General features: G+C 48.0%; 2 protein-coding genes and 2 long non-coding RNA genes across 4 annotated transcripts; 1 reads left to right on the forward strand and 3 right to left on the reverse strand.

Annotated features, from left to right (window-relative positions):
- Nucleotides 1-3,857: 3,857 nt before the first annotated feature.
- On the forward strand, nt 3,858-6,070 carry LOC140425526 (forkhead box protein C1-B-like). The gene has a single exon (XM_072509921.1). It carries the CDS (start codon nt 4,127-4,129, stop codon nt 5,519-5,521), a length of 1,395 nt encoding a protein of 464 aa, XP_072366022.1. The 5' UTR covers nt 3,858-4,126; the 3' UTR covers nt 5,522-6,070.
- Nucleotides 6,071-18,637: 12,567 nt separating this feature from the next.
- On the reverse strand, nt 18,638-696,382 carry gmds (GDP-mannose 4,6-dehydratase). The gene is made up of 11 exons (XM_072509922.1): nt 696,081-696,382; nt 592,430-592,474; nt 578,559-578,646; nt 576,894-577,003; nt 453,792-453,984; nt 451,612-451,716; nt 426,265-426,392; nt 147,271-147,389; nt 109,104-109,200; nt 19,508-19,576; nt 18,638-19,132 (listed from the first exon to the last, which is right to left on the reverse strand). The coding sequence occupies exons 1-11, from the start codon at nt 696,189-696,191 to the stop codon at nt 19,070-19,072; spliced, it is 1,128 nt and encodes a 375-aa protein (XP_072366023.1). The 5' UTR covers nt 696,192-696,382; the 3' UTR covers nt 18,638-19,069.
- Nucleotides 696,383-723,105: 26,723 nt separating this feature from the next.
- Nucleotides 723,106-723,673, reverse strand: LOC140425821 (uncharacterized). The gene is made up of 2 exons (XR_011948033.1): nt 723,478-723,673; nt 723,106-723,313 (listed from the first exon to the last, which is right to left on the reverse strand). It is a non-coding gene; the product is annotated as an uncharacterized lncRNA (long non-coding RNA).
- A 130,859-nt stretch (nt 723,674-854,532) lies between these two features.
- Nucleotides 854,533-886,757, reverse strand: LOC140425822 (uncharacterized). Its single transcript, XR_011948034.1, has 5 exons — nt 886,541-886,757; nt 881,660-881,726; nt 857,672-857,773; nt 856,940-857,094; nt 854,533-855,793 (listed from the first exon to the last, which is right to left on the reverse strand). It is a non-coding gene; the product is annotated as an uncharacterized lncRNA (long non-coding RNA).
- Between the last annotated feature and the right edge of the window lie 172,720 nt (nt 886,758-1,059,477).

The following is a 1,059,477-nucleotide window of genomic DNA, read 5'->3' on the forward strand; positions in this document are numbered from 1 at the left end:
GCGCACTTCTCATTAACTTGATCCTCCACAGGGTCAGCCTTTCCATTCCTGGAGTTGAGACTCAGGTTTATTTTCACAGTATTGGATCGACTCTGATTTGCATTCCCAGCGCACATCGAAGTGTAGTTCACACAGCCGACGCGAGCAGACTGAGATTTTTTTCAAATCAGGTTCTGGGTTATGGGAACTCAGGGATTTAAATGGGGGCAAGTAAATAAACCCTGGCCATCCACCGCCCGAAAACCGCAGCAATGCTTGCAATTATCAGAGGAATATAATATCCTCAACTATCATTATATTCGTAGTTCCGTGTGATCCTGTTATCTAAAACCTGGTCGATGTGACGTCCCTTCATTATACGCGAGGCACATAAAACGATGCAAATCTCAGTGAGTCTTAGATAATAATGTATCCGAATTTTACGCCTATTAATAAATCGAAGTACAGCTGAATTTGACTTGCTGAATTTGGTTGTATCTTGTTGCCCAGGCAGATGCATACACCGACAATAAACGTCTTCTTATTCCATATGATTCGTTGGATAACATGTTTTTTTTTAAAGTACATTTCTGTGACATGAACAATGACCAGTGGGAGCGGCGGTATGGATCAGCAATCCCCAGTCGGTGACCCTCCGAATAAACAATCATTAAAAATATGAAGAGGGTGGAATTTCTCCCATCCTGCTGCTGTTCAGAGTAGCGGCAAATCGTTGCCCCCCCCCCCCCCCCCCCCCCCGCCCCAGTCAAACAGTAGGTGAGTTTCAATATTGTGTGTTTGTGCAGAACTTTGAACAGTCATTGTTCTGAACTAGAATTGTAGGCGACAGAGGAGAGCGACCTCTGCAGTGATACAGAGAGGATGGGTATTTCATCGGTTCCGTCACAATCCATTTATATTAGCATAACAATAATATTATTATTTATATTAGCGTTCACCGTCCCCGCTCACAACTCTGACCTTACAGAAGGGAGAGGGGGGTGGGGGGGGGGGGGGCACCTCGTGTTTATTTCCCCCACATTTTGAACTGTTCAAATGAAACATTTCGGGGGGGGGAATTAACAAAAAAGAGCCTGCCCCCCTTGTTTACCTTCCACGCACTGCAGAAGCTATGTGCCTAGTTCAACTGAAATTGTCGATGAGTGTCCAACTCCTGCACTGTTTAGACGTCCCCGTTCGACCGTGTCAAACACAAATAAAGCGTCAGGAATACCAAAACACAACAGGAATTTGACATCTTTCCTTTCACTTGTGATGTGGGTACAATTAAAATTTGCCTGGTCACTGACGGTTGCCTCTACGTGTACAGTAAACTGATATTAAAGCAACCAATCCTTCTAATAATGCGTCAGAACAATTATATATAATCCTAACAGTAAAATCAATTGTAACAAATTAAAGTACAATATTTCAGAATAATCTGGGATCTCTGCAATTATCCTCCTTGGACACACTTGAGTGAATATTTTAAATCTCGACTGTATTCAATTATTTCAAATGGCGCTTTTTTGATTTCAATGACTTAAATATTAAGCTGTCCCATTTTTAAAAAAATTTAATAAAGGGATGGAGCAGTGGACCGGTTCCGTTCAAAATCTGACTTTTTGACTGTGGGGAGAGTGTGGTAAGGACGGAATCTGTTGCTGCACAAATAGCCGGAGGTGGGACAAAGTTCACGTTGAGGTCTTCATGTGTGGAGGAATGGCCCCAAGAACAAGCCAGATCCACCTGCAGTGTCCCCGGACGGAATACAATCAATCGCATTGTACCCAACCAAGCAGGATCACTTCGAAAGCAAAAAACAAAACCGCAACTCAACCGGCGGCGAATCTGAAACCATTCCAGGCACACAATAAAACTAGTACAAAATATATCCATATGCAGTCACCAGAATCCGAGTGCTGAACTAGACCAATACTCCCTGAGACACATTTTTCGTTTTATGTTCTTTTTTTAAAAATTGGCCCCGCTTAAAGCGATCGGATGCTTCAAGTCCTCGTTTAACACGTGAATGACTCGTTATTTCCACGCAGTCATGTTTCCAATCAATTCCTTCTTTTTATACTTGGAGAGAGGAATTTTGCATACCCTGGTCGGATTATTTTGTAGTTTGCAATGGATTGCTTACAAAGCCTCATTGCCATTGATAACCAATCGATTTCAAGAATAAGGGGGCCACCTCTACCCTCAGTGACAAATCGATCATGACTGCGGACTACCCTAGCACTCCACGATCATTCAGATAGCCAGCCATAGAATATTAGGACAATTGGAGACATTTTCCATTGTAGCAATGGAAATTGCCTTCATATTTGAACCTGTCAGAAACATCATCCCCATCTAGGATTTTGGCGAATTCCCGAAGAAGCGATATATTACAGTTTTATCATTAATAATGGTTTAAAATGTGCATTCCCACAGGCGCCAAGTGCCCACTGGAAAGATGTTTTGAACACAATTCCCAGTTATATTCATTCGTACGAACCCTGTGAGAGAAAAATACGACCTAAGATTGTCGGAGGAGGTGCTTTGGAGTATTGCAATTGTCTAAAGTTAAAATCTGACATCAAATTCCCAAGTAAACATTGAACATTCGGGATTTGTTGATTGCTTTCTAACGAAATTGACCATCCGCGCATTCCAGTGTTCCCAGTCCGGGGCCATGGGTACCGAAGAATGTGGGAATCCGTCCCGTCCCCCCCCCCCCCCCCCCCCCACTGTCACAATCCCGTTTGGCTCAACGAGAGAATTGAACAAATCCATTTGACACACAGCTCCAAATGGAGTCACACCTCGAGCAGTTTAGGAATGGATTTAATTAAGGGGACCACCGAGTCCATTTAACACCTCACCCAACAGCTGGGACGGGGGTCTTAAACTTTTCACATCTGTGAGGGGGGTCTGTTTTTTGGGAGGGGAGGAGGGTACCCAGAATGTTTTCATTCACGTTGTGGGACGGTGCCGACTTTTCGCTCCTTTTGATCATTATTCGCCTCATTGTGCAGTCAGTTGTTGAGACGGGTGGGCGAGGCGGACCCCTGCGGGGGGGGGGGGGGGGGGGGGGAGAGACCAGTCACTAGTTCAGCCTTGACACTCCCGGTGAGCGGGCAGGGTCCCACACTCCCAGCTCCCCCCACACTGAGGGTCACACAAACCATTTTCAACTGTCCCTCAGCTTTTCAAAGTGAAAGATTATCAACTGGAAATGGGAGCAGGGCGCACCTTCCAGATACTTTTTAATCATATAAAAAAAACAATATTTGAAAACAGAAGAATACTTTTTTTTAAAAATCAATTGTCTTCCTATTGAGGTGAAATCTCCATCCAGAGTATTATTTACGTCTAGAGCGATGCTTTGTTTTGTTGTTGCGGGTATGGGCATTTATTTTGTTTAGTCGTTTGGTTCATAACAGCCGCGCGCCAATCTTTAAAATCCGAGTTCAGCAGGAGGGTTAAAAACAGAAAAGGTTAAGAACAACAACATAAATGTAACAAAGTGGAGGAGGAGGAGGGGGTGGAGGGTGGGGGGGGGGGGGGGGCACAGATGTCCAGAAAGGAGGGCATTGCCTTTTTAAGTGGCCTGCTTTTGGGAGCAGACTGGGGGGCTGGTGTGAGAAGTGGGATGGAGCATTGAGACGGCACCTCTGCTCTGGGGTGTGTGTGTGTGTGTGTGTGGCCAGGAACAGCAGCAACTGGTCTTCCGTGTAGGGCGGCAAAGTCTTCAATTGGACGCTGTTGCCTCGGGGGAGGGGCTGGGGCCGAGCCCAGGGGGGAGGGGAGGGAAGGGGGGGGGGGGTGGAAACAGCGTAAAAGTCTTGTCAAGTGACGGATGGTCAAAATTCAGAAGGTTCCCCCCACCCCCCCTCTCCCTTCCCCTCCTCCTCCTCCCCCCCCCCGTACCCCCAATGCAGCCTGCGGGGAAGAAGAAGAAGAACAATTTGAAGAAGGGAGGGGGGGAGAGACGAGAAGGAAAAAAAAATCAGAAAGTTTGGAGCGAAGAGTTAAAGTTTTGTGTGCCGTTTGGACTAAGCCTGGATCTCTCTCTCTCTCTCTCGCTCTGCACTGTGTTGCTATTTGAGTTGGGAGGGAATTAAGAGCAGTGAGATTGGCAAGGCGGAAGGCAGCAATGCAAGCTCGTTACTCAGTCTCCAGCCCCAATTCTCTGGGTGTTGTGCCCTACATCAGTGACCAGAACTACTACCGGCCGGGCCCGGGCTACACCGGGATGCCAGCCCCGATGAGTATGTACGCTCACCCCGCACACGAGCAGTACGCCGCCGGTATGGCCAGGTCCTATGGGCACTACTCTCCACAGCCTCAGCCCAAAGACATGGTGAAGCCTCCGTACAGTTACATCGCCCTCATCACCATGGCCATCCAGAACGCCCCCGACAAGAAGATCACGTTGAACGGGATCTATCAGTTTATTATGGAGCGATTCCCCTTCTACCGGGAGAATAAGCAGGGCTGGCAGAACAGCATCCGCCACAACCTCTCCCTCAATGAGTGCTTCGTCAAGGTGCCCCGCGATGATAAGAAACCGGGAAAGGGCAGCTACTGGACCCTGGACCCCGATTCGTACAACATGTTCGAGAACGGCAGCTTCCTGAGGCGCAGGAGGCGCTTTAAGAAGAAGGACGCAGTGCGGGAGAAGGAAGAGAAGGAGAGACAGGGCAAGGAGCCGCAGCCCCGGCAGCCGGCCCAGGATTCGGACAAGACCTCCAGCTCGCACACCATGAGGCTTCAGGAGATCAAGACGGAGAACGGGGCGCCCTCCCCTCCGCTGGCAGCTTCCCCCAGCCTGGGGATGGTGCCCAAGATGGAGAGCCCGGACAGGAGCAGCGTGTCCAGCAGTAGCCCGTCCAACAGGTCCATGAGCCTGGACAGCCATGAGCAGCATTCCCAGGCCTTCAGCGTGGAGAACATGGTCAGCTCTCTGCGAGGGTCACCCCAAGGCTCCACTGAACTCAACCCCAGCCTGGTGGCTTCCTCCAGGACAGGTATAACGCCGGCTTTATCCCTGAGCTACACCCCCAGCCAGCCTTCCGTCTACAGCTCCTCCTGCAGCCACCCGGGCAGCGGCGGCGGCGGGGGCAGCGCGGGGACTTACCACTGCAACATGAGCCTGTACTCCGGGGAGAGAGGCGCTCACATGCCGGGCGCCGCGGAGGAGCCTCTCCCAGACTATAGCATCCCCGCCAGCAGCACCACCTCCAGCGCCTCTTCCCTGAGCCACGGCCTCAGCAACGGCCAGGATGGACCCGGGGCAGGACGCCTGGCGTCTTGGTACCTCAACCAGGCCGGCGATCTGAGCCACCTGGCTTGTAGCGCCTACCCCGGGCAGCAGCAGAACTTCCACGCGGTCCGGGAAATGTTTGAGTCGCAGAGAATGGGCCTCAGTAACTCCGGGGTCAGCTCGGCACATGTCAATGGGAATAGCAGCTGCCAACTCTCCTTTCCGCCGCCTCAGTCACTTTACCGCACCTCAGGTTCGTTTGTATATGACTGTAGCAAATACTGAGCCAGAAATCCCTTCTCCAAACCCACACACACACACACGTTTACAAACAAATGATTTGCTTTACAACAGACCGTGTTTATATATCTATTCCACATATGTATATAAGCAGAAAACAAACCCACTTTGAAATTTGGTTAAAAGGACAGTGTTACTCCAAATGAAACGTAAGTTGCTTTTATTTTGCAAAAAAAAAGTTGTTTAAAATATTACAAAGTTTGTCTCAAATCTATTAAAATACTGACTTGGGACTTGTCCTAAACTGTAAATGGCGGATAGTAATTTATTTTTAAGTTGTTGCCGGGTATTATATTTTAACATGGACCAAATCCCCCCGCCCCCCGGCCCCCGCGCGCCGAAAGTTGTCCCCGTGCTCGAATCCAAAGGCGCCCTCGAATCTTCTTGTTAAATATTCCTCTTGATGTTCCTTACACCTTCCGGTATTAAAAAAAAGGTAAACTGTATATCGCGATTTTCTTTACTCCTTCTTGTTGAACTTATTCTGAAGGCATTTGCATTGTTTGTTTATAAATAAATGACAATTCGATTCGAGTGCCGACCCCGTGTGTTGCGAACTGGACTCTTCACTTTGTTTTCACTTGTCTCGGGTTTGCAACTTCTGGCTCGATCGTTGCCAAAGAGAGGGATGCCCCTCAAGATTGCTGATGTACAAACGCATACCTAAATTACTACCTTAATTTTTTTTAAAGGATTTGATTTAGGTTCCTGTGGCGTCTCCAATCTCAAAATATGTTGCGCCTTTCCCTCTTTTTTTTCTCTCTCGCGCTTCTATCTGTTCCAGAAGCTAAAGAGTTGCCGAATGATTGCAGGGAACCTTCAGCCGCAGTTGACATTTCGGATCAAACTGCTCCTTATCGCCTCTGCTATCTAAAGACAACAAATAGTCAGTAATTGCAATCATTTTCTTATTAGATTACTGCCAAATTGGAGCAATCAGGCTGTGATTTGAGGACACGGGGAATCACCTGTGGATTGTCATAGAAAAGCTAACGCCAGCAAGCTCACAGGGTAATGTGTCTCCATCAATCCAGCCCCTCTTTAAATGCGATGGTCAAAGGCGATTCCTTCAGCCACCCTATTGTGCGGATGGAGGAGCTGACTGCTAGTTACTTCTTTACATTTCAAGTAGTAATTATGTGACCAATCTGCTAGTTATATTGAAGGAATGCACGTGCTGTGGAGGGACATGCATTCTCACAGTGTTTCTCTTAATTCGCTACTTGCCTCCAGTTTTATATAGGTACACTATTTAAAAGTAGTGTTTGAAAACTGGTATTAATTAGTAGACTCAGTGTGAGGTCTACCGCATGTTCCTTTACACGTTGGCTAAAATGAGGTGAACTCTGGGATTTATGAAAGTGTTTTGGACCGTAGGTCTTTTCAAATTTCTCTCTCTCTCAACTTTGTCAATTCTCTCTCGCTGTCTCTGTCAATTCTCGTTCTTTATGTCGATTCTCTCTCTCTTGTCAATTCTCTCTCTTTCCGGTAGCTGAGTTTTTATTGACGATGAGTTTTTCCAACACCAAAAAAAAAACGCCATCAAATTAATCATCTCGCTTTTGCTAACCTAAACGGGCGGGTTGAACGTTGAACTGTCTCCTCCGGCCCGTTATGCTCCCTCCTGAGATTTTAAAAAAAAACAGACATTTAGAAGGTTAGGAGAAATTAGATTGAACTAATGAAGCTCGGGGCAGTTTTGAAGGAGTTTAAAGTCAAAGGATTCTTCATTTCCATTTCGATCGCAGTGAAGTATGAAAGAAGGCCGCTGTCTACTTGCATTGATTGATAATGTTATTAAGATTGGCCTTTAAAATAGAAGTCCTTGAAGTGTAGCCAGGTAGGGCCTAGACAAAGGCGTCACTCTCTAAACCCTAGTTACGTGCACCTCAAAATTAGGCGGAAACCCAATCTGGATCTAATAAAGTTACTCTCCGGACCTGTAAAGACACACGAGTGCGGAATTGCGAACCCGCAGCCCAGTCTGTAGTTAAAATAAAAAATTAAAAGGTCAACTATTAAACAGAACGAGGCGCTGCCGTTTGGTATTAAAATATCTATCATTTTAAATTGGAACTTGGAAGCACTTATTACATTAGTGTCAGCTTTAAATCCTATTGCTGTATTATATTTGAGATTATTTATTTAACTCCTTGCAGCAAATAAAAGGAGACCATTACATTAACCAACAGGCCTCCCAAACAATACACAAGAGCATTGGCAGCGTTTAAGATTTATTGAGCGCATATTATGCCTTATTAGGGCTGGTTGAGTGTTGACTAGACATTTAAAGAGATCCTGGGAGACAATCCCCTGCTCCCGAAGAAGTTGCGCTATTACCCAAGTGTATTAAACAATATTGAAAGACCACAGCTACAGTTCACACTCGCACACAAAAGAACACCGCGATGCATGAAGCTTGAGCGACATTGGAGTTAATTTGGACTTTAAATTTTTTTTTTAAATGGGTTAACAAAAAAATTGGCTGCCTTTTACGTGGCAATTAATTTGGTTGAGGTCACCGGAACAGGGACTGTTGTAATGTGTCCACTTTGGCCGAATGGAGTTATATTGGACACGGGGCGTTCTGTGATTAACTATTTACACACCATTGCCGCAGTTTGTTTTGAATACGTCGAACGAACCGAGGAATTGGGCGCAAAGTTCAAACTCCTGCCATTTCGTAGACACGACCCCACTCTAGAACCCGTGTTATTTTAACCGCGAGCACTCCGCATCTAATTCGATTAGGACTCCGCTCGTTTAAATGTTGGCACACTTTAAAAATGGAATGCCCGAGGCACAACTGTGCAGACCAGAGCAGAGGTTTGCTGGGTGTGCAGAGAAATGCCTGTGCACCTATTGCCCACAATGAACCCCCGAGGGACTGGACTAAACTGATAGCACCGGTCCTGACTCTTATATATAAACAAAGCAATTATTCAGATTTTAGCAGCTCAATCCATGCTTTTCCAATTGGACATCTGTCTGTACTTAGGTAAATATCGCTGTAAATATCGTTCAGTTTAACTCAATGAGTTATGGTAAGAATATTTGTGTAGATTGGAGTGTAATTGACAGGCTACTGGATTAATAATTGATTTCACACGACACATTCTATACCAATTAGAACATGCCGTTTACAATCGTTTTTCAAAATGTGTCCGGACAAAGAAAGGGGTTGGTTGATAATATCTGGATAAAATCACAAGGGAGCTCAATCCAATTGTTTGTGCATTTGATCGCATAAGATGCATGGAAAACGTGGGCAATTAACTTTTAATCAGGGACAAGTATCGATATTCGGAATATCGAAACACCCAATTGTTTTTGTACATCAGAAATCACCAGTGTGCTTATGAGCGTGTAGCCGATGACAATATCGAGTGTGTTCGAATGGAAGGGGAGTGTGCAGACAGTGCCTGTAAATGATAGTATCATTGTCCCATTGTCCGTCTCAGTGTATTCATGACGTTGGCGATTTCTGCCTCAGGGTACGAATTCATACCAAGCAAATAGCAACAAAATATATTTTATTACCAATAACAGGTGAGCGTCGAATAGTTGGGAAATGTAACAATCAAGCTTCATAGTTACTGAACTAATGGCACATCTTGGACTTCCATGAAGATGATGGGTTGGAACTGGGAACATTGGGGTATATGTGAAACAAGGATGCGTTGTAAAGTGTCCAGGGTTGTGGCGATATAAACCATATGATTAATCCTATTATTCGTTACATGACAGGACTGGAGCTGCTGAATGTTGTTTAGCAGGATATCACATTTAATTTGCCGAGTTGTAAAGACTTGTATAATACTGTGATAATTACCTGTTCAAACTATACGATAATTGATATGAGGTTAAGATTAGTTACAGGAAATTGGGCCTAAATGAATACAAATTGGAAGAATTAAAACAGATACGAATGTTTCCAAAATGGACACGCAGGAAAAAATAGGAATTGTGGAAATGTAATTCTAATACAATGTGGGAAAATCGCCACCTATTTCTGCATATTTCCAAATAGCTCCCAATGTGGTTCTTTTTCGCTCTTATCACATATTATGCTCAGTCTAGTTATATTGCAATCCGCATGTAATGACCCAACTTGTTCCAAATAACTAGATCTCATTATGTATGTGTCTGTACAATGATTGCACACGCATTTATACGAATTCACTTGTGTATATCCACTTACAAGTTATTTAACCATATAATGGAGGTGTGTATAGATAACCCGGCAGGTAGTTAAAATCAGGAGGTGGTGGACCTCAATGCCAGCTGTGATACATGATAAATATTTCACCAAGTAAAACTGACAAGATAACTCTTCAGTATTAAAGTAGAGCCAATATGCCAAGTCTCAGAAATTGAAGTATTGTGCTCCATCCCTGCGCATTAATGACCTCATTCAATATCGCGGGGTCAAATATAGAATTACATGAACTATCTGTGCTTTTAATATAAATATGGAAATAGATACAATTCCCTATAGGTTGCACAAATGGCACAAGTACTTCAAATGCAACACCTATCCTTGTTTTAATCTTTGCGATTTGACTTTTCCGAATGCTAGAGACTCTCCATCCGCCCAAACGTTAAGCGAATGTTGGGCTGGGGGGGGGGGGGGAATTTCCCCGGTGAAACGGCATTGCGGAATCTGCTTCTCTTCTGGCTGGGCTATTTCGTCTTCTTTAATCTTTCAGACACCCAGATGAGAAATCTTCCTCTCTTGAGCTACCGAGATGCAAGAGTTCCCCGCTCCCTTAATCCTGGCGGGATTTTAAAAAAAATATTTACAAACAAATACTACGTGTTTTGGCAGCCCTGAAAGCTGGTTAGAAAAGTTTCGAAGCAGCGGAGGCAGTTCTCCTCTTTAAAGAAAAGGGGACGAGGTGCTGACTGGGATTTCGATTCTTCCTCTGTATTCACACTTCCTGAACTTAATAGGATGTTTGATGCAGGCAGCACATATAATGAGTAGGTGTGTACCTCTCTAGGACGGAAACTGACCACACTTACAGAACGAAATAATAGTAAACGGGTAACATCAAATATGAAAAACATAAGAAAAAGATAAATAAATGATACATTACAAAGCAAAGTACCAGCACCAGTACAAATGTTAGATTTGTTTCTACATTGTGACAGCATCAGGCTGAATTTTTAAAAAGCTAATGTGACACTTAGTACAGCAGACAAATGCACGGATACAGGCATATTTAATGTTGCCATGCTGAAATGAAATTTCAGTTTAAAGAAGGTAGAAACATATAAGATTTCAGTTTAAAGAAGATACAGACATTCTTGCCCGGCGGAGATGCGGGTTTTAATGTAGATTTTGTCCTTTCCCATTCACTCCATACCTTTACCGCATGGAACCATTCTATTTGTACCTAAGGGACATTTCCATGTGTGCACACTTGCACTGATGCATTCTTGCGTGTTCACGTTTAAGAATTTCGGTTTCCAACTTTGAATTATAAAACTATTAATTCTCTCTCTCTTCCCCCCCCCCACCCCCCCCCCCTCCTCCCCCTCCGGCCCAATAAACAAACGTCGCGCGTTAGGAAGAAAAAAAGATTGATTGCACAACATGCAACTAAGTCAGACGAGTGCAGGAAGAAATACAATTCAATCAGCGCGCCGAATCATTTTTCATTAGGGCGGGAAAGCACGAGAGCAAAATGCAGGCAGAGGTCAGTGGAAGGGATGTCAGTTTAACAATGCCAAAAATTGAGATTAACAAGGGGTTTTGGCGAGCCACTTCAAATCTAAAGAAACCCTCTCAATTTTACATGAGCAACTTTCTGTTCCTTGGTTTAAAAGTTTTGAAATGTTTTTTGCAATCCTTTTGCTGGCTGGTTATTTAAAATGCGGTGGAATTAAAACGATAAGTGCCGAGAATAAATCATTTGCAAGCTAATTTTGCACACTCAAACTCATTGAAATACTGCCCCCCCCCCCCCCGACAATGTTATATCAGTTTGCCAGATCTTTAAACATATATTCCTAATATTTCGAATATATTTTTAAAAAATAATTTCTTTGGAGAAATGGAATTTCCAGGCGCCTCTATCTTAGTTCTGGTGTCCGTTCCTTCAGTAAATAAGGAGCAGACTGATCTTTGTCACCCTCAAGGGCTCAGCGCTGTAAACCTGCACAGTTTTTTTGGGGAGGGGTCTCTGCTGCTTTTGGAGCCCGCCCTGTACCCCACACTGCCCTGCACTGGACTCGTTTGCAGCCGTCTGATTTCAGACCATTGGGGTGAAATTGGAGGGTGGGTGGGGGTGAAATTGGAGGGTGGGTGGGGGTGAAATTGGAGGGTGGGTGGGGGCAACCCCCCCCCCCCTTCGATTTTTACTGGGATCCCAAAGCCCCCGTTTGGCCCCCGATTGCTTTGACTTTCAGTCCCGTCGTTAAGCCAAAAAGCGTCAGGATAAACCCGGCGCTCAAAAGCTTTCAGGTCAGTGCTGATTATAGGGTTGGGTGGCCGACTATTTTTTTTCCCCTAACCAAACACAGCTTGATTCGACATGGGTGGGCGGACGGAGCAATTTTCGCAAACACTTTCAGAGAAGTGGTGGGGGAGGCACACAGTGAGAGAAAACAAAACAAGGGTGTTGAGGGGGGTAAGAGGAGTGAGTGGGGGGAGGAGTGTTACCTGTAGCCTCAAACAGAGCGTCTGCCCCTGAAGACTTTAGACAGGGCCACCGAAATAGGGACTGGAGTCTCGAAAGCGGCAGGGAAAGGACAAGCAAATTGCAACACAAAAGTTCAGGACATTTGAGGCAAGGGGAAAGTTTAATCCAGCCCCCCCCCCCCACCCCCCACCCCCACCCCGAGACCCAGCAGCGAAAATCTGGACAGAGTGACTCATGCCAACATGTTTTCCTCACTGTTTGAGTGTGTGTCTTTGGGGGGAACAATAGAACCTTAAAATCTTGATTCCATTTAACACCGTGAAGTGGGAACGTCCATAAAGTACACGCGCCGTTTAACATCGGTTTTATGTAACCACAGAACTTTCGTGGCGTTATTACGGGACCAAGTTACAGGTTATAAAAAAAAGTATGTGTTAAAAAACAAGAGTTTCTCAAGCTTGTAGGCTCACACTGTCAAAAACGGAAGCTGTATGACACTCCACAATGCGAGTTCCCCCTGCTCTAAAGTTATTTCAATAAAGACTGAGAGTAGACTTGCAAAGGGAAGTTGTCACTTTATTAACCCCCATGTATCTCCCGGTCAATATAATTTCAGTATTTTCACAGTTAATCCAGCATTCGGCTCATTGAGCAATCTGGGCACAATACTGCACTTGAGGTTTTTACTTCATTGTCCAGTGACTGGGGGGGGGGGGGGGGGGGAATGCTTACGAAGTGAAAACAATGCGAATTCATAATTCGCCAGAGATACCAATCACCAAGGTGTCGGCGAACTTCTCTCCCGCTCGCTGCCTTTCTGGTGACATTAGCAAAGCCAAACAGGATTCCCGGAGCCCTCAAAACAATGTTCTTGACTTAAACCAAGATTTTGAAGGGATGCGTTTTTTCCCCTCTTAATATGACAAAGTGAATAATTCTTCTGAGTGCGGGTTTCCCCAAAGGCTGGAACACAGAGGCTATAGCTGTACTCCTGTCCAGATTACATTTATGAGGTTTCATTCCCCACCCCCACCCACCCAGTCTTTGGACTGGCATACCCCAGGCTTTGTCATCTTACTCACTTCCCCACCGAGTCACAGATACAAGTGAAACATTTGATTCACCCCGTCCGCGGTAGAAAGTCTAATTTTAAGTCTAGTTGAGCTCCCAAGGTTGCTTTGAAAGGTTACCGAGTATTTTAGTGAGAATACTCTTCTGCCCAACTCTCGTGCGTGTAGTCGAACACTGCGAAATGTCACCATTAAAGTTAGAAAGAGTAATTCGGGATCGTTGCAGAGAAAAAAACCAGCCAAATCTAGTGATTCCATTTTGCTATTTCCCATTGTGACACTCGATGACATGAAGGTGAATGTGAAGGTAGAGGGGGACAACATATCCAGCTACCGACTGGGCAAACTGCAGCCTAACCGCAAGGCAAAGTGAGTGGAATAGTCAAAGTTGAAATGTTGCAGCCACTCCGGGGTACTTTCTGTTTAACCCGGTGAGAATTGCAGTAGCAGTCCTGCACTCTGTCAATGGTTAAATCATCCATTTCCCTGGCTATGTAACGCGCAAATGGGAAAAAAAACAATTGATCCGAAATCCCCCTAATATCAAACACTGCTCACTTTAAAACATCACTTCATTCTCTAAAGAGAAGTGTTGATCGAAGGAAACCATGAAGGTCTCAATGCTCCCAGGTGTCTCCCCAACTCTGTCAAAACATGTTGTATCATGGGAACTCTCGGTATAATGTATATAGATATAGATCATTGACATCAGTGTGGGGAGAATCCATGGGCTCCGATTTTAGTTTTCGCCCAAGTGTCCCGGGGTTGACATAGGCAGGGGTCAATGGTGTTGATGGACCAACGCAGTGACTGCCACACTCTTCAGATGCAGGCTTCGCAACTCCCTTCCTCTGAGTGCATGGTTGGGAGTCAGGAAGAGCTGCCAATGTCGGCAGGCATTCCAGAAGGCAGCAGCCGCATGTTACGGGCAGGATAACAGAGCTGCAAGTACAAGTTAGAGCGCTTGCAGCACCTGGGCAGATTGAGCACATTAAAGAGACACTCGGGCCTTTTGAAATGGCAGGATCACCAGCGCACAGTGTGATCTTACCATTGTACAAACCTCAGAAACATTTGTTGTATTGGCAATAACAGTTCTTCAAAAGACTGCACCTATTTTTTCTTTCATGCGAAGGCTCCATTCACATAGACGAACTGAAGGCTGGTTTCTATTTCTGTTATTACTCCCAGAACTGTGCCCGGATTTATGGTGGTTTTTACTGCAAAGCTTCTCGGGGACCTTTAGCTCCAATCAACGACAGGATGGTTGGTTCAATAAAACTGCACTAAAATTAGCTGCAGGTCGCGTTTGGAGCCAGATGGATATTCAAACAATATAATACATTTCAAAAAGTCCCAAATGTGGCAGTTTCATTAGCTACTTCAACCGAAATTACAATATTCTGGAGAGGAGCAATAATTTAAGATTGGGGTTGTGTTTCAGTTTAGTAAAATGACTGCCAGTCTGCCCAGTAAAGAGCAAACATAATTCTAACAACCTTACAAACGATCAGTAAAACAATACTTGTGATTGGTTAAAGAATGCAATTAGCGTCAATTGTTTCGAGAAAGGGTTCCACAATATACAAGTGCATTGGTACAAAATTAACGATAGTTTAAGGCACTATTTTGTGCCTCTTATGTACATTGCAGTCCGGCTTCCTCTTACAAGTCCCGAAAGATGTGCTTGTTAGGTGATTTGGACATTCTGAATTCTCCCTCTGTGTACCCGGAAGGTGGCGACTAGGGGATTTTCACAGCAACTTCATTGTAGAGTTAATGTCAGCCTACTTGTGACAATAAAGATTATTATTATTACACCCTGTTGCCAAAATTTTAACCCATATTTGATTTTTTTTCCCTCAAGCTCTGCATTGTACAAATTTATTGTAATTCGAATACCTTGTCTTCCCATTGAAATTTCGGATAAACTACAAGACACCACGTTGTATTCTGTAAACTGGGAAAGAATATTTTTAAAACAAAGTTGTTGCGTGGATTTTATTTCCTAGTCATTGTAATCCTAATCTAACACAATTAAATATTCGACGTCGGAATGGACAAATGGTTAAAATTAAGCTCCATTTGGGACGCGCATAATTTTCAAAAAAACAATCCAAGGGTTGCCAATTGTCTTGGTTCATTGACACCGTTGCGGAAACGCAAGGAACTGAAATGACCGATATTGATTTAAACAAAGCAGGACCATTTGAGGAGGGACAGGGGGAGTTTTAATGCCAGGATTTTCAGGAATACGTGATCCAAGTTGTTCATCGTTATGAATATGGTCAGAAAAGTATTGACTGGGTAAGAAACAGCGGGACGGGGCAGCTTCGCCGACCATTGCTGGAAAGCTCACCAGAGACTGAGTGACTGGCAGACACTGACTACCTGAAGTCATCTGAACCTCGGAAGAGTTCAAGTACTGAGGCACTTGGTCAAGGGGTGCCTGTTCAGGCATCTGCCCTGCCCCATCACAGACCCACGTGGGCTAATTCGTTTCCAATTCACCAGGCAGGATACCTTATTGGTATAAATGTATTTTCAAAAGTTTGTAGATTTAAAAAAAAGTATTTTAAAAAGTATCTGCCAGTGCTGTACGTGTTTGCAGCCATTTTGACCCATAAGCAAAAGGGGCTTGTGCATTTTCAACAGAAACTTCATTGCATTGTTAATCTAAACCCACTTGTGGCAATAATAAAGAGATTATTATTAAGTGAAAATCCAGGTTTCTACTGACTGGGTCCCGTGTCCCTTCTATTTGAAGAGTATTCGATGGTGCAGCAATTGGCAGGAGATGGATTGATGACACCAAATACACCATCGAACAGGATTCAAGGGGAAGGTCTTTCTAATGTAAGAGAGATCTTTGAAAAGTCATGTCGCTCTATTACGATTGTAATACAATTTCCGGAATATTGATCCGTCAGCCTGGAAATTTCGAAGCTCCAATGATAGTGAGAACAATCACAGAACAGCCAGCGCGAAACACACAAGCCAGGACCAGAACCTGAAATAGCTCGTTCAAAAATAGGGTTCACAATTCGAAATTCTTGGCTCTGTGCGCGAAGTGAGTTCACGTAATTCACCGTAGTTTTTTTAAATTTCCTAACACACATCATTTCAACGAATTTCTGCATTAAAATATTTTGCGGGTGGTGTGTGTGTGTGTGGGGGGGGGGGGGGGGGCGGGGGGTGCTCCCTTGTTTAATTACAGAAACGCATCTGTAATTTCCGAAGCAGTGATCCGTTTCGCCTTGTGTAACCCCGAAATGTTTAGTGTTCTGATATGACCATTCGGATGTGCTTCCTCGCTCAACGAAATGTGATTCGCCCAAGACCAATGTTGCGCCTTCTGGACATTGTGAAGCTCTTGGGAGTGTTTCATCCCAATAAAAAACATCCCGAAATTGTGGAATCTGACACAGTCTGGGCTTCCCCACAAAGCAAGAAATCCGGGCTAGCTATCGGGAATTAAATGATCATTATTTAGCTGACTGTTCTGCATCTTCTGGCAAAGTGTTACAAACTCCCAAACGGAAATTGAAAGAATCGTGAAGTTCAATCTCTAGGAGGGGAAGGAAAATCAGGGGTAAACACCCACTGTTTAAAAAAAAGGATTAATAAATATGGACAAGGCTTCCTTTCACAGCTTAAGGACAACAGTGGTCAGTCAGGATTTGAAGCACCGTTTGTTTCCCCAGACAGTCCAAGAATCGAACCGCTCAAGATTAAAAAATAATCCTTGTGTTCGATGTTTTTTAAAAAAATGACAATTAGATCAATAAATAGTTGCATTTTTGTTTTGCGAAGTTACCTGGGAAGCCTACAAACCACAAGAGTTTTGTTCGACTTTAAAAAAATGTTCTAAAGGCGGGAGAAAAAGTTGCCTGCACCTGTATCAATCCTGTTGCAAGCTGGTATCTTTTCACCCCCTCCCCCTCCCCGACTCTGGCGATGCTTACTGACATATGTTCCCAATTAAAGTCAATAAGACCCACTGTCTGGCTGCTGGGAACTGCAGCCTGTGATAAGGTGTTCTCTTAATACATTAAACCAACCCAATCCCTGCGCAAAGACAAAGAAATGTGCCGTGCATTTTGACTGCATCAAATACATCTCCCCAGTCCACCCGCAATGATTTGTAGATATTTCACTTTGCACCGATTTGATGTCAGGGAGATGGGCTCCACATTCGTTTGAACAAACTTAAAAAAAAACGGGGTTGCAATTGGACGGGGGAAGGTCAATGGGAATATGGAGTTTTTATTTGGAGACACACTTTGCCTCATTCTACTCTGAGAGCACGAATAAGATTCAAGCCACCCCACGTCCACGCTGTGTCCCCTCTGCATTATCCTATTGGGCGGGTTCTTCACTCCCAACTACTGTAACACGGCAATAAACTGGCAAATGGTCGGAGTGGATTTTCATTTGCTGCCTTTGCAAACATTCAGACAGCGAAATAACTGAAACCTTTCATTGTACAGAAATTAGATTTGATGCATTTCACAGTCCACGTCTATATACAAACACCGCCTCAAATGTATTCCCAATGTCACATTTTCGTTCTGGATCGACCTCATTGTAATGCATTTACTCCCCCCGGTGCGATTTAAACCCGGTCGTGTTGGAATAATGCTTTGGAAAAAAAAAGGTGGTTTAATTGACTTAATCAATTGGAAAATCACTTTGCCTTACGAGTTAGGAGACGAATTGGAGAGCTGAACATGTAGTGGCTTCTCTGGAAGGTGATTTTTTTTTTTTGGGGGGGGGGGGGGTGGATTTCCGGACCCAGGATAAACGGCAAGATTCAAGGAATAACATGCAGCGTTCTAGCTCAGAGGAAAATGCAACCAAACCGCGTTCTGTACCTTACCCAGAGAAGAATTAAAAGATTTCAAAGCAAATACTTCCAATGATCTTACCTTTTAAAGGTTTAATTATGTACTGGAGGGGTGTATTATTTTTTAAATCGCTAGCACCCCCTCCCCCCGCCCAGTGAGACTGGGTCTAATTATAGAAAGGATTGTGCAAGAACACAGATCTACAGGGTGAATGGTGTAAAATACAGAGGGACCCTTTATAAATCAGATTGCACTCTCTAAACACCCTGAAATTGTTCCCACTTACGGCCAAATGCCTTCATTAGGGGCTCCTAAGGGAAACTAAAGACGTTTTGTTCATTGGAAGCTAGGAGTCTCATCCACCCCCCCCCCCCCAAGTGTTTCACTCCTCAAGTTCAGGCCACCATTAAGGTTCAGTGTAGGGAAAGTATTTTGAATAAAATCAACCCTAATACGTGTGAAGAAAAAGAAGCCATGAAACTGGCCAATACTGAAATCAAACACACACACAGACAAAGAAAAAAAGCAAGCCTGGAATTGTTTAAAACCTGCATTTTCATATTTCAATCCAAAAGGAGATTCAGCAACACATCAGGGTTTAAAGACAGAACCTTATTCGGGACAGACACAAATAGAAGCGTCCCTTCGCTCCCACCCCCGTTTACAAAGCGACCATTCCTATGTTAAAGACAGTTGTAAAGAGAAAGACATTTTCATTGTTAAAGATTGTTCCCACCAACCGATAAATAGCCCAGTCATTCAGAGTGAATAATTTAACACTCAATTTTAAAAAACCAAAAAGAATCCTATTAGAATGGTAGATTCCCTACAGCCGTTCGGCCCATCTCCACCCCAACCCCCTGCATATTAATAATCCATTCGCTTGTTGCTTTGATATGTAGAGCGGTCCTCGTTATTGCATTGCTCCCAGTATTTCAGCCACAGGTCTTGAGGCTCTGGTGTCCGGCTTTAGGCATTCGGATTGGTCTTCATGAGCTCAATGTCAGCAGCCACCATCTCCTTCACCAGGTCCTACAGACAAGCACAGCACCATCAGCTCAGCAAGAAAGCAGTCAAAAAAACATAATGGGGGGGGGGGGGTGGATGTGCAGATCCAGCCCAAACCACCGCAGCCCTCACCCCAAGATGACCGAGCGACAGGGTTCATTCTCCCTGACGCATCTTGCATTTGGGGGCAAAATAAACCGAGATTATTAAACAGAAATCAATTGTTAATCGGTTGCATCCCGAGAGATAGCGTTGACGAGAGAGGAATGGGGACCACTGCACACACACAGAACCGCAACAGAGTTTTTTGGGGGCAAGGGGGGGGGGGGGGGAGAATGAGAGCTTTCAGATGCATTGATTTGAAATATATATATTTGCAACTCCAAAACAAGCACTTACGTCAAATGCAACTTTTGGCTTCCATCCCAGTTTCTGTAGCGCTTTGGTGCTGTCTCCTTGTAGAAATTCCTTTTGGGATAGAAAAAAAATTATGAAGCACAGGGTCAACGTCACTATCTGGGCTGTGTTTTACACAGTGTGTTGTTGGGTTTCAATGGATTATTGCCGCTTCTCTCGTTAAAACCTGCACCAGGCGCTGGAGCCCCGCGGCAGCTCTCAGTCTTTCTGGGATGTTGCAGGTTTGAAGGTCAGGGGTAAACTGGGGGTCGGTGGACTGGCAGGTAACAGACCCTGAACTCCCTCCCGCTGGCGGTTCCCTGCTGGGGGGGGGGGGGAGGATGTTGGGGTCCAGTTCTCTCGCACTGAGCCCTCGCCTCGTCTGCAGGTTTAAAGCGTTCAGAGAAAAAAAATCACTTACCAGCCGAAAGAGTGTTTATTAAGTTAGTTACATCAGCTTCCTAACGCGCTAAGCTGAGTGTAATGACACAATTTGGTATTTCACTGGTGAGTGATCAGTATCGGAGCACCCGGCTCTGATACTTACCCCCGAATATTTGGGGTTGAACGGAAGTTCCTGAGCACTCCACAGTCCCCTCTGCCGCCAGTTATATATAGAAATATATCAAACACTCTGAAACAGGCTCTGTAAGCGACCCATTCCCACACTTTCCAAAACCCCACATTGAACTTGCCTGGAAAATATCCCCAGCGGATTTTGCTGCATTTATACCAATAAACAAGCCGGCTACAGAATACTGGAAGCGTTTAATTAAAACGATGGGCTTTATTTTCCTTTGTGGCTGCTGTTTGATGTTTTGACTGTTCAGTAATGCATTCCAACTCTGGGCCATCATAATAAGAGGTTAGAGGGGGCTGATCAAAATTGTCAACTCACTCCCACCCACTTGGTTCCTCGCCTTGGATTTGCAAAAAGCTCCACTATTTGGAGGTCTCCCCCCCACCAAACAAAAATTACTCAGACACAAAAAAAACCTGACCTCATTGAGGGGTAAACAATCAAATACAGATAATTTCCTGACCCATGATCTGAATTCTTAACCATTTCCTCCTTTTTTTGGTCCAATATTAATTCACTTTTCCATCAGCCTTTTTGTCAACAAATTCTCCACGGGGGGTAGGAGAGATGCCCAATGGAACATTAAAAACACACCAGCTTGTTCCATCCACTCCTCATCTGCCATTTAGAAGTCCAAGGAGCATGTTGCAGGATTGGGTGCTCTTGAGCCCTCACCTCAGTCATTACTTTATGAAAGGGGTAATCTTCAGAGTAACAGTGAATTAGGATAGTACACAGATACATACATATGTATAAATAATGGAATGTTGACCCCTATCTTATGGAGGTTGAGATACAAGGAAGACGCGTTGACGCTTCAGTCTTGGTTGAGCCCTTCTGGAGTTGCACATTCAGGTCTGGGTATCAGGAATATAAGGAGGCCATTCAGCCATCGAGTCTGCTAAACCATTCAACACGATCATGGCTGATCACACACTTCAACACCTTTTACATCCACTATCCCCATAACCCTTTATTTACATTATTGTTAATCAGAAACCTATCAATCTCTGCCTTAAATATACTCAGTGATTGGGCTTCCACAGCCTTCTATGGTAGAGAAATCCAAGATTTGCAACTCTCTGTGTAAAGAAATTTCTCCTCATCTCGGTCCCAAGTTGCATCTCCCTTATTTTGGAAATTGTGTCCCCTAGTTCCAGACCCCTCAAGCAAGGGAAACATCTTACCTGCATCTAGCCTGTCTATTCCTTTCAGTGTTTTGTAGGTGTCAAGGAGATCGTCTCTCATTCTTCGAAACTCAGGAGAACACAGACCCAGTTTTCCGAACATCTCTTCAAAAGGCATTCCCGCCATTCCCGGAACAATTCTGGTGAACCTTCGTTACACTCTTCTGAACCTCAGAAAGGATATAGGGGCCTTGGACCGGGTACATTGCTGGATCGTTAGATTGGTATCAGGAATTAAAGGGTTAAATTATGGTGCTACATTGCATAAACATGGTTTTATTCCTTTTTTGTAAGGTGTCTTCATAGCCATACTGTGGAGAATAATGGAGTGGGGGGAGGGGGGAGTGGCGGAAGGATTCCCAAGCTGATTATCATGCCTAGAAGACTGAGGGGTGTTGGATCAAAGATTTTAAAATGGTAGGGGGGGGGGGGGGGGGGGGGAAAGAGTCACAATTCCGGCTTAGTTGATAGCTCTCTTGCCCAGGCATCACAAGTTATTGGTTTGGGTCCCGTTCCAGAAATCTAGGCTGACACTCCAGTAACACACTGAGATAATGCTGCACAATGAAGGTAAACCAGGGCCCAGTCCACCCTCTCCAGTGGGTGTAAAAGATCCCATGGCACTATTTTGAAAAAGACCAGGGGGATTTATCCCTGGCGTTCCTGGTCAATATTTATCCCGCAGTCAACAAGAACACAAAAAAATTCCACTGGTCGTTATCTCATTACTGTTTGCGGGATCTTCCTGTGCCAAATTGGCTGTCCCCATTTCCTATATTATAACAGTGACTGTCCTTCACTGGTTAGAAGATCTCTGGGATGTATTGAGGCCATGAAAGGTGCTGTAAAAATATACGTTTTTCCTATCTTTTGAATAGTGTAGATACAGAGACACGTTCTTCCCGTGGAGCAATGCAGAGCAAGAAAGAGCATAATCTTAAAATTAGAGCTCAGCCATCTCGCAAAGAAATGAAAAAGTAAAGATACCATCTTCACAAAAAGGAAATCTGGAACGCGTGCCCTCAAAATACTGTGAATGCTGGGTCTATTGATTTGTTAAGAATAGAAATTGATACATTTCTGTTAAAAAAGGCTATCAAGGGATATAGACCAAAGGCTGTTTAATGGTTCAGGCACAGGTTAGCCATATATACGTTGTAACATATATAACATATAAATTCCGACATGCTGGAGGGCATGGTGGGTCAGTTAGCTCAGTTGGTTGAGTTGGTTTGTGATGCAGAGCGAAGCCAACAGCGCAGGTTCAATTCCCGTACCAGTTGAGGTTATTTATGAAGGCCCTGCCTTCTCAACCTTGTCCCTCACCTGAGGTGTGGTGATCCTCAGGTTTAAATCACCACCAGTCAGCTACCCCGCCCCCCCCCCCCCCCCCCCCCCCCCAACCAAAGGGGAGAGCAGCCTATGGTGCTCTGGGACTGTGGCGGCATTTACATTAAGGGGGCCAGTTTAGCTCAGTTGGCTGGACAGTTGGTTCGTGATGCAGAGCGACGCCAACAGCACCAGTTAAATTTTCGTACTGGCTGAGATTATTCGTGAAGGTCCCACCTTCTCAACCTTGCCCCTCGCCTGAAGTGATCCTTAGGTTAAATCAGCACAAGTCAGCTTCCCTTCCTCAAAGGGGAAAGCAGGCTATGGTCACCTAAGACTATGGCGACTTTACTGAATGACCTGCAATGATTTCTATCTTCCTAATTCGGAGTTTGCTCAGCAGTAAACATTGTGATTATAATGAAGACATGAGGAGAATGCTTCAAAACATTCTAAAAATTACAATTTAAAAGGCAGTATTACTACTTGTGACAATCAAAATGCCTCTTAGCTGATTCAACACTGTAGAGAATATTGTCTAATTATTATAATAATAATCTTTATTGTCTCAAGTAGGCTTACATTTACACTGCAATGAAGTTACTGTGAAAAGCCCCTAGTCGCCACATTCCGGCACCTGTTCAGGTGCACTGAGGGAGAATTCAGAATGTCCAATTCCCCTAACAGCATGTCTTTCAGGACTTGTGGGAGGAAACAGGAGCATCCGGAGGAAGCCCATGCAGACACAGGAAGAACGTGCAGGCTCCACACAGACAGTGACCCAAACCGGGAATCGAACCTGGGACCTTGGAGCTGTGAAGCAACAGTGATAACCACTGTGCTACCATGCCACCCACTGCTACAGTGCCGCCCACCTATTCATGTGATGTTTCCTCCTGCTGCGGGACAATGGCCTGAAATATTACATTACAGCTACTTTCAATCAATGTATTATTCTACAATGTTAAAATAATTAGCAATTTAAGTATATTATGCTGCTTTTCTACTGGGAAAGTTAATTGATATTTTGTATTGAACAAATTAGTTTATTTGGATTCCATTGTTATGCTTTTTTAAATGTGGAGATGCGTATCTCCCTTCTGCACTGTAAATTCTATGATATCTTATTTTAATTGGTGTGATTTAAAGCTAAAGGTGTGACAACACAATCATATCGGTGATGATCCTGTCAGCTGATCATTTTTAAGACGTTTCTTTAGATGCAGACTGCAATACAATATTTTATACCTTCACTAGTGTAGGATATCATATTCACGGGCTGTGAAAATAAATGCCTACAAAATAAATCCACTTTCCCAAGAAACAGGTACACAGATTTGAACAAATGGGATTGTTTCAGTGAACGATCACGGAGAGCAAATTTCATTCCAAGGCAATGTTAACTTTTCTGGTTAAATCGACTATACAAGAATGTGTATGCGTTTTAAATGATTCAGGGACTTCACAAAAACCTTCAAACTTGTACTTCAAACTTCGTAACAATTTCAGCAAAAGCACGAGGAGGACCAATAATTATACATAGGTAAATTTTGGAGATACATTTTAAATATTGATTCTGAGCGAGAAAGTGGTTATGCATGAATCTCAAGGAAGCAGGAATTTGATACAAGGTCCTTCCACCTGTTGCAAAGCGCATGGGATTACTTACTGTCAGAAACGGGCACTGTTGGTAGACACACTTAATCCAACTACTTAAGGTTGGAGAACACAGGACAGGAACAGCAAAGGCAATGGGGTGAAATGGAGATTTGCTTGCTTAAGATCTTGTCAAAGCACCAAACAAAAGTGCACAAAAGTGTGACAACTTGATAAATATCTCCAAGTTATTTGGACTGTGATTTTATTTTTGGTTAAGTACAACCTCTCTCTAGTGGATGTATTAGTTCCAAACACACAGATTGACTATATTTTCACAGGGTCCCTTAAAGGAGCAGCACTTTGTTGGAGACTTTGCTTATAATGCACAGTAACTCGTTTTATTAAAAAAAGAGATATGAATTTTTTAATTTAAAGGACATGGTACTTTAAATCTGCAAACCACACTTTGACCTCAAATCACCGTCTCACCTCCATCATCCCCACACTCACCCCAGTATTTTCAAACTGTTTTTCAGTTTCTTTTTAGTTACAGAATGTTGTCCACACATTACCTTCAGCACATACATCCTACATACTAGTAGCTTGTGAATTGTCTGTAGTGTTATCTGTATTTGGGTGGTACTAATGCAGCTGACTGCCATCTGAGTGGCTGGTGAAATCTTGGCCAGGCCTTCAGGGTTTGCAGATATCACTCTGAAAAGTTATATTGTGTAATAATTATTATTCTTTTAAATTTGGAGTACCAAATTTTTTTTCTTCCAATTTAGGGGCAATTTAATGTGGCCAATCCACCTACCCTGCACATCTTTGGGTTGTGGGGGTCACACCCACGCAGACACAGGGAGAATGCGTAAACTCCACAGGGACAGTGACCCGGAGCCAGGATCAAACCTGAGTCCTCGGCGCCGTGAGGCAGCAGTGTATATTGTGTAATTGTGAAACTGTACAAACACACTTTACTATTTTAATTTTTTTAAGGGGCAATTTAGCTTGACCAATCCACCTAATCTGCACATCTTTGTACTGTGGGAGGAAACCGGAGCACCCGAGGAAACCCACGCAGACACGGGGAGAACGTGCAGACTATACACTTTACTATTAATTCTTTAAAACAGAATTGCCAATAGGTAGCACGGTGGCTAGCACTGCTGCTTACGGCACTGAGGACCCGAGTTCGAATCCCGGCCTTGAGTCACTGTCCGTATGGAGTTTGCACATTCTCCCACAACCCAAAAATGTGCAGGTTAGGTGGATTGGCCACAGTAAATTGACAATTAATTGGAAAAAAATAATTGGGTACTCTAAATTTATTTTTAAAACGAAAAAGAAACAGAATTGCCAAAAATATCATTCAACAAATCTTCCTTTATTTTTGCTCATGTATTAGACATGTCTAATGACAATCGAATGACAAGTGCCATATTTCCTCTTGAATTTTGCAATAATTAAAATTAAGCAATGCAGCGAACACAATAAAATAAAATTTAGTCCCAAAATTGAAATCTCAGATAACTGAAATTAAACACATTTTAATAGAGAGGTGGACGGTTTCCTTTTATTTAAGCGGTGATTGACACCATAGTTAGGGGAATTGGTATAAAGGAGTAACTAATTGATCCTGAGAGTAGAAGAGTGCTAAATGAACACAAGGAGAGATGAAGAAGAGATGGAGGATATGATTCCATATTGGAGGAGGCAATGGGGCTCATTACTGGCATCATTATTGTTCTCTACTGATATTACACTGCAATGGTGATAATCATTGAAAAATGCTTAATTAGGTGTAAACTGCTTTGGGATGTCCTGAGGCTGTGCTAGGTAAATGGAAGTCGTCTGGTGGCCAGAGTAACAAAAATTCAGCAAACTACTTGCTGTCAGGGCTGTTATGATTTCACACTGTTGGAGCTGGGGTAGAACCCCCGCCATGCTCTGGGAAAAAATGTTCCAAATTGTTACTTTCAGCTGATGGAATGATAAGAAAATTGTGCTTTTTAATAAGCTAGCCATGTTTATTGTACTTGCTTCGAATAGCAAAATATTGGGATTGGGTGAATCTTCTAGTGCCTTGTCCCATAGTAACAATTGTTTTTCTATCTAAAGCCAGGATCACCCATTTAAAAAGGAGAGAAAAGTAAGTTCACAGGCTGGAGGCCAGGAATGGATATTGGAAAAATGGGCAGCATTAACACTGCTTACTAGAAACATTCAACCCACATGAGAGTCCACCAGTGTTTAATTTTAGTTACCTCAGATCATCATGCTTAGTAATTCCTCCACGGCAGCTGATGGCGAACTCTGCGTTAACTGGCAATCTATTTCGAGGCTTACATTGTCAAGATCATATTTTGTGTAACGCATATCAAAAAAGTATGTGTTTTTCACCAAGCTTATAATGGTGAACTTGTGACACCGCTATCGATGCATTGGTGAAGTGGTATGCTTCAATGCTGGTGAACCACATCTTGGTTTTAGCTTTGGACAAATTTTTACCAATTCCCAATCTTGCTCCTAATGTACGACTCAATACTGATTTAATGCCACTATCATTTTTAGCGCGCTGTGTGTGTGCAAAGCGATACTGGCTGCTCACAGTATTCACGAATTGTGGAATGCAGAGTTTCATGCATACATGTAGCATTTACTTCACATTAAATTGCCAATGAGTTTATGAATTTAAATGAGAGCAGATGGAGTAAATTAAGTCATTTTTATCAGTAAGTTAAAGTGAGATCCCCATGTTGGCTCAGTAGATTTACATAGAGCACATGAGTCATGCAGATCAGTGACCTCTCAGATTCACGCCACTAGCTGTGTTGATCTCAGCTGGAGTCGTGGCAAGGATGCTTCTAATTAAATTCAGCATTCCCATATTAACTAGGGAGAAACTAACTAAAATTCCTGCTTCTGACTGCCAATCATTGACACTGCAGGCAGTGAGCATTGTATGAATATAAAGTAAGTGCAGGTTTGGCTTTGCTGCGAAGTTCCATGTGGTTGAACAGCTAGCTGACATTCACACATGCAAATGGGCCACTTGGGAAATGTACCAAAAGGTGCCCAATGATTTCATAGAGTGCCCAAAAGGTGCCCAATGATTGTGGAAGTTTAACCCCATTAAAGAGTAAATATCTTCAGGGGATGAGGAGAGGGGGAAGACAATTGGTGAACATGCACAAAATTGAAAGTTAATGTTAAACTGCACTCGTCGCATTATGCGACCAGTTGATCTGTGACTGAAGTGGTGAAGGACCACGGGGTATTATAAATTTGGCTTCAGCAGCCGCACAAAATGGGCGATAGCCAATTGGTAGCCTGTTTTTCACTCACCTTGGCTTTCTTTTCTTTGGACTCTCCAATGACAATGTTGCCTCATGCTATCAATGTACCGCTCCTATTCAGCAAAAGTACTGAAGAGGCACAGTTTTGCTCTTTGCATATGCTAGAGTACACCACAGCAAATTAATTTGTGCCAGGAAAACCCACTTAATTTCTAAGAGTGTGTAACACTGACTAGTCTGCATTTCAACTCGCATAAACCTTTGAAAAGTACATGGGCCATGGCTACTTAATTGATTTAAGATGCAATTACCACCACTGTACAGGGAACCACGATACATCACAAGAGAAAGCGATTGTGCCAAGATTACACAAAATGTCTTGCAGATATCCAGTGAAATAGTTGAAATAATGGGCACTGTTTTAACATGTAAAGGCAGCAGTAACATTTCTGCATAAGACTAGTACAGAAAAGTTTAAGATTAAACAGCTGTTAGCATATATCACAAAATTGAACTACGTAAATTATTGCCACATTGTCACAGGAGGGACTACGATGGGTCAACCTTCCCATTCCCAGAATAAAGTGCCAAACTCTTTTTTTAAAATAAATTTAGAGTACCCAATTCATTTTTCCAATCAAGGGGCAATTTAGTGTGGTCAATCCACCTGCCCTGCACATCTTTGGGTTGTGGGGGCGAGCGAAACACATGTAAGTACGGGGAGAATGTGCAAACTCCACACGGACAGTGACTCAGAGCCGGGATCGAACCTGGGACCTCAGCGCCGTGAGGCAGCAGTGTTACTCACTGCACCACCGTACTGCCCTTGAAGTGCCAAACTCAGGCAGCTGGTTGAAGAGTTACTTGTCAACCATCTTGTAAAAGCTCACCTGCCTACCGTCCCAGTTTGGACCACTGTGGTACAGGGAAGTGTGTGTGTGTGTGTGTGGGGGGGGGGGGGGGGGGGGGGGGGAGTATAGGGAAGGAACCCAAAAGGATAGGGGAAAATAAAGATAAAAAGGATTTAAAAAAATGTTTATTCATTGAACATCATCAAGAACTGTTCATATCTTGTATTTCACATGGATGCAATCATTTTCAGAAATTTATGGAAAACATTCGGGGAGGCAGCCTACATATTTTGATAAAATTATTGAAAGGGCAAAATGCCTTTTTAAGTGTTACAATACAGCTCGATTGTAAGATCAAAAAAGGATTGTCAGATATATGACATTTGCTCTGATCTGTTTGCTCACTAGTTACAGCTTGTGCCAGTAATTTCAATATTAAAAGAACAGCTGTATGCAAAAAGATTTTTTCACTTTTTGTGCTGAAAATTCTAAACTTTCAGAATGAATTTAAATTCTCAGGAATGTTTGCATTAAGTTCCGAATTCAAAGATCACAAAACGCCGCAAACACTTGTCACCGGGTTATGTAGATTATAGTCAGCTGTAATCTGGTCAAGTCTCTCTAACATGCTGGCTGTTCATGAACTTCAAGACTTTGGAAAAGTCTCCTCGAGTCTTTTCACCTAATTTTTTTATAATAGCTGCACCAAGTCTTTGATTGTATTTCATGGGATGGTAACCTCCACAAGAGATAAAGCTGGATAAGCGTCAAAATTCTCTTCTGCAGAGAGTTATGGAGGCAAGGTGTTTGAATCTGTTATGAAGCCGAGTTAAGTTGATTCTTGACTGAGTGGAGAGTTAAAGGGTTTAGGGGGTTGGCAGAATTCGTAAGCAGATCAGCCACAATCTTGTCAAAGCATGCAGCAGGCTAGAGGGGCCGAATGGCTTATTCCTGCTTCTAATTGGAATGCTTGTATGTAAAATAATTGGTACTATCATTCATTAGCGAAAGCAAATCAAAATTTCTGTGCAGATGGAAAGTCTTGAAAATAAATTGTGATAAAAACTGCATACTTCATTCTTTGATTAGGGCAGCACGGTAGCATAGTGGTTAGCACAATTGCTTCACAGCTCCAGGGTCCCAGGTTCGATTCCCGGCTTGGGTCACTGTCTGAGCGGAGTTTGCACGTGGGTTTCCTCCGGGTGCTCCGGTTTCCTCCCACAGTCCAAAGATGTGCAGGTTAGGTGGATTGGCCATGCTAAATTGCCCTTAGTGTCCAAAATTGCCCTTCGTGTTGGGTGGGGTTACCGGGTTATGGGGATAGGGTGGGGGCTTGGGTAGGGTGCTCTTTCCAAGAGCCGGTGCAGACTCTATGGGCCGAATGGCCTCCTTCTGCACTATAAATTCTATGATTCTATCTTTGATTTCTGAAAAAAGGATTAATAACCATAAGGCTCATACCAACTGACTGAAGATCAGGCTGTGAACTCCGCATGCCACCAACAGGCATTTGCAAAAATTATAAGACCAAGTTACAAATTGAAAAAAAGTACATTTGACTCGAAGTGGTTCAGGAATTCTATGATAACAAGTGGCATTTACTTATGAGAGCAGAGCACTGGAACAGCGCAGGCACCAAGGGAATAAAGGAATGCCGGCGTGGAGGTTTATTTTTTGGTTTGTGAATAAACTCTACATCAGCATGGCATGAGCGGGCACGCTTGTACCAGTGCTTAAATTTCACTTTTGAGTCTTGAAGTTTTTTTTCGCACTGACCCTCACATATCTTCAAAAAAAAAAGGTCTGTATTTACTTCCAAGCCTGTCCCAAACCAGTGTGACTCGATTCGTGTCGGGCAGTAATTTCCTTCCCTGTAGTTTCATGGGGGACCTATGCTGCAGCATTCTTATCTGATCAGAGTAATCTCACATTTCATCAAGTCTAAACAGGGATACCACCTCATAATAAAAGCGATTTCACTCTAGAAAATGGAGCCTTTTTAATGACCGAGAATGATAAGAGATTGGTGTTGGGGGGCCGGGGGGGTTGGTGGTAGGGTGACGGGAAATACGCAGCTAACTGTCTGGTCTACTCAGGAAGTTGCAAATCAGTGGTATTGTCCATCGGAGGGGGGCTGACAGAATACAGTCAGTGCCCAAACAATGCTTGCGCTCCACTTTGGGGAAATGAAGTCAGTCAGCACTGGCTTCGACAAGCGCACTGACAAAGGAGATAAACCGCAAACAGGACAAAACAAGGGATACCGGGATATGGGCTGCTAAAGAATGCCAATTACACAGCAGTCTGTTATGCTAGACAACATGGACCGGGCTGCTGGAGAAATCCCCTTAAACGCAGGTTTGAAGGTCTCATGTTTTACTCCTAACGGCAGATTGTTAGAAGCCAGATAATGGGTACATAAAGGTGGGGGGGGGGGGGGGGGGGGGGGAATAAAACTTGCGGAGTCTGCTAGCCCTGCTCAGAGTGTTCTCTTTGCTAAGCTCCACGAAGGAGGAAGTTAAGGCACCAACCTTTCGCATTACATCATATAAAAGCCTCATTTATCACCGGCCAACATACATCGAGAAAATCATAACATCCTTTCAGGAAAATCATGTGGAAAATAATCTGATTTACTTCAGCGAAAGCTTTCCGCATCAAGGTCCAGCCTCTGACACTGTAAACTTGTGCAAGTGGATTTCAACAATTATTCATGGGAAATGGAAAAAGTCCCTCACGGCTTGCTGTTAAACTCTATCACTGGTGACAGCCCTCAATGGTGAAGTCATCCACCTCATCAAGTAGCTGAAGGCAATCTTACCTGCACCGGAAGTCAGACAATAATTAAAAGGTCACCTGTCTATAATGTAGGTACATTCAGGATAGACACTGCATGCTTTAAGGTCCCTTTAGCACTCAGCCTCACAGAGCAGAGAGTTTCCAGGTTTACTGATGGTCTACACCAGTGTTGGGCAACCTGCGCCCCAGGGGCCACATGTGGTCCACCTGGGTTCGGCTCACGAGACATTTTGGGCGCTCTTTTGTGGTCGCGTTGTGCTCGAGCGAGAGCACAACACGGCCAGTGAATCCCGGGAAAGGCCTCTCGCTGGTTTCCCGGCAGCTTTCGACGCCTCGCGGGATCTACCCAAATCCCGCGAGGTGTCGAAATCTGAAGCGTGCCCAAAAGGGACGTGACCAAACGACGCACGCCTATGTAGGGTTTAAACCCACTCAGGCGTGCTGAGCCGGGAACTGCGGGCGTCCCCGGATCTTCCAGCCTCCCCAGGGAGGCTGAAGCTGGGCACCGTTCAGCACTGGACCAGGCAGAACGGCACTCAGCGGGGTCTCCCAGGCCATTAGAGACCCCTGGGTGGTCATGGATAGTGCAGGGCGGCTCTCTGGCAATCCCCGGTAATGCGGGCACCTTGGCACTGCCCAGCTAGCACCTTACCATTGCCACCGTGGCACTGCCATGGCGCCTGGGTGGCACTGCCAAGCTGGCAGGAGCAATGCTGGGAGATAGTGCAAGCGTGCCTGGGTGGCACTGGTTAGTGCAAGCGTGCCTGGGTGGCACTGCCAAGGGCCATGCCCATGAAAGGAGTGTGGAGGTGGGGTTTGAAGGGTTGCATGGCAGGTAAGTAGGGACTTCTGGGAGGTTGAGGAGCTGACGGGTGGGGGTCCTGGACAGGGGGCCTGGAAGGGGACGTCTCTGGGGGCCTGCAGAGGGGGCCCCCAGGGACCCAATAGCTGGGTATCTTCACTTGGGGTGGGTATGGATTAGTGCCCATGTGTGTGGAGGGTGACACTGCCCATGGGTGGGGGTCCCACACGCTCACTTAGAGATCGGGGCATCCTTTCAAAATGGCGGCCCGATCTCTGAGCTCAGCTCCTCAGTGCTGAAAAAAATTCTAAGTGTGGGCTAAACCGGTGAGAACCTCCCCAGGGCCCCAAAACAATGACTAAGTGTTGTTTGATAGCGGTGCGGAACCCCCCCCCCCCCACTGCCTGAAAAATCCACCATAAATGAACTTAGAAATATTTGCATTAAATTCTGTCCTTTGTTAGGCAGCACGGTGGTGCAGTGCGTAGCAGTGCTGCCTCACGGCACTGAGGTCCCAGGTATGATCCCGGCTCTGGGTCACTGTCCGTATGGAGTTTGCACATTCTCCACGTGTTTGCGTGGGTTTTGCCCCCACAACCCAAAGATGTGCAGGGTGGGTGGATTGGCCATGCTAAATTGCCCCTTAATTGGAAAAAAAATTGGGTACTCTAAATTTTAATAAGAGAAAAATAAATAAATTCTGTCCTTTGTTGACTGTTGGCCATGCACAGGGTTGCCAAATTCCGCTGATTTCCATCAGCATAGCTTTTTTCCTGCCGGTATGACTGAAGTGATTTGCACGTAAAGCAAGGGCAAGTGAAGTGAAGTGGGTTTGCTCACAACATTGACTGTGAGAACCATGCACTCCCTCCGCATCCAATCAAACACAAATAATTATTTTGTTTTTACCACTTGATGTTGATGACAGTTCTATTAATCTGTGCTCTACTGTTCTATGTTCTATGTAAACATTTGAGATAACTTGTTATGAAATGTTCAGCGTGTATTAAATGCATTCAATTTTATTGAAGCGTCATGGTTAGCGAACAAGCCTGATTTAAATCTTGCGGCTCACTGAGATGAAGGAGGGCCACACCACTAGCCTAGGTTGTCCATCACTAGTCTATTCAGTTACCTGATCTCAACTGATGCCAAGGTAAGGATCAAATTTCTGAATCCGACTGATACACAGTAACCCCCACTGGAAGTGCACAGATATCAATACCATGCACTCACAGGAGAGGTTGCCTGTGATCACAGTGCTGAAGGAGGCCATTTGGCCCATCGAGTCTGCCCCAACCATCTGAATGAGCACCCTAGCTAGGCCCATTCCCCTTTCCTAAGCCTGTAACCCCAGGTAACCTTCGGACACACTAAGGTGCAATTTAGCATGGCCAATCCACCTACCCTGAGCATCTTTGGACTGTGGGAAGAAACCGGAGCACCCGAAGGAAACCCAGGCAGACACGGGGAGAACATACAAACTCCACGCATGACCGTTACCCAAGGTTGGAAATTGGAGGGCAATATCGTCTTTAACACACTAGTAATAAAATTAACCTGATTTTATGACAAAATCTGTCTGTAAATGCTGTGAAACAAAAAAAAAATGCCCGTCTTGCACACAACAGTAATAGATAGTCAGAGCTACATTGTTTTGTGTGTCACAAAGGAAAGCAGATGCTGCTGATGAACTAGATACAAGTATTAACAGGCCTGCACTAATACAGGTACATGATACAGGTCAGGGGTCGGGGTTTGTCAGTTCCAGTGCCAGAGCCACAAATCATTTCCACCTGTGGCTCCCCCTCCTCTCCAGCAGTAAAACAGGAGATTGTACCCAAATATGTTCCAGAAAACACCATTCCTTCCTTCCTTCAAGGCTGACATTCTAAAAGGAAACTACTACAGATAGATCAATAACCACTCATTAAAAAAAATAACACATAAAAATCTAAAAAACCCAAATGAGGGATTTTTTAGGTGCACCTACTTCACAAGATTTGGACTTGTGAATGATGCAAAGCATCACAGGAAATTTAAAAAATGCATTATTCCATTGTCTGATGGGAGCTTCTATTTTATTACCTTATTAAATCTACATGAAAACATCAGTGTACACATTTTATTTATATGGATGATGATAAATTGGGGGTTCTGCTTCTTCTGGTCTTCGGTCCTGCCAAGTTTATTCAAGAGACAGTGTAGAAGTAAATTAGCTCCAAACAACACTGGGCTTCTACCCTTTTAAGTATGTTCCTTCAATCATCATAAAACACCCTTCCAATTTTTTTCTGTTCTCTCTTTCTCCATATCACATGTCGTTAATGATAAAGATGTCAGACAAATGGTCAAATGCTAGGTGCCAATTTTGCCCGATAACCAGTTGCTCAAGTTGGCTGAGACAGCAACTAGAGCTGCCTCGCCCTCCCTCATTAAGCCTTTCCTCACCGGTGGGAAGCGAGTTGCCTCCATTCAGCAACTCCCCCTGACGTCAGTGCATAGAGAACGAAAGGGACAAGTTCGACTCCCACCAACTTCACTTACTGGGCCACCCACATATGTGATGACAATTATGTGCCTTCTGGGCACATTCACTCATTCTAGGAAAAGTTTGGTTTAGTTTCAGCATTTTACAGTAGGAAATTGGTCTGATTCAATCGTTGATACATCCAGCAATCCGCTTGATTCTCTGTCATCGGGACCCCTCTTAAAATTCAAACCATTAAAACAATGAGAATTAACATTGGATTTTTTTTTAAAAAATCACTCTTTCTGCTGATTTTAGAACATAGAACATACAGTGCAGAAGGAGGCCACCCAGCCCATCGTGTCTGCACCGACCCACCCAAGCCCTCACCTCCACCTCATCCCCGCAACCCAATAACCGCTCCCAACCTTTTATTTGGACACCAAGGGCAATTTAGCATGGCCAATCCACCTAACCTGCACGTCTTTGGACTGTGGGAGGAAACCGGAGCACCCAGAGGAAACCCACGCAGACACGGGGAGAACGTGCAGACTCCACACAGACAGTGACCCAGCGGGGAATCGAACCTGGGACCCTGGCGCTGTGAACCCACAGTGCTATCCGCTTGTGCTACCGTGCTGCCCATGTTCAAAGAGTGAGTGATAATGAAATTATGTCGTGTAATGGTTTGGAAGAACTACCATGTCCAACAAGGGAGAAATTGTTCTCAGTGATATTTTGAACTAACATATCACTTTTTATGACATTTCTCTGAATGCCATTGATTCAGAGTGGCGGTGCAGACTCGATGGACTGAATGGCCTCTTTCTGCACTGTTGGGATCCTGTGGATTCTATGGATAATAAATAAATGGTGAAATTGCAGGTGCAATTTTCCAAAGCTCACTGGATTTGGGAATTGCCCTTGTGAATTGGAATATTTGTAAATTTTACTCAATGTGTTCTGAAGGGAAAGGGAGAGAAGTCAGGCAACAGTAGATCTGTTGGCTGAGCATCAATTCATCATAGAATTTACAGTGCAGAAGGAGGCCATTCGGCCCATCGAGTCTGCACCGGCTCTTGGAAAGAGCACCCTACCCAAGGTCAATACCTCCACCTATCCCCATAACCCAGTAGCCCCACCCAACACTAAGGGCAATTTTGGACACTAAGGGCAATTTATCATGGCCAATCCACCTAACCTGCACATCTTTGGACTGTGGGAGGAAACCGGAGCACCCGGAGGAAACCCACGCACACACGGGGAGGATGTGCAGACTCTGCACAGACAGTGACCCAAGCCGGAATCGAACCTGGGACCCTGGAGCTGTGAAGCAATTGTGCTATCCACAATGCTACCGTGCTGCCCTTTTGCAGGAGAAGATATTGTAATCTACCATCAGAAACAGAGCAGTTGAGCATTTGGACAACTAACTGTAAATCAAGTAAAGACATCCCGTATTTGTGAATAATAGGTCTATTTGTACTATCGCTGAATTTCTAAGGGGAGGTCTCTAGCATGGTGGATGGGGGAAGGCATGGATGTTGACGACAGAGGGATTATGATAAGGAACCAGACAAGAGAATTTCAGTAAAATTAAAAGGACACAGAATTGGAGGTAACCTTGTGGCATAGGCTGGTAAATTGTCTGGAAGGTAGAATACAGGGATAATGGGATTGTTCTCTGACTGCAGGGTGTGTTCCCCAGTCATCCTCTAAATTTAATGGCAAAACAGGGTGGTGGGACCAAATGGCCTACCCATTTCCTAATTTCCTACGTGATGGTGTGTTTCATTACTACCGATGGCAGGCAGGATAAGAATTGCCGCTTTGGGATAAAGTGTTGTATGTTACTTCAACTTCATGGTAATAATGGATCTTGTTCTCCTGTGAAATCCCTTTTACTTCATTGGAAATAAAGTGAGAGTGTAAAATTGAAGGATATTAAAGAAAATTCCCTGAAAATTGGTTTATGAATATGCTACAGGCAAGACTCTCTTTCCGGACAGTCCTGAAATCTATTAAAGAAGCAAAGATGGCCAAGGGAATTAAACAAAGTTAGTTGATCATCCGTGATGTTGATCCCAGGCAAAAAACATCAGACGGACTATTAGATTTAATCTATTATGTTATTCCCTAATTATTTGTATTTTGCATGCTCTCAGAGCCAAATTACATTTTGTAAATTTATTTTTTCTTCTCGGATACTTGACTTGCAATGTTCAGTTTACTTTTGCACTTAATTATTATTCTTTGCTGATTCCTTCTTTTGCCTATAATGTTACCACTTGCACAAAATTACATTTAATCTTCCTTGCATTTTTCAAAATGGTGTAATACTTTAAAAGCATCAACTGTGATTAAATTCTTGAATAAGTCAATTAATATATCCATTGCATTTAGAAAATAGAAGGTCGGCGAGGGAATGAATGTGATTGGAATAGGGCCAAAGAAACATAAACAGCACAGCTGAAGGAGGGATAGAAAAAGGGTTAAGCTTATCAGGAGGGACAGCTGTGGTAGGGAGGTTCACTACAGGAGAAACAATCTGCAAATTATAATAGATTCAGTGACTGATTCAGCACAGAGGGGGCCACCCAGCCCATCGTACATGTGCCAGTTCATTGAATGAGCTATCTGATTTGACCCTTATCTTGGCCCTATCCCCATTGAGAATGGGAACACAGAATGAGATGAAGACTGCATGCACTGAGGAACAAGTGCTAACCTGGTTATTTGGTGCAGGTGGGATCTCTTTGGTAGGTTTCTTTCGAGGTATAATTTAGATTAACACTTAAGACTTAGAACGTTGAAACTAAACACTTGTTAAAAAGCCTAGTCTGACAGAGACCACCTGGCAGAGGCAGTTTTCTCTTAATCAACTGAATGAGGTTATAGAATTTACAATGCAGAAGGAGGCCATTCGGCCCATCAAGTCTGCACCGGCTCTTGGAAAGAGCACCCTACCCAAGGTCAACGCCTCCACCCCATCCCCATAACCCAGTAACCCCACCCAACACTAAGGGCAATTTTGGACACTAAGGGCAATTTATCATGGCCAATCCACCTAACCTGTACATCTTTGGACTGTGGGAGGAAACCGGAGCACCCGGAGGAAACCCACGCACACACGGGGAGGATTTGCAGACTCCGCACAGTTACATGCACAGGTTGGCTGAATAGATGTTGATTAATGTAGCAGGAAATTGACTTAGCAGTTGAAACTTGGGTGTTAGTGTCAATTTGGTGCAGATGAGAATTTGGTGCAGAGAGGAAAAGAGGTTGAAAAAGATGAGTGCTCAAACACATTAGTTAGATGAACAGGTAAGTGATTGGTTGGTAAGTTTTAACAATTTATCCCTCTAAATGGGGGCAGTAGTTTAAAGGGTACTGGGCAGATGCAAATATTAACAAGTTCAACTATTTAATGTAACTACAGATAACAGTTGAGTAATATTTCTAAAATTGAAACTTAATTAGTCAAATTAAGCACAATAATGTGTCGATGAACTGGATTCTGAGCTTCAGACACTGTGATGAATCAGAGAATGGGCAGTCACACCCCTTAGACTAGGTACTTCTGCATTCATCATTGCTCAGGGACAGGAGAGTATGATTGCAACTGCTGCAGAATGGGGACCCAGGAGGTCGCAATGGAGTAGCCTCAGTCCCTGGTATTGTCCATTATGTGTGAGGTTCTTGCAGCGTGTGGACGAGCAAGGACTGCAGGGTGGAAGAGAAAATGGACCACGGCACTGTGGTGTAGGGAACAATCCAAGTGGAGGGAGTAGAAAAAGAATGTAGTTTCAGTACAGGGATAGTTAATATTCTCTGTAGCCAAGAGAAATGAGCCCTGAAGGCCGTGTTGCCAGCCTGGTGCCAGGGCTAAGGACATCTCTTCCAGGCTGGAGAGGAACTTGGGAGGGGGAGGCGAAGAATCCGCTTGCCATGGGTGCCAGTGATATTGGTAGGACTAAGAAAGAGATCTGTGAAAAGAGATCTAAGAAAGAGAGCACAAGCTGTGGGAGACTTTAATTTTCATATGGACTGGAAGATTAGTTTATTGAATGCTTTCATGACAGTTTCCTCGAGTAATATGTTGTGGAACCAACATTTTAGATCTAGTCTTGTGAAAAGGCAGGGTGACTTAGTAACGTCATAGTAAAATATGCATTAGGAAATAGTTATCACAGTACAACAGAATTCCACATTAAGTACTCCAATCATAAATAAGATTCTTAAACCTAAACCTAAACAAACCAAGTACATAAGTATGAGGGAACAGTTGGTTAAGATTGATATGGTAAATTGATTAAAAGGCATAGCTTTAATTAAACAGTGGAAAACATTTGAAAACGCAATTTGAAATGTTCATCAAAAATACATTTAATTGTAAAACAAAAACTCAGTGAGAAAGAGCCCCTTGAGGTTTGCTAAGGAAGTGGTGGCATTATCATTGGACTGGTGATCCAGAAACCCAGGGTGTGTAAATTCTCTGGGGACCTGGGTTCGAATCCCACCACAGCAGATGGTGGAAATTGAATCCACTAAATATCTGGAATTAAAAGTCTAATAATGACCATGAAACCACAGTTGGCTGTCATTATTACATTTAGAGAAAAAAATCTGCAGTCCTCCCTTGGTCTGGCTTACATGTGACTCCAGCTCCCCAGCAATGCCATTCAGTTGTATCAAAAACTGCTACAGAGCCTAAAAGGAATGAAACCGAAAGGATCACCCTACATTGACCTAGGCACTGGAAACAACAACGGCAAATCCAGCCCTGTCGCACAGTGGGTGCACGTACACCATATGGATTGCAGCGGTTCAAGGCGGCTTCTTAAGGGCAACAAATTGCTCGCCTAGCCAGCGAAACCCGCATCCCAGAAAAATGTATTAAAAAATTAGATTGAAAGAAGATATTGTGGGAATTATAGGGCTACTGTAGTTTAGACTATCTTTGGTAACCAACTTATGGTAGAACAGCAGAATGGTTATTTCATAAATTTCTGGTTATTGTGCTCATTTAATATGTATCTCATGCAAACAGTGAATAATAAAAAATTAAAGCTATTGCTTACTGGTTTTGTGTTATGTTCATACCCCTGGTGCTCCTTTCTATATGTGTTCACAGTTGATAGCGTTTTACCAACTGAGTGAATCTGATGATTTAACTTAGGAATTTGCTGTTATCTCTCATCCTTACCTCTAGTGTCATGAGCTGGTGACACTAGCACAGCATAAAATTAACATAGAAGCAATATGAGTGAGTTAGATGGCCCAGATGTGTGTACTAAATCTGTTTTTTTTTTTGAAAACTACTCCTAATTATTACCCATTCTATGCTAATCATACAATGACTTTCCTGCCATTTATCATTTTTCCCTGGGCATGAGATTGGTTAAATGCCACCTTTAGCGAACACCTTAATGTGTAGTGTGAAAGCAGCCCAAAGTGATTGGCTCTCAAAGTCTCTGCTTGGGGTGACCTGATGGTACCACAGTTAAGAAGAAGATTTCGCTGTGGGAAATAGTGAGTACTGAATTCCATACTGCCATTCTGAGCTACCATGTTGGAGCTGTTGGAATATTGCATCATGCTGTATAGAGATCGGGTGAGATTAGAAGCATTCTCAGCTGTGATGCCCTGGAGTCAAATAGCCTGCCGACACTCAATGTCTAGACTCTTACATACTTGGCTAAGGTACTGGAGGACAGCGGATGTCTATGGAGCCATACACCAGTAAGAATCAGTGCCTTCAACAGAGGAGGAAAGAAATGTAGAAGAGGAAAAATATACACATATGGACAGTATTGCAAAAACATTTAGAAAACTGAGGTTTACTTATATCTGTTGGCATTATGCCACTGACCATATCTGTTGGCATTATGCATTGATGCCACAAATATTGTAACATTCAGACTAAATTGGAACAGATATGTGAACGGAAATATACATCCATCAACTTAATTACCCAAGTCTGAAAAAATGTTAAGATTACAAACTGTATTCAAACTCTTGCTTCAAGGGTTTTGTGCTATTGTTTTTGGTGTATACTTCTGGCACGCTTGGCTAATGTGCTGTCCAAGGCTGTAATCCTATCACGCTCCCAAGTCGATTTAATCTTACTCCTTAATATTTAAACACTTCACTACTTTAAGCTCTACTTCAAGGCAATAATTCAGAGGGTTCTTCATTCTACTAAAACAAAGTAATGAGGTTATCAGCTACTTTTCACCAGCTCCAATCATTGGCACTATTAAATAATTGACGTTTAAAATGATATTGGCTATTTGGTGCAATGTAATGAGGCTTTCAGTAAAAAAGAGTTACATTTATTTGGTCAATTTATGCTCCCCATCAAGGTGTTAATGTTGGCATCCAGTATCAGCAACTAGCACTCTCAGGTCAGATGTAGCATACTTAGAATTCTGGAATGGCAGAACAGTGCAGAACAGAATTCACACTGCATTATCCATTACTTTCCATTTTCCTGTCCTTTTATATACATACCTCACATTTTAATCTTTCTAATGTATATATATTTAATCACTCCCTTTTTGAAAGCTGTTATCCATTCTCCTTAAGCCCCACCACTTTTAGTAACTCTTCCTAATATGTCCTTCTTTGTCTCAGCACCCATTTCTGTCTCATGCCTCTGTGAAGTAGCTTGGGATGTTTGTCAATGTTACAAGTGCTTTATAAATGCATGCCATTGCTGCTTCCACCACTATTGCTGGTATGTCCCATCATATTTCTGTTGAAAAAAAAATCTTCCAAGCTCCCTGTTCTTTTGGTGGTTGTCTTATGTTAATACCTTCTAGCTGCAGATTCATTGGCTAGTGGAGATCGTTCTTCCCCTCATTAGTTTGAACATTTCTGTTACATCATCTCGTAACTGTGTCCATTCCAGTAGTGCAAAGGGCCCTCGTTTCTTAAATATCTTTTAATAACTACAACCTTTTATCCTACTGAATTGGTTCTGAACTCGCTCTCTGGTCTTGACATCCTTTCTAAAGTACAGTGCCCAACACTTGCCTCAAATTTTTTGCTGTGGCCTAAAGATATGGTAGATTTAGGAGAAAGCATTTTGCTTTTGTACTATGAGCCATTATCTGCAAAATATATGGGGTGAAATTCTCCCCCAACGGCGCGATGTCCGCCGACTGGCGCCCAAAACGGCGCCAATCAGACGGGCATCGCGCCGCCCCAAAGGTGCGGAATGCTCCACATCTTTGGGGGCCGAGCCCCGACATTGAGGGGCTAGGCCGGCGCCGGAGGGATTTCCGGCGCCGGAGGGATTTCCGCCCCGCCAGCTGGCGGAAACGGCGTTTGTTGCCCCGCCAGCTGGCGCGGAAATTACATCCCCGGGCGGTGCATGCGCGGGAGCGTCAGCGGCCGCTGACAGTTTCCCACGCATGCGCAGTGGAGGGAGTCTCTTCCGCCTCCGCCATGGTGGAGACCGTGGCGGAGGCGGAAGGGAAAGAGTGCCCCCACGGCACAGGCCCGCCCGCGGATCGGTGGGCCCCGATCGCGGGCCAGGCCACCGTGGGGGCACCCCCCGGGGCCAAATCGCCCCGCGCCCCCCCCCCAGGACCCCGGAGCCCGCCCGCGCCGCCTTGTCCCGCCGGTAAATACCTACTTTAATTTACGCCGGCGGGACAGGCAATTTCTCGGCGGGACTTCGGCCCATCCGGGCCGGAGAATTGAGCGGGGGGGGGGGGGGGGGGGGGGCCCGCCAACTGGCGCGGCCCGATTCCCGCCCCGCCGAATATCCGGTACCGGAGACTTCGGCAACCGGCAGGGGCGGGATTCACGGCGGCCAATGACCATTCTCCCACCCGCTGGGGGGGGGTCGGAGAATGACGCCCATGATTCCACATACAGTTTTAAAATCTTTATCAAGGTCTCTCTCTCTTTTCAAGATTTGTGTATCGGTCTCTCTCGCTCCACTTTCTTTGAAAATGATTACTTGGTGTACATTTCCTCCAATTCTTCCCCCCAAAATGTATCATCTCACATTTCAAAACTACAATACGGCAAGGCTCCTGCGAGGTGACATTTCAATTTGGTGAAGTCAGCCGCCTAGAAGATCAAGCATGGGAAGTTCCCCTCACATACAAGTTCCCCCTCACACACCATCCGGACGTGGAAATATATCACCACCGTTCCTTCACTGTTGCTCGGTATAAATCCAGGAACTCCCTCCCAAACAATACCGCGGGCATACCTGCACTGTGTGGACGGCAGCAGTTTATGGCGACAGCTCAGTGCCATCTTCTCAAGGGCAACTAAAGACAGACAGTAAATGCCAGCCTCGCCAGTGGTGCTCATATCCCAGGAATGAAATTTTAAAAAAACACGTCTTCTAGAAATCTATCCAACACCAATGTAAGACTGACAAGTCTACAATTAACAAATGTATTTCCTTTTCTTTTCCATAACAGAGAATGTGCATTGATAACTGTCCAGTTCCCTGACACAACTTCCATCTGCTTGAAAGCTCTTCTATTTGCTTTCTAACTTTCCTCAGAATTGTAGGACGAATGTCATCAGGGCCAAGTACTTCTTCCATTTAGAGTTTCACCAAATTTTTTTTATGGACAACTTCCTTAAGGATAGTTATATACAGATGAAAACAAAGCCTCCATCTACTTTGTCCGACCAACGTTCTTTCATTTCAGACGACGCATGTACCCAGTATTGCATCAGTGTGAATTTTTCCATTTCCCATTAAATGCCAAACTATGGGCATTCTTACGCTGTGGGTTTTGTGATAAATAATGACTCATTTCCCATGCAGCTCTTACAATCAGTAGAGGAAGGAAACTTTCACCCCATTTCTGCTTGAACTGAATTTTAATGCAGGTCAAGGAGGTGAAAGGATTGAGGTTAACTGCAGTCAAATCCGAGTCATTTGCTCTGATGGTTTCCAATATAATTTACTGAATTAAATGATTTCACGGATCAATAACAAACTCTGTTAGAAATCATGCTGCTTATTTTATCAAGCAAGCAATGATTTTTGTGAATAGATGCAGTACTCTTCAGTGAGGTCCCAATCTCCTGACAGAGTGTTCATGTTAAGCTATTCATTATCGGTAGAAAGTTATAACATTGCTACATCAATAACAGTGCCTCAATAATAGGGGGCGATTCTCCGGCCCCGCTCGCGCAGGCGCAACCTGTTATAGACAGAGACTCTTGCGAGAGGGTCATAACGCGATTTGCGCCACAGTGAAGACTATCAAGATTCTCCCCGCACCCGGTTGGCAACGTAATCTGGTTCATGCCCAGCGAAGATGTGAACCAGGTTGGCACATTTAAGTCATTAACATATTCAGATTTGGCTTTAAGCTAAATTTACTGCGCCCCTTCAATTCTCTACCCACCAGCGCAACCTGAAGCCAGCGGGAATCTCTACCGGTCTCCAAAAATAGAGACCAGATGTGATGACCATGCCGGGGGGGGGGGGGTCTCGCCCGGAGGCCATTGAAGCCCCTGGATGGTCAGGAAGGTGGCTGGAAATTGCCCTGCACCTGCCAAGGGGCAGGGCCTGAAGGGGGAAACTGTGCGGAGGGAGTGAGCTCTTTTTGCCAAGTGTTGTTGCACCTTAGGGACATAAACTAGTTCTGTATCACTCGAACCATTCTAATAAATGTCCTCTACACCCTCTCCATGACCTTAACATCCTTTCTCAAGTGTGGTCCCAATATTGGCCACAACACCTCAAACCTAAGTTTGACCAACGTTTAATAAACACCCGGCACGCCCAGCCTGGCTAGTTCCATTGCAGTGATCGGCATGCCCTACTCCTTCGCAATTTTCATGTGAGTTGGGCCAAGAGGTTCATATCAGAGGGATCATGAACCATAGTCTGCATAGTCATGCCCCTCCCATGCTAACCTCTGCTCCCCAGACACCCCCATGGCCCCATATGCACCCATGCCGAGGATTACCCTGGAACAATCCCTCCATGACTACTTATGTCCCTAAGGGATGAGTGGCCTTGACGGATAAGCGCCTGTTTTTATTACAACTGGGACAAAGTCCCACTACACCGAGCCAGGCCTTTTACACAGCCCCATGCGGCTGCCTCTGAAATTTTTCCCAGGTCGCCACAGAAGCCACTGTGTCACAAGACCTCCATACAGTATAGATCAGCGATAGGCTGTGGTGTTGGGTGCTCTGAGGTACAGACGAACCAACACGGTTGCGATTGGTACAACGCAGTTTTATTCCAACTAGTTATTTACACATCTGACTTGGTACTCAGCACGTGGTGACTGTGTGAGTGTCTTGTTAATGAGGTCCTGGCCGTGTCCTGTCTCCAGATGGACTGACCAGGAGGTGTTGTGTTTCTTGTCTTATACTGTGTCTGCTCTTGTCTGTGATTGGCTGTCGTGTTATGTGTGCTAATTGGTCTGTTGGTCTGTCTATCATGATGTGTGTGTTGTGATGTGTGTTTGAATATCATGACATAGGCAACCTAGGCTAGTGAGTGGGCCGCATCAGAGGCCCTCCTTCATCTCAGTGGACAGCAAGATTGAAATCAGGCTTGTCCACTAACCATGACCCCACCAATAAGATTAAATATATTTAATACATGCCAAAAATGTCATAGTGAGCTGTTGGGTGCCATTTAATGAAATGGGAACAAAGTCCCACAGCGAACGTGTTTAGCCACGTGTTACCTGCTAAGGAATACATTGCCTGAAAGGGTTGTGGAAGCAGATTCAATAATAAATTTCAAAAGGGATTTCGATAAATATTTCAAAAGGAAAGATTTGCTGGGCTATGGATTAATGGCAGTCTATGTCAGCCTATGTCATACTACTCCCGAGAGGAACCTTAACCTCCCTCCAATAAAATATTCAGGAAGATTGGCTCTACTTCTTACAGAGAAAAACTGCATCCAATTCTTCTGTTAACATATGCTTGCAAGGGACTTCCGGTTGCGGCTATGCGGAGCTAAGCCGCACGATTCGGCAGCTCCCGCGAAAACGGACTTTCGGGCTCGATAGAAGAGCCTCAACGAAACGTTTTTCACAGCCAACCCGTGGGGAAGAGAGGAGAGAGGTCCCCTACTAACTTGTATGGACCGGACCCGCAGCGAAACGGCCAAAAAAGTGGCATTGGAGCAGCGGGAGAAGAGAGGGAAAACAAGCAAAATGGCGGCGTCCGGGGACAAAGAGGAGAAGCAGGAATTCATCAAGCGCTGCTTCGAGGAGCTGCGTAAGGAGATGGTGGCGCCTATGTTGGCAATAATTGAAGGACTGGGGGTGAAGATCCAGGAGATCCAGGACAAAGTGAGTGAGAATGAGGACGGGCTCTTGGGCCTGGCGGTGAAAGTGGAGCGGCACGAGGCGCTACACAAGATGTGGGCGGAAAGACTCGAAGACCTGGAGAACAGGTCGAGGAGGAATAATCTGAGGATCCTGGGTCTCCCAGAAGGAGTGGAGGCGGCATATGCGGGCACAATGATCAGGGCGCTGATGGGCGGGGAGGCCCCCCGGGATTGCTGGAGCTGGAAGGGGCGCACCGAGTGCTGGCGAGGAAGCCCAAGGCAAATGAGCCGCCAAGGGCGATGGTGGTGGGATTTCACCGGTTTACGGACAGAGAGAGGGTCCTGAAATGGGCCAAGAAGGAGCGGAGCAGCAAGTGGGACAACGCAGAGATCAGAATATACCCGGACTAGAGCACGGAGGTCGCTAAGCGGAGAGCGGGTTTCAACCGGGCCAAAGCGGTGCTGCATCGGAAAGGTGTGAAATTTGGAATGTTGCAGCCAGCGCGACTGTGGGTTACACATAATGGCCAACACCACTACTTCGAAACGCCCGAAGAGGCGTGGACCTTTATACTAACTGAAAAGTTGGACTCTAATTGAGGGTTTGTGAGGGTGGGAGGTGTTTGAGGGTTAAAGTACGATGGTTGTTGTATATAGGGGGTCAATCACGCGCAGGGAATGTTATATGGGCTGGGGGAGAGAGACAGGGCTGCGACAGGAGCTGCACCAGAGGGGGAGGGCCAGGCTTTGGAAAGCGCGGGGTTCAACACAGTGCTGGATCCAGCACTGGACCGCTCCAGATCAAGGACAGGAAAGAGGCCGGCGGCGGCCAAGGTGCTCAGGGGGTTTATGGATCAGATGGGGGAGTGGACCCATGGAGGTTTGTAAGACCGCAGGCCAGGGAATTTTCTTTCTTTTCCACGTGCACAAGGCCTACTCCCGGATAGATTTCTTTGTTCTGGGCAGGGCGCTCATTCCGAGGGTGGAGGGGACGGAGTATTCGGCCATAGCCATTTCGGACCATGCCCCGCACTGGGTGGAAATGGGGCTGGGAGAGGAGAGGGACCAACGCCCACTGTGGCGGCTGGACGTGGGACTGTTGGCAGATGAGGTGGTGTGTGGGAAGGTGAGGGGGTGTATCGAAAGGTACTTGGAGGCCAACGACAACGGGGAGGTGCGAGTGGGGGTGGTATGGGAGGCGTTAAAGGCGGTGATCAGGTATGAAAAAAAACCAAAACATATGCTTGCAAAATGGTAGGCAAAGCAGAGGATTAAAGCTCAACAAGAAATCCAATAGCACAGTATAAAGCACAATTGTCTGATTTCCTAGCAGGACAACATCATGTGTGGCTGAGGGGGCACTGTAGCCAAGCAGGTTAAATTATCAACACACTTGTCTTGCCAAAATTAGGCCAGCATTAAAAGCAATTCGAAACGTAGATTGCACACTTTTTATGGGTTGTTCCAACTTCTAAAACCCAAGGATTACAAGAAAACGGCAGAAGCTGCTGACTCCGAAACCACTAAATGAATCACTCAATCCCTCTGCACTGTGAGTAAAGCTTTGCAACTGCCGTGAAAACCCAGATCAATAGGATTTCACAACCGCAGAGTTCACGGACTGCAACCAGCTTCTGGGAGGCCGACAGCAACAATTACCTCCCATGAATCTTCGATTTTGCACAGCAAAAAATGAAAAAACAATGTTGTTTCAGAGAGAGATGGACGGGATTCTCCGACCTCTCCGCTGGGTCGGAGAATCGCCGGGGGGGGGGGTGGCGTGAATCCCGCCCTACCCTTCCGACGTGGCTGCCGAATTCTGCGGCGCCGGTTGTTTGGCGGGGGCGGGAATCGCGCCGCGCCGGTCGGGGGCCATTGGCAGTGGCCCCCCCCCCCCCCCCGGCGATTTGCCGGTCCCCGTTTTCAGCCAGTCCCAATTACATAAGGTCCATACTGGCGGGACCTGGCTCTGGGGGCAGCCTGCGGAGTCCTCGGGGAGGCGCGGGGGAATCCGGCCCCACAGTGGCCTGGCATGCAATCGGGGCCCACCGATCTGCAGGCAGGCCTGTGCCGTGGGGGCACTCTTTCCCTCCGCGCCGGCCTCTGTAAACTCCGCCATGGCCAGCGCGGAGAAGAAACCCTCTGCGCATGCACAGGAGTCACGCCAGTGGTTCTGGGAACACGCTGGCGCTCCTGCGCATGTGCCAACTCGCGCCGGCCGGCGGAGGCCCTTTGGCGCCGGTTGGCGCGGCACCAACCACTCCAGCGCCAGCCTAGCCCCCGAAGATGCAGAGGATTCCGCACCTTCCAGGCGGCCCGCGCCGGAGTGGTTCACGCCACTCTTTGGCGTTGGTACGGCCCGCCCATCGGAGAATCCCGCCCATGATTTCAGAACCTTTGAGGCCGATGTTTACACGTGCAGAACTGCATACAATGCCGTGGGAATATTTGACACAAAACATTGTGCAGAAGTTCATGAATATGGGTCCGGAGTATAATTAGGTTCCTGCACGTTTCCTGTGCCATTATGGATTTCTCTACCCATGTGGCTTTCATTTTACAGACATGCTGGTATGCGTCGAGGAAGCAGTGTGATGTATTATGTACTCTGGGATAACACGGGCTGCAACTCTATGCTGCTTTGACCAAAAGATATTCCAGACTTTGAAGTAAGTTCAATGTGATTTATTGAACCATTAGCACAGTTCTCTATGAGGTCGACTCTCCTGCTAATCTTGCTACAGTAACTCAGTCTAACTAACCAGTCTGCTCTGAGCCACGTGGTGGTTGTGATGCTTCAGATCTGCCCCTGTCCTACTCTCTAAGTGTCGCCTGCGGAAAGAGACAGAGCATGTGTGCCCTGTCCTTATATGTGGGTTGTGTAATGCACCCTTGTGGTAGTGTCACCTCTGGGTGTCTTGACTGCCTATTGGTCGTGTCCTATTCTGTGTGTTCATTAGCTGTATGTCTGCATGTCATAACATCCCTGGTGCTCCCTCTAGTGTTTACTTCGTCGTAGTGTATGTACAATGATGCATATCACCACACAGTGATCTGCAATTCAGCTTTTCATTTTGTTTCTTTCACCAAACAAAAGTGGATAAAATAAATAGTTGCAATCCGAGGTGTTGTTAAAACAGAAATAGCTCTCAGAGAGCCAAATATCGCAACAAGCCATCACCTTTCTCAAGATTTTCTGTGCTGGTGTGTCCGAAGAAGATTATTCATTTGGTGTCAGGCTTGAGTGCATTCGTGTACACAGAATTCCGTTCCAATAGGAATATCATTTTATTCTTTGCCATGCGGTGAAATGTGGCCATGGGTGTGAGTGCAGGCGGACTTTTCCGGACCTTTTATGGATTCCACGTATTTGATCCTGGGGGACGCGCACTCCAAATGGTTGGAGATCCACCGCACCAGCTCCACTGCCTCCCACGCTCCAATTGAGTAATTATGACAGTGTTTCTGCACTCATGGCATACCAGAAGTCCTGGTTTTCGTTAACAGCACTGCCTTCACCAGTAGTGAGTTCCAAAACTCTATGCTATCCAATGGCATCAGACACATCAGAACAGCGCAGTGTCCCCCGTCGTCAAATGGGATGATGGAACAGGCGGTGCAGACTTTAAAAACTGGCAAGAAGAAACAACCTGTGCCATCCATAGAGACCAAACTGGCACGATTTCTATTCGACTATAGGACCACTCCTCACAAACAACAGGAACTGCCCCAGGGGGACTGGTAATGGGATGGTGGCTTCATACAAGACTAAGCCTACCATTCCCAAACCCCTGGCGGTGGGGGACGGGGGACGGACGGGACCAACAAGAGAACCAGAAATTACATTATGACTCTGCAAGAACAGAAAGAACATTTGAAACAGGTGATCAGCTTTAGGTGAGAAACTTCGGACATGGTCCCAGCTGGGTACCTGGGATCATAATGGGGAAAACGGATCGAGAGTGAAACAAAGTGAAGGCCCAGGGTAAGGTCATAAAGAAACATCTGGATCACCTCAGCAGAAGGGAGTCCACCCCCGAGCAAGCCTCGTTACCGTCAGTACCGGGCAACAGCTCGAAGCCCACCCAGCGCCCGTCCCTCCGGATAACGGCGACATGGAGTCTCAGATGGAAGCAGAGGAAGCCGGTGCCCTGACTGAGGCGGACCCCAAAGAGGAACCCGCGTCAGTAACTCTTCGGTGTTCCCTCTGGAAATGAAAGTCCCCGATTCAGTTCCAGATCCAGTCCCGGCCTCGACTGACCTCAGGCCCATCGCCAAGTGGTGGAAGGGACTTTCTCACAGCGGGGGTACTGAGGAAGAAATGGACAGAAATGGGGAGGGATATTAAGGTGGCCACGAACGACATGGGGGGTTCATCAACAGATCTCCCCGTCGGCTTCGTGGAATATGAATTTACCTAATGAGCGGACGGGAGCTCTCCCAATGGAAAATGAGAAGCAGGAGTTTAAAACCCATTGCTTCAGCTTGGGCCAGTATTGTGTAGGTCTCTGGGCTTGGACGCGTGTGGTGTAAGCTGTGGCTGCAGCCTTTTTCCGTTATGTAAATAAACGGGTATGGTGTTGGCAGACTGGTCCCGGTGAGATTATTACAACACCCCAGTCTAGGTGATACAATGGGATGATGATAGGAGCCATTCATTTCAGTCTGCAACCCACTGAAAGAGATTCCGGAACTGCTCTGATTGAGATTCCGGAACTGCTCTGATAGAGATTCCGAAGTGGCTCTGAAAGAGATTCCGGAGCTTCTCTGAAAGAGATTCCGGAACTGCTCTGATAGAGATTCCGAAGTGGCTCTGAAAGAGATTCCGGAACTGCTCTGAAAGAGATTCCGGAATTGCTCTGAAAGAGATTTCAGAACTTCTCTGAAAGAGATTCCGGAATTGCTCGGAAAGAGATTTCAGAACTTCTCTGAAAGAGATTCCGGAACTGCTCTGAAAGGGATTCCAGAGCTTCTCTGAAAGGGATTCCGGAACTGCTCTGAAAGGGATTCCGGAACTGCTCTGAAAGAGATTCTGTAACGGATCTGAAAGAGATTCCGTAACGGATCTGAAAGCGATTCCGGAACTGCTCTGAGAGAGATTCTGTAACGGATCTGAAAGCGATTCCGGAAGTGTCACATGCCCTTAGGGCAGGGTTGTACCCTGGGACTGTTGGTGCCACCTGGGTACCTTGGAAGTGCCAGCCAGGCACCTTGGCAGTGCCACGTGGGTACCAGTCTGGCACTGCCAAGTTGCCCAGATGGCACTGCCAGCTGGCATGGGCACTGCCAGTGTGCTAGGTTGGTACTGCCAAGGTGCCAAGCTGGCATACTTTGCGCTGGTGTGTGATCGGGGCGTTGCCCTGCGTGGTTGTTGGGGGTCGGGAACCCTCCTATTGTGCATTTGGGCAGGAGTGGGGTGTCGGGGGTTGCTTTGGGGGCCTGGGAGATCTGGACGCCTCTCGCTACACTAGGGAGTTCCGGCGAGTGAAGTTCCCCAGTGTACAAAATGGGATGATGTGTAGCCTCGGCCGCGCATTCCCCACCGAGGCTGTGTATACAATGCGAATCGTGTTGTATAGCCACGTGTTTCTCGCTGATGCGAGTGCCGGGAAACTGCGGCTAAACGCACTCCCCATGGGACTTTGTTCCCAATTAGTTGAATCGCACCCATGAACATTTCACCACAGTTTACTGGGGAGAACAAGCAGGAGTACAAACACTGGCTGGCTGCCTTCTGGGGTGTAAAGCTGATTTGCAGTGGTCCTATTTTCTCTCCAGATGAGATTTTTGATTTGATTTGATTTGATTTATTATTGTCACGTGTATTAGTATACAGTGAAAAGTATTGTTTCTTGCATGCTGTATAAACAATGCATACTGTACATAAGGAAGGAAGGAGAGACTGCAGAATATAATGTTACAGTTATAGCAAGGTGTAGATAGAGGATCAACTTAATACGAGGTAGGTCCATTCAAAAGTCTGATGGCAGTAGGGAAGAAACTGTTCTTGAGTCGGTTGGTATGTGACCTCAAACTTTAGTATCTTTTTCCTGACGGAAGGAGGTGGAAGAGAGTATGTCCGGGGTGGGTGGGGTCCTTAATTATGCTGGCTGCCTTTCTGAGGCAGCGGGAATTATAGATAGAGTCAATGGATAGGAGGCTGGTTTGCGTGATGGACTGGGCAACATTCACGACCTTTTGTAGTTTCCTGCGGTCTTGGGTAGAGCAGGCTCCATACCAAGCTGTGATACAACCATTCTATGGTGCATCTGTAGAAGTTGGTGAGGGTCGTAGCTGACATGCCAAATTTCCTCAGTCTTCTGAGAAAGTAGTCGTTGGTGGGCTTTGTTAACTATAGTGTCGGCATGGGGGGACCAGGACAGGCTGTTGGTGATCTGTACACCTAAAAACTTGAAGATCTCAACACTTTCTACTTTGTTCCCATTGATGTAGACAGGGGCATGTTCTCCACTACGCTTCCTAAAGTCAATGATAATCTCCTTTGTTTTGTTGACATTGAGGGAGAGATTATTGTCGTCGCACCAGTTCACCAGATTCTCTATCTCATTCCTATACTCTGTCTCGTCATTGTTCGAAATCCGACCCACTACGGTGGTGTCATCAGCAAATTTGAAGATCGGGTTGGAGGGGAATTTGGCCACACAGTCATAGGTGTATAAGGAGTATAGTAGGGGGCTGAGGACACAGCCTTGTGGGGCACTGGTGCTAAGGATGATCGTGGAGGAGGTGTTGTTGCCTATCTTTACTGATTGTGGTCTGTGGGTTAGAAAGTTCAGGGCCATTGAGATGGCGTCTGCTGTGGACCTGTTGCAGCGGTATGCAAACTGTAGTGGATCAAGGCAATCTGGGAGGCTGGAGTTGATTCGTGCCATGACTAACCTTTCGAAGCACTTCATGATGATGGATGTCAGAGCCACTGGATGATAGTCATTAAGCCACGCTGCTTGACTTTTGTTTGGTACAGGGATGATAGTCGTCTTCTTGAAGCAGATAGGGACCTCGGATTGTTGTAGAGAGAGGTTGAAGATGTCTGTGAATACCCCCGCCAGCTAATCCGCGCAAGACCTGAGTGCTCGTCCGGGTACCCCATCCGGGCCACTGGCTTTCCATGGGTTGACTTTCGAGAAGGCTGCTCTGACGTCTGCAGTGGTGATCTCAGATACAAGTTCATCCGCGGCTTCTGGGGTGGAGGGCTCGCTCTCGCTGACCTCTTGCTCAAAGCAGGCATAGAATGCATTGAGCTCATCAGGGAGGGGTGCGTTGGAGCTGACGAGATTGTCTAACTCTGCACACTCCAGGCATATTGCTTCATTCCAGAGGGCTGATTTTAACTTTGCCACCCAGCGGAGACAGGTTGATAGTTGGGTGGGCAAAGCTGTTGCCATATTTACTGGGTCTGAGTTAAGAGATGTAATAAAGGTGTCCAAAATTATGAATGGCTGAATAGAGAAGCTGTTTGCAGTGGCAGATGGGTCAGTAACCAGTGGACCTAGATTCAAAGTGGTTCGCAAACTAACCAGGGACATGAGGAAACTTTCTTTGGGTGCATAACAAGTTGTTGTGATATGTAAATGTTGCCACAGTACCCGAGGACCATCGGCTGCTCTCCCCTTTGAGTGCTGATTGGTGGTGATTTAACCTGAGGGTCACTCCACTTCAGGCACGGGGTAAGGTTGAGAAGACCTTGAATAACCTCAGCCGGTGGGGAAATTGAACCCGCGTTGTTGGCGTCGCTCCGCATCACGAACCAGCCACCCAACCAACTGAGCTAACCGTCAGCACCAGAATACTATCAGCATTCACTCATTGCTATACTGATGACATCGGTACAGGCTCATCGGATGGATGGCAGTCGTCTACTCAAAGACCTTCTGTACGGTTGGCCCTGATGTCCCGGGCATCTGTATCTCTGTTACAAACAGAGTTATGAAGATGGTGAACATTGATATTGACAGTTGCTGACAGCCATGACCTCTGGAGGCTGATTGGAGAGGGATTTGAGGAGAACAGAAACAGAAAGCTCAGCTGGTGAGGAAAATGACCCAGAGAAAACAGCAGCCAGCGAATCTTGCACCTTCTCAGCCCGACAACTTCCTCTTCAGCAAACACGGCAGAGACGGCCATGTCAGAGTGGGGCTCCTGACCATCACTGCGTTGTCGACCATGCGCAAATCATTGTCTGAAAGTCAGAAGGCTGCCAATTTACCAGGTGTAAAGTTCATGTATGGCTTTCCTGTGTGCTGAATGGTTCTATATTGAATCATTCTGTACAGAAGCCCAGGCTCCTGTCTGAATCAGACAGGAGTCCCATTGCTGTACGTGCTTTGGGATGTTATGATGTTCATGGGACCCCATGAACAGGGCCAGCTGGGAGAACTGCCACACCGTGCACTCTCCATTCCCCAAGCTTCACCACCAGTGGTGAAGAGCAATTGGCCAAAAACAATAAGTGAAAAATGTTTTGGGGCCCACAAGAATAATCTCTGCTACTGCTGCTCAGGGGACCCCGCATTGACGATCAGTCCCCAACTGCCCGCCAATCCACATTCCGCTTTGCTGGGTCAGCTCCAGGTTCCTTGATAGGTCGTTGACCTCGTGTGTGCGTGCTGCAGCGGGTCATTTGTTCAAACGCAAAGCTCCCCAGCAGTGTGGGAACTCAGGGTCAACCCCCAAAATTTACCAGGCCTCCTGCCAGCATGATCACAGGCAGCTGGTCACCAATCTGCTCATGTGTCATTAGCACAGCAGACAGTGTAATTTACCAATTGAGCCACCACAGAAAGTACTTAAAGATCTTCTTGATACTGCAATATTCATTTACACAAGAATTCAATAACTAAGACCCTGCCATAATTTTTCTTAAAAAAACCCCAAAAGTGGAGATTTAAAGTAGGTTCGCCACTCGAAATGCCTTTGCATGGAATTCTCCCCATTAAAGCAAAAAAGGCTTCTGCTGAATGGTGGCCATTTGCATGCTGAATGTATCACTAGAGCTTGTGCAGCCTCACGCATGCAAAGTTCAGGTTGTGCACAGCAACATAGTTTAAAGTGCAATACGTTTAATCTTGGCTCTCTGCTTGACTTGTTCACGGTGTTGCCCACACACAAAGCACTGGCTGATTGACTGCTGCTTAACACCCAGGAAGAGCTTCATGCATGCAAGACCTCAGGCCAGCACAGGAAACACTCTTGTCAGGTCCTAAAGCTACCCTACTACCTTATGGATGGCCTGATAATGGGGCCGCAATTGATCAAAGTCTGGCATTCCGCCTTATCAGTACTCAATCATAATTCAGGAATGAAACAGCTCCAGATTGCTCCTCCCCACCATTAACTTTCATTCAATCATAGCACAAAAAGTTCATGCGCTCACAGCCAGATGTTATCATCACGGGCTTTTTACATTTCTTTCTGTTTTTTAATACATTGCTGGTGAAATTTGAGTTGCTGATGAGTTTAGCTAAGCAGTTTTACCTTTGACCTGATTACATTAAACTTGCCCAATCAATTTAAGTTCAGTATAAACATCATTTCTCAGGGTCCCTCTTGGCCGAGGGTGAAAAGGGACAAACTGAAGCCTTAATCCCAAGTACTTATAAGTAGCATTGAGGCCCTCACAATAAATGGAGATGTTTTTAAACACGTAAAATACAAATAAGTTAAATGCTTGTTTCATGAACAGCATGGTAGTTAGCACAATTGCTTCACAGCTCCAGGGTCCCAGGTTTGATTCCCGGCTTGGGTCACTGTCTGTGCCGAGTCTGCATGTTCTCCCCGTGTGTGCGTGGGTTTCCTCCAGGTGCTCTGGTTTCCTCCCACAGTCCAAAGATGTGCAGGTTAGGTGGATTGGCCATGCTAAATTGCCCTTAGTGTTAAAATTGCCCTTAGTGTTGGGTGGGGTTACTGGGTTATGGGGATAGAGTGGAGGTGTGGGCTTGGGTAGGGTGCTCTTTCCAAGAGCCGGTGCAGACTCGATGGGCCGAATGGCCTCCTTCTGCACTGTAAATTCTATGAAAGAATTGTTGGTATCATGGCACTGAAGTCATTGCTAATGTGGTCCTTCATTTTGTGAAGACATCCACTTTCCAAAATATATTTTCCCACCAAATGTTTACTGTTTACATTTGGCAAATAAATTCAGAATGAAGGCACTGCCGGGGCTGATGCCAAAAACAAATGGAAATGGGAAACATCCATTTGGTAGTCAGGGAAAAGGTAGGATAGAGGCTCGCTGTTGTACCGCTCAAGAACTTGGGAAAGTACTACTGATAGTTTACTCATCATTCTTCAATGCTACAGACACCTATGTACCAGTCAATGCATCAACTGAAACTTTTTGTCAAATAGTAAAGCACAGACATATTTGTTATTCAACTTAGCATATGTTTATAGACAGGAGTGGGTTATCTATCACTGAAGAAAAACTCAATACAAATGAAATAGATTTTTTTGCTCTGCATACCCTTCATACACAACGTTTCAGAGGTAGTCTCTAGTTTTTGCAAAAACGTTTGGCTTTAAAAACATATATATGTTGTGTCCAGTCGCAGTCTGAAATATTCCATAATCACCGACTGCAAAGGGGCGAACAAAACCGCTACAGTATTTGGCTTGTCAAAAACGCACCAGGCAAATTCTGTGTCACATGTAACATATGCGTATTATTATACTTTTAAATCAAATGGAACAATTTTTTTTTTAGTAGTTAATGGGAAGACTGCTGGTATGTACACTGAAGCAGACCAGCTTGGCAGCCGGGAGAGCATTTTATTACAAACCGCAGCTAAGGAGGCAGTTTCTCCAAAGGGCAGCGCCAATGAATGCACTCTTTGTACAGCGTATTAGTGAAAATATTCAGCATTACCTGGTACACTGTCCCAGCTCCCTCTATTGAAAATAAACTACACTGCCTCAAACCCTTCGCTTTCAAAAGTGACTTTCAAAAACACTTTCCGAAACGGGCACTTTGAGTTATTTCACTAAAATAAATCCACAAACATTAATATATATATATATATAAATAACTGATTGATCGGGAGGGAAAGGGGAAAAAAAACATGGGTGTCAACATACACAGATTGAGACATAGTAAGGAGAAGTGTTTTATTTCACAAACTACCAGTTATGTTTTTAGTTCCTCGCAAGAGGATTTATGAAACTTTCGCTCATGTAATTTATGGGTGTACCTCCCCCCCCCCCCTCCCCTCCCCTCCCCCTCAAAAACTAATGTACATCTTTCTGTTCTGTCTTTACAGGATCGCCTTGAAAAACGTCTTGCTGAGAGGCTGGGTTTTCACTGACATGGACTCCCAATAAATAGCCTTCAGTGGATGGGATGGGGGGTGTGGAGGTTGACAGTCGAAGCACAGCTGCGGGGCTTATGGAAATTGCACACTAGAAATGCTGTTTCCATATAACGCTCTTCACAACAAACACTGCGGCTTTTAGCTTCTTTCCCTTCACTCCAATACTTTGCATATTGATGACACTTCCCTCTAATACACAGCCAACTGCCAGCAGCCTCAAGGTACAGCGAGATCAGTGTTGTGTCAACTGGATGTCTGGATATCCCCTGGAGGTAAAGGTGACCCGGCAAATGCGCCAACCTTCATTTATTTGTTGACAGCTTTTATCATATTTCGATTATTTATTTATTTTTAAACACTTTGGTCCGTTAGTAACAGCCCTCAAAGTGGAAAGTTCACGAGAGCAAAAGTTCAAATTAATTGCCGAATGAGCAAAAGTGCTTCTTGAAATAACGATCGAAGACAAAGGAATACAACTAAATATCTGAGTCCACTTGGGCCGGTTGTATCACCGATTCTTATCAGAGAGTAAGTTGTGGATGATTACCTGGTACGTCTTACATTGAGGTGACATTTTCAAAATTGTTTTCACTCCAAAGGCTGGTTTTAATTAATTTCAGTTAACCTGTCAGTTGAACCATAATACCAGATTCAATCTATAAGCTCAGAATCAATGCAACATTCTTTGAGCAACTTTTCATTTTTGACCCCTTGATTTGGCTTTCTGTACAATGCATGCAGAATATTCAACATAATATTAAGTGACAGAGCCTTTAAACACAGAAAGCTGCACTAGCAATTCAGCTGGTGATTTTAATTTGATTGCCATAAGGAGTTACTTTACTCCTTTGATGTTTTTAAAAGAATCTCCCTTTACATATAATACTTCCTTCATCACTTGCAATGTTACTAAAATGTTTCATTTTTAAATCAATTTGTGCCTGCACTTCCAGCGTCAGAACCTACCAGAGCTCAGAAGCAAAGAGGCAATGCGGGTTATCAGCCACTTAATAAAACAATCATTGTTGAATAAAAGTGTGCTGGAGGTTAAATAAATTCCACACACGCGGTACCGAGCAATTTACAGCACAGGCCAATGCGCTTGTCCCCCACTACATAGAAAGCATTTGCCCTTGCATGGCTAATATGAGACTTGGCTTCAATACGAAGGGTGGAATCTTGTGGAGGCAACGGGAGTCTCGGCTGCAAGGTGGAGAGCCAGAGCGGGCAGGCCCGCCACGTCTGGCTTCACTTGACAGGTCATTGGTGGGCCCCTCACGGGGAAGTGGAATACTGCTCATTGGCTGGCAGGTGGGAAGGTGGTGGCTGGCAGGTGGGAAGGTGGTGGCGGGCTCCCCCCACCCCCTTCACCAAACTCACCGTGGGGGAAGGCACAAGATTCCGCCCTAAGTTTCAGCAGTGCCATGACATCACTTGACCAGGAGGCGCAACGCATAGAACATTACAGCGCAGTACAGGCCCTTCGGCCCTCGATGTTGCGCCGACCTTTGAAACCACTCTGAAGTCCATCTACACAGGTAAAATGTGATTTTATTTAAAATACCCGAGGTCCTTGGCTGAGCCCAATAAACTAGTGACCTGGTTTGCAACTTTAACATAAGTAACTGTTTATTATGTACAGTATAATAATTAAACTGAGAGAACATGTAACTGACTAGCTAACACCTTTCCTACCCCCCCCCCCTTTCTAACTACCCACACATACACACAAACAACACAGGTGGAAAAGGATGGTTGAGAGGGAAAACAAATATTACTAAAATAAAAGAATAAGAATTTTTGATTTACTGGGATGGCTTCCAGTTTCAGTCCTTCTGAATAAAAGCAAATTACTGCGGACGCTGGAATCTGAAACAAAAGAGAAAATGCTGGAAAATCTCAGCAGATCTGGCAGCATCTGTAGGGAGAGAAAAGGGCTAACGTTTCGAGTCCCATGACTCGTTGTCAAAGCTAACAGACAGAGAAAGTGGGAAATATTTATACTGTGGAGTGAGAACGAAAGATGAGTCATAGCCACAGAAACCCAGGGAAACTGGGTGTTAATGGCCACAGAAACCAAGGGGAAAGAGTGCAGTCCCCAGAGAGAACAAAAGATGAGAAAGGTCAAACAGCAGTGAAACTAACATCAGAGGATGAACTGTAAATGTGGGGGGAGGGGGAGGGGAAGGGGGAAGCAAAGAGGAGAAAGGTGAAGGAAAGGTGGATAAGATTGGGGGGGGGGGGAGAAATTAAATATATATTAAGAAAGAAAGAAATGGTAAAAGACAATTGAAATGAAATGGGATGAAAACAAATGGGTCGAGGTGGGGTAGAGCTGATCATCTGAAGTTGTTGAATTCGATGTTCAGGCCGGAAGGCTGTAGCGTGCTTAGCCGGAAGATATGTTGTTCCTCCAATTTGCGTTGCGCTTCAATGGAACATTGCAGCAGGCCAAGAACAGGCATGGGAGCAGGGTCTTTTGTTAAAATGGCAAGCAACAGGAAGGTCAGGGTCCTGCATGCGCACAGACCGAAGATGCTCAGCAAAGCGATGACCCAGACTGCGTTTAGTCTCTCCGATATAGAGGAGACCACATTGGGAGCAGCAAATGCAGTAGACCAAATTGGAAGAGATGCAAGTGAAACGCTGCTTAAACACTATCTGCGATTGCATGGGGAGGTGCCATGGGTGATGGGAGAGGTACTGGGTATGTTGGAGGAGTGGACTAGATTGTCTCGGAGGGAACGGTCTCTGCGGAATGCTGACAGAGGGAGCGAAGGGAAGATGTGTTTGGTGGTGGCATCACGCTGGAGTTGGCGAAAATGGCAGAGGATTATGCTGTGCATACGGAGGCTGGTGGGATGAAATTTGAGAACGAGGGGGACTCTATTCTTGTTCTGGGAGGGAGTGGAGGGCCCTGTCCACAATTGTAGGTGGGAAATCACGGTTGAGGAAGAAGCAACACATTTTCAAAGCACCATTTTGGACAGTGGCATCATCGGAACAAATGCGACGGAGGCGAAGGAGTTGAGAGAAAGGGATGGAGTCCTTACAGGGTGTAGGGTGCGAAGAGCTGTAGTCCAGATATCTGTGGGAGTCAGTGGGCTTCTAGTGGATAGTCTATTGCCGGAAATGGAGACAGAAAGATCAAGGAAGGGAAGGGACGTGTCTGAGATGGACCAGGTGAAAGTGATGGAGGGGTGATGGAGGGGTGGAAACTGGAAGCGAAGTTGATGAATTTTTCCAGGTCCGGGCAAGAGCATGACGCGGCACCAAAATAGTCATCAATGTATCGGTAAAGGAGTTGTGGGAGGGGGCCCGGATAGGCCTGCAACAAGGAATGTTCCACATACCCCATAAAAAGGCAAGTATCCATGCGGGTACCCATTGCTACACCTTTGATTTGGAGAAAGTGAGATGAGTTAAAGGAGAAGTTGTTGAGAGATAGAACAACTTCAGCCAGGCGGAGGAGAGTGGTGGTGGATGGGAGTTGTCCGGGCCTCTTTTCGAGAAAGTAACAAAGAGCTCTCAGGCCATCCTGGTGTGGGATGGAGGTGTAGAGGGATTGCACAGCCATGGTGAATAGAATGCGGTTAGGGCCCGCGGACTGGAAGCTGTCAATATGACGCAGGGCATCAGAGAAATCCCGGATGTAGGTGGGGAGGGAATGGACCAGAGGAGTGAGGATGGAGTCAAGATAAGAGGAAATAAGTTTGGTGGGGCAAGAGCATGCTGACACAATGGGCCTGCCGGGACAGTCCTTTTTGTGGATTTTGGGACTAGGTAAAAGCGGGCTGTCCGGGGTTGGGAGACTGAGGTTGGAAGCTGTAGGGGGAAGGCATCCGGAGGAAATGAGTGCGCTAACGATATTGGAGATAATGGCTTGATGTTCAGTGGTCTGGTCATGGTCCAGGGACTGGTAAGAGAAAGTATCTGAGAGTTGGCGCTCAGCCTCTGTGAGGTAGAGGTCAGTGCACCAAACGACAGCAGCACCCCCTTTGTCAGCAGGTTTGATGACATAGTCGGGGTTAGACCTGACAGAGTGAAGAGCAGAAAGTTTGGAATGGGTGAGGGGGGGGGGGGGGGGGCAGAAAAATTAAGACGGCCAATGTCCCGTCGACAGTTCTCAATGAAAAGATCAAGGACAGGTAACTGTCCCGGCCGGGGGGGGGGGGGGGGGGGGGGTCCACTTGGAGGCAGAATGTTGGAAGCACATGAAAGGATCAGTGGAACGGGAGGAGGATTCTTGCCCAAAGAAGTGGGCACGGAGACGAAGACGGCGAACGAAGAGTTCAACATTATGTCGAGCCCGGAATTCATTGAGGTGGGGACGTCAGGGTACAAAGCTGAGTCCTTTGCTGAGAACAGCACGCACAGCCTCAGAGAGGGGAAGGTCGGAAGGTATGGTGAACACGCTGGGAGAAATGGGGTACGAGGGATTGGGACTGGCGGAGGGCCTGGGATGGGCAATGATGTTGAAATTGGGAGAAATGGGGTACGAGGGATTGGGACTGGTGGAGGGCCTGGGATGGGCAGTGGTGTTGATACTGGGAGAAATGGGATACGAGGGATTGGGACTGGTGGAGGGGCTGGGATGGGCAGTGGTGTTGATACTGGGAGAAATGGGATACGAGGGATTGGGACTGGTGGAGGGGCTGGGATGGGCAGTGGTGTTGATACTGGGAGAAATGGGGTATGAGGGATTGGGACTGGTGCAGGACCTGAGATGGGCAGTGGTGTTGATACTGGGAGAAATGGGGTACGAGGGATTGGGACTGGTGGAGGACCTGGGATGGGCAGTGGTGTTGATACTGGGAGAAATGGGATACGAGGGATTGGGACTGGTGCAGGGACTGGGATGGGCAGTGGTGTTGATACTGGGAGAAATGGGGTACGAGGGATTGGGACTGGTGGAGGACCTGGGATGGGCAGTGGTGTTGATACTGGGAGAAATGGGATACGAGGGATTGGGACTGGTGGAGGGCCTGGGATGCGCAGTGGTGTTGATACTGGGAGAAATGGGATACGAGGGATTGGGACTGGTGGAGGGCCTGGGATGGGCAGTGGTGTTGATACTGGGAGAAATGGGATACGAGGGATTGGGACTGGTGGAGGGCCTGGGATGCGCAGTGGTGTTGATACTGGGAGAAATGGGATACGAGGGATTGGGACTGGTGGAGGGCCTGGGATGGGCAGTGGTGTTGATACTGGGAGAAATGGGATACGAGGGATTGGGACTGGTGGAGGGCCTGGGATGCGCAGTGGTGTTGATACTGGGAGAAATGGGATACGAGGGTTTGGGACTGGTGGAGGGCCTGGGATGGGCAGTGGTGTTGATACTGGGAGAAATGGGGTATGAGGGATTGGGACTGGTGGAGGGCCTGGGATGCGCAGTGGTGTTGATACTGGGAGAAATGGGATACGAGGGATTGGGACTGGTGGAGGGCCTGGGATGGGCAGTGGTGTTGATACTGGGAGAAATGGGGTACGAGGGATTTGGACTGGTGGAGGGCCTGGGGTGGGCAGTGGTGTTGATACTGGGAGAAATGGGATACGAGGGATTGGGACTGGTGGAGGGCCTGGGATGGGCAGTGGTGTTGATACTGGGAGAAATGGGATACGAGGGATTGGGACTGGTGGAGGGCCTGGGATGGGCAGTGGTGTTGATATTGGGAGAAATGGGGTACGAGGGATTGGGACTGGTGCAGGGCCTAGGTTGGGTGGTGTTGATGAGTTGTTGAAGCTTGCGTTCCTTAACATCTGTGAGAACCAGGAAAAGATTCTTGTTAAAGCGTTGAATGATGCGAGGGATGAAATGAAACTGGGACAGGGACAGCTTTGAGAGAGAGTAAGACGGCGCTGCTGGAGAGAGATGTCGAGTGTCTTCATGTGGCGGTGCATGGCACAGAGTGTGGCTTTCAGGATGCGGTGAGAGCAGCAGTTGGAAGAATGTTGTATATCCTGGAGGTACCTGTAAGTCCTTCTGAAGTTCAGGCTTTAATTTAGTTGCTTCTTCCTTCTAGGCTTGAGTTGATTTTCTCTGGCAAAGTTGTCTACTTTCTCTGCAGGCTCAGGATCATTTCAAGTTTACAGAGAAGATGTGCCAGGCACTCACTGATGTTAGAACAATAGAGCAGTTCTTTCACTTCACAAGCAAGGGAAACAGACTGTTCCCTTTCATTTCCCAGCTCGAAACATTGCTGCTTCAGCTCTCTCAGGAAGCATCACACAGGAACCAATCACTGGATAAAAGCAAATTACTGTGGATGCTGGAATCTGAAACCAAAAGAGAAAATGCTGGAAAATCTCAGCAGGTCGAGCAACATCCATAAGGAGAGAAAAGAGCTAGATTTTCCAGCAATTTTTCTTTTGGTTTCAGGAACCAATCACTAATTGTAGTCAAGCAGAACACTGTCCCTGGCCAACCCACCGGTTGGGAGTATCCAATCAAACTGACTTCTCCAAAACCGGTTCCTAGGAATCACCCGGTGCCGAATAGTCTGGCCTCTCCTCTCCAAGCATTAAACCTGGGAACACAATGTCCTGACAAGCAGGCTGCTTCAGCTTGCGTCTTCTGCTTAAGGGGCACATTCCCATGATGGGTCCACGGACCAAAAATAATAAAATAAAAGAAATGGAACAAAGGAAATAAACAGGCAAGACTCTTGTAGACAGTTCCCCAACATCGAGAATATTGCTGAACCTCTCTGAAACAGTGTGGCCTCAAGTGGCACACAGAAAAGCAGTGGATCTGTAAGGGTATTTTTTGCAATCAAAACAAAGAATTGCTGCAGAGGCAGTTAAACGTCGCTGTGTATTACCCTTCAAGAAGAGAAACATTTTATGCAAAATATTATCCAATAATGTAAAAAGTTACAATGCAATTGCAAACATTATGCAATTCAGACAGTAATGGATGCAAATGTCACATGATATTTGCATTACACTTATTTGGTTACTTTCATCATAACAAAATGTCCAATTACTGTCTTCAGATTTATGAGCCACCCCCCCCCCCCCCCCCCCCCCCCCCCCCCCCCCCCCCCCCCCCCCCCCCCCCCCCCCCCCCCCCCCACCCCCCCCCCCCCCCCCCCCCCAATAAAAGCTCTTACTACTTATGTGTTTATTACTCAAATTCCAACTTCACTGGAACATGTCCATACCTTTTTTGCTTTTCGCATTTTCCAATTTTCCAAACAAATGTTCCCACATGCTGCTCCTTAACAAAGGTAAGACAGCAGACTGTTTCCAAGTATCTACTACTGTGACGAAATGTCTATGTGAGGGGCCCAGAGGAGCTAATTCCTCTTAATTTCCCGCCCTCAACGTGACGAAACTTGCACTGGGAACCTCCTCTCGATTGAACGGTTTGAGATACGGACCGTATCACACGGAAACCTCGCACTGTCATTTGGGAACACGGGCTTTAAATTGCAATGTTGTGCCATTTTTAATCTATTACTTGAAGATACTGAAAATATAAACTATTAGCATCTATTCCACGTGGGCATGCAAATCCATCCTTGTTCAAAAAAGCGGTTGTAAAGATATATCCAGCCAGTAAAAACAGGTCAGTCAATTTAACTTTTTGTGTTGTGGAAGCTTCCAGAAACAATAATTTGGGACAAAATTAATAGTCACTTGGGTGAATTGGCTTAATTAGGAAAGGCGTTGTGGATTTGTTAAAGGGCCATTGTGCTGAACTATCTTGCTGTTGGGCAGCACGGTGGCGCAGTGATTAGCACTGCTGCCTCACGGCGCCGAGGTCCCAGGTTCGATCCCGGCTCTGGGTCACTGTCTGTGTGGAGTTTGCACATTCTCCCGTGTTTGCATGGATTTCGCCCCCAAACTCAAAGATGTGCAGGGTAGGTGAACTGGCCAGGCTAAATTGTCCCCTTATTGGAAAAATGAATTGGGTACTCTAAATATGAAAAAAATTATCTTGCTGTTAGCATGGTATACCTGAATTTCCCAAACCTATCTGATAAATTGCTGCAGAACAGACTTGTGAGCAAGGTGTAACTCATGGAATAAAAGGGGCAGTAGCTCATGGATACAGAATTGGCCGAGGAAACAGAGTAGTGGTTAATAGATGTTCAGACTGGAGGAAGGTTTGCATTGGAGTTCCCTAGGGGCTTGTGTTCGGACCCTTGCTCTTCCTGATGTTCTAAGACCTTGGGCGCGATTCTCCACTCCCGCGCCGGTTGGGAGAATCGCCTGGGTCGCCAAAATTTCCCGCGACGCCGGTCCGACGCCCTCCAGCGATTCTCCCAAGCGGCGAGAATGGCCCCGTCGAGTTCAGCGCTGCGCAGGCCGGAGAATCGCCCGAGACACCCAAAATGGCGATTCTCCGCCACCCCTGCTATTCTCAGGGCCAGATGGGCCGAAGTCCCGACAGCGTGACCCCAGTTCACGTCGTCGCCGTTCACACCTGCTATTAAAGTCGTCAGCCAGTCGTGCTGGCTGACGCTGAGCAGGGAGGTGAGCGGACTGTTCCGCAGCTCCTGGAGACCGGGTCGGCTTACCGAGAAGGGCTGCGGCCAAGGGGGGCGGGGGGGAGAGAGTGTGCAGGTTGAGGGAGTGTGTGCAGGTGGGAGGGGGGTGAGGGAGCGTGTGCAGGTGGGAGGGGGGTGAGGAGAGTGTGCAGGTGGGAAGGGGGGGGTGAGGGGGAGTGTGCAGGTGGGGGTGCGGGGAGAGTGTGCAGGTGGGAGGGGGATGAGGGAGCGTGTGCAGGTGGGAGGGGGGTGAGGGAGAGTGTGCAGGTGGGAAGGGGGGGGGTGAGGGGGAGTGTGCAGGTGGGAGAGGGGGTGAGGGAGAGTGTGCAGGTGGGAGGGGGTGAGGGAGAGTGTGCAGGTGGGAGGGGGGGGGTGATGGAGAGTGTGCAGGTTGGAGGGGGGGTGAGGGAGAGTGTGCAGGTGGGGGGGTGAGGAGAGTGTGCAGGGGGGGTGCGGGAGAGTGTGCAGGTGGGAGGGGGGTGAGGGAGAGTGTGCAGGTGGGAAGGGGGGGTGAGGGGGGAGTGTGCAGGTGGGAGGGGGGTGAGGGAGAGTGTGCAGGTGGGAGGGGGGTGAGGGAGTGTGTGCAGGTGGGAGGGGGAGTGTGCAGGTGGGAGAGGGGTGAGGGAGAGTGTGCAGGTGGGAGGGGGTGAGGAGAGTGTGCAGGTGGGAGGGGGGGTGAGGGAGAGTGTGCAGGTGGGGGGGGTGAGGGAGTGTGTGCAGGTGGGAGTGAGAGAGTGTGTGCAGGGGGGGTGCGGGAGAGTGTGCAGGTGGGAGGGGGGTGAGGGAGTGTGTGCAGGTGGGAGGGGGGGTGAGGGAGTGTGTGCAGGTGGGAGGGGGAGGGAGAGTGTACAGGTGGGAGGGGGGTGAGGGAGTGTGTGCAGGTGGGAGGGGGGGAGAGTGTGCAGGTGGGAGGGGGGGTGAGGGAGAGTGTGCAGGTGGGAGGGGCGGGTGAGGGAGAGTGTGCAGGTGGGAGGGGGGGGTGAGGGAGAGTGTGCACGTAGGAGGGGGGGTGAGGGAGAGTGTGCAGGTGGGAGGGGGGGGGATGAGGGAGAGTGTGCAGGTGGGAGGGGGGATGAGGGAGCGTGTGCAGGTGGGAGGGGGATGAGGGAGAGTGTGCAGGTGGGAGGGGGGGTGAGGGAGTCTGTGCAGGTGGGAGGGGGGGTGAGGGAGAGTGTGCAGGTGGGAGGGGGGTGAGGGAGAGTGTGCAGGTGGGAGGGGGGGATGAGGGAGTGTGTGCAGGTGGGAGTGAGAGTGTGCAGGGGGGGGTGTGGGAGAGTGTGCAGGTGGGAGGGGGGTGAGGGAGTGTGTGCAGGTGGGAGGGGGGGGGGTGAGGAGAGTGTGCAGGTGGGAGGGGGGGGTGAGGGAGAGTGTGCAGGTGGGAGGGGGGTGAGGGAGAGTGTGCAGGTGGGAGGGGGGGTGAGGGAGAGTGTGCAGGTGGGAGGGGGGGGATGAGGGAGTGTGTGCAGGTGGGAGGGGGATGAGGGAGCGTGTGCAGGTGGGAGGGGGATGAGGGAGAGTGTGCAGGTGGGAGGGGGGTGAGGGAGTGTGTGCAGGTGGGAGGGGGGGGTGAGGGAGAGTGTGCAGGTGGGAGGGGGGTGAGGGAGAGTGTGCAGGTGGGAGGGGGGGTGAGGGAGAGTGTGCAGGTGGGAGGGGGTGAGGGAGAGTGTGCAGGTGGGAGGGGGGTGAGGGAGTGTGTGCAGGTGGGAGGGGGGATGAGGGAGAGTGTGCAGCTGGGAGGGGGGTATGAGGGAGAGTGTGCAGGTGGGAGGGGGGATGAGGGAGTGTGTGCAGGTGGGAGGGGGATGAGGGAGCGTGTGCAGGTGGGAGGGAGATGAGGGAGAGTGTGCAGGTGGGAGGGGGGTGAGGGAGTGTGTGCAGGTGGGAGGGGGGGTGAGGGAGTGTGTGCAGGTGGGAGGGGGGGTGAGGGAGAGTGTGCAGGTGGGAGGGGGGGTGAGGGAGAGTGTGCATGTGGGAGGGGGGATGAGGGAGAGTGTGCAGGTGGGAGGGGGGATGAGGGAGCGTGTGCAGGGTGGGAGGGGGATGAGGGAGAGTGTGCAGGTGGGAGGGGGGATAAGGGAGAGTGTGCAGGTGGGAGGGGGGATGAGGGAGAGTGTGCAGGTGGGAGGGGGGATGAGGGAGCATGTGCAGGTGGGAGGGGGATGAGCGAGAGAGTGTGCAGGTGGGGGGGGGTGAGGGAGAGTGCCAGGTGGGAGGGGGGGTGAGGGAGAGTGTGCAGGTGGGAGGGGGGTGAGGGAGTGTGTGCAGGTGGGAGGGGGGGGGGGTGAGGGGGAGTGTGCAGCTGGGAGGGGGGTATGAGGGAGAGTGTGCAGGTGGGAGGGGGGGATGAGGGAGAGTGTGCAGGTGGGTGGGGAATGAGGGAGAGTGTGCAGGTGGGAGGGGGATGAGGGAGAGTGTGCAGGTGGGAGGGGGTGAGGGAGTGTGTGCAGGTGGGAGGGGGGATGAGGGAGTGTGTGCAGGTGGGAGGGGGGATGAGGGAGTGGAGTGTGCAGGTGGGAGGGGGGATGAGGGAGCGTGTGCAGGTGGGAGGGGGATGAGGGAGAGTGTGCAGGTGGGAGGGGGGTGAGGGAGTGTGTGCAGGTGGGAGGGGGGGGGTGAGGGAAAGTGCAGGTGGGAGGTGGGTGAGGGAGAGTGTGCAGGTGGGAGGGGGGATGAGGGAGAGTGTGCAGGTGGGAGGGGGGGATGAGGGAGCGTGTGCAGGTGGGAGGGGGATGAAGGAGAGTGTGCAGGTGGGAGGGGGGTGAGGGAGTGTGTGCAGGTGGGAGGGGGGGGGGTGAGGGGGGAGTGTGCAGCTGGGAGGGGGGTATGAGGGAGAGTGTGCAGGTGGGAGGGGGGATGAGGGAGAGTGTGCAGGTGGGTGGGGGATGAGGGAGAGTGTGCAGGTGGGAGGGGGATGAGGGAGAGTGCGCAGGTGGGAGGGGGGTGAGGGAGTGTGTGCAGGTGGGAGGGGGGGATGAGGGAGTGTGTGCAGGTGGGAGGGGGGATGAGGGAGCGTGTGCAGGTGGGAGGGGGATGAGGGAGAGTGTGCAGGTGGGAGTGGGGTGAGGGAGAGTGTGCATGTGGGAGGGGGGATGAGGGAGAGTGTGCAGGTGGGAGGGGGGATGAGGGAGCGTGTGCAGGTGGGAGGGGGATGAGGGAGAGTGTGCAGGTGGGAGGGGGGATAAGGGAGAGTGTGCAGGTGGGAGGGGGGATGAGGGAGAGTGTGCAGGTGGGAGGGGGATGAGCGAGAGTGTGCAGGTGGGAGGGGGGGGTGAGGGAGTGTGTGCAGGTGGGAGGGGGGGTGAGGGAGAGTGTGCAGGTGGGAGGGGGTGAGGGAGTGTGTGCAGGTGGGAGGGGGGGATGAGGGAGAGTGTGCAGCTGGGAGGGGGGTATGAGGGAGAGTGTGCAGGTGGGAGGGGGGGATGAGGGAGAGTGTGCAGGTGGGAGGGGGGTGAGGGAAAGTGTGCAGGTGGGGGGGGGTGAGGGAGTGTGCGCAGGTGGGAGGGGGGGTGAGGGAGAGTGTGCAGGTGGGAGGGGGATGAGGGAGAGTGTGCAGGTGGGAGGGGGGTTGAGGGAGAGTGTGCAGGTGGGAGGGGGGTGAGGGAGAGTGTGCAGGTGGGAGGGGGGGTGAGGGAGAGTGTGCAGGTGGGAGGGGGGGCGAGGGAGTGTGCAGGTGGGAGGGGGGTGAGGGAGAGTGTGCAGGTGGGAGGGGGGGTGAGGGAGAGTGTGCAGGTGGGAGGGGGGGCGGGAGAGTGTGCAGGTGGGAGGGGGGTGAGGGAGAGTGTGCAGGTGGGAGGGGGGGTGAGGGAGAGTGTGGAGGGTGTCGTCCATCCGCGGATGCCACATGTCAGCCGCCTTGAAATGGCAGGACGGTGACGAGGACCCGGCCGCAGGTTGTCGTGTGGTTGATGGGCACAGGCGAGTGGCACACTGGTGAGGAGGACGGTGTGAATTGACCGTTGGACGCAGACAGTGACCAGGTGTTAGGCTGGCTGCGTGTCTGCAGCACGACCAGGCCACCGGGACACACAGGGATCCCATGCAACTCGGTTCCTTCCAGGCGCCGAGCGGGGACCTATCCGGGATATCACAGGCATCGGTCCACAGGTGCATCAGGGCCGTCACCGGCGCCCTGTACGCCATCGCGGACAGGTACATTCAATTCCCTGAGGACCGAGCACAGCAGGAAGCACGGGCACGTGGATTCGCCAAGGTGGCCGGGATACCGATGGTCCAGGGTGTCATCGATGGTGTGCACGTCCCCATGCGCCCGCCTGCAGACAACAGGGAAGTGTTCATGAACAGAAAGGGCACATACTCCATGAACATTCAGGTGGTGTGCGACCCCCACATGAAGATCATGCACGTGTGTGCAAAGTACCCCGACAGTGTGCATGACGCCTACATTCTGGCACAGTCGTTCATCCCCGCAATGTTCGATGGATGCCCCCACCCCCCCCGGCTGAGGGGCTGGTTGCTGGGCGACAAGGGCTATCCTTTGAGGTCATGGCTGATGACGCCAATACGGAGGCCTCACACCAACGCGGAGAGCCTATACGAGGCCCATGCAGCAACCAGGGGTGTGGTGGAGCGGTGCTTCGGGCTGCTGAAGATGCGCTTCAGGTGCCTGGACCAATCCGGAGGGGCCCTGCAGTAGAGGGTCGGTCGCATAGTTGTGGTCTGCTGTGCGCTGCACAACATTGCCATGCAGAGGGGAGATGCCCTGGTGGAGGAGCCGGAGGGAGGACCCGACGGCACCGGAGCCAACGCAAACGAGGGGGATGGGGAAGAGGAGGATGCGGAGGATGAGGATGATGGGGCGCATCAGGGTGGGGGAGGGGTGCAGGACATAGACACTGCCCGGCTGCTCGTTACGCCCAGGAGGCTGCGCGACAACACCGCCGCGGACAGCGGGCACGTGACACGTTGGTGGCCGCACGGTTCACGCACTGTGGGGGTGGGATTCGCTGAACACTGCCACTTGCACCGTCACTCCTGTACACGGGCACCACACAGCAGCCCCCCCACCCCCACCCACGTTCACGGCAACAATTCCACATCACCTTACCACTGCGGCACTACGGAATTGCACAACAGTGATGATTGGGTAAGCGGGTGATCAGTGCCATGTTGAATGATGACAGCCCGCTCTGCGATGAGCTGTGTGCTCAGATTCGCCAGCCGAGGTCTGACTCATGACTAGAGCTGAACCATGCACTCTGGTGGTCACAGCCTTTGTGACGGATATTTCACCACATGTCCGTGTACCGAGGACAACAGTGTCCGATTATGGGGGGGCGGGGGGGGGGGGGGAAAAGGGTCAGCACATCCGGAACAGACCTTGAGCGGCTCGAATACCACTACGCCAATCGGGGACCCTCACGAGCCCCCTGGCACCGGACATAGCACACAGTCTTACAAGTCAAATTCAACAGTGAGTTTATTCGTGTGGTTAACATAGGTGCCCTACCCACTACAACTAGACTGTGCCCTGCACCTGTGCCAACTTCTTACGTGCCTAATGTCTTTGCCTTACGAGCCCTACCACTACGTCTAGGTGTTCCCAGATAGTACAGCAGGAGTGGAGGCGGACTGCTGTGAATCACGCCCTTCGACTTGGCTCCCCGTCGGCACACGTTTCCTGGGGCGGCCCGGCTTCGATGGGCCAGGCTGCTCTGCGGGCGTGCTGGATGGCGTGGTGCCACCCTGACCTGCCCGCTCCCCACCAGATGCACCAGGGACGGAACGGGGGGAGGCCGAGTGTACCGGGACGTCACTTGATGGAGCTACCGGGACGGACCCCAGAACCTCCTCCTCCCTCGGGGAGCCCGGTGGCCCCCGGGCCTCACTGTTGGACGGAGATGCGCTCGGAGACATGCCCCGTCGCACCACCGACACCTGGCGCTGCCAGTCCTGGAGGCCTGCAGCGGTATCGACCACGGTCCGAATGTTCGCTGAGACGGAGCACAGGGAGTGCCACATTCCTGCCAAGGACTGTGCGATTTCGACCTGTGAGTGCGCGACACCATCCATCACGTGCGCCAGGCGGTCAATGCTCTCTGCGACCGACTGCTGGGACTGTGCCATCGCTTGCTGGGACCGGGTGGCCATGGCATGGTGAGACTCAGCCAGGGCCCCGAGAGCGGCGGCAATGTCCTGTTGGCTCTGTGAGAGGGCAGCCCTCTCCTGGGCCGTGGATGACGCGTGCACGGTAAGCCCAACGCCTTGCCTTGCAGAACCTGACCCATGGCCGAAACCCGTTCACCCATTGCCTCCACCGCAGACGCCACCGTGCGGTGTCGGCCTGGGTGGCTGCGATGAGCGGCACCACTCCCTGCTCCTGGACGCGGAAAGACTTCTCCAACTGTGTGTGCATGTCCTGGAAGATGGCCCTCATCCCGTTATTAAGTCCCTGGGTGTCCACATGCATCGGTTGTCCGGGTGGGTCAATTACATCCAGGAACCCGGGAACCGTCTGGGTGGCAGCTGGTTGCTGGGCCTGGGCTGCCCTCTGACCGTCCAGCCCCACGGCTGCTCCAAACTCCACCTGCTGTACCGGCTCGGCTGTGGGGTGCGCACCAGACAGTGACCCGGGAGCCTCATCACTTATATGCCCAACCGAGGTGAGTGTCTCTGTGATGGTGACTGGTGTGGGAGATAGCAGTGCCGCAAGCTCGAGGTCATCGTCCGTCAGGAAGTCTGGTGTGTACTGGTCCCCCTCATGGCCCGGCGCAAGCTCCATGCGGGCCATGTCGTCTTGACCACCAGGTGAATCCAGCGGGTGTGTGGCCATGATGTGCGCTTCGACATGAATGTCCACCCTGTGCCCCTCACTATTGTCTGTCTCGGTGGTCTGAGCATCCCGGTCCTGCGTCCCAGACTGAGAGGTCTGCCCTCCTGTCCAACCGACTGCCAACCTCTGGCGTGCGTCCCTGAGTGCAGTTGCGGTTGCCGATGTTCCGCTGTTTCCTGGGCGAGACGTCCCTGGACGTTCGGCGGGTGGTCCTGGGGAACATAAAGATTCGGGGTTCGTTAGACACGGTGGCCCGGGTGTATGGTGGTGGTGGGTGCACAGTGTGAGGGGGGAGGGGATCGAGGGTGCAATGGCCAGAGTGTGAGGGGGGATGGGATCGGGGGTGCAGTGGCCAGAGTGTGAGGGGGGCGATGATGGGTTGGGGGTGGGGAGGACATGCAGGGTTCTCTCTTCTGCGCCTCCAACCTGGCATGGCGCGACCTCCCTGGTGGCGGATCCCGCAGCGAGGTCCAGGGCCCTCTGCTCGTGAACGGTTAGGGGGTGCAGGGCAGGAGAACCCTCTCCGGTTCTCATGTGCTCCCCCGCTGGTTGTGAGCTGTCTTGTCCTGGGGGGGGGGTTGGATAAAGCATCACTATTAGGCGGGTATCATCAGGGCATGCAGATATAGACTACATTGTTGCTGGTTCAGGAGACAGCACGCCATGGCATCGCTCCAGGGGGGGTCCCGGGGCTCATGTGGGTCGAGTAGATAGTTGGGCACCGTGACCCCCCACCACCGCTCCTGATGCTCCCATCCCCCCAACACTCCCAACCCCCCCTGACCCCCCCCCCCACCCCACTTCCCTCCCCCCCCCACCCCCCCCGGGCCGGGGGGGGGTTGCCTGGGGGCACCCTCATGGCACTTACCCTGGCAGCTTCTTGCGACACTGCTCCCCGTCCAGGGGGGGTCTGCCCCACAGCACTGACTGCGGTGCCAACCTCACGCCAACCGCGCCTCACCACGCTGGATGGCTGGCGATGCCCACGTCTTGGGCAGAGGGTGTCCCTTCTCTGCTCGACCTCATCCGCCAGGGTGTCCAGGCCCGTGTCCCGGAACCTCGGTGCAGCTCTTCGGGGCTCAGCCATCTCCTCTCTTCTCCTCCGGGTCCTCTGTGCGCGGATCGCGCCATATTTATGACGCAGCGCCGCGTCATTCGGGCGTCGCGCGGTGACGACGCGGCCGTCGCGACACGCCTCCCCCCCCCCCCCCCCCCCCCCCCCCCGAGTTTCTCACGGCCCCGATCCTAGCCCATTTTCGGACCCTGAATCGGTCGGGATAGGGGCCGTTTCGCGCCGTCGTGAACCTCGACGGCGTTCACGACGGCGTGGACACTTCGGCGTGGGAGTGGAGAATCGCGCCCCTTGGCTTACGGGGCACAATTTCGAAATTTGAAGTTGATGCGAAACTTAGAAGTATTGTGAACAGCAAGGAAGACAGTGGAACACTTCGAAAGGTCAGCCATGTTGGTGGAATTGACAGAGAAGTGGCAAATTAAATTTAAGTGTGAAGTGATTAATTTTGGTAGGAAGAACAGGGTGAGACAATATAAAGGGGACAATTCTAAAGCAGGTTACATGTGCATAAGTCATTGAAGGTGGCAGGACTAGTTGACAGAGGGTTAATAATGAATACAGCCTATATTAAGCGTGGGGTACAAGAGCAAGGAGATATGCTTTATAAACGTGAAATACTGAAGATGTTGGATCTGAAATAAAAACAGAAAATGCTGGAAATAAACTCAGATGGTCTGGCAGCTTCTATGGAGAGAGAAATAAAATTAGCATTTCAAGTCTGTAAGTAAGGCTCTTCTTCAGAGTTGAAGATGTCATACGGACTCGATGTCATACCGGCGGCATAGTGGTTAGCACTGCTGCCTCAGCTCCAGGATCCCGGGTTCAATTCCAGCGTCAGGTGACTGTCTGTCTGGAGTTTGCTCTTTCTCCCCGTGTCTGCCTGGGTTTCCTCCGGTTTCCTCCCGCAGTCCTAGGAAGTGCAGCTTAGGTGGATTGGCTGTGCTAAAAATTGCCCCTTAGTGTCCAAAAAGTTAGGTGGGGTTACTGGTTTACGGGGATAGGGTGGAGGTGTGGGTTTGAGTAGGGTGCTTTTTCCAAGGGCCGGTGCAGATTTGATGGACCGAATAGTCTACTTCTGCACTGTAAATTCTTTGAAAATGTTAACTCTGTGAAGAAGAGTCATACAGACTCGGTTTCTCTCTCTACAGATGCTGCCAGACCTGCTGAGTTTTCCCAGCATCTTCTGTCTCTATTTGAGGTTATGTTAGACTGCATCAATCACTGATTCAGCCTCAACTGAAGTAATGTGTCCAGTTCTGGGCACGGCATTCAGGTATCGCACACAGTAACATGACTGAGATGGAAACCACAAGACCAAACATACCCAGATTACTGTAGGCACTTCGATTCCATGGTGAAACATTGCCACTTGGCTTGTATTTAATGTATAAATCTACACATCCATGTCAAAATTATTGATACGCGCCATCTATGCATAGCTGAAGGGTTAAAGGCGTTTGTAGTGGAGATCCATTGCATATCGTAATCAATACTCATGTTGATTTTAAGAAATAGGTAAATAAATGATTACACTGCAATTACAAGATTAAGGTAAGAACGACTCCTCATAGAATTTGGGTTTAGCATACACCAACTGCTCATCTGACCAGTTTGTTTTACATGCAGCTATCTATGCAAGTTTGCTGACTGCAGCCACACAGCCACTTCCCCCACCCACCCCCTCCCAATGTGTCAGTTCACTTCATCAACTGGATAAAATGCATACTTCAACTGAAAACATTACTTCATGCCAGAGTTATCTCTCAGGAAATTTGAGACAGAGGAAAAGCACAAGAGTCATTCATGTGTGTCACATCTCCTGTCATTGTCTCCTAATGCTGACTGAAGCACTAAAAGGAGGAATCTGGGATAATTTCAATCCATTTACTGGCTAACCTTATCTGAAGATAATTAATCAACTCAATAGCAACAATTTCATCAGTGCAGTGCTAAAATTTCATCCATTGTCCAGGAACACATACTACCTTCAAATCTAAAGAAATGTTTAGTTCTAACAGTACACCAATAGTGCTTCTTGTTGATGTAAAGAAAACCCCGATTCTAACAGCTCCACCAAAATGGTGTGTATTTGCTAAAGCAATGATGTGGGACAAGGTACATCTATTGTTATAAAACCAACAAGAGGACAAGTTGGACTGGACTCTGAATATGACCCTCTCGATATGAATTGATCTCAAGGTGTTGCTGCATTGCATATATTGTCTTGGGAGTATATAAATTCTGGGCACATTATAAAAATTGTTTTTCAGCATTAATGCCTAAAAAACTCAGTGCTCCATCAAATGTAAACTGCATTTTTATTTAGGTGATGGTTCCAACAATGCTACCTTAGTCAAAACATATCTTTGCTTTTTTGTAAGTTTGTATATTTGTGGCCGCAACTTGTATCGTCCACCATCTAGAGGGGTACTGAGCAGAAATAAGGGGGGGGGGGGAATTCTCCGATATGGAGGCCAAATGTTCGCGCCGTCGTGAACGCTGTCGCGTTTCACGATGGTGCGAACAGGGCCCGGACACGACCTATTCGGGCCCCCACAGGGGGCCAGCACGGTGCTGGAGCGGTTCATGCCGCTCCAGCGTCCTTACACGGCGCCAAATGGACGCCGCGCCAACCCGCGCATGCGCAGTCGGGGCAGCCCAATCCTGCGCATGCGTTGGGGGGTGGGGAGAATAGCGCCCGGGGAATTTACAGAGTTTTGGAATGCAGACAAATATTCAGCATAATCATTAATGATACACCCCATCCTATTGTTGCCTCTTATGCAAGTAGAGTCGTGGTTTACATTTTGATTAATTATAAAATAGAATTCATCGTCCAATTTTTAAAGAGTCCGATACTGAATTTAAGGATTCAAAATGAAAGAAAATGTTCCTATAGTAATGATATTATGCATAATATCTACTTGTATGTACATCTAGAGGCAGATAATCTGCACTATAACCACTTCTACATCTCCATGCCAGAGACAAAAGCACCAAGCCTACGGCTTGGCTAATGAAGTTCACCAGAAACCTGCTCAGTGATGTCCTGTGGATACATTGGAGGGTGAACAGTTATTCTTTGGCTAGGTTATGTCCATGCAAGGGAGGCGGTGGCTAGTAATCCAGAGATCACTGGACTAGTAATCCAGAGATCCAAGCCAGTAATCTAGTAACCCAGAGATCCAGGATAATGCCCTGGAAATCGGGTTCGAATCCCACCACGGCAGATGGTGAAAGTTGAATTCGATAAAAATCTGGAATTAAAAGTCTAATGATGACAATGAAACCATTATTGATTGTTGTAAAAACCCATCTGGTTCACTAATGCCCTTTAGGGAAGGAAATCTGCTGTCCTTACCCGGTCTGGCCTACAAGTGACTCCAGACCCGCAGCAATGTGGTTGACTCTTAAATGCCCTCTGAAATGGCCTACCAAGCCACTCAGTGCAAGGGCCATTAGGGATGGGCAATAAATGCTGGCCCAGCTGGCAATACCTAAATCCCCTGAACGAATAAAAAAATGACACAAAGACTCTCATGGGGATTCCTTGAAGTGTGTGGGGCAGACCTGGATTTGGAGGGGTATCCAGAAGAACACCAACTTGGGCTTTGGGCCCTAGCTCAGTTCGATCAAACGATTGGAATATAACTGGGTGCCATAGGGAGGCTAGCCAGAAGTTGTCTTTTCCTTTCATAAGACGAACAAGAAGACTTTAGAAGATGGACGGTTTCAGGGTCATGCTTTGTGCTCCACAACCTGATCTTGTTCCTGTTGCTGTGGTTCCCTATAGTTAATTCTGTATCAAGGACCCCTCAAGGTCCGGGCCTTCACCTGGACAACATTATACCTTGGCTAGTGACTTCAACTTGGAAGTATAGTTTCAGGTCACTTTGGTACATTCTGCCTGACATGCACCTAGGAGGATGGGGAGGAAGAAAGTTAAGGCTATTAAATCTTTCCTTAGACAACTTCATTCTCCAGTCATAATTGTCATATCAATTTTGTATCCTGAATCAAACAAGTATTTCATACAACAATGGATTAATTGTGGCTTTGCTCAGAGGTGATTAAAAGGGAGATTTTGTGCTGGATAATAATATTTACTTCATCTCCCATATTGTATTACGGGTGCTCAGGTACGAACAATGATACTGCTTCTGGAATGCTTAAGGACTGACATGATGATCAATAATTTTCCATCACCAGCCTGATTCAGGAACTTCAGTCCACAATGTGACATTGAAGCACAATTTTCACTTTAAAATCACAGCCAACTCAAACAGCCATAATAAAATAAATGGAAAAAAAATAAAGTATTTGGTGGATGTGAAACTCAGCAATGGAATTTCAGGATTTTTATGTGGAAAAATGCTCAAGCTACTCAGCTGCGATTGAAATGGTCTTCAGAACCCATTGATTGAACTACAAACCTGTATGTCACATTAACCTCCTGTTTAACTGCATGTATTTCCCATTTATAACTGAAAATAAACTCATGATCATTAAGCAGTCAACATTTCTCAAGGGGAATATTGGAGTTGCATGTGTGAAACAAGCCATTTAGTTCATGTGGACTGTGGCATGAATGAAGCTGTACTTAATCCTCAGGAAGTACTACAGACTTTGCAAACATGTGGGAGATGTCGAGTAGTATAATTGCAGCAAGTATACTGGTGTCTACACTGCAGGCAACAGTGTCCAATTTATTTCAGATGCCATGCCAACATTTTCCAATTTTAGTCATCCTCTTTGGTCATCCTCTGCTCACTACAACCAAATGAAAGGTATATTTATTATGGCAGCAATTTAAAAGTAGTGTCAGCACTGATGGGAATATGGTTTTGGGATCGAGTCTATGAATGATATAGAAAGAAAATGGGAAGAAAGCATTTCGTAGGACGCTAGTGAGAACATGGGTTTAGTTAGGAAGTCTTAGTTAGGAAGTGGGTGGCACAGTGGTTAGCACTATTGCCAGGGACCAGGGTTTGATTCCAGCCTTGGGTGACTGTCTGAGTTTGTATGTTCTCCCAGTGTCTGCGTGGGTTTCCTCTGGCTGCTCCGATTTCCCACAGTCCAAAGATGTGTAGATTAGGTGGGGTAATGGGGATAAGGTGGGGGTGGGGGGGGTGGGGGGGGGGGGGGGGGGGAGTCTAGGTTGGGTGCTCTCTCACAGGGCCAGGGCAGTCTCAATCGGCAAATGGCCTCCTTCTTCATTGTATGCGTTCTGTGGATTCTAATAGGGCTTTCTTCACAAAAACTCAGAAGGTTCTGTGACACTATGTAGCAGGTGTTAACTATGAACCAGCTGCCTAGTCACCCAATACCTGGACTTTGTTAACTTACATGTGGTGGGCTGTGGGGGTGCAAATGGACATCTGATATGTCGGGTAGTCGTGATGAAAAATGTAGGTCTGAAGGCAGAGGGATGAGTACATAGGAGCCAGGAGTACCTGAGATGGCGATGGACCACATTACTCACAGAGCCAGGAGGAGCACTCTGCTTCTTCAGGTACAACAAAAATAATTGCTGCACTTACCAATTTTAACTCTTTTCTGCTGCACTGCCAAGTTCAAATGAGTGGTGTATCTAGAGTGGACACTTTGCCAAGAAGGCAGTTAAAATTGTATCAGCTTCCTATTTATGTCAGAGGACCCCAATTTGCATACAGCAATGCATATAATACCTTTGTGGCTCAGTCAAGTATCTTGGCCGAAAACAGAAGATCTCTGAAAATATAGCAATGGAGTGGGAACTGTGCTGTATGTCTCCCACCTCAAATTTAGCTCCACAACACAAGAACACACAAGAAATAGGAGTAGGCCACCGGGCCCTCCAAGCCTGCCCCGCCATTCAATAGGATCATAGCTGATCTATGCCGGCATCAACTGCTTTTCTGTGCCATTTCCTCATAGCCCTCTATTCCTCGCTCTATCAAATATTTATCCTCCTTCACTTTAAATACTTCTAATGACCCAGCCTCCATGACTGGGGCAGAGAAATCCAGAGATTTACCACCCTCTGCGAGAAGAAATTTCTACGCACCTCAGTATTAAATGACCGTCCCTTTCTCTTGTACCTATGCCCTCCTGTTGGAGACTCTCCCCCTAGAGAAAACATCTCACCATCTACCCTGTCAAGCGCCCCTCAGGATCTTACATATTTGAATACGGTCACCCTTCACTCTTCTAATCTCCAAGGAATACACACACAGACTATTTTGTCTCTCTTGACAGGGCAACCCTTTCATCCAGTAATTAGGCTGGTGAATCTCCTTTGGATTGCCTCCAACGATACTATATCCTTTTTTAGGTAAGGGGACCAAAACTGTAAGCAGTATTCCAGGGGAGGCCTTATGAAAAAATTAAATTAAAAATGAAATGAAAATCGCTTATTGTCACAAGTAGGCTTCAGATGAAGTTACTGTGAAAAGCCCCTAGTCGCCACATTCCGGCACCTGTTCGGGGAGGCTGATACGGGAATTGAACCGTGCTGCCTTGGTCTGCTTTCAAAGCCAGCGATTTAGCCCTGTGCTAAACCAGCCCGTAACCAGCTTACCCACACCCTGTACAATTACAACAAAACCTCCGTATTTTTAAACTCCAATCCCTTTGCAATGAAGCAAAATGCCGTTTGCCTTCTTAACTATTTGTTGGATCTGTCTGTTGGCAGAGTCCCTATGGCTCTTGCGTATCCCGTTCCAATTAGCTTTATCAGCTTCCTTACTTTGCCTTTTCTAATATGAACTTAAGAGATCAGAATCAACATGGACAGTAGAATCCGTAGTACACAAAGTGAATTACTGCATCTCAACTGATAATAATTCAGCCCTCTCAGAATAGCAAGTTCAATAATTCCAAGAAAGAAAGAAAATACTGAGGATGCACAGAAAGGCTATCAAAACTGGTCAAGAGAAAAGTTAGATTACGGTCAGGTTGAGATATTCTGAAGCACAAAAGCTTAATCTATCTTTTCTATTCGCTATTGCCGAGTGCCTGTTGTAATTTCCAACAATTTTCAGGTTTATGGCAAGATTTCCGGCATTTGCAATTAAAAAAAAAATCAATTCTCTGATTGGGTCGGTGACAAATATGAAGCCGTTCTACTTTGTTTCGATAGGATAGCTGCCCCCCTGAAGTATTAAAGCATCACTTGCAGCCTTAAACTAATTTCATTACATCTGTTGCAAATTTTGTTGCTCATTCACCTTCATAATAGGCTTGAGAGGGCCTCTAACACACCATGTTCCAATATATACAGTCTTTGTGACTGGTTCAGTTATGAATATTTCAGCTTGCTACATTTTGCACAAGATTGGGTACGATCCATTTATAATGAACCTCAGCAACAGGTTAAGAGCTATAAAAGGAGCTAATGGGACATCAGCCCTTGGAGTATAGTTGAATTAAACAACTGAGATCTTTATGGAAAGATGTTAGCTTGCTCCCCCAGCTCCAAAGGAGATAAGGAGGACTGCATATAACAGTTGTTTATCGAGGGACAGATTAGCATTTAGACCTATAGCACTTGTAATGAATTAGCTTGGTGCAGGCAGCTGTAGTTTTGTAGGACTCGGAGGAGCAATCTTGCCCTCCTCCCAACGATTTTCCCAATGCTGTTTTTGGATGTTACTGGAATTATTCCTGTGCATTTAAAGATCTGCATTTTAGACCACTTAATGTTTGGAACAATTTGGTCAAGTGCACATAAAAATACCAATCATGATTGTACAACTATAGTGAAGGCCCTAATTTGAATTGCGAACTATTCTCTCTACTTTGGGCAAGATGCGAACTGTTAAAAAGCCGATGGGATCCTTGGCTTTATAAATAAAGACACAAAACAGAAAAGCAAAGAATCTGTGCTGAACCTTTGCTAAACACTGGTTAGGCTCCAGCTGGAGTATTTTGGACAATTCTGGGATGCACCCTTTAAGAAAAAATGTCAAGGCCCGAGAGGCTGATAACAAGAACAGTCCAAAGGATGAAATATTTTCCTTATGTGAGGAGTCTGGAGAAACTAGGGTTAGTCTCCTCAGAGCAAAAAAGGTTAAGGGGCAATTTGAGGGAAGAGGGATTCAAAGTCATAGAGGTTTTAGATAAACTAAACAAGGAGAAACTTTTTCCCAGTGGCAAAAGGTTCAGTAACCAGTGGACGCAGATTTAAGGTGAAAGAATGAGAAATTTATTTTTAACTAAGTAAGTTGTCATCGTCTGGAATAAACTGCTTGAAGGGGTGGTGGATTCAGTTAGAGCTTTCCAAAGAAAACTGGATAAATACTTGAAGTGGACAAATCTGCAGGGATGTTGGGAAAGAGCAGGAGCAGAGAGCTTTTTCACACAGTCGGCAGAGGCACAATGGGTCATATAGCCTCCTCTGTGCTGCATCATTCCATGCCTCTGCTGCGAGTGCTGGTTTCCACTTAAAAGCCCCCCTAATGACTGGATCTTGGTGTCAAAGGTACGTTTCCACCTGTTTTTCCTCATGCTGGTCACCGTTTTTTGAAATGAGCAAGTCGCTGTTGAAAATCACCCAGTATGGCAAAGGAGGTTAGAAAGGACAAACGTCCAGAGAATAAAAATAATCACGCTTAAAAAAGTAAAATAAAGTAAACAATCCTGATGGTGACGTTCACTCTTCTATTTATTTCCTTAAACTGGTGACTCAGCTTATACATGTAGTATGTATTTAGCTGAGTAAATTAGCATGTTTCATTTCTCTAATGCTTTTCATGACCTCAGAATTCCCCAAAGTTCTTCATAGGCATTCATATAGAATCTCAGAACCCGTACAGTGCAATAGGAGGCCATTCGGCCTATTATGTTTGTACTGACCCTCCAAAAGAGCACCACATCTAGGCCCTGTCCCCCACCCTATCCCTGTAACCCCATCTAACCTTTGGACACTAAGGAGTAATTGATATTGGCCATTCCACTTAACCTGCACATCTTTGGACTGTGGGAGGAAACCGGAGCATCCGGAGGAAACTCACGCAGACATAGGGACAATGTGTAAACTCCACACATTCACCCAAGGCCATAATTGAAACCGGAACTCTGATGCAGTGAGGCAGCTGTGCTAACCACTGTGCCACCGTGTCGTCTCCAAAAGTACAAAATGTACTTTTGAAGTGCAATCACTTTGCATATGCAGCATCCAAATTGTGCACAGCCAGGTTCCAGAAACAGCAGCAACAACAAAAAAAAAGACCAGATAATCAATATTTGTGCTGTTGTTTCAGGAATTAATGTTGGCCACAACATCTGGAGAACTCCTGTATAATTCTCTGAATTGCGGGTCTTGATTCAATGTCTCATCCTGGCTGAGCAGTATCCCGCAGTGCTGCACTGAAGTGTCGCCACTCGTTTGTGCTTTCCAGCCTCTGGGGCGGAGCCTGAACCCAAAATCACCTGAGTCACCGGTAAGAATAATCCAACTGAACAGTGGTGTTACTGTGCTTTCTGAAAAGAATCTTGCCTTTTAATTCAAAACACACCACCGTGTCGCCGGATACTTTGCTCTGCATCGATGCCACATGCTTCTCTCTGGGACGGGGAAAATAATGGGAATTATTCGAAAAAATATTTCTGGTGAGCAACAAGTTAAATACGGTGGTTGAGGATAGTTGTAACCATTTAAAACAAAAATCTTGGGTGAAATGATCCTAATATTTGTATTGAAGATTTGGAGTGTAATCTTAAGTGGAAGTATAAGTATATTGGGGCAGCACGGTAGCATAGTGGTTATCACAGTTGCTTCACAGCTCCAGAGTCCCAGGTTCGATTCCCAGCTTGGGTCACTGTCTGTGTGGAGACTGCACATTCTCCCCGTGTGTGCGTGGGTTTCCTCCGGTGCTCCAGTTTCCTCCCACAGTCCAAAGATGTGCAGGTTAGGTGGATTGGCCATTCTAAATTGCCCTTAGTGTCCAAAAAGATTAGGTGGGGTTACTGGGTTAGGGGCATAGGGTGGAGGCATGGATCTTAAGTAGGGTGTTCTTTCCAAGGGCCGGTGCAGACTCGATGGGCTGAATGGCCTCCTTCTGCACTGTAAATTCTATGGTCATAATAAACATTTATGATTTCGGTACAAATAGCAAAGAGAAGAAGTCCTGTGAAGGGACATGGAGGGTGAGTGATAGGTGAGCACATAATCTAGGTTGACACTTTGATTCAGTATTCAGGGATTAGTGAACTATCGAATGTGCCAGAGCCCACAGTCTGAACTTTCTAATCACTCACCTGAGCTTCTGCTATTACTTGGCACATCCCCACTATTTACAGCTAAAACTGCTTTAACTCTGCTTAATCCCCGAACAAAGCAAAGCTAAACATAGGAATAAAGGTAACCCTGGGAGAGATTACAGTACAGCTTTTGTTTTGTTGCAAAGCTTGTTAGACAAAATCGACCTGTAGATTTTTATAGTCAGTGAACACTTGTCAAGAAGCCAAATAGATTCAGGCAGCATTCTAAATTGTGCTTTCATCCCTTCTAATTGTGCCAAATTATATCTGTTTTGGCACTTTCAAAAATCTTGTTTTCTGCAGGAAGGAAAGTTATTGGCAGAAGAACCCAGCACAACACAATGAAGCCATTTTTTATTCCTATCTGCAAAAATTTCCGAAGTCTCAATTGGTACCTGACATCCTTAGTGTAGACATGTCCACTCAGTTCTTTAAAGTGAATATTTGGAAGGCGTGCAGGTTCTTCCCTCGTAAATTTTACATTTTTTTCCTGTTAGCTTAAGGAGTGTATAAAGGGAACGGTTGTCTTTTCCCGGCACGCTAAAAAAACCCGATGATACGGAGTGACATTCTACGATATACAAAACTATAATGTTACATTCTTGACTTCTTGCCTATTTCGTTGCAGTAAATTCTGATGTATTTTCAATTTACTAAATAAGAATAAAGTTTTCCAAATTATGTTAATCTATATCTTTAAATATAATGAATGAAGGGGCTATTATTTCTCAAAGGGTAGATTATTTATTTTCTGAAGCCACATCTGCTTCAATTTCCTGCCACTCTGGTAGAGAGTTCTAGCCCCAAAGACGTTTGGTAGTTTTATCGGAAATAACTGTCTTCTTAAACAGGACAATCTTCATTTCACATGCAGACATGAGGAAACACTAATGTTACAGTAATGAAGGTAGCCAAATGTCAGGAGTAGTTTTTGTCTGCTGCAATAGCACAGTTAAATGAAGAAAATAATTTTGAATTATAAAATAATTTTTGAATTTAGCATGTTGTCCTTTTGCCATTTCTTCACTATTTCTTTAACTGTGACTTTTTAAAAATAAATTTAGAGTACCCAATTCATTTTTTCCAATTAAGGGGCAATTTAGTGTGGCCAATTCACCTATCCTGCACATCTTTTTGGGTTGTGGGGGTGAAACCCACGCAAACACGGGGAGACTGTGCAAACTCCACACGGACAGTGACCCAGAGCCGGGATCGAACCTGGGACCTCGGCGCCGTGAGGCATCAGGGCTAACCCACTGCGCCACCGTGCTGCCCTAACTGTGACTTTGTAATGTTAATTTTTCTCCTACTATTCCACCTTCCTTACCTTTAAATGTTGCTTGTCCCAATCTGTAATCCAGACTTGTTTTTTTAAAAACGTGGGACAAACTTTAAAAGAGCAAATTCGTATTATGTGATAAAATAAACTTCCAATATCCATCATAAGAATGTCAAAAACTAGAGCATTGATAAATGCACCAGATGTGTGATCCATCAGTCGCTGACGAGCTTTTACACATCAAAATAGAAAGTAGTTGGCAAGAGTAATGGACTTGTGTGTGAGATTTCCTTTACCACACTAATGGTGGCAATGCCTTCATTATCTAGGTCCATAGCTTTGGAATTATTTCCCCAAATATCTTGGCCTCTTTCTCCTCCTTATTATGATGTTCCTTAAAATCTATCCCAATGACCAAGTTTTTGGGCACCTGTCCTAACATTTTATTATGTGGCTCAGTGTCAAATGTTTTCTGAAAATGTGTCTGTGGGATGTATTTTTTTTAAATTTAGAGTACCCAATTCATTTTTTCCAATTAAGGGGCAATTTTAGCGTGTTCAATCCACCTACCTTGCACATCTTTGGGTTGTGGGGGCGAAACCCACGCAAACACGGGGAGAATGTGCAAACTCCACACGGACAGTGACCCAGAGCCGGGATTGAACCTGGGACCTCGGCGCCGTGAGACTGCAGTGCTACCACTGCGCCACCGTGCTGCCCTGTCTGTGGGATGTTTAACCACGTCAAACGCAAGTTGTTGTCCTAAGTGTGATAGTGTGCGCCATAACGTGCTAATTCAACACTTATTCTTATGATCCCTGTCGGGACCGGTAACGTTTAAAAATAAATTTGAACTTCTAGTTAATGGCTGAAAAGGCTGATGCAACAAGATTTCACATTTTAAGATTTTACACTGCAACAAATGACTAAAAATACCATTAACTAAACACGATTTTTGCAGGCAATTTATACTTTAAACTACGGAAAAGTATGTTCCTCTTTTACACTTATCACATATTGCACGCTTCACAGAATTACAGTCCTTAGCAAGAAAAATGTAATGTATATAAGTAACAACGGTTTATAAATATGAGAAAAGCCAGTAAAACGATTTTCAACAAAAAAAAAAAGAATTACAGTCCTTTTAGAAAACAGTGCACAGTTGCTTCCAGCTTCCAAGTGGTTCACATTTCCCTCTTTTGTCATGTAGCTTTGAGTGACCACATCCTGGCATTTTCCCTGGGAGAGCTTCCTGAATACACCACCAGCAGTACAGCGTAGCCCAATGATTTATCCCCTCTGGCCATGCCAGGACAAATCTCCTGTATTCTTTAACTGGCTGTGCAATGTCCTTCCAACTGGAGACCATCTCCATCCTGCATCCGGGCAAGTTAAGCAATCCCTTCTCTCTACTGACCACAGAGAAATGTCAAAAGTTTATTGATTTGTATGGAAGCCTGTGACCTGATTCAGAAATAACTTCCTCTGTAATCTTCACCATCGCAATGTGAAAACTTGCATGCAGGTAGAAATGTTGATTATCTATTCTGGGTCCCAGTTTTCTCTTATCATAAAAGTAAAGGTTTACAGCACAACCGTTTATAACCCAATACTTTCAGCACCTATCTGGGATTTTGGGAGACTGAGGCCTCGATTATCATCTGTGTTGGGTGCGCAGAGTTGGGAGAATTCTGACCTCTATGAAACTGACTTCTATAAAGGTCTGACTAAACATCAGATTTTTGGTCTGGTGGGCTAGGCTATATGAGGAATTAGGGCGAGCAACCCCAGGGTAGCGAGGGGTCAGAGGCGGACCTGGCGTGGGTTGGGTAACTCAGATGTAGTTAGAAAGTGGGCCCTCCGAAAGGTCCATTTATGAGGTTGGTCATCGATGGCGGAGCCTCTGTGTCTCGCAGGAGATGTCATTGACTAGCCAGGTGAGTGGGAACTTTATAAATGTTTCCCAACTGTTAGCCGACCCTGGGACAGGTGGCCCACCATTTGCTTTCCCGAGGAAAACAATGTCCTTGCTACTGCCTATTTATACAATCCCAGTTGGTGTTGTTACTGGACAGGGAGATCCCAGAATGGAACCCTGCCTCAGAAGACTGTAATGTTTTACTTTGCTAAGAAATCGTGGAGGAACAGAATCACCGGACTGCTAATTAGTTTTCAATAACAAGAAAAAAAACATTTATTAAGCATGAAAAGTTTGATTACAGTACCATATTCCTTTACTTTTCCCCTTAGGTCCACAAATGTGTACAGTTTTCAAAGAAAACACCCCACTATGAAACAAAATGGCCGATGTCACTTAGCTGATCTTCCATGGGTTTCTTCTCACAATCCCCCAAGATGATGGTTACATGAGTGTTTCCAACTCCACTCCCAAAAAGACGTTCTTTAAAATCTTCTTTCAACCAATGCTTTCCATTAGCTGCATGCGTGGTTGCCGTCCTCTCTAAGTCCGCCCCGCAAGAAGATGGGGGACGGATCTTGCGGGGCCGCGGAAGGAAGGAGGTCCTCCTTCAGAGAGGACGGCCCGACGATCGGTGGGCACCGATCGCGGGCCACCCCACGTTTCAGGTAAAGCCACCCGGTGCAGGATCCCCCCTCGCCCCCCCCACAGGCCGCCCCCCCAGCGTTCACGCACCGCTCACGACTGCAGCGACCAGGTGTGGACAGCGCCTGGGGGAACCCACCGTTTTGGCCTGGCCGCTCGGCCCATCCGGGCCTCAGAATAGCGGGGGTGCCGGAGAATCGCCATTTTCGGTGTCTCCGCCGATTCTCCGGCCTGCGAAACTCGACCGGGCCGTTCCCGCCGCTTGGGAGAATCGCGGGAGGGCGTCGGACCGGTGTCCCCGGACATTTTGGCGGCCCAGGCGATTCTCCCAACCGGTGTGGGAGTGGGGAATCGCGCCCAAAGTTTTCAAACTATCCTGTCAAACAACACTTCCGTTCCACTGCTTAAATAAGGAAACCAGCTCTAGGTTTCCCAGCTCTCCTTCCACAAACACTGAGATCCAACAGATTTCCACAATTGTTTCGAATAATGTCTCACAAACTGTAGTCAAATCTCACAAACCTTAGAACTACGTCAGGTATCTTTCAGGCCACTTAATGAGCCAATTTCTTTTCAGCTTTTTCAGTGGCCTTACTGGAGAGTATCCTGCTCATTTTCTAGTTTTATCTGTTCCTTTACTTCTGACTACTTGGAAACTTCTCTTCATTTCCCTAATTTCCTCAACTAGTTGTTCAACCATTCCTCCATTATATAGCTTTTCTTCTAATAGAGCTGAGAGAGACATTCCCTCCCTAACTGCCGATACCAAACTGCTCTGAAATCAGTGTAAAACACTCAAAAAAAAAACCGCCCTGCCCTAAAGGGGTCCCAGGTTGCCAAGCAACGACTTTTTACTTCTCTCAGCTTGTTTACTTTTCACGCTGTGACCCTCTCCGAGCACCATAGAAGCACAGTTTGAACTGACCAAAACATCAAACATACAAAACTTTTGTCTAGCATGAATCTAACTAGAATTTTACTCCTCTTACACAGAGCCACTAAATTAAACCAATTTAAATCTATACATTATTTCTAATATTTAACAATACAAGTATAGCTCACCTAAAACGATCTCTGCTTTCAGATTCATAGTGTACTATACTGACACACTGAAAACATGGCATTATCCTGTCACCACTACTGGGTACAGATATTCTGCCATCATGCAATTAGCTGCCAAGATTCAGTGAAAGAATGATGAACACTGCCATGCTCATAATCCCATCTACTTGCCCTTTGGCCATCCATCTATCAAGATATGCCCACACTTTTTATTCTTGACCCCCTCCCTCAGATTTCCACAGCGTAACAGCGTGACTGAACTGAGTAAACTAGTAAGGCTGTCAGTGGTCCTGGAGCAGAGCACATCAACTTAGACTCACAACCACAACATACGCGGCCGGGCTGGAGAATCCCCGCCACCCTGACGCCGGCACGCGATTCTCCGCGGAGAATCGACGCCATTGGCGCCGGCGTGTTTGGTGCGGCGCCGGTCGCGGGCCGCCGTACGCGGCCGGCCCGCCGATTCTCCGGCCCGGATGGGCCAAGCGGCCGCTTTAAAGAGGCTGGCGCCATCTACACCTGATCGCAGCCGGCGGGAACTCTGCGCGCAGGATCGGGGGGGGCGGGGCCTGCGAGGGGGGTGGCTCCGACCCCCGGGGGGGGGCCTCCGATGGGGTCTGGCCCATGATCGGGGCCCACCGATCGGCGGGCCGGCCTCTCGCTCCCAGGGCCTATTTTCTTCCGCGCCGGACCTAAACTCCCGCGCCATGTTGCGTTGGGGCCGGCGCGTTGAAGGAGGCCACCGCGCATGCGCGGGTTGGCGCCGGCGTCACTGCGCATGCGTGGATCCCGCGGCGCACAGTTCGCAGCGGGATGGGAGGCTGGAGTGGCGTGAACTGCTCCAGCGCCGTGCTGTCCCCCTGTAGGGGCCAGAATCGGTCCTCCCAGTGACCCGTTCATGCCGTCATGACACTCTGCCGCAGAATGGGACAATCCTGCCCCGGGCATTTGTGCAGAACCATTTTGTCCACCACACCATTAACAGTAATTATGGATTAATCCACTTGCAACAACGAAGGAGATCTGGATTCAAATTGCAAATGTGGAGAGTGCAAGAGGAGAAGATCAACGGCGGAAAAAGTTCAGTGAACTACTGCGGTCCGGATAGGTGAGTAGCTTGACTCATCCACACAGAGCTCCAGAGAAGAGTTGCATCTGCATGTTGCAGTTACCAGAGACATGGCTCATAGCTCTGCTTCAGCACTGAGGCTTGTGTGTGTAAGCGCCTTATGTAAGTGCATACAGAACAGGGGCGGCACGTTGGCACAACGGTTAGCACCAATACCTCACAGCACCGGGGAACCGGGTTCTATTCTGGCCTTGGGTGATTGTCTGTGTGGAGTTTGCGCTTTCTCCAAGTGTCTGGGGGGGGTTTCCACCGGGTGCTCCGGTTTCCTCCCGCAGTCCAAAGATGTGCATATTCGGTGGATTGGCCGTTCTAAATTATCACTTAGTGTCCACGGATGTGCTGGTTAGGTGGGGTTATGGGGATAGGTCGGGCCTAGGTACGGTGCTCTTTCAGAGGGTCGGCGCAGTCCCAATGGGCCGAATGGCCTCCTTCTGCACTGTGGGGTTTCTAGGGTAACAAGTGCGATTGAGCACTAATGCACAGGGACAATGAAGGGAAATATCGCTGCACGCACAGTATACAAAGGTAACATGAAATCATGTCACTGCAGTCAAAGAGGATGAAGAATGCACAGGAACTGGCCCAGACTGGGGTGGGCCTGACTGAGAACAATTCACATGGTTAAACAGATGGTCATGCAGATTGCCAGGGTGCCTGAGCAGTTGTCTGTTGGTGCTGGTGAATTGCAAGTCACTGACGATAAAGGCGGTGTTTAGGTCACTTCACTGAGCATAAGGGGAGGTTGGCATGAGTGAGTGAAAGGCATGATACTGGCAGTGTGAGCACGGTTAAATGTAATGGCATGCATTAGAGCGTGCTCTCCCAATGGGAAGGGCTTAAATAACTCCTTTTGTGCTTCACACAGGTCCCAGCTCTGCTCCCTCAACCCCGGGAGCCAAATCATCCCTTGGGCATCAAGAGGAGGAAGAGATGTGTTGGATGCAGCATCACATCTGATATCGAGCTTACACTTCACCAGCTCGAATACCAGCACAGCGGAGGGAGGCAGCAAGCATGTAGAGTCGGGGGCATGTGGTGAGGGAACACACCAGAAAGCGGGGGATGGTGTCAGAGACGTTTGTGCACAGTCCTCCTTCGAGGGAGGAATGTTCCAGTGGGCAGGAATGCGGAACCTCACGTGGAACTTTTGGGTGCAGTGTTTGGACAATCAGCAGTCGGCCTGTGGACACCTGGAGGAAATTCCCTGAGGCGGTGGAAGCTCGAGTACTGAGAATGGAGGAGTCCATTGCTGCTATGAGCTCCACATTGTCCCAGGGGTTAAAATGCTGGAGCTCTGGCCATGAGAGACTGGACCTTCTCATGGTGAGTCACATACAGCAGCACTCACAGAGTGGATGCAAGAGCGGCACCATCACCAGGAAATGGTGCTAGCCTCCTCCAGTAACCTGCATCAGTCTGGTAGGCCAATTTACCCTCACCACGAGAGCGTGGGAATGAAATGTAGCAAACGAAAATCTCCTAATTTAATTTTTCATCTATCCTACATTCCTTGCATTGGTTTTCTGGTTGGCGATCGGTGGCTAGTGGTGTGCCTCAGGGATCAGTGTTGGGTCCGCAATTGTTTACAATTTACATAGATGATCTGGAGTTGGGGATCAAGTGTAATGTATCAAAGTTCGCAGATGACACTATGAGGAGTGCTAGAGTCAAGTGTGCAGAGGACACTGAAAGTCTGCAGAGGGATATATTAGTCTAAGTGAGTGGGCAAGGGTCTGGCAGATGGAGTACAATTTTGGTAAATGTGAGGTCATCCATTATGGTAGGAATAACAGCAAAATGGACTATTATTTAAATGGTAAAAAATTGCAGCATGCTGCTGTGCAGAGGGACCTGGGTGTCCTTGTGCATGAATCGCAAAAAGTTGGTTTGTAGGTGCAGCAAGTAATTAAGAAGGCAAATGGAATTTTGTCCGTCATTGCTAGGGATGAAGTTTAAAAGCAGGGAGGTTAAGTTACAGCTGTATAGGGTGCTGGTAAGCCCACACCTGGAGTACTGTGTACAGTTTTGGTCTCCTTACTTGAAAAAGGATGTACTGGCACTAGAGGGTGTGCAGAGGAGATTCACTAGGTTAATTCTGTAGTTGGGAAGATTATTAGGAGAGACTAAGTAGACTGGGACTATACTCATTGGAATTTAGAAGAATGAGGGGGGATCTTACAGAAACATATACAATTATAAAGGGAGCAGATAGGGTAGAAGCAGGGAGGTTGTTTCCACTGACGGGTGAAACTAGAATTAGGGGGCAGAGCCTCAAAATAAGGGGGAGGAGATTTAGGACGAGTTGAGGAGAAACTTCTTCACCCAAAGGGTTGTGAATCGGTGGAATTCCCTGCCCAGTGAAGCAGTTGAGGCTACCTCATTAAACGTTTTTAAGGCAAAGGTAAATAGATTTTTGAACAGTAAAAGAATAAAAGATTATGTTTCATAGAATTTACAGTGCAGAAGGAGGCCATTCGGCCCATCGAGTCTGCACCGGCTCTTTGAAAGAGCACCCGACCCAAGCCCACACCTCCACCCTATCCCCATAACCCAGTAACCCCACCCAACACTAAGGGCAATTTTGGACACTGAGGGCAATTTAGCATGGCCAATCCACCTAACCTGCACATCTTTTCGACTGTGGGAGGAAACCGGAGCACCCGGAGGAAACCCACGCACACACGGGGAGAACGTGCAGACTCCGCACAGACAGTGACCCAAGCCGGGAATCGAACCTGGGACCATGGAGCTGTGAAGCAATTGTGCTAACCACTATGCGACTGTGCTGTTCTTATGTACACGATCAAAATCTGTTGCATCCTGAAATTATCCCCCAACAACCACTCTGATAAACCCCACTCTTCCTATGGGTGAATCATTGGGACACAAACATTAGTGTTTGAATTGTTTGGCAATTCTGGTGCTAAATAATTGCAGCAAGTATTAAAATTCCATACCTAGCCTTTTCCTCACCGTGCTCACATGGTTGGGGCAAATTGGCTCTACCAGACATCCCAACTATTAATCTCCATGCATGACCAACAATATGCAGAAATGGTAAACACAATCGTCTAATAAAAATAATGAATTAAGGATTGTCTTTAACACTGTCCAAAAAAACCTCTTATTAAACAGTAGCTGCTCTGTCTGCCTGCGGGGTCACCAAAGTTCTGCCATATGTGCCAGATTTATTATTGCAGTCACACACTGCATTCTGAAAATGCAACACTGGCCAGGCATATTTAGACCTGTAAAATAGTATTATTACACTCCCAAGTATGAAAAGCCCTTAAACTGATTGCCCCACTTAAGTGAGCCCTATTTTGGATTATAAACAAGTAATGCAGGCTCAAAACTGAGAAGCGGAATCCTTTTAAACAATTTATAGACTTGGAAACAAAAACGATAACACTGCTGTATAACCACAAGTATGTCTGCTCAACTCTGGATCATTTTTAACATATGAAATGTAATTGAAATACTGGTATATTTATAACAGCTCGGGCACCTTTCGTTACTGCCAAAGGTACTGATGCTATCCTGTTGAACCTCAACATCAGTTTTTCCTCTAAATAGGTTAAAAACATGACCACTGCAAAAAGTGGCAAAGAAATACACAGAACACACAAATCAATGGAAAACATATTTGAACAACCATCTGGTGGCCTGGGTCATTTGTTGAGACTTCTAGATATTGGAAAGATTGGGAATGGGCATAGGCCAATTCCGTGACACAGCTTATCAACATAAAGTGGTTATAGCTTCACACCAAAGTAAATTGTGCCACTTATTTGAGTTGTTTACACAGATTTGAGACCTCCCTCTGGTTGTTACGTTCATACTCCAGCTCTGTGTTGGTGGCAGTATAACCACTGGAACTACTTCACTTTTCAAATTACCACTCCTTTGTTCTTGAGCAGTGTGACTTGGCGGTCAACAGAATGCATCACATCTAACATCCTTGCCTGACCGTATCTGTAACGACACTCTCCGTTAGTTTTCGGTTTGTTCACCTTCAGGACTAAAAGTCCCAGATTATAATCTGACCTGTTAGTACTTTGGCTGACCATCGCTGAAGACTTCCACCGACGCTTAAGGGTTGAAACGTGGGCTTAATGTTTACTTCTCATTCATTTCCACCTATCTTATACTGCCTAAAGTTTCTGATTGTTGTTTAAAATGCAATTTGGTTGCTGTTCTCAGAATTTCATTCGGCGGGATTCTCCCATGCCCCCGCCGGTGGGTTCAATGGCAGACTTGGGGGAGGATTTGGCAAGAGACTCAAAAATTGGCTTTACACTGGCGTGAATTTCCTGCGGGATCTTCCCCCAGTGCCCGCCATGGTGGATCGGGAAACACACTGGTGGCTGGCATCCCTCAAATGGGATGCAGATGAGGGCCTGACCGGAATCTTCCCCTCATGCCCGATTCTCCGTGACGTCAGCACTGATCCAGAACTGGAGCTACCTGAAAAATACCTGGGGCTGCCTCCGGATTTCGGGATGGAGGCTGCCAGCGATCCTGGACCTGGTCAGGGGAGCAGGTGGGTCTTCCAGCTTCAGCGTCATCAAGGAGGTCCATCTCCCAGCCTCAGAGTGTTCCTGGAAATCCATCAATTTCTCTTCAATGGTAGGTCGGTGCTATTCGCAGATATGACAGCAGGATGCATGCTACCTGCCTCACCATGGTATATGGTGCTAAATCCCCAGATACATAATTAATGAGGTAGGGGCTTGAAGATATGTGAGGCTGTGTCCTCATGCCGGCGTAGGAACAGTGGCATTTCTCGCCCACAAATTTGGCGCAAAACGGCCACCGATCCTCCGTGTAGCTGGGGGCTAGCATGCTGGCAGCGTAGAGCGCCCAGAGAATTGCCAGGTCCGTGGCCCCGCATGCGCACGGCAGCAGCCGTCCCGTGCAACATTGGCGCGGACCGGAGAATCCCGCCCATGGTGTGGTTTCCCGTCAGCCTCCGCAGGATCCCTTCCACGGAATTTGGCCCCAAATTGGAGAATTCCACCCACTGCGTTTGAAAAACTTCTACTGAAGAGGAGTCTGTCCTCATACTTTATTCTCCTTTTCAAATTTCACTTGCCCCGCAAACCCCATGTAGTACCCTCAATAACGCCACGAGAGTGTGGAATGGTAAATGAAGGCTGTAATAAGCAGAGAACTAGCCAGTTATCGAGACGTGTGCTTACTGAGTGCCACCTACAGGGCGCCACCCTATATACGGCTCCCTGGTGGGCGGAGCCGGAGGCGGAGACCCCAGGGTTCCAAACCCGGTCTTAAAGGGGCATCACCTACATGGTGTTAAGGGTACATTCATCACATTCACCTCCTGCTTAAAAAAAAAACGCAAAGTCAGTCGGGGGTGAAGTGGAATCACATGTCTATTCTTTTGGCGGCCTGATCGTCCTCGTCGACCTTCTCAGATCGGGCGGTGGTGCGGCAGACACGTACGTCTTTGGTGAGGGTACATCCGGGAGCACGGTGGTCGGAGCTTTCATCTGGGTCGGGGTAGGGCGTCAGGGGGAATAGCTGGGGCTGGGGGTAGTGGTGCCAGCACCGAGTGTGGAGGGGGGCATTAGTGAGGGAACCAGCGGGTGCCAGATCCCGGAGGGAAACCGTGTCTTGCCTGCCGACGGGGTGCTCGACGTAGGCGTATCGGGGGGGTGGCATGTAGCAGTCGGACCCTCTCGACCAGGGGGTCCGTTTTATGGCTCCTCGCGTGCTTCTGGAGAAGAACGGGTCCCAGAGTCGTCAGCCAAGGAGGAAGCGAGACCCCGGAGGTGGACTTCCTGGGGAAGACAAACAAGCGGTTGTGAGGGGTCTCATTCGTGGCTGTGCAGAGGAGCGACTTAATGGAGTGGAGGGCATCGGGTAGGACCTCCTGCCAGCGGGTGGTTCGGTGACTTCTTGACCGTAGGGCCAGAAGGACAGCCTTCCAAACTGTCGCGTTCTCACTCTCCACCTGCCCGTTTCCCCGCGGGTTATAATTGGTTGTTCTACTCGAGGTGATGCCCTTGCTGAGCAGATACTGATGCAGTTCATCGCTCATGAACGATGTACCCCGGTCGCTGTGGATCTAAGCGGGGAAACCAAACAGGGTTAAGATGCTGTGCAGTGCCTTTATCACGGTGGCAGAGGTCATGTCGGGGCAGGGAATGGCGAACGGGAAGCGGGAGAACTCATCGATCACGGTGAGGAAATAGGCATTGCGGTTGGTGGACGGGAGGGGCCCTTTGAAGTCCATGCTAAGTCGCTCAAAGGGCCGCAAGGCCTTCACGAGCTGAGCCTAGTCTGGCCGGTAGAAGTGCGGTTTGCACTCCGCACAGATCTGGCAGGCCCTGGTCATGGCTTTGACCTCCTTGGTGGAGTAAGGTAGATTGCGGGACTTGATAAAGTGGACGAGCCGGGTAACCCCCGGGTGGCAGAGATCATTGTGGATAGCCCGCAGGCGATCCACCTGCGCGTTGGCGCACGTGCCGTGGGACAGGGCATCTGGGGCTCGTTGAGCTTCCCAGGATGATACTTAATATCGTACATGTAGGTGGAGAGTTTGATCCTCCACCTCAAGATTTTATCATTTTTAATTTTGCCCCGTTGTGCGTTATCAAACATGAAGGCGACCGACCGCTGGTCGGTAACGAGGGTGAACCTCCTACCAGCTAGGTAGTGCCTCCAGTGTCGCACAGCCCCCACAATGGATTGTGCCTCCTTCTCGACTGCGGAGTGCTGAATCGCTGAGGCGGTGAGGGTCCGGGAGAAGAATGCTACCGGCCTGCCTGCCTGGTTGAGGTTAGCAGCCAGGGCGATGTCAGACGCATCACTCTCTACCTGAAAAGGGATGGTTTCGTCCACCGCGTGCATAGCGGCCATGATGATGTCGGCCTTGATGCGGCTGAAGGCCGACGGGGCCTCAGGCAGACCCTCGCGAAATGCCCCTTCTTTCCGCAGTCGCTACAGATGGCAGAGCGGGCTGGGCAGCGTTGACGTGGATGCTGAAGATGGCGGAGAGGGCTGGGCAGCGTTGATGTGGATGCTGCAGATGGCGGAGCGGGCTGGGCAGCATTGACGTGGATGCTGCAGATGGCTGGGCAGCGGTGACGTGGATGTTGCAGATGGCGGAGCGGGCTGGGCAGCGCTGACGTGGATGTTGCAGATGGTGGAGCGGGCTGGGCAGCGTTGATGTGGATGCTGCAGATGGCAGAGCGGGCTGGGCAGCGTTGACGTGGATGCTGCAGATGGCGGAGCGGGCTGGGCAGCGTTGACGTGATTGCTGCAGATGGCAGAGCGGGCTGGGCAGCGTTGACGTGGATGCTGCAGATGGTGGAGCGGGCTGGGCAGCGTTGACGTGGATGCTGCAGATGGCGGAGCGGGCTGGGCAGCGTTGATGTGGTTGCTGCAGATGGCGGAGAGGGGTGGGCAGCGTTGACGTGGATGATGCAGATGGCGGAGAGGGGTGGGCAGCGTTGACGTGGACGATGCTGATGGCGGAGCGGGCTGGGCATCGTTGACGTGGTTGCTGCAGATGGCGGAGCGGGCTGGGCATCGTTGACGTGGTTGCTGCAGATGGCGGAGATGGGTGGGCAGCGTTTACGTGGATGATGCAGATGGCGGAGCGGGCTGGGCAGCGTTGACGTGGATGCTGCAGATGGCTGGGCAGCGTTGACGTGGATGCTGCAGATGGCGGAGCGGGCTGGGCAGCGTTGACGTGGATGCTGCAGATGGCGGAGCGGGCTGGGCAGCGTTGACGTGGATGCTGCAGATGGCGGAGCGGGCTGGGCAGCGTTGACGTGGATGATGCAGGTGGTGGAGTGGGCTGGGCAGCGTTGACGTGGATGCTGCAGATGGCTGGGCAGCGTTGATGTGGGTGCTGCAGATGGCGGAGCGGGCTGGGCAGCGTTGACGTGGATGCTGCAGATGGCTGGGCAGCGTTGACGTGGATGCTGCAGATGGCTGGGCAGCGTTGACGTGGATGCTGCAGATGGCGGAGCGGGCTGGGCAGCGTTGACGTGGATGCTGCAGATGGCAGAGCGGGCTGGGCAGCGTTGACGTGGATGCTGCAGATGGCGGAGCGGGCTGGGCAGCGTTGACGTGGATGCTGCAGATGGCGGAGTTGGCTGGGCAGCGTTGACGTGGATGCTGCAGACGGCGGAGCGGGCTGGGCAGTGTTGACGTGGATGCTGCAGATGGTGGAGCAGGCTGGGCAGTGTTGACGTGGATGCTGCAGATGGTGGAGCGGGCTGGGCAGCGTTGACGTGGATGATGCAGATGGCGGAGCGGGCTGGGCAGCGTTGACGTGGATGCTGCAGATGGCGGAGCGGGCTGGGCAGCGTTGACGTGGATGCTGCAGATGGCGGAGCGGGCTGGGCAGTGTTGACGTGGATGCTGCAGATGGTGGAGCGGGCTGGGCAGCGTTGACGTGGATGCTGCAGATGGCTGGGCAGCGTTGATGTGGGTGCTGCAGATGGCGGAGCGGGCTGGGCAGCGTTGACGTGGATGCTGCAGATGGCTGGGCAGCGTTGACGTGGATGCTGCAGATGGCTGGGCAGCGTTGACGTGGATGCTGCAGATGGCGGAGCGGGCTGGGCAGCGTTGACGTGGATGCTGCAGATGGCGGAGCGGGCTGGGCAGCGTTGACGTGGATGCTGCAGACGGCGGAGCGGACTGGGCAGTGTTGACGTGGATGCTGCAGATGGTGGAGCAGGCTGGGCAGTGTTGACGTGGATGCTGCAGATGGTGGAGCGGGCTGGGCAGCGTTGACGTGGATGCTGCAGATGGCGGGGCGGGCTGGGCAGTGTTGACGTGGATGCTGCAGATGGTGGAGCAGGCTGGGCAGTGTTGACATGGATGCTGCAGATGGTGGAGCGGGCTGGGCAGCGTTGATGTGGATGCTGCAGATGGCGGAGCGGGCTGGGCAGTGTTGACGTTGATGCTGCAGATGGTGGAGCAGGCTGGGCAGCGTTGACGTGGATGCTGCAGATGGCTGGGCAGCGTTGACTTGGATGCTGCAGATGGCGGAGCGGGCTGGGCAGCGTTGACGTGGATGCTGCAGATGGCGGAGCGGGCTGGGCAGCGTTGACGTGGATGCTGCAGATGGCGGAGCGGGCTGGGCAGTGTTGACGTGGATGCTGCAGATGGTGGAGCGGGCTGGGCAGCGTTGACGTGGATGCTGCAGATGGCGGAGCGGGCTGGGCAGCGTTGACGTGGATGCTGCAGATGGCGGAGCGGGCTGGGCAGCGTTGACGTGGATGCTGCAGATGGCGGAGCGGGCTGGGCAGTGTTGACGTGGATGCTGCAGATGGTGGAGCAGGCTGGGCAGCGTTGACGTGGATGCTGCAGATGGCTGGGCAGCGTTGACGTGGATGCTGCAGATGGCGGAGCGGGCTGGGCAGCGTTGACGTGGATGCTGCAGATGGCGGAGCGGGCTGGGCAGTGTTGACGTGGATGCTGCAGATGGTGGAGCAGGCTGGGCAGCGTTGACGTGGATGCTGCAGATGGCTGGGCAGTGTTGACTTGGATGCTGCAGATGGTGGAGCGGGCTGGGCAGCGTTGACGTGGATGCTGCAGATGGTGGAGCGGGCTGGGCAGCGTTGACGTGGATGCTGCAGATGGCGGAGCGGGCTGGGCAGTGTTGACGTGGATGCTGCAGATGGTGGAGCAGGCTGGGCAGCGTTGACGTGGATGCTGCAGATGGCTGGGCAGTGTTGACTTGGATGCTGCAGATGGTGGAGCGGGCTGGGCAGCGTTGACGTGGATGCTGCAGATGGTGGAGCGGGCTGGGCAGCGTTGATGTGGATGCTGCAGATGGCGGAGCGGGCTGGGCAGCGTTGACGTGGATGCTGCAGATGGCGGAGCGGGCTGGGCAGCGTTGACGTGGATGCTGCAGATGGTGGAGTGGGCTGGGCAGTGTTGACGTGGATGCTGCAGATGTTGGAGCGGGCTGGGCAGTGTTGACGTGGATGCTGCAGATGGCGGAGCGGGCTGGGCAGCATTGACGTGGATGCTGCAGATGGCAGAGCGGGCTGGGCAGCGTTGACGTGGATGCTGCAGATGGCGGAGTGGGCTGGGCAGCGTTGACGTGGATGCTGCAGATGGTGGAGCAGGCTGGGCAGTGTTGACGTGGATGCTGCAGATGGTGGAGTGGGCTGGGCAGTGTTGACGTGGATGCTGCAGATGGCGGAGCGGGCTGGGCAGCGTTGACGTGGATGCTGCAGATGGCGGAGCGGGCTGGGCAGCGTTGACGTGGATGCTGCAGATGGCGGAGCGGGCTGGGCAGCGTTGACGTGGATGCTGCAGATGGTGGAGCGGGCTGGGCAGCGTTGACGTGGATGCTGCAGATGGCGGAGCGGGCTGGGCAGCGTTGACGTGGTTGCTGCAGATGGCGGAGCGGGCTGGGCAGCGCTGACGTGGATGCTGCAGATGGCTGGGCAGCGCTGACGTGGATGCTGCAGATGGCTGGGCAGCGTTGACGTGGATGCTGCAGATGGCGGAGCGGGCTGGGCAGCGTTGACGTGGATGCTGCAGATGGCTGGGCAGCGTTGACGTGGATGCTGCAGATGGCGGAGCGGGCTGGGCAGCGTTGACATGGATACTGCAGATGGCTGGGCAGCGTTGACGTGGATGCTGCAGATGGCGGAGCGGGCTGGGCAGCGTTGACATGGATACTGCAGATGGCTGGGCAGCGTTGACGTGGATGCTGCAGATGGCTGGGCAGCGTTGACGTGGATGCTGCAGATGGCGGAGCGGGCTGGGCAGCATTGACGTGGATGCTGCAGATGGCGGAGCGGGCTGGGCAGCGTTGACATGGATACTGCAGATGGCTGGGCAGCGTTGACGTGGATGCTGCAGATGGCGGAGCGGGCTGGGCAGCGTTGACGTGGATGCTGCAGATGGCTGGGCAGCGCTGACGTGGATGCTGCAGATGGCTGGGCAGCGTTGACGTGGATGCTGCAGATGGCGGAGCGGGCTGGGCAGTGTTGACGTGGATGCTGCAGATGGCGGAGCGGGCTGGGCAGTGTTGACGTGGATGCTGCAGATGGCTGGGCAGCGTTGACGTGGATGCTGCAGATGGCGGAGCGGGCTGGGCAGCGTTGACGTGGATGCTGCAGATGGCGGAGCGGGCTGGGCAGTGTTGACGTGGATGCTGCAGATGGCTGGGCAGCGCTGACGTGGATGCTGCAGATGGCTGGGCAGCGTTGACGTGGATGCTGCAGATGGCTGGGCAGCGCTGACGTGGATGCTGCAGATGGCTGGGCAGCGTTGACGTGGATGCTGCAGATGGCAGAGCGGGCTGGGCAGCGTTGACATGGATACTGCAGATGGCTGGGCAGCGCTGACGTGGATGCTGCAGATGGCAGAGCGGGCTGGGCAGCTTTGACGTCGATGCTGCAGATGGCGGAGAGGGCTGGGCAGCGTTGACGTGGATGCTGCAGATGGCTGGGCAGCGTTGACGTGGATGCTGCAGATGGCTGGGCAGCGCTGACGTGGATGCTGCAGATGGCGGAGCGGGCTGGGCAGCGTTGACATGGATACTGCAGATGGCTGGGCAGCGTTGACGTGGATGCTGCAGATGGCGGAGCGGGCTGGGCAGCGCTGACGTGGATGCTGCAGATGGCTGGGCAGCGTTGACGTGGATGCTGCAGATGGCGGAGCGGGCTGGGCAGCGTTGACGTGGATACTGCAGATGGCGGAGCGGGCTGGGCAGCGTTGACGTGGATGATGCAGGTGGTGGAGCGGGCTGGGCAGCGTTGACGTGGATGCTGCAGATGGCTGGGCAGCGTTGACGTGGATGCTGCAGATGGCGGAGCGGGCTGGGCAGCGCTGACGTGGATGCTGCAGATGGCTGGGCAGCGTTGACGTGGATGCTGCAGATGGTGGAGCGGGCTGGGCAGCGTTGACGTGGATGCTGCAGATGGCGGAGCGGGCTGGGCAGCGTTGATGTGGATGCTGCAGATGGCGGAGCGGGCTGGGCAGCGTTGACGTGGATGCTGCAGATGGCGGAGCGGGCTGGGCAGCGTTGACGTGGATACTGCAGATGGCGGAGCGGGCTGGGCAGCGTTGACGTGGATGATGCAGGTGGTGGAGCGGGCTGGGCAGCGTTGACGTGGATGCTGCAGATGGCTGGGCAGCGTTGACGTGGATGCTGCAGATGGTGGAGCGGGCTGGGCAGCGTTGACGTGGATGCTGCAGATGGCGGAGCGGGCTGGGCAGCGTTGATGTGGATGCTGCAGATGGCGGAGCGGGCTGGGCAGCGTTGACGTGGATGCTGCAGATGGCTGGGCAGCGCTGACGTGGATGCTGCAGATGGCTGGGCAGCGTTGACGTGGATGCTGCAGATGGTGGAGCGGGCTGGGCAGCGTTGACGTGGATGCTGCAGATGGCGGAGCGGGCTGGGCAGCGCTGACGTGGATGCTGCAGGTGGCGGAGCGGGCTGGGCAGCGTTGACGTGGATGCTGCTGATGGCGGAGCGGGCTGGGCAGTGTTGACGTGGATGCTGCAGATGGCGGAGCGGGCTGGGCAGCGTTGACGTGGATGCTGCTGATGGCGGAGCGGGCTGGGCAGTGTTGACGTGGATGCTGCAGATGGCGGAGCGGGCTGGGCAGTGTTGACGTGGATGCTGCAGATGGTGGAGCGGGCTGGGCAGCGTTGACATGGATGCTGCAGATGGCGGAGCGGGCTGGGCAGCGTTGACGTGGATGCTGCAGATGGCGGAGCGGGCTGGGCAGCGTTGACGTGGATGCTGGCCCTGCCCACAGAAATAGAACGGTGTGCACCCGGTCTGGGCGGGTCGCCGCGCGGTGCAGGCCCGTAGCGTGGCCAAGTCTGGGGAAGTCCGAGGGGGGCTCGCAGTGTCCGCGGGGTACGTGCCTAGGTTGTGGCGGGCCATTTCCAGTGAGGTGGCGAGCGTTATAGTGTCCTGAAGGTCTTTAGCTCCATTTTCAAGGAGTCGCTGCCTGATGTAGGTCGAACGGATGCCGGACACGAATGCGCCTGGGATGTGCAGGTTCATGTGGACTTCCCCCGTCACATCCTGGTGGTTGCAATTCCTGGCGAGCGGTGAGCTTTCCACGTACTCGTCTAGCGTTTCCCCTGAGCCCTGTAAGTGGTCGCCTTCTCGATCATGGCAGAGATTCTATGGCTCACCCGGGCGTGGAGTAGGCGCAGCTCGCGAGGCATTAGGATGGGAGTTTCCAAGGATTCAAGGTAGGTCTCGAAGCAGCGGAGCCAGTACTTTAACATTTATTTGGCCTCTGGTGTCGTGCTTCCAGGTTGAGCTTTTCTGGCTTGAGACCGGCGTCCACCCTAACGTAGTTCGGCTTATTAAATTGTCGTACCCTCAATAACCACATGAGTGTGTGGAATGGTAAATGAAAGCTTTAATAAGCAGAGAACTAGCCAGTTACCGAGACCTGTGCTTACTGAGTGCTGCCTACGGGGCGGCACCTTATATACAGCTCCCTGGTGGGCGGAGCCCCCCAGAGTCCCAAACCTGGTCTTAAAGGGGCATCACCTGCATGGTGTTAAGGGTACAGTAACCATTCATCACACCCCACAAACGTACCTGACCTACAAGTTGCAGATGGTATCAGCATCCAATACTTACTTTCTCCTCTCCACTCTACTCATCACAGCCCAAAACTTGTCCCTTTACTCTTTCAGAGAGCCAAGGAGTACAACCTGACCAAACAGGGTAGTAAGACCAAGAAAACAATGATGAAGAAACATCATCATGCGATTGCTGCCTCACAGCGCCAGGGACCCGGGTTCAATTCCGGCCTTGGCTGCCAGTGTGGAGTTTGCACGTTCTCCCCGTGTCTGCGTGGGTTTCCTCCCACAGTCCAAAGTTGTGCAGGTTAGGTGGATTGGCCATGCTAAATTGCCCCTTAAGTGTCCAACGGTTAGATTGGGTTCCGGGAATGAGATGGGGGAGTGGGCCTCGGTAGGGCGCTCTTTCAGAGGGTCGGTGCAGACACAATGGGCTGTATTATAAGGTGCGGAAAGGAGTCCACATCGAGCCAAACAGGTAAGTTAAAGGAAAAAGGTTTAATGCAACAGAACAAGAGTACACAGAAGTTAATCTACTACAGGAACCAGCTCACAGTTCATGGCCCTTCGGTGTTATACAGGATGTAGAATGGGCCCTGCCCCTCAGTGGGGGCGTGTGTATTTCCCTTGGTTTTGGGAATATCAATCTCCCAGTCCTGGGTGCAGGGAGGGGGAAGCAGATGTTCGTTCACCCCCCCCACCCCCCCCCCCCCCCACCACCTGAAGAAAAGCTGGCTTGGAGCATGACCCGGCCTGTCGCCATAAAGCACTATGGGGCAGTTAAATAAAGGCCAAGTGGAAATGCCACACTGTCGGCAGTACCAAGAGCACGTCAGTGGAAGCTGCTGGGACTGCAGGAGAAGGAGGCCCATGGAGTCCCACAGCAGGCAAATCCAGAGTCTTGGGCAGGCTTTCTTTGGATAGGACAGGTTTAGGGGTGGGGGAGGGGATGTGCCTTTCATGATGCAAACAGGTAGGAAGGAAGGGAGGGGTTCACTCTTAGTTGGCCCCCTCATGATTAACAAAGAGCAGCCCCTCCCCCAGGAGAGAACCCCCCCCCTCCTTCCTTCCTGCCCTTTGATGGAATTATTTTTTTTTAAATGGGGCTGCCCACTCGTCCAGCTGCCCAAGCCAAATGTTTTATGGCATGGGCAGTGTATTATCGGGTTCAATCTGTCATGATATTCAGGTAAACATCATGGTACAAACATACATACATACTGATGGACAGATCAACGGACCAATCAACACACACACAACACCACAGCCAATCACAGGCAAGAGCATACACACTACAAAACAGGGAACACGACACTTCCCAGGCATCCCAGCAGGAGACAGCTCAGGACACAGAGCTCACAGCAAGCCACTCAGATATCCACCATGTGCTGAGTGCCACTCCAATATAGTATTAGTACGAAGTACTGTGTATTAGTACGAAGTACGAAGTGTTTTGAAGTACTTCGTACTGTGCTCACCCCAGTCCAACGCCGGCATCTCCACAATATAGTATTAGGAATAGGTCCACAGATTCTAGGGTTGTGATCGAACCACAGTAACCAGTTTACCACTGTAAATAAATGTTAGTAATAAAACTGAGTTGTACCATTCGCAACCGTGTTGGTTCGTCTGTGTAGCAGAGTACCCAACACATCAATCGACCTTGATCGCTCATTTGAATATAGTGGGCAGGCTGCCCATATAAATGTCGCCTGATAAGTCAGCAGAAAATGCTCCAGCACCTGCCACATGGCTCCCTGTGTGCTTCTGAAACTTGAAAGAACTATGCACCAAAACAACCCTCGCAACAAGCAACTAACCTATAAATAATTGATGATCCCTTTAAATAGCACTGGCTGGGAGAGGGGGGGGGGGGGGGGGGGGGCGTCCTTCATACTGCTCGTCATCTTCAGCTGTGTGAGGTTAAGAGAGGGTGTTGGCTGCCACATGAGAGCACCAGAGTGGCAGTGCTTGCATAACTTGAGTGTTCCACTCTGATCGACATCGCGATCTGCCGGTACTGCATACTTTTAAAAAAAATAATTATTTTTATTCTCCTCCTTTTTCACATTTTCATCCAAATTTACACCCACCAACAAACAATCAACGGTAACAAATACAAGGCTCATCCTCGCCTTTGTGAGGTGCACCTTACACACCACTTTCAGCTGTATCAGCCCCAACCTCGCGCAATGAGTTGAGGCATTTGCCCTCCGGAGCACCTCACACCACAACCCATCCTCCATGCACTTTCCCCAACTCTTCGTCCCTTCGCCTTAATCCCCTCCAGCGGTGCCTTCTCTTCTCCCAGCATTGCCCCATAAATCACCGACACCACCCCCTTCTCCATTCCCCCTGTCGTCAGCACCTCCCCCAACAGTGTGGAGGCCGACGCCACCAGAAAGCTCTGTATCTCCTTCACAGCGAAATCCCGGACCTGCAGATACCAAAACATTTCTTCCTGCCCCAACCCATATTTTGCCTCCAGCTCCTTCAGTCATGCAAACTGGCCCCCCCCAGAAACAAATCCTTTCGTGGTCTGTCTCCCTTCTCCTCCCATCTCCGAAAACTCCCATCCCACTTCCCTGGCTCAAACCTGTGATTTCCCCCGAATCGGCATTTCCCTTGGCACCGCCCCAGCCTGAAGTGCTGGCGCAACTGCCTCCAGATTTTCAACGTCGCTACTACCACCGGACTCCCTGAGTATTTCCCCGGGGCCATCGGGAGTGGCGCTGTTGCCAGCGCCCTCAGCCCCAACCCCCTACACAGACTCTCCTCCACTGGGAGCCCCCCCCCCCCCTAACCCAGCTCCTCACCTTCTCCGCTTTCACCGCCCAGTAACAAAATAGTAAATTCGGAAGACCCAACTCCCTTAACTGCCGGTTTTGCATACTTCTGACAGATGTTAAGTGCAAGTGCGTTAGCGTCTTTCCTAATCTCACATCTGGTCGCTTCGCTGAAAAGTGCTGTGCATGCTGCAAGTGCCATCTTGGAATCTTAAGGGGCCTCATTGAACCCAGCGAATGAGTGCCACCGAGCCCAATTTTGTTTCTTACCGTTTCCTCTGGGAGAAGTTGTGGCAGGGGGGAAACGAAGCAGAAAGTGCAGGCGAGTTGCTTTGATCACATCCCCAGCCTCCCAGCAGCTAGTTACATAGGTCTATCTTGTATTATTATTTTCCCAAATGTTTAGGCCCTGCGGCATAAGTTTGGTATGAAAATCAAAGTGAAGAGTAGCTGTCTGTACAACATGCCGAGTTGACAAAATTCTTCAAGATCTAATCAAGTCAAAAGACCAGAATTCAAGTTGAAGAGCCCTTTGCCTATTTACTGGCACACCTTCAATCCTTCAGGCCAGTAGGCTGACTATTGTAAATAGCTATATATGCAGTCAAGTGAAACCGAGTGTGCACATACTGAGTGTGTCAGATTCTCCAGAGTACAGAGATCCTGATTAATATGCATACAAACATACACATTGGCAGGAGTCGGCTCTCGACCCCTCAATGTCTGATCTGATGGTAACCTCCCGCCTACCCCCAATAATCTTTCACCTCCTTGTTTATCAGGAATGTATCTACCTCGGTCTTAAAAATATTCAAAGACTCTGCTTCCACTGCCTTTTGAGGAAGAGAGTTCCAAGGTCTCATTACCCTAAGGGAAAAAACTTCTCCTCATCGCTGTCTTAAATGGGCAACCCCTTTTAAACAGTGACCCCCTAGTTCTAGATTATTCCACAAGAGGAAATATCCTCACCACATCCACCCTGTCAAGACCCCTCAGGATCTTATATGTGAGGCACAGGGGTCACAGATCCGGGGGATGGAGACGGTGATGTCCGACAGCAGTAATCGGGTGGTGGCATTGGAGGCAGAGGTGAGGCTCCTGGGGGACCTTTGCAAGTCGCTAAGGGCAAAGGTAGAGGAGCCGGAGAACAGATCCAGAAGGCAGAACCTGTGTATTGTTGGCCAGCCTGAGGGTGTGGAAGGCACGAGTGTCACGAGATACGTCTCAAGGATGCTGGCGGGGCTGGTGGCGGAGGGGGTGCTGGACAAGGCCTCGGAGGTGGACGGAGAGCACAGGTCCGTGAGGCAGAAGCCGAGAGCTGGGGAGCTGCCACTGGCGGTGATTGTGAGGTTCCTTACGTTTGTGGAGCAGAAGCTCCTGTGGTGGGCCAGGGAGAACCGGAACTGCGAATGGGAGGGGAAAGGGTCCGAATCTATCAGGATATTGGAGTGGAGCTGGTGAAAAGGCGTTCAACAAGGTCAAAGCAGTTCTATACCAAAGGCAGATCTGGTTTGGGGTTCTGCACCTGGCGAAACTGTGGGTGACTTTTGAAGGCCGAGAGTACTATTTCGAAACCCCAAAGGAGGCCAACGACTAAATCAGAAACCACAAATTGGGGGAGAATTGAAAGTTGATGGGAAACGAAAAAGCTGGAACAATAGAGATCGGAAGATATGGGTAGTGTGGGGGTTGGAGGGTGGGGGGCTTTTTATCGGGTGGGGTGATTTTGTCATTGTTCGCTGAGGGGCAAAACGTTTGTAAGGGGGCAACTACCCCCAGTCCCCCTGCCGTTTGTGGTGGGTTTTGGAGGGGGTGTGGCTTTGGATGTGCCTTTGTTTGTGTGGGGGAGTTTATATGGGCTGGGAAGGTACCAAGGGTGAAGAGGGCCCTACTGCAAAGTGCAGAAAGGGAGGTTGGCGTTACTAAATCTGTAGCACTAATATTGGGCGGTGAATACGGAGAAGACGAGGTGGCGGTGGGAAGGAGAGGGGTTAGAATGCATTAGGTTGGAGGAGGAGTTCTGTCGGGGGTCCAACCTGAGGGCCATGGTGATGGCGGCACTTCCGCTGGCACCGAGGAGGTACATGGAGAGCCCGGGAGTACAGTCCATGAACAGGGTGTGGAACCAGTTGAAACGACACTTTAGATGGGGGGGGGGGGGATATTGGTGCTAACACCGCTGTGTGGGAACCATGGGTTTAAGCTGGGGGAGATGGATGGTATGTATAGGAGTTTGAGACAGGTGGGCCTGGTGAGGGATTTATATCTGGAGGAGAGGTTTGCAAGAGTCTGGAAGAGCTGCGGGAGAGGGTGGAACTTCCGAAGGGAAGTGAGTTGGCACAGAAGGAATGGAGAGGGTTTTCCAAGCTGCTGGAGAGGTTGCTGCTCCCGGATGTGGAAGGAAGGGTAGGATTGCTCGATATATATGGGCGAGCAGGGGGGAGTGCAGTTAGTGAGGATTAAGGAGAAATGGGAGGGGGAGGGGGGGGGGGGGGGGGGGAGGGTGGGGGGGGGGGGGGAGAGAAGAGAGAGGATGGGAAGTGCGGAAGGAGGCGATGCCTAGGGTGAATTCAACCTCTTTGTGTGTGAGGATGAGTTTGATTCGGTTTAAGGTGGTAAATAGGGTGCAGATGACTCGGGTGAGATGAGCAGGTTCTTCCATGGTGGACGAGTGAGCAGTGTGGGTGAGCAGCAAATCACGCACATATGTTTTGGGGCTGTGAGAAGTTGGAGAGATACTGGGACGGGTGTTTGGGACACTATCAAAGATTGTGGGGGTAGAACTTTCACAAACTGTGAAGTGTGGAGAATGTTCTTTGATTTATTTATGTTTTTGTACCTTTGAATATGTTTGGAATAAAATACATCTTTAAAAAATCATCACAGAAATATATTTTAATAGTGGGGAGAAAATGAAGTTATACTATTAATTGTTAGTGATGCTTCTAACACCACCCATTGTACCATAGTATATCTTCAACAAAAGTGCAATTTTAGATGATATAGCAATTCATTTTAGGAACGAACAGTTAAACGAAGCAAATTACATGAACAGAATCGGGCTAGTTTTCGATGAAAGCTGAAATGTTCTTACCACTTCGGTAGGTCTGTAGTACTTGGGATTGACCTTCACGTGGATTTGGCCTGTTTCCTTGCACCGTCCCACTTCATTTTCATCCTGACCTTCCCACCTAGAAAAATACAATGACATTGTTCTGACTATTTTGTTAAAAGTAAACATATTCGGCGGGATTCTCCCATCCCGCGGCAGAGTGTCCATGCCGTTGTAAACGCCGTCGTAACAGGCCGCTGCCAGGAGTAATTCTGGCCCCTACAGGGGGCTAGCACGGCGCTGACGCGGTTCACGCCGCTCCAGCTGCTGCCGGGGCGTGAACTGGGCGCCGCGGGATCCACGCATGCGCTGTGGCGCCAGGGACAATGCGCGCATGTGCGATGGCCTTCAACACGCCGGCCCCGACGCAACATGGCACAGGAGTACAGGGGCCGGCGCGTAGGAAAAGAGGCCGGGGGACAGAGAGGCCGCATCGGAGCCCCCCCCCCCCCACAGGCCGCCACCCGACCCTTGCACGCAGAGTTCCCACCGGCTGCGAGGTGCGGACGGCGCCGGTGGGACTCAGCGTTTTAACCATCCTGGGTCGAGAATCAGCGGACCGGCCGTGTAGAGCGGCCCGTGACTGGATGCGCGCCAAACACGCAGGCGCCAATGGCGTTGATCCTCCGCTCTGCGGAGAATCGCGTGCCGGCGTGGCCCGGTCAGGGGGATTCTCTGGCCCGGCCCAGGTCTGGGAGAATCCCGCCCGTTAATGTGACAGACAACACTTTCAATTTTATTACATTCACGCACATGCATTACAAGAACACAAGAAATTTGGTCCCTCAAGCCTCCTTCACCATTCAATACAATGATATGATTGTGGCAGTCACTCTGCCCCAGAACCTTTGACTCCCTTGTTAATCAAAACTCCGTATAACTCAGCCTTGAATATATTCACTGACCCACCTCCAGGGAAGAGAACTCCAAACACTAATGATTCTCTGAGAGGAGAAATTCCATCCCACCTTTATCCTAAATGCGAGCCCCCTTACTTTGAAAGTGTGCCCCCTAGTTTTTGACTCCATTCCGCCAGCCCCCTCCCCTCGAGGGGAGACATCCACTCAGCACCTGTTAAGCCCTCTCAAAATCTTAAATGCTTCAATAAGATTGTCTCTCATTCTCTGAAACATTAATGAGCAGAGCCCCGACCTGCTCAATCTTTCCTCGTAGGGAAAACCCCTCAGCCCAGGAATCAGCCCGGCGAACCTTCTCTGAACTGTTCCAGTTATCACATTAAAGTGAGATGACCAAACCTGTTCACAGTGCTCTGGGTATTAATCTCACCAATACCCTGTACAATTGTAGGAAGACTTCCTTTACTTTCATACTCCATCAGGTCCACGGGAGTTGTCAACCTTAATTTCCATTAGTTTCCCCATTACTTTTTCTCTCATGACAGTGATTATTTTAAGTTCGCCCCCCCCCCCCCCCCTCCTCCCACTTTAGTCTCTTGATTTCCTACTATTCTTGAGATACATTTTGTGTCTACTTCGACTCAAACCTCCTGAAATATTGGACAGCCAAAGGACTAGTGAGATTGAGGATCTGAAATAAATTTTTCTTTGTAAAACAAAGTCCGGCTGAAGAATTCATGGGACTGATAGTTGATAAATCCCCAGGCCTGGTGATCTACAACCCAGAGTGTTGAAGGGGGTGGCTGTAGAAATAGTGGACACATTGGTGGTCATCTTTCAAAATTCCATAGATTCTGGAATGCTGCCTGCAGATTGGAAGCTAAGAAATGTTATTCCACTGTGAGAGAAAATGAAATTACAGACCTATCAGCTGGACATCAGTTGCAGGGAAAATGCTTGAGTCTATTATAAAGGATATAATAACTGGGCACTTGGAAAATAATGGTGAGATGGGGCAGAGTCAAAATGGTTTTATGAAAGGGAAATCATATTTGACAAACCAGTTCGAGCATTTTTGAAAATATTACTAGTAGGATAGATAAGGGAGAACCAGTGGCTGTGATGTACTTGGATTTTCAGAAGGCTTTCAATTAATGTCCCACACAAGAGGTTAGTAAGCAAAATGAGAGCATATAGGATTGGGGGCAATATACTGGCAAGGAATGAGGACAGAAAGTCATGATACATGGATCATTATTAAGTTAGCAGGCTGACTAATAGGGTACACAAGGGTTCGTGCTTGGGCCCCAACTATTCACAATATATATCAATAATTTGGATGTGGGAACCAAACAAAATATTCCAAGTTTGCTGTTGACACAAAATTTGGTGTAAATGTGAGTTTTGAGGAGGGTGTAAAAAAGTTACAAGGGTATTTAGATAGGTTAAGTGAGTGGGCAAGAGCATGGCAGATGGTACATATTGTGGAAAAATGTTACGTTCTCCACTTTGGTATGAAAAACTGAAAGGCGGAGGGAGTATTTCTTAAATGGGGAGAGACTGGGAAGTGTTGGTGTCTAAAGGGGCCTGGGTGTTCTTGTTCATAAATCACTGAAAACCAACATGCAGTGCACCAAACAATTAGGAAAGCAAACGATATAAGACCATAAGATACAGGAGCACAATTAGGCTTCTAGGCCCATCGAACCTGCTCCACCGTCGATCATGGTTGATATGTTTCTCATCATATTTGTCACAAAGAGCGCGGGAGGAGCTGGGAGTTCACAAAAAGAGCGAGAGGAGCCAGGAGTCTAAAAAAAGCGTGAGAGGAACCAAGAGTTAACAAAGAACGCAAGAGGAGCCGGGAGGAGTCCAGAGTTTAAAAAGAGCACGAGAGGAGCCGAGAGATGACAAAGCGCGCAAGAGGAGCCAGGAGTTCACAAAGAGTGTGAGAGGAATCCGGAGTTTAAAAAAGAGCGCGTGAGGAAAGTGATTCTAAGAGCAGAACCAGGTGGTTAAAAACGGTACGAAGGGTGACATGGGTGATGCAGTGGTTAGCACTGTTGCCTCATGGCGCCGAGGACCTGGGTTGGATCCCGGCCCCAGGTCACTGTCCGTGTGGAGTTTGCACATTTCCCTTGTGTCTGCATGGGTTTCATCTCCCCCCCCCCCCCCCCCCCCCCCCCCACCACCCACCCAAGATGTGCAGGGTAGGTGGATTGGCCACAATAAAATTGCCTCTTAATTGGAAAAATTTTAAAAGCAAGACAGTAAGAAAGAGTGGAGTGCAATTTGGAGGGTGAGCTGTGAGGAGGATGCAGAGATGCTTCAGCCTGATTTGGAGAGGCTGAGTGGGCAGTGGACAAATGTGAGGTTATCCACTCTGGTAGCAAAAAGAGCGAGAGGAGCCCGGAGTTTAAAAAGAGTGAGAGGAGCCAGGAGTCTAAAAAAAGCGCGAGAGGAACCAAGAGTTCACAAAGCGCGCGAGAGGAGCCAGGAGTTCACAAAGCACGTGAGAGGAGCTGGGAGTTCACAAAGCGCGCAAGAGGAGCCGGGAGTTCACAAAGCACGTGAGAGGAGTCGGGAGTTTAAAAAGAGCACAAGAGGAGCCAGGAGTCTAAAAAGAGCATGAGAGGAATGGGTGTAAATTGATGGCATCCTCGTGCATCAGTCACTGAAAGTAACCACGCAGGTACAGCAGGCAGTAAAGAAGGCAAATAGTATGCTGGCCTTCATAGCAAAAAGATTTGAGTATTTGAGTGCAAGAACAGGGATGTTTTACTGCAATTGTATAGGGTGTTGGTGAGGCCACACTTGGGAGTATTGTGAGCAGTTTTGGTGTCTTTATCTGAGGAATGATGTTCTTGCTATGGAGGGAGCGCAGTGAAGATTAAGTGGGTTAGGATTATATTCATTGGAGTTTAGAAGAGTGAGAGGGGATTTCATAGAAACTTATAAAATTCTAACAGGATTAGACAGGGTAGATTCAGAAAGAATGTCCCCGATTGTGGGAGAGTCCAGAACTAGGGGTCATAGTTTGAGGATAAGGGGTAAACCTTTTAGGACTGAGATGAGGGAAAAAGGCCACATGCGTGGCATAAACCATTCCTGTGCAGGGGTTTCCCATCCACGCTGACAGCCCTAACAACCCTTGACCGCCTTTAAATTTAAATTAATCAGGCTTGTGAGAGTGCCTCAAATCTGAAGCACACTCATGCTTGACGTTCTGCCATAGCAGTGCCCACTTTTCCCAGTTGGCCAGCCAGTGCTGTGGGTGCTCACAGTGGGCTTCCTGCCTCCAAACCTTGCTCACCATCCATAAAAGTGGAGGCGGTCAATTAGGAGCCTGCTTCACATAAAGTTACTTCAGCGGGTGCCTTGACGATAAATGTCAGCTCAGGAACGACAAATTATCCCATTGCTGGTTTCCTGGCACCTGTGGGAAGATTCAGCCTTAAGGATGCAGACGTTTCATTTGAAGCACGGCACCTCTGACAATCTAGCACCTCCTTTGGACTGTGCTAGGGTGTCAGTCAGAACTATGTGCTCTAGTCTATGGAGCGTGGCATAAATCAATGAACTTGTAACTCAGAGGCTAGAGTCTGACCACTTAGTCATGACTGGCACACAAACTTAACACAATATGTTTCTTTCCAGGACCTTATTTTCTGTAATCACCATTTTCTGTCACTTTGTTACGTCATTTTCGCTGAAAAGACATTGCTTAGCACAACGTTAACTATTTTAAACCAGAAAATCGTTATGTCAATATTGTGTGGTACGATTATTGCACTTTAAGGCTACTGGGTATTTTGGTTCAGGAGACCAAAACAGGCAATGAGAGATGGGCAATAAAGTCCACTCTTCCTAGGAAAGCCTACGTCCAACCCACCAGTAATGCTGCTGTGGTGTGAATCGCCCAAATCTGCATAGCATTTTGTTTCCTAACTTGATTTCAGGTACTTTTTTCCCTATTTGAAACCTGATTTTCAGTTTTTTAAAAATCCAGTAAGTGGGGCAATCCAAGATTCTCCTGCCCATTTGAAGCACCCTTGTGGTCATTAATGTTTGGAATTTTCTCCCCCGGCGAGCAGTGGAGGCTGAATCATTGAATACAGTCAAGCTTGAGTTAGATGGGTTTATGATCGCCAAGGGAGTCAAGGGTTATGGGGTATGGCAGGAAAGTGGAGTTAAAGCCACATCAGATCAGCCGTGACGTTATTGACTGGAGGAGCAGGCCCGAGGGGCCAAAAAGCCTACTCCTGCTCTTATTTCTTATGTTCTTACTAACCTATTGGATTGGATTTGTTTATTGTCACGTGTACCAAGGTACAGTGAAAAGTATTTTTCTGCGAGCAGCTCAACAGATCATTAAGTACATGAAAAGAAAAGGAAATAAAAGAAAATACATAATAGGGCAATACAAGGTGCACAATGTAACTATGTAAGCACCGGCATCGGGTGAAACATACAGGGGGGTAGTGTTAATCAGGTCAGTTCATAAGAGGGTCATTTAGGAGTCTGGTAACAGCGGGGAAGAAGCTGTTTTTGAGTCTGTTTGTGCGTGTTCTCAGACTTCTGTATCTCCTGCCCGATGGGAGAAGATTTGGAAGAGTGAGTAAGCCGGGTGGGAGGGATCTTTGATTGTGCTGCCTGCTTTCCCCAAGCAGCGGGAGGTGTAGATGGAGTCAATGGATGGGAGGCAGGTTTGTGTGATGGACTGGGCGGTGTTCACGACTCTCTGAAGTTTCTTGCAGTCCTGGGCCGAGCAGTTGCCATACCAGGCTGTGATGCAGCCCGATAGGATGCTTTCTATAGTGCATCTGTAAAAGTTGGTCAGAGTTGGTATTTAACTCTGGGCTTGGGACACATCCTATCTGCTCAGCCCCGTTGGCTTTCCACGGTGGTATAGTGGTTGACCTCAAGATAACAATGATGGCTCTTTTTTGATGATCCCATCAAATCATGATTCGTGACCTCACTATGACCGCTGTCTGCCCAGTGCTGGGCTCCATTGCTAAGCTGCCACTGGATAGCATAATCTTTCACAAGCACTCAAATTCATTTTGCAAACAACTTTAAAAAAAACAACGCAGGGAAAGACAGTGGAGTCTCTTTTTGCTACAGTAATCCAAATTCCACTAATCCCATGCTCTCGCCCTTCCTTAAATCTCCTCTTAGCCTTCCTTCTCTGCTTCAGTGGAAATAGTCCAAATGCCTGAAGTCTCTTCACATAATTATAGTTTCCTTTTCCTGGCATCATCTATGAAGCTATGTTGAATGATCTCTGTTGCTTCAACCTTTTTGCTATTTGGGGTGCCTAAAATGCCACACATTACTCTAACTGTGACCCTCCCATTTCCATGCAAAAATCTAACGTTACTTCCTGTTTATGCCCCTGTTAATATATTCCAAATTGGCCGCCTTCCCTGGCATCTACTTGCTTTTTCAGGGAACTATGCAGAAATCTCTGGGTCTCCCTGTTCACCCACACCATTCAGCATATTTCCATTGAGTATACACACATATTCCTCACTCCTCCACTCACAATTTATTATCCAAAGCTTATATCCACGTGAAACTATGTCTGCAATATGTCTGTCATTCTGATAACCTATCTGTGTCCTTCTGAAGTCTCTTACATTTCCCGTTGGTTTATACCAAATCCGCTACTTTCAAAATGACTTTCCTTTTATATCACTACAGATGGTGCTACGAAATCTACCACAGGGGAACCACACCATTATACACTACAAACATCCAAGTATTATCTCTTTGCCTGTCTTTGAAAAGTAAGAGCCTCTTTTTTAACATCGGTCGTCTTAAAGAGTTTTTACAAAATAAATATTTATCTTCCATTTTGCTATGGGTTATCACTGAAATTTGCCAGTGGATTCTCTTTATGCTCCCACAGGAATGGCCAAACAATGTCACCCCTTAACTTGCGTGAGCAATGTTATAGGAACTCTATCAGATGAAAAGCGGGTGAAATATCCTTGGGACATTTGGACATCAAGAAGATTCTGAACGTTATATGCATATAATTAGTGTTCAGTGAGGAAACTGCATCTTCCGATGTCAAGATCTTAACAATAAACTGAGACGCCACATATTATTGAAAGTGGCACTGTAAAATTTTTAATTAAAAATCTAATAATCGATCATGAAACCACTGCCGATTGTCGTAAAGACACATTTGGCTCACTAATGTCCTGGGAGGGAATCTGCCATCCAGGCCTGGTCTGGCCTACCGGTGACTCCGGATCCAGAAATGGATGTAATTTTGCCACTTGTTAAGCAAAGTGTCAGCTCGGGCAGAAAAGTGGAGTCGAGCCCGCCGGCTTTTCCCGTCATACTTCTTGACAGTTTGTACAAAAAAAGTAAGGGACGGGTCCCATGACATCAAGCTGGCAGAAGAGCCCAACCCGCCAGCAATTTCAATTCCTGAAAACGGCGCCCTGATATAAAAAATGAAAATAGAAGAAAAGAACACTCTCTTAGACATGGAAACCGCCCCCGTCCCCCAACAGACATAGAACCCCCAAAGGCACGGACCCACCTCCACCCCCTGCGGACACGAAACCCACCCTCCCCCACGAACACGGAACTCCCTCCGCCCCCCCCCGCCCCCCCACCCCCCCACCCCACACACACTCCCCCCACCACGGAACCCCCAGCACCGGTTTGGGTCAGTTGGCTAGACAGTCAGTTTGTGATGCAGAGTGAGGCCATCAGCGTAGGTTCATTTTCCGTACTGGCTGAGGTTATTTGTGAAGGCCCCGTCTTCTCAATCTTGCCCCTCGCCTGAGGTGTGGTGATCCTCAGGTTAAATCACCACCAGTCAGCTCTCCCCCTCAAAGGGGAAAGCAGCCTATGGTCACCTGGGACTTATATCTGCTGCAGCTAAATTATTTAACTTTGCAGGCTAGAAAAAGCATGAGTCACTTTTAGACTTCATTGCACAAGACCCTAGCAATTTAAATTGTCATTTTAATGAATGTGAAGTCTATGTACGTCAGATGTAATTTTAAAAATATCTAACATATCTTGGTGGGATTCTCCCCTACCCGGCGGGGGAACCTGGTGGGATGGAGTGGCGTGAACCACTCCGGCGTCGGGCCGCCCCAAAGGAGTGGATTTCTCCGCACCTTTAGCGGCCAAGCCCTCACCTTGAGGGGCTAGGCCCACGCCAGAGTGGTTGGCGCGCCGCCGGCCAGCGGGAAAGGCCTTTGGCGCCACGCCAGCCGGGGCCGAAGGGACTTTGCCAGCCGCGAAAGTCCGCGCCTGCGCGGGAGAGTCAGCGGCTGCTGACGTCATCCCCGCGCACGCGTGGGGGGGGGGGGGTGGGGGGGTCACCTACGCGTTGGCCATCGCGTCGGCTATGGCTGAGGCAGGAGGAAAAGAGTGCCCCCACGGCGCAGGCCCGCCCGCGGATCGGTGGGCCTCGATCGCGGGCCAGGCCACCGTGGGGGCACAATGGGGGCCTGATTGCCGCCCCCCCCCCACCACCCCCCCCCCCCCCCAAGACCCCGGAGCCCACCCGCGCCGCCAGTCCTGCCGGAAGGGTAGGTGGTTTGATTCACACCGGCGGGACCAGCATTACAGCAGCGGGACTTCGGCCCATTGCGGGCCGGAGAATCGCTGGTGTGGGGGGGGGGGGGGGGGGGGGGGCGCCGACTGGCATGGCGCGATCCCCGCCCCAGCCGAATTTTCGGTGCCGGAAAATTCGGCGGCCGGCAGGGGCGGGGCTCCTGGCGATTCTCCGACCCCCCCGCCCCTGAAGTTTAATATGCAGGGTGTGTGGTTTCAGTGGTATCTGCCCCTCCTATATGTTGGTTCTGGGAAGTTCATGGTGTGCCACTGATGTCTAGGGACGACGTGAATTTTTGTAGTTAGGGCACATCAACCTGCCGAGTGTTTCCATAGATCACTCAAATGCTTTCCAAAATACAAAATCTCCCATTTTCGTGCTTCAGTAACTGAAATTTCGAACGCCCAAAATAAGGATCTAAACAAAATGGGAAAACACTTAAAATAGTCGAATTCGCAAACATGATTAAATATATTCAATCGATTTTCCTTTGCGTCTTCTAATCCCTTTAGTTTAATCTTTATATGAAAAGCATCAATTTTCATTTCACGTTTTTGTTTAGATAAAAGGCTTCACCTTCCGGTAGGTATGAAGGCCTTCCTGCCGGTTAGTGTTACGTTTTGCTGTACGAGGTCAGAACATGATAAAGGAAATGCTGAAGCATTCTAACACCGAAAACAGATTATTTGAATAAATTATTCTGCCCTTTAACTGCGCTTGTTGTGTGCACCTGTTGCCGGTGCATCCATCTTACTCGATATGGAGGATGGCGCATTTTCGACCTCCTTGGCTTAGTGGTAGCTTGGGCCATTCAACTCTTATGCCGCTACAGCTGCTACACGGTAGTTCGAATAGCGGCACGGTAGCACAATGATTGGCACTGTTGCTTCACAGCGCCAGCGTACCAGGTTCGATTCCTGGCTTGGGTCACTGTTTGCACCTTCTCCCCGTGTCTGCGTGGGTTTCCTCCCCCAAGGCCCGAAAAGCGTGCTTGTTGGGTGAAGCGGACATTCTGAATTCTCCCTCGGTGTACCTGAACAGGCGCCGCAGTGTGGCAACTAGGGGAATTTTCACAGTAACTTCATTGCAGTGTTAATGTAAGCCTACTTGCGACAACAATAAAGATTATTATTAGAATATATTATCCTGGAATGTGCAATCTGGCCAGCAGATTACTATACTTCTCTCCAAATGCTTTCTGAATTTTAATTTCAGTTGACTCTTCTCTCCTCAATAATTTAGGGCACAATCTACCGGACGCGTTGCACCCGGTCCAAATGTGGCTCGATCGCGGTTGGAAACTCACCGACAGAGCTGGGGTGCTACTCCCAGCAAAACCCGCCACAAATGACACTTAGAAACCTTTACATTAGATCATGTCCTTAATTTGTTTTGTGTTCATAATAACAATCCAAGCAAAATAGTTCTTTTGTTTCAGTTTTTACTTGAGAAATACTATTAAATTCTAAAAATTCTTCCTGGTTTTGCTTTCCAGCCTGTTAGAAAAGCCTGGGCTTGGGCTTGATATTTTTGCGCAAATCCTCTGACTTAGGCCAGACTTCTCCAGTTGTCAGGATTCACTTTTCCCGCTGGCGGGGGTTCATTGCATAGTTTATGAATAAGAGGCCTCTCATTTAAGACACAGATAAGGAGAAATCTTCTGCGGAATGACCCCCAAATTGCACAGACTGCTGGATCAGGCGAGCAATGCAGTGTGAAACTCACTGGTTACACAGCTGCCTTTTCTAGCCAGATCAAACGACACTCTGTGCATTTTCAAAGTACTGGGGAAGATTACACAGCCAGCCGGGGAGGGGGGGCGGCAGTCAAGGGGAACACCCTCAGCCACCACGCAGGCAACAGTGGGAGCTTTGGTTGTTGCCCAAGGATATGGCGTCAAGCCGATCAATGACATTTAAATTGATTCTATATTATGGAAATCAGGTTCATGTCCTTTCTGGGCATGTACCTGATCATGTCATCAAGGAGGGCTCGGAAATCTCCCTGCCTCAAATCCCATTATGACCCTCTCGCAGGATTTTGCAGTCATAATGGGATTTGTATGCATGGAAAATGGACTGGTAGAATCTCGCCCCTTTGAAGTTATTAAAGTGTGGAATTCTTTTCCCTAAAAGTTAGTGGAGGCTGGATCTTAAAATTTGCTCAAAGTTGAGAGAGAGAGATTTTTGTTAGACTGGGGAGTCAAGGGGTTATGGGGTGCAGACAAGAAAGTGCAGCTGCGACCAACACGAGGTCAGCCATGATCTTATTGAATGGTGGAGCAGGCTCGAAGGGCTGAATGTCCAACTCCTGCTCTTAAGTCCTATGTTCTTATGTTCCTGTAAATACCCCTCTATTTAAAAATCTCATAATTTCAGTTAGCGGATGTCACTATTAAAATACACAATGTAGATTAACTTTACAGAATCACCTCCCCTTGCCTTATATGTTTTGAGAGAAATCCCACAATGACGATCCTAACTGAATTTGGTGGATTGGCCATGTTAAATTGCTACTTAAGTGTCTAAAGGTTGGGCAGGATTCCTGGGATGGGGTGGGGGATTGGGCCTGGGTTGGATGCTCTTTCAGAGGGTCTGTGCAGACTTGATGGTCCAAGTGGCCTCCTTCTGCACTGTGGGGATTCTATGGTATGATTCTCCGAGCCTTCGTGCCAAATCCCGATCGACGTGGGGGCGGAGAATGGGCATTGACGCTGAAATCCGGCGCTACACCGCTCCCGCGATTCTCCAGTCCCTGGAGAATCTCTGCGAATCACGCGGGGTCTACACGGCACGGGTAGGGGGCCATTGACAGACGCCCCCGGGGACAACTGGCCGAGTTCCCGAGGGCATGGTTCTAACCACATTTTGACTGTCGTGAACGGCCGGTGGCGACTGCAGACTCAGTCCGCTTCCGCCCTGGAGGGGGGCAGGGGGATCCTTCACCGGGGGGGCCCTCATGGACGGCCAGGGGGTCGATCGGGTAGCACCGCTCCGTGGGCATGCACGATCTTGGGAGGGCCTATATTTTTGGTGCCGCTCCACAGTCAGAGTCCGCCATCGCGCACGGCGTGGCCACCGCAGGCCGTTGCCGTGCGCATGCACGGACTCCCGACTGGAAGTGCAGGGCCCCATATCCACAGCCAGAGCTGCGAGAAGCACTCTGGGGCCCAGCTAGCCCCCTGCAGGTTGGAGAATCACTCTGTCCAGAGTGAAATGCCCGTGTTTTGACGCTGGTGTGGGGACATACCCCCATTATTGGACAATCCTGCACTATGGTTCTCTGCTTAGAAACAAAATCCCCCTTCTTTGAAACTAACCTCCTTCTTTGAAACTAAGAATCATGTCTTGCCTTGCCTCTCCTTGGGTGTTTTGTACATCTTTATGCTGTGCCTACAGATTGGTGTTCTGCACGAGTATCAAAGAGATATGGCAAAGGTGGGTAATGCGAGTTGAGGTACAGAGCAGCCGTGGCTTAATTGAACTGAACAGGCTCTGGGTGAATGGCCTTTTCCTGTCCCTGTGCATATTGCAGTATAATGTGAGAACCTTTTCTCTGGCAAAGTAAAAGATCCATACTGTTGCTTCACGAGGGTCCAGAGTAGAGTTGCTAACTCTGATCTGGTATATTGCTGTAGATTTAATCCCATGATCTCCTGCCACAACAGTCCTGCGGGTTTGACAGGCCTGGGGTGGAGAGAATAAAAGGGGGAAGGATGACCATGGTGGGGGGGTGGGGGCACGCGGAGGCTCCTCCGGTGGGCACACAGGACCCGCAAGAGAGGTTTCCACACCCTTGCCCGTCACCAGCCCGTGCATCTGAAGCTGGACCTACCAGCAGACAGGGACCTCCCCCTGCTGCGGGTAAAATAGCAGCGAGGGTGGGATCAGGCCCTTGGTCATTTAACTGGCTATGAAAGGGACTCAATAATCCCAAGACAAGTGGGCTGGCCCTTGACTCCACAGCCCCCCATAAAATTTGAGACAGGTCAAGGGCGAGTAGGTAGGCCACGGGCAGGCCACACACTGGATTTTACCAGCCTGCAGCTTGGAGGGAGGGGGGGGGGGGGAATGAAGTCCAGCCCTATAAAACAAAAGTGCTCAAACAGTGTGAAAATAGTAAGGAGTCTTACAACACCAGGTTAAAGTCCAACAGGTTTGTTTCAAATCACTCGCTTTCGGAGCACTGCTCCTTCCTCACCTTACTGTGCTAACCCCAGTCCAACGCCGGCATCTCCACATCAGTGTGAAAATAAACCTCACAACGTTCTTAACGATGCTCTGAAGTTCCTCCTGGGCTGACACAACAGTGTCCAGGAGATTAATCTTTAATTCCAGGGCAAATCTGGTGAGCCATTCCCAGCTCCACCAGAAGACATGCCTCTGATTGTGCAGTGCAGGCGGCAGGCATTGGAAAGTTAAAGTGGCTCTGTGTCGACATCTTTGTCAGCCACTAACCAAAGTTACGGTGGTCAGAATAAAATCATTCTGCGTGTGCAGTATTTTCTCTGTTGTTCCAGCTGCTGTGGAAAGTGCCCTGCAGTATAAACAGAGCAGCCTCACAGCACCAGAGTCTAAGATTACAACGGTTTGGATGATGAATAGTGGTTCTTTGGAAATTTCACTTTAACTAATAGTCTTTAATCCAGAGGAATGGAGGGAAGCAGACCCAAGTCAGAAATCAAACGTCCGAGGGCATCAGAGGAGGAATTGCACGTGATGAAAATAATAAAGAATATATATGGCTGTATGTTTCTTAAGCAAAGTACCAGGTCAAGACAACTTGTATTCATGACTCAAGTAGACACGGCTTTAAAATTACATGAAGCTTTAATTGGCAATTTTATTAGTTTGGTTGCGTCAGAAAAGGTTCGTAAAACCGCTAACATGGCCCCATTGATTTAGAGGGATAAAGAAGGGTAAAGTTAAAAGAAGATAAAGATAGTGATGTCAATGACACAGGTTAAAGGCTTGGCTAGGTTGCAATTGCCGGAAACTTTTTCCTCAGTTTGACAGATGTGTATGGCGTGCTTCAAGTACACTATGTGTAAGGTGATAACTGGAGTAGCTCACATTAAGAAATAGTTGGTGGTAGAGGTAGAAAGAGGGCAAATGGTGGCTGTTAGTGGAGGGGGCAAGTGACATAGGGAGAAATTAAATCTTCACCTCCAAATAAATTCAGAGTGTAAGTAAGTGGCTGGCAATTTGACGTTAAAAGTCATTTTTATAAAGTATGGAAGGCTTGCAGGACAAAAGAGATGAGCACAAGACCGCTTACGCACTAAAAAGCAAGGCTAAAGGTCCAGAAATTGCTGGACTAATAACGTGGGTTCACAAAACTACACATTATTAATGCTTAAACATCCAGCAATTGATGGTGAGGAAGAGTTATGTCCGTGAATTGCAAAATCATAACAAATTGCAGGATGATCTGCATCTCTCCACTGTTAGCCTCACAAAAACAGGATCTCGGCATCATTAGTGTCTAGAAATTGCTGCATTTTGGACGCAAATTTGAATGAATCTCACAGCTGGATATTCCATGTCATAAAGACTTTGTTATTGATGTAAATTCTGGTCCTATCATGAAACTCAACCTTGTAGGCCCAGAAAGGGAACAGTTGAAACCAAGAAGTTTCACTTCTCTTGGTAATAAATTGCCCCAGAGGTTTTCAAAACATTCTTCTTAATTCTCCTTTTGGCTGACTGTTGCCCAAGTCTTATTGCATGGGGCACATAATGCTTCATGAGGGCACACAATGCTTCATGAGGGCATCCAATGCTTCATGAGGGCATCCAATGCTTCATGAGGGCATCCAATGCTTCATGAGGGCACACAATGCTTCATGAGGGCACACAATGCTTCATGAGGGCACACAATGCTTCATGAGGGCACACAATGCTTCATGAGGGCACACAATGCTTCATGAGGGCATCCAATGCTTCATGAGGGCACACAATGCTTCATGAGGGCACACAATGCTTCATGAGGGCACACAATGCTTCATGAGGGCACACAATGCTTCATGAGGGCATCCAATGCTTCATGAGGGCACACAATGCTTCATGAAGGCACACAATGCTTCAAGACGGCATACAATGCTTCATTATCTGAGGAATTACAAATGGAACTCAACACTGTGCAATCTTCAGTGAGCTTTCTATCCCCTGACCTTATGGTGGAAGGAAGGTAATTGATGGAAATAGCTGCAGATGGATGGGCCTCGGACAATGCCCTGAGGAACTCCTGCATTGATGTTCTGGGGCTGAAATTATTGACCTCCAGCAACCACAAAAGTCTTCCTTCACACTAGCTAGGACTCCAGCCAGTGGAGGGTCCCCCTCCCACCCCACAATCACCCGCCCACTCCACTGACTTAAAGTTTACCAGGATTCCTTGATGCCACACTCGGTCAAATGATGTCTTGATGTCACGGGGCAGTCACTCACCTGACCTCTAGAATTTCTCTCATGTCTCGTTTTTCCACATTAAAGGCACATATAAATTCTAGTTGTTGAGTCTACTAAAAGTCCTTTACATCTTTCAACTCCATCCTTTGTTATTTCAACACCATTAACAGAGTTCGCCCATTTTCCTTCCTTTGTACACTATTTTGCACTTGGCTGTGTTAAATTTCATCTGTCATTGATCAGCCGACTTTCATATTTTGTCTAACTCATTTTGTAGTTCCTAATCTGGCTCCTCCCATTCTGCTAGCACTTATCACTGCTAGTTTGGTGTCTCACACGTTTTCTCTTCCGTACCTAATATAAGTGACAAACCCATTTCTGCTGCTGCTTTACGCCCAATAGATCATGCTCTGGGCTGTTTCCATGTCAAAGAGTTTTTTTTAAATGTGGAATTCCTCATCTGTATTTATTTCGTGTTCTTATGAGATACAATGCGATTGAGGGTAAATCTATTGTCAGTATCGTTAAAGTAGAGACAAATAAGGTACATTGTCTTCACATACAATATTTTACAGCGCTATTTTGGATGGCTCCCAGATTTAGAATGTATTGTCCACTGTTTCTTTCAGCTTTCAAATGGTAAGCAAAAGTATTTTCTTTGTGTTGTTGAGCCGTTATTTTTTACATTTATTTTCTTTAAATTTAGAGTACCCAATTCATTTTCCAATTAAGGGGCAATTTAGCGTGGCCAATCCACCTAGCTTGCACATTTTTGGGTTGTGGGGGCGAAACCCATGCAAACACGGGGAGAATGTGCAAACTCCACACGGACAGTGACCCAGAGCCGGGATCGAACCTGGGACCTCGGCGCTGTGAGGCTGCAGTGCTAACCCACTGCTGTTGAGCCGTTATGAGATTAAATAGAACAACGTTACATCTCATTAAGTCTGCTATTTATACAGGGTCTGCTATTTACCAATTGCCATGAATAAATGTATTACAACAGAGACTGATTTAGCTGCACGAGGCTAAACCAGAGGTTGTCAAATTTTGTAGCTGTATGTCTCATGCACTGACAAAATGCATGGCCAGTCGTTCCTTCATGGAGCAAATGGAAAATCCTGCACTTTCTAAACACAGCAGACACCACAACATGAAAAGATATTCACCACATGTTCGCAGCAAAGCAAAGACAATAAACATGAAGTTACGGTCTGACTTAAATGCTTATTAAAGTGTTACATGTTTGTGTTTTAATGTTCAGAATGGGAGAAGCAGAGCAGCTCAAGTAGTGAAGACTTAAAATTTCTAAAATGCACTCAGGACAGAATTCTAGAACAAGGATGCTTTGGAATGAACAAGGCAAAAGGCCACAGAAAATTTAATAGCAAGTATTTAAACCGGCATTAGAGAAGAACCCAATAATCTCAGGGCGAGTAATTCACCTTCTGACCCCCCCAAAGCCTGTCCACCCTCTACAAGGCACAAGTCAGGAGTGTAACTGAATACTCTCCACTTGTCTGGATGAGTGCAGCTCCAACAACACTCAAGAATCTCAACACCATCCAGGCCAAAGCACTCTGCCTGATTGCTCCCCCTTTCACAAACATTCAAACCCTCCACCACCGATGATCAGTGGCAGCCGTGTGTACTACAAGATGCACTGCAGTAACTCGCCAAGGTAACTTAGACAGCACCTTCCAAACCCACGACCACTACCATCTAGAAGGACAAGAGCAGCAGATACCAGGGAACCCCACCACGTGGAGGTTCCCCTCCAAGTCACTCACCACCCTGACTTGGAAATATATCGGCCGTTCCTTCACTGTTGCTGGGCAAAATCCTGGAACTCCCTCCCTAACAGCACAGTGGGTGTACCTGCACCGTAGGGACTGCAGCGGTTCACGAAGACAAGTCACCACCACCTTCTGAAGAGCAACTAGGGATGGGCAATAAACGTTGGTCTAACCTGCGACGCCCACATCCCGTAAATGATTTTTAAAAATTCTTACGAATTGTATGACTGCGTTTGATTTAAAGTTTGACGGTGAGAAAGGAAAGTCACAGATGAGATTTTAAATTTAAGACGAATTTCAAAGGGATGAGAAACGAATCGACTAAAGAAAACTGGGCTGAGCTGCTAATGAAAAAACCTGCAAACAGAAGCAAAGAAATTCAAAACCAGCACACAGCCCGAAAAGGCTAAAGCTCCACTTGTGTGGTAAAGCAACAAATGAGATTAGGGACTGTTGTATTCTTTGTTGTAGCCGCAAAGAGATGAATCAGAGGTGGCCCACGCTGTGTTTGTATAACATAGTGCAAGGGGTTTATTTACAAGATGCTGCTCAACAAGATACAATGGTGAACTCCACAAAAGTCTGCGAAGCGCTCCGATGACATCACTGCGTAACGCGTGTGTTACTATGACACATAAAAAGTACATTATCACGCACAGAGAAAAGGCTCATATACATGCAGGAGAAGTAAAAATCCAGCAGACTGGAATAGCTAAAAAACCGCAACAAAACCACACAAAGAGAATAAGAGGTGCAAAAAGGAATTAGGGAAAAAAATCTTGGTAAGAATATCAAAGAAACAGCAAAAGCTTTTAGAAATATATTAAGAGTGTGTGTTGAAGGGGAATCAGAGAATTCATAGAATTTAAAGTGCAGAAGGAGGCCATTTGGCCCATCGAGTCTGCACCGGCCCATGGAAAGAGAACCCCAGCCAAGCTCACATCTCCACCCTATCCCCACCTGACCTTTTTGGACACTAAGGGCAATTTAGCATGGCCAATCCACCTAACCTGCACATCTTTGGACTTTGGGAGGAAACCGGAGCACCCGGAGGAAACCTACACAAACAAAAGGAGAACGTGCAGACTCCGCACAGACCGGAGCCAAGTGATCCAAGCCGGAAATCGAACCTGGGACCCTGGAGCTGTGAAGCAACTGTGCTAACCAATGTGCCACTGTGCCGCGAATGCAAGATAGTTGAAGTGTGACAGGCAAGACTACAAGGGACAATAAATGAATGGCAAATTTATTAAATTAGTACTTTATGCCCATTTTCACAGAGGAGGAAGAGGACAGTGTTACAGGGAATATAAAAAATAGTCAAGAGGAAGAACCTGGTGAATTTAATAAAAGTTATATCAGTGACAATGGTCAAAATAATGGGACTTCAGATAGGTAAATTGCCAGGACACCAAAGTGTCATAATTTTCCAAAGCTCTATCGGTTCAGGAATTGTGTCATTGGATTGAAAAATATCGTTCAATTATTTAAAAAGGGAAGGAGAGAGGGAGAAACCAGATGACAATAGACCAAGCAGTTTAGCATCAGTTGTGGGGAAGCTCTTGAAACCTACCATCAGAGGCAAAATGACTGAACACTTGGACACGAATGAATCAAACAAAGAAGGGTAGATCATGTCTGGCCAAAAGCAACAATTAAAATGATGGAAGGGTCAAATTCAACTTGAAATGTGTATTCTAGTTCTCTCTCCACACACTGCCAGACATGTTCCAGCACTTTCTGCTTCCATTATTAATGAAATGATGGAACAGACTTGAGGGGCTGAATGGTTACTTTTGTTCCTCACACTACAAATCCAAAGTAATGCATTTTCTTCTACACGTCGAGTATTCGGCCTCACACACGTTCACAAGCATTGACTCACACACCACAGCCTCATTCAGCCTCTCTCATACGTACACAGAAATGCTCTTTCATCCATACACAATCTCTCAGGCAGTTCCTTGTTTACTCCCAGTTTGGGCACAGTTTTCCCGGCCAGGAGGAGGCGGTTGCTGGTGTGTGTGGTGTGGGAAAGTCCCACAAAATGACATCAGGTCAGGATCACAATGTCCCCATTATCTTCCTCCAGCTTTCTCCGGTTGCGGGGGGGGGGGGGGGGGGGGATGAGGAGGTGAGGCGGGGAGCGCAGTGGGGTGAGGTGTTCCATTGTCTGGTGGGGTCTGGTGGAAAAGCAATTGACCTGATTGAAAGGGCAATTAAGAGTCCAACAACAAATTCCTCTTTCCCAACAGCGCATAGTTTCCACAATATGTGTGCACATTGCAACAGTCACGGAGTTGAGTGTACAGCAGGCATCAAACATGGTTATGATGGTTGCACCAGGTTAGGGCAGCACGATAGCACAGTTGCTTCACAGCTCCAGGGTCCCGGGTTCGATTCCCGGCTTGGGTCACTGTCTGTGTGGAGTCTGCACGCTCTCCCCATGTCTGCGTGGGTTTCCTCCGGGTGCTTAGGTTTCCTCCCACAAGTCCCGAAAGATGTGTTGTTAGGTGAATTGGACATTCTGAATTCTCCCTCTGTGTACCCGAACAGGCGCCGGAATGTGGCGACTAGGGGCTTTTCACAGTAACTTCATTGCAGTGTCAATGTAAGCCTACTTGAGACAATAAAGATTATTATCTTTCCTTGCCCTCCCTCAACATCTCCTAGGTGTTCAAAACATTTGACATTCATAGCTGCTCTCCTCTGCAGTCTATGATCCAGGGAACACCATTTCTTGGCTATACTTAACCAATGTGAAAAAAGCCAGCATGTTTAGTGTCTAGTTCTCCTCTTGCCCCTGCATGGCCTTTTCAATGTATTCCATGCTTCCATCATTAGCCCATCCCCCTTCTTCATTTACAAGTCGTTCCTCAGAGGTATTTTCCTCAGGCTCTGTACATCTGCTTCCAATTTGCAGCTTCACCTTTCCACCATTTGCTCGGATTTTAAAATCATTTCTGCCCTATCAGTCTCCCATCTAATCTAATATTGTCTGATGTATCACCTTTCTGATGAACCAGAACCTTCTCCGACCAAACTCTGCTATCCCTGATCAAATGTCCATCCTTCTCCCCAAAATGCTCACTCAGGCTGAGCCAGGCAGTGTTCGGCCTGATCCGAAGCTGAGCTTCAAATCCCACATCCTATCTGTCCCCAAGAGCGTTCACTCCTCCTCGGTAGCCTTGCCTGCATCTGCTTCTACCGTAACCACCACTGTGGCTGAAACCATTACCAACAATATAATTACCTCCAGACTCGATTTGTCCTTCACGAGTTTCAACCCGTCAAAAACTATTCCTCTGCCATTCTGTCCAGCCTTAAGTGACTTCAAATGGGAAAGAAAGTCAGGCGTGGTTTTAAACAGGCTGCCGATTCACTAGCATCCTTTTCTCACCCAGCATTATCAGTACAAACTGCCCCCAACCAGCTCAACGCCAGTCTCTGAAATCCCAGATTATTTTAAAGCTTGGAAATTACTCCTAATAATTTGTAGCTTTGTAATATTTTCATTTTGTGAGATAATTTTACGTATTCTTTTGTCACTAAAACAGACCATTTAAATCGCAGAGGTTTATAACTACACACCTCGGGTACTGCTCAAGCAGGGAACTCGGAGATGTACCTGATCAGCATTGTCTTAAGTGATTTTAACCATAGTCAAGAAACTCTGGACATTGGCCAATCCTGAAAATCCTTCAAAATGATTAAAGTCTTTGAAGCTGCTAAACTCTCCCTTCTTTCATAGCCTCCAAACATAATGGGTGGGATTTATCTAAATGGGAACAAAGTCCCATAGCGAGTACATTTAGCCGCATGTTTCCCGACGCTCACAGTGCTGAGAAGCACAACGCTACAAAACGGCATTCACGTTAGATAGGGGATCTCAGCGGGGTACACGCGACCGAGGCCACACATAGCCCCGTCTTGTGCAACGAGGAGCTCCGCTTGCCGGAACTCAGTTCGCTGAGAGATCAGGGCGCCATTTTTAAATGGTGTCCTTGCCTCTGGAGCCCCCAAAGCTGTCCCTGACCCTCCCCTCAAATCCCATCACACTTTGGGAGGGTCCACCGCCCCCTCCCCCCTCCAAACACCCACGGAAGGCACCTCCGGCCAGATCGCTACCACGTAAAAACTGCCAGCTTGGCAGTGCCAACCTGGCAGTGCCCCTGCCAGCTGGCAGTGCCAGCATGCCCAGATGGCACCAGCAGTGCCAGGGTATCACCCTACCCAAAGGGCATACACCTAGGGGCCTCCAAGCCCCTGGGAAACCCCACGAGTGCCGTTCAGTGTGGTCCTCGTTTGTGGAGACCAGTTACTGAACGGGGCTCACCCGAGGACTCGGAGGCAAAGGAGATAGATCCATGCCTCGGGTATCTCAGGAATCTACACATTAAAGTGAGACTAGCTGTGTTCCGTTGTGGAGGTGCAGAGTTTTGGGGGTGGGGAAGTCTGTGTCCATGGGGGAAGAGGGTGGGGAAGTCTGTGTCCATGGGGGAAGGGGGGGGGGAGGGGGTTCCCATGTCTGTGGGATGACGTGTTTAAAAAAAAAAAATCTTTTTTTACAGGACACCCCAATCTCCAAGGACTCTCAGTGGCAGGTGGGGCGGGATCTGTTGTGGGACCCGCCTCCTCTTTTCCCCCTGAAGTGTTTAAAACTCTGGCTGGAAAAGCCGGCAGCACAGCCAGTGGGCCACGCACCACCTTCCCTGCCCCAAGTAGACACTTTGAATAGAAAGCAGAAAATTCCGCCCCTGGAACGTGTTGGAAAATTATGACCCCACCTCTTGCCAATCAGAGTACATTCCCTGGAATAATTTTAAATCAGAGATCACTCGGATTTTTTCTGGTCGAATGTATTGAGGGATATGGTGCCAAGGTGGTTGGATGGAGGTTGGATGCAAATTGGATACAAAAGGCTCAAGGCCTGTGTACTTATACGCTTCTGCCTCCAATTACCTTCAACTGCATAGATATTTTTGTTTGAGATTTTAGAGTTATTTTTCTCTTGCTTGGGTTAAAAGGGAACAAACGGGTGTTGAGTGCAGGGCAGGATTCAGCACATACTGTGGGGAGTGTGAAGATACCACAGTTTGATTTGATGTGGACCAGCATTTTTGTTGTCATTCTAATTCATTTCTTAATGGAAAATTAGAATGTAGGAAAACAGTAGCGATAATATTTTGCTGTAATTAATACAATAATTCGGAGGGAACAATCTTATGAAATTTAATTTCAGTTGGACCTAAATGCTTTTGCACTGCAGTTATTTTGAGCAATATAGCTAAGGAGGTACACCCAGGGCGGAGCAACACCTTTGGAATTTGTCATAATTTCAGAGGGAAGAAAATGCAACTTCGGGAGGTAGTTGACAATCCAAGTCACTGACATCTGCAGTTACAATTTGTGACGAGTTCACCGAAATGGAATCTTTAATGTCTGGATCCATGGTCCAGATTGGCTGTGATTCATATAAACGTTACATAGTTTCACTATTACATATGTGCATACGTCCAGTGGAGTAGATGATGGTTTTATAGATGTTTTCATTACGCACGGTGACAGGCTAACAAAGGAGCAGTCATGACAAGAATTAAATTGGACAATTAGGAGTATTATCATTTTTTAACTGGGAGACAACAAGATCTGAATTTCCAGGTACTCGTCATCTCAAAAATATCATAAATAATTCAAACTCCCAGCACCAGATTTTCCTGCTCCGACATTGACCTGACCACTTAAACGGGTTTGTGCGATAGAAAGTAAGTTTGCTTTGATTCAGAACCTGTGTCATTTATGCCCTAGACATTTGTGCTGTAGGCATTTCCGATCAACTGGGCACAGCATGGTGGGGGTACTTAGATGAGGAGAAGCACAAGTCTGATTGTTCTGACAGAAAATCAAGTGGTTTCTTTACCGAACCTATACCCGAGTTACCTCTCTGTCCTGCTCAGAGAATGCAATGCACCCACATGACAGCTTTGTTATCTTTCAAAGATTCATGGGCACTCCTTCCAGAAACGATGGGGACAAAATATTTCTAATCCCCACCCAAATGAGTCGAAACATCGAACATGTTAAACTGATAGTTCTTCTGGTGACACCTAGATTGTGTATGCTTTTGTTTTGTTAACATTTACTGTTCAAATCGCTTTCCAAATTCCCAATCGCAATGGCCCTGGAATGTCGAGAGGAAGTTGAAAACTAATATAGCAAAATCAGAGGCCAGCACAAGATATTGACCGATAGGATTCTTTTTGTGTTTCAATCATCAGGGGCAGAATTCTCCGGTTCCCCAGCCGGGTGGCTCAGTGGTTAGCACTGTTGCTTCACAGCGCCAGGGACCTGGGTTCGATTCCTGGCTTGGGTCACTGTCTGTGCGGAGTCTGCAAGTTCTCCCCGTGTGTGCGTGGGTTTCCTCCGGGTGCGCCGGTTTCCTCCCACAGCCCAAACATATGCAGGTTAGGTGGATTGGCCATACTAAATTGCCCTTAGTGTTCAAAAGATTAGGTGGAGTTACTGGGATGGGGTGGAGGTGTGAGCTCAAGTTCATTCCAAGGGCCGGTGCAGACTCGATGGCTTCCTTCTGCATTGTAAATTCTATGATAATTTTATGGCGGTGGGATTCTATCTTCCCACTGCTTGTCAATGGGAATTCCGATTGAAGTACCCCACGCCACACCCCCAGGAATCCTGCGGGCGGGGGTGTGCCGCTAGCGGGAAAAGTGAATCGCAACGGCCCGAGTACTCTGGTCCAGATCTCCTTTGGTGGTGTGTGTGGCGCATCCAAAGTTACACTAGATGAGGTGGGTGCTGGACTGAGGGAGTCATCCACATCTCCAGTGAAAGGATTTCAAATCCTTTCATGCGAACTGCGCTCAGTGACATCAAAGAAAATGTTTTTCGATTATTTTCCGGAAAATCAAGTTCACGCAAATACACTTGCTGATCAATGGACAAACTACAACTGGTGCCAGACGTGGTTCACAGTGGGTGGCGCACGTGCCTCTGAATCACAAGGTTGTGGGCTCAAGGCCCACTCTGGGGCTTGAGCCCAAAAATCAATGAGTTCAATGCTAAGGGAGCTCTGCGTTGTCAGACATGCCGTATTCTGGGTGAGACTTTAAACCAAGACCCCCATCTGCCTGGTAAGGTGGATGTAAACAATCTTGTGGCCCTATTTATCCCTCAATCAACATCACAAACAGATTATCGGGTTATTATCACATTGCTGTTTGTGGGAATTTGCTGAGCACAAATTAGCAGTGTTTGCCACACTCCAGAACTGACTACACCCCAAAGAGTACTTCATTGACAGTAATGTCAAAAATACTATATTATTGCCAGTCCTGCTTTTATAGATAAATAAGACATTTTCCCTACCTGCGATACCAAACTTAAATAATCAATAAATCTCTGCATCTCCCACATTGGATTTGGCCAATGAGGACCCCTGCCGTATCTTTCAGCTATGATTTAATAGAGTGAGATCCACTGTGGCAGGGTCATGCTGGGAAATACCTGCACCAATTCCCGTCCATGTGAATCCTGCCCAGTGAATCACACTGGCTTGGAGATTCCGATGCCCAGCATGTTAATAGGATCCAAATGGGTCGATTTGACTGTCTCCTCTTGCTGCCGCAGGGCACAAACCTCAATGCCGTTGCTCGTGGCGGACCAGGGAATGGGATCAGTTCTGGCCGACGCTAGATTCTCCACTGCACCGGAAACTCCACTACCGACGTCAGGCAGCGGAGAATCCAACCCATAGTTACATTCTTTGTTATTCCACCACAATTATCTCATAAAAGACTAGGAGCTTACATTTTATTACAATTGGTACAAAATAAAGACATTTCGCCCCTCAGTCATTGTTCTTTAAATTAATTTCCCTCATAGAGAAGGGTACAAGGCTTACAAACAACATACTCCGTTAGTAATTAGTATAGCTATCAATCATAAGAACAATTGTGGGAGCTCTAGGCACATAATTATGCTGAAAGTAGTATTGCACAACCTCCCTTAGTTGAATGTGATTGTGCTGGCCACGAACAACAACTTGATTCTTGTCAATAAAAAGCCGGACAAATCCAGCCTGGCCATTTACTGCCAGTCTAATCTCAATCTCAGCCAAGTGATGGAAGGTGTCATCAACAGTGCTATCAAGCGGCACTTACTCAAAAATAACCTTAACCTGCTCACTGACGCTCAGTTTGGGTTCCGCCAGGGTCACTCAGTTCCTGACCTCATTACAGCCTTGGTCTAAACATGGACAAAACCCGTTAACGCTCCTTTTGTCTTGTGTCCATATGACATCTTTGTCAAATCGTTCCAGAGCTCCCACCTCTCCCTGTCCTTCTGTTTTGCTCAACCTACCCCACCCAGTCTTCAACAGTGTAAAATCCATCGCATTTCTACCTTTCTTCAGCTCTGAGGAGGAGTTATACGGTCTCAAAACGTTAACTCTGGTTCTCTTTCCGCAGAAGCTGCCAGACCTGTTGAGTTTTCCCAGCATTTTCTGTTTTTCTTTTACTGTTTTCAGTGTTAGAGCCAATTCATTTAAAAAGTATTCAATAAATCCTGAAAGGCTACGTCATCATGGAGATGGATCCAGCTTAAGAAGGTTCTCTGGTTTCAGTTTAGCAGTGTTTGCTGGGAGAGGGGTTGGCTGCAGTTTGGACCTCGTTTAGTTTGCAGCTCACTGAAAATCCCTGGAAGGTGTTAGCAGGCTCCAGGCAGTTAGGGCTCAAGAGAAGTCCTCGGGAGCCGAGGTGGTGGCAGGAGGTCACTGATTCATGCTGGAGGCAGTGAGGGCTCAAAGAAGTGCTAGGAAATATTTATTGCTCAGTGCAGCTGGAAGACTGGCGTTCAGAGAAATTGGGTCGGTAATTAGAGGGAGAAATGCAGCTTTGTGACTCCTTTGGAACGTAGTCTCAGGAGAAACTAAACCATCGGGAGATGAGCAGTCAGTGAGGCAGTCTGCCTTCGAGGGGATTCTGAGGGAATTCAGAAGCTAGATCTTCCAAAGTGAGGAGTTGAAATCCCTCATGAGGGAGGCAGAATTGTAACGAGATTTTATGACTAACCGTAGTCACTGATGTCTGGGTGGGTTGGTGAGAAATCTATGGGATCTGTCTTGGTTGGAAGTGCCATTTAATATTCAGTGTGGTGTATCCAACCACAGTTTGCCTGTTGACTCATATTTACACTATTTCTGAACACTAAAGTATAAGATAAATAATGTAAATGGTTTTACTTTGTATAATGAAGTTTAAATCCATGGAAACTTGCGGCTTTATTCTCCCGGTGGGTTACTGGGATTTCAAAGTTTGTCCACTTTAGACAACAAGTCACTGGTCCCTAACTGGGATCAATACAAGGTATGTGTGCGGATTTCATACATTCAGTATTCCCATTGAAATTGTAACCCCAGTCTAAAATACCACATTTGCAATTTTGTTTGAAATACCAGAGTTCATTGTCTCAGATTCACTTATGATTTTGCTATGCAAGGGCAGCATGGTGGTGCAGTGGGTTAGCCCTGCTGCCTCACGGCGCCGAGGTCCCAGGTTCGGTCCTGGCTCTGGGTCACTGTCCGGGTCGTGTGGAGTTTGCACATCCTCCCCATGTCTGCGTGGGTTTCGCCCCCACAACCCAAAGATGTGCTGGTTAGGTGGATTGGCCACACTAAATTGCCCCTTAATTGGAAAAAATGAATTGGGTACTCGAAATTTTTTTTTTTTTTTTTTTTTTAATGATTTTGCTGTGCAGAACAACCCAAGAGATTCTAACACCAGTGTCACTAATAAAACTTTAATCTTTGTCATCAGCATCAACATATTTCAGAAGGTCAAATCACCCTCCAGACCATTTCTGTATTTTAGCAGGAAAAGTAAAAACAATCATTACATGGTTCCACTGAATACTGATCTCAAATCGAGAAACGCCTCCCAGACATTTTAGCTAAATAAAATGAATATAAACCACTCAGTCAAAACCTGCAAAAACTTATGTATTTGCAGTATCTTTAACTTGCCAAGAATGGATTAGTTTCAACATGTACCTTGCATGACTCAAAATAAATTTTCTCTCCCTTTACAAACTTAATGTAAATATAAAGATATTTACCCAGTCATGTTCAAGCTTAAATCACACATTTGGCGAATTGATCTGAATCAGAGCATGACAGCATTATTTAATTAGGACATGGAAGTGATCGGCGAACCAAGAGAAAAAAATACTTAAGGAAGGGGAGGGGGTAGGAAGCAGGATTCTATCTCCACTGAAGGGAAATTATGAAACTGTTTCAAGTTTTAAACGGTTTTCTAAATATCTATTCATATTACTGATCAACACTCAAACTTATTTCTTTCCAAGGAAGTTTCACAATAAAATTCCCCAATTTCATCTAGTTTTTATCAGATATTGATGTTATGGGCCAGGGTTTAGAGAACCCCAAAGTGTATCATGCAGTTCACCTGACCCACAATTTTTAATAGATTGTGGTTATGGGGAGCACACGGGCCTACTTTATAAATGTGATGCAACAGAAATCTACAGTACTTTTAAATTAAAACAATGTTTACTTATGAAACCAGTTAACACTTTATAAACCTACAGTAAACATCTTAACAACTATCAACACCAATAAATCCCCCCCAAAATAACCCTTTTTACAGAAAGACATCAGGATTAACTTCACTACTGAGAACAGTTACCATTTTGAAATCACCAAATGAACATTCATAAGCTTGCAGAGATTCATACACATCTTGCTGTGACTGCAGCTGTAGCCACGTAAAATGGCTGCGTCCCGATTAATTTGGCCAAAACCCGATTTGAAATGGCTAACCGGAAAGGCTGCTGGGAAAAGCAGATAACAAGACAGAAACGGACAGCTGCAGACAGAATAGCATATTCGGCTCTGGGGAAGTTGGCCCAGATCGATACTCAGGGCTATTAACAGCCCATCCACCCAGACATCTGCAGTGTAATCAGCTATCCCCGGGAACAATTGCAACATATTAGCAATTGAATACCGGGCCAGACCTGTCGGCGCCTGCAGTGGCCGAAACAAAAGCAGGTGAATGACCACCCCCTGATCGGGGAATCGCCTCGCAATTGGACGTATCGACCCAAGTGATTGGGAACAGGTCCAATCACTTGGGACTCAGGGTCAAGGGCCGCCCCGGGAGGCGGGAAGCCCCTGGGCCCTATAAAGTAAGGGGCCAAGTTCAGCTCTCTCTCCTCTTCGCCTGCTCGAGACCTTCGCAAGAACAGCAACCGGCAACTGTAAGTTTTGAATCCAGCGATCGCTATCCGGTAAAGACTCCTAGCCATAGACCTGTAGCAGCCTTTTGAATCCCGCGGGCCAGATCCGATTGGATAAGCCATTCGTTTCCCTGACCTGGTGGGCTCTTCCTAAAGTTAAGTATTGGCCAGTAGTGATAGGTTTATTATATAGATAGTAGGATTATTGTGTAAACATTACTTGTTGTATATAATAAATGACCGTTGATTTCAATCTTACTAAGCGGTGTGCCGACTTATTGATCATGACTTGAACTTGAACCACGTGGCGGTATCAGAAAGATACCTGGCGACTCGTGAGCAAAGGTGACATAATCAGAGCTAATAAACTAAGGCTAAAAAGAGCAACACAGCTTCTCCAAATCTAAAATGAAACTAAACACACACTGTAGCTGCAAGCCCAAAGTGAAAGTAAAAGCAGACAGCCCTTTCTTAAAGGTACATCCACTACAGCTATTTTATAAACCCCCATTTTTTAAAGGAACTCTCACATGACAGTCTGTATAAGCGATTGTACAGTTATTGCAAGTCGCTGAAGTCGACAGGGAGCATTTTGGCAGGTGCTCAAGTACTCGGGCCCGGTTTCAAGGATTCAGCACAAAACACTTGCTTCCAGACACGGGAGCAGTAGTTTAAACCCCCCCCCCCCCCCATGACAGGGAGAATGAGCAGAGATGACACACAGCTGAGTACGTTGTTCGAAGAGGGAGGAGGGGGAGACAGGGCTCTTAGCAGGAGAACACATTAACCCAGAGATCAGTTCTCATTTCTCAGTCTCGGCAAGGAACAATGTGCCAGATATCTTCACTGAGGATGGCCTCATGGAAATCTGCCACCTGAAGCAGAACAGCAGCCTCAGAGTTGGACAAGAATGGAACTGCACTGCATCATTTAAAAAAAAAAAAATTTAGAGTACCCAATTCATTTTTTCCAATTAAGGGCCAATTTAGCGTGGCCAATCCACCTACCCTGCAAATCTTTGGGTTGTAGGGGTGAAACACACGCAAACACGGGGAGAATGTGCAAACTCCACACGGACGGTGACCCAGAGCCGGGATCGAACCTGGGACCTTGGCGCTGTGAGGCGGCAGTGCTAGCCACTGCACCACCATGCTGCCCCCCTGTACTGCATCTGCATTTGGCTTCTTCCAGGCTGAAGGTATTTTCCGCATCTCTCAGCTTGCCATACACTGTTGGATAAGGGAGGTCACTGATGTTCTCTACGTACCGAGAGCTGAATGTATTTTACTCTCCCTTAACAGAGACTAGAGACGGAGCAAGCACATGAATACCCTGGAGCTGCAGACACGGCCACAGTGCAAGGTGTCACTGGTGCACTGCCTGCTCCTGCAGTACTTCGCAGAGCGTGTGAGCATGTTCCAAGATTCGGCGCAGTCGGCACATCTCTGACATCAGGAGGTCACCATCAATTTTTCCACCAACAACACGGTGACCATCACAGGAGGAGAAGCAAGGAAGGGGGCAATCAACACAGCCGGGCTGCCCGTGATTGACTCATTTGACTGCGGCACCAGTGAACATAAGCTTAGTTCTTCATTCATCGAGAGTCCCATTACCTGACCTCCCCTCCATCACTGACCATCAGAGGGTCCTTTTTGTCACAATGCGGCAATGGAATGCACCGAGGAACAAATATTCCAAAGCAAAATTATAAATTAGTTGTCAACTAATCATCCTTCTGCATTCCCTTTGTGGCTGTATTTTAGTCCTCATGCTCCTATGGAGTCCTACTGGCTGAAGCAAGGCCACATGCGTTCAGAGGGGCAGATTGCCTTCTAGGACAACCTTGAGCAGCTCAGACTCCGGAAGGCATGGATTGAGAATGCATCATCTTGGCATGGCAGCACAAATCTTGCCCGTCTGGCCTGGTGACAGGCAATGGCAAAAGCACTGCTGGAGTAGCAGCGGTGAAAGTCATCTTGAGAGAAGATGTCATGTTGTCTCTGCCCCAGAGCAGCACCCAAGCGTTCTTTGCATGAATTCACTTTGAACCTCCAGTGCAGCAGTCAGATGCTGGATGGATTTTGCTGCAATGGAAGCTCAGAAATCAGCCATCAGATGCTGCAACATGGATGGGCTTGCAATTATTCCAATTGAGTCCGCCAATTATATGCTGAAAAGGTTGGGCTCCAAGATCTTTTTTTTTCAAATTTATTTATGGGATGTGGGCATCATTGGCTAGGCCAGCATTTATTGCCCATGTTGCCCTTCAGGTGGCGAGTTGCCTTCTTGAACCGCTGCAGTCTTTGAGGTGTAGGTACACCCACCGTGCTGTTAGGGAGGGAGTTCCAGGATTTTGACTCAGCGACAGTGTAAAGTCCTGTGCCAAATTAGTGCTGCACTCCTTGGTCCTTGACATTGATAACAGGTTTTCTGGCAGTCTGCCAGTACACCAAGCAACACGGTGTACATACCCATTTGTCATCTTTAAGCGACGCCAACAAAGATCTCATCTGAGCTCTTGTGTGCCCACAACCTCTGACAAGTTGGCATCTGTGCTACCCTTGAACCCTGCCCTGACTGCAGGCTGTTTGTGCCCAATATTTCACCAGATACAGATTCTGCCCCAAAGCTATCCCTTAAAGTGTGCACAGTCAGAATTTGAACTCGTGGTTGCAAGTATGATAGGGAGTGATGGTTTTTCTTCTTTGTCAGTATCTTCCTGTTCTTCCAGCTTTTTCTCTTTCACCACGACCTGTTTAGGTTGAAGTTCTTGGGTATTTGAATGGAGAAAGGCGCAAGTGTGGTGATATGATGAGAGGCAGGATTGAAAGCAGGAGATGCATGCCTCAAATAATGGAGAGAACCGTCTCCTCAGTGGGGGTGAGGACATGAATCCATAATTGCCTCTTGCTGGTAAAGTGTTGCTGCTTCCAATAATAGACCAACTTGTCCTGCAAGAGAGTGAGAACTATGTTAGTGAGTGTAGTGCAATGTGTTTGGGTGATATTGCTGTCATGAATAGCCTATGCAAGCTCTGAGGGCGGGTACGAGGCTTGCTGTTAAGTGTGTGAGGGCGAGGTGAAACTATGAATATTAGGTGTGAGTCATGATTGACAGAGACTATTGTTTGGTGAGTGATGGAGGTGTGGTGAATTGATCAGTATCTGAGGTTAATAGTTCAGTTAAAAGAATATGACATTTGAAGGTGCATTCATTGACCTCACAAGAGTGGTCATGATCTTGAACGTTCTTGCAGCATCCATGTCCTTGGCATTTGGTTCCTGGCATTGATCTGACTATCCGTCCTCCCTGCCTTTGCAATGTCTGTTTAGAGGATCTCCTGGCCAGCGTGAAATGTCTCTCCTCTTCTCTGCCACCTGCACCAAGGCCTCCAGTGAAGTGTCCGAGAACCTTGGAGCATACTTTTGTCCTCTGTTGCACCACCAGTCACTCTTCTTGCAGGTCAGAAACACTTCCCTCGCAACCTCCAGCAACCGTTCCATCCTGAATGCACCTCACCTTTAAGAGGTGCAGACTAGCTTTAAGTAGCGCAGGCTAGCGTTAAATGATACATGAACCCCTGATGAGGCATGTAGTCGCTCAACAGCATTGAGTTGCGTGCTACAATCATTTGAGTTGGCGTGATGCTCACATCCCAACTCCTGCAATTGCTTTCCGGTTTTTCGAATTTTGTACTTGTTTTGTTCAGAGGCTTTTACGATTGCTGCTTTTGAAGTCGCCTCTGAGGGATGGATAATGGCTTTGTGAGGTCATGTGCTCCATTCTGTTGCACTTGATCTGAGCAAAACGCTCCCCCTACCACGCAGCCCCCCACCCCCCCGCCCCCAAAATCAAGCAACCTCTCTTCCCCAAGTCAGCTCCAAAAAAAAAAATTCTTGGAGTCACCAAGTTGGGAAATGCAGGTGTGAACTCATCCCCTACTGCTCTGTGGCATAGTGCCAACTGAGGAACGATTTTAAAAAGTATCAAAACTTTAAGGGGCTTTAGATAAAGTACCAAGCTGCATCATCCATTATTGCTGGTAAAACATAACTGGCTGCTGTCATGAACCACAAAGGGTCTCAGGTTAAGAGAAAAGCAAATATGAAACGAGTAGAAAGAATACTATTCTGTCCTTAGGCTAATCTACTAAATTTAACATCAACAGTGATTTGGGGGCATTAGGAGTTCAACTGTGTGCTTACATGTACTACGAGGACATCAAAGAAACAAGTTGTACAGACCTGTCTACCACTGTTGCAGGCGGGATTAAAACACACAGTTTTATAGAAATAATGGTAAATACCCTGTGCACCAAGGAATTTTTAGTATTTAAGTAGTATTGGTGACTTCTTGTGGTACAAGTAACCAGAACAAAAAGATTATATCTCTTCAATAACATACTTAATATCCCGAATACGTGTAGCATATTTAATATGAATTAGCTATAATGCACAAACTTGACATCTTCCATGCACAAAGTAAACACAACTATTCTGGCCATTAATCAAAGTGATGGCAGAAGTACTTACTGTTCTACTGAAATAAAAGACTGTGTGAGTGTACATGCAAGTCATTTTACCTTGAGCAAGAAGCAGTTCTGCTGTCCTCACACACCCATTGTGTGTCAATGGGAACCTATATAGCAATATGTTGTATCAAAGGATCATGCCGCCTTGCACTGATTTTATATAATAAGTAATTTTAAATAAGTTAATTAAATTCAAGATCATGTCAAAGATTTCTAATCCATGCACAGAAGTGTTGCTTAACATTTGCAGCATCAGACCAAAGGGAGCTGAGCTTCATCATAATTAGTCTGCAAATCAACCCAAAAAATCAATTTCATAATCGTGCTGGTTTAGTTCGTCACAAAGGAAGACTGTCCAAAGATGTGCAGGTTAGAAGACTGGCCATGCTAAAATTGCCCCTTTAGTGTCCAAACATGTGCAGGTTAGGTGGGGTTACGAGAATAGGGTGGAGGACTGGGCCTAGGTAGGGTGCTCTTTCAGAGCGCCGTTGCAGATTCAATGGGCCAAATGGCCTCCTTCTGCACTGTAGGGGTTCATCATAGAACATACAGTGCAGAAGGAAGCCATTCGGCCCATCGAGTCTGCACCGACCCATTTAAGCCCTCACTTCCACCCTATCCCCGTAACCCAATAACCCCTTCTAACCCTTTTGGACACTAAGGGCTATTTAGCATGGCCAATCCACCTAACCTGCACGTCTTCGGACTGTGGAAGGAAACCGGAGCACCCGGAGGAAACCCACGCAGACATGGGGAGAACGTGCAGACTCCACACAGACAGTGGCCCAGTGGGGAATCGAACCTGGGACCCTGGTGCTATGAAGCCACAGTGCTAGCCACTGTGCTACCCCGTTCTATGGTTCACGCATTAACTACCAACTATTACATTGCTAAAATAGTTTTTTTTGTCTCAAGGGCAGAATCATACATCTGTAAAAAATGTAGGGTGACGATTTCGTCATGAGGATCACGAAGCCAATTGTTCCAAAATGGTGTTAGCGGTTGGGAAACACTCACTCGTGACGGAAACTAAACAAGTACCAGTGTGAAAACAGGTAAATGATAATGAACTGCTGTATACCTATCAAGCAAAGATTTATGAGTACAGACATAGAACATAGAACAATACAGCGCAGTACAGGCCCTTCGGCCCACGATGTTGCACCGAAAGAAAAAGCCATCTAACCTACACTATACCATTATCATCCATATGTTTATCCAATAAACTTTTAAATGCCCTCAATGTTGGCGAGTTCACTACTGTAGCAGGTAGGGCATTCCACGGCCTCACTACTCTTTGCGTAAAGAACCCACCTCTGACCTCTGTCCTATATCTATTACCCCTCAGTTTAAAGTTTATGTCCCCTCGTGCCAGCCATTTCCATCCGCGGGAGAAGGCTCTCACTGTCCACCCTATCCAACCCCCTGATCATTTTGTATGCCTCTAATAAGTCTCCTCTTAACCTTCTTCTCTCCAACGAAAATAACCTCAAGTCCATCAGCCTTTCCTCATAAAACATGACAGCTGGGATTTTGTGTGTCCAATAAAGATGGGCGTGTTCGGTGGCGAGATTGGAAAATCTCATGAGAAGGACCTTGGTGCATTTCCTGGTGATGTAAACCTAGGAAGCGATTGTCCTCTCCCCCGTCAATGGCCGGACGCATTTCCTGCCATCGACGTCACAGGTCTAATTTTAATACATTTGCACCTCATTATCTTTATTTTAAAAAAATTTAGAGTACCCAATTCATTTTTCCAATTAAGGGGCAATTTAGCGTGGCCAATCCACCTATCCTGCACATCTTTGGGTTGTGGGGGTGAAACCCATGCAGACACGGGGAGAATGTGCAAACTCCACACGGACAGTGACCCAGAGCCGGGATCGAACCTGGGACCTCGGCGCCGTGAGGCAGCAGGGCTAACCCACTGCGCCACTGTGCTGCCCGTGCACCCCACTATCATAACCACATGCTGGAATCAAGCCACCCACCCTGAGCGAAATTTAAACCCCACGTCAGCGTGACTTCAGAACAATGTGATTTACAATTACCTTTGAAAGGCACGCACCTGGCGACCTCAAATCCGAGAACTCGGTGGCGAGCACACACAACTTAGCACAGCACTCATGAGGAACGCAATGCAAGGAAGCGGCCCCCACGGATTCAGGGGGAGTTGCGGGAAGTCTCCACAGTGCCTTCTTCATGGCTGATGTGTGGTTCTGGGGCAAGTGTAAGAGTGATGGAGAGAAAGGATGGAAGGGAACCTTGGGGCAAGTGCAAAAGTGCAAGTTAGGGAGGGGGTGGGGTCATGTCAGCACAGACTGAAGGTTGCATGCAAACACATGCTTGGCAGGGGAGGGGGATGTTGTGTGTGTGTGTGTGTGTGTGGGGGGGGGGGTGGGGAAGAAAGCAGCCAGGCCGATGGAAGAACATGTCAAAGATGAGCACTTTTCCACGGTTGAGATGTTTAGCTTGAGCTCAATTGACATGCTTGGAATCGGGTTAGACCAGCAATTTTGCTCACTCAAGCAGCACTAATTCCTGCGAGAGTCAATGATTGCTGCTCTGCATTTAACCACACATGTGCAGACTTTGAAATCGGATGAGGGCTTTTGCGTGGCCTCTCCATTTTTGTGCTGGCTTGTCCTTATGACTACAGATGGAGAGAGCCTAAGCAGGGCGCCTGCCAGGCCAGATGATAAGGATGCCTGCATGTGTGGATGGTGAGTGGTGCCATGAACAGGAAGAGGACATGATCCACAGGGGAGATGAAGGTTTGTGTGGGAGAGTGGGTGGTGGTGTCCCTTGAGCTGGCAGTGAGGAGATCCCTGTGGATGTGTGATGGGTTTGTGAGTGTCCGAGTTCAGACTGATGAGGAGAGTGGATTAACATTGCGGAGGAGATCATTCATCCTCTTTTGGCACTGGGTGGCTATTATCTTTTGAATTGCGTTGGCGCTGACCACCGCTGCCACCTGCTTCCATGAAGTTTGGGTGACCATGCTTGCTGGTCTTAGCCCAGATCAGGCAGCACGGTAGCATTGTGGATAGCACAATTGCTTCACAGCTCCAGGGTCCCAGGTTCGATTCCCGGCTTGGGTCACTGTCTGTGCGGAGTCTGCACATCCTCCCCGTGTGTGCGTGGGTTTCCTCCGGGTGCTCCGGTTTCCTCCCACAGTCCAAAGATGTGCAGGTTAGGTGGATTGGCCATGATAAATTGCCCTTAGTGTCCAAAATTGCCCTTAGTGTTGGGTGGGGTTACGGGGTTAGGATGGAGGTGTGGACTTGGGTAGGGTGCTCTTTCCAAGAGCCGGTGCAGACTCGATGGGCCAAATGGCCTCCTTCTGCACTGTACATTCTATGATGAAGTAGGCGCTCGAGGGAGGCACCACTAAACCTGGGGGAAGCATGTTTCCTATGTTTGGCAGACATCATTTCCTAGCAGCTTCCCATCTCTTGAAGAGTACTTGCTCTGTGCAGAGATGATCTTTAAATATGGCGCCTGGATTGCTGAAGCCCTGGTTCACGGCAGGTGGGGGGCGCGCGCGAACCAGAGTCTGCCCCACACCACCACTAAACAGGCGTTAAACCTCTGCTGTTAAATTTATTAAGCAAAGTGCCGCACAATATGGCGGAATAAGCTGCCATTGGCGTCGGCACGTCAAACGCCCTTACCCCAACCGAAATTGGACATTGCCAATTTCTGAGTCAATTCCACCCTGAAGCTATCAATAAAAGCAAAATACTGCAGGTGCTGGAGATCCGAACTAAAAATAGAAAATGTTGCAAAAGCTCAGCAGCTCCAGCAGCATCGGAGGAGAGGGACAGGGTTAACATTTCAACTTCAATATGATTCTTCTAATTCTAACTGACTTTGAGGGTTACTAGGTTAAACTATTTTAAGTTTATAGGCAGAGGAGCCCAGGGAACCCCAAGGTTGATCAGTGAGTCAATATACACAGATGGAATGAATTGAAAGGAAACTAGATTCCCCTCTCTAAAATTCTGGGTGAGATATACAATAAAATACAGCCTTGTGTTACTGTAGACAATGGGACACTAATTTTTTAACCGCACCCCACCCCCATCCCCCAGTATATCTCAACGATGACAATAAACCTTCCCCTGATGCTGATCAAACTGCTCTTGGAAATTCAAAGAAATCTTCTGCCACTCTTGTACTCAAAGTATTCTCCCCAAAGTAAAAACAAACTTAAACTTAACTTATTTTAAACCTGTGAATGGTTGCAATAAAGAGCCCCACTGTACTGGGGAGCTGAGTGCAAGGAGTTCAACTGAAGGACTCGACCTAATAGTGTCGTCTTTCAATTCAACTAACTGTACCCAATTGCCTAGTACAGTCCATGGTAGAATTTTTTATTGCATGAATATATGGGTGTCTTGCAATTATAAAAATAACACTCGAGACTGCAGAGGAATGATAGAAAAATTATTGGTTGGTTTGGAGTACAATACTGCTAAAATTAATAAATCATAGGAAGTGCGCGCATGTGGAACATTTTGCCTTTAGTTCTGAGTAATCTATTCCTAACCTAAATGTAACTGAAAGGATTTGCTTCATGTTAACTGTATATAAATGAAATAAAGATCAAAAATAAATACTAGCACCAGGCAACAGATATCAACAAATCAACGTTTTTTAAAAAGTCATAACAACCAATATTAAGACTACTGTGCCAGTGCAGAAGTCTGAAGACTGGGTTACATGAACTGCATCACACTCAAGCTATATTCTTTCCCTGTTAACAGACATTTAAATGGATCCAACACCAAATTATAATCCAAACAATTATAAATGTATCAAGAACAGTCAATGCCTTGTCCTGTAACGTGGTGGAATCATAATATGGTGAGAATGATATATGATGAAAATGTGATATGACGTCCAGAGCATAAGAACGCTGGGCCTGCTAAATGGATGCAAATGGATCATTAAGACCTATCTGCATTCATTTACATGCTCCCGTTGACGCATGGCATAGATCTCAATTGGAGGTTCCTCTCCAATCCCCACACTATTCCGACTTGGAAACATATCGCCATCCTTCACTGTCACTGGGTCAAAATCCGGGAACTCCCTCCCTAACACTGTGGGTGCACCGACACTGCATGGACTGCAGGGCAACAAATGCTGGCTGAGCTGGCGACGCCAAAGTCCAATGAATGAATTATTTTAAATCACCTTGTAAACTCCACGTAATAATGCTGAATGTTCAAAATCTTCATTAATTCCATTTCTGTGTAAATTTCTCCAACGTACAAGGGCACAACTCTTTTCTTAATCCATCAGCCTGAAATTCTGGAGTTATTTGGCACCACATGATAGATTACAAACTATATACCTGTAAAAAGCCTTTATGTGTTACTTTAGAACCTCTTATAATGCAAATATAAAAACAAGGTGAGAAGAGAGAAAGACTAAGGGCGTGATTCTCTGGCCTCCCCTTGGCGTGTTTTGCGGTGGCGGGGGGCACCATTGGCCAATGGCGGGATCTTCTGGCCTCGCCACGTCAATGGGATTTCCCACTGAATCTACCCCACGCTGTGGAGGGGGTGCCCAGTGGCGGGACTGGAAGATCTCGGCGATTTGAAACACCGGAAGATATTAACCTATACTATAATGCAGTATCCATGATTCAACTGTTTGTGGCACATTTTGATACTCACACAATGGTTTTCTCAATGTATTTGAAGGACTTTTCGACAAACTCTCGAACACTGTGCACTTCTCCTGTAGCGATGATGAAATCCTCTGGCTCATCCTGTTGCACCATTAGCCACATTGCCTAGTAACAGGAGAGGAGAAATTGGAGTCAATCATGTGTTATCAAAGTCTTACTTCATTATTTCAGACTAAGATCACAGCACTACCTATGAAAAGGTCAGCAGGCATATGGGTTGAAGTCACCAAAAACTGGACGCCATTTTAAGAAATGTCAGTGATGGATGGCCATGGAGATGCACAATTTGTCAGGGATCACCAGTTTGATTGATTTTTGGCTGCCGACACATGCGTTGCATCTAACTTGCCAACACTGACAGGTTTATAATAATCTCATTTTTAATTTTACTGCCATACTGTACATATTTTCTGCACTGTGGCTTGACTGAACTCTTATGTGGAGGAAAGAGAAAATGAGGAAACCCATTAAAGCTGATACAAACTCGGATTCCAGAAGCATGTAATAACCTTCGGGCCTTTCACCGTACACCACAGCAGCTAGAGTAGACAAAAGAGGCCACTAGGGCGAGCATTCTCCGCCACAAGTGAAAGTGCAGTCTTGCTCGAAAAAATATAACGTATAACTATACTTCTTAATGCTTCGCGTATGGGCCTTACCCCAAAAATGAAGTGAGTGACCAACATTCATGTGCCAAAAATGCCATAAAATACTGCTTTGTATATTCTGTATTTCTTGTTTATTTCTGTATAAAAGGTACCATTCAGTTTTCTAATACGCAGTGCCCAAAACTACTTTTGCTTTTTTATAAAATTTCTCTGCCTTCTTTCCATTTCCTGTATAGGTAATCTGGGGTAAATAATTGCATAACAAGTAATAACTCATGTAAAATTTCAGAATTGCAAGATGAAACTTGGGGCTGGCTTCTCCGTTTGGGAGACTGTTCTCCCGCCGGAGGTGAACTGCAACCGGCTTACCATCCCCCTGGGAGCGCATAACAGCAAGCAGTTCAGTGTTCCCGACCATGCAGATTAACACAAGGTGTGGAATACGAGAGATTGCCGAAGGAATCCCACCACCTGGCTGCCATTTTGAGCGGGCGGTCGACTGCCCACCCCTACCTGCATCGCAAAGCAGCCCTGAACACCCCCCCCCTCCCCGCCACCACCATGCACCAACAGCAGCCCCCCCCCCACCCCGGAATACCTTGATGCCCTTCCCATATGTACCTGTGTACAGGGATGACCCAACCTTCTCTACTAAAACTCCCTCTCCCCATTCCCATCCCCCGGGACCCTTGTAATAGGGAGACCCCCCCCCAGGGATCCCTGTAATAGGGAGACCCTCCCGGGGAATCTTGTCATAGGGAGACCTCCATAGGGGCCCTGTAATAAAGAGACACCCCACAGGGATCCCTGTAATAGGGAGACCCCCCACCCACATGGACCCCTATAATAGGGAGACCGCCCCCCCAGGAACCCTTTGACCAAAGAGAGGTAAGTACATCCCAAGCAGTATGTGCATTCCAATCATTCCAGCGTGTGATTGCACAGCACTTACCTCTCTTTGATGTGGTCAATGTTTGTAAACATTGGGGATTCACCACTCTGGCCACTGAACAGTGAAGGGAGATGAATGAATCAAAGCTGCTGATGGTTTGTAGAAGCTGTCAATCACAGACCAGCTATGAATGGATTGCAACAAATGAATCTGTGGAAACTGGATGCAGGTCACAGCTGTTCTCCTTCAAGGAACAGACAAGTGGAGCTTCAAGCTAAGTGTTCCAGCTATAATTCTTCTCACTGGCCCTGTTTGGACTGCTCTCGCTTCCAGACAGGGGTCTTTTTTCTGGGGGAATGGGTCTGTGGGGGACCCTTGAAGCAGGGGTCCCTGTGAAGGGTTCCCCTATTTCAGGGGTCCCTGGGCAGGGAGTTCTGGTGGCGGGGGGAGGCAGTGGCCCTCGGTTAGGTCGGACAGTCTCCACCAACGTGGCCCTGGTGTAGTGGACCTCGCGGTGGGCCAAAGGGATAACTGTTTGGGGGAGAGATTACCGCGGGATACAGAGAATCAAAGAGAGACGGTGCACAAGAATGCTCCCGTTGGCACATGGCATGGACCTCAATTCCGAGGGTCAGAGATTCATGCTCGGGTCGGCGCCCAGTGGCGATCCCGATTTTGCCCCGATGCCAGATTCTCCGTCCCATCGGGAAACGCAATCCTGGCTTCCTGGGACGGATAATCCTGCCTGTTATCTATATTTCACCAAACACAAAATAGACCCACACAGGCAATGTTTGTAGTTGCATTTCTCCAATTTCCAGCAAAGGCATGAGGCAAATCTCCAATATGGAAAATGGTCACTTGCCAAAATTGGGCTTTAATTTCATGCGTTGTTAGTTATATATAATCTCTGAAAAGTGTTCTATACTGCTGCAGAGGGTAGGGACACTGTAAGTGCTCTCTTTTCTTCAAACACTTTAAAAGGGCTGGGTTAGGGTGGAATGGTGGCACAGTGGTTAGCAGCGCTGCCTCATGCTGCTGAGGACCCGGGTTCAATCCCAGCCCCATGTCACTGACCGTGCGGAGTTTGCACATTCTTCCCGTGTCTGCGTGGGCCTCACCCCCTCAACCCAAAAAGATGTGCAGGGTGGTTAATTGGCCATGCTAAATTGCCCCTTCATTGGAAAAACTTTAAAATAAATAAAAAATAAAAGGACTGTGCTTAACATCTTAAATGAAATTCTAGTCCTATAAAACATCGGTGAAGGGTATCAATAATGGAGATCACTCTCCTCCATCTGTGTCACAGAAGAGAAAAGCCATCTCTGTTACCATCGAAATAAGTGAAGTAAATTACTGATCTATTACCATCATATAATGCTTAAGACTAAGCCAAAGATCCTTAATTTCTCTCTGTCAAGCATGTTGCAACCTATCAGCAGCCAAAGGTAAGATTAATGAGAACAATTTAATTGATGTAGGACAGGATTTAACACAACACATTGGTGTGGGAAATATGGTGGCCAGGGCCACTTAAGGGCAGTACGGTAGCATAGTGGTTAGCACAATTGCTTCACAGCTCCAGGGTCCCAGGTTCGATTCCCGGCTTGGGTCACTGTCTGTGCGGAGTCTGCACGTTCTCCCAGTGTGTGCGTGGGTTTCCTCCGGGTGCTCCGGTTTCCTCCCACAGTCCAAAGATGTGCAGGTTAGGTGGATTGGCCATGCTAAATTGCCCTTAGTGTTCAAAATTGCCCTTAGTGTCCAAAATTGCCCTTAGTGTTGGGTGGGGTTACTGGGTTATGGGGATAGGGTGGGGGTGTGGGCTTAGGTAGGATGCTCTTTCCAAGAGCCGGTGCAGACTCGATGGGCCAAATGGCCTCCTTCTGCACTGTAAATTCTATGATCTATAATCATGAGAGAGGCCCTATGTCAGTCTCCCAGTGATGACAAAAGTTTCCTGATTAAGTAGGAAGGTGGAAGAGGCTGATGTGAGATTCCTGGTGGCCAAGATGCCAATTAGGTTCATCGATGAGGCAAATTGCACCTATTATTCCTCACCCCACTGCAATTTAATGGTGGGTCAGGGATTACATGGAAGCCATTGGCTTCAGCAAACCCTGTCAAATTTGCCGGTGGTCTCCTGGGGGTGGGGGAGACATACTGTGCCTGATCGAGGGACCCATCATTGGGAAAGAGGTTAGAGTCAAATGGAGATCAGCCCCCTATGCCCGACTAGAAAACCCCTTGGTCTTCCTCTCTCACAATCCCTTTGCTACCTTTACTCACTGCTGGCAGCATGAAGAGCCTGATAGGCAGGGGCTCTCGGTCGGCAGGGCTCTTGCTGCCAGGGCCTTAAGCAGGGGGAAGGCCTGCCAGTAGGCACTTAAAATGTCTGACGGTGATTGGTTCCATTGGGCTTGCTCAACGGAACAGATGGGGTTACCCTGCCGGTTCTCCAAGCAACGGGAGAGACCCACGTCGGCCTGACAAAATCACAGCCGTAGTCTCAAATGAAATGCGATTTTCAAACGCATTTATCTTTACACACAAATTCCAAAGAATGACTTAGAAGTGTCAGAAGATTCTGAGATCCAGGAGTAAAGCTGGTTTATATAAGAACTATGCCAAGGTTAGCACTGCTGCCTCACAACACCAGGGACCCAGGTTCAGTTCTGGTCTTGGGTGACCGTCTGTGTGGGGTTTGTACTTTCTCTCCGTGTCTGCGTGGATTCCTCCGGTTTCCTCCCACAATCCAAATAAGTGCAAGTTCGGTGGATTGGCCATGCTAAAATTGCCCCTTAGTGTCCAAAGATGTGCAAGTTAGGAGGAGTTACGAGGATAGGGTGGGGAAGTGAGCCTCGGTAGGGTGCTCTTTTAGAGACTCGGTGCAGACTCGATGGGCCGAATGGCCTCCTTCTGCACTGTAGGAATTCTAAATTCTATTCTAAAATCTACTCACTACTCCCTCATGAGTTGACCAGTCAGTCTTACTTGGAGACATGGATCACATTGCACTGTTGCGGTGATAAATGCTTATGGCTATAACCGAACTCACATGATTTTGTTAACTTGTGAACTAGGAGGTCAATTCCTTAATTGTAATTATCCTCCAATTGTCATGTACAGGGTTGTCAAAAGTATTAAAATATCATCCATATTTATACACTTCTGATGCAACAATCCACAGTGGCATTTCTTTCACAGAGCATAGAAAAGACATTTACAAGGAAAAAGAACTATGAATTTTTAAAAATGTGATGAATTGCTCTTTAATATACATTTAAAAAAATTTAATTTTTCAAATCTATCCATTGCTAAAACATTTTTTATATTTCATACACTCCCAAACAGTGACTTTTATCACTCCCAAACCTCTTGTACAACACACTGGTAAAGCCACTGGCGGGATTATTTTTTAACCGGAACACCCATTTGGATGTTTTTCACTGGTTTGCGATTGAGGAAAGAATAGTTACAAACTCCTTTGTCACTCTCTGATATCTCCAAACCCAAACCACTTGTTAATTTCAGTTGTGGTTCCTCCACCAGTGTTTTGTGACAACTCCTGGGAGCACAATTGGTCTGTCATATGCCTGCAATCAGCCCCAGTCCCTCTCCCACAGCTCAAACCATACATGATACTAGGTACGGGAAGACCAGAGAGTGGAGGCGGCCGGTTGTGGCCCCTATCAGAGAGGGGAACGTGAAGACGTGGCCTTGCTTCGTCTATGGCCAACCTCACAATGACAACCAACCTCAATTTGATTTACCCACTGGGGGGAAAAAAAACATTTAAAATGCTAAATTCCTTAAAAACCTTCTCTGTTCTCTGATATCCATCTACAATATGCAACATGGAGCCGCTTCGCAGAGTTTTGTTTGAACTAATGGTTGAAACAAAATCAACGCTTAAAACTAAGAATCCTAACTGAAAGTAAACTTGAAAAACAGCTAATCCAGGGTTTTAAACTTCTGAAATAATGTAACTCATTTTATAAAGGTAAAATTAATGAATTAGGTAAATATTTTCATCATCTATCAACCTGCATTACCATTTGAATAATGAAAAATATAATTTATTATATCCAATGAATTTATTTATATATAAAAATGCACAGTCCCTTGCTTCATATATAATAATTCAGGTTTTTTCACACAATGACAACATAGGTATTTGAAATATGAGTGGACAACTCTGGATATAAATATCAATATATCAATCACTCAGTACCGCACTGACAGCCTGGATTTTGTGCTTAAGCATCTGGCATGGGATTTAAACCCACAGCCTTCCAACTCAAAGACAAGTACGCTGTAACTAAGACACAGCTGACACTAGGATGAGGTAGAACTGCACTTGGCTGTGATGCCCGGCATAGCCGAGTTGCCCGTCGATAGTTTACTGTCAAGGTTCACATGAAGAAAGGCCAAGTGGGTGAGGTCGTGGCCATATCCCAATGTGAGTTAATACCTTCAGTAGTCAAAAAAGATAAAACTGTAAAAGCAAATAATAACCCCAGTAATATGACAAGACTGATAAAATCTTGCAATCATTCAATTCTTTCAAAGAAATGTATTTTTAAAAAATTAATTACAAATGTTGTTAATTAATGTTAGTGTTTACAACACTAGTCTAGCATTTCAGACCAACAAATTCACAAATGCACACTTCCTGCCTGCAGATGAAAAATCTACAAGTCACTCCACGACTGCAGTAAGAATTCGGATTTTGCTCCTTCTGCAGCCTAGACTTTGACCTCATCAGGTCCTTGACCTTCCAATTTCTAGGTATTTCCTTTAGTAGTTCCCATCATCGAGGACTTCAGGCATTAAACGGTGCTATTGGAAGGGGGGGTCGCTGCAAGTTTTCAGTTTATTTATCATTACTGAATGGTTTACTGGTTTTAACAGGAGGGATGCTTTGTTTAAACTTCTACGAGGGATAATTAATGGTTATTGACTGGTAAATGAAGAACAGGTGACAGCCCAAATCAGAAGAAAAACGATCTTGTGTTGTAGCGTGATAATGGCTTAGTAATTGCTGCAAAGTTGAGGCCTATTGCATCCCATCATAATGCCAGATCATGCCCAGAACACAAAGGCCTCTGTGTGAAAGGTATTCAACCTTCCACATCCTTCCACATCTGCTCAGTTGATTTGGTCCATTTATTCTCTGATGGGCTGCACAACGGAGGCAAAAGTTCACTTGTTCCCACCTTCCTGCTCCTATTCTGTGTCATGTGACATTCAACACCACGATTTCAAGTGCATCTTTGTCTTTTCACAATGCTTGCACTTGTATTGGTGATAAATTCTGGACTCATTCTGGGGCTTAGTGCTGTTGGTCAGTTTTAAATTCTTTATATTTAAATACTAATGTTGCAGATTTAAAAGTTTTTTTTTAGAAAAACACCATCAACTATGAATTTCGGACCCATCCCCTCTGAGAGTAGAAGACATAATCATAATTATTATGTCTTAATCATAACTGGCCCCCCTATTATAACAGGGGGGCCAGTTTTACTCAGTCGGCTGGACAGCTGGTTTGTGATGCAGAGGGGGGCAACATGGTAGGTTGATTTTCCGTACCGGCTGAGGTTATTTATGCCTTCTCAACCTTGCCCCTCGCCTGAGGTGTGGTGATCCTCAGGTTAAATCACCACCAGTCAGCTCTCCCCCTCAAAGGGGAAAGCAGCCCAAGGGACTATGGAAATTTTACTTTACAAAGTATTTGGAGTTGTGGATAGTAAGGAGGGCTGTTGTCAGCTGCAAAGAGACATAGATAGGATGCAGAGCTGGGCTGAGAAGTGGCAGATGGAGTTTAACCCTGAAAAGTGTGAGGTTGTCCATTTTGGAAGGACAAATATGAATGCAGAATACAGGGTTAACGGTAGAGTTCTTGGCAATGTGGAGGAGCAGAGAGATCTTGGGGTCTATGTTCATACATCTTTGAAAGTTGCCACTCAAGTGGATAGAGCTGTGAAGAAGGCCTATGGTGTGCTCGCGTTCATTAACAGAGGGATTGAACGTGAGGTGATGATGCAGCTGCACAAAACTTTGGTAAGGCCACATTTGGAGTATTGTGTACAGTTCTGGTCGCCTCATTTTAGGAAGGATGTGGAAGCTTTGGAAAAGGTGCAAAGAAGATTTACCAGGATGTTGCCTGGAATGGAGAGTAGGTCTTACGAGGAAAGGTTGAGGGTGCTAGGCCTTTTCTCATTAGAACGGAGAAGGATGAGGGGCGACTTGATAGAGGTTTATAAGATGATCAGGGGAATAGATAGAGTAGACAGTCAGAGACTTTTTCCCCGGGTGGAACAAACCATTACAAGGGGACATGAATTTAAGGTGAAAGGTGGAAGATATAGGAGGGATATCAGAGGTAGGTTCTTTACCCAGAGAGTAGTGGGGGCATGGAATGCACTGCCTGTGGAAGTAGTTGAGTCGGAAACATTAGGGACCTTCAAGCAGCTATTGGATAGGTACATGGATTACGGTTAAATGATATAGTGTAGATTTATTTGTTCTCAAGGGCAGCACGGTAGCATTGTGGATAGCACAATTGCTTCACAGCTCCAGGGTCCAAGGTTCGATTCCGGCTTGGGTCACTGTCTGTGCGGAGTCTGCACATCATCCCAGTGTGTGCGTGGGCTTCCTCCGGGTGCTCCGGTTTCCTCCCACAGTCCAAAGATGTGCAGGTTAGGTGGATTGGCCGTGATAAATTGCCCTTCGTGTCCAAAATTGCCCTTAGTGTTGGGTGGAGGTGTTGACTATGGGTAGGGTGCTCTTTCCAGGAGCCGGTGCGGACCCGGTGGGCCGAGTGGCCTCCTTCCGCACTGTAAATTCAATGATAATCTATGATTAATCTAGGACAAAGGTTCGGCACAACATCGTGGGCCGAAGGGCCTGTTCTGTGCTGTATTTTCTATGTTCTATGTACTCTCTCTTCCTGAAGCTCCATGGTGCCCTGGCAGCTTTATCAATACCAATTACCATGGTACTAATGTAATATTCGTGAATGCACAAAATGCACTTTTTATAACTTCAATTACGAATTAGACTTTAGGAGATTTACTCTTGAGCTGAATCCAGAGCACCATTAAACAGTGGTGTCCAAAAGTGCCAAGACCTCTCTTGGAGGCTTAGTAAGAAAGGAATGAATAGAGCAAAGGTGTAAGAAGCTACTGAGAAACATTCACAATAGTTCAGTATAACCGATAAAATAAATAATTTTAATTTTACCATTCGAGTTGGCTCCCTTTCAATATGGCTGGGAGGAATGAACCATTTTCCAAGATGGTTTAATATATTTGTATCACTAAATTACCATTTTCTTTTCTAACAAAGTAGTTTGAAGGATAAATATCACTGGTCCCTTTGCAGTTGGTCACTTTATCCTACATATTTTGAACATAATTAACTTGCTTTTTACCGTGAGTGCATAGATCAGACCAGACATTATTTCTGAACAGCTTTACTTTTAATATGATTTTTTAAACACTTAATTTTTTTTACTGTAAATTATGCTAATGACGATGAGCTATCAGAATTGTTTCTCCCCGTTTGTAGCAGCCTCAGAGACCGGTCAACGCGCTGTTAGAAATCATTTTAATATATTAAGAAGTCAAGCAGCGGACTGCCAGAAATAATGCCTGTCTTACCATATGACTTTTACTGTCTTCTACATGGGGCATAATTGTAAAATGAGGCCAACAGCAATCATCCTGATATCCCTTTGGAAGAATTTCCACAAGTGAAACAAAGATACCATCTAACCATAAGTGTCGCATGTACCAGAGCAAGTCTGTTCAACTTCCAGTGAAAGAGATCTCACTTCCAGAGAAAAGTGCAAAAGCAGCCAATACAATCTCTCTTTATGATGGATTTGCTAAAGAGTTACCCACATCTAGAAAAAAAAGGCTAAGTTGTGGGCACTTAAAAAAATATCTTGTTTGTTTTTTAAAAAAAACAGAATTATAGATTTCAGAAGATTTGTAAATAAGCTTCAACGGAAGAATGTTGTCGAACGTTTTTGCATGGCAGACAGTACAAACTTAAAAATCAGGCAACTTGAATTGATCCTTTTCCGAAACATGTATTCGAAATGGAAACATCGATGGCGAAGACAAAGTACACTATTTGGAGAGCCATACTCTAACATTAGGCCGAGCTGCTCTTTAAGGGAGGCACGGTAGCACAGTGGATAGCACTGTGGCTTCATAGCGCCAGGGTCCCAGGTTCGATTCCCCGCTGGGCCACTGCCTGTGTGGAGTCTGCACGTTCTCCAGCATGTCTGCGTGGGTTTCCTCCGGCAGCCCCCGGTTTCCTCCCACAGTCCAAAGACGTGCAGGTTAGGTGGATTGGCCATGCTAAATTGCCCTTAGTGTCCAAAAAGGTTAGGTGGGGTTACTGGGATAGGGTGGAGGTGTGGGCTTGAGTGGGGTGCTCTTTTCATGGGCTAGTACAGACTCAATGAGCCGAATGGCCTCCTTCTGCATTGTAAATTCTATGTTTCTATGTAGCTGTTTTTATAGACATTTGCTGTGATCCTACAGAGTCCAGTGCAGCTCCGCTCAATACCGCCTCCTGCTACAGTTGCTCACACTGTGCTCTGAATTGGGTGATTGCCTGGTTTTTAACCAGTCACACCGTTAACCAGTCTACTTTAAAGCAGCAGTGTGAAAAGCATTCAAGTTAACCTGCAGAATTAGTAGCTAGAGGCAGGTGTGGAGCTGCTGTGTAATCCTCTCTTGCTTAGAGAATGAAGTGACACAGCTGAAGGGTTCTGTGATTAGAGCGATGAGGTGAGTATCCAGTTAATTATAAAAATTGAGTTCTGCTTGGAATTGTAACCTCCAACCAAAAGTCAGTGAGTCGTCCTGCCTTAGACAGGCAGAAGAAAATGGTCAAGGTAGAGGCAAAATGCGGGGAACTGCCCCGAGAAACTCTTCTGGGATCCCTCAGTAGGTGTGTTTACAGTTGTATTATTCAGGAAAGTTTGGTACTTCCCACAGTAAACGAGTAGGGTGAACTAGGCAGCAAGGAGGATGCAGTAACAATGAGTAACAGCAGAGTCCCTTCCAGGGTGGATTGCTCACTTACCCTCCCTTGATTACAGCTTGAAGCGGAATAGAAGGAAAGAGGAATGAAAACATGCACATAGTCGCCTGAGCATCATTAGGTCACTCAAAACAAAATATTCCTCAATTAACTCTCGGAATGATTTTAGTCAGTTCTTTACCACAAAATGAATAAAATCCAAATCTATATAAATAAATCCCCAAACTGAACAACACCCACATAACATTGTTTAAAATTGCAGTAAACAAAAGTTTAGGCGCAATAAGTCAAGCACATTTGCAACAGCTGTATGTACAAGAGTAAAACTGTTATTGTTCATTCCAAAGCATCCTGCTCACAGAGGTCTGGCTCAGATTGAGAATTTACCGTATTGGGTATAACAGCTGTTAACTGCCCGACTGGAACATCTAATCGACATTAAATACTAAATGACTTATTGAAAAAGAAAGCTCAGGAAATTTTGTGTAATACAGTAGCTGCATCTAGAAGTAAATTTAAGTTGAAATAGGAGCAAATATCATCTATATCATTGCGGGAAAATGACTTTTGTGATGCCATTAACATCTATTTATTTGTAACTGTTCCATAAATGTATTTCATTTGAAAAAATACACACAAAATCGGAGTTGAATTTTTAAATGTCGTATTTACTGGGATTTTCAATTTTGTTTCCAAAAATTTGCATCAAAGATAGCTCGAGGTATAGATGTACAATAAGTACAGCACAAAACAATAATCATGACATAATTGGAAACAGATAAGACTGAATGATTCAGGGACAAAATCCCCAACACGTTCCTACCATGGGGAAATGACCTGTCTGCACCCAAAAAAGATCCAGGCAACATTTCGGACCTACATCTCACCCATAGCTGCAAAACAAAATGACAGAAGAAAACAATGTCCAGAGAATCCCAGTGCGAAAGGGAATGGACCAACTTTGACAGCGCAGTTTAAACTCGTCTCCAGATCCACACCGGGGCAGCCAGCCATCCTCTAGCTTCGAGATGGCCAAATTGCCAAAAACAAAGACAAAGAGAGGACCGGGCACAACCAAACTTTGATCCTCAGCCTAAGGTCTTCCACAGAGGAAGTAAAAAACGAGCAAGAACACCAGCCAAGAGTGAGAATCCAAACTTCCATAATCCCATCACCCAGCCCCTGATCAAGGGACAAAACAGACCGCTGGCCCACCAACACCTCCCTCAGAGGACAACAGGGTAACGTGGGGCCAAGGACCAAAGGGAACAGAAACTGGTCCCAATCGCAAAGCAGGTGGGGAAACCTGCTCCAGGATGGGAGGGCCGTCAGAGCGACCCCCAAACTGGGAAGCGCCCTTCCTCCATCTCCAGCCCCGCCCTTCCCCCCCCCTCCACAATATATTGACAACATTAACAGACAACAACGATTATCAGGGAGTAAAGTCCAGGATAACAACTGAAAAATGAGGCAATCATCAGCATAAGGACCACTCCACTGACACACATAGAAAGTAGATATCCTGGATAAAGCAGGATCTGAATGGAGAGCTCTGCTCAGCATCTTCCAAGGATTCTGATGAACAGAACACAAACCTCATGAACTTCCAACATGCCGATTTCACCAAGCTCAGGTGAACACCCAGGCTCCAACAGGGAGGGAACCGCCCGACTGGCTCAGGCGACCCTAAACCCCCTCGACCGACAACAGGAACAAGACCGCACAGACCCAGCGGCTGGAAGGCCAACCCAACCTCAGACCTCGGAGACAGGATTAGATGTGCTCCATTGAATTTGAGCTGCCCGGCCTCCAGGTCGAGGTTCCCAAGACATGACAGCCAGTGTCAAACTCAGCTGGGGAATTCTCCACCATCTCACCGGACCGGGCTCATCAACCGTTCCTCTTTTTCCTTATTCGAACACCTCTTAGGATGGACAACAGGCCATACAACAGGTACTCAACCGTGCAGAGGCCAGCTTCCACCAAAGACAGTGCTCTCCCTGCTACACAAACCTTCTCGTGCACTGCCACCACCTGCATAAGGACACCTGTAAACTCTTGAAATTGGACTTCAAAGTCCTGCACCGCAGAGCTAAGACTATCAGACGGATCACCTTCATTGCCAGCAGCCATCATCTGCCAGTGTGCACCGTATCATCAAGGCAGGAAACTTCTCAAAGGCAGCCGCGCTACCTGTCATAACCTGCCTGCTTGCCACTGGCTGGGGACTAATGGCAATCCCACAATCCTTTTGGAGTATGAGCTTCCCCAATGAGGAGGGCGGAGAAATCATTAGCAAATTCCCTGCATAAATAAAGCTGGCCAGTTTGGAACCAGCTAGAGAGGAGTGAGCAGCAAGGGAGTTGCTGCTGCTGTTGTATATATCTGTTATTGTAAATAAATGTTATTTCTTTCTATCTTTCAACTCGTGCTGGATTCTTCATGGCCCTCACAAAACTACCAAAGTCAAGGCCCCGCCCTAACTCCCTCCAGCCCCCATGAATCAATGAGGATTAAGGCATATTGGCACGACTCAAAACTGCTGAATCATTGACCAACAAATCTTGGTACATAGTAAAAGCCATGTAAACCCAAAAAAGACATAAAAGAGATATGAACAAGGATAGAAACAAAGATTGGAAGATGAGCAGAACTGGAGCCCGCAAAAAGGAAGCCGCTCTCGTGCTCTCATCACGCGATCAGTCGGGTTGGATTTTGAATGTGGGGTGCGGGTAAATTCCAGGTCCCGACACGGTGTCTGAGCATGTAAATTGTAATTGTAAATGTAAATTGCCATATTGGCCAGGAGGTGAACTTGGTGCCCAATTAGAGGCACACAGCACCTCAAGTAGGCAGGAGCTGCCTGCCTGACACCAGCAGCAAAGGCAGAATGTCGCCATGTTGCGGACCGCAGTTACCTTGTCAATTAAAGCTGGTAGCTCCTGGGAAGACCCTGGAGATGAAACGAGGGAAACAGACGTCTTGCATGGCAAGGTTCAAAGTTGGTGCCATGCTCACTGGCCAGACTGATTTTTGCTCGCTGCAGGAGCATCTCTGCTGGGTCTCACTCTCTTGCCTTTCCCCGTAGGCCAGCAATTTTTTCCCATATTCTTCTAGTTTCTGGGGAATATTTTGCTGCCTTTTAAATTTCAGATAATGTACTGGAAATAAATATTTGAAGTGGAACATTCCAGGACTGTGGGAAGAGGGCAGGAGAATGGGATTAATTGACTAGATTTGACCACTTTCTCAACCTGACCGCCCCTTCAACAACTTGTGCGGATTTACCCCCAGGTCACTCTGCTCCTTCCTCTCTTTAAAATTGTACCCGTTAGCTTATATCGTCTCTACCCATTCTTCCGCCATCACCCCTCACTGCGCTAAATTAAATATACAAGTGCTTGCACATATAGTTCTGAGTCAGAGAAATTATGCTCCATTTGGTATGCTGAGTGAGAGATGATCTATTCTTTTTCTGCCTCTTTAAAGTAAGACGTTAAAACTTTTAACGAAAGTCTTATTTTTACAGTTAAATGGATTGTGACTTTTAGCCGTTACTCATTATAATTTTCTTATTATTTTGTGCTACTTTCAGAACTTTGATCTCACAGTGCTATAATTATCACTATCAAATTAATTTATTACATTTTGCCATAATTTGCAACAGAAATGTCTCCCATGCCCCATAACTCTTGACAAGGGCTTGGCCTTTACAACATATAAACTTGGCTGAATTATTGAAAAACCTGCAGACCTCCCAGAATTCCACCCCATTCCACTGCCCCCCCCCCCACCCCCCTCCTGTTGCTACCTTCCCTGTTGACCAACGAGATCCCGCTTTGATTGGTGGCTATGTCAGAGAAGTGCTGAAAAGGTGACGAAGGTCTCAGGCAACTAGTCTGGAGCCAGTTTATGTCTAAATTCTCTGGGGGCTGTGGCTTTGCAATTTCTCAGGAATGTTTAATTCACTACATCCCTGCAAGTTTCCCTCAAGGAGGGCTCGGGCCTATCTAACCTCCCTAGAGGGCACTGCATAACAAAATTAGCATGAGATAAGTTTAGATTCTCATCCAAACATGAAAATACAGGAGAGAATTTTATTAAACTCAAGAGAAGTGGGTGATCCAAGTTAATCCCATCAGTAAACTGCGGTAGAGAGACTTTTTTGTGTGTGAAACCCTCCAAGCACTGTTGTCCGGTTCAATAAATGTGCTTAAACAAAAAATATATAAAAACATTTAACTTGACCCGAGTCAACTGCAGATAATAATTTCTGGCTGAACAAATCAGTTGCTTGAACACATTAGTCACGGACAGGAACAACTGAAGGCTTTTAGTTTATTTTTTGTTTTTGCCGTTTCTGCTTTTTGTTAAATTTAACTTTGTCCTGTTCCACACATAGCAGGAGGTGGGGGGGGGGGGGGGGGGGGGGGGGGGGGGGGGTGAGGGTGCTGGATGAAGCCGGCTATTATTCTGCTCTCTCCCAGATCTATGCTTTTGAGTATTGACATTGAGTATTGCACATTCTGGGCCGAGAAATCAGATTGCACCCGAAGGTGGGCACAGGGAAGGTAGACAACCTGCCCCCAGTAACAATCAATGCAGGGAGCACAGACCGATTACAATGAATCATATGTGCAGCCATCTTCTTGGCGATCGCGGAGAGCAAATGGAAAAGCAAGGACACTACTTAAAGGTAGCCAGAAGATTTTAATAGGGAAGCATTATAAAACATGGTAAATTATATATAAGTGGGTCCACATGTTGTTCAGAGTTAAGGAAATAATACACCCTATGGTATGGGTGGAAATGTATTCTTTCTGTGTTTTTAAAGAAAGATATTAAAAAGTTTTAATGGAAGGCTTGAAAGTTTTTCTAGCTATACAGCTTGTAACTTTTACTGTATAAGGGAAATATTCCGGCTGCAGGAACTGTACAACGTTATTGATAAATGGCTAAAGGAAGGAGAACGGATATTAATGTTGTCTGAAGCTGCATTGGAGGCCTTGGTACAGGCGGTGAAAAGGAGGGATGTCCTTTCTCCCCGTGGAGACAGAAAACCTTCTGTACATTTAATCAAGAAATCGTGGAAGGAGATTGCGTGAGGACATCAACACTGAGTATTTAATCAAGAATATGGCTTCAAGTGCAGGAAAAGAATTGATGACTTCTCTGGAGTTCTGAAGAAGAATGTTCTTTGTGGGATAGTGGGAACAGACCCACATGAAAAACTGCCCGTCATTGCAAACCAGCTGTTGAGGCAATGGAAACTCTTTTAATTGGTAAAGATGTCAAGCTGGTGACAGAGAGCATGCTTGAGCCATTGCGTGTGCAGCCAATGGCAACGCTTGCACCCAGGGGAAGCGTGTACTAAGTATGGAAAAACAGTTTCCTCGTCCTTGCTTTGAAAGCAGACTAAGGCAGGCCAGCAGCACGCTTCAATTCCCGTACCAGCCTCCCCGAACAGGTGCCGGAATGTGGCAACTAGGGGCTTTTCACAGTAACTTCATTTGAAGCCTACTTGTGACAATAAGCGATTTCCATTTCATTTCATTTCATTTCATTCTTCGTCCTGTCAATTGGGAGAGATGTAGGTGCTTCTCCATTCTTCTTCTTAGGTCATCCCTTATGCTGGGGAAACTTGCAAGGGAACACTGGGCTAAACTCGGAGTTCTGTTGCAATTCGGTTAGATCGCGTTCCGAATGTGCAATCTTCAGGTTCTGCTGTTTGGCACAGGACTAAATCGCTGGCTTTGAAAGCAGACCAAGGCAGGCCAGCAGCACGGTTCAATTCCCGTAACAGCCTCCCCGAACAGACGCCGGAATGTGGCGACTAGGGGCTTTTCACAGTAACATCATTTGAAGCCTACTTGTGACAATAAGCGATTTTCATTTCATTTCATAAAGGGGCACGTAGTGCTTAAAGGGTTTTATGGATGGATTGTTTGGAATGACACTAAAACCAATTTAAAATCATCAGTCCAGATCGCAGTCTGGCTCACTTACGTATGCTAGAAGCCACATATATTTATACACAGAGACCTGTGCTTTGCAGACAGAAGGAGCAAGTCCACCCATAATGCCTTTCCAAGTAAGAAAAAGCTTGGGGGAACCATTGTTCCCTAATTCATTCCCCATGGCAATATCCTGACCAATCAGAGTCAACCTGCCTGGTTTGAATTTGAAACACAAAAGCTTGGCAGTTAACTGTCCTCTGCTGCATACACCATCGCAAAACCTCCACCAACTATCACTCTCTTCTCATACAGCATAAATTGTTGTTTCCTTTACTGTTAGTTTATCTTCTGTAGCTGCCCTGGTGAGTGCAAGACAACAAGCTCTGATGGTATGTCTCCTTTCTCAGCAATTCTCAAATTCTGCACCACCAAGTGACAAAGTTAGTTGTACTTTTTGGCTTGTGTTTGCTTTCTTCAATTGAGTTATATTATTTTGTATAAAAAGGATCAGAATGCAGTTTAAGAGCAGCAAGGTTTAACTGGAATAAACTAATGTTGCATGAAATTAAGGGGGCGATTCTCCGGCTATGTTGCTCCCGGTACATATCCCGCTATGCTGGGAGAATAGTGGGAGAGGTCGGAAACGGATTTGTGCTGGGTGCCTAACAGAGCACAATGCTCTCGGCCTACTGCAGCTGACACAATCTGGTTTACGCCCAATATTTAAAAAAGCATTTAAATATGCTTGGTCAGTTTTAAGCTGGAATCTCCCGGCTCCTGATATTCACCTCACAGGCGCAGCGCGAGGCCGGCAGGAATCACGACTGCTCTCCACCACCTGATTTTGGCTTCAGCGAGAACTCCCTGTCAAGGCCACACTTTAGTCATTTCTTGCATTGACGAGCCCAATGCGACAGCGTAGGAAGACTACCCACAGACCGGGGACCATTTTTGAAGGCAACCCCAATCTTTTGACCCCCCCTCAGCGACCTCACCACAGCCTCCTGTCAGCAACCCCCCCGCCCCCCCACCCCACCGTCACTTCACCCAACTTACCTCTTCCAGGCTATTTGAGCAAGTCGGGTTCAAGAACAACAAACAAACAAAGAACAATTAGCACAGTAACAGGCCCTTCGGCCCTCCAAGCCTGCGCCAATCACATGTCCTATCTAGATCAACCGCCTGTATCCTTCTATACCCCGTCTATTCATGTGCCTATCTAGAAACGTCTTAAAGGTCGCCAACGTATCTGCCTCAACTACCTCACTTGACAGTGCATTCCAGGCTACAACCACGCTCTGTGTAAAAAAAACTTCCCCGCACATCTCCACTGAACCTATCCCCCTCACCTTGAACTTATGCCCCCTTGTAATTGTCATTTCCGCCCTGGGAAAAAGCCTCCAACTGTTCATCCTATCTATACCCCTAATAATTTTATAAACTTCTATCAGGTCGCCCCTCAGCCTCCATCTCTCTAGGGAGAACAATCCCAGTTTATTCAATCTCCCCCCATAGCTAATACCCTCCATACCCGGCAACATCCTGGCAAACCTTTTCTGCACTCTCTCCGAAGCCCTTCTGGTAGTGTGGTGACCAGAATTGGACACAGCATTCCAAATGTGGCCTAACCAACGTTTTACATAACAAGGCCATTGGCCCGCTCAGTCATTTTATGGTGAATTCCATCCTATGTTCATATTGTTCTCTGTACAATAGGGAGTATTTCCACCAGTGAATTTACTTTCCATATCACGCTGTGATCAGTTCTTTATACTCCTTGTACAAAACAGCGTTTTGTTCAGATTAACCTGTCGCGAATACTTTGCTGTAAACCTCCAATGGCCACTTTACATGAAATCTGGTTTAATGATTGCACTGGTGCGAAGGTCACATCTGTCATTTTTGGATCAACTGGCAAAATCCCAAGATCACATTGTTTTAGAAATTGTCAAGATCACCCGTGGGATTATAAGTCACACAAAAATGTCAAAGTACAATACCCAATTGACTATTCGTCCATTGATACGGATTGTGCCTCTTGGAAATCTGCACGTGCCTCAGATCAGGTGGACGGGATATTAAGATGAAACAAGAGCCAGTGGGTGGGATCATATCATTATAATTTGCGGCAATAATGACATTGCAATATGGGGTGCAAAGACATTATCGCATGCAGTGCCACAAAAGGTAATTAAAAAGGCTAACGGAATGTTGGCCTTTTATCTCAAGGGGGATGGAATACAAAGGGGAGGAAGTTATGCTTCAGTTGTATAGAGCCTTCGTCAAACCCCATCTGGAGTTCTGCGTTCAGTTTTGGCATGCACCACAGGAAAGACCTATTGGCCAAGGATGGGATGCGGCATAAATTCACCAGAACGATACCCGAGCTGAAGGGTTAAATTATGAGGTTAGGTTACCAACTGCGACTTTGTTCCTTTGAATTTAGAATGTTGAGGGGCTGTCTAATTGAGGTGTTCAAAACTATTAAAGGATTTGACAGAGTAACTATGGAGGACTTACTTCCTCTGCTGGAAGAATCCGGAACGGGGGGGGTACAAACTTAAAAATTAGAACTAGGCTATTCAAGACTGAAATCAGGAAGCACTTTTTCACACAAAAGATTAGTGTAACTGTGGGATTCCCATCCTCCAAAAGGTTGTGGATGCTGGTTTGACGTATTTTTTAAAAAAAGACTGATATTGACAGATTTTTAACTGGGTAAGGGAATTAATAGGCATGGATCAAACGAAAGTAAATGGAGTTGAGATACAGATTAGTCACAATCTTAAGTTTTTAAGTTCCGATGTAACCCTCTATTTTGTAACGCAGCACCTTACAGATATGACCAGCTTTGTACAAGTAAGACCAGAGGAAGATTTTCACAGGCTGCTGGGGTTGGGGAAGGAGGTGGGCGGGAGCATAACTTCCTGCTGCAGGCCACGTGTTGGTTGGCTGTCATTATCCTGCCCCGGGCCATTTTCCTGGAGGCAAGATCAGGGGCTGATCTGCAAGCAGTGGGTAGCTAATTGCGGAAAATTAAAGGCTAATTAAATCCAATTATCCAGTCGGCTTACAGGCCCCCCACAACATCAGAGGCACTGCAGAGCTAGCGCTTCAGGATGTCAAAGCGCTCCTGTCCTGGCCACAGTTTTCGCTGCTTTTTACCATGACAGATTTAAAAGTGCTGAGAGCACGCCTCAACATGGGAGCGCTCGCTCGCTCCCATATGTGCAAAAGGAGATTGCAGCTACCTCTGTGCTATTTGCCCTCCAGCTTCAAGAGCCTCCCTTCCATCCTTAATTAGATGGCAAGTGTACCTTCTGGCTACCAATTAGCCAACTCAGGCAAAATCAGTGTTCGGGTTGGAACCTGCATTTGACCCAGATCCAGAATGAAGCGGATGAGTTGCAGAATTGCGTCCGGAGATACTGCCAATCTCCAGGCGCAATTCTGCTACTCATCCGCTTCATTCTGGATCACAATATCTTCACCTTCGACAACAACTTCTTCATCCAGACGCACGGAATAGCCATGGGGACCAAATAGGCACCTCAATATGCCAACATCTTCACGCACAAGTTTGAACAAGACCTCCTTACCGCACAGGACCTTCAACCGACGTTATACACCAGATACATCGATGACATTATTTTCCTTTGGACCCAAGGCGAAGAATCACTGAAACGACTACACAATGACATCACAAAGTTCCATCCTACCATCAGACTCACCATGGACTACTCTCCAAAATTGGTTGCGTTCTTGGACACACTCATCTCCATCAAGGACAGTCACCTCAGCACTTCCCTCCGTATACACAGGATCTGCTCAGACGAGGAGGAGCGTGACAGATATCTCCAGATGCTGAAAGATGCCCTCGTATGAACGAGATATGGTGCTCGACTCATCGATCGACAGTTCCAACGCGCCACAGCAAAAAAACGCACCAAGCTCCTCAGAAGACAAACACGGGACACAACCAACAGAGTACCCTTCGTCGTTCAGTACTTTCCCGGAGCGGAGAAACTACGGCATCTCCTTTGCAGCCTTCAACACGTCATCGATGAAGATGAACATCTTGCCAAGGTCATCCCCACCCCCCCCACTACTTGCCTTCAAACAACCGCGCAACCTCAAACAAACCATTGTTTGCAGCAAACTACCCAGCCTTCAGAACAGTGACCACGACACCACACAACCCTGCCATGGCAATCTCTGCAAGACGTGCCAGATCATCGACATGGGTACCACCATTACACGTGAGAATACCACCCACCAGGTACGCAGTACATACTCGTGTGACTCGGCCAACATTGTCTACCTCATACGCTGCAGGAAAGGATGTCCCGAAGCGTGGTACATTGGCGAAACCATACAGATGCTGCGACAACGGATGAACGGACATCGCGCGACAATCGCCAGGCAGGAATGTTCCCTTCCAGTCAGGGAACACTTCAGCAGTCAAGGGCATTCAGCCTCTGATCTCCGGATAAGCGTTCTCCAAGGCGGTCTTCAGGATGAGCGACAACGCAAAATCACCGAGCAGAAACTTATAGCCAAGTTCCGCACACATGAGTACGGCCTCAACCGCTTGGATTCATGTCACATTACATTCATCCCCCACAATCTGGCCTGGCGAAATCCTACCAACTGTCCTGGCTTGAGACAATTCACACCTCTTTAACCTAGGGTTACCCCTACCTTTGGATCTGTAAAGCCTTAATCACCTGCAAATGCTCGCATTCAAAGCATTGTCTTGCATCTTTGGCTTTGTCTAGAAATATGTTTCTGGAACCTACCTCTTCATTCACCTGAGGAAGGAGCAGTGCTCCGAAAGCTAGTGATTCGAAACAAACCTGTTGGACTTTAACCTGGTGTTGTAAGACTTCTTACTGTGCTCACCCCAGTCCAACGCCGGCACCTCCACATCAGGGAAAGAAGCAATTCAAGGTTAAAGAGGCTTTTAAATGTCTTTTTACTTGGCTCAATTGCTTTCCCATCTGACCCAAAGGGAATTCTCCACTGGACTTGGAACATACCCCTGGAAAATCCTGACGAAAAGGCGGGATGGGATCAGGACCCTACCCAATGCCCATTCCAGGGCATTTCACACCCTGCATGGGCTGAAACCCGTCTTCGCTTGGCTGGGAAAATTCCTGATGTCTCTATTTCTTGAATTTCCTTCAATGAAACTCCAGCTTACTAATATGATTTCAAGTTATTCAATACGTTATTTCACCTGTTCACAATTCTATACAGATTTGCAAAACCTTTTATCAACAATCAAGTGAATCATTACTCTTGGCTTCTCTGCTTTCACCTGTCTATACAATTTACCAAATACCTCTGTACGTTTACGTGAATGTGTTAAATTCGTCAAATATTGCTAATATTGCTCTTTACATTCCTGCCTATCCACACTAGCCTCTGTTGGCTAGTATTTTGATGGAGCTGAATTAATTCTGATTGTAGCCTTACTAAGAATAAAGGAGACCAAAGAACTCACATATAAATAGTAGGGCATCGCATGGCCAACAAAGTACTAATGAAATGTCATCACTGCAACAATGAAGTGCTAATTTGTGTCAGTATTGCCTCCCTTTTTCTACCAACAGCTAATTATTTTGAACTAATTTCCCACTATCTTCAAGTCTGCGTTAAAAGTTGGCAGTTTGAAAACTCTTGGTGGACTGCTGTGTTGCCCCAAGTGCAATGGGGGGGGGGGGGGGGGGGGGGGGGAGGAGGGGAGGATGCAAAGTTGCCATTATCTGGGCAGAATACCCTGGCCTTATTTTTAAAAGGATAACTGATGCAACATTTTCCGGTTTCCAAGTGGAATCTCGGATTTTATCTTCATCCTTTTGTATTGCTGGCAAGAACGACGTGCTTGAATGACGGAGGCACACTTTCCATTGGGAGCAAAGGAAGTGGAAAATAGTGTTATTTCTGCGTCATGCTGATGTGAGTATGGGGAGAGGGAGGGAGGAGGGTGCAAGAAGCGTTGTTAGTAACTTCACAAAGGATAAGATGGATGGAACTGGAAATCAAAATACCAAGAAACAGAGACTACAGAAAGATCAGCAAGTCAGGTAGAAGATAGTGGCATTGTTAAGAGAGAAGAAACCATCCATAGGAAGGTACATGTGTTTTGGGTGATTTGGAAGTGTGTAGATTGAGGCTACCTGTATTCCCACCAAGATAACAGCAGCAGATCACAAGAAATTTCTAGTCCCGTACTTCTGTGTCAATTACCGTATTGTATATCCCAATTCTAAAATGATGATCATTCGTTCCTAGATGGTCCCCTACTTCTACCTTATTTACCGTACCATGATGATTATCAAAGATTAGATTCAGAATATTCTTCAACTATCTCACCTATTCTAGCCATTGAAGAAAGGATAGAAAAATGGTCCACCACATTGAGAAACGTCAACATTTTTGTCCTGTTCCCCAATCAACGTCAAGGTAACTGAAATTCTTCATAATCAATGTTCTCGCCTTTTTCCAGGTTTAATCTGTAAAAGCATATTTCATCTCCTCTCTCTTCTCCCATCCAAAAGGTTTTACACAGTCCAACATTTACCAATTTTTATTTTTCTAACTCTGGCCTTAAATGACACTCTTCTGAATAATTCAAGGCACATATCATTTATTTCTGTGGATGGAATATTATCTCTTACCAATGTAGCCACCTTCCACCTGATTTACTGATCTTCCTTAGCCTTTATACCAGGTGTTTTGATCTCCCAGTCAATTCTTGGCTTAAAAGGGCTTCTAATGTTCTATTTACCTCACATTTTCTCCTTCAGAATGCAGTACCTTTCATACAATTTGTGGTTCTGTCAAATCTTTCAGGAAGCAGTTTCTCCACCTTCAACAAAATAGTTTTTAAAGATCCTAGTCAGCTTCCAGTTTATTGACCACTTCCTCTTCCCCACATAACTAAATCCTTTTTCCTAGCGCCTAAATATATGGAACAATCACATTTTTCTGTGCCAGCATCAAAGTATCCTAGTGCTTGCAGCTAATTTAAAAATATTCCAGACACAAACGTAGAGTCTGTTCTGAAAAAACCTGCCTCGGATATTTCTTTAGAAGTATTTCTAAAATCTAAAACGGCAACATAAAACTGGCCACAACTCAAAGATAATCGTGGAATGGTCTTAAGAGTTTTAGAAAGTCAATTGCATCCTTGACTTGTGCAAAGAGGCCATTTCCTTAATAACACACAGTGTACTTCCACAGGAACCATCGCTTCTATTACTGTCTTAGGGAGTATCGCACACAACAGTCACTTTCGCCAACTTTAGTTTTTTCAGTTGAATTGATAGGCCAAATGTTTAAGTGTTTCATCAAAATATATCACAGCGATATATTATGTTAGGCAGTATTCAGTTTCTAACCCATGACAATGGCAGGTGCCAGCAGCAACAGAAGGGCTGCTATTTACCCGTAAAATAGCAATAGTTTATTTTTTTCCCTTCCATCACTGCTGACCACAGTGTGGAGGTTCTTAGATTCTTCAAAAGTCCCAGAAAATATTTAAGTTTGGATATTTCTCCATAGTTAACTAATATTTCACTATTTAATCTTCTTGGCAGTTCTCTCACAGTTCTCTCACTGTTAGAGGACCACCCGGACTTCCAGCTTTCAGTCACCAATGGGTAATTCTTCAATTTAGTCATTGATTCCCAACACTACGAGAAAGAAACATTAGCAGTAATTTACCAGGAGCCGGTAGCCATTGCTGCGTCCACCCCATGACCCTTTCAGTGTGTCACTCATTCAGCTTGTGTCACTAAATGAATTCATAGAATACCATGGAATTTACAGCGCAAAAGGAGGTCATTTGGCCCATCGAGTCTGCAAGAAAGAGCATCCTACTCAAGCATACACCTCCACTCTATTCCCTATCCCCGCAACCCAAACTGAACTGGACCAACCCTATAAATACTGTGGTTACAAGCGCAGGTCAGAGGACGGGAATTCTGTGGGAAAAAGCTCACTTTCAGACTCCTCGGAACCTGTCCACTATTTACAAGGCACACAAGTCAGGAGACTTGCTCTCCACCTGCCTAGATGAGTGAAGCTCCAAAATCACTCAAGAAGCTCACCGTTATCCAGTACAAGGCAGCCTTCTCGACTGACAGCCCGTCCACCACCTTAAACATTCCCTCCCTCCACCACCAATGCCAATGGCAGCAGTGTGTACCATCTTTCTACAGGATGCACTGCAGCAATTCAGCGAGGCTCCTTCGACAGCACCTGCCAAACCTGTGACCTCTACCATCTCGAAGGACAAGGGCAGCAGATGCATGGGAACAACACCACCGTCCAAGTCACACACCATCCTCATTTGGAAATATATCGCTGTTCTTTGTTGTTGGGTCAAAATCCTGGGACTCCCTTCTTGGCAGCATTGTGGGTGTACCTACACTACATGGCCTGCATGGGTTCAGGAAAGCAGCTCTCCACCACTCAAGGGAAATTAGGGATGGGCAATAAATGCAGGCCTAGCCAGTGACACCCACATCCCCTGAACAAATATATAACAAAATAACGTGGAGAAGGTACTTGATATGTTAAGCGGACTGACGTCGAATAAAGTCCCCCTGGTTCAACTAGAAAATGTCCTAAGATGCAGGAAGAAACTAAGAAATAAATCTGTAAAGCACAAACTTTAGCCATGAAAGATTCGCCATGGACAAGAGAGATTACATAAGACTCACGCCAAGCAAACGTAATTCTATTGAAAAAGGAAGAAACCTTTTCCAATGTCATTAACTCGGAAACAGAAGGTAAATGAATTGAAACTTCCTTAAGAATAAACTAGAGAAGTACCAATGTTGCACTATCTTAATAAGAAACATCCAGAATATATCTAGAGGGAGAAGCTTTATAAATTTCCTTGGTTTCTTCGAAGATATTATAAGTAAAGTAGAAATCCCAAATGATGTTGGTTTATTTGGATCTTCATAAAACCTTCAAAAAGGACCCCGATGAAAAACGTCTAATCAAACTAAAAAGTCCAAAGATGTGCAGTTTAGGTGGATTGGTCATGATAAAATTTCCCCTTAGTGTCCAGGGATGTACAGATTAGGTGGGGTTACGGAGATAGGGCAGGGGAACGGGCCTCGGATGCTGTTTCAGGGGGTCGGCGCAGATTCGATGGGCCGAACGGCCTCATCCTGCACTGTAGAGATTCTTTGACTGGGAATCTGGGATAGAAGATGGGACTGAATAAAAAGTTCAATAAGAGTAAGAAACAAAGATCATTCCTTAGATGCGTAGAACTGAATGGCAGGGAAGTTTTAAGGGAGTAGCACAGGGGCCCATTCCATGCTTTTTAATCAACTCAAATTATCTGGATATGAAGGCTGATGTGTTGGGTACTCTACTACACAGACGAACCAACATGGTTGCGAATGGTACAACTCAGTTTTATTACTAACATTTATTTACAGTGGTAAACTGGTTACTGAGGTTCGATCATAACACTAGAATCTGTGGACCTATTCCTAATACTATCTTGGAGTGGCACTCAGCACATGGTGGATGTCTGAGTGGCTTGCTATGAGCTCTGTGCCCTGAGCTGTCTCCTGCTGGAATGCCCAGGAAGTATTGTGTTCCCCGTTTTGTACTGTGTATGCTCTTGCCTGTGGTGTTGTGTGTGTGTTGATTGGTCCGTTGATCTGTCCATCAGTATGTATGCATGTTTGTACCATGATGTTTACCTGAATATCATGACATCCCCCCTTTTTTACAAGAACATGTGCCTATGTGGTTATAAATAGAGATGTGTACTGAGTGCAGCTGAATGCGTGTGTGCAATATCTACAGCATGTACATGGGGCTAAACTATATACAAGGGGCGATGTCGGGTGCGTCATAACAACGAGGTTGTACCATAAACAAAGAACGGGGAAATGTTGAACGACAAAACGAACTCCTGTAACGACAAGGAAGAACAGAAATATATTAACACAGTGGTATTATGAGTTCAATGTACAAACAGGCTCATAAGTCCAGTCTAGTAGGTGGACGACGAATTCGGGTTGACCGCCTCAAGGGTGGGTCTGGATCCACCGGCTGAGGAATGGGCCTGGCCACGGGCGACGATGGAAGGGGCATGGTGGCAGGAAGCTTCACAAAGTCGATATCAGGAACAACAGGAGGGCGCGGTGTCGGTGTAAGTTCCCGTAGCGAGCATGGAAGTAGGCGAGGAGCCCGGCGATTGCGCCTACGAATGGAGCCATCAGGCATGCGAACCAGGAACGAGCGGGGAGGCATGCGCCGGAGAACTTCGGCAGGTGCTGACCAGCCACCTTCTGGTAGGTGGATGCGGACGTCGTCTCCAGGCGCCAGGGCGGGAAGATCAGTTGCCCGTGTGTCATATGCCCTCTTCTGGCGAACGCGCTGCTGTTGCATTCTGTGTAGTACCGGAGCATGGTTGGTTGTGGGTACCAAAATGGATGGCACAGTGGTCCTGAGGGCGCGACCCATCAACAGCTGGGCTGGTGAGAGGCCAGTGGCTAGTGGGGCCGAGCGATAGGCCAGCAGGGCTCGGCAGAAATCCGATCCGGCAGCAGCAGCCTTGCAGAAGAGCCGCTTGACGATGTGAACGCCCTTCTCCGCCTTTCCATTGGACTGGGGATGCAGAGGGCTGGACGTCACGTGTGTGAAGCCATACGAAGCAGCAAAGGACGACCATTCCTGGCTGGCAAAACAGGGCCCATTGTCCGACATGACAGTAATCGGAATGCCGTGGCGAGCGAAGGTGTCTTTGCAGGCCCTTATGACAGTGGACGATGTCAAATCGTGCAGGCGTATGACCTCTGGATAGTTTGAAAAGTAATCGATGACGATTACATAGTCCCTGCCAAGCGCGTGAAAAAGGTCCACACCCACCTTCGCCCAGGGGGACGTCACCAACTCATGGGGCTGAAGCGTCACAGGAGGTTGCGCCGGTTGAAACCTTTGGCAGGTGGGGCAGTTGAGCACCATATTGGCAAAGTCATCACTGATGCCCGGCCAGTATACCACATCTCGGGCCCTCCGTCTGCACTTCTCGACCCCCAGATGGCCTTCGTGTAGTTGGTCGAGGACCAGCTTGTGCATGCTGTGCGGAATCACAATCCGGTCCAGCTTTAGGAGGACACCCTCAATGATGGCCAAGTCGTCTCGGACACTGTAGAACTGCGGGCACTGTCCTTTGAGCCACACTCCCGTCATGTGGCGCATCACCCGTTGTAGAAGGGGGTCAGCCGCAGTCTCCCGGCGAATACGGGCCAGACTGGAGTCGTCAGCTGGCAGATTTGCCGATGTGAAGGCCACCTGCATTTCGACCTGACAGACAAACCCCTCTGAATCGGGCGGTGTGCTCACTGCTCTAGATAGGGCATCCGCAATGATAAGGTCCTTTCCCGGGGTGTAGACCAGTTGGAAGTCATACCTCCTGAGTTTAAGTAGGATGCGCTGGAGGCGAGAGGTCATCTCGTTCAGGTCCTTATTTATGATGTTGACTAGGGGGCGATGGTCAGTCCCAACGGTAAACTGGGGGTAGACCATACACATAATCATGGAACTTGTCTATTCCGGTCAGCAAACCCAGGCACTCCTTTTCGATCTGCGCGTAGCGCTGTTCTGTGGGGGTCATGGCCCGCGAGGCATAGGCGACCGGGGCCCATGATGCAGCATCATCCCGCTGTAGGAGTACCGCCCCAATGCCAGACTGGCTGGCATCAGTCGAAATTTTAGTGTCACGAGATGTGTCGAAAAATGCCAATACCGGGGCTGTGGTGAGCTTAATTTTGAGCTCCTCCCATTCCTTCTGGTGTGTGGGCAGCCACTGGAACTCCGTGGACTTCTTGACGAGGTGGCGCAGAGCCGTCGTGTGGGAGGCAAGGTTGGGAATGAACTTCCCCAGGAAGTTGACCATGCCTAGGAAGCGTAGAACTGCTTTCTTGTCTGCCGGCTGCGGCATGGCTGCAATGGCGCTCACCTTGTCTGCATCCGGACGGACCCCTGACCGGGATATGTGGTCCCCCAGAAACTTCAGCTCGGTTTGGCTGAAAGAACACTTGGCTCGGTTGAGGCGCAGGCCGTTTTCCCGTATGCGCGCAAAGACGCGCTGGAGACGATTGATGTGCTCCTGTGTTGTGGTGGACCAGATGATGACGTCGTCCACGTAGATGCGCACCCCTTTGATGCCCTCCATCATCTGCTCCATGATCCTGTGAAAGATCTCGGATGCCGAGATGATGCCAAATGGCATCCGGTTGTAGCAGAACCTGCCGAAAGGGGTGTTGAAGGTGCACAGCTTTCGGCTGGACGGATCCAGTTGGATCTGCCAAACACCCTTCGAGGCATCCAGTTTTGTGAAGATTTTAGCCCGGGCCATTTCGCTTGTGATCTCTTCCCATTTGGGTATGGGGTAGTGTTCCCTCATTATGTTGTTGTTGAGGTCTTTTGGATCAATGCAGATCCGGAGCTCGCCGGAGGGCTTCTTAACACACACCATGGAGCTGACCCATGCGTGGGCTCCGTGACCCGGGATAGCACGCCTTGGTCCTGGAGATCGTGCAGCTGCTGCTTGAGGCGGTCTTTGAGTGGCGCTGGGACCCCGCGAGGTGTGTGAATGACCGGGGTGGCGTCCAGTTTGAGCCGTATTCTGTAGGTGTAGGGCAGTGTTCCCATGCCCTCAAATGCCTCCTGGTTGTGGGCGAGGAGCGATTGGAGCCGTGCCCTGAATTCTGCATCCAGGAAGTCAGATGTGCCTTCTGGAGACATAGCGTGGACTCATTGCACGAGGTGGAGAACCTTGCATGCCTGTGAGCCTAGCAGGGAGTCCTTTGACGATCCGACTATTTCGAATGAGAGTGTGGCCGTGTGTGTGTTGTGTGTCACCTGGAGCTGGCAGGATCCCATAGCCAGGATAACGTTCCCATTGTAGTCGACCATCTTGCAACGGGATGGCCGAATTGGTGGTCTGACCTTCATGGCGTAGAAGGCTGACCATGCTATGAGGTTGGCGGAGGCGCCGGTGTCCAGACAGAATGTTATCGGTGATCGGTTGACCGTTAGGGTGGCACACCATTTATCACCCGGATTGACAGTGTTCACTTGTAACGGCGGGTGGGTCCTGTCTGGAGACATCCGGTTCCCATCAATGACCGCAACACGGAAGGCGTCCCGGTCGTCTGTGTCACTGGTCTGGATATCGTCTGGGCACGACTCGTAATAAGGAGGCTGAACGGTCCGCACGTCCCTGCGAGGTTGTCGGAGTTGGGGAACATTGGCAGGGTGAGCTGCTCGACAGCAGACAGCGTAGTGGCCCATCTTGCCACAGCGGAGGCATTGTCGGTTTCTTGCCGTACATTGCCGCTTTAAGTGTGCGGCTCCGCAGTTGCCGCACGTCGTGACGTCATGCCGTTCGTTGCGCCACCGCGCATGCGCAGTTAGGTCTTGCGTCGAGCGCGCCTGCGCATCACGTCCCACTGTGTCAACGTCTTTTTTGGCGCGCACAAACGCGGGAGGCCCCGGAAAGCGCGCGAAATGGCCGCCCTCGTCCGGGCCGCGGACCGGGAGGAACTTGATCGCCTGGACCCGTTCGGCCTCGTAGGACGCCTGCCTCATCGATCCGGCCGTGTAGGACCCCTGCCACGCCGATTCGGCCGCTTGAAATTGGGAGTAGCGGCTGGTCGCGTTTTCATGCAGGACACAGGCTTCGATTGCGGAGGCTAGGGTGAGGCCTTTAATTTTTAAGAGCTGCTGGCGTAGGGTGCCCGAGGTGACCCCAAAAACAATCTGGTCCCGAATCAGAGGTGGTGTCGTAACCGCAGGACTGCGCGAGGATACGGAAGTGCGGAAGGAGGATGGCGATCTTTCTGGTGCCCGAAGCGCTCTCCTTTTCGTTGGCTTCCAGGAAGAGCTGGGAGCGCTGTTTGAACAGCTTCCATTTGACGCCGAGGTTTCCAGCGACTTGTAGCGGCTGCGGCGTGCTGACGGTGTCCATGGCGCAGAATGGCAGATTCCGGAGGATTCGTAGGTAGGTCCCACAGTTACTCCTGGTACTATGATATGTTGGGTACTCTGCTACACAGATGAACCAACACGGTTGCGAATGGTATAACTCAGTTTTATTACTAACATTTATTTACAGTGGTAAACTGGTTACTGAGGTTCGATCATAACCCTAGAATCTGTGGACCTATTCCTAATACTATCTTGGAGTGGCACTCAGCACATGGTGGATGTCTGAGTGGCTTGCTGTGAGCTCTGTGCCCTGAGCTGTCTCCTGCTGGAATGCCCAGGAAGTGTTGTGTTCCCTGTTTTGTACTGTGTATGCTCTTGCCTGTGATTGGCTGTGGTGTTGTGTGTGTGTTGATTGGTCCGTTGATCTGTCCATCAGTATGTATGTATGTTTGCACCATGATGTTTATCTGAATATCATGACAAAGGCCAACTGCATGTTCCTTAAATTTGTGAAGAAAACTACGTAAGGAGAGAACTATTGTAATTAGAAATTTCCCTGCTTCGTTGCATGGCCCACGACAAACTGATGTACATTTAGGATCGCTCTATAATAAAGGAAAGAACTGCGGGTGATTAAAATCCAAAGTACAAACAGAAATTTCTGGAAAAACGCGGCAGGTTGGCAGTATCGGTGGAGAGAGAATCATTTTGAGTTGAATATAACTCTTATTGTTTACGCCTGATTTTTGGATGGGAAACAGATACAAGCGTACCAATTAAGCAGCAGCAATTCCACACACCCAGGCATCTCACTGCCGAATTACCGTGGCCCATTTCTTAGGTAGCAACCTAAAACAGGTATTAAGGCCTTGAATACGTTAATTAGGGGCCTAATGTTTATTGAAGAAGCCCTGTGCAAAATTAGTTACTGATGTGGGGGGCAGGCACTGGGCTTGCCCTACTTTGGATTCTTCAGCAGCTCCGGCTGTTAAACAAATAAAGCTTTATTTCAATCCTTTCCTCTGAAGAAAGGTTTCTGCGGAGACTCCGGCCCAAATTGATTTGTTCTTGCAAAGCTAACTGCCCGTAGACCAGTGATAGGCAACTTAGGCTAGTGAGTGAGCTGAATGAGTGGCCCTCAAGATTGAAATTGGGCATGTTCAGTAACTATGACCCTTGAATAAAATTAAATACATTTAATACACGCCAAATATTTCATATCAAGTTATGAAAAATGTTTAATCATTCATATATTAATAGAACTGTCAACTTCAAGTGATAAAAGCAAAATAAATAGTTCCGCTTGATTGGACGCGGAGGGAGTGCGCGGTTCTCTCAGTCAATGTTGTGATCAGTCAGCACATACTTGACTTCACTTGCCGTTGCTTTACGTGCGAATCACTTCAGTCATACCGGTCGGAAAAATGGTACTCGGATGAACCAGCAGAATGTGGCAACCCGGTGTGCGGGCAGCAGTCAACATAAATGTCTCGTGGACCACACTCGGAACCCAGATGGGCCACATGTGGCCCGCAGGCCAGGTTGCCCACCTCTGCTGTAGATGCACAACAAGCTCCAGCTACTCGCGTTGAATACGTGCGTGAGTTCATCTTGGCGATGAGGCATGGTGGGAAGTCTACCTGACTGACATCAAAAGTGCCGGCTCCTCTGTCATTTCTGGGGTCAACATGATTTGCAATCTAAATGCCTGTAATTGGGAGCTCATCCATTTAAAGGTGGAAGCGGCCCACTGCTGCGGGATACAAAACACTCAATTGTCTTTTTCAAATAGTCTCACATCTTTAAATGGCCACCTGAGCTAGCAAACCAAGTAGACAAGGCTTCAAATTAATGTTATCCAAAAGACAAACTCTGATGGTATAATTCCCCCTCAATGCAGGATCAGTTTGAACATCATTCAGATCACTTCCAAGTCAAGGAAGTGCTAAGAAACAATTGAAATTAGTACAAAAAAAGAAAACAAATTATCGACTTAAAGGAAAAGCATTCACTGGCTAAAATAAATCGCTTTACTCAAAATGTATTTAAAAGCAGGAGAACAAGCTGAGTGAAAGAAATAACAGAATTGTAACCTTTTGTGAGCCCAGACCGATCCATTGCATTGCTGCAAGTTGCTTGGTATATAACCAGAGTTCTTTTTAAAAAATAAATTTAGAGTACCCAATTCCTTTATTTTCCAATTAAGGGGCAATTTAGTGTGGCCAATCCACCTACCCTGCACATCTTTGTGTTGTGGGGGTGAGACCCACGCAGACACAGGGAGAATGTGCAAACTCCACACGGACGGTGACCCAGAGCCGGGATCGAACCCGGGTCCTCGGTGCCGTGAGGCAGCAGTGCTAACCACAGCGCCACCCCCTGGAACCAGAATTCTAAATGGATATAAATAGGACAGGCAATTCACATGCTTGAAAACTGCATTCTACTCGTAGATCATGGTGCAAAGCGGTTCCAGTCAGCTATCCTTCTGAACTTAATTAAAATGTTAATCTTAAATCTACTGGATGGTCAACCGTAACCATGTTTCACATCCATCAGGAGTAATGGCTGCAAATTTTACCTAAACTCCTCTGATCAGCAAGGCTCTCCTAATGTTTCTGTGGGTCAGGGGCGGTTTGGTGGACCTGAACAGCAGAGTTACTTATTATCCCAGGATACCTCTTTGGACGGCATCATTAGTCCATATTCTGAACCTGCAGGAATCATTGCAGCTGCATCTGATCTACTGAATATATTCTTAAAAGATATTACCATACAAATGTATTACATGTAGGTACATATTTTTAAAATCAATACTAGTTTGGAGGATATTTAATTGTATGCTATTTAGGTATGCCATGTAATTTATACGAACACATTACATAAAGTCAGAAAGCATCTTTATTGACCTCTATTCCCATTAGAATGGCAATAAAACTCCAAATTGTCTCTGTATTTACACAAGTTAGAGAAACTTAATGCAGCATTGGAAAAGTTTGAGTGATTTTGGATCAGGTGATAAATTGGAGTGGAATAAAATGGGGTTCAGAAATCTGGTTGTCATTTGCTGTTTTCAATGGAGCTCGGCACGCGAGTATGATCTCAGATTTGATCCCTGTGCTGTTAGTCGATCTGAGAGGGTTGTGATACGGGTATTAATCTGTCTTCAGTTCACAAGGGCCAGGAAATAGGAGAGAGTTGGATGTGAAAAAGATCAGGTTCAGCTGCAATTTTCTCTGTGTTTGAATACCGTATTGACATTCCCAGTCCAAACTTGCCCATGAACGGTGGCTGCTTGGACAAGGCAGCCGGTGCATTTGGAGCCATATCGAAGCATAAGCGAGCACCTTCAGTTGTGATGGTAGGGGACAGGGAGAGATATTAAAGAATTGAGTAGAATAGTTTAGATCATACTTCTCTTGAGATCAATGTTATCCAGTTTTGACTCCGTTATGGACTTCACCACCAGGTCTTTCACAAAGATTAAAAGCAAGTTCAACCTGGTAGTCATTAGAATCCCTACACAGTGCAGAGGGAGGCCATTTGGCCCATCGAAACTGCACTGACCCTCTGAAAGAGCACCCTACCTTGGTCCACTCCCCACCCTATCCTCATAACCCCACCTAACCGGCACATCTTTGGGTACTAAGGGGCAATTTAGCTTGGCCAATCCACCTAAACTGCATATCTTTGGACTGTGGGAGAAAACCGGACCACACAAACACGGGGGAGAAAGTGCAAACTCCACACAGTCACCCAAAGCCGGAAGTGAACCCAGGTCCCTGGCGCGGTGAGGCAGCAGTGCTAACCACTGTGCCACCCTAACATTAGGACAATCTAGAATCTTGCTCTAATGCCAGTTTTATGCTTACAGACTGTAAACAGGCAATGCTCAACACAGGGATGTAATTTCATAGAAATCATTAGAGGATTTGTGACACAGAAGCCCTTCATGTCTGTGCTGATCGGCAAACAGCCTATCCGATCATCCTGCACTGGGTCTGTAGCCCTTCAGGTCGTGGCATTTTCAAGTAGACATCCAAGTAACTTATCCAAAATGTGGTGAGAGTTTCTGCCTCTACTAGCTTCTACTAATGAGATCCATATCTCTACCACCCTTTGGGTGAAGAAATATTTTATATCTACAGCCCTTAACATTTGACCCCTCTGCTCAGGTAAACTGGTTGCCCCGTATTTATTCTATCTTGGCCCCTCATAATTATATACACCTCAATTAAGTTTCCCTCAGCATCCACTGCTCCAAGGAAAACAATCTTAGCCTATTAAATCTTTCCTCCAGTCCAGGCAACATTTAAAAAAGAAAATTATTCTTATAGATGTGGGCCTTGCTGACAAGGCCAGCATTTGTTGCCCATCCCTAATTGCCCTTGAACACCGTGGCTTTATAGACCATTTCAGAAGGCGGTCAAGGGTCAACCACATTGCCGAGGAGTCACATGAGAGGTCAGACCAGGTAAGGATGGAAGATTTCCTTCCTTCACCGACATTAGGCCAAATGAGTTTTTATAAGAATCTTGCTTTGAATTTCAGGTTTTTTAACAAGCTGAATTCTAAATTCCACCAGCTGCCAAGGTGGGATTTGAACCTGTGTCCCCGGGCCTCTGTTTACTAGCCCAATGACATTACCACGACACCATTGTTTGCTCTCTTCTCATAAATCTCCTCTGCACCCTCTCCAGTGCAATCACGATCCCTGTAATATAACAATCAGGATTCTGTGCAGTTTATAAATTTAATTTGTGTACACAAAACACTCATTTGCATCTGATGACTAAAGCACCACCGTCTTTATTTATATGTGCCATGGCATTTTCTGTTCATTTAATTTACATACAATACACTGACCTTTAATTAAAACTTGGGACTGTGGGTTTGCAAGCTCTATCCACATTTTGTGAGTGATAATGTAGGAATGTGGACTCCAATATAAAATTGATACTCCAGCTTTAATGACTGTGCATTTATTGTATAATATCAAGACTGACGAGTGAGAAGCTGTATGAGTAATAAACAGCTAGGGTCAAATGCTGGGTATCTCTCCAGAAGCCTGTACTGTACTTCTCAACACCCTAGCAACAGCCCCCTCGGGTCTTGTTGTGGTGGAGCAACTATTTATATGACAGCTGAGGGAAAATGTCATGGGATATGCTTATTCTAGACCTTAGTAACCTGGGGGGTCAAAAGATCAACCAAAAAAGTGACAATGTGGCTAACTGACTGTTTCAGATAATTAACTACTTATTGAGGTTAATCACTCCATTATCTGCCAATTTCTACTGGTAGTGTTAAAAGATCTAACACAAAGCATAAACAACCGAATGCCTGCCCTGCAGAGGTGGACTCTGAAGAACGTGCAATACTATGTTTAGGATTCTTGCTGTTAACAAAGGGAGGAAGGAGGAAGCCAAACTGGGTCTTTAGTGCATGTCAGGCAAACATTCAGCACAACACCTCAAGCAAGCATATTCATAGATTCAACCCATCTTCGTTGATCCATAGCCTAAATCACAATAAAAGCCGAAGTTGTAATCCAAATGGATTTTCCCCACTGGTACGACAGTTCCCTTCCTCCAAGTTTTAAAGAGCTTCTCTGGAAAAATATATGAAAATCTTGTCATCTTTGCCATCAACTCAAATTGTTTTGGTGTTAAGTCACCCAATTAAAAGAAACAGATGGCAATGTTTTGGTGCAACTTATTCTTTAACCATGCAGCAACAATGACAAATTGTATTTATCCACCGTCTTAAACATGGAAAACGATTCCGGGCTGTTTCATCGAGGTGGAAACAAAACAAAAATGGACATCAAACAAAAGGGGATATTAGAGATGGGGACTAATAGTTTGGTCAGCGTGACGTGTTTTAAGGTAATAAAAACAGAAAATGTTGGAAAATCTCAGCAGGTTTGACGGGTTTCCAGGCACGATTTAAAAATTTTGTCGAGCCTGACTTGGTGACGGGACGAGGCTATTGAATCTCATGAGAGGCCTCTGGATCGCGCCCTCGCTGTGCGAGATCCAGATCAGCATATTTAAATGAGCCATTAGACTCATTTAAATATGTCTGCGCTGTATTTTCCCAGGGAATGAACGGTCTCTCCTGGGAGACCAAACCTGGACCAGGCGGTATGGCACCAGGGGGGTCTCCCAGGACATCAGAGACCACCGGGCGGTCGGGCTCCAGGCAAGGCGGTACCCCTTGTACGACCGCAGACACCCGGGCACCTTGGCACTGCCAGCCTGGCACCTAGGCACTGCCAGGGTGCCAGGCCAGCAGTGCCCTGCCCTTAAGTGGTGGGGTGAGAAGGGGCTTGAGGACCCTGTAAGAAGGAGATTGGGTGCAGTTGAGGGCATGGTGTGGTAGCTGAGAGGGGTCGAAAGATTGGGGTGACATTTAGAAATTGCCCCCCGATCCACGAATACCCTTCCTGCACTGGCGAGCGGAGGTCGAGGGTGCGTCATGGTTGCAGTTATACATCATGGGTGAAGTTATGGAGGGTATTATGTGTGACATTGGGGGATTTTCTGGAATGAACCAGAGACAGAAATCTGATTGCTGAGATTCAAACATGAAAAGATGGTGATGAATTTGCAAGATAACATGTTCAAGACTTTGCAAAGCGAGATTTGTGATAGGGTTGAGGTTTGGAAGAACAAAGATACGATGCGATCTTTGAGGAAGGGGGTGACTATTACCATTCTGAAAGGGGCGGCACAGTGGCTAGTACTGCTACCTCACAATGCCAGGTTCAATTCCAATCACTGGTGACTGTCTGCATGGAAATTGCACATTCTCCCCGTGCCTGCGTGGGTTTGCTCCGGTTCCCTCCCACAGTCCAAAGATGTGCAGGTTAGGTGGATTGGCCATGCTAAATTGCCCCTTAGGGTTACAGGGCGGGGATCGGGCCTAGGTCAGGTGTTCTTTCAAAGGGTCGGTACAGACTCAATGGGCTGAATTGTCTCTTACTGCAGTGTCGGGATTCTACAGTATCAGAGCACAGAGGGCTAATTGCTGAGCCAAAATAAAAGCGGATGCTGGAAATCGGAAATAAAAGCAGGAAATGCTGGAAAAACTCAACAGGTCTGGCAGCATCTGTGGAGCGAGAAACAGAATTAAGTCCGTATGACTCTTGATCGGAACGTGAGCTGGCATGAGAACCAGAAAGTGATGTTGGGTGATTCCCGTAACAGCCTTCCCGAACAGGCGCTGGAATGTGGCGACTAGGGGCTTTTCACAGGAACTTCGTTTGAAGCCTACTTGTGACAATAAGCGATTTTCATTTAATTTTTTGGGTGTTTAGTGGCAACGGGGTCAAGGGAGCAGCTGGTGGGTCTCTTGTTTATGATAAAGAAGGAGGGGGCATGCAAGATCGAGATCGTAGAGAACCGAACAAAGGAGGTTATGGTTTCAGGCTGGGCAGGTGGGAGCATGTAGGTAGTTGTGGGTTGCTGAGGGAGGAGGAGGGGAGATCAGTGGGAAAGCGGCAGAAAGAGCTGAATGGTGGGCCACATTGCACATGCGGTTCAATTTGCAGTCTAACCCCAAAAGTTCAATGTATCCGCGGCGCTGCAGTTGTAGCTACTTTTTTTAAAAAACGTTGACCAACATGAAATGTCATCCAGTAACAAATCTAGACAGGAAATTAAAAGAGTCATATTTCTTTGTTTGGCAGGTGAATTGCTAAAAGTGAAATTCAACAAATAATTTACAATGTAATTGCATTTATTAAAAAATGTGCGTATATATCTTTTAATCTTGAGCAGCATAGCACTTCTGCTACTCAGTCAAGGCCACTTCTTTCAACGTGGGTGGGCTTGGGAAACTGCGGCTGTGTCATACAGCTTATCTATCATCATACTTGACCTGGAGGTAAAATTAATTCATGTAGGCAGTACTGGCTGAAATAAGGCAATTTATTTAAACCATGGTTTACAAGGAGATCCCAAGGGTTTCCAAGGTCATCAGGTTCCTATTTTGGGCCAGGTATATTCCACACTATAATAAGTGCAATGACTCAAGCATTTGTACTTACATTTTTGCCTTATTAATAAATTATAGCGTTGGCTGTGCACGAATGACAGTTTTGTTCCTAGAATCAAAACACTGTTTTCCTTTGGGTTGAAACATCTTTTGGAAGTTAGGACAGGGAGTCCTTAATGAGTATGTCAATATTTTCAGGAGTGCCTCAAAAACAGAGAAGTTTAAAAAGCGCTGGAAGAGCCAATCGCTCCCCAATTCTTCAGAAGTAAAAATATATTTTTAAAGACAATATTCTTAAGAAAAAGGGAAATAAAACTACATTCAAATAACTAACACAGTTAGATCAGTTTTTCACAATTTTTTCAATTAAGGGGCAATTTAGTGTGGCCAATCCACCTACCCGGCACATCTTTGAGTTGTGGGGCGAGACCCATGCAGAGATGTGGCGAATGTGCAAACTGCACACGGACAGTGACCGGGGGCCGGATCCTCGGCGCCGTGAGGTAGCAGTGCCACATGTAGATCAGTTAACAAATTGATGAACAACTATATACAGTACTGTTTAGGAGTGGTTCGGTCCCACGTATTGTAGCCACCTGGGTTGGTCAACTCCCGACGTAAAATGGAGAACAGCAAAGGCTGCAGGGTAATTCAGCCAACACAGGCAGAAACTAGCAGGCGCAAGTTACTGTGTATTAAACTCTGCAAAAGCCCAGACAGCATCGATACAAGCAGCCATCTGCATAATAATGTAGCAGCCATCTACATACTAATGCACGATCCCCGGAAACAATCAAAACTTTTGGGATAAACAATGCCAAGCCAGACTCCACGCGCCAGCAGGAGCCAAAACCAAAGAGGTTAACGGACACCTCAAGACCACCCATCGATCAGGGAACCGCTCCAGTATTGGAGAAATCGAACCAAGCGATTGGAACAAAGTCCAATCACTTGGAACCAGGTACAGGGTCCGCCCCGAAAGGCGGGAAGCGCCTGGGGACTATAAAGTTAAGCCCCCAAGTTCAAATCGTTCTTCTTGACCGGGTCACTCAGCAACGCGAACCAACCCTTGACAGTGATCGGTTCAGCTGCCGCCAAAAGCCAGTAAGTCATAAGTCAACGCTCGCATGAGATTGGCTCTCCTAGCTGCCAGTCCGTACCATCTTTGAATCCCGCAGGCTCAGAACCCGAACGAAAGGCCATTTGTTCCCCTGACCTTGTGGACCAGTCCGAAGCGAAGTATAGGCCTGTTAGTTGTAGAAGTAGCTTAGAAGTAGAATTTATGCATGAGTAGCGATTACTGTGTATAATAAATGTGCTTTGATTTGAATCTTACTAATTGGTGTATTGAGTTATTGATCATGACTTGAACTTGAACCTCGTGGCGGTATCATAAAGATACCTGGCGACTCGAGAGCAAAGGTTATAAAACAGAGCCAATTGAACAAACCAAAAGTTAGCAACATATTACTGGCGACATCTGACGGGATCCGAACTAGAAGTGGCTTAACCACTCCGGGAGAACCCAAAAATTTGAATTAGAGATCCAATTGGGAACAGAAAACCCCCAGTGTTCAAACAGTTCTGATCAATCCTCATAATTCGGAAGTGTGTGTATGCATGCGTAACTAACAGGGCGATAAGGTAATACTGATAGATCTTTTGTTGCGACAAAACTGTCGGGAGTTTGTATTCTGGAAAATAGCGAAAGCCATACCCGTAATTACAGCACCGCCTTAGTCCCCCTTGTTCCAAATTTAAAGAAGCATTCAGATAGGAAAGATGGCAATGCAGGCAATGCAACGCCTCATGAACCCAGAAGAATTTGCGGTCGCAGCGACCAGCAGCAGTAGAGTAGGACAATGTCCCGTATGGGAAGAAGAAATTAGGAAGTACCTCAAAGGGAAAGGATGGCCCCTTTGGAGCGAATTCTGTAACAATGAGGAAACAGGTCCCGGGAGTATAGGACATACTTGGTGGGAGAGCCTGAGCGAGATTCACAAGAAGAGCTTAGGAAAAGCTCGCAAGCCGATGGCAATCGTGTCCTGCTTGGCACAATTGCGAGGCACAGAGGAGGTCGTTAGAACGCTCCGGAAAGAGATAGAAGACATACATCGAATGAGCAAGGTCGATGTCAGTGAGGTAGACAGAGAGAACGTAGAGCTAAGGAGGAAGTTGGCAGCAAAAGGTGGAGAGGTGGATGATCAGTCTTGTCTGGCACTTAAGCAGCTTCCAGTCCCAGTACGAAAAGGCCCATCAGGACACACAACGTGCAGTCCTGGTACGAGAGGAAACCGAGAAGCAGGTAGAGGCATTGCAGAGGCAGTGTAGTGACCTGAAGGCAGCGTTAAGAGCACTCCATGCTGCCACCACGGAGCAAAGACAAAGCTCACTAGATCACGCAAAGTGCCGGAAGCAGATTGCAGAGCTGCAATCTCTGCTTTCAGTTCAAAAAGGATTCCAGGAAACCTTTGGATCCCAGTTAGACGAGGAAGACGGCCCTGATTGGGAAGAGTTAAATGAGACAGCGCAGAGATATGTTCAGGGAACATGTGCGCAGGGAAAGCCCCAAAAGGGAAAAGCGCCCCAACCCCCCACAGAGCAGATAGTTCAGGCTCCAATGAACCTAGTCACCACCCACCACACAGCCACATCGGACGACACGGAATTTCTGTATACCTCCCCCTTAACAGTGACCCAATTACGGGATGCGTGCGATAAGATCAAACCGTTCCTCCCCACCTCAGACCCCCACCACTTCTTTGCCAGAGTAAAGCAGCAGGCGACCATGTACGGCCTGGATGAGCGAGAGCACGTGAAGCTCACAGTTTTGAGTTTAGACCCTTTGGTCGTAGCAGCCCTTCCCGACCCACAGAATGTAGGAGGAGGCACCCTTGCAGAAATGCATACCGCGGTCCTGGTCGCAATCGGGTATAACCGGGGTGACCCCGTAGATGGCCTCAATAAGTGCAGACAAAAGAAAACCGAGCACCCCACAGCGTTTGCTGGACGCCTGTGGATCCATTTTGCAGCAGTTTTTGGAGACTTAGACCGCGCCTATTTGTCCCCAGACAACATGGCCAAATGGACCCGCAACCTCATCTCCCATGCCACAGAAACAGGACAAAAAGCTTGAGCCAATTATGACCGCTCAGAGGAGGCTAATAATGAGAAATGGATCGTACAAAGATTGTCCCGCACCTGGGAGGAGTCTGTACAAAACAAACCCGCAGTTAAAAATCCCGAAGAACAGCAGGCAGAAGCAGACATACAAGCAGTTAAGGCACACCAGAACCGCGCATGGGTAAATGAAGGCAAGAACAGCCCCCCACGAAAGTCACAGGAGTGCAGCAGGAGGGCACAATTGCTTCACAGCTCCAGGGTCCCAGGTTCGATTCCCGGCTTGGGTCACTGTCTGTGCGGAGTCTGCACATTCTCCCAGTGTCTGCAGGGGTTTCCTCCGGGTGCTCCGGTTTCCTCCCACAGTCCAAAGATATGCGGGTTAAGTGGATTGGCCATGCTAAATTGCCCTTAGTGTCCTAAATTGCCCTTAGTGTTGGGTGGGGTTACTGGGTTATGGGGATAGGGTGGAGGTGTGGACCTTGGTAGGGTGCTCTTTCCAAGAGCCGGTGCAGACTCGATGGGCTGAATGGCCTCCTTCTGCACTGTAAATTATATGATATATATATGTTACAACTGTGGACAGTTGGGACAATTTGCGAGAGAATGCAATGCCCCGCAAAAGCAACAGAGAGCCCAGCAGACAGGCACTCTAAATAAGAACAGGATAAAGCCAATACATAGTGTTAGCACCCATTCAGATCAGACGGACTTGAACGGAATGGACTGACGGTGTTCAGGCTCCCCCAGTTGGGTCCGCGACACCCTTTGGGATAGGTCCGGACGACCGGCAGTTGCAGCACAAATATGGGGACAGCCCATCGAGTTTCTCTGGGACACAGGAGGGTCCCGCACCACAATAAATTCCTCCACCATGTTTCAACAGGACACGTGGCCCACGACAGCCACCATCACCCTCAGCGGCTTTACAGGCCACTCACAGCAGGGACACATCACAGCCCCTGTACCCATTCAAATCGGTAACATCACCACCAAGCACCCCATAGTTTTAGTTGACCTGCCCCACACAGCAGAACACATTTTGGGCATAGACTTTATGAATCCCCACAATCTGTCTTTCGATCCAGTCAACCAATGTGTCTGGAAAATGGCAAAATCTGCAAGAGCCCCCGCAACGCTCACAATAGGGGAATACGCCAACAAAATTAGCGCAGTAGGCGAATTTTGGTTTAACCCGACTACAATTAGCACAGACAAGCAGGTTAGGGCAGTGTTGCAAAAGAACAGGACAGCATTCGCGACCCACAAACACGACTGTGGCCGGATGACTGGTTCAGTGCAAATCACAGGACCTGACCCTAGACCCCAAAAACAATATGGATTTCCCCAAGAGGCAGAGGGAGAAATCGCAAAAGTAATCGACAGCTTATTAGAGCAGGGCGTACTTAGATCAGTAGCCTCCATTAATAATGCCCCGATTTGACCAGTGATAAAGCCTGATGGATCATGGCGACTGACCACTGATTACCGGGAACTCAACAAAATCACCCCCACAGCAGCCCCCACAGTAGGCACAAGTCCCGAGACCATGCTCAAGCAGGGACTCAATTCCCGATACTTTACAGTTTTGGATATCAGTAATGGATTCTGGTCCATTCCTTTGGCAAAGGCATGCCAGTACAAATTTGCCTTCACCTTTAAAAACCAACAGTACACGTGTACTGTACAACAACACAACTCCCCTTCCATTTTCCACTGACAGCTGGCAAATGGTTTAGCCAAATATTCTCGCCCCAAATGTCTGGTCCAGTACGTAGACGACCTACTACTGCAGACAGACACCAAGGAAGAGCACATTGAGCTTCTGTCCGAACTCCTGGAACTCCTACAAGCAACTGGATGTAAAGTTAACCCCAAAAAGATCCAGATTTTGGAACACAAAGTGATATATTTGGGTACAATTATCACGCACGGTAAACGCGAGATCAAGCATAAAAGGATTGACTCGATTGCTAAATTGTCCCTTCCCCAGAACGTTTCAGCCCTCTGGTCGTTTTTAGGACTGGTTGGCTACTGCCGAAACCACATTGACGGTTTTGCTAGCAAGGCAGCGCCCCTCTCAGACCTCCTAAAGAAGGGAGCCCCCTGGGAATGGCTTCCGCAGCATACGGATGCTGTGGACTCGTTGAAAAGAGCACTCATAGCAGCCTCCGCACTACAAGTTCCAGACCCGCTTTCCCCTTACGCTATAGAGGTAACAAGCACAGACCGCACCCTTGCGGCCTTGCTCCTCCAGGAAATGCACGAACAGTTAAGGCCCATGGCATACACCTCCAGAGTTTTAGATGCTGTGGAGCAGGGATTTTCAGCCTGTGAAAGGCACCTGCTCGCAGTTTTTTGGTCAGTACAGTATTTTTCTTACAAAACCGGACTGAACAAAGTCCAATCACTTGGAACCAGGTACAGGGTCCGCCCCGAAAGGCGGGAAGCGCCTGGGGACTAAAACGTTAAGCCCCCAAGTTCAAATCGTTCTTCTTGACCGGGTCACTCAGCAACGCGAACCAACCCTTGACAGTGACCGGTTCAGCTGCCGCCAAGAGCCAGTAAGTCTCAAGTCAACGCTCGCAAGAGATAGGCACTCCTAGCTGCCAGTCCGTACCATCTTTGAATCCCGCAGACTCAGAACCCGAACGAAAGGCCATTTGTTCCCCTGACCTGGTGGACCAGTCCGAGGCTAAGTATAGGCCTGTTAGTTGTAGAAGTAGCTTAGAAGTAGAATTTATGCATGAGTCGCGATTACGGTGTATAATAAATGTGCTTTGATTTGAATCTTACTGATTGGTGTATTGAGTTATTGATCATGACTTGAACTTGAACCTCGTGGCGGTATCATAAAGATACCTGGCGACTCGAGAGCAAAGGTTATAAAACAGAGCCAATTGAACCAACCAAAAGTTAGCAACAGTATAGAGCATCCCATCGACCCCTATCTCACCTCTTTGCTTATCTCTGCATTTACATTCTATTTCAAAACTATCTTCTATGTATTGCATAAACCGTCCAAAAGGTTGAGACCTTTCACAGTTCATTCAATTTCTGGTAAGAATGAATTTTGCCTCGAATGCCCCACGTTTTGCAAGCCATAACAATTCAAGTGTCAGCCTTGCCCAGGGGCTGCACTCATGCCTCTGAATCAGAAGGTAATGGGTTTGAGCCCCACCCCACTAAGCACATAATCTAGACTGACACCCTTGAGCACAGGAACAAGTGTGTGGTCAGAGGTGACGTTAAACTGAGGCCTGTTCGAACTGCGGTAAAAGATTGCCCAGGAACTAATCAATGAAAAACAAGGATCTCTCCGTGTGTTCCATCCAACATTCAAATCTCAGATCATACCTGTGAAAATCATAATGTAGTCAAGTTTCCAAAATAGTGGATAATCATGTCAAACCTATCACAATGGTTCCACCAGATATTTAATTATTGATAATCGGTTACCAATTCGAACATCACTTGGTGCTACAAAGGTGTTTATAAACCCCAGTCACTCAGCAGGTAAAAAAAAAACACCCAAGTGTCGTCGAAACACCAGGAGGGTGCCAGATCCAGCCACTAATCTTCAGCTGAGTAGCTCATTTGAAGAAGAGTCAAGCAGAATTTGCATTTACAGTGTGTGCGCGTGCATGTCTTGTAAGCTCTGTTCACAGTGAATTCTGTACACATCTTCTCACACAAAATAATGACAGAACTCAATATGGGATGTCAAGCCTCACCATGTTGAATAGTCCGACAACACTCCCATCTAGTTTCAGACATTACGAATGAATGACCATTTGGATTACATAGCAGAGGGCAGCCAATGCCCATGCGACAGCATTACAGTAAGTCATTGTATTTAGCAGAGGAGACTAGACGAGCATAGTGTGGGGGGAGATGTTGCCTCTGCTTTCGAGGTTTCCAAAGTGAATGAAAATAATTCAGAGGCAATTTCCCTCTGCATACCCATTCTGAAATTAGTGAGCAACAGTGAAAAGATGAACTCTGTAAAGAGGCATTCCTGAAAAATGTCTTTCCCCCCGTCTATGAGTTTCTTCTTCACAGCGATCAACCCTTCAGCATCTGTGAACTCACAGAGCTGCAGCATATGAGTTTTCATGATGTTTTGCTTTGAATGTCTGCACGACAGAATTCTCACAGGGAATTGCATTTAATCTCCAGCAACTATCTGTGTGGTTCAGTTTGTGAGGACATTCAATTCCCACAATGCATATAAAGATTTAACCTTTTAGTTGATATATATCCAGAATCCAAGCTGCAATTCTGATAAATATCAATTGCTATTAAACGACTACATTTGGTGCAAAACTAAAACATTGCCCCCTCCCCTGCAAAAACAAGAATAAATGATAAACTTACACAGTATGGGGAATAGGTCTAAAAAAAAGTAGCGAGTCGACGCAAGAGGATTATCACGATTCCTTTAGCCTATCCAAAAAAGAACTTTTGTGCAAAAAGTACAAAGTATCAAAAGTGGAAAGAACATATTTTTGCTTCATCCACTGACCACTTCAGGAGTCTGACTATACGTTTAATATGGACATCTGGCCTTTTGTATTCCGAAAATCATTTGTCGGTATTTAACTGGCAGTAATCTTTCCACGGTTTTCAAAGTTCACTTATACATGTTCCCGACTGTTAGAGTGGTCCGGTGTGCTGCAATGGTGATGATCATTAGCTGCATTTAATTGGCTCAAAATGCGTTGAGTGTCGTGCCGAGCACTTTCATGTCGTGTGAAGTACCTAGTTCATTATAGCAGAGGCACTGTTGGCATTAAAAATTTGCTGTGAGTGAGGAGGCTGCATTTGTTTTGCTGGAATGCCTGTTTTTTTTCACATAATTAGGAAGATTTGGAGAAAATGAAAAGACGTTGAAGGGCTATGGTCCTGCTCTTAATGTAATTTTGAAGTTGAGTCAAACTTGAATAACTTTTGAGTTGTTACACTGAGAAAATAAGTGGGGCATAGTATATTTACTAATTATAGATTCCCTAATTTCGACACCATGAGTAGAATTACCTTCTCATTGTTCGACTGGTTTCTCTTCTGGCAAGGAGTCATTTAGAATCTGACAATGGCTGCCGTATAAATTTATGTTGGAATCTAGACCCGAATACTTAGATCTGGACTTAAAATTATTTAGCAGCAAAGTTTTGGATGCCCTTGAACAAATGCAGAAAATGAATAGACGAAGGATGAATCAACTCCTCAAATGGCAAATAATACACTGGAGTCAGCTTACAAATCAGCTGTCCTGATAAATAAAAAAATAAACTCTGCACAGGGCACTCACTGTGTAATGGAATAGAGCAACCTTTGCAGCGAGTAAGGAAATACTTCCCAATGATTCAAATCTGAACACGAAACTTGCACAGCCTAGCTCTTAAATATTAGCGAAATGCACCTCCCACTTTCGTGGAAACCTGTCACAAAGAATTTAATCTCTGCATACTTGTTGCTTTAAGCAACAAGTCCAGTTTATCTATGGGAAATAATCATTCAACATCAATTATTTGATGAAGTTCATGGCCATGATCCTAACTTTAATCGGTACACTGCATCCAACAAAATGGTTTATTGTAATTGAACCGATCTCATTTCTTTTTCCAGTTTGTTAAACTGTAAGTCCTGTAATTGTCAATTAACTAGGTCCTTAGGGAATAAGTGTTACAACAAAACATGTTAGGTTATAATTCGGGGACCTATTCAGGGTGTATTCCCAATTCTCTTCCTGCATCTACTGGTGCACAAGGGCAGACTTCCGTCTGTTTCCATAGCTAGTGATTCCTGAGCAGGTCACTAGAATGTCAACAGGGACTTGGGCTAGAGGAGCACCATTCCACATCAAGCATGGTTGACCAAGAGTCTCTCCTAATCTTTAAAACATTTTTTTTTAGAGTACCCAATTCATTTTTTCCCAATTAAGAGGCAATTTGGCGTGGCCCATCCACCTACCCTGCACATCTTTGGATTGTGGGAGGAAAACCCACGCAAACACGGGGAGAATGTGCAAACTCCACATGACTCCAAGAGTCGGGATCGAATCTGGGATCTCGGCGCCGTGAGGCAGCAGTGTTATCCACTGTGCTGCCCTGTCTCTCCTAATCTTGTGTTTGGGAGGATTTGCAGGTTGACACACTCCTTGGCCATCAAGTCCTGGGGTGGGTTTCGAACTCAGAGTTTCTGGCTCAGAGGAAGGACTCCACCCACTGCGCCACGACACCTCCTATTCGGTGTGTATGGCTGTGACCTTTCGGGCCAACATGGATTTCGTCCACCGCTCGGAGGACCGGTGCAGCAATCCTGCCAGTTCTGTACTGGAGGCCTGAGGCACTTAACTGGCTGTTGTCGGGAATTCGCCATGATTGAGGTCCCCCCATCAAGAGCCGCTGATCAATTATACCCCCAGCATCGGTGGGAGTGATGGTTGCTCATATCACTGTAGCCACCTGAGCCCAGGGTCACGGAGAGACCCCCAGGTCACAGGTAAGTGAAGGCGGGTTTGGGGGGGGCGGGTTGCAGGGGTGGTCAGGGATGGTGAGGTGGTGTTGTGGGGGAGGGCGTGGTTGCTATGGACTCTCCTGTATGAGGCCGCTGGCAAACGCTTCAGATGCATGGGAGACCAGTGCCGCTTTCATTTAATCCTCCAATTAATCCCTGATCACCAGAAACTTGTGGAGGGCTATGGAATGATGAGTGTCAATTGGTTCATTAATGATATCCCTCCATTGGTGGCCCGGAATCCCGCATCAGTCCCTTCCACCTTCTGATTTAATAAGGGGAGGCTTTCCTGCCACTGGGAGACTAACAAGGGGCCTTCCCTATGATTAAGGGGGCTCTGCAGTGAGGCAGCAGTGCTAACCACTGTGCCACCGGACCGCCTTGGTGTTATTCAATGTTATTTCAGAAGTGACAATACAGTTAATTCCTGCAGTTATTCAGCAAACTACCTAAATACTCTGCTTTCCTCTTATAATTATTTATTACCTGGTCCAAAATGCTAACCCTTACAATGGGGTGCTGGATTTGGATGAGAGTGGACCCATACAGACATTATGGCCGCAATTCTCCGGATGTTGGGATTCTCTGTACTTGCCTGCAGTGCATACCCCTGGGGAAATCCCATTGACAAGCATTGGGGGTAGAGAATCGCGCCATCAAACAGCGCACCGTCGATAAACAAGCAGCTGGGGAGCCAGAGAATCCAGCCCTATACTTCGCAATCAAATTTAGAAACATAATTAAAATCGACCTAGAGGCTTTAGAATGATCACCAGATTTCAACGCCACTCTGCAACACATTTTGTTTAGCTGCTCAAAAATAAAACCAAAACTTTAATTACTGGTTAAAAAGATAATTTTATTACCAACCACGAAAATGGGACATAAAATTCAATCGACAGAGTGACTGGAATTAGATGTGCGAACTGCTAAACTTAACGCATCGTGCAAGGAGTTGTAAGGGTGTCCCCGATCAGGGGTAACCACCGGTTTGTCCCGGGGAAGATGGACGGGGGGGTTCCAGGGCTGGCACCGGGCGGGGATTAGAAGAATGGGGGACCTGTTCATCGACGGGACATTTGCGAGCCTAGGGGCACTGGAGGAGAAGTTTGAGCTACCCCCGGGAAATGCATTCAGATATATGCAGGTGAGGGCTTTTGTGAGGCGACAGGTCAGGGAATTCCCGCTGCTCCCGACACAAGAAATTCAAGACAGGGTGATCTTGGGTGTATGGGTCGGGGAGAGCAAGGTTTCGGCAATACACCAAGAGGTGAAAGAAGAGGGGGAAGCGCTAGCAGAAGAGTTGAAGGGTAAATGGGAGGAGGAGCTGGGGGAGGAGATCGAGGAAGGTTTGTGGGCTGACGCCCTGGGTAGGGTTAATTCCTCCTCCTCCTCATGTGCCAGGCTCAATCAGCCTGATACAATTTAAGGTGGTTCACAGAGTGCACTTGACGGGGGCGAGGTTGAGTAGGTTCTTTGGGGTAGAGGACAGATGGGGAAGATGTTCAGGGAGCCCGGCGAACCATGTCCACATGTTCTGGACATGTCCGGCACTGGAGGGGTTCTGGAGAGGAGTGGCGGGAGCAATATCTCAGGTGGTGAAAGTCCGGGTCAAGCCAAGCTGGAGGCTAGCAATATTTGGAGTAGTGGACGAGCCGGGAGTGCAGGAGGCGAAAGAGGCCGGCATTCTGGCCTTTGCGTCCCTGGTAGCCCGGCGAAGGATCTTGCTAATTAATGTGGAAGGTGGCGAAGCCCCCTAGCGTGGAGGCCTGGACAAACGACATGGCTGGGTTCATAAAGTTGGAGAAGATTAAGATTGCCTTAAGGGGGTCTGCGCAGGGGTTCTACAGGCGGTGGCAACCGTTCCTAGACTACTTCGCGGAGCGTTAGAGGAAGGTCGGTCAGCAGCAGCAGCAACCCTGGGGGGGGGAAACGGGACGAGAGATTGTTTGAGGGGACGGATGAGCAGGGGATAACATGGAGGGTGGGAGAAACTGGCACGAACGGGTGAGAGCCAGTGTATAAAGCTATGTAAATATATCATTTTACCATGTATATATCTTGCTCAGGGCGATTTTGTGTAATTTTGTTACGGGGGAGGGGGGGTTTATTGCTTGTAAGGGGAAAAAATTGTTTTGTTAAAAAACTTTAATAAATATTTTTTTTAAAAAAAGGAGTTGTAAGGGTAACTGTAGCTCGGGAGAGAGATATTTACTGGGGCAGTGTCTGCTATTTCATGGCGGTCTCTACAAGGAGAGAACATTCGTTGGTACACAATGGGAAGAAGTGGGTCACAGCACCAATTATGTCCATTCAGCAAAAACCACATGAAATTTAGGAGTGAAGTCTTTAAGAAACCAAATTTGGCTTAAGATTTGCAGCAGCAGGTACCTAAGAAAGCTCTGGAACGGAGTTGATCGTTCATTCAGAGCTGTACTGAGGGGCTGAAGCATAATTTTGTGCCACTTTTAAAAAAATGTCTGGCAGAGGCACCAAAGGATGTTTGGGGGGGAAAGCAGAAAATGCCAACGCCCAATTTCCAATTAACCTTTCTTACAAAAAAATGTATAACAAAGGAGGAAAAAGATACAGGCTCTCCAATGGAACAAGCCGCAAAAGGATTCTCTGTGTGACATGTGTGTGTGTGGGGGAGGGGGGGGGGGGGGGGGGTGACAGTGGCACTAACTGTCATATCAATGAAGGATCCAAATTTATAGTTGCTAACTTTACTTTAGGACACAAAGGTACATAGGAAAGTAAGTTGTGAAGAGCACATTGGAGGTCTGCAAAGGGATACAGGGGTATAATAAGGTTAGGTGAGTGGACACACTTTAGCAGGTGGAGTATAAACATTAACCTGTCGGCTTTGGCAGGGGGAAATAGTAAAACAATACATTATTTAAATTGTGAGAGATTTCAAAATTATGTGGTTCAGAGGGATCTTGTTATTCTGGTACATGAATCACAAAAGATTAGTCTGCAGGTGCAGCCAAGAAGTATAATCTTGTTGCATATTGCAAGGGGAATGGAATATAAAAGTAGCAAAGTTTTGCCAAAGTTATGCAGGGTGTTGGCAAGACCACATCTGGAATACTGTGTGCAGTTTTCGTCTCCTTACTTAAGAAGGGATATAATTGCATTAGAAGCAGTTCAGAGAAGATGCACTTGACGGATTCCTGGGATGAATTGGTTACCTTTTGAAGTAAGTATGGACAGGTTGGCCTGTGTCCATTGGAGATAACAAGGATGAGAGGTGATCTTATTGTACAAGATCCTTTGTTTCCCCTTCCGAGAGAGACTAGAACTAGGGGACAAAACTTCAAAATATGCAGACTTCCATTTAAGACAGAGATTCAGAGAATTATTTTCTCCCAGAGGGTCATTAGTCAGTGGAATTCTCTTTCCCAGGGAACAATGGAGGCTGCGTAGCTGAGCATTTTTAAGACAGAGTTCGATAGATTCTCGACTGAGAGGCGAGTCAAGGGGTACAGGGGGTAGATAGGAAAGTGGAGATGTGCCCACAATCAGATTAGCCATGATCTTATCAAATGGTGGAGCAGGCTTGAGCAGCTGAATGGTCTACTTCTCGCTCCTAATTCGTGTGATTGTTTGTATGTACCTCTCACCCAGAAATTATTCCGGACGATGTTCAATGGCCTGGCAATGATGGGCAAGGTAACTTGACAGGTCTGCTTCCTTCTTTGGGCATCATGGGTTCCAACACATTGCTCACTCTTTACAATTAATAATCGCATAAGTAATCCTTTACAATGAGAGTGTGGGGACCGAAGGAAACATTCTGCACATCAGAGAGCTGACAAAGGAAAAAGAGCCTCTTATGCTCTAGCTGTAGAAGATAGAGGATTGGATTCTCCAGACCCCCAGCTGTGTGTTTCTCAGCAGCGCACCGCCGGCGGTGGGATTCTCTCTTTCCGCCTCTTGTAAATGGGCTTTCCCATTGAGGCCACCCCTTGCCGGCGGGAATCCCGCGGGAAAGAGAATCGCAATGACCGGGGAATTTTGGCCAGTAAGATTGGCGGGATAATCCAGGCTGCATGTAAACGTGCGTTGTCCCTTAAAACTGTCAGGAACGGATGTTTGCCATGAGACCATCCAAGCCGCTAATCAGTTGGAACACCGATTCAGTGAAAAGGACCCGGTTGGAAATGATCTGCTAAAATCTGTGGTCTTTCAACACTGTGATTGCTTCTCATGCCTTTGGCTTTATCCTCAGAGCAGCATGCAAATGGGGGGCTGCACCAAACTGCCCAGGCACAAGCACAAAGGATACTGCCAGTCGTGGCTGTATCAGTGTTATGAGAGGAAGACCACAATCCTAGTAGCCTTTATACAGCAGGCGCATCCAACCAGCTCTTATAGTACAGGTCCACAGGCTGAAGGGGGAATTCACATACCAGCACTCCTGCAGAGGACTCAGATGCTGACTTTGAGTGCCCAGGCAATCAGAAATGGGCATGTATCAGGGAATGTGAGCTCCACTGGGCAGCCTATCAATGAGCTGGTGCACAATGGTTCAGATTACGGAGAAGTTCAAATCCAACTTGTGCCAGGGTTTTGACAGAGCAGGGAAACTAAAACAGAGAGAGAGAGAGTGCTCAGCTCTGTGAGCAATACAGTGACACCTACCATGATGAAGCCATTGCTTATAGCTCGGTATACTCCAGAAAGGGCAGCACGGTAGCATTATGGATAGCACAATTGCTTCACAGTTCCAGGGTCCCAGGTTCGATTCCGGCTTGGGTCACTGTCTGTGCGGAGTCTGCACATCCTCCCCGTGTGTGCGTGGGCTTCCTCCGGGTGCTCCGGTTTCCTCCCACAGTCCAAAGATGTGCAGGTTAGGTGGATTGGCCATGATAAATTGCCCTTAGTGTCCAAAATTGCCCTTAGTGTTGGGTGGGGTTACTGGGTTATGGGGATAGGGTGGAGGTGTTGACCTTGGGTAGGGTGCTCTTTCAAAGAGCCAGTGCAGCCTCGATGGGCCGAATGGCCTCCTTCTGCACTGTAAATTCTATGAATCTATGAAACGCTCACACTACTGCCACGGAAACATAGACAGTTGCCATCTTGATCCTGGCAGCCAGTGTTGACAGGGGCACATGTAAGAATTTTTTTTTAATCCTCAGAGGAGACAGCAGATACGTCAGCCCTGGAGCCAAGCTCACTTTCTAGGGACTGGAGTCACATGTATGCCACACCAGGTAATGATGACAGATTTCTTTTCCTAAAGGACATCTGTCTAATTATGTCCTGTCCACAGAAACCTTGATAAATCCAACCCAGCCAATTCCCACCCCATCATTCTACACTGAATAATTAGCAGTGATGGGAATTGTCGCTGGGACAGTGATATCTAGCAGAATTTACACAGCAATAACCTGCTCACTGATGCTCATTTTGGGTTCCAGAAGGGCCACTCAGCTCCTGATTTTATTAGAGCCTCATCTCTACTTTCCTGTCAAATCCAGACCACTGCAATGTGATTGACTCTTCTCTGAAATGGCTGAGCATGGCTTTCAGTTCCAGGGGATTTAGGGATGGGCAACAAATAAATGCTGGCCTCGTCAGCAATGCCCACATCCCAGGAAAGAATACATATTGAAAAATAAATCTCTTCCCACCTTACTTCGTCTCATCCAATTACTGGCTCCTTCTACGCTTATCTATCTTTGCTTTACATGTATCTGTGCAATTCGTCGCAACTGTTCCTTACAGCAGTGAATTCCCTTTTCTTAGTAAAGAGGTTTCTCCTGAATTTTCTATTGGATTTATTTGTGACTATCTTACATTGAATAGTTTTGGATCCCCACAATGGGGGACAATGTCCTCTCTACATACACCTGCACTATCAGAATTATTCACAATGTTAAAAGACTTTGACCAGATCAGCCTTCAGTCTTCTCTTTTCAAGGGAAAAGATCTCCTTTTTAAAAATTAAATTTAGAGTACCCAATTATTTTTTTCCAATTAAGGGGCAATTTAGTGTGGCCAATCCACCTAACCTGCACATCTTTGGGTTGTGGGGGTGAAACAGACATGGGGGATAATGTGCAAACTCCACACAACAAGAAAAGATCACCAAACTGTTCAATCTTTCGTGATGGTGATACCCTCTCATCTCAGTTCTAATAACATCCATGTAAATCTTATTTTGTACCTTCTTCAGTGCTTCAATTACATTTTTTCATGGCGACCAGAACTGTGCACAGTACTTTCCATGTGGTCTAACTAAGGTTCATTATGAATTTAGCATAATCTCCCCGCTTTTGAATTCTATTCCTCCAGCAATGGACTCTAGTGTTAGGTTTTCAATTTCATGGCTTTGCTAACTTGCGTTGCTAATTTTAATGAAGTGTATCTGTACACCTTGATCCTTTTGTGCACCGACCCCATTTAGACTCTTATTTTCCAAATTCCCAGGTTCTTTCGCCCAAGTCACACGTTTGACCATTGCTTAGATTATAGCAGTTCCTCATTTAAGAAACCTAGTCAGCTTATTTAACACAAAAAAAGCACTGCAAAAGATCTGGCACGCAATATGTAAGACATTAAACTGCCTACTTGGAATCAGAAGTAAACTCAAACTACTGCACTCATGCATAACCTCAACAGAAGTGGCCTCTCATGCAGAAAATCTGTGGCTTCTGGCTGAAGGGCATTTTGGAGTACTTTATCTATGTTCATTTATTACCACCAAAATATATCGCTCGTATGGTCTATACCTACTGTGTTTAAGTCGCAAAGAGAAATGAAAAGCATCTGTACTCATAGATTTGAAAATCAATTGCAAAGGAAAAAAAAAAATCATGTGATCCTCAACAAGCACTTTTGACAAAAGCAAGGGAGGTAAAGAGGATTCTCTGGTGGCCAATGTAATTAGTCAGCTCCTTCGATGGAAAGAGGTGGAAGGAGAGGCAAAGGGTGCTACAAGTACGTGATAGGAGTCAGGCTTGGGTCTTCAGCTATTCACAATGTGACCTCCTGGATTAGTCTTTATTGCCAGAAGAACTGTCAGGCTTGGGTCTTCAGCTATTTACAATGTGACCTCCTGGATTAGTCTTTATTGCCAGATGAACTGTCAAACTTAAGCTGAACCATTCCCATGTACTGCAAGGTCACAGCCGGTTGGATGACATCCTTCCTTGCCAAAGGTGGGGAGGAAGTTCAGGAGAGATTCACTCCATGCCGTTTTTCGTCACAACCCAGGGTATGTGTTCCAGAAGGGTTTCATTTACATGGCAGATTTAACATCTCAATGAAAGGACCACCACCACTAGATGTAGGTCCAACAAAACAAAACACATGCCCAATTGTGCTCAATGAGATGGAAGCCGTTTGAAAAAAATACTTTTTTGAGCTTGGCTTGGCAGATCCTAGAAAGATATGGGTTCAAGCCACTCTTTGAATTTGGGCATATAATTTGTGCAAACACTTGAGTACAGTACTGAAGGAAGAGGAGAGGCCATCCTTCCAATAAAAGTTGAATTGACAGTTAATCAGCTTAATTCCACAGCGCTATTCAAAGTGCAGGATTTTTTTGGTGTCTTGACCAACATTCCTTTCTCACCCAACACCAAAATGTAGACAATCTGGCCATTTAGTCATTTGCTAAGTCTGGGACCTTTCTATGCACAAACTGGCTGCCATTTTTATTGACACAACTTCACAGGTAGCGCTTCAACATTAATGAATTGGCTGTAATGTGCTTTTAGATGTCCTTAGGATGTAATAAAGCACTATTTTCCTTTCTAGCTTACATGAAGTTGATGCTTATTTTTATTAAGGAATGCATATAACCGTTGAAGTGTGGTTAGAGTGGCATCAATTCTTGATGGATGGCAGAGAGAAGTGCTGCAGGGAACATTTAGGACAGATTATCAACGACATTTTAAATCTAAATGCCAGTCGTATTCCTAGAAGATTAGTTAGGAGGGAAAACTGCCAGGAAAAACATCCCATGAACACACGTCATAATGGCTAGTTATAGAGTGGGAAAGGGCGCGGCTTGGGAGCAAGTTCCTCACCCACCTTCTTGGCCAGGGATGTGCAGCATGGCAAAACCTAAAAGAATTTGTAACAAAAATTCAAGAAAGCAAAATACAAGCTTGGACAAAATGAGTGAAGCAAACTTTCTTTAAAATGAAAATGTGAATTCACAGATGCCAGAAGCTATCACACACACAAAATAAAGCCTTGGAGATAGGGTAGCCGAGCGTCAATGGTGCCATTGCCCTGTTGCCAACGGGAGTCCCTTGTGGACCATGGAATGCCCATAAAAGACACCCACACGCACAAAACAAGGCGGCAAAATGCTCTCAGAAAAGGGTCTCCCAACTTTTCCTCTTTTTATAAAATGGCATGCCAGTGGGAAGAAGTTGGGCACTTCCCCTCATGCCATTTTGCCAGCTTTGCAACCTTCCAGCCCCTTCGCCAAAGGGCCCAGAAATATTTGGTCCAGATTTCAGAAGTGTATCATTGGCTGTGAAGTCCTTTACTGATGCCACAAGTGGCACTATGCAAATGCAAGCCTTTCATTGTATTTAAATGCCTTTAAATGTTTTAAATTAACTACATGAGCTGGTTCTGTTGCACAATATACTTAGAACACGAAAAGCATGGTGGGTGGTTAATGTCATAGCTTAAAGTATTGACTCTCTCTAACGTGGCTTGTCACACATCCTGATACTTTTTTTGTGTGTGTGTGTTTTGTACTGTGATGTATATTTATATCCAATACAAGAAATGTTTCATGATGACATGACTTCAAACTTTCAGCATTTATGGTTATGCAATTGAGAATAATGGAATACCTAATGTGTTGCTTGATTAACCACAATGTATTCTTAATTAATCTGGCTGCCAAAATAAATATAAATAATTTTCAAAGATTGCAATTCATCAGGTTGTCAGTTGTGCGTGGGAGGCGGGGGGGATGGTGGGGGGAAAGAATAATAGGCCCCTGTGCAAATTATACTTAAAAACATGCACACATCCACATGTCATCAACAAAAACATAAACTGTCCCTTGTACTTCTACCTCAGAAAATGAGGAAATAATTGTGGTCAGTAATTTTTCAGTAAAAACAAGCCAAGTCTGTGACTTTGCTACAAATTAATTCAGACAATGTGTACAGCATCACAATACCACAAAACCAGAATGGTCTTTGACTCAACTATGCCACTGGAATTTTGGTTTGTCAAATACATGCAAGGCCTCAATAGTAAGCCTTTTCTATAAACTCCGCAATAAACATCTCCATTCTCTCGCATAATATCTGCAAACTTGCTCATTGAAAGATTCTCAATACCGACATTAGACAAAGATGAATGAGAGAAATCTGGAAAACACAATTAAGTGATCAATTTACAATCTTGGCACAGTTGGTTTTGGAGAGAGAAAAATTGCTGCAAAACTACCAAATTAAGAAGTTGGAACATGTGAAACCAGAAGGGTTTTATTAGTATTTATCACGAGGTTTGGCTTGGATTCACCTCTCCTTGTAGCATTCAGCTTTTCCAAATTTAAGTGCCTCAATGTGAGTGCATGAAGGCGAGAGAGGAGAGGGAAAAGTCACGGGGGGGGGGGGGGGAGTGGTGGGAGAAAGAGATTGAGAAAGGATATCACCATAGATGCAACTCAACATTTTTTTTTAAAAGTGGTGAAAACATGTCTGCTGGACATGTAGCAAAAACCACATTTGCAACAGCTTCACATTTCGAGGCAGGGAAACACTTGTCCTTTAAAATGCCCTGTGCTGAATTAACATACACAAGAGGCCACTCATGTAATTTCATGTCCGAAAAACAGGGAGAAAAAAAAACCCAAATGTACTGGTTTGTTTGCCTGTAAGACAGATTCTGGGAGTCATTTTTAAGCAAACGGTGAGAGTTCAACAGAACATATGTCAGTGGGGGTTCAATGGAATGAACTTACTGTTACCTTTTATAACATAAGTCTTCTTTTCCTGATACTGTCTGAATCTGAAACATCTAATTTAATCCATAGAAGAGCCAGTCTTCCTTTTATTTCCTGTCTGTAGTTCAGCAGTCGCCTGTTTCAATTATGAGTTTCGCCAGCTCCTACATTTTTGCTGCTCCATCTGGCTCAGTATACACTTCCTTGGAAGGTAAAATGCACCAACTGTTCTGATCAGAGACTGATACAACCCTTGAAAGCTGCAGCAATTAATGGCTGAGCTAAACTGATAAGAAAAAAATGGAGAGAGCTACATTTTTCCCCCAGTCGTGAAGATTTACAGCAGTGCACTTCTGACAGAATATTAATTCTAATTAAAACCTGTTTGGGTTGCACAGTTTGAAGTCAGACAGCAGCATGCGGCAAACTAACACCTTTGTTCCTCATCTGTAATATTCATGGCATTCAATCCTTTCGTAAGTATGCATCGTCTACGTATTAATCAGCCCCAACTGACGAAAATGCTCTGGGGACAAATTTCTCTTTATGCTAAATAGTTTCTCTTAATTAGAAGTTATTCTGGGTCAACTCAAATTGCAGATTTTTTTTTTCCCCAGTGGCATTTCTTGTTTTGGGCGGTGTGTTTATAGGGGTGGAGGCAATGGGAAGCGAGCAGCACAATGTCGCGTTGATAATCACAACTGTTTAAAAGTGTTTCTAAACTTCCTGTTGGCTGAACTTAAACATTTCAAGCTTTCTGTGATTGGTAACAATAGTTGCTGAAAAGTCACTTATCACCAGAAATGCAACCGAATAAAGTGAAATAATTTCCCACACCCAAGTGACATTACGCCATCGAAGTACAGTCCCAGGGCTTCAGGGTATAAAATTAATCAACTTTATCTGGTAGTAACTTGAATATTTCGATGTTTTTATTTCTTTGCACATTCCCATTTAATCGTGACATTTTTGTTATTGCACAACTGGTTAATCAGAAATGTCCTTCTGGACCCTGATGATTTGCTTCCCACTTCCCTCTCTCTCTTCCTGCTTGCACTGAAAAAAAAGGGCACTCAGTTCTGCTATTGTATAATGTTCTATCTCATTGTGTTCCAACAAAGAAGCCTCGAGTCCTGGAGAGTCAGGATGCAACTTCAGGCGGTACACTGCTACGGGGCGCAGTGGGCCCTTTTAAGCAACAGCAAAATGGCATTACCTTTTAAGCTAATTTCTCTTCAGCACCACGTCTTGTTTTTAACTTTGTTAGCCTCCAAGATCCTGCACCTTCCCAGCCAAAGAGAATGGGCTGGAGACCAGTTCCCATGCCTCAATCAATGATTCTCTACAACCAGCCACCAGGGACATGCGAGAATGCCACAGAGTAACTGATTTTTTCCTTCCTCCCACTGGGAGTCTGGCCTCTACTCAACTGGTAACAGTGTGAGAAATCACAGATGAAAATCCGTGGCCTGCCACTTGATGAGAGTTGAAAAAAAAAAATTGCCTCAATGCTACGGCAGCACACACAACTTTTAAACACAAGAAATGGCAATTACATTTACACAAGAGGCCACGATTCCTTCACAAGTGTTTGCACGTCCCCTTTCCCACCTCAACTTTCCAATGCTGGATTTCAGATAAGACATGGGCAGTTGTTAGAAACAAAGGGCACGATTATTTAACCACCGCATTGCGTCTGGCGCGGAACTGGGCACGGCAGTTTAATAGCGGGAAAGGAAAAATATTTTTTTTTAAAAAATAAAATAAATCGAGATTCACACCGGGCGCGAATCAGTTTGCCATCGAACCGACTCGCTCCCAACGGAGAGTTCCGGATCTCGCCCGAATTAGAATAATAATAATACTCTTTATTATTGTCGCAAGTAGGCTTGCATTAACACTGCAATGAAGTTCCTGTGAAAATCCCCCAGTTGCCACATTCCAGCGCCTGTTTGGGTAAACTGAGGGAGAATTCAGAATGTCCAAATTACCTAACAGCATGTCTTTTGGGACTTGTGGGAGGAAACCGGAGCACCCGGAGGAAACCCACGCAGACACGGGGAGAACGTGCAGACTCCGCACAGACGGTGACCCAGTGGGGAATCGAACCTGGGACCCTGGCGCTGCGAAGCAACAGTGCTAACCACTATGCTACCATGTGCGAATATGGCGAGCACATCATTAAACCGAATTTACATTGTGTTCCATGTGTTCATTAGTGAGATAGAAGTCGAATGCAACAGCTGCCCGGGAATTAAGCGGCTCCCCAGCGAGAAATCACGCACAGGTTGTTTAGCTCTCTTTGCTGAGGGGAATTGTGTAGCCATTTATATTTTCAGGTTTGCAGCTCAAGGAGACTGGAGCATCCGCCCCAGCACTGGGGCGGGGTGACACAGGAGTGTTGGGCATGGTCGGCAGGGCTGAAGCATTCCAGTTTGGGCGTTACCCTGGACGGGGGGCTGGAAGGGATTTCCATCTGTGAGGCCTTCAAGCCATCTTTAACTATTATAGATACCCACAACAGGGGCAACTGCAGCCCGTCTGTTCCACCAAACACTTCCAGGACAGAGGCCTGTTCTTGGTAATATGCTGAAGGTCACGTTAACTCCCTCTGTCTGTGAGCAGCCTCTAGCTTCACAGCTAAAAGCTATTGCTAATAAGGAATTAGCCTCGTTAGTTATGTGAGCACTTCAAAAGAGCTCAGGTGCGTTCTCAAGGTACACGTGCCATGTCTCAGATGATAATTATTGAATCGCATTTCATTCAAACTTTGAAGCCTGAACAGTTTGCCTGAACTCCCGAAGCATCAGCACCATAGAGGCAGCAACCAACAATCAAACACAAACAGCTGGGCTTCAGTACTGGGGATTTCCTCACGACCACAGGGTGAGTGTGTGGACCAGGGGAGAGCACGGCCTCCCAAATGTTCCCAGCAGGGGTCTGGGGTCCAGGGGCTCCCGCTGTGGCCAGGGGTGAGTGTGCACGCTTTTCCAGCACAAGTGGCTCAGTGGATGGCACTCAGAGAAGGCAGGGCACGCAAGGGCGGGGGAGGCTTGTGGGAATTGAGGGTCCCAGGGTGGAAGCCTCAGCTGATTGTCAGTCTCTCACCTCCTCCAATTCCTTACAGAGACCAGGATGAATGGTGGTGTCGATCCCGCAGAGGGTGCCTCGCGGTGCTGGTGGCAGCCCAGGCGACTAGATGTCGTAGAAGGCAGTAGCGCCGACGCAGGCTGGTGGCAGTGCCCCATGTGCAGGGGGCCGCCGCACACTCTGAAGACCTGGTCGCCCATCAGGCCAAGGAGGAATCCAGAGGGGACGCCAGCGACGGCCCAAGGTGTACAGGCGTCACAGAATCATAGAATTTACAGTGCAGAAGGAGGTCATTCGGCCCACCGGGTCTGCACCGGCCCTTGGAAAGAGCACCTTACTTAAGCCGACGCGTCTACCCTATTCCCGTAACCCAGTAACCCAACCTAACCTTTTGTCCACTGAGGGGCAATTTAGCATAGCCAATCCAGCTAAGCTGCACATCTTTGGACTGTGGGATGAAACCGGAGCACCCGGAGGAAACCCACGCAGACACGGGGAGAAGGTGCAGACTCCGCCCAGACAGTGACCCGAGCCGGTAATCGAACCTGGGACCCTGCAACTGTGAAGCAACTGTGCTAACCACTGTGCTACCGTTGGTCTTTCGAGAAGTTGACAGACAGCATGCGCTGCAGGGGACTCTGTCTCAACAAAGATGCAGTGTGGCACCTGTGCCACCTCCTCGCGGACTTGGCACCCGATGGCCAGGAGGGTCACCGCAGCTCTGTACTTTTATACCACCAGTTCGTTCCAGACTCGAGCGGAAACTTGTGCGTCGTTTCCCAAGCTACAGCCCACAAATGCATCTGGCAGGTCACCGATGTCTGTATGCTGGGCAGCTGACTATATAAACTTTGAGTTGGACCAGGCCCACCAAGATGCCCGGGCTGCAGGATTCTCCACCATTGCTGGGATCCCCCAGATCTAGGGGGTAATTGATGGCATGCGTCATCTTGCGCGAACTGGAGCATCAGGGAGTGCCCTTCATTTACAGAAAGGGGTTCCATTCCCTGAATGTTCAACTCGTGTCTGACCATCACCTCTGGATCATGCACGTGTGTGCACGCGTCCTAGGGAGCATGCATGACATCTACATCCTGGGATATTTGGAAATCCCCGGCCTCTTCAAGGACCATCACAGGATGACGGGTTGTTCTTTGGGGATAAAGGGTACCCGCTGAGGTCCTGGCTTACGACGTCAGTACGGAGGCTGGCGACCAAAGCGGAGACCTGGTACAACACGGCCCATGTTGCCACCCGCGCTGTCATTGAGCGGAGCATCGGACTACTCAAAATGCGGCTGTGCTGCCTGGACAGCTCTGGTGGTGCACTGCAGTACACCCCCCCCCCCCCCCCCCCCCCCCCCCAACAGAGGGTTTCCCGCTTTGTGGTGGTCTGCTGTGCCCTCCACAACCTGGCGATATGCTGGAGGAGGAGGGGGAGGAGGGACATGTGGCCTCATCTGAAGAGGATGAGGAGGACCAGGAGGGGATGGTGGTCGAGCTGGGGAGGAGCCGGAGGATGGAGGACGGGTGGTGCCGGAAAGGGTCCAGAATGCCCGGAGGACCAGGGAGGCCCTCATCCTCCGCTGCTACTCATAGGACGAGGTTTTGTCCGTCAGCTCTCCTGATCCCCCCATTCCCTCCTTCGCCCCCTACACCCGACTATTGTCTTCCACCCTCCGCGTGATGGGCCTGTGTCAGCACTGTCCGCGGGTCAATTTCCAAGGCAGGAGAGTGATGGCCCTCTCGCTGTAAGGAAGGCACTGATGCTCCTCAGTTTATGCCAAAGTCTAACTCGTGTCTTTCGGCTGACAGCGCGCTCACACCTATCCTCTGAACACCTCGACATCAGGGTTGTTTGATCTCCGCCTGCCCCCCTCTATGCCTGAGGGGGGCAGGCGGAGCAGATGACAACAGAGGGTGGGGGTGCAGGCAGACTCGCTATTAAGATTAATGTGACAGAGGCTTCACATGTATCAGGTGCAACATGACCTAATGGTGCACATTTGACATTTCCATTGCCCCTAGCTGCAGATTGTGATCCACTCCCTCCCCCACCCCAGCGCTCACTCAGTGATCCTCAATCTCCTTGACCTTCCGTGGTTCACTGCTATGTCTAGGTATGTCCCCAGGATGCACATCAGGGGTGAAGGCAGCCTGCTGCTTTCTGCACACTCTGGCCTTGGATGCCCTTGATGGACGTCTTGTGGAAAGCCTGGAGCCAGAGGGCACCAGCCGACTTACCGGTGTCACTGCCGTCGCTGTGCCTCCCTGTTCTGTCCGCTACCGGTGTCAGCTGCAGAGAATCGAAGGAACTGGAGACTAACGTTGTGTTCCTTGTGGCACTCACTGGGTTGGCCTCCAGCGTTTCCTCCTTCCTGGCGGTGCCCGTAGGGCCTTGGAGGTCTCTATGGGACAGAGGGACAGCTGCAGCGCGCTCCAAGGGCTTCCGTGCTATCCGGCTCTGCTGGTCCTGGCACCCCATGGTGTCGACCCCCTTGCCGATGTTTCCCTGTGACTCGGTCACGCTCTGGAGTACCTCAACAATGTCCATCTGTGCCTGGGATACCTCCTTCAGTGACTGGGACATGCTCTGCAGTGCCTCAGCAATGTCCCTCATCAACTGGGACATGACATTGAGGCCCTCAGCCATGGTCATCATAGGCTGAGCCAAGCCTTGGACACCATCACTCAAGACACTTACACCATATGGCAGGCTTTCCACTGCGGTCGCCACCCTTTTTGAGGGGTGGCCGAAGGAACTGATGCCAGGAGAGAGGTGGTAACTTACCCTTGCAGCTCAGCGGAGGTCGTTGGTCTTCTTCCGACATTGTATGACGGTCCTCCAGGTCATGCTGCCTGCACTGATGGCTGCTCTTGCTGCCTCTTAGGCCGTATTGGTGGCCCTGCTGCTGGCCTTCCGAACCCCTCAGGGGGAACAGGATGTCCCGTCCCGCATCCACTGCGTCCAGAAGCCTGGCCAGGTCGGCATCGCCAAAGTCGAGGAGCAGGTCTGCGTGCTGCCACGATTGTGTGTTGACTGGCCGTGTGTGGTGCGGGGGCGTTTAAAAGTAGCTCCCCTTGGGAGTGGCAAGCTGCTGTGAGGTAGATCTGGCCAATCAGAAGGCGAGACAGCCAGTAATGACTAGAAGCTCACTTGCGGCACTAAGCGGCGTTGAATACGGGCCACGATCTCGCCACTGCGGCCGTTGGAAAGAACCCCGCCAATCGCGCCCGGAATGACACTTCGGACTTTCTCCATTAAATTGCGCTCATAATATTCAGGATAGAACATAAAGTGCAGAAGGAGGCCATTCGGCCCATCGAGTCTGCACCTACCCACTTAAGTCCTCACTTCAACCTGATCCTCCTAACCCAATAACTCCTCCCACCCTTTTTTGGACACTAAGGGCAATTTATCATGGCCAATCCACCTAACTTGCACGTCTTTGGACTGTGGGAGGAAACCGGAGCACCCGGAGGAAACCCACGCAGACACGGGAGAACGTGCAGACTCTGCACAGACAGTGACCCAGCAGGGAATCAAACCTGGGACCCTGGCGCTGTGAAGATCTTGATTATAAACTTTTTGGAGACGGTGTCAGCTTTTGCTGGTTTGCTGTGCAGCAATGTATGGATCCACCCACTGCTGTTGAAGGGAACTTGGAAACAGTATCCCAGGATGAAATCACTGGCTTCAAGGTGGGAGAGGAAGAGAGAAAATTGGGTCTCAGGAAAGCGAGATTTTTTGGAAAAAAAAAGATAAAAGTCGTACAGAACAATATGAAACTTGTTCTCTGTGACAGCTTGGAAAGACTCTATATCATTTTTTACTTTTTCAATTAAACAGTACAATATTAAGCAGTAAGACATGCTTCCCAAGTGGATTCAGATTTGGCAGATGCAGGAGCAGCTTAAAGAAATATACGTTACACATGATTCTCATTTGCTTTTACCAGGTTGTTGGGGTAAATTTTACACTCAAATTCTCTTCAAACAACACATGCACAGTAACAGCAGGAAGATCTGATGAGGTGGCATTCCTTTATTCTTCCAGTGAGTTTGCCAGTAATGGCTAGAAGCTCATTTTCGGCACTAAGTGTAGCCCAGAGTTTATAATAAGCAGAGTTTATAATAAGCTGGTTTTCCCATGGCCTCTCAAACCCCAGCCCTCAACCCCCTCGCCGACTGCGAAACACCGTCCAATTTCTGGTCCATCAGGGCTCGCATCCACATTGTCCGAGTGTAGCATTGACAGTGACCACCGTTTTCACTGGCGCTCTCCGTACATTGAAAATTTCCAAATGGCCAGCAGCTGTTTGAGATGGGACCTTCTGTACCTGAGGGGCAGAAATCCTGGGTCGGAGAATCGGCGTCATTGGCGCAGGCCGCTCTATGGGGTCCCCCGGCGATTCTCAGCCTGGGATGGGCCGAATGGCCATGTCCAAAAACCAGAGTCCTGCCGGCACTGTTCCCACCTGATCTCAGCCGGCGGGAGCTTGGTGTGGAAGGGTCGGGGGCCGGCCTGTGGGGGGGGGGGGTTCAGACCCCGGGCAGGGCCTCCGATGTGGCCTGGCCCGCGACCGGGGCCCACCGATCGGCGGGGCGGCCTCTCTGGCTGGGGGCCTCCTTTCTTCCGCGCCGGCCCCTGTAGCCCTGCACCATGTTGCGTCGCAGCCGGCGCCGAGAAGGGAGATTCCGCGCATGCGTGCACTGGTGCCAGCCCCACTACGTATGCGCGGACCCCACGGCGCCCAGTTCACGCCAGGATCAGCAGCTGGAGCGGCGTAGGCCACTCCAGTGCTGTGCTGGGCCCCTATAGGGACCAGAATTGATGATCCTGAGGCCGTGTTGACGCCGCCGAGAAACGCGAGTGTAGCATTGACAGTGACCACCGTTTTCACTGGTGCTCTCCGTACATTGGCGCTGTACACTTAGCCTTAGGATCAGAGAATCCCGCCCCCTGACTCCAGCTTATTGACAGCCAAATGGGCATTTTTTTCCCCGGGTCGACTCCTCCCAACATTTTAGCTGAGGTTTGGGGGTGGGGGGCATCGCCTCCCATATAATTTAGCCCAGTGAGTATCTGTCAAGTGAATAGAAAAACGAGAGATGAAAAGTTGGAAACGCAAACTTACTTTTCACCTACATCCATTAACTCACTGGACAAGAAGTTTGATTGGAGACAGATTGGAAATTTTGCCTTGCTGTCATACTCCTGCCTTTGGGGCCATTTTAAAAATGGATCGGTGGGCACTGGGGTGATGCCAACTTGAATTCCACCCAATGCTTGGAGGTGGCCTCCTGGCAGCAGACCTAGGGGGTAGCACCTCAAAACAACCGTTTTAACCCCCACCCCAACTTTCCCCGTCGCTGTGTCTGTTGGATGTCCAGAAACTGCCCTGTAGAGGGGGTTTCCCCTCCAAAGTCGTAATCTGGCAGCTGTGGCCGGTATAAATCTCCATTCTATTTGAAAGTCAGAGGATGCCTCCATTTTGACGTGCTCTCTCTTTCATCTACATAGGTAGCTCCCACCTCTGGTGTTGGGACTGTCAATCTGAGAGCACTGGAGAGTCTCTGATTTGCTTTCTAGCCCCGCTTGCCTGCCCACCATCCTTATTTAGATTGAGGCTCCGACCCTAAATCAAAAATCCTCCCAAACACATTACGTCCCAGGGAGCATATTTTGCCAGTTTTTTATGGCGGTGGTCGCATGGGCCGGCAGGATTACTGGTAGCCTCGTGGCAGGGTACGTCCGGAGGAAGCATCGTAGGCAGCGGGGCACTTCGGTCGGGTAGCGGGCGTGGAACTCTTTGCAGTGCCCGTCTGTTGCGCAGTAGCAGGGAGCCATCAGCCATGCGGACATTTTTCCTTCTGCATTAACTCTGGTGACATCACCTGGCAACTGCGCTCACTGACTTGACTGAAGGAACGATCTTGGGGCCACTTGTTTGATCACAACAGCTGTGGCTGACCAGCTGCCCTCAGGCAACTGGACACGAACATGATCCATTGGGGCCAGCTGGGGTAGATCCGTGGCATGAGCATCGTATCTGGCCTTCTGTTGGGCCCGTGACTGCTGCATTTTCTGTAAGACCGTGAGGTGGTCAAGGTCTGGAACATGGATGGCTGGAACTGTTGTCCTCAGAGCGCGATTCATGAGCATCTGCGCTGGAGACAACCCAGTGGACAGTGGGGTTGCCCTGTATGCCAGCATGGCCAGGTTGAAGTCGGAGCCTGAGTCTGCAGCTTTGCACAGCAACCGCTTTACAATATGGACCCCTTTCTCGGCCTTCCCGTTTGACTGTGGGTAGTGGGGACTGGAGGTTACGTGACGGAAGTTGCCAAATCAGATCATTATTATCCAAGTGTCCATTAACCACATCCTTTATAATTCCAGCATTTTCCCATGACTGATGCAAGGCTAGCAGGGCTGTAGTTTCTGGTTTTCTCTCTTCCTCCCTTCTTAAACAGTTGACTTCATGGTTTCTGAATTGCAGTCCCTGCCAGACTTTAGCAATAATTATCAGTGCTCACAATGTTAGATTTTTATTACAGCCCTGGAATTAATATCAACAGGTTTACAAACTGTCACATTTTTACTTCTGCATTAACTCTGGTGACATCACCCGGCAACTGCGCTCACTGACTTGTCTGAATGACCATTACAAAGATGGTGATTTAAAATGGGCCCACATGAAGAGGCTGCTTTACAAGTCATGAGTGTATAATGTCACATATGAAAGAAATCTAAAATGTAGGGGCCTGGATAACGTGTCATAATTCAGTGCAATTCGACATTCTTCATAAGAAAATTTACACTCAATATCAAACTTATTCTATAAATATCTGCATAGATTCACAAAGTATACATTGATGCTCAGAAACTGCACACACATGTATTTGGCATATGCAGACACACATGGGTGGGCTGCACACTCTGCATGACAGATATTTATACATTTTGGGCGCGATCGAACGGCCTCGTTGCGCCAGACTCGGTGACGCGATCAGGCCGTTAAATATCGCAAGCTGTCGCGATCTGGATATCGCCCTCACTGGCTGAGATGCAGATTGAGATAGTTAAGTGAGCCATTAGGCGTCCGATTCTCCCGAGGCCTGGGAACGATTGCCCGTGCCTGGGGGGCATCAACATGGGGCCATTTAGCACTGCCCATACAAACGGGGGGGGGGGGGGGGAATTGTGAGTGAGTTTGGGAATTGCCGAGGCTATCATAGACCCCGGGTGGTCGGACTCTGGGCAGGGTGGTACCTCGGCACTCCTGTTGTCACCCTGGCACGAAGGTGCCTGGGCAGCACTGCCAAGCTGTCAGGGCACTGTCAGGATGCCTGGCTGGCAGTGCCAAGGTGCCAGGGATCGGGCCCAGGGGTGCCCTGCCCTTAAGAGATGGGGTAAGGGAGGGCTCCAGAACCCCCTAAAAGACAAGCCATGGAGGGGGGGGGGGGGGGGGGGGGGTCGCGAGATCGGGGCAGCATTTCAAAAATGGCACCCCAATCTCTTCCTGCATCGGCCTCAGTGGGCCGTTCCTTGCCGAGGTCAAAGAAAAAGAGCCCCGTTTGATGGCGGGTCTTTCTCCGCGCTGCAGGTTCCGGGACGCACGCCGCTATATTGCCCAGAACAGGACTCTGGTTTTTGGGCGTTAAATTGTGTCCTTTATATAAGATTAAAAGAATAACGGCAGCTTAATTTGCTCTTGGCACCCTGAGGAGGAGTTTCCTGTTACAAAGTGCTTGCTATAGGTAGAAACATCCTGCTGCAAATATGTCCTGTGTTGGAGACGGCTGATGTGCGTGCAACAGGAAACTATTACTCACACCAAGAGGTCAAAATAGGAAATCCCCACGCAAGATTGAATCGTCATATCAACCGGAGGAGGCACTACAGCTATCCCATAGATCGGAGTAGCCTGTAAAGCTGTGCAATAACTCACCGAATACTCTTGGATTTCTGTCCACAGCGTTTATATGATGAGCTTTGTTTCGAACTCGGCATCAAGGCTTATAAGTAACGAGTAAGAGGATTTCTGGCACGTCAAAAAATCCTGAAAAGCCATAGCATTAGCAACACCGAATAACAGAGACATGCAAGTCTGCACAAAGAGATCACAAGTAAAATGGGTTGAATGAATGGGAAAGGTTGAGGCTTGAGTGGGGTCAAATGAGTGGGCAAGATCACAGCTGGAGCAGAGCAAGAGAAGGTGAAAGGTCACAGATGGGGCCAACGTAAGCATTCAGCAAAGGCTGGTTAGAGTTGGACAGAAGGTAGAGGGAAAGTTTCAGCAGACGCGAGGGCTGATGTGGGTGAATGCAGATGGCTCAAAGCCAGTGAGCACAGTCAGCAGGTGACATCAGCAGAAGAAAAAGTGCGATTGTTTGCAAATACATCGATATTAATTCCAGGGTTGGAATAAAAATCCAACTTTAACTCTTCTCGTGGGGAAAAGACCCAAGTTGTGACATCAAAAATGAAATCTCGGCATCTCAGTACAACCTGTTCAGTCGGCTACTTCAACATTACTAAACAGACGGGATTAGAAAGTTGAAGTTGCAGCATCTACTTTTGCAGACACTAAGTGACCTCCTAATTCTCGCACGCGATGGGAAAGAAGCTCATGCTCAATGGACCAGAGGTTTCCCACCTGCCACTTTGGAATCGGCGAAAAGCAGAGTGACCCTTGTTGAAAACACTAATTCTCTCTCCACAGATGTTGCATGGCCTGCTGAGTATTTACAGTGTTCTATTTTTATGTCAGGTTTCCAGCACACACACTGTTTTGCTTTTGTGTAAAGAGTATTTCAAGAGCCTCAAATATCTGAGCTAGGAAGGAGGAACGAAAATCATCTAGGATTCTCACTCTTGGGGATGGAGTTCTCCCAGTGAGCCAGAGAAGACACAGCCAGAGTGATGCACAGCGAAGAGTGAGTTTGGGAATTTGAAGCTAGGTGGGAATTCGAAGCTGGTGCTGGGTGGGAATTCGAAGCTGGGTGGGGAGGAGGTGCTTTTTATCCCTGGTAAGTGACTGCAAAGTAGTTTTTCTTTTCATTTGTCTATTTATTTATTTGTTTGTTCTTTTATTTTTTGGAATTGTAGTTGTATAAGTTAACCTAAGGTTTAGGACCTGGCAGGAGATCCCAGACACGTGTCATGCCCCTCATGGTGCGATGTGGGAGCTCAGGGACACGTCCACTGACCCTGGCTCCTTCACGTGCGAGACATGTGTCCAGCTGCAGCTCCTGTTAGACCGCTTGGTGACTCTGGAGCTGCGGATGGACTCACTTTGGAGCATCCGCGATGCTGAGGACTTCGTGGATAGCACGTTTAGTGAGTTGGTCACACCTCAGGTGAAAATTACTGAGGGAGATAGAAAATGGGTGACCAAAAGACAGAGCAAGAGTAGGAAGGCAGTGCAGGTGTCCCCTGCGGTCATCTCCCTGCAAGACAGATATACCGCTTTGGATACTGTTGAGGGAGATAACTCACCAGGAGAAAGCAGCAGCAGCCAGGTTCATGGCACCGTGGCTGGCTCTGCTGCACAGGAGGGCAGGAAGAAGAATGACAGGCTATAGTGATAGGGGACTCAATCATAAGGGGAATAGACAGGCGGTTCTACAGATGCAATCGAGACTCCAGGATGGTATGTTGCCTCCCTGGTGCAAGGGTCAAGGATGTCTCGGAGCGACTGCAGGACATTCTGGGGGGGACGGGGGGGACGGGGGGGGGGGGGGGGGTGAAGAGCCAGCTGTCGTGGTGCACATAGGCAGCAACGATATAGGTTAAAAACATGATGAGGTCCAACAAGCTGAATTCAGGGAGTTACGAGTTAAACTAAAAAGTAGGACCTCAAAGTTAGTAATGTCAGGATTGCTACCAGTGCCATGAACTAGTCAGAGTAGGAATGTCAGGATAGATAGGATGAATGCGTGGCTCAAGAGATGATGCAAGAGGGAGGGATTCAAATTCCTGGGGCATTGGAACCGGTTCTGTGGGAGGTGGGACCAGTACAAAACGGACGGTCTGCACCTTTGCAGGACTGGAACTGATGTCCTGGGGGGGGGGGGGGGGGGGGTGTTTGCTAGCGCTGTTGGGGAGGGTTTAAACTAATGAGGCAGGGGGATGGGAACCGATGCAGGAAGTTGGAGGGAAACAAAAAGCAGTAAGGGAGAAAGTGTAAGGCAGAGAAGCCATAGCCAAAAATCAAAAAGGGCCACAGTACAGGGTACAATGACTGAGGAGAGTGTGACAAGGGAGTTGGCCACTGCAGGATTCAGGGTGTTGTACCTAAATGTGCGCAGTATACGGAACAAGGTAAATGAGCTTGTTGCGCACATTGAAATTGGTCGGTACTATGTTGTGGGCATCACAGAGACGTGGCTGCAAGGGGATCAGGGCTGGGATCTAAATATCCAAGGATAAATGTCCTATCGAGAGGACAGGCAGATGGGCAAAGGGGGCGGGGTTGCATTGTTAGTAAGGAATGAAGTTAAATCGATAGCAAGGAGCGATATAGGATCAGAAGGCACAGAATCTCTGTGGGTAGAGTTGAGGAATCGCAAAAGGTAAAAAGACCCTGATGGGAGTTATGTACAGGCCCCCTAGCGGTAGTCAGGAGGTGGGGCAGAAAATAAATCAGGTGATAGAAAAGGCATGTAAAAAAGGCAATATTACAATAATCACGGGGGACTTCAATATGCAGGTGGACTGGGAAAATCAGGTTGGTAGTGGATCCCAAGAAATGGAATTTGTGGCATGTCTAAGAGATGTTTTTTTGGAGCAGCTTGAGGTAGAGCCCACGAGGGAACAGGCAATTCTGGATTTGGTGCTGTGTAATGACGGAGACTTGATTAGGGATTTGAAGGTGAAGGAGCCCTGAAGGAGCAGTGACCACAATATGATAGAATTTACCCTGCAGTTTGAGAGGGAGAAGCTGGAATCAGATGTAACGGTATTACAATTAAATAAGGGTAACTACAAAGACATGAGGGAGGAGCTGGCCAGAGTTGATTGGAAAAGGAGCCTAGCGGGGAAGACAGTGGAACAGCAATGGCAGGGGGTTTTGGGGGTTATTAGAGAGGCAGAACAGAAATTCATCCCAAGGAGGAGGAAACATGCTAAGGGGAGGACAAGGCATCCATGGTTGACGAGGGAAGTCAAGGACAGCATGAAGGCTAAAGAAAAAGCATACAAAGTGGTGAGGATTAGTGGGAAACCAGAGGATTGGGAAGCCTTTAAAAGCGAGCAGAGGACAACTAAAAAAGCAATAAGGGGGGAGAAGATGAAGTAGGAGTGCAAGCTAGCTAGTAATATAAAGGAAGATAGGAAGAGATTTTTTCCAATATATAAAAAGGTAAAAGATAGGCAAAAATAGACATTGGACCACTAGAAGATGTGGCTGGAGAAGTAATAATAGGAAACAAAGAAATGGCAGACTGTTAGAGTTCTTTGAGGTGGTAACAAGCAAGTTAGACAAAGGAGAACCTGTGGACATGATTTATTTAGATTTCCAGAAGGACTTTGACAAGGTGCCACATAGGAGACTGTTAAATAAGTTAAGAGTTCATGGTGTTCAGGGTAAGATCCTGGCATGGATAGAGGGTTGGCTGACTGGCAGAAGGCAGGGAGTGGGGATAAAGGGGTCTTTTTCAGGATGGCTGCTGGTGACTAGTGGGGTGCCTCAGGGGTCTGTGCTGGGACCACAATCTTTTACAATATACATTAATGATCTGGAAGAAGGTACTGAAGGCACTGTTGCTAAGTTTGCACATGATACAAAGATCTGTAGAGGGACAGGTAGTATTGAGGAAGCAAGGGGGCTGCAGAAGGACTTGGACAAGCTAGGAGAGTGGACAATGAAGTGGCAAATGAAATACAATGTGGAAAAGTGTGAGGTTATGCACTTTGGAAGGAGGAATTTAGGCATAGACTATTTTCTAAATGGGGAAATGCTTTGAAAAGCAGAAGCACAAAGGGACTTGGGAGTCCTTGTTCACGATTCTCTTAAGGTTAACGTGCAGGTTCAGTCGGCAGTTAAGAAGGCGAATGCAATGTTAGCATTCATGTCAAGAAGGCTAGAATACAAGACCAGGGATGTACCTATGAGGTTGTATAAGACTCTGGTCAGATCCCATTTGGAGTATTGTGAGCAGTTGTGGGCCCCATATCTAAGGAAAGATGTGCTGGCCTTGGAAAGGGTCCAGAGGAGGTTCACAAGAATGATCCCTGGAATGAAGAACTTGTTGTATGAGGAACATTTAAGGACTCTAGGTCTGTACTCGTTGGAGTTCAGAAGGGTGAGAGGGGATTTTATTGAAACTTACAAGATACTGCGAGTACCTGGATAGAGTGCGAGGCCTGGATAGAGTGGACGTGGAGAGGATGTTTCCCCTTGTAGGAAAAACTAGAACCAGAGGACACCATCTCAGACTAAAGGGACGATCCTTTAAAACAGAGATGAGGAGGAATTTCTTCAGCCAGAGGGTGGTGAATCTGTGGAACTCTTTGCTGCAGAAGGCTGTGGAGGCAAATTCACGGAGTGTCTTTAAGACAGAGATAGATAGGTTCTTGATTAATAAGGGGATCAGGGGTTATGGGGAAAAGGCAGGAGAATGGGGATGAGAAAATATCAGCCATGATTGAATGGCGGAGCAGACCCGGTGGGGCAAGTGGCCTAATTCTGCTCCTATGTCTTATGGTCTTAAGGATTTTCCGCTACCCCCCCCCCCCCCCATAAACGTCTCGACATTAGCCATCGGTGGGACCTTCCGCCGATGCCTATGTCGTTTCGGGAGACTCGCCTGTCCCGCTGCTGGTTGTAATCGGAGGCGGGACCGGACGATCCCGCCCATGGGAAGGTCCGGAAAATCCCGCTATTGACCACCATTGAGCAACTCCTGCTGGAAAATTCATAAATATGGATAGGGAAGCTGGACTATGGTACTCCACCCAAGGTTGAATTCCCTGCCAACAGGCATTGGGCGAGTCATCTGGCTGTTCACGCACCCCCGCTGTGGGTTTTCACCGCTGCGTGGTGAGGATTCAATGGGAAGCCCCAGTGTTAGTGGCTTGCCATGGGGATCCTGCCACCGTCCACCTGCGGGCTGTAACCTACCGCCAAGAAGTAAGCAAAGGGGAGGCCAGAGAATCTCGGCCAGTGTCTAAAAGGGAAAAGTGGGCAAATTACTGGAGGATGGCTAACACCCAGGAAACCGCTCTCCAGAAAGAACAAAATCCTTGGGAAAAGAGGGTAATAATTAAACAGAATCTAAACGTAAAACCGTGTGCTTACCAAGGTGAGGGCGATCAGTGCTGGAATTGGAATGGACTTCCATGTACTGCATCAAGAATCAGAATTAAAAAGTCTATGGTGAGGCAAAGCTTCACGAAATACCTTCTGCTGTGTCCCAATGCACTTTTCTATTCCAAATTCAGGTCTATTCCTCTACTGAGTGATTGTGATCTTTATTCATTTCCTAGACTAGCTATTCATGCGGTGTTTCGAGGTTTCCAATTTAGTTCCGTCAAATCAGTGACACTGGTCAGAAACTGCCCAGCCACTTTTGAGCAGGCTCAATATCGCCATTAGAGGGAGGTAACTTTGATGCCATTAGCTGGTGCTAGATTGGAAAGTCCCAGAGTTCAGAGCTAAGCATGTTGCTCAAATAGTCAAACAAACATAAACCCGTGGAAAAAAAATGGCAAATGTATTTTTTTAAAAATGAAAGCTTTACTGACTCCAGTAAACATTACTTGCGTCAGGAAGTGGAAAAATTGGACAGCATCCAAAGAACATAGGAACTGCTAGACAAAAAAAAATAGACAAAAGCCCATCTCGTTCACCTTCTATCATCTTGGCAGTCACATGGTACAATGATAATGGGAGTTGTTGACTACATCATAGCAATCAATCTCAATTAGTTAGTCTACAGCAGAGCCAGACAGGATGTGAGAAAAAGCCTAGTGTTGGAGAACATGGGGAACCATAGGTCCAAAGTCATCTGTTCCTCCCATGCATGCTACCACATATGTCTCAAATTATTCATGTAATGTACTCCAAAATGTTACCTTCAGAAATAAATCAATCTAATTTGCTTTCGAAACGCACCAATACGAACAGCTCCACTATGTCCTTTGTCGGCAGTTTCACATATTGATCACTCGCCCAATCAGATGTGGGGCAGAACGTTCCATTTTGGATTGGTATCCTGATAATAGGGTCAAGTGTGGGTCACGCTATGCCACGAGCAGTGACCAAAAAATAAATAATTTTTTTTGCTGGATTAGCCAAGTAATGGCCAAAGGGCCCATTTGTTGCCCAATTATGGATGATGGCAGCCTGCAGAGGCTGGAAGACCAGCAAGAGACTCTCCAACAGCGAAGGAGTTGTAGCCTGCCAATACAGGTAAAGGAAAGACTACTTGACGAGCTCTCTCAACATTTAAAAAATATTTGAAATGATAAATGCCTGCAGCAATTGGACCACTACTGTATTGGGAAAACCCCCTCCGCCAGGCAGCCAGCAGTGACCAGGTAGATATGGCAGCTGGGAGGGGGATTGACGGGGGGGCGGTGTCATCAAAGTGATCCTGGAACCTTGGCCTGCTGCCAGGAGGCCACCTCCAGGCTTCTGCTGTACTCTTGATGACATAGAGGATTCACAAGCCAACTAGACAATTCTACTCAGCCTCTGAAAAGCCTTAATTGGCCTTTCAATTATTTGACAAGCTGCACCTTGCCCGACCCAGCCTCCAGGAAAACGGCCAGGAGTCTGAACCGTGGTGGGGGATGGGTATATCGAAGTGCATTGGGAAATTCTGCATCCGCCTGCTTCCATTCCTGTCCAACATCAGGCCCAAAGTCCATCCATAGTTCTGCAGGTTGGTTTTGAATTCAACCCTCGTCAAGTGCAGACCGTCTTCTAGATCCGTTGTCTGGGCAGGTGAAATTGTGGCCTAGATCTTCCGGACTACATGCTGCCGGAGACTGAACTATTTTCAATGTTTCTATGAACATATGAACCAAGCGTTTGTCATGGTCTGTATTATTTAGACCCTTTGTAATCCTAAAGGCAGAAATCTTATCGCCTATCAAAGTTCTCTTTTCCAGTATGAATAAAGACAAATTTGCAATGCTTAAAACAGTTGAGAAAGTTTAAAACTAATACTCCGTCTCATGTCACTAACATACATCCAGTGAGGGCAGCACGGTGGTGCAGTGGGTTAGCCAGGCGGCCTCACGGCGCCGAGGTCCCAGGTTCGATCCTGGCTCTGGGTGGAGTTTGCACATTCCCCCCGTGTTTGCATGGGTTTCGCCCCCACAACCCAAAGATGTGCAGGATCGGTGGATTGGCCACGCTAAATTGTCCCTTAATTGGAAAAAATATGAATTGGGTACTCTAAATTTAAAAAACAAAACACACATCCAATGGTCCCATCAGGAAATCCAACAGCTTCTTTCATTTTTCTAACTACCCCCAGATTTATTACATTAGTGATCCACTGTCTCTCTGGCACCTCCAGGTCACACTGTTATCACCTCTTCCTTGATGACAATTTCCTGTTTCACTTGGCCTACGTGCATGGTTGCTTCATCCACTGAGGTATCGGTTTTCACAATGCCCAAACAGAGCTCAAACATCAATTTTGAAATTCCCACTCTACTTTTATGGTACTGTTGCCAACCTTTTCATTCATGTTGCATCCAGTAAATAATAAACTGCAGTTACACATGTGAGGAGATGGCCCTCACCATGAAACAGATCTGCTTTGCTTAAAGCCAAAAGGAGACTCTACTTTGGCGGTACTAAGACTGATGCATTTGTTCCGTGTGAGTCAGCACATTTGGGAACTCATTGGTCAGATCCAATACCTCAGTTAAGCCTTTTATTCTGTATCTATTCTTTGGAATTCTTAATAAACATGGACTCTCGTCTTTCATGCCAGCAATGCATCTCTGGGAGGAGAGATATTTGTCCCTTAGCAGCAATGTTAATAAATCACTGACAGAAATCATCTGACTCATGAGCGCGTTTTCCTTTCCAAAGGGGCGCGCGCAGCTATTGTTGAAAAGCAATTCTTGCTGAAGATGGTTGTCAATTAATTGGCTTCAAAGCTCTCTTCCCATCGCATGTCTATAACCTGCATTATGATATTTTTTTTTAAAAATCTTGATCATTTCCAAGAACGAGCTCCAGATTAAGAAAAAAATGGTTCTAGCACAGCCAAACTCTGCTGGAATTCTGATAGTCATAAACTCCGCTTTGACATCTGTTTCCAGTGTATGGCTGGTATGCAAACTATTGTCTATTGGATGTATGTTGCAGTTATGTTTGCCAGGGTTAAAGACTGGGTCAATTTGATTGAAAAGCTAAAATTAGCTCCTGTATGTTTTCCTAAGACTACCGTAAACCCCTTTGTTTCTGTATGAACTTTGGCCTCCAATTTCTTTGCTGCTTAGTCAATTAGCATGCAGCATAAAGCTATGAAATACATCTCGGGATCAATTTTACCCTGCATATTATTTCTTACTAAACCTAAATGAAGGGAGGGTTCTGAAAGCTAAAGGGCTAAGAATTGATGTCGAGTAAGAGGCCCAGATTAAATAATTCTTTTTTTTTCATGCTCGAAAACAATGTGTCTTGCTGATATAAACCACTCCAAACAGTTGTAACAAAAAAAATTCACCATTTGTGTCTTTTAATGCAGAGCCGGAGATTTTGCTTTGAAATACAGTCAAGTGCAAAGTTGTTGTCATGGTTTAATGCAACTGATACGGTTTGATTTCAGAAAAGAGGAGCAAATTGTAGAATGGGATTTTCCCCATCCACCGCGGCTTGTTTCTGGCGACCCGCAGTTGGCTGACAGCAAGATCGTCTAGTCCCGCCACTGTCAATGGGGCTTCCCGATGTATGCGCCCCCCCCATTTCCGGGGAAGCCGTGGTGGGGGTTTGCCGTTGGCAGGGGCCGGAGAATCCCACCGGCGGAAACGGGCAGGGAATTCTGGCCTAGTCTGTAAACATTTACCGCTGTGTCTCTACCGCAAACGGTGCCACTTAGGTAGTAATGTAGACAAACCAAAACAAATGGAGCTAAAACAATTTACAGGACAGTCTGCTGCAGAATTTGCATTAATTGAATTTGCATATTGGGATGTCGAGGTAGGTTCTTTACTCAGAGAATGGTTAGAGTGTGGAATGGACTGCCTGCTGTGATAGTGGAGTCGGACACTTTAGGAACTTTCAAGTGGTTATTGGATAGACACATGGAGCACATCAGAATGACCGGGAGTGGGATAGCTTGATCTTAGTTTTGGACAAAGCTCGGCACAACATCGAGGGCCGAGGGGCCTGTTCTGTGCTGTACTGTTCTATGTTCTAAAATAGTCTACGCTGTGGCAGAAGATCAAGTTGTTCAGGGACTACCATGGATGCAATTCTGGGGTGCAAAATTGAGACTTGCTACTAATGCAAGTATAGCATTTCAGAGCTGAATAAGGGGGTGAAATGAAATGCCAAGGATATGCAAAAGCATGATTTGGGCACTGAAAAAATGGGGTCATCATATACATTGGGTTGATTTATATGCCACGAACTACGGTATCTACTTATGACATCAAAGACAGATAAAGTGAACCCCAGCTGGAGAATTAGGGACACAGGATCGGCCCCTCGAGACTGCTTCGCCATTCAATGAGATCATGGCTGATCTGTCGCTTAACTCCCCATGCACCTGTCTTTGCTTCATATCCCCGATTAATTTTTGCTTAATAAAAATGTATCTATCTCAGATTTAAAATTAACACTGACATTGCGTCAATTGCCATTTGTGGGAGAAAGTTCCAAACCTCTACCACCCTTTGTGTGTGGAAGTGCTTCCTAACATCTCTCCTGAATGGTGGGCCCTAATTTGTAGACTATGCCCCCAAGTTCTAAAATCTCCGCCCTGTGGAGACAGTTTATCTTCATCTACCCTGTCTCTTCCGGTTGATATCTTGAAGATTCGATCAGATCACCCCTTAACCGTATAAATTCCAGAGAAAACAGGCCTAATTTGTATAATCTCCCCTCATAACTTAACCCCTGAAGTCCAGGTATCATTTTTGTAAACCTACGATGCATTCCCTCCAAGGCCAAAATATTCTTCCTGAGGTGTGGTGCCCAGATCTTCTGTGACTTCAAGTGGAGTTTAACCAGGGTTTTGTAAAGCTGCAGCATAACTTGTGTCGTTATACTCCAGCCCTCTAGATGTAAAAGGCCAGCATTCCATTAGCCTTCTTAATTACTTTCTGCATTTGTTCATGGCATTTTAAGGATCTATGCACCTGAACCCCTAGGTCTCTTTGGACATCCACTGAATTTAGCTTCATTCCATCTAGAAAGGATCCTGATCTATCCATTTTTGGTCCAAAATGGATAACCTTACATTGAAATCTGCCATAGTTTTGCCCAATCACCAAATCTATCAATATTCCTTGGTAATTTTATGCTGTCATCTACATTGTCTATGAAGTCTCCCAACTTTGTGCCATCAGAACATTTGGATATATGACTTTCTATGCCATTAACCAAGTCGTTGATGAATAATGTGAACAATTGAGGCCCTAACACAGATCCCTGTGGAACACCACTAGTCACTTCCTGCTAATTTGAGTACCTACCCATTACCCCTACTTTCTGTCACCTGCCACTCAACCAATTTCCCAGCTATGTCAGTAATTTGCCCTCAATTCCGTGGGCTTCTACCCAAGTTAACAGTCTCTTATATGGAACTTTATCAAATGCCTTCTGGAAGCCCACATAGGCAACATCCATAGACATTCCCATGTCTATTACCTTAGTCGCCTCTTCAAAAAATTCAATGAGGTTTGCCAGGGATGACCTACCTGCAAGAATCCATGCTGGCTCTCCCTGATTAACTGAGAATTCTTGAGGTGTTCAGTTACCCTATCCTCGACTATAAACTCCAACAATTTCCCCACTACAGATGTTAGGTTAACTGGTCTGTAATTCCCTGGTTTTCCTCTTCCGCCCTTTTTAAAAAGCAAAGTAACATGAGCAATTTTCCAGTCAAGAGACGACTCCTGAATCTAGGGAACTCTGAAAGATTATATTTAGGGCATCTACAATGTGTTTCCTTACTTCCTATAACATCCTTGGATGGAAACCGTCAGGTCCTGGGGATTTGACATCTTTAGTTCCATAAATTTCCTCATTATCGATGTTTTACTTACATTACTTTTATTCAGCCCCTGTCCCTGATCGACTATAAATGTCTTTGAAACTTCTGGCAAGTTATATTCCTTTTCTATTGTCAATACTAAGGCAAAGTAATTATTCAACATGTCTGCCATTTCTCCATAGTTATTGACTATATGCCCACTTTCAGTCTTTAACAGGCCAACATTGCTCCTGACCACCCAATTTTCCTTTATGTAACTATAAATGTCTGCTTATTGATTTTGATGCCCTTTGCAAGTTCACTTTCAGAATCCCTTTTTGTAGTTTTGTCATTACTTGCTGTACCTGAACTAGGATCCTGGCTGTTTCTTTACACTTTGTCCTGTGACTTGTTTTTGAAACTGTTTTGACTTCCCGCAAGCCTCCCCTCCACTTACTGGTACAAGATCCTTGTGATCACCTTATTTAGCCGTTGGGGGGAGTTACTTTGGGACTGTTCCAGTTGTTCTGGTTAGTCAATGCAAAACTTCCCTTTTTTCTTTATTTTTATGCATTAGTTGTCCATTAATTAATATTTGATCAACGTTGATTTTAATTTGTTTGTTACGGTATAAGTCTTAAAAGTAAAATCTTGTCCATTGGTCGTTTGGGAAATTAATCTCTTTTTAAAGTTATCGGTGTCCACAGCAGTTCTTCCCAAACCTGTTCCTACGGGACTCTATTTTGAGGCTTCAAAATTGCCATAACCCCATTGTTTGATCCAGATTGGACAGTAAAGCTGTGGGAGAGGTGGGTTGGGGGAGGGGGTGGCAGCTGGAGAGCTATGCAAAGGGGTGGGGGAGGGTACGTAAAGAGCTATTTAAGTTGCTGGGTTTTAAAATAAGAAGCACCTAATTTTTCATTGGCTTTTTTTGGAGCCGGAGTCAGGCCCCAAAGATCAGTCACTTAAGTCCCTCCCGCCATTAAAAAAAGTGCAAGGATTTAAAGGGGCCTTGCAGCTTTCAACACTCAGTCAGAGCTCTCAGTCCCAGCCATGACTGCTTCGGAGCTCATGACCTCCAAATTTTAGCTCGCTACCTCAGTGGCTGCCATGGTCCACAGTTTGGGAATTTTTGTTCGACGGGCGAATGGACAAGAAAAGTCAAGTATCGGCCTGCCACAAAAACAAAATCACTGAAGATGCATGCAAAACGCCAGATTGAAAATAAAATACTATCTGCTCACTGAATCAGGCTTTCATCTATCCCGACTAAATTCTGGAAAAGAAGGACAGTTTTATTAACTAAGTGTGGGGGGCATTGCACTAGAATCCACTTAACTTCCTGCTCATGCTAATCCTGGCATGAAAATTCCATTGCTGTGACCAACCCTGAACCACAACATTTCATTAAATCCATTCTAGGTTCGCAGGATGCTTATTGTAATGCGTTCAGCATGGAAGAAATGTTTTCTGGGGCAAACGTGATCGCTGCAGAAGTTTCATAAGGCAGTTCGATCCTCACACACTGTTCTAATTTTCTGATGCTATCAGATCTGTCATACGTAATGATTACTAGAAAATATATTTTATTTAAAGCGGGAGTGTTGACTGCTTCATTTTACAAGCCATGCTAAAGTGCAGTGCGCACCAGGGTGTGGAGGAGTAAGTTGTCTCAAATAAAATATGTCTTCCTTGACCTACTTGGTCTTATTCTGTAATTCCTTGCACTTCTTAAACCCTGGAAATATGTGACCTTTGCTATTAATAAAAGATGTTTCATCAAAAAAAAAACCCAACTACAGAATTCACGGGAAACAGGAGTACATACATGGGTTGAAACCTTCTTTATATTATTAAATGATAATTAAAGTATGTGAGCAATGCTTGACTGGGACACAAGTAAAAATGAATTTATTGATTTTGTAGATGACAGGGAGAACCGATTATCACAAGAGCAGGGCCTTGAAGAACGACTGTTGGGGTCGGGAATTATAACTTGCCTGCTTATGTGCTGGGATAAGCCTGCCTGCCTCAGCTGTCAAGCATCCCATCAAAATTCACCAGGTGAGGGGACTGGACCAAGGCCTAGGCCAAAAGAAGGTTTGACGGCTGGAATGCACCAAGGCACAGAAGAGGCTGCCCGGTGGTGTGCGGTATGGTCGTTGGCTTTTCAATACACCAAAACCTTGAATCCTTTTCCTGTGCCCCGACTTGGATTCTCAATTGGGCCCATGGAAGCTCAGCCGGTTTTTGACTGAGAGACAGAGCACAGCTTTCAGCTGCCTTGATTCCACGCCCAGGCTGATATACCTGCCTCTAGCCTACTCGGCCTTCGCAGAATTTCCATCTACGGCTGGGACCCAGGCTAAGGAGCTCAGGCCACATTCCACAAGATTCTTCTTCCATTTGCATTTCGTTAGCTTTCCAGTCTCACATCGATGCTCAGGTGCTCTGAACGTCAATTCACTAGTAAGTGTTATCCTAAATGTCTGCTGCTGACCTTCGTCCAAATCCTTCTTCCCCAATATTTTTGCAGAGGCGGATTAGCAGTATTGTCACTGAACCAATAATCCACAGACGCAGGGTAATGCTCTGGGGACCCAGGTTCGAATCCCACTACGGAAGATGGTGAAATTTGAATTCAACAAAAAAATAAATCTGGAATTAAAAGTCTAATGACGACCATAAAACCATTGTTGATTGTTCTAAAACTGCATCTGATTCATTAATGTCCTTCCTGCCATCCTTACCCAATCTGCCCTCCAGACCGCACAGTGCAATGTGGTTGACCCTTTAAAACAAATGCCAAAGCCCTCTCAATTTTGGGCCCCACACCTCAGGAAGGACATACTGGCACTGGAGCGGGTCCAGCGGAGATTCACACGGATGATCCCAGGAATGGTAGGCCTAACATACGATGAACGACTGAGGATCCTGGGATTATATTCATTGGCGTTTTGGAGGTTGAGGGGAGATCTAATAGAAACTTACAAGATAATGAATGGCTTAGATAGGGTGGACGTAGGGAAGTTGTTTCCAGGAGACTAGGACCCGGGGGCACAGCCTTAGAATAAAAGAGAGTTACTTTAGAACAGAGATGAGGAGAAATTTCTTCGGCCAGAGAGTGGTGGGTCTGTGGAATTCATTGCCACAGAGGGCAGTGGAGGCCGGGTCGTTGAGTGTCTTTAAGACAGAAGTTGATAAATTCTTGATTTCTCGAGGAATTAAGGGCTATGGCGAGAGAGTGGGTAAATGGAGTTGAAATCAGCCATGATTGAATGGTGGAGTGGACTCGATGGGCCGAATGGCCTTACTTCCGCTCCTATGCCTTATGGTCTTATGGTCAAATATCCTACCGAGCCACTCAGTTCAAGGGCAATTAGGGTTGGGCAATAAATGTTGGCCCAGCCAGCAACACCCAGATCCCATGAACAAATATTTTAAAAATTGTCAGATCTCCTCAAGGCCAGGAGAAAAATCTGCCAGTGATAACAAAACAATGTGTGAATGATATTCCTATTCACAGAAAAAATGAAATTAATGTTCAGAAATATTTAACAAGGTTACAACCCTGGACTTGAATCCAAAAGAGTTATTCACTCATTTACAAAATTAACCATGGCAACATTCTGGATATATGGTAAAAATATCTACTATATGAAATCTGCTCCTTGAAGTGGAAAACAAGGACATCAAAGAAAAACGATTTATGATGCTTACTACACAAGAACTTATATCAGCTACATACATCGAGATATTTGATCTGCATTATCCATTAAATGGGGGTGCCACACTATTGTTCCTATCAGAACTCTAATCTAGCAGACTGTGAAGGTGGACTTATGTATTTTTTTGATTTCTGACAGGTTGCCAGCAGATTTATGTAAATAAATCTTACCTTTGGCAACTTCCTTCTATGTAACCATAATCAGCTGTTGAATGCATTTGTTTTAGTTTACTGCGTGATCTTTCATGGGCTAGTTGGTTGAAGAAAAAAATCACTTCCAATAATTTAACTCATCATAATAGACACTTAATGTGCCCGTTTTGCAATAGCCAGCAACTCAGACCTTCTGGCCTGAAGTTTAGAATTTGAAGTATCACATATTTCATCAAACGATTATAAATGCCAATAGATTTAAAAATTAAATGCAACGTTCCCTCCAAATCCAGCTGTCTTTATTTTATTTGTGAACTTATATTCTTGACTCAAGTCTGTCTCCCAACTCCTTACTATATAATGAATGCTGCAGGTGTTGTACAGCATAACTGCAGAAAATTTTAATTACATTAGTCTTGGCGCTCCTGTTAACTGCTTCAACTTTACACTGACTGCAATATAAAAGTTTAATCCGTGCAAGGTCAACTTTTGTGTTAACAAAGAGCCAACTTACCATCGGTTCTTCGGAACAATGAAAAGATTGTCATCGACCAAAACATGGATTTGTACATGCAACTTTAGAGATGAGCAGAACAAAATGCGAAGCCGATTAGATAGCTTCCTGACTTGCACTTCTCAAAGGCGCCAATGGCTTTACTGGGGCCCACTTATCTGCTTGAAAACTGCAATGATATGGAAGTGAGAGAGACTGACCGGGCCAGGAGTTTATGGAGGGGAAGGAAGGGTGGGAAGAGAGGATGTGAAAGAGGGAGTAAGCTGAGAAACTGAACCATCCTGCACATTGAAGATCGTCAGGTCAATCAGATGTTAAAACGTCAGCAGAGAAAGAGTTAAACCCTTTCAAATGATAGGTAATGGATAAAACGTTAACAGAAAATTCAACGCAGGACAAACTGTTTCTATTGTTTTTAGAATTCAATGCAAGCTGAGAAAGAAAGCTCAGGAAAAGGATACTGCAACTTCAGCAGCATCAGCATTTCCGTCTCTTGCTTATCTTTTACTGGTCCAATACAGAGGAGTGTTGATAGCGCAGATATCTACAAAATCACAGAGTTTCTATTACAAGGGAAATAGTCAAACTACCAAGATTTTATTGGATTTGAATTCATGATTACCTACTTTTACAAATATACTAGGTGTGAACCGAGAATTGCAACAAACAAACTTTTGTGTAATAATAAATCTTAAGTGTGACATTGGTTTTGATGTGAAACGGTTGAAAGAAAGTGAATGGATAACAAAATTGGGCAGGTGGAAAGCAAGTTGCCAATATGCTGTCATTCATTTTGCGCTACTGCCCGAGATCAATTTCACTCCTCGTGTTCTCAGGCACCGAAAGGGAAACTATTCCTCTTCTGAGTAACAAATCCTTTACAACTTCTTAAAATGACTAACTTCCTTCGTCTTGATTTACCACCTTTTGCTAAATTACTTTCCAGTATGCTGTGAATTTTCAATTCCGTCCTTTAGGCATATGGATTAAAAATTACTGACGGGATTCTCCAGCCTCCCGGCCGCGTGTTTCTCGGCGGCGCGCCGTTCGCTGATGGCAGGGTTCTCACTTCCTGCCGCTGTCTATGGGATTTCCCATTGAAGCCACCCCACGCCACCGGGAAACCTGGGGATGCGCTGCCAGCGGGAGCAGAGAATCCACCGCCAGTGAATGGCCGGAGAATTCAGGCCATGTAAAACAGAAGGCCATAAATTACCAGGAGTGGAATTCTCCCATGCCACTACCGGCGAGGGTCACACCCGTTTGACGCCGGTATGAGTTTCCCGCGGGATCTTCCACTCGTGCCCGACATGGAGGATCGGGATACCCGCTGGCAGCCAGTGCAAAACTGATTTGCAGCACAACCGGAATCTTTCCTCTACAATCCATTATGCTCATCCAAATATGTCTCACCAGACTCTCGCGAGGCCTGGAACTGACATCCTTGCCTGGGAGACGTCATCAGGGCACCATTTAGCACTGGTCCACACAAATGTGGACCAGGCGTAACAGCATATGGGGGGTGGTCTCCCAGGCCATTAGAGGCTCCTGGTGTATCACCCTGGCAATCCCACTGGCACACAGGCACCACCAACCTGGCACCCAAGCACTGCTAGGCTGGCAGTGCCAAGGTGCCAAGGTGTCAGGTTGCCCGTGCCAATGATCAGGCCCAAGGGTGCCCTGCCCTTAAGAGGAGGTGAGGGGGGGGGATTAAGAATCCCCTAAGAGGTAAGTTGGGGCAGTGGGGGCGGGCATCTGGAATTTGTGGTGGAGGAGCAGAAAGATCGGGGCGGTATTTTAAAATGGTGCCCAGATCCAAGAGTCAGCTTCCTGCACTCACCAGTGCAGGAAATGAGGTAAGTGCTGCCTGGACGGGGCGTTCCCGACCGAAGGCTAAATAAATGACAGTGTCACAAGTTTTCAGAGGGCAGACGCCGAGAAACACCCCGCTATACACTCACAAAAAGGGACTCTTTTTTGCCAGTTAAACCGTGCCCCTTAAACATTTGTAGCTTTTAATTAATAGGAGGGGGGGAATCAGTTCACATGGCGAAAGAAACATACAGATACATAAACACATAGATAACCCTAACCCTAACATATGGTTGCTTGAAATAAATGCGACTCCACATTTAAAGGATTCGATTACATTTTTCTCTACCTCAGTTACAGCTTCCTCAGTATAACTGACAAGTGGGCTATTAAATGGCCTCTTGTATTCACTCTGTTTTTATGGCTGTGAAATTCCTTTGACCTCTCTTCCTATGTGCAACAGTCAGTGTTTCTCCGCACATGTTTTTTTTTGTTTGTTCATGAGACACGGGTGCCGTCGGCTGGGCCAGCATTTATTGCCCATCCCTAATTGCCACTGAGGGGCAGCTAAGAGTCAACCACATTGCTGTGGGTCTGGAGTCACATGTAGGCCAGACCAGGTAAGGACGACAGATTTTGTTGCTAAAGGACATTAGTGGACCAAATGAGTTTTTGCGACAATCGGCAATGGTTTCATGGTCATCATTAGACTTTTAATTGCAGATTTGTATTGAATTCAAGTTTCACCATTACCACAACATACACATGGGTGAAGTCTAGAAACAATGGCTAACTGGCATACAATAATTAAAATACACATACATTCAATATAATGGAAGGTCCTATTCGAACTTGCAGTCAAGAAACTCAACAACACCCAGAACAAATCAGCCCCATTGACACCTCATCCATCACCTCAAGCGATCACTCCTCCGGCACTGGTGCACCATCTACAAGTTGACTATCGCAACTTGACAAAGTTTCTTCTTCCACAGTGTGTCCCAAACCCATAAACCCCACCACTTAGAAGGTCAAAGGCATCAAGTGCATGGAAACATCACCCCATCCAAGTACTCCTCTAACTCGTACACCATTCTGTTATTGACCTCTCTCACTTCCCCATGATATCGCTGGATTGAAATCCTGGAACTCTAATGGGTGCGATTTAACCGAATGGGAACTATGTCCCACAGCCAGCATGTTTAGCCGCCTGTTTCCTGGCACTCGCCGCGCTGAGAAACACATTGCTATCTAACGCGGCTTTGATTCGATAGGAGGCCTCAGTGGGGAACGCGTGGTTGAGGCCGCACTTAGTCCCATTTACTGCACTGAGGAGCCCCACTCACCAAAATCCCTCAGTGCAGGGAGAGATCGGGACGCCATTTAAAAATGGCGCCCCAATGTATTGAGCCCCCCCCCCCCGATGCGACCCCCGAACCCCGTCTCCCCAAAGCCCCAACTCACTGTAAGGAGCTCCCTGGGCTCTCTCTCACCCACCACCCAATCACGGTCAAGAAAAATATGCCAGCTTGGCACCTTGGCAATGCCAGCCTGGAACCCTGGTAGTGACATGGTGAGCAGATAGCACCAGCAGAATCGGGTTACCACACTGCCCAGACGGCATGCACCTGGAGACCTCCAATCTCCTGGAAAACCCCCATGAGTGCCGTTCCATCTGGTCCCCATTTGTGGAAACTAGTACTGAACGCCATTCACCCGAGGTCGCCAAGGTGAAGGGCACTGGTCCCAATGCCTTGGTTATCCCAGGGAACTGCATATTAGAGTGAGACTAGCTGTCTCGCTCTAATGTGCAGATTTGCCAAAAAGTGATCCTGCCCACCATGGGCGGGCTTCACATTGCAACGTCTTTCACGAGGCATGGTGAGCCGGGTAGATCCCAGGAATGCGGTCTCCCATCATTGACCAGCCACGTTGCACAGTGGCGCGCAGCTTTTTGGGCGCAGCATGGCCCGCGCCCTATATCTAACTGCACTGTGGGGGTACCTTCATTTTATAAGGCCACACCAAGCAGTTCAAAGAAACTTAGCTTATTTACAATAACTATTATATACATCACACGGTAGATCCCTACTGGTTCTGCGTTGCCGATGCAAAACTGTCCGGCTTTATATACCATACAACCAATACACTTTTTAGCGGTCCCCCGCCCCTTAATTTTGGGAGCTCGTATTCTGCAAAGTTCACGGGGAAGTTAACTGTTCCCACTCTGTAAGACCCTCGTGGGTTATAACACCACCACAGAAACTGCCGATGGTTCAAGAAGACGGCTCACCATCACTTTCTCAAGGATATCTAATGCTGCCCTTGCTAGTGACATACTTCATGGGAATAGAAAAACAATTACTGACCCCATTCAAGAATATTTCACTGTTGGTAAATCCATAGACCTCCTCCATATAGTATGATTTTAACTAAATATCTTTTGCATTGCCCTTGAAGGCAAAGAATACAATTCTTAAATAAAATATTTTACAGGAGATATAGAGGTACAAAATAAACGCACATTCAAACTCATCACTTCCTCCAGTGGGAGGAAATTCGACCAGCGAGGGTGAGGGGAGGAAGAAAGCTTCAGTCGGCAAAAAGGACATTGTTCTAATCCTGACTCCAGGGGACGCCATTACGTGCTACCGTCTAGGCAGAAAATCAACTGCTCGCCACAATTCTCGGTATGCGGTCTCTTAGCAAATTTCCTATTTACACTGCCGCTGCCACTTTTATTCCATTAAGCTTCAATTTTTCTATTGGGTCTATTATGTGACATGTCATCAAACAGTATACATACACACAATAGTAGATCAGATTGATTGAACTGCTAAACGACGGTGGGTGGCAACTCATATTGCTAAGCTGCAAGGTACGTTCTACTCAAAAGTGAAGGCTTCATCAAACTGGCTGAAATGTCTCTGATGCATTTGCAAGACAGAGATTTGGGGATTCCTCTCCCCGGTGGCTGTAGGAATGATAGACAAACCTGAGTAAAGCTACGAGTTTATCATGATTAATGGCAGATGTATCCATAACAGCTAAATCAATCTCCTTCATTGTGTTCTGACATCATTGCCATTGTTAGGCAGGGTCGTTGGTGTAAATGCAAATTGTTCGGCTTAAAGTGTTGTCATATCAGAGTTAAACTGGAGTGCTGATCCATTCAATAAAATTACTTAAATAATAAACAATGAAATGGAATTTAACAAATATTACGTGAGGTACTTTTCTGTGGCATGTACAGACTTGCCCAGGATTTAATTCCGATTAAATGAGGCCAGACCTTCAAACAGTGAGGCAAGATTATGCTAGTATCCAATTACCAACAATTGGAAAATTGTTATCTAGGTCGTAATTCATTCATTTGATTCTACTATGGGTTAAACGCAGTAGTAAATAAACACTGCAAGTGAAATAAAAGTAAATGTTTTGCCAATCATTAGCTGGTAGCTCAAGGAAAGCTAAGTACAATAAGAACATTACAATCCTCTGAAAATCTTATGACAAAGGGTCGCACAGTGGTTAGCACTGTTGCTTCACAGCACCAGGGTCCCAGGTTCGATTCTCGGCTTGGGTCACTGTCTGTTTGGAGTCTGCACGTTCTCCCAGTGTCTGCGTGGGTTTCCTCCGTGTGCTACGGATTCCTCCCACAAGTCTCGAAAGATGTGCTGTTAGGTGAATTGGGCATTCTGAATTCTCCCTCTGTGTACCCAAACAGGCACCGGAAGGTGGCGACCAGGGGCTTTTCACAGTAACATTATTGCAGTGTTAATGTAAGCCTACTTGTGACAATAAAGATTATTATAAATGTTATTAATCAGTGCTGGACCTGGCTGGAAAACTGCCAAATCGGTCAAAGCAATCACTGAACTGCCATCATCTTTTCAGAGTCCTCTTTACAGAGATTGGGGAGTGTCTTTAACCAGGTAGTTTGTTATGGGCCAGTGTTTAGAGAACCCCAAGGTGTATCATGGCATTCACCTGACCCACAACTTTTAATAGATTGTGGTATGGGGAGCACACGGCCCACTCTACAGGTGTGATACAGCAGAAAAGTATTTTTTAAAGCAAAACAATGTTTATTCTATGAACTCAAGTTAACCTTTTTAAAACATACAGTGAACATCTTAGCAACCATGATTTCAAATACAACCCCCAAAGACTACAACACGAAGTAAACCTTTAAGCTTTCCTTTTTAACATCCATACGACTTAAAAATAAAACCTTTATCAGAAGCACATCAGGTTAAAGTCAATACTGAAAACATTGACAATTCTGAATTCACCAAATGATCAAGAGATAGTCTTTTGATGGCAGAGAGAACAGCAGTACACCTGCTTGGTGTGGCTTCAGCTCCAACACTGAAAACAAAACTAAAACACCCCCTGCAGCCTGCTCAAAAACGAAAGTAAAAAGCTGACAGACAGCCCAGCTCCACCCACTCTCTGACATCACTGCAGTAGTAAACACCCATTTCTTAAAGGTACTCTCACTACAGATATTTATGTACATACCCATTTACAAACACCCATTTCTTAAAGGTACTCTCACATGACACCTCTCGCCAAGAATAAATAAATAAACCATCAACTTCAAGATGGTTTCATTTTTCACCTGTTCACTATCCTTTAAGAAATGCACACAGTAATATACTTTTTTGTTTCAAAAAACAACACATGCAAACAAATATAATAATATAGTAATTTTTTTTTCTTCTTCTTCCTCCAACTGGAATCCTTCTCGATTGACAGTCTCTTTGGACAAGAAGGTCTCTGCACGATCTGTCCATTTCTCCACGCCTCAGCATTTCTCTTTAAAGTCAGATACTTTAGTTCAATCTGATCACAGAGTCTCTTGCAATTCTCCAACACAGGAGCATTGGTTATCACAGCTTTCAGGCAGTCAAATGCCTGTTGAAAGTCTACTGTCCACTGAAATTTGCGAGGTTTCTTCAGCAAGTCCATCAGTGGATCAATCACGCTATAAAACCTTTGCATAAATGTTCGATCAAATTGACTCATGCCAAGAAATCGCATTATTTCCCTTCGTCTTGAGGGTATCGGAAACTCCGCAATGAAAGTGACTTGGGCTTTTCTAAATTCACTTTTGGCTAGGTTTATCACCAAACCCGCCTCCTGAAGTCGATCGAATAACTCCATCAGACATTTTAAATATTCTGTCCATGTCTGGCTGAAAATTACCAGATCGTCGATGTACACCGCACAATTGGGTAATCCTGAAACAACTTTGTTAATTAACCGTTGAAATGTGGCTGGGGATGTTTTCATGCCAAATGGCATAACTTTGAACTGTTATGTACCATCTGGAGTCACAAAACCTGAAATCTCATTCGCCCTTTCGAATAAAAAGGTACCTGCCAATAACTTTAAATAAATCCAGTTTGGAAATAAAAGTTGATTCTCTCACTTTCTCAATGTAATCCTCCAAAAATGGGATAGGATAAGAGTCCGTTCTTGTAACCGCATTAACCTTTCTATAGTCCACACACAACTGTTGGGTACCGTCTGGTTTTGGTACCATCACTATGGGTGAGTTCCAATGGCTGCAACCCACTACAATTATGCCATTTTTAAGCATTCTCTCAATCTCTCTGTTAACTTGTGCCAATTTTAAAGGGTTAAGTCTGTATGGCTGTTGTTTGATTGGAACAGCATTTCCCACATCTACATCATGTATAGCCATTTTAGTACTTCCCAATTTATCTCCACAAATATGCCCATGTGATATCAATAACTCTTTCAGGCCAGTCTGTTTTTCCTCTGGAAGGTAACTCAACAATTTATCCCAATTTTTAAGAACATCCTCGTTTTCCAATTTAATTTGGGGTAGGTCAAATTCACAGTCATCTGGATTTGGTTTGTCACTTTGAGTTAGAATCATTAAAACCTCCTCCTTTTTCTCTCCTTCCCTTTCAAAGTACCTTTTAAGCATATTCACATTACACACTCGGCGAGTCTTCCTTCTATCTGGTGTTTTTACCACATAATTCACCTCACTTAATTTCCTTTCAATTTGATACAGTCCACAAAACGTTGCTTTTAAAAGCTCACCTACCACTGGTAACAATACTAAAACTTTATCTCGACTGGCAAAACTACGAACTTTGGATTTCTTGTCTGCGACCTGTTTCATCACATTTTGTGCAACTTTTAAATGTTGCCTCGCCAATTCACCTGCTCTGTTTAATCGTTCCCTAAAATTTGACACGTAATCCAATACTGTAAGTTCTGATTTCTCACTCACCAATTTTTCCTGAATCAATTTAAGTGGTCCTCTTACCTCATGACCAAAAATTAGTTCAAAAGGATTAATTTGGTTGACTCTTTAGGTGCATCCCTAATTGTAAACAGTACGAATGGAATTCCTTTATCCCAACCCTCTGGATAATCTTGACAATAAGCCCTCAACATTGTCTTTAATGTCTGATGCCACCTTTCTAACGCTCCCTGCGATTCTGGATGGTACGCAGTTGATTGAAATTGTTTTATTCCTAAGCTATCCATAACTTCTTTGAATAACTTTGAAGTAAAATTTGTTCCTTGATCCGATTGTATTTCTGTGGGTAGTCCATACCTAGTAAAGAATTTAAGTAACTCCTCCACAATCTTTTCAGCTGTAATATTACGTACTGGAATGGCCTCTGGAAACCTAGTAGACATAGAACATAGAACATAGAAAATACAGCACAGAACAGGCCCTTCGGCCCACGATGTTGTGCCGAACCTTTGTCCTAGATTAATCATAGATTATCATTGAATTTACAGTGCAGAAGGAGGCCATTCGGCCCTTTGAGTCTGCACCGGCTCTTGGAAAGAGCACCCTACCCAAACTCAACACCTTCACCCAACACCAAGGGCAATTTGGACATTAAGGGCAATTTATCATTGGCCAATTCACCTAACCTGCACATCTTTGGATTGTGGGAGGAAACCGGAGCACCCGGAGGAAACCCACGCAGACACGGGGAGGACGTGCAGACTCCGCACAGTCAGTGACCCAAGCCGGAATCGAACCTGGGACCCTGGAGCTGTGAAGCAATTGTGCTATCCACAATGCTACCATGCTGCCCTTGAGAACAAATAAATCTACACTATATCATTTAACCGTAATCCATGTACCTATCCAATAGCTGCTTGAAGGTCCCTAATGTTTCCGACTCAACTACTTCCACAGGCAGTGCATTCCATGCCCCCACTACTTTCTGGGTAAAGAACCTACCTCTGATATCCCTCCTATATCTTCCACCTTTCACCTTAAATTTATGTCCCCTTGTAATGGTTTGTTCCACCCGGGGAAAAAGTCTCTGACTGTCTACTCTATCTATTCCCCTGATCATCTTATAAACCTCTATCAAGTCGCCCCTCATCCTTCTCCGTTCTAATGAGAAAAGGCCTAGCACCCTCAACCTTTCCTCGTAAGACCTACTCTCCATTCCAGGCAACATCCTGGTAAATCTTCTTTGCACCTTTTCCAAAGCTTCCACATCCTTCCTAAAATGAGGCGACCAGAACTGTACACAGTACTCCAAATGTGGCCTTACCAAAGTTTTGTACAGCTGCATCATCACCTCACGGCTCTTAAATTCAATCCCTCTGTTAATGAACGCGAGCACACCATAGGCCTTCTTCACAGCTCTATCCACTTGAGTGGCAACTTTCAAAGATGTATGAACATAGACCCCAAGATCTCTCTGCTCCTCCACATTGCCAAGAACTCTACCGTTAACCCTGTATTCCGCATTCATATTTGTCCTTCCAAAATGGACAACCTCACACTTTTCAGGGTTAAACTCCATCTGCCACTTCTCAGCCCAGCTCTGCATCCTATCTATGTCTCTTTGCAGCCGACAACAGCCCTCCTTACTATCCACAACTCCACCAATCTTCGTATCATCTGCAAATTTACTGACCCACCCTTCAACTCCCTCATCCAAGTCATTAATGAAAATCACAAACAGCAGAGGACCCAGAACTGATCCCTGCGGTACGCCACTGGTAACTGGGATCCAGGCTGAATATTTGCCATCCACCACCACTCTCTGACTTCTATCGGTTAGCCAGTTCGTTATCCAACTGGCCAAATTTCCCACTATCCCATGCCTCCTTACTTTCTGCATAAGCCTACCATGGGGAACTTTATCAAATGCCTTACTAAAATCCATGTACACTACATCCACTGCTTTACCTTCATCCACATGCTTGGTCACCTCCTCAAAGAATTCAATAAGATTTGTAAGGCAAGACCTACCCCTCACAAATCCGTGCTGACTATCCCTAATCAAGCAGTGTCTTTCCAGATGCTCAGAAATCCTATCCTTCAGTACCCTTTCCATTACTTTGCCTACCACCGAAGTAAGACTAACTGGCCTGTAATTCCCAGGGTTATCCCTAGTCCCTTTTTTGAACAGGGGCACGACATTCGCCACTCTCCAATCCCCTGGTACCACCCCTGTTGACAGTGAGGACGAAAAGATCATTGCCAACGGCTCTGCAATTTCATCTCTTGCTTCCCATAGAATCCTTGGATATATCCCGTCAGGCCCGGGGGACTTGTCTATCCTCAAGTTTTTCAAAATGCCCAACACATCTTCCTTCCTAACAAGTATTTCCTCGAGCTTACCAATCTGTTTCACACTGTCCTCTCCAACAATATCGCCCCTCTCATTTGTAAATACAGAAGAAAAGTACTCGTTCAAGACCTCTCCTATCTCTTCAGACTCAATACACAATCTCCCGCTACTGTCCTTGATCGGACCTACCCTCGCTCTAGTCATTCTCATATTTCTCACATATGTGTAAAAGGCCTTGGGGTTTTCCTTGATCCTACCCGCCAAAGATTGTTCATGCCCTCTCTTAGCTCTCCTAATCCCTTTCTTCAGTTCCCTCCTGGCTATCTTGTATCCCTCCAATGCCCTGTCTGAACCTTGTTTCCTCAGCCTTACATAAGTCACCTTTTTCCTCTTAACAAGACATTCAACCTCTCTTGTCAACCATGGTTCCCTCACTCGACCATCTCTTCCCTGCCTGACAGGGACATACATATCAAGGACACGTAGCACCTGTTCCTTGAACAAGTTCCACATTTCATTTGTGTCCTTCCCTGCCAGCCTATGTTCCCAACTTATGCACTTCAATTCTTGTCTGACAACATCGTATTTACCCTTCCCCCAATTGTAAACCTTGCCCTGTTGCACGTACCTATCCCTCTCCATTACTAAAGTGAAAGTCACAGAATTGTGGTCACTATCTCCAAAATGCTCCCCCACTAACAAATCTATCACTTGCCCTGGCTCATTACCCAGTACTAAATCCAATATTGCCCCTCCTCTGGTCGGACAATCTACATACTGTGTTAGAAAAGCTTCCTGGACACACTGCACAAACACCACCCCATCCAAACTATTTGATCTAAAGAGTTTCCACTCAATATTTGGGAAGTTAAAGTCGCCCATGACTACTACCCTATGACTTCTGCACCTTTCCAAAATCTGTTTCCCAATCTGTTCCTCCACATCTCTGCTACTATTGGGGGGCCTATAGAAAACTCCTAACAAGGTGACTGCTCCTTTCCTATTTCTGACTTCAACCCATACTACCTCAGTAGGCTGATACTCCTCGAACTGCCTTTCTGCAGCTGTTATACTATCTCTAATTAATAATGCCACCCCCCCACCTCTTTTACCACCCTCCCTAATCTTATTGAAACATCTATAACCAGGGACCTCCAACAACCATTTCTGCCCCTCTTCTATCCAAGCTTCCGTGATGGCCACCACATCGTAGTCCCAAGTACCGATCCATGCCTTAAGTTCACCCACCTTATTCCTGATGCTTCTTGCGTTGAAGTATACACACTTCAACCCATCTCCGTGCCTGCAAGTACTCTCCTTTGTCAGTGTTCCCTTCCCCACTGCCTCATTACATGCTTTCGCGTCCTGAATATCGGCTACCTTAGTTGCTGGACTACAAATCCGGTTCCCATTCCCCTGGGACACATCCATTATAGTCAAAATATATTGATTCCCACTTTTTGTTTTAGGAAGTGGTCCTACGCAATCAATTAGGACTCTTGCAAAAGGTTCCTCAAATGCTGGAATGGGTATTAAGGGCGCTTGTTTTATCACTGTTTGAGCTTTCCTTATCACTTGACATGTGTGACACAAAATTTAACCACATCTTTTATGTAGTCCAGGCCAATAAAATTGTTTTTGTATTTTAGCTTGAGTTTTCCTTATTCCCAAATGACCTCCCATTGGTACCTCATGTGCAACTCGCAACAGCTCCTTTCTATACCCTACCGGCAATACTACTTGATGAACGTCTGCCTATTTTTCATCCGCCTGCATATGTAAAGGTCTCCATTTTCTCATCAAGACATCAGTTTTACGGTAATAACACTCTGGTATACACTCAGATTCCTCTTCCGTGTATGCTTTCTGATACATCCGTTTTATTTCTATATCATTTATTGTAACTCCGCCAATTTTCCTGAACTAAAAATAGCCGCCTCATCCTCCACCTGTTATTGTTCTTTTTCCAACCATCTGATCAAAAATCATTTCTGATAATTGCACTTCAACTTCACTCTTTGATTTCTCCTCATCTTAACCTGTGACTTTGCGACCTTGTTACTACACAATCCGGAAAAATCCCAGGATATTCGTCCTTCAACACTACAGTTGTCTGATTTTCCACTGGCTTATCAACCACAGTAGGCATCGCTCCCACCTGCGATCCAGCTATATCATTACCCAAGATAAACTGTATTCCTGGACAAGATAGTTTCTCTATTACTCCTACTACCACTTCACCACTCTTCACTGGACTTTCCAACCTTACCTTATATAATGGAACACTACTCCTCTCACCCTGAATTCCACATATTACCACCTTTTCTGGCAATATTCTTCCCAAACTACATAACTCCTCATCTCTCACCATTAAAGATTGACTAGCCCCCGTGTCTCTTAAAATTGTGACTTCTTTACCTGCTCCTCCTGATACACATGAGCAAACTTTACCCACACAAGTAAATTCTTTAAAGAGATCTGGCACCTTCTTATCAATCAACTCTTGATCATGCTATACAATCGTTTGCACCTCTTTCGCTTCACTTGCGCTTTCCTTTACCATTTTAACAAACACCCTCTGTCTTATCCTGTTTTACCACATTAGCCTTCCCAGTGCTTTTCTTCAACCACCAGCACTGTGACTTTACATGGCCTAGTTTATTACAGTGAAAACATTTGAAACTTTTAATTTCTTTTCCACCCTCCTGGATCCTTTACACTCTCCTTATTATCTCCCATCAGATCACCTTTGCCTCACAGGCTGAAACTGATGTCGGAAACCAAGCTTTGTTTAATGAACTAATTCATAATCATCTGCCATTTCTGCTGCTAATCTTGCAGTTTTAACCCTCTACTCTTCCACATGAGTTCTCACTACATCAGGAATTGAATTTTTAAACCCCTCCAAAAGCATAATTTCTCTGAGAGCTTCATACGTTTGGTCTATTTTCAGAGCCCTTGTCCACCTATCAAAATTACTCTGTTTGATCCTTTCAAACTCCGTGTATGTTTGACCAAATTATTTCCTTTAATTTCTAAACATTTGTCTGTAGGGTTGAGGCACTAGTTCATATGCACCTAAGATGGAATTTTTCACCTCTTCATACATCCCAGACACCTCCTCCGGTATTGATGCATGCACTTCACTAGCCCTACCTACCAGCTTTGTTTGAATCAGTAATACCTACATGTCCTGTGGCCATTTCATTTGTTTAGCTACCTTCTCAAATGAAATGAAAAAGGCTTCCACCTCCTTCTCGTCAAATGTTGGCAATGCTTGGACATATTTCAATAGATCCCCACCAAGCCTTCGACTATGACGCTCTTTCTCACTATTCTCATCACTAACAACCAACCGTACGTTTCCCTTTACGTCTGCCAATTTTAACTGACTGTCATGTTTCATAGTCATTTTCTGAAGTTCAAACTCTCTCTCTTTATCTTTTTCCCTGATCTGTATCTCCCCTTCTCTTTCCTTTTGTTCTGCTAAGGCTATTCTTTCGGTTTTCCTTTCTTCTCTCTCTTTTTCCTCTCTCCCTCTTTCTCTTTCCTCTCTCTCTTTCATATTCAAGCTGCTTTAATTCTTTCTCATGTTCCATTTGTTTAATTTGCAACTGAATTTTTGCTATTTCCAATGAGTCAAACTGTATCTCAGGCAACTTTAAATGCTTAGCCACCGCCATAATTTCCTCATCTTTTCGCATTTTGTCAGGTAATGTTAACTGCAATGTTTTTGCCAAATCTAACAGCCTGCTTTTAGTCTCTGCCCGTAAGGTACTGCGAGTGGCCGTCTCCACCCCCAAAATGTTCAGAGCCTCTGAAAGAGCCATTGTCCACAACACACTCCCCAGTTAAATACCACATCTGAAAAGCACCCACAATATGCTCACCCCACACTGTCTTTAAATTCACTAAACCAATCCAACAGATAGACTTTTATCCCGGACGAGCCCCCAATTTGTTATGGGCCAGGGTTTAGAGAACCCCAAAGTGTATCATGGAGTTCACCTGACCCACAACCTTTAATAGATTGTGGTATGGGGAGCACACTGCCCACTCTACAGGTGTGATACAGCAGAAATGGAAAAGTATTTTTTAAAGCAAAACAATGTTTATTCTATGAACTCAAGTTAACCTTTTTAAAACATACAGTGAACATCTTAGCAACCATGATTTCAAATACAAACCCCAAAGACTACAACACGAAGTAAACCTTTAAGCTTTCCTTTTTAACATCCATACGACTTAAAAATAAAACCTTTATCAGAAGCACATCAGGTTAAAGTCAATACTGAAAACATTGACAATTCTGAATTCACCAAATGATCAAGAGATAGTCTTTTCATGGCAGAGAGAACAACAGTACACCTGCATTATCTGGCTTCAACTCCAACACTGAAAACAAAACTAAAACACCCCTGCAGCCTGCTCAAAAACGAAAGTAAAAAGCTGACAGACAGCCCAGCTCCACCCACTCTCTGACATTACTGCAGTAGTAAACACCCATTTCTTAAAGGTACTCTCACTGCAGATATTTATATACATACCCATTTATAAACACCCATTTCTTAAAGGTACTCTCACATGACAAGTTGACCAAATGCAAAATGTCATTGTCCAAAGTTTCAAATGTCATAGTTAAAGGGTGACAGGGCAGGATTTCCATAATCTCCCAGGCTTGTTGCAACCACAATGCACGCTCCTGGGTCAGGGTTCATTGGACAGTTGGATTTCCCACCTAAGAGAGATGTTGCCAGAGCCAAAGAGGTAATGAGGGTCCTTAAAGGGACAGAACAGCCCCAAAGACACAAGGGTCTCAGCTGTAGGAAGGACCTCCCAGTTTCATTTTCCTAAAATTCTGCCACGATCCTGCATGACTCTAGGTGAGACAGAAGGCGTGGGGGAAAGTCCAGCATTGCGTCTCAGGTTAGTAATGTTTTCCCCAGCTAGATATACTCATTATGGGCAGCTTGGTAGCAAAGTTATTAGCACAATTGCTTCACAGCTCCAGGGTCCCAGGTTCGATTCCTGGGTCACTGTCTGTGCGGAGTCTGCACATCCTCCCCGTGTGTGCGTGGGTTTCCTCCGGGTGCTCCGGTTTCCTCCCACAGTCCAAAGATGTGCAGGTTAGGTGGATTGGCAATGCTAAATTGCCCTGAGTGTCCAAAATGCCCTTAGTTGGGTGGGGTTACTGGGTTATGGGGATAGGGTGGAGGTGTGCGGTTGGGTGGGGTGCTCTTTCCATGAGCTGGCACAGACTCGATGGGCCGAATGGCCTCCTTCGGCACTGTAAATTCTATGAAATCTATTATGTCTCTCAACACCAGTTAAAGAAGACGCACATATATGAAGACACTCACAGCCATTGTTTGGCTCATCAAAAGGTACCAGAAAATCTTATCAATCTCCATTATCCTCCAACCAAAGTGTACTTTCCCATTTCTTTGTAATTGCAGTGATATCGCTGCTATGTTGGAAATGATTATGCGGACATTTTTAATCTACAATTATTATTATTTTTTAAATTTAGAGTATCCAATTATTATTTTATTTCCAATTAAGGGACAATTTAGCCTGGCCAATCCACCTAACCAGCACATCTTTGGGTTGTGGGGGTGAAACCCATGTAGACACGGGGAGAATGTATAAACTCCACTCGGACAGTGACCCAGAGCCGGGATTGAACCCGGGTCCTCAGTGCTGAAGGCAGCAGTGCTAACCACTGTGACATGTGCCCCCCTTGAATCTACAATTATAAAGGAAGTTGCATTTTAAACTATAGCTGATGCCAGAGATTTTCAAAAGAAAATTCCCCATTTACATGCAACGTATACTATCCTCACATTTTTCAACACTTTGAACAAAGTTTAACAAACGTAATTAAGGACTAATCAATTTCAGGATAGATGATGAATGTTTTCTTCCCTTTGCCTATCCCCTCTCAAATACAATAGCATATGCTGAGGTACAATTCATGGGCACTGGCAGCATGGGCACTCGACACTGGCAGCATGGACACTGGCGACATGAGCACTGGCGACTTTGGCACTGGCAGCATGGACATTTGTCATCAGGACACTGGCAGGGACATTGGCAGCCGGGACATTGGTAGGTGCCCACCTTTATAGCCACTTTTGTGAACTTAGACAGTGCTAGAGTGCGTGTTCAGCAATGGGGGGAGAAAGTACAGAATTAATCCCTGACTTCTCGTTCCAAGAGCCACAGAAACACACACACACTTTATTTCAATTGATCACCAGATAACAATCTGCAATGCAAATACTTGTTGATTTTTTGTTTTTACACTCTTCCTCATTACAGTCAACTGTTGCAATCTATGTTACCCTCCCTAAAGTCAATTTGCTCAGGACAGATCAAGCATTGTCCAAAACAGAAAATGCTGGAAATAGTCAGCAGGTCTGCCAGCATTTGTGGAGAGGGAAACAGAGGCCGGGATTCTCCGGCTGTTGGGATTCTCTTTTTCCGTCGGCAGCGTACCCCGCCCAAGGATTTCCCGGCAGCGTGGAATGGCTTCAATGGGAAATCCCATTGGCCAGCAGCAGAGGTAGAGAAATCCGCCGGCAGCAAATGGTGCTGCAGAGAAACGCACGGCAGTGGGAAGGGAGAATCCCGCCCAGAGTTAACGCTTCAAGTCGAACATGGCTCCTCTTCAGAACTGCGGAGGGTTGGAAGAAAAGGCAGAGGGTGGCTTTCTGTGGGATCCTTGCAATCCTGAAGCTGGGTCTCCCGATCAGGCACAGAGTGTCTTTGAATGTGGAAACGTGCGTGCGCCCCCCCCCCCCCCCCCCCCACCTGCACCCCCTCAGCTCCACCCTGCAATTTTGCTTTTTGGGCTCCCCCACAACAACTCCACTGCCTGTCACTGGTTGCATACCAGCAGCGGCAGGATAATTAGTGCCTCGTGAGAAGGCTATCCCGCAAGCTGTCCCACCCTGGATTTAATCGGGCGGGAACAGGAATGTGGCTGGGATCCCACTCTATCTACACCCGCCATCCCAATTAAATGTTCCCGGTTCCCGGTGAGCGGGTGGGAGATGTACAGAAAAAAGACTTTCAAATATTGTTTTGCAAGTACTTGTTGTTTAGATACTTAAGAACAGCTAGTGTAGTCCATTTTTTGGCTAATATGTAAACGAACAGCCACTACAATCCCGCTCATTCATTACTGATAACTTATAAGTAAGGTGCCAGAATTGGAGGATGTACGGATACAATAAGGCTGGAAGTCTGTGCCTAAATTACAGAAGAGCGGGAAATTGCAGCCTGCACACGTGAGGAAGGAGTTGCAACGGTAAGTATCTTACACAAGCCTAAACAATCGATATATCTCACAGTATTCAGTGCAAAACAACAAACGGTTGTGGGTCTTAATAGCACCTTTGAGGTTTGGTACAGGCGGACTGAGTAGATGTTATCAAGATCCTTGAAACATGCTTAAAGACACAATAGGGATTATAGTGGAAATAAATACTTTATTCCCATCTGGTACCTTTTATCATTTGCATTTAAGCTTAAACTCCTTTGGCAGTCGTGTGCCCCGCCAGTTTTGTTGGATGACGTAAAATTGCTTTTAATTTTCTACATAGCTTTCAAAAGAAAGAAAGCAAATTGAGTATAATGGATTGTTTACTTGCCCAGCGAAGCTGTTAAAGATTATTCCAAAGATGATGGTCGGAAAATATGTCAGAACATGTCAACCATTCGCTCATGCTTATTTCCTTGGGTAAATTTAAATATTAAAAATTGCATCATCATTGTTTTTCCTCACATTTCCTCATTCCCAAATTGGCTTCATCTTGCAAGGGATGATGGGGCAACTGTGCTTGGAGACAGGTTTGTGCACGCTCTTCCTTGGGCGACCTACCCGGAGGTAGACCTGAGTGATGTGGAGCAGGAAAATAATGTCTCCCTCGGTTAGCTTGGGAGCTGATCATGACTGGGATAACTTATTTACTGGAGTGAGGTAAAACACAAATTGGTCAAGTTCACACTGGGCTCCTTACTTTTTTGTTTAAATATCAGTTTTCTGAAAATTAAAAATATTTCTGAAGTAAAAACCTCCTCCATTATGAACTCTTGACCGTTTCCTGGTCAACACCCGGCTCCTCTCATTTGTCTTTTCCTGAAGGTACTACTGCTATAATTCGACAGTAGCTGTCCTGCACTGTGTCCAGTCACCATTCCTCAAGAATGAGTTGGGGTATTGAGCTACATGGCTGCAGAGCCCATTATAACTTAGCCACTCGTGTCTTCTTCACTTGTTGTCTGTGCATGTGGACTTGTAGAAGGCACCATTGTGATCGAATGGAAACCCTGACCTCTCCTTTCTCTCCACCCGGAATAGGGGCAACTGGCTTGTCCTGACTACCTCTGCGGCTGAGATTGATAATGGAGCTCTGGCCAGAGATCGGAACTGCCGCTTTTATGTTTGATTGTTCCCGGCTCAATGATGCAACAAGTGGTTAAGAGTGATACTAGTGTGCAGGCGTTTTTTTTAAACTGGGCAGTGAAACTGCAGTGCTTTGGTACTCCCAATTCAAGGTGTACACTGAAAAGTTGTATATTTTAATTCTGATTGATGACAGGTTGTATCAAACGTTTTGGTTAGAAGGGTAGTTCTTATTCCCTATATATTCGAGTTATGTATGAGTTAGCCCTCACTTGTCAAACTAGGTTTGCTGGAATAGGCATTAGGCTGTGGGAGAGGTGTGTTGTGCCTTGTCTGTCAATATCCCAAAATAACTTCAGTCTTTCTTTGCTCCCAACAAATGTGAGCATTAAACTTGAGACATCTGTACTTGTTGCAGCACTCACAGTTGCCTCCAGCTACACCTTGCTATGTCACTCAACGGTGATGAAATAAAGGATCTCAGAATGCTGATGTAAAACACACTGTGTACGTGACTTCCAAAGTGACTTTGGGAGTGTGCAGATCTCACCTTCGCATACCTTAAAACCTTTAAATATATGATTTGAATGCATATTTTCTTCTTTTTCCTGCAGGATTTTGAACAATTACATTCTATTTCTTGCCGATTGGGTTATAAAAAGATTGATGCTTTCATTTTGCTGGATTCTGAGGCAACATTCTGAATCTTGAAAAAAAAGCTGTAGATTTCTTTCCTCCCCTATGCATTCAGAAAATGCATTGGCGGGTGGCACGGTGGCGCAGTGGTTAAGCACTGCTGCCCCACGGCGCCGAGGCCCCGAGTTCGATCCCGGCCCTGGGTCGCTATCCCGTGTGGAGTTTGCACATTCTCCCTGTGTCTGGGTGGGACTCATTCACCCACCCCCAAAAAATGTGCAAGATAGGTGGATTGGCCACACTAAATTGCCCCTTAATTGGAAAAAATATTTAAAAAAAGAAAATGCGTTGATAACTCACAGGTTAGCAGACTGTATGCCACAGACAAAAAAAACCCTCTCTAAGCAAGCTTGTGCAGAACATCCCTTCCATGAAAGGCATTCCAAGCCTGGAAACAGTTCATAAACAGGGCCCTTCTGCTGCACTGCTTTATTCTTCACTTGGCATTTACGCAATTGGCATTTATGCAATTTTGCACTTTGAGAGGTAATCGGCTTTGATGATCGAGTTAGGGTTCTCAGTAGGTGGTGCAGCAACGCAGCTTGCTCCAGTCAAAAATAGCCACGTAATTCAACTTTCTCCCTCAGCAATATTCAGAATCCACAGCTGATTCCAGAATTTTGTTTTTCCTCGTAATATCCACGAACAGGGCAGAATTTACAACTTGACGTTTTTGCTGTTCGTTTTTTTTTTAAAATCGTGAAATTCGGCAACTTCACTTCTTACAAAGTATTGCCAAAGCATTTGAACAACGACATCAGAAGCCAACACCTCCAACAGTGCAACATTGTGAGGGTTACGAGGAGGTCGAAGTTTCGCAATCTCACTGCAATTGTAACTTGGCAGCTTTGCAATATTGTCATCTAAATCTATCCACCTACTGGGAACCTATGGAGCTTCATTCCAGCTCTCCTGAAAACTCAAAAGAACCTTAATTACTGACAGCCCGTCATAAACCTGGCATCTCATTTATCTGAGCTAGTGATCTTTCTCCAAAAGTTTTCAGAATAATATGTCTTTAATCTTGGGATTACCCTGCTTGCACCTTAATGCACACATATTTTCTGGTGGGGATTGGGTGGGAGAGCGGGAAGGGGATTGAAGAGGTTAAAGATTCCACAAATATTTTCCTGGTGTCAGCACTTTGCATCTGTAGTCCAATGGCGTTCAGCAGAGCAAGGGTTAATGGGACTTCCCACAGGATGATGTAGAGAGTCACATGGGTGGTAGACTATGTAGCAGAGTCTGGAAGGATTCAGAATGGAGACAGTACCCATGGCTGTACCTTGGAGATGTACCGCATTGTGGGTTAATAATAAACAGTTCAACCATACAAGCGTCCAGCTGAGTGGGATATCAAACTACCTTACCACACCACCCTCCGCAACAAAGCAGCTATCACTCCTGCCACTAAATCTGCTTTCAGGCTTGTATCAACTTTTTTCTGTACCTGCTTGTTCTCAAGGACAATAAATGTTGGCTTATCCAGTGATGTCCGTATCCCAGGAACAAATAAGACATTTTTTTCCCCCGGTTGTAGCTATCCCTGGAACCATTCTCGGGAATCCTTTCTGCTTTCTTCTAATGTCTTCACATCTTCCTGAAGTCTGGCAGCCAGTCATTGTTTCACACAGGTTTATCATAACATCCTTGCTTTTGTTCTTTATGCCCCTATTGATAAATCCCGGGATGTTGTATGCTTTATTAACCGCTCGCCTAAACCAACCTGTCCAGTCCCCTTCAATGATTTTTGCACATATGTACCCTGGTCCCGTTACTCCAGCACCCCCTTTAGAATTGTACCCTTTATTTTATATTGTCTCTCTGCGATGTGACTCACTTCACGCTTCTCTGCATTAAATCTCATCTGCTACTTGTCGGCCCCGTCCACCAACCTGCCCGTTTCCTTGTGAAATTCAATGCAATCCTCCCAATGGCTCACAATACTATCAAATTTCAAACCGTCCACAAAGTTTGAAATTGTACTCGAGGTCTAAATCATGAACATCCATCAGGAAGAGGAGTCCTAACACTGATCCCTGTGGAACACCAACTATCAAACTTCTTCCAGTCCCAGAAACAACCATTCACCACTACTCTCTGTTTGCTGTCACTCAGCCAATTTCACATTCATGTTGCTACTGCCCCCTTTATTCCATAAGCTCTAACTTTGCTGACAAGTATGTTACGCAGCACTTTATCAAGTGCCTTTTTGAAGTGCATGTACTTCGCATCAACAGCATTCCCCTTATTGATCCTGTCTGAAACCTCATCAAAAAACTAAAACAAGTTAGTTAAATACGATTTTGCCTTAACAAATCCAGGCTGGTTTTCCCTATTCAACCTGCATTTGCCCAAGTGACTATATATTTTTTTCTGAATTAGCATGTCTAAAACCGACCCTACAATCGAGATCAAACTGAATGGCCTGAAGTTGCTGGGCTTATCTTTACACCCTTTTCTGAACATGGCTGTAACATTTGCTATTCTCCAGTCCTCTGGCACCACTCCGGTGTCTAAGAAAGATTAGGAAATTATAGATGTGCTTCTGCGATTTCCACTGTCACTTTCCTCAGTATCCTTGGAGGCATCTCATCTGGTCCTGGTGTCTTATCAACTTTCAGCACAGACAGCCTATCAAATACCATTTCCTTATCAATTTTGTCTGAACTACCTCATTTTTCACCATGACCCGGGAAACAACTTCCTTGGTAAAGACAGAAGGAAGGAGTTAATTTCGCACCCGAGCCTCCTTTTTAATCCCTATTCGGCCCTACTGCTCCTTTTGTCACCTATTTACCTGTCTATAGAAGACTGTTAGATTCCTTTTTCTGTCAGTTGGCAGTCTCTTTTCAAATGTTCTCTTTGCTTCTCCTATTTGCTTTTTCAGTTCCCCTCTGAATCTTCTGTATTCAGCCTTGTTCTCAATTGTATTATGCCGCTGACATCGGTCACAAGCACATTTTTACTGTTGCATCTTAATCTCCATCTCTTTCATCATCCAGGGTGCTCTAGATGTGTTTGCTCTACCTTTTGTCTTCATGGGATTATAGTCTTGACTGTACTCAAACTATCAACAGCTCAGAGTTTGTGATGAGTCAGTTGTGTAGGGGTTCTACAGAAGGATCATTTAGATCCGAAACGTTCACTCTATTCTCTCCACAGATGCTGCCAGACCTGTTGAGTTATCCAGCATTTTCTGTTTTTATTTCAGATTTCCAGCATCCACAGTATTTGCCTTTTATTTATGTAGGAGTCTCAATTTGCCACATCTCTAGCTGTGTATGATCAGCAGCACTGGTTGCCTGACATCTCCTTCCAGCATTGGTGTAGGTCTCCCCACACTGGATGTACCCTCTGAATCCTCGACACACAAGTTCCAGAATTTCCTGTCGCTATCCCATTCCTCTTCACTTCAGCCACCACTGGTGGGTGCTTTAGGTTCAGGGGACTGCTTGTCATCCACCAGACTTTCTGGGAACAATCTCCTGAAGCTACAGCTTTGACATGATGTGTGACCGCCAAGTCTTCCAGCATCTTAGCAGTGTACACGCCCATGTAAACACCTTCATTAGGCAGTATTGATTTGGCGAACATCTAGAGCTAGATTCTCCTCCGGTGGGATTCCCCATTTTTGCCGGCAGCGCACCCTCTTCCGTGGGTTTTCCGGCAGTGTGGGATGGCCACAATGGGAAATCCCATTGGCAGGTGGTGGGAATGGAGAATCCCGCTGCCGGCGAGGGTGCACCGCCCAGGAAAACATGGCTGGTATACCGGAGAATCCTGAACCTACATTTTCAGTAGAAATGAAATCTACTGGTCTTCACTGATCCGTTGAAGCGGTCTATGGTCCTCTTTTGAGATGGATGGAAAAGGTAAAAACATGCATGGCTCTACCTCTCTGGATCAGCTTTGGATCTCCCTCATAAATCCATCGGTGATCCTTTGACAGCCCCCTGCCCAGATCCCACTGAGGTCTAGGGTGTGAACGTTGCCATTTGCTGGAGGCATGGGCACGGCATCAGCCATAATCCTCTCTAAGCTGGCAAAGGTGAGTTCTCTTCCACGGTAAACCTGAGGGTCTCAGCATTTCCATGACCTTTGCAAGGCCGGTATCGTCTACGTTGACGGAGACAAAATAAAGCTCCACTGCACAGGGCCACCATGTCTCATATCTGTGATATCTGTAGTTGTTGACAGCAGTTTCGCTGCAAGTGCCCATCCCCTATTACAACCCCAATATCTGGAGTATTCCTTGGGAGGCTCGGCCGTGTGGGTTACTGTGGCGAAAGCACAGGAAGGATTGGATTTGCCCTTGCTGTGCAATCTGTTTCGTCTGCCACTTCAGCCTGATGTTTACATTCCCATCGATGGACGATAGCCTCTCCTTTCTGATCTTAGTGGTCCGGTCTTTCATCATGACCCCGATGATGTCACCACATGTGTTGAAGAAGGACAAGGTTGTTACTGTTAAGTCCCTTCAACTTCATCCAGATGTCTTCATCCATCACTCCTTCAGCCAGACGATTCTTCAGCTCCATGTCCCTGGTGAGCTTGAAGCAAGGATCCAGGAGGACAATGCAGTCAAACAACTTCACAAGTCCAGCGGTACAGAGACAAGTGCTCTCCTTCCTGTTTGTTTGTACTCGTGTGCAGCAACTGTGACAGGCGACTGCCCAAACAGTCTTGTCAGCACCTCAAAGATCCACCGTGGACTTCTTTGGATATCTGTACCTCTGCCAGTTTTCCTCAGTGGGCAGTCTCACACAGTTGTTCCATCACAAATACTGCTTCCTCTTGTTGAGGCCCCTGGATGCCATGACCAGCTGTGCATCCTTGGTTCAGTGCTCAGCCTCTGGACGTCGGCAGTCTCCCCCCCCCCCCCCTCTTCCTACCATTTGGCAGTAGAATTTCGGTGACAGGATATTCCATCCATCTTCTCCGGTGTTGAAGGATGACTCGCTGCAAGCTTCTTCCTGCTCACTACTTTGACTCTCCACAGCATCCTGTGAAGCCTGTGTCTTAACTGGAGCTACAGCTACTTTGGCCTCCATTGCTGGCATGCCCATTTTCACTTCTAATACTAATAATTATAATAACCTTTTTAGTGTCACAAGTAGGCTTACATTAACACTGCAATGAAGTTACTGTGAAAATCCCCTAGTCGCCACACTCTGGCACCTGTTCAGGTACACGGAGGGAGAATTTAGAATGTCCAATTCACCTAACAGCACGTCTTTCGGGACTAGTGGGAGGAAACCGGAGCACCCAGAGGAAACCCACGCAGACACAGGGAGAACGCGCAGAGTCTGCAGACGGTGACCCAAGCCGGGAACGCTCCATCAAGGTCAGGCATGTCGTCTGCCATGAGCAGGTGTCTTTGCTGTGCAATCACACTTCTGACACTAAGAAGTAACCTGAGATTGAAGCACATGGGCTGCACAAAGGTTATAAAACAGAGATCCTTTATTCCACCGGCGTCAAATCTTGATAAACATTAATGGAAAAGTTCAATTCCAAGAAACAACTATTTACAATGGGCATTTGCAGCTTGCACTCCAGAACAATCAGGATACCATCAAGAGCTTATGTCCTGATCTTTAATCAGCCGTGTAGCAGGGTTCAGTTGGTGAAACTCCTATTGCGAATTCCTTGTGACCATGTGAGCCAGGTCATAATGCCTCCCAGGCTCCTCTCCTCGTGGCTTCTCGGGCTTAAGGATCCGGCCCAGGTGGCCCGCCTAGGTCTCCAACAGCTTCAGCCTGGGCCCAATTCCCCCTCCTGATTCTCTAGCCATCGTCAAAGGCTTTGGGTTGCCCCATTTTATCACCTTGGCTCCTTCTCTTAAGGGCAGCACGGTAGCACAAGTGGATAGTACAGTTGCTTCACAGCTCCAGGGTCCCAGATTCGATTCCCCGCTGGGTCACTGTCTGTGCGGAATCTGCACGTTCTCCCAGTGTCTGCGTGGATTTCCTCCGGGTGCTCCGGTTTCCTCCCACACTCCAAAGACGTGCAGGTTAGGTGGATTAGCCATGATAAATTGCCCTTAACGACCGAAAAGGTTAGGAGGGGTTATTGGATTACGGGGATAGGGTGGAAGTGAGGGCTTAAGTGGGTTGGTGCAGACTCGATGGGCCGAATGGCCTCCTTCTGCACTGTACGTTCTATGTTCTCCTCACTGCAGTTCTTGCTCTCTCCTCATGACATCTGGTTCTGCCCCCCTCAGCCTGTCAAAGACATTGCTCCCTGCATGGAGAGGCCCACAGGGAGAGCTTGGCGCTCTACCTCTGTCATCGCCACCTGCTGGGAAGTCTCACTACAATCCCTTCCTCTGCCTCTCAAACACCGATAAAAACAGCAAAGGGTCTCAACACATGTAATAGTTTCACAACAATGTTTGTCACGGGATAAGCACTGGGTGAGTTATTACAGCTTCAAGCTCCTGCCCTACTAATGCACAGTAGAATTTAATGTAAACATGCCATACAACAATACTAGTACTCATATTTGCCTTATTTAAAGAAATACCTATTTTTAAAAGGAATTGCAATACAACCACCAACTTCCTTTTGCAATAATGGAGGGGCTTGAAAGCTGCTTCTTGCTATGTCGCTTTGCCCATCTGACAATCATTGCTGCAAATGGCAAAGGAATGCAACAAATCCAATAGGATTCAATTATGTCCATCAAAGGACAGGGCCTGATTTATCCTTATTTGGGGATGGGGCTGTTTGAATCAAAGGTGCGCTATCTTAAAAATAATTACTTATTTCAAATACGATACTCATTTTACAAAGCTCGTTCCATGGCATAATACATGAACTTTTCTCACACATTGAATTCATCCAATAAACAGCTTCTGCTACAAGTGGAAAATAGAGATGCGTTTCCATCTATTCTGACACTATCTCCAGCAAAAGGAAGTCGCTGACATTAAAGGTTTTGTTTAATTTGGGCAAGTATATATTTGCTTTGTTATTAGGCTAACAGAAGTACGATTACACTATCTCATTTTAAATTCAAAAACAACTAAAAAAAAAATCTTAATTTCACCTCAAGTGGCCAAAAGGTCAAAGCAGATTGAAGAATATGTTATTAACTGAACTTCTGTTTGGACGTGATATTTAATATATGTCAGTTGGGTTACAAAGGAAATATTTACGGTGAGAATATGACACATCCAGGGAAATCTCTCCCTGTCTCGGTCTATTGTTATCAATTAAATTGCACTGATAGACAGTGTGAAGCTCACTGAAGGAAGGAAGTCTTTAACGAGTGAAGGTGACATAACAGCACTGAGTAAAATCATTGGCAGCTTCTCTGCACCAATCTCTGGATACACATACAAAGGACGGAAAATTGCTGGCGCCACCTGGGCCTCAGTCCGGGTCACCATACAGCTGAAAATACGAAATGCTATGCCACGATAACGGACGCACTGGAGGAAGGCGAGGGATGGTATGAGCCCCAGCCTCCATTAATCACCCAGGGCAAAAGGCCGTTGGCAGGCTTATGCTGACAACTCTGGTTTCATAGTTTAAGCGTCTGGAAGGCTTGTCTTCTTTGTCGAGAGGAGGCACCAGAATAACATTAAAAGGCATCAAATATCCTCCCCGAGAGAGCTTGGAAAGCTCATCTCAAAGGTGACAGGATGAAACGTGAAACCTGCAGAAGCACTTAGAAAGAGACCGGGGAAGAGCCATACACAATTGAATGGGCCGAGAAAGGTAGAGGTAGCAACGGTAATTAAAGCGCTTTCGAAAGATTCTGTTGGGAAACAGGGATAATTTTCACTGAAGTATGAAAACTCCCATTAACCCTTTGCTTCCAGAGGGCTAATCGGGAAAACAATAGAGTACAAGTTTGTTTGCATTTCTCTCAAGTGTGGTGTTCTGCGCTGAAGATGTGTCAGGTAGCAATCGCTCATTAGAAATTCATGGTGACCGCTTGGACACGAACGTTGGGTCCATTCAAATATTTGAACGGCAGTTCTTAGGACCCTTTTAGGAAAGCATTTGATTTGAATATTCTTCAACCTTTGCGGAAAAACATGGCCTAAGCATTCAGGAAGCCGGTTAAGCAGCCAATGTAACGGGTTTCCCTCTTACATTGATGCGAGTCTCTGGGTAGTCATTTTTGGCTGCTGGGAATTTTTGGAGACATCTGTTGGTGGAGCCTGGGGAGCCTTTAACACTAAATCGTTGTTGAGAGAGCTGACACTTCACTTCACCGGCAGCAGTACTGGGAGAGATGGAAATGTTGCTGGGATTGCCACTGAGGCTGTCTCACCAGGAGGAATCACAGCAACAGCAAGTACAGCAGCGCAACCTTGTAGAGGCTTATAGCGAAGAGCAAAAGGAGGCCTTTGCTGTTATGGATGTTGCACGACAGGTTGCCGTACCTCAACGTGACAGAACAGCAGTGTGACACGGCCGTCCAGTCATTGACCTTTGTCACCTGTTACTGTATGAATTGGAGCCAAACACGAGAGCACAGGCAGCTCTGTACCTGTGGCTGTCAGTGTTGTAGCAGTGCTCATTTTACATGCTTACTGGCTCATTCTAGGCTGGAATGGGTGACAGAAGCAACATCAGTCAGATTGCTATTCAACTGCCTCAAGAAGTTGCCAGATACTCTTTTTGCAAGGTGATAGCAATATACAAGCTTTAGATGCAGAATTCTGATTCCGCGGGAGAGAGTTCTCAGATTTACCAGTAGAGCTGGGTTTCCTGAGGGGCAAGGACTCCATGGACTTCACACCCATGTTGTCCTCAAGAATAAGAAAGAAGGGTGAATGTCCGAATGGTCAACTGGCGTGTGACCCACAGGTAGTAATCTCCAGCAATCATGATGCTGGCATACCATGCCAGTCCTCAATATCTCCTGTTTTCCAACCAGATCTATGGCTGGCAAGCTGACTTTTTGGGGTCAAGGGCCTCCCCTCTATACCTGACTCACGGCTCCTATTAGGAAGCTGTGAGCAGACACTGATGCAATGAGAGCCACACAGAAACCAGAGCATTCATTGAGCAAACTATAAAGGCAACGTTTCTGGTTACCTGGCTTGATTCGGTGGAGTCCTGCAGTATAGCCTCGAGCGAGTCTCCTGGTTTGCTGCATATTTATGCAATTCAGGGGGCCAAGCCTTGCATCCTCCACAGGAGAAATAAGTGGAGGAGGAAAATATAGATGCGAATGAGGCACAAGAGATGATTATGAAAGCCAAAGCAGCGGATTGCTTCCATCTGCCACAACTGTTACCTTACAAATTGAGGGGAGATTCTCGTAACCAAGCCCTCTCTCCAGCACACCACAATCATTTGCACTGACTGACCCACGCATACCACCCATTGGCTGAATGCCCTCTTAAATTACTACCTCATGGATGTTCCCGTTACATAACTAAGAAGTAGGTGACCCTTGCCACTTCTCCTTGGCTTGCCATGTTGAGACTTTGGGCGCGATTTACTGGTTGTGTCCCGCCAGAATCAGGCCAGTAGATATTCCCGTGATTCCGGTCAGTTGCTACGCCTCGCAAGATCTACCGAGATCCTGCGAGACGTCGCACTGTGGGCGGGACTCTGACTTGCAGAGTTAACTTTTGTTTATAAGCTCACTTAACTATCCCTTCCCCAAATTGAACCGGCTCCAGGGATCTACTGGCCTCATCGAGAAGACCCCAGCCGGCCGCTGTTCCGCACTGATCCCCACAAACGGGGATGGGGGGTTGGGGGAGGGGGTCTCCCAAGCGATCGGAGGGCCCCTGGTGGCTGGGATCTGGGCAGGGTGGCACACTGGCACTGCTGATGCCACCCACTCACCTTGACTCTGCCAGCCTGGCAGTGCCACCCAGTTGCCAGCCTGGTACTGCCAAGATGCCCAGGTGGCACTGCCAAGCTGGCAGGGCACTGTGAGGGTGCCCGGCCGGCAGTACCAAGTTGCCTGGGTGGCATTTTGTCCACACCGGGGATTGGGCCCAGGGCGTGTCCTGACTGTATGAGGTGGTTTACTCGTGGACCCCCCCCCCAACAGGTGAGTTAGAGCATTGGGAAATTTGGGTTTCACATTGGCAGAGGGGGTGGGGGGCACTCCGATCTCTCCCTGCATGGAGAAGCTCCACTCGTCGGAGCTCCTCAGTGCAGGCAATGCAGCGAAGTGCAGCCTCGGTGGGGTTACAAGCTCCGGGAACGACCCCTCAAATCTCGCCCAGAACGGATTGTTATTTTATTTTGGTTGGACCGCGCCCGCCTGCAGCCAACGTCCACCTCTGGCTGGCTGCCTTCATGTTGCATCAGGAATTCATCCAAATTAAGCTATCTGCCAACAAACAGCATGAGAAACCTGCTTATTTCACGATAATGAGGGTGCCTGACCAATTTTAGTTCCGAATTCTATTCAGATGATTAGGCCTGTGCAGCACCGATTCTGGTTCTGAAAACAGACGATGGTTAAGGTCTGCAATCTGTAAGATTTCCTTTTTTTGTAAAAAAGCTTTCATGACTACCAGGCAGATTCCCTACAACATATTCACCAGCAAACTGTAAAGCATTTAATGCCAATTATATTTTCTTTCACTTATAAGTGAAGTTGCTCAGACCTGCAACGTTCACTCACAAAGTATTTGAATGCTTGGTTTCAGTGCAATGCTGATTGTAGCTGCTGTACATAACTGCCTCATGCACTTTATGAACCCTACACTTCAGTAAAATTTAATTTCTGCTCTGACAGTCAGAGGTATCGTGAGAACTGGGCTGCTCCTGCATGTCGTTACTTTGAACATCTAATTTTCATGAACATTTATTTTGTTTTGAGCATCGGAGTTTTAATCTATCTAGTTCACAGCCAGTTAGATTAATGGCAGTGCAGGCATTAAGACAGCGCTCCAGTCTGTGATTTATTTTTGTTCCTCCTCCCACCTTCCTCCCCCCCAACCCCCAAACTAGCCCCAGCACATCCTCAAACCCACACTGTTGCATTTCTGTGACTTTTGGTAATTTAACTGCCGAGTCCCTTGGGATGGAGGGGTTAACCTAATGTCAGAGGCAGCAGGTTATGACTTCCATGTAAGTCTGTCAGCTTGTTCCAGTTGGGATCCATCGTTTGTGGAGGCTGACAGGGGGGAGGAGGGGGGAGGGGGGAGGAGAGAGGTCCCTCAGACGACAAATTATAGTTTCTTATTGCACAAACACAAAGGAGCCAAATTTCTTCCCATCGCTAACTTTACAAGGGGGGGGGGTAAGGTAGATTGGAGTGAAAGTAGTATTCAACCCCGAGGAGATTGCTGACCCTAACCAACCTCACTTACCAGTGAAGCCTAGGGGGAGTTATGAATTCAATGATTTGAGATAATTAACTTTCATACATTTCTACCCTCATCTACTTTTTAAGCAGAGGGAGGAAATTAATCTCCTAGTCTTTTAGCACTTTCTTATTTTACCAAAGATCTATTACTGCCATAAACATTTCCCATATAAAAAGGAAATCAGCATAGTCTGTTAAAACCAACAGAATTGTACTTTTCATATATTATTTAGTATCTTTAGTCTGTGCAGTTTTTTGTTGTTGTTTTATATTCAGCTACAATACTGAACTCAAGAGCTGCAAATAAGAAACGAGTGCCTCTCAGAGGATTTGCTCTGCCATTTCGAAATAAAGGGCGCCAAGAAAAATGGCACCCTAATTGAAAAACATCACAACCGTGTACATTTGTCGTGACGATGTAACATTTTGGTATGTCTTGCATTGCAGGAAATCAGTCTCCAGTAAACAGCAAGGTTCGTTACATTTTCATATTGTACAAATTCAAGCTGTTGTGTGTGGAAGTGCCACTAACTTTGGGCATTCCTTTGCCAGCAGATCTGTGCTTTATAAGATGTGCACCAAGTCCCATTCATCTATCACCCTGTGCTTGCTGAACTACAATAAGTCTCCCGTCAAACCACTCCTCAAATTTAAAATGTTCATCCTCATTCCCAAATCCATCCATGGCCGGACTCTCTACTTATCTACACGTAAGCTGCCTCACCTGACAATCATTAAAGATCTCTGCACTCATCCACCTCTGACCTCCCCAATTTAATCACTCCGCCAATGGTGGTCATACCCCAAGTTCTGGAATTCCCTCCCTAAGTCTCCCAACTTTTCAAAGTCTCGGTCCTCCTTTAAGATCAAACATACCTCTGACCAGGTTTTATATTAGTTATATTAGCAGCCTGTCCTAACATCTCCTTGTGTGGATCGATGCCAAATTTTGTTTGATAACGCTCCCGTGAAATACCTTGGGATGTTTTATTAAATGTTTAAGGTGCTATATCATTGCCAATTGTTTGATTAATCCTCCATCCCGGTTTCAACCGGATGAAGCAACAAACATTCAATTGAAATATATAATTAATTATTCAACAAATCATTACACCCAGAGGTTACACACATTTGCTACGACAGCAAGTAAAGAGATAAGGGCATGGAAATATGACAGGTCATACATGGCACCGTATCACTACTCATCTTTGCCACATCAAAATGTACACAAAAAAATAAGCACCGAAGCTGAATTGTGAAGTTAGGTACGGCAGTAGATTTAGTATCTGCTGCAACACAGCTTTCCCTTCCAGGGGCCTAAATGGTGGCACAGCGACAGATTTTCCAGAAGGTTCCTGGAGTTAAGCCAACCCAGAAAATGTGCAACGAGGCAGCAACGCCCCTACAAGGGTTGATTTTGCATGGCCCATGAGGACTCAGGGCTGGTGTGAGAATCACACTAGGGATCCTGCAGGGCACAAACCTCAATAATAATCTTTATTATTGTCACAAGCAGGCTTACATTAACACTGCAATTAAATTACTGTGAAAATCCCCTAGTCGCCAAATGACGGCACTGTTCGGGTACACGGAGGGATAATTCAGAATGTCCAATTCACCTAACAAGTACATATTTCAGGACCTGTGGGAGGAAACCGGAGCACCCGGAGGAAACCCACACAGACACGGAGAGAACATGCAGACTCCGCACCGACAGTGACCCAAGCCGGGAATCGTGCCTGGGACCCTGGAGCTGTGAAGCAACAGCGCTGTGCTACCGTGCCTTCCTATCAAACCTGAACAATCTTTTGCGAGATAGCAGGGAAAATCGACTGCTGAAAATAGCTTCAAAGCTTAAACTAAAAGTTAAGAGCTAATTTGGCGTGTTGGGGGGAGGGGGTAACTTTTCGTTTCACGGCTGTGTTGTTAAAAAAAATTAAGATCTTTGTTCATTTAGAGGAGGAATAGTTTTACGGCAATATGTTATTAACAGTAATGCAGTAACCTACGATTGGAAGAGCCAGTTCAATGTATTAGAACTCGAACACATCGCAAATTCAGAGCACAATTACAATAAACGGTACTTCCGCGTGGCTCCGGTGTGATTTACACGGACTATCTGAAGATTTGCCCTCAATCTTGGCTTGGCATGGCACATCATACAGGGTAACCCAAGAGAAAAAAAGCCAATTAAAGAAGCTATAAGGGTCGAGTTTCTGCTTAGGTGCAATTGCCTGATTGTGCCCCAAGTGCACTTGAAACTTTGCTGGTTGTGTTAGACTTCAAGTTCTCACTAAAATACTTTTATAATCACAAACGTAAAATTATTCCATGAACCAAAGCAGTCGGGATGAGTGAAAGATGATTTTTTATTTCTTCTGCTGCATGGTAACCTTGTATTGTTGTCTGGGTTTAATCATCAAAAGATAAGCATAAAGGGTGTTGAACATGTCAATAAGCGGATTTAAAATTCCAAAAGTGGCTTGAGAAAATACGGAACCATTCACCTGGGGTACACAAGTTCTAAGCAAATTGATATCAGGAAATTTTCAAATATGTCGAACTGGTCTGCATGCTGGGGAGAAGGGCTTTCCTGAACCAGAGAAGCCAGCTGAATCTCACAACTTTGACCAATTTGGTGAGTGTACCCTGATCCGTTCAAATTAAATCTTGAACAAGGAGAACAGATTGTGGAAAACATAAAAATAAGGGATTTTGGGAACACCTCATTTACAAGCTATATTTGTATAGCCTCTTTAGCTTAATAAAACGGCCCACGACCACTTCATTATAAAACAAACTACGACGTGAAAAGCCACATACGGTCTAATGAACAAACGTTCGGTCAAAGATATATAACATGTTTGTGTCTAAGGTTCCTCGATTTTCTCCTGGGTTTGGCTGATTCTGCCCAGATTTGCATTGATTTAACCAGCAGAGCAATGCATCCTCACGGTGTTTAGAAAAGACCACAAAGATCACTGATTTTCAGGATTTCATGCATGCATTTAGTGAAAAGCTCTCTCAAAAACTGCAAAAAATCAAACAAATGCTCTTTTAAATCCTTCTGGACTCCTGCTCCCATGTCAAAATCAAAGTCATTCAATACGTGCAAACAACGTCTGGGATCTTTCGGAAAAATGTAGCGAAAAGCTATAGAAATGTTCTTTTTTTAATTCATAGGTTGCCTCAGATGGTAAAAGCATCACACGACGAAGAAAGGAGAGAAAATATAATCAGCCGGGATTTCACCCACACCATAGCTAAACAGTCCCTGGCATCGCGGTCTTAAATCCTTGGCACCATAATCGCAGCAAACATTACGACCTCCGAAAGACAAAAGAAAATTCAAGGGGGGACAGAACAGAACTTTGTATTTATCTTTTGAGTGGAATTCGCAGTTTAACTTCTCGGTTTAATTTGTGGGGGCATAAAGGAAAAGTCTTTTTTGTTAAACAGCAACGCATTTCTTTTAAAAATTGCTAGATAGTCTAGTCTCGTTATGGTGCGTACACACAAAAAGAACAGCAGTGAAAATTGTGGGTGGCAAAAGCTTCTTTTCCCAAGCCTATAATGAAACCTTAGCATGTGGTAATCTCATGCTGGCTGTTCAGAAAAAAGGCCCAGAAGAATGCACATGTGCAGGAAGTGTAAGGATGTTTCTGTTTAGAGCAAAAATACAAAAATTGAAACATACTTTGAGAATCATTTTAACCATAAAGGTCTTAGGCAAATGAGGCATTTTCTTTCATCAAAGTCTCCCATAGAATTCTACGGTAATAACAGGTTTCTTATGTATATATATTATATATATTAATTTTAAAAAAAAAAATTTAGAGTACCCAATTCATTTTTTCCAATTAAGGGGCAATTTAGTGAGGCAAATCCACCTACCCTGCACATCTTTGGGTTACGGGGGCGAAACCCACGCAAACACGGGGAGAATGTGCAAACTCCACACGGACAGTGACCCAGAGCCGGGATCGAACCTGGGACTTCGGCGCCGTGAGGCAGCAATGCTAGAGAATGTGCAAACTCCACATGGACAGTGATCCGGGGCCGGGATTGAACCTGGGATCACGGCGCCATGAGGCAACAGCGCTAACCACTGCACTGCCCAATATTATATATGTTAATAAACTGCCTGAAGTTCTGAATCGTTTGTGTGCTGATTCTAAGCCCAGAAATAAATAGCCAGAGATAATTGATACAAGTCCCTTTTAAATTTTCTAAGATAGATGGAAAAACATCGCCTGTGCACCGAACAATATCAACACCTAAAAAGAGCATGAACAACAATCTCCAGCAGAAATGATCTGCCAATACATCAACTTCATGATTCCTGGCTACCATCAGAACCAATGTATATCATTTTAATTTTGGTTTTGCTGATAAAATAATAAGAGTTGTCAAAATACAGATGTGCTGTACCCAATCTTTTCCCGTCCGCCTTTGCTGGTTAGTCCATGCATCTATTCTCCTCGAACAAGCCTGGAAAAGTCATCTGGAGGACAGAAGGCTCCTAAAGGCTCCTCATTGGTTCTAGGGTTCTGCAGAGCAGGCTCTTGTTGGTGACGTTTAACCTACCTTAGATGTTTTATGTTCAGTGATAATGACCGATAAATGGTCTGTGGGAAATTCATCGATTGAATGAAGCTTGCCAAATCAACAATATTTTCAATGAGTGAAGACTTGCAATTTGGAACAAGTAGAGAAACCTATGTTGCGCTAGCATTTGTTGTATTGCCTAATGATGAACTTGGTTGTATTTCTGAAAACGTGCATTTTCACCACAGACATGAGAATTGAGAGCAGGAGTAGGTCATTTGACCCCTCAAGCCTGCTCTGCCAGTGAATAAGATCATGGCTGATCCGATTGAGGTCTCCTGCCTCTTAACTTCATTACAGGTCAAAACTCTGTATAACTCAGCTTTGAATCTATTCAATGGCCCAGCCTCTACTGCTATCTGGGAAAAGAGCCTCGTATTACACAGTTACATCAAGGGAAAGGCAATGTAAGTGTCACTTCTTTTTTCAAAAACTCATTTGAAAGTCATAATTGGCCCTCAGTTCTGTAGAGTGAAACATGAACACAATGCGACATGTTGGCACCCGCCAAGGCAATCGCAGCCAATTCTTTGTTTTTATATTATGTTATTAGTTATCGTTAACCTTTTAGTCAGCTCGTAGCGAACTAATGGGTCCTTTTATTTTTAAATAACTGGGACATACTATATGGAGGACTCTCTTGCTATTTTATGGATTTGCTGCGGGAGTTGGGTGGAGTCGGGTTGCCAACTCTGGTTGGAAGCATTCTTGGCGATTTGCAGACCATGTGACATCTGGACATGCGACATCTGCAACGTTTTTGGGTTCCGCCATAGCTGTGCTTCTTTGATTGTAGTTTCAGCCAGTGTTGTGCGAGAAGGTCCGTGAGCAAGTGAAGAAAGGAACGGAAGGTGGGGGAGCAGAGAGAAAAAAACGGAGGTGGGGGAGCATAGAGAAAAAAAACGGAGTTGGGAGAAATTTTATTTCTCCCAGTAATTAGAAGTTACTCACTGAAACAGCATCAATATCCAAAGGTAGGAGAGTCTAAAATCTAGAGGGCAAGGTGCGAGGGGAGAGATACAAAAGGGTCCAGAGCAGTTTTTCCACAGAGAGTGGCGAGTGTTTGGAATGAGCTGCCAGAGGTAGTAGAGGCGGGTACAATTTTGTCTTTTAAAAAGTATTTAGACAGTTCTCTGGGAAAGCTGTTTATACAGGGATTATGGGCCAAATGGGAGCAATTGGGACTAACTTAGTGGTAAAAATTGGACAGCATGGACAAGTTAGGCCAAAGGGCCTGTTTCCATGCTGTAAACCTTTATGATTCTATGAATATCTGGGAACAATATTGGTAACACTTAGATTCCTTTTTAACCAGCGCAATATTATAACTCAAGTCGATACAAATAATATCTACCTCTAATTCACAGTAATTTTGTAACTACTGTACGTCACTGTAACCACTGCTACAATCCCCCACATTGCACAAGGGGGCAGTCAGGTTTCCTGTTAACAACTATTGTATCAAAATGGCAAAATCTATTTGGGGAACAAACCTGAATTAATTGGCATCAGAGGCAGTTAATTCCTATTTTATGTATTACAATGTTGATTTTTAAAGCAACAATTAAAACAAAACTATAGTTTTGAAACAAAATATGTCGGGTGGCTGTCTAAATTATTTTTTTCCCCTTTAATTAGAGCCGAAATTCTGAAACTCTGTCCTAACAGCACAATGGGAGCACCTTCCCCAAACAGACTGCAGCTGTTTAAGAAGATGGTTTATCGACCACCTTCTCAATTACAGATGGACAACAAATGCTGGACTTGCTAGCAATGCCCACATCCTACCAACAAGTGAAAAAAGGCTTTTAAAAAAATAGGGTAGATTTTATGATTGTGCAGTCACAGGGAGGAGCATGTGCTCCACATTCACTTAAAGAGTTTGGGCTCAAAGGACTGTCGGCCTGCAGGTTTTCCCGTCCATTTAAATTAATTATGGAAAATCCTGCAGGGCATGTAAGCATCCATGGTGCTTCAGTCATGTGAAGCTTGGATAAGAGACTGAACTCATCACATCAATAGATGTTATTAATGTCATACCCCAGATATTATAAATTTCATTACAGGTGCAAAATAATCTTTAAAAAATCATCCTGGAGCGTGAAATGTACAAGAAAGTTACTGACTTCTAGTTGACCTGAGGAATTTAAAACATCTCCAATTAGTACTTAGATTTCCACCGGGACCACTCTAGTAGTATTCCTAAGGAGACAGAGTTAGGGTATGAAGATCACAGTGTCCAGACCAGTCTTCCCTTTAAAGTTTAGTTGTTCTGGTTTTCCATCGTTTCTTGGTACACAGTCTGTTCATATTTGTTTGCGCTACAGGGAGCATTGTTCCAGACTACTCATGAGCAATGCCAAAGGTGATCTACCAGAATTGCAAATGCTTTTGTCAGCTATGAAGTTCATATCAGTTATGAAGTTCAGACATCCCAAACAACAAACAGCTAGAATGTTTACGTTATCTATATTTATTGATCTAATTGCTACGTCACAGATTTTGGGATATTTGTTGATGTAATGACTTATGCCAAGTTATTCAGTTCATTCGTCACACGTGGGTAATTCTATTTGAAGCTAAACTTAAATTGATCTACTTTCCATTTCTCTATAGGCTCAACTGGTAAATGCTTTTACCAAAATGAAATTGAACCAAATACACAAAAGTGGGCACGAGTTTGATTCTCACTGATGAGTTGGTTAGTCTCAGCTGCTCTTTACTTGGCCTCAGTTGTAACTTGTCTAAAATAAATAACAGGTGCAACCCAATGCCACACTGCACCGGAAAAGCAGCTCGCCACGGCACAGCGTGGCCGATAAAAGCCGGGAGACCCCACTCCCGGGATTCACCTGGCTCGCAACGCCTCGCGAGACCCAACGAGATCCCGTGAGACATTGCGATGTAAATCCCGCCCACAATGGGCTGCGTCACTTTTTGGCAAATCTGCATATTACAGTCTCACTCTAATGCGCAGACTCCGGAGGTACCTGAAGCTTTGTGATTCAACCCCTTCGCCTCGGAGACCTCGAGCGAATGCCGTTCAGCAGTGGTCTCTGCAAACGAGGACCAGACAGAACGGCACTACTCCCAGGGGACCCCACCTGCAAGACCTTTTGGCAGGGTGGTGACCTGGCACTGTTGGTGCCACCTGGTCATATGCTGGCAGTGCCAGATCAGCACCCTGGTTGTGCCATTACTTTGGCTGGAATTTTCCAGCCGTTCCCGCCGACTTGATTTTCCGGTCCCACTGACAGCGAACCCCGGCATGGGTTTCCCAACGGCGAGGGGTGCATACAACCGGAAACCACATTGACAGCGTCATTTACCAGAACATCCCGCCGCTGACCATGGCGAGCCGCCCCCACCGCCACGGATCACACCGCGTGAGGGGTGGGGAGTGAGGGGGTTCGGAAAATCCCACCCTTTGTTTTTCAAGGCATCTGAACTATGAGAATTTATTTAAGTGAATAAATGTCTCAGTTGGATCCAGTTCACACTTTGCCGTGTACAATTACATTAAGGATAAAATAGATGTGGCGTCAGGACAATGAAATAAACATGTTTAGCACACTTTGAGGACTGTAATCCAAAGGAAGTCAAGATCAACAACAGACTGAGCAACAAAAGGGTTAAAACCGAGAGGCCATTATTAGTAGTTGTGCCGAAATCTTCCTGTTGGGAGTTCCTTTGAGAAAGAGTGAGAAAGGAACAGTATTAATAGCTGCTGCCTTGCTGCATTTTCCCACAGGCCTGGACAGGATCTTCAGATCAGCTCTGCATTATGAAAAGGCGACCTGAGCCTAAGAGCAGAGTGGAAATAACGCAGGGCCTCATGCAGAGGAAGCACAATGTTCTCAGAAACAAGGTCCAGTTAGGTGCAATCTTGTGCAGATCCACAGCTTCCTCACAAAGTCTATTAAATATTTACAAGGCCAGTCAATTAAATTACGGGACTTTAGTTTTTGCAAAGACTTTTCGTTTTCATGCTAATTTAAAATAGGTTTGGAAGCATTCCCCCGTTACTTGACATGAATGAAATACATATATTTGAAGGGAAGGACAGGGACAAGATTTTACTGTTAACCCCGACAAAAATCCGAATGGGGAAAGATCTTTTTTGTTCCCACTTTATTAGGTAGTTTTGCTTTCTCGTAAGCTGAGCATTATTTATTGAAAGTTTCACAAAAGGCAGAAAATGTAAGCTTCGGCACTGTAAACAGCTCAACCGAGAGAGTGTTAAATTGTAGAGTCTCATTGGAAAGAATGATTTAACAACCACACAATTAAAGAAGATGCAGCAGTCCCCATTTCGCCAGGTTGTGAATTTGACTTAAGGCAGGCACTGCACACTGAATGAAGACATGATTCTGAGGTTGGCTGCTTTGTCGGGTTGAACTAGAATGACCTCTTACAAAATGTGTAATTAAAAGATTTAGTCAGTACACAGACTGGAGCCAATGGCTTCCATTGATCCGTGAGATGCATTCCACTACTGCCTATGGTCTAAGCAAGAGGAGTTTAATGCTCAGCTTTTCAATATCAGAGGGTAGTAATTTCATTGTAAAATTAGATAAGTGCGTAGAGACATTGGAACATTTTTATGAATTGATTTGTCCCATTGGTAAGCAGGTAGTATGCATTTACCACAGAGAGTGTCACAAATGATACTTACCTTTTGTCCACTGATGCCGTCTCCCTTTGGTATCTTTGCTTCAGATAAAGTATCAGATGGGAAAATGCATTCTGCTAGTCAAGGGTGCTACATAAATGCAAGTTGTTGTTCTTACTGTATCTTGTAATGCTCATAATAGGCCAAAACCACAGTCTAATTGCGAAGTTCATTCAGTGAATTGGGCCATCCAAAACATAGATATAATTAAAGACAACTCAGTTCATGAGAGTTACTTAAAAGGGGTAACACAAGCAAAATTAAATCATAACACACACTTCACTGGTGAACAGCGACAGGGTGCAATGCAACTATAAATATGGACTTAATGCAACTTATGGTTGGGTTTTTGGAGGACTGAATACTTCTGGGTGGAATTATCCCATTTTGAGACTAAGTGCTGTGGTGGGTGCAGGAACATAAAGTGCTTCCCGCTGCGGAGGTTGGCAAGAAAATGTGCCAAGTCATCCGATCCCGACCTCATTAACTATGCACCCGGGCGCTGCATTCAGTTACGGGGTAGGTGTGGATGCCGTATAGTCCATCATTGTGTCTGGGTGCCATGTTGAAAAGGCGGGCAGTATCACTTTTTTTTTCTTCTTTTAAAAAAAATAAATTTAGAGTACCCAATTCATTTTTTCCAATTAAGGGGCAATTTAGAATGGCCAATCCACCTAGCCTGCACATCTTTGGGTTGTGGGGGTGAAACCCACGCAAACACGGGGAGAATGTGCAAACTCCACACGGACAGTGACCCAGAGCCAGGATCGAACCTGGGACCTCGGCGCCGTGAGGCTGCAGGGCTAACCCACTGCGCCACCGTGCTGCCCTCGGGCAGTATCACTGACCCACTATTAGATAATGAAGGTGGATCTGCTGGAACATTGAGGCTGGTGGTTGGAACGCCTCCAGGACGTAGAAACCGGAAGGTCCACCTGATAGATGCTCCGCCGCCCACTGCTGTGGTGTTCCATGGTTGCGGGCGGCCTCCATCCTGAACTCCGGACGAAGGCAGCCCCTGGCATTGTTCAGGTGAATCTGGACATGTGCTTGCCATGTTGTTCCGAATGTGTTTCATGCTGGTGTGTTTTCCTGTCGGCACTGCGGAGAATCTGGCTTGGGGGGGCTCCGGCCTTCATTTGCATCCCATTAACGGTATACAAATCCAGCTCACGCTGGTCTCTGGCAGGTTTTCTGACCCGCCATAGCAGGCACTGGTAGATGATTCCGCTGTAAAATCATGCGCAAAACCAATTTCTGGGCCTCCGCTGACGAGAGCTTGGATGAATCTCCCCCATTATTTTAAATAAAAGCTTTGTGAGGATATACTGGCACAGACATTTTCTGAGGAACAACCTGGAAATACTTAATTTGTATAGAAAAGCCTGTTGGGCGCGATCCAACGGCCACGCCTCTCCCGAAAAGCAGCTCGTCGCGACGCAGCGTGGCCAATAATATCCAGGTGACCCCACCCATGTTCGGGTTGGGGGGGTCGGGATTACTTCAGGGGCCTCAGAGATCGGGACGCCGTTCAAACAAGGCAGCCTGATCACTTGCTACACTGCGGAGTCCCGGCGAGCAGAGCTCCGCAGTGTACAAAATGGGGCTATGTATGCTAGTCACGTTGAATAGCCATGTGTTTCTTGGCGTTGCGGGAGCTGGGAAACACTTAGCTGAACACGTTCGCTATGGGACTGCTCGCTATGGCACCTGTGCACCTTCCAAGCACGGGTCATCAGATAGTAAGTAGGAATGACAACTCTGGCTGACTTCACGGGCGAGATTCTCCCAGCCCGGGGCCGAGTCGGAAAATCCCCGCAACTGGGCCATGCCGCCCCGGTGCCGGCACGCTTGGCGCGGCGCCGGTTGAGGGCCGCCGATTCTCCAGCTCGGATGGGCCGACCGGCCGCTCTAAAAAGACAGAGTCCTGCCAGTGCTGTCCACACCAGGTCACAGCTGGCGAGAACACTGAGCGCAGGGTCGAGGGGCAGCGCGGGAGGCTCCGACCCCGAGGTGGGGGGGGACCTCCGATGGGACCTGGCCTGCGATCGGGGCCCACCAATCGGCGGGCCGGCCTCTCGCTCCCTGGGCCTATTTTCTTCCGCTCCCACGCCATGTTGCGTCGGGGCCGGCGCGTTGAGGGAGGCTACCGCGCATGTGCGGGTTGGCGCCACTGCGTATGCGCGGATCTCGCGGCGCACAATTCGCGCTGGGATGGGAGGCTGGAGTGCGCTGTGCTGGCCCCCTGTAGCGGCCAGAATCGGTACTCCCAGTGGCCCGTTCACGCCGTCGTTTCCAAAGGCGTGGACACTCTTCCGCCGAATGGAAGAATCCCGTCCAACACCTTTCACGCAAAGATCAGGAAGACAATCATAGTGTCCCCATTGGTAACTTCTTAAGCATATTACCAATTCTTAACATGATTAATGTGGGGTGGTGATACTGTTTGAACTGACATACTGAGGTCCGTCAACATCACGCTGTCTTTCATAAAATGAGACCACAATGAAGAGAGAGGGAGCGAGAGAGAGACAAAAAGGAAGAGAGAAAGCAGGAAAGGATAACGTGGAGACATGGAGAAGTATTCTGAGCAGTGCCATATAAGACCCATAAACCACACGAACTTCACATATGGTACAAGTTGGAGGATGACTTACAGAATACATCAACCATCTATTGTCCGTGAAGCTCCTTTGCCTGCTGTTGTGCTGTACACAGCTGTGCTGCGGAGCAGGCCAGTTCCTAACAGCACATTTTTATCACCACATGGGTGGTGACTTTTTGCCTTCTGTCTGCTCGCTCACTGACTTAATTGTGGACAGGCTTCCCAGTAAGAAATGGTCCCAGGTGGGTCACATTATTTGAAGTACTTGATTGCAACAGTGCTTCATACAACACAGCTGCACACAGTTTATAACATTGCAACAAGGATATTGTTTGTGAGTAAACGACTGAGTTGTACAATGTTTAAATAAGATTGAATTTCCATTTAAGAGAATGAATTGATCATTGAACAGCCAGATACAATAAGATGGAAATGTAAGTCAATTAGGCCGCAAGGAAGCCAATAAAATTAAAGAACGAAAGCACATCCACAAAATGACATGTGAAAGCTTTCCCTTTTAATGTGTAAGGAATGGGATGGGCCTAGTGTATGACAGAGGCTGATTTGGAAGAGTAGATTGCAACATCAAAGTTCAAATCAATTTCAAGTGTGTTCCGATCCCTTGTGAAATGGAAATACGTTTTCTCCGAAGCAAAGTTATCTAAGTAATATTTAAAGGAGGAAGAGCTCTTCGTCCATCTTTTATTTGTCTTGGATGCTTAAAAACTATGGGTTTCGCTGCTGTAAGTAACAACTGCAGCTATGGATGCACAACACATAATCTATAAAGGATATATAACAGAAATCTCTGATTAAATAAGTCACCGAGTGTCAGGCAAACATAAACCTGGTAAAAAGTAGGAATATTTGGGAAATTGCTTTCGGAAAACAGTATTCCTGAGTAAATACACCATGTTATTGAGCCATACAAATTGGAAAAGTTCCAGCTTTGATGTACATTCTGTATTGAATTGATATTGGGCAACAACATAGAATTCTCCCGAGCTCCTGCCAGTGGGTTCAATGGAGGGCACCGGGGTGGGGGCTTTGGGGGAGGGGGGAGAGAGAATATGGCGAGAGGCCCAGACATCAGTTTCACATCGGCATGAATTTAGGGCAGCAACTTCTGCTGGTGCCCACCATGGCGTGGATTTGTATCCCGTTAATGGGATGAAAATGAAGGCCCGGGTCCCCCACGCCAGATTCTCCGGCAGGAAACACATTCAGAACAACGTGGCGAGCAGATGTCAGGACTCACTGGGATAATAGCTGGGGCTGCCTCCGGAGTTCAGGATAGAGGCCGTCCACAACCCTGGACCCCGGAACACCACAGCAGTGGGTGGGGGAGCATCTGCAGGTGGATCTTCCAGATTCAGTATCCCGGACGGGGTCCATCTTCCGGCCTCAATGTTCCAGCAGATCCATCTTCTTTCTCAGGAGGTCCATCTTCTGGTCTCAAGAGTGTCTCTGGAGATCCAGCTTCATTTTCAGGAGATCCATCTTCCTTCTCCAATAGTGGGTCAGTGATGTTGGACGCCTTTTCAATATGGCGCCCGGGCACAACTGCAGACTACGCGCCAAGCGGGGTCTGCCCCGCCACTGGACACAGCGTAAAACACCCGGGTGCATAATTAATGAGGTCAGGACCGTAAAAACTTGGCGTGTTTTCCCACTCGACTTCGCAGCGGGAAACACTCCACGTTCCCGCACGCGTCCCTGCACTTAGTCTCAAAATGGGAAAATTCTGCCACCCGCTTTTGGAGATTACTACGTAGGTTTAGATTTAGAACAAAGAACAAAGAACAAAGAAATGTACAGCACAGGAACAGGCCCTTCGGCCCTCCAAGCCCGTGCCGACCATACTGCCTGACTAAACTACAATCTTCTACACTTCCTGGGTCCGTATCCTTCTATTCCCATCCTATTCATATATTTGTCAAGATGCCCCTTAAATGTCCCTATCGTCCCTGCTTCCACTACCTCCTCCGGTAGCGAGTTCCAGGTACCCACTACCCTCTGCGTAAAAAACTTGCCTCGTACATCTACTCTAAACCTTGCCCCTCTCACCTTAAACCTATGCCCCCTAGTAATTGACCCCTCTACCCTGGGGAAAAGCCTCTGACTATCCACTCTGTCTATGCCCCTCATAATTTTGTATACCTCTATCAGGTCGCCCCTCAACCTCCTTCGTTCCAGTGAGAACAAACCGAGTTTATTCAACCGCTCCTCATAGCTTATGCCCTCCATACCAGGCAACATTCTGGTAAATCTCTTCTGCACCCTCTCTAAAGCCTCCAAAAAAAAAGATAGTTTTTTTTGAGGGAAATACCCAAGGGTTCTCATTCCTCATGGAATTATGCCGAGTATGAGTCTCCGGGCGGGATTCTCTAAAACCATCCACACTGCCGGGAAACCCACTGGAGGGGGTGCAGAGCCAGCGGGAAAAGTGAATCACGACAACCAGAACATTCTGGCCTCTGCCTTCTGAAAAGAAAGGAGGACATTTAAAGATGAAGATTATGCGCTGCATGCAACTAATGCATTGGTTGGCACCACACACAAATATATAAGGACAAACAATATAGGAACCATACTCATCTCATGTTTAGTGTAAATAGAACTGATGACTGCAATGATGCCTTCTTGCTCATCTCACTCCCTGCCTTAGCTCATTTGTTGTGAACCATTCTGAAATGTCTTTGTTCGTCTGGACCGGACTATTCTATTACTCTCCTGTCTAATCTCTCACTTTGCACTCTCTGTAAGCCTGAGCCCACACAAAACTCATCTGTGTTCATCCTAATTCACCCCACGTCTAGTTCACTCATCACCCCATGCTCACTGTCCTATGCTGTTTCATGGTCTAGGAACAAGTTGCTTGACACCATCCAGGACAATCCAGCCTCCTCGACAGCTACCCCTTCCACAAAGATTCACTCCCTCCACCACCGATGCCCATACTATCTACAAGATAGTACAAGCAGGAACTCGCCAAGGCTCCTGAGGCAGCGCCTTCCAAACCCACGACCATTACCATCTAGAAGGACAAGAGCAGCAGATACCTGGGAACCCCACCACCTTGAGGTTCCCCACTAAGTCACCCACCAGCCTGACTTGGAAATATATCCCCATTCCTTCACTGTTTTGCTGGCTCAAAAATCCTGGGACTCCCTCACTAACAGCACAGTGTGTGTACCTACACTCATGGACTGCAACAGCTCAAGAATGCAACTCACAAACACCTTAAGGGCAACTAGAGATGGGCACTAAATGCTGGCCCAGCCAGCAACGTCCACACCCCACAAATTAAGAAACCTAGCGCTGGATTCCCCGATTTGAAGACTACGTTGTGACGCCGGCATGGGAATAGTGGTGTTTTACGTCTGGAAAAATGGCGCCCGTCTGGTAGGGAGCTAGCAGGCACGCAGCATAAAGCTCCCGGCTTTACCTGCGAATATCGCCAGAGAATTGCCGGGTCCGTGGGTGTGCATGTGTATGGCAGCGGCCTGCAGCGGCCACACTGTGCAACATGGCGCCGACCTGGCCTGCCAAAAACTGTCCCCCTTTGCCCTAGCTTGCCACACCCGGACCATCCCAACCAGTGCCTCCAGCCCCTGCCAAGGCCCCCCCCCCCCCCCCACTGTCCGCAGAACGGCTCCCATCGACTATGGCGGCGCTGGACTCGGTCCGCAGCCACCACGCCGGGTTCACAAAAATAAAAAGGACCGGTGTCCATGCCGTCGGGAACTCGGCCCATCGGGCGCTGATCATCGGGGGTGGGCCTCAGGTGACGTCTTGGGGCCGCCCCGACAGCGTGTGAGTATGCCGTTTTCGAGGGGGCAAAGCATTGCAAAAGCGGCACGGCCCCCAATTTCGGAGCAGGCGGTGATTCTCCGGCCGATCACCGAACGCGATTTTGGCGTCGGCAACCGGAGAATCCTGCCACTAGATTTTAAAATTGTCGTCCTTATTTTCAAACCCTTTCACTTTCTTACCCCATCTCTGTAATGTCCTCTAACCCGACAGCCCACTGAGATATTCGCATTCCTCCAGTTCTGGCCCCTTGCACATCTCGGGTTTAATTTCTCCTACACTGGTGGTCATGCCCACAGCTGCCTCGGCCCTCATCTATGAAATTTCCTCCACAAATCTCTTGCCTTTCTCTCCACATTAAGACCAGCCTTGTTGACCAAACTTTTGCTTCCAATATCTCTTTCTGGGTCTTGTCAAAGTTTGTTCGATAATGCTCCTGTGAAAGGACTAGGGTCCCTTTAACTGGGTTAAAAGGGGCTATGTAAATGCAAGCTGTTGTTGTCTCGCAGCATGACAACAAACAACAGCTAAAAAAGAGATAGACATTCAGTTGTGGGGAACTGCAGACTGCACAAATCAGGATAAAGATGAAATAATTTGGGATTGTACGTCTATCTGCATTGGGATACTTTTGGTATTGTGCTGACGGAATGAGGGTTGGCAGGATTTGGTAGATTCAGTGTTTCTTTGGCAGAGGAACTGACTTTAGAAGTAAACATTGTCATTTTACAATTAGGAAGAAAAATAAAGCTTAAGCTGCCCGTCAATATGCTGCATTAAGGAAATTCTGCGACATGAAATTGTGGTCACAATTCCCCACATAGGTCTTTCACAAGAGGGATGTGCCAAGTTGAAGAAAAACTGTTTTCTCACAGGGAAGGCAGAAAAAATGGATGTATTGTGTGTCTCCTCGTGGTTAAATCAACATCTGGCCACTTCCCACAATGTAGGCAGAGGAAACAGATGATCTGCCAGCTCTCTCCATAAGGGCATAATGTACCACAGGAAGGAAAACAATGGGAATTTTATTTTTTTAAATCACTGCTTGGCAACGTAGAGAATTTGATGATATAGTCCCTGACATTCCATTTGTTCAAGAGATCATGGGCGAGATTTCCTGGCCCCCCAGCCACGGGTTTCCTGGTGGCGGGAAGCGACTCGTCATTCGCGGGCGACAGTATTCTCCGCTCCCGCCGCTGTCAATGGGAATTCCCACTGAAGCCGACCCATGCCGCCAGGTGGGGGAGGGGAGGATGACGGCGGCAATAGAATCCCGCCACCAGAGAACGGCTGGAGCATTCCAACCCATATGTCCTGCCTGTTAGTATTTAATAAGTTCTGTTGATGGATGTTAAATAGCTGGTAGTTTAAGATAATAAGATGAACAGGCGTTGGGTATTGATTAGTTAATTATGCTCAGATATGTATATAAAGCATTAGCCTGAACTGGGATGGGTGTGTTAAGAGTGGATACGTTAGCTCTGTGGTAAGCAATCAACAGTCTCCACCATCCTTGTGTCATGTGAGTACCTTTAAGAAATGGGTGTTTATAAATGGATGTGTATATAAGTATCTGTAGTAAGAGTACCTTTAAGAAATGGGTGTTTATTACTGCGAGAGTGGGTGGATCTGGGCTGTCTGTCAGCTTTTTACTTTTGTTTTAGGCTGTTTGCTGCAGGGTGTGTTTTAGTTTCGTTTTCAGAGCTGGATAGCTGCAGTCACAGCCAGAAGGTATATTAGAGTCTATGTAATCTAAAGAATGTAAATCGATCCTTTGGTGATTTAAAACTAATAACTGCTCGCAGTATTGACTTTAACCTGATGTGCTTCTGTTTAAAGGTATTTTAAAAGTCTTCTGGATGTTAAAAGGACGGCTTCAGAATTACTTAGTGTTGTATTCTTTGGGGGTTGCATTTGAATTAATGGTTGCTAAGATGTTCACCGTTTGTTTTTAAAAGGTTAACTTGAAATCATAGAATAAACATTGTTTTGCTTAAAAAAATACTTTTCCATTTCTGCTGTACCACACCTGTAGTGTGGGCCGTGTGCTCCCCATACCACAATCTATTAAAAGTTGTGGGTCAGGTGAACTCCATGATACACTGTGGGGTTCTCTAAACCCTGGCCCATAACACTTGTCTCAGTGTCTTCTTCACAACCAGGATTGGGAATTCCAGTGTCTATTTAATCGGGAAATATCATCACAAGCTTGCAGTGTTACACTTTTTTTTAAACTTGAAAAGATCCATTAACTGATGGCTCTAATCCAGGTAAATGAATTTTAAAAGTGAAAGCAAACATTTATATAATATATTTCATAACCTCATTATGTCCGCCAACAACTTTACAAGCAATTCAGTACTTTTGAAATGCTATCACTGTTACAATGGCCTGAATTGTCATGGATTCGGGATGATTCGGGGATCCTTTAAAAATGGCAGCCATGACCCAATTCCGGGACCCAGGGTTTTCCCATTTTTGGGGATTTCTTTGAAGGGTGTGGCATGGGCAATGGGCGGGGTGAGGGGGTGACAAGGGGTAGGAGAGGAGGATTCCCATAGCGTTCTTCAATTAATACCAATAAATTCTTTGTGTCCAGCCGGGAAGGGAGATGGGGCCAAAACCTAACGCCTCACCTTAAAGACAAGTGGGCGGGATCTTCCGGCTGTTCAAACTGGCGGAATCTTCCGGGTTTCCTGGCAGTGTGGGGTGGATTCAATGGGAAAATCTCATTCACAGCAGCAGGACCAGAAGGTCCCGCCACCGGCCAACAGCGGGACACCTCCTGCAGCAGGGGAGGGCAGAGAATCTCGCCCAGTTACTGAGGTGTAACCCTCTCCTCAGTACTGCACAGAAACGTCAGCCTAGATTCTGTGCTCAAGTCTCTGGGGTGGAACGTGAATTCACACCTTCCAACTCGAAAGTGCTGTCCACTGAGCCATGACTGACACCACCACCAAAACTCACCTGATGAAGGGGCTACGTGCCAAAAGCTAGTGATTCCAAAGAAACCTGTTGTAATTTAACCTGGCGTTGTAAAACTTCTTACTGTGCCCACCCCAGTCCAACGCCGACATCTCCACATCGTGACCACCAATCTGGGAAGTGTTCCTATTAAACAGACTGCGCTGAGCCGCCCCACTTACATCATTGTGTTCTCCTGCATGTACATAGCAAGAAAACAGCATTGCCGTTTCACAAAATATTTGCATGCATTCACCATATGAATACCGCAACAACCTTTACCTGACCAAGTTCAGAGAGCACTTACTGAAATGACGATTTCATTTCAGGAATTGCTAGACTGCAGAGGTACAAAGAGCATCCACATCAGATCGTTTCTGCATTTTACCCTGGGTACTATATTACAGCAGTAATGGAGGGAATTCATACAATGCATCACTGCTCGTAACAGTGCATCTTTTATGTGCGCAGGTTTCATATTTGAGTGGACCTTTTCATGACACCGTTAAATATGTGCTACTCGAGGAAAGTCAGACAAGCACAAGATGGTGACTCATTCACTTCAATAGTGAACTACTGTGTGGAAAAACAGTAACATCTTTAAACATACCTACGCATTTGTTCAAAACAGGCAGACATCAGAACCTCTCAACATAACCTATTGCAAAGCTCCAACCTTTTAGGGGGAAAAAAAATCCTCTGTTCAGTTTCAAGAAACCATTCTGTGTTGCAGTCATGTTTCGATGGGCCACATATAAAACTGAGTTATGTAGATGCACACAGAACCCAAATATAGATCGGGATAAAAGGCCATGCCCCATAGTGAGAGAAATAGTCAGAGTTGGGCTTGCAATTGCAATTCTTCATACTTTGTTCCTGATGATTGCTGGGAAGACGGGTACACAGCCATGGAAATTTGATAGCTTCATTCCCATTTTTTCAATTGAGAAAATGGGCATCTAAGCAATAAAAAAGGTGCACACACTGTAATGATATGTAGAATATCATTTGTGTACATAACATAATAACCAAACTGTATAAAAACATGAGTGCCTGCATGAGATTACAATTCTAGCATTCGACCACAGGTGGCGTGGTTACAGGACTATATCCACATGTGGGAGACAGGAAGTATTCTAGCATCTGACCACAGGTGGCGTGGTGACAGGAGAACATCACTGGAAGACACCCACATAACCTGGACAGCACAGAGACACAACCTGGACAGCGAGCACAGCGTGCAGTCACAGATCGAGCGGCTCCTGAGTCAACAATAATTAGCCACTACATAAGTTGAAGGAAATTTCTGCTCATCCAGTGCTGGATGTCAGGTGAGTCGTCTGACATGTTAAAGACAGCGGTGGGTTGAGAGAGTGCTGAGGTACATAGAACATACAGTGCAGAAGGAGGGCATTTGGCCCATCGAGTCTGCACCGACCCACTTAAGCCCTCACTTCCACCCTATCCCCATAATCCAGTAATCCCTCCTAACCTTTTTGGTCACTAAGGGCTATTTATCATGGCCAATGCACCTAACCTGCACGTCTTTGGACTGTGGGAGGAAACCGGCGCACCCGGAGGAAACCCACGCAGACACGGGGAGAACGTGCAGACTCCGCACAGACAGTGACCCAGCGGGGAATCGGACCTGGGACCCTGGCGCTGTGAAGCCACAGTGCTATCCACTTGTGCTACCGTGCTGCCCTTGGTAGAGCTGGGTGCTGTCAGCTCATATGTGGAAACTGACACTGTGTGCTTCGATGATGTGGGACATCATGTAGATGTGAAATAGGGTGGGGTCGAGGACAATCTTTGGGCGTCACCAAAGGCAATGGCATGGGCTTTGGCAGACAAGATGACTCTCTGGATATGACTGGATAGATAAAAAAGCAAAGTACTGCAGATCCTGGAAATCTGAAATGGAAACAAATTGCAGGAAATACTCAGCAGGTCAGGCAGCATCTGTGGAGAGAGAAACAGAGTTAAGGTTTCAGATCAATGATCCCTCAAAAATTAATGCTGTCTCACTCTCTCCACACAGGCTACTTGACCTGCTGAGTACTTTGAGAATTTCCTATAAATAAAAATGAAACCAGGCATGTACAGTCACATCGATGGATAGTGATGTACGAACGCTGGGGGATTGTGCGGCCCACAGTGTCAAAGGCTGTCGTCAGGCTGGAAAGGATGCGTTGGGACAGTTTACCTTTGTCATTGTCACAGAGGATGGCAACTGCAAGCCAGATAAGAGCTATTCGGTACCATCGCAGGGGCAAAAGCCAGACTGAAGGGACTCAAATATGGAACTCAAGAAAAGATGGGCATGGATTTGGGCGGTTTCAGCATCTTCAAAGACTTGAGAGGAAAAGGAGTTTGGAAATATGGTGGAAATCTGCAAGGACGCAGGGGTGGGTGTCAAGGCTTTTTTTTTAAATGAGAGGGGTGATGATGACAGATTTAAAGGAGAGGGGGACTGTGCTTTAGGAGAGGAATGGTTAACAATATCGGCCAACATGGAACTAGGAAAGGAAGCAATCAGTCGTGGAGCGGGAATAGGGTCAAAGGAAGAGGAGATGCAAAGTTACCAAGCTTAAATACATCCCTGTCTGTCGAACCACTATTCAACTCATAGAAGGAAAATAAACCACATCCAGTAAACCCATGAAGGAAACCAACCGCACATATTTCAGAGCAAAAGGAATGCCACAATAGTGAAAAGGCATCAAAATGACAAAGAAAGCTTTCGTATTAACTATGATAGAAAGAAGTGAGTGATATTTTAAAAAAATAACAATTATTGAGAGCAAACGAGAAACAAGCCATGAAATTAAGCCACTGAGAGTGGGATTGAGGAAGGGTGTGTCAAAGCTACAAATAGGTAAGTTTGTTGCTTCACTTTCTAATCGAGGAGCAAACTGGGAGCTTACTTACCTCGAAAGGGAACTGGGTGGTGTTGCAGAGGTAAGTTGTAACAGAATTCATAAGAGTTCCAGTGGATAATGGTTGACAAGCAGCTGTTCTAAAGTAAGGTAAATAAGTCTCAGGGGCCGGATAAGATGCATCGGAGGATCCTTAAGGAACTAAAAGAAGGGAATTGCAGGAACTCTGACACAAATCTTCCAGAAATCATTAAAAGCTGGAGAGGTCCCTGTGGATTGGAGAAAGACAGATGCTGTTCCTATTTTTAAAAAGATAGCAAAAGTGACTCAGGAAACTACAGATGGAGAGTTTGCCATTCATTGGGCAGTATGGTGGCACTGTGGTTAGCACTGCTGTCTCACGACGCCAAGGACCCCGGTCACTGTTCTTGTGGAGTTTGCACATTTTCCCCGTGTCTGCGTGGGTCTCACCCCCACAACCCAAAAAAAAATGATGTGCAGGGTAGGTGGATTGGTCATATTAAATTGCCCCTTAATTGGAAAACAAAGAATTGGGTACTCTAAATTTATTTAAAAAAAATAAGTCTGCCATTCATTGTGGTAAAGTTATGGAAACCCTTAGTGGGGAGAAGCCCACGGATTGCTGGAATACAAACAAAGTCAAAACAACAGAAAATTTGGCTTCACAAAGAGGTTCTGTCTGTCTGATTAGTTGGTTTTCTTTAAGAATGTGAGAGAAGTGTTTAATGAGGGTAAGACAGTGAATGTGATTTACTTGGAATCCTGTAAGGACTTTGATACAATTCTTGTGGTCTAGAATTGTTTTAAAAAGCTAGAATCAGTAGAAATAATTTACACTGCATGCATAATTGAACTGGGAGAGTGGTGCTACAAGGATTGCACTTGACCTGGGAGAATGACAGCACGGTAGCACAGTGGTTAGCACAGTTGCTTCACAGCTCCCAGGTTCGATTCCCGGCTTGGGTCACTGTCTGTGCGGAGTCTGCACGTTCTCCCCGTGCCTGTGTGGATTTCCTCCGGGTGTTCCGGTTTCCTCCCACACTGCAAAGATGTGCAGGTTAGGTGGATTCGCTTTGCTAAATTGCCCTTAAGTGTCCAAAAAAAAAGTTAGGTGGGGTTACTGGGGATAGGTTGGAGGTGTGGGCTTAAATGTGGTGCTCTTTCCAAGGGTCGGTGCAGATTCGATGGGCTGAAAGGTCTCCTACTGTTCTATGATTCTATGATACTGGTCAGGTTCTCCAAGAGCCTGTCTGGTGGTGAGGGGAGTGGGCAAAAAAAAGAAAATCCAAAGGCGACATTTGCTTGAAGGTCAAGAAAATAATACGTGCATAGAAAATGAAAATAAAAGATAAAGGAGTCTCAAAGGACAATAAATTATACCTATTGCAACAATGCTTAAGTGCAGCGAATAAAGCTAATTAGGTGCTGGGTTAAAAGGCCAATGCCAAGCTCAGAGAGTGAGGTAAACCTAACACTTTTAAAATAATTTGCACCTCTGCACTTCAAATACTGTGCCCAGTTCTCTTTGCCAGAGTAGAAAGGGGATTTGAGAGGGTATGTAATAGGGCAACTACAGTGATTGAGGAGATGGAAGGATTGAGGAGCAATTACATGAAGTAAAGATCGGGGATAAGCTTGCTGGAAGGGACTAGATAACGTAGACCATGGTGGGTTATTTTGTTTTGACCAGAACAGTAGAATCAGGGGATTCAGCATATAACCAATGTCCTGGATCGTTCTTGGAGTAACAACCATCGTCAGGTTGCTGCTCCGCTTGAACTTTATCCTGCCTCGATCCTGCCTCGCGTTATTTGCTGCGTCTTCTGAGCCTGGCTTTTCCAGAAATGCTAAACACAGCACCCCTCGAAGAATTCCATCGCGTCGCAGTAAAATCGGGGGAAGGGCAGAACATGCTCCCCCTCCCTTTCTCTTTACGGCACAAGCTACCAGATAGTAATTTTAAAAGTCTAGTATGAATGTTAGTAACTGAGTGAATGAATGGATGGATAAGATGGGTAGGGCGGGTGAGGTGAGTAGATAAGTGGGTTGGATGGATCAGGTAGTTGGCGTGGCAAGTGGGTAAGGTGGTCAGTGGGTAGGGTGGCAAGTGGGAGCGTGGGTAGATGGTTGGGAGCTTATCATGTCAGGTGCGGGGGGTAATCGGACGATGGAGGAGTGGTGAGGTCTGGTCTGCTGGGTTAGTCAGGGGGGAGTAGCATGACAAGGAGGCGGGGGAGCGGGTCAGGTTTGGGCGTAGTCAGGAGTTTAGGCAGGTAGTGTGGTTGTATGGGGTAGGCAGGTAGTGTGGTTGTATGGGGTAGTCAGTTCACATCAGGGGGATATTTGGGTCGGGGGGGGCTAGTCAGTTCAGCCGGGTTGGGTAGTTGGAGGGTTGGGTTGTTTGAGTAATTGGAGTGGCTAGTACTGGAATTATCGAGATGTTAGACTATATTCGAACACTTCTACCAATTCCTGGGAAACTATCCAAGTAAGTACCCCTGAACTGCCCAACAACTCTGATTCTGGCTCAGAGTTGGAGACATTTGCGTAGGATCCTGGGGAGCAGGGGAATTTCCCACTGCAAGCTGAAACTTTCTGAGTAATTTTCACAGGGGTCAGGAGGACCTCTCAGGGGTCCCGATGGGCAACTCGGGCTGTACGTCCAGTCTCCGACTAAATGGACACTGGAAGATCTGAGCCACAGTATTTGTAAGCAAGTGGTAAGTCTTTAGAACAGATTCGCTCGACTGATGGTGTAAGCAAAGAAATTACTGATACTTCAAACAAAGATTTCTTTCAGAAAACAATATTTGGGATTATTTAAGACCTGCCATGTGGTACGTGTGCTTGAGAGGATCAGGTGACTTTGGTTTCCAAAGCTCTCCAAAGTAAGTGAGTTTTCCTTACCCCCTGTCCAAGTCTGTAGTTGACAAACGGATAGAAATAGATTGCCACGATTAATCAACAACATCCATTATTGTTTGTGCTGATTTGGTGCTACACAAGATGTTATCACACAAAATTAGGGCTCATGGGATTGGGGTTAATTTATTTGCATAGATAGAGAATTGGTTAAAAAACAGTAAACTGCGGGAATGAATGGGTCATTTCCGGTTTGGCAGGATATAACCATCAATTATGCTTGGCCCCCAGCATTTACAATCGATACAAATTAAGTCAGATAAGGGGACCAGGTATAATGCACCAAGTTTGCTGCCAATACAAAGTTACCTGGGAAAGCAAGCTGCGAGGAGGATGAAATGAGGCTGCAAATGGATATAGACCAGCTGAGGGAGTAGGCAAGAGGATGGGGGGTGGAATATAATGTGGGAAAGTGAGAAGCTAGACAATGTGGAAGGAAAAATAGAAAAGCAGAATATTTTTTAAATGGTGCGATTAGTATTCAGAAGGACCTGGGTGAACTTCAGCAAAGCAAGCAATTAGGAAAGCAAATAGTATTAGCCTTTATTACAGAGAAATTGGCATTTATAAACATTCTTACATGAGATGTGAGCATTGTTGACAATGCCAGCTGTTGTTGCTTGTCCCTAACTGCATTAATAAGATTGAAGAAATCTTACTGCAATTGTATAGGACCTCGATGTGACCACACTGTGTGTTGGTCTTCCCACTTCAGGAAGAGTATACTAGCTTTGCAATGATGCAATTTAAAGTTCACAAGATGTATTCCTTGTTTTTTTCTGGGATGAGCATAATAGGTTTGGCCAGCATTTGCTGTGCATTCTTAATTGCCCTTAAGAAGATGGTGGTGAGCTGCCTCCTTGAACCGCCGCAGTCAATCTTGAGTAGATATATCCACGGTGCTGTTAGTAAGGGTGTTCCAGGATTTTGACCCAGCAACAGTGAAGGAACAAGTGATATAGTTCCAAGCCAGGATGATGGGGGGCTTGAAGGGGAACTTGCAAGTGGTGGTGTTCTCATGCATCTGCTGCCCTTGTCTTTCGAAGTGTTAGAGGTTGTAGGGCTTTGGAAGTGCTGTTGAAGGGTACTTGGGGATTTTCTGCAGTGTATCTTACATATAGTACACATTCCCTGTCCGTCAGTGCTGGAGGGAGTGAATACTTAAGGTGGTCGGTGGGATGCCAATCAAGCGGGGCTGCTTTCTCCTGGATGGTACCAAGCTTCCGGAGTGTTGTTCGAGCTGCACTCGTCCAGGCAAGGAGAGTGTATTCCATCACACTCCTGACTTGTCACTTGTTGATGGTGGACAGGAGGTGAGTTACTCACTGCAGAACTCCCAACCTCTAATTTTCTCCTGTAGCCACAGTATTGGTTTCCTGCCAGACCTGGCCGGTCTTGGAGCCCTCAATGCGGACAGTTGGAAGAGGGCGGAACCCCAATCTGACATCAATTTCAGGGGCGTCGCCACACTGCATTCATTGAATCCCGCCCCAATTATTTGGGAAAACTTTGCGCAGAGTGTGTTTGATGGTAACAATGTGCATTACATGGGTAATGTAACTGCAAACCTCTTTTGTGATCTGATATATCATCTTAACCCTCTTTTAACACACTGGGAAGTATTTTGTGTCATTCCAGATTTCTCTCAAAACCACATATCATGCCTTGGTTGAGAGAGCAAGGAAACAACTTGATGCAAGGCTTCTGCCAAAAATGTTCTCCATCAAGCAAGCCCAAAGGTCATTTAAAAAATATATAAATTTAGAGTACCCAATTCATTTTTTCCAATTAAGGAGCAATTTAGCGTGGCCGATCCACCTAGCCTGCACATCTATGTGTTGTGGGGGCGAAACCCACGCAGACACGGGGAGAATGTGCAAACTCCACACGGACAGTGACCCAGAGCCGGGATCGAACCTGGGACCTCAGCGTCGCCAAAGGTCATTCTTATTCTTTCTCTCTTTTTTTCTTTCTCCTTCATTTTCCCACTCCTCCACTGGGAAACTGGAAAAAATCTATTTCTTGTTAAACAGGTTAAGCAGCATGCGATCTTACATATTTATGTAACATACCATGCTTGCCCTGGAATACCTTGCAGTGCGGGGGGGGGGTTCCTAAACTGTGGGTCATAACTGCCAGTGAGGACGCAGAGGTTACCTTCTGGGTTTGCGAGAAGTCCCTCCTCAGAGACAACAAAGGCGACTGTGGAGAGGAGGAGAAGCTCTGATGGGACAGTCCTTGATCCCAATGGGCTGGAATGTACTCCCCACACCTTTCAGCTAAAATGAAGGGATGGGGAAGTTGCCCACGCTCCCAATGGCTGCCCTGCAGGAATTTAACAGTAAATGCTTTCAGGGGAGACTTCCGTCCACTTCTTGGAAACAAGTCCTGCTTAAGAGCGCTGCCGGCCAATTGGATAGCCAGCAGCTCTGTAGTCCCAGCGGCTGAGGGCGGTGGCCATTGCTGGGGCTTGCAGGCTGTCCTACCATGCCGCTGCGCCCACGTATGTGTGGGGTCAGGCATCTCAGCAAGGGGGTGAGAGATTGGAGGCTGGGTTCAAGAGCCTGGGGTTGAGGGTTAAAGTGGGCAGGTGGATGGATGGGTGGGTGGGTGGGGGAAGTGATAACCCTGCAGCAGAGGGGGCGAGGGTGCCTCTCATGAGCCCATAGAATCGACAAAGGAGCCTTCTGTCATCAGGGAAAGCTTGGCTGAAACCGAGTCAGTACAAAAAACCAATAACATGTACTTTCAAAACTAATTTTCGTATTTATTTGATGCATGATGATCAATAACATACAAACTTACTGAAACATCATTCTGCCGCTTTAGTTTTTCTGGCATTGGCAGTAACGTTAATTTTCAAGTGTTTAAAATGAGGTCACATTGGAATATAGTTTGGGAAGCACTGCTGCAGTGTTCGAGGAGCAGCTACATGTCAACTTGACGGCTGGGGGTGGGCAAGCACGTTTAGCAGTGTCTTCTGAATGGGAACAAACAGTGAATGAACTTGTTCCAGACCCATGGCCTGACTGGGCGGAGAATAAAGTGGAGTAAAGCTCATTCTCGGATCATTGTGTAAACGTTGCATTTGCCAACCGCACCACACGGTGTCCCAGGAAAAATATAGGTCTCACAATGATAGGTTGCAAAAACAGAACTCGATACTGGAGCTTAATCGACCCTTGTATTTGTTCCACAGAGTCTTATGACACAGGAATACAGGAATTTATATTACTTTGTAAAAATATAAGACGGGCTAGATCTTAAAAGGGCTACTTTAGAGATCATTCAACAAGCAAATCATTTGTGTTTTTCTGACCAGCTACAATTATGAAAGCACTGGATTGTTTTGCCTTTTTATTTATTGATTTTAAATTTAAAAATATTAAACAGAGTTCATTTTTAAAAGCACAAACTGTTTTTACCTTACTAATCCTCAGTGACATGAACTGATATATTGTTAAAAATGCTTTTTTTCTACCACCACACACAGGCAAGCAACAAATCCGGACATAAAAGCAGAGCAGTTAGAGTTGACACGCCGAGCAAGACCTTTGCCCCATAGTCATTGAAAGTTTATCAGCTCAAATTGCCAATATACATTATTACCTCAATCAAACTGACTGCAAATAATGGTTTATTTTCCAGTTATGTTAACAACTGTACGCCTTGAGCAATCATCAGCGTGGCCTCTTAACCTCAAAAAGATGGGAATCCAAATCTGCCTCTCAGCTGCCAACTTGCTTCAATTGAACAAACAACATGTTTGGTTCAATTCCGAACAGTGTTCTTCACGTATCCCCTGGTATACTGTGACCTTTGACCCATGACCCCATGAGGCTCGCCAGCTTGAGAGTTTGGCTGTGTCCACTAAGTATAGCTCAGTGCCATTCCTTTTTGCAAACTGCCTTCTGACTATCGCTGTGTCATGGGGAATTAAACAGCCCCCCCCCCCAGTTAAACTGCTGTATCCCTCCGTTGGCAACACTTCAGATCAACACCTCACGATCAGAAGAAACCAAGCAGTAGGGTGTGTATACACTCTGGCTGACCTAGCAACAGCGTCAGCAATAAATGGTATTGCAGTCAAGCTTCCAGTGAGAAATTGTTTTTTTTTAAGAGACTCCGATCACGTCCATAGGTTTTATAGAATTTACAATGCAGGAGGCCAGTCGGCCCATCGAGTCTGCACGGACCTTGGAAAGAGCACCCTACTTAAGCCCACACCTCCACCCTATCCCGTAACCCAGCAACCCCGCCCAATATTTTTGGACACCAAGGGCAATTTATCATGGCCAATCCACCTAACCTGCACATCGTTGGACTGTGGGAGGAAACCTGAGCACCCAGAGGAAACCCACGCAGACACACGGAGAACGTGCAGACTCCGCACAGACAGTGACCCAGGCGGGAATTGAACCTGGGACCCTGGCGCTGTGAAGCAACAGCGTTAACCACTGTGCTATCTGCCGCCCACAGGCAGAAGATGGATCAAACCATCTTTATTGAATATTGGGGCTGGTTTAGCACAACGGGCTAAAAAGCTGGCTTGTAATGCAGAACAAGGCCAGCAGCGCGGGTTCAATTCCCGTACCAGCCTCCCCGAGCAGGCGCCGGAATGTGGCGACTAGGGGCTTTTCACAGTAACTTCATTGAAGCCTACTTGTGACAATAAGCAATTATTATTATTATTATTGCATAGCTTAATGCAAATCATTGCATTTTGTATTGGGCTAGAAATCAGAGGCTGCACATAGCAATGGAATTAGACCATAAAACAGGTTGAATAGACAAACATGAATGGAGGGAAGAAAATATTTTAAACGGCCCCCCCCCCCCCCCCCCCCCCCCCCCGTGTCTGTGTGGGAATCCTCCGGGTGCTCCGGTTTCCTCTCACTGTCCAAAGATGTGCAGGTTAGGTGAATTGGCCGTGCTAAATTGCCCCTTAGTGTCCAAAGATTTAGGTGGGTTACGGGGATAGGGTGGAAGTGTGGGCTTAAGTCGGGTGCTCTTTCCAAGGGCCGGTGCAGACTTGATGGGTCGAATGGCCTCCTTCTGCACTGTAGATTCTATGAAAACATTTCTGTACGAAAATGTGACAATTAGCAGTTGTAGGTACACTGCAGTAAGCGGCTATTTACAATGTAGTAACTGGCTATTTACAATGTTTTGATCATAAGTGATTGAGGTCAGACTGTTTGAACAACAGCATTCAAGCAGCATCACCTCAACATCATAAATCCAAGGCTAACATTCCATGTCAAAACATTTAGTGCCCTAAATGCTGAACATGACCATGGTCAGAGTTGTGTGCGATCTGCTAAATACATTCAATGCTTACAAGCTTTCTTTTATCACCGGGCAGGTCATAAAACCACACTCTAGATAACAGTACAGGCTCCCAGTCTCTCTGCCATTTCAATTCTGCTGAGTTCTCACATATAACATTGTCAGCCACCAGTGTCCCAATGACAGTGCCATCCCCTTCCATTTAATATAAAACAAAACCCTTTCACTCATGTTGCCTTGCTGGTCAGACCTGACCCGAAGGCTCCTGCTTTATAGGTGACTGTCAGGAGCTCTGCAATAGCAACATGGATGTCTTTCCTCCATCAGAATTTCTCATCACTGTGAATAGTCTGAGACCAGCTTTGTGTGTTTTTATGCAAACGATCGAGACCTCCCATGTGGGGAGGGCATTGTTTATTTTTCCTCCACAGATGCAGAGACCATTAAGAGGTGGTACCAGGAATTGTAACCAAGCTCACTTCTATCCCATAGCCCACCCCCCGACTTTCCCCTTGCCTTTTACCCCAACTGTCCCTTAATGTTTCACCCCAACAATCTCTCCCTCAATGTCAGCAAAACTAAGGAGCTGGTCATTGACTTCAGGAAACAAAATACTGTACACACCCCTGCCTGCCCCAAAGGGGCCGAGGTGGAGGTGGTTGACCGCTTCAAATTTCTAGGTGTGCACATCACCAACAATCTGTCCTGGTCCACCCACGTCGATACGACGAGAAAACACAACAGCACCTATACTTTCTCAGGAAACTAAGGAAATTCAGCGTGTCCACATTGACTCTTACCAATTTTTACAGATGCACCATGAAGAGCATCCTATCTGGCTGCATCATGGTCTGGTATGGCAATTGCTAGGCCCAAGACAGTAAGAAACTACAGAGAGTCATGGACACAGCCCAGTCCATTACGCAAACCTGCCTCCCATCCACTGACTCTGTCTACACCTCCTGCTACCTTGGGAAAGCGGGCAGCATAATCAAAGACCCCTCCCACCCGACTTACTCACTCTTCCAACTTCTTCCATCGGGCAGGAGATACAAAAGTCTGAGAACACGCACAGACAGACTCAAAAACAGCTTCTTCCCCGCTGTTACCAGACTCCTAAATGACCCTCTTATAGACTGAACTAATGTCTTCACACATCTTCTCCACTGAGTAGTACTACACTCCATGCTCACCTGACGCCTGTGTATGTATTTACATTGTGCATTTATGTACATCCTCTGTTTCTTTATGTGTGGAACGATCTGTCTGGACTGTCTGCAGAACAATACTTTTCACTGTACCCCGGTACACATCACAATTAATCAAATCCAAATGCCCCTTAGCCTTTCAGCCCTTCCCATGACCAGAGCTCCCCCCCCCCCCCCCCCCCCTCCATGATCATCTCAGCATCATAACAGGTGTTGGGCCTGGGTTGGCAGCGTCTTGTCTGTGGAACGGAGGATGCCGACGACTCCCTGTGAGATGAGCTCTGGTGCTCATTGTCTGACAAAGCTTGACCCCTCTCTTTTAGATAACGTACCACTGTCCGTCTGGAAGATCCCTGGTTGTACAATGGGGATTCCTTCTTATGGGCCACATTATTTGGGGGGAAGGGGTTGGGGCGCGATGGAGCGAGCTTTGGGCTCAGAGACTGGGGATGCTGTCATACCAGGCAGTCTCACCCTGTTGTCCCCATGGCCTGTCACGTCTCGGCAAGGGTGGGTGCCTGAGGGACGTCCAAGGGTTTGTTGCACCCTGAACCTCCTCCAGTGCAAAAGGTTGTAGAATTTTAATCGCAAATTGCATTTGGTGCAACTTGAATCTCTGGAATCTTTTTCAGCAGCTTTCCAAACATCAGGCTAGAAGCAGGCCCTGCCCTCGATATTGACTACACCCACAGATCAAATTCACCATTGGCAATTTGCGCTTATTACGCTAATCTGCATGATTTCAAGGCAGATCCAAAAATTAAGCTGGATATTTTGGGTGCAAGAACAATAATGGATATGTTTTGAAAGGATTAAAAAAAAATCAACTGAATAACTCACTATGACACTGCAATCCAACTTGAAAATGGTTTTGTGTATTTTCCAGAAGTCTTTTTCACTCATTTGAAATCAGGTTACTCATTCCCTTAAAAAGCATAATTTTTGTGACAAACCTATTATGGGCTGTATTAATCAAACGCTACCCCTGGAAAACATGTCATTTAAAAAAAAACTATTTGAAGATGCTTTGGTTACACTGGTTGATGGTAGACTTTGTGTTAGCCAATTTGTAAATAAGTTTGAGCTGAAACACTGGGATGAACACTTTATTCAAAACTGACACACGTTTTGAGCACAATTTGTGTCAGGAGTGGTGATTGTATTCAAAGCAGAAACTCTACCACGTTTTTTTTCTGACTTTTCTTTTCTGTCTCTTTCGCAATCCAAATCGTACTTTCCATCTTTTCAATTCCTCTTTCAGCACCGGCGTTGACTCAAATTTACCAACCCTGCCATTCCAGTTTCTCACTTATTCTTTTAGTTGGAGGAGATAAATCACTTGTCCCAGGTGCCCTTGCACTCGAATTATCAGCATGTGCTTCCAAGAGGTTAAGGGGCAAATTACACGGATCTGAAGGGTGTTGGAGAAGGTCTAATTATCAGGCTACGTGGCAAGGTGCCTTGTCCCAGCAAGATTTATCCCAACGTTGCTGGAGTGTACAGAAACCCGTTAAGAATATAGATTAAAAAAGTACAATCTGTTTGAGGTAATCTCACTGTGTGTAACTGTAGATTTAGATGTCCCTAAATTGCACTGCATTATAGTTAATTAACTTGTACCACATCGTTATGATAGTGTTCATTTCAAAGCTGTAGTTAAATACAATGCATCAAAGTCAGGGGCACGATTTAACGGCCTTGTCGCGCCCGGCTTGGTGTCGGGCCGAGTCCGTTGAATCTCGCGAGAACCCTCTTGCGATGCTCCAAACCGCCTCACCAGGTTTAACGGAGTCTCGCCAGACGGCACGATCTGAATCTCGCCCTCACTGGGCCATTAGGCTCATTTAAGTGTGCGTTTGCGGGATTCTCCATGCGCCCGGGAACAAATGGACATGCCTGGACGGAGACCTTGCCAAGACGGCGTTTAGTACCAGTTTCCATTAGCGTGAGCCAGTCATAATGGCAACGGGGGGTGTCTTCCAGGCCATTAGATGCCCCTGGGTGGTCTGGGACAGGGCAGGGTGGCACTCTGCAGTGCCACCCAGACCCCCTGGCAGGGCCAGCCTGGCACTGCCAGGATGCCTGGGTAGCACTGCTGGGCTGGCAGGGGCATTGCCAGGGTGCCCGAATGCCAAGGATTGGGCCCGAGAGGCCTTACCAGGTTGGGGGGGGGGGGGGGAGGGATGAGAAGGTGTGCCATGGGGATAGAAGCGGGGGGGGGGGGGGGGGGGTGGACATCGAGCCAGCCTGACAAAATGGCGCCCTGATCTGCAAGCCAGCAGGAAATTTTCTCCAGTGCGACTTTGTCAGAGAGAAATTCCCTGAGGTAAAAAACCTCAGCAAAATGCCATTAAATACTGGTGCTGCAGCCCCGAGAAGCGCCCAAAACCGAACACTTTGGGCGCGATTCTCCCATGCCGCGCCGTATGGGCGAATTGCCGTTCGCGCCATTTTTTCCTGCGCCGCCAGTCCGATGCCGGCAGGCAATTCTCCGAGCAGCGGAGAATCGGCGCCATTTGGCGCTGCGCCGGTCGCGGGCCGCTGTCCGCGGCCTGGGCCAACGTCCGCGGCCCGGGCCACCGATTCTCTGGCCTTGATGGGCTGAGCGGCCACTCGGAAATGGCAGAGTCCCACCGGCGCCGCTCACACCCGCTCGCAGCCGGCGGGAACTCTGCGCGTAGGGTCGGGGCAGCCTGTGGGGTGGGGAAAAGCGCTCCTTCACGGGGACCTCCGATGTGGTCTGGCCCGCGATCGGGGCCCACCAATTGGCGGGCCGTCCTCTCCAGACCCGGCCCTATTTTATTACGCGGCCGGCCCCTGAATCCCCACGCCATGTTGCGTCGGGGCCGGCGCGCTGAAGAAGTCACCCCCGTGCATTCGAGGGTTGGCGCGGCGCCCAGTTGGCGCCGGGAAGGGAGGCTGGGGCGGTGTGTACCGCTTCAGCGCCGTGCTGGCCCCCTGTGGCGGCCAGAATCGCTACTGCCCGCACCTGATTAGCGCCGTCGTGAAATGCGACGCCGTTCACGACGGCGCGAACACTCTGTCTCCATTTCGGAGAATCGCGTCCAATTTCTTTCCAGTTAAATAGCACGCCAGATCTTAGAGATCTGCCTAGCTGTCCACAGGAGGAAAAAGGAAATTAAGGTCCATGCATTTACTTTTAAGCCCTGGATGCGCAACAGCCCATGTGTTCCCATAGCTGCTGACATTGCAGAGATCCTCCATTTTATAGCAGAGATTACTATTCTTGGCATACTTTCCATCAAGAACACTCTTTCAATATAAAAGTACCGAACAGTTGAATAGAACACGGATAAATTCCATTTACATAAAATGACCATGCATATTGTAACACGTCACAGCAGGTCAATTCGAGACACAGACTCGAGCTTTAAACAGTGAGGTTTTTTCACCCGTGCAAATTGTGAATTTGAGTTCAGTGATGAACAAGACAGTAACAGGGATTACTTCCCAGCCTGCACCTTCTCGCTCTCAGGTACGTCCTCACCATACTCCTCACCTCAGCTGAACGTTTTCCCAGATCTTCCATTCTTCAGAGGGTGCTACCCTGGAAGGTGTGTTGGGGCACCCTTTGGAAGGGTAGCACAAGAACTGCACAGGAATTGCCTGGGAAGTTTCAACTTCCATTGGGTAATTACCTGCGTCTGGGAGTTCCAAACGCTGATTTAAAATCGGAGATCTCGGATGGTTCCAACTTAGCAGGTTAGCCAACCAGGAAAGGTTAGAAGCATTAAAAATAATTCTAACTCCGAGGTAACTACACTACTAAAACGAGGGCATGGCTTTGTTTCCCTCATCAAACCTCCAGGATCAGTGATTCTCCGGATCAGAAGTCCGGACGAGGAATGTGGAGCTTCAAACTAATGTAGCAAAATAGAAGTAGTGTTTGCCATTCCACAGCAGATTTGGGCCCTTGTCTTTTCTGCCTACATGCTGGGAGTCATTCCTTATTAAAGGCAGTTAAGATCACCAATTCCTGATAGCTATACTGCCTCGCCTTTGTCATTTTAACATTTTCCATAAATTCTTAAAATTGCACCTCCATCATTATTAGTACAGAGCTCTCAATCCCCTAGTGTTTGTGTCTCACTCTGTTGTAGGGTGGCATGGCAGCACAGTGGTTAGCACTGCTGCTTCACAGCACCGGGGTCCCAGGTTCGATTCCTGGTTTGGGTCACTGTCTGTGCGGAGTCTGCACGTTCTCCCACTGTCTACCCTCCACTGTCTGCGTGGGTTTCCTCTGGGTGCTCTGGTTTCCTCCCACAAGTCCCGAAAGACGTGCTTGTTAGGTGAATTGGACATTCTGAATTCTCCCTCAGTGTAGCCGAACAGGCGCGAGAATGTGGCGACGAGGGGATTTTCACAATAACTTCATTGCAGTGTTAATGTAAGCCTACTTGTGACAATAAATATTATATTATTATTGTATTATACAGATATTGTACTGTAACAAAAAAAAAATCTGTAGCAACTCAAGCTGCTTTTATATTCCACTCAATATGGTGCTGGAGCCACTGGTTCCTGATGTTTGCATGTCAGGCAGCCAGTGGCAATAAAGCTGCTGGATGCAATAAGGTCAGCCTTTTGGGTAGCCCGATTGAAAGAAACTTTTCTCTGCAGTCAGGCGTAGCAACTGCGGGAGGATAACACCAACTGCGGGAGGATAACACGGAGGCGACGATCGGCTTGGATGTATTACTGGAGGTTTGATCACCTGATGTCAGAGGTGATCAATTCTCTTCCAACAAAAACAGAAAATGCTGCGAAGTCTGAGCAACATCTGTAACCCGCCCGGGAGGGTTGGCAATTGGGCCACACACGCAGGCATTGCGAGTTGAAGGATGAGAATCTCAATGTCATCTTACCCTCCACTTCAATGCAAAAAAGAGCAGGGGGAAAAGTACTTTCGTTTTGAGCAGGGGCAAAGTCCAGCACTGGTTTTCAAAGCACTCGCTTTCTAAAAATGACCTGGTAATTTTCTCACCAGCAGCAAAAAGGAAATGTGTGGGAGATAGGAAATGGCCATTGCTGCAGGGAGAACAAAAATAGTGATTATTTGGGAATTTACTGTCTCTTATGCCCAGGAATGGTCCAGCTAAACCTAACTCTGCTCTCTGCGTCACAAATGCTGATCCCCGACGAGAGCACATTCCCATCCAATGTACAGCTCCATGTCAATCAACCACGCTGCAGTGCCTAACGCCAGGCTGCAGTGCTAGCACCATTAACTACCTGCGTGATAGTTTCACGACCGTTGAGGGCAGCACGGTAGCATAGTGGTTAGCACAATTGCTTCACAGCTCCCGGGTCCCAGGTTCGATTCCCGGCTGGGTCACTGTCTGTGTGGAGTCTGCACGTCCTCCCCATGCCCCCCCAGGTTGCTCACAGCAATGTCTCAGAGACCAATCGTCAATTCCAGGACAATCAAGATGGTGGTTGCAGATAGTTCTCGGAAGGTAGTATAACATTTGGTTTAGACTCTCCAAGTATTGCACACATCACATTTTGTTCTATTCATTAAAATAAATGTATTCACAAATCTTGGTTTTACACATTTCACTTTTAAACGTGAAAACTAACCCTTCATCTATTGGAATACTTTGGAACGTTTGTGTGTCAAATGGATCTTCCAATAAATATTTCTGCTTTATCCAATTTTTTACTGCTCGAGTCCATGGTGACAGACAATCTGCCTCTTGGTGCTGAACTCAAAACACGCATAGGAAAAGCAACCAGCACCTTGGGCTGGCTCATGCAACATACAGAAATGTGCAGGTTAGGTGGATTGGCCAAGCTAAATTTACCCCTTAGTGTCCAGAGCTTAGGTGGGGTAACGAAGATAGGGTGGGGGTGGGATAGGGCTGAGGTATGTGCAGGCCCGATGGGCTGAATGGCCTCCTTCTGCACTGTAGGGATTCTATGATTCAATGCATGGAAAAACACCAAGCCAGTTGGTAGGGTCAGGATGCTGGTTTATGACAACTGCGTTCTTAGCACCTTGTTGAATGGCTGTGAAGTATGGATGATGTACAGATATCAAGAAGGGGTGCTCAACAATGTCCGTCTTCGAGCACATTTGTCTCGTCAAAAGACAAAACCATGAATGTGACAGTCCTCATAAAGGCCGATCTCCCAACGATACTGCCATTCACCCAACAGAGGCTTGGACACCTTCACAGGATGGAAGATGGATTCATTCCCAATGGGTTTCCATGTGGCGAGACAACCGGAGACAGAAGGTCAGTTGGACACCCAAATCTCTGCTTCGAGGATGCTTGCAAGTATGACACGAAGGCCCAAAACATCGATTTTCGCACCTGGGAGACATTAGTCCAAGGGAAATGGAGACCGGTGGGCTGGCAAGCGCCACCATGACAACCAGTGGCTTACAGCATCTGAGCAACAGGCATCAACACCAGTAACATTAACAACCCACAATGACACCTGATAACCACCCTATTAATAGGCAGCACTTGCGGCAGAAGCTGCATCTCACGGCATGGTCTCTTTAGCAGATGTGTACCATATAAATCAATCCCATCCCCAATGAAGTTGCTGCACATCCATCATCTTCCCTTGATAGAGGATGTTACCAACTCACCTATCCAAATCACTGAGAGAGGTCTGCACAGGCACGCAGCAGTAAAACCATTTTAAACAAAGGCTAGCAAAGAGTGCTGCCATGTTTTTGATCACTTTCGCAGTGCCAGTTGGCACTAGCATTGAAGGCTAAGGCAGTGGTGCCATCAAAGGTACAGCTGGACACTTCCAATGGCTGTTGGCTAAAAGCTTTCAATATAAAATGGGGCATCAGCCGGACAAAAAGACTGAATGTAATTGGAGAGCATATTACCAGTGACATCCCACGAGAAGATCTTTCTGTATCAAATCGGGAGAAATCTGCCTGAAATTTGTACGTCTATAGGCAACAACTGTAATTCAGAATGTACTGCTGGATTGATTTCATAGACATAGACATAGAACATACAGTGCAGAAGGAGGCCATTTGGCCCATCGAGTCTGCACCGACCCACTTAAGCCCTCACTTCCACCCTATCCCCGTAACCCAATAACCCCTCCTAACCTTTTTTGGTCACTAAGGGCAATTTATCATGGCCAATCCACCTAACCTGCACGTCTTTGGACTGTGGGAGGAAACCGGAGCACCCGGAGGAAACCCACGCAGACAAGGGGAGAACGTGCAGACTCCGCACCGACAGTGACCCAGCGGGGAATTGAACCTGGGACCCTGGCGCTGTGAAGCCACAGTGCTAGCCACTTGTGCTACCGTGCTGCCCTCTGATTGCACTGTGTTTCCTGGTTAAGATGGCTGTGCCCAACAGCTCTAAACAGGCCAAGTGTTCAGTTAAATTGATTCACTTTTGGTAGCAAAATTCTCATGAATTAGGAAGGATGTGCCGACTTAAATTTATTAAGGGTGCAGTGAGCCCGGCCTTGAGGAGCGTACAACTAGCTAATTCTTTGACACAATTTCTTTACTAAGTGGTCAAACGATGTCTGCAGCAGTCAAATGACCCTTAAGCCGCAGCTTGAATTGTTGCAGGTTTCTACCATTTGTGCTTCACCATGCTCCTTGACAGAGACAGAGAAGGACCAAGGTGAGGACAGGATCTCGTGACCTTTTCAGCTAACAATACTGTGAACTGTCAAGCCCCCGCTCCTTCCGCCTCCAGACACGTGAGCACCTATTTGTGATGATCCCTTTGAGTTTCAGCCAGGTCGACCCTCTGCTCACCTGGCTCAGCCTGTACTTTTTTTTTCGCAAGTAGTGAACTTTTTCCCTTCGCTTCCCCCACCAATGCACCTGTCAATCCTGCCCGAGGCAAACGTTTAAAAATTTCAAGCTATTTCCTAACCACGTCACATGAAACGAAGAAACATGTGAGATAGCAGAGTCTCAAGGTTCTGAGGTCGAGATGCATTCGTGCAAGAGGGGAAAAAGGTCAAGTTACAGGGTAGAAGGCTAACAAACAAATGAGCAGAGAGCAAAAGCGCCCAGCAGGGCAAGAGTTCAGTTAATTCACCCAGACGATCTATTCCAGACGTCGCAAATGATACATTATTGGATCCAGATCTGCAACTGCTTTGTATATATTACATTACTGCGACCAACCCCACTTAAGTGTCATTAGCCGACCCTCAGAAACACTGTTATTGCTCAAACCTGTTTGCCGAATTGTGCTTTAACTGAACTGGCGATGCATTTTGTTTCTCAATCTTTCTCTTCCACTCCAAATGCCTGTTAAACCACAAAATAATAAAGCATAACCCCCAATGGCGGAACACCCAGGTTGATCATGCTTTGTGGGATTTTAGTAATGTACGCCGCACAGTGCAATCCCACAGAGTACACCAGTGTAAACAGTTGCTAAACAGTGGGCTAAACATACAATAAGCAGCCGAGGCTGCCAAATTGCGAAGTGGTTATTAGCTCCTCATTAATCAAAGTCTCTATCTTAGAAAGAGGAAGCTATTACAGATAAAGGAAGCCTTTGCAGATAACAGATAAAGAATGCTTCAATAGAGACAATACAGCTTTCACAATTGACACCAGCTACTGTATTCGCAGATTTACGAAAGATTAATCAAATTTGCTCATGCAAATTCCAACCACCACCACCCCACTCTGCCCCCAAGAGACTGGTTGGTAAGAAGTAATAAAAATGATAATGCAACACCGAGAAAAAAATGAACTGATTAAAGATATCTTTTGGGGGCCACTGCATGAGGTTGCTGGTCTCACAACCTAATTCACAAACAGATTGTTATTGTGGCTATTTAGGTGCTGCCTTTGGTATTAGTTTGTTTTCGATCTTTTGCTTCTGCCCGTTTCCTACATTATCCGATTCTCTCGAAAATGACCTTAGCCACCATGTAAAGTTAAAGGGAGATATGCTGGGAGAGTACAGTAAAAGTTATTTTAAGCTCCTATGCACCGTACACATCTCACTTGAAACAGCAGTCACACGTGGCTTGATGCTATGCTTATATTGCACCCTTGATGGCAGTGCCACACTGACTTTTATCAACTGTTGTACTAAACAATCAGATAAGGTTGGATGTGCAAAGTACAGGTAAATGGGAACACCTCCAGCATGTGGCCTCACAGTTTACCGCAGATACCGCTATTCCTGGCTAGAATGGAGATAATTGGATAATTCTTCCATCAATCATGCCTGGGGACCACACTGCTGTAAATGGTTGGGCTTGATTTTACACACAAATTTTGTTAATTGCGGCTTGTGCAGACGTTTTAAATAAACTCAGCAAATAGAGATTGGTTGCTTCGCTATTTGCCGAAAAGTGCAGTTGGCAGTAAGCCCTTCCTCAACTCCCACTCATTGAGCGGAGTGTCTATTGACGGCACTTGTGTCAGACAGTTTTCATTTTGTATCAGCAGTAATATAGTGGCGGCTGCTGCGTAACACCTTCCTCACCCCCCCCCCCCCTCCTTTTTTAAAGAATAACCCACGAAAGACCTCTTAATTTTAAAAACGTTTTTTTTCAATTAAGGAGCAATTTAGCGTGGCCAATCCACCTAACCCTGCACATCTTTGGGTTGTGGGCGTGAGACCCATGCAGACACAAAGAGAAAACCCTTTTAATAAACTAGAATATTTGATTTTTTTTTATAATTGGAGGGAGCTAATATTTGCAGTCCCATCATCTTCTCTCAGCTGATGAAAGCTGACTGTGCCCAGGGGCTGGTGAATAACATTCTATGCATCTTCTGACAAAGAGTCGAAGGACTTGAAACCTTGGCGCGATTTAACGAGACGAGAACAGAGTCGCTATTTCATTGGATTGGATTGGATTGGTTTATTGTCACGTGTACCGAGGTACAGTGAAAAGTATTTTTCTGCGAGCAGCTCAACAGATCATTAAGTACATGGGACGAAAAGGGAATAAAAGAAAATACATAATAGGGCAACACAACATATACAATGTAACTACATAAACACTGGCATCGGATGAAACATACAGGGGTGTAGTGTTAATGAGGTGTTAATAAATGTCCATAAGAGGGTCATTTAGGAGTCTGGTGACAGTGGGGAAGAAGCTGTTTTTGAGTCTGTTCATGCCTGATCTCAGACTTCTGTATCTCCTGCCCGATGGAAGAAGTATGCTCAATGGGACTTCGTCGTGGTTTTTCTTTTGCCTCAGCGAGTTACACTCTGCCGAGGCCGCACTTACCTCATTTTCTTCACTGATGAGCTCAACTCAACTGCGGGTCGGAGCTGTCAACTCATGTCAATGCCGCCCTGATCTTCCGATCCCCCTGAACCATCTCACCGTGGCCCCGAGACCCCCTCCCACTGCACCCAACTTCCCTCTTGGGGAGTCCTTGAGCCCCCTCTTACTCCATCTCTTTGGGGCAAGGCACCTCAGGCCCGATCCTTGGCACCGGCAACCTGGCATGTGGCCACCTTGGCAATGTCAGCCTGGCACCCTGGTAGTGCCTCTGCCAGCCTGGAAGTGTCAGGATGGCGCTGCCAGGATGCCCAGGTGGCGAAGCCAAGGTACCAGGCTAGCATGCCAAGGTGCCAGCAGGGGTTCCAGGGTAGCATCCTGCCCAGGACCCAACCAGCTGGAGTCTGTATTTGCCTGGGAGGCCCTCCCAGATGCCGTTACTCCTGTTCCACCTTTGTGGAAACCAGTGCTAAATGGCGCCCTGGCATAATCTCCCAGGCTAAGCAGTTAGTTCCTGGGCCACGGGGGAATATGGCACAGGCATATTTAAAGGAGCCTCATGGCTCATTTAAATATGTTAATCTGGGACAGCGAGGGCGAGATCTAGATTGCGACCTCTCGTGAGATTGCGTTAAATCTCACAAGGTGTTTTGAGGATCAAGAATCTTGCAAGAGGCCTCTCACAAGATTCAACGGCCCAGTCGAGTCACCATGTCACGCATGACAATGCCATTAAATCTTGCTTCTCTCCTGATAGATTCTGGCAGACCTCCTGAGCTTTTTCAAGCATCTTCTGCTCTTTTCAGATTCCACAGTATTTTGCTTATTCTACACACCATCGGAAGTCAGGCAAGCAAAAATAATGGGCGGGATTCTCCACTCCCACGCCGAAGTGGCCGTGCCGTCGTGAACGCCGCCGAGGTTCACGACGGCACGGAACAGCCCCGGTCCCGACCGATTCAGACCCTGACAATGGGCCAGGATCGGGGCCGCGTCATCTACACGCGCCAGGCCTTGTCGCCCGCGTAAAAGCAGCGGCGCATAGATGACGCGGCCAGCGACGCATAACGGGCGTCATCCGCGCACGCGTGGTTGACGTCCTCTCTAAGTCCGCCCCGCAAGAAGGTGGGGGACGGATCTTGCGGGGCCGCGGAAGGAAGGAGGTCCTCCTTCAAAGAGGACGGCCCGACGATCGGTGGGCACCGATCGCGGGCCACCCCACATTCCAGGTAAAGCCCGGTGCAGGATCCCCCCTCGCCTCCCCACAGGCCGCCCCCCCAGCGTTCACGCATCGCCCACGACTGCAGCGACCAGGTGTGGACGGCGCCGGGGGGAACCCGCCGTTTTGGCCTGGCCGCACGGCCCATCCGGGCCTCAGAATAGCGAAACCCGACCGGGCTGTTCCTGCCGCTTGGGAGAATCGCAGGAGGGCGTCGGTTCGGCGTCCCCGGAAATTTTTGAGGCCCAGGCGATTCTCCCAACCGGTGTGGGAGTGGAGAATCGCGGCCATGACTTTTCCCACTCCACATGCACCAGATCAAGAGGGCAGTGGGATTTCTGCTCGCCCATTTACAGCACTACATGGTCAGGGTCCTGTGAAAAGTCAGAATTAGATATGCTAATGTGTACAATGAAATCTACATCAACGTACTTGTGCACCTTTTTAAATTAGTGACATATGAGTTGACAGATCGGAAGCAGATCAACTTGTTGCATTCTGATTATACCCAAGAGAGTTATGGGGAAAGCCAAATGTTTTGCGATCCAAGCTAGGTCCCAACCCATCAAAATATAGTAGGAATCCAGGTAGCATTTTTTGCTGTACAATGTAAACCAGCTCTCTCTTCAGTGTAATTGCTGAAGAAAGGGAAAACCCAATGCTGCCAAAAGAATACAGCTTTGGAGCAGACTTACGCTGTCAGAGGGATTTAAAACTCGACCCTCGTTAGTGAGAAATGTTATGATTCATCCTTTTCGGTATATTGAAACCTAGGTCCCCACTGCGGCTTGATATTTACAGGGAGCATGTTCAGAACTTGGGAGGGGGCAATCACTTTGAACGGAAAACTGGAGGGATGGACTTCAAAAATGTCCTGTAGCTTAAGGTTTTTGGGCAGGGGTGGGGCTGTCAAGGTGCCAATTAGATGGAAAGGTGATGGACCGGAGAGGTTGGCAGGCATAGGAGTGAAGCCGGTAAGCTGAATGGGTTGTGGTAGTGGGGGGTGTACCCCTGCTCCTGCTCCTTTACAGCAGTCCTGTAAAGGCACTTATATTGTGGATCCAACAGTTTCCACCTCAGTTTCCTGAGGCCAGGAAATGTGGCTGACATCAGTTAAAAGTTAAAACTTTGTAAACGTTGAGGGCGCAGGGCCTCCATAGAAGCTTTTACTGATTAAATCACCTCTTGAGAGTGGATCGATCGATCACCTGTTGTAAATTCTGAGTCCATTGAAACTGTAAGAGGGTGGGTTTGTAACCTTTAAAATATTAACTCCTCCCACAGCCCAAAACACACCTGTTTTGGGGAATTAAAATTACCCCCGTGTCGTGAATGGTGGTTAAATTGGGCAGCATGGTAGCACAGTGGTTAGCACTGTTGATACACAGCTCCAGGGTCCCAGGCTCGATTCCCGGCTTGGGTCACCGTCTGTGCGGAGTCTGCACGTGCTCCCCGTGTCTGCGCGGGTTTCCTCCAGATTCTCCGGTTTCCTCCGACAAGTCACGAAAGACGTGCTGTTAGGTCATTTGGACATTCCAAATTCTCCCTCCGTGTACCCGAACAGGTGCCGGAATGTGGTGACGAGGGGCTTTTCACAGTAACTTCATTGCAGTGTTAATGTAAGCCTACTTGTGACAATAAAGATGATTAATTATAATAAAATAAAAATAATCTTTATTAGTGTCACAAGTAGGCTTACATTAACACTGCAATTAAGTTACTGTGAACATCCCCTAGTCGCCACATCCTAGTATCTGTTGAGGTACACAGAGGAAGAATTCAGAATGTCCAATTCACCTAACAGCACGTCTTTCGGGACTTGTGGGAGGAAACCGGAGCACCCGGAGGAAACCCACGCAGATACTGGGAGGACGTGCAGAGTTTGCACAGACAGAGACCCAAGCCAGAAATCGAACCCTGGGAGCCATGAAGCAACCGTGCTACCATGCCGCGAATAATATTATTATTAGATACATCACATTTTACGGTCCTTGAAAATAATACTAACTTGAATGGTTTCAAAGTGAACCAATGACTTTAACAACACCGTTACGTTACTTTACATGATCAGGGGTGGGGGACAGGGCCAGTGGACAAGATAAACAATCAGAATGACTTGAAGTGTAAATGGACTGCAGTGCTTCAAGAAGGTGGCGCACCATCACCACCTCAAGGGCAATTAAGGATGAGCAATTAATGTTGGACACCCCATGAAAGAATTTTTAGAAATATGATTTTAGATTGTATTAGCATTGCTTTAAATATCCAGATCAGAAAGTCCCTGTTCCGTATTAGGTTTGCCGATCTCAGCATTCTCGACATTCAGAAAAGCTTATTACCACTCATTGCGCAGGTCCATAAGTGAATAGTTGTGACTGAAATTAGCAGCCAGAGAGCTGCCGATGTCCGTCGACAGATATCCCAGCATGAACTACTTGGGAGAGGAGGGGAGGGGCTCGGAGAGCAGGAAAATCATAAAATTATTTACTTAATGTTGTAATAATTCTACGGACACATCCTCTTTTAAAGAGGAAATCTAACTCTGACTAACTGCTTTAAAAAATCTGTTACAAATAATTAAGATTAATTTTAAATGTTTTCTTTCCATTAAGATTTTGGAGGAGGAATGTTGTTTCGACACGGGGTGTTAAGTACATCAACTGGGGGATATAGCCTGAAGGAGTTATGGAGCCCCCAGTGTGAGAATGCAAAACTAACTTTAGTCAGCTACATTTACCCAGCGTGCTTCAATGAAAATGTCCCTCTAGCTATGATTGCTAATCTAGCTTGTTTGTGCTGCCATGCTAGTGATTCCAGTACTTCAACACTTTTTAGCACCTAACCATTAAAGCATTAAATGGAAATAGAAGATACCAAAGAATGAACCAGTTAATTTTTTGTCACCGTTTTATTTCCAAAATGATTGTGTCCCCTAGAAGTCAGAAGATTAAAGGGTGATTTAATATATCAGGAAAAACTATTCCCGTTGGTTGGACAGAGCCTAAAAGATTTGAGCCAGAGGAGCAGTGGTTAGTTAGCACTGCAGCCTCACAGTGCTGAGGTCCCAGATTCGATCCCGGCTCTGGGTCACTGTCCGTGTGGAGTTTGCACATTCTCCCCGTGTTTGCGTGGGTTTCGCCCCCACAACCCAAAGGTGTGCAGGGTAGGTGGATTGGCCACGCTAAATTGCCCCTTAATTGGAAAAATTAATTGGGGATTCTAAATTTATTTAAAAAAAGATTTGAGCCGAGCCTTTTGAGGAGTAAAGTTAGGAACCACGACTACATGTCAGAAGTTCAGAACTCCTTTTTGCAAGAGGCAACTGATGCTAGGTTAATTATTAATTTTAAAGCTGAGATTAATAGATGGTTGTTCACCAGAATCCCTAGTGCAGAAGGAGGCCATTCGGCCCATCGAGTCTGCACCAGCCCTTCAAATGAGCACTCTACCCATGTCCACTCCCCTGTTCACCCTGCCCTATTCCATTAACCCCATAACCTAACCTGCACCTGGACTCCAAGGGGCAATATATAATGGTCAATCCACCTAACCTGCACATCTTTGGACTGAGGGAGGAAACGGGAGCACCCGGAGGAAACCCACGCAGACACAGGGGGAACGTGCAGACTCCGCACAGACAATGACCCAAGTTGGAATCGAACCCGGGACCCTGGTGCTGTGAAGCAACAGAGCTAACCACTGTGCTACCGTGTCGCCATCTGTGGCCAGGAAGGGGTACAGAGCAAGCTGTGCATCACCACAAACGACTGGATGAAAAAAGCCCAACTCCAGGTGCTCATATGAGATGCCCTGCTCCAGCAAACGCTAGGATACAATTTTCTAGCCCTCATCAATTATACGCGTTTGACAGAACCAACCCAGCATCCGTTTGTGCATTTAAATCACAAAAATATAATCTGAAAAGAGGAAATGCAACAAAGAAGAGGAGCATGATGGTTGGTGGCAAGTCGATGATACTTCAAATTGTTTTTCCTCAACCATGGCAAACCTTTCCCTTGAAAAGCAGCAAACAATCAGAGAGTTTGCTCACCAGCCAACAACAGAATTCAAATTCACATGACCAGGGTAGCAAACACTTTGCTGCATGTTCAAGTGCCCTGGGGGGTGTTTGAAACTTATCCAGTATGGTTCGGACTGACAGACATTATACACAGCTGTGCAGCTAAGGACCAGCTACCAATAATTACATAATGAGGGCCAAAAATATCCTCCCCCAAAAATCTAGTTTTTGTTTTCTCAAAAAAGCAAGCACTTGAATTAAATTTTCATTATATACCTCAATGCATCATATGACCTCTCACCTGACTCTTCAAATATACAAGCTGAATAACTGCTACACGATTTGTTTTTCATAAAATAATTTGAAAGGCTGGAAAAAATTAAATTGCGGGGACTCTTTTTTTTTTATTCCGAGACACTTTGTGTTTACATTAAAATCAACAAAAATATGCAAACTCCACCAAATCCTTTTCATGCCATTTCATTTCACATTTTGTTTCAGGTTTCAATGTAGTCATCGACTGTTGAACCTCATTATTGCAAACTGGGAGGCAAGGAACTGCAGAAGCACCTTTATTAAGTGGTGCGCTGACAAAAAAGGCTTTTACACCACTTATTCCTTTGCCCTTCCAAGATCAGATAAATCATCCAGCGACCACATTTGGAAATAAGAAAATTCCATGGTGTTTGGTTACGGTCCTCTTCCAGAATCTATTTGAACATCGGACACATTGTTTGCCCCACTAATGAATTCACGAAACTGACAAGTGGGTGATTTCGCTAAGAAAATATTGCTCGTCATCAATTTAATTTGTATCAAATTAAAAAACCTTGTGCAAGAGGAATCCCTTGTTTCACGGTTGCAAATATGGGCGGCACAGTAGCACAGTGGTTCGATTCCCGGCTTGGGTCACTGTCTGTGCGGAGCCTGCACGTTCTCCCCGTGTCTGCGTGGGTTTCCTCCAGGTGTTCCAGTTTCCTCCCACAGTCTAAGGATGTGCAGGTTAGGTGGGTTGGCCATGATAAATTGCCCTTAGTGTCCAAAACGTTGAAGTAGGGTTACTGGGTTATGGGAATGGGGTGGAAGTGTAAATTAGGGTGCTCTTTACAGGAGCCGGTGCAGACTCGATGGGCCGAATGGCCTCCTTCTGCACTGTAAATTCTATGATTCTATGAAATAGATATATTTAAATAAATTTCTTCGGAAACCTTCATTTTAAGTGGAAAAACCTTTGAGACACAGTACAGCATGTTACTGATGCGAGTAAAAAATTAAGTACAAGAGAAAAGTCTATGAATCTCACTGATGACCAAGCCTCCAAAACATTAGTTTGCACGCTGCAATTAAGGGAACAGACTGCTTAGAAGAAGCATTTCAAGCTCTCATCAAAAACACGGTCCTGGTGAAATTAAATGAGGAACTTTAAACCCAGATTTGTTCTTAAGTCTATTATATACTACAGTAGCTGTCCTTCAAATTCTTTGTCGGTATTCTGTGCAGCAAATCTGTGGAGTTACTTGCATATCCATAATATAATTCTACCCTAACATTAGAAAACAAAACACAGCCTGTGGGAATTTTTAAAACGTTAAAACTAAAGTTTCAGGTTCTAGCCAGTGTCAAACCCAACTGCTGCAAAATTGTCACGTTCAGGTGAAGGAAAACCCCACAGCCATAAAGTCTAGGGTCATTTCTTCAATTATGCAACTGTAGTTCAAATTCCATTTGTATACACAGCAATTATAAAAATGCATCCACGTTAGCCTAACCCCAATCAGCGAACATACAGTCACAGGCGATCTGTTGTTCAAGATTTTCTAATATGACAAATCCAGTTAGCCATCTTCAAAGCGAATGAACGCTCTGGTACCCGAAAGTAATTCAGAACAATCACGCAACAACTGAATATTCATGAATACACACCATGCAGACACGATGGCTGAAGATTTTTTTAAAAATAGGGAGTTTTGACAGGAACACCCACAAACCCACAAAAAAAGCCCCAAAACCCCCAAGTCTGTAAAGCCGCAACGATTTAGCTGGAAAAAAGGCAACAGTGTTCCCAGCGTCAACACATTAGAACTTAAATTGGACTGCAGATAGTTTATTAAAAACATCTGTGAAAATTTCGCTCTAGTTAAGAGTACATTCTTGATATGTGAAGTTTATTGTACTGGAAAGTTTCAATGACATTATACACAGCTAACATTCGCGGCAACTATTAATTCTGATGTAGGCTGAACAATCTGCTGCATAAGTGAATTAGTATCAGGTTGCAATGGTACTTGAGTCTGTCACTGTGCAAGGACAACACGCTTAAAGAAAGTAGTTAAAGTTAGTGAGCATTTAAAAATACATCGGGCTGGATTCCCCGTTCTGGGGACTAAGTGCTGACATCAGGGTACAATGAGTCGACTTTCACGACAGGAAATTCGGCGCCGACCCCTTGCCGATTCCAGTACCGGTGAGGGTCTAGTACCGGCGCCGACTGAAACACCCACCGCCCGCGCAGAAAATGGCTGGAGAATGGCCGGGTACCAGGCCGCGCTTGCGCACGGCTGCTGACCTGCACCGGTTGCGCCGTAAAACATAGTTCCGGCCGTGCGCTAAATTATCCCGTGACCGCGACCCCACAGTCCACCCCCTGGCCACCCCCACCAGTCCCCCGAGCCCTGACAGATGCCCCTCCCCCGGCCAGCGGCACAGCTCCCGGCCGTGTGGGGCGGCGCTGGACACAGTCCTCAGACCACACATGTCCAGCGCTTGAATGTGGCGACTAGGACTTTTCACAGTAACTTCATTGCAGCGTTAATGTAAGCCTACTTGTGACACGAATAAAGATTATTATAATAATAATTATTATTATAGGAAGAAATGCAGCAATTTGGATAAAAGATTGGTTGAGATACAAGACGCAAGGAGTTAATGTAAATGGGTCAACCTTGGATTACAAGTGGTGAACCCCAGCATTGGTTCACTTTTTCATTATGCACAGATGATTTAGACTTGGGCATAGCGTTTTTCTAATTACACATAAATGGGGGGCTTGGGAAAAGAGCATGTACTGTAAAGGTCTTCGGGAAGAGAGACAGGTTCGTACAATGGGCGGAATGGTGGCAAAAGCAGTAAATCCGGAAATGTGGGGTAATCTATTTTGGGAGAAAATAAAGAATCATTGCGAAGATGTTGAAGAATTTGGATGAAGAAAGACAGGATGGATTACATGCATAATTCCCTGTGAATTATGAATACAGTTAGATAAACCAAAGGACAACAGTATTTGGGCTTCTATAAACAGAGCATGAAGCACAAGAGGACATGGGTAATCCTAAATTAAGCCAAAGCAGGAGCATTTTTAAAAAATCGCTTCTCGGCCTTATTGCTAAGATGAGCGTGAGGTCATGTATAATGCCTGGATCTGGTATGTCTCTCTTGTGGGGACCATGAATTGGATTCAATTTGAATTGGTTTTTGGGGCAGGTAAGGAGCTGGATTAGGGGTTTGCCCCTGTCCACACTCTGCACTCTGTAACTATGATAAAGTAATTTAAAAAAAAGCAAGAGCACTTTGTGTAGTTTTGGGTACTCCATTATAGAGAGAACATTGAAAACATAAGAGGGCAAACACATTGATAAGGATGATGCCAAGAACGGGACATTATAATTATGAGGAAGGTCCTGAAATGTTGAGACTATTTCAAACTGTAGCAGAAAAGACAGAGGAGCAAATTACTGAAAAATAAAACCCTAGAGAATCCTGAAAGTATTCAGTATGTCAAACATATCCGTGTCCAATGAAAGGTCATCCACCTGAAGCGTTAACTCGGTTTCCCTCTCCGCAGATGCAGCTTAACCTGCTTAGTATTTGCAGCATTTTCTGTTTTTATTACATGCTCAGAAGTGGATTCTATAGGCCACAGTTGGGTGGAGGAGGGAGGGTGGGGGGTGGAGAGAGAGAAAGCCCTTCCCCATCCAGACGGATGGTCTGCAGTAATTTAACGCTGGGAGCAGCATTAATTGCTTTAAGGTGAGACTTCCACCTCTTTCTCAGAAGGAAGTCCCACCGTAGAGAATTGGTGATCAATCTGAAGGCCAGTAGCTCTGTAGTCCCAACAGTGCCGCTGGGAGCTACTGCTGCAATTATAGGCAGTTGCCAATGTTGAACCGCCTGGATGGATAAGTCAGGCAGGGTTGGGGGCTCACAGTAAGGGTTGAGTGGGGACACGGTGGGTGAATGGGGGGGGAAGGTTAGGGGGCCGAGTTCAAAAAGCCAAGAGAGAGAGGGAGACGAGGGGACAGATGACGCGTTGAAACAGTTTGATGCTATTTTTAAGAAAAAAATTGAAATAAATATTTGAGGCCAAGCAAGATAGAAGGTGATAGTGAAGTTATTTTTTCTAAATGCCCCAATAAAGAGCCAGAATAGACATGATGGATTGAATGACCTTTTTCTGCATCGTTAACTTCAACAGCTTTGAAGTTGCAACGGTGCTTCCCAATTTTTTAGAACGAATGAATGGTTGCTGCAACTTTCTTGCAGATACATTTTGAACCCTTCTTCTTTAATGTATGTGCAAAATATTGAAAAGGATGACATTTGCAGGAAGGCAGTCCTATAAAGGATAGGGAAAAGATTGAAGGTTTGGTAACTCAGCAAATTCTCTGTGCATATAAATCCATTATAGTCAGAAGCAACGTTGCAGCTCTACACATAACAAACCACATCTGAAGCTATTGCATATACCATTCAATTACAGCAGCTTCCTGAGCATAACAGAACAATATGATGAGAACTTGAACAAGCATGGAATAAGTAGAAAAGCTACTCAGTCCATTAAGCCTATTTTTCCATAGACCCTGCAGAAAAATGGCCCATCTACTCTGGACAGTTAATATGGGAAATATGGGTATAGAGGGATAGGGGCCAAATGCGGGCAATTGGGACTAGCTTAGTGTCAAAAACATCGACAAATTGGGCCAAAGGGTCTGTTTTCATGCTGTAAACCTCTATGACTCTACTCCTTTTAGCCATTCGCAGGCTTTTAAATTCCCTACATGGTAAGTTTCTGAATTTGTCCACACCATTGTTAGAAGTGCAGAGTGAAGGCCAAATAGTTCTCTATAAAAGATTGTACATCCACTGCTACCTGATTTAAGAATGGTATCAGAGGTGGGATCGGAATAACTCAAGAGTACAAGGACATTTTAAAAAGGAGAAATTATTGGAGCAACTTCTACATAAATGTATTCTCCCTGGATGAATACTTTATGCCAAACTCCAAGTTGGACAGCCAGATACAATTTGAAGATAGTGTGATAAGGAGGTGTCGTACAGAGAAGTAACCATTTGCTTCTACTGATAGTGTGATTGTGTCAATGGAGAGCTCTGTACGACAGTCTGAGCTCTGCCTTTCACATGTGATTACTGTGAAACAGGAACATAGGCCAAGATCTTCCATCCTTGTTCGTAGCTGGGATTCTCCGGAGCCGCAGAAAGTTAATTGGGTTTCCTGTGTGGGACTATGTTGTGCTTTTGGTTTCGTTTTGAACAGAAGCTGGAGGGTCACAGCTCTTATTTCTCTCTCTCACCTGATGGATTCTTTCTGAAGGTCCAGAGTAAAGACATTTCTCTCTGCACAGCCAGTTTGAGCTGCAAAGAAAATCCAGTCCAGCACCAGCTGCAGGCAGGGTCAGTTGTTTAAACATCCTTTTGTGTGGGGAACTCTGCTCTTGTTTCAGAAAGACTGTCAGACTTTCTGGTGAAGTGGGACACAAATAAGAATTACCGAGGCCTGAGGCTGTCTTTTGAAGTGAATTTCCAGGTTAATAAAATTTAAAGTGACTCCCCAGAGGGAATCCTACAGCCTGGAAGTTCTGACTGAATGTACTGTCAGAAGATCCTCATTAACAATCTAACCGTTGGTCTTCACTATGGGTCCTAGAAGGACAGCCTGCTGATGCAACAACTTCAACATCCGAAGCAAGGACACTCATCTTCCATTTCATTTTTTAATTCCTATTATTTTAACCCCTCCCTCTGTGTGTCTGACTTGTGTGTATTTGGGTAGAGGGTGGGACAATAAAAGGGGGAGTAGTGGATTAGATGGATTTTATTCTATAATAAGTATTGCACGTCTTATTTCTATTTTTTTAAATAAATAAAGTTGTATTTCACTGAAACAAAAAATTGAATGACGTTTTGGCTGGAACGCCAAATTCTCCGTTCTCACTTGCAACGAGTCCCGCCATGGATGAGACTGGAGAATCCCGTCCATAGAGTTACTTACATGGCTATCTGAATCACTACGATAAAATAGTTGTCGCTGCAACTGTCTTGATCATATGGGGGGGGTACTAAAGATAGCAAAAGGATAGAAAGTCTTGACTTTTACCCTGAATTCTTGGATAAAGTACAGGTTGTTTATTGTTAGAATAGAAATTAAGCATCTCATCTGAAATATTAAACACTTTTACACATTCTCTGCAAACAGCATCACAATAATTTGTTCAATTGCAGGAATGCTTACTTAGTGAAATAGTGCTAATTCATCAGGTTGGCTACACAAAATAGTGGATTTGCTCAAGTCTGTTCCTGCTACGCTGACATCGCTTCAGCACATTCTAGCCACCTGGGTTGGCCACTTCCCGACTTAAAATGGAGAACCGCAAAGGCTGAAGGGAAATTCAGCCAACACAGGCGAAGACGAGCAAATAAAGAAATCGTGTGTATTGGAGCCTGTAAGAAACCAGACAGCACTAAAACCAGCAGCCATCTGTATAGTAATGAGCGATTCCAGGGCACAATGGCAACAGTTAAGGCGAATAAAGCCAAGCCAGACTCCTCGGCGCCAGCAGGAGCCAAGACAAAGGAAGGCCAACGGACACTTAGGGACCGCCCAGCGATCAGCGAACTGCTCCAGCATTGGAGAAATCGATCCAACTGATCGGAAAGTAGTCCAATCACTTGGAACCAGGTACGGGGTCCGCCCCGAAGGGCGGGACGCCCTTGGGGACTATAAAGTAAAGCCCCCAAGTTCAAATCATCCTTCTTTGGAGGGTCACTCAGCAGCTCGAACCAACCCTTGACAGTGACCTGCCTCGCTGCCGCCAACCAAGTAAGTCTCAAGTCAACGCTCGCTACGAGATAGGCGCTCCAAGCTACCAGTCCATACCAGCTTTTGAATTCTGCAGACTCAGGACCTGAACGAAAGGCCATTTGTTCCCCTGACCTGGTGGGCCAGTCCGAAGCTAAGTATAGGCCTTTTAGTGATAGGAATAGCCTAGAAAGTAGAGTTTATGCATGAGTAGTGATTTACTGCATAATAAATGTGTTTTGATTTGAATCTTACTAATTGGTGTGTTGAGTTATTGATCATTACTTGAACTTGAACCTCGTGGCGGTATCATAAAGATACCTGGCGACTCTAGAGCGAAGGTTAAACAAACAGAGCAAATTACAAGTTAAGAGCCAACCAAAAGTTAGCAACAACATGGTCCAGTGGCACGCTTAAAAACAGGATTTCTGCTGCAGTTCAGTTAAAGCTACAGGTGTAGTGGGAGAAGCCCTAAAAAACGGCATCCTTAAAACATCTCCTTAATCTTTCTACCTCATCCTTTCCCCTTCTCTTGTCTTGTCTGTTTCTCTTACCCTGTCTGCTCTTCCTTTATTTCTATTTACCTGTTAGTTCTCCTATTTTTCTGTTCACATTTCCTAATGATTGGTTTCACATATGCACTTTTCTTCCTCACAATTGCCTCAGCTATTTTTTAGTTCTCAATTTGTATCCAATTTCTCTGTCCATTGAAGAAATTCAATAACTCAGTCCCACATTCTGACTTTTTCCCAAAACGCACAACTTTCTCATAACGCACTTAAATAAAAAAAAGTCCCTTTCGCGCCACAGGCAGTTAGTTTTATGTTCTTAATATGGTTAGGACTTTGATTCTGTTTCAAAGGCATTTAGAATAGAGAGGGTAAAGATAGATTTTTAGTTTCCTCATCTGGTCCGCTTGGCTGGTTTGGTCAGACATCCCTCTTCTGTATTTCCACCAACACCATTCCCACATTCCTGTGGTAAAACATCAGAATAATTTCAGTCGAACATACGAGACATAAAGTGGGGACTTACTACCGCACTGGAAAATCCCTGTGGTGATGAATTTAACTGGATTAGTGCCCACAGTAACAAGTTTCAATGCTCTCAAAGTTTGATTAATATGTGACAGAGAGATGCAAGTAAACTGAATCGGACTCATCTCCCCTTCTCTGCAACCTATCCCTCCCCCCAATCTACCATCAATGTACAGTGACCTATATGAAACACAAGCATTTTGGCCTGAGCCAGTCAGGCATTTGGGAGGAAAATGGACATTAATCTATTTTCAGATACCAGTGCTTCAAATAGTAGTTTCTTAGTACTATTTATATATATACTTATGTCAAGAATTTGACTTTAGATGGAGGCATTGGCATCAAACGTTACTTATTCTTTTTAACACAAGGCTCAAAAACATGGATTTACATTCCTCTCATGGTCTGATGGCGCTGAAATTACTCACCAACAGCCGACACAGTAAAACTGGACAAATAAACCTCAGGCAGTAAGGTGGGAGATGCTTCTTATCTGAAAGTTGACCTTTCTACCCTGCTGTTTCAACCTCACACCAGGCAAATTGATCTGGGATGCTAATTAGCAATTCTGTATCCTGCAGTGATGAATTATGGGGTTAGTCCTTCTGACAATGATAGAGTGACAATGAGTAAAATTCAAACAGTTTGCCTCCTTATGAACCTCGCTGTTGAAATAGCAAGAGCGCAATTGAAAAGTACAATGGCTGTGACACGTGGCATGTATGAAACAAATGGACTCTTTTGGAATGAACTTTTTCAGCTCACTTATTTGCATAACCTTATTTGAACTCCAAGGGCCATTCTCAAGCTTGTGTATCAGCAAAGTACCTTCTTGTCTTGACATATCCAAGCAAGTCCAACAACGATTGAGTTACATGAATCATTTGACTATTTCAATCTTACACATGATTAGTGGTGAATTAGGCCTTTAAACAAAAGGAAAAAAACATCCATCTATACAGACCCTTTTACAAACTCATGACACCCCAACTTTTGTCAGCCAACAAATTACCTTTGAAGTGGTGAAACGTAAGGAAACGGCACTTCAGAGAAGTCATTATAGTCATTCTCATAGGCAAAGCTTTACAGGAGGTAGACCCTGGCTCCAGATTTTGCTGCAGCATTCAGATCCAGAACACAATACAGGTTCTACTTTCATTCAGATCCAGAACACGGGCAGCACTGTAGCACAGGGCAGGGTAGCACAGATCCAGAACACAATACAGGTTCTACTTTTATTCAGATCCAGAACAGGGCAGCACAGTAGCACAAGTGGATAGCACTGTGGCTTCACAGCGCCAGGGTCCCAGGTTCGATTCCCCGCTGGGTCACTGTCTGTGCGGAGTCTGCATGTTCTCCCCGTGTCTGCGTGGGTTTCCTCCGGGTGCTCCAGTTTCCTCCCACAGTCCAAAGACATGCAGGTTAGGTGGATTGGCCATGGTAAATTGCCCAAAAAGGTTAAGAGGGGTTATTGGGTTACGGGGATAGGGTGCGAGTGAGGGCTTAAGTGGGTCGGTGCAGACTCGATGGGCCGAATGGCCTCCTTCTGCACTGTATGTTCTATGTTCTAACACAATACAGGTTCTACCTACATTCAGATCCAGAACACAATACAGGTTCGACCTTCATTCAGATCCAGAACACAATACAGGTTCTACCTTCATTCAGATCCAGAACACCATACAGGTTCTACTTTCAAGATAGGAATCACTCACCAGACAGTAGCTCATACTCATCACCTTGGTGCAACACCAGGATGTACTTTAGGCAATCCAGTGATGGTGGCAAACTGTACCTGAGCTGCCCTATCCTTTTGGATCTCCATGTAATACTCTTGAGTGGTGCATCTGTGAACTGCCTTATGAAATGATGTGGAGATGCCGGCGTTGGACTGGGGTGAGCACAGTAAGAAGTCTTACAACACCAGGTTAAAGTCCAACAGGTTTGTTTCGATATCACTAGCTTTCGGAGCGCTGTTCCTTCCTCAGGTGAATGAAGAGGTATGTTCCAGAAACATATATATAGACAGATTCAAAGATGCCAGAAAATGCTTGGAATGATGGACAACTGATTGAGAAATGCCATCTTGGTTATCAGCCAATTTTTGAAATGACCCAGCGCAAAAAAGTTTAGAATCACTGTGACTCTTTTGGTTACTAACAGGTGTGCCTACAAGTCTTGCTAGGCCTGAGGTGATGAAGGAACACAGGACAGAAACCAATTGTCCGAATAAATGCAACCTCTATCGGTATTGATCCTCTGACATCTGTAGGATGGGTATTCTTCATTGGTACATTCTATCATGAGAGTATTGTCTCACTTGACTCTCAGCCCCTTGTGTAGCCCATGGCAAAGGGTCTGCATCTCCTACTGCTGAGGCTGCTTTTCACTGCTTCCCATCTCTAATTTGCAGTAGCTGATACCCATTTCCAGGAATGCCCTCGTTTGCCCCTAGCTGTACTGACACAGCTCCCCGGACACCCATGCTGTGCCCCAGTGAGCCTGAAAGGCTCACTCATTCCCCAACTGCACCAGCGTTCACTGATCAAACTCAGGAAGCACTGATCACACAATGGCCATCGTCTGCCAATGCATGAGGTGATCCCCGAGTCCTTCCCATTTCATACAGAGCTCCAAATGGCAATTGCATCCACGAGGGGCTCCCTGCTGCAATGTTGCTTCCTCCTCATGGACTGGTTTGAGACGTCTCCAATCAAAATCTGCAATCTTTCCATGCCCTTTGAACGTGCTCACCAATAGCGTGTTTGCATGCCCAATTACAGACCCACCATTTTCAGGCCTGTTTCCTTTTCAAATATTGCAGAACGCCATTGAAAACTCGCCAAACCATTTGGTGGCACGATTTTCTGGGCTCACCTGCCCATGCTGCGGTGCGCCCTTATGCCGCTTAAATATTTTAAAAAATAATTAAAACTTAAAAGAGCGGGAATATTTAGAGAATTTGAAATGGATAGGTTTTCGTGGAGTATGCTGTAGTACTTGTAGTCCAAAATGGGACCAGCGTCCTTTTCAATGTGAAAATATCCTACTTTATGTTTGACAACAGTGGCTGAATGGAGTTTTCAATTTAAATTCCAAAATACTCAGGAACCCGTTTGATTAACTGAAATTTAGTTATCAAATTACGCATTCGATCAGCTGGATCAACAATGAGCGCTTAGAAGGTAAAAGTAAAAAAAGCAGATGTTTAAGAAAGCAAAGTACACAAAACTTCAAAACTGATATATGCAGACGCCAGGAGCTTTGAACCTAGGCTTCACTAACCATTCCAACCCAACAAGACAGGAACTAGAGGTCTGGGCAACAGGGGCTGCATTGTTTGCTCTGGAAGTCAGAACATGCTGTTTCATATCTTCTCACACCACAAGCCCGGCACATAGAGTTATTAGAAGTGGGCCGAGGGAGTATAATCTGCTCAAAACCTCCTTTGTTGCAATAAATCAGACACTACCACACCTTATGTGCACAAACTGGAGTTCAATAAGGGCTGCTGTGTTAGCGCATAATTTATAAATAACTTTGATTTATTCCGGATTAATCTGTGTATTTTGCTGCAACACATTGCTCCGAGCGTAGTACCAATATGCAATGTATATGGAACAGCTCATTTTTCATCATCATATGTGACAGTTCTCCTGCATCAGTGATCCTCCCTGCTCGCAGGGCTTTGATCACAAAAGATGTGCTGTTAAGTGAATTGGGCATTCTGAATTCTCCCTCAGCGTACCCGAACAGGCGCCGGATTGTGGCGACTGGAGGCTTTTCACAGTAACTTCATTGCAGTGTTAATGTAAGCCTACTTGTGCCAATAATAAAGATGATTAAATTTCATTTTAACATGCTGATCCAAATCGTCACTCCAAATCTTCACAAAGACCTATGGCACCAGCAACTTATCTTTACGTAGCACCTTAAAAACATGCTTCACAGGAGCCTTTGCAAGCTAAATTTGACACCAGGCCACATTCGGGGTTATTAGGGCAGATGGACAAAATCTCGGTCAACAAGGGAGGTTTGAGGAACAGCTTAAAAAGAGGAGAGAGAATTCGAGAGGCAGTGTGGTGAAGAGAGGTTAATGGGGTTGTTCCGGAGTTTAGGGCTTTGGCAGTTGAAGGCACAGCTGCTAATGGTACAGTGAATAAAATCAAGGATTCTGAAGAAATCAGAATTAGAGTACAGCCGAGATAGCTCGGAGGGTATGGGGCTAGAGGGGATTACAGAGATAGGAAGAGGGTCAGGCCATGGAGTGATTTTAAGAAAAAGATGAGGGTTTTAGAATTTTAAATGCTCGATTGGAAAAGTGTCAATAGACAATAAATGGCCTCACAGCCTAAAAAAACTTGGAAGTGTCAGCCATGACTCATTTTTACCTTTGCGTAAAAAGGCTGTGGGTTCAAACCACAATTCAGAGACCATAAGACATAGGAGCAGAATTAGGCCATTCGGTCCATCGAGTCTGCTCCGCCATTCAGTCACGGCTGATATGTTTCTCATCCCCATTCTCCTGCCTTCTCCCCATAATCCCTGATCCCCCTATTAATCATGAACCTATCTATCTCGGTCTTAAAGATACTCAGTGATTTGGCCACCACAGCCTTCTGCGGCAAGAAGTTCCACAGATTCACCACTCTCTGGCTGAAGAAATTCCTTCGCAGCTCAGTTTTAAAGGATCGTCCCTTCAGTCTGAGTTTGTGGTCCTCGGGTTCTAGTGTTTCCTACGAGTGGAAACATCCTCTCCATGCCCACTCTGTCCAGGCCTCTCAGTAGCCTGTAAATTTCAATAATATTCCCCCCTCATCCGTCTAAACTCCACCGAGTACAGTCAGAATCCTCAACTGCTCCTGAGCATAAACTCGAGGTTGACTCTCCAGCGGAGTGCAACACTGTCAGAGGCGCTTCTCTCAGGTGGTCAGAGATTGCACGACACTAAGAAGAGTGGAGGAGCTCACCCCAGTACTTTGTATAATATTTATCCCTCAATCAACACCACTCAAACAAAACAGATTCTTTTGTTGTTGTGTCGGTGCTGGTTGTCATGTGCAAATAAGGTGCTGTGTTTCCTCCGTTACAAGAGTGGTTTACGCTTCAAACGTTCTTAATTGGATGTGATGCACATAAGGACGTTCTGACATCGTGAGAGAAGCAATGCAAACAAAAGTATTTCTCTTTTTGTACATAAATGAACAAATTAACTGCCGTATTTAGATCAGTTTTTTTACTTTCGCTCCATTTTTGTAAATTATTTTTTCCTTTTTTCAGCTACCAGCACCACGTACCAGCCAAGTCGGTTAGAGTCATAAAGATTTACAGCACAAAACAAGGCCCTTTGGTCCACCGTGTCTGCATTTGCCAGCAAATACCCATCTATTCTAATCCCACTTTCCAGCACTTGGTCTGTATGCTATGGCATTTCAGGAGCTCATCTAAATGCTGCTTAAATGTTGTGAAGGTTCCCGCCTCTACTACCCTGTCAGGCAGTGAGCCCCAGATTCCCACCACCCTCTGGGTGAAAAGGTTTTTCCTCACACAGCTGTTAAGAAGGCTTTTGGCACCCTTGGGTTTATAAATAGAGGCATGGGGTGTAAAAGCAAGGAAGTGATGCTGCACCTCTACGAATTAGTAGTCAGACCACATTTGGAGCATTGTGTTCAGTTCTGGGCACCTTATTTAAGGAAGGATGTTAAAGCCCTGGAGAGAGTGCAGAGGAGATTTAACTGGAATGATACCAGGAATGAGGAATTTTAGATACAAGGGTGATTGGAGAAATTGGGCTTATTCTCTTTGGAGCAGAGAAGATTAAGAGGTGAGGTGTTCAAAATTGTGAACAATTTTGATAGGGTAAAGAAGGATATTCTGTTTCCACTAGTTGGTAAGACAGTGAATAGAGGTCACAATTTCAAGACGGTCAGCAAGAGAGCTAGGAGTGAGATGAGGAGAAACTTCTTTTCTCACAGAGTTGCTGGGGTTTGGAATGCGCTGCCTGGGAGAGTGGTGGAGGTGGATTCCATAGGACATCTCAAAAGAGAGCTGGATATATATTTGTAAGTGATGAATTTGTAGGGCTACGGAGATAGGGCTGGGGAATGGGACAAGCTAGGTTGCTCTTTTGGGAGCTGGAGCAGACACAATGGGCTGAATAACAAACTAACAAATCTCCTCTCAAGGTCCCTACAGGTGAACAGGTGATTTACTTATGAACTGCTGCCAATGCCTTGGGTGAGCTAGCCAAGAAGCAACATGAGAAAGGGGCCTTAGTAACATGCTTCCTGATCTCTTCTACTATTCTGATTGGGAATAATATTTGTACCTATTCCTGCCCGCCTCACACAGACAATGTTTAGAATTTACAAGTGGCCATTGTTGCTATTAACTAATGCCTACCTGGTTACTTCAGATGACGTAAGTTATGATGAAGTACCTGCAACGTAAAACTGTCCCAGGAATCTTACAAGAGAGAAAATGGGTGGTGGAAGTGGACATGGAACCAAATTTTCCTGGTGTCTTCCTGAACAGCAAGGCTGAGATTGGGAACTTACTGAACACCATATCCACATGCTGCCAAATATACAGTGTAATGAGTTTAAGTACTGCATTACCACGATGGAACGCAAGACGAACCCCTAGTCTTTTGTGACGTCTCATTCACTCCTCCAAAATAGCTCAATGCTCAGCATCACACAGCAGCTCTACAAATTAGATTTGGCCATCATTCACTGACTGAAACATAACTATTTAAAATTCTTGCTGTTCACTCCCAAGGAAGAATTTCTCTGTGCGCTATATAAATAAAATAAATAACCTTTTATTGTCACAAGTAGGCTTACATTAACACTGCAATGAAGTTACTGTGAAAAGCCCCGAGTCGCCACATTCCGGCACCTGTTTGGGAACACAGAGGGAGAATTCAGAATTCTCAGTTGGTACGGGAATTGAACCTGCGCTGTTGGCCTTGTTCTGCATCACAAACCAGCTGAGCTAAACCAGCCCCAACATCCCTAAACATGCACATATATACATATATAACAAAAATGTGTTCATAAAGAACATGGGCGCAATTCTCCGCTCCCGGGACTATGTGCCCACGCTGTCGTGAACGCTGTCGATGTTTACGACAGCGTGAAATGGCCCCGACCTCGACCGATTCAGGGCCCGAAAATGGGCTAGGATCGGGGCCGCGAGAAACTCGGGAGGCGTGTCGTGAAAGCAGCGTCGTTAGCGCGCGCCGGGCATTGGCGCCGCATGAAAGCGGCGGCGCGTAAATGACGCAGCCGGCGGCGCGTAACTGGCGTAACTGCCATCACCCGCGCATGCGCGGGTTGCCCGGCGGCAGCCGGCCGGCGCCAACCCGCGCATGCGTGGTTGCCATCCACCCCGAGGCCGCCCCGCAAGAAGATGTCGGATGGATCTTGCGGGGCGCGGAGGAAAGGAGGTCCTCCTTCAGAGAAGCCAGCCCGCCGATTGGTGGGCACCGATCGCGGGCCAGACCCCATTTGAGGCCCCCCCCCGGTGCAGGAACCCCCCTCCTCTCCCCACAGGCCATCCCCCCAGTGTTCCCGCGCTGTTCCCACCGGCAGCGACCAGGTGTGGACGCCGCCGGTGGGAACCCGTTGTATTGGGCAGGCTGCTCAGCCCATCCGGGCTGGAGAATAGCGGGGATAGCGGAGAATTGCCATTTTGGGTGTCTCGGGCGATTCTCCGGCCTGCGCCACGCAGAATACGACGGGGCCGTTCTCGCTGCTTGGGTGAATCGCGGGTGGGCGTCGGACCGGCGTCGCGTGGGAAAATGGCACGCCAGGCGATTCTCCCAACTGGAGCGGGAGCGGAGAATCGCGCCCCATGTTTACAACTTTGCTCCAAATACACAGAGGAAATTATCCATTCCCCTTTGCAAAGAAAGACTTGCATTTATGCAATCTTTACACTCTTGAGCCCTCAACCACTGGAAAGTGTTTCTATCTATTACGTCCCATGTTCTCAGAATCAAATAAAAACAGCCCCATTTTTTTCATGGAGGTGGAGGGATTGAATGTGTGTAGAGCGGGTAGCAATCTAGCGGGGCTGCTTTCTCCTGGATGGCACCGAGCGTCTTGAGTGTTGTTGAAGGTGCACTCATCCAGACAAGTGGGAGTATTCCATTACACTCCTGACTTGTGCCTTGTAGATCAGTGTTGTTCAAACTTTTTTTTCCGGGGACCCATTTTTACCAACCGGCCAACCTTCGGTTCCCAACCCGGCCGACTTTCGGGACCCAACTCGCTCGACCTTTGCGACCCACTCCGGCCGACCTGGGCGACCCACCATTTTCTCTCACCTTGTTTGCTGCTGATAAAAATGGCGGAAATGGTTTTGGGTCCCTTTGGCCCTCGTACATGCTCCTCCAATGGAACCTGTTGGATGAAGGTGAAGCCTTCCTGTCTCGGAAAGTATGCAGTCTCCATCTGTCCAAAGTTCTGCATTTTTTTCCGTAAAATTTTATTAAATAAAACTTGTAATAAAAAAATGAATAAAATAAATGAAAAAAAAGCGCGCATGCGCAATGAGGCCGAATTCTTTTTACATGTCCGCGGCCTTTGACCTGCTCTGGTAGTCTCTCAACTAAGCCCATTGATAATCGGATTTATTGTACAGGCGTTCGCCAGCTGATTCACATACCGTTCAAGTGGCTACAAAAATTGATAAAGAAGTGTGCACAGAGTCCTATAATCGCATCCGGGACGATGGCAGCGATGCCAATTGGGTTATTTTAAAATACGACAGACACCTTGGGCGGGATTCTTTGACCCCCCCCTGCCGAATTCTCCGGCGCCGGGGTTTTGGCAGGGGCGGGAATCACGCCTCGCTGGTCGTGCGCCATTGGCAGTGGCCCCCCCCGCCGATTCTCTGCCCCGCGATGGGCCGAGCGGCCTATTACGCAAGGTCCTTACCGGCAGGACCTGGCTCTGCGGGCGGCCTGCGGAGTCCTCGTGGGGGGGGGGGATCTGGCCCGGGGGGGGGGGGGCACGGTGGCCTGGCCCGCGATCGGGGCCCACCGATCCGCGGGCGGGCCTGTGCCGGGGCACTCTTTTCCTCCGTGCCGGCCGCTGTGAGCCTCCGCGATGGCCTGCGCGGAGAAGAAACTCCCTGCACATGCGCTGGGATCACGGCAGCGGTTCGGCGCATGCAGCAACCCGCGCCAGCCAGTGGAGGCCCTTCGGGGACGGTTGCGCGGCGCCAAACACTCTGGCGCCAGCCTAGCCCCCGAGGAGGATTCCGCACCTTCAGGGTGGCCCGACGCCGGAGTGGTTCACGCCACTCCTTCGCGCCGGTAGGGGCCAGCCCGCCGGTTAGCGGAGAATCCCGCTCCTGATTCACAAGGCATAAATAAAGAGGACTTTAAACATCAATGCACAAATGACCATATGTCTAGTCCAGTTCAATGGTAACCCCCAGGATGTTGATAGTGGGGGAATTCGGTGATAGTAATACTCCTGAATGTCAGGGGTGGTGGTTAGTTCCTCTCTGGTTGGAAATGGTCATTTCCTGGTACTTGTGTGGCACTTGTCACTCAAGCCTGGATATTGTCCTGGTCTTGCTACATTTTGGCTCGTCTGTTTCAGTATCTGAGAAGTCGCAAATGGTAGTGAACACTGTGCAGTCATAAGCGAACACCCCCACTTCTGACCTTATGATGGCAGGAAGGTCATTGATGAAGCAGCTGAAGACGGTTGCTATTGCCACTGTAGTTTTCCACTGTGACCTTACTGAGGTTTTGTAGAGATTCATCTTTATATTAATTTAATTAATACTATAATAGTTATGTACCTTGTAGATAGATAGAGTGGACGTTCAGAGACTATTTCCTCGGGTGGATGTAGCTGTTACAAGGGGGCATAACTATAAGATTCAGGGTGGGAGATATAGGAGGGATGTCCGAGGTAGGTTCTTTACTCAGAGAGTGGTTAGGGTGTGGAATGGACTGCCTGCTGTGATAGTGGAGTCGGACACTTTAGGAACTTTCAAGCGGTTATTGGATAGGCACATGGAGCACACCAGAATGACAGGGAGTGGGATAGCTTGATCTTGGTTTCGGACAATGCTCGGCACAACATCGAGGGCCGAAGGGCCTGTTCTGTGCTGTTCTATGTTCTATGTTGTCATAAGTTGCTTGTAATTAATTCCCAGGATGTGGAGGCCCCTGGTAGGTCCTACATTTATTGTACACCCCTTCTACAACTGAATAGCTTGCCTGGTCACATCAGAGGGCAGGTAAAAGTCAACCCAGCTGACCAGTCACATATAGCCCAAGCTGGGCAAGAAACGTAGGATCCCCACAGTGCAGGAGTCCATTCGGCCCATTGAGGCTGCACCGACTCTCCAATAGAACAATCTACCCAGGCCCACTCCCTTGCCCCATCCCTGCAACACCATAACCTAACCAACACATCTTTGGACACCAAGGGGAAATTTAGCAATTTAGGGGCAAGGACAGCAGTTTTTTCAACAGTATGTTGTTGCACCCTGCCTTGTGAACCTGAAGGCTCAAATCTCTCAACTCTTTCATGTCATGCAGTTTTTTCCCCCCAATTGTTTTTCCAATCAGTGTCACGTCGCATTTATCTGCATTTAATTTTTTGCCTGTTCCACCATCTAGCCAATCGTCTCTTGTAGCTTCCTGTAATCCTCAGAATTGTTCATTTTAGCTCCTATTTCGGTATTATTGAGAATATCTACAGCACGCTCTCAAAGTTAAATTACTTCCGGTGCTATTGGCTGAGGAATGACTATTCTTTTGAATAATGTCCTGGGATCTTTAATTTCCATCTTAAATATTGATTGTCGTGCAAGATCCTTAACTATTAAGAACTGAACTAAAACACTTTACGTATTCCATGTTTTTCGAAGAATAAAATAGGAGCATTCTTTTATTCACATGCATTGTAGTAGATGCAAGAAACAGTTTCTGGGATTAGTCACTTTTCAAATATTTTAGTGTTGAAGTAAAGAGTGTAGTTTGCCTTCGTACATACATTTCTGTGTTCAAGTACTGACACGTTACAGAGGAGAAGCAACAAGTCACCTATTATTAACCACTGAGGTACTCTTCCCTAAAATAGCAGTCTATCTATCTACCTCCCCACAGCATTACTCAAAGTCAGCACAATATCTCCAAGAGACACTAATTAAGGAGATGGGACCTGACTTGAGGATTCTGAAGTCCAGTTTTTGTCTCCTTTGCTGCCACACTGGTTTGCGGTTCAGTTCAGGACATGTTGGTCAGTATTTCCCAATATGTAAGTTTGACTGGATCTTGACTGGGGTAATTAGGGCTTCGTCTGAAGACTTGTATATGGAGGCACGGCTACATTGAATCAAGTTGTCTATAATTCTGAAAACAAAATCAAGACAAGGAACAAAGGGCCAGGATGCTCTGCTACCATCACTCAACTCTCCTCTGCTGGTAAATTGCCAATAAATACAATAAATGTCTCAGCAGAAATCAAAGAAAGAAATTAAAATCTGTTCTAACACTCAGGATGAATACAATTATGTCCCATTCTTGTGGATTTTCTTTTTCAATGGGTGCAGTGAAATAGGTGCACACAGGCGATTGGAAATAAACAGGTTGTGTAGCTCTGGTGAAATATCATTTACTAATGAACTTGGAAGATATTTAAGAGGAAATGGAATTGCATAGCTGTAACTTAATAGCCACAGCCAGACCACTTCACCAGCCACAAGATAGGAAAATAGGACAATTGTGCTAAAACAAAAAGCCATTTTCTACTTTCTCCACGCAATGGACACCTTTCCCCACGCAATGGACACCTTTCCCCATGCAATGGCACCTTTCCCCACGCAATGGACACCTTCCCCCACGCAATGGACACCTTCCCCAACGCATTGGACACCTTCCCCCACGCAATGGACACCTTCCCCCACGCAATGGACACCTTCCCCCACGCAATGGACACCTTCCCCCACGCAATGGACACCTTTCCCCACGCAATGGACACCTCCCCCCACGCAATGGACACCTTCCCCCACGCAATGGACACCTTCCCCCACGCAATGGACACCTTCCCCCACGCAATGGGCACCTTTCCCCACGCAATGGACACCTTCCCCCACGCAATGGACGCCTTCCCCCACGCATTGGACACCTTCCCCCACGCAATGGACACCTTTCCCCACGCAATGGACACCTTCCCCCACGCAATTGACACCTTCCCCCACGCAATGGACACCTTTCCCCACGCAATGGACACCTTTCCCCACGCAATGGACACCTCCCCCCACGCAATGGACACCTTCCCCCACGCAATGGACACCTTCCCCCACGCAATGGACACCTTCCCCCACGCAATGGGCACCTTTCCCCACGCAATGGACACCTTCCCCCACGCAATGGACACCTTCCCCCACGCAATGGACACCTTTCCACACGCAATGGACACATTTTCACACGCAATGGACACCTTCCCCCACGCAATGGACACCTTTCCCCACGCAATGGACACCTTCCCCCACGCAATGGACACCTTCCCCCACGCAATGGACACCTTTCCCCACGCAATGGACACCTTTCCCCACGCAATGGACACCTTTCCCCACGCAATGGACACATTTCCACATGCAATGGACACATTTCCACACGCAATGGACACATTTTCACAAGCTTGAACATGGGCTGGAACTCTCCAGCCAAATGGATTCTCTGTTCCCGCTGGCAGCGCACCCCAGCCTGCTGGTTTCCCGGCTGCAAGGGGTGGCTTCAATGAGAAATCCCAATGACAAGCGGCGGGAGTAGAGAAGCCCGTCAAGCAGAAACACGCGGCTTGGGTGGCGGAGAACCCAGCCCCATTGCTTTCACATATTCAAAAAATCTAAAATATGAACAAGTGATGAATTGAGGAGCTTGTTAAAATGCATTAGGGATCCTTGGCTTCACAAACAGAGGAACAGAGTATAAAAACAGGGGAGTTTTACCGAACCTTTCAGACCATTGATTCTGCTCTATAGCTGGAGAACTGGTCCAATTCTGAGCACCAAACCTTTAGGAAGGATGCCAAGGTCTTGGAGAGGGTGATAAGGAGATTTACTGGAATGGCACCGGGCGCAGGACTTCAGTTATGTGGGGAGACTAGAAAAGCTGGAGACTTGATGAAACATCATTGATCTGAAATATGGGCTGAATTCTCCGTCTGGGAGACTAAGTGCCAGCGAAGGATGTGTGGTCTTTCATGACCAAAAATTCAGCGTGGAACCCTCTCCGATTCCAATACCGTTGAGGGGCTAGCACTGGCGCCGACTGAAACTCCCGCCTCACACAGCGAAAATGGCCGGGACAAAGGCCGCGCATGCGCATGGCTGAAGACCTGCAGCAGTCGGGCCATATAACATGGCGCTGTCCTTGCGCGAACCCAACCCGCCATCCGCGACCTCGCAGCCTATCCCCTGGTCACTCCCCGCGAGCCCTAGCAGAAGCCCCGTCCGGCCAGCGGCACGGACCCCGGCTGAGTGTGGCGGCGCTGGACACAGTGCCGGGTTCCCAACTGCTGGGACCACATGTGTTCCGCACATGTCGGGAACTCGACCCATCGGGGGAGGAGTATCACGGGTGGGCCGGCCGATGGCGTGCCAACGGCGTTGAAATGATGCGCGCCACGAGTCATGACGACGGCAGTTCTGAGGGAGCGGAGCATGGCGGACCGGCGTCAAACTGGCGGCCACCTCGATTTCAGCGTGAAAATCCATTCTCCGGCTGATTGCCGAACACGATTTCGCTGTCAGGCTATGGACAATCCTGCCCATTGCCTTTGTTATTCTATCCTTAGGTGAGGCCAGATCGAGCTGCTGAGTATTTCCAGTATTCTCTGTTTTTATTTCTGATTCCCAGAATCTGCAGTATTTTGCTAATAGTTTCAATACAGATGTTCAAAATCTTAAATTAGTTTCTTGGAGTAAATATAGAAAAACTGTTTCCGACAGCAGAAGTGCCAGTGACCAAAGGACACAGAGATTAAGGAGTTGGAAAATGAACCCAGAAGTGAAATGAGGTCTGGGATTTAATGCGGGGCCGGTAGCTCCACCTTGGGTGGAATGTCGGGGATGAGTCTGTCTCTGCCGGCCCTGATTTTGTGGTCGTCAGGCAATTAGTTGCCTTAAGGCATGGTTTCTGCTCCCCAGGTTAGATTTCCCACCTCCACGAGCTGCCAGCCAATCAGAATATAGCTGTGAAGCACGAGCTGCCAGCCAATCAGAATATAGCTGTGAAGTAACAGTCCCAGCTCTATAAACGTACATTTAACAATAAAAATCAGAGGAGCGGATGGTGGCGCAGTGGTTAGCACTGCTGCCTCACGGCGCCGAGGTCCCAGGATCGCTCCCGGCCCCGGGTCACTGTCCGTGTGGAGTTTGCACATTCTCCCCGTGTCTGCGTGGGTCTCACCCCCACAACCCAAAAAGATGCGCAGGACAGGTGGAATAGCCACGCCAAATTTCCCCTTAATCGGAAAAATGTCTTTAAAACATTTTTAAAAACCCCCCAAAAATCTGAAACCCCGCTATAGGTGCTGGAAACGGGATTCTGTTTTTGCGCGTCAAATCACGGCTACTGTCCACCTTGCTAGTAATTCCAGCATTTTCTATTTTTTGCTTCAGATTTCCAACTTCGGCAGGTTTTTCTTTTCCTCGCTGTTTCTGGTGATAATTCCACATTTTGAGAATTTGGGTTAAGAAAAATGAAATCATGGAGGTGGATTCTTCTAAATTCATAACATTTGTTCACTTATGTAAAAGAAGACGGAGTTGGCGAAAAGGCAACAACCACAGAAATTGAAGTAACAAACGCAATTCTATTCTAAAGCTTAGAGGATAGAATTCCTAAGGTTGTAAAGGCCTTCGATAACATATAGGCCACTGGTTACACTATATGTCTAAACAGAACCAAAGGCACATTGATACAACGAATGGGATGGAACAATAGATTTTTCTTTTTATACAAGTGTTTTCCTTTTTTCAACAAACAAAACAACAGACCCATACAATCGGTACAGTATAGAAACAATCATTTCACCATATGAAAATACACAGTTGAATCATCTAATCCAGGGTTTTGACAGAAAAAGAGGAATAAAAAGATGAAGGGAAAAGGAGTAAAATAAAAAGAGAGGGAAAGAGAGTAAGGCACACACTTATGGTATATTAGAGATTGATGTGTTGGGTGTTCTGGATCCGTGGAACACATACAGGTCACCAACACTTGAATCATTAACTGTTTAACACACTCTCACTGTGGGTTTACACGATACTAGCTTTAACTAAAGACCTTTGCCTTGTCCTAACCAGTTGATGCATTCAGCACATGGTGAATGTCTGTGTTACAGGCTGTGAGCTCTGTCCTCCTAGCTAGCTGCAACTCGAATGAGCGGGAACTCTGATGCCACCTGTATTTATAGTGTGTGTGCTCTAACTGGTGATTGGCTGCGGTGTTGTGTGTGTTGATTGGTCCCACTGTGTGTCCATCAGTGTGTGTCTGCACCATGATATACTGGTGTATATTATGACAGGGACAGTACTGCATATTCTACGGAAAGCCGTGTACAAGTAAATCTGACAGCATAGAACCTGTACATTTATGATTGGGGCCCCATACATTTAGGAATAAGTCCGATTTAGATTGAAGTAGGCAAGCTGGAAATTCCATTGGAATACACTCCATGATAAATTTGGTGCCAATTATGTACAGAAGGTGACTTGAAATGAAATGAATGAAATGAAAATCGCTTATTGTCACAAGTAGGCTTCAAATGAAGTTACCGTGAAAAGCCCCTAGTCGCCACATTCCGGCGCCTGTTCGGGGAGGCTGGTACGGGAATTGAACCGTGTTGCTGGCCTGCCTTGGTCTGCTTTAAAAGCCAGCTACTTCCTTGAACCAGTGAAAAGGAAACGTGCTAGATCAACAGAAGGAGGCACTTCAGCTGAAGATTTAGCTTGACGATCTCATATCGCACTGGTCTCAGCCGCCAAACCCTTCGCATCCAAATTCGTAATGAACCATGGAAATGGCTGGAAAATATTCTGGAGCTGGGAGGAAATACGGGGGAGAAATGCGCTGCAAAGCTCAAAAATACGGACTTCACTAGAAAGGCAGCTGATAGCAACAGGGCAGTAGGCTCCTTATCGATCCACTGGGTTAAAGAGGAACTGCATTCATGCAAATGCCGAGTAAAGTTTAAATGGTGCAATTGCATCATTCAAAGTAACATGGGTAAAGTAATGATTTAGTTGTAACTCATGAAATGCTACATTTCAAAGTCAAAATATTTAAATAGTTTCTTGTGTGATTTAAAAGCAATTAACATGATCATTTTCTTCCCTATGGAGAACCTACTGATGATACAGGGATTGCAATTCACTTATTTAGGGTTCCATGAACAACGGACAAGCACCAGGGACTGAATTCTCTGTTCCGCGGCAGGCGAAACGCGTTTCCCGACGGGACGGAGAATCGGGCGTGGGGGAAAATCGGGATTGGCGCCCCCGAATGCGCTGCTCCGGGATTGGGGTTCTCGACCGCATGCCAATGGGAAGATGTGGATGAATGCAAATAATAATAATAATCTTTATTGTCACGAGTAGGCGTACATTAACATTGCAATGAAGTTACTGTGAATTGCACCCATTTAGCAGACCCAGCATCAGAGTCTCCGGCCCTCCGTGATTCCCCCACCCCCTTGGCTGGGAATCATGTGGGTGCGATCACTTCTGGTGTTTAGCAGCGTGGTGGACCTCGTGGTGGGCCAAGGGGGTTTAGGGGACGTGCCCCAAAGTCCATCCGAGGACTAACCTCCTCCCACAATGTGCTATCTGCCCAGCCCTCCTCTACTAGAACACCCCTCTGCCCTGGGACCCCATGAGTAGAGACACCCCCCCCCCCCATGGACCCCATGAATAGAGAGAAACCCCCTCCCCAGGGACTCTATGAACAGGGAGACAGCCCTTTGGACCCCCTAACTGAAGGAACCCCCCCCAAAGGGAACGCCTAAATAGAGGGATTCCTCACAGACCTCCTAACTAAAGGGACCACCATGGGGATACCCTGACTGAAGGACCCCCCCGATTTAAAAATTTAAAAAAAAATGTTTATTAAAGTTTTTTAGCACAATTATTCACCCTTACAAACAATACCCCCCCCCCCCCCCGCCCCATAACAAAATAGAAAGAAAACGCACAAAGCAAGATATATACATGGTAAAATGATATGTTACAGAGCTTTGTACACTGGCTCCCTCCCATACATGCCAGTTTCCCAAATCTTTCATGTGTTCTCTTGCTCAAACACCCCCTAGGCAAACCCCCCTTCCCCACTCCCTCCCGCCCCCCCCCCCTTCACAGGACATCCCCCCCCATCCCCCTGGGTTGCTGCTGCTGCTGACCGACCTTCCTCTAACGCTCTGCGAGATAGTCTAGGAACGGTTGCCACCGCCTGTAGAACCCCTGCGCAGACCCTCTCAAGGCAAACTTTATCCTCTCCAGCTTAATGAATCCTGCCATGTCATTTATCCAGGCCTCCACGCTGGGGGGTTTCGCCTCCTTCCACATTAGCAAGATCCTTCGCCGGGCTACTAGGGACGCAAAGGAAGGACCCCCTGATTAAAGGGACCCCCCACAGGGACTTGCCTCTCCCCGCTCCCCAACCAATGACCACCTCCTCCAGAAAAGAGACTCCTGTCTGAAAGCTAGAGAGCAATACAGGCGGGTACAGTGAAGAAGTTACAGCTGTAACACTAAACTGGAGGCAGCACATATCCATTCCTGGAAAGAGAACAGCTGTGATCTGTGTTCCAACCTGGCATATCCATTAGCTGCGAGCCATTCATAACTGTCTAGTAGTGAGTCATGATTGACAGCTTCCACAAAACACCTGCAGCTTTGATTCATTCATCTCCCTTCATGGGTGAGTGACTCGAAGTGCTGAAACCCCAATATTTACAAACATCAACCACATCAAAGAGTATGTGCATTGCAATCATATGCATTAGTGATTGGATGCACTTATCGCTTAGAAATCTGTTCTGCAGTGGGGAGCCGAACTCACCAGCAAACCCAGCTTCTAGAGATTGGGGTGCCCTTTTGACAGGGTGCCCCAATCCCGAAATGAGCTTGAGAGTCCCCCACACTCCCCAGTAATGCCACGTCCCACAGACATGGGCATTTATTCTCCCTCGCCCCAAGTGAGGACACCCTGCTATGGGGTCGCTGAGGTACCCCCCGCTCCCTTTTCAGGAACCCTCCCTTCAGATCCTCAATCTTGAGGCCCCTTCATATTTCCCCCCTACTCTTCATACCCCCACTCACCCCCGCGTTTAATGGGCATAGCCCCCCTCAAGCCCTGACCCTTGGAAGTGCCAACCTGGCATCTGGACAGTGCCCCCAGAACCCTGGCAATGCCAACCGGACACACTGGCAGTGCCAGGTTGCACTGCCAAGGCACCTGGGTGCCAGGGCAAATGCCAGGGTACTTCCCTGCCCTGTCCCCAACCACCATTAGCCTACAAGTCCCCTGAGAGGCCATCACACCTGGTCTCCGCTGTGGAGATCAGTACTAATTGGCGTTCGGTTGAGGCCTCACCAGTGTGGCAGGTGACTCCTGGGCGCCAGGTGAACATGCATTTAAATATTATCTGGATCACGCCCAGCAAGCGCATGACCCGGATTGCCCCGGGCGTAGCGAGTCAGGTGACTCGCGATCAGCCCGGCCCGAAGCTAGATTTGGTCCTCTCCCGCGATATACCCATCGTGCCCTGCTCCGCGCTGGGCACAGCACAGTGGCTGAACCGACCCGTAGCATTACAAATGGATTTTACGGGGCGGATAATTTAGTAGAGTAAATATTAATTGTTCATTCACAAATTTGAATTTAATGTTCATTCAAATAGAATTTACAATTCAGTAAACGTTCTGAAACCAAATTGAAAGTTTGCGAAACAGCATGAAGAGTTTCCGGATTTCACGGAGGCCACATTGGGCACAGGGACATAAACCTGACCGAGTGTTTTGGATTTTACCAACTACAGATGTCTGAATTTACAACATTTCAGTGGAGTCTATATGTGATTAGAGATGACTGCACCTCAGCTGGGAATAAACAAAAGAGACACAGAAGAGGAATTCTGTCTTCAGCGTCATTTATTCTTCAGCTCATAATCTGTGAAACACTTCCAGCTAAATCAGTGTTAGGATTAAAAAATAAATAGCTCCGAAAAGCCTTTGTACAAAAGACAAAATGAAACACAAATTGAAATCGCAGAAGAAGTCAAGGGGAGGTCAAAGGCTATTTTCTTTTCTCAAACCACCAAGGCTAAATGGAGTTTAAATTAGAAGAAATAAAGAACCTAAGATTAATCTGGATACTCCTTGATTACACTGATGTCTTTTATCAAAACTGGTGACACCAGTCTGCAAAGAATACCACAAAACATGCGCTAATTAAAGAGATATAAAATACGCACGCACTTTCAAAGGGGAGGTAAAAAGAAAGAGAATCTGAAGTACTGGTAATTTAAAATACAACTTCTGCATACAGCAGAATTTGAAAAACAATGGGCAGACCCCCCCCCCCCCCCCCCCCGGGCCGGCAGCAGGTGCTGAGGACACGGGTTCGATCCCGGCCCCAGGTCACTGTCCCGTGTGGAGTTTGCACATTCTCCCAGTGTCTGCGTGGGCCTCACCCCCACAACCCACAGATGTACAGTGTAGGTGGATTGGCCACGCTAAATTGCCCCTTAATTAGAATTTAAAAAAAAAAGACTGGCAGTGGGATCTTATGGTACGGCCGGTGTCTGCGGAGTTTTGCGGGCCCCGGACCACGGGGAGGTCGCCACTGGAGGGACCAGAAGCTCCTGCCAGTGGGGAGGGTAGGAGGATTTCAGCCAATGTGTTTCTTAATTCACTGTGTCAGAGGCCCATGGCATTAAGGGGTGGACAGAGACATGAAGGAGCATCACCAATTCTCTACTAGGTATACTGTTAGCCAGCTCGTAAGGTATTGTGCATTGCAAAATGGTATTTCTGAACAATTGCAACATAAACGTCAAAGCTTTTCTAATGATCTTGCTGTACACAGAAATCTTATAAGCAACCAAGTGAGATCTGTTGCAAATCTATAATCGACAATACTTTCATTGTGACAATAAACTCGCTGAGGAAGCTGGAACTTCTGAAAGGATTAAATCTTTGAGAAATGTATTCGAGCAGCATGAACTACGCCATTACCCTGCAAATTTAAACATATGCTTTCAATTGCTCTTGTAATTCAAAATGCTTACTGTAAATAAAAGACTTGCTTTGTTTTCATTTATGCATAGTCTCAACGAACATGCAAAATCACGTGGTATATAAAACTGTACAATAAGAACCTCTCTATATACATAAACCTACCCTGGAGAATAATGCCATCACTTGACAAAGTTGCTGTTAACTGCAAATGACAGCATCCAAATGGGACCAATACAGTTTCACAATAAAAGGACTCATAAACTGGGCAGTCAGAATATTTATTGTGGACCACAAATTTGACAAATTATTTAGCCCAGTGACTCCTATTAAGTCAAAGATCAGGCAATTAGCTTTCACAGTATGACGGCAATGTAAAGCTTTATGCTGGAATTTATTGAGGCTCTTAAACTGTCATCTGACTTCAAAGCATCGACTAGAAACCATACAATGACTCATTTAGCTTGACACTAGTAATGCGAGGTACAAGCAGCAGTTATGAATTTACCATCTGAGTTGACATATGCATAGCCCCATTTCAGAAAAAAAGTATATTTTAATGAAAAAATGTTTATTAGATGGATGGATAGCAGAGCGTGTAGAAATTAATGGAAGTGTGGTGACAAGCAACGTTAAAGAGTGATATTAAACAGATGCTGTTCTGCCCCTGCAAGCTATGAGTGAAAGGATAAATACGAGCATAGAAATTGGATAAACAGAGGGAGAGAGAGAAAATAGAGAGAAAAATAGAGATAGAGAAAAGAGGACGAATGTATGCATTTGAGAGAGTGAGACAGAGAGAGAGAACGAGAGAAGGAGCGTGAAAAAAAGAGTAAGATAGTGATCTGCAGTAAGTGCTTAGCATGAGAAGCCAAACTGTGGGGAGACATTTAAGCTTGGCCTGCTGAAAGACAAGATTAATCAATATCAATGAGCTGGTGACAGCAAGGAAACACACCACCCCAACATATGCTACGGATCTTGAAACCTACTGAGACGGCAGGTGAAATATTAAGTTGAATAACTTTCTTTTGTGTTCGTCTGGCTATCAAAAGCACAATCAGATGCAACAAAACATTTTCCTCCCGCAAAACAGCTACGATGAGCTGTCAGATTGGAGCTTGCACATTCTCCTGGGTTTCCACTGGGTGCTCCCGTTTCCTCCCACTGTCTAAAGATGTGCAAGATAGGTGGACTGGCCATGATAAATTAGTCTCCAATGGTGTGCAGATTAGATGGATTACAGGGATACGACGGGGGTGAAGGGAGTGGGCCAAAGTAGGATGCTCTTTTGGAGGGTCAATGCAGAATTGATGGGCTGAATGTCTTCCCTGTGCACTATAGGGATTCCATGAAGCTGCAATAAAAATTCAAATACGACAATCTCCTTTTCAATCAGCCCTATTTTTAAGAATCTAGGGCTGGATTCTTCGCGGCCGATGAGAAATCTAGGGCTGGATTCTTCGCCGCCGATGAGGAATCTAGGGCTGGATTCTTCGCGGCCGATGAGGAATCTAGGGCTGGATTCTTTGCGGCCGATGAGGAATCTAGGGCTGGATTCCTCGTGGCCGATGAAGAATCTAGGGCTGGATTCTTCGTGGCCGATGAAGACTCAAGGGCTTTCGCGGCCAATGAAGAATCTAGGGCTGGATTCCTCATGGCCGATGAAGAATCTAGGACTGGATTCTTCGCGGCCGATGAGGAATCTAGGGCTGGATTCTTCGCGGCCGATGAAGAATCTAGGGCTGGATTCTTCGCGGCTGATGCAGGTATCGGGGTCCTATATGCGGCGAAAAATCTCGATATTGGGAACGGTGCCGGACGTCAGCGGGTGCTGATCTGAATGTGACGCCCCACCCCCTGCTGGTGCCGGACACATGGCCCATGACCCTGCGCCAGTGGGAGTATGTAAATGAATGTAAATGGGTCTTAATACCCATTTGCATCCATTTAGCGGGTTCGGTGACCTATTCTCTGGCCCTCTGAAATTCTCCGGTCTACACGGGCGTGGGCGTGGATCACAGATGCTCCCAGCATTCATGAGCTGTCGTGGTGGCCCTCGTGCTGGGCCACGTCCCCATCCACAATGCTCTACCTGCTCACCCCTCTTCTGCAAGATAGCCCCCCCACCAAAAAAGAGACCTGTGTCTGGAGAGAGCAGCTCTTTCAGGAGCAGTGAAAGAAAATACAGCTGTAACACTTAACTTGAAGCTCCATGTGGCCATCCCTGGAAGGAGAACATCTGTGACCTGCGCCTCGACGTCTGCGATCCATTAGCTGCAAGCCATTCATTACTTTCTAGTAGTGAGCTGTGATTGACAGCTTCCACAAACCATCTGCAGCCTTGGTTCATTCCTCTCCCTTCATGGATGAGTAACTCTAAGTGTGATTGCAATGCACTTATCTCCCTTTGATGTAGACGTGGGAGTTCCAGCATTTAGAGTTAGTCATCGGTGAAGGGAGGTGAATGAATCAAGGCTGCAGCTGTGATGTGGAATCTGTCAATCACAGCCCATGACTAGAAATAAATGAATGGCTTGCAGCTAATTAATCTGAGGGGTTTAAATGGACAGGTCGAGCTTCCAGGTAAGTGTCACAGCTGTAATTTAGTGTCACTGTCAGGACTACTCTCTAGTTTCCAGACAGGGGTCTCTTTTCTGGGTGGAGGGGAAATTCCTTTAGTCTGGGGGTCCTTTTAGTTAGGGGGTTTCCGTGGGGCGTCCCTTTTTTCAGGGTTCCTTCAGTTAGGGGGTCTCTTGGGGGGTTCTCCTGTTTGGGGGGCGTCTCTGGGGGGGGTTGCATGGGGGGGTCTGGTAGAGGGAGGATGGGCATTGTGGGTAGTGTGGCCCTCGGATGGACTTTGGGGGAAGCTCCCTTAAGGGCACCAAGAGGGCCACCACATCAGACTCACATTTGTTGAGATCTGCTGTAATCCCTGCTCATGTGATTCCCGGCCTTGAGGACCGAAGAATCATGGCAGGCCAAAGATTAGGGTGCCGGACCCATTCGCATTTGTTTCCATCCTCCTGCTGGTGCGCGGGTGTGAACCTTGATCCCGGGAGTGGGGGGGGGGGGGGGGGGGGGGCATTTGGATCCGCTCTCGCCAACGCCCAGCACCAAACCCGAGTTTTCTATTCTCCGCCCCATCGGAAAACACGCTTCGGGATGGAGTATTCACCTCTAAGGGTTTAGAAACAGATGTAATGTGCGAGCTGGAGTTCCAGCCCACAGTCTGCAGCCACAGCCAACTCAGTAGCAGCAGGACTGGAGCTCTTTAAGGTAGTGCAAAGTTGAGAGAAGAGGGCAATCTGCCCTTTTTCATGGACTCATGCTTTGGACTCCTAAAATGGTGGCCGCCAACTTCAAATGCAGACAAGTTTGCATGTGCCTCTTGTGTTTAAATGTGTTTTTGAAAGTTAGCTCACAGGAAAACATTGCTCACTAACGAGTGATTAGTCCAGGGATGCTCTGCCTATGCCTATGCCATATATTGCCCATGAGCTTTTGAAAGTCAGGGACACTATTCTATCTGCAACTAGCTTTATCATTCACAGGTTTGCTCTGTTTTCATCTTGTGCACCTAGTGACTTGCAAAGGACTGTTTAAGCATTGTTACTTCATAGGTAGATAAATCCTAAATCAGAACATCAGGGCATGTTATTAACAATAATGTAACTTTACATATGTGCAGATGCGGGGAAACATGGAGAAATGAATTAGTATGTGACCGATGAGGCTTCACGATATTTATTAGGGGTACAGAAAAACAAGAAACTTGCAGATGCCTGCTTTCATTCGTTCCTGGTCAAGAGTGATGAGGACAAACTCCTACAGATTTGGGATGAATATACGGATTGATCCCGACTCAAAAGGTCAGATCTGAAAATTAGTTTTATAAAGGAAATGTAAAATGCCAAAGTTGAAGCACAACATTGGCGGATTTAGGGATGGGACCACATCCTGTTAATTAGGCTGATTTCAGCTGCCAGCTCCCACTCAAGCACCAGCTGGCACCAAGCCGTTCTGACCTGACCCAACTCCCACTACTAATCCCAACTCAACCCAGTTCTTCCTAGCACATTCGACTCAACCAGACTCCTGCTGGCAATTAGTGTCATTGAATCAATTGTTTATTTTCTACCATGCAAGTATAATTTATCCTTTGTTCATGAAGAGAAAAATACACCCAAGTGTATGATACACCTAGCGAATCCCAAATCAAACAACTTTGGCTTTACTTGAAATGAAATAAGCTCCCTGTAGACTCTGCACTGGGATAGCTCCTGAACCATACAGATCAACAAGGATAAACTGGATCCCTCGGCTTGATCCGAACCTGCAACAAATTACAAAACAAGAAAATCTGACAGCTTCAGGAGTCGACAGAAATATTGCTACGTGACATGATTTCACATGTCCTTGTGATAGCAACATGCAAAATTCTACCCCGCAATTTGCAACATTCCACTAACAGATGCCTTTTCTGATCAACAAGACAACGAGGAGCTCCCCAGATGGAATATAAGCACAACTGATTCCCCAGGAAGATTTGCAAATTTCATTTTAAAAATTCTTCTGATATTTCCTAGCATTTTTTATCAACTCTATTTGCAATATGTCTTTCACACTTCTGAGTGAGCATCACATTCAGCAATTTGAGGCAACCTATTCGCTATTATGGGTGTTTATGACGAGACTACAGGAAAGTGCATTATAAGTGAAACTTTAACCACACGTTACACACTTCATTATGACACATTTCCTTTCCTGGTAAAAGAACAGATTTGAGAAGTGAAATGCTTAAATGATTTGTACTGAAGTTTTGTTAGCATGTCAGGGTGCTTATTAATTTTTAAATAAATTTAGAGTACCCAATTCTATATTTTTTCCAATTAAGGGGTAATTTAGCGTGGCCAATCCACTTGCCAGGCACATGCTTTTGGGTTGTGGGGGTGAAACCCACACAGACACGAGGAGAATGTGCAAACTCCACTTGAACAGTGACCCGGGGCCAGGATCGAACCTGGGTCCTCAGTGCAATGAGGCAGCAGTGCTAACCACTGGGCCACCGTGCCGACCTGTCAGGGCACTTATTAGAATGCCCTTTATGCATTATGCCCAAGATACATGTCTGTTACAAGACCAACCAATATCTACCAACTCTTGCCTATTCTGGTTCCAGCAGTGGCATGTCTTCAAACATAGTTAGCTTCACCAGGGGCTTTTCAGACCATCTCCCATAATTTTAGCAAAATTAAAACCCACGAAGTTTGGCGCAAATACATACCATCTTTCCACGCCAACTTACGCCATCTTTCGAAGGTTGCCTCTTCCACCAAAGCACGGTGGACAATTGGAACCTCCCCCATCCCAACTCAAGCAGAAAGTCACTCCCATTATCTGAATGATCTCTTCCATTGTGCAAGCTCGCTCCAAGAATTTTGACTTCATCTTTTGTGACAGACATATTTAATTTACTTGCAACAAATCTTAACTATTTTTAAAGTCAAGTTCATGCAAGACACTCCCATTTCTGTCGAGGCCATTTCGACAACAGCAACAGTTTATATTTAGATAGTAAGGTAATAAAACATACCAAAGCATCCGTCTCATACTCCAGGGAGAATCCAAGAAAAATACAAAGAAAGACTGCAACAGGGAGTGATTTGCTAAAAATGAAAGTGAGATAATCCACCCTCGCTGTTGCAGTTTTCTTTATCTCTTTCGATGTTACTATAATCATTGTTTCTCTTTCTTTTTTCTTCATAGGCTCTTGATACAGCAACTTGCATTTTCCTTTTCATGTATTTTACTAAATTGAGATTGAGATTCATTGCTGAGGCTCCTCAGTCCTTTGACAGGATTTTAGGACTTCGAATCACCTTTAATCTCTCTCTTTCCTCCTAAATTCTAACAATTGTAATGCTCAAACCTAATGTCACCAAACCCCTGCATCTTGATGTACCTCTTGGTGTTGTACTGCACTGTAGGACCTGGCCATTTAATTAGGTTTCTCAATCAAAATAGATCCCAATAACCATTTTTAACTTGTCATTTATTGAAGAGTTGCTGAACAGCAAATGATTAAGGAGCATGGAAAGAAGGATGCAGCAAATTGTCTTTGAGAAAACAAATTAATGTCCCATTTGTAGGGCCCGATTCTCTGGCTGCGTTGCACGTGGCACCGAGCCCACTATTCCCGGTGAATAATGGGGGAGCCCCTCAATGGGGTTCACGCTGGACGTTGAACCGATCACGCTGCTCCCGTCTCATGCAGCCCAACACGATCTGGGTGTGAACCAGACTTGCATGTTTAAATGAGCCTTAAAACTCATTTAAATATGCGCAGGCCGGTCGAGGCCGGAGTCTCCCGGCTTTCATCGGCCCCACCAAGGTGAGCCCCTGGGTGGTTGGGGGGCAGGGCAGGCATCCAGGAAGTGCCACCCAGGCAGTGCCACCTTGGCAGCATGTGTGCTAGATTGGCACATGCCAGGGGGCCGGGAAAGTGCCAGGAGACCAAGGGGCACTGCAAAGGGTTGGGGCTTTAGAGGGGCCATGGCCATGAAAGGGGGGTGAAGGGGAGGCCTGGAGTGGTATATGAAGGGTGAGGGCGTTGAAGGGGGCATGAAAGAGGGGGATGAAGGGTGGGGGTATGAAGGATGGGTATAAAGGGGGTAAAGGGTGGGGTCAAGGGGGTTGTACCAAGGGTGGAGGGGGCCTGAAGCAGGCGCATTGGGGGGGGGGTGGAGTGCTGAAGTGGGTGGTAGTCTTAAAGGTGGATGGGCCTTCAATGACCCCATAGAGGGGTGTGCTCAATTGGAGGGGGGGGGGTTCCCTGATACCGACAAGGGTGGTGAGGGGGCGGGGGGGGGGGGGTAGTGAGAAGGGCATGGTGTGGTGGGGTGGGGGGGGGGGGTTCCCCCTCTGGGGTCAAGGCTTGGGGGTGTTGTTCATGTCTGGGGGGGGGGGGGGTTGTGACGTCCACGGGATCTTCTACATCCACTTGAGAGAACTGAAAAGACAAATTCAAAAGACTGCACCGTTGACTTAAAGTGCTCCCTCAGTGCTGCACTTAGTATCAACCTTGAATTTTGTGCACAAGTCCTGGACCAGGGCTCTTCAAAGGATCCCGGGGCCTGATCAGAGCTGGGTGCATGAGCAATTTGGAGCTGCTGGCCTGTGTCAGTTCCCACCATGATCTCGATTCGGAGCAACTTTAAATATGGGAGGCTCGAGTTCCGGGTTAGCTGCCGCCAGAAAGCGATGGGCACCCAATTGAGGTTAATTAATTAGGTGGCCTACTAAAGTAAAATGGAGATAATTAGATTAGAATATATGGAGCACAGACAAAGCAGCAGCATTTCTTGCTTAAAAAATGCTGAATTTAGGCACTTTTGTGGAACTAATGAAGAGCATCAATCCACAGGTATAAATATTTTTCTAATTGGTCTATCCTCAACAGGGGCGTTAGGCCAAAAGAAAAATGGCAGGGGGCATTGTATTGGGTTCGGCATTATGAATGCCACAAACATATTTATTCCCAAAAAACATTTTTGGACACATACAAACTACTGATTTCTATAAATCTGAAGCTCAAGGGTTCAAAATTCAGTACCCAATTATTTTTTTTCCCAATTAAGGGGCAATTTAGCGTGGCCAATCCACCTAACCTGCACATCTTTTTGGGTTGTGGGAGTGAAACCCACACAGACACGGGGAGAAAGTACAAACTCCACACGGATAGGTAAGAAATTCAGCTGCACTCACTAAATATTCAGGTTTCGTAAAATAAATTTACTGGCAAACACCAATGATTTTACCCTGGTCAAGGTGCTTCACCTTATGCTGTGAGCAGCTTGTAATGACATCTTGTGGAATATTATAATAATAAGTTTTTACAACTTGAAGAGTTGTTGACATTTGCTGTTAGTCGCTTGATGGATTATGTCTTGGTCATTCACCCCCATCCTCGTCACCACCCCCCCACCCCCGCCCCCTGCCAAGCTTTCACCTCACTCGTTAAATTGCTCAGATTTTTCTGTGACAGGTCAATCTTTAGTCAACTAGAAGTTGACTGAGTTTAAACTGAAAGTCAATAGCTCACATGTCACAGTGTGAACTCTGTATTTATCATCATCTTCGCAGGTGCAAAGGCATGAGAGAAAAGACAAGGACTTGCATTTCTATAGCGCCTTTAATGTAATAAAATGTCCTCAGGCACTTTACAAGTGTTCTCAAACAAAAATGTGGCATTGGGCCACATAAGGTGAACAAAAGCCGGGTTAAAGAGTATAGGTGTGAAAGGAGCATCTTAGAGGGTGAAAAAGAGTTAAAGAGGCGGAGAGATTGAGGGCGGAAATTCCGGAGCGTAGAGCTTTGGCAGCCGAAGACAGGTTCGATTCCCGGCTTGGGTCATTGTCTGTGTGGAGTCTGCACGTTCTCCCCGTGTCTGTGTGGGTTTCCTCCGGGTACTCCAGTTTCCTCCCACACTCCAAAGATGTGCAGGTACGGTGGATTTGCCATGCTAAATTGCCCTTAGTGTCCAAAAAAGGTTAGGTGTGGTTACTAGGTTACAGGGATAAGGTGGAGATATGGGCTGCCCTTTCCAAGGGCCGGTGCAGACTCGGTGGGCCGAATGGCCTCCTTCTGCACTGTAAATTCTATGATTCAATGCCAATGATGGTGCAATTTATAGAAGGGATGCTCATGAGGCTAGAATTGGATTGGAAGAGTGCAGAGGTGTCGACAGTTAGTAGGGCTGTAGGCGATCATGAAGATAGGGAAGGGTGAGGCCCTGGAGTGATTAAAAAACAAGGGTCAGCTTCTTAATATCAGGGCATTGCTCAAGCGACAGCAACCATCAGTCAGTGAGCAGAGAGGAGGTGGACGAACAGGAATCGTGTGTGTGTGTGTGTGTGCGGTGGGGGGGGGGGGGGGGGGGGGCGGAAGAGGGAGGTGTACCTTAAGCTTGCGGAGGGTGGAACTCAGGAGCTTGTCCAGGGGTGCATTGAAATGGTCAAGTGGCAACATGGACATGGTTGAGGGTCACAGCAGAAGAAAAGCTGAGGCAATAGCAGATAAGAGAGAAGGAGGTTGGTGTTGGGGTGGAGAGAGGCGATAAGGGGAAGCCTGAAAGAATAAACTGAAGCTTTAGTTTGAGCATATAATCAACTGCCATAAAGAGTATCTGTTGGAAATGTTTCATGATTCCTGCAGTAATAAAGTAAAATTGGGAATAGTCCAGATTACTCAGTTGATAAATAACTTTGTGGGCTCCTTGTTTGAATCCTCCTTTGAGGCGGATTCACTGATCTCAGGGCACGCAGCAGTTGAGATACGACACCTTTAAACAAAATCACATCAGGTTAAAGGTTTTACTATTATGAGTTTAAATCACCCAAATGATCCAGAGATGGTCTTTTATGGCAGAGATCCAGCTCACTGCGAAACACAGTTACACACACCCACCTCTTTTCCTCCAAACTGCAAAATGGCTGACCTGGCCTCAGCTCCACCCACTCTCTGACATCACTGTTTTCTTAAAGGTACATTGCTTAAACATCCATGTCTTAAAGGTACTCTCATATGACACCTCCCCCCAAGAAAAGAAAAAAACCATCAACTTCAAGATGGTTTCATTTTTCACTTTTGCACCATCCACTAAGAAATGTACACAGTAAATATACCTTTTTGTTTAAAAAAACCCACATGCAAACAGGTATAATAATATAGTCCATTTTTCTTTGTTCTTCTTCCTCCAACTGAAATCCTTCTCGATTGACAGTCTCTTTGAAAAAAGTCTCTGTGCGATCCATCCATTCCTCTACTCCTTGGCATTTCTCTTCAGAATCAGTTAATTTAGTTCAATCTGACCACAGAGCCCCTTGCAATTCTCCAATACAGGAGCATTGGTTACCACAGCTTTCAGGCAGTCAAATGCCTGTTGAAAGTCCGTAAAAAAAATTTTTTTTTACGTTTCTTCAGCAATTCCATCAGTGGAGTAATCGTGGCACAAAACTTTTGCACAGCTGTTCGATCAAATCCACTCACGCTAAGAAATCGCATTATTTCCCTTCGTCTTGAGGATAACGGAAACTCCGCAAGGCAAGTGATTCGGGCTTCTCCAAATTCGCTTTCGGCTGGGTTCATCACGAAACCCGCCGCCTGAAGTCGATCAAAGAACTCCATACGATGTTTAAAATGTTCTTTCCATGTCTGGAAGTTGAAAATAAAAGCAGATTGTCCCACTTTCTCAATGCAATCCTTCAAAAGTGGGACAGGACAAGAGTCCGCTCTTGTAACTGTATTCACCTTTCTATAGTCCACACACAACCGTTAGATACCGTCTGGTTTAGGTACCATCACTATGGGTGAGCTCCATTGGCTGCAACCCACTTCAATGATGCCATTCTTCAGCATACTCTGAATCTCTCTGTTAACCTGTGCCAATTTTAAAGGATTAAGTCCATATGGATGTTGTTTGATAGGAACAGCATTTCCCACATCTACATCATGTATAGCCATTTTAGTACTTCCCAATTTATCTCTACAAACTTGCCCATGTGATATCAATAACTCTTTCAGGTCAGTTTGTTTTTCCTCTGGAAGGTAACTTAACAATTCATCCCAATTTTTAAGAACATCCTCATTTTCCAATTTAATTTGAGGTATGTCAAATTCACAGTCATCTGGATTTGGTTCGTCACTTTGAGTTAGAATCATTAAAACCTGCTTTTTTTCTCCTTCCCTTTCAAAGTACCTTTTAAGCATATTCACATGACACACTCGGTGAGTCTTCCTTCTATCTGGCATTTTTACCACATAATTCACCTCACTTAATTTCCTTTCAATCTGATACGGTCCACAAAACCTAACTTTTAAACGCCCCCCTACCGCTGGTAACAACACTAAAACTTTATCCCCACTGGCAAAACTACGAACTTTGGATTTCTTGTCCGCTACCCGTTTCATCACATTTTGTGCAACTTTCAAATGTTGTCTAGCCAATTCACCTGCTCTATTTAATCGTTCCCTAAAATTTGACACGTAATCCAATAGTGTAATTTCCGATTTCTCACCCACCAATTTTTCCTTAATCAATTTAAGTGGTCCTCGTACCTCATGACCAAAAATTAGTTCAAAAGGACTGAATTTGGTTGACTCATTAGGTGCATCCCTAATTGCAAACAATACGAATGGGATTCCTTTATTCCAATCCTCTGGATAATCTTGACAATACGCCCTCAACATTGTCTTTAATGTCTGATGCCACCTTTCTAACGCCTCCTGCGATTCTGGATGGTACGCAGTTGATTTTAATTGTTTTATTCCTAAGCTATCCATAACTTCTTTGAATAACTTTGAAGTAAAATTCGTTCCTTGATCCGATTGAATTTCTGTGGGTAGTCCATATCTAGTAAAGAATTTAAGTAACTCCTCCACAATCCTTTTAGCTGTAATATTACATACTGGAATGGCCTCTGGAAACCTAGGAGACACATCCATTACAATCAAAAGATATTGATTCCCACTTTTTGTTTTAGGAAGCGATCCTACACGATTAGGACCCTTGTAAAAGGTTCCTCAAATGCTGGAATGGGTATTAAGGGCGCTGGTTTTATCACTGCTTGAGGTTTCCCTATCACTGGACATGTGTGACATGATTGACAAAATTTAACTACATCTTTATGTAGTCCAGGCCAATAAAAATGTTTCTGGATTTTAGCTTGAGTTTTCCTTATTCCCAAATGACCTCCCACTGGTACCTCATGTGCAACTCGCAACACCTCCTTTCTATACCCTACCGGCAATACTATTTGATGAACTTCTGCCCACTTTTCATCTGCCTGCATATGTACAGGTCTCCATTTTCTTATCAAGACATCATTTTTACGGTAAAAACACTCTGGTGTACTCTCAGATTACTCTTCCGTATATGCTTTTTGACATATCCGTTTTATTTCCACATCTGTCTGTTGTAACTCCGCCAATTTTCCTGAACTAAAAATATCCACCTCATCCTCCACCTGTTCTTGTTCTTTTTCAACCATCTGACCAAAAATCGTTTCTGATAATTGCACTTCAACTTCATCTTCACTCTTTGATTTCTCCTCTTGTCTTAACCTGTGACTTTGCGACCTTGCTACTACACAATCCGGCAAAATCCTTGGATACTCGTCCTTCAACACTTCAGTTGTCTGATTTTGCACTGGCTTATCAACCAGTGGAATCACCTATCAACCAGGCATCACTCCCACCTGCGATCCAGCTATATCATTACCCAAGATAAACTGTATTCCTGGACAAGATAGTTTATCTATTACTCCTACTACCACTTCACCACTCTTCACTGGACTTTCCAACCTTACCTTATATAATGGAACGCAAATCCTCTCACCCTGAATTCCTCATATCACCACCTTTTCTGGCAACATTCTTCCCAAACTACATAACTCCTCATCTCTTACCATTAAAGATTGACTAGCTCCCGTATCTCTTAAAATTGTGACTTCTTTACCTGCTCCTCCTGATACACATGAGCAAACTTTACCCACACAAGTAAATTCTTTAAAGAGATCTGGCACCTTCTTATCAATCACCTTTTGATCAGGCTATACAATCTTTTGCACCTCTTTCGCTTCACTTGCGCTTTCCTTTACCATTTTAACAAACCCCTCTGTCTTATCCTGTTTTGCCACATTAGCCTTCCCAGTGCTTTTCTTCAACCACCAACACTGTGACTTTACATGGCCTAGTTTATTACAGTGAAAACATTTGAAACTTTTTTCTTTTCCACCCTCCTGGATCCTTTTTTAAAAATCTGAGGTACACTCTCCTTATTATCTCCCATCAGATCACCTTTACCACTTGAGTATTTCTCATGTCCCCAGTTTCTATCCCTCACCGGCTGAAACTGATGTCGGAAACCAATCTTTGATTTATGAACTAATTCATAATCATCTGCCATTTCCGTTGCTAATCTCACAGTTTTAACCCTCTGTTCTTCCACATGAGTTCTCACTACATCAGGAATTGAATTTTTAAACTTCTCCAAAAGTATAATTTCTCTGAGAGCTTCATACGTTTGGTCTATTTTCAAAGCCCTTATCCACCTATCAAAATTATTCTGTTTGAGCCTTTCAAACTCCATGTATGTTTGACCAAATTCTTTCCTTAAATTTCTAAACCTTTGTCTGTAAGCTTCAGGCACTAGTTCATATGCACTTACGATGGATTTCTTCACCTCCTCATACGTTCCAGGTACCTCCTCCGATAGTGATGCAAACACTTCACTAGCTCTACCTACCAGCTTTGTTTGAATCAGTAATACCCACATGTCCTGTGGCCATTGCATTTGCTTAGCTACCTTCTCAAATGAAATGAAAAAGGCTTCCACTTCCTTCTCATCGAACCTTGGCAATGCTTGGACATATTTAAATAGATTCCCACCAAGCCTTTGAATGTGACGCTCTTTCTCACTATCCTCATCACTATCATCCAACTGTATGTTTCCCTTTACGTCTGCCAATTTAAAAAAAAAATGATTTTGAAAATTTAGAGTACCCAATTTTTTTTTTTACAATTAAGCGGCAATTTAGTGTGTTCAATCCACCTATCTTGCACATCTTTGGGTTGTGGGGGCGATACCCACGCAAACATGGGGAGAATGTGCAAACTCCACACAGACAGTGACCCAGAGCCGGGATCGAACCTGGGACCTCGGCGCCGTGAGGCAGCAGGGTTAACCCACTGCGCCACCGTGCTGCCCTTACATCTGCCAATTTTAACTGATTGTCATGTTTCATGGCCATTTTCTGAGGTTCAAACTCCCTCACTTTATCTTTTTCCCTGATCTGTATCTCCCTTTCTTTTTCTTTTTGTTCTGCTAGAGCTATTCTTTCTTTTCACCTTTCTTCTCTCTCCTTTTCTTTTTCCATGCTCTCTCTTTCACTTCCTTTTTCCTCTCTCTCTCTTACCTTTCTCTCTCTCTTTCTTTTTCCTCTCTCTCCTTTCCTCTCTCTCCCTCTCATATTCAAGCCGCTTTAATTCTTTCTCATGTTCCATTTGTTTAATTTGCAACTGAATTTTTGCCATTGCCAATGAGTCAAACTCTATCTCAGGCTAAATGCTTAACCACCGCCATAATTACCTCACCTTTTCGCATTTTGTCAGGTAAGTTCTTGCCAAATCTATAGTCTGCTTTCGTTTCTGTCCATAAAGTACTACGTGCGACCTTCTCCACCCCCAAAAACTTCTGAGCCTCTGAAAGAGCCATTGTTCACAAACTCTCCAAACTTAAACTAAAATACGCCACCGGAAATGCAACAATCCTTCACTGTCTTTAAGTTCATAAAAGCCAATCCAATAGATATACTTTTATCCTCCTCGAGCCCCCAATTATTATGGGCAAGGCATTTTCAGAACCGCAAAATGTATCATGGAGTTCAACCAACCTCTCCCTTTAATGAATCTGTTGCTTTTCCTAGCACACGGCTTTTTCCCTAGGTGTGGGATTACAATTATGGACATGTGGGTTTTTAAACACAAAACACTGTTTATTCCATGAACTCAACTTAACATCTTAAATAAACATTGGATCTCTTAATACCCCTTACTTCAAAGATAACTCAGAAAATATTGCAACAGCAAATAATTCCTTAAAATGTTCCTTCAAACTTCCAAGAGACTTAACACCTTTAAACAAAATCACATCAGGTTAAAGGTTTTACTATTATGAGTTTAAATCACCCAAGTGATCCAGAAATGGTCTTTTATGGCAGAGATCCAGCTCATTGCGAAACACAGACACACACCCAGCTCTTTTCCTCCAAAACTAAACTGCAAAATGGCTGACCTGACCTCAGCTCCACCCACTCTCTGACATCACTGTTTTCTTAAAGGTACATTGCTTAAACATCCATGTCTTAAAGGTACTCTCCCATGACAGAGCTGCTTTATCTCTATGGTACAGACTTGATCTTTCACATGCCTGGTGCAAACAGAACATTTATGTCTACTGTGCAGTTCCCCAAGAATATGAGCACCGACTCAGAATATCAACCCAACAAACCTACGTGGCAAACAGGGCATTAGCTGTGATTCAAACAGTAGTACTGCAAGTTTTCTGAAAGTGATTTATTTTAATGTTAGATGCTTAACTCTTGACCCACCCAAAAAAGATTCAAGTCATGATGGTGACTGGAGCAAAAATAGCTGCAAGGTTTTTTTTCCAGCATTTAATCCACTCATATCTTCGGCAAAGTGGCATTTTACCCAGCAAGATTCTTGGCAGCTTGTAGGAGGCTGAAAGTAACTGAAGTGGCCAAATAAGGTTGGGAATTTAAAAGCACACAAGATATTAGCCTTCAATTCTGCGCTTGCCGCAGCGCAGTGCCAAGTCTTGCCATCAAAGTTGTAAGACTATTAAGTGATAACTTGAGCGAAAGAATGCAAGTAATCTGAAAAAGTTCAACATTTTGTGTCATGCCCATCTGTTAAGGTTCCCAAGATTCTATGGCTCGAATTGGTTTACTAAACTACTGTGACGCACAGTCTATGACAAATATGTCCAAATAAGTTAAATTATGAGAACTGCAGTCAGCAGTGATCTACTTGTTGAATAATGACACATTAAACAAGACTGTCTGGGGATAATCTGACCAGGAACCTTGTGCGGAACTCTCAGCAGTGTGGAGAATCGGCGCCGGCGTGGTTGGCGCGGTGCCGGTCGGGGTATGCGTCGACTCTCCGCCCCGGGCCGGCGCGCCGATTCTCCTGCCCAGATGGGCCAAGCGACCGTCACCAAAAAGCCGAATCCTGCCAGCGCCATTCTGACATCCTCTGAGCTGGTGGGACCTCGGCGTTGAAGTGTCAGGGGCCGGCCTATGGGGGGAGGTCCGACCCCGGGGAGGGGGCCTCCGTAGTGGCCAGGTCCGCGAACGGGGCTCACCGATCGGCGGGCCGGCCTCTCTGCCCCCGGCCTCCTTTCCTCCGCGCCAGCTCCTGTAGTCCTGCGCCATTTGGTGTCGGGGCCGGCACGGGGAAGACGGCCACTGCGCATGTGCTGGTTGGCGCCGGCCCAACTGCGCATGCGCGGACCCCTTGGTGCCGGGTTCAGGTCGGGATCGGCAGCTGGAGTGGCGTAGGCCGTTCCAGTGCCGTCCTAGTCCCCTGTGGGCCGCAGAATGGGGTCCCGGAACGGGCGCCAACGCTGGAGTAAAGCACTCCCGTTTTTACTCCGGCGTCGGCACTTAGCTGCCCGATGGGAGAATCACACCCCTTATTTCTGCTCCATGTGTAAAGTGAAGTTAGCCATAGAAGCTTTCCAGAAATATCTGCTTAAGTTACTCGTTACTAAGTATCAGTAAAGAGTAAAAAGGATCAATGCTCTCACTAAAATATTAACCTTTGCAGTGAGAATTGTAATGCAGAACCAGCGCTGGTAGCTGTGAATGAAAATCAGGCGAAGTGTAACTTTTAAGGTATAGTGTGTGTAATGTCTAAATAACCTGGAATTTTGAAAATTAAAATGGTCCCTCGCAGTCAAAACTATGAGTGTGTTATAGCTCGAGTTCTTTGGGTTCATCAATGAAAAAGCATGGAAGTGAATTGTAGCTCATTAAAACTGAAAGGAAATGAAATCACCTGCAATAAAATGACTTACTGTGCAGACATTTTAGAAAAGCATTTGCTTGATTTTCCACAAAATTATATAAAGGTTTTGTTTCAAGACTGTTCTATTCATTTTTAATCAGTCAATATTACATTACTGTGACGCATTCAGCAAATTTTATACCTCGCGTGTAAAGTTGCTAAACCAAGAATGCACGTCAATTTTTCTGTAACCACCGTTTCAAGTTTTCCGCTCTGGGGTTCAACTTTTAACCCCTTGAAAGAGGTCTTCGTACAATCTGCTGCTTCCCCTCCTGACACTTTCCCGCCTGACACGCAGAATTCACCTCCTTATGTCATGAAATTCCTCTGATTTGGCTCTTCGTTTGACACGCAGCAAAAAGCATCAAGGCAGACTAAAATTAGGAGCGGACGTGCAACTGAAGTTGTGGATTTTCTGGAAAGTTCAGTATGGCCATCAAATCATCAAAACACTAAAATTGGATTGGGTTTGTTTATTGTCACGTGTACCGAGGTACAGTGAAAAGTATTGTTCCGTGTACATTTCAGACATATCATTCCGTACATGAAAATAAAATATATAGGGTAAACATAAAATACAGTGTAAATACATAGACAGAGGATTCGGGTGAGGCATACGGAGTGTCGTTCTACTCAGTAGAGAAGATGTGTGAAGAGATCAGTCAGTCCATAAGAGGGTCGTTTAGGAGTCTGATAACAGCGAGGAAGAAGCTGTTTTTGAATCTGTTAGTGCGTGTTCTCAGACTTTTGTATCTCCTGCCCGATGGAAGAAGTTGGAAGAGTGAGTAAGCCGGGTGGGAGAGGTCTTTGATTATGCTGCCCGCATTCCCAAGGCAGCGGGGGGTGTAGACAGAGCTAGTGGATGGGAGACAGGTTTGTGTGATGGACTGGGCTATGTTCACGACTCTCTGTAGTTTCTTACCGTATTGGGCCGATCAATTGTCATACCCAGGCTGTGATGCAGCCCGATAGGATGCTTTCTATGGTATGTGGGTCTGGGTAAAGTGGGTTAGTCGCAGGACTTACAAACAAACAAAGAACAAAGAAAAGTACAGCACAGGAACAGACCCTTCGGCCCTCCAAGCCCGTGCCGACCATGCTGCCCGACTAAACTACAATCTTCTACACTTCCTGGGTCCGTATCCCTCTATTCCCATCCTATTCATGTATTTGTCAAGATGCCCCTTAAATGTCACTATCGTCCCTGCTTCCACCACCTCCTCCGGTAGCGAGTTCCAGGCACCCACTACCCTCTGTGTAAAAAAACTTGCCTCGTACATCTACTCTAAACCTTGCCCCTCGCACCTTAAACCTATGCCCCCTAGTAATTGACCCCTCTACTCTGGGGAAAAGCCTCTGACTATCCACTCTGTCTATGCCCCTCATAGTTTTGTAGACCTCTATCAGGTCGCCCCTCAACCTCCGTCGTTCCAGTGATAACAAACCGAGTTTATTCAACCGCTCATGTTAGCATTTCTGGGCAATTGTTGTGCAAATGCTGAACCTGTGAACCTCCGAGGGGGAATCCCCATGCATCTTTGGGGTAACCCCTCTAATCAGACGTTGGTGAGCTCGGAGGTTACAGTTCAATTCTTTATTCTGCGACCGTTGCCCTGTAATTCTTTCTTTCTCTATCTCCCCCACTTTTTTTGTACGAGTGAAAAAGGAAGTGACCCTTTTCTTGTGTTTGGGTGGGTGTGAATAAACAATGCCTCGGAGTTGACCAAATCTCCAGTTTGCTGTGGGGTTATGAATAGAAATTGCATCACACCAAAACTGAGGGGTTGGGAAATCCATCACCACTTACAAAGGGACAAATCTAAATAAAAACAGGGGCGAAATCCTCTGGAAACGGCACGATGTCCGCCGACTGGCACCCAAAATGGCGCAAATCAGACGGGCATCGCGCCGCCCCAAAGGTGCGGAATGCTCCGCATCTTTGGGGGCCGAGCCCCAACCTTAAGGGGCTAGGTCGGCGCCGGAGGAATTTCCGCCCTGCCAGCTGGCGGAAAAGGCCTTTGGTGCCCCGCCAGCTGGCGCGGAAATGACATCTCAGGGCGGCGCATGCGCGGGAGCATAAGCGGCCGCTGACGGCAGTGGAGGGAGTCTCTTCCGCCTCCACCATGGTGGAGACCGTGGCGGAGGCGGAAGGGAAAGAGTGCCCCCACGGCACAGGCCCGCCCGCGGATCGGTGGGCCCCGATCGTGGGCCAGGCCACTGTGGGGGCACCCCCTGGGGCCAGATCGCCCCACGCCCCCCCCAGGACCCCGGAGCCCGCCCCCGCCGCCTTGTCCCGCCGGTAAGGGAGGTGATTTAATTTACGTCGGCGGGACAGGCATTTTAGCGGCGGGACTTCGGCCCATCCGGGCCAGAGAATCGAGCGGGGGGGCCCGCCAACCGGCGCGGCGCGATTCCCGCCCCCGCCGAATCTCCGGTGCCGGAGACTTCGGCAACCAGCGGGGGCGGGATTCACGCCAGCCCCTGGCGATTCTCCGACCCGGCAGGGGGTCGGAGAATTTCGCCCCAGGTGTCTGTTTACCGATAGGTGATGAGAGGAGAAATCAGGGCTGTTTAAGTTAAAGCCCAGTCCTGTCCGTAACATGATACATCAATGTGCTGTGCTGTGCAGTGACAGGACTTACACTCATCAATTCCTACTATCTAGCTCAAATGTGGCAGAGATAGAGGCGGTGTGCCTGACCCTCGGTGGAAGTCGCCATAGTCCCAGAGGACCATGGGCTGCTCTACCCTTTGAGAGAGAGAGCTGACTGTGTGTTGATTTAACCTGAGGGTCACCACATCTCAGGTGAGGGACAAGGTTGAGAAGGCAGGGCCTTCATGGTAACCTCGGCCGGAACGGGAATTCAACCCACGCTGTTGGCTTCCCTCTGCATCACAAACCAGCCGTCCAGCCAACTGAGCTAACCCACCTCAGACTGCAGAAACTGCAAAGCTAGCTTTCCATAAGTACCAGTTGCTCTCCAGTACCTTGGCCAAGTGGCTATTCTTCATGGGAGAGCTAAGGAACTGAGTCTCAGCAGGCTGCTTGATATGGTGGTTAGAGGAACGGAGGAGGATGTAGGGTAATTATATCAGCAACCAATCGTAACGCCCATATATTCCTGGGTGCTCACAGGGATCATTAAATAGTGATCAAGGAAGGAAAACCCTGAATGATTTCACTCACACCTAACCCAGGGCACTGAGGCCAATTGTCGTCTCCACCAAATGTTTTGGTTGAGACCATCTAATTATGCAAAAACCAGGAGCAACATTGGGAGCAGTATTTAAGCCAATGACTTATATATAAAACTCAATTGACAAAGCATTCCATAATGAAATAATGTTTTGAAGGTATTCATTTCTTATCACTATTGCACGAGTTTATGGGTGCGTACACGATGATTGGGATTCTGTGTACAGTACTTCCCCCAGAGGCACAGAACTTATCCAGCAACCAGTATTATATTATGCACAAATAAATTTTAGACTATATATTTGTATCTCAACAAAGTATCGGGGTCGAATTTCTTGGGTTACTATGTGATGACAGCTATAAGCTATAATTAAACTGCAGTTGAGCTATGTCCTGTTAGTGTAATAACAGTTGCACTGGGGTTCTGCAGAGACCTGAAGTCTGGAAACACAATATCATTTTATAGTTATTAGACGCAGGTAACAGCAGATTCAAAAATGGTGAAAAACTACTGTACATTTACTTATTTTTTTTAAAAAAACAGTTCACATGCTGCTCTGGGGTACAGTTATTGGGTGTTGGCACACTTCAGCAATTTTAAACCCGAATTAAAATTTTAATAAAATAAGGCAGCATGGGGGCGCAGTGCTTAGCATTGCTGCCTCACGGTGCTGAGGTGCCAGATCCCGGCTCTGGGTCACTGTCCATGTGGAGTTTACACATTCTCCCTGTGTCTGCGTGGGTTTCACCCCCACAACTCAAAGGTGCGCAGGGTAGGTGGATTGGCCACACTAAATTGCTCCTTAATTGGAAAAAATTAATTGGGTACTCTAAATTTATTTTTAAAAATGATATGCTGATTTGTAAAGAGTCCAGAAGTTATGTTAAGGTGCTATCTAAATGAAAGTTCGTTCCTTCTGTAATGTCCTTTAAGTGTCCAGTCTACTTGGGTCAAGAAATATGATACCTCTATTTTAAAAAAGTGTTTCAGAGTGTGATATGGTAACAATTAGTCGGTTCGGGTCACTTTTCTGAGTTCAGGTACTTTTCAAACACTCAGGCACTGTAATTTAAATAAGAGGAATTTCTGTTATGAACCTCAGGACATGCATTCACGATCTATAAATGACTGGGAAATAGCTCCCTCAATCAACCTCTTAGAGGAATATGCAAATTCCGGCTGCAAAGGCAAATTTTTGCCCTATATGCAAAAACAAACATAAATTAAGTTTGAGGGGCAAAATAGGTTTCTTTCTTCCTTCACCAGTATTAATGTGAAGATTGATCCCTGCTGAGATTAGATATGCATTCTCAATACACAGCTGCAGGATTTGAAGTGTGGCTCCCAGATAAAACCACACTGTTTTACTTCAGTTCTAAACCTGATCCCTGCCTGTACCGCCAGTTCACCTCCAGCTGCCTGTACAGTGTTTCACACTAAGCCCCTTGTTTATGTCAGTCCTGCAATTAAGCTCAGGCCAAAGAGAAAAGTCCCAAAGAGGGTGGCAAAAGTGCATGGCTGTGAATTGAATTTCAGGCCCTTCTTTCAGTGGCCATTTCAGGCCACCCCAGGAAGGTTGAATCGCTTTTCTAAATCGGCCACCGCAAAGTTTTACTCAACTGAAGTCATTCCCAATATTAGGGCTGAGATCCCGAGGCTGGCACACGTTCTCTTTGCTATTTCGCGACAAAATGTGCGGCTAGAAAAATTAAACTAAATCGGTGCGACCGAATATTTACTTTACAGATAAAGAGCAGTAAATCTATCAGAAGTCCGATCAACCTTTTATTGGAAACATTCTACCTACGTATATGTGAACAAAATTCATTGAAATGCTTCTAAAATCTAAAAGAAATGGCTTGATACTTATCACAATACTGATTTAAAAAAAATTTAAAGTGCCCAATTCATTTTTTTTCTATTAAGGGGCAATTTAGCCTGGCCAATCCACCTACTCTGCACATCTTTGGGTTGTGGGGTGAGACCCACGCAGATACGGGGAGAATGTACAAACTCAACGCGGTCAGTGAGCTGGGGCCGGGATCGAACCTGGGTCCCCGGCGCTGTGAGGCAGCAATGCTAACTACTGCGCCACCGTGCTGCCCCATCATGATACTGATCTTAACAAGATATTTTTCAGTTATCCAGTACTGAGGGGACTTCTTATAATAAATGCTGCTTTATGCCTTATTCCAATGATAGTATGTATAGTTTAATAGGTACCATTTAAAGTGACAATGTCCTATTATTTCTCCTTGCTTTGATTACATTTTATTTTGGGTTGATTAGCACGGTACTAATTCGCTGTAGGCAAACCTGCAGGTTAGATGATGACTGGATTCATTGTAACATTCACAAACCGGCTACATGAGCCCGTAGACCCAAATGAAAAATGGATTATGGAGGCCAGCAGACCACATTGCAGAATCGTAACCCGTTCAGCCACAGCTGTCTACTCCCTATCACCAATACTGCCTCCACCCATTGTATTCTCTGTCCTTAAACTTTAAAAATCCTTTAAAACATGACAAATACGTTGAGCCTTTTGTTAACTCGCATAGTTATCGTGACAGGTTAGCTCTGTTGGTTGGATGGCTCCCCAGTTCTGCAGAAGAATCATTTAGATCCGAGCCAGTAGGTGCGATTTTCCCACCGTGGTGTGCCAGGTGTGCAGCCAGGCGAGATGGGCGAATCGCAGGAGAGGCCCAAATCGAGCTTTACGCCGGGCGCAAAACCTCGCGCGAGTCACCCGACTTGCAGCTCCCGGCGTGGTCTGGACCACACCCATACCGGGCATGATGCAAATAATGATATTTAAATGAGCCATTGGGCTCACTAAAATATCCCCAGCTGCATTCATCCGGTGCCCAGGAGTCGACCGCCGCGACTGGGAGACCTCAACAGGGCACCATTTAGAACTGGTTTCCACAATCGTGGACCAGGCCTGGTCTTGGGAGGCCATTGGAGCCCTGGGTGGTCGGGGACAGGGCAGGCTAGTACTCTGGCACACCCCTGACATTCAGGTACCATGGCCCTGTCAGGGTGTCAGTACCAACATGCCCAGGTGCCTGGTTGGCACTGCCAAGGGTCAGGGCCTGGGGGGGAGGGGGCATAACCATGAAACCGGGGGGGGGGGGGGGGGGGGGGGGAGTATGAAGGCACTACAGAGAGGTTGAGGAGCTGAAGGGGGTTCCTGAAAACTGGGGTCCTGAAAGAAGGAGGTGTGGAGATCGGTGCAGCCTTTCAAAATGGCGCCCCGATCTCTGAGGAGCCGGTCCTGCTTCGAGTTCAGCCCCCCCAGTGCCGGAAAGTGTCAAAATGTGTCCTCGACCGGGAAGAACTCCCCGTGGCCCAAAATAACGGCTAAGTGCCATAAACAGTGGTCTCCATCTCGACGTTGCAGCTGTCGCAAAACCCATCAAACTCACATAAAATGGCCCATTAACTCTGTTTCTCTCTCCACAGATGCTGCCAGACCTGCTGAGTTCATCCAGCATTTTGTGTTTTTATTTGTGCTGAGCCATGAGGCCCTGCCTCCTTTCCTTGCCTGGCACTTGATGCGGAGTGATGACCCTCAAGCTATCTCTCGAATGGAGAGAGGTGGCCCTGGTCCTTTGTGGACTCTAGATAATCACCATTATCCAATGCATGACCTCCAATGAACAGAGTAATTGCCACTTGCCCGATATCTTCGTTACTGGAGGTTCATAAGCTCCCAAGCAGAAACGCAAACAACATTTCATCCCTCACAGTTTGGTGCAACATAAAACAAGCTCAATTGAGATAGCTGGTAAGGCGGGGCATGGAATTTTTCTCCAAGGTTGGGATTAAGGCACATAATTGGAGCAAAAATAGTATTAGATTAACACAAAATAGCATCAACAAGGCCAAATGCGCGATAACCGTAATATCATTATGGATTTGATGATTGGATTATTTATGGATCAAAGATGAAGCTACATTTGGAACAGTGTAGTCATGGCATTGTGGAGCAAATATAGAGTGGTAAATGTTCCTGCCAAATCCTGCTTCTTCCCTTCACTGACTCCTTTCTAGGGCCGGTTTGGGAGTCATACTCATAAAGAACATGGATGAATTTTTCACATTCTAGGTGCGCTCTGGATGATTCTAACCATTTTCGCTTTTAAGAAAATTGTGCAACTGACGACGTGTTTTTACAAAATTGATTGCACTTCTGTTAATCCACATTCAACAAGCTAACCAGACCATCACTTAACCAGACTGATTAGTTATGCGCCTCGTCAGAGAAGCACCTTCCCCCAGTAAATCACCTCCCCCAGCCCTTCACTACTGAGGGCAGCTGATGATGCAACTGCCAGACTTGGATGCTGCTGATTTGACCCAGGAGTGGACTCTTGTGCTACAGGCAGGAATTCCTGTTCTTGTAACAAATCAGGTATCAAGTGCTCGCTACAGCTGGGACTGACAAAGAGAGTATTATCCCGAATGGTCGGCAGTCTTTTCCAACCAGGTCCCGAAAGGCAGCAAATCAGCTGTTGAATTGAAAGCACACAGATTTACGACTGTAGGTTATAAGAAGTACACCAAACTGCATACAACAGGAATGCTTGATTTCTGCCACTACTGGCTATGGATATGTACTGAGAGTGCATCTGCACAGTTATAAAAAAGCAGCTCCACCGGATTCTCGTTTTCGCTGGCACTGTTTCCCCCAGATCGAAGCCAACCTGAATCCATCTCATTGTCTTCTCAAAGTCAAAAAGAGAGAAAAACTCTGTACGGCTCATGTTTTTCTACTTCAGAACTGAAAAGCACAGCAATAATCCAACGCGATATGTAAATTGATGTTCACAACTTTCATCCAAGTTATAAAAATTTGTTTCCATATAACTGACAGCAAGTTATCCAGTGATGAGCTGAATGGGGCACAGGGGAGCCTATAATGTTACTGAGTCAATGATATAAATTTGTCATGCATCCCAGCTGGCTCAGCCCTTTCCCAGTCCTGTCGTAACAGCCGTCCATTGATGTGCCTGAGAGGGCCCAGAAAACAATGACAAGATTGATTCCAAGACCTAGGGCTTGAACTTACAAAAGTTGACAGAGATTGATTTGTTTTTTTTCTCACCTTTAAAAAACTGATCGAATTCAGGATTTTTAACATGTGTGATGCTATACGTGCTCAGCCTTCTTAACTCTGAATGTAACAGAACTACAGCAGACGTGAATTCAAAATGATCAAGTCTCAAGGAAGAGATAGAAAGGGTGGATAACAAGCTTTTCTTTGATACAGTACTGTGTCAAATCTCTGAGAAATTTCTCAAAGTACATCACAAAATGATTCCAGAGATGCAGTTACTGTCAATAAGTCAAAGGCAATTTGTAGACTGGAGATGAGCAGAGATGAGCAGCTGATTTTGCCCTTTCACAGATTAATGTACACTTTGAACAGACGCCAAGTGAAGGTGGTTGATATGGTGTTGATTGGCTGTGTCAAATTAGTTGTGTCAAAAATGTACTGGATAAATATTTGATCAGGAATGAGGTAGAAAGTTACATGGATGGGCATGGAAAGAAAAATATTTGCTTGCAATTAAAATGTCTCAAAGTATTTAACAGAATGAACTAATGCAGTGACTGCTGTTATAGAATCCCTACAGTGCAGATGCAAGCCATTCGGCCCACTGAGTCTGCAACAATGCTTCAAAAGAGCACTCCGCTACCCTATCCCCGTAGACCTGCGCATTGATCATGCACCTAACCTGCAAATCTGTGGACTATGGGAGGAAACCCCAAGCACCCAGAGGAAACCCACGCAGACACTGGGAGAACGTGCAAACTCCACACAGTCACCCAAGGCCAGAATCAAATCTGGGTCCCTGTCACTGTGAGGCAGCAGTGCTAACCACTTTGCCATCGTGCCATCCTAATCCATGCTAGCACGAGGACTGAAGTGGATCCTGTGCTGTTTGGACGGGTCGGACACCAGGAAGGAGAACAGTCGACAGCAAGTTCAATAATAGGAGTTTGGTCACTTTTGTAAGACAATTTCTATTGATCCCACATCCTTTAATTCTCCTGCACTTACGCTGCAACATCACATAACTCTACAAAACAAAGTTTAAAGAAGTACAGAAGCATTGAAAAGTACCACTGTTACTATCAGCCTACTGTATAAAGTTAGTTATTAGTTTACTAAATAGCAACTTCAAAGATTAATGGACCTCAGACTCGATGAAGTTCATATTTTGTTTGCTGACCATCAGGAGAAAAAAAAGAAAGTTTTTTGACATCAAACAACATAAATAAATATGTTGAAGAAATTTATAGTATCCCTCTGTTGCCAATCGGCACCGGAGTCGCCAATAATGTTGCCAATTAATAATGATGCTCTTTAGAGTTGCCAGGTATCAAATGATACCACCACAAGGCTTTACCGGATATCGATCAAAGGACCACACAACCAGTTAGTCAGTTCAAGTACAAAGATGGTTTATTTACACACAAGGATTACTTTGACATGCAACACAAAACACGACAAGTTAAACTACACCGAACAACTACAATAACCTAACCCGGGCAGCACGGTAGCATTGTGGATAGCACAATTGCTTCACAGCTCCAGGGTCCCAGGTTCGATTCTGGCTTGGGTCGCTGTCTGTGCGGAGTCTGCGCATCCTCCTCGTGTGTGCGTGGGTTTCCTCCGGGTGCTCCGGTTTCCTCCCACAGTCCAAAGATGTGCAGGTTAGGTGGATTGGCCATGATAAATTGCCCCTAGTGTCCAAAATTGCCCTTAGTGTTGGGTGAGGTTACTGGGTTATGGGGATAGGGTGGAGGTGTTGACCTTGGGTAGAGTGCTCTTTACAAGAGCCGGTGCAGTCTCGATGGGCCGAATGGCCTCCTTCTGCACTGTAAATTCTATGATAATCTATGATAATTAACTTCAGGGCAACCGGCTTTATGCAGATGGACAAGGCCTTTGTCCAGATCTTGCGTGGCTGGGTGGAAGAAGTGGCTATGTTTCTGCTGGGCGCATCCGTCTGGTAGCGATCGTTGGTCTTGAGCTTGTCTGTCTGGTTGTTATATAGAAAATAGAAAATACAGCACAGAACAGGCCCTTCGGCCCACGATGTTGTGCCGAACCTTTGTCCTAGATTAATCATAGATTATCATTGAATTTACAGTGCAGAAGGAGGCTATTCGGCCCCCTGAGTCTGCACCGGCTCTTGGAAAGAGCACCCTACCCAAAGGGTTTAAGGAGCATCTTAAAAGGTGGAAAGAGAGGTCAAGAATCAAAGGCAAAGTTTCGGGAGGGAATTCCAGAGATTAAGTGTTCGCGCTGTCGTGAACGCCGTCGCGTTTCACGACGGCGCAAAACAGGCGCGGGTATATCGATTCTGGCCCCCACAGGGTTCACGCCGCTCCAGCATCCCTTCCCAGCGCCAAATGGGCGCCACGCCAACCCACGCATGCGCAGTTGGGCTGCGCCAACTCGCGCATGCGCGGGGGACTTCTTCAGCGCGCCGGCCCCGATGCAGCATGGCATGGGGGTTCAGGGGCCGGCCGCGCAACAAAGTAGGCCCGGTAGGGGGAGAGGCCGGCCTTCCGATCGGTGGTACCCGATCGCAGGACAGACCCAATCGGAGGCCCCCCCCACCACAGGCCGCCCCCCGATCCTTCGCGCAGAGTTCCCGCCGGCAGCGACCAGAGGTGAACGGTGCCGCCGGGACACTGCTTTTTCCGCACGGCCGCTCGGCCCATCCGGGCTGGAGAATCGCCGGCCCCGCCACGGACAGCGGCCCGCGACACCCAAACGCGCCAGCGCAAATGGTGCCGATTCTCCGCACCTCAGAGAATCGTGCGCTGGCGGCGTGGCGCGGCTGCGGCGATTATCTGGCCCGGCGCGGGGCTGGGAGAATCGCACCCTAAGACTTAAGCAACTGAAGGCACCAATGGGGCAGCAATTGAAATTAGAGGCACCCAGGAATTAGATGAGTGAAAAATCTCAGAAGGTTGTGAGATTACAGAGACAGGTAAATGCAACGTCAAGGGATGTGAATTTTAAAACTGAGAAGCTGTTTGCGGGGTGTCATTTTAATATTGCTTTATTTGCACCTTTTATTTAGTTCCTGGCACTTTTATTAACACTGTTAACTATATAGCTCAGTTGTCTGAAGAATTTGAATTAAAGAGGACTCTTTCTCATTCTGCCGGGCAAAGGAAATTGCTTGGTTCTGGAAGAACTGAACTGGCTATAATCTCCTGTCAAAGTAATGGGGAGGCTAATGCTGCATGTTCACTATTATTTATGTACAAAAGCTTCAGCAGCTCCAGACGAGGGTGACCAAACACTGAAATCTAAATGTAGTTGTCCCAGTGGAGTTGCTCCGTGGTCACATGTGTAAAAACCATATCTTGCGCTCTGTCCCGTCAATGAATTGCCTTCATTGAATGATGTGAGGTTGCTACATTTACATGGAAAACTCACCACAGTTAAATCTCGTTACCCTTTTAATGATGTCACAAATGCTAATTACCGCTGAACAACCTCTCCACCACTGAAAATCACGATTACATTTGTGGACTTTTATTCCTTCCGATTTTAATTAGTTTTTGGAGACTTTAAAAATGTAACATTAAATTATTTTCAGAAAATTAGCTTTTCTTTTCCGCCTCCTTTTATTTTCTCTCCCAATCCAATCTCCCTTCGCCTATTTCTCTTTCCCTGCCTGATTCGGCTGTGAAATTACCCACTCTAATTTACACTTCCTTCCCAGTTGCTTGCCATGTTCGCTCATGTTTTACTTGCCGCAACATTATCAACTCGCTGTATCAGTAAGTTCCCATTCAAAATATAATTGTAATAAATCGGGCAAGGGCAAGTCTAATTAACGATGAGAGGCTGTTCATTGTTCCTGCTCAGAAAATTGAGGCGTATTGTCTTTTGTCAACCTGCGTCCTCATGACATCAAAAATGATGTTGTCACATTGTGGATGACACCACCACATTATGTGATCAGAAAATACGCTCCAAAGTGCTGCCAAATAATTTCAAAGGAACAGAAGTTCACTTTCAAAATATGCATGTGACTTCAACTCCCACGCATTCCCAGTTTCTTCATCCGCTTGCTTCCCTGGCCCCAGATAATTGGAACTGATTATTTAAATAAAGACATTCAATGAAATAAATGAAGGAATATAGTAAGGCAAGAGTAAACATTGGAATTTTGATGTTACATTTTTTAAAGAAACTTTGATACTTATAAAGGATAATGAAGTCATGCTTGTATTGGATTAATTTAATTTTTTTACGAAACTCACTTTCAACCTATTCACTTACACTGTGTTAAAATCAAGCCCCTTATCTTTCGGTTTTGTCTCTGCTGATTGAAAAGCATGAGCTGCCACAACGCTCTGTCAGAACCTTCCTGATTTACATTGAAAAATCTCCCGAATGGCCTGAAGTACTATTCTGGCACAACTTTAGTTATTTCTTTAGTTTCATACTCAAATTATTACATTGTGGCATTGCACAGAATCACTTAAATTATTGGTAAAGTGCATATTTTGGTGTTTATCAACTCAATGATACCTTCCTAATCTCTTTCACTGATAGTCCAAGTTACTATTTGCTTTCTGCCAAGGAGCCTGTAAAATGGCAAATGCGGCCCTGGTAAGAGACTGTCCATAATTATCGTTTATTTCAGTGGAAAACATATGTCATAAATTTTGGTTATCTTTCCTCCCCTTTACCAAGAGTTAATTGCAAAAGACAAATCATACTGCTCATTCGCAAAGAGTATATGTCGCATTAATTATTTCAAACATGTCAAACTACTCATTGTATTCCCTATAGTCCCTAAATAGAAGATGCTTATAGACTGTGAAAGTAGACAAACCCGTTGATGATTGCGGAGTAGAATTAACAAGTATTTAAATAATAATGATAGCACATGTTAAAGCCCTTTCTCTGATAGCACTTTGTATTTAATGGGGGCGATTCTCTGGATGCGCCGCGCCTGGCGCACATCCCGCAATGCTGGGAGAAAATTGGGGGTGCCCATAAACGGGCTCTGCACCAAGTGCTGAACAAAGCACGCTGGCTCCCAGCCTGCTGCCTGTGATGTAATCTGGTTCACTCCCTCGCTGGGCGGGAACCAGATTAGCATATTTAAATCAGCATTTAAGTAAACTGTGACTGTTTCAAGCCGGATCCTTTTGGCTCCTGGTATTCTCCCGCCTGCCGGTGCAGTGCGAGGCCACTGAGAATCACTGCTGGTCTCCACCACCGGAGATCAGATGTGATGACCACGCCAGGGGGGCTCGCAGAATATTGGAATGCCCAGGTGGCCAGTGACACGGTGGCACAGCGATTAGCACTGCTGCCTCAGAGCTCTAGGGACCCGGGGTCAATTCCGGCCTCGGGTGACTATCTTTGTGGAGTTTGCACTTTCTCCCCGTGTGTGCGTGGGTTTCCTCCGGGTGCTCCGGTTCTCTCCCACAGTCCAAAGATGTGCAGGTTAGGTGGATTGGGCATGTCAAATTGTCCTTCGTGTCCAAAAGATTAGGTGGGGTTACTGGATTATGGGGATAGGGTGGCGGCATGGGCTTTCCAAGGGCTGGTGCAGACTCAATGGGCAATGGCTCCTTCTGCACTGTAAATTCTATGAGATGGTAGAGTAGTGCCATGCCACTGCCCACTGGCAGTAGGGGGTCCGTGATGCCAGCAATCCTTGGGGGAGGGGGGGAATAAAGAGGTTGATTCCAACAAGGATGGTGGGTTGAGGGGGTGGAACTAAAGCCTGATGCTGGCAAAGTTGGGTGAGTGGGGGGAGCCAGAAGGCTTTAATGTCACTGAGACCAGGCGCCCTTTAAAAATGGCGGCCTGATCTCTGTGAGGCTAGGCTTGCCAATGTGTTTAGGCCCAGCCTCTCTCACCCCCCACCCCCCCCAAATAAAACAAACGTTTTAAATGTGAGTGGATTGCGATCTGGATCGCACACGACCACCCTGCGGGAATTGCACCTCGTTTCCCGCCGGAAAACATACTTTGGAACGTTTTTGAGTGAATTCCGCCAACGTGTCCTTTTCTATTCACTATACAGGCTCCATCGATCAAGTGGAAATACAAACATGGATGTCTAGAAACCATAAAGGGCAAATTGTAGCACCATGTACGCCTGAATAAGAATATGGAGAGCTTAAAAATTTAGTGTAAGTATTTCTATATAGCTATTAATCTTGCAGGATATCTTAAGAGTGCAGATTAATTTACCAGACATGTGGCAAAGGATAGATTTATTATTTTTTTTTTTTTTAAACTTTCACTGCCAGACATTAATTTTCCAAAATGCTTTCCAAATGTACTTTCAGTACCCATATAGTACACTCAATTATATTAAGCCAAAGCTTTGAAAATTAAATCGTTGCTATGCCCCTCAGTAGTAGCGGTTTCTTTGCATAATTGTTGGCTCGCAAGAGTGCACCTAATTACCGTAAAGTCCACTGACAAATAAAGCACATTCCTCAAGTAACATTTAAACATAGTCCAGGGTCCAGTCTGAACATGAATGCCACCTTTATATTCCAGCCCTGCTGCTGTTATACCCCAAATATTAAAGACAAACATTTCACAAGCTGAGTGCTCCTGTGAAGGTGGTTAGTTGTAAGTTTGTGGTTCAAGTTTCAGGTGAGAGTTACCTGTTGCACTGAGTAATTCTTTTCCAGGATATTTAAACACTGAGTACAACATGCATGCCGACAGAAAGTGGGTCACATTATCTAAGCACCATCCGCTATCATGATCCATTTCAGGCACAGGTTTCAGAGGAAAAATAAAAGAATGTAAACAGGAAAAGGACTTTTCCTTAATTGCTCTGTCAGAACGTTTAGTGCACTGACTGTATTTTTCACATTCATTCATAGGATGGGAGTGTCACAGGCGAGACCAGCATTTGTTGCCCACCGCTCGAGATTGTGGTGGTGAGCTGCCTTCCTGAACCGCTGCCTTTCCTGGGGTGCAGGATCACCCTGTTCTGTTAGAGGGTTCCACGTTTTTGACCAAGCGTCAATGAAAGAATGGCAATATAAGGCGTGATCCAATTACCACGCTGCGCCTGAACGTCAGCTCGCCACGGTGCAGTGTGGCCGATAACAGCAGGGAGAACCCGCTCTCGGGATCTACCCGGCTCGCAACGCCTCGCGAAACCGAACTTGATCTTACGAGACGTTACGATGTAAATCCCGCCTATTGTGGGTGGGATCATTTTTTGGCAAATCTGCATATTAAAGTGAGGCAGCTAGTCTCACTTTTAACGTGCTGATTCCCAAGGTACCCGAGACTTTGGGATCTATTCCCTTCGCCTCGGAGACCTCGGGTAAGCGCCATTTGCTACTGGTCTCCACAAATGGGGACCAGATGGAACGGCACTCGTAGGGGGTCTCCAAGGGGATCGGAGGCCCCCAGCTGCATGTCCAGCGGAGATCCCCAGTGTACAAAACGGAGCTATGTGTGGCTTGGCTGTGCGTTCCCCGCTGAGGCTCGCTATGAGCGCTCGCTATGGGACTTTGTTCCCAAATAGTTGAATCGCACCCAGAGTTTCAAGTCAGGGTGCTTCATGGCTTGGAGGGGAATGTGCAGATCTGGTCCTGCCATCTGACTCCCGTTTTGCTCGGGTTCCTTGATGCCGTACTGAGTCAAACGCTGCGTTGATATCAAGGACAGTCAGCCCCACCTCACCGGTGGAATTTTGTCCATTTTTGGACCATTGCGAGAATGAGGTCTGGGGTTGAGTGCCTTTGGCTGAACCCAGACTGAGTGGTGAGGTTATTGCAAATTGCCTTTAGATATCACTGTCGCTGGCACCTTCTGTCGATTTGCTGATGACTGACAGTAGACTGATGAGGTGGTAATTGACAGATTTCTCCAGTTTTTTTGTGCACAGGTCACACCTGGGCAGTTTTCCACATTGCCAGGTAGATGCCAGTGCTGCAGCTGTACTGGAACAGCTTGGCAAGGGGCATGGCTAGTTCTGGAGCACAAGTCTTCAGTACTATTGCCGGAACGTTGCCTTTGCAGTATCCAGTGCCATGAACAGTGAATTGATATCACATGCAGTGAGTCGAATTGGCTGAAGACTGGTATCTGTGATGCGGAGGACCTCAGTGGGAGGCTGAGATCGATCAGTCACTCTGCGTTTCTGGCTCAAGATGGTTGCAAATTCTTCAGCGTCACCCGTTGCACTGTTTGTGCTGGGCTCCCCCATCATTGAGGATGGGGATATTTGTGGCGCCTCCTCCACCCAGTTGTTTAATTGTCCACCACCATTCACGACTGGATGTGGCAGGACTGTAGAGCTTAGCTGTGAACCGTTGGTTGCAGGATCACTCTGCTGTGTCTATCGCAAGCTGGTGCCACTGCATGGCATGCAAGCAGTCCTGCGTTATAGCTTCACCAGGTTGGCACCTCATTTTTAGGTATTCCTGGTGCTGTTTCAGGCACGCTCTCCTATATTCCTCATTGAACCAGGGTTGTTCCCCTAGCTTGATGGTAATGGTAGAGTGAAGGATATGTCAAGCTATGAGGTTCCAGATTGTGGTTGAGTACAATTGTGCTGATGATCCGAAGTGTCTCACAGATGGCTAGTTTGGAGCTGCTGGATTTGTTTTAAATCTAGTCCATTTAGGGCGGAGGTCGTGCCACATAAACAACCATACCTTATATGAAACCCTCTCTATTTTTCCTGCTTGACAGAAAGATCCAATTATCTAATCAGGATTTTGATAGTTCAATATTTTTCAGGTAAATTTCAGTTCTATGTCTGAGTGGGTAAATATCATGCTATGGTTGCCAAGTAAAGCAGGTTGGAATGTCGGAAGGTTGATTTCCTGACCTGAGCGGAGTTAAATAATCTCAGGCAGAATAGCAGAATTGGTATTAGAAGTTGTCTTGTGTAATTGAAAATATGGAAAGATGTGTCATTTGAAGCCTGGCAATATCTGGTCTGAGAGAAACATGAGAGGATAGTGGGAAAGATCCCACGAAGGGTTAACAGCAGCTGTAAAGAGAGGATTGTAAAATGCAGATAGCCTTGGTCAAACAGGCTTAGCAAACATAACAGCAGATCTTTCAAGTCACAATCGAGTGAATCTTTCTGTAAAGCTAAAAGCAATATTTCACACCTTCATTGAAGTCAAGTAAACAGCTGGAAAGGAAAGGATGAGGTTCAGTTGAATTAGGTGACAATTCTAGGAGTGAAATTCTGCTAACACCACAGGGGCGAGATTCTCCGACCCAGCTCGCCGGGGGCTGGCGTGAATCCCGCCCCCGCCGGTTGCCGAATTCTCCGGCACCGGAGATTCGGCAGGGGCGGGAATCGCGCCGCGCCGTTTGGCGCCCCCCCCCCCCCCGCGATTCTCCGGCCCGGATGGGCCGAAGTCCCGCTGCTAGAATGCCTGTCCCGCCGGCGTGGATTAAATCACCTCTCTTACCGGCGGGACAAGGCAGCGCGGGCAGGCTCCGGGGTCCTGGGGGGGGCGGCGCGGGGCGATCTGGCCCCGGGGGGTGCCCCCACGGTGGCCTGGCCCGCGATCGGAGCCCACCGATCCACGGGCGGGCCTGTGCCATGGGGGCACTCTTTTCCTTCCGCTTTCGCCACGGTCTCCACCATGGCGGAGGCGGAAGAGACTCCCTCCACAGCGCATGCGCGGGGATGCCGTGAGCGGCCGCTAACGCTCCCGCGCATGCGCCGCCCGGAGATGTCATTTCCGCGCCAGCTGCCGGGGCACCAAAGACCTTTTCCGCCAGCTGGCAGGGTGGAAATCAGTCCGGCGCGGGCCTAGCCCCTCAAGGTTAGGCTCGGCCCCCCAAGATGCGGAGGATTCCGCACCTTTGGGGCGGCACGATGCCGGACTGATTAGCGTCGTTTTTGGCGACGGTCGGCGGACATTGCGCCGATACTGGAGAATTTCGCCCCAGGTGAATATTGGAAAACTGGAGACAACCTGTCTACAAGAACACAAATTAGACCCAAATCAAAGTCAAAATTATGAGCTGGGGACACAATTCGATAATAAAACTATAGAAATGACAGGAAGCTAAATTCACACCCCTTTTGAAATCAAAGCATTTTTGAATATCACACAGGAACTTTGAACATCACAAAGGAAACAATGTAATCAGAGCTGAGGTCATGTCAAAATGAAGAAATAGTCGTGTTAGAAAAATTTAGATTAAAGGTACCTTTTACAATCCAAGTGAAATAAAAATTACTTTACAATAAAGTCATAAAAACGAAATAACTGTTAGAAAAATATATAAACCCAGAGAAGCAGGTAGGAAAAGAAGCAGAGGGGCAGAAAAGGAACAAGAGAAGCAAGCAAAGTCAGCTGACAATCAGCTCGTTCATGGGAAAGGGACACAGCAAAGCAGCCGAGCTAAAACAGCTAATGCATCTAAGGAAGACCAGAATTTAAAGAGGAGGCAGAGTCAGCTCAGAGTCAGCTCAGAGACAGCCAGCTCTCACAGCTCGGTACATGGGATCGACACGATATAGCAACCGAGCTAACCAGCAAATACATCTAAAGAAGACCAGATTTTAAAAAGAAGATTGATTGTCACGGTGGGCCTGAAGGTCCATTCAACCAACCAGAAGGTTCCAGAAGCAAGATCTTTTTACCTTTCTGTAAAGACAGTGATTGTAGCTTTTAAAAGAAAAAATATAATAATAAAATAACTTAAACGTTTTAACCTGAAAGTGATTATTACAAAAGTCTACTTTACTTACTTAGCAATGCGGGACCCAGAATCGATGCTACTAAGTGGTAAGTAGATGAAATCTTCGGTGAAGGTATGAGTTATACTGGGGGATAACTTGAAAACATAATTTGACCTGAATAGCACCCTCTGAAGCCTGCATAGGAGTCAGGGAGTGAGAATCCCTGTTCACCATTTAGAATTTCGGCCCTTTTTGGTATAGGGGAACTTCTAAGAATAGTGGTGAGTTTTCAACAACACTTGGTAAGTCTAGGTTAAAGGGGTACAAAATAAAACAAGGAGTGGAGTTTCTGGCTGTGATTCACGGTGGCGGGTTCTTAGGGTCCTGCCGATGGCACACCCTCGCCACGGGTTTTACAGCGGCAAGGCGTCCGTTTAATGGCAAACCTCATTTACAACGGTGGGAGCACAAGGCCCCATCAGCCACTGGTGACCCACCCTCCGCGCTGTAGAACATGCCATGGAGGGCGAGGAAAATGCCCCCAAGATTTCTGTTCCTTTTTGATCTCTAATGGACATACTGCTTAAAATGCAAATAGGAAGACATCTGAGAATGGAAAATAATATTTTCTCAAATAACAGGATAAATCAGTAATTTTAGAACCATCGAACTCCTACAGTGCAGAAGGATGCCATTTGGCCCATCGAGAATGCACCGACCCTCTGAAAGAACACTCTACCTACTCCTACTCCCCTGCTCTTTCTCTGTAACCACAACTAACCTGCACCTCCCTGGGCACTAAGGGACAATTTAGCGTGGCCAATTCACCTCACCTACACATATTTGGACTGTGGGAGGAAACCGGAGCACTTGGAGGAAACCCACGCAGACATGGGGAGAACGTGCAGACTCCGCACAGACAGTGACCCAAGGTCAGTATTAAACCCGGGTACCTGGCGCTGTGAAGAAGCAGTGCTAATCATTGTGCAGTCCTTTGTTTGAAATTAATTGACCATTCATGAAATCAAAGGAATATGTTGAATTTGAACTTGCAATTTTCAATAAACCAATTTAATTCACAGTCATGAAAAATATCATCCAGTCTTGGGGCGTAGTCAATAAAAAACCTTTAGTGCCTCTTGGTAAACAGTCATTTAATTGGGATGATGTGTGGTGATGGGAAGTTGTGCTTGTTAAAGATATCAGTCGATCCCACAATATTTCTCATAAAGAAGATGTTGTGTTGTTTTATAATCACTGCAATACCACAAAAGTCAGGATGAGTTTTCTCTCTTCTGGCGATGCTCTTGGACATAATCCCACCTCTTTCTTCCTTAACAACATCAATGGGTTGAATTCTCCAGCAGGCATCGGATGCCCTATGTCAGGCTCAACCGAGGGTTTTGAGAGCTTGTTGACACAACTTTCCGGCAGGCAGCCTAAAAATGTAACTCTTTTTGCCATCCTCCCGACATTGCAGATCCAATTACAAAAAGCCTCTGGTAATATCAGGCTGGCACCCCCACGGGAAGAATTGGGTACTGCTCGGGCAGGCAAGCAAGGGCATGAGGCCTCAGTTGCCCGTATAGAATGAATGTAATAAAGCGGTTGAAGCTGGTTGTAACATCAGGATGGAGGTGAAGCCACTCCGCAGAAGTAGTGATGGAAGGCGCTGTGGCCTTTCATCCCTATGGCCCAGTTATCAGGCTCCGATGTTCTCTCCGCCTGCCACCAGCAGGCCACCTCGATTGAGCTGGTGACCACTAAACAGAACGGGGTGACGGTGCTCTCTGATGGGGGTAAAATACCGTGCTATTGCAAAATGGCCCCATGCGGGACTAATCAGATGCCTGTCTCCAACAGTGTATTCCTTCACTCAAACGCATGTATTCAAAGCACAAGGAAAGGAGTCAACACCGTACACAGGTAAAAACATTACAATCACGCGACTCAATCATGTATGATCTGGCAGTTTTCAAAATCAGGCCCAAATTTAAAAGGAGGAAAAAACATACAATTCTCTGCAATCAAAAGTAAGAGTTGTTGCATTTGAAGGCACCAGAATGGCTAGGGATATCAAAAACACTGGAAACATAATAAATAAAGTGTAATATTATGATTTTTGGGGACGGGCAGTGAGCATGACAGAAAAATGCCTTGAAAAATAAATCTCACGGCTTGAGCGATTTCCGCCTTCATCAGAAATGGCCACGCTAGTCGGCTATTTTTCGGAGTGGAACAGAACCGTCATCAACGTTACTTGTTTCAATCGGCAATTAAAAAAATATATATCTTTTCTTCCTTCTCCACTTCCTCCACAATGGCTGGTACTGCACACCTGTCGCCCACGGGATGGATTCCAATCGCACGTTTCTGCATTTGACTGCGATGACGTATTGAAATCTTCCATTCATTAAGTTGAGGCGCAACGGAGAGACCAACCTCCCCGGGTTTTTTTTTCTGGTATGCAGATAGATTGTACCAATCTACTCAAGCGATTTATGAGGAATCAGACAATTTTCTTGGAGCGATTTATTGGATTTATTGTTGTAAAATTATTACCAGGTCGCTTTTTTTTCCATTTGAAGTCAAATTCCATAAAATCAGTAAGAACTTGTTTGAATTGGTACTCTTTTCCTCCCCGCCTCCTTGGGTGGGCAGACTAGCAGGGAGACTAGCTTCCAGTCCAGCCACTACCAGGCAGTTTGCTATTTTGTCTCAGCACATCTGGGCTTTATATCAGTCCTTTAATTAATCCTCAGTGAAAGCCAAGCTGTGACAGTTTGACTGGGCAGGCTCCAATTTCGGACAGGCCTTGATTTATTGCGGCTGAGCTTCAACTAACTTTGATTTATTTCAGCTTTGGGGAGGGAGGTCGAGCAGTAAACAGAAAGGCACCATAGGATGCAGTGGATGTGAGCATAGGAAGCACCTCCAGGTTCCACATCTCAAACCACTTGCCAAATAATAAACAATCCAGATAGCTATTTTTAAACAGCTTTTCAGGCCCAAGCACCGAAAGAATGCAAACAGGTAAGTGGTAGCTCCACAGAATGATTTAAAAAGATTGCAGATTTTATCCCTGAATGCCATTCAAGGAAGCTCATCACGGCTTATCTCCTGCAAAACAATAAATCCCCAGTCACTCATTAAGACTAATCATGGCACTCATCTGCACTACGTTAGCCACAGGAAAGCGAGATTGAGGTTTTTCCGCTAAACCACCGCATTTGAAAAGGATGTTCTTCATTATCTTCCCTTCCATCAGGGGTGGATCACCACTAATAAGACTTTGCTCTGCAACAGCGCCAAGCCTCTTTGAGTGATTAACTTGGGATATGCAGCAATCCCACTGATATTATTTTATTTATCCATTATGTAAAAAGATACTTGTGAATATTTGCTAATTCTGTCCCACTCTACTGTAATGAAACCGTGTCTTTGCACACTTATGGGAACTGAAATCGCAACATTTTTCTTGAATGTTTAGGAAAACAGAGGGGGCGATTCTCTGATATTGAGGCCAAGTGTTCGCGCCGTCGTGAATGCTGTCGCGTTTCACGACGGCGCAAAGAGGGACTGGACACTACCTATTCTGGCCCCCACAGGGGGCCAGCACGCCGCTGGAGATGTTCACGCCGCTCCAGCGTCCTTATGCGGAGTCAAATGGGCGCCGTGTCAACCCGCGCATGCGCAGTTGGGGCAGCCCAATCCTGCGGATGCGCAGTTGGGCCGCGCCATCCTGCACATGCGCGGGGAACGTCTTAGGCATGCCGGCCCCTCACCAACATGGAGCCGGTGTTCTGGGGCTGCGCGCGGAAGGAGGTGTGGCCCGGGGGTGGCGAGTTCGGCCCGCTGATCAGTGGGCCCCGATTGCGGGCCAGACCCCATCGGAGGCCAGCCCGGTGAAGGAGTCCCCCACCTCCCCCCCACAGGCCCCCCCCCCCCAGCGTTCCCGCAGAGTTCCCGCCGGCAGCGACCAGTGGTGGACGGCGCCGGCGGGAACCTGTTGTGTCGTAGCGGCCGCCTGGCCCTTCCGGGCCGGAGAATCGGCGCTCGCCGGTTCTCCGAACGGCCCGGTGCGAATCGCGTGCCGCTGGGTTCCGGGGAGTGGGAGAATCGCGTGCGGGGATTGGGGCGGCATGGCGCGATTCGCACGGCGCCCCGGCGATTCTCCCACCCGGCGTTGGGGGAGGGGGGGGGGGGGGAGAGAATAGCACCCAACATGTTTATTCTTAGAAATTACATGCAGGAAAGAATATCTAAGGAGGCTATGCAAAGTAACTGTATTGCTACCATAGCCCAAGGTAGGTGGGTTTTGATTGTCATCAAGATATTTTAGGGTATATAGAAACATCACAATGCGATATAACTCAAACCGGGCAGCACAAGTGGATAGCACTGTGGCTTCACAGCGCCAGGGTCCCAGGTTCAATTTCCCGCCGGGTCACTGTCTGTGCGGAGTCTGCACGTTCTCCCCTTGTCTGCGTGGGTTTCCTCCGGGTGCTCCGGTTTCCTCCCACAGTCCAAAGATGTGCAGGTTAGGTGGATTGGCTAAGATAAATTGCCCTTAGTGATCAAAAAGGTTGGGAGGTGTTATTGGGTTACGGGGATAGGATGGAAGTGAGGGCTTAAGTGGGTCGGTGCAGACTCGATGGGCCGAATGGCCTCCTTCTGCACTGTATGGTCTATGTTCTAAAACACACGATGATGAATGATGTTGTCGAAGAGGACAAGATGCTGTCAATGCTCTCTTGCTGATCTAATACTGATATAGATTACAAGCAACAGAGGAAAGCAATTATTATTCGCTAGAAGTTTAAACACTTAACCACTTTAGAATGCCCATAACACTCCATCTGGTCTTTAAATGTCAGATCAACTGATTCATAAATCCGAAGGAAATCTAAACACACTTTACAGTTTGAGAGGTAGCGGTTTTCACAACAGCTATCAGAAAGTTTGTAAAAGCCAGTCCTGACATTAGTCACGCAGAACCAAAGAGCGAGAGAGAGGGAAAGGGTGAGAGAATGCTTAACAGCCTTCTTCAGATAAAAGCTGCAAGATATACACTGACCTCCACAAGTACAGAAGCCACTAATCTGGGCCTGAGAAAATTGGACTTCAGGACAGACGAAGGCAAGTCTTCCTCAACATTACCTCAAGGCCTGTTTACTGATTCGGAGGCCCTGATTACATATTGTAGTTACACACAAATTATTCGGTGTCGTTTAATATCCAGTTAAAAAAAGCTTACCGGGACTACTTAACCTTGCAAAATAATGGAAATTACAATTCATTTTTCAAAAGATTAGCAAAATTATATTAAGCTCCAGAAACACGGTCATAGTGAATATCCCTGATTTGGCCTCACAGAATTTCTGACCTGTCAGACGATACAACTCCTATAAATAAGCATTTAATTTCAGGGTGGTATCTTTCAATTAAAAAACTCATAAATCATATCATAGCCTGAACTGCGCTGTACTCTAACTTTAGATTAGGACGATAAGAAAACCCATCAAAATGAATCACTCGAGTCAGTTGGACCCACCTCGGAGCCCATCGGCCATCAAGTGGACAAGGTGGGAATCAGCACATGAATGGCCGATTATAAAATCAGTCAAATATAGGTCATACCTAACCTCTGTGTAACGCATGATTAACATAGACTTGAGATTGGGCGTGATCTATCGGCCTCGCGCTCCCAACTGGGAGGTTTACCAGCCTCGTTTCGCCTCCCAAGATATAACAAGATCTCACGAATTTGGATCCCGCCCACAGGGATCAAGATCCAGATTTGCATATTCAAGTGAGCAATTAGTTTCACTTGAATATGTCTACACTGGAGTTACCCAAGGCACGGTATCTAACAGCCTCACCTGAAAGACCCTGAACGGGCGGCGTTGAGGAGTGGTTTCCACAAAACAGGTATACCGGCACTTCGGGAGGTCTCTCAGGCGATCGGATGTCCCTTGGTGGTAGGCCTCAGGGCAGGGTGGTATCCTGGCACCCCAATGCCACCCACACACTGTCACACTTCCCGGACACCCTGGCAATGCGAGGGTGCCCAGGTGGCATCTTGCCCATGTCAGGGATTGGGATGCCCTGCACTTATGAGATGGGCGGTGTGGGGGTGCTTTATGACACCCTAATCGTAGGTTGGGGCATTGGGGGGGGGGTCCGGAGGCCGCGGTGGGGATCCAGAATTTGAGGCCCCATCTCTTCCTGCACTGGCCAGCTCGTTAGTGCAGGAAATGAGTCAAAGTGTGGTCTCAGCGGGGTGTTCCTATCCGAGGCCCCAAAATAAAGCAGTGTCCCGTTTAATAGCGGGGTCCCGTTTAATAGCGGGGTCGTTCTCTGCGCTGCAAGCCGGGAAACATCCCACGCAACACGCCCAAAACAGGACTCTGTTTCATTACCATTAAATCGCGCCCTAAATGTGATTGAATAGGGGTATGAATCTCACCTAAAAAGCTGCTGAGAAACACCCAAAATGACACTTAGAAATATTTTGGTTGAATCACGGCCATTAAATTCTCTGCAACTTTCCAAAAAGGCAGGAGTTTTTTGAATAAAAATAATAATGTACATTAAAACTAAGGTGGTCATTTGTCAGCTATTTGTTTCCTGAACTTACAATCTTATGAGCAGATCATTATTACATAGATTATCACAGAATTTACAGTGCAGAAGGAGGCCATTCGGCCCATTGAGTCTGCACCGGCTCTTGGAAAGAGCACCCTACCCAAGGTCAACACCTCCACTAAAGGCAATTTTGGACACTAAGGGCAATTTATCATGGCCAATCCACCTAACCTGCACATCTTTGGACTGTGGGAGGAAACCGGAGCACCCGGAGGAAACCCACGCACACACGGGGAGGATGTGCAGACTCCGCACAGACAGTGACCCAAGCCGGAATTGAACCTGGGACCCTGGAGCTGTGAAGCAATTGTGCTATCCACAATGCTACCGTGCTACATGCTAGCTCTCAGATAATACCTTTCAAATTGAATCATTCAGTTGAGGTTGCACAGTGATCCATTATGAACCAATATAATTAAATGTGTGGATGTGGGTCTGCGCATTACAGGAGGCTGCTACAATACCAAGTGTCGGGTTGGGTGTTTCAATGCACAAATGATCCAACACGGCTGTAGATGGTACAACTCTGTTTTATCGTCCTTAAACAACGACAACTACTAACTGCTGGCTTAGGTTCGTGCTTCACCAGCTAACCTGTGGACCCAGCCCTATCACTATCTTGATGAGGCACTCAGCACATGGTCTATGTCTGAATGGCACGCTGTGAGCTCTGTGCTCTGAGCTGTCTCCTGATAGAATGAGCGGGAACTGTGGTGTTCCCTGTTTTATAGTGAGTGTGCTCTCACTGGTGATTGGCTGCGATGTGTGTTTGTTGGTTGGTCCAACCACCTGTCCATCAGTGTGTGTGTGATTGCACCATGATATGCTGATGTGGATATCATGACACCAAGGAATTGAGACGTTGCAAAGGTCTCAAGCTAGCTACTTTAAGAAGTGTGGGGCAGCAGTGTGGAAGCCAGGGAAATAAATTGTGCTAAATATTTAATGATGAAATTCTGACGAACTCACTATTAATTCCTGCCACAGGGGTATTACTAATTAAATATGATTTCATGTATCCAAGCAATTCTGCTGAAGGTAAATTTACATCAAATTTATATGTCAACAGCCTCTGCAACAAACTAAGAATTCAGCATCTTTAGTCACCACAAGAATCAACTGCCTTCTGCAGAACAGGCCCCAAAGAACTACTTGAAGTGTCTGGTCAATACTTGGACATGCTTAATTAATTTAAGAAAATTATTTAATTATAACTAATTGCAATCTGTCATTGGCTAGAAATTTGTTCATCGACATATAAAGGTCCTCATCTGATTCTGTGTCCAATTTCCATGCTACTCTGCTTAATTCCAATTTACTGCAGAAGTCGACCTTTCAAGCCTTGAAAATTCCTCCAAAAGCGGGTTGACTTATACGCCAAGTATAAAGGAGAACCGCTGATGTTGGTGGTTACTTTTTTGAAATGTCAGCATCATTCGATGCAAGGGGTGGCCGTGTCTTAAACACTAATGCGTCTTTGCAACACAGCTCACCCCTGCCCACAGGTTTCTCGGTGGCATGGGATGGCTTCATTGGGAAATCTCATTCACAAGGGGAGGGGGTAGAAAACCCTGCAACCAGTGAACGGTGCGTCACCGACAAACACAGGGCTGGGAGACTGGAGAATCCTCTACCCCTCACAATTTTGTGTTTGTTAATCATGTCACCCCTCATCCTTCTTTGTTCAAAGGACAACAACCCCAACCTCTCCAATCTCTCCTCAAAGCTACAATTCTCCAGCCCTGGCAGCATTCCAGTAAATCTTGGGCGGGATTCTCCAGTCCCCCAACCGCGTGTTTCTCGGCCGCTCGCTGGCAGCAGGATTCATCCCGCTGATTGTCAATGGGATTTCCCATTGTAACCACCCCACCCCACCACGAAAGCTGCGGGCAGGGCTCCGCTGCCGGTGGGAAAATTGAATCGTAATGATCAGAGAATTCCAGCCCTTCTCTGCACTCTCCCAAGAGCAATTAGGTCCTTCCTGTAATGCGATGACCAGAACTGAGCACAATACTCAAGTTGTGGCCTCACCAGTGTCTTATACAGTTCCATCATTATACCCCTACTTTTGTATTCTATACCTCTGGCATTGAAGGAGAGCATTCCATGTGCCTTTTTTTAATAACCTTATCTACCTGTACAGCTACCTTTAGGGACCTTTGAATTTTCATAGAATTTACAGTGCAGAAGGAGGCCATTCGGCCCATCGAGTCTGCACCGGCTCTTGGAAAGAGCACCCGACCCAAGGTCAACACCTCCACCCTATCCCCATAACCCAGTAACCCCACCCAACACTAAGGGCAATTATGGACACTAAGGGCAATTTATCATGGCTAATCCACCTAACCTGCACATCTTTGGACTGTGGGAGGAAACCGGAGCACCCGGAGGAAACCCACGCACACATGGGGAGAATGTGCAGAATCCGCACAGATAGTGACCCAAGCCGGAATCGAACCTGGGACCCTGGAGCTGTGAGGCAATTGTGCTATCCACAATGCTATTGTGCTGCCTTTGGCATTTGCATGCCAAGATCTCTGACCTTATCCGCCCCTCTCAGTATATTCCCGCCTATTGTGTATTCTCTTTTACTGTTTGACCTCTCTAAATGCATTCCCTCACACTTATCCATGTTGAACTCCATCTGCCACTCTGTCCATCCTTGGCCTGCTGCAATATTCCAGTGAAGCCCAGTGCAAACTGGAGGAATAGCACCTCATTTTCCGATTAGGCACGTTACAGCCTTCCAGGCTTAACATTGAGCTCAACAAGATTAGACTGTGAACTCTCTCCTCCACCATCACCCCATTTCTATTTCTATCAATTTATTTTCATTTCTTCCATCGACCCATTTTCCCCTCACCATTGTCCCTGCCTCCCCCCACCCCAATGCACTAGGGCCATCTGATCCCAGTTCCAAGTTGTCCTTTGACACACTGCTTACCCCTGTTCTGCCATTAAAACATTCTGATCTCTTATGAACGCCCTTCTTAGTCATTATCACCACCATTTACATTCCCTTTGTCTTTTTGTCCACAGCATCTTTGTCAACCTCCATTTATCACTGGCCCTCAATCCAGCCCCACTGCTCCACCCCCTCCCCACAACATTATCAATCTTGTCTTATTTCCAGTTCTCTCCAGATTTGACAAAGAGTCGTCCAGACTCAAAACCCTTCTGGCTCCACAGATGCTGCGATTGTCCAGTATTTTCTGGTTTTGTTTCAGATTCCAGCATCTGCAGTAATTTTCTTTTATCCATCTGTCACTTTCTTGCCCTCTCAAACCAACCCACCTGTATAACTTTGGAGCTTGTAGCTATGCCGGTACAATTAATATGCTGCGATTTACGATAACTAAGGTTTTTCAGATTTCTAGCATTCTGCTGCTTTACATCCAGTTACTTTCCTTCCTTTTGTTGGCTGAGATAGCACATCATCTGCTGCCATTGTAGTTATCTTAAAGTTAAGATCTTAGAATGGCCCTCGAGCGAGATTTGGACCCACGGAAAACTGCAGCCTTGGTATCCTTGTGAATTACTGAAGGAATTTCTGTTTCATGTGGAACATGGGCGTCATTCTCCGACCCCCCGCCTGGTCGGAGAATGGCCGTTGGCCGCCGTGAATCCCGCCCCCGCCGAAGTCTCCGCTCCCGGAGATTGGGCGGGGGCGGGAATCCGGCCGCGCCGGTTGGCGGGACCCCCCGCTGGATTCTCCGGCCTGGATGGGCCGAAGTCCCGCCCAGGAATTGCCTGTCCCGCCGACGTAAATCAAACCTGGTATTTACCGGCGGGACCAGGCGGCGTGGGCGGGCTCCGGGGTCCTGGGGGGGGGCGCGGGGCGATCTGACCCCGGGGGGGTGCCCCCACGGTGGCCTGGCCCGCGATCGGGGCCCACCGATCCGCGGGCGGGCCTGTGCCATGGGGGCACTCTTTCCCTTCCGCCTCCGCCACGGTCTCCACCATGGCGGAGGCGGAAGTGACTCTCCCCACTGCGCATGCGCGGGAAACTGACAGCGGCCGCTGACACTCCCGCGCATGCGCCGCATTTCCGCGCCAGCTGGCGGGGCAACAAACGCCATTTCCGCCAGCTGGCGGGGCGGAAATCCCTCCGGCGTCGGCCTAGCCCCTCAATGTTGGGGCTAGGCCGCCAAAGATGCGGAGACTTCCGCACCTTTTTGCCGGCGCGATGCCCGTCTGATTTGCGCCGGCTTTGGCGCCAGTCGGCGGGCATCCCGCCGTTGGGGGAGAATTTCGCCCCATGTTTCAAGAAACACTTAAGGAATGTTCACTTACGTGCAAATTCCCCAGCAATACGGGGGAACTTTGACAAAATGGACATGAGATCTAATTTGAATACTGGGTATCGTAAACTGTAATCATGGGAAAATATGTTTTTTTCCTAAACGAATAACAATTTTCTTTCACATATACTGATTGGGCCTAGTGTTACTTAGTTAACTAATCCTATTTCATATATACGTTTAAGAGGTCATTGTGTTTTCAATTTTGAATCCAGTGACTTATAAAAGCCAACATGGTAGCCATTATGCACCTTCAATGTCCCAAATACATTGATAAGGTGATAGACCAGTTAATCTGTTACTGGGGATGTCTGTGGATTGAGAAGTGCTTGGCCAGAGCAACTTCATGGCCAACTTTGAATCGGACCATCGGGATTTTCATATCCAGGTGAACAAGCAGTTAAACCTCAGCCCAGTTTAACATCTCAACCAAAGGTTGAGGTTTAGAGAATGATGGGCTCGGAGATCATCACATGATCAAGAAAGCCTCGGCAGGCGTGCTGGACTGATAGCGAAGCTTCTTTGTCACCCAGAGTTGTGAACAGAGAAACAAAACAATTCTATTTTTAAGAGAAAAACTGAAAGAGAAAAATAGTTCCAGCAGGTTTGAATAGGTTTGCTGGATAGCAGAGTGAACTGCGTAGAAACAAAGATCGCACTCAGAAAGAAAGGGTGGAATTTTTTAGTAAAGATTTATTAGATTCAGCTGATACAAAAGAATGTTGTGAAGTTCGGAAAAGTCTTTTGTCTTGGTGATATTTGTGATTATTTTAAATTTGGGCTTGCTGTAGACAGTCTCATAGATTCAGTGGTATACTCGGTGCCAATGAGCAAACTTTATCTTTCTTACTTTTTGAATTAACTCTTTACTTCCTCATTTGTACTATACAATAGCACAATCTAGGGGATCTTACAATTTGAGGCAGATGCTGTGCCTTTGTTAAATGCTCTAGTTGCGCTCCTGTCTTTTGATAAGCGGAAGTGACATATTCTCTGGTAACATGGGGGCAATGACAAATCAAGACACTGGTTTATTTTACAGATGTCTAACTTTGTTTACATTGCTCACACAACAAAATACAATGAAAGATCTCGAATAGGGAAGAAAACATTCACTTTTGCCTTATTCACTTTCAGGGAAAGCTTCTAACTGGGAAAACTCACTCAATTTTCAGTTCAGGTCATGACTTGTCTTCTTGTAGCCATTATTAGCACGGACTGACCCTCGACATGGATTTTTTTCTCCTTTGTGTTAAATCTGCCTCCAGGAAACAGAATCTCAGCAGACTGCTGCTGCAACCACTCCTGTCGAATTCAAACTAAGCCTGCTTCTCAACCAGCATAGTCAATGAAATGACCAAACTAACCTTCTGCGTCTGAAACAGACTGATTCAGAAACTCCATTTCAATCTTAATCTGCACTTCACTGTAAATTTAATCTCTGATCCACTCATTAGTGAGTCGCATTTTTAGCATATATATACCAATGTATATTGTCGCGGAGCACAGTCAGAAACCTGGCGATGTCATAGCTTTCTATCTGAAAGGAATAATTAAGGACGTTTAAATTAAAAGTGAAATATATGTGTAGAGCTCAGAATGATCGTATAAAATTAACAAAAGCGGATTGCATTTAAAGCAAAATGATCGCAGTCGTCAACTGTTTAATACCGTTCTGACAGAATTTTATTAACACTTAAATACAGATTTCATCTTGGAGGGGAGTTCAAGATCTCAGACTTGCGTTTCTTTGTGGGTTCCAGAAAACAATGGCATTGGATTCTAGAAAGACATTTGAAATCATGTGCAGAAGTGCAACAAAGTAACTAAATTACATTAGTGTACAATACTACAGAAGGCCAATGGAGGCCCCAGTCAATGGAATGGGCCTCTCTGATCAATAGATTCAGACTGGTAGCTAATCTCAGAATGTCTTCTGAGATTTTGTTCAATGTTTGCCAAATAAAGCTGATTGAAACATTCATTGGGTCTCACTTTGGACCATTAAATGTTGGTCGTTAGGTCAACCGAGATGCCAAAACACCTACAGCTGAAAACTCAGCTATTCAATCTAAGACCAAAAGTGGCATTTTGAGTATACCCTGTGGGTTTGGGGAATTTTCCCAATTGAAAAAAATGCAACTGATTTCCTATATAAATAGTTTGGAATTTGTGCAAGGCCAGTAATTGTTGTTATCTATAATAATATGCAGATTATAAATAGCGTCCCCCATATAAAAATACACCACATCAGCAAACTAGCACAGTACAATGTGCTTTATTGTACGCTGCGATTCATGATTTGGTAAAGTACTGCCTGAGACGTAGGACTTGATGACGAAAGCAGGTGAGTAACTGCTTGACAATGCATTCAATGAATTGCTAATTTCCACTGATACAGATGTGCAAAACCACAGTGCTGTCAGACTATTGAATTCTAAGACCACCACCGTACAGCTTCCCAACTCAGCCACCTCCCAGCCCTGTCGGCTGTTTTTCTTAGTCTGATTTTAAGGACCACCTGTGGCACTCACAGCTGCACCAAGGGTGGTCTGAATGATACTATCCATACACTGAACTGCAGAGTCACTCGAGGCCATCTTTTAAGCAAACCCCACATTTAAGGGTGAAATGTTAGGGAGGAGCTGCGTGCTCTTTTCAAACAAAGGAGGACTGTCGCGCAAGTCCAATTGCTTGGGTATGAGCATAACCTGAAACTAGTGCAACTGGTTATGATGAGAGTCTTTTTAAAGTCAGCATCTCAGCAACTTTCTGCTGAGTGGCACCAAGTCAGCACTTCAACCTAATTTCTTCAATTTGTGATCTCCAATCGGTGTTCTTATCAGGTGACAAGTCATTCACCCCCACCTTCTTCAACTTTCATTAATGGTCCTCAATTGTACGAACGCCTACATTTATAGAAGGTCCCCGTTTTTAAAATGTCTCAAGATGCACCACACAATGAGGTACTTGCAACAGACGCATTATCGCACTTTCAGTCTTCAGAACAGTTGGAAATGTTCAGAAGTTCCCAAGTGTCAACAAAAATACTGAAAATAATCCTTTTAGGCACAAAAGCCCTCCGTACAAATTAACAAATGTCCATTGTTTTTTGACAGCAAACTGTCAAGGTTCCCTGTTATTATCCCAGAGCCTGGCCGCAATTTTAGGATTTAATACGAGCGCAGATTAACAACAAAATCCTGAAGTTACGGTCTGGCATGCGCTGTCCTGCCACAAGCTGTGCCGTGGACCCACCCCACCCACCCAGCCAGGCCCAACCCCGCCAGAGCTGGCGACCAGTGAAATCTGACGAGAACCTCCCCCCCCCCCACTCCACCTCCGTCCACTCAAATTGCTATTAGAAACCCCATACAAGGTTACACCTTGTTCAATGAGGTGTAATTAGATTTTTAGTGATGATCTGAGTAATAATTACTATTGAACAACTGATCTGGCTCTGAAAAAGACCGAGTGGCCAGGATTTCCTGGCCTCCCCCACAGCATGTTTTCCCTAGGTGGAAAATTGGCTGCCGATGGGATCTTCCGGTTCCCATGAAACATACGGTGTTTTGAGTGGCTCGCCGCGCCGCTGGGGAATCCGCTGGGGGGTCGCCTTCAGACAAACCGGAAAATCCTACCCGCAAGAGGCACCACAAAATCCTGTCCATTTTGTACGTGAGGAGTGTGAAGTATTTCAATAATGACTGAAATATTTAAATTTGTTGCTGATATTTCAGCTTCTACCTTAAACCCAAGCGCATGCCACAATTTTTATTTCGCTCCCCGCGAAAATTTTAAATAACAAATCAATGATGAGTGCTTTTTGTTTCCTGGTTGGCTGTCTTGGAGAATTCTTTAATGTGATTGGCTGCTTGATGTCAATGCAGTTCGCCATAAAACTGAACTGCAATCCAATGCGCAGCGAGAGTTAAAGGTCCTGACCAGAGATCTCTAGACCTCTCACTGAGGTTTTCTTTGATGACAGCAGCATGTGCCCTCCCTTTGTTACTGTCCACTGTAACGTGCACTAGAAAACTGGAAGTAAATTGGGGACCACTCCCAAAGAAAGCATGTTATGCAACGCTCATATTCCTTTGGGGCGCCTCAGTAAAATGAACATTGCCAAAAGAGTAACTATCTAACAAAACATTCTTCGACACATTCATTCAAACAGAATGAGTTGGAGTAAGAAAAATAGGGTCTCCCATGATTTATTAGCTTTCAGCGTTTTACCTGGTGTTTGTGCGGCAATTATTTTGGATTCTTTCAACAGCTCACCATGAATCTGTTTAAGTAATCACAATATTTGTTTCATGAAAACAACAGGGGGTGACTTTCATAAGCCAAGAGAGGTGGGGACCACACTGAGCTGGGAGCTGAGCCTTAAACAACTTTTAATGACAAGACAGTACGTCGGGGCTATTTAAACTCTAACTTTATTACACTTGTGCTGTGCATTCAGATCTAAGGTTTCACTTGCAATTAATTGCTAAGCCATTACTGTCTGTGACATGGGGGAGAAATAGGTGTTGGCTTCACAGCTGCTAACTGTTTATTTATCTACTTCTTTCTCAAGATGTGAAAAATGCTATAAAACGAAGTCTAACTGATGGGAGTATTCCAGAGGGGTGTGCTCCCAAAGTGTACTCTGATTGTCCAGCTCTCAGCTTCATACATCTAACAGGCTTGGAGCACCAAATTCCACAATCAACATGTGTGGCAACAATGTCGTTTAACAACAGAAAGGTGATTTCTACTTGACTTAATTACATTTGATGCAGCCAATTTTAAGTGTTCATCTAAAATGTGCGTGGAAATGTACAGCTATGTCCCCGAATCTAAGCCAGCGTTGAACCGTTTTCAGGTTTAAATGGAGTCAGCTAATTGAGGATGTCAAACAGGCACGCTGTGGCACGTGGCAGGAAATCAGACAGTACAGATGTGGAGATGGCTGACAGGTTGGGCCTTGAAGGAAGTATTAGCACCTCTGCTTACATGGGGGGGACATGGTAGCATAGTGGTTAGCACAGTTTCTTCATAGCTCCAGGGTCCCAGGTTCGATTCCCAGCTTGGGTCACTGTCTTTGCCGAGTTTGCACTTTCTCACTGTGTCTGCATGGGTTTCCTCCAGGTGCTCCAGTTTCCTCCCACAGTCCAAGAACATGCAGGTTAGGTGGATTGGCCATGCTAAATTGCCTTTAGTGTCCAAAAAGGTTGGATTGGGTTGGGTGGGGTTACTGGTTTACAGGGATAGGGAGGGGTGTGGGCTTAGGTAGGGTGCTCGTTCCAAGGGCCGGTGCAGACACGATGGGCCAAATAGCCTTCTTCTGCACTGTAAATTCTATGATTCTATGATATCTAAACATGCGTACACCTGAAACAGAGGGCCATGTTGTGCACTTGTTTATAAGCCAGCTGAAGATTGTGTCAAGTGAGGCATTGAAAGAGCAACTAGGGTCCCTGTCTGTGCGGAGGCTGCACATTCTCCTGTGTCTGCATGGGTTTCCTCCGGGTGCTCCGGTTTCCTCTCACAGTCCAAAGACGTGCAGGTTAGGTGGATTGGCCATGCTAAATTGCCCTTAGTGTCCAAAAAGGTTGGGAGGGGTTATTGGGTTACGGGGATAGGGTGGAAGTGGGGGCTTAAGTGGGTCGGTGTAGACGCAATGGGCCGAATGGCCTCCTTCTGCACTGTATGTTCTATGTTCTGGCTGGATATGGATGCGCTGCTGCGGCCTTTAAATTCTTCCCAAAGGATGGTAGAAATTTGGAACTCTCTCCACAAACAGCAAGTGATATTAGATCAATGTGAAATTTAAGTCTGAGATTGACATATTTTTATTATCAAAGAGGTAGTTGAAGCTGGTTTAGCACAGTGGGCTAGGCAGCTGGTTTGTGATGCAGAACAAGGCCAGCAGCGTGGGTTCAATTCCCGTACCGGCTGAGAATTCCGAATTCTCCCTCTGTCTACCCGAACAGGCGCCGGAATGTGGCGACTAGGGGCTTTTCACAGTAACTTCACTGCAGTGTTAATGTAAGCCTGCTTGTGACAAAACAAAAAGATTAAAAGGTGGGTATATGGAGTTATATTCCAGATCAGTCATGCACTAATTGAATGGCAGGACAGGCACATGAGACTAAATGGTTGCCTGTCCCTATGTTCTTCTGCTGCTTCTGTTTTAATGGCCTGTAAAGATCTTTCACCAGACACTGGTGAATGTCCATATGGCTGGAGGTTCTTGTGATTTTTGAAAAAAAACATTTCTCATTTTAAAATCTGTACAAACACCAGGTTGAGGTTAGTTTTAAGTGAACTGTTATCTATTAACAATAAACAGATACATTGGCTTCTCAATTAAATGGGACAGAGTTAATGAACTAGTGAATCTTTTCCTTTCCGTCATTTTTTAAAATGCTTGTAAGTACGGGTCAATTCAAATTACTGCAGAGGACTAGCATGGTACCTGAAGCTGCTTTGTCATGCAAAATGTTAATTCTCCATCCAAATTATCCCAAAAGCAATATACAGAACATGAATTGGTTCTTCATATATTTACACAAATGATATCCACAGACAGTCCACTCATTCTGTTAGCCCAACAGAGCAAGAGTAATCTGATGGCTGCGATCTACGTTTGAATCCATGAGTAAAACTTAGGTCCATTCCTTAGCTTTGTAACTGATGAAAGAGCTTTCCTCTGAGTGAATGTCTAAGGGGCAGCGATGTTGTCAATTTTGCACCATGGAAAATCAATTTTCACACTATATCATCACAACATCTGCAGTGCAATCAGGTTAAAGTTGCTTAATTGCTGATAAGACAGCAAGTCTCACCTTGCTTCAGCCATACAACCTGCTGCAATATGACAGCAACGTAAAGCCATTTTCTTAAAACTTTAAACACACACCTGCTGGATTGATCTTTGAATTTTGAGTGTTAGAGAAACAGTTGAGATGCTCTTCAACAACTTGAAAGATGCATATTCATTCTTCAATACCGCTGAGCATATTTTGCCCTGCATTATCTTGGTTCAGTACAGTGCGAGGGAGCATGCAGTCTGCTGTGCCTGACCTACTTTGGTAAAACTGTCCATCTGGTCCCACTCCCTGTTCTTTTCCGTAGCCCAATTCTTTCTTTTCCCTTACGGAATGTATCCTAGAGCATTTCCAACAATATGATATTTAGCAGCGTGTCAACAGGAACAATGTGCTAATTCAGTGTTGCCTGTTCTCATTGCCCTAAAGCTGGTCCTGATCACAAATCAGTATCTAAATTAAAGCAGTAGCAGAAGTCTGCAGCCCCCGCTTCTAATCAACAGTCACATTTTAATGCCCTGTAAATTTCTCGCTGAAATTAACTTGTCCGTAAATTTTACACCAGCAATACTTAAAGTTACCGTGCTCCCTTTTTCAAGAATGTGCTCGTTGATTTCAGATCGATTTCTTACATATGAAAATTACGTGTACATGGCCATTTTACATCAGATCTAGATTACTGCAATTATTTAAAAATAGATGACTAAGGTTCATTGTAAATTAGAGCAGTGTGCAGAACCTAAATTAAAACTCAAGTTTCCAGGAGCTTAGAGCGATCTAAAAATACCGTATTGACGTTCTGCACATTGCAGGGATTAACCAACGTATAATTTAAAACTGAATCTGGGCCCCATCACCTACCCAATGGGACAACTAAACTTTTACCACCTGCACCTTTACTATTTTTTATTCAAGAAAGCCAACTTCAATGTATTTTCAACTTAACTTCAGGAAAAACATTACCCTCTTGAGATGGGCTAGATACTTAATATTGCTTGCTTAAGTCTCCCTGGGATCTCCTTCGTTTTAGAATTTTCATGTGAGCAACTTCCAATCCTAAAATAATAATTCTGCTGAAATCATCCGAGATGTGATAAATGTATCATTGCTGCGATTGTTATTACAGTGCACCATGTGCTCTCGTGTAATAAGCAGCTGATAGAACTTGGAATCCTTTTTCTTTTCAGGCAAAACAAATGCTGTGTTGTCTTTTTTCTGTTTGCTGAGAAACGAAACAGCTTACTGGTATTATTTTCCTTTTCATCCATAAAAGGATGTGGCAGAAGCATACCAAGGCAAAAAGCGCAGCAACCTAGAAGACAGCACCACGCATTAAAACATTCTGAGAAAGCTATGGAGCGGAACCAGAAGTATTTAGGGCCAACAATTTGGCAGGCCAAAATGTTCGACTGAAAGGAAATTATTTCCTGCAGTAAAGGCAGTGAGACAGGGCCCTTTCAGAACTGTGCACTAATTGTGAAAAACACATGTGAAAATAGAACCCATAAAATAATGACATGTGCAGGAAAAATTCATATGCTTGCTTGCCAAAAACGCTGCAGAATATTTTATTAAATTTACTACCTACATTAGGTTAATTTTCTTTCTTAATCAATGTTGTATCAAGTGACGCTGTTTCCCCAATCTGTGACCACAGTCATTGCAACACTAATTATTAATATAAATGGTGCAGAACTGTGAATGATAAGATCATCAGTATTTTTTTTAAAGATTGGCTTAGCCATTCGTTTGTTACTTGGAACAAGATTTAAAAGACTTGACTTGTCAGATTTGTTACAGCTCGTGATCAGAATTGGATAGATAGGAAATTGGCCTGTAGGAGAGTAAGGGCCTGGAGGGAAATGAGATCAAGATCGACTAGATTGGATTCAGGTAAAATACGTCAATGAATAGGAGGTGGGAGCTGAATGGTAAGAACGTTTACTGGCAAAATGCCTCTTTAGCTGACGGCAATGAAGTCAACTACGGGTGCCAAATAAAGCTGGAGACTTTGGTATTTGGAATTTAAGTCAAGTCCTATGATTTTTGCCAATGAGAAGGTAGGTAATCAAAAGTCATTATACGCAAATATAGGCCGGTTAATTGACATCAAAGTTAGAGATTAGAGATGGGATTGGTGCTAAAGAAAAAGGAATCAGGTAAAGAGGAACTTGTCACAAATTCAGAACTTGTCATTCTTAGCTATTGGTTGCAGCACAGAAATTCTTATAAAGGGATTTTTCAGCCGACCTCGGAGTAGTATATTTGAACAGTGGCAGAGATAACTAATAAGATGTGTGTTACAAAACACATTTACACAATATCGTTTACACAATAAAGAAATGTCTGAACTCAATGCCACCAAGGGGATAGTCTTTGTACTCACATCGAATACAAATCCTGACATTGCAAACTTCCTGCTCAGTGGAGGTTATTTTGACAGAAGGGCTAAAGCAGAGACCTGCATGTTCAACACACAGCCGCTGATTGAACACAATTTTTCTGGAGCAGTATATGTGGGGCCCCTGGCTGGTCACCACTTTAGCACCTGAACGAGGGGTTCAAAAATTGTTCACAACATCACAGAATAGTTACAGCGTTGGAGGGGGCCATTTGACCCACCGTGTCTGCACCCGCTCTCCAAACGAGCATTATGGCTTGGTGCCAATCCCCTCCCACATTACTGGAATAGAATTGATCATTAATTCCCTCTTCTGGACCTGCCTCCACCACACTACCAGGCGGTATATTCCAGATCAGAACCACTCGTGTGAAAAAATACATGTGCGATAAAATAGATCTCTTCAGACTTTAAAATTAATAATAATAATAATCTTTCTTGTCACAAGTAAGCTTACTTAAATTAACACTGCAATGAAGTGACTGTGAAAATCCCCTAGTTGCCACATTCCAGCACCTGTTCGGGTACACGGAGGGAGAATTCAGAATGTCCAATTCCCCTAACAGCACGCCTTTCGGGACTTGTGGGAGAAAATCAGGGCGCCCGGAGGAAACCCACGCAGACACGGGGAGAACGTGCAGACTCCGCACAGACAGTGATGCAAGCTGGGAATCGAACCTGGGACCCTGGCGCTGTGAAGCAACAGAGCTAACCACTGTGAATTACAGTCCTATATCTACGCTTGGATAATGTAATCTGTGTTTGCAATAATAAAAATCCTTGCTGTAAGAACTGAATACCATTTAACAACTTGTGCATTTCTGCTATCTTCCATAAGGTGAGCTGATGTGCACTTTAATGAAACAAATCCAATTTATAAATCAATATACAATATACGAACAGAGTATATTAACATAACCTTTAACCTAATTCATAGCACGCCCTGTAATACAGAAGTGATGAAGAAATCCACGTCACTTAAATGTGCTTTTTCTGCACAATAATTTCTCAAAATGGTTGGCGTTAAAACTTAATCAGGGAAAGCTCACTGCCCTCAGCCTAACTCCCTTTGCAGATCTCAGCAGACTTTCTGTAGACTCTCCCTGTGTGTCCTATACTTAGTTATCCAGGAAACCTAAAGTTTGACCTCTGGCACTTCCCCAGCTTCCCATGTCTGGGAATTGGAGAGTTGAGCTGCCAAGGAGACAACACCACCTCGAATCAAAAAAAACAACTCCACCAGTCACAAACCAGTCCTCTTGTGCTGAGTGAGTGAGAAGGGACCTTCCTAAGCATTGCCAGCCTGGATTTCCTTAGGCCCACAGGCTTTCTGTTCAGCCTTGTGATTGTGCTAACACATGACTGGGTTTTTGTTATTATAGTGGGACTAATGTGATATGCAAACTAAGTTTAGAATTGGATTCACAGAACTGCCTGTTATTCTGGTGTTGAGAGGAAGGGTCTATCTACAGTTTAAAGGGCCAGGGACGCAATTCAGTGGACTTAAAACAAAGTCTGCTTTCGGGGGCGTTTGGCGGGGTATTCTTTGGCGGGTGCAGTGTCTAGAATCACCCCGCTATTCAACGGCACTTTGCCGTTTATTTTGGACTTGGGAGCTTCTCCCCGCCGAGGCTGTACTTCGAGAGAATCTTCCCCCCACCCTTTCAGGCCCCCCGCACCCAATCTCTGCACCCCAACCTCCCTCTCGAGGCCCCTGGGAAACCCCCCTCCTCAGTCCCCCTCAGATTGGCAAGGACTCCACGGTCCCGACCCCTGGTTGTGCCAACCTGACACCCGGGCACCCTGATCTGCCAGCCTGGCACCCTGGCAGTACCACCCAGGCACGTGTCAATGTCGGAGTGGAACTTCCAGAGTGCACGGGTAGCATTGCCAGGGTGTCAAGCTGGCAGTGCCCAGGTGCCAAGGGGAGTCCTGTCCCCGACTACCTTGGAATCTCTAATGCTCTGCGAGATCCCCCGAGGTGCCGTTATGCCTGGTCCACGTTTGCATGGACCAGTACTAAATCGCGCTTAATGACTCATTTAAATATTTAAATATTAACGACTCATTTAAATATGCAGATCTGGATCCACGCATTGCACCAGGTGCAACAGGATCGCTGAATCGCACCCCAGGTGTGCAGATTGTTATTGTTCAGTGGTCAATGGGAAAAGGTCGATGGACAAAGGGCAAAGGTCGATTGTCAAAGAGGCTGAGGGAAATGGGAGAGTGTGGCAACTGGAAGACTTTAGGAATATTGGATTCTAAGTATTGGGCAAATTAAGGGTTAAAAGCCTGGGGTTAGAATGTGTTTGATTACAATGGTCATTTTTTTAGAACCATAAATCTGTTTTGCAGGGCCTGCGTGCTTTTAGTAGCCAGAAGGTGAATTCGACAAAGGAATGTGTTTTTCAATCTCGGCTAATGGACTGTGGTTTGACTGGAAAAAACCCTTGGGGGTTAATGTGTTTTCAGCCTGCAGAGAGAATTTGTTTTTTAGCTTGGGGAGATGAGGTCATTGCTAGATGGAGCCAAGGAATGCAGAGAGACATTTAGACAGGCTTTAGAGAGGAAGTTTCTGGAGAGAGGAGTTGAATTCTGATCTGCCTGATGCTGAGTCCACAATTCTCCCACAGCAAGATAGATTGAGAGCTGTATGTTTCTTTTCTTGTTGTTTAATAGGAAATTGAGTAGTAGTGTTTAAATGATAATGATAAATGATAATTCCGAATGTGAAGTTAAAAAGTTGAATATTGTAGTCATAGTAAAGTTTTGTTTTAAAAATATTTCTCCATGCAATCACTCCTGGAGTGAATCATTCTTTCCGCACAGTCTTACAAAAACACTAAAACATTGGGTTTTCATCTGATTAAGGAGCGACGCTCCGAAAGCTAGTGATTCCAAATAAACCTGTAGGACTTTAACCTGGTGTTGTAATATTTCTTACTTTGATCAGATAGTTAGTAAAGAACAAGAGAAGGTGGTGGATGATGTGGATATCTTTAGTTCAAGCAAGTTGGTTGAATTACAACAAAAAGATTCAGAGATACAGCAGTTATATCAGAAAGCATATACGGAAATGGAACTGAGTGTATACCAGAGCGTTATTACATTAGAAATAATGTATTAATGATAAAATGGAGACCTTTACATATGCAAGCAGATGAGAAATGGGCAGAGGTTAATCAAGTGGTATTACAAGTGGGTTATAGAAAGGAGGTGTTGCATGTAGCGCATGAGGTTTCAGTAGGGGGTAATTTCGGAGTAAGGAAAACTCAAGCAAAAATATTTTTATTGGCTTGGACTGCATAAGGATGTAGTTGAATTTTGCCGTACATGTCACACATCAGGTAATAGGGAAACCTCAGGCGGTAATTAAACCAGCACCTTTAATACCAATTCCAGCATTTGAGGAACATTTCACTCCAGTCCTAATTGATTGCATGGGACCCTGCCTAAAGCCAAAAGTGGGAATCAGTATCTGTTGACCATAATGGTTGTGTCTACTTGATTTCCGGAGGCAATTCCATTAAGAAACATTACATCTAAGATGGTTGTAGAGGAATTCATCAAATTCTTTATTAGATATGGATGACCAAAAGAAATGCAATCAGATCAGCGATCCAATTTTGTGTCAAAATCTTTCAAGGAACTTATGGATAGCTGAGGAATCACTCCGGTTTTCCTGTTGGTGGGAGCCTTCATTTGGGAGAATCGCGCTTATAAAAACAGACAGTTAAAGCTTCAAGTGTATAAAAAGGAAAAGATTAGCAATAGTAAATGCCCGTCCCTAAGAGGGTGAGATTGGGGAATTAATAATGAGGAACAAGGAACTGGCAGAGATTTTGAACAAATATTTTGTATCTGTCTTCACAGTAGGAGATTTTTAAAAAAGCACCTCAAAAATAGTAGAAAAGCAAGGGGGGCAAAAGTGAGAGAGAAAAAGTCAGCGCAGGATCTGTAAGGAAAGTGGAGGCTGGGGCACGAGGGGAGGCCGCATCGCTCACAGCCAAAGAAATGACCAAGGTGATGGCTGTGGAACTTGAAAAACAGTTCACAAAACACATGAAAGCGATGAAGAAGGAGATGGGGGCGGTATTGAAAGTGCTGGTGAAAGAGGCGATTGCCCCGGTGAGGGCGGCGGTATCGAGCGCAGTGGCAGAGGTGCGGGAGCAAGATGAGACACTGAAATAAGTGGAAGAGGCATTATCGCAGCACAGTGATCAACTCACCTCGATGCGAGCCAAAATGGAAGACCTGGAAAACAGATCCAGGCACCAGAATCTGAGGATTGTGGGTCTGCCCGAAGGGGTGGAAGGCCCGAGGCCGACGGAGTATTTTACCACGATGCTGGCGAAGCTATTGGGGGAGGGGGACGATCCCTCCCGATATGAACTGGATCGGGCTCATCGGTCGTGGAGGCCTATACCAAAGGCGAGTGAGCCGCCAAGAGTAGTAACTTTGTGTTTCCGTAGGGAAAGCGTGAAGGAGAAAGTCCTGTGCTGGGCAAAGCAGAAGCGGGAGGTGCAGTGGGCTGGAGCTGGTATACATATATACCAGGACTTTATGGTTGAGCTGGCGAGGAGGCGGGCTGCCTTCAGCCGGGTGAAGAAGGCACTGTACGTCAGCAAGGTGCATTTTGCATAGTATATCCAGCTAAGTTGAGGGTGATCTACAAATCCAAGGATTTTTATTTTGGGACGGCAGAAGCAGCGGAGAAGTTTGTAAAGGCAGAAGGACTGTGGCAGAATTGAGAATTGGTCGTGTACCGATGTAGCCCCATGTAACTTTATTTTTTCACTGCGTGTTGGTGTATGTACTAAATGAGCCAACGCTGTATATATTTGGACAAGGGAAGAGATGGGACTTTCATTTGCAATGATGGTTCTTTGAGGCTTGGGTGTGTATGCGGGGGTTGTGTGCTGAAGGGGATTTCTTGGTTTTCCTGGCAAGGGGGAAGGAGACCCGGGCGGGGGCCTCCACGCTGGCCGGGTTAAGCCGGCCAGTGAACGGGAGTGAGGTGGGGGGAGGGGCTGCGGCCATCGGAGCCGGGTAGAACAGGTTCCGTTGAGTCGAGCTGGGGTGAAAAGTTGGGGGATGGAACAGAGGTTCGAGTTTACAAGAGGAAGTGGAGGGGAGGAGTCTGGGAGGGGGGGGGAGGGGGCAGTGTCTACAATTCACAGGTGTGATTCACGGTACTCTTTCGGGGATTGGATGGCATTGAATATTGTGGGGGGGGGGGGGGGGGTTGGGGGTGGACTCTATATGTCAATGATGACCATAGGCGATTCCTGATTCCTTTTTCTTTTTTCCTTTTTTTTCCCACCTTGGGAGGGTTTGTTTTATTTGATGCTTATATTGTCAGGTGGGCCGTTGTTTGGGGTGGTGGGAGAATGGGATCGTTGTTGTTGATGAGAGGATTAACATTGTATTTGTTACCGTTTACTGTTTGTTCGTAGGGTGTAAATTCTGAAGAAAATATGAAAAGGGAAAATAAAAATATTTTTAAAAAAAGTATATATTATCCGTAGCCACACAGTGTGAAGCATTGAATAAGACAATTGTTAAGCACAATTTACAAAGTTTGGGCTAAGTTACGACTGCTGAAACTGAACCTAGTACACAGACGTGGTTGCCATTTAGTTTTGTTTCCATATCCAAGGAAGTTCTTTTGGTGAAGATAGAGATTTTTTCTTTTGAGAGTCATTGTTCTTGTGCATTAATGAGATTTCATGTGAGAGTACCTTTAAGAAATGGGTGTTTATCAGTGATGTCAGAGTGTGGGTGGAGCTGGACTGTGTCAGCTTTTTACTTTCGTTTCAGGCTGTTTGCTGCAGGGTCTATTTTAGTTTCATTTTCAGAGCTGCAGTCACAGCCAGAAGGTGTATGAGTCTCTCTCTCTGTAATACAAAGACTGTAAATCAATTCTTTGGTGATTTAAAATTAATAACTGCTCTCAGTAGTGACTTTAACCTGACGTGCTTCTGTTTTAAACGTTTTTTTAAGTCTTCTGGATGTTAAAAGGAAAGTTTAAAGGATTACATAGTGCTGTATTCTTTGGGAGTTGTATTTGAATTGATGGTTGCTAAGATGTGCACTGTTTGTTTTAAAAAGGTTAACTTGAGTTCATAGAATAAACATTGTTTTGCTTTAAAAAGTACTTTTCCATTTCTGCTGTACCACACCCGTAGAGTGGGCCGTGTGCTCCCCATACCACAATCTATTAAATGTTGTGGGTCAGGTGAACTCCATGATACACTTTGAGGTTCTCTAAACCCTGGCCCATAACAGAGAGGACAAAGACATGAAGGAGGAGATGACGAAAACCACCAGGACATTGATGAGGAATGGTACTCTCTTTTATTTTCATGCACAGGTCCTCAGTGTTTCACTCAATGACGGCCCTCCTGACTGACTAATTACTTCTGCCTGAGTCACGTCTCTGTACTGTTGCTTGTGCAAGTCACTTGCTGAGGAAAGCGATAGATAAATTCCCAGCAGAGGTGTCAGATTGGTTATCATCTTGACCAGTCACTTTCTGCAAGGTATCCTTTATGACGTGAAAAACAGAAGAACTTGATCAGCTGTGCACAAAATGTTACTCCCGCTTGAAGTAATAGTGCCCAAGTATAAGAATATTGTAAAATCACGTGAAGCTGTGCCTACTTATAATGAGCATTCTTCAGCTTTTAGCAATCCCTTCTCTGCCTGCTCACAATGCCAGCCTCTCCCCTTCAGGAGATTTTGAGATGCTGTTCCTCCCCTGATAATAGTTTTGGAGTGGGAAGAGACAACATTAAGGGGATGTGAGGGGCGTGGACAGTGTTCCCTGATGAGTGTATATACCCCAAGATTATGAAATGTGTTGGTTATTGTCATTTTAAAGTGTCACTGAAGACCCCTATGACAAGAAATAAGTTGCCAGAATGGTTTGGAATAAGGAAAGCGTTGGAATATTTGCAGAGGATGCTCTTTGCAGAACCGTCCATATGGGAGAAACAATGTATGATTGGTGGGGAGCAGAATGAAGGCTCCATGAATGATAAATAAAAGTAATGTTGCCATAGTCCCAGTTGACCAAAGACTGCTTCCCCCTTTGTTTTTTAAAAAACGCATTTTATTCAAACTTGTATCAAAGTAGGTTACAGAGAATAAACACCCCGGGAAACATTTTAACTGTATCAGGCTCATCCTTGCACAAGAGGTCCCGTTTACCCTTCGCAGTGCCTCACTCCATACTCCCCAATTGATCTCCATTCCCAACTCCACTTCCCATTTCTCCTTTATCTTCACCACCCGCTCGCCTCCCTGCTCCCCCAGCCACTTATATATATCCCCAATTCTTCCCTCCCCTTCCACATCCGGAAACAGCAGTTGCTCCAGCAGGGTGTATCCCAGCAATCTAGGGAACCTCTTCCAGACCTTTCGTGCAAAGTCCCTAACCTGTAGATACCTGAACTCACTACCCCTCGACAGCTCTACCCTCTCCCTTAGCTCCTCCAGACTGGCGAACCCTTCCTCCAAATACAAATCCCTCACCTTGACCAGCCCCACTTCCCTCCACCTCCTGTTTACACTATCCATCATCCCCGGCTCAAACCCATGATTCTCGCACAGCGGCGTTAGCACCGACATCCCTTCCACCCTAAAATGCCTCCTCAGCTGATTCCATATCTTCACCGTGGACTGCACCACTGGGCTCCCTGAATACCTACTTGGAGCCATTGGCAATGCTGCCATCATCATAGCCCTCAAACTTACAAGATTCCTCCTCCATCCTAACCCACTCTACCCCTTCTCCTTCCCACCACCGCCGCACCTTGTCACATTCGCCGCCCAATAATAATGAAGCAAGTTTGGCAACGCCAACCCCCCCTGCTGCCTCTGCCTCTGCAGCAGGGTCCTCCCCACCCACGGCACCTTCCCCGCCCATACAAAGTCAGAGGTGATTGTGTCCACTTTCTGAAAAAAGGCCTTTGGAATAAAGATCGGGAGAGCCTGAAAGATAAACAAGAACCTCGGCAGAATATTCATTTTCACCACTTGGACCCTCCCCGCCAACGTTAAGTGCAGTGTATCCCACCTCTTAAGATCCTCCCTGGCCTCCTCCACCAGCTTCATTAAGTTCCACTTATGGAGCCCCGTCCATTCCCTCGCTACCTGAATCCACAAGTACCTAAACCGATCCCTCGCTACCGTAAATGGCATCCCCCCTTAAATTAGCCCGCTGTGCCAGCTCATTCACCGAGAATACCTCGCTTTTCCCTACATTCAGCTTGTATCCCGAGAACCCTCCAAACCTCCCCAACAGGCCCATAATCCTTCCCATACTCTCCAACGGATCTGGAACATACAGCAAGAGGTCATCGGCATAGAGCGACACCCGAAACTCCCTCTGTCCCCTCATTATCCCCTGGCACTCTGCCGATCCCCTGAGAGCCATCGCCATTGGCTCTATGGCCAGCGCAAACAGCAGCGGCGACAGTGGGCACCCCTGCCTCTTACCCCTGTGTAAGTCAAAGCTTTGTGAGCTCAGATCATTCGTCCTCACCCTCGCTCTTGGCGCCACATACAGCAACCGCACCTATGCCACAAATCTCGGCCCAAACCCAAACTTTCCCAAAACTTCGAACAAGTACCGCCACTCCACCCGATCAAATGCTTTCTCCGCGTCCATGGACACCACCACCTCCGGTACCAGAGCTCTCTACGGATTCATCACCACATTCAACAGCCGTCTCATATTACTCGCGAGCTGCCTGCCCTTCACAAAGCCTGTTTGATCTTCTGCAACCACCCACGGGACACAATCCTCCATCCTCCCTGCCAACAACTTAGCCAATACTGTCACATCCGTGTTCAATAGTGATATGGGTCAATACAACCCACATTCCACCGGATCCTTCCCTTTTTTGGGGATTAGTGTGATTGCTGCCTGCTTCATCGTCTCCAGCAACTCGCCCTTCTCCAGTGCTTCATTAAACGCCCCCAACAGATGTGGTGCCAGGTCCGCTGCAAATTTCTGATAAAATTCTGCCGGGTACCCATCCGGCCCAGGGACCTTCCCCGACTTCATACCCCTGATACTATCCAGCACCTCCCTCAGCCCCAGGAGCTCCTCCAACGCCTGCCTCTTTGCTTCCTGCACCTGGGGAAATTCCAGCTCGTCCAGAAACCACCCCATGTCTGCCTCCTCTCCTCCTGGGTCTGCCTCATAAAGTCCTTGGTAATACTCTCTAACTGCCTCATTTATCTTCCCTGGCTCTGACACCACATCCCCAGCCCCAGTCCGGATCTTCAATATTTCCCTGGACGCAGACGGCCTCCGCAGCGTGCGGCTCGCCTTCTCCCCATACTCGTATTGCACCCCTCTTGCCCTACGCAGTTGTCCTACCGCCCTCCCCGTTGTCAGCCCTGTCAAATTGCCCCTGCAGATTTTTCCTCCTCGCCAATCCCTCCACGGTGGGCACCCTCGAAGATTCCCTGTCAAACTCCACTATCTTGCTCACAAGACGGTCATGTTCCGCCCTCCTTTCCTTATTCGCGCAAATCGTAAATGAGATAATTTCTCCCCGGACCACTGCCTTCAGTGCTTCCCAAAAAATGCCCGCCGACACCTCCCCATTCTGATTGAACTCCACATAATCCCTAATCATCAACCGCACCTTAACACAAAAACCTCCATCCGCCAACAACCCCGAGTCAAACCTCCACCTCGGCCTCTGCTCTCGTCCCGTACTGAACCGAATATCCAGCCAGTGGGGTGCATGGTCCGAGATAACTAACCCCACATACTCTGCCTCCTCTGACGAATGTGATATAAAATAGTTACTTTAGAGATATTAGTTAATGTAATGTAGAGGTAGGCCAGTTTAATTCTGGTGAGTTCACAGACAAAGGATTTCAGACCGCATGGAAAAGCAGGAAGAGGTGTGTCCACCAAAGCAGGAGAAAAGGATGCTGAGTAATAGGGGCCAGAGGAAGGGATTGGAAGTGAGCCAATCAGAATAGATCAAACAGGTCAGGAGGGATATAGGATGACCTATGGGCGTCGAGTATGTGAAACTTGATACCATTTGAATTGATTTGCAGAGATCCCTTTGTCTTTTTGTTCATTCGCTTTCCTGGATGTAGGAGACTGGACATGTCCTATGTTTCTGTGAGAGGAATCAAGCTTGCAAGCTAAATAAAATAACTAATGCTGTACCTGCAAATCCATCTCGACTTTTATTGAGGCCAGACTGACGGGTAAAGAAACTTGGGATTCAACACCTCCACCCCAACCAAAATCTCCTGACTCACTACAAAGTAATCAATCCTCGAATACACCTTATAGACGTGTGAAAAGAAGGAATACTCCATTCCCCTTGGGTTCTGAAAGCACCATGGATCCACCATACCCATCCTCTCCATAAACCCCCCCAGCTCCCTTGCCATTCTTACCATACCCATCGACCTGGGGCTCGATCTATCCACCCTCGGCTCCAGGACACCGTTAAAATCTCCTCCCATGATCAACTGGTACGTGGCCAAATCCGGGATTGCTGCCAGCAATCGCCTCATAAAACCCACATCATCCCAATTTGGGGCATACACATTTACCAACACTACCGGTGCCCCTTCCAATACTCCACTCGCAATCACACATCCCCCACCCGGATTCCTCGCCTCCTTCGCACTCACGAATCCCGTTTTTTGCTCATTAAAATCGCCACACCCCTCCATTTCAAATCAAACCCCGAGTGAAAAACCTGCCCGACCCACCCCTTCCTTAACCTAACCTGGTCCTTCACACGGAGGTGTGTCTCCTGCAAAACGTCAACCCCAGCCTTCAAGCTCCTGAGGTGTGCGAATACCCGCAACCTTTTAACCGGCCATTCAGTCCCCGGACGTTCCACGTTACCAACCTTACCGGAGGCTTGCGCCTCCAATCCCCTCTACTGTCCATCATCTTCCCCACTTAACTCCTGCCCCTTTAATTCCACTCTGTACCTAGCCCATCCCAGATGGCCCCTTTCTTCGCCCTTGACCATATCATCTCTCACCCCCTGCCGCGTCGCAGAAACCCCCCCCTCCACCCCCGGCTTTTCCCCTTCTTCCCCTCCACTTTCCCCCCTCCCCCCGGCCACCCCTCTTGGCCTTCTCCCCCACCACCTCACTTCCGTTCACCAGCATAATCTGCTAGCGCAGCTGCTCCTGTCCAAAGGCACATCCTAATGACCTCCCCCTCCCTCTCCCCCCCCCTCCCCCACTCCTCAGCTGAAAGAAGAAGGCCTCCTGCTGGCCTTACCCTCCCCCACCCAAACAAGGGCTCCTGAACTACAGGCAGCCTTCTCCAAAAGCAAACAAACAGATGTTAAACACAAACAGTCCCATAAAACAGGTGGGGAGATGGGAACATCCATCCCCACAAACTTTTCACCTCTACAACTCTTTACAATCTCAACATTGAACAGAACACCCCCCACCCCACAAAAAAAGGCGAAAATCCCCCAATCCATACACCCACTTCAAACATGCTCCCGGCCATTACTTAGTGCCAGCACCCCGGTTCCCAAGCATTGTCCACTCAGTTCTCCCCCAGTTTATGCTCCTTAATGAAGTCTTCCACCGCTTCTGGGGTCTTGAAATAATACTCCCGGTCTCCAAACGTCACCCATAATTTCGCCGGGTAGAGCACCCCAAACCTGATCTGCCGCCAGTACAGCACCGCCTTGACCTGGTTGAAACTCAGCTCCGATGTCCTGATAAATCCGGACGTTACTTCCCTCCCAGTCGCAGCTACGTTTCTCCCTGGCCTGCCGTAGAATTTTCTCTTTCTCCACAAATTTATGGAGTCTCACGATCACCGCCCACGGCAGCTCCCCAGCTCTAGGCTTTTGCCTCAGAGACCTATGTGCTCGGTCCACCTCAGGTGCCTTATCTAGCACCTCTTCTGCCAACAGTCCCACCAGCATCCTCAAGACGTACCTCGTGGCACTCACACCTTCCACTCCTTCAGGCAGGCCCACTATTCGCAGGTTCTGCCTTCTCGAGGCATTCTCCTGCTCCTCCACCTTTGCCTTCAATGTTTTACAGAGGTCTCCTAGGAGCCCCACCTCCGCCTCCAGAGCCATCACACAATCGCTGTGGTCCAAGATCACTCCTTCAATCTCCCGAATCTGCGACCCCCTGCACCTCCAAACACCTCTCCATCCGCTCCAAAGTACTCTTCAGGGGTGCCACAGCTTCTGCAATGGCCTTTGCATGATCCTCATGCATTTCTTTCCTCTGTTTATGGACTTCCTCCTTGATAAAAGTCATCAGTTCCTGTATCTGGGGCCTTACAGCTTGCCCCTCCCCCGCCTGCATGCTGGAAGAGACTGTCTGATAAGCACAAGACTGCTTCAACTTTCCAGGAAACCTCTCACTGTTTTCTACCGGGTCCGGTGATCAGAAGATATATCATTCTAGGGGTAAACTACTCCTCTAACATTCACCTACGCCTTTTCATCAAAATTCCACCCGGATCTGGGTAAAAAGAGCCCTTTTCTGTGACTTTGAACAGGAACAGCCCTTTATGTGACCAATCACTCCATGGTCACAAGCGGAAGTGTCGCTGCTTTACCCTTTGAGGGGGAGAGCTGACTGGTGGCGATTTAACCTGAAGGTCTTCATGAATAACCTCAGCCGGTACGGGAATTGACACTTTGCATCATGAACCAGCCAACCAAGCCAAGCAAGAATGTGTATTGGTGGCAGTGCCTTGATTGGCCATGGTCAATGTGATAACTGAACTTCTTTGTGTAATATATGGGAATTTGTGGGGTGATGCAGGATTTCCCGCATCATAGGATTTCCTTTCATAGGATTTGCACCATTCTGTTCAGGAGCGCAGTGTTGTCAATGCCCAGAAGTCTCCCTCTTCTGGTTGTCACTTCAGCCACCAACACCTCCAGAAATGCATGAGACGCACAGCTGCTGGGCTGGTGACCTTAATGAGGAAAGGTTGGACAGGCTTGGCTTGTCCCCACTGGAATTTAGGAGAGTAGGAGGCGACGATTGAAACATAAAAGATCCTGAGGGGTCTTGGCGGGGGTGGTTAGGATGGTGAATGCTTTCTGTCGTGTAAAATGAGGGGGGGGGGGGGTAAATGTTTAAAAATAAAATGTCACCCATTTAAGACACAGGTGAGGAGTACTTTTCTCTTGGGAGGTTTGTGACTCTCTTCCTCAAAAGGAGGTAGAAGCAGAGACTTTGAATATGTTTGAGGCAGAGGTGGATATGTTTCTGATAACCTTTCACCCCCTTGGTTATGGGGGGCAGGCGGGAATGTGTAGTTGAGCGTACAATCAGATCAGCCATGATTCTATTGAACAGCAGAGCAGGCTCGCGGGGCCGAGTGGCCTACTCCTGCTCCTAATTCGCATGTCTGTACCACTTTAAACCAAAGCTAATTAATGAAAAATACCCCAAGACACCTGGAAAGATTAGCTGCGTTCAAATTAATTTGAGTGGAATGTTACATCAACAAACAATACTTCAATCATGTGTATTATTTTCCTCCATTTTCCCTTAAAAAGAATACCCTCAGACAAACAGTTTTCCTCTTTGATGTTACATAATTACTAAGGGTTCCACCACAATTAATAGTGTCTAACCAATAGCTTGTGTTGGGATTTGGGGTAGAGGAAAGAAATGACTGCTTATGAAGGTATCAAAGCCCGTGCTGCGATAGTATACACAGGTAATTACAATGAAGATCAGTACAAACACAAAAGCTAAATTAAATTATTTTGCTTGGCAGCCTGCGACAACCACAGCAGATTGACAAAGTCAGAAGCAAACCCTATACACCTCACAAGTGGAATACCAGGTCCGTAGGCTTCTGGAGACAGTGAGCCAAGCAGTAACCAGGATAGCAAAGGAATAAGATGGCTTGTTTGAGAACCATGCAATTATTCATCGCGCAGTCCACAGATGACTGGAATTGGCGAACTTTGGGCTGCTTCTCACCGAAATTGAGCGTGGTATTCAAAAGTGTCTTCACCATTTAACCAAAACAACGGCCTTGCCGGAAAAGCATTTCGAGGAATTCCATCTCAATCAGTGCTGGAAGAACAGTAAGCACGGGGACGTGACAACACCTTCAACACTGTGGAGAGGAAGGTATCACTGGAGATGGCTTGGCAAGAAAGAACTGTGTGCAGGCTGGGATTTTGAGGAAGAGGATAATTATGTGTCTACCTTTTAAGGAAGGGGACAGTACCTGAGGAGAGGGAAACAGTTACAATGTCAGCCACCATGGGAACCAGGAAGGGAAGTTGAATGGTAAATAGGTTGGTGGGTAACAGTAGCTGGGTTTCATTGGCCCAGGCGGGCATGGAGATGGCACATTGGGAAATGGGAGAGAAGCCCAGTTTGGCTGGGAGGAGTCTTTCGGGGAGATCTGGCTTGATAGGCGAGGAGAGGGAGGGGAAAGCAGAGGGGCACCTGAAAGGTTGAGGGCGATTCTTCCCCGTGACCGGGCCAAATTCTTTCTGGAAAAATAATGCCGTGCTCACGGTGGGCACCATTCTGAATTCACAAATTGGCCAGCAAGATTAAGACATGTTGAAATGTTGGGGTAAACTCACCCGTCCTGCCCATTGCAGACAGAAACTATAATGGACACTTGAAGATCCGTTGACCCCGAGAGGGAATTTCCAATCTCAGCGCAGGTGCGACTGAAAAATCCCACCCATTCTCTGCACAAGTGGCAGGTGTGACTGGAAAATCCCACCCATTTTCAATCAGCTTTAAACAAAGCTTCTACTTGTAGGCACTTGCAGCTGGAGTTTGTTAATTAGTTAATTGGATTAGGCCAGTTTTAAGAGGCTAGATTCACAGGATAAAAGTGATCCCCTACAGTGCAGACTTTGTTTGCACTGAATGCTGAATTTGGTGCATTTGAGTGCTATAGTGAGAGTTTGGTGACTGAGGGAGTGCTGAATTTGGTGCATTTGAGTGCTATAGTGAGAGTTTGGTGACTGAGTGAGTGCTGAATTTGGTGCATTTGAGTGCTATAGTGACAGTTTGGTGACTGAGCGAGTTAGGCGAGGAGGGAGTAAGGTACTCCTTTCATTTTGGTTCCTACATTTCCGCAAAGAGCGAGAAGGGAGCCAGGAATTTACAGAGAGTGCAGCTGACTGGGAGCAGTGTCGGAGGGCGGAGATCCAGTTGGTCCACAGGGCAGCTATATTCTGGAAGGTAAGAAGGGATGGAGGCTAGGCCAGTTGCATGCTCCTCCTGTAGGATGTGGGTGGTGAGGGATACCACCGGTGTCCCCGCTGACTATACCTGCGGGAAGTGCACCCAACTCCAGCTCCTCAAAGATCATGTTAGGGAACTGGAGCTGAAGCTGGATGAACTTCGGATCATCCGAGAGGCAGAGGGGGTGATAGAGAAGAGTTACAGGGAGGTAGCCACACCCAAGGTGCAGGACAAGAATAGCTGGGTTACAATCAGGGGGAAAAAAACGAACAGGCAGACAGTGCAGGGATCCCTCGTGGCCGTTCCCCTTCAAAACAAGTATACAGTTTTGGATGCTGTTGGGGGGGGATGACCTACCGAAGGAAGGCCCTAGCGGCCAGGTCTCTGGCACGGAGTCTGGCTCTGGGGCTCAGAACAGAAGGAGGGAGAATAGAAAAGCAATACTTGTAGGAGATTCAATGGTTAGGGGAATAGATAGGAGATTCTGTGGTCGCGAGCGAGACTCCCGGAAGGTATGTTGCCTCCCGGGTGCCAGGGCCAGGGATGTCTCGGATCGTGTCTTCAGGATCCTTAAGGGGGATCCTTAAGATCCTTAAGAAGTCGTGTTGCACATTGGTACCAATGACGTAGGTAGGAAAAGGGGTGTGGAGGTAATAAATGAGTTTAGGGAGTTAGGCTGGAAGTTAAAAGCCAGGACAGACAGAGTTGTCATCTCTGATTTGTTGCCGGTGCCACGTGATAGCGAGGCTAGGAATAGGGAGAGAGTGCAGCTGAACACGTGACTGCAGGAATGGTGTAGGAGGGAGGGCTTCAGGTATTTGGATAATTGGAGCGCATTCTGGGGAAGGTGGGACCTGTACAAGCAGGACGGGTTGCATCTGAACCAGAGGGGTGCCAATATCCTGGGAGGGAGATTTTCTAGTACTCTTCGGGAGGGTTTAAACTAATTTGGCAGGGGAATGGGAACCGGATTTGTAGTCCAGCAACTAAGGTAGCCGATATTCAGGACGCCAAAGCGGGTAATGAGGCAGTGGGGAAGGGAACACTGACAAAGGAGAGTACTTGCAGGCACGGAGATGGGTTGAAGTGTGTATACTTCAACGCAAGAAGCATCAGGAATAAGGTGGGTGAACTTAAGGCATGGATCGGTACTTGGGACTACGATGTGGTGGCCATCACGGAAACTTGGATAGAAGAGGGGCAGAAATGGTTGTTGGAGGTCCCTGGTTATAGATGTTTCAATAAGATTAGGGAGGGTGGTAAAAGAGGTGGGGGGGGTGGCATTGTTAATTAGAGATAGTATAACAGCTGCAGAAAGGCAGTTCGAGGAGTATCAGCCTACTGAGGTAGTATGGGTTGAAGTCAGAGATAGGAAAGGAGCAGTCACCTTGTTAGGAGTTTTCTATAGGCCCCCCAATAGTAGCAGAGATGTGGAGGAACAGATTGGGAAACAGATTTTGGAAAGGTGCAGAAGTCACAGGGTAGTAGTCATGGGTGACTTTAACTTCCCAAACATTGAGTGGAAACTCTTTAGATCAAATAGTTTGGATGGGGTGGCGTTTGTGCAGTGTGTCAGAAGCTTTTCTAACACAGTATGTAGATTGTCCGACCAGAGGAGGGGCAATATTGGATTTAGTACTTGGTAATGAACCAGGGCAAGTGATAGATTTGTTAGTGTGGGAGCATTTTGGAGATAGTGACCACAATTCTGTGACTTTCACTTTAGTAATGGAGAGGGATAGGTGCGTGCAACAGGGCAAGGTTTACAATTGGGGGAAGGGTAAATACGATGTTGTCAGACAAGAATTGAAGTGCATAAGTTGGGAACATAGGCTGTCAGGGAAGGACACAAGTGAAATGTGGAACTTGTTCAAGGAACAGGTACTACGTGTCCTTGATATGTATGTCCCTGTCAGGCAGGGAAGAGATGGTCGAGTGAGGGAGCCATGGTTGACAAGAGAGGTTGAATGTCTTGCTAAGAGGAAAAAGGAGACTTATGTAAGGCTGAGGAAACAAGGTTCAGACAGGGCGTTGGAGGGATACAAGATAGCCAGGAGGGAATTGAAGGGATTAGGAGAGCTAAGAAAGGGCATGAGCAATCTTTGGCAGGTAGGATCAAGGAAAACCCCAAGGCCTTTTACACATATGTGAGAAAGATGAGAATGACTAGAGCGAGGGTAGGTCCGATCAAGGACAGTAGCGGGAGATTGTGTATTGAGTCTGAAGAGATAGGAGAGGTCTTGAACGAGTACTTTTCTTCTGTATTTACAAATCAGAGGGGCCATATTGTTGGAGAGGACAGTGTGAAACAGACTGGTAAGCTCGAGGGAATACTTGTTAGGAAGGAAGATGTGTTGGGCATTTTGAAAAACCTGAGGATAGACAAGTCCCATGGGCCTGACGGGATATATCCAAGGATTCTATGGGAAGCAAGAGATGAAATTGCAGAGCAGTTGGCAATGATCTTTTCGTCCTCACGTCAACAGGGGTGGTACCAGGGGATTGGAGAGTGGTGAATGTCGTGCCCCTGTTCAAAAAAGGGAATAGGGATAACCCTGGGAATTACAGGCCAGTTAGTCTTACTTCGGTGGTAGGCAAAGTAATGGAAAGGGTACTGAAGGATAGGATTTCTGAGCATCTGGAAAGACACTGCTTGATTAGGGATAGTCAGCACGGATTTGTGAGGGGTAGGTCTTGCCTTACAAGTCTTATTGAATTCTTTGAGGAGGTGACCAAGCATGTGGATGAAGGTAAAGCAGTGGATGTAGTGTACATGGATTTTAGTAAGGCATTTGATAAGGTTCCCCATGGTAGGCTTCTGCAGAAAGTAAGGAGGCATGGGATAGTGGGAAATTTGGCCAGTTGGATAACGAACTGGCTAACCGATAGAAGTCAGAGAGTGGTGGTGGATGGCAAATATTCAGCCTGGATCCCAGTTACCAGTGGCGTACCGCAGGGATCAGTTCTGGGTCCTCTGCTGTTTGTGATTTTCATTAATGACTTGGATGAGGGAGTTGAAGGGTGGGTCAGTAAATTTGCAGACGATACGAAGATTGGTGGAGTTGTGGATAGTGAGGAGGGCTGTTGTCGGCTGCAAAGAGACATAGATAGGATGCAGAGCTGGGCTGAGAAACAGCAGATGGAGTTTAACCCTGAAAAGTGTGAGGTTGTCCATTTTGGAAGGACAAATATGAATGCGGAATACAGGGTTAACGGTAGAGTTCTTGGCAATGTGGAGGAGCAGAGAGATCTTGGGGTCTATGTTCATACATCTTTGAAAGTTGCCACTCAAGTGGATGGAGCTGTGAAGAAGGCCTATGGTGTGCTAGCGTTCATTAACAGAGGGATTGAATTTAAGAGCCGTGAGGTGATGATGCAGCTGTACAAAACTTTGGTAAGGCCACATTTGGAGTACTGTGTACAGTTCTGGTCGCCTCATTTTAGGAAGGATGTGGAAGCTTTGGAAAAGGTGCAGAGGAGATTTACCAGGATGTTGCCTGGAATGGAGAGTAGGTCTTACGAGGAAAGGTTGAGGGTGCTAGGCCTTCTCTTATTAGAATGGAGAAGGATGAGGAGCAACTTGATAGAGGTTTATAAGATGATCAGGGGAATAGATAGAGTAGACAGTCAGAGACTTTTTCCCCGGGTGGAACACACCATTACAAGGGGACATAAATTTAAGGTGAATGGTGGAAGATATAGGGGGGATGTCAGAGGTAGGTTCTTTACCGAGAGAGTGGGGGCATGGAATGCACTGCCTGTGGAAGTAGTTGAGTCGGAAACATTAGGGACCTTCAAGCAGCTATTGGATAGGTACATGGATTACGGTAAAATGATATAGTGTAGATTTATTTATTCTTAAGGGCAGCACGGTAGCATTGTGGATAGCACAATTGCTTCACAGCTCCAGGGTCCCAGGTTCGATTCCGGCTTGGGTCACTGTCTGTGCGGAGTGTGCACATCCTCCCCGTGTCTGCGTGGGTTTCCTCCGGGTGCTCCGGTTTCCTCCCACAGTCCAAAGATGTGCAGGTTAGGTGGATTGGCCATGATAAATTGCCCTTAGTGTTGGGTGGAGGTGTTGACTTTGGGTAGGGTGCTCTTTCCAAGAGCCGGTGCAGACTCAATGGGCCGAATGTCCTCCTTCTGCACTGTAAATTCAATGATAATCTATGATTAATCTAGGACAAAGGTTCGGCACAACATCGTGGGCCAAAGGGCCTGTTCTTTACTGTATTTTTCTATGTTCTATGTATTCTCTGTACAAATGGCAGGTGTGACTGGAAAATCCCGCCCATTCTCTGCACAAGTGGTAGGTGTGACTGGAAAATCCCGCCCATTCTCTGCACAAGTGGTAGGTGTGACTGGAAAATCCCGCCCATTCTCTGCACAAGTGGTAGGTGTGACTGGAAAATGCCACCCATTCTCTGCACAAACGGCAGCTCCACCTTAGCCACCTCATTATTTTTTAAGCACTTGCTGCCTTTGTACGTTCCCTACCCAATAAACTCATCGTCGTGAGTTAGTACTCATAATTATTGGCCCTTTTACTGAGGTGATAAATGTTAACAGAATGCCACACAATTTCTTCAGCCCAGAGGGAATAATTTAAACTGCAAGCAACAAATTGTTGTTGGAGATTTTTTAAATGTCAAATTTTAAACTAAAATTTCCTTACTTTTGCATGTCTCGATTTTAATCCGTTCTTGCTTGCTTGCCTCCTGCGCCTGATTCAATTCTAATTCACCTGCCTTTTTTTGGCCCTTTCGAGCAGAAGCAGTGAAGACAGACCTCCCCCAAATTGTTCAGATCGCATCGTCTGGATCTCTAAACGTAGTCTCTGGTAGAACAGGAGGCAGAACATCTGAAGTATCGGCCCGTGTGGCTTTGCTGACCCCTGATGAATTAATTTTGCTCTTCTAAATTGTGGGAGAGAACTGGGACCACGCCAAAGGAATTCCTGACCTGAGAGGTTTCCGGCAAGTGAAAATGCAGCAGCAAAAGTGAGTCAGCTCAAAAATAAACTGGCACTGGAAGCGTTGAAATACAATATACCTGCCTTCGATACCAAAAGGAAAAAACTCAGTTTGGGGCTAACTATTCAGTGGAAGAAAATTTAACTTTTATTTTCAAACGATCAAAATTACATGAAAGACCTATTATTTCTGCAGGTCAGGTCAGCTGAACATTCACGTGTCTGTTTAATTCAGGCGCACAGAGCTACCGGGCAGAGCTGCTGACAAAAGTATGAAACCTGACATAACAATAATAATCTTTATTGTCACAAGTAGGCTTACATTAACACTGCAATGAAGTTACTGTGAAAATCCCCTAGTCGCCACATTCCGGCGCCTGTTCGGGCACACAGAGGGAGAATTCATGGGTCGGGATTCTCCAATAATGGAGCTATGTCCCCACGCCGGCGGGAAAACCGGCGCCAGCCACTCCGGCGTCAACGGACCCCGAAAGTGAGGAATTCTCTCCTTCCTCTGAGGCAAGGTTGATGTCGGAGTGGTTCTCGCAGGTCCAGCCGGCGACGAACGGCCGGCGCGAGTTCGCGCATGCATTAAACGGCCGGCGTATTTCCGCACATGCGCGGGGGTTTCCTTCTCTGCGCCGGCCCCTGGGCAACATGGTGGAGCCCTACAGGGGCCCAGCGCGGAGTAAAGTAGGCCCCACGGAACAAACCCGCCTGCCAATCGGTAGGTCCCGATCGCGGGTCAGGCCACCTTGGGCACCCCCCCCGCATGGGTCGGATACCCCGCACCCCCAGGACGGCCCCCGCACACTTACCTTCCAGGTCCCGCCGTGTGTGAGATGAGTAATCCACGCCGCCGGGACTGGGCCAAACTCGTCGGCCACTCGGCCCATCGGGGCCGGAGAATTGCCGGGGGGGGGGGGCCTGTCAACTGCCCCCGACCGGCGTGGCAGGAATCCCGCCGGCGCCCGAAAAACAGCGCCAGAGAATAGGGAAGCCGGCATCGGGGTGAGATTCGCACCCGCCCCGGGGATTCTCCGACCCGTCGCATGGTTGGAGAATCCCAGCCAGAATGTTCAAATTACCTAACAGCACGTCTTTCGGGACTTGTGGGTGGAAACCGGAGCGCCCGGAGGAAACCCACGCAGACACGGGGAGAACATGCAGACTCCGCACATACATTGAATCCAAGCCGGGAATCAAAACTGGGACCCTGGAGCTGTGAAGCAACAGTGCTAACCACTGTGCTACCGTGCCACCATCAGGCCAATGTGCGTCATTTCAATTGTGTGAGGGTTCAATCCGGTCACCACCACGGCATTATAAAAATTGGAGATTTCAAGCTCCTAATGATCTGCATGCACTCTTCAGTAAAAATCAGTAATTTGTGAATAACCAAAGTCATAAATACGGAAAAGCAATGATTGGGAAGGATTTTCCCACTGGCTTCCAGACTCCGACCGAGAGATCAAATTGGGGTCCCGTGTTCGCATTTGCCGGATGCCAGGGCGGCAGAGTCATTTTCCCCAGAGGCCACCTCTTAATTGGCCATCTTCATGCTTGCTGTCAAATCACAGGGCTCGTGGCTGTTGAGCTTTGACAGCCTCACCGGGACATAAGAACGAGGAACAGGAGTAGGCCACCTGGCCCCTCGAGCCTGCTCCGCCATTTAATGAGATCATGGCTGATCTTTGTGGACTCCGCTCCACTCTCCGGCCCGTACACCATATCCCCGAATCCCTTTATTCTTTAGAAAGGCATCTATCTTTTTCTTAAAAACGTTTAAAGAAGGAGCCTCAACTGCTTCACTGGGCAAGGAATTCCAGAGATTCACAACCCTTTGGGTGAAGAAGTTCCTCCTACACTCCGTCCTTAATCTACCTCCCCTTATTTTGAGGCTATGCCCCCTAGTTCTGCTTTCCCCGACCAGTGGAAACAACCTGCCCGCATCTATCCTATCTATTCCCTTCATAATTTTATATGTCTCAATAAGATCCCCCCGCATCCTTCTAAACTCCAATGAGTACAGTCCCAGTCTACTCAACCTCTCGTCATAATCTAATCCCCTCAACTCTGGGATCAACCTAGTGAATCGCCTCTGCACTCCCTCCAGTGCCAATATGTCCTTTCTCAGGTAAGGAGACCAAAACGGAACACAATACTCCAGATGTGGCCTCACCAACACCCTATACAATTGCAGCATAACCTCACTAGTCTTGAACTCCATCCCTTTAGCAATGAAAGACAAAACTCGATTAGCCTTCTTAATCACCTGTTGCACCTGCACACCAACTTTTTGCGACTCGTGCACCAGCACACCCAGGTCCCTCTGCACAGCAGCATGTTTTAACATCTTACCGTTTAAATAATAATCCATTCTGCTGTTATTCCTCCCAAAATGGATAGCCTCACACTTGGCAACATTGAATTCCATCTGCCAGACCCTAGCCCATTTACCTAACCTATCCAAATCCTTCTGCAGACTTCCGGTATCCTCTGCCCTTTTTGCTTTACCACTCATCTTAGTGTCGTCTGCAAACTTTGACACCTTGCACTTGGTCCCCAACTCTAAATCGTCTTTGTAAATTGTGAACAACTGCGGGCCCAACACTGATCCTTGAGGGACCCCACTAGTTACAGGTTGCCAACCAGAGAAACATCCATTTATCCCCACTCTCTGCTTTCTGTTAGTTAACCAATCCTCTATCCATGCTACCACTTTACCCTCAATGCCGTGCATCTTTAGTTTATGCAGCAACCTTTTGTGTGGCGCCTTGTCAAAAGCTTTCTGGAAATCCAGATATACCACATCCATTGGCTCCCCGTTATCTACTGCACTGGTAACGTCCTCAAAAAATTCTACCAAATTAGTCAGACACGACCTACCCTTTGTGAACCCTGCTGCGTCTGCCCAATGGGACAATTTCCCTCCAGGTGCCCCGCTATTTCCTCCTTAATGATAGATTCCAGCATTTTCCCTATAACCGAAGTTAAGCTTATCGGCCTATAATTACCCGCTTTCTGCCGACCTCCTGTTTTAAACAGTGGTGTCACGTTTGCTACTTTCCAATCCTCTGGGACCACCCCAGAGTCTAGTGAATTTTGATAAATTATCACTAGTGCGTTTACAATTTCTCTAGCCATCTCTTTTAACACTCTGGGATGCATCCCATCAGGGCCAGGAGACTTGTCTACCTTTAGCCCCATTAGCTTGCCCAATACTGCCTCCTTAGTGATTACAATGGGGGCAGCACAGTAGCACAAGTGATTAGCACTGCGGCTTCACAGCGCCAGGGTCCCAGGTTCGATTCCCCGCTGGGTCACTGTCTGTGCGGAGTTTGCACGTTCTCCCCGTGTCCGCGTGGGTTTCCTCCGGGTGCTCCGGTTTCCTCCCACAGTCCAAAGACGTGCAGGTTAGGTGGATTGGCCATGATAAATTACCCGTAGTGTCCATAAGGGTTGGGAGGGGTTATTGGGTTGCGGGGATAAGGTGGAAGTGAGGGATTAATGTGGGTCGGTGCAGACTCGATGGGCCGAATGGCCTCCTTCTGCACTGTATGTTCTATGTATGTAATACAATCATCTCAAGGTCCTCACCTATCATATCCTTATTTCCATCAGTCACTGGCATGTTATTTGTGTCCTCCACTGTGAACACTGACCCAAAAAACCTGTTCAGCTCCTCAGCCATTTCCCCGTCTCCTATTATTAAATCTCCCTTCTCATCTTCCAAAGGACCAATATTTACCTTCGCCATTCTTTTTTGTCTTATATGTTTGTAGAAGCTTTTACTATTTGCTTTTATGTTCTGAGCCAGTTTACTTTCATCGTCTACCTTACTCTTCTTTATGGCCATTTAAGTAGCTTTCTGTTGTCCCCTAAAGACTTCCCAGTCCTCTAGTCTCCCACTAATTTTTGCCACTTTGTATGTTTTTTCCTTCAATTTGATACTCTCTCTCACCTCCTTAGATATCCACGGTCGATTTTTCCCCTTTCTACCGTCTTTCTTTTTTGTCGGTATGAACCTTTTCTGAACACTGTGAAAGATCGCTCGGAAGGTTCTCCACTGTTCCTCAACTGCTTCACCATGAAGTCTTTGCTCCCAGTCTACCTTAGCTAGTTCTTCTCTCATCCCATTGTAATCGCCTTTGTTTAAGCACAAAACACTAGTGTTTGATTTTACCTTGTCATCCTCCAACTGTATTTTAAATTCCACCATATTATGGTCGCTCCTTCAAGAGGATCCCGAACTATGAGATCATTAATCAATCCTGCCTCATTACACAGGACCAGATCTAGGACCGCTTGTTCCCTTGTAGTTTCCATTACATACTGTTCCAGGAAATTATCCCGGGCACATTCTATAAACTCCTCCTCAAGGCTGCCTTTACCAACCTGGTTAAACCAATCGATATGCAGATTAAAATCTCCCATGATAACCGCTGTACCATTTCTACATGCATCCGTTATTTCTTTGCTTATTGCCTGCCCTACTATCCTGTTACTATTTGGTGGCCTATAGACTACTCCTATCAGTGACCTTTTTGCCTTACTGTTCCTGATTTCCACCCAAATTGATTCAACCTTGTCCTCCATAGCACCAATATCATCCCTTACTATTGCCCGGATGCCATCCTTAAACAACAAAGCTACACCACCGCCCTTACCGTCCATTCTATCCTTTCGTATAGTCTGATACTCTTGGATATTTAACTCCCAGTCGTGACCATCTTTTAACCATGTTTCAGTAATGGCCACTAAATCATAGTCATTCACGATGATTTGCGCCATCAACTCATTTACCTTATTTCGTATACTACGAGCAGAAAAATGCTGGGAATATTAGAGCATGGGGGCAGCTGAAATTGCTCCATCACTCATATTTCCCACCCTCCTAACATCCTAGATCCTCGGTGCACTCTCGCCAGGTTCAACCCCTGTTGCTCACTTCTTTGGCCTCTTCCATGTATGCCTGATTGGTCTCTTCCTCCCATTCTCGAGCAAGATCAACTCATTGCAGTCTCTCTGATCCTGCAGCAGGACCTAAGAGTAGAGACCAGGGCAGCAGTTTTCCTAGACCTCTTCCTGTGGTTGCTGCAGCATCAGGAATCCATTTCCAGCTCAGCCTCTCTGATCCAAGCTGGGATCCTTTTAATTAGAAATTGCTGTTTTGACAGATTTGATGCATCACTCTTTCCGCCCCCTTTGATCAGTCGGGAAACCTGCGAGTGGGATGCTAATGCCGTGGTTCTTTTGGAGAGCCATGGCAACGCCAACTTCTTGCATATCTGGGCTCCCGATGTGCAACAAGTCTCCTTGATGCGTGTGGATCAGGTGAAATAAAATTCTGTCCAAATTTTAACAAACAACAAGCTTCAAGAGTCCACCAGCAATTTGCAATGATATAACAGCTGCGATCTACTGGCTTCATCGCGCCCGACACGGATCCAGACTTGCATAGTTAAGTGAGCTTAACTGCTGACTTAACCACGCCGACGCCGGACCTAACTGGCACACAAGATCTACCGGGCTCGCCAAGGAGACCCCTGCTGGACTAGACGCTGTTTAGCACAGGTCCCCACAAATGGAACAGCACGGGTGGGGGGGGGGCTCCGAGGCAATCAAGGTCACAGGTGGTCAGCCTCTGGGTAGAATGGCACCCTGGCACTGCTCATGCCATGTGGGCATCTTGGCACTGCCAGCATGGCACACTGGCAGCATCACCTGGGTGGCAGTCTGGCAGTACCGTAGTGCCCAGGTGGCACTGCCAGTGCCAGACTGGCAGTGTCATGGTGCTATGGTGACGTTTTTCCCGCTCTGGCGATCGGACCCGGGAGTGCTGTGCCCATATGAGTTGGGGTGCAGGGGCATCGAGGATCCACAAACAGGTGAATTGGGTCTTTGGGGGGGGGGGGGGGGTCCAGGGGTTGCATCGCGGGTCAAGGGTTCGGGGCGCCATTTAAAAATGGTGGCCCGATCCCTTTCTGCACGGACAAGTGGAGCTCCTCATTGCAGGAAATGTGATCGAGTGCAGCCTCGGTAGGACATTCCCTGCTAAGGCCGGGGGAAAAAAAGGGTGCCGTTAGATAGCAGTACCAGAAATGACCCTGCTAATCCCGCCCAGAAAGGACTCTTTTTTTTTTCTTGTTAGATCGTGCCCATAGAGTCTTCAATGTAATTAAATGTCCCAAGGCATTTCACAGGAGCTTTAGGAAAGAAAATACAATACCGACCCACATACGGGGATATTAGGTCCGATGGCCGAAACTTTGGTGAATGAGGAAGGTTTTACAGAGTGCCTCAAAGCAGGAAAGAGAGGCAGAGAAGGAATTCAACAGCTCGGAGTCCAAAGGGACCTGAAGGCATGGTTACCAAGGATGGAGCAATTATTACTGGAAATGCACTAGAGACCAGAAGTAAAATACTGTAGACAGCCTATCAATCTGGCTGACCGCGAGCAGGAAAATGGAGGAAACAAATCAAATGAGGTCCTATTATTAAATTTGGTGGGACCGCCAGATTACTTGCACTTCCAGGCTTGCCAGCCTCTAAAAACAACCCCCTCTCGATCTGTCTTCCTGTAAATAAATAAATAATCTTTATTAGTGTCACAAGTAGGCTTACATTAACACTGCAATGAAGTTACTGTGAAAAGCCCCGAGTCGCCACATTCCGGCGCTTGTTCGGAAGAATTCAGAATTCTCAGCTGGTACGGGAATTGAACCCACGCTACTGGCCTCGTTCTGCATCACAAACCAGCTGAGCTAAACCAGTGCATGAAATACTGGAACAAGTGTCCATAGATTCATGCCTGTGGACCAGCATGTAAATAGACAAATGAGGATTCAAGGATGGAATCCTGGTGTGTACCTTAAGGAGCCATGTAAAACATGAGGACATGGCATGGCAAGGAGTTTGTCCTGTTTTACAATCCTTTTTTAAAAATAAATTTAGTGTACCCAATTAATTTTTTCCAATTAAGGGGCAATTTAATGTGGCCAATCCACCTAGCTTGCACATCTTTGGGTTGTGGGGGCAAAGCCCACGCAAACACGGGGAGAATGTGCATATTCCACACGGACAGTGACCCAGAGCCGGGATCGAACCTGGGACCTCGGCGCCGTGAGGCTGCAGGGCTAACCCACTGTGCCCCTGTGCTACCCCCTGTTTTACAATCCTAATGGTAAATTGTGCCAAGGACACAAACTGAAGTATAAAAATGTTAAAATATGCACAGCCAACAAAAGTAAAATACTTTCTTTAAGCTCTTAGTAGCTGATTTGTTAGCGTAGATGCATGATTACGTTATTACTACAGAACTCCATTGTGAATCATCATGTTAATGACATTACCACATTTAATGCAAAGAGGTATTGGCAAAGGCAACAGTACCAATAAAAGACTTATAGAACTGCGAACGATTATTAATTTATCTGACTATATTGTGACAGTTCATTGTTAATAGAGCATCGATGTCTATTCTCATATGCTTTATATACATCTGGAACACCATTTCTACCAATGTAAGAGAAAAGTTCATATAAAAGCAATTCAGTGGTTATTCTATAACCTTATCCATAAAAATCCCAAACAGAATTAAAAATTCAATTCATGGGAAGTGGGCGTCGCAGGCTGTGCCAGCATTTATTGCCCATCCCGAATTGCCCTTGAGGGGGCAGTTAAGAGTCAACCACATTGCTGAGGGTCAGGAGTCACATGTAGGCCAGACCAGGTAAGGGCGACAGATTTCTTTCCTGAAAGGAGCTTAGTGAACCTGATGGGCTTTTACGACAATCGACAATGGTTTCATGGTCACCATTGGACATTTAATTCCTGATTTTTATTGAATTCAAATTTCACCATCTGCAGTGGTGGGATTCGAACCCCAGAGCATTACTAGTCCAGTGACAATACCAGCACGCCACCGCCTCCACATTAGCAGAAACACCTAAAAATGTATGGCATTTTAAATTTAATATATGCTCTTTATTAATACTTTTGTCAAGACAAAATGAATGAACAGACTTCATATTGAAAGACTGAAGTGTATTGGCCTGGGAGTTAATCCGGAATAAAGTAATCAAACAGCCATACGTGCAAAATGATTTTCATTGAATAGTGAATGTTCAATGATGCATCCAGAAGCACCCCCTTGGCTCAGCTGGTTCAGGCAATGAATAGCAAAACCACTGACTGGAAACATCCTGAGTAGGTTCAAGCTGTGCTGAACTGGATATTTACATCTGGCGTCTTAGTGCTGAATTGGATATTTATAGCTGGGGTCTTAGTAGGGTATGCTATCCGCAACATAATAATAAAAGTAACAAACAGCGGAATCTGGAAATCTGAAATAAAAACAGAAAGTGCTGGAAAAACTCAGAAGGTCTGTCAGCATCTGTGGGGAGAGAAACAGAGTTAACATTTCAAGTTCTCAGAAGAAGAGTCACATTGGGTTCGAAACGCTAATTCTGTTTCCCTCTCCACGGATGCAGCCGGACCTGCTGAGGTTTTCCAGCACTTTCTGCTCTTATTGTTGTCCTCAACACCTGAGTTTGGGGGGGGGGGGGGGGGGAGGGTTTGGGGGGGGGGGGAGAGAGAGAGAGAGAGAGGGGGGAGGGGGGGGGGAGAGAGAGAGAGGGGGGAGGGGGGGGGGAGGGGGAGGGGGGGGGGGGGCATTCAAACCATCAAGTCTGCACCGGCCCTTGGAAAGACCACCGTACCTAGGCACAATCCCTCGCCCTATTCCTGCAAATGCACCCTAGGGGGCAATTGTTATCATGGCCAACCTGCACATCTTTGGACTGTGGGAGGAAACCGGAGCACCCGGAGGAAACCCACGCAGACACGGGGAGAATGTACAAACTCCACAGAGACTGTCACCCGAGGTCGGAATCAAAGCTGGGTCCCTGGTGCCGTGAGGTAGCAGTGCTAACCACTGTGCCGCCGTGCAGTGTCGGTAAATAGCAGAATCTGGTAGCTAATGGTTCTGAGGTATTTCTTCACTGTCCGAAGTGCTGTCTTTCGGATGAAACATTAGGTCAGGGCCGTGTTTGCGCTCTCAGTTGACTGTAAAAGATCCCATGATACTATTTGCGGAAATATATAATAGTTCTCCGTAGTTTTGTCACCAATATTTATGCGACAACCAACAGGATTTAAAAAAGAATGACTACCTGGCAATTATCGCATTGCTATTTGTGGAACCTGGGTTTGTCCAAATTGGTCATTGTACTCCCCACATTACCACAGTCACCACACTGACAACTACTTTCTTGGTTGTATAGCACATTGAGAAGTGTTTTCCTTCCTTTTCTTCAGCTCACACATTGACAATGGTTATTTGGGTGGGGTAAAGGGCAGTGCCCCATACCCATCCAAATTTGCCCCAGGAAGGAATCAAAATCCTTGAGAAACAAAGGAGGGGAAAGAAGACAGACTTTATTTTCAAATTGCATGTTGTCAGATTAGTTCAGCAATTGTGACACTCCCATCGAAATGGTCAAGAGTTTGATCGCATATAGAATAGAATTCTTCCAGTGCAGAAAGAAGCCATTCGGCCCACTGATTCTGCACCGGCCCTCTGAAAGGCAACTCTACCTAGGCCCAATGCCCTGCCCAATCCCAGTAACCCTGTAACCTAACCTACACATCTTTCGACACAAAGGGGCTATTTAGCATGGCCAAACCACCTAACCTGCACATCTTTGGACTCTGGGATGAAACCAGAAGACTCGGACACAGAGAGAATGTACAGGCTCCACATAGACAGTCACCCCAAGGCCGGAATCAAACACAGGTCCCTGGCGCTATGAGGCAAGTGAAAACACTGTGCCATCGTGGGCAACATTAGGGCTTATTTTCCAAGCAACATGTGCCAATCGTGTGCTTCACTGTAAAGAGCGTCAGGCTTGAGATCAAAAACAAAAAGGACCAGTTCACCCCATGCAGGAAGTGGTCCATGTTGATTCCAGGAAGGACTGTTCCAGGGCTTAGGCCATCCTCCCTCTAGTTTAGTGGTGAGCAACCGAGGCCCAAGACCCTTGAATAAGATTGGATACATTTAACACGCACCAAATATTTCATTATAAGTTATGGAAAATACTGAATCATTCGTATATTAATAGAACTGTCATCAACTTCAAGGGACAAAAACAAAATAAATATTTATGTTGGATTGGACGCAGAGGGAGCACGTGGCTCTCACAGTCAATATTGTGATCAAAGAGCTTGCATCTCATATCATAATAATAATCTTTATTATTGCCACAAATAGGCTTAGATTATCACTGCAATGAAGTTACTGTGAAAAGCCCCTTGTCGCCACACTCTGGCACCTGTTCGGGTACACGGAGGGAGAATTCAGAGTGTCCAATTCACCTAACAAGCACGTCTTTCGGGACTTGTGGGAGGAAACCGGAGCACCCGGAGGAAACCCACGCAGACACGGGGAAAACGTGCAGACTCCTCACAGACAGTGATACAAGCTGGGAATGAAACCTGGGGGCCTGGCGCTGTGAAGCAACAGTGCTAACCACTGTGCTACCATGCCACCCACATACCTTTACTTTACGTGTGAATCACTTCAGTCACACCGGTAGGAAAAAAAACACGCAGATGGAATCCAGTAAAATGTGGGCAACAGTCAACATGTGTCTAGTGGGCCACACTCAGAACCCTGATGGGCCACATGTAGCCCCAGGGCTGCAGCCTGCCCACCACTGCTCTAGTTGAAGTGGGGAGGGGAAGCAGTGTGTGGCTGTAGCAGAACTCCAAGTGAGATAAAGTTCAAAGATGATTTGGAGCTAACGCACATGCAAATAACATAGCCATGAACAATCTGCTTTCATACAGAATCATAGAATGATACAACACAGAAGGGATCACACTCAGCTCATCCCTGTCAGTGCTGTCTTTTGAAAGAGGTAGCCAATTAATCCCATTCGCCTGCCCTCTTCCCACAGTCCTGCAATTTCCCCCTTTTTTCCAGTACATTATGTCAAAGAAAAAACATGCAAAATATCCCCCAAGAAACGATAAGGACATAGAGTTTCCACAACTGTATTCAGAATGTACACCCAAAGTCAATGAATAATTAGAACCAAATCTATCATCTCAAATGTTGCATGCTAACGTAGTTATGGCCACAATAAATTAAAATTCTGCCCAAATCACTAGAAGTAATACAGTATGAGTATTTTGCTGTTTATTCGCCTACCCTTCCACTGAACTTCAAAAGTATGAAAAATAAGAACTGTTAAGACACCCAGCAATAAAATGTGCCCAGCATTGGCAGCCTTAAATCCTGCAGAAACTACAGATAAGATCAGAGCAGCCTTGAGATTTTTTTTTAAAATAGCCTAGACCTATGGCCAAATTTAATTTAAAAAAGGGCTGCTCTTGTATTTTTTTTGGCTTCTTGCGTTGCCATTTGTTCGCAACCACAGCATTTATCTTAAACCAGACTCATTCGATCTTTACGAGTGCTAGATTTTCATTAGGATTATGAAACAGCAGCAAAAACAGCAAAAAAAAGACCTGAATTTAATAAATCTAATGAATTCGACCTTTGGTGAGTTTAATGCAAGCTGATGAATCAGACATTTGCTCAATTCATTACTTAACCTTCCTCAACTTGTGAGGTGGATGCAGATTGCACCAAATTCCAAAGATTCACATTTATGCCAAAGGCTACATGTACTAGGAAAGGTTTAACACCGGAAACTTGTGACAAGGCAGCATAAAATAAAATTATAATTTTCTCCCTCCATCTTTAATTGCAGACTGACCTTTCTAATGGGTTAAAAAAAAAATTGGTCTAACTATATGCCATTTGCAAAAAGCACAGTTTAAGCCTATCATTAAAATTTAAGTAGGAACCAAATATATCATCAGTATAAAGTTCTGTGGTGTTTGCGCTACCAGTAGCAGACATCTGGATTTGCTGCTTTCTTTCACTTAGAGAGTAAACCCACACAGAGGCATTTACCATAAACTTGTTGCCGCACCCTTATTAAACTGTCAGCTTTTCGAGCTTTGTAGGTTTTCTAGCTTCTGTTTAAATTACGTAAATAGTTCTGGAAAACCAGTGTCTGTGTCCCAGGGATGCATGATTCAAAAAGACAGAAATAGCATTGTAAGCACAGGAAACCTGTCAGGACCCAACTGAGGCAAACAAGCTAGCCAGTCCAGACACTATTTTTGCTGCTGTCTAGTGAAGTTAAATAGTCTCCGTAGTTGTTCCACACTATAGAATGGAAACTGAAATTAAATATATTGTAAAATACTGACATGCTTGTACATTTATACATGTGTCTAAGGAGAAAAAAGGAAACAGAAATCAGGGGGTGGGGGGGGAGAGGACTAGAGTTTTTTGTAAAGGTTCAAAATGACCCCCTGGCTGTAAGTTACCAGCGAAACATAAACGTAAAGCAGTTCCGAATGAAGTGAAAGATTGTTTTTTAGTCAGGTCAGGACTGGGGTAGCCCACCATGGAACTGAATTCCCCAGGCTGTAATTGACTGTACACTGTGTTAGCAACTCTCCTCTGGCACAAGTTCACAAGATACGCCATACAGATCAAGCAATTTCTTTGAGATGATGCATGAAACGTATCATCCAGGCAGGGAACTATTTCTGAATAGCCTCTGGCCAATGGCCTACCTCAATGTAGTCCTTGGCATGACCCCAATCTCTCTTGGCATCCAGATTACCCAAACTAAAACAATCCAGCTGTCTGAGGTGAATCTTAGCCACCGACCGGCTAATTTTCCGAGTTACGAAATTAGCCCCTGAAACAAAGATAACAGATAACATCAGTATAGTTATTCCGGCTGTTTAACTGTATCAAAATAGAAACAAAAATGTATCTAACATTTTAATAGTTACTACTTTTTTTTAGTATTATGGTATCATCTGTCAGTTGAGTAAACCCAGAAGCTTCAAACCAAAAGAGTCAAGAGATCCACTTACACAGCAGACAACTTTCTCAAGCCTCTTTTGCAAACTACTTAATCATTTTTAATTTACTATTTATGTCTTCAATTCAAGGAGCCAAGCCAATAAAAGTGTACGCAACTGTCAACCTCGAAACACCAGATACACAAAATGCCACTGAATTTTTTAAAAGTTTAAACTAGAGAAAGTTTAAAGTTAAAAAGTAGAAAGCAATGAGTGTTAACCTTTGTCATTGTCGCTAAAATCAATTTAAAAACGGCATCAGCCAGTACGTTACTTTGGCAACGATCGGAAGAAATGAGTGAGATGCACTGAATAAAATGGATCTGATGATCAAGTACATTGCCATAAATTAAAGAATTGAAACACATTCAGTGGAGCAAAGTCTAATCCAATACTAGGAAGCTCACAACACAACTGAAATAACATTCATTTCCAGAGGCGGCAAAAAGTGATTTAATATTTACAGGCAATTTCACAGATATATTAATTAATATTACTAATCCTGCACAAAGACTGATTTTATTCGGATATTCTGGTATTGTCCCCATTGTTTATATGGTGTGTTCTATTGTTCGCACATTTATCTGTTATATTGAGGTGGGCGGTAAAAATATGCCACTCAGTGAAAAACTATTTATTCTGTCTCTAAGTAAGTCAACAATAGATTCAGGTAGACCGAGCGGCTGAGCTTGGTCATGCTGCCTCATTTTCTGGCAGCTCATCTTCTTTTGTTTATGGTTAATTTTTCTGCTGGAGCTCACTGCTTTTCTCTTTCCAGCCATGTATGCTTCTGTCGTCTGTGCTCACTGTAACCCAACACTAAAGACAGGATTAAGGAGCCAAGGTAATTGTACCTTAACTAGGTGTGAACAGCTGACTGAACAGCTGAGTCCACCCAAATTAGTTTAATACAGTATAAACTGTCTTTGTCATTGACATTCACGGAACGCAGCTCACATTTGTAACTTTGTAAAAACAGCTGGCCACAATAACCACAGGCAATATAGTGCTAGGGACTGTACAAGATGCATTCAAATTATCGTACCATCTACCAAAACCCAAAAGGGTTTTGGGTCTTTAATTTAGTGAAGTACTATCATGAAGCAAAGATGGATAACATGTTCTGTTAATTGTCTATTACAGACTGGTAGGTATTAATAATTTTCCACCAGATTAATATCCCCCCCCCCCCTCAGGCACCAAGTCACATGACAGATTTATCGTCATATTCCTAAATACCTAAACTGAAACACTCGAGAGATGTAAAAATTCTTGCACTGTAAGTACACGAACATAGGACATAGAACATTACAGCGCAGTACAGGCCCTTCCGCCCTCGATGTTGCGCCGACCTGTGAAACCACTCTAAAGCCCATCTACACTATTCCCTTATCGTCCATATGTCTATCCAATGACCATTTGAATGACCTTAGTGTTGGCGAGTCCACTACTGCTGCAGGCAGGGCATTCCACGCCCTTGCTACTCTCTGAGTAAAGAACCTACCTCTGACATCTGTCATATCTATCCCCCCTCAATTTAAAGGTATGTCCCCTCGTGCTAGACATCACCATCCGAGGAAAAAGGCTCTCACTGTCCACCCTATCTAATCCTCTGATCATCTTGTATACCTCAATTAAGTCACCTCTTAACCTTCTTCTCTCTAACGAAAACAGCCTCAAGTCCCTCAGCCTTCCCTCATAAGATCTGCCCTCCACACCAGACAACATTCTGGTCAATCTCCTCTGCACCCTTTCCAATGCTTCCACATCCTTCCTATAATGCGGCAACCAGAATTGCACGCAATACTCCAAATGCGGCCGTACCAGAGTTTTGTACAGCTGCAACATGGCCTCATGGCTCTGAAACTCAACCTCTACCAATAAAAGCTAACACACCGTACGCCTTCTTAACAACCCTCTCAACCTGGGTGGCAACTTACAGGGATTTATGTACATGGACACCGAGATCTCTCTGCTCATCCACACTACCAAGAATCTTACCATTAGCCCAGTACTCTGTATTCCTGTTGCCCCTTCCAAAATGAATCACCTCACATTTTTCTGCATTAAACTCCATTTGCCACCTCTCAGCCCAGCGCTGCAGCTTATCTATGTCCCTCTGTAACTTGTAACATCCTTCTGCACTGTCCACAACTCCACCGACTTTAGTGTCATCTGCAAATTTACTCACCCATCCTTCTACGCCCTCCTCCAGGTCATTTATAAAAATGACAAATAGCAGTGGCCCCAAAACAGATCCTTGTGGTACACCACTAGTAACTGGACTCCAGTCTGAACATTTCCCATCAACCACCACTCTTTTGTCTTCTTCCAGCTAGACAATTTCTGATCCAAACTGCTAAATCACCCTGAATCCCATGCCTCTGTATTTTCTGCAGTAGCCTACCATAAAAGTGGCAATTAAACTGGCCTAGAAATTAAAATGTCAATTGGTGAAATGTAACCATTATAGATTTCAGATTTAAATTGGAAGTCACATTCGAATGAATGAAAAATTAAACTAGGTGGAAACAACAGAAGGTGAATTAGCTTTTTTCCTGAACCCAATTTGAACTCTAGCCTGGCGGCTGCATTTTTCACCAGCCGCCATCTGCTGTTAAAAGGAGTGATCTTCAACACTCCAGCAGAGAATTGCCTCAACAATGGCTCTGTACAACTGGGAAGCAAAAAGGACGGACAGGGAGAATGTCATGGTTGACTGAACAGACTACCGAGATCAGAGAGATTACACCTAATTTGCTTGCTAAGGACTGCCAAAGTCAACACTACTTAACAGCAGGTACTCCACAATCCATAGGTACAGTTTCAGAAAAGGATTAATTTTTCATTTCAATATCTGAGCGTTTTTGGTGAATGTTGCATTTTTAGCCATTTAAATTTGTAACAATGGCGCAAATAAAATATTGCTGTCAACATTTGTTTTCTTTTTCATGAAAATAGGAGGACTGGCAATTAGCCATGCTATAATCATATTTGGTAAAAAATACTAGCAGGCAGGCATCTTACAACATAAACCTATCCTTTGTGCAATTTATTGCAAACTTGAAAAACCTTCCAAAGGCTTTTGATCTGAGCCTTAGTTTGACAGCTAATGTATGCAAGACAGATGATACAAAAGCTAGCCAAGTGGATTTCCTACTGCTTAAATATCTTATTTTGACTTGACGACACAGTTTCGCTGTCTTTTCGCTCTCCTATTTCAGACTGCAGTGAACACTATGCTCTAACGATGAAGGTTCTGCAAGCAAGATGACAAACTCTGCCCCCATCCTTCCTACCCTGAGCCTCAATTGTAACAACTGGATCCCAACGAACAGAAAACAATAATAATAATCGCTTAATGTCACAAGTAGGCTTCAATGAAGTTACTATGAGTGGCATACTACATTGCAACTTCAATCTTACTGCCTTTCAATTAAATGGTAGCACACAATTTAGCACTTGTCCCCTTACTCCTCATTCCAGTTCTGTTGTCATAGTTTTGAAGCTGAGTGTTTTTCCCCACAGAGGAATAAAACCAGAAAATATTTTTTTGTTGTTGCTGCATCCCCCTCCTCCCCCCCACCCCCAAAGGACATCAACAGTAAAATCCTTCTACCTTCATGGCTGGGCAGCCAAGTAAACAGAAGGAGCCAAGGAATCAAAATTGCATCTTAATTTTTGTCCAATTAAAAATGGCATTGTTTAATTTTAAATTTATTAATTGCATAGCCTGTGGTGAATGCAGAATTACAGTGGTTAAAAAAATACATGTAAGAAAACAGAAATTTACTCGCTGTAAATCAGTGTTTTGTTAGAGGAAAGGGCAGTTCCTTTTTGCACATTACATGCAAGGCCACCGATTTTTTAGTTTCCACCATGAAACGGAGTGATCTGCATAAGACCATAAGACATAGGAGCGGAAGTAAGGCCATTCGGCCCATCGAGTCCACTCCACCATTCAATCATGGCTGCTTTCAACTCCATTTACCCACTCTCTCTCCATAGCATGTTTGAGGAAAAAACCCATAACGCAGTCATTACTGTTAATCAACCAAGCTTAGCACAGGTTTCCATTACTAATCGGGATGCAAGTAGACCCTGGACCAAGCATCAAAATATTATAGAATCACATCAGAGAAAAGTGTGGATAATAGTTGAAACAGTGAGGCAGTTTCTCAACAAGAACCCAACATGGACAAAGGGCCATATTGTTCCAGATTAATTTAGATATTGCTTGGAAGATGCCGTGAACATTTTCTAACTTCAAAAGCGGCAGGTGTCGCCACTCTAACTGCTGGATGCCAGATAATCAACTATTCATATGAGAAAGGTCAGTTGTAATTCTCGGAGCATCCTCTGTTAAGATTCGGTTCAACTCCAATTTTCCCTAGATTGAAGTTAATGCATAGTTGCACTTCATTTTAATTTATAAAAAGGTCTTCCTGAGGTATATTGCAATCCAAGCCTTTCTGGAAGTTGGCGTTGCTGATCATTACGTCCACATTTGTCATTTGCAGTCTCGTGTTTTAACTTGATCTGTTAATTTCACCTATTTCACCTGACCGTCCAACATCTCTTTCCGACCCCCAGGCTAGCTGACATTATGGGCTAGATTTTCACTCCCGAGGCAGTAGCTCAAGTTGGGAAATTTCCCACCTCAAGAAAAAGTATCGGGAATGGCGTGATGTTTGCTCCGGGGGAGGGGTGCAGGTATGGAGTTGAGCTCATTGTCCCTGCACGCAGATTGGAGTAGGCTATAGGGGCTGCTGAGTGCCGAGGTGGGCTGGTTAAAAGGTTTGACCCGTTTCTCTGCCACTCTGCTGGTTTGTAGAGTATTTGGTCCTCTAGCCCTCAACCCACAAACCTCCTCATCCCCACCTACTCCCCATGCCCACCATCTACCTCAAATTATTTGTGATTTGATTGTAGTTTATAAATTTAGAGGGAAAATCTAGCCAATTGTAAAAAGAAGAGATGTTTCGTGGAACTACAATAAACGAATTGCTCCCTGCTATTAATGTTGTTTCTATTGATATAAAAGTAGCACCAAGTTCAATTTTAAGACTGCACTTCAGAAAATGGCAAACTCACCACCCAAGATAAATTGTTAAAAAAAGACATGGGGCGTCATTCTCCGACCCCCCACCGGGTTGGAGAATCGCCGGGGGCTGCTGTGAATCCCGCCCCTGCCGGTTGCCGAAGTCTCCGGCACCGGATATTCGGCGGGGGCGGGAATCGGGCAGCGCCGGTTGGCGGGCCCCCCCGCTGGATTCTCCGGCCCGGATGGGCCGAAGTCCCGCCGATAAATTGCCTGTCCCGCCGGCGTGGATTAAACCACCTTTTGAACGGCGGGACAAGGCGGCGTGGGCGGGCTCCGGGGTCCTGGGGGGGGCGCGGGGTGATCTGGCCCCGGGGGGTGCTCCCACGGTGGCCTGGCCCGCGATCGGGGCCCACTGATCCGCGGGCGGGCCTGTGCCGTGGGGGCTCTCTTTCCCTTCCGCCTCCGCCACGGTCTCCACCATGGCGGAGGTGGAAGAGACTCCCTCCACTGCGCATGCGTGGGAAACTGTCAGCGGACGCTGACACTCCCGCGCATGCGCCGCCCGGGGATGTCATTTCCGCGCCAGCTGACGGGGCAACAAAGGCCGTTTCCGCCAGCTGGCGGGGCGGAAATTCCTCCAGCGTCGGCCTAGCCCCTCAATATTGGGGCTCAGCCCCCAAAGATGCGGAGCATTCCGGACCTTTGGGGTGGCGCGATGCCCGTCTGATTGGCGCCGTTTTGGTCGCCAGTCGGCGGACATCGCGCCGTTTCGGGAGAATTTCGCCCATATTGTCAAAGCTTTTGTCTTTCACTCATCAGGTCAATTCACAAGAATACCAAATATAAAGGGAACAACAATTTATATTTCGTGAGAAAATTGTACTGCTTGGTTGATAAGTGAACTCTGATTGGTAGAGGAATTGCCATGGAGAATTCACCAGTTAACTGAAGACTGATAGTTAACTGCCAAGCGTTGGTTAACTTCAAACTAGGCAGGTTGACTCTGATTTGACAAAGCATTGCCCTGGAGAAGGAGTCAGATACTGGCTGTTGCCTATTTAATTTAGTTGAAACAGGCGCAATGTGTATACATGTTTTTTTGGTCTTCAAAAACATGGCCCTCTGGATTAATATATGTAGCTTCTGGCATGTGTAAGTGAGCCACCATGATGTCAGGAGCATACCTCAGGTATCCCAGGTTAATGAGGATGTTTTAATTTCAGTAAAACTCATTAAAATTAATAGAGTTAAGACCACAATCAGAACGGCCATGATCTTATCAAATCGCAATGCAGGCTCAGTGGATCAAACGGCCTACTCCAGCTTCTATTTATTACTGTACTATCTGTTCTTCCCTTGCCTTCTCCAACTAGCCACTGACTTCAGCCCTCTCCTTGACAAGATGAGCTTTCTACTACATATCTATGCCATCTCAATGTCCACCTATTTCCAATTCTGGAGAAATGTGGCTCAAATCTTCACTTCTGGGACCTTTGCGATGACAAAAAATGTCTTTATTAACAAATATGAACCATGTTCCATGTAACCATGTTACTGAATCCAGTCAAATAACTGATCTCTTTGCCAGCACGGTGGCACAGTGGTTGGCACTGTTGTCTCACAGCGGCAGGGACCCGGGTTCAATTCCGGCCTCGAGTGACTGTCAATGTGGAGTTTGCACTTGCTCTCAGTGTCTGCGGGAGTTTCCTCCGGGTGTTCCGGTTTCCTCCCACAGTCCAAAAATGTGTAGGTTAGGTGGATTGGCCATGATCAATTTCCTCTTAGTGTCCAAAGATGTGTAGGTTAGGTGGGGTTACAGGGATAGAGCAGGGGGGGGGGGGGAGATGTAGGGTGCACTTTCAGAGGTTTGGTGCAGACCCGATAGGCTGAAAGGCCTTCTTCTGCACTTTAGGGATTCCATGGTTCGATGGTTCATTGCAAGCTGGCAAAGACAGGATCCAAAAGTGGCTGGGAGCCTGTGAACACTAAATAAATATATAGACACAGAACTCTGCTCTATAATTAGATTAGAGCATTATTAGATTTTTATCAATATACTCAACTTGTTTTGGATTTTGTTAGCAAAGGTGAAGTTGAACATTGTAAAACTGGTCCTGTGAATTCTATTGGCTTGAAAATCATAGACTTTCTGACTTCCGTTTTTGGTTGTTGTGACAATCAAGTAACACAAATACAGGTGGCAATACTTTATGGCGTCTAAGTATGGTGCCAATATATTATCACTTAATTTATGATCCAGGTGTGTATGTTTTCCTCAATACCGTATGACAGCATCTAATATACATCCTTTCATCTATAATAAAAACAGTACTGATTAATGTTGTTGTTTATACTACATCCCAGGCTATAGTTGTGTCTGCAATGAAAATGAGACACTTTCAACTACTGCAGTGCTTCTATGCAAAATGTTCGCAATCCATCTTCACCATCTTGCCTCAAAACAGTGAAAATATCTTGGGGGGGGAAGTTTCCACGTAACCTGCCGCGTGTTTCCTGGTGATGGAGGGGCTCCCGATTGGCCAGTGGCAGAATGTTCTGGTCCCACCCTTGTCAACGCGGTTTAGATTGAATCCACTCCTCATTGCCAGGAAACCCGCGGCGGGGTTGCGCTTTCGAAAGCACTGGAAGATCTGCCAGAGTGAATGGCCAGGAAATTCCAGCCCAGATTGCCTCAATTTCTATACAAGATTCCTGCCCCCGCCGAATCTCTGGTTGCGGTGAATTCGGGACACGGCAGGGGCAGGATTCACACCAGCCCCCGGCGATTCTCCGACCCGGTGGGGGGTCGGAGAATCGCGCCCATGATCTGTGAATCCTGACAGCAAATATTATAATAATAATCTTTATCGTCACAAGTAGGCTTATATTAACACTGCTATGAAGTTACTGTGAAAAGACCCCTATTTAAATATGATGGACTGTTAACTGTAGTCGCCATCAACATTTGCTTTCCCAAGTCTCATGGAAAGAGTTGAGAGAGGAGTTGAAAATCATAATATTCGGCGTTACTTCAATTGGATCATCAGGGTGACTGGAGTGCCACAAAACTATCCCCTCAAGAACTTTATTTCAATTCCACAAAAATGAAACTGAACTAAACGCAGCCACGAGATCTGATTCTTTTTGAGGCCAGCAACCTTGAACTTCTGTATTCTGTGTTCATCACTTCCATGGTAACCCACATCTTGCAAGGTCCACTCGGATTCCTGCTTCTTTAAAAAACAATTTATCCGCTGGTACAATTGCTGAACTCTGAACAGAGAAACTAAATGATGGTTTGCGGGTTCAGTTCGTTTCATCGTTAAATTACAGTACAACATCAAAAGATTTTTTGGAAAAATTGTAGACCTTCCTTTCAAGGAGGTCAGCTTTTGCCAGGTAATATTTTGTGATGGAATGAATTGTAAATGTTTGATTCTTCAAAGAAAGGTGACAATTGCATGCGACGGAAAGCATTGTACTTTGGTATTAATCTTTTAGTTTCCAAGAGAGACAAACATAATTAATTTGGGGAAAGGTTGATACTAAACGCAGGTTTTTCACCAGTGGCTTTTCTGATTTACTTGAAACAATGGATGCTTGTCAATGAATACATTCTCCATCATCCCCCTCCCATGAGGCGCTCTCCTCAGCTAAACTAGTTGCCAACCTCAGTGTTCTATTTGACCACAGCTGAGTTACCGATTCCATGTAATTCCTATTGAAAAGACCACCACTTTTCACTCCTACCTCAGCTCAACTGATGCTGAAACCTTCATCCACTCTGTCAGCTCTCCAACTCAAATATTCCATTTTTGTCATGGTCAATTCTGGATCACGCAGATTTCAACCTACGTCGGATTCGCAACACTTCCAAAGTAAAACTCTCACCCTTGTATTTAAATGTTTTCATTGTCTGGATTCATCCCTGTTTAAGTAACCTGCTCCAGTCCCAGGACCATTTGCTTGAACTCTCCGTTCCCCTCTTCACTCCGTTGTCTTGCACATCTTCCCTTCCTTTCAAACCACATTTACGGACTGTGCCTCCAGCTATTTGGACTCCATGTTCTGAAATTCCCTTGTTAAAATCTTCTGCCTCCCTAACCTCTTCAAGACAAAATTCTTTGACTGTGCTTTTGGTCACCCCACCCAATATTTTCTTCTTTGACTCGTTTTCAGAACTGTGAGATCTCTTGAGTTCTGAAGAAAAGTCCATGTCTATAACCATGTAATTCTCATAGTGCAGAAGGAGGTCATGCGGCCCAATGAGTCGGCACCAACCCTCTGAAAAAGCAACCTACCTTGGTCCACTCTGCCACCCTATCCCCCATAACATCATCCAACCTGCACATCTTTGGACTGTGGGAGGAAACCGGAGCACCCGGAGGAAACCCACGCAGACACGGGGAGAAAGCACAAACTCCACACAGACAGTCACCCAAGGCCAGAATTGAACCCAGGTCCCTGGCGCAATGAGGCAGCAGTGCTAACCACCTTGCCAGCGTACCAGTGTATCATTTTAGACTCGAAATAGTAACTGTTTCTCTCTCCACAGATGCTGTCAGGCAGAGTCTATAGACCTCCGACTAGAGGAAAGGAAGTCACGGCACAAATCTGCAGGGAAATCGCATAGAGATGCAAACATTATAGAGTATTTCTAAAGAGAGACTTTATTACCCCAATGGAGACTGGGACAGCAGTAGTCTGAAGGACAGAGAAGAGCCAGCATTCCTAGATTATGTTCAGGAAAAGTTTCTACAGCAGTGGATGTCCAGTCCAACAAGGAATGATGAACTGTTGGACCTGGGCTTGGAAATTAGGCGGGCCAAGAAAATCAAGTGTCAGTGGGGAACATTTAGGAGACAGTGATCATTGTATCATGAGGTTAGGAGGATGGTAGAAAAGGACAATGAGAAATCCAGAATAAGAATAATTAACCAGGGTGGGGGTGGGTGGAGAGCCGATTACAATGGGGCAAGAATAGAGCTCCGCTGGAAAGACTGGAATGGAAAGTTGATGGGAAACACTGTCAGTGAATAATGGGTTATCTTGAAAACAGAAATGATTCCGACACAGTAAAGTTATATTCGCTCAAAAGGCAAAGGTGGGGCAAACAAATGCAGAGCTGCCAGGGTGAAAAAGGAGATAGAAATTAAGATAATGAAGAAAAAGTGTACTTATGAGAGGTGTCAGGTGGAAAATACAACTGAGAACCAAGAGGAATACTGAAGGTTCAGAGAGGGTGAAAAAGCAAATAAGAGAAGCAAAGAGAGATTATGGGAAAAGACTGGCAGTCAACATAGTGGGGAATCTCAAAGTCTTCTCCAGGCAAATGAATAGTATAAGGCTGGTACAAAAACCGAAAAGGGAATTTATACATGGAGGGAAGGATCATGTGTGAGATATTAAATAAATACTTTGCATCTGTCTTTACCAAGGAGATTGATGCTATCCAGGCCATGTTGATGGAGGTGGAAACTCTGTCACTAGAAGGGTTCAAAACTGATAAGGAGGATGATGTGGGGATGCCGGTGTTAGACTGGGGTGGGCACAGTCAGAAGTCTTACAACACCAGGTTAAGGTCCAACAAGGAGGATGTGTTGAATACACTGTCGGTGCTTAAAGTTGACAAGGCACCGGGATTGTCATCCAAAGATACTGAAGGAAGTGAGAGTGGAAATGGCAGGGGCACTCGCCATAATCTTTCAGTCTTCCCGAGACTTGGGATGTGCCAGGGGACTGGAGAGTCGAAGACGACGCCCTTTTTCAAAAAAGGTTGTATGGATGGTTTCCTCCCACAGTCCAAAGATGTGTATGTTGGCCATGATAAAAATTGCCCCCTCGGGTGGGGCTGCAGGAATAGGGCGGGGGATTGGGGCTAGGTAGGGTGGTCTTTCCGAGGGTCAGTGTAGACTTGATGGGCTGAATGGCCTTCTTCTGCACTGTAGTGATTCTATGATTCTTGAAAAGACCAGCAATTTCAGACCAGTCAGTTTAATTTCAGTGGCGGGGAAGCTTCTAGAACATTATTCGGAATAGATTTAGTGGTCACAAGGAAAAATGTGGATTGACTAGGAAGAGCCAGCATTTCTAAAGGGGAAATAGTGTGTAACTAACTTGCTGGAGTTTTTTGAGGAGGTAACAGAAAGGGTTGATGAGGGAAATGCATTTGATACGGTGCTACACAACCGGATACAAAAGTGGCTGAGTGATAAGAAACAGAGTAATGGTCAGTGGATATTTGTAGCGGTGTTCCCCAGGGGTTGGCATTGGGATCCCTACTTTTCCTGATACATATTAATGATCTGGATCTTGGTGACAATTCCAAAGTTTGCAGATGACACGAAACCTGGATCCATTTCAACTGTGAGAAGGACAATGTAGAACTTCAAAAGGACATAAACAAGTTGGTGAAGTAGGCAGATAGATAGCAGATGAAGTTCAATGCGGAAGTGTGAGCTGATTCATTTTGACAGGGAAAAATAAACAATCAAAAATAAGGGGTACAATTCTTAAAGGGGTACAGGAGCAGAGGGACCTGGGTTTATTTGTGCATAGATCATAAAAGGTAGCAGGACTAGTGGAGGGAGCAGTTAATAAAATGTTTGGTATTCTGGACTTTGTTAATAGGGACATGGAGTACAAAAGAAAGGAGGTTATGCTGACACTAGTTAGACCTCAGCTAGAATATTGGGAAGGTTTACAAGAATGGTTGGTTCCAAGGATGAGAAACTTCACTTCTGAGATAAATTGGAAAGGTTGTGACTGTTCTCCTCGGAGAGAAGGCGGCTAAGAGGAGATTTGATAAAGGCGTTCAAAATCATGAGGGGACTGGACAGAGTAAATGGGGAGAAACTGTTCCTGCTCGTAAAAGGATCGGAATGGGAGGGCACAGATTGAAAGTGATTTGCAAAAGAAGCAAATGCGATACGAAGAAAAAAAATGAGGAAAAGATAGTTCATACTGCGAGCAGTTTGGGTCTGAAATACATCGCCTGGAGGTATGGTGGAGGCAGGTTCAACTGGGGCATCCAAGAGGGCATTAGATAATCATTTGAATAGAAACAATGTGCGAGGGGATATGGGGAAAAGGCAGAAGAATGGCACTAAGTCATGATGCTCATTTGGAGTGCCAGTGCTGATATGATGGAATTAATGTCCTCCTTCTGCGCCATAACAATTCTGTGATACTGTGAGCTGCTGGGTTGTTCCAGCACCTTCAGTTTCTATTTCAGATTTCCAGCATTCGCAGTATTTTGTTTTCATTTTCTTCTTTGCCTCATTGCCTTTTCCTACGTTACAGGTACTTTAAAATGTTCCTGGTGATGTAGGCTGTAAGTTTAGCTACCTATTGCTTTTTACATAAGTTGTCGCATTAGTGTGAAGGGATTCAGTGGAGCAAGGTGTCTCCTTCCGGAGTCTAATTTCAGAATGTAATTTATTCCATTCATGTAAATTATTACAGCTCTGTGATCAGCAAGAAGTACTTCCTTTCAACAGAAAGGTGATGATTTAAAGTTTTAACCATTATTTTAAGGTTGATGAAACTTAGATATAATGGTTGCAGCACTGGGCTCCCTGTTGCTTGCAGAGGTCCAGTTAGGAGTCTGCCCTACATTGTTATTAAGGCCAAAGGGATAAACTCCACCAGGTCCAGGACAAGGTTTTAAGGGCAGGAGAAAGTCCCATCCCAAACCTCTTGGGAGTAGATTCAGGAAAACCCAACCCACAATGTTTCTCGCAGACTCAAAATAAAACCTAAAACCTTCCCCCTTGTTTTGACCAACGACTTGGAGGCAGGTGAGCCACCTGGGGAGTTCTAAGACAAGGCGGTAGAAAAATAAACCCATGAAGTTCAGTAACACCGCGTGCCAAAATAAGTGAGTCAGCTGACCGTCTTAAAGTTGACAAACTTTAGAAGTAGCGTTTGATTCAAATCTCGGTAGGTTATTGCGGGAAGAAAATGAATCTGGACATGATTACGTGTTCATCAATGAAACCCTTTACCAAGGTCAGGTGATAGAGGACAACGACAGACATATGGGTAGCGATTCTCCACTCCCACGCCGGTTGGGAGAATCGCCTGGGCCGCCAAAATTTCCGAGGACGCCGGTCCGACGCCCTCCCGCGATTCTCCCAAGCGGCAGGAACGGCCTGGTCGAGTTTCGCGGCCCGCAGGCCGGAGAATCGCCGGAGACACCGAAAATGGCTATTCTCCGGCACCCCCGCTGTTCTGAGGCCCGGATGGGCCGAGCGGCCAGGCCAAAACGGCGGGTTCCCCCTGGCGCCGTCCACACCTGGTTGCTGCAGTCGTGGGCGGTGCGTGAACGCTGGGGGGGCGGCCTGTGGGGGGGGGGGGGGGGGCGAGGGGGGATCCTACACCGGGCTTTACCTGGAATGTGGGGTGGCCCGCGATCGGTGCCCCCTTCCTTCTGCGGCCCCGCAAGATCCGCCCCCATCTTCTTGCGGGGCGGACTTAGAGAGGACAGCAACTACGCATGCGCGGGTTGGCGCCGGCCAACCCGCGCATGCGCGGATGACGCCCGTTATGCGGCGCCGACCGCGTCATCTATGCGGCGCCGCTTTTACGCGGGCGACAAGGCCTGGCGCGTGTAGATGACGCGGCCCCGATCCTGGCCCATTGTCAGGGCCTGAATCGGTCGGGACCGGGGCCGTTCCGCGCCCTCATGAACCTCGACGGCGTTCACGACAGCGCGGCCACTTGGCCGTGGGAGTGGAGAATCCCGCCCATGAACTCTCAATAACCTGTGAATCAGACCCTGATTGAATAGTAACTTTAAATAGCACAATACAGCTGAAATGTCACACCCAATTGTAAACATTAAAAAAAATACTTTTAAGTGTAGCTAATTTTCATTCTGCACCCACCTACAGCCTGGAGGTACAAGCAACCCTATAATTAATCCAAACTGCTTTTCTCACGAACAAAAACGGGTAGATTTGCACCAAATTCAATCTCTGGCACAAACGGCATGAACCTTTTCCATTACGCTTTTAAGATAATGGGATGCCAGGAAGAACTTCCCACTGGAGCAAGGGAAATTTTGTGGATTAAAGTGGATCTCTCTGGTGACAGGGAATGGCAGTACTGGTGGATGCTGTCACATAGCCGCAATCTATTTGAATAAGATTTTGAAAGGATTCCACAATGTTCAGATTGAGGAGATTTTTTTTTCATCAATAAATAGGAGGGTTTCTTTTATTTATTCATGGGGCGTGGGCGACACTGGCTAGGCCCTTTTTATTGCCCATCCCTAAGTGCCCTTGATAAAGTAGTGGTGAGCTGCCTTCTTCAATCGCCACAGGCCATGTGGTGTAGGTACACCAACAATATTGTCAGGGAGGGAGTTACCAGGATTAAAACCCAGCGACAGTGAAGGAAAGGCGGTACAGTTCCAAGTCAGGATGGTGTGTGGCTTGGAGGGGATCTTCCAGGGGTGGTGTTCCTGTATGTCTCCTGCGATTGTCCTTCCAGATGGTAGGGGTCCTGGGTTTGGAAGGTGCTCTCTAAGGAATCGTGTTGAGTTCTTGCAGTACATCTTGTAGATGGTACACACGGCTGTCACTGTGCATCAGTGGTGGAGAGATTGAATGTATGTGGATGGGGTGTCAATCAACGGGCTATTTGTCTTGGATGGTGTTGAGATTCTCGAGTGTTGTTGGAGCTGCACTCATCCAGGCAAATGGAGAGTATTCCATCACACTCCTGACTTGTGCCTTGTAGATGGTGGACAAGCTTTCGGGAGTCAGGAGGTGAGTTACTTGCCACAGGATTCCGAGATTCTGACCTGCTCTTGTAGCCACAGTATTTATATGGCTAGTCCAGTTCAGTTTCTGGTCAATGGTGAGCCCCAGGATGTTGATCATGTGTGATTCAGTGCTGGTAATGTCTCTGAATGTGTAGGGGCGATGGTTACTGAGGTATGTTCTGTTTGGGCTTTTGTGATATTCTTTTATATCAAAAGAAATGGAGGAGGCATAAATAAACTCTCTCTTTCAGGAACTTCTTAGGCCAATAAGAACTACTCTTCCTATAATAAAATCTGTGATCTTTGTTCTGAAATGTTGCCAAGAAACCATTCATTACATTTTCCCCATCTGCTGCAGATAATGAGTAGTTTGCAAAGGAGTGCATTTGTGAAACTATCTTGCTACTGTAACGTCTCTCCTGACACATCTGTGAGGTGCTGAACAAAGAGAACTCTGAGCTTTCCTGAATATCAGTTTCCAATATATGTACGTTGTCAAATCATAGTTGGCAGAAATGAAAGTTATTTTGCTTATACATACTGCGCTCGGTCCACACTTTGTGCTTTTGCAGATTTCAATCTTTACCACCGAAATTCCCCTGACCCCTCTCCCCACCTTCCCACCCTCACTCAATCTCAATCCGCGCATCAACTTCCTGACCCATGCCCTAAGTAACATTTCTGAGACAACAAATGAAGCGTAAATGTGAATTCTTTCCTCTAACATATGTAAACTGGTAAAAACAGTAAGCTTATAACTTTTAAAAGCAAATGACTGTGGATGCTGGCACCTGAAACAAAAACAGAAAATACTGAACAATCTCTGCAGGTCTGACTGCATCTGTGGAGAGAGAAGGAAGCTAACGTTTCTATCCTGGATGACTCTTTGTCAAAGCTGCCAGCTTCTCTCTCCACAGATGCTGTCAGTCCTGCTAAGCTTATAGTTTAACTGGATCAAACAATTCTATTGAATATTGCTATTCTTAATATTCCAATTCTTGCCCAGGTTTTATCTAATTTGTAATATTTGTATTTTGTAAACTTAGAGGTGCTGAATTTGAAGTATCACATAATGAAGCAAGCAAGGGCTGATGTAGTCACACACAATGTTCATAAATATGTGGATCATATTTGTATATTTATTTAAATCATTCTGTTTCAAATGTAAGTACTAATAATGATAAAATATATAGCAACAATAAAAAACCCTATTTTAAATATCTGAGAGAATTCTGTATTACCCAAACATATAGGCATCAATCCTACATATGTGAGTATCAAAATTTAACTGCAAAATCATTACAAGATTGGAAATAACATTAAGCAAGATTTTTGATGGGGCAGCACAGCGGCGCAGTGGTTAGCACTGCTACCTCATGCCGCCGAGGACCCGGGTTCAATCCCGGCCCAGCGTCACCTTCCATATGGAGATTGCAGATTCTCCCTGTGTCTCCGTGGGTCTCACCCCTACAACCCAAAGATGTGCAGTATAGGTGGATTGGCCACGCTACATTGCCCCTTAATTTGGAAAAAAAGAATTGGGTACTCTAAATTTGTTTTAAAAAAGCAATATTTTTGATTATCAAGCATCATGGCATATTTTACATTGTATGTTATGGAATTGTATGCATAGGAATGAATTCATATGCCAGAGTAGGCCATTGTGCCTTGATAAAAGGAACAATTGGTGAAGAACCAAGCACACTAGGGGCAGGAGATAATGGGGCTAATTTTCCTTCCATGTCCTTGCTGCCCCAGCATAAACTGAGCTTTGCATTTTTCTTATCAGAATAGATAAGTAGTCATAGAAGATTCAAGCAAAAGCTCATGAAGATAATGTGTGCATAAACTTTTATTCACGGTGTGAGGCAATGAAACAGAAAATTAAAATGCTGCAATAACGTATGCTTAGTGTTGCTATTGTCATCTTAAGTGGTGCCTTAACATAAACTTAATAAGAGCTCTTTGGTGTGATAAGTGGCTCATGGTTAGTCAATCTTATCTTTATCACAGTAACTTTGGACAATACTGGTCTCAAAGAAATGAGCCTGTTGATGATTAGCTGATGATCAGCATCATTTCCTTTCAATCCAAAGTCATCCATCTGCCTTGATCTTGTCACGTTGGGAAAAATGCCACATTTCAAGGCTCCAGGAGCAAGAGTGAGGCCTGCACCAATTATAAGCCCAGTATCATAGAATTATCATGGAATATACAGTGCAGAAGGAGGCCATTCGGCCCATCGAGTATGCACTGGCTATTGGGAAGAGCACCCTACCCAAGGTCAACACCTCCACCCTAATATGATTTTGAGATGATTTTAAGAAGTCAGTAGGAGAGGAAGAAGCTGCAAAGTAGAAGGAACACCCAAGTAGGTCAAGCATCTTAGAGAACAGTGTTATCTTGTTCTTTTCTTATAACAATGTCTTGAGCATTGTATTTGGTTTAATCACCTCAATAAAGAACTCTTTACCAGCCACATGGGCCACACGATAGCATAGTTGTTAGCACAGTTGCTTGACAGCTCCAGGGTTCCAGGTTCGATTCCCGGCTGGGTCACTGTCTGTGCGGAGTCTGCATGTTCTCCCTGTGTCTGCGTGGGTTTCCTCCGGGTGCTCCGGTTTCCTCCCACAGTTCAAAGATGTGCATGTTAGGTGGGTTGGCCATGATAAATTGCCCTTAGTGTCCAAAAAGGTTAAGTGGGGGTTACTGGGTTTCGGGGATAGGGTAGATACGTTGGCTTGAGTAGGGTGCTCTTTGTAAGGGCCGGTGCAGACTCGATGGGCCGAATGGCCTCCTTCTGCATTGTAAATTCTATGATCTATGATTTGTTATAAAACGTTAAAAAAGTCAACGGACCAAAGTGGACCATTTTGCCTCTCAATCCTGTTCTGCCCTTCTATATGTCATCATTGGCTATCTCTCAATTCGAGGACGGTGTCTACACAGGATTGCGGGTTTCTGACATGGGTTTTGGATTGGATTTGTTTATTGTCACGTGTACCAAGGTACAGTGAAAAGTATTGTTCCGCGAGCAGCTCAACAGATCATTAAGTACATGAAAAGAAAAGGAAATAAAAGAAAATACATAATAGGGCAACACAAGGTACACAATGTAACTACATAACACCGGCAATGGATGAAGCATACAGGGGTGTAGTTTTAATGAGGTCAGTCCATAAGAAGGTCGTTTAGGAGTCTGGTAACAGCGGGGAAGAAGCTGTTTTTGAGTCTGTTTGTGCGTGTTCTCAGACTTCTCTATCTCCTGCCCGATGGAAGCAGTTGGAAGAGTGAGCAAGCCGGGTGGGAGGGGTCTTTGATTATGCTGCCAGCTTTCTTCAGGCAGTGGGAAGCGTAGATGGAGTCACTGGATGGGAGGCAGGTTTGTGTGATGGACTGGGCGGTGTTCACGACTCTCTGAAGTTTCTTGCGGTCTTGGGCTGAGCAGTTGCCATACCAGGCTGCGATGCAGCCAGATAGGATGCTTTCTATGGTGCATCTGTAAAAGTCGGTAAGAGTTAGTGTGGTTATGCCAAATTTCCTTAGTTTCCTGAGGGAGTATCGGCGCTGTTGTGCTTTCTTGACGGTAGCGTCGACGTGGGTGGACCAGGACAAATTTTTTGAGATGTGCACCCCTAGGAATTTGAAACTGCCAACCATCTCCACCTCGGCCCTGTTGATGCTGACAGGGATGTGTACAGTACTTTGCTTCCTGAAGTCAATGACCAGCTCTTTAGTTTTGCTGGCATTGAGGGAGAGATTGTTGTCGCTGCACCACTCCACTCGGTTCTCTATCTCCCTCCTGTATTTTGACTCGTCGTTATTTGAGATCCGGCCCCCTATGGTGGGTCTTCATGCGATTGCACAAACCGATTCCCGACCTGTTGATCTTTGAGCACATGGGGCAGGGTGTCCCAAAAGCTAGTGGGGTCCAGAGTGCAGGATTTGCTTCATTTTATTTCCCTCTCTTTTGCTACTCTGTCTCATCATTAAGACATTGTGACTCAAAGCAGATTGGCGGACATGCTGTAATCATTTTATACGATTGGTCGCAAGTTTCTCTCAGTCATTAATGTCAAGGCTGCCGCACTTGAGGGAGGGCTTCAGAGTGTTTTTGATGCATTTCCTTTGTTCTTTCCGAGAACACTGGCTGTTTGAGAGTTGGGAAAATGGGACCTGGCAGGAGAGGTGCTTTACAGTCATCTGGCCACAGTGTCCAGTCAAACAAATTTTATTTTGCAGCGTCTTGCCCGAATGCTTGTGGAGCTGGCTTCAGGAAAGACACTAATGTTTGTTCGATGGTCCTCCCATTGAATCCAGAGGATGCAGCGGAGGCACTGCTGATAGAATTTCTCTAGTGCTCTTGTGCCGCTGTTACACAGTCCCTCCTTCAACATGTATAGGAGATGGAATATTTAGCTGACCAGGTGGGAGTTGATATACGAGTTTTGTTTTGGCAACATTCAAGGGCTGGCTGAGTTTCCTTCCAAATTGAAGAGATTGCAAGTGTCTTGCAAATCTGGTGTAGAGTGAGCAATGGTACCACAGTAATTCGCAAACTGTAGATCATGTATGTCTATGGTGGTCATTTGACAAGGCGACGACTGAGGTTAGAGTTTTCCATGTCGGCAGTATTTAGTACTCTCAGCGGGGGGAGTTGTAAATAGTATTGGGGTGTCAGGCAACTTTGCTTGAAACAGGTCTGGATTTTGAAGGTCACCCACTGAAGGCATTTACAGTATATCATCATGAAGCAGTTGCAGGATTGTGAAAAGATGTTAGACGGATTGGCCATGCTAAATTGCCCCTTATATCCAAAGATGTGGAGGTTAGGTGGGGTTACGGATATGGGGCTGGGGAGTGAGCCTCGGTGGCTGTTCTTTCAGAGGTTCGGTGCAGACTCGATGGCTGAATGGGCTCCTTCTGCACTGTAGCAATTCTATGAAAAGGATTCTTGGATATCCAATTCTTTGGACATAATCCAGAATCCTGCGATTTACCGAATCAAATGCTATGGTTAGATTATCATAGAATTTACAGTGCAGAAGGAGGCCATTCGGCTCATCAAGTTTGCACCGGTTCTTGGAAAGGGCACCCTACCCAAGGTCAACACCTCCACCCTATCCCCATAACTCAGTAACCCCACCCAACATTATGGGCAATTTTGGACACTAAGGGCAATTTATCATGGCCAATCCACCTAACCTGCACATCTTTGGACTGTGGGAGGAAACCGGAGCACCCGGAGGAAACCCACGCACACACGGGGAGGATGTGCAGACTCCGCACAGACAGTGACCCAAGCCGGAATCGAACCTGGGACCCTGGAGCTGTGAAGCAATTGTGCTATCCACAATGCTACTGTGCTGCCCACGGTTAGGTCGGTGAATTAAATGAGGGGTTCCAACCATAAAAGCAAGATACTGCAGATACAGAGGAAATCTGTAATAAAAACAGAAGGTGTTGGAAAAACTCAGAAGCTCACGCAGGACATGTGGACAGAGAAACAAATTTAACATTTCGATACAAGTCTTCTTCAGAAGAGTTCCTGGTATTTTTCTCAACATATTTCCTGGATTTGTCGGACAACAAAGACCATGGGCACTATTCCCCCCCCCCCACACCGGGTGGGAGAATCGCCGGGGCGCCGCGCGAATCGATCCACGTCACCCCGACCCCCGCATGCGATTCTCCCACCCCCCGGAAAGCAGCGGCGGCGATTCGCACCGGGCCGATCGGAGAACCGGCAAGCGGCGATTCTCCGGCCCGGATGGGCCGAGCGTCCTCTACGACACGACAGGTTCCCGCCGGCGCCATCCACCCCTGGTCGCTGCTGGCGGGAACTCTGCGGGAACACTGGCAGCCTGTGGGGGAGGGAGGGGGGCTCCTTCACCAGGGTGGCCTCCGATGGGATCGGGGCCCACCGATCGGCGGGCCGGCCTCTCCCCCCCCCCCCCTCCCCAGGCCTACCTCTTTCCGCGTGCGGCCCCAGAACACCGGCGCCATGTTGGTGAGGGGCCAGTGTGCGTAAGGCGTTCCCCGCGCATGCGCAGGATGGCGCGGCCCAACTGCCCCTGTGGGGGCCAGAATAGGTTGTGCCCGGGCCCTGTTCGCGCCATCGTGAAACGCGACAACGTTCACATCTTTTGTTCTGTCTGGGGACTGCCATTAGCACTCTTTCCCCTTGGTTTCTGCGGCCATCAGCACCTCCATGGGTTTCTGTGCCTCATCTTCCATTCTCACTCCACAGTATAAATATTTCCCACTTTCTCTGTCTGTTAGCTTTGACAAAGAGTCATTGGACTCGAAACGTTGGCTCTTTTCTCTCCCCACAGATGCTGCCAGACCTGCAGGGATTTTTCCGCATTTTCTCTTTTGTTTCAGATTCCAGCATCCGCAGTAATTTGCTTTTACCAGTTGTTGCTGATCGTCTATTTGATTGTTTGTTGCAGCTCTCCCATTGATGGTGCTTCACCGATGGATTCTAGCTCAAGGTGCAGGGAGATAGCCTGGAAGGTATAAACCGCCACTATTGAGTTGTTGAAAATGTTCTTTCCAACATTGACAGCAGGTATTGTGATGTTTAAGAAGAGAAACACCATCCTGTGAGGGGAAAATGATTTTGTCCATTTGACCTTGGTCTCTACGTGGCCCTGGTAAATTCAAAGAAACTTTGCTTCTCATGATGTTGTTGGATCGCCTGGGCTTTCCCTTCCCGCTGAATATCCTTCATCTTGTGAATTTGTCTTTGGGCGTCAGCCCTGAGCTATTGCAACGCTGCCTTCTTGACTTGTAACCTTGGGTCTTTCCGCCAGGCAATGAAGGTTGTGTTTGCTCTAGAAGGTGACATATTTCAGCATAATTTTCATCGAACTAATGCTGGTGACGATGATACTTGAACCCAAGTACATCTTTATTTGGTCCCGCTGTTCTGGAATTGGGTTGAATGTGTGAATTTAATTCGATCATGCCTAATGGGTTTTCTGTATTTAGCTCATTAGCATCTGTAGACAAGGACCAGGCAGGATTCTCTGATGCACATCAGCATTTACTCAAAAAAGAAAGTGAAGTTGCACATCGCTGTAAGCTTCAATGGCAGCATGCAAATTTGAGGCAAAATCTTGCCCTTCTACATCCCCACAGAATAGACAAAGCTTACCAAAGGGCTGGGAGTAGGGTTACTTTCATGGGGAGTAATTTGATAGATAGGTGCTTGATGGCAGACGCAGACATGATGGGCCACAGGACTTCTTTCTGTGCTGTGAAACTCTATGACTCTAACTTCCAATGTTCTGTTTGCTTGGGTGGTCTTTGGGGTAGATGCCTGACCAGCAGAAATCTCAAAAGGTTTTTGCTGGTGGCATGCTACCGCCTTGAAACATCTGATACAGGCTGGCATTTGATCCCATGTCAGGGGTATGCCAGAGAAAGTGGATCAAGTGCAGATGCGACAAAGATCTATATCTACAGTTCCATTTCTCAATTTTTCTCTCTAATGCTCCAGGAACTGGCAAAGGAAAATCATCCCCATTAAGACTTAGAGCCCAGGTGCACAGAGGTTCCATCTTCGGTAACAACCAAAATACATGGTTTGTGTCAATGGCTATATTTGTACTGAAATGCCATGTTTCAGCTTATTATTCTAAACTGATGACTGCTGAATGAGTGAAGCGGCCTTATTGTGGAAATTTTCTGAACACCAGTTTCACTGGTTGATTTCTGATCCTCGGTGGAAAGAATACAAGAGTAGAACATCTCATCGTGGTGAAAGGAAGTCAGGGACAGAAGGAAAGAAATGAAAGGGGATAAATGACTTGAAAGAAACTTGACAAAAGTGACACAAAAAAAAAACCAATAAGTGTTCCAAGAAGGGAAGACAAGAAAAAACTTGGGAGGATTATCAAGGATAACACTAAAGTTTTTACAAGTGCATTAAAAGAAAGAGGACGGCCAGGTGAAGACAAACACAGGTGATATAGGAAATAAAAATAAGTAAATAGCAGAATTGCTAAATAACTACTTTGTCTTGGTCTTCACAGTCTAGGAAGATGGAACAATATTAGAGATATGAGCAAAACTAAAATTAGGTCAAGGGGGATCTTACTAATTTTAATGGAAGCAAATTCATGGTAACGGAGGAAAAAAAAGAGACTGAAGATTGACCAATCTCCAGGACCCAATGGTTCCCATTCCAGAAACAGGGGAAGAAATTGCAGATGCCTTAGTCATGATCGTCCAAAACGCTCCCCATTCAGAAAATGTTCCCCTTGGATTAGAAAATTGCTGGTGTCATTCCATTATTGAAAAAGGGTAGGAAACAGAAAATTGCAAATCTGAGAGTCAAACATTAGTTGTGATTAAGTTGCTGGGATCTAATATTGGGGACAGTGATGAGCACTTGAATAAATATAATCTGCTCAGAGAGGGTTAGTATAGTTTCGAAAAGGGTCAAGCCATATTCAACAAACTTAGTTGACTTTTTTGAGGAGGTAATTTATGAGGGTAGATAAGGGAGTGACTACTGATGATATCAGTATGGACTTCTAGAAGGCATTTGATAAGGTTTCACCTAAGCCACAGTGAACAAAAATATAAGTGCATGGAATTGGAGGTAACCTATTGGTTTGGGTAGTGAATTGGTTAGGAGGTAGGAGACAGAGAGGTAGGGATAATGAGCGTGTAGTTCAATTAGCTGAATGTGAAAGGTTTACATGGTGCTGAGGCCTCAGCTTTTCACTGTTATGTACCAAAGACTTGCTTGAAGGAAGTGAGAGAGTCATGTAATAAAGTTTTCTGAAGACACTAAGCACAGTGTAGTTTGGAGCAGGAAGTTGCAAAGAGCCATGAAGTAGATTAAACGCGTGGGTAAAACTGTGGTGGAGGGAGTTCAATGTTGGGAAGTGAGTTCACCTGCTTTGGGCCGAAGAAAGATAAATGTTGGGTGGGGTGGGGTTACTGGGTTATGGGGATAGGGTGGAGGTGTTGCCCTTGGGTAGGGTGCTCTTTCCAAGAGCCGGTGCAGACTCGATGGGCCAAATGGCCTCCTTTTGCACTGTAAATTCTATGATAAATTCTATGAAATGGTAAGAAGTTTCAAGCTGTGGAGGAGCAGAGAGATTTATGGGCCCCTAACATAATTTCAAATTCTGCTCAGATATTAACAGGTTGAATATTAAATCAGAGGCAATGATAGGGCAGTGGGTGGAGCAGGAAGCTGCTTGGAGGTTGAGAAAAAAAGAAGACCGTGCTTTCTGCTACATTTAATGGCAGGATCTGACTTTTACCTCTAATCCCAGTCAAATTGAGAGGCAGGTTGGTTGGCTGTGGAGCAGTTAGGCCGATGACACCAGGCTACAGCTGGAGATCTTTGGGGGTGGGGGAAAGAGTCGAAAAAATTGCAGCGGGGGTTAAGGGGAAGAATGGAATCCAGAGGCAAGATTGGGACAGAGAGCAGGGCTGTAGGCCAGAGACAAGAACGGAAACCGGTGTAGGGAGTTGTGAGGCCAGAGGCAAGATTTGAGGCTGGAACAGAAGACGCCAGACTAAAATCAGGGTCCACAGCAGGAAGGAGATCAGAGTCATGGGAAATTGATAGTTTTGTGAAGGGGATCAGCAGAGTTGTGGTTGATCAGAAGAGCCCAGGGGAGATCGGAGCTTCAGCTGGGGGTTGGGCAGATGGAAAAAGGACCGGGGGGGGGGTTTCAATCGCAGGAGCTGGGTGACGCAGATGAACTGGCTCCCACAAGAAAGATACTTATTCCTGGATCCAGGAATTTTCACCTCCTTTTAGCTGCCAGGTCCGCCCGAGGTTTGGAAAAGCTGGTTGATCAGCGTTACATTTCAAATATGACGGCTGCAGCCTCATTTTAATGTTAAAAGTCCAACTCGCTTCCTGGGAACAGTGGTTGCAATTCCAACCCCCACCCCCCCCCACTCCTGGCCTCCCATCTCAATGCTGCTAAAACTGGAAATGGGTGGATGAGGGTCATGATTCAATTTTTGACATTTTCACATCTCACCCAAACCCATCTGCTTTTAGGGGTCAAAATACCCCCCCCCCCGCCCCCACAACAAAAGATTCCAGCTGAAAACTCTTACATTGTTTTAACATTCCGTGTGCTATAACATTAACATGTTGTAAAACACACATGTGCAGTCAGACTTAAAAAAATTAAATTCATGCTAAATCTGAAACAATATTCCAAAAGAACTGAAAATAGATGCATTGTTTTCTAACCTCTTCGTGGACTTTCATGGTTGAAAAGAATGCCATTGACAGCAAAAAGGTTGTAAGCCTCTCTGAAGTTCACCACTATCCAGTAGGCGTAAAGCTTGGCCACTCCTGCAGAATAAACAACAGCCCACAAGTCAGCAATGTTCATTTCTAATATAGATAAGATAATCAGTCGGAATCTGATCATTCACTTGCAACGGATCCACCACTAATAGCAAGTGACCCGATTCAAATACAAATGGATGAGCCTATCGGGAGGAATAAGGCTTCATTATTTTCCTTTGCTTGCTTTCACTGCCCCGATTTTCTTGCTATCTTACTTGAGGGTTTCTACCTTGCTTGGACACAGATCCGAGATAGCAGCATTTGCTGGCACAAGGGACAAATGGCAATAGTCACATACAAGCCTTGATGGCAAATGCCAGCAGGCTGCCCAACGGCTGAACCTGGTTCGGTTCTCGTTCAATGTCCATATGTGGCCCCTTCCAGCGTGAGTTAATAGTCGCCAATCAAAAGCAGAATCCCTTGCTAACTTCTCTATTCTTAACCCAGGCTAATAGTATCTTCAGTGTTAATCAGCTGACATCAGTAAACTTAGCATAAACCAGAGGCTAGGTTGGAGGTCATTCTTCTCTGTATAAGTAAACTAATCGCTAGATAGAGGCGACACGGCGGCACAGTGGTTAGCACTGGTGCCTCACAGCTCCAGGGACCAGGTTCAAGTCTAACCTTGGGTGACTCTCTGTGTGGATTTGGCTCATTCTTCTCCCATGTCTGTGTAGGGTTTCCTCCGGGTGCTCCGGTTTTTCCCACAGTCTAAAGATGTACAGGCTAGGTAGGTTGGCCATTCTAAATTGTCCCTTAGTGTCCAAAGGATTAGGTGGGGTTATGGGCTTACGGGGAAACGGGCCTAGGTAGGGTGCTCTTCCAGAGGGTCTGTGCAGACTCGATGGGCCGAATGGCTTCCTTCTGCACTGTAGTGGTCCTATGATTCATCTTCAATTACTGTGTTGAGTTTTTGGTTTCAGCTACATTGCTGCTCTTGTACATTTTGCAGCAGCTGACTCAGAGCAACCTCTGGATAGACATGCATGGAACATACAATGCAGAAGGAGGCCATTTGGCCTATCAAGTTTGCACCGACCCACTTAAGCCCTCACCTCCACCCTATCCCCGTAACCCAATAACCCCTCCTAACCTTTTTGGTCACTAAGTGCAATTTAGCATGGCCAATCCACCTAACCTGCACATCTTTGGACTGTGGGAGGAAACCGGAGCACCCGGAGGAAACCCACGCAGACACGGGGAGAACGTGCAGACTCCGCACAGACAGTGACCCAGCGGGGAATCGAACCTGGGACCCTGGTGCTGTGAAGCCACAGTGCTATCCACTTGTGCTACCGTGCTGCCTAAGAACAAGAAGTAAAATTCTGCTGTTCAGAATAAATGCAGAGACAAACAGCCTTTGAGAACCCGCAGTTTTAGCCCTTTATACAAGAACTCCAATTGCAATGCCGAGTTAACTGGCTTACACCAGGATAGCATTGCGTGACATACAAAGGCCCTCAGTAACCCGTAAGTTACAGAAAATGCACATGTAGTCTTTGGACGAGGACATGACTGGGCTGAGTTGCGATAGCTCTCTGCAGTGGAATTGGCTGTCCGCTCTTGCAGCTGAGGTTCATGCATGAAGAGCAACCCCATTGATAGAGCATCAGTTAACACTTCTAGAATTGTAACCAGCATGAATCAATATCTTTTAGAAGGTGAGGAAATTGGAGAGAACAGAATTAAAAAAAAACATCTAGTATCCTTAAAATGGGAGATAAATCCATAATTCACATTCCGACAAGTGTTCACATGCACATTAATTAGTAAGAGGCTCATAATTTAGAAAACAACGAATCTCATTAGTTTCTAAATTTCTCCATCTTTAACATGTGGATCACAGTTTTAAGTGCTCTATAGCTTGATATTTGAAATGGACAGCTTTAAAAAAAAACAATTGAGCAACTATATCTTCTATTCCTTTGGTTATGTCTGAAAATTAGTTTTGCTTGGCAAGTTGTAAGGTATATCTCTGACTCGGGCCAGGCACTTCTTTCACTCTTTAGTTCCCATTCAAGTAAACTTCAACTCGGAAGATGTGAATTCAATGCACACAGATACATCACAGTACTTGCCATATGGTGAGCGAGGGTAGAAAGGGGTAGTCTCCTTCTGTGGAATTTCCTGTACTTTGCCAAACAGCTCACTGGTGGAGGCTTGATAGAACTTCACTGTATTTACAAGGCCACAGGTTTTAACGGCATCCAGAAGTCTCAGAGTGCCAACGCCATCAACATCTGCAGTATACTCTGCCAGGTCAAAGGAGATCTAAAGGAAATACAAAAATAAAGGCTTACTCACGGACAGCAGAGAGATATTCTGTCAAAGAAGTCTTTGTTACAAGGGATAAGGACCTCTTTTACAAGATAGTCTGACAACTTTAGGATTAAGAAAAATCTACTGATCAGTTGAAAAGAGCAGCAATAAAATCAAAGGTGCATCAGTTAAATTGTATAAAATAATTCTTTAATGTCAGTGGTAGTAGCACCCTTGCTTGAGTCAGAAGGTTATAGTTTCCCAAGCCCTTTCCAAAACGTAAGTGCATGAGCTAAGACTGGTACTTGAGGCATCAGCTTCCAGCTGAGATGTTAAACCGAGACCCCACTTGTCATTTCAGGTGGATGTGTACGTCACTATTTGGTAAAAAGCAAAGGGGTTTTCCCAATGTCCTGCCAACATTTAGGGGCTGGTTTAGCACAGTGGGCTAAACAGCTGGCTTGTAATGCAGAACAATGCCAGCAGTGCGGGTTCAATTCCCGTCCCAGCCTCCCCAAACAGGCGCCGGAATGTGGCGACTAGGGGCTTTTCACATTATTCACTCCATTGAAGCCTACTTGTGACAATAAGCGATTAATATTATAATATTAATATAATTTATCCCTCAACAACCACTATCAAAAACAAACTGGTTACTTATCTCACTGATGTTTGTAGGGACTTGCTGTGCTCAAGTTAGGTTGCTACAAAATTTTGGTGAAACATTTCAAAAGTAATTCAGTGGATGTGAAGTGTGTTGCCGTGTCCTGAGGACATGAAAGGCACGATGTAAAGGCAACTTGTTTCTTTGAAAACAAGTAATATATTCACATATATTATTATATGTGAATGTACCGATCCTTAAGCAACAACGTATATTTATCCATGCATTTACTGTGGTAAAAGTCCCACAAATTCCCTCCTAAATTTAACATATATTGACAAGAGTGACAAATAAGACCAAAGTTCAATATTATTTTAAAAGCCAAGCTTAACCTTCAGAGGTACAGTGCCATAATGAACCATGGTGAAACTTGCTCTTTTGGAAAATAGTCTGCAACCCCCACAAACTCCAAAATACATTTCATCAGGATCACGTTGTAATTGTTCATAATGACGAACGTCTCCATTTGGGAATAGGAAGGAGGAAGCAGTAAATAGACTAATCAGAAAGGAAACCCACACAGATGCAGAAGGATTCCTGGTTCATCCTCATGGGCCTCGTACTGACTGGCTATAGATCACTCCAGACACAGAAGGAGAAGGAGCATCTCTGCCGGCTCAGCTTGAGTCCAGCTCGGGTGGAGGTCACCTCATGCAAAAGGTAGGCACCGCAAAGAAATCTCGACCGGAGGGATTTCCTGGATTGGTTTGAATGCCTAGGTGGCGGGATCAGAAAATAATTTCCCAGGATGGGCCTGTTTTTTTTTGTCAGTTCCTTTTGCTTCCCCCAGATGGTCTCATGATTTTTAGAGTATGGCGGAGAGTGAGCATATTGGATTGGATTTGTTTAGTGTCACGTGTACCAAGTGCACTGAAAAGTATTTTTCTGCGTGCAGCTCAACCTGATCATTAGTACATGAAAAGAAAATACGTAATAGGGCAACACAAGCTACACATATTGTCATACACTTGACATCGTGATTGTGTGGAAAGGGCTTAATGGCCCACGGAGACTTATTCTGTCCGTCATTGTTTGAATTCGGATATTCAGAAAACCTCAGTATTTTGCATTCACTACACACCCAAAAATCGAATTAAGAATGCATGGGAGGAACGTAAAGCAGAGTAAGATGTATTAAAAATAGCTCAAAAGTCAATAGGTTGTAGCTTTTACAGTGTACTTATCTTTGCTGATAGATAGCCCTATCACAATCAACATCTTCATTATTTTAACAAGTAGACAATATAGATATGCAATTGACTCATTTGGTTTATTTTAATATCCATTTAACTTTTATGAATTTGGATTCCTCATTTTAAATGCATTAATATGTCAACCTAATCCCCTAGTACTCATTTTTGTTGAGAGCTATATTTACTGCTCCAGTCTAAGTCCTCCATTAAGGCTATAACGACAGACATAAATTTTACAATCCACTATCTATTTGGCTAAACCATTTGTCCTCAAGCTAGATAACTTTTTTTGGTCTCAAACAGGGTATTCAATCTTAATTCTTTTTTAGGAAGTGGCTAAGGCACCAATGAGCTTCACCGCCACGTATAGGTATCAGCAGTCAGCAAATGGCTTGCAGGGGTTAGCACCTATTCTCTCTGTCTACCCACACTTTTATTAGACTTCATTAGTGGAATGTACAGATCGTCAGATAAGGGAATGAAATGGAGCGCTGTGAGAGATAAAACTGCACATGAGAATCAGATTGTCCATAAAACTATGTCAGAAAAGTACACCCTCCTCATCATTTCCCCTTATCTCTCAACCATTCATTATTAATTTGATGGAGTGGGGGAGCTGTCAAGACTCTATGGCACTGGCTGTTTATCTTTCATAACAATCTTCAATCTACTGTTCACAATTTCTGCAGTTCTGAAATGACACAAAAGCTACCAGTCAGGCCTTTATGGCTTCGCATCGAAGATCACAGGCTGCTGGAATACATACTGACCAAAGGTATGGGTTGCGAAAGGACAAATGAACCTTCTAGTTGGAAATGTTGTGATTTTTATGACTAGTGACACTATTGTAACTTTAAAGTTTGCCAAGAGGTAAAATTCAAGCTGTGTCCAAAGCTTTTAACTAAAATCAAAAGCATAGTCACTTGAGAACAGCAGTGCTGAGATGTAAATGGATATCCAATTCATGTTTCTTTATATGCATCATGGGAGTTGAAGACTCAGTGTAAAATGTGGGAGGTGAACAACTCTGGCTTTCTAACATTCGTTTCATCTTATTCCCAGAGAAAAAAACCCGAAGAAACACAATGTCAATAAAAAAAGTTAATTGCGTGTTAACGTAACCATTTCAGCATTTGACTACAGAGAACTACTTTTTAAACACCACATCGGAATTGTGTTTGCCATGCAAACCAAGGCAAATATTACGACTTAATTAACACGTCATCTATCTTTCTCAGTCGGAAGAAGCCCCACCAACTACGAGCGAAGACCAATTACAACAATCTGAACATCTTTCTTGTTTACTAACAACTGATGGGTATGTGACATGGTGTCAGGCCTGATAAATGTGTTCATGCAAAATCCCAATGAACACTCTTTTAGCATAACCAGTAACCTATTTAATTCAATAGGTTCATGAATGAATCAAATAGAATTAAATGAATTAAAATGGGATGAAGCCAATGGAATTTTATGCAAAACAAATGCAAATTAGTGTAGTACCGGGGGGAAAATAAACCTCAAGGTTGTTAATGCATAAGTGTCAACAAAAATCACAATAAAATGATTAAAGCACACACAGATTTAAATCTATTAAAAATGTTTGCACTAATTGGCTTTTATAGTAGCAGCAGTCTGCCATTTAAACATACATTGGAAATGACAAATGTGATACCATTCAATTGCATCACTGTTAGTGCTGATAATTTACATTTCGGTTGGTTGCATAGGTTTTATAGCTGCATAATCTCTTCACCTTTTGTTTTATTGGGTAAAGTGGGATCATTTAACACAGTCAGCAGGCAAGTTGTAGGCTGCTTCCCAGAAATATCTCTCTTTCTGGGAGGACAGTGGGCCTACATTCATCTTTCACTCCCCGCACCATCATGGATTGATAAGGTTGAGAGCTTTTAATTTATGGCATTCACATCAGTCAGTGCAGCTCCCTCCTGGAGGCAAAATTTAGCCGGCACTCTACTGAGTAACTTAGAACAACCCTTTAAAGAGGCACACATAGACATGCTATGTCTGAGGCTGTCCCCATCCTTATTCGGACACTGCAGAAAGTCAGAAACAAGCATCCATCAGATACTCCTCAATACAAGGCACTACCTGCAGCGTCTCTTTCCCAAAAGCGCTGAACTCTGTGTCACCAATGCTACTGCCCCAGCTCTCTGCTGATGTTGCTGCCTGTCACGCACCCACTTGAATTGGTCCAATGTTTACACAGAAACAATAAATAAATTGAGTATTCAACGGGCGCAATTTAACTAAATGGGGACAAAGTCTCATGGCGTTTAGCCTCGTGTTTCTTGGCACTGCAAGAAACACAATGCTATAAAATGCGACTAGCTTTTGATAAGGAGCCTTAACGGGGAACACGCGGCTAAAGTCGCAGATAGCCCCGGTTTGTACATTGAGGAGCTCCGCTCTCCGGATCTCCTTAATGCAGCGAGAGATTGGAACGCCACTTAAAAATGTTTAAGTGGCGTACCGATCTCCGAGGCCGCCGGATGTGACACCCGACGCCCACCCTCAGCCCCAGCGCACTATGGGAGGGTCACCGCGCCCCCCCTCCCCCAACACCCTCGCAGGGCACCCCCAGCCCGATTGCACCCATGCAAAAAAGGCCAGCTTGGCACCTTGGCAGTGCCAACCTGCCAGTGTCCCATCCAGCTGGCAGCACGGGTGGCACCAGCAGTGCTAGAGGACCAACCTGCCCAAAGGGCATGCACCTGGGGGCCTCCAATTGCCTGGGAGACCCACATGAGTGCCGTTCCGTCTGAACGGCGCTCGCCTGAGGTCTCTGAGGCAATGGGATGGAATCCCAAAGCCTCGGGTATTTCAGGAACCTGCACATTAAAGTGAGACTAGCTGTCTCGCCTTAATATGCAGATTTGCTAAAAAAATGATCCTGTCCACAAATGGTGGGATTTACATCGCAACATCTTGTGACATTGCTTAGATCTCCCAAGGCGTAGCGAGCTGGGTAGATCCTGGGAGCGGGGTCTCCAGCTTCCATTGGCCATGCTGCACCGCGGCGAGCTGCCTTTTGGGTGCAGCGTGGCCATTAAATTGCACGCAACATGTTTGCATCTCTCCCACTTTTCCAAAAGACTGGGTGTACCGGCCGTAAAACTAATAGGCAATGTGTTAAACATGAACAAATGATGATTTGACAAGGTACCAGACGGCAGTTGGTACAACATACCCCAACAAAAATCACCATGCTCAAGGCACTCGGGGAGGGGAAACCTGGCCTCACTCCACCAAAGGTTGATGGCAGTTACAATGATTGTTACAATAGCTGATTTGTGTGAATGTTAAAGGCGTGAGAAACTTTTTCATACCTGATGCGCAATCAATTACTCTCAAGGCGACGTGATTCATAACTGAAGGCTTTAATCTGCTAGAACTCTTCCCCAGCAGCTTCGATACAGAAAGTGAAGGCTGCTGGGACGGCACCGGTTCTTATACTCCGCCTCTCAGGGAAGAGCTATGTGCAACAGCCAATGGTAGACTCCTGGGTCTAACCAATGGTCATCCACCTCTTAGGTACCGCAATACCTGGTACTACCACAATACCATTCAGTATCCTCCAGGGAGTTGAAGACAAAAATAAAAATTAAGTTGACTTGTTTATGAATGAAATACAAATTTCACCTTTAAATGTCTTCAATCCTAAAATTGGTGAAAACTGAGACATGAGGCTGCAGACCAGCCTCACTGTCGTTGGCTGTTCTCGATTTGAGGATGCCGTCTACTCAGGGTTGCAGGTTTCTGCCATGAGTCTTCATTTGGCTGAATAGGCCGATTCTCGACCCACAGATCTTTGGGCACATGAGGTGGCACATCGCATTAGGTGAAGGGATCCAAACTGCAGGACTTTCTTCCTTTCTTTTATTCTCTTCCACTGTCCTGCCCCATTGTTAAGACATTGTGACTCAAAGCATGATGCAGCATGATGGATGGGCTTTCACCATTTTGAATTATTGATAGTAAGACCCTCCCAGTCATTACTGCCAATGTTGCTTCACTGAAAGATTCAGAGAGCGTTTGAGGCATTTTCCTTGCCCCACCTGGAACGTTCGCCATTTGCGTATAGAGAAAACAGGACTTGGCCTACAGTCATTAAGAACACAACCATTTTTTGCTTTTCAAAATTCATGAACCGAGTTACAAATTCTCACATGTCGATTCCCTTAAGTCATTGACATTTCTTCAAAATAAATCAACTCAACCACATGCCATTTAAAAAAAAATTACATTTAGAATACCCAATTCATTATTTCCAAGTAAGGGGCAATTTAGCGTGGCCAATTCACCTAGCCTGCACATCTTTGGGGTTGTGGGGGTGAAACCCACGCAAACACGGGGAGAATGTGCGAACTCCACACGGACAGTGACCCAGAGCCGGGATCGAACCTGGGACCTTGGCGCCGTGAGACAGCAGGGCTAACCCACTGCGCCACCATGCTGCCCTTCCACACGTCATTTAAAAAAATAAATTTAGAGTACCCAATTATTTTTTTCCAATTAGGCAGTATTCTAGCATGGCTAATCCACCTAACCTGCACATCTTTGGGTTGTGAGGGTGAGACCCACGCAGACACTGGGCCGGGATCAAACCTCGTTTGTCAGTGCCGTAGGCAGCAGAGCTAACCACTGAGCCCTTAAATGCCATTTTAATCAATAAAATTATGATCATTATCAACGGTCAGGACTATGTCGAGTACACAGAGGTACATGTGTCTGAGTGCATATTTTCTTCTGCTGTGGGGGATGAAAGCTATGTTGAGGACAATATGTTAAATTTGTCACGGGTATTGTTTTGAATTGCAATGTAATTCACCAGACTCTTGGCAAATAAATCAACAGCATCTTCAATTCTTTCAACAGCACCGAAGTTTAAGATTTATGCTGGGTAGGAGACTCTATAGCCGCTAATGTTCACGGTGTCATTTTACATGAATAAAATCAATACAGTTTGATGATTGTGTGGCTACCAGCCTGTGGAACAGACATGAAACATCCAGTCCAAGGTCCCAGAAAGGTTCTGCTCTTGGGATATAAGTAACACCGGCCAGATAGTAAATACTGCACCACCCACCCGCGCTCCCCCGCCCCACCAATGCTGTGAGTAGATCACAATGGTTTCGGGCGGGAGGACATTAGTCAAACAGTTGGACTTTTACAACAAGCTGGCAATTTTCATTGCAATTTTCTGGTTCCAGCCTGAAATTTGTCAGCTCTACCGAATTTAATTTCATTGGTTTCACATGGTGGGATTTGAACTCATGACCTGCGGGTTGCCTCAGTCTGCTCTACTGACAACTTAATGACCCGATTATTATAATCTTTCAAAAACTACAGCAATGGACCAATTCACTCCATGGTATCCCGTCTGCCAATTTACGGTTAATCAATATGCTAAAATGAGCAGGAGGGGGGAGACAGAGGTAAAGGGTCCCATTTATAGGGCACCCATCTGGACTCGAAGTGAAGGTAGAAAGCAGCCAGGCGGGGACAGGTTTTCAGAGCAGCAACATGGCAAGGTTCACCAAACGGCCTCGCTGGAGATCGTGACAGGGGCAGTCCAATCCAGAAAGACCATTTTGTTTCCGGAGAATGGCAGGAGGCGGCCTGCCAGACAAACAAAGGAGGTCGTGGCTGGAGGTCACCAAAGAGGTCAGCAGCCGGAGCTTAGTTAGCAGGACTCGGGCCCAGTGTAGGAAGTGCTTCGATGACCTTCTGCGTTCTCATCAAGTTCTGTTTGTGTGAAGCAAAGTGAAGCAGTCAGCCCTGAATATAATACAGCGATGGATGTGGGCAGTGTCATGATATTCAAACACACACATCATGATAGACACACCAACAGACAAATCAGCACACACAACACGACAACCAATCATAGACAAGGACAGAGACAGTATAAGAGAAGAAACACGACACCTGGTGGCCAGTAGATCTGGAGACCAGGACAAGGACAGGACCTGATTAACATCACACACAGGGAGTCACCACGTGCAGAGTATCAAGACAGAACTGTAAATAACAAGTTGAAATAAAACAGCGTTGTACCAAATACAACAGTGTTGGTTCATCTGTACATCAGAACACCCAACACTACAGGCAGGAGGGCCTCAAGGCCGGCAGCAGGTACACTGAAGAGATTATTGCCCATTACCAACTCTCATCTGAGAGAAGGGAGCAAAGTAACGTAAGCGAGGGAGAATAGTAAAGCAAGCCCTGGACAACTGTAATGACAGGAGCATCACTTCCCGACAATGGATCATGATGGGCAAATAGGAAGTTAAGTGTAGCTGACCCCTGACCTCCTCATCCATAGAATCCCTACAGTGCAGAAGGAGGCTACTTGGCCCATGGAGTCTGTACCGATCCTCCGAAAGAGCACTCTACCCAGGCCCACTCCCACACCCTATCCGCGTAACCTCGCGCGCATTGACCATGGCCAATCCACCTGGGAGGAAACCGGAGCACCCGGAGGAAACACACGCAGGTACGGGGAGAACGTGCAAACTCCACACAGGCAGTCACCCAACGCTGTGATTGAACTTGGGTCCCTGGCGCTGTGAGGTAGCAGTGCTAACCACTGCTCACATTGCAGGAAAAATGAGCACACAATCCTTGCGAGAGGAGTCATTCCTCTGGCGGTTGAGTAGCCAACCCGTTAATATTGACGCTCATGGAGAAAGAGGCTCTGGACATTGAAAGGATGGCTGCAGAGCAGGCAGTCAGCGAAGGCGAGATTAGTGTGCCGCAGAAAGAGGATGAATGTTTATTCAATGCTCCATGGATGGGCTTCAGAGCAGTTTCCAACTACACAGAGTCAGAGAATCTTTATAGTACAAAAAGAGGCCATTCAGTCTATGAAACAGTATTCTACCTGGTCCCATTCACCTGCCTTACCCCCGTAACCTTGCACATTCTCTCTTTTCAGATAGCAATCCAATTCCCTTTTGAATACCTCGATCAAACCTGCCTTCACCACCTTCTCAGGAAGTGCATTTCAGACTGCAACCCCCAAAATCTTTTTCCTCACATCATTTTTACTGCTTTTGTCCATTATTTTGAATCGGTGCCCTTGACGCTCCTGCGTGGGAACAGTTTCTCACTATTTAATCCTGTCCATACCTCTCAAGATCTTGAATACCTCTATCAAGTCTCCTCTCAGCCTGCTTTTCCCCCAAGAAAAACAGTCACTACCTCCCCAATCTATCCTCATTGCAACAGTTCTTTATCCCTGGAATCATTCTTGTGAATATTCTCTGTACTCTCTCCAATGTCTTCATATCATTCCTCAAGCACGGCGCCCAGAACTGGAGGCAGGATTCCAGATGAAGACTGACTAGTAGTGTCTTATGCAAATTTAACATGACTTACTCTTGTATTCTATTCAACTCTTAATAAAGCCACAGATGCTATACGCTTTATTATCTGCTCTCTCAACATGCCTTGACATCTTCAATGATTTATGTACGTCTACACCAAGGTCTCTCTGTTCCTGCACCTTGTTTGGAGTTTCTCCCTTCATTTTATAGTCTCTCCATATTCGTCTTGTCAAAATGAATCTCTACACGGTGATGAATTTGGGATTTTTGATATATTGGATTATAAACATTTAGAAATTTAAGGGTCAAAATGAAATGAAATGAAATGAAAATCGCTTATTGTCATAAGTAGGCTTCAAATGAAGTTCCTGTGAAAAGCCCCTAGTCGCCACATTCCGGCCCCTGTTCAGGGAGGCAGTTACGGGAATCGAACCGTGCTGCTGGCCTGCCTTGGTCTGCTTTCAAAGCCAGCGATTTAGCCCTGTGCTAAACCTGGGTTAGAGCGTGCTTGCCTGCAGTCGTCATGTTTTTCTTAAATAATCTTGTTTTGCAAGACCAGAAAGCTTTAAGGAGCCAGAGGTGAAGTTGACCAGAGTAAAAAGCCTGGGCTAATGCAATGTTGCTTGACTAGGGGGAGCCCCTGGTGAGCTAATGTGTTTTCAACCTGGGGAGTTAATTTGTTTTCAGCTTGTGGGGGTGGGGGGGTAGGATGATGTCTTGCTGGGGGGGGGGGGGGGGGGGGGGGGGAGGGCGAGGTATTCACACATTTTGAGAAAGCTTTTGAGTTGACTTTTGATCTGGCTAACCTTTAACCCACAAGTAAAGTGTTTAGCTCTCACAGCAGGATAGTAAACAAAAAAAACTTAAAAGGTATTTAAAACAATTACAGACTTGTCTGAGGACAAGGAAGAAGCTTAAACAAAACAGTTGAAACAGGGGCAGCACGGTGGCGCAGTGGTAGCACTGCAGTCTCACGGCGCCGAGGACCCAGGTTCGATCCCGGCTCTGGGTCACTGTCCGTGTGGAGTTTGCACATTCTCCCCGTGTTTGCGTGGGTTTCGCCCCCACAACCCAAAGATGTGCAAGGTAGGTGGATTGAACACACTAAATTGCCCCTTAATTGGAAATAAATGAATTGGGTACTCTAAATTTATATTAAAAAAGCAGTTGAAACAGCTTTTTGAAGACACCCAGCCAGAATCTGCAGGGGTTCTAACAGGAGCCAAATCTGTTCTGGAAAGCGCATTACTCTGTGCCTTTGGGATGTGGGATGGATTGAGAGTTGTAACGTTTTTTTCTTGTCGTTGAATTGGGAATAAAGAGGGTAATTAATGGTATTGTACTTACTGTATTGAGCAGTATTGTTGAAGGGGTAATTGTAAGTGACTTTCGAGTGTGAGATTAAAGATTTTAATTTTGTGTTAACAATAACGTTTTGTTTTAAAAATACCAAATCCCTATTTTTTTTCTGCGATCACTCCTGGAGCAAAGTATTCTTTCCGCACAGTCATGCAAAATAAACAAAAATGTTGGTGTTTCAGTTCAATATCCATGTCACTGTTGGGGTCTGGTCTGGGATCGTAATACTCATATTTCTCTGAATTGAACGTCATCTGCCACTTGTCTGCCCAATCCACAAATACATCTGTGTTCATTTGAAGTTCAAGGCTGTCTTCATCGCAGTTGACAAAGTTTCCAAGCTTCAGATCATCTGAAAATGTTGAATCATGCCCTGAGCATCACAGTCTCTAGGTCATTAATATATATATATCAGGAAGAGCAAGGGTTCCAACACTGAGACCTGGGGAACTCACCTCCAAACCTTCCGGCAATCTGAAAAACAACCATTTATCACTACTCCCTGTTTCCTGTCACTCAGCCGACGCATTGGAGGAGAAGGGCAATGCTAGCCAAGTTTACCCAGACGGAGGTGCAGAGTCACCAAAGCCATGTACAAAACAGGTGCGAGCGGAGCAGCAACAGGTGATGTGTGGACATCTGTCAGTATTTCCTGAGTAAGAAGTCTTACAACACCAGGTTAAAGTCCAACAGGTTTGTTTCAAATCACTAGCTTTCAGAGCACTGCTCCTTCCTCAGGTGAATGAAGAGGTACGTTCCGGAAACATATATATAGACAAAGTCAAAGATGCAACACAATTCTTTGAATGCAAGCATTTGCAGGGAATTAAGTCTTTACAGATCCAGAGATAGGGGTAACCCCAGGTTAAAGAGGTGTGAATTGTCTCAAGTCAGGACAGTTGGTAGGATTTCGCAAGCCCAGGCCAGATGGTGGGGGGTGAATGTAATGTGACATGAATCCAAGATCCCGGTTGAGGCCGTACTCAAGTATGCGGAACTTGGCTATAAGTTGCTGTTCGGCAATTCTGCGTTGTTGCACGTCCTGAAGGCCGCCTTGGAGAATGCTTACCTGGAGATCAGAGGCTGAATGCCCTTGACTGCTGAAGTGTTCCCAGACTGGAAGGGAACATTCCTGCCTGGCGATTGTTGCGCGATGTCCGTTCATCCATTGTCGCAACGTCTGCATGGTCTCGCCAATGTACCACGCTTCGGGACATCCTTTCCTGCAGCGTATGAGGTAGACAACGTTGGCCGTGTCGCACGAGTATGTACCGCGTACCTGGTGGGTGTGTTCTCACGTGTAATGGTGGTACCCATGTCAATGATCTGGCACATCTTGCAGAGATTGCCATGGCAGGGTTGTGTTGTGTCGTGGTCGCTGTTCTGAAGGCTGGGTAGTTTGCTGCAAACAATGGTTTGTTTGAGGTTGCGCGGTTTTTTGAAGGCAAGTAGTGGGGGTGTGGGGATGACCTTGGCAAGATGCTCGCCTTCATTGATGACATGTTGAAGGCTGTGAAGAAGATGACTTAGTTTCTCCACTCCTGGGAAATACTGGACGGCGAAGGGTACTCTGTCGGTTGTGTCCCGTGTTTGTCTTCTGAGGAGGTCGGTGCGTGTTCTTTGCTGTGGCGCGTTGGAACTGTCGATCAATGAGTCGAGCGCCGTATCCCGTTCGTCCGTTAGATGTCTGTTATACGCCTCCTCGTCTGAGCAGATCCTGTGCATACGGAGGGCTTGTCCATAGGGGACGGCTTCTTTCATGTGTTTAGGGTGAAAGCTGGAGAAGTGGAGCATTGTGAGGTTATCCCTGGGCTTGCGGTAAAGCGAAGTGCTGAGGTGACCGTCCTTGATGGAGATGAGTGTGTCCAAGAATGCAACCGATTCTGGAGAGCAGTGGGTCCAAAGGAAAAAAATGTCATCGCTGTATCTGGTGTATAACGTCGGTTGAAGGTCCTGTGCGGTGAGGAGGTCTTGTTCAAACTTGTGCATGAAAATGTTCGCATATTGAGGTGCGAATTTGGTCCCCATGGCTGTTCCATGTGTCTGGATGAAGAACTTGTTGTCAAAGGTGAAGATGCTGTGATCCAGAATGAAGCTGATGAGTTGCAGAATTGCGTCTGGTGATTGGCAGTTGTCGGTGTTGAGTACTGAGGCTGTTGCAGCAATGCCGTCGTAATGGGGGCTGCTGGTGTAGCATGCCGAGACGTCCATTGTGACGAGGAATGTTCCTGGTTCAACTGGTCCATGGGTGCTGAGTTTCTGTAAGAAGTCCGTCATGTCGCGACAGAAGCTGGGTGTTCCTTGTACAATGGATTGTTTCAAGATGCCCTCGATGTAGCCAGAGAGGTTCTCACACAGGGTCCCATTGCCTGTTACGATAGGCCAGTCTGGTGTGTTGGCCTTGTGTATTTTCGGGAGGCACAAATCTGGCCTGGGCTTGTGAAATCCTACCAACTGTCCTGCCTTGAGACAATTCACATCTCTTTAACCTGGGATTATCCCTCTCTCTGGATCTGTAGACTTAATTACCTGCAAATGCTCGCATTCAAGCATTGTGTTGCATCTTTGACTTTGTCTATATATATGTTTCTGGAACATACCTCTTCATTCACCTAAGGAAGGAGCAGGAGCTCCGAATGCTAGTGATTTGAAACAAACCTGTTGGATTTAACCTGGTGTTGTAAGACGTCTTACTGTGCTCACCCCAGTCCAACGCCGGCATCTCCACATCATCGGTTTTTCCTGAGGCAGTGCAGTTCCTGGTCATGGACTGACTTATCCATTTTCATCACATGACCACTACAAAGTATCAGGCATTTGAACACATGAGCTCCTCCTTCGGACGTGTGGCCTCCCCCATGCAGAGCCACATGCGACAGTCCTTGAATGGATGCAGGAGTGTAAACAGATTGTATGATGCATTCTATATCGTTGACCAGTCCCTGGTATTGATGGCAAAAGTATTCTCGAGCACCTGGTAAGTACAGTCATGCACATGGGCCACGAAAAGAGATGAGGCAAGAAGGGATGATGTAGATGTTGCCGCCACCCAAGAGACCCCATCTCCTGAAGTCACCTCCTTCTCCTGTCTGTCTGAGACACATGATAAGCCTCATGCCCCCATGATTGTGGCTGTCCCTGCACAACCTGTCGCTGTATCATCACACACACACTAAGCCTTGAGACAGGGTGCCACAGATACCCCCTTGAGGAGCCTGTCTCCACATCTGCTCCAGCAAAGATGGCAGAGAAATGGCATTAGCATCTTATATTGAGTCAGCAAGGATTGAAGCAATGGATGATGGGGCACGGTGAGGCACTGAATACAAGCAGCAGACGTTTCGATGAACTGGAATTTGTGGAGGAGGAGGATTAAAGAAAAGGACTGGTTCAGTCAAGCCCGGAACATCATGGAGGAAGTTGGGTGACAAGAGTTTAGGGAGGAGGTCACCAAAGGAGCTAAAGCTGAGACTCATGGATGAGATGAGCCTGGTAAAGGCAATGGGGTTGATGGGGAAAAGTAGAGAGAGATCATGGCTCTACAAAGAGAAGGATTGGGGGACAACAGGCTTAGTATACAGGGGAGAGTGGTGGGAGAAAAGCCATTGAGGCCGTTGAACAGATGGCCTCTATCTGAAGACACATCAATCCACAAATTCTTGCAGCTTTTAGAGTTGGGAAAAGAAAACAAGAATTTATAGAAATAGTCAATGGTTGAGGAAAGGAATCTCTTTGCTCATATTTCCTTCCAGAATAATTTTAATAGGGGCTGTTCTGACCATGGGGGACAAGGTTTTAACAGAACGTTATGTGCTGAAACCACAGTTGGCAGTGAAATGCTAATTACTAGGTTAATTCAAATCGCTTCCCCTGTAATTAGCAGGAGACAAAAATGGGACCTCTAAGAGCAGGGACTGTGAGAGAACGAATGAGAATGAAGATTTTGCTGAAGACTAACAGGTTGTGCGACAGTAGCAGGGCTGACACAATGGCGAAAAGCTAGGTAATTCAGAGTTAGAAATGTTATTGAAAGCAAGTTGGAGGAGGATGTATACAGAGTCAGTTGCTGAAGGATAATTCCAGAGGATGGTACGGACGAAAGATACATGGAAGTGATTGGAGATAACTTGTGTTACTGCCGGCTAACACAAACAAAGCCAATCACAGTTTGGTAAATGGGAACAAACCCTTGGGTTCTTTATTGATGAACAACAGGCTACATACAGGACTACAAGAGAGCTGTACATGGATATGCCACCAGGGGATCAACATTGCTCCAACTGCTGTGTCGCATGTTAACCTGCATCTTTTCCTGTGGATATGATGTATTTTAACCATGTACATAATCATTGATGTGCTAATCAGAACACACACATGCATTAAAGCAATATTCACAACAGTGTTGATTAACACCACTGGAGTATACAGGCTATGAGAAATAGTGAAGTCAAAAAGATGACTGAACAAGGCAGGGGCATTTAATGGAGGGAAGAGGTAGAGGGAGGACAGAAAGTCGGTGAATTGAGAGGAAACGGGAGAAAAGCAAAATACTTCACAGCAGAAAGTATTTTGGACAAGTTACCTAAAATGCATTTTAAAAGTGTATTTATTTAAATTTAAAGAGCCCAATTCTGTTTTTTCCAATTAAGGGACAATTCAGCGTGGCCAATCCACCTACGCTGCACATCTTTGGGTTGTGGGGGTGAGACCCACGCAGACACGGGGAGAATGTGCAAACTCCACAAGGATAGTGACCCAGAGCCGGGATTGAACCCGGTCCTTGGCGCCGTGAGGCAGCAGTGCTAACCACTGCGCCACCAGGTGAAATGCAATTTAAATCAGAAAAATAACGTGAAATGATGTTAAGAATGTAAAACATAAAGTAGTCATCCCAGTTTGTGACCACACTGTTAAAGAGTTTTAAAAATCCAGGCTCAAGGGGCCAAATGGCTATTCCCAATTTGTATGTTTGCACAGTTGGATTCCTGACTAAAAAGGGAATCAAAGGTTATCAGGGCTGAGCGGGAATGTGGAGCTGAGGCCAGATCAGATCAGCCATGGATAGTGGAGCAGATTCAAGGAGCTGAATGGTCTACATTTTAAAAATGTTTGTATGCTTGTTTGTCAGTAGCACCAGTAGAGTTGCTTTATAATTACTCGCTCAAAACAGCTTCTCTGGACACAGCAAGAGCCTCTCATTTCGATACTGCAGAACCAACACTGCCATTTAGTTTGGGGGGGGGGGGGGGGGGACAGGGGGTCATGGATAGTGACGACGGGCTATTTCTAGCTGCACTCTGATCATAATCTATGCCTTTGTTCTGCAACTTGTATCGGTAATTATTTGGTCAATTATGCAATCTCCAATTTTAATTATTTTGTTAATCTCCACTACTTACAAAAATCAGCAGCGGCTAGTAAACATTCTCAATAGAAAGCCTCCAGGATTACACCATCTATAACGAATGCGTAATGTTACAAAAGGATCGTGAAGTTCTTTCTGCAGATCTATGAAGCAGAAGGGCTTCATGTAAGACCTAACAAATGTGGGCATATACACGGATAAGAACTGTAATTCTGCACGCACCTGAATTTAACACTTATTCAAATCAATTTAGATCAACCTTTATTTTTTATTAAGACATGCTTTATAAAATGACCAGAATTTGGGTACAAAATTATTTTTCCCCTCAGTAAATTTAAAAACTACCCCATCCCTTGGTAGCTAGCATCGGCTACTAACCTGCTCCATACAGCAAAAGCGTTTCGGCGATCAGAATGGCACAACAAATCTGAGGCTTTGAATAGGGCTGAAATCATAAAGGATCTTCTTGTCAACACTGGAGAAACCAGCCTGCGATAGATGCGACGCAGTCTTCACTGGTGAGAAACTATTTAATGCTTTAACCTTTCAAGTATGTGAGAGTGAAGTGTTCTGAAGTGGTGATGAATTAAGTAGTAAGTGCTCTTTTCAGACTATGTTGGCAAGAGCCATCTGTGTGACACTCCACAGCAATTGATGAAGCCACAATTGACTAAAAGGCAGAGCACGACAGACAGGGAAGAAGGTTGCCACAGCCTTGAATTTTTGTGGCTCTGGATCCTTCCAGTTAACCACAGAAAATCTTGGGAATATTAGCCAGTGAGCTGCAAAGACCCGTATTCACCGAGTAATAGATGCTCTTTTCTGGAACTCTTGACTTCATCAGCTACGGCATGTTGCAAACAGAGAAGAGAGGCAGCATTATCCACTTTAACAAGCTTGCTGGATATCCGAGGGGGCATGAGTTTACACTGCTCCATTGTTCCAGGAAGTTATGATGCAAATTTCCATTGGCAACGTCGACACAGAAACCTAGGGCACGATCTAACGTCCATGCCGTGGGATATCTAACGGGATCTAGCAAAGCGTTGCGATCTCGATCCTGCCCACAATGGGCAGGGCCTAAATTTGCATATTCAAATCTGCGGTCAGGGACTCTCAAGTATGCACTCGCCGGAGTTACCCAAGGCGCAGGATCTAACCCCGGCGCCTCGGCGACCCCGAGCGCTGCTTATCACTGGCCTTCACCAACGTGGACCAGGCAAAATGGCACTTGCCGGAGGTGGGGGGGGGGGGGAGGAATCACCCAGGTGATGGAGAGTCACCGGTGGTCAACCCTTGGACAGGGTGGTACCTGGCACTGATGATGCCAACCGTGCACCTTCAGACTGCCAACCTTGCAGCCTGGTAGTACCACTTGGTCAACCTGGCACATCCAGGGTGCCCAGGTGGCACTGCCTGGGTGCCAGGCTGGCAGTGCAAAGGTGTCCAGGTGGCATTTTGGCTGCAGTGCGATTCGGGCCCGGGTGGTGGGGCCCTTATGAGGCGGGGTGCAGGGGGCCTGATGACCGCCTCGTTGGGGCTTTGGGGGAGTCCGGAAGCCTTAGTGGGAGGCTAGAGATCGGGGAATCATTTAAAAACGGTGCCCCAATATCTTCCTGCACTGGCGAGCGGAGCTGGTTATTGGGGGAAATGGGACTAAGTGCGGTCTCGGAGGGCTGTTCATCGCGGAGGCCCCAAAATGAAGCTGTCCTGTTTAATAGCGGGGTCTTTCTCAGTGCTGCCATCACCGGCAAACACCCAGCTAAATACCCTCGACACGGAGCCTCTGTTTCATTTCGCTAAATCGTTGCCAACAAATCTGTAATTTGGGATATAAAAATTTAGGAACAAATATTGTAAAGGTAGCAAAACCAAGGTGAAGGCGATTAAAGTCGAAGTTTGTTATTGAAATTAAAGCTTTCTCTACTCTTCCAGCTAATTGGTTTCTATTAAAGTAACATTTCAGAGCAGGAAACCGGGTTTTACCTTAAAACAAAATAAAAGTTCCATGCTATAAAAAGAAGCATATTGTAATAATTAATCACATTGCTACGTATTTCATGCTCTGAAGACAATGTATATACAGTTCTGTTGAAGGTAAATTAAATTATTAATCTTAATACAATTCAGACCTTACTCGGAATTACTTCTGTTATAAATCAGCCTATTTGATTGACCTAACCTAGGAAAATTATTAACAAAACCATTCTCTAAACTGTACCAAGTATTAGTGGTATTAAGTTTTAGAATGCATCGATAAATTGGAGAATTTGTTGATAAATTCTAAGACCGTTTTTTTCTGTTCTCTCCCACAGCCCCCTCCCACCCCTCAGCGAAGAAGTTCCTATGGGAAGGAAGCTGAACGAAACAGTATTCCATGCAAGCAGTGTAATTTCCTCGTCAAAAATGCAGTACTCGGAACATAGGAAATCTCAACAACAGGAAAAGGCTGGTTAACCCAACAAATTCATTCCTCTTTAAATTATCCTAACCCCACCGTCTGATCATATTCCTCACTCTTTCGCCAGAAACATATTTTGTCTCATTAGCCAATTCACCCTATTTGATTCCCAAATAATTAACTTAATTTAACGTCTTTATGTCTCTTCACACGAAAAGCTCTTTCGGAAAGAACCAGAAACTGTTGTACAGTTAAAAGAAAACTAAGCAAGTCCCTTATCACTGTTCAATGGTAGATTTACTTTGTTGAAAAGCAGCATTCAACATATCCAAAATAGCTCTGTAATATGCTTCATGCTAAACAGCAGCAATTCAACTATGTGGTACTGCAGTTTCTTAACCCAAAATATTGTTTGAATAAACTAATTTGCCTATTTGTAATCTGGTAGTGGTTACCAACGCAAGAAAAATTCCAAAGCAAACTGCAGCACAGACAACCGTTTTAGTACAGTAGGTTGTGAGGCTTCAAATATATTACACGTCAGGCCGTAAGAAATAGGAACAGGAGTAGGCCATTTGGCCCTTCGAGCCTGCTCCGCCATTCCATAGGAACGTGGCTGATCCTCTCGTTCACTTTCCTGCCTTTTCCCCTCATTGATCAAGAATCTATCGGTCTCAGCCTTAAATATACACAAGGGCCCTGCCCCTACAGCTCTGCGGCGAGGGAGTTCCCTCCTCATTCCAGTTTTAAATTGGCACCCCCTTATTCTGAGACGAAGCCCTCTGGTCTGAGACTCTCCCATGAAGGGAAACATCCCCTCAGCATTTACTGTCAAGCCCCTTGACATCCTTCATGTTTCAATGAGATCACCTCTCAATCGTCTAAATTCCTACTTCAATTTCTTTGCTCGAGTGTGTAGTTGCAGGCAGTGCTATTCAACCACTCCTTCCATTAGACTGCATTCTAACATATGCCAAATATTGTTGCAATAGATTACAGACTTAATTGAAAAAAGATTTGGCGGGAATTAACCACCACTTCTTAATTAGTCTTCCTGTACTCTTTCCAAACTTGACGGTGTACCATGTTACAAACTGTAGATCTAGACATGAGGTTTTACGTTTTATTTTTAGGTTGAATACTGCTTATGGAACACAATGAGATTCCTCACTCCTGTACAGTATAGACACTAACTGCATGTTGTCTTCCCTCAGTTTTACCTAATCCTTGCCGTTTGCAGTCGTACACCACAGACTTGAAATACCAAAGGAATAGCAAGTTTAAAGCATCGCCTTTTCATAGTCATGGTGCAAAATTTAAATGTAATCTTAAGTGTTTAAATATTAAACAGAAGTACTTTCCAAATCCATTTAGATATGGTAACAGGAAAGATAAAAATGGATATCCGAGGATCTTCTTTGAGATCTTTGAGGTCTTACTTGGCAGAAACCACACGGAATAGCTGAAAAGACTTAAAGTTCCAAACACATCTCAAAACATATGCCAAACTAATTTATCCCAACAGCTATTTAAAGATTTTGTAATTTAGTGATGAAAGTAGAAGGGTACAATATGACTTTCAACTGAACAATATTCATTCATATTTCTGACGAACAAATTCATTGTTGGGCAGCACGGTAGCACAGTGGTTAGCACAATTGCTTCACAGCTCCAGGGTCCCAGGTCCGATTCCCGGCTTGGGTCACTGTCTGTGCGGAGTCTGCACGTTCTCCCCGTGTGTGCATGGGTTTCCTCTGGGTGCTCCGCTTTCCTCCCACAGTCCAAAGATGTGCAGGTTAGGTGGATTGGCCATGATAAATTGCCCTTAGTGTCCAACATTTCCCTTAGTGTTGGGTGGGGTTACTGGGTTATGGGGATAGGGTGGAGGTGTGGGCTTGGGTAGGGTGCTCATTCAAAGAGCCAGGGCAGACTCGATGGGCCGAATGGCCTCCTTCTGCACTGTAAATTCTATGATTCTTCCAGTATAATGATTAGTGTTGGGGGTCATTTCTTCCCTAGCACTTGTGCAAATAGATTCAATTCATAAACAACAGTTTTCCATAAAATCAAGTACATGTTCTTTCTAAATGTAGGACTTCAACAACAGCGCCACCTGGAGGCTTTAAGCAGCGACCTGTTTGTGGTGCCTGTTATGATCCCTTTAGAGACCAGCAACTTTTAAATGGAAATTCGATTCAAACTTTTGGTTAATAGCTGAGAAGATGACAACGAGCTTTCGTGTTTTAAGACTTTTACTTTAACAAGCAATCTAGGAACAAAATTGACTAAATGCTATTTGTGTACGCAACAGATAGTTTAAACTACACAACTGAACGTTCCCTTTTTATTTCTAATACTCAGAAAGTCTCATGCCCTATGGTTATACTTTGCTCTGTCCCTTAAGTAGAGATTGTGAGTAATTCTTACCTCCCAAGGATTTACTTCTGTTCCTTTCCTTCCCCAGCCTGGTAACGTTTAACCCCAGAACTATCTTTCACAGTGTATGTTTTTCCTGCAGATTCTCTCTCCAGTGCAAGCTAGGCAAATCTTGCAGCCTTATTTCACATTCTCATGAGTTTGGTCTTTTAAATCCAAGAACGAGCTCCCACTATACTACATTACTGCACAGTGAAGCAGAGAGACATCCAGCTTCTGGCTGCTCACTCTTGCCCAGACCCTGGCAGATGGTCTTTTGAGTTCAAAGTCCGAAGATGTGCAGGTTAGGTGGATTGGCCATGCTAAATTGCCATTATTGTCCAAAAAGGTTTAGGTTGGGTTACTGGGCTACGGGGATAGGGTAGAGGTGTGGGCTTAGGTGGGGTGCTCTTTCCAAGGGCTGGTGCAGCTCGATGGGCTGAATGGCCTCCTTCTGCACTGTAAATTCTATGATAATCTATGATATCACTGAGGAAAGCCTGTAACCTCATCACACAATTATGTCCTGAGGACTCTCCCCTTCTCAAAGCCCATCTCCATGGTGGTGTGAATCATGTCGGCCTTGTATCCAGGTAGGAATACTGAGTAGTTATTCTTTAGATACCAACTCTATTCTACCTTGGGAGTAAATAGGTAATTTAAAGCCTAACTGTTTCCAACACTACATTCTTAACACCTTCCTCGGAACGTGGAGACTAGCAGTCTAACCACCGTAAGCACAGATGCTTCTGCCATTGTCTCCAAGTGCGAACATCTCCTTTCCAGAAAAAAAAAACCTAGGCCTTCCTGTAAACTTTAACAGCCAATCTGCTCAGGCCTGTTGTTAAGTAGACTTCCAAACAGGTCATGTGACTCTCCTTCATTTTATCTTAAACTACTGCCAGAGGGCGAGATTTTCCACACCCCCTGTGGTATATTTAATATCGGCAGAGATAGCCAGCCATCGGCGGGATCTTCTGGTCCTGTCACTGTCGACAGGAATTCCCGTTCTATGTATCCCCCCCCCGCTGGGAAACCCGTGATTGGTGGTAACCCTTGAAGGGACCAGAAGATCCTGCCGGTGAGAATAACCGGAAAATTCAGCCCACAGTCTAGAAAGAAAACAATCTTTTAAACCTCAGTTGTAATAACATACAAGATGGAGAAAACGAGGCGGAACATTGTCATTGTTTATCCCTCAACTTCTATTGGCTGGTAACACTCAACGTGTCCCAACCTGTCCCTGCCAGTGCTCTAGGATTTTGTAAGTTCATTTTTAAAAAATGTTCCCAATTAAGGGACAATTTAGCGTGGCCAATTCACCTACCCTGCACATCTTTGTCTTGTGGGGGTGAGACCCACGCAGACACGGGGAGAATGTGCAAACTCCACATGGACAGTGACCCGGGGCTGGGATCGGACCCGGGTCCTCAGCGCCATGAGGCAGCAGTGCTAACCACTCTGCCACCGTGCCGCCCTGATTTTGTCAGTTCATGAGTAAAATGTTATTTATCACAGAGGTACAGCATTAGTTAGAAACATCAATAACAAAAAATAAGGGGCGGGATTCTCTGTCGTGTGCCCGCCACGGCCGGCAGTGGGGTTCTCCGTTCCGCCAGTCAGTCAATGGGCTTTCCCATTGTGGGCAGCCCCACGCCGTCAGGAAATCCCCGGGCATGGCGACGTAACGGAGAATCCCGACAGCGGAGAATCCAGCCCAAGGTTTTTCAGAAATAGGAAGCCTGACAGCTTTCATCTTGCGTAATGACATTTGTGTGGGTCATTAGACCTAAACATGGTAAGTATAATTCTGCGATGGATGTAGTTTACATCAGCGACATGACAAAGTAGAAACAAGATGGCTTTTTTGACGTCGCACCATACATAATGAAAATGAAAAGGAGATTAGTGTACAGTTTAAAACTAGTACAAAGTGTGCACTACATCAAATTTTACCCTTCTTCAAACAATTTTGAAACATGAAAAGTAATCCAATGATGACTAAGTATTTTGTCAGTGTTCAGGCTCTGTTTTCATGAGCAGCATGTCCTTTCTGTTACCTCTTACCAGCACAGGATTCCTACAGTGCTACCGAGAAACCCCAAAGAGGGTGACAAGAAAGCAGCTATCAGCAGCTTGCTTTAGCCTTCGCAGGCATTTTTCTTGTCCTCTTCTACCCCCAGCTGAGTACAGCTCACTGCTTCCTCTCAAATCCAGCTGTTCTCAGTGCATTTGGCTTTAATCAGGTGCAGGGCAGGAACTCTATATCCTGCTGCCTTGTTTTAATTAGGAGGAGTCAAATTTTACAAATTGGCAGATTCCTCCGCTTAATCTTCACCATTTGATGAATCATTTGGTTCAAAACAAGTTGGAAGAAAACACAAGAGAAAGCAATCTTTGTTGCCAAGTGCATTAACAGCCGCTACCTTGACTGCAAACGGTACAAATTCTGCATCTTAGAACAATTTAACTTCAGACGCAGAATATACTTTTGGCCAAACTAGGCAAAAAAATTCTGTGTTTCACTAGACATCAAATACATGGTACATTGTGAAAATAGTCAGCACAGTGAAAGGTGCGCAGATAGTTGATTTCCTCAGCTTCACCTTCAGATCTTATGTTTTTGACTTTGCTAAGAACTGCAATGTCATTTCTTTTCGGAGCTGTTTCGAATAACATGGTTTTATATGCAGTAAAATTATTTTTTCACATAATAATAATCTTTATAATTGTCACAAGTAGGCTTACATTACACTGCAACGAAGTTACTGTGAAAATTCCCTAGTCGCCACACTCCGGTGCCTGTTTGGGAAAAACCACATATACTGCCCATTATTTTAAAAATTAAATTTACTTTATATTTTCTTTAAACTAGTTTTGCCGGTGTTATCAAAATAGTCTGCCCTCTAAAGATTTGTCTGACATACAGGACCTTTTTCATCATTAAACTGGAACACTTTCAACAGTGTGCTTTGTAATGTTACTTTGCTGTAAATGAGTCTTCATTATAGACATAATCACTGCTGAAATCAATTAACACCTTTTGATGGCACTGGCTGCAGCTGTCTACAATGGATGTGACAGCCACACTAAGAAAGATCACGGTCCTTTCTCAAGGCTTCCCACAGAACATTTTTCCAACACCTCCCACCCTCTCCGCTGAGCTCGGAGAAGTGCTAGTTAATCCCAAAGGACTTGGTCAACTTTTGTTTTCACACTCAGTTGGCCCAAATTTTCTGCATTTTATAGTTTGTGTTCTCACACTACCACGAACGTCCACTTTCCCAGCATTAATCTAAACATCTTTGAAACAGTAAATGTGATGAAGGTAAATTGATTATACGGCCTTTATGAACTTAATGAACTGGAGAATGAAGATTGCATTGGTTCATTCAAATACAAAGTCCTACCAGCTTTACAATGCAGTTTTACAGGCAATAGATAGTGTTCCATGATAGCTCAAATGGATTCAACTTCATCACATGCTTGACAACACTATACAGCAGGCTCTTTAATCTTGCTTCACTCATTTTAAATAAAACAAGATACTTCTCTCCTTGAAAAATTTACTTACAAAGTTTATGATTATGGAGTTAACTGGTTTAGTGTTGTTAAATTCAGGCAGAATTAGGACATTTATATGCAATATATTTAAGCTTCTTTATGTATACTGACTAATTTTAAAAGCCTAGTTCTAGGAATATAAAATTAAAATGAGGAGGTGGTGGCATAGTGGTATTGTCACAGGACTAGTAAACCAGAGACCCAGGATAATGCCCCTGGGACCCAGGTTCAAATCCCACCACAGCAGATGGTGAAATTTGAATTCAATAAAAATCTGGACCGTGAAACCATTGTCGTAAAAACCCAACTGGTTCACTAATGTCCTCGAGGAAAGGAAATCTGCCATCCTTACTTGGTCTGGCCTACATGTGACTCCAGATCCACAGCAGTAAGGTGGTTGACTCTTAACTGCCCCCTCAAGGGCAATTAGAGATGGACAATAAATGCTGGCCCAGCCAGCAACGTGCAAGTCCCATGAAATTTTTTTTTTAAAGACGCTGTGTCGATGTTTTACCACAGTAAGAAGTCTTACAACACCAGGTTAAAGTCCAATAGGTTTGTTTCAAACACTAGCTTTCGGAGCACTGCTCCTTCCTCAGGTGAATTCTGATGTTTTACCAGAAAGAGGATTACTAGAGAAGATTTAGATTAGTTAAGAATGCAAATGACATTGAGTCAGAGAATTCATCAGAAGTATTTCTTGGAAGTACTCACCAGGGAGAGCCCACATAGCACTTCATTTTCATTTCATTTCAAGAACGTAATAAATTCTATAACTTAACCTGATGAGTTTGATATCACTTGCTTGGATAGTCCACTCTGGCTTAAAATCCATAAATCCTCAAGGATTGGTAGTATATACAGATTCTAAATTAGACTTGGGTCATAGTGCTGACAGTTATCATGAAGGAGTCAACAGCGGATAGTTTGGAAGTAAGGCCATTTGGAGCTTTGATTCATGAAAGGTTAGGAGAGAGTTTAATTTTTCCGAAAGCTATTAGGACAAGGAATATTCCTAATAAAAGAATGATAGAAGCAGAATCTGTAAAACTTTCAGAAGGGAAGTGGATAAATATTTGTAGAAGAAAAATATAAAAGTACGGGGAAATGGGACTAAGTGAATAGCTCTGTCAGTGAGCCAGCACAATCACGATTAACCAAATAGCCTTCTTTGTTACCATAACATAACTGTGATTCCCTGCAAAGGACATACATATCAAATTACAATTTGGCACTGAAAGGCTATATTTCCCAATGAGAACAGCAATTAAAGAATTAAAGACTTTATCTTTTGAATTCTGTTGATCTATGGTAGAAACATGAAGGATAACCATATGGTGGAGGCACCAGGGTGCAAGTGAAATAGGAATAAAGCTGACTTGGGCATTCTTGTTGAAGATATATGGAATCACATAATGATGCTATGCCAACAGACTGCTGTGCAAACATATGAAAACACTTTATTAGCACACTGAAAGCTGATCATATTCCTTGGGCCCATATTTGGTTGCATAAGGGTATAGTCATATCACAATACAGTAGGCATTATGCTAGGTCAGCAAGTGAGGTTTGTAGCTGCAAAAACATTATCAGGCGACCTACTGAGACTGCTTCACTTTCACTAGATTACGCAGAACAGGCTGGTTTACTCCTGATAATTCAGCCATTTTGGCACTTTAATGAGTAATCAATAATTTGAATTCAACCAAGTATATAACACAAGTAACTTGGAATCTGATTCTTAAAAATGATCAGATGATTAGAATAAAGGTACTTATAATTCAGAGTAGACTAAATTGTCTTTTTTGAAGAGAAAGATGTCATAGATTATCATAGAATTTACAGTGCAGAAGGAGGCCACCCGACCCATCGAGTCTGCACCGGCTCCTGGAAAGAGCACCCTACCCAAGGTCAACACCGCCACCCTATCCCCACAACCCAGCAACCCCACCCAACACTAAGGGCAATTTTGGACACTAAGGGCAATTTATCACGGCCAATCAACCTAACCTGCACATCTTTGGACTGTGGGAGGAAACCGGAGCACCCGGAGGAAACCCACGCACATACGGGGAGGACGTGCAGACTCCGCACAGACAGTGACCCAAGCCAGAATCGAACCTGGGACCCTGGAGCTGTGAAGCAATTGTGCTATCCACAATGCTACCGCGCTGCCCCCGGTTGTCCTTGCCGGTTGTCAATTCCTGCCCTCAACCAACATAACTAGGCAAGAGCTTACCTGGTTATATACCTTAATTTGTGATGTGTGGAACACTGCTAGGTACAACATTGGCTATTATGTCTTCTTACATAGAGACTGAACTTCACTAAGGAAGTTATTTGGAAGTGAAGTGAGTTGGGGTACAAGGAGTTCATAACTTGCTCCAGTGTATAAATCTGCCCCTTTCTTGATACCTATATCAAGTTCTATTTTGGAATAAACTCGCAGTTCCTTCACTTAATGATGCACTTGCCAAATCAGTGAAAACTGGAAGAGAATGCATAACTCCATCAGAAGACCAAACTGCGAGGGGCTGAATGTACTTTGCCGTAATGATAGACAATTACACGGTAGGTCACTGGATATGTTTGGCAAGCTGCGAAGAAAGCCAATCTCCTGCTCCGGGACTCCGTGCAGTCCTGATACTTCGTAACATTGGCCTATTCTATGTCAAGAGTTCATCCTCGACAACATCTGTAAAATGTGTTCAGGCTGTCAGCCCTGTACAAGTCACAAGAGCAGCACAAGAATTTCTCGGGTTTTTTTTGATTGTTAATACTTATGAGAAGACTACTGGAGGATGACACATACTAGCAGCATCAGACATTCCGAGACCAAGTAAAACATGAACGAGGCGCACTGCAAAGCTACTCTACTCTGCCCCCAGCAACATAAGCTAATACTAACCACACAAAATTCCCACCTATAATACCATTTGTGTTACCCGCGCCTTTATTGTTTTGAGTGGGACTTCATTTTTAGTTCCATTTTGAAAGAAAGGAAAGAAAATGGGTGTTCAATTATAGATAGGTTTGTACACTGTGGCAATAGAAAACTTGGTCCAGATTCAGGTCCAGGTCTCACTTTACTCAGGAACATTGCAAACGTTCAACAGAGAGGACACTCATTCTAACAATGTGGGTAAATTTCAATATCGATTTCAGCAATGGAAGGACAATATTTGAACTTACTATGCCACCCAATCTCAGACAATGATTGTGAGCACCTCGAGCATTAGAATGGAGATTTGGCTCGAGTACAAGAGCTGTATCATCTGAACACTCTAAATAGCAATCTATAAATTCCTAAACAAACACCTGCAGCACAGGGCAAACAGATTCATCCCCAGGATCTCTTCAGTCCTCTCTGCTGAAATTCAAATGCAAACTGAAGTACACTTTTTGGGGGAACCAGAATTAGTATAAAATCATAGAAACTTTAAGGACAGAAGGAGGCCATTCATGCCCCCTGCAGCTGTGCCACCTGTTTGAAAGCTAGCCTCCGGGCGCTCCGGTTTCCTCCCACAAGTCCCAAAAGATGTACTTGTTAGGTGAATTGGACATTCTGAATTCTCCCTCTGGTTAATCGAACAGGCGCCGGAATGTGGCGACGAGGGGATTTTCACAGTAACTTCATTGCACTCTTAATGTAAGCCTACTCATGACATTATAAACATTATATTAATTATTGTTTCATGCAGTGCATTCAAAATCGTAACAACTCCGAGTAAAAATGTGATTCTTGTGGCCTTTGCCTTAAATCAATGGCATGAATTATGCGCTTGTCGGGGCCTGGAAGCAGGCACGAAATTTGCTTCCAGCTGCAACTGGCCCTGGAAGGTGATTTCTTGCTGGCTGGTCTATTAATGGGCAGCTGGTGTAAACCACGGGCTGAGAAAGTGGGACGAGGATGGGTGCCGAGAAAAGGGAGGGTGCGGGCTGGCACTTCTGTTGGACTCCATCAAGGTGGGCAGCTGCCTGCAGAGCCGCCCCAGGGAGTGGGCAGGCTTGTGCAAATTAAAAGTGATGAAAAGAAAATGGAGCAAACCGTGTCGATGCAACGCAGTCAAACACCTGACAGCAGAACACGGACAACTTCTGCTTCTCAGGTTTTTTTTACAAATTAAATTGCGTCCCAGACATTTCATCCTGCCCTGGATCGAGGTTGAAGCGAAAACATGGAAGGCCTCCTGGCGGATTGACCTGTCAGTCAGTCATAAAAGTGGATGGACCACGTAATGCCGCTTTTAATCGACTCCTTAATAGATTTAATTCTCGGCAGGCGTGTTACCGACACGTGACAGCAGGTGTAATCCAGAAATTACCACCTTCAACATGGCTGATGATTTGTGGATAATTCCCCGTTCTCCCACAAAATATTCTGCACCCATTCAGCGATGTCCTTTACTCTGGAACCAAGGAGCCAACAAATCACGTTAGCAATTAAAGATATGCCTGTCTACTCCCCGAGTACTCAATCCCCAAATAACTGCATTTCTACATGTGGCTATGCTACCCCTGCCCCCATGTAGTCATCTTCCCCATGTGTGTCATGGGCCTGTTCTTGACTGCAATCCCCCTGATATGTCATCACCCTCTGCAGCATTCAGCACCGAGAACTGGTTTCGAAATGCCGCACTCCGGGAGGATTCCAGCACAGCCCGCCTCTTCCTACCCTGCGGGATGGCAGCCCATTCGCTCCCCTCCTGAACACTCCCGCCTCCGGGAAAACGTGATCTGGGAAATGCTCAGCCTCCCACATATCCTGCAGCGGTTCCTGCTGTTCTCCAGGCTCCGAAGTTCTGAACTTCAGATCAATCAGCTGGAGGCACTTCCTGCACACATGGTTATCCAGGACTCACTAAGCAGCCTAGAGTTCCCACTTGGCAGAGGAATTATTGGCAACAGGTCTCAGCTGTCTCATCTTATTATCTAAAAGACTAGTTATGCTACATATGGTATTTGTATCTGCTACTTAATTTTAAATTTCTGTCTTTAGATCGAATTAATCATTGAATATTTAGATATTTATAGTTGCCTCTTCCACCTATGCACCAAACCCTGTGCCCAAGTTCTGAGCCTTTCCACACCTCTTGCTGATATGCCTTCAGAAACACACCAGTTGCAAGCTTAGATTGGGCTGGATTCCTGATTCTGAGGCTATCTCCTGACCCAGGCGTGGGAACGGTGGAGTTTTCCCCCTGTAAATTAGGTGCAAAAAGGCCACCGATCCTCTGTTTGGCTAGGGGCTAGCAGTCAAGCAGCGTAGAGCACCCGGCTCTAGCGGCCAATACGGCCCGGAGAATTGCCGGGTCCATGGCCGTGTATGGGCATGGCGGTGGCCTGCACCGGCCGCGCCGTGCAACATGGTGCCGGCTGCGCGTGGACCTGGCCTGCAAAATAGTGCCCCCTTCTTTGGCCGGCTCGCGAGCCCCTGACCACCCCCCACCAGTGCCCCCCAGCCCCTGACAAAGCCCATCCTGCCCGCGGATCAGCCCCCCCCCCCCCCCCCCCGACTGTGGCGGCGCTGGACTGAGTCCGCAGCCACCACGCCGTGTTCACGACAGATGATAGCACACGCCGTCGGGAACTGGGCCGGTCGGGGGCGGAGCATGGGGGGGGGGTGGGCCTCTGGCAACATCCTAAGGCCGTCAATACGGCACACACCGTACTCTGCAAGTACGCCGCTTTGGAGGGGGCGGCGCATTGGGAAAGCGGCACCACCCCCAATTTCGGCAGGAACAGGTATTCTCTGGCCGATCGCCGAACACAATTTCGCCGTTGGCGACCGGAGAATCCCGCCCATTATTCTTTGTCTGGTTGTTGATTCTGCAGTGTACAGTCTCCAGGTCTTATAATGCCCTCAATTGACAGGAAGTTTAATGTTATCCACCCGATAATAGTTCTGCTGTTATTCTACTTGTAATATCGTATACAGTATAATTTTGCAATTTTTTCAGTTAGCCTACTTTTTATCCTGTTCAGTAAATATGAATATTATGCATAATTTTGTAATGAAAAGTTAAAGGTGCTCAACACATCACAGGTGTACATGACCATACCAAAATGAGAAGCTGCCCAAATAAAGTTTACACAAAGGATGAGTTTTCCCTGGTTTATTGCAGAGGAAATGTATCTCAGTAGAGGAAGGATACCCTCAATACGGAAATGAGGAAATAAGTTACAGGATGTGTACATGTGCGTTCTATTAATGATGAGCACAGTTGGAACAATGGGGAGCGCAGGACGACATGCAACAAATATGCACGTGCATATATACCCTATAGGTATATCAGCACAATCCTCACCAATGATTCATCTCCACATTTCTGATGATGTGTCACACAACTGGGACACGTCAAATAATTCACGGCGCATAACTATTTCCTTAAATTCAAGATTTACATAGAACATAAGAACTAGGAGCAGGAGTAGGCCATCTGGCCCCTCGAGCCTGCTCCGCCATTCAATGAGATCATGGCTGATCTTTTGTGGACTCAGCTCCACTTTCCGGCCCGAACACCATAACCCTTAATCCCTTTATTCTTCAAAAAACTATCTATCTTTATCTTAAAAACATTTAATGAAGGAGCCTCTACTGCTTCACTGGGCAAGGAATTCCATAGATTCACAACCCTTTGGGTGAAGAAGTTCCTCCTAAACTCAGTCCTAAATCTACTTCCCCTTATTTTGAGGCTATGCCCCCTAGTTCTGCTTTCACCCGCCAGTGGAAACAACCTGCCCGCATCTATCCTATCTATTCCCTTCATAATCTTATATGTTTCTATAAGATCCCCCCTCATCCTTCTAAATTCCAACGAGTACAGTCCCAGTCTACTCAACCTCTCCTCGTAATCCAACCCCTTCAGCTCTGGGATTAACCTAGTGAATCTCCTCTGCACACCCTCCAGTGCCAGTACGTCCTTTCTCAAGTAAGGAGACCAAAACTGAACACAATACTCCAGGTGTGGCCTCACTAACACCTTATACAATTGCAGCATAACCTCCCTAGTCTTAAACTCCATCCCTCTAGCAATGAAGGACAAAATTCCATTTGCCTTCTTAATCACCTGTTGCACCTGAAAACCAACTTTCTGCGACTCATGCACTAGCACACCCAGATCTCTCTGCACAGCAGCATGTTTTAATTTTTTATCATTTAAATAATAATCCCTTTTGCTGTTATTCTTACCAAAATGGATAACCTCACATTTGTCAACATTGTATTCCATCTGCCAGACCCTAGCCCATTCACTTAGCCTGTCCAAATCCCTCTGCAGACTTCCAGTATCCTCTGCACTTTTTGCTTTACCACTTATCTTAGTGTCGTCTGCAAACTTGGACACATTGCCCTTGGTCCCCAACTCCAAATCATCTATGTAAATTGTGAACAGTTGTGGGCCCAACACTGATCCCTGAGGGACACCACTAGCTACTGATTGCCAACCAGAGAAAACCCCATTAATCCCCACTCTTTGCTTTCTATTAATTAACCAATCCTCTATCCATGCTCCTACTTTCCCCTTAATGCCATGCATCTTTATCTTATGCAACAACCTTTTGTGTGGCACCTTGTCAAAGGCTTTCTGGAAATCCAGATATACCACATCCATTGGCTCCCCGTTATCTACCGCACTGTTAATGTCCTCAAAAAATTCCACTAAATTAGTTAGGCACGACCTGCCCTTTATGAACCCATGCTGCGTCTGTCCAATGGGACAATTTCCATCCAGATGCCTCGCTATTTCTTCCTTGATGATAGATTCCAGCATCTTCCCCACTACCGAAGTTAAACTCACTGGCCTATAATTACCCACTTTCTGCCTACCTCCTTTTTTAAACAGTGGTGTCACGTTTGCTAATTTCCAATCCGCCGGGACCACCCCAGAGTCTAGTGAATTTTGGTAAATTATCACTAGTGCATTTGCAATTTCCCTAGCCATCTCTTTTAGCACTCTGGGATGCATTCCATCAGGGCCAGGAGACTGGTCTACCTTTAGCCCCATTAGCTTGCCCATCACTACCTCCTTGGTGATATCAATCCTCTCAAGGTCCTCACCTGTCATAGCCTCATTTCCATCAGTCACTGGCATGTTATTTGTGTCTTCCACTGTGAAGACCGACCCAAAAAACCTGTTCAGTTCCTCAGCCATTTCCTCATCTCCCATTATTAAATCTCCCTTCTCATCCTCTAAAGGACCAATATTTACCTTAGCCACTCTTTTTTGTTTTATGTATTTGTAGAAACTTTTACTATCTGTTTTTATATTCTGAGCAAGTTTACTCTCATAATCTATCTTACTCTTCTTTATAGCTTTTTTAGTAGCTTTCTGTTGCCCCCTAAAGATTTCCCAGTCCTCTAGTCTCCCACTGATCTTTGCTACTTTGTATGTTTTTTCCTTCAATTTGATACTCTCCCTTATTTCCTTAGATATCCACGGTCGATTTTCTCTCTTTTTACCGTCCTTCCTTTTTGTTGGTATAAACCTTTGCTGGGCACTGTGAAAAATCACAGTTTGGCATCCAACTTCCACAATGAACACCAAAAAAATGAATATTGCAGGATAGCTTTGTTTTCCAGAGTTTCACAGAATTAATTAGCTCGTATCCAACGGGCACAGTTATTGCTTTCCCGCTAAATATTCCTGCTGATGTGGAGATACCGGCGTTGGACTGGGGTGAGCACAGTAAGACGTCTTACAACACCAGGTTAAAGTCCAACAGGTTTGTTTCAAACACTAGCTTTTGGAGCACTGCTCCTTCCTCAGGTGAATGAAGAGGTGGGTTCCAGAAACATTTACATAGACAAAGTCAAAGATGCAATACAAAACTTTGAATGCGAGTCTTTGCAGGTAATTAAGTCTACAGGTCCAGATGGAGCAACTGGAGAGAGTGATAATCACAGGTTAAAGAGGTGTGAATTGTCTCAAGCCAGGACAGTTGGTAGGATTTTGCAAGCCCAGGCCAGATGGTGGGGGGGGGGGGGGGGGGGGGGGGGGTGAATGTAATGCGATATGAATCCAAAGTCCCCGGTTGAGGCCGTATTCATGTGTGCGGAACTCGGCTATAAGTTTCTGCTCGGCGATTCTGCGTTGTCGTGCGTCCTGAAGACCGCCTTGGAGAACGCTTACCCGAAAATCAGAGGCTGAATGCCATTGACTGCTGAAGTATTCCCCGACTGGAAGGGAACATTCCTGCCTGGTGATTGTCGCCGGATGTCCGTTCATCCGTTGTCGCAGCGTCTGCATGGTCTCGCCAATATACCACGCTTCGGGAAATCCTTTCCTGCAGCATGAGGTAGACAACGTTGGCCAAGTCACACCACGTACCTGGTGGGTGGTGTTCTCACGTGTAATGGTGGTACCCATGTCGATGATCTGGCACAACTTGCAGAGATTGCCATGACAGGGTTGTGTGGTGTCGTGGTCTCTGTTCTGAAGGCTGGGCAGTTTGCTGCAAATAATGGTTTGTTTGAGGTTGCTCGGTTGTTTGAAGGCAAGTAGTGGGGGGGTGGGGATGACCTTTGAAAGATTTTCATCTTCATCGATGACGTGTTGAAGGCTGCGAAGAAGATGTCGTAGTTTCTGTGTTCCGGGCAAGTACTGGACGAAGAAGGTACTCTGTCGGTTGTGTCCCGTGTTTGTCTTCTGAGGAGGTCGGTGCGCTTTTTTGCTGTGGCAAATTGGAACTGTCGATCGATGAGTCGAGCGCCATATCCCGTTCATACAAGGGCATCTTTCAGCGTCTGTAACCCTCCTCCTCATCTGAGAAGATCCTGTGTATCGGGAGGGCTTGTCCAAAGGGGATGGGCTATTTAATGTGCTTAGGGTGAAAGCTGGAGAAGTGGAGCATCGTGAGGTTATCCGTGCGCTTGCGGTAAAGCGAAGTGCTGAGGTGACCATCCTTGATGGAGATGAGTGTGTCCAAGAATGCAACCGATTCTGGAGAATAGTCCATGGTGAGTCTGATGGTGGGATGGAACTTATTGATGTCATCGTGTAGTCGTTTCAGTGATTCTTCACCGTGGGTCCAAAGGAAAAAATGTCAGCGATGTAACTGGTGCATAACGCCGGTTGAAGGTCCTGTGCGGTGAGGAGGTCTTGTTCAAACTTGTGCATGAACAATGGTTTGGACCCACGGTGAAGTGGGGGTGAGACCCATGGAGGCACTGGGTGAATGAGCAACCTCCACACGGTCAGTGACCCGGGGCCGGGAATGAACCTGGGTCCTCGGCCTCGTGAGGCAGTAGTGCTAACCACTGTGCCACCATGCCGCCCCCATTGTAGTAGCTGTTTCAAATTAGTTTTTAAAAATAATATTGAAAAATATATATAATTTCAGAATATTTTACCTTCTCCCTTCATCCCATGTGTATGTCCTAAACTTCTATTTGCTCTGTGCAAACGTCTTTAAAAGTGATTTTATGTTAGCACTTTCAGTTTCCTGCTTGGGGTGGGAATGGTGCCTGTGGAAATACTTAATAATGTGATTGTTTGCTTGGAAAGTCTGATGACATGACTGTTGCTCCACAGTGTGGATGCCCAGTGAGGAACGCTGTGATCAGCTGCAATCCCACTGCACAACCTTACAGAATCACAAAGTTGTTAGACTTTGCTGCCACAGACCTTAATAACCAAGGTCAGCACGGTAGCACACGTGGCTAGCACTGTGGCTTCACAGTGCCAGGGTCCCAGGTTCGATTCCCCGCTGGGTCACTGTCTGTGCGGAGTCTGCACGTTCTCCCCGTGTCTGCGTGGGTTTCCTCCGGGTGCTCCGGTTTCCTCCCACAGTCCAAAGACGTGCAGGTTAGGTGGATTGGCCATGCTAAATTGCCCTTAGTGACCAAAAAGGTTAGGAGGGGTTATTGGGTTACGGGGATAGGGTGGCAGTGAGGGCTTAAGTGGATCGGTGCCGACTTGATGGGCCAAATGGCCTCCTTCTGCACTCAATGTTCTGACAAGATACCGAGTCAGCAACACAGGAGTATACAAGGCCAGAAGGGAAAACAAACAGTACACCTGATCAGCCTAGGCATTCAAAAAGTTTGCACAGCTTGCGACCTATATCCATGGGTACAGCGAAGGTCAGTGGCTCACTCACCCGGTCTCTTCTAATACTGCTGTATAATGTTAAGTTAAGTGGAACAGAAGAGAACCCCAAGTGATTTTCCTTTCCTCCACGTGATGACTTATCATCGTAATGCTGAGATACATAATCCACAGGTGTGAACCTATGTCCTGCACTACTTCAGCACACAAAATTCATCCTCATGTCCTCAAAGTAAGAGTGAAAATCCAGATGCATTAATTCACTTTGAACCAAAGACACATTTGCTTCCCTATTCTCCTGGGAAGGAAATTCATTCATTCTTAAATATCTGCATTAAGCTGCAAATGTTGTTGATCTCCCACCATACTTCCAACCTTTTACTTTCATCCAGCTCTCCTTCTAAAAGAATGGCTGGATTAATTCCACCAGATCTATGTCAGCTTTTGCAAATCCATATTCCTTCACAATCGCAGGTCTAGGAGACAGCATATTCTGATTAATACTAACTACAGGAGCAGAAATAAAATTATCGGGACTGCTTCAATTAGTACTCCTTTTTACACATTTTGGTTTCATTTATTAAAAAAGTACACATTTTTGTTTGGATAGAGAGTGCTGACAACTTTATAGATAAATGGCGTGAGGGGAGTTGTTCAGCTTGACAGTGCAAGTACGCTGCAGAAACAAATCAACAGATAACTGTTAACACTGGAGTTTCAAGAATTCAGGCATTTTAACTATGCATAAGATAACTAAGTTCACGCCATTGGCATCATCAGGCTCCTCCAAAGTCTTACGGCAACAGCATCATCCAGACGCAGAAGTCATCCTAAGCGCTAACACCAACAGAGGATCCGTGGGGTTCCACGATGGAAAAAAGTCGGCGCCACCACACACACACTGATTCCGGTACCGGTGAGGGGGTAGCACAGGCGCCGGGTGAAACATCCGCGGAACACATGAGAAACGGTGGGAGAATCGCTGGGTCCGTGCTGGACATGCGCAGGGCTAACAAGCTGCAGCCGCGCGCACACTTACACCCCCCACACACGCACCAATCGCACCCGAAAAGATGGTGCCGGTTGTGCTGGACCACGTACCAGGCCACCCTGACCCCACGGCCCACCTCCCCACTACCCCCAACCCCAGCCCTGGCAGAAGACCCTGGCCAGCGGCACGACTGTCGGTGACGTATGACGGTGCTGGACACTGTCCGTGTGTCCTCTCTCTATCTCTGTGGCCACCACGCCAGGCTCATGACGGTTGAGACCACACATGGCCCGCGCCATCGGGAACTCGGCTCATCGGAGGCAGAGCATCGTGGGTGGGCCTGATAATGAGATGCAAATGTGGTCGTAACTGTGCGTGTCGCAATGACAGGAGGCAGTGCATCGCGATTAAGCGCAGAACTGGCACCTGCCGCGATTTTGGCGTGGGGAGCTATTCCCCGCCCTGCCGTTCCTGATTTTGGGTCAGGCAATGGAGAATCCTGCCCATTGTTTGTAAAATCACAGAATGTTCAATCCAAACGTGGTCCGCTATCTTACAATATAATAGACAATATGTAAATATTAACAGATTAAACATCACTTCTGCACTACAGAGAAAAAAACTATTTGCTGATAATGGAATAAACCCACAAGTTCCACTTTGTAATGTAAATTAATGTAAGTTGGAGCACGATAAATGATTCTGAAACTCAAATGAGTTTGATAAATATTTTAAGGTTTGATCCCACATTTCAGGTCATCAATTGAATTGTATAATATTCTCATCTATGTATATTTCTCTCCTCTGCTAATATTTCAGTAAGTTATAAACAAAGCCGGTAGTTTTACTTGTAAATTCAAAGGCACTGCCCAAAAGATTTCAAAACACTTGTTAATATTATGTTTCTAAATGAGTTTGCATTAGTCTCCAATAGTGTATAGCAATTGGATAAATGATAAAATGAGGCCTTTTCAATCTCCATTAGAGAATTTCCCTCTTAAATTTCTACTTTCTAAAGCTCTTATGAAAATGGCAACATCTCCAAGCTTGCGCCTGATTTTATTTAGCGCTCTCAATCAAATGGTGAAACATTGACAGGCCAGAAACAAAAATGATTTACAGTAGACCCAAAATATTTATGATTTTGTTGACTGGTAACCACGGTGACATACAGCTAGCTATATTAAACTTCTTTGTTCAATCCATGTCTTAAACCATATATACAGGAAAAACAGCATGTTGCTTTGTGATGAAGTGGATCCATAAATACTGGGGAATATTTTTAACCTGGTATAAATGTTGAATATAAACGGTGAAGATTATAAATTTGAATTTGCTAATCTATCAGAACTATGAATTGAAGCAGCACAGAAATATCATGTAAATATGATATAGTAGACTGGTCTCAGCAACTTCCCTGAGTTGCTGGCAGATATTATTCTTTAGATAGAATATTAAAAGAGGCTATATTGATTATTTGTGACTAGGTACCTGAGTAATTGGTCCATTCACATACATGAACAGAGAATCCACATCCACCTGGTGTGCAAGAGACATTTAGAGTGTTGTTGTAAAGTGCTGCAGTAAATCAACGCTTTTAACTCCAATAGAAATCTTACAATACACTTTGCATTTTTGCTGAGAGACACCTGCTTAATGGAACCCCAAAAAACACAGTTGAGACAATTGTGTAATATAGGCTCTGATATTGGTGCAAGGGAGCACAGCAGTGTGGGGAAACATAGCAAGGTTGATGACATAGAGATCTTGTCAAATATAACACCAGAATAGCATTCAATGTTTTTTCTCCTGTTTTCTGCCTAACAACCAGCCAGCAACCCAGAGTGACAAGCTGGTCCACTTGGACTGTTGGCAGCAGGAGAAACTAGGGAAAGATCTCCAGCAATCAGGAATGTGTGTGTGGGGGGGGGGGGGGGGGGGGACTGAGCTAAACCTGAGCTTGTAAAGCTGGGCTGGTCGACAATTCCAGCAGGGGGGAGAAGAAAAAAAAGGTGCCAGAACTGAAAGAGAGAAGGGGAAACTTGTCCTTGAGGGGCTGTTGTGGGGTGTGTGTGCGGGGGGCACTCCAATTCCTCCTGGCCCAAAAGAATTGCTGGAAAACCATGTAAAAACCCTCCATGCAGCAGCTCCGACCTCCATTTAATTCGTGGGCTTACCGAGGTCTGGGTAAACCAGGTGGCAAGTGTTGAAGTAAAATCAGGCTCAAATCCGCTCTGCAAGAACTTGATTCAAATATGTTACTGAAGTGTCCTGCCCCCTTGGGGGAAAGACACTTACAAGACATGAAACCTGCTCTTGTAGTAATGGCAATTGGCGCAGGCAGGGCGGGTCAGAGACTTGTTCCCCATTTTCTTCCCACATTTACAAAAGAAACCCTCCTCTGTCATGAGCGTTCGGGGAGGGGGGGGGGGGGGGGGAGAGGGGTGTATGGGGAGGTGATAATACCCAGGCTATTGTCTCTCCTGTAGCGGTTCAAGAAGGCAGCTCACCGCCACCTTCTGGAAGGTCAACTAGGAATGGCCGGCGCCCACATCCCGTAAATGAACAACAAACAAATGTAGAATGAGTATACACCAAGAATTTAAAGGCCACATTTCACCCCCCACCCCCCCCGCCCACTAACATTTCCCCCCGATATTAAATGTGGTCTGATGGCGTATTTCTGTCAAGACCATAAGCTATCCGCAAGTGTTTCCACTGGCAACCAGACCATCACAAAGACCTCTCCACATCAAGCCCGGTTAACTTGTCCTCTCCATTGGCTGCTCTTGGCCTGGCCAATTTCTTTGCTCCCGAGCTGCTGAGCATGAATGTAAAGTAAACGATCGCACGCACATTTCACTCAGCATCAAGTCTCTGTTAATATGAGCACCGACCTTCTTTGGACCAATGGGTTTTGCACAAAACAGAACAAATTATTACTTTATAATATAAACATACCATTTTAAATAGAAAATGTTAGGCTAAACAACGTGAGGCTTGAATAAAACAAACCGCAAGTGATTTACAGGAAAATAAATTACCTCTTTATATTGGACTAAATTAAGCACTTGCCCTCTGATCTTACAGGTCAGATGGTTTGACATTATTTAGTGGTTCACGTCTCTCTAAAGCACTTATTGTAAATGTGAGCTATTATAAATTATTCTATTGAGTTTCAATCTACATACATACACAAATGTCTTTTTATCTCAATCAATTTTCTGCTCTAATTATCTGCCTTCATCATTACGCTGCTGATTCATGCTGGAGTACCTCATGCAAGTGGTCATTCGACAGGTGAGAGACTGCCCACTCAGGGCGGAATTCTCCCAAAAGGTTACCCTCATTTCGAGCGGGGAAGACGTTAAGAATCCTGCCGGCTGTTCTGGTGTGATTCCCATCGCAATCCACCCACACTTCATTTTTTGAGAGTTTGGGGTAATTCTCGTTGGGAAAGAGAACCATAGAATTCTTACAGTGCAAAAGGATGCCATTCGGCCCATCAAGTCTGGACCAACCCGCTGAAAGAGCACCCTTCCCAGGACCACTCCCCCGCCCTATGCCTGTAACCCCAACTAACCTACACATCCTTGGATGATAAGTGGCATTTTAGCATGTCTAATCCACCTAACCTGCACATCTTTGCACTGTGGGAGGAACCCGAAGCACCCGGAGGAAACCCACCCAGACACTGGTAGAAAGTGCAAACTACACTGGTAGACAGTCGCCCAAGGTCGGAATTGAACCCATGCCCCTGGCACTGTGAGACAGAAGTGCTAACCCCTAAGCCACCATGCCATCCAGGCTGGCTACTCGGAGATTGGGCACCCTTTTTAAAGGGTGCCTCAATCTCCAGACAACCCTCGAGCCCCCACCCCCGACTACTCACCATCAGAGACTTCCCCCTCAAAATCACAGGTACCCATTTCACCCCCCCACCCATGCCCCCCTTTCATGGCCATGTACACTCTCAGGCCCCATCCCTTGACAATGCCCCTTGGCACCCTGGCAACTTCCCCCTTGCATACCAGTCTCTTGTCAGCCTGGCAGTGTACTAGTGCATCGGGAAGCCTTCTCTAAACCCACTGACTATTTAAATCCAGTGCATTAGACTGCGTGCAAGCAACCTCCTCGAGAGAGGCAGGTTGTCAATTTCAAATTATGAATTACTCAATTAGCATAATCGAACATGACGTTTGCAATTTAACTGTGAATCCATGGTTTCATCCAGGAACTCGACAGCGAAAGCAAGGCGAGAGCACGACTGCGATTGAATGGAGCTGAAGACAAGGCAGGGAAATACGTCAATATGTAGCAACATCCCAGCCCTGTTTTCCTGCCTGTTTCTCGGGAAACCTTTGTTCACAGCACTTGTGCTGAGGGGTTATTTTTGCAACTTGAGATGTGAACCAAACTTTGGAGGGTTGAAATAACAACAGAAAATGTTGGATAAAACTCAGCAGCACCGGCAGCATCCGTGGAAAGAAAAACAGAGTTAAGGGGTGCGATTTAACCACTGCGCGGTGAGATCCATGTCGGTTAAATAGCATGAAAGGCCAAAATCGGGATTCGCGCCGGATGCGAGTCCGTTTGTCATCTAGCTGGCTTGCTCCCGATAGCGAGTTCCGGACCACGCCCAAATATGGCGAGCGTATAATTAACCCTAATTTGCATTAATTTCCATCTCATTGGCGAGAAAGCCGAAGAATGCAATGGCCTCCCAGAAATTCACTGGCCTTCCAGCGGGAAATCATGCTGGCGTCGTTTAGTACTCGTTTCTAAAAACATGAAGCTGACACAATGGCTGCTGAGGGGAAGTGAGTTGGTGAGTAACCGTTTCCATTTTCTGGAGTGCAGCTCAGGGACACTGGGGCTGCTGCCCCAGTGCGCTGGGGGGGTGGGCTTGAGGGGTGGTGGGGGGCGGATGCCTACCAGATCGGGCGGTGGGGGCCGTGGGTGGGGGGTGAGGTGTTTTTCATCTATGAGGCCTTTGAGCCATCTTTAAATATAGTGGATACCCATAGCAGAGGCAACTACAGCTGCAGCCTGTCTGTCCCACCAAACACTTCCAGGACAGAGGCCTGATCTTGGTTATATGCTGAAGGTCACTTAACTCCCTTTGGCTGTGAGTGGCCTTTTGCTTCACAGCTGAAGTCTATTTTGTTTTTTATAAATATATTTAGAGTAGCCAATTATTTCTTTTTCCAATTAAGGGGCAATTTAGCGTGGTCAATCCACCTAGCCTGCACACCTTTGGGATGTGGGGGCAAAACCCACACAAACATGGGGAGAATGTGCAAACTCCACATGGACAGTGACCCAGAGTCGGGATCGAACCTGGAACCTTGGCGCCGTGAGGCTGCAGTGCTACTCACTGCGCCACTGTGCTGCCCCAGCTGAAGGCTATTGTTAATAAGGAATTGACCTTGTTAGTTGTGAGGGCACTTCACAGCTGCAGGTTGTGTTTGCTGCTTGCTCCTGCTGGTGGTTGCAGATGCCTGGAGGCTGCTGTTGCTTCCTTCCCTTTCTGTAGCCGGAAAGAAGGACAATTTTCTCTAAGATACCTGGGTCCTGAAATACTAAGCTCAGGGGAGCATGAGAGTCCAGAAGGCAATCCGGTTTAAAGCAAGAAGTCGCTGCAGGACCTGGTGCATGACATTGATCCAAATGGGCCACCTGACGACACCATTGAAGAAATGCTTTTGTAGATTGGTGATGCTGTTGTTGCTGATGTGATGAGTGCTGCATGTAAGTGGCACGTCACTGCAGATTAAACACGCTGGAAGACAAGGATGTTCAGCTGCACCTTGAGCGCCAGTGGAATATGTGGATGCCAGGATTTGGTAATTGAGGTAGTCCCAGTTCACCCAGGAATATTCATTAACTGCAAGGACTCCCACTCCAGCAGTGCGCGATACAATGAAAGCCATAGGACAATGACAAGTTTCACTATGCAAGCCATCAACGTGCTGCAGAACCAGTCCAGGTGCTTACCTCTTAGCCAATTTCATAACCACTCTGCCACTGACTCTTTAATATCACGGGTTTCAGTTTTGCTAAAATCCTGATGTGCTATTCAATCAAATGCTTTCTACAGGTCTATATACACAACACTAACCTGCTACCTTCATCATGTCGCTCTGTTATTTCATTAGGGAACTCAGTCAAGTTAGTCAAACATGTTTTGCCTTTAATAAAACCATGCTGGCTGTCATTTTAACTCTTATTTTTCCAAAGGACTATTAATTTTATTTCAGATTATCGCCTCTACCGAAGTTAGGATAACTTCAGTTTTGCCACTACCGAAGTTAGGATAAATAGCCTGTAGTTGCTGGGTTTATGCCTCTTTTATTTTTGAACAGGAGCAATACAGCAGCCTGTCAGTGCTGACATGTGTCAGCTAGAATTATTTGCTCAAGACCTTGGGCAGAATTCTCCCATGATGGGATCAATGATGGGCATAGGGGTAGAATTCAGCACGAGGCCCAAAACTGGTTGTACACCAGTGTGAAATTACAGAGCGATCTTCCGAACGTGTCCACCATGGAAGGTCAGGAATCCCGCTGAAGGCCGACATAAAGCCAATTTGCATCCCTCTAATGGAGCGCATAAAAAGGACCAACTGGAATCTTCACCCCCATGCCCGATTCCTTGTTACGCCGGTGGGAAATCACGTAAGTCCAGAACACGTCTGGACTTAGGAGATTTACTTAAAGATGGCCTGGGACTGCCATTGAAGTTCAGGATGAAGGCAGAATGACCCTGGGACACCACAACAGTGGGTGGGGGTAGCATCTATCAGGTGGATCTTCCAGCTTCAGTGTCTTTGAGGAGGTCCACCTTCTTTCTTCAGGAGATCCATCTTTCTTCTTGAATGGTGGTTCAGGGATGTCGGGCAACTTTTCAATATGGCACCCCGGTATGACAATTGAACATGTGCCATCAAGCCGTCCCCAGATGCAAAACCCCTCCAGATGCAAAATTAATTATGTCGGATATGGAAGATATGGCGCTGTTTCCTGTTGGCCTCCACAGCTGGAAACACTCTCTGCCCCATCCCCGACATGGGACTTAGTCCCAGATGGGAGATTTCCGCCCTTTGAGCGGGGATTTGCACCCATAATCCTCACGAGACAGAAATATCAACTGAGCCAAACTGACAAGCATTGGGTGATTATCGTCACCTGCAGCACATCTAATAATAATAATAATATTTATTGTTGTCACAAGTAGGCTTACATCAATGCAATGAAGTGACTGTGAATATCCCCTCATCGCCACATTCTGGCCCTTGTTCGGGTACACTGAGGGAGAATTCAGAATGTCCAATTCACCTAACAGCACGCCTTTCGGGACTTGTGGGAGGAAACCGGAGCACCCGGAGGAAACTCACGCAGGCACGGGGAGAGCATGTAGACTCCGTACAGACAGTGACCCAAGTTGGGAATCGAACCTGGGACCCTGGCGCTGTGAAGCAGCATGGGAACATACTTCCAGAAAGACTGATTTTTGATTATAAAAAGCTGAAGCTCAAACATTCTAGATCAGCACAAAGGACTTTCCCTCTTTAAAATGTGTACGGAAAGATTTTATGCAACCAGACCTGTGTGCCTCACAGCTGAAGAATACCAGAATGACTGCACAGAGCTGGCATACAACACTTTGCTGACAACTGCTCACAAATGGCTTGTTGGGAAGTAAAATTGAGTGAGGTGGTTAACCCACATCCACTCACTTCTGATAAAGTGCCTTGATAAGAAAACCATATAGTTATAAGCTGACAGGAGAGCCAAGGCCAAAAAAGTTGATGAACAGGAATGCAGTTTGCTCCGCTGTTGGCAGCTCAGTGCTTTGTGCAGGATTCCTGAGATGTTATTGTCCATTGCTCGATTTTCAAGCAAAAATTTCCATTACACATTACACTGAATAAAGTACTTCAAAAGTACTGTAAAGTGCTCTATACATCCTGAAGGATACTGCATAAATGTAAAATCCTTCCTTAAAGACACAGGCACTTCTTTAAGCTACAGCACAGCGGCCAAGTGAAAAAAAACATAATTACAAAGAAGAATCGGTCTTAATCAACTTTAAATAAGTTGATTCAATTATGTAACAAAGGAGTAATTAAACTGGTTGCATTAAAAAAAAAAATTGACGAATCACATTCATGTCTCTCATGTAGCAAATATCCCACGGTGCTTAAAAAGTGGGGGAATGAGGACACCAACTGCAGAGGAGGGAGGGGGGTGTTAAGATGAGGGGAGCCAGAAGGGTGATTAAGGATTATAAAAGGCTTTTGAAAGGATTTTGGCAAGTGGCACGGTGCAGTGATTCAAAGTTCGCGAGACATATGCGGACAACTTCCGGTCTCGCCTGCCGCGGGAATGGTTGTTAGCCGTTTAGCTGCTGTTGCATAAAGAGTCAAAAGTTCTGCTCCTTCTCACAAATACCTTTATTTTCCTTTAACACAACTCTGTACAAAACTCTATCATCACATCACATGCCCCAAGGGCCACCTGAAGCTTCTTTACATATCAGTGTCAATTATTGGATACTTAACATAAATGAGACATTTAATTGGAATGTCTCTTAACCCATTCCTTAACAGTCTCCCCTTCCTTGGAGAAAAAATAATAATTTGGTGAAAACAAAATTACAAGAAACTCAAAAACACACGCAATTTCCCCCCCTTCTTTTTTTTCAGTTTTGGAAGGGAAAAATACAATGTCACAGAAACAGGCACCCTTCATTAACAATATCCAAAAATATCTGTGAACTAGCCCCTCTTTTCATAAAACAGTCGGACAATTGATCGCTACTGTCGACCCATTTAATTTTTGCTATCTTCCCTCTGTCCAACATCTGCCTCAAACTTGCGATGTCTATTCTTAACCGTTTCTCATTAACACTTTTTGTAGCGTGCACATTTTCCCACAGGGATTTATTGTCAATGTGACACTCAATGGGTATGTTACCCAAATCCCCTAATCCCAAAATTTCTGTCAATATCTGAGATATATAAAATGCCATATCCACCGCCTCTACTAGGCTTAATGTCTTAGCAGCCAAAGTGCTTTTGACCACTCTCCTTATTTTCTTTGTTTTCCACAAAAGAGGGCAACATTTACCCTCTTTTCTTTTTGTTCCCCAAAAAGAAAATTATAAAACCTCCTGCACTTGAAACCCTGTCACATAAATTTGCATAGGACGCATCACTATAAACTGAGTTTCACTTGCCTAAGGTCACCTAAAACTGGGAACCTCAAAACACACTCCTGCATTTTTAGTTTGGCCAAACGCTTTATTTGCTCTTATTATGTCTTCCACTTTGGGATCATTCATTTTTGGACTCAACTCTAAAACATCAAAACTAACATCCGGTCTAGTCTGTCTACCTAACCAATTCAGTTGCCCAATTGCAGTTGCTCTTTTTCCATCTTTGAAACCACTGCGTCTTTGTGAAACCCGATCACGACTAATTGCTATTGAGCTGATGCTCTCCAAATAAGATTGCTGACGTAAAGTAGCCCCTAACTTAGTCTGTCCGATTTCCAATCCAATATATTTGAATGCACCGGAAGTCTGACTTCCAACCTGAATTCTTTCCTCAAACCAGAGAATACAATAGCTTCAAAATCTCTAGTCCCACCCCACAAAAAAATCATCGACATGCATCATAAAGATGCCAGAAAGATTTCCTTTATGGTACCAGTAAAACATTGCTGGATCTGCTTTCAACCGGCAACAGCCTAACTTTAACAAAACTGATCTTACCAAAAAATACCAGACACTAGACGCATCATTTAATCCATATACACATTTGTTCAACTTCCAGAGTTTCTGTGTTAGCTGCCTCTTTAGGAGGACGGAGAAAAATGTCTCTCTGAAACTGATGCCCCTGCAAAAAGGCAGCTTCTATATTTATAGGTTTGCATTCCCATGCCTTTGTGGCTAATAGAGCCAAGAAGATCTTTAAAATAACCTTTCCTGCCGTAGGTGAATCAACCCTTAAATGCTGATCTTCTAAGTTTTCTTCAAATCCCCTGGCCACAAGCCTGGCCTTTGCCTTATAAGTTCCACCGGAAGAACCTCTTGCGTGCAAATCCATCTGTGGGATAGAGCTCTTTGTCCCCTATCCGGTACTTCCGTGTATACCCCAAATTCACTCCAACTATGGAATTTTTGCTGTTTGGCATCTTTGATAACTTTTTCATCTAATTTATTGGAAGCCACCAAAATTTCACGTGCATGTGGACTTATACTCCTCGTAGTATTTATAGCCTTACCCATGTTCCGTGACCTTGATAAATTACGTTCCCTATCCCGCCTGGTATCTCGTTCTGTACTGCTGCTGCTTGATCTTTCCCTTCTGCTGTGGGATGTCCATAAGACCATAAGACCATATTGTCCTTTCAATAGTTCTCAACCTTTTCCTGTGAACCTGTTCACTATCCGATGTACTATCTGAACTGGCACTGCGTTTCTGTGCCTTCCATTTTTGAACGTCATGTTCCCAATCTTTGTCTTGACACCCATCCCTAAATGCTGTACATTCAACCAATGTTTATACTTTTCAGTGGCCTTCCCTGCTCTACTAATAACAGTTGCATCCTTCCATTGACTAGACCCTTCAGGCAAGGGTCTTTGTTACTTTTGTACCAACTTTTGGCAGTTGTCCTTTCGGGAAAAATGGCCTTATCTAATTCATCAGAAGTATCGTGTTCCTCTCCAGAAACCTTGTCTATATCAGTTAACTGGTCCTCATAATTCTGTAACACGTGCGTACCAGATGACCCTGGTTCCTCGTCATGTCTGTCTGCCCTGTCTAAATTTCAAAATTTGTAATCTGTACCCATTATCCTTGATGAATGTACCCTAACAGTTTGATAGCCATGTTGCAAAATTATTGTTTTGCCATCTATGCCTATGATCTTCCCTAGGCCTTTCCATTCATTAAAATTGTCTCTCTTATATTTTATATGTCTCTTTGCTGAAAAACGGTATTTGATGGCCGTACATTATGCCTTAAGGCCCTGCGAATTCTTTCAGAGACTTCGGCTTCCAAAAAAGCTTTTCTACTGCTATGTAATGCATTTAAATGCTCAGCTAAGGCAGAGCTACCTGTAGTCCCTTCCCAAGCTGGAGGCTGGTCATCCAAAATAGACAGAATTTTAGGATTTCTACCAAACACTAATTGATAAGGACTATAGCCCCCAACAATCTGCAATGAATTCTTTGCATGTACCGCCAATGCTAAAGCTGAATTTCACTTCCAGTTTGGTCTATCTGCCAAAATTTTTCAGAGCATGTCATCTATTACAGCATGGTTTCTTTCACACACACCGTTACTAAATGGGCTTTCCACAGCCATATTCATAACTGTGATATTCACGTTTTCACAGATATCCCTAAACTCATCAGGAGCAAATTCTCCCCCATTGTCTGTAAGGCATTTTGCCGGTGGGCCCATTCCTGTCCCTATCTATTTCTCCACAATTTGATCCAGAATTACTCTCTTTTCTTTACTTTGTACAATAGTTGATTGACTAAATCTGGTTGCTAAATCTACAAAATGCAAAATAAATATATTGTTAGCTTTATCCCAGATCTTAAGGTCCATGGCCACAATGTCGTTAAAATCCCTGGCCAAACTTAGGGTTACTATCGGTCGTGATGGTGTCCTTCTGTACTTCCTACAAACTTCACAGTGATCACTAACCTGTTCTATCAGCTTAGTATAGTCTTCATCCCTTACCCCTGCATCCTTTAATACATTTTTCAGCCTCCGAGGAGACGGATACGCAAATTGCCTAACCAGTTTGAATCCAACACGCTTTTTATCAGCTAAAGTCCCATTTCCAACCGCCATTAACACATCCTTAACAACTGCATCTGAAATATTATTTGTCAGTAATGGAATACAATAGTATCCCGACTGTGTAAATTGTAAGTCCACCGTCTTTCCAAAAGCTGTTTCCTTATCCTGTTCCATATCCAGTTTCATGTGTGCTTTCTTCATCAACAGTCTGCTCAGAAGCAAAGGTATTTCACTTGATACAACATCCGTGCTAATGAAATGATTCACTCCGGCAATATTGCAAGGGATCACCACTCTTTTCACGAACTTCAGAGTATTATCACCCCCAAACCTGAAATTTGTGGAACTTTCAAATTCCTCAACCTTGCTACGATTTTCAGCATTCAAGGAGTCCAGGTAACTTTTTAACCAGTCAATTCCAGACACAGTAGATGTGCAGCCACTGTCCAATACAGCACAATTGAAGGATTCTGCAACCAATACCCTCATTACCGGAGTAAAACTGCTGGTTAATAGGACAATGCCTTCTTTCTGGTCACTATCTTTTTCCTCTTCTGACTCTTGTGTGTCATGTGCCGCTTCAAACACTCTATTTATTGCTGACTGACCCATTTGAGTCATCAGGACCATAGGAATCGAATGTTTCCCCAGAAACATTTTAAGGCCTCTGTCATCTGATCGAATAAGGTATCCTTATCCGCAAACTTAACTCGTGTCAAAGCCAGGAGCCTATACATGTTGCTCACCCTAGTACAGTCCAGTAATTTAAATGCCAACATAGACTGTGGAAAATTCAGGCTGTGTTTCTGCAGCCTTTTATAAAGTCTGCTAAATTCCATTATATAGGCTTCAATGGAGAAATCCTCTGTTTTCTGGAATCTACCAAAATCTGACCAGGCTTCATATGCATTTAACAAGTCTTCCTTTTGATAAATCTTATCCATATAACATAATAGAGTCTCCAGACCTTCTTGTGAGTCTAACTCTTGCAATTCCAGCTCAGAAAACACTTTGCTTCGGATTTTACTCTCATAAGGTAAGAGAAAGAGCCAATGCCATACCTTGTTTCCTCTTTCCCAAGGCAGTTACCTTCGTCCACATAACAACTGCATTTCTCCATTGGTCGTACAATCCCCCTTTCAGAAAATAAGGGGGGATAGTCATATCCGGCTATCTTTATCCTAGGTTCAGCCATATATATACTTTTTTTTTTCTCACTCATTCCTTGGTTGGGTCTGGAAAAGTTGTATCTTTCAACCCTTCACATTTGCACAGTAACCATTCTCTGCTACCACTGTTAGCCGTTTAGCTGCTGTTGTATAAAGAGTCAAACGTTCTCCTCCTTCTCACAAACACCTTTATTTTCCTTTAACACAATTCTGTACAAAACTCTATCATCACATCACATGCCCCAAAGGCCACCTGAAGCTTCTTTACATATCAGTGTCAATTATTGGATACTTAACATAAATGAGACATTTAATTGGAATGTCCCTTAACCCATTCCTTAACAATGGTCACGGACGGGACGGAGAATTCGATGGATAAGCAAAATGTCCATTGAACTCGGGCAGGAGTTTTTGGACCCGGAGGGGGTGTGATCGGAAAACCTGCCTATAGCGGCAGAAACATCAGCCATCAGAGGTGGAGTGGAGAGAACGAGGAGCAAGCAGTAAGGACCGGGACATCTTTTGGAGGTAGGACGGGGCAAAGCTATGACAGGGATTATAAATTAAAACCAAGAAAGAGAAAGTAAAGATTTGATAAATCCAAACGGAGAAGAAGGTCACAAAATCCATTTTGCAATAATGAAAGAGCAAAATACAGCTGATGCTGGAGTTCTCAGTAGGTTGAGCAGCATCTGTGGAAAGACTATCACCTTTTGTGTTGCACCATCATCCCTTTTGTCATTTAAACTCCCCTACCTTTGGTGCTTTCACAGACCTTCTCTTTAGTTCTGCCTTCCCTCTTCCTCTGCTTTGCTTAAATGCTCCTACACCTCTAAGTTCTCTTTCACTAACTCACTCAACTTGGCTATTCCAGAAATTCAACTCACTGTTAGGAGTCCTTCAGTTAATAAGATTTTTAGCCAATGCACAAAATTTCAACAGAACTCTGATTGAATCAGGCGTTTTCTCTTCTGCAGCCAGCTCGCTTTAAAACTAAACACAAATCACATGCACAATTCACTCACCTCATTAATTAACCTGCCGTCGATTGTTTGCGATCCTATTGTTTATTTCCCAGTCAACTTGGTCACATGATCAGCTACTTGAAGTAGGGTACTTTGATCAGAAATCATATCCTAGAGAAAGAAAGTCCTTGAAGGGTCCATGCACCCCAACACAAAGTATTGGCTGTTTTTCTCCCAAAAACACACGGGCCATCGCACTCTTTTGTTGGAGTATCCATGATAAGATTTTGATAATTCGACTAATTTTAAAGGTCTGTAACATCTATAGATTTTATTCCTTAACCACCTTTTAAATGGTTCAGTTTGAAGATCTGCTAGTTGGAGAGTTTTATGGAAAGGTATTTGTTGGCAAGAAACAGACATTTTGTTGTTTTACTCCTGAACGTTTGAGTTGGAGCAGCTCTGCGCAGTCTTAATTGCCCACAATACAATTATGTGGTTTTTTAAAAAATGATTTTGAAGGAATGGCTAAAAGTACTTTGAACTTAGAATGACACTTTATGTTTCAACAAACCATGCATTGATTTAATTGATCAACTATATTTGTATGGCAGGCAGCACGGTGGCCTAGTGGTTAGCACTGCTGCCTCATGGCCCGAGGTTCCAGGTTCAATCCCGGCTCAGGGTCACTGTCCGTGTGGCGTTTGCACATTCTCTTCGTGTTTGCTTGGGTTTCACCCCCACAACACAAAGATGTGCCGGGTAGGTGGATTGGCCACGTTAAATTGCCCCTTAATTGGAAAAAATGAATTGGGCACTCTAAATTTATACTAAAAATAAACTATATTTGTAGCGCAGGACATTATTAAATATTTTGTTATGCAATGTTGCTGACAAGAAGCTGCGACTTTGTAACTGATCTGCATCTAAAAGAAATGTATTATTTGTTTGCAATGGAGGGTATACTCTGAGGGACCAAAGAAATTAAGAGATAGAGCTGTGTCTTAGTTTACGACCCATGAAGCATGGGTTGCAAAGGTTGGGTGACACAAGATGACTCACATCCTAAGTCAATGGAAGAGGCAGATTTGGTCTATTCTTAAATAAGGGAGAAATAATGAAATGAAGGGATAAAAGTTGGAAAATCATAGTCCTTGCTGGCACAGTGTTCCATGGCTTCTGGGGTATGACTCTTCTGGATATGGTTCAACATCACTTCAAAGCCAGAGAAGAGAAACACGTTGCCTGTGCTGGTAACACCAAGAACTCCTAGGATCTTGAGAGCAGGGAAACCTCTATGCTGCTGTCTTCACTGCTTTTAAAAAGGTAATTATTTTTACCTTGTAGGTCAAGCACAACTGAGGACACTCGTGTTAGAAATTAAGAATTCGGACCTTAAGTGCTCTTAATTAGAAGGATTTTATACCTTGAAACCCTGAAATCTTACACCTGGATGAATACCATGTTCTGGGTTTATTTTGGCTACTTTGGACTACAACAAAAGATGCAGAAATTGATGCAGTAAAAAGAATAAAAAGTTTTCTTTTACACCACAAAAAAGAACTGAAAAAATAATTTAAGAAGCATTCTAATTTGTATGTGCCAGTTTTTTTAAAGTCCTTATTTTTGGTAGCAATTTTCTTCTGGTACATTATTTAAAATAAAGCATCATCTGTTTATAATTAGATGGTCAGCCTTTTCCCATATCCTTTAATTTCTCTTTAATTCAGCTACCCTCCTAATATATTTCTAAATGTTGACATGGGCCGGGATTCTCCGATCCCGCGCAGGGTCCTTGCAATATTGCCGGAGTGAATCATTTCATTAGCATGGATGTTGTGTCAAGTGAAGATACCGTTGCTTCTGAGCAGCCCATCAATGAAGAACGCACACATAAACTGGATATGGAACAGGACAAGGCAACAGTTTTTGGAAAGATGGTGGACTTACAATTTACACAGTCGGGACACTATTGTATTCCATTACTGACAAATAATATTTCAGGTGCAGTTGTTAATGGGCGCGCAAATCCCGCCACGCTGCTCCGACGCCGGGCCGCTGATTCTGCGGCATCGAAGAATCGATGCCAATCGTGTCAGCGCGGTCGCTGCGGCGCCGGTCGGGGGCCGTTGAAAGTGCTCCCCCCCGCCGATTCTCCGCGCTCGACAGGCCGAGTGCCCGCCGGGTTCCGCCAGCGTCGTTTACGGATGGTCCAACCCAGCGGGACCTCGGCGTTCTGGCTACGGGGGCCGTCCTGATGGGGGGAGCCGACTCCGGGGGGGGCCTCCACGGTGGCCAGACCCGCAATCGGGGGCAACCGATCGATGGGCGGGCTCATTCCAAGGGGGGAGGGGCTATGTTCCTCCGCGCCAGGCCCCTGTAGGACTTACCCATATTGCCCGGGGGCGGCGCGGAGACGGCTGTGGCACCCATGCGCGGACCCGCGCTGGCCATGGCAGGCTGGCTTTCGGCGCCGGAGCAGCGGACAGCACTCCGACGCCATCCTAGACCCCTAGGAAGAGGCGAATGCCTGGGCCTGGAGGCCAGTGTCGCTCGTGCCGGTTTTGACGCCTGCGTCAATACTTGACCGTGATTTCGGAGAATCCCGGCCCTGATCTTTGCTTCAAATACCCAACTCAAATGGAGCTTTCAAAGAATTCTATAAAGTTCAGGAAAGTATACAGGCTCCGATGAGCACTTGTTTCACCTGTGGTCTCGGTTTTTACTCTGAAAAATAAATCTTTTAACTGTGTCAATATTTCAAACAAACCTGCGGTGGTCTAAGTGGTTACGATTTGGTGCTCTCATTGCTGTGGCCTGGATTTAATTCCTGGTCAGGGAACAAGGCTTTCTTGGGACATGGAGGTGCATATGCGTGGATCTTTGAAGATGGCTGCTACACTGAGCGAGTGGCTAGCAATGAATAGAGGAATGGAGTAGAAAAGTCGGGAAGTTTGCTGAACCTTGATAAAGCTCTGGATAGGCCACAACTATAGTACTGCATCCAGCATTGGGTGTCACACTGTCGGCAGGATGTGAGGATCCTTGAGACAGTGGGGAGGGGATTTACCAGAATGGTTCCCAAGGACTAGGAAATTCAGTTACAAGGTTAGGTCAGAGAAGATGGGTTGTTATCCTTGCAGCAAAGGAGATTGAGGTGAGATTCAACAGAGGTGTACAAGGTTCTAACAGATTTGGATAAGGCCGACAAGGGAAAACTGTAACCATCAGCTGATTGTTACAAGGATGAGGGGGGCTCAGAAGCAAGATTTTGGGTAAAAGATGCAGGGAATGCGAGAAAAACTGTTCCAACAGGGTGAGCGGCAATGACCCAGGGCACGCTCCCTATGCGGGTGATGGCTGCAGAGATGAACAAGGATTTCAACAGGAAATTGGATGGGCACTTGAAGGAAATAAACTTGCACGGTTACAAGGGCAGAGTGAGGAACCGGACTAACATTACTCTGCAGAAAACTGACGTAGACTCATTCATTGGGCTGAATGGCCTATTTCTGTATTGTACATGATGCCATGAGCCTACCTAGGTAAGATATGGAGAGGGGAAGATCAATTAAATTAGTTAAGCATCGAAAGCTAGCATCAGCAATGCAACATGCAATTAACCCAACCATGCATGTTCATTATGTTGCATGCAGCACAGGAATTTGGCGCCGGGTGCTGTTTTGAATGATTTCTGCATGCTTTCAGCTCTACCCACACCGTTTCTTGGCTGCAAACAGAGGGCTGGATATTGCATAGGGATAGCACTATTTAAAAGTAAATCAAAGATGCACTGTGATTACAAGAAGTGGTGGGCTATTTTTGAAAAGTAAATCAATGCTGGGAATAGCTGAACACGTGAAGAGAATGTGCTCTAGGTTTTCAGACTGCACTGGAGGTCTTGGTACAAAACGTAGAAAGAAGAGTTGTCTTATAGCCACAGGGGTGCAGGGAGTCTTACAGACAGATACTCTGGAGATCTTGGAAGTGGGAACAGAAATCCCAGGGGTATTGATCCAAGAACATGGGTGCAGTGCAAGAAGTAGCTTAATAATCTTTCATAAGCTGACAAGCTGTGTCAAATCTTCATCTTCAAATGGTATATCACCTTCAAATGGTATTTCACCTCCAAATGGTATATCACCTTCAAATGGTATTTCATCCTTTTCCCATATCCGTTAACTTCTCTTTAATTCAGCTCTTTTCCTAATCCCATATTTGCAGCTCACAGCTCTCACACAGTGGCAGCTATTCAACTATGGAAGTCATATCCAAACAATCCTTGCCCTGCTTTGAGGTTGTAGTTGTGGCTGCATTAGCTGGCAGATATCTGTCGCAACATTTTATGTGAAGCGAATATATCTGAAGTATTGGTTGTTGCTGAAGCTGAAGTGCACAAGAATACAAAATATCGTAGTAGTAGTAGATTGTATGGCTCATTGAGGCTGCTCCATCATTCAATACAATCCTGGTTGATTTTGGGATTCAACTCTACATTGCCGCCCGCTCCCCATATCCCTTTATTTCCTGAGAGACCAAGAGTCGGATTCTCCGATCCCCCAGCCACATGTTTCTCGGGACGTGCTGTTCGCTGGCGGGGGGATTCTCTGTTCCCATTGCTATCGATGGGATTTCCCACTCAAGACACTGCATGCTGTAAGGAAACACGCGGGCCGGTGTGCGCTGTCAGCGGTAACAGAGAAATCCAATGGTCGGAGAATTCCGGCGCAAAGACCTGTCTATCCCAGCCTGAAACATATTCAACGATGGAGCATCCACAACCCTCTGGGGGTGAGAATTCCAAAGACTCACAACTCTTTGAGTGAAGTAATTTCTCCTTATCTCAGTCCTAAATGATCAGTCACTTATCCTGAGGCCGTGCCTCCGTAAGAGTATTGTTACCTCTAAAGACCTTCAGTGGATATGAGCTCCTGCGGAAAGCAGTTTTTTCCCTCCAACCTCTTCCTCCCTCTTCTAGCAGACAGTTCTGCTCTATGTGGCCCCAGGTTATTCTCTCCATCACGATCAAATCCCACGTTGCCTGAACAAGTGCTACTCGAAAAGCACTCAAAAGGCTTGACATCACCCGGGAGAAAGCAGCCCGCTTGATTGGCACCCCATCCATCACAAAGCATTCACTCCCTCCACCACCAGTGCAACCTGTTCGGATGGGTTCGGTAAGCCACTTTAACTTTTCTGTCATAATGTAGTGTATGACTTCAGCTCAACAGAACTCCTCACTAAATTACACCATGGTAACCAGCCCAATGAACCCATTTCACGTTGTGGGGACAATTTGACTTTCAAGAAAAATAGGAACACTTCTTCAATTTTGTTCCAGGAAGATACTCGCTCCGATTTCAGATACTGGAAAAAAAACATGCAATTTGCATATTAGATTTTGGATAACAGGCTGATTGATGAAAGTTTATTTTAGAACGTTGTGCAATTTTAAAGGAACGGTAGCACTGAATAATCGCAGTTTAGGTACGGGCATTGTAGTCTCCCCTGCCATGAGCCCAAATTTCCTCACCAATCAACAAAACCGCATACACACCCCTCTTTACCAGCTGCTTATTTTCCTTTTTCAAAAAAAAGCCAGCTAATAGCTTTTGGCTGATTCTGGCCCAAGAGATATGATCAAGATTGAACCATTTCTTATCTTCACAAATGTCATTCACACTAGGTATGAAATTTGATCTGATTTTTTTTACACTGTTGCAATGGCAACCGTTACATGAAGTGCTCAGAGACTGAAATTGAACACCACGTTATGTGTGACCAAAGTCTGAACTATTTTAACACTGCCATTTAAGGATGTACTTACGCCCTATATTCCAGCAGCCACTAAACTGAAAATGGAAAACGTGAACAAGATAGACTGTACCTGCGAGCACTGGCCTCTTCTATTCGGTGTGAAGTACAGTAACTGTGGGCATTTAAAATTTTCGGAGAGCTCGTAGAGCTAAAACCGAGCTCTTGAGGTGGTACTAAATCAATCATTGCTCAAATTACAGACCGTGTAGGTGGTCCACTCAAATTCAGAACTATTTCACCAACACAGTAGACTGACAGACTTGAAAATCCCCATGTCAGGCCATAAACCATGAAGAGACAAAAACACTGTAAATTATATGTGCAACCAATACTGCTCCAGCCAGACCTGCCTCAGAGAATATTTCAGTTAAGCATAGACTGTACTGGATGTGACAGCCACTTGGCAGTTCGTTTTGAAGCCACGTTCAAAACAGGTAGAGGCACCAAAATTCTGAAAGGAAGAATGTGAAAGTTCATCAACTACAGCAAACTTGGTCAGGAAGAGTGGGGTTTTAGCTCAAGTTTATTTTGTCCGCAATTCTTCAGCGATCCAACATGCAGTCATTTAGAAAATTAAACTTGTCTCATTCTGTATAATGACAAGGGGAGAGAGGACACTTGATTTTGTACACTTTAACCTAATCGGCAATTTTAGAACAAAGAACAAAGACAAGTACAGCCCAGGAACAGGCCCTTCGGCCCTCCAGGCCTGTGCCGACCATGATGCCCTAACTAAAAAAAAAAATCTTCTGTCCTTACTCAGTTCATATCCCCCTATTTCCTCCTTATTCAAAGAACAAAGAACAAAGAAATATACAGCACAGGAACAGGCCCTTCGGCCCTCCAAGCCCGTGCCGACCATGCTGCCCGACTAAACTACAATCTTCTACACTTCCTGGGTCCGTATCCCTCTATTCCCATCCTATTCATGTATTTGTCAAGATGCCCCTTAAATGTCACTATCGTCCCTGCTTCCACCACCTCCTCCGGTAGCGAGTTCCAGGCACCCACTACCCTCTGTGTAAAAACACTTGCCTCATACATCTACTCTAAACCTTGCCCCTCTCACCTTAAACCAATGCCCCCTAGTAATTGACCCCTCTACCCTGGGGAAAGGTCTCTGACTATCCACTCTGTCTATGCGCCTCATAATTTTGTAGACCTCTATCAGGTCGCCCCTCAACCTCCGTCGTTCCAGTGAGAACAAACCGAGTTTATTCAACCGCTCCTCATAGCTAATGCCCTCCATACCAGGCAACATTCTGGTAAATCTCTTCTGCACCCTCTCTAAAGCCTCCACATCCTTCTGGTAGTGTGGCGACCAGATTGAACACTATATTCCAGTGTGGCCTAACTAAGGTTCTATACAGCTGCAACATGACTTGCCAATTCTTATACTCAATGCCCCGGCAAATGAAGGCCAGCATGCCGTATGCCTTCTTGACTACCTTATCCACCTGTGTTGCCCCTTTCAGTGACCTGTGGACCTGTACTCCTAGATCTCTCTGACTTTCAATACTCTTGAGGGTACTACCATGTATTCATGTACCCATCCAGATGCCTCTTAAATGTTGCTGATGTGCCTGCTTCCACCACATCCTCTGGCAGCACGTTCCAGGCACCCACCACTCTCTGTGTGAAAAACATACCCCGCACATCTCCCTTAAACTTTCCCTCTCACCTTGAACCTGTGGCCTCTTGTAATTGACACTTCCACCCTTGGAAAAAGCCTCTGACTATCCAATAAATGCTGGCCTAGTCGTTGACACCCACATCCTTGGAATAAATAAAATTAAACTTCAGCAGCAGTCACAGCTCGCAATAAGGAAAAACTTGACGTCTTTCCATCAGTTCTGCTTTCATGTTTCTGAGCTTTACTACGTAGAGAACACGGGTAAGGGGTTTATTTCTGGAATCTCGAAAATGGTATAGATAACTGACAACACTGAAGGTGTCATTTCTTCAGACAAAATGCTCAACCAAGGATGATTGTGGAAAACCTATAATCAATACTGTTCAATTTGGGAAACAGGACCAATTTGATGTGAACAATGAACGGCGAAAGGCCGGGATTCGAACCCGGGTCCTCGGTGCCGCAGTCCCAGTGATAACCACTGCGCCACATGCCGCCCAAAGATGGCAATCATGAATCTTACAGACACCAACGTTTTTCAGATTTGATTTGATTTATTTTTCTCCCTCTTACCCCTTGTTCCCACAAATTACTCGCGGGTAAGAAGATTAGCAGAGAGCCTGATTTAAAGCCTCCGCCAATACTGCGCTGATTCCACAACCAATCATTCTATGGCAGTCCATTGACGTTCCAGCTTACTGCCCCAATGTGCCACATATATTTTTTATTTGGATCCCTTCTCCTCCCCCGCCCAACCCACACACGCTCCTTTAAATCATAATATTGCTCCACTCCTCAACCTGAAGTCTTACAGTTGCCAGGAATAGTCGGGTGAGAGGTAGAGAGGCTTGTGCATAATAGGAATTGTCCTATTCGTTTCCTAGTCCATCTAACATACGATGTGCCAGTGCCATATTAGTGATCATACTGTGGTCCAGGAGGAAACCAAACTCAATAGCTGAAGGTGGAAAGTTTTAGTGTCAATATCCAAGAACATGGTGTGAACGAGCAGCTTTGCCAATTGGGAAGTCAAAACTTCCCAGTATTGGACTATTTGACATAGTTTTATTTTGGGGGAGAAAAGGATTAGAAGGGTAAGTGCATGTGTTCAGTGTTTAATTATGTCCATCCCACGTGCTTTTTGCTCTTTTCCAAATTTTATTTCACACATCCCTCATCTCTGGTTTATGACCAGATAATATGTGCCAGAGATTGCTGCAGACTATTGGAACTCTTCCTCAGTTTCTTTATTTTAACAGCGGTATTCTGATCTGACAGCAAACTTCAGCTGAAAGCAAGTCAGCAAAAAAAAAAATGTCCCGTGGATTGCATTTAAAAAAATGTTTTTTCATCAGACTTTAATTAAAGAAGTTGGAAAACAGAGAGCAAGCATGCATGTGCTAAACTTTTTGACAAAAGTGTAGGCTGGGAAATCCCTTCAAATTCATGTTTCCAATTAACGTCCAATTTGAATTTTCCTTTTTCTGTGTCAACACTGTCACCTCTCTGGAGCAAGTCACAATGGCAAGAGTTTGGAGCACCTTCGGACACTTAGACACAAACCACAGCTCATCAAAGCCGACCTTTCAGCCCCAGGTCATAATTTGGGATCCATCGCTTATTTCTCTTATAAAACAACATAATAGCATATCATAATATATCGTTTTGACATGTTTACATACAAACAATTTACAATTTAAGTACAATATCGCTAAGCTATAATTTGCAAGATAATCCGATCCCTTTGACACCTTTCTAAATTTGAATATGTGTAAGGATTTTTCCCCAGGTATTCAGCTGACAAGACCATTTCTTAGGGGCTCTCCATGTAACAATGATGTTATTGTCATTTCTACCCTCTTGTGTATTGTATGTCTGATTTTGTTGAAGAATCCTGCAGCATGCTGTCATGTCTGGGCATAATGACTCTGGTATTTAAACTGTTCAAAATCCCACTTCAAGGATGACAGGTTTTTCAACCAGGCAATGTTTTTTTTAAAATCCATGCGATTTCATGCGAGTGCAATGACATTATGTCATCAGAAATAAAGTACTTTCTCAGTGATGCGATATCGCAGTGTCGGTGTGAGTTACTGAAAGCTATCGCTAATTCTTCACAGGTGTTATCGTGCGTGCCTTTAAGATGTGAGACTAGACTCAACACACTGCTCAACGTCTCTGAATAATGTACCAAGAGGGCTCCCATTGAAAGGAATTAATCATTTTACTGTTAATCTGGCTCCCAATGATAGCATAGAACACCTATTTTTATCTTAACCCTTAAGGACCGAGTGTCACACTGAGCTTTTCAATTTCACACACATCTGACAAATGTATGCAGAAATACGGTCCTAGACACTTTTACGGTAGATAATAGGATACGTGACTATGTATGCAACTTTTTTTTTAAGTTTTCCTGTTAGATCAAACAAAAACACTTTTGAAAAAAAGTGCAAAAACCTCTTTCAGTACTCAATAATTAATTGCTCATAAATATCCAGGGCAGTCTTTGTTCAACCTTTTTAATACGATAATTTGATACTCTTTCTTCATATCCCTGTCCTTGTTAATGCTCTGTGGCAGTCTAATTTCAAATGAATATTTATCAATGCGTCCTCCAATTGTTCTTTCCCCAGTGTAGCGATACCACTGGGTATGGTTACAATTTCTCTTTTGTTTACACTGTCTTAAGTATAAAATGAGTGCAAGTCAGATTAAATTTTCTTCTCGTCATAAATGAATTGAAAATTCCACCCAAACCACTTCCACATCGCTTTATTTCTTTACAGTATTGTAACAAATTGCCTGGCACAGAGTATTTACTTAGACCTGACAGAAGTATTACCAGGCATTCTTCAAAAAAAAATCTTCAGTTACTTAATATCCTCATTAATTACAATTCTGGCAACAAAGGAGTTCCTTGGTACATGTGTGTTGCTGAAATGCTGATACATGTCACTAGCTATTGTTGGGGGAAAAAAAGTAGTTTTAAGGGATTTATATTTGTATTGATAAACATTGAGCTAAGGTGTTTGTATGTGTGGGAATTGGTTAAGTTCCAACTGTGTTTCTACTGGGCTTAGAGGGGGCTACGGCTGGTATGAAAAATAAATAAACCAGCATTGGTTGCTCAGCAACTGGGGCCTTCTAAGGTAAAGAAGCGTTTGAGCAGATTGATAGGTAGAGCTAGTGAGATGCGTGCGTTTTTTTGGAAGAGGTATCTGTAGATTATGATGTAATAAAGAAAGCTATCCTTAGTGCATATGAATTGGTTCCTGAGGCGTACAGGCAGAAATTTTGAAATGCAAGAAAACAGCCTGGGCAAACTCACTTGAATAATTTTGACCTTTGGATACAGGCGTTAAAGATAAAGAGAATATGTGAAGCCTTAGAGAGGTGATTCTTTTGGAATAATTTGAAGGTACACTTCCTTTGGTTATTAGGATGCATGTTGAGGAACAAAAAACTAAAACTGCTAGACAGGCAGCGGAGTTAGCTGATGATTATGAACTGGTCCACAGAAACAAACCTTTTTTCCATCATTTTTTTAAACATGAGAAGGATACAAAGTAGGAAGGAGAAAATAAAACAAATAGTCAAGAAAGAGATGGTAATGGTCAGGAAATTTCACCTCAGATCAAAAAGGAAGGTGCTGAGGGTGGAAGTGACATTCGGGGGCCTAAGTGTTTCCATTGTAACAAAGTGGGACACTTTAGGGAAGATTGTTTGAAATTAATGAAAGACCAGTTTCAGTAGGAGGAAAGGAAGCATCTGAAAAAAGAAATAGCTATTAAAACTGTAGCAGTGGTGTTGGTGAAAAATGCTCCTTCAGAATCAATGAGAAAGAAGGATAGATCTCAAGATTTGAGCACTGGTGAAGTAAGTAAAGCTATTGGAGATTCTGGATAATTTGTTTTAAAGGGAGAATTATTCCCTTACTCGTCTAACAAAACAACTAAACAAATTATAATTTTATGAGATACAGGACCAGATAAATCATTGATGGGAGCTGATGATAAAGAAAATGTATTAGTAAGGGGCATTAATGGAAGGAATAAACCGGAAGTGCTGAAATTGTAAAGTGATCCTTCTGAGTCAATGACTAGAGACTCCGATTTAAAAATGCTCGTCAGTGATATGACACAAGATGTAGTCGTTGGAAGAAAGGCAACAAAATAAGTTTGCAAAGACCATTCAAACATTACTGAGGACTGGACTGAGATCGTTCAGAAAATGTGGGGAAAAGCTGAGGAGTTAGAACGAACTATCAAACTTCTGAGAGAGACAGTGATTATGATGGTAATCTTTATTGTCACAAGTAGGCTTACATTAACACTGCAATGAAGTTACTGTGAAAAGCCCCTAGTCGCCACATTCCGGCACCTGCTCAGGTACACAGAGGGAGAATTCAGAATGTCCAAATGACCTAACAGCACGTCTTTCGGGACTTGTGGGAGGAAACCGGAGCACCTGGAGGAAACCCACACAGACACAGGGAGAATGTGCAGAGTCCACACAAACAGGGACCCAAGCCGGGAATCGAACCTCGGACCCTGGAGCTGTGAAGCTGACATGGCTCAAACAGAAGAACTTGTTCAAAATGCGACTGGGAGAAGGGTGGGTGGGGGCAGATTGAGGTGTATAAGATTGGGATATGAAGAGGGTGGCTAGGAAGCAGCTGTTCCCCTTAGTTGAAAGGCCAACAATGAGGGGGCATAATTTTAAGGTGAGGGGCAGAGGTTTAGCAGGGATTTGAAGAAAGTTTTTTTTCACCCAGAGGGTGGTGGGAGTCTGGAATGCACTGCCTGGGAGGGTAGTAAAGACGGGAAACCTCACAAACTTTATAAAGTACATAAATGAGCACTTGAAATATCATAACGTTCGAGGTTATGGGCCAAGTGCTGGAAAGTGAGATTAGTGTTGATTTAGCGTAGTTTTGACGGTGTAGACTTGATGGGATGAAGGATCTCTTCTGTACTGTATGACTTTATGACTGTATGATTCTAATGTAGGTAGCTGCAGGAATACTAATATGGTAGCTGTGTTATTACTTTTCTACTATGTATGCAGCTTAGAAGTTGATGTGTTAAGTAAGCTGGTTCAACGTTGACTGCAACTGGATGCAGTGAAACTAGAAACAGGCTTCTGACACAGGAGATGGTGTAACACTGTTTTATTGAACTTCCTGATTGCTGTACATAGTCTGCTGTGAGTTGACACTCTATCAATCTAACTGATAACCTCCTACTGGCTTGACCAGACTAACTCTCTACCTCATGGTGTTGCTAACTTTTGGTTGGTTCAATTGGCTCTGTTTTATAATCTTTGCTCTAGAGTCGCCAGGTATCTTTATGATACCGCCACGAGGTTCAAGTTCAAGTAATGATCAATAACTCAACACACCAATTAGTAAGATTCAAATCAAAACACATTTATTATACACAGTAAATCGCTACTCATGCATAAACTCTACTTTCTAGGCTATTTCTATAACTAACAGGCCTATACTTAGCTTCAGACTGGCCCACCAGGTCAGGGGAACAAATGGCCTTTCGTTCAGGTCCTGAGTCTGCGGGATTCAAAAGCTGGTATGGACTGGTAGCTAGGAGCGCCTATCTCGTAGCGAGCGTTGACTAGAGACTTACTTGCTTGGAGGCAACAAGACAGGTCACTGTCAAGGGTTGGTTCAAGTTGCTGAGTGACCCTGCCAAAGAAGGACGATTTGAACTTGGGGTTTTTATTTTATAGTCCCCAGGGGCTTCCCGCCCTTCGGGACAGACCCCGTACCTGGTTCCAAGTGATTGGACTACTTTCCAATCACTTGGATCGATTTCTCCAATGCTGGAGCGGTTCCCTGATCGCTGGGCGGTCCTAAGTGTCTGTTGGCCTTCCTTTGACTTGGCTCCTGCTGGCGCCGAGGAGTCTGGCTTGGCTTTGTTTACCTTAACTGTTGCCATTGTGCCTGGGAATCGCACATTACTATGTAGATGGCTGCTACATTACTATGTAGATGGCTGCTGGTTTTGGTGCTGTCTGGTTGTTTTGCAGGTTCCAATATACATGATTCCTGTATTTGCTAGTCTTTGCCTATGTTGGCTGAATTTCCCTTCAGCCTTTGCGGTTCTCCATTTTAAGTCGGGAAGTGGCCAACTCAGGTGGCTACAATGGTGAAAGTGCTCACTGGCTTGTGCACTCTTACTATCTCAGTAGCTGTGTTCTGTAGAGGAAGGAAGAGTCTTAATGCCCTGTGTGCTTTATAGTAGTGGTGTCCTGTCTGGTGATTGGTTGTTATTTTTCGTGTGTGATCATACTTCCCAGTGTTAAATTTCATCCGTCACGTGTCCAATTCACCAGTTCTCCCGAAGTGTTCTATGACTTGCTCTTAATAAATCATCCTCGATTATCATAGAATTTAGTGCAGAAGGAGGCCATTCGGCCCATCGAGTCTGCACCGGCTCTTGGAAAGAGCACCCCACCCAAGGCCAACACCTCCACCCCATCCCCACAACCCAACCCAACACTAAGGGCAATTTTGGACACTAAGGGCAATTTATCATGGCCAATCCACCTAACCTGCACATCTTTGGACTGTGGGAGGAAACCGGAGCACCCGGAGGAAACCCACGCACACACGGGGAGAACATGCAGACTCCGCACAGACAGTGACCCAAGCCGGAATCGAACCTGGGACCCTGGAGCTGTGAAGCAATTGTGCTATCCACAATGCTACCGTGCTGCCCCATACTCTGGCAATCATTTCTCAACCAATTCTCCAGCCATTGGGATTCTCTTTTCCTGCTGACAGCGAACCCCGGCCTGCGGATTTCCCGACGGCGTGGGGTAGCTTCAATGGAAAATCCCATTGAGAAGTGGTGGGATAAAGAATCCTGCTGCCAGTGAACGGCGTGCCTCTGCGAAACCCATGGCTGGGGAAATGGAGAATCATGGGGTGGAATTCTCCCATCCTGGGACTAAGTGTCGTGGCAGGTACAGGAATGTGGAGTGTTTCCCGCTGCAAAGGCTGGTGGGAAAACACGCCAAATCGTCCAGCCCCGATCTCACTAACTCTGTTACTGGATGGTTTGCACCGTATCCCGTAGCATGTAGGCCTGATGGCATGTAGTTAGCCATCCTATCCAGGGACCATATTGAAAAGACAGCCAACATCACTGACCCACTATTGAAGAAAGAAGGTGGACCGCCTGAAAATGGATCTCCGGGAGCACTATGACCCTGGATAGTTGGACCTCCCAAGAAAGGAGATGGATCTCCAGGAACATTCTGGGCTGGAAGATGGACCCCCTCCAGGACACCGAATCTGGAAGGTCGACCAGCTGATGCTCCTCCCACCCACCGCTGGGGTGTTCCCGGGTCCAGAGTTGCAGGCTGCCTCCATCTTGAACTCTGAAGACAGCGCCAAGGATTGCTCAATTCAGTTCTGACAGCTGCACGCCATGTTCTTCCGAACGTGTTTCACACCAGCATCTTTTCCCACTAGTGCCGCGTAGAATCGGGCATGGGTAAGCGGGCCTTCATCTGCAGCCAAATAGCGAGACAAAAATGAGGTCCCAATACCATCTTTCAATGGGGTGCCCGATATTCCAGGCGAGCACCAGTGGGAGATCCTGCAGGAAATTCACGCCAGCAATAAACACAAATATTGGGACTCCCGCCGAATTCTCCTCCCTACCCAAATATTGAACCCGCCGGCGGGGGCATGGGAGAATTTCAGCAAGTTTCCCCATCACCAACGTTAGGTTGACTGACATGCAGTTACCCTACAGCAGTATTAAATGGAAATATGCAAAAATAAAAATACTTTTGTAGCAGTAGTCCTACAAAATTGCTCTTCACTTTTTTTGCCTGTTTTGACTAAAGATATTCCCAGTTCAATGACATATAAATCATTCACTCTGCAAATCAGCTATTTTTAAAGCTCTCAAAATGTTGCTGCAAGTGTTTTGACACCAATGTAGTCACAAGTTACAAATTTCACAAATACTATGAATTCACAAATGCGGCAATAAATAAATCGTAACAATTATATCCACGGATGTTGGTTGCAAGGTGGAAGATTCGGGACTAGCCAAATCGATCTCCTGCATCTCCTAGTGGTCAGTTGCAGAGATACACTGGCATGGGAACTCCCCACACTTACCTGACAGAAGAGTGTGTGAGTTAAGGATGGGAACCAACGGGTGAAAATGAATTTTATTTTGAACTAAACAATTAGGAAAGGTAAAAAGAAAAACTCTCTGGAACTATTTTAGGGGGTCCAGCAACATAGGATCTACTTTGTGTGGACATGCGATACTTCGAATGGTCAGTAGCATTTCCAATACCGTCTTGATGAGTGCTGCATTAATAAAAATTCTAAGCACATTGCTAAGCATGCAAGGAGGATTTTACCACAACGAGTTGTGGTTACACCCCAGACGTATCCTTTTCTTTTTTTAAAAGTGACTTGGCCTTTTGATAGATAGTTCGTCAGTGCTCCGCTGACTACACTTCAGGAATGTATCACTTTTCTGGAGTCATATTTAAGCTAACTCTTTTGAAGTATTGACAGATAAATTCATATCACACCAGTGAAAGCTTCTCTTCTTTCTGTCAGAATCGCTGACGTTTCCTCAATAAAGAAAAACATTTTCAGGGTACAGCAGTAAAATTAGTAGAAGTTATGTACTCGTGTCAAAAATAATTATGGCATCATGGCACAAAGTGCACATTAGATCTAACAACTAGTAGCATCTTAGGCCTTCCAAATATACGTAACAAACATCAGTGTGCAGCTACTTAACATAGTCGGAGGGGATTCTTGATTACTTTAGTAGAGGTAACTAGGTAAAAACACAAGGGTCTCTGTGCAGGCTGCAGTAAGAAGCGTGCAGTTTGCCAGCAAAGCGTGATTAAAGTTCAAACGTTGCTGTGGCCCTTAGGTAAGTTAAAAAAAGGGGGAAGAACACAGTGGAGGGGAAGAAAGCAGTAATGATTGGAGGAGATCGTGTGGCCGGCATGCATTTGTTTCATGTGAGACTGCCCCTCATCCATGTAAATATACTTTAAAACGTACCTTATTGAAAGGGACCTAAAATGGAGTCCTTTTAAGGGCCACCTGTAAGGCCACACATAGGTCTGCTTTTCCATCATATAGTCAGCTCAGGCACCAATGACCTCAGAGCAAATCAATCTTGCTGCGGAGCTTCAAACAGGCGTTTGTTACTTTCAATATACAAATAAGTGACACAGGACCTCTTTCAGGGATGGATTTCAATTCTCTTCCCGCACCAGGTGTTGCACTAAGGCAGACGTCTGTTTGTTTCCATAGTTAGCTATTCCTGGAACAGGCCGCTGGTTTGTCACCGGAGGCATTTTTTAATAGCTTGAGGGGCACCACTCCATATTGGGGGCTAGTTTAGCTCAGTTGGCTGGAGGGCCATCAAGTGCTGGGGTGGGTCTCAAACCCAGAGCTCTGGCTCAGAGGCAGGGGCGCTACCAATTGTGTCACGAAGACCCGATTCAGGCATGGATGCCGCAGGTTAATTAGTGACAACTTATCAATACGGCAGGGGACATACTTCCATCTTAAAATGAGTGTGTCCCTGGCCAAAGGTTTAGCACACTGGGCTAAATAGCTGGCTTTCAAAGCAGACCAAGGCAGGCCAGCAACACGGTTCAATTCCCGTACCAGCCTTCCCGAACAGGCGGCAGAATGTGACGACTAGGGGCTTTTCACAGTAACTTCATTTGAAGCCTACTTGTGACAATAAGTGATTTTCATTCATTCATTTCATTTTTCATTCATTCATATTTGAACCTTGGGAGACCTATTATGCCCATAAAACAGGCTATGTGCTGCGGAATCTCTCAGCCCTTGCGTCTGTTTTTAAAATATCAATTTTAAATAATGCGTAGGCAAGGTAAATCACTAGAAACTGTTAAAAGCATCCTCTTCACAAAACGTTTATATAGGATGAGGAAAGCAGGAAACAGAGATGACACTGATTGCTTGACTAGCTCTTACAGGCAAACTCCTTGCTCTCCATTTAATAAAAAGGTTACTACCACAATAACAGTTAAAAAATATGCAAGTCAAAACACAATCTTAGCAAAAACAAAGCACCCATACAACCTTGAATTTCACCAGCTCTAAATAATATCACACCTGTCATCATGTCAAGTAGCTTGGCTGGTTTCCACAGCCAGACAGAAATCACCTTTGTTTCTATGGCAAATATGCTTTGCACAACCGAAAGTTTTTGAAAAAATTCCTGCAGAAAATAACTTGCAACGACAAAAAATTGAAGAGAAAATTAATGTGATGGATCGTTACTTCAATCACTGAAGCACGCTGAACTACAAAAATAGCATTTAAGACAGTCAGCCTGTAAACGGACAAAAGGGAATATAATTCACATCGTTCACGTTTGAGGATTTGCTCTATATTTTTAAATTAATTCTGGCCAGTGCTCCTAAAACAAACTGTTGATGTCTTATCAACAGATGGCCTCCGTTGCCCTTAGCCTGTACGGGCCAGAGAGTGGAGCTGAGTCCACAAAGATCAGCCATGATCTCATTAAATGGCGGAGCAGGCTCGAGGGGCCAGATGGCCTACTCCTGTTCCTAGTTCTTATGTTCTTATCATTGAATATTTATTATTTTTCACTTGTGACAATACTGGTGCAATGGTCACCTCTTCAGAAATACCGAGAGGAGGGTAGGATAAACACAGGCAAGTTCTGAACATTAAACGAAAAAGGAACAAATAAACATATGAATTAGGAGCAGGAGCAGGCCATTCGGCCCCTCGAGCTTGCTCCTCCATTCAATAAGATCATGGATGGTCTGATTGTAATCTCAACCCCACATTCCTGCTGACCCTCAATAACCTTTCACCCCCTTGCGCATCAAGAACCGAATCACCTCGGCCTTAAAAATATTCAACGATTCTGCTTCCTCTGCCCTGAGGACGAGAGTTCCAGACACTCATGACCTTCTTGAGAGAAAAAGGTTCTTATTTCCGTCTCAATTGGGCGACCCCTTATTTTTAAACTGTGACCCCTAGTTCTAGATTCTCCGCCAAGAGGGAAGCATCCTCCCCACATCCACCCTGTCAATACCCCTCAGGGTCTTAAAGGTTCCGATCAAGTCGCCTCTTATTCCTCTAAACTCTCGTGGATACAACCCTAACCTCCCCAACTTCTCCACATCAAATGGTGGGTGTGATGATCACTGTAAATAACAAATATTTTGGCAACGGTCATCGGTCTCATGAATCAGCATGTTTCCTATTAGCACATCTTGTTCTCTCATAAATCAGAATATCTCCCACCAGTATATCGAGCTATGCATGATTCAATACGTGAATGTCACATTTAATCATTGAATCACTTCTTGGAAAAATAAGATTTAAAAAAATAAGTAGTGGTTGTTTCTAAGTTCTGATTTGAATTTAACTTGTTTCCTTTTCATTATGTTTTTTGTTAGGTTGCTCATCCAAGTCCGAAATGAACAACCCTTACTCCGAAACTGTGATCCCCTAATCCTGGACTCTCCAGCCAAGGGAAACAGCCTCCCAATATTTATTCCGTCAAGTCCTCTTTGAATCTCATCTGTTTCAATTTGATCACCTCTTACTCTTCGAAACTCTAAACTATACAGGCCCATTTTGCTCAATCTCCCTTCTTAGGACAACCCGCTCATCCTAGGAATCAGTGCAGTGAACATTGGGGTTGCACAACTTCTCAGGCAAGAATATCCTTCCTATGGAATGGAGACCAAAACCCTGCACAATATACCAGGTCTGGTCTCATCAAAGTCCTGAACTGCAACAAGACTTCCTCACTCCAATTCCTCTTCAAAAAAGATTTCAGAATGCCAGCTGCATTCCGATTTGCTTGCTGCACATATATGTTAACGTTGTGATTCGTGTGCCAGAACCCCCAAATTCCCCTGAATACCAAAATTTCCCATGGAATCCCAACAGTGCAGGAAGAGGCCATTCGGCCCATCGAGTCTGCACAACCTCCCCCCCCCCCCCCCCCCGTTATACGTTTTAGTTACCGTTGTATGAAGAGTCAAAAGTCCTGTTCCTTTTCACCAAACACCATTTATTTCACGTCCACTGCCTCTGCACAAAAATCTAACACACCACCTGACACAAGGGCCACCTGAAGCCCCTTTACATATCAGTGTCAATCATTGGATACTTAACAGAAATGAGACAACTCATTGCAATGTCTCTTAATGCATTACTTAACTCTTAACCCATTACTTAACAGTCTCCCCTTCCTTGGAGAAAAAAAAATTAGGTGAAAACAAAATTTAAAGAAACTCAAAAACACACACGCAATTTCCACCTTTCTTTTTTCTCCAAATTTTTTTTTTTGAAGAAAACAAAACAAGTCACAGAAACAGACGCCCTTCATTAACAATATCCAAAAGTTACATTTCTGTCAATATCGGGGATCTATAAAAGACCATATCCACTGCCTCTACAAAGCTTAACGTCTCAGCAGCCAAAGTGCTTTCGACCACTTTCCTTATTTTCTTTGGTTCCCACACAAGAGGACAACATTTACCATTGTTCCCCAAGAAGAAAATTATAAAACCTCCTGTGCTTGATTTGCATAGGACGCATCACTATAACGGGAACCTCAAAACACACTCCTGCATTTTTAGTTTGGCCAAACGCTTTATTTGCTCATATTATGTCTTCCACTTTGGGATCGTTCATTTTTGTACTCAACGCTTAGACATCAAAACTCACGTCCGGTCTAGTCTGTCTACCTAACCAATTCAGTTGCCCAATTAAACTTTGCAGTTGCTCTTTTTCCATCTTTGAAACCTTGCATCTTTTTGTGAAAACCCGGCCACGACTAATTGCTATTGGGCTGATGCTTTCCAAATAAAATTGCTGACGTAAAGTTGCCCCTAACTTAGTCTGTCCCATTTCCAGTCCAATTTATTTAAATGCACCGGAAGCCTGACTTCTGACCCTGAATTCTTTCCTCAAACTAGAGATTACAAAAGCTTCAAAATCACTAGTCCCACCCCACAAAAATTATTTGACATGCATCATAAAGATGCCAGAAAGGTTCCCTTTATAGTGCCAGTAAAACATTACCAGATCTACTTTCAACTGGTAACAGCCTAACTTTAACAAAATTGACCTTACCGAAAAATACCAGACTCTAGATGCAACATTTAAACCACATACACATTTGTTCAACTTCCAGAATACCCCTTCTGTGTTAGTTGCTTCCTTAGGAGGACGGAGAAAAATGTCTCTCTGGAGCTGATGCCCCTGCAAGAAGGCAGCTTTCATATCTATAGATTTGCATTCCCATGCCTTTGTGGCTAAAAGAAGATCTTTAAGATCAACCTTTCCTGCTGTAGGTGAATCTACTCTTAAATCCTGATCTTCTAAGCTTTCTTCAAATCCCCTTGCCACAAGCCTGGCCTTTGCCGTTCCATCCGGAAGAACCTTTTCCGTGCAAATCCATCTGTGGGACAGAGCTCTTTGTCCCCTATCCGGTACTTCCGTGTATACCCCAAATTCACTCCAACCATGCAGTTCTTGCTGTTTAGCATCTTTGATAACCTTTCATATAATTTATTGGAAGCCATATAATTTATTGGAAGCCACCAAAATCTCACGTGCATGTGGGCTTCTACTCCTATTAGTATTTGTATTCTTACTCATGTTCCGAGACCTTGATAAACTACTTCCCCTCTCCCGCCTGGTAACTTGTTCTATACTGCTACTGCTTGATCTTTCCTATCTGCTATGGGATGTCCTTTCAAAATTCTCGATCTTTTCCTGCAGACCTGTTCACTAACCGATGTACTATCTGAATTGGCACTGCGTTTCTGTGACCTCCATTTTTGAACTTTGTGTTCCCAATCCATTGTCTTAACTCCCTCCCCTGAATGCTGTACATTCAACAATGTTTATACTTTCCAGTGGCCTTCCCTGCTCTAACAACAGGTGCATCCTTCCATTGACTAGACCCTTCAGGCAAGTTTGTCACCTTTGTACCAACTTTTGGTAGTTGTCCTTTTGGAAGAATGGCCTTATCCCAGATCCTAAGGTCCACAGCCTCGTTAAAATCCCTGGCCAAAGGTAGGATTACTATCAGTCGTGCTGGTGTCCTTCTGTACTTCCTACAAACTTCACAGCAATCTCTAACCTGTTCTATCAGTTTAGTATAGTCTTCATCCCTTACCCCTGCATCCTTTAATATATTTTTCAGCCTCCAAGGAGACGGATGTGCAAATTGCCTATGCAGTTTTAATACAACAAGCTTATCAGCGAAAGTCCCATTTTCAACTGCCATTAACACATCCTTAACCACTCTACTTGAAATATTATTTTTCAGTAATGGAATACAATAGTGCCCCGACTGTGTAAATTGTAAGTCCACCGTCTTTCCAAAAACTGTTGCCTTATCCTGTTCCATATCCAGTTTCATGTGTGCTTTCTTCATCGACGGTCTGCTCAGAAGCACTTGATACAACATCCGTGCTAATGAAATGCTTCACTCCGGCAATATTGCAAGGGATCACCACTCTTTTCAGCGACTTCAGAGTATTATCATCCCCAAACCTGAAACTTGTGGAACTTTCAAATTCCTTAACCTTGTTACAACTTTCAGCATTCAAGGAGTCCAGGTAACATTTTAACCAGTCAATTCCAGACACAGTAGATGTGCTGCCACTGTCCAATACAGCACAATTGAAGGATTCTGCAACCAACACCCTCATTACTGGCGTAAAACTCCTTGGTAATAGGACAATGTCTTCTCTCTGAACACTATCTTTTTCCTCTTCTGACTCTTCCGTGTCATGTGTTGCTTCAAACACTCTATCATAACGTTTTGGACCGTTGAAGACATAATGGTATTGAGAGTCACATCGAAAACATCGATTTATCATGCCCCGTGCATTTCTGGGGTTAATCTTCCTACTGTAAGTTCTAACTGGGTTTCTGTCTTCATAATTTCCTTGTCTCGATCTCCTTCTATAGTCTTGGGCCCTGTTCGTAGCCGTACAATTTTGCCATCCTGTTAGTAGTGTATCTTCCATGTTCTGCTTTATAGCAGACTGACCTAATTGAGTCATCAGAGCCATCGGAATCGAATGTTTCCCCAGAAACTTCTTTAAAGCTTTTGTCATCTGATCGAATAAGGTATCCTGATCCGTAAACTGAACTCCTGTCAAAATCAGGAGCCTATCCATGTTGCTCACTCTAGCACAGTCAAGTAATTTAAAGGCCAACAGACTGTGGAAATTCCAGGTTGTGTCTCTGCAGCCTTTTATATAGTCTGCCAAATTCCATTAATATATTCTTCCATGGAGAATTCCTCTATTTTCCGGAACTTATCAAATTCTGACCATGCTTCATACGCACTTAATAAGTCATCTTTCTTGTAAATCTTATCCATATATTGTAATAGAGTCTCCAGACCTTCTTCTGAGTCTAACTCTTCCAATTCCAGCTCAGAAAGCACTTTGTTTCGGAATTTACTGTCATAAGGTAGAGAAAGAGCCAATGCCATACCTTGTTTTCTCTTTCCCAAGGCAGTTACCTTAGTCCACATAACTACTGCACTTCTCCATTGGTCGTATGATTCCCTTTCAGAAAATAAGGGGGGATAGTCATATCCATCCATCTTTATCCTGGGTTCAGCCATGTATCTTTTTTTTTCCCCCTTCTCACTCACTCCTTGGTTTGATCAGGAAAAGTTGTATCTTTCAAACCTTCACATTTGCACAGCAACCATCCTCTGCTACCATTGTTAGACTTTTTAGTTACAGTTGTATGAAGAGTCAAAAGTCCTGTTCCTTTTCACCAAACACCATTTGTTTCACTTCCACTGCCTCTGCACAAAAATCTAACAACACACCACCTGACACAAGGGCCACCTGAAGTCCCTTTACATTTCAGTACCAATCATTGGATACTTAACATAAATGAGACAACTCATTGCAATGTCTCTTAATGTATTACTTAACTCTTAACCCATTACTTAACACCCCCCCCCCCCCGAAAGAGCACCTGGGTTAGGCCCACTCCTTCCCCATAACACCACCTAACCTGCACATCTTTGGATTGTGGGGGTAAACCGGAGCACCTGGAGAAAACCCACGTAGACCTATCAGGCTGCATCACAGCCTGGTATGGCAACTGCTCGGCCCAGGACCGCAAGAAACTTCAGAGAGTCATGAACACCGCCCAGTCCATCACACGAACCTGCCTTCCATCCATTGACTCCATCTACACCTCCCGCTGCCTGGGGAAAGCGGGCAGTATAATCAAAGATCCCTCCCACCCGGCTTACTCACTCTTCCAACTTCTTCCATCGGGCAGGAGATACAGAAGTCTGAGAACACGCACGAACAGACTAAAAAACAGCTTCTTCCCCACTGTCACCAGACTCCTAAATGACCCTCTTATGGGCTGATTTCATTAACACTACACCCTGTATGCTTCATCCGATGCCAGTGCTTATGTAGTTACGTTGTATATGTTGTGTTGCCCTATTATGTATTTTCTTTTATTCCCTTTTCTTCTCATGTACTTAATGATCTGTTGAGCTGCTCGCAGAAAAATACTTTTCACTGTACCTCGGTACACGTGATAATAAACAAATCCAATCCAATCCAATCCAAACTCCACAGTCACCCAAGGCCGGAATCGAACCAGGGTCCCTGGCGCTGTGAGGCAGGCTAATCACTGTGCCACCCATGTCACTGGCTATTTGACAAATATTATGCATTTATTTTTCCTGCCAAAGCGAAGAATCTCACATTTCCCCACATTATTCTTCATCTACCCCGTAATACCCTTCATTTAATCTGTCTGTATCCATTTGGATAATCTATGGCCCAGTTCTAAATCTGAATAAGTGAATGGGTTTTGAGTGAGTTAATATCTCACCCTTGTGTCTGCTTCAGTTTATTTTCCCACCTAGCTTTGTATCATCAGCAAACTTAGATACATAACACTCAGTTCCTTTATCGGAGTGATAAATATAGACTGCAAACTGCTGAGGTCCTACTGATCTTTGTAGTACCCCACTAGTAACAGCTGTTGCAGGGAAAAAGTCAGCCCGAGTCAGAAGTTTGAATCGCAAGACAGGGTTTATTGTCTGAAGCTCCAGGGAGAACAGCGGGCCGGCGTTAAAAGACAGCACGGTCCACACTGAACTCAAAATACATACAGAAAGGCTTTGTCTTATATAGTACAGATTTCTTACAAGTTTTGGCGGGCTTTTGGGTTCATGCATATTTACAGCTTTACCCTGCAGACATGATTATGTTAGTTTCAGTGGGCCATTACCGGTTCCCACTTCACAGCCCATTCATTCATGATTTCATTCATTATAGTTTTTTGCGAGCTTCCTGGTTCTGACGTCAATACCATGCATTTTAATAGGATTTATTTTGGTTCACAATAGAGCTCCCTTTAACTAGATTAAATGGTGATGGCTTTTGGGTGGCGGTTGAGATATGTTCCGGGTTTCATAACGAGGTGTTAAATGCAGGCTTTGTATTGATTGGGAATAGTTTATTGTCCTGATAGGATCTGTGTCTGTGGTTTTTAAGTGTGGTCTTTCTGTGCTACCCATCGGATTTAACCCTTTGTTTCTGGTACAGTCAGCCATGATTTATGGTCTTGATCCGTTGTCCCGAATTTTCCCCTTACACAGCCCACCAACCTAAAAATGACCCTTTTGTTCTCACTTTATTTTCTGTTCTTTAATCAATCCTTTATCCGTGCTAATATATTAGCCCCAACTTCATGAGCCCTTGTTTTGTGTATCAGCCTTTGATGTAGCACTTTATGGAGAGCTTTTTGAACCCAAATATACTACATCCCACTGTTTCCACTTTGCCTACTCTGCTAGGTACATCCTTAAAAATACTCCAATAGGTTTGTCAATTTTTCCTGTGTTTAATAGTCATATTATGATTCTCTAAAAGCCCTGGCAATACTTACATTCAGTAATTTCCAGATGACTGATGTCAGGCTAACCGGCCTACACTTCCTTGTTTTCTCTCCCTCTCCTGTCCCCCTCCATTTGTTACCTGCCAACCCATTGGAACTGTTCCAGAATCTAGGGAATTTTGGAACACCACAACCATTACATCCATTATCTCTGCAGCTACCTCTGTTGGAACCCTGGAATACAGGCCACAAGGCAATTTATTAGCTGTTAGTCCCAGTAACTTCTCCAGTACTTTTTACTAATATTACTTATTTTAATTTATTCACTCTTCTTTGACCCTTGTTTCCCTGCTCTTATGTCTTCTATTATGAAAACAGGCGCAAAACATTTGTTTTAAGCCTTTTGCATTTTCTGAATCCCCCATTATAGTATTTACTTTTGCTGCACCCTTTCTTTTCAGATTTCACGAAAGGCCTAAATACATGAGCACAGCATCGCAGAGTGCAGGGTTCCAAGTTTGGTCTCCCAGTTTGCAGTTTTCAAATCCTAGCTTCCAAGTGCAAAGAGATACCAAGCCAAAGACACGTTTCCCCATGAAGGAAATGTTTCCTATATTGGGGGACTCACTGGCTGGCTTTTGTATGCCTCCGACAGATAACAGAGAGTGACGACAGTCTTAAGATTGGCCAGTCGAACACAGTTGGGCAAGCATAATAGCTGGAAAAGATCATCAGGTTGCAAACAAGAAAGACAGACTTGAAGCTACACAGCGCCTTTCACAGTATGTCAAAGTACCCTACGGTCAACGAAGCACAGTAGAAAACACAGCAGCCAGTTTGCACTCCGTAAGCTCCCACAGACACTGACGTGATAATAGCCAGATAAACGGTTCTTCTGTGATGTTGATGGAGAGATAAATATTGACCAGGCATGATGCCATGGGATCTTTCACATGCACCTGAGAGGGCGGGAGGAGCTTGGGTTTAAAGAGCCACCTGAAAGACGGCATGTTCAACAGTATGGCACTGGAGTGTTAGCCCAGAGCATTAATCTCAAGTCCTACAGTGGGACTTGAACCCACAACCTTCTGACTCAGAGACTAGAGGGCTACCAACTGAGCCACAGGTGACACATAGGAAAGCTAGGATACGGTGTGCAAACTCAGAGAGTACAAACTCTCCCCTTCATAAAAAGGAACGGTAAATTACATCAGATACATGGCACAGGCGCAGGCTAGCCCAACCAAGCCTCGTCCCATATTTCCTCATGTAAATCTGCCATTGTAACCCTCAATTCCCTTCTCCCTCAAACGTTTGCTCAGTTTTCCCTCGAAAGCATCTATTCTATTTGTTTCAACCACTTCCCATGGCAGCAAGTTTCCCATCCTTACTATTCTTTGGATAAAGAAGTTCCTGGGAGTTTCCTACTGATTAATTATGGAAATTTAATTCCAAATTAAGTGCGCAAATCAATGAGCAGGTTCAGAAATAATTTTTAAAATATCTCCTGAAGGTGGAGATACCCTAACTGCTTCCTCCGAATTGCCAGGTTGTTCCATTAAGTTTCAACAAGTAATGGGAGAGTTCTGGCGAAATAGCTTCATCTTCTGCCACATTTGTTCAATAAATTATAAAATTAGTTGCAGCACTTCAAAAGAATCGAGAACAAGGATGACAGGGGAATGTTAGGACTCAATTATTCAGACAAAAATTGACTCATTTCCCCAAAGAACAGAAGATACATTATTTTAAGAATAATTAGAACAACATGATCTCGATCATCCAAATATTGGAAAGTACAGAGGTAGAGGCAAGCAGGCTACCTGACTTATGAATACAGAATAAAAGAAACACTTTTAATTCTTCTGTTCAAGGAAAGCAAATCTATAAGTCTGGCTCTGCAGTAACTTTTTCTCAAGTGCAGACAACTTCCTGAGCCTCCAAGGGCGGCATGGTGGTTAGCACTGCTGCCTCACGGCGCCAGGATTCAATTCCGGCCTTGGGTGACTCTCTGTGTGGGGTTTGCACGTTCTCCCCATGTCTGCGTGGGTTTCCTCGAGGTGCTTTTTGCACTTTTGTCTTTATTCTTTCATGGGATGTGGGAGTCACTGGCAAGGCCAGCATTAATTGCCAATCCCTAATTGGCCTTAAACTGAGTGGCATACCAGGCCATTTGAGAGGGCAGTTAAAAGTCAATCACATCGCTGTGGGCCTGGAGTCACATGCAGGCCAGACCAGGTAAGGATGGCAGATTTCCTTCCCTATAAGGCATCAGCGAACCAGATGGGTTTTCACAACAATCGATGACAGTTGTCACGTTCACCATTACTGAGACTAGCTTTCAATTCCAGATTCATTAGTCGCATTCAAATTCGACCAGCTGCCATGGTGGGATTTGAACCTGTGTCCTCATTAGCCTGGGCCTCCGGATTGCTAATCCAATGACATTACCACTTGCCATCGCCTCCCCACTGATGTGCTGGGCTACCTCATCATTGAGGATGGGGATACTTGTCTCTTCCTCTTGTTAGTTGTTTAATTCACCATTCACGACTGAGCGTAGCAGGACTGCAGAACCTAGATCTGATTAATTGGTTGTGGGATCGCTTAGCTCTGTCTATTGCATGCTGCTTCCGCTGTTTGGCACGCACTAGTCCTGTGCTACAGTTTCACCAGGTTGATGCTACATTTTTAAGCATGTCTAGTGCTGCTCCTCGCATGCCCTCCTATACTCTCGCTGAACCAGAGTTGATCCCTTGGCTTGATGATAATGCTGGAGGATTTGTCAGGTCATGAGGTTACAGATTGTGGCTGAATATAAATCTGCTGCTACTGATGGACTGCAAAACTTTATAGATGCCCAATTCTGAGTTGCTAGATCTGTTTGAAATCTATCCCATTTAATACAGCGGTCGTGCCACACAACATGATGAAGGTATCCTCAATATGAAGATGGGACTTGGTCTCCACAAGGTCTGTGGAGCGGTCATTCCTACTGATACTATCATGGAGAGATGCACCAGCGACAGGTCGATGGGTGAGGATAAAGTCAAGTAGGTTTTTCCATCTTGTTCACTCACCACCCACAGGAGACCCAGTCTAGCAGTTACGTCCTTTAGGAATCTGACAGTAGTGCTTCCATCAAGCCACTCTTGGTGGTGGACATTGAAGACCCGCAGCCAGACTGCATTCTGCCACCCTTCGTGCTTCTTTCAAGTGGTGTTCAATTTGGAAGAATACAAATACAAATTCATATTTGGGATGGGGGTAAGGTGGTAACCAGCAGGAATAGTCCTTGACCATATTTCACCTCATGCTAGGAGACATCATGGGGTCCAGAGCCAATAATCAGGACTCCAAGTCAACTCTCTCCCAACTGTATACCACGGTGTTGCCATCTTTGGTGGGTCTATCCTGCCATTGAGACAGGCACACCCAAGGATGGTGATGGTGGTGTCTGGGTCGTTGTCTTTAAGGCAGGATTCCAGGAGTATGACCATGTTTGATGCTTTTGGCCAACAATTTGTGATTAACAATTCACGAGGAATCTCTCCCTTGCAATTGGCTGGAGAGTTTGGAGACAGCTCTCCACATTTTGGCACAAGCACCAGATGTTAGTCAGGAGGATTGTAAGAGCCCGCAAGGGGCCTACGGGTTGGGAATGATTATGTTCCCCATGGTCCCTAGGGGTGGGGAATCGCTTAATAACCTTTGTATAAAAAGTCAGCCAGTAAGACACCGACCAGAACAGGAACCCGGTAGGGATCTGTGGGCAGTGTATACATCGTGTTGTAAATAAAACCACATTTCTTCATTTTACTTGGTGTGGACTCCCACTGTCCTATTAAGGAGAACTTTGCAGGGTCGACAGAGCTGGATTTGCCATTGTTGTTCCCAGTACCTAGGGCAATGCCCAGTGGTTTGCCTGGTTTCATTTTTAATATGAGACTTTGTAACAGTTTGATCCAACGGAGTGACTTTCTCAATCATTTCAGAAGCATTAATAGTCCGCTGCAATGCTGTGGGGGCAGGAGTCAAACGTAGGTCAGACCAGGTGTGGACAGTGGATTCCTTCCCTAAAGGACATTAATGAACAGATGGGTTTTTAGATGGTCACATCACCGAGACTGGATTTTAATTCCAGAATTATTAAACCAGATTTATTGATTAAATTGGCGAACAATTTGTCATTAACAATTCACGAGGAATCTCTCCCTTGCAATTGGCTGGACAGTTTGTAGTTTGTACATTAAGCAACATTAATGCAGCCACTCCAAATTACTATCCTTCTCAGTTCCTGGTTTCTTTCCCGATCCTTAGTTTCATTGGTTCAAAAGATATAGGGGACGATTCTCCGATATTGAGGCCAAGTGTTCGCACCGTCGTGAACGCTGTTGCGTTTCACGACGGCGCAAACAGGGCCCGGACACAACCTATTCTGGCCCCATAGGGGGCCAGCACGGCGCTGGAGCGGTTCACGCCGCTCCAGCGTCTTTACGTGGTGCCAAATGGGCACCGCACCAACCCGCGCATGTGCAGTTGGGGCAGCCCACTCCTGTGCATGCGCAGTTGGGCCGCTCCAACATGCGCATGCGCGAGGAACGTCTTACGCACGCCGGCCCCTCACCAACATGGAGCCGGTGTAATGGAGCCGCGCGCGGAAGGAGGTAGGCCCGGAGGGGGAGAGGCTGGCCCGCCGATCGGTGGGCCCCGATCGCGGGCCAGACCCCATCGGAGGCCACCTCGGTTAAGGAGACCCCTCCCACCTCCACAGGCCGCCCCCCCCCCCCCCCCCCCCCCCAGCGTTCCCACAGATTTTCCCGCTGGCAGCGACCAGGGGTGGACGGCGCAGGCAGGAACCTGTCGTGTCGTAGCGGCCGCTCGGCCCATTCGGGCCGGAGAATCGCGCTCGCCGGTTCTCCGAGCGGCCCGGTGCGAATCGCGCGCCGCTGGTTTCCGGGGGGTGGGAGAATCGCATGCGGGGCCGGGGCGGCCTGGCGATTCTCCACCCCGGCGTGGGGGGGATGGGGTGGGGAGAATAGCGCCCATACTGTTTGCCCAGTGTTACCGGCTTACACTTCCAGCAACTTGATGGGCAAAGTTTTTAAACCTAAACATGCGGGCACGGGAATAGCAGTTTTTCTGCGGGCTCTGGAACCACTCACATTATAATCCTTCCTTGCCTAATGCAAGAGTTAATACTCTGGAGTATGTCCCTAGAGGATTTTTGGATGTGTGTTGGAGAGAAAATGCTGAGGAATTCGAAAAGATCTGGTGTTAAAAGGGAGCAGTCTCCGTCGTTTGTTGACTGTAGAAGAACCGGGAGAATGGAGAATGCTGGAAAATCGGTGCCAGTTGGATGTCAGATTGGCAGAGGTGGAGGAGGAATATAGGTGGGTTCCTAGTAGGCAGTTGTTGAGGGAGGTCGATGCGGCTCGGGTGGCTCTTGATTCTTTGCTGACACAGCGAGCTGAGAGGAATCTGGAGTTTGAGAAGCAAAAATTGTATGAATTTTGGAATACGCCGCGTAAATATTCAGCTTTTTTGACCAAGAAGAGGGGTGACTCGAGGGCTATCCCCTCTGTGCGTAACTCTCGGGGTAATAGGTTAATGAAAACTAAGGTGATTGAGGGTTTTTTATGCTGAATTATAAAAGTCGGGTCATTCTGGTGATGTGTTGACAGTATGGAGAACTTCTTTTCCTCCCTCGAGCTTCCTGTGGCTTCAGAGGATCAAAGTGTGGCCCTCAATGCTCCTATCTCTAAAAGTGAGGTGGTTGTGTTCATTAGCGAGCTTCAGCCAAGGAAAGGTCGTGGGTCAGATGGTTTTGGGTGTGAGTTTTACAGAGAATTTAAGAACCTGTTAATAAATCCATTAGTTGGTAGGTGCGGTCATTCTTTTGAGACATGTATACTACCACCCTGATTTTGAAGGCAGGCAAGAACCCAGAGCAATGTGCCTCCCATAGGCCATTTCGAATGTTGACTTGAAATTGTTGTCTAAGGTGTTGCCGTGAGTTAGATCAAATTCTCCCGATGATCATCTGGGAGGACCAGACTGGATTCATAAGGGGTCGGTTTTCTATCAATAATGTCAGACGGTTACGGATTGTGATCCGTGTTTTCCAGAAGAAGACATTAGATGGATTAGTGATTTCCTTCGATACAGAGAAGGCTATTGACATGGTGGAGTGGAATTACTTAATTGATACATTGCAGAGATTTGGGCTGGGTGGGGAATCTGTTAAGTGGATCCAGATGTTGTACATAGGCCTTTGACGCCAGTGCTCACGAATGGTTAATATTTGAGAGTTTTGGTCTGCAGAGAGATACTAGGCAGGGCTGCCACCTGTCCCTTTTGCTGTTCACACTGGCCAGGGAGCCTTTAGCAGAGGCAATTAGAGAAAATCCCCTGATATCTGGGCTCTGCTGTGGGGGGAAAGCAGCACAAGATCATGCTTCATGCTGATGATGTGCTGCTGTTTATGTTGAAACCGGATGTTTCAGTTCCCATTATCATCAATGTGGTAGATAGATTTAGTGCCTTCTCTGGCTATAAGATTAATTTTACAAAATTGAAAGCCATGCCGGTGGGAGAGAAAAGGGGTAAACCACTCCCCCCTTGCTCATGTTCCTCCATTAAGGTTCACTTATCTGGGTGTTGCAATTACCCCCTTTTTCAAACAACTATATAGGGTTAATTGTCCTCAGTTAATTACTTCAATTAGGTGGGACCTGGCTGATTGGCCCTACCTGCCAGTCTGGTGGTTGGGTAGGATTACATCGATTAAGGTGTATGTTTTGCATATATTTCTGTATCCCTTGCAGATGTTGCCAATCTTGGTGTCTACTAGAGTTTTAAAGGAGATCAATGGCATGATTAGCTCGCTTATTGAAAAAAAAAAGCCTCGTCTAAAGTTCACCATGCTGGAGCTCCCAGGTCCTATAATTATTAATACTCTTTAGAGCATGGAGGCTGGTTCGTCAACAAGAAGGGAGTTCTAATCTGACTTTCGCTCCTTCTCCCATCCAGGGCAACACAAACTTTGCGTTAGGTCTTATGGACCATTTATTCGATACTTGGAGCGATTAAGGCATTTGTAAGGTGGGACTTATGTTCAGTGGTACTTCCTTGTCATCCTCTGAGCAGCTATGCCAACAACATGGCATTCCGAGACACTCCTTTTTTAAATATCTGCAACTTAAGAGACTTTATCCTTAGCAAGACAATTTCACATCTTGACTCTTCTATTTCGCCAGTGGAAAATAAATCCTGAATTCTGCAGAGCATAAACAGTTAGTTAGCAAGTTTTATGATACCTTGTGTCAATACATTGGGTACCTTGCAGTCTTGGGAAAGAGACTTGGCAATTAATACTGATTAGGAAACACAGGGTAGTATATGGGGCTATGCCAATAAAATTTTGGTATGCAATAGAAAGGAGACGACTCAGTTCAAGATGCTGCATCACTTGCATATCACACTGAGTTTGAGACACAAATTTGATCCAGCTTTCTTCCTGATGTGCCTAAAGTGCCTGGTAGTCGAGGGTGATTACATTGCGCCTGGATCCATGTCAAGATTCAACCCTGTTGGTCCAGTTTAGTTAGAGAGCTTGATATCTGACGGGGCCTTAGAATTTGATCGTTTCTTCCTAATTCTGGGTCTTCCAAATAGGAGAATAATTGACTTTAATGAAAAAAGGCTACGTAACATCCTGACCTTCGCAGCTCATAAAAAGATCCTCTGCTCCTGGATCAGTGACAAGTACCCTTCAATTCCAAACTGGCATAAAATAGTAATGGAGTGTATCTCTCTGGAATTCCTGACAGCTGCGATCTGTTCTAAGTCTCACACATTCCGTAAAGTGTGGGACCCCCATCTCAAATTTATAGGATCCGCTTTGTCAGACCTGCTCCTGCAAGGTTTCGCATGAGCCACATTGCAAGTCGCGATCTCACTATCTAAAGGTGTGCAGCTCGATATATTATCCTATTTTGTTTATGTGGCCTTCTTCTCTTTTTCCCTCATTTTCTGATTGATCCGGTGTTAAGATTGGAGGCCCGTTGTTCTGAACTTATCTGGCCTTGCTTGTTCTTGCATTTGCAGAAATATTTGCTTTATGCTTTACCAGTCGTGCTTTGAAAATGTTGTAAAAACTGAAAAAAACTCTAATAAAAATATATTTTTAAAAAACCTAAACATGCATAGACAAGTCTAACGAACAGGATGCCCACTCCACTCGTTCAGACGCGTTACTTTCACAGCAAATCCTTGGCCAATACTTTTGCCTTTTAACACAGCACAGTGAAGCAATAATAGGCATAATTTGACACTGCAGGTCCAATTTTTTTTTCATTGACAAAGGCATTTGCAGATTACTGGTTAGGCAGGGGAAGCTAACAGCTTTTACCTGATGCTACATAATGTACCGGAAAACCCTTCAGCAAAATAGCTTTTCTGTAGCAATAGATAAATGGCCTATACCAGTGTGTGGTGATTGATTTATTGTATAATTTACAAGCTGAATTGCATTGACTTAGCTTTTATAGTCTGCCAAACAGATATTAGCCTCTCAGCCTGACAGAATATGTGGAGCCAGGAGGTGACCTTATCAAAGATGAACTTACAAAGCACCTACTGAAAATACGTTCAGAAAGTTTGAGGACTGAAACAGTACATTATTTGGCATCGTTAGACATAAATCCATCAATGTGTTTGTGTTTTTTTAAAATCCATGAACCTTTTAACCTTTCCCTTTTTTTTCCAAAGGACATGAATTCAATTACTGTCTTTTGGTTAACAGGCAGAACCTTGTGCAAAATTGACATGAAATTATCGGATTGAGAAATAGCAACTTAAGATTCTAGTTTTAGTGGAAAAGAACACACATGATTGACAGACACGACTGAAAAAATAAAAATGCATTCCGGTTAGCTGGCTTTAGGTGATGCTCACCTGACCAACATGTAAGAGGTGTTGTGGATGAAAATGGTCAAAGCTCGCCCTCTCACCAGAGCATCTGTGACAACCATGAACATGTACCCCTCCTATAGATCTGTAAAGTCAATGTGTAGATGTTGCCATGGCATTTTAGGCCACTCCATAGATATAATGCGGACAATGCTTGTGCGTTCATGACTGGCACAGTCGTGCTTTTTCTTTGATCCGAGAGTCGATTCCTGCCACCATAAGTAGCACCTCGTGAGTTCCTTCATTCAAACAACAATTCAAACGATACCTGGCTGCCCTTCAAGTATTGTTCTAATACTCTTTGTAGCATTTTTGGAGGAATTACCCTCAACCCCCGCAGCAGGCATCCGCCCTGTACTGTCAACACATCCTCCCTTTTAACACCATTTCCAGTACCTTACCCATCACGGGCTACTTTCATTGGACCTGAGCTGAAGTCACTGGGATGCATTCTACCTGTGAAAAATAGAAGATACTTTCACTACTGGTTGGCACCTGACCAGCAGGCAAAGGCAAACATGACAATGCAACAGCATTGGCAAGGCCCTCTGACTGACGGTGTTTCATCTCGTAGGAATGGGCAGATAATATTAAAGACGATCATTGAAGTCTGCTAGCTGCCAATGTGGTCCATCAGCAACGTGAAGTGATGACCAGAGAGGTACTGGTGAAACTTTCTCACGCCAAAAATAATACCCAGTGACACCTTCTCCAACTGGGTATAATTTGATTCCGCACTTGTTTGTTTTTATAAATTTAGAGTACCCAAATCATTTTTCCAATTAAGGGGCAATTTAGTGTGTTCAATCCAACTAGCATTTTTGGGTGTGGGGGCAAAACCCACGCAAACACGGGGAGAATGTGCAAACTCCACACGGACAGTGCCCCAGAGCCGGGATCGAACCTGGGACCTCAGCACCGTGAGGCCGCAGTGCGAACCCACTGCACCACTGTGCTGCCCACATTCCGCACTTGTTGAGATACGCAACTCAAAAGCTATTGGTCTTTCTTCCCCTGAAGGCAGTATATGTGACACCACCACCCCAAATCCGCAAGGCGAGGCATCACAGGCAAGTTGTAGTCGTAACTTTGGGTTTAAATGTCCCAACACTTCTGACTTCTTCAGTGCTTCTTTAACCGACTGATATGCTTTTGTTTCATTCTGATATTCAATTCATTGCCATGCTTGTTTTATGCACAACAAATCATGTAATGGTTTAAGCAGGGTCGCTAGATTCGAAACAAATTTCCATAATAGTTAATTAACATTAGGAATGATCTTAACTGTGTTACATTCATTGGTTTTAGGGCCTCCATAATAGTCTCCATCTTCTTAGGTGCCTTGTGTAAACCCTTGCTCTCGATCACATGACCTAAATATTGTTTTGACGTTTCAAAGAAGTCACACTTACCTTTCCTGACACGAAACCATGGGCGGGATTCTCCACTCCCGCGCCGAAGTGCCCACGCCGTCATGAACGCCGTCGAGGTTAACGACGGCGCAAAAGGGCCCCGATCCCGACCGATTCAGGCCCTGACAATGGGCTAGGATCGGGGCCGCGTCATCTACATGCGCCAGGCCTCGTCGCCGCGTAAAGGCGGCACCTCATAGATGACGCGGCCGGCGCCGCATAACTGACGTCACCCGCGCATGCGTGGTTGCCGTCCTCACTAAGTCCGCCCCGCAAGAAGATGGCGGACGGATCTTGCGGTCCTCCTTCAGAGAGGACGGCCCGACGAACGGTGGGCACCGATCGCGGGCCACCGCACATTTGAGGTACCCCCCGGTGCAGGATCCCCCCTCGCCACCCCCCCCCCCCCAGCGTTCGCGCGCTGTTCCCGACGGCAGCGACCAGCTGTGGACGGCGCCGGGGGGAACCCGCCGTTTTGGACTGGCCGCTCGGCGCATCCGGGCTTGAGAATAGCGGGGGTGCCGGAGGATCGCCATTTTGGGTGTCTCCGGCGATTCTCCGGCCTGCGGAACTCGACCGGGCCGTTCCCGCCGCTTGGGAGAATCGCCGGAGGGCGTCGGACCGGCGTCGCGGGAAGTTGTGGCGGCCCAGGCGATTCTCCCAAACCGGCGCAGGAGTGGAGAATCCCGCCACATGTGTCTGAAGGTATTTCAATGTGGCTTCTCGGTTACATAAGTGTTCCTGTTCGTTGGTACCAGGGATCAATATGTCATCAAGATAACAGGCCCCTTAAGATCTGGTTCATGGGCCTTGAAACAAAATGGGTGCCGAGGTTATCCCAAAAGGTAATCTCTTATAGCGGAATAGGCCTTTATGTTTTATAATGGTGACCAGATGTTGAGATTCAGTTCCAACATTCACTTTCAGATAGGCCTGCAATAGGTCAATCTTGCTGAACGTCTCTTCTCCTGCTAGGCCAGTGAACAATAGCAATCAACAGTAGCACGTATTGATCCACACATAAAACTGGATTGACGGTTGTTTTGAAATCTGCGCAGATGTTTATAGTCTGTCCTGCTTCATTACAGGCACAATAGTGGTCACCCAGTCACTAGTGGTGATGGGTTCTAAGACTCCTATATCCACAAGTCTCATTAGTTCAGATTCGACCTTTGGACGTATGGCATAGGGTACCGCTCTAACCTTGAGACTCTTAGACTGGCTGTTTTGTTTGATCATAAATGTCACCTGGAAGCCTTTTATGGATGCCAGTGTGTCCTCAAATGCATTATCATATTTCGCGAAGATGCTCTGTAGATCAGTTTTAGAATCAGCCAATCACTCCAGTTCGACTTTAACTTCTCTAGCCAAGAGCAGCCAAAGTGAGCAGGAAAGCCTCCTCAGACAACATGGAATGGCAGCTCCGCAGTTTGCCCACCTGGCTCTACTTTGACTATGGCGTATCCCCCTAGAGGTACGATTTCCTTGGTTTACGTTCTCAGGAAAACAGCTGTTGGCTTTAATGGTAGGTGATTTAATTTTTGCTCATATACTCCCCGAACAGGCGCCAGAATGTGGCGACTAGGGGCTTTTCACAGTAACTTCATTTGAAGCCTACTTGTGACAATAAGCGATTTTCATTCATTTTCATGTGGTCTCGGGAATTAGGGAGACGGCAGCCTCTGTATCAACCTTCATTTTTCTCGGCTCTCAATTTAATTTTGGAACTACCCAGAACCGATGCAATTCACCTTGAACTGAAAGTACATTTAACTTCAATTCCTTGTCAGATTAATGTGCTGTGACTTCGTCGTTATAATTTTTCTCTTCCACACTATAAAGTATTTTGGTGGAATTCATTTTGTTTTCCCCTTTAGATGTGTCCCGTTTCTTTCTTTGGACATTCTTTTCTGGAGCTGCTGGTTTACTCCAGTAAGTTCATGCTGTGTGGTCAATTTTGCCACAATTTTTGCATTGGCCATCTTTGCTCCAGCAATCAGCCTCTGAATGGCCTGTTTTTGCACAGTGATGATACACATGTTGCTGGAGAGACGTTCTCTGGGCAGCGGCCATTTTATGGATTCTCGTGCCTGCCCCAAGCTGAGAAGCTTCCTTAGCAGTGAGCTCCATTGAAACGGGTATCTCTAAAGCGGTTTTAAGATTTAAATTTTGTTCATTTAGCAACCTCCGCTGGACGGCCTCATTCCTTAGCCCACAAACCAGGCGGTCTCTAATCGTGTCAACCAGAGTCAACAAATTCACAATACTCTGCGAGGCACCCGAGGGTCACAGCAAATTGTGTTTTATTCTCTCTGTTTGGTTGATTTCTTCTGTGGAACCTAAAATGCTCCACAATTATTAATGGTTTCGATGAATAATGGCCCTCCAGTACCTTAGTTAATTCTGAATATCTTTTTCTCCCGGATTTCTCAGGCTGGACCAGGCTTCGGAGTAGATTAAAAGTTTTACTGCCAATGGTGCTAAGGAAAGCAGGGACTACGATATCATCTGAAATCTTGTTAGTTCAGATAAAGTAATTAAATCTTTCTGGCTAGGACTTCCAATTTTTGGATTCTTCCTCGAATGGGCCAATGGCACCAAACATATTAACATTTGAGGTTTATTGAACAGCTGTTAACTCTACAAAGGCTTGATCCAGACAAAGAACAAAGAAAAATACAGCACAGGAACAGGCCCTTCGGCCCTCCAAGCCTGCGCCGACCATGTTGCCCGTCTAAACTAAAATCTTCTACACTTCCGGGGTCCGTATCCCTCTATTCCCATCCTATTCATGTATTTGTCAAGATGCCCCTTAAACAGCACGATCATCCCTGCTTCCACCACCTCCTCCGACAGCGGGTTCCAGGCACCCACTACCCTCTGTGCAAAAAACTTATCTCGTACATCTCCTCTAAACTTTGCCCCTCGCACCTTAAACCTATGGCTCCTAGTAATTGACCCCTCTACCCTGAGGAAAAGTCTCTGACTATCCACTCTGTCTATGCCCCTCATAATTTTGTAGACCTCTATCAGGTCTCCCCTCAACCTCCTTCGTTCCAGTGAGAACAAACCAAGTTTATTCAACCTCTCCTCATAGCTAATGCCCTCCATACCAGGCAACATCCTGATAAATCTCTTCTGCACCCTCTCTAAAGCCTCCACATCCTTCTGGTAGTGGGGCGACCAGAATTGAACCTATATTCTAAGTGTGGCCTAATTAAGGTTCTATACAGCTGCAACATGACTTGCCAATTTTTATACTCAATGCACCGACCAATGAAGGCAAGCATGCCATATGCCTTCTTGGCTACCTTCTCCACCTGTGTTGCCCCTTTCAGTGACCTGTGGACCTGTACACCAAGATCTTTCTGACTGTCAATACTCTTGAGGGTTCTACCATTCACTGTATATTCCCTACCTGTATTCGACCTTCCAAAATGCATTACCTCACATTTGTCCGGATTAATCTACATCTGCCATCTTGCCGCACAAGTCTCCAAACGATCTAAATCCTGCTGTATCCTCTGACAGTCCTCATCGCTATCCACAATTCCACCAATCTTTGTGTCGTCCGCAAATGTACTAATCAGACCAGTTACATTTTCCTCCAAACCATTTATATATACTACGAACTGCAAAGGTCCCAGCACTGATCCCTGCGGAACACCACTAGTCACAGCCCTCCAATCAGAAAAGCATCCTTCCATTGCTACTCTCTGCCTTCTTTGACCTAGCCAGTTCTGTATCCATCTTGCCAGCTCACCTCTGATCCCGTGTGACTTCACCTTTTGTACCAGTCTGCCATGAGGGACCTTGTCAAAGGCCTTACTGAAGTCCATATAAACAACATCCACTGCCTTACCTGCATCAATCATCTTTGTGACCTCCTCGAAAAACTCTATCAAGTTAGTGAGACACGACCTCTCCTTCACAAAACCGTGCTGCCTCTCGCTAATACGACCACTTGCTTCCAAATGGGAGTAGATCCTGTCTCGAAGAATTCTCTCCAGTAATTTCCCTACCACTGACGTAAGGCTCACTGTCCCTGGATTATCCTTGCTACCAGTCTTAAACAAAGGAACACCATTGGCTATTCTCCAGTCCTCCGGGACATCACCTGAAGACAGCGAGGATCCAAAGATTTCTGTCAAGGCCTCAGCAATTTCCTCTCTTGCCTCCTTCAATATTCTGGGGTAGATCCCATCAGACCCTGGGGACTTATCCACTTTAACATTTTTCAAGACGCCCATCACCTCGTCTTTTTAGATCTCAATGTAACCCAGGCTATCTACACACCCTTCTCCAGACTCAACATCCACCAATTCCTTCTCTTTGGTGAATACTGATGCAAAGTATTAATTTAGTACCTCACCCATTTCCTCTGGCTCCACACATCGATTCCCTCCCCTGTCCTTCAATGGGCCAACCCTTTCCCTGGCTACCCTCTTGTTTTTTATGTAAGTGTAAAAAGCCTTGGGAGTTTCCTTAACCCTATTTGCCAATGACTTTTCATGACCCCTTCTAGCCCTCCTGACTCCTTGTTTAAGTTCCTTCCCACTTTCCTTATATTCCTCACAGGCTTCTTCTGTTCCCAGCCTTCTCGCCCTGACAAATGCCTCCTTTTTTCTTTTTGACGAGTCCTACAATATCTCTCGTTATCCAAGGATCGCGAAATTTGCCATATTTATCCTTCTTCCTCACAGGAACATGCCGGCCCTGAATAACTTTCAACTGACATTTGAAAGCCTCCCACATGTCAGATGTTGGTTTACCCTCAAACATTCGCCCCCAATCTATGTTCTTCAGTTCCCGCCTAATTTTGTTATAATTAGCCTTCCTCCACTTTAGCACATTCACCCTAGGACCACTCTTATCATTGTTCACCAGCACTTTAAAACTTACTGAATTGTGGTCACTGGTCTCAAAATGCTCCCCTATTGAAACTTCTACCACCTGGCCGGGCTCATTCCCCAATACCAAGTCCAGTACAGCCCCTTCCCTAGTTGGACTATCTAGACGGAGGCCAAGCCCGCGAAGCAGCCGATAACATGACGAACCAGACACTAAATTGCCCCGTAGTGTCCAAAGATTGGGTGGGATTGCTAGGTTACGGGGATAGGGTGGAGGTGTGGGCTTAGGTAGGGTGCTCTTTCAAGGGCTGGTGTAGACTAGATGGGCCGGGTGGCCTCCTTCTGCACTGTAAATTCTATGATTCTATGTGACTAAATTAAGTGACCACGCAACACAATAACAACCCCAAATATATAACTAAAATAATTCTATTTTCTATTCTAAATTTATTTTTTACTAATTTCAATTTAGGACTTAATTAGAAATAAGGGGCGAGATTCTCCGACCCCCCGCCGGGTCGGAGAAATGCCGGGGGCTGGCATGAATCCCGCCCCCGCCGGTTGCCGAATTCTCCAACACCGGATATTCGGCGGGGGCGGGAATCGCACCGGTTGGCGGGCCCCCCCCGGCGATTCTCCGACCCGGATGGGCCGAAGCCCCGCCGCTAAAATGCCTGTCCCGCCGGCGTAGATTAAACCACCTACCTTACCGGTGGGACAAGGCGGCGCGGGCGGGCTCCGGGGTCCTGGGCGGGGCGCGGGGCGATCTGGCCCCGAGGGGTGCCCCCACGGTGGCCTGGCCCACGATCGGGGCCCACCGCTCCGCGGGCGGGCCTGTGCCGTGGGGGCACTCTTTCCCTTCCGCCTTCGCCACGGTCTCCACCATGGCGGAGGCGGAAGAGACTCCCTCCACTGCGCATGCGCGGGAATGCCGTCAGCGGCCGCTGACGCTCCCGCACATGCGCCGCCCAGAGATGTCATTTCCGCGCCAGCTGGCGGGGCACCAAAGGCCTTTTTCGCCAGCTGGCGGGGCGGAAATTCGTCAGGCGCGGGCCTAGCCCCTTAAGGTCGGGGCTCAGCCCCCAAAGATGCGGAGCATTCTGCACCTTTGGGGCAGCGCGATGCCCGACTGATTTGCGCCGTTTTGGGCGCCAGTCGGCAGACATCGCGCCATTTCCGGAGAATTTCGCCCAAGATTCTAGGTTGACCTTATCTGCACAATTTAATATTTCTTTTGAGAGTACAATGGTAGAACTTCTGTAATCATGTCCTTTGCCCTTTACAGTGTATACACAAAAGGACACATTTGTGTGGTTTGAAGATCTGTACTAATTTGTGTAAAAGAAATTAAGTTGCAACAATTTAGTCTTTAAATATTGCATATATTTTTCTGTGCATTAATACAAAGCTGAAATAGTAATGTGAAATTACACGTTGCTGTTTTCCCTTGGGGAATGTCTGTTCACCTAAGCCATCCGGTTTTATTATCTCCTCTGCTGAATGTGTCGACTCACACTGGGATGCGGAATCAGGCTTTGAAATATTGAGAAGCATGGTTTCTGGCATCTCATCAATACACTGACCAAGTGGCAACTTGAAGTTGCCTGGACAATCAGCACCATTATTCGGCCAGAGGATTTATGGTCGAGCTCAAATGAAGGAAAAAAACAGGTTTAGAAAATAATATGCTTTCCTCTCAAGTGCCTTAGTGATGGTGCATGCCCTGAAATCATGGCTCTGTTGTGCATGATTATACACCTAATTTACCTCAGTAATAGATGCCATTGACATTATTGTAATGGATAACATAGGGATTACCTTGAATGCAGTGATACCACTTGGTACAAGAAAAATAAGGAAGACATCTGCGAACGGAGATAAAATTGTTTCTTAAATGAGTTAAGGTTGTGCTTCCACTGCTTGATGTAGATGTTTATTCCACATAATGCTCAGTCTTGGTGTGAAGACGAATTTTCTGATATTTGTTCTGAAACTAATTATTTATTACTTTTCTTACACTTTCAGATCCACAGTTATATTCCTGCACACTACCTTATTCCTACCGCCTTAACAATCTTATGTACCTTTATGATTATTCCTAATTTGCCTAATTTCTAGCCTCGAATGCCATGTTCTTTCAGTTATTTCCCTTAACTCAGACAATTGCAACTAGGGATTAACCCAGTGGCTCTTCTTTACTCTACTTCACCAGCTGAATATCCCTTAACAAACAACATTCAAGGTGCTGTCTAACCAGAGCACATTGCAGTTTGGCCATTACCTCCTCTGATTTAGATTCTCGACTTTTGATTCGATGGCTCAACATCCGATTTGCTTTGCTGACTGCTGCTCTGCATTGGTTGCGTATATTCAATGTAGGATCTATCAAGGCTCCTACAGTCTCTTTCAGCATCACCCTAGGCTATTTCAACACCACTCAGACAGCACATGCGTCGTTCATTTCTCTTTCCTGTGTGGATCACTTTGACATGTTTGCTGAATTGCATCTACCATCCAAATATACATTTGTGTTCAATTCGTTCGGTAATACGAGTTGCTTCCTCCAGGTCAACAGCAACCCCCACCTCCCCACCACACCAACCGGCATCTACGGAAGGACCACTGATAGCAGGGATACAGGCAATGCAAGACTGAATTTTGTCATTGACAGTAAGACAAGAAGGCACAGGTGCAGGCTAATATCGGGTAAATTAAGGATTGGTGGGAAGAAGTATTTTCTCTTACTGGCAGAAAAAATGAAACAAAACCTTGGAATAATTTTTAAGTGCTGTCATGGGAGAACTGCAGGTTCTTTCTTTCTGTATACGCTGGGACAAGTTGAATGGCTTGACTCATTTCTATCCATCTTGTTATCTTGCGAATTCAACTCCAAAATAACATATGTATTCTATAAAACCCGAGCTGTGAAATTCAGCAAAGCTGTTCCCCAAATATTTGATTTGGTCATTTATTTTGATAAATAAAAATAATTCAAATCTAATAAATGCCTTAGTTTTGATAAGAAACAAGCTGCTACCCTCAGGATCTTTCCCAGCGGATTCGGGAAGCATCTGTTCAGCCATTCTTGTTATTTCATTTTCACAATTTTAACAAGAATAGGCAGATATAATGGGCCATTGCAATTGTAATTAACTGTTTGAATCAAAGCAAAGAACTAGAAATAATTGCTACTCATTTAATTTTTAATTTGAGTGATCAGAGAGATTCATAGTTGAGCTCCGACAGAGCGGAAATAATGGGTTTGGGAATAAATGTGCTTTCCTTTTAAGTGCCTTAGTGACTGGGCAATTTTCCTAATTTTATGAGCTTCAGAATTTGTGTTATTTCAGTTAAATGTGTTCATCTCAGATATTAGGGGAATTTCCCCAAGTCCTTGCCAGCGGGGTTGATGGCAGGTATGGGGGAGAATATGACAGAAGGCCAAGCAAATGGTCTCACGCCAGCGTGAATTTACAGAGGGACTTTCCACGAGTGGAAGAAGGGGCGGAATTCTTAAAATGCATCCAGGAGAGCTGTTTATGCAGTTCGTAGAAAGTTCTCCAAGAGAGGGGGCAGTGCTGGATCTAGTTTTAGGAAATTAAGTCAGGCAAGTGGCAGAAGAAGTTTCAGTGGGGCAGCATTTTGGTGACAGTGACCATAACTCAGTATGATTTAAGGTAGTTATGGAAAGGGACAAAGATGGACTGGACATAAAGGTTCTGAATTGGGGGAAGGCTAATTTCAGTAGCATAAAACATGATCTGGCAAAAGTTGACTGGAAGCAGCTACTGGTGGAAAATCTACATCAGAGCAGTGGGATTCATTCAAAAAGGAAAGAGAGAGAGCACAGGGCCAAAATGTCCCCATAAAAGTGAAGGGTGGAAGCAACAAATCCAGAGAACCCCGAATGTCAAAGCATATCCAGGGCTAGATAAGGAAAAGAGGGAGGCATATGGCAAGATACTGAGGGCTCAAAACAGCAGAAGGCCTGGAGGAGTATAGAGAGTGCAGGGGGTTACTTAAAGAAGAAATTAGAATGAAGAAGGGGCATGAAAAACGCTGGCAGACAAAATAAAGGAAAATCCAAAGATATTTTCTCAGTATATTAAGGGCAATGATGACCAGGGAAGGAGTAGAGCCCATTAGGGACAAATGTGGCAGTGTGTGTGTGGAGCCAGAAGACGTAGGGGATGTTTAAAATTAGTACTTTGCATCTGTTTCCCTATGGAGAAGGATGATGTATGTATCAAAATCAGGGCGGGGTCTGTGATGCACTTCTACAAATTAACATCGAGTGGGAGGAGGTATTAATGGTCTTAGTGGGCTTAAAAGTGGATAAATCCCCAGGCCCAGATGAGATGTGCCCCAGGCTGCTGTGGGAGGCAAAGGAGGAGATTGTAGAGGCTCTAACAATAATTTTCAAATCTTCTCTGGCCTCAGAAGAGGTAACAGAGGACTGGAGGACAGCTAATGTGGTAACATTATTCAAGAAAGGAAGTAGGGAAAAATGAAAAAAATCCTGGCCAGTGAGTCTAACTTCAGCGGTCGGAGCTATTGGAAAATATTCTGAGGGACAGAATTAATCTCCACTTGGGGATGCAAGGATTAATCAAGGATAGTCAGCATGGCTTTGTCAAAGGGAGATCATGGGCTGATATCCCCGCCGTCGGGATGCTCCGTTTTGCCGGCAGCCCGGGGGTTTCCCGACGGTGTGGGGCTGCCCCACAATGGGAAACCCCATTGACCAGCCGCCGAAATGGAGCATCCCGCCGGCGGGTCGGGGCAGAAATCTGGCGCGGCAGGACGGAGAATCCAGCCTACGTCTTTCAAATCTGATTTAATTTTTTGAGGAGGTGACTAGGTATATAGATGAGGGCAGTGCAGTTGGTGTAGTCTTCAAGCTTCAGTATGGCATTTGACAAGGTTTCGCATGGGAGACTGGTCAAGAAGGTAAGAGCCCACATGATCCAGGGCAATTTGGTAAATTGGCTTAGTGGCAGGAGGTGGAGGGTGATGGTCAAACGTTATTTTTGTGACTGGTAGTCTGTGTCCAGTCGTGTTCCGTAGGGATCGGTGCTGGGTCCCTTGCTGTTTGTAGTGTACATTAATGATCTGGATATGAATGTAGGAGGTATGATCAGTAAGTTTGCAGCTGATACAAAAATTGGTGGTGTGGTAAATAATGAGGAGGAAAGCCATAGATTACAGGGCGATATAGACGGACTGGTTAGAAGGGCAAAACAGTGGCAAATGAAAGTTAATCCTGAAAAGTGTGAGATAATGCATTTTGGAGGACTAAAAAGCGAAGGGAATATACAATGAATGGTAGGACCCTAGGAAGTAGGGGATCAGAGGGTCCTTCTGTGCATGTCCATAGACCCCTAATGACAGCAGGACAGGTAGATAAGGTGGTTACAAAGGCATAAGGGATACTTGATTTATTAACCGAGGCATATAATATAAGAGCAGGATGGTATGATGGAGCTGTATAAAGGCCACAGCTGGAGTAGTGTGTGCAGTTCGGGTCAAAACACTATAGGAACGAAGTGATTGCTCTAGAGAGGATATTCAGAATGTTGCCTGGGCTGGAGTGTTTCAGCTATCAAGAGAGACTGGATAGACTGGGATTGTTTTTGTTGGAACAGAGAAGGTTGAGGGAGAACCTTGATTGTATAAAGTGATAGGCATAGATAGGGTGATAGTAAGGAACTTTTCCCCTTATCGGAGGGGTCAATAACCACCTTATCCACCTGTCCTGCTGTCATTTAAGATATTGGGCAGGAGGCTTATGTGAGACGTGACGAAAAACCTTTTCACCCAGAGGTTGGTGAGAATCTGGATCTCACTGCCTGAACGGTTGGTAGCGACAGGAACCATCAAAACATTTAAGAAGTATTCAGATGAACACTTGAAATGCCATAGCTTACAGGGCAATGGGCCAAGTGCTGGAAAATGGGATTAGAGTAAATGGCTTGATGGCTGACGTAAACACGAAGGGCTGAAGGTCATTTTTCCGTGCTGTAAAAACTCTATGACTCAATGGTGCCCGCCATGGAGGACCAGAAACACCACTGCTGCGGGTAAGGAAGCATCTGCAGGTGGGCCTTCCAGATTCAATGTCGTGGAGGGGGTCCATCTCCCAGTCTCAGAATGTTCTTGGAGATCCATCATGGTTCTCAGGTCTTATAGTGCTACCGAAAATCTATCTTCATTTTAAGGAGGTCCACATTCTTCCTTCAATAGTCGGTCAGTGACGTTGGGCGCCGTTTCAATATGGCACTTGGACACAATGGCATTCTACGCAACACCCAGGCCTATCCCACCACAGGGATATGGCGTACATCATCCAGGTACGTAATTAGATAGGCCGGGCCGAGAAATGTGGCGTGTTTTCCCGCCAGCTGACGTAGCGAGGAACACTTCAAGTTCCTGCCCCCGCCATGGGACTTAGTCTCAAAATGGGAGAATTCCACCCATAGGGCAGGATTTTCCATGCAACGCGTGGAGCACCCCGTCAATGGCCGGAGATCGGATGTTCTGGTCATACCATTGACAACGGGGATTCCCATTGAACACCCCTTGCCGCCGGGAAGCGGCGCTGGTGCGCTGTCAGCAGAACTGGAAGATCCCACCACCGTGAATGGCCAGAAAATTCCAGCCATTGTCTTCCCTCACCCATTCCAATCACGACTTGTCACTAGATAACATCTCTTCTACCATGCTTCCCTGGTCCAGGGTCTTTTATAGATTGAGGACAAACACCAGGACCAATTAAAGCGCTGTCCACGCACCTGCCATAGAGCATGTGATTTTCTGGAGGATCTTGGTACAGTACAGGTTGGCTAGCAAACGATCCAGGTGCTTAACATTAACACCACCGAATAATCTGCAATCAATTGCTACAGGTTAACGAAGCAGTCAATACTTAACTGCCTACGATCAACACACCCAGTCTCCACTTAAGCCCAGGGCACAAGGCAACTGATTTTTGAAGCTAACTGTCAGGCGCAAATGACAGAAAAGGCATTTACTTTAATATGCTTGGTCATATTTAATGAACACAGCGCATAAAGGAAGACTTGAAGAGGGGGTAAGCGGTAGGACAGGGAAATAAAACCCAAGTCCTTGCCTAGTGAACATCACTGAGAATCAGTGCAAGAGAGAGACTGAGGCACTGTGACTTAAAACTTCATCCCTCTTTTCCCCAGAGCCACAATTATATGCATCAAATTAGTTGGCAAAAGTCTCCACTTGCTTCATATTTTCTTCATGCATCTGCGTTCTCCTTAATTCTATTCCGTGCAAGTGATTACACCACGCTTATTCTCTCCTCTCTGATTGTCTTCATTTTTAAAATTTGTGTTATATCTTGATAATTTCATGGAGCTTCTAAGATTTATCATGCCGCCCAAGTTGTACCTTTTGATGGTTCAGGCGCTGCCGATGGTGATATTGTTCCTGGAGAACTGATCCAGAAGCTGAAGGAATCTCCAGGAAAACTAGGTAGGACAGGGCATTGTTAGAGTTCGCAAGATAAATCCCATCTGTATCCAGAGCTCTAAAATATAAACTGGAACCTGGTAATTTAGAGCTATATTTATGTTAAAAAACACATTTCCCAATTTCACATCATCTTCTTGGTGGGACATTATCACTAAAGCTGCTGCACTGAACACATCTTGTCCTTGGTTGTAAATTTATTTTTATGCTGTTCATAAATTAGCAGCTGGCAAAGGTTAGGCCTGTGCTGGATGGTTACAACCAGTGCACAAAAGCCTCTTTCCTGTCTTTGGATCAGTGGGTATACCGGGTGCCATTTGAGTGACAAAAAGACTGGTGCAGGCAGGGCTTGTTGCATTTCTTATGCTAAACTAAATCATGAAGCAGATATTAGAATTTTGTAATCCTGTAAGTGAATGTATAGGGGTAAGAAAGTTGCAACTATTATTGGAATTAGAATTTTATCCAGTACCATTTTAATACAGAATATACATTTTTTTTAATGCTTGCTTTAGAAAAAATTTGTGAGGATAATCATGCAAGATGTCTCCTGTCAGTGTGGAGAAAGGAGGATCTCAGCCCAAGAAGGGATACAATTGGAGGATAGAAGTCACGTCAGTAAAAACAAAAATAATATATATATATATATATATGTGTTTAATTGTATAACTATATTTCATACAGAAAAAAAAGTACTCGTGTTACAGAGGTCTGTAGAACTTTTCTAAAATGGGAGGGAAATCACGTGCTGAAACCCACCATCCATCTCGCTGATGAGACACGGGCACAGCAACATAGTGCATTACCAGAACAATGAAGAATATGACATATGCCACTCTCTCTTTTCAATGCTGATGAAAATCACAAACAATTTTTACATTCTACTGATAAAGTGGCAACGCAAACATCAAAAAACAGGAAAAAAGCTGCAATTTTCTACTGCCACTTTTGTATTAGTGCAAGTTTCAACTTAAGCAACCTGAAGTGTGATAAATTTCAGTTTCCTAAATATTCCGAAAGTGTTTCCCAATATATATCAGTGATCACGCTGTTGCCTCTCTGAAGCAAACAAGATGTCCGTCTTAACTTTTTAAAAAGAATTTCAATGTTACAATCATCTCCCAAAATTAAAGTTCCCACCAAAATACTGTTCCTGCTCTCCGTCTACATTCCTTCAAATGTTTTCCGTGGTTTCTCACCTTTAAATATTTTTTTCCCCATTAACCATTCTAATATCACACAGATTTTTATTTCTACTCATAGTAAGTGAGGTGGCTATGTTCAACTGTTATAGATTTTTAGTCTTTGTGAAATACGCCTGGAGAGGCTTTTCTGGGTCTGCACCCTTGTGCACTGTGTTGTGATAATTTCTGTAACCAAGCAATCTAGTGCACACATGAAAAATATTCCATGTGCCATTTAAAAGTGGATAAAATTAAAGATTAGAATAAATAAGCTGTACAACTGTGGCCCGTGTGTGGTACTACATACTTTGAAAATCTACTCTCACACATGCTAACCTTTCACAGACCAAGTGATTTGAGAATCACGACAAAATTTGTCCCTGGACATGTTCTTTTCTGCCAAATGAAATGAAAAGAAAATGAACTGAAAATCGCTTATTGTCACAAGTAGGCTTCAATTAAGTTACTGTGAAAAGCCCCTAGTCGCCACATTCCGGCGCCTGTTCGGGGAGGCTGTTACGGGAATTGAACTGTGCTGCTGGCCTGCCTTGGTCTGCTTTCAAAGCCAGCGATTTAGCCCAGTGTGCTAAACAGCCCCTGATACCAATCCTGTAGCCATTATTTGTCTTAATTATATATACAAAAATTATAAATGTGGAAATAATATTAATCATACCAGCACTTCCTTGCAAACTTAGAGATATCAAATCCGCAATTTTTCAGTTAAGCAGCACTGTGATTGACAATCACGCTGACTGCAGTTGTTAGCACAATGAAGGAATAAAACAATGTCATAATATGCTTTGCGTGTTGTTAATAAAATGTAAAATAAACTAAATACCATGAAATAATTTTACAACAGTAATTTATCTCAGGCTTGTATTCCATACACATGCAACAGTGTATTAGTAATTGTGTGCGAGTATTAGTCATTGTGCTTGTGTGTGCGTATGTGTGTGAGTGAGAGAGAAAGAGGGCGAGAGCGAAAGAGGGCGAGAGCGAAAGAGGGCGAGAGCGAAAAGAGAAACAAGATTCAGATAGAACAGGCAGACAACGAGGCAATCAGTATTCAAAAGGTTTATGGTTGAGAAAATTGTCAGCACCTTCAAAATCTTATCCGTACAGAACCACGATCATTACGGCCAACTCCCCTACACATTCTTCTTCACAAATGGAACCTAAATCACTCAGAACTGGATTCCCATATCTATCGTTGTAGGTGGCCCTTATTCCTCCAGTTTCATCAATATCACTGTTTCAGTATCGTCCTTTATCGGGCTCTTTTTTACTCACTTATTTTTACTGGTTTAGTTTCTTTTCTGTTTTTGTTTGACCTCGGATGGTAAAACGTATCTTACGCCCCTATTTAAAATAAACACTACTGAAAACAGAATATAAAAAGCGTAAAGTATATAGGCCATGATTTATTGTAAAAATAACAGTGAGACTCAGCATTATTTATGTGCCAATCAGAGAACAACTTCAGGCAAGAATAGATGTGCAGCTAAACATGAAAATCCAGAAGTTGCTGTCTGAGCTGTGCCACACCTATATAAGTGCTGCTGTATAAAAATGATAGTGCTCTGAAGAAGAATCACTTTCAACTTAAAATGTTAATTCTGTTTCTCTCTCCACAGATGCTGCCAGACCGGCTGAATATTTCTGGAGCTTTCCAATTTTATTACAAAAATGAAATAATCTGGCTCACCATTCAAATCTATTGTTCACTCGAAGTCCTCGCACTGACATCACAGACCCACCACAGAAAGCCAGAGCTAGTCCATTTTAGTCCTTTTCCATTCGCATTAGTACGAAAACACTTCCCTGGCACAGAAAACTAATTTATATTTGTGTGGAATCCCGTATAGAGCTAGCTTTGTGTTTAAAAAAGCAATTAAGAAAAGCAGAAGGAGTATGAAATGTGACTGGCAGCCAACCTAAAGGGGAACCCCAAAGTCTTCTGCCAGAGAATTCATATGTGGAGGCAGAGGGCAGCAGAGGTGGTAAATTTAAACTTTGCATCTGTCTTTACCGAGGAGAAGATGCTACCCAGGCCACGGTGAAAGAGCCAGTTATTCAGACATGAGAAGGGTTTGAAATTAACAAGGAGGAGCTATTAGATAGGATGTCTGTACTTAAAGTCGACAAGGCACCAGGACCAGGTGAGATATATCCAAGGATACGGAGGGAAGTGTGTGAAAATTACAGGTGCTTGGCCATATCTTTTCAGTCTTTCTTAGACTCTGGGGTGATGCCAGAGGACTGGAGAATTACAAATGTTACACCCTGATTCAAGAAAAGTTGTCAAAATAAGAACAGCAACTGCAGGCCAGTCAGTTTAAGTTTGGTGAAGCTTCCAGAAACAATAATCTGGGATAGATTTAATGGCCGCATGACTAAGTGCGGATTAGTTAAGCAAAGCCAGCAGGGACTTCTTACGGGGCAAATTGTGTTCAACTAACTTACTGGAATTTTTGAAGAAGCATTTGATGCCGTGCCATGCAATGGGCAAAATTATAGTTCATGGAATAAAAGGTAGTCGCAACATGAATACAAAATTGGCTGATAGGAAACAGAGTAGTGGTTTATGGATGTTTTTGGGCTCAAAGGGCGGTATATAGTGGAGTTTTCCAGGGGTCAGTGTTAGGACCCCTGATCTAGGTATACAGGACATGATCTCAAAATTTGCAGATGATCAAAACTTGGAAGCACTGCGAACGGAGGAGGATAGTGTATAACGTCATGAGGACAGAGACAAATTGGTGGAATGGGCAGATAGGTGGCAGGTGAAGTTCAACGTGGTGAAATGTAAACTGAGTAATTTTGGTTGGAAAACATGGAGCGATGATGGGCAAAAGTTTCCACCAAAAATGACAAAATGTCAGATTCCGACAGAAAACCCTCATGTCTCTGCCAAGAAACAGAGCCAGGTTTTCACTCCAGATCTTCTGACACTTTGTCAAAAAAAAGCAGGGCCGGGGGATGTTTTAGCCTGTCATTCTGGCGAGGGCAGGAGAAAAGGGAGGGTGGGAGCTCATAGTGCCAGCAAGCCTGGTTGCACAGAGTTCGTGCGCCTTTTGATGTCAACGTGAAAGTGAAGCACCCCTGCCATCACCGCCGCTATCGAGCCTTCAGGAGCACCGCTCCCCCCCCCCCCCCCCCAAATCATTACTGGCATCCCCATCGAGTGGAAATCCCATGCACCCCTGGCACTGCCAGGCCATGCCCAACGCCACCTGGGGACTATATCAACTCCGAGGAGGCCCTGGCGTGGTCATCACAACTGGTTTTGATTTTTGGAAACCAATAGTGATTCCTGCCAGTGTGACGTCGGTGGGGCGGGGGTGGACATCTGACATTCCCGGAAGTAACGGCATTATGCTAGTTAATAAGCATATTTGAACAAATTTAAATTCATGACAATCAGGTTCATGCCCCTGCTAACGTCACCAGCGGGGCCTGGGAAGATCTCAACCTGAGATCTTACTGCCACAAGATGTTATGGCCCTCTCGTGAGAGTTAACAGCCATAACGGGAATGCACCTGCGGCAATCAGGCCCAGTAAACCGTGGGCAATATCAAATAAAGGGTACAATTCTAATGGGGGGTGCCCTGTTCATTACCAATTCTTCAATCCAGCTGCTTAGGGAGATACACAGTTGCTTGGCCTTTCCACACAGGCTCCTGATGTCCTGCAGAGGCTGCTGCAACATTTCAATTTCCACTTTGAGCATTTATCATTGAGATTAAACAGAAAAAAGCAAATCTAACGCATGACAGGTGCCATTTGCTCACCGCTACACTTTGGTCCATAGTGCTACCATTTAGAACCTCCTCAAGCCAGAAAACTATACCTGGTCCAACTGAAGTGCAAAAGAGCACAACAGGAACAATACCAGATGTACCTTAGAAGAAGCATCAACCTCGTGAAACTACAAAACAGATCAATTTGCATAAAGGACAATGAAAACAGTAGCCAATCGGTTGAGTTAGTCAGCATCATAACTGGTCTGATCAGGGCGAAGGTCTGTATCAGGCAACGAATGAGATGACTCCCATGAGCATCCCCAATGTAAAGCTCATCGCTGCCCTACTAAAGGAACTTTAATGGAATTTAGCCATTGCTGTCCAACATAGTGAACACTGATGTGATTGTTGATGTAAAAAAAATCTTTCTGCTGAAAGGTAACCATACAGGTTTAGCAACACATCTGTCAAATAATTCACTGCATGGCACCTCCCTTCTCATCCTGGAGTTGGACTAGACACAGTGGCTTTTGTTGGAACACTGGCGCCATAATAGGTGTGAACCTCGAGTGTTTGGCTACTCCTGCACAGTTGCTGAGTATTTCAGATTTTTTTTCTCCTCGAGCATTGACTGGCTTGTTAGCAATAGCCTGGTGTGCTGTGTTTCTGCAATTGGGATACCATCAGAAACTGGGACCATAGCCGTTGTCCGGGTCCAATCACGGCCCAGTCTCTCAAAAGGTTAAATTCATTGTCATTTCAGATCCCTGGACAGGAATGACATTGTTTCTCCTTCATACCACCCCAAGCCCCAGTCCAGCAAAAACACACCCCGCGTCTCGGCTTTCATGTCTACTCTCTCAGGATTCTCAGTCAGTCGAATAGTTTTCACTTACTAGTGTCCAGAAGCCCACACATAACAACAAACTCCCCTGCGCAAGCGTTCGCTACTACACCACTCAACAAATCAAAGGAAATCAAAGTGATGGCCAACAGTGTGTACACGACCTGCTCCATCGCTGCAACAAGTCCTATTCACATACTGTGGACTTCCTGGGGAGTATTTACTGACTGCCATTTGAGAACTACTGCACTAGTGAAGTGAGGGCAATGGACACTGGCAACATATAGTCATAAAGCTGAAGGCCAGTACACCAGAGCTAGCCACCTTTCTTACCCAGATTTTCCAATGCAGGTATCTATGTCAAAATGTGGACAATTACATCACTGGGTTAAGTATCTTGAATTCCTTAGGATGCTTGTGGGAACATCAAGAGCACCGTGCATAGACTGCAGCATATGCAGAAGAGGTAAGCAGGGCTGAGCAATAACAGTGGATTTTCTAGCTTTGCACATCCAGAGTACAAATTTTAAAAATCACATTAGGCCAATAGTTGAAAGCTCGTGACTCTTACTCAGCTTTCTGCAAGCAGAATAAAGCTTTAAAAAATGCAAACAAGTTACTGTACATTAACGAGCAAAGCAAGTAATAATGGGTTGTTTCCTCCATGAAAACACAAAGGCCTTCTGGAAGAGGGAAAGAACATGACCCTACAAACATTTCCATTTATGCAACAGACTAAACAATGACTTGACTGAAATGAGAGACTTGAAATGAGATTAGCAGGGTTTGTGTATATGGTAGCAAAAATGCAGCAAGTTCTAGATAACAAATGTCTGTGGAACTGCACCATTTCACTACAGCATTTTCCTGTCATTCTTTCATTATCAAAAACTTGTTATTTGGGGTGAAGACGTTTATCCCGCATGAAAACGGCATGTTATGTCAGTTGGTTTTTACAGATTTATTTTTGTTATTTGTTGAACATTCTGTAATTGGGACACAATTTAACACTTTCGGAGGTATCGCATCAGATAGCACAAACAGAACTCATAGTATTGTACTTTGGGATGGAATAAATAATGACTTAATAGGAAGTTTAGCAAAATAATTTAAGAAACATTCCTAATTAACACAACTATTTAGAAAACTTAACCAAAAGCAGGTACTCAGTCAGAACATTTATGCATTACCAAAATGCTGATAGCAGGCATAATCTAACAGGAATTAATGCAAAAATCTAAAATAAATGTCAATCTTTAATACACAAAATGTAACATTTAGACAACTCCACAACATCCAAATCAAGTGTTGTATTGAAACTCTCTGCACGATCAGAATCACAATTTAAAAAGTATGAAAACACTCGAATCTAAAGAATGCTATTCAACAAGAAGCCAAGAATGCCACTAAAACTGCATACAATATTTCAGCTGTCACTAGTATCATTAAAATCACAAAATACATGGTGAACTATTGCTTTTCCACAGCAGTAAGAGGTGACAAAAGCTAACACATCTAAGAAAGCGTTTGCTTTACAACCTTTCTCACAACTTGGACTTTTTGATGGGAGGTGGACAGGGGGAGCCTTTTCAGCTCTTGAAAGTGTTATATTTTGGAACAGGTTTAAAGGATTTTACTAGAACCATATGTTCCCACCTCATAATCTGCAGACTTCTCCCATATCACTGGCCGAACCTATCCCAAAGGGGCTAGTAGAAACAAATAGCTACAACAGAAAATGTAAATGAATAAAATAAACACATACTGAGAATTCACTGAAGTATAGCATTCTTACATCAGCTTCTGGACACCCTCAAAAGACTACCCCGATGCATTCCGAGCCTCTGTAGTTAAAAGCACTCGGTCACATCAAATTCATAATACAGAGAAACAACATTTTGCCCATTAACAACACCCACCATCGACACAAAATGCAGCATAAATTATACATCATCTGCATTTACTTCATCAATCACGCAGCAACTATTATTTAAAGTCCTCCGAACAGAAACGTTATAATGGCAAGACAAACTCTGCATTCCATCTGCTGCAACTAATGTTCACTCCAATATCTGACCACCTCTATTCAGTCCATTGCTTTGATTTTCAACAAGCAAATTAGAAATAATTTGATTTTGCAGCAAATGCTGCGTTCATTTATTGGAGATATTTAAAGGGACACTGGCATCAAGATTTATCTTTCAAAAGCCTGGTATAGGTTTTCGATATCTGGGTACGGATGATTGTGGTCACAAATCATGCTTGTTAAGATGCATTTTCAGATTAAACGGATAGACAGATAAAAGGGGTGCACAAATGAAGAAATTAATGAGCAATTGGAAAAATTAGTTATTGCATAACTTGTGCTAATCGAAGCGGCTATTGATACCCCTGTCCCACAGACGATTGAAATCAAAAGCAAACCTGCCAGGATTTGCCATGGTGAAGCTTGGGTAACGTTTAAAGCTACTTTTATATCGATATTGTTTCGGTTCAAATTCCAACAGGCTGGCATTTTTGAACCAATTCAACATTTCTGCTGCTAAATCCAGCTCTCCAACTCTGGCGATGAACTCATACGGGTGAGATCTTCCAACTGTTCACGGCGGCGGCATCTCCCAGTCCTGCTGGCAGTGCACCCCCACCGTGGGTTTTCCAGCGACGTGAGGTGGATTCAATGAGAAATCCTATTGACAGCGGTAGGACCAGGAGATCCCGCCGATAGCCAATGGCGGCCTGCCTCCCGCCACCGAGAAACACGCAGGGAGGCCAGAGAATCTCACCCATCTTTTCAGTTTATTGTGGATTTAGGTGGCTGCAACTGGGAGAAAGGGGTCGATCTAGCAGCTAAAAACCATAGGCTGCTTTCGTAAAATCAAAACGAAACAGTCAGGATCAAAGCAACCCCAAGAAAACCCTTAAAGACAATAAAAATATCCCTTTAAATAATTAATGCCGAATACAGTATCATTGTCAGCTGAACTAACACTTTTCATTATTTGAGTTACATAAGAAGCATTAAAGCCTTAGCAAAATGGAAAGTTTCCTGACTTTAAACAAATGCTGGTACTGGCCAGATATGGTAATCTTCATAAAGCAGGCTGCACTACTGGAAAATTAATTGTTCTGAACTAATGGAGCGCAATTGCTTAAACAAGTTCCCCCTATAAAGGGTTACTAAGCTCCAGCAATTTTGTCTTTAAAAAACTTTTTTTTAAATTATCAATATTGTTTAAAAAAAAAGACTATGTTAAAGGAATTTTTTTTTGGATTTCTTTGCCTACTCCCAATATTTGAAATACATATTGGAAAAAGTATTAACAGCACAACCAAAGAAATGGCTCAGAGGAACCACCGAGTGGTGTAAATAAGTAAGAGTTGAATTAATACAAAAATCCAGTTGAAATAATAGAAACTTTGCATTAATTATATCAGCTCAAACTCAACCCCACCAAACCAGTCTCCAAATGTTAATAAAATTCACTTTCTTTAAGTTGACTGAAGATGTAGCACACTGTGAAAAACTACAAGTTAGTGCACAAATTAAAAATACTCCAAAAAAAATACAGGATCCAAGAAAGTTCTATTTTGAAGTTATGATGACTTGAAATTCAAAACAAAATTACTCACTAATTGCCTACACGAGGTCTGTGAAAACAGCTGTCAGTCACAAATAATTCCCAATAATAGCATTTGGTCCACTTAAGTGTCTGTGTGTATCAACGTACCATGTGAGATGCATCATTTTCTACAAATGGAAGGTAGCTTAACAGATGCAATATAAATAAATTGTAAGCGTCCATCTTCATAAATATTGAACTTGCCATAATTCCAATTATTAAAAAGATTTCTATTTTCTCCATAACATTGTTCATTAGCACGTTAAAAACTGCACAACAAATTCAATTTACTATTAATTTGCACAGAGTTGTTCAAATTGTAAAATTACAACAGAGGAACAATTCACAACAGCTATGCTGAATAATCATTTTGTTAATACAGTGCTACTGGTGTTTAGTGCCGTAGGGAAATTAGGGGCTTTACAATGCCCTTCAATGCACCTGACTTGTGCAAGCCTATGAAGCCAGTTTATGATCAAATGACTACATTCTATTCAGCTATTTAAAAATCCACTTAAGTAAATGAATACCAAACTTGCTACTGGCCCTTTACAGTAACACACCAGATTCTACACATATGCTGGAACTCACACTGACCAAAAGATTTCATATTTACAGTTGCAATGAATACATTTTTTTATTCGTATGAAATGTAAAGTAGGAGATACAGTGCACCTACTGTACCCAATTATTTACCCAGGCTAAATACTGAACAATGCTTCCCTATGTCAATCCTGCTTAATATTTAAAAATATGTATTTTTAGGAATATTATTTACACATGTGTTCACCTGGCTTGAAAGATTTCAATAGCTTCATGAAATGATAAAAATGCCAATTTAAATTCATTTAGGAAAATATCACTGTTTATACTGCATTTTGCATCATTTTACAAGTGTATATCACTTTCAATGGCTCTTTTTTAAATGAAGGGTCACAAAGATTTAGGACTAACTCTCGTCCTGAATTTCCATTCACCTCACATTTCTGTTATTACCGGTGATTTTTCTTAAAAATAATGTACATTTATAATATCATTAGGAATACTGCTGAGGAAGTATTTAATGAGACAAATTAACAGAAATAGCTAAAATAATGAGAATGCTAAATCATTTCAGGTTTGTGGATATTTAGTGATGAGAACCTTCAGAGTCAGGCCAGAAAGTGTTCCCAACATGTACAGTCATTCTTTTTAACGCGCATTGTTAAAATAAATATATTATTCTTTCTCAGATTATCCCAATGAAGAAACTAAACAAAAGATCACAAGTTGCACAAGTTTAGTTGTAATAGTTTGAACTTTGGAAAACAAGTGGTGAAATTTCCATTTTTGAGATTTATAACATGACGTTGCATTCATTATAAAACTGGGCCTTGAAGAGTAATCTAGGAGTTAAACATCTCCAAAGAAAAGCAATGTCAAGAAAGGAAAGAGCACTATGAACAACACCATTCATGTACAGAGCTCATTATGTGCAATTACACACACAAGTTACGATTACAATTCAATTCCTCAGAGATGTTTTTTTTCCAATGTAACATGCACCAACATGCTTAAAACAAAGTCTTTATTTATAAATTCAGCGTAACAAATCTGAGATGTAGCAGTCCAACATGTATGCAACGGAGCAGAATAGCTAGCCTAATAACGTCAAAAACGGTTGGGAGGTTTTGTCATGAATTTGTGGAAGTTTGTTTTCTTTTCAAACTGCTCGAGTTTTGCAACTTTGAAAGAAAATAGTGACTATCGTGGAACATAAAAAATGAAATTGCACAATTCACTCTTCTAAAATTCTGATAGGTCAATAAAATACTGCATAATACAGTTAAGTTCAACAATACGGAATCATTCTTTGTGGAAACCACATTTTACTGGTAACGTCAACAGAAAATACCTTAAAAATCATGGCAAAATTACATCTATTTAAACTATAAAAACATTTTAAAGTACAAAAATTACTGTAAAATGTTCTTGTACAAATACATTTGCTCTTACAAAATAATTAAATTCAGTCTCAGAATCTAAAAATGTTTTGATAAAAATAACACTCCTCTTAATTTTAGGGAGTTACAAGAAGTTATATCAATTATTTTTCTAAAGGAAAAAAATGAAGCTCAATCGGATAATGTAAACAAACTATAGCCTTGTAAATATTTTACACCATAGACACCAGCAGTTAAAACTCACAGGAAATTTAAACATAATTCACAAACTGGTATAAACTGTTGGTTTGATCCTCAATCTGTGTTTATTACTCTTACAGTTCAGCGTTTCCTGGGAAAATATTTCTGTAGTGATAGTCTTCAAAAGTTTCGACATTTAAGCTTTTTTCCTGAATTAATAGATTATTAAGCCAAATATTAGTTTCTCATGCGATAAAAACAGATTTTTTTGTCAGAAAAAGTGAGAACCCAGTTGGTCATAGGAAATGTATTGATTACCCCAATTGACAATGCAATGTAGTTCATGGTTATTTGAAACAGGTATGAACACGCGATTTAATTTAGTTACTCAAGCTTGAGAAATAAAGCTTATTCACGGGACCTTCAAACAAAACCTACCAAATTTTCTTTGATTTTCCTAAACCAATTGTTTTCACAGTTTGACTTTGAACATTCGCTGCTGTAAAGTAAATTAACGTTGCAATGTTATACCTCCAGTAACATATGGTCATTGTATGTAATTACAAACAGAAAGTTCACCTGTGTAGTCTACTCATTATGAAATGACACCAGTCATTATTCAAACAGCAGGTGGCCCAAAATAGATTCCTAAATGTACTTGAGTCCTTTATCAGTCTTGGCCTTGAACATGCATGACCTGGACAACCTGAGTATCAGCTTAATACCAACTCAAGACAAATCCACCTTCAGAGTTCACCTTATCCCTGCTATTATAAGACCTTACTGGAGAGACTCTTTTGCAGGCTTAACAGTTCCAATATCCTTAGAAAAAAGGCATTAAGGACATGTGTTATTGTGATGAGGTTTCATCTGCAAAGCCTTGTTAACTACAGAATTAGATGGATTTTGGTGATACATGTTACCAAGGATGGGCATATCATGACTGAAAACTGTATTTATATTTTCGTTCCACAGCTTCACTATAATGTGGCAATTAAACAAAGGGCATTCATCCCAGTTTTATGGGAAAATCTGTGCTTTTACCTTACAAATGTTTAAGTCATTATTTCCATTCAATAAACAAATGACAAAACATTTACTGAGCTGGAATAGTACTTGTAATTATTGTGTGCAATCCATCATAAAACACTCAAAGCTCAAATTTTGAGCTGCTGCCTCAACATACAAGCCCACTTCCTCTGACAGTTCTGATCCACCTCAGTATCATGTTAAAAAGAAAATATGCACTGTCTGAACGTATGGGAACGAACAGGGATAAAATAGAGCAGCAGGTATTTACTGGACCAACATGATATTCATTGACAAGCTATTACTGAACACTTTAATGCATTTTGTGATATCTGTGCTGAAGGCAGGTCACAGGATTGAAACGTTAACTCAGGCCTTGATTTTTAGACGCAATTCAGGTGCGCAGAGTCCAAAGATTTCTTGGCTCTGCAAACCTGACTTTGAAAAATGTCTGCCCGCAAATCAAATTTTCAGTCCCGTGGGGGTTAGGTGCTGGTGGGCAGGATATATATTAGGGGTCAGGGTGGCTGAGGTAAGGTCGGAAATGGTGAGGCGTCATAGGTGATTTTGGCGCAGGGTGGGAGATTCGAGCACAGTCACCCATTCTTAACAGAGGTGACACATTGTTCACGCTTACCTGGCAAGGCAATGTAAATGCTGTCCAACTGTTAGCTGGTCAAGGAATGGAAGGCCCATCATGGACTTTTCCTACGGGAGAATTGTCATTGTTGCTACCCAAACAAAGTGAAACATTGAAAGCACTGAGTGGATTCCCAAGACGCAGCCAAAGAGAGGGCATTGTCTTGCCATGAAGACCTGGTACAGATATTCTGCAATGATTTAGTCAGCTCAATAGGCCCAGTGGATCAATGATGAACAATGCCATGCTCATTATCCTATCCACTTGCCCTCTTTTACACCCTTGGCCAGACCTTACTATTACACTGTGACAGTATAATGTATGACTCAGAGGGAGTAAATCAGTAGAGCTGTCATTGATCCTGGAGCACAGCATGCTACCTTGGAGTCACAATGTGGCACCTAACGCTTGTGCAGGGCCATTTTCTTTATCATGCTCTTAACAGTATTTATTGATGAGATGCAGAAAATTCTTAGCGCAATGCAACCTTAAGTTCCCATATCTTTCTGGCACCTGGTTGCACAAGTCAGAAGGGGCAAAAAGAATTTCCCAGTGAGTTCACCAGCCTCACCCTCCTACTCCCGCCTCACCCTCCTACTCCCGCAGCTGAAGGCAAGATTGTTGGTGTTGAGTTTGTGCCAAATATGGGGCAGTGAAGACAAGTTTAAAGCCAATTCCAGAGGGGTACCTGCACCTTTCCAATGGAGTACCCGGCTATCCAAAGAAAAGCACAAAATTCAGACAAGGCATGTAGGCTCCACACTCTTAGGTGACTAAAATCCAACTTGAGTGGAGGCAGCTGCCCCCCTCCCCTCGCAAAAATACAATGTTTTACAGCAAGACTTGCAATAGCTGGGCTCCCCCACCATTTTCGACACTGCAGAGAGGCGTTTGTCATGGCAAAATACAAGCCTCAGTTTCTCTCTTCAAGGATGCTGCCTGACCTGCTCGGTTTAAATTTCAGATTTTCAGCATGCAGAGTCGTTCTGAAAGTAATTGGTTACCTTGCATTATAGAAACAATGTTCAGAATTTAATGAGGCCAGAGGGTGGGTCCAATGTCCACCCCCAAAACTAGCGGCATCCCCGCTGACTCAACGTCCCTTGGAGTTCCTAGAGAACAAGTCCATAATTGGCAGTGGGAACCGTTTTTTTGGACTTCCAGTTCAGCAGGGGACATTTAATTGTCGGATTCCCTCCAGTAGGATGGAAGTCCAACCTCCAAGAGTTGCCGTTCAATCAGATGCCGGCAGCGTCACAGGATGTGGTGGCTGTCGCCAATATTTCACTTGGTCTTCACCATGGTCCCTGCCTGCAAAAAGGTAAATGAGGATGGGATAGGGGCTGCCGACAAGGACAGGTGGGATTCCGAGGAAAGGGCAGCGGATGTCTCTCAGCAAGCCCCACCTTCCTGATGCTTTGTCACTCAATCAGGCATTGATTAAGACTTTAAACGAGCGACACCCCCTCGCACCCCAGACGGGCTTTCATCCCCCACTTGTTGGTTGAGTGCCAGAGGTGGTGGAATGAGGGCCTTAAGTGAGCATTAATTGTCCATTTAAGGGCCTCAATTGGCATCTGGGCAGTGCGGCCGCGCGCAAGACTTCCTACCCGATCAAATGGTCCCCCATGCCTCAGGTGGCGCTTCCAGAGGGGGCTTCAAATTACACCCGTAGGTACAAGAATCAAGCCTGTACCACCATTCATTTCGATGATGGCCGATTGCTATCTTAACTCCTCTTGATCAATCTCAACTTTGAAATTTTCAACTGACCTGGCCTCAAAGGCTGTTTTAGGAGTAGAAAGTTCCATATGTCCATTACTGAAAAGTGTGAAAATGTGACTTTCTGACATAGCGCTCCTGATCTGTTCTCACAATTTAACCCTTTCAGCCTTGGTTACAAGAATTGTTGCGTTTGAGTATGTTCACTTTTTCCGAATGCAGATTAGTTCTGAAGTTTTCTCTGCTGAAGTAAGTGAACCAAGTTTCATCATTACCACCCAGCCATAATGTCAATGGTCTATAAATATAACTGGAATTTCAAAAGGAAAACTTCCACTAACAGCGTGTCTATCAGTTTAAATTAGAGTTAAATTCATAACCTTGCTGATATCAAAACAAATTTTTAAACTTGAAAATATTAAATTTAAATTCATCTTTAAGAAATTGGTTGGGTAAGCGTCAACTTTTGAGACCACACCAACATTAAAATCAGTTAAGCGTTATAAAAATTGCAAAAATGTGTAGTCACAAAGAAAGTCGACTTCAGCAGAAAAGTCCTAGGCAATCAAGCCTTGCTATAATAATCAACAATTAACACTCTAATACTTATTTCTAAGCTTAATCACCCATTTAAGTTCTTGATCAATTTTAAGAATATGAAATACAAACATTCATCTAAAAAAAAAAAAAAATCAGTATGTATATAGTTACAGAGATCACAGTATTCAAACAAAGAATAGTTTAATTAAGTGTAAGAACATTCAAAGGCTTACACATGTGCCAAAATGCCAGCACTACAATGATTCCATGTAAAAGACTGTAAACTTTCAGATTGGACCAAGTTACTATTGGCAGGTTTAAATTAAAAACAATCAGAATCCAATATTGTATAAAATGCAGGTCAGTTCTTCGGAGAGACCTGAAGAGTTAATCAAGCTGTTCAAAATGTATCATTATTTGTCTGCAAACAAATGGACTTAAATGAAATCTCCCATTTTACTCAAAGCAAATAAGCATTGTGAAGCGTTAAGGGGAAAACAATCCTTCCGTATCCCAATGAAACAAGCGGTTTTCAAATATGAATTGTGTGCTAAAATAAACTGCTGAGCTACACAATGTAGGTTACATCTACTGAAACACAGCTGCTTTATAAATAAATATCACCTAATTGGTGGCTACATATACACTCCATACAAAATTGTACCAACTCCTATTTTGTCTCACCTTAGTTACCGTATATTCATTTTAAATCTAGGTAACTGCAATCTCAGTCTCGACAGGGCAGCCTAAATGATAATTCTGAAATTTTAAACATTTTCCAAAAAGATTCAATGGTCCGTACCTGCTTCTGTCTCTGCCTGAAAAATGCAGCACTACATATCCAATTTTATATTCAAATAGTTCACCCAAAAAAAACAGATTACTTCAATAAATTTTTTAAAATTTCAATCTTCATTGTAAAATTAAAATGAAAAGACTCAGCTCTAATCGCACAAGCGCACGTGTATTGCAATAGAACAATGTATTATTGGAATGGGATTCACAAGGTTAACATGTTGTTTTTATTTTAGCTTAGTCACTCAGTTCTTCACAAACAGAAATCAACATTCAGCTGTTAAAAATATCACTGCTATTGTCTAAGTGTTAGCTGTTCTTTCCAGAGTATATCCTATATGTTCTTGTGATTAGTGGCAAAAGTGCAGGGGTGGTTCAACACTCGTTTTCTAATGGTTGTCAACTCTGAAGTACCAAATATTCACCTTATACTAAAATATTACACTTTATATGCAAGACAGAAACCGTACCTCCGTACAGAGTTTTCTGATTAAAAAATTGATATCAATACTTCTAATTAAGGGGCAATTTAGCGTGGCCAATCTCCCTACTCTGCACATCTTTGGGTTCTGGGGGTGAGGCCCACACAGACACGGGGAGAATGCGCAAACTCCACACGGACAGTGACCCGGGGCCGGGTAAATTATCTCAATGCTTTAATCCTACTCAGCTACAGTCACTCACAATAAACCAGATCCATGTTCTCAGCTCTGTGCATTGAAAAGGTCACTAAAACCACCTGTGGAAAACTATGGTTACTGTTTTAATGCTACAAAAACAAATATGTACAGCACAATATATAATTATTAACTAGTAATTCTTTGCTGTCAAGTTCTTAACAAACAGATAGTGGGATTCCTAATGGATGCAGGACACAAAGAAACCTGAAACGGGTTGTGTTCATTTTTGTCGTCACAACACAAAGGGCAGCAGTGAAGCTTTTCTGAACTGCTGGCAGAGATTTGTTCGAGACAAGCGAACATTCCCAAGACATGCCTGCCTGATTCATGGGCTGACATTTACTTTTTAAACTTGCTTGACTGAAAGCTATGCACACTGGCCAAACCATACTGTAACCTGAGGCAGCCCTATGTTTTCAGTAACAGAACGTTCCACAACTATTTCCTATAAATATTTTATCTTGCCAATTTGACCTGTAAAAACTAGCAGTTTTTTCCAGTAAAGCTCAATTATAAACCAGAATCAGTTCTCCAAGCAGAGTTGCAGAGAAGGAAGAAAGCAAACACATGAATCTCAAATGTAAAAATATCATAACACTGCAGAGTCCCACCTGCTTTTTATATTCCGCTTCATCTTCAATGTTAATTATAAATCCAGCCTGCCTGGCTTAATTGATGCCAGGAGTAGTATACATTCAGAGTACAATCGATATAAAATAAAAGTGTAGTTTGGTGTTTCTACACAGCATAGTACATGCATAGCAGCCTGCTTCTCAACAATGCATGGCACTCTGCTGCCATCTGTCCATTGAAAAAGGAAATGAATAACCACGATCAGATAAAAAGTCAGACTTTTGTTTCTACGGTACCTACAAGTCGACAAGAATATAAATAGGTTTATGTTAAAAAGGTAATTTTACATGGAGATGCAAATAAAATTGAGTGAGTCCTTTGAATAGTGACTCCAATAGGATTACCAGCACACGGTTCTTTTAAGATACATTGGCTGGAATTCTCCAGCAGTAGGGATTCTCTATTCCCGCCAGCAGCTCACCCCTGCCCGCGGGTTTCCCGGAGGTGTGGGGTGGGTTCAATGGAAAATCCCACTGACAAGTGGCGGAAGTACAGAATCCCGTCGTCAGCGAATAGTGCACCACCAAGAAACGCGTGGCTGGGGGACCAGAGAATCCAGCCCATTATTTTTCTTAAATAATCGCTGATTTCCTTTGTCAATTAAACACCCTGGGGTAGAGTTTATGCTTGGTTACATTAGTCTTTACAGTACAATTTGCCCAGAAACTGCCAAACCACGACAAATCCATGCACTGCAACTTTTCGCACTGGTTTAAAAAAAAACTTGTGCTTAGAGCCCCACAAAATTGTTCACGGTCACTTAATCGCTGCGGCAAGTTTCCACCAATTACATATTCCGGCCTCTGAGGAGGCTCTTAGCATTTTCGTTGCAATGGCAAAAATTGGTATTGAATTTACTAACAAACCGACTGCTGTACACCAACCAACTAGTAACTATATTCTTTATAGTTCATTCCCAGTGATTTGAAAATGTGGTTGCTCACAGATAGGACTAAATATTCATGCATAAAAATACTTATTTTTGTTGCAAACACATCTTCTGCTCTAATAATAAATCTCCATCAAATTGCCATTCTTAAATACATCGAGAAATATATTTTAACACAAGGAAGAAAAAAATAATGAAGCGCTGTCCGATTACACTGGCTGATGGAAGATTTCATGTTTTTGATGTGAATAGAAACATAAATCATAACTTGGGAGTCTCCTACTCGACTTCGAATAGCACCATGAAATCTTTTACCTCATTCAAGAGGTCAATGCAGCTGTCGGTTTAAAGTCTCACAGCACCTCCAACAATGCAGTGTTCCCTCATTACTACAGGGAAGTCGCAGCCCAGATTATGTGCTCACATCTCTGGAGTGAAGTCTGAACCCAGGATTTTCTGAATGATAGGAGAAAAAGCTACCATTTACTGTAGCTGACACACATTTGGAAGAAATGTATCTGTGGAAGGGCAGGATCGTCCTCAGGAGTAGCAAGAAGGCCCTGACGCAGGTGGCCAGCTTCAGTGCTGGGAGGCTCAGAGGCCTGCAGTTACACTCCTGTTTTTCCACTAATCTTATTCAGTGCAGGTCCTTACCAGGGCAAATCTGCAGGAGGGAATAACCCAGACCAAAAAAAATGAAGCAGGCTGACAGGAGGCTGGAAAAGAAATTGGTCCCTTGCTCCTTAAAACAGGCTTAAATTGCCATTTTTTTTACTTGCCAACACATTTGTTGCAATTTCTTTAATTCCTTATTTTAAACTGAATGTTTATTTTCAAAAGTCCCTTCTTCACAGAAGGAGGAACAGAATGAAGGTGCAGTGGATGAGGAAGAGGACTTAAGATGGAGGCAAAATTTGTTTGGCCAAACTTCTCATGAGGTGGTCCATGATGTGCACAGATGAAAAATGGGGGACATTAATCGTGATGAATGGACAGTGAAAGAGAGATCAAATTAAAAAATGACAACAGTAGAAGTATGTCAGGCAGAAAGAGAGAGGGTAAATTGGAAGTCCTGAGGAACATTAAATTTAATGCATGCAGTTTAGAGTAAAATATTCTCCATAGCATTTTTAATAAGAGGATTATGCAAGGAGTTTGAGTAAGCATCCTTTCTAAACTAGCTAAATTTCCAAGCAGCCAAACAATCTGTTCCAGAGAGATCATATCTGGCCATAGAGGAGGTACATTGGAACACGTTCAGGGAAGTATTAATCCATCCTTGGAAGTATTAAACCACTTTCTTGCATTTGGAATATCAAATTTAAACTGAAAGGCGAAGGACACACATGTCAATCATAATAATTGTTGTCACAAGTAGGCTTCAATGAAGTTACTGTGAAAAGTCCCTAGTTGCCACAATCCGGCGCCTGTTCGGGGAGGCCGGTACGGGAATTGAATCCGCGCTGCTGGTCTTGTTCTGCATCAATCGAGGAACATGAAAATCCTGAGTAACGACCCGAGGGACTCTAATGGCCTCCGAAATACACGGAGTGGCCATCATGCCTAGTCTCCGCTTGTGGAGACCAGTACTAATAAACGGCCAGAGTCGAGGCCTCGCCGATGCAGTCAGTGACTCCCAGGATCCAGGAGAATGCGGCCTCGAAAAGGCCGCGTATATTCACCGTCCTTCACGGTCGCTGGGGCAATATCCTGGAACTCCTTCCCTAACAGCACAGTGGGTGTACCTACACCTCAAAGGCTGCAGTGGTTCAAGGTGACGCACCACTACCTTCTGAAGGAAATGAGGGATGGGCAATAACTGCTGGCCTAATCAGTGATGCCCACATCCACGCCCACAGCTAGGGCATGATCCAGATTGCTCCAGGTGCCACAGATCAGGTGGTTCACATGTGGTTTTACGCCCTGCGCAAAGCCTGATTGGGCCTCTCCTGCACTGCCCCAGCACGAGATCAGCACTGGGCACAATGGGGTGGTAAAATCACCTCCATGTCTCACCACTCCAATCTACAGAAAAGTAATGCCCTAAAAGGATCCATTTTTATTGTTTTATTATGCACAGTATAAATTACATCTGAGCACTTTAAACAAAATAAACGGTAACACATTAAAATGAACTTCATCTTAACATGATGTTGAGTAATCTTGTCATAAGTTATTGGAAAAAGTAGATTGAGGGGCACGTTTCATACTTCACAATGACATGTGTTTATGTTTCTATGAAAATTATGCTGCTACAGTACTGTAATCACATTGTAAGAGTCCCTTCTATCTTCACGTGTTTCCTATAGGAAGCCAAGCTAATTTCCTATTATTTTACTTTCTTCGTTTCAGAATGCCCCGTTTTTAATTAACTGGAAGTGAGAGATTCATAGAGGACTGTATTTTCTGGGAGACAGCAGCCAACACAAATATGTACATGTAAAAATATTGTAGACGAACATTCCATTTATTGAAACAGGAGGCATCTCTGAAGTCATACTTAGAAGTCATACATCACACACAAAACAAACAAATTGTACTGGGAAATGAAAGCACAACATTAAGAGGTAGGCAGTTATTTTACCGCAGAACTTCAATACAGAAGATTTCACTAAATAAGAAGAACCTTTTTATACTGTTACCCTTCAAGAATAATACATATTGTTAACGAAAGGTAAGCTGACAAAGAAGGATATAGGAAAATGAGCAAATTGCAGAAGCCAAGATAATGCGTATTCTGGATTAGATGTAACTGTTGCCTTCACAAAATGCAGATGAGAAGGATATGTAACATCATTATGAGATATTACCCTTCTGCACGCAAAGCATTTATCACAAACTTGTGTATCTAAATACTTTAATTTTCAAAATATTGAGCGCAATTCTCCCGTAAAAATTTGAAGTGTGGTCCCCGGCGGGAAACTTGATGCAATTCCCGCCGAGTGGGTTGGTGTGATGCCACTCACCCACGCTTCTAGACATTTTTTGGGAGACTGGGGTGATTTGCGCTGTGAATGAGGTGTGCAGGTCCTGAAGGCGCAGACCGGGCTGGCTCCTCATACATCAAAAAGGGCAGCCCGATTGCAAAGTAAAGTGACAAACCCCCTTACCGCCAGGCCTCCACCACCACCCACTCCCTCCGCAGACATCGCAATCCCCTGCAGACAAGGAGAACAACCCCAACCCTTGGTCAGAGTGGGGCAACGTCCCCTTCACCACTAAATGTTGGGGTCACCCCACCCCCCCCCCCCACGCAGGAATCAGGGTGACCCCCCCCCCCCCCCCTCAACATCACCAACATCAACTCTCTCCCCCCTCCCCTCCCCACCAGGATCACTGGATCATCCGCTCTTCTCTCCTCACCCCCCCACAAGGATATCTGTGATTGGGACCCTCCCAATGGATCTCTTGTCAGGCCTGTTCCAGGTTGGCACTGCCAGGGGGCCAGCCACATCCCTGACCATCCAGGGTCTACAACTGCTTCAACTAACCCCGGCGTGATCATCAGTCTGTGGAGACCAGTAGTGATTTGCACTGGCTTCAGGTTGTGCCGGTGGGTGGGAGCAATGCAGGAGCTAGGAGAATTCAGTTTAAAGTTGATCCTGCAGATTTGAATGAGAATTTAAATGAGCTAATCTGGTTCACGCCCAGGGCCTGGGAGCATCAGAAACTGTTTGGTACCCCAACACAAATCCGGTTTCGGGCCTCTCCCGGAATTGTCCCGACATAGCGGGATTTGCGCTGGCCACATCACAGCCGGAGAATCGCCTCCATTGTTTTTGCAAATGGTCCTTGGCTACTGCACATTTAAATGTTACCTTCATGATATACAGTGCACATGGTACATTATAGTAGTAATGAGTTTTATTGAATGGTTGAATTTGTGAAAAACAATTTCACTCAGTGACGACGGTGCCATGTGTACTATTGCACGTGTGTGATATGTGGCAATGCTTGGTGGGTTCTGCAAAAATATACTCAGGTGAAACAGTCCAATCCCAGTTTTTAAACTGGAGGAACTAGAGATTAGTGGGTACAAGGTTGAGCCCAGACAGCATGGCAAAACATTATGTTAAACTTACGAAACAATATTAAAACACCGTTCAGCACCTTAAAGTGGAAAAAAACAAGTTATTGTAAAAAAAAAAATGTCCTTGCTTCTATATCTCTCTTTACACTATGCTGTGCTTCCTTTTGCAGCTAATGGGCAGAATCTTTCCCAAAAATACCAAGTGTTGGTTCAGGAGATAAAACCAGTGTGAAGTTCGCAGGCCTTCACGGTCGACTTTCTCACCGTATTGTACACACACTGTGCATTTTAAAAGGGAAAGTGAGAAATAGGCAGTCAGCTGGAGAGGTGTGGCCTAAAGACACCTCAGGGCCAGGAATTCCAAAATTGGGGAGTCCTTTTTAATATGCGTTTGATAAAGTACCGCACAAAAGGCTACTTAACAAGATGCTATAATTATAGCAATGGCATTGGGACTAGCATATTAGCATGGATTGAGGATTGCCTAACTGATAAAAGATACAGTTGAATAAGAGGGACATTTTCAGGATGGCAACCTGCAACTAGTGCAGTGCTACAGGGGTCAGTGTGAGGGCCACAATTATTTACAATATATATTAATGATTTAGACGAGGGAAGTGAATGCACTATTGCCAAGTTTGCGGATGGCACAAAAATAGGTGGGAAGGCAAGTGGTGAGGGTGACACAAAGAATCTACAGTGGGATAGACGGGTTAGGTGATGGGTAAAAACTTGGCACATGGAATATAATGCAGGAAAATGTGAAGTTATGCACTTTGGTAGGAAGAATAAAGGCGCTGAATATTAGTTAAATGGAGAAAGACTGCAGAAAACTGCAGCACAGAGGTATTTCGGGGTCATAGAATCATAGAATTTACAGTGCAGAAGGAGGCCATTCGGCCCATCGAGTCTGCACCAGCTCTTGGAAAGAGCACCCTACCCAAGGTCAACACCGCCACCCTATCCCCATAACCCAGTAACCCCACCCAACACTAAGGGCAATTTTGAACACTAAGGGCAATTTATCATGGCCAATCCACCTAACCTGCACATCTTTGGACTGTGGGAGGAAACCGGAGCACCCGGAGGAAACCCACGCACACACGGGGAGGATGTGCAGACTCCGCACAGATAGTGACCCAAGCCGGAATCAAACCTGGGACCCTGGAGCTGTGAAGCAATTGTGCTATCCACAATGCTACCGTGCTGCCCTCGTGTGTAAATCACAAAAAGCCAGCATGAAAGTTCAGCAAGTAATGGGGAATGCCAATGGAATGTTAGCCTTTATTTCAAAGGGAGTGAGTATAAAAATAGAGAAGTCTTGCTGAAACTTTACAAGGCACTAGTTAGACTACACCGTAAGTACTGTGAACAGATTTGGTGTCCTTATCTGTGGAACAATATATTGACATTGGAGGCAGTCCAGAGGTTCACTGAGTTAATCCCGGTATGGAGGGATTTTCTTCTCACCACAGGTTGAGCCTGTACTCACTTGAGTTTAGAAGAATGAGAGGTGATCTTATTGAGACGTATAGGATTCTCAGGGGGATTGACAGAGTATGTGCTGAGAGGCTGTTTCCTCTTGTGGGAGAATCTAGGGCCAGAAGCCATGATCTCAGAGTAAGGGAGTGTCCATTTAATGCAGAGATGAGGAGGAATTTCTTCTCTCAGAGGATAGCGAAGCTGTGGAATTCATTATCACAGAAGGCTGTAGAAACTGGGTTGCTAAGTATGTTCAAGGCTGAGATAGACAGACTTTTCAAAGTGATGAAATCAAGGGTTATGGGGATAAGGCAGGAAAGTGGACTATAGGTTTACTATATCAGATCAGTCAAGACCAGATTGAATGGCGGAGCAGACTCGATGGGCCGAATGACCTACATCTACTCCAAAGTCTTATGGTCTTGGAGTTACCTAATTGTCCTCAAACTGAGGTTTTGTATTCAAGTCCCTCTAAGTGACCTGAAGGGCAAGACAATAGTTTGTTCAAAATCACTTACTTTAACATGGCTTTGTGCACCCAGGTTATAGATTTCGGTGGGCTTCACTTCATTAATGATCTTAACTAGGCACGTGCTGTCAGTGAGATCCCCATAGTGCAGTCTCATGTCTGTAAATTGAAAGCCCAAGTTAGTATTTCCAGAGTCTGGAATTTAGCAAATCCCCCCCAAAAAGACAATGAACATTCTCCAAACCTTGAAGTCAAATTGAAATTAGATCAGGTTGTATAAAATACATTTTATTTTGTATTGCCTCTCTATTTATGAAATAATGAAAGCAACACTTAATTGAGCATTGTCTATCCATGGTTGCTAAAGAGGAGTTAGTGCAACAAAATATCCAAACAGCTTAATTATCATCAAAACAAGAATAATTTTTTAAAAAATGAATGCAAAACTTTTATAGAAACATTAATAGTGAGGCATTCAAACCTTTGGAGTCAATAACCACCAATAGAAATTATGGATAGAAAAACCAAAGTTTAATATATTAACAGATATTAGCACTTTTATGAAGAAATTGGAAAAAATTAAGTTCAGACACTTGAATGCCTTAGGTCAGCAACAAAAAGTAGATGGTAGTCGTACTCTAATATTTTTATTGCGAATCATCCACAGTCCAAAAGCTGGACCAGTGCCAGTTCAGTTAGATTTGTTTAGACAAATCCTGTTTATAATTTGCAATGATTCTCTCTTCGCCCTTCCATTGTTTTGAAGGGCCGTCTTTTGACTTTTGCACACAAAAGTATTCAATTATACCCTTAAACATGTTGACGTCAATAAGAATCATCTAATTAAAATGTGAGGTTTTTTTTGCAATGTTAAATTTTCAAGTATAATATTGTTAATATAGCAATTTCTCAATGTTTTTACAAAAAAGATTAAGCATTAAGAATCCGCCATGGTAAATTAGTTCAACTAGTTTATAATCTAAACTAAATTAATCTGAACTCGCTCATCAAATAGGTTTTGTACAAGTATCAGCAATTAACAGGAGAATTCCTCATAGTATTAAATGGTAGCTTTGCACAATAATAATCTTTATTATTGTCACGTAGGCTTACATTAACTCTGCAATGAAGTTACTGTGAAAATCCCTGAGTCACCATACTCCGGTGCCTGTTTGGGTGCACTGAGGGAGAATTCAGCATGTCCAATTCACCTAACAAGCACATCTTTCGGGACTTTTGGGAGGAAACCAGAGCACCCGGAGGAAACCCACGCAGACACGGGGATAACGTGCAGACTCCGCACAGACAGTGACCCAAGTGAGAATCAAACCTGGGACCCTGGTACTGTGAAGCAACAGTGTTAACCACTGTGCTACCGTGCCGCCAATAATCAGAATAAGTGCCAGTGCACAGCTATGCATCAGCTTAATTGTCTAAAAAGGTTTTAAGATTGACACCAACCCTAATAAAATGCATATAACAACTGCTATTGCAGCTTTATTGATGGAGTGAGGTGGCAAAACTGAGTCTAAATAGAAATACAGAGAAAATGAAATTGGACTTCAAAACGGAATGGTTACTAATTAATGAGTAAAAATGTTTTTATTAGGGCTGCCATACAGGAAAACGGAAGGCAAAAAAAGGAAGTAAATTCAGCAAGGGAACTGTTTAGTGGCAAAAGAAAAGCATCAACCATGTACAAACACAAACTTACTCCCTTCTATGTGCGTGTGAGGATTCTTGTATAAATGCTCAATACGGCCAGTGTTGAAAGAACTGGATCGACGGATAATGCCATGTACCTGAGAAAAAACATACAACAAAAAAAGTTACTTTTCGGCTTCATTCATTGAGCCTCATTAACTGGCCTAAAAATAAGTTAGAAATCAAAGGACAAAATGTGCAGGAGGAACAGAACAACTACTACTAGACCAATAAACACCACAGTGCCCTTAAAATAAACACAATCCATAAAAAAGCTCATTGGTTTCCCAAAAAAGTAACGGCAATGCAAACTAAATGAAAAGGCGGTTTCAGCACACATATGGGCCATTAAGTTAGGCGTCAAGACACGTGCAGAAGGCCAGTAATGCTTAAGAGTCTCTCAATCAAACTACTGAGAAACCATAAGTTGACTGTTTTTTCAGGCATTTTCTCACCCAAATTTTTCCACCTGTCTATCTCATCCTCTCTCCCTAATTAGCTGCTAATGAATGCCTATCCCTTTGACAAAGCTGTCCTAAAATCTCTCGTGCATCAAATTTGTCTGATATCGCTCCTGTGAAACATCTCGGGATATTTTGCTACATCAAAGGTGGTATACACACGCAAACTGTTGTCATTGTTATTGGTATGTACAATTTCTTGTAAGGTAGCATCACCACATATCTAACCCAAAGAAGTTAGGCCCAGCTTGACAAGCGTATCCCCAGGTATATGTAGGAATATTGCTGAAGTTTAATCTGGTAGAACCATGTTGGAGCTGCAATCATCCAGGCAAGTGGATAGTATTCCATCACACCCCTGACTTGTGCCTTGTAGGTGGTGGACAGGCTTTGGAGAGTGAGGAGGTGAGTTACCCGCAGCAGGATTCCTAGCCTCTGACCAACTCTTGTAGCCACTATATTTGTATGGTTAGTCCAGTTCTGTTTCTAGTCAATGGCAACCCCCCCAGGATGTTGATAGTGGGGGATTCAGTGATGGTGATGGCATGGGGCTATGGTTTGATTCTCTCTTTTGGAAATGGTCATTGCCTGGCACTTGTGTGAGGCGAATATTACTTGCCAGCCCAAGCCTGGATACTGTCCAGGTCTTACTGCATTTGGACATGGATTGCTTCACTGTCTGAGGAGTCGCGAATGGTGCTGAACGTTATGCAGTGATCAGCGAACATCCCCATGTCTGACCTTATGCTGGTCACATATTAGTCCAACTGCACTTTCTACATATCATAGAATCATAGTATCTGGCAGTGCAGAAGGAGGCCAATCTACCCATTGAGTCTGCACTGACCCTTCGAAAGAGCACTCTACCCATGTCCACTCCCTCGTCCACCCCACCCTATCTCCGTTACCCCATAATCTAACCTACACTTCCTTGCACACTAAGGGGCAATATATCATGGCTAATCCACCTAAACTGCACATCTTTGGACTGTGGGAGGAAACCGGAGCACCCGGAGGAAACCCAAGCAGTCACGGAGAGAAAGTACAAACTCCACATAGTCACCCAAGGTCAGAATTGATCCCGGGTACCTGACAATATGAAGCAGCAGTGCTAACCACTGTACACCATGCCGACCATTGCACGTATTCCTCTTCAAAAATGTGTCCAATCTTCTTTGAACGTTAATGGTGAATGTATTTCCATCACCCTTTCAGGCAATCAATTCCAGATTGTATTTTTTTTTTTTAAAAACAAAGTAATTATCTCCCCTCCTGTTTTGTCAGTTACCTTAAATTAAGGTCATTCATTTGGTAACCAACTCTCCTGCCACTGGAAATAATTTCTCCTTATTTACTCAATCAAAATTCTTCGTAAACGTTTGGACAACTCTTAAACTTTCCTTAAACTTCCCTGTTCTGAAAAGAACAACCTCAGCCTCTCAAGGCTCTCCACGTAACTGACGTCCCGGTGAGTGCCATTTTAGATAAACGCCCTCAGTATCTTCACACAGGCACTGACACCCTTCCTGAAGTGTTCAGAATTGGACAACCTGGGGCCTAACCAGTAATTCATAATGGTTTAGCATGACTTCTCTGCTTTAGTCCCACTCTGCTTCGAATTACGAAGCCATGGATCCTTTTGCTTTCTTTGAAAACAACCGTATTAACTTGCCTTGCCACCTTCAAAGATCCAATTGTACAACCCCCAAGTCTCTGTGTTCCTGCTCCCTTTAAAGATGTACCATTTAGTTTGCTTTCTTTACTGATCAATATGCATCATTTCACACTTCTGTTTGAAATTTGATGAGCCATTTCATCGATATATTTATCGCCTTCAAAAAATTGTTACTCAACCCTCACTGTTGATTACATTTTTTTAGTTTATCATTTGCAAACTTTGAAATTATGCCCTGGATATCCAAATCCGGGCCATTAATATATATCAAAAGGAGTAGCGGTCCTAAAACTGGGGGGGGGGGGGGGGGGGGGGGGGGGGGCACCCCTGCACACTTTTCTTGAGTCTGAAAAAACCCATTCGTTACTACTATCTGATTTCTGTCCCACAGCCAACTTCGTTTTCACACACGCACTGCCCTTTACTCCCAGTTTCCTAACAAATCTGCTATTTGTTACTTTATCAAACACCTTTGGAAAGTCCATTTACACAACATTAAAAGTACTACCTTCATCAACTTGCTTTTTAAAAAAAATATTATTTTTATTAAAGCTCTTTTCAACCAGGATTTTTACATAACAAAAAGAAAAACAGTAAACAAAAAATATTTAACAAAACAAGGTGGCTGCTATCATTATGCAAAATAAAAAAACACGTTATATCAACACGTTCCCCCCCCCCCCCTCCCCCTCGCCACCCCTCCCCGCGTTGCTGCTGCTGCTGACACTTTACTGCTCCCCTAGAAAGTCAAGGGAAAGGTTGCCACCGTCGGGAGATCCCCATCAAGGACCCTCTCAAGGCAAACTTTATTCGCTCCAGGCTGAGAAACCCAGCCATATCGCTAACCCAGGTCTCCACACTCGGGGGTTTCGAGTCCCTCCACATTAACAAGATCCGCCTCCGGGCTATCAGGGAGGCAAAGGCCAACACCTCGGCCTCTTTCGCTTCCTGCACCCCCGGATCCTCCGACATCCCAAATATCACTATTGTTGGACTCGCCTTCACCTGAGTGTCCAAAATCCTGGACATAGCCCTCACAAAGCCCTGCCAGAATTCTTTAAGCGCCGGGCATGCCCAGAACATATGGACTTGGTTCGTTGGACTCCCTGCACATCTCGCACACCTGTCCTCTACCCCAAAAAACCTGCTCATTTTTGCCGTCGTCATGTGAACCCGGTGCACCACCTTAAACTGAATTAAACTGAGCCTGGCGCATGATGCGGATGAATTCACCCTGCCCAGGGTATCAGCCCACAGGCCCTCATCCAGCTCCTTGCCCAGCTCCTCCTCCCACTTGCCCTTCAGCTCCTCAATTGAGGTTTCTTCCGCCTCCTGCAGCTCATGAAATACCTCCGACACCTTCTCCTCTCCTACCCAGATGCCAGACACAACCCTGTCCTGTATTCTTTGAGGGGGTAACAGCGGAAATGTCCCCACCTGTTTCTTGAGAAAGTCCCGAACCTGGAGGTATCGCATTTCCCGGGGGCAGGCCGAACTTCTCCTCCAACGCCTGCATGCTAGGGAAAGTCCCATCTATAAACAGGTTCCCCCATCCTTCTAATGCCTGCCCTATACCAGCCTTGGAACCCCCCCGTCTATCTTGCCCGCAGCAAATCTATGGTTGTTCCGTATCGGGGTCCAAACTGTCCCCTCCTCCTCCCTGTGCCTCCTCCACTGACCCCAGACCGTCAGTGCCGCCGTCACCACTGGGCTTGTGGTGTATCGTTGCCGGCGAGAACGGTAGCGGTGCTGTTACTAGTGCCCCTAGGCTGGTGCCTTTGCATGACGCCGCCTCTAGCCGCCCCCTCCTCCATTACCCACTTCCAAATCATGGCCACGTTTGCCGCCCAATAGTAGCTGCAGAAGTTTGGCAGTGCCAAACCACCCCCCCATGAAAATGGGGAGGCACTGAAAGACGAACAGGAATCTGGGAAGAACCGTCATCCTTCATCAACTTTCTTGATTACTTAGCAAAGAACTAGTGAGCCAAAAAATAGACAAAGACGCAAACTATCCCACACATTCAGTACAAAATTAAGATTTGGCATGCACATTTCTGCTGCAAGCATCCAATACATCAGATATACTTGCCATGATAATCAATTAAATAATAAAACTTCAAATGCTTAGAAAAGATCTAAGCCAAGATCATTATTATTCAAAAACAGAGTTGCAAAATATTACTTTTTCTTTATTCAACTAGAAATATCAAGCTCTAAAAGCTCATGTGCTGGACTCTGAGCAATTCCAAGCTCCTTTGAACTTTTCATTCAAAGAGCACAGCAATGAATTAATTACCGTGTCTTATTCCAAATGACTATTTGACTAATGCCAAGCTACATTGAATGCAATTGCCTTGCAGTTTACCTACAAAGCAGCTGAAGATTAGAGCATGAAGGACAATCAAGCAGTTTGACGGCTTGCGTTTGAAAAGCTAAATTTTCCAATTACAGAACAAGGGCAGAAACTTGCATTTACAGTGCCTTTAATTCAAATAACGTCCCAATGTTATTCCACAAGAATAATCATTTGTAAATGATTTGTAAATGATCGGTCGTTCCCCTTAGTAACAAGTATACCGCTTTGGATACTGTTGGGGGGGGGGGGGAGGGGGGGGGGGGGACTTACCAGGGGTATGCCATGGGGTACAGGGCTCTGGCACGGAATCTGTCCCTGTTGCTCTGAAGGGAAGGGGGGAGAGGAGTACAGCATTAGTCATTGGAGACTCCATAGTTAGGGGGATAGATAGGAGATTCTGTGGGAACGAGAGAGACGCGCGGTTGGTGTGTTGCCTCCCAGGTGCCAGGGTGCGTGATGTCTCGGATCGTGTTTTCGGGATCCTTAAGGGGGAGGGGGAGCAGCCCCAAGTTGTGGTCCATTATAGGTACCAACGACATAGGTAGGGATAGGGATGTAAGGCAGGAATTCAGGGAGTTAGGGTGGAAACTTAGATCTAGGACAAACAGAGTTATTATCTCTGGGTTGTTACCCGTGCCACGGGATAGCGAGACGAGGAATAGGGAGAGAGAGGAGTTGAACACGTGGCTACAGGGATGGTGCAGGAGGGAGGGTTTCAGATTTCTGGATAATTGGGGCTCATTCTGGGGTCGGTGGGACCTCTATAAACGGGATGGTCTACACCTGGACCAGAGGGGTACCAATATCCTGGGGGGGAAATTTGCTAATGCTCTTCGGGAGGGTTTAAACTAGTTCAGCAGGGGCTTGGGAACCTGAATTGTAGCTCCAGTATACAGGAGGTTGAGAGTAGTGAGGTCATGAATAAGGTTTCAAAGTTGCAGGAGTGTACCGGCAGGCAGGAAGGTGGTTTAAAGTGTGTCTTCTTCAATGCCAGGTGCATCCGGAATAAGGTGGGTGAACTTGCGGCATGGGTTGGTACCTGGGACTTGGATGTTGTGGCCATTTCAGAGACATGGATAGAGCAGGGACAGGAATGGTTGTTGCAGGTGCCGGGGTTTAGATATTTCAGTAAGCTCAGGGAAGGTGGTAAAAGAGGGAGAGGGGTGTCATTGTTAGTCAAGGACAGTATTACGGTGGCAGAAAGGACGTTTGATGAGGACTCGTCTACTGAGGTAGTATGGGCTGAGGTTAGAAACAGGAAAGGAGAGGTCAGCCTGTTCGGGGTTTTCTATAGGCCTCCGAAAAGTTCCAGAGATGTAGAGGAAAGGATTGCAAAGATGATTCTGGATAGGAGCGAAAGCAACAGGGTAGTTGTTATGGGGGACTTTAACTTTCCAAATATTGACTGGAAACGCTATAGTTCGAGTACTTTATATGGGTCTGTTTTTGTCCAATGTGTGCAGGAGGATTTCCTGACACAGTATGTAGATAGGCCAACGAGAGGCAAGGCCATATTGGATTTGGTACTGGGTAATGAACCAGGACAGGTGTTAGATTTGGAGGTAGGTGAGCACTTTGGTGATAGTGACCACAATTCCATTGCGTTTACTTTAGTGATGGAAAGGGATAGGTATATACCGCAGGGCAAGAGTTATATCTGGGGGAAAGGCAATTATGATGTGATGAGGCAAGACTTAGGATGCATCGGATGGAGAGGAAAACTGCAGGGGATGGGCACAATGGAAATGTGGAGCTTGTTCAAGGAACAGCTACTGCATGTCCTTGATAAGTATGTACCTGTCTGGCAGGGAGGAAGTGGTCGAGCAAGGGAACAGTGGTTTACTAAAGCAGTCGAAACACTTGTCAAGAGGAAGAAGGAGGCTTATGTAAAGATGAGACATGAAGGTTCAGTTAGGGCGCTCGAGAGTTACAAGTTAGCTAGGAAGGACCTAAAGAGAGAGCTAAGAAGAGCCAGGAGGGGACATGAGAAGTCTTTGGCAGGTAGGATCAAGGATAACCCTAAAGCTTTCTATAGATATGTCAGGAATAAACGAATGACTAGGGTAAGAATAGGGCCAGTCAAGGACAGTAGTGGGAAGTTGTGCTTGGAGTCCGAGAAGATAGGAGAGGTGCTAAATGAATATTTTTTGTCAGTTTTCACACAGGAAAAAGACAATGTTGTCGAGGACATTCAAGCTACTAGACTAGAAGGGCTTGAGGTTCATAAGGAGGAGGTGTTAGCAATTCTGGAAAGTGTGAAAATAGATAAGTCCCCTGGGCCGGATGGGATTTATCCTAGGATTCTCTGGGAAGCTAGGGAGGAGATTGCTGAGCCTTTGGCTTTGATCTTTAAGTCATCTTTGTCTACAGGAATAGTGCCAGAAGACTGGAGGATAGCAAATGTTGTCCCCTTGTTCAAGAAGGGGAGTGGAGACAACCCCGGTAACTATAGACCAGTGAGCCTTACTTCGGTTGTGGGCAAAATCTTGGAAAGGTTTATAAGAGTTAGGATGCATAATCATCTGGAAAGGAATAATTTGATTAGAGATCGTCAACCCGGTTTTGTGAAGGGTAGGTCGTGCCTCACAAACCTTATTGAGTTCTTTGAGAAGGTGACCAAACAGGTGGATGAGGGTACAGCAGTTGATGTGGTGTATATGGATTTCAGTAAGGCATTTGACAAGGTTCCCCACGGTAGGCTACTGCAGAAAATACGGAGGCATGGGATTCAGGGTCATTTAGCAGTTTGGATCAGAAATTGGCTAGCTGGAAGAAGACAAAGGGTGGTGGTTGATGGGAAATGTTCAGACTGGAGTCCAGTTACTAGTGGTGTACCACAAGGATCTGTTTTGGGGCCACTGCTGTTTGTCATTTTAATAAATGACCTGGAGGAGGGCGTAGAAGGATGAGTGAGTAAATTTACAGATGACACTAAAGTCGGTGGAGTTGTGGACAGTGCAGAAGGATGTTACAAGTTACAGAGGGACATAGATAAGCTGCAGAGCTGAGCTGAGAGGTGGCAAATGGAGTTTAATGCAGAAAAGTGTGAGGTGATTCATTTTGGAAGGAATAACAGGAAGACTGAGTACTGGGCTCATGGTAAGATTCTTGGCAGTGTGGATGAGCAGAGAGATCTCGGTGTCCATGTACATAGATCCCTGAAAGTTGCCACCCACGTTGAGAGGGTTGTTAAGAAGGCGTACGGTGTGTTAGCTTTTACTGGTAGAGGGATTGAGTTTCGGAGCAATGAGGTCATGTTGCAGCTGTACAAAACTCTGGTGCGGCTGCATTTGGAGTATTGCGTGCAATTCTGGTCGCCGCATTTTAGGAAGGATGTGGAAGCATTGGAAAGGGTGCAGAGGAGATTTACCAGAATGTTGCCTGGTATGGAGGGAAGATCTGATGAGGAAAGGCTGAGGGACTTGAGGCTGTTTTCGTTAGAGAGAAGAAGGTTAAGAGGTGACTTAATTGAGGCATACAAGATGATCAGAGGATTGGATAGGATGGCCAGTGAGAGCCTTATTCCTCATATGGTGATGTCTAGCACGAGGGGACATAGCTTTAAATTGAGGGGAGATAGATATAGGACAGATGTCAGAGGTAGGTTCTTTACTCAGAGAGTAGCAAGGGCGTGGAATGCCCTGCCTGCAACAGTAGTGGACTCGCGAACACTAAGGGCATTCAAATGGTCATTGGATAGACATATGGACGATTAGGGAATAGTATAGATGGGCTTTAGAGTGGTTTCACAGGTCGGCGCAACATCGAGGGCCGAAGGGCCTGTACTGTGCTGTAATGTTCTATGTTCTAAATGGGCGTTAGGGCAAGGGAGAGATATTAGCATGCGTAAAGCTTGGTCAAAGAGGTGGTCGTTAAAGAGACATTGAAAAAAAGAATAGGGAGCTGGAGAGGCAAACTGGAAGTCATCCCAACTATGCTGCCTATCTCTTAACTTGCACCATGTTCCATTCACTTGTCACCACTGTGTTCGCTGACTTACATTTATTCCTGGTCAAGCAATGTCTTGAGTTTAAAATTATCATCTTTCTTTCCAAATCTTTCCATGGACTTCCCCCATCCCAATCGCTGGTCTACTCCAGCACCACAACCTTCCTGTGTTCCTCTAATTCTGGCCTCTTATGCATCCCCAATTTTAATTGCTCCACCAGCCTAGGCCCTAAACTCTGGATTTTCCCTCCCACCCCTGGCACCTCTCCACTTCTGGACCTCACTTTCTTTCTTTAAGGTATTCTTTAATAATAGCTTAAGTCTACACAATATTTTGTTGGAGAAAATTTCTGATGTACTGGATGTCAGCTTTTTTTTGGGAAATATCAGCATTACCACTCACATAATATAGGAATGTGAAATATCTATCCGGCAAGAGGGTCTAACACATATTATAATATTCATGAAATGTTAAAGTTTACTAAAGTTCTTCATACGACAAGCTGTATCGTAAACTAAATTGATAATTACCAAAACTGAAGATGTACTACCTCAATTGTAATTTTTAGCATTCTTACCCGGGGGCTGCAAACTCAACTATACTGCTAACCATCCCTCTCTCTAAGTCTTGAAGCCACAGCCTATGTGATTTTCAGCATACCTGCCAATTAAAACATTGTGTTGAAGGAAAGTTGCAAAACAAACAACCGCAATGAACCAATAAAAGCCTTTCATCTAATGGAAGGAATGATACCTCATAATCACCTGACTGCACTGCACAGGGTGAATTTGTAGAATTGTTTTTGTAAAAAGGTCAAGTAGACTTGTTGTCTACAATTCGTGGTCTGCATAGTACTTTAATTCAAACTCAAAGATCCTTTCTTTAACATGCACGTACATGAAATGAAGCAGGCCCGTCTGGCAGTGACATTTTCATTCTAAATCTAACTTACTAACATTATCATAGAATTTACTGTGCAGAAGGAGGCCATTCGGCCCATCGAGTCTGCACCGGCTCTTGGAAAGAGCACCCTACCCAAGGTCAACGCCTCCACCCTATCCCCATAACCCAGTAATGCCACCCAACACTAAGGGCAATTTTGGACACAAAGGACAATTTAGCATGGCCAATCCACCTAACCTGCACATCTTTGGACAGTGGGAGGAAACCGGAGAACCCGGAGGAAACCCACGCACACACGGGGAGGATGTGCAGACTCCGCACAGACAGTGACCCAAGCCGGAATCGAACCTGGGACCCTGGAGCTGTGAAGCAATTGTGCTATCCACAATGCTACCATGCTGCAACATAAAGAAGTCTTACAATACCAGGTTAAATTCCAACAGGTTTGTTTCAAATCACTAGCTTTCGGAGCACTGCCCCTTCCTGCTATTCAATGTCAATTGGTTCACTTAACAAGGCTGCACGGGCTTCTTGCCGTAAATGAAGGCTCACCAGTCGATTCGCCAGCACCGCGCTCGCCAGTCCCCTGCCCCCTCCACTAACAAGGTCAAGCAGCACTTGCTCAGCCAAACTCTGCCAGCTCGCAGCAATGGCGGCCAGGAGACCGGCCCCAAATTCGGGATGCAGACATGAAAAGGCTCCTAGGTGCAGTGGCGGGGAGGAGAGATGTCCTGTCTCCCAGAGGGTCCCGGAGGGTCAGCCACAGGGCAGCGAGTGCTGCCTGGAATGAGGTGGCGGTGGCTGTAAGATCCAGGAGTGTGACCAGGAGGTCTGGCCTCCAGTGCGGAAAAGAAATCGACGACCCACATCGGGCAGCATGAGTGACTGGACACCAACAGCCCATTTCCGCCCCTAAACGGGCATCCACCCCACAACTGTCCATGCAATCCCCAACCCTCCCTTTACCCCCCCCCCCAGTTCTTTCGTCACCACCATCACCCCCCACCCCCACCACTGTGAATCACGCATGTGGCTAACGATGCCCTCTCTCTGTCAACTCAGGAAAAGCTCTCCCACAATCCAAGATAGACAACGGAAGAGGGGCTTGGGAGGGCAATGATGTGGTCAAGTCAACCATATCAAAGACAACAAGAGAGACTGAGAATGGCAAAAAGATTAATCATGCATCAGGGTCAGAGAATCCAGTTTGGGACATTGATTCGAGATGTTCAGAAACAGAAACCTGATTGAAGAACTACACACGGTCATGTTGCGGCGCAACGCAATCGGTAGATCCTGGGAGATCCCACTTCTGGGATCTACCTGGCTCATCACACCTCGCGAGATCTAATACGATCTCGCGAGATGTCGCAAATGTGAATCCTGCCCATTGTGGACGGGACCACTTTCTGGCAACTCTGCATGTTAGAGTGAGACAGCTAGCCTCATTCTAATATGCGTTCCCGAAACCTACCCAAGGCGTGGGATCTAACTCCCTTGCTTGGAAACCTCAGGAAAGTGCCTTTCAGTGCTGGGCTCCACAAATGGACACCAGACGGAACAGCACTCAAGGCGGGGGTCCTCCCAAGAGATTGGAGAACCCCCCAGGTGCATGCCCTCTAGGCAGGGTGCTACCCTGACACTGCTGGTGCCACCCTTGCACCTTGGTGCCACCAGCCTGGCACCTTAACTGTGCCACCTGGGTGCCAGCCTGACACTGTCAAAGTGCCCAGGTGGCAGACAGCTGGCAGGGGCACTGCTAGGGTGCCAAGTTGGCATTTTATGCATGGCGGTGATCGGGATGGGGTGCCCTGCGCGGGTGTGGGGGGGGGCCAAGGAACCCCCTTTTAGTGAGATGGGGCTTGGGGGGTTCGGCATCACGTCGGGGGCTCTAGAGATCGGGCACCATTTAAAATGCCGTCCCAATCTCTCGCTGCACTGTGGAGTTCCGGCGAGCGGGGCTCCTCAGTGGAGAAAACAGGGCGAAGTGTGGCCTCATCGGGTAGTTTCCCTCTGAGGCCCCCGACCTACCTGGATGGGCGTTAGGCTGCGGAGTGTTTCTCGGCGCTCCAAGCGCCAGGAAACATCTGGCTAATTTTGCACTATGGGATTCTGACCCCATTCTGGTAGATCGCGTTCATGGAGTCACAGATTTAAGAGATGACATATTTAAGAAGGATTTGGGGAGGAAATGGTAGTTGGAGGTGGAAAGTTTTCAAAGCGAGAGGGATAAGGGATGAGACATTTGAGATGGAGGTGTTGACCATGGTTTTCAAAGGTTAGAGGGACGATACTTGAGAGGAAACCATTTCCACTGCCAGCTAGAATGCCAGGAGGTGAATGGGGTCAAGGGAGTGGGGTTAATGAGAATGGGGTCAAGGAAACAGGAGGTGGGTTTCATGGACAAGATGAGCTTGAGAGGGCATAAAGGGAAGTCAAAGCTAAATGAGAGAAAATCATAAGTTCAATGCTTAGACTTGAGGAAGATTTAGCTTGTTTGGAAAGGAGGGACAAATGTAACATAGGAAGCTAAATAGTATCAATCTTGGTGACAAACAAATTCATGCTCTTATCGCACTTGTTCAAATCAAGGTTTGACTGAGCAGGGGAAGGGAGTTTAACGAAAAGGCTAATAATGTAAAAAAAAAAAAAATAGGGCTCATCTATACTTTCCAAGACGATCCTGGGATAGGAAGCAGTTTTGGCAGAGGATAGAATTGTCTCACCAATTTAAATTATATGGTCCAACAAGATCTCGGCATGAAAAAAAAACAATTGTGAGGTGCATAATGCTTATTGCCCTTGGACTTGAGATAGAGAAATTGCAGGGACATTTTGAGAAAGAATAGGCATTTTAATAGGGATAACAGCATCAAAATAGAGGGGAGGGAGTACTTGAGCAGATCAGGGAGAGGGGAATAGGGATACAAGGAAATTGTCAGGGATGGCCCTGTCGGTGACCAAGGCCATAGGTGTACAGAGGCTAAGTCAGATGGAAAGGCTATGTGGGTGAAGCTGAATGTGGTCAGAAAAGTTTAAATGGATGCTGACATTAAGGCAGAACCATAGGCCAGTGAAATAAGAGAGGGAAAGATGAGCTGTGATGAAGACTGAAATCACCAAGGGTGAAGAGTCAGTGTGGAGGCTGAGGAAGGAAGAAAGGTTGACATCCCATGAGAAACTCACGGTGGGTCGTGGAGGAAATAGGAAAAAAAGTATTTTAAAGGGGAGATGTTCAGAACAAGCTGAGATGCTTGAGTGATGGACCAATAGATGGGAGCATAGACCCAATCACACGATCCACTATGTCCAAGTAACTTTGAATAAGATAGTCCAACCTCTCAAACTCATCCATTGTAATAGGACTCAACCAAGTTGTTTAATTCCAGATAAATAAGAGATAGTACATTTTGGTAGGGTGATTAAGGAGATCACTTATTACTTGCAAGGTGCAAGCCTATGTGGAGGAACAAAGGGGTCTGTGTACAAATACGTCAATCATTAGAAAGTGTGTCACCGTTTAGCAAACCAAGCACTAGGTTTAATTTCTAGATTAAATTGAGAAACATTAAAATGATGCTAAGCCTGTATCAAACCTTGATTAAGCCACACATAAGAAAGCACTGCGTGCAGTTCTGGTCACCAGGTTATCGAAAGGATACAGAGGCATTGGTGAGGGTGCAGAGAAGATTTATAAGAATGATACCAGAAACGTGTGAGCATATATATCAGGAAAGGATTGACAGGCTGGGCCTTTTCCCTCAGGAGTAAAGGCAGCTGAAGGGTGACCTAATAGAGACATTTAAAATTATGGAAGGCAGATAGAGCGGGTAGAGGGAGAATGTTTTCTCTTGTGGGAAAGAGCATAGCTCGATGCTATTTAAGATAGTCACCAAGAAATCCAATAGCCGATTCAGAAGAAATGTCTTTACCCAAGTGGAGAGTATGAGAAACTCACTACCGCAGGAGGTGGGTGAAACAAATAGTACAGGTACATTTAAGGGGAAACATGACAAGCATTTGCGGTGGAAGGGAATAAAGGGTTACGATGGTAGATTTAGATGAGAAAAGACTCAAGTGAAGCATAAACACCAGCATGGGCTGGATGGGCCGAATGGCCTATTTGTGTGCCGAATACCCTACATAATTTCCTATATAGCGATTTTAAATGAATCAAGCGTTTGACAATATGCAGTACAATTCCCAGATTTATTAACCATTTGTCTCTCTTTCTGCGGTTGTTACTTATCTGTGTGGAAGGGTGCGTGAGGAATGGCCCAAACCAACAGACATATTGAACAGCAGGCCCAAATGATAATACAGAGCATGGCTTGGCACAAAACGTTTGCCATGTCGCAAATTCTTTTCTGCAACTGAAATGATTTATCTGGACTTCACTGAAGGGGCGAAAGATTTATACGATCTGAAGAGAAACCAGAGTACACTGACTTCACTAAAAAACACACAGATGAAAGCAAGACAGGAAACAGGATAAATGCAGTCAAAACCAGTCAGTCAAGTCGGCATTCCCTCACCTCATAGCCCTTTTGCAACAGGAATTCTGCCAAGTACGAGCCATCCTGAAGAGACAAAAAAAATGAACACAAGGTTAGAAAGTCGTATTGCTGTTCAAAATTATAGATTAATTAAAATACTTAAAATTTAAGATCACACTTTTATTGTCAAAAAAGACAAATTAAATCAAGCTGGTATGTACCCTTCAGCCTGCCTTACCGTTGGGACCAAGAGGGAGGCTGCCTGTCATTGGAATCTTTCCCACCATTGTAGTTCCAAATTACCCTACCAGTCAAAGACCTCATAGTTTGCAAGCAGCAGGAATATTGCCAGTTAACTGCTGGTAGGCTGTATACTTTAATTTGCTTCATCTTCAGTCATACTCCTGCGTCACTAGGCACAAATTGACAAAATACACCTATATTCTTTGCCCTTAGCTAATTGAGGTTTGTCCCTACAGGGAGAATATGTTCATTCCAAAGCAGGCAAACAATAACTCCCTCGCCTTGACTTTAGCCCCATACCTGATGGACAGGAATGAATCAAGCGTGGGATTAAAATGGCAGAAATACTGATCCTACCTTCGACCCATTGCGATACTCAGCATGGTATCAGAGATCACAGGTCTCCCACTGTGGAGAGGCAGAAGGCACCTGAATGTTTGTAAACTGCAGTCCTATGGCCAAATTAGGACTTTATTATTTTAACTGATGTAAAACAGGAAATATGGAGCTCGGGAAATTGCCTGAGAATCCTGATGGGTTTGGATTGGCACCATTTAGTGTGCTGCATATAAAGAGTCACAATGTCAATACAACTGAGCATTGTGGGGTGTGATTTTGTAATTAATGTTGTGCTTTTTGGGATTTAAAAAAAAAAAAAGTTTTTATTGAAATATTTCTAAAATTTTATAACAAAAGAGAAAAAGAACAATAGGCGTTAAACATGAAATAGGCGTTAAACATGAACATAGTGCAAAAATAGATGTTTCCCCGAACGGCTCTGTCTTCACAGATCACCGAAAATAACAAAAAAAACAAACACAACACATATCCCCCCCGCCCCCCGGAAAGCTGCTACTGCTGACATTTTAAATTAAGTTTCCCCAAGAAAGTCGACAAACGACTGCCACCTGCGGGAGAACCCTAACACTGATCCTCTGAAGGCAAACTTTATTTTCTCAAGGCTGAGAAACCCAGCCATGTCACTAACACAGGTCTCTACACTCGGGGGCTTCGAGTCCCTCCACAATAACAGGATCCGTCTCCGGGCTACCAGGGAGGCAAAGGCCAGGGCGTCGGCCTCTTTCACTCCCTGAACACCCGGGTCTTCTGACACTCCAAAGATTGCCACCTCTGGACTCGGCACCACCCGTGTTCGTAGCACCTTGGACATTGCCCTGGCAAACCCCTGCCAGAGTCCTCCAAGCTTCGGGCAAGCCCAAAATATATGGACATGGTTTGCTGGGCTCCCCACAGACCTCGCACATCTGTCTTCTACCCCGGAAAACGTGCTCATCCTCGCCGCCGTCATGTGTGCCCAGTGAACCACTTTAAACTGTATTAGACTGAGCCTGGCATATGATGAGGAGGAATTGACCCTACTTAGGGCTTCTGCCCATAGTCCCGGCTCTAACTCCCCTCCTAACACCTCCTCCCACTTGCCTTTAAGCTCCTCCACCGGGGTTTCCTCCGCCTCCAACAGCTCCTGGTAGATATCCGACACCTTCCACTCCCCCACCCAGGTACCGGACACTACTCTATCTTGTATCCCCCGTGGCGGCGGCAGCGGGAAGGCCACCACCTGCTTCCTCAGGAAGGTTCGCACTTGTAAATACCTAAAGCTGTTCCCTGGCGGCAATTTACACTTGTCCTCCAGCGCCTGCAGGCTGGGAAAGCTCCCATCTGCTTTTTTTGGATTTTGGCAATTTCTTCCTAAAAAAGATGGAAGAAGTCAATGGACCCACCACAGTCCCAGAGGACCATAGGCTGCTCTCCCTTTGAGAACTGACTGATTGTGATTTACCCTGAGGGTCACCGCACCTCGGGCAAGGGGCAAGGTTGAAAAGACGGGTCTTAGGGAATAACCTCAGCCGGTACGGGAATTGAACCTGCACGGTTGGCATCGCTCCGCATCATGAACCAACCGTCCAGCCAACCTAGCTTCCACCAATTATATGAGGAAGCTGAACCCCAAAACAATATGCCCAATGTCCTGGCTCCTGCGCAGGGTGAATTGCTGGACCAGATGGGAAGATCACTGCCCGAATGAATGCATCCAATTCAGATGAGCAGTTCCGTCTCTGCCAATGCTGATGTGCTTGACCAGCCATGTTCACCAGAGGGAGAATGGCACCAACATGACATTTGCAATGAAGATCTTGAACTAGACTTTACAGGGCATTGTGGTCCTCACCCCCTAGCCAAAAGAAAATTGAGGGGTTGTCACACATGATCCTGATAGCTGTTCTGCACAACTTAACTGGGAGCAGCGTTAATTGCTTTAAGGTGAAACTTCTACCCCTCTCTCGGTAGGTGGTCCCAACCTTAGATGACTGCCAGCCCTTCAGATAGCTGGTAGCTCTGTAATTCCAGAAACATCACTGGGAGCACTGGCCACTATTGGGAATACAGGCAGTCTCACCAAGCCGAGGAGCCATGGTACATTCAAGATCAAGGGTTTTGCTGGAGCCCCAGTGTAGGGCTGAATGGGATGGTGGTGGCTGGGCTCTTGGGGTGGGGGAATGAAAGAATGAAAATGATCTTTTGGAGGAAGGGCCTCCGATGGGACCTGCTCGAAAAGGAGGTCCCCCCTATCCCTAACAAGGAGAGGTTAAGAGGTGACTTAATTGAGGCATACAAGATGATCAGAGGATTGGATAGGGTGGACAGTGAGAGCCTTTTTCCTCGGATGGTGATGTCTAGCACGAGGGGACATAGCTTTAAATTGAGGGGAGATAGATATAAGACAGATGTCAGAGGTAGGTTCTTTACTCAGACAGTAGTAAGGGCATGGAATGCCCTGCCTGCAACAGTAGTGGACTCGCCAACACTAAGGGCATTCAAATGGTCATTGGATAGACATATGGACGATAAGGGAATAGTGTAGATGGGCTTTAGAGTGGTTTCACAGGTTGGCGCAACATCGAGGGCCAAAGGGCCTGTACTGCGCTGTAATGTTCTATGTTCTAACACCAGCCATGCAGCTAAAGCCGCCTGGCTTTCTACATAATGTGGGCCTGCCCGCACCGTGGGTAAAATACCAACAGAAGCAGGATGAGACCCTGAAGTAGCAATTCATTAGAAACTGTGCTTTAGACTTGTGCTCCAAAATTAGCCCCACACCTAGCCATGCTGATTTGGTACAATTATAACACCGTTATCTACCCAACAACGCAGAAAATTGTCCAGCTATGGACTGTCCACAAAAAGCAGGACAAATCCAATCAGGCCAAATACCACCTCATCAGCCTCCTGCCGATCACCAGCAAAGTGATGGAACATTCATTGGTAGTACTATCAAGAGACAGTAATGCCCTGCACATTTTGGGTTCCACCAAGGCCACTCTGCTTCTGACCTGATTATAGTCTTGGTCCAAACATGGAAAAAAGAACTAAACTTAGCGAGTGACTGGTTTTGGCATCAAGGCAGCATTTGACCAATTTTGGCATCAAGAAGCCCTAGCAAAACTGGAGTCAATGGAAATCAGGGGAAAACTCTCCACTGGTTAGAGTCACACGGAAGATGGTTGTGGTTGTCAGAGGTCAGTCATCTCTGCTCCAGGATACCACGGCAGGAGGTCACCAGGGTAGTGTCCTAGGCCCAACCATCTTCAGCTGCTTCATCAATGACCTTCCTTCCATTTTAAGGTCAGAGTGGTGATTTTGTTGATGATTGCACAATGTCCAATACCATTTTTGTGTAAATAAACATTGTGCAATTGACAGACGTAATTAGCGAGCCGGAGCTGTCAATCGGGCAATATTTTTCCTGCAGCTCAGGTGTTTTAATACTCTTATAAATGTCTGGACTCTCAGCCAAGAATGCATAGTGAGGCGGCATGAATACACTTTTAATTTGTTGTTAATTCACAGAGCAAAAATATTAAATTATCAGGCATGGGTTGATATGAAAAACAATTAATATCTAAGAGAATGGAATGAAAATCCTCACACAATGAAAAGTTTGGAAAGTTTCCAAAATAACAGCTGTGAATTACCCTTAGTCACTTCAGTTAGCTGAGAATAGACAAAAGTCACTTAATTAAAGCAAGTAAATTATATTGAAATTGCTGGAGGCCATTCAACTGCCGAAGTCACTGTAACAAAGCCTGCTTTCATTTTCATTATGCAAGTACAGGTCTCAAAACTGAACGGTACATTACATAGTTCAATTTCCAAACCTTCCCCATTGGAAGTTTTTCCACCTACACTCTCACTTATGAAAATGGCATGCTAACGGTGCACATACGGTTCAACCGATTTTAGTGTGTGCTGGCTCTTAGATGTTAGTGACACAACCACTTATTACAACTTAATGTGCAACCAAAGTTCTATGCGTCACTGTGGGTATGTTGTGAAGTGAAAATATTCACTGTACTACCAATTTCACTTGTATGCGAATGAGTTAATATAGAGTGCAGAGCATTATGCATTTTGCTTTGCTCAAATTTAAAGTTTAGAAATCTCAAGGCGCCAATTTTAAACAAACAATATGCGCTATTAATGCTGTGAAAGGGCATATTAAAAATTGCCAAGTTTCCACAAAAACAGAAATAAGGAGTGTACAGATTAAGAACCAACCTTAATAGCAAAAATAAAGCGGAAAACCTATTATATTTTAAATTAGCAAACACTATATGTGTGTTGTATCAACAATTGACAATACCGAAGAGGCTTAGAGATTCACGTTACTCCATTTTAAGTTAAAAGAAAAACAGTGCTTTTTGCTGGTGTAAGAGAGATCAAATACGAAGCCAGTCAATCTCCCTCCTGCAACCTTGGCTCAGACTGTTTCTCAAAGTTTCCACTTACACTGGAACATGGGAGCACAGTGCTGGCATCAACTTTTTGTTTCATTTCCTCGTCTATGACAGGAGCACTGCTTTGCAGAAAGCGGGAAAGAGCAGTGGAGAACAAAAAGCTCTTCCAAACTACACAAGCAGAACATACAAATTCATGCGCTGGAGCTGAACCGTTAATCAATAACAGCACATTATGCAAACTGCAATTGCTCATAAAAATGCTTGCTTCTTCGAAGAAAACAACAATCCGTTCCAGCATTTTGTCTCTTCGCACATGTAGAACATAAGCTAAATTGTGCAGTTTAATTTTTCTTCTGAAACTCATAACATCAATGGGACAGCATTATGTCCAATATAGGGTGGAACAGTTACTGCATTGGGCACAATTTGTAAAATAGGCACAAAGTGTACTTCTTCTTCATGATAACACTCAGAGATGTTTGCATAGAGAGAGCAAAATCGGGCACGATCTATCGCTGTCAGGCAATATTTTAAAAGGAATTAGTAAGTTTATGTAATTCAGTTGAAAATGGCTTTAACACAAAATGTACTTTAATCACATGTTCAGACTCCCACCGTTGTAATTTATATGGGAGAACAGTAATCAGATACTGAGTAGATTAAAAACATATGCACATATTCAAAAAGAGACATGCTGTCAAAACTTCTTGTCTTACACTCATCAGGACAGAAGCAATAACAACAATCTTTTGAAGGTAACAATTTACACTATATGAGAAAAGTAGGTAGGCTTAAATTGGTCAAGAAATTGTGCTGGAGCATGTACCAGGGAACTGTTGTCCCCCATGTTTTAGTTTAATGCAAAAAAGGTGAAATGCCTGGACAAGCACCTTTTGCCTGCAGAGGACAGGTCACATTCAATTTGGCTCATTTACGATTACAAGAGGTCACACATATTCATACCCATGGGACCTGTCCTCTGCAGGCAAAAGCAATATACCATTTTGAACAAAAACATGAGACAACAGTTCCCTGGTGCATTCTGCAAGGCAATGCCTTGGCCAGAATAAACTTGCCAATCAATCAGCACCATTTTCTCATGCAGTACAAATTATTGCTCCCGTTGAAATTTTTACGGCTTACATTCTTACATCTGTCCAGAGGAGTGGAAGATGAAAAACGTCAACAGCATGTCTCTTTTTCAGAAATACTCAGGTTCTGCACTTTCACATGTGAGAGGACCAAGACATCACCCTGCATTTTTTTTACAAAATCGATATTGATATCCTCAAGGCTATTTAAAAAACTTTAAACTGGACGAAGACCTTTTAAAATGGCTGAATCTATGTCCATCTTTGACCCAGAACAAAAGGAGCTCCCTGAAAGTTTCAAAGAAACGTATACCTCATTAACTCTGAAGAGACATGAACAATCCATGAGGGCTGCAGAGACCAAATTCAAAGAGAACTATACAAATGCCATCTGCATTTCATAAGCCAGCAGGCTGGTCAACTGGCCAGGCAAGCCTATTTATCTGCTAGGACAAAGGGCCCCACAACCTTCTTAGTGGCTGAAACATGAAACCATCTCAGCACCCACACAGGGATACACAAAGACATTGTGAAGAGGTGGGAGTCATGTGACGTGAACCTCCAGCTGGTGGAACCAGATATATTGCCATGGTGCACTACAAACTTAGTCTGCCATTTTACCATCCACAAGGAGCCTCACAGAAAAGGTTTTCTGCCCAGAGTGAATACCTGCCCCGTCTACACAGTTTTTACTAGAACTTCTGTATCATCACCTGCAAGACTGATTCATCTCTGCCTACCTATCTCATTGTGTATAGCCAAGGATGCTTAAACCCATAGCCCTCAAATGTGAGTGCAAAGGTAGAGCAACAGAGTGAAGGAGTCTGAGAGGAGCCTTCAAAAACAGATGCAAATGACCTGTTTGGCAGACCAAAAAAGGCAGCAATTTTGAGTCAGGTAAAGGGTCTGTGGTGCAGTTGCAAGTTATAGGGATGCTGGTACAATCAAAAAAGATATGTTTTTTCCCGGGTTGGAAGGAGTCTGCACCAGCTCTTGGAAAGAGCATCCTACACCCAAGGTCAACACTCCACCCTATCCCCATAACCCAGTAACCCAACCCAACACTAAGGGCAATTTTGGACACTAAGGGCAATTTATCATGGAGGAAACCGGAGCACCCGGAGGAAACCCACGCACACACGGGGAGGATGTGCAGACTCCGCACAGACAGTGACCCAAGCTGGAATCGAACCTGGGACCATGGAGCTGTGAAGCAATTATGCTATCCACAATGCTATTGTGCTGCCCTAATCTACTGCACCCGCCTCCCCCCCCTCCCCAAATGTTCTCCCTCGCTCTCATGATTTTGGGGCCTCCTTTGCCTCTTCGCATGTGGCCATGAGTCTACCATCAGTGGGGCCGGGTGTGGTGGGGGGGGGGGGGGTATAGTTGATTGGGGGGGGGGGGTATAGTTGATGGGAGATCGTCTCTTCCGCAATGAGTGTCGAAGGGCCATTGCTGGGGTCTCTTCCTAGATAGTGACCTCCGGCTAGGGTTCTATTGCTTCTACTTCCGTTTTGAAGCGTGGGTTCTTGTCGTCTTGCAAACTAGCTCTTGGGCCCTGCCTGTAGGCAGGTATGAAGGACTTGAGGGTGCCGTTTTGCTAGGAGTAGTTCCGTCAGTGGGGGGAGTTTCTTGTTTCTGAGGTGGTGTTTTTCTTAAGGTCTTCTCTCTGGTTTTGACTTTATATGATATGACCCCGTTTTCTCTATCATGACTCCCGAGGCCCAAGGGGAGTCGTATCCGAATGGACAGCATACTTGGTCTAAAGACCCTGTCTGGTTTCTGGCAGTCATGGTTTTTCTTCTGTGCCTCTTGCTTCGAATCTACCTTGCCGGTTAAGTTGTGAAACCTTAAGCTAAGTCTGGACCGGAGGTGCTGACCTATTAATAGTTCTGCTGCAGCAACTCCTGTTGTGGTGTGTGGCATGGTCCTATAAGTAAACCGGAAATGTGCTAGTTTTGTCTAGAGTGAACCTGTGGTTTGCTTTTGCATGCCACTCTTAAATGTTTAGACCACCCATTCAGCTCGGCTGTTTGAGGATGCGGGCTATGGTGCTGTACGGACGTGTTTCACTCCATTAGTTTTCACAAATGCCTGGAATTCTCTACTTGTCCATTATAAGGACCTCTGTTATTCCGTAGGTGCTGAATGGCTGTCAGAGTCTTTCTACAGTGGCGCTGGAAGTAGAGAAGGCCATCCGATGCACGTCCATCCATTTGGAATGGGCATAAATTAAGATTAGAAACATAGATCCCATGAACGGTTCGGCAAAATCTGCATGCACTCGTACTCGCACTCATCTCCCTGGCCATTCCCATGGGAGCAGCGAGGCCGATGGCGGGAGCTTTTGATTCTCTTGGCAGGACAGGCACTATCTCACCATATTCTTGAGTCCAGGCTAGCAGATGGAGCTCCTTGCGAGCATTTTAATTCTTGAGACTCCTGGGTGGCCGTATTGTAACTCCGGTAATATTGGGCGCTGACCTGGGCATGGTCCCCACAGGGTAATGCTGTCCTCCACACTTTGTTCCTGGCATTTTGTGAAGAAGGTTTTTAAGTCTTCTGTGGGGTGTCTTTGTAGACCGCCACAAAGGGTGACGTGGTAAAGCTTTGCCAGTGCAGGGACCTTTTGGGTCCAAGTTTGGATCTGTGTGGCGGATACCGGCAGGTTGTCCGTGAAATTTAGAGTCATAATGCCTTTGTCCATCACTAGTGGTGGTGATGGGGTGAGTGGGGGGGTAGCATGCTCATGGGCAGCGGTAGGTGACTCAGGGCATTTGCATTTGCTATTTGCATCCATGGCCGATGCTTGAAAGTGTGCTTGTGTGCCACCAATAATAGTGCCCAACGTTGGATCTAGGCCGAGGCGATGGGAGGGACTGCCTTGTCCTGAGGCCCACTGGAGATTTGTGGTCCATGATGATGGTAAAGTATCGTCGTAGGCGTATTGCTGAAACTTTGTTTTAAATTTTTCAAAGGGGCAATTTAGCATGGCCAATCTACCCACCCTCCACATCTTTGTATTGTGGGGGTGAGACCCACGCAGACACGGGGAGAATGTGCAAACTTTACACGGACAGTGACCCAGGGCCGGTATCTAACCCAGGTCCTCAACACCATGAGGCAGCAGTGCTAACCACTGTGCCACCATGCCGCCCTTGAGACTTCTTTCCCACGAATATCACAGCCAAGCCCGCTTTATCAATCTGTGCATATCTCCTCCCTGCATCTGCGAGTATCCTGGATGCATATCCGATTGGACGCTCAATGCCATCGCCCCATCGGTGAGATAGCACTGCTCCTAATTCATATAGCACATAGAACATAGAAAAATACATGAAGATGCGTCGCACGTTAATAGGTCATGAGTACTGTCTGTGGGGAAACCGGTTCTCATGTATTGGGGGTCATCCAAAGCTGAAGACGCTGTGACCCATGAAACCCTGGAGCTCCTGGGCCCTTTTTGCGGTGTTTTCGCGAGTCGGTGCCAATTCTATGGCTCTTATAAGGTCCAGGGTAGGTTCCGCCAGCAGTTTCCACTGGGTTACGACATTATCCATCGTACATACTAGTCGGTCCCAAAGCATCTCTGGGAGGGATTGCGCATACTCACAGAGTTCCGCCAGTTTCCGAAGTCTTGTCAGGAATTCTGTTACGGATTCTCCAGGGATTCCTCCGACTATGTTGAATCTATAACGTTGCAATATCACAGATGACTTAAGAGTCATAGTGGTTTGCCACTAGGTCTATTGGTTCATTGAAGGACTTTCCAGAGTCTGATGCTGCCGTGTAGGTCAGGCTTTTAATGATGCCGACCGTTGGGGCTCCGCAGGTGGTCAGGAAAATCACCGTCTGTCAGTCTTCGCCTGCTGTGCCATTTGCTTGAAAGAAGTATTGCATTATTTTGACATCCTGGGGCCAATCTTCCACGCCTGCATCATATGGCTCTATTTTGGCCAAAGATTCTCTTTGTCTTTTTCTTACCAAAATTATTTGACTATCGAAAGATGTCCAGAATCTTTCTCTTACTCCTCATCGCCAGTGTGCTAATCCAGGAGACACGCTCACGTAGTTTATTTGTAACTCAAAATTTAAGCTGCTGCCGCAGTGTACAGCAGTAGATCCCGACTTGGGACTACCAGTACTCTTGGTCCCGGTGAGCGCCGGCATTTAAAGGCCGCACTTAACGAGTCCCAGCTGGGAGGGCCTCTGTCTGCAACCAAGGAAACTCGGACTTTACAAGCTCCACGGGGAGATCTGTTATTGATCCCCGGTGGGAGTCATCATGTGGGTCATTTACCTTCTTAAAAATATTATTTAACTCAATTAAAATTAACTTACATGGACAATTCGGCAAGGTGCTGCATGGTGCCAGACTTTCTATCTGTTTTGCTGCATGCATGCCAGTCTATTCCCAAACTCCAAGCAACCCTTGACCCCACCCAACATGAACTGGCCTCAACTGTCCTAAGTGCCCAACCCGAAATCTGGCAAAAATCCAAAAATCGGTATGGTGTCGGTCCTGAGTCTGCCAGTTTTGAGCGTGTACCTGAGTATTACTATTCTTGGCCCCATTTGAAAACACTATGAATATGGAGCACAACCTATATGTCAAAGATAGAACAATGCAGATGAAAGGCAGTGAAGGCGGGTGGTAGAGATTCAAGACCTCAGAAGTACATGCTATTAAGCAAATGGGTACTATTAATTTCCATTTCACAAGCAAATTACTGGAAGATGTCATTTTAGAAGCATTTTGAAGGTGTAACCAGATCTTAAATACAAGCTAAAAGGTTACTGAAATGGTTTGCATGTGGAGATGGATGACAGTGTGCCACAAGATTATATAATCATACACGTTTGGACAGGTTCAGCTACCATCCAACTCCCATGCTCAAACACTGTTTCGCTGGCATCTCTCCAGCAGCCTATGGACATATCGGATACCAGATTTGCACATTATACCATTCGCCAGAAAAAACTATTTTACATTTTAAAACGCTATATTAAATTACCTAGACACAAAATTCTAAAAATATTAAAATGAATCAGGTATGTTTATAGCTAGACATTAAAAAGCATATACACCACTTCACTTAGTCACAAGACACATGTTACCCTGATATTGCCTGTGTCTATGTATCTACATTGTGTATTTGATGTTTGCCCTATGTATTTTCCTTTCATGTATAGAATGATCTGTCTGAACAGTACGCAGAACAATGTTTTTCACTGTACTCGGTACACACGACAATAAACAAATCCAATCATTTATTTTAATCAAAGACTGAAAATTCATGACAAGTGTACTCAAAACAATTTATAAACAACTGCTGCTTTTTAGGTCTCTAAACAGATTTTTAAAAAATGTTATAATTTTTTTTTTATAAATGGTACAGCATTTTTTTGAATTTGATTTCTCTCTATGTTACCCCTTTAAAAAGGTTTGCCCAGTAAGATGTGCCAATATCTGGTACAAGGATGACCAAGATAACTTGCTCCAAGATTTACACAATGTGCTCTCCAATTAGCCCTTGTGGTGAGGGAAATTAAAGGTAAGGGATGAAGGTTTCTCAGCTCAAGTTTTCATTGGCCGGGTTCATCGATGGGAGCAGAAAATCTCATAAAATGCCCAAATTGCGCTTCACGCTAGCGTAAAAGCATGACGCAATTGTCCCTCCTCCCCCCCACCATGTCATGAAATTTTTCCCATTGTTTAACATCGGGGGCACCATTTCCATACATTGACAGATCATTATCAGGTGTCTACGTCTGAATCATCCCTCCCACTGTTAGTAAGTCCATTCACGTCGGCGTGAGTGTGGAGAACCACATATTGCTACTATATATATATATATATATTTACCGTTATTCGTCCTACTGTTATCCACCACTGTATATATGTTCACTGTTGTTCTTATTCACTGTTACTTACTGTTGTTGTGTTGATGCTGCTGTTGGCTCCGCCTGTGGCTCCGCCCCTCAGGGGAGGTATCATATTGGCAGACCTGTGGCCAGCTCTCAGTGTGGGAGCAGCAGCAGGCTGGCATACTTCTTAGCTTATTAAAACCACTGTTCTCTTCTACAACTCAACTCGTGTGAATTGATGGTCCAACAATTTAATAAGCTAAGATATCACAATGGACGTCGCTCTTAAGCCTGATCGACTTGAACTCGACCTGCAGGCAGCTGAAGCCACTGCAATCTTTGAGCAATAGCTAAGTTGTTCCGAGGACTACCTCGACTCCTCGACCGACGACGTCAATAACAAGCTGCGTCTCCTCAACGCTCGGGTGAGCCACATGATTTTCCTATTAACCAGAGATGCGGCCTCGTACGAAGAGGCGGTTGCACTGTTGAAAGGACAGTTCGTGAGGCCGGTGAATGAGGTGTTTGCTCGACATCTTCTTACCATGCGGCGCCAGCGCCCTGGTGAATCGCTGGCAGAATTCCTGCGTGACCCAGGGTATTCGCCAGGAATTGTAACTGCCAGGCAGTTACGGCAATGCAACACACGGAACTCATGATCCGGGACACCTATGTGGCCGGAGTCCGGCAACGACCGCTCGAAAGGGGTGGCCTCGACCTCAAGGACACGGTACAGCTATCTACCTCGTTAGAGGTAGCATTCCAGAGTTTGGATGCCTTCACGCCTAACCACGCGGCATCCTCTTGGACGTCAGAGGCGCGGCCATCACCCGACCCGGGTGTGTCCCATGTCTGTGCCGCGCGGCTGCCCGCCAACCCCGGGGGGCAGTTCTGCAACTTCTGCGGCCAGGGCCAGCACCCCAGGCAGCGTTGTCCAGCTCGGAACACGACCTGCAACGAGTGCGGTAAGAAGGGGCATTTTGCCAAAGTCTGCCGGCCCGAACTAAAGTTCCCAAATCGAAAGCCTGCCAGGCCCGACCTGAAGCTCACAGATCACGCAGTGTGGCATCGTGCCTACCGGTACCGCCCCCTTCTGACGCGTCACCCACCTCGTGCAGTCCATGGGGGCCGCCATTTTGTCCGCCATCTATAACGCCGCCCGCCACGTGCGACCCGTGGGGTCGCCATCTTGGCTGCCATCTTCAACGCCGCCCGTCACGTGCGACTCATGGAGGTCGCCATTTTGGGACCACCCCGCTACCGCCGACCGGACCAGTCAACCGCAGCTCGGCTCTGTTACACTCGACCAGTCCCGGCCCCATCACCACAAGAACTCTATGATGGCCGTCCGGGTCAATGGGCATGAGACGTCCTGCCTCTTCGACTCCGGGAGCATGGATAGCTTCGTCCATCCGGATACAGTAAGGCGCTGCTCCCTCCGGATTTTCCCCGTGTCCCAAACAATCTCCCTTGCTTCCGGATCACATTCCGTGCAGATCCGGGGGTACTGTGTCGCAAGCCTTGTGATACAGGGCGTCGAGTACGGCAACTTTAAACATTACATCCTCCCCATCTCTGCGCTCCCCTCTTATTAGGACTGGGTTTCCAGTGTAACCTCCGAAGCCTGACCTTGAAGTTCGGTGGACCACTGCCCCCTCTCACCGTCGGTAGCCTCGCCACTCCCTTGCTCTTTGCGAACCTCACCCCCAACTGTAAGCCCGTCGTCATCTGGAGCAGATGATACAGTGTTCAGGACAAGGGCTTTATCAGGTCAGAGATCCAGCGACTCTAGCGGTAAGGGATCATTGAGGCCAGTAACAGCCCCTGGAGAGCCCAAGTGGTGGTCGTCAGGACCGGGGAGAAGAACCGGATGGTCGTCGACTACAGTCAGACGATCAACCGGTACACGCAACTCGATGCGTACCCTCTTCCACGCATATCTGACATGATCAACCAGATTGCGCACTACCGAGTCTTCTCCACGGCCGGAGGACCGCCATTACACTGCCTTCGAGGCAGACGGCCGCCTCTACCACTTCCTCAGGGCCCCCTCCGGCGTCACCAATAGGGTCTCGGTCTTCCAACGAACGATGGACCAAATGGCTGACCAGCACGGGGTGCGGGCCACGTTCCCGTATTTAGATAATGTCACCATCTGCGGCCATGATCAGCAGGACCACGACGTTAACCTTAAGAAATTCCTCCACACCGCCCAACTCCTTAATTTGACCAATAACAAGGAGAAATGCGTTTTCCGCACAACCCGACTAGCCATCCTTGGCTATGTCGTGGAAAACGGAGTCCTAGGGCCCAACCCCGTTCGCATGCTCCCCCTCCTGGAACTTCCCCTCCCCCTCTGCCCCAAGGCCCTGAAGAGATGCCTGGGGCTTCTTCTCTTATTATGCCCAGTGGGTCCCCAATTATGCGGACAAGGCCCGCCCACTTATCAAATCCACCATTTTTCCCCTGACGGCGGAGGCCCGCCTGGCCTTCGACCGCATCAAGACAGATATTGCCACGGCCACGATGCACGCTGTGGACGAGTCCATTCCGTTCCAGATGGAGAGTGATGAGTCAGACTTTGCCCTGGGCGCTACCCTCAACCAGGCAGGAAGGCCCGTGGCTTTCTTTTCCCGTACCCTCCATGCCTCAGAGATTCGAGAAGGAAGCTCAAGCCATTGTGGAAGCTGTGCGACATTGGAGGCATTACCTGGCCGGCAGGAGATTCACTCTCTTCATTGACCAACGGTCGGTTGCCTTCATGTTCAATAACACACAGCGGGGCAAGATCAAGAACGACAAGATCTTGAGGCTGAGGATCGAACTCTCCACCTATAACTACGATATCTTGTATCATGCTGGGAAGCTCAATGAGCCCCCAGATGCCCTGTCCCGCGGTACATGCGCCAGCGTGCAAGAAGACCGACCTGTCATCCGGGGGTCACTCGGCTTCTCCATTTCATGAAGGCCCGCAACCTTCCCTACTCCACCGAGGAGGTAAGGACCATGACCAGGTACTGCCAAGTCTGCGCTGAGTGGAAGCTACACTTCTATTGGCCAGACAGGGCTCACCTGGTGAAGGCCTCACGCCGCTTTGAACACCTCAGCGTCGATTTAAAGGGCCCCTCCCCTCCACTGACCATAATGTGTACTTCCTCAACATCGTTGACGAGTACTCCGGTTTTCCCTTTGCCATCCCATGCCCTGACATGACCTCGGCCACTGTCAGCAAGGCCCTACAAACCTTGTTCGGTTTCCCCACCTACATCCAGTGATCGGGGCTCGTCTTTTATGAGCGAAGAGCTGCGTCAGTTCCTGCTTAGTAAGGGCATCGCCTCAAGCAGGACTACCAGATACAACCGTCGGGGAAACAGGCAGGTGGGGAGGGAGAATGCGACGGTCTGGAAGACCATCCTTCTTGCCCTACGGTCAAAAGTCTCCCAGTCTCCCGCTGGCAGGAGGTCCTTCCCGATGCGCTCCACTCCATCCGGCCGCTTCTCTGCACCGCCACTAATGAGACCCCTCACAAACGTTTGTTTGTCTTCCCCAGGAAGTCCATCTCCGGGGTCTCGCTTATGTCCTGGCTGACAACACCAGGGCCTGTCCTCCTCAGGAAGCATGTGAGGAGCCAGATGTCCGATCCCCTGGTCTTGAGAGTTCAGCTCCTCCATGCAAACCCTCAGTATGCATACGTGGCACACCACGACGGACGGCAGGACACAGTCTCCCTCTGGGATTTGACACCCGCAGGTTCCCCAGCAACCATCACCAATGCGCCCACCCCCACACCGCCTATCACTATCACTCGAATGTGGCAGGACTTGACAACGGCAGCCCTCCCTGGGGCCGTTACCACCACCCCGCCCCTAAACTGTCTCTCTCTCTGTCAACACATCGCGAAGAAGCTGAAAACGACACGCTCCCGGAGTCGAAGGTCCCGACACCCGTGCCCACACCGCAGCCGGGGCTGAGGCAATCACGGCGGAAATCAAGGCTCCCCTCGGACTCAACCTGTGAGTCTACTTCACCCCCGCTGGACTTTTTTTTAAAACTGGGGGTGAATGTGGTGAACCACGTATTGCTACTATATATATGTACCGTTATTCGTCCTACTGTTATCTACCACTGTATATATGTTCACTGTTGTTCTTATTCACTGTTACTTACTGTTGTTGTGTTGATGCTTCTGTTGGCTCCGCCCCTCAGGGGAGGTATATAATTGGCAGACTTGTGGCCAGCTCTCAGTGCGGGAGCAGCAGCAGGCTGGCATACTTCTTAGCTTATTAAAACCATTGTTCTCTTCTACGACTCGACTCATGTGAATTGATGGTCCATCAGTGAGAACACACGGACTTGTCTCCCAAGACTTCCACTTGTCGAGCAGACCTCCCAGAGAAATTCAGGTAAGTGCATCACTCAGGGAGGAGAGGGTCATGCTCAGGAAGATGCTTTTGGGGCAGGGGTGTTTCTGGGGAGCTATTGTGCATGGGGACAGCCTTTAAAAACGGTGCCTCAATCTTTGAAAAACTAAGTGGCTGGTGCCAGCGTTACATGGTGGGACCCACCCCTGGAGGTTTCCGAGCCCAAGTCCCAAACTGTACGGCAGAGAAAGTCGCTGTAATGGACTGCACGGTGGTGCAGTGGTTAGCACTGCTGTCTCACAGCGCCGAGGTCCCAGGTTCGATCCGGGCTCTGGGTCACTGTCCGTGTGGAGTTTGCACATTCTCCCCATGTTTGCGTGAGTTTCGTCCCCACAACCCAAAGATGTGCAGGCTAGGTGGATTGACCACGCTAAATTGCCCCTTAATTGGAAAAAATTAGTTGCGTACTCTAATATTATTTTTTAAAAATTATCACAGGCTATTTACCAGAAAACCCGAGCTGCCAATGCCAAACTGACCACTCACCGTCTTTCCCGGGATTGGGGAAGAACTACTGTGTGATGAAAACCATTAGTTCTGAACTCTGAGCTGTACGCTTTTGTGTTAACTTGTTTTACTATGTAAGGTTCTGCAAAGATATTCAGAGGAAACTTACACTGAGATTGAAAAGCACCTGTTATCATGCACAGTTCCAGGGCCAACATACAGATTCCTCAATGCACAGTCCTAGTTAAAATCTACAGTTCATATCAGATCCCTTTCACAAAGACAGAGGAAAAAAAAACCCTAACAACTCCACTGACGTGTTAAGAACAGATGCCATGACTACATTCTTGCTAAGCACTGTATATCATGCACACTCGTTTGCAGCCAAGACAAAAATTGTAGACTGCTATAAAGGAACTTGCACGGAGATATATTGTGGCTTATCTAGTGTGATTTGAACTGCAACCTCCACTCTGTTTCCCTTAGATTACATTAAGGGACAGGAAGGGACTAGAGGAGCTGAGGAACTCCACTTCAGGCAGACCTTCCACTAAATTGGCATCTGATAAAGAAGCCCAAAGTTGGATCAAATCCAACCAAGGACTGAACTTCCACAATTTGTACTCGAGTGTAATTAAAAGTTGGGTGGATGTCCTGTGTTACAAAACCTTATGACACAGAGTCGACCACTTACTCTCCAGCATTCCACCTAAATGACTCCCACAATGTTTGAAAGGAAGCATCTTACTTCCTCAATTCCAGTCTACTGTACTGCAGAGTGATTGCATGAGGCTACCTGTGTCTAGATTGGATAGAATATGCCACACTTCTGTTCAAAACACAGCAGAAAATGCCAAGTTCGCAGTGGTATTCAACCTCTGTCGTCAGAAATAAATCTGTTATCCGCATCATGCAAACGTATCTTTGCAATTAAATTTGAACATTCTCACGAGGCTCTATGTAACTGCAAATGTGTTAAGATCCACGCATTTAGTTACTATTACTCGAGATCATTACACTTTCACACAGCCTGGTTAAGGAAAAGGTGTATCTCAGCTTTTACCTTGACCCATTTGTGTACAAAATCAGTTGTTTCACTCTCTGTAAAATAGTAATTAAAAGTGAAAAAGAAAATCAGTGCATTTTGCTTCCTGGTTTACCGTCTGAGAATATTTCCATGGCTGCTTACCCTGCCTGGTGACATCACTGTTGTTGGACACCTGGAAAGTCCCTTGATTTGACACCAGGTTCAAACTGATATTGGGCATAGGCATAGGCGCAAAGATCATGGCTAGGTCTTTGTAGGCAGTTTTCTTCAGGGTCAGCAGCTAGTGCTGTCACTTCACTGCTAACGCCAGGCTACTTTATCTTCAGTCCCAAATCAGAAGGAAGTCTTGATTAACTGAATTAGACATTCTGATAATTATGCAAATTTTGCTGTAGCCTTTCGAAGATTTCTGGATTTTGTACATTCTGTCCTTTGACATGTAAACTTTGGAACGGTTTGACCCCAAGTTTTAGAACTGGAAAGAACTAGCAATAGGAGAGTGAATTGTATCAGACATTTTGGATGGAATATTCTTCCATCTTTTCTGTTTGCAAAATTGAAATTCTTTTCAACAGAAATCAACTCATTATTCTATTCATAAGATGTACTAAAATTTTAAATTTAATTTGTGAGATATGTTGTAAAAGTGAATAATTATTTTGGTGTAACAACCACATCTGTCAGTACCTTTAGAAATGCTTTATTATTTCTATCTCGAGGTAAACCAAATCATTAAAGAGAACAAATGTTGAACACATGATATTTAGTAATGAGAATAATTAAATAATTCCCTTGCATTAGCTCCTTCGCTGGATTGCTTGCACATGCTAAACCCCTTCTTGAGATATTCTGTCTCAAGTATTCAAAATCCAAATATCCAGGGCTAGAAGGCCCAATAATAAATTAATGCTGTATCCAGAGATTTAAACACTAAAGTCTTGGCATGAGGCTTCAAAGTCCAAATGATTGTGCTGTACAAATATTAAATGAGTCACTACTCGAATATGGTTATGTGATTGGATTCTAAATTACTATTAGGACAATGTTGAAGTTCGTATTTAGGACAAGGGCAACAGACACATGGGAACACCACCACCTGGGAGTTTTCCTCCAAGTTACACACCATTCTGACTTGGGGATATATCACTGTTCTTTCACTGTCTCTGGTCAAAATCCTGGAACACCCTCCTTAATAGCACTATGTATGAATCTGCACCACATTGACTACAGCAGACCAAGAGATCAGGGGCGGGATTCTCCCCTACCCGGCTGGGCGGGGGGTCCCGGCGGGGCGGGGGGTCCCGGCGGGATTGAATGGCGTGAACCACTCCGGCGTCGGGCCGCCCCAAAGGTGTGGATTTCTCTGCACCTTTAGGGGCCAAGCCCTCACCTTGAGGGGCTAGCCCCGCGCCGGAGTGGTTGGGGCGCCGCCAGTCGGCGGGAAAGGCCTTTGGCGTCACGCCAGCCGGGGCCGAAAGGACTTTGCCGGGCGGCGGAAGTCCGCGCATGCGCGGGAGCGTCAGCGGCTGCTGACGTCGTCCCCGCGCATGTTCAGGGGGGGAGGGGGTCTCTTCTGCGTCGGCCATGGTGAAGACTGTGGCCGAGGCGGAGTGAAAAGCGTGCCCCCCACGGCACAGGATCGGTGGGCCCAGATCGCGAGCCAGGCCACCACCCGGGGCCAGATCACGCCGCGCCCCCCCCCCCATCCCCCAGGATCCCGGAGCCCGGCCCGCGCCGCCTAGTCCCGCCGGGAAGAGAGGCGGTTTGATCCACGCCAGCGGGACAGGCATTCCAGCAGCAGGACTTCGGCCCATCGCGGGCCGGAGAATCGTCGGGGGGGGGGGGGGGGGGTGCTGACGACCGGCGCAGCACGATTCCCGCCCCCGCCGAATATCCGGTGCCGGAAAATTCGGCAACCGGCGGGGGCGGGATTCACGCCAACCCCCAGCGATTCTCCGACCCAGCGGGGGGTCGGAGAATCCCGCCCCTGCTCACCAAACCATCTCAAGGACAATTAGGGATGGCCAATAAATAGTGGCCTAGTCAGCGATGCCGACATCCCTTGAATTTTATTTTAAAAACTGTGCAATTTAAATAAAACATCAACAAGTAGTCAACTAAATTTAGCTTTAGTGTATCCTTAATATTGTGTTGCCAGCAACAGAATTTTAAAAAAATTCTTAAAATAGGATTGGCGGGGAACAAAAATTTGATTTTTTTCTTTGCTGTCTTCCTGAATGTCTGTTTTAACAGCAGCCCTGGCTACCTGCATTGGTTTAAGAAACTACAGTATTGTTAGATACAGGGGAATACACATACATTTCAACATACTTAGCCTAAGTTCTGCGATACAAATGTAGACGACAGAAAAAAGTTCCTGAATTTTATTTTCACGGAATTAACATCTACAGCAACTAAAATAAACTCAGATTTCTATTTACTTTCAATCGAACAAGCTTTCCTCATTTAAGTGACTCTCCTTTATCCATTATTCAAAGCGTTGTTCGGCTATTTCACCTTGGAAGCATCACAACTGAGCTGAGTTCACATCCACACCTTCCTAGCTGAGGTTATTGGGCAGCAATTTTGGATAGTGACCTCTGCCAATCTATTTTGCCCCTCCACGGCCTAGTTGTAACAACCCAATTGCTTCCTTGGTTGAGATCAGTTAATTTAAAAGTCCTTTGGCTTCGGCGGGACTGGAGAATCCCACTGGCAGGAGGGGCCAGAAAATTCAGCCTACAGTGTAATTAGTGACTGTGGAATTACATTATTGAGTAAGGAATATATTCAGCACACCAGTGGTCTGAAGGTGTTTCAGATCAACAAACGTAAAACAGATGTCGAACCTGGGATGTTTTGATAGTATGCCCTGAAATCATGCCATACACAATGCATTTACCTCATAAATCACGTTAAGAGCACTTAAATTATAGAATCCCTACAGTGCAGAAGGAGGCCATTCAGTCCATCGAATGTGCACCGACCCTCCAAAAGAGCATCCATGACCCCGGCCCTATCCCTGTAACCCCACCTAACCGTTGGACACTAAGGGGCAATTTAGCATGGCCAGTCCACCTAACCTGCACACCGTTGGACTGTAGGAGTAAACCGGAGCACCCGGGGGAAACCCTTGTAGACACGGGGAGAACATGCAAACTCCACACTTCAGTCACCCAAGGCCGGAATTGAACCCGGGTCCCTGGTGCTATGAGGCAGCAGAGCTAACCATTGTACCACTTGGTTTCCTTCTTTGATGATAAAAGCTTTTGTTGATCTGAAACACCTTCAGACCACTGGTGTGCTGAATATATTCCTTACTCAATAATGTAATTCCACAGTCACTAATTACACTGTAGGCTGAATTTTCTGGCCCCTCCTGCCAGTGGGATTCTCCAGTCCCGCTGAAGCCAAAGGACTTTTAAACGCTGCACCGCATTTTCTGATCCCGCTGCTACCACAACGACCCATGACAACTAGAATTATTCCCTTCCTTTCCGGAGAAGATCTTGCACCACCACAGTTAAAACCTTGTGAGCAGTGGATGAGGTTAAACATAGCTTATAGTTGGTCGTGGAGATAATAATTTTTCATTCCACAACTGAATAATAGCCCAGAAATTTAAATTTCCTTTCAAGATCAGTTCTGTATTTCAGAGCAAAATGTCTGCACTGTAACAGGGAAGCATCCGCATTACTTTATAATTTGCAGAATTCATTTGGAAAGACCTCTCAAAATTTCTGATCTACTTTTCCGTCACGGGGCTAAAGGTTTTCATTGGACACATGGCCAACCATAAAACAAGGTTATCGCTGCAGCTGTAACAGTCCCAACTGTTTAACTAAAATCTCCCTTTAAAGTTTCGAACACAAGAGCCAAATATCCCGAGTTAACGGGACACCCAGACATTAATATGACGTTGAAGCACGTTAAAGATTTTAGAGTGCAGAGCTGGACAAACATAGAGCGAGATATTTGCTCCTAGGTCAAGAATTCCCGGCTCTAAAAAATATCTGCCTAAATTTCTGATTTTTGTTCCGGGGGGAGGAGGAGTTTGAGAAGTAGGTTGTCAATGGTAAAGTCCCTGTGCCTCAGAAGAGGCATCATTGACAACCGCTTTGACACACACCAGATAATTCACTGTTGTCCAACTGTTAGCTGACCCTGGGATTATCATGGGCTTTCCCTATGGCAGAGTTGTCATGCTTTCTCCCGAATGGAAATGTACCTGAGTGAACCACTGAAAGCATGGAGTGGATTCTCAAGACACAGTCATGGAGATGGGATTGTCTTGCCACCACTACCTGGTACTGATATTATGCAGTCATGTAGTTAGCTGCTAAGATTCACCAGGTGGATGAATGATGAACAGTGCCATGCTCATTATCTCATCCACTTGCCCTCTTGCACCCGTACATCAGGATACACCCACATTGGTGACCTTTGACCAAGGCCCTCACAGCTGCGCACTATCTTGGCCTAACAATGCGCCTAAGAGTGAGGAGAACTGTCGGGCTGTCAGTAGTTTCGGGGCACAGCATGCTATCTTTGGAGCCATTGCCACCATCATACATGACACCGAGCATTTGCACAGAGCCATTTTCTCCAGCAAACATTACCATTAATCACTGATGATATGGTGAGCACTCAAAAATGACAGCATTGTAAACTCATTGCCTCGTGACCGTTTTCGCCTTGCATTTGTTCGCATGTCACACAGAGAAGATGCTGGGGAAGAGTTAGGTCCAGCTGCCCCACGCTTCTCCGTTCTGGACCTGCAAGTTTCAGTGAAAGAGGCCCAGAGGAAGAGTGAAGCCCTGCACCCTGCTGGGCGGTGTAATCCATGAACCATCACAAAAAGGGCCGAGGTTTAAATTCAGCTGAGATGAGCACAGCAGGAGACAACGAGAGATCATGTCAAAAAATGAAAACCTGCAGACTGGCAAACTGAGTAGCTTGGTTCAATTCAGAGCTCCAAGGGAAGGGTCATATCTGCAAGCTGCAGCTTGCGAGACCTGGCACATTCTTCTGCTCCAGCATTGAGGCTCATTGGTGTACGCAGATCACGTAGGTGCACAGAACAGGTATGAATGAGCACCGTGATACTTAGACACAGTAAAGAGAGCTCTGCATGCATTATCTGTACGGCTAACATGAAATCATGTTGGCTTTCCAATCAAAAAGGGTGAAGAACGCTAAGGTGATGGCCCAGGCTGGGGGTGGGTCAGTCTGGCTGAAACCGGTTTGCTCAGCGGAACAGATAACAATGTAAATAGCCATGGGTGCCTGAACAGCTGTCTGTTGGTGATGGTGAACTGCCAATATCTGGTTTTAAAAATGGGTGTTGAAATCACCGTGAGACATGGTACTCATGATGGAGGTCATGTTGTCACTTTACAAAGCACAGGGGGGTGTTGAATGAAAGGGACCGCAATGGTGGGGTTGCATCATAAGGGTAGCGTGGGGTGGTTACGGGAGTGGTGTGCATCAGAGCATGATTTCGTAATAACGAAATAACTCCTTTTGTGTCTCACAAATAAGAACATAAGAACTAGGAGCAGGAGTAGGCCACCTGGCCCCTCGAGCCTGCTCTGCCATTCAATGATATCATGGCTGATCTTTTGTGGACTCAGCTCCACTTTCCGGCCCGAACACCATAACCCTTAATCCCTTTATTCTTCAAAAAACTATCTATCTTTATCTTAAAAACATTTAATGAAGGAGCCTCTGCTGCAGCTCTGCTCACTCATCCCACCCATACCTACCCCTCCCCGGCCAGATTATCCCTTGGACATCAAGAAATGTGGACTTCCGGTGGTGGCAATGAAGTGAGGGGTCGCATACAAGGTGGCTCCTGATTGGGGATTTGGCTTTGGCCCTTTTTACCTGTTTATCGGGTGCTGTTCAGGTGAAAAGTGGTGTCGTTGGAGAGTATAGAATCCACACTGAGAGGCTGGTGGAATTTCTGGTGGAGGAGTTTAGGAAGCAGGGGCAGGAAGATCTGATAAAGGTGACGGAGCAATTTGGGCAGCACTGGACAGGGTGGAATAATGGTTGGAGGTACAGGGCTCGACGATTCAGAAAGTGGAGGAGATGGCCTCGGATCATGATGATCGGATTGCCTCCTTGGAGGCAGAGGGGCAGAAGACATTGAAGGTCAAGGGGGGGAAACAGGTCTCCTATTTTTGCCATGACGGAGAGCGTCGCTATTGTGACGAAAATCTGGGCCATAGCCTCCCACTTATTAAAAAGTGTAATAATTTTCTGAATTACCAACAAACAGAATACTCTAAATAAATGTACAATATCAAACTTAATCTTCTCAGAAAATTAACACTTGACAGCTAACTGTGACTTGGTGAGTCATACGTTATTAGAACTAAGGAGGGGCAGGGTGGCGCAGTGGTTAGCACGGATGCCTCACGCTGCTGAGGACACGGGTTCGATCCTGGCCTGGGTCACTGTCCGTGTGGAGTTTGCACATTCTCCCCGTGTCTGCGTGGGTCTCACCCCCACAACCCAAAGCTGTGCAGGGTCAGTGGATTGGCCACGCTAAATTGCCCCTTAACTGGAAAAAAAAAGAATTGGGTACTCTAAATTAATAATACTTGCCGAGAATAAATTCTGCATTGTAACGTTACCATTTAGTGTTTTCATTCACACTAAGTTCTCAGATAAATAAAAATCAAAAATATGCTGGCAAATATTTTTAGAACATTTTAACACTTGAGAAAAATTCTAACAGTATATATTTGATTATGGTTTAGAACTATTATTTTAAGCTGCCTACGATCACAGGTTCCAACCTGCCACCTAGCCCTATTCATGGATATAAAATTAAACTCCTGTAAAAGTTTTTTAAAATAATACTACAAGCAGCAATCTGTGCGTATGCACACACAAACATTGAAGCATTTTTGTTCTTAATATTTTTCATTACCCTGAATCTGGAAAATATTAAATTCATAAAGTATTTTCATTCAGTACACAATATTTTCTAAAGGAATGTTTCATTATGAAAAGTCTTGAATCCAAATATATTTTTCTGTACCAAAATGCTAACTTGCTCTTCCCCAATACAGTTATTTTTGTAGGGCTCACCCAGAAATATATAATTTGATCAACAAAAATGCGAAATAAGTGCTGGAAAAAGCTATCACTGTTTTATTAATGTTTAGTTTGGAATCATTGTTTCCAACACTTGTGACTCAAGACATAAATAGTCAATTTAGGAGACTCAGCACTGCCTACTCCCACAATCATAGCAGTATTGACCACAGAACTGCCCAGGATTTGAAACAAGAACGACTTCAATCTGCTGCAAAATGCTTTGAACTTATTTATGCCCGGCTTTAAATAAACATAGAAAACAGGAGGAGTAGGTCCCATTCGGCCCTTGGAGCCATTCATTATGATCATGGCTCATCGTCGAACTCAGTAACCTGTTCCCGTTTAACGCACTCTTCTCCGCGCCCCCCCCCCCCCCCACCACCAACCATTTCCTTTGATCCCTTTAGCCCCAAGAACTATATCTAACTCCTTCTTGAAAACATGCAATGTTTTGGCCTCAACTGCTTTCTGTGATGGAGAATTCCAAGGGCTCACTACTCACTGAGAAAAGAAATTGCTCCTCATCTCAGTCCTTATTGGTTTACCGGTATCCTTGGACTGTAGCCCCTGGTTCTGGACTCCCCGCCATTGGGAACATCCTTCCTGCATCTGCCCAGTCTAGTGCTGTTGGAGTTTTATGGCTTCCAGGAGATCGGCCCTCATTCTTCTGAACTCCAGTGAATATAATCCTAACCAACTTAATCTCTCCTCATACATCAGTCTGCCATCCCAGGAATCAGTCTGTAAACCTTCGCTGCACTTCCTCTGTAGCACGAACACCCTTCCTCATATAACAAGACCAAAACTGTACACAATATTTCAGGTGTGGTCTCACCAAGGACCAATACAATTACAACAAAACATCCCTGTACTCGTATCCTGTTGGAATGAAAGCTGACATGCCATTTACCTTCTTCGCCACCTGCTGCAACTGCATGCTTACTTTCAGCAACTGGTGTACAAGGACACCCAGGTCTTGTTGCACATTCCCCCCTCTCAATCTCGAGCCATTCAGATAACAATCTGCCTTCCTGATTTTGCTACCAAAGGGGACAACCTCACATTTATCTACATTATACTGCATCTGCCATGGATTCATCCACTCACAAGACAAACTTTCTTAATAAATGCAAATTACCGCAGATGCTGAAATCTGAAACCAAAGAGAAAATGCTGGAAAATCTCAGCAGGTCTGGCAGCATCTGTAGGGAGAGAAAAGAGCTAACGTTTCGAGTCCAGATGGCCCTTTTATCATGTGCAAGAAAGACAAACTTTCTTGCAGATTGCAGGTAAACATTAAGAAGCATTCCAAATAGTAAAAGGCATTACAAATGAAAAATGCAATGGATTAGTTTTAAAATGTTTTAAAACTTTCAACAAATAGAGGGATGCATAACTTTTAAAATACTGCGCTGAGCCCACCAGAACAGGCATGATGACGGGGGCTGATAGGAGAATCGGGCGGGAGTAACCACACCAGATTCCTGATGTTGGGAAATGTCTCAAAAAATCTGTCCTGGTCCACCCACGTCGACGCGACCACCAAGAAAGCACAACAGCGCCTATATTTTCTCAGAAAACTAAGGAAATTAGTTTCACATTAACTCTTGCCAACTTTTACAGATGCACCATAGAAAGCATTCTATCGGGCTGCATCACAGCCTGGGTATAGCAACTGCTTCGCCCAAGACCGCAAGAAACTTCAGAGAGTCGTGAACACAGCCCAGTCCATCACACAAACCTGCCTTCCATCCATTGACTCTATCTACACCTCCCGCTGCCTGGGGAAAGCGGGCAGCATAATCAAAGACCCCTCCCACCTGGCTTACTCACTCTTCCAACACCAGTTCTGCTGTGACGGGGGAAGGGAGGGTGGAGAGACCCTGTCGCCGGCACTGATTTCCACCCACTATTACTCGTCATATTATAAGGTCTATGCCGAAATAAAGTGCCAATGCCCCTAATCTGCTGGTGGAGGCAGGGGATTTAGGAACAGAGAATGCATATCGCAGTACAAGATGATGTTGAAACATAGCTGAAAGCTTTACTGGATCCTATAAAGGATTTGAAGGAAACATGAATCAGCATATAAGGAATTTGTATTGATTGGATGAACACATTAGACAACTTTATCTAAACATCACCGGTGACCTGTGTGCCAACCTGCCACCTCTTTTCCCAACCCTGCTGATTTTACAAAGAATGGAGGACAGGGAGAGGGTAGAAGTGTGAAGTCGGCCACCTCTTAAATTGGGCATGTTGAGGTCACCTCTGAGATTTTCATTGAAGCAGGACTTTGGGGCACTCTGAAGCTGACCAGCTGCAACCTGGGAAACAGGGACAGCAGCACTGAAACTGTTTTTTCTAATGCACAAAAATGAAGTTTTGGACAAAAAGAAAACTTAGACGTAATAAAATGTTATTAACCAATCATTCTGTACCCTATTCTGGGTCCCAGATACCCATTTTCCCTCGCCACTTTGAAGATAAAGATCTTCTCATTTCTAAGGCTACACATAAAGGACAACTGCAGCAATGGTTGCTGACTCAAGCCAGAACGTGGCCCAATTCCCTGGTGTCCCATCTCAATTTCCACACCCTCTGGCCACTAATTGGTTACCGGACCTACATCTAAGATCCGAAGACTATTAAAATAGTAGTCTGGGCAGTCAACCCAGGAAGTGAGGGGGCTATCAGTTGCAGAGATGGGCTTGGTGGAAGATCTGTCTCAGGGCTCTACTATGTACAAAAAAAAAATAAATAAATAAAGATTAAAACACAAAGCAAATCTCCAATCCTCACCCCTCCACCAACACACTTCCCACAACTTCCCATGTCCCATCCATACCTCACCGTACCTCCTTATGCACTGGACCCACCCCCATGACCCCTCATACTCTCCATATCAGCCTATGACCCTTTATCCATACCCTCCATGCCAATCTATACCCCTCCATTCACTCCAATGGCCCTTTATAGCCCCTATGTCAACTTAGTGCCAACTCAAGTCCACCCATGCCCCCAGCCATCACCCTTTGCCCTTACACCTAACATTCCACTCACCCAGTATTCACTAGACATCAGGACCCATGCAGAGATGTGATGAAAAAAGTTTATTACAGCCGCACTATATTGAAAAAAACACTATTCATAAAAACTCATTTACTCCAGTTGCATTCCTTCAATTAAATAAAGCCGTACAACAACACCATTTCATTCAGGTGTGCAGTCCCTTATAAGAACAAGAAATATAATTTATAGATGCACAAAGAGTGTTCAACCACTTGTAGCTGTCATTCAAACTGTGAAATGGTAGGTACCCTCCTGTGATAATGGATGGATGTGAAATCAGCCATGCAGCACTAATCCAGTAATATAATTCTTCAAGTTTATATCAAGTGAAATTATAAGCAATCATTTTTTTTAAACTACCTTTGATATATTTTTTCAAACGTTTAATGGGCTGGACTTTAAAAAGCCTCGACAGCTTGACCGCTCCCTTTGACAGGTGCAACGCACAGTTCTGACAGATCCCGTTGAAAGAAGCTTCTGATAGTTTCGACAATTAATGTTGGTCGGTCTGTTGATAGTTTAAATGAGCTTGACAGTAATGAGTTTATGCACATTTTAGACATTTGTGCTTACTTTGAACGCTTCCAAACAGCACCAGACATACCAAAAAGGTGTCCCAGGGCTACCTTATCTCTCCAAAGGGCTACCCTGTGTGTCCAAACAAATTCACCAAGTTCATATCAGTTCCTATCTGGAGCAATCTGCACATCAGCTTTTACACTCCTGTCCTACCAAAAGTGAGGCAGCTGATGATAAAATGGCCATAAACCAAGCATGCACGAAACAGACCCCATTCCCAATATCCTGTGAAAATGGGAAGTGTGTGGGCTAGATTTCCAATCTTCGGGCATTTCTGCTATTTTCACCATAATCGTGGCGAAGATCTGGGCCAGAGACACACAATGTCAGTGTACATAGATACCCTGAAGCATTGGAGAAATATTGTTCAACGGTTTGAATTATTTCTTTCTATGCTTACCTCAATTCAAAATAAAAGTTACCGCTTTTGAATTCCACTCTCAAAATCAGTTCATTGCTTCGACGCTTTCAATATTCAGACTGAGATCATCATGATTAAAACACTTTACTCGGCAGAAAACGAACATGCAATACACCACTACACTGCAACCTCCCCAGTTTGGAAACCTATTGATCACACACACCAATTGTCCAGAAATGTTCTTTGAGAAGGCCGAAGCATCATTTCAGCACAGTACTTTGGAAGAAGATGGAAAATACAGTAATTAGACAAGAAAAACAATTTCTATTACTGTTTTACAATGGTTTAATCAATGTTTTATGTTTCAGGTGAATATTTGTAGCTGGTGTTTTCTGGTTCACACAACTGCGGTTAGGCATTCGAAAATCATTCTATAATCCAGAAAATTCCAAAATCCAGAAATGTCTTGATCCCAAGCATTCCAGACTGGAGAGGTTACAGTGCATTAAAATTCCCTACTGCTTTGGCTGCATACTCAGGTCACCTGAGTAACTCCACCAATACTCATACTGTGCCTCTCAACGTGTCTCAATATATAAGGATAATATCTAGTTGCTCTAATTTTTGAAACAGAATCTAATGCAATCTAATGGCTCCACAGCAGCTCCTAGGCTGGTTTGAAGTAACGACCTGCATTATTTTTGATATAGACATTGCACAGCACAATCTCTGTTGGTAGCATCATTGCAGAATTCTAGAAGAGACTCAAAGATTCCTTACCCTTCTCTTTTGGTTCCTCCCATGTACATGGGGTCACCACAGTGCTAGTTGATCACCTTTCCATCAACCATAATTTCTTTTTAATTTGCCAGGTGGTTTTACACCAAGGTGCCCTTCCTTCCACCCCATTTACCTGGGCTGGGGACTCGCAGTAATACACACTGGATAATCATAGAATTTACAGTGCAAAAGGAGGCCATTCAGCCCATCGTGTCTGCACTAGCTCTTTAAAAGAGCACCCTACCCAAGCCCACACCCCCACCCTATCCCCATAACCCAGTAACCCCACCCAACACCAAGGGCAATTTAGCATGGCCAATCCACCTATCCTGCACATCTTTGGACTGTGGGAGGAAACCGGAGCACCCGGAGGAAACCCACGCACACACGGGGAGAACGTGCAGACTCCGCACAGTCAGTGACCCAAGCCGGGAATCGAACCTGGGACCCTGGAGCTGTGAAGCAAATGTGCTATCCACAACACTACCGTGCTGCCCTTAACAGAAGGAGAAAATACTTGAGCCCTTCTGCAGGGTAGGTGGATTGGCCACGCTAAATTGCCGCTTATAATTGGGTACTCTAAATTTATTTTTAAAAAACAAGGCTCACTAAATAGCAATGGTCCATTTATATGAGGTCGCAAAGGGAAAATGGTATCTGTGGAACCATATTCAGTAAGGAAATGAATATCTTCAGAAGAGGGAAAAGCGAATTGAAGAAAACTGGAAAAAGAAACATTGAAAATAGTACAAACCAAGTGAGAAAGAGAATTCAAAGCCCCTTCAAAAGACTAGCTGAATAAAAACGCCCAGGTGACTGTTCCAGACTCAATGATTGATATGTGTCAGTAAGTTCTTTCTGAACAGAATCAATGGGTCAACAAGCACCAAGAGTCTCATGGGCAATTAGGGATGGTCAGTAAATGCTGGGCGAGCCAGCAAAGCCCACATCCCTTGAATAAATAAAGAAAATCTAATAATCAGTTTATAATCTCGTGAATAACCTGTGCTACGAGATGCAACAATAACTTCCTTCAAAAGTGGATTAAGAAACCAGGCAATGCCACTCAGATGGCTGGAAATGTAACCAAACACTGGTACCCTCTCATTCTGGAATGTAAACCATGAGCTCCGCTTCCAGACATCCCTACTTTTCAAATGCAGCACTGATTGGGCGCTGAACGTTCACCTCCTTATTCTGTGCATCTGAGGTGTTGAACTGAAAAAGTACTGAATTCCATTTGTATCAGTGTCACATCAAGAGGGCTTAAGGACTAAATCCTGCACAGCACTCAAATGCAAGAGATCACAACCATTTCTTCATCCAAACGGTCAGAAATCTACTGTGTGACAGATTCACAGTGATTGAAAGCATTCAAATGGTAACAAGCTTGAATCTATTTACATGCTCCAAGCAATGGGAAGATTCCATATTACATGCGTCAAAAGTTTCAAAGTCAGCCCTCATTATTTGTGAACCTATTAGTCACAAAGTGTTGATGATAGCTGAGCCTGCTGCCACATGATATCGTCATGCCACCATTGGTAATGAGCCGGTGGCAACTTGTGAGAGCAGAGACTGGTAAAAATGAACACGTTTGCCCCGGGCTCACCTGGGATTGTCTTAATTCTGACATGGTATATAATAGGTTAAAAAAAAAAGCTTAATTCACATAAATTCTCTCTTAACTTGATATATTGTTGTAAAGATGAGTTGGTTGGGCCGTTGCTTAAGGGAGGCACTCATTTCAAATACAAACTTGCTATATAATTTGTTCAAATATGTGTCTGATCTGGAATTTCATTGAATTTAACAGATAATTATTTATATTCAACTTCTTCCAGTCACCATTTCAAAAGGTATTTATTAACCTACCCTTTTCATCTCAGTATCTGTCTGGAGCTTTCAAAGAGATTTAGTAATCTTCACAATGAATCTATATGTAAGTTTCAAAGATTATTAGCCAAGTCAGTCAATTGTAGTTGGTGAAATAAAAGGGAAAAAATAATCACATCTGATTAAAATGTACCCTAGTCTGAAAGCAGTGAACTTATTTTCTATTACAAAGAATCAACTTTTGCTCAACAGCCACCATCAAATTTACGTTATGCTAATTGCACATAACTGTAGTGTATTACAAGATCAGAGCATTTTGTTATATTGTCCTTTTTGCTGGGGACGTGGCAATAAAGTTAGCTCAATAATGGCTGCCTGGAGTCGAGCAGTTGCTTGTCGCAGTTTCAGTACAAAAAGTTATCATTTGGGGCGTCGACAGTTCCAACACCGTTCCAGAGCATCACGAAGAAGGCATTAAGTGGGATGACAGGAGTGTGCTCCTTCTTTGATGACATTCTAATTAGCAGGAAGACAGTGAAAGAGAGCATTGCACGGTTGAACAAAGTCCTAGATCGATTTCAAGAGGGTGGTATCAAAGTTCAACAGCGCAAGTGTTGCTTCATAGCGTCAAGTGGAACATAACCCATGGGGGGAGGGGGGGGGAGCACGGTGGCACAGTGGTTAGCACTGCTGCCTCACAGCTCCAGGGTCCCAGGTTCGATTCTGGCCTCAGGTAACTGTCTGAGTGGAGTTTGCACTTTCTCCCAGTGTCTGCTTGGGTTTCCTCCGGCTGCTCCGGTTTCCTCCCACAGTCCAAAGATGCGCAGGTTAGGTGGATTGGCCATGCAAAATTGTCCCTCAGTGTCCAAAAGGTTAGGTCAGGTTACTGGGATAGGGTCGAAGCTTGGACTTAAGTAGGGTGCTCTTTCCAAGGGCCGATGCAGACTCAATGGGCCGAATGGCCTCCTTCTGTACTGTAAAATCTATGATTCTATAATTCTAACCCGGTCCCCAAATTGATGGTGAAGGTATGCATCCAACGCAGGAGATGGTTGAGGGGATTTTGAAAGCGAAGATACCAGAGAACAAAGAAGGGCGGAGAAGATTCACAGGGATTTTTTGGCATGATGCAATTTCATTCCAAATTAGCTAATACATTTGCTCCACTGTATCAACTGCTCGAAGATGGAATAGACTCTGTGGGGTGTCAGAAAGCATTTGAAGAAGTGGAGGGTGCTGACTAGTGATGCTGTTTTAACCCACAATGAACCAAGAAAAAATTAATTTTTGCATGTGATTCCTCACAAGCATGAAGTGTGTTGTTATCCAACATGATGGAAGAAGATGGTGTGGTGAAGTCTGTCGCATAGACTTCATGTACTTAAAGTCAGAACAAAATTACTCAAATTGAGAAAGAGGCATTTGCGGACATATGTAGCATTACTAAGTTGCTCAAATACTTGTGTAGTAGGCAGTTCACCTTGTTAACTGACCACCAAGCCGTTATGATCATATTTGGTTCAACGAAGGAAGTATAATCCATGGCGGCAGCAAAGCTTCAGAGTTTAGCAATGATTTTGATGGCCATTAGCACAATATTAAATATGGTTAAGTCAGATCAGTAAATTGAGATTTTGCATGAAGGCAAATTAATTTCTAGCCACCGAACTACCCGTGAATTACTTTACATACACAAATTTGTGCAGTTAAGGTGGATTGGCCATGCTAAATTGTCCAAAGGTCAGGTGGGGTTAGGGGGTAGGAAGGGGGAATGGGCTAGGTTAGGGCTCTTTCAGAGAGTCAATGCAGACTCGATGGGCCGAATGGCTTCCTTCTGCACTGTAGAGATTCTATGATTCTATTCTAAATGACATTCTATTGTCTGCTAGAGAAATTAATGAAGAAACTCAGAAGGATGTAGTGTTCAGTAAAGTGCTCAATTATGCCATGAATGGCTGACCTAAAAAGTGTGATGATGAGAAACTACATGAGTATTTCATAGTGAAAATGAGCCAAGTATAGATGAAGGTTGGCTCTTATGGGGTTACTAGTCATTGGGCATAATTCTCCCAAAATGACTGTCACATCTCGGGTGAGAAAATCAGTGCAAGTATGAATCGTGCCAGCTGTTCCAATATAATTCCGATCACAATCTTCCCACACTTAAGTTATTTTTTCTGAAGCCGGGGTGATTCTTGTCAATAATGAGCTGTGCGGGTCTCAAAGCCACTGGCAAAGTCAGATCCTCAGAGATCGGGGGACCCTTTTCAGAATATCGCTACAGATGCCCCGCCCTCATCGCCAACAAAGACCAACCCCCGTCCCCAGCTGAACATCACCCAGCTATGGGCTCACCAAAGGCCCGCGCCCTTCATGCTCATGTCCTCTTCATGGCTATGCCGGATCCCTTAACAAACCCTCCCTTGGCACTGCCTCAACACCCTGGCGATGTCAACCTGGCATTGCCAAGCTGGAAATTCCAACCGACCACCCCAACAGTGCTGACCTGGCAGTGCCAACCTAGTACTCTGAGGATGGCATTGCTAGGGGCAGTGCCAGGTCCCCGACCACTCGGCAGCTACAATGGTGTCCGAGTCCCCCTGGCGTGGTCATCCCATCTGGTCTCTGCTTGTGGAGACCAGTAATGATTCACATCAGCCTCATGTTGCATAGGCAGGTGTGAGAATTGCAGGAGCTGGGAGAATTTGGCTTTAAGCGAGGGCGTGAACTAGGTTATGTCGGCTGGGGGGGCCCAGGAGGATCGAAAACGGTTTGATGCCCAGCCCAAATCCTGTTTCGGGCCTCTCCCAGATATCTCCTGACATAGTTGGATTTGCGCCAGGCGCAATGCGGCTGGAGAATTGCCCCGATTATTCCACAATGGCTTAGAGAGAGACTGTTAGAGGAACTTCAACAAGAGCACACAGGGATAATCCATATGAAAGTAGTAGCGAGAAACCATTTTTGGTATCCAAAGGTAGATAGAAAGATTGAACAGCTGGTGAAACGTTGTGAAGTGTGTCTCAGAATGAGAAATGATCCAACCAATGTTCCTTTCATTCCCTGGTCAAATCTCACAAGAAATCTGGGAAATAGGTACACGTCGATTTCTTTGAAGTAGGGAAAGAGTATCTTGGAGCTACAAGTAGATAAATATTGAATCTATACCCAATACCGCAGTGCCAAAACTATTGAGATTTGAAAAGTCGATTTGCGATTTATGGGTTTCCAGAGGTGTTGTTAGTTGATGGTCCACAGTTTATATCAGAAAAGTTTGAAATATTTCTGAAAAAAAAAAAGAGAGCGCCAAACATCCTCTAAAACCACCGCATCACCCAGTGTTGAATGGTGTTGCAGAAAGTTGTGCACAGGTTTTGAAGTGTCCGTTGCGGAAGTATGTGTCTGATGACATGCCGAGCAGTAATTTCCATATTTCTCTTCAACACTTTCTGGACAATTTTCTCTTGCAGAAAAACCCAAAAGTCGATAATAGGGTGCTCCTTTTAGTGTTTAAACACACTCCTAGAACACGTTTTAGTTTGCTTACGCCTGATATGAATAGTAATTAGGAAAAAAGCAAGACAAACTGAAGGTGAGTCATGATACATGAGGCATGAATAGAGTTTGGTGCTGATCTGAAGGCTATAGTGAAAACACACTGAGGTGACAAAGAGAAGTATGCGATTGGAGTTGATGTAAAAAGACTATCCGCATTCAGATATCCAGTGAAGGCTGAAGATAGACTGTCAGTGTCATGTCAATCATTTCCTTGAGAAAGGAAATCTAACAAAGGGAGAGCAGCAGAAGAATCTCAAACTCCAAATTTCTTCTACAGCCTAAAGTGAAAGTCAGAAAGAAGGTGAAAGTCAAAAAGAAACTGAAAGTTTGCCCGTAATAGAGAATCCACCGGTAGAGCAACGTGAGTCAGAGGTGCTTGATTAAGACCAATCAATCACTGTCACAGTCACAGTTCCAACCATTAAGTGGAGTCGGTTGTCAAAGTTAAAATTCAGGTTTGACAGTTAGAGATGTTGAGAGGGCAGAGTGAAGTTAATGAAAATGGCAGCAGAACCCCAGAGAGTAAAGAGAAAGAAGACGGATAGGCTAACTGAAAGTATGTAGGAAGGAGGAAGAAAAGAAGTTGTTCATTTCGTTATTTCTTGTCAAATCATATTTTTATTAAGGACATTTTAAACATGTAAATTAATCTGACCGTATTGGTCACATATATAGGACATACAGTGCAGAAGGAGGCCATTCGGCCCATCGAGTCTGCACCGACCCACTTCCACACGATACCCGTAACCCAATAAACCCCTCCTCACCTTTTTGGACACAAAGGGCAATTTAGCATGGCCAATCCACCTAACCTGCATGTCTTTTGGTTGTGGGAGGAAACCGGAGCACCCGGAGGAAACCCACGCAGACACGGGGACAACGTGCAGACTCCACACAGACAGTGACCCAGCGGGGAATCAAACCTGGGACCCTGGCACTGTGAAGCCACAGTGCTATCCACTTGTGCTACCGTGCTGCCCCTTTTGGTTGTGATCACAGAAAACAAGTATGCAAGCCCACCTGTTCAATCTTCAGGCATTGTTGATGTTGGTTTAGCTGTATTGTATTCTGGGGACTTTTGTACATGTGCCATTTTACAAGTTATTTTTTTGGCAGAGGGTATCATATATTAACAAGTTCACAGCATTTGTTATATTGGCTGCATTGTTGGGAAGATGTAAATAAAGTTAATTCGATAATGGCTGCCTGCAGCTGAGTATGTGTCAGTTTTGCTCAGTGCAAGGCACAACAGAAATTGTCTTCATATTTAAAACTGATAGAAAAGAAAATCGGGCAGGATTTATGTTGAGGGACCCCTGCCCGAGCAAACGTGAAAAGTTAGGTTACTGTTCTATGTTACGATCTTGGTAGAGACCAGCAACTGTTTTCTTTAAAAATGAAATTTGAAATCCTAGTTATTCACAAAAAATAAAGCCACCATATTCCATGGTTTCAAACAAAATAATTTTTTAACTATACAAGGGTCAAGTAACAAACACTAAATACTATCTTAGACAACCTCCGACACACACTACAATCAACACAAGTTAAAAATGAATTAGCAGGCAAATTAATTGGTAGTCGATTCTAAATTATGAATTACACATTAAATGGCAGATACAACTGAGACAGATCCTACAAACTGGCTCTGCAGTCCACAGTATCTACGTCATTAAACTCAGTCACCAAGTCCTTCAAAACTCTGCCTTCCTTATAAAGAATTTCACTTTCTCTCTATCTAGGATGTCTCCGAATCCTCAGCCAACAGCAGCGCACAACCAAGCTGAGTTCAAAGGGCACGGTCTTCACCACAAACAGCACATGACTGCTGAACCTCGAACTTAGTGTGGGTGGTTTAGATGGTGTAGATCCACCAACGTTCTCTTCAAGTAACAAAACAGCTTGAGCCACCTATTCCCAGATTTTGGGTCTGTACTCCCTTCGTCAGCATGTATGTACTGCTCGACTGGACTCATCAATTGATCTGGCTTGGTTCTGTATCCCTTTGTACATCCTCAATCAGTTTTAGTCTGCTCAAAAGTTTTGATTTCAAGTTTGCAATTTAAGCTTCATTTCTTAGAAACTGGGAGGGTCAGTTTCCTTTCCCAGTTTCCTTTATTTTGTGCTTTCCCATTTTGGTTTCTGTTTTCCATGTCCAGTCTGCCTCAAATACTGCATGCTTTGAAAGTATAGATTCTATTGCACCTGCAGCTATTTTATGAATGGATTATGCAGATAAATTTGAAAAAGGGTCTACCTACAGTGTTATGCATCCACCTTCTGATGGCAAGTAAAGTCCTATGGAAGCACAGGTTTTAACCAGCCAGTAGCTAAAGTAATTTAAAAGAATGGGTTCCAGACCATAACAAAGGAACGTATCTAGATGCAAAGTTAAATAAAAAGAATTTGAGGAAGTAGAGAGCTATGGTTCATCTATGAGAATAATCCAAATGATGGAAATTAAAGTAAAAAGAATAAAATAAATCTAAAAATTTAACAGATACCAATCCTGAAAGAGATTTGGCCATAGTGGGCATATGAAACTGATATACATGTAAAAATGGTGTTCACTAATGCGATGGTTGTATCCTGGGACCCTGCTGAATAATAAAATATTTTGCTTAAGTCAGGATAGGAAGAGGACTGAAGGAAATTAGAGGAAGTAAGGAACAAGACCACAGAGCAATTTGAAAAGAAGAATGAGAATTTTAAAATGGAGGCATCGCTTATCTGGTAGCCAGATTAGGTCAGTGAACAAAGGGGTGAGGGGACTCTGTGCCTTTGGACATGAACAGCAGAGATTTGGGCGACTTCATGTTCACAGAGAAAGAATATGGGAGGATGGCCAGGCGTGGAATAGTCAAGTCCAGTGGTATTAAAGGCATGGTGGAGCTGAGACAGGAGTCAGAATTGGATAATGTAACGGAGGTGGAAATAAGTGGTTGTAGTGATGGCGCAGGCGTGTGGTTGAAAGTTAATTTTGGGGTCAAATATGACGCCAAGGTTATGAGCAGTGTGATTTCGCCTCAGACAGTTGCCAGAGAGAGGGATGGAATTGGTGGCTAGGGAATGGCAGGGACCAAAAACAATGACTTCAGTTTTCTCTAATAAATGCCAGTAGCTTTTCCTTCCTTCCTTCCAGCTCTTTATTCTTGCATCAAGTTTCATTCAACACTAGTATGGCGACATGCATTTTTTTTTTGCGAATTATTCTATAATTATAGTTTCCTCTTCCAGTTCTATTGCCCCTTCTGGTTTGGTCTCATTTGCAGCCCTGACCACTTTGCACTGAATTTTTGAATGCAAACAACAACTTTTATCAGAGCTATAATGGAAACCTCATTTGCATGTGTAAACAGTGTTTCTACTGCACTGGAATTACAGTAGCAGACTCCATGGAATTTACTGCCCACATCTCTGAAGCAAATAGTTATATGAATCACAGGAATGGATATTGAAGATCAAAAAAATAATTACATGATGATGATGTTTTGATTGACACAAGTCAGAAATAAATGAGCAACACCTGAAACAGAATGTGTATAGAGATGACAGGAAGGGCTATATAGATTTCATGAAGTAATGCACAAAGGTGTTGTAAATGTACAGTTCTGTTTTTATGCCTAGACTCAATTGTTGTCACATTTATTCAATCAAACTTTTTATAGCATGAGTGAATGGATTCATAGAACTGCTGGTTAAGATAGTATCAAAGTTAATCCTTAGTTGGGTTTCTGTCACTGGGGAAATGGTTGCTAACATTGACTGACACAAGCAAAATTGCAGTCCTAATTCATCATGGTTCTACTAATAACATTTTTTTAAAAATCGGGACGGCAGATAAACCATGCACACAGGAAAAAACTATCTGCATTATAGATTTATGATTCGATGTGATTTGTCACATAAGCAGTAAAATTGAACAAAATTTTAAAATTTATTGCGTAGTACAGTAAATCCTCAGTAAACATTGCCACATTTAACATTATCCCACTATTAAATGTTTCCACTTCCACTGACTTTTGATTCAAAATCCCAACCAATTTGAGTAGAAACAACCTTCTCCTTATGTCACCCCTTTGTTCCTTTATCAATCACCTTAAACCCGTGCCCCCTCGTTATCAGCCACTGAAAATAATTTCTCCTTTTTTGCCATGATTTCATGCACCTCGATAAAGTTTACTCTTAGCCTTCTCTGCTCTAAGGAGTGACTAAGGAGCACATACAAACTGGCATGTCATGGTTAACAGTGGACTCTGTTTTGAATAGGCACTCCAGCAAAAAATAATACTACCCACAGGAAATTGTGTCCACCACATTTTGTGCCCTCCAAGGGAGGAGGGAAAGAAAAATAACTTCAAATACATCTAAATACAAGTTCAAAAACTTTTATTCAGAAGTTCATGATAATGAATTCCATGGCAATTTTGTATATGCTAACGAGACAATTGAAGCTCTGTAAGGAGGTAGTGGCCTAGTGGGGATTTCATTTTGAAAAGAAGGCATAGTCATAGATCAAACAAATTCTTGATATACAAAAGCCACAGAATCAGTGGGTGACTTTAGCTGTTTTGCAGTTACTGCAACCATGTGGCATTTGGCAATAAATTCATATGAGCTCACGTCGATTCACATATAATTTTAAGCTTTAAACATTGAATGGTTTCCACTTCCAAAATAGATACGCCTTGTCCATTATAGAAATGGCAGCAAAAATTATTTTCTAGTGATGAAGATTAAAAAGTAACTAAGAACAGACTTCACAGAATAATAAGAATTACACAAGATTAATTATAACATTTTATCTATTTAGATGCTGAAATGATACAGCCGTTCTCAACAGGTCAAGTCTTGCTGATACAATCAACATTCTTATTTCAAATGAAAATCAATCCAAATTGATTTTATATAGTCGAGCTGAGTATGACCCTGATTTAGATTGAATATCATTTGTCTGCTTACAGCTTTTCACCAAAACACATAAGTACCCTGGGACTGGGCGGTTCACACGATTAAGCTAAAATACTAACTAAATGAAGACAAGGATGCATTTTTTAAATTCGGAGACTTTTTAAATCGCCTTAGACGTTAAGCTTTGTACATCCAATAAATCACCACCAATATTTAAAATGGTTTGGAAAAGAAACAAGATAGAGGCAAGCCACTAAGCCAGAAAGTAACTGAAACAGAACTGCAACTATACTGTGAGGGGTCATTTAAAATTCCAGCTTTGCTGATGCATCGGTGGTGAGCTTTATATTTTGTTGGCTGGTTCACATTATATTGACCGCCTCAGGGCAGCTGAGCATTCCACCTTGTTGGTGGGAGGGTGGGGACAGAAGATAACTGATATTGAAGTTTTGATCCTATTATAAAAAAAGCACACATCTGCTGTCACAGGATCATGTAGTGAAACTGGCAGCTGTCATAGGGTAATCTGCAACTTGGACAATCACACTCAAGAATACATGTTCAAACACAGGTAAAGTGAGTAACTGACTAAAGCAAATATCCTCAGAGGAAGCTTAGTTATCAACCGATTGAAACACAGACATTTACAATCTGTCAATTTTGTAAACACATGCTAAAATATGTTTATTAAAATTAATGAACTTTATGGGTCAGACTTTCACCTCTGTGGCGGAATAGGGAGTTGGGAGATTTCCTGACACTTCTGTCAAGATGGTTGCAAATGCTTCAGCCTGGTCTTTTACGCTGATGTGCTGGACTTCCCCATCATCGTGAATGGGATATTTGTGGATCCAATTCTTTCTGTTAGCTGCTGTACACCACCCCCAGCATGGATGTGGCAGGACAGATCCTAAGGTTGTTGCATTGCTTAGCTCTGTCCATCATGTGCTGCTTCCACTGTTTGGCACGTGAGTAGTCCTATGTTGCAGCTTCACCGGGTTGACACCATTTTTAGATATGTCTGGTTCTGCTCCTTGCATGCCATCCTGCACACTTCATTGAACCAAGCTTGATCCCTTGACTTGATAATAATGGTCGAATGGTGAATATGCCAGGTTCTGAGGTTACAGATTATGCGTGTGTACAATTCTGTTGCTGCTGGTGCCAAGTGCCTCTTGGATACTCAGTTTTGAATTGCTAGATCTGTTTGAAATCTATTCCATTTAGCACCGTGGTGGTGCCACACAACATGGTGGATTCTATAGTCAATGTGAAGATGGGACCTGGTCTCCACAAGCAGTGTGCGGAGGTCACGCCTACTGATACAATCATGGGCAGATGTTTGTGTGACAAGTAGATTAATGAGCTCTAGTAGATTTTTCCCTTTTGTTGATTCCTTCATCACCTGCTGCCGATCCAGTCTTGCAGCTTTGTCCTTTCGGACTTGGCCAGCTCAATCAATGGTGGCTCTACCAAGCCAGTCTTGGTGATGAACAATGAACTCTCCCACCCAAAGTACATTTTGCGCCCTTACCACCTTTGGTGCTTCGTCATGGAGAAGTGCTGATTCATCAGTTGGAAAAGAGCAGCATGTGGTAATCAGCAGGAGGTTTCATTGCCCATTTTTGACCAACGCCATCAGACTTCATGGGATCCGGAGTCAATGTTCAGGACTCCCAGGGCAATTCCCTCACAACAGTATATCATTGTGCCACCAGCCCTGGTGGGTCTGTCCTGCCAATGGGACAGGAAAAATCCAGGGATGGTGAGGGCTCTGTCTGGGACATGATCTGTAAGGTTCGCGGGTGATACGAAACTCGAAAACAATGTGAATGATGAGCAGGTTGGAGCTTCGAAAGGACAGACAGGTTGGTGGAATAGGCTGAAAAGTGGCAGATGAAATTTAATGTGGAGAAGTTTGAAGTGATTTGTTTTGGTAGGAAGAATGAGGAGACACAACATAAAATTAAGGATATAATTCTACAAGGTGTGCAGGAGCAGAGGTACCTGGGTGTATATGTGCATAAATCATTGAAGGTGGTAGGACAGGTTGAGAGAGAAGTTAATAAAGCATACAACTGACTTCCGGTGACGGCGGGAGGCAGTCGTGCATTGGAGGGCTCCCGTTCGGGAACGGCATTGTCGGGGGTTAACGCCCGGTCCTAGGGCCAGCGAAGGCAGTAAAAGTCAGGAGACAGCACAGAGGAGAAGAATGTCGAAGACCAGCAAAAAAACGGCTGTGAATAAAGCGGCTGAAAGTCCGTTGGGGAGTAGAAAGGTCACCGCGGGGTCAGTAAAGAAAATGGAGGCTGCAGCACCAGGAGAGGCCGCAGTGCTTACGGCTGAAGGAATAACTAAGGTGATGGCTGTGGAATTCGAAAAGCAGTTTGCGCAGTTTGCGAAATGCATGGAGACGGTGAGGAAGGAGATGAGGGAGGTTTTGAGTGCGCTGGTGGAGGAGGCGATTTCCCCGGTGAGGACGGAGGTGGCGAGCGCAGTGGCGGAGGTGCGAGAGCAAGGGGAGGCGCTGAAGGAAGTGGAGGAGACGTTATTGCAGCACGGTGATCAACTTGCCTCGATGGGGAAGGAGATGCGGAAGGTGATGGACATTAACAAGGATCTGCGAGGAAAAATGGAAGACCTGGAAAACAGGTCCAGGCGACAGAATTTGAGGATTGTGGGGCTGCCCGAAGGAGTTGAAGGACCGAAGCCGACTGAGTATTTTGCCGCGATGCTGGCAAAACTATTGGGGGAGGGGGAGGATCCCTCCCGATATGAACTGGATCGGGCTCATCGGTCATGGAGGCCTATACCAAAGGCGAGTGAGCTGCCAAGGGCAGTGACTCTGTGCTTCCGTAGGTACAGTGTGAAGGAGAAGGTCCTGAGCTGGGCCAAGCAGAAGCGGGTGGTGCAGTGGGCTGGAGCTGGTATAAGTGTATACCAGGACTTTACGGTGGAGCTGGCGAGGAGGCGGGCTGCCTTCAACCGGGTGAAGAGGGCACTGTACATTAACAAGGTGCAGTGAGGCATTGTATATCCAGCGAAGCTGAGGGTGACTTATAAGCTCAGGGACTTTTATTTTGGAACGGCGGAAGCAGCGGAGGAGTTTGCGAAGGCAGAAGGACTGTGGCAGAACTGACAAATTGAGAAATGGCCATGTGCCGATGTAACCTCATGACTGTATTTTCTTCTTTTTTGTTTCACTGCGCGCGGGTGTAGGGGCTAAAGGAGCCACTGTTGTATATATTTGGACAAGGGAAGTGATGGGACTTTCACTCGAAATGAGGGCTCTTTGGAGTGCAGGTGGATATGCGGGGTTTGTGTGCTAAAAGGGGATCTTTGGGCTTTCCTCGGGCTGGGCAAGGGGGAAAGGGACCCGGGCGGGGGCCTCCACGCTGGCCAGTTTAAGCCGGCCAGTGAACGGGAGTGAGGTGGGAGGGAGGGGCTGCGTCCATCGGAGCCTGGCAGAACAGGGTCCGAGTGGTCTAGCCGGGGTGGAAAGTTGGGGGGAAGGAACAGAGGTTGGGAGGAGGAGTTTTACAAGAGGCAGTGGACGGGGTGAGTTGGAGACTGGGGGGGGGGAGGTGTACAACTCTTGGGTATCATGTACGGTACTCTTTCAGAGGCTGGATGGCGTTGAGTGTAGGGGGGGAGGGGTAGTGGACTCTATAGGTAAATGGTGACCATGGGCGGTCCCGGACTCATTTTTCTTTTTCTCTTTTGTTTCCACCGTGGGAGGGTTTGGTTTATTGGATGCATATATTGACAGGTGGGCCGTTGTTTGGGGTGGTGGGAGGATGGGATCATTGGTATTGTTAAGGGGATTGATTTTGTATTTGTTACCGTTTACTGTTTGTGGGTGGGGTGTAAATCTTTGAAGGAAAATGTGAAAATGTAGAATAAAATTTTATTTTTTTTTAAACTAAAGCATACAACTGTTTAGTTTAGGTGGGATCAGAGAGAGGAGGAGGGGGGACTGGGGAACTTTGTGAATAAGCCATGTTGGCTGGGTATGGTTGTTGGTTGGGGGGTGGGGGTTATTTACTGAGTTATGCTTACATTTGTTTTTGTTGTTATAAAATCATAAATGCTTTAATAAAATATTTTTAGCATCCAACGTCCTAGGCTTTGTAAAAGGGGGAACAGAGTATAAAAGAAAGCACGTTATATTGAACTTGTATAAAACACTGGTTCAGCCTCAACAGGAGTATTGCATCCAGTTCTAGGTGGTTCATTCTGAGGCATTCAAGAGGGAACTGGACTGTTATCTGAACAGGAGGAATGTGCAGGGCTATGAGAAGGCGACAGGGGAATGTCGCTAAGTAAATTGCTCCTATGGAGTATCACTTTGGACATGACAGGCTGATTGGCCTCCTTCTGCACTGTAACCATTCTGTAATATGAGCCAACCAGTTGATGATGGAAGCCAGCAGCATAGAATAAACCTGAACCCTTCATCTTTTTATCCGAAAATTTGAGCCTGGGAAGTTACAGTGCACTCCTACCCTGTCCTCCTCAGCACACAAGTTCAAATCAAGAAAACAGGGACCTCGCTCCTCTCTGTCAGTTGCAGAGTCTTTAACTGAAATAAGTTTAGGCACGCTCATTTCAGCAGGCATGAACATAGAGATCAAAACTTAACTGGCAATCTTAAAACAAACCTCAAAATAAGGAGGTGAGGCAGGATGAAAAAGAATGTTTCAGCAGCTGACATGCAGTATCAGTGCAGTTTTCACTGTCGATCATCTTCTCCTTCAATAAAAGGTGTGAGATATGTGTGTTTTTTGAAAAACTTAAATATCTGGGGAAATAAACTTCAACAGCAAGCAGATTAAAGTGACGGCAAGAGAAACCCATTTACCAGAGTGCTCTTTAAACACGAAAAGCACTCGAATCTGGCAGAGCCAATATTTTACAACTAAGTAGTCGATTAGCAAAACCTGTCCACTGTTGAAACAGTTTCTCTACAATGAGCAGGATCAAACTTGGGGACGGTTTAGTTTCATGATTCAACTTGCTGTCCAAGTGGAGACGTACACGCCATTTGGTTCCGTACTAACACAAAATAACAAAAGGAGAAAATGAAACAACGTTGATGTGTTACATTTGAGCCTCCCCGACAGCAATTTTTATTATGCTTACCTCAAATCCACTCTCGGTGGGTTCACCTCCGGCTGGAAGCAGGTATCATATGTATAAATAAGAATTGCAAGCCTTACTCATTCGAAGCCAAAAATCAAAATTGAATATTCCCTCAACCCACCCCCACCCAATTTTCTCCCCTCCTCTTCTGAAAGTCTCGACTCCTCGACGGTACTGTTGCAAGGGCTCCAACCCACCTCCGAAGTCTCTCCCAAGTGGCCATCCATCATGTGCGGGCCCAGTGAATGCTGGTTGACTATTTTATTGTGGGCGACATCGCAATTCAACCTTTGTCCTTTCTCATCCAACATTGACAGGTACCAATTTTCCAGCAGGGATCAACGAACAACAGACTGCTGGAAGTTTGGTTGAACTCATTTTCTTCCTGATAGCGCACAAGCAGTGTGTGAACAATAGCACTCCAACAATTCCCCAAGCTGAAAACTGCTAATCCAGCATAAATCAGGGAAAATTGTTAACTATCAACCATGTTTATCAACAAGTTCCACAAGGGTATTGGAAGATTCACTGTAAATTGTTCTGACAATTTCATTGCAATGGACTTCTGTCCAGAGAACGCTTGCCCTAGAGAGACTGTTTCTATAAACGTGTATTTCAAAGTTTCTTTTTGATCAATAATGATAATTGTTTTCAGCAACTCAATCCAAAATCAAAGAAAGCCTAAGAATAAATAATGATTTAAAATAGACTTCAAAAGGTCTTTTGATGAGCAGCTTTACCTGCAAGGGAAGTTCATTGGAGACCATCAATACTGGTCTTTAGCTTTGACTTTTTATGTGTAAAGAATCAATCCACAACTACTTGGAAAATAGTAACTGCAGTAAAAACATAGCACCACCCAAATGTTAACTGGATGCTTACTCATGAAAAATTACGTGTTTCATGCAACGAGAGCAGCTCCGCTTCTGCTCCCAACTACAGCAGGTTCACTGAATCATACCTAGTCTGTCCTGTGCTCATTCATCATTTAATCTGAAATTTGCTTTGCATATCATCTGTTGTGGATACCGATGCATATAAACACATTTCAGAGTATACAGGAAATAGCTGTGTGTTCTGCAATAGGTCAAAAGTTTACCAAATGTGTCAGGTGTAAAAATTATTAAACATGTTTGAAAGGAACCTCGTTTCCCACATACCATATGCACCAGTTCAATGCAACAGTACCAGAGAACCACTATATAGCCCCAACAATTGTTTACTGGTACATTGTTGTGTAGTTTGAGAATCATCAGATCATCTGGAATATTTCCAGGATCCAGAAACTTGTCAGGGTTGCACTGAAGAAAAACTTTAGTACATTTTACTAACTTGGGTGATTGGCTAAAGAACCAGAGGCCAGATGGGATTTTCTTTTATGCAGTGAATTATCCTGATCTGGAAGGTACTGCCTGAACAATTGGTGGAAGCAGACTCAATAACAACTTCCAGTAGTGAACTGGATAAATACCGTGGATGTTGGCTTATAAGTTGACCTTTGAAGCCTCGAAAGATCCTTCCTAAAGTGGGTGCCAACTTATATGATGAGTATAAAAGTGAATTGCTGGCATGGGTGTGGCTGATAGCCATTTTGAAATGTCATCAGCATCCAATGCAAAGAGTGGGCGTGTCTGAAATTCTCATGCATCCTTGCAACATCTTATTGCTTGCTTGATCCCTTGTGCCCAGTTATAAGTTACTGGCAAATAAAACTTGCATTTGAGGTGAAAAATAAGCATGCGATTTGACAATTGTGAATTTGATTTGACTTTAATAACTGCTGGACAGGTTTCCCAGGAATCAGAAAATTCGGCAGTGAAATAAGACAGAATCTGCTAGATTGTGGGGTTGCCGAAGGGGATTGAGGGCCATACCCCCACCGAATGTTTCTCGGACATGTTCCTCAAAATGGAGGGCGAGGGTAGATTTGCATCCCCGCCAGAGTTCGACTGGGCCCACTCTCTTCAACCGAAGCCTCGTGCTGATGATCCATCGCATGCAGAGATTGTGAGATTTCAAAGTTTAAGGAAAAAGAGAGGATTCTGCGAAGGGCAAGGGAACTCCGTGATTTCAAGTGGGAAAGCCAGTCCATTACACCGTAACAGGACATGGATGTGGAGTTGGTGAAAAAAAAGAGCTGCGTTTAATGGAGTAAAGGCCACCCTGTACAAGAGTGGAGTCAAGTTCGGGCTACCAGCTAGTCTGAAGAGTTACGTTTGAGGTAAAAAAAACAATGGGCGTGATTTAACGAACAAAGAAAAGTTCCGTTGTGGATGGGTTTAGCGAGGTGAACGAGTCCGCTTTTGAAAGGTACTCTTTTTTTTTTTTTTTCGGGCCTCGGTGGGGAATGCCTCACCGAGGCCGCACTTACCTTCATTTCCTGCACTGAGGAGCTTTTGCTCGCCAATGCAGGAAGATATCGGGGCACCATTTATAAATGGAGCTCCGATCTCTCTATCCCCCATGCGGCCTCCGAAACCCCCCAACCCCAAACTTACAGATTAGGGTGTGCTCGAGCAACCCTTACCCCACCACACAAGGGGAGGGCACCCCAGACCCAATCCCAAAATGCCACCATGGCACCCAGGTAGCACTGCCAGGTTGCCAAGGTGGTGGCATCAGTAGTGCCAGGGTGCCAACCTACCCAGAGACCACCCAACCATGGTCTCCAATCGCCAGCGATACCCTCCCCCGCAACGTGCCAGTCTGCCTGGTCTCTGTTTGTGGAGATGAGTGCTAAAAGGTGCCCAGCTGGGGTCTCTTTGATGAGGCTATTCGATCCCGGGGGCTGGTTAGCTCCGGCGGAGTCATATTTAAGTGTGCCTAATCACACACTTAAATATGCAAACTTAGGCCCGCCCATTGTGGGCAGGATCCAGAACTCTAAGTCTTGTGATATCTCATTAGATGTGGCTTCCCACGAGTTGGGTGCAGTACAATTTGGTTTATGGCTCTGTCAAGGGGCATGTTGTATTGTTTGCATTTTTTGTTTTTTCTTGTACTTGGTGGGGTTGTGTTCTTATTGCTTTTGATTCGATTTGAGGTTCTCTACTATGTGGAGTTTTGTTCTTTATGTCCATAGATAGTTTCCTTTCTTTTTTTCAGCATTGTTGTTTGGTGCGACGTTTAGTCGCTAGTGGGGCGTGCAAATTAAATGGGGTTTCAGTAGATTTTTGGAGTTGCTTGCATTGTACATTTGCTCAAGAAAGGGAGATTAGGGAAGGGAGTTCCAGGATTTTGAAGCAATGGCGATATATTTCCAAGTCAGGATGGTGTGTGGCTTGGAGGGGAACTTCCAGGTGGTGATGTTCCCATGTGTTAGCCGCCTTTGTCCTTCTAGATGGTCGCGGGAATGGGTTTGAAAGGTGCTGTATAAGGAGCCTTGGTGAGTTCCTGCAGTGCATCTTGTCGAGGGCACACACTCCTACCACTGTGTGTCTGTGGTGGAGAGAGTGCCAATCAAGTGAGCTGCTTTGTCCTGGATAGTGTCATATTTCTGAGTGTTGTTGGAGCTGCACTCATCCAGGCAAGTTTTTATAAAGGGCAAGTCAGGTTGGACAGCTAAAGGAATTTTCTGTATGTTATTTCTATGTTTCTTATGCTCAGTATTTGGTGTTGTGTGCTGAATCACTTCTGAAGTGCACATTATTAAAAAGAACGTGGGAGCATGAGTAGGAAATAAAATAAATCTATGGTTAATGAGCAGTTTCCAGTTTGGAGGGATGTAAATAATTGTGTCACCCAAGGGTCTATTTTGGGAACATATTCTCTTGCCAATGAATTTGTCATTTATATATGGCGGCCAGTAAACCTCTCCTTTATATACCTCTATCCTGGTTGAATGCTTTACCCCTTTCTCTTTAGTTAACTTTTTTTTTTAAGACTAGATTATATGCAATACCTTTTTTCTTCCAATTTTAATTTTCTTGTAACTATATTCTATCCAAAACAAATTCTCCCCAGACTTATTTCAGCAAAATAAAGTACTGATACAACCACAAGACAATTCCTCACCTGCATTTTCTTACTATTTCGTTTAAAACTGCCATAGGTTTATTGCAAATAATATGACAGTAGACCTCTTTGACCACTGAAGTACCAAACACATGGAATGCAGTCCTATGCATTTTCTGGAGTAAGAGCTTTGCGTTTATTTCACTGCAACTGCCCCAGAAATTTAGACACACTCTACCTTTTCATAGAATCCCTACAGTAAAGAAGGAGGCTATTCGGCCCATCGAGTCTGCACTGACCCTCCGAAAGAGTGGTCCACTCCTCCACCCATCCTGCCCTATATCCATAACCCCACAAACTAACTTGCATATCCCTGTGACACTAAGGGGCGATTTAGTACGGCCAATCCACCTTGTGGGAGGAAACCGGAGCACCTGGGGAAAATCAATGCAGACACAGGGAGAACGTGCAAACTCCACACAGAGTAGGCCAGAATTGAACCTGGATCCCTGGCGCTGTGAGGCAGCAGTGCTGACCGCTGTGCCTGCCAGACAACAACTGCCGATCACCATAACCAGAATCATTCTTCGGGCTTCCTTGTCAAACCAACATATCAAAAGGCACCAAGTACGAATACTTTTTAAGCTGCATCTCGGATCTCCCTAAACGTTCCACAATTTACTTTTCTTCCTGGCTGCAGCCAGGGCAAAATGCAACACAGGAAGCAAATGTCAGGCTGACATGGTTATGCCATTAAAGCAGCAGAGCCATTTATCATCAGAAAATGACTTCACTTGTTTAATTGCAACTGATTTGCACTCAGCCCCATCTGAGAAATCACTAATCTAAAGACCTGTCACAGTAATTTCTTAGGTAACAAGAGTAAAATGTATCTGCTGTCTAGACATTCAATTTAAATAACTGAACTCTGCAGCTATTTGCATTTAATAACATATCCCCCAGAAAGATCACTGCAAACATTTCAAGTGCACTGAATATCCTTTTCTCAACTGAACCCGCAGAGGTAAATAAAGGCTGGGCACCTCTTTTCTTGAATGGGGTAGAGGTTTTAGTGTCTCTCTGCAATTCTTCCTCAGGAAACCCTTGGTCTTCACACAACCATTACTTGGAATACAGAGGTTTGGCAAGAACAAAGGGACATTTCTTTAATTCCAAAAATACGATGCCAGCTATACACCAATATATAGGACACACTTTGTGCAGCCCAAATAATTTGAGAAAAGTGAACAAATACGGTTTCAAAAATGGCATGAAACTATGGAAAGATTATTTTTTTTCTCGGAACATAATAAACTCAACGGCTGAAAAATAGCCAAACATGCTAACCTGATTTACCTTGGAATGCTGAATGCATTTTGCAGCTTTTAAGCCATGTAAGGGGTTGCTTGAACTACACTAGTCGGCCACATCTTTAAAACTTCAATAATCTTCATTGTTGAATTAAACTGCACAAATTGAAAGGAGCACAAATATAATTTTGGATACTGTTCTCTTAATAATAAGATAAATAGATTTTTTTAAAACTGTATATTTTTATACTAAAATGCTTCGCAAAATAAACAGGATCACCGGCAATGTGTTTACTTATGCCAGACTGGGCACCTGGCAGTGTCACCCAGGACACTTAGAGTGGTCAGATGGCACTGCCAGGCTGGCAGAGGCACTGTCAGGATGCCAGGCTGGCAATGCCTAGGATTGCGCTTAAGAGATGTGAGGGTGGGGCTCGAGGACCCCCTAAGGGGTAAGGTGGGGGAATCTGGAGGTCACAGTGGGGTGGCTGAGGGGGTCGAGAGATCGAGGTGGCGTTTAAAAAAAATGTCAATCTCTTCCTGCACTGACGAGCTGGGTTCGGCAGTACACAAAGTGAGCCAAGTGCGGCCTCAGCATGACGTTCCCAACCGAGGCTAATAAAGAACCCAACAAAGTCCCGTTTGATGGTGGGGTCAATCTTGGCACAGCAGGCTCGGAGAAACACCCTGCTATTCATGCCCAAAATGGGACTTGTTAAATCGTACCCAATATGAATTCACCAGGATGGTGTCAAGAACAGAGGGCGGGCTTCTCTCAGCCCGGGGCCGGGCCGGAGAATCCCCGTGACCAGCTCAAATCGCGCCACGCCACCCCAATAGCAGGACACGATTCTCCGTTCTGCGGAGAATCGGCTCCATTGGCGCCGGCATGGTTGGCGTGGCGCTGGTCGGGGGCCTATATACGCGCCCCGCCGCCGATTCTCAGCCCGGGATGGGCCGAGCGGCCGTAGCAAAACACCCGAGTCCCGCTGGCGCCATTCTAATCTGCTCTCACCCGGTGGGACCTTGGCGTGGAAGGGTCGGGAGGGGAGACCTATGTGTGTGTGTGGAGGGGGTCCGAAACCGGGGGGGGGGGGGGAGGGGGGGGGGGCCTCCGTTGTGGCCTGGCCCGCGATCTGGACCCACCGATCGGCCGGCCTCTCTGGCTGGAGGCCTCCTTTCTTCCGCGCCAGCCCCTGTAGCCCTACGCCCTGATGCGCGGAGAAGGGAGCCACTGCGCATGCGCGCATTGGCGCCGGTGCCACTGCGCATGCGCGGACCCCGCAGCGCTCATTTGACACTGGGATCAGCAGCTGGAGCAGCATGGGCCGCTCCAGTGCTGTGCTGGCCCCCTGGAGGGGCCAGAATTGCTGATCCTGAGGCTGTGTTGATGCCGTTGAGAAACACGACGGCGTTTCCCACGGCGTCAACACTTAGCCTCAGGATCAGAGAATCCCGCCCAGAATCTATAATTATGAGCAGAGAATTAGGCTCATTCCCACTGGAGCTGAGAAAGTCGGGAGGAGATTTAGCAAACGCATTTAGAATTATGAAAGGATTTGATTGAATGAACTAGCAAACCTACTTCCTTTAGTTGGGGGGGGGGGGGGGGAAGAGGCTTCAGTGACAAAGAGCTGTCAACTGAAATTTGTTCCCATGAGATGAAGTAGGGGGAATGAACAGAAAGTTTATGTAGAAAGTCGTAGGAGTGTAGAATACTCTGCCACAAACAGTGGTTGAATTGTGCTTTTTAGGAGTAAAATGTATAATGTGATGCTATGGAAAAAGGTAGGGCACTGGTTTAGTTCTAGGTGGCTCCACCTGGCAGAGATACAATGAGTCAAACAGCTCCCGAAATAAATTTGTCCAAGTTCATTCCTTTGCATAAAAAAGTATTAAACAGTTTAATATTACTGCATAAAAGCAACAAAAATAATCTCACAATAGATAGCACTTGAAATTTGCAACGCACTTTTCCCAGAGTCACCAGGAGCCTCTTAAGTTAGATGGTTAAGTTAAAATTACTTTTTTTATACACCTTATGTAGAGCAGTACATTTTGTTTGTAATATTTCTAGTAACTCTTATAGCTTCAATCTAGAAAGATATTAAAATTCTGATCGTGTAAAGTATTTTTGCATCATTTTAATGAGATGGAAAATTATGCTCAATTTCAGTGATAGCGTTCACCCTGAACACTTCCCATAAATGTAACGTCTATTTTTTTTTTTTTAAAACCCTATGGAACTTTCTTCTTCCCTACTAATAGCACAATCACAACAGCTTAATAAGATCATACTGCTTCACTGTAGTAGCTATCTGGACTGTTTCCTTGTATTTCACCTTTTCTCAAGTCCCATGCTTTAAAAACTTGTGTGTGCATTGCACACCCATTCACATCACAGAGCTGTCTTATAAAATCACCAGTAGAAACTACCCCACTTAAGGTTTTTTTTTTGCAAAAGATTAATCTCTCTCCTCATTAAAAGGAGCGACATAAAATAAATTGATCAGGTCATCAAATCAAATGTTTAAGAAATCAGAATCAATGCAAACCTAAATATACAAAATAAAACAGATTTTATGGTACAATACAAGAAATATCTTACACAAACTCACAATACTTCATGTGCATTGGAAGGTTAAAAAAAAAGTCATGCTGTGGATTGGCAGTCACTATATCTAGTATGTGTATATTGCAATAAAGGTTTAGCAAAATAGTACTATACAGTTTCTGTTTTTTAAAAGAAAGTAATTGCAGAATTCTGGAGACCCATTGATCAGAATTCAAACTAGGAATTTAAAATAGGATAATAATGCTTGGATTGAAAGAATAAAATCGCTAAAGCATGAGCCTGGGTTTTATTTTCTGTAGAAATTAACTTGTCTACACTGGTTCGGTCATATTTTAGTGAGGCTGAATCAAAGACGCAGCAATTCATGGATTGAAGTGCCAGTAATCTGAGCGTGTGACACGACACAATTGCTGAACAGCAGGAGTCCTTTACAAATTGCTGAGCAGAAACCACCAGACACCTCATGCATCTCCTCATTGTTGATTAATGTAGTTCAGTGTTAACAAGCAGGAGCAACTTTTATTTTGTCCAGTTTTGCCAAAAGGGAATAGCAAGGTACCTGGATAAACCTGTTAAATGAGGGTGAAATTAAGGTCATTTGCATGAAGTTATTAGTGAGTCATTCCCCCCGCCACACCTGGTTGCACAATTTTGGGATTTCCATGCCGAGCTCGACAGATTGATGCCACTTGAATTATTTGTTCATCTGGTGCCAGAATAAAAATGGCTAGAATTGACATGTTGGTCTCCAGGCAATTTTAAAAATAAGGGCTTGGCTGTAGGTGACAGAGAATGAGTTTTTGCAATTATAATACCAATGTTTTAACAGTGGAATCTTTGTCTCCACATACTTGAATAAAAGTTGGCATTTTTTCCCAAAGATAAATAGAAGCCATTTAAGATCAGGTGACTAAAAATGCCCCCGGGTCATTATTTCGAATTACACTGGTGCAGTTGAATAAATATAGACATCAGAATTTCTGGAAAGCTCTAATCAATACAATTTTTTAAAAAATACCGCAAATTCTTCCCCGACCTATTTGGTAGCATTAAAAAAAAACTAATAGTCAATAGTGTGGGATTTTGAAGTATAGAATCTCACAGTATAAAAGCTGATAGTCATGACAGGTGCTAAAATTTCAAACTGCACATCCTATAAAGCCAAGAAAGGTGCAGTCTTTCGAGTAATTTTATTCCATGTGTTTAAACCAATTAATATATTCCATTTCCTCCCCATATCAGTGGTATTCCTCACCACTGTTAATTAAGTACATTTTAAAATGTTTTGACAAGCAAGCAGAACTGTCCTGCCACTGACAATGAAGTAGTTAACAGCCAATGCAAAGAATAGATCAGTGGACCGAGATGAGTAGCTGTCTACAGATAGAGTGCATAAAACGTAATTGTGAAAAATTAAAGACAGGAGCGAAAATTGCAGGAAAAACTTGAAAATTGTGAATAGACCACGGTAAAGTATTACTAACTGGAGCACGGCAGTTCATTACCAGCCCGGGTCAATTTGAAAACAGAAAATTAACATGGCATCGGGCGTCCCCTGCAGTAATTCTGAGGAAATCAACTTTAGTTTCTTTGTGTTTGCTATTTAAGTAAATTTACCTGCAGATGGCAACAGAGATTTCAATCTCACCTCAAGCCTGCCCTTCTATACAATAGCAAATGCAAACACCTGCAAAACCTCAGTGGCTTTGACCAATGTTACAGGGTAAATATCAGTTAAATTACAGCAGGGGGTGCTCAACCAACCTTTTAGAAAGACAAATGCACTGCATCTTTAACACTCAAATCATGATTATCTTTTAAAGAGGAACAATTCTACTTGATATAGTTCCTCAGAGGTCAGGCTATTAGAATCGGCACTCAATTAAAACCAAAATCATGGTTTCAAATCACAGCAGACAGAAAAAAAAACAAGACCCATTCAGCAGACCTTATACTATTCTGGTAGTTAGTTGCACGACACAGCAACAATGGAGTTGTTGACCTATCTTGGCAATCAATCTTTATAAATTAGTATGTAACTGACCCATACAAGGAAACTTACCCAGCACCCTACACCCTGCCTGCCCCAAACCCCAGAAGAAAGCTTTGGAATCATTCATCCAAAGTCATTGCTCCACTCAAGCATACTACACCTAACAAATGTCATGTCCCAAATTCTGCATATATCAGGCGCATCCTAAAATGCTATGTATTTTCTGAAATAAACCAGTTTAATTTGCATTTGAATAAATCAACATAGCCTGCTTGCACCTATTGGTTCTCCCAAGAAAAGTCATCAGCAAACGGCACTAAGATTCTGGAAAACATTTTAAAAATTAAAGATGAGACAATTTCATCACAACGTCACTGTATAGTGATGCATTTCAATGTATTTCATGTAACTGAATTTGTAAACAAATGAAAAGAGATTAAACATCTTTTAAGAAAGGCAGCACACCTTAACGATGTTGTCTTAATTGTGCATCAATTTTGTTCAGATAGTAAACCCCAGACTCATAATTCAGGCAAATGGCAAACACTTAAAACCCGACAGGTTGATGGATCAGCATTAAAGTGTTTTATTGAAATTAAAATACCCCAAGGACAAATTTATAGGTAATCTTGCATTCCCGCAACATCAGAAGCATATTTCCAAATCTGTTCCCCATTATTTACTTAAAATACTAAAATATCAGGGGAAAAATTAGAAATATCAGAAGAAAATATAAACCTTACAAATAACCATGAATTGTGACATTTACACATTCATCAAAAATGAAAGGAATATAATAATTCCAATCAGAATGTCTGAAATGTTTAACATTTATTCTTGCATTACACCCCTCTGTAGCTCGTGATTTAATTTTTTTTAAAATATTGTAACAAATGTTCAGACAAATAATAGAAATGTTGAAAATATCATTTCTAATGATCCAGGAATGACTTTAGGGTGCAATCTTTAACAAATCGAACATACAAATTAGGAGCAGGAGGGGCCACTCGATACATAGAATTCCTACAGTGCAGAAGGAGGACATTCGGACCATCAAGTCTGTACCGACCATCCAAAAGAGCACTCTCCCTTGACCCACTCCCCTCCCTCCCCATAGCCCGACACATTGATCATGACCAATTCAGATAATCTGCTCACCTTTGGACGGCCGGAGGAAACAAGGGCAACCGGAGGAAACCCATGCAAACACGGGAGAACATGTAACTCAGCTGAAATTGTTTTTGATTTAAAGATTACAGAAAAGCCAACCCAATCTCACAACTAAAGAGATAAGCTCATAAAAATCAAGATATTTGATATAAAAATGATAGTTGTTATTTTCCAAAATATTGACCAACAAGAGATTGACATTTAGATAATGAATCTCTTAAGTGATATACTTAGGGTATGATTTCCGGCCACGCTGTGTCAGAAAAGCGGCTCACCGCTCCCGGGATCTACCCGGCTCGCAATGCCTCGCAGGATTCAACGCAATCTCGCGAGACGTTGCAAGGGGAATCCCAATCACAATGGCCGGGATCAGTTTTTATCAAATCTGCATATTAGAGCGAGGCAGTAAGCCTTACTCTAATGTGCAGATTCCCAAGGTATCGGAGGCTTTGGGATTCAACCTCTTTCGCCTCAGCGACCTCAGGTGAGCGCCATTTGGGACCAGAAGGAACGGCACTCGTGGGGGTCTCCAAGGGGATCGGAGGCCCCTAGCTGCATGCCGATTGGGCAGTGTGGTGCCCTGGCACTGCTGGTGCCACCTGGGCACCCTGGCAGTGCCACCTTGGTGCCAGCCTGGCACTGGCAGGGGCACTGCCAAGTTGACATTTTCTGCATGTGTGTATCAGGCTGGGCTTGCCCGGCGTGGGTGTTGCGGAGCTTCATGTTGTAAAAAACAGGGCTATGTTGCCTCGGCCACACGTTCCCCATTTAGGTCCCTTATTCAAAGCGAGTCGCGCTGAATAGGCATGTGTTTCTCGGCACTGCAAGTGCCAGGAAACACTCGGCTAAACTTGCTCATTCGGGACCTTTGTTCCCTCTTGGGAAGATTGCACGCTTAATCTCCAACAGTCAGAGCTCTTTACAAAAGCGATATTACTGCATCGGAAACTACTTTATGAAAATCTTGTAAAAAAAACCGGTTATCCCTGCACATATTAAAGGAAAATCTGCCAAATAAGTTGACACAGCACAGAAGGGATCCATCGCGTCAGTGCTAGATATCTGGCAGTGTTGCAATTCTGAGGTTTATAACTTATGTTTGAGACTGTGGGACAGATTCGATAGCCTCTGCGCGGCATGTTTTGCAGTGACGGGAGATGGACCACTGTTGGCCTTTGGCCAGATCTTCTGGTCCCGCTGCTGTCAATAGGATTTCCCATTGCACCCACCCCACGCCACCGGGAAAACCGCGGCAGGAGTGCACCGTCTGCAAGTCCAGAAGATACCGCGTGAAGAGCCAGAAGATGTCACCCAGTATCTTTCAATTTTGGGTAAATGAAGAGGATCACATGATATGTTCTAACATTTGCCTGACAGTAAGCACGGGTGGGTTTGATCATTAGAGATCAAAGGATGGCTTAGGTTGTTTGACTGAGACGAATATACAAGGTACTTGTTCTTAGAGACAAAGGTATGTAAGGATCCTTCCTGTTTATTTCCTTGGTTCTCATTTCTTTTGTTATTTTATTATTTTGGTCTGTGGACCCATATTCGGAATATGTCTTTAAGCGGAAGACTCAAGGCTGCAGCAACCTGCTTGCCAGGACACTGTGTTCCCAGGTTTGGTTCTTAGAGAGGAGAAGCCAAGCTCCTCAGCACGGAGTGGGTCTTAGGAAACAGGTTTGGAAGGAGTCAGATCAATTGATTACTGGCAACCAGTGGATTGGTCAGAGACAGTGTTCTGCCTGACAACAATCAGTGATTGGCTCTGCTGACCCCAAAGAGAAAATGCTGGAAAATCTCAGCAGGTCTGACAGCATCTGTAGGAAGAGAAAAGAGCCAACGTTTCGAGTCCAGGTCACCCTTTGTCAATCTGGACTCGAAACGTTAGCTCTTTTCTCTCCCGACAGATGCTTCCAGACCTCCTGAGATTTTCCAGCATTTTCTCTTTGGTTTCAGATTCCAGCATCTGCAGTAATTTGCTTTTATTTATTGGTTCTGCTGTGATGCTTTCTGAGAGAACTGGGCAGAAGCATTTAGACCTTGGGAAGTGAAAGGAATGCTCTCTCTCTCTCCTGCTTGCTGAAGTGAAAGAACTGCCCTATTGTTCTGAAAGCAGTGACTGCCTAACACATCCTTTGCTGTGAACTTTGATATGGAAACCCACTGGAAGCTGGGAGCAACTGTAGAATGTTTGCTAAATGACTGTAGTTGGATGAAGAGTACGATGAGTGATAAGGGGAATGTCACTCTCTATAATTTAAAGGTACGTTGCCTACAAAAATAAAATAGTTTTTAGACAATAGTGCTTTTAGTCATTTGTTACAGTAAAAGTTTTAAAACATGAAATTTTGACATGTCATTCTGTCAGATCTTAACTGATGATCAAATTTTTTGAAATGTTATTCGTCTTGACAGAGATGGTAAGTGTTGGGGATCTTTACAGGGTTTTGAATCCACGGGCTTTTTTAATTTATTCTTTCGTTGGGTGTGGGCATCATTGGCAAGGTCAGCAATTGTTGCCAGTCCCCAACTATCCTTGAATGTGTGGCTTGTTCGGCCATTTCAGAGGGCAGTTAAGAGTCAACCATATTGCTGCAGGTCTGGAGCCAATTGTAGGCCAAATTTGGTAAGGGTGGCAGATTTCCTTCCCTAAAGGGCATTACTGAACCCAATGGGTATTTACGATCATCAATGTAGTTTAATGGTCATGATTATTGAGAATAGTTTTCAATTACAATTTATTAATTGAAATTAAATTCTGCCACCTGCCATGGTGGGACACTGGGTCACTGTCTGTGCCGAGTCTGCACGTTCTCCCCGTGTCTACGTGGGTTTACTCCGGGTGCTCCGGTTTCCTGCCACAGTCCAAAGACGTGCAGGTTAGGTGGATTGGCAATGACCAAAAAAAAGGTGAGGAGGGGTTATTGGGTTACGGGTATATGGTGGAAGTGAGGGCTTAAGTGGGTCGGTGCAGACTTGGTGGGCCGAATGGCCTCCTGCACGGTGTGTTCTACGTTCTATGGTGGAATTCAAACCCATGTGCGCACAGTATTAACCTGGGCCTCCAGATTACTAGTAGAGTGACATTATCACTACACCACAATCAAGACAAGTATGCTGGGATTTGCTAAATGTTTACATGTCCAAGTTTCACAATAAATTTTGCCTCACGGCTATGTCTATTAAAGATGCTTTCCTTGAATGAGAAGATTTGCAACAGTTAACAACGGCTAAATTAAAAGCAGTGGCAGAAAAGTTTGAAAGAGTGGCCTGAATTTTCATGATGGTGAGCGCTCGGTGACGCTATCCTGAGAGTCAGCGGCGAGCCCACTCCCTCCGTCCCCAACAGGCCCGCTTCTATTTTACGCTTAATTGAGCACCGATTTATAGCAGGCGAGACCCTGTCTTCTTGCCAGAGTTAAAAGTAGGTGCTACAAAAGCAGAAATATTGAGTTATTGGCTCAGCATTTAAATCTTGGGAGGAAAAAGGTAATCTAACTAAAATGCAGCTACAATTGGCTACAATTCTGTTACAAATTAAGCAATTTGAACTCAAAAGAGAAAGAGAAAAAGAAGCAAACATTGAAAAGATTGAAATCGAAAGAAAGAGAAAAAGGGAAATATGAAAAATCGAATGAGAATTCCAAAGGAAGGAAAGAGAAAAAGATAGAGGGCGAGATTCTCCACTCCCGCGCCGGTTGGGAGAATCACCTGGGCCGCCAAAATTTCCCAGGACGCCGGTCCGACGCCCTCCCGACGCCCTCCCGCGATTCTCCCAAGCGGCGGGAATGGCCCGGTCGAGTTTCGCGGGCCGCAGGCCAGAAAATCGCCGGAGACACCCAAAATGGCGATTCTCCGGCACCCCCGCTATTCTCAGGCCCGGATGGGCCGAGCGGCCAGGCCAAAACGGCAGGTTCCCCCCGGCGCCATCCACACCTGGTCGCTGCCGTTGTGAACAGTGCGTGAACGCTGGGGGGGCGGCCTGCGGGGGGGCGAGGGGGGATCCTGCACCGGGGGTACCTCAAATGTGGGGTGGCCCGCGATCGGTGCCCACCGATCGTCGGGCCGTCCTCTCTGAAGGAGGACCTCCTTCCTTCCGCGGCCCCGCAAGATCCGTCAGACATCTTCTTGCGGGGCGGACTTAGAGAGGATGGCAACCACACATGCGCGGGTTGGCGCCGGCCAACCCGTGCATGACGCCCGTTATGCGGCGCCGGCCGCGTCATCTATGCGGCGCCGCCTTTACGCGGGCGACAAGGCCTGGCGCGTGTAGATGACGCGGCCCCGGTCCTGGCCCATTGTCAGGGCCTGAATCGGTCGGGATCGGGGCCGTTTCGCGCCGTCGTGAACCTCGACGGCGTTCACGACGGCGCAGCCACTTCGGCGTGGGAGTGGAGAATCCCGCCCCCAGGGTGCGATTTAATGGAATAGAAACAGAGTCCGGTTTTGGCGTGGTTAGCGGGGTGTTTCTCGATGCTTGCAGCACCCAGAAGGACCCCGCTATTAAATGGGGCTCTGCTTAAATTTGGGCCTTGGCGAGGAATGCCTCGCTGAGGCTGCGTTTAGATTCATTTCCTGCACTCGTTAGATCTCACAAGGTTTAACGAGCGTAGTAAATCTCGCGAGATTTAACGGCCTCATCGCGTCCTGGCTCGGGTGCGACGAGGCTGGTAGATGACGCCCAGAGAATTTCAAAGTGTAAAAGAAAAGGAAAGCATTGAATTACAAAGAGAAAGGGAAGCCAGAACATTTGAACTAGATGGAGAAAAGGTTTAAATATGTGAACAGGAGATAGCAGGCAGGCTTGACAATGGGTCAGATTTAATGCCTGGTTTTGATTTAGCAGGGAATATCTAAATTAGGCGACAAAGTAGTTCAAGTTTATTTAATCTGCTTTGAGAAAATGGAGAAAAGTAGCAGTGGCCACAAGGAATTTGGACAATTGTATTAAAAAGTGTTTTGTTAGAAAAGGCACTGGAGGTCTATTTGGTTCTTTCTGATGAACACTCTTCAGATTCTGTTGTGATTAATGTGTATAAGCCCGTTCCAAATGTAATAGCTCAAAATTTAGACACTTGAGGAAGTGACAGAATCAGACTCTGGAAGAATTTGTTAGAGAAAAAGAGATGGTCTTTGATCGATGCTGTAGGTCGATAAAGTTGGAGCAGGATTTTGAAAACCTTAAGAGAGTCGTTGTTATGGAGTATTTTAAAAATGGTATTTCTTGAGGAATCAAGTCCCACCGGAAGCCATAAAGTTAGATATATAAGGGAGGGAGCTGTTTTGGCTGATACTTATGAACTATCCCACAAACAGAGACAAAACTTTTATTTTTAAACCCACAAAGAAGCTGGAGAAATAAACGAGTTGATAATAAACAGGATATTAAGGACCATGAGGAGGTAGTAGAAATGAAAAGACAAATGTTTCTCAAAGTAATATTAAAGGATAGGAACCCAATAAGAGCAACATGGTTTCATTGTCATAGGACAGGACATGGAAAAGCAGACTGATGGAAGTTAAGACCAAACCCAGTGGCATCTGTGTCTGGTGATTCTTGAGAATACTCTCCACCAGCAGGTGGAGCTGGTGACAACAATACCACCTAATAAAGGTGGTCCTACCTTTTAGTTTGGGAGGGGCCATATTTGCATATTTTTCACTCTCACATATTCAGCCACACTCATTCACGCACGTACACTCCCCCGCATGCACGCTCACACAAACACGCCCACACTCCCATGCACGCTGGCCTTCTCCCAGACACACCCTCCCACTCGCTCGCTACCACACTCCCACTCCCCACCGATGCTCCCACTCCCCCACATTCACCAGGCCAACGTCTCTTCCCCGGGCCCACCAAAACATCAGTGTCCTCGGATCTGTCCCGACTCAACCTTGCCCTGCCCGGGACCCGACCGCACCCTCTTCAGCGAAGCATACTTGGTTCTGTGGAAATCAGCCCGTTGTTGCTTCGCTTCCCTCAGCCCTCACCAATGCCAGAGTTCACTGTTCCTACAATCAGAGACTGTTTCTTTCCCTCATTTTCTGCTGATAGACTCACTTGTCCACTTATCAGAAGCAAAAGCAGGGGAGAAATGGCCTGTGATTGGAGGAGCAAATCCATGAAGATCCTTCCATTGAAACTCACATCTTTAAGTGGCATTTTAAAAACTGTGTCGGGGTCATATGCTTACTGGGCTAGATTTTGGACAAGCTTGATCTAATATATTTAATATATTTATAGTGAGTGTAAATTGATGCATACAAGGTTGCGGAGGGCTTGTATTTAAGAGTGAAGTAACTCAATTTTTGACCAATAAAAGACCCAAAAAGATTATTGTCCTTGGGGATACAGGTTTAAAGCTTGTTATTAGTGAAAGGCGTGAACTTTTCTCCAGAGAGTTTACCGAATAAAGCGATACAGGATATTGATGGAAATAGAATCCCCTACAGTGCAGAAGCAGGCTATTCAGGGTCTGCAGCGAGCCTCTAAAAGAGCACCCCATCTAGGCCCACTCCCCCATCCTATCCCCATAACACCACCTAACCTACAAATCTTTGGACACTAAGGGGCAATTTAGCATGGTCAATTTACCTCATCTGTACATATTTGGACCGTGGGAGGAAACCAGAGGGCCCGGAAGAAGCTCAAGCAGCCAAATGGAGAAAGGACAAACTCCACACAGTCACCCAAAGTTAGAATATAACCTGGGTCCCTGGCACGGTGAGGCTGCAGTGCTAACCACTGTGCCGCCCCCATTGTGTGGAGTGAATTTAAATTGTGCTTTAGTCAATGGGTATGTCATTGTAGGAATGATGTTGCAATTGTTATGTGGATTAAGGTATTGCCATCTCCTGGAATTGGAATCCAGTCTACTGAAATTGACAATGCTTCAAAGAATCAGGGACTACTTGCAATCCTGCTGAAATGAATACTGTTTCAACTACAGGTGTGTCCAGGGAAACAAAAGCTTGAAATGTTGAGAGTAAAGAACCCTTGAACCCTCTGACTGGCAGCACAGAGTTAAAAAGTCAAGTGCAAATGAATTGAATCTGTCTGCTATGAATTTGCCTGCAGCACCTAAGCCACAAATATCAAAACAGAAAAGTGTGGCAATGCTTTCCAGGCTAATGAGCAAACAAAGAGAGACAGTGTAGTAAACCAAAGTAATTTGAATCTGGCAAAAGCTGCTATTTTGGAACCAAGAGGGCATATTAAAGCTTTGGAAAACAAACAAATTAAAGATGAACTCAATGCATTCCATGCTTGGTTCGAGCAGGAAACCATCAAACCGTTGTCAACTGCCCCAGCAGCCTCGGACATACCCATACCTTCCAAAGTCAGATCGGCCTTCTTGAAAGTGAACCCTTGGAAAGCAACGGGTCCTGACGGAGTCCCTGGTCGTACACTCAGATCCTGCGCAGACCAACTGGCGGGTGTGTTCGCGGACATCTACAACCTATCCCTGCACCGTTCCAGGTTTCCCACCTGCTTCAAGAAGACCACCATCATCGGTGCCAAAGAAGAACCGGACAATGTGCCTCAACGACTACCGTACGGTGGCCTTGACATCGATCATCATGAAGTGCTTCAAGACGTTGGTCACGTGACACATCAGTACCATACTCCCAGAATGCCTTGATCCACTGCAATTTACATATCACCACAACCGGTCCACAGCGGACGCCATCTCCCTGGCCCTACACTCAACCCTGGAGCGTGTGGACAACATCAGATTCCTATTCATTGACTAGTCATCCACCTTCAACATCATAATCCCAGCCAAACCCATATCAAAACTCCAAAACCTAACACACACACACACACACACAAACTCCATCTACAAGTTTGCAGATGACACGACTATAGGGGGTTGGATCTCGAACAACGATGCGTCAGAGTACAGGAGGGAGATAGAGAACCTAGTGGTGTGGTGTAATGACAATAATCTCTCGCTCAATGTCAGCAAAACTAAAGAGCTGGTCATTGTTTTCAGGGAGAGAGCAAAGTATTGTACACACCCCTGTCTGCATCAACGGTGCCGAGGTGGAGATGGTTAACAGCTTCAAATTCCTAGGTGTGCACATCACCAACAATCTGTCCTGGTCCACCCACGTCGACGCTATGACCAAAAAAGCACAATAACATCTATACTTCCTCAGGAAACTAAGAAAATTTGGCATGTCCACATTGACTCTTACCAATTTTTACAGATGCACCATAGAAAGGATCCTTTCTGGCTGCATCACAGCCACGTATGGCAACTGCTTGGCTCAAATGATCACAACAATTTATACTGCAGGAGAAAAGTGAGCCTATGGTTGGCAATTTGACTCTGATTTCCCACGGTATTGCAATGGGGAAAGTTTCCCAAGCTCCTTGGTAGTTCAGAACAGGTGCAAAGCTTGAACATATTCCTTTTGGTTGCGATATACCAGACGCTTTGCGCTTTAGTGAGAGTGCAAGGCGGCTGATAGTTCCCAGGAGAGGCCTCGCGTGGGCTTCACAGCAGCCTTTCCACCTCACGAGATATACCCAAGTCCCGCGAGGCGTCAAAATCAGAATTCCGCCCAAAAGGGGCATGACCAAACGGCACACGCCTAAGTAGGTTTTAAACCTACTTAGGCAAGCTTACCCAGGATCTACCGGCCTCCGCAGTGAGGCCACAGCCGAGCGCCGTTCAGTACTGGTCTACACAAACGTGGACCAGGCGGAATGGCACCCAGTGGGTCTCCCGTTTCCAGCGGAGGCTCCTCGTGCAAGATGGCTCCCTGACCGTCCGCCATGCCCATGAAAGGAGATTGGAGGGGGGTTTGAAGGGTGGGGGGGATGCAGGTCAGGTAAGTCGGGAACTCTGGGAGTTTGGGGGGGATGATGGGAGGGGGTTCTGGAGAGGGGGAGGCCCTCCAGGGACTCAATAGTGGGGTGTCCACAGCTCCCTAGTGCTGAAAGAAATTCGAAGTGCGGGCTAAACCAAAGCAAAACTCCCCAGCGCCCACTAAAGTGACTAAGCGCGATTCTCAAGCGAGAGCACAATGCAGCCGGACAATCTCAGGAGAGCCCTCTTGTGGGTTTCCTCAGTGCCCGGGTCCCACTACCAAGCTGACTGGAGAACTGCCAATGTACCAGGGTGGCACTGCCAAGCATCAGGGGCTGAGGGGGGCCATGCCCATGAATGGCAGGTGGAGGTGGGCGTTTGAAAGGTGGGGGTGTGCAGGGAAGGTAAGTAGGGGCCTCCAGGGGTTGGGGCGGTGACGGGTGGACGTCCGGGAAGGGAGGAGGTGCTGTAAGGGAGTTTGGGGGACCTGGAGGGGGGGACCCTCAGGGACCCCATAGCGTGGTGTTCTCACTTGGGGGGGGGGGATGGGTTAGTGCCCATAAGTGTGGAGGGTGATATTGCCCATGGGTGAGGATGTGTGGGGGACCCACAAGCTCACTTAGAGATCAGTGCACCCTTTCAAACTGGCAGCCCAAGTTCTGAGTTCAGCCCCCCAGTGCTAAAAATAATTCTAAATGTGGGCTAAACCGGTGAGAAACTTCCAGGGCCCAAAAATGCGGTGGGCAAGTCGCCAGCAGAGCCGGTGGGAAATTCCCCCCAAAACCCCGCGACAAATGAACTTCGAAATGTTTTGGGAGTATCGTGCCCTAGCGGTGGGAGACTCGCCGGCACAGCCAGTGGGAAACTCCCTGCAAAACCCGCTACAAATAAATCCTTCCGCTAAATTCCACCCTTTCTTTGCAGAGCTGGATCCATGTGCTTAAAAGTATGTTGCTTCGAGCGAGCGTAAATGAGCCACAGTACGAGCTCAACTGATGATCTTACATTGGTTGTTAGTGTAGCTATTAGCAAATGCTTTCTAATCACGGAATGCCATCTAACAGTAGACATTTCGTTTACGGTTTTGCAAGCGTGAGCTGGTTGCGTGCAGTCTGTTCTTTCCAAACAATTAAAGGAACGTAAAGTTTGATTAGATCAGCCAATCATTGGAACGTGCAATATACACAACTGACAGTGAAATTCATACACAATGGTGACCTCGTTGGGCATCACACCTAAACCTGCTGCCCTCATACATGTACTTTTTTTCCAGGAAGGTTGCTGCAATGTTCAGCTATACAAACTAGTTGAACTAGCTAGTTGAGCGAGACTATATGAACTAGCTAGTTGAGCCATCATGATCTATCAGTTTTATTTTAATGTAATCCAAAAGGCAATACTGCACAGAATGGCTACAAGATAATTTTGCTGTTAAGAATTTCCCTCTACCTTAACTCAAAAATAATGATGTAATGAGTCCAAATAATTCATGAGTTATACTACCCCAATGCTTTTCCTTGCTTGTTTTCTCCCTTCCCTATGTCCCCTTTAGATGTTGCCTCTGCTGGGAGACAGGTGTCACTTGTTCAAGTGGCCAACATTTGCATGGAAGGCCTGATAGTGTGGTAAGAGGTAAACTTCAGGAGGCATCAGTGTAGAATCCTATCATGTCGTGCCCACACATACATCTTTCCAGCTGGAAGACAACAGCAAGGAGAAACCAGGTCAATTTTCTTAACCGGAGAGAGTCTAACTGAGATGACCAAACCCCGCACAGATTGGCGATTGAGGCAGAGACTACTGTGCATGTGCACCTTCATGATTCAACAGATAAACTTGTGAAAGCTTTTCACGCTTGAAACTTTTTATTCAAAGCGATCATAAAATTTCCAGCAGACTTATTTAGTTCTGCACTTCCTGGAGGCACAGCAGTGCCCCTAGTAAAATGAGCAAAGGCCCATAGCCACGTCATGCCAAAAACTAGAGGCATGTATTGTTGTTCAATGTTGCAGAAAGATGTACAAGTTAATGCTTCAGCGTAAGAGGCAGGTGCGTTGATATGATTATTATTCCCACATTCTTTGTTCGTCACCCTTTTAACCTTGGTCTATTTTAAGTGCTTTTTCACCCAGTGTGTAACAAAATATGGTTTCTTAGACCAATCTGTATTCAGGGTCATGTTCTGGTGAAAAAATGTCAATTCCGTCTGTTGTGTCCAGGACTGCTCAAAACGTGCTCGCCTTACAAGCTTATTTGTCGCTCAGATTCATTTATCCATGAGACACAGTTGGCATTATGTGGAGCTTGTGCGTCTTTTCAGGCTGTCAGGGGAGCTGGGAGACCTTAGACAATAATCACAGATGTCATCTCCATTAAAACAAAAATTATTGAGACACCCAGGGCAGGATTCTCTCAGACTGGGCCCAGGCCGGAGAATCGCCTCGCTCGGCACAAATCGCGCCACGCCGTCCAGTCGCGATTCCCCGCAGAGTGGAGAATCGGCACCATTGGCGCCAGTGTGGTCGGCACGGCGCCGGTTGGGGGCCGCTCTACGCGCACCACCCCCCCCCCCCACCGATTCTCGGCCCAAGATGGGTCGAGTGGCCGCAACAAAAATCCCGAACCCTGCCGACGCCGTTCTAACCGGCTGCTAGCCTGCAGGAGCTATTCGTGGAATGGTCCGGGGGCAGCCTGTGGGGTGGTGAGGGGGCGTCCAAGTGTGTAACTTGGGTCTGTAGAAATAGGTTTAAAACCTGCACTGCCACTACATCAATACTCAGTCAGTAAGATGCCCGTATGGTGTTCTGCAGAGCTGCACAAGTCAGAACGTTACCATGTTGAACCTCTGTTTTGCATAAAGCTGATCTCAGTTGGACCTGTACAACGGATCTTGTACCTGGCCTTGTGCCCTCCCTGAGGTAGTGAACAGGATTTGTTTTTAAACAGTCAAGGATGTGGCACTGAAATTCATACACGACTTTGCTCAATTGTGTGGTAGGCATTATCCTGTTCGTGGAAATTACCTCAGAAAAATTGGAACAGGTTAAGCAAACTGTTTTACACTGATACTAAGCAGTGGCTATGCAAGTATTATTTTTTACCAACAGAATGCGAATGTCAGTCCAAAAATACATTCTGCCTCCCAGACAATTGAGTAACATTATGAGTGAATTTAATTGCCACACCCTAGAAGCAAATTAACATAAATGCTACGTAACTACACAAATCATTTATCTGCATAAATGAGCACCTCTTAAAATTAGAGCAAGAAATACGGTGGATGATGGGTCAATTAAAATTTGTAGGTCAATAGTTAGGCAAGTGATATGGTTTGAAAGTGGGTGAATGGAATTGAGGGACAGATCAGCTATGATCTGACTGATTAACAGATTAGGCTTGAGGGATTGAACGTTCTCATGCTCCTATCTTTCTGATTCTATGATATCCGTTCCCTCCAAATACATAACCAGAATCCTGATTCAAGTACTAGTGGAGAAACGGTGTACCAGGCTTGGAGGCTGCAGTCCTTCACAGCAACAGCAGAGTAACATTCCACCTGTTCCCATGCACAAACCTTGACCACTGCAGGAACACACTGTGAAGGAATCCATGATAAAAAGTGAAGTGGTCTGTCAGAATTTCCTAACTCCTTGAAGATGCAAATTCCAACTTACAAACGCCCAATTCAGATATCAGACAGTCTTTTATGCCACCACCTTGCAATTGGCTAGTGGAAGCATTTCACTTTAGCTTTGAGTTAGTGTTTTTGATATAACCTTTTCAATTTAAAACAAAATCTGATGTTAAACAAATTTCGATGGAATGTTTGTTGTTGTTGGATTGTGTACAGCCCTTTCATTCTCAGACCAGAGTTTAAATCCAGATCAAATGTAATGGGATGTAAACTTATTATCAAGAAGTTCTAATGTCGCAAAACAGCTCCTGGCAACTTTGGACGAACCCAAACCACTGATCTTCACATTTACCATTGAACTAACAATCTCAGCCAGAGGCGAAGTAAGGAAGATGTACAAAAGAGACAAATGATCGAGGTTATTGCATATTGCTGAGCAAAGCAACGGGAGCTTTGCCCTGCACCTATTCTGCATTACAATTGACCCAAGACCTTTTGACACTAACCTAGAAATAAGCAGAGAGATAGCGTTCCATTCCAGAGTTCGAATATTCCTCATTGTCTTCTCAGAATTGATTTCAATGAGATGGGTTTGGCCATAATTCCGTTATTTCATTGATTGTTTCATAAATTTTAAACATTCGTTTGGGACAGACTATGAACAGTCTGCTAAATCTTGCCCACAAGGAAATGTTTAAGAAAAACATCTGAAGTTTTGTCTCCATTAACTGAAAAACATTTACTTTCCTTTCTTTAAATGATGCTGCTTTTGTCATGGTGTTTATTTTCCCCACTTTAAGTACAGGTGAGGAACATCTAAAAATACAATACTTGTATTTTGGTATTTGAAATCAATTTAATTTGTAATCAAACCAAATGTAGAAGTAGATAGCCTAGTATTTAGTATGTAGATAGCCTACATGAATCAAACAGGTGATATAACAAAGCATTGTCAGGACAATAGTAAAAGCAAAAATATATTTGGTCATATTGAGCCACATTTGATCTCTGCTTTTGGAGAGCTTTTACATTACAATGTTTTCTTTTTCCAAGCCAATCTATGGAACGGACATGAAGTCTGATCTCTGTTTATCCATACCTGGTTATAAAATGCGCAACCCAGAGCATTTGTGATTATTCTGCATTCCAATTAAAAAATAACGAGACCTGGATAGCCACAATGGACACCCCTGAACCGCAAGGGCCATTTGAATAATCAGCTGCTTCTACTCAAGGGGCTGGTTTAGCACAGGGCGAAAGAGCTGGCTTTTAAAGCAGACCAAGGCAGGCCAGCAGCACGGTTCAATTCCCGTACTAGCCTCCCCGAACAGGTGCCGGAATATGGCGACTAGGGGCTTTTCACAGTAACTTCATTTGAAGCCTACTTGTGACAATAAGCGATTTTCATTTCATTTCAGTTGGATCTTTGTAGCCTAGGAGTGTGGAACCCAAAATGTGCAGAGTAAACTTGGTAATAGCTGGTCTCAACTTCATGCATTTCTTTGGATAGCTAGGGTGGTCCTTTGGAGGGGGCAGTTACCCCTGTGTAATCAGCTTTAAATTTAAAGAATTAGCTTTAAATTTAAAGAAGTTAACATGATAAATGCAAATTATTCTGATGACAATCTGCCACCTCCCCTGGTTTTGGTCTGTCCTGGGTAAAGGAGGATCCTACCTCTAAACTCCCAGCTCCCACCGCTCCGGACCAGTTAAAAGTCCTGGAGTGGGACACTGCTTTAACATAATCTTTACATTGCAGGAGGCCATTCAGCCCATCAAATCTGCACTGGCTCTAAAACAGTATTCTACCTAACCCCACTCCCTGCCTTATCCCCGTAACCTTGCAGATTCTCTCTTTTCGGATAGCAATTCAATCTCTTTTGATACCTCATTTCCATCACCCTCTCAGGAGGTTTGTTTCAGACTCCAATCACCCTCTGGTGAAAATTCATTTCCTCATATCACTTCTATACCTTTTGCCAATTATTTTGAAGCTGTGCCCTTTAGTTCCTGAAGCTCTCAAGTGAGATCAGAGTTGCAGCACTTCAATGTTACACTTCCAGAAGCGAAGTAGCTCCATCTAATCAGTGGCCAGTTTGAGTATCTGAACATGCAGCACGCAGCGAGGACAGAGCCGCAGGCCCCACACATGTGCAACAGTGTCAGGTACCTGCATTGAAGGTAACACAGATCAAACAAACACAGATGGCAAGTCCGGTCTGCGTACCTACTCCCTTCGCCACATAATGGCGTAAAATCTCCTGGAAGGCTTATTTTGGCCACCAGGGGATTCAGGCAGATTCTAGGAGACTCCTGGACATTCTGGGAGGGTTGGCAACCCTACCCATGATAGGCCATTCATTCCCCGGACAGCTAACCGTTGGACAATATTTACATCGTTTACACTCACCGGACAAGGAAATGACATCTCTTCTGATGCACAGAACACCTCACTATGGCCAACCGACCTCTGAAATGGGCCTCCCTGAAAGCCCCATTTTTTATAAGCACTTGAATCACCGACACTAGGCCCACCTCTGATTCGTTACTACTTCAGTGCTAAACCAGCCCCTGGGCTAAATTGCTGGCTTTTAAAGCAGACCAAGGCAGGCCAGCAGCACGGTTCGATTCCCGTACCAGCCTCCCCGAACAGGCACTGGAATGTGGCGACTAGGGGCTTTTCACAGTAACTTCATTTGAAGCCTACTTGTGACAATAAGCGATTTTCATTTCATTTATTTTCATTCCAGGCTTGCTGCCGCAATTCTTAATATAGCCCACCCACAACTATCCCCATCCCAGAAAATCCAATGTGTGGGCAGACATTTTTATAAATTGGATGAACAGAGCTGGTAATCCGACTCACGGATGAAAATGCAGACCCAAGTATCCAAAATGTCCAGGTGTTAAGCATGTCGGGAATAAACTCCAGAAACCCACACTTTATAATTTAGTAACAGAGTACGTTGTAGCTGCAACTAGCTATGCCTTGGTTCTTGAATCAATTTCACCATCAATATTTCACCCTCCTCCCCAGAAACTGTCCTTCATTTGCTGTGGTTTAAAGCCAAATAAAAAGCTTGTTGTACTTTTTATTGTTAATGTGCTGTTATAGCCTCTTGTTTTGCATCCCTTGCACCTAATCAATCTCAGAAGCATTTCACTTGCTAATGTCTTGTAGTACGGCTTGGCTCAATAATTTAACGATAGAGTACTGATATGAAGAAAATGCCCTGATTGTATATAAGAATCGGTTCCTTGTTAGCAAATGCTTACTGGAAGCTGAAATATTAACTGGAAAGGGCTGGAAAATTCTCTTCACCACCATTAAACCTGAGCCGTGAAAGTGTTTCTATAGCTAGTAAGAGTCATGTGGGCGGAAGTCTTCTGCCATTTGGCCTAAAGTTTCAGAGAATTCATTAACTTTTATTTCCATCCAAGAATTGTGACGAGAACCACAACATGGCCCTTGAATTCGTACAAAACAAAGAAGCGTTGTGTCTCAAAAAATAACAGCGAAGCTCTCAAGTAACTCTAATTGTAACAAGGTACAACACAACCTGGCGACGCCCTCTAAAATTACAGTGGGGGGGGGGGGGGGAGAAGAGGTGGTACACCATTATGGGAGGGGGGGGTTAGTGGAGGTGGTAAAGCGCTGGTGGGGGGGGGGGGGGAATAGTGAAAAAAATCTTTCTTTCAGAGATGCTGAAGCCACCTCAGCTGAAATGAGCCAACTCAGCAGACAGCAGGGGTTAAATTTGTAATCTTCCAGGTCTGTATGATTCAGTATACGACACAGTGCATTTACTCATTGAGCTGCCAAGAGTGTAAAAGGAGCTTGGAAATTAATATTTGCAGCTTTCCCCCTTCAAAGTAATTATTTTTAGATCCTGAAATATTTTTCCATTGGAACGTTTCAATTTTATTTTTTACCTACAACACAATTCTGCTCCTATTGCATATCAATCTAAAATGCATTGGTGGTGTTTTGAAAATTTCATTCCACAGTTACAGAATAAAGTGCACAATCTTCTTTAAGCACAGGCTTAGAAAAGCGAAATATAGCTTCTGCATATCAGACACTGAACATCTGGTGAGTGATATATTCTCCGGTGTTGAGAATGAACAGCAATTCCACTTTTTTTTCCATTCAGAAAATATGTCACAACATCAGCTAGGAGTTCCACAAGAACTCTGGTAACCTTGGGAGCGCTGGCCCAACAACCCACATGGTCAATTTGCATTTATTTTGGGTCATTTCATTTTATTTTAGAAATCTCGCAACTTTTGAGCATCATCCAACAGAAGTGACTGTAGGGAACCTGCTCCCAAGATGCCAATGAAATTAAAAGACATAAAATTTGGGGGTGCCAATGGTTCAATTCTCAAAGTGCATTCGTGCAGAAGACTTCATGTCGAGAGAATAATTTGGTCAAGTTATGCCATTTTTCTGAATGGGAGCATGAATGTAACCATGAACCCAAAGTTCCATTGTATGCAACTAAGCAGAACACAGGACTAAAAGGCTGATTACTACGTATATCTTTAACAAACATGCTATGAGAATACAGGGCAATTTAAATCTCAGATGAATCTTTATCTGCAATGTGCCACTTTAAAAATCACCAGACAGGCTGATCTAGTTAGAAGCAAATGAAAACAGGGCTTTTACTTTACTAGAACACAAAAATAGCTATTATGCTCTCATTGGAGAAGAGGGGGGGGGGGGGGGGGGGAGACAACCAGATTTCCAATTACTGATCACCATTCAGTTTAAAATTTTGAGTCCAGATGCCATTTGATCATGGGAAGCATTACATTGGAGCCTGATTTGTTTGGCATCATTAGGTAGCAATTACAATGAGAAACCTGGCTTGATAATTTCACCTTCATCATCAGGGGATCTGAAGCTTTGTTGTGAGTGCTTATCTTCAGCCCATAAAACTTATTCCAAACTAAGTATTGAATACAGGAACTCGGTGTGGCACAGTTTATCCACCACTGGAGTCAAGGACAGTGCTATCTTGATGAAAAAAGTAATGGGTCATTCCAGTACATTAAAACTTGGCTGCATTAAAGGACTGAAAAATCAGCTGATAGTTTTTTTAAAGCACATGTGCAGAGGTTTGCTACAGTCCAAATAACAGCAAACATATATTAGTACGCAAGGTACTGTTATGTATCAACCTTTTTATACATAACATCTTCATAATGATCAATTTAAGTAATTTAAAGTGTGGTTTCTACGTAAAGAAAACAATTTTGAAGAATGCACTATGCCAGAACAGTACTTGAGAACAAACTCCCACACCAGACTTGGCATTGAATCCAAGTCAATAACAGGAACTCCCTCATAAATGCCCTGGTTTCCGGCTAGCAATTTTAGTGCCTCGGTCTGACAAGGTGAGGCTGTAGAATAAACTGACAGTTGACAACCACAACCAGCAGCACTAAAGCAATGATACCTTTAGAATAAAATATTGCAAGAGAACCATTTGTTGTAAATTCATAGTTGTGTTTTCTTTCAAAAGGTCTAAAAAGCTGCCAGTGGTTCATGTTTTCTGTTAATTCACAGTTCCGCATGCAATGCACAGGTTTCATGTCAGAGTATTGATGGTATTGAATTTCAACGTTAAATAAATGCTACATTATACTCAATAAGCTGTAAATTATATGGGCAAGACAGCAAATTCGATAATCATCATTTGAAGGTTTAAAAACTGCAAAATTAGCCTCAAGTTATTAATGTTAGCAACCTAAAATTTAAAATCTCACAGCAATTCACGGAGAGGACAAACGACAATTTAATATAACATCTTTATATCCATATCCGTACAAACGTTAATAATATTCAACCCTTTCACTCCCCTCACAAACCCCAAAAGAAACAACAACTAATCCCCGATAACCCCCGCCCCCTGCAGCTGACGATGACCAACTCCCTGAAATAGAAAATAAACGGCTGCCACCTTTCAGTCAACCCTCTCATTACATATTTGATTTGCTCCAAGTGCAAAAACTACATCACGTCGCTTCACCATGTTGCGACACTAGGCGGGGCTGAAGACTTCCAGTCAAGCAGAACTCGCCTTTGGGCTATTGAGGAAGCGAAGGCAAGAGCATCCGTCTTCGCCCCTTTCTGCAACTCCAGTAAATCTGTGATCCCAAAACTGTCACCAAAGGACATGGTTCCAAATCAACCCAAAGAATTCTCAACATGGTGCTGAAGAAGGAAATCCAGAAGCTCACAAGCTTAGTGCAGGACCAGAACATGTGTGTAAGATGCGCTGGGCCCCTATCCACTACGTTGACAAAAAACCCACTCATATGTGCAGGGTAGGTGAAATGGCCACACTAAATAGCCCCTTAATTGGAAAAAAATTGTTACTCTAAATTTAAAAGATTAAGAAGAAAGAAAAACCCACATATTCGTGCCTTAGTTAAATGTGCCCAATGCACCACCTTGAATTGAATCAAGCAGAGTCTAGTGTGCGAGGAGGTAGCGTTCACTCTCTATAAAGCCACGTTCCAGACTCCTCCCTCAAACTCCTGGCCCAACTCCTCCTCCTCCTTCTTCCTTTTAATCTCTTTTAGTCACCAAACCGCTCTAACCCCTCCTCCCCCCAAGCCCCAAAGCTTGAATCCAAAACCGCCGCCTCAAAACGATGGAGCCTGCACCGACACAGCACCCAGTTTGAAGTGCCATCTAAACTATCCCCAGATCTTCAAATAGCCACCACCACCGGATTGGCAGTCCATTTCATTGGGGAAAGCAGAAGGGGAGTCGTGACCACAGCTCTCAAACTAGTGGCTTTACAATTATTCCGCTCCATCCATCCCCCATATGGACTCCATCCCTCTATGTCACCCATTTCAATGTTCGCTAGCCAATCGTAGTCTAACAGGTTGGGCAACATTAGGCTTCCTGACTGTCTATCCCTTTGTAAAAACATCCTATAGACCTGTGGGGTCCTGCTCGCCCACACAAAAGATGAGATCATCTTATTGACTCCCACTAAGAAAGATTTTGAAAGATAAACTGGTAGGCACAGAAACAAAATATTCATTTTGGCTGACTGAACCCTCACCGTCAAAGTCAGTGGGAATTATCCCAACTCTTTAGGTAGTCCTTCGCCGCCGTAACCAGGTCCCCAAAATTTAACTTCCGTAGCGAGACCCAGTCATGGGCCACCCAGACTCTCAGATAACGAAAACTGTGCCTGGCCAAGCGAATAGACAACTTTCCCCAGGTTGGCTCCCAACCCTGGGTGATTTACCGGAAAGCATCTGCTTTTACCCAGGTTCAATCTGTGGCCCGAGAAGGAGCCAAAGCCCTTGAGTAACTTCATTATCGCCTCTGCACTGGAGAGAGGCTCCGTCATACACAGCAACAGATCGTCCGCTTGCAATGACACCCTATGCACCCTTCCCCCTTTCTCTGTATTCCCCTCCACTTCGTGGAGGACCGCAATGCTATGTTTAGGGGCCCAATTGTCAAGGCAAACAATAGTGGAGACAGTGGACACCAGTGTCTCGTGCCTCTCCTCAGTTGAAAGTATTTTGAATTTAAGGTGTTTGTATGGTGGGGGCCCATACAAGAGCCAGATCCAAAATAAATCTAGGCCCAAAGCCAAACCTCCCCGAGAGTTCGAACAATTAGCCCCACTCCACCGAGCTGACACTGTGGCACAGTGGTTAGCACTGCTGCCTCACAGCTCCAGAGACCCGGGTTCAATTCTGGCCCAGGTGACTGTGTGGATTTTGCACTTTCTCCCCGTGTCTGCGTGGGTTTCCTCCGGGGCTCCGGTTTCCTTCCACAGTCCAAAGATGTGCAGATTACGAGGATTGGCCATGCTAATTTGCTCCTTCGTGTCCAAAAGGTTAGGTGGGGTTACTGGGTTGCAGGGATGGGGTGGAAGCGTGGGCTTAAGTGGGGTGCTCTTTCCAAGGGCCGGTGCAGACCCGATGGGCCGAATGGCCTCCTTCTGTACTGTAAATTTTATGAAACGTTTTCTCTGCATCTAGCGAAATAACCACCTCAATTTCAGGGGATGATGATGGGGACAAAACCACATTTAACAGCCTCCGAACATTGGCAGTCAACGGTCTTCCCTTAACAAACCCCGCCTGTCCTCCCTTTGCCAATGAGGCCAACAACATCCCCCGAGTCATAGAATTTTCAAACATCTCAAGCAGCACTGGGGCCAGCAACCTAGCAAACCTATTATAAAATTTAATGGGCAACACGTCCGGCTTTCTCCAACTGCATTAAACTCATCCCCTCCATAACCTCCTCCAAAGTCAGAGGAGCCTCCAATTCTTCCCTTTTCTCCTGTTCCACAACCAGAGTAGGCAAACCATCCAAAAATCCTAACATTGAGGACCCATCCTCCGGGGGCTCCAACTCGTAAAGGTTCTGATAAAACACTCAAATGTCTCATTAACCTTGGCTGGGGCAGGAACCAGTCCACCCCCCCATGCCCCTAACCTGCGCAATTTCCCAAGAGGCCGCCTGTCACCTCAACTGGTGCGCCAACAAACCACTAGCCTTTCCCCCATGCTCATAAAAAGCCCCCCTCGAGCGTCACGACAGGCTCATCACTCCATCTGTTGACAGCAGCCAAAACTCCAACTGTAACTTCTTCCTGCGAGCCAGCAATTCCGGTGTCTGATTGAGTATTGACAGTCCACCTCCAAGATGGCAACCGCCAACCTCAGCCTCTCCACCCTTTCACTCTTCTCCTTGCATGCCTTAAAATAAATAATCTCCCCTCTAACAATCATCTTCAATACCTCCCACAACATGGAAGGGGAAATCTCCGCACTCCTATTAAATCTCATATACTCCTCAATGGCGGCGGAGACCCTCCCGCAAAAGCTCTTATCTGCCAACATTGATGCATCAAACCTCCATGAGGGCGCTGAGTGGGGTCCGACCCAACCACCATGCCCACATAATGCCGAGCATGATCAGAAATCACTATTGCTGAGTAGCCCGACTACACCGCCCCCGGCACAAAGAAGTCAATTCTGGAAAAGATCTGGTGGACCTGCAAGAAGAATGAGGCTTCTGTCCCAACGACCTATGGGCTCGATCCAGCTCGGAAGGCACCAAAGTTTCCCCCTTCTTCCAGAACAAATGCACCATAAGCTTTGTCGGGTTTGGGCCCTCCAGCCCCTCTGGTAACCCGACCACCCTCAGATTTTGCCATCACGACCGATTTTCAAGGTCGTCCACCTTAGCCTTCAAGCTCTTACTGTCAGCCACCACCGTTGCCATTTTCACCTCCGGAGAAGCAATCTGGTCGCATTGCCCTGAGAGAGCAACCCCTACCTCCTGCAGCTCCGTACCCTACTGCTTCACCACCTCGTCCATCTTAAGCCAGGGCCCCTCGAATCGAGAAAATTGTCGCCTCAATCACCTTCTCATGGATACACGTGACCTCCCGACGCAGATTTGCAGTTCTACAGCTAAAGTTTCAATGGTTTGGGGGTGGCCCCTGACCCGGTAATCGCCTCCGCCATTTTCTTCTCCACCAAGGCACGCGAAGCCTCTTCTTTTGAAGCAGTTTCCCTTTTCTTTTGTTACCTAGTTTGGTACCAATTGCACATCCCCTTACTGTTGGGACACTTAAACCATCGAGTTCAAAAATCTTGGGTCTGAATTCCACTGTCAGCCAGGCGAAAAGAGCTTAAATCGCGATGCCCGGCGGGAGCTCCAACATGTGCAACCGCTCCATTACATGCCACACTGGACGTCCACCAAAGCAGCCTGCTTGACTGGCACGTGTTTCACCACCTTCAACATTCACTCCCTCCACCACCCAGTGGCATCAGCATGTACCAGCTACAAGATGCACTGCAAAAACTCACCAAGGCTCTTGGAAGGTTAAAGGCAGCAGACACGTGAGGACACCACCACCTGCAAGTTCCCCGCCAAGTCACACATCATCCTGACCTGGAAATATATTGCCGTTCCTTCACTGCCTCTGGTTTAAAATCCTGGAACTCACTTCCTAACAGCACTGTGGGTGTTCGTACAATACAGACTGTAGCAGTTCAAGAAGGTAGTTCACCACCACCTTCTCAAGGGCAATTAGGGATGGGCAATAAATGCTGGCCTAGCTCACATCCCATGAACCCATAAACAAAGGACATGGGTGAATGAATGTTGAGTTAGCCTTTAGGGAAATTATGGTCTGATTTGCCTGTTGAAAACTCAAATGTTAACTTTGTTTCTTTTGTGGAACAAAAATCCATTAATTGTGAAATGGAAAAAAGTGTTTAAGTTTTAATTTAAAAACTCAGAAACATTATGTACAATCACATAGGAGAGAAGGGCCAGAAATAGTCCATTCGGCCCAGCTATCTATGCTGGTGTTTATATTCCTCGAGGCCCTCCCCATTCAATTTATCTCATCGCAGCCTGAGAGCACATCTTTTTATTCCCTTTTCTCTCCTGCTCAATATTCACCATCTTGGATTGGATTTGATGATCATGTGCACCGTGGTACACTGAAAAGTATTGTTCTGCGTACAGTCCAGAAAGATTGTACCACACATGAAAAAAAAGGACATACATAAATACACAATGTAAACATATAGGCTCAGGCATCGGGTGAGCATATGAAGTTGTAGCCATCTGGGATGGCCACGTCCCAATTACAAAATGGACACTTGCAAAGAATGCAGGGAAAATTGGACAATGCTAAGAAACAAGCAGGTGCAAGCTCGGTCTGTTGATTCGAACCTTAAACTCTCAGACAGGACAGAAACTGCCAAGCAATCTACATACTAATGAGCCATCCCTGGGGACAAAAGGGAAACATTTAGATACACAATGTTAAGGCAGACACCCCGGCGCCAGAGGCTAAAACAAAGCAGACCAACGGTCACTAGGACAGGCCCAGCGATCAGGGAACCACCCCTCTATTGGAGGAAGATCAATACGATTGATTGGGGAAAGACCCAATTAGTTAAGGCCAAGTTCAAGGCCTGCCTAAAAGCGCGCAAAGCCCTTTTTAGTATAAAAGGTATTCCCCAAGGGAGAATCTTTCTCCTTTGGCTCTCAGCGAAGAGAGAGACCAGCCTAGCAGCTGCATCAGACCAAGTAAGTTCCAAGTCAACGCACGCTACGAGATAGACGCTCCTAGTTGCTACAATGTAAACAGCTCAACCCAGCAGCCTCAGAACCGAGCAACGGCCATTGTTCCTCTGACTGAGTGGGCATCTGAAGCTAAGTATAGGCTTTAGTAATAGTGGTAGTTTAGTTTGTAGAGTTTATGCATGAGTAGATTTGACTGTGTGTAAATAAATGAGCATTGCTTTTGAACTTACTAGCTGGTGTATCGAGTCTTTGATCAGTATTCGGTTCTGAACCTTGTGGCGGTGTCGAAAGATACCTGGCGACTCTTGAGCAAACGTAATTTAACAGAGCCAAATTAAGAGCCAACCAAAGAGAGCAACAGAGTGTAGTACTACTCAGTAGAGAAGATCTATGAGAGATCAGTTCAGTCCATAAGAGGGTCATTCAGGAGTCTGGTAACAGCGGAGAAGAAGCTGTTTTTGAATCTGTTAGTGTATGTTCTCAGACATTTGTATCTCCTGCCCGATGGAAGAAGTTGGAAGAGTGAGTAAGCCGAGTGGGAGGGGTCTTTGATTATGCTACCTGCTTTCCCCAGGCAGCAGGAGGTGTAAATGGAGTCAATGGATGGGAGGCGGGTTTGTGTGATGGACTGGGCTGTGTTCACGACTCTCTGTAGTTTCTTACGGTCTTGGGCCGAGCAGTTGCCATACTAAGCTGTGATGCAGCCAGATAGGATGCCTTCTATAGTGCATCTGTAAAAGTTGGTAAGAGTCAATGTGGACATGCCAAATTTCCTTTATTTTCTGAGGAAGTATAGGCGCTGTTGTGCTTTCTTGGTCGTAGCATTGACATGGGTGGACAAGGGAAGATTTTTGGTGATGTACACACCTAGAAATTTGAATCTGTAACCATCTCCAACTCAGCACCACTGATGCAGACAGGAGTGTGTACGATACTTGGCTTCCTGAAGTCAATGACCCGCTCTTTAGTTCTGCGTACACTGACACTACTGCTTACATATATGTGGAAATTAAAATTAATTTCACACATTGTGCCCAAACCTGGCTGCTTTTTCAAACACTCCTGCGGCTACAGGTTGTATGGTTACCACTACAGCCTCACAGCACCAGGGACCCGGGTTCAATTTCGGCCTTGTGTGTCTGTGTGGAGTTTGCACTTTCTCCCCGTGTCTGCGTGGGCTTCCTCCGGCTGCTCCGGTTTCCTCCCCCAGTCCAAAGATGTGGTTAGGTGCGGTTACAGGGATTGGGGGGGGGGGGGGGGGGGGTAGGTGGGTGCTCTTTCAGAGGCAGGTGCAGACTCAATGAGCTGAATGGCCTCCTTCTGCACTGTAGGGATTCTACGGTTAGGTCTCTGAACTCATCCTGAAAGTTACCAGCAGTTTTGGCTCTACTGCTTTGGATTTTTCCTTTCAGGCTTTTGTGCGTCTGTTTGCTTCAATAGATGTGACAGAAAGCTATTATATATTTACCTTAGGTTACAAAGCTCTTTGTATTACTTGGTTACTTATGTCATTCGCTTATAATCAAACTTATAATGTGGGCTATTCTTCAATTGTCAGCTTTTGCGGCATGTATCAGCCCTTTTTTCTTTATTTGTTTGTGGAATGTGGGCATCTCTGGTTAGGCCAGCATTCATTGTCCATCCTTAAATGTCCTCGAGAAGGCGATGGGTGTGCCGTCTTCTTGAACTGCTTCAGTCCATAAGCAGAAATTGGGTAACAGTAGCAACAATACAACAATCAACACATATACAGCCTCTTATATGGAAAATACATCCTACCGTGCTTTATGGAAACCAAAGGCAAGAGACGCAGGCTGAGCTAAAGAAGCTATTAGGTGGGTTAGCCAAAAGCTTGAACATAGGTCTCGTTTTTAAGCAAGCTCTTAAAAAGCAAGGAAGGGAGATGGAGTGGCAGAAGACTTGAAGGAAAGGAGTCCAAAATATGGGCCCTAGGTGACTGAAGGCACATTATTGGGACAATAGTTGTGGGGTGGACATGGGGGCATGGGGATGAAATTGAGACAAGAATCAGAGGAATGAAGAGTTTTGCAAGAATTGTCCAACTGGAGGTCACAGTGATTGCACAGAGGCTTTAATCAATGTTCTTAGGACGATGAATGACATTGCGGGAAGAGATCTATTTGCAACCTGAAGGTTGAACTGAGAAGGAGGGTAGAGAGGTCTGACTAATGCTGATTTTTTTTGCCACCATAGCTAATGCAGACATGCTCACCAGATTCCATTCTACTGCCTGCCAGCATAAAATGTTAGCGGTCGGAATGTGTGCACTTAAAGCTTTGCTCCCATTAATTTGCCCATGGCAACAGATATTAGTGTTCTGATTTTGGTTTATCTACCAATGAGGCAACAGTGGCAATAAAAATCCTTCCCAAATCTTATTGCCGATAAAATTCAAACATGACAAATCAGCAAATGTGAAATGAGAGTACAAATAGCAGTTTTTGCCCGGGCCTCATGGCTATGAGCAAAAATTGAAAGCAGAAGACTCAGAGGGAATATGATAGAAATGTCTAAAATTCCATGAATAAATTTAAATCACGTAAATACTGCTGTGTTTAGAATTTAAGTACAAGGGGGTCATATTTGCTGATTAAGGATAACATAAGAAAATAGGAAATGCAGGAGGAATGTTTTTTACTAAAAGGATGGTAAATATCAGGAACAGATTTTTTATTTGCTGTTGGTATGTAAGCATCACTGGCTAGACCAGCATTTAATGTCCGTACTTATAAATGCCCTTGAGAAGGTGATGGTAAGCCAGCTTCTTGAACCGCTTCAGCTCATGTTGTGTAGAGATGTCCAAAATACTGTTAGGGAGGCAGTTCCAAGACTCTGACTTAGTGATAGTGAAGGAACAGCAATATAGTTCCAAGTCAGGATAGTGAGTGATTTGGAGAGGAACTTGCATGTGACAATGTTCACATGCATCTGCTGCCCAAGTTCTGCGAGGTGGTACAGGTCATGGGTTTAGAAGGAGCTGTCAAAGGAGGTTGGAGGGTTGTTGAAATGTATCATGTACAGGGTACATGCTACTGCTACTGTATTTATGTAGCTGATCCAGTTGATGGTAATCCCAAGGATGTTGATGGTTGAAGATTCAAAAATGGTTAATGCTCTTCCATGACTCTACCTCTGGCTACCCCTTTACAACACTATTTACTTTGTCTGAACCCTTCGCAATCAACTCCTGGATCGTCTTGGCTCTGGTGGGAAAATGGCTATTCTCCAGCATTGCTACAAAACAAACTTTAATTTAAACACCGAATTAACCACATTAACATAAAAAACAATAGCTTTACAATTATCAGTTAAACAGCTCTTGAACACAATGTAAAATTTAAATTTACTATCGATACCTGCTACTAACTCCAATTAAGCAACCCAATACAGTTCAGTTACTAACAGATTACTTGTTTAGTCATGTACTGGGCTTTGGAGAGAGAGAGAGAGAGAGAGAGAGAGAGAGAAAGAAAGAGAGTGAATCGAATTGGCTGAAAACTGGCATCTGTAATGCTGGGGACCTCTGGAGGAGGACAAGATTGATCATCCACTGGACACTTCTGGCTGAAGATTCTTGCAAATGTTTCCTCCTTATCTTTTGCACTGATGTACTGGGCACTTCTTATCATTGAGGATGGGGATATTTGTGGAGCCTCCTCCTCCAGTGAGTTGTTTAACTAACCACTATTTAAGACTGGATGTGCCAGGACTGCAGGGCTTAGATCTGATCCATTGGTTGTGGAACCACTTAGATCTATTACTTGCTGCTTATGCTGTGTTGCAGTTTACCAGGTTGACACGTCGTGTTTAGTTATGCCTGGTGTTGCTCCCAGCATGCCCTCCCGCACTCTTCATTGAACCAAGGTTGATCCCCTGGCTTAGTGATAATGGTAGAGTGGTCATGAGGGGCCATGAGGTTACAGATTGTGGTTGAGTACAATTCTGCTGATGCCCACAGCATCTCATGGATGCCTAATCTTGAGTTGCTATATCGGTTCAAAGTCTATCCCATTCAGCACATTGGTAGTGCCACACAATACGATGGAGTGTATCCTCAATGTGGAGATGGGACTTGGCCTCCATAAGGACTGTGCTGTGGTCACTGCTGTCAATAGTGTCATAGACAGATGCATCGGCAGCAGGCAAGTTAGTGAGAATGGGGTCAAGTACGTTTTTGTCTCTTGTTGGTTCCCTTGTCACCTGCCGCAGACCTTGTCTAGCAGCCATATTCTTTAGGACTCGGCCAGCTCAGTCTGTGGTGAAACTACTGAGCCATGCTTGTTGATGGACATTGAAGTCCCCCACCCAGAGTACATTCTACATCCTTGTCACCCTCAATGCTTCAGAATGGTGTTTAACATGGAGGAGTACTGATTCATCATTTGGGTTTGGGGGAGGGTAGGGAAGCACTACATGGCGAGCAGCAAAATATTTTGCATGTTTGACCTGATGTTATGAGACTTCATGGGGTCTAGAGTCAATGTTGAGGATTCCCAGGGCAACTCCCTTCTGACTGTCACCATCTGTGCTAATGGGACAGGACATCTCTAGTGATAGTGATTATGGTCACCGGGACCATTGGCGTGATATAACTAAACAGGAACAAAGTTCCTTAGCGAGTTAATTTAGCCACGTGTTTCCAGGCGCTTGCAGCACCGAGAAACACAAGGCTATAAAACGCAACTCGCATTTGATAAGGGACCTCAACAGGGAACACATGGTCAAGGCCGCACATAGCCCCATTTTGTACACTGAGGGGCTTCGCCCTCCAACCTCTCCCAAGCGCTATCGCACTATGGGAGGGTCCCCGCCCTCCCTGGAGACACAACAGCAATGCAAAGCACTCCTGGCCCGATCACACCCGTGCAGAAAATGTCAGCTTGGCACCTTGGCAATGCCAACCTGGCATCTTCCCAGTGCCCCACTAGCTGGCAGTGCCACCTGGGCACCTTGGCAGTGCCAGGGTACCACCCTGACCAAAGGACATGCACCGGGGGGGCCTCCCATCCCCAGGGAAACCCACAAGAGTGCCATTCCGTCTGGTTACCATTTGTGGAGACCAGTACTGAACGGCGCTCGCCTGAGGTCTCCAAGACGAGGGAGATTAATCCCACGCCGCGGGTAACTCTGGAATCTGCGCATTAAAGTGAGACTAGCTGTCTCGCTAAAATATGCAGATTTGCTAAAACGTGATTCTGCCCACAACGGGCGAAATTCACATTGCGACGTCTCGCGAGCCGGGTAGATCCGGGAGCACGGAGAGCTGCTTTTCAGGCGCAGCATGGCCATTAAATATTATTAATGTATGATTCCGTTTCATAACTATGTCAGGTTTCTGCCCAACTAGTCTGTGAGAAAGCTCTCCCCAATTTTGGGACAAGCACCCAGATGTTAGTTGCAGGGTCGACAGTTTGCCGCTGTTGTTGATAGTCCGTCCAGTTTCATTCTATTGACTTTTACATTTTATTTACTTTGTAGCAGTTTGATACAACCATGTGGCTTGCTGGGCTATTTCAGAGGGCAGTTAAGAATCAACCACATTACTGTGTGTCTGGAGTCACATGTAGGCCAGACTAGGTAAGAACAGAAGATTTCTTTCCAGCACATGGGAAAATATGAAATTGTTCATTTTAGAAGGGATAACAAAAGAACAGAGTATTATTTACATGGAGAAAAACTGCAGAAAGCTGAAAGGTATTTGGGGATATTTATGCACCAAACACAGAAAGTTAGCACACAGGCAGAGCAGGTAATCAGGAAAGCTATTGGAATGTTTGCCCTTATTTCAAGAGGGTTGGAATATAAGAATAGGGAGGTCTTGCTGCAATTGTACAAGGTACTGGTGAGACCACATCTGCATGGGCGGCACAGTAGTATGCGGTTAGCACTGTTGCTTCATAGCGCCAGGGTCCCGGGTTCGATTCCTGGTTTGGTTCACTGTCTGTGTGGAGTCTGCACGTTCTCCCCGTGTCTCCGTCGGTTTCCTCCGGGTGCTCCGGTTTTCTCCCACAAGTCCCGAAAGATGTGCTTGTTAGGTGAATTGGACATTCTGAATTCTCCCTCACTGTACCTGAACAGGCACCGGAGTGTGGCGGCTAGGGGCTTTTCACAGTAACTTCATTGCAGTGTTAATGTATGCCTACTTGTGACATAATAAAGATTATTATTAAGTACTGTTTTGCTCCACTTTTTGAAGGAAAGATATTATTTCATTGGAGGCGGTTCAGAGAAGTTCACGAGGATGATCCCTGGTAAGGAGGGATTGTGTTATGTGCAAAGATTAAGCAGATTGGGACTCTTCGGAATTTATAAGAATGAGAGGTGATCTCATTGAAACATAGAGGGTGCAACTGAATGGGTAAAAAATAGAGTCTCGTTTTGGCACATTTAGCAGGGTGTTTCTTGGCACCTGCAGCCCCGAGAACGCTATCAAACCTGACTTTTTTTTGGCCTTGGCGAGGATCGCCCCGCTGAGGCCACACTTCTCGTCAGTGCAGGTAGAGATCGGGACAACATTTTAAAATGCTGCCACGCTTTCTCGCCGCCCCCCCCCCCCCCCAACATCCCAATTTACTTGTTACAGGGCCTTCGAACCCCTCCTCACCCCCATCCCACCTCATAAGGGTAAAGCACCCCAGGGCCCAATCTCTGGCACATTTAGCGTGGCCAATCACCTACCCTGCACATCTTTGGGTTGTGCTGGTGAGACCCATGCAAACGAACCCGGGTCCTCAGCGATGTGAGGCAGTAGTGCTAACCACTGTGCCGCCCTGCGATTTCACACAATGGCTGTGAGAGCTGTGCGCACCCTCACCTCCAACCAATGTGGAAATATTTAATTTGTTTTTATCTTTTGAAGTTGATGACAATCTATTAATGTATGCATAATTAAGACAAAGAATAAAGAACAATGCAGCACAGGAACCCTTCGACCCTCCAAGCCTGTACCGGTCATACCAACCTTGGCCAAAACCCTCAGCACTTCCTTGTGCCGAATGCCTCTATATCCATCCTATCCATATATTTGTCAGGATGCCTTTAAGCATTAAGGATTTTGTGTCGCGGGTTGTTTACACAGCAATTAAATTGAATCTCAAATTAAATTGAGTTCTAAACCAACTAGTAGATTCAATGCAGCAGGATTTGCTGACACAGCTATTAAGTGGGATGTGAACATGGTAAAATTGACAAATTTATGAATAGTTAAGAGGATGATTTTTAAAGGGGATTTTACAATGAAACATAGGAAATAGGAGCAGGAGTAGGTCAATTGGCCCTTTGAGTTTGCTCCGTCATTTATTATGATCATGGCTGATCATCCAACTGAGTAACCTGTTCCTCCTTTCCTGCCATATCCTTCGACCCATTTAGCCCCAAGAGCTATATCTAACCCAATCTTGAAAATATACAATGTTTTGGCCTCAACTACATTTTTTGGAAGAGAATTCCACAGGCTCACCACTCTTCGGGTGAAGAAATGTTTCCTCATCTCTGTCCTAGATGATTTATCCAGTATCCTTAGACTGTGACTCCTGGTTCTGGACTCCCCCACCATCGGGAACATCCTTCCTGCATCTACCCTGGCTAGTCTTGTTAGAATTTTATAGGTTTCTACAAGATCACCTTAATTCTTCAAAACTCCAGCGAATATAATCCTAACCGAATCAAGTTCTCCTCATACGTCAGTTCCCCATCCCAGGAAACAGTCTGGTAAACCTTCACTGCACTCCCTCTATATCAAGAACATGCTTCCTCAGATAAGGAGACCCAAAACTGCACATAATATTCTAGGTGCGGTTGAAGTACATTTATTTATGTTAACAGATTTATGAGTTTCTCAAAATCTTCACAATGTTATTTTAAGGTATGCAAGTTCCGTAAATAGTGAATAATGGTTAAGGGGAATTGGGGGGGTGCGAATGCAAGGTGAAGTTTAGGGGACCTCACACTCATCTCCTGAACTAGGCCAATGACCCAGCAAACAAAGGTGGGCAATTTAACCTGGCCAACTCGTCATTTACCCTTCTCATCGCTGCCTCAGGCGACTGTGAACATTGGTGGATTCAGCACATGCCCGTCCCTGCCACCCTGCTATGTAGATAGCATGGTTGGGCACTGCTGTCAGGAGGCAGGATCACAACATCAGGTAATCCCGTTAATCCTGGATTCCTGCCTCCAAGATGAAAGTCCAGTCCTATGTCGCTATTTATAAAGCCCCAGATTACATTTGCCTCAGTAACCAAATTCTCAACCTGCCCTGCCACCTTCGGCGGCTCGTGCACATCCACCCTCTGATCCGTCTGCTCCTGCACACTCTTTACAACTATATACTTATTTTATATTCCCTTTTCTCATTTCCCCCTGCCAAAAGGCATCACTTCATAATTCCCTGCATTTCATCTGCCACATGTCCACCCAGACCACCACCAGCCTTTCCATGCCCTGAGGGCAGCACAGTAGCTAGCACTGCTGCCTCACAGCATTAGGGACCCGGGTTCAATTCCGGCCTCGGATGGCTGTCTATGTGGAGTTTGCAATTTCTCCCCGTGTCTGAGTGGGCTTCCTCTGGGCGCTCGGGTTTCCTCCCACAGTCCAAAGATCTTCAGGTTAGGTGGATTAACCTATGCTAATAAATTGTCCCTTGGTATCCAAAGATGTGTAGGTTAGGTGGGTTTATTGGATTATGGAGATGGGGCAGGGAGTGGGGCTAAGTAGGGTGCTCTTTCAGAGGGTCGGTGCAGACATGATAGACAGAATGGCCTCCTTCTGCACAGTGGTGATGCTATGATTTTAATATCTATCACTATCCTTTTCACAGTTTGAAATCTTTATAACTTTTTTGTAATTTGCAAATTTTGAGATTCTGCCCTGTATACCCAACCTGATCTTCCTCCTCATCCTGCCCAAGTGAATGCAAACCACCACTGACAAGAACTGCTGAGAAAATAATTCAAGATGAAGCATCAGTAGACAACAAGCGAAGGACTTGCCTACGTGACACCCAAGTCTAGGTCATTAATATAGATCAAGAAAAGCAGCGATCTTAACACTGACCACCGGAAAATCTGACTATTTATTGTCCTCCAGTCTGTTCCCCATCACTCACTGTTTCTTTTCACTAGCCAACTTCATGTCCAGGATGCCATTGTCCCATTTTACCATGGACTTCAACTTTGCTGACAGGCCTCTTATGTGGCACTTTACCAAACACCAAACATCTTTTGGAAGTTCACGTACATCACATCAACCACATCTCCCTCATCAACCCTCTTTGTTACTGCATCAAAACCTCAATCAAATCAGTTAAACAAGATTTGCCCTTAAAAAAATCTTTGCTGACTTTCTTTAAATAATTCACACTTGTCTGACTGTTAACTTTGTATCAGATTATCATTTCAAAATGTTTTCCCATCATCAAGGTTACAGCAATTGGTCTGTAGTTGCTGGGCTTATCAGCACACTCCTTCTTAACAAAAAGGCAGCATTTGCTATTCTCCAGTCCTCTGGCACCACCTGGTTAACAAAGAAGGGTTGGAAGATTGCAGCCATTGCCTCTGAAATTACCACTCTACTGCCCTCAATATACATAGATACATAGAAGATAGGAGCAGGAGGAGGTCTTTTGGCCCTTCGAGCCTGCTCCGCCATTCATCACGATCATGGCTGATCATCCAACTCAATAGCCTAATCCTGCTTTCCCCCCATAGCCTTTGGTCCGATTCTCCCCAAGTGCTATATCCAGCTGCCTCTTGAATATATTCAAAGTTTTAGCATCAACTACTTCCTGTGGTAATGAATTCCACAAGCCCACCACTCTGTGTGAAGAAGTGTCTCCTTATCTCTGTCCAAAATGGTTTACCCTGAATCCTCAGGCTGTGACCCCTGGTTCTGGACAGACCTTTCATTGGTAACATCTTCCCTGCATCTACCCTGTCTAGTCCTGTTAGAATTTTATAAGTCTCTATGAGATCCCCCCTCATTCTTCTGAACAGCGAGAACAATCCCAACCTAGTCAATCTCTCCTCATATGACAGTCCCGTCATCCCTGGAATCAGTCTGGTAAACCTTCGCTGCACCCCCTCGAGGGCAAGAACATCCTTCCTCAGAGGAGACCAAAACTGCACACAATACTCCAAGCGTGGCCTCACCAAGGCCCTGTACAATTGCAACATATCCCTGCTTCTATACTCGAAACCTCTTGCAATGAAGGCCAACATACCATCAGCCTTCTTTGCCGCCTGCTGCACCTGCATGCTTACCTTCAGCGAATGGTCTCGCTGCACACTCCCCTCTCCCAATTTACAACCATTCAGGTAGTAATCTGCCTTCCTGTTTTTGCTTCCAAAATGAATAACCTCACACTTATCCAAATTATACTGCATCTGCCATTGGTTTGCCCACTCGCCCAACCTGTCCAGATCTTGCTGTAGGATCCCTGCATCCTCGTCACAACTCACCCTCCCTCCTAATTTGGTACCATCTGCAAACTTTGAGATGCTACATTTTGTTCCCTCATCCAAATCATTAATATATATTGTGAATAGCTGGGGTCCCAGCACCGATCCCTGCAGTACCGCACTGGTTACTGCCTGCCAATTTGAAAAGGACCCATTAATCCCTACTCTTTGTTTCCTCTCAGCCAACCAGTTTTCTAGCCACCTCAATACATTTCCCCCAATTCCATGCGCTTTAATTTTGCACAACAATCTCTGATGCGGGACTTTGTCAAACGCCTTCTGAAAGTACTAATATATCACATCGACTGGCTCCCCCTTGTCGACTGTACTGGTTATCTCTTCAAAGAATTCCAACAGATTTGTCAAGCATAATTTTCCTTTCATAAATCAATGCTGACTCGGACTGATCCTGCCACTGCTTTCTAAATGTTCTGCTATAAAGTCCTTGATAATGGATTCAAGCATTTTCCCCACTACCGTCTGCTTTCTCTCTACCTCTATTTTTGAATATCGGAGTAACGTGAGCTACCCTCCAATCTGCAGGGACAGTTCCAGAGTCTATAGAATCCCAGAAGATGACCACCATAGCATCCACTATTTCCAGAGCCACCTCCTTAAGTACTCTGGGATGCAGATTCTCAGGCCCTGGGGATTTATCCGCCTTCAATCGCATCAGTTTTCCCAGCACCATTTCTCTACTAATGTTGATCTCCCTCAGTTCTCCCCTCTCACTAAACCTTTCATTCTCCAACATTTCTGGGATCTGATTTGTGTCCTCATTTATGAAGACAGAATCAAAGTATGTATGTAATTGCTCAGCCATTTCTTTGTCCCTTATTATGCATTCCCCTGTTTCTGTCTGCAGTGGGCCTACATTTCTCTTTACCAATCTCTTTCTCTTCACATATCTGTAGAAACTCTTAGTGCCAGTCTTTATGTTCCCTGCAAGCTTCCTTTCGCACTGTACTTTCTCCTTTTTAATCAATCCCTTTGTCATTCTTTGCTGAATTCTAAACTGCCCCCAATCCTCAGACCTATTATTTTTCTTGGCCAATCTGTATGCTTCTTTCTTGGATTGGATACTATTTCTAATTTCCTTTGTAAGCCATGGATTGGCCCTCTTAGCCTCTTTGCTTTTGTGCCAGACAGGAATGAACAGTTGCTGTAGTTCCTCCATGCGTTCCTTGAATGTTTGACGTTGTCTATCCACTGTCATCCCTTTAAGTAACTCTCCCCAATCTATCAAGGCCAACTCACGCCTCATAGCCTCATAGTTCCCTTTATTAAGATTCAGCACCCTAGTCTCCGAATCAACCACTTCACTCTCCATCTTGATAAAAAATTCTCTCATGTTATGGTCGCTCATCCCCAATGGGTCTCGTACAGCCAGATTGGCAATAGTTCCCTTCTCATTACACTGTACCCAGTCGACGATGGCCTGCGCTCTAGTTGGTTCCTCCACATATTGGTCAAGAACACCATCCCGTATACACTCCAGGAATTCCTCCTCTATGGCATTGTGGCTAATTTGATTTGCCCAATCTATGTGAAGATTAAAATCACCCATGATCACCGATATTCCCTTGTTACATGCATCACTAATTTCTTGTTCAATGCCATTCCCAACCTCACCAGTGCAGTTTGGGGGTCTATATATGACACCCACTAATGTTTTTTGTCCCTTGGTATTTCTCAACTATACCCATACAGATTCCACATTGTCAGAGCTAATATCCTTTCTCACTACTGTGTTAATTTCCTCTTTAACCATCAGTGCCACACCACTACCTTTTCTTTTATGCCTGTCCTTCCTAAATACTGAGCACCCTGGGACATTCAGTTCCCATCCCTGTTCACCCTGCAGCCATGTCTCCGTAATCCCAATTATATCAAAAATATCCTCAGATACATCCTGGTGACTTATCAATTTTAAGTAGTCAACCTTTCTAATATCTCCCCGTTATCGATTCTTAGCCCATCCAGTTTTTCAACTACCTTCTCTTTCACTATGGCCTGAACTTTCAGGATGGCAAACCTGAGGTGTCCGCCATTCTGAAAATCAGCGCGTAACTCATCCCCGCTGACACCAATAGGCCTGCTGCCATTTCATGCTCAACTGAGCATTGATTGGCAGCAGACAGGACCTCCGTCCGCCCTCGGATGGAAGTCCAGTCTTTCCAGGCACAGCGCTGCAGTGGCCATAAGAGGTACTGCAGCACTCTGCCTGAGCCTAACTCCCGGGTCCACTCTTCAGGTAAGTACCGGGGTCTGGGGGGGAAGGAGGGTAGAGGATGCCCAGGGGCTTTGGGAGAGGGGCAATTTTGGTACAGGCTGGGTTGTGGGGCAGTGGGGTGGGGGGGATATAAAGCTCCCAGGTCTCGGAAGGGACCATGCTCCAAATCTGAAGGGATCTTCAGATTGAGGCACCGTACTTCCCACCCAAGACGGAGATCTGTAACTATTTCAAATTGAGACTGGGTGGTAAAAAGCCTTTAAGTGGCCATTAAATGACTACTTAAGGGCTTTAATAGTGGCAAGGGCCGGCTTCCTGCCAAAGGTCCTCCCCATCCCACTGAGAAACTGCATTGGGGTTAGGAAGGGCAGGATCCCGAAGGGAATCCCATCCATGTAACGTTAATCTCCTCCACCCCCACCCCTTCCCAGTCAGAACCCACGGCGGTGGAGCTAACATTCCGGCCAATGATGGGGGGGGGGGTTAATAGGATAAGACAGGGTCTTCTCAAGATGGACTTGGAGCAGCTACTTGTTGGAAAATCCACATCACAGCAGTAGGAGTCATTCAGAAAAGAAAGAGAGAGAGCACAAAGTCAACATGTTCCCGTAAAGATAAAGAGTGGGACCAAAATGTCCACAGAACCCTGGATGTCAAGGCAAATACAGGATTGGATAAGGAAACAAAAAGAAAGTTAATGGCGGATACAGGGGGCTAAAAATAGTGGATGCCCCAAAGGAGTATAGAAAATTCATGGGGTAGCAAGGAAAGAGTAGGGCCCATGAGGGACCAAAGTGACAACTTGTGTGTTGAGCCGAAGGATGCAGGTGAGGTATTAAATTAGTATATTGCATCTGAATTCACTATGGAGAAGGCTGATGTAGGTATAGAAAGCAGGGATAGGGACTGTGATATAATTGAACAGATCAGCATTGCGAAGGCGGAGGTGTCAGCAGCTTTAGCGGGCTTAAAAATGGATAAATCCCCAAGCCCAGATGAAATGTATCTCAGGCTGTTGTAGGAGGCAAGAGAGGAGATTGCAGGGGCTCTGAAGTTAATCTTCCAATTCTCTCTGGCTACAGATGAGGTGCTAGAGGACTGAGGTCATTTAATATGGTACCATTATTCAAGAAGGGAAGAAGGGAAAAACCAGATAATTAAAGGCCAATGAGTCCAACATCAGTGGTAGGGAAATTACTGGAAAAATTCTGAGGGACTGAATTAATCTCCAATTGGGAAAGGCAACGATTAATCAACGATAATCAGCATGGCTTTGTCAAGGGGAGATCATGTCTAACAAATTTGAATGAATTTTTCAAGGAGGTGACTAGATGTGTAGATGAGAGCAATGCAGTTGATGTAGTCTACTGTAAAAAGGTCTTTTCTATTGATTCACTTACTTCCCCTTTATTTTTGCTGTTATCATTTTTGATCCATGGATGTGTAATGGACATGTATCTTTAAGTCAAGTGGCAGAGAGAATGAGGAATTCAAGAAGTTGCAATATAGTACATGGTGCTGCTAGCTTTGGACAACAGAACCAAAAGTTTGTGGCACCTGAGGGATGAGTGGGACCCATTTCGATTGGTTGGCTGGGGGCAAATAAATTGGCCAAAAGGCCATATTCTACCCAGTAACAAGAGGTGATTAGGTCCTACTCAAATGAGATGATTTTCAGAGATCTAAGGAAAGAAGAGTTGAGACCTGGGCACACGGGGACAAGGCTGTGAGTTAGGTATTCCATTACAGGCTGCAAACAGAGACCTGGATCTGAATGCTTACTTTGAAGGAAAGATCTACTTAGAGGCAACCATCTGAAACAAATACTTTTTTTCCCTTAGACTTATTACTTTCACCCCGCTCTTCTCCTCTGTGCTTGTTTGTTTTGTGTGTGTGTTTGTGTTTGGGGGGTGTATATGGAAGGTGGGGGGCAAGATAAGGTGGGGGATTAGGAATTAGATGGTAGTTAACCAATTGTATTTACTGCATATTTCATTATAGTTCTTGTTATAAATAAAAAGTAATTGTGTTTGAACTTACAAATATAATGATTGTAATTATTGGACAGCCGAGGACCAAAGACTTCGAATATTTTCCTAAGAATTATTGGTCAATTCAATTATGTTGCGACTTTGGGTCAGAGGGGGCTGCAATTGACCGTGCCCTAGCCCAGGATGTTGTAACACATGGACTTCAGTAAGGCTTTTGACAAGGGAGGCCAATCAAGAAGGTAAGAGCTCACGGAATCCAGAGCAATTAGGCAAATTGGATTCAAAATTGGCTAAGTGGCAGGAGGCAGAGGGAGTTGGTCGAAGGTTGTTTTTGTGACTGGAAGCCGGTGTCCAGTGGTGTACTGTCGGGATTGGTGCTGGGTCCCTTGCTTTTTGTAGTGTACATTAATGATTTAGATAGGAATGTGCACATTTTTGGACTGTGGGAGGAAACCGGAACACCCGGAGGGAACCCACGCAGACACGATGAGAAAGTGCAAACTCCACACCGTAGCCGGAGGCCGGAATTAAACCCGCGTCCCTGGAACTGTGAGGTAGCAGTGCTAACCATCGTGCCACCGTGCTGTCCCTAATCAGTATGATCAGTAAATTCGCAGACGACCCAAAAATTGGTGTGGTAAATAGCGAGGATGAAAGACTTAGATGACAGGGCGATATAGGCGGGTTGGGTAAGAGAACAGTGGCAAATGGAATTTAACCCTGAAAAGTGTGATGTGATGTATTTTGGGAGCACTAACAAGGCAAGAGAATACACAATGAACGGTCAGACGCTAGGAACTACAAAGGACCAGAGGGACCTTTGGGTATATGTCCATAGGTCCCTGAAGGCAGCAGGACAGGTAAATAAGATGGTTACAAAGGCATATAGGACACTCACCTTTATTAGCTGAGGCATAATCTATAAAAGCAGGGAGGTTGTGAAGGAATATAAAAGTGCCATTAGGCCTTAGCAGTTCCGGACGCCACACTCTATAGGATGCGATTGCACTTGAAGGGTGCAGAGGATATTCACCAGGATGTTCCCTGGGCTGGAGTGCTTCAGCTATGAAAAGAGGCTGGCTAGGCTAGGTTATTTTCCTTAGAATACAGGCTGTGAAGGGACCTGATTGAGATGTGCAAAATTATGAAGGACAGAGAGGAAGAAACATTTCCACTTAGTAGAGGGGTCAATAACCAGGGGGCATAGATTTAAGGTAAGGGGCAGGAGATTGAGGCGATTTGAAGAAAAACCTTTTCACCCAGAAGGTGGTAGGAATCAGGAACTCATTGCTTTAAAAGGAGGTAGAGGCGGGAACCCTCACAATATTGAAGAAGCATTTAGATGAGCCCTTGAAACACCATTGTATAAAAGGCTCCAGACCAAATGCTGGAAAATAGGATTAGAATAGATCGATGCTTTCTGGCCAACGCAGACACAATGGTCTGAAGAGCTTCTTTCTGTGCCGTATAACTCTGAGTAGATCCAACACAGTTTCATTCCTGTTGGACTAGAAACACATTGGTTAAGGAACTTCTCCTGTTCGTATTTTAGCAATTCCTCTCCCTCTTTACCCTTGATTCTGCTATTCTCCCCAGTCTGCATTTGTGTAATTGAACTCACCTATTACTACTCTATTGGTTTTATATTTCTTGGAATGTTGCCAACAGAGTTCCTCTTCTATTGCCTACTCATCTCTCAGCAATCTAAAGTAAACACCCAGCAATGTAAATACCCAGCAGTCTCACTGTCACTCAACATTCAGTCTGTCAACCCTCTAGTATATTGTCCTTCTGTAGAACAGCAATACCAAGGTTTTCCGAACTGTGGGTTAGGACCCCCAGCGGGATCTCAGGATAAGATGTTGGGGTCATGAGCTCTAAGGCCATAATGGCGGTCTTGTAGCAGAGACACTTCATCGGAGAAGTCTTGGGATGGGATTCGAGCCCCCATGCTACATGTGCTCAATTTTTCTTTCCTGGCACACAGTTCACCGGGTGGGGAGTGAACAAGCTTTCTATGGGCAACCTCAGTGTCTGCCTTGAGCGCGTTCAATTTTTCCTGGTATCCAATTCGTGTCCCAGCAATACCCAGAAATACAGCTCAAGCTTATATTGTGGAAATCCTCAAAGCTATTATAAACAATTTTGCTGGGCTCGAGACCATGATAAATTCACCAATTTAAGCCTCTCGTGTCTGCAGCTGACTGAAGCTGCCCTGTATTACTTTGTTCTCAGACTCAGTTATGGAAAGCAGTCTCAGTAGGCCCAGTGAGTGAGTTAACATTCAGAAGTCTTAGGAGCTACGCCGCCGAAAGCTGGTGATTCCAAACAAACCTGTTGGACTTTAACCTGGTGTTGTAAGATTTCTTACTGTGCCCATCCCGGTCCAACGCCAGCATCCCCATGTCATGAGTTAACATTGTCACAAAATAGGTTGAATTTGAAATCACCAATCATTGGATGTCTAATGTTCATGTGAGTGTTAATAATTAAATATTGATGGTCACTATCGTGCTTCCCCCTCCCACTGTCAGGAACCAAGGGCAACCCCTCCCTCCTCGGTTCAACAACTCCAAAGTTTCACTTAGGTTCACATCAAGTCTGAGGCATTAAAATGGGGTCATACCGGGAAAAGGTTTGGGAAGCATTGTGTAATGCCATCCTGGATCAATAACACAGTATGTAGATTGCCCGACCAGAGGAAGGGCAATATTGGATTTAGTACTTGGTAATGAACCAGGGCAAGTGATAGATTTGTTAGTGGGGGAGCATTTTGGAGATAGTGACCACAATTCTGTGACTTTCACTTTAGTAATGGAGAGGGATAGGTGCGTGCAACAGGGCAAGGTTTACAATTGGGGGAAGGGTAAATACGATGTTGTCAGACAAGAATTGAAGTGCATAAGTTGGGAACATAGGCTGGCAGGGAAGGACACAAGTGAAATGTGGAACTTGTTCAAGGAACAGGTGCTACGTGTCCTTGATATGTATGTCCCTGTCGGGCAGGGAAGAGATGGTCGAGTGAGGGAACCATGGTTGACAAGAGAGGTTGAATGTCTTGTTAAGAGGAAAAAGGAGACTTATGTAAGGCTGAGGAAACAAGGTTCAGACAGGGCATTGGAGGGATACAAGATAGCCAGGAGGGAACTGAAGAAAGGGATTAGGAGAGCTAAGAGAGGGCATGAACAATCTTTGGCGGGTAGGATCAAGGAAAACCCCAAGGCCTTTTACACATATGTGAGAAATATGAGAATGACTAGAGCGAGGGTAGGTCCGATCAAGGACAGTAGCGGGAGATTGTGTATTGAGTCTGAAGAGAAAGGAGAGGTCTTGAACGAGTACTTTTCTTGTGTATTTACAAATGAGAGGGGCGATATTGTTGGAGAGGACAGTGTGAAACAGATTGGTAAGCTCGAGGAAATACTTGTTTGGAAGGAAGATGTGTTGGGCATTTTGAAAAACTTGAGGATAGACAAGTCCCCCGGGCCTGACGGGATATATCCAAGGATTCTATGGGAAGCAAGAGATGAAATTGCAGAGCCGTTGGAAATGATCTTTTCGTCCTCACTGTCAACAGGGGTGGTACCAGGGGATTGGAGAGTGGCGAATGTCGTGACCCTGTTCAAAAAAGGGACTAGGGATAACCCTGGGAATTACAGGCCAGTTAGTCTTACTTCGGTGGTAGGCAAAGTAATGGAAAGGGTACTGAAGGATAGGATTTCTGAGCATCTGGAAAGACACTGCTTGATTAGGGATAGTCAGCACGGATTTGTGAGGGGTAGGTCTTGCCTTACAAGTCTTATTGAATTCTTTGAGGAGGTGACCAAGCATGTGGATGAAGGTAAAGCAGTGGATGTAGTGTACATGGATTTTAGTAAGGCATTTGATAAGGTTCCCCATGGTAGGCTTCTGCAGAAAGTAAGGAGGCATGGGATAGTGGGAAATTTGGCCAGTTGGATAACGAACTGGCTAACCGATAGAAGTCAGAGAGTGGTGGTGGATGGCAAATATTCAGCCTGGATCCCAGTTACCAGTGGCGTACCGCAGGGATCAGTTCTGGGTCCTCTGCTGTTTGTGATTTTCATTAATGACTTGGATGAGGGAGTTGAAAGGTGGGTCAGTAAATTTGCAGACGATACGAAGATTGGTGGAGTTGTGGATAGTAAGGAGGGCTGTTGTCGGCTGCAAAGAGACATAGATAGGATGCAGAGCTGGGTTGAGAAGTGGCAGATGGAGTTTAACCCTGAAAAGTGTGAGGTTGTCCATTTTGGAAGGACAAATATGAATGCGGACTACACGGTTAACGGTAGAGTTCTTGGCAATGTGGAGGAGCAGAGAGATCTTGGGGTCTATGTTCATACATCTTTGAAAGTTGCCACTCAAGTGGATAGAGCTGTGAAGAAGGCCTATGGTGTGCTCGCGTTCATTAACAGAGGGATTGAATTTAAGAGCAGTGAGGTGATGATGCAGCTGTACAAAACTTTGGTAAGGCCACATTTGGAGTACTGTGTACAGTTCTGGTCGCCTCATTTTAGGAAGGATGTGGAAGCTTTGGAAAAGGTGCAAAGGAGATTTACCAGGATGTTGCCTGGAATGGAGAGTAGGTCTTACGAGGAAAGGTTGAGGGTGCTAGGCCTTTTCTCATTAGAACGGAGAAGGATGAGGGGCGACTTGATAGAGGTTTATAAGATGATCAGGGGAATAGATCGAGTGGACAGTCAGAGACTTTTTCCCCGGGTGGAACAAACCATTACGAGGGGACATAAATTTAAGGTGAAAGGTGGAAGATATAGGAGGGATATCAGAGGTAGGTTCTTTACCCAGAGAGTAGTGGAGGCATGGAATGCACTGCCTGTGGAAGTAGTTGAGTCAGAAACATTAGGGACCTTCAAGCAGCTATTGGATAGGTACATGGATTACAGTAAAATGATAGTGTAGATTTATTTGTTCTCAAGGGCAGCACGGTAGCATTGTGGATAGCACAATTGCTTCACAGCTCCAGGGTCCCAGGTTCGATTCCGGCTTGGATCATTGTCTGTGCGGAGTCTGCACATCCTCCCCGTGTCTGCGTGGGTTTCCTCCGAGTGCTCCGGTTTCCTCCCACAGTCCAAAGATGTGCAGGTTAGGTGGATTGGCCATGATAAATTGCCCTTAGTGTCCAAAATTGCCCTTGGTGTTGGGTGGAGGTGTTGAGTTTGGGTAGGGGGATCTTTCCAAGAGCCGGTGCAGACTCAAAGGGCCGAATGGCCTCCTTCTGCACTGTAAATTCAATGATAATCTATGATTAATCTAGGACAAAGGTTCGGCACAACATCGTGGGCCGAAGGGCCTGTTCTGTGCTGTATTTTCTATGTTCTATGTTCTATGCACCCCCATCGCCTCCTTTCTTTTTCCCTTCACCATCTCCCCTGCTACACGGTCGCCATGAATGTTTAATCCCGTTCCTGATATGTTTCAGTCAGGTCTCCATTATAGCCATTATATCATAACCTCACATAATAACTTGTGCCTGTAACTCATCAAACTTATTTGTAACACACCTTGCATTAACACTCCTTGAATTCCAACAACTTGCTAATCTAGTTAATTGTTGACATTTATTTCCTGCTATTATTACATCATGCTTTGTTGCCGTTGGCCTCCTATTCATTTATGATCAACCACACCCTCACCTATACCTTTGATACCTTGGTCCCCAATAAAACCAGTATTCGCTCTCTCACCACGGCGGTTCCCTTCAGTCCAAAGGACACAAACTTGAAAGGAAATAGCCTTTTTAAGCATCCACTGCCACATCTAGCTGGACCACTTAAAACACTTCTGGGTTCTGCTCTTGTTTGCTACAACTGTGCACAATCCCAATGTCACCCGAGAAGGCAGAGCAAACACCCAGATTTTGTATTCTGCACCAAACCATCTTCTAAAAACCCATCCCCTGTCCTCTCCACTCTCACTTCCATCCATGTGGAGACTTCCTTGTCATACTTGAGACCATCCGATCAGCTGCCTGGGCTATGTTCCTCCCTTCCACAAGCCCACTGGCCAAACTTCCCCATAAGCTCCTTTCTGTCCTAGCTCTGAACACACATCCATCTTGAGCTTCTCATCTATCTCCTTACAAGCCCTCTCCGATCTCATCCTGTCCATGAGATCCAGCTCTTGCTCTCCTGACCCTACTCCCAGCAAACTGCAAGCCACTCAATCTCCCCTCCTGGTCGATATTGTTAGTATTTCTCTCTCTTCAGGTGTTGCCCCTCTCCCCTTCAAATCTATCATTAATCCTCTCCTCAAAAAAAACAACTTTATTGGCCCCAATCCTTGTAAACTACTATCCCACCTCGAACCTCCCTTTCCACTCAAGTCTTTAAAACTGTTGGGCGGGATTCTCCAATCACGCGGCAGAGTGTCCACACCGTCATAAATGCCGTCGTGTTTTACAACGGCATGAACGGGCCGCTGCCAGGATTCATTCTGGCCTCTACAGGGGGTCAGCACGGCGCTGGAGCGGTTTGTGCCGCACCAGCTGCTGATCCCGGTGCGAACTGTGCGCTGCGGGATCCGTACATGCGCAGTGGTGTTGGCGGCAATGCGCACATGCGCAGTGGCCTCCTTCAACGCGCCAGCCACGACGCAACATGGCGCAGAGCTACAGGGGACAACGCGTAGAAAAGGAGGCCCCCAGCTAGAGAGGCCGTCCCGCCGATTGGTGGGCCCCAATCGCGGGCCAGGCCACATCGGAGGTCCCCCACCCCCCCACCCCTCTGCCCCCCCCTTCCCCCTTCCCCACTCTCCTTTCCCTCCCCTTCCCCCCTTCCCTCCCGCCCCTTTCCCCTCCCTTCCCCCCCTTTACCCCCCCTCTGCCCCTTCCCCCCTCCCCTTCCCCCCTTCCCTTTCCCCCCTCTCCCCCCCCTTTACCCCTCCCTTTACCCCCCCTTCCCCCCTCCCTTTACCCCCTTCTCTCCCTCTCCCCCTCCCTTCCCCCCTCTCCCACCCCCCTTTTCCCCTCCCTTTCCCCCCCCTCCCCCTCCCTTTACCCCCCTCCCCCTCCCTTTACCCCCCTCCCCCTCCCTTTACCCCCCTCCCTTTACCCCCCTTTACCCCCCTTCTCCCCCTCCCCCTTCCTTTACCCCCCTCCGCCCCTTCCTTTACCCCCCTCCCTTTACCCCCCTTCTCCCCCTCCCTTTACCCCCCTTCTCCCCCTCCCCCCTTCCTTTACCCCCCTTCTCCCCCTCCCCCCTTCCTTTACCCCCCCTCCCCCCCTTCCTTTACCCCCCTCCCCCCCCCTCCTTTACCCCCCTCCCCCCCCTTCCTTTACCCCCCTCCCCCCCTTCCCCCCCTTCCTTTACCCCCCTCCCCCCCTTCCTTTACCCCCCCCTTCCTTTACCCCCCTTCCTTTACCCCCCTCCCCCCTTCCTTTACCCCCCTTCTCCCCCTCCCCCTCCCTTTACCCCCCTTCTCCCCCTCCCCCCTTCCTTTACCCCCCTCCCCCCTTCCTTTACCCCCCTTCTCCCCCTCCCCCTCCCTTTACCCCCCTTCTCCCCCTCCCCCCTCCCTTTACCCCCCTCCCCTCCCTCCCCCTCCCTTTACCCCCCTCCCCTCCCCCCCCTCCCTTTACCCCCCCTCCCCTCCCTCCCCCCTCCCTTTACCCCCCCTCCCCTCCCTCCCCCCTCCCTTTACCCCCCCTCCCCTCCCTCCCCCCTCCCTTTACCCCCCCTCCCCTCCCCTCCCTCCCCCCTCCCTTTACCCCCCCTCCCCTCCCCTCCCTCCCCCCTCCCTTTACCCCCCCTCCCCTCCCTCCCCCCTCCCTTTACCCCCCCTCCCCTCCCTCCCCCCTCTACCCCCCTTCTCCCCCCTCCCTTTACCCCCCCTTCCCTCCCCTCCCCTCACCCCCTTCTCCCCCCTCCCTTTACCCCCCCTTCTCCCCCTCCCCTCCCCCTCCCCTCACCCGACTTCGCCCACATCTGAGTTCATCTGCTGCCGAAATCCTCGGACATACCTTTGTTACCTCTCAATTTAATTATTCAAATGCAGTCCTAGCTGATCTCTCACAATCTACTCTCCATTACCTTGGGGTCATCCAAAACTCTACTGCCCACTTAACCCGCAGCAAGCCTTGTTCCCCTAACACTCCTGTTCCCGCCCTATTTTAATATTCTCATCCTAGTTTTCAAATCCTTCCATTGCCTCACCACCCGCATCCTGTAATCTCTTCCAGCTCCACAACCCTCTGAGGTATCTGCACTCATCTAATTTTGGGCATCTCTGATTTTAAACACTCCACCATTGGTGAATGTGCCTTAAGTCGCCTGGGCCCTAAGCTCAGAAATTCCTCTGCCAGACCTGCTGAATCTTTGCAGCACTCCTGCACCTTGCCTTCCTCCTTTAATAATAATCATCTTTATTAGTGTCACAAGTAGGCTTACATTAATGCTGCAATGAAGTTACTATGAAAAGCCTCTAGTCGCCACATTCCAGCGCCTGTTCGGGTTCACGGAGGGAGAATTCAGAATGTCCAATTCACCTAACCAGCATGTATTTCGGGACTTGTGGGAGGAAACCGGAGCGCCCGGAGGAAACCCACGCAGACACGGGGAGAACGTGCAGACTCCGCACAGACAGCGACCCAAGCCAGGAATCGAACCAACAGTGCTACCCTTTAAGACACTCCTAAAAACCCCACCACATCTTCGGCTTCTGGCCATCTGACCTAACATCTCTGGGGTGTCCAATTTTGTTTGATAATGTTCCTGTGAAGAACATTGGGACGCTTTGTTGCCTGAAAGTAGGGGGAAGGCTATATAAATGGAAGTACATATGCGCCTCTCAGCTTCTGTGTCCTGGTGCTGCCTAATTTTGGAACTGAAATTTGTTTAAATCCCCCAGGGGAAGGGCATTGGCGCTCAAACTGTCGCAGTGCAAGATCTAACAATACTGGGTTGCATTGCAACTCACAGATACAAATATTGTTCACCTGCTGCACCAGAGAGAGAAAGAGATGTGGGGTTAACTGTCCAGGTGTGAAAGGATGAAAGAGCAGTGATAAGAGACACACACATAAATGACACCCCAGCAAGTGCACAAGTGTTTGAAAACAAACTCGATCTGAAGGGCTTGTTGGCTGCATTGCAAGTGGGTGATGAGCAGGCTCTCAGGTTGTTGGCATGTGCCTGCTGAGGGAGGGAGGGAGTACCTGTCCAGTGATGCCGGTGATGATGGCCACTTTCCTCTTGCCTTGGGCAATTCCAGCTGATGGGGCCGGGCTGTCACCGCCCGCCGCCTCACGCTTCCGATCATTATTCATGGCTGCCAGCTGGGAATCCCGGTACCACCGCCGCCGCCGCTCTCCGACTTTCTGCTGCACGCTTACTACCTCCTCCTGAGATCGAGTGAGCCGCACTTCCGCGTTGTGTCAGAAGCGGCCACTCCGGGGGCTGGGCCGGGCCGCGCCGCTCCGCTCGGTGGCAACCGGCTGCAAGGGCTCAGCGCCGCCCCTAGCAACTGGCCCCGCCTCCTCCCCCACCCCCGACTCTCCTGCGCCTGCGCCGCTCCCGCCGGCGCCGCCGCAGCCTCGCTCCGCCGCCGCCGCTCTTCTCCAGCCGCAGCGCCACCCGCAGCACGGGAGGTGCGCTGCTGGTTGCCAACCAGGGATGACAGAAAATGTTGGACAATCGCGGCAGGTCTGACAGCATCTGTGGAGAGAGAAGGCACTGACGCGTGGACTCTGGACCACTCTTTGTCAAAGCTGGAGAGAACTGGAAATGGTGTCAGATTTATAATGCAGTGGGGGGAGCGCGGAGCGGCGGGACCAGCAGCGGATGAAGAGAGACAAAGATGTCATTCGTGGGCAGAAAGACAAAGGGAATGTAAATGTGGGTGATTATGGCGAAGAAGATAGTGGCGCATAAAGAGATTAGAATGTGTGAATAGCAGAACAGAATCTTCTTTTCAGAAATTAGAAGCGGGAGGAGGTCATTCGAGCCTGCTCCGCCATTCATTGTGATCATGGCTGATCATCAAATTCAATCCCCTGATCCCGTCTACCCCCCATAATCCCCTGACCCCTTTAGCCCCAACAGCTATATCTAATTCCTTCTTGAAATTACACAACGTTTGTCAAAGCGCAACTAGGGACAGTTGGTCCTGTGGGGTCGGGGAGGAATGAACAGTGGTGAGGGCAAAACAGATCGATGAAATAGATTGATAAAAATGGGATGACGGTGGAGGAGAGAGTTCACAGTCTGAAGCTGTTCCTTTCAATTTTTGCCCCATAACCCTACCGGCTCCGATGCCAGCAATTTCTGGCCTTCTGTTCATCAGTTGATTGATTGATCTGCTGAAGCTGCTTCACTCCCAACGATTTTTGAATAATAACTTTTTTTTCTTTCTTCTGATCCCATCCTCGTCATCAATTTTCTTTTTGTTAAATGTTAAATCTTTAGATCCAGCAAAGGGCAGCACAGCGGTGCTGCTGATTGGCTGTTGCGGGGAAACGTTGCATCTTGCATTGCGGTCACTGTATCCAGAACGTGTACCTGAGCAAGACAACCTTTGTGTTCAAGTGAAGGCAAGCATCCAGCAGAGGGGAGCTGCTGATTGGCTGTTGCGGGGAAAATCTGCATCAGTGCATTGCGGTCACTGTATTCGGAACGTGTACCTGAGCAAGGCACCCTTCGTGTTCAAGTAAAGGCAAGCATCCAGCAGAGGGCAGCAGAGCAGAGCTGCTGATTGGCTGTTGTGGGGAAAATTTGCATCAGTGCATTGCGGTCACTGTATCTAGAAGGTGGTTTGTGGAGGAGCTGTTGTCAAGTGACAGTTAAACCCCAAACACTTCTCCAGTGTTTCCCTCCCTACCTCCTCCTCTAACCAAAAAAAACCAATCACCATAAGGATCCCAGCCGAGTAAAGATCAAAAGGGAGACTCGAGAACAGGTAGAAGTAGAAAGAAGTTGAACCGTGACGTCACAGCCTGCAGGTAAGTGATTGGCTGGTGACTGGTAAGTAGTTTTTCTGTGGTGGTTGCTGAGTGAGTGCTTGCTGAGAAGGGGAGTACATTTTTAAAAAAACGTACTGTTGGGAGTTTCCAGCTGAATCCGGTCGGAGTGAGTACAGAATGACTGCTGGGTAAGTAGTAAAGATTTAAATTGTTTGCGCGGGCCCATAACAGCTGGTTGCTGTTCTCGTGCAGGGCGCAGTGGTTGCTGGATAAGTGTTTTATTTTTACCTGTATTTAAGTTGGGCGGTTGCTAAACTCTAGACACTACACTTGTAGTGTCCCCCACCCTTCCACCTCCTCTAACCTAAGGGGTAGAGTGAATATCAGGTAAACTCTTTCTTTTTCTTGTTTTATCTAGAGGGGATGGCAGGGAAGGCAGTGCAATGTTCCTCCTTCAGAATGTTTGCGGTGAGGGTGTTTGCGTCAGTGTCCCTGCTGATTTCACGTGCGGGAAGTGCACCCAACTCCAGCTCCTGAGAAACCGTGTTAGGGAACTGGAGCTGGAGCTGGATGAACTTCAGATCATTCGGGAGGCAGAGGTGGTCATAGATAGTAGCTTCAGGGATGTAGTTACTCCGAAGAATCAAGATAGATGGGTGACGGTGAGAGGGGCTGGGAGGAAGCAGTCAGTGCAGGGACCCTCTGTGGTTGTTCCCCTCAGTAACAAGTATACCGCTTTGGATACTGTTGAGGGGGACAACCTACCAGGGGTAAGCCACGGTGAACGGATCTCCAGCACTGAGTCCGTCCCTGTGGCTCAGAAGGGAAGGAGGCAGAGCAGGAGAGCAATAGTTATTGGGGACTCGATAGTTAGAGGGACAGATAGACGGTTCTGTGGCAACGAAAGAGACTCATGGATGGTATGTTGCCTCCCGGGTGCCAGGGTCCGTGACGTTTCGGATCATGTTTTCAGAATCCTTAAGGGGGCGGGGGAACAGTCACAAGTCATGGTACACAGCGGTACCAACGACAGAGATAAGAGAAGGGACGGGGATTTATAACAGGAATTTAGGGAGCTAGGGTGGAAGCTGAGAGCCAGGACAAACCATGTTGTCATCTCTGTTTTGTTGCCGGTGCCACGCGCTAGCAAGGTGAGGAACAGGGAGAGAGTGCAGATAAACATGTGGCTGCAGGGATGGTGTAGGAGGGAGGGTTTCATTTACGTGTATAATTGGAGCACATTCTGGGGAAGGTGGGACCTGTACAGACAGGATGGTTTGCACCTGAACCAGAGGGGCACAAATATCCTGGGAGGGAAATTTGCTACGGCTCTTCGGGGGGGGATTTGTCAGGGGGATGGGAAAACGAGCTGCAGTCCAGAAACCAGTGTTGAGAGTAGTGAGGTACTGAGGAGGGTATCAAGGTCACAGGAGTGTACCGGCAGACAGAAAGGTGGGTTGAAGTGTGTCTACTTCAATGCAAGGAGCATCCGGAATAAGGTAGGTGAACTTGGAGCGTGGATTGGTACTTGGGACTATGATGTTGTGGCCATTACGGAGACATGGTTAGAATAGGGACAGGAATGGTTGTTGAAAGTTCCGGGCTATAGATATTTCAGTAAGAGTAGGGAAGGTGGTAAAAGAGGTGGATATGGTACTGGGTAATGAGCCGGGCCAAGTGTTAGATTTGGTTATGGGAGATAGTGACCACAATTCAGTGTCTTTCACTATTGCAATGGAGAGGGATAGGGCCATATGGCAGGACAAGGTTTAGAATTGGGGGAGGGGTAATTATGATGCGATTAGGCAAGAATTAGGGAGCATAAGATGGGAACAGAAACTGTCAGGGAAAGGCACAAATGAAAAGTGGAGCTTGTTCAAGGAACAAATACTGCGTGTCCTTGATTGGTATGTCCCTGTCAGGCAGGGAGGAAATGGCCGTGTGAGGGAACCATGGTTCACAAAAGAGGTTGAATGTCTTGTCAAGAGGAAAAATGAAGCGTATGTAAGGATGAGAAAACAAGGTTCAGTTGGGTCGCTTGAGGGTTACAAGGTAGCAAGGATTGAGCGAAAAAAAAGGGCTCAGGAGAGCTAGGAGGGGGCATGAGAAGTCCTTTGCGGGTCGGCTCAAGGAAAACCCCAAGGCGTTTTAATCTTATGTGAGAAATAAAAGAATGACCAGGGTGAGGTATGGCTGGTCAAGGACAGTAGTGGGAACTTGTGCATGGGGTCAGAAAAAATAGGAGAGGCGTTGAATGAATACTTTTCTTCCGTGTTCACCAAGGAGAGGGGCCATATTTTTGAGGATGAGAGTGTGATACAGGCGGGTAGGCTGGAGGAGGTAGATGTTCTGAGGAAGGATGTATTAGCAATTTTGAAAAACCTTAGGGTCGACAAGTCTCCTGGGCCAGATGGGATATATCCAAGGATTCTTTGGGAGGCAAGGGATGAGATTGCAGAGCCTTTGGCTTTGATCTTTGGGTCCTCACTGTCCACGGGGATAGTGCCAGAGGACTGGAGAGTGGTGAATGTTGTTCCTCTGTTCAAAATACGGAATAGGAATGACCCTGGTAATTATAGGCCAGTTAGTCTTACTTCGGTGGTCGGTAAGTTAATGGAAAAGGTCCTGAAGGATAGGATTTATGATCATTTGGAAAGATGCAGCTTAATCTGGGATAGTCAACACGGATTCGTGAAGGGTAAGTCTTGCCTCACAAATTTGATTGAATTCTTTGAGGAGGTAACTAAGTGTGTAGATGGAGGTAGAGCAGTTGATGTCGTATGCATGGATTTTAGTAAGGCGTTTGATAAGGTTCCCCATGGTCAGCTTATGAAAAAAATAAGGAGGTGTGGGATAGAGGGAAATTTGGTCAATTGGATAAGTCACTGGCTATCACATAGAAGACAGAGGGTGGTAGTGGATGGAAAATTTTCAGACTGGTGACCAGTTACAAGCGGTGTACCACAGGGATCAGTGCTGGGTCCTCTGCTATTTGTGATTTTTATCAATGACTTGGAGGAGGGGGCTGAAGGGTGGGTCAGTAAATTTGCTGATGACACCAAGGTTGGTGGAGTAGTGGATGAGGTGGAGGGCTGTTGTAGGCTGCAAAGAGACATTGATAGGATGCAGAGCTGGGCCGAAAAATGGCAGATGGAGTTTAACCCGGATAAGTGCGAGGTGATTCATTTTGGTAGAAAAGATTTGAATGCTGATTACAGGGTCAACGGCAGGGTTCTGAGGAATGTGGAGAAACAGAGAGATCTTGGGGTTCATGTCACAGATCTCTGAAGGTTGCCACTCAAGTGGATAGAGCCGTGAAAAAGGCCTATAGTGTGTTAGCGTTTATTAACAGGGGGATTGAGTTTAAGAGCCACGGGGTTATGCTGCAACTGTACATGACCCTGGTGAGACCACATTTAGAGTATTGTGTGCAGTTCTGGTCACCTCACTATAGGAAGGATGTGGAAGCATTGGAAAGGGTGCAAATGAGATTTACCAGGATGCTGCCTGGTTTGCAAGATAGGTCTTATGAGGAAAGGTTGAGGGAGCTAGGGCTTTTCTCTTTGGAGCAGAGGAGGATGAGAGACGACTTAATAGAGGTTTATAAGATGATGAGGGGGATAAATAGAGTGGACATTCAGAGACTATTTCCTCGGGTGGATGTAAGGCATAACTATAAGGTTCAGGGTGGGAGACATAGGAGGGATGTCCGAGGTAGGTTCTTTACTCAGAGAGTGGTTAGGGTGTGGAATGGACTGCCTGCTGTGATAGTGGAGTCGGACACTTTAGGAACTTTCAAGCGGCTATTGGATAGGCACATGGAGCACACCAGAATGACAGGGAGTGGGATAGCTTGATCTTGGTTTCGGACTAAGCTCGGCACAACATCGAGGGCCGAAGGGCCTGTTCTGTGCTGTACTGTTCTATGTTCTAGAATAAATGGGGCGGCACAGTGGCACAGTGGTTAGCGCTGACGCCTATAGCGTTGAGGACCCTGTTCGATCCCGACCCCGGGTCACTATCCGTGTGGAGTTTGCACGTTCTCCCCGTGTCTGAGTGGGTCTGGCCCCCACAACCCAAAGATGTGCAGGGTAGGTGGACTGGCCACGCTAAGTTGCCCCTTAATTGGAAAAAAATAATTGGGTACTGTAAATTTTAAAAATATGTCTTTGGACTAACAGTACAAATGAAATAGGATTTCAGAAGTACGAGGATTTGGTGCATGATTAACAGAGGTTTATTGAGTAGGTCTTGTGCAGGGTTTCGCACCAGGTTCTCCAAAGGCCTGCAAAGTAGATGATGAGTTCACACGTGTCACTTGACTCGATCTTAAAGAGACACTGCACACAACTACAGTCGCCCACATATTTAACATGAACCATTAATGTTGTTTTCCTCTCTGATGCTGTCTGATCAGCTAAGTATTTGCTGCATTTTTTCTTCATATTTCAGATTTCAAGGAACTGTAGTAACTTGCATCTGTTTGTATTGTTGGTTGAGGGCTATTTATTGACACGAAGGAGAGCTCCATGGTTTTCCTTCTTCTGCCCTAAGCTCTAGAATTCTCTTCCTCAACTGGCCTGTCTCTTTACCTCCCTCTCTTCTTTCACGACACTTCTTAAAACCTTCCTTTTCTACCAAACTTTCAGTCACCAGTCCTACTATATCCTTTTGTGACTGAATGTTGTACTTTGCATGATAATGCTGCTGTGGACTGATTTGGGATGTTTTACTATGATAAAGGGGGTTGTTGTTCAATACAATGGGACCTCTTACATCCATCTGAACAGGTTTAATGTCTCACCCAAAAGATAGAAGCTCCAACAGTTAGCATTCCCTCAGTACTGCACTGGAGTGTCAGCTGAGATGATGTGATAAACCATGTGGTGTGGGGCTTGAAACCCACAATCTTTTAACTTGGGGGTACGAGTGGTACCAGCGAACCACAGCCGAGTACGAGAGATTTAGAACAGAGAGCAGTGCAAAGTTACGTATGTGGATAAGATATTCAGTGGATGAAGAAAAAGGGATCGAAGGGGTATGGGACAGATTGGGTAAATGTGTTTTGAACTATTCACGTGCATAGAAGGTAAATGCCAAATGGACTGTGATGTGTTATCTATGTTGGATTAAAGCGGACTACGGATGCAGTATCACTTGAAAACAGGCTTCCAACGCTGTAGATGGTTCAACACTGCTTTATTGAACTTGCCGAGTAATGTACATAGTTCACTGTGAGTCGACACTCTATTAATCTAAACTTGCTAACCTTGGTCTGGCTTGCCCAGACTTGCTCTGTGCCATGTGTAGTGGGTGCTGACTGTACATTGTACCCGACTGTTGCTACAGCTATCACCAGTACGAAGAGGCCGAGCCTTCCTGCCTTGTGTGTTTTATACTGGTAATGTACCCTGTAGTGTCCTACCTGGTGATTGGTTGTTCTGTATTCTGTGTGGTGATTGGTTCCTGTGTGTGTCCATCACTGCCTGTCTGTAACTCATTATGAACATGTGTGCATATTATGACAGACTGGATCGGTCTAATGGTCTGTTTCCATATTGTAACTCCTGTGCATTATAAATTATTCCTCATTTATAATTCAGATTGTGTATTTGGCGGCACAGTGGTTAGCACTGCTGCCTCACAGCGCCAGGGACCCGGTTCAATTCCGGCCTCAGGTGACTGTGTTGAGTTTGCACTTTCTCCCCGTGCCTGTGTGGGTTTCCTTCGGGTGCCCTGGTTAGATGGGGTTACGGGGATAGGGTGGAGGCATGGGCCTAAGTCGAGTGCTCTCTCTAAGGGCTGGTGCAGACTCGATGGGCCGAATGGCCTGCTTCTGTTCTGCAAATTCTAAGATTCTAAAACTCGTGTCAACTACTTTATGGGCAGCACGGTAGCACAAGTGGATAGCACTGTGGCTTCACAGCGCCAGGGTCCCAGCTTCAATTCCCCGCTGGGTTACTGTCTGTGCGGAGTCTGCACGTTCTCCCCGTGTCTGCATGGGTTTACTCCGGGTGCTCCGGTTTCCCCCCACAGTCCAAAGATGTGCAGGTTGGGTAGGTTGGCCGTGATAAATTGCCCTTGGTGACCAAAAAGGTTAGGAGGGGTTATTGGGTTACGGGTTACGGGTGGAAGTGAGGGCTTAAGTGGGTCGGTGCAGACTCGATGGGCCGAATGGCCTCCTTCTGCACTGTACGTTCTATGTACAAAAAGAAGTGGGAAGAAAGAGCATTTTGAACATCAGCTAAATGATATTGTTCTCCACTCCATCCTTTTACTTTTAAAAAAAATATGTTTATTCAGATTTTCCACCAAAATTTTAACAAACCCCTCCCATAACAAAAAGAAAAAGGAACACAAACACAACAATCGAAAATAATACAAAACTTATACATTGGGTTTCCCCCGTATATAGCAACCCCCCATATGACATTCAAAGGTACCCTTGGGGAAGCCCCCCCCCTCCCACCCAAATACCCCCCTCGAAAGAGACACCCCCCTCCCCCCCTCCCTTGGGTTGCTGCTGCTGCTGACCTCCTCCTAACGCTCCGCGAGATAGTTGAGGAACGGTTGCCACCGCCTGAAGAATCCCTGCACAGACCCTCGTAAGACAAACTTTATCCTCTCCAGCTTAATGAACCCTGCCGTGTCATTTATCCAGGCTTCCACACTGGGGGGCTTCGCGTCCTTCCATAATAGCAAGATCCTCCGCCGGGCTACCAGGGACGCAAAGGCCAGGATACCGGCCTCTTTCGCCTCCTGCACTCCCGGCTCATCCGTTACCCCAAATAGTGCCAACCCCCAGCTCGGCTTGACCTGGACTTTCACCACCTTGGACATAGTCCTCGCGAAACCCCTCCAGAACCCATCCGGTGCCGGGCACGACCAGAACATGTGGATGTGATTCGCCGGGCTTCCCGAGCACCTCCCACACCTGTCCTCCATCCCAAAGAACCTACTCAACCTCGCCCCTGTCATATGCGCTCTATGAGTAACCTTAAATTGTATTAGGCTGAGCCTGGCGCAAGAGGAGGAAGAATTAACCCTACTCAGGGCATCAGCCCACAGACCCTCATTTATCTCCGCCCCAAGCTCCTCCTCCCACTTGCCCTTTAACTCCTCTACCAGAGCCGCCTCCTCTTCGTTCATCTCCTGATAAATCGTCGAAACCTTGCCCTCTCCAACCCATTCACCCGAAATCACCCTGTCCTGAATCCCTTGTGCCGGGAGCAACGGGAATTCCCTCACCTGCCGCCTCACAAACGCCCTCACTTGCATATACCTGAACTCATTTCCCGGGGGTAACCCAAACTTCTCCTCCAACGCCCCTAGGCTCGCAAACGTCCCATCTATAAACAGGTCCCCCATTCTTCTAATCCCTGCCCGATGCCAGCTCCGAAACCCCCCATCCATCTTTCCCGGGACGAACCGATGATTCTCCCGAATCGGGGACCAAACCGAGGTTCCCACCTCGCCCCTATGCCGTCTCCACTGCCCCCAGATCTTCAACGTTGCCGTCACCACCGGACTCGTGGTGTACCTTGTCGGCGAGAGCGGCAGCGGTGCTGTCACCAGCGCCCTCAGGCTCATGCCCCTGCAGGACGCCATCTCCAACCTCTTCCACGCCACCCCCTCTCCTTCTATTACCCACTTACGGATCATCGCCATGTTAGCTGCCCAATAATTGCCACACAGATTCGTCAGCGCCAGCCCTCCCTGTCCCTGCTACGCTCCAGAAACACCCTCTTTACCCTCGGGGTCTTATTTGCCCACACGAAACCCACGATGCTCCGACCTACCCGTTTAAAAAAGGCCTTGGTAATCATAATGGGAAGGCACTGGAACACAAAGAGAAACCTCGGGAGGACCATAATTTTAACCGACTGTACCCTGCCCGCTAGCGAGAGTGGCAGCACATCCCATCTTTTGAAATCCTCCTCCATCTGCTCCACCAACCGGGTCAAATTGAGCTTGTACAGGGCCCCCCCAACTCCCAGCCACCTGGATCCCCAAGTACCAAAAGTTCCTTTCCGCCCTCTTCAATGGTAGGTCATCTATCCCCCTTCCCTGGTCCCCTGGATGCACCACAAAGAGCTCACTTTTCCCTACGTTGAGCTTATAGCCCGAGAAGTCCCCAAACTCCCTTAAGATCCGCATGACCTCCACCATCCCCTCCACTGGATCTGCCACATACAGCAACAGGTCGTCCGCATACAGCGACACCCGATGTTCCTCTCCCCCTCGGACCAATCCCCTCCATTTCCTGGACTCCCTTAGTGCCATGGCCAAAGGCTCATTGCCAATGCAAACAACAAGGGGGACAGGGGACACCCCTGCCTCGTCCCTCGGTACAGCCGAAAGTACTCCGACCTCCGCCGATTCGTAGCCACACTCGCCACCGGGGCACTATATAGCAGCCTGACCCAGCTGATGAACCCCTCCCCGAACCTAAACCTCTGCAACACTTCCCAAAAATACTCCCCCGGTCGAAGGCCTTCTCCGCGTCCATAGCTGCCACTACCTCCGCTTCTCCCTCCACCGATGGCATCGGAATCATGTTGAGGAGCCTCCGCACATTAGTGTTTAGCTGTCTGCCCTTTACAAATCCCTTCTGGTCCTCATGGATCACCCCCGGGACACAGTCCTCAATTCTCGTAGCCAGCACTTTTGCCAGCAACTTAGCATCCACATTGAGGAGCGAGATCAGTCTATACGACCCACATTGCAGTGGGTCCTTGTCCCGCTTCAGGATCAGCGAGATCAGCGCCCCGGACATTGCCGGGGGCAAGGTTCCCCCCCGCCCCCTTTGCCTCATTGAAAGTCCTCACTAGCAATGGGCCTAGCAGGTCCACATATTTCCTATAAAACTCGACCGGGAACCTATCTGGCCCCGGGGCCTTCCCCGCCTGCATGTTCCCCAATCCTTTAACCAGCTCCTCCAACCCAATTGGCGCCCCTAAACCAGCCACCTCCTGCTCCTCCACCCTCGGGAACCTCAGTTGATCCAAAAATCGTCGCATCCCCTCTTCCCCCGCTGGGGGCTCCGACCTGTACAGCTCCTCATAGAAGTCCTTGAATACCTCATTTACTCTCACCGCACTCCGCACCGTATTCCCCCTGCTATCCTTAACTCCACCTATCTCCCTCGCTACCTCCCTCTTACGAAGCTGGTGTGCCAGCATCCGGCTCGCCTTCTCCCCATACTCGTATGTCGCCCCCTGTGCTTTCCTCCACTGTGCCTCTGCTTTCCCTGTGGTCAACAGGTCAAACTCCGTCTGGAGGCTTTGCCGCTCCCTGAGTAGTCCCTCCTCGGGGGACTCTGCATATCTCCAGTCCACCCTTAAGATCTCCCCCACCAACCTCTCCCTCTCCCTGCCCTCTCTCTTCTCCCTGTGGGCCCTGATGGAGATTAACTCTCCTCTGACCACCGCCTTCAATGCCTCCCAGACTACCCCCACCTGCACCTCTCCGTTGTCATTGGCCTCCAAATATCTCTTGATGCACCTCCGCACCCTCCCGCACACCTCCTCATCCGCCAATAATCCCACATCAAGACGCCACAACGGGCGCTGATCCCTCTCCTCTCATAACTCCAGCTCCACCCAGTGCGGGGCGTGGTCTGAGATGGCTATGGCCGAATACTCCGTTCCCTCCACTTTCGGGATTAGCGTCCTACTCAAAACAAAAAAAACTATCCGGGAGTACATGGGAAAAGAATGAGAATTCCCTGGCCAGGGGCCTGGCAAACCTCCATGGATCCACTCCCCCCATCTGATCCATAAACCCCCTAAGCACCTTGGCCGCAGCCGGCCTCTTCCCCGTCTTGGACCTAGAGCGATCCAATGCTGGATCCAGCACCGTGTTGAAATCCCCCCCATTATCAAGTTTCCTACCTCCAGCTCCGGAATCCGACCCACCATGCGCTTCATAAATCCGGCATCATCCCAGTTCGGGGCGTATACGTTTACCAGTACCACCCGCACCCCCTGCAACCTACCGCTCACCATCACATATCGACCTCCATTATCCACTACAGTATTCTTTTCCTCAAACGACACCCGCTTCCCCACCAGTATTGCAACCCCTCTGTTCTTCGCATCCAGCCCCGAATGGAATACCTGTCCTACCCATCCCTTTCTCAGCCTGACCTGATCTGCCACCTTCAAATGTGTCTCCTGAAGCATGACCACGTCTGCCTTCAGTCCCTTTAAGTGCGCGAACACTCGGGCCCTCTTGACCGGCCCATTCAGGCCCCTCTTATTCCAAGTTATCAACCGGATTGGGGGGCTGCTCACCCCCCCCCCCCCCCCCCCGCACTAGCCATCTCCTTTTCTAGGCCAGTCATGTGCCCGCGCCTCCCCTACCCTCGAGTCCCCCGGACGGCGGACCCCCGCCCCGACCACCGCTCCTATTTCCAGTTCCCTTTTGGCCAATGCAGCAGCAACCCTATACCCCCCCTCTTCCCCCCCCCCTCCCCCCGCTAGATCCATATCTAGCTCTTTTGCTCCCCCCATAACACTCCCGTAAGTCAGCTGACTCCTGCTGACCCCGGCCTCTCCCGCCTTCCCATCGACCCCCCCCAGTGTGGGAATCCCCCCTCCCCTCCTCCCTGGCAGTCAGCGTGCGCTCCTCTCCAGTACCGCCCCACCACCTCCGTCCTTCCCTAACGCGAGAAAAAGCCCGTGCTTTCCTGAACCGGCCCCGCCCCCTCTGGCGCAGCTCCTTTTGCGACCTTACCTCAATTCCCCATCCCCGGGCCTCCCCTCCCTCCAACACCGACGCCCACACCCTCCCACAGTCTCCCCATCAAATCCCCCCACCCATCCCCATCCAGCACCCAACCAAGGGAACATTCCCTCCACGTAGTTAAAACCATATATACAGCAAACAAACATCCCCCCCCACAACAACGAACCCTCAATTTGAGTCCAACTTTTCAGTCTGTATAAAGCTCCAAGCCTCCTCAGGCGTTTCAAAATAGTGGTGCCGATCCTGGAATGTGACCCACAATCGCGCTGGCTGCAGCATACCGAACTTCACCCCTTTCCGATAGAGCACGGCCTTAGCCCGATTAAAGCCAGCTCTCTTCTTGGCCACCTCTGCACTCCAGTCCTGGTAGATTCGGATCTCCGTATTCTCCCACCTGCTGCTCCGCTCTTTCTTGGCCCATCTCAGGACGCACTCTCTGTCCATGAAGCGGTGAAACCTCACCACGACAGCCCTTGGCGGCTTGTTGGCCTTGGATCTCCTTGCCAGGACCCGGTGTGCCCCATCTAGCTCCAGGGGCCTCGGGAAGGCTCTCACGCCCATCAACGAATTGAGCATCGTGCTCACATATGCCCCGACATTGAGCCCCTCCACTCCATCAGGGAGACCCAGAATCCGAAGATTCTTCCTCCTCGACCTATTCTCCAGGTCCTCAAATCTTTCCGCCCACCTCTTGTGCAGCGCCTCGTGCGCCTCCACCTTCACCGCCAGGCCCAAGATCTCGTCCTCGTTCTCCGAGGCTTTTTGCCGCACATCTTGGATCGCCGCCCCTTGGGCCTTCTGGGTCTCCACTAGCTTCTTAATCACCGCCTTCATTGGCGCCAGCATTTCGGTTTTCAGCTCCTCAAAGCAGCGTTTAAGAAACCCCTGCTGCTCCTGTGACCACTGCGCCCATGCTGCTTGGTCTCCACCCGCCGCCAGCTTGCTTTTTCTTCCTCTCACTTTTCGCTGCTCCAAGATCCCTTTTTTCACCGCTCCACTCCTGGTCCAATCCATATACTGTCGGGGGGACCTTGCTATCACCTTCCCACACTGGAAGCCGTCGAACAAGTGCCGTTGGGGCCCCTCTAGAGAGCTCAAAAGTCCGTTCCCGGCGGGAGCTGCCGAACGTGCAACCTATCCAGGCATGGCCGCAACCGGAAGTCCCCCTCCATCCTTTTACTTATGCAAAAATCCCTTCGTCATTGAAGCACAAAACTTTAATGTTGCAAAATTGCTTTGCCAACATCAATCCCCTTGACCTATCGCATTCAACCAAGCTTCTGCCCCCTGTTTTGCCTTTTCCCTGGCCTCTCCCTGTCTGGATGTTTCTCCTTCCCTTGCTGCTTCTCCCTTTCCTCTGACTCTAGCTGCTCCTGTCCTCTTCCTCATCCTCCTCACCCTCTTTGCTTTCTTCAAACATTTTCCACTTTCCATCTGATTCCATTCCTTCCCCTCCTCTCAGTTCTCTCCTGAGTGCTCTCCTCCCTCGCTTCATTTTCATGATCCCTTTCCCTCCTTTCATTATTCTCCCCCCTCTTCACTTCTCTCTAATCCCCTCTATCTTGTTCTTCATTGTTCTGCACCTGTTATTCCCAATGCCCCTCCCTCTTCCCTTCCCCTCTCATCCTCCTCCATTTCCCTCCACTTCTCCCATTTCCCCTCTGCCCTTCTCCCCTCCCTTCTCTACTCTCCCTTTCATTTCTCTCACTTCCATTTTTGCCCCAAGCCCATCTGTGGTGGTATGCATTAAGGGTATTACGGTACCCTGTGATGCCGAGAGGCTATTGGTGGATAGACGCCGGGTCCCAATTGGATCAGCCGCCCACTGGCTCCACCCAGTAAGGCGGAGTATAAGGCTCCGGGTTCTCCCAGCAGCCGCATTCTGTAACTGTGCTGCTGGGGAACAAGTCTGCGTAATAAAGCCATCGATTGACTCCTTCTCATCTCGGCTCGTGAGTGATTGATTGTGCTACACCGTCTCCTCCCTTTTTCTCCTGTCCTTTCCCTCTCCTTGCCCCATTGTTTTCCTTTTATTGTCCTCCCTGGCCTCTTCAATATGACCTCCCTTTCTTTACCTCAGTCAATCACCCTCCATATCAGCTGCCTATCCCCTCATCCCATTCTTACCCCCACTTCTCTCCTCCTGTTACTTCTCTTTTCTCCCTCACCTTCTTCCCCTCTCTTTTCTTTCCTCCTCTGTCTGTTTTCAATCACCCCCTGCTGTTTCCTTCCCAGTTTGCTTCTCATTTGCTCATTGCCCCAACCCCAGCTCGACTTCTCTGTCCCACTCTGACCCTTTCTCTTCCTCGCTTCCTGTCTCCATCTCCTCTCCCCCTCATCCTCTCTATTGCTTCGATTGTCCTTGTCCTCATCTCTCCTCTCCTCCCTTACTTTCCTCTACTGGGCTGACTCCTTGCCTTATCTCCTCACCTTTTTGCTCTCTCTTGCTTCTTTATTTTCTCCTCCCCTTCCCTCCTCTCGTCCTCATCTTGCCCTTTACCTCCTCTTCCCTCCCTGCCTTGGTTCAACTAATTCCCTTCCTCCTACTATCGTACAGTCAGTGAGAAGTCACGACCTGATATGTTAACTCTCTCCAGATCTGTGGGACATTTTATTACGCAAACTTTAAAGAACATGGAGCACCGAATCACTCCGGAGTGTCTGCGAATCAGCCCCCAAGGGGCAAACTCAGCGGCCACTTTTAAACACTGGTTAGCATGTTTTGAAGGATACCTCCGAACGGCCACCTGAACAGAAGACCAGAAAATGCAGGTCCTGCATTCCAGGGTGAGCCCGGAAATCTGCACTCTCATAGAGGACGCGGACGATTTCCAGACGGCGCTCACCATGCTGATAGGAATCTACGTTCGGCCCGTCAACCAGGTCCACGCACGCCACCAGCTCGCTACGAGACGGCAAATCCCCGGGGAATCGCTGGACGAATTCTACAGTGCGCTGTTAATACTGGTGAGAAATTGCAACTGCCCACCGGTTTCTGCTAATGAACATACGGAGCTACTGGTTCGGGATGCTTTCGTGGCAGGTATGCTCTCGTCCCAAATTCGCCAGCGATTGCTGGAAAGAGACGCACTAGGCCTCAAGGAGGCACAGGCCCTCGCTGCCTCGCTCGATGTGGCATCGCAGTATGCCCGTGCCTACGCCCCCGACCACGCGGCAGCCTCTTGGGCACCGTGGACCCCACCGCGACCGAACCCCCGCCACCCCCCACAGGCCTGTGCTGCCAGAGCGGCAGATCACCCGGGGGGGCAAGCGAAACACCCGCGACTGCGCTGCCCAGCCCACTCAGCCCTCTGTAAAGGGTGCGGTAAAAAGGGGCACTTTGTAGCAGTGCACCAGGCCCGGGGGGTCGCCGCAATCTCCGGGGGAGAACCAGGACCCCAAACGCAACCCCCCCCCAACGATCAATGCGCGGCCAACGGGCGCCGCCATCTTGGGTCCCGGACTCCATGCGGGAGGGATGGGCGCCGCCATTTTGTGCTCCTCCGGCCACGTGCGATCATCTTGTCCACCCCCGACCGTGTGCGACCCGTGGACGCCGCCATCGTGGCTGACGGCTAAGGACCCCGGGATGGACGGCCCCACAGGGCCTGAGGAAAATGTCCCGATGCAGCAACGGCTTCGGTGACCCTGGACCAGTCGCGGCCCCGAACGCTCCAAACGGCAACAACGACGGTATTCATAAACGGGTACGAGACGCCCTGCCTGATCGACTCTGGGAGCACGGAGAGTTTTATACACCCCGATACGGTAAGACGCTGTTCCCTTCTGATCCACCCGAGTAATCAAAAGATTTTCCTGGCGGCAGGGTCCCATTCTGTGGAGATCAAAGGATTCTGCATCACGAACCTCACGGTGCAGGGGAGGGAGTTCAAGAACTACCGGCTTTACGTCCTCCCCCACCTCTGCGCTGCCACACTCCTGGGGTTGGATTTTCAGTGTAACCTCCAGAGTTTAACGTTTCAATTCGGCTGCCCTATACCCCCACTCACTATCTGCGGCCTCGCGACCCTCAATGTCGACCCGCCTTCCCTGTTTGCGAACCTCACCCCGGATTGCAATCCAGTCGCCACTAGGAGCAGACGGTACAGCGCCCAGGACCGATCTTTTATCCGGTCAAAAGTCCAGCGGCTGCTGAGGGAAGACATAATCCAGGCCAGCAATAGTCCCTGGAGAGCTCAGATGGTAGTTGTAAAGACCGGGGAGAAGCAGAGGATGGCCATAGACTATAGTCAAACCATCAATAGGTACACGCAGCTGGATGCGTACCCTCTTTCCCGCATATCCGACATGGTCAATCGGATTGCACAGTACAAGGTCTTTTCCGCGGTGGACCTTAAGTCCGCCTATCACCAGCTCCCCATCCGCCCGAGCGACCACAAATACACTGCTTTTGAAGCAGATGGGCGGCTCTACCACTTTCTAAGGGTTCCATTCGGCGTCACTAATGGCGTCTCGGTCTTCCAACGGGAGATGGACCGAATGGTTGACCAGTACGGTTTGCGGGCCACGTTTCTGTACCTCGATAACGTCACCATCTGCGGCCACGATCAGCAGGACCACAACGCCAACCTCCGCAAATTCCTCCAGACCGCAAATGCCCTGAATCTCACATACAACAGGGAGAAACGTCCGCTAATTCAGTCCACTGTCTTTCCCCTGTCGACAGAGGCCCGCCAGGCCTTCAGATGCATCAAAGCGGATATCGCAAAGGCCACGATGCACGCAATCGACCAGTCCCTCCCCTTCCAAGTCGAGAGCGACGCGTCCGACTTAGCTCTGGCGGCCACCCTCAACCAAGCGGGCAGACCCGTGGCCTTTTTCTCACGCACCCTCCACGCCTCAGAAATCTGCCACTCCTCAGTGGAAAGGGAGGCCCAGGCCATAGTGGAAGCTGTGCGACATTGGAGGCATTACCTGGCCGGCAGGAGATTCATTCTCCTCACTGACCAACGGTCGGTTGCCTTCATGTTCGATACTGCACAGCGGGGCAAGATCAAGAACGACAAGATCTTGCTGTGGAGGATCGAACTCTCCACCTATAACTACAAGATCTTGTATCGTCCCGGAAAGCTGAACGAGCCTTCCGATGCCCTATCCCACGGCACATGTGCCAACACACAAGTGGACCGCCTCCGAGCCCTCCACGAGGACCTCTGCCACCCGGGGGTCACTCGGTTCTATCACTTCGTGAAGACCCGCAACCTGCCCTGCTCCATCGAGGAGGTCAGGACAGCCACCAGGAACTGCCAAATCTGTGCAGAGTGCAAACCGCACTTCTACTGGCCAGATAAAGCGCACCTGATAAAGGCTTCCCGTCCCTTTGAGCACCACAGTCTGGACTTCAAAGGCCCCCTCCCCTCCACCGACCGCAGCACATCCTTCCTGAACGTGGTTGACAAGTACTCCCGTTTCCCATTCGCCATCCCCTGCCCTGACATGACCGCGGCCACGGTCATTAAAGCCCTCTTTACACTGTTCGGTTTCCCCGCCTACATACACAGCGATAGGGGGTCCTCCTTCATGAGCGTCAACTGCATCAATTCCTGCTCAGCAAAGGCATTGCCTCGAGCAGGACGACCAGTTACAACCCCCAGGGTAACGGACAGGTAGAGAGGGAGAACGGAACGGTCTGGAAGACTGTCCTGCTGGCCCTACGGTCCAGAAATCTCCCAGTCTCCCGCTGGCAGGAAGTCGTCCCGGACGCCCTCCACTCCATCCGGTCGCTGCTGTGTACCACAACAAATCAAACACCTCACGAACGCCTCCTTGTCTTCCCTAGGAAGTCCTCCTCCGGAACGTCACTCCCGACCTGGCTGACAGCCCCGGGACCCATCCTGCTCCGAAATGTGCGGGTGCACAAATCGGACCCGTTGGTCGAGAGGGTCCATCTCCTCCACGCGATCCCTCAGTACGCCTACCCGTACCCCGACGGCCGACAGGACACGGTCTCTCTGCGGGACCTGGCGCCTGCCGGAACTCCACACATCCCCCCAACACCAATCACCCCCTCCCTCCCACTGGCACACCCCGCAGCCGCCCCCTTCCCGGGTGGATCAGTCCTTCCCCCGGCGCCCGCCTTGGGGTAGTGAAGCAGGAAGAGGCATCGCTATGCTCCCAGAGACGATGGTGCCCGAGCCAGCAACTGCATCACCACCGGGGCTGAGACGATCGGGGAGGACGACCAGGGCACCCATTCAACTCATCGAATCTTTATAACAAAGCAAGAAATGCCTCTGTAAATAATTCAGTTGCCCAGTAAAAGCGGCATTGTAAATAGTGCTAGTAGTTTGATATCGGAGCATAGCCGCTGTGTTAGTGGCATCCCAGGTACCGACTCTGTAAACCCCTACCACCATACAGCACACTACCCCCGCCGGGTTCTTTTTTAACAAGGGGTGAATGTGGTGGTATGCATTAGGGTTATTACGGTACCCTGTGATTGGTGGATAGACGCCGGGTCCCAATTGGATCAGCCGCCTACTGGCTCCACCCAGTAAGGCGGAGTATAAGAGCCCGGGTTCTCCCAGCAGCCGCATTCTGTAACTGTGCTGCTGGGGAACAAGTCTGCATAATAAAGCCATCGATTGACTCCTCATCTCGTCTCGTGAGTGATTGATTGTGCTACACCGTCTCCTCCCTTTTTCTCCTGTCCTTTCCCTCTCCTTGCCCCATTGTTTTCCTTTTATTGTCCTCCCCTGGCCTCTTCAATATGACCTCCCTTTCTTTACCTCAGTCAATCACCCTCCATATCAGCTGCCTATCCCCTCATCCCATTCTTACCCCCACTTCTCTCCTCCTGTTACTTCTCTTTTCTCCCTCACCTTCTTCCCCTCTCTTTTCTTTCCTCCTCTGTCTGTTTTCAATCACCCCCTGCTGTTTCCTTCCCAGTTTGCTTCTCATTTGCTCATTGCCCCAACCCCAGCTCGACTTCTCTGTCCCACCCTGACCCTTTCTCTTCCTCGCTTCCTGTCTCCATCTCCTCTCCCCCTCATCCTCTCTATTGCTTCGATTGTCCTTGTCCTCATCTCTCCTCTCCTCCCTTACTTTCCTCTACTGGGCTGACTCCTTGCCTTATCTCCTCACCTTTTTGCTCTCTCTTGCTTCTTTATTTTCTCCTCCCCTTCCCTCCTCTCGTCCTCATCTTGCCCTTTACCTCCTCTTCCCTCCCTGCCTTGGTTCAACTAATTCCCTTCCTCCTACTATCGTACAGTCAGTGAGAAGTCACGACCTGATATGTTAACTCTCTCCAGATCTGTGGGACATTTCCAGCAATATTTGATTTTATTTCAGATGTGTGTGCCATACACCTGTAAATATAGGCCCACTTGAAATTGCTTTAAGAGGGCCTTGGGCATTTGAGTGGCAGCAGAAAGTTCTCCTCATTGTGAACTGCCAGCTGCATATTATTCAGGTGAGAAATGGGCTGGAGGCAGCTGAAGATTGATGTTCCTGACCCTCACCCCATATCCTAGATCACCGGAAATCAGCTGGTGTGCTACATTTTTCTACATTGATACATAAAGACATAAGAACTAAGAGCTCGAGTAGGCCACCTGGCCCTTCGAGCCGACTCCACCATTCAATGAGATCATGGCTGATCTTTTGTGGACTCAGCTCCACTTTCCCATCCGATCACCATAACCCTTTATTCCTTTATTCTTCAAAAAACTTTACCTTGAAAATATTTAATGAAGGGGCCGCAACTGTTTCACTGGGCAGTGAATTCCATAGATTCGCAACCCTTTGGGTGAAGAAGTTCCTCCTAAACTCAGTCCTGAATCTACTTCCCCTTATTTTGAGGCTATGCCCCCTAGTTCTGCTTTCACCCGCCAGTGGAAACAACCTGTCCGCATCTATCCTATCTATTCCCTTCATAATTTTATATGTTTCTATAAGATCCCCCGCATCCTTCTAAATTCCAACGAGTACAGTCCCACTCTACTCAACCCCTCCTCGTAATCCAACCTCTTCAGCTCTGGGATTAACCTAGTGAATCTCCTCTGCACACCCTCCAGCGCCAGTACATCCTTTCTCAGGTAAGGAGACGAAAACTGAACACAATGCTGCAGGTGTGGCCTCACTAACACCTTATACAGTTGCAGCATAACCTCCCTCGTCTTAAACTCCATCCCTCTAGCAATGAAGGACAAAACTCCATTTGCCTTCTTAATCACCTGTTGCACCTGTAAACCAACAGGTAGCGAGACAGGCACTAGCACACCCAGGTGCCTCTGCACAGCAGCATGTTTTAATATTTTATCATTTAAATAATAATCTCTTTTGCTGTTATTCCTACCAAAATGGATAACAATTTATCTTAACCTCTCTCACAAGTTGTGAGGCATCAAAGCAGAATGATAACACTGGAGAAGTAAACACTTTATAAGTATGAACATTTAGCATGAGGGTCTTCTAATAGGCAACCTGTGCCCCAGTACAGACTGGGCAGATAGATTTATTACCCGGGGAAATTAAACTGTAGGAAGTTCAGTCTTTTGAGAAATTGCTGGATAAAGTACATAATGTAAAATAAATAAATATCTCACAGCCGTGCAATATTAGAAAATGTTTGAAACCATTTGGGAATACTGAAGCCTTTGTGGTTTATTTCTCAGCAGACTGACATTTATAAATACTTTGGTGGCAAAATATACCAAGATATAGACCTCTCTGTGTGCCTGTCTGCTTTTCTGCATTGCTTTCTGACTCTCCCATGCTATTTCTTTCAGTATTTGCTTATGTTCTATCTAGCCTTTCTGTCCCTGCATTTCAGCAAAGCATTAGTCAGCATCCCTCTGGTTTAACTGAACCGTGGTACCACTCCAGTCTGTATAGCTCATGGAAAAAAGTGACAGGCCTGGAAAATGTTAATTTCGGTCAAATGTTTCTGAACGTTGATATATTTTAATTTCATTAAATGTTGTCAATACCTATCAAAATATTATTTTTACTCACCACTCTGACTCTGCACGGTTTGTATTCGTTCTGCCACTTCGCAACACTATGGGGAACGACCATTTTGTAGCGAGACAGGCAAAAGGCTGCAACAGGGAGAAGGCTGCACTTCTGTCCCTATTTGCCAAGAATGAGATCGACAGGCCGTCAAATGCGAGCACATTTGTTAAAGCTCCAATTAACCTAACCATACATAGACCATTGCACCTAAAGTTACAAAGGAACCTTTGCTGTAAAATTAAACCCATTTCAGTCGATGAGTTCAACCCTATGGGTGCCTCCTTTCTTTAACTCCCGACGAATGGAAATTATTTCGCTTCATTTATACTGTTCCATAGGTACCTGATTTCCATAACCCATTACCCACTCTCAATCAGCATTATGGATTCAAGTTGTGCAGCAAAGCTTAGCAGCGGGATTCTCCGTTCCTGAGACTGAGTGTTGGCACTGGCGCAGGATTCGAGGATGTTCCACGACAGCAAAACTGGCGCCGCACCTGGATCGATTCAGGACTGTGGAGGGGCGTCATGTGGATCACAATCAAATTCCAATGAGAAACAGTACCGGATTCGCCGGTTTCGCGATTGACACTCGGGAGGATGATAAGTTGCAGCGCATATGCATACTTCACTCCCCAGACGCACCATTCCAACCAGCAAGATGGCAGCGAGGAGAGCAGCCGCGAGATTCACAGATGCCGAGCTGTAGACACTCCTGGATGTGGTGGAAGAGAGGTGGATGACCCTGTACCCCGGCCCGGGAAGGAGGCTGCCAACCGCCACCATTCACCATGCCTGGACGTAGGTGGCAGAGACCGTGAGCGCCGTCAGCAACACTGTCCGTCCAGCCAGCAGTGCCGAAGAAAACTGCATGACGTCCTGAGGTTGGCCAGAGCGAGTAGGCAGTACTGTGCCCTGACACTAACCCCTGTAACCCGACACCCACCCACCCAGAGGGTGGCCAAACCTTCACCATGGCCAGGTGGCCTGGCCACTGTAGCCACCAGCTACCCAACCCCTGGGCTGCATGCGTTGGACTGTCTAACACTGTCATTTTCTGACCCCCCCCCCCCCCCCGCAGGAGATGGCCGCTCATAATGATTGGAAGGGGACCACCGCATCTGCAGCCCTTCACCGTGGCAGAGCAGAGGGCCCGAGACATGGTCGGTAGCCCGGAGGAAAGGGAGGTCGTCAGGATGGAGTGAGACCCTGCTGAGTTGGAGTTCCCCGTGACACAGATTCACAGAATTTACAGTGCAGAAGGAGGCCATTCGGCCCATCAAGTCTGCACCGGCCCTTGAAAAGAGCACCCCACCTAAGCCCACGCCCCCACCCTATCCCCTCACTTCCTCCTATCCCCGTAACCCCACCTTACCTTATCTTTTTGGACACTAAGGGCAATTTATCATGGCCAATCCACCTACACCTGCACATCTTTGGACTGTGGGAGGAAACCGGAGCACCCGGAGGAAACCCACGTAGACACGGGGAGAACGTACAAACTCCGTACAGACAGTGACCCAAGCCGGGAATCGAACCTGGGACACTGGCACTGTGAAGCCATTGTGCTAACCACTATGCTACCATGCTGCCCACGTGTGTCAGCCCCACACCGCCTTCACTCCCCCCCTCACCCACATCAAATGCCCCCATACGGTCGGTGGCACGTTGCAGAACCAGGGGCCAAGGTGGATGGTCAGTGGGGTCCACAGCAAGGTGGCTGCCTTGCAGGCTGCGGGAATGGCGGTCCATGCCTGGGCACCACCCCAGTCCCGTAGGGGAGTCACCCCGGCCACTCGGCCCGTTCCCCCCAACCCGGCCAGTGTCCAGCCCTGCAGTTGCGTCCCTCCGTGACCTACCTCCCTCTCCCTCACCAGCCATGACGCCGGTTTCACGATTTTTAAAAGCACAAGTGAACCGCGCCGTCGGGAACATCGGAGGTGGAGAATCGCGGAGGCCCCGGAGAATACCGGGTCAGGCTCGTTAATGATATGCAAACGGTGTTTACTGTATGTGCGTCCGGACCGCATTGACACTGCTGCCGAGGTGATGGAGAGTCGCTATTTGGTGTCAAATCGACACCTGCCGCGATTTCGGTGTCAGAACCTATTCTCCGCCCAACCGCGTTTCCTGATTTCTGAATCAGCCAACGGAGAATCCCATTGGTGGTTTAGGATCACCAGAACAATGAATTCCATGTGCCACAGGCAAGCCATGTTTCCTGAAGGAGAGGGGTGCCGACAGGCACATAGATTGGCATATTTCCCCATCGCACCACATTCTCACCCACCCCAAACTCAGCCCAATTTAGGGGGTAGGCGGGCGCTGAAATCCACAATCCGCATGCCATGTTAAAATGACCAATTGAGTCCACTCAATTATCTTATTATTATTACACTGCCCATATCATAATATATTTGGCACGAGCAGCAGAGTGGGCATGGGAAGCCCGATTTTTAACCTCTTCTGGTCGGGGTGGGGGGGATGTAGTTTAGCTCCAGGGTTGGTGAGGGTAGTTTGGGGGGTGGGGGGGGCTCTGCCAGAGGTTCAAAGGGGTGGGAATCGTTAAACCTGTAGATTTCTTCTTTAAAAAGTCTACACCCTACCCTTTCACAGGCCTTTTTTGGCTGCAGCAGCGATGAGGCCTAAAAGATCTGGTTGTCAGGCCATGTCCATCAAAAGGAAAAAGACTTAAGGCATTGAAGGGGCCCGCAGCTGGCAGAAATCTGTAAGCCATTGCTGTGTCACAGCTCGTGACCCCAAAATCCCCTCTCGTAAACCCGCCGGGGGTCATGACGTACAGTTTAGGAAGCCCTGGCTGCAGGGAACGGAGTATGTCAAGGACAATGGCTTCAGTCTTCTGGATATTTAATTGGAGGAAGTTTCTGCTCGCACAATGCTGGATGCCAGAGAAGCAGTAGAAGAAATTAAATGCAGATGCCAAGAGTGGTGGCAGTGAGGTCAAGCAAGGCGTGGGCAGCATCATATCATGGTTGAGACCAACACTTCCCGTCCACCCCCACATCACAAGTGGCATGGTGGCACAGTGGTTAGCACTGCTGCCTCACAGCGCCAGGGACCCAGGTTCAATTCCGGCCTCGGGTGACTGTGTGGAGTTTACACGTTCTCCTGGTAGGGTCGGTGCAGGTCTCCTTCTAGATAAATCACACAGAGTGAGGGTATTGAGGATTTAAACATTTTAAAATTGCAATGTGTAACCCCAGTCAGCCACATACACACCTGCATTTCTGAGTGCAATTGGAAACCGGATTTGAATTTAATAGTTGCTGGCCCAGTTTCACAGGCACACAAATCACGACAGGAAACGGAAGACAGAAGCACCAAACCCTTCAAACAAACCAGCCAATTGCAACCTCTCCTGTCTTTCGTGATTGGCTGACCTCCTCCTGATTCCCTCCCAAGCCTAGATCGTTGGCCACTTGCCTTCCAATCTTCCAATCACCGTCCTCCCCAAACTCCGATCACTCGCTCCATCCAATCCAGCTTGTAGACTATCAGCCTCTGACCTCCACGATTGGCAGTGAGAGTCCCCAACAGTCCCTGGGCGGGATTCTCTGAAATGGAGGCAGAGTGTTCGCGCCGTTATGAACGCCGTCGAGGTTCACGACGGCGCGAAACGGCCCCTATCCCGACCGATTCAGGGCCCGATAATGGGCTAGGAGCGGCACCGCGTCATTTACACGTGCCAGGCCTTGGCGCTGCGTCAAGGCGGCGGCGCATACATGACGCGGCCGGCGCCGCATAACTGGCGTCACCCGCGCATGCGTGGTTGCCGTCCTCTCCGAGTCCGCCCCGCAAGAAGATGTCAGACGGATCTTGCGGGGCTTTGGAAGGAAGGAGGTCCTCCTTCAGAGAGGCCGGCCCGACGATCGGTGGGCACCGACGGTGGGCCAGACCCCATTTGAGGCCCCCCCCCCCCGGTGCAGGATCCCCCCTCCCCACCTCCACCCCCCCCGCAGGCCGCCACCCCCAGCGTTCCTGCGCTGTTCCCGCCGGCAGCGACCAGGTGTGGATGGCACCGGGGGGGGAACCCGCCGGTTTGGGCTGGCCACTCAGCCCATCCGGTCCTGAGAATAGCAGGGGTGCCAGAGAATCGCCATTTTGGGTGTCTCGGGCGATTATCCGGCCTGCGCCGTGCGGAACTCGAGGGGGCCGTTCTCGCTGCTTGGGAGAATCGCGGGAGGGTGTCGGACCGGCGCGGGAGCGGAGAATCGCGCCCTCCAGCTCTGGGGCGTCATTCTCCACCGGCGGGAGTCTCCGTTTTGCCGGCGCCCGGGGGTTTCCCGACGGCGTGGGGCTGCCCCACAATGGGAAACCCCATTGACCGGCCAGTTTAACGGAGCATCCCGCCGGCGGGTCGGGGCAGAAATGTGGCGGGGCGGGATGGAGAATTTCGCTCCTGCTCTGCGAAACCCGGCATTCCTGGCTGACAGCCAACCAGCTGGTTGCCTTGCAGAAAAGGTAATAAAAACAATGCCCGGGAGGGAAGTTCCCTTAATACTGGTACCAGAAGGAACCCGTTCTGAATGGAGAAATGAGACCACATCAGGACTTACGTTCCAGTAGAAACCACCAGCTCACGGTACCAGCAAGCCAGTTCCCATAATACTGGTGAAATAGCCCCTCTTATTCCGAACTGGTCATTTTTCTCGTTTTTTCAGTGCACTATTCCACTTATTTTTATTGTCTCGCTGCTGCAGAGTACAGGTTGAAAATCCCTTAAGAAAAATGCTTGGGGTTGAGTGTGAATCGGATTTTTTAATTTTTTTGGATTTCGGAATATACTGCGCAGGTGTGGTGCGCGTTGGAACTGCGCATGTGCGGTGTGTTTTGGGAACTGTGCATGTGGGGTGCGCATTGTGAACTGCACATGTGAGGTGCGCATTGGGAATTCCACATGTGGGGTGCGCATTGTGAACTGCACATGTGAGGTGCGCATTGGGAATTGTGCATGTGCGGTGCGCATTGGGAACTGCATATGGGTTGCGCGTTGGGAACTGTGCATGTGCGGTGTGCATTAGGAATTGCACATGTGCGGTGTGTGTTGGGAACTGCATGTGCGGTGCGCATTGGGAATTGTGCATGTGCGGTGTGTGTTGGGAACGGTGCATGTGTGGTGTGAATTAGGAATCGCACATGTGCGGTGTGTGTTGGGAACTGTGCATGTGTGGTGTGAATTAGGAATTGAACATGTGCGGTGTGTGTTGGGAACTGTGCATGTGGGGTGCGCATTGGGAATTGCACATGGGCCGTGTGCAAATTGAATTGCGCATGTGTGACGCGCTCGAAACAAAGTGCGGATTTTGGAATTTCAGATGAGAGTTGCTCAACCTGTATCAATTAACTCACGTCAATAATATCACTCCCCTAATTTATGTGTATTCCTGAAGATGGAACTGCTCAATAATGTATAAATTCTGTACATTTGCAGTTGGACAAAGCACTTGGACTGAAAGTATAAAGAATGCGCATATTTTGAGAAAAATGTTAAATTAAAATTCAACTTTGATCACAGGGAAGGGAAAAAAACACGGAGGCAAGGTTGAGAAATAACTTCAATAAAAACAAAAGTAATTTAAAATTCCAGAAAGGAACATGTGCACATATTATACAGGCTCATTTCAGGCCAAATTAGTCTTTTGGTTTAAGTCCATAATTTTCTCTCATGTATAGCTGTTGAACTTTGCTCCTTTAAGACCTCCTCCTCGCTCAGGCCTTTATTCTTCAAATGATGCATGAAGCATGCTGAAGATGATGAAAGAAGAGGGAAAGCATAAGCATTGCGTTATTTAAACCATTAAAGTTGCAGGTCAGCTGTATCCCAATTATATCACATAGACAAAAACAGAAGAATATGTGACATCAGTGAATACAATCTAAGAGTAAATTGAACTTGTGAACATAACTACCTTTGATAGCTCTCATCCTCCTGGGCGAGAATGCAGGCTTAGCTGTTTGCTGTGTGCCATTGTTGATGAAGCATGGGCAAACACAGCCATATATGGAATTGCCCCGAGGACATCTGACACCAACACAGCTGTCACCAGTGACTTCACAAATAGCCTCTGGCCTGTAACGTTTGCTCACTGCCACTCAGTGAGCTCCACACCCCACCCTGCAATTGAACCTGTAGGAGAAAAAAAGAGCAAATCGGTGATCTATGTGCCGATTATATAGACTCTACACAAATGCATATGATATCACCCCGATGATATCCATCGCTTTTGCTTTTAAGACTGCCTTGTGTGCGAACTAGCACTGCTTTTAATCTGGAACAGCGAGAAAAGCATACCTTCTCTCTGTTGGAGTGTACAGCATCTCCGCATGTGTGCTTGCCTCTCTGATTGTGCAAAGGGATTTAGGTGTGGGGATGGATATGGCTTCATTCAGTGCAGGTTCTGCCTCCAGCCTCTGAACGGCCGGCAGCAATTGTTGCTTCTGAGTGGATTCTGCATGATCCTCCAGTTCAATATATGACCTGGAAGTGCTAGCGGTACTACTCTTGGCTGCCATATGTGCGGACATCACACTTTTCAACTTGTTACCCCAGGCCACCGCTGTTCGGTTAACTTTATCCTACCAGGAAAAATAAATGAGAAGTTAACCAGATTCTTGCATTTTTGATGTGAGCAGGCATACAGGTTCCATGCACTATTTGCTTGTAGACACATTATTGTTCCTGAAGGTCTGTGTGAGTACATTAGCTAACACAATGATATGAGTCGAGGTCTGGTAATAGCAGCATCTTGCAATGCCATCTGTGCCATTGAAACATGCCAGGACCCCCTAAGCCCTCAGTTTCCTGGATTCCCTCAACGAACAACTCCCTCGCCGCCTCCCTGGAAATAACGCCCCCGCGCATTCGCCGCCCCGACATGTCATTTCCGCGCCAGCTGGCGGGGCATCAAAGGCCGTTTCCGCCAGCTGGCGGGGCGGAAATTCCTCCGGCGTCGGCCTAGCCCCTCAATGTTGGGGCTCGGCCCCCAAAGATGTGGAGCATTCCGCACCTTTGGGGCGGCGCGATGCCCGTCTGATTGGCGCCGTTTTGGGCGCCAGTCGGTGGACATCGCTCCGTTTTGGGAGAATTTCGCCCCCTATCTCGGCCCATTCTCCCCTCCCTAGCCCCTAAGGCGCACTGTAGCATGGCCAATCCACCTGACGTGCTAATCTTTGGTAGGAAACTGGTGCGTCCAGAGGAAACCCATGCAGACACGGGGAGAAAGTGCAAACTCCACACAGTCACCCAAGGGCCCGAATTGAACCCGGGTTCCTGGTGTTGTGAGACAGCAGTGCTAACCACTGTGCCACCCTGCAGCCCCATTCATCATCTCGTATTAATATGAGATGGTTTAAAAATATTTCTATTTTTTTCCAAGATTATGAATAAAAATTGTAAAAGAAAATACAATGAAAGAAGATGATTCTTCAAATGTACAACTGGGGTATATATTTTACATTGCAATTAATAGGAAAGGGTTTGCTTCAACTTCTCCACTCTTTAGCAGGTGGCTCTAATTACATTGAATTACTACCATACCATGTTTAGTCTGCTAGGTGTGACTATAATTGTTAGTAATAAATTAGAACTAACAGAGCTGTCAATGTACTCATGTGGGACAAATGCTCTGACATGCTGCACTGTCTACAGATACACCACGAATATATACATATATGTGTGTATATATTGTACACTTCATGACTTAGACTTCAGAGGTGCTGAACATGCATCCAGTTGATCGCATAATGGTGCTACAAATATTACATTTTAAAGCAAGTCAATTAAAAAAATAGAGTTTTTTTTAAACATAGCCTCTTTAAAGTGAATTCATCATGTCAAAATTGAAGCTTATGTTAAAAAACAAAGGTAGGATAAGGAGGATAATTTATCGCGACAGCAGGAATGCAGAGTTTATTTCACATTTGTCAAAGTCCAGTAACCCATGAACCCCCCAGGGACCCATGAGTTAGTGGGTGCCCCTGCCCGTGAAATAAAGTCTATATTCTGGCTGTCATACGGAATTACTTTCGATACAAGATATACTGTGCTACAATTTTTAAAATTATATCAAAAGACATTGTACTTTACATTAAAATACGACGGTGGTTCGTAAGGCATACATACACTCGCCTGAGAGGTTTCAGGTGTAAATTACAGTGTCGGGGTGAGCTACCAAACAGAGCCTTATTATTTCCTCAAAGTAAGTAATGGAAAAGCACAGGTAAGTGATAATTCACGCTTGTGAGACAGCAGTGCTAACCACTGTGCCACCCTGCAGCCCCATTCGTCATCTCGTATTAATATGAGATGGTTTAAAAATATTTCTATTTTCTTCCAAGGTTTTGAATAAAAATTGAATAGCAGGGGCTGTTTAGCACAGGGCTAAATCGCTGGCTTGGAAGGTTGGCCAGCAGCATGGTTCAATTCCCGTACCAGCCTCCCCGAACAGGTGCCGGAATGTGGCGACTAGGGCCTTTTCACAGTAACTTCATATGAAGCCTACTTGTGACAATAAGCATTTTTCATTTCATTCATTTTCATTCATTTTGTATGTTTCTACTAATTGCCTGAAGATTCCTCTTTTCCTTCCCCACTGCAAACCCCCCCCCCCCAACCCCCAAATGTTTGTGGAACTCATCTGTTAACCCAGCAGTTTGAGTTCAAATTCCACTATGATAAGTTATTGAATTGATGTCATTTTAGCTGTCACTTTTGAATGTGAATTAGATCCATGTCTACCTTTTGCAGGAGCCTCGTCGAAGGTGCAATTAGTGTCTTGTTAAATTATAGATGGATGGGAATGAGGTTGTGATATTTTAATCCTCACTGATACGCATCGTCATTGGGTTGAAACAGGGACCTTTGTTTGTTTCTTTCGCTGCTATATCTAAAACAAGCAAAACAGAAGGGAGGGTGAAAAACTCACCAAAGTATGAGGTCCATGGCAAGCAAGGGTGTGGGAGCTTAAAACTGACTCATGCTAATTCAGAGGAATTTATAACAAACACAATTGTTGCTCTGAAACCTGTCTTGGCAGCGGCAGATAAATTAATTTGAGGGTGCAGACATAGCAGTAAGGCTGCAAAGAAATATTCAGATTGAATTGACGTTGTCCTTGGTGGGTGGGTGAAGTTAAGCTCCGGTGTTAACTACATAATCAGAATTAGGAAGCAAGTCTCGACTTCTTCAACTCCAAGTTCCTTGTTTTCAATGATGAATTCTCCAATGCATCTTATATCCTTTATATATATTGGTGCAGTCTATTAAACCCCAGTTCTAACTTAAGTATTAGGTAACATTAACTCTTTCCGAACATATTCTCCCTCAAATTGTGCACGCTGATGTGTTGAGCCGGTTGCCCTTGCCGAATAGCCCCCCCCCCCATCTTCTCCCAGGGCAACCCCGAACGTAATGGACTCGTTGTTGGTCACTGTGTCTAGGATCTGTGAGTGGACCCAAGCGAAACCAGCTCTTTCCAAGGTTTGACATCTTGGGCGGGATTCTCCGCAATCAGCGCGATGTCCGCCGACCGGCGCCAAAAACGGCACGAATTCAGTCCGGCATCGCGCCTCCCCAAAGGTGCGGAATTCTCTGCATCTTGAGGGGCCGAGCCCTTACCTTGAGGGGCTAGGCCTGCGCCGGACTGATTTCCGCCCCGCCAGCTGGCGGGAAAGGCCTTTGGTGCCCCGCCAGCTGGCGCGGAAATGACTTTGCCATGTGACGCTTGCACGGGAGCTTCAGCGGCTGCTCACGGTATCCCCGCGCATGCGCAGTGGAGGGGGTCTCTTCCGCCTCCGCCATAGTGAAGACCAAGGAAGGAAAAGAGTGCCCCCACGGCACAGGCCCGCCTGCGGATCGGTGGGCCCCGATCGCGGGCCAGGCCACCGTGGGGACCCCCACCGGGGCCAGATCGCCCCGCGCCCCCCCAGGACCCCAGAGCTCGCCCGCGCCGCCTTGTCCCGCCGGTAAGAGAGGTGGTTTGATTCTCGCCGGCGGGACAGGCATTCCAGCAGCGGGACTTCGGCCCATCGCGGGCCGGAGAATCGCCGGGTGGGGGGGCCCCGCCAACCGGCGCGCCGCGATTCCCACCCCCGCCGAATATCCGGTGCCGGAGAATTCTGCAACCAGCAGGGGCGGGATTCACGCCAGCCCCCGGCGATACTCCGACCAATGGGGCGTCATTCTCTGACCCCCCCAGCGGGTCGGAGAATGGCCGTTGGCCGCCGTGAATCCCGCCCCCGCCGGTTGCCGAAGTCTCCGAAGGGAGAAAAGTCGGCGGGGCGTTAATGGCGCCGCTGACGTCGGAGAATGGCACGGGTCTGCGCAAGGCAGCCGATTTTCGGCCTGCCGATATTCTCCCTTCCGGATGGGCCGAAGTCCCGTCGACGTGATGACCGTTCACGTCGACGTAAATCAAACCTTTTCATCGGCGTGACCCTGTGTTCCAGGTTCACGCCGACCAGCGTGGAGGTGAGTGACGGCCTGGGGGGTTGGCCGCTGGGCAGGCGATGGCGTGGCCGCAGTCTGAATGTGTGGGGAGAGGTGTGTCTCGGGTTGTGTGTGTGTGTGTGTGTGCGGCGGGGGGGGGGGGTGGTTAGAGTGGGCTGGGCTCCGGGGGAGTGCCGGGAGGGGGGGTCCGTGCCAGGGAGGAGGATGGGGGGTCCCTGCCGGGGAGGAGGTTGAGGGGGTCCGTGCCGGGGAGGGGGATGGGGGGGACCCCGTGCTGGGGAGGGGGAAGGGGGGGGGGTCCATGCCGGGGAGGGGGATGGGGGGGTCCGTGCCGGGGAGGGGGATGGGGTCCGGGGCGGGGAGGGCAAGTGAGTTGGTCCAACTGGCCAGGTGCCAGCCTCCAACAGTCGGAGGAGGAGCGTGCCAGAGAGGCGGCGCAGCCTGCCGCAGAGGGGCAGGCGGCAGCCGCCCAGGCTGGAGGGACACCTGACCGACAGGACGAGGAGGGGGAGGAGGATGTCGCGGCCCCACGGCAATGGAGGCACCCGAGGGTGCCCCGTGTGTACCGGCCCCAGCAGTCATACCAGGACCTCACGGACCGGGAATGCAGGAGGAAACTCCGGATAAGGCGGGAAACCGTGGCACACATCTGCCACCTGCTGGCACACCTGTCACCGCGTGGCACTGGCGGGGGACACCCTCTCCCCGTGTCCGTCAAGGTTACAGTTGCCCTAAACCTTCATGCAACGGGGTCATTCCAGGCACTGAGTGGGGACCTGTCCGGCATATCGCAGACATCGGTGCATCCGGGTAGTGACAGATGCCCTATATGCCATGGCGCACCGCTACATCCGCTTCCCCGTGGACCGGGCCAGCCAAGATGCCGTGCGGCCACCTGCAGATAACAGGGCCGTGTTCACCAATAGGAAGGGGACCTATTCGATGAACATACAGGGAGTCTGCGACCACCGCATGATGATCCTGCACGTCTGCGCCCGTTACCCAGACAGTGTACACGACTCATACGTGTTGTCACGGTCATCCATCCCCGGTATGTACGAGGGACGCCATCCCCGGCTGAGGGGCTGGTTGCTGGGCGACAGGGGCTACCCATTGCGATCGTGGCTGATGACGCCTGTATGGAGGCCACGCAATGAGGCGGAGAACCGCTACAATGATGCCCATGTAGCGACAAGGGGAGTGATAGAGAGGTGCTTTGGCGTGCTGAAGATGCGTTTCAGGTGCCTGGACCTCTCTGGGGGCGCCCTCCAGTATCGGTCAGATAGGGTCGGCCGCATCATTGTGGTGTGCTGCGTCCTGCACAACATAGCCCAACAGAGGGGCGATGTGCCACAGGCAGAGGAGGGCGGAGTGGAGGAGCAGCAGGAAGAGGCGTAGTCCTCCCCAGATGAGGGGGATGGGGGCAATGGTCAGGGCAGACGGGCTAGACACAGGCGGGTGGCTGTCCACCGTTACCGGCTGGCCCAGCGGGCATGGGACAGACTGATAGCCGCCCGCTTCACTGACTAGATGGGCGTGGGAATCGGGTAGTATGGCCACAGACCGCACACCATGGCAACAGCCGACCACCCACACCCCCCACCCATCCACCCACCCAGCACCCTCACCCCCCTCCCCAACCCCACCCACCCCACCCGCATGCACACCACCCCCCCATTGCCGATCCACCTGCGGCACAACGGCCGGGCTCACACAGTTGCGGCTGGACACGTGTCTATCGCAGGCCATGGAGGATGATGACAACCCGCCCTGCGGTGAGCTCCTGGCTCCACATCGTTGGACTATGCCTGACCCATGGCCACAGTACCACCATCCACCCGGACCATCCCTGCATGCGGCTGTGACACTGCAGCGCACGGTCCCGTCCTCTGCCCGGGGGGATGTTGATGGCGGCCCAGGGGGAAGGGGGCAGACTCACCTGGGGCTGAGGTAAGACCACCCCTCACACACACACTTGCGCTCAACGTACATGACACCCCCGCACGCTTTGGACAGAGCACAAAGGCAGCTTCTGTAGGTGTAACATTGACTTTAATAACCAAACGAGTTCATGCACGTGCCCTAGCCCCTAAAACTCATCTGTGCCCTGCACCAGTGCCAACTTACTCAGTGTCTAATTGTTTGGCCTTACGGGCCCTATGACTATGTCTACGTGGTTCCCCAGACGGTACAGCAGAACTGGACGTGGACTCCTGTGATTCCTGCCCTCTGACACTGGATCCCTTTGGCGGCCGTTTCCTGGGGCGTCCTGGCCTAGATGGGCCAGGCTGCGGCCCGGGCGACTGGGATGGCGAGCTGCCAGCCTGTCCTGCCCGTTGCCCACCCAATGCACCTGGGGCGGAAGGGGGGGAGTCCGAGGTGTTACGGTGTTCCGGGACCTCCCCTACAGGGGGAGCCGGGACGGACCACGCCACCTCCTCCTCCCTCGGGGTGCCCGATGGCCCCCAGGCCTCTACATGGGTGGGGGATGCGAACGGACTGGCCATCCGACGCCCCCCGACATCTGGCGCTGCCAGTCCTGGAGGCCCGTGCTGGTATCAACAGGGGTCTGCAGGTTTGCAGCCATGGAGCCCAAGGGGTTGGCAAACCCTGTCTGTGACAGTGCGACGCCGGCTCGCACATGGCCACTGGCGCCGATGCCCTCAGCGATGGCCTGCAGAGACTGGGCCATGGCCTGCTGAGACTGGGCCATGGCCTGCTGAGACTGGGCTATGGCCTGCTGAGACTGGGCTATGGTGTTGAGCGCCTCTGCCATCTGGCGCTGGCACTGGCTCAGGGTCTCCTGTGAGAGGGCAGCCATGTCCTGGGCCACAGACGCCGCCTGCACGGAAAGCCCCAGGTCTCGCAAACCGTTCCCCATGTCTGACACCGTCGCACCCATTGCCTCCACCGCGGACGCCACCCGTGCGGTGTCGGCCTGGGTGGCACGTATGACCGGCACCACTTCCAGCTCCTGGACGCGGGTGGACTCCTCCACCTGCGACTGCAGCCGCCGCAAGCCGGCCTTCACTCTCTTCGCTCGTCTCCGGGTCGGTGGTTGCATCGGATCTATGTGTGGGTGTGGTAACTCCAGGAACCCGGGATCCACATGGGCGGCAGATGTTCGCTTGGGCTGGGCTGCCCTTCGACCGCCCGGCCCCTCTGCTGCTCCTACCTCCACCTGCTGTACCAGGACGGCTGTGTTGTGCGCACCAGTGAGTGTACCAGACGCCTCATCACTAAAGTGCCCAACCGAGGTGAGTGTTTCTGCGATGGTGGAGGGTATTGGTGACAGCAGTGGCGTTGTGTCGTGCTCTTCGTCCCACTCTGAGTCCATGGCACTTTGGGGCGGGGGTTCGTCTCCACCCATCCACTCTGAGTCACTGTCCGGCATTTCGTCTTCCTGGGTAGTGCTGTCCCGGGTAGGGGTGTCCTGGGTAGTGCTGTCCCGGGTAGGGGTGTCCTGGGTAGTGGTGTCCTGGGTAGTGGTGTCCTGGGTAGTGGTGTCCTGGGTAGTGGTGTCCTGGCACGGATGTGACGGGGGCCTGTGGCTGCCCCCCTCATCGCTGGGTGGCGCACGCCTGCCTCGTCGCTCCCGCACGTGACGGGGGTGTCTTCTCCCTGTTGCTCCAGGTCTCTCCGTCTCCCGTGGTGTGCGAGGGGCATCCTGCGGGCGTCGCATGCCGGAGGGTCCGGGTCTCTCCGTCTCCCGTGGTGTGTGAGGGGCATCCTGCGGGTGTCGCATGCCGGAGGGTCCGGGTCTCTCCGTCTCCCGTGGTGTGCGAGGGGCATCCTGCGGGCGTCGCATGCCGGAGGGTCCGGGTCTCTCCGTCTCCCGTGGCCTCCGAGGGGCATCCTGCGGGCGTCGCATGCCGGTGGGTCCGGGTCTCTCCGTCTCCCGTGGCCTCCGAGGGGCATCCTGCGGGCGGTCTGCATCTGCGGGGATGGGTGCCTCGACGTTTGCTCCTGCGATACACAATGAAGCATGCATGGTTAGACACGCAGGCAGTGATCAGGTGATATGGGGGATATGGGGACGGGCTGTCGGTGGCTCACTTGCTAGTGCGCCCCCGACCTCTGCATCAGCAACCTCCCGGTCCTCAGGTCCGCCAGCCAGTTCCAGGGCCCTTTCCTCGTGTTCGGTCAGTGGCCTCTCATCAGCGGGGCCTCCTCCAGTCCTCACATGCTCCCTATTGTTGTGTGCGCGCTTCTCCTGTGGCGGGGGGGTGGGTGGGGGTGGTGGCAGGGGTTAAAGGCAACAGTGTTAGGCAGGTATATGAATGCACGCCATCGGTTGCAGGGGGATATGGGGGAGGGGGGATATGGGGGAGGGGGTATATGGGGGATATGGGGGAGGGGGATATGGAGGAGGGGGGATATGGGGGAGGGGGGATATGGGGGAGGCTCACCCTGCCTGCGCTGATGAGGTCGTTCACCTTCTTGTGGCACTGGGTGCCTGTCCGTGGTGTCAGGGCCGCAGCGGTGACGGCCTATGCCACTTCCCTCCATAGACGCCGGCTGTGGCGTGGGGCAACTCTGCGGCCGTGCCCGGGATACAGGGCGTCCCTCCTCTGCTCCACTGCATCCAGGAGCGCCTCAATGTCGCGGGACCGGAACCTTGGGGCTGAGCGGCGGCCGGCCATCCAGTTGGGTGTTCCGGTCGGGTGTTCCGGTCGGGTGCGGGGGAGCAGCGCGGCCTTATGAGCCGTCACGCCGTGCGGCGTGTATGACGCTGCACGGCGTGAACCACGTGCGCAAGCGCGGATCCCGTCACGTCGCTGCTAGCCCATTTCGAGCTGGAGACTTTTGACCCATTTTTCCGACATGACGCAAGTCGGATTTGCGCGTTTTTTTGCGCCGATTGGCGGACTTTGCGCCGATAACGGAGAATTTCGCCCCTTGTGTTATATGGTGGACAGCGTCCACAGCTCCCAGGAGAATTGCGGGCTTACTCACTCAAAATATCCGAATTTAGTGTGGCGGATGGTGTCCTGCTTTGGGGTAAGACGGGTCATCATTTTGGAAAGGGGCCAGAATTTGATTCTGCGAGACCTCCACACGGATACCCGGGGGTGTCAAAATTGAAAATGGTAGCTCGCAGCTACGTCTGGTGGCTGGATGGTGACAAGTTTATTGTGTTCCTTGATTCCAAGTTTATTGTGTTCAATAATAACTTCTCTAACACAAAACAGTGTCACCTATATCCCCTTTATATTTTGGTGTAGTCTATTAAACATAAGTGCAATCTATTAAACAATTAAAACTCCAGTTCTACCTTAAGTACTGGAGAATATTAAATATTTCCAAACGGCTGGGAGGCAACGAAGAGACTAAACCGTGAACAACTGGAAGATGTGCATTGCAAGTTAAGCATGTCTAGGCATTTAAGTAAAGTAATAGGTGTTGTAATAGGAACGAGAAAAGTATTATTTCATTTGAGACCGTGACATAGAAAGTAAATCTGATGAAGTGGATGGATGTACTATTACACTGCAACTGTAACTACGCTTCAAAAATACTCCATTGATTGGAAAGTGCAATTGCGATATCCTGAAGACATGAAAGGTGATATACAAATGCATGTCCTTTTCAGATCTATATCATGATCTGATATAACAGGCTTCTTGTTTAGTCGATGTAATGTGGTGTTAAACATAATGCGCCAGAGGATTCACTGTTTTCCAGAGATGAGGTTGTTTATGTCACAAACTAAATAGGGTCAAGGCCTTTGATTGACAGTAACTGAATAAGTCAAATCCAGGCTCAAATATCTGGACTCGGTATTTGTGAAATCATTTGCAGTCTTTTGAACTTGGCATGCTAGGGTCTCAATTTTATTCAGATTCCAACCTCTTGCTCAGATGCAATTTTAGTGTAAATTAATAAGCTGCCAAACACTCAAAACTGGTCACTTTGCGCTCCTATTTTAAGATAAGGGCCGGGAATCTCCCCTACCCGGCGGGGCAGGTGGTCTCGGCGGGATGGACTGGCGGGAACCACTCCGGCATCAGGCCGCCCCAAAGGTGCGGATTTCTCCGCACCTTTAGGGACCAAGCCCTCACCATGAGGGGCTAGGCGCACGCCGGAGTGGTTTCCACTCCACCGGCTGGCGTGGAAGGCCTTTGGCGCCATGACAGCCGGGGCCAAAAGGACTTCGCCGGCCGGCGGAAGTCCACGTATGCGCGGGAGCGTCAGCGGCTTGATTTTTAATCAAGAGCACAATTTAGAAATTTGTCAGCCATGGTGAAGGCTGTGGCCGAGGCGGAGGGAAAAGAGTGCCCCCGCGGCACAGGCCCGCCCGTGGATCGGTGGGCCCCGATCGCGGGCCAGGCCACCGTAGGGGCACTCCCCCAGATCGCCTCCCCCACCCCCCGGAGCCCGCCCGCGCCGCCGATTCCCGCTGGAAAGAGGTGGTTTGATTCTCGCCGGCGGGGCAGGCATTCCAGCAGCAGGACTTCGTCCCATCGCGGGCCGGAGAATCGCCGGGGGGGGGCCCGCCGACTGGCACGATTGCCACCCCCGCCGAATATCCGATGCCGGAGAATTCGGCAACTGGCAGGGGTGGGATTCACACCAGCCCCCGGCGATTCTCCGACCCGGCGGGGGGTCGGAGAATCCTGCCCAAGGTTTCCTGGTAATCTTTCATTGGCCTCTTGTGTGGAGCTGCATCTAAAATATCAATAGTTTTTTTGAGAAAGGGTGAAAAATGCTTGGTCTTTAAAACCTCTGATGGCGCAAACGGCCATCAAAAGATGGAGCATTGAGTGAAGTGTTTGATCACAGGCCTTACATACCTCTGCCAATGACTTGCGAATTCTTATTTCTGCCAAGTCTCTCAGTTCTCAGAATGTTCTGGGAACTCCCAAGAAGCTTTGTAACCAAGCTATGTCTGGACTGTCCAGACAGATTTGTAATGAGTGTTGCTTTTAGCAGGGAACAAGTAGATGATATCTTAAAATTAAGAATCTGGGGCGTCATTCTCCGACCCCCCGCTCGATTTTCCGGCCCGGATGGGCCGAAGTCCCGCCGATAAATTGCCTGCCCCGCCGGCGTAAATGAAATCACCTACCTTACCGGCGGGACAAGGCGGCGCGGGCGGGCTCCGGGGTCCTGGGGGGGGCGCGGGGCAATCTGGCCCCGGGGGGTGCCCCCACGGTGGCCTGGCCCGCGATAGGGGCCCACCGATCCGCGGGCGGGCCTGTGCCGTGGGGGCACTCTTTCCCTTCCGCCTCCGCCACGGTCTCCACCGTGGCGGAGGCGGAAGAGACTCCCTCCACTGCGCATGCGCGGGAAACTGTCAGCGGCCGCTGACACTCCCGCGCATGCGCCGCCCGGAGATGTCATTTCCGCGCCAGCTGGCGGGGCAACAAAGGCCTTTTCTGCCAGCTGGCGGGGCGGAAATTCCTCCGGCGTCGGCCTAGCCCCTCAATGTTGGGGCTCGGCCCCCAAAGATGCAGAGCATTCCGCAACTTTGGGGCGGCGCGATGCCCGTCTGATTGGTGCCGTTTTGGGCGCCAGTCGGCGGACATCGCGCCGTTTCCGGAGAATTTCGCCCCATGTCCTGCATTCTAACATAGAATTCCTACAGTGCAGAAGGAGGCATTTGGCCCATTGAGTCTGCGCTGACCCTTTGAAAGAACACCCTACCTTGGTCCACTCCCTTGTAACCCTACCTAACCGTCACACCTTTGGACACTAAGGGACAATTTCGCTTGGCCAATCCACCTAACCTGCACACCTTTGGACTGTGGGAGAAAACTGGAGCTCCCGGAGGAAACTCACCCTGACATGGGGGGAATGTGCAAACTCCGCACAAGACGGTTAACCCAGGCCAGAATCGAACCCGGGTCCCTGGTGCTGTGAGGCAGCAATGTTAACGACTGTGGCACCCTATGATTGTCTTCTGCTCTAAAGTCTGAGTCATCCACTGTCGATTGACTTTAATGGTTACCTCATTCAATCTTCCACAGTCAATGCAAAATTCGGACTTCCTGGATGGCCATGGGACTGTGACCACAGGAAACGCCCAAGGGCTCAAGGTTGGCTCAATATCATCTCTTAGGATTTTCACACCACATTGGACTTACTGATGTCGGTGACCTACGAGAGGTGGTTGAGGCACTGTGAGCAGCCTCCTGTCTGTCAGTAAAATATATAATCGTTATCAGTCTGACCCCGCTTGCCAGAAAACAGTGGAAAATTCATGTTCAAGTTTCAACATATCATTTATCTCTGACACATTTGTCAGGGGGGCGTTAACCAATTAATTTAAATTGTTCTTCAGCATTCTTGAGTAATGACCCACAAGTAATTTTCTGGTTCTACCACATGGTACCTCCCGTCTCTGACAATGAGCATGTAACCAAGGGGCTATAAGGTGTTGTCTGTGGTTTGATGGATCTATCCCCAGGTTTCTGCCTGACTCAAACCTGTCTCTGTCGTACTTTTCTTTCACAGTGGAATAGGTAGCATCCTTTTTTATTTGCACCCATTCGCACAAACCATATTGCAACCCCCTACTGATAGTAACACCACAGCCAAGCAGCTAAGATGCAGACAGTCTCTCGATTCCTCAGGACAATGCAGGCTGATTGTCTCCCATCGATAAGCAGATTTTATATTAATCCTCAGCAGTGATTGTCAAATCCCCAGAACCCTGTGGAATTTGGTATTTCATGAGTAGCCTTGTCAGAATTATAGAGATTTGTTATGAACCAGCAAGAAGTGACAAGTATTATATTAACACGGTGGTTCAGATTTAAATCAATATAAATACAATTCAAAACAAACTATCCATAACAATAATAATCTTTATTAGTATCACAAGTAGGCTTACATTAACACTGCAATGAAGTTACTGTGAAAATCCCCAAGACGCCACACTCCGACACCTGTTCAAGTACACTGAGGGAGAACTTAGAATGTCCAATTCACCTAACAAGCACGTTTTTGGGAACTTGTGGGAGGAAACCGGAATGGGATCTTACTGCTTTAGGTAACTTGTAATTACTGCCCCATCAATCTACTCTTGATCATCAGCAAAGTGATGGAAGGGGTCATCAACAGTGCTATCAAGCAGCACATACTTGGCAATAACCTGTTCACGGACGCTCAGTTTGGGTTCCACCAGGGTCATTCAACTCCTGACCTCATTACAACCTTGGTTTAAGCATCGACAAAAGAGCTGAATGCCAGAGATGAGACAAGAGTGACTGCCCTTGACACCAAGGCAGCGTTTGGCTGAGCATGGCATAAAGGAACTGTAGCTAAACTGGAGTCAATGGGAATCGGGGAAAACTCTCCACTAGTTGGAGTCATACGAGCACTAAGGAAGATGGTTGTGGTGGTTGGAGGCCAATCATCTCAGCTCCAGGACATCACTGCAGGAGTTCCTCTGGAGAGTGTCCAAGGTCCAACCATTTTCAACAATGACCTTCTTATCATCATACGGTCAGAAGTGGGAATGTTTGTGGATGACTGCACAATGTTCAGCACCATTCGCGACTCCTTAGATCAGTGTTCTTCAAACTTTTTTTCCGGGGACCCATTTTTACCAACCGGCCAACTTTCGGGACCCAACCCGGCCGACCTTCGTGGCCCATGCCGGCCGACCTGCGCGACCCAACATTTTCTCTTACCTTGTTTGCTGCTGACAAAAATGGAGGAAATGGTTTTGGGTCCCTCTGGCCCTCGTACACGCTCCCCCAATGGAACCTGTTGGATGAAGGTGAAGCCTTCTGGTGTCGGAAAGTATGGAGTCCCAATCTGAATTTTTTTCCTGTAAAATTTTATCAATAAAACCCCCCCCCCCGAACCTGTAAAAAAAAAATTAATAAAATGAGTAAAATAAATGAAAAAAATGAATAAAATCCCCCCGAACTTGTAAAAAAAAATAAAAAAAATGAAAAAAATAAAAATTAAATGAATAAAATAAATGAATAAAAGCCACTACAGAACTGGTAAAACAAAAAGCTGCAACCGTTAAAAAAAATAGCGCCGATCATCGTACGCGCATGCGCAATGTGGCCAAATTTTTTTTTTTAACATGTTCGCGGCCACTTGCAGCCGACGTTATGAAAAACCGGCCGCTGCACGGGGATTTGCGCGATCGGGAGCACCGCGGACAACGGCTCCGCGACCCTCCCGACACCCGCCCGCGACCCGCGGCTTTGAAGAACACTGCCTTAGATAATGAAGCAGTCCATGTCCAAATGCAGCAAGACCTGCACAATATCCAGGCTTGGGCTGACAAGTGGCAAGTTACATTTGGGCCACTCAAGTGCCAGGCAATGACCATCTACAACAGGAAAGGACCCAACCATCGCCCCTTGAAATTTAATGAAACCCCCCACTATCAACATCCTGGGGATTACCATTCAGAAACTGAACTGGACCAGCCATATAAATGCTAGGAATCCCACGGTGAGTAACTCACCTCCCGACCCCTCAAAGTCCATCCACCATCTATCTACAAGGCACAAGTCAGGAGTGTGATGGAATACTCTCCATTTGCCTGGATGAGTGCAGCTCCAACAACACTCAAGAAGCTCCACTCCTTCCAGGACAAAGCAGCCTGCTTGATTGCTATCCTTTCCACAAACATTCAATCCCTCCATTACGGACATCAGTACCTGGGAACACCACTACCTGGAAGTTTACCACCAAGTCACTCACCATCTTGACTTGAAAATATATCACCATTCCTTTACTGTCGCTGGGTCAAAATTCTGGAACTCCCTCCCTCAAAGCACTGTGGGTGTACCTACACTACACAGACTGCAGTGATTCAAGAAGGAAGCTCGCCACCAGCTTCTCAAGGGCAACTAGGGATGGGCAATAAATGCTGGCCTCGCCAGCGACACACACATCCCATAAAGGAATTTTAAAAAAACTATAGAATATGTAACTAACTGGCCTGTTAGGTATGGGGAGATGATGGTGTCATGATAATGTAGAGACTCAGGCTAATGGGTTCAAATCCCACCATGGCAGCTGGTGGAATTGAATTAATAAACCTGGAACATAAAGCGAGTCTCCGTAATGGTGACCATGAGACTATCATTGATTGTTGTAAAATCCCAGCGGGTTCACTAATGTCCCTTTAGGGAAGGAAATCTGCCGTCCTTACCTGGTCTAGCCGACATGCGACTCCAGACCCATAGCAATGCAGTTGATTCTTTAGCGGCCTCTGAAATGCCCAAGTAAGTCACTCAGTTCAAGGGCAATTAGAGATAGGCACCAAATGTTAGACTTGCCAGTGACTCCCACATCCTATGAATTAATATTTAAAATTATAACCTGCAATGGCTGATTATTTTCATCAAATACTAATCCACAGTTCTTTAAAGTCTGGTTTTCGGGCCACAAAGTTTGGTCATGTTGCTCTCGTACCTTGTGCACACACTTCTTGTACAGGCTATGCCGCACACACCATTTACCACACCTCATCAGCTCAGACATTGGTATCATGGGCGAGATTCTCCGACCACCCGCCGGATCGGAGAATCGCCGGGGGCTGGCGTGAATCCCGCCCCCGCCGGTTGCCGAATTCTCCGGCACCGGAGATTTGGCGGGAGCGGGAATCGCACCGCGCCGGTTGGCGGGTCCCCCCCCGGCGATTCTCCAGCCCGGATGGGCCGAAGTCCCGCTGCTAGAATGCCTGTCCCGCCGGCGTGGATTAAACCACCTACCTTACCGGCGGGACAAGGCGGCGCGGGCGGGCTCCGGGGTCCTGGGGGGGGCGCGGGGCGATCTGGCCCCGGGGGGTGCCCCCACAGTGGCCTGGCCTGCGATCGGGGCCCACCGATCTGCGGGCGGGCCTATGCCGTGGGGGCACTCTTTTCCTTCCGCCTTCGCCACGGTCTCCACCATGGCGGAGGCGGAAGAGACTCCCTCCACAGCGCATGCGCGGGGATGCCGTGAGCGGCCGCTAACGCTCCCGCGCAGGCACCGCTCAGCAATGTCATTTCCGCGGCAGCTGGCGGTGCACTTCCGCCAGCTGGCGGGGCGTAAATCAGTCCGGCGCGGGCCTAGCCCCTCAAGGTTAGGGCTCGGCCCCCCAAGATGCGGAGGATTCTGCACCTTTGGAGCGGCGCGATGCCCGACTGATTTGCGCCGTTTTTGGCGCCGGTCGGCGGACATCGCGCCGATACCGGAGAATTTCGCCCCATGTGTTGGTCGTGTGCAAAGTAGACAGATTGTGATGGCAGCCAAAGTCTCTAGCAAGCTATTTTAGATCTCAGTACTCCAGCTAACACCCTCTTTTACCTCACAGAACTGAACTCACTTTCTATAGCAGGAAGGGCCCTCCCCTGCCCGCCACCAGCACTATTTAAAGGGTTCATTAACTTCTTTCAGGTTAATTGTTCATTGATTACTGCTTAGCTGGTAGAAGTGTTTGGATGATTGTCCTTCTTAAAGTTTGGAAAACCTGCAGGATGCTCTCTGATGTACTTCCCTCTCCTTATTCAGGAGAAGGTGACGCACAACCTGAGACATCAGGGGCGAGATTTTCTGACCTCCCACCGGGTCGGAGAATCGCCGGGGGCTGGCGTGAATCCCGCCTCCGCCGGTTGCCGAATTCTCCGGCACTGAATATTTGGCGGGGGCGGGAATCGCGCCGCGCCGGTTGCCGAATTCTCCGGCACCGGATATTTGGCAGGGGCGGGAATCGCGCCGCGCCGGTTGGCAGGCCCGCCGCCCGCGATTCTCCGGCCCGGGTGGGCCGAAGTCCCGCTGCGAGAATGCCTGTCCCGTCGGCGTAGATTAAACCACCAACCTTACCAGTGGGACAAGGCGGGCTCCAGGGTCCTGGCGGGCGGGCTCCGGGGTCCTGGGGGGGGTCGCGGGGCGATTTGGCACCGGGGGGTGCCCCCACGGTGGCCTGGCCCGTGATCGGGGCTCACCGGTCCGCGGGCGGGCCTGTGCCGTGGGGGCATTCTTTTCCTTCCGCCTTCGCCACGGTCTCCACCATGGCGGAGGCGGAAGAGACTCCCTCCAATGCGCATGCGCGGGAATGCCGTCAGCGGCCGCTAACGCTCCCGCGCATGCGCCGCCCGGAGATGTCATTTCCGCGCCAGCTGGCGGGGCACCAAAGGCCTTTTCCGCCAGCGGGCGGGGCGGAAATTAGTCCGGCGCGGGCCTAGCCCCTTAAGGTTGGGGCTCGGCCCCCCAAGATGCGGAGCATTCCGCACCTTTGGGGCGGCGCGATGCCCGACTGATTTGCGTCGTTTTGGGCGCCGGTTGTGGACATCGCGCCGATACCGGAGAATTTCACCCCAGGAACTGAGCAGAGGCCCCATGGAGGAGACAGTGTGTGTAATTATGAGAAGGGCCATGGCTGAGGCCATGGTGGACATCAGGGCTGAACCTAATGACGTTGAGGGTATGGTCATGCCAGATTGGCCGACAGCTCTCCAGCCCATTCAAGTACAGTGTTACAGTGGCCGGAAGAAGTACCGCAGCGCAGTGCCTAAGAAAAAAGTCCCAGGAACCGCAGTGATGTTAAATACCGGGAGGGAGGTTATGGGATTCAATCTTGCTGTCTGGGGGGTTTGCAAGGAGACGTCTGGTCCGCGAGGACCGGGTACCCCCAGTCCGAAGGGGTCTTCCAATGGAAGGACACTGCCACTTCCTCCCAAGATCAAGGGTGAGAAATGTTTCTGTTTCCCCACTTCAGTCATTGGGCACCTGCCAGCCTAAAATTTGAGGTTGGGACACAAAAGTCCCATTAGTGGCCATTTAAGGGCAAGAGTGGGCTTCCTGTCCGAGATCCTGTCTGCCCCGCTGTAAACCCACCCCCCTGTTGGGTGGGTGGGAACCAGGAGGGAATCTCATTCATGCTATTTTACACTCCCCTCCCTTAAATCAAAAAAAAAACTGGGATCGGTAAAGCAATCCAATCCCTGCGGTGCCCACCGAGCATGGAAGGCCTCAAGTGTGCCTGTGGATACCGCGGGCGTAATTCTCTGGTATCGGCGCGATGTTCGCCGACCGGCGCCAAAAACAGCGCAAATCAGTCGGGCATCGCGCCGCCCCAAAGGTGCGGAATCTTAACGTTGAGGAGCTAGGCCCCCGCCGGACTGATTTCAGCCCCACCAGCTGGTGTGGAAATGACATTGCCGGGCGGCGCATGCGCGGGAGCGTTAGCGGTGAAGACCGTGGCGAAGGCGGAAGGAAAAGAGTGCCCCCACGGCACAGGCCCGCCTGCGGATCGGTGGGCCCCGATCGCGGGCCAGGCCACCGTGGGGGCACCCCCCCCGGGGCCAGATCGCCCCGCGCCGCCCCCAGGACCCCGGAGCCCGCCCGTGCCACCTTGTCCCGCCGGTAAGAGAGGTGGTTTAATCCACGCCGGCGGGACAGGCATCCTAGCAGCGGGACTTCGGCCCATCCGGGCCGGAGAATCGCCGGTGGGGGGGGGGGGGCGCCAACCGGCGCGGCGCGATTCCCGCCCCCGCCGAATATCCGGTGCCGGAGAATTCGGCAACCGGCGGGGGCGGGATTCACACCAGCCCCCGGCGATTCTCCGACCCGGCGGGGGGCCGGAGAATCTCGCCCCGCATGTTCCCTCTCCAGGGCCACCCGACCGCGAACCAGCCGTGGAAGAAGAGCAGACAGTCTGGTCGGACGACCCCCCCCCCCGGGAGTGTTATGACAATTGGCGGGTATCTGATCCAGCTCATTAACATCTGCTTAAGGCCAATTGATCCGACTGGGATTTTCCAGTCGGCCTCCAGGTTACTGCAAGCAGCCGGAGGTGATTTGTCTGCCTGGAGCCCACTTTCCTGTCCCTGACTGGGGTAGGGTGGGGGTGGGTGGGCAGAGCTCCTGACAGGCTGAGAGGCCCTCTTCCATTGCCTGGGGGTTATACCTTTGGGGTGGCGCGATGCCCGTCTGGTTTGCGCCGTTTTGGGCGCCAGTCGGCGGACAACGCGCCGTTTCCGGAGAATTTCGCCCCAGTTTGCTAAGTTCCTGGACATAGTAACGTGTTTTATAGAACCTACAGAACCTTCATGGGAAACCCTGAAAACAATTCAGCCTCAAATTCTGAAAACTAAGCAAGGCAAAGAAGCCAAACGCAAACTGAACATTTACGAATCAAACGTGGAAAAATTTGACAATGAATGGATTGAGGCTGAATTGAGGAACTGCTGGGAGATGAAGGCAAAAACAATTTGAACAAAGGGTAGTTTGCCATAAAAACTAATTGACAGAGTTAGCGGGCATTTATTTGAGCTGTTGTCATGGTCAGAAATGGAACAATAGATCAGCTCTTCACCCAGGACAGTCACAAACCAACTTGTGGGACTTCCAGTGTGGCCACCTCTCTGGACCAACAAGTCATGTCCACATCCCAAGAGCCGAAGCCAGGTAGGCCCCTGCAGCCACCAGCTCAGTTTCAGTCACTGCATGGTATTTAGAGGATAGCATAATGACGGATTCTGCACTTGGTGAGATACCGGGCACAAGTATGCTTCAGTCAGGGCAGGGAGAATGGATGGCGCAGGTGGCAGTTCGCTGGAGGGTGAGGTTGGCATATGGAATCTGCTGCCGAAGACTGGGATGAAGGATTTGAATAGCCAGGTGACAGAAATAGTCTTCAGGTACACAGCAAAATGCCTGGTGCATTGAGGAGCCTGCCAGAAAGCCTGATGTTCCGTTTTGAGGAACATTCATAGATTCATGCAATTTATAGTGCAGAAGGAGGCCATTCGGCCCTTTGAGTCTACGGCGGCCCCTAATAGAGCACCCTACCTAAGCCTCCACCTCAACTCTATCCCAATAATCCAGCAACCCCACCTAACGTTTGGACAGCACAGGACAATCACCATGACCATTCCACATAACCCGCACACCTTTGGACTGTGGGAGGAAACCAGAGCACCCGGAGAAAACTCACGCAGACACGGGGAGAACGTGCAGACTCCGCACAGACAGTGACCCAAGCCGGGAATTGAACCCAGGTCCCTGGTGCTGTGCAGTAACAATGCTAACCAGTGTGCTACCGTGCCGCCTAAAGGAGGAGTCTGGCACCTACTTGCCACAGGGTTCTGTGAAGAGCTTGGACTTCATCCTTTCCAGCAGGAAATTAATGGCCAACACAAGTGGTGAGCCCAACCGTGATGTAGCAACTGAAGGCCAATGTCTCGGCTTCCAATGCAGCATAAGCAGCTTCCAGTAGATGTCAGAATGTCGCAGTGAAAGCTCAGATGCATGTCTAAGGTCAGTTTGCTGCCATCGTGGCTGTGGATATCAGTATTCAAAGTAGCTTGCAGGGTGTCACAATAGTCCAGCCTGAACCTGCTGTCCTTTCCCAGGAAGATAGCTTTTATCCTTTCACAACTGTCACTCCACCGTTTCCCTGGTGGTTGCTTGTTGGCCAGCCAACCCAGACTGCTGTCACACATACACAGGTTCTGCAGTCTGAAACAGGGGCCTTCTAAAGCTTGGGCAAAGTGCCATCCAGACTCAAAACATTAGCTCCCTTCTCTCTCCACAGATGCTGTCAGACCTGCTGCGATTGCCCAGCATTTTCTGTTTTTGATGTAGCTGCCTTGTCATCTGGTTTCTCACGGTTCCCTCTTCCAAATATGTGTTGGGCTTCCATTGATTCGCCACAACCTGGATTATTGTTTGCAGACTTTCATGCTGGGGTTTGTGCGATTCACCGTCTTGGGATCAGAACAACCCATTCAAGTCAGGAAAGCCCTTTCTCGATAGTTTCAGAAGATAGATGATGACACATTTAGTCTGGAATGCGTCCTTTTGACCTTTCGAGACTGTAGCAGTTTTTGAATCCACAGACCAAGAGTAAGGTGACCCTCAGTGGCCATCTTTTGTAGCCCATCATTGCCCATCTTAAAAAAAAGAAAGGTCAGTTCCGGAACATTCCACAATGAGTGCAGTTTATGTTTTGATCGTTACGAATATGACATGACTTCTCTGGGCATGACAGTCCCATTTACAGGGCAAAGTTGACACGTGGCACCTCCTGAGCGTTGCCCATGTAGTCAATGGTACCTCGCACCTTGGTTAAATCTGAAAATGTTGCAATCCCCGCCTGCTTCTCCCTGCAAGAGGGAAGGAAGTGAATTTTCCTGTCTTTGAGACAGGAAGAGTGGATTGCAAACTGCAAAGTATTATTCATACCCCCAGCTCCAGACTGGGAAAGACCAAGTTCGCACAAATGGGGGTTGGGGCTTAATTTCAGACTGTGTCTGCGCTGTGCTGAGAGAGTTTATGATGTGATAAGCAAACAAATGTAAAGAAGGACTGGGCTGTTGCTTGGCATTCAGGGGCCACCTTTAGGTTAGGAAGGATTTTTGAGTTTAGTTTTAATTGGGCCCAAGGCAGTTGGTGCAAGATAGTAAGAGAGAAGGCAGCTCTCACACCTCTACCAGGACCAGAGAAGCAATATCATGGAGTAATAGAAATAGAACCAGTCAAAAGAACAACTAAAGAATAGCTAATTTTAGAAACCAGGCAATTAAAAGAGAAGATCTAGGAAGTTTGCAATCAAGGGAATAAAAGGGAACTGAAATTTGAGCAAGATACTGTCCGTTAAAGTTAAAGACAGAGCTGAAAAGTGCAGACTTCATGAGGTTGGTTGGGGAGAGTATCTGAAGCAATCCTAATGTTGATGACTTTAGTACAGCTTGTGAAGCAATAGTGCCTATTGGTGGCTGGGTACATGAGAAATGGTGTGAAAGCTTGAATGCACGTGCAATTCAAGACAAAGGAATGCTGAAAGGAGAGTTGGAAATCTTGGAAGTGGATCCTTGCTGAAAGCAGCTGAGAGAAACCATTGTTTGGAAGAAGATCACAAGGCGTGTCTTTTCTTGAGTGGAGTTTAGGAAACACACATGTGGAAACCAGAGTCCAGCAAGGCTAGTTGGCTCACAATGTGAGCCAACTAGCCTAGGGTCACCTTGCTCTCGGTCTGTGGATTCATATGTGAGAAATATGAGAATGACTAGAGCGAGGGTAGGTCCGATCAAGGACAATAGCGGGAGATTGTGTATTGAGTTGTTGCTAACTTTTGGTTCAATTGGCTCTGTTTTATAACCTTTGCTCTCGAGTCACCAGGTATCTTTATGATACCGCCATGAGGTTCAAGTTCAAGTAATGATCAATAACTCAATACACCAATTAGTAAGATTCAAGTCAACGCACATTTATTATACACAGTAAATCGCTACTCATGCACAAATTCTACTTCTAAGTTACCTCTACAACTAACAGGCCTATACTTAGCTTCGGACTGGCCCACCAGGTCAGGGAAACAAATAGCCATACATTCGGATTCTGAGTCTGCGGGATTCAAAGGCTGGTATGGACTGGTAGCTAGGAGCGCCTATCTCGTAGCGAGCGTTGACATAAGACTTACGGTCTCTTGGCGGCAGTTGAACCGGTCACTGCCAAGGGTTGGTTCGCGTTGCTGAGTGACCCGGTCAAGAAGGACGATTTGAACTTGGGGACTTAACTTTATAGTCCCTAGGGGCTTCCCACCTTTCGGGGCGGATCCTGTACCTGATGGCAAGTGTTTGGACTTCGTTCCAATCGTTTGGTTCGATTTCTCCAATACTGGAGCGGTTCCCTGATCGATGGGCGGTCTTGAGGTGTCCGTTAACCTCTTTTATGTTGGCTCCTGCTGGCATTGAGGAATCTGGCTTGGCCTTGTTTATCCCAAATGTTTCGATTGTTCCCGGGGATCGCTCATTAGTATGTAGATGGCTGCTACATTATTATGCAGATGGCTGCTTGTATCTATGCTGTCTGGGCTTTTGCAGAGTTTAATACACAGTAAACCTGCACCTGCTAGTTTCTGCCAGTGTTGGCTGAATTTCCCTTCAGCCTTTGCTGTTCTCCATTTGCATCGGAAGTTGGCCAACCCAGGTGGCTACACTCCCTCCTTGTGATCCTAACGCGAAGCTGACCATAACTATGCAAGAAAATTTTACCTGACACTCTAAGTGGCGCTATGTCAAACAGGGACATGCATTACAAAATAAGAAAATCGGTACCTCTAACTATCCTTTATAAACTACACTCACTCAAACATTCCATCACACTAACTTCCTAAACAATACACACAAAATCATAGCAGCATTATACACATTTTTGACCTGGCTTGGCAGTCAAGCTCAGGATTGTACAATCGCTCATGAAACATTTCTTTATTCACAACAAAAACGCAAACGAATGTTCTTTATTATAGATCGCGGGGGTCGGGGGTCTGGTCATATCCGAAAATAGGGGATCTTATCCTATATACCGGGGTGCGAGCACGGTAGGCTCTCCTTCTCCATTTTCTCAGACGAATAGTCTGCACGATGCAGCAGAGTATCGCCAATACCAATAGGGATTCTATCAAGTAGGACAGGGAGTACCAGGTTATAAACCTGTCACACCAAGATGGTGTGGTGTCGCTTGTGACTGGGCTCTGGGTACTGTGGGGAGGTGAATCATTAACGGCTGGGGGGGGGGGGTTGAGGTCAGGGGGTTCGCGTTCACGTGCAACCAAATGTCCATGAGGGTGATGAGCAATACAGAGGATGTCCTCATGGTTCTTCTTCTCTCTTTTCTCTTCTCTGGTCCTGAAGTTTCTGGAGTTCTGTGGGATCAAGCATAGTGTCTGTTGCTATCTTGGTTTAATATCTCGTATGATAGCCTGTCTGTCCTTTAGTGGCAATTACTCCCTTTATAATTGGTCACTATGTGTGACTCCCTCATTTTTTTTTCAAAATCTGAATTTCAGGACAAGACACACTTACAAATACTGAACCTGTGCGAGCCGTCTCGCAGACTGTGCGGTTTACCATCCAAATGTTTGAGGATGTAAATAGCAGAGGGTTGGCAACCTAAGGGTTACCTGAAAATAAAACAAAACTTTTTGAACAAAACTTGCCGAAATGATGTGCGTATGGGCTGCAACGGTTAAGATTTGGATGGAGTCCTCGGGTAGGACGGCGACCAATGCCCTACCCGAGCATAGCTGACCAGAGGGAGGCTCCCAGGCAGGGCGGGTCCCAATGCCGTTTCTCCACTGCCTGAGCAACCGACAAGAACAGGCAAAAAATGTAGTCATCGTGGGGGGTTGCAGTATTGGTTCTTTCTTCGAACCAGAAGGGCAGTTACGAACGGGGGTCTGGCAAGCTCTCAGAGGTTTCTGCTGATGAGCGTGCTGACAAGTTCTCAGAGGTTTTGGCCAAAAAATAAGGCGGGGGCTGTGGAAAAAAAAATCCGGTCTATCATACAACATTTAACAGTACAAGTACAACAACATAAAACATGCTGCAGGTTCCATCAGAAAGGACACCGTTTTCTCCCAAGCGGTTCCTTTTAAAACATCATCTGGACACCTCAGTTATCAGTTGCGAACATGGTCGCAAAGGGGTTCTCGTTTTGGGAGTCAGACTCAAAGTCGTCATCTTCTTCTCCCGGATGCCAAATTCTCGAGTGTATCAGGGCTGATAGGGCTGCATGGTGTGATTTGGGATCGCTCTCGTCATTCCGGACGAGTCTGTATGAATTATCTCGGTGCCAAAAGGTGTTGTCTAGTTCTGCGGGGACGGAATCAGGGTCGTCATTGTAGGTCGGTGGTGGGGTTTGTTTCGGAGAGTGATCATGAAGGGATCACTTTAATCGTGGTCAGATTTGCTGGGTGTGGGTCCTGTTGCATGGGGATAGTAGGGAGGCGAGCTGTGGCTATTGTCCGAGTCACAGTCGCTGTCTCTGCTGCTGCAGTCTGTGGGCGTTCTGGGGCGGAGTCTATAGTTCGGGGGTGGAGTCGGGGTTGAGTCCGTGGCTGGGCTGGACGTGTTGGGGGAGGGTAGGGTTACGTTCGCTGTGGGCGGGGCGTGGTCTGCTGCGCCGAGCATGACGTGGTGTGCGTGGTTAGACTGTGTTCCATATGCCTTAAGCTGGTTGATATGGAACCACGCAGTCTTTCCATTGGGGTACTTTATTTTGTAGACGGAAGTGCTTACTTTGTCCGCAATGGAGTACGGACCCGAATACTTAGGTGACAGGAATGTGCTGGGGTTGTATACGGAGAGCATGACTTGCTGTCCTACACTGAATTCAGTCGCATGCACTGTCTTATCGAAACAGGCCTTGCTCTGTTTCTTTCTTGTGCCCAATTTCACTGCGGCTGCTAGCTGAGATGTTTTAACATTTTCCACTAGTTGTTCTATTGCTTTCTCGTGTGTGAGGGCCGTCACTTCGGGGCTGGTCAAGTCTAAGCCTAATAAAAATTCTGTGCCTTTCATGGGGCGTCCGGTCATGAGGGTGTGTGGGGTGTAACCTGTGGAAGTTGAAACTGTATTTCGCAAAAACATCAGCGCAAAAGGGAGGACTGAATCCCAAGTGGTGTTGTTTTGCTGGACCATTTTTCTGAGGGTGGATTTTAGGGTCCGATTCATGCGCTCCACGATACCACTGGACTGGGGGTGGTATGAAATGTGGAATTTTGGGGTAATGCCAAATAACGTGAGGACGTTCTTCATGACACGGCCCGTAAAATGGGAACCTTGGTCGGATTCAATGCTGCGGGGGAGACCCGATCTCGTAAAGATGTGGTGGGTTAAAATCTTGGCTGTGGTCTTTGCCATGTTAGTTCTGGATGGGAATGCTTCCACCCATTTGGTAAACGTGTCTATCACCACAAGTACATATTTATGACCATTCCTGCAAGGGGGCAATGGTCCAATATAATCAATCTGGAGGTTAGTTCAGGGGCCATTAACGGGTTGGGTGTGACTGAGTTGAGCTTTTTTTGTGTACCTGTCCGGGTTGTTCTGGGCACAGATAAGGCAATTCTCAACGTAGTAAGTTACATCTTCTTTCAAACTTGGCCACCAACAGAGCCGCCTGAGGTGGGCTGTAGTGGGATCGATTCCCTGATGTCCATGACTGTCATGGAACAAACAAATTAGCTGATTCCTGTCCTGTTCAGGAACCACATAAAGGGTATCTTTTAACACCACACCGTCATGTGTGGTCAGAGCATTTTTAAACCTATCAAAAGGTGCTGGGAATCTTCCTTTTAAAATCTCCCTGAGATTGCTGTCCTGCTTCTGGGCCTGCATTAAATCCTCGATATTAGTCTGCGAGACCTGAACTGCATTCACTGGTGCGCTTTCGGGGGGTGTCCAAAAATATGCGTGCCTGGAACCTGCCTTTGCCAATGCGTCGGCTTTTACATTTCCAGGGGGGGAGGAACGATGGTGACTACGAACTTTGATGATTCCAAAGGTCCTGGTCTGTGCTCTTTCTAAAATGTGACGGAGCAATGGGGCTGAAGGGAGGGGTTTTCCATCTGCGGAACCAAATCCTCTTGCTTTCCATAGGGGTAGGAATTCCGTAAGGTTGTTGCAGACATAGAGGCTGTCCGAATATATGTCTGCTGGGCTGGGGAAGGAATCTGGGTGTTCCACTATGTATGCGATGGCCGCAAGTTCTGCTGCCTGCGCGCCTAAGTGTCCTGTAAGTTTTATTGCTATTTCTTCTCGGGCGCGTCCCTGCGCGTCCTCAACATAAATGCCGCATCCTGTTATGCGCTTCCCTTCTAATACTGTGGAACATCCATCCATATATATCCTAATGGGTACGCACGTGTCTGTGTGCTTGCCGCTCTGGGTTGAACTACCTATCTTTCTGGGGGGTGTTTTAGCAATAAAGGGACCAGTGTTGTGGTGTGGAGATATAATTTCACATTCATAGGGAGTTCCGGGGTACTGTAAGTTGTCGGCTAAAAAGGTATGGGTCTTGGTCCTTTTAACAGTGATGTCCCGTCCCTGCAAAAGAAGGGTCCATCTAGCTGCTCTTATTTAACTGACTGTACCGTCCTTGAGTCGTCCGTCCAGTAAAGGTTGGGTGGGGGGGGGGTTCCGTCAGGATTGTGATGGGGTTTAGTCCGGTTATGTGAGAAAAATACTGTACTGCCCAAAAAACTGCGAGCAGGTGCCTCTCACAGGCTGAAAATCCCTGCTCCACAGCATCTAAAAGTCTGGAGGCGTAAGCTACGGGCCTTAACTGTTCGTGCCGTACCTGGAGGAGCACAGCCGAAAGGGTGCGGTCTGTGCTTGCTACCTCTATACCGTAAGGGGAAAGCGGGTCTGGAACTTGTAGTGCGGGGGCTGCTATGAGTGCTCTTTTCAATGAGTCCACAGCATCCGTATGCTGCGGAAGCCGTTCCCAGGGGGCTCCTTTCTTTAGGAGGTCTGAGAGGGGTGCTGCCTTGCTGGCAGAAACCGTCAATGTGGTTTTGGCAGTAGTAAAAACGACCGGAGGACTGAAACGTTCTGGGGAAGAGGCAATTTAGCAATCGAGTCAATCTTTTTATGCTCGATCTCGCGTTTACCGTGCGTGATAATTGTTCCCAAATATATCACCTTGCTTTCCAAAATCTGGGCCTTTTTGGGGTTAACTTTACATCCGATTGTTTGTAAGAGTTCCAGGAGTTCGGACAGAAGCTCGATGTGCTCTTCCTTGGTGTCTGTCTGCAGTAGTAGGTCGTCTACGTACTGGACCAGACATTCGGGGCGAGAAAATTTGGCTAAACCATTTGCCAGCTGTCGGTGCAAAATGGAGGGGGAGTTGTGGAATCCTTGTGGAAGGCGTGTCCACGTGTACTGTTGGTTTTTAAAGGTGAAGGCAAATTTGTATTGCCACGCCTTTGCCAATGGAATGGACCAGAATCCATTACTGATATCCAAAACCGTGAAGTATCGGGAATTGAGTCCCTGCTTGAGCATGGTCTCGGGACTTGTGGCTACTGTGGGGGCTGCTGCGGGGGTGATTTTGTTGAGTTCCCGGTAATTGATGGTCAGTCGCCATGATCCATCGGGCTTTCGTACTGGCCAAATCGGGGCATTATTAGTGGAGGCTACTGATCTAAGTACGCCCTGTTCTAATAAGCTGTCGATTACTTTTGCGATTTCTCCCTCTGCCTCTTGGGGAAATCTATATTGCTTTTGGGGTCTAGGGTCAGGTTCTGTGATTTGTACTGAACCAGTCATCTGGCCACAGTCGTGTTTGTGGGTCGCGAATGCTGTCCTGTTCTTTTGTAAAACTAGCCTAACCTGCTTGTCCGTGCTAATCGTGGTCGGGTTAAACCAAAATTTGCTTACTGCGCTAATTTTGTTGGCGTATTCCCCTATCGTGAGCGTTGCGGGGGCTCTTGCGGATTTTGCCATTTCCAGACACATTGGTTGACTGGATCAAAGGATAGGTTGTGGGAATTCATAAAATCTATGCCCAAAATGTGTTCTGCTGTGTGGGGCAGGTCGACTAAGACTACGGGGTGCTTGGTGGTGATGTTGCCGATTTGAATGGGTTCAGGGGCTGTGATGTGTCCCTGCTGTGAGTGGCCTGTAAAGCCGCTGAGGGTGATGGTGGCTGTAGTGGGCCACGTGTCCTTTTGAAACATGGTGGAGGAATTTATTGTGGTGCGGGACCCTCCTGTGTCCCAAAGAAACTCGATGGGCTGTCCCCGTATTTTTGCTGCAACTACCGGTCGTCCGGACCTATCCCAAAGGGTTTCGCAAACCCAACTGGGGGAGCCCGAACACCGTCGGTCCGTTCCGTTCAAGTCCGTTTGATCTGAACGGGTGCTCACACTATGTATGGGCTCTGTCTTATTCTTATTCAGGGTGCCTGCCTGCTGGGCTCTCTGTGGCTTTCGTGGGGCATTGCATTCTCTTGCAAAGTGTCCCAAATGTCCACAGTTGTAACACTCCTGTGGCTTTTGTGGGGGGCTGTTCTTGCCTTCATTTACCCATGCGGGGTTCTGGTGTGCCTTAACTGCGTGTATGTCTGCTTCTGCCTGCTGCTTTTCGGGATTTTTGACTGCGGGTTTGTTTTGTACAGACTGCTCCCAGGCGCGGGACAATCTTTTTATGACCCATTTCTCATTATGAGCCTCCTCTGAGGGGTCAAAATTCGCACAAGCTTTTTGTCCTGTTTCTGTGGCATGGGAGATAAGGGTGCGGGTCCATTTGGCCATGTTGTCTGGGGACAAATTGGCGCGGTCTAAGTCTCCAAAAACTGCTGCAAAATGGTTCCACAGGCGTCCAGCAAACGCTGTGGGGTGCTCGGTTTTCTTTTGCCTGCATTTCTTGAGGCCATCTACGGGGTCACCCCTGTTATACCCAATCGCATCCAAGATCGCGGTATGCATTTCTGCAAGGGTGCCTCCTCCTACATTCTGTGGGTCGGGAAGGGCTGCTACGACCGAAGGGTCTAAACTCAAAACTGTGAGCTTCACGTGCTCTTGCTCACCCAGGCCGTACATGGTCGCCTGCTGCTTTACTCTGGCAAAGAAGTGGTGGGGGTCTGAGGTGAGGAGGAACAGTGTGATTTTCTCGCACGTGTCCCGTAATTGGATCACTGTTAAGGGGGTGGTGTACAGAAATTCCGTGTCGTCCGATGTGGCTGTGCAGTGGGTGGTGACTGGGTTCATTGGAGCCTGAACTATCTGCTCTGTGGGGGGTTAGGGTGCTTTTCACTTTTGGGGCTTTCCCTCCGCACATGTTCCCTGAACATATCTCTGCGCTGTCTCATTTAATTCTTCCCAATCAGGGCCGTCTTCCTCATCTAACTTTGATCCAAAGGTTTCCTGGAATCCTTTTTGAACTGAAAGCAGAGATTGCAGTTCTGCAATCTGCTTCCGGCACTTTGCGTAGCCTAATGAGCTTTGTCTTTGCTCCGTGGTGGCAGCATGGAGTGCTCTTAATGCTGCCTTCAGGTCACTACACTGCCTCTGCAATGCTTCTACCTGCTTCTCGGTTTCCTCTCGTACCAGGACTGCACGTTGTGTGTCCTGATGGGCCTTTTCGTACTGGGACTGGAAGCTGCCTAAGTGCGCCAGACAAGACTGGTGTGCCCACTTGGCATCATCCACCTCTCCGTCTTTTGCTGCCAACTTCCTCCTTAACTCTACGTTCTCTCTCTCTACCTCACTAACAACGACCTTACTCATTCGATGTATGCCTTCTATCTCTTTCCGGAGCGTCCTAACGACCTCCTCTGTGCCTCGCAACTGTGCCAAACAGGACACGATTGCCATCGGCTTGCAAGCTTTTCCTAAGCTCTTCTTGTGAATCTCACTCAGGTTCTCCCACCAAGTATGCCCTATACTCCCGGGACCTGTTTCCTTATTGTTACAGAATTCGCTCCAAAGGGACCATCCTTTCCCTTTGAGGTACTTCCTGATTTCTTCTTCCCAAACGGGACATTGTCCTACTCTACTGCTGCTGGTCGCTGCGACCACAAATTCTTCTGGGTTCATGAGGCGTTGCATTGCCTGCATTGCTATCTTTCCTATCTGAATGCTTCTTTTAAAATTTGGAACAAGGGGTATTAAGGCGGTGCTGTAATTACGGGTACGGCTTTCGCTATTTTCCGGAATACAAACTCCCGACAGTTCTTGTCGCAACAAAAGATCTATCAGTATTACCTTATCACCCTGTTAGTTACGCATGCATACACACACTTCCGGATTATGAGGATTGATCAGAACTGCTTGAATACTTGTGTTTTTTTCTGTTCCCAATTGGATTTCCAATTCAAATTTTTGGGTTCTCCCGGAGTGGTTAAGCCACTTCTAGATCGGATCCTGTCAGGATGTCGCCAGTAATATGTTGCTAACTTTTGGTTGGTTCAATTGGCTGTTTTATAACCTTTGCTCTCGAGTCGCCAGGTATCTTTATGAGCTGTAATGTTCTATGTTCTATGATACCGCCACGAGGTTCAAGTTCAAGTAATGATCAATAACTCAATACACCAATTAGTAAGATTCAAGTCAAAGCACATTTATTATACACAGTAAATTGCTACTCATGCACAAATTCTACTTCTAAGCTACCTCTACAACTAACAGGCCTATACTTAGCTTCGGACTGGCCCACCAGGTCAGGGGAACAAATGGCCTTTCATTTGGATTCTGAGTCTGCGGGATTCAAAGGCTGGTATGGACTGGTAGCTAGGAGCGCCTATCTCGTAGCGAGCGTTGACATAAGACTTACGGTCTCTTGGCGGCAGTTGAACCGGTCACTGTCAAGGGTTGGTTCGCGTTGCTGAGTGACCCGGTCAAGAAGGACGATTTGAACTTGGGGGCTTAACTTTATAGTCCCCAGGGGCTTCCCGCCTTTCGGGGCGGACCCTGTACCTTGGTTCGATTTCTCCAATACTGGAGCGCTTCCCTGATCGATGGGCGGTCTTGAGGTGTCCGTTAACCTCTTTTGTGTTGGCTCCTGCTGGCGCCGAGGAGTCTGGCTTGGCCTTGTTTATCCCAAATGTTTCGATTGTTCCCGGGGATCACTCATTAGTATGTAGATGGCTGCTACATTATTATGCAGATGGCTGCTTGTATCGATGCTGTCTGGGCTTTTGCAGAGTTTAATACACACTAAACTTTCACCTGCTAATTTCTGCCTGTGTTGGCTGAATTTCCCTTCAGCCTTTGCTGTTCCCCATTTTATGTCGGGGGTTGGCCAACCCAGGTGGCTACAGAGTCTGAAGAGATAGGAGAGGTCTTGAACGAGTACTTTTCTTCTGTATTTACAAATCAGAGGGGCCATATTGTTGGAGAGGACAGTGTGAAACAGACTGGTAAGCTCGAGGAAATACTTGTCAGGAAGGAAGATGTGTTGGGCATTTTGAAAAACCTGAGGATAGACAAGTCCCCTGGGCCTGACGGGATATATCCAAGGATTCTATGGGAGGCAAGAGATGAAATTGCAGAGGAGTTGGCAATGATCTTTTCGTTCTCACTGTCAACAGGGGTGGTACCAGGGGATTGGAGAGTGGTGAATGTCGTGCCCCTGTTCAAAAAAGGGACTAGGGATAACCCTGGGTATTACAGGCCAGTTAGTCTTACTTCGGTGGTAGGCAAAGTAATGGAAAGGGTACTGAAAGATAGGATTTCTGAGCCTCTGGAAAGACACTGCTTGATTAGGGATAGTCAGCACGGATTTGTGAGGGGTAGGTCTTGCCTTACAAGTCTTATTGAATTTTTTGAGGAGGTGACCAAGCATGTGGATGAACGTAAAGCAGTGGATGTAGTGTACATGGATTTTAGTAAGGCATTTGATAAGGTTCCCCATGGTAGGCTTATGCAGAAAGTAAGGAGGCATGGGATAGTGGGAAATCTGGCCAGTTGGATAATGAACTGGCTAACCGATAGAAGTCAGAGAGTGGTGGTGGATGGCAAATATTCAGCCTAGATCCCAGTTACCAGTGGCGTACCGCAGGGATCAGTTCTGGGTCCTCTGCTGTTTGTGATTTTCATTAATGACTTGGATGAGGGAGTTGAAGGGTGGGTCAGTAAATTTGCAGATGATACGAAGATTGGTGGAGTTGTGGATAGTGAGGAGGGCTGTTGTCGTGTGCGCGTGGGTTTCCTCCGTGTGCTCCGGTTTCCTCCCACAGCCCAAGGATGTGCAGGTTAGGTGGATTGGCCATGATAAATTGCCCTTAGTGTCCAAAATTGCCCTTAGTGTTGGGTGGAGGTGTTGACCTTGGGTAGGGTGCTCTTTCCAAGAGCCGGTGCAGACTCGATGGGCCGAATGGCCTCCTTCTGCACTGTAAATTCTATGATTAATCTAGGACAAAGGTTCGGCACAACATCGTGGGCCGAAGGGCCTGTTCTGTGCTGTATTTTTCTATGTTCTATGTTCTAGGTTCTATGTAGCAATCGTCTGGGAGGTTGTGGGGCAAAATCCACAGAAGTGAGATTGGGTGGCATCTGCAACTTGGTTTCAGATTGGGGTGTGACTGACCACAGTTTACAGGGACTGTGAATTTACTGTAACCTTATAGCATAAGATATATTTTGTAACCTGTGTAATTCCATAATCTGCGAACTTTTGTGAAGCTAAGTGGGAGTGAAGGAGTATTGTATTGTAGTCAAACGTTTCCCGCTTGGTAAATGATCGTTCCTGTTGGTAAAAACGGATTGATCATCTATGTTTCTAAAAGAAAGGTTACAGTTTTGAGCCAGGATTCCATTCCGGGACCCTCCCATCCAGTAGTAAAACCAACTGGGATCACAACAAGATCATCGGGCCTCTTTGTTCTGATGTGTTGTTACTGTGTACTGCAAATGGTGTTTAGATTGATACTCGTAGATTTAGGCTCTATTTTCTCATGCATGTGTCGGATTCGTATTTCATTCTGGCATGCATTTAACTTAGCATTATTATTTTTACAAGCGTTGGTGGCTTTTCAGACATCGATGTCAGAACAATCTAAATGAGTGGGAACAAAATGGCTAAAAACAATTCGACCCAGCATTTTGAGATCATACAACAGATTTCTTCAGCTCACATTAGCTTCTGTCTGCAGTATTTCATTCATCAACCGGCTGAGCACGAATGGCTTTCAGAGCTTTCTGTAACTTTTTTCCCACCACAGATACAAGAAAACCTTCCTCAACACAGGCCCTCAAACAATTATTTCACTAAAGTCCACAAGCATAAATGTCAACGGGTCGGCACGATAAGACCATGTCCTGTTTCCTAATTAGCATTCCATTGTACCACACTTGGAAGGCACGGGGCCCGAGGTATTTACACACTGGCTGACAGGGGTAGTCTTTCTTTTGCTTTGGCTGTTTTTCCAGTTTCTGTGAGAGTCTCATTTTCTCAGTGCAGTCTGGACAGGAAGTACCAGGAGAGGAAGCACTGGTGATGAAGAAGGTCACGAGTTATTTCCAGTTGACCCTTAAGATGTTATCTGTGTGACAGATGCTGGATAATAAAATGGGCATAAAAATGGCAGGACGCATCACAACATTATAGATATTTTTAAAAAGAAAGTATTTGTTACTTTAGCAACTAAACAAAGAGAGCACGCAAGTTCTACGTTACATGTCTTTTGTTTTGACACTTGTTGCAGGAAAGAAAATGAAAATATGCCACAGGATACCTATTACGGCTAAAGATTAATTGCCTGTTATCTTTCCTGTCTGCTACTTAATGCCTGAGGTTTTACTCAGAAGATTTAAAGCTATATGCTGCACAACTCCTCCTTTCTTTCAAGAAAATACTTTTCTTTTGCTAATAGGTTGTGTGCCAAGTCAAGTCAATGACATGATTAGATCACACTGCTGAAGCCAGTGCATTTTAAACATTAATGGCTGTTTAAAAATATGTATCATTGCGATTAAAGTAGATGGAAATGAGATTGTACAGACTCTGGGCTGGACTTTCATCCTTGAAGCAGTTCGTAGGAGTGTGAAAGTTTCCAAGCTTGGTCTGCCGGCCTGGGGAGAAAGTGTCAAGAAAGAAAGGGGCCGGGATTCTCCGACCCTGCGCCGGTTCGGACAATTGGTGGGGTAGCGTGAGAATCGCGTGACGCCGCTCCAAGGCCGGCCCGCCAATTCTCCGCCGCCGATTTTCGGGCGCCCGCGGGATTGCTGCCGTGCCAGTCGGGGGTCGTTGAAAGCCCGATTCTCCGGGCCTCGACGGGCCGAGTGCCCTCCGAGTTCGGTCGAGTCCCGCCGGCGTAGGTTACGTATGGTCCTATCCGGCGGGACCTCGGAGTTCTGCCTGAGGGGGCCATCTTGGGGGGGGGGGCGGCGGGAGGATCCAACCCTGGGGGGGCCTCCACAGTGGCCTGGCCCGCGATGGGGGCCGACCGATCGGCGGACGGGCTAGTTCCTTGGGGGGCCTATGTTCCTCCACGCCAGGCCCCCTGTAGGGCTCCGCCATATTGCCCGGGGGCCGGCACGGAGACGGGAACACACGTGCATGCGCAGAATCACGCCGGCCGTGGCGCACATGCGCAAATCCGTGCCAGTTTTCGGGTGCCAGAGCTGCGGACACCACTCCAGTGCCCTACTAGCCCCCTGGGAAGGGGTGAATACCCGGGCCGGGAGGCCCGTTCATGCCGGAGTGGCTTGCGCCGATTTTCACGCCGGCGTCGGAACCTGCCAGCGAGATTGGAGAATCCTGGCCCGGGTGTTCAGTGTGGCAGGGAGGGCCAGCCTAGCCAGGAAAGAGTTCAGAGGCAGCCACAGGTACTGCGGGGTGCTGAGGTGGCCTGTTTAAAAAAACGGTCTCAATGCTGTGGGACTTCAGTAGTTTCTCTTTTCCAAATAAGGGACAATTTTGCATAGCTAATCCACCTACCCTGCACATCTTTGGGTTGTGGGGGTGAGACCCACACAGACACGGGGAGAATTTACAAACTCTACACGGACTGTGACCGGGGCCATGATCGAACCCGGGTCCTCAGCACCATGAAGCAGCAGTGCTAACCACTGCGCCACCATGCTGCCTTTCATCAGAGCTGTTACTGGAGATTTCTTTGGTTCTATACAGTTTATAGTGTGCGGATTGACATGGAAATGCCACAGCTTGGCATGGGTGGTGCACGAGGGACCTGAGGGAGTGGGCGGGAGGGCATACCTTAGCATGGGGAGCATGAGGGAGACCTTTTGAATTTATCTTTCAAAAGTTTCTCTCATGCAGCCTCTGGTTCACAACGACTCAGAGGTGCCAAAACTGCTCGCTCTCTGAAAAGCTGGTCAACTCCATGAAAATTGCAGAGCCTGCAAGAAAGTAGAACACAGATTTTGCACAGACATTCCGAGGGAAGCATGGGAAGAGCTTAACACAATGATGGGTGGGCAATGGAAATAAAAACAATGCATTTGTGGACTGTCCTAAGTTAGTTAATAATCTGAATCAATTTTGTGAACGGTTTAATGTGATTGATTTTAGAAATGAATGTAACAAGGTATGTGATAGGATCCCTGTATATTCACCTGTGCTGTTATCAGAGAATGAGGTTGTGTCATGTTTTTCCCATCATAGAATTTACAGTGCAGAAGGAGACCATTCGGCCCATCGAGTCTGCACCGGCTCTTGGAAAGAGAACCCTACTTAAACCCACACCTCCACCCTAACCCCGCAAACCAGTATGCCCACCTAACCTAAATGCAATTTATCATGGCCAATCCACCTAACCAGCACATCTTTCGGGACTTGTGGGAGGAAACCGGAGCTCCCGGCGGAAACCCACGCAGACACGGGGAGAGCGTGCAGACTCCGCACAGACGTGACCCACGCCGGGAATTGAACCTAGGACGCTGGAGCTGTGAAGCAACTGTGCTACCGTACCGTAAACCAGATAAGCTCCTGGTCCTGACGGACTACAGGATAAAATAATGAAAGAATGAGCTCATCAGTTTTAAGGGGTATTTACAGTTACTTCAATTTCCATTGGATGTATATACTGTTCCAAATACATGATTTTTGACCTGTGGCTCTTACTTCGTTATTGGCTAAATGTATGGAGAGAGTCGTTAGTAACCACCTCATCTCGTCTGCTTCAGATTATCTTGATCCTCTACAATTTGCTCATAAAGTGCAGAGAGGAACCGAGGATCCTACACTTTCCTCGTGAACCTGGGCAAAATTTTCCGGAAACGGCGCGATGTCCGCAAACTGGCGCCCAAAACGGCGCAAATCAGTCGGGCATCGCACCGCCCCAAAGGTGGGGAATGCTCCGCATCTTTGGGGGCCGAGCCCCAACCTTGAGGGGCTAGGCCCGCGCCGGATGAATTTCCGCCCCACCAGCTGGCGGAAAAGGCCTTTGGTGCCCCGCCAGCTGGCGCGGAAATGACATCTCCGGGCGGCGCATGCGCGGGAGCGTTAGTGGCCGCTGACGGCATTCCCGCGCATGCGCATTGGAGGGAGTCTCTTCCGCCTCCGCCATGGTGGAGTGCCCCCACGGCTCAGGCCCGCCCGCGGATCGGTGGGCCCCGATCGCGGGCCAGGCCACTGTGGGGGCACCCCTCGGGGCCAGATCGCCCCACGCCCCCCCCAGGACCCCGGTGCCCGCCCGCGCCGCCTTGTCCCACCGGTAAGGTAGGTGGTTTAATCTACGCCGGCGGAACAGGCATTTTAGCGGCGGGACTTCGGCCCATCCGGGCCGGAGAATCGCGGGGGGTGGCCCGCCAACCGGCGCGCCGCGATTCCCGCCCCCGCCGAATATCCGGTGGTGGAGAATTTGGCAACCGGCGGGGGCGGGATTCACGCAAGCCCCCGACGATTCTCCGACCCGGCGGGGGGTCAGAGAATCTCGCCCCCAGATAATTAATCATCTCCAACAGCCAAACTCTTTTGTGCGTGTCTTCTTTATAGATTTTAGTTCAGCATTCAGTACAAGGCAAATTTACATCCTGTGCAAAGGTTGTTCACTTTGAACGCGAATGGGGGTCTAATTGATTGGATCAGGGATATTCTTGCTGATCACTTTCAGCATGTTTTTATGAATGGCTTTTTATCTGATGAACTTACTTTAAACACAGGTGTTCCTCAGGGCAATGTCCTGACACCTCTGTTATTTTCCATGTATACCAGCGAGTTGAGAATCAAGGGAACTAGTACTTATTTATTTAAGTGATATGCTTTGGTGGGATTATTTCAAAAAGATAAAATGACAACCGCAGGAAGTTTCTTTGAACATGTTGCTACTGTCATGATATGCAACATGCAGATAATGATATACAGACAGGCACGGACAGGCAGCTCATGAACACAGAGAACAGGACATGACCAATGAGCAGGCAGGACACTCAGGGGTGGTATCTCACTATAAAAGGCACGAGGCACTCGCACTCCGCCTCTTTCCACTGATGAACATCTACAGAGTGAGCCAAGGTGTATGTACAGTATCACACCTCCAGCACGTGGCTAAAAGCTAGTCTGGTCCAGTCAGACAGAGTACCAAACTTAGGTTAGCAGGGAGTGGAACTCATAGATAACTGTGCTAACTGTGCTACTGGTTCAATAAATCAGATTGAACTAACTTCAAAGTCTGGAGTATCTTTTGGTCAAAGCTGCATCCAGTTGCAGCCTGTGTTATCCCAGAGTACATAACACATCAGCCACCCTTCAGAAATGGTGTCATTTGAGTGCTCTCCAGATCAATGTAGACAAACCCAAAGAGCTACTTTTCTACAACAATGGTCTGAATATGTGTGGAAGCTGTGGGTATTAATGATCAACCGGTAGAGGTTGTAAAGCGTTTCAAGTATCTGGGAATATATATAGATCAGAAGCTAAGCTTCACAGTGAATACCCACTGTATCTTTAAAAGGCTAGTCAGCGTCTGTTTTAATTCGAAAACTGAATAGGTTTGGAGTGAGTGAAGATGTTTTAGAGAGGGTACACAAAAGTCTGGTAGAGAGTATTTTAACATTCAACATGGCAGTCTGGTATGGTGACCCGAGTGTGAAATGCAAAAGTAAGCTGGTCAGAATTGTCAACACTGCAGGTAAAATCATTGGAAAACAGCAGGCACAGCTCGATAATTTATTTAACAATGCAGTTACGTGGAAAGCTCAGGTCACCATCAGCGATCCCTCTCACTCTTTATATCATCAATTTGAAAGGCTCCCTTCGGGTTGGTGCTTTAAAATGCTTATTGCTAGGAACAATCTGTTCAAGAGGTCTTTTGTTTCCAGTGCTATAAGCTTACTAAATAACATAATGTACATTTAATTTGCTGTTTTATTTATTTTAACAGCAGTAAGTGCTTTAATGGCAGAGTACAATATGTTTTGTTTGTATGGTATGGACATATGTATGAATGTAGGTATAAATGAAATAGTCACTGTTTTTAACTAATGACTGTATGATTGTTAGAGGTGAAGCCAAGGACAAATTTCCACTTTTTTGTGGACAATAATGTTTTATTCTATTCAATTCTATTGTGTATATTTGGGCTCAACCATAAATCTATGTAAATGAATGACTTTTGAGTGTGTCAAAACATGCCTATGGTTCAGAGGATAAGATTCATATTAATCTCAAGCGTCTCTCGATCCATTGACAGTGCGGTTAGTTGTTATATTGCCACCTCATTAAGCTAAAGGCGTTATCAAAATCTAATCACACCACAACACTGGAAAACTGTAACCTAGTGAAACTCAATATCTTACTAGTTTTTTTTCCAAAGTTAACCTGCCACTTTTTTCCCCAAAAAACCGAAACAGTGGAAATGGTTTAATGGTAATGTTTTTGTTTGCACATTAAAACACCTAATGCGTTTTGCTTGTGGCAAAAAGGTAGATGTTCCAGCAAAATTTCATATCCTGCTTGTCTTTGTGCCGAAAGGATGATTACTCAAGGTTTACACTGAAGGTGGATTTCTTCTCTTAATTGTGTGCTGAGCAATTTGCTTAGAAAATGTTATCAGATTGTAAATAAAGGCTGTACCACACCTCAACTTCTGTTTCTCGTAACATTTCAGAAGTATTTGGATGTGCGCTTGTGATGCCAAGGCATGCAAGGCTATGGGCCGGGTGTCGGAAAATGGGATCAGAATAGTTATGTGGTTGTTCTTGACCAGCACAGAAGCACTGGGGACGAAGGACCTTTTCTGTTCTGTAGCTCTCTATGACTCTTAACAAGCACTGACCTTTGGACCCAGTAGGACCAATGCAATTGGTAAATCACCCACATAAAATAAACATCAGAGAAACATATTGAGTATGGCTAAATAATTGTGCTAAAACCTTAAGACCCTCTTGAAAGTTTAATATAATACCTGTATTACATTGGATACAGTTGCACAATTTAAGTGTGTGTTAAAATAATGGGATTGTCTCAGGCTTTGACAGCAATGTCAACACTACCATATCTCCCCGCAGGTCTGTCTCGGACTGTATTGTCAAACTGTCATGAATAAGATTTACGCAGTGTTAACTTTGATGAACTTGAACTATCCTTTTTACTTCACACCGGTTACTACAGGTTTTATCTCCAAGAAATTATGGCAACATTAAAGAATTTGCTGCAAATGTTTGGCTGGCATCTCCCCTCCTTTGGGACAATGAATGATTATTCCATAAATTTTTCAGTAATTACTATTTTGAAAGAGTTCTGTGGAATGTTTTGAACAGCTTATAAGATGTATGAGAAAAAGGATATTGCGAAACATTGATTTATGATAGGTTTCAAATATAAGTGGGGAAGACCAATGGAAAAATTGGAGCATTTTTAACACCTGCTAGTAAATGATGTTCCAAGTGGCTTCACGGTTAAGGCAGGAAGTATCAGCTCCGATTGATAGGTTAGTGGTGGGACAAGAGGACTGCAGACTCGTGTGGCTCCGTCACCGACAAGTAGTGTCTCCCTGCAGGTGTCACGAGATTGAGGCTCCCTTTTGTTAGGCAGTTGAGTTGGGCAGTAATTACGCGGCCTATAGGCTTGTTGCTACTTGAGAGGGGGGGGCGGAGTTTGGGGGTGAAGCTGTGTGGGGTGGGGGTGGTGGAGGTAATTTCAACGCCGCATCATTTCAAACCCTGTAACCATTTAAATGGTGATGGTTATTTTTTTGGGAGAAGAGGGAATTCAGTACCAGCTGAAGTGTTTTCACTGGGTGCAACCCTGAATGCGAGTGGAAATGGAAGGTGGAGAGAGCCATTTCTCCATGGTGAGTGGAGAGCTGACTGCCCTTAACCATGGAGCATCTGGCATCCACTTGGGGGCTCAGTCTTTCAAAGAAAATTGATTATCCAACATCAATCTCACCTACAGACAGTGCAGGTGGTTTCTATGCAGTTATGATGATGGACAAGTGGGAGGAGTCCACTATCCCCATCTGCAGCACATTACAAAAATGTTTCTCATAACCTGGGTCAAAGTCTTGGAGGTCCTCCCCCTAACAGCTCTTTGGGTGTTCCGATACCATATGGACTGCAATAATTCGAGATGGTGACTTGTCAAGGGCAATAACGGATGGGCAATAAATACTGGCCTTGTAAATGTCACTCACACAGAAAGACGGAATGAGATTTTAAAAAAGCCCTGCAGATCACCCTGAAGAAAGTGACAGCAAGGGACATTTTGCCAGCATTAGGAACAGCTTCAAAGGCATTGGTGGTTTTTGATGACACTGGCCAGTAGCATTTATGAGCCTGTGTCCAATACCAACTGGCTGCAGGGATTGGACACGAATGCCACCGTCTCCCCAAAGAGTGGCATTGTCCCAACCTTCTTTCAATGCCCTCCAATGCATAGATGTATAGGACATTCCGCAAGCCACATTAATACAAGAGAATGGCCGCCCGATGCTGTTCATGGTATGTGAGGCACTTGGAGGTTTTTTTTCGGAGACATGCAAATATTTATTCAGTGACAGGCTAGTCTTGTGAATATAGGGCAAAATTCTCCAGTATCGGCGCAATGTTCGCCGACCGGTGCCAAAAACGGCGCAAATCAGTCCGGTATCGCGCCGCCCCGAAGGTGCGGAATCCTCCGCATCTTGGGGGTCGAGCCCTAACCTTGAGGGGCTAGGCCCGCGGTGGACTGAATTCCGCCCCGCCAGCTGGCGGAAAAGGCCTTTGGTGCCCCGCCAGCTGGCGCGGAAATGACATCTCCGGGCGGCGCATGCGCGGGAGCGTTAGCGGCCGCTCACGGCATCCCCGCACATGCACTGTGGAGGGAGTCTCTTCCGCCTCCGCCATGGTGGAGACCGTGGCGAAGGCGGAAAGAAAAGAGTGCCCCCACAGCACAGGCCCGCCCGCGGATCGGTGGGCCCCGATCGCGGGCCAGGCCACCGTGGGGGCACCCCCCCGGGGCCAGATCGCCCTGTGCCCCCCCCAGGACCCCGGAGCCTGCCCGGGCCGCATTGTCCCGCCGGTAAGAGAGGTGGTTTAATCCACGCCGGCGGGACAGGCATTCTAGTAGCGGGACTTGCAGCTGTATAGAACCTTAGTTAGGCCACACTTGGAGTATAGTGTTCAATTCTGGTCGCCACACTACCAGAAGGATGTGGAGGCTTTAGAGAGGGTGCAGAAGAGATTTACCAGAATGTTGCCTGGTATGGAGGGCATAAGCTATGAGGAGCGATTGAATAAACTCGGTTTGTTCTCACTGGAACGAAGGAGGTTGAGGGGCGACCTGATAGAGGTATACAAAATTATGAGGGGCATAGACAGAGTGGATAGTCAGAGGCTTTTCCCCAGGGTAGAGGGGTCAATTACTAGGGGGCATAGGTTTAAGGTGAGAGGGGCAAAGTTTAGAGTAGATGTACGAGGCAAGTTTTTTACGCAGAGGGTAGTGGGTGCCTGGAACTCACTACCGGAGGAGGTAGTGGAGGCAGGGACGATAGGGACATTTAAGGGGCATCTTGACAAATATATGAATAGGATGGGAATAGAAGGATACGGACCCAGGAAGTGTAGAAGATTGTAGTTTAGTCGGGCAGTATGGTCGGCACGGGCTTGGAGGGCCGAAGGGCCTGTTCCTGTGCTGTACATTTCTTTGTTCTTTGTTCTTTGTTCTTTGACTTCGGCCCATCCGGGCCGGAGAATCGCGTGGGGGGGGGGGGGGGGGGGGGGGTGGGGGGGCGCCAACCGGCGCGATTCCCGCCCCCGCCAAATCTCCGGTGGTGGAGAATTCGGCAACCGGCGGGGGTGGGATTCACGCCAGCCCCCGGCGATTCTCCGACCAACTCCAGCCAGACATGCTGAAGTGAAATAGTGCTTTTATCTATGTCACAAACGTCAGAGTCATGTCTTCTGCTCGTTGTGACAGACATCAATGAAAGGAATTGCTTCCCCTTTCTCTAGCAGTATGTTCTGAAGCCAGGTTAGCATGGGTGAAGTGCAGCACGAAACTCACTTCGCCCAACCTCTTAATAATGTTTCTCATCTCCCACTGACCACTGTGATATTTTTTAACGATTTACAGCTCTGAGTGAAACTGTGCTCTTGGTGCTTGTTAATGTTAATTATGCAGTCCTGTATTTGTAAGTTATAACTCATGTATCGGAATGACACCCACCCGCTCATATAAGGCTGGATTTTATTCCAGCAGTCAGACCAGAAAGGATAATATGCCAAGATACGTGTGCAACCCAGTTTCTTGTCACAGAGTATTTTGTATGTGAATTTTTAAGCTCACTGTCCAAGTTCCTTGTGTAAGATGACACCCACGAGGCGCAACAGTCAAGTCTGGGGTTGTGTGAGAGTTGTAGAGTTCAACATTTTTTTGTTCCTTCATGTGAAAACTACTTGTGTCTTGTTTCTGTTTCTGTCTGTGAGACCAAGGCAAATGGCATAATCGTAGAGTAAAATTTCATTTTGATGTGATGCGTATTTGAAAGTCTGTGCAGCTTTGTAACCTCTATTCTAACTTGACATAAATAATAATTTGTCAAGTCGCGACGCACATGTTCTTTGGGCTGAATCGAAAGGATTTTGTCTCCATTGTTGATGCCAATTGCCCATCAGTTGAAGGTAAGATAAATCATTTTCTTTCACTTACTTTGAATGGAACTCTTGGAACTCTTTCCCAGCTGATCCCAGTAATTATACCGTTCCTAAAGACGGTTGCTTTTCCTTTGTGACCCGATGGGAGAAACGGGGCTATTTCGTTTTGGTGTGGACCCAGGTGAACGTTATTAAGAATTCAGAGCTAACCTTGCTAAAAGTAAATATAACATGAGAGGACATTAGCTGTACTTTGCGAAGCCATTGTAATGGACACAGAGATAATATGAAGGCAAACCATGTGTCACCCTTGGCTCGATGGTACTACTCTCATCTCTGGAGTCAAAAGGTCAGGAGTTTAAGCCACAGTCCAGACATTCGAACACATGACACTTGGCCGACTCTGTCGATATCGTCAAGCCAAGTCCCTGATTGCTCTCTCAAGGGTACATAAGAAATCTCGTGGCACGATTTGAAAAAAGTAGAAGAGTTCTCCCAGTGTTCTGGCAAATATATATTCCTCAAGCAAAATGACTGAAAACAGGTCATCATCTAGATGCTTATCTTGCTTTTGTTTGTGGGACATCAGTGCGTAAATAGGATAATGGAATTATCGAATGGTTACAGCACAGAAAAAGGTTGTTTGGCCCATCATGTCTGTGCTGGCCCTTTGAAGGAAGAATTCACCATTCTGCCATCTTTCCACCATGGCCTGTCACATTTTTCCTTTTCAACTAATGATTCAGTTCCCTCTTGAATGTCTCAATTGATTACGCCTCCATCACACCCTCAGGGCGGAATCTTACCAGAATTTGGCAAAGTGTCAGGTTCAGACTCAATTGATGGGCGCAATTCTCCCATCGGGAGACAAGGGGCGTCATTCTCCGACCCCCCAGCGGGTTGGAGAATCGCCGGGGGCTGCTGTGAATCCCGCCCCCGCCGGTTGCCGAAGTCTCCGGTACCAGATATTCGGCGGGGGCGGGAATCGGGCCGCGCCGGTTGGCGGGCCCCCCCCCCGTTCAATTCTCCGGCCCGGATGGGCCGAAGTCCCGCCGAGAAATTGCCTGTCCCGCCGGCGTAAATTAAAGTAGGTATTTACCGGCGGGACAAGGCGGCGTGGGTGGGCTCCGGGGTCCTGGGGGGGGCGCGGGGTGATCTGACCCCGGGGGGTGCCCCCACGATGGCCTGGCCCGCGATCGGGGCCCAACGATCCGCGGGCGGGCCTGTGCCGTGAGGGCACTCTTTCCCTTCCGCCTCCGCAACAGCCTCCACCATGGTGGAGGCGGAAGAGACTCTCCCCACTGCGCATGCGCGGGAAACTGCGCCGCCCCGACTGGTCATTTCCGTGCCAGCCGGCGGGGCAACAAAGGCCGTTTCCGCCAGCTGGCGGGGCGGAAATCCCTCCGGCGCCGGCCTAGCCCCTCAATGTTGGGGCTCGGCCCCCAAAGATGCGGAGCATTCCGCACCTTTGGGGCGGCGCGATACCCGTCTGATTGGCGCCGTTTTGGGCGGCAGTCGGCGGACATCGCGCCGTTTCGGGAGAATTTTGCCCTCAGTGCCAATTCCGGAGTGAAAACCGGAGTGTTTCACTCCGGTGTCGGAGGCCGTTCCCAGCCCCCTATTCTCCCGCCCCCGGGGACAGCGGCCGCTGACAGCTTCCCACGCATGCGCAGTGGAGGGATTATCTTCTGCCTCCGCCATGGTGGAGACCGTGGCGGAGGCGGAAGGGAAAGAGTGCCCCCACGGCACAGGCCCGCCTGCGGATCGGTGGGCTTCAATCGCGGGCCAGGCCACCGTGGGAGCACCCCCCGGGGCCAGATCGCCCCGCGCCCCCCCCCAGGACCCCGGAGCCCGCCCGCGCCGCCTTTTCCCGCCGGTAAGGTAGGTGGTTTAATTTATGCCGGCGGGACAGGCATTTTAGCGACGGGACTTCGGCCCATCCGGGCCGGAGAATCGTTCGGGGGGGCCCGCCAACCGGCGCGCGCGATTCCCGCCCCCGCCGAATTTCTGGTGCCGGAGACTTCGGCAACCGGCGGGGGCGGGATTCACGCCAGCCCCCGGCGATTCTCCGACCCGGCGGGGGGGGTCGGAGAATTTCGCCCCATATGTCTAAGAATCTCTAGGGGGCCACTTAACATTCAGTAAATAGGGGAGCTCTAACTGCCTCTAACTAGACTACACTCATGCTGCTATTTACAATCCAAAAACTTATGTTACAATACAAAAAAAAATCCGATGGCAGCATCGCATTTCTTCCTATCACTGACACTTACATACACAGAAAAATAAACTTTATTAACAAAACAACAACCGCGGAATTTATTAAAGAAGAAGGTTCAGAAAGAGTGTAGGGTCTGCTGGAGTCTGAGGAAAGGGGCTCTGAATGTATATACTGGGGGGCGGGAGGCTCTCTGTCTATATTTCCGCAATCTAATTGTCTGGATGACACTGTACAATATGGTTATTACTAGTAAGACTTCCATTGTTTAGGACAGAGAATACCACATTGATGAGGTTCTCACACCATGTGGGGGTATCGGTGGCTGGGTGTGTGTGCGGTGTAGTGTCCGGGCTCTGGGTGTTGTGTTGGGTGGTCGTGTTTGGGGCCTGTGTGGTGAGAAGGGTAGAAGCGGGTAACGCGCGCAACTGGTCTGTTCCAGCGACGATCATGATGCCGATCATCAGGGTCGTCTTCATTTTGTTCCGGTTTTCCTTCGCCGTCAAGTATCTTCGTATCTCTCTGAGGGAACAAGCATAGTGTCTGTTATCATCGTGTTGTTTAACATCTCGTATTTCCATCTGTGTCTCCTTAACGTCAATTCTCCCATTATAATCGTCACCCTATGTGACTCTTTTTTTTCCCCGCACTTTTTTTTTCAACAACCATTTGCGGAGACAAGACATCCGAAGAAAATTCTGTGTCACAGTGCGAGCACTCTCGCAGCTTGTGGTCGATGGGCTGAGCGGGCGGACAATTTCTTTGTCCTCTGCAAACTTGTTTTTCCAACCAAGTGATTCTGACATGTAAATAGTAGGTGGGGGATAGCAACCGAAGGGTTGCCGGAAAGGGCAAAAGTTGTGGCAAAGTGCATTCTTTAAACCACAGGACTAGAAAAGAACAGAAAAGGAGTTTCAAAACCAAGTAGTCGAATGGGGTGGTGCGTATGATCCATGGCAGGGCAGGAATGGGTGGAATCTCCGGGTAGGGCGGTGATCTGTAGGGCAGCACGGTATCATAAGTGGATAGCACTGTGGCTTCACAGCGCCAGGGTCCCAGGTTCGATTCCCCGCTGGTCACTGTCTGAGCGGAGTCTGCACGTTCTCCCCGTGTGTACGTGGGTTTCCACCGGGTGCTCCAGTTTCCTCCCACAGTCCAAAGACGTGCAGGTTAGGTGGATTGGCCATGATAAATTGCCCTTAGTGACCAAAAAGGTTAGGAGTGGTTATTGGGTTATGGGGATAGGGTGGAAATGAAGGCTTAAGTGGATCGGTACAGACTTGATGGGCCGAATGGCCACCTTCTGCAATGTATGTTCTATGTATCTATGTATCAGTGCCATTGCTCCACTACCTGAGCTTGGCTGACCAAATGAATAGGGGGCCCCAGGCAGGGCGGGGATCAGTGCCGTTACTCCACTGCCTGAGTAACCTTCCAAGAGCGGAATGAATGTGTAACAATATGGGTTGCCGACAAACTTGTTTCACTAACTGACATGTGGCGTCAGAGGAGTAATTATGGCTGCATCAAGAACTTTGGTGTGAGACCGAAAGAAGAAACTGCATCAAGAAATAAAGTGAGATCGACACGAGTAGTCGCACAAAGGAACAAACATTCAACATTTGAAAAAAAAAAAATTAAAGAAAAGAAACACGGGCAGGCTCCATCAGGGTACAGGGCACCGTAAATCTCCATCGGTCCCTGACTCTCATCATCTGGACACCTCAAGATTCCATTTCAAAAACATTTGCAAAGGGGTTACCATGGTGGGAGTCAGATTCGTAGCTGTCACCATCTCCCGGGTGCCAAACTCTTTCATGGAGTTTCACGCGGCGTGTGCAGATGTGTGGTCCATTTCGTAATTTCTCGTCAAACGACAGGAATTGTCACGGTGCCAGTGCTTCATAGTCCGTAGGGAGGTGGTCAGGGAGGTGCCACTATCGTCGGGTGGCGGGTCAGGTTCCGGAGTGGGCAGATAAATTGTTTCAAAGGAGCTGAGTGTATCGTCGTCGGGGTCTCTGGGCCTGTAGTGACTGGGGCCTGGTTTGTGGGATCTCTGTTCGGGTCTTTCCGGGGCGTCAGTGGTGCTGTCGCTGTCGCTGTCGCTAGCAGCCGAATCAAACGTCAGGGTGAAATTTGATGCTGGGGCGTGGTCAAGGTCGTGTCCGTGGACGTGCTGCTGTTGCTGGGGGGGGGGGGGGAACTCGGGTTGTCAGTGGGCGGGTCCTCATTGTCTGCCATCGCCAATGAGCGATGGTGCGAGTGGTTGCACTGCGTTCCATAAACCTTAAACTGATTTACATGGAACCATCCTGATTTTCCGTTTGGAAATGTGATTTTGTAAACCGAAGGGCTTGCCTTGTCTGAAATTGAATAGGGTCCTGCAAATTTAGGGAAGAGGAACGAACTAGGGTTGTACAAGGTGATCATTACCTGCTGTCCGACTGTACACTCTGTCAGGTGTATTTTGTCAAAGGAGACCTTACTCGACTTTCGTTTAGCGCCTAGTCGAACAGCTGCAGCGAGCTGTGCTGCTTTAATATTGTCTACCATGTGCTGGACTGCTTTCTCATGGGGTCAGGGCGGTGACTGCGGGGCTGGCCAAATCAAGTCCGAATAAGTATTCGGTACCCTTCATGGATCGTCCGGTCATGAGGGTCTGGGGGGTATATCCTGTAGAACTCGATACTTTGTTCCTAATAAACATCAGTGAAAATGAGAGTACTGTGTCCCAAGTTGTATTGTGCTGCTGCACCATTTTCCTAAGGGTGGCTTTTAGCGTACGATTCATGCGCTCCACTATGCCGCTGGACTGCGGGTGATAGGCAATGTGGAACTTTTGTTTAATTCTGAAGATTGTCATAACATTTTTGATGACTCTTCCCGTAAAGTGGGAACCTTGGTCCGACTCAACACTACGGGGGAGTCCCCAGCTTGTTAAAAATCTGTTCTGTTAAGACCTTTGTGGTGGCCTTGGTTGTGTTTGTTCTCAATGGGAACGCTTCGACCCATTTCGTAAATGTGTCTATCACTACTAAGACATACTTATAGCCTTTTCTGCAGGGGGGGAGGGGGCCAATATAATCTCATTGGAGGTTTGTCCATGGGCCATTTACCGGTCGGGGTTGTTTTGAGCACAAATTAAACAATTTTCGGCATAATGGGACACGTCGGTTTTCAAATCAGGCCACCAGCAGAGGGGTCTGAGGTGGACAAGGGTGGATTCAATCCCTTGGTGTCCATGTCCGTCATGGAACTCGCAAATGATCTCATTCCTCTCCTGGGTGGGGCTACATAAATTCCATCCTTTAAAACGATTCCCTCATGGACCGTCACAGAATTCCTAAATTTTTCATAGGCAGATGGGAAGTTTCCTTTTAAAATTTCCCTCAATATCTCGTCTTCCTTTTGTGCCTGGGCTAAGTCTTGAATGTTGGTCTGTGAGACCTGAACTGCGTGTACTGGGGCACTCTCAGGGGGTTGCCAAAAGTGGCCATGTCGTGAGCCTGCCTTCGCTAGGGCGTCTGCTTTCATGATACCGGGTGGGGAGGAACGATGGTGGCTTCTTACTTTGACGATGCCATATTTCCTGCCTTTAGCTGTCTGAAGGATATGTTTGAGCAATGGGGCTGAGGGTAGGGGTTTTCCATCGGCGGAAATAAATCCTCTCAATTCCCACAGGGGTAGGAATTCTGTTAGGCTGTTGCAGACGTACAAACTGGCCGAATATATGTCTGCAGGGGTCGGGAATGAATCGGGGTGCTGGACAATGTAAGCAATGGCTGCTAACTCGGCTGCCTGCGAACCTAAGTGGCCAGGCAACTTTAAAGCTATCTCTTCTAAAGCGCGTCCCTGCGCGTCCTCTACATAAATGCCACAGCCTGTTTATCCTTTTTCCCTCAAGGAGGAGCCATCTACATAAATTCTCAGTGCTTTTTCTGTGGGCCGGGGTCCGATACCTGTCTTTCTTGGCACCGACTTGGGAACAAAGGGGCCTGTGCTGTGCTTGGGGGCTGTGATCTCGCACTCATGTGGGGTTCCTGCATAGTGCAAATTACCGACCAGAAACGTGTGCGTTTTTGTCCGTTTCACGGTAATGTCGCATCCCTGTAGGAGTAGGGTCCATCGCGCTGCTCAAATTTGGCTTACTGTGCCGTCCTTTAATCTGCCGTCCAATAAAAGCTATGCCGGGGTGTGCTCGGTCAAAATGGTTACTGGGTTGAGTCCGGTTATGTACGAGAAGGACTGTACCGCCCAGAAAACTGGCAACAGGTGCCTCTCGCAGGCTGAAAATCCTTGTTCGACCAGATCTAAGACTCGTGAGGCGTCGGCTATGGGTCCTAGACAATCGTGCCTTTCCTGCAGGAGTACGGCCGAAAGGGTTCAGTCGGTGGTCACTACCTCTATCGTGTACGGGGAATGTGGATCTGGGGCTTGCAAAGCGGGGGATGTGCTCAGGGCACGTTTCAATGCATCCACGGCATCCGTGTGCTGTGGAAGCCATTTCCATGGGGCCTGTTTCTTTAGTAACTCGGAGAGTGGGGCTGCTTTTGTGGCGAATCCGTCGATATGGTTCCGACAGTAGCCAACCAGTCCTAAAAATGACCGGAGGGTTGTAACGTTTTGGGGCAACGGCAAATTTACGATGGAATCAATCTGTTTGAGTTCTATTTCACACTTCCCATGCGTGATGACTGTACCTAAATAAGTGACCTTTTCCTGAAGGATTTGGGCTTTCTTGGGGTTAATTTTGCATCCAATCGTTGTAAGGAGTTCTAATAATTCAGAAAGAAGCGAGATGTGCTCTTCCTTGGTGTCAGTCTGTAGGAGCAAGTCGTCCATATACTGAACAAGGCATTCAGGGTGGGAAAATTTAGATAATCAGCTTGCCAATTGTCTGTGAAAAATGGAGGGAGAGTTGTGGAAGGCACGTCCACATGTACTGCTGTCCCTGGAAAGTGAACGCAAATTTATACTGGCATGCTTTGTCCAGTGGTATGGACCAAAAGCCATTACTGATATTTAATACGGAAAACAATTTCAACTGGAGTCCCTGTCTCAACATGGTCTCAGGACTCATGGCAACGGTGGGGACTGCTAGGGGAGTTACTTTGTTCAATTCTTGGTAGTCGATGGTCAGTCGCCATGATCCATCGGGTGTCCTTACCGGCCAAATCGGGGCATTATTCGTCGATGCGACGGGTCAAATCACTGCTTGATTCAATAAGCTTTTAATTACCTTGGCTATCTGTCCCTCGGCTTACTGGGGTAACCGTACTGTTTCTGGGGCTTGGGATCGGGACCTGTAATGTTAACTACTCCTGAGATTTTGCCGCAATCGTGCTTGTGCTGGGCAAACTCCTACTGAGCTGATTCTATGGGCATGATCTCCTACTGTGAGTGTGGTGGGGGCTCGCGCTGCTCTAGCCATTTTCCATATGCATTGGTTGACTGGTTCGAATGAAAGGTTGTGTGTACTCATGAAATCGATGCCCAGGATGTGTTCTGCTGCCTGGGGCAAATCTACTAAAACAACCGAATGTTTTGTCTTGATATTACTGAGCTGTACGTCCACAGGGGCTGTGATGTGTCAGTGCTGGATGTGACCTGTAAAGCCATTAAGGGTAATGGTGTCCGTCGTGGGCCAAATCTCTTTCTGGGACATGATGGAGGAGTTTAACGTGGTTCGGGACCCTCCTGTGTCCCAAAGGAACTCTACGGGGTGTCCCCGGACTGTGCCTGCAACGACCGGTCTTCCGGACTTATCCCAAAGGGTATCGCAGACCCACGTTGGGGAGCCCGAACACCGTCAATCGGTGCCATTCATGGCCAAATTATCTGCTCGGGCGCTAGCGCTGTGAATGGGTCGAGTATTGGTTCTGGGGGGTGGCGTTTGGGTGGTGATTCCTTTGCTGCTTCAGGGGGGCATTGCATTCTCGGACGCAATGTCCCTCGTGTCCACAATTGTAGCATTCCTGTGTCTTGGGGTGTGGCGCTGTACCTCTGCCTTCATTTACCCATGCGGGGATCTTGGTGAGCCTTTACTGGGTTCATGGTGGCGTCTACTCTGTCAGGTTCCGTCTTTTTCTGTACCGACTGTTCCCAAGCTCTGGACAATCATTTCAGAACCCACACTTGAATTGATGCAAGCCTTCTGTCCTGCCTCTGTGGCGTGGGACACTAACGTACGGGTCCATTTGGCCGTATTGTCTGCTGATAAATGAGCGCGGGCTAACTCACCGAATACCGCAGTTAAATGGATCCAAAGGCGTCCAGCAAACGTGTTGGGTGCTCTCCCTTTTTCTGCCTACACCGGTTGAGACGGTCTACCGGATCTCCTCTGTTATATCCTATGGCGTCTAAAATGGCCGTCTTCATTTCTTGGAGGCTACCTCCTCCAACATTTTGTGGGTCGGGAAGCGCTGAACGTACTGAGGGATGTAAGCACAGAACTATGAGCTTTTTTATTTAAAAATTTTTTAAAAAATTTAAAACAAATTTGTAACATTTCCAGAGAGAAAGCAGATTCTATGCAAAGAGCCTTAACATAGTGAAAACAAACAGTGGGAAAGAATAAACATGTTAATAAGGCACTTCCCCTGTACGCTCTGCCCCACGTGTTCAACTAAACTAACATGGCTCTAACCCCTCCCCCCAAACGGGTGCTGCTGCTGTCGGTATCCTGCGCTGTTCCCCGAGAGTCTGCAAGCGACCTTCTCCCCCGGGGATCCCTGGTCAACCCCCCCCCCTCGGGTGCCGCTGCTGTCGGTATCCTGCGCTGTTCCCCGAGAGTCTGCAAGCGACCTTCTCCCCCGGGGATCCCTGGTCAACCGCCCCCCCCTCGGGTGCCGCTGCTGTCGGTTTCCTGCGCTGTTCCCCGAGAGTCTGCAAGCGACCTTCTCCCCCGGGGATCCCTTGCCCACTTAAGTCTTCTCTGCTCTCCATCCCGGCTGCCCCCCCCCCCCCGCCCCCCCCCCCCCCCCCAACCTCCCCTACCCCCCGAGGCCTGACCTGCCAGGCCAGCCCTGCGCTTGGCACTAGCCCGCCCCTCCTCCTCCTCTCCCTGGGGTCCCCTGACCTACTCTAGCTACGCTGACCACTGCCCTTGGCGCCTGTCTGTCTCCCACCCGAGAGCTCGGGCCCTCCCCCCACACACCAAGGACCCATTAACCTGATTGTATCTCCCAGTGCCCTTTCAAGTGCCTGTGCAGTCAGTGGTGCGGATGCTTTTTGCTGCCTGCATTTGGCATGGTCCACCAACCTCTGCCTCTGTTCCGTGGTGGAACTGTGGGGTGCCCGGAGAGCTGCTTTTAAATCATCGCATTGTTTCTTTAGGATCTGTACCTGATTCTCTGTCTCTTTTCTTACCAGTACAGCACGCTGTGTGTCCTGGTAGACCTTATCATACTGGATTTGGAAGCTGCTAAGGTGGGCGAGACAGGATTGATGTGCCCTTTTGACATCATCCATTTCCTTGTCCTTCGCTGCTTACTGCTCCCGGAGCTCTACATTTAATTTCTCAAATTCACTTAAATCTCCCTCTCTACTTTTCTCCTTCTCCTCTAGCTGCTTGCGGAGCGTCTACACGACCTCCTCTGTGATTGACAATTGTGCCAGAGAGGACACGATGGCCATCGGCTTACGAACTTTAGCTAAACTCTTTTTATGGATCTCGGTCAGGCTGTCCCACCAAGTCTGTCCTGTGCTGCCAGGACCTGTCTCTTCATTCGAGCAGAATTCCGACAATAGGGGCCATCCTTTCCCCTTTAGGTATTTCCTAATCTCTTCTTCCCAAATGGGACACTGTTCTGATCTATTGGTCGCTGCGACCTCGGGCTCTTGTGGATGGATCAGGCATCCCATTGCCTTTATGGCCATCCCTACAAATGCTTCTTTCTACCGGAAATTTGGAACAAGGGGGAATAAAGCGGTGGTGCAAACACGGGTACGGCTCAAGCTAGTTTCCGGTTTCCGCAACTCCCGAAAGTTTCACGCAACAAAACCTATCGAGTTTACCTTATATCCCTTTGTTAGTACGCATGCAAATTACACACTTCCGAATTCTGGAGGTTTGATCGATACTGGTTTCGCTTGTGGTTTCTTTTACTTTGCCGATTTGGATTCTAATTCAAATGCTTTTGTGGGTTCTCTCGGAGTGACACGGTCACTTCTGGGTCGAGTCCCGTCAGATGTCGCCAATAACTGTTGCCGATTTCTCTTTACTATGTTCTTTACTATGCCTCTGTTCCAATTAGGGCAATCAGCGGATTTGCCTTCTTTCTATATCGTCTATGTACGAATGCTAAGAGTCGCCAGGTATCGAATGATACCACCACAAGTTTCAACCGGCTATCGATCAAAGAGCCAAACGCCAGTTAGTTAGTTCAAGGTCAAGGGTACTTTATTTGCATACAATCAATCATGCAACATAAACACTACTAGGTAACTACTCTTATTACTAAGACAACCTGTACTTAACTTCGGGTTTAGGTCAGGAAACAGTGGCCGCTGTTCAATTCTGGATCTCTTGGGTTCGAAGGAGTAACTGCTGCTCAGCTGGGCTCATCCGTCTGGTAGCGGGCGTTCAACTCAAACTTGCTTCTGGTGTTGCTGCGATTGGCGATGACCATGACTGGGGTATCAAGGCCAAAAGAGAGCGAGCATATGGCAAAATCTTCCTTTATACTTGGGGGGCTTTCGCGCTCTTTTGGGCGGTCCTTCGATTTGGGCCTTACTAATTGGGTGACCCTGATCACTCCGTTCGATTCCTTAGCCAATAAGTGGGCGGGGATCTGGATGACTGGGCGTGTCTCAAGCGGTCATTGACCCTGTTGTTTGTGTTTCCCTTGGACAGGGAGTGGAGCCGAAACGTCTGGGACTGTCCCGGTTGCTGGAGTACCAGTCCTTTGTGTTGGCGGAGATGGGCCATCACCTGCTAATCGGCCTGAGGAACACACTGATGGGACGGGGTTTCTATACCGTCTGGACTTTGTTGACAAATATGCATTTCAGGCTCAGAACCTGCCTGACACTTGGCTTGTCCATTTTACCCATCAGTCTTTGCGAGTTGCTCTATGCTTAGTTGGAAGTGGCCATCCCAGATGGCTACAGATTGCACAATGTTCAGCACCATTCACGACTCCTTAGACACTGAAGCAGTCCCAGTGCAAATGCAGCAAGACCTGGACAATATACAGGCTTAGGCTGACATGTGGCAAGTAACATACATGCCACGCAAGTGCCAGACGATGACCATCTCAAATAAATAAAATAAAACTATTGCCCTTGGCATTACCATCACTGAATCCTCCACTATCAACATCCTGAAACTGAACTGGATGAGTGATAGAGATACTGTGGCTACAAGGGCAGGTCAGAGGAATCCTACAACGAGTAACTCACTTCCTGACTCCCCAAAGCCTGTCCACCATCAAAAGGCACAAGTCAGGAGTGTGGCGGAATACTCCCACATGCCTGGATGAGTGCAGCTCCAACAACACTCAAGAAGCTCCACATCATTCAGGACAAAGCAGCCCCGCTTGATTGGCACCCCTTCCACAATCATTCACTCCCTCCACCACCGACACACAGTAGCAGTAGAGTGTGCCCTCTACAAAATGCATTGTAGGAACTCACCAAGGCTCCTGAGGCAACATCTTCCAAACCCACAACCATTACCATGCAGAAGGACAAGAGCAGCAGATACATGTGAACACCACCACCTGGAGGTTCTCCTCCAAGCCACTCACCATCCTGATTTGAAAATCCTGATCTTTCACTGTCACGAGGTCAAAATTCTGGCACTCCCTCCCTAATAGCACAATGGGTGTTCCTACACCACATGGCAGCTTGCCGCCACCTTCTCACGGGCAATTTGAGATGGGCAATAGATGGCCAGCGAAGCCCACATCCTGTAAAAAATGAAAACTTTGTTTACTGTACTCTGCAGGTATCTCTCTTTTGTTTTGCTTTTTTTTTACTTTAAACTTTTTTTTAACATAGCCTGGCTACCCTGTGTTATGGTGATATAGAACCCTTCTGCAGGAATAACAGCAAAAGGGATTATGATTTAAATGATAAAATCCCATCCCGTCCCATTAGTATGTTAATCAGGCAGATTAGCAGGTGATGGCCATTTAGGAATAACAGCAAAAGGGATTATTATTTAAATGATAAAATATTAAAACATGCTGCTGTGCAGAGAGACCTGGGTGTGCTAGTGCATGAGTCGCAAAAAGTTGGTTTACAGGTGCAACAGGTGATTAAGAAGGCAAATGGAATTTTGTCCTTCATTGCTAGAGGGATGGAGTTTAAGACTAGGGAGGTTCTGCTGTAATTGTATATGGTGTCAGTGAGGCCACACCTGGAGTATTGTGTTCAGTTTTGGTCTCCTTCCTTGAGAAAAGACGTACTGGCACTGGAGGGTGTGCAGAGGAGATTCACTAGGTTAATCCCAGAGCTAAAGGGGTTGGATTACGAGGAGAGGTTGAGTAGACTGGGACTGTACTCGTTGGAATTTAGAAGGATGAGGGGGGATCTTATAGAAACATATAAGATTATGAAGGGAATAGATAGGATAGATGCGGGCAGGTTGTTTCCACTGGCGGGTGAAAGCAGAACTAGGGGGCATAGCCTCAAAATAAGGGGAAGTAGATTTAGGACTGAGTTTAGGAGGAACTTCTTCACCCAAAGGGTTGTGAATCTATGGAATTCCTTGCCCAGTGAAGCAGTAGAGGCTCCTTCATTAAATGTTTGTAAGATAGTTTTTTGAAGAATAAAGGGATTAAGGGTTCGGGCTGGAAAGTGGAGCTGAGTCCACAAAAGATCAGCCATGATCTCATTGAATGGTGGAGCAGGCTCGAGGGGCCAGATGGCCTACTCCTGCTCCTAGTTCTTATGTTCTTATGCAGCCCTCTCAGCTGTCCTCTGGATGCTGAGCCCTGAATCTGCTGGCCATTCTATAATGTAAGTGCATGTGAACTGACCTGGTTCTTTGACTCTAAATCACTTATGGTCTTGCAATTTAGTTTGTATTTTTGCCCACCCATCTTTGTGATCTGGCCAGTTTTTTTGTAGTCTATATCACTCGGGATCTTGCTTCCTGCTTTGTGGTTTTGCTTATTGTGATCTGGCCAGATTTTTCCTACTCTTCATCACTCAGGGGTCTTGCAATGGTCCTCCATTCACTCTGGTGAATTCCTCAACTTCTAAGTCTGTAGCAAAGCTTGTTCAACTGTTCCTTCAATCATTCTTAAGTGCATATCACTCTGGTTCAGTTTCAGCAGCTTTCAGCCTTACATATATTGGGATTATGTTCGAGGTTCATGATTTAAAATGCCACCTTTCATGTCACCGCTGATCACCATGTTATATATGGTACCACCCCTGAGCACCATATTGCACTGTGGGTTTGTTTGGGTGTCGCAATGATGAGAGATTGAGACTTGTATGTTTAAACATAAACCGGTTATTGTTCATCTTTAACTATTCACAGATCGCAGTTAATGTCACTCATGCCGCTGCTTCTCCATGCAGGCTGCTTCTATGGTGTTCTTTCTGAGTCTATTACCATGTGACTCTATGCATCATACCTTAGGCAGTGCTTTTCTCCAGTCACATTTTAATCCTTTCTCTTTTGAGCACCTTTACATTGCAATATCATGTGGGTGCTTAAAACAGCACTACGATCAAATTGGTTTCATTTTAATCAGCATTCATGAGATGGTAATAAACACAAATGGCTTTCACACCACTACAATCCCCATTCCTGCCTTCTCCCAAAAACAACTGCGGGTAGGATGGGAAAATTACTTGTATCCACGGATATTAAAGAACCATTTCTTCCCTTTTTTGAGTCAGGTTTCTGTTATTGCCGCAACATTATATTCCCACATGGTTCTCTGTTTCTGCAACTCGTTAATCTAATTTACCACACTCCACGCATCCACACGTGTTGATTCCCAAATTTCTTTCTCCGTCAGTCTGGCCTCAATAAAAGTCGAGATGGATTCGCACGTAAAAAGAAGTTATTTTATTTAGCTTGCAAGCTTGATTCATTTCATAGAAACATAAGACATCCAGTCTCCTATATCCCAGAAAGCGAATGAACAAAGAGACAAAGGGATCTCTGCAAATCAATTCAAATGATATCAAGTTTCACATACTCGACGCCCATAGGTCAGCCTATATCCCTCCTGACCTGTTTGATCTATTCTGATTGGCTCACTTCCAATCCCTTTCTCTGGCCCCTATCAATGCAGCATCACTCTCGTAGACACACCTCTTCCTTCTTTTTCCATGCGGTCTCAAATCCCTTTGTCTCTATCTGCCAGAATCAAAGTGGCTTATTTCTACATTACATTAACTAATATCCCTAAAGTAACTATTTTATATCACATTCGTCATTCCCTCCTTTTATCATTCCATGATAACCGAACTATCCAATCCATAGCTACGGTTCCTCATCTAAAAAGATCCGTCGCTGCATTTCCAATTCCTGTCTTAGCCCCCCTTCATCTGCCTCACCCTCATGGATTTTAACAGTTAAATTTTTTTTTTCGGTGATTGGGGCGGTGATCTGATCCAGTGCACCCCGCATTCTACCCATCACACATTTAAGGATGGCCAGGCCCACAAAGATGCAGCCGATAGCTACCACTAGATACATGGCCATATTTATCAACCAGTCCTTCCATCCTCTCAATCCCCAGTTACCCCAAGAGCCAGGATCCTGCATCCCGTCCAAATGATCCCGTATGCGATCCATAAATTTAGTGATGTGAGTGGTCAAGTCCTGAACTCCCATGATACACTTGCCCTGTACTATGGCGCATACCCCACCCTCACGGGCCAGAAGATAGTCAAGAGCATACCGGTTCTGCATTGCAAACAACCGTAGCTGAGACAACTCCTTGGTTATTGCCCCGAGGGCTCCCAAGGTTTCATTTCCCAAGATGGTAAGGCCGCAAATAAAATAATTCCGATCACTGACAGCCAAGGAACCCCCCACACCTCCCAGTTTATCCAACTTTGAAATGCCCATTCGGGCCGGCCAGCAATGCGGAAAGCCCTAGTCCCAACAGTGATATGAGAGACATTCGCCCAGCCACAGAGGAGCTGGAGGCCGGCGTTCAATGGAACGCAAGTGGTGTTGTAACAAACGCATTGGCCAGACGCCTGGGTGATATGGCACCTCCTGTCCGTACAGGTGGGAAACAGACATGTTATATTTGGGTCCACCTCTACCAGCAAACAGCCATATCCTTCACTGCTGAAGCAATTCTCGTACGACCGGGAATCCCTATTGGGAGAGAAGTGGTTAGGTATGTACGCCCTCCACCGTCGCAGCCTATCGTACTGTGAATGGGAATTATCCCGAGGAAGGGGAAGGCAAATAGCCGGTGGTGCTGAACCCGGATCGTAAGGAAGAGTGACCTGATCGGGCAGTGGTTCGGAATGCTGACAATGAACCACCGTTTGGGGAGTGCCCCAAAGCGGTGAAACAGAAAATAACCTAGACACCGCTGCGGGGTTTGGGTAGCAGACAACCCGTCCCTGGCCATACAAGCGGTGGTAAATCTGGTAGAAGAGATTCATACTACCCGGGTTTTCCTCAGTTTGGCCTTTAATTAACTTAAGTGTATCTCCCGGTAACCTACGTTCTAGCTGTACTTCCCTTCTCATACGCCCCGTCCTCTCTCTAGTCCCTTTCTCTCTCTCATAGCCTCTTCCTACACTCTTCTGACAGCCTGATTTTACCTTTATTGTACCACTCTTAACACATCCAAAATCGAATTTACATGTATTCCGAAAACAAGGCAATGTCCATATAATGTTCCCTTCCCATCGCCGGGACCGGTGCAATTGCTTCATGACTCCTGCATTCTCCTTAACTTTGATGACCTTCCATGAGTCGATACCATGTCCTTGTATATGGGGGCAGCGAAGAACATCACCTTTGCATAGGTGATGTATCTTTGTAGATTGGTTGGGGCTACACAGATACATAATATTCCCCTTTTCCATGTCCATCGCCAATAACACGCCAAGCGAAGTGAGGCCAAATATCAGACAGACGATGCGTAGCCACTCCATCATGCTCCACACCTGTAAAATAGCACTGGAGAAGGGAGGCAGGTTAGTATCCGACCTTTTACAGTAGTGGAGATGGACTCAATTTACAGTGATGTAGGTGGACCCAAGCACTTCGCCCCTCCACTTTAACTGCTGTGGGGGTGGTAAGGAGAACTTGGAAGGGCCCGTCCCATCGCGGCTCCGACCCCTTCCTAGTCCAATTTTTGACCATGACATAACTACCGGGCTGGACTGAAAGTGAGCTAGGTACTGGGGGCAATGGCTGGTGAGCCGCGCGGACCTGGCCATGGAGTTCCTTGAGCACTTGCGTGAGGGCTAGAACATAGGTGGTAATTTCTTCAGTCATCTGATGAAACTGAACCAGTCTGGGAACCTGCAGGCTCCAGGGAGTTCTAAGAGGCCTGCCATAAAGAATCTCGGCGGGAGAGAGCCGGGCCGGTCCCGCAGGTGTAACCCGCAGCTGGAAGAGGGCAACGGGGAGCAACTTAAGCCATGTCAGTCCCGTGTCTGCTCTTAATTTAGGCAATTTAGTTTTGAGGGTCTGATTGTGTCTCTCAACCAACCTGGCCGCCTGCGGTCCGTAAGCACAGTGTAACTGCTGGCGTATGCCCAACTAGGAGCAAAACTCCTTGTTAATTTGTCCAATAAAATGAGGCCCATTATCAGAACTTAACTGAGCTGGTATACCATACCGGGGAATGATTTCCCTCATCAAGACTTTAACCACAGTAGCAGCTTTATTATCGATAGTCGGATACGCCTCGACCCATCTGCTGAACACATCCACAATGACCAAAACATATTTGTAACATTGACACCTTTCCAACTCAATGTAATCCATTTGGAGCGTCTCAAAGGGACCACTGGGCAACGGGGTTTGCCCCTTCCCACAAGGGATACCTTTTCCGGTGTTATATTGCTGACAAATCAAACACCGATTACTGATACTTTGGGCCAACCCCTGCATTTTAGGGTGCCACCAAGTGTCCAGCAACAAATCACTAGTCCCTCGAGCCCCACAATGAGTTGCAAAGTGTACACATTCAATGACCCATAAAGCCAGCACATCAGACATACAAGTCTGATGTGCAGGCATGGTCCATAAAGAGGAAACAGAATCATATGTACAACCTAACCGTTTCCACATTTGTTTATCACTCTCAGGAGCGTCCTCAAAGAACAACAAAGAACAAAGAAATGTACAGCACAGGAACAGGCCCTTCGGCCCTCCAAGCCCGTGCCGACCATACTGCCCGACTAAACTACAATCTTCTACACTTCCTGGGTCCGTATCCTTCTATTCCCATCCTATTCATATATTTGTCAAGATGCCCCTTAAATGTCCCTATCGTCCCTGCTTCCACAACCTCCTCCGGTAGCGAGTTCCAGGTACCCACTACCCTCTGCGTAAAAAACTTGCCTCGTACATCTACTCTAAACTTTGCCCCTCTCACCTTAAACCTATGCCCCCTAGTAATTGACCCCTCTACCCTGGGGAAAAGCCTCTGACTATCCACTCTGTCTATGCCCCTCATAATTTTGTATACCTCTATCAGGTCGCCCCTCAACCTCCTTCGTTCCAGTGAGAACAAACCGAGTTTATTCAACCGCTCCTCATAGCTTATGCCCTCCATACCAGGCAACATTCTTGTAAATCTCTTCTGCACCCTCTCTAAAGCCTCCACATCCTTCTGGTAGTGTGGCGACCAGAATTGAACACTATACTCCAAGTGTGGCCTAACTAAGGTTCTATACAGCTGCAACATGACTTGCCAATTCTTATACTCAATGCCCCGGCCAATGAAGGCAAGCATGCCGTATGCCTTCTTGACTACCTTCTCCACCTGTGTTGCCCCTTTCAATGACCTGTGGACCTGTACTCCTAGATCTCTTTGACTTTCAATACTCTTGAGGGTTCTACCATTCACTGTATATTCCCTACCTGCATTAGACCTTCCAAAATGCATTACCTCACATTTGTCCGGATTAAACTCCATCTGCCATCTCTCCGCCCAAGTCTCCAGACAATCTAAATCCTGCTGTATCCTCAGACAGTCCTCATCGCTATCCGCAATTCCACCAACCTTTGTGTCGTCTGCAAACTTACTAATCAGACCAGTCACATTTTCCTCCAAATCATTTATATATACTACAAAGAGCAAAGGTCCCAGCACTGATCCCTGCGGAACACCACTGGTCACAGCCCTCCAATTAGAAAAGCATCCCTCCATTGCTACCCTCTGCCTTCTATGGCCTAGCCAATTCTGTATCCACCTTGCCAGTCCACCCCTGATCCCGTGTGACTTCACCTTTTGTACTAGTCTACCATGAGGGACCTTGTCAAAGGCCTTACTGAAGTCCATATAGACAACATCTACTGCCCTACCTGCATCAATCATCTTAGTGACCTCCTCGAAAAACTCTATCAAGTTAGTGAGACACGACCTCCCCTTCACAAAACCGTGCTGCCTCTCACTAATACGTCCATTTGCTTCCAAATGGGAGTAGATCCTGTCTCTAAGAATTCTCTCCAGTAATTTCCCTACCACTGACTTAAGGCTCACCGGCCTGTAGTTCCCGGGATTATCCTTGCTACCCTTCTTAAACAGAGGAACAACATTGGCTATTCTCCAGTCCTCCGGGACATCCCCTGAAGACAGCGAGGATCCAAAGATTTCTGTCAAGGCCTCAGCAATTTCCTCTCCAGCCTCCTTCAGTATTCTGGGGTAGATCCCATCAGGCCCTGGGGACTTATCTACCTTAATATTTTTTAAGACACCCAAAACCTCGTCTTTTTGGATCACAATGTGACCCAGGCTATCTACACCTCCTTCTCCAGACTCAACATCTACCAATTCCTTCTCTTTGGTGAATACTGATGCAAAGTATTCATTTAGTACCTCGCCCATTTCCTCTGGCTCCACACATAGATTCCCTTGCCTATCCTTCAGTGGGCCAACCCTTTTCCTGGCTACCCTCTTGCTTTTTATGTACGTGTAAAAAGCCTTGGGATTTTCCTTAACCCTATTTGCTAATGACTTTTCGTCATGTAACCTTATGACGTCTTGGATGGTTGGCATTGACTTGTCAGATGCAGACATATTTATAGTAGATCGTTTAGCCTGACTTAACATCTTAGGCACCATCACTTGCTGAATTTGCGCGGCTGTTCGCGCTGCACGATCTGCTCGTTCATTACCAACGTCAACTGGGGTTGTACCATTCGTGTGGGCAGCGCATTTAATAACGGAAATCTGCGCTGGCATAAGGAGGGCCTGCAGTAGATCATTAACTAAACCCCGGTGGGATATTTGACCACACATAATCATGTCAGGTTGTTCTGACGAAATGTCACTCAAATCGCCCCTTATTGTGGTAGTTTCCTGAATCAAGGCTAAACATTCGTGACCAGGCGCGTCCTCATGGACAGGGGGACCACTAAGAAAACAGGCTGGATTGATAGTGGTACAGTATTTAAATGTCAGACGTGGATTGTTCAAAAGGTATATCTCATACCTATTCTGACGAGCTGCGGTAAGATGCTGAGTCTGCAGTTGCCTCAGTAGTGCGATGACCGAGTGGGAGCTATACACCGTAATATCCTGTTGGAGGGTGAGAGCATGTAACGGCTATGCGATGGCATTGATTGAACGTAAATCCTGTACTAATCGGTACTGGTCTGGTTTGGCTGGTTTAGGCACAGCAAGTATGGGGGTGTTACATTCTGATTGGCAAGGGACCAAAATACCCTGTTTCAACAGTTCTTGAATTAATTTATCTTTGATGGAGCAGCTTGAGATTTCAGTGGGTATTGCCGAATGGAAGGTAGCTTTACATGATCCTTAATCATTACCTTGATAGGTGTAACATTTGTCTTTCCCACTTGTGATGGGTATTCCGCCCAGACCTGTAGATTGACATATTCCAACAAATCATGTCCCCTGTGATGCTGCAGTCGAGTGTTAATCGTTTCAGGGACCTCAAAATATTTTATGGTAGTGCCGTCCGGCATGACTTGAAGTGCGTAGTCTGTTGGATCTGAATGATCCACTGCCCTCCTGACCATTCGCCCCATATCCCTGGCATGGTACTGGTCATGGACCTGACGTGTAATATGAGGGCTTACCGAAGCTGATAAATGTGGTGATATTGTAACAAAATCGGCTGTACCTTCTTTTCCCGTGACTGTGGCTGTAACCTTGACTGGCCATTCGGTCTCAAGTAATGGCCGGTATTTGTCCTCCAACTCCCTGTTTCGTCCAGTTCTGTCATAGGCCAGGGTAACGTGATGCAGTGACTGTTCAACGCCTAACGTCCACCACTGGGGGGTGATAGAAATATAGCACTGTTGTCTCATCCTCCTCTGCGCTGATCCACCCACCCAAAGTCACTATATTGGGGCTCCTGCTGGTAAACTACCATTTCTGCCGCTTGTTGGGGTCGCAGATCATCCTTTTTCATTACATACTCAGTCTTAACCTTTGTAACTGAGCCTCCTTCTTGGCCTACACCCTCCTTCCAGTAAAATCTGACTGCCCTTGCCATCTGGGAAGGCTGGTTCTCTGTCCAATTCATGTTATTACATTTCACAGCAGTAACCACAGAAGGTGGTAGGCAATGCATTAACATAGCACAGTATTGAGGGGAATTCTGACCATTTTGACACAGCAAATCGCCTGACTGCCCCCGGTAGATTTCATTAAAACGCTCCAGAAATTCCTCTGGCTCTTCAGTCTTCCTAGGTTTTAGGTCTAAGATAACAGAAAGATTTATGGGCCTTTGAAATGTGCTATTCAACGCATTCAAGATCTGTGTCCTTCTTTTCTCTATTTGCTCTTTTTTTTTAAACTTAAAAATGTTTGAAAATTCAAATTGAATTACTGCAACTTGCAAGCTTAGCTCTGATCTCAACTCAGAACTAAATTTACAATTTGCTTAACACAAACTTGTATAACATTTACAACTTAATTATTTCTTTATCTTAACAATTTTTCTTTTAACAAGTTTTTTTTCTTTTACATACACATAAGTATTAGCAAAATCAACTATCATCTCCAGATTGACACTTTTTAAAATGGTGTCCATGATCTTCTTTAAGTTTCTATTAATCTCCAGATAAAATGAGATAAACCTTATTTCAAGTAAGTAAAACTTAAGATTCTGGCAATTTCAATCAATTGCTTTCGAAAATAATAACTTTTATCAAAGAGGTGGAGAAACCCACTGGTTTCCTTTAATTAATTCAAGACGTAACTTTGCTGGTGTTCACTGACTCAAAGGAAAGGTATCCGATTACACTACAGGCTGCTGCTGTTATCTCAAAGCCTGAGTGAGAAGCACTGTCTGTTTTCAACTTTGCCTGCTGCTGTTAACCCTTTGAGAGACTTCTGCTTCAACCAATATGCAGCATTCCCCACAATCTCAACTAGACCTCGGAACTGCGTTTTTCGCCAATACAGTCCAAGGAGACAATTTTAGCTTAATCAACTATATATTTAAAACACTCACACATAGAGTTGAACCATCTTCAGATTTAAAAACAGTTATACTGGACTGAACCTTCATCTACTGAAGTCACATCAGCCATAAAAACACTTATACTTGACTGAACCTCCATCTACTGAAGTCACATCAGCCTCTGAACCCTTATACTTGGAATTGAATCATCATTTGAGATGTCCCATCAACCCAAAACCCTAACCCAAGCCGAAACAACAATATGAAATCCCATCAATTAAATTGCTAATCCCCAGACTGACCTGTGATTTCGTCGAGGCGGTCTTTCTGTGCCAACCGCGAGTGACCAGACTAATCAGACGATAAGAAGAGGGGAACAATCAATGCGCGGTCGTTTTCCAGTTCTACATTGAGGGCCCTTTGTTCCCCATTCTCCTGTTCTTAATCAGTCTAATTCTGATTTCGCAGTTGGATCAGGACCGCCCTGAGAAATCCCGGTTTTCGGCACCAAATGTTGATTCCCAAATTTCTTTCTCCGTCAGTCTGGCCTCAATAAAAGTCGAGATGGATTCGCACGTAAAAAGAAGTTATTTTATTTAGCTTGCAAGCTTGATTCATTTCATAGAAACATAAGAGACATCCAGTCTCCTATATCCCAGAAAGCGAATGAACAAAGAGACAAAGGGATCTCTGCAAATCAATTCAAATGGTATCAAGTTTCACATACTCGACGCCCATAGGTCAGCCTATATCCCTCCTGACCTGTTTGATCTATTCTGATTGGCTCACTTCCAATCCCTTTCTCTGGCCCCTATCAATGCAGCATCACTCTCGTAGACGCACCTCTTCCTGCTTTTTCCATGCGGTCTCAAATCCCTTTGTCTCTATCTGCCAGAATCAAAGTGGCTTATTTCTACATTACATTAACTAATATCCCTAAAGTAACTATTTTATATCACATTCGTCACACGCATGCATGGTAAGTCTAACTTGGGGCGTCGTTCTCCGACCCCCCGCCGGGTCGGAGAATCGCCGGGGGCTGCCGTGAATCCCGCCCCCGCTGGTTGCCGAAGTCTCCGGCACCGGAGATTCGGCAGGGGCGGGAATCGGGCCACGCCGGTTGGCGGGCGCCCCCGCTAAATTCTCCGGCCCGGATGGGCCAAAGTCCCGCCGATAAATTGCCTGTCCCGCCGGCGTGGATTAAACCACCTTTTGAACGGCGGGACAAGGCGGCGTGGGCAGGCTCCGCGGTCCTGGGGGGGGCGCGGGGCAATCTGGCCCCGGGGGGTGCCCCCACGGTGGCCTGGCCCGCGATCGGGGCCCACTGATCCACGGGCGGGCCTGTGCCGTGGGGGCACTCTTTCCCTTCCGCCTCTGCCACGGTCTCCACCATGGCGGAGGCGGAAGAGACTCCCTCCACTGCCCATGCATGGGAAACTGTCAGCGGCCGCTGACGCTCCCGCGCATGCGCCGCCTGGAGATGTCATTTCCGTGACAGCTGGCGGGGCAACAAAGGCCGTTTCCGCCAGCTGGCGGGGCGGAAATTCCTCCGCCGCAGGCCTAGCCCCTCACTGTTGGGGCTCGGCCCCCAAAGATGCGGAGCATTCCGCACCTTTGGAGTGGCGCAATGCCCGTCTGATTGGCGCCGTTTTGGGCACCAGTCGGCGGACATCGCGCCGTTTCGGGAGAATTTCGCCCGTGGACTTTATTTCTTTTTCTCTTGTGCTGAACTCACCAAATACCTTACTATTTCCTACTCTGAAAAAATGAAATGAAAAATGAAAATCGCTTATTGTCACAAGTAGGCTTCAAATGAATTACTGTGAAAAGCCACTAGTCGCCACATTCCGGCGCCTGTTCGGGGAGGCTGGTACGGGAATTGAACCGTGCTGCTGGCCTGCCTTGGTCTGCTTTCAAAGCCAGCGATTTAGCCCAGTGTGCTAAACCAGCCTCTCGTACTTTTTCTCTTTGCACCTTGGCACCCCTCTCATGTATTACACCCTATTCCCACAATATTGCATTTGCTTTGCAGACATGAATTCTGGTAGTTGTATGGGAAAACAGAAATAAATACAAATATACATGGGGCTGGATTCTCCGTGTCTGAGGCTAATTGCGGAGGATCTGTGGCGTTTTACATGGGTAAAATCAGCACTGCCCCCTCACCGATCCTACGACTGGCGAGGGGCTAGCAGCCGCGTCGCGTAAAACCCCCGGCCTCCACAAAATAAACGGCCAGAGAATAGCCTGGTCCATGGCCGCGGATGCGCACGGCGAAGACCTGCAGCGGTCGAGCCATAAAACATTGCGCCAGCTGTGCGTGGACCCGACCTGCCAGATAATGCCTCCCTGGCCACCCCCCACCAGTACCCCCAGCCCTCACGGAAGCCCCCCCAGCCAGCAGCACGGCTCCTACCCGACTGTGATGGCGCTGGACACTGTCCGCAGCCGCTACGCTGGGTTTCCATAAGACCATAAGACATAGGAGCGGAAGTAAGGCCATTCGGCCCATCGAGTCCACGCCACCATTCAATCATGGCTAATTTCAACTCCATTTACCCGCTCTCTCTCCATAGCCCTTAATTCCTCGAGAAATCAAGAATTTATCAACTTTTGTCTTTTTTAAAAATATATATTTTATTCAGATTTTTTGGCCAAACATAACAGTACGTAGTGTTTCTTTTACACAACAATAAAGCAATATAAATAACAGTGGCCAGCTTTAAACAAATAAATAAATAAAATATGAACAGAAACAAAAACAAAACTAAATGGCAACTGCCTGGTCAAAAATAAATACTCTCCAAAGATACAATCCAACAGTCCAATATACAATTACCTATAACAAATGCCTATACATATACAATAACATCCCTGAGAGTCCGTCCGATTCCTCCACCCCCCCCCCCCCCCTCCCCCCTGGGTTTCTGGGTTCCTGCTGTTGTCTTCTTCTTTTCCATTCCCTCTATCTTTCTGTGAGGTTGCCACCGCCTGGTGAACCCTTGAGCCGAACTCCTTAATACGAACTTAATCCGTTCTAACTTTATAAACCCTGCCATGTCGTTTATCCAGGTCTCCACACCCGGGGGTTTGGCTTCCTTCCACATTAACAATATCCTGCGCCGGGCTACTAGGGACGCAAAGGCCAAAACATCAGCCTCTCTCGCCTCCTTCACTCCCGGCTCTTCAACCACCCCAAATATAGCCAACCCCCAGCTTGGTTCGACCTGGACCCCCACCACCTTCGAAAGCACCTTTGCCACCCCCACCCAAAACCTCTGTAGTGCCGGGCATGACCATAACATGTGGGTGTGATTCGCTGGGCTTCTCGAGCATCTCGCACACCTATCCTCTACCCCCAAAAATTTACTGAGCCGTGCTCCAGTCATATGCGCCCTGAGTAACACCTTAAATTGTATCAGGCTTAGCCTGGCACACGAGGACGATGAGTTTACCCTACGTAGGGCATTAGCCCACAGCCCCTCCTCAATCTCCTCCCCCCAGCTCTTCTTCACATTTCCCTTTCAGCTCATCTACCATGATCTCCCCCTCGTCCCTCATTTCCCTATATATGTCCGACACCTCACCATCCCCCACCCATGTCTCTGAGATCACTCTATCCTGCACCTCATGCGTCAGGAGCTGCGGGAATTCCCTCACCTGTTGCCTTGCAAAAGCCCTCAGTTGCATATACCGAAATGCATTCCCTTGGGGCAACCCATATTTTTCCGTCAGCGCTCCCAGACTCGCAAACGTCCCATCCACAAACAGATCTCTCAATTGTGCTACCCCTGCTCTTTGCCATGCTCCAAATCCCCCATCCATTCTCCCCGGATCAACTTCTGTCTTAAAGACACTCAACGTCCCGGCCTCCACCGCCCTCTGTGGCAATGAATTCCACAGACCCACCACTCTCTGGCTGAAGAAATTTCTCCTCATCTCTGTTCTAAAGTGACTCCCTTTTATTCTAAGGCTGTGCCCCCGGGTCCTAGTCTCCCCTGCTAATGGAAACAACTTCCCTACATCCACCCTATCTAAGCCATTCATTATCTTGTAAGTTTCTATTAGATCTCCCCTCAACCTCCTAAACTCCAATGAATATAATCCCAGGATCCTCAGACGTTCATCGTATGTTAGGTCTACCATTCCTGGGATCATCCGTGTGAATCTCCACTGGACCCGCTCCAGTGCCAGTATGTCCTTCCTGTGGTGTGGGGCCCAAAATTGCTCACAGTATTCTAAATGGGGCCTAACTAATGCTTTATAAAGCTTCAGAAGTACATCCCTGCTTTTATATTCCAAGCCTCTTGAGATGAATGACAACATTGCATTTGCTTTCTTAATTACGGACTCAACCTGCAAGTTTACCTTTAGAGAGTCCTGGACTAGGACTCCCAACTCCCTTTGTACTTCAGCATTATGAATTTTGTCACCGTTTAGAAAATAGTCCACGCTTCTATTCTTTTTTCCAAAGTGCAAGACCTCGCACTTGCCCACGTTGAATTTCATCAGACATTTCCTGGACCATTCTCCTAAACTGTCTAAATCTTTCTGCAGCCTCCCCACCTCCTCCATACTACCTACCCCTCCACCTATCTTTGTATCATCGGCAAACTTAGCCAGAATGCCCTCAGTCCCGTCATCTAGATCGTTAATATATAAAGAGAACAGCTGTGGCCCCAACACTGAACCCTGCGGGACACCACTCGTCACCGGTTGCCATTCCGAAAAAGAACCTTTTATCCCAACTCTCTGCCTTCTGTCTGACAGCCAATCATCAATCCATGTTAGTACCTTGCCTCGAATACCATGGGCCCTTATTTTACTCAGCAGTCTCCCGTGAGGCACCTTATCAAAGGCCTTTTGGAAGTCAAGATAGATAACATCCATTGGCTCTCCTTGGTCTAACCTATTTGTTATCTCTTCAAAGAACTCTAACAGGTTTGTCAGGCACGGCCTCCCCTTACTAAATCCATGCTGACTTGTCCTTATCCGACCCTGCACTTCCAAGAATTTAGAAATCTCATCCTTAACAATGGATTCTAGAATCTTGCCAACAACCGAGGTTAGGCTAATTGGCCTATAATTTTCCATCTTTTTCCTTGTTCCCTTCTTGAACAGGGGGGGTTACAACAGCAATTTTCCAATCCTCTGGGACTTTCCCTGACTCCAGTGACTTTTGAAAGATCATAACTAACGCCTCCACTATTTCTTCAGCTATCTCCTTTAGAACTCTAGGATGTAGCCCATCTGGGCCCGGAGATTTATCAATTTTTAGACCTCTTAGTTTCTCTAGCACTTTCTCCTTCGTGATGGCTACCATATTCAACTCTGCCCCCTGACTCTCCGGAATTGTTGGGATATTACTCATGTCTTCTACTGTGAAGACTGACGCAAAGTACTTATTCAGTTCCTCAGCTATTTCCTTGCCTCCCATCACAAAATTACCAGCGTCATTTTGGAGCGGCCCAATGTCAACTTTTGCCTCCCGTTTGTTTTTAATGTATTTAAAGAAACTTATACTATCATTCCTAATGTTACTGGCTAGCCTACCTTCAAATTTGATCCTCTCTTTCCTTATCTCTCTCTTTGTTATCCTCTGTTTGTTTTTGTAGCCTTCCCAATCTTCTGACTTCCCACTACTCTTTGCCACATTATAGGCTTTCTCTTTTGCTTTGATGCATTCCCTAACTTCCTTTGTCAGCCATGGCTGCCTAATCCCCCCTCTGATAACCTTTCTTTTCTTTGGGATGAACCTCTGTTCTGTGTCCTCAATTGCTCCCAGAAACTCCTGCCATTGCTGTTCTACTGTCTTTCCCACTAGGCTCTGCTCCCAGTCGATTTTCGTCAGTTCCTCCCTCATGCCCCTGTAGTTACCTTTATTTAACTGTAACACCTTTACATCTGATTCTACCTTCTTTCTTTCAAATTGGAGATTGAATTCGACCATATTATGATCACTGCCTCCTAAGTGCTCCCTTACATTAAGATCTTTAATCAAGTCTGGCTCATTACATAACACTAAGTCCAGAATGGCCTGTTCCCTCATGGGCTCCATCACAAGCTGTTCCAAAAAGCCCTCCTGTAAACATTCAATGAATTCCCTTTCCTTGGGTCCACTGGCAGTATTATTTACCCAGTCCACCTGCATATTAAAGTCCCCCATGATCACTGTGACCTTGCCTTTCTGACATGCACTTTCTATTTCGTGGTGCATTTTGTGCCCCTGGTCCTGACCACTGTTAGGAGGCCTGTACATAACTCCCATTATGGTTTTTTTGCCTTTGTGGTTCCTCAACTCTACCCACACAGACTCCACATCATCTGATCCTATGTCGTTTCCGCACAGCTGGGACCACAAGTGGTCCGTGCCGTCGGGAACTCGGCCCATCGGGGGCGGCGCATCAGGGGGAGGGCCTTCAGGTGACGCGCTGTAGCCGTCCCAACGGTGTGCGGTGTGTGATGCTGTTTTGGAGGGGGCGGAGCATATGGAACCTGCGTCAAACAGGCGACAAAAGGGATTCTCCGCCCAATCGCCGATTACAAAATCGGTGGGGGGGAACGGAGAATCCCACCCGACATCTATCAAAACCCAAAAGCCAAAAGCCTCGCAGTATATTATTAAAGTGAGACCTAATTTTAAATCTTTGTTCTGAAGAATCTTTGTGGAAATCTCCCTTACAAATCAACTTGTATCTTGCCTGAGTTGAGGAAATCCTTCTCTAATATAGAGCACCATGCAGCAGTTTCATTCCTAGTAAACTAGCAGACAAATCACTTCTCAGTGATTTTAATTTAAATTGAAATTAAGCATTTTAAAAAAATCATCTGCTCTGAGCTGCGGAGGAACTTGCAGTGGGGGTCGAGGATCCAGTTGTCATGGTCCACATTGGTATCAACAACATAGTTAGGACAATGAAAGGGGTCCTCCTATGGGAATATGAACAGCTAGGGGTGAAATTGAAAAGCAGAACCACAAAGGTAATAATTCCTAGATTATTACCTGAGCCACTATCAAATTGGCACAGGGTAAATAAGAATAGAGAGCTGAATGCGTGGCTCAGAGATTGGTGTGGGACAAATGGGTTTTGATTTGTGGGACACTGGTAGCAGTATTGGGAAAGTGGGAGATGTATCGTTGGGATGGTCTTCAACTGAATCGTGCTGGGACTGGTGTTCTGGCGAGTTGGATAACTAGGGCAGTAGAGCGGGCTTTAAACGAATAGTGGGGAGGAGGGATCAGTGAGAGAAAATGTGATAAATTGAAGGGAGAGGACAAGGCAAGAGAGAAAAGTAGCAATAAGGCTAATGATAATCAGAGCATAAACTGAACAAATAAACTTTAGATGCACCAACAAATAAAGCTAGGGGTTGCAAAAATCGTAAAAAGACAGAACTAAAGGCTCTGTATCTGGATGCAGACAGCATTTGCACCAAAATGCATGAATCATCCACTCAAATAGAAATAAATATGTATTATGTAATAAGATAACAAAGGGGATACCTGAATATTCAAGGGTACATGACATTTCAGAAGGAGGAGGGGTTGCTCTGTTAATTAAAGATGACATTAGTACAATAGCAAAAGATGACCGTATAAATATCAAGATGTAGGATGGTATTCTCACCCCTGGCATTCAGCTCATTTGTTCATGTTTGAACCAAGGCTGTAATGAGGTCAGGAGCTGAGTGATCATGGCGGAACCCAAACTGAGCGTCCGTGAAATTGGCAAATGTAAAGTTGAAGTGGGTCGCCGAGTGTTTTTAGGACAGTTTCATGGTGCAGAACATTCTAGAGCCAATCAGAGAGTGCGCTATTCTCGACTTGGTAATGTAAAATGAAAGATTCATAATTAATGACTTCCTAGCAGAGGAGCCCCGAGCTGGCAGTGATCATGACATGTTTGTGTTTGCATTCAGTTTGAGGGAGAGAAAAGTGGTTCTAAGACTAGTGATTTGAACATAAATAAAGATAATTATAAGGGCAAGCAGGCAGAGCTGGCTAAAGTGAATTGGGAAATTAGGTTACGTATCGATCAGTGGCAGATCGGGTAGGTCAGTATCGATCCTGTGGCAGATGTCTGAGGAAATATTTTGTACAGTCAGCAAAGATATGTTCCAGTGAGAAAAAAAGGTCTCTGGAAGAAAGATATATCATTCTTGACTAACTAAGGCAGTTAAATATAGTATCAAATTGAAAGAAAAATTGTACAATTCTGTGAAAATTAGTGGTAGGTCAGAAGATTGTACAGGATATAAAAACTGTGATGTGGCGATGCCGGTGTTGGACTGGGGTGAGCACAGTAAGAAGTCTTACAACACCAGGTTAAAGTCCAATAGGTTTGTTTCGATTCACTAGCTTTCGGAGCACAGCTCCTTCCTCAGGTGAATGAGCTGTGCTCCGAAAGCTAATGATTTGAAACAAACGGGCAGCAGGGTACCACAATTGGATAGCACTGTGGCTTCACAGTGCCAGGGTCCCAGGTTCGATTCCCCGCTGGGTCACTATCTGTGCGGAGTCTGCACGTTCTCCCCGTGTTTGCATGGGTTTCCGCCGGGTGCTCCGGTTTCCTCCCACAGTCCAAAGACATGCAGGTTAGGTGGATTGGACATGATAAATTGCCCTTAGTGACCAAAAAGGTTAGGAGGGGTTATTGGGTTACGGGGATAGGGTGGAAGTGAGGGCTTAAGTGGGTCGGTGCAGACTCGATGGGCCGAATGGCCTCCTTCTGCACTGCATGTTCTATGTTCTATGTTCAAACCTGTTGGACTGTAAGCAGATATAAAAACTAGCAAAGGATAGCTTAAAATAAATTAGAGGGGAGAAATTAGAATATGAAAGAAAGCGAACTAGAAAGATAAAAACAAATAGTAAGAGTTTCTACAGGTATTTAAAAAGGCAAAGAGTAACTAAATTGAGCGTTGCTCCACTAGAGAGTGCATATACGAAATTAACAATGTGAAAAAAGGAAATGGTACATGCATTGAATAGATAGTTTGTTTCTGTCTTCAATGTAGAAGACACAAATGACATCCCAGAAATACGAGTAAATCAAGAGGTAGAAGGATGGGAGAAAACAGTTACAATCACCAGGGAAAGGGTAGTGGGAAAACTTCAGAACAAAAGACCGACAAGTCCCCAGTTCCTGATGGACGTCCTCCTGGGGTATTTAAAGAAGTGGTTGTTGAGATAATAGATGCACAGGCTGTAATTATTCATCCGTCAATCAACATAATAAAAACAGATGATCTGGTCAGTACCATATTACCATATGTGGAAACCTACTATATGAAAATTGGTTGCCATTTTTCTGGCAATACACTTCAGAAATAATTTAATTGGTTGTAAAGCACTTAGATTTGACCAGTGGTTGAGAAAAGCGCTATTCAATGCATGTTTTTTATATTTACTGACATAACTTCTGACTTAGAATATTGACAAGAATACATCTAAAACAAGTGGCATTTGAGTTACTTGCCTTCTTTTATCAACTCATCAATCCTATTAAGAAATTTGCAATGCTAATTCCAAATTCCTTCCCTCTCTCCTGTAAAATGAACGCATGTTCTGCTGCTAGAAAACTGACTGCAGAGATAGACATTTTAAAAAATGCAAAGCCACAACGAAACAAGCTCACCATCTGCTTTGAAAACAGGAAACCATAGCGCAATGCACAAAATTCCGGTGCACATTTCGAAGCACATTTTAATCCTCAGGGCATGTATAGTCCACCTGAACTCAAGTGAACTACAGTAGGCCAATTTTGAGTCCTTTCAAAGACTCAAAGTGACTGCTTTTGGATGGCCTCAGGCCTGGAACACGATCCAGAACCATGTCCTGGTAGGTGGCTCCCTCATTTCGCAACAACTTACAGACTAGACTCACTTTCCCCAGTGCTGTATCAGATTGGCGCAGACGTGCACGCCAGGCTCCTTTGTACCCATCCTGAGTCCAAATAAGGAAGTCAACCCCATTTTGACTGGCAAAATGTTCAAGATGCATCATCTTGTAACATAATCCACGGTTCTCAGAGAATTAACAAGGAGCGTCTCCCAGACTGTTTTAAGTCTTAGCTGAGCCAAAGGTCTATCGTGATGGGACTTGCCAAGCCAAGAGCTCAAGCCGGGCCAATAAATGTTCCAAGAAAATTGCATGACATTTGGGAAAATATATCTTTCTACTATCCATGTTCTGCCAAAAGTTTCCTGTGTGGAGAGATCAGCAGAAGCAGACTGATGTTTTCTTTTGGGTGGGTGGGTGGAGGGGGGGGGGGGGGGGGGGATAAAGCAGATGTTCTTTTAAGATTTTATTAATCTTTTATTTAATACATTAAAATGTATTTTTATCACATTTTTTTTAGACGTGCAGTGGGAATTTTGAAAAGGAGAGAGCAAACACGAAGGATGAATTCATACGATTAAAAAGAGGTGAATACCTTAGGAATTTTGTGGTTAAAGAAACACATGAATGGCAATGTGCCAAATGAAGCAGGTGGAGAGTTGTGATAAAAGATTGATAAGGGAATAAGACAACAGAACTAAAAAAAATAAGGAAGGAGGTTAAGAAGGGATAAGAAAATGAATGAAAATCTAAAAGAAATAGATCTTAATTCAGGATGGGAGGACGAAGTGAGGACAAACCCTTCTAGACTTGGTAGCAAGAGACCCACAAGTGAAAATCTGCATGTATGAAGAAGCTGCAAGGGAGCTTGATAACCTGGTGGAATGAGCTGAAAGTTGGCAGCCAAAACTCAATGTCAGTAAGTGCGAGAAAGAAAGAAAAATAACTTAATCTTTAAATTTTAAAAGTTTTCTACCCATCTCAATGCACTAAATTAAAGTTCATGGCATTAGGGGTGGTGTATTCAGATGGATAGAAAACTGGTTGGCAGACAGGAAACAAAGAATGGGAATGCATGGGTCTTTTTCCAAATGACAGGCAGTGACTAGTGCGGTACCGCAGTGATCGGTGCTGGGACCCCGGCTATTCACAATATCTATTAATGATTTAGGTGAGAGAACAAAATGTGATATCTCCAAATGTGCAGATGATACTAAGCTGGCTGGAGGGTGAGCTGTGAGGAGGATACAGAGATCCTTCAGTGTGATTTGGACAAGTTGAGTGAGTGGGCAAATAAATGGCAGATGCAGTATAATTTGGCTTAATTTAAACAACAGGACAGCAGTTTATTATCTGAATGATCATAAATTAGGACCTGGGTGTCCTTGTACACCAGTCATTGAAGATAAGCATGGCAGGTGCAGTAGGTGGTAAAGAAGGCAAATTGTATGTTGGTCTTCATAGCGAGAGGATTTGAGTACAGGAATAGGGATGTCTTGCTGCAATTGTACAGGGCCTTGGTAAGACTAAACCTGGAATATTGTGTGCAGTTTTGGTCTCCTTATCTGAAGAAGAATATTCTTGCTAAAGAGGGAGAAGGTTTACCAGTCTGATTGCTGGGATAGCAGGACAGCTGTATGAGGAGAGATTGAGTCGGCCAACATTGTATTCGCTGGAGTTTAGTTAGAAGAACGAGGGGGGAATCTCATAGAAACCTAGAAACTTCTAACAGGTCTAGACAGGGTAGATGCAGGAAGGACCTTCCCGATGGTGGGGGTGTCCAGAACCAGGGGTCACAGTCTGAGGATACAGGATAGACCATTTAGGACTGAGATGAGGAGAAATTTCTTCACCCCAGAGAGTGGTCAGCCTGTGGAATTCGCTACCACAGAAAGCAGTTGAGGCCAAAACATGTATGTTTTCAAGAAGCAGTAAGATATAACACTTGGGAGAAGGGGATCCAAGGAATGGAAGGAAGGCGGGATCAGGTTATTGAGTTGAGTGACCAGTCATGATCATAATGAATGGCGAGCAGGCCCGAGGTACCCCCTACTCCTATTTTTTTATTTTCTAAATTAACATACAAGAAAGAGGTAGACAGATCGTTGCTGGTAAAAGGAATAAAGGGTTATTCCCGCTATCCAAGGAAATACACCAAATTCAGACCTGTTCAACCTTTCCTCATTAGCCAACACATCCATTCCAGGCATCAGTCTCGTAAACCTTCTTTGACTGGCTTCCTTCATTAAATGATGTAACTGTGCACAGTATTCCAAATGTTGCCTCATTAGTACCCTGTACGACTGCATCATAATCTCCCTACTTTTGTATTTAATTCCCCTGACAATAAATGATAACATTTGATTAGTTTTCCTAATTATTTGCTGTACCTGCATACTAGCCTTTTGTGATTCATGCACTAGGATACCCAGATCCCTCTGCATCTCCGAGCTCTGAAACCTCGCTCCATTTAGCTCATAGCTTCTTTTTCATTCTTCCTGCCAAAATGGGCAATTTCACATTTTCCCACATGACACTCCAGTCACCAGATCTTTGCACTTCACTTAAACTATCTTAAACTATCTATGTCCCTCTGTCGCATTCTTATGTCTTCTTCCCATCTATCTTTGTGTCATCAGTAGAGTTAGCAGAAATCCCTTCATCCAGGTAATTTATATAAATTGTAAACAGTTGAGGTCCCAGCACTGATTTCTGTGGCACACCACTCGTTACATCTTGCCAACCTGAAAAAGACCCATTAATGCCTACTACTCTCTGCCTCCTGTTAGCCAGCCAATCTTCTATCTATGCCAATATGTTACTCCCTATAACATGAGCTTTTATTTTCCACAATAGCCTTTGATGTGGCACTTAATCAAATACCTTCTGGAAATCTAAAGACTGCACATCCACCGGTTCTCCTTTACCACAACATGTTACTTCCTCAAATAACTTTAAACATGATTTCCCTTTCACAAAACCATGAATAATGGAGTTACCATTTCTACCTTCCAATCTAATGGGACCTCCACCGAATTTAGGGAGTTTTAGAAAATTGAAACCAATGCCTCAACTGTCTCACTGGACACTTCTCTTAAGACCCGAGGATGAACATAGAACATAGAACATTACAGCGCAGTACAGGCCCTTCAGCCCTCGATGTTGCGCCGACCTGAGAAACCACTCTAAAGCCCATCTACACCATTCCCTTATCGTCCATATGTCTATCCAATGACCATTTGAATGCCCTTAGTGTTGGCGAGTCCACTATTGTTGCAGGCAGGGCATTCCACGCCTTTACTACTCTCTGAGTAAAGAACCTGCCTCTGACATCTGTCCTATATCTATCTCCCCTCAATTTAAAGCTATGTCCCCTCGTGCTAGACATCACCATCCGAGGAAAAAGGCTCTCACTGTCCACCCTATCCAATCCTCTGATCATCTTGGATGCCTCAATTAAGTCACCTCTTAACCTTCTTCTCTCTAACGAAAACAGCCTCAAGTCCCTCAGCCTTTCCTCATAAGATCTTCCCTCCATACCAGGCAACATTCTGATAAATCTCCTCTGCACCCTTTCCAATGCTTCCACATCCTTCCTATAATGCGGCGACCAGAATTGCACGCAATACTCCAAATGCGGCCGCACCAGAGTTTTGTACAGCTGCAACATGACCTCATGGCTCCGAAACTCAATCCCTCTACCAGTAAAAGCTAGCACACCGTACGCCTTCTTAACAACCCTCTCAACCTGGGTGGCAACTTTCAGGGATCTATGTACAAAGTCCATCAGGGCCCGTACTCTTGTCAGCTGCAGCTCTAACAATTTACTCAATAATATTTTCTTGTGACTGTAATTTTCCAGAGTTCCTCCTTCCTTTCCATTTCCTGATTTGTAGCTGCTTTTATTTTAATTTTTTTAATAATATATTTTATTCTCCTCCTTTTTCAAATTTTCTCCCAAATTTACACCCACCAACAATCAACAATAATCAGTAACAAATATGTCAATCCCCATATCAATAACAACGATCCCATCCTCCCACCAAATCCAAAACATTAGCCTGCATGTTCACACAAACAAATGACAAAAAGGAATTGGGGATCACCCATAGTCGCCATTAACACACACAGCCCCCCTCCCCCCCAACCCTCCCACCCACCCGACCCAACTAATGTTCGATGTTATCCAATTCTTGAAAGTGCATAATGAATAATGCCCATGAATTGTAGAACCCCTCCATCCTTCCCCTCAGTTCAAACTTCTCAAGAGTCAAGAATTCCAACAGGTCCCCCCGCCACGCCAGGGCACAGGATGGAGAGGTTGCTCTCCAACCTATCAGGATCCGCCTTTGGGCGTTCAAGAGGCGAGGGCTACAACATCTACCTCCGCACCCGTCTCAAACCCTGGCTGGTCCGACACCCCAAATATGGCCTCCCGGGGGCCCGGGTAGCTGCCTTTATGATGTAACTTCTATACTCTAAAGTGAAGACTGATGCAAAATACTTGTTCAATTTATCTGCCGTCTATCTCCTTGTTTTCCATTATCAATTTTCTAGACTCACTTTCTATAGGACCAATTAGCTCACTTTGCTAATTCTTCTCTTTTAAATAATTATAAAAACTCTTACTGTCTGTTTTTACATTTCAAACTAACTTTCACTCATACTCTAATTTTTCCCTCCTTATTAATCTTTCAGTCATTCTTTGCTATTCCTTATAATCTGTCCAATCTTCTGACCTGACATCTCTCTTTACACAATGATATGCTTTTTCTTGAAGTTTGATGCTATCTTTAACTTTTCTAGTTGACCATGGATAGTGGGTCTGTCCCTTGAACTTTTTCTTACGAGTTGGAATGTATCTATTGTGTGTGTTCTTAAATATCCTCTTACATGCTTTCCACTGCACTTCTATTGACCTATCCCTTAACCTACTTTGCCAATTCACTTTACCCAGCTCCACTTCCATGCCCTCACCATTCACCTTATTTAAATTAAAAAATATAGGGCTGGGTTCTCCGTTTCAGCGGCTAAGTGCTGGCTGAAACGGAGAATTCATGGGCGTTTTACCACGCCAAAATCGGCGCCGAATCCTCACCGATTCCAGCACCGGTGAGGGGCTAGCAGCTGCGCCAGGTAAAAATCCCGGCTCCCGCGGCGAAAACAGCCAGGTCCCTGGACGCGCATGTGCACGGCGACGACCGACTGCGGTCGTGCCGTGCAACATGGCGCCGGCCTTGCGCGGACCCGACCCGCCATCAGCGACCCCACAGGCCACCCCCTAGCCAACCCTCACCAGTATCGCCAGCCCTCGTAGAAGACCCCCCCGGCCAGCGGCAAGGATCCTGGCCGGGGGTGCCGGTGCTGGACACAGTCTGCAGCCACCACGCCGGGCTCCTGACCCACTCAGACCACACGTCAACCGCGCGGTCGGGAACTCGGCCCATCAGGGGCAGAACATTGTGGGAGGGCCTTCCGATGACGCGGCAACGCTGTTCCAATGGCGTGCAGCGCGCAACGCGATTATGCCACTTCCGTGGGGGCGGAGCATGGCTGATCGGCGGCAATCCAGCCCTGGCCCCGATTTGGGCATCGGAATGGATTCTCCACCTGATCGCCGATTACAATATCAGCGTCGAGCAATGGGGAATCCCGCCCATAGTCTCAGACCCACTCCTCTCTCCCTCAAACTGAATGTAAAATTCAATCATATTATATTCGCTGTTACCTCGGGGCACCTTCACTATGAGATCATTAATTACTACAATCTCATTACGCAATAATCTTTATCTTTCATGATCAATTCTAACCCCAAACAGATGTCAAGCTAGCTGGCCTATAGTGTCCTGTTTCTTCCCTCCCATCTTGATTGGGGCGGTTATATTTGCTACATTCCAGCCTGATGGAAACTTTCCAGAATCTAGGGAACTTTGGAAAACTAATATCAACCTCATTACCTCATTAGTCACCTCTTTTCAGATGCTGGGATAAAGTCCATTTGGATCCAGAGACTTGTCAACCCTCAGCTCCATCAGTTTTGCTCCTCCAGTGATTGTAATGTCACCATAGTCTTCTCTCACTGATTTACAGCTATTACTGGAATGTTTTTTATCCTTGGGGTTTTAAATGCTGAGAGCTCATTTTAAAACATAATGAGCCTTCATTGTAAATAGTTAGTTTGGTGTGAAGGGGTGGAACAGCTGCACCGCAATTGAAGAACCTGAAGCCATTCCCAGTTGTTTCAAAGTCATTGTGGAATTGCCTAACTTTTTTGAAGGTGGCACTTTAAAAAAAGTGAAGTAGGCATCTGTGTCAGAGAGGTTCATACAAGTTCTAGTGATCGTTATTTGGCTGTGCTCAAAATCATTAAAGTGGCAATCAAAAGTACACACAGCCACACAATGTCGTGACTCATAACTTTGCTGAAATTACAAGGGGTTGCTGAAATTTTAATGTCATTTCTTCAGCTTGTGAAATATGGTCTAAAGATCGAGGGAAGAACGATGAAACAAACTCCAGGGATTCTGATTGTTTTTTGGCTAAAATCCTTCTCATTATAAATCGATGCTTTAACCTCTGTGGGATCTTGCTGTGCGTAAAGTGTTGCAATGACCCCGTGGCTTAACGGAAAGCATGGTATTTCAAAATAAGCTGTTCGATGTGAAGGGTTGTGAGAGGGATGCGTTCAGATACTATGGGCTGAACTTCAAAGTGCAGGTGCTTGTGGGTTTGGCAAAAGCGGCATAATTGAGAATGTGTCGGAAATCTGGCTCCAAGTTGCCAACTTCCAGATTTAACACCAGCGCATTAGGTTGTGTGTGAGCAACCCCCTCAGGAGAGGCGGGTTGTCAGTTTCAATATATCAGTTGCTCAATTGCAGCAACTTTCGCACTTTGATTCTGGGTTCACGGATCGGCAGTGCTTCCTCGATAACTCACCAAGGAAACCAAGGCGACAACACAACGGCAATTGGAGGAGGGTGTAGACGGGGCAGGGAAATAGTTTGATAAATACCGAAACCTCACAGTTTTTCTTCTTGCCAGCTTTGTTCACATTACTTGTTCCGAGAGGTCACTTTGACGAATTTGGAGATTTGTACATCCTGATCTCCACTGGTGGGCCCTGATCTATCAGATGTGATGCTTCTTCTACTCACCTCAGTGAAGGACAAGGATGACCGGCAGTTGCATCATCATGAGAAGGAGGAGGAACAACGGCAACCTGCTCCTCAGAGACCTGCCGCTCCGTAGGAAGACGAGCAGAAAGCACACCGGAGGTCATACCTGTCGTCTTGTGATCAAGACATGAATTGATGCCAAACGATGTTGGGGGTGGACAGGGGTTTTTTTTGGGGGGGGGGAGGCTGTGAAAGGGAAATTGTTTGTTTTCAGGACTGCTTTCTGTTGGGGAATGAGTAGAGTGGAGCAAAGTGACTTCTGCATATGATTATTGGATGGGTGGACTGATGGGATCTGAATGAACCTTACAACAATAAGAATATGCAGGGCAACTATAAGCACTACTGCTGGTGCATTGGCCACATGACGTTCCATCGACTCAGACTGGAAACAGTGCACCAAAAAGGATAAAGACCTCTGGAGGCCATAGAAGGTGAGTAGCATTACAATTTCAGATACCAAGGCCCACACTCTGACCATTTCCCTGCACAACAATCCTCACCACTGCACAACTTGCAACTTCACTCAATCCTCTTCACCCTCAGCTTCAGTCTGTTGTCTTCTTGCTCCCATGCCTCACTGTCACCCTCTATACAGAAGACATTATGAACACTCATTGCTTCTCAGCTTTCTCTCCCTGTAGGAGAAGTGAGCACCACAACTTTGAAGAGAGGCAGGGACTAGGGGATGGGAAAGACAGGTGATCCACTAGTGACAGGCACCTTGTCGGCCAATGGCAATGCTTGTTCACCAGCTCCGCCGGGAAGGAGTTTTCTTTTCCGTGAGGCTGCAGCCATCAGCGGTGACCAGCCTTGAGAATCTGAGCCCCCTGGGACACTGTTCAGACACCAGTGAGCTGATTCCCTGCCTGTAGATCCAGTGCTGGGGGTCTGACCTCCTTCAATCTCGATTTCAGCATCCAACCCATCTGCCCTGTGGAGGGGCATGTAGCTGAGGAGAAGGCAGCTGGTGCTGCTGCTGGTGGTGATGCCCCTTCTGTTGCTGGAGCTGTTGTTGGTGGTGTGCCTTCTGCTCTTGTCCCTCTTCAAGAGGGCAAGGTCGAGCTGCAGAAGTTGCTCCGATACCACGGTAAAGACTGGCAACAGGCAACTGAAGCTCATTGAAGTGCTGGACAGCGGAAATGATTTCCAAGATGTTGTTAATCATCTGTCACGCAGTGAGGGCACCCTAATTTCTCTCAATGGCCATGGCTGAGGGAGGCTCTTCGGTGTAACTGATTGAAGCCTTCCCAATTTGTCACTTTCACTGGAGAAGCTCCGTCGCTCTGCATTAACATCAATGACCCTGCTGATAAGTTGGGAATATGATGGAAAATCCAGGATTCAGGGTTACAGAAGCTCAGAGCTCACGTCTCAACAACCTCAACAACTTCTTAATTACTCACCCAATAAATGCAAGGCAGTTCCCCACTTGCCACCAATCTCACCCCGGGGAAACTTGGAAAATGGCAGGATCATGTTGGGAATTTAGCTCGGCATCGATTTCCGGGACTTCCCCAGCCCTCACATTCCCGAACCTGCCTGCGCCTTGCTGGGAAAATTCTGCCAAATACAATGAAGCCCTTCGACAGATTATGTCGACCTTTAGAACTCTCACCTCTGAACCTGTAGATTATGGGTTCAAGTCCAGTGTAATACCATGGGAGATATGGTAAATTTATTCTGCTGTGTTGTTTGATAAATAAACATCCTCTTTAAAGGAACATCTGTATTGAAACCAATGAAATGCAGCCACATGACCTTGGCTGTGAATCAGGAGCAAGTCCATCTGTCTAAGTGGACACTGTATTGTCACTGAGAAGGAAAACGTCACGGCGATCTTGTTACATGTCATGTTCGCAATGACAATCTCTTTTGTTAACGTGACTTTAGTCAAATAAATTAACAGTCGCATTTACATCACCCCATTGATCTATATTATTATGTTCTGGTATAATGAGCAGGTTAGATTTTTGTTTGGACTTTCTACCAATTCCTATGCTGATTATGGGACTTCACTGTCTGTCATCCAGTCAGCTGGAACAGAGTAAAGCTTCCTCTTTAAAGTTTGGCCTTAATGGTTCCCTACGCCCCCGATTTGGATGATCAATTTAATTTCTGTACCCAATTTATGAACCTGTAACAACTTTGTCAGCGCTAGATTGGCAGATTTGATCCAGGGGCTTGATCATCCCCTGTGTACTGAAATCAGTGTGCATCCCGATATGCTGAAATCAGTGTGCACCCCGAAATGCTGAAATCAGTGTGCACCCAGATATGATGAAATCAGTGCGCATCCTGATATGCTGAAATCAGTGCACACCCCGATATGCTGAAATCAGTGTGCATCCTGATATGCTGAAATCAGTATGCATCCTGTTATGCTGAAATTAGTGTGCACCCCGATGTGCTGAAATCAATGTACATCCCGAAATGCTGAAATCAGTGTGCACCCCGATATGCTGAAATCAGTGTTCACCCCGATATGCTGAAATCAATGTACATCCCGAAATGCTGAAATCAGTGTGCATGCCGAAATGCTGAAATCAGTGTGCACCCCGATATACTGAAATCAGTGTGCACCCCGATATGCTGAAATCAGTGTGCATCCTGATATGCTGAAATCAGTATGCATCCTGTTATGCTGAAATCAGTGTGCACCCCAATATGCTGAAATCAGTGTTCACCCCGATATGCTGAAATCAATGTACATCCCGAAATGCTGAAATCAGTGTGCACGCCGAAATGCTGAAATCAGTGTGCACCCCGATATGCTGCACTCCGATATGCTGAAATCAGTGTGCATCCCGATATACTGAAATCAGTGTGCACCCCGATATGCTGAAATCAGTGTACATCCTGATATGCTGAAATCAGTGTGCATCCTAAACAGAGGTGGGTAAAGGAATTACGAACAACCACATTAAAATGGCCCCAAAACTATTTTTACGAATCCTGGAGGAGCTTTAAGAGAAATTCCGCCATTGCCTGTAATATCCGGCATTCTGAATCTTTAAATATGCCTGTGGTTCAGTGGATCGCTGCCCTGCCTCTGAGCCAGAAATACTGGGTTCAGGTCCGGCTCAAGGGCCGGGATTTTCCTGCCCTGTCTGCCGGTCTTCTGGACCTGCCAAAGGTCAATGGAATTTTGGTTGGCCGGCCACATCCTCTGGAGCAGGTCTCACCACGGTGGGGCTGGAAAATCCCAGCCAAGGGCCTGTGGAAAGTACGTTTGTGAGGCGGCCAGACAGGTTGGTAATCGACCTGCTAATCTTTCCAAAATACCCATGGTAGGTGGTAAGATCAGGAGCGATTCCTGGTCGGCCTTAGATGTAAAATGGGGCCACTCAATCAATAACTACTTGTCCCCCTCTAACATCGAGAGACACCTACATTCCCTCTCGGACCATGGCTAATTGTGGATGGGTGCGTCAAATTTTATGATATAAATTCCCATCTGACTTTAACACAGAATCCATTGTAATTTATCTCACCGACTACATCTGACATTTAATTCAAGAAACTATCACCACTTAACAGGATGGGATTTTTGTGGAGTTCCTCAATTCCCTGACATTTCTTCAGGTTTTCTACCAAAGTTACAATCAGGGATTCGGAGGAGCCTGAGGAATTTCTCCCCATGTTTTTAGCAAAGATTTTATTATCTCGAGACCTGTTTTGGGGTTGTGTAAGACGTGAATTTACAGAATTTTGTTGCTCATATATTGGGAATTTGTGATTCTAAATCCATTACTTTCAATGGACACTGTTTAATGTGGAATGGACATCAAAATTCCCCAGTATCAGTCCCTCAAACCTGACACTGTACACCGGGAGGTTGGATTTTGTCAAATTACAGCTGCACCCAACACTGTAAACTCTAACCGGGGTAAGACAGGGTCCTGGGGAGGGTCTGACACATCCAGGATTTGGGATGGTCAATAGCCTCCTGAGGAACAACAGCTGAACAATTGCACCCAAGGAATGAACTTTTATTGAGGATTACGACGATGTTCAACTTTGAATGTGTCACTGAAGCTTATCCCAGCACTAAATACAGACAGTATATACAATCTGGTATGACAGCATTCCACCTCCCAGCTATAATGGTATTGATTTTATTTCTTTACGGTTGACTAAAGTTTGAAGCTAATTGCGATTATGTTGGATTAAGGCGGATTTTACCACAAATGCTCACATTGTCTCAAATATTTACTTTAAGTTTGGGTGTAACATTATAAAATGTCAGTGGTGGTTCTGCACCAAAATCAACCACGGTTTAACTGAACGAACATGATGAGTTCAGCAATGACCTATGACTTTATAATCTTCCTAAAGCAACTCTACAATCTCGGTAGAAATTTGCAGAGTTCCATTATTGGAGATGTTATAGAAGTGTATTGCATATTTGTCCACTTATGGAGTCATTTCTAACACAGGAGGCCATTCAGCCCATTGATTGCATTCTGTCACCAGGCAAAAGTTTGATTCCACTATATATTTTATACCAGAGCTGCGGCTGGGTATAGAGCAAAGCCCTGTTGAAGGAAACAAATCAACTCATTTAATGGTGTAAGGTAAATGTTTGTGCTGTAGAATTAATATTGCTATAGATTTAATCGTATTTACACCAGCTTGTGATCTCACTGACAAGTATCAGGGAGGAATAGCCTCTCATGTCAACAAATTCAAGAACCCATGTCCTTGTTGCTCTTATGCTTTGAGAGCTCCCCGAGTGGATGCGCTCACGGTCCCATTCTGAGAAAGGGAGGATTTGTAATAAAACCCTTGGTTCTGAAGAGCTCACCAACACTTGGGTTTTAGAGGCTGCAGCAATCACCGGAGACCTGGGAAGACTGTCCCAACACGTCTTTCATTCCTACTTCGAGATCCTGTTGTGCAATCCAAGAGACAGCAATGAGTTGATCATTCCCAAGAGCAGGAGGAAAGGAACATCATCTACAACCATGCATATGTGGATGGCAGTTGTCGTTGAAGTCCGCAGTGGAAACTTGCCCCTTCCAAGCTGGAGACAATCCATTGGGAAGATCCAGGACCTCAGGAGGTGAATGGTGTAACACATTCAGATGCCAAGCCCCAAACCTGGACCTTCCCAGCATTCCCCTGTACAGCACATCTCAGTTATGACTAGTCCCCAGGTGAGGTTCCCTAAATTTGTTAAACCGGACGAGAGCCCTGAAATTGTTACCGTCAAGCTAGGATACCCCAAAATTATTACGCCCCGGGTGAGGAGGGATGAACTGGTTCCCTTTCTTTATTCAACCCTCTCTGCTGGTCACAACAAGAAAACTAAAAAGATCCGTCCCTTTGTGGATCTCTGAGCGGAATTCTCTGATAGTGGGGCTAGTCCCCATGCCCGCGAGAAAACGGGCGTGAATCACTCTGGACTTTGTTCGAGACATCCAAGAGTGATTCTCTGTTTTTCAGGAGGCTAGTAGGGCCCCAGAGTAGTCCTCGCAGCTCCGGCTGCCAATACAGGGCCCTGCACCTCTGTCCGCAGGCCCGCGCATGTACAAGGCGGCCGCCTGCAGCAGGGTCCCCGTGCAAGATGGCGGACCAACACAGCGGGCCGGCCCTGACAATATAGGCCCCCCTCAGATCGCGCGCGCCCACCGATCGGTGGCCCCCGATCAGGAGCCTGGCCGTCCTGGTGGCCACCCCCCAGTGACGGATCCCCCCCCTCCCCCCACCACCAGCAGGGCGGCCGCGGACTGTGTCTGCAGCCGCCACTCCGGGTGCTCGCCGGATGGAACCATGAGTGGACCTCGCCGACGGGAACTCGGCCAGTTGCCGGCTGAGAATAGCCGTGGGGGCCTCTTTCAATGGCCCCTGAAAGGCGCCGCATTGACCGCACGCGAACGACTGGCTGTGATTCTCCCATCCCGGAAGGAGTCGGACCCGATCGCGGGTCTGACGCCCCATCCTCCTCCCCCGCGCCGAGCGCGATTGCGGCGCAGACGCTCGGAGAATCCCGCCCCCTTTTCCCAGTCCCAATATTTATGTTTTAAAGAGAGCCAATGTAATTTGGCTTTTTTGAGTTAAAGATAGAGTGAGTTTATTTTTTTAAAATATATTTTTATCAAAGTTTTCAAACACAATTTTTCCCCCTTACAAATCAACAGAAATGGTAACATGATAACTGATAGATAACAGTGTTAAAGTAAAATAGTGAACTAACAAAATAACACGAAATAGTGCTCCCCCCCCCACCCCCTCACCCCATCTAGAACACAAACAATTTACCCTCCCCCTTCCCCCTCCCCCCCGGGCTGCTGCTGGCTATCTATTTTCCCCCTAACGTTCCGCTAGATAGTCGAGGAACGGTTGCCACCGCCTGGTGAACCCTTGAGCCGATCCTCTCAGCGCAAACTTCTTCCGCTCCAGTTTTATGAACCCCGCCATATTGTTTATCCAGGCCTCCACGCCGGGGGGGTTCGCTTCCTTCCACATGAGTAAAATCCTACGCCGGGCTACTAGGGACGCAAAGGCCACAATATCGGCCTCTTTCGCCTCCTGTACTCCCGGCTCATCCGCTACCCCAAATGTAGCTAACCCCCAGCTTGGCTTGACCCGGACCTTCACCACCTTCGAGATCACTCCTGCCACTCCCCTCCAGTACCCCTCCAGCGCCGGACACAACCAAAACATATGTGTGTGGTTCGCCGGGCTTCCCCCGCACCTCCCGCATTTGTCCTCCACACCGAAGAACCTGCTCAACCTCGCTCCCGTTATGTGTGCTCTATGTAGCACCTTAAATTGGACCAGGCTAAGCCTGGCACACAAGGAAGAGGAATTTACCCTACTTAGCCCACAAACCCTCCTCAATCTCCTCCCCGAGCTCTTCTTCCCATTTTCCCTTCAGTTCTTCTACCAGCGCCTCCCCCTCTTCTCTCATCTCCCGGTATATTTCGGACACTTTGCCCTCCCCGACCCCCCCCCCCCCCCCCCCGAAAGCACCCTGTCCTGGATCCCTTGTGTCGTGAGCAGCGGAAATTCCCTCACCTGTTGTCTCGTGAACGCTCTCACCTGCATATACCTAAAGATATTCCCCGGGGGCAGCTCATACTTTTTCTCTAGCGCTCCCAAGCTCGCAAACGTCCCATCTATAAATAAGTCTCCCACTCTCCTAATTCCTGCCCGGTGCCAGCTCTGGAACCCTCCGCCCAACCTCCCTGGGGCAAACCTATGGTTGTTCCTGATCGGGGACCACACCGAGGCTCCCAACACACCTCTCTGTCGCCTCCACTGCCCCCAGATTCTCAATGTTGCTGCCACCACTGGGTTCGTGGTAAACCTTTTCGGGGAGAGCGGTAGTGGCGCCGTCACCAGCGCTTTTAAGCTTGTTCCTTTGCAGGACGCCATCTCCAGCCTTTTCCACGCCGCCCCCTCTCCCTCTATCATCCACTTACGGATCATCGCCACGTTGGCGGCCCAGTAGCAGTCGCCCAAATTCGGCAACACCAGTCCCCCTCTGTCTCTGCTACGTTGCAGGAAGCCCCTCCTTACCCTCGGGGCCTTCCCTGCCCACACGAAGGTCATGATGCTCCTATTTTTGAAAAAGAGGCCTTAGTGATCAATATAGGGAGACATTGGAACACAAATAGGAACCTCGGGAGGACCATCATCTTAATCGCCTGCACTCTGCCCGCCAGTGACAGCGGCTGCATATCCCACCTTTTGAAATCCTCTTCCATTTGTTCCACCAGCCAAGTCAGATTGTGTCTGTGTAAGGTTCCCCAGCTCCTGGCTATCTGAATCCCCAGGTATCGGAAGTTTCTTTCCACTCTCCTTAGCGGCAGGCCATCTATCCCTCTGCTCTGGTCCCCAGGGTGTATCACGAAAAGCTCACTCTTTCCCATGTTAAGCCTATATCCCGAGAAATCTCCAAACTCCCTCAATATCTGCATGACCTCTGTCATCCCCCCCACTGGATCCGCCACATACAGCAGTAGGTCATCCGCGTAGAGTGACACTCGGAGTTCCTCTCCCCCTTTAACCACAGAGTGAGTTTATTAATGACTAAATGCAAGAAAATTTATAAATTGCATGCATATTCATTCATCAAGATTTGAAATGAGACTGAAGTAAGTTTTTTAAAAAAGCTATACAAAACTGGCTGGTGAAGATTAAATGTTTGAGTGTTGCAGCCGTTGCCATTCGTGATTCCAGTAGCACTGACTTCAGCAGGGGAATAGTCAGTTATGAGATTCCAGTATTCTGGTTGAGAAGCTTCCCTGTTTCCTTTGCAGTTGTGGTCTATACTGACTCGGCTTACATCCACAGTCAAAGAGCGGGATACCTGCAAAAAACCCTTACAGGGGCATGGGTCCTGGCTGACGTTTTGCTTCTGTGTCACATACATTCTGTCACTTCCAACGCCAGTACACACAGACGCAGACACACATACTTGGACTTAGTCGACACACTGACCAAACTTTGCAGCTGTTGTTTATCCCAGTCTTTGTATCGTCCTGGAAGTTGAAATCCACAAATCTGTCTGGGACATTGCAGGATGTCTTTTGATGAGAAAATACTCATCATCCGTTTCATCCTATTGTCTCCACCAGAGATGACAATTAGTTTCTGCATACTTTAGAAGTATCTTTATCTGGAAACAGGGGGGTGGGGGTCTATTGTCCCTCCGGGAATCACCTATCAGCAATATAGCCAGTAACTGACTTTACATCCTCAGTCATCTTTGACTTGAATATCCATTTTTTTGTTAAACTTGCAGGTCTAATTGAAAGTTCAATATCTCTGGATGTAACTCAGTGAACGTGATTTAACCAAAAAATATCTGAGTGTCATTTTGGGCGTGTGTGGCAGGGTGTTTCCCATCGGCTTTTTGGGTCAGATCCACACTGGTGTTCACCCACCCTTGGGGCGCAATCTACCGACCACGTTGCGCACAAGTGACAGGACGGCCGGTATAGGCCTCCCGCGGGCTTCCCTGCAGCCTTTACGCCTCACGAGATCTATCCAGATCATTATTATGACAACAACGCAAGTTGCAGTTGTACTTATAGATTTTGTTCCAGGCAGCTTACTTCCCCACCTGGACAGCCAACATTCATAGCCATCCTCAGTCTCTTGTCCTCTGATAGCCAAACCTGTATATACCTTTCTCAAGTGGTATCCCAAATAGTGCGCAACATTGAGGAGAGGCAGAGACCTCGAGGGATGAGAGGAGGGGATGTAGCCAGTGACAGACACTAGCAAACCTTCCCGCTGGTTCCATTGGGAAGGAGATTTCGTTCCAGGTGGCTGAAGGTGACAGCAGCGTCCTGCACTGGGAGCCTGAGCTGCCGGAGACACAGTGCTGGGACATATCAAGAGAGCCTGCAAACTCTGTTGGGGACCTCCCCTCCTTCGATCTGGATCTCAGAATCCAACCTCTTTGTGGAACAGCATGTGGCTGACAAGAAGGCAGCCAGTGCAGCTGCTGACTTTGCTGCTATGGCTGCTGGTAGTGTCGGTATTGGTGCTCCTCTTGTTGTTCCTCATTAGAGATGCAAGATAGAGCTGTTCCCATGCCATGGTGAAAGCTGGTATGCCAAGGCCTGCAGCTGAAGATAAGTGAAATGCTAGCCGGATGAAACCATTTCCAGGAGGTTGACAAACATGTCTCGTGCAATGAAAGCACTCTCAGAGAGAAAGTGCCCCATGAGTAACAACCTGTCACCTGGCCATGACAGTAGCTCATCGGCTTCATTGATCAATACCTCCCCAGCATGTCAGTTTCACTGAAGAAGCTCTCCCTACTGCGCACCCACCTGGTTGACCCTGGTGAGGTGCTGACAGCTCAGGAATTATGTGATGCGACTGTTAAAACCCAAATGGGGAGATGGTGGTGTGGTGGTAATGTCACTGGAGTAGTGAGCCAGCGGCCTGTACTGATGCCCCGGGGCGCACAGGTTAAAATCCTACCTCAACAGCTGGTGGATGCCGTCATATTATACACCAGTATATCATGGTGCAGATACACACACACTGATGGGACACGCAGCGGGACCAATCAATACACACAACACCGCAGCCAATCACCAGTTAGAGCACACGCACTATAAAGACAGGGGGCATCAGAGTTCCCGCTCATTCGAGCTGCAGCCTCCGAGTAGGACAGAGCTCACAGCCTGCAGCACAGATCTTCACCATGTGCTGAGTGCATAGACTGGTTAGGACAAGGCATAGGTCTTTAGTTCAATCTAATATCGTGTTAACCCAGAGTGAAAGTATGTTAAACAATTTCTGACTTAATAAAATAGTGTTGCACGCTTTTAAGTGTTAGTGGCCTGTATGCGTTCCACGGATCCAGAGCGCCCAACACATCATGATACCAGGAGTTGAGGGATATTATAACTTCTTAGACCTACCTGCAAGTGATCTGCCTTCCGCCAGCATTCCGTAATCCTGCAAAATGGACAGCGTCCGCCCGCCGCCATCGCTCCGCATCACCGGTAACTTAGGGGCTAACTGGAAGATATTCAAATAACACTTCCAGCTCTACCTGGAGACCACAGACCGGGAGGATGCCTCAGACACTAGGAAGATCGCTCTCTTCCTATCCACAGACGGGGACCATGCCATCCACATTTTCAATTCTCTCACCTTTGAAATGAAAATGAAATGAAATGAAAATGGAATGAAATAAAAATCACTTATTGTCACAAGTGGGCTTCAAATGAAGTTCTGTGAAAAGCCCCTAGTCGCCACATTCTGGCACCTGTTCGGGGAGGCTGGTACGGGAATTGAACGGTGCTGCTGGTGTGCCTTGGTCTGCTTTCAAAGCCAGCGATTTAGCCCAGTGTGCTAAACCTTTGCGGTTGATGAAGATAAAACAAAGTTCAAGACGGTCCTCCTCTTGAAAGTTTCGAGCGCTATGTGTTCCAACAGCATTTGCAGGGTAAGGATGAACCTTTTCAGTCCTTTCTCACCCACCTCCGCATCCTTGCGCAGTCCTGTAGCTACGGGCCCACCTCCGACTCCATGATACGCAATCAGATCGTTTTAGGTGTTGAATCGGACCCCCTACGACAGCAGCTCCTCAAGGTAAAGCAGCTCACCCTAGTGACCGCCATCGAGACCTGCGTGCTACATGAAAACGCCACGAGTCGATATTCCCACATCCAAGCGGCTGAAACGGCGCGGCAAGGTCCCCACGAGGAGGAACGGGTCCAAGCAATCGAGCAACTCCAGGGCCTCAGCCTGGATGAGGGCGGCCATTTTGCACGCTTTTCGCGGACTCCGTGCTTGTGCGCACCAAACAAGGGGACGTCGACGAACGTAATGCGCAAGCGCGCACCACGTACGACCGCACCGCGCATGCGTGGTGGCGCAGCGAACGTACTGACGCTACGACGTGCGGCAATTGTGGCTCCGCCCATTTAAAACGATGCCTTATGCAGAGCAGCTCAGCCTGCCAACTCATATCGCTTCAGCCAGCCTCGCAGGAATGTCCGGGCCATTCAACCCATGGTCACCGAGTCCAATGCGGACCTACTACCCGATATTGACACCGAGGACCTGAAGGCGCTTTTTCGAGTCGGTGTCGTGACAAAAAACAGGGTGTCCCCGAAGCAAAGACACCAGCTTCTGTCGGTATACAGCATCGATCCAGACGATGAGTGGTGTGCCACCCTGCCGGTCAACCGGTCCCAAATACGATTCCGCCTGGACACTGGTGCCTCCACCAATCTCATTGTGCGGTCGGACTTCCAAAGCCTTTGTGTCAAACCAGCCATCCTTCCATCCGCCTGCCAGCTATTAGATTACAATGGCAATGTCATTGATGCCAGCAGCTCGTGCCAACTTGAAGTGACGCACAGGTCACGCAAAGCCATTCTTCCTTTTGATATTGTGGGCTCCTTGAAAGCCTCCCTGCTTGCCGCGCAGGCATGCAAGCTGTTGAACCTAGTTCGGAGAGTTCACTCTCTCTCTCCTGATGATACGTCTGCCATTCAGGACACCGACTTCAGGGCGCAACTTGACACCATTATCAACCAGCATCACAACGTCTTCGAGGGCATGTGCATGCTCCCATACAGCTACAAGATTTTATTAAAACAGAATGCCACGCCTGTGGTGCACGCACCTCGCAGGGTCCCAGCACCCCTCAAGGACCGCCTCAAGCAGCAGCTGCAGGACCTCCAGAACCAAGGAGTGATTTCCAAAGTCACTGAACCGACCGACTGGGTCAGTTCCATGGTATGTGTAAAAAAGCCTTCCGGCGAATTGAGAATTTGCATTGATCCCAAGGATCTAAATCGCAATATCATGAGGGAGCGTTATCCAATTCCCAAGCGCGAAGAGCTCACATGCGAGATGGCTCGCGCCAAGCTCTTCACCAAACTCGACGCCTCAAATGGATTCTGGCAAATCCAGCTCGACAAATCCAGCAGGAAACTTTGCACATTTAATACCCCCTTTGGCAGATATTGTTACAACAGGATGCCGTTTGGGATCATACCTGCTTCAGAAGTGTTCCATAGGATTATGGAACAAATGATGGAAGGCATTGAAGGTGTTTGTGTCTATGTCGACGACATAATCATTTGGTCCACCACCCCGCAGGAGCATGTTAGTCACCTCCAGCGCGTGTTCAAACGTATACGTGAGCATGGCCACCGCCTCAACAGGGCCAAATGCTCTTTCGGTCAGATGGAACTCAAGTTCCTAGGGGACCACATCTCCCAGTTGGGTGTGCGGCCGGATGTGGACAAGGTGGCTGCTATCACAGCTATGAAAAAGCCAGAGGACAAGAAGGCGGTCCTCCGATTTCTGGGCATGGTCAATTTTTTAGGGAAGTTCATCCCTAACCTCGCCTCTCATACCGCGGCTCTCAGGAACCTGGTCAGGAAGACGACAGACTTCCAATGGCTCCCTGCCCACGAGCGCGAATGGAGAGAACTCAAAACAAAACTCACCACGGCTGTGATATGGTATGAATTAAGTAATGGCATGATGAGAAAACTGGTCAATGGGAAGACTGGTCAAAAGATTTGATACAATATAAGAAAGGCTGAAACTATTCATTCCAGCTCACCTGGCCCATGTAAAGAATGCTGCCCTAACCATTTCAGACTAGTATGGCCGTAGGCCAACTCTGCATAACTTGAAGTCTGAAAAGATCAGCAATGGTCGAGCCATTCCAAAACACCGGACCTCGGCAACTCCTGATAAAACTAACTCGTCATAACCCAGGGCCGTAGGAATTTAAAACAAGATACTTTCAGGAAGAGACAAGTCTATTCCGACTTTTCAATGTTCCCTCCGAGGACTAAAAGTTGGTATGAGTGATATGACCAAACATGGTCTGGTCTTTGCTTCCATTTGTATTTCTGATCAAACTCCTGACCATACTGTTGTCACATAATCTTGATAAAGATAATGTATAAATATTGAGCTAATTCTCCGAGAAGGCGCGGAACGTGTGAAAGACTCAGCAGTTTTGTTGACTGCTCTCTGACTTCAAGTTTCAGCCATTACTGCATGCAGTTGTTTTCGAAAATAAAGCTTGTTATTCTGTCTTAACGAGTGTGTTGTATCTTTCTACTACAGAAGCGGGAAAATATTTATTTTGACACGGCCCCGGTCTTAGTTTTCTTTGATCCAGCAAAGGAGGCCAGCATTTCGACCGATGCCAGCCAATCCGGCATTGGGGCAGTGCTCCTTCAACGGGATGAGGCCTCATCATGGGCCCCCGTTGCATTCGCGTCACGCGCCATGACCCCCACGGAACAGCGCTACGTGCAGATAGAAAAGGAGTGCCTGGGCCTTCTGACCGGTGTGGTTAAGTTTCACAATTATGTATACGGACTTCCTCAATTCACCGTCAAGACCGACCATCGCCCGCTGGTCAATATAATACAGAAAGACTTGAACGACATGACGCCTCGCCTCTACCGTATTCTTCTCAAGCTCCGGCATTATGACTTCCAGCTGGTATACACCCCAGGCAAAGACCTCATCATTGTGGACGCTCTCTCCAGGGCAGTCAACACTCCATGTGACCCAGCGGGATTTGACTGCCAGGTTGACGCCCATGTGGTATTCACGGCCTCCAATCTACCTGCCACGGATGAATGCCTCGTCCAAATTCAGCGCTTCCAGCCGGCCCAACCGCGTGAGACCCGGCAGCCCCATGAATTGGTCACGTCACCATGGACCAAGGTGGGCATCGACCTGTTCCACGCGCTGGGTAGAGACTGTGTCCTGATCGTGGACTACATTTCAAATTACCCGGAGGTGATACGGTTGCACAACCTCACCTCGTCTGCAGTCATTCGTGCCTGTAAGGAAACCTTTGCTTGACACGGCATCCCACTCACAGTTATGTCGGACAATGGCCCCTGCTTCACCAGCCAGGAATGGTCCAACTTTGCCAGGTGGTGCAATTTTGCCCATGTGACATCCAGATCCCTGTACCCCCAATCCAACGACAAAGCGGAGAAGGGAGTATATATAGTCAAATGGCTCCTCTGCAAGGCTGCCGTTGCTGGGTCCGATTTCTACCTTGCCTTATTGGCCTGTGGCTCCGCCCCACTGTCCACTGGCCTGTCGCCAGCCCAGTTGCTCATGGGTCGTACCCTGAGGACAACGGTGCCGTCCATCCATGTCCCAGACCTCGACCACGTTCCGGTCCTTCGCCGGATGCAGCTGTCTCGTGCACAGCACAAGGCGGCTCATGACTCCTGCGCAGCTGATCTCCCTGCTCTGGCTCCAGATGACAACATCCGCATCCATCTTCCAGATAGTGGCTAGTCTGCAACCGCTGTTGTCCTTCGGCAGGTGGCTCCCCGCTCGTTCCTGGTTCGTCTACTGGATGGCTCTATTCTGCGCCGCAATCGATACGCCCTTCATCTCATTCCACGCCCGCTACGTGATCCTCCACTGTCGCCTCGCCCTCCTGCTGACCCCGCCACGGACTATGCAGAGCTCCCTGTCACTCTGCCTCCCCCTGACTCTGAGGCAGTCCAGCCCACTCCTGAACCGGCGGCTCTCGACCCACCCTTGAGGCGGTCAACCAGAATTCGTCGCCCACCTCAGAGACTTAATTTATGAACTTTGCGGACTTATAGACTTTCTGAATTGTTTCGTTGCTTTGTTTGATCGTTTCCCTCGTTTGTATATAGTGTTCATTTCGTTATTCTTGTTGCATACTGCTTCTCTGCAGCAGGCACCTTCCCATGCAAATAGCTTAGTTCTCATGTACGTAGTCCTGTAAATATGTCTTCACACCCCACACGTAGTTAGGAACATTCTCACCATACACTATTTATTGCCACACATATACATTCTTTTATAAAAGGGGGGATGTCATAATATACACCAGTATATCATGGTGCAGATACACACACACTGATGGACACACAGCGGGACCAATCAACACACACAACACCGCAGCCAATCACCAGTTAGAGCACATGCACTATAAAGACAGGGGGCATCAGAGATCCCGCTCATTCGAGCTGCAGCCTCCTAATAGGACAGCGCTCACAGCCTACAGCACAGATCTTCACCACGTGCTGAGTGCATAGACTGGTTAGGACAAGGCATAGGTCTTTAGTTCAATCTAATGTCGTGTAAACCCACAGTGAAAGTATGTTAAACAATTTCTGACTTAATAAAATTGTGTTGCACTCTTTTAAGTGTTGGTGGCCTGTATGTGTTCCACGGATCCTGAGTGCCCAACACATCAGATGCTTGTCTTTGAAATGGTGACCACGACACCTATCGCCAATTGTTGCAAAAACCCACCTGGTTCACTAATGTCCTTTTGGGAATTAAATCTGCTATCCTTACCTGGTCTGGGCTAAATGTAACTCCACATCCACAGCAATGTGGCTGACCCTTAAGTGCCCTCTGAAATAGTCCAGCAAATCACTCAGTTCAAGGACAATTCGGGTTGGGTAGCAAATGCTGGCCGTGGCAGCGATGCCGGTAACACACGAAAGAATAACAAAAAAAGGTCAGTTAAAACAGCAAGTGGCAATTACTTACCCAGCAGCTCTCACAGTGTTCTTCACTTCTGCCTGAAAATCCACCTGGATGGAACCTGGAAGAGGGTGTGATGATGTTGGGACCCTGACACTTTTAGGGGATTTAACTTCTTGCATACGTCGAAAGCCACTTCCCCTAAGGTTCTGCCCGCTAACTCTGTTTTTCTTTCCATAGCTGTCTATCAGCACCTGCTGAGTATTTCTGGCAATTTTTGGTTCTGTTTCAGATTTCCAGCTTGCGTCATGTTTTGCTTCTGCAACAATGCAACCGGATCCACATCAACACAATTAGCTGCTGAGAGATTAAAAACCTGACCTGGGGGCCATCAAATTAACTGCAGCACTGTATAGGAACAAAACGTGACGGCGGCCATTGCACCAATACTCCTCAGTCATTGCCTCGGTTCGGAGGCGGGTGGCACGTGTGAAGTGGAGCTACTTCAGGGAGTGTGGACCCTGCCTTTGCGAGATCCTGACTCAGCCGACTCCAGCTGACAGCACCCGGCCAGGGCTCCTGATCAGGGATACAAGCCCCACTGCCTTCAGGGTATCTTGGGAGGGTCTAAAGCTAAGGCAGGAAACCCTAACAGAAAAACGAGTCCGAACTAAGCTGGTAAAAAGCAACTCCGGTTTATTGCAGGGCAATTATATTTGCAATACACAACAGATCGCAGCCGGGTCTGTCCTGTCGGTTCCATAACTGGCCAACTTTATATAGAACTCAATCATGAATGTCCTTGGGCTCCCCGTCCCCTTAGTGGGTTAGCTTGTTCTCGGCAGGACTCATGGGGAAACTGATTGCTCCAACCCTGTAGGTCTTGTGTGGGTTACAACATGCCTCCCCCCCCACCCCCTCCCCCCCTCCCCACCACCACCACCCCCTCCGCAACGTCCGAAAACTCTACTGATGACTGTTTTCAGAGTAGAAGGGTGCCGAACTCTCTCCGCCCATGGCTGTGCGTCGTGCGCTTGCGGTGCTGGGTCAAGCGCCGCACATCTGGACAGCGCACGCTGCTTCCGTTTGGACTTCCATGGTAGAGGTATTGTCTGAGGCTGCTGCACCACAGGTTCCCCATTGGAGACTTTCGACGCCAGAGTTTCCATGTCAAAATCCGTATCTACAACTTCTCTCATTTCGCCGTCTTGATCCTCTTGGGGCAATGGTCCAGCGTCCACTGGTAACGGATTTAGTTTGGCTGGAACTTTCCTTTCCCAAGAAACTTTCATAAGCCTAGTCTCCTGGACCTTATGTGATCGACGTGGTTTGTCATGACACAACCCTGTGTCTGAATTGATAAGATACCGGCCCTGTCTGGTGGACCATTGTTCCTGAGATACACTGGGCGCCGTCTGCAAAGCTTCGAACATAGATTGCGTCACCTGGTACAAGCAGCCAGCGCGGTTTTCACCCTTGCTGCTCCTGGCCGTGGCGTACATTCCCGCCAATATCAGGGAAAGCAAGGTGGGTTTGAAGCCTCTGGCCCATTAGCAATTCAGCCAGTGCCACCCCAGTCGCGGCATGTGGGAGGGTCCGATAGCAGAACAAGAATCTGGTTAGTCTTGTGACCAGTGACCCTGAAGTCTGCTTTTTCAGCCCTCGTTTGAATATCTGTACCACCCTTTCTGCCAGCCAGCTGGAAGCCGGGTGATATGGAGCCGTACGGATATGCTGTACCCCATTCACCATCATGAATCCTGAAAATGCTTCACTTTTGGAGGGTTTCCATTGTCTGTAACATCTCCAGGATCCCGTGCGTACTAAAAGACAGGTGCAACTTCTCAATGGTCGCCTTCGAGGTAGTCGGCGACATTTTATGGACTTCCAACCACTTAGAGTGGGCATCTATGATGAGTAAGAACATCGAGCTTTGAAAGGGTCGGCACATTCGGCGTGTAACCGCACCCATGGTGGCCCCGGCCATTCCCATGGGTGAAGGGGCGCGGCAGACATAAGCTTCTGTGGTTCCTGGTAAACGACGCACTGCTGGGCCAACCAGGCCCGGCCACCACACATAGCTGCGGGCGAGTGTTTTCATTTTGGACACCCTTAGATGTCCAATATGCAGATCCCTGAAGATTGGCCCTTACCCAGGACAATGACACATGTCCTCCACAGTAGGATGCAATCTTCTACACTAAACTCAGACATTTTCGGTGAGAATGCCCGTAACACTCTTGGCAGTCTTCTGTGCTTGCCTCCATACAGGACTATGCGACGAACGTTCGAAAGGACCAAGGTAGGTTTCTGTCCACTCACAGATTTAGGACTCTGTAACAGGCAACAAATCCACAAAATTGAGTGTGGCCACTACCTCGCCAGTCCTGGAAGGAGAAGGAGGACACGTCAGCAACAGCAGTCGGCTAACGCACCCGCGTTTGTGACCTGGGCACATGGAAGATGCTCAAATTAGTATTATAGGCAGCCAGAAGGAAGGCCTAACGCTGCATTCCGGCGGACACGATGGGCGGAATCGCTTTGTAGTACTTGAAAAGACCCATCAGCGGCACTTGATGATCGTGAACCGTCGATCGTACACATACTGATGGAATTCCTTCATGGCGACGGCGACTGCCAGATCCTATTTCTCAATTTGTGCACAATTGTGCTCGGTCAGGGCCAGTGCCTGGGAGGCAAAAACAATCGGCCTCTCTCTGCCCCCTTCCAATGCGCTTTGATAAAACGGCGCCAATGCCGTACGGTGACGTGTCATATGTGACTACTCGCATTTGCCGTGATCAGCCTGAGGAAGTTAATTGTTTTTTTTAACTCATGTGAACGCTTCTTCCTGTTGTTTTTCCCATGCCCATTCCTGGTTCTATTTTAAAAGGTGTAGGGGGACTAACATGGTCACGAGGCTGGGAATGAAATTTCCATAATAGCTCACCAATCCCCCAAAAAGACCGCAACTCTGTGGTATTTCCAGGTGGCGGAGCATGCTGAACTGCCTCCGCGAATGGGTGTAACCCCTCACGGTAGCGCTCGGTAGCCCAGGTACGCTACTTCCTTTGCTTGGAACATGCAGTTTCCTCTCCGCAGGCGAACGCTCGTCTCTGCGAAACGGCGGAGGACCTTCGCCAAATTACTTAAATTGTTCCTGTTCGGTCGCCCCGTAACCAACAGGCCATCCAGCTGCACTGCCACTTCCGGCTATCCTCTCAATGTGTTTTCCACGACCCTCTGGAAAATGACACCGGCCAACAACACTCCAAAGAGTATCCTGGTGTACTTGTACAGGCCCCTAGGGGTGTTTATGGTGACAAATTTACATGAGGCAGGGTTCAGTTCTAACTGCAAGTGTGCATGGCGCATATCAAGCTTCGTAGTGTCCACCGACCAGTTTTGCGTCTCGACCTCGATGCAGGGCATCGGATAACAATCTAGTCGGGAGGCCCTGTTGACCGTCAACTTATAGTCCCCACATAGTCTGACCGTCTTATCCAGTTTTAGCACCGGGACTATCTGCGCTGCCCAGTAAGCAAAACTTAAATGTTTAATGATCCAAAGGCCTTCGAGCCTGCTTATTCAGCCTCAACCTTTGTTAACAAAGCATAAGGGAGCCGGTGAGCCCTAAAGTACCCTGATGGTCTTTCAGGTCCACCTGAATTGTTGCCATGGCCCCTTTTATTTTCCCCAGTTCAGGTTGGAAAACCTCAGGGCATTCCCCTCGCACTTCATATAGCCCCCTAAAAAATTTGCTGCCAGTCCAGGTGGAAGCAAATCACGGCCTAGTAGGCTGCGACCATGTTCCTTGACTATGATCAACGGGATCAATGGCTAACAATGTACGTTGCCCATGGTGTGCCACAGATCTAACAGTTGCACCCCCGCCCTTATCCTGTCGGAGGTTTGTTTTCCAATAACTGAAACCGTGGTTCCCGTGTTTAACTCTATGACTAATGGGTGACCATTAACTTGCACTGTTAACAGGTCAGGGAATTCCCGTTGCTCCCGGCACAAGAAATTCAAGACAGGGTGATCTCGGGTGTATGGGTCGGGGAGGGCAAGGTTTCGGCAATACACCAAGAGATGAAAGAAGAGGGGGAAGCCCTAGCAGAAGAGTTGAAGGGTAAATGGGAGGAGGAGCTGGGGGAGGAGATTGAGGAAGGTTTGTGGGCTGATGCCCTGGGTAGGGTTAATTCCTCCTCCTCATGTGCCAGGCTCAGCCTGATACAATTTAAGGTGGTTCACAGAGCTCACTTGACGGGGACAAGGCTGAGCAGGTTCTTTGGGGTAGAGGACAGATGTGGAAGGTGTTCAGGGAGTCCGGCGAACCATGTCCACATGTTTTGGTCATGCCCGGCACTGGAGGGGTTCTGGAGAGGAGTGGCGGGAGCAATATCTCAGGTGGTGAAAGTCCGGGTCAAGCCAAGCTGGGGGCTAGCAATATTCGGAGTAGTGGATGAGCCGGGAGTGCAGGAGGCGAAAGAGGCCGGAATTCTGGCCTTTGCGTCCCTAGTAGCCCGGCAAAGGATCTTGCTATTGTGGAAGGAGGCGAAGCCCCCTAGCCTGGAGGCCTGAATAAATGACATGGCAGGGATCATAAAGCTGGAGAGGATTAAATTCGCCTTGAGAGGGTCTGCGCAGGGCTTCTACAGGCGGTGGCAACCGTTCCTAGACTACCTCGCGGAACGTTAGAGGAAGGTCGGTCAGCAGCAGCAGCAACCCTGGGTGGGGGGGGGGGGAACGAGAGATTGTTTGAGGGGATGGATGAGCAGGAGATAACATGGAGGGTGGGGGAAACTGGCACGCGCGGGCGAGAGCCAGTGTATAAAGCTATGTAAATATACCATTTTGCCATGTATATATCTTGCTCAGTGCGATTTTGTGTTATTTTGTTACGGGGGGGGGGGGGGATTATTGTTTGTAAGGGGAAAAAATTGTGTTGTTAAAAAACTTTAATAAATATATATATATTTTTTTAACTTGCACTGTTATCACAATGGGGGTCACTCGGGGTGCTGTAATAGAATTCAGCTGCATACACTCCTCCTCTGGCTGGTCCAGGTGGAAGGTGCACGTCCTGGATTGGCGCATGCCTCTCTTGGGCGCTGGGGTTTCTGGCTGCCTTGTGTCTTGTGCTCCCTGCGGTTCTTGCATCCACATGTCCTGCAGTGCATGGGCTCTCCCTCTACAGACTCCGGGAGATATCCTGCCAGGACGTTTCAATCTGTGCATACTGGACCTGGACCCTATGGTACTTGGTCCAGGGCAGGGTTTCTGTCTTGGCGAGGGGGGGTGGCAGGGTCGCTCGCCGGGAGGGGGTGCGTCCTAGGGTGCTGACCTCCATCCTCTGGGTCTCTTGCACTCCTCGCTCAGCGCTTATTCAGGAAAGCAAAATTTGTGCGGCCCACTGAAGATCTAGGGACGGTTCGGCTAGCAACTTCCTTTGAGTAGCCATGTTATTTACGTTGCACACCAATCAGTCGCGCAGTATCTCGGAAAGACTTGTTCCCTATTTATAAAATTTGGTTAGTTTTCGTAGTTTCGTCAGAAACTCAGTTACAAACTCTCCTGGGGACCTCTCTGCTGCGTCAAAATGGTGTTTCTGCACTTTAACAGGCGGATTAGGGTTGAAGTGTTGCACCACTAGGCTTACCAACTGTTCAAAGTTTTAGTGTCCAGAGCTACGGCTTAGGTAATGTTCTTTGTCATACCGTACGTATGAGCCCCACAGGCAGTCAGCAATATCACTGTCTGTTGGTCACCACCTGTGATAGAATTCACCCGGAAAAAGTAACACATGCGTTCTGCGTACTGTATTCTGCGTCCAATCCTCTATGCTGCGTACTGTGTACTGTGTCCAATCCTCTATGCAGCATCCTGTCCTCTATGCTGCGTACTGTGTACTGCGTCCAATCCTCTATGCTGCGTACTGTGTACTGCGTCCAATCCTCTATGCTGCGTACTGTGTACTGTGTCCAATCCTCTATGCAGCATCCTGTCCTCTATGCTGCGTACTGTGTACTGCGTCCAATCCTCTATGCTGCGTACTGTGTATTGCGTCCAATCCTCTATGCTGAGGATGAACACAACCAACATTCTGAACAAAGGCATCTTTCCGGTAAAAATTTAGTTTTACTACAACCTTAGCCCAACAGTGGAAAGGAGGTGGTTGTTCACCCGACTGCGTAGCAGCGTCGACAGTAATCCAGTTTTATCCTCGTCGCCAGATTAGGAGGCCACAAACAAGTCCGAACCGAGTTGGTAGAAAGAAACTTCGGTTTATTGCAGGGGAATTATATTTACGATACACAACAGATGGCAGCCGGGTCTGTCCTGTTGGTTCCAAACCTGGCCGACTTGACATAGAACGCAATCATGAATGTCCTCGGGCTCCCCGCCCCCTTAGTGGGCGAGCTCATACTCGGCGAGACTCACGGGGAGACTGATTGCTCCAACCCCGTAGGTCTCGCGCGGGTCATGACACTCTCCAATCTATCCTCATAACTGAAGTTATATCATACTTCACTTCAGGTAACCAACAGCAGTGTGAGTCTGGAACATACAGTAATTGAGAGAGAAGCATCCAAGCTGTCCAGAAGCAAACTGTCATTTTTTAAAGGGGAAATTTTGGGGTTAGAGTGAAAATAAGAAGAATTCAACACCGAAGCCCAAAAAACAAAGTATCTGGGGGGTGTTCTGTCAGCCAATTGGCAGCTTAAACACTGGACCTGGCAATCAAGATAAACATCACCATAATATCCTAATATATCTGGCATATGAACCAAACATTATAATTCACAATGCATATCTTATTTCAAATCACTTACTGCTAGCTGTACAATTACTGTCTTTGACTGCCATTAGTTGGCCTACTTGGCAAGTGCTAGGGAACAAGTTTCCCGGAGATAATTGAAGCTGTGCCCGTATAATTCTGCTTTGCTTTCCGATAATCCGCCCCCCCCCCCCCCCACCCCCTTGGAATACTGCACCTGCTGACATTTTTAATTTTCCCCGAGAAAGTCGCCGAACGGCTGCCACCTCCGGGTGAACCCTAACATTGACCATCTTAAGGCAAACTTAAGGCAAACTTTATTTTCTCAAGACTGAGAAACCCAGCCATGTCAGTAACCCAGCCCCGCCTCCAAAAGCTCCTGGTAAATATCCGATACTTTCCCCTCTCCCACCCAGGTACTGGAGACTACTCTATCCTGTATCCCCCGTGGCGACAGCAGCGGAAAGGCCGGCACCTGCTTTCTCAGGAAGTCTCACACCTGCAAATGCCTAAACTGGCAGTTTAAATTTACCCTCCAAAGCTTTCAAGCTGGGGGAGCTCCCGTCTATAAATAGATCCCCCATCCTTCTAATTCCTGCCCTCTGCCAACTCCGGAACCCGCAATCTAGCCTACCTGGTAAAACCTGTGGTTATTATAAATCGGGGTCCAAATCGATGCTCCCTCCACTCTCTTATATCTCCTCCACTGCCCCCAGATCCTCAGAGCCGCCACTACCACCGGACTTGTGGAGTATCGGGCTGGCGAGAACGGCAGAGGTGCCGTTACCAATGCTCCCAGACTGGTGTCTTTACATGACGCTGCCTCCATCCGCTCCCATGCCTCCCCCTCCCCCACTACCCACTTCCTGATCATGGTTATATTAGCTGCCCAGTAGTAATTGCAGAGGTTCAGCAGCGCCAACCCACCCTCCCCCCGACTGCGCTCCAGCAACACTTTCTTCACTCGCAGGGTTTTACTCGCCCACACAAAGCCCGAACTAATCTTATTCACGTGCTTGAAAAGGGCCTTAGGGATGAGGATGGGGAGGCACTGAAAGACAAACAGAAATCTGGGGAGGACCGTCATTTTCACTATCTGTACCCTCCCCGCCAGTGATAGCGGGAGCATGTCCCATCTCTTAAAGTCCCCTTCCATTTGTTCTACCAATTGGGATAGGTTTAACTTGTGTAGTACCTCCCATTTCTGGGCCACCTGGATTCCCAGATATCGAAAGCTCTGCCCTACCATTCTAAACGGCAGCTCTCGCAGTCTCTTCTCCTGCCCTCTTGCCTGGATCGCAAACATCTCGCTTTTCCCCATGTTCAATTTATACCCCGGAAAATTGCCAAATTCCCCCAAGATTCACATTACTTCCCCCATCCCCTCCAATGGGTCCGAAATGTGCAAGAGTACAAGAGCAGGTCATCTTCGTAGAGCGAGACCCGGTGCTCCACCACCAGCCCCCCCCCCCTCCCCCCCCCCCCCCCAACCAGCCCTTTCCAGTTCCTAGAGGCTCTTAACACTATGGCCAATGGCTCTATGGCCAGAGCAAACGGTAACGGGGTGAGGGGGCACCCTGGCCTCGTCCCTCGGTGTAGTTCAAAATACCCCGACCTCAGCCGGTTCGTACGCACACTCGCTACTGGTGCCTGATAGAGGAACCGCACCCAGTCAATAAAGCCCTCACCAAACCCAAACCTTCCCAGCGCCTCCTACATGTAATTCCACTCCACCCGATCAAAAGACTTCTCCGCATCCATCGCTACCACCACCTCTGCTTCCTCTCCTTCTGAAGGCATCATAATAACATTTAGAAGCCTTCGAACATTGGCCTTGAGTTGCCTGCCCTCAACAGATCCCGTCTAGTCTTCCCCTATCACCCCCGGGACACAGTCCTCTATCCTTGTGGCCAGTATCTTAGCCAGCAGTTTGGCATCCACATTCAGTAGAGAAATCGGCCTGTATGACCCGCATTGCTCCGGATCCTTCTCCCGTTTCAAGATCAATGAAATCGAGGCCTGTGACATTGTTGGGGGGAGGACTCCCTTCTCTCTTGCTTCGTTAAATGTCCTCACCAGCAGTGGGCTCAATGTCTCTGAAAACTTCTTAGAGAATTCCACTGGGTAGCCGTCAGGCCCCGGGGCCTTGCCCGACTGTATGCCCTCCAGCCCCTTGATTATTTCCTCAATCTCCAGCCCCTCCACCAGGTCCTCCTCCATTCTCGGGAATTTCAACTGATCCAGAAATTGCCTCATCTCCTCCACCCCAGCCGGGGGTTCCGACTCATATAATTTACTATAAAAGTCCTTAAACACCTCGTTCGCCCCCGCTGGGTCCAGGACAGTATTACCGTCTCTACTCTTTACTTTACCTATCTCCCTGGCCACCTCTCTTTTCCTGAGCTGGTGCGCCAACATTCTGATTGCCTTTTCCCCGTACTCCTAGATCGCCCCCCCTTGCTGTTCCACTGCTTTCCCTGTGGTCAACAGCCCAAACTCCACCTGTAACCTCTGCCACTCCCTCAGTAGCCCCGTGTCCAGGGCCTCCGAGTATCTCCTGTCCACCTGGAGTATCTCCTCCATTAATCTATCCCTCTCAGTCCGTTCCACCTTTTCTCTGTGGGCCCGTATCGAGATTAATTCCCCTCTGACCACTACCTTCAGAGCTTCCCAGACCGTCGCTGCAGAGACTTCCCCCGTATCATTTGTTTCCAAGTAGTTCTGGATGGATTGTTAACCTGCCCTCAGACCGCCTCTTCTGCTCGCAACACCACATCCAGTCTCCACAGCGGGCGTTGCCCTCTCTCCACACTAACCCGCAGATCCACCCAGTGCGGGCATGATCTGACACTGCAATTGCCGAATACTCAGTATTCACCACCTTCGGTATTAGCGCCCTGCTCAGAACAAAAAAGTCGATGCGAGAGTATACCTTGTGGACATGTGAAAAAAAGGAAAACTCCTTCGTCCTCGGCCGTGCAAACCTCCATGGGTCTATTCCCCTGAGGTCTTACCTAATACCCGCCTCATAAATTCCACGTCGTCCCCATTCGAAGCATATATGTTCACAAGTACCACTCGTACCCCCTCCAGCTTCCCACTCACCATTATGCACCTACCCTCCTTGTCTGACACGATTCTCCCTGCCTCGAATGCCACTCGTTTGCTGATCAAGATCGCTACTCCCCTGGTCTTTGAGTCCAGTCCTGAGTGGAACACTTGGCTAACCCACCCCTTTCTGAATCTCGCCTGGTCTGTAACCTTTAGGTGTGTCTCGTGTAGCATTGCCACGTCAGCCTTCAGTTCCCTCAAATGCGCGACCACGCGAGCCCTCTTGACCGGCCCCTTCAGTCCTCTCACGTTCCATGTGATCAGCCTGGACGGGGGGCTTCCAACCCCCCGCCCTGCCGACTAACCATCACCCTTTTTAGGCCAGCCTCGAGCTTGTGCCCTCTGCTTCCTCGAGTCCCCACTCGGGCTGTCGCCGTTCCCGACCTCCCATTTGTCCTCTAGTAACAGTTCCTCCCCTGTCAGCAAAGCAGCTACCCCCATCCCCCCCTAGCAACAACACTAAACACCCAATCCCCCAAGTCAAGCTCCAGCTTAACACCTGTCCACCCCGCACTGCGCTTCCGAGAGTCAGCTGACCTATGCTGACTCGATAGCTCCCGCCCCTGGCACCAAGCAGTCTGTCTCCCTATTGTACTCTCCTCTCTCTCCCACACATGAATAAACATGTTAAAAGTATTACATTCCCCAGTAAACAAACAACAGAAAAAAAAAGTGAAGAAACAATCCCTGCAAGACAGATCAACCGTTAACCATCCACACAGCCCAATATTTCACATAGCTACTTAAATTTTTACAATCCAGCACCACAAATCGCTGCCACAGTACGTCTCCAAGGCTTAAGTGTCTTTTAATTCACCTCCAGCTTCATTTCTTTAATAAAGGTCAATACTTCGTCTGGCGTTTCAAAGTAGAAGTCCCGTTCCTCATGTGTGACCCACAGGCGGGCTGGGTACAGCAACCCGAACTTCACCCCCTTCTTAAAGAGGGTCGTTTTTGCCCGATTGAACCCAGCTCGTCTCTTGGCCAAATCCGCTCCCAGGTCCTGATAAATGCGCAACTCACAATTCTCCCACTTGCTGCTCTGATCTTTCTTGGCCCACCGCAAAACGTGTTCCTTGTCCATGTAACGGTGAAAACGTACCACCATGGCCCTCAGCGGTTCATTCGCTCTGGGCTTCCTCGCGAGGGTTCTGTGCGCTCCGTCCAATTCCAGAGGCCGAGGGAACACCCCAGCCCCCATCAACTTCTCCAACATGTCCGTCACATAGGCCCTCGCATCCGATCCCTCACTGCATTCAGGGAGGCCAACAATTCTGAGATTCTGCCTCCTGGACCTATTCTCCAGGTCCTCCAGCTTCTCCTGCATTCTTTTCTGGCGGTCGTTCATCATCCCCACCTTGCTTTCCAGCGCGGTTATATACTCCTTGTGCTCGGACAACTTTTGTTCGACCTCCTGGATCGCTCTTCCGTGGTTTTCCTGATTCTGAACCACTTGATCAATCCAAGCCTTAATCGGATCCAGTGTGTCCTTCTCCAGCTTGGCGAAGCAATCCTCGAAAAACTTCACCAGCTGCTCCGTCGACCACCGTGCCATCTCCCCGCGGAGGGCCTTGCCCTCCGCCATGCTGTCCCGTGTTACCAGCTCTGCTTGCGTCTCCCTTATAGGACTTTGTCGTCTCACCCGGCCACTTCTGGTCCAATTCTCCACACACCAGAGGGGGAATTCTCCTTACTGTCTCACGCTTCACTGCTTTATCCCATAAAATCCGGAAAAAAACGGGGGGAAAAGGTCCAAAAGTCCATTACAGGCGGGAGCTATCAAATGTGCGACCTACCCCTCCATGGCCGCCATCGGAAGTCGCTTTCCGATAATCTTAATGGCCTAATGACATGTAGACCTTACTCTAATCCAATCAGATAAATATCTTAAATTCTACCTAGGATCAGTTTCTGTCCTGAATAAAGTGCACCTTCACTGGGAGAGAAATTTATTGAAACACGTTTTCCAGTGGAATGTGGTCAGGGCACTCAAAATGTGCATCAGGGTTGGTAGGGCCAAGGCTTGTCCAAAGTTAGGCCTCAACTGCATGATTCCCTTGACATCAATGCAGAGGCAGCTCATTGGTTTCACTGCTGACTAATTGTCTGCAGCAGTGGCCCTCAGGTCGGTCCTAGCATGGGTAGGGGATGAATGGGAGGTGGGGGAAGATGGAGGCAGTAGTGCCTCGCAGTAACGATGTGGAGTCAGGAAGCACTCCCGCTCCTCCTGGCTTCGCTTTAAAGAAAGTGAGGCAATGTTCACGTCGGAGGCCTCGAGCCTTCCTTTTAAGCATTTGCTTGGTTAGGCCGCTGTGGAATTGGAAAAACATCAGAGCTTGCACAGCGTAGTCTCCCGCTAGTTTCTGATCTATTTTAGAGTGGGGATTTTAAACAGCCTCGACAAGGGGACTAATGGTTTAAGCTGGGAATGCCGGAGTACCGCCTGTCCAAAGTGGCGTCGGACACACCTGCTTCACAGCCGGGAAATGAGAAAAATGGCATTCAGTTTTGTCCCCGCTGAGCTTTGTGTGCCGTGTAGCTGGCTAAATGTACCAGGTCACCTGCCTGTTCACCTCCACCCACATCCCAATACCGGGGGATTTGTTACACCAAGCCAAAGAAGAAGGTATTAGAGCAGGTGAGTCAAAACCTAATGCATGGGAAAGATTCAGCCGGGGAGGGGGTCTCCGAAGGGTGAAAGGTGGAGATGATTACAGGGGCAACTCCAGGACTTAGGGCCGAGACAGCTAAAGGCATGGCAATGGGATTGGGGGGGTGAACAGGAGGTCAGAAATAGAGGGTCCTCAAGCTGGAAGAGGCTACAAAAGTAGGGCCAGGCTATAAAAAGATTTCAACACAGGAATGATCATTTTAAATTGGGGCTATTGGGGGACCATGAGACAATTCAATAAGTTGGATTGGATTTGTTTATTGTCACGTGTACCGAGGTACAGTGAAAAGCATTTTTCTGCGAGCAGCGCAACAGATCATTAAGTACATGGGAAGAAAAGGGAATAAAAGAAAATGCATAATAGGGCAACACAAGGTACACAATTTAACTACATAAACACCGGCATCGGATGAAGCATACAGGGTGTAGTGTTGATGAGGTCAGTCCATAAGAGGGTCATTTAGGAGCCTGGTGACAGTGGGGAAGAAGCTGTTTTTGAGTCTGTTCGTGCGTGTTCTCAGACTTCTGTATCTCCTGCCCGATGGAAGAAAGTTGGAAGAGTGAGTAAGCCGGGTGGGAGGGGTCTTTGATTATGCTGCCCGCTTTCCCCAGGCAGCGGGAGGTGTAGATGGAGTCAATGGATGGGAGACAGGTTTGTGTGATGGACTGGGCTGTGTTCACGGCTCTCTGAAGTTTCTTGCAGTCCTGGGCCGAGCAGTTGCCATACCAGGCTGTGATGCAGCCAGATAGATGCTTTCTATGGTGCATCTGTAAAAGTTGGTAAGAGTTAATGTGGACATGCCGAATTTCCTTAGTTTCCTGAGGAAGTATAGGCGCTGTTGTGCTTTCTTGGTGGTAGCATTGACGTGTGTGAACCAGGACAGATTTTTGGAGATGTGCACCCCTAGGAATTTGGAACTGCTAACCATCTCCACCTTGGCCCAGTTGATGCTGACAGGGGTGTGTACAGTACTTTGCTTCCTGAAGTCAATGACCAGCTCTTTAGTTTTGCTGGCATTGAGGGAGAGATTGTTGTCGCTGCGCCACTCCACTAGGTTCTCTATCTCCCGCCTGTATTCTGACTCATCGTTATTCGAGATCCGGCCCACAATGGTCGTATCGTCAGCAAACTTGTAGATGGAGTTGGAACCAAATTTTGCCACGCAATCGTGTGTACTAAGTGATCTTAGGGTGATGATTGAGTAGAACATGATGCGGTTTAAGATACGAGAGGCAGAGTTTTGGATGAGTTGATGTTTAAGTTGCGTGGAGTCTGGGAGGTTTGGAATAGTCAATTTTGCAATTGACAAAGGCGTGGTTGGGAATTTCAACAAAAGGTGGAGCTGAGACAGGGAAAGTGCGGCGATGTTACGCGGACGTACACAAGCATCAGCAGAACAAAATCGCAACTAAAATCTGATTGCGTGAGTATCGGGTTACCTGGATACGTCAAACATTTAGAGTAAGTTTTGTTAGACTCGACTGCTGGCATGAAATCTCTCTTGCCAGGAGCATGGATTGAGGAATCTAGGCACAGGTCTTTACCTGCCCACTTTGCATCAGCTCTCTCAGTTTGTAATACACTTGCCTCCGAACTGGAATGCCCTGGGTTTAAACTCATTCCAAAGATGGGAGGCCGCGGTCTGTCCTGACACTTGACATATAATACTGAGGGAGCACTGCTTCGTCAGATGTGTGGGCCTTTCAGATGCCATGTTAAAGCAAGGTTCCGCCTGCGTGTAAATTGACAACCAGGGACGGGATCTCCGTCCGTTCATGACAGAGGGACTCAACGGTCCGGGCTGAGCGGTACATTCTGAGTCCTCGCCTGAAGCGGTGGCAGGGATGGACTCGCGACGGAGAATCCCGACCCATGATTCCCACATTACAACAGTGACCACGCTTCAAATTTGGCTGTAAAGTGCTTTTGGGACATCCTGGGGCTGTGATGGGCGTTACATAAATGCAAATCTTCCTTTCCCTCCTACTTCCAATGATTTATTCTAATGTCTGGAAAAAACAGGAAAAAAATAAGCTCTGCCCCAGAGTCACCAATCCAGTCTACCTCGCAAACTGTAAGCATTCCCAGCTGCATTTTCTTTTTTTCTTTAAATTACATCCGATATTGTAAAGTATCTTTTCGTAACCCGAGATGCCACTATCACACTCGGGAAACATCACACTTCCCAGGTCAGTATTTTAGCTACACCTTGTGGTGGACATTGAGTACTGCAGAAACCTTGTTCGCTAGTTTACCGGGGAGGCATTCATCTCAGGCTATTTAGCACTCACTTTCAGTCGTGACCTTTTTGTGCAGGTGCGACATTGAACCCGATGTTACAAGGAGCCTGCTTAATGATACCGTGTGCACATTTTCTGTACCGAACCTCTATAGATAGGCATTGTGAATTTGTAATATTTACTATATTTAAGCTAAACCTTTTGCCTTGTTAAATTCTCCCAAGTGGAATAGGGTTACACCCTCTGGCAGTAAGGTTTCCTTTTGTGTTGCAAGCAGTGATTTCAGTTAAACAGGCCAGTAGCGATCTTAAAGATAAAACACGGAGGCCAGCTTTGGGAGAGGGAATGACGTTATTCAGCGACAAGGATACAGAGCTGCGATCCCGATGCTTCGACAGGAGGGGGGTAGCTGAGAACCAAAATTCAGCTTTGTGCACCCTTTGTGGCTGCAGGGTTGCTTTTAGCCAGGAGGCAAAGGCCAGATTTTTAACTTAATAAGATTTAGAAATTCCCCAACCATAACAGGGCCTTCAACAAATGTGAGGCCGATTATATTTCTCAGCCACGTTTTAATCTGTTGCTTGCACATGGGAAAGTAAAACTTTCAGTCCCTCCCGGCTCCCTAATGAGCCCACTATTTAACTGAACCATCCCGTGAGAACCATTAAAGTCATTTGTAGGTAAATTCAAGCACCAGTTTTCAAATTTCTTCTTTTTATCTTTAACTCGGCTGGTCCAGGCACCCTGCTTATCATTGTTTCAAATACCGAATCGGATCACTTTGCGTCGCTGAAACAAATTCTAGTTCATAATAAGACAACTCAGAAATCGAGATATATTTCTAAATTAAAGTAAAGCCCTGGATAGTCCCACAAATTACTATCTGCTATGGGACGGTTAAACAGAGCAAAATGTGTTCTTCAGGGATGCTGGCTAAAAGGTGGCACAGTGGTTAGCACTGCTGTATCACAGCGCTGGGGACTTGGGTTCAATTCTGGCTTTGGGTGACTTCCTCCCCATGTCTGCATGGGTTTCCTCTGGGTGCTCCGAAGTTTCCTTCCACAGTCCAAAGATTGCAGGTTAGGTGAATTGGCCGTGCTAAATTGCCCCTTAGAGTCTAAAGGTGTGCAGATTAGGTGGGGGAGTGGGCCTGAATAGGGTGCTCTTTCGGAGGGTTGTGTCATGATATGCAGACATGCAGATAATGATATATAGACAGGCAGCTAATGAGCACAGAGAACAGGACATGACCAATGAACAGGCAGGACACTCAGGGGCGATATCTCACCATAAAAGGCACGAGCCACTCACACTCCGGCTCTTTCCACAGGCGACACTTAGAGAGTAGGACAGGGGCAGATCAGGAGCATCACACCCACCACGTGGCTCAGAGCAGACTGGTTAGTTAGACTGAGTTACTGTAGCAAGATTAGCAGGAGAGTCGAACTCATAGAGAACTGTGCTAATGGTTCAATAAATCACATTGAACTTACTTCAAAGTCTGGAGTATCTTTTGGTCAAAGCTGCATCGAGTTGCAGCCTATGTTATCCCAGAGGACATAACACATCCTGGCACCAGTAGTGCCTGTTGAATCTATATAGTTCAACTCAGCAAGATCCGTGACTACCAGCAACAGCACCCAGGCAAGATGATCGAGATTCCGGTTCCTCAGCAGCTCAGGTACCACGGCAATCTCAGTGCCAACTGGCGTGCATTCAGCAGAGATTTCAGCTTTATCTGGAAGCAGCCGACCTAAATGGCGTGGTCGATGCTAAAAAGATAGCTCTCCTACTCACCGTTGCGGGTGAACATGCAACAGAGATCTGCAACTCCTTCAAATACTCCAAAGGGCAGGGCAAAAAAGACTTCCAGACAGTCCTGGACAAGTTTGAAAACTACTGCGAGGTAAACACAACAGTAATTGGTAAAACTGGCGCCTATACTCACCACGAGGCAGAGGTAGGGATGCAACAGAAGCAAACGGCAATTTTGATTGACTGACATCTTGCGCAAGGAGCCGCACAAGCGCAGTTCCCGAGAAGACGCGATCCGGCAAAGCAGTGTCTTGCGCATGCGCAGTTCCGAAAAACGCGCACAGTAAAGGAAAGTCCGTTTGCGCATGTGCGCCGCGGAGCATCAGGATGCCAACGTCATGACGTGCTCGAACTGCGGCAACGCCCACTTAAAGAAACACTGCCCTGCAAGAGGCAGGCGATGTTGAAACTGCAGGAAGCCTGGAAGACCTTGTGCAGGTCTGCACCACCAGTCAAGGGCCAGCATTCCGACGACGGCGCATTCAGAGTGTGCAACAACGATTACAGGACTCTGATCCTGGCAGCACAACGGATCCAGAAGAAGAATGCCTGGACTCTGCCCACTGTGTGGGCATCATTACCAAATGTGAATAAGCCTCATCCAACTCATCATAAATTCAATCTATCCTCGCTGTGGATTCTGCGGACGAATGGCGTGCGGTGATGCAGGTCAATCACTGCTCCATCCAGTTTAAGCTGAACACAGGTGCTTCTGCCAACCTCCTCTCACAGGGAGATTTCAAATGCATCAAGAAGCCCCCCAAGGTCCTTCCAGCAGCCTGCAGGCTCCTGGGCTACAACGGAAATGCCATCACGGCACTGGGATCCTGCCATCTGCTCGTCTCCAACCGGAGCACCCATGCACGGTTACGTTTTGAAATTGTCAAGCCAGACAGGGAATCCCTGCTTGGCGCGCATGCCTGCAAGTAACTGAACCTCGTGCAGCGGGTTTACACAACAACATCCTCCAATGTGGATCTTCAGGCCGGCATTGACGACATCCTCGCTCAGTATCCGGATTTGTTCAATGGGATGGGCACGCTGCCATATCGATACAAGATTCTGCTACGACCTGATGCCAAGCCAGTGGTCCCCGCACCACCCGGATCTCAGCTCCGCTGAGGGAGCGCCTGAAGGCACAGCTCAAGGATCTTCAGCAACAGGGCATCATTTCCAAGGTAACCGAACCGACTGACTGGGTCAGCTCGATGGTATGTGTTAGAAAGCCTTCAGGAGACCTGCGCATCTGCATTGATCCCAAGGATCTCAATAAGAATATAATGCGTGAACACTACTCCATCCCGAAGCAGGAGGAACTCACTAGTGAGATGGCATACGCACGTTTTTTCACCAAGTTAGATGAGTCACATGGATTTTGGCAAATCCAACTGGATGAGTCCAGCAGAAGGCTCTGCACCTTCAACACCGTTTGGCAGATACTGCTATAATTGCATGGCGTTTGGCATTGTCTCGGCATCGGAGATCTTCCATCGCATCATGGAGCAGATGATGGAGGGTATTGAAGGGGTTCGTGTGTACGTGGACGACATCATCATATGGTCCACGACCCCTAAAGATTATGTTTCCCATCTCCAGCAGGTATTCCGCCGTGTCCATGCCAATGGCCTGAAGCTGAACAGGTCCAAATGTTGCTTTGGCATGTCGACACTCAAGTTTTTAGGTGACCAGATCTCTCAGCTGGGCGTGTGCCCGGACACGGACAAGGTCAAGGCCATCAAAGCCATGAAGGTCCCTGAAGACAAGAAGGCAGTGCTGCGCTTCCTGGGCATGGTCAATTTTCTGGTCAAGTTCATCCCAAACCTGGCCTTACACACCACGGCACTGGTAAAAAAGTCCACTGCCTTTGAGCAGCACATCAGGCAGAGTGGTTGGAGCTGAAAGCCAAGCTCACAACTGCACCAATATTGGCATTTTTCGACCCAGACAGGGAGAAGAAGATCTCGACAGATGCGAGCCAGGATGTCATCGGTGCGGTGATGCTTCAACGCGATGACACTTCCTCCTGGGCACCGGTAGCCTACACATCGAGGGCCATGACGCCCACCGAAACAAGGTATGTGCAAATAGAGAAGGAATGCCTGGGTCTTCTCACTGGCATTCTCAGGTTTCACGACTAGGTCTACGGCCTGCCGACAGTCACTGTCGAGACGGTCATAGGCCTCTGGTCCACATTATCCACAAGGACCTGAACGACATGATGCTTCGGTTGCAGCGCATCCTCCTCAAACTCAGAAGGTACAACTTTGACTTAGTGTACACGCCTGGCAAGGAGCTCATCATCGCTGATGCATTGTCCCGCTCCATCACATTGCCTACAGAACCGCTGGAAATCATCCGGCAGATTGAATCACAGGTGCAGCTGTGTGCTAGCACCCTCCCGGCGTCTGATGAGAAGGTGGTTCGTATCTGCGAGCCAAAGCCCCCCTCTTGCAGCGTGTCATGCACCACCTCACCAATGGCTGGCAGAAAGGGCAGTGCCCTCAATTTTACAATGTAAAGGACGACCTGACGGTGATTGATGGTATCCTCCTCAAGCTGGATCAGATTGTCATTCCACTCAGTCTCCAGAGCTTGGTGCTCCACCAAATCCATGAGGGACACCTGGGCATCGAGAAGTGCAGACGCAGAGCCAGGCAGGCTGTCTACTGGCCCGGTATTAGCCAGGACATCTCGAACATGGTCCTTAACTGTGCGACCTGTCAACGCTTCCAGCCAGCGCAGAGCAAGGAGACGCTCCAGCAGCATGAAATCGAGACCTCCCCGTGGTCCAAGGTTGGCATCGACCTCTTTCGTGCGAATGGTCGTCACTACGTGTTGATTATTGACTATTTCTCCAATTATTCTGAAGTCTTGAAGCTCTTAAACCTCACATCTCGGACCGTCATCAAGGCCTGTAAGGAGACGTTCTCCAGGCATGGTATCCCACTCACAGTCATGAGTGACAATGGCTTCAACAGCCACGAGTGGTCAATGTTTGCCAAGTCACACCATTTCAAACATGTCACTTCCAGCCCACACTATCCGCAGTCCAATGGGAAGGTTGCAAAAGGGGTGCACATTGTGAAACAGCTCATCTGCTAGGCCGCGGATTCTGCTTCTGACGTCTACCTCGCGCTGCTTGCATACAGGGCGACCCCACTGTCCACTGGCATGTCGCCGGCTCAACTCCTGATGAACAGGGGCCTGCGGACGACACTTCCAGCCATACACTTGCCCAACGTGGATCACCTCCCGGTGCTGTAGAAGGTGCAGCAGCTCCGAAACCAGCAAAAGCAGAGCTATGATGGTCATGCCACCGATTTGCCCCTGTTATCCCCAGCAGACACTGTCAGGATCAAGGTACCGGATGGTGGCTGGTCTGCTCCAGCTGTTGTTGTTCGACAGGCTGCGCGCCGCTCGTATGTTGTACGTATGGCTGATGGTTCTATTGTGCAACGGAACAGACGGGCACTGCGCAAAGGTGCCTGCCCGCAACCGCTTTCTTCTCCGTTTCCGTCCGTTGTTTTGCCACCTCCTGATATCTCGAACTATGAGGCCACCAGTCAGGCTTCCATCCCGCCTGTCAAGGTGCCGTCGACCCCACCACCACCTCTCCGGCAGTCGACAAGGATCAGACGCAAGCCCCAGAGACTGGACTTACGAACATTTGTTTTGTTTGCTACGTTCTGTTTTCTCACATTAAACAGCTGTCTTCACATGTAAATAGGTTCACATGTGCCACCACTTGTAAATATATTAACATATGCCACCACATGTAAGTACGTTCCCATATGCTAACAAAACATTTTTTAAAAAGGGGAGATGTCATGATATACATACATGCAGATAATGATATACAGACAGGCAGCTAATGAACACAGAGAACAGGACATGACCAATGAGCAGGCAGGACACTCAGGGGTGATATCTCACTATAAAAGGCACGAGGCACTCACACTCCGGCTCTTTCCGCAGTCGACACTTCGAGAGTAGGACAGGGGCAGATCAGAAGCATCACACCCACCACGTGGCTTAGAGCAGACTGGTTAGTTAGACTGAGTTACTACAGCAAGATTAGCAGGAGAGTCGATCTCATAGAGAACTGTGCTAATGGTTCAATAAATCTCATTGCATTTACTTCACAGTCTGGAGTATCTTTTGGTCAAAGCTGCATCGAGTTGCAGCCTGTGTTATCCCAGAGTACATAACACATCAGGTCAGTGGGCCGAATCGCCTCCTTATGCACTGTAGGAATTATGTGGAATTCTATGTTCCCAGATATGGGTGGCAGGGTAGCACAGTGGTTAGCACTGTTGCTTCACAGCGCCAGGGTGCCAGGTTCGATTCCCGGCTAGGGTCACTGTGCGGAGTCTGCACTTTCTCCCCGTGTCTGCGTGGGATTCCTCCGGGTGCTCCGGTTTCCTCCCACAAGTCCTGAAAGATGTGCTGTTAGGTGAATTGGACATTCTGATTCTCCCTCTGTGTACCCGAACAGGCGCCAGAGTGTGGCGACGCGGGGCTTTTCACAGTAACTTCATTGCAAGACTACTTGTGGCACTAATAAAGATTATTATTAAATGCCTTCTGCGCTCTCCAGAAATCACATTTAGATGGTGTCAGAGGAGGCATGTCTCTGTTGCACACCCAGATAGATACCATCACGCTGCTACAGTCGGAAGGAGGAGAAAGACCTGGGGCGGGATTCTCCCATTCGGCGGCAGAGTGTCCACGCCGTCGGAAATGCCGTCGCGTTTCCCGACGGCGTGAACGGGCCGCTGGGTGTACCGATTCTGGCCCCTATGGGGGGCCAGCACGGCGCTGGAGAGGTTCACACTGCTCCAGCCTCCCATCCCGGCGCCAACTGTGTGCCGCGGGACACGCGCATGCGCAGTGGCGCTGGCATCAACCCGCGCATGCGCAGTGGCCTCCATCAATGCGCCAGCCCCGACTCAACTGTGTTCAGGGGCCGGCGCGGGAGAAAATAGGCTCGGCGAGCGAGAGGCGTGGACGGAGCCGGCGGGACTCTGCCTCTTTAGTGCGGCCGCTCGGCCCATCCCGGGAGAATCCCGCCGCTTGAGGGTGTCGAAATTGAAAACAAGGATGAGGATTTTAAAAGTAACGCACTGGGAGCCAGTGTCGATCAGTGAGCACCTGAGTTATGGCCGATTTAAAGAATTTACTCATGGGATGTGGCAATCACTGGCTGGGCCAGCAATTATTGCCCATCCCTAATGACCCTTGAATGTGGCTTGCTTGGCCACATTGCAGTGGGTCTGGAGTCACATATAGGCCAGACCAGGTAAGGGTGGCAGATATCCTTCCCTAAAGGGTATTAGTGACACCATTTGGGTCTTGATGACAACCGACCCATTCGCATGATTAGACCATTAATTCCAGGTTTTTATTTAATTCAAATTTCACCATCTGCCGTGATGGGATTCGAACCTGTGTTCTCCAGAGCATTTCCCTGGACTACTAGTCCAGTGACAAGACCACTACACCACCATCTCTATTTCGGATACGGGAAAGAATGTTTCGGATCAGCTGAGATTTACAGCCTGTGCAGAGTGTGCATCTGGAGTTTTTTTTTAAATTGCATGGATGAGAGTTCCAGGTACGGCAGGATGCAGACAGATAATGTAACGAAGGAGGAAGTAAATGATACTGGCGATGGAAAGGATATGTGATCGGAAGCTCACCTCAGTGTCAAATAGGATGGAATGTCATCTCAGAATGAGAGGCAAATGACTCCGCTAATTGCATTTTTATAAAGCCTTCAGTAGTAATATACAAGCATGATGCACATTGTGTACAATGCAGTGCAATGTCAGTATGCACACGTGCATCAGATCACCCATGCCAAACCGAGCAAGGTAAAGCAATACGTTCATCTCCTTTGTGACAATGCCCATGGTGGGGGTCACAGTCTCATCCACACTAACTGGCTTTCAAATGAAATGAGATTAGATCCATCTATCAAGAGCTCATTCTTTAAAATTCATGACATTTTTTCAAGTCTGCTATCAGTGCCAAAATCGAATACATTTTTGCATTTAGAGCAGATTAAGATGGTGCTCGTGGGCTATGAAGCACGCAATCCCCTCCTGGATTCTGGCTTCAGTTTTAGCCGACCTGGTGTTTCCCATCCAGCCTCCTCCTGTAACCCCAGTCTGAGCGTCAGGGCATCAGTTTCTCTTTCAGTGTACATGTCACAGCAAGTTCAGGGTCATTCCTCCCTCCCCTGCCTGATCCTGCGTCAGTCTGGGCTCGCCTTGGCCTCTGAGTCACCAAGTTGTGAAATCAAGTCCCACTTCAGGGACTTGGCACGAATTCTGAGCCATCACTCCGGTGCTGAGGGACCAGGCTGCACTGTCAGAAGTGCCATCTTTTGGATGAGATGTTAAATTGCGGTAGGGCCCGCCCTCTCAAGCGCAGATCAACAATCTTGTGGTAACGTATCAAAGAAACGTATCACTGGTGTCTGAGCCAATCGCCCTCCCTGGTTATTATCCCCTTACTGTTTGTGGGAGATTGCTGTTTCTTACATTACAGCAATGGTACCTAAATTGGCTGTAAAGAAGGTAAAGAAGAGTCTTTGGGTGTTAAATAGTTCAGGACAGTAAATTCAGTTATGCAGGTGCTATGCGACCATCAAAGGCCCAAAGTGGCGGGACGGAAGCGAGATCCTCACCCTCTGTGCCCGAGCACCGTCCTCCCTGCCCCCACCTTCCTGATCTGACTACCTGTGCATCGCTGCACTAACCTGATGCTGCCTCCTCCCACAGCTCTCGCTCTTCATTTTCATAAAGTCCGCGCTCGGCTCCCCAGAACTTACTATTGTACACAGGGCACTAAAGCCTCTTACATAATGATAATAATAATCTTTATTGTCACAAGTAGGCTTACATTAACACTGCAATGAAGTTACTGTGAAAAGCCCCTAGTCGCCACACTCCGGCGCCTGTTCGAGTACACCAAGGGAGAATTCAGAATGTCCAAATTACCTGAAAGCACACCTTTCGGACTTGTGGGAGGAAACCGGAGCACCCGGAGGAAACCCACCCAGACACGGAGAGAACGTACAGACTCTGCACAGACAGTGACCCAAGCCGGGAATCGAACCTTGGACCCTGGAGCTGTGAAGCAACAGTGCTAACCATTATGCCACCATGATTTAGCCCCAAGCACATTTAGCTTGCACTATTTTAAGCCATCTACGGTCTCTGGGGGATGAGCATTATTTACTTATTGAAGCGATCAGGATATCGTCGGAGAGAGTCCCAAATAACTTTCAGACTTGAGCTTTATTACAATAACATCAGCCCAGTGTCAACTTGTTAACAGTAATGAGTACTGACGGGCAGCTTGTCGATCGGGCGGGCGGGGGGGGGGGGAAGCTGTGTTTCGGGAATGGGTGGGTAGGGGATTGAACTGGAGTATGAAGGAGTTCCCACTGACGGGCTGGCAGTGGGCTAGTTGCGCAGACTTTTGCCTGCAGGATTTCGGAAGCCACAGTCTGCGTTATGTGGGAAACAGTTATTCATTGTGATTTCCCCCAGAGTGGCCAATTATAGCTAGAGGGTGGGTTGCCCAAGGATGATGGGCAGACTCGCAAAGTTGCAGGGGTAATCAGAGGCCTTCCGACGTGCAAGGATCAGGAGGCTGTAATGGAGGGCAAGTAAGAGAGAGGACGCTTCGAAAAGGTGCCGGTGTCTCTCCAGTCTTGGAACATCTAAGTTAAAATTGGTTTTTGCAGCCACTGCAGTGAGGCCTGCCTATAATGTTGCCCCAAGTACCCATGCACACTGGCCACACTACTAGTTTTAACTTCCCGCTTTAGCCTCCGATCTTGATCCTAGTGAAGGCTAAAGCGTAAGCCCTTTGGGTCCAACCTTATTGGGGAAAAACAGGCTGAGATTTTACGGCCCCACAATGGCAGGGTAGAAGAGGTGGCCCAGGCAAATGTACATTGACTTTCAGCGGGACTGGACGATCCCGCTGCTGGGCAGGGCTGGAAAATCCCGCCCAGACTCCCATTTTACAGAGCACTTCTCGTGACCTCAATTTATCCCAAAGGACTTTAAAGTAAATGAGGTACTTTTGAAATGTGGCCATTGTTGTAAATGTCGGAAATGCAGCAGCCAGCTTATACACAGCAAGATCCCACAGACAACCATGACATTAACCAGATTTTCTTCCTTGTTTCGCCCTCGGCCTCCCAAACCTCCATGGGTCCCATTTGGAAGACCTGCCCCACCCATCCCTTCCTCAACCCCGTTTGGTCCCCCAACTTCAGGTGCGTCTCCTGCAAAAACACAACATCCACTTTCATGCTCTTCAAGAGCGTGAAAATGTGTGACCGCTTAACCAGCGCAGTCAACCCTCGCACATTCCACGTGACTAGCTCCCCACCCCTCTCTCCTGCTAATCAGCCATACCCTTTTCTGAGCCAGTCCCCGGTCGGCATCACATGGCCTTCCAGGCCTGCCCCTAGATGTCCGCTGCCTTCTCGCCCTTCCCAACATTGTCACACCAACCACACCCTGTCTGTCATAATATACATCTATGTATACAATGGAGTGCAGACAGGCAGTGATTGACACACAGTGTGACCAGTAAGCACACACAACAGAGCAGCCAATCACCAGACAGGACACGCCGACTGTAAAGCCAGAGGGCACCAGTTTTCCTGCTCTCTCGGCACCCAGCCTCTGAGACAGTCAGAGTTAATGAGCTAGCCAGTGTCTACACCATGTGGTAGCTCAGTTAGTCTGGTCAGGCTAGTGTCAGGTCTCCAGTCAAGTCAGCATAGTGTCGACCCACAGTTAAACATGAATAATAGTTTGGATGTTGAATAAAATCGTGTTGCATTTTATCAAGTGTTGGAGGTCTGTCTCTCGCTACACTGCATCAAGTGCAGTTCACCTCGACCCAGCCTACCCAACACATCAATGTCAGCAACCCTTCCCCCCACCCACCCAACCAAACAAAGAACCAACCTAATCCTCCACCCCCACACTTCACTCCCGTTAACCAGCCCGCCCAGCTAGCATGGTGGCCCCCACCTCAGGCCTCTGGCTTTCCCTCACCCTCACAGTCCACCCCCCCCCCCAACCCTCCCAACCACCAACAAAGAGAAACAGAAGGCACACTCCCCATCACCTCTCCCCCGTTGTAACCAGCCCCAATCCACCCACCCAATATGCACCACAATTTACACAGAACTCCTCTCCAAAGTTCAATGTCCTCTCACTCTCCCAGTCCAAGGTCTCTCATAAACCCATCTCCTTCTCTGGCGAGTCAAAATAAAATTCCTGCTTTTGTTTCGTCACCCACAAGTGGGCAGGGTACAAAACCCTAACTTCACCACCTTTTTGTAGAAGGCCACCTTTATCCAATTATACCTGGCCCGCTGTTTAGCCAGCTCTACACCCAGGACCTGGTCAATCCGCAGCTCATTCCCCTCCCAGGTTCATTTTGTGGTCTGCCTCGCCCACCTCAAGATCTTCTCTTTATCCAGGACCCGATGCAGCCTCCCCGCCATCGACCTCGGCGGCTCCCCCACCTGCGGCCTCCTCCTCACTGCCCTGTGCGTCCGATCCACCTCGAGGGGCCGGTCAAAGGCCCCCTCCCCATTTAGCTTCTCCAACATGCTCGCCACAAACCTAGCAGCCTCCGCACCTTCGAGGCCTTCGGGCATCCCAACGATGCTCAACGTCTGCCTCCTGGAACGGTGCTCAAGGGCCTCCAGCTTCGCTCTCAGACTCTTCTGGCTGCTCATCACCATTCACACCTCCGCCTCCAGCGAGCTCAGCCGATCCGCATGCCCCACCACGACTCCCCCACCTTCTGAATCGCCAGGCCCCGCGCATACTGTCTCTGCTCGACCCACTCGATCACCACCCTAAGCGGTCCACCACCTTGGCCAAATCCGCTGAGGCCTCTTTCTTCTGCTGCTGAAATTTGCCTGTTGGGAACAGTGGCCACCGACCACTGGGAGGGCAGCGTTGTATCTTCACCTGTGTCGCACCCTAAAAACTTTCCTACTCCAACTACTTTCTCTTCCTCGTGGCACTCTTTGTCCGCTGATCCATACACCAACCTCACCAGAGGTGTATTACATTCCCTGGGCATTCATATACCTTTGGCCCTCAAACACCACACCATTCATGTGGGGAAGGGCCAAAAGCATCCACCTTGAGCGGGAGCCACCAAATGTGCGAACCACTCACTCAATGCCAACACCGGAAGTCCCAACCAGATTTCTTAGCCAGTAGTGTAAATTCCCACTGGATTCTGGCTCCCCTTCAGGACAGCAGGACACTTGGCCACCAATCTTGCTAAGTAGATTACCTCTCAGTCAGATTGCTGCATGTATGAAGTCATTTCTTGAAGCTCTGCTTCAGATCTCCAATCACAAGGAGATGGCCACAACCTCTAGTACAAAGTGTAATCCTTTCTGTAGACCTGCACCAGACAGAAGCCCTGGAAATGGATGGGGATGTGTTTTGAAGCTGCTCCCAGGGAACTTGACATACAACCCGAGTGCTCGACCCTGCCTCCACCTGCCGGTTCAGGCTGCAAACCCTCTCGGATTTTCACTCCCGAGGTGGGTGCGCAGAGTTGGGAAATTTCCAGGCCTTTGTTCCAGGGAGGGGCGGGTGTCTGGTGACGTTAGAGCTGCTGCCCTCAGAAAGAGTGCCCTCAGGCAGTGACAGAGCGGCCGAGTGCAGAGGTGGGCTGGCTACCTCAGTGCTCTGCGACCTTGTCACAGTTATTTTAATGTTGTGCTCTCCAGCCTTCACCGCCCACAGTGCCTCATCCCTCCATCCCCTCCCCGTGCCCCATCCTGACAACTCTTGCCCCTCCACCCACTTTCCATGGCCCTTCAAGATCCATGCGAACCCATGTCCCTCCACCCATCCCCGTGGCACCACATACCCTCTGTGCCAACATTTTCCAGCATTGTATTATTAATTTCAGGGAAAACATATTGTAGAGATGAACTATTTTACTGTTCTCAACCAAACCTAGGGATACTTTTAGAATTCCGATGCCCATATGGTGATGTCATCGGTAACAATGGATGGTAAGCCCCAAGTTTCTGAGCTGGAAACAGAACAATCAAGTTGTGAAACAAACTTGTTTCTTGACATCTCCTTTCAACCATTTTTAGCTGCTTCAGGCATCTAAAGTTCCCTAATTCTGATCCCTCTGTGGATGGGTGAGTGCCGCCAGAATTTGGTGACACAACACTTCAGCTATGCAGACATTTGGTCAGCCAGAAGACTATTTTGCAGGTCACCAGGTTAACATTGTAAGCTCTTTCAGCTAATCAATTTACGGGAATGAAAACAATCTTTCCTCATAGGTGACGACAATCTATATCTGATCTCGCGCTGGAATTAAACTTTGCAACACCGGGGTCTAATATCAATATTTTCTCACAGTGTTACTGAGCCATTGTCCGCGTTTACCTTTTTGTGCATGAAGACAGCTCTTCAGGTCACAGAATCTAGAATTACAGACATGTGTATTTTAAATGTTTTGTTTTCAATTAATTCAAGGGTTGAGGGCTTCGCTGGCTAGGTCAGCATTTGTTGTCCATCCCTACTTGTCCTTGAGAAGGTGGTGGTGAGGCGCCTTCTTGTACTGCCTGTCTGTGTGGTGGAGGTACACCCACAGTGTAGGACGTGAGTTCCCGAATGTTGACCCAGGGAAGGAATGGCAATATAGTTCCAAGCCAGGATGCTTGTGGCTTTTGCAGGGGGTGGCGGTGTTCTCAAGTGTCTGCCTCCCTCATCCTTCTAGGTCAGTGGTGGGCAAACTGCAGCCCCGGGTCCACACAATAATAATAATCTTTATTGTCACAAATAGGCTTATTAACACTGCAATGACGTTATTGTGAAAAGCCCCTAGTCGCCACATTCCGGCACCTGTTCGGGTACACAGAGAGGGAGAATTCAGAATATGCAATTCACCTAACAAGCACGTCTTTCGGGACTGTGGGAGGAAACCGGAGCACCCGGAGGAAACCCACGCAGACACGGGGAGAACGTGCAGACTCCGCACAGACAGTGACCCAAGCCGGGGATATGAACCTAAGACCCTGGAGCTGTGAAGCAACAGTGTTGCCCACTGTGCTACCGTGCTGCACATGCGGCTGATCAGGGTTCTGAGGGCAGCCCACTGTACATTTTGCTGACTGTGGCCCACGCGCAGGGCTGACATATTCCACTGGTTTCCATCTGCGAAGTTTTTTTCCTCCCAGTATGACTACAGTGTTACACACATAAAGCAGGGAGCACGTGAAGTGAGGTGCATGCTGATTGCTTACATTGACTGTGAGAGCCATGCACTCCCTCTGCGTCTAATCAAGCATTCATACTTATTTGACCACTTGAAGTTGATGACCGTTCTATTAATATGTGAATGATTAAGCATTTTCCGTGACTTGTGTAATATTCGGGATGTATTAAACATGTTCAATCTTATTCAAGGGTCGTGGTTAGTGAAGGACAATTTCAATCTTGTGGCCACTCACCAGCCTAGGTTACCCATTATTGTTCTGGAGGCAGATGTCATGGGTTTGGAAGGTGCTGTTGAAGGAGGCTTGGCGAGTTGGTGTAGTGCATCTTGTAAGTGGTACACACTGCTGCCAACGTGCACTGGTAGTGGAGAACGTGATTGCTCAATGTGGTCGATGGGATGCCGATCGAGTGGGCTGCCTTGCTCTGAACGGTGTCAAGATTCTTGGGTGTTGTTGGAGCCACACTTATCCAGGCAAGTGTGGAATATTTCATCGCATTCCTGACACGTGCCTTGTTGGTGGTGGACAGGCTTAGCGGAGTCAGGTGGTGAGTTGTTCTCCATTGGATTCCCAACCTCTCACCTGCTCTTGGAGCCACAATATTTGCATGATTGTTCCAGTTAAATGTCTTGTCAATGGTGACACCAAGGATATTAAGGGTGGAAGATTCAGCGATGTAATGTCATTGCCTGGCACTTATGTGGCGTGAATGGTGTTTTAAAGTTCTCTGCAATAGTAGTATCCAGACTTGACTGCATGGAATTGGCTTGAGTAAAACAAACCATATCAACATATCAACTTTACATCTGATGCAAACAGTCTGGTAATAAATTTGAAACATCTTCCATGGCATGTTACACAGCAAAATATTTATTATTAAATTGTTTTCCATCTATTTTTCCACCTGTGTATTACTTACATCTATTTACAAGATATAAATATGGATCTATGCACCAATAGGAAGCAATGTTGACAGAAAGGAAGCAGAGAACAGAGTCTGCAATGAAGGCAGTCGAGGTTAATGCCAAGTGTCAAAGGCAGACACTCCAAGTGAAAATTGAAGAATCCTTCGTCGGACACCATGAAGTAAGCTTCGTAGACTTGTGTATATTTACATTGACAATGCATAACTATATATATATGCACAGTAGAGGGTGCAGGCATAGTGATGACTCCGTCCTAGGTCTTTTCACATCTCTGCTCATCTCTGGACTGGCCCTAGTCATGCACCTTTTTACATCGCTGTGTGGGTGGCACTGTATTCACATTAACCCTGTAAGTACCAGACGCTATTACTACAAAGCGCAACGGGAAATGCTCAACAAGCATAGTAGCCAAAACAGGAGAAATTTGATCCTGGCCCCGGGTCACTGTCCGTGTGGAGTTTGCACATTCTCTCCGGGTCTGCGTAAGTCTCACCCCCACAACCCAAAAAGATGTGCAGGGTAGGTAAAGTGGCCACGCTAAATTGCCCCTTAATTGGAAAAAAAGAATTGGGTACTCTAAATTTAAAAAAAGAAACAGGAGAAATTACTGTGGTGTAAAAGCTGGGGGAAATTGACATCTTAAACACTCTCTTTTTGGCCCATCTATTATGTTGGTACTACAGATACCAGAACAATTCTACCCCCCCCCCCCCCACCCCACCCCGCCCATCGTCCCCTGGGCTCCCACCTTGGCACGATCATGAGCATAACTTGGTACTGCACTCATTCATAAGGATTTTTCTAGGTTCGTTGTGCAAATCCCAAGAAATCTCAAAGCATCATATGATTTAATTCTCCTAAAGCATCTATTTGTTGCTCTGGAGCAAGCAAACGCATTCCCACGCTGCATTCTGTCGCTGAGCATGCTCAGCAGGTTAAAGAGGTGGCCTTATTTCCTCACGCATATGGGAAAATGTTTGTGATAAATCAAAACTGAACAGAGATTTCCCACAATTGGTCGGGAAATCATCAAAGTGCCATTTGTGCTCGAGACCCATGACTCACCTTTTTTTGTCTCATGCCTCAAGTCGGCAGAGAAAACCTTCAAAGAGCAGCCTCCATTGATTTTGGTAGAGGAACATGCAAACACTAAGCTCTGAAATCTGGCAGTGACATGACGTCCATTGAATGCTCCGTTTGAGGATTTTGGATATGATCAGCGATGAGTTCCAATGTTCATTAGCAAATAGATGACCAAATGGGAATCGCGAAAGGCGTTGTAAAGTTTTGACAGCAACTAAAGAAAATGATAGATGTGATTTACTCCCCCTTTCCCCTCTCATTCAGCATCACTTCACGTCATGATCTTTCTAAACTTTCTTATGAAAAACTAACTTGGATGTTGTCCAGTAGCAGTAAAGCAGTGGGCTCCCTTATCACAAGGTCATCAGTTTGAATCCGGTATAGATTTTTTTCTTCAAAATTTCTTTTACTCAAGGGGTCGCTTTGTCAGATCTTGGCAATGCTATCGGATACCAGGGTATATGTTTTAATCCGTGCTGACTTCTTTAGATCCAGAATGCTTAAAACATGAGTTCCTTGAATTCAAAGGCAATAAATGTATTACGTGATTGGGCATTGCATCTGGTTTGAATGCATGAAGATCAATCACCCTGTCAATATGGTCAGGAACATTGACGTATTTCCATTTTTGAATACTTACGTGGATGTGCGCACTTCATCATCAAAACCATGATCTCCTTTCCAAGTAGTCCAACTGATTCAAGCTGGGAAAGTTGCCAAATTCTCACAGAACCACAACAGTCTTCTCCCCATTGCAATGAATGATTTTTGCTGAGGCTGGTCCCATTCCTCGATGGCTAGGGACAGTCTTAAATATTAGAACTCATTGACTGAGCTGTATGTTGTACTCATTGTGCTGTTCGCTGCACCATATGTTCTATAATGGATTCTTTAAATATCTCAATAATAATCTTTATTAGTGTCACAAGTAGGCTTACATCAACACTGCAATGAAGTTACTGTGAAAATCCCCTAGTCGCCACATTCTGGCGCCTGTTCGGGTACACCGAGGGAAAATTCAGAATGTTCAATTCACCTAGCAAGCATGTCTTTCGGGACTTGTGGGAGGAAACCGGAGCACCCGGAGCAAACCCACGCAGACACGGGGAGAAAGTGCAGACTTCACACAGACAGTGACCCAAGCCGGGAATTGAACCGGTGTCCCTGGCGCTGTGAAGCAACAGTGCTAACCACTGGGACCATTGGAAGAATGTTGCCCAAAAAACATCTTGCGGCTTTTATGTTTAAACATGAACCCTTTTTTGGTGGTCTTTAACTGTTTAAAGTCCCTAGGTGATCATCATGCATTGTGTGGTTCATCATATGGGCTGGTTGCTTACTTATAGAGGTTCTCTCTAGACTGTTCTCCCAGAGTTTCTTACCATGTGACTCTATACAACATACCGTGCACAGCGTTATTCTTCAATCCCACGTTAATCTTTTCTATGTCGAGCACCTGTACATTATAATGTCATGTTGGCACATTAACACAACATTGTATGGAGGCAGGTTTTAACCATTCAGGACACGGGCAGCCGAACAAACATGGTTGCGTCCACAGGCATATTCATGTTTCTGTGCATGTAAGAAGTACAAATCACCTTAACTGAGGAAAAACACTGCCTTTGATTGCAGGAAAATTTTTATTGACCATTTACTGTTTTTGGTGCAAATTATAATAGAAGTGCATTATTATTGAACAAACATACCTCTCGTGCAAAACCACGGTGAATAGAAAGCCCTACAACCTATTTTGTTGCGATTTACTGCTTTTTAGCACCACTCTATGTCTCATTGATTGGGTTAAAAATACTTTCAGATTTAAACTCTTATGAAAAAAATGCTCGTTTTTTTCTTTAATTCCTTCATTCTTTCTGTCATCACTTGACAATAGCAGTGACCTTAGAGGGGAGGTGTTTTGAATCTCCCTGGGCTGTCGAGAACTAAAATTTGTGAACCAAGTTAATGGTCAATGTTCATTTGCAGTTAGAGCCAGGACAGGAAAATGCAGAGAGGAGAAGGCTGTAGATAAAACAAATCTACCAGTTCCAATATTGTGCAATGGTTTCACTCAATGAGGATCTCGCTGCAAATGTCATCTAAGTACGTCTATTGCACTAAAATGAATACACACAGCAATCCCATGTGAACTCTTAAATAGGACGTCAGAAAGGGGCGGGGGGGGGGGGTGAAACAGCTGGGGACTCTGTTCAAGTAGAATACATGGTCTGTTATAAAAGCCTCAACACTACAATCCCTCTTTCTGTGAGCTCTTCTCTCATCTGTTAGCCAGATGTCCATTAAGCCATTCGAGTTAACATCTCCTGAAGAAGGACATGGTTATTATTATTATGACTAACCAATTCCAATGGTTTCATTCTCGCTTTGGCTTGCATTGTGGGTGTGAATTTGACAATGCCAAACCCATATTGCCCCCTTTCTGCCTGCTCTTCTAAGATTGGCAAAGGAAGAATGTTCTGCAGTTCATGACCTCAGCCTACCTCCTTCTTCCAATGGTCCTGAAGCAAGCGGCTTCACACTCAAAGAGCACAGAGAGGTTGTTTGCAGAAGTGACACTTTTCAAGCAAGCAATGTTAAACTATTACAGAATATCCATTATTTTATTAAATTAATGCTATCACTCGTGAAGGAAACACTTCGGCATGCAAAGGCTGATAGAAATTTGGCACATTCTCCCAAACAGCAATTGATACTAGATCGATTATTAATTCTTAAACAGATTGATCCGTTTTCACTGGCCGACTATGCCACAGAATATGGGCAAAGGTCAGGTCAGGTCAGAAGTCAGCCAAGATGGCAATGAATGGTGGAACATGGGCCAAGTGGATTTCTCTTGTCCTATATCCCTATAAACAAAGAGCAACATTTTATTCACAATAACATATAATAAGTCAAATTTTATACAGCATTCTATATCGCTCGGATATTCCAATACCGTGATTCAAAAATATTGAAACTCAACAATGTTCAAATATATAATAAATAAATATAATGTTTTTATTGTCACATTAACACTGCAATGAAGTTACTGTGAAAAGCTCCTAGTCGCCACATTTCGGCGCCTGTTCGGGTACACAGAGGGAGAATTCAGAATTCTCAGCTGGTACGGGAATTGAACCTGCACTGCTGGCCTTGTTCTGCATCACAAACCAGTTGTCTAGCCCACTGAGCTAAACCAGCCCCTGAATTAAAGGTGCTTGCATTTATTATACAAAAAATAAATAAAATGTATTTCACATCCCTATAAACTTTTAAGTGATATTGTTTCTACGGATTTCCAAAAGGGATTTGGCGAAATATCACATTGTTAGAGGAGTTAAAGGTCATGGAACAAAAGTGACTGGAACAGCATGGGTTCCAATCGGTTAAGAAATAGGAGCTAGAGCAGTTGTTTTCGGATTGGAGGGCTGCATGGATTGACGTTCAATACAAGGACCACTGCTATATTTGATATACATAAATGCTTCGAACCCAGGTAGAGGGCACAATTTTCAAATTTACAGATTAAGATGCAAGACACAGAAGTGAAGCATACCGTGAGGAAGGTGGCAATGGATGTCAAGACGACATAAACAGGCCGGTGAAATGGGCAGGCAAGCGGCAAATGAAATTCAACACAGAGAACTGTGAGATGATACAGTATGGAAGAAAGGCTCTCCGCCCCGCCACGCCACTTCTCAGCCTCGACCCGCGGGCGGGATTCTCCGTTACGCCGGCCGGTCAATGGGGTTTCCCATTGTAGGGCAGCCCCACGCCGTCGGGAAACCACCTTGCGCTGGCAAAAGTGAGAATCCCGCCAGCGGAGAATCCCGCCCATACATATAAAATAGTGCAATTGTAATGTGGGTGTGAGTAGAGAGGGAGCTGGAGACGGACAAAACCTTTGAAGCTGGCAGGGCAGGTGAATAAAGCAGTTATTAAAACAGATGGAATCTTTGCCTTTATATATCGAAGCATAGAGTACAAAAAACAGGCAATTATACCAAACTTACATAAAACACAACTTGGGCCCCAGCTGGAATATTGTTTCCAAATCTGTGCACCACAATTTAGAAAGGATGTGAAGGTTTCGGAGCGAGTGCAGAGGTGATTTCCTAGAATATTTCCCGGCATGCGTGATTATAGTTACATGAATAGACTGGAGAAGCTGGGAATAAGCAGAACAGAGAAGGAGGTTTGATAGAAATGTTTAACATCATGAAGGCTTTAGGTAAATAAAGATAAACTTTTTCCAACTGAGGGTTTGATAATGAGAGGGCAGAGATTCCAGACTATCGCCAAATAACTGGAGGCGACATGAGGAAAATCCTCATTAAAAAACAAGTGGTTAGGATTCGGAATGCACTGCCTGATAGGGAAATGGATGTTTAAAAAAATTTTTTTTTTACATTATACCAATTAAGGGGCAATTTAGCATGGCCAATCCACCTACCCTGCACATCTTTTAGGTTGTGGGGGTGTGACCCATGGAGAATGTGCAAACTCCACACGGACAGGGCTGGGATTAAACCTGGGTCATCAGCACTGTGAGGCAGAAGTGCTAACCACTGCACCACCATGCTGTCCCATAGGGCGGTGGATTAAGATTGAATATGGCCTCCATATTCCAGCTCCAGTCGTCTCAGCTGCCCCTTGACTCGGGGAAGATTTGGATAAAGTTCTGCCAACTCCTGAGGTCAAAATTGTCCTTAATGCATTTTAAGTAGTTCTTGGATGATACTGACCTTTGGTTAAGTTGCCCTCTGTTTTTTTCTGTTTATTGGTTCTTCACTGTGGGCTGATTCCAGTCTGATCTCATTGTCTAAATCATCTGAGTCATCTTCCTCCTTTGCAGATAAGACAAAGAGTTTTTATTCTAATGATGCAATTGTTAGTTTGGCTGTAGATGAATCACAAGTGGAAATATGTATAATGCGTAGATGATTCACATCATGAATACAATGTGCCAACTGGCGAGACTATTCTAGAAGCCACTGCAAAAGACTTCCTTCAAAATGTTGAGCAGTTCAGACTCAAGAGGATAATTAAAATTATACAGAATCATCGAGTCCCCACGGTGCAGAAGAAAAACATTCGGCCCATCAAGTCTTCATTGGCCCTCTGAGAGAGCATCCTACCTAGGCCCACTCCCCCGCCCTTTCACTGTAACCCCACCTAACCTTCGGACACTACGGGCAATTTTAGCTTGGCCAATCCACCTAATCTTTGGACTGTGGGAGGAAACCGGAGCACCCGGGGGAAACCCACGCACACACACGGGGAGGATGTGCAAACACCAAGACAGTCACCCAAGGTCAGAGTTGAAGCCGGTCCCTGGCGCTGTGAGCAAACAGTGCTAACCACTCTGCCACCACTGCTACATACAGTTACAGACACCCTAAATGACATAATGGTCCCAATCTTCCGAGGACTGGCAATCACTGATGGATTGCCACTCCACTCCTATGTTTCTGCTCCGCATTTCTGGAATTGTCTTCCGATTGTAGCTTCTTCGGAAATGCAGAGTAGTCTTCTGGTGAGTTGCTTCCTCAGAGCTTTGGATCATCGGGGAGAAGATAAGCCACATCTCTTCTCAATGGCACTAGCTGCCAAAACCTAGTGAGTGTTAACTAACCCACTGAAAAGCTTTGGGATCTGTAAGCAGCTACTTCATGAGTGAATCAGTGAGTGATCGGATGAGTATGTAGGCGTATAAGTGGGTAGGGTGGGTAAGGTAGATGGGTACAGTGGTAGCTGGGCAGGGTGATAGGTGTGGAGGTGGCAGTTTGGTGGGTTAGCTGGTGGGCAGGGTGGCAGCTGGATAGGGTGGTAGGTGGGTGAGGTGGACAGAGTGGGTCAGGGATAGTTGGGTCAGGCCGAGAGGAGTTATCAGGTTGTGGGATAGTCAGGTATGATCGGGGGAAGCTGAGGGGTTTGGCAGGGGAGTCACAAGGTCAGGCCTGGTCAAGTCTGGTTAGGGAATATTAGGGGCTTGCGGCCGAGGTCACGGGGTCAGGGCAGAGTCGGGGGGAGGGGGGGGGTTAGTCAGGTCAGTGTGGCATAGGGGATTTTTACAGTAACTTCATTGTAAGCCTACTTGTGACAATAGTAAAGATTGAGATGTTAATGAATGCGTTCATGCCACCTGACAGCAGGCTAACGGACCCACCATTCGCCCGCCACCGGGAGAATTGCAAACTGTTTTTACGTTGGTGAGTTTCTGACCTTTTGTTGGCTGTTGTGTTCCCCGTTCCCGCCCACCACGAAGCCTGCCCTGGGCAGGATGGTAAAATTCCTGCCCATAGTTTCTGAGCTCTGAGTTGAAGTCATTACCCTGGCTTGGAGAGTGGACACGAAAGAAATCTGTGATCTTCCCCTGCTGTCCTGTGTTGTCACTCCTTGATTGGTTATTGATTTTGAGTTCAATGAACATACACGACACTGCTCCTTCGCCTGTCGCTACTCAGCTCTGCATTTGTGGGAAGGAAGAACGTGGAATAATTTGAAGGTTCTCTTTTTGCCCTTGTTGCCGAATCTATACTTCAGCAGAGCATCCACGTCTTGTTAATGTCTGACTGACTCATTTCACTAGTGGCTCTCTGGACGCATTTGGTTGCAGAAATGTTTGGTGCTGTTGTCAAAGGCAGTGACCTTTGTGGACAGAAGTTTTTACCCTTCCAGGTGCTTCCAGTAAGCAGGATGAAGCACAACCTCTGTACACACTGCCTGTGGGGTAAATGCAGACAAGACCACTGTAGTCCGGACATGGGTTCTAGTGTCGATATTTGGCGGTCAGCTGCTGCCTACGTGCATGGTGCTGCACTATTCCAGATTCCATCTCTTCCTTCTCCATGTCCTCCTCAAAGGCACGGAAACAATGAAGTCCCCAGAGGGAAATCCATTCTTCAGCTGCACAGAGCTCCCTTTAAACTCCCAGCCGGTTTCACAAAACACCTTTAGATGCTCGGGACCTACAGCTACAAAGCAGAGGAAGTGGCTGCCAGCAACAGAATTAGATTCCAGTGTGACCTTTCACCTTCCCCAATCTCCCCCTGCTGGTGAGGCACCATTCTCAAGGGGTGATAGGTGGGCGAGGAAATGGAGGGGAACCCCAGCAGGCTCTTACCCCATGCCCCAATCCAGTGGGTGAGTTTCTGACAGGCAGATCAGATTCACAGCGAAATCAGGGGAGAGAAATAGTGGTGACCATATTTAGGGATACGGCTCCCTTTAATTGACACGTTGCCTGAAGGTGGACTGTATTTTGAAGTAATATCCAAATCAAAGTCTCGCCTTGGCCCCACCAATCATTTTTGTGCGGCATTATTACTCTGCTGAGTAAGTTTAGGTTTTGCAGGAACGTGAAGCATACGCCAAGGTTTAGCCAGGGCTCCCTGGAAGCTTTGGAGGGACAGATTCAGGAGGTCCACCAGCCTTAACTCACTGGCCTGGGGGGTGCCCGCAAAGGAAGTCAACTCTGTGGGAACCGCCAGAGAAATGCCATCCAGTGCAGGAAGAGGATGTATGATCTTATCTGCAACGCCAAGGTAAGTTTCTTTTTATTAATATTTTTATTGAAGGTTTTCTGTTTTACATTTAACTACAAGACACAACAAAGAACAAAGAACAAAGAAAAGTACAGCCCAGGAACAGGCCCTTCGGCCCTCCAAGCCTGCGCCGACCATGCTGCCCGTCTCAACTAAAATCTTCGATGCTTCCGGGGTGCGTATCCCTCTATTCCCATCCTATTCATGTATTTGTCAAGTTGCCCCTTAAACGTCACTATCGTTCCTGCTTCCACCACCTCCTCCGGCAGCGAGTTCCAGGCACCCACTACCCTCTGTGTAAAAAACTTGCCTCGGACATCTCCTCTAAACCTTGCCCCTCGCACCTTAAACCTATGCCCCCTAGTAATTGACCCCTCGACTTCCGGTTGCGGCGATGCCCAGCTCAGCCGCACGTTTCGGCGGCTCCAGCTCAAACGGTTAAGAGCCCGAACGGGAAATTTTTTCACGACGAAACCCGGTGTGGGGTGAGTTAATAGGGAGTCCCCCCCCAACGAAAGAGAAAAATATCGGCGGCGGTGGCTACATCACGAAGAATCCTCGACGATAGGGACAGGAGGGAAAAAGAAGCAAGCTGGCAGCGGAGAAAGCCCAGGCGACATGGGGCCCGATCAAGACAAATTCTTAAGACGGTGTGTGGAGCTACTTAAGAAGGAGGTGCTGACCCCGATGCTACAGGCAATTGAGGGGCTTAAGGAGGCACAAAGGACCCAGGAGACAGAGCTCCGCGTGGTGGAGCAGAAGGTGACGGATAATGAGGACGAGATCCTGGGCCTGGCGGTCAAAACACAGACGCACGAGGCGCTCCACAAAAAGTGCATTGAAAGGATTGAGGCCCTAGAAAACAGAGCACGAAGGAAGAACCTTCGGATCCTGGGTCTCCCTGAGGGAGTGGAAGGAGCGGACTGCGGGGCTTACGTGAGCACGATGCTAAGCTCGCTGATGGGAGCTGAGGCCCCTTCGGGCCCCTTAGAAGTGGAGGGGGCTCATCGGGTCCCTGCGAGGAGACCAAAGGCGGGAGAACCACCTAGGGCGACAATTGTGTGATTTCACCGCTTTAATGATAGGGAAGTGGTTCTGAGATGGGCCAAAAAGGTACGGAGTAGTAGATGGGAGAATGCGGTGGTAGGGGTGTACCAGGATTGGAGTGCGGAGGTGGCGAGAAGGAGGGCGAGTTTTAATCGAGCCAAGGAGGTGTTACACAAGAAGAAGGTGAAGTTCGGGATGCTGCAGCCGGCACGACTATGGGTCACGTACCAGGAGAGACATCACTACTTCGAAACGGCGGAAGAAGCATGGACCTTTATTAAAGACGAGAAATTGGATCGGAACTGAGGGACTGATATTAGAGGGAAATGTCACTGTCGATGTATATAGAGATGTAAATTGGGAAGGGGGGACACACTAAGAAATGTGGGCGCCGGTGGGGGGGGAAAGAAAAGGCATAGGCGGAGGATGAGGAATGGGAGTGGGGTGGGAGAGGGAGCTGCGCCACAAGGGGCGGGACAGCTACAGAGATGTTCCCGCGCCAGAAAGATGATGGCGGGAAGATAGGCGCAAGATAGATGGGAGTTCCCCACACGGGGGGGGTCAAGGAGTGAGCAGGAGAAGCCGGGGTCAGTTGAAGTCAGCTGACTTGCGGAAGTAATATGGGGGGAGCAATCACGCTAGAGGGGGATCCAGCGGAGGGAGGGGGGGGGGGAGGATAACTGGGTTGCTGCTGCAGAAATCAAAGAGGAACTGGCTAAAGAAAGGGTGGGCGGGGCTGGAATGTGCCACCTGGGGAACGAGTGGGAGCGCGAAATCGGGACATGGGACTGGCCTAGAGAGGGTGATGGCTAGTCGACACGGGAAGGGGGCAGGCAGCCCCCTAGTGCGGCTGATCACGTGGAACGCCTCCTGATGCCCTGTCCCGCGGCACATGTGCCACCGCACAAGTGGACCGCCTCCGAGCCCTCCACGAGGACCACTGCCACCCGGGGGTCACTCGCTTTTTCCACTTTATCAAGACCCGCAACCTGCCCTACTCCATCGAGGAGGTCAGGACAGCCACCAGGGACTGCCAAATCTGCGCGGAGTGCAAACCGCACTTCTCCCGGCCAGAGAAAGCGCACCTGATAAAGGCTTCCCTCCCTTTGAATGCCTCAGCATGGATTTCAAAGGCCCCCTCCCCTCCACCGACCGCAACGCGTACTTCCTAAACGTGATTGACGAGTACTCCCGGTTCCCATTCGCCATCCCCTGCTCCGACATGACCGCAGCCACCGTCATCAAGGCCCTCCATGGAATCTTTGCACTGTTCGGGTTCCCCGCTTACATACATAGTGATAGGGGGTCCTCCTTTATGAGCGACGAACTGTGTCAATTCCTGCTCAGCAAGGGCATCGCCTCGAGCAGGACGACCAGTTACAACGCCCGGGGTAACGGACAAGTAGAGAGGGAGAACGAAACAGTCTGGAAGACCATCCTACTGGTCCTACGGTCCAGGAATCTCCCAGTCTCCCGCTGGCAGGAAGTCCTCCCGGATGACCTCCACTCCATCCGGTCACTGCTTTGTACTACAACCAACCAGACACCTCACGAACGTCTCCTTGTCTTCCCCAGGAAGTCCTCCTCTGGGACCTCGCTCCCGACCTGGCTGGCAGCTCCCGGACCCATCCTGCTCCAGAAACACGTGCGGGCGCACAAGTTGGACCCGTTGGTAGAGAGGGTCCATCTTCTCCACGCTAACCCCCAGTACGCCTACGCGGCCGACAAGATACGGTCTCCCTATGAGACCTTGCGCCCGCCAGATCCCCACGCACACCCCAGCCACTAATCCCACCCTCCCCTCCACCAGGGCACCTTACAAGAGGATCGAGGCCCCCCCACCTATCGACGCACCCCACAGGCGCTCCCTTCCCAGGTCAACCGTTTTCCCCACCAGCGCCGTCTAGGGGTGTCGAAGCTGCCACAGAGATCGAGGCCACGCCCCCGGAGTCACAGACGCCCGAGCCTCTACCGGAGTCACCACAGAAGCTCCGACGATCACAGAGGACAACCAGGGCCCCCGATCGACTGATTGCTTCATTTTAAATTGTAAATTTAAATCATAAATTGTAAATAGTTACTAGAATTGTAAATAGTTACAAAACGCTGTACGGAGGTACTACGGTACCTCCATAACTAATTCTACCACGTTGCCATGTTTGTAATATCAGGCCACCACCCCCGCCGGACTCTTTTTTAACAGGGGGTGAATGTGGTAGTCTGTGTAGAGGTATTACGGTACCTGGTAATGCTGGAACACCATTGGTAGATATTGTATGCTCCCTATTTGTCAAGCAGTATGGTAGCTCCGCCCTGCTAGGTGGGGTATAAGAGCCCGTGCCGCCCCAGCAGCCTTCATTCTGTACCTGAGCTGCTGGGGGAAACATCTAGCCTATTAAAGCCTTCAGTTGGACTACAACCTCACTTTAGTGGTCATTGATCGTGCATCAGTCAGTGCCCGAGGCAGAGGTTGGTATCGGGTGAGGAAGAGAGACCCGCTGAGTCGCGGTTCCCCATGGGACGTTGTCAACCAGCCCCCCTGCTCCCATCATCACCCCCCACCACCACCCGTCCACCTACCACCACCCATCCACCCACCACCACCCCAACCCACACCACCCACACACCCTCTGTCCATCACCACACCCCGACTTACCCCAACGCACTTCCTTCCCCCCACACCCCCCCACCACCCCACTGACCCCTGGCCCGCGATGTAATCATGCATCTTGCCTTGTGTCTATCACGAGCTGCTGGTGATGGGGGTGGGTCCTTCTGCTGTCCCCGCCCCTGACCCCAGCCACAACGAGAGCCCCATGTGTGGACCAGCGACGGGTCAGACTGACAGGGCATGGGCCCACATTCCGAGACACCCCGGAGCTCGAGTCCTGGAATGACACTAACTTCCCATCACAATCTCCAACAGCCTCCACCATCTCAGAGACACTCGCCTTGTTTGGGTACTTTAGTGAAGAGGCTCCTGGGCCACTGTCTGGTGCGCACCACACACATGCTCCGGTACAGCAGGTATACGTGGGAACTCCCAAGGGGGCAGCCGATCGGAGGGCAGGCTTACCCCAGGGACTAGCTGCCGTCCAGGCGGGTCTCGGGCTTCTGGAACGGACGGTCCCATCGATTGTGGCGATGCGGTCGCAGAGCCAGGGACTACATGAGGGGTTGTCGCCGAGCATCCAGCACCTTCAGGAGCAGTTGGAGGAGTCCAACCGCGTGCAGGGGCAGGAGGTGCTGCCGACTATGCATGCCACCCAGGCCAACACTGCGTGGGTGGCGTCTGTGGTGGAGGCATTGGGGGGGCGAAGGTTTCGGCCATGGGTCAGGGTGTCCAAGGCCTGGGGCTGTCTGCGCAGGCGCTGGCCGAGACCCAGGACATCCTGCCCGATCACAAGCAGCGATGTCAGAGCCACCTGGACATTGCAACAGTGCTCCTGAGCGCGGCCAGTCACAGCGGGCCATGGCTGAAAGCATCAGCGGCATTGCCCAGGCACAGGCCGATGTGTCACAGACCCAGAGGGAGGTGTCCCAGTCGCAGGGGGAGATGGCGCCGTCACTGGCTGTTGTGGCACAGACCCAAAAGGTGGTGGCACAATCCCAGCATGATGTGGCGCAGTCCCAGACCGAGATGGTCCACTCCCTGGGCGGGATTCTCCGAAAACTGGCGCGATGTCCGGGACGGGGCGCCAAAAATGGCGCGGATCACTCCGGCGTCGGGCCCCCCCCCAAACAATGCAAATTCTCTGGCCCCGAATGGGCTAGCAGCGGCGTGATGCCATTCGCGATGGCGTCACCCGACGTGGACGGTGACGCCGCGCGGCGTCATTAACTCCGCATGGCGTGACGGCTCAAAAGACGCCCCCCCCACACCCCGGAAGACCCGACAAGATGGCCGCCCGCCGTGCAGCCCCGAGGTTCCAGGACCGCGACATCGAGGCGCACCTGAACGCAGTGGAGGAGAGGAGGGAGTCCCTGTATCCCGGGCACAGCCGCAGAGTTGCCCCACGCCACAGCCGGCGTCTGTGGAGGGAGGTGGCAGAGGCCGTCAGCACTGTGGCTCTAACACCACGGACAGGCACCCAGTGCCACAAGAAGGTGAACGACCTCGTCAGAGAAGCCAGGGTGAGACCCCCCCCACGCCCCGCCCTCCCTGCACGATGTGCGGCACACCCCCAGGTGAAACCAACCCTAATCCTAACCTCTGCACTATACGCGCAACCGATGGCGTGCATTCATATACCTGTCTAACACTGTTGCCCTTTACCCCTGCCACCCACCCCCCCCCACAGGAGAAGCGCGCACACAACACCAGGGAGCATGTGAGGACTGGAGGAGGCCCAGCTGATGAGAGGCCACTCACCGTACACGAGGAAAGGGCCCTGGAACTGGCTGGCGGACCTGAGGACTGGGAGGTTGCCGATGCAGAGGTCGGGGGCGTACTAACAAGTGAGCCACCGACAGCCCGTCCCCATATCGACCCTCCCCTATATCCCCCCTCCCCCATATCCCCCCTCCCCCATATCCCCCCTCCCCCATATCCCCCATATCCCCCCTCCCCTATATCTCCCATACCCCATATCCCCCCTACCCCATATCCCCCTCCCCCATATCCCCCCTCCCCCATATCCCTCATATCCCCCTCCCCTATATCTTCCATACCTCATATCCCCCCTACCCCATATCCCCCTCCCCCATATCCCCCATCCCCCATATCCCCCATATCCCCCCTCCCCTATATCTCCCATACCCCATATCCCCTTCCCCCATATCCCCCCTCCCCCATATCCCCCATATCCCCCCTCCCCTATATCTCCCATACCCCATATCCCCCCTACCCCATATCCCCCTCCCCCATATCCCCCCTCCCCCATATCCCCCATATCCCCCCTCCCCTATATCTCCCATACCCCATATCCCCCCTCCCCCATATCCACCCTCCCCCATATCCCCCCTCCCCCATATCCCCCCTCCCCTATATCCCCGCTCCCCCATATCACCTGATCACTGCCTGCGTGTCTAACCATGCATGCTTCATTGTGTATCGCAGGAGCAAACGTCGAGGCACCCATCCCCGCAGATGCAGACCGCCCGCAGGATGCCCGTCGGAGGCCACGGGAGACGCAGAGACATGAACCCTCCAGCATGCGACGCCCGCAGGATGCCCCTCGGAGACCACGGGAGACGGAGAGACCCGGACCCTCTGGCACGCGACGCCCGCAGGATGCCCCAGGGCGACCACGGGAGACGGAGAGACCCGGACCCTCTGGCACGCGACGCCCGCAGGATGCCCCAGGGCGACCACGGGAGACGGAGAGACCTGGAACAGTAGGGAGACGACGCCCCCGTCTCGTGCGAGTGCGGCGACACAGGCGTGTGCCACCCAGCGATGAGGGGGCCAGCCACAGGCCCCCATCGCAGCCGAGCCACGAAACCACTACCCAGGACATCCCTACCCAGGACAGCCCTACCCACGACACCCCTACCCAAGAGACCCCTACCCAGGACACCCCTACCCAGGGCACCCCTACCCAGGACACCCCTACCCAGGAGACCCCTACCCAGGATACCCCTACCCAGGAGACCCCTACCCAGGACACCGAAATACCGGACAGTGACACAGAGCGGATGGGTGGAGACGAACCCCCACCCCAAAGTGCCACGGACTCAGAGTGGGACGAAGAGCACGACACAACGCCACTGCTGTCACCAACACCCTCCACCATCGCAGAAACACTCACCACGGTTGGGCACTTTAGTGATGAGGCGTCTGGTACACTCACTGGTGCGCACAACACAGCCGTCCTGGTACAGCAGGTGGAGGTAGGAGCAGCAGAGGGGCCAGGAGGTCGGAGGGCATCCTGGCGCAAGCGAACATCTGCCGCCCAGATGGATCCCGCGTTCCTGGAGTTACCACACCCACCCATAGATCCGATGCAACCACCGAACCTGGGACAAGCGAAGCGGGTGACGGCCGGCTTGCAGCAGCTGCAGTCGCAGGTGGAGGAATGCACCCGTGTCCAGGAGCTGGGAGTGGTGCCGGTCATGCGTGCCACCCAGGCCGACACCGCACGACACGGGGACGGGGGTGGGGACGGGGAGGTGGGGGGATGGGTGAGTGCCGGGTACGGGGGGGGGGGGGAGTGCCCGGGATGGGGGGTGAGTGCCGGGTACGGAGAGGTGAGTGCCGGTTACGGGGGGATGGGTGCCGGGTACAGGGGGATGAGTGCATCACCGCACGGGTGGCGTCCGCGGTGGAGGCAATGGGTGCGACGGTGTCAGACATGGGGAGCAGTATGCGAGGCCTGGGGCTTTCTGTGCACTCACCCCCCCGTCCCCGGCACTCACCCCCCGAATCCGGCACTCACCCCCCGTACCTGGCACTCACCACCCCCTCCCCGGCACTCATCCCCCCGTAACCGGCACTCACCCCTCCGTACCCGGCACTCACCCCCCGAATCCGGCACTCACCCCCCGTACCTGGCACTCACCACCCCCTCCCCGGCACTCACCCCCCGAATCCGGCACTCATCCCCCCGTACCCGGCACTCATCCCCCCGTAACCGGCACTCACCCCTCCGTACCCGGCACTCACCCCCCATCCCGGGCACTCCCCCCCCCGTACCCGGCACTCACCCACCCCCCCACCCCCCCGTCCCCACCCCCGTCCCCGGCATTCACACTCCCCCCCGTACCCGGCACTCATCCCCCCATACCCGGCACTCATCCCCCTGTACCCGGCACTCATCCCCCCGTACCCGGCACTCATCCCCCCATACCCGGCACTCACCCCCCCGTACCCGGCACTCATCCCCCCGTACCCGGCACTCATCCCCCCGTACCCGGCACTCATCCCCCCGTACCGGGCACTCATCCCCCCGTACCCGGCACTCATCCCCCCGTACCCGGCACTCACCCCCCCGTACCCGGCACTCATCCCCCCATACCCGGCACTCACCCCCCCGTACCCGGCACTCATCCCCCCGTACCCGGCATTCACCCCCCCGTACCCGGCACTCATCCCCCTGTGCCCGGCACTCACCACCCCCCCGTACCCGGCACTCATCCCCCCGTACCCGGCAATCAACCCCCCCGTATCCGGCACTCATCCCCCGCGTACCCGGCACTCACCCCCCCGTACCCGGCACTCCACCCCCCCGTACCCGGCACTCATCCCCCGCGTACCCAGCACTCATTCCCCCGCACCCGGCACTCATCCCTCCATACCCGGCACAGATCCCTCCGTCCCTGGCACTCACCCCCCCCCCCGCCCCCGCACTCACCCCCGCATCCCCAGCATTTATCCCCCCCTCCCCGGCACTCATCCCTCCGTACTCGGCACTCATCCCCCGTCCCCAGCACTCACCCACCCTGTACCCGGCAATCATCCCCTCGTACCCGGCACTCACCCCCCCCCGTACCCGGCACTCATCCCCCTGTACCCGGCACTCACCCCCTCCTACCCGGCACCCACCCCCCGTACACGGCATTCACCCCCCCCCGTACCCGGCATTCACCCCCCCGTACCCGGCACTCATCCCCCCGTACCCGGCATTCACCCCCCCGTACCCGGCACTCATCCCCCCGTACCCGGCACTCACCCCCCCGTACCCGGCACTCATCCCCCCGTACCCGGCATTCACCCCCCCGTACCCGGCACTCATCCGCCTGTGCCCGGCACTCACCACCCCCCCGTATCCGGCACTCATCCCCCGCGTACCCGGCACTCAACCCCCGTACCCAGCACTCATTCCCCCGCACCCGGCACTCATCCCTCCGTACCCGGCACTCACACCCCGTACCCGGCACTCACCCCCCGTACTCAGCACTCATCCCCCCGTCCCCAGCACTCACCCCCCCTGTACCCGGCAATCATCCCCTCGTACCCGGCACTCACCCCCCCGTACCCGGCACTCATCCCCCTGTACCCGGCACTCACCCCCTCCCATCTGGCACTCACCGCCCCTACCCGGCACCCACCCCCCGTACCCGGCACTCAACCCCCCCGTACGCGGCACTCACCCCCCCCCATACCCGGCACTCATCCCCCGTACCTGGCAATCAGCCCCCCCCGTATCCGGCACCCATCCCACGCGTACCCGGCACTCATCCCCCCATACCCGGCACTCATCCCCCTGTGCCCGGCACTCACCACCCCCCCGTACCCGGCACTCACCCCCCCGTACCTGGCACTCACCCCCCCGTACCCGGCACTCATCCCCCCGTACCCGGCATTCACCCCCCCGTACCCGGCACTCATCCCCCCGTACCTGGCACTCACCCCCCGTACCCGGCACTCATCCCCCCGTACCCGGCATTCACCCCCCCGTACCCGGCACTCATCCCCCTGTGCCCGGCACTCACCACCCCCCCGTATCCGGCACTCATCCCCCGCGTACCCGGCACTCACCCCCCCGTACCCGGCACTCATTCCCCCGCACCCGGCACTCATCCCTCCGTACCCGGCACTCACACCCCGTACCCGGCACTCACCCCCCCGTACCCGGCACTCATTCCCCTACACCCGGCACTCATCCCTCCGTACCCGGCACTCCACCCCCCGTACCCGGCACTCATCCCCCGCGTACCCAGCACTCATTCCCCCGCATCCGGCACTCATCCCTCCATACCCGGCACAGATCCCCCCGTCCCTGGCACTCACCCCCCCCCCCCCCCGCACTCACCCCCCCCATCCCCAGCATTTATCCACCCTCCCCGGCACTCATCCCTCCGTACCCGGCACTCACACCCCGTACCCGGCACTCACCCCCCGTACTCGGCACTCATCCCCCCGTCCCCAGCACTCACCCCCCCTGTACCCGGCAATCATCCCCTCGTACCCGGCACTCACCCGCCCGTACCCGGCACTCATCCCCCTGTACCCGGCACTCACCCCCTCCCACCTGGCTCTCGCCCCCCCTACCCGGCACCCACCCCCCGTACCCGGCACTCACCCCCCCCCGTACCCGGCACTCACCCCCCCCCCCGTACCCGGCACTCATCCCCCGTACCCGGCAATCAACCCCCCCCCCCGTATCCGGCACCCATTCCCCGCGTACCCGGCACTCATTCCCCCGTACACGGCACTCACCCCTCCGTACCTGGCACTCATCCCCCCGTACACGGCACTCACCCCTCCGTACCCGGCACTCATCCCCCGTACCCGGCAATCAACCCCCCCCCGTATCCGGCACCCATTCCCCGCGTACCCGGCACTCATTCCCCCGTACCCGGCACTCATCCCCCCGTACCCGGCATTCACCCCCCCGTACCCGGCACTCATCCCCCTGTGCCCGGCACTCACCACCCCCCCGTACCCGGCACTCATCCCCACGTACCCGGCAATCAACCCCCCCGTATCCGGCACTCATCCCCCGCGTACCCGGCACTCACCCCCACGTACCCGGCACTCCACCCCCCCGTACCCGGCACTCATCCCCCGCGTACCCAGCACTCATTCCCCCGCACCCGGCACTCATCCCTCCATACCCGGCACAGATCCCTCCGTCCCTGGCACTCACCCCCCCCCCCCCCGCACTCACCCCCGCATCCCCAGCATTTATCCCCCCCTCCCCGGCACTCATCCCTCCGTACTCGGCACTCATCCCCCGTCCCCAGCACTCACCCCCCCTGTACCCGGCAATCATCCCCTCGTACCCGGCACTCACCCCCCCCGTACCCGGCACTCATCCCCCTGTACCCGGCACTCACCCCCTCCTACCTGGCACTCACCCCCCCTACCCGGCACCCACACCCCGTACACGGCATTCACCCCCCCCCCGTACCCGGCACTCACCCCCCCCGTACCCGGTACTCATCCCCCGTACCCGGCAATCAACCCCCCCCCCCGTATCCGGCACCCATCCCCCGCGTATCCGGCACTCATCCCCCTGTGCCCGGCACTCACCACCCCCCCGTACCCGGCACTCACCCCACCATACCCGGCATTCACCCCCCCGTACCCGGCACTCATCCCCCCGTACCCGGCATTCACCCCCCCGTACCCGGCACTCATCCCCCCGTACCCGGCACTCACCCCCCCGTACCCGGCACTCATCCCCCCGTACCCGGCATTCACCCCCCCGTACCCGGCACTCATCCGCCTGTGCCCGGCACTCACCACCCCCCCGTATCCGGCACTCATCCCCCGCGTACCCGGCACTCACCCCCCCGTACCCAGCACTCATTCCCCCGCACCCGGCACTCATCCCTCCGTACCCGGCACTCACACCCCGTACCCGGCACTCACCCCCCGTACTCAGCACTCATCCCCCCGTCCCCAGCACTCACCCCCCCCTGTACCCGGCAATCATCCCCTCGTACCCGGCACTCACCCCCCGTACCCGGCACTCATCCCCCTGTACCCGGCACTCACCCCCTCCCATCTGGCACTCACCGCCCCTACCCGGCACCCACCCCCCGTACCCGGCACTCACCCCCCCCGTACCCGGCACTCACCCCCCCCCATAACCGGCACTCATCCCCCGTACCTGGCAATCAGCCCCCCCCGTATCCGGCACCCATCCCACGCGTACCCGGCACTCATCCCCCCATACCCGGCACTCATCCCCCTGTGCCCGGCACTCACCACCCCCCCGTACCCGGCACTCACCCCCCCGTACCTGGCACTCACCCCCCCGTACCCGGCACTCATCCCCCCGTACCCGGCATTCACCCCCCCGTACCCGGCACTCATCCCCCCGTACCTGGCACTCACCCCCCGTACCCGGCACTCATCCCCCCGTACCCGGCATTCACCCCCCCGTACCCGGCACTCATCCCCCTGTGCCCGGCACTCACCACCCCCCCGTATCCGGCACTCATCCCCCGCGTACCCGGCACTCACCCCCCCCCCGTACCCGGCACTCATTCCCCCGCACCCGGCACTCATCCCTCCGTACCCGGCACTCACACCCCGTACCCGGCACTCACCCCCCGTACCCGGCACTCATTCCCCTACACCCGGCACTCATCCCTCCGTACCCGGCACTCCACCCCCCGTACCCGGCACTCATCCCCCGCGTACCCAGCACTCATTCCCCCGCATCCGGCACTCATCCCTCCATACCCGGCACAGATCCCCCCGTCCCTGGCACTCACCCCCCCCCCCGCACTCACCCCCCCATCCCCAGCATTTATCCACCCTCCCCGGCACTCATCCCTCCGTACCCGGCACTCACACCCCGTACCCGGCACTCACCCCCCGTACTCGGCACTCATCCCCCCGTCCCCAGCACTCACCCCCCCTGTACCCGGCAATCATCCCCTCGTACCCGGCACTCACCCGCCCGTACCCGGCACTCATCCCCCTGTACCCGGCACTCACCCCCTCCCACCTGGCTCTCACCCCCCTACCCGGCACCCACCCCCCGTACCCGGCACTCACCGCCCCCCCGTACCCGGCACTCATCCCCCCCCCCCGTACCCGGCACTCATCCCCCGTACCCGGCAATCAACCCCCCCCCCGTATCCGGCACCCATTCCCCGCGTACCCGGCACTCATTCCCCCGTACACGGCACTCACCCCTCCGTACCTGGCACTCATCCCCCCGTACACGGCACTCACCCCTCCGTACCCGGCACTCATCCCCCGTACCCGGCAATCAACCCCCCCCCGTATCCGGCACCCATTCCCCGCGTACCCGGCACTCATTCCCCCGTACCCGGCACTCATCCCCCCGTACCAGGCACTCATCCCCCCCTCCCCGGCACTCACTCCCCCGTACCCGGCACTCAACCCCCCGTACCCGGCACTCACCCCCCCGTACCTGGCACAGATCCCCCCGTCCCTGGCACTCACCCCCCACCCCCCCCCACCCCACCCCCCCCCCCCCCCCCGCCGCACTCACCCCCGCATCCCCAGCATTTATCCCCCCTCCCCGGCACTCATCCCTCCGTACCCGGCACTCACACCCCGTACCCGGCACTCACCCACCCTCCCCGGCACTCTTCCCCCCCCCGTACCTGGCACCCCCCCGAATACGGCACTCACCCCCTCCCACCTGGCACTCACCCCCCCTACCCGGCACCCAATCCTGTACCCGGCACTCACCCCCCCCCGTACCCAGCACTCACCCCCCCCCACCCGGCACTCACCACCCGTACCTAGCACTCACCCCCCCGTACCCAGCACTCACCCCCCCGTACCCGGCACGCACCCCCCCCCGTACCCGGCACTCACCCTCCCGTACCCGGCACTCACCCCCCCGTACCCCGGCACTCATCCCCCCGTCCCCAGCACTCATCCCCCGTACCCGGCACTCATCCCCCCGTCCCCAGCACTCATCCCCCGTACCCGGCACTCATCCCTCCGTACACAGCACTCATCCCTCTGTACCCGGCACTGATCCCCCCGTCCCTGGCATTCACACCCCCCCCCCACCCAGCACGTATCCCCCCTCCCCGGCACTCATCCCCCCATACGTGGCACTCACACCCCATACCCGGAACTCACCCCCCCCCTTACCCGGCACTCACCCCCCTGTCCCCGGCATTCATCCCCCCATACCCGGCACTCACCCCCCTGTACCCGTCACTCAACCCCCCCCCCGTATCCGGCACTCACCCCCCGGTACCCGGCACTCATCCGCCCGTACCCGGCACTCACCCCCCCGCACCCGGCACTCATCCCCCCGTCCCCAGCACTCATCCCCCGTACCCGGCACTCATCCCCCCGTCCCCAGCACTCATCCCCCGTACCCGGCACTCATCCCTCCGTACACAGCACTCATCCCTCTGTACCCGGCACTGATCCCCCCGTCCCTGGCATTCACACCCCCCCCCCCACCCAGCACGTATCCCCCCTCCCCGGCACTCATCCCCCCATACGTGGCACTCACACCCCATACCCGGAACTCACCCCCCCCTTACCCGGCACTCACCCCCCCGTCCCCGGCATTCATCCCCCCATACCCGGCACTCACCCCCCTGTACCCGTCACTCAACCCCCCCCCGTATCCGGCACTCACCCCCCGGTACCCGGCACTCATCCGCCCGTACCCGGCACTCACCCCCCCGCACCCGGCACTCATCCCCCCGTACCGGGCACTCACTCCCCTGTACTCGGCACTCACCCCCCCCGTACCCGGCACTCACTCCCCCGTACCCGGCACTCAGCCCCCCCCCCCGTACCCGGCACTCACCCCCCCGTACCCGGCACTCACCGCCCCCCCCCCCCCCCCCCGACCCGGCACTCATTCCCCCGTACCTGGCCCTCACCCCCCCCGTACCCGGAACTCATCTCCCCTGTCCCTGGCACTCATCCCTCCCCCCCCCCTCGCCGGCACTCACCCCCCCTTCCCCGGCACTCCCCCGAAGCCCACCCCCCCCCCCGCCACACACTCACCCACACACACCTCTGCCCCCCACACACAGACTGCGGCCACGTAATCACCTCTCCTGCGGCCACCCCCCAGGCCATGACATACCTCCACGCTGGACGGCATCAACCATCAGCACCGGTTGACGCCGTTAAAAAGGTGTTTTGATTTACGCCGAAGTGACCCGTGGACTTCGGCCCATCCGGCCGGGAGAATATGGGCAGCCCCGGAGTCCATTGTCTCGCGCCCGCCCCTGCCATTCGCCGAGGCGGGCGGCGCGATTGACGCCCCGCCGACTTTTCACCCTTTGGAGAATTTGCCGGACGGCGGGGGCGGGATTTACGCCCCCCCCCCCCCCCCCCCCCCCCCCCAGCGATTCTCCGACCCGGCGGGGTGTCGGAGAATCCCGCCCCCTGTGTTCCATGGCAATGAGCATGCAGACCCTGGTCGAGACGAGAGCGGGCCCCCAGGACTGGCAGTGCCACGTGGCGCGGGAGCCTCAGGGGTTAGTTCCACTCGCACCCCTGTCCCATGGAGTAGGCTGGGGGTCAGCGGGTATCTGAAGGAGGGGAATGTGATGGGGCCCCGTGCCGGTGACTCCTGCAGGGCAGGTGCCGGAACACCGCGGTGCCTTGCTCCCCCTCCTGTCCCTGGCACATCACATGGGCAGCAGGCAGAACAGGGTCACCTCTGGGGATCCACCTAGATGTAATGTTAGGGCCCATAAGGCCAGAACAGTAGACACCAGTTAAGTTGGCACAGATTAGCGTTAGGGGCTAGGACACAAACCTGTATATATTTGTTCACATTAAACACCTGTGATAACGTTACAACCTTCCACGGTGCTCTGTCAGAAGGGTGTGAGGGGTGGGCTGCTCTGGCAGCAGAAGGGGATGCGGGGGCAGGGAAAATGGACGAACGTTGTGGATGGAGTTGGCCTGGGGACTGCAGTTCAGCCAGTGTCGTGCCCCCCCCCCCACCACCACCGCCATTGCCACCCCAGGGATTCGAAGGCACCGTGTGATGGAATGCCCAGTTCACAAGTAGGGATCACCCAGGTGGACGGTGGGAAGTGCCACCGTCAGACATCAAACGATGTGGAGCACCAGCACTCACCCCAGAGGGGATTGTTATCATCCTCCATCCCATGGGCCAGTCCGCATCTAGTACCAACCCAGCGCCCGCACCCGTACTGAAGCAGGTAGGAAACATGAAGGGGATTTCCAGTGCGGGGGTGGGGTGGGGGGGGGGGGAGCGGATGGGGGGGGGGGGGGGGGGGGGAGCGGGGGGGGGGGGGAAGGTTCGCTCTCGTCTCGACCGGGGTCTGCATGATCATGGCCATGGAACACGGGAAGTGGACCACCTCCCTCTGCGACTGGGCCACCTCCCTCTGCGACTGGGCCACCTCCCTCTGCGACTGGGCCACCTCCCACTGCGACTGGGCCATCTCCCTCTGCGACTGGGCCACCTCCCTCTGCGACTGGGCCACCTCCCACTGCGACTGGGCCATCTCCCTCTGCGACTGGGCCACCTCCCACTGCGACTGGGCCACCTCCCACTGCGACTGGGCCACCTCCCTCTGCGAGTGGGCCACCTCCCTCTGTGACTGGGCCACCTCCCTCTGCGACTGGGCCACCTCCCTCTGCGACTGGGCCACCTCCCTCTGCGACTGGGCCACCTCCCTCTGCGACTGGGCCACCTCCCTCTGCGACTGGGCCACCTCCCACTGCGACTGGGCCATCTCCCTCTGCGACTGGGCCACCTCCCACTGCGACTGGGCCACCTCCCACTGCGACTGGGCCACCTCCCTCTGCGAGTGGGCCACCTCCCTCTGCGACTGGGCCACCTCCCTCTGCGACTGGGCCACCTCCCTCTGCGACTGGGCAACCTCCCTCGGCGACTGGGCCACCTCCCTCTGCGACTGGGCCACCTCCCTCTGCGACTGGGCAACCTCCCTCGGCGACTGGGCCACCTCCCTCTGCGACTGGGCCACCTCCCTCTGCGACTGGGCCACCTCCCTCTGCGACTGGGCCACCTCCCTCTGCGACTGGGCCACCTCCCTCTGCGACTGGGCCACCTCCCTCTGCCACTGGGCCACCTCCCTCTGAGACTGGGCCATCTCCCTCTGCGACTGGGCCACCTCCCTCTGCGACTGGGCCACCTCCCTCTGTGACTGGGCCACCTCCCTCTGCGACTGGGCCACCTCCCTCTGCGACTGGGCCAACTCCCTCTGCGACTGGGCCACCTCCCTCTGCGACTGGGCCACCTCCCTCTGCGACTGGGCCACCTCCCTCTGTTACTGGGCCACCTCCCTCTGCGACTGGGCCACCTCCCTCTGCGACTGGGACACCTCCCTCTGCGACTGGGCTATCTCCCTCTGCGACTGGGCCACCTCCCTCTGCGACTGGGACACCTCCCTCTGCGACTGGGACACCTCCCTCTGCGACTGGGCCACCTCCCACTGCGACTGGGCCACCTCCCTCTGTGACTGGGCCACCTCCCTTTGCGACTGGGCCACCTCCCTCTGCGACTGGGCCACCTCCCTCTGCGACTGGGCCACCACCCTCTGCGACTGGGCCACCTCCCTCTGCGACTGGGCCACCTCCCTCTGCGACTGGGCCACCTCCCTCTGTGACTGGGCCACCTCCCTCTGCGACTGGGCCACCTCCCTCTGCGAGTGGGACACCTCCCTCTGCGACTGGGCTATCTCCCTCTGCGACTGGTCCACCTCCCTCTGCGACTGGGACACCTCCCTCTGCGACTGGGACACCCCCCTCTGCGACTGGGCCACCTCCCACTGCGACTGGGCCACCTCCCTCTGTGACTGGGCCACCTCCCTTTGCGACTGGGCCACCTCCCTCTGCGACTGGGCCACCTCCCTCTGCGACTGGGCCACCACCCTCTGCGACTGGGCCACCTCCCTCTGCGACTGGGCCATCTCCCTCTGCGACTGGGCCATCTCCCTCTGCGAGTGGGCCACCTCCCTCTGCGACTCGGCCACCTCCCTCTGCGACTGGGCCACCTCCCTCTGCCACTGGGACACCTCCCTCTGCGACTGGGCCATCTCCCTCTGCGACTGGGCCACCTCCCTCTGCGAGTGGGCCACCTCCCTCTGCGACTGGGACACCTCCCTCTGCGAGTGGGCCACCTCCCCCTGCGACTGGGCCACCTCCCTCTGGTACCCTTCCAGTTTGTGAAGTGCAGCCTGTCATCTGCAGGTTCTCGTAGGCCTGTAGCTGGGGCATCTCGGTGATGGCGGTGAGCCCCGTTGCCCAGGCATCCTGGCGCGCTCTGTCCACATTGAAATGGGTGTATTATGCCAACTGGGTATATCGGGCATCCGTGACGGCATGGATGCACCTGTGCACCAAGGTCTGTGAAATCCCGGACAGGTCCCCACTCAATGCCTGGAAGGACCCCATGGTGTAAATCTTCAGGGCGACCGTCACCTTGACGGCCACCAGAAGTGGGTGTCCTCCCCATTTCCCCCACAGTGGCAGGTGCCATGATCCGGCACATATGTCACATTGACCCCCTGCCCAACCGGAGTCTTCAGCATGCCCAGTCCGGCAGGTCCTCGAATGACAGGCGCTGCTGGTACACGCAAAGCCTCATTCGGCGCCTCCTTTGCACCTCCTCCTCCTCGCCTGTTGGGTGGCCGGCTCTCCATCCTCACTGGCTGCCTCCTGTTCCTCTGGGGCAGGTTCCGCTGTTGCAGCTTCCTCCTCCTTGAGCAGTCGCAGCTCGTACAGCCGCAGTGCACCCCCCAGTGCTGCGGTGACTAGGAGGAAGGACTCCTTTGCTGGTTGTATTCCAATATCCATCGTCTGCAGGGGGTGAAAGGCCGACATGTTAGCAAGGTTTGTACCCCCCGTGCCCAACCAGGTACAGCGGGCCATACGATGGCGCTGGCTGGCACTGCGGACCCTGCTCCCAACATCCCCCTCCACCCCTCCCCCCCTTTCCTCGGCTCGGTAGCACAGTGGTTAGCACTGTTGCCTCACAGCACCAGGGACCCGGGTTCAATTCCCGGCTTGGATCACTGTCTGTGCGGAGCCTGCACGTTCTCCACGTGTCTGCGTGGGTTTCCTCCGGGTGCGCCGGTTTCCTCCCACAAGTCCCGAAAGACGTGCTTGTCGGGTGAATTGGGCATTCTGAATTCTCCCTCCCTGGACCCGAACAGGTGCCGGAATGTGGTAACTAGGGGCTTTTCACCGTAACTTCATTGCAGTGTTAATGTAAGCCTACTTGTGACACTGATAAAGATTATTGTTACTCCGCCGGTGCCTGGCACTGCGGAGGCCTCTGGCCCTGGAGCCCCAGCCTGGGACCTGGCAATATTCTGGCAATAGTACTGAAGACTGGTGCTCCAGAACTTGCTACACCCCTAGCCAAGCTGTTCCAGTCCAGCTATAACACTGGCATCTGCCCAGCAACGTGGAAAGTTGCCCAGATGTGTCCTGTACGCAAGAAACAGGGGGCTGGGTTCTCCGATTCTAAGTGCTGACGCCGGCATGGGAACGGTGGTGTTTTACGACCGAAAAAATGGCACACATTGGCCACCGATCCTCCGTCTGGTGGGGGGCTAGCAGGCACGCAGCGTAGAGCACCCGGCTCTGACTGTGGATATGGCCAGACAATTGGCAGGTCCGTGGCCGCGCATTCGCACGGCGGCGGCCTGCAGCGGTCCCGCCGTGCAGCATGGCGCCGGCCGCACGCAGTCCAGGCCTGCCAAATAGTGCCACCTTTGGCCATGCTCACCATCCCCGGACCACCCCTTACCACGGATCGGCTCCCCCCCCCCCGACTGTGATGGTGATGGCCCTGGACTGAGTCCGCAGCCGCCACGCCAAGTTCCCGAAAATAAATACCATGAGTGACCGACGCCGTCAGGAACTCGGCCCATAGGAGGCGGAGCATCGGGGGAGGGGCTCAGCTAACGTCCTGAGGCCGTCCCGACTGCGTATGGCGTACTCCTGGAGTACGCCGTTTTGGAGGGGGCGGAGTATCAGAAAGGCGGCACCACCCGCGATTTCGGCGCCAACGTGGGTTCTCCGGCCGATCACCAAACGTGATTTCGGCGTCAGAGACAGGGGAATCCCGCCCAGGACAAATCCAACCCAGCCAATTACCATCCTATCAGTCTACTTTCTATCTTCAGCAAAGTGATGGAAGGGGGCATCAACAGTGCTATCAGACAGCACTTACTCAGCAATAACCTGCTCACGGACACTCAGTTTGGGTTCCGCCAGGATCACTCAGCTCCTGACCTCGTTACAGCGTTGGTTCAAACATGGATAAAAGAGCTGACCTCCATAGGTGAGGTGAGAATGACTGCCTTTTACATCAGGACAGCATTTGACTGAGGATGGCATCAAGGAGCCCTAGCTAAACTGGAGTCAATGGGAGTCAGGGGGAACACTCTCCTCTGGTTGGAGTCGTACCCGGCACAAAGGAAGTTGGTTGTGGCTGTTGGAGGTCAATCATCTCAGCTCCAGGACATCATTGCAGGAGTTCCTCAGGGTAGGGTCCTCGGTCGAACCATCTTCAGCTGCTTAATCAATTACCTTCCTTTCATCTTAAAGTCAGAAGTGGGGATGTTTGCGGATGACTGCACAATGTTCAACACTATTCGTGACTCCTCAGACAATGAAGCAGTTGGTGTCCAAATGCAGAAAGACCTGGATAAAATCCAGGCTTGGACTGACAAGTAGCAAATTACATTTGTGCCACTCAAGTGCCAGGCAATGACCATCTCCCATAAGGGGGGATCTAACCATCGCCCCTTGACATTCAATGGCGGTACCATCGCTGAATCCCCCATAATCAATATCCTGGGGGTTCCACTGATCAGAAACGGAACTGGACTCGCCATATTAATACTGTGTCTACGAAGCAGGTCAAAGGCTAGGAATCCTACGGTGAGTAACTCACCCCCCCGCCCCCCCAAAAGCCTGTCCACCATCTACAAGGCACAAGTCAGGGTGCGATGGAATACTCTTCACTTGTCTGGATGAGTGCAGCTCCAACAACACTCAAGAAGCTCAACACCATCAAGGACAAAGCAGCCTGCGTGATTTCTTTCCCTGCCCCAAACATTCAATCTCTCCACCACTGACGAACAGGGGCAGTTGTGTGTACCATCTACAAGATGCACTGCCTCGGGTTCCTTCGACAGGACGTTCCAAACCCACGACCGCTACCATCTAGAAGGACAAGAGCAGCAGATACCTGGGAACCCCACCACCTGGAGGTTCCCCTCCAAGTCACTCACCACCCTGACCTGGAAATATATCGCCATTCCTTCATGGTCATTGGGGCAACATCCTGCAACCCCCTCCCTAGCAGCACAGTGGGTGTACCTACACTTCAAGGGCTGCAGCGGTTCAAGAAGGCAATTCACCACCACCTTCTGAAGGGCAACTGGGGATGGGCAATAAATGCTGGCCTCGTCAGAGATACCCACGTCACATAAATGAATTTAAAAAAAAACGATTGGCACCTCCTCAGTGTCCACTAATACTAATAATAATTATTACTAATATTTTACATATCTCCTTCCTAATCTCACTCATCACTGATGGACAATGTAATCAAACAACACCCTACTCACCAATATCCAGTTTAGACTCTTCCTGGTTTCCTCAGCTCCAGACATTGTCACATCCACGATCCAAACATGGACAAAAAGAGTTAACTCCGAGAGAAGAGGTAAGCATAACTGGCCTTGATAACAAGGCAGCACGTGGCTGAGTGTAGCATCAACGAGAATTTGCTCAGAAGTAAAACCCTCCACTTATTGTAGCCGTACCTGTCACTGAAGCAAGGGATCACGGGTACCTCCGTTGCTCTTCTTCCTGTAGTGCCATAAGGTCCGCCTGGGAGACAGACAGATTCTCAGTTTAAGCATCTCATGTGAAGGAGGCAGTGCTGCACTGTGGTGTCAGCCAAGATGTTATGTTCAAACATCTGGACTGGGATTTGAACGCACAACCATCTGACTCAGAGGCGAAAATGCTCTCTGCTGAGAAACAGAACTAAAAAACGGTGAGGTGGTAAAAGGGGGACAACATTCACGTCAACACTATCCTTCAAGTAAAACCAAATAAATTCTTATATAGAACAAGAAAGAATCTGCTGGTGAGGAAGTTGTTATATCCAACACTAGATGAGCAATATACCTGAAATCTATAACCCCTGAAATCTTTATATCTCTTTTGTATCCAAGTTCTACGTTTTTTTCCTTGTATGGCACATCTGTGGAAACAGCTTTAATCCTGCCGCCCTCTTAAGATCATTCCATTATTGTTCTCTATTTTATTGCAGGACATCCATTCGAGCGGCCGTGAAAGTATTGCTTTACTTCTATTTACGTAAGATTATGCTGTTTTAAAAAAAATACCCCTTCGTTTTATGTCCGATAAAACATAAACGGATTTCCCTCTTGTAAATGTGCTAATCATTTCTGTAATATGAATGAAGCTCAACGTATACTGTTCATTTTCCATAAACTACAAGGTCAAGTGGTTAATTTCTAGTTGTTGAGATAAAAATTAACATAATTTGATTCAATTCGCTATTGAATGACTTGTTACTATGAGGAAATGGGGGCAATTCCCTGCTAGGTTCAATACAAAAGCTTTCAATTTTCACTTTGGCCAAAAAATGACTTAAGCAAATCCCACGGGACAGACCCCTCAAAATCACAACAGTACTTAATTTAAATTGTAAGTTGAGTGCTTATCTTGTGAAACAAATTTGCAATTATGCATGGGTTACATGATCATGCTTTCTGTTTTTTATTAGCTAATTGGTCCGAGGAGCAATGAGTGCTAATAACCCTTTATGGCCAGTTTCCCATTGCCGTTTGAATGTAAGCATTTGTTTCCAAAAGGAGGTGGGACTTAACATTGTTGTTATCAAATTAATTTTGAAATAACACTGACAGGATTATGAAATACATGAGTTGGAAAGTGGCATTTGATTCTCATCAGCCAGAAGTTTATGGCAATTTTATCTGCATAGGGGAAACTCATCACAGAGTATTTGATGTTCCTCTGCACAGCTGACCAGCCACCATTCAGTAGACAAACTTTCCACGTCGACTCACCATTCCAGGTAAGCAAGTATTCCATATAGGCGAGCATTCCAGATTGTGGTTTGTTATTGTTTGCTATTTACAGCACAGAAGGAGGCCATTCGGCCCATCCTGTCTTGCACCGGCTCCCAAAAGAGCAACCCAGATAGTCCCATTCCCCAGCTCTATCTCCGTAGCCCGCTAAATTAACCACTTTCAAATATATATCCAGCTCTCTTGTGAAATCTCCTCCGGAATCCACCTCCACTATTGATGTCAAGCTGACAAGTCTGTAGTTTCCTGGGTTATCCTTTGCCCGTTTCTTAAACAACAGGATACCACTCCAAGTAGACTCACATTCCAGCAATGTTAACATTCCATGCAGAATATCATAGAATCATAGAATCCCTACAGTGCAGAAGGAGGCCATTTGGCCCATCAAGCCTGCACCGACTGTCCAAAAGAGCACCCTAGCCACGCCCACTCCCCTGCCCCATCCCTGCAACCATGTAACCTAGCCGACACATCTTTGGGCACTAGGGGGTAGTTTAGCGTGGCCAGTCTACCTCACCTGTACATATTTGGACTGTGGACTAACATTCCAAGCAAAATAACATTCCAGGTATGCTAACATTCCAGGTAGACTAGCATTTCAAGTAGGATAACATTTCCAAGTGGGCCAATATTCCAGGTAGGCTAACATTCCAAGTAGGCTAACATTCCAAGTCGACTCACATTCCAGATATGCTAGCATTCCATCTAGAATATACTAAAATTCCAAGTAGATTAACATTCCAGGTAAGCTAACATCCCAAACAGACTAACATTCCAAGTATACCAACATTCCAGGTATGCTAACATTCCAGGATCAGATCTATGCTCTACAGTCCTGACACATCCCACCATGAATGGTGGTGGACAATTAAACAACTCACTGGAGGAAGAGGTTCCACAAATATCCCCATTCTTATTGATGGAGGAGCTCAGCGCATGTGTACAAAAGATGAGGCTGAAGCATTTGTAACAATCTTCAGCCAGAAGTGCTGAGTGGATGTTCCATCTCAGCCGCCTCCGAAGGTCCCCAGCATCAGAGGTGTCAGTCAATTCGATGCACTCCATTTGATATCAAGAAACGGCTGAAGGCACTGGATACTGCAAATGCTATGGGCCCTGACAATATTCCGGCAATAGTACTGGCGACTTGTGCTCTAGAACTTGCTACGTCCCTAACCACAGTACAGCTACAACACTGGCATTTACCCAGCAATGTGGAGAAATATCCAGGTATATTCTGTACACAAGAAACAGAATAAATCCAACCCGGCCAATTACTAGCCCATCAGTCCACTACCTAAGTGAAGTAAGGGGTCATGAGCGTGCTATCAAGCGGAACACACTCAGCAATAACCTGCTCGCGACGCTGAGTTTGGGTTCCGTCAGGGTCACTCAGCTCCGAACCTCATTACAGCCTTGGTTCAGAGATGGACAAAAGAACTGAATGCAGAGGTGAGGTGAGAGTGACTTCACTTGACATCAAGACAGCCTTTGACTGACTATGACATCAAGGAGCCCTAGCAAAACGGAGTTAATGGGAATCAGGAGGAAAATCTTCTGCCAGTTGGAGTTATACCTGGCACCGAGGGAAATGGTTGTGGTGGTTGGAGGTCAATCATCTCAGTTCCAGGACATCACTGCAGGAGATCCTCAGGGTAGTGCCCTAGGCCCAACCATCTTCAGCTGCTTCATCAATGACCTCAATTCTAGCAGAAGGTCAGAAGTGTGGATGTTCTCAGATGACTGCACAATGTTCCGCACCATTCGCGGCTTCTCAGATACTGAAGCAGTCCATGTCCAAATGCAGCAAGACCTGGACAATATCCAGGCGTGGGCTGATGAGTAACAAGTAACATTTGTGCCACACAAGTGCCAGGCAATGACCAACTCAATCAAGAGGATCTAACCATCGCGCCTTGATATTCAAGGGCATTGTCATTGCTGAATCCCCAGTTAACATCCTGGGAGTTACCATTGACCAGAAACTGAACTGGATTTTCTATATAAATCCTGTGGCTACAAGAACAGGTCAAAGGTTTGGAATCCCGCGGTAACTCACCTCCTGACCCCCAAACCCTGACCACCATCTGCAAGGCACAAGTCAGGAGTGGAAGAGAGTATTCTCCACTTACCTTCTGGTGACCGGGAACTCCTGCGCTCCTTCATGGAATGGAGCGGAATCTGCCGTCCTCTGGTGCAGCCACTCGTGGATTCCCACCAGCGCGGCACCATGCAGTTGAAGCTCTCAGCCATGGAAGTCATGCCCGCAGCCAAGGAGTGGGCATTTCCTGCCATGCAGTGCACGTCCTGCACCAAGGTCTCAACCCCCCGCAGTATTGGCATCATTGAGTTGGACTGACGGCACCATCTCCTCGGAGGGAAGGCGATTGGACTCCTCCAATGGCCTTGCAGTCCGAGGAGGGATGCAACCAAAGCTTGTGTTTGGTCCCACATATGAAGGGTTAAGAACTGAGGAGGCAGGACTTCAGCTGATAGTCCTTGCAGCTCGACACTACCAGGTCTTATCATTATATTTATGTTCTTTTATGTTCATCTTAGTCAGAAATAGTTTTTGTCAATACGTAATAAAAATGTTTAGAACTGTGATATGTTGTAAATGATCACGTGGAAGATGGGGGGGGGATTCTCCAATAATGGGGCTATGTCCCCACTCCCGCGAAAAAACGCAGGCGAATCACTCCGGACTTTCCTGAAGAAAGTCCGGAGCGATTCACTTACCTAAAGGGGACTAGCAGGAGGCCACATAGCTCCGGCTGCCGATTGGGGGCCCTGCACTTCCGGTCGGGGGTCCATGCATGCGCACGCCAGCGGCCTGCAGCGGCCGCCCCGCGCGGCGTGGCGGACCCACACCGCGGACCGGCACCAAGAAGATAGGCCCCCGAGATCGCGAGAGCCCATGGGTCGGTGGCCTCCGATCGGTAGCCGGGCCGTCCTGGAGGCCCTCACCCCCCCCCCGGTGAATGATCCCTCCGCCCCCCACCAGGGCGGCCGCAGACTGAGGCCGCAGCCGCCATGCCGAGTTCCGGACGGGTGGGACCATGAGAAAACCACGCCGTCGGGAACTCGGCCCGCTGCACTTGGTGAATCGCCGCGGGGTCCTCTTTCAATGTCCCCCGACTGGCACCACATCGACCACGCGATTGGCAGCAATTCTCCGGGTAGCGGCATCGGACCCGATCTCGGGTGTGATGCCCATTTTCCGCCCCCGGGCCGATCGCGATTTCGGCGCGGAGGCTCGGAGAATCGTGCCCCATGGGGTAATGAGTTAAATGACTATTTTTTTCTATCCCATCTCTGGCTCTCAAGGTCAACAGAAAACCTTTTTGATGTATTTGAGAGTGATAACCCTGTTCAGCTTTATCAACGCAGCTGATAAACAGCTTATCATAAAATAAAAGCATTTTACTAAGAGTGAATCTGAGGAATCAGATTTTAAATGACTGAAATTACTTTAAAAAAATTATACAGAACCATTTATTAGTTTCATTGGTAAACAACAGTACGTTTCTTAGTAAATTATAAATTCTTAGTACACTGTACCTTCGCCAGTCTGGAACGCTTGGGACAATATCAATTCTGGACTTCAGAATTCTCTTCAGAACGTCTTTAGAATGCCTAATCCCCGAGTGTGAACCTGAAAACACTATGGATATACATATTTACTGGAATAAATAAAATAGTAATAAAATATGATAAAGCTATAATAAAAATTGTTTTACTTATCCAAATACTGTATCATCCATGTTTCCACTACCAAAGTACTGTACTAAAACACGAGTTGCTTGAGTCTGCGCAAAAAACCTTCTGGACAACTGGTATTTCTGAACAATAAATTTCTGGACTAGTGAGGTTATGGTGTATATTTAAATGCCTTATTTTGCCCAGTGCATTAGGAATAACCCAATCAAGCCAACACAAACCAACAGAATAAATGGTAGCCATTCAGTCGCTCATTCCTCAGGGCAAAGTCTTATTTAAAACAGCCTGATTTAAATTTTCAAACAATGCTTGGCAGTTAACTGTCAGTCACCTTTGATTGGTGTGTTTACCATGGCACCGCTTCTAACAATCAGAGTCCACTTGCCAACCAATAAACACTCTCTTCTCACATGGTGTAAAGTTGTAGTTTCCCCTAACATTGGTTTACCTGTGATTGTCCTGATGAGTGCAAGACGAAAAGCTTTGACAAAACATATTTTTTCAGCAATACTCAACACAAAGTCATTGCTTTACCTGGATTTTTAAAATAATCGTATGTTTGTTAATTTTACTCGTGAGCTAATTTTTACAAATTAAATGTTTGTGCTAATTGCGGGAAGAGATTTTAATACTGGAGAATAGAACTCCTCCCATTTCAAGCACTCAATGTCAGTATCAACTCCCAGGTGAGCGATAGACAAATAGAAAAGCCCCATCTACACTGCCCCCACAAAGTGCAGCAGCCCCATCAGCACTCCTAATATAACAAAGTAATATATTTTCTCTTTCCATATCATTCGCTGAATGACTCGTAATTTGTGACTAAGGATAGCTTTTCGTGGTGTTTGAGAACACTCCCAACTCATTTGACACAGCAAGCGAAATGGCCCCACAGACCCAGAAGACCGTAGGCTGCTCTCCCTTTGGCGAGGGAGCTGACTGGTGATGATTTAACCTGAGGGTCACCACACCTCAGGCGAGGAGCAATGTTGAGAAGGCGGGGGCCTTCATGAGTAACTTTGGCCGGTACGGAAATTGACCCTGAACTGTTGGCGTCGCTACGCAAAACAAACCAGCCACCCGGCCAACTGAGCTGACCGAGCTAATAAACGTTTATAAAATATTTAATATTGACAAAATCCAACCTAGAAGTTTCACCACCAATTACTGAGGAAAAATTGAACAACTGACAGAGCAGAAGTAACCTTTCACAAAAATAAGAACAGAAAATACTGGAAGTGCTTAGTGGGTCAGGCAATCTGTAGAGAGAGAAACAGAATTAACCTTCTTGATCAGTGGGCAGCACATTAGCACAGTGGATAGCACAGTTGATTCACAGCGCCAGGGTCCCAGGTTCGATTCCCGGCTTGGGTCACTATCTGTGCGGAGTCGGCACGTTCTCCCTGTGTGTGCGTGGGTTTCCTCCGGGTGCTCCGGTTTCCTCCCACAGTCCAAAGATGTGCAGGTTAGGTGGATTGGCCATGATAAATTACCCTTAGTGTCCAAAAAAGAAAACATTGCTGGGGTTACTGGGTTGCGGGGATGGGGTGGAGGCATGGGCTTGTGTAGGTTGCTCTTTCGGAGAGCCGGTGCAGACTCGATGGGCCGAATGGCCTCCTTCTGCACTGTAAATTCTATTACAAATCTATTATAAATCGTTGATTTGGTTCTAATGCAGGAGCTATTTTGCCTTTGTGTGATAATGTACAACAGGCGATAGCGAGGCCATTGCAAGGCCATTATCCTGAATCATTGACTCTGTTTCCCTCACCACAGATCCCCGAACTTCTGGCTATTTCGAGCATTTTATCTTTCTATTTCAGATTTCCAGCAGCTGCAGTATTTTGCTTTATTTGGAAAAAAATCTTTCCTCCCCTATCATCAGTTTTCTCACTATTTCTAAAGATTTGTAGATGGGTTAATATTCAAAGAACCTATGGTTACCCTGCTGTGCTTTTTCTGCCTGGCCGTTCTTGACAACATGGGCGAAATTCTCCGTTATCAGCGGAAAGTCCGCCGATCGGCGCAAAAAATGGCGCAAATCCGACTTGCGTCACGTCGGAAAAATGGGTCGAAAGTCTCCGGCCCGAAATGGGCTAGCAGCGACGTAACGGGATCCGCGCTTGCGCAGTGGTTCACGCCGTGCAGCGTCATACGCGCCGCACGGCGTGACGGCTCATAAGGCCGCGCTGCTCCCCCCCACCCGACCGGAACACCCGACCGCAACACCCGACTGGATGGCTGGCCGCCGCTCAGCCCCGAGGTTCAAGTCACGGGATGTGGAGGCGCTCCTGGACGCGGTGGAGCAGAGGAGGGACGCCCTGTATCCCGGGCACAGCCGCAGAGTTGCCCCACGCCACAGCCGGCGTCTGTGGAGGGAAGTGGCAGAGGCCGTCACCGCTGCGGCCCTGACACCACGGACAGGCACCCAGTGCCACAAGAAGGTGAACTACCTCGTCAGAGCAGGCAGGGTGAGCCTCCCCCATATCCCCCCCTCCCCCATATCCCCCCTCCCCCATATCCCCCTCCCCCATATCCCCCCTCCCCCATATCCCCCATATCCCCCCTCCCCATATACCCCCTCCCCCATATCCCCCCTCCCCATATCCCCCCTCCCCCATATCCCCCTCCCCCATATCCCCCCTCCCCCATATCCCCCCATATCCCCCTCCCCCATATCCCCCCTCCCCATATCCCCCCACCCCCATATCCCCCCTCCCCCATATCCCCCATTTCCCTCCCTCCCCATATCCCCCTCCCCCATATCCCCCATATCCCCCCCTCCCCCATATCCCCCATATCCCCAAGTGAATCCAGCCCTAACCTTAACCTCTGCAATGCACGCGCAACCGATGGCGTGCATCCATATACCTGCCTAACAGTGTTGCCTTTTACCCCTGCCACCCCCCCGCCCCACAGGATAAGCGCGCACACAACACTAGGGAGCATGTGAGGACTGGAGGAGGCCCCACTGATGAGAGGCCACTGACCGTACACGAGGAAAGGGCCCTGGAACTGGCTGGCGGACCTGAGGACCGGGAGGTTGCTGATGCAGAGGTCGGGGGCGTAGTAGCAAGTGAGCCACCGACAGCCCGTCCCCATATCCCCCCTCCCCTATATCCCCCTCCCCCATATCACCTCATCACTGCCTGATGTCTAACCATGCATGCTTCATTGTGTATCGCAGGACCAAACATCCAGGCACCCATCCCCGCAGATGCAGACCGCCCGCAGGATGCCCCTCGGAGGCCACGGGAGACGGAGAGACCCGGACCCTCCAGCATGCGACGCCCGCAGGATGCCCCTCGGAGGCCACGGGAGACGGAGAGACCCGCACCCTCCAGCATGCGACGCCCGCAGGATGCCCCTCGCACACCACGGGAGACGGAGAGACCCGCACCCTCCAGCATGCGACACCCGCAGGATGCCCCTCGGAGGCCACGGGAGACGGAGAGACCTGGAGCAACAGGGAGACGACACGCCCGTCACGTGCGGGAGCGACCACCCAGCAACAAGGGGGGCAGCCACAGGCCCCCGTCACATCCGAGCCAGGACACCACTACCCAGGACACCCCTACCCGGGACACCACTACCCGGGACACCACTACCCAGGACGCCAATACCCAGGACACCACTACCCGGGACACCACTACCCGGGACACCACTACCTGGGACACCACTACCCGGGACACCCCTACCCGGGACAGCACTGCCCAGGAAGACGAAATACCGGACAGTGACTCAGAGTGGATGGGTGGAGACGAACCCCCACCCCAAAGTGCCATGGACTCAGAGTGGGACGAAGAGCACGACACAACGCCACTGCTGTCACCAACACCCTCCACCATCGCTAAAACACTCACCTCGGTTGGGCACTTTAGTGATGAGGCGTCTGGTACACTCACTGGTGCGCACAACACAGCCGTCCCGGTACAGCAGGTGGAGGTAGGAGCAGCAGAGGGGCGGGGCGGTCGGAGGGCAGCCCAGCCCAAGCGAACATCTGCCGCCCAGATGGATCCCGGGTTCCTGGAGTTACCACACCCACACATAGATCCGATGCAACCACCGACCCGGAGACGAGCGAAGAGGGTGACGGGCGGCTTGGGGCTGCTGCAGTCGCAGGTGGAGGAGTCCACCCGCGTCCAGGAGCTGGGAGTGGTGCCGGTCATGCGTGCCACCCAAGCTGACACCGCACGGGTGGCGTCCACGGTGGAGGCAATGGGTGCGACGGTGTCAGACATGGGGAACGGTTTGCGAGGCCTGGGGCTTTCCGTGCAGGCGGCGTCTGTGGCCCAGGAAATGGCTGCCCTCTCACAGGAGGCATGAGCCAGTGCCAGCGCCAGATGGCAGAGGCGCTCAACGTCATAGCCCAGTCTCTGCAGGCCATGGCCCAATCTCAGCAGGCCATGGCCCAGTCTCTGCAGGCCATCGCTGAGGGCATCGGCGCCAGTGGCCATGTGCGAGCCGGCATCGCACTGTCACAGACAGGGTTTGCCAACCCCCTGGGCTCCATGGCTGCAAACCTGCAGACCCCTGTCGATACCAGCACGGGCCTCCAGGACTGGCAGCGCCAGATGTCGGGGGGGCGTCGGATGGCCAGTCCGTTCGCATCCCCCACCCATGTAGAGGCATGGGGGCCATCGGGCACCCCGAGGGAGGAGGAGGTGGTGTGGTCCGTCCCGGCTCCCCCATGTAGGGGAGGTCCCGGTACACCGTGACACCTCGGACTCCCCCCCTTCCGTCCCAGGTGCATCGGGTGGGCAACGGGCCGCAGCCTGGCCCATCTAGGCCAGGACGCCCCAGGAAACGGCCGCCAAAGGGATCCCGTGTCAGAGGGCAGGAATCACAGGAGTCCACCTCCAGTTCTGCTGTACCGTCTGGGGAACCACGTAGACGTAGTCAAAGGGCCCGTAAGGCCAAACAATTAGACACTGAGTAAGTTGGCACGGGTGCAGGGCACAGATGAGTTTTAGGGGCTAGGGCACGTGCATGAACCCCTTTGGTTATTAAAGTCAATGTTACACCTACAGAAGCTGCCTTTGTGCTCTGTGCAAAGCGTGCGGGGGTGTCATGTACGTTGAGCGCAAGTGTGTGTGTGAGGGGTGGTCTTACCTCAGCCCCAGGTGAGTCTGCCCCCTTCCCCCTGGGCCGCCATCAACATCCCCCGGGCAGAGGACTGGACCGTGCGCTGCAGTGTCACAGCCGCATGCAGGGATGGTCCGTTTGGATGGTGGTACTGTGGCCATGGGTCAGACATAGTCCAACGATGTAGAGCCAGGAGCTCACCGCAGGGCGGGTTGTCATCATCCTCCATGGCCTGCAATAGACACGCGTCCACCCGCAACTGTGTGAGCCCGGCCCGTTGTGCCGCAGGTGGATCGGCAATGGGGGGGGGTGGTGTGCATGCGGGTGGGGTGGGTGGGGTTGGGGAGGGGGGTGAGGGTGCTGGGTGTGTGGATGGGTGGGGGGTGTGGGTGGTCGGCTGTTGCCATGGTGTGCGGTCTGTGGCCATACTACCCGATTCCCACGCCCATCTAGTCAGTGAAGCGGGCGTCTATCAGTCTGTCCCATGCCCGCTGGGCCAGCCGGTAACGGTGGACAGCCACCCGCCTGTGTCTACACCATCTGCCCTGACCATTACCCCCATCCCCCTCATCTGGGGAGGTCTGCGCCTCTTCCTGCTGCTCCTCCACTCCGCCCTCCTCTGCCTGCGGCACATCGCCCCTCTGCTGGGCTATGTTGTGCAGGACGCAGCACACCACAATGATGCGGCCGACCCTATCTGACCGATACTGGAGGGCGCCCCCAGAGAGGTCCAGGCACCTGAAACGCATCTTCAGCACGCCAAAGCACCTCTCTATCACTCCCCTTGTCGCTACATGGGCATCATTGTAGCGGTTCTCCGCCTCATTGCGTGGCCTCCGTATAGGCGTCATCAGCCACGATCGCAATGGGTAGCCCCTGTCGCCCAGCAACCAGCCCCTCAGCCGGGGATGGCGTCCCTCGTACATGCCGGGGATGGATGACCGCGACAACACGTATGAGTCGTGTACACTGCCTGGGTAACGGGCGCAGACTTGCAGGATCATCACGCGGTGGTCGCAGACCACCTGTATGTTCATCGAATAGGTCCCCTTCCTATTAGTGAACACGGCCCTGTTATCTGCAGGTGGCCGCATGGCGACGTGCATCCCATCGATCGCGCCCTGGACCATGGGGAATCCGGCCACGGCAGAGAAGCCCACGGCCCGGGCATCTTGGCTGGCCCGGTCCACGGAGAAACGGATGTAGCGGTGCGCCATGGCATATAGGGCATCTGTTACTGCCCGGATGCACCGATGCACCTATGTCTGCGATATGCCGGACAGGTCCCCACTCGGTGCCTGGAATGACCCCGCTGCATAAAAGTTCAGGGCCACCGTAACCTTGACGGACACGGGGAGAGGGTGTCCCCCGCCAGTGCCACGCGGTGACAGGTGTGCCAGCAGGTGGCAGATGTGTGCCACGGTTTCCCGCCTCATCCGGAGTCTCCTCCTGCATTCCCGGTCCGAAAGGTCCTCGTATGACTGCCGGGGCCGGTACACACGGGGCGCCCTCGGGTGCCTCCGTTGCCGTGGGGCCGCGACGTCCTCCTCCCCCTCCTCGTCCTGTCGGTCAGGTGTCCCTCCAGCCTGGGCGGCTGCCGCCTGTCCCTCTGCGGCAGCCTGCGCCGCCTCTCTGGCACACTCCTCCTCCTCCTCCTACTCATCCAGGGCAACATGGACATTAGCGGCTGCCGCCACGGCGGCCAACATCGCTGGATGATCGGAAAACATGACGGCCTGGTGGGGGGGAGGGGAACGACGACATGTCATCATTGCCCATATCCCCTCCTCCCCCGAGCCAGGTGGCATGGACCGCATGGGTCCAACTGTTGGAGGCTGGCACCTGGCCAGGTGGACCAACTCACTTGCCCTCGCATCCCCCTCCCCGGCACGGACCCCCCATCCCCCTCCCCGGCACGGACCCCCCATCCCCCTCCCCGGCACGGACCCCCCATCCCCCTCCCCGGCACGGACCCCCCCCCAACCTCCACCCCGGCACGGACCCCCTCCCCAACCTCCACCCCGGCACGGACCCCCCCCCAATCTCCACCCCAGCACGGACCACCCCCAACCTCCACCCCGGCACGGACCCCCCCCCAACCTCCACCCCGGCACGGACCCCCCCCCAACCTCCACTCGGCACGGACCCCCTCATCCCCCTCCCCGGCACGGACCCCCCCCAGCCTCCACCCCGGCACGGACCCCCCCCCAACCTCCACCCCGGCACGGACCCCCCCCCAACCTCCACTCGGCACGGACCCCCTCATCCCCCTCCCCGGCACGGACCCCCCCCAGCCTCCACCCCGGCACGGACCCCCCCCCCCAACCTCCACCCCGGCACGGACCCCCCATCCCCCTCCCCAACATGGACCCCCCATCCCCCTCCCCGGCACGGACCCCCCCCCCAACCTCCACCCCGGCACAGACCCCCCCCCCCCAACCTCCACCCCGGCACGGACCCCCCCCCAACCTCCACCCCGGCACGGACCCCCCCTCCCAACCTCCACCCCGGCACGGACCCCCCCCCCAACCTCCACCCCGGCATGGACCCCCCCCCAACCTCCACCCCGGCACGGACCCCCCCCAACCTCCACCCCGGCACGGACCCCCCCCCCAACCTCCACCCTGGCACGGACCCCCCCCCAACCTCCACCCCGGCACGGACCCCCCCCCAACCTCCACCCCGGCACGGACCCCCCCCCAACCTCCACCCCGGCACGGACCCCCCCAACCTCCACCCCGGCACGGACCCCCCATCCCCCTCCCCGGCACGGACCCCCCATCTCCCTCCCCGGCACGGGCCCCCCCCAACCTCCACCCCGGCACGGACCCCCTCCCGGCACTCCCCCGGAGCCCAGCCTACTCTAACTCTAACCACCCCCCCCCCCCCCCCCCCCGCCGCACACACACAACCCGAGACACACCTCTCCTCACGCATTCAGACTGCGGCCACGCCATCGCCTGCCCAGAGCCAACCCCCCAGGCCGTCACTCACCTCCACGCTGGTCGGCGTGAGCCTGGAGCACCGGGTCACGCCGATGAAAAGGAGGTTTAATTTACGTCGACGTGAACGGTCATCACGTCGACGGGACTTCGGCCCATCCGGAAGGGAGAATATCGGCAGGCCGAAAATCGGCTGCCTTGCGCAGACCCGTGACATTCTCCGACGGCAGCGGCGACATTAACGCCCCACCGACTTTTCTCCCTTCGGAGACTTCGGCAACCGGCGGGGGTGGGATTCACGGCGGCCAACGGAGGGTCAGAGAATGACGCCCCATGTGTCAATTGTTGAGAGCAACACAGTCCAGCACTTTCTACAGTCCATACTAAATGTTGACAAGTATGCACTTCCACCAGGCATCGCTGGCTAGTGTCACAGCAAAATACTGCGGATGTTGGAATCTGAAACGAAAACAGAGAATGCTGGAAAAACACATCAGGTCTGACAGCATCTGTGGGGAGAGAAAACAGCGTTAATGTTTCGAGTCTGTCTGACTCTTCTGCAGAACTAAAGAGAGGGAAAAATGTGTTGGATTATATACTGTATAAGAGGGGGTGGAACAGCTGGAAGAGTGACCAGTGGGAGCTGGGAGAGAGTGCAACAAAGAGGCAGAAACGTTTAAAAACAAGTGGCAGATGGCCCGGTGGGGGAGGGGGAGGGACTGTTTTTTGATCGGAACTAAAAATGTTTGGAATATTAAAAAAAAGGTTAAGATGGAGGAGAAAAGTCACAGTCTAAAGTTGTTGAAATTAATGTGGAGCCCTGACGACTGTAATGTTCCAAATCAGAAAGTGAGGTGCTGTTCTTCCAATTTGTGTTGGGTTTCACTGGAGCACTGCGGCAGGCCAATGATGGACATGTGGGCATGGGAGCAAGGGGCTGAGTTAGTGATCAGGTTTAGGAATCTTGCTCATCTTTGTTTTGCTGGGAACATCCTGATCTGCTGAGCTCAGTTGTTCACTGGGCAGTCATGACTCTTGGGGAGCCTTTGCAAGCAACATTTTAAAACTGTACAAATGAATTAATATGATACACATGATCACAATAATAATGCTAATCCTTCACGTCGACATGGCATCAATGTAGAAGTAGATATGTCAGTCTTGCAAGAGATGAAATCCTAAAGGATATGGTCAGGGAGTTAAATATTCCCTCCAGCTACTAATGCATTAAACGTTAAATATTTACATAAAAAGACAATCAGCACTCTTTTCTCATGCTGTTTATATTGTTGTTCCCTTTGAGATTGGTATTCATCTGTCCTGATGAGTCCAAGGTGAAAAGCCTCAAATGCACTTTCTTTTTTTTGTGATACATAGAAAGCATTAAATCAAATGCTATTCAATAAATATATATGAATACATTTGGCAATGGGCAAATAATTATTTGAACATAAAATATGATTCTTCATAAAACAAAGAAGTGCTGAACTTCCATGGTCACACTGATTAACCATGCCCTTGGTACAACAGTAGCTGAGCTATATATAGAACTCACTATCTTATGTAGCTGCATCTGAGAGGGAGCAGAGGTGAAAGCCAGGTTGTCTGCGTCAATACTTCTGAGGCTGACATTCCAGTTCTTCTTTGGGCTAAAACACGTGACAACATATTTCTGGAAAGTTGAGTCTCTGTTGCCCACGGTCTCCCACACTGTTGTTCTAGGGCTTGTGTCACTTAAAAAGAATGCTACACATCCCAGATATTCCAGGCTGCAGAACTGATGTCTGGACTTCATGGGAATGTTTAAACACCACAATTATTGTGAGCCATTAACGTTTTTTTTTGTTGCTTTTGGGTTATTTGTCCTGGCAGCATTGTCTATTTTTCTATGTCGGGGTGTGGGGGGGGGAGGGTTCCATTGCCACTGCCATTAGAAGCACAATTAATCTATCATGCCGTTTGAAACACTGTCGCGGCGTAACTGAAGGCGCCACACTGTGTGAAACAGCATGGCATGTTCTGAACTGTGGGGAGCTGTAAGAAAAAAATTTAGTGTCACACCACACAGGAGCCAAGCAGGATCAAAGAACTTATGGATCTGAAGATAATGTTAGGCCCTGCAAATTTCCCTACAAAATATATTTTTCTTTGGTCCTGAGGAATATTATTGCCCCTTAATAACACTGCTGAGAACACACCAGTCTTTGGTGTGACCTGGAAAGGCTCACTAATAATGCTGCCCTGTCCCTCTGCACTGCTCACAGAGTCAACCACCACATTTTATTCTCATTTTCCTTTCACTTGACCCGAACCAGAAAACACAGAATAAAACCCCCACATCAATTGGGTGTTCCTGTTATGTCCGAGGGGATCAAAATGAAGACGAAGGGGTTGATTCTGCGTGAACACGAGGAGTAGATGCAACAGTTCTTAATGCGGTGTCCCGCTAGAAATGAATTTGTTAATGATGAGGGGGGAAAGAGAGAGAGCAGTGGGAATCAGGATAGAGGAAGTCTTTACTAATTAGCCTAATTTTAAATCGGTGTTGGGTAACATTTTATTCTCCTCACCACCCCCTCGGTTTTCTGCTCTCTATTCATAAGTGTCTCTATTCTACTGTATTTTTAGTAGGCCACAATATTGTAGCCATTGGCCATCCCTTGGTACATAGAGTACATAGAACATACAGTGCAGAAGGAGGCCATTCGGCCTATCGAGTCTGCACTGACCCACTTAAGCCCTCACTTCCACCCTATCTCCATAACCCAATAACCCCTCCTAACCTTTTTGGACACTAAGGGCAATTTAGCATGGCTAATCCACCTAACCTGCACGTCTTTGGACTGTGGGAGGAAACCGGAGCACCCGGAGGAAACTCACACAGACACGGGGAGAAAGTGCAGACTCCGCACAGACAGTGACCCAGCGGGGAATCGAACCTGGGACCCTGGCGCTGTGAAGCCACAGTGCTATCTACTTGTGCTACCGTGCTGGCACCTCAGTGGCAGCAGGCAATTCCATTACGGGGGGGGGGGGGGGGGGGGTGCACCACAGAAACCCCCCAGTCCACGCCTCTGCTCAATGTCCACGCAGAGAATTGCGCCCCAGGGACAGCGGGGAAACTGATGGGCCATGGCATCGCTGAGTGATTCCCCCCTCACCTCATTTGAGAAACTGAGCTCACCATTCTTGCTCACTACCCCTGGACCACATGAAGGCCACCGCTGGCTGCCCAGCTGTGAAGTCAAGTTTGGTAACCCTTCAAAATCTGCATCTCCTTTGCTGAATGCGTTCCCGGTTTGTAAAGTTTAACAATGTCGGGGGTGGGAAATGATACATGATGGGACCATTTTACTCAGTAACTACAGGAGGCGAGGACATAGACATAGACATAGAACATACAGTGCAGAAGGAGGCCATTCGGCCCATCGAGTCTGCACCGACCCACATTAATCCCTCACTTACACCTTATCCCCGAAGGAGAAAGGTGTAAATCAGTGCAAATGGCCCCTTTTTAATCAGTGCATCAATGTTAAGGTGGCTGAACTTTAAAAAAGTGCAAAGGACAAGCACATAAGCCAGAAATTGAACGACAATGGAGAATGTTCCACTTTCACCAGAACTAAAAGTCCGCCAAAGCAATCAGGAACACACGGCTTCGTATTCTGGCCATCAATTACAAAGAAAAGCAGACTGTGGCTACGAATTTGACCTTGAATGTTTCTTTGTTCATTTCAAGAAGGTATTTTAAGAAGTTGGCCAAGCTTTATCTTTCGAAACCTCTGCCGTTTTAACTTGCTAGACGTTATGTAAGAGAGGATCAGGCAGGAGTACCCACATTGTAACAGGGCAAAGGTTCAGCGCACAGCCGCACCGAATGGCAACACAGCAGACTATCTCACATGTCAACATGTCACCCCAGCCACTCGCTGCTAACCGTGGCCCCTGTCTGACCCGTGACTGCAGGAGTAATTTATGGGTCTGCCGTCGAGAAAGGAATCACATAAACACAGACAGTTTAAAGTCTCGCATGGTTGTCAGATAGCATTATGGAGGTAAGGACAGCTAACTCAGAGGAGTATGTTGTGCCCTTGTCTGCGGGTTCCTGTTTTAAAGACGACACAAGTCTTGACAAATAATCTGCCCACTTAAAGTATCTTCCACACAATTGGGAGGTGAGATCTGAGAAATTGGAATTTTTATCCTGGTTTAACATGAAAGCGTGCGTCCAGAAGCAAATTATAATTCGTTTAAGACAGCGAAACATTATTTTCCTTGGCGACTTGCTAATCTTGGCAGCAATGGAAACCCTGCTGTTCTTTGGTCACGGAACTGTGTGACACAAGGAGGACTTGAAAGAGAGAAAATATTCCAAAATCCGGACATTCTCGTCTTTCATGTTCAAAATTGTTCCAAAAAGAACACGATAGGGAACAATTTACTGACAGAAATTTTGGTAAGAATTTTTTCACAACAGAAAGAATTCATTACCTTTCTTTTCATATTGAACTGCCTGGGAAAATGGCACTTGCATATTTCACAGGTTTCTGCAAGCATTACCTTGGCCTGTCCTGTTTCCAATTAAAACGGGGAGGGGAGTGGCAAGCAAAAGTTAACCATTCCATTAATGTGCATCTCAGGGGATTGGTACACGGGTTGGGCACAGGGTCATTCAATAAATAGAATTCCGATTGACAGGATTATTTGCTTTCACACGTTCCTATTTCTCTTCTAGGAGATCAACAGTTCTGTATGCTTTGCAAATCTCGTGTCAAGCTGATGATGTCTTTGCCTTAGAATTACACGTATGAGATGGCATATCGCGTAGAAACAGGACATTCAGTGCATGTCAGTGTTTATGCTCCAATCGAGCCTCTTTGCATTTTTTTATACTTTACCATTTTTTGATGACTATGTTTGTACCAGGGTAGCAGGAGAGATGAACACCTTTCATCTCTCTACCATTTCATATCATAATTGAAAGATCATGAGCAGCAAAACGACAAAGTCCAAGGCCCAACCATTTTCAGCTGTTTCATCAATGACCTTCCTTTCATCATGACTGTTGTGTTATTCACCCTGGGGTAACACGGACTGCAACAGGATGCAGATGAACTGTAAAGCACACACCAAACGTAGGCGTTGGTTCAATACGATTTATTGAACTTCTGTAACAATGCACACAGTTGGTTGCGGGTTGACTCTCTACTACTCTAAGTATGCTGACTCTAACTTACTAGACCAGGCTAGCTCCGATCCACGTGTAGAAGGTGCTGACTGATATATACACCCTGCCTGTCACTACAGTTGTCACCAGTGGAAAGAGGCGGAGTGCTGATGACTCGTGTGTTTTATAGTTGGAAGCGCCCCTTTGGTGTTCTGTCTGGTGATTGGTTGTGTTCTGTCCTGCATGTTGATTGTCTAACCTGGGTGTCTGTCACTGATACAGAACAATATGTACAAAGGAAATATTTATAAGTCCAATCTCTGGGGCTGGCGTTGGATCCTTGTCGACCGCCTGAGAGGTGGAGGTGGGGACGACAGCGCCTTGACAGGCGGGATTGCAGCCAGATTGGTGGCCTCATGGAGCGAGGTGTCCGGAAAAGGCATAACGACAGCTGGGAACATGAGATCCGGTGGTGGGCAGGCAGGTTTGCATAGTGCCCTTCTGTTGCGCTTGACAATGGATCCATCAGCTATGCGAACCATAAACGACCAGGGAGCAGCCTGTCGAACAACAACAGTCCAGAACAGTCGTCGGCAGTTCACGATTCATAAGGAGTTGTGCCGGAGACATACCAGTGGACAGAGGGGTTGCCCTGTACGCCAGCAGCGCAAGGTTAAAGTCAGAATCTGAGTCCGCAGAATCCACGTTGAGGATGGGTAGGCGTGTTGCTGCATTTAAGGAGGCCTTGTCATACATGGTAATGATACCGACACGATATAAGGACTCCAGGCAGTCGCCCTCTGGATCCGTGGTGTTACCAGGTTCCGAATCCAGCAGCTCTTGCTGCACACTTCAAATGCGTTTGCGTTGGAACTGGGATCGCTGGCCCACGATCGGAGGTGCAGACCTGCACAAGGCTGTATAATGACCAGGCGTTCCACAATTTAAACATCGCCTTCCTCTTGCAGGGCATTGCCGCTTTAGGTGGGTGGTGCCGCAATTCGGGCACATCATGACATTGACGTCGTAACGCTCCGTGCGTTGTCGCACATGCGCAGTGCAGTCAGCCGACGCTCGCATCTGCGCAGTGTGGTCTTCGGCCGCTTCGTTCTCCCGTCTGTGGTGCGCATGCGTGGGACCCCGGGAAAATCGAGCGAAATGGCCGCCTTCATCGACGCTGAGGTGCCGCATTCGAGCGATGGCCTGTACACTCTCTGCTTCATGGGAGGCAAGTTGGTCCTGTTCTGCCGATTTAAAGCAGGAGTAACGACTTTTCGCCTGTTCATGCACTTTACACGTCTCGATGGCTACTGGCAGGGTCATGTTTTTTATTTTTAGGAGCTGCTCCCGCAGGGCGTCGGAGTGGACGCCAAACACAATCTGATCCCTGATGAGGGAATCAGCGGTGTCACCGTGGTTGCAGGATTGGCTAATATGAGGAGATGAGTTAGAAAGGATTGGAAAGGCTCATCCTTACTCTGAAGGCGTTGCTGGAAGACATAGCGCTCAAGGCTCTCATCCGTTTCGACTTCACAGTGACTGTTAAATTTGTCTAACACGGTCTGGAACTTGGTCTTGTCCTCGCTGTCGGCAAAAGTGAGCGAATTGAAGATTTGGATGGCCTGGTCCCCCGCAGTCGATAGGAGAAACGTCATTTGTTTTGGCATCGGACGCATCCTCGAGGCCCGAGACCTCAATGTATAGACTGAATTTCTGCTTGAAGACCCGCCAGTTGCCGCCGGGATTTCCGGAGCTCCGGAGCTGTGGGGGGGCCCAGATCTTCTCCATGCCGCTGGAAGGCACTTGCTGGTCATCACTGAATTATTCAAGGTAAATTACTTAGATGAAGTGGACCCCACTCCTGGTACCATGTTGTGTTATTCACCCTGGGGTAACACGGACTGCAACAGGATGCAGATGAACTGTAAAGCACACACCAAACGTAGACGTTGGTTCAATACGATTTATTGAACTTCTGTAAGAAAGCACACAGTTGGCTGTGGGTTGACACTCTACTACTCTAAGTGTGCTAACTCTAACTTACTAGACCAGGCTAGCTCTGAGCCACGTGTAGAAGGTGCTGACTGATATATACACCCTGACTGCCACTACAGTTGTCAGCAGTGAAAGAGGCGGAGTGCTGATGACTCGTGTGTTTTATAGTTGGAAGGCCCCCTTTGGTGTTCTGTCTGGTGATTGGTTGTGTTCTGTCCTGCATGTTAATTGGCTAACCTGGGTGTCTGTCACTGCCTGTTTTTACCTCATGATGTGCATGGGTGCATATTATGACAATGAGGTCAGAAGTGAAGCTGTTCGCTGATCATTGCACAGTGTTCAGCACCATTCATGACTCATCAGATACTGAAGCAGCCCATGTCCAAATGCAGAAAGACATGGGCAACATCCGGGCTTGGGCTGACAACTGACAAACAAGCCACACAAATGTCTGACAATGACCATTTCCACCAAGAGAGAATCTAACTATTGTCCTTGACATTCGATAGCATTATCATTGCTGAATCCCCCACTGTCAACATCCTTGGGGTTAGCATTGACCAGAAACTGAACTGGACTAGCCATATAAATACTGTGGCTACAAGAGCATGTCAGAGGCTAGGAATCCTGTGGCAGGTAACTTACCTGCTGACTCCCCAAAGCCTGGCCACCATCTACAAGGTACAAGGGAGGATTGTGATGGAATACTCTCCCCTTGCCTGGATGAGTGCAGCTCCAGCAACACTCGAGAAGCTTGACACGGCGGCATGTGGCGCAGTGGTTAGCACTGGTACTGCGGCACTGAGGACCCGGGTTAGAATCCCGGCCCTGGGTCACTGTCCGTGTGGAGTTTGCACATTCTCCCCATGTCTGCGTGGGTTTCACCCCCACAACCCAAAGATGTGCAGAGTAGGTGGATTGACCACGCTACATTGCCCCTTAATTGAAAAAATAATAATTGGGTACTCTAAAATTTTTTAAAAAGGAAGCTTGTCACCACCCAGGATAAAGCAGCTCTATGATTGGCAGCCCATCCACAAATATTCACTCCCTCCGCCATCGACGCACAGCGGCTGCCATGTGCACCATCTACAAATGCACCACAGTAACCTGCCAAGGTTCCTGAGGCAGCACCTTACAAACCCACGACTGCTACCATGTAGAAGGCCAAGGCAGCAGATACCTGGGAACACCACAAACTAGAAGTTCCCCTCCAAGCCACTCACCTCCTGACTTTGAGATATATCATCATTCCTTCACTGTCGCTGGAACTCCCTCCCTAACAGCACTCTGTGTGTACCTACACCATATAGACTGCAGCGGTTCAAGAAGGCAGCTCAGCACCAGTCTCAAGGCCAATGAGAGATGGGCAATAGACATTGTCTTAGCCAGCGACATCCTCATCCCAATAAATGAATAAAAAAGAAAGTTGAGATTTTTAAACCACTGCCTTCATGAAAGGGAAGTGTTGGGTAATACTTTTGTTGGTGAGGAAAATGCTAGATATTGTTGTCCTGGTAACTGTTAGCAAAGTGGCTTGTTACTGGGTTAGTAAGCCAGAAGCCTGGAACAATAATCCCGGGAAGGCAAGTTCAAGGTAGTTGGAGAATTTGAATTCAGTTTGAGATAAGAAAAATGGGGCCATAAAGCTGTTCAGCCCAATTGCTTCTCACATCTTTAAGAAAGGAAATCTGCTGTCATGCCCTGATCTGATCATTCATGACTCTGGTTCTATGCAAATGTGTTTGACCAGGAAATAGTGCAGTAAGTCACTCAGTTGTTTGAGACTACTGGCAGGGATGAAAGGAATAAAATAGCTGCTGCTTAAGTTCAGATCATGAGACATCGAATATGCACCCAGCCCAGTGTCCTCCCCACCAATGTCTTGGCAATGGTGCCTCAGTTGGGAGAGCTGTCGTACAAACTAGTCAAGCAACAGCCTAACAAAGTCATACCGAGAGATTAAAACCTTTCAGCCAACATCCCAGAATCCTCCATCACCATCCCTGTGTATGTCGCGTCTCAACAGCAGGACAGACCCTAACGGAGAGGAAGGGATTGTGATACATCCACTCAGAGGGAAATGACCCTGGGTGTCCTCAACATTGAATCCAATCTCCATGAAGTCTCATGGCTTCAGATGAAACATTGTCAAGGTAACCTGCCCAAACTGAAGAATCAGTAGTCCTCCACGTTGGACAGAATTGCAGGATGTACTGAGACAGAAAGGAAGGATACGGAAAGTTTTCTGGTTGTGGTAGAGTTGGTAGAGTATATGAGCAGGGAGGTTATGCTGCGACTGTATAAAACGTTGGTTCAGCCACAGCTAGAGTATTGTGTGCAGTTCTGGAATCCACATTATAGGAGGGATGTGGATGCAAATGGCTTTCTGCACTGCTATACAAGAGACAAAGTAAGTATGTAAACACCTTCGGCAAACACACCTAACCAAACAGGATGCACCTTATCTAGGCGCCAATCTTTATGGATTTGTCACCAGTACTAATAACACCCCTGATCTTTATTACAGGAGTACACTCTCATCTATTATGTGAGGAACATGTCAAACCACTTTTTTTTCGCAGGAAACAATAAATTAAACTGACGTGAGTCATTCGAGTCAGGCACTGCTGTCTCACAGCGGCAAGGACCCGGATTCAATTCCGGCCTTCGATGACTGTATGGAGTTTGTACTTTCTCCCTGTGCCTGCCTGGGTTTCCTCCGGATGCTCCGGTTTACTCTCACAGTCCAAAGATGTGCAGGTTAGATGGATTGGCCATGCTAAATTGCCCCTTAGTGTCTAGGGATGTGCAGGTTACGTTACAGGGTTACGGGGCTAGAGCGGGATGGACAGGGGAGTGGACAAGGTGCTCTTTCGGGGGGTCGATGCAGACTCAATGGGCTGAATGGCCTCCTTCTGCACTGTAGAGATTCTGTGTGCGTTTGAAATAAGAACTTACATCCTAGATAGGGTTTCTGTGTTTCTCAGAGGGACAGAGAAACAGTGTTCATGGGCAGAAGCTTTTGTGACCCACCCAACCCTCCCGACAGATTTTTAGGCCAGAAGAGTGAGTTTGGGGGGTGAAATTGAAAGAACAGGATTCCCTCTGGGTTCCTACTTACCCCAACCTCACACCGATTCTGCACTGGGCGGGGGGGGGGGGGGGGGGGGGGGAGGGGCGAAGGTTCAGATGGGAAGCTCACCCTTGCCGCAATTGAGACCCATAAGTGGCCATCTAATTTTTACTTTAGGCTGGCAGGTGGTTTTAAACTCTGTGAGGGAACCTCAGAAATAAAGAAAGTTTGATGCTGCGAGGGAAGAAAGGCGGGGTAAGGGTCCCTCCATCTGCAGCTCCCTTCTGACTGGGTAGCCCTCCCCTTAAGACCCGATGACCTCTGGACCTAACAGCCCTGGCCTTTACCCTTGGTTGTTTCCCTTCTGATCCGCCAAGCCTTCCCTACCCTCCCAGCCCTGGGGCCCCTTGAACTTCCCTGGGTCTCCAGTTCCCAGCACTTTGTCTCAGGTAGCTGTGTGCAATTGTTCTTCCGGCCACTGCAGCGCTGTTGCTGGAGGGACTGGAGAGCTGCCAGCCCATCTGATCGGCCCATCTCCAATGCGGGACTGCCTCCCGAGTGAGGGGTGGAACTCCCGCCTAAAGACAATAGATGCTCGTAAGAGTGTAAAATGGCAGTGGGGCCATAGGAGTCGGCAAGGGTGTGTTCCCCACTGGCTTTCTGGATGGGGGAGGGCCAAACCTAAAAATTCAGACCAATATTTCAGAACCGGCAGGTGTAGCAACCGCGGAAGTGAGTAAGGATAAGCCAAACAGGGCAGGTCTGTAATAGGGTGGGAGTAATTGAAAGCAAAATTGATGAATGTGCAACAACAACCTGTTTTTCTAAAATACATTTGATATACTTAAATATCTCAAGGCACTTTATTGGAGCATTCCCTGACAAAGTTTGAGACAAAGCTATACAAGGAGAGGCAGTGGCACAATGGCATTGTGACTGGATGAGTAACCCATCGACTCTGGATACCCAAGTTCGAATCCCGCCACTGTAGATGGTGAAATTTGAATTCAATAAACATTGGGAATTAAAAGTCTAATGATGACCATGAAACCATTGTCGATTATTGTAAAAATCCATCTGGTTCGCTAATGTCCTTCAGAGAAGGAAATCTGCTGCCCCTGATCTGGCCTGCATGTGACTACTGTTCTGGGTCCGGGTTTACAGAACCCCAAAGTGTTTCATGGAGTTCAACCGACCCACAACTTTTAACAGATTGTGGTGTGGGAAGCACACGGCGTACTCTCCAGGTGTGATACAGCAGAAGTGGATAAGTGTTTTTTAAAACAAAACAATGTTTATTCTATGAACTCAAGTTAACCTTTTATTAAAAACAAACATTGAATATCTTAACACCCATTACTTCAAAGATAACCCAAAAAGACTGCAACACTAAATAATCCATCAAACTGTTCCTTTAAACATCCAAAAGACTTCAAACCTTCAAAAATAAGAACAAATCTGGTTACATTCAATATATTTATAGTCTTTGGATTGTAGAAATCAACAGACCAGCTCTGTGTTTCTTCCTGCAGCTCACAGCAAAACACACAGACACTCCCAGCTGCCTTCTCAATCTGAAACTCAAAAAAGCAGAAGTGAGCTCAGCTCCCCCCCACCCTCTGACATCACTTCAGTAATATGATCAGCTCCATTTCTTAAAGGTACACTGCTTAAACATTCATTTCTTAAAGGTACTCTCACATGACACTACAGATCCACAATGATGTGGTTGACTCTTAAAGAGCAATTAGGGATGGGCAATAAATGGAGACCCAGCCAGCCAGCGATGTCCATATCTCATGAAATAATTTTTTAAAAAGATGTTAAGAGAGGGGATTGAAAGTTTGACCAAGGAACCAAGCTTTAAGGAGCATCTTAAAGGAAGGGAGAGAAGTAGTAAGTCAGAGAGGCCCAGGGAGAAACTCCCAGAGCTTAGGGCCTTGCCAGCTGAAGGCATGACTGCCAATGGGGGAGCAATTCAAATCAGGAATGCTTAAGATCTCAGAGGTTTGTGGGCCCGGAGAAGTTCACAGAGACTGGGAGAGGCAAGGCCAGGGATGGATTTGAAACAAGGATGAGAATTGTAAAATGAAGGTGTTGCTTAATCGGAAGTCAATGTGGTCATTGTTTTAGATACAAGTCAAAAGTTAAAGAGGATGGTAAGAATTCATGATGGAGCAAAACGCATTGGACTGAGGAAGCTAAAAACCTTTAGCAATTCCTACTGAAATGACAGTGGTGCAATAAAAAGTGTTATTTTTGTTGATATCCAATTCCTCATCACCCACGGAATAGGGCTAATCATCTATGTTTTCATCCAAAAGTTATTTTGATCAGGAACATGAATCTCATGCAAATTAAAGTCTCCAGTGATTTAAAAAAAAAGAGGACTTTCCAACATTTGATTTAAAATAAAAGTAACGTTTTAGTCCAGCATACTTCTCGCTTGGGTATGGTACGTGCAAATATTTTAAAGAGGGACACCTGCCAGTGAGATTTAGACATTCCCAGTTGCCGGTACTGTGCACTGAGTTGATATTACAATTGATTATATGGGGACTATGCAGATTTTTGAAACAGCAACATAATAGTTTACAGGTCATTGGAATTCACAGGTGGGCCTGCTGCAACATTGCTCATAAAATTGCAATGTATCCGAGACAGTGATACAACATTTAAATCCATAGTTTACTGCCAGGAAATCATCAATCCTGTTTGTGCTCTGCGTAACTTAATGTGTGCTTCCGGTGAAATGTAATTTACATCTTAGTATAAAATTCTTCAATGTAGAAGGAGAGAATATGGTGGGGATTTCTGACCCTGCCTGCGCGTCACCGGGATTGTCCAGCCCTGCTGAATGGACGTCTGACTGGGTCGCTGAATTTCCCACGGCGGGTCCCACCACAACAGGGCCTATGTCTTTGCTCCTTTGTTTGGACAGAAAAAGGCCCAGGAACCGGAAGGAACATTCTCGACAACAACTCAAGGTCAGAAGTGTGGATGTTTCACTGATGGTTGCTCAGTATTCAGTACCATTTGCAGCTCCTCTGACACTGAAGCAATCCAGGCTTACAAACTTTGCAGTCGAGTATCCCGCATTTGGGGACATTGCAGGCGTCAGCACACCCAAAGTGCACTGAGCTAGCCTCGTCCTGGGCGATCCACCTTCTGACCCAGGCAGCAATCCTGCTTGATAAGCAGCAAGTACGATTTGTATCGCACAAGTGACAAACAATGACCATCTCTAACAAGAGAGAATCTAACCTTAACCCTGAACATTTAACGGCATTGCCATCACTGAATCCATTGCCATTCACAACGTGGCGGTTATCCAGAAACCGAACTGGATCAGCCAAATAAATACAGTGGCTAGAAGAGCAGGTCAGAGGCTGGGAATTCTACAGTGAGTAACTCACCTCCTGAGTCCCAAAAACCTGCCCACCATCTACAAGGCGCAAGTCAGGAGTGTGATGGAATACTCTCAATTTGCCTGGATGAGTGCAGCACCAACAATGCTCAAGGAGTTTGACGCAATCCAGGACAATGCAGCCTGCTTGATTGGCACCCCATTCACAACCTTCCACATCCACTCCCTCCTTCACTGACGCAGCAAAGTTTACCACCTGCAAAATGCTCTCCAGAGAATTGTCAAGCCTCTTCTGATGGCACTGGAGTGTCAGGTTAGATATTTGCACTTGAATGGGATTTGAACCCACACATTTCAGGGCCACATGTGACAATGTGTACCCACTGAGGCATAGCTTACATCAGTTCCTAGTGGCAGCATAGCTCTTCTTGTACACCAGTTGTGCCAGTGTACCTTGGTTTCGGTCCAGTGTCATGAGCCCTGACCCTTGTCACCCAATATTTAGCCTTTAACCTGCAGTGCCAATTAGAATAGAGAGGGCACAGGGGGCTGTGAGAAAAGAACATTCAGCTGCCTGTTCTGCTACCTGTGGTCACAAACCAGCTGCACATTGCAAGAGTGTCATTGCTTTCTGTTGCTAAAGATTGCAGGGGAGCACACAAGGCAGTGTGTAAACACTCAATGGCATCCTGCATCAGGGGGAAACCTGCAATTAGTGCAAAAGCTCATGGGTGGGATTTTCCTGTCCCACCGAAGCATGTTTTCCACTGGCAGAGACAGCTTGCTATCTTCCGGTCCCGCGGGAGCCTGCGGCGTTCAGTGTAGCTCACCCATCCACCACCGGGGAACCAGCTGCGGGGGAGGGGAGGGGAAGGTTGGCTGCGTTTGGCAAGACTGGAAGATCCCTCTGGTGAAATGGTCCGGATAATCCTGATGCACGATCAATGACCACTAAAGCGAGGTTGTAGTCCAACTGAAGGCTTTAATAAGCTAGATGTTTCCCCCAGCAGTTCAGGTACAGAATGAAGGCTGCTGGGGCGGCCCGGGCTCTTATACCCTGCTTAGCAGGGCGGAGCTACCATACAGCTTGACCAATAGGAAGCATACAATTTCTACCAATGGTGTTCCAGCATTACCAGGTACCGTAATACCTCTACTACCACATTCACCCCCTGTTAAAAAAGAGTCTGGCGGGAGTGGTGGCCTGATACTACAAACATGGCAACGTGGTAGAATTAGTTATGGAGGTACCGTAATACCTCCGTACAGCGTTTTGTAACTATTTACAATTCTAGTAACTATCTACAATATATGATTTCAATTTACAATTTAAAATGAAGCAATCAGTCGATCGGGGGCCCTGGTTGTCCTATGTGATCGTCGGAGCTTCGGTGGTGACTCCAGTGGAGGCTCGAGCATCTGTGATTCCGGGAGAGTGGCCTCGATCTCTGTGGCAGCTTCGACACCCCTGGTGGGGAAAATGGTTGACCTGGGAAGGGAGCGCCTGCGGGGTGCGTCGGTGGGTGGGGGGGCCTAGACAGGGCCGGCGGAAGGACCGATCCTCCTGCAAGGTGCCCTGGTGGAGGGAGGGTGGGACTGGTTGCTGGGGTGTGTGTGGGGCTCCGGCGGGCACCAGGTCTCGTAGGGACCGTATCTTGTCGGGGTACGCCACATAGGCGTACTGGGGGTTAGCGTGGAGAAGATGGACCCTCTCGACCAACGGGACCAATGTGCGCCCACACGTGTTTTCGGAGCAGGATGGGTGTAGCCTCCAGGCCGAATTCGACCTGGTGACCACCAGGAAGGCGGAGGTGCAGTGGAGGAAGGCCCAGGGGGCGGTCTACGAGTATGGGGAGAAGGCACGTCGGATGCTGGCGCATCAGCTTCGGAAGCAGGACGCTGCTAGGGAGATCGGGGGAGTTAAGGACAGGGGAGGGAGCATGGTGCGGAGTGGGGTTGGCATCAATGGGGTCTTCAGGGACTTCTACGAGGAATTGTACCGATCCGAGCCCCCACGGGAGGAGGGAGGGTTGGGCCGTTTCCTGGACCAATTGAAGTTTCCAAAGGTGGAAGAGGGACTGGTGGTGGGACTGGGGGCCCCGAGTGGGCTGGAGGAGCTGATCAAAGGGATAGGAAGCATGCAGGCGGGGAAGGCACCGGGGCTGGACGGTTTCCCGGTCGAGTTCTATAAAAAATATATGGGCCTGTTGGGCCCGCTGTTAGTTAGGATCTTTAATGAGGCAAGGGAGGGGGGGCTTTACCCCCTACGATGTCCCGAGCACTGATCTCCTTGATCCTGAAGCGGGACAAGGATCCCCTGCAATGTGGGTCTTACAGACCGATTTCCTTGCTAAATGTAGATGCCAAGGTGCTGGTGAAGGTCTTAGTCACGAGGATTGAGGATTGTGTGCCGCAGATCATCCATGAAGACCAGACGGGGTTTGTGAAGGGGAGACAGTTGAACGCGAATGTGCGGAGGCTTTTGAACGTTATCATGATGCCGGCGAGGGAGGGGGAGGCGGAGATAGTGGTGGCGATGGACACTGAGAAAGCCTTCGATAGGGTAGAGTGGGGGTACCTGTGGGAGGTGCTGAAGAGGTTTGGATTTGGGGAGGGGTTTGTCAGGTGGGTTAGGCTGTTGTATGAGGTCCCGATGGTGAGTGTGGGCACAAATAGGAGGAGGTCCGAGTACTTTCGGTTGCACCGAGGGACGAGACGGGGTGTCCCCTGTCCCCCCTGCTCTTCGCACTGGCAACTGAACCCCTGGCTATGGCACTGAGAGAGTCAAGGAACTGGAGGGGGTTGGTGCGGGGTGGGGAGGAGCATAGGGTGTCACTTTATGCGGACAACCTGCTGCTGTATGTGGCAGACCCGGTGGGAGGAATGCCAGAGGTAATGAGGATCCTTAGGGAATTCGGGGTACAAGCTCAATATGGGGAAGAGCGAGCTATTCGTAGTTCAGCTAGGGGACCAGGAGAGGGGGATTGGCGAGCTCCCACTAAAAAGGGCGGAGAGGAGCTTCAGATATTTGGGGTCCAGGTGGCAGGAGCTGGGGGGCCCTGCATAGGCTTAACTTTACAAGGCTGGTGGAGCAAATGGAGGAGGAGTTCAAGAGGTGGGACGCGTTGCCGCTGTCCCTGGCGGGTAGGGTGCAGTCAATCAAAATGACGGTGCTCCCAAGATTTTTGTTCCTGTTCCAGTGCCTCCCCGTGTTTATCCCGAAGGCTTTTTTCAGGCGGGTTAACAGGAGTATAATGGGGTTTGTGTGGGCGCGAGGGACTCCGACGGTGTGAAGGGTGTTCCTGGAGCGGAGTAGAGATGGGGGGGCTGGCACTGCCCAACCTCTGTGGGTACTACTGGGCTGCCAATGCGACAAAATGTGTGCAAGTGGGTGATGGAGGGGGAGGGGGCTGCATGGAAGAGGCTGGAGACGGCGTCCTGTGTGGGTACGAATCTGGGGGCGCTGGCAACGGCGCCGCTGCCGCTCACTCCAAGGAGGTATACCACGAGCCCGGTGGTGGTGGCGGCCCTCACAATTTTGGGGCAGTGGAGGTGGCATAGGGGGGGATGTTGGGGCCTCGGCATGGACCCCATTACGGGGAACCAACGGTTCACCCCAGGAAGAACAGGTGGAGGGTTTCCGGGGTGGCACAGGGCAGGGATACGAAAGTTGGGGGACCTGTTTGTGGATGGGAAGTTCGCGAGCTTGGGTGAGCTGGAGGAGAAGTACGGGCTCCCCCCGGGGAACACCTTCAGGTACTTACAGGTAAGGGCGTTTGCCAGACGGCAGGTGGTGGAATTCCCACGGCTACTGTCACACACAGTACAGGACAGGGTGCTCGGGGGAGTGGGTGGGAGAGGGGAAGATCTCGGAAACTTACCAGGTGATGCAGGAGGAGGAGGGGGCCTCGGTGGTGGAGTTGAAAGGTAAGTGGGAGGAGAATTGGGAGAGGAGATCGAAGAGGGGACGTGAGCATATGCCCTAGGGAGGGTGAATTCTTCCTCTTCGTGCGCGAGGCTCAGCCTCATACAGTTTAAGGTGCTGCACAGGGCACACATGACCGGGACAAGGATGAGCCGGTTCTTTGGGGGTGAGGACAGGTGTGTTAGGTGCTCAGGGTACCCAGCAAATCACACCCATATGTTCTGCGCATGCCCAGCGCTGGAGGAATTTTGGAAGGGCGTAGCGAGAACGGTGTCGAGGTTGGTAGGATCCAGGGTCAGACCGGGCTGGGGGCTCGCAATATTTGGGGTGGCAGAGGAGCCGGGAGTGCAGGAGGCGAAAGAGGCCGGAATTCTGGCCTTTACGTCCCTGGTAGCCCGGCGAAGGATTCTCCTTCAGTGGAAAGATGCGAGGCCCCCAAGCGTGGAATCCTGGATCAGCGATATGGCAGGGTTCATTAAATTGGAGAGGGTGAAATTCGCCTTGAGAGGGTCGGTACAAGGGTTCTTTAAGCGGTGGCAACCGTTCTTAGACTGTCTGGCAGAACAATAGACATTGGTCAATGGCAGCATCAGTTCGGGTGGGGGGGGGGGGGGGGGGGGGTTACTTTATTTTTGTTTATGTTATTTACACTGGAGGGTCTGAGGGGGTGTATACACCTGTTGTGTTAAGTCGGGGTATTAATGTTAATTTATTATTTATGTACGGGGGGGGGAGGGGTTTGGGGGGTTGATTTTTTAGATTGTGTTTTGTACTTAACCCTGTTGGGTTCTTTTTTCTTTCTCATTTTGTTATTGATATTTTATGAAAACCTTTAATAAAAATTATTTTTAAAAAAGGAAACATGAACAATGTACTGCAGACACCTCAAACCAACGTTGCCTCCACAAAATCCTCAAATCCACTGGCAGGATAGGCATACCAACATGAGCGTCCTCTCCCAGGCCAATATCCCCAACATCGAGTGTAGCCGGATGGCTAACATCCTCAAAGTGTGATGGGAAAAGTGGCCAATTTTTGCTGAGGCACAAGGACTGTGAAGCAGCTGTGGGTGCAGTTGAACAAACCAGCTTGTTGAATAGGCAGTGTGATAAGATTTACTTGGCTGCTAAGGGAAGACAATAAGACAGGCAAAGACAGCAGGTGTATCCGGCTTTAACTAATAACGGACAAATCAACAACCCCAGGTCATGGGTATACATGGCTAAGAACGTTCTCCACGCTGGAAGAAAACTAGATAAAATGGGGAGGCTAGAAGCCTCTTCAGACAGCCCTGCAGGAACAACCATTGCGGAAGGAAGTCCTGAGTCCGTGATTCAGAGAAGAAGGAACGCAGTCCAACTTAGAGGGCATACTGATCACCTCACCTTTAACAAGCAGTATTTGAGTCAAAGCCGTGAGTCTTGCGGTCCATTGTAACAAGTAATCAGTACTTTAACAGGTAGAATAAAGAACATTTCAGTGTTTATCTAACGTTTTAAACATTAATAAAGATTCAGTTGCACAAAATGTCTCGTGTAAGTGTTTGTTTGTCCGGCACATCAGTTATTACCTCAGTATGAGAGCACCGCAAGGTACTGCTCACCTGGTAGGATCCAGGGTCGGACCGGGCTGGGGGCTCGCAATATTTAGGGTGGCAGAGGAGCCGTGAGTTCAGGAGGTGACCAGCTGCGATGGGCGGGCCACATTGTCCACATGTCCAACACAAGATTCACTAAACACTAATCATTAACCTACTCTGAGCTCCGCAATGGCAAGCGATCACGAGGAGGGCAGAGGAAACACTACAAGGACACACTAAAAGCCTCCCTAAATAAATGCAACACCCCCACTGACAGGTGGGAATCGTTTGCCTTAGAAAGCACAAATTGGAGAAGAAACATCCGCAAAGGCACCAACTATCTCGAGCGTCACCAAGTGGAGCAGGTGGAGATCGAGCGGAAGCAGCGGCAAGATGCCTAGAATCCAGAGTGTTCCACCCACCCGCCTCATCGATCACCACCACCTCTCCCCCCCACCCCTCCTGTGGCAGAGTCTGTGGCTCCAGGATTGGCCTATTCAGCTGCCACAGGAGCCATGCCCCCGGAGAGAAAGCAAGTCATCCTTGACCCTGAGATACTTCCAAAGAAAGAGGACAGCAGTGCAATGTAAGAAGTGAGTTGTTATTTATATCTCCTTGAGCAGCCTGAAAGGAACAAGAGTCATGGAAAATCTGAATTACGATGTGCTTGATCGTCACAGAAAAATGTTTCTTTTAACAAATATTTTTATTCTTCTTTTTCACATTTTCATCATATTTACAACAAATAATTAACAATACCTAGAAATACAGTGGCAACCCCCTAGCCAACAATACCTTCACCCCACCCACCCTCAAACAGCTCCCCACATTTTGAATACAAAAGACCAATGAAAAAAAATCATCATTAATTTAGACGTTCCAAACCCTCCCAACCACCCCCCCCCCCCCACCCTCCCCGTCAATGTTCGATGTCATCCAATGTGTGATGAACAAGGCCCATGAGTTGTAGAACCCTTCCATCCTCCCCCTCAACTCAAACGTTACTTTCCCGTGTGTTAGGAACTCTAGCAGATCGTCCCCCCGACACTCCAGGGCACAGGAGAAGCCGACCTCCGCCCCAACAGAATCCAAACGAAGAAAACAAAATCTAGGATCAGACAGCATCCCAAACTGACAGCACTCAACCATGAAAATTATTGGACCACTGAGGTTTTATTCTGTGCTTAAGGTGCTGAGCTGCATTCTTGCCAGTCTCTCTATGGTCGTTACATTTGATGTAGCAAGAAGTAAACAAGAGCTCTGTAGCGCAGTGTTAGCATCCCGAACCTCTTGGTCAGAAGCTCCGGGTGCAACTTCAGGACTTGATGGCCATGGAAGTTCCACCCATAACAGTGGCCAAACAGATTGATTATCAGCCCGTAAATCCTCCCAGTACACCGGGAAGAATGGGAGAGTTTCCTGGTCAGCCAATGACAAACCGCTGCTGTACTTTGCTAAGTATAATCATGGGCCAATCCAATGGAAGCCTTCTTAGGATATGGGCGAAATTCTCCCGAAACGGCGCGATGTCCGCCGACTGGCGCCCAAAACGGCGCCAATCAGACGGGCATCGTGCCGCCCCCAAAGGTGCGGAATGCTCCGCATCTTTGGGGACCGAGCCCCAACATTGAGGGGCTAGGCCGACGGCAGAGGGATTTCCGCCCAGCCAGCTGGCAGAAACGGCCTTTGTTGCCCCGCCAGCTGGCGCGGAAATGACATCTCCGGGCGTCGCATGCGCGGGAGCGTTAGCGGCTGCTGACAGTTTCCCACGCATGCGCAGTGGAGGGAGTCTCTTCCACCTCCGCCATGGTTGAGACCGTGGCGGAGGCGGAAGGGAAAGAGTGCCCCCACGGCACAGGCCCGCCCGCGGATCGGTGGGCCCCGGGGTCAGATCGCCCCGCGCCCCCCCCCAGGACCCCGGAGCCTGCCCGTGCCGCCTTGTCCCGCCGTTCAAAAGGTGGTTTAATCCACGCTGGCGGGACAGGCAATTTATCGGCGGGACTTCGGCCCATTCGGGCCGGAGAATCCAGCGGGGGGGCCCGCCAACTGGCGCGGCCCGATTCCCGCCCCCACCGAATATCCGGTGCCGGAGACTTCAGCAACTGGCGTGGGCGGGATTAACGGCAGCCCCCGGCGATTCTCCAACCCGGCGGGGGGTCGGAGAATGACGCCCATGGTACCTCGGGGTGGATTCTCCATTTCCCGACACCGTGATTGGGGTGCCTCGATCCTCCACGGATGGCCTCCCACGCCGATGGGAGGATACAAATCAGTGATTTGCAAACCATTCAGCACCAGCCCACCCACGCGCACACACCCCCTCCCCGTTACGCACCTACCCCCACGGCGGGAAACCCACCAGGCATTGGTGCAACTTTTCCCAAGCGTGGCCTTGATGGGGTGGACCACGAGGTGGATCAAAGGGGTCAGTGCACAATTGAGGTGTCCCTCAATGTCTATTGGAAGGTCCCTCTCCCCCACAATGCAAATCCTGCCACTCCCGCTGAAGAGTACGGACATTCCCCTGCCTTGGGAATAATGGGTCACCCCCCCCCCCCACAGCATGCACGCATGAGGGTAACCTGACCCCCTCCCCCATGTAAACCACCCACCCCCCCACCAGCTCCCCATCAGACACCCCTCATCATTCACCCCTCCACTTAGTTCCTTTTGATGTGGTGAGGAGCAGCCAATCATAGCAAAATTGTTTATAACACATTGTAGTTAGCATCAAAGCAGGGTCATGGAGATGCATTCAAGAGCAAATGGAAAGATAAATAAACAATCCACCAAGAACCTGTCTCTGGAATAATAAAACTCTCAACCACTGACTAGTGAAAATTGTTGCGCCGTGAAATTGAATGGGAGTTTTGCATTTCAAAGGCTGTTAAAGGATTTGAAGCCCTTTGAAAATGTACTTGGTTTTCCAGGAAGCCTCTGACACTTGTAACCGCTGCTGCTTTAAACACCTTTGTCTGAGGCAGCAGAAGTTAGGCAAGGGAAAGTGAAAATACAGTGATTTTTCACTTTGCTGCCTGGACTGCACTGCAGTTTTCATGCAGGAATGAACTGATGGGGGTCTCTGAGGAAGGTCTTTGATGTGGGCCTCTGATGGGAGTCTTTGATGTGGGGTCTGATGAGTGGAGCCTTATGGGGGGGGGGTCTGATGGGGGGGTTCTGCTGGGGGATTTGATGGGGGGTCTGCTAGGGGGTCTGATGGAGGTGACTGATGAGGTTTGAAGGGAGATCTGATGGGGGTGACTGATAGGGTGGTCAGTGAGTTCACCCTCATGTCTGCGTGCTGTGGGTGAGTGGGGGGGTGACCTGTTATTCCTGTGGTGGAGTGAGGATGCCCCTACTTGTCAGCAGAGGGGGGGGCAGGATTTGCATTGTGGGGGGGGAGGGGGGCCGACGCCGGACATTGGATCGGTCCGCCCACTCAAAATGGTGGCCTGATACCGTGATTCCAACAGAACCCAGCGAGCACTCCCCCCTGCAGTAATTAGCATTAGCATGGCAAAGGAGAGAGAGAGTGGGATCCGGGGCCCCTCTCCTAGCTCCAGAGGAGACCAGTTCAGAGATTCCTGGCCCTCGTTGCTATCGTTCAAAGGAATAGTGAGGGTGGATCAGATTTGCTGAAATGAAATGTAGTTTGGGGGCCACTGAGAGCAGTGGAAAGAGGAAGTGAGAGCGAGTAATGGGAGTCAGGATAGGAAGTGGTGAATTGATCCAGTTCAGTTAATGCCGAGTATTGAAGAGGCATAGAGTGTTGGGAATGGTACAAGAAGGACAAGAGGCATTGGGAAGAGGTACATGACAGGAGGTGGATAAAGAAGAACATATGCTGACCTCTCTTGACTGACTCAGGTCAGTAAAACACTTCCAACACTGGCTCCCTGACCTTTGCCCAACGGTCCTGCTGCTGACATCTCCTATCACCTCTATCGAGACCTTCATCGTGGTGACAGATGCTTTCTTCTTGTGAGGAGTAGAAACATCCCCCCCATTACCCACACGGCAACCAACAAGCTCTCGAGCGAAGCAAGTCAGGGTGGGCATCATTACAGCGCCAGGGTCCCAGGTTCGATTCTCGCTGGGTCACTGTCTGTGCGGAGTCTGCACGTTCGTCCCGTGTCTGCGTGGGTTTCCTCCGGGTGCTCCGGTTTCATAGAATAATAGAATTTACAATGCAGAAGGAGGCCATTTGGCCCATCAAGTTTGTACTAGCCCTTGGAAAGAGCACCCTGCCCAAGACCACACCTCCACCCTATCCCTGTAACCCAGTAACCCCACCTAACCTTTTGGACACTAAGGGCAATTTAGCATGGCCAACCCACCTAACCTGCATATCTTTGGACTGTGGGAAGGAACCGGAGCACCCAGAGCAGACATGGGGAGAAAGTGCAGACTCCACACAGACAGTAACCCGAGGCCGCATATTGAACCCGAGTCCCGGAGCTGTGAGGCAGCAGTGCTAACCACTGTGCTGCCGTGCCGCACACAAGCCCCAAAAAACGTGCTGTTTGGTGAATTGGAGATTCTGAATTCTCCCTATGTGTACCCGAACATGCGCCGGAGTGTGGCGACTGGCGGATTTTCACAGTAACTCCATTGCAGTGTTAATGTAAACCTAATTGTGACAATAATAAAGATTATTATTACTATTGTTAACATTAAATAGTCATGAAGCAATTAGGGTGGGCATCGTACCTGCAGTCATGTGACGCCAGTGTAAAAATTAGAAGCACATTTAAAAAGAGGGGTATCATGCCACGCGATGTAGCGGGCTCATTGCATTGCCCTCTTCCTGCATCCTCCCCCATTCTCAGTTGCCCTCTCCGAGCTAATATCTGGACAAAGGCCTCATCGGCACAAACTCCGCTGCTTAACTAGATTAATAGGAGCATGGATTGATTTTGCTGTATCAATATTTTTGTTGGCGTCAAAATTGGACCAGAACATCTCCTCGCATCATTCTTGAATTGAATTTCCTGTCTTCGCTGCTTCAGAGCGTGGCGTTTGGCTTGTTCTTCAGCGCTCCGAGGCTGCCTGTAGAAATTTGTTTTTTGGGAATGTTGAAAGAAAGAAATGTGGCAAGAGGTAGCGCTGAGTCCTCCGAGATGATGAATTATATCCCGTGTGTTTTATGTAATAGAATGCTAGTCATTTTAAATATATACTGAGTTATTTCTGCTGTAGTGCTGAGGCTCAGGCGATTTCCCGCAACTCTTCCAAAGCAAATATATTCTATAAACCTCACACTAATAGCAGAGAGTAACAAAGGCCTACCATATTGCTGTAATGCTATATCGTCAATCTTCTGCCAAAGAAAGTACCAAACACCATCTGCAGCTGCTTTCACAGATTTTTTTAAAATGCAGAACACAGCATAATTTTACAAAACAAGGTTAGAAATGCCGAAGTCTTTGTACAAGGAGCACAATGTACTGCAAGCGAAATACAGCGACTCCATTGTCCCATATAGATTACACTGGGGGATGTCAAATGTTGCTTCGCACTTAGGGAGAAGTTGATGTATGAAGCTCATCTCGATTCTCTGTGTAGGAGGTAAGAAAACCTGTGGATGTTCAAAATCCAGAGACTGGAAGTACTGGAAATGCATGGGTGGGAGCTTAAAGAAAAGAAAGAGGTAAAGGCCATGTTGGGACTTTGTAAAAAATAATTTTAGAATACCCAATTCTTTTTTTTCCAATTAAGGGGCAATTTAGCGTGGCCAATTCACCTACCCTGAACATCTTTTTTGGGTTGTGGGGGTGAGACCCATGCAGACACGGTGAGAATGTGCAAACTCCACACGGACAGTGACCCGGGGCTGGGATCGAACCTGGGTCCTCGGCACCGTGAAGCAGCAGTGGTAACCATTGCACCACCGTGCTGCCCCTGGCTGTGTTGGGACTTTGGACAGGATTTTCCGGCCTCGCCCACCATCGGGGTCGATCGATCTCGCTGAAAGCCAATGGACTTTCGGCTGGGCTGCCGCGTTCCCCAAGGCGGGTTCCGCCATGACAGGGCCGCAAAGTCCCACCCATTGTCTCAGAAGCAGTTTTCAGGAGAGGCCCCACCCAAAATGTTGGCCTCTTTCTATCTCACATGCCCATTCCTGCAAGGTTACATCACAGAAGGAGGGCATTTAGCGCACCTTGTCCATGCTGGCTCTCTGTAAGAGTTACTTGGTTAGACCCACTTCCCCATCTTTCCCCTCTACCTCTGCATTGGCCTTCTTTGCATTTCCACCTTTATCTGCTGTTATTGTACTCTCTTTTTCCACAGCAATGATACTCAGGCGTGAACCATGGTACATCTCCTTCCAAGTCTCTCAATTGCATTTGATGACAATTCTCATGTAATAAGCTAAACCCTCAAAAAGTGACCTTTTCATTGCCTGTATTTTACGGGGACGATGTTTTTTGCTACGCCGTGTTAAACCAATTACTTTGCTCGGTTTTAATTAGTGCTCTTGGTGACAACGTTGGACCATGTGTCATATGATTTATGTTCCATTTCTGGGGCAGATTGGCACAGGTCTTACCAGCGCAGTTGTTGGCAGTTTCTATGTGGGCAGATCTCCCTCCTCCTCCATCACTAATTTGGTGGTGTCTTACAAATGATGGAAATGGTGTTTGCCAGTTCGACAACTTTCAGTTTACCTTTCTATTTATATCAAGTTTAATAACCCGCCTCAGATTCAGAATCTGGTAAACTGTTGGCCCCAGACTTTCTTGCACTCCTGTACCATTGGAATTTACATCATACCTAAATGGTAGGGACCATTGAACAGTACAAAAGAAAGAAGAAATTACCGAGTATTGTATATTGTATACCTCGGAACTGCGAAGAGAATACACTTGTTTCTCTGCATGTGACAGGTTTTATTAACTGTGTTCAGCTCTAGCTGGCTTTCAAGTCTTTATGCAGCTTTGTTTACTTGTCTCTGAGTCCACACCCAGGCTCAGCCAATCAAGCACAGTGAGCATCAATAGTAAACAGGTTCACACAATCAAACACAGAACAATTGAACCATTTTGAACACTTCACTGAGTAAGTGACTCATGACCTAAGCCACTCCATAATAAAGAGAATTTTCACTGCTCCACTGTAAGCCTGGCTGAAAGAGTAAGAGGTTCATTGTCATGGCCCAACGTCCCACCATGAAAGTATATGCCTCTTAATCTGAAAAATAATGTTGCCAGTGGCCGAGCAAAGGAGTGACTGATAACGGAGAAGCAGGTTTATGTGAAAAAGGTTTGCAACAAGTGGAAAGATGAAAAGCCAAGTTCGCGCGCGGTTCTTATCATTCGCTATAAATTGGGAAAGAGTGGGAACTCAGATTAGGCTGTCTGCATTCGGCAGGATTTGCAGATTGATCACGCCTGAATGTTCGCTGCCAGAACAAGCTAACAGAGAAAGGCCGGAATTCTCCGGTCATTCGCTGGCGGCGGGATACTCTGGTCGCGCCGGCAGCACTGCCCCACCCACAGATTCCCCGGCAGGGTGGGGTGGCTTCAATGGGCAATCCCATCGACAACGGCGGGAGCAGAGAATGCCGCCGCCAGTGAATGGCGTTCCGCCTCCCGAGAAACTACGGCTGGGGTGCCGGAGAATCCTGCCCATAGTTTCTGATAATATTGCACATATAGATAGCTGTCGGAACACTGCACGTATTAAACTACTGCCAATCATCTGGATTATAAAGTCCAGATTTAGAAGATAACCTTTGCAGTTTAATCTTTAAGCCTCTCCCATTATACTGAATTGAATGGAGTCCATTTATATCCTGCAGCTCCATATCTTTTTATTAAAACAGTAAAAAATATATACAAGGCCAAACGGTACAAACACGAATTGTGTGTTGGAGAAACAGGACACCCTCCCCTCAGTACCAATGTACGGGGAGGGGGGGGGGGGAGGAGGTGGATACTCTGATTATTAAAACAGCTCACAACACGTTTCGACAAAGAACAAATGGTACAAGCACTAAATTTTGCGGTGCAGAGACCAGATACCCTTGCCTCTGTACCAAGAGAAGGGAAGGGAAGGGGTGTGGTGTAGAGAGAGGGAAAAGGAGGGTGGTGGGGAGGGAGGGAATCGGGGTGTTGGTGAAGGGGGAGGGGGGGGCCCAACAGGGCGCTGCCTGAACTATCTACAGAGGCAGAAAAACAAAAGAACCTTCAATTATGACATGCCAGATTTAAATTTCTGTCGAGCCAGTCGTCAACCAATGAAGCGAAACAGGTGACTGTTTTCAATTGATCCCAGTTCTGATGAGAAAGAAACCACCCAATTAAATTTGATGTCTGTTTTTTGATTGAGATTATCCTGTCATCAGCAATGTCCCATTAAACAGGTATGATTAGTGACTTGCTTTTCTCATCATTAAGTGGCTATTCATTTGCGGAATTAATTTGGGAAAATAAATAAAGCAAAAGTTTGGTAATCTCGACCGAATGTCCAAATTGCTGTATCAGGATTGGACAAACAGGAGGGTAGCTAAAGCTTCTTTTCTGACACACAGTCAACAATCCAACTCTGGAAACAACTATTGGCTTCATTGCTTTGGATTCGTCATGGTGATGAGGCGGTGGCGCAGTGGTATTTTGACTGGACTAATAACCCAGGGTAATTCTCTGGGTTCAAATCCCGCTGTGGTAGGTGGTGAAATGTGTCACTTTGGGTGGGTTTGGCGGGAAGTTTTCTGCCGGCTTTTAGGTGAGATCAGGGGCGGGATTCTCCGTAATCGGCGCGGTGTCCGCCAACCGGCGCCAAAACCGGCGCGAATCAGTCCGGCATCGCGCCGCCCCAAAGGTGCGGAATTCTCCACATCTTGAGGGGCCGAGCCCTTACCTTGAGGGGCTAGGCCCGCGCCGGACTGATTTCCGCCCCGCCAGCTGGCGGGAAAGGCCTTTGGTGCCCCACCAGCTGGTGCGGAAATGACTTTGCCATGCGGTGCATGCGCGGGAGCGTCAGCGGCCGCTCACGACATCCCCGCGCATGCAAAGTGGAGGGGAGAATCGCCGGGGGATTCCCGCTGACCGGCGCGGCGCGATTCCCGCCCCCGCTGAATCACCGGTGGCGGAGAATTCGCGACACGGCGGGGACGGGATTCATGCCGGCCCCCGGTGATTCTCCGACCCGGTGGGGGGTCAGAGAATCGCGCCCCAGATTAGTATTCACCCACTGTTAGTCATTTTCCGAAGCCTTGGGGAGTTTCTCACCAGTCTAGGCCACACATAGGGCATGATTTAACCAAATGGGAACTATGTCCCATAGCTAGCGCGTTTAACCACGAGCTTTCTGGCGCTCGCAGCACCGAGAAACACAACATTAATGTGACTCTGGTTAGATACAGGGCGTCAGCGGGGAATGCACTAATCCCGTTTCCTGCACAGAGGAGCCCTGCTCGCCAATACCTCTCAGTGCAAGGAGAGATCGGGGCACCATTTTTAAATGTCTCGTCACCCCCCCCCCCCCAGCCCTAACTCACAGTAAAGTGATCCCCAGGCTCCCCCTCATCCTGCACACTCGTGCAGGACACCCGCCCACCCGATCGGCACCGTGCAGAAAATGCCAACCTGGCCCTCTGGCAGTGTTCCTGCCAACTGACAGTGCCACCTGGGCACCCAGCCTGGCACTGCCAGAGTGGCCAGGTGTCATGAGCAGTTGCAGGGTACCACCCTGCCCAGAGGCCATGCACCTGAAGGGCCTCCAATTCCCTGGGAGACTCCCACGAGTGCCGTTCCATCTGGTTCAAGGTTGTGGAGACCAACACTGAACGGCTCTCGCTCGAGGTCTCCGATAAGTGAGCTTGAGGGTCGCCACCACCCATGGCAATGTCATCCTCCTGCACACATGGGCATTACCCCCTGCTCCCCCCCACCATCCCCACCAAGTGTGAACACCCTGCTATGGGGTCGCTAAGGACCCCCTTCTCAGGACTCCCATCTTCCACTCCCCCAACCTTTATGAGGCCGCTTCATCCCCACCCTTCACCCCCCTCCCCCCCCACTGTTCATACCCCCCTCATCCCCTCTTTTCATAGATATCATAGAATTTACAGTGCAGAAGGAGGCCATTCGGCCCATCGAGTCTGCTCCGGCTCTTGGAAAGAGCACCCTACCCAAGGTCAACACCTCCACCCTATCCCCATCACCCAGTAACCCCACCCAACACTAAGGGCAATTTTGGACACGAAGGGCAATTTAGCATGGCCACCAATCTACCTAACTTGCACTTCTTTGGACTGTGGGAGGAAACCGGAGCACCCGGAGGAAACCCACGCACACACGGGGAGGATGTGCAGACTCCTTTTATAGGCATGTCCCCCCTCATGCCCCGATGCTTGGCAGTGCCACCCTGGCAGTGCCCCATCAGCCTGGCATTACCAACCAGGCACCTTGGCGATGCCAGGGTAGCAGTGTCCGGCTGGCAATGCTAAGGTGCCCAGGTGCTAGAGGGGGAACCAAGGTGCCACCCTGCCCTGTCCCTGACCACCCCGGGGTCTTCAATGGCCTGAGGAATCCCTCAGGTACCATTGCGCCTAGTCACCGTTTGTGTGTAACAGTACTAAATAGCATTCCATCGACGCCTCACTGGGAGGCCGTTACTCGCCGGGAGCCCAGAGAATCCAGTGCATGCATATTTAAATGAGCCTCATGGCTAATTTAAATATGCTGATCTGCACCTTGCCCAGCACGTGTGGTATCCGCATAGCGATGTCCTGCGAGGTGCGGTTGAATCTTGCACGAAGCCTCGAGCGCCGCGAATCCCGTGAGAGGCCTCTCGTGAGATTCAACGGCCTCGTCACGGCACCAAGTCGGATGCAATGAGGCCGTTAAATCGCATCCGTGAATCCAATAAAAATCTGGATTTTAAAACTCTAATGATGACCATGAAACCATTGTCCATTGTTGTAAAAACCCCATCAGGTTCACTCATGTCCTTCAGGGAAGGAAATCTGCCGTCCTTACCTGGTCTGGCCTACATGTGACTCCAGACCCACAGTGATGCGCTTGACTCTTGACTGCCCTCTGAAGTGGCCAAGCAAGCCACTCAGTTCAAGGGCAAGTTGGGATGGGGAACAAATGCTGGCATTGCCAGCAATGCAATGAATATTTTAAAAATTAGAAAACCAAACATTTGGGAGTAAATTCACAATGGGGGCATCAAGCTCAAAGGTGGTGAATATTTTTTAAATCTTGCTGTTGCAGGAAATATAGAGCCATAGTTTGGGATTTCTTGTAGGAGTTAAAGGCGCAAGATAAAGTATGGTGCTATGTCGGCGTCAGGCATGTTTCTCAATTTAAATCTAATGTAAGTGTGACGATGACGTTTCATTATGTTCCCTTGTGCCCTGGAGCAGCAACGCAACATTATGTATGTCCTTTCCTGAAATTTCTCTCCATCCTGGAGCATCGGGAGCCCCAGCATCTGATCATCCTTCATGTGTGAATCTAGAAAGGTATGGGAGGAGTGGCATCACTGCCAACAATGACCCTGTGCACAAGCAACCATCATACAGGTATATTGTCCAGCAGGGGCCACTAGACAGAGCCTGGGTCAGAAAACAGATGTGCTCTCTCTCGTACTCTGGCCAAGGAAAATGGGTGGTGGTGGAGTGGGGAGTGGGCAACAGATAAATAGCTACTGGGGTTGACCTGTTTGTTCTAACCGGCTGAGATTATTCCCTGTAGAAATGGGCACACTTGGACACACATCGCAACAGTACCAGCTGAAATCCAATTTGTGTTTTAGCCTTTGTTTCCCGTACTGGGGCTCTGTGTACTAGTGGTCAGGAACATCCAGCCCCTGGGTGCTGTTCTGCGACTCAATTTGATCAGAGGTGACCCTGTAAGCTAACTCCATCAACCTGTCCTGGTTCCGTAACTCTTACCGCTCTCACCATGCAGGTATACTTGGACTTATGTGGACTGAGTTCCTCTGCTCCTCTGTGGGACAATGGGCAACAAGACCCCGCCAACAGCCCTGGTCCATCGCAATCTCCTTCACAGCAGCCCAGATGATGTCCCTCTCTCGGAGGGGCCCTCCTTAAATCTACTTTGGTCACATAAGTATTGAACACAATTAGTAAACATATGATCCAAGATGATAAAGGGGAGGAATTTGGCTTTAGAACCAAGGTTGCATGTGGCAATATCTGTTATACTTAATTAATTAAAAAAAATAGACATAATTAAGCTTCTAAATTACGCAATATTATTTTATGACAGATATTTTCTCTCAGTTTCCTCCGTTTGCGACGTTAGGTAGATCAGGTAGATAGGGCAGCACGGTAGCACAGTGGTTGGCACAGTTGTTTCACAGCTCCAGGGTCCCAGGTTCAATACAGCGCTTGGGTCACTGTGCGGCGTCTGAACTTTCTCCCCGTGTCTGCGCGGGTTTCCTCCGGGTGCTCCAGTTTCCTCCCACAGTCCAAAGATGTGCAGGTTAGGTAGATTGGCCATGGTAAATTGCCCTTAGTGTCCAAAAAAGGTTGGGTGGGGTCACTGGCTTACGGGGATAGGGTGGAAGGTTTGGTCTAGGTAGGGTGCTCTTACCTAGGGCTGGTGCAGACTCGATGGGCCAAATGGCCTCCTTCTGCGCTGTAAATTCTATGATTTTGTTTGTTTGTTCATTTAAATGGGCACAACCTTTAAAGATTGTTTCGGTGAGATGACTGACATTCTTATTTCTATCTCCAGATGAGAATGTTTCTAATTCCTGACACTAGTAAGTAATAAATCCATGTGCAAATGAGGTGTAACGGCCCATCTGGGGCCCAATCATTGCAGACTTTTGGCAAGGCAATATACATTTCAGGTGTCTGGACAGTCAGCAGGCTACAATGTACCTTTAAAAGACTTGCCAGGTCTCTGTGGCTTGCTCTACATCACAGCACAACAGGCAGCTCTGCTTTCCCTGCCAAAGTACAGAGTTAATGTTCACAGGAATGTAGCAGTGGAGATATACTTGCGGCATGTAACAGGCTGATACTCCGAGGGGTCTGGGCATCAAAATACTGAGCTAGCAGATCATAACACACACCGTTTATCTAGCTTAGCCTCGCTTCATGTCAGGCAGCCAATATTGAACAACAACGGCATTCTTGCTGCTTAATTTAGACCCACTTCACTTTCCTGTAGCGGTAAGTCCTGCTGGGGCATGGTACCACAGGCGACGGCCTTTCCACATAACTTGTCCAAGTGATCATTCTTCATCTGTGAATCTGCACAGCAATAGCCGGTCAGAAATAGGAATGCTAGCCGCTTTTATTTTTCTTCCTGCCTGGCTTAGAATCAGTGAAGCCCACCCACCATATTGCCATCCTCTCATCTCAACTGAAATGGAGGAATTCAGTTGCAAACTGTGTGCCTTCTCGGCCATTACGGGTTGGTACTGCACTCACCTATTTATTGGAAGGGCACTCTCAGGGACTTTTAAAGGGCATTGTATGATATTATTCGCGGCAAGAGTTGCTGATTCGATCTTGATGTTAACGAATATCAGCTAGAAAGGACCGTAACTTTCTTTGGCTCCATAGCCATCAGATTGCTTGTCAGTCCTCTTGATATTTTCCTGTGGCTCGTTTGAATGGTAAATTGAAAGAAAACAAGTCTACTCTTTCTGCTTGCTTTTTTGAATTCATTTTACCGGATGTGCACGCCGCAGGTTAGGCCAGCATTTATTGTCCATCCCTAATTTCCCTTCAGAAGATGGTGGTGAGCTGCCTTCTTGAATCGCTGCAGTCCCTGAGGCGTAGGTACACCTAAAGTGCTGTTAGGGTGGGAGTTCCTGGGTATTGACTCAGCGACAGTGAAGGAACGGCGATATATTTCCATGTCCATGTCCAAATGCAGCTAGCCCTGACAATAGCCAGGCTTGGTCTGACAAATGGCACATTCCCGCCACACAAGTGACAGACAATGACCATCTCCTACAAGAGACGATCTAACCGCCGCCCCTTGACATTCAATGCCATTACCATCGCTGAATCCCCCACAATCAACATCCTGGGGATTGCCGTCGATCAGAAACTGAACTGGGCTAGCAAATTAATACTGTGGCTACCAGGGCAGGTCAAAGGCTAGGACTCCTACAGGGAATAACTCACCTCCTGACCCCCCCAAAGCCTGTCCCCCAGCTACAAGGCACAAGTTAGGAGTGTAATGGAATACTCTCCACTTACCTGGGTGAGTGCAGCTCCAACAACACTCAAGAAGCTAAATACTATCCAGGTCAAAGAAGCTTGCTTGATTTCTCCCCCTTCCAAAAACATTCAATCCCCACACCGCTGGCAAACAGGGCAGCTGTGTGTACCATGTACAAGATGCACTGCGGGAACTCAGGTAGCACCCTACAAACCCACGGCCACTACCATCTAGAAGGACAAGGGCAGCAGAGACCTGGGAAACCCCACTACCTGGGGACTCCCCTCCAAGTCACTCACCACCCTGACTTGGAAATATATCCCCGTTCCGTCACTGTCGCTGGGAGAAAATCCTGGAACTCCCTCCCTAACAGCACAGTGGGTGTACCTACACCACATAAACTGCAGAGGTTGAAGAAGGTGGCTCACTGCCACCTTCCCGAGGGCAATTAGGGATGGGCAACAAATGCTGTCCTCGCCAGCGACACCCTCATCTCATAAAATGAATTTAAAAAATGATTGACCCAAGTGGACAGATGGGGCATTAGTTCAACATCTGGTCGAACTGGCAGCACCAAGCTAGTACCTCAGTACTAGAGGGACAGCTTAGGTTCCTTTACATTAAGGTGGGAGTGGGAATTGAACCCCAAACCTCAGGTTCAAAAGTAAGGCAGCCACAGCTGACACACTTTCTATCAGCAAGAAAAATTGAATGGCTGACAGACTTATGAGTGAGGTGTGCGTATTTTATTTTTGTTGAACTTGTTTCAGTATTTGCAGACAACATGAAAGAAACAAAAATAGCACTGACTCAATCTCGAGATGTTTGTTAAGACTCCACTTTTTTCGCAGGCATTTAATCCCAGTAACACCTCCACTCCCAATATGTCCAACAACACGGCGGTGACTGTACTTCAAAAGTAATTAATTGCCTGTAAAATACTTCGGAAGATCCTGGAATCATGCAAGGGGCTAAATGAATGCTGTTTTTTTTCCTTCCTTGTCTTTTCACTACAACTCTCAATCCTTCCACTGCAACTCTCAATCCTTCCACTGACTCGATGAAACCAGGCAGTTTATCCAATCTCAGTTTGAAGGCGCCGCGGTTTCCGACAGCGGATCATCGGGAAGTCTAAAGCCAAATATGTCCAGGCCCCCGCCTCAAATCCTATCCCCTTGTCACCACCACTAACCCCTCCCAATACTATCTCAGGCTTGGGCCATTCTATTGGATACTGAGTTATCAGCATTCTATTGGATACTGAGTGAACTCTTTCTGTTGTAATCCTGTCACAATGAGGTGTGTGGTGCGTTCACTGGGTACGCTGGTGAACAGCTCACTACCTGGAGCAAGTTTAGGGCGTTATTCTTAAGTATTTCTAAGAACTGGTGTTCCACCTTTTGGGGTGGAAGAAAAGGGAGTCGTGTGCTGGTGTTCTCTGGGTTATATGAATAGACCTGTGCTAAGGAAAAACTAATTCAAGATTCCTTCTTTTCTCAGTGATTGAAGGTGAGAAAAGCAAACAAGAAACCATCCCCCACCCGAAAGGAAGTGTGAAAAGAGAAACATTTCAAAGTCAACCGTACAGACATCAAAACCCAACAATCTAACTAAGAAAGACATTAAAAATGTCAACAGTAAAGACAATGGGAACTGCTAACCAGCCACATACGTTTGTTGATATTAAAAAGGAGGATGTGCTGAAGATTTTGAAAAGCATCAGGATAGATAAGTCCCCTGGGCCTGACGGGGTATACCCAAGGTTACTACGGGAAGCGAGGGAGGAGATTGCTGCGCCGTTGGCAATGATCTTTGCGTCCTCACTCTCCACTGGAGTAGTACCGGATGATTGGAGGGAGGCGAATGTTGTTCCCTTGTTCAAGAAAGGGAATAGGGAAATCCCTGGGAATTACAGACCCATCAGTCTTACGTCTGTGGTGAGCAAAATATTGGAAAGGATTCTGAGAGATAGGATTTATGATTATTTAGAAAAACATAGTTTGATTAAAGATAGTCAGCATGGCTTTGTGAGGGGCGGGTCATACCTCACAAGCCTCATTGAAGTCTTTGAGGATGTGACGAGACACATTGGTGAAGGTCGGGCAGTGGATGTGGTGTATATGGATTTCAGTAAGGCATTTGATAAGGTTCCCCATGGTAGGCTCATTCAGAAAGTTAGGGGGCATGGGATACAGAGAAATCTGGCTGTCTGGATACAGAATTGGCTGGCCGAAAGAAGACAGCGAGTGGTAGTGGATGGAAAGTATTCCGCCTGGAGGTCGGTGACCAGTGGTGTCCTGCAAGGATCTGTTCTGGGACCTCTGCTCTTTGTGGTTTTCATAAATGACTTGGATGAGGAAGTGGAAGGGTGGGTTAGTAAGTTTGCTGATGACACAAAGGTTGGTGGAGTTGTAGATAGTGTTGAGGGTTGTTGCAGGTTACAACAGGACATTGACAGGATGCAGAGCTGGGCTGAGAAGTGGCAGATGGAGTTCAACCTTGATAAATGTGAAGTGATTAATTTTGGAAGGTCGAATTTGAATGCTGAATACAGGGTTAAAGGCAGGATTCTTGGAAGTGTGGAGGAACAAAGGGATCTTGGGGTCCACGTACATAGATCCCTCAAAGTTGCTACCCAGGTTGATAGGGATGTTAAGAAGGCGTATGGTGTGTTGGCTTTCATTAACAGGGGGATTGAGTTTAAGAGCCGCGAGGTTTTGCTGCAGCTTTATGAAATGAAATGAAAATCGCTTATTGTCACAAGTAGGCTTCAATGAAGTTACTGTGAAAAGCCCCTAGTCGCCACATTCCGGCGCCTGTTCGGGGAGGCTGGTACGGGTTTACAAAACTCTAGCTAGATCACACTTGGAATATTGTGTTCACTTCTGGTTGCCTTATTATAGGAAGGATGTGGATGCTTTGGAGAGGGTACAGAGGAGATTTACCAGGATGCTGCCTGGACTGGAGGGCATGTCTTATGAAGAAAGGTTGAAGGAACTAGGGCTTTTCTCACTGGAGCAAAGAAGGCAGAGAGGTGACTTGATAGAAGTGTACAAGGTGATGAGAGGCATGGATAGAGTGGATAGCCTGAGGCTTTTCCCCAGGGTGGAAATGGCTGTCACGAGGGGACATAATTTTAAGGTGATTGGAGGAACGTATAGGGCAGATGTCTGAGGTAGGTTCTTTACACAGAGAGTGGTGGGTGTGTGGAATGCACTGCCAGCAGAGGTGGTGGAGTCAGAGTCATTAGGAACATTTAAGCAATTCTTAGACAGGCACATGGACAGCAGTAAATTGAAGGGGTGTAGGTTAGCTTGATCTTAGATCTAGAGGGCCTGTACTGTGCTGTACTGTTCTATGTTCTAACTATCCAGATGTTCAAGCCCCACTGTGGAGGACAAAACAGCCCATCCCCTTTTGGTTTCTACTATCTTGAAATATGTCAAACATTTCTGAGCTGATAGCCAAAAATGTGATTAGTTGCTTACTTACAATGACTGTAAGACATGTTAATCAAATTTACTTTTGGGAATATACAGACAGGTGTTTTTTAAGAACTGGTTTTGCCAAGCCAGACGCAGAGAGAAGTAATTGAAGTCACTTGGAAAATTTGCTGAAGGGAGCAGTCAGGAATTTATTTCTCTCTATCTCTCATAAGTTCAGAAAACCCCTGTCTCTACAGTATAAAATTCCAACAAAGTGATAGAGATTGTCCATTGGAAAGAACCTCAGGAGAAATCCATAGATTTCTGGGAGATCGATCAGGGAATTAATAGGAAGAACATTTTTTGCAGAAAAGTGCAGTCATCTAGACTTCAATTCAACTTCAGGATTTACAAAACATAGAACATAGAATATTACAGCGCAGTACAGGCCCTTCGGCCCTCGATGTTGCGCCGACCTGTGAAACCACTCTAAAGCCCATCTAAACTATTCCCGTATCGTCCATATGTCTAGCCAATGACCATTTGAATGCCCTTAGTGTTGGCGAGTCCACCACTGTTGCAGGCAGGGCATTCCACGCCCTTATTACTCTCTGAGTAAAGAGCCTACCTCTGACATCTGTCTTATATCTATCTCCCCTCAGTTTAAAGCTACGTCCCCTCCTGCTAGACATCACCATCCGAGGAAAAAGGCTCTCACTGTCCATCCTATCCAATCCTCTGATCATCTTGTATGCCTCAATTAAGTCACCTCTTAACCTTCTTCTCTCTAACGAAAACAGCCTCAAGTCCCTCAGCCTTCCCTCATAAGATCTTCCCTCCATACCAGGCAACATTCTGGTAAATCTCCTCTGCACCCTTTCCAATGCTTCCACATCCTTCCTAAAATGCAGCGACCAGAATTGCACGCAATACTCCAAATGCGGCCGCACCAGAGTTTTGTACAGCTGCAACATGACCTCATGGCTCCGAAACTCAATCCCTCTACCAATAAAAGCTAACACACCGTACGCCTTCTTAACAACCCTCTCAACCTGGGTGACAACATTCAGGGATCTATGTACATGGACACCGAGATCTCTCTGCTCATCCACATTTCCAAGAATCTTACCATTAGCCCAGTACTCTGTCTTCCTACTATTCCTTCCAAAATGAATCACCTCACACTTTTCTGCATTAAACTCCATTTTCCACTCTCAGCCCAGCGTTGCAGCTTATCTATGTCCCTCTGTAACTTGTAACATCCTTCCGCACTGTCCACAACTCCGCCGACTTTAGTGTCATCTGCAAATTTACTCACCCATCCTTCTATGCCCTCCTCCAGGTCATTTATAAAAATGACAAACAGCAGTGGCCCCAAAACAGATCCTTGTGGTACACCACTAGTAACTGGATTCCAGTCTGAACATTTCCCATCAACCACCACCCTTTGCCTTCTTCCAGCTAGCCAATTTCTGATCCAAACTGCTAAATCACCCTGAATCCCATGCCTCCGTATTTCCTGCAGTAGCCTACCGTGGGGAACCTTATCAAACGCTTTACTGAAATCCATATACACCACATCAACTGCTTTAACCTCATCCACCTGTTTGGTCACCTTCTCAAAGAGCTCAATAAGGTTTGTGAGGCACGACCTACGCTTCACAAAACCGTGTTGACTATCTCTAATCTAATTATTCCTTTCCAGATGATTATACATCCTATCTTATAAACCTTTCCAATATTTTGCCAACAACAGAAGTAAGGCTCACTGGTCTATAGTTACCGGGGTTGTCTTTACTCCCCTTCTTGAACAAGGGGACAACATTTGCTATCCTCCAGTCTTCTGGCACTATTCCTGTAGACAAAGATGACTTAAAGATCAAAGCCAAAGGCTCAGCAATCTCCTCCCTAGCTTCCCAGAGAATCCTAGGAAAATCCCATCCGGCCCAGGGGACTTATCTATTTTCACACTTTCCAGAATTGCTAACACCTCCTCCTTAGGAACCTCAAGCCCTTCTAGTCTAGTAGCCTGAATTTCAGTATTTTCCTCGACAACACCCTGTGTGAATACTGATGAAAAATATTCATCTAGCACCTCTCCTATCTCCTCGGACTCCAAGCACAACTTCCCACTACTGTCCTTGGCTGGCCCTACTCTTACCCTAGTCATTCGTTTATTCCTGACATATCTATAGAAAGCTTTAGGGTTATCCTTGATCCTACCTGCCAAAGACTTCTCATGTCCCCTCCCGGCTCTTCTTAGCTCTCTCTTTAGGTCCTTCCTAGCTAACTTGTAACTCTCGAGCGCCCAAACTGAACCTTCATGTCTCGTCTTTACATAAGCCTCCTTCTTCCTCTTGACAAGTGTTTTGACTGCTTTAGTAAACCACGGTTCCCTTGCTCGACCACTTCCTCCCTGCCTGACAGGTACATACTTATCAAGGACACGCAGTAGCTGTTCCTTGAACAAGCTCCACATTTCCTGCAGTTTTCCTCTCCATCCGATGCATCCTAAGTCATGCCTCATCGCATCATAATTGCCTTTCCCCCAGATATATAACTCTTGCCCTGCGGTATATACCTATCCCCTTCCATCACTAAAGTAAACGTAATCGAATTGTGGTCACTATCACCAAAGTGCTCACCTACCTCCAAATCTAACGCCTGTCCTGGTTCATTACCCAGTACCAAATCCAATATGGCCTCGCCTCTCGTTGGCCTATCTACATACTGTGTCAGGAAACCCTCCTGCACACATTGGACAAAAACGGATCCATCTAAAGTATTCAAACTGTAGCGTTTCCAGTCAACATAAAGTCCCCCATAACAACTACCCTGTTGCTTTCGCTCTTATCCAGAATCATCTTTGCAATCCTTTCCTCTACATCTCTGGAACTTTACGGAGGCCTATAGAAAACCCCTAACAGGGTGACCTCTCCTTTCCTGTTTCTAACCTCAGCCCATACTACCTCAGTAGACGAGTCCTCATCAAACGACCTTTCTGCCACTGTAATACTGTCCTTGACTAACAATGCCACCCCTCTCCATCTTTTACCACCTTCCATGAGCTTACTGAAATATCTAAACCCCCGCACCTGCAACAACCATTCCTGTCCCTGCTCTATCCATGTCTCCGAAATGGCCACAACATCGAAGTTCCAGGTACCAACCCATGCCGCAAGTTCACCCACCTTATTCCGGATGCTCCTGGCATTGAAGAAGACACACTTTAAACCACCTTCCTGCCTGCCGGTACACTCCTGCAACTTTGAAACCTTACTCATGATCTCACTACTCTCAACCTCCTGTATACTGGAGCTACAATTCAGGTTCCCAAGCCCTTGCTGAACTAGTTTAAACCCTCCCGAAGAGCATTAGCAAATTTCTCCCCCAGGATATTGGTACCCCTCTGGTCCAGGTGTAGACCATCCCGTTTGTAGAGGTCCCACCGACCCCAGAATGAGCCCCAATTATCCAGAAATCTGAAACCCTCCCTCCTGCACCATCCCTGCAGCCATGTGTTCAACTCCTCTCTCTCCCTATTCTTCGTCTCGCTATCACATGGCATGGGTAACAACCCAGAGATAATAACTCTGTTTGTCCTAGATCTAAGTTTGCACCCTAGCTCCCTGAATTCCTGCCTTACATCCCTATCCATTTTCCTACCTATGTCGTTGGTACCTATGTGGACCATGACTTGGGGCTGCTCCCCCTCCCCCTTAAGGATCCCGAAAACAAGATCCGAGACATCACGCACCCTGGCACCTGGGAGGCAACACACCAACCGCGAGTCTCTCTCGTTCCTACAGAAGCTCCTATCTATCCCCCTAACTATGGAGTCTCCAATGACTAATGCTCTACTCCTCTCCCCCCTTCCCTTCTGAGCAACAGGGACAGACTCTGTGCCAGAGACCTTTACCCCATGGCTTACCCCTGGTAAGTCCCCCCCCCAACAGTATCCAAAGCGGTATACTTGTTACTGAGGGAACAACCACAGGGGATCCCTGTATTGACTGCTTCCTCCCAGCCCCTCTCACCGTCACCCATCTATCTTTAGTCTTCGGAGTAACTACATCCCTGAAGCTTCTATCTATGACCACCTCTGCCTTCTGAATGATCCGAAGTTCATCCAGCTCCAGCTCCAGTTCCCTAACGCGGTTTCTGAGGATCTGGAGATGGGTGCACTTCCCACAGATGAAATCAGCAGGGACACTGACGGCGTCCTTCACCTCAAACATTCTGCAGGAGGAACATTGCACTACCTTCCCTGCCATCCCCTTTAGATAAAAAAAGAAAAAGAAAGAAAGAGCTTACCTGTTATTCACTTCCCTTCTCAGCAAGCACTCACTCAGCAATCTCTGCGCCACGCACAATAGCACCCGAGGGAAAATAAAATAAAAACTACTTACCAGTCACCAGCCAATCCCTTACCTGCAGGCTGTGACATCACGGTTCAACTTCTTTCTACTTCTACCTGCCCTCGAGATTTCCTCTTGACCTTTACAGCGGTTGGTTTTTTTTGGGTTAGAGGAGGGGGTAGTGAGGGAAACACTGAAGAAGTGTTTTGGGTTTAAGTGTCACTTGACAACAGCTCCTCCACAAACCACCTTCAAGTTTGGGTGAGCACACGGACGTATGCAAATTTCCCCCGCAACAGCCAATCAGCATCTCCGCTCTACTGCCCTCTGCTGGATGCTTGTCTTCACTTGACCAGCTAGGGTCTCTTGCTCAGGTACACCTTCAAGTTAGGGTGAGCACACGGACGTATGCAAATTTTCCCCGCAACAGCCAATCAGCAGCTCTGCTCTACTGCCCTCTGCTGGATGCTTGTCTTCACTTGAACAGCTGGGGTCTCTTGCTCAGATATACCTTCAGGTTAGGGTGAGCACACGGATGTATGCAAATTTCCCTGCAACAGCCAATCAGCAGCTCCGCTCTACTGCCCTCTGCTGGATGCTTGTCTTCACTTGAACAGCAAGGGTTTCTTGCTCAGGTACACCTTCAAGTTAGGGGTGAGCACACGGATGTATGCAAATTTCCCCCGCAACAGCCAATCAGCAGCTCCGCTCTACTGCCCTCTGCAAAGAACCAGTTAACGGCTACAACAATCTACACCTCAAGGGCAAGCAAAGGACTTAATCATATATTCTTTTAACTTTTATTTGGATTCTAACTCCAGGGGCGTCATTCTCCGACCCCCCAGCGGGTCGGAGAATGGCCGTTGGCCACCGTGAATTCCGACCCGCCGGTTGCCGAAGTATCCGAAGGGAGAAAAGTCGGCGGGGCTTTAATGGCGCCGCAGATGTCGGAGAATGGCACGGGTGGACGCAAGGCAGCCGATTTTGGGCCTGCCGATATTCCCCCGTCCGGATGGGCCGAAGTCCCGTCGACGTGATGACGGGTCACGTCGACGTAAATCAAACCTCCTTTTAATCGGCGTCAACCTGTGCTCCAGGTTCACGCCGACCAGCGTGGAGGTGGGTGACGGCCTGGGGGGTTGGCCGCTGGGCAGGCGATGGCGTGGCCGCAGTCTGAATGTGTGGGGAGAGGTGTGCCTAGGGTTGTGTGTGTGTGTGTGCGGCCGGGGGGGGGGGGTGGTTAGAGTGGGCTGGGCTCCGGGGGAGTGCCGGGTGGGGGGTTCAGTGCCGGGGAGGGGGATGGGGGGTCCGTGCCGGGGAGGGGGATGGGGGGTCCGTGCCGGGGAGGAGGATGGGGGGCCCGTGCCGGGGAGGAGGATGGGGTCCGTGCCGGGGTGGGGGTTGGGGGGGAGCCTTGCCGGGGAGGAGGTTGGGGTCCGTGCCGGGAGGGGGATGGGGGGTCCGTGCCGGGGAGGAGGATGGGGTCCGTGCCGGGGAGGGGGATGGGGGGGGGGCCGTGCCAGGGAGGAGGATGGGGGGCCCGTGCCGGGGAGGAGGATGGGGGGCCCGTGCCGGGGAGGAGGATGGGGGGCCCGTGCCGGGGAGGAGGATGGGGGACCCGTGCCGGGGAGGAGGATGGGGGGGGTCTGTGCCAGGGAGGAGGATGGGGTCCATGCCGGGGAGGAGGATGGGGGGCCCGTGCCGGGGAGGGGGATGTGGGGAGGGCCGTGCCGGGGAGGAGGATGGCGGGGGGGGGGGGGGGGGAGTGCCGTGCCGGGGAGGGGGATTGGGGGGGGCCGTGCCGGGGAGGAGGATGGCGGGGGGGGGGGGGGGGGAGTGCCGTGCCGGGGAGGGGGATTGGGGGGGGCCGTGCCGGGGAGGAGGATGGGGTCCGTGCCGGGGAGGGGGATGGGGGGGGCCTTGCCGGGGAGGAGGTTGGGGTCCGTGCCGGGAGGGGGATGGGTGGGGGGCCGTGCCGGGGAGGAGGCTGGGATCCATGCCGGGGAGGGGGATGGTGGGGGGGGCCTTGCCGGGGAGGAGGTTGGGGTCCGTGCCGGGGAGGGGGATGGGGGGGGGGGCCGTGCCGGGGAGGAGGATGGGGTCCGTGCCGGGGAGGGGGATGGGGGGGGTCCGTGCGGGGAGGAGGATGGGGGGTCCGTGCCGGGGAGGAGGATGGGGGGTCCGTGCCGGGGAGGGGGATGGGGGGGTCCGTGCGGGGAGGAGGATGGGGGGTCCGTGCCGGGGAGGAGGATGGGGGGTCCGTGCCGGGGAGGAGGATGGGGGGTCCGTGCCAGGGAGGAGGATGGGGGGTCCGTGCCAGGGAGGAGGATGGGGGGCCCGTGCCAGAGAGGAGGATGGGGGGTCCGTGCCGGGGAGGAGGATGGGGGGTCCGTGCGGGGAGGAGGATGGGGGGTCCGTGCCGGGGAGGAGGATGGGGGGTCCGTGCCGGGGAGGAGGATGGGGGGGCCCGTGCCGGGGAGGGGGATGGGGGGTCCGTGCCGGGGAGGAGGATGGGGTCCGTGCCGGGGAGGGGGATCGGGGGGGGGCCGTGCCAGGGAGGAGGATGGGGGGCCCGTGCCGGGGAGGAGGATGGGGGGCCCGTGCCGGGGAGGAGGATGGGGGGCCCGTGCCGGGGAGGAGGATGGGGGACCCGTGCCGGGGAGGAGGATGGGGGGGGGTCTGTGCCAGGGAGGAGGATGGGGTCCATGCCGGGGAGGAGGATGGGGGGCCCGTGCCGGGGAGGGGGATGTGGGGAGGGCCGTGCCGGGGAGGAGGATGGCGGGGGGGGGGGGGGGGGGAGTGCCGTGCCGGGGAGGGGGATTGGGGGGGGGCCGTGCCGGGGAGGAGGATGGGGTCCGTGCCGGGGAGGGGGATGGGGGGGGCCTTGCCGGGGAGGAGGTTGGGGTCCGTGCCGGGAGGGGGATGGGTGGGGGGCCGTGCCGGGGAGGAGGCTGGGATCCATGCCGGGGAGGGGGATGGTGGGGGGGGCCTTGCCGGGGAGGAGGTTGGGGTCCGTGCCGGGGAGGGGGATGGGGGGGGGCCGTGCCGGGGAGGAGGATGGGGTCCGTGCCGGGGAGGGGGATGGGGGGGTCCGTGCGGGGAGGAGGATGGGGGGTCCGTGCCGGGGAGGAGGATGGGGGGTCCGTGCCGGGGAGGGGGATGGGGGGGTCCGTGCGGGGAGGAGGATGGGGGGTCCGTGCCGGGGAGGAGGATGGGGGGTCCGTGCCGGGGAGGAGGATGGGGGGTCCGTGCCAGGGAGGAGGATGGGGGGTCCGTGCCAGGGAGGAGGATGGGGGGCCCGTGCCGGGGAGGAGGATGGGGGGTCCGTGCCACGGAGGAGGATGGGGGGTCCGTGCCGGGGAGGAGGATGGGGGGTCCGTGCCGGGGAGGAGGATGGGGGGCCCGTGCCAGGGAGGAGGATGGGGGGTCCGTGCCGGGGAGGAGGATGGGGGGTCCGTGCCGGGGAGGAGGATGGGGGGCCCGTGCCAGGGAGGGGGGGTGCAAGGGCAAGTGAGTTGGTCCACCTGGCCAGGTGCCAGCCTCCAACAGTTGGACCCATGCTGTCCATGCCACCTGGCTGGGGGGAGGAGGGGGTATGGGCAATGATGACATGTCGTCGTTACCCCCCCCCCCCCCCCCCCCACCAGGCCGTCATGTTTTCCGATCATCCAGCGATGTTGGCCGCCATGGCAGCAGCCGCTAATGTCGATGTTGCCCTGGTTGAGGAGGAGGAGGAGCGTGCCAGAGAGGCGGCACAGGCTGCCGCAGAGGGGCAGGCGGCAGCCGCCCAGGCTGGAGGGACACCTGACCGACAGGACGAGGAGGGGGAGGAGGACGTCGCGTCCCCACGTCAACGGAGGCACCCGAGGGCGCCCCGTGTGTACCGGCCCCGGCAGTCATACCAGGACCTCACAGACCGGGAATGCAGGAGGAGACTCCGGATGAGGCGGGAAACCGTGGCACACACCTGCCACCTTCTGGCACACCTGTCACCGCGTGGCACGAGGGGGACACCCTCTCCCCGTGTCCGTCAAGGTTACGGTGGCCCTGAACTTTTATGCAACGGGGTCATTCCAGGCACCGAGTGGGGACCTGTCCGGCATATCGCAGACATCGGTGCATCGGTGCATCCGGGCAGTGACAGACGCCCTATATGCCATGGCGCACCGCCACATCCACTTCCCTGTGGATCGGGCCAGCCAAGATGCCCGGGCCGTGGGCTTCTCTGCCGTGGCCGGGTTCCCCATGGTCCAGGGCGCGATCGATGGGATGCACGTCACCGGGCGGCCACCTGCAGATAACAGGGCCGTGTTCACCAATAGGAAGGGGACCAATTCGATGAACATACAGGTGGTCTGCGACCACCACATGATGATCCTGCACGTCTGCGCCCGTTACCCGGCCAGTGTACACGACTCATACGTGTTGTCGCGGTCATCCATCACCGGCAGGTACGAGGGACACCATCCCCGGTTGAGGGGCTGGTTGCTGGGCGACAGGGGCTACCCATTGCGATCGTGGCTGATGACGCCAAGACGGAGGCCACGCAATGAGGCGGAGAACCGCTACAATGATGCCCATGTAGCGACAAGGGGAGTGATAGAGAGGTGCTTTGGCATGCTGAAGATGCGTTTCAGGTGCCTGGACCTCTCTGGGGGCGCCCTCCAGTATCGGTCAGATAGGGTCGGCCGCATCATTGTGGTGTGCTGCGTCCTGCACAACATAGCCCAGCAGAGGGGCGATGTGCCGCAGGCAGAGGAGGGCGGAGTGGAGGAGCAGCAGGAAGAGGCGCAGCCCTCCCCAGATGAGGGGGATGGGGGCAATGGTCAGGGCAGACGGGCTAGACACAGGCGGGTGGCTGTCCACCGTTACCGGCTGGCCCAGCGGGCACGGGACAGGCTGATAGCCGCCCGCTTCACTGACTAGATGGGCGTGGGAATCGGGTAGTATGGCCACAGACCGCACACCATGGCAACAGCCGACCACCCACACCCCCCACCCATCCACCCACCCAGCACCCTCACCCCCCTCCCCAACCCCACCCACCCCACCCGCATGCACACCACCCCCCCCATTGCCGATCCACCTGCGGCACAACGGCCGGGCTCACACAGTTGCGGGTGGACGCCTGTCTATTGCAGACCATGTAGGATGATGACAACCCGCCCTGCGATGAGCTCCTGGCTCCACATCGTTGGACTATGTCTGACCCATGGCCACAGTACCACCATCCACCCGGACCATCCCTGCATGCGGCTGTGACACTGCAGCGCACGGTCCCGTCCTCTGCCCGGGGGGATGTTGATGGCGGCCCAGGGGGAAGGGGGCAGACTCACCTGGGGCTGAGGTAAGACCACCCCTCACACACACATACTTGCGCTCAACGTACATGACACCCCCGCACGCTTTGCACAGAGCACAAAGGCAGCTTCTGTAGGTGTAACATTGACTTTAATAACCAAAGGAGTTCATGCACGTGCCCTAGCCCCTAAAACTCATCTGTGCCCTGCACCCGTGCCAACTTACTCAGTGTCTAATTGTTTGGCCTTACGGGCCCTTTGACTACGTCTACGTGGTTCCCCAGACAGTACAGCAGAACTGGAGGTGGACTCCTGTGATTCCTGCCCTCTGACACGGGATCCCTTTGGCGGACGTTTCCTGGAGCGTCCTGGCCTAGATGGGCCAGGCTGCGGCCCGGGCGACTGGGCTGGCGAGCTGCCAGCCTGTCCTGCCCGTTGCCCACCCGATGCACCTGGGACGGAAGGGGGGGAGTCCGAGGTGTCGCGGTGTTCCGGGACCTCCCCTACAGGGGGACAGACCACAGCACCTCCTCCTCCCTCGGGGTGCCCGATGGCCCCCAGGTCTCTACATGGGTGGGGGATGCGAATGGACTGGCCATCCAACGCCCCCCCGACATCTGGCGCTGCCAGTTCTGGAGGCCCGTGCTGGTATCGACAGGGGTCTGCAGGTTTGCAGCCATGGAGCACAGGGGATTGGCAAACCCTGTCTGTGACTGTGCGACGCCGGCTCGCACATGGCCAATGGCGCCGATGCCCTCAGCAATGGCCTGCAGAGACTGGGCTATGGCCTGCTGAGACTGGGCCATGGCCTGCTGAGACTGGGCTAAGGCCTGCTGAGACTGGGCCATGGCGTTGAGCGCCTCTGCCATCTGGCGCTGGCACTGGCTCATGGCCTCCTGTGAGAGGGCAGCCATGTCCTGGGCCACAGACTCCGCCTGCACGGAAAGCCCCAGGCCTCGCAAACCGTTCCCCATGTCTGACACCGTCGCACCCATTGCCTCCACTGCGGACGCCACCCGTGCGGTGTCGGCCTGGGTGGCACGTATGACCAGCACCACTCCCAGCTCCTGGACGCGGGTGGACTCCTCCACCTGCGACTGCAGCCGCCGCAAGCCGGCCGCCACCCTCTTCGCTCATCTCCGGGTCGGTGGTTGCATCGGATCTATGGGTGAGTGTGGTAACTCCAGGAACCCGGGATCCATCTGGGCGGCAGATGTTCGCTTGGGCTGGGCTGCCCTCCAACCGCCCGGCCCCTCTGCTGCTCATACCTCCACCTGCTGTACCGGGACGGCTGTGTTGTGCTCACCAGTGAGTGTACCAGACACCTCATCACTAAAGTGCCCAACCGAGGTGAGTGTTTCTGTGATGGTGGAGGTTGTTGGTGACAGCAGTGGCGTTGTGTCGTGCTCTTCGTCCCACTCTGAGTCCGTGGCACTTTGGGGTGGGGGTTCGTCTCCACCCATCCACTCTGTGTCACTGTCCGGTATTTCGTCTTCCTGGGTAGTGCTGTCCCGGGTAGGTGTGTCCCGGGTAGGGGTGTCCTGGGTAGTGGTGTCCTGGGTAGTGGTGTCCTGGATAGTGGTGTCCTGGGTAGTGGTGTCCTGGCTCGGCTGTGACGGGGGCCTGTGGCTGCCCCTCACGTCGCTGGGTGGCACACGCCTGCGTCGTCGCACCCACACGTGACAGGGGTGTCGTCTCCCTGTTGCTCCAGGTCTCTCCGTCTCCCGTGGTCTCCAAGGGACATCCTGCGGGCGTCGCATGCCGGAGGGTCCAGGTCTCTCCGTCTCCCGTGGTGTGCGAGGGGCATCCTGCGGGCGTCGCATGCCAGAGGGTCCGGGTCTCTCCGTCTCCCGTGGACTCCGAGGGGCATCCTGCGGGCGGTCTGCATCTGCGGGGATGGGTGCCTGGACGTTTGCTCCTGCGATACACAATGAAGCATGCATGGATAGACACGCAGGCAGTGATCAGGTGATATGGGGGAGGGGGATATAGGGGAGGACGGATATGGGGACGGGCTGTCGGTGGCTCACTCCCCGGCCTCTGCATCAGCAACGTACGTCCCCGGCCTCTGCATCAGCAACCTCCCGGTCCTCAGGTCCGCCAGCCATTTCCAGGGCCCTTTCCTCGTGTACGGTCAGTGGCCTCTCATCAGCGGGGCCTCCTCCAGTCCTCACATGCTCCCTGGTGTTGTGTGCGTGTTTCGCCTGTGGCGGGGGGCGGGGGGGTGGTGGCAGGGGTAAAAGGCAATAGTGTTAGGCAGGTACATGAATGCACGCCATCGGTTGCGCGTGTATTGCAGAGGTTCAGGTTAGGGCTGGATTCACTTGGGGATATGGGGGAGGGGGGATATGGGGGAGGGGGGATATGGGGAGGGGGGATATGGGGGAAGGGGGATATGGGGGAGGGGGGATATGGGGGAGGGGGGATTTGGGGGATGGGGGACATGGGGAGGGGGGATATGGGGGAGGGGGGATATGGGGGATATGGGGGAGGGGGGATATGGGGAGGGGGATATGGGGATATGGGGAGGGGGATATGGGGGAAGGGGGATATGGGGAGGGGGATATGGAGGAGGGGGGATATGGGGAGGGGGATATGGGGGAGGGTGATATGGGGAGGGGGGATATGGGGGATATGGGGAGGGGGATATGGGGGAGGGGGCATATGGGGAGGGGGATATGGGGAGGGGGGTTATGGGGGAGGGGGGATATGGGGGAGGGGGGACATGGGGGATATGGGGGAGGGAGGATATGGGGAGGGGGATATGGGGGAGGGGGTATATGGGGGGGGATATGGGTGATATGGGGGAGGGGGGATATGGGGAGGGGGATATGGGGAGGGGGGATATGGGGAGGGGGATATGGGGGATATTGGGGAGGGGGGATATGGGGGAGTGGGGATATGTGGGAGGGGGATATGGGGAGGGGGATATGGGGAGGGGGGTTATGGGGGATATGAGGGAGGGGGGATGTGGGGGATATGGGAAGGGGGGATATGGGGAGGGGGGATATGGGGGAGGGGGGATATGGGGGATATGGTGGAGAGGGATATGGGGGAGGGGGGATATGGGGGATATGAGGAAGGGGGGATATGGGTGAGGGGGGATATGGGGGTGGGGGATATGGGGGATATGGGAGGGGGATATGGGGGAGGGGGGATATGGGGGATATGGGGAGGGGGGATATGGGGGAGGGGGGATATGGGGAGGGGGATATGGGGAGGGGGATATGGGGGATATGGGGAGGGGGGATATGGGGAGGGGGATATGGGGGAGGGGGGATATGGGGGAATGGGGGATATGGATATCGGGCAGGGGGAGGCTCACCCTGCCTGCTCTGACGAGGTCGTTCACCTTCTTGTGGCGCAGGGTGCCTGTCCGTGGTGTCAGGGCCACAGCGGTGACGGCCTCTGCCACCTCCCTCCACAGACGCCGGCTGTGGCGTGGGGCAACTCTGCGGCCGTGCCCGGGATACAGGGCGTCCCTCCTCTGCTCCACTGCGTCCAGGAGCGCCTCCACATCCCGTGACTGGAATCTCGGGGCTGAGCGGCAGCCGGCCATCCGGTCGGGTGTTCCGGTCGGGTGGGGGGAGCAGCGCGTCCTTATGAGCCGTCACGCCATGCGGCGTGTGTGACGCTGCACGGCGTGAACCACGTGAGCAAGCGTGGATCCCGTCACGTCACTGCTAGCCCATTTCGGGCCGGAGACTTCGCGACGATTTTTGCGGCGTGACGCAGGTCGGATTTGCGCCGTTTTTTGCGCCGATCGGCGGACTTTGCGCCGATAACGGAGAATTTCGCCCCTGATAGGTATGTGTGTTTGTAGTGTGTGTGTGTGTGTGTGTGTGTGTTGCACTTTTTGTTATTTTTCCTCAGCTTTAGTAGCTAATAAACTTGTTCTTTCTTTGACTTAAGAAAACCTGGGGCGCGATTCTCCGACCCCCCACCGGGTCGGAGAATCGCCGGGGGCACTCTTTTTCTTCCGCCTTCACCATGGTCTTCACTATGGCGGAGGCGGAAGAGACCCCCTCCCCTGCACACGCGCGGGGATGATGTCAGCAGCCGCTGACGCTCCCGCGCATGCGTCGCCCCCGAAGACCTTTCGGTGCCGGCTGGCGTGGCGCCAAAGGCCTTTCCCGCCAGCCGGCGGAGCGGAAACCACTCCGGCGCCGGCCTAGCCCCTCAAGGTGAGGGCTTGGCCCCTAAACGTGCGGAACCCCCCGCCCCGCCGGGTAGGGGAGAACCCCGCCCCTGGTTTGATTAGCTCCTTATTAAAAAGTAAATTCATTTGGATTTGAAAAGGCACCTCTGGAGAAAATAAAATTGAAAAACGTTTGTTCCAACCAATGGAGGGGGTGGAATAAAGGGGAGTGAGTTTGTCCTTCCTCACCAGGGCACAACAAAATCTCCTGGAATTATTTGTCAAATGTAGTCTTGAACATGCAAATGATCTCCTGGCCAGCCTCCTCCCCTTTCTAATTTTTAGCTTATCCAAACTTTGCTCCATGTTCGTTGTTTCATACCTTAGCCCCATTATCCCATCGACCCTCTCCTTGCTAATCTACATTGACTCCCAGCCCACCAATGCCTCAAATTCAAAATTCCTATTCTTACACATAGATCCCTTGTCCTTGGCCTTCTTTATTTCAGTAACCTCCTTCAGTGTTCTTCGGAATCTTCTTTTTTGTGCATACCCCACCACCGAGGGCTGTACCTTCAGCCATCCAGGTCCCCCAGTCTAAGAATTCCCTTCTATCTTCTCCACAACCCTCTCGTCACTTAAGAAGCTCCCTGGGGGGGGCAGCACGGTGGCGCAGTGGTTAGCACTGCTGCCTCATGGCACCGAGGTCCCAGGTTCAATCCCGGCACTGGGTCACTGTCCGTGTGGAGTTTGCACATTCTCCCTGTGTTTGTGTGGGTTTCGCCCCCACAACCCAAAAGATGTGCAGGGAAGGTGGATTGGCCACGCTAAATTGCCCCTTAATTGGAAAAAAATGAATTGCGCACTCTAAATTTAAAAAAAAGAAGCTCCCTGAAATCTCCCTCTTTGACTGAATGTTTGGTAATTCCTCCTCATTGCCCCTAACTTGTATCCATTTTTTCCCGCCCTTACCCATCTACGAAGCGCCTTGGGTCAGTCTTTGTTGTTAATAGAGCTTCATAAGCGCCAGTTGTTGTTTTTAAAACATGAAAACTGTGCTTCCACAAGAGCCACTCTGTTCCTTTCAATAAAGCAGTGGGGAATAATTAGTGGTTGTCAAGTCTGACCCCCAAGCTGTCACATTTTTAAGGCTCTGACCTTGGAAATAGCACAAAATCGTCAGTTCAAATTAAAGCTTTTTCCAAATAAAACTTCTGAGTTTTCATTTAATTGTTTTTCTAAATCAAATCTCCTGGGATGAAGACACAGTTGGACTTTATTAAATAATGCTCCTGATAAATAACCTTCTTTCTTTCCTATCTTGTCTCCAATTTTGATTTCATAACTTTTATCATTAGAAGTTAAAAGACATTCCCCCGCCCCCCCCGTTCTATCGAAAAAACATGTTCATTTTGAAGTACAAGACAGCCACTTAGCACTTCAGGGGATAAGGTGACAGAGTTGACTGATGTAATGAAAGCAGAGAGAAGTGTCATTATTTCTTGATTCTCTCCTTACACGGGCAGTATTTATGCGTTATTAACAATGAAATGAAAGCCACATTCCAGTGCACACCATTTCTGTCAGGAACTGTGCAGTTCCCGCAGCAGAAATATTTGAAAACATGGATGACAAATTTCACTGTAATCCTAATCAAGTATTTGTTTTCTTTCACATAAACCGTGAAACGCAGGTGAAAAGACCACTGGTCGCAAAGGGAGGAAATCGCCGATGTTAAAAAGGGTGGAACAGAAAACAAAATAAATCAATGATTTTTGCACGATGTGAAGCCGAGGTTTCCTAAATTGTGAGAGAAAATTGCAGCTCAGTATGTTTTTGAAGCGCTTAGGCTGCATGAATTAAAGTGCAAAATACTGCTATCTGTCTATAATTCAAGACAGAGAATTTAAAAATCAGAAAGGTTGTTTACAGTGCAAGAAGTATAAAATCTGTTTCATGTATAACTGCTTCGTGATTACGCTTTGGAAACGTCAGCTGCACAATGCATAGGTTTTTGAAACATTTCAATCCTATTTTCTGTAAATAATTCTTCATTTATTCCTTTTCTCGCTGGCATTTAGAAAAATGAGAGGTGATCTCATTCAACCAGACAGAATTCTTTACGGGGCGTGACAGGGTAGATGCAGACAGGGGCTGGAATTCTTCAGTTGTTGCGATTCACTTTTCCCGGTGACAGTGCAGCCCCGCCAGTGGATTTCCGGGCAGTGTGGGGTGACTTCATTGGGAAATCCCATTGGCAAGCGGCGGGAGTATAGACCCTGGTCGGCAGCGAACGGCAAGGAGTAAGACACGGCTGGGGAATTGGCAAATCCAGCCCGGGGTGTTTCCCTTGTCTGGTGAGTCTAGAACCAGGTGGCACAGTCTCAGAGAAAGGGGCCGGTTATTTAGGACTGAGATGAGGAGGAATTTCTTCCCTCAGAGGGTGGCGAATCTTTGGAATTCTCTACCCCAGAAGGCTGTAGATGCTCGGTCATTGAGTGTATTCAAGACAGAGATCGACAGATTTCTGCAACTAGGGGATTTTCACATACTTCATTGCGATGTTAATGTAATAATAATAACCTTTATTAGTGTCACAAGTAGGCTTAGATTAACACTGCAATGAAGCTACTGTGAAAAGCCCCTAGTCGCCACACTCCGGCGCCTGTGCGGGTACACAGAGGGAGAATTCAGAATGTCCAATTCACCTAACAGCACGACTACCGGGACTTGTGGGAGGAAACCGGAGCACCCGGAGGAAACCCGCGCAGACACGGGGAGAACGTGCAGAGTCCGCACGGACAGTGACCCAAAGCCGGGAATCGAACCTGGGACCCTGGAGCTGTGAAGCAACAGTGCTAACCACTGTGCTGCCGTGCCGCCCATGTAAGCCCACTTGTTACACTAATAAAGATTATTATTATTAATCATAAAAACATCGAGGGATGCGGGGTTAGTGCAGGAAAATGGTGCCAGAGTAGATGATCAAGCCTGACCTCATTGAATGACAGAGTGGGCTCGAGGAGTTGAATGTCCCACTCCTCTTCCTGCTTATTATTTTCTTGCAACTGATAGTCAGTTTTGTGTGAAAGTATTTGAGCCGCAGGAAATATCTCAGAGCGTACTTCTGGAATGAACAGAAACGTTCTGATCAATTTAATTAGTAATATAATCTAGGCTGGCGCTTCAGTGCAATACTGAGGAGGTGCTGCCCTGTCAGGTGTATTCAAAAGAGACATTTAACAGAGGGCCTGCTGGGCCACTCAGCAAAATGGAAAAGATCCCATGGTGCTTTATGCTGAGGAGTGGTGGTGGAGGGGTGGGGGCGGTGAGGGGTGTGGTGGTGCTTATCCTGGAAAGTAGGCCAACATTTATACCTCAATAAACATCATCAAAATCAGTTTATCTGGGGCGCAATCCAGCGGACTAAAGTTAAAGTCTGCTAAACCACATGTTTAACGGGGTGTTTCTCAGTGCAATCCCGCTATTCAATGGTACTTTGCCGGTTTATTTTGGCCTCGGCGAGGAATTCCCCTTTGAGGTCACTCTTCAAGTCATTTCCTGCGCTGGTGAGCTGAGTCGCCAGTGCAGGAAGACTATCCCGGATCGGGCACCATTTTTAAAGGCAGCCCCGCCATTTTGACCCCCCTCTGAGCCCACACCGTGGCTTCAGGAACCCCCCCACTTCAATCAACTTGCCTCTTCCGGGATTCTACCCCTCACCCGACCTCATAAGGGCAAGGACCACCCCCGGGCCCCACCCCTGGCACGTGCAACCTGGCACTTGGGCACTTTGGCCCTAACAACCTGGCACCCGGTTGGTGCCCCTGACAGCCTGAATCTTGCGAGACGTTTCGAGCATCGCGATTCTCGATAGCCTTGCCCTGACACCAAGTCGGGCATGCCGAGGCCGCTGAATCACTTCCCTGATCATTTATCCAATTGCTGTTTGTGGAGTCTTGCTGTGCACAATTAGGTTGCCGTGTTTCCTACAACAGTGACAACACTTCAAAGGGTATCTTTTTGGCTTTAACACACTTTGAGATGTCCTAAGATTGTGAAAGACTCCAAATAAATGTAAGTTCCTTCTTTAAATAAATGTCACGTCCTTGTGTTCTGTTTAAGTTGAAAACTGTTTCGACCAAGGTTTGAATGGTGAAATGTGTTTTGTGATCTTGTTTTCATTAGGATTATTCACACCAGGGCTATTTCTGCTGTGACCTTAGCTATGATTTCCCTGGACAGTAATAAAGTACAGAGAGTTGTGCCAGCAGGATTGCTGCTACTAATCTCCTTCCCACTTTTCATGCTTAATCGCCCAAGAGACAACCCATTCCTTCCACCGCTATTTAACTTCCAGCAGATCAGGCATTTAGCTTTTTCCATAAGGGAGACAATTTTTTTTTCCCTCAGTGGGCAATTTGTTAGCTTGGGGGACTGGCTGGAAGCATTGGAGGAATTCTTGCTCCGCTCCCACCAGACAGAAATACCTCACTGGCTGTCAACACAGTATTCAAAGACTGGGCAGAAATTTCCCGGCCATGTGGCGATGGGGTTGGAGTTGGCAGGGGGGGGGCGGGGGGCGGGCAGGAAAGTAGGGAGGGGTGAGCCACATTTTGATGGCTTCCTGACACATTCCGACTGCCGGGAATGTTTCCCAGGATGTGTGGGGGCTGTGGGTCGGCTGGACACTCGGTGGAGCTGAGCAAACAATCAAAATACTCAAGGCACCATTATGGGGCGATTTCATGGGCTCGGTGGCAACTTAGTGATGGAGCAGCACCGTCAGCACCTAGGCAATATTCAGGCTTGGGCCGATTGGCAAGTAACATTTATGCCACACAAGTGCTAGTCAATGACCATCTCCGCCGAGAGAGGATCTAACAATCTCCCCTTGACGTTCAATGGCATTACCATCACTGGATCCCCAACTATCGCACGGTAGCACAGTGGGTAGCCCTGTTGCTTCACAGCTCCAGTGCCCCAGGTTCGATTCCCGACTTGGGTCATTGTCTGTGTGGAGTCTGCACGTTCTCCCTGCCTCTGCGTGGGTTTCCACCGGGTGCTCCCGGTTTCCTCCCACAAGACCCGAAAGATGTGTAGGTAATTTGGACATTCTGAATTCTCCCTCTGTGTACCCGAACAGGCGCCGGAATGTGGCGACTGGGGCTTTTCACAGTAACTTAATTGCAGTGTTAATGTAAGCCTACTTGTGACAATAAAAATTATTATTATTATCAACTTCCTGGAAGTTGCCATTAATCAGAAACTTAACTGGACCAGCCATAAAAATATGTGGGGCGGGATTCTCCCAGCCCGCGCCGGGACGGAGAATCCCCGCCACTGCGCCACGCCGCCGGCACATGATTCTCCGCGGAGCGGACGATCGGTACCATTGGCGCCGGCGCATTTGGCGCGGTGACGGTCGCGGGCCGCTCTACGCGGCCGGGCCACCAATCCGCCAGCCCGGATGGGCCGAGCGGCTGCTCTAAAAAGGCAGAGTCCCGCCGGTGCCGTCCACACCTGGTCACAGCCGGCGGGAACACTGCGCGCAGGGTCGGGGGGCGGCCTGTAAGGGGGGGGGGGCTCTGACCCCGGGGGGGCCTCCGATGGAGCCTGGCCCGCGATCAGGGCCCACCGATCAGCGGGCCGGCCACTCGCTTCCCGGGCCTATTTTCTTACGTGCCGGCCCCTGAACCCCCGCGCCATGTTGCGACGGGGCCGGCACGTTGAGGGAGGCTACCGCGCATGCGCGGGTTGGTGGGGCGCACGGTTCGCGTCGGGATGGGAGGCTGGAGTGGTGTGAACCACTCCAGCGCTGTGCTGGCCCCCTGTAGGGGCTAGAATTGGTACTCCCAGCGGCCTGTTCACACCGCCGTGAAACGCGACGACGTTTCCGACGCCGTGGACACTCTGCCGTCGAATGGGAGAATGGCGCCCGTGGCCTCCAGAGCAGATCAGAGGCTGGGAATTCTGCAGCAAGTGACTCACCTCCTGACTCCCCAAAGCCTGTCCACCATCAAAAAACACAAGTGAGGACTGTAATGGAATGCCCCCCCCTTGCCTGGATAAATCCAGCTCCAACAACACTGATGAAGCTCAACACCATCCAGGACAAAACTTGATTGGCACCCCATCTACCACCTTCACTCTTAACATTCACTCCCTCCGCCACAGACGCACAGTGGCAGCAGTGTGTACAATCTACCAGATTGACTACAGCTCCGCCTTCAACACCATAATCCCAGCCAAACTCATATCAAAGCTCCAAAACCTCGGACTTGGCTCCCCACTCTGCAACTGGATCCTCGATTTTCTGACCAACAGACCACAATCAGTAAGAATGAACAACAACACCTCCTCCACAATAGTCCTCAACACCGGCGCCCCGCAAGGCTGCGTACTTAGCCCCCTACTCTACTCCCTGTACACACACGACTGCGTGGCAAAACTTGGTTCCAACTCCATCTACAAGTTTGCTGACGATACGACCATAGTGGGTCGGATCTCGAATAACGATGAGTCCGAATACAGGAGGGAGATAGAGAACCTAGTGGAGTGGTGCAGCGACAGCAATCTCTCCCTCAATGCCAGCAAAACTAAAGAGCTGGTCATTGACTTCAGGAAGCAATGTACTGTACACACCCCTGTCAGCATCAACGAGGCCGAGGTGGAGATGGTTAGCAGTTTCAAATTCCTAGGGGTGCACATCTCCAAAAATCTGTCCTGGTCCACCCACGTCGACGCTACCACCAAGAAAGCACAACAGCGCCTATACTTCCTCAGGAAACTAAGGAAATTCGGCATGTCCACATTAGCTTTTACCAACTTTTACAGATGCATCACAGAAAGCATCCTATCAGGCTGCATCACAGCCTGGTATGGCAACTGCTCGGCCCAGGACCGCAAGAAACTTCAGAGAGTCGTGAACACCGCCCAGTCCATCACACGAACCTGCCTCCCATCCATTGACTCCATCTACACCTCCCGCTGCCTGGGGAAAGCGGGCAGTATAATCAAAGATCCCTCCCACCTGGCTTACTCACTCTTCCAACTTCTTCCATTGGGCAGGAGACACAGAAGTCTGAGAACACGCACGAACAGACTCAAAAACAGCTTCTTCCCCACTGTCACCAGACTCCTAAATGACCCTCTTATGGACTGATTTCATTAACACTACACCCTGTATGCTTCACCCGATGCCAGTGCTTATGTAGTTACATTGTATATGTTGTGTTGCCCTATTGTGTATTTTCTTTTATTCTCTATTCTTCTCATGTACTTGATGATCTGTTGAGCTGCTCACAGAAAAATACTTTTCACTGTATCTCGGGACACGTGACAATAAACAAATCCAATCCAATCCAATCCAGATGCACTGCAGCAACTCACCAAGCCTTCTGAGACAGCACCTTCCAAATCCACAACCGTGACTACTTAGAAGAATAAGTGCAGCAGGCACACGCGAAAACCACCACGAGGAATTTCCCCTCCAAGTCACACACCATAGACATAGCCAAGTTCCGCACACAGGAGTACGGCCTCAACCGGGACCTGGGATTCATGTCGCATTACATTCATCCCCCACCATCTGGCTGGCGAAATCCTACCAATTGTCCTGGCTTGAGACAATTCACACCTCTTTAACCTGGGGTTACCCCTATCTCTGGATCTGTAAAGACTTAATTACCTGCAAATGCTCGCATTCTAAACATTGTCTGGCATCTTTGAATTTGTCTATATATATGTTTCTGGAACCCACCTCTTTATTCACCTGAGGAAGGAGCAGTGCTCCGAAAGCTAGTGTTTGAAACAAACCTGTTGGATTTTAACCTGGTTTTGTAAGACTTCTTGACATAGAATTTACAGTGCAGAAAGAGGCCATTTGGCCCATCGAGTCTGCACCGGCCCATGGAAAGATCACCCTCCCTAAGCCCACACCTCCACCCTATCCCCGTAACCCAGTAACCCCATCTAACCTTTTTGGACACTGAAGGCAATTTAGCATGGCCAATCCACCTAACCTGCACATCTTTGGACTGTGGGAGGAAACCGGAGCACCCGGAGGAAACCCACGCACACACGGGGAGGATGTGCAGACTCTTGGAAAGAGCACCCTACCCAAGGTCAACACCGCCACCCTATCCCCACAACCCAGCAACCCCACCCAACACTAAGGGCAATTTATCACGGCCAATCCACCTAACCTGCACATCTAACGCACACACGGGGAGGACGTGCAGACTCCGCACAGACAGTGACCCAAGCCGGGAATTGAACCTGGGACCCTGGAGCTGTGAAGCAACAGTGCTAACCACTATGCTACCGAGCCGCCCACTGATCTTGCCACCATCCTGACTTGGAACCCAATCGCCATTCCTTTGGGATACCAGGCCAAAATGCTGGAAATCGCACTCAGCATTTTCAGAGAGATGGAATACTTTGTTGCACGGCTTGTAGGCATCTTCCATCCACAAAAGGAAAAAATGATTCAATATTTTGAAGCAGGTACAGACACATGGCAATGGGGAGAGAATAGAGAATTGTGATTAACTTTTGAATGACTTTGGCAAACAGTTAGAATAGATTTGAGGGGCTGAATGGCCTCTTTAAATGCTATCAATGTCTATGATTCCGCTTGATAAGCTTAGGACTGCCCTTAGTGAGTGGCATGATGGCACAGTGGTTAGCACTGCTGCCTCACGCCGCCTAAGACCCGGGTTTGATCCCGGCCGGGGGGGTCACTGTCCGTGTGGAGTTTGCACATTCTCCCCGTGTCTGCGTGGTCTTACTCCCATCATGCAAGGATGTGCAGGCTAGGTGGATTGGCCACGCTAAATTGCCCCTTAATTGGAAAAAAAAGAATTGGGTACCCTAAATTTATAGAAACAAAAGCATTGGCCTTAGTGGGTGGGAATGTAGAATAGCATTTTTCATTCGAGGAATGGCCTGATTGGCTGAATGTTTAACTCCTGCCCCTAAGGTCGTCAGTGTTCCCGGTTGCAAGATTATATTTACATATGGGTGAGGAATATGAATGACTCATGGCTGCTTAACCATTCTGAAGAACTCGACATTCCCTTCAGCACCTCATCCGTTTCCGACTCCAGGGTTGTCACTGTCAATATTAAACTCCCAAGTCTAATCCGTCAGTTGTTTACTCTTTTCATAAGGAGTCGCCTGACTTCAGTCCAGATTGGCTTGATTTTCACGAATGTCAACCTCTGTATCCTGTTCCTACTCTTACAATTTCATTTGAATCGCCTTCCAGGTTTATATTGCCTTGAAGAACGACCTCTGTCGCCCCCTTCTGAGGATGAATAGCCCAGTTCCACCCAGCTGCAATCCCGGCCTGCCCTTTTGCATTGATCTCAATGGCATCAGGATTCCAGCTCAGCATGCACCAGCTCCGAAGGAGAACATTCGGCCCGTCTTGCCTGTGTCAGCTCTTGGAAGCTGATTCTGCCATTACTATTTTTTTTTAATAACTATTTTTATTCTCCTCCCTTTTCACATTTTCGTCATATTTACAACAAATAATTAAAAATACAAGAAATACAATGGCAATCCTCCGGCCAACAATCCCCTCACCCCACCCACCCTCAAACAGCTCCCCACATTTTGACTACAAAAGACCAATGAAAAAGAATCATCATTAATTTATACATTTCAACCTTCCCCCAACCCCCTCCTAATGTTCGATGTCATCCAATTCGTGAATATGCATGATGAACAAGGCGCATGAGTTGTAGAACCCTTCCATTCTCCCCCTCATCTCGAACTTTACTTTCTCGAGTGCTCCAGCAGATCCCCCCCCGCCACGCCAGGGCACAGGTCGGAGAAGCTGACCTCCACTCCAACAGAATCCGCCTTCTGGCGATCAGCAAGGCGAAGGCTAAGACATCAGCCTCCGCACCCGCTTCCAACCCACGCCGATCCGACACCCCGAATATGGCTTCTAGGGGACCTGATTCAAGTCTCACGTGCACCACTCTTGAGATTACCCTAAAGACCTCCCTCCAATAGCCCTTCAGTTTTGGGCAGGACCAAAACATATGAACGTTATTTGCGGGCACCCCCCCACCCCCCCCACCCCCCCCCCCCCCCCACCCCCCCCACCCCACAGCATTCATAAACATCCTCCACCCCCTCAAAAAGTCGGCTCATCCTCGCCCTTGTGAGGTGGGCCCTATACACCTCGCGCACGAGGCTGAGGCATTCCTGCCATGGGTATTCTTTGTTGTCACAAAAGCCCCACGTTTACCATCAGTGCTGTCCAAGACCGTGGCTGTGTTGATCACCCGAGTGCTGTTCCTGTATCCTCTGGGGCAAAGGTGGGCAACCCAGGCTGGCAAGCGGCCCTCCTTCATCTCTGTGGATCGCAAGATTGAACTTGGGCATGTTCACTAACCATGACCCTTGAGTAAGATTAAATACATTTAATACACGCCGAATATTTCACGAGTTATAGAAAATGCTTTATCATTTATCTATTAATAGAACCGTCATCAACTTCGAATGGTAAAAACAAAATACATATTTACACTTTGGATGCAGCGGGAGCGCACGGCTCTCACCGTTAACGTTGGGAGCAGTCAGCACGCACCTCACTTCACTCGCCCTCGCTTTATGTGCGAATCACTTCAGTCGCTGATCAGAAAAAATCCGAGACGGATGGAAACCAGTGGAATGTGGGCAACGGTCAACACAACGTCTGGTGGGCCTCGCTCAGAACCCTGATGGGCCGTACGTGGGCCCCAGGCCACAGACTGCCCAGCACTGGTCTGGGGCCTAATACGGCAGTGTTCCCCTTGTAAATGGTCCAGTCACAAATAATAAATATCAACACATTTCTTTTCAAATATGTCAGTATTGACGACAACAAAATTATTTTCTAACCAGCCAATTAATGACATGCAATGCGAATATAGTTTTTTTTAAAAAGGAAAGCTGGAAGTCTGAAACTAAAAACAGAAAATGCTGAAAATGCAGGGCAGGCAGAACTTGCGGAGAGATAAGCAGAGTTAACAGTGCTATAGCTGATGACCTGGGCGGTACCAGCAACGTAGCGGCTACGCTACCGGACTGGTAATCAGGCTTGGGAAAATGAGTTGGAGTTCAAATCCCACGGCAGTTGAGGAATTCAAGTCAGATTAATCAGTTACTCAAATCTAACGGTGATTGTGAAATCTTTACCTTGTCAGAAAAATAAACAATCTGTTTCACTAATGTCCCTTTAGGGGAAGAAATCGGTTCCCTGTATCGAGACCGTGCGGCCATGTGCTTGAGTGCGGCCTGTTGAACCACTCTGCTGTGTTGGAGAAAGCAGCTTGCCATCACCTCCGCAAGGAATGGAGAATGAATGTTGATCTGGCTGATGCGCTATCAATTGCGACGAGACGAGAGTAGAGAGTAATCGAGACTTTATTAAGCAGAGGTGTGTTGCCTCCTGCAGCTGCTACCGAAATGGCAGCAGCTCGGTGAGCACACACATTTATACTCCGCCTACTGGGCGGAGCCAGCAGGCAGGGATCTACCCCCGTACCTGTAGCACAGAAGCCTTACCGTATTACCTCTAATACACGTAGTATACAAACAGTGGTGACTACCACACTTGCCAATGGCACCCAGATGTTCTGAATGAGAAGAAAAGGTCATCTGGAATGTTGCAGTCTCTGCAGATACTGCTGAGCATTTACTGCTGAGAGTTCCATACATTCCCGACATTGCAGAAGGAGGCCATTCGGCACAACGGGTCTGCACTGACCCTCTGAAAGAGCACCCTCCCTAGGCCCACTCGCCCAGCCTAACCCCATAACCCCACCTAACCTGCACATCATTAGACACCAAGGGGCAACGTAGCGTGGCCAATCCAACTAAACTGCACATCTTTGGGCCGTGGGAGGAAACCGGAGCCCCTTGGAGAAAACAACGCAGACAAGGGGAGGACGAGCAACCTCCACATAAGGTGTCACCCAAGGCCGGGATCGAACACGGGTCCCTGGTGCCGTGAGGCAGCTGTGCTAACCACCCTGTCACCTTTTTATACTGTGAATATAAGTTAAATTTTAAACAAGTGCACAAAATGTGGCTTCCGAATCGAATTGAGTTTAACTTGGTGGTTGAGAGAGGGCATCTTTCCATGTGTGGCTCAAGCCATACTGAAAACTGGGCCTCACTTACATTCCCCTGGTGAGCTGATGCTCCCACAAGGCAGTTTGCCAGCTAGGACGGGCATCAAATCATTCATGCTTCACCCACTTCTACCTCAGAATTGAAATCAGGCTTTTCTCCCAATTTGGTTAATACAAGTGGTGTCCTGACTGAAACAGACAGGCATTCCGGACACCCATCTGAGGACCCTGCCCAGGATAAGGGCTGGCTGCTAGCTTGCCAGAATAAATGAGGTAGCAGAGTACCTAACACCTCAGGCTGGCATCACAAGGCTGGTATCCTTATAATCAACCTCAGTGTTGTAGTGCCACAGCGTCGCCCCAGCACGCTTGATGTCAAGCACAATTGTAAACTCAATATGGTCCGCCTCATGTCAAGTGACTGATATTTGAAAAATGCTGTCAAGCTGCACAAATCTGATCACAGGCTGGTTCCCCCCTGAACTTGCTGCATGACAGACAGAACCAGCCTGTCATTGGACCAACACCAAAGAGTGTGAGGGTAATTGAAGGGAGGTTTCAGGGCTCGGAGCGTGAAGAGCTGGAGCAGCGACACGGGGCCCAGGTGAGGAGCTGGAGCAGCGGCACGGGGCCCAGGCGAAGAGCTGGAGCAGCGGCACGGGGCCCAGGCGAGGAGCTGGACAGTGGCACGGGGCCCAGGGGAGGAGCTGGAGCAGCGGCCGGGCCCAGGGGAGGAGCTGGAGCAGCGGCACGGGGCCCAGGGGAGGAGCTGGAGCAGCGGCACGGGGCCCAGGGGAGGAGCTGGAGCAGCGGCACGGGGCCCAGGGGAGGAGCTGGAGCAGCGGCACGGGGCCCAGGGGAGGAGCTGGAGCAGCGGCCGGGCCCAGGGGAGGAGCTGGAGCAGCGGCACGGGGCCCAGGCGAGGAGCTGGAGCAGCGGCACGGGGCCCAGGGGAGGAGCTGGAGCAGCGGCACGGGGCCCAGGCGAGGAGCTGGACAGCGGCACGGGGCCCAGGCGAGGAGCTGGACAGCGGCACGGGGCCCAGGCGAGGAGCTGGACAGCGGCACGGGGCCCAGGCGAGGAGCTGGAGCAGCGGCACGGGGCCCAGGCGAGGAGCTGGAGCAGCGGCACGGGGCCCAGGCGAGGAGCTGGAGCAGCGGCACGGGGCCCAGGCGAGGAGCTGGAACAGCGGCACGGGGCCCAGGCGAGGAGCTGGAGCAGCGGCACGGGGCCCAGGCGAGGAGCTGGAGCAGCGGCACGGGGCCCAGGCGAGGAGCTGGAGCAGCGGCACGGGGCCCAGGGGAGGAGCTGGAGCAGCGGCCGGGCCCAGGCGAGGAGCTGGAGCAGCGGCACGGGGCCCAGGCGAGGAGCTGGAGCAGCGACACGGGGCCCAGGCGAGGAGCTGGAGCAGCGGCACGGGGCCCAGGGGAGGAGCTGGAGCAGCGGCCGGGCCCAGGCGAGGAGCTGGAGCAGCGGCACGGGGCCCAGGCGAGGAGCTGGAGCAGCGGCACGGGGCCCAGGCGAGGAGCTGGAGCAGCGACACGGGGCCCAGGCGAGGAGCTGGAGCAGGGACACGGGGCCCAGGCGAGGAGCTGGAGCAGCGACACGGGGCCCAGGCGAGGAGCTGGAGCAGCGGCACGGGGCCCAGGCGTGGAGCTGGAGCAGCGGCACGGGGCCCAGGCGAGGAGCTGGAGCAGCGGCACGGGGCCCAGGGGAGGAGCTGGAGCAGCGACACGGGGCCCAGGCGAGGAGCTGGAGCAGCGACACGGGGCCCAGGCGAGGAGCTGGACAGCGGCACGGGGCCCAGGCGAGGTGCTGGAGCAGCGACACGGGGCCCAGGCGAGGAGCTGGAGCAGCGACACGGGGCCCAGGCGAGGAGCTGGAGCAGCGGCACGGGGCCCAGGCGAGGAGCTGGAGCAGCGGCACGGGGCCCAGGCGAGGAGCTGGACAGCGGCACGGGGCCCAGGCGAGGAGCTGGAGCAGCGGCACGGGGCCCAGGCGAGGAGCTGGAGCAGCGGCACGGGGCCCAGGGGAGGAGCTGGAGCAGCGGCACGGGGCCCAGGCGAGGAGCTGGACAGCGACACGGGGCCCAGGGGAGGAGCTGGAGCAGCGGCCGGGCCCAGGGGAGGAGCTGGAGCAGCGGCACGGGGCCCAGGGGAGGAGCTGGACAGCGACACGGGGCCCAGGCGAAGAGCTGGAGCAGCGGCACGGGGCCCAGGCGAGGAGCTGGAGCAGCGGCACGGGGCCCAGGCGAGGAGCTGGAGCAGCGGCACGGGGCCCAGGCGAGGAGCTGGAGCAGCGGCACGGGGCCCAGGGGAGGAGCTGGAGCAGCGGCCGGGCCCAGGCGAGGAGCTGGAGCAGCGACACGGGGCCCAGGCGAGGAGCTGGAGCAGCGACACGGGGCCCAGGCGAGGAGCTGGAGCAGGGACACGGGGCCCAGGCGAGGAGCTGGAGCAGCGGCACGGGGCCCAGGGGAGGAGCTGGACAGCGACACGGGGCCCAGGCGAGGAGCTGGAGCAGCGGCACGGGGCCCAGGCGAGGAGCTGGAGCAGCGGCACGGGGCCCAGGGGAGGAGCTGGAGCAGCGACACGGGGCCCAGGGGAGGAGCTGGAGCAGCGACACGGGGCCCAGGGGAGGAGCTGGAGCAGCGACACGGGGCCCAGGCGAGGAGCTGGAGCAACGGCACGGGGCCCAGGCGAGGAGCTGGAGCAGCGGCACGGGGCCCAGGCGAGGAGCTGGAGCAACGGCACGGGGCCCGGGCGAGGAGCTGGAGCAGGGACACGGGGCCCAGGGGAGGAGCTGGAGCAGCGGCACGGGGCCCAGGCGAGGAGCTGGAGCAGCGGCACGGGGCCCAGGGGAGGAGCTGGAGCAACGGCACGGGGCCCGGGCGAGGAGCTGGAGCAGCGGCACGGGGCCCGGGCGAGGAGCTGGACAGCGGCACGGGGCCCAGGCGAGGAGCTGGAGCAGCGGCACTGGGCCCAGGCGAGGAGCTGGAGCAGCGGCACGGGGCCCAGGCGAGGAGCTGGAGCAGCGGCACGGGGCCCAGGCGAGGAGCTGGACAGCGGCACGGGGCCCAGGCGAGGAGCTGGAGCAGTGGCACGGGGCCCGGGGGAGGAGCTGGAGCAGCGGCACGGGGCCCAGGCGAAGAGCTGGAGCAGCGGCACGGGGCCCAGGGGAGGAGCTGGAGCAGCGGCCGGGCCCAGGGGAGGAGCTGGAGCAGCGGCACGGGGCCCAGGGGAGGAGCTGGACAGCGGCCGGGCCCAGGCGAGGAGCTGGAGCAGCGGCACGGGGCCCAGGCGAGGAGCTGGACAGTGACATGGGGCCCAGGCGAGGAGCTGGAACAGCGGCACGGGGCCCAGGCGAGGAGCTGGAGCAGCGGCACGGGGCCCAGGCGAGGAGCTGGAGCAGCGGCACGGGGCCCAGGCGAGGAGCTGGAGCAGCGGCACGGGGCCCAGGGGAGGAGCTGGAGCAGCGGCCGGGCCCAGGCGAGGAGCTGGAGCAGCGGCACGGGGCCCAGGGGAGGAGCTGGAGCAACGGCACGGGGCCCGGGCGAGGAGCTGGAGCAGCGGCACGGGGCCCGGGCGAGGAGCTGGACAGCGGCACGGGGCCCAGGCGAGGAGCTGGAGCAGCGGCACTGGGCCCAGGCGAGGAGCTGGAGCAGCGGCACGGGGCCCAGGCGAGGAGCTGGAGCAGCGGCACGGGGCCCAGGCGAGGAGCTGGACAGCGGCACGGGGCCCAGGCGAGGAGCTGGAGCAGTGGCACGGGGCCCGGGGGAGGAGCTGGAGCAGCGGCACGGGGCCCAGGCGAAGAGCTGGAGCAGCGGCACGGGGCCCAGGGGAGGAGCTGGAGCAGCGGCCGGGCCCAGGGGAGGAGCTGGAGCAGCGGCACGGGGCCCAGGGGAGGAGCTGGACAGCGGCCGGGCCCAGGCGAGGAGCTGGAGCAGCGGCACGGGGCCCAGGCGAGGAGCTGGACAGTGACATGGGGCCCAGGCGAGGAGCTGGAACAGCGGCACGGGGCCCAGGCGAGGAGCTGGAGCAGCGGCACGGGGCCCAGGCGAGGAGCTGGAGCAGCGGCACGGGGCCCAGGCGAGGAGCTGGAGCAGCGGCACGGGGCCCAGGGGAGGAGCTGGAGCAGCGGCCGGGCCCAGGCGAGGAGCTGGAGCAGCGGCACGGGGCCCAGGCGAGGAGCTGGAGCAGCGACACGGGGCCCAGGCGAGGAGCTGGAGCAGGGACACGGGGCCCAGGCGAGGAGCTGGAGCAGCGACACGGGGCCCAGGCGAGGAGCTGGAGCAGCGGCACGGGGCCCAGGCGAGGAGCTGGAGCAGCGGCACGGGGCCCAGGCGAGGAGCTGGAGCAGCGGCACGGGGCCCAGGGGAGGAGCTGGAGCAGCGACACGGGGCCCAGGCGAGGAGCTGGAGCAGCGACACGGGGCCCAGGCGAGGAGCTGGACAGCGGCACGGGGCCCAGGCGAGGTGCTGGAGCAGCGACACGGGGCCCAGGCGAGGAGCTGGAGCAGCGACACGGGGCCCAGGCGAGGAGCTGGAGCAGCGGCACGGGGCCCAGGCGAGGAGCTGGAGCAGCGGCACGGGGCCCAGGCGAGGAGCTGGACAGCGGCACGGGGCCCAGGCGAGGAGCTGGAGCAGCGGCACGGGGCCCAGGCGAGGAGCTGGAGCAGCGGCACGGGGCCCAGGCGAGGAGCTGGAGCAGCGGCACGGGGCCCAGGCGAGGAGCTGGACAGCGACACGGGGCCCAGGGGAGGAGCTGGAGCAGCGGCACGGGGCCCAGGGGAGGAGCTGGACAGCGACACGGGGCCCAGGCGAAGAGCTGGAGCAGCGGCACGGGGCCCAGGCGAGGAGCTGGAGCAGCGGCACGGGGCCCAGGCGAGGAGCTGGAGCAGCGGCACGGGGCCCAGCCGAGGAGCTGAAGCAGCGGCACGGGGCCCAGGCGAGGAGCTGGAGCAGCGACACGGGGCCCAGGGGAGGAGCTGGAGCAGCGGCCGGGCCCAGGGGAGGAGCTGGACAGCGGCCAGGCCCAGGCGAGGAGCTGGAGCAGCGGCACGGGGCCCAGGCGAGGAGCTGGACAGCGACACGGGGCCCAGGCGAGGAGCTGGAGCAGCGGCCGGGCCCAGGCGAGGAGCTGGAGCAGCGACACGGGGCCCAGGCGAGGAGCTGGAGCAGCGGCACGGGGCCCAGGCGAGGAGCTGGAGCAGCGGCACGGGGCCCAGGCGAGGAGCTGGAGCAGCGGCACGGGGCCCAGCCGAGGAGCTGGAGCAGCGGCACGGGGCCCAGGGGAGGAGCTGGACAGCGACACGGGGCCCAGGGGAGGAGCTGGACAGCGACACGGGGCCCAGGCGAGGAGCTGGAGCAGCGACACGGGGCCCAGGGGAGGAGCTGGACAGCGACACGGGGCCCAGGCGAGGAGCTGGAGCAGCGGCCGGGCCCAGGGGAGGAGCTGGAGCAGCGGCCGGGCCCAGGCGAGGAGCTGGAGCAGCGACACGGGGCCCAGGCGAGGAGCTGGAGCAGGGACACGGGGCCCAGGCGAGGAGCTAGAGCAGCGGCACGGGGCCCAGGGGAGGAGCTGGACAGCGACACGGGGCCCAGGCGAGGAGCTGGAGCAGCGGCACGGGGCCCAGGCGAGGAGCTGGAGCAGCGGCACGGGGCCCAGGCGAGGAGCTGGAGCAGCGACACGGGGCCCAGGCGAGGAGCTGGAGCAACGGCACGGGGCCCAGGCGAGGAGCTGGAGCAGCGGCACGGGTCCCAGGCGATGAGCTGGAGCAACGGCACGGGGCCCGGGCGAGGAGCTGGAGCAGGGACACGGGGCCCAGGCGAGGAGCTGGAGCAGCGGCACGGGGCCCAGGGGAGGAGCTGGACAGCGGCCGGGCCCAGGCGAGGAGCTGGAGCAGCGGCACGGGGCCCAGGCGAGGAGCTGGAGCAGCGGCACGGGGCCCAGGCGAGGAGCTGGACAGCGACACGGGGCCCAGGCGAGGAGCTGGAGCAGCGGCACGGGGCCCAGGCGAGGAGCTGGAGCAGCGGCACGGGGCCCAGGCGAGGAGCTGGAGCAGCGGCACGGGGCCCAGGGGAGGAGCTGGAGCAGCGGCCGGGCCCAGGCGAGGAGCTGGAGCAGCGACACGGGGCCCAGGCGAGGAGCTGGAGCAGCGACACGGGGCCCAGGCGAGGAGCTGGAGCAGGAACACGGGGCCCAGGCGAGGAGCTGGAGCAGCGGCACGGGGCCCAGGGGAGGAGCTGGACAGCGACACGGGGCCCAGGCGAGGAGCTGGAGCAGCGGCACGGGGCCCAGGCGAGGAGCTGGAGCAGCGGCACGGGGCCCAGGGGAGGAGCTGGAGCAGCGACACGGGGCCCAGGGGAGGAGCTGGAGCAGCGACACGGGGCCCAGGGGAGGAGCTGGAGCAGCGACACGGGGCCCAGGCGAGGAGCTGGAGCAACGGCACGGGGCCCAGGCGAGGAGCTGGAGCAACGGCACGGGGCCCGGGCGAGGAGCTGGAGCAGGGACACGGGGCCCAGGGGAGGAGCTGGAGCAGCGGCACGGGGCCCAGGCGAGGAGCTGGAGCAGCGACACGGGGTGCAGGCGAGGAGCTGGAGCAGCGGCACGGGGCGCAGGCGAGGAGCTGGAGCAGCGGCACGGGGCCCAGGCGAGGAGCTGGAGCAGCGGCCGGGCCCAGGCGAGGAGCTGGAGCTGCGTCACGGGGCCCAGGGGAGGAGCTGGACAGCGACACGGGGCCCAGGCGAGGAGCTGGAGCAGCGGCACGGGGCCCAGGCGAGGAGCTGGACAGCAACACGGGGCCCAGGCGAGGAGCTGGAGCAGCGGCACGGGGCCCAGGCGAGGAGCTGGACAGCGGCACGGGGCCCAGGCGAGGAGCTGGAGCAGCGGCACGGGGCCCAGGCGAGGAGCTGGAGCAGCGGCATGGGGCCCAGGCGAGGAGCTGGAACAGCGGCCGGGGCCCACCGATCCGCGGGCGGGCCTGTGCCGTGGGGGCACTCTATCCTTCCGCACCGGAGGCTGTACCGGTCCGCCATTCCCAGTGCGGAAATGAAGCCCTCTGCGCGTGCGTGGGGATGACGCCCTGGCGCTCCCGCGCATGCGCCAACTCGCGCCGGCCGGCGGAGGCTCTTCCACGTCGGTTGGCGTGGCGCCTAGCCCCTTTCCCGCCGGCCGACGAGGCATAAACCACTCCAGGGCGGGCCTAGCCCCTGGAGGTGCGGAGGATTCCGCGCCTTTGGGACGGCCCGACGCCGGAGTGGTTCACGCCACTCCGTCCCGCCGGAGTTGCCCGCCCTGCCGATTACGGAAGAATCCCGCCCCCGACCTTTATTTTATGTCATGTCCCCCCATTCTTCTGACCAAAATGTATCTCTGCATTAAATGTAACCTGCCACTTGTCTGCCCATTCCACTGGCCTAACGAAGGAAGCTGTATACTGACAAGGGCGACCTGGTGGCACACTGGTTAGCACTGCTGCACCACAGCGCATCCACTGGCCCATCTATATCCTCGTGAAGCCTATCGCTATCCTCCTCACAGTTGACAATACTTCCAAGCCACACATCAACTACAAATTTTGAAATTGTACCTATACACCCAGGTCTAGGTTATATATATAAATCAAGAAAAGCAGTGACCTCTCCAATTGACTCCTCCCATACAGCATTGATGTCTAATATACCAGTACCCAAAGTAAAGTGTTCTGTGATTCGTGTTTTAATAGGATTGAATTAAATAATTAAACTGTTGCATACTGAAATTGTAGCTCTGCTAAAGACTGGCGTTTAAAAATACCACGGGCTGGATTCTCCAAAAATGGGGCTATGTCCCCACGCCGGCATAAAAACGCGGGCGTTTCACTCCAGACTTACCTGAAAAAAATAAAGAGCAATTCACTTCCCTTCAGGGGGCTGGCAGTGACGCAGGGAGCTACACACTACGTAGGCCCTCGCACTTCCGGTTCCGAGTCCGCACATGCGCACGGCGGCGGCCTCTAGCGGCGCACGCGATAGCAGACTCGGACCGTTGACCTGGACCAACAAACAAGGTCCCTCCGATCTGCCCCGCGCTGCTCCATCTGACCTGCCCGATCGCCGCTCTGGCCGCCCATAAGACATCCCCCCCACCCCCACCCCGTTGAGCTTGATCCCCCCGCCTCCCACCAGGGCGGCCGCAGACCACGTCCGCAGCCGCTGCGCGAGGATCCTGACCGGCCAGATGTGGTTAGAATCACACCGTCAGGAATTCGGCCGGTCGGGACTGGGCAGGCCTCTGGCAATGGTCCCCCCCAGCCGCGCCGCGTAATTCACGCGATTCTCCGGAGAACGGAGAATTATGGGAGCGGCGCCGGGCCCGATTCGGGGGTAAACGCCGATTCTCCGCCCCCGTGCCAAACCCGATTTCAGCGTGGGGCTGCAGAGAATCCAGCCCCACATGTTTGCAATAAAATGCCGATGGCACTAAGATTTTTCGTTTAAAAAGCATAGTTTCACCCACATTTTGGGGACTCAAATGATTAATTGATAGGAAAACAAAGTAACAGCAGATTTAGAAATGATATGGACAACACATAGACTAAAAGCTCCTGGCCTTAAAGTTTCGTGTTCGTCCACCGATCAACCCCAAAGAGACCGAATGCATTTGCAGTTTTCTTTTTCAGAACTTCATCTGGTCTTCTCCACCTTCGACTCCTATTTTCCATTACCGATGGTGCTGACCATCTTAGCCCGACAAGCAGTGTAGCTCACAGGGGAGCAGCAGCCACTCCTGTCAAATGTGAAGAGCTGGCCAAGAGCTTCCGACGGTCACATAAAGTAATGGGTGATCAATGACAAATGGGCCATCGAATCCCTACAGTGCAGAATGGCCTCCATTCGACCCATCGAGTCTGCACCAACCCGTGAACCACTCCGGCGTCAGGCCGCCCGGAAGGTGCAGAATCTTCAGCACCTTCAGGGGCTAGGCCGGCGCCGGCGGGTTTGGTGCCGCGCCAACCGGCGCCGAAGGGCCTCCGCCGGCCGGCACGAGGTGGCGCATGCGCGGGAGCGCCAGCGTGTGCTGGTGTGATCCCAACGCGTGCGCAGGGGGGTTCTCCACAGCGGCCATGGCGGACCGTTACACCGGCCAGTGCGGAGGGAAAGAGTGCCCCCACGGCACAGGCCGGCCTGCGGATCGGTGGGTCGCGATCGCGGGCCAGGCCACCGTGGGGGCACCCCCCCGGGGCCAGATCTCCCCGCGCCCCCCCGAGGACTCCGTAGGCCGCCCGCAGAGCCAGGTCCCGCCGGTAAGGACCTAGTGTATTTCTGGTGTATTTCACGCCGGCGGGACCCGCCGAAAACAGGCCCATCACGGGCCGGAGAATCGCTGGTGGGGCCGCTGCCAACGGCCCCCAACCGGCGATGCGCAATTCCCGCCCCCGCTGATAAACCGGCACCGGAGAATCCGGCAGCCGCCGTCAGGTCGGTGGGGCGGGATTCACGCCGCTCCCGGCGATTCTCTGGCCCGGCGAGGGGGTTGGAGAATCCCGCCCAAGATCTTTCCTGAACCTTAAATGGCACTTGTTAACAACTTTGTCAAAATGGCAGTGAATGAAGTTTTCATATTATAAAGTACTTCAAAATATTTAGCATTTGTAGAGAGCTTTTGGTAGGAATATTGGGAAGATTACTTTATGAACAACGCGTTAGGGCAACTTTTATTATTTTGATTTGATTGCAATCAGGAAACGGAATTTGCCTTGTTCAGTTTTCAAAAGCGGCTTTTCTTTCACTTTTAAGTCCAAGAAACCTTCAGTACTTCATTGTATCGGAGTACTTCTGAACCTACCCTGGTCTCCTTGCGTGTGGGTGGTACAGATGACCTGATGTTGAGGCAGAGGTTGGCGGGGGCAGGGGATGGATGGATTGGGGGAGGGGGGCCACCCAGTTCCCGGGGTCATTGCTAACAATCCAGTTCTCAGATCAGGATAGACACCTGCGCCCCTTGCCAAAACAAACCCTCCTCTGCCATGGGCACGCTTTAAAGGGCTCGCTTTTACAGCGACGTGTCTCCAGTTTCACTTTAACCTTCTCAAATAACCAGTGCCCTTCACCAAGGCACTTCAGACAGAAAGGGATCTCATTGTGAGTTTGGACAGTGGCAGCATGTATACATGTATTGGGGCTGGAGTTTCAGAGAGAAAACTCATTTCTCGCTCTTCCATGGTGGTCCCCAAGAGGAACCAACGTGCTATTTGTTATCTTTAGAGCTGCAAAAACATCTGGTTTTGATTCTGCTCGTATACTTTGTCTTCAGGATCAGCTTGAAGTTTCAAAGGGGTTTTGTTTTTTATTTTAAATTGAATTCCCGAGAATTCTAGACCGAGGATGGGAACCAGAAGAAGTTTGCGCTTGTCGCACAAGACTGTCATTCACGTATTGGCCTTTGGGTTCACGGCCTTGATATAAATCAGTATCACCTGTTTGGCAGTAGTGGTGCATATTAAAAGTAATAAAAATCCATTAGCAGGATCAGATTTTGCCTGCGTGTTTTCTGATGTAAAATTGAGTGAACCCCCATTGACCCTGGCTGCCAAATTCCATTTTATTGCTCTTGTAAAATGATTATAGCGACGGACCAAGTCTTAAGTAATTATGTTTAAAAGGCATTGCAGTTCATTTCTTTCAAATGTCTCGAACACATTCTGCATTCATTTTGATATACTTCACAGCTGTCATGCACTCATTTATATCTCACAACAGAAATATTTGAGATATACAATGACATGTTTTTATCAAAATCAATGATGGAAAAATTCGACAAAACGTAATGGGCTAGACCTTTAAAAAATAAATTTGGAGAAATAGTTCCCCATTTGCCCCATTTGCTTTCTTTGGCTGCAATCCACACCCTCCGTCCCAAGTGGGCAGAAACTGTTTGTGGTATTGCCTTTACAACAGCTGGCTCTCGCTGATTTGCAATGAAGCACTTTTTTTTGCCAACTTTCCCCCCCACAAGCACAATCGCATCCCCCCCCCCGCCCCAAACACCCCGCCAGACCCTCTCCCCATTTCCCAGATGCGATACTCTTACCCCTCCTGTGGACAAGAAATCACAAACTGACCTCGAGCATCGCTGAAAAAAGACGTTTTGTCAAAGCTTTTTGTCTTGCACTCATCTGGACACTCGCAAGAATACCAGTGACAAGGGAAAGAACAACTTTATACCATGTGAGAAGAGGGTGCTGATTGGTGCCCAAGTGAACGCAGGTGTATATTACAGAGTTTGTCCTCATGGCTTTCTGTGTCTGCGTAATTATGGGCTGTCCAAGGCACATAAAACTGATGTCCCTCTATGCCCTTTGACTGGTTCTGCACAATATGAATTGGCCAAATGGTCGGGTGAATTGTTACAACCAGTTTTGGGCAGGTTTTCCAGATACACGATGAAAGCTTCCTTCACATTTGCCAAGACCATACAGCAGTTACATATCGATAGCAATGCTAATGTGCTAATTCGACATTGTTAGCATATTCACCAATGTTCTATTTCAGGAAGCCATAGATATTTATGCTGCAGTACCATATCATTGTGATCTATACCCGCCACCATTGCACAAATCAGTATCCATTGAACTTACTAACTCAGCAACTCACGCAGTTGAGTCGAGCTTTAATGACACCATGTATGCCCAAGCAGATGTGCCATGGGATCCCCTCTCGGCCCAGTTCTCACAAACATCTTCATTGGGTTCCATAAGAAATTTGTCTTCGGTGGAATGACACTTATTCTCTTATCCCTCACATATTTCTGATATGTGGAGGATACGACTGCTATATTTAAATCTGCAGCAGCATGTAATCATTTCCTCACAGGACATAATGGGATCCATCCTGCACTGAAATTCACCTTTGAAATGGAGCAGTTAAATGAATCCCCATTTCCTTTGCATGTTAGTTGAGAAATCTGCCAGGGGGTTCACTATCACAGTCTACCACAAACTTACCTTCATTGGTCAATAAATATGTTGGGATTCTTACAGTTCCATGTGCTTGGCCTCGTCGACAACCTCGTAAATCGGACCCAAGCCAATTGTTCATGTTGAAATCTTGAAATCGGATATCCTGCGACCCAACAAGTCTGCATCGACCTTCTGAAAGAGCGCTCTCCCTAGACCCACTCCCCTGCCATCTCCCTGTAATTCCACCTAACCGGCACACCTTTGGATGGTGGGAGGAAACCGGAGCACCCAGAGGAAACTCACGCAGACATGGGGAGGACGTGCAAACTCCACAGTCACCCAAGGCCGGAACTGAACCCGGGTCCCTGGTGCTGTGAGGCAGCAGTGCTAACCGCTGTGCTGCTGACATCTGGATAGCATGGGGTTGTGCTGTGATGCCATCTTTACCCACCACAGCTGGATAGCTCATTATCATCAAGGTTGGCGCATTTGGATGATATGGAGGAGAATGGTTGGTAATCGGTGTATCGTTTTGCAACATGACCGAATCTTGGTGGCGACAAAGAAGGGAAAAATTAGGAAAACTAAAAGTAAGAAAATATTAAAATGCTGTGGTTCTTGTTGATCTCCCAGGTGAGATCTGAACTCCCTCTACCTGGTAGGACAGTAGCAAACTTAAAATGAAAATGATTATGGACTAAGTTGGCTAGCTCCAGAAAATAGGCCAGGAGATTGTGAAGTCTGGTTAATCCACTGCCACTGATTGCAATATTGGCAGCATGCTGACTTCCTCCTGCTTGCTCATTTCCCTCACCTTTGTATCCAGCAAATGGACTTTACTGGCGTCAGCCGGGAACCATCATCGCGAGTGACCACAATGACCTTAAGCTAGCCTGAACTTCTTAAAGGGAAGGTGCATTATGTCTGAGTTAGCAGCTCGGAGTCAATGGTTGAAGAGAATCTGGCCTGGGAAGGCATGAGGAATGGAACAGGAGGGGCAGATGCGGCCTACAAGGTTTTCGAATGATAGTGGTGGAGGAGGAGGTGAAAAGGAGGGGAGATGTCCTGTGTCCACAGGGAGGGGGTGGAGACCCTCCGCCAGACACATAAGCAATTGGCAATGGAAACGGATAGCTGTGGAGATCAGCAGTGCAGGAGGTCAAGCCATGATGACGTGGATGCAGTGGCATAAGAAGTTGAATATCCTCACGTCAGTAGCCAAGGTCAGTGAATACATCTCAGTACCATATGCCCCACTGCTCAAATCAACACACCCTCATCACTCACCTGCCAACAATTTCTATCAATCAAGATTAATATGTAACATTCCAAACTAATAACTAACAAGGGTGGCACAGTGGCGCAGTGGTTAGCACTGCTGCCTCACAGCGGCAGGGTTCAATTCCACCCTTGGGTAACTGTCTGTGCGGGGAGTCTGCACGTTCTCCCCGTGTCTGCGTGGGTTTCCCCCGGGTGCTCTGGTTTCCTCCCACAGTCCAAAGATGTGCAGGTGAGGTCGGCTGGCCATGCTAAATTGCCCCTTAGTGCCCAATGATTTAGGTGGTATTATGGGGACAGGGTGGTGGCGTGGGCATAGGTATGGTGCTCTTTTGGAGGGCTTGTGTAGACTCGATGGGCCGAATGGCCACCTTTTGCACTGCACTAATTCTATGATTCAAAGCTTTACCTCACCTAAACACACCGAGCACTGCTCAGGCCTCTACCCCACATCTCACAGCTTGCTCACACTGTCAGCTATTCAACCATGACAACCAGATGCTCTGACACCTTTACTGACACACATCACCGACACACGTACCTCCCTCTTACAGAACAAGGTGGCACACAACTGGAAGCTAACCAGAGGGGTTGGGTAGCCTGTATGTCCAAACCCCCATGGAGGAAACGGTGCCTGCTATGATCAGGACAGCCATTGCTGGGGCTGTAGCCAGCGTCCGGGCAATAAACATCAAAGGTGACGGTACTCTTGTATCTAATCCTCCTTCTCACATCGCACTTCCCCCTCATCCCGGACTCTCTTCTGATGTACAGGCGGCAGACGGTGTGCTGCACCTCTAGCTTTGCCTCTCACTGCACCACCGCTCTGTCCTTCTGACTTTCTCCTTTCTGATTCAATGAGGAGCAACCTGGTCAGGCACTGGAGGAACACCGAGAAAAGAGTGTGGGTGAAAACATAACGTCACTTGATATGATACTGACAGCCACTGGCTCCAATACTGACAGCGTGTCTAATTTAATGGACAGATTTAGAGGCAGGATCTGCATGTGGTGAGTCGTCGGGAATGAGAATGCTGCAGCCAAGGAGGGTGGGCAGGATAGTGGAGATGCAGTTCGCTGGAGGGTGAGGCCACACACGAGTTCAGCCACAAAAGACTCCGATGAGGACTTCAGTGTGGCATCTGACAGAAGAAACCTGGGGCGAAATTCTCCCCCAATGGCGCGATGTCCGCCGACTGGCGCCAAAAACAGCGCCAATCAGACGGGCATCGCGCCGGCCCAAAGGTGCGGAATGCTTCGCATCTTTGGGGGCCGAGCCCCAACATTGAGGGGCTAGGCCGGCGCCGGAGGGATTTCCGCCCCGCCAGCTGGCGGAAACGGCCTTTGTTGCCCCGCCAGCTGGCGGAAATGGCGTTTGTTGCCCCGCCAGCTGGCGCGGAAATGCGGCGCATGCGCAGGAGCGTCAGCGGCCGCCGACAGTTTCCCGCGCATGCGCAGTGGGGAGAGTCTCTTCCGCCTCCGCCATGGTGGAGGCCGTGGCGGAGGCGGAAGGTAAAGAGTGCCCCCACGGCACAGGCCCGCCCGCGGATCGGTGGGCCCCGATCGCGGGCCAGGCCACCGTGGGGGCACCTCCCGGGGCCAGACGCCCCGCGCCCCCCCCCCAGGACCCCGGAGCCCGCCCACACCGCCTGGTCCCACCGGTAAATACCAGCTTTGATTTAAGCCGACGGGACAGGCAATTTCTGGGCGGGACTTCGGGCCGGAGAATTGAGCGGGGGGTCCCGCCAACCGGCGCGGCCCAATTCCCGCCCACGCCCAATCTTCGGTACCGGAGACTTCGGCGGGGGCAGGGGCGGCATTCACGGCAGCCAACGGCCATTCTCCGACCCGGCGGGGGGTCGGAGAATGACGCCCCTGATGAGTGATGTGTTGGGTGCTCGGGATCCGTGGAACACATACAGGCCACCAACACTTAAAATAGTGCAACACTATTTTATTAAGTCAGAAACTGTTGAACATATTTTCACTGTGTGTTAACACGATATTAGATTGAACTAAAGACCCATGCCTGTCCTAACCAGTCAATGCACTCAGCACATGGTGAAGATCTGTGCTGCAGGCTGTAAGCTCTGTCCTACTAGGAGGCTGCATCTCGAATGAGCGGGAACTCTGATGCCCTCTGTCTTTATAGTGAGTGTGCTCTAACTGGTGATTGGCTGCGGTGTTGTGTGTGTTGATTGGTCTTGCTGTGTGTCCATCAGTGTGTGTATCTGCACCATGATGTACTGGTGAATATTATGACATTCCCCCTTTTATAAAAGAATGTATGTGTGTGGCAATAAATAATGTATGGTGAGAATGTTCCTAACTACGTGTGGGGTGTGAAGACATATTTACAGGACTACGTACATGAGAACTAAGCTATTTACATGGGAAGGTGCCTGGTGCAGAGAAGCAGTATGCAACAAGAATAACGAGATCAACACTATATACAAACCAGGGAAACGATCAAACAAAGCAACAAAACAATTCAGAAAGTCTATAAGTCCGCAAAGTTCATAAATTAAGTCTCTAAGGTGGGCGACGAATTCTGGTTGACCGCCTCAAGGGTGGGTCGAGAGCCGCCGGTTCAGGAGCGGGCTGGACTGCGTCAAAGCCAGGGGGAGGCAGAGTGACAGGGATTTCTGCATAGTCCGTGGAAGGGTCAGCAGGAGGGCGAGGCGACAGTGGAGGATCACGTAGCAAGCGTGGAACGAGATGAAGGGCGCGTCGATTGCGGTGCAGAATGGAGCCATCCGGTAGACGAACCAGGAACGAGCGGGGGGCCACCTACCGAAGGACAACAGCGGTTGCAGACCAGCCACCATTCGGAAGATGGATGCGGGTGTTGTCATCTGGAGCCAGAGCAGGGAGATCAGCTGCACGGGAGTCATGAGCCGCCTTGTGCTGTGCACGAGACAGCTGCATCCGGCGAAGGACCGGAACGTGGTCGAGGTCTGGGACATGAATGGACGGCACCGTCGTCCTCGGGGTACGACCCATGAGCAACTGGGCTGGCGACAGGCCAGTGGACAGTGGGGCGGAGCAATAGGCCAGCAGGGCGAGGTAGAAATCGGACCCAGAATCGCAGCCTTGCAGAGGAGCCGTTTGACTATATGTACTCCCTTCTCCGCTTTGCCGTTGGATTGGGGGTACAAGGGGCTGGATGTCACATGGGCAAAATTGTACCCCCTTCAAAGTTGGACCATTCCTGGCTGGCGAAGCAGGGGCCATTGTCCAACATAACCGTGAGCGGGATGCCATGTCGAGCAAAGGTTTCTTTACAGGCATGAATGACTGCAGATGAGGTGATGTTGTGCAACCGTATCACCTCTGGGTAATTCGAAAAATAGTCCACGATCAGGACATAGTCTCGACCCAGCGCGTGGAACAGATCGATGCCCACCTTGGTCCATGGTGACGTGACCAACTCATGGGGCTGCAGGGTCTCACGTGGTTGGGCCGGCTGGAACCGCTGACAAGTGGGGCACTGTGTTGGCTATGTCCTCATTAATGCCGGGCCAGTACACTGCCTCTTGGGCCCGTCGGCAGCACTTTTCCACACCAAGGTGGCCCTCGTGTAGTTGTTCCGGACAAGCTGGCGCATGCTATGCGGGATGACAATGCGTTCCAGTTTTAGAAGAACCCCGTCTACTACCGCCAAATCATCTCTGACATTATAGAACTGAGGGCATTAGCCCTTGAGCCACCCGTCTGTTAGGTGGCGCATGACACGCTGTAGCAAAGGGCCAGCCGCCGTCTCGTGGTGAATTTGGACGAGGCGTTCATGCGTGGCAGATAGATTGGAGGCCGCGAATGCTACATGGGTGTCAACCTGGCAGACAAATCCCACTGGGTCACATGGAGTGTTGACTGCCCTGGAGAGAGCGTCAGCAATGATGAGGTCTTTGCCCGGGGTATATACTGGAAGTCATATCGCCGGAGCTTGAGAAGAATACGCTGGAGGCGAGGCGTCATGTCGTTCAAGTCTTTCTGTATTATATTGACCAGCGGGCGATGGTCGGTCTCGACGGTGAATTGAGGAAGTCCGTAAACATAATCATGAAACTTAACTCCTTTTCTATCTGCGCCTCATCATGTTGAAGGAGCAATGCCCCAATGCCGGATTGGCTGGCATCGGTCGAAATTTTGGTCTCATTTCCTGGGCCGTGGTCAGTTTTGTTTTGAGTTTTCTCCATTCGCGCTCGTGGGCAGGGAGCCATTGGAAGTCTGCCGTCTTCCTGACCAGGTTCTTGAGAGCCGTGGTATGAGAGGTGAGGTTAGGGATAAATTTCCCTAAAAAATTGACCATGCCTAGAAATCGGAGGACCGCCTTCTTATCCTCTGGCATTTTCATAGCTGTGATAGCAGCTACCTTGTCCGCATCCGGCTGCACACCCAATTGGGAGATGTGGTCCCCGAGGAACTTGAGTTCCGTCTGACCAAAAGAGCATTTGGCCCTGTTGAGGCGGAGGCCATGCTCATGTATACGTCTGAATACGCGCTGGAGGCGACTAACATGCTCCTGCGGGGTGGTGGACCAAATGATTATGTCGTCGACATAGACGCGAACACCTTCAATGCCTTCCATCATTTGTTCCATAATCCTATGGAACACTTCTGAAGCAGATATGATCCCAAACGGCATCCTGTTGTAACAATATCTGCCAATGGGGGTATTAAATGTGCAAAGTTTCCTGCTGGATTTGTCGAGCTGGATTTGCCAGAATCCTTTTAAGGCATTGGGTTTGGTGAAGAGCTTGGCACGAGCCATCTCACATGTGAGCTCTTCGTGCTTGGGAATTGGATAATGCTCCCTCATAATATTGCAATTTAGATCCTGGGATCAATGCAAATTCTCAATTCGCCGGAAGGCTTTTTTACACACACCATGGAACTGACCCAGTCGGTCGGTTCCGTGACTTTGGAAATCACTCCTTGGTTCTGGAGGTCCTGCAGCTGCTGCTTGAGGCGGTCCTTGAGGGGTGCTGGGACCCTGCGAGGTGCGTGCACCACAGGCGTGGCATTCTGTTTTAATAAGATCTTGTAGGTGTATGGGAGCGTGCCCATGCCCTCGAAGACGTTGTGGTGCTGGTTGATAATGGCGTCAAGTTGCGCCCTGAAGTCGGTGTCCTGAAAGGCAGACGTGTCAGCAGGAGAGAGAGTGAACTCTGTGAACTAGGTTCAACAGCTTGCATGCCTGCGCGCCAAGCAGGGAAGCTTTCGAGGAGCCCACGATTTCAAAGGGAAGGATGGCTTTGCGTGACCTGTGCGTCACTTCAAGTTGGCACGAGCCATTGGCAGCAATGGCATTGCCATTGTAATCTAATAGCTGGCAGGCTGATGGAAGGATGGCTGGTTTGACACGAAGGCTTTGGAGGTCCGACCGCACAATGAGATTGGTGGAGGCACCAGTGTCCAGGCGGAATCGTATTTGGGACTGGTTGACCGTCAGGGTGGCACACCACTCATCGTCTGGATCGATGCTGTGTACCGACAGCGGCTGGTGTCTTTGCTTCGGGGACACCCTGTTCTTTGTAACGATACCGACTCGAAAAGGCGCCTTCGGGTCCTCGGTGTCAATATCGGGTAGCAGGTCCGCATCGGACTCGGTGACCGTGGGTTGAATGGCCCGGACATTCCTGCGAGGCTGGCTGGAGCGACGAGAGTTGGCAGGCTGAGCTGATCTGCATAAAGCAGCATAGTGGCCAAGTTTGCCACATCTCAGGCATTGTCGGGATTTGGCAGGGCATTGCCGTTTTAAATGGGCGGAGCCACAGTTGCCGCACGTCGTAGCGTCAGTATGTTCAATAGACAGCATGCGTGGTGCGGTCATACGTGGTGCGCGCCTGCACATTACGTTCGTCGACGTCCCCTCGTTTGGTGAGCACAAGCGCGGGAATCCGCGAAAAGCGCGCGAAATGGCCGCCCTCATCCAGGCTGAGGCCCTGGAGTTGCTCGATTGCCTGGACATGTTCCGCCTCGTGGGGACCTTGCTGCGCCGTTTCAGCCGCTTGGATGTGGGAATACCGACTGGTGGCATTTTCGTGTAGCACACAGGTCTCGATGGCGGTCACTAGGGTGAGCTGCTTTATCTTGAGGAGCTGCTGTCGTAGGGGGTCCGACTGAACACCGAAAACGATCTGGTCGCGTATCATGGAGTCGGAAGTGGGCCCGTAATTACAGAACTGCGCAAGGATGTGGAGGTGGGTGAGAAAGGACTGGAAAGGTTCATCCTTACCCTGTAAACGCTGTTGGAATACATAGCACTCGAAACTTTCATTCACCTCTACGCTGCAGTGAGTGTCAAACTTGAGGAGGACCGTCTTGAACTTTGTTTTATCTTCATCATCCGCAAAGGTGAGAGAATTGAAAATGTGGATGGCATGGTCCCCGGCCGTGGATAGGAAGAGAGCGATCTTCCTGGTGTCTGAGGCATCCTCCCGGTCTGTGGCTTCAAGGTAGAGCTGGAAGTGTTGTTTGAATATCTTCCAGTTGGTCCCTAGGTTACCGGTGATGCGGAGCAACGGCGGCGGGCAGACGCTGTCCATTTTGCAGGATGGCTGTATGCTGGTTGAAGGCAGATCACTTGCAGGTAGGTCTAAGAAGTTCTAATATCCCACAACTCCTGGTATCATGATGTGTTGGGCGCTCTGGATCCGTGGAACACATACAGGCCACCAACACTTAAAATAGTGCAACACTATTTTATTAAGTCAGAAACTGTTGAACATACTTTCACTGTGGGTTAACACGATATTAGATTGAACTAAAGACCTATGCCTTGTCCTAACCAGTCTATGCACTCAGCACATGGTGAAGATCTGTGCTGTCAGCTGTAAGCTCTGTCCTACTAGGAGGCTGCATCTCGAATGAGCGGGAACTCTGATGCCCCCTGTCTTTATAGTGAGTGTGCTCTAACTGGTGATTGGCTGCGGTGTTGTGTGTGTTGATTGGTCCCACTGTGTCTGCACCATGATATACTGGTGTATATTATGACAATGAGTATGCACAAAGAAATGCATAGCTCATTGGGCCAAGGACCAGGAGTATGTTAAGGAGAGATTTGAAGGATTTTGACCCAGTGACAGTGAAGAACGGCGATATATTTCCAAGTCAGGAAGGTGAGTGGGTTGGAGGAGAACTTCCAGGTAGTGGGGTTCCCAGGTTTCTGCTGCTCTTGACCTTCCAGATGATAGTGGTCGTGGGTTTGGAATGTGCTGTCTAAGGAGCCGTGGTGAGTTCCTGCAATGCATCTTGTAGATGGGATGCATTGCTACTACTGTGCCTCGCTGGTGGGGGGAATGAATGTTTGTGGATGGGTTGCCAATCAAGCGGGGCTGCTTTGCCCTGGAAGGTGTTGAGCTTCTTGAGTGTTGTTGGAGCTGCACTCACCCAGGCAAGTGGGGAGTATTCCATTACACTCCTGACTTGTGCCTTGTAGATGGTGGGCAGGCTTTGGGGAGTCAGGAGGTGAGTTACCCGCTGCAGGATTCCAGGTCTCTGATCTGCTCTTGAGTGTTTATATAGCTAGTCCAGTTCAGTGTTTGACCAATCATAACCCCTAGGATGTTGATAGTGAGGGATTCAGGAATGGTTATGCCATCGAATGTCAAGGGGAGATGGTTAAATCCTAACATGTTGGAGATGGTCATTGCCTGGCACCTGACTGCCACTTGTCAGCCCAGCCTGGATATTGTCCAGATCTTGCTGCATTTGGACATGGACTGCTTCATTATCTGAGGAGTCGTGAATGGTGCTGAACATTATGCAGTCATCAACAAACATCCCCACTTCTGACCTTATGATGGAAGGAAGGTCATTGATGAAGCAGCTGAAGATGGTTGGGCCTAGGGCACTCCCCTGAGGAACGCCTGCAGTGATATCCTTGAGCTGAAATGTTTGACCTTCAACAACCACAACCATCTTCCTTTGTGCCAAGTGTGACTCCAACCAGCGGAGAGTTTCCCCCCTGATTCCTATTTAGTCCAGTTTAGCTCAGGCTCCTTGATGCCATACTCGGTGAAATGCTGCCTTGATGTCAAGAACAGTGACTCTCACCTCACCTCTGGAGTTCAGTTTCTTTGTCCATGTTTGAACCAAGGCTGTGATGAGGTCAGGAGTGACCCTGGCGGAACCCAAACTGAGCATCTGTGGACAGATTATTGCTAAGCAGTTGCTGCTTGATAGCGCTGTCGATGATCCCTCCCATCACTTTGCTGATGATGAGAGTAGACTGATTGGGGCAGTAATTGTCAAGGTTGGATTTGTCATGCTTTTTGTGCACAGGACGTAACTATACAATTTTCCACATTGCCAGGTAGATGCCAGCTGTACTGGAACAGCTAGGCAAACGGTGGAGAAAATTCTGAAGCAAAGGTTTTCCAGTACTGTTGTCGGAATATCGCTAATGGACCCAACCATGATGTAGTGTCTGATGGCTGATGTTGCAGCTTTCATTGCAGTATTAGCAGCAGGCAGTCATTATCTGTGCCCTGGGCAACCATTGTTTGTGCCCTGTAACAAAGCTCAGTTTGCTGCCATTGTGGCTGTGCAGGGGAGCATCCAAAGCAGCTTTCAAGGTCACATGGAATTTGGGGGAATGCTGGGCACAGCTTGCAAGCAGTCGCCTCGCTCCAGTGTCATCTTCGATGATGTGGGGGTCAGGAAGCCCAAGACTGCTCCTTGAGATCCTCAGAAATACTGTGGGGCATTGTCATCATAGGTCACCTCGTAACCTTTATTCCAGTTGGGTTGGCCTGGCCTTGTTGCATTGAGATACCCATTCAAGGCTTGCCACTCAATGGCACAAATGTGTATGAGGCCGACCCCTCCCGCTGGCACTGTCAGGCAGCCAGACAATGCGATCTGACAGCTGATAGGAAGGAGGAGAAAGGAGGCGGTTGGGTTAGCGGGGCAGGGGGGCGGGGGGGGGGGGGGGGGGGGGGGGGGGGGGGGGGGCGCAAATCGCAGAATCCAATGGTTCACTCAGATTGCTGTGGCAGTCTCACTGTAATTACTATTGTTATTCAGAGAGCTGTTACTTGATATTACCAAAAAAAAAAGAGTGCTTTGCAGAAGAAGGTCATACCAACACTGCAATTACAACAAAAACATGATCACAAATGCATATCAGAGCCAAGCCCGATTTAGTCAAGTATTTCTTTTCCTCCGATGACCCTAGACAAATAATCACATAACTATCTGCGGGATGTAATAGTAACTTTGTTTGCACATGTGAAATATGCAATGCTCTTGGACGGCTACTTCATTAATGCAAAACTGAACTTGGATGAGCCCTTCATTGACCTTTTGGAAGACTTCAGTTAATGTCTGGAGTGACTGTGCATAGAAACTGACCATCCGGTAATCTGAATTATTGCTGTTAGCAATCACACCCACATACTGTTTTTTTTAACACTTTGAGGAACAGTGGGGTAGTGGTGGAAGGATTTCCGAGCTGATTCTCGGCCCATTGAGCGCTTCTTTCATGGCCAACAAATCCTGGCGCTGGATTCGAATCCGGAGCTTTTGCTCCAGCAGTCGGGAAGCTACTCACTGCGGGACAAAGCCTTCGATAGTAATTTGAATTAAACAGTAAACATATATGTGACATGATAAATTGGTAATTTTGTGCTGAGGAATGGAATCATCTTTTAATTTGAATAAAATAATTTTGAATGAAGAGACGCAGACATTGGGCGCAATTCCCCCATGCAGCGCCGTACCGGAGAATCGATGTTTACGCCATTTTCCCGCGCGACGCCGGTCCGACGCCGTCCCGCCATTCTCCCAACCGGCGGGAATGGCTTCACCGTGGTCTGCGCCGCGCACGTCGGAGAATCCGGCGAGAGGGCAATCGAGGCGCTACACACAGGCCCCCGTTATTCTCCGGCCCGGATGGGCCGAGCGGCCGTTAAGACACGACTGGTTCCCTCCGGCGCCGTCCACCCCTGGTCACTGCCGGCGAGAACTCTGTGGGAATGCTGGGTGGGCGGCCTGTGGGGGGGGGGCTCCTTCACCGGGGGGGGGGGGGGGGGGGGACACCTCCGATGGGGTCTGGCCCGCGATCGGGGCCCACCAATCGGCAGCCAAGCCTCTCCCCCCCCCGGGCCTACCTCCTTCCGCGGACGGCCCCAGAACACCAGCGCCATGTTGGTGAGGGGCCGTCGCGTGGAAGAAGTTTCCCGCGCATGCGCAGGATGGCCTGGCCCAACTGCGCATGCGCAAGAATGGGCTGCCCCAACCGCGCATGCGCGGGTTGGCACGGCGCCAAATGGGCGCCGCGTAAGGACGCTGGAGCAACGTGAACCGCTCCAGCGTCGTGCTGTCCCCCTGTGGGGGCCAGAATAGGTCGTGCCCGGGCCCGGGTCGCGCCGTCACGAAACGCGATGGCGTTTACGACGGCGCGAACACTTAGTCTCCATTTTGGAGAATCGCGCCCAATATATTGAAGATTGCAGGAAATGGGGAAATTCTCCTCTATCACAGTAGCACAGTGGTTAGCACTGTTGCTTCACAGCTCCAGGGTCCCAGGTATGATTCCCGACATGGGTCACTGTCTGTGCGGAGTATGCACGTTCTCCCCGTGTGTGCGTGGGTTTCCTCCGGGTGCTCCGGTTTCCTCCTACAAGTCCTGAAAAACGTACTGTTAGGTGAATTGGCCATTCTGAATTCTCCCTCTGTGTACCCGAACAGGCGCCGGAATGTGGCGACTCGGGGATTTACGCAGCAACTTCATTGTAGTGTTAATGTAAGCAGATGTGTGACAAAAAAAAGGATTTCTAGTTATATCTTATTTCTCAGTGTCCTTATTCTAGGGGCATGTGTCTGGTTCCCTGTTTAGTGAGCTGGCTGATGTCTTCAGGCACTGGATTTGACTTCAATGCCCAGTTTAAGGATGCCCAACTTTCTTCCTCCTGTATCAGTATCCAGTCACTAATCAAATTTAGTTCTGTGAATATTGAACGGGGAAATGATCAGGCTCAGTTGAACCAAGGGGAGATTTTGTTTGTGGGGTATCCCTCGTAACACTATTGTGTCCTCTGAGCAGGACGGTGACACGAGTTCAAGCCTGAAAGGATTACAGAGTTAACCTCTTGTTGACAGTAACCTGTTCCTATAGGGTGTGTCAACTGATGGAACGAACAAAGAGACACTTAGAACAAAAAATCCGTACAACTGAACTTTTTAAATAACTGAACATTGAAACATTTAACATACACTGAACTGCTTCCTACTCTACCACTGAACAGATGGAATAAGGTTTATAGCAATCTCAAGTGTCACGTCCGGGGCTGAGATATTCCCCATACCAGGCGAGTTGATCAGGCTCATGTTGAAGGATGGTGTTTGTCTGGATCGCAGCTCAATGAGCTCTTCACGATGGTTGGTCCTTGTTTATCACTGCAGAGGTTCCGAACCTCTTCCCTTTTCGAGGGTTTCGTCCCATTTTCAGAATGTCCCAAGATGCGCTTGGTCACCGTGACTCAAGACCCTGATGACCTGAGGTTTGACATTGTTAATTGGACATTGTTAATTCAGTGACTGTTGTAGACAGGACATATCTGCTCCATTGTTCCACTTATCAGCTGCTTTGTTTAGTAATCTTGCTGATCACATCAGTTTCATATTGGGTAACTGGTCTTAAGATGCCTCGAGCCATATTAATAGGTCCAGGACCACAACTACCACATAGTAGGCCAAAAACAACAATAGCAGTGTGGTTGATACTCTTGCTCCTTTATTCTTGGTTTGGGTGATTTCCCCTATTTGTTAGGTGACCCTGTGGAAGGAACTGAGATTGGCTCCTTTTCCTTTGAGCTTGCCATCTGAGGTTAGCATGGGCAGATTTGGGACGGCAAATTTAGAGCTACCAAGGCATTGATTGGTGTTCGCATAGTGTTCCCACCACAACAGTCACCTCTCTGAATGAGGCCCCCCCCCACACACACACACCATTGGCCAGGGCCTTGCTCAACAGCTCTGTGTGTTTCATTGAAAGTCTGCCTCTGCAAATAAAATGATTCTTCATTGTGGCAGGCATAAACATAAGGAATAGGAGCAAGGGTAGACCATATGGCCCGTCGAGTCTGCCATTCAATGCAATCATGGCTGTCCTTTGGCTTCAACCCCCCACGTTCCTTGATTCCTGCAGAAACCAAACATCTGTCTATCTCAACCTTCGATATATTCAATGATGGTTCATCCACCACCCTCTGTGGCAGAGAACTCCAAAGATTGCCGTCCCTTTAGTGAAGACACTTCTCCTCATCCAAGTCCTAAATGATCAGCCCCTTTGGACATCTTTGGACTGTGGGAGGAAACCGGAGCAGCCGGAGGAAACCCACGCACACACGGGGAGAACGTGCAGACTCCGCACAGACAGTGACCCAAGCTGGGAATCGAACCTGGGACCCTGGAGTTGTGAAGCAATTGTGCTATCCACAATGCTACCGTGCTGCCCAATAAGGTCAATAAGGTCAACTCTCATTCTTCCAAACGCCAGTGAATATAGACCAATTTATTCAGCCCCTCAACATTAGACAACACTCTCATCCTCACCAAAGCCCAGTGAAACGGCACAATCCTTGTTAATGTTCTCAAATCCCCTTGCAGTACAGGCTACATGCCATTTGTCTTCCTAATTGCTGGTACGAGTACCCCCGTGTCTCTCTGAGCATGAACATTTACAAGTTTCACACCTTTCAAAAATATTAAAAAGATATGAAAGATTGCAAGGCATTACTATCCTCCGCAGGAATATGACTGAATTAGTAGAAATTCCTCTCCAGTCATGTGAATAATATTGAAGCCTTGAACTCACCTAGTGTTTAAAAAGAGTAAAGTGTTGTTTATAATGAAGTACTGCTTTTTTTTCCTCCATGACAACCCCTTTTACGCTTTTTGCTCTCTGTTCTTTTTCATGAACTTTATTGACTGTAAGATGTGCAGCAGATGTGGAAACCTGTCCGTTAGGGCTGAAGGTTTTGCCGACTGTCATGAAAAGCCCTTCATTCTGCTTCCCTGAAGAATGTTTCTCTGAGGTCTCTGCCCTCAAACGTCGTCAGAAAGAAGCTGGTGCGTTTCGTGGGTGATGTACCGTCAATTACCACGAGACGAGAATGGTGGAACAATCGAGGCTTTATTTAACAAGATGTTGTGCCTCCTGTAGCTAGAACCAGAATGGCCGCAGCGCAGGAGAGCACACACTTTTATACGCCGCCTGCTGGGCGGAGCCAGCAGGCAGGGATTTACCATCGTACCTGTAATATACGGGCAGTGCCGTAAAACATACAATATACTACTAGTGGTGTTTACCACAGTGGGCTAATCGCTTGCAGCAAACGTTGGCACAGATGTTTCCAGAGCTGTTGTATAGGCACTATGGTAAAGTCAAAGTTGCCATAGTCCCAGATGACCACAAAGAACAAAGTACAGGACAGGAACAGGTCCATCGGCCCCCCAAGCCTGCGCCGACTATGCTGCCCGTCTTAACTAAAATCTTCTACACTTACGGGGTCCGTAACCCTCTATTCCCATCCTATTCATGTATTTGTCAAGATGCCCCTCAAACGTCACTATCGTTCCTGCTTCCACCACCTCCTCCGGCAGTGAGTTCCAGGCACCCACTGCCCACTGTGTATAAAACTTGCCTCGTACATCTCCTCTAAACCTTGCCCCTCGCACCTTAAAACTATGCCTCCTAGTAATTGACCCCTCTACCCTGGGAAAAAGTCTCTGACTATCCACTCTGCCTATGCACCTCATAATTTTGTAGACATCTATCAGGTCTCCCCTCAACCTCCTTCGTTCCAGTGAGAACAAACCGAGTTTATTCAACCTCTCCTCATAGCTAATGCCCTCCATACCAGGCAACATCCTGGTAAATCTCTTCTGCACCCTCTCGAAAGCCTCCACATTCTTCTGGTAGTGTGGCGACCAGAATTGAACACTATACTCCAAGTATACTCCACAGGCTGCTTTCCACTTTGAGGGCGAGAGCTGACTGATGCTAATTTAACCTGAGGATCACCACACGTCAGGCGAAGGACAAGGTTGAGAAGGTGGGTTTTTTCATGAATAACCTCATGATGCAGAGCGAAGCCAACAGCGCGGGTTCAATTCCCATACCGGCTGAGGTAATTCATGAAGACCCCACCTTCTCAACCTTTTAATAATAATGATCTTTATTAGTGTCACAAGTCGGCTTACATTAACACTGCAATGAAGTTACTGTGAAAAGCCGCTAGTCGCCACATTCCGGCGCCTGTTTGGGTACACAGAGGGAGAATTCAGAATGTCCAATTCACCTTACAGCACGTCTTTCGAGACTTGTTGGAGGAAATCGGAGCACCCGGAGGAAACCCACGCAGACACGGGGAGAACGTGCAGACTCTGCACAGGCAGTGACCCAAGCCTTGCCCCACGCCTGAGGTGTGGTGACCCTTGGGTTAAATCGCCGCCAGTCAGCTCTCCATCTCAGGGGGGAAAGCAGCCTATGGTGATCGGGGATTTTACCTTTTTAAAAAAATATTTTTATTCTCCTTTTTCACATTTTCTCCCAAATTTACCCCAAACAATAAACAATAATCAGTAACGAATGCAAGGCGATTTTACCTTTTATAGGCACTGTGGGCTACAAGCTGTTTTGAATGCATTTTCATGCACAGGATGGTGATGATGTGGTCAGAAAGAAGGCCTCAAATTGAGGTGACGTACTAATTAAAACAAAATAACTGATCTGTCAACACTATGCGCTAGATTGGTTGGCAGTTCGCCTGATGGTGGTATCGATTTTACACATGACTGAATCCATTTGATGCAGTTTGACCGCAGGCAATTCTCTGGACAATTGTAAGCCTAGAAGAAGCTTCCGGGCATCCATTTCCCAACTTTCAGGCACTGCTTTGGAGATTTTGGTAAACGTGGGTTGGCAGGATCTTCTACCCACCAGGTGGCAGGACGATTTCCAATTATTCTCGCTGGTGCAAGTGGGAACAATTGGCCGGACTGCATGAGTGAGGGGAATAATGGCTGCTATGTAATACATTTTAATCATCACTCGGGGGTACCTAAGCTAAGCCTCCTAAATATTATTACCCGTGAATAACCAGAAGACAGAATTGGTTGACTGAGATTCATATCTAATGATGTGGAACTTATGGTCGGGGGTCAATGAGTGATGCCCACGCTTAATTATACCTGTCCTTGCACATATTTTGCCAAAATCTTGCCTGAAAAGTTTCTGGATGCATGTTTGATGAAAACAGCATGTGACATAAACTCTGCACGATCTGAGCTCACAGGACAAGCAACTATGTATCTACTTAACCAACTAGATTGAAATGAACAATGCAAAGACGGAGAAGGAAGTATAATTTAGAATGGCGAATATCATGTCAAACCAGATGCAGAAGGAAAGGGGAAGAAAGATTGGATTAAGAGAAATTAGCCACGTTTACTTTTGAAATATTATTTTAAAGCCTCGGGGCATTCATCCTCATCTGGGCTCTGTGCAAAACAGAAGTATTCTGGCAAGCTGCCACCCTGCTCTCGTGGGTCCCCACTTGAGGATTCCACCCCCCCCCCCCCCCCCCCCCCCCCCCACCGCAGCCCCCTCTCTCCAGCAACAGTGCTGGCCGGCTCCATGCAAAGCATGGATACATGTTCGCCGTTCAACAAGGACGAGCTGCAGGTGAGGCTTGGACCCGAACAAGGCCCGGACTGTGGCCATGGCTGGGCGGGCGCACTACCTGCTCAGGGCTGAAGTTTAAAACTCCTCCCCTCCTCCACCCCCTGCCTTGGCTGCACACCACCACGAGATTATACATGCCATGAGCTCCATGTCTCCAATCGAGCACAAACAGCTTAGCAAGTGGAGGCAAGAATGCCTCTGTGTTTATATAGTAAAACCTGCTGCAATGCAGAAATTCCCTCAGGTAACGTTATCTCAAGTGATATCGCAACAGTCCTAGCCCAAACAAATAATGTAATGGTCGACATTGCATTTGCTGATTTATGACCAAAATGCTCAGGAAACTTCCATTTTAATTGAATTTCAAAATCCCGAGCAATCTGTACGTGAATAATCTGATTAACCAACATTTGAGACATGGGCGAAATTCTCCGTTATCGGCGCAAAGTCCGCCGTTCGGCGCAAAAAACGGCGCAAATCCGACTTGCGTCACGTCGGAAAAATGGGTCAAAACTCTCGGGCCCGAAATGGGCTAGCAGCGACGTAACGGGATCCGCGCTTGCGCACGTGGTTCACGCCGTGCAGCGTCATACGCGCCGCACGGCGTGACAGCTCATAAGGCCGCGCTGCTCCCCCCCACCCGACCGGAACACCCGACTGGATGGCTGGCCGCCGCTCAGCCCCGAGGTTCGAGTCACGGGATGTGGAGGCGCTCCTGGACGCAGTGGAGCAGAGGAGGGACGCCCTGTATCCCGGGCACGGCCGCAGAGTTGCCCCACGCCACAGCCGGCATCTGTGGAGGGAGGTGGCAGAGGCCGTCACCGCTGTGGCCCTGACACCACGGACAGGCACCCAGTGCCACAAGAAGGTGAACGACCTCGTCAGAGCAGGCAGGGTGAGCCTCCCCATATCCCCCCTCCCCCATATCCCCCCTCCCCATATCCCCCCTCCCCCATATCCCCCCTCCCCATATCCCCCCTCCCCCATATCCCCCCTCCCCCATATCCCCCTCCCCCATATTCCCCCTCCCCCATATCCCCCCCATATCCCCCTCCCCATATACCCCCTCCACCCATATCCCCCCTCCCCCATATCCCCCCTCCCCCATATCCCCCTCCCCATATCCCCCATATCCACCTCCCCATATCCCCCCTCCCCCATATCCCCCCTCCCCCATATTCCCCCTTCCCATATCCCCCCTCCCCCATATCCCCCTCCCCATATCCCCCCTCCCCCATATCCCCCTCCCCCATATCCCTCCTCCCCCATATCCCCCCTCCCCATATCCCCCCTCCCCCATATCCCCCCTCCCCCATATCCCCCTCCCCCATATCCCCCTCCCCATATCCCCCATATCCCCATATCACCCCCTCCCCATATCCCCCCTACCCCATATCCCCCCTCCCCCATATCCCCCCTCCCCCATATCCCCCCTCCACCATATCCCCATATCCCCCCTCCCCCATATCCCCCCTCCCCCATATTTGCAAGTGAATCCAGCGCTAACCTTAACCTCTGCAATGCACGCGCAACCCCCTGGGCTCCATGGCTGCAAACCTGCAGACCCCTGTCGATACCAGCACGGGCCTCCAGGACTGGCAGCGCCAGATGTCGGGGGGGCGTCGGGTGGCCAGTCCGTTCACATCCCCCACCCATGTAGAGGCCTGGGGGCCATCGGGCACCCCGAGGGAGGAGGAGGTGGTGTGGTCCGTCCCGGCTCCCCTAGTAGGGGAGGTCCCGGAACACCGCGACACCTCGGACTCCCCCCCTTCCGTCCCAGGTGCATCGGGTGGGCAACGGGCAGGACAGGCTGGCAGCTCGCCATCCCAGTCGCCCGGGCCGCAGCCTGGCCCATCTAGGCCAGGACGCCCCAGGAAACGGCCTCCAAAGGGATCCAGTGTCAGAGGGCAGGAATCACAGGAGTCCACCTCCAGTTCTGCTGTACCGTCTGGGGAACCACGTAGACGTAGTCAAAGGGCCCGTAAGGCCAAACAACTAGACACTGAGTAAGTTGGCACGGGTGCAGGGCACAGATGAGTTTTAGGGGCTAGGGCACGTCCATGAACTCGTTTGGTTATTAAAGTCAATGTTACACCTACAGAAGCTGCCTTTGTGCTCTGTCCAAAGCGTGCGGGGGTGTCATGTACGTTGAGCGCAAGTGTGTGTGTGAGGGGCGGTCTTACCTCAGCCCCAGGTGAGTCTGCCCCCTTCCCCCTGGGCCGTCATCAACATCCCCCCGGGCAGAGGACGGGACCGTGCGCTACAGTGTCACAGCCGCATGCAGGGATGGTCCGGGTGGATGGTGGTACTGTGGCCATGGGTCAGACATAGTCCAACGATGTGAAGCCAGGAGCTCACCGCAGGGCGGGTTGTCATCATCCTCATGGCCTGCAATAGACACGCGTCCACCCGCAACTGTGTGAGTCCGGCCCGTTGTGCCGCAGGTGGATCGGCAATGGGGGGTGGTGGTGTGCATGCGGGTGGGGTGGGTGGGGTTGGGGAGGGGGGTGAGGGTGCTGGGTGGGTGGATGGGTGGGGGGTGCGGGTGGTCGGCTGTTGCCATGGTGTGCGGTCTGTGGCCATACTACCCGATTCCCACGCCCATCTAGTCAGTGAAGCGGGCGGCTATCAGTCTGTCCCGTGCCCGCTGGGCCAGCCGGTAACGGTGGACAGCCACCCGCCTGTGTCTACCCCGTCTGCCCTGACCATTGCCCCCATCCCCCTCATCTGGGGAGGACTGCGCCTCTACCTGCTGCTCCTCCACTCCGCCCTCCTCTGCCTGCGGCACATCGCCCCTCTGCTGGGTTATGTTGTGCAGGACACAGCACACCACAATGATGCGGCCGACCCTATCTGACCGATACTGGAGGGCGCCCCCAGAGAGGTCCAGGCACCTGAAACGCATCTTCAGCACTCCAAAGCACCTCTCTATCACTCCCCTTGTCGCTACATGGGCATCATAGTAGCGGTTCTCCGCCTCATTGCGTGGCCTCCGTATAGGCGTCATCAGCCACGATCGCAATGGGTAGCCCCTGTCGCCCAGCAACCAGCCCCTCAGCCGGGGATGGCGTCCCTCGTACATGCTGGGGATGGATGACCGCGACAACACGTCTGAGTCGTGTACACTGCCTGGGTAACGGGCGCAGACTTGCAGGATCATCACGCGGTGGTCGCAGACCACCTGTACGTTCATCGAATAGGTCCCCTTCCTATTGGTGAACACGGCCCTGTTCTCTGCAGGTGGCCGCACGACGACGTGCATCCCATCGATCGCGCCCTGGACCATGGGGAACCCGGCCACGGCAGAGAAGCCCACGGCCCGGGCATCTTGGCTGGCCCGGTCCACAGGGAAGCGGATGTAGCGGTGCGCCATGGCATATAGGGCATCTGTCACTGCCCGGATGCACCGATGCACCGATGTCTGCGATATGCCGGACAGGTCCCCACTCGGTGCTTGGAATGACCCCGTTGCATAAAAGTTCAGGGCCACCGTAACCTTGACGGACACGGGGAGAGGGTGCCCCCGCCAGTGCCACTCGGTGACAGGTGTGCCAGCAGGTGGCAGATGTGTGCCACGGTTTCCCGCCTCATCCGGAGTCTCCTCCTGCATTCCCGGTCCGTGAGGTCCTGGTATGACTGCCGGGGCCGGTACACACGGGGCGCCCCTCGGGTGCCTCCGGTGCCGTGGGGCCGCAACGTCCTCCTCCCCCTCCTCATCCTGTCGGTCAGGTGTCCCTCCAGCTTGGGCGTCTGCCGCCTGCCCCTCTGTGGCAGCCTGCGCCGCCTCTCTGGCACGCTCCTCCTCATCCAGGGCAACATGGACATTAGCGGCTGCCGCCACGGCGGCCAACATCGCTGGATGATCGGAAAACGTGACGGCCTGGTGGGGGGGGGGGGGGACGACAACATGTCATCATTGCCCATATCCCCTCCTTCCCCCCAGCCAGGTGGCATGGACCGCATGGGTCCAACTGTTGGAGGCTGGCACCTGGCCAGGTGGTCCAACTCACTTGCCCTTGCACCCCCCCTCCCCGGCACGGATCCCCCCATCCCCCACCCCGGCACGGACCCCCCATCCCCCTCCCCGGCACGGACCCCAACCTCCTCCCCGGCACGGGCCCCCCCCCATCCTCCTCCCCGGCACGGACCCCCCCATCCCCCTCCCCGGCACGGACCCCCCCCATCCCCCTCCCTGGAACGGACCCCCCCCCATCCCCCTCCCCAGCACGGACCCCCCACCCCCCTCCCCGGCACGGACCCCCTATCCCCCTCCCCGGCACGGACCCCAACCTCCTCCTAGGCACGGCCCCCCCCCCCATCCTCCTCCCTGGCACGGACTCCCCATCCCCCTCCCCGGCATGGAACCCCATCCCCCTCCCCGGCACAGACCCCCCCCCCCATCCCCCTCCCCGGCACGGACCCCCCCCCCCCCCCCATCCCCCTCCCCGGCACGGACCCCCCATCCCCCTCCCCGGCACGGACCCCCCATCCCCCTCCCCGGCACGGACCCCCCCCATCCCCCTCCCCGACACGGGCCCCCCATCCCCCTCCCCGGCACGGACCCCAACCTCCTCCCCGGCACGGACCGCCCCCCCATCCTCCACCCCGGCACGGACCCCCCCATTCCCCTCCCCGGCACGGACCCCCCATCCCCCTCCCCGGCACGGACCCCAACCTTCTCCCCGGCACGGGCCCCCCCCCATCCTCCTCCCTGGCACGGACCCCCCCATCCCCCTCCCCGGCACGGACCCCCCATCCCCCTCCCCGGCACGGACCCCCCCATCCCCCTCCCCGGCACGGACCCCCCCATCCCCCTCCCCGGCACGGACCCCCCATCCCCCTCCCCGGCACGGACCCCAACCTCCTCCCCGGCACGGACCCCCCACCCCCCATCCTCCTCCACGGCACGGACGCCCCCATCCCCCTCCCCGGCACGGACCCCCCATCCCCCTCCCCGGCACGGACCCCCCCATCCCCCTCCCCAGCACGGACCCCCCATCCCCCTCCCCGGCACGGACCCCCTTCCGGCACTCCCCCAGAGCCCATCCCACTCTAACCCCCCCCCCGCCGCACACACACACACACAACCCTAGACACACCTCTCCTCACACATTCAGACTGCGGCCACGCCATCGCCTGCCCAGCGGCCAACCCCCAGGCCGTCACTCACCTCCACGCTGGTCGGCGTGATCCTGGAGCACAGGGTCACGCCGATGAAAAGGAGGTTTGATTTACGTCGACGTGAACGGTCATCACGTCGACGGGACTTCGGCCCATCCGGAAGGGAGAATATCGGCAGGCCCAAAATCGACTGCCTTGCGCACACCCGTGCCATTCTCCGCGGCAGCGGCGACATTAACGCCCGCCGACTTTTCTCCCTTCGGAGACTTCGGCAACCGGCGGGGGCGGGATTCACGGCGGCCAACGGCCATTCTCCGACCCGCTGGGGGGTCGGAGAATGACGCCCATATCTAACGTGCATCTGCTTTCTCACATGTTAATTACACCAACTTCACAGTGCAGAAATATCACAGTTCCTGAAATCCAGAGCCATAAAGATCATGGCCAGGAATTTCCTCGGGCTTCTTGCTGGTGTAACTCCGCGGGACTTTGGGTGAAAACATTCGGATGTGCCCAAACAAGATTTCCACCAAAGCTCTCTCAAAGTTATGGTGGCCAAGAATTGATCATGGGCCAATCCACTTCACCCGCTCATCTGTGGACTGCGGGAGGAAACCGGAGCACCCGGAGGAACCCCACGCAGACACGGGGAGAAAGTGCAAACTCCACACAGTCACCCGAGGCCGGAATCAAACCCAGGTCCCTGCTGCAGTGAGGCAGCTGTGCTAACCACTGAGAAACCATGCCATGCTGGATAATTTACAGAAATTACCAGTACTTGTTCACTTTGTTAATCCCAAACATTGTTATTCTCAGGTATTTTTATATATTCTGTAAGTTTTTGACTTCTATACTACACAGTATCTTTGCATTGTCTGCCATGGCTCAGTTGGCAGAACTATTGCTTCTGAGGCAGTGTGTCCCAGTCCCACTGCAAAACTTGAGCACAAAAATAAAGGCTGACCCTCCAGAGCAGTGGGAGTGCTGCACTGTCAGAGGCGCCATCTTTGAGATGAGAGATTAAACTGAGGCCCTGTCTGCCCTCTTAGGTGGCCGCAAAAGATTCCAGAAACTATTTCAAAGACAAAGAGGCGGGTTATCTCTGGTGTCTAGGCCAATATTTATCCTTCAAATCAACATCAGAAAAGCAGATGATCTTGTCATAATCACATTGCTCTTTATGGGATCTGGCTGTGTGCAAGCTGTGTGCTGAGTTTCCTAAATTACAACAGGGACAACATTTCAAAAGATCGTCATTGGCTGTGCAGTGCCTTGGGATGTGCTGGGGCCAGGAAAGGCGCTATTTAAATGTAGGTCTTTCTTTGTTTTTTTCAACGCTGCACTGCCCAGGCAGAGAATATTTACATACCCAGATATCAATGTAAACTCATAGCGCACCCAGGAAATAAAAAGAACCCCCATCACATTATTCTGGCTCCTCTGTGATCGTGTGTGGTGCTCTCTGTCTTTGGGAGGCACCATGATGACACTACACGGGACTGCTTAAGCCTCTCTCCGTCTCTCTTCTCCTTTAAGGCACTCCTTAAAACCGACTTCTTTGATCAAACCTTTGGTCACTTGTCCTCACATCTAACATCGAATGAGCTTCAGTGTCCAATTCTGTTTGATGCCCCTTCCTGTGAAGCCCTTTGGGGCGTTTCACAACATTAAAGGTGCTAGATAAATGCACCTGTCATTGCTGTCCTTTAGCTGGCTATTAATAAAGGAACATGTGACGAGCATTAACGTAGGACTTTGGGAGCAGGGCTAGGTCGTTCAGTCCTTAGATGAAGCAGTGCTGATCTTTGGTGCATCAGAGTTCATCCGGGACCACCACTTGTTCTTCCTGGTACAACTTTCACAAGCTTACACTCGACATCGTCTGGGATTGTGCTGCTCCTTGCCAAGGTTAGTGAGAATGCTGAAGGGTGCTGTGAAACATTGGCTTGTTTGTAGACACTGGCGGTGCCGACATTCTGCTGTCGCTACAAAACAAGACAGAAACATATGTCGAAATGCTTCCAGGAAGCATCCTGAATTGTATTGCGGTTCGCAGAGTGTGCTGTAATTTGTGCTGAAGAACTTCCTCGTATTTCAGTTAATGAACAGAGGGACAAGATGTGGCAATGATAGCTTGCTGCTGCAGTCTGCCACATGAAGGCCTTAGCTTCATGTTGCACTGATGATGTGCAGGAAAGCTTCGTGAAACAGATTCTGGAACATATCCCCTCAAGCTTGGCTGTGCTCTCATTAACCACGTGCCCTCTTTGTCCACTTACAGTTGTAATTCCCGCAACATACAGCAACCCATCCTTTCTGGAACTTCCTCGTATTTCAGTTAATGAACAGAGGGACAAGATGTGGCAATGATAGCTTGCTGCTGCAGTCTGCCACATGAAGGCCTTAGCTTCATGTTGCACTGATGATGTGCAGGAAAGCTTCGTGAAACAGATTCTGGAACATATCCCCTCAAGCTTGGCTGTGCTCTCATTAACCACGTGCCCTCTTTGTCCACTTACAGTTGTAATTCCCGCAACATACAGCAACCCATCCTTTCTGGAACTATGCACAAATATTATGGAGCTAAATCTTCTGTGTATTTACTTTAATACAGTATGACCACGGCTTCAGCTGTGTCGCTGCATTCACCACCATCCACTGTATAGTTTCTCTTTCGGCTGTGATGCAGATTGTAAGCTCAGACCCAATGTCACCTTTGCCTCCTCCACCCCTTACTCCATGCTCGGTCCATCCCCCGACTGTCTGCTGCTGTGCAACAATCCAGCCCTGGGGGCTCTTGACATACTTTACCGCACTAATGAGAGAGATGGAGATTGTGTTCTAATTCTGTATTAGAACCCAGGAAAAATTATTTTTAAAGCCAGATTTGGATGATTGTGTGCGATTTTAGTCAGCTACCCGGGCAAACAGAGCATTTATAATACCTCCTGGACCCACTTGTGGGCTGCCACACAAGTCCCCACTCGAGTCCTGGAATGAACCCGAGGTGTAAACGTTCAGGGCTGCAGTGACCTTGATGGCCACCAGGAGCAGGTATCACCTTCCTCCACATGGTGCCAAGTTTGCAAGGACATGGCACAGGTTCCGCACCGTCCCACACTGCCCACCAAAGTTTGAACTGCCACAATCACTGATGTCCTTTCAAATGAATAAATACATGTGGGTAAGCCACAACAAAAAATATAGTATTGTCATTTTTTAACAAGGATATTTGTTTGAATTTTGTGAGAAACAGACACAACCAAGTTACAAGGTAATACCATACTTGAGGAGGGAGGGAAGGCACAAATGGGAACCGGGGGACACCATCACCACCGGCTTGGTACAATCATTGGGTGGAACCAAATATTTCCGTGACCCCACCACAAACCAAGGGAAGAACGGGACAAAGTGAGAAAAACATGACATGATGAACAGTGCGCACCCTCTCTCACGGCACCACTTGCAGCCAGATAGGACGCACACCAGCCCCCCCCGATTCCGGCAAAACCACAGGCATCGGAAGCCAACATGACCATCTCTCTCTGTCGGCTCTCAGACACAACTGCACCCACGCAGAAGCCAGGGAACAGGTACATCATACCCAGCACTACAAAAAGAAAGCCCACGAGAACCTGAGCTCTGGGAAAGTTACATACCTGTCCCCCTCTATTCCGGCCCACAACAGAACCAATATCGATCATATAGCCAAAAACGAATGAAGAGAGGACCGGCAGCAACAAGTCCAAGTTGTTCTTAGACCCAGGGTCTCCCGTAGAAGAAGAAAAAGAGAAAAAGGCTCAGAGCTACCAAAACTGACCCTCTGGGTAATAAGAGCTCAGGAACCAGCCCAGATCCTCACTCAGAACAGCATTCGTGGAGGGACCATAGACCAATGGGGAAGAGGCCACTCAGCTGACCAGCATATAGCAGGCCCCCAAGGGGAATGACAGTGATGCGACCATCAATTCACTCAATTGCCTGCGACTGGTACATACTGAGGGCAGTCCCACAGGCCAGCTACTCTTATACTCCTTCAAAGGCGCGGGAGCCAAATGGGCGCGGGGGCGCTGGGCATGGGAGAAAGAGCGGGGTACAGCACGGGGGGTACTGTGGATGTAGTGGTAGCGGAGCCTGCGTGCGCAGGGTCTCGGAGGGAGACGGTATCCTGTCGACCATCGGGGTGCTCAACATATGCGTAGTGCGGGTTTGAGTGCAGGAGCTGGACCCTCTCTACCAGGGGATCGGTCTTATGGGTCCGAACGTGTTTCCGGAGGAGAACCGGACCCGGTGTCATCAGCCAGGGTGGGAGCGAAGCCCCTGAGGTAGCCCCCCCTAGGGAAAATAAACAAGCGGTCATGAGGAGTCTGGTTTGTGGCCGTGCAAAGGAGGGACCTAATAGCAGGGAGCGCATCAGGGAGGACTTCCTGCCAGTGGGAAACCGGGAGATTCCTGGACCGTAGGGTCAGTAGGACGGTCTTCCAGACCGTCGCGTTCTCCCTCTCCACCTGTCCGTTTTCCCGGGGGTTGTAACTGGTAGTCCTGCTCGAGGCGATGCCTTTACTGAGCAGGTACTGATGCAGTTCGTCGCTCATGAACGACGAGCCCCTGTCGCTGTGGACGTAGGTGGGGAAACCAAACAGGGTGAAGACACTGTGCAGGGCTGTGATAACAGTGGGGGTGTTCATATCGGGGCAGGGGATGGCAAACGGGAGAACTCATCAATAATATTGAGAAAGTAGGTATTGCGATTATTCGAGGGGAGGGGCCCTTTGAAATCGATACTGAGGCGTTCAAAGGGCCGGGATGCCTTCACCAGGTGGGCCTTATCCAGTCAATAGAAGTGCGGTTTACACTCCGCACAGATTTGGCAGTCTCTGGTTATAGCTCTTACCTCCTCGGTGGAGTAGGGCAGGTTGCGGGCCTTGATATAATGGGCGAGCCGGGTGACCCCCGGGTGGCAGAGGTCATCGTGGATAGCCCGAGGTCGGTCATCGTGCGTGCTGGCGCATGTGCCGTGGGGCAGAGCATCTGGGGACTCGTTGAGCTTCCCAGGACGATATACTATATCGTAGTTATAGGTGGAAAGTTCGATTCTCCACCTCAAGATCTTATCGTTCTTGATTTTGCCCCACTGCGTATTGTCAAACATGAAGGCAACCGATCGTTGGTCGGTGACGAGGGTAAACCTCCTACCAGCGAGGTAGTGCCTCCAGTGCCGCACGGCTTCCATGATGGTTTGAGCCTCTTTTTTGACCGAGGAGTGTCGAAGTTCAGAGGCTGTGAGGGTGCGTGAAAAAAACGCAACCCGTCTGCCTGTTTGATTGAGAGTGGCGCCGAGAGTGACCTCTGATGCGTCGCTCTCCACCTGAAAGGGGACGGATACGTCCACCGCGCGCATCGCGGCTTTGGCGATGTCCGCCTTGATGCAGTTGAAGGCCTGGCGGGCCTCGGCTGCCAGAGGGAAAAGGGTGGCCTTAAATAGTGGGCGGGCTTTGTCCGCATACTGGGGGACCTACTGGGCGTAGTAGGAAATAAAACCAAGACACCTCTTGAGGGCCTTGGGACAGTGAGGGAGAGGGAGTTGCAGGAGGGGGCACAGATGGTCAGGGTCGGGCCCTAGGACTCCGTTTGCCACGACGTAGCCGAGAATGGCTCGCCTGGTGGTGCAGAAAACGCATTTCTCCTTATTATAGGTGAGATTAAGTTTTTGGGCGGTTTGGAGAAATCGGTGGAGGTTAGCGTCGTGGTCCTGCTGATCATGGCCGCAGATGGTGACGTTGTCCAAGTACGGAAACGTGGCCCGCAGCCCGTATTGGTCCACCATTCGTCCATTGCTCGTTGGAACACCGAAATCCCGTTCGTGATGCCAAAAGGAACCCAGAGGAAATGAAAAAGGCGGCCATCTGCCTCAAACACCGTGTAGTGGTGATCCTCCGGACGGATTGGGAGCTGGTGGTATGCAGACTTCAGATCCACCATGGAGAACACGCGGTAGTGAGCGATCTGATTGACCATGTCTGCAATCCAGGGATGGGGCTACGCATCGAGTTGCGTAAACCGGTTAATGGTCTGGCTGTAATCAACCACCATCCGGAGCTTCTCCCCGGTCTTGACGACTACCACCTGAGCTCTCCAGGGGCTGTTGCTGGTCTCTATGACTCCTTCCCGCAAGAGACGCAGGACCTCAGACCTAATAAATATTCTGTCCTGCATGCTATATCGCCTGCTGCGAGTGGCTACTGGCTTGCAATCAGCGGTGAGATTAGCGAAGAGGGAAGGAGGGTCGACTTTCAGGTTGGCTAGGCTGCACACAGTGAGTGGGGGCAGGGGTCCGCCAAAGCTAAGTGTCAGGCTCTTGAGATTACATTGAAAATCGAGCCCTAAAAGGAGGGGGGCACAGAGGTCTGGGAGCACGTACAGCTGGAAATTAGTGTACTCAGCGCCCTGTACCGCTAAGGTTACCGTAGTGCACCCTCGGATTTGTACCGAGTGCGACCCGGAGGCGAGGGAAATTGTTTATTGCGCGGGAATATCGGGAGGGAGCAGCGGCTTACCAGATCCGGATGGATGAAACTCTCGGTGCTCCCGGAGTCGAACAGGCAAGGTGTCTCGTACCCGTTAACCCGGACGGCCATCATTGAGCTCTTGAGGTGCTTGGGTCGCGACTGGTCCAAGGTGACTGCGCTGAGTTGAGGGTAACCGGCGGCGTGGTCGGCTGTGCTGCGGCGGCCCCCCGGTGACTGTCCGAGCAGGTCGTACGCGTCGAGCGGCGTAGCAGATGGCGTCCAAGCTGGCGGCCCCCGTTGATCAAGTGTGGCGGGCGTCGAGGAAGATGGTGTCCAAGATGGTGGCCCCCATGGATCACACGTGGCCGGCCGCGTGGGGGAGGATGGCCAAAATGGCAGCGCCCGTGAGTCGTACGTGCTGTGCGGAGTCGGCAGGCACGCTGCCACATAGCGAGGTCTGCGGGCCTGAGAGTCGGTAGTCCGGGTCTGAGAGTTCGCGTGCTTAGGCTTGGCGAGGCAGACCTTGGCGAAGTGCCCTTTTCGGCCGCAACTGTTGCATGCGCGCTGCGGGACGGGCAGTGCTGTTGAGGGCGTTGAGGCTGGCCACAAAAATAACAAGGCAACCCCCATGATGAGCAGGTGGGCGCGCAGCACAGGCCTGGGGTAGTCTCTGGTCGGGAGCCCACGAGGGGGTCGAGTGTTCGGCCGGAAATGCAGTGAGGCTCTGGAAAGCGACCTCCAGTGAAGTCGCCAGTTTCACCGTCTCGTCCAGGTCCTGGGCCCCTTTCTCGAGCAGTCACTGCCACACATAATTTGATCTGACCCCCGCAACGAAGATGTCTCGGACGGCGAACTCCATGTGCTGAGTGGCTGTAACGGCCTGATAGTTGCAGTTGCTCGCGAGGGCTTTGAGGTCGCGCAGATAGTCGTCGAGTGACTCCCCGGGGCGCTGGCGTTGAGTAGTGAGAATATATCGCGCATAGACCTTGTTCACAGGCCACACGTAGATGCGCTCGAGGATTGCGAGATGAGGTGGCCTCTTCGAGTTGCACAGAAATGCGGTGACTGACCCGTGCGTGGAGGAGACTCAATTTTTGTTCGTCCGTGACGGATGGCGTCAACGACGCGGCAAGGTAGGCCTTGAAACACCGCAGCCAGTGTGAAAAAGTTTCCTTCGCCTCCGCGGCCTGTGGATCGAGCTCCAGTCTGTCAGGTTTGAGGGCTGACTCCATAATCGTTTTTGTTCAGATAGTTAATGAAATTGATGCGACCATCAATTCACTCAAGGACTCGTCGGAGTAAAACAGTGGTTTTAATTAACTATCAACTTTGCTTGCCCGCGACTGGTACACACTGAGGACAGTCCCACAGGCCAGCTGCTCTTGTGCTCCTTCAAAGGGGCGGAGAATGGGCTGAGCCCATACATGCTCCAACATCCTCCAACATCTCCCCCTGTGGGTGAAGCCACACAATGGCCCACAGATAAAACCCACAGGGTTAATAACACAGAACATAACTGGTGAATTAACTGTATTTACAAACATAAAACATAACTGGTGAATTAACTGTATTTACATTCATCACAGACAGGATACCCGTGAAGTCCGAAACCTGAGTAAAGATAGCCATTCCAGTTCCAAACAAGGGGCAGGCAACGCCCCGGGGAAAAGAGGACCCCACCCCAGACCGTTTCAGCCACCGCAGACAAACGAGGATTTTAGCATTTCATCTCGGCTCTTTTTTGCAAGAACGCCAACCAAACACTTCCTGGGACAGAGCACAAGCCATTCACCCCAAGAACAGACAAATGCGGAACGTGCAGAAGGCTGAAAAGACGGATTAAAAGATGAGCAGAGACGGAACTCGCGAAAACGCAGCCACTCCCGCAGTCACATGATATGACCCCCCTCCCCTCCGCCCATATAATCCTGTTTGACGGAGTGGCTTTGAGGGGCCAAATGGCCTTTTCACCACTCCTATTCTCACACGAAGTGTTCCTTGTGAATATTCACACTCATTTCTGAAAGGACATTTCAAAACCCAAGTCAGACGTTGCATTAGTTGGCAATGGTAAGGAGATTTCAGGATTTCAGTTCAGTTACATTTGCATCAGTAGAAAAGGCACGGGGAAATTGGCATATTTGGAATTGGAAAATGACCCAAACCTGGGCCCCCAGTTGGGTGTGCCATGGGTTGAAGGATTGACGCAATAGGTGTTGTACCTCTGACCCGACACGTGTTATTTATTCCTAGAAACCCTGAGACTTACCTTATGAGAAAATTATTATAATTTTATTGATCAGCATACTTTTTGTAAAAGATGAACAGTTGAGGTCGATTAAACATGATCACCTCTAATAGCAGAGTAACTTCAAAGGGCTGAATGCACGATTCATGATTTTACATTTTATGTTCTCATGTTTACAGAGGGAGCATTGCATGGGAGTAACAATTTTTCATCCTAATTTACAAAACAGTTCTGTTCACAACCTATATTAATGCACAATTGCGTATCTTCGGTTTTTGCCAGCAGCTTTTCTACCTAATGCACTTGTGATAGCTTTAATTTATTTCAATTATGTTGCAGCTTGGGAAAATCGTTGATTAAGAAGCGTTAGCTTTACCACAGAGTGATTGTCTTTACCCTTTAGTTGGAAAATAATCCTTTGGTGATTTCTGTTCTTTTCCCATTAGAGACCTCCCCATGAATCAGGAGGCGCAGTCTAAGTTTAGAGCAATAATTGACACATTTCTTGGCTCGGTTATCCTCCTCCCTTTCTACTCAATCGCACAGGACGATGAATACACCTTTGATGAAGTTCAATGATTGAACAGTGTGGGTGAAGTCAGAACATATTCAACATTTTTATGAGAACATCTAGTACAGTTTTGCAGCCAACAATGATTATACCCCTTCCAGCAATGTGACATCCTCATAGAGTGACATTTCCTGAAAACAGCATTCATTTTGGCCTTCTGCCTTAGAAACAATCCAAAGTTTACTGGAAAGTGTTGTATTCGGTGTGAAACCGAGAGGTATAAACCATGAAAGTCCCAGTTGATGCTAAGTTAGCTTGATCTCAACTGGGGCGGGGAGGGGGGCAAAAGACCTCCCCAGCGAAACAAAATTGGGTCGAGTTCCTATTCCTGATAAACTTTCAGTGGCTCCAGCTAGGCAGTGGATGTTGAGGGAAAACGAAAAGGGTGTTTGGCTGTGATATTTGCCATTATCAAATCTGCTATTACATGTTATCCAGGCTCAGGGCAGGGTGAGCACTCGCATGGATAAGGAACTGCAAGGCATCAGGGATTTACTTTAGAACCATTTTGAAACCAGACAGGCTGAAATCCTGATCAGCACTCTCTACCGGCAGAAGTGGGAGACCCATTCCAGGTCCTGCCACAAAGTCGTCTGCTTAATTAGGGCCGGCAGTGCATGCCTGTAGCAGTACATCAGCATTGCCCCTCTGCCACAGATCTCAATGGTATCATGCTGCTTCAGTGACAGAGCAGTGACTTGGGAGATAAACTTACTCCTAAGGGAATGTTTGACCACTGAAATTCAGGCCCTCTCTGGGATCAGTGGCCTTTGCCTTAAAGAGTGCTCCGGCCTTGCTTAGGGACCTCAGTGAGACTCACCGCAGCTCTCCGACTTTGATAGGGTTGTGAGCTTTGACTGATTGGCCGTGAGATGTAGAGTGCATTCTTCACGGCAAAGAGCTCCAAAGTGGGTGTATCCCACATAGTGTTTGAGGGAGATGTCATTACATGAAGATGTCACATTGCTGGAAGTGAAATAATAATTCTTGGCAGCATAATTGTCCTGGATGTTCTCATAGAAATGCAGATTTTGTCTGATTCCATCAAACTGCTCAAAGGTCCATTCATGGTCCTTTGCTACTATCACAAAGAGAGGAGGATAACTCAGAAATGTGCCACTGTCCTTGCAGAGAAATCCAATTATTATTCTAAACTTAGTACGCACCTCCTGGTTCATGGTCTAAGATTATTGTGTGGAATTACAGGGTGAGATGGTGGCACAGTGCTAAAGTCACTGGACTAATAATCGTTTATATCCAATAATAAATTCAATTCACAAATCTTGAATATAAAGCTGACCTCAATAACGATGACCCTGAAATTATCGTTAATTGTTGAAAATAGCTCATCTGACTCACTGATGCCCTTCAGGGAAGGAAATAAGAACATAAGAACCAGGAGCAGGAGTAGGCTGATCTTTTTGTGGACTCAGCTCTCCTTACCCACCCACTCACCAAACCCTTATTTCTTTACTGTTCACAAATTGATCTATCTTTGCCTTAAAAACATTCAACGAGGTAACCTCAACTGCTTCACTGGGCGGGGAATTCCACAGATTCCCAATCCTTTGGATGAAGAAGCTCCTCCTAAAACTCAGTCCTAAATCTGCTCCCCCTTAGTTTGAGGCTATGCCCCTAGTTCTAGTTTCACCCGCCAGTGGGAACAACCTCCCTGCTTCTATCCTATCTATTCCCTTCATAATTTTATGTTTCTACAAGAACCCCCCTCATTCTTCTAAATTCCAGTGAGTATAGTCCCAGCCTACTTAGTCTCGCCTCATAAGCCAATCCTCTGAACTCCGGAATCAACCGAGTGCATCTCCTCTGCACACCCTCCATCGCCAGTACATCCTTTCTCAAGTAAGGAGACCAAAACTGTACACAGTACTTGAGGCACGAGCAATTTGACTGGAGACGAAGTTGAATCCAAACTGAGGCTTTATTAGTATCAGATGTGTGGCCTCCCACAGCAGCTGAAGAAATGGCTGCGAGCTGGAGGCCACGCATATTCATAACCCGCCTCCTGGGCGGAGCTAGCATGCAGGGGCCCAGTGCAGGCTTTACCGTACAACCTCTAATATCAGAACACAGTGGTTTACCACATTCACCCCCTGTTAAAATTAAGTCCGGCGGGGGTGGTGGATAACTATATACAATTAGCAATTTTTAATATTTACAGAGCAGTAAAAAAAATGTCTTGGTCATCCGGCGGGCCGGTCAGAGGGTCAGCTGGTCCGGCGCCTTGATGGTCCTTTGAGATCGACAAAGTGGTGATCGCGATGTTGGCGCTGTCGTGGTCGGAGTTGACTCCGGGAGCGTGCCGAAATCATCTTCATCAACGGGGGTGGGCAGGGGGAGCACGGACGGTCCTAGGGGGTTGATGGGGGCGGCGGGGGAGGGGAAGGTGGCGCCGGGGGCGACAGGGGTGGTCTGGGGGAGACGGTATCCTGGCGGCCGTCGGGGAACGCTACGTAGGCGTACTGTGGGTTTGCGAGGAGCAGGTGCACCCTTTCCACCAGCGGATCTGCCTTGTGGAGCCGCACATGTTTACGGAGAAGCACGGTTCCCGGAGCTGTGAGCCAAGTTGGGAGCGATACCCCAGATGTGGACTTCCTGAGGAAGGCAAAAAGATGTTCTTGCGATATACTGTTAGTAGCAGTGCAGAGTAATGAGCAAATGGAATGTAGTGCATCAGGGAGGACCTCTTGCCAGCGGGAGGCCGGGAGATTTCTGGACCGCAGGGCCAGCTGGACGGCCCTCCATACCGTCCCATTCTCCCTTTCTACCTGTCCATTTCCCCGGGGGTTCTAGCTCGCCGTTCTGCTGGAGGCGATACCCCTGCTGAGCAGGAACTGATGTAGCCCATCACTCATGAATGAGGATCCCCTGTCACTGTGGATGTAGGCGGGGAAGCCAAACAGAGTGAAGATAGAATTAAGGGCTTTATTGACGATGGCAGACGTCATGGTCGGGGCATGGGATGGCGAAGGGAAACTGGGAGTATTCATCGATCACACTGAGGAAATATGTGTGTCGATCGGAGGAGGGGAGGGGGCCTTTGAAATCCACGCTGAGGCGTTCAAAGGGGCGGGAGGCCTTCACCAGGTGCGCGCGGTCCGCCCGGTAGAAGTTCAGTTTGCACTCTGCACAGACCTGGCAGTCCTTGGTGATCGTCCTTACTTCCTCGACGGGGTAGGGCAAATTTTGTGCCTTAATGAAATGGTACAACCGATTGACCCCTGGGTGACAAAGGCTGTCGTGCAGGGCCCGGAGTCAGTCTACTTATGCGTTGGCACATGTACCTCGTGATAGGGCGTCTGGGGGCTCGTTGAGTTTGCCAGGGCGATACTTAATCTCGTAGTTATAGGTGGAGAGCCTGATTCTCCACTGCAAGATTTTATCATTTTTGATCTTGCCCCGCTGTGTGTTGTTGAACATGAAGGCTACCGCCCGTTGGTCAGTGAGGAGAGTGAATCTCCTGCCGGCCAGGTAATGCCTCCAATGTCGCACAGCCTTAACGATAGCCTGGGCCTCTTTTTCGACGGATGAGTGTCGAATTTCGGAGGCATGGAGGGTGCGGGAAAAGAATGCCACGGGCCTGCCTGCCTGGTTGAGGGTGGCAGCAAGGGCGACGTCTGATGCGTCGCTTTCTACTTGGAAAGAAAGTGTTTCATCTACAGCGTGCATTCCAGCTTTGGCAATATCAGCTCTGATCCGGGCGAACGCCTGTTGGGCCTCGGCCGTCAGGGTGAAATGAGTGGACTGTATAAGTGGGCGGGCCTTGTCCGCATAGTTTGGGACCCACTGCGCGTTATATGAGAAGACCCCCAGGCAGCTTTTGAGGGCCTTGGGGCAGTGGGGAAGGGGGAGCTCCATGAGGGGGCGCATGTGGTCGGGATTGTTGCTCGTTTAGCCTTAGTTTACTTATTCTTATTCTGTCACCTTTGCTCATGAGTTGCCAGGTATCTTTCTGATACCGCCACGTGGTTCAAGTCCAAGTAATGATTAATAATGCAACACACCGCTTAGTAAGAGTTATATCAACGCTCATTTATTATATACAGCAATTAATACTTATACAATAATCCTACTTCTAGACTACGACCTACCACTAAAGGCCAATACTTAACTTTGGAAATGGCCCACCAGGTCAGGGAAACGAATGGTCTTTCGAATTGGTTCTGAGCCTGCGGGATTCAAAAGCTGGTACAAGTCGATAGTCAGGAGCGCCTATCTGGTAGCAATCGCTGGAGTAAGACTTACAGTTTTCTTGTAGAAGGGTCTCGAAGGTTGCGAGCAGGAAGAGAAGGGTCGAGTTGAACTTGGCCCCTATTCTTATAGTCCCCAGGGGCTTCCCGCCTCTCAGGGCGGACCTCGTACCTGGTTCCAAGTGATTGGGCTTGGTCCCAATCACTTGGTTCGATATGCTCCAATAATGGGGCGATTCCTTGATCGGGGGGTGGGGGTGGTCGTTTACCTTCCTTTGTGTCAGCCCCTGCTGGCGCCGAAAGGTCTGGGTCGGCTTTCAATTGCTAATTTGTAGCAATTGTTCCCGGGGATGGCTGATTAAAATGCAGATGGCTGGGTTGTTGTGATGTTGATGGCTGCAGGTATCGGTCTGGACTGACTTCCCCAGAGGCGAATACACTGTTTTACCTGCAGCTGTCCGTTTGAGCCCTGTTGGCTGATTTTCCCATCAGCCTCTTTCATTCGCCATTTTAAATCGGGGTTTGACCATTCTAATCGGGAATCAGCCATTTTACGTGGCTACATTCCCTCCTTGTGATCCTAACGCGAAGCGTGAAGGATCACATCACTTTGTTCCTTTCCATTCCCTGACCGGGGGGGCGACACCTCCTACATGGCCTCTGCTCTGACCCTAGCTATGCACAAAAAATGTTACCTAACAATTCTAAGGACGCTATGTCAGACAGGGACATGCATTACAAAATAACAAACTTGGGACCTCTAATTTATCCTTATTACACTATACTTGCTAAACATTGCATTATCCTATCTTCCTAAAACATACAACAAACTCACATCATTCCATATAACCTTTCCTGGCTTGGCAGTCAAGCTCAGGATCATACAAGGTTTTTTTTTCATGAAAGGTTTTGTACATCTTTTTATTTACAGCAATAACGCAAGTGAATGTACTTTATTGTTTTTATTATAGATCGCGGGGGTCGAGGGTCTGGTCATAACCGAATATAGGGGATCTGATCCGATATACCGGGGTTCAAGTGCGGTACGCTCTCCTTCTCCATTTACGTAGGCGCATAGTCTGCACTACACAGCAGAGTATCGCCAACGCTAACAGTGCTTCGATCACGTAGGACAGGGAGTATCAGGTTATGAACCTGGCACACCAGGAAGATGCAGCGTGGCTGGTGACTGGGCTCTGGGCACTGCGGGGCAGTGAAACATTAACGGCTGGGAGGTTTGAAGTCATGGGGTTCGCGTTCCCGCGCAACCAAATGTCCATAAGCACAAGGGCGATCCACTTGAAGGAAGTTCTCATGGCTGTTCTCGGTCCTTTTCTTTCTTTTTGTTGTTTGTTTTCTCCGGTCCTGGAGCTTCTGGAGTTCTGTAAAAACAAGCATAGTATCTGTAACTACCTCTGTTTAATATCCGGTACGCTAGTGTGTCTGTCCTTTGGGGCCAATTATACCCTTCTAATTGGTCACTATTTGTGATTCCCTCATTTTTTTTCCAAAAACAAATGTTAGGACACGGCACACTTCCCAATGACGGACCAGTGCTTATTTACCATCCCAATGTTCCAGGATGTAAATAGCAGATGGCAGCAACCTAAAGGTCGCCTAAACAAAATAAAAACTTTTTGAAATGAAAAATGTCAAATGAGGTGCGTATGGGCCGCGACGGGTAAGAGTTGGATGGAGTCCCCGGGTAGGACGGCTACCAATGCCGTATCTCCCCTACCCAAGCGTGTTTGACCAACGGGGGGGTCCCCAGGCAGGGCGGGTCTCACGCCGTTTCTCCACTGCCTGAGCAACCGACAAGAACGGGCAAAAATACCGTCATTGTGGTGGGGCTGCCATAGTGGTTCTATCCCTTTAGCCAGAAGACCAGTTACGATCGGGCGTCTGATACCCGAACAAGTATCAGCTGAAAAGCTAGTTCCACTGAACAAGCGTGTGGTCTGTTGACCAGGTATCTGCAGATAAGTTGGTACCACTGAACAAGCGGCTGGAAAAAAATTCTCCTGTCGGACGAACAACACGAAACAAACGTACGAACAACATAAAACATCCTGCAGGTTCCATCAGGAAGGACAACACTTCTCCCAACCGTTTCCTTTAAACATCATGTGGACACCTCAGTTCTCGGTTGCGAACAGGGTCGCAAAGGGGTTGGCGGTTTGGGAGTCAGACCCGAGGTCGTCACCTTCTCCCGGGTGCCAAACTCTAGAGTGGATTAGGGCTGAAAGGGCTGCTTGGTGTGAGTTGGGGTTGCTCTCGTCGTTGCGGACGAGTCTGTAGGAATTGTCGCGGTGCCAATAAGTTGTGTGGGGACAAAGTCGGGGTCGTCCGTGTGGTTCGGTGGTCGGTGGTGGGATTGATTTAGAAAAGTGATCAGGGGGGGATCACTTGGATCGAATTCGGAGTCGCTGGGTGTGGGTTCGCTTGCATGGGGATAGTAGGGAGGCGTGCTGTGGCCATCGTCCGAGTCACAGTCACTGTCTCTGCTGCTGCAGTCTGTGGCCGTTCTGGGGCGGAGTGTATATTTCGGGAATGGAGTCGAGGTCGCATCCGTGGCTGGGCTGGACGTGGTGGGGGTTGGTCGGGTTACGTTGGCTGTGGGCGGGGTGTGGTCTGCTGCGTCAAGCATGACGTGGTGTGCGTGGTTCAACTGTGTTCCATAAGCCTTTAACTGGTTTATATGAAACCACGCAGTCTTACCATTTGGGTATTTTATTTTGTAAACAGATGGGCTTACTTTATCCGCAATGGACTACTGACCCGAGTATTTTGGAGACAGGAATGTGCTGGGGTTATATACAGACAGCATCACTTGCTGTCCGATATCATACTCCGTTGCATGCACTGCCTTATCGAAACAAGCCTTGCTCTGTTTCTTTTTGGTGCCCAGTTTTACTGCGGCTGCTAACTGAGCCGTTTTTACATTTGCAACTAATTGCTCCACGGCTTTCTCGTGTGTGAGGGCCGTTACTTCGGGGCTGGTTAGGTCTAAACCTAACAAGTATTCTGTCCCTTTCATGGGGCGTCCGGTCATGAGAGTGTGTGGGGTGTAACCTGTGGAGGTGGAAACAGTGTTACGCAGAAACATCAGCGCAAAAGGGAGGACAGAATCCCAAGTGGTGTTGTTCTGCTGGTCCATTTTTCTGAGGGTGGTTTTTAGGGCCCGATTCATGCGCTCCACGATACCACTCGACTGTGGGTGGTGCGCAATGTGAAATTTTTGGGTGATGCCAAATATCGTGAGGACGTTCTGCATGACCCGTCCTGTAAAGTGAGAACCTTGGTCCGATTCAATACTGCGGGGGAGTCCCCGTCTTGTAAAGATGTGGTGGGTTAGGATTTTGGCTGTGGTTTTCGCAGTGTTGGTGCAGGCTGGAAATGCTTCCACCCACTTTGTAAAGGTGTCTATGACCACCAGTACATATTTATAGCCATTCCTGCAAGGGGGCAATGGACCTATAAAATCAATCTGGAGGTTAGTCCAGGGGCCGTTAACGGGTCGGGTGTGGCTGAGTTGGGCCTTTTTGGCATATCTATCGGGGTTGTTCTGAGCGCAGATGAGGCAATTCTCAGTGTAATGGCTTTCATCTTCCTTGAGATTTGGCCACCAACAAAGTTGTCTGAGGTGGGCTGTAGTGGGATCGATTCCCTGATGTCCATGACCGTCATGGAACAAACAGATCAATTGGTTCCTGTCCTGTTCAGGAACCACATAAAGGATGTCCTTTAACACCACACCGTCATGTGTGGTCAGTGTATTTCTGAACCTCTTGTAGGAGGCTGGAAACTTTCCTTTCACAATCTCCGAGAGATTGCTGTCCTGCTTCTGGGCCTCTACTAGATCCTCTATTCTAGTCTATGTGACTTGAACTGCACTCACTGGCGCACTTTCGGGGGGATTCCAAAAATACCCATGCCTGGGTCCTGCTTTAGCCAGTGCGTCGGCTTTCACATTTCCAGGGGGGGGGGGGAACTATGGTGGCTGCGGACTTTTATGATCCCAAAAGTCCTGTTCTGGGCTTTTTCTAAAATATGGCGGAGTAATGGGGCTGAGGGGAGGGGTTTCCCATCTGCGGACACAAATCCTCTTGCTTCCCACAGGGGCAGAAATTCTGTAAGGCTGTTACAGACATAGAGGCTGTCCGAGTATATGTCTGCTGGGCTGGGGAAGGAATCTGGGTGGTCTACTATGTACGCGCTGGCCGCAAGCTCTGCTGCCTGCGCGCCTAAGTGTCCGGGTAGTTTTAACGCTATTTCCTCAAGGGCGCATCCCTGCGCGTCCTCAACATAGATCCCGCAACCTGTTATGCGCTGCCCATCTAAGACTGGAAGATCCATCCACATAAATCTTAATGGGTTCACATGTGTCCATGTGCAGGGGGCTCTGAGATGAATTTCCTATCTTTCTGGGGGGTGTTTTTGCTATAAAGGGGCCTGTGTTGTGGTGTGGAGAGATGATCTCACATTCATGGGGGGTTCCGGGGTACTGCAAATTGTCCGCTAAGTATGTGTGTGTCTTGGTCCGTTTTACTGTGATGTCCCGTCCCTGCAAGAGAAGGGTCCATCTAGCTGCGCGTGTTTGGCTGACGGTACCGTCCTTGAGTCGTCCGTCCAGTAAAAGTTGGGTGGGGGTGTGTTCGGTCAGATTGGTGATGGGGTTCAGTCCGGTAATGTAGGAAAAGTACTGGACTGCCCAGAAAACTACGAGCAGGTGCCTCTCACAGGCTGAGAATCCATGCTCCACAGCATCTAAAAGTCGGGAGGCGTAAGCTACGGGTCTTAACTGGTCATGCCGTTCCTGGAGGAGCACGGCTGAAAGGGTGCGGTCTGTGGTCGCTACCTCCATTGCGTAAGGGGAAAACGGGTCTGGAACTTGTAGTGCGGGGGCGGTTATGAGTGCCTGTTTTAACGAGTCCACAGCATCCGTATGCTGCGGAAGCCATTCCCAGGGAGCTCCTTTCTTTAGGAGGTCTGAGAGGGGCGCTGCCTTGCTGGCGAAACCGTCAATGTGGTTTCGGCAGCAGCCAACCAGTCCTAAAAACGACCGGAGGGCTGAAACGTTCTGGGGGAAGGGGCAATTTAGCAATCGAGTCAATTCTTTTATGCTCGATCTCGCGTTTACCGTGCGTGATAATTGTTCCCAAATATACCACTTTTTCTTCCAAAATCTGGGCCTTTTTGGGGTTGACTTTACAACCAATGGAATGTAACAATTCCAGGAGTTCGGACAGAAGCTCAATGTGCTCTTCCTTAGTGTCTATCTGCAGTAGTAGATCATCTACATACTGTACCAGACATTCGGGGCAAGAAAATTTCGCTAGTCCATTTGCCAGCTGTCGGTGGAAAATGGAGGGGGAGTTGTGGAAGCCTTGTGGCAGGCATGTCCACGTGTACTGCTGCGCTTTAAAGGTGACGGCAAATTTGTACTGGCACGCCTTTGCCAATGGAATGGACCAGAATCCATTACTGACGTCCAAAACCGTGAAATAGCGTGAGTTGAGTCCCTGTTTGAGCATGGTCTCGGGACTTGTTCTACGGTGGGGGCTGCTGCGGGGGTGACTTTATTGAGTTCCCGATAATCAATGGTCAGGCGCCATGATCCGTCGGGCTTTCTTACTGGCCAAATCGGGGCATTATTAGTAGAGGCTACTGATCTTAGTACGCCCTGCTCTAATAAGCTCTCTATAACTTTTAGGATTTCTCCCTCTGCTTCTAGGGGGAATCCGTACTGTTTTTGAGGTCTAGGGTCAGGTCCTGTTACTTGTATGGAGCCAGTCATCCGTCCACAGTCGTGCTTGTGGGTCGCGAATGCTGCCCTGTTCTTTTGCAGGACTGCCCTAACCTGTCGGTCCGTGCTGAGTGTGGTGGGGTTGAACCAAAACTCGCCTACTGCGCTAATTTTGTTCATGTAGTCCCCTATGTTGAGCGTTGCGGGGGCTCTAGCGGATTTCGCCATCTTCCAGACACACTGGTTGACTAGATCGAAGGATAGGTGGTGGGAATTCATAAAGTCGATTCCCAGAATGTGTTCTGCTGTGTGGGGCAGGTCTACTAAATCTACGGGGTGTTTGGTGGTAATGTTACCAATTTGAATGGGTACAGGGGCTGTGATGTGTCCCTGCTGTGAGTGGCCTGTAAAGCCGCTGAGGGTGATAGTGGCTGTAGTGGGCCACGTGTCCTTTTGAAAAAGGGTGGAGGAATTTATGGTGGTGTGGGACCCTCCTGTGTCCCAGAGAAACTCGATGGGCTGTCCCCGAATTTTTGCTGCGACTACGGGTCGTCCTGACCTATCCCAAAGGGTGTCGCAGACCCAACTGGGGGAGCCCGTACACCGTCAGTCCGTTCCGGTCAAGTCCGTCTGATCCGAACGGGCGCTAACGCTATGGATGGGCTCTGTTTTTATCTTAATCAGAGTGCCTGTCTGTTTTAGGCTTTTTAGGGGCATTGCACTCTTTTGCAAAATGTCCCAACTGTCCGCAGTTGTAACATTCTTGTGATTTGGGTGGGGGGCTGTTCTTTCCCTCATTTACCCAGGCGGGGTTGTGATGGGTTGGTTTTACTGCCTGCATGTCTGCGGCGGCTTGCTTTTCCTCGGTGGTTTTAGTTGTGGGTTTACTCTGGACAGATTGCTCCCAAACGCGGGACAATCTTTTAACTAACCACTTCGCGTTATGGGCCTCCTCCGAGTTGAACTTGGCTTTTTGTCCTGCATCTGTGGCATGGGAGATAAGGGTGCGGGTCCATTTGGCCATGTTGTCTGGGGACAAATGGGCGCGATCTACGTCTCCAAAAACGGCTGCGAAGTGAATCCACAGGCGTCCTGCGAACGCTGTGGGGTGTTCAGACTCCTTCTGCCTACACTTATTTAGGCCATCTACGGGGTCACCCCGGTTATACCCGATCGCACCCAGGATCGCGGGTGCCTCCTCCTACGTTCTGTGGGTCGGGAAGGGCTGCTGCTACCGATGGATCTAAACTTAGAACCATGAGCTTTACGTGCTCGCTCTCATCCAGACCGTACATGTTCGCCTGATGTTTGACGGTGGCAAAGAAATGGTAGGGGTCTGCGGCGGGGAGGAACGGTGTGATCTTTGCACATGCGCCCCATAATTGGGTCACTGAGGGGGGTGGAATTTAGAAATTCCGCCTCGTCCGATGTGGCTGTGCGGTGGGTTGTTACAGGGTTCATTGGAGCCTGAACTACCTGCTGTGTGGGGGGTTGGGGTGCTTTTCTCCTTTGGGGCTTTCCCTGCGCACATGTTCCCTGAACATATCTCTGCGCTGTTTCCTGTAACTCTTCCCAATCAGGGCCATCTTCCTAGTCTAACTTTTCCCCAAAGGTTTCCTGAAATCCTTTCTGGACAGAAAGCAGTGACCGCAGGTCTGCAATCTGCTTCCGGCACTTTGCATGGTCTATTGTGCTCTGTCTTTGTTCTGTGGTGGCAGCGTGGAGCGCTCTCAAGGCTGCCTTGAGATCACTACATTGTTTCTGTAGCGTTTCCACCTGCTTTTCTGCTTCTTTCCTTACCAGGACTGCACGTTGCGTGTCCTGATAGGCCTTTTCATACTGGGATTGGAAAATGCTTAAATGCGCCAGACAAGACTGGTGACCCCGTTTGGCGTCAGCCACCTCTTCATCCTTTGTTGCCAATTTCCTTCTTAACTCTAAATTTTCTTTCTCAACCTCGCATACATCAACTTTACTCATCCGATGTATGCCCTCTAATTCTTTGCGGAGCGTCTTGACGACCTCCTCTGTGCCTCGCAATTGTGCCAAACAGGACATGATTGCCATCGGCTTGCAAGCTTTCGCTAAGCTCTTTTTATGTATCTCACTCATGTTCTCCCACCAAGTATGCCCTATACTTCCGGGACCTGATTCGTTATTATCGCAGAAATCATTCCACATGGGCCATCCTTTGCCCTTGAGATATTTCCGGATTTCCTCTTCCCAAATGGGACACTGTCCCACTCTACTGCTGCTGGTCGCTGCGACCGCAAATTCCTCAGGGTTCATGAGGCGCTGCATTGCCTGCATGGCTATCTTTCCTATCTGCTTGCTTCGTTTAAATTTGGAACAGGGGGCTAAGGCGGTGTCGTAGATGCGGGTACGGCTTTCGCTAATTTCCGAAAATACAGACTTCCGACACTTTTGACGCAACAAAAATCTATCAGTTTTACCTTATAGCCCTGTTAGTTACGCATGCATACACACACTTCTGAATTATGACTATTAGTCAGAACTGCTTAAACACATGTGGTTTTCTGTTTCCAATTGGATTCTAATTCAAATTTCTTGGGTTCTCTCGGAGTGGTTTTCCACTTCTAGATCAGGTCCCGTCAGGATGTCGCCAAAATGTTGCTTGTTTTAGCCTTAGTTTACTTATTCTTATTCTGTCACCTTTGCTCATGAGTCGCCAGGTATCTTTCTGATACCGCCACGTGGCTCAGGTCCAAGTAATGATTAATAATGCAACACACCTCTTAGTAAGAGTTAAATCAACGCTCATTAATTATATACAGCAGTTAATACTTATACAATAATCCTACTTAATTTAGGAAATGGCCCACCAGGTCAGGGAAACGAATGGTCTTTCGAATTGGTTCTGAGCCTGCGGGATTCAAAAGCTGGTACAAGTCGATAGTCAGGAGCGCCTATCTGGTAGCGATCGCTGGAGTAAGACTTACGGTTTTCTTGTAGAAGGGTCTCGAAGGTTGCGAGCAGGAAGAGAAGGATCGAGTTGAACTTGGCCCCTATTCCTATAGTCCCCAGGGGCTTCCCACCTCTCAGGGCGGACCTCGTACCTGGTTCCAAGTGATTGGACTTGGTCCCAATCACTTGGTTCGATATGCTCCAATAATGGGGCGATTCCTTGATGTGGGGGTGGTCGTTTACCTTCCTTTGTCTCAGCCCCTGCTGGCGCCGAAAGGTCTGGGTCGGCTTTCAATTGCTAATTTGTAGCAATTGTTCCCGGGGATGGCTGATTAAAATGCAGATGGCTGGGTTGTTGTGATGTTGATGGCTGCAGGTATCGGTCTGGACTGACTTCCCCAGAGGCAAATACAGTTTTACCTGCAGTTGTCCGTTTGAGTCCTGTTGGCTGATTTTCCCATCAGCCTCTTTCGTTCGCCATTTTAAATCGGGGTTTGACCATTCTAATCGGGAATCAGCCATTTTACGTGGCTACAGGATCAGGCCCCAGAACTCCGTTCTAGACCACGTAGCCGAGGATGGCTAAGCGGTTTGTACGGAACACACACTTCCCCTTGTTATACGTGAGGTTGAGGAGAGTGGCGGTGCGGAGAAATTTAGCGAGGTTGGCGTCATGGTCCTGCTGATCATGGCCGCAGATGGTCACATTGTCTAGGTACGGAAACGTGGCCCGCAAGCCGTACCGGTCGACCATTCAGTCCATCTCCCTTTGGAAGACCGAAACCCCATTGGTGACGCCGAAAGAGACCCTAAGGAAGTGACATAGCCGGCCGTCTGCCTCGAAGGCAGTGTATGGCCGGTCCAATTTACGGATGGGGAACTGGTGATAAGTGGATTTCAGGTCCACCGTTGAGAAGACCCGGTACTGTGCAATCTGGTTAACCATGTCAGATATGCGTGGGAGGGGGTACGCGTCGAGCTGCGTGAACCTGTTGATGGTCTGGCTGTAGTCCACGACCATTCGTTTTTTTCTCCCCAGACTTAACCACTACCACTTGAGCTCTCCAGGGGCTGTTGCTGGCCTCGATGACTCCCTCCCGAAGCAACCGCTGTACCTCGGACCTGATGAAGGCCTTATCCTGGGTGCTGTACCGTCTGCTCCTGGTGGTGACGGGTTTGCAATCTGGAGTTAGATTGGCAAAGAGGGAAGGAGGATCGACCTTTAGGGTAGCGAGGCCGCACACAGTGAGGGGTGGTAAGGGTCCACCGAATTTAAGGGTCAGGCTCTGGAGGTTGCACTGAAAGTCCAGGCCAAGGATAAGTGCAGCGCAGAGGTTAGGGAGGACGTAGAGGCGAAAGCCGTGGAACTCTACGCCTTGGACTGTGAGCGTGACCGTGCAGTACCCCCGGATCGTTACACGATGGGATCCGGAGGCCAGGGAGATACTTTAATTGGTAGGGTGTACCTTAAGGGAGCAACGGTCACATGGCCATTGACTTTCACGCTGGTGGATGTGTTGGTCAGATTAAGTAGTCGGGACTGGTCAATTGCCATGGAGGAATGCCGTGGTTGATCGTCGGGTAGTGAGGCGGCCGTTGAGTTGGGGTCCTGAAACGCCGTTGGTCTCCATGTGCTGCGGGGTGGATAAGATGGCGGCGCCCGGAGGTCCTGGGGATTACAAAATGGAACGCACGTTGCGGGGGTGGGGCAAGATGACGGCACCCATTGGTCGCACATGGCCTGTGGAGTAGAGGAGGATGGCGGCACCCATTGTCCGTAACCGGGAGGGGTGGGGGCGACCGCTGCCACTGAGCGGGCCTGGCACACCGCTGAGTAGTGGCCCTTCTTCCCGCAGGCCTTACAAAGGGCAGCGCGGGCCGGGCAGCGTTGGTGAGGGTGTTTTTGCTGGCTGCAAAAATAGCATCAGGGCCCCCCGGAGATCACTGGCTGGCGCGTAGCGCAGGCATATTGGGTGGGTAGCGACCCCGCTGGGGCGACTGCCTGTGGGGCCCATGAAGCATAGGAGGAGTGGGTCGCGCGGTTCGGGGCGTAGGACTTGACATTGCGCAGGGCGACCGTCATGGAGAGCGCTAGTGTTTTAGTCTCTGCGAGGTCACGCGTGGCCCCTTCTAGGAACCTCTGCCTGATAACATCAGACCCAATCCCAGTTACAAAAGCATCCCGCATGAGGAGATCTGAGTGCTCCTTAGCTGTAATGTCCTAGCAGTCACGGTCCTGAACTAGTGGGATCACGGCCCTCCAGAAGTCCTCTGGTAGTTGAGTACGCGTTGCGTTCGTGTGTCTGGCGAAGAGCGTGTTCGTCTTCTGCTCATAATTTTCTTTGAGTCGAGTCATGGCATCAGCGTAATTGGGCGCATCCTGGATCAGCGGGAAGACTTTAGAGTTGAGTCTGGAGTACAAGATTTGAATCTTCTGAGCCTCTGGAACAGGGGTCGGCGCCGCGTTGATATACGCTTCAAAACAAGCTAGCCAGTGCTGGAAGTCCTTTCTGGCGTCGCTTGCGTGTGGATCCAGCTGCAGGCGATCTGGTTTAATCCGGAGGTCCATCTTCTGAATCAGATACTAATAAATTGAGGCACGATCAATTTGACTGGAGACAAAGTTGAATCCAAACTGAGGCTTTATTAGTATCAGATGTGTGGCCTCCCACAGCAGCTGACGAAATGGCTGTGAGCTGGAGGCCACGCATATTTATAACCCGCCTCCTGGGCGGAGCTAGCATGCAGGGGCCCAGGTGAACCTGTAGTGCAGGTTCTACCGTACAACCTCTAATGTCAGAACACAGTGGTTTACCACAGTACTCCAGGTGTGGCCTCACCAACACCCTGTACAGCTGCAACATAACCTCCCTGCTTTTAAACTCCATCCCTCTAGCAATGAAGGACAAAATTCCATTTGCCTTCTTAATTACCTGCTGTACCTCTAAACCAACTTATTGTGATTTAAATAATAGTGCATATTGCTGTTATTCCTACCAAACTGGATGACTTTACATTTACCAACGTTGAACTCCATCTGCCACACCCTTGCACACTTAAACTATCTTTATCTCTTTTTCAGTGTCCAATGCACACTTGGCTCTACCACTCATCTTAGTGTCATCTGCAAACTTTAACACATTACACTTGGTCCCCAACTCCAAATCATCGAGATAAATTGTAAACAATTGCGACCCCAACACACCACTAGCCACTGATCGCCAACCAGAAAAACACACATTTATCCCCACTCTTTGCTTTCTGTCAGTAAACCAATCCTCTATCCGTGCTAATGCAATACCCAAAATGCCATGCACCTTTATCTTAGGCAGCAGCCTTTTGTGTGGCACCTTGTCGCATTCCTTCTGGAAATCCAGCTACACCACATCCACCAATTCCCCGCTATCCAACGTGCTCGTAATGTCCTCAAAGAATTCCAATAAATGAGATGAACATGACCTGCCTTTCATGAACCCATGCTGCGTCTGTCCAATAGGACAACTTCTATCCAGATCTCTCGCTATTTCTTCCTTGATGATAGATTCAAGCATTTTCCCCACTACAGAAGTTAAGCTAACCGGCGTATAGTTACCCGCCTTTTGTCTACTGCCTTTTTAAAAAGTGGCATCACGTTTGCTGTTTTCCAATCTGCCGAAACCGCCCCAGTGTCCAGTGAATTTTGGTAAATTACCACGAGCGCATTTGCTATTTCCCCCGCCACCTCTTTTAGTACCCTGGGATGTATTCCATCAGGGCCAGGAGACTTGCCGACCTTTAGCCGCATTAGCTTGCCCAACTCTACCTCCTTAGCTTTGACAAAGGGTCATCTACACTCGAAACGTGAGCTCTTTTCTCTCCCTACAGATGCTGCCAGACCTGCTGAGACTTTCCAGCATTTTCTCTTTGGTTATTACCTCCTTAGTGACAATGATCATTTCTAGGTCCTCACCTGCAATAGCCTCCTTGCCATCAATTATTGGCATGTTATTTGCATCTTCTACTGCGAAGACTGACATGAAATACCTGTTCAATGTCTCGGACATTTCCTCATTTCCCATGATTGAATCCCCCATCTCATCCTCTAAAGGCCCAATGTCTACCTTAGCCACTCTTTTTTTGTTTTATATATTTATAGAAACATTTGCTATCTGCTTTTATACTCTGAGCTAGTTTGCTCTCATAAGCTATCTTACTTTTCTTTATAACTTTTTTCGTGGCTTTCTGTCGACCTGTAATCTGCTGTCCTCGCCTGGTCAGGCCTATATGCGACTCCAGACCCACAGCAATGTGGTTGACTCGTGACTGCCTTCTTAAATGGCCGAGCGAGACACTCAGTTCAAAGGTTATGAGAGTTGGACAACAAATGGAACAAATTGGAATTTCAGACCCAGAGACTCCTAGTTTTTTTCCTTTGATTGGTAAAGAATTGTAAACAATCGAATGTGTAAATTAGAGTTACTGATATTTTGCAGTCATTATCCCAAATTTCTGTTAAAATGAGGCTTGAACATCTGGGGCGAAATTCTCCGGAAACGGCGCGATGTCCGCCGACTGGCGCCCAAAACGGCGCAAATCAGACGGGCATCGCGCCGCCCCAAAGGTGCGGAATGGTCCGCATCTTGGGGGTCCGAGCCCCAACATTGAGGGGCTAGGTCGGCGGCGGACGAATTTCCGCCCCGCCAGCTGGCGGAAAAGGCCTTTGGTGGCCCGCCAGCTGGCGCGGAAATGACATCTCCGGGCGGCGCATGCGCGGGAGCGTCAGCGGCCGCTGACAGTTTCCCACACATGCGCAGTGGAGGGAGTCTCTTCCGCCTCCGCCATGGTGGAGACCGTGGCGGAGGCGGAAGGGAAAGAGTGCCCCCATGGCACAGGCCCGCCCGCGGATCGGTGGGCCCCGATCGCGGGCCAGGCCACCGTGGGGGCGCCCCCCGGGGCCAGATCGCCCCGCCCCCCCCCCCCCCCCCCCCAGGACCCCGGAGCCCGCCCGCGCCGCCTTGTCCCGCCGGTAAGGTAGGTGATTTAATTTACGCCGGCGGGACAGGCATTTTAGCGGCGGGACTTCGGCCCATCCGGGCCGGAGAATCGAGCGGGGGGCCCGCCAACCGGCGCGCCGCGATTCCCGCCCCCGCCGAATCTCAGGTGCCGGAGACTTCGGCAACCGGCGGGGCCGGGATTCATGCCAGCCCCCGGTGATTCTCCGACCCGGCAGGGGGGGTCGGAGAATTTCTCCCCTGAACTGCAGGAATTTCCACACAATTGATTGTAGTACTGATTAATCTACTTGAGCGGATGGTTTGATAATATGAAACAGCTCATAAAGCAATTGGTTCAGTGGGAGATGCACAAGCACAGTCCAGGCTGCCTCGTCCTTTACCAGACGTAAACAGCTGTCAAAATGCTGTCACTTCAATTTAGATTATGCACCCAGTAAGGTAAGGCCATATCCTTGGGCGGAATTCTCCGTTTCAGAACCTAAGAGTTGACTCTGGGACTGATTCGGTGGACGTGTACAACAGCAGGATTGCTGCCAGCACCGGTGCCAGTGGAACACGATCGATTCCAATGAAAAACAGTGTCCGATTCACTGGGATCGGGATTGACAGTCGGGAGGCTGACAAGCTGCAGCTGCCTGTAAGCACTCCACTCCCCACACACACTCATCCCAGCCAACAAGGTGGCCGCACGGAGCAGACCCTGGTTCACGGATGCTGAACTGGAGACCCTGTCGGACACCGTGGAGGAGAGGCGGGCCAGCCTGTACCCCGGGGTGGGAAGGAGGTTGCCACCTGCCGTCGTGCACCGGGCCTGGGCACAGGTGGCAGAGGTCGTGAGCACCGTGGATCAAACTGCCAGGAACGGCCAGCAGTGCAGGAAGAAACTACACAGACTCCTCAGCGCGGCCCGGGTGAGTAGGCAGCACTGTGCCCTGGGGGTCACACCCACAACTCCCCCCTCCACTCCACCCACAGGCTAACCGAACCCCCTGCTTGCACCACCTGTCAGCACCCACGTTGGCTGCCATGGCCGGGCGCCCTAGCCACAAAAGTCACCAGCTGCCCACCTCCTGTGCTGCATGCGTCCGACTGCCTAACACTGCGCACTTTCTACCTCCGCTCCCCCCTGGAGGAAGTGGCCCATAACCACCGAGAGGCTGGAGTAGGACTGCCGGACCTGCGGCCCCTCACCGCTGCAGAGCAGTGGGCACTGAACCCGGTCAGTGGGCCCGGATAGAGGGCAGTCACCGAGGCAGAGGTCAGCAACGGGTGAGCATGCAAGACCCCGCTGAGTTGCAGTTCCCCCGGGCACGTGTGTCAACCCCCCCCCCTCCCCAACAGCCCCCCCTCCACCACCACCACCACCCCCTCTGTGGCACAGAGGCAGAGGGTGGTGGCACAGTCGCAGCGTGATGTGGCGCAGTACCAGAGGGAGGCGGTCCACTTCCTGTGCTCCCTGGCCGAGAGTAGCGGGACCCTGCCAAGGACGGGATTTGCCCTCCAGGACTGGCAAGGCAGGCGGCGGGGGAGCTTCAGGGCTTGGATCCGTTTGCACTTCCATCCCATGGAGTTGCCCGGAGGCCATTGGGCACCCCAAGGGAGGAGCAGGTGATGGGAGCCGTGCCGGTGACATCCTCTGGGGAGTTGCCGGAACACCGCAGCATCTCAGACTCCCCCCCCCCGGTCCTTTCCCTGGCGCATCTAATGGGCAGCGGGCAGAACAGGGTGGGACCACGCCACCTGGACACCCGAGCAGCGGCCGTGCCCATTCCGGCCCAGTCGCTCCAGAAGTACGGCCGCCAGCGGGGACCCAGGTTGCAGGGCGGGAATGACAGCAAGCCGCCTTCACTCCAGCTATGTTAGCATGGTGTGTACTCCTGCACACAACCAGGTTCAATGGGTTACACAATGGCCCTGTCCTGCACAGCAGCCCCTGACTCCACAGGTCCCCTCTCCCCCTTCCCTCCCATCCCCACCCCTACCCCAGCCAGTCCCCCGAACATGTCGCCCTCCTCACTGCACCTCTGGCCCCGTCGGTGCTTGTGGTGCACGATCAATTAAACTCAAAGACGAGGTTGTAACATAACTGAAGGCTTTAATCGACTAGAACTGTTCCCCAGCAGCTTCGGTACAGAAAGTGAGGGCTGCTGGGACGGCACCGGTTCTTATACCCCACCCATCAAGGCGGAGCTACGTACCAACAGCCAATGGTAAACCCCTAGGTTTAACCAATGGTCTTCGGCCCCTTGGGTACTGTAATACCTGATAATACCACAGCTTGGCACCTGGAGGAGGCCTCTGATCCCGGCACCTGTTGTTGCCGTCAAGGGTACCAGTGGCTGGCACTACCCACGCCAGCGGTACGCTCTGTGGCCCCTGTCCTGCGCCCTCCTGTGGGATCTTCTGTGGGTGTCCCCTTTGGGTGGGCTGCATGGTGCACCACCAGCAGGGTGGCCTAGTTGTGGGAGGTGGGGTCTGAGGGCTCCTCGGGGGTGGCCTTGGGCAGGAAGACACCCATATGGCTGGTGGCGCTCTGCACAACACCGGGCCACGGTGGGCGGTCAGTGGGGTGCGCTGCAAGATGGCTGCCTTGCCGGCTGCGGCAATGGCTGACCAAGCCTGGGCACCCCTGTCCCAGGGGTCACCTCGATCCCACGGACCAACTCCTGACCACCCCCTCCTGGCCAGCGGCAGGACTGACAGCTCACAGCTGCGCATTAGGGATCATGTCTGACCTCCTCTCTCCCCCTCAGCCTGTCTCCTGATTTTAAATATCGCAAATGGACCTCGCCGTCGGAAATTTCTCCAAGCGGAGGCGGAACATCGCAGGAGGCCCGGAGAATGCCGGGTCAGGCCCGTTAATGATATGCCAATGGTGTTTGCTGCGCAATTTGCCTACCCACACCGGCTGCGGCGTAGAACCCATTCCTGTTGCTGTCGAGGCACCAAGCAGGGCATTCCACGCAGTGTCTGGCGCCCGCCCCGGTTTTCAGCTAACACCTGGGGCGAAATTCTCCCGAAACGGCGCGATGTCCGCCGACTGGCGCCCAAAGCGGCGCCAATCAGACGGGCATCGCGCCGCCCTAAAGGTGCAGAATGCTCTGCATCTTTGGGGGCTGATCCCCAACATTGAGGGGCTAGGCCGGCACCGGAGGAATTTCCGCCCCGCCAGCTGGCGGAAACGGCCTTTGTTGCCCCGCCAGCTGGCGCGGAAATGACATCTCCGGGCGGCGAATGGGCGGGAGCGTCAGCGGCTGCTGACAGTTTCCCACGTATGCGCAGTGGAGGGAGTCTCTTCCACCTCCGCCATGGTGGAGACCGTGGCGGAGGCGGAAGGGAAAGAGTGCCCCCACGACACAGGCCCGCCCGCGGATCGGTGGGCCCCGATCGCGGGCGAGGCCACTGTGGGGGCACCCCCCGGGGCCAGGTCGCCCCGCGCCCCCCCCAGGACCCCGGAGCCCGCCCACGCTGCCTTGTCCCGCCGGTAAGGTAGGTGATTTAATTTACGCCGGCGGGACAGGCAATTTATCGGCGGGAATTTGGCCCGTCCGGGCCGGAGAATCGAGCGGGGGGGCCGCCAACCGGCGCAGCGCGATTCCCGCCCCCGCCGAATATCCGGTACCGGAGACTTCGGCAACCGGCGGGGGCGGGATTCTCGGCAGCCTCCGGCGATTCTCCGACCCAGCGGGGGGTCGGAGAATGACGCCCGTGATTCTCCGCCCGATGGTGCTTTGCGATTCCGGCCTCGCTGGACGGCGAATCCCACCCCACAACTCATAAGAACACCTGAACAATTCAATGTGACGTTTTCTGTTGTGTTCCAGCAGCCAGTTTGATGCCTGTCTGTCTTGCCCTGCGATGGTTCCTGTGTGCTCCTTGCTGTGCAGAAATCTATTGAAAACACGGGTTTGGGGCTTAATGGAGATATCTGTCGAAAGAGGTTTCATAAACAAATAATTTTTATTTCCACCAGCTGCTCTTATATTTTATTTAAATTTTATGAAGCTTTTGTGCCTAATCTTGTGTGCTGAGTTTGACCTCGAGTTTCATTAATGCTGTGGAGTGCGCTGTAAAACATCTGAATCAAGTCCAAGAATAATACAGGTTTGGAATGTTCCATTTTCTCACACTGTCCTGTAACGGGCTGAACCTGGGCTGACTATGGTGAGACACTGTATGGCCAGCACACCACGCTACATTGTCTGCATGTGCAGTCTATTTGTTTAAACTTCACCCACTGACAATTGAACAGTGCAACCAGTTTTATTTTCCAATATCATACGCAAAGATATTTTGCTACACCAGACTGCTTCTTAATTCAAATGAAAGTGTGCCATTGCAGTAAAGCTGCTTGCATTTTTGCTTTGTAAACTCACCCCGAAGCCGAGATTGTCTGTGAACAGGTTTACGATTTTAGTGCACAAGGTAATCTTTCTGCAGCCTAACATGATTCAGAAACAAAATGAGTAACAAACATTTTTTTTTTTTTAAATAATATTTTATTGAAAATTTTTGGTCAACCAACACAGTACATTGTGCATCCTTTACACAACATTATAACAATACAGATAATAATGACCATTTTTATTTAAACAAGAACAAAAGAAAACAACAACAAATAAATAAATATTAAATAACAAAAATAAAAACTAGCCCTAATTGGCAACTGCCTTGTCTCAGGCCACCCCCCCCCCCCCCCCCCAAAGTCCTGGGCTGCTGCTGCTGCCTTCTTTTTTCCCCCATCTATCTTTCCGCAAGATATTCGACGAACGGTTGCCACCGCCTGGTAAACCCTTGAGCCGACCCCCTTAGGACGAACTTAATCCGCTCTAACTTTATGAACCCCGCCATATCATTTATCCAGGTCTCCACCCCCGGGGGCTTGGCTTCTTTCCACATTAGCAATATCCTGCGCCGGGCTACTAGGGACGCAAAGGCCAAAACATCGGCCTCTCTCGCCTCCTGCACTCCCGGCTCTTGTGCAACCCCAAATATAGCCAACCCCCAGCTTGGTTCGACCCGGACTCCTACGACTTTCGAAAGCACCTTTGTCACCCCCATCCAAAACCCCTGTAGTGCCGGGCATGACCAAAACATATGGGTATGATTCGCTGGGCTTCTCGAGCACCTCGCACACCTATCCTCCACCCCGAAAAATTTACTGAGCCGTGTTCCAGTCATATGTGCCCTGTGTAATACCTTAAACTGAATCAGGCTTAGCCTGGCGCACGAGGACGACGAGTTTACCCTGTTTAGGGCATCTGCCCACAGCCCCTCCTCGATCTCCTCCCCTAGCTCTTCTTCCCATTTCCCTTTTAGTTCGTCCACCATAGTCTCCCCTTCATCCCTCATTTCCCTATATATATCCGACACCTTACCGTCCCCCACCCATTTCTTCGAGATGACTCTGTCCTGCACCTCTTGTGTCGGGAGCTGCGGGAATTCCCTCACCTGTTGCCTCGCAAAAGCCATCAATTGCATGTACCTGAATGCATTCCCTTGGGGCAACCCATATTTCTCAGTCAGCGCTCCCAGACTCGCGAACTTCCCATCCACAAATAGATCTTTCAATTGCGTTATACCTGCTCTTTGCCACATTCCATATCCCCCATCCATTCCCCTCGGGGCAAACCTATGGTTGTTTCTTATCGGGGACCCCCCCAATGCTCCGGTCTTTCCCCTATGTCGTCTCCACTGTCCCCAAATCTTCAGTGTAGCTACCACCACCGGACTCGTGGTATAGTTCCTTGGTGAGAACGGCAATGGGGCTGTCACCATAGCCTGCAGGCTGGTCCCCCTACAGGACGCCCTCTCTAATCTCTTCCACGCCGCTCCTTCCTCCTCTCCCATCCACTTACTCACCATTGAAATATTAGCGGCCCAATAATACTCACTTAGGCTCGGTAGTGCCAGCACCCCCCTATCCCTACTACGCTGTAAGAATCCCTTCCTCACTCTCGGAGTCTTCCCGGCCCAAACAAAACCCATGATACTCTTTTCTATCCTTTTGAAAAAAGCCTTCGTGATCACCACCGGGAGGCACTGAAACACAAAGAGGAATCTCGGGAGGACCACCATCTTAACCGCCTGCACCCTCCCTGCCATTGACAATGCTACCATATCCCATCTCTTGAAATCTTCCTCCATCTGTTCCACCAACCGCGTCAAATTTAGCCTGTGCAATGTGCCCCAATTCTTAGCTATCTGGATCCCCAGGTAACGAAAGTCTCTTGTTACCTTCCTCAACGGTAGGTCTTCTATTTCTCTACTCTGCTCCCCTGGATGCACCACAAACAGCTCACTCTTCCCCATGTTCAATTTATACCCTGAAAAATCCCCAAACTCCCCAAGTATCCGCATTATTTCTGGCATCCCCTCCGCTGGATCCGCCACATATAGTAGCAGATCATCCGCATATAAAGATACCCGGTGTTCTTCTCCTCCCCTAAGTATTCCCCTCCATCTCTTGGAACCTCTCAGCGCTATCGCCAGGGGCTCAATCGCCAGTGCAAACAGTAATGGGGACAGAGGACATCCCTGCCTTGTCCCTCTATGGAGCCGAAAATATGCCGATCCCTGTCCATTCGTGACCACACTCGCCACTGGGGCCCTATACAACAGCTGCACCCATCTAACATACCCCTCTCCAAACCCAAATCTCCTCAACACCTCCCACAGATAATCCCATTCCACTCTATCAAATGCTTTCTCGGCATCCATCGCCACTACTATCTCCGTTTCACCCTCTGGTGGGGCCATCATCATTACCCCTAACAGCCTCCGTATATTCGTGTTCAGCTGTCTCCCCTTCACAAACCCAGTTTGGTCCTCATGAACCACCCCCGGGACACATTCCTCTATTCTCATTGCCATTACCTTGGCCAGGACCTTGGCATCCACATTGAGGAGGGAAATTGGTCTGTAGGACCCGCATTGTAGCGGATCCTTTTCCTTCTTTAAGAGAAGCGATATCGTTGCTTCTGACATAGTCGGGGGCAGTTGTCCCCTTTCCTTTGCCTCGTTAAAGGTCCTCGTCAGTAGCGGGGCGAGCAAGTCCAAATATTTTCTGTAAAATTCAACTGGGAATCCGTCCGGTCCCGGGGCCTTTCCCGTCTGCATGTTCCTAATTCCTTTCACCACTTCTTCTACCGTGATCTGTGCTCCCAGTCCCACCCTTTCCTGCTCTTCCACCTTGGGAATTTCCAGCCGATCCAAAAAATCCATCATTCTCTCCCTCCCATCCGGGGGTTGAGCTTCATACAATTTTTTATAAAATGTCTTGAACACTTCGTTCACTCTCTCCGCTCCCCGCTCCGTCTCTCCTTCCTCGTCCCTCACCCCCCCTATTTCCCTCGCTGCTCCCCTTTTCCTCAATTGGTGTGCCAGCAATCTGCTCGCCTTCTCTCCATATTCATACTGTACACCCTGCGCCTTCCTCCATTGTGCCTCTGCAGTGCCTGTAGTCAGCAAGTCAAATTCCACATGCAGCCTTTGCCTTTCCCTGTACAGTTCCTCCTCCGGTGCTTCCGCATATTGTCTATCCACCCTCAAAAGTTCTTGCAGCAACCGCTCCCGTTCCTTACTCTCCTGCTTCCCTTTATGTGTCCTTATTGATATCAGCTCCCCCCTAACCACCGCCTTCAACGCCTCCCAGACCACTCCCACCTGAACCTCCCCATTATCATTGAGTTCCAAGTACTTTTCAATGCATCCCCTCACCCTTAGGCACACCCCCTCATCCGCCATTAGTCCCATGTCCATTCTCCAGGGTGGGTGCCCTCTTGTTTCCTCCCCTATCTCCAAGTCTACCCAGTGTGGGGCATGATCCGAAATGGCTATAGCCGTATATTCCGTTCCCCTCACCCTCGGGATCAATGCCCTACCCAACACAAAAAAGTCTATGCGTGAATAGACTTTATGGACATAGGAGAAAAACGAGAACTCCTTACTCCTAGGTCTACTGAATCTCCACGGGTCCACCCCTCCCATCTGCTCCATAAAATCCTTAAGCACCTTGGCTGCTGCCGGCCTCCTACCAGTCCTGGACTTCGACCTATCCAGCCTTGGTTCCAACACCTCCCCCCATTATCAGCTTTCCGGTCTCTAGGTCTGGGATGCGTCCTAGCATTCGCCTCATAAAGTTGGCATCGTCCCAGTTCGGGGCATACACGTTTACCAAAACCACCATCTCTCCCTGTAATTTGCCACTCACCATCACGTATCTGCCCCCGTTATCCGCCACTATAGTCTTTGCCTCGAACATTACCCGCTTCCCCACTAATATAGCCACCCCCCTGTTTTTCGCATCCAGCCCCGAATGGAACACCTGCCCCACCCATCCTTTGCGCAACCTAACTTGGTCTATCAGTTTCAGGTGCGTTTCCTGTAGCATAACCACATCTGCTTTAAGTTTCTTAAGGTGTGCGAGTACTCGTGCCCTCTTTATCGGCCCGTTAAGCCCCCTCACATTCCACGTGATCAGCCGAGTTGGGGGGCTTCGCACCCCCCCCCCCTTGCCGGTTAGCCATCATCTTTTTCCAGCTTCTCACCCAGTTCCCACGCAGCTGTATCTCTCCCAGACGGTGCCCCCCCGCCCATCCTTTCCCGTACCCACTCCCCCCTTTCCCCAGCAGCAGCAACCCAGTAATTCCCCCCTCCCCCCCCCCCCTGCTAGACCCCCCGCGAGCGTAATTACTCCCCCCATGTTGCTCCCAGAAGTCAGCAAACTCTGGCTGACCTCGGCTTCCCCCCGTGATCACGGCTCGCACCGTGCGACGCCCCCTCCTTCCTGCTTCTCTATTCCCGCCATAATTATCATAGCGCGGGAACCAAGCCCGCGCCTCTCCCTCGGCCCCGCCTCCCATGGCCAACGCCCCATCTCCTCTCCCTCCCCACCTCCCCCCATCACCACCTGTGGGAGAAAGAAAAGTTACCATACCGCAGGATTAAAACATAAAACCCCTCTTCGCCCCCCCCCCATTCGCCCCACCACTTTGTCCAAACGTTCATTTTCATAATCCAATCATTCCAATTTTTCTTCTACAATAAAAGTCCACGCTTCATCCGCCGTTTCAAAGTAGTGGTGCCTCCCTTGATATGTGACCCACAGTCTTGCCGGTTGCAGCATTCCAAATTTTATCTTCTTTCTGTGAAGTACCGCTTTGGTCCGATTAAAGCTCGCCCTCCTTCTCGCCACCTCCGCACTCCAATCTTGATAAACGCGGATCACCGCGTTCTCCCATTTACTACACCGAGTTTTCTTCGCCCATCTAAGGACCATTTCTCTATCCTTAAAACGGAGGAATCTCACCACTATGGCTCTGGGAGTTTCTCCTGCTCTCGATCCTCGCACCATAACTCGGTATGCTCCCTCCACCTCCAACGGACCCGTCGGGGCCTCCGCTCCCATTAACGAGTGCAGCATCGTGCTCACATATGCCCCGACGTCCGCCCCCTCCACACCTTCAGGAAGGCCAAGAATCCTCAAGTTGTTCCTCCTTGCGTTGTTTTCCAGTGCTTCCAACCTCTCCACAGATCGTTTCTGGTGTGCCTCCTGTATCTCCGACTTCACCACCAGGCCCTGTATATCGTTCTCATTCTCTGCTGCTTTCGCCTTCACGACCCGAAGCTCCTGCTCCTGGGTCTTTTGTTCCTTTTTCAGCCCTTCAATCGCCTGTAATATCGGGGCCAACAACTCTTTCTTCATTTCTTTTTTTATCTCCTCCACGCAGCGTTTCAAGAACTCTTGTTGTTCAGGGCCCCATATGAAACTGCCACCTTCCGACGCCATCTTGGTTTCTGCTTGCCTTCCTTGCCGTTGTTCCAAAGGATCCGCTGCAATCCGGCCACTTTCCTCTCCTTTTTCCATCCGTGTCCAGGGGGAACACCCTTCTGGTTTACCGCATGGTGTTTTTAGCCGTTAAAATTGCCGTTGGGGCTCCTATCAAGAGCCCAAAAGTCCGTTCCACCGGGAGCTGCCGAAACGTGCGACTCAGCTGGTCATCGCCGCACCCGGAAGTCATGAGTAACAAACATTAAGCGACAATGCAGGTGCCAACATCCGGTTAGAGCCCTGGTTCAGCACCAGGAAACACGTTGAACTGTAAATGCCAAGACCTGGTACAATGAGGCCCTTGCAGCGAACAGACGTGTGATCGAGAGGTGCATTGGCCTCCTGAAGATGTGGTTCAGGTGCCTGGACCGCTCTGGAGGGGCCCCCCAGTATGACTCTGAGAGGGCCGCCCGCATCGTGGAGGCCTGCTGCGTCCTCCACATACATCGCACAGCAGAGGGGTGGCGTGCTGGAGGAGGAGGATGAATGACAGGCCTCGTCCGACGAGGAGGATGCTGGGTACGGTGGGGATGGACAGGACATGGGGGCCCAGGCAGGTACGGGCCAACGCGCACAGGGCGTTCTGATTGCCTCCAGGTTCACTGACGAGGGTGGGGGGGGCACGGAAACTGGCCAGGGACACTGACACTGCATCCTCCCCACCCCAACCCCTCCCCCACCCCGGGCACCACCCATTTGTGATACATACCTGCTGCACTACAGGGTTGGCAGTAACACCGGGTCTGGCCCATGGGTTGGAGAATGATGAGAAGCTCTGATGCGCCACATCGTTTGACACCGTCTGACTCCTGCCCACGGTAGCACTTTCCTCTGTCCATCTGGGTGATCCCTGCATGCGAGCCGGCCATTCCACACGGTGCCATCCGATCCCTGGGGTGAAGGTGGTGGGGACGGTGGTGGGATAGGGACGTAGTTTAGGAGGTAGGATGGGGAGCCCAGCCCACCCAAAATGTTTGCCCATTCCCCCCCTCAACCCCGCACCCCCACCCTGGCCATCCCAGACCAGCCCACCCCTCAGACCCATCTGACAGAGCACCAAGACAGGTTGTAACAATGTTAACAGGTGTTCAATGTGCACAAATATTTACAGATTTGTGCCCAAGCCTTGATAACTAAACTGTGCCCTGCACCCATGCCAACATAACTGGTGTCTAACTTTCTGGCCTTACGGGCTCTAATGGTACGACGAGGTGGGTCCCCAGATGGTACATCAGGAGTGGAGGCGGCATGCTGTGATACCTGCCCTCTGACCTGGGTCCCTTCTAGCGGCTATCTTCTGGGACGACCAGACTTGGATGGGTGTCCCGGGTGACGTGCTGCTGCCCTGTTCTGCCCACTGCCCACTAGATGCGCCAGGGACAGGAGGGGGGGGGGGGGGGGGTCCGAGGTGCTGCGATGTTCCAGCGCCGCCCCTGCGGGAGTCACCGGATGGGCCCCATCACCCCCTCCTCCCTAGGGGTGCCCAATGGCGCCCGGCTACTCCATGGAACGGCGTTGCGAGGGGGGCTAACCCCTGAGGCTCCCCCACCATCTGGCACTGTCAGTGGTGGAGGACCATTCTGATCTCGACCAGCGTTTGCATGCTCGCGGCCATGGAGCACAGGGAGTGGACCATCTCTGCCTGGGACCGCGTCCCATCACTGCGCCTGTGCCACATCAGCCAGTGACTGTGCCATGTGCCTCTGGGACTGGGCTACCTCCCTCTGTGTCTGCGGCACGTCGGCCAGTGCTTGGGCAATGTCGCCGACATTCTCAGCCGTGGCCTGCTGTGACTGGGCCACGCTCAAGTGCGCTGCTACAATTTCCAGGCGGCTCTGGCACATGGCTGCCTGTGAGAGGGCAACCCTGCCCTGGGCCTCACCCAGCGTCCGCACAGCAGGCGCAGGCCGTGGACATGCCGATCCATAGCCACGACCCTCGCCCCCAATGCCTCCATCGTGGACGCCACCTGTGTGGTTTTGGCCTGCGTGGCACGCATGGTTGGCACCACTTCCTGCTCCTGCGTGGGTTGGACTCCTCTACCTGCTCCTGAAGGTGCTGGATGCTCGGCGACAACCCCTCATGGAGTCCCTGGCTCTGCGACCGCATCTCCACAATCGATGGGACCGTCCGTTCCAGAAGCCCGAAACCCACCTGGACGGCAGCTGGTCCCTGGGTCGGCCCGCCCTCTGACCGTCCATCCCCTCGGGTGCTCCTACCTCCAGCTGCTCTACCGGAGCATGTGTGTGGTGGGGACCAGATAGTGTCCCAGGAGCCTCTTTACTAAAGTGCCCGACCGAGGTGAGTGTCCCTGGAATGATGGAGGGTGTTGGAGGCCGCTGTGACGGAAATCTGTGTCATCATCCGACCCAAGCTCCGGGGTGTCCTGAGTCTCGGGTCCATGGCTCGAGTCCATACTGCTCCCCTCACCGCTGCTCGGCGCCCGGGGCTCCGGCTGTGGCACTGGCTGGGGACAGGGGACACCAGACGGATAGGCCCCATCACCAGCAGGTCCTGCAAGACACAAGACAACATGCATGATTAAACCCCGGGCCGCGGGGGATTGGGAGTGGTGGGGGTGAAGGTGGGGTGACTGTGGGGGTGAGGGTGAGGATGGTGTGGGGGTGGTGATGGGGGGGGGGGGGGCGTTGTCACACGTGTCACCGCAACTCATCGGGGTCTCACTTCCTCGTCCACGGCCGACCTCCACACCGGTGAGCTCACTTTCGTCCGGGCCAGCCGACCACATCCTCCAGGGCCCTCTGCTCTGCCACGGTGAGGGGCCGCAGGTCCAGCAGTCTCCCTCCAGTTTTCTCCCACTCCTGGCGGTTATGCACGGCCTTCTCCTGTGGGGGAGGGGGGACACAGAAACTTTTCTCCCACTCCTGGCGGTTATGCACGGCCTTCTCCTGTTGGGGGGGGGAACAGAAAACGACAGTATCAGACAATCCGACCGACACAAGCAGTCCAGGGGGTGGGTAACTGGTGGCCCTCGGTGACCAGGGCACATGGCCATGGCGGCCGGTATGGGTGTCGACATGTGGTGCAGGGTGATGCTTGAGTCACCATCCTGGTGGAGGCGGGGGGGGGGGGAGTGGTTACGGCTTGTGAGACAGGGGTTAGTGCCAGGGGCACAGTGTTGCCTTTTCACCCTGGATGCCCTGAGGAGGTTGTGCAGTTTTCTACGGTACCGCTGGCCGGTCCGCTCACCGTCTCTGCCACCGGCGCCCAGGCACGGCGAATAGCGGCGGCTGGCAGCCTCCTTCCCTGGCTGGAGTACAGGGTCACCCGTCTCTCCTCCACCGCGTCCAGGAGGGTCTCCAGCTCGGCGTCAGTAAACTGCGGTGCTGTTCTCCTCGCTGCCACCATGTTGGCTGGGATGAGTGTGTGTGTGGGGGAGTGAAGTGTGTACACTCGGCTGCAGCTTGTCGACCTCCTGAGTGTCATTTGGCAAATTCTGTACCGTTTCTCATTGGAATCGATTGTGTTCCACGTGGTGCCAGTACTAGCCCCTCAACAGTTGCTAAATCGGTCCGGGTGCGGCGCCAGTTTTGCTGTCACGTATCCTGCGCCGGCGTCAACACTTAGTCTCAGGAACGGAGAATCCAGCCCAGGGTTTCTGGCACTGCAGCACTCCCTCAGCAAGGCACTTGGCTTTCAGCCTTGATTTTCGAGCTCAAACCCTGGAATAGGACTTAAATTTGGCTCAGGAGTGACCGTGGCAGGCAATGGATGAAGAACGTGTGCCATATTTACCCTGTTAATCCCTGTTGTTGCAATTTTGGACAACTTTGCTGGTAGTGATCACTGATAATAATCCTTTAGCGTTTTGAATGTAAGGCATGAACCATTTAACGTGATCAACCAAAGTTTGATAAAAAGCAGCTGGACAAAACCTTCACTTAGGCCTGAGAGACAATTTTTTGCAGTCTACTTCACTAAATGCCCCTTTCAATTCAACAATGTGATGGACAAAACTCTTCTCTGTTTGTTTTTCAGGCAAACAAGTTCTAGCTTGTACTCAAAATGTATTCAAAAAGGAGCAGAGCGTTCTGCTGGTGCCATGACCAACTTTCAAACCTTAAAACCACCAAAATAAACAGATTGCCTTATGAATCACTCGACTGGAGTGTGTGCGGCCTTGTCGCGTAACATTGTGGTACAGCAGCTGAGTGGTCTGGAGTGAATAGGAATAACGCAAGGAAATGTGGGGCAAGAAATGACCTTCCAACCCAGTGAACTTACACCATCCAATAGTCTGGGAACAATTTGGTCATCTGCTTCCACAATTTTGTGGCCACTTGTCCAACTCTTCCATCTTGTCCGTTCATCTCCATCTTGTGGTCAACCACTGCCACTTCAGTCTCTCCTACACTCCGAACCTCTTAGTCCCCCAACACACCCGCTGCTATTTATCGCTCTGCTGAAGTCTCTTTGTGTCACTTCAGGACATTACGAAACCGATTGAGGCTGTTCAGCCCATTGTGCCTATGCTAGCTCTCTGAAACAGCAATTAATAGTCCCATTTCCCTGCTCCTTCCTCATGGCCCTGCCAATTTTTCCTTTTTACATACATATCCAATTCCTTTTGAAGTTCCAACTGAATCTGTTTCTTCCATCTTTTCAACCAATATCATAGAATTTTTATCATAGAATTTACAGTGCAGAAGGAGGCCATTCAGCCCATCGAGTCTGCACCGGCTCTTGGAAAGAGCACCCTACCCAAGGTCAACACCTCCACCCTATCCCCATAACCCAGTAACCCCACCCAACACTAAGGGCAATTTTGGACACTAAGGGCAATTTACATTGGCCAATCCACCTAACCTGCACATTTTTGGACTGTGGGAGGAAACCGGAGCACCCGGAGGAAACCCACGCACACACGGGGAGGATGTGCAGACTCCGCACAGACCGTGACCCAAGCCGGAATCGAACCTGGGACCCTGGAGCTGTGAAGCAACTGTGCTATCCACAATGCTACCGTGCTGCCCATATCGGTCAGAAGATAACAATTCGTTGAGTTAAAAGGAATTCTCCTTGGCTACCCGCTGACTTTATTTCCCAATTATCTAAAATCTGAGTGCCTCTAGGATGGGGCCAGAGTTTCCATTTCCACTCAGCATCTGGGCGGCACGGTCGCACAGTGGTTAGCACTGCTGCCTCACAGCTCCGGGGACCCAGGTTAAATTCCGGCCTCGGGTGACTGTCCATGTGGAGTTTGCACTTTCTCCCCGTGTCTGCGTGGGTTTCCTCCGGGTGCTCTGATGTCCTCTCACAGTCCAAAGATGTGCAGGTTAGGTGGATTGGCCATGATAAATTGCCCCTTTCGTGTCCAAAAGATTAGGTGGGGTTACTGTGTTACAGGGATAGGCGTGGGCTTAAGTAGGTGCTCTTTCCAAGGACCGATGCATACTTGATGGCTGGGGTGATCTCCTTCTGCACTGTAAATTCTATTCTATGATCTCAGGCCATGTCCGCCCTGACACATTATTTGGCTCTCACCAAGAAGCAGTTCATTCTCCTCTACGTTTCTCCAGTGGCACAGCCCTTGCCCACCTCCCTCACTGGGAGCAAACATGCCCAACCTCTTGGCAGTTCCTCCCTCCCACACCACATCCAAGTCGGTTCCTCATTCCTAATCTGGGCATCTTCACCGCCCTACTTGGCCCTGAGCTGTTGTTCAATCCCTACATCATGGAAGGATCGACAGTAAGTCCCTCATTCACACCTTCCTCACCTGGCGGCTCCCTTTGTTTGCCTCCTATAACCTATCCTCAATAAACTGCAACTTGCTAGATACCCAGCAGGAGCTGGCAGCTTCTGTGGAGAGAGTACAATTAACGTTTCCGGCCGGTGACCTTTCAGTTCTGCTGCAAGGTCATCAATTTGACGCGGTTGGCATGATTTTCCGGTCCCACTTGACGCAGAAATCGTCGTGGGTGGGAATTAAAATTTGACGGACCAACTGAAGGCCTGTGACTTTGAACCATGGGAGCAGAAAACCCTGGCCATTAACTCTGTTTCTCCCTCCACAGAGGCTGCCAGACCTCCTGGGTATTTCCAGCATTTCCTGTTTGTATTTCAAGTTTCCAGTATCCACAATATTTTCCTTCTGTTTTTGTTATAAACCCCACTGTTCGCATTTTAATCCACATGAACTCTCTCTGCTTTATCCCTCTTGTCCTTGACAACCTAAAATGTAACCTTCTGTAGAGCCGCTTTGAGTAGCCTTCCTGAGAGGGGATTCTCATGAATTGGACATGTTGAGTACATGATTTTTACTTTCACCTTTTTTTCTTGGTAACCTTTCTCAATGAATCAGCCGCACTGGACATTGATCTCATAATGGCTGTCATCAATAAATATTACTGCAATCATTTTTCATTTCATGGATGTTCGCTGTAGACCTAAAGCGACCTTTTTGTGCAACTCTGTTCATTACCATTACTACTTATTCTACACGTAAGGCCTTATTGGTTCATCAACATGTTTTCCTCCCACTGCTGTTAATTCTTTCCAACCCATTGATGTGCTTTGTCGTTTCTTCATAAGCTGACCTCCACATATGCTGCAGATTCCGGAGCTAGTTCAACTGGACCAGGAATTTGTCCGCAGTCGTCATTCATGAAAACTAATTTAACACATCTGCCATTTTCCAACCTCGGAGAATTTGATTTCTGTCTCAGCGTTGTGTGTGGTTGATAGCTTGAACAATAAAGCCCATTGTTCCCTTCACTGCTGGCTTCACTCTCACAGGAAGGCAGAGGTGTCAGAGACAGAAATATACCCCGAGCAGTGAATCAACAGAAAAGCTTGTGCGGATCCTTTGAACGAATCTGAGTCCGCACTGAATAACAGTTTGAATCCAGTCGTTGCTTTTTCCTGGAGGGCCCATTGCACCACTTGTTTGCTCTTCTCCTCAAGCCAATAAGAATTTCAGTTGAAGCCACCATTTAATCAAAGTGCTGAGCAAAGGTTTAACAGCATAATGCGCATCAATTGCACGACACGCAGAGTGATAAGCTGAAGGCTCCCCCCCCCCCCCCTCCAGGTTTCCCACTAGTTGAGATTCTAGAGCTTGATGATTCATAATATAGTTGTACTCAGTGAAGGGATTTGGCACTTCTCCATTAAGAGTGAGACGAAATATTTTGCAAACCTTTCTATGTCGTCCTTGTGAACATATAGCAAAGTGCGCAGGGTAAGCAAGCTCGCACCTGAAATGTGAGAACTGAGACACCTCTCAACACTAGGCCTCAGGCTTCATTCAAATCAGGCAGAAGGGAAAACAGTTCAGACCAGTATTCTTATTTCCCCATTTTACTCTTTTTTTCCTCAAACAACCAGCCAGCGAAAAGTAATCGCAGATCGGGCCCACTGCTACCATCACGGAGTCCCTCAGGTAATGAAAGGCCCAGGATTAGGGGAAGAGAGAAATCGAGGTCAAGGTGAGGCAAAACTAGAGGCTGGCAATGGGAGTGAGGAGGACAGGGAGAGGGAAAATCAGGTGGGGAGAGAGATTGGAAGATAGGGAGGAGATCGGAGGCTGGCACTACCCCATGGCAAACCAACCTCGCAGGAAAAGGCTAAAATAGCTGTGGGGCCCCTTATTTGAACACGCATAAAGCCTAGTGGGCATGGTCACTGCATAATGGGTTTCCAATATGGTGGCCTTCGCACCTATGACCGCTGGGGCTTATCAACATCCGATAAACGGGTATCGCGCGGATGAATTCTTCCACCTCCGGCAGTCTTAGCAGAAGTTTGAAACCGGGCACCTGTGTGCTTTCATCTGCCTGGGAAATATGGGGTTAAGAAAAAGTTTTAAATGTCCCTTTGTTTAGAGAAGGCATCAATGAATGAAACTGTAGCTAAATATATATCCCACTGCGACTGCTGAAACCCTTTCAGATGCTGTCCCATGGCCAGGCATTTTTATGGTTCTGCAGCTAAGGGATCCCTGACCACAATGAGAAAAGGTTTGCAAAATATGTTTTACTTTTTAAATGGAGCCTGGTGAGCAGTACTGCAGTGACAGAGATTAGAAACATTTCTGTTTGATTACGGTAAGTCACTGGACCATAAGGTTTCACTCATTTGGTTTCAGGCTTTCATACATGAGCAAATCTTTTAAGGTTGATTTTTCCAAAATTGTGATCCTGCCTCAAAATAAAATCTTTTGCCCTCTACAGCCAACCTTGCACTGTGTACATCAAAATATGTCAGGCACCAATCGAACATAGTTAAGCATTTTGGATACATTTTGAGCTTTGGGCGAGTGTAAAATGGCGTCAGCAAATTTCACGGCTGAGATTCTCTGAAATCCCGGCCAAGTGTTGACGCCGGCATCAAAACCGGCACGATCAACGCCGGCGTCAACGGACATCCAGGCCCAGGCATTCACCCCTTCCTAGGGGGCTAGAAGGGCGTCGGAGTGCTGTCCGCTGCTCCGACGGCGCGACATGGCCGGCGCGGGTCCGCGCATGCGCGTGGGTTGCCGTTTCCGTGCCGGCCCCATACAAGGTTCCGTGCGGAGCCATACAGGGGGCCGGCGCGGAGGAACACGGGTCCCCTCCCCGGAATTAGCCCGTCCACCGATCGATAGGCCCCGATCGAGGGCCTGGCCACTGTGGAGGCCCCCCCCCCTCCCAGAGTAGGATCCCCCCGCCCCCCCCCCCACACCAGGACGGACCCCGCAGCCAGAACTCCGAGGTCCTGCCGGGTGGGACCATACGTAACCCACACCGGCGGAACTCGGCGGGCACTCGGAGCGTGGCGAATCGCTGGGGGGGGGGGGCGCTTTCAACGGCCCCCAACCGGCGCGGCAGTGACCGCGTGGGTGTGATTGGCGCCAATTCTCCGGTCGGAGCGGCGTGGCACGATTCCCGCGCCCCCCCCCCCCCGGCGATTCTCCGACCCAGCGCGGGATCAGAGAATCCCGCTCTCTCCTGATTTAGATTTCTATTGAAGTTGTTATATGAGCTCCGTGGAATAACCTTCGACCGACATTTTAGGTCCCGCCTTCTACAGAAAACAGGTCTATTTGCTCAAAATTCGAACAGCTTTCAGAAAAAAATAAATGTTATTTTTCAATGTGCCACCTAAATTACTTTTGCAGCAATACGCCGAAACTGGAACTCTGTTGCCCCAATTAAAGCTGGGATGGAATCAATATAAGTAATGTGGCATGTGTTATAAACCTAGCTGAGGTCACGGGATAGGAACCATCAGGTTTCTCGTGCCCCCTGGGGAATATCAACTTCCCCGGTAAAGGGGTGGGGCTTCCCTCCAGTATAAAATCCCTGAACCTGGGTGCAGGTCAGGGAAGGAGATCCCTCTGGGAAGTGGTGATGGTTTGATTGTAAGTACGAACAAACCGCTTTGTGCTCTAACCTATGCGTGGCTGCCTACCTTGGATCTCACTCTGGCGACGAGAATGGGATTCTGTGGAGCTGCCGTCGACACCGGTTGCTTAGGGCCCGGTCTACCTCATCTAGGCTTCGTCAGGCCCCTGAAAGCCATCACCATGCTGCATATCGGGAGCCATTCAATGCACCTATGGATAACTGGGGACATAGAGAGGATGCAATTCTTCCGCACTAATGCGATTATTCGCGTTGAACGCTAAACTGTAGTCTTGCTGACAGCTTTTGGGGGCCCATGTACAGCATTACAAAAAGCTTAACCCATCCGTACCCTCAACTTTGCCTCAGGGACTTTCTCAACTTTGACTCAGTAACAATGAAGGAAAGGAGATGTATTCATTTTATTTGTTCATGAGGTGCAGGCATCACTGACATGCCCAGCATTTATTGCCCATCTCTAATTGCCCTTGAGAAGGTGGTGGTCAACCACTTTCTTGGACCGCTGAGGTCCATGTGGTGTAGGTACATCCAAAGTGCTGCTAGGAAGGATTATAGGTTTTTTTACCCAGCGACCATGAAGAAGCTATTGGTCCAATATGGCACAGAAGGAGGGCATTAAGCCCATTGAAGCCATGCGAGCTCTTTGCAAAGCAGTCAGTCCCATTAGCAGCTCCCCTATCCCTATAGTCTTGAAATGTTATGTTCCTCAAGGGCCTATCCAATTTTCTTTTGAAATCTCTGACTTTATCTGCTTCTACCAGCATCGTATTCTCATAGGCAGGATAGTGTGGTGTATATCTTCGAGGGGGATATGCAGGTGATGGTGTTCACATGTATGTCTGCTGTCCTTGTTCTTCCAGATGATAAAGGCAGCAAGTTTGGAAGGTGCAGTCACAGAAGGTCCGGCGAGTTGCTGCAGTGCATCTTGTTGATGGTACGCACCGTTATCGCGGTGCACTACAGGTGAAGGCAGTGAATATTTAAGGAAATGGATGGGGTGCCGATCCTCGAAGATGTTTTTTCCTGGATTGTGTCAAGTTTCCCGAATGTTATTGGAGCCGCAATCATCCAGGCAGGTGAAGACCATTACATCACACTCCTGACTTGTGCCTTGTAGGTGGTGGTCAGGCTTTGGTGAGTTACTCGCCACAGAATTCCCAGCCTCTCACCTGCTTTTGTAGCCATAACATTTAGAGGCATCACGGCAGCATAGTGGTTAGCACTATGACTTCACAGTGCCAGGGTCACAGGTTCGATCCCTGGCTTGAATCACTGTCTGTGCAGAGTCTGCACGTTCTCCCCGTGTCTGCGTGGATTTCCTCCGGGTGCTCTGGTTTCCTTCTACAAGTCCCAAAAGACGTGTTCTTTGGTCATTTGGACATTCTGGATTCTCCCTCAGTGTACCCGAACAGGCGCCGGAATGTGGCGACGAGGGGCTTTTCACAATAACTTCATTGCAGTGTTAGCCTACTTGTGACAATAAAGATCATTGTTATTATACATCGCTGGTCCACTTAAATTTCTGGTCAATGGTAACCCTCAAGATGTCGGTCCAGTTCAGGATGTTGTAAGACCGAGAGGGAAACCTGGACCTGCTGCCCATGTCTACATGGTGGAGTTTGGGAGATGCTGCCAAAGAAGTAGACAGTCCACAAGGCAGCACATTGTACATCTCCTGTGATCCGACTGATCAGTTCTATCAATTCACCACTAGATCTCCACTTTTATATTATATGCCTCTTGCCATAAAACGGTTTCCCATTGTGTCCTCCTTTATTTCAGATTCTCTTTGTGAATGCTTATGAACTGATACACCAAATCATTCTGCAACACTGCCCAACATTGCTCTATTCAACCATAATTATTACATTTATTTTTAATCCAAATGTATCATTATAGGCTGACATTGAATTCTAATTGTCACCCTTTTTTGGACATTTCACCATCTTATCAATACTGTTGCTCTTTTTAGCCTTAGTTTATTAGCTCTGATTATGTCACCTTTGCTCACGAGTCGCCAGGTATCTTTCTGATACCGCCATGTGGTTCAAGCTCAAGTTATGATTAATAAGTCAGCACACCGCTTAGTAAGATTGAAATCAACGGTCATTTATTATATACAACAAGTAATGTTTACACAATAATCCTCCTATCTATATAGAAACCTATCACTACTGGCCAATACTTAACTTTAGGAAGGGCCCACCAGGTCAGGGAAACGAATGGCTTATCGAATCGGATCTGGCCCGCGGGATTCAAAAAGGCTGATACAGGTCGATGGCTAGGAGTCTTTATCAGGTAGCGATCGCTGGAGTCAAACTTACTGTTTCTGGTTGATGTTCTTGCGAAGGTCTCAAGCAGGAGAAGAAGGGAGAGAGAGAGCGATCTGAACTTGGCCCCTTACTTTATAGGGCCCAGGGGCTTCCCACCTCTCGGGGCGGCCCTTGACCCTGAGTCCCAAGTGATTGGACTTGTTCCCTATCACTGGGTTCGATACGTCCAATAACGGAGCGATTCCCCGATCAGGGGGTGGTCGTTCACCTGTCTTTGTTTCGGCCACTGCAGGTGCCGACAGGTCTGGCCCGGCATTCAATTGCTAACAGTGATTCAAGCCAGGGATCGAACCTGTGACCCTGGCACTGTGAAGTCATAGTGCTAACCACTATGCTGCCGTGATGCCTCTAAATGTTATGGCTACAAAAGCAGGTGAGAGGCTGGGAATTCTGTGGCGAGTAACTCACCAAAGCCTGACCACCACCTACTTGGCACACCAGGAAGATGCAGTGTGGCTGGTGACTGGGCCCTTGGTGCTGCGGGGCAGTGAAACATCAACGGCTGGGAGGTTTGGGGTAATGGGGTCCGCGTTCCCGCGCAACCAAATGTCCAAAAAGATGTTGAGCACGATGACAGAAGTCCTCATGGTTGTCCTCTTTCTTTTCTTTCTCTGTGTTCTCTGTTTTTCTCCGGTCCTGGAGCTTCTGGAGTTCTGTAAAACAAGCATAGTATCTGTAACTACCTTGGTTTAATATCCGGTGTGTTAGTGTGTCTGTCCTTCTTGGGGCCAATTGAGCCCTTATAATTGGTCACAATATGTGACTTCTCCCCCATTTTTTTTCCCAAAACAAATGTTAGGACACGGCACAATTCCCAATGGTGGACCAGTGCTAAGTTTATCATCCAAATGTTCCTGGATGTAAATAGCATTTGGCAGCAACCCAAAGTTGCCTAAATAAATAAAACAGTTTTTGAAAGGAAAAGGTCGAATGAGGCCGCGACGGGTAAGATTTGGATGGAGTCCCCGGGTAGGACGGCTACCAATACCGTATCTCCCCTACCCGAGCGTGTTTGACCAACGGGGGGGGGTCCCCAGGCAGGGCGGGTCTCACGCCGTTTCTCCACTGCCTGAGCAACCGACAAGAACGGGCAAAAATGTAGTCATCATGGTGGGGTTGCTGTTCTGAATCTCCCGTCAAATCAGAAGAGCAGTTACGATCGGGCGTCTGATACCCGAACAAGTATCAGCTGAAAAGCTAGTTCCGCTGAACAAGCGTCTGGTGTCGGTGGGTGCCTGAGGCAAGTCCTCAGAGGTTTCAGCCGAATGGGCGTGTGGCGGTAGTGGGTGTCAGTGGGAAAAGCTAAAAAGTTCAGGTGAATGGGTGTGTGGCGGTGAGAACATTCTCCTGTTGGACGAACAACATTAAACAAACATACAAACAACGGAAAACATCCTGCAGGTTCCATCAGGAAGGACAACACTTTTCACCAAGTGTCTCCTTTAAATCATCATGTGGACACCTCAGTTCTCTGTTGCGAACAGGGTCGCAAAGGGGTTGGCAGCTTGGGAGTCAGACCCAAGGTCGTCACCTTCTCCCGGGTGCCAAACTCTAGAGTGGATTAGGGCAGAAAGGGCTGCGTGGTGTGAGTTGGGGTCGCTCTCGTCGTTGCGGACGAGTCTGCAGGAGTTGTCGTGGTGCCAATGAGTTGGGTCGAGTTGGGTGGGAACAAAGTCGGGGTCGTTCGTGTGGTTCGGTGGTCGGTGGTGTGGTTTGTTTAAGAAAGTGATGAGGAAGGGATCACTGGAGTCGAAGTCGGAGTTTCTGGGTATGGGACCAGGATAGTAGGGAGGCGTGCTGTGGCTGTCGTCAGAGTTACAGTCGCTGTCTCTGCTGCTGCAGTCTGTGGGCGTTCCGGGGCGGAGTGTAAAGTTTGTGGGTGGAGTCGGGGGCGAGTCCGTGTCTGGGCTGGACGTGGAGGGGGTTGGTGTGGTCACGTTGGCTGTGGGCGGGGTTTGGTCTGCCGCATCAAGCATGACATGGTGGGTGTGGTTTGACTGTGCTCCATAACCTTTAGCTGGTTTATGTGAAGCCAGGCAGTCTTACCATTTGGGTATTTGATTTTGTATACCGATGGGTTTACTTTATCCGTAATGGAGTACGGACCCGAGTATTTCGGAGACAGAAATGTGCTGGGGTTATACACAGACAACATCACTTGTTGTCCTATATCATACTCCATTGCATGTACTGCCTTATCAAAACAGGCCTTGCTCTGTTTCCTTTTAGTGCCCAGTTTAACAGCGGCTGCTAACTGAGCCGTTTTTACATTCACAACTAATTGCTCAACGGCTTTCTCGTGTGTGAGGGCCGTAACTTCAGGGCTGGTCAGGTCTAAACCCAACAAGTACTCTGTCCCTTTCATGGGGCGTCCGGTCATGAGGGTGTGTGGGGTGAAACCTGTGGAGGTGGAAACAGTGTTACGCAAAAACATCAGCGCAAAGGGGAGGACCGAATCCCAAGTGGTGTTATTCTGCTGGACCATTTTCCTAAGGATGGTTTTTAGGGTCCGATTCATGCGCTCCACTATACCACTCGACTGAGGGTGGTACGCAATGTGAAATTTTTGGGTTATGCCAAATATCGTGAGGACGTTCTGCATGACCCGTCCCGTAAAGTGAGAACCTTGGTCCGATTCAATACTGCGGGGGAGTAAAGATGTGGTGGGTTAGGATTTTGGCTCTGGTTTTCGCGGTGTTGGTGCAGGCTGGAAATGCTTCCACCCACTTTGTAAAAGTGTCTATGACCACCAGAACATATTTATAGCCATTCCTGCAAGGGGGCAATGGACCTATAAAATCGATCTGGAGGTTAGTCCAGGGGCCGTTAACGGGTCGGGTGTGGCTGAGTTGGGCCTTTTTGGCATATCTATCTGGGTTGTTCTGAACGCAGATGATGCAATTCTGAATGTAATGGGATACATCCTCTTTGAGATTAGGCCACCAACAAAGCTGTTTGAGGTGGGCTGCGGTGGGTTCGATTCCCTGGTGTCCATGACCTTTATGGAATAAACAGATCATTTGATTCCTATCCTGCTCAGGAACTACATAAAGGGTGTCCTTTAGGACCACACCGTCATGTGTGGTTATTGTATTTCTGTACCTCTCGTATGAGGCTGGAAACTTCCCTTTCACGATTTCAGTGAGAGCGCTATCCTGCTTCTGGGCCTCTACTAGATCTTCGATCCTAGTCTGCGTGACCTAAACTGCACTCACTGGCGCACTCACTGCGGCGCTCTCGGGGGGCTTCCAAAAATACCCATGCCTGGATCCTGCCTTAGCCAGCGCGTCAGCTTTTACATTTCCAGGGGGGGAGGAACGATGGTGGCTGCGGACTTTTATAATGCCAAAGGTCCGGTTCTTGGCTTTTTTCAGAATATGGCGGAGTAATGGGGCTGAGGGGAGGGGTTTCCCATCCGCGGAAACAAATCCTCTCATTTCCCAGAGGGGCAGAAATTCAGTGAGGCTGTTGCACACGTATAGACTGTCTGAATATATGTCTGCTGGGCTGGGGAAGGAGTCTGGGTGCTCTATAATGTAAGCGATGGCCGCAAGCTCTGCTGCCTGCGCGCCTAAGTGTCCGGGTAATTTTAATGCGATTTCCTCGAGAGCGCGTCCCTGCGCGTCCTCCACATAAATCCCACAACCTGTTATGCGTTGCCCATCCAGGACCGTGGAAGATCCATCCACATAGATCCTAATGGGATCACACGTGTCCGGGTGAGGGGGGTTCTGAGATGGAGTGGCTAGTTTCCTGGGGGGTGTTTTAGCTATAAAGGGGCCTGTATTATGGTGGGGCGAGATGATTTCGCACTCATGGGGGGTTCCGGGGTACTGTAGATTGTCCGCTAAGTATGTGTGAGTCTTTGTCCATTTGACTGTGATGTCCCGTCCTTGTAAGAGAAGGGTCCACCTAGCAGCGCGGATTTGGCTGACGGTACCATCTTTAAGTCGTCCGTCTAGTAAAAGTTGGGTGGGGGTGTGCTCGGTCAAGATGGTGATGGGATTCAGTCCGGTAATGTAGGAAAAGTACTGGACTGCCCAGAAAACTGCGAGCAGGTGCCTCTCACAGGCTGAGAATCCCTGCTCCACAGCATCTAAAATCCGGGAGGCATAAGCTACGGGTCTTAGCTGGTCGTGCCGTTCCTGCAGGAGCACGGCTGAAAGGGTGCGGTCTGTGGTCGCTACCTCTATGGCGTAAGAGGAAAGCGGGCTGGGAACTTGTAGTGCGGGGGCGGCTATGAGCGCCTGTTTTAATGATTCCACAGCATCCGTATGCTACGGAAGCCATTCCAAGGGGGTTCCTTTCTTTAGGAGGTCTGAGAGGGGCGCTGCCTTGCTGGCGAAACCATCAATGTGGTTTTGGCAGTAGCCAACCAGTCCTAAAAACGACCGGAGGGCTGAAACGTGTTGGGGAAGGGGCAATTTAGCGATCGAGTCAATTCTTTAGTTCTCGATCTCGCGTTTGCCGTGTGTGATAATTGTACCCAAATATACCACTTTTTCCTCCAATACCTGGGCCTTTTTGGGGTTTACTTTACAGCCAATGGAATGTAGTAATTCCAGGAGTTCGGACAGAAGCTCAATGTGCTCTTCCTTTGTGTCTGTCTGCAGTAGTAGATCGTCTACATACTGTACCAGACATTCGGGGCGAGAAAAGTTTGCTAGTCCATTTGCCAGCTGTCGTTGGAAAATGGAGGGGGAGTTGTGGAAGCCTTGTGGCAGGCATGTCCACGTGTACTGCTGCGCTCTGAAAGTGAAGGCAAATTTATACTGGCACGCCTTTGCCAATGGAATGGACCAGAATCCATTACTGACGTCCAAAACCGTGAAATATCGGGCATGGAGTCCCTGTTTGAGCATGGTCTCGGGACTTGTTGCAACGGTGGGGGCTGCTGCGGGGGTGACTTTATTGAGTTCCCGATAATCAATGGTCAAGCGCCATGATCCATCGGGCTTCCTTACTGGCCAAATCGGGGCATTATTAGTTGAGGCTACCGATCTTAGGACGCCCTGCTCTAATAAGATATCTATGACCTTTAGGATTTCTCCCTCTGCTTCTAGGGGAAATCCATACTGTTTTTGGTGTCTTGGGTCCGGTCCGGTTATTTGTACGGAACCGGTCATCCGTCCACAGTCGTGTTTGTTGGTTGCGAATGCTGCCCTGTTCTTTTGCAGGACTGCCCTAACCTGCTTATCCGTGCTAAGCGTGGTGGGGTTGAACCAAAACTCGCCTACTGCGCTAATTTTGTTCATATAATCCCCTATATTGAGCGTTGCGGGGGCTCTAGCGGATTTCGCCATCTTCCAGACACACTGGTTGACTGGATCGAAAGAGAGGTGATGAGAGTTCATGAAGTCGATCCCTAAAATGTGCTCTGTTGTTGGGGGCAGGTTGACTAACACTACGGGGTGTTTTGTATTAATGGTTCCGATCTGGATGGGTACAGGGGTTGTGATATGTCCCTGTTGTGAGTGGCCTGTGAAGCCGCTGAGGGTGATAGTGGCTGTGGTGGGCCACGTGTCCTTACCAAGGGTGGAGGAATTTAAGGTTGTGCGGGACCCTCCTGTGTCCCAGAGAAGCTCGATCGGCTGTCCCCTAACCTTTGCTGCGACTACGGGTCGTCCTGACCTATCCCAAAGGGTATCGCAGACCCAGCTGGGGGAGCCTGTACACCGTCAGTCTGTTCCGGTCAAGTCTGTCTGATCGGACTGGGCGCTAACGCTATGTATGGGCTCTGCCTTTTTCTTATTGAGAGTGCCTGTCTGTTGGGCTCTCTGTGGTTTTTTAGGGGCCTTGCATTCTTTGGCAAAATGTCCCAACTGTCCGCAATTGTAGCATCCTTGCGGTTTTGCTGGGGGGCTGCCCTTTCGTTTACCCAGGCGGGGTTGTGGAGAGTGGTTCTTACTGCCTGCACGTCTGCGGCGGCTTGGTTTTCCTCGGGGGTTCTAGCTGTGGGTTTACCGTGAGCCGCTTGTTCCCAAACGCGGGACAATCTTTTGACCACCCACTTCTCATTATGAGCCTCCTCCGAGGGGGTCATAATTACTACAGGCATTCTGTCCTGCTTCCGTGGCATGGGAGATAAGGGTGCGGGTCCATTTGGCCATATTGTCTGCGGACAAATGGGCACGGTCTACATTTCCGAAAATGGCTTCAAAGTGAATCCACAAGCGTCCTGCGAACGCTGTGGGGTGTTCAGACTTTTTCTGTCTGCACTTATTTAGACCGTCTACGGGGTCGCCCCGGTTATACCCGATCGCATCCAGGATCGCGGTATGCATTTCTGCAAGGGTGCCTCCTCCTACATTCTGTGGGTCGGGAAGGGCTGCTGCGACCGATGGGTCTAAGCTGAGGGCCGTGAGCTTTACCTGCTCTTTCTCATCCAGGCCGTACATGGTCGCCTGGTGTTTGACGGTGGCAAAGAAATGGTGTGCGTCTGAAGCGGGGAGGAACGGTGCGATTTTAGCACACGCGTCCCGCAATTGGGTCACTGTGAGGGGGGTGGAATATAAGACTTCCACCTCGTCTGCTGTGGCGGTGCGGTGGGTTGTTACAGGGTTCATGGGAGCCTGTATTACCTGCTGTGTGGGGGGTGGGGGTGCTCTCCTCCTTTGGGGTTTCCCCTGCGCACATGCTCCCTGAACATATCTCTGCGCTGTCTCTTGCAGTTCTTCCCAATCAGGGCCGTCTTCCTGGTCTAAACTTTCCCCAAAGGTGTCTTGGAATCCCTTTTGGACAGAAAGCATTGCTTGCAGGTCTGCAATTTGCTTTCGGCACTTTGCATGGTCTAAGGTACTCTGCCTTTGTTCCGTGGTTGCCGCGTGGAGTGCTCTCAAGGCTGCCTTGAGATCACTACATTGTTTCTGTAGCGTTTCCACCTGCTTTTCTGTCTCTTTCTTTACCAGGACTGCACGCTGTGTGTCCTGATAAGCCATCTCATACTGGGATTGAAAACTGCTTAAATGCGCCAGACAAGACTGGTGACCCCGCTTGGCGTCAGCCACCTCTTCGTCCTTGGCTTCTAACTGCCTTTTCAATTCCAGGTTTTCCTTTTCCATCTCGCATACATCGATTTTACTCATACGATGTATGCCTTCTATTTCTTTTCGGAGCGTCCTGACGACCTCCTCTGTGCCTCGCAATTGTGCCATGCAGGACACGATTGCCATCGGCTTGCGCGCTTTCGCTAAGCTTTTCTTATGGATTTCACTCATGTGCTCCCACCAAGTATGCCCTATACTTCCGGGACCTGAGTCGTCATTATTACAGAAACCGCTCCACACGGGCCATCCTTTGCCCTGCAGAAATTTGCAAATTTCCACTTCCCAAATGGGACACTGTCCCACTCTAACGTTGCTGATCGGTGCGACCGCAAATTCTTCGGGGTTCATGAGGCGCTGCATTGCCTGCATTGCCTGCATGGCCATCTCTCTTATCTGCTCGTTACATTCAAATTTGGAACAGGGGGCTAAGGTGGTGTCGTAGATGCGGGTACTGCTTGTGCTAATTTCCGAAAATACAGACTTCCGACAGTTTTGACGCAACAAAATCTATCAGTTTTACCTTATAACCCTGTTAGTTACGCATGCATACACACTCTTCCGAATTGTGAATTATTAACCAGAACCGCTTGAACACTTGTGGGTTTTTTTGTTTTGTTTTTGTTTCCGATTGGATTCTATTCAAATTGTTGGGGTTCTCCCGGAGTGGTTTTCCACTTCTATGTCAGGTCCCGGCGGAGTCGCCAATTATGTTGCTCTTTTTAGCCTTAGTTTATTAGCTCTGATTATGTCACCTTTGCTCACGAGTCTCCAGGTATCTTTCTGATACCGCCACGTGGTTCAAGCTCGAGTTATGAATAATAAGTCAGCACACCGCTTAGTAAGATTGAAATCAACGGTCATTTATTACATACAACAAGTAATGCTTACACAATAATCCTACTATCTATATAGAAACCTATCACTACTGGCCAATACTTAACTTTAGGAAGGGCCCACCAGGTCAGGGAAACAAATGGCTTATCGAATCGGATCTGGCCCGCGTGATTCAAACAGGCTGATACAGGTCGATGGCTAGGAGTCTTTATCGGGTAGCGATCGCTGGAGTCAAACTTACTGTTTCTGGTTGATGTTCTTGCGAAGGTTTCAAGCAGGAGAAGAAGGGCCAGAGAGAGCGATCTGAACTTGGCCCCTTACTTTATGGGGCCCAGCGGCTTCCCGCCTCTCGGGGCGGCCCTTGACCCTGAGTCCCAAGTGATTGGACTTGTTCCCTATCACTGGGTTCGATACGTCCAATAACGGAGCGATTCCTCGATCGGGGGGTGGTTGTTCACCTGTCTTTGTTTCGGCCACTGCAGGTGCCGACAGGTCTGGCCCGTCATTCAATTGCTAATATGTTGCAATTGTTCCCGGGGATAGCCGATTAAACTGCAGATGTCTGGGTTGATGTGCTGCTAATGGTCTTGAGTATCGATCTGGGCCGACTTCCCCAGAGCCGAATATGCTATTCTGTCTGCAGCTGTCCGTTTGTGTCCTGTTGGCTGCTTTTCCCATCAACCTTTTCGGTGAGCCATTTTAACTCGGGTTTTGGCCAAATTAATAGGGAATCAGCCATTTTAGGTGGCTAAAATACCCTCCAGCTCAGTTCCTCTGTTAAGAAAGCCCACTAACGACTCTACCTTCTCAGAAGACTGAGGAAATTTGGTATGTCAGCTACGACCCTCACCAACTTCTACAGATGCACCATAGAATGGTTGTATCACAGCTTGGTATGGAGCCTGCTCTGCGCAAGACCGCAGGAAACTACAAAAGGTCGTGAATGTTGCCCAGTCCATCACGCAAACCAGCCTCCCATCCATTGACTCTATCTATAATTCCCGCTGCCTCAGAAAGGCAGCCAGCATAATTAAGCACCCACGCACCCCAGACATACACTCTTCCACCTTCTTCCGTCAGGAAAAAGACACCAAAGTTTGAGGTCACGTACCAACCGACTCAAGAACAGCTTCTTCCCTACTGCCTTCAGACTTTGAATGGACCTACCTCGTTGTGGCGCACAAAGACTCCGTGAGACGAATAGAGTGAAGTCGATGAGGCTTTATTAAGCGTGTCTGTTCCCCAGCAGCCCGATAGTAAACTGGCCTGCGGGGGAAGGCACCGGCTTCTTATACTTCGCCTTCAGGGCGGAGTATGAGGTCAACGGCCAACCAGGACCCGGGATCTGTCAGCCAATGACATTAGGGCTTCCAGTCCCACATGACCCCCAATACATACTACCACATTCACCCCTTGTCAAAAATGAACCCGGCGGGGTGATGCTTCGTATGGTGGTAAGGGTTTACAGTACTGGTCCTGGGAGGATAGAACAGTTACATGGTAGTACCGTATTGGACAGTATCGTCCTGTTACAACTATTTACAGAGGATATAGGAAAAACAAAATGTTCATTGGACAGTCCATCTTTGTTTTACATCGACGCCACAAGTCGGTCGGGCTGTCTGGTCGTCCGTGTCGATCGCCTCGGCCCCGGCGGTGGTGGTGGTGCTTGTACCAGCGTTGTCGCCTCCGGGAGCCGCACGGTTTCAGCTGTCGGTGCAAAGGGGAGGGGGACTGATCCTCCTGGGAAGGGGGCGGTCGCGGGGTGCGGCGGTGGCAGGAAGGGGGGCGGTTGGGTTGATGGTGCCGGGGGTGTGTGCGTGGTGCCGGCGGGCGCCAGATCCCGCAGGGAGACCGTGTCCTGTCGGCCGTCGGGGTACTCCACGTAGGCGTACTGGGGGTTTGCGTGGAGGAGGTGAACCCTTTCGACCAACGGGTCCGCCTTATGTGCCCGCACGTGCTTTCGGAGCAGGATGGGTCCTGGGGCCGCCAGCCAGGTCGGCAGCGACGTTCCAGAGGAGGACCTCCTAGGGAAGACAAGGAGACGCTCGTGAAGCGTTTGATTAGTGCTCGTACATAATAACGACCGGATGGAATGGAGAGCGTCCGGGAGGACCTCCTGCCACCGTGAAACTGGGAGATCCCTGGACCGTAGGGCCAGTAGGACGGCCTTCCAGACCGTGCCGTTCTCCCTTTCTACTTGCCCGTTCCCCCGGGGGTTGTAGCTGGTCGTCCTGCTTGAAGCTATACCCTTGCTGAGCAGGAACTGGCGCAGCTCGTCACTCATGAAAGAGGACCCCCTGTCGCTGTGGACGTATGCGGGGTAACCGAACAGTGTGAATATGCTGTTCAGGGCTTTAATGACTGTGGCCGCGGTCATGTCGGAGCAGGGAATGGCAAAAGGGAAGCGGGAGTATTCGTCCACTACATTAAGGAAATACGCGTTGCGGTCGGTGGAGGGGAGGGGCCCTTTGAAATCAAGACTGAGGCGTTCAAAGGGACGGGAAGCCTTAATCAGGTGCGCTCCATCTGGCCTGAAAAAATGCGGTTTGCATTCTGCGCAGATGTGGCAGTCTCTTGTGACTGTACGGACCTCCTCTAAGGAGTATGGGAGATTGCGGGACTTGATGAAGTGGTAAAACTGAGTGACCCCCGGGTGGCAGAGGTCCTCGTGGAGGGCTTGGAGGCGGTCAATTTGTGCGTTGGCACATGTCCCACGGGATAGGGCATCAGACGGCTCGTTCAGCTTTCCGGGCCGGTACAAGATCTCATAGTTGAAGGTGGAGAGTTCGATCCTCCACCGCAAGATCTTGTCGTTCTTGATCTTGCCCCGCTGTGCATTATCGAACATGAAGGCTACCGACCGTTGGTCCGTGAGGAGAGTGAATCTCCTGCCGGCCAGGTAATGCCTCCAATGTCGCACAGCTTCCACTATGGCTTGGGCTTCCTTTTCCACTGAGGAGTGGCGGATTTCTGAGGCGTGGAGGGTTCGGGAGAAGAAGGCCACGGGTCTGCCCGCTTGGTTAAGGGTAGCCGCGAGAGCTACGTCGGAGGCGTCGCTCTCGACCTGGAAGGGGAGGGACTCGTCGATGGCGCGCATCATGGCCTTTGCGATGTCCGCTTTGATGCGGCTGAAAGCCTGGCAAGCCTCTGTCGACAGCGGGAAAGTCGTGGTCTGTATTAGGGGGCGGGCCTTGTCTGCGTACTGGGGGACCCACTGGGCGTAGTATGAAAAGAACCCCAGGCAGCGTTTCAGGGCTTTTGGGCAGTGCGGGAGGGGAAATTCCATGAGTGCGCGCATACGTTCGGGGTCGGGGCCTATTATCCCATTGCGCACTATGTAGCCCAGAATGGCTAGCCGATCGGTGCTAAAAACGCACTTGTCCTCGTTGTACGTGAGGTTCAAGGCTTTGGCAGTCTGGAGGAATTTTTGGAGGTTGGCGTCGTGGTCCTGCTGATCGTGGCCGCAGATGGTTACATTGTCGAGGTACGGGAACGTGGCCCGTAACCCATGTTGATCAACCATTCGGTCCATTTCCCGTTGGAAGACCGAGACGCCGTTTGTGACGCCAAAAGGGACCCTTAGGAAGTGGTATAATCGCCCGTCTGCCTCGAAGGCTGTGTACTTGCGGTCACTTGGGCGGATGGGGAGCTGATGGTAGGCGGACTTGAGGTCCACGGTGGAGAAGACTTTATACTGGGCAATCCGATTGACCATGTCGGATATGCGGGGGAGAGGGTACGCGTCTAGTTGTGTGTACCTGTTGATGGTCTGGCTATAGTCAATGACCATCCTTTGTTTCTCCCCTGTCTTCACTACTACCACCTGCGCTCTCCAGGGACTATTGCTGGCCTGGATTATGCCCTTCTTTAGTAGCCGCTGGACTTCGGAGCGAATGAAGGTCCGGTCCTGGGCGCTGTACCGTCTGCTCCTAGTGGCGACGGGTTTGCAATCCGGGGTGAGGTTCGCAAACAAGGACGGGGGTTGCACCTTGAGGGTGGCGAGGCCGCAGATAGTGAGTGGGGGTATGGGGCCGCCGAATTTAAACGTAAGGCTCTGTAGGTTACATTGAAAATCTAAGCCCAGCAAGGTGGGGGCACAGAGTTGGGGAAGGACGTTAAGTTTGTAGTTTTTGAATTCCCTCCCCTGTACCGTTAGGGTAACTATGCAGAATCCCTGGATCTGTACGGAGTGGGATCCTGCAGCTAGACAAATCTTTTGTGCGCTGGGGTAGGTAGTTAAGGAACAGCGTCTTACCGTGTCGGGATGTATAAAACTTTCCGTGCTCCCGGAGTCGACTAGGCATGGCGTCTCGTGGCCGTTAATTAGGACCGTTGTCGTCGTCGTCTGGAGAGTCCGGGGCCGAGCCTGATCGAGTGTAACCGAAGCGAGCCGTGGTTGTAGTAGTGGGGTGGGGTCCGTTGTTGCCGTCCAAGATGGCGTCGGGGATGGACAAAATGGCCACCCCCATACCTCGCCCGTAGCTGAGGGGTCACAAGATGGCGTCGGGGGTGGACAAAATGGCCGCCCCCATGCGTCGTACAGGTCGGGGGCGGTCCAAGATGGCGGGGCCCCTCCTCCCCTCGTGGTGGTCGGGACCCAAAATGGCGGCGTCTGCGGGTCGCACATTGAGTGCTGGGGGGTCTGGGGGGCGCTAGGACCGCGCGGAGTTCCTGCATTGCGAGCGTCCGGGCCGCGGGCGCTAGGACCGCGCGGAGTTCCTTGGCTGCGAGCGCCAGGGCCGCGGGCGCTAGGACCGCGCGGAGCTCCCTCGCTGGGGACTGCGGTGTTCGGGGCCAAGGGGGTCAGTACTGCGAGCGCTGGGACCGTGAGGAGGTCCCTCGCCGGGGACGGAGATCGGGGTCCAGGTAAGTTGTATTGCCGGCGGGTCAGGCGTGGGGCGCGGGACGGGGGTGAGGGCGCAGGTCGGCGGCGCTGGCGGGTCAGGCGTGGGGCGTGGGACGGGGGCGAGGGCCCAGGTCGGCGGCGCTGGCGGGTCAGGCGTGGGGCGCGGGACGGGGGCGAGGGCCCAGGTCGGCGGGTCAGGCATGGGGCGCGGGACGGGGGCGAGGGCCCAGGTCGGCGGGTCAGGCGTGGGGCGCGGGACGGGGGCGAGGGCCCAGGTCGGCGGGTCAGGCATGGGGCGCGGGACGGGGGCGAGGGCCCAGGTCGGCGGGTCAGGCGTGGGGCGCGGGACGGGGGCGAGGGCCCAGGTCGGCGGCGCTGGCGGGTCAGGCGTGGGGCGCGGGACGGGGGCGAGGGCCCAGGTCGGCGGCTCCGGCGGGTCAGTCGTGGGGCCGCGAGCGCTGGCACCGCGCGCAGCTCCCTCGCCGGGGACAGCGGTGGTCGGGGTCAAGGTAGGTGGCGCCGGTGGGTCAGGCGTGGGGCGCGGGACGGGGGTGAGGGTGGCGCTCGGGACGCGAAAGACCCCCTCCTCTCCGTGGAGAGTGTTGGCCGGCACCCAAATCGGGAGCGCCGGCGGCGGGTCGTACGTGGGCTGCGGGGAGGGGGGTTGGGGAGCGTAGGCGGCGTGCAGGGCTCCCAGTTCTCCCGGGGCCGCGGTGGTCGGGACCCAAAATGGCGGCGCCTGGGGGTCGCACATGGCGTGCTGGGGGGGTTGGGAGGCATAGACTGCCTGTAGGGCTCCCTGTTCTCCCGGGACGGCGGCGACCACGCGGGATCGGCACACCACCGCATAGTGGCCCTTTTTCCCGCAGCCAGCCCGATAGTAAACTGGCCTGCGGGGGAAGGCACCGGCTTCTTATACTTCGCCTTCAGGGCGGAGTATGAGGTCAACGGCCAACCAGGACCCGGGATCTGTCAGCCAATGACATTAGGGCTTCCAGTCCCACATGACCCCCAATACATACTACCACACTCGTATTAAGTTGATCCTTTCTCTACACCTTACTATAACTGTAACATTATATTCTGCAGTCTCTCCTTCCTTCCCTATGTACAGTATGCGTTGTTTGTACAGCAAGCAAGAAACAATACTTTTCACTGTATACTAATACATGTGACAATAATAAATCAAATCAAATCAGGATTATTTACTATCCTTTGCTACCTTTGACTGAGCAAATTTCCGATGTACTTGTTGGCAGTGGAATGTTTTTTTCGATGCACTGAGGATGTGAGAGGTGCCATCTAAATGCAAGTTCTTTATCTCTATTCCCAAAAGCTCTGTTCCACCCCATTTCATAACCTCTCATCTTGTGGATGTCCAGTTTAGATGTCAAGAAACAGTTGTTAAAAATCTAAAAAGCACAACAGTGAAACGCTGGTGAGCTGAAGATCGGGGCGGGATTCTCCGTTGGGCGATATCGAAATCGGGAAAGGCGATTTAGCGGAGAATCGGTTAGCACGCCGAAATCGTGGCTGGTGCCGGGTTCATGCCAGCCAAATCTCAATCCTCTGGTGCCTCAACAGCGGTGCCAATGCCTTGCACTTCGCGCATACAGTAAACGCAGTTGGCATATCATTAGCAGGCCTGACCAGGGATTGTCCGCCTCCACCGGGGCGAATTCCCGACTGCGAGGTTCACTTTTGCTGTTTAAATCGGGAAACTGCCTGCCTGTCCTGACATTGACCGTGCTGGCTGGGGCAGGTGTCAGGAGGATGAGCCCTGGGGTGGCTCCCCCATGGGAGTGGACCGGTGACCAGGCACAGACCACCATTACCACGGACTGCAAGGCGGCCATGTTGCTGCACACCCCACTGACCACCCACCTTGCTCCCTGATTCTCCCCGAGTCCCACTGGCCGTATGGGTGCCCCCAACCCATCACCCCCAAAACCTAGCCCGCACCCTCCACCGCAACCCCAGCACCAACACCTGCACCTCACCCTCCGCCATGCCACCTCCCCCTCCGCCACCGCCGAACCTGCCGCCACCCGCCAGCGGAGCATCACGCGGCCCAACCAAGGGCTAAGCCCACAGTAGCCCCGACACGGGGGCGTGGAGCATACCACTGGCAAATGCAGCACCAGCCACTGGTACCCCTGGTGGGCTGTGGGGTTGTGGGGTGGTGGTGGGTGTGGATGTGGTGTGAGGTATGAGGTATGAGGTGTGTGGTGGGTGGGGGGATGGTGACACATGTGCCATGGGAAACTGCAACTCCGCACGGTCTCACTTCCTCACTCGATGCCGACCTCCGCCCGACGACTGCCCTTTCTTCGGACCCGCCAACCACATCTAGCGCCCTCTGCTGTGGTGAGGGGCCACTGGTCCGACAGTCCCCCTCCTGTCTTCTCCTGCTCCCAGCGGTTGTGCGTGGCCTTTATTGCTCTCTTTATTTGGTTCTAAATATGGCGGTCAATATGGCCGCCTTCCTTAATCCTAATTAAGCTTTAGAGTCGCCAGGTATCTTTCGATACCGCCACAAGGTTCAAACCCGAATACTGATTAAAGAGCCAATACACCAGTTAGTTAGTTCAAAGCCAATACTATTTATTTACCCACACAGTAATATCTACACATGAACAAAATACTACAAACTAAACTATCTCTAACGCTAACGCCTATACTTAGCTTCGGGCGCCCACTTAGTCAGAGGAACAATGGCCGTTGCTCGGATCTGAGGCTGCTGGGGTCGAAGTGGTAGAAGGGAACAGCTAAGGTCGTCCATCTGGTAGCGAGCGTTGACCTTGGACTTACTTGCTTCTGGTGCAGCTGGTGGACGGGTCTCTCCGCTTTGAGAGCCGATTCCAAGAGAACGATTCTCTCTCGGGGCCTTCTTCTTATACCCGAAGGGGTTTCGCGGGCCTCGAACTTGGCCCCAATTAATTGGGCCGTATCTTGGTCATTCGTTTGATCTTGACCAATAAAGGGGTGGGTGCCCTGATGGCTGGGCGTGTCCTAAGTGGCCGTTGGCCTTGATTTGTTTACGCTTTCGGTTTGGGGAACTGGCGCCGCGAGGCCTGGAGCTAGATCGGTTGCTTGAGTGTCTTTCCTTTGTTCCCGGAGATGGGTCATCAATATGCTAATTGACCTACAGTTTCAGTCCCGTCTGTGAGCAGCGGTTCCAATATGCATACAGGCTCTGTGCCTGCCTGCTTTCTTAGCATTGTCCATAGTTCCCTACAGTCTTTGCAAACATCCATTTTGTATTCTGGAAGTGGCCATTCCAGATGGCTACACCTTCTCCTGTGGGGGAAAACAGAAAGCGCACTGTGTTAGACAGTCTAACGCATGCAGCCCAGGGGGTGGGTAGCTGGTGGCTTCAGTGGCCGGTATGGGTGCTGGCAAGTGCTGCAGGGTGGGGGTTCGGCTGCCCTCCTGGTGGGCGGGGGGGGGGGGGGGTGTAGGGCTACACGGTGTGTGAGACTGGGTTTGGTGCCAGGGGCACAGTATTGCCTACCCACTCTGAGGAGGTCGTGTAGTTTGTTCCCGCACTACTGGCTGGTCCGGATGGTGTTGCCCATGGGCTGACCGCCTCTGCCACTTGCGCCCAGGCATGGCGAACAGCGGCAGCTGGCAGCCTCCTTCCCACCCCGGGGTACAGAGTCGCCCGTCTCTTCTCCACGGCGCCCAATTCTACTTTTGTGAATCTCGGGGCCGTATGTCATGCTACCATTTGTTGACTGGGATGGTGTGTGTGGCGAGTGAAGTGTGTTCATGCGGCAGCAGCTTGTCGGCCTCCTGAGTGGCAATCCCGGACCCGGCGTATCTGGCACCATTTCCCATTGGAATCGATTCCACGTGGCACCGGTGCTAGCCCTTTATTGGATCGTTGACTCAGTCCATGCGCGGCACCAGTTTTGCTGTCGTGGAACGCCACGAATCCTGCCTCGGCGTCAACACTTAGTCTCAGGAGCGGGGAATCCCACCGCAGATATTTGCCACATCGTGGGTATCACTATCAGAGAAGAAATTTCACCATTTTACAAAGTATAAAGTCTATGGCCTGGATTTTACAGCAACCCCGACCACCCCACCCCGTGGTGGGTTTTACCGTGGTGGAGGCAGCTCCCCATTGGCTGCTAGTGAAATCTTCCAGTCCCACCGAAGTTAATGGCCATTTGTGTCACTCGCCAGCTGTGCTGCTGGGGTACCCACCGAGGGGCACCGTCTTCGCCGGGACAAGAAGATCCCGCCAGTGGATAGGATTAGAAACTCCCACCCTATAAATTTAGCAGTGGGGAGTGGACAACCAAGTTAAATTTAAACATTCAAGGCCTCTCCATTCACCAATTGATTCCTTCACTCTCAAATTGATCAGCTAATGAATGAGCAGTTCCAGCATTGGGCCAATCCTACTGAAGATATTCACTCTGCAACCAGACTTTTTATTCTTCTAAAAACACCTTCTTCTGAACCAGGAGGAGCATCAGCATTGGAGCTACTCACCCGCCACCATGGACACAAGATAAAGGGAATGGTAATGACAGTATTGAAGACTAAAGCAGATGTCATTAGCAACATATAGCAGCAACAAGCCTGAAAGCAAGATAGCAGAATGTTTTAACACATTCATCTTTGAATGACATCTTCATTGTTTAATCTCTCCAGATCTCCAGCCTATCCCCGACCTTCTATTTTGTTCCACCCTCCCCCCGCCAAACCCCAATTTCCGCAGCATAAAACCCATCGCATGGTACCTCTGTTCGCCTCTGAAGAAGAGTCAGACTCAAAAAGTTAAACCTGTTTCTCACTCTACAGATGCTGCAAAAGCGAATGAGTTCTTCCAGCACTTTCTGTTTTTATATAAGCTGGTTCGAATCACTCCCCCCATTGTCTCACAACTCCTTTGAGGACCACTGCCAGTGAACCAGGTGGTCCAAAGTTGGTTCCTCCCCTGCGGTGAGTTTAACCTGTGGAGCTGCAAAGCACTGACAGCTCACCCCAAGTATGAAGATAAGGCGTGAGAAACCATTGTGTTGATCCTTCGAGCCTTTTCCTTGGCTGAAATTAGTCCCCTTCTTAAAGTGGCAACACCCTATTATGCAGCATCACCCTGCTCTCCAGCCCACATCTCCTGTATTAAAATTGCCAAGACACATAGTTTACTTGGAAAAACGGCCTTGATGTTAACTACCACTGACTGCCCATATATATACCGTCACCATTAATAAGGTATTGAATCATGATGTGCAATTGTATAACATTACTGCTGTGCCAGCAAGACCTAGCCTTGAGTTCACATGTGTAATGACGTTGAGACCCGATTGGCTGCTGACACTTGCCAAAATTCAACATCTCTTCTATTTATGCTTAACTGTTGGAGACAATCTTGTATTTTTTTGGAAATTGCATCAAGGGGTTTATCAGTAAACTCTGGAATATAGAGATTGCACTTGTCAAGATCGCTACAATTAAGAACATCTGTTAGGAATGCATTAATCCTCGTCAGCTGCCATGAATGAATTTTGCTGTGAAAATGTACAGACTGGAGAGATGTATTAATCTGGACACCCAGCCCCAGTCAGACCAGTACCACTTCTTGTGCAATAAGTTTGCAACGTCTCAAGGCCTTTGAGACTACAAAGAACACGTCCGTCATTATTCTTTTTAGAGGCAATTAACAAGGTCTCCGCCAATGGCTCAGCAAATTTATCCAATAAGACGCTAAGCTTTAAGACGTCAAGAGGAAAATTCGGTGGTCAAGGAGGGAGCAAAACTCTACCTCGGAAGAAACAAAAGACAATTAACTTCTTAAACCTTATTGCGGCGTTCCACTCAGTCAACAGTGTGAGTTGTGGCTCACTGAATTTTAAACAGCATTCCACTAGAAGTCTCCAGAGCATGAAAAAAAACCACGGGAGTTCCTGGAATTTCTGAATCCAGTGGTGAGCTTTTTTTCCCCACGTTTCGGTCTTAACATGTTGCTCACAGCAGCGAATCAAATGCACTTAGCTCGAACAAAGCTACCCACAAAGATCTAGCGAACTCTTGTGGCATGAATTTCTCCTTTCCTGATGTCTGTTTAAATCTGGTGCCAAGTCCAGGGGATAGCCAGGCATCCAGAAATAGTGATCGCAGCCAGCAGCATAAGCAGCCAATCACATTGAAGCATTCTCACAGGCAGAAAACCAGGAAGTGAAAACAACTAAATACCTTAATCATTTATTCTGCTATGTTAAGTTAAAAAATTAAAAAATTGGATTAAAGGTAGAAGCTAAAATATTACTTTTTAAAAACCTTTAAAAGTTATGTGGAATTTTGATCACAATGAAGAAACATCACACTCCATAAATATAAAATTAGCTTTCCAGGGCCAGCGAGGGTGCTTAGCATGATTCTGAACTTAGCAAATTCTTAAAAGTCCAGTTACATTTCATGTAGGTTTTTCATGGGTTTTACAGTGAAACTAAGACCAAAGATTTCTGTCCGTTCCTGCCAGTGGAATCTTCTTGTCCTGCCAACAATGACCCCTTAATGAATACTTTGTATCAGTATTCACCAGGGAGAAGGACATGACGGATGTTGAGGTCAGGGATAGGTGTGTGAGCTCTCTTGAGAACGTCAATATATCA

The sequence above is a fragment of the Scyliorhinus torazame genome, chromosome 6 (assembly GCF_047496885.1).
Source record: "Scyliorhinus torazame isolate Kashiwa2021f chromosome 6, sScyTor2.1, whole genome shotgun sequence".
Lineage (NCBI taxonomy): Eukaryota > Metazoa > Chordata > Chondrichthyes > Carcharhiniformes > Scyliorhinidae > Scyliorhinus > Scyliorhinus torazame.

Coding starts and splice junctions, on each gene's coding strand:
- LOC140425526 (XM_072509921.1), top strand. CDS start 4,127: ATGCAAGCTCGTTACTCAGTCTCCAGCCCCAATTCTCTGGGTGTTGTG.
- gmds (XM_072509922.1), bottom strand. CDS start 696,191: ATGAATAATGATCGGAAGCGTGAGGCGGCGGGCGGTGACAGCCCGGCC. Junction 578,647..592,429: donor TGTTGCAAAAGGGCTATGAG/GTGAGGGAATGC, acceptor GTTTTTTCTCAG/GTACATGGCATTATCCGTCG. Junction 19,577..109,103: donor ACTACAGACCTACCGAAGTG/GTAAGAACATTT, acceptor CTATCCCAAAAG/GAATTTCTACAAGGAGACAG.